The 1,029,071-nt window shown below is 42.2% G+C and overlaps 2 protein-coding genes, 1 long non-coding RNA gene and 2 pseudogenes across 3 annotated transcripts; 3 read left to right on the top strand and 2 right to left on the bottom strand.

The window, feature by feature from the left end:
- The first annotated feature begins 110,555 nt into the window (after positions 1 to 110,555).
- On the top strand, positions 110,556 to 171,201 carry SLC36A4 (solute carrier family 36 member 4). Its single transcript, XM_048217334.2, has 11 exons — positions 110,556 to 110,726; positions 126,906 to 127,029; positions 128,156 to 128,246; positions 129,691 to 129,779; positions 130,839 to 130,934; positions 132,784 to 132,868; positions 137,667 to 137,894; positions 140,056 to 140,154; positions 145,589 to 145,758; positions 161,661 to 161,830; positions 166,813 to 171,201. Exons 1-11 carry the CDS (start codon positions 110,675 to 110,677, stop codon positions 167,118 to 167,120), a joined length of 1,512 nt encoding a protein of 503 aa, XP_048073291.1. The 5' UTR covers positions 110,556 to 110,674; the 3' UTR covers positions 167,121 to 171,201.
- A 69,904-nt stretch (positions 171,202 to 241,105) lies between these two features.
- LOC123001374 (uncharacterized) lies at positions 241,106 to 251,276 on the top strand. The gene is made up of 4 exons (XR_006410190.3): positions 241,106 to 241,344; positions 247,226 to 247,485; positions 248,066 to 248,184; positions 250,668 to 251,276. It is a non-coding gene; the product is annotated as an uncharacterized LOC123001374 (long non-coding RNA).
- On the bottom strand, positions 248,215 to 248,670 carry LOC113259733 (translationally-controlled tumor protein-like; annotated as a pseudogene).
- Positions 251,277 to 315,962: 64,686 nt separating the features above from the next.
- Positions 315,963 to 318,369, top strand: LOC113259734 (elongation factor 1-alpha, oocyte form-like; annotated as a pseudogene).
- A 21,686-nt stretch (positions 318,370 to 340,055) lies between these two features.
- Positions 340,056 to 975,748, bottom strand: FAT3 (FAT atypical cadherin 3). The gene is made up of 28 exons (XM_044386515.3): positions 975,323 to 975,748; positions 834,417 to 837,725; positions 676,474 to 676,788; positions 518,287 to 518,348; positions 463,430 to 463,744; positions 460,850 to 461,060; positions 451,827 to 451,966; positions 438,618 to 438,893; positions 435,953 to 436,163; positions 427,011 to 431,084; positions 423,427 to 423,623; positions 422,271 to 422,424; positions 419,748 to 419,981; positions 399,719 to 400,108; positions 396,936 to 397,150; positions 395,522 to 395,659; positions 394,472 to 394,615; positions 391,407 to 391,604; positions 387,557 to 388,355; positions 375,427 to 375,561; positions 373,416 to 373,573; positions 366,194 to 366,662; positions 350,701 to 350,854; positions 348,113 to 348,768; positions 344,532 to 344,645; positions 342,347 to 342,406; positions 341,752 to 341,787; positions 340,056 to 341,122 (listed from the first exon to the last, which is right to left on the bottom strand). The coding sequence occupies exons 2-28, from the start codon at positions 837,706 to 837,708 to the stop codon at positions 340,500 to 340,502; spliced, it is 13,770 nt and encodes a 4,589-aa protein (XP_044242450.1). The 5' UTR covers positions 837,709 to 837,725; positions 975,323 to 975,748; the 3' UTR covers positions 340,056 to 340,499.
- Between the last annotated feature and the right edge of the window lie 53,323 nt (positions 975,749 to 1,029,071).

Genomic DNA, 1,029,071 nt, shown 5'->3' with positions numbered 1-1,029,071 from the left:
CTTCTGTTCCCTCATCACTCAGACTACCACGTGACATGTGTAACAGGGGTTATTATAGCTCCTTTTAGCAAATTAGGAACCTAAACCTCAGAATAATGGATTTGTCCAAGATGACACATGTAGTTCAAATGCAGCTAATATAATGAACCTAGATCGTCTCAAACTCTGTCCAAAAGTTAAGGTTCAGTAGGTTTCTTGAGCAGACAGAATCTTGCATAGGAACTGTAGATGTCACATTTTTACAAGAAAGAATGGGTGTGGGCAGGGCTTGCAAAGTGTAAATAAAATGTGATGGAGTTTAAGAAAATTTAAATATGGAATGGAAACGCTCCATTCAATTTAATAGGAATAGAGGCTTTCTGGATGAAAGTTAAGGCTTGACATGCAAAGACCTACCTTCCCACAACCTCACCCCTTCCCCTTTCAAGTAATAAGTAATTGCAAAGACCAGAATTTACCCTGAAGTGTAGTTATCATTGTATCTTTTCAGATGAAATTGTTTTGAAAAGGATGAGGAAAGCAGGAAGTCTCCCAGTCTAGAGGAGGGGAAGAGTGTGACCAGGCTGCTGGTAAGAGATGGCAAGAGAGCTCAGTCCTGCTAGAGAATTGGAGGACACAGCAAGGCCACAATAATACATAAAATATAACCAGAAATGGTCAAAAGAGCATATAGGAGACATATATGTCTGAGGAATAAGAATGATTGGGGAGGAGCAGCTAGGGAACCAATAATACAATGATAAAAATCAAAGCCATAGATCGAACCTTAAAAATGGAAAAACTGTCATTAACAAAATAGTTTTCACTGCAACACTTGCAATAACAGCACAGGAAAGGAACGTGCACTTTAGTATATGCAGGGTTATATAAATCAGCTTAACATCTGTCTTTTTTACAATGAAAAGATTTTTAGAATATCTTCAAAAGAAGGTTTAAGATTATATATACATTATAACAAAAAGCTAAGTCTATCTTATCCATGGAAAATATTTTAGAAGAAACTTTAACATACTAATGATCAAAATAATCATAAAACCGGAAGAAACCATAAAAGGGTCATGGTTCAACCCTTTCATTTTCTATAAAGAAACTCAGACCTGAAGAGTTAAAATGAACTACCTTCATTGCTAGTTAAGAACAAAGAGATTAGAATGCAGGTGTTTTTTTCTTATTATATCATGCTACTTCTATAAATGGAAACAAGTTGAGGAATTTCCTGGAGATACTTCAGTACATATTCTAGTTGGAAAAATAACTATTCAGGAAGGGGAAATTCGGTCTTTAGAACCAAGATCCTAGCATACCACTGTCTGATAGAAATATAATGCAAACCACTTATGTAATTTCAAATATTGTAGTAGTCAAATTAAAAAAAATAAAAAGAAGTAGGTGACGTTAATTTTAATAATATACTTACTTAACTCAATATATTCAAAATATTATTTCAACATATAGTCAATATAAAAAATTATTGAGATATTGTATTTTGTTCCATACTAAGTTTTCAAAATCTGGTGCGTAGTTTATACTTATAGCACAATCGATTCATAGAGCATATTCAAGTGCTCAATAGCCACACGTGACTGGTGGCTACCATATTGGACAGCACAGCTCCAGAATACAGGTGCCTGGCCAATGTACTAAAGCCCTTTGTTAAGTGCGAAGGGTCATGCAATGAAAGAGATTCTAAATTATTTGGATGTGATCTGAAAGGGACTATGAAAGTCTCCTCCATCAAAATCCTCATTAAGTGTCTCTAGGTTGGAAGAGGAATCAGGCATCTGAAGAGAAATACATAACTGGCATCCTTAGCCAGACAGGGAGAGGTCTTTCACTGCATTATGATTCACGGTCCTATCAATTTCCCTAGTAAGGGCTGCTTCTCCAAAGAGAATTCAGAGTAAATGAATCCAGAGTACCTCTTAGTTTTGGCTGGCCAGGGGACTAGGTGCCAAAGGAGTATGTCCTCCTGATGGGAATTATAAACATCAGGACTTGTTGTAGGTTCAGAAAACAAAACCAAAGTCTTTGGAAAATGGCAATCATAATTTTTTTCCTGGATTTTCCCTTCTTATAGACTCTTAGTGTTTTAGCACTGTGGTTTTGAAAAGTCATCCTCTCTTGCGTATTAAGGGAAACCAAAGATTTTTATTATAGTCTTGAGCTAAAGTTTCACGGTTGGAATAACTTATTTCCTGGACTCAGGCATGCCAGGGGCAATGAAAAGTCACCAGTGGGGAAAATGAATTTGGAGCCCCCTCTGGGGAGTCAGCTCTTTCTAGAAGTTCATCTCTGTTAAAGCTTTTCAGGTCCAAGCTAATATGATAGTGACAAATTACGGGTCAAAATCTAGGAAAAGGCAAGAACCTAGAGAACTGGGCCCAGGACGCACTGCTGCTTTTGCCTTGGAGGCATTTGATGCTCTGGAAGTAATAACTAGAAAACTGAGTGGCAGTTTCGTGGTCTTATGAAGCAAAGGGGACAAAAGACAAAGCCTGGTCTCACTCCAGATAGGGAGTTCTGCCTTTAAATTGGAATCCCACAGGGCTTTGCCCTCAGGCAAATGGTGAGATGGAAATAAATAAGCACCCTCACCCACTTGCAACCCAGTTTTGGATTGCCTGGGTAATTCAGGACACCCTCCGTCCCTGAGCATGGATGAGGCAGTATTGGGCAGGTAGATAAAGACCCCCGGAAGAAGAAAGCAGACATTTTCTTTGGTGAAGATTAAAATCATTCTAGGCCTCAAATTACTCCGAAGAATAATTTCTCAAATACAACGACCAGAACATACTCAAGTATAATCCAGGGCCAGGAAACAAGATACCATCAGGGAAAACCAGTAGAAACTACAGGCCACAGAAACAAAACCACGGAAGCCTTAGATCCTGGAATCAGAAAACAATTGTAAAACTATGAATAGGTTGGTTAAAGACATAAAAGACAAGATCAAAAAAGTCTTTAGGGAGACTAAATGTAAAAAGTGACAGTGGGACATCTGGGTGGCTCAGTCAGTTGAGCACCCGACTCTTGGTTTTGGCTCAGGTCATGATCTTGAGGTTGTGGGATCAAGCCCCAGGCCGACTCTGTGCTCAGTGCAGAGTCTGCTTCCGATTCTCTCTCCCTCTCCTTCCCACTCACTCTCACTCTCTCTCTCAAGTAAATAAATAAAGTCTTAAGAAAAAGTGATTTAACATATTTGAAAAGGAACCAAATAGAAATTGTAGAACTAAAAAATATTGCTAACAACCAAAATTAAGAACACGACAGATGTGTGTAATAGTTTGATACGGGTGCAGAATTTGTGAACTAGAAAACAGATCAGAAGAAAGTTTACAGTTAGTAGAGAGAAGACAAAATAAAGAAAAAGATGAAGGCTTTAAGATGCAGGTTTACCACTTTAGTACTTTTTAATATAATTATTTGTTGTTATGAAAATAAAATAGATAATATATATGAACATACCTAGTACACGCCCTAGCCTATAGTGGGTACTCAAGAAGTATTTGTGTAGTTTGAAATAAAAAAAATAATTTGCATAACTTGCAAATCATCTTTGTCAGTTTTTATAATTCCCATTTCTGCGTCAAATGTTCAAGCTTCTCTTTTAATTTTTTAAACATATTACTCATAGTCATTTTTTATTTTGTGTCCTACAATTCCAATCTCGAAAATTTCAAGAACTATCTATGCTAGTTCTTAGCATGTTGTCTTATTTGTGTGTGTGTGTGTGTGTGTGTGTGTGTGTGTGTGTGTGTGTTTTATGATTTTTGACTATGAGATAATTTGGGGAGAAGAATTTCTTTCTGTGACATCTTTGAGGCTACATTAAGGTTAAATTCTTCCAGAGAGGATTTGCATTTGCTTTTGGAGTTGCCTTGGAAACTACTCAACCCTGAACCACTTTATATTAAATTCTTCATGGGAAACTTTTCAGACAACACAGGTAATATGAATGAATGAAAAATAAGCTTATGATACAAATTTCCAGAGAAAGAATTTCCCTTCACCCAGGGCCAAAGTCAAGATGGATGTGTTTTCCTCTGTTCTATTGTTGTGACTTAAAAAAAAAAAATTCTTTTATTTTAGAACAGTTTTAGATTTACAGAAAAACTGTAAAGATAATATAAAAAGTTTCCATATACCCCACAACCAGTAGACCTTATTAACAACATCTTACATTCGTATGGTCATTCTGTTACAATTAATAAACCAATACTGGTACATTATTATTAAATAAAGTCCATATTTTACTCATATTTCTATAGTTTTTACCTACTGGCCTTTTTTCTGCTGCAGGGTCACATCCAGGATTACACCTCACATTCAGTTACCATGTCTCCTTGGACATTTCTTGGCTGTGACAGCTTCTAAGAATTTCCTTGTTTTTCATCATCTTGACAGTTTCAAGAAGTACTGGTTAGGGATTTTGTGGACTGTCCCTCAAATGGAATTTGTCTAGTGTTTTTCTCCTGATGAGACTGGGATTATGGATTTGGGAGAGGAAGATCACAGAAATAAACTGCCATTTTTAACACAGGACCAGGGGTACCTGCTATTAACCTGATTCATGTTGATGTTGATCTCGGTCACCTGGTTGAGATGGTGTTTGTCATTCCTCTCCACTGTGAAGTTACTCCCCCAGCCCTTTCCAAACTGTACGCTTAACAAGAAAGTCACCGTGTGAGGCCCGTACTTGAGGAATAGAAATCTGCTCCAGCACCTTCTTAAGGGTAAAGTAGGTTTTTTTATTTAAAAGGGTTTTTTTTTTAAAAGATGTATCTATTTATTTGAGAGGAAGAGACAGACAGCTGGAGTGGGGAGATGGGGAGGGGCAGAGGGAGAGAGAGAATCCTTAAGCAGACTCCCTGCTGAGCATGGAGCCCAACATGGGGCTCAGATCATGACCCGAGCAGAAGGCAGACGCTTAACTGACCAAGCCACCCTGACACCCTGAGATTTGTTTTTAAAGATTTTATTTATTTATTTGAGACAGAGGCAGAGAGAGCACGAGTGGGGGGAGGGGCAAATGGAGAGGGAGAGAAACAAGCAGACTCCCCCTGAGCGGGGAGTTGGACAAGGCAACTCCATTCCTGAGATCATAACCTGAGCCGAAGTCAGACACTTAACCGACTGAGTTTCCCAGGCGTGCCAAAATGCCAGGAGATTTTTAACAGATGCTATGCTCGGTGGATTTCACTATGCTTCTTAAATCTTGTACAGAAAGTCATTTTCATCATAGACAAATAAACCAACCACTGTAGTAGTAGAAATGGAAAGAAAAAAGAAAAGAAAAGAAGAGAAGAGAAGAGAAAAGAAAAGAAAGAAAAAAGAAAAGAAAGAATTATGATAAAAGAAGTGACAAGATGTCCTTGCAAATGACTGTTAAAAATCATCCAGGTAATTCTGGTATTCTACTTTTCTCTCACAGAACATTTCTTTTCTTTTCCTTTTAATAATCCCTTTTCTGAAGCTGTTCAAACCTCATTAAATTGTCATGTTGTCACAGTAGCCTTATCTCCAAATGTGAATTAACTGTATGTTGACTTGAAGACACATTTTTTCTTCCATAGTGTTATGCCAATATTGCCAGTGAGGGGATTTGCACTACTTTGAAAACTCTCAAGTAATAAAATTCTATTAATCATGGTGCTGGGAAGCTTCAAAGTATATCTTCATGCTCATGTTCAGAAACCTAAATGGCTTTTTTTTTCAACTGCAGCAATTTCACTGGAATAATAGAGTTCTATAGTGGCGACTTATCTCCTTTAATTAAGGTATTTGTCAGAATTAGGCATACCAGGATATACGTTCTCATTCTGTATACCATAAAGCATATTCTGGGCTTGCTTTCACTTAAGCTCAGGAATGCAGGTCCAGGCCTATAAGAGATTGAGTATATTTCCTCTTAGGCTAAGAATGGCAAATAGTTTTCATCGGAAGACCCAGCTTCATTAGACCTAGAAACAGATATTGGGAAGGTTTGTGAGTCTGTTCCCAGGCCCCGGAGGGAAAGAGAGCTGTTATCTATTAGTAATGTCTCCCACACACAAACAAGGGTAGCACTGTGTCGGGCATTTCAATCTCCAAAAGATAGTTCTCATTATTTGTTTTCTTTCCTTTTGTTTCAATTTTAATTTTTATCAAACTTATACATATACGTGGTTAGAAACTAAAATAGTCATGGTTACAAAGCCCAATAGGAAGACAAAGGCTTATAATAAAAAAAGGTATTCTCCTCACGCATCTCTTCCCACTCCTGATTTTCACTCCCAACACGACCCTTCGAAGTTGTTGGGCTCTTCGTCTGTATTTGCCTCGGTAGTTCTCAGGGTTGTTACTTGCTAACAGCAGACCAACTCAGACAATTGGATAGCTCATGGGGGTGCTAAGCTTCTAGGAACAAAGGTTAAAGCCTTGTGACAAACTGCACTCACTGGTACCAGTGCTGCTCTGAAACTCAACCTTGGGGCTGCCCTCTGACGCTGAATGGTTCTGCCACTGCCTCACTGGCCAAATGTTCTCCACGGGGGCCCCTTCCTCAAGGTGTCCCCTTCTAAGGCAGATTCTCAAGGGAGCGAGTCTGGCAGTAGAGCCCGGGTCCCAGGTGGCTATGCTAGTGGCCAAGGACACTGGAACAGAATTTGGGGGTTATTTTGGGGATATGGGGTTCCTATGGCAGTGAATTTCCCAAGTACAGTAAGATGTCATACAAAGGGAGCTGGACAGCCTGAAAAGAAATGACAAATATCTATCACAGCTTTTTAATGGATGAGTTTATTGTACAACTTTTTAATTTTGTATTGTACATGTTACCTAGGGTGTCCCTGCTGTTGAAGACAATCATAACTCCCCCAAACACAGACTTCTCTGCATCCACCCGTCTACATAACCATATAATACTTTTTCTTAGATCAGTCCTGGGTTTACATTATTCTATCCATGTAAACATTACTTTTATCTGAGCCAATATTTTATTATATTCTTTCGTTATATGTGTCCCCCGAAATGAACAATTATCTCTTTTTTTTTATTTGATAGTTTTCTATATACCCAGCATTATTAAGGCATTCTAAATTTTATTCCAGAATTGTAATTTCTGGTGTCATATTTTAAAATTTCTAGGTGATCTATTTTGTTTTTAGTTTTTTAAAAAATATTTTATTTATTTATTTGAAAGAGAGAGAGCATGAGCAGGGTTAGGGGCAGAGGGAGAAGCAGACTTGCAGCTGAGCAGGGAGCCCAACATGGGGGCTCCATCCCAGGACCCTGGGATCATATCCTGAGATGAAGGCAGATGCTTAACCGATGGAGCCACCCACCTGGGTGGTCTGTTTTCTTTTCTAAATGTCCTTTTTTCATAATTTATGTGTGTGTGTACGTCAGGGATGTAATGCTTTTTCTTATTTCCCTGAACATAATTACTGTCTGTTTTTCTTCTGCTTCCTAAGTTGTCAGTTTCGCCTGTGTTATCTTTTCTATCAGTTTTGGTCTCCGTGATGTTAAAAGTTGCCCTCAAATCTCTCATCATTCTTATGTTGGTTCAAATTTGAGAAAGAAGCCCTATATTGTGAAACAGAGTAGGACTTATTAACGACTGGGCTTCACTGAAGGATAACTGGGCTGAACACGAACATTTCGTTGGGGGACTCCCAGGTGTCAACATTTAATTTTTTTCCTCATTTTTCTCTTTGGCTGATCACTTTCCTCTGAGAGAATTCCTTCACTATCCTGCCCTTCAATATGGCAGCATCTAAGAGCTGAGCCATGGAAGAGGTTGTTTAGAATGGAGGTTTTCATTCCATTCTCCTGTGTTTGGCATGGTAGCCCTGTTCTTTCTGCTGAATGCACTAAGTCCAGGGACCCCTGGTTTGCCATCTTCAGAGAGTAAACGTCTGATTTTCTGCCAGCTTCATGAAAAGGCACTTACCCAGCTGGGGAAAGAACCTGGGTAATGATCTATATCCTATGTAGACTTTCAACCAACCGTCTTGTTTTCTTCTCTACCTGTTGCCCCTTATTCTGAAGTACTTGGTAGAGTCAGTTCTTGAACTTGTTTTTTTTTTTAGATACTTGGCATGGGTTGATATGCTTCTTAGGTTTAGTACTGGTGGGCTTAGATTTCAGCTTCCTGTGGTCTGTGGAGTTAGTCACCATTTCTCCATGGTTAGTATTGTGAGAGTTATCCAGAGCCATCATCCAGCTGCTAAAATTATACCACTGTCTTCTTTCCTATTCTTTCCCTCTCTCCTTCTCTTCCACCATCTCTACCTGTATCTCCCTCGCCCCCTTTCTTCTCTCTCACTCTGTGTGTGTGTGTGTCTGTCTGTCTGTGTCTGTGGGTCTGTGTGCACTTGTGTTTGTAACCCTTTACTGTCATTGTTGTGGAGTTTTAGGAGGGAAGAATAGGTAAAGCTTGTTAAATCTTCCATATTTCTGTGTTAATTAGAAATCCTTTGTTACATATTCCTTCTTAAAATCTTGTCAGCATTTACCATGTAGTACCACAAATAGAACTGAAATTGTGTTTTTCACAATTCATGCATCTGCTTTTATCAACTTTTAACAAACCAAATCTTCAGTAGGGAAAAATTGATTTTCTTCTTGGATATTTGATCATTATGTTGAGACTTGGGTGGGGGTCTCATCCCTGTTCTCTTTCAATCTCAATTCAGTATTTAGAGCTAACTGTTAAATCTCTCCCAGTTATGCACCTTGCTACCTTCTAATTATAAAAGCAACACATGTTTCTTTCAGCAAGTTTGGAAAACACAGAAGAACACAAAGCGGTAAAAAAAAATCATTACTCTTTTTTCAAAGTAATATGCAAAATTCACTCCTTTTCAGTCCCACAAGGCTGATTTGTAACCATCTACCAGATCTCTGTAAGCACTATCAACATTTTGGTCTGTAGGCTTCTAGATATTTCTATGTTTATACCTACATATGCAAGGTTAGATTTGTTTCTCCCAAAATATAGGATCATGCTATATATATTATTATAAAACTTGCTCTGTTCTTTTTTACTCAATGGTATATCAACAATATTTTTCTAAGTTAGTGTTTTTTTACATACTTCATTATTTTTAATGGGTATTGAGGTAGTTTTAAGATACATTCATAAATAAAATAACTCCACTAATTCTTGATAGTCCTCTCCAAAAGGTGGAGTATAATTTCCCTCTTCTGAGTGTGGGCTTAGTGGCTCACTTCTAATGAATAGAATATGGCAGAAGTGACAGTGTGTGACGTCTGAGAATAGATCATAAAAGATATTGCAACTTCCCCTTTGCTCTCTCTCTCCCAGACCACTTATTCAAGAGGAACCCAGTTCTGTGTCACCAGGACACTCAAGCAGCCCTGAAGAAAGGCCCACATGGCAAGAAACTAGGGGCCCCTGCCAATAGCCAGTGAGGAACTGTGGCCCTCTGCCAGGATACATTTGAATGGACCATCTTGGTAGTGGGTCTGCCAGCCCCAGTCAAGCCTTCCCATGAATGTAGCCCTGACTGACATCTTGACTGTAATCTCATGAGAGACCCTGAGCCAAACTACTCAGGTAAGTTGCTTCCTGATTCCTGACCCACAGAAACTGTGATATCCTACATGGTCGTTCTAAGCCGCTATGTTTCGGAGTAATTTGTTACACAGCAGTAAATAACAGATACTGCTTTTGGTAACCGGAAATTGGGTGCTGTCATATTAAAACCTAAAAATGTGGGAGTGGCTTTGGAATCGGATAGTGGGCAGAGGCTGTCGGGGCTTTGAGGAAGGGTGTTAGGAAAACCTAACGAAACTTTTACTGAAAGCTTGATTGCCATTGGAAAGCTGTGGGTGAAAGCTCAAGAGCAAGTAAGCAAAAGCTTTATGGAAACTGGAGAAAGGGGGATACTTGTTATGTAATGGCAGGAACCTTAGTCATAGTGTCCCCTGTGGCAATGTGGAAAGTCGAACATGCACCTAATGAACTGGGTGATCTAGCTAAAGAGATATCCAGATGAAGGCCTGAGGTGCACCTGAGTTCTTCTTGCCAGTGACAAGAATGTGTGAGAAGAAAGAGGGAAACTAAAGGAGGGCTTGTTAAACATGGAGAAGCCAGACTGGATGGTTTTGAGGATTGCCACCGCTTCCAAACAACAAACAAAGCGAAAATTCAGAAATGGCTTCCCAACAAAGATCAAATTGAGGCCACTGCCAGGAGACATAGTCTAGAAATGAGGCCGAGGGTGCAGTTACAGAAAACCTTGTTTATGACCTCAGGAAGATCTAGCTAAGATGGTGCCTCAGAAAGCCATTCAAACAACAGGGCTTTAAAGAAGCTCAAGGATGTTGTCCTTCCATAGTTCAGCAGAAGTCCAGGGTCAAGAGAATTTACCTTGAAGAGACTTGGGGGTGTGGCTTTTGTTTAATGAAAGGGACCTGAATAAGATTCATAGGAGGCCCACAGATTCCTAAAAATAAGTATAATTCCAGAAATACCACTGGCTTAGACTGAAGGCGACAGAGATAGTACATCGTGAAATGAGGCATTTGGAATCCAAAATTTTATTGAGAAAGCTAATCAGCTCCAAAACAGGCTACTTTCAAGGAAAAGGAAGGATAAATCAGGAGAGGTAATCAAGAACCCAGAATGTGGAGTCAAGGGCCACAGAGAATCATTCCTGGGCGGGAAGGAGTAAGACTGAATTCAAACCAAGAAACTTCTAACTTGTGACTTGGAACAGTGATTGCTTGGGGCCTCCCCTTTTCCCTCTTTTTTTTTTTTTTTTTTAAGATTTATTTATTTATTTATTTGACAGAGATAGAGACAGCCAGCGAGAGAGGGAACACAAGCAGGGGGAGTGGGAGAGGAAGAAGCAGGCTCATAGCAGAAGAGCCTGATGTGGGGCTCGATCCCATAACGCTGGGATCACGCCCTGAGCCGAAGGCAGATGCTTAACCGCTGTGCCACCCAGGCGCCCCCCCTTTTCCCTCTTTTTGAACAGGAATGTCTAGAGTGGTTATCCTTTGCCTGTCCCGCATATGTATATTGGGTGTGTATGCGAGCAGATAACTTGTCTTTTTGGCTCATAGGGCTTGAGATCAAAGGAACGGTATTCGAGGAGCTGCACTTAAGGAGTGCCACCTGAGAAGCTTCAGCCATACCTGGATCCAACTACCACGACCTGTTTCTGAACTCTAAGCTGGTACTGTAAAGGATTGAGATTTGGGGGACAGGGTAGGTTTGGAAAGGGGTGAGTATACTTTCTATGTGAAAAGAATTTTAATAATTTGTGGCTGGAGGACGAGTTGGTACAGTTTTAAAATATGCCCATGAATCACTTTTCTTTGAACTTAGACTGGACTTGATGACTTGGAGTCTGGGAGAATGGATAGAATGTTGATATTGTCGAATATTGTAGAAATGATGGTGTATGACTTCTAAGGCGAGGCCATAGTAAGCATGGCAGCTTCCTTCTTGCTCTCTCTTAGATCACTGTCTCTGGGGGAAGCTAGCGGCCATGTCATGAGAAATCCCAAGCAGTTCTAGGGAGAGGTTCATGTGGTCCGTGTGGAGAGGGATTGAGGCCCTCTGCCAACAGACATGTGAGTGAGGCTTCTTGGAAGCAGATCCTCCCGTCCCAGTCAAGCCTTCAAAGACTGCACTCCTAGCAAACATCTTGACTCATGATAGACGCTGAGCTGGAACCACCCAGCTAAGCCACAGCCAAATTCACCACCCTCAGAAACTGTGAGATAATAAAGAGTTGTTGTTTTGAACTGCTGATCTTGGGGATAACTTATCACACAGAAATATATATACCAGAAGTATGTTGTTCTCCCCCTTCCTTTTTTGCAGTTATAAACAATGCTGCAACAAACCTCCTTGTATATCTGTCTTTACGTTCTCAAGATATTATTTCTGTAGGATGAATTCTTTTTTTATTCAAGATTTTATTTATTTATTTATTTGGGGGAGAGAGAGAGCACAAGCAGGGGGAGCAGCAGGCAGAGGGAGAGAGAAAAGCAGGCTCCCCGCTGAGCAGGGAACCCAATGTGGGGCTCGATCCCAGGACCCTGGGGTCATGACCTGAACTGAAGGCAGACACTTAACCTACTGAGTCACCCAGGCGCCCCTCTGTAGGATGAATTCTTAAAATTGGTCTGGCAGTGCATATTTTAAATTTAGATAGATATCATCAAATTTCCTCCCCCAAATAATTGTAACAATTTACACTCTCCCAAATGGTGGATGAGAGTGTCGCTATATCTTTGCCAGCTTACATGTTATTATTCTTTCTAATTTTTCTCAATCCTATGAGAGAAAGTATATGATATTTTTATTAACCTACATTCCTTAACTTTCGCTAAGGGTGAGCTTTTTTTAATTTAATTTTATTGTTTTATATTTACGGTTTGAAAAACCACCTTGCTTATTTCAGATGAAATTTTCCTTGCATGCTCCTATTTCTTGATCCTTCCTCTTCCACAGTGCCTTTCACATGACATAAGTGGGCAGTTTCAGAATGGATGAATAATGGAATCATTGAAATTCAGATATGCAGAAAGTCTTCATTTAACCCCATGGGATGGGCTTTTAATTGGGGAAAAAATACCTTAGCAACCAATTATTCTAATTAGCTCTTCCTTTCCCTTTTATCACTATTCAATTATCATTCAAGACTAAGCTCTTTATATTATAACTTGCTCAGGCCAATCTGTTTCTAGAAGTGGCCATATACTTTTCCTGTTTTAAACATAGCAGAATAGCTATATAACAAATAATAATAGTAGTAAATAACAATGATAATGATGCTAATTGCAACTATTATTAGGCACATACTGTGTGACAAGTATCATATACATAACTGACCTAATTTAATATTTTTTACAGCCTGGTAGGCATTATTATTTCCCGCTATAGAAATGAGGAAACTAATATTCAATGAGGGCAAATAAATTAGCAACGATCATATTAAGTGGTAGAGCTGAGATTCAAACTCTTGTCTGTATGAATTCAAAGCCCACATTCTTTTTACGGTGCTCAGCTGCCTTTCTTGGAAATAAACATTTATACAGTTGTTTTCCCATATTGTATGTTCAAAGAAAAAGGAGGGTTCAAGAAAAGAAAACAACTGCACAATTTTAAATAATGAACACCGAAAGTATGTTTTTCTTGCCTGGAGGGCAACTGCTTACTGCTGTCGATTCCTCTCTCAGAAAAATGAACATTTTTTTTCCCCTTTCATGGTTTGCGGACTTAATTCAGCCATCAATGGGTGAGTGACTTATGCCCCGCTAAAGTGAGAAAATGCAATTGAAACACTTAACTATGAAAAGAGAAAAAAAGAAAGTGTGGTTTCCTTTCACCCGTGATCATAATTCTCTACCATCTAAGGATTGATGTCAAGCTGAGAAAATTCCCCCAGTCTGTTCAGAAATAAGACCGCATAATGAATTTCAACACAACACCACGATAATGAGATTGATGCCTTCTTTACAAAGCAATTTACAAACTTCCCGAGATAATTTGGGTTTCTGGATGTTGAGGTCACCACAGACTGAAGGCGAGTGTACCTCTCGGGTGCGTTCCAAAATGTTCCACCAGAATAATGTGAATTTATTTTTTAGAGAAGATAGCTCCCCTAAATTGCCGAAAGTTGCTTCTAACGAGCCTTGCTCGGAATCCCAGCCCCGTGGAATGCAGCCGTGTGGGCAGGAAACAGCCCCGTTGGCGAGAGCACCGTGCACTAGATTTCGGGCTCCGTACTTCCAGGTTTCTTTTTCTGGACACATCTGAGAGTTTTCATCATTTTAGTCTGGGAAAAGAAAAAGAGACAACTGTTTGGGTTTTCTTCCTCGAGCGGAAATGGCCAACTCATGTTCCCTCAACACTGAACTCAGATGCCTCCTGGAATCGCGTTTTATTATGGGCGTTAACAACTCATATTCAGCCGCAACAGCCACGGCGCTAACGTGCTTTATACGGGGAACAAAAAGAGGCATAACCATTATGCCTTAGGTCTGCCGCACAGACCTAAGCAACGAGGGCTCTGGGAGTCATTTTTCTTCACTTTGTGTGTTGTTCCACGTGATCTTTGAAGTGTGACACTAAAATGGATAAAACACTGGTATCTCTCTAAAACAGGTGCTGCCGCCCCTCGCCGTGATGACAGAATGTTGATTCATTAATGTTTGTTTGAAGTACTTTTTCATGTATCTCTAACTCAGTTTTATTCGGCCAGCTGCACGGTAACCATTGTTTATAGGATAACCAGAAAACATGACACTCGGAGATACACAGAGAGCCATTCTTAACTCATAGAAGTCATTTCAATAAAATTAAATAACAACACAATAACCATAATTGAATTTCCTACTATGAATTTCTGTGTTCTAAATATGTTTTAAAGCCATATTGTCTTGTTTTATAAATGGCTATATTGAGGTCTTTAATTTGTATATTGGGAATTCATGTTTAGCCTAATACAGATATGAATGGTTACATATAGAAATAGTTATAGATATTTATATAAACACAGGTTAGTATAGACATAAATATTTCCTTGCTTGTCAGCTAAGAGGGCCTAAAATCAATGACACCCAAGTAGAAATGAACATACCTACTGCTCATGTCTTGGTTTCTAATTGCCCTTTAAATACAAAGAAACATAGATCCTTGGAGAAATAGCTGATTCTAGGACTGACGCAGGAAATATACATATACGAGATGAGCCTGGTACATCGTATAATGGCAGAAAGCAATGGAGTGCTCTCAAAATACAAAACTAAACTAAACTAAACCCCACAATAATGAAGGTATGTCAAAGGAACATAGAAATTAACTGAAAGAACTCCCAATGGCCAAAACTAGAACAATTTGAGAAGTAGCTTTGCATTATAATTCAAAATATGCAGTAAATATCCATGAGTCCATTCTGATATAAATAAATGGGAAAGATGAGACAAATCTGTGAAGAAGAATTTCAAATAATTTTTATAAATACTCTACTCTTGGGGCACCTGGGTGGCTCAGTTGGTTGAACATCCAAGTCTTGGTTTCAGCTCAGGTCATGAACCCAGGGTCCTGGGATCCAGCCCCATGTCAGGCTCAGTGGGAAGCCTGCTTCTTCCTCTCCCTCTGCTGCTCCCCCTGCTTGTGCTCTCTCTCTCTCTCTGTGTCAAATAAATAATAAATAAAAAATTTTAAATTTTAAACAAACAATCTGTCTTTGGCATTTTTCAATGGCACCTTTATATTTCTTGGAATTTGACTGTATTTGCTTCATTTTTATATTAATCACATGGCTAGTATGCCAAGGCAAACGTTTACTACTTGAATTGTCTGGCCCACAGAGTTTCAGAGGGGTTGTATTTCAGGTCCCAAAACAGAAGACCTAACAGTGCATGGTAAATGAGATATGGCACAATATGGATAACGGTAAAATGTTAGAAAAAGCACCAGAAAACCTCGCACCCAGATTCTGCCAAACTGGTAGAGCGACTTTGGGCAAGCCACTTAGCCTCCGGATCTGATTTCTCTCATCTGTGAAATGAGATGATTGGGTTTAATGATCTCTAGGATGATTCCCTGCACCCAAATCCCTTAATAGCGACATGGCATGTTTTACATCTTTAGGGTTCCTACGGATGAGCAATTAAACATAGAAAGTATGTGGGTAGGGTAGACTGTATTGTGTTAGGGAAACCAAAAAAGCACAACCAGTATTAAGAACAATGCTAAGACTGACTTATTTCACTTAGTGTAATATACTATAGGTCCATCCATGTCGTCTCAAATGATACAATCTCATCCTTTTTATGGCTATGCAATCTTACACACACACACACACACACACACACACACACACACACACCACATTTTCCCTATCCTTTTGTCTATTGATGGATGCTTAGGTTACATACATAATATTCCATACATGCACATATGCACATATACACCACATTTTCCTCATCCATTCATCTATTGATGGATGGTTAGTTTCTTCCATATCTTGATTATTGTAAATAATGCTGCAATAAACAGGGGTGTATATATCTTTTCAAATTAGTTGTTTTTTGTTTGGATAAATACCCAATAATGGAATTATTGGGCTATGTGGTATTTCTATTTTTGATTTTTTAAGGAACCTCTATATTATTTTCCACAGTGGCTACACCAATTTACATTTCTCCACAACCTCACCACCATGTGTTATTTCTTGTCATTTTGATTTTAGCTATTTAGAATAGGGGTATGATGATACCTTATTTTGGATTTGAATCACTAAGTTGTACACCTGAAACTAATGTAATATTGTGTGTCAGCTATACTCAAATTAAAAAAAAAAGAGGGGTGCCTGGGTGGCACAGCGGTTAAGCGTCTGCCTTCGGCTCAGGGCGTGATCCCGGCGTTATGGGATCGAGCCCCACATCAGGCTCCTCCTCTATGAACCTGCTTCTTCCTCTCCCACTCCCCCTGCTTGTGTTCCCTCTCTCGCTGGCTGTCTCTATCTCTGTCAAATAAATAAATAAAATCTTTAAAAAAAAAAGATACTAAATTAAAAACAAATAAACAACCAGAAAAAAAGAACATCAAGACAAGTAATAGTGTATGCACATGGGGACCCATTTGGGTAGTTTAAGGTTGCCATAATTATGTTTAGTTAGAAAAGGTATTAAGAAACTGAGCATCATTTAGAAAATAGCTCTGTGGGGGTTACTTATTTAAAAAATAAAGCTCCCCCCAAAGGAAACAATAAAACCCCTAAAGGTATCAAAGTGACCCATATGTTTTTGTTTGTTTGTTTATGGACAATTATAAAAAGGAATAGTGTACTTCTTTGGTAAGGAGACCAACCTTGGTTGGGTTGCATACAGGTGACAATTCAGATCACAGCCTTAGCCCTGTCTCACAAATTTAGACAAATTAATTATTTTTTCTTTATTTCTGGTCATCAGTTAAATTTTGAAGGCTTAGCATTTACTTTTTAGTACTGTATAAAAGAACATAATTCAGCAAAATGGTTTAGATGACTTTAGAGTCAGAACTGGATTTGAATCCCAGCTCCACGACTTACCTCCTGTGTGTTCTTGGGAAAATAAAATACTCTTTCTGAGCTCAGTTTCCTTATCTGAAATAAGGTAGAAATCTTCCTTTTTTTCCCCCTTTTTTCTTTTGGTCTGCCTAGCAGTTTTTCACCTTCTTTTGGAACTCCTTTTTTTCCGTAGGGACACTCACTCCATGTGGTTAGTTCAGGTAGGGGCTGAACCCACTCTGTCTTATCCACATGGTTGGGTATGACCCAAACCTGGGTAACCACATTACCCCTCTCCCTAATCACTATCAACCTCAGGGATAAGTAGGTGACCCAATGCAGTAATCAGACAATTGTCTGAGATTTAACTCCCAGAGCTGTAGGGAAGATGCTCCCTTGCTCTTTGGGTTCCTAAGGGTGACAATACAAGTTTGGGTCTGTTGATGTCCACCATGATTGCTATATGAAGACAGACTTCCGGAGAGACAGGTAGGGATTGGGATGGGCTATAGATAGCGACTGAGCTAGAAATGAGGCTAGAGATAGAGATGGGGAGAGGAATAGAGTTAGAGATATGGACAAGGATAGAGTTACAAGTGGGGTCGTGACAAGGAACAAGACAGAGGCAGGGAGGGACAAGTACAGAGTCAGATGCAGGGAGGGGTACATACAGCCCTTTAACCATGTAGTTGGAGCTCTAGATCCAGCTGAACCCGTACCCTCAGATCTTCTGGCCACACGAGCCAGTAAATTTCTTTTGCTTAAATTAGATTGAACATGATACTCTCCTCATAGGGTTATGGTAAAAATTTAATTTAAAAAAGTCCATAAAGCACTTAGCACAGATGCTTGGCAGGGCCAAGTTGCCACTGTAAGGTGCTGAAAACACAGTGACCATTATTAAAACCAATTAAATATAAAATGTACCTAATTATACTTTTATGCCACTTTTAACCCCAAAAAGACTCAAGATGAAAAAGGCAAAAGCAAAAACATTAGAACAGGAGACTATAAAATTCTAGTATGGTTTAAAAACATCATTGAGGCTCTTTGTCACAGAGGCAGCTAAGGAGTTGAAACTGTTACTTAGGGGCGCTTGGGTGGTGCAGTCGTTAAGCGTCTGCCTTCAGCTCAGGGCGTGATCTCAGTGTTCTGGGATCGAGCCCCGCATCAGGCTCGTCTGCTGGCAGGCTGCTTCTTCCTCTCCCACTCCCCCTGCTTGTGTTCCCTCTCTGGCTGGCTGTCTCTCTCTGTCAAATAAATAAAATCTTAAAAAAAAAAAGAAAAAAGAAACTGTTACTTAAAGCGGGGACAGTGTTCCCTAACGGCATGAGTCCCCGGCAGAATCATTCATTCATTCTTTTACATTCAGCTTCATATGTTGAGTGACTATATTGAGCTTGATGCAAGATGTACTAGGAAGAAGTAACTGAGTCCTTACTCCCCAGCAGCTTATAGTTTAACGTGGAGACAGGCATGCAAAGGATTGCAGTACCATTAGTTAACCCAGTACAAGGGCATATTGGAGAAAGGAGGCATTAGTTTGCTCTGCTTGGGGAAATCACGGAAGATCTCAAAGCGGGGGTTGAGCATTCGAGCTTGAATGTCTCAAGTCATTGAGCACTGGGAGAACATTCTAGACCGAGAGAACAAACCTCTCAGCATAGCAGTACTGCTGAGACATGCAGTTTGGAGATGAGGAGGAAAGACACACTTGAGGCTGGACAGAGAGGCCGTCATCAGATCTTGGGGGCCTCACGTGATCAGTCAAGGGTACTAGATAGGCAAGAACAGGCTCCCAGGAGCACCACAGTAACGTGGATGGCAGGGCGCAGAGTTGGGAACAGATGGCCTCAGGGGCAGGTGTGGAAGAAATGGCCAGGACGCTTTCATCAGCTGGGATTCAGTCTGCCTGAGCACACAAGGGCAGAAAAAACAATGCCTTGAACAAGATTGAGATTTATTTCTCCCTTACATAAAATACTCTGAAGATAGGTAGCCTGGGACTGGTGAGGTCTCCTGGGTGTCAGAGCACAAGTGTCCTTCCAGGTCACCACGTGGACCTCACTTGATATTTGCACAAGATGGCGGTGGGGCTCAAGCCACTGCTGGTGTCCCAGGCAGCAGGTGGATGGAAGAGGTCCAAGGAGGGTTCTTTTATGTCTTAATGTCTAAAATGAGGTCATTTGTTCACATCTAGCTGCGAGGAAGATTGGAAAATGTGTATTTTGGCGGGCAGCAATGTGTCTAGCTAAAACCCGGCATTATATTACCATAGTGGAGATAAAATGGATATCGGGAAGAAATTAGCAGTCCCCGACACAGTACTGGAGGGATGAAGCAGCATGGAGGGGAGGAGACTGAGAGCAAAGCTGTTGACCATTGCTCAAAGTGAGGAAGCAGGAACAAGTCAACTTGTACAGGCAACAACAATCACAAAGCCAAGGCCACGCTCATGCATCCGATCGTGTATTTTCTGTGTTGCATAAAGATCTGTGTGCGTGTACACACACACATACACTTACGCATACACACTGCACAATGGCTTATAAATATTGCACTACAGTTCTAAATAGTTGGGTCACAGAGATTAATAATAAATATGCAGCAGCCCTGTAAATTCTAACACTCAGATGATTCAGCTTTCTCTTTAATGATAATAAAGCCAGAAACATCCTTATAAATATTTTTAAACACAAACTCCTGTGCTATGCTCCTTACAAAAGTTTTCAAGCCCCGGGGAACTCTGAATATTCTATGATGCCGAAGGATTTTTGGAGATTTGGGAATTTTTGAGAGCTAGGATTTAAATGTTTGAGGGGAGAGTCAAGCTACGGATAGCCATTAAATGACGGTTTTAGACACCGTGTCTATCTGTCACTCAGAGACTGGCTTTCAGATGCCCAGGAGGACAGGTCATTAAAATAAATATTCCGGAGGGTTTTGGCATCAGCAAAGAACGAACTCATGAAATCTATGACACTGTTAGATTTCCATCTGTTGCAGGAGCCCCTGACGATACACGTGGGGTTACCGAAGCACTATTTCAAAATGATGTGAGTTGTAGGGACTGTTAATCACCTGCAGACTCACTATGCAAGGAGGACACATGCCAGGTGCTGTAGAGCAGCTGCAGTCCCCAATTTACCCTGTTCATGTCACCATTCATTTCCATGATGGCAGTCTGCTGTTCAAAATCTGCTTGAAACTAGACAAACATATGCTGGATGGCTGCTAGGTAAGCATGTTTCTCACGGTAATATATCACCCCTAGCAGGTTGCTGGATAAATTAATGTATTCCTGATCTGCAAGAATCATTTGGAATTGTCTCTGGACATCTATGTCAAAACCTTAAAGTGCTAGAGAAGAGATGAGGTCGAAACTCACAGGCTTGCCAGAACCATGACAGAGCATTCTACGGTTGATGCTAATATATTGTAAAGTGTGTGCTAATGAATTACAAATAGTGTCACACACTGTGTGCACGTTGTCATATTAATTCAAGATTTCAGAATTTCAAAATGCATTTTCAATATGACTCAAGTGTATAAATATTAAGGAGGCATTAACCTTTATCAAAATGATTTTTCCTGTGTTAAAAAGATCAAAATTTAACATAACAGGGCACACAATTTGACTTTGCTGTGAAGCGGTTGATGAGAAGAACAGGTTCTGCCCCAAAATTATTCATGTAAAAATTGTGAAACCCTTCATTTACACTTCTTTGGGAATGGTAGGAGTGGGGATGGGAGCAGGGGGAGGAGGATTGTGGCAAGTAGAGAGAAAAGAGTAAATTGAAGGATGTCAGTTCTTTAATTAGCATGCTGCTTGTCATCTTTTAGCACAGAGAATAACAAAGCCTGCAGGCACCGAATAAAATGAGCGTTCGAGAGGTTTCTCATCCTAGACAACCTACAGAGTGTGTGTCAACTTGGAGTCACTGATGCAAACACTGTGTTCAAGTCCTTCATTTGTTTTCTAGCTGCATGGCATCAACAAGAATGTTTTCTAGGTCAAATGAATATTTTGATAAGTCAGACTGTGGGATTCCACGCACTGGTCTCTTTGAGGCTGATCAGGGCCCTTGGTGGAGCAAACTGGAGCTTAAACTCAAGTTCTCAGACCAGTGATATCTTACACAGCTATCAATTCCCTAAAAAAAAAGAGATAGAGAGAGAGAGAGAGAGAAAAGAAAGAAAGAAAAAAAAAGAAAGAAAAAGAAAAAAAAAACCACTTTCTCTCTTGCAGGATTTGCAACTGGAGTCAATTGGTTCCAGCCTCAGGGAAGCCCGGGCCAGAGGAAAGCAAAACAGTAAAACTACTTATTTTTGTCTTACCTTGTCAGAATCTTCAATTTGGAAGCAAATGTCTGGGACAGCTTCATGACCACTGCATCATTCCCCATACCACGAGGGCAGCAATCACGTTGAACTTGTTGACTGCCATGTCCCCATTTTCTGGTCCAGTGCCTGGCACATAGCAAGTTCTCAATAAATATTTGTTGAACAAAAACTAGATATCAAGAGTCACACAATTAAAACTACCTCTTCAAACGAATGTAGAAAACATCCCAGGGACTATTAAGCAGTAAACAAAATCATATATATATATACATATATATAGATATAGATATATATAGATATATATCTATATATATATATATATTTTAAGATTTTATTTATTTATTTGAGAGAGATAGAGACAGCCAGTGAGAGAGGGAACACAAGCAGGGGGAGTGGGAGAGGAAGAAGCAGGCTCCCAGCAGAGAAGCCTGATGTGGGGCTCGATCCCATAACGCCGGGATCACACCCTGAGCCGAAGGCAGACGCTTAACCGCTGTGCCACCCAGGCGCCCCCAAAATCTTATATTTTATTGTGATCCATGTTCCAGAAACTTCTTAAGGGACTTGTGAATTTCTAAAATGTTAAGCTCTCATTTTTTTAAAGCATCTATGCTTGTGTTTCTGGACCTATATGCAAACAAATCATTGAGGTTTTCAGCAACTCTGGACTGTAGAAAATGAGTCCAAATTGTAGGAGCTTACAATTTTAAAAAACAAAGAAGATGTCCTGTCTGGTGGAATAATGTGAATTGTGGGACAGTTTAAATTGTGATTACATACACAAGTCTAATGGTGCATCACCTCAAGGAAGAATACATTTTACCCAACATTTTCGTCTCCTCCATTTGGAAGGGAAGTCCCTTCATGAAACTAACCTACACAGTAGCCATTAGGGGGCACCATTAGTGTGATCATTGCACTTGGGGGGGCAGGGAAGTGGGACTCTGTTTTCCATCCTACTGGGCAACATGGCGGTTTGGGCATCTTGAGTTGAATGCAGAATGGAGTTCCCATGGATTTATTTGGGAAAGAAGTGGGAGAGTGAGCAATGGTTTCACTTCTAAATAAAAACACATGGGACAACTAGGTTCACTTTATTCTCCCCATTCCTAAGTACTGCCATCACCAATCAAATCAGTCTCATTCTTTCCTAGTTTATAAATCCAAAGGATATATCAATTCATTTGCTGGAGCACCTCCTACATTATAAATGTTTAATACTTAATTCAATTTGTAAATGGTTGCTTTGGCACTGACTGCTGGTTATTGCCCAAAATGTTATATAAATGAGCCAAAGATGGTCTGTGGGTATTGACCCGTAGGTTGTTTATTACTTCCCTGCAGGTTGAGATCTATTAGTTCAAAAGCCTACCGGCACCACACTCAAAAATTTTACACATCCAATTATTTAAAAAATAGCCCAAACAAGCAGATTTTTTAACCATTTAGAGCCTCACTGCTTTGCATACCTGGTGAAACCTGACCCCCCCATCTGCTGGCCATTGGTTAAGATAGAACCTTCTGGTTGTAAGCTGCTATGGCCCTGCGGAGGTCTTCCATCCAGAGACATATGACCTAGTCACATAAGTCCCTCTCCCCTGGGAATTCCCTTGTCCACCTCCCCTCCTGGATGGTCTCCTCCACACTGTAACCTCTGGACGTTCTCAGGCAGGGAGGGACCTCGCTTCTCATGCAGCCCCGTCCAAGTGCTATCCGTGCGGCGACACAGCAAGAAGACAACTGCGTATGAACCAGGCAGCAGGCTCTTACCAGACACCAGATCTGCCCGTGCCTTCATCTTGGAATTCTCAGACTTCAGACTTCTTAGACTTCAGGACTGAGAGAAATACATGTTTGTGGTTTAAGCCACCCACAGATGGCATTTCTGTGACAGCAGCCTGAACAGACTAAGACAACAGCCATCATAGAGAAAAGATCACAGTTGTGGCTTAGAGAAGTGGGTGCATGAGGGATAACCCGGGAAATAGCAAGCAGTCCAGCTGATTGAAATCATACAGTACACACACAGAAAGATTGAGAGAAAAGTTTGAAAAGTGCGTGTGGGTCATATTTATAAGGCCCTTGACCACAGTGGGGAGTCCCTGAGGCTCTTGAGTGAGAAAGGGAGGCTATGGGAGCTGTGTGCCCGTAAGCTTTATCTGGAAATAGCATGAAGGCTGGGCTGAAGAGGAGGAAAGACAGGAGATTAAAAAGATACCACTTCCAGGGCTTTGCAGTAATCCAGCAAGATAATGAAAGTCTGAACTAAAGTGGTGGAAGGGGAAGATACCAAAGACATTCAGAGGTTATTGATCATTTCTCCAGCCATAATACAGATGATGGCATCCTAAGAATCTCATTCCTGTCTCTTTTTATCATCGATGCTATAGGTAGCTAGAAGCAAAGTGGCATTGCTTATAGCCTGATCATATTTCTTCACATTGAACACATCAAAATACTCACAGAGATCCCGAGCTTCCCAGAAATACACAGAGTGCATAGGTAACGTACCAAACTGTTAGAATAATAGATAGAACAGTCTAATAGAATAAAAACAAAACTAAAGGGACTTGTCGGCTGGAAACAGCAACTTTCCCTAAAGACATTTATTTAATTAAAAACGAAGTTCATAAGTTCATGTGTTGATTTGGTATCTTTCTATAAAATACATTTGCATTTTTTGGGGAAAATACCTATTAGCCTCATAAGGCAATACAACTTAGGTTAAAAATTTCATTGGAAAGGAAATAATCAAGCATAGCGGACTTTTTCAAAGTATGCGAAGCAATTATCTTGAATGGATGTTAATTGCCCAGGTGCTGTTAACAGTGCCCAGGCAACTGGAACCGGAAACCGCAGTCACAAAAGAGAATGGTTTCAAAGTTACTTTAAAAAGCTCTGCCTATATTCTCAGTGGGGTGTTTGCCCCTCTGGCATTTCTTTACTTTTCCTCTTACCCCAAATACAGAGGAGCCTGTTGAGTCCTGGAAAATGACTTCCACCCCTGGTTCTACTGAAGAAACAAGTGATGGATGCTATGCCAGTTAATGTTATCCAGCACTCCATGTTTCCTTTTTTTTCCTTTAGCAAGTGTTTGCCACAACCAAATATTTTCTGCTACCAAATATTGCCGCAGTGAATGGTTTGCGACTTATAACTTGACACAGGGAAGTATAGATCACTACCTTTTGCTTGCTAATAACAGAAAGTCTAACTCCAATTGGCTAAAATATAAGGACCTTTATTTTCCCTTACAACAAGAAGTTTAAAGGGACAGAAATCCAAGCCACGCCACCACCAGGGCTCCAGGTCTCAGCTTTGCCTCCTCCGTGGCTTGGTATTGCTCTTGGGATGTTTATCTCATGACCGCAAGAACCTGAACCAGTCATAGACCAGGAGAATATTTTCCTAATTAGTTTAGGGCTGGTCGGAATCCACACAAGGAGCTAAAGATGGGATCAATAGCCCCAAAAGAGCAATGTTTTCTGAGGAAGGCAAAGTTAGAGGTGGGGAGACATCAATGCTGGTGCAAAAAGATGTTAAAATGCTTGTATCCCCGAAGCAACAACGTGATCAGTGAGTTGTGAAACAGATGACTCTGCAGAACTCTGAAGAAAGTTCAAGGTAGGTGGCAGAGATGTCCCGGAACTGATTAGGTTCAGGGCTTAAAATGGTGCAGGGCAGAGACTGAGAGAGGGTTTGGTGTGAAGGATTTGAAAGAAAGATGCTGGTGTGCTGTGCGTCTCAAGCCCCCATCCTAAGAGTGCAGGGTGTCTACTCTTAGCACAAGCTGAGTGAGAGGGGCTGCAAGGGAGTCACTTTGGGAGCTCGCTGTTCCCCCTGTAGTTGAAGAATCAGCACGGGTGTGGCTCGCTCCTATCCTGGATCTCTAGAGGCTGGTGCGGGCTCGCACGCTGTTCTGGAGGCAGAGGAGGGAGGGCTGCTGCTATGCTACACACAGCTTCTACGCGCGCACTTTCTGGAAGAGGAATGTGTGAATGTTTCTTATGCAGGGATATGGGCCATATGGGAGAGACATATGGGAGAGTCCCTGGGAAAACCGTTCTGGATCTTTTCTGTTAGCAACACTGAAAGGCCAATGAGACCTCAACAGAAATGAAGCTGAGTGGATCACCCATTCCCTAGAGCTTGGAGAGCAAGGAAGTGAATCACAGGCATTTGCTCCGATTAGAAAAACCATGGGTGAAAGTGAGCCAACATGAAACGTCTGCCAGACCCAGAAAGTGTGAGGCCATCTTATGGCAGTACCTGTAAGAACCTTCTTTTTACCTTTTCTTTGCAACCTCTCTTTTCTCCACTCCCATAGGCACCATAAACTGGAAAGCAAGCTGGATGAAGAAGAACAGAGAAAGAAAGAAGGGTGATACCCTCAAACACCCTGCAAATCCAGCCACTAGCAGGCCCTACCTAGTTGCTGTGTGGAAAGGGAGAAAGTTGTAAATTCAAATCAAGTTAGACCCAAAGCGATAGAACGTGCCGTGCCTTTTCAATAACCAGGAAGCTAATAACCAGACCCTGGGATCTCTGCTACAACTGCCTCAGAAAACAAAACAAAACACAAGAAACAAGTGCTTTGACAACTGTGCTTGCAAAAAGCAGTAGCAGAATTGTGGACCCTTGTGTGCGATATTCACGGCCTCCCAAACCTGGCATGGGGCTCTCTGCCTGCCGGAGCCTAGACTGGGTCTGGGTGTATAGTCTTAGCTTCCTAGGCTCCAGCATGCAGCAAGCACACTCCTTTGAGGGGTTGGCATGGGATCGGGCAAGCCAGCTTGCCATGCCTGCCACAGGACCGCCACCACCCCACCCACAGTTTATATCCTGAGTAGATTCACTCCCTAAATGTGTTTACCCAAGAGTTGGGGTTAATGATAATAATAACTATTATTATTATTATTATTATTAATGGCCTCATCATACACTTGAAATCTAACTACTCCATGATCCAGGAGTGAGACCTCCCTGTCTCCTCTTCAGAGGCCACCTTTTCCCCTGGTCACCTCCCTTTTTTTTAATAAAGGTTTTATTTATTTATTTGACAGAGAGAGAGACAGCCAGCGAGAGAGGGAACACAAGCAGGGGGAGTGGGAGAGGAAGAAGCAGACTCCCAGCGGAGGAGCCTGATGTGGGGCTCGATCCCATAACGCCGGGATCATGCCCTGAGCCGAAAGCAGACGCTTAAGGACTGTGCCACCCAGGCGCCCCCCCCCCACCTCCCTTTCCCTGAGCAATGAAGCTTCTCCACAGAAGTCTCACCAGAGCCCATTCCTATCTTACCCAAATTTTGGGGGTCCTGCTCAAGTGCTACCTTCTGAGAGACTCTCCTTAGCTTTCTGCTGATTTCCCTCTTTTCTGTGATTTCTAGCACTTCCTGTCCAGAACACTGTTTTTATGTGGAATTTTATAAGCTTTGGATTCATTTGTTAATTTGTTCCTTCCTTCAGTCAACGAATGTTTAAGGAGCCCATCCAAGGAGCGTTGCTGGGGCTAGGTGGTAAATAAGACAGTTGCCCCGTCTTCTTAATGCTCACAGACTCGGGTAGAGGAGACAAACACTAAGCAAATAAATACGTAAATGTAAGAACTGCGAAAGAAAATATGAAAAATCAGATGTGTTGAGAGAGTAAATCAGGAGTCTATCTCAAGTGTGGTGGTCAGAGAAGGTGTCTCTGAGGAAGTGAAATCTAAAACAGGAAGCCTATGTAGGGGCTAGCCGGGTGAGCCGTCAAGAGGGAACACACTCCAGGCAGAAGGAATCATGCGTGTGAAGGCCCTGAGTGGGGCAAGTGATCAAAGCATTTCAGGAATTAAGGGGGTAGTATGTTTGAGCCGTTGTGGCAGGGGGTGGGGGCAGGAGTGAGATAGGTTAGAATTTATATAGGCAGATTGCATGGGGCCTTCCGGGTTGTATTAACAACTTTGGATTTAAGGTTAATGATACTGGAAAATTTTTGAAGGATTTATAGCAGAGCAGTACTATGACCCAATTAGTGTTTTAAAACAAAGCCCTACTTCCTCAATGGAAAATGGATTGTAGAAAAGCAAGGGTAGAAGAAAAGAAATTAGCCAGGGAGCAATTACAAAAGCCCAGACAAGAAGTCATTGTGCTTGGCCCACTAATGGTGGTTTCAGGGGAGACGGAAAGAATGGTTTATAATTGAGATCATAAGCTTGGTGTCTCTTGTTCACGCCAGGCATCATCCTTGATAAAAACCTATAGCTGTGCTCAGTAAGTAAATATAATGAATCAATATGGTAATTAGTTAATTAATTACATGCTGTTTTAACCTTCTAGAAAGAGGAGCTGATCTATATTGTTAACTGGATCAAACAATTCACAACAGCTGAGAAAGCAATTATATAGACACATGGTTCATCTGGTTTGTTTGCTAAGAAGACAGACTGGTTGCAAGTCTGACCATAGTAACAACTAAGTAATACAGCCCACATGGTTACCCAGAGTTCTGTTTGGTCACTATACTAGTCCAAATGAAAAATCAATTCTGGTTTAATTCATTAGATAGAGCTTTGAATGCACAACTTAGAGCATTATAATATATAGCAGTGGTTCCTAGATATTTTTAAATTTCATACACAAGTATTCTTTTTTTTTTCCAAAATCGGGGGAACTGCTTAATATTGATACTTTTTAGATTGTCAAGAAGAGTATTAAAACCAACAACGACTCTCACAGTTAGGGTTCTTAGCTGCAAGCAACAGAAATGAATTCTGGCTGATTTATGATGAGGATTTTATGCAGCTCACAGAATTGCCAGCAGAGCTGGAGGCCTAGGGCCAAGCTGATCAGAACACCGTCCAGATCTTCGATACGACGAGGACACCACTGCCACTGCCACCGCCTTCAAGCAGTAGATGCCCCAGGTAACGGGCTCACATCACTGGTGCGGCCGCTGGATGGCTCCACAGACACCAGGCCCCCGGAGCCAGGGACAGCCATTGCTGCTGCCACCATTCACCCCTCCCCCCCCAGTGGATTCTGGGCAGTTCTCACTTCTTCTTAACGCTGGTTTCAAACTCACAGTCTGGGGTGAATTTAGCATGAGCGGAGCATAGCTTCTGGGCTCATGTCCTCGCTGCTGCAAGGTAGGTGGGAACGCGAGCTTCTAGGTTTGGAGGCAGGGTATGCTTCCCACGAAGATTTACAAAGTGCACAATTTCCCAAACGTCGGAATAGAGTTTAGATATTAGGATCCTAAAATAGAGTGACAACTACTATCTATTATGATGGGGACCAGTTTATAAGAGAAAAAAAACCACAAACACTTATTACCAAACTATAAAAGGGGGCAAGTTGCAATATATAGGACAGCCTATTCATGGAATATAGTTTTGTTTTGTTTTGTTTTGTTTTGAAATAGGAAATACTCACTGTATTGTCCTCACTGTTCTTTTCTGTGTTCATGGTGAAACGCTGCCTCCATAGAACTGTGCCGGGAGCCCACGTGCGGGGAGGACTTGGGCTTTGGAGTAACGGACTTGGTCTTTGCATTTCAGCTCTATCACTCCCTTAGCAGTTGCACCATCTCACGTGAGTGAAATCTGAGATTTAAGGTTATCCTCTGGAAAATGGGGACAAGAATTCCTCACTCAGAGTTGCTGGGTGAATTAAATGAGAGAAGGTACGCAAATGTTCGGTAGGAAGCCTAGAACCTAGAACAAGCCAGAGGGAGGTGCTCCCCTTCTGTTCTTACACGTAGTCCTGTAAGGACATCTGTATCCTGCACTAGAACATTGACTGGCAGCCCTTTGAAGGCATGAACTGAGCTTGTGCTGTTTTATTTTTTTAAAGATTTTATTTATTTTATTTGAGAGAGAGAGCACAAGAGACAGGGAGGGGCAGAGGGAGAGGGTGAAGCGGACTCCCTGCCCAGTGGGGAGCCCCATGTCGAGAGCTTGATGGGGGGCTGGGATCATGACCTGAGCCGAAGGCAGACACTTAACTCACTGAGGCACCCAGACGCCCCTGAGCTCCTGCTGTTTACTGTTCAATCTCTAGCACGTAGCACCATGCTATCTACATCACAAGTACATAACTGCTCAGTGGCTGCTTGCCAAAGAAACAAGCAGCGCTTACGTAAATTAATACTAATGATATGAAGTACTAAGGGAAGGCACATGGCATCATCCTTGGCAAAGAGTAGTTATTCAATGTAAATGTGAGTTGCCAACTTCCATTTCTAATAATAGTCAGTGAGGTTATGTGAGCCAACCCTCCTCCTAGAATTTTTTTTTAATGTGGAGTAAAATACATATAGCATTTACCATCTTATCCATTTTTAAGTATACCGTTCAGTGGTATTAGGTACATTCACACTGTTGTGCAATCATCACCACCATCCATTTCCAGAACTCCCTTTGTTTTAATTTTAAGATTTTATTTTTTAGAGCAATTTTAGGTTTACAATAAAATTGAAAAGAAGGTACAGAGATTTCTCATAAACCCCCTGTCTGCACACATGCAAAGTGTCTCCTAGCATCAGTATCACTAACCAGAAGGCTACATTTTTACTAAGGATGAACCTACATTGACACATCATAATCATCCGAAGTCCATAGTTTACCTTAGGGTTCATGCTTGTGTCGTATATTCTATGGGTTTGGACAAATGTATAATGACATATTCCATCATTATATCATACAGAGTATTTTCACTACCCTAAAAATCCTCTGTGCTCTGCCCATTTATCTCTCCACTTCCCCATCCCTGGTAACCACTGACCTTTTTACCATCTCCATAATTTTGTCTTTTCCCGAATATCATGCAGTTGAAATCCTACAGTATGTAGTCTTCCCAAATTGGCTTCTTTCACTAAGAAATACGCACTTATGATTCCTCTTGTCTTTTTATGGCTTTATAGCTCATTTCTTTTTAGTACCAAACAATATCCCAATGTCTGGAGGTACCACAGTTTAACCATTCACCTACTGAAGGACATTCCAAATTTGGCCGTTACAAATAAAGCTGCTATAAACATCCATTGCAGGTTTTCATGCGGACACGTTTTCAGTTCGTTTGGGTAAATCCCAAGGAACATGATTGCTGGATTGCGTGTTTAGTTTCGTAAGAAACCTCCAAACAATCTTGCAAAGTGGCACGGCCTTCCCGCCAGCAATGAATGAGAGTTCCCGTTGTTCCACATCCTTGTCAGGGTTTGGTGTTGTCAGTGTTCTGGATTTCAGCCATTCTAATACATGTGTAGTGGTATCTTATCATTTTAATTTGCATTTCCCAGATGACATATATGGCGCATCTCTTTGTATGCCTATTTACCATTTGTATATTGTCTTTGGTGAAGTGTCTCTTAAGGCGTTTGGCACATTTTTTAATCAGGTTTTTGTTTTCTTATTTTTGAGTTTTAAGTGTTCTTTGTTTATTTTGTATAACAGTCCTAAATCAGATTTTTGCACGTTTTCTCCCTACTGTGGCATATCTTGTAATTCTCTTGATATTGTCTTTCAAAGAGCAGAATTAAGTCTAACTTATCAATTATTTCTTTCATGAATCATATCTTTGGTGTTGTATCTAAAACCTCATCACTACACCTAAGGTCATCTAGCTTTTTCTTATGTTATCTTTTTATAGTTTTTCATTTTACGTTTAGGGCTATCTATGATCCATCTTGAGTTAATTTTTGTACAGGGTATAAGATCTCTCTCTAGGTTCTTCTTCTTTTCTTTTTGCATGTGGATATCCAGTTGTTCTAGCTCCATTTATTGAAGAAGCTCTCTTGGCTCTATTGTATTGCTTTTGCTCCTTGGTCAAAGATCAGCTGACTAAATTTATTGGGGTCTATTTCTGACCTCTCTATTTTGTTCCTTTGATCTGTTTATCTATTCTTTCACCAATAGTACTCTGTCTTGATTACCATAGACTTATAGTAAATCTTGAAGTCAGGTAGTGTAAGTCCTCCAACTTTGTTCTTCTCTTTCAATTTTGTGTTGGCTATTCTGGGCCTTTTGCTTTTCCATATAAAACTTAGAATCAGTTTGTCAATACCCATAAATTAATTTGCTCAAATTTTGATTGGGATTGCATTGACTCTGTAGATCAAGTTGGGAAGAGATGGCATCATGACAGTATTAAGTCTTCCTATCCATGAACATGGAATATCTTTTCATTTATTTAGTTCTTTTTTGATTTTTGTTTCACCAGAGTTTTGTAGTTTTCCTCATATAGATCTTATATATATTTTGTTAGTTTTATACCTAAGTATTTCATTTTGGAGGGTGTTAGTGTTTAAATGCTATCATGTTTTGAATTTCAAATTCCAGTTATTCACAGTTGGTATATAGAAAAGCAATTGATTCTTGTGGATTAACCTTGTATCCTGCAACCTTGCTAAAAGCATTTATTAATTGCAGGAGGGTTTTTTGTTGATTTTGTTTTTGTTGTTTTAGTCAATCCTTTTGTGTGCTCCATCTAGATGATCATGTCATCTGGAAACAGACACAGTTCGATGTCTTCCTTCTTTACTTGTATATCTTTCCTTGTCTTTTTTTCTCTTATGAAAGGACTTCATATGATGTTGAAAAGGAATGATGAGAGGGGATATCCTTGCCTCATACATGATCTTAGTAGGAAAGCTTCAAGTTTTTCATCATTAAGCATGATGTTAGTTATAGGTATTTTGTGGATGGTCTTAATCAAGTTGAGAAAGTTCCCCTCTATTTCTAGTTTACTGAGAGTTTTTATCATGAAGGGGTATTGGGTTTTCCAGAATTCTCTTCATCTGAAGTTCTATATTGTACAACGACTCCCCATTCCTCCTCTTCCACCCATCCTCGAGCTCCTGGCAACAATTCTACTTTCTGTCTCCATGAAATTGACTACTCTAGGTACATTATGTGAGTGGAATAGTAGAGTACTTATCCTTTTTTGACTGGCTTATTTCCTTTAACAAAATATCTTCAAGATTCATCTATGTTATAACATATGTCTGAATTTCTTTCCTCTGTAGAGCAGAATAATATTCCATTTATATTTATTTTTATTTTTATTTTATTTATTTTATTTATTTATTTATTTATTTATTTTTATTTATTTATTTTTATTTATTTATTTATTATATTTATTTATTTATTTATTCCATTTATATTCCATATATATATATATATATATATAACATTTTGTTTATCTATTTATTTGTCAGTAAACACTTGGGTTTCTTCTAACTTTTGGCTGTTATAAACAATACTGCTATAAACATGAAGAGATACAAATATCTCTTTAAGATCCTGCTTTTAATTCTTTTGGATATATACCCAGAAGTAAAATTGCTGGATCATATGGTAATTCTATTTTTAATTTTTTGAGGAATGACCATACTGTTTTCCACAATAGCTGCACTATTTTACATTCCTACCAAAAGTGTCCAAGAACTTGAACTTCTGCACATCCTTGCCAACTTACTATTTTCTGTTTTTTTTATAGTAGATATCCTATCAAGCCAAAAATAGCCAAATTATGGAAGCAGCCCAGTGTCCATCAATAGATGAATGGATAAAGAAGAGCAGGTGTGTGTGTGTGTGTGTGTGTGTGTGTGTGTGTGTGTGTGTGTATATATTATTCAGCCGTAAAAAAAGAATGAAATCCTGCAATTTGCAATGGCATGGATGGAGTTAGAGAGTATTATATTAAGTTATATTAAACGAAATAAGTCAGTCAGAGAAAGATACATACCATATGATTTCACTCATATGTGGAATTTAAGAAACAAACAAATGAGCCAAGGGAAAAAAAGGAAAAAGAGAGGAAAACCAAGAAAGAGACTCTTAACTATAGAGAACCAACTGATGGTTGCCAGAAGGGAGGTGGTGGGGGGATGGGTGTAGTAGGTGATGGGGAATAAGGAGGGCACTTGCTGTGATGAGCACTGGCTGATGTATGAAAGTGTTGAATCACTATATTGTACACCTGAAACTAACATAACACTATACGTTAACTAACTGTAATTAAAATAAAAATAAAAAGCTTTTCCTTTGCGATCAGGAACCATACAAGGATGCTGCTATCAGCACTTCTATCTCACTTTGTATTGGAGGTCCTTGTGAGAGCAGTCGCACAAATGAGAAAAATGAATAAAACATATAGAGATTTTATAGATTGAAGTTGTCATTATTCACTGCTAATATGAATATATATATGCATTGAAAATCCAAAAAAAGTCTACAGAAGAGTTGTTATTACTAATAAGAAGGCTAGCAAGCTAGCTGGATATAAAATCAACTTGCAGAATCAGTACATGTCAGCAGTGGAACTATAGAATATCCCAACTGCACTAATAACACAAAGGATCAATAAATTATGCTGTAGTTGTACAATGGTTTGTATACAGTAATAAAAATGAATGAATTATAGGTACATGCAAATTTATGGATGAATTTTATAAATGTAACATTGACCAAAAAAACAGGACTCAGAAGAATCATAACATACATTATGATTCTGTTTATATACAGTTCAAAATCAGACCTAGATTACGCTAAGTGAAAGAAACCAGGACACACTGTATGGTCCTATTTATGTAAAAGTTGGAGGCTGAACTAACCTATAGTGATAGGAAGTGGATTAGTGGTAGTCTGGGTTTGGGACTGAGAGGATTTACTGCAAGGGGACATGAGGAAACTTTCCAGGGTGATAGAAATTCTGTATTTTGATTGGGGTAGTGGTAACATAGGTACACAGCCTTGTGAAATTCACTGAACTATATTCTTTAATGGTGCATTTTGTTATACATAAGTTTTGCCACAATATATATGATATAACACATTTAAAAATAATTACTGCAGTAAAACTACAAGGAAAAGTGAGAAAATAATTATCCCAAAAGCCAGGCCAGTGGTTTCCTCCAGAAAGAGGAATACACGGGGGCACATCTAGAGTCTTGGCCATGTTTTATTTCTTGGCCCAAGTAGTGGCCATATCAAGTTCACTTTATAGGGTTTTTTTATTGTTGTTGAATTGCAAATATATGTTTCATGCACTTATGTGTGTGTATTTCACAATACACCAAAAAACGAAAACATAATGAAACCCATAAAGGAATGTTTCCCCTCTCTTGCACTCATGGAGTAGAAAATCGTGAGACGCTCCTCCTTACCACTCACACTTAGGGCAGAGGTGCAGTGAACAGGCTACATCACCAGGAACCGTGTCGGTAGATGATCCTAAGCACGTTTCTTTAAAACACGTTTTGCTAAATGCCTTGTTTCGAAAAGTATTGCACCTAATTTCCTTCTGAAGTAAATACGGGATTTGGTTCCCGCTTCAGCGCTGACTACAAGAGAAATTTCTCTAGGTTTTAAGAAGGAGACTCAAATTAAGAGAGAATTAACACCCCCTATAAAAGTAAACTAGAGTCTTTGTATTATGGTTCAACTCTCAGATGTATACTTTTTAGACAAGTTTTTTCTTCATGCTTTTGATTTTGATTATTACCATGTTTCTATTCCCAGGAAATTGCTGTATTTATTTCGTAAGGGAGTTGGTGACTATCAGTCAGGATAGATTAGAGTATGCTGTGGTAATAAAAAAAAAAAAGGCAAAATATCAGAGGACTAAGAGAATACACATGTATTGCTCAGTCACGCCAAGCCCCCTTTTGGTTTCAGTGCCTCTGCACCAGACTGATGATAAGAATAATACCTTATGTTTGTTTAATACTTTGAAATCTTTTCCCAACAGCTTTTTTACTCACTTATTTAGCAGATTTTTCAGACTGGGTATGACCCAGGCACTATGCTAGGTCCAGAACGTGTGACTAAGACAGAGGCTCTGCCCTTCTGTGTGACAATATCTTGTGGTAATTACAATATAAAAGCCCCATGGGTACAATGATGGCAGAGAGGAGAGAGTGCTTAACGCCGTCAGGGATAGAGAGAGACACAATCCTGACAGGAAGCTTACTACTTAAGGCAGGGTTTCAAAGATGAATAGGAGTTTGTCAAGTAGAAGGGAGGGGAGGTAGGAAAGGCAATTCAGGGAGTGAGACAGGCAGGTCCAGAGGCATAGAGAGTTATCTTACATGTTCCCCCCCAAACCCCAAGAACTGGGCATTTACCACTCTCCCAGTTTTGCAGATAAGGAAACAGAGGCGCAAAGAAGGAAATGATTTTCTCAGTTCACATACCTAATATAAAGTGGAGGAAAACTCAGGTCTTTTATTTTATTTCATTTTATTTTTTAAATTTAAATTCAATTAGCCAACATATAGTACATCATTAGTCTCAGATGTGGTGTTCAATAATTTATCAGTTGCATACAACACCCAGTGCTCATCACATCACATGCCCTCCTTAAAGCCCATCACCCAGTTACCCCATCCCCCCACCCATCACCCCTCCAGCAAACCTCAATTTGTTTCCTATAGTTCAGAGTCTCTCATGGTTTGTCTCCCTCTCTGATTTCTTCCCGTTCAGTTTTCCCTCCCTTCCTCTATGATCCTTTGTGCTGTTTCTTATGTTCTACATATAAGTGAAACCATATGATAATTACCTTTCTCTGATTGACTTATTTCGCTCAGCACGATACCCTTCGGTTCCATCCACGTCGATGTAAATGACAGGTATTCATCCTTTTAAATCCAAATCTCATGTTCTAAGTACTTAACTATCATCATCCAAATAAAAGGAATACTTGAAAGTAATGGACACATATAACTCACACGACCTATCTTCACCATATTAATGCCTGGCATAAAATGGGTATTTGGTAATCAAAGGAGTAGAAAGCTCTAGACAACTCTGCTTTCTATGTACAAGGTATTTCTGCTCCATATGGGCAGAAATTTTGTCTCTCTCTTTTTTCTCTCTCTCTCTTTTTTTTTTTTTTTGAAAATTGAGGTATAGTTGGCATGTAACATTATGTTAGTTTCAGGTGTACAACACCATGATTTGATATTTGTATATTTTGTGACATGATCACCATCATAAGTCTAGTTAACATCCATCATCAACAACATACGTAGTTAACAAACTTTTCTTGTGATGAGAACTTTTACGATTTCATCTCTTTGCAACTTTGAAATATGCAATACAGCATTACTAACTATAGTCACCATGCTGTACATTATTATGTCCCCAGGACTTACTGATTTTATATCAGGAAGTTTGTACCTTGCGTGTCTCTCTCTCTCTTTTTTTATCATCATATCTTTGGTTTCAGGTAGAATATCTGATGCATTATAGGTTCTCTATAAAATATTATTAAAGGAAAGAAGGAGGAAAGTGGGGGAAACGAAAGAATCTCTTAAGTCTTTACCCTTAAACCAATGGGAAAATTCCCTTGATCTATTTTTTTAAAGATTTATTTATTTATTTGAGGGGGAGAGAGCGCGAGTGAGAGAGAGAGCAGGGCTGGATCCCACCACCCTGAGATCATGACCTGAGCCGAAATCAAGAGTTGGATGCTTAACTGACTGAGACACCCAGGCGCCCCCCCTTGATCTATTTGAACACTAAAATAACCACTTATTTTGCATTCATAGAACTTCGAGTCCACGTTTTCATGACCTAGTCCATTTTTCACTATGACATAGAGCAGTTAGGACACAGAAGTGTGGGTCACAGGAAGAGAGCCCAGTTCAGTGCTTTGAACATGGCAGGTTCCCTGGATATGGGTCCAGTGACTGGATGGCAAAATCATGTTGTTATTCATCTGAAACAACACATCTGTGTGATTTAAACCCTTGGAGACTAGAGATTTATTACACATTAGCGATTACTTCAAACATTGCAGATTAATGAGGCATAAGAGATTACCTCAGACTTTAGTGATCCCGGGAGTTTAGTAAACACCACCAGCTCTTCAGTCAGTAGTGAGAAGTCTGATGGGGCCACAGCAGGCCTTATTTATAGAAACTCTAGTTCTGCACCAGTGGTAGACCTGCCCTTTCTACTGTGAGAGAAGATTCGAAAGACAGTTTGGGGTGATTGCACAGCAATACTTATCCCAGTGGTATATCAAAATGCTCCAGTCAGTCACCTTTAGAATTAACCATTCAGATGGCCTTGGAGCTGAAAACAGAAGCTCAAGGGCCACTGTCTATCAGTTGGCAATGAGTTTTAACAACTTACTGTGCACAACGGTACACTGGCTAGTTGTTGAAGTGGATACTAGAGAAACCAGCAGAAGGCATATTCTTTGCTCTTAAGAAGGATGCAAACCAGATGGGAGAAATACAACAGAATAATAAAAGAGGTCTTGGATCAAGTGCCAAATAATTGGGCAATGGGTCTACCAGAAGAGAGAGGCCACAGGGCACCAAGAGCATCCAGGAAGACTTATTGGAAGAAACAGGATTTAAGATATGAGGTGTGGGGGTGCCTGGGTGGCTCCGTCGTTAAGCGTCTGCCTTCGGCTCAGGGCATGATCCCAGAGTTCTGGGATCGAGCCTCACATGAGGCTCCTCCGCTGGGAGCCTGTTTCTTCCTCTCCCACTCCCCCTGCCTGTGTTCCCTCTCTCGCTGGCTGTCTCTATCTCTGTCAAATAAATAAATAAAATCTTAAAAAAATAAAAAAATAAAAATAAGATATGAGGTGTGGATAGTCACTCCCACCTGTGGATTCCTGTGATCCAGGCACATGGTATTTCACCCCATGTAAAACAGACACTTGTGTTTCTGATGGAATACATGAAATTGTAGGCTTCATGGAATTTTTTTTTGAAGATTTTATTTATTCACTTGACAGAGAGAGAGAAAGAGAGAGAGAGCACAAGCAGGGGGAGCGGCAGGCAGAGGGAGAGGGAGAAGCAGGTTCCCCGCTGAGCAGAGAGCTTGATGCGGGGCTCGATCCCAGGATCCTGGCATCATGACCTGAGCCGAAGGCAGACGCTTAACCAAATGAGCCACCCAGGTGTCCCCCCTCATGGAATTATTTATGAGCTGCCCATTCTGCCTAGAATATTTTTCCTCCACCTTCCTGCCCTCTCCTATATCTCATTCAAATACGGTTTTCCCTTCCAGATACTTCCCCTGCCTCCTTTGGCACCTGGGCAAAGTCAGCTACTCCCTCCATGGATCTCCTGCAGCCCTCCGTATGTGTCTCTAAGGCATCATCAACCACACTGGAGTGTAATGATTTGTTCATGCGTCTGTTTCTCCCCTCCATGGTGCCAGGCAAGTCAGGGGCTCTCGATAAGTATTTTTTGTACGGGTGGATGGACAGACAAATTAACTGGAGGAGGGCTTTCTAATGAGAGACCAGTGGGAGATCTAGTAAGATGGGTTTAGATTTTAAAGGACCTCCCCCCCAGTTTTGTTGAAAAATAATTGACATAGATCATTGTATAAGCGTAAGGCATACAGCTTGGTGGTTTGGTTTACAGATATTGTGGAACGATTATCACAGTAGGCTCAGCTAACATCCATTTTTCATAGATACAGTAAAAAGAAATGAAAAAAGGAGGGACGCCTGGGTGGCTCAGTCGATTGAGCGTCTGCTTTCAGCTCAGGTCACGGTCCCAGGGTCTTGGGATCGAGCCTCATGTCTGGCTCCTTGTCCAGCAGGGAGCCTGCTTCTCCCTCTGCCTGCTGCTCCCCCCACTTGTACTCTCACTCTCTCTCCTGTGCTCTCTCTCTGGCAAATAAATAAATAAAATCTTAAGGGAAAAAAAGGAAAAAAAGTCTCCTTGTGAGAAGAACTCTTAGGATTTACTCTCTTTTTAAAATTTTAACTCCCTGTTATATTAGTTTCAGGAGTACAATACAGTGATTCAGCAGTTCTATGTGTTACTTAGTGCTCATGACGATGAATGTACTCTTAATCCCCATCCCCCATTTCACCCATCCCCCCACCCACTGCCCCTCTGGTCACCATCTGTTTGGTCTCTGTAGTTAAGAGTCTGGTTTCTTTTGTCTCATTTCTCCTTTGTTCATTTGTTTTGTTTCTTAAATTTCACATATGAGTGAAATCAACTGGTATTTGTTTTTCCCTGACAGGCTTATTTTGCTTAGCATTACGCTGTCTAGATTCATCCACGTTGTTGCGAATGGCAAGATTTCGTTCTTTTTTCTGGTTGAGTAATATTCCATTGTGTGTGTGCATCTGTATCACACCTTCTTTATCCATTCATTAGGGGCTGCTTCCGTAATTTGGCTATTGTAAGTAGTGCTGCTATAAACACAAGGGTGCATAGATCTTTTCGAATTAGTGTTCAAATTAGTACTCTTTGGGTAAATACCCAGGAGTGGAATTACTGGATCATATAATAATTCTATTTTTAAGTTTTTGGGGAAATTTCATAGTGTTTTCCACAGTGGCTGTACCAGTTTCCATTCCCACCAACGGTGCACGAGCACTCCTTTTTCTCCACGGGGTGTACTCGCTTAACAACTTTCCTATATATCATAAAGCAGTGTTATGAAGGCCCTTTTAAAAGATAAGCCAAAGGTAGAGGGAAATAAAGAGAGAAAGAGTAAAAGGAAGAAGGAAGGAAGGAAGGATGGAAGGAAGGAAGGAAGGAAGGAAGGAAGGAAGGAAGGAAGGAGGGAGGGAGGGAGGGAGGGAGGGAGGGACATATTTGAGTAGGTTAAGGAAAAACACTGGAGCTGGGTGTTTTTTTTAGATGATCCAGAAAATAAAAGCCATCCATAATCCCACTTCTCAGAGATACCTACTATTAATATTATTTGTGTTTTCCCAGCAGTTTTGCTATGCGTATAAATACACTGGCAAATTTCCCTATAACTTATGTTCCCACTATTCATGTACAAGAGTGTCCAAAACTCCAGTCGAGCAACAAATATTTATTGTATGCTTAGGAATCGCTGTATAATGGGGAGCAAAACAGACACTGTCCCTGCCTTTCACAGATTTTACAGTGTAGTGGATAAAATAGCATCTAAAATTGTAAATTGTTCAGTGAGTGATTAAAAGGTGCAAAGACCCATCTCCATCATTGCTATATGTCTCCAACAGGCATGATATGATGGAAGCAGTGTTCCAAACGACTAAGTTGGCAGCAGGAGAGATTGAAAAGGAAAAGTGTTATGAGGGACCTGCATGTGGGTGATGGCAGTGGGAATAGAGAAAAGTAAGTGAAACCAAGAAATACTTTCAAGCAAAATTTCTTAATGTGGGGACTATGGACCCATTTTAGGATACAAGGATAAACTTTAGGATTTTTGAGTCCTCAAATTGAGACATTATGTATAGTTTATCTATGTATTTTCCTATGGACAGTAAATTGTGTTGGTCTCCCTAACCCCTCTGCAGAGGCTATCTATACACAGCATGGTGCTTTAAGACTATTGATAATGGAGCTAGAAAATCTAGGCTCAAACACCGTCTCTATCACTATAGTTTTGGAACCTTAGACATATTACTTAAATTTCTGGAGATAGCAAAGCAACAAAACAATAATAATGAAAAATTCTTTTCACCCAATTATTTTTATTGTAGAGGGGTCTACTACCTAAAGGATAAAAAGCAGCACTTTAAAGAAAGAACAGCCAAGGCTTGATGTCAGATTGATAATGACGGAGGAGAAAGAAGAAGTAGAGGAAAGGGGATTCCAAGGTTTCTGGTATAGGAGATAAAACAGATTAAGATTTATTACAGGAGCATGAAGGACTCTGCGATTGTGCTCTGACGGAGCGCAGATCGTCTGCATTGCAGAGTTTTTAGAACACAAGGAGGGGGTACACTATAGATTTGCTGTAAAAAATTTAGAGTTTGGATCACTTTGCTGATTATCAAACATGTTGACTCATTTTCATCAAATACTAAAAGCCGATGTTGGCAGAGTGGGGAGGGAGGTGGGAGGAGAAGAAAGCTGAGTGGAGAACGGGGTCGGAAAGAAGACTTCCAGGGACCTTCAGATTTGGAGCACCTGCTAGCAGACACTATTCACGTAACAAGTGATGAAATTATTATGTTCTCGGCTGGGAGTCAGGGTCGGACCTCAAGGCACTGGTTACAAATAATAACATACATATAGTCATAGAGACGCTCTGACAAGGGTCAAAGAAGTTGTCAGAGATCATACAATTTAAAAACGTGTATCTCATTGCTAGACCACACTGTCCGTAGTGCACTGGGAGTTAGTATAGTTATCATACTACGTTTTTCCTTTTTCCTTTTATAACTTTGAGAAAAATTTAAACTATAGAAATACTGTTATCTGGTGATTAAAATTATTTTTGTTATATTTCCTTCATTAATAGTTGCATGAATCTGTTCTTATAAATAATAGTTATATTGCATTGTTTTTGTGTTTATAATCTTCTTTTGACTTAAAAATATTTTTTAATGCAGAAACCACAAAAAATGGAAGTGACCTGGGGCTTTCTTGTTTTCTATGCAACTGTAGATGTAAGAAACACTGTGATCAATGTGGTGGAGTAAGGGGCCAGAGTGAAGGGAGCACAGCATTTTCAAAAGACTCCAAGAAAATTTCTCCTCCAGTTATACCTTGAAAGTTGTAAGCAAGTGCCCTCCTTAATGCCCATCCCCCCACCTACCTCCCCTCCAGCAACCTCAGTTTATTCTCTATAGCTGAGTCTGTATTACGGCTTGCCTCTCTCTCTCTCTCTCTCTCTCTCTCTCTTTTTCCCCCCTTTGTTCATCTGTTTTGTTTCTTAAATTCTACATATGAGTGAAAGCATAGGGTATTTGTCTTTCTCTGATTGACTTATTTCACTTCGCATAATGCACTCTACCTCTTTCCACGTCTTTGCAAATGGCAAGAGTTCATTATTTTTGATGGCTGAGTAATATTCCATTGTATGTATCCACACCACATCTTTTTCATCCATTCTGCAGTTGATAGAAACTTGAGGTCTTTCCATAATTTGGGTATTGTTGATAGTGCTGCTGTAAACATCGGGGTGCACATGTCCCTTCAAATCAGTATTTCTGTATCCTTCAGGTAAATACCTAGTAGTGCAATTGCTGGATCATATGGTAGCTCTATTTTTAACTTTTTGAGGAACCTACATACTGTTTTCCAGAGTGGCTGCACCAGTTTGCATTCCCACCAACAAAAAAAACAATAACCAAAAAAGCAGGCTATGTCAACTCAGTAAATGTTTAAATGTCTTCGATAAGACAGGCCACAAGTGTTTTTTTGAGACTCTAATTTATTTGCCTAGGAATTTGGGGAAATAAAAAGAAACTAAAATATATAGTTTTGTGTTAAGCTCCTAATCTCCTGTGGCATCAAGATTTATGTTTAGGAAATAATTAGGAAACAAATGTAGATAAATCTTTGTCAGTCCCTCGGGATGTTATTCTACTGGTTCTTGCCCTCTGTGGTCAAAGAAAATAGTTTGTGAGAATGTCTTTAATTATTTAAAGTCCAAACTGTATCTTCAGGCTTAGAATGCTACGTGCAACCTATTTCATGCAAAAATGGGACCTTTCTGAACAATATGTGAAACAGTAAGTGGCTGCCATATTTATCGTCTCTTTAGAAGAAAAGATAGTTCCTTGCATTTAAAGTCACCAGGATTAGGGCCATGTGACCCTGTTACCTGGTCAAAATGGATTGACCTGGAAATCAGAGTCAAAAGGAATTGTCAAGAGCTGAATATGGAAATGATAGCTAAATATTTAATGAACACCTGTTGTGAGTCAAACACTAGGCTGAGGTCTTCATTTAATTGTTTTACTTAAGCTTAAACTACTGTTCTATGAGGTTGGTCAGAGTATTATTAAATGCATCTTGATAATAATACACTTGTAGTTATACAGATACCCCAACAGGATTGAAAAAGTTCTCAATAATAATTCAACTTTAAACACATGTCTCTTGACCAGCCCATACCTTCAGAGAGTCTTAGTAACTGGTCAATGTCACAAGCTAGGAAGTGGAGTTGCTGGGGCTGGAAGCCAGGGTCATTCTGTCTGCCTAACTCTAGAGCTCCTACTCTTTTTTTTTTTTTTAGGTAAATTCTATGCCCCAAGTGGGGCTCGAACTTACAACCCCAAGATTAAGCATTGCATGTAGAGCCCTTGCTCTTAAACCATAGCCTGTGTGGTCACCTCATTCTGCTTAATAAGGGTGTTCCGTATGGCTACCACTCAGTCAGATCAGAGGATCTGGAGGGTGTGTTGAAGGTGACACTTACAGAGAAAGGGTGGAAGCAACAAAAATATAAAAGAGGTAAAAATAGCACAGGCTTAGGGGGATGGGCATTGGGCAGCAACTAGAAAGGGTGAGATGACAGCTATGTCACTAGGGCTCAGTCAAGGTCACAGAAATGCTGGACATACCAGATAACTCTGAAAGACATTCAGCATTCCAGCTTGTTAGGCCTGATAATGTGACATTTCCTCAAAGAAGGCACCTGAGGTTATCCCTGGCCCTAGCTCCCTGAGCAAACCTAAGTAACACAGAAATGATCTTTTGCTTGGGCAAGAATCAGGTTCCTGAAGACATTGTCATAGAAGAAAGTTAACCTCGACAACATTCCTGACACCTAAAACACACGCAGTGCTCCCTAATTAATGACATAGACGACCTACTCTTCAAGAGAATTTAGGAGCCAATTTGACTATGAATTGACCCTTGCTAAAAGCTTACTTGAATCAGTTTCTGAGATTGGGTCTGAGAGACTGGTTAGTTTTCCAGACCTTCAGCTTCTCGAAATTCTCTCCCAGCATTAAATTCGGCCACCTTTGAGGGAAGATTTAGTATTATAGTTTTTGCTCCAATGAAGAGAGTCATGTAAGGAGCATCACTTAAAATAATAAATTACTTTTGTTTCACTGGGAGGAAAAATTCATTTTTCCAAGTGAACAACATATGCTTCCTTTAATTATAAAGAGAATTTTAATAACAGAATAGGTTTTCTGCCTTTTCTTAGCTGCCAGAAAACTCACAGCCCCAGTATAATGTGCAAAGGCAGTCATTAATGGATCTCAGATACCTGGGACCATTTATATACCTGCTGTTTCCAGTACATTTTGTTCTCATTTTTTTTAAATGACCTATTTTTATGTATTTTACTATTATAAATTATCTCCAGACATTTTGAAAGTGTTAAGTTGAACCATCTGAAGTTGCCAATAGTCAATCATTTTTAATCTATAAAAGGAGCAATCCCAGATGGTTCAACTTGTAAATCAGAAGTAAATACAAGATGTATGCGCATGGGGAAAAGTTCCAAAGGGCACATGGCAAAATTTAACTGTGAAATCCTACAGCGAGTCTGTATATGCTTTTTTAAAAGAGATTTCTTTATTTATTTGAGAGAGAGAGCATGGAGGGGAGGAGGAGAGGGAGAGAATCTCAAGCAGCCTTCCTGCTGAGCATGGATCCCGACTCGGGGCTTGATCCCACGACCCTGAGATCATGACCTGAGCTGAAATCAAGAGTCGGATGTTCAACCAACTGAGCCACCCAGGCACTCCCTGTATATACTTTTTATTTTCTTCTTCCTGCTTTTTTGTATTTTCTAAAGTTTCTATTGCTTCTGCTTTACTCACCAACACTGGTGTTTCTCCCTTTTTGCTTCTGTCTTAGATTGTGCCTTAAGACCCTGTAGCTATTACCCTGAACTTATCATCTAGAACTTATCATTACCCTATACTTACTACCCACACTTAATACTTGTACTTACTGCCCTGAACCTATTACCCTGCACTGCACCTTAAAAAACAAAATCCAACCAAACAAAAGCCGTATGTGTCTCTTCTGTGAATTTCTTGAGAACAAATACTGTGTCTTGTTTATCTTTATATCCACTATACTTGACTCATAGGAGGGATTCAACAAATGTTTGCCTAATTGAATGAATAAATGTATCCAGGTCAGGCTTAACCAAATTAGAACATAATTCATATGTAACTTTTCAAGTAATTGATTTTTCTAAAAATAATTGAATAAAGCTTTATAATTACTTTTCTATATTTTACATCTTCTCTTCTATTAATGTGCTAACCTTTGGATGACATACACTCTTATATTATATTCAGGTGACATTTACATTTCTTTGCAGTGTATTCTGACCTGGCACTAGCTTTTAGCGTTGCATGACTAGAGCTCTAAGATCATACTTGGATATTTTCCAGATTTCTTAAATTGAACAGAGGCTATGTTCAAAGAATGTCCTTGACTCTTGTCCTCCTTTGCTTGGAATTGTTTCTTTTAATGAACCCAATATCTATCCCAACTCTATAGCAGATAACCTTGAGGGCATTTTGACTCAGAGCTTTCCTCTGTGTGTTACGTCAGTCAGCCTGTGTAGGGTTCACAGCATCCCTTTAAGAATGACCAGTTTCAGATCAGAATGATGCCCTGAGCCTGAAACGTATAAACAGCTCTACGTTTCTATGAACAGGGAGGCAATAAGCTGTGACAAAAGCCAATGCTTCTCAAAATTCAATGTACGTACGCAACACCGGGGATCTTGTTAAAATGTGGATTCTGATTCAGTTGGTCTGCGGTGGGGTTTAAGTTTCTATGTTTAACAAGGTGCTGCTGGTGCTGTGGCTTGGGCCCACAGGGTGAGTAGGAAGACTACGAGCCCTGTTGTGTAGCCCGGAGTATCCTTGAGTGCTCCGGTCTGGAGCCCGAAGAGGGCTCATCTCTAGTAAATGTAGGAGTTCCACAGGCTAGTGGCGTTGCATCTGAGCCCCGCCTCCAAGTTGGTTCAAGTATTCGGTGCTTCTCCATCCCCCTTTATGCTTCCAGATGCCCTCTACAAGGTACGTCATGGAAGCTCAGGCTTACCACGGTGGCATTCCACTTGAGCCTAGCCTTTCCCTATGCTCTGAATTGTCCTGTCATGTATCCAATCAATTCAAGTTCCCATTTGAAGTGAATTTGAGGAACACACGCACAGTAATGGGTGGATAGACAACACAGTTTAACGTGGTAATTTCAATTTGAAAACACAAGGCTTCGGTTTGCATCTTTGTTCTGCCATTTGCTAGCTAGGGATCTTGGCAAATCGTTTTGTGCCCTCAAAGATGTCCACATCCTAATCCCTGGAACCTGTGCATGTTACCTTTCTGGAAAAGAAACTTGGCAGGTGTAATTACATTAGGATCTTGAGTTGGGGAGATTATCCTGGGCAAACCTAGATGATCCAGGACTCCTTACGAGAGAGGCAGGAAATGTCCACAACAGCCGAACTATGGAAAGAGCCCGGATGTCCACCGACAGATGAATAGATAAAGAAGATGTGGTACATACATACAATGGAATATTACTCAGCCATTTAAAAAAATGAATTCTTACCATTTGCAACAATGTGCATGGAACTAGAGGGTATTACGCTAAGTGAAATAAGTCAGAGAAAGACAAATACCATATGGTTTCACTCATATATGGAATTTAAGAAACAAAACAGAGGATCATAGGGAAAGGGAGGGAAAAATAAAATAAGACAAAATCAGAGAGGGAGACAAACCATAAGAGGCTCTTAGCTATAGGAGAGGCCACGTGATGTGATGAGCACTGGGTATTGTATGCAACTGATGAATCCCTAAACTCTGCCTCTGAAACTAATAATGCACTATATGTTAATTAATTCAATTTAAATAAAATTAAATTAAATTTAAAAAAAGAAGGAGGCAGGAAGATAAACCCGGAGAAGGCAATGTGGAGACAAAGGCAGAAATTGGAATGATGCAGGCAGGAGCCAAGGCAGTCTCTAGAAGCTGGAAGAGGTAAGAAGCAGACTCTCTCCTGGAGCCTCTAGAAAGAACCAACCCTGCTGACACCTTGGTTTTAGTCCGGTAAAACAGATTGTAGATCCCTGGCTTCCAGAATCATGAGAGAACAAATTTTATGGTTTTAAGCCAAGCCACTAGGTGGGGGTAATTTCTCAAAGCAGCATTAGGAAATTAATACAATGTTTCTGTTTCTTAGTGTGTAATATACGACTAATGATAGCAAGGCTAATAGAAGCTTTGATGCTAGTTTTATACAGATGAAAGTGTTTTGAAAACTCTAAAGCTATGGATCTCAGACCTTAGTGGATATAAGAATCATTTGAGAGCTTATTAAAATTGAGATTTTTCAAGATAAAGTGCATTTGGTTCAGTCAGTAGAGCATGTGACTCTTGATCAGTCAGTAGAGCATGTGACTCAGTCAGTAGAGCATGTGACTCTTGATCTCACGGTTGGAGGTTCGAGGTCCACGTGGGCGTAGAGATGACTTAAAATCTTGAAAAAAAAATGAAATAAAATTGAGATTTTTTTCTACCCCAGGGATTCTGATATGATATGCTTGGGGTTAAGCTCATGAATCTGCATTTCCAACAATCGCCTGAAACTTTCTCATTTAGGTAGTCCATGGGCCGCACCTAAGGCATTATTCTAATGTGTGATTATTGATTAAAATTCAAGCCCCCTGGTGGACAAGTGGAGGAGATCTGGGGTGGGGAGGGGGGAGAAGACAATGGTCTAAATCACCCTACAGAGTCTCCCTCAAATGAGCCTATCTTTTCAGGGTGCCCTCAGATGGGGTCGGTATGTATCATGTCAGCAGCGGCATCTATGAAATAATGATTCTCCATCCAGTGGCAGGATGTGACAGCAGCACGTGCAGGGTTCAGTCACCAGGTCATGGTTCTTCCATGTCATATGGCATGTCCCTGGGGCAGCTTGTCTGTCTTCACCTTCAGAACACATTGGTCCCTCCACGTTCAGAACAACTGAACCAAATGCACTTTATCTATAAAAGCAATGCTCAGAGAAGAGGACAAACAGATTTTTCAAAATAAACCATAACCGAGGTCTTCTTTTGTGTTAGGCACTAAGTTTCTGTTCTGAAGGAACTCAGGGTGGGCTGGGCCATAGACATGTAGCCATCACAGGGGCATGTGCAGAGGGTCAAAAAGACTCGAAGAATCTGCCAGTAGCGGCTGGGGATAGCCAACACTTACAATGTTGCTAATAATTTTAAAGTGCTTAGACCAATGGCTTGTACCTTTCTTTAAATATGCCTGTCTTTCAGACGTGAGCCCAGAGGGAACAACTAATTCTGCTTGGGTGACGGTTAATTTTTATGTGTCAATGTGACTGAATCACGGGGTGCCGGGATATTTGGTCAAATATTATTTGGGGTGTTTCTGTGAGGGTGTTTTTGGATGAATTTAACAGTTAAATTGATAGACTGATGAAAGCAGATTGCTTTCCCTAACATGGATGGGCCCCATCGAGTCAAGCCTAAACAGAGCAAAAAGGTTGACCTTTCCCAGAATAAGAGGGAATTTCTCCTGCTTGACTGCCTTTGAACTGGGATATTGATTTTCTTCTTGTCTTCTGGCTCAAACTGAAACATCGACTCAACTCAGGTCTCAAGCCTGCTAACCTTCACACTAAAACCGTCACCGGCTCTCGTGGGTCAGCCCTCGTGCTGCTTGCTGTCTGCAGATCTCAGGGACTCAGCAGCCTCCTTAATTGCATGAACCAATTCCTTATAGTAAACCTCTCTCTCTCTGTGTCTCCTACACACATACACCCTATTGGTTCCGTGTCTCCGGACAACTCCGACTAACACAGATGAGTATCAGGGAAGGCTTCACAGAGGAGGTCACTTTTCAGCGAGATGTTGACATCATTTCTAAATATTCTACTTTATAAACTGTAAATTCCTTTGTCATTCATCCGTTCGTTTCAACCTACACTTAGGGTTTAGATGAACTGAGTGTAAGCTTATGGCGTGCCGGGCTCTTTGCTAGGCACGAAGGTGGGGTTTAAGAATAAGACACCAGCCCTGACCTTCCAGCGAGAAAGTCAGGCTTGAAGGCAAAACACTGCAGTGCAATATTGAATGTACAGACAATCTTCTGAAAGCGGCAGTCCCATTCTTACAAAATAAAAACATGCCGTCCAGTTAGGGTTGCCAGATAAAATATTGCATGGAATATCCAATTATTGGTGGTTCATCTGAAATTCAAATTTACTTGGGCATCCTGTGTTTTTAATTGCTCGATCTGGCAACTCTCTGGTTCTCCCTCTACATCCAGAACGGTACAGATAGAGGAAGACAGGAGCCCCTTTGGACTCAGAAGGGAAGATACCCTTCTCTTCTCTGCTAAATTATTCCCCTCCGCCCTGGCCTACCCCCACCCCCTGGGACTTCCGCTGCAGACATTGCATACTGGCCGACAGAGCGAATCCCCTGTATATCATTCCAGAAATGGTATAGGCAATCCCTACCGGGACACAGGGGAATGCCTTTTGACTCTGCCTCCGGGGAGTGGAGGGGCCTGCACGGCCTGATGCTAATTCTGCTTTCCCCAAAGGCCCGCCCGCCTGGATCTGCTGCTGGAGGTACTTTTAGTTAGTTAAGGCCAGGGCGAGGTTGAGAGAGAGGCAAGCACTCCTGCGTGCTCTTAGAGACAGGACAAAGTGGAGGTTGAAAGCAGGGAATCTGGAATTAGCCAGCCTGCGTCTGAGTCATTGCTCTGTCACTTACTTGCTCTATGAACCTGGACGTGTGACTTAATCTTCCTAAGCCTCCATTTCTTCGTGGATAACGTGAGGAAGCTCGTTCTCCTGTGACGATTAAGTAAAATGCTGTACATCTGGACAGTGCCTCGTATCTAAGGATAGGTGCTCAGCAGACGGTGGTCGCTACTAATGCTTCTGCGTCTCTTTTACATCGAGCTTATTACGGGTGTTTCGTTTCCAATACGCTGCTGCACACATTTTTGTGCATTTGGCTTTTTAAATTTTATTTTTCTTTTCTTTTCTTTATTTATTTATTTTAGAGAGAGAGACTCCTAAGCAGGCTCCACACCCAGCACAGAGCCCAACCCAGGGCTCGATCCCATGACCCTGAGATCGAAACCTGAGGCAAAACCAAGAGTCCGACGCTTAACCAAACCAGCCACCCAGGCGCCCCGGCTTTTTTTTTTTTTTTTTTTTAAGTTTTGCATGTGTTTCTTGGAACAAATGCCTAGGAGTAGTATTATTAGGCCAAAGACTATCCGAGGCACAGAGCATGGACACTGAGCGCAGGCTCTGGAAGCCAGACGAGCTACGATCGGATGCTGGCTTCTCTCCCTCCTGGCGATATGATTTGGGGCACATTCCTTCACTTCTGTGCGCTGTGGTGTTGTGGAATTTAAATCAGTATTAGCTGTTCCGGTGAATGTGTGATTGGTCTTCGTACCTGCTGGCAGGTTACCTTCTGAAACTATAATAATTTGATTATTATAGTAACTATCCCATCAGACTAAGAGCAGATCATATTCTCCTTTGTGTCTGTCATTTTTTAAAAGGGTTTTAACATTTGTCTGCTTTCTTTTATCTTAGTTTTTGTTTTTCATCATATCTGTCTTTTCCATTATAAAATTTTCTGTTGCTTCAAGCTTCAGAAGTTATATTCCATTTGCATCTAAATGACTCGAGCTTGGCACTTTAGGAAGTGAATGGGGAAGATATTCTGGGAACAGGAAGCCTTTTTAGCACCCTTTATTTAGCACCAGTAATGAGAAATTTGAGGGTAATAGCAAGAACCAGGGGACTCTGAGAACCACAGGAAGATTGACTTCGGATCTGAGGTAGAATTATCCATATAGGAGTGGGATAAGTGAAAAGTGGAAACAACATCAGATCCAGAATCAGAAGATCTTTTTGTTAACAGTACGATTTTTGGCAGATTGACAGAATGTCTTCTGATTTAGTACAAGTCGTTTTCAGACAACCTTTTAAAATTTAGCCTACCAACTCATACGCTGTTACCAAGTTAAGAACCCTATAGAGAAAACACCTAAAAGAGATAAGGGGTGTTATTGTAATTTGGGTGATATGGACAGAAAGCAATAAACAGAAATGGGTGGCTGAGTCAGTTAAGCATCTGCCTTCAGCTCAGGTCATGATCCTAGGGTTCTGGGATGGAGCCCCACATTAGGCTCCCCGCTCATCGGGGAGTCAGCTTCTCCTTCTCCCTCTGCCTCTCTTCCCACCCCCGCTCCTACGCATGTGCTCTCTCTCTTTCTCTCCCCCCACCCCCCAAATAAATAAATAAAATCTTAGGGGGGAAAAAAAAGAAATAGGACTAATTGCCAAATGGCACATATTTTTACTCCTGGCTCTAGGATACACTGTCCTTGTGGTTAGGCATTCTTATTTTTGAGGCGAATGGAAATGGACCTCCCGATTTCTCCAGGACTAGTTTCCTCTACGAAGGTGCTGCAGAAGTCAACAAGCCTGTGTCTTGGGGTACGCCCTACACAGGATGTGGAAAGAAGATCGCTGATATCTACAGGAGCTCTCCCCCTGCGCGCCACCCCAGCTACTGTCCACCGCATCCGGGGGTTTCCTGCGGGTCCCCGTCTTGCACCTCTGCAGCATCAAGCCTCGTTCTACTCATTGGCTCTCATTGGTTTATTTTCTCCTCGTACCCAATCCAAGAGCGGAGGTCTAATTTCTGTCGGCTGGCAGTTTTTCTCTGGCAGGAAGACAAGGTGAATGAAGCACACCATTTTCCTGGCCGCCTTCAGTTACCTGGTTCTTCGTAGAGTTTTAAGCCCAAACGTACTCGCTGTCCGAATTCTAAACCCGATAGCATGCGTTTTATTCCTCTGTCCAGGGGTAATGAACAAAGTGAAGGTAGGCATGGGAAAATTCCCAAACATACACCACATCTGTTTCAGCTTTCGTCATTCTCCAGGGTTAGATGATCACAAATGAAATTTAAAGAAACATTCTATAGAGCAGGTTTGTCTAGCTTCTCTCAATCTCGATCTCCTCGTTTGTCAAATGGGAATAATAGGAATGCTTCTCCCTAGCTGCCAGAATTGTTTTAAGTGGAAGGAAGAAAATGCAGAGAACGTTGTTTTGTAAGCCACTAAAGGGCTTACAATTATTAGTTAATATTTCTATTAGCTTCAAAATCTAAACCGTAATTCCACTCATTATTAACAGAAACAATAAAAAAGACAAACACTGAGGATGCTAACAGCCAGAGCAATTTACCAACGTTCATCAAATATGTATAAATTGTGTACATTTAAATATAAATTCCATGCATTTCTTGTTTTCTAATTCATCAATTTCTTTTTCAATTTTTATTAATTCCATCCTTATGTTTCCTATAAGTTTCTTTTGTTGTTCTCTTCTTCTGATTTCCTGGGTTGAGTGTTTAATTTACCCATTTCCATCCATTATTATTTAACCATGACAGAATTTAAAAGTACAAATTTGCCTCTGACCGTAACTGTGGCCATATCCCAAGTGTTTGATATGCAATATTATTACTGCTATTTTATAAGCTGTCTGTAAGTTCAGTTTGAATTCCCCTTTTATCTAATTTTCTTGGAGAGAGTTTTAACATTCCTCCATTCCTTGGAGGAAGTTAAATTTTTTGGTTCACACTTCTGTTAATAATTTCTACCTCTATTGTATGCTGATCAGAAAATATTGAGGATAAATTTTCTGTTTATTTTTGGTTTTGGAGTTTATTAAGATTTGCTTTGTGGTTTGCTATATTATCAATCTCTGTCAATATTCCTTTAAACACATGAAAAGGAAAAGTGTGAAATTCTAATTTTCTTAGGCATTAAATTCTACATATATTTATTAAATACTTCATTAGTTAAATTATTTATCTTCTCTGTATTAAGATTTTTCAAATAGGTGATCCGTGGATAAGCCTCAGGAGATCTGTGTGTACTTTTTTTTTAGAGAGGGAAGGTTCACGGTTTTTTCAGGCTCTTGAAGGGATCTGTGAATCCCCAAATATAAAATCTGCTCTCTACCTCACTTGATCTGTAAAGAACTAAGAAAGGGAAGTTAAACTACTGAATATAACTTAAAATCAACATCAAAAACTATTCTCAAACAAAAATAATTATTTTATTAATGTACAGGATCCCTGAGGAACTATCATATTTATATTTACTATATTGCTAAGCAGCCTTTGCTAATTTTATTCTGGGCGTTGGAATGAGACTCACAAGGAGTCTGGGCTTCTATAGGATGGCAGAAATGGGCCGAGTCACTTCATCAAAATTTATCAAATCTGGAACAAGCTGGTCACATCTATTCTGTTTTCCCTCTGAGTTCTGCACTGGGTCTCTTGCAATGTCCTCTGATGAATTCTCTGTCTCTTCCCTGAATACTTCTCAGCTGATACTCTGAGGAGACAGTCTCATTTCGGAAAGCTAATCAGGCCTTAAGGTGACTCAGTTCAAAGTCCCATGCTTCCTCACGTGAGGCAGGGAAATAAATGCCTCAATTTCTAGGATGAGAATGACAACCACTCAAAAACCGACAGCCAAATTACGGATGTGTTTGCAACAGGACGTATCTGCTGACAACCAAGTCATGCATTTTGAAATGACGGACGTGAAGAATTTAAAGTCCACCTTAAAAGGAAAACTGAAGAGGTAGTAAAACGAACAGGGAGGATTGAAGCCCTAACCTATGCTTCTACAAAAGTCCCTGTGCCTAATCCTCAGAAATATTAGAAATTCGCCAGGCTAAGTTATCCATAAGGCTCATAGTATTAAGATACTCTGCGTAAATGGCCCATGATGCGTTTAGGGCTCACAGAGATATCTTAATTGCAATTTCTTTTAAGATCTGGGAAATTGATAATAATAGTAATAATAATGGATATATAATCATGAATCCAGCCTAGATTATACTTGCCTTTATCCAAGTGCAGTCATAAGATACAATATATAATTTTGTTTATGGAAGAGGGACCCCTGAAGGCAAAAGTGCCTACATCCTATGGAAGTCGTAATGGGGTCTATTGTCTATTCGATGTGGCGACTGGCCAGCATGAGTAGATGTCTTGTGAGGTCGCCTTGATGTGTGTTTATGCAGGGTTTGGAGGCATTGTTTAGAACAGATTATATTCTCTTAGTAGAACAGACATTGAGGCTATGGAGCCCCTTCATGTCTGTGCATCTTTCTTTCTGTTTGCTTCACTCTGGTTCTTTCTACCCGTGAACTTCTTTTACTTGCTTATCTCATGACCCAGTAGTCGCTAGCCCAAGCTAAGCATCGGATTTACCACTGAGGTTGGTTTTTTGAGGACCGGAATTCAAATTCTCTGCTGGAGCTTTCTCTAGTCAGGTTCAACACAGATGAAATTAGCTGTAACTAATCCTCCCCCTCTCGTTCCCTGCCCCTCCCCCCCCCCACTCCTGCATGCGTCTCAGTACCCATGGTAGGTATGGCTAGCCCTTCTGGAAGCTCCGTTGGGCGGCTAATGAAATGTCTCCTATTATATAGTTTTAATATGACTCAGTTACACTCACAGCAGAAAACAATCACAGATGAGCCTAGCAGTAAGTAGTGGTCTAACTCTAATTACATTACTATAATTTTTCATGTCCTTGATTGTCATTTTGCCACATATTCAACACATGGGAAACAGAAGGGTCCTCCCTCGGAAATGTCATTTGTAGAGAAATCTAGGCGTGTCTCAGTGAAGAGCCACATTGCATAATCAGGCAGGACTCCTGCCTTGAGATTAAGCCATTCTCGGAAGATGAACGATACCCCACAGAGTCTCTTTTTTGCTGGATAAGTGACCTATCTGAGTAAGTATCCATATCACATACACTTCCTGTCACTTAGGGATTGTAATAAGCCTTCTTCATTAATGATTCTGTATTAGGAACATCTGAGTAGATGTGACTTTAATAGCAAGTTGAATTTTATATAATTATCGCAGTGTCACACACCTTTCTACATTTGTAGAATTTAAATACTCAGTAAGCACCGTATTGTTGCACTATAAAGAAGTATGATTGGTGCATAGCAATTTGGTATGACTAAGACATATATTACCTATCTCAAATGAGATGAGCCCTGATAAAGAAAAAACTTTTATCTGTCATCCCATTTATATGTGTCACTCCTATTTAAATTGAAGAACAGGAAAGATTAGGTCCTTTCTGATAAGAAGAAAGTATTGAGTAAAAAAGGACTGATCAATGACAGTTGTTTTTCTTTTAATATTATCTTACTAAGAGAGAAATAGGAAAAAAATCTGTTATGGGTATTGTATCAGCCAGGATTAAGTTTTTGAAGAACGGAATCTATTCAGCAAGTTTAAGAGAAAGGGATATATTAAAGGCTATTTTATGGTTTATTGCGCCCTTGGGAAGCAGAGAATCGCATCCTGGACTGAACTTGCAAGAATGACTCCCAAAACAACGGTGGGTCTGGGTCCGGGGAAGCAGTTGCCTCTGCGATGGTCAAGAGGCTCCAGCTAATAACCCAGCTGCCTGCCCCTGGAGACACTGCTCTCTGCCAACGACAGTCTCCACATCAACCAAGCCGTGTGACATCTTGTCTCTCTCCCCATGTGGCTTTAGTTCTAAATCAAAGTCTCATTTGACTACACTTGATTTGTGAAGCTCTACCTGCAAGAAAGTCTGAGAACTGTAGTTTTTAGCTTTCTGGCCTCTGCATGCTTAAAAGGGTCCGGAGTGGGGGGGGGGGGTGTCAATGAGCCAACTTCGAGTGCTTACCCTGGGTCTATAATTGGGTAATACTGAAAACCTGAGTAGCTTCGCAGGTGAAAATCAGATATGGTCATCTTTTGGGTTTATTTTTTTCCCCTTTCAGGACTGGAATTGTATTAATCATAATCTTTGGTTCATGGTACACATCAGTGATCTACATATGGAACCCAAAGTACTTACTAATATAATAAACATCATAGGCCTACTGACCACCAGCATAAAAGCTAGGTCCATGACAATAACCTACTCAAGCATCTCCTGACGTTCCCCTGTCCTAGGAAACCATCAGCCCGCATTTCATGTTTTATTGCATCTGTGCGTATTCTTAGAAAGACCTTTACAAAAATTTTTTCTAGAAGTTTCTCTACTGTTATAAAAGTGAGATCATACTCTATGTAACCCTTTGGTTCTTCCTCTTTTCATTGAAAGTTGTTAAATTCATCCGTATTTTTGCATTTCACTATAGTTCATTTCAACTGTTGTATTCTGTTGCTGAATATGACAATTTTTCATCATATAAATATACATCCATTTTTCTTTTAATGGATATTTGGGCTGCTTCAGAGTTTTGATACAGTGAACAATGATGCTGTAAACATTCTTTCACATGTACAAGCGTTTCTTTGGGGGTGTCTACCAAAGATAGAATTACTGGATCATGGGGATTTTTAAGTTTGGGTTGGGCTCGTGTATGTTGAAGGTCATCAAAAATGTTTAATTTCAGCCAAGTCTGGTATAAAAGTAGTAAACTAACACAATCATCACAAGAATAGAAAATACAGGACTTGGAGTTTTTTCTCCAGAGAACTATATTCCATTTGGAGAAAAAAGAGTTTATCTTTGGCACTTTTGTATCTGCTTCTCTGCTGACATACTTCTTCCCTAGGAACCCAACACACCCTTCCCATTCTCAGTTGAGAGTGTCAGCTAATAGAAGTTCCTTGATACTCAACAAACAATCATCCTTCTCAGACCACAGCCTCAGGACCATGATGTCTCTAACATTCGGCCAAAACCCCTTCCTCTCATACTACACCCCCTTCGCCTTTGAGGCACACAGCTATTCTGCCACATTGAAGAGAATCTCAGGGTTCCAAACGCATCCGCAGGAAATTGATAAGGACATAGAGTGTCCATTAAACCCAGCTTGATTTAGTGTAACATAATCATCAGACTGTGAGCAGACATTTGATTTACATCAGGCTGCCTAAGCTATAGAGAGAACCCTTAAATCTCACATCTGTCATGAGAAGGGTCCCCCTGGAAAGAGACTCTAAGATTTATGTGCATGTGGTTTATGGGGAGGACTCTCAGTTACAACAGCTGTCAGGGAGTGAGGAAAGCTGGATCAAACAAAAGGAGAGGTTGAACCGTAATACAGTTGTAACAGAGACTTCAGGTGATCCTCTGGGAAGCTCTGATGCTGAGATGACCTTTCAGAGATGTCCTGTTTGAGCAAGGGGCCTAAGGGCTTTTCCCCCCTTATAGACCAGGATCCAGGCTGCCCCCAGGAAGAGGGCATGATCTTGAGTGAGACAGCTCCCTTTGACCAAATGTGATTCCTGGGGAAGGCCTCCTGGCCACTGGGAGGATGACTGCTCAGTCCTGAAGAGGGGATCACGGTAGCATATCACAGCATCCTCACAAGTCCATCTCTTGTGCCACATGAATCCACTTGCTTCTTAAAAACTCACCCCATCTTGGAACAACAACTTGAGGATTCTTGTTGGTCTCTTTTCTTGGGGAAACTGACAAGATGAAAGTGGGTCGGCTAAACTCTAAGCCCCTGCAGCTACAAGTGGTCATAAGGCTGCGAGTAATCCTCCTCTACCGCTCATTCTAAATTCCCCACACCCTAGCTAGCAGCTCTGCTAGTCTCGGGGGATGACCTAGGGCAGCGATTCAGACTCTCATACCTGTGGGGTCTGAACCCCCTGGTCAACATGCAATTCTTAGATCATGGCCACTGTTAGAAATAAACAAGAGAATAACAAGAGACATTGTGGTGGTTCACCTGGGTGCTGAACATATTCTTTCTTGCTCCTGTTGTTTAACAACAACCATCTCTCCTCCTAATGATAAGGGTCAATTACCCTTGGCAGGCTGGTGACTCCTTTCCTTGCCTACTGGCCCTGGCAAAAGCCCAAAGAGATTAGATGACAGCCATAGCTTAAAGGTCAATGGGACCCTTGATTGTCCCTTAATGGAAATATTCTATATCTGGGAGTCAGAAGTTCTAGATCTACAGAGCCTAAGGTTATGGAGATAGAAGCATAAATTTTTTAAGCAGTTTACAGAGGGTGATGATAAGTGGGACTACTACTTTCACTCCTTAGTTCCTGGACCCACGTACCCTACATACTGGGGACACGGTACCTTATAATGCTCGTTGGTTTAAAGTATATATTGGGTCCTAAAGGATGTGTCCCATATTCATAAAACATCATTTCCAATATGGTGCCTTAAACATGTCTTCAAAGAGTGGTTCCACTGCTCTATCAGGCCAACATCTTCTCGATGGTGCAATATAAAATAGAATCAGTGGCTCCCATGGTATGAACCCCTTTGATGTAAGTGAGTCCGTAGGTCAATTGCAATGTTATGTGGGATCCCATGCCAACAGATCAGTTATTCCATGAGCCCTCTGATAGTGCTGGATGAAGTCATATGGGCAGGAAAGAAAAACCCATAGCTAGAATATATGCAAATTCTAGTCCAGATGAAGTGCCAGGGTCAAAGAGGTCCCATGTAATTACTTTGCCGTCAAATGGAAAGTTAGTCTCTTCTAAGAATGATATAATACCGAGAGCTCAATCCTAGTCTCTGCTGCTGGCAGGTTGGACGTTTCACAGCGACAGTACTTGTATTGGCCTTGGAGAGTGGGAACCCATGTTCTGGGGTCCATGCATAGCCTTATTCCTTGAAAGCATAGCTTTTCTGGTTATGTGTCCATTGTGCCAGTATTGGACTGGCCAAATCATTCTGCCTACTTGCTGGTTTAGTGCCTCTTCTGTGATGAATACTCTCCAGTGTGAAATAACACATCATACAAAGATCTTCACACTTTGTGCCCACTCCCTAAGGTATGTACATGCTTCTTTCCCACTTCTTCTGGGCTGTGACCTTCTAATTTCACTCTTTCCCATGTTTCCCACCAGCCAATCAAGACATTTGCCATAACCCATGAGTATGCACGCACACACACACACACACGTGCACACACACACATTTAATATCAAGATAAGACACTTCTCTTTCTATACTAAATATATGATCATGTACACTTTCTGCAACTTTGCTCTTTGGGAGGATTTCCCTTCACTGCTATCTTTTATGGCCTTTCTTGATTGGGGCTGCAGTGCAGTAACAGTCTAATTTCAGCTTCACCCATATATTGGGCTTGCTCAGCCATGAACCAAGCTCATCCTATTTATTCTTCCAGCTACAGGTCATAGTAGACCCACCTTGGTGTGAGCCAAAGGAGCGGCCGCAGTGCAGTAGTGGTGGATGACATGGGAGTCTGAATGACCTGATTCTTCCATTTACTTGCACCCTTCGGCTCTGCTCATGGTGGTCCCTAGAGGTACCATTTCCATCTTTTGGAGAATTGCTACTGGAGCTGCCAGACTTCATGACGTGGCAAGACTGGCAGAATCCTACTCATGATAGACAGTTTTTGTCACATCATGACTTACATCTTAGGCTTTTTGGTGGCTCTTTTTTTTTCTTTCAAGATTTTATTTAATTATTGGGCAGAGAGAGACATAGCCAGCGAGAGAGGGAACACAAGCAGGGGGAGTGGGAGAGGAAGAAACAGGCTCCCAGTGGAACAGGGAGCCCAATGTGGGGCCCGATCCCAGGACCCTAGGATCATGCCCTGGGCTGAAGGCAGACGCTTAACGACTGAGCCACCCAGGAGCCCCTGGTAGCTTTTTTTCAAATAATGTGTTAGTTCTCTGCTGAGAATGGCATGCCTTGCCCCAGAACCCTGGTGCTCATTGTTGTGATTTTCCTACTGAGGTTTGTCATGAACTTCACATAGCCTCTCTGTGACCAGATACATCAAATACCCTAAGATCTGTCATGTTGTGAGGTTCAAGTTGTAGGGCTGCTTGTTTCACAAACTGAACTGCTGCCCAGCCATTTCCCACTCTAGTCCCCACTCAGAGCTGGCTGTCTTCCATGTCAGTTAAAGAAAAGTTTGGAGTAATAGTGTCAAGTTCGGAAGTTGTGGCCTTCAGAATCTGAGGAGGCCTTCTGGATATTGCGCTTCCTTTGTAATGGTGGGAGGCCCACGTAATAATTTGTGCTTCACCTTGGAGGGGATGTGCCAGCATGGCCCAACCCACTGGACTCCTAAAAACTGTACTTATATGAGTCTTTGAATCTTTGAAGAGTTCGTCTCTACTTCCTGGTGAAAATATGTCTGTCCAAGTCTTCCAAAATTTCTGATGTACCAATCCTTGCTTATCTGGTTCAATAAACACAATATCACAGATGTGGTAAAGTAATACAATGTACTATGAAATGTCTAGATTGTCTTGATCCATTCAGACTATATTATGACACAATATAGATGGTAGAGTTGACATAGTCCTCTGGCCAGACTGTAAATGTATACTGTTATCTATCCCACTTGAATTTCAACTGATTGTTTTTCATAATGGAGGTGGAAAGAAAGCACTCACCAGATCAATATCTGCTTCCCATGAACCTGAGACTGTGTTAATCAGCTCTAGCACAGATACTACAACTAACACAGCTGCTGAAACTGGGACTATTACTTTGTTGAGTTTGTAATAGTCCACTTCCATCCTGTAGGGTCTGTTTGGTTTTTCTAGGGACCAGAGTAGTGAATTAAATGAATAGGGATATGATAGGCATACCACCCCTGTATCCTGTAGGTCTTTAAGGGTAGTGCTAATCTCTACCATTCTTCCCGTGAAATAATATTGTTTTGATTTTATAGTCTTGTCTGGGAAGAATGGAAGTTTCAGAGGCTATGGTTTGCCTTTCCCCACTAAAATAGCTGTTACCCCATAGGCAAAAAAATAAATGTGAAGTTTCAGCCAATTACGAGGATGTCCAGGAAAATTATAGTGTGGGTACCGAAGAAATGATTGCTGGATGATTGGATGGATCCATGGAGCCAGGGAACACACAGTGAACCTAGATCATGACTCCATGTATTACTTGATCCCCATAAAACCCTACTTTCATAAAGCGGCAATTATGACATAGTTGCAACAAAGACTCAGTTGATCATATGGGGATCAATGTCAACTTGGACTCAGTGCCCCATAGTCCTTGAAATGTCTGAATATTCTCCTTTCAGTGTATGGTAGCCTGAATAAATGGCTTAGATCCCTTGGCAGAAGAACTGGGGGAATCACTGTTACCATACACTTGCCATAATCTTGCTGAATCCTTCCTTACTGGGACTTGGCCTCTCTTTTCACCAGTGGGTTTCCTGACTGAAAGTTGGTTCAGATAAGACTAAGGGAGAAACTGAATGGCAATGCATTATAACAGAGCTCTCAGTCAACCCCGGGGGGAGCTCTGAACTGGAATGACCCATCAGAGAGAATCTGATCAAAGCAAGTAGTTGAGCCTTTGTACCTTCATATCAACTATCACCGGATGCAGGATGCCCCTGGAGAGGGACTATGTATTTGGGCTCCCTTATAAGCTCTTTGTTGGCAACACTCCTCAAAGCTGGCAAAGAGAGTTCCTTGACTTTGACAGGGACATCTGGGTGTTGTCTCATGGCACCCTACAATACTGAAAGTACCTTCTCTGATGTTACTTAAGGACCATCTGAAGATTCTCTCCTCTGAATCCCGCCCAGCACTTCCTTAGCAAGTCCTCAGTGTCTTGGTTGTCTTCTTTTATCTCAGAATGTGTTCCACAGAACACTAATACTATGAGATGTCCTCCAAAAAGAATTCCATAGTCAAACAAATTTGGTGCATGGAACCTAATTTATCACACTCTCGCAGGTTCACAAAGCATGTTAACATATTAAAATCTCCGAGATGACTGAAGCACAACAAATCGTTTCCTAAAGTTAGTATTTTCAAACTTTTCTTCTTTAAACAGTCCATGAAACTAGAATTCTAGAAAACAACATTTTGCTGAAGCTCTTTCAATGCTCGAAGAAATTCCTCTCACCTTCCTTTCTCAAGGATTTTTCTTTTTCTTTTTCATTCCTTATTTTTTATTTTCATTCCAGCAGAGTTAATAGACAGTGCTATATTAGTTTCAGGTGCACAATTTAGTGATTCCACACTTCCATATATCACCCAGTGCTCATCACAACAGGTGCACTCCTTCATCCCCATCACCTACTTCACCCATCCCCCCACCCCCGTCCCCTCAGGTAACCATCAGTTTGTTCTCTAATGTTAAGAGTCTGTTTCTTGGTTTGCCTCTCTCTTTCTTTTTTTTCCCCTCTGCTCATTTGTTGTGTTTCTTATATTCCACATATGAGTGAAATCATATGGTATTTGTTTTTCTCTGACTGTCTTAGTTCACTTAGCTTGATACTCCCAAGGATTTTTCTAATGGATTGCCTTACAATCAGGGAATGAATGTATGCCTTTCTTTCCACTCCTACTGCTTTAAGCTTGGCCAACGTCATTATGATTCCTCAAACCTAGACTATTGCAGTAGTCTCCTACAAGTGACCTTCCCTCAAGTTTCTCTCACTTTCGATCTTTTACACAGACCTGAGCAAAATCAATGGTCTAGAACTGCACTAAGTAACCACAAGCCACGGGAGGAAGATAAAACATGCACAGATGAAGCAACTTGAATTAACTAGAAAATAATACATCAACCGAATCAGGTACTTAAAATAGACTATTAATAGTGTGATTCAACTTGAGTATATAAGTGCAAATGAGAAAGAGCTCTTTGCTCCCAGCTCTGTGTACACAATTTCAAAGCCAGAGGTCAGAGGGCTGTTTTGTGATGATTGGGCTGCTTCGCCTAACAATAGAGAGAGTCCATATGGGGCTTAAGAGATATAGTCTCAATTCTAAAATAGTAACATTTACAAAGCTGAACCCCACTCTTCTGATTCACGATGTTCAAAGAATAAGCCAGGAGTCACAGTCAGAATTCTTCTAACAGAATGACCTGGAATGATAATGTCCTAAATAAAGACCACATGAACTAAACATCAAAGGTAAAAAAAAAAAAAAAAAAAAAAAAAAAAAATTTTTTTTCTCTCGGTTTCCTTTATTTCAGAAAGGTACCTACCAGACTCACATAGCTCTCTTGGCCTGTGCAAAGAATAGTATAAATCCCTGAAATTCATAAGAAGACAATGGTGCTATTTCTAGAAGATGCAGGTTTCAGGGTAGACCATAGTATGTGGGCTTCCCAACAGCCAAAATGTTCATGTCACTGAGATCTGGGTAAAAGGAACTCTGCATTTTAGCTGTAAGAGGAAAGTGAAGGGGAAGATAAGGCGAAAAGAAAGGTCTAGACGCAGCCTGAAGAATGAGGGATTGAGGATGCCCGATGACCGGCCGCAGTTCCATTTGCTAATTTACTAATTAAACTTTTAGACCAGGAGCTGCAATGTAAGAGGAATGTGGAGTCCGGTAGGTAAACAGAGGGGGAGCAGTTGAGTAAAACAGTATACTGAGCTTCTGGGTGAGTGAGGCAGTAAAGTGTGCCGGGGCTCAGGCTAACTGTAGAGTGCCTGCCCCTGCTAAGGGGGGTACAACCCCCCACACCAGCCAGTTGTTGCCAGATGGGAAGTTGGGCCCTGCGTTGGCAGAGCTTCTGCTTTTATAAGGGAAATATTTGAAATCTGGATTTTTTATTAGAAATATTTCATTTAAAAAATGGTATGGGAAGGCAGGTGCCCGGGTGGCTTAATGGGTTAAGCCTCCGACTCTTAGTTACAGCTCAGGCCCTGATCTCAGGGTCATGAGATCAAGCCCCCCATCAGGCTTCACATTCAGCACAGAGTCTGCTTAAGACTCTCTCCCTCCTCCCCCCCCAGTCTCTCTCTCTCTCAAATAAATAAATAAATAAATAAATAAATAAATAAATAAATCTTTTAAAAAATGTCATGGGGAGCAAGAGAGGTTGTCGGAGTGACAGAAGGATATAGTATGTTTAACTCTGGAACTATTTTCATAGCTCAAGGTCTGGACCTTTTTGACTGGCCACAAAATCCTTGACTGGCTTCCTCCATTAAGGCCACTTGAAGAGGTTGATGTTATGATCAACGCAGACTGTTCAAACGAGTCGCGCATAAACCAAGCCTCACCGTAACGTCAGGCTAGATGTAAGTATCGAATTTGTTGATAGAAAATCTGCACCTTTGTTATTCATTGAGAATAGTTTCCTCAGTCAGGGGCCAGTAGTTTTCTTCACAGACTCAAGGAAAATGAGGCTCAAAAGCTCTCTTTCCCTTTTTTCCAATGCTAGGTCACTAAAAAGCACTCCTTACGGACATTGACTTCCATTGGTAGATGGAACACTAATGTTGAAGTCATGGACGCCAGAAGATTTCTGGGACTATATCATGGGAGGAAATTTTTACAAACATAGGCTTTGTCTACCTCGTGTGAAAACCCCCATTTTTAGCTAATTCAGAATGGTTGCCGGACACCACATAGGCCACATCTTGCTGGAACCGTGTTTTGGTGCTGTGTAGATGCTGCCGTTACAGGGAAAGCTGCCCCCAGAGGCTCATGGCTCACTGGTTAATTTCACTGTGATTTCCAGCCTATGTTAGGATCAGAAAAATTTGGGGCGGGTACCCTTTCTCCCATAAAGAAAAGTTCTAGAAAGTCAAATTTATGTTTTAGTCTTAAGCATTCCCAAGAACTTAGACCTTTACACAGCTGAAAATCACCCACACTGAAGGTATCCTGCTGCACGGATGGGAAGCAAGCAGGAACCCCTAAGTCTTCAGACAGCAGCTGTGAAATGGCCCCCATGTCCCAGGTACAGTTGGGCCACCAAAGCCCTGAATACAAGGGCAGAGGAAGGGAATCTGAGGCCTCACGGTGGCTACTTTCAGAGCTAACGCCGGGCCTTACTCAGCCTTAATTCCATAACCATAGTAGGAAGCGCTCTGTAGAACAGTAAAAACAAATGTCATATTCGGAGGGGGAGGGGACACATAAAATATAAATATGATCGGAATAAAAAATTCGGAATTTTTTACAGGCAAGAAACCATCCCTGTTTTCCCATTAACCTCATCGATCGGTTGCCCTTCTGAGGTATTCACTTGCTCTGTTCTAACTCCAACTTGCGGTCCTGCCATTCCCTATTTAATTCCTTTGAAGAAACGATACTACCTGTTCATATTAACTAAATTTTACCTATAAAAAGGTACCTTTACGTGATTGAGCATAAAAAGCATATTACAAGCGTATTTTATAATCTCTTGTTCTTATGTTTCTCCTTTTTTTTTTTTTAAAGATTTTATTTATTTATTTGAGAGAGAGAGAGACAGCCAGCGAGAGAGGGAACACAAGCAGGGGGAGTGGGAGAGGAAGAAGCAGGCTCCCAGCAGAGGAGCCTGATGTGGGGCTCGATCCCATAACGCCAGGATCACGCCCTGAGCCGAAGGCTGATGCTTAACCGCTGTGCCACCCAGGCGCCCCTGTTCTTATGTTTCTGCCAAAGATCGTGCTGTATGCTTAGGTGTGTGTCGTATTTTGGTGTGTGTATAGGTAGTTGTGTATTGTCAGCCTATGCACACCATAACTTGCCAGCCCATCCCCCACAACACACATATTCAGACAGATACATTAAAGCATCAACACTGTTATTTCTGGGTAGTAGGATTTTAGGTGTTCTTAAAATTTTCTTCTTTTCATATATCCAAATTTTCTTTAGTGATCATGTATTACCTATTAAACATTTTTTAAAAATTATAATTAGGGACATCTCTTTCACCACTGGATATTGGTTAGTTTTTTCTCCGTAGCAAGTCATCTTAAGCTAAGCAACTTAAAACATTTATTTGTTGTCAGTTCTGCAGGTCAGCAGTTTGTACTGGGCTCAGAGGAGATAACTTGTCTTTCGTCCACATGGCAGAGGCTGGGCTCACTCATGCAGCGGGGATCACCTATCTATCTGATGATGGCTATCTGCTAGTAAGGGTGATGCAAGAAATTCAATATCCTGTAAATTAGCTTAGGTCCACCCATATGATGGTTATTATAAAGTTCCCAAGAGCACCAAGACAGGGCAAGTCTTTTTCTAATCTCTACTTGCATTCCATTTGTTTATGTTCTATTGGTCAGAGCAAGGCACACAGCCAAGCCTAGATTCAAGCGGTGGAGAATAGACTCAACCTCCTGATGGGAAAATTGACAAAGACACATTGCAAAGGGGCTTACATATGGATGAGAGAAATTTGTGGTGGTTTTGGAAATTGCTTATACTGAATAGGTTATTCACACCAACCTTCCTACTGAAAACAACTAGAAATGGATATATTTTTAAACCTTATACAAAATAATTAAAGATCTAACAAGGTGTATGAAATGATTAGACCAAAATCTATGAAGAAACAGGAACCCAGAGAAATTTGCAAAACATGAAATCCACTTTTAATTAAGGACATTTGACAATCCATGAAAACTTGAACTTTGCTTTTAATGTATCACTAAGTGAGGGAGGAAGAAATAAAAGCCCAGAGCCTGTCCAAAATATGGGTCTAAAGACACTGCCATGACATTAAGTTGGAATCCCAAAGGGTTATACCTTCAGAATAAGGGTGAACCAGAGTAAGTCTGTTCTCATCACTCTTTGGAGGGGATGGAAAGGTAGGTTACCTTGTTGCTGATAGAATGTGTACGTGGGGTAGGGATGGGAGGAAACAGTCTCAGATTAATGGGTCTTTTTTTGGGGAGGGGTTATTGATTCATTTAAGAGAGCGAGAGAGAGAGAGAGAGAGAGATAGAGAGAGCACAAGCAGGGGGAGAGGAAGAGGGAGAAGCAGACTCCCCGCAGAGCCAGGAGCCCGACTCTATCCCAGGACCTGGAGATCATGACCTGAGCCGAAGGCACTTAACCATTTGAGCCACCCAGGCACCCTGAGATTAATGTGTCTTAACACAGTTTTGCAGCCCAAATTAATTTCATCCAGGTGGTACAAAATACCCCAAGACACGAATTTGGTTTAAAGTAATTCCAGGCTGGTACATTCCTAGGCATTATGAAGAAGCAAATTTGTATCTTCTCTGGAGGAAGACACCTTCATCCTATGTTTCAAGAACCCCCACAAATAATTTTTCAAGATCAATGACCAGCATAGTGTCACAAATAATCAAGCATCTAAAGAAACAAGGCCCCATGAGTTAGATCCAGAAAAGGGAAACAGACCCATGAGGACTTCAGATATTCAAATTGGCAGAGATAATAAAACAACCATGCTAATCATTTTTTTTTAGATTTTATTTATTCATTTGAGAGAGAGAGACAGAGACAGCGACAGAGATAGCAAGAGAGATCATGAGCGGAGAGGAGAGGGAGAAGCAGGCTCCCCGCTGAGCAGGGAGCCTGATGAGGGGCTGGATCCCAGGACCCTGAGATAATGACCTGAGCTGAAGGCAGACGATTAACTGACTGAGCCACCCAGGCACCCCTATGCTAATCATTTAAAAATAAATAAAAGGCATATGTGAAAATATCTTCAGGGAACAAAACTATGAAATGTGACCTACCATATTCTTATTTGGAAAAGAACAAGATAGAACTTCTGGAGGAAATATATACAAATATACACTGATAGGAAATAACTGCAAATCTATGATTATTAGATCTAACTAATTCCCAGTTAGAATTTGCTTTTAAAAATGAGGGGGAAATAAATATTTTAGCCCAAGAAATCCTTATGGGGGTTAATATTAACAGAACCTCACTAAAGGCAATTTTAACAATGTACTTCAGGCAGAAGAAAAGTAATCCCAGATGGAGAAGCAAGAAGAAATTAAAAGAAAAGAAAGTGATAATAAGTGAATTTATCTAAACAATAATACATTCCTAGGTTAATGAAAACAAAAAGGGAATTAAAACCCATGATAAGAATAACACATAAGTTGGGTGGGTTAGAAAATTGGGTTAAAATAGTCTCAGGTTCTAATGCTATTTAAGAGGGGGCAAAGTGTTGAATAATTTTAGTTTTATAATTTGAGTATAGATTTTGTAATATTTAGGGAACCACTGAAAGAACGGAACAGGTATACATTCTAAACTAGTAGTAGCAAAAAAGAGAAATGACATTAAATAATCCAAAAATACATGAAGGAGAGAAAAATTAAGAGGTAGGTGGGATAAATAGAGGCACAAAATAAAATGGTGAATTTAAACCCAAACATACCAGTAATTCCATGAAACTCAAATGAACTAAATGTTTCTGTTAAAACTGTGTTAGTCCAAACTGGAAACTGCTTCGATGTGAATCTACTGTATACTGGATAAAGTGCAATGTAGACACACTATGGAATATGAATTATACTGCAAAAAATAAAAATAAAAACAATAGTAAAGAAAAAACTGCAGCTGGGGCGCCTGGGTGGCACAGCGGTTGAGCGTCTGCCTTCAGCTCAGGGCGTGATCCCAGTGTTATGGGATCGAGCCTCACATCAGGCTGTTCCGCTATGAGCCTGCTTCTTCCTCTCCCACTCCCCCTGCTTGTGTTCCCTCTCTCGCTGGCTGTCTCTATCTCTGTCGAATAAATAAATAAAATCTTTAAAAAAAAAAAAAACTGCAGCTAGACACAACAGTGTGGGTGAATCATACAAACTTAATACTGAGCCACAAAGCAAGACACAAAAGAACACATACGATATGTTCTTTGTAGAGAATTCAAAGTAGGCATCATTAAACTACTTAGTTTAGGGATGCATATATGGATTTCATCTTTATCATCAAAGCTAGGATAATGGTTACTTTCAGGAAAAAGGGAGAGTTTGTGATCAGGATGTGACACATTTGGGGAAGGGGCTGAAATTTTGGCAATATTCTCTTATGCCACAAGTGACCAAAAGGTATGCACTTCGTAAGTGTAAAAATGTACACGTATGCACTTGCAGCAGCGTGGGCTATATTTAACAATGAAATGATGTTTTAAGCCGTGAATTTTAAATGGTGATAGGAGTAGAGTATTCTCACGTAGTATGATTATTATCCACCTTATGGTCTATTCACGATATCATTTTGAGTACATGCAAGCACTATAATAGGGGTACGGGGGCACAGATTTCTGACTTCAAGAAACTTATCGTCCATAGAGGGTCCCCAACCTTTTCAAGTTTAATGATGCATTTTTAACATAAAATAATGATTAGGTATTAGGTATTCTAGTAGCTATCTATTAAAGATCCTACTATCTAATAGGATCTATTAATGGGGGAAAGGAGCTTTCATTAAATCAATAAAGTTTTTTAGTGAAATTTTATTATTTTATTAATCACAACATCATCTAAAGTATTAGAATAAATCTGTACGAGCCACATGTTTCATTTGTAATTTCAATAGTAATGTTTTATGTACATATTCATTCATTCATTCATTCATTCATTCATTCATTCAGAAACAAAGCTCTATGGAGATCTACTTCCAGCCAGACACTATCTGTCAGTTCCTGGATCCCAGGCAATATTTCTAAGTCCCCTCAGTGCAGGTCTGTGGTTGAGAATCATTGATTTATATCACCTGGCCATAGCAATGTCTCTGTGCTAGTCTCCACGCTGAGAACTTCACACCAATAAATTAAAGGGACATAAATCTTGCCACACCAGATAGAAAGGCTCTGATGCAAAGTGATGTCTATGCACCCAGATACCTAGAAGGGACCAAATTTAATATCTTTCTTTCAGGATACTCCCTTCTATTTCTCTAGCAGCCATTATTTGTCTACAATTTATCACAAGCACTGGCCATTCCTCTGGTTCTCAAATATACCCTATTTTTCCCACTAATTTTAATCATATATATTTTATCAAATTCATCTCTAACTCTGGCCCTTCCTGCAGTGCAGCATAGGAGGTAAGAGGATACCTTAACATGTAAGGTATCCTACGGTTAGTAAAGATCCTTTTGGATGCAAGCAATAGAAAACCTACCTTGAATTGTTTCGTTGGTGAAACTGGGAAGTCAGGAGGCACTGGGCGCAGACACAGCTAAATCCAGGCGCAGCTTTACCCAGGACGTCATATAATACCTCTTGTGTGCTGCTCTCCCCAGCTTTTTTTTAGAATGTGTTTCTTAAAGATTTTATTTATTGGACACACACAGAGAGAAAGAGTGCGTGCACAAGAAAGGGGAGTGGCAGGCAGAGGGACAGGGAAGAGCAGACTCCCCTCTGAGCAGGGAGCCCGATGTGGGGCTCCATCCCACGACCCCGGGATCATGACCCGAGACTAAGGCAGATGCTTAACTGACTGAGCCCCCCAGGCGCCCCATCCCATGTCTTATCTTTGCTTCCTTCTCCCTGCCCACATGGAGCGTGCATTCTTGTGGGAGAAGTGGGGTATATGCCTTAGCTGGGGTGCCCAGCATCCTGCCTGTGATGGTTCCTGCCTGGAGTTTCTTTCGTTTGCTCTCACCCTGCTGTTAGGTTTGTACTTTTATGTTCCACTCTAAGCATTGTCTGTCCCAGTCCATGCCAGTCTCTTTTTTTTTAAGTTTTTATTTTAATTCCAGTTAGTTAACATACGGTGTTATATTAGTTTCAGGTGTACGATATAGTGATTCAACACTTCCATACATCAGCCAGTGCTCATCACAGCAAGTGTTCTCCTTAATTCCCATCCCCTATGTCCCCCATCCCCCACCTCTCTCTCCTTTGGTAACCATCAGTTTGTTCTAATTAAGAGTCTGTTTCTTGACTTGTCTCTTATTTTTCTCCCTTTGCTTCTTTGTTTGGTTTCTTAAATTCCACATATGAGTGAAATCACATGGTATTTGTCTTTCTCTGACTGACTTATTTCACTTAGCATTACATTCTGTAGCTCTATCCCTGTCATTGCAAATGCCATTATGTGTGTACATAAATATACATATATATTGTATACGTATAATATATATACATATATAATGTATATATATACAAATATACATTGTATATATACATTGTATACATACAATATATACATCTGTGTGTGTGTGTGTATATATATATCTCACTTCTTTATCCATTCATCAATCCATGGACACTTCCATACTTGGTTATTGTAGATAATGCTGCTGTAAACATCAGGACCCATGTATCCCTTTGAATTAGCGTTCTTGTATTTTTTGGGTTAATGCCCAGTAGTGCAGTTGCTGGATTGTAGCGTGGTTCTATATTTAATTTTGTGAGGAACCTCCATACTGTTTTCCACAGTGGCTGCACGAGTTTGCAGTTCTACTGGCAGTGCACGACGGTTCCTTTTCCTCCACACCCCACCTGTTGTTCCTCGTGTTGTTGATTGTAGCCATTCTGACAGGTGTGAGGGGATAGTTCATTGTACTTTTGATTTGCATTTATTTCCCTGATGATGAGTAATGTTGAGTGTCCTTTTATGTGTCTGATGGCCATCCAGATGCCTACTTTGGAGAAATATCTCTTCATGTCTTCTGCCTATTTTTTAATGGGATTATTTGGGGGTTTTGGTGTTGAGTTGTGTAAATTCTTTATATATTTTGGATACTAACCTTTTATCAGATTTGTCATTGCGAATACCTTCTCCCACTCTGAAGGTTGTCTTTTAGTTTTGTTGATTGTTTCCTTTGCTGTGCAGAAGCTTTTTTTTTTTTTTTAATGTGTTGTTGAATTCAGTTTGCTAGCATTTTGTTGAGGATTTTTGCATCTATGTTTATCAGAGATTTGGCCTGTAGTTCCCATTTTTAGTGGAGTCTTTATCTGATTTTGGTATCAGGGTAATGCTGGCCTCATAGAATGAATCTGGAAGTTTTCCTTCCTCTCATATTTCTTTTGTAATAGTTTAAGAATCAGTATTCTTCTTTAAATGTTTGGTAGGATTCACCTGTGAAGGCATCTGGTCCTGGACTTTTGTTTGTTGGGAGGTTTTGATTACTGACTGAATTTCTTTGCTGGTTATCAGTCTGTTCAAATTTTCTATTTCCTCCTGTTTCAGTTTTGGTAGTTTATATATTTTGAGGAATTTATCCATTTCTTCTAGGTTGTCCAGTTCTTTGGTATATAGTTTTTCATAATATTCTCTTATACTTGCTTGAATTTCTACAGTGTTGGTTGTTATTTCTCCTCTCTCACTTACGATTTCGGGTTTAAGTCCTTTCTCTTTTTTCCTTGGTGAGTCTGTATAGAGGTTTATCAATTTTATTTTTCAAAGTATCAACTCCTGGTTTCAGTTTGTTCTATTGGTTTTTTTTTGTTTTATTTTATTTTTAGATTCTGTATCATTTATTTCTGCTCTAATCTTTATTATTTCCTTCCTTCTGCTGGTTTTAGTTTTTTTTTTATTGTTGTTGTTGTTTTTCTAGATCCATTAGGTGCAATGTTAGGTTTTTTATTTGAGATTTGTGTTGCTTCTAGAGTTGGCCTGTATTGCTCTAAACTTCCCTCTTAGAACTGTTTTTTGCTGCATCCCAGAGGTTTGGGACTGTTGGGTTTTTATTTTCATTTGTTTCCATATAATTTTTTATTTCTTCTTTTATTTCCTGGTTGATCCATCCATCGTTTGATGACATCCTGGTTTACCTCCACGTATTTGTGGTCTTTCCAGATTTTTTCTTGTGGTTGGCTTCTAGTTTCATAGTACGTGGTCAGAAAAGATGTATGGTATGACTTCAATCTTCCTGTCGTTGTTGAGGCTTGTTTTATGGGCTAACATGTGATCTGTTCTGGAGGATGTTCCATGAGCACTTGAACAGAATGTGTATTCTGCTGTTTTAGGATGGAATGTTTTGAATACATCTGTTAAGTCCATCTGTTCCTTGTGTGTCATTTAAAGCCATTCATTTCTTGTTGATTTTCTGTTCAGATGATCTGTCCATTGATGTAAGTTGGGTGTTAAAGTCCCCTAGCATTACTGTATTATTTTTTTATTAGTTCCTTTATGTTTGTTATTAATTGTTTTACGTATTTGGATGTTCCCATGTTGGCTGCATAAGTATTTACAATTATTATACTTCTTGTCGGATTGTCCCCTTCATTATTATTTAGTGTCTTTCCTTGTCTCTTTTATAGGATTTGTTTTAAAGTTTACTTTGTCGGATGTAAGTATTGCTACACTGGCTTTCTTTTGACATCCATTTGCATGATAATGGTTCTCCATCCCCTCACTTTCAATCTGCAGGGGTCTTTAGGTCTAAAATGGGTCTTGTAGGCAGCATGAAGATGGAACTTGTTTTTTGTTTTAGTTTTTGTTTTTTTTACCCATTCTCTCATCCTATGTTTTTCGATTGGAGCATTTAATTCATTTACATTCAAAGTAATTATTGATAGAGATATATTTATCGCCAATTTATTACTTGTTTTGTAGTTGTTTCTGAAGATTTTCTCTGATCTTTTCTTGTCTTTCTTTCACGTTCTGCTGATTTCTTAATGATACATTTGGATTTTCCTCTCTTTGTTCTTTGCGTGTGTATGAGCGGTTTTGATACATGGTCACCTTTAGGTTTGCATATAACCTCTTCCGTGTCGGCAGTTTATGTGAAGTTAGCTGATGGTTGTTGAAGTTTGAACCCATTCTTTTCTCCTCTTTTCCCCACGTTTTAGGTATATGCTATTACATTTTATATCATTTTTTGTGAGTTCCTTGACTGATTTCTTACAGAAATATTCATTGTTACTGCTTTTGTGTTTCCCACCTCTATATTGTCACTTTTGGTCTCTCCTTTCCACTCAAGGAGTCCCTTTTCCTAGTTCTTGCAGAGCTCGTTTAGGATTCATGAACTCCTCTAGTTTTTGTTTGTCTGGGAAAATCTTTGTCTCTCCTTTTATTCTGAATGATAGCTTTGCTGGATAGCATATTCTTGGCTGCTTTAAATTATTTTCTTTATCACTATATTTTGCAAACTTAATTACAATATGTCTTGCTGTGGGTCTGCTTTTGTTGACTTTGTTGGGGGTTCTCTGTGCCTCCTGGTTCTGGATATCTGTTTCCTATCCCAGATTAGGGAAGTTTTCAGCTATTATTTCTTCAAATAAATTTTCTGCCCCCTTTTCTCTCTCTTCTTCTTCTGGGCCTCCTATAATATGAATGTTATTATGTTTGATGGAGTCACTGAGTTCCCTAAGTCTTTTCTCATTTTGTGTAATTCTTTTCTCTCTCTCTTTTGAGCTTAATTACGTTCCATTTCTCTACTAGGTCACTAACTCGTTCCTCTGCTTCTCCCTTCCTGCTGGTCGTTGCAGGGTGTTTCTCATTTTGTTTATTGTGCCCTTTATCTCTGCTTTGTCATTCCTCATCTCTGTGTTAAGGGCTTCTTTCACTCATGTCTTCTACTCTTTTCTCAACTCCAGTGAGTATCCTTATGATCATTGCTTTAAATTCTCTACCGGGCATGTTACTTATATCTATTTTGCTTCTGTCTCTGGGTGTCACTTTGTCCCGTTCTTCCATTTGGGATAAATTTCTCTATCTTCTCATTTTGTCTTCCTCTCTGTGTCTGTTTCTCTGTGTCAAGGAAGTCAGGTGTGTTTTCTGCTCTTAAAAGTAGTGGCTTTATGATGAGGAGGTCCTGGAGTGCCCTGCAGAGCAGGGTCCCCTGTTCATCAGAACCTGGCCCTTCAGGAGACTCTCCTATGTGTGTTGCTTATGCCCTGCTGTTGTGTCTGAGTCCCTTTTCCATTCAGGGCAGTCGCTGGCTGTTGTGCGCTGTGCTTGCTCTCTGCGCTGTTAGTGGGACCCAGGCAGGCCAGCTCTGAGGGGGTGTGGCCGCTGGCAGACTTGGTAGCAGGGCGGCGGTGTTAGCAAGATTTGTGCAGGGCCACTAGAGCTATGCCAGATTCCCTGAAGCCTGCTGCAGCTGGGAGCTGTGTGCTATGGCTGCTGGAGGCCTGAGGCTGGGCAGGGCACAAGGTGCAGGGTGGCTGCTGTGCACCTGGTAGCTGGTGTGGAGTGCGATGGTGGCTGGGGGCCTGCGGGGAGGTGCCGCACTTGATGGTGGCTGGGGGCGCAGGTCTGGGTGCTCAGCGGCAGAATGCACGATGTATGGTGGTGGCTGTGCACTTGGTGGCTCGGCCGGTGCACATATGAATTTAACAAAATTTCCCCTGAGCCCGGGGCCAAGGCCAGCAGGCTTGGGATGGGCAAGTCCTCAGGAGAACTCGTGGGTGTGGTGCACAGCTAGCAGGTTAGGTAGCAAGTGTCTGTGCAGTCCTGAATCTCACAGGGGCAGGGGAGGAAAATGACCCCTGCCAACTCTTTTGTTCCTTAAGAAGTCCCCAAACACACTCCAAAATCAGCATGAATGGATCTGTCTCCTGTTTGCCCCTAGCGTTGTCTTTTTTCATGTTGCCTCACCATGCAGACTGCTGTCTCTTCAAGGGCGGGGAGCCAGCTATCAGTCCCCCACCAGCTCAGCCAGGGCTGAGTCAGCTGACTTTTCATGCTCCAGGCTCCAAGTCCCACTGGTTTTACAAACTCACAGAATTCAGCCTCTCTGGTTTTTATTTTTTTATTTATTATTTATTTTTATTTTTTTTATAATAATATTTTTTATTATGTTATGTTAGTCACCATACAGTACATCCCTAGTTTTGATGTAAAGTTCCATGATTCATTACTTGCGTATAAAACCCAGTGCACCATGCAATACGTGCCCTCCTTAATACCCATCACCAGCCTATCCCATTCCCCCACCCCCCTCCCCTCTGAAGCCCTCAGTTTGTTTCTCATAGTCCATAGTCTCTCATGGTTCATTCCCCCTTCTGTTTACCCCCCTTTCTTCTTCCCTTTCTTCTCCTACGGATCTTCCTATTTCTTATGTTCCATAGATGAGAGAAACCATATAATTGTCTTTCTCTGCTTGACTTATTTCGCTTAGCATTATCTCCTCCAGTGCCGTCCATGTTGCAGCAAATGTTGAGAACTCGTTCTTTCTGATAGCTGAGTAATATTCCATTGTATATATGGACCACATCTTCTTAATCCAGTCATCTGTTGAAGGGCATCTCGGCTCCTTCCACGATTTAGCTATTGTGGACAATGTTGCTATGAACATTGGGGTGCATATGGCCCTTCTCTTCACTACGTCTGTATCTTTGGGGTAAACACCCAGTAGTGCAATGGCTGGATCATAGGGTAGCTCAATTTTTAACTTTTTAAGGGACCCCCACACTGTTTTCCAGAGTGGCTGTACCAACTTGCATTCCCACCAACAATGTAGGAGGGATCCCCTTTCTCCACATCCTCTCCAACAATTGTTGTTTCCTGCCTTGTCAATTTTTGCCATTCTAACTGGCGTACGGTGGTATCTCAGTGTGGTTTTGATTTGAATTTCCCTGATGGCTAATGATTTTGAACATTAAAGCCAAACATTTTGGGGTTTAGTCTTCCCCTATGAACTCCCTGGTGCGAGGGCCCATTTCTCTGCCTTTTCCACGGCCACTCCCTCTCTCCTGCAGGCAGCCTCTCTCCTGGCTTCTGACCTTCCTCACTTTCAGATGCAGCCTCCTCTCTATATTTAGTTGTGGAGTTTGCTCTGTCAGTCTTCGGATCCCTCTCCACTTTGCTGACTTGGACAAGGACGATATCTAGTTGAAGACGTGGGGTGAAGTGAGCTCAGGGGCCTCCCACGCTGCCATCTTCCCAAGCTCCCACCCGTGCCAGTCTCCTTGAATGAGTTGCTTCCCCACAATCCAGATGGTTTTCAGACTTTGTGGCTGGAATGTCAGACTTTTGAACTATAACTGCACATATTCCAATCCCTGTAGCTCTGTCGCTCTAGTTCTATCGTAGAAACCACATAACGGCAGGATAGCAGCTCTCGAGTATAAATGTACTCTGAAAACATTCTCTCTGCCCGTGAATACCTCCTGTTCTCCGAGAAGCATGCTTTTATAAGCTTCCCTGAATTTAAATGGAAAAAATATTTCTTGGTGGCTATGGTCTGAAGATGTCCTCATTAGTCAGAAATTGTTTTTCTTATGATCTCATTGTCAAATATGTCTCATTCACCATCCTGCCTTCTGGGTTAAAAGTTCTCCTTTTACACCCCCGGGCATAAACCCAACACAAATTACGCACTTGTTCACCAAAGACATGTATAAGGATATTTATAATAGCTTTATTCATGATATCCTCAAACTAGCAGCAACGCAAATGTCCATCAACAGCACAATAGACAAATCTATTGTGGTAGATTGACACAATGGAATTCTATACATCCATGAAAGTAGACAGTCCACAGCTCCACCAAGCAACATAAATGAGTCTTACAAGCTACTAATGAGCAAAAGAAGCCAGAGACAAAAGAATGTGTAAATTCCATTTCTATAAAATTCAAGACCAAGCTAAAGCTAATGCAGAGTTTTGAAATGGTTCGCTTTGGGGTAGGAGGGAGGAATAGTATTTGGAAGAGGGCATGAGGAGGACTTCTGGGGGTGCTGGTAACATTTTATATCTTGACCTGGTTTCATAGTTTGTTCACCGGGTGATAATTCGTTAAACTACTCACTTATGATCTGTGTACTGTTTTTAGCTAAAAAAGGTTTTTCGTAGTGACGTTCCCCATTTGTTATATTGTCAAGGTTTTTATTAAGTCCCACTTCCTCAGGGGAGCTGTCCCATACCAGGAAGTTCCCAGGGGGCACACTGGGAGGGGGGCTTGGCTTCCCTGAGGACCTGGTGATAGCATGCATATAGTGGAAGGCGGATGAAATCGTACTCCAAACTGGGGGGTGTGGGGGGAGAACAAGTTTGGAGGAAGGCAGATAGTTCCCCCAAAAGTGAGGCCATAATTAGGTGATGAAAAGGAGGCAGAAATAGATGGGCCCAAGACCCAGAAAACACGAAAATGGGGCACACAGTGGTCACCCGCAGACTTTATAGCCAGAATCCTTGGATTGACTTCTGTTTTACCTCGAGCAGGTTACTGAACCTCTCTGTGCCTCAGGGCTGTCATCCAGGAAAGGCACAGAAGTCAAAGTGTGATACCTGGCAAGCACCCCAAGCCGCGCCTGTCCCGTGGTGGGAACTCAACACATGTTGTTATAGTCGTTACTACACGTGCATTAATTTTAGATGCTGGAGTGTGGCTGCCCACAGCTCCTGAGTCATAAGGGAAAGCAGAGAGCCCGCTCTGTCTCTCCCAGTGCTAGTTCTGAAGTTCCCACATCAGATACCTTCCCTGGATAGAAAAGCTATGGAGACAGACTCCATCATAAAAATGACCACTTAAGCCAAACTATAGAAATCGGGGGTTATAAATTCAAGAAAAGGGGGAGCAGATCTGTTCTCAGGGAAACAGAAGCAAGGAGTGACTTGGGAGGCAATGTAAGAGGAGTGCAGCACAATAGCACCTTGGTAGCCCATCTTCATTCAGAATTAAACCATCTCTACGCACACAGTGTCAACGTGTACATTAATCCTGAATATTTGCCCCAGATTTAGCTCTGTGCACGGCCGGGTCAAGACGGATCATTTCTTCAGTTAGAGGGAAAAAATACAGGTCATACCTCAAGCAATCAACAGTTTGATTTTATATCTCACCGGGTTCTTATTCTGGTGCTTTTATCTCTATGCTGTTTCTCACTGTTTTATCTCAGAGTTTTTGAATGCTCCCCTCTAACAGCCAATAAAAACACAATAAACTGTGTAACAGTCAAGAACCTTGATATGGAAGTGGAGGCGCATTCGCAGCAAGCCATCCAAGGACACCGAGATAAAGCAGAGAAAAGCATGAAGGAGCTGGTGAGTGGGGCTCTGAATGAAAAATTTACAGCGGTGGAGACTGTGGAGTGGGGGGAAGGCTGTGAGCTAAATTCAGTCTGCTAAATTTCATGTGTTCTCAGATTACTAACTAGGTGTGTTCGTAGCCAATTATAAAGAGCAGAAATGCTTACAATGGTTGATTTCTTAAGCAGAATAAGTGCTCAATACATACTATTCAAACGAATGAATGAATGAATGAGAAATCAAGTATTTGGTATCATTAGCATTTAGAAATCATGAAATCTTAGAATTAAAGAAAGGACCCGTAGAGTCTCTTTGTCTATTCCTCTCACAAGCGGTTTTAGCTTGAGCACCTAAGAGTTGCAGGTTTGAATGAGGAGCCAGTAAGAAAGACAGAAAAAGAAGTCAACACTGATCATGACTTTTTCTGGGGAGTACAAAGTGTTCGAGAATAATGGCTAGCTGAAGGACAGTTTTTAGCAAAATAATTCTCTCCTATCAAGGGAGAATTGGAAAGGACCCCAGAGAGATCATTTATCACGTCATCTCTCCTCTGGCTGTACAATACAGAAGTCTCTGGTTAATACTAACCATATTCTATATTTGTATAGTACTTTCAGTTCCCAAAGTGCCTTCAAAGACATTGTCCCCATTAATCCTCGCAAGGAAGTAGGTGTTCTTTTCTGAGGTCAAAAGAAGTTATGAGACCAGAAGTGATGGGTGCCTATTGACTTATAGAAATTCGGTGACCTCAGGACAGAGGTATGAAATGTCCTAATAAAAGATTGCTCCATAAAAATACACATTCATTCATGGAATGAATATATACACAGGGAGAATCGTTGAGAATTAATGGGTACCTTGCCTTTTTGAAGATGTAATTCATCAGTATTAATTTGGACAGTATCTTTCTCTCCTCCTCCCAAGATGATAGCAAGGACAGACACAAAGGGGCTTCAGGCAGTTATCCAAGTGGGGAGGAAAGGGAAAGTGGAGAGTCACTCCTCCCTGGAGATGACTTCTCAGGGGCTGCGAGGGGTAGAATGCCTATGTGTTCTGGGCCACGCCCTGCATCTGCGCACCACTTGTGCGTAATGTTTGAGACGGGCAGGCCTTAGATGGGGTTGCAGCTGTCAGGGGCCGGAGTGATGGCTGTGAGAGGCAGAGGGATAGCCCATGCCTAGCAGCAAGCTAACTGGTGGTGAAAGCCCAGAGCCCAAGAGCCACAGTTTGGACAGCACGAAAGGCAGGGGTAAGGGCCCATGGCCTTTCACCTCCATTTCCCTCAACTGCCTAACCTCATAGCTCCCGTGATTTGGGTATGAACCATAATAGGAGAGGAAGGATATTTTTAAAAATAATTTAAAAATATTAGACTTGTGGCTCATTTTGGTAAGTTGAGATTTGATTTGATTTAGAAATATGAAGACGTGATGTCTCTTGCACTTGGGGTGTCATGGAGCAATTGTATGTTGGTTAGTCTTTATTCAGTAAGTACTTATTGAGTACTTACTATGATAGGTGTCGGGGAGTAGTAAAAAAAAAAAAAAAGACAGAAATGGTTCCTTCGAATAGCTTGTTACATCTGTCAGGGAAGACAGACAAACAAGGAACAACAATGCGGGGTGCTGGGTGTTACAATAAAGAAGTACAGGGAGGGATCTGAGACACCACAGAACAGGGGCACGTGACCTGGTCTAAGGGCCAGAGAAGGGATCCCCACAGAAGCCACATTTAAGCTGAGATCTGAAGGATTCCGTCCTGTATCACACAACCCTTCATTTCCACCACTACTAAGTTATGGACGTAACACGGTTGCACGGGGTTCACTATTTTAAAATCTCTCACTCAACACTGACCTCAGGGAGGTCTTGGAGCATGATGTAAATTATTATCATTATTACTTTTTTGAGATTTTATTTTTAAGGAACCTCTACACCCAACATGGGGCTCGGACGTACAACCCCGAGATCAAGAGTTGCATGCACCACTGACTGAGCCAGCCAGGCACACCTAAATTATTATTATTATTTTTAAAAAATTTTCTGCATCCCCAACCCCTCTCACAGAGCTTGTACAAATGGTAGGCTTTGAACTCACAGTTACTAAGTGAAAAAAAAGAATGAATGAATGAATGAATGAATGAATGAATATATAACAGAAGAACCAGAGCTCATCTCCAAAGGACCCAGGCTGGGTGCTGCATCCTAGCTAAGTGGGGCCACTGTGATGCCCTTTTCCACGCAGCCAGGTGATAAGCACCTGCTTATTGAGGCTACACTGCCCCTGTGAGGGGAAGCTAGGTAATGCCAGGATTCAGGCGGGGGAGAGCACTGGTGATGCAGGCCCCTAGATGAAAGAAAGGTCCCCTCGCCCTCACAGTCCCTTTACTCAGACAGCCACCAGCCTTACTGCAAGGCAAAGGCAGGAAGCTTTCTCTTATACATGGCAGGCCAGGTGAGAAAACTCAACTGCATTTTCATGGCACAACTCTGGGGACACGGAGAAAAATTGTGCCCCGTCCCTTCCTCCCGAATAGGCTAGAGAGGAGCGTTCCGGCCCCGCCCCAGGGCTCCCATTGCCTTAGGTGAGCCTCACGCTGAGCACTCACTGAGACGGCTAGGGCTACTGTAACAAAATGCCAAGGATGAGCTGGCTTAAACAGCAGAACTTCCCTTTTCGTAATTCCGGAGGAGGAAAGCCTAAGATGACGGTGCCAGCATGGTCAGCTTCTGGTGAGGGCCCTCTTCCTGGATTGCAGATGATTATCCTCTTGCTGGGTCCTCATATGGAGAGAGAGGGAGAGAGATGATCTTTTATATGTCTCTTCTTATTTCTTTTTTTTAAAAAAGAGGTAGGGGAAGGGCAGAGGGAGAGAAAGAAGGCTCCACGTTGGGTGTGGAGCCTGACATGGGGCTCATTTTCACAACTCTGAGATCATGATCTCAGCCAAAATCGAGAGTTGGACGCTTACCCGACTGAGCCACCGAGGGACCCCTTACATCTCTTCTTACAAGAGCGCTAAGCTCACTCATGAGGGCTCCGCCTTCATGACATGATCAACCTTCCCAAGGTCCCCCCTCCTAATATCATCACACTGGGAATTAGGGCTCCAACATAATGAATTTCCAGGGGTGGGGTGGGCTGGAGGGCACAAGCATTCAGTCCCTAGCAACCAGCTTGTATGATCACCATGTTGATGCACCCACCTGTCACACGGCGTGGACTTCCTTACCTGAGACATTCTCCTCATCAGTGTCACTTCTCTCCCCTCCAGGGGCCTTTCAATTGGTCAGCTCTGATCAGCACCCTTGGAAGGGACTAATGTGCCAGCACCCAGAGCCTCTTCCTCACTGAGTGTCCTGGTCAAAGTCCCCCAAACTTCTGTTCTGACTATGGTGCTGTGACTTGATACACTGGGAGCCAGAACTGGGTTCTAACCCGAGCTCTCCTTGTTCTATGCATGCTCTGCATTAGACCTCAGGTTAGTTGATTAATGTCTCGGAACTTCAGTTAACTCCTCCATGAAATAAATATGAAAATCCCTTACCCATCTTGCAGGACTGTTGAAAGAATCAAATGGTATATTGAATGTCCTTTGTAAACCTTAAAGCACTATATACATATAAAGTATTAATCTTGTTATGTGCTGCATGCCCAAAGTCAGATGAAATTGTGATTCCACAGAAATGTCTTTTCATGTGATGGAATCTTCCTTGTCTCTGCTTGTTAAACCACGTAACCAGAGGAATTACTGGCTTGTGTCCCTTTCACCTCATTTCCTCATTTTCTTCTGGTTAGATCATCCAAACATCAGGTATGAGCAAAATTCAACCTCAGAAAGTATTTATCTAGCACCTTCCTTGTGCCAAGAAGTGTTCTAGGGGCTGGAGATAGCAGAGATGGGGGAGACAAGTCCCTGCCCTCATGCGCTGGGGCTAGAGCAAGGCAGGGGGGGGGGGGGAGCAGACAGTCCCTGCCCACGCACTTACAGTCTAGTCAGGGAGGCAGGAGTCAAACCAACACACAAAATGTAACTCATGTTAATACACAGAAAAGAAGGAAAATGTGTCATATTGTCTAGAGTTGCTGTCCTTGTACTCTCAGGAATCCCCAACTACTAGTCAGTGGGAACATTAACTAAATGTCCAACATCTTTAAACTCCTCCCAATCCAATACTTTCAACAATGCTTAATTCTCCATCAGGCCGTGCGCAGAACCGCCAGCAAAATGCTCAGCTTTTCAGGTTGTCCTCTCTTCCGTCTGATTTGGTTTCCAGACTGATGGGGGAGATGCAGGATGTGAGTCAGGGGGAAAGAGCTGAGGTCCTCGAGCTGTGTGTTCTCTCCCTCTCCACACAAATGTCTCTTGTCCTCCTGCGTGCTGCTGAAGACTGGGGCTGGTGGCACGGGGACTCAGGTCTTTCTCTGGGTTCAGTCGGACCCTGGAATTAACCCCTGGCTGTCTGGGCCTCCCCAGTACCTTGGCTAGCTGCAGACTCCGGGTCTTTGCCACATTCTCTCTCCAGCCTGTTGGCCTGACAGTCTGCTCCCGATCTCTGCGGGGAGGGTCACCTCACATGCCATGGCTGACCCACTGGCTTTAGACTTAGCGTCCATTCAACATGCGAACTGAAAGGGCTCGGGAAAATTCAACATCAGGGCCTCTCTCTGCTTGACCACCCCATACCATTAGATGTATGAAACCTGCCCCAGAGACCTACATGAGAAAGGGCAGTAACACTCTCACTGACTAATGAGTCATCCCCAGTCTAGCCCCAAATGAGGAATATTGGATATTGGGAGACATACATATTGTTCTCCTCTACTCTCTACCTTTGCTTCTTCCCACCAATGCTCGGGGCTGAAAAATGGGTGGTTTTTCTTCTACTTTCCATACGTGATATATGCCTCACCATACTGTTGGTGAGTCTCACCGCTTCAGTAAATACCAGTCAGGAGAACTTGGGCGCTAATCCCATCCCCCAGTGAATTCTCTATCCCCACTCACTGCCTGGACTCCTGTAGCCTCGGAGCTTCTCCACACTGCTTTCCACATGCCTGGACCCCACCCCTCTGCCTTCCAGCCTAAAGCACAACTAACCATGTTTATTGTGTGTAATAGACTCTTCCTGAATGATAGGGGGTGATGGAAAGGGGACGCGGCAAAACACAAGATGGGAAAGCATGTGAAATCAAATGGTTAACAGCACTGACATTAAATCACCTGCTGTCTCTGCCACGACGATGAGTTTACTTGTGGACATTCTCAGCTTTTTTATGAAGCCCTGCTTGCCATCATTTCCTGGACTTGTTTCACCTCCTTCTAGCCAAGTGTTTCTCTCAACTCTCTCAGTACCAGACACACTCATTAACTGTCCTCCAGGCAGCCAGTCTATCAGTCTGGTATGGAGAGAAATTTAATCCTCATTTTATCTGACACGAAGCTGAGAGTAGCACAAAGTAATGATTGCGATCAAGGGTTTCAAAGGCAGTATGCCCAGGTTTCAAATCTGATCTTCAGAGCTTACTAGCTGTCTGATTTTAAGAACTCACTCACTCCCTCTGTACCACAGTTGCCCCATCTGTAAATCCGGACTCGTCACAGCCCCCTACCGGCTGGGGCGGCTGTGAGGATAATATGAGGAATATACGCGTGAAAGATGCTCACACCGTTCTTGGTCAGAAGTTAGCAGCACCCAGTGAAAAGTAGGTGTTATTCTCTCTCCACTCCCTCCTTCCTGAGCTAGCCTGGAACTGTAGTTCTCAAACTTCAGCACACATCGGAATTATCTGGAGGGCTTATTGTATGACAGAACTCCAGGGACCCAACCCTAGAGTTTCTGATTCAGTAGATCTGGGATGGGCCTGGGGAATTTGCATTTCTAAGTTCCCAGGTGTTGCAATGAAGCTGGTCCAAGGATCATACTTCGAGAATCACTAGCCTATTTTTCTTCCACTTAAAAAAGTACTGTTACATTGTTTTTCTTAACATAAGAGCCATCAATCTTGGCTTCCCCCCTTTACAAACAAGTGGAAGTTTCAACTTGTACTTTGTACAAAGACTTCCTTGAGCAGATTTCGCAGGTGGAAAAGAATATATTCACTATGCTGCCTGTTCTGTAAGAAAGAAGAAGAAACACAAATATATACACATATCTCCACTTCTTGCAAAAAAGAAACTTTGGAAGGATAAAGCAGAAACTGATAGAATTGTTTACCCCGCACGAGGTATGGTATTTTTGTGTGTAGTTTTGACTTTGAGAAGCATGCTAGTATTTTACATATTTAAAACATTAAAGTAAATCAACAAGTTTGGAGAGAGAAGCCTAGAAGTGAATAAAGACAGTAACAAAACTAACAATATAGCAGGCAAAAAAGGAGAATGAATCCAAGTCAGCTGGAACATTCATATATCCTGAATCTAAAGGGAAAAAGAAATACAAATGTTTTGATAGTGCTATGGGTGTAGCGATTCTGAAGCTATTTTGTGTATATTTTAGGATTGAGCACATGAACAAATATAATGATGCTTCTGGAATCCAGGTTTTTCACTGGGGGAAAAAGGTGATACAACTTACGGAATAAGGGGAAATAAGGAAGAACCTATGATATTTGCTTAGGATTAGAGGTATCAGTATGAAATCATGATTTTTTTTTTTTAATTAAGAAGTAAGGGCACCTGGTGGCTCAGTTAGTTAAGTGTCTGACTCTTGATCTCAGCTCATGTCTTGATCTCTCAGGATCATGCGTTCAAGCCCTGCATTGGGCTCCATGTTGGAATGTATTTGAAAAAAATTTAAAAAGTAATATATGTGCATGTGTATCTATTCCCTAGCTCTGTATGCTGAAAGTGTCCTAGAGTAACGCTACCCCAGCAGCAATTGAACAACCTAGCCCTAGATCTTCGTGTGTAAATACCACTCCCCGTTTAAAAAAAAACAAAAAAAGCTGATTTTAAAGTACCAGATAAGACTAGAACCTTTTTGTGCTAGAAAATAATGAAAAGCTTTAAGAAAAGAAGGTGGGACAGGTCAAAAAGGCAGGAAAAATATTTGAAGGGATTTCTACTAGCCAAATTACCGACAATTTGAGCAAAATAATAATAAAGAATAATGACAGAAATGAATTATGGCACTGGAGGGGAAAAAAAACCAAGAATCCACAAGTCCTTAATGATACTGAAAAGGGGGAAAAACAAAGAAATGAATAAGGATGACAGGATAGCTTTTCTTTATAATAGAACACGAACTAATAAATGTAGAAGGAATAATAGAGTCAGAAAATCCTCATCTTTAAACCATCATAGTAATATTTGGTTCAGATAAGAATTATCAAGGAATTTACTGAAACCATTAGGTGAACGTTTGTTGGGGATGAGCATAGTTAGACTCTGAAAATTGTTCCTCCTAGATGCTTTTTAAAAAAATTTTATTTATTTAATTGTCAGAGAGAAAGCACATGTAGAGGGAGTGGCAGTCAGAGGGAGAAGCAGTCTCCCTGCTGAGCAAGGAGCTCAATGCAGGACTCAATCCCAGGACCCTCAAATCATGACCCGAGCTGAAGGCAGATGCTTAACTGACTGAGCCACCCAGGTATCGCTATCCTAGATTCTTAGCTCCGAGGAAAGAAAGTTCTTTTACAGCAGACAACATTGTAGCTAAGTGATCGCTGACCAACTGATACCATGTTTCCTGAGAAGATATACTGAAAAGGACACAACACCACTGATGTAACATTCTTGCCAAAAATGTATTACCTGAATCTACAGAGTTTACGAACTGGTCTGGGCTTTTCAAAAATACCAATGAGAGAGGAGACAAAGAGAGGCTGGGGGAGCCATTCCAGATTAAAGGACATTAGAGCTAAATGCAAAGCATAATTCTCTAATGGTTGCTCAATTAGGAAAGAAAAACCCAACAGAGCTAACAAAGATATTATTGGGACAACAGAAAAAATGTAAATGGACTATATATTATATAATACTATTATATCGCCATTTAATTTTCTAAATGATGATTGCTCCCTGTAAAAGAATGTCTCTTTACTTAAAAAATAGACGCTGAAGTATTTAGGAGTGAATGGACATGATGTCTGCAACTTGTTCCAAATGATAGCAAAAATAACAACCGTAACATAGTTGTATATGGAGAGAGAAGCAGCAAATGTGGCAAAATATTAGCAATTGGTGAATCTCAGCGAAGGCTATACACAGCCCAGTGTTCGAATTTTGCAACTTTTTTATAAGTTTGAAATTTTTGCAAATTAAATATGTGAAACAAAGTTTTTAAGTCTGTAGGTAAATTTCTCTTCCTAACTAGCCAGCATAAAAATTTTTTTTCTCCCTTTAAAATCAGTTTTTTGTTTTGTTTTGTTCCAATTACCTTTTTCTGTTAATAATAACTTTTAGTTCTGTGGCTTGGGCAGCCCGGATGAGTAGCAGGATAGAAATGGGTACAATTTGGAATCAGTGCACCTGAGGAGTCTCAGGGAGGTCCTGTGAGACAGGAGCTCAGAGGAGAGGTCTAGGCCAAGAAATGGAATTGTCAGGTGGTGTTACTCCCTTGAGAGTTCTGAAAGGAGCATGGAAAATAAGAGTGATACTGAGAATGAATAGTGGGAGAACCTGGAGAAGCCATGTCCTGGGAGAACCTGGGGTCAGAGGCAGAAGCGGTGGAAGGACAGCATTTCAGTATGCATGCCATGGTCAAGCCATGGGTGTGAAATGCCCCAAGGAGTAAAGCAGACACCTGCAAAGTCTACTGATTCGGCAAAGAGGTGGTCCTTGGTGACCTGAGCAACAGCAATTTCCAGGGGGAGGGGAGCAGGGTCAGTGATAAAACCATGCTGTGCTGCGAGAAAGGGTAATTAGTGGGGAATGAAATGTGCTGAGTCCACTCTTCTGATAAAGTCTATTTTAAAGAATAGGAGAAAATGTAATAGCATCCGTAGCAACAGTTGGGTGAAGGCAGTGCTTTAATTTAGATTTTTTAAAAAGATTTATTTATTTATGAAAGAGAGAGGGTGGGGAGGGGCAGAGGGACAGAATCTTCAAGCAGACTCCCTGCTGCATGTGGAGCCCCCTTTGGGGCTTGATCTCAGCACCCTGAGATCATGACCTGAGCTGAAACCAAGAATCCCATGCTTAACCGACTGAGCCACCTAAGTGCCCCTAATTTTCATTTTTAAAGTGTGAGTGATTTGCCTGAGGAGAGGTGGAGGTAGGAGAAGAAGAAAAGAGAGATGCTTGGATTGGCAAGAGCCCAGACGAGCTAGTGAGCCTCGGATCTGGACACGGTGGTGGGCCCAGGCCTAGGACGGGGAAGAATGTCTCCTCCCACCCAGTGGCCTGCAGAACCTTGCTTCAGTGGTCTTTCCTTCCCTACAGAGCTCCCCTCTCCCCAGAAACAAACCAGAATGTTCCCCCTCCTTCCTACAATCTCCCTTGATGAGCCACCACAGGACGGACCCTGCAAAGCAGAGAACTGATGTGGGTAGAGCTCAGAATTTAGACAGGACAGCTTTGATTGCGGGTGTGCGGTGGGGGTTTTTTGTTTTGTTTTTTGCTTTGTTTTGTTTTGCCTTGTTTTGTTTGCTTGACTTCCTGATGTTATCTTTTCCAAGCAGCAATTTTCTCATCTTTAAAATGGGAAGATGTGCCCTATATTTCACAGGTCTTTCTGAGACTAAATTAAGGTAATCTATGAAAACATTTGAACAACTAAAAGGAAACGTGATTAGGTAGCTTTTGTTTTTCATTTTGCTGTTGTCGTGGTCGTGGTGTGTGGATTTGTTTGTTTTGGCCCGTTTGTAACTACTGTGGCTAGGATTCATTCAGCCGTTAGTCATCAAGACCTACCATGTGCCAGACCCTCCGCTCTGACCGTCTGGCGAGGTTCCAGGGGCCAGGACACCTGACGGTTGCCAAGGATGTTCTCTACAGCTGCGGTTTCGGGCTGGGCAGCTACACAGGACCACGTGCTGTTTGCTGTTTGGGGGGAGGGGCGGGGGGGAGGGGTGGAAGCGCATCAACACAGGCATCCTGGACTCTGGCTGCGTTTGGAATTGTGATGAATTACACAACACGAGGCAATGGCAGTCAGTTGGCAATGTTCACAGGGAGGTCATTATCGACAACAGTTTTATCAGAATCTAAATTTCCACTAGGTGACAGCAGAGCCCATAGCATTATCTTAATCATTGTTCCTCTAGAACAAATTGTGTTTGTGAACCTTCTGAAAGAAGACCCCGCCTTTCTGGAGAGAGTACTTATTGCTAAAACTAAGATACGTGGCCTTGAGATGTCATTGTTGCTCTCTCGAGATAACTAAATCCCAGATTTTTAAAATGGATTTTAGTTTTTGACATACTGAGTCACTTGAATTTATAGAAACAACTACAACAATATCAAAAAGAGCTAACATTTATTAAGCATTTACTATGTTCTGGCCCTGTTATAAATATGCAGGGCCCCTGAGACACCCTGCTTCTTACAGACGTCCTTCAGCGAAGGGCTAAGCCTTCCCCAGGCCAGGTCCTGTCACCGTAGCACTAACTACGGCTTAACCGCACTGCTCAGGACAGAAGCAAGTTGATAAACTATGTTCATAGTTTAGTCAAGGGCCTTTGACAAGGTTTTATAAACAATTTTCAGTTCTAATTGGCCTTTCTCAGAAGATTTACCTTCTTTTGTAAAAACTTTTTTCTTTTCAGACTCATGTCAGTCTTTGTTTGGGTCTCCTGTGGATGGTTCCCTTATCTTGGGAACATCTCGTGAGTTTCTGGGTGACCCAGTCGAGTCTTTTTTCAGGGCCCATGGCTGAGAAGCCAGGCCGAATGAGTTTGATCCTCATGGTACAAAGCCTTAACCATCAGAGGGCAGTGGGCCTCCGGCTCTGTCCCCAGGCCCCCTGAAGGCTTGCCTTGGTCCTGAGCAGAGCAAAGCCTGAGGAATAAAACCACAGAGCTGTCTGCAACATGCTGATATATAAGCATGTCTGCTTTGGGTTTTTTCTGTCACAATGTTACATAGAAAACAGAGAGCTATTCCCGCTGGTTCCCACGCAGCGACCTACACAGCTTTGTAAATTGTTAAATTATTCCTATTTCTGAAAGAAGCCTACAAGAACATAGACAAAATTTCAAAAGGGCATAAAGTTAAAAAGTAAGGTTTCCCAGGCACCTGGCTGGCTCAGTGGGTTGAGCGTCTGCCTTCAGCTCAGGTCATGATCCCAGAGTCATGAAATCGAGTCCCACATCGGGCTCCCTGCTCAGCAAGGAGCCTCTACCCCGCTACCCTCTACCCCTCCCCCTGATCATGATCTCTCTCTCTCTCACTCTCTCTCTCTCAAATAAATAAATCTTTTTTTTTTTTTAAGTAAGGGTTCCCTCCTACACCTGTCTGCCATAGGAATCCACTGTAACCACAGTTACCAGTTTCCAGTGCTGCCCAGCTTTGATACCCTGTGTTATCAGAGGGATACTGAGTGCACTGAGTATACTCTGCTGTGCTTGGTGGAATGTCCATAAAGATGTTGGCTCCTGACACAGCAGCTGGGGTAGCTTGGTTAGGGGAGTTTGTTAAGCATGTGAGACCTCTTGATGATTCTCAGGGGCTAGGAAATCAGACCATGTGGGAAAACGAGCCATGGAAAATTGGAAATTAATGACAAGGTGTTCTTATTGGTGGTACCCATAGACCAGGGCAGCTCAGGGAAATTCACAGTACTAATATTCTAGAAATGGCATATGTTCTCAGCTGGAAGTTTAAAAATACAGGTAAGTATATCTCCTTCGGTAAGTACATAGATGTGCACGTATCCATATATATATGTGAATATATATATATATATATATATATATATATATATATATATATATATATATTTGATACAGTTTTTCTTCCTTGCAGTATGGAGCCCAAACTCCAGTCTGCAAGTCTTACAGCAACCCAAGCACTAGCAAACAACATCTCCATGAGAGAGAAGCGGAGACTCCTAAAGTCCCCCAGAATCGTAGCCCACTATGTCAGCTGGGACCACAAGAAGGAGCAACCATTGCCATGGCAGCCAGCTTCGGGCAGCATACCCCGGGCCCTGGCACTGGCCCAAAGTGCATTCACAAGAGTGAGCACGCATGCTGCTTGACCCAGAAGGTCTGAGCTGACACCTGCTGTAATTATTAACAGTCCCATTCCAGTCTCAAAAAAGGTGCCACGTTTGTCAATAAATTATATCGTCATGCTAAATACAGTTCCTCTGTGCTTCAGCGCCCCTCGCACAGCTCCTTCAGGGTGTTCGAACAATTATAGACCTCAGAGCCTGGGTGGGTTTTCTCACCCTGGGGCCTCTTCTGGACCTAGAAATCCCCTGTTTCTGGGGCCATTGACCACAAAAGGACCATTTCACCTGAGGTCCAGACAAAGGAACTCCTTGGCCTCCCTTCTAAGATTGGCGGCCCTCAATCCCTATATTCCTTTTCTTCAAGCAAGATCTGCACTAGGTGGCACAAAGGCAAGTTACCACTGGGAAAGGTAACTTCTCAGGATAGTTATTTCGGCCCCTCCCTAACCCCTAGCATGTCATCTGCCACACAAGAAAAACAAGAAAATGAAACTCCCTCATAATCCCCAGTGAGAAATTCCCAGTAGTTACTATTGTTAAAGCATATCTTCTGGATATAGATGTAAAATCTTTTACTAGAGCGAGCAGTTTTCCATTTGATTTTCATAGCTTTTCTGGGGGAGACAGCCAGGGTTTGCAACTAAATAATTATGTTGACACTTTTCCAATATTTATTTATTTAATATTTTAAATATTCTTATTTTAGACTCTAAAACTTCTAGGATGAAATTGAATAATAACAGTGACAACGAGCTTGTCTTCTTCCTGATTTAGTGGAACGCCTTGAGTAGTTTACTATAAAAAATGATGTGTTCTGTTGACTTAGGATAGGAATTTGGGTGAAGGGAGTATCCTTCTAAATTTACCAGAATAATTGTCTGGTTGTATTTATAGCAGACATTGTCAGTTTCTTGATTTTCACTTTGTCCAGATAAATGGCAGTGGAACTTGACTTCTCCGAAACACTCAACTTTTTCATCTCTTTCTCTTTTCACCTAACATAAAATATTAACTCCATAAATAATAAAAAGAATGGGGTTTGGAATCAAACATACCAGACTTTCATCCTGGCTGTGGGACTTTGTTAACTCCTCTGGATTTCTGTACCTGAAAATGGGAATACTGACCCTGATTTCACAGCATTGCTGCATTAGTTTATCACATTGCCTAGAATGTAGCAATTACTCAATAAATGTGTTAGTATAGCTGTTGTTAATAATGATTATTATCGTATCCTTCAGTGGATTACAGAATGGAAGATTTCTTTAGAAAAGACTTGAATGAATAAAAATGTTAATTCCAAGACTATCTAATGATAATTCTAAGATCACTCTCTTTTCTTTTGAGGTGGTAGGGTGACCCACTGTCCCCAGTTGCCCACGATTGAGGGTCTTCTCAAGATAAGGAACTTCCAGTACTGCAGGTGGGGAAGTCCTGGGCAAATCAAGACAAGTTAGTCACCCTTACTCATGGTGTTATTGGTTCCTTGCCTGTTTTCTTCTGATCAGTCAGGCTTCTCCAGAAGACAAAAAACACATTCAAAGAAAATCATTAAAGCCCTGCTGATTGAATAGACATCACCATCATCCTCACCCTCATCTTAACCACAACAACAATAATAATAAAAAAAAAAACATATTTAGAAGGGAACTGCATTTCTCTAAAGAACTTCCTAGCAAATCAAGGAAAACACTACTGGAATGGTTTTAACAGAAAAATCAGAGCACTAAGGATTAGCATCTGGAAGCTGGCTGTTCCAGTGGGGAAGGAGGTGGGAAAGAGAAGCTGGGCTGCTTGACATACTCCAGGTAGTACAAACCTGGTGCTGCTGATCCCCAGAGAAGAGTGTGGTGGCCAGCCCCACAGCTGTGAAAGGAACAAAAAGGCTGTAGAAGGGTTGGGGCAAGCGTGGAGGGGCTACTGGCTTCAGGGGCTGCAGTCAGGACACTTGGTGCCCACCTGTGCCCAGCCTGGACCCAGATGAGTCATCCCCAGACCACTCTGATGGGTGGGAGTAACCACGGTTGAGGAGATTCAGAAAGGTCAGGGTCAGACCTGTATTCCTGGGCTGTGGACCTGCTGGGAATGGACGGTGAGCAGCTAAGATCAGGAGCACCGTAGACATACAGGTCACAGCTGCGTAAACCCAAAGGGTTTAAGACACAGACTGTTGACATGGCCAACGTACCGAAGCTTATTCTTACCGGGTACCAGGCACGTTGTGGCACGAGTCAATTAGATAATGCAAATAAATGAATACTATTGTCCATGGCACACAGTTATAACTTAATATATGGGAGCTATTTTTAGTTTTTTGTACCTTGAAAATTGAACAATTAATTTCCCTTGGGACAGAAGGAGGAGCATAAACATCAAGGATTTCTTTACTCATGTTTGTGTTGTGTTTGTCCCACCATTTTCCATCCATCCAAACAGGCAGTCTGGAAAGATAAGCACTTGTGCCCACAGTGGCTATTGCAGAGAACAGGCAATGATGTCAAGAGCATGTCTGCCAGGAAAAGCCACTAATGACCCTTTACAGGCCTCCCAAGGTGGGATCATGACCTCAGTACACCCACACAGATCAAAAACCCTAATTTTGTCCATCCACAGAGAGTTTATCTCTAAGAATTAGTTCCCTACATTAGTCAGACTTACTAGAGAGATACACAAACCAGTGTATCTTCTATCTGCAGCTTTTAATTTTAATTATTTTTATTTGTCAATGGTGTAATAAAACGAATAAATAAGAGAGGGCCAAAAAAAAAAAAAAAAAAAAAAAAAAAGAGGGCCAAGCATGGACCAATGGTGACAGTCTGTCACTAAATGAGGCTATTGCAGAAGAAATTAGCCATGTCTCCTCCAACAGGGTGCTCATTAATTTCTGATGAGAAATTACTATAAGAAGGCTGGGGTCCTTATGATTAGTAGCAAATTCCATGAAGTGTCCTATCAAAATCAGAAGCCTGTTAGTCCACTCACAAGAAAGGATTACTGCATAGGGACAGAAGGCAAAGTTCCATTACCAACACAGACTTCTTAAGACAGAAGCTTAGACATAATAAAAAAAAAAAAGTTTGTTTCAAATGCAGAGCAATGGGAACTAAGAGGGAAGTTGACATCAGGTCAACGGCAATGGATGAAGAGTGCCTCACACAGAGAACCAGAAATACTGGCCAGGTCACTGCCTCTCTTGTATAGGCTGAGATCAGTGTTGCTAATATCTGTCTTAGTGACTTTTTCTGGTTTTTTTGTCTACACTTTGCTAGCTCACAAAATCTCTTTCTCACACGTGCATTCTCTGTTTAGCCAAGTTAATATATTCATTCCTGTGACAGACAAGTTTTGCAAGCCCACAGGTCTGTTTGCCCTTGAAACAGCTGTGTAGCATGGGGCTGTTTCCCTATCCTGTATTCTTACCTTTTTTTGTTTGCTTAACCTAACGTTTATTGGTGATATTTGCTTAGCACAGCTCTCCAACTGTTTCTGAGCACTGTAAAGAGGAAACAGTTCACTGGGTGACAACAGCAGGTACTCAAGTCTTCCTCTGAGCATTCAGGAGCAGAGCTGTTGTGCAGGGTAGAATCTAAGACTTATGTGTTAGCAGTGCTCTCTGAAAATACAGTGCACTGTTAAAACTAAAAGTATCCAGATAATTTGCCATTATTATCAGCCAGGTGTTTGTTTAAATGGTTTTATTTTTTTATTTTTTATTTTTTTAAAGATTGTATTTATTTATTTGACAGAGAGAGAGAGACAGCCAGTGAGAGAGGGAACACAAGCAGGGGGAGTGGAAGAGGGAGAAGCAGGCTCCTAGCAGAGGAGCCTGATGTGGGGCTCGATCCCAGAATGCTGGGATCACGCCCTGAGCCAAAGGCAGACGCTTAACGACTGCACCACCCAGGCGCCCCTGTTTAAATGGTTTTAGAAAGACGGTGAATTTCAAAGAGCAGCAGCCTTACCAGATCCACGACTCCTCCAAAATGTGAGGGTACCGGCTCATGGCATTATATCCCCATGAACAGTACCAGAGATGTGGATCTGCTTTGCTGGAATAAGGGACAAGAATGTCTCTCTGGGCACAAGCTCCCATGTTGGAAGGAAACCAGCTCTATGAGTAGGGTGGCCATATGATCTACTGTTCAAACTGGGACACCTGAAACAAGAGTCAATTGGGACTATCTCTGGCAAACTAGGACCTCACCTATTAGAGCACGGATCACCCCCCTGGGAATGAAGTCAGCAACAGATACTTCTTTTGACTCCAGATGAGTGACAAAAGAGAAGGAGTGAGTGCTGAGAGCAAGTACAGAGATACTCTGATGGGCTAAATTAATCCTGAAGTGACTGATTGGGATGAATCCAACAGATCCCTGAACTAAGATTGATTTTAAGAGCAGACTTCTCAGTTAGAAGAGCAAGTCGTGCTTTCCATTGACTGAGAGTCAGGCCTCTCCTGTAAATACTGCGCTGTGATGATGGGTAGGCATAGCTCTGCCTGAACTGGGACCGATAGCTGACTTGGAAGTCCATTGAATGCATCCAACATTTTCTTGGCTTTCCAGCCAAGGGGTTATCCCAGGGCCTCTCCAAATCCTGCCTTATCATCAAGGCTCGCTCAGATGAGCTGCTTTGTGAAGTTGTCACACTGTCCTCCAAACCCCATTGCTTTCTCCTTCCTCAGAACTACTGCTCAGCCTCCTCTAATACGATTTTGAGATTTGAGCTGAAATTCATCAGCAGCCCAAGTAGAAGGTATCTCTACTCATTTTTAACCCCTGTAGCATTGAGAAGTTGTTCAATCCAGTTAGCCTTTGGCATGTATGGCTTTACATCGTTCTTTTACAGGGACTGTTTTGTTTTCCCAAATTCAGTGGACATGCAAGTCATATATGATTGTCCCTCTTCCCATCCACATGATTCAATTATCAGTGAATACTTACTGATTTTTGAAAGGCTTATTTTACATGTAGAACTGTTCTGGTTTTGTTCCAAAGGGAAGAGCTATTTACTTTAGCAAAACTTACCTGGGCTTCACCCTCATTTCTGAATATATTAGCAGCCCCCTCCCCCAAAAAAACCTTTGTGCTAACCTGGATAGGGGTATTCAGTCAATATTTTAGCCCACAGGCTGACACTGAAAGCCTTAAGTACGCAGTGGAAATTTTAGAATGAGTAGAAGCTTTGAAATCCATCAAATCAGAGTTGGGGTCCTGGGTCTGGTTCTTACTGACTATGGGGCTTTGAGATTCATTTGCTCTCTGAGCCTTGGTTTATTTGTAAAATATTGATAGCAATATCTATTTCGCTGGGCTAGTGTGAGGATTAAATGAGATAACATAGAAGAAAGTACATAACACAATGCCTAGAACAGAGTAAGTGCTCATAAATGTTAGATAATTCTCAAGCTGAATGGGCCACTGATGTAGTTTTACAGGATGCCAAATCCTGTAATTCTAGGACCGAAGGACAGGAGTAGCTGTGCGGCAAAGAGGAATACAGGATCTTAGTGACTATACGTGATGCCAGATGCCTGGAAAGGAGTGTCGTAAAGAAATAATGATTCTGAAGTTTGAGTTGGCTTCTCTGGAAACTTTCAGGTTTAATGTAACAAATCACAAACTGTATCCTCAGCCTGAAATTATTTCAGTGATTTTGGGAAAGTATGAAAGAGCATTTCCCAAAGTTTGGTCCATTGAACAGTAGTCCTAAGAGCTAATTCATGAAAAATGTCAAGTAAGTTTGTGAAATGCTACATCTATGTCACCCTCTTGGAGACAGCCACGCATATTAACATGTTATAGACTGAGAAACTGCATTTTAAACCGTTTTAACTTGGCGTTTCTCAAACTTATTTGACCACAGAACCTTTTTCACATAAAATCTGCCTACAGAGACCTTACTCTTTCAAAAAATAAGTTGCAGGAAATACTGCCTTAAAACAGCAACGTGCATCAGAACCGCCGAGGAGGGCTTGTTAGTGCACAATTGCGGGGACACATCCTCACTGTTTCTGAGTCAATAGGCCTGCATTAAGGCCCAAGAATTCATCTTCCTTTTTTTAATTATTATTTTTCAGATTGAAGTATAGTTGACATATATATTAGTTTCAGCTGTACAACATAGTGGTTTGACAGTTATATACGTTACAAAATGCTCCCCATGATAAGTATAGTTACCATCTGTCCCCATACAAAGTTATTACAATATTATTGTCTATATTCCCAGCATAGTGTATGCTGTACTTTTCATCCCTGTGACTTACTTATTTTATAATTGGAAGTTTGTACCTCTTAATCCTTTTTTTACTTATTTCACCCATGCCCTCAACCTGCTTTCTGGCAACCACCAATTTATTCTCTATATTTATGAATCTGTTTCAATTTTGTTGTTGCTATTTGCTCATTTGTTTTGTTTTTTTGATTATGCATATAAGTGAAATTATGTAGTTTTTGTCTTTCTCTGTCTGGCTTATTTCACTCAGCAGCATACTCTCTAGGTCCATTCACGATGTAAATGGCAAAATTTTATTCCTTTTTATGGCTTCTAGTGTGTGTTCGTGTGTGTGTGTGTGTGTGTGTGTGTGTATACATATTACATCTTCTTTATAAATAATGCTGCAATAAACATAGAGGTGCATATATCTTTTCAAATTAGTGTATTTGTTTTCTTTGGATAATTTCCACCCAGAAATGGAATTACTGGACTCTATAGTACTTTTATTTTCAGTTTTGTGAGCAACCTCCATACTGTTTTCCAGAATGGCTGCACCAATTTATACTTCCACCAACAGTACACAAGGATTCCTCTTTTTCCACATCCTTGCCAACAATTTTTATTTCTCATCTTTTTGATACTAGCCATGCTGACTGGTATAAGGTGATATCTCATCATGGTTTTGATTTGCATTTCCCTGATGATTTTTAACGTAGAACATCTTTTCGTATGTCTGTTGGCCATCTGGATGTATTCTTTGGCAAAATGTCTATTCAGATCATCTGCCCCTTTTAAAATCAGATAATTTGGTGTGTGTGTGTGTGTGTGTGTGTGTGTGTGTGTGTGTGTGTGTGCGTTGAGTTGCATGAGTTCTTTATGTATTTTGGATATTAACCCCTTATCAGATATATCACTTGCAAATATCTTCTCCCATTCTGTAGGTTGTCTTTTGGGTTTTTTTTGGTTGTTTCCTTTGCTGGGCAAAAGCTTTGTAGTTTGTTGTAGTCCCAACTGTGTATTTTTTGTTTTGTTTCCCTTGCCTGGGGACATATCCAGAAAAATATTGCTAAAGCCAAAGTGTATGAGTTTACTTTCCATGTTTTCGTTTAGGAGTTTTATAGTTTCAGGTCTCACATTGAAGTCTTTAATACATTTATGAGTTTATTTCATGCATAAAACAGTCATTCAGTTTCATTATTTTCCATGTAACTGTCCAGTTTCCCAACACCATTTGTTGAAGAGACTTTTTCTCCCCATTGCTGTTCTTGCCTCCTTTGTCATAGATTAATTGATCATATAAGTATGGGTTTATTTCTAGGCTTTCAATATTGTTTCATTGATACATGTGTCTATTTTTATGCCAATATTATACTGCTTTCATTACTATGGCTTTGTAGTGCAGTTTGAAATCTGGGATTTCCAGCTTTTTCCTTTCTCAAGATTGACTTGGCCATTTGAGGTCTTTTGTAGATCCATACAAATTTTAGGATTTTTTTGTTCTAGTTATGTGAAAAATACTATTGGAGTTTTGATAGGGTCTGCATTGATTCTGCAGATTGCTTTGGTAGCATAGACATTTTAACAATATTAATTCTTCTGATCCATGATCATGGTATATCTTTCCATTTGTTTGTGTCATCTTCTATTTCTTTCATCAATGTCTTCTAGTTTTCAGAGTACAGGTCTTTCACTAAATTCCACTTGGCCAAATTTACTCCTAGGTATTTTATTCTTTTGATGCAATTGTAAATAAAATTGCTCTCTTAATTTCCCTTTATGCTATTTCATTATTAGTGTATAGAAACACAATGGATTTCTGTATGTTGATTTTGTATCCTGCAAGTTTACTGAATTCATTTATTAGTTTTATAGTTTTTTTTGGTGGAGTCTTTAGGGTTTTCTGTATATAGTATCGTGTCTTCTGCAAATAGTGGTAGTTTTACTTCTTCCTCACCAATTTGGAAACTCTTATTTCTTCTTCTGGTCTGATTGTTGTGGCTGGACTTCCAAACTACATTGAATAAAAGTGATAAGAACAGACATTCTTGTCTTGTTCCTGATATTAGAGGAAACGTTTTCAGCTTTTCACCATTGAGTATGATGTTAGCTGGAGAAGAATTTGTATTCCTAACAAGTTTTCAGCTGATGCTGATGCTGCTGATCTGGCGACCACACTGTGAGAACTACTGTTACAGAATATAGAAATTCCACCACGCTCTTTCATATTATCTCCTATAACAATGCTTTTTGAATATTAATGTGCACACTGAGTTTTTTTTTAAGATTTTGTCTATTTATTTATTTATTTATTTAGACAGAACGTGAGTTGGGGGAGGGGCAGAGGGACAGGGAGAGAATCTCCAGCAGACTCCACACTGAGCATGAAGCCTGACACGGGGCTCGACCCCACGACCCTGAGATCATGACCTGAGCCAAAAGCAAGAGTTGGACACTCAATGGACTGAGCCACCCAGTTGTCCTCCTGGTGTTCTTCTTAAAATAGAAATTCTGATTTAGTAGATGTGGTGTGGGTTCTGAGATCTGCCGTTTGAAAAGATAAGGATGCCCTTGGTCCATGGATCTGACTTTGAGAGGTAAGTTAATAGAATGTGATACTGCCTAAGCTCTTTTACTGTCAAGTAAGGAGGCATCTGCCTAGGAAGAATTCTGGTAAGTGTCATTGTAAATTCAGAGTTTGCTAGGAAAGTAAACTGATTTCCTTTGTAGATCTGGATGAGCACATATAAAATTTCACACAGGATTTGTGTGGAGGAAGGTTTGTTTCTGCTGACATTTTCTGTTAGACTAACACAGACTTGAGTAAGAGTCTGTAATCTTTTCTTCATGTGACTTAGCCTAAACCTTAGCCTACATCTTTTCTTCATATGATTTAGCCTAAACCTTATAGTCATCTGAATGATACTTGTATTCCTTAGCTATGTGTGACAGAGAGCCAAAACACAATGACTTAAACAAGATTTGTCTCTCATATAAAAGTCCAGCTTTACTCTAGGAAATCATCAAGGGCCCAGGTTCCTTCTGTTCTGTTGACTCACCATCCCTGGAGTGTTGCGTTTATTTCCATGGTTACAAGGACAAGACTCATATGTTGCACATATTCTTTGATCATATCTCATTGACCAGAGTCTAGTCAGATAGCAGAGATGACTAGGCCGTCATGTGTACAGCTAAAAGTTGTATTTCAATCAAAGAAGGAAAGAGACAATGAATAGTCTTTTTTACAGCAGAAATGCTGATAACACCAATTCCTGAAAGGAGAGGGAAAATGGGGGTATGGGAACAGCAATTTGCTTGAGGAACAATCACGCAAGGCATAAGGATATGGTTGTGTGTTACTCTAGACATGGTGGAAAGTTCTGTTGTAAAGCACCCCATTTCCTGGTTTCTATTTCTTTCTCAAAGGTAACAGAAGATAACTACAAGGATGATAGATGTTTCAGCAACAAATTATTATAAACACAGTTAAAGAGGTTTCAAGAGTCCTGCAAGGAAGGAGCCAATCCCTGTGAATAGCAGAAGCTAACAATATCCTCTTCTATTGTTTTGAATCCCAGGATATAGGAGGGCAGCCTTTTTTGTTGTTGCTGTTGTTGAAATCTTTGATCACTTAGTTAAACAATCTGGAATTCAGCCCAATTTTCACTAGAGGCTTCATTTATTCCAGGACATACCCAAAGAAATCAAGCTGTGGAACATCCATAGCAACTGAGTGGCACTATTTAGTGCAGCATGTGTCTGTCATTCATTGTCAACTCCAGGAAGCACCCTCTTATGTGTGGAAAACCTATCTCCCCCATGAACGGAAAGTCCATTCTGTCTCCATCCCTACTGTACTCGTCCACGTCCAGAAGGTATCAGGCCAAGTAAATTTTACCCGTGGAGCTCCGTATTTCAGAATCAAGTTTTGGTAATTAAGATGAAAATAAAAACATAAATTAGAGCTTTATTTAAAAGATCTTAAATGTTGTGATATAAATAACTTTGTTTTTTATTTCCTTAACGAGCCACATTTGAATGATCTCCAGTGAAGATAAGGTCAAATTCATTAGATGATAGACAGTCTCTTGCACAACCAGTGGAGGTCCAAAGAGCTGACTGGAGGATGAATTAGGAAACATTTATATTATGCATAGTGAACGCTTCCTTGGTCAATCTCTCACTTCTCTGACTTAATGTAATGGCCCATCTTCGAGTAGTCAATCAATGATCAAATTTATTATAAAATGGATGCAGTCTATTGAGAAAATCGGGTCAAAGTGCTCAGCTGTTTTCATGAGAGAAAAATCAGACGATGAACAATTATGTGTTATTATGACTGAAAAACAAAACTGACGGGAACATACCATATAAATGGAGCATGATGTGATTGTCTACCAGCCTGGCCTTAAAGGAAACAGGTTGGTGACACTTCCTTTTTAAAATGGTACCTTTTCCCAAGGACTTCTTGTCTTAAAAACTTCCGAGTACATGAGCTGGCATGTGATCTTCTAGTTGGAACTTCTCTTTTCTCCTGAGTGGAACATTATAACTTCCATGTCACTTTTGTTTATTACCAGAAAGTAGGCTATATGGCTTTTGTTTACTTTCTCTAATGAGGTCCGCTGGGGATTGGCACCTCTTAGGCAGATTTCTTTAATAAGGAATGGTTCTATTCCTCCCCAGTGTGGCTGGTATCACTCAACAGTGTCATTCAGTTGTGAGCAAGTTCCTTAAATCATGTGGAAAGGGTTCCAGGTAGCAGGAATTCTAGGATTCCTCATGCATGACCTGTGTCTCAGGTGACCTACTTACTATAAGCAAGTCTTTCACACATTCTCTTTCAACCGTGATGAAAAGTAGGCTATACAAAAGCCAACAGGTACAGCCTGTCAGATTAAATCCCAAACCAACCTTGATGTGAAAAGCCTGAAACAGAGAGGACTTATCAAGTTAAACTTACATGTGAGGATCATGAATTCTTAGTGTCCAGAGAAAACTAGACTTTTATACTCGGCATGACAATAGTTTCATTAGAAGACGAGTCAAGTTGAATAATTTCCATGTAGGTTAATGTCTCACCAATACATAATACTTAAAATGGAAAGAAGCAAATTTTTGAAAGCACTCTTTTTCTTTTGAGACTGTAGAAATACACTTGGAATTTATTTAAGCACAAGCTTTAAAGCCTTTTTTACCACTGATGTTAAATAACAAGAGGAATAAATAACATGTGGGAAAATACCGTGCACTTCTCAGCACTAGCCATGAATCATTTTTTTTCTATCGCCCTTCAAAGAGTAATATTTTCAGAGGACAATGTTAAATGTGTTGGTAGTGACATTTATGGCAGAGTTAAGGCCCAAAAGAGAAGCTCAATTACCTGATTTCATGATGATTTTCGTAATCTTTGATTAGCTCTATGAGAATGGATGGGCAGGCACGTGCAATGCTCTCATGACTAAATCACACCGCCAGCCAGTGGTCAGCAGTACGCAATGGCCCCCACACCTGCCAGCTCAGGAGCTCAGGCCAAGCGGTTGTGAGGCGGAGTGGTGTAGAGCGTATGTATACCCAAGAGTCAGGAGTGAGCCTGACTACTAGCTGTTGGCCTGCGGGCACGTTGCTTAGTCTATCTAAGCCTGTTTTCTTGACTAAAAAATGAAGTGGGTGCAGCTGGGTGGCTCAGCTGGTTAAGTGTCCGCCTTCAGCTCAGGTCATGATCTCGGGGTCCTGGGATCCAGTCCCATGTCAGGCTCCCCGCTCAGCAGGGAGTCTGCTTCTCCCTCTGCCTCTGCCACCACCACCCCCCCCACCGCTCGTGCTCTCTCTCTATATATATCACTCTCTCTTTCAAATAAATAAATGAAATCTTTTTAAAAAGTGAAGTAATATAACACGTACCTCACAGGGTTGTTGTGCAGGAGAAATGAGGTGTTTCTGCACTGCACTTAGCATGGGGACTGGTTCGATGAAAGTTAGATTTTCTTGTTATTATATTGATTACTATTACTACTTTTAACAAAATTAACTAGACCATTGTGATGTGAAAACTCTATCTCCTTACCTTTTCTGTATGACTAACAAGAAAAGGTGAAAAACAAGAGTCCAGTTGACTAATCTGAACTAAATTAATTCTGCTCTTACCATTTTGCTGTGTTTTTAACCCTCATCCTTGCCTCACTGCCAAATGGGAAGAAAAATGGAGCCTCGATGGTTAATTTTTTTCAGATAATTTACAATCTGATGGCCCAGCCCTAGGAAGTATGTCCTCAGTAGAGCCCTCCTGGGACTGGAGTGGGGTAAGGGAAGATGAGGGGGAGAAGGATTACCAAAACTCTGTTCCCGATCAGACCTGAAGGAAAGGAGTGGGGCTGGAGATGAAAGATGGCTACACAGGGTAAGGTGACATAAGACAGGGGCCCCTCTGTTGGCACCCATGTACCTCTTCATTCGGCATGCTTTATTCTTTTGTCAGAGGTCTTAGTCTTTGGCCAGAATCAAGGCAACAGCTGCTTCAGTAACTGCTGTCCTCCTGACTGACAATTATTGGCCTGTGTAAATAACCAACCCCAACAAAAGTTATTGAGGTGGTAATGGAAGCCCGTAGGACTCTACGACTGGAGAACTTCGTGGGATGGGAATGTGATTTCCCATTGCCTGAATAAATGTTTCTGGACACAGTGCCATCCGGTCTTTAGCAACTAATCTAGATTTCTTCATTTGTGAAATGAAGATACGACTTGAAGTTTGGTTTTATCTTTTAGAGAGATAAATGAGATGAGGTATGTGCATTTATAAGGGTCTCCCTAGGAAATGGCACACACACTCACACAAATTGTTAATAGAGGAGGGCCAAGTAGAGGAACTATTTATAGTGGGATGGGCAGATTTTTAGGAAAACCGACAGGGATGATGTAGTGCCCTCGAGCAGGCAGTGGGAGAAACATTCCTGCCTCTAGGTCCGGGCAGGCAATGGGAAGGAGTGTTTACAGGAACCCTAGGGAGGACTGCCGGATGGAAGCGGTGGCTTTCATAGAGGGATACAGCCAACTTGTAGTGGCTCAGTAAGGAAGGCACCAGAGGAATGGATTTCTTACCAATCTGACCTCTTCTGATGTCCTTCCTCTACCTCCAATCACCAAACCTAATTGGAGGCCAGAGCTCAGGAAGCCCACGGAAGCATTCTGTACAGGGTAGTTTTCCAGAGCCCAGAGCAAAACGGAAAAGAAGGGAAAGTAGATCTGGAGGGTAAAATGGAAAAGCGGCGGAGAGCATTATCAGGTACACAGTATTTTGCCTGGCGCATAGAGAGTAATTATAATTACTGCAATACGAAAGAATACACAGACCAGGTTTCAGATTTTAGTTCCATATTTGGGGGTTGAGGAGCCAATAATTCCAGAGTTTTTTAGAAATATTCAAAGTTTATAAGTATAAACTTTCTAAACATTTCATAAATATGTTTCAGTCTGCTTATTGTCAAGAGGATTTTTCCAATAACACTGTAATATGTTGCAAATAGAAGTTTAATAGTATTGCTCCAAATTACTGGGGACAAAGAAAACATTAAGTGTGACAAGTCTGGGAATAAATATAATTCTGTCAACCAGTTCTTCAGTTTGGAACTTCCTTTTCCTCTGGAGTGTCACACTTCTCTAGAGACCCTTCCTCAGGTCAGTTAGTGAAACAAATAGCATTTTAATTTAATGCTTTTTAAAAAATATTTTATTTATTTATTTGAGACAGAGAGAGATTGAGCACAAGCAGGGGGAGTGGCAGGCAGAGGGAGAAGCAGACTCCCCACTGAGCAGGGAGCCCGATATGGGACTCGGTCCCAGGATCCTGGGATCATGACCTGAGCCGAAGGCAGATGCTTAACCAACTGAGCCACTCTGGCACCCCATCCATGCTTTTAATAAAAGCCACATTGAGTGGAGAATTTAGCTTTTCCTAATCCAAATGAAAAAAAGACTTATGATTTATCATTGGTGACGAAATTTTGCACATAAATAATTTTAAAGAGGGATGGAGTGGTGGTTGGGTAAATTAATGTGTTTTAAACCTATTTCTTGTGGGTCAGGAATCCTTAATGAGAAGGTTCCTTCTTATTTTGACTATAAAACTTCAAAGGACTTTTTAGAAAATCTGCTTCATTCACAGTCTTTCCCAGTCATTAAAAATTTAGGTTCTGCAACTGTTGTCTCTCTAGTCATAGGGCTGATTGGCCTTAAAAACAGCTACACAAAGGGACACCTGGGTGGCTCAGTTGGTTAAGCATCTGACTCTTGATTTTGGCTCAGGTCATGATCTCAGGGTCATGGGATCCAGCCCTGAGTTGGGCTCTGTGCTCAGCACATAGTCTGCTTGTCCGTCTCCCTCCGTTCCTCCCCTTGCTCTTTCTATCTTACTCTAAAATAAATGAATAAAATCTTTAAAAAGGGGGCGCCTGGGTGGCTCAGTCGTTATGTGTCTGCCTTCAGCTCAGGGCATGATCCCAGAGGTCTGGGATCGAGCCCCACATCAGGCTCCTCTGTTGGAAGCCTGCTTCTTCCTCTCCCACTCCCCCTGCTTGTGTTCCCTCTCTCGCTGGCTGTCTCTCTCTCTCTGTCAAATAAGTAAATAAAATCTTTAAAAAAAAAATCTTTAAAAAGAAAGCCCAACTACACATGGGGGGAAGATAGGAATATAGAGATAATATACTTCACATTAGAGATGACTTTTGGGATACTTGACTTAATAAAAATTAGTAACTGGCAGTGACCAGTTTTAAGATATATGGGAGCTTGAAAGAGGTTTATATGAGCTCTATACAAAGAGTTTTGTTCACTTCTCGTGTTCCTTCCCTTAGCTGTAGAGGAATGCTCTATCAAAATTAAGGAGTAAACCTAGAAAAAAGGAGACTTGGGATCCAAGAAACCAGGGATTTAACATAGGAGAGTGGAATCCCAAGAGGATGCCAAGGGGAAGTTCCAGTATCACAGCTGTCCTGAAGGCCAAGGAGAACCATTAGTCCAAATTGGAACAGGAGGACGAAGGTACCAGGAAGGAATACACAAAAAAACCCAAAAAACAAAAAAAAACAAAACAAAAAAACCCAACAGCCCCCCCCCCCAAAAACACTGATTAAAGAAACAGAGATATAGTGCACCATTTTCCTTGGCAGTGAAAAATACGTGCAAGCCATAATACTAAAAAAGCAAAATAAGATTTTAATGGAGAATGTGTAATGACTCTGTTTGAAGATGTGGTTGGAATGCGGAGAAATATTCCGTAAGAAGTCAATGCAAAAGACTAAATTCTCACTTTCATATTTGAGAAACCATAGTTTCTGAAACTGAAAAATTAATAGTGCTATAAGTATGTTATTTAGAAATATGGAGGTGAATACCAAAAGAAACTACCAAAAAAGTTCAAAGTGGTTGCCTCTTGAAAAGGGGGACAGGGGCGCCTGGGTGGCACAGCGGTTAAGCGTCTGCCTTCGGCTCAGGGCGTGATCCCGGCGTTATGGGATCGAGCCCCACATCAGGCTCCTCTGCTATGAGCCTGCTTCTTCCTCTCCCACTCCCCCTGCTTGTGTTCCCTCTCTTGCTGGCTGTCTCTATCTCTGTCAAGTAAATAAATAAATAAATCTTTAAAAAAAAGAAAAGAAAAGGGGGACAGAACTTGTCTCTTGTTATAAGTCTTATTTGATTCTTTAAACACACAATTAAAATAAATACTAAATTTAAAAAAAGAAAAAGGCTTTTCACTTGATTGACACTTTGTCTAGATACAGAATTCTAAGTTGGACATGTTTTCCTTCAGATGTTGTAATGCTCCATTATCCTTTAGCTTCTGATGTTGCTACTGAATTTCAGTATCAAATTGAATGTGAGCCCCCTCCCTTTTATTTTTTTTTCATTTCAGGATGATTTTAGGATATTCCTATTATTCTCAGTGTTCTAAAATTTTATGATGGTACATCTTGGCATAGGTCTGTTTTCATCTGTTGTATTGGTCATTCGGTGGATCCTTCTAATCTGGAAACAAATGTCCTTCAATTTTGAGAATTTCTGTTGTATTATTACTTTGATTTTTTTCCCCTTCTTTCTGTTAGCCCTTAAATTTCTGAATTAAGATCTTAGATCTGCTGGATGGGTCCTTTAATTTTCTTATTTTTTCTATTTTCCTTTCTTTTTGTCTCTTTGTTGTACTTTCCATTCCCTAAACATTTCTTTTTCTATGGCATTCTATTCTTGTTTTATGTTTATTCATGTTTATGTCATCATATTTCCTAAGCTCATTAACAGAATAGAGAAGTCATTTAAGCAGATATTATTTAAAAGATGGTGAGAAGCTTGTCTCCATATCCATTGAAAACATAAGGGAGTAAAACAGCCTTAAGATACATAATGAGTAATATTTTACATAGAGGGGAATCAAAGTAGGGTGGACACCCAGGATTTGGTCTGCTCAGCCTCTCCTCTTAAAAAGTTCCCCTTTCCACATGGTTCCATCCACATGGTTCTATCAGTCCCTACCATGATGTATGACTTTCTCCACCATTCACTTGACTAGTCTGGTGTAAGGACCTGAGCCAAGGTGATTCAATCACAATTTTTCTCTGGGAAAATTTTGTCTTGGAACTGAGAAAAAGAGACCAGTATTTTTCTGGGCACCTAAACCAGAGGATATAGAAATTGACAGTTCTTAGGAACCATGTTTCCTGCCAGGTGAACCTGAGGAGCAGTGGAATTCCACAGGAAAAACTAGCACAGATGCACAAGCAGCTGCACAGAGGAAGGCAATTAGTGGAGAAGGAGATAGAGTCTCAGAGGCATCAGGATCCGAGGTTCCTGAGCAAAGTCACCTCTCTGTCCTAGGGATCTCAATAGCCTCATTAAATTCTCCTTTTTGCTTAAGCTAGTTCGAGTTGGCCTCTCTCTCCATGGTAACAAAACCTTCCTAATTAATACGCTCAGTTTATTTGATGCTTTCTATGAACTAGGCAATGTATTAACACTTTATATTCTTTATCTCATTGAATCTTCACAACAACCTGTGAGGTTGGTAAAATTATTTTACACAGGAAGAAACTTTATAAATCCAACTGCTGTATAATAGACGCCACTATCTAGATGTTCCCTGGTGTAAATCAGCATGTCAAAAACACACCACTTCTCCATCTATAAAATGGGTAAAGCTGTTCTCACTGCCTGAACTGCTCTTTCCCCTACATACACCTAGCTGAGTCCTTCTTACCTTGAGGTGCCAGCTTAAATGTTCTCGGAGGAGACTATACTGCCTCCCCAATCTAAAGTAGGTTCCTCAATAACACCTTATTTCCTTCTCCAACAATGTAATTACACGGTTAGTATTTTGTTTAGTTGTTTTCATTTGCACTCTCCTGTGCTTGACTATGAAGTCCGGGATAGCAGCCTTGTTTGCCATTATAGCCCCTGCATCTAGCACCGTCCCTGGCACATGGAAATTGCTCCATAAATGTGTTTGGAGACATCAAATATTTCTAAATATTTTCTTTTATGTATCAACTTTCAATGACTTTCAACACCTGTTCTTAAGGGAGTAGTAACATGCAGGGCACTCTGCCAGGGCCTAACTCAGCCAAAGACACAGACAAAGATATGACTTCTCTCCTGAAGGGGTTCACAGTATAGCGTAAGACTCAAGTAATTATAATACAAGGGGAGAAGTTTTATAACAGAGATATAAACAAAGTACCATGGTTACAAAGGGAGGAAATAATCGAGACAGAATCCAGGAAGTTAAAGTGAGGGAAGGAAAGAAAGGAACTGCCAGGGTTGCCATTCAAATGGTTAGATTCTTTATGTCTCTATCTTGATACAGTTTTTCCCCATAACCCCTTCCAATTTATAAGACCTGGAGCAGAAGTGACAGTAAGTATCTTCTCAAGTTGTGGTATATGAAAACTATAATTTTCTTGAAACTTAGAATCATCCATATCATTGGCTTATCTCCATATCACTCTGCAAAGACACTGAGTCTAGCTGTCTGCCTAGGCCCCCGGTTCTTCAAAGAAGCCCAGGCCTGTATTATGGGTCAGGCCATCCTCCCCTCCCCCACCCCACTGCCAGATCTGCTTTTCTGATGCTGAGATTAGAGGACAATGGCTTTGATCCCTTTTAACACTCAAAGAATAATGCTCCTCTGTCACAACACTGTCCCAAGTATTCTCATTACAATGGCTGGTTTCATGGACAATTACCTGTCTGAGGCCTGTTTTCTCTCCCACTCATCTCTAACCTAGTGCTCCATCAGTGCAGATTAGGGACTATTCCTCTAGCCATGATCTGGAATAGAATTCTTTCTCTAGCTCCCCTACATCTATGTTACTTGTCAGGACATTTCAAATCAAACCTTTCTTTGGGGTTTGCATGTGGATGTGTGTGAGTGATTGGGGTTGATGTGAGGGAAAACAAATAGTTTTGGCAAATTATCATTATCACTAGTAAAACCTACAAAGGATGCAACAGGAGGGAAAAATGTAGATATTATGTAACTGTGTACCTTTTTAATCTCAGAATTTTAAATATTTAACACCATTATCACGTAGTTACATCAGTACTCCTAGAAATTAGACACCCACCCTGAAAGACTTTCCTAAAAAGACCCCACTGAAATGGAACAGACCAATAGAAAAAGTGTTGTCTAGTGTCCCAACTTTAAAGAACTATGAAATGACAAAAAGAAAAAAAAAAGCATTTTCAAAATTAAAATATTTTCCTTTCAAACCAAAAGCTTGCTTCATCTATTGATTCATCAAATATTAATTGATACACACCTGAGAGGTCAGCTTTGTATATTGGTTGAGAGCCCCAGCTCTGGCTGCCGACAGAATTCCATCTTTGCCATTTATTAATTCACTGTCCTTGGGCAAGTTACTTAGCTTTGTGTGCCTTAGTTCCCTCATCTGTAAAATGGATATGAATATTAGAATTATCTCATAGGACTGTCATTAGAATTATGTATAGTGCTTAAGAATATTTGACACCACATCAGTATAATTATTCTTAACCTTCATTTTCTTTCAGCCATGAGGTCAATGTCAAATATTTTTGGAGGGCACTGAAAAATCCTTAAAGTGAAACTATTTGATTAAATTAAATCCTAAACGTGAGGGCATCCTATATCTCTCTAAACAGGGGCACAGGAAGATGGATAACCAAGGTACAGTCAGAACTCCAACACGGATAGGGGACAACCCCCTCCTCCTCTGAGTTCTCCCGGGTGCCTTACAGATGCTAAAGCCTTGCAAATAGATGGGCTCCTCAAATTTAAGTTCGTGGTCACCTTTAAAGTGCTCCAGGGAACTACAGGCCTGGGGCCCCGCCAGCTCTAAGCTCTCATCCGGCGATCTCCAAGGCGCCCCCTCTCTCCGGTTATCCCGCCCTCCTCCGCCCCGCCTTCCCTCACTCGGGTCTCCGGCCCCAGTGCTGCTGGCCCGCAGCGCCCCGCGAGCCCCAGGGGGGCCCCTCGCGCGCCAGCACCGCGGCGGGCCGGGCCGCGTCACTGCGCATGCTCCTCGCCGCGCGGGTGGGGTGCCCGGGGCCGGGAGGCGGGCGCTGGGCGTGGGTCGCGCTCGGCTGGAAGGCCTCCGCCTGTCGCGGGCCACGCAGCTGCGGGAGAGCGCGCTCCGGGGCGGCGGCGTCCTGGAGACCCCGGAGAGATGGAAGCGGCGGCGCCGGCGGCGGCCGAGGCGGCGGGGCGCGAGGAGCTCGGTGGGTGCTGCGTGCCGGCAGAGGCGCGGGGCCGCGTGCCCGCGGGATGTGCCCGGGCTCCGGGCCGCCGCTCGGCCTCGGCCGGGGAGGCGGGTGCTGGCGCCGGGCCGCCGCCCCTCCCCACGCGCGGGGTCCGGCCGCATCCGGGTCCGAGTGGCGGGTCGCCGGACCCGGACAGTCGCGGGGGGCTTTCCCGCGGCCACTGGCTGTTTCTCGTCGAGGCTCTTGGGGTTGTGGGTCTGGCACGGGTTTGAACTAAAAACCCAGCGGAGCAAACCTCCCCGGAACGTGGGGGGAGCAGAGGCTCGGGAGGTGACTGACCTCGGGACCGCACCCGAGCAGGAACCCGCTGACCAGAGAGCTGGGCTGGCGACAAGCGGGGCCTACAAAGGGCATCGGATGGGCGTGCGCGCGCGTGCGGGTGTGTGTGGGTGTGTGTGTGTGTGTGTGTATGTGTGTGTGTTGGGGGTTGGGGTGCGTTGTGTATACACCTCAAAGGCAAGAGAAAGCCTGCGCTGTGACTCTCGCCGTTTTCTCCAGTGATGCTTGAAGGCTTTCAAACGCCGCAGCCCCGTTCGGAGCCCCGGGTGAATCCTTCATTCACCCTGTGTCACCCCCGGAGTGGCGAGCGCGACGTGCTGACCAGACCGCACCGGAGATACCTGTAGCTAGCTCACATGCCCAAGTTTGTTTTCCTGCGGTCCTCTGGTCTTATCTGGTCTTATCTTCCTGGTGACTGGGAATGCAAAACATTGTTTATGGTTTCCTGATGTCAAGAGGAAAACAAAGCAAGGATCAGGATAGTAATGTCATTGTTCCGCCCAGTTATATGCGTTGTATTTAGAAATATTTTTAATTCGATGCTGAATGATAAAATGATTTTTTTTAAAAGTTGAGCTTTAAAGCAACACTTCATCATAGTCACTAATAGGTTGGCGTTCCTGTAATAATGGGCAGGGCACTTTGCAGGTAATTTCTTTCAAGTCATAATAATGGTAGAAATAAACCTAGCATTTTATTGATTGTTTACTGTGTGTCAAGCAGCGGGCTAAGTGCTTTACATATGCATTGTTTCCTTTAATCTTTAACACAATTGGTGAGGTAGATGCTATTATTATCCCCATTACAGTAATTTTAAGCTAATTAATGGCAGAACCCATTATCTGTTTATCTGTTTTAAATTTATCTGTTTATCTGTTTTAAATTCACTAACAACACATCTTAGGACGTGGAGAAACGTGCATTCTTATGCGTTGCTGGTTAAATCAGTATAATGTATTTATCCTTAAAAATGCACATATCCTTTGACCCAGCAGCTTTACTTCTAGAAATATTTCCCAAGGAAATAAGCCATGTAACAAGTACTTACATCGAGAAATGTTCACTACTTTATTTGTAGTTGAGAAAATCTGGTAACTTTCTAAATGTCCAATTAAAGGAAAATGTTTAGGTAAATTGTGATATAGCCTTATAGTCGTGTACTGAATACCCATTAAAAGTAGTATGGGAAGATGTTTACCATACACATGTTTATTAACCAAGAAAAGGTTCCAAATTATTTTTTAAAAGTTACGTCTGCTCATTCAGCACATACTCAACAAGCTTCTCCTCTATGCCCGACACTGTGTTAGGCACTTGGGATACATCTGAACAACACAGATCAAGATTGCTGTTCTTCTAGGGCTTGTATTCTAGTAAGAGGAAGCAGACAGGAAACAGTAAAGATAATAATCAACTAACTATATATTATGTTGAGTGAAAAGTGCTGTGGAAAAAAGGGCAGAGTACAAGAAATCAGAAGTCAGGGTCGGGGCTGGACAGTTAAAGTATCTTATAAAATGGTCAGGATGGATCATATTGAAGAGGTGAGGTTTGTGTAAAGACCTGGAGGGGATGAGGGAACTAGTCAAGTGGGTATCTGGGCAAAGACATTGCAGGTAGAAAAAACAGGTAGAATAAAGACAAATAGCAAGCAAGGAGGCTAAGGTGGCTGAAACACAGTGATGGAGATGGTGACGCGGCTAGGTTACGTAGGGTCTTGGCGGTTATGTGAAGACTTTGGCTTTTATGCTGAGAGAATGGGGAGCCAGTGCAGGGTTTCAGCAGAGAAGGGACATGATCTGACTTAAGTTCTAAAAGGATTACACTGGCTGCTATGTGAAGAACAGACTGTAAGGGGCAGAAGTAGAAGCAGATGGGTATTTCTGAAAGGCAAGAAAGAGATGTACATGTTCCTCACAGAAGTATGGTTGTAGCAGTGGGAGTGGAGAGAGATGGTTAGACTCTGGTTGTACTTGCAAGTAGAACCAGCATGATTTCCTAACAGACTGGATAGGGGTTTAGTGAAACAGGAAACGAAGATGATTCCAAGGACCCGAATATCCAGAAGAATGAAATTACATTGCCATTAAATAGGATGTTACGGTGGTTTTATAGAATGTCTACAGGTTTTTTGATGTTTGTCTCTTTAAGAGGAAGAACTTAATTTTCTTTCTTTGGAGTGTGGACTGGATTTAGTAACTTGCTTCTAATGGATAGATGATGGTAAAGTGTTAATGTGTGACTTCAAAGCCAGATCCTAAAAGACATTGTGCCTTGTTCCCTCTTTTTTGGATCACTCCCACTTGGGGGGAAGCCAGCTGCCATGTTGGGAGGATACTCAAACAGATGTTGAGTAGGCAATTAGATTTATTTCTAGAGTTAGCGAGAGGTCTGGTCTAGAGATATAAATTTGGCAGTCATCAGCATGTAGATAGTATTTAAAGCCGTGAGACTGAATGAGAAACATATAGGAGTAATGTATTTGTGTATACTCTAAAATGTTACCAGTGGTTATTTCTGGGTGGTGAGGTAATTTTAATTTCAAAAATGTTGCTTATTTATATATATTCTGATTTTCTACAATGACCAAATATTATTTAATTTTAAAAAGATTTTTAAAAATTGATATCTATGTAAAATGCACTGGTAGAGATGTTAAGATACAGGTTTCCTTAAGCTGTACAAATAGCCTTTTGTATAGCTTAAGAACTACACTTTATTCCATAGGCAGTGGGGACCTCTGGAAGGCTTCTTGCAGTGCGTGTTTTTACCACTTCAGAAATGAATAAGATAGTTACTGTTTCCATCTTACATATATAGTAGTTTGTAGATTTAGATAGCTACATTATGTTGTGTTAAAAAAAGAAATTATTTCTACTTTTAGTTTGTCCATTGTCAAAATGTAAGTGATTTCCTTTATTTTGCTATTATAAAAGTAATACGTTTATTACTTTCTTCTTTTTTTTTTTTTGCATTTTCCAGAGAAAGACAGTAAAAGATACTCATGATCCCATTGCACATCTCTACCCTTGTTAACTTATTCCCATTTTTAAAAAAATTTATTTATTTATTTTAGAGAGAGAGAGAAAGAGTTAGCAGGGGGAGGGGCAGAGGGAGAGGGAGAGACTCTCAAGTCAACTGGACGCTGAGTGTGGAGACTGACACAGGCTCACTCTCATGACCCTGAGATCATGACCCGAGCTAAAATCAAGAATTGGGTGCTTAACTGACTGAGCCACCCAGGCGCCCCTTATTCCCATTTTTTATCTATTTCCTTGCTTCCGTTTTAAATTAACTTTTTAAAACATTGGATTTGTATTGTGATTATCCAGCTTTTTCACACTCAGCATGATATACTTTTCCCTGTTTTACTAAGACTTCAAAACTGTAATTCAGTGTCAGTGTAATACTTTATAAAGTGGAGGTCCTGTAGTTAATTTAGCAATTTCCTGATTGTTGCGCATTTAGGTTGTTTCCAAATTTTCAACGCAAATGTTTCAATCAACATCTTTGTGCAGAAATCCTTTTTTCTATATACTGGCTTGTCAGAAGTGGAATTACTAGGAGAAACATTTTTAAAATTTCAAGACATATTGCTAAATTAATGTGATTTACTTTAATTCTAACTACAATTAGAAATTTAGGTTGATTTTAGGTTAGGAGATTGAGGTTGAGACAATTGTCTGGGCAGTGTAAGAGATCATACAAGTACTGCCTAATTTAAGAATGTTCCAGTTTTATGCACCATTCATGTATATGTATGGCATATCATGTATGGTATATAATATTGAATGAAGCTTGTGTCTCTTCTTCATATATAATTTTTCCATTTATAAATAGAAATAACTGTGTTCAGGTAGTTTGATATCCATTGCTTAGTAGTATTTTATCTTATAAGGCATTGTTAATTCTTACCTATGGTAATCACAAACACTTTTTAGAATTGCCAGTTTAGTACTTGGCCAAAAATTACAGCAAGACTTTGACAAATAATAGACTTTGTATATAATGTAAATTGTATTTTCTAACTTCTAATTATGTTGCACAAGTGTTCTGATTTTATTCCTTCTTAACTTTGTTAAAGCTTTTACCATGTTAGGTTTTTAAGTGTTTGTGGCTTCCTCTAGTCTCTATTTCCTTCTGGCTGGCATAACGTATTTTGCCTGCTTGGTATTATAGCACAGTTTGTAGCTCATAAATGCTCACAATTATTGATTACTGGTAGTAAGTTAACTAATTTCTTGCCAAAGATTTACATTTAAAATCCTATGCAGCATAATTTGCTTCTAATATATCATCGTGGGGGCTCCTGGGTAATGCAGTTGGTTAAGCATCTGACTCTTGGTTTCAGCTCAGGTCATGATCTCAGGGTCATGAGATTGAGCCCTGCTGAGCACAGAGTCTGCCTAAGATTCTCTTTCCCTCTTCCCCTTCTCCCCACACCCCGTGCACGTGTTTGCACTGTCTCTCAAGTAAGAATAAATAAATAAATCTTTTAAAAAAATTATCTCTCGAGGCGCTGGGTGGCTCAGTAGGTTAAGTGTCCGCCTTCGGCTCTGGTCATGATCTCAGGGTCCTGGGGTTGTGCGGTGTCAGGCGCCCTGCTTAGCAGGGAGTCTACTTCTCCGTTTCTCTTTGCCCCTCCTCACTGCTTGTGTGCTCTCTCTCTCTCTCTCAAATAAAAAAAAAAATCTTAAAAATCTATCATTGTGTAGGAAGGGGAAGAAAACTAGTATTTATTGATGACTTACTGCCAAGGACTAGGCCTGGCTTCCTCAATGTTATCTCATTTCATTACCATAAAACCCCTGTGAGGTAGAAGTTACTACTCTCATTTTACACATGAGCAGGTAGGCCCTGGTTAAAATACAAATCAGATCATATCACTCCTCTGCACAAAACTCTCTATTGCTGTGTTGTCTAATGCAATCGTCTTTAGCCCTATGTGCATTTGAAATGCAGTTTGTCTGAATTAAAATCTGCTGTAAATGTAATACACACTGGATATCTAAGACTTAGTATGAAAATAGAATGTAAAATATTTGGTTAGTAATTTTTTATGTTGATTGCATTTTGAAATGATAATATTTTGGGGGTTCCTGGGTGGCTCAGTCACTAAGTGTCTGCCTTTGGCTCAGGGCGTGATCCCAGAGTCCTGGGATCGAGCCCCACATCAGGCTCCTCCACTGGGAGTCTGCTTCTTCCTCTCCCACTCGCCCTGCTTGTGTTCCCTTTCTCTGTCAAATAAATAAATAAAATCTTTGAAATGATAATATTTTGGATCTATTGAGTTGCATAAGGTATGTTATTAAATTAATTTTACCTATTGCTTTTCCCTCTTTTTAAAAATGTGAATATTAGAAAAAGTTAAATTAGTGGCTCACGTTACCTTTCTGTCGTACAACACTGCTGTAGGGCTTTCCTGTCACTCAGGGTGGTCTGCAAAGCGGCGTAGCATCTGTTCTCTGTTACCTCTGATCTCCTCTCCTCTCCTCTTTGTTCCCTCCCCTCTGGTTACTCTGGCCTCCTCCTCCTTGAACACACCAGGCTCTCTGCACCCTCAGAGCCTTTGCCTTTTTTGTTCCCACTGCCCGATTGCTGTTCCCCCAGATATCTGCAGTATTTACCACCCCCTCCTCCTTCGGGCGTGTTTTAAAATCCTTCTTTCTGCATGAGGCCTAATTTGTCTGTCCTAACTAAAACTACAGGCTTTCCCTCCTTATTTTCCTTCTGAGTATTTAACACTAGGAATGCTCCCTATGTTACTTACTTATTGTCTCTTCCCTTTACTAGAATTTGAGCTCCATGAGGGCAGGAATTTCTGTCAGTTGTAGGGATTGCTTTATTCCCAGCATTTTATAGTGCCTGACACATATTGAGTGTTAACATTTGTGAAACTGAATGGAAAAGGATGGCAAGCTCTTGCATGACTACATTCCGTCAGAAGGCACAGACCTTTGGAATGGGGGGGGGGGTGCTCCTGGCAGTAGATGTTAGGAGAGGCCATGACAGTCCATTTGTAGAGGCTCTTGACAAGTCTGTGGTGGACTCGTGCCTCTACACGGCCTCTGGCGTGTGCTCTGCGGGCAGTGCTCACGTGCACAAAGCTGTCTTCGTTACTCGCCACTGCTCTCTTGTCTAGCAAGTCAAAAGGCAAGCCATCAGAATTTATTGTGCCAAGAAGGGCAACTCTTGTGTCTTACTCAGCTCAGGCTTTTAGAACAAAATACCCTCAGTTGGGTGACTTAAGCCACAGACATTTCTTTCTCGTGGTTCTGAAGGTGGGGGAAGTCCGAGAACAAATGCCAGCTGATTCAGTTCCTGGTGAGAGCCTTCTTCCTGGTTTACCAATTGGCCGTCTTCTTGCTGTGTCCTCACATGGTAAGAAGTGTCCTCTTCTTAGAAGGACAATAATCCCATCATACGGCTCTGCCCTTAGGACTTTATCTAACCCCCATTACATGCCAAAGGCCCTATCTCCCAACACTATCCCATTGGGGGATAGGGTTTTAATGCATGAATTTTAGGGAGACACAAACATTCAGTCCAAAACCTCCTACTAACTACTTCCATATACACATCTTTCTGGTTTTCTACAATGGAATGGTTCCAGGAGAGACGATGGAACACAATTCTTCCCGCCTCTACCTGTCCAACAAGGAGTGAACATTCAGAGGAGTGAGCAGTGGAAAGAGTAGTAGGAGATGAGATCAGAGAGGTTACGGTGACATGACAGTGTGAAATAACCCAGGGGAGGACATGGTGAGTGGTGCTGCCTTCCTTGAACCTGAGCCAGAAACTGTTCACCAGAAAGGGATTGTGGTTCTTGACAAGACTGATTTGAAAACTTCAATCTTTTACTTACAATTTTAGATGTCTGTTGTACCAGACTCAGTGGAGGCTTTGATCATTCCTTTTCAGTTACTTTTGTCAACTTTTTACTTGAATTTAAAATGTTAGTGGATCTCTGTTATTCTTTCTTCAGCTCTATTCTTCTCCATACAATCTCTGAGTGACTTCACCCTGCCTTTTGATCCCAGTTATTTATTACCTGCATTCTGATGTAATTCTCAAGTCTTTCTATTTAGCCCCAAATTTTCTCCTTACTTCTAGACCCTGCTTCTAACTGCTCATTCAGGATATAATTTCAGGTAGCATGATTTAAAAATTAAAACTCGTATTTTCTCCCTAACATGCTGCTTTCTCTTTTATGCATTTATTTCTTCATTTGTTGAGCACCTACTATGTTACAAATATTAAGGACACACTAGCAGACAAGTCAGACATCATTGCTGTCACTTCATGGAGAATGCAGACGAATAGAATGGGCCATTACAATACAGTATATTACAGGAGGATTGTAGGGTGCTGTGGGAACACCTGGGGGAGAGACTTAAGCCAGACTTGGGGCTAAGGAAGCTACTGGGAAGAAGTGGCGTCTAAACTGAGACCTGAAAGATGAGCAAGGAATAGTTAGACAAAGTAGTCAAAGCTGGAAGGGAAGAACAGGGAATGGGAGAATAGAGTATGATTCAGGAGGGAACAGCATATGTGAAGGCCAGAAGCAAGAGAAAAAAGGCCACTAAGGGAAGAGAAGTCATTCCCTATGGCAGAATTAAAGTCACCAGACTAGCTCTGATTCCCAGAACTAGTACTAGTAGGATTGGGATTCAACCCAGGCTTTTACATTTGTGATCAGGGGCTCTGGACCACACGCCACTGTCTCCCTGTGTTTCCTTTCTCAGGGATCTCAGCATCCGTTCAGTTTGCTCTGCGACAGTCCCCCAGGAAGCATCCTCTACTCCGTTATCTTCCACATCTAGTTGGTTAATGAGTCTTATTGTTTCTTTCCTCTAAATAATCATTCCTTTCTCTTCAACCAAACTTACTTAACTCAAGCCCTTACCAATCTCTAGCCTGCGCTGTGTTCTGATTGGTCTCTCCGATTTTAATGCTGCCGTTTTTCCAGTTGATCCTTGACACTACTGCCAAGGTGATGCTACCCACATGCAGGTCTGATCATTTCAACCTGAATTCTTTCTCCGGCTTTCACAGCTATAAGATCAAGTCCAGAGTCCTTAGCACGGTCCAGAAAATCTTTTCAAGCTTTCCAGCTAACCTTCTGCCATATACATATGCATTAAATAACTCTAAAGATAATCACAGCGGTACATACTCTCCAATCTGGAATGTCCCACTCATTCTCATGGCTTATGCCAATGCTAAAACCTTTCCTAAAGAATTCAAGAGTTAAATATAAGAAAACAATAATTACTGCATTTTCCTACACTGTATGCCAAACTTTGGAACAAAAATACAGTTTCTTATTTTGTATTTAAGTATTACCTGGAGCTTCTAAAAGTTATAAGTGACTGGTCAACTCTATTTTTCAATAAACCTCATCCTCAGAAATCTAGGCTTCAGTGGGCTCTTACGATTTAAAGATGCAACTTTTTAACTATATAAGTATATCACTTTCCCAGATATTTGTAGTTAGGTGTCTTTTAATGTATTCTTTAGATTCAATAACTATTTTGTATCATTCAAGCTAATCAGCCCTAAAACCTGATTTCTTCACCTACTCTTAGTTTACTTCATTTAACAGATACATATTTCTTAGTATGTAATGTTACCGAAATAATATAGGCCAGACTGCAGAGAAAGTCTTAGAGAGTTATTTCTTTAAATGTAGTTTTTAAAAATACATTTATGCATATACTTAGAACTTAGCTGCTAATGTGTCACAACGCTTTAATGGTCGATTTGAGGGGTGCCTAGGTGGCTCAGTCTGTTAAGTGTCTGCCTTTGGCTCAGGTCATGATCCCAGGGTCCTAGGATTGAGTCCCACATTGGGCTCCCTGCTCAGCAGGGAGTCTGCTTCTTCCTCTCCCTCTGCCTCTCTCCCCAGCTTGCACTCTCTCTCTCAAATAGGTAAATAAAATCTTTAAAAAAAAAAATGGTCGATTCAAACAGTTTATAAATATGCACTTCTTAAATTCCTAACATTGTTAAGAGTTATTTTTATTTCAAATAGTTTCAACTTTAAAAAACTGACTCTTTAAATTCATTGTTATAGTTCAAGAAGCTTCCTGGAATTATTAAATTTTTATGAAGGTTTTAAAGGTGAGGGGTGAGACAAATGGACTTAGACCAAAGAAATATATGTGAAAAGTTATTTTTCATGTAAGTCATATTTAATGTTTCCTAAACCACATAAAATTGAGAAATAATGAATTTAAGAAGTAGGGAAGAATTTAAACCATAAGACATTACACTGTTAAAATTAAGACAGTTGCTACTCAGTGTAAATTTGTGAAGACTGACTGAGAGCCCAGCTAACTTTTGGTTGGGAATTTCAGTGTACCTTGTAATTCTATTTTAAAAACTTGATTCTTTGAATTATAGAAGTAGTAGAACTAGTACTTATAGATTATTTTAACACTTCTAGATATTCAGGTTTAACTAAAAAATATTTAAAATGAATTATCTGGTGATGCCATTAAAAGTAAACTTATCCTTCAGACTTCATATTTTTTTAAGTTGTGAGAAAACTTTTTTTCTGACTTCCCGTTCCTGCTGTGATCTCTTGGGAGGTATGCTTCAAATAATAGGTGGTTCAATTTTTTGAAATATTGGTAGTGATAACTATCTTTATGGAGAACTTAAATAGTGTGCTTAGTAATGCACAAAACATCCTGTACATCCTCTGGCAGAAAGAAATTAGAGAGTTCAAATAATTTGACAATTTGAGTAGCTGAATGAATAAAAAATGCAAATGAACTCAAGAGTCAGCAAGGGCAATGGAATAAGTTTTGGAATGAAAATATTAACACATTTCTGTTTAAAGAGATGCAACGAAGAGTGATGATTGTTACCGATTAAATTCATATTGAAGTCCTAACCTTTGGTCCCTAAGTGACCTTATTTGACAATAGAATCATTGTAGATATAATTAGTTAAGATAAGGCCACACTGGAGTGGCATGGGCCACTAATCCACTATGACTTGTGTCCTTATAATAAGGGGAAATTAAAACATAGACACACATACGGGGAGAATGCCCTGTGAACTTGAAGACAGCCATCTGTAAGCCAAGGAGGAAAGCCTGGAACTGATCCTTCTCTCCGAGCTCTCAGAAGGAACCAGCCATGCCACCATCTTCATTTTGGACTTCTAGCCTCCAGAACTGCTTGATAATAAATTTCTGTTGTTTAAGCCACCCACTTTGTAGTACCTTGTTATGGTAGGCCTAGCTAACTAATATAGTGGTTTTACAAGGTAAAGTATCAATTTTCTTTGTATAGAGTAGAACAGAAAAGGTTGTAGAATCTGTTTAAACAAAAGATGAACATGATCTGTAATATTAATAGATGCTAGAATAAATGTGGTATAGTAGATATCCCAGTATTAGCTCTCTAGTACTGAGAAACACTTAATTTTCACTGTGCACAGGTTGAGGCTGAGCCACTCTTGATACTGAAGCAAAAGAAACTAGGAAATCCTGCAAAATAGTCTGTGGAGAATGTTCTGCAGATCAAAAGGTTAGAAAACCTACCCAAAGGCAAAGTTAGGGGACTTGAATCATAGAAAATCCTCATTAATTTAGACTCTAGGCATTTGGAACTTTTGATAATTCATTGAATTTTACTTTACACATATTAGTAACATTATTAGAGGAAGATGATATTTTTAAAGAGATTTATTTATTTGCTTTAGAGAGAGAGTGTGGGAGTGAGTGGGGGAGGGGCAGAGGGAAAGGAAGAGAGAATCTTAAGTAGACTTGCCACTGAGTGTAGAGCCTGATGTGGGGCTCCATCCCAGGAGCCCGAGATCATGGCTTGAGCCAAAATCAAGAGTCGGCCAAAATCAAGAGTTGGGTGCTTAACCAACTGAGCCACCCAGGTGCCCCTAGAGGAAGAATATTTAGATGACATAAGAATAGACTATTTTCAAGCATTTTTTCCAGTGTCTTGCTTTTTAAATTGTAGTATGAACACTTATCATGAGATCTGGCCTCTTAACAGGTATTCAGTGTACAATACAGTATCGTCGTCCCTAGGCACAATGTTGTATGTCAGATCTCTAGAACTTACTCATCTTGCATCACTGAAATTTCATACATGTTGATTAGCAACTCTCTGTTCTCCCCTCCCCACTGGCAACCACCACACTAATCTTTGCTTCTATGAGTTTGACTATTTTAGATTCCTCATATAGGTGGAATTGTGGTATTTGAACTTACATGATTAGCCGATTTCATTTAGCATAATGTCTTCAAGGTTCACCCATGTTGTTGCATATTGCAGAATTTCTTTTTTAAGGCTAAATAATATTCCACTGTATGTATACATCCTCTTTTATTTATCTGTCAGTGCACATTGTTTCTACATGCTGGCTATTGTGATTAGCACTAAACTGAGCATGGGAGTACTAGCATCTCTTCAGGTTCCTGATTTCAGTGCTGTTGGATAAATACTCAGAAGTGGAACTGTGGGGTCATATGGTAATTCTGCTTTTAATTTTTTGAGGAATCTCTCTACTGTTTTCCTTCACAGCTGCAATATTTTGCTTTCCCACTAACTGTGTACGAGGGTTCCAATTTTGCCACATCCTCACCAATACTTGTGGCCTGTTGTTTTTTAATAATGGCCACCCTAACATGTATGAAGTGATATTTTATTGTGGTTTTAATTTGCATTTCTCTGATGCTTAGTGACATTGAACAACTTTTCTTAAACCCGTTGACCATTTGTATATCTTCTTTGGAGAAATATCTGTTCAAATCTTTAACCAATTTTTTAATTGGATCTCTAGGGTTTTTTGCTCTTGAGTTGTAGGAGTTTCTTATGTATTTTGGAAATTAACCCTTTATCAAATATATAGTTTGCAAATATTCTCTCCCATTCTGTAGGTTGGCTTTTCACTATGTTGATTGTTTTGTTGTGCAGAAGCTTTTTAGTTTGACGTAGTCCCACTTGCCTATTTTGCTTTTGTTGCCTGTGCTTTTGGTGTCATATCCATGAAATCATTGCCAAAACTAATGTCTGAAGGTTTTTCAAGTATTTAAGTCTTTCCTACATTACGGTAGATTTTTGTGTATGGTATAAGATAAAGATCCACTTTCATTCTTGTGCATGTGGATTTTCAGTTTTTCTGGGACCATTTGTTAAAGAGACTTTTTCCCAACTGTGTATTCCTGGCACCCTTGTCAAAGATCAGTTGACCATATGTGCATAGATTGATTTCTGGGCTCTGTATTCTGTTTCATTGGTCTATATGTCTATCTTTATGCCAATATCATACTGTTTTAATTACAAAAGACCCCAAATACCTAAAACAAACTTGAAAAAGAAGAACAAAGCTGATCATACTTCCTGATTTCAAAATGCATTACAAAAATATATATTATGAAGCTAAAACATCTTCCAGTATCTTAAAGCATAACTTTACTTTTATGAAAAACTGTTATCATGAGTTCTAGTTATCATTGGGTTAATGGAGGTGACCTAAATCCTAATCTTTTTATGTGTCCTCCGCCCAAAGCCTGTTAATTGAAAAAGGAGCACAAGTAAACCATTCATGAAGTTGTTCTTTTAGCATTAGTAGGAGACCAAGATACTACAAACCTCACATTATCTATAAGTAGAAAAATAAACAGCAAATTTCAGAGTTCCTTTTGCTCCTGCAAGAACTCTCTAAAGAGGCATCTTTAGAATCTCTGGAAAAGAGGAGAGGGGATTAGGAGGTGTAGAAGTACAGTAGCCTTGGCAAAACATTGCTTCTGGAGGAGAAGGAAATAAAAGGTGTAGTTGAGATGTCCCTCTGATACCTGGAGGTGAAGAGAAAGAAGGAAGTAAGGGGTGAGGGGTAGGGTGTGGGTAGAGAATTGAATATCCTGCAGAAATGAAAGAGAACCAGAGACATACCAATTACTCCCTGTAACCCCAGTAAGTCAGCATCATCCCTTAGAGAAACTGAACTTTCCTATGCCAACAGAAGGCACTACTCTCAAATTAGGATCCCTGTCCATGAACTGCCTAGCAGTAGGAAAAATCATAAATAAATAATAAAGTACAAGGTGTTCAAGGGAGAACATATTGAAATGAAAATTTAATAGACTCATTTAATTTCAAAGGAGAATTTAAATGAGGTAAAGGAAGACATCAAAAGGGTCAAAGAGAAAGTGGCTGAAATGGAAGACAGGCAAAGGAGATCTGACATATAATTGGAATCTCTAAAGAAGAAAAACAAAATATTTGAACTAAACAAATATTCAGAGCTATAATCCAAGAAAAATTTCCAGAAATGAGAGAAAACCTAAATCTACATATCAACCAGGCCCACTGTGTCCCTGGGAAAATTGACTCAGAATGCTTAAACCCAAGACATATCATAGTAAAACCATTAGATCTTAAAGAAAAATTCCTCAGGATCTCAAGCAAAAAGGACACAGTATGTTATGGCTGAGAAAATTAGTTTGGCATCAGACTTCTCAAGAGTAGCTTATATATCAAGGCAAGAGTGGAACAGCATTTTCAAGAAACTCAAGGATAGAGGGTGTGAGTCAAAGGTGTTCTGTCTAGCTGTCCTTCATATCGAGGCTATGGAAAAACAGTTTAAAGCATGTGAGAACTTAGGGAGGTTCTGTGCCCATAAGCCCATCCTCAAGAATCTACTAGAGCAGTAGTTCTCAAAGTGTGGTTCCCCGACCAGCAACGTCAGAATCACCTGAGAACTCAGAAATGCATATTCTCAGGCCCAGCACAGGCCTGTTGAATCAGAGGCTTCGGGGCGAGGTACATCAGTTTGTATTTCATCAAGTCCTACAGGTCATTGTGATGCATAGTCCACAAGAGAATGAACTTCTTCCAGCCAAGGGATGACTGAGAACACTTTGGCAGAGGACTGATAGCAAGTATTTAATATACTGATTGTAGATATAAGTCGAAGACCTGGGTGGAGACATGATTGGAATAACAGTGTGTAAAGCATCATGTATATTGCCAGAATAAAGCACAACTAAAAAATCTGAGAGAGTAGAAGAAAGGCATTTCTTGGGGGTGGGGAACAGTGTGGTTTTCTGGGAAATAAATAAATAAATGGCAAAAGTAGAATAAGACCATTAATTAGTATATACTAGTAGGTGGAATTCAGAGGATACCATTTTTTAAAAGATTTATTTTTTTTTATTTTAGAGAGGGGGGAGGGGCCAAGGGAAAGAGGGAATCTCAAAACAGACTCCCTGCTGAGCATGGATCCCAACGCGGGGCTCGATCTCATGACATTGAGATCATGACCTGAGCCGAAATCAAGAGTTGAACACTTAACCAACTGAGCCACCGAGGTGCCCCCAGAGGATATCTGACAAAACTGACAAACAAGATAGTAAAAGATTAAGGAAGAAAAAAAGGAGGATTAAGGGCATCATAAAAGATACAATGGCAAAGGTCACCAGTAGAATAACTCAACTAAATCCAATAAATGAGCCTGTGCTGAAAACAATTTCTGAGAGAACTTTGTTGGTACAATTGATGATATTAGAATACGGAACATAGATTAACATATTGCATCAACATTAAACTGAGTTTGTTGACTGTGATATGAATATTCAAGAACTTCTTGTTCTTAGAGAGTATATGCCGACTATAGGGTAAAGTGGTATGATACATGTAACCTACTCTCAGATAGTACAGAAAGTGATACACATTTGAGAGAGAAAAGGCAAACATGGCAAAATGTTCAAAATTGCTAAGTCTGTAAAGGATACATAGGAATTTTTTTGTACTCTTCTTACAAATTTAATATAAATTTATAATTATTTCAAAATAAAAAGTTTTAAGAAATTATATGTCAATCAGTCATTCCTAACTATTTAGGTTACCCCAGTTGTCTGGTTCGTAGGTTTATTGTATGTATTTGAACGGAACAATCTTTCACTTCTTTAAGATATCCTGTACTTCAAACCTTGCTAATGCATGTCGGTCATCTCAATAAATTTGAGTTTAGTGAATTTTACTAGAACGAGGCAGACAGTAATGACTAATGTCATTGTCAATCTTGCTAAAAACTGTTAGATATAAGAATACATTTGGGGGGGGGTGCCTGGATGGCTTGTTGATTAAGCATCTGACACTTGATTTCAGCTCCTGTCATAATCTCAGGGTCATGAGATCGAGCCCTGTGTTGGGCTCCATGTTGGGCATGGAGCCTGCTTAAGATTCTCTCTCTCCCTCTCCCTCTGCCCCTCCCCTCACCCCTGCTATAATTTTCTTAAAGTATTTAAAAATATGATTACTATTTATGTATACAGTATGATTGAAGCTAAAAGAGGTAAAAAATTCATTTGATTATTCACATTTTAAAAAAGATTTTATTGATTTATTTGACAGAGAGAGAGCGAGAGCACAAGCAGGGGGAGTGGCAGACAGAGGGAGAGGGAGAATTAGGCGCCCTGCTGAGCAAGGAGCCCGGTGTGGGCTCAATCCTAGAACCCTGGAATCATGACCCCAGCCAAAGGCAGACGCTTAACCGACTGAGCCAACCAGGTGCCCCAATTATTCACATTTTTTATCTCATAACTCTGTGATCATATGCCAAAACCTCATGTAGACAAAACAAAAAGTTTTCCATTGAATACTTAAGCTTTGCACTTTGCACTGCTTTGTCCAAACAAAATAACCAGCAAGTAAGTCTAGTTGATTTTTAAATACACTAGAACTCAGAGTATTAATGTGAATTACCTTAGAGTGGAGATAGTAAAGGTAAGTACAAGTGGTATGTCCTTCTTTTAAAAAATTCATTTATACCAGCTTTAACTCAGCGTTAAAAATCATAGTGAAGTACTTTTTCTTTTTGAAGATATGGATGTAATGAGGCCCTTAATAAATGAGCAGAATTTTGATGGGACATCAGATGAAGAGCATGAGCAAGAGCTGCTTCCTGCTCAGAAGCATTACCAGCTCGATGATCAAGAGGGCATTTCGTAAGTGTTACGGGTTATATGTCTCCTTTTCATTTAGTTATATTTTGTAATCTTCTGTAGGTAAAGCACTTTTCTAGATACTGCAGAAGACACACAGATGAGTAAGACATTGTCCCTACCCTCAAGGTATTTATAGTCCATCTGGGAAAGAAAAAATGCATCTAAAATAGAGAGCAGCGTGTGGGAATTGCTGCAGTGATGGTCCCGTGCTGGGGATCTGGCAAGAAGGGAGATCTGATTGAAAAGAATAGAAATTTTAAGAGCTGTGGCTTCTGAAATGGTTAGGAGGTAGACAGTGTGAGGTAGTAAACACTTCTTGATGCTGAGTGAATGGTATGAAACAAAGTCATGGTGGTGGGAAGGTAATGGACCCTTGTAGAACCGTTTTTGTTATTTTGTCATCATTAATAGATTTGAATACATTCTTACTCTAATAGTAACTTAACAGTTAAGCAAAGTTACATTTTAGTTGATCAGAAAAGAATAGTATAAACTAAAAAACTTAGGCAAGCATGTTTCATAAGTTTAAAATTTGGGCTATTCTTCCTAGTTTAATTTATTTTTCCTTGGTCAGGAGACTGCCTTCAAATGCCTCTTGGAAACTTAGGTGAAATTCCTTAAGGAGTACATGATGTCTAAACATTAATTAGTATTTATCTTACCTGTTGATACATGTAGTTATAGAACTTGTGTGCTTTTTCTTTTAATTAACTTCCTGTTAGGTTGATAATCATAGATCAAATGTGTTTAGTACCATGATTACATAGACAGGGTCAATAAATTGCTCTGTCTTAACAGCCATATATAATCTTCAACATTCTTCTGAATGTCATAGCAGCCAGGGATTTTATGAGAAAATTACCTTTTCTGTATTTCTTTAGTATGTACAAAAATACTTTCACTTAATATCTCATTTAATCTCCTTAATAATCCTCTATATTCTCCTTTTAAGGCAAAAGTAGCACATGAACCAATATGACCTCTGGCCTATTCCAACTTCGGTTGAGTGGAAATGTTATCTGATTCCTTGCCTAGATTAATTTTCAGTTCCCTTCTAATGCTAAAACCATGATCATGTGATTTTTATTAGCTTTTTTCCTAAAATCTTGCAACTTTTACTTTTCAGATTTGTGCAAACTCTTATGCATCTTCTTAAAGGAAATATTGGAACTGGCCTTTTAGGACTTCCACTGGCAATAAAAAATGCAGGCATAGTGGTAAGTCTTATCTTTGTGAACTCTAGCTAAATTACAGTTACAGTCTTAATTATAGCAAAAATTACAAGCTAACATCTGGCCTAGTCACATATAACCTGACCAGGTGACAATGAGATTGTACTGATAAGATTGTGTGAACAATGATAGTAGCATTTAACAAAAATGAGAATTAATTACTCTTTTCATTTCTGTTTAATTACTTAACTTTCTTTTTAATTACTTCACTTTCAAATACTTTGCAGAAAGTTATTTGACAGAAAGATCCTAAAATAGTATTCAATTTTTCCAAGTATGGTTATATCTGATTATTCTTCTGGATTTTCAGGGATGTAAGCAATGTACTCATATCAACAAATATATTTATAGAGTAGATTATTTGTATTGGTGAAATTTTATGGTTTTTTAGATTCAGAATAAAATATGTGGTTTTCAGATTTAAAAAGTAGTAGTAAAGAAAAGGACTAACAATATCGTTTGAAAACAAATGTGCAAAATGTTGTTAGAACCAGTTACTGTCATTACAGAGAATCTCGGTAAGGGAGAATTCACTTATGAAGTAATGAAATTATATTTAACCTTTTTTATTTTTTTACTTTTTGAAAAGATTCTATTTATTTGAGAGAGAGAGCGAGAGAGAGCACGAGTGGAGGGAGAGGCAGAGGAGAGGGAAAAGCAGACTCCGCTGAGCAGGGAGCTGAATGTGGGGCTTAATCCCAGGACCCTGAGATCATGACCTGAGCCAAAGATAGATGTTTAACTGACTGAGCACCCAGGCACCCCTATTTAACCTTTTATTAGAGGTTTAAAACCTTATCAGTTTTCTAAGAACAGTTTTAACTACCCTCTTTCTCTGCATTTGACTTGCCCACCCTAATTTAGAGAAACGTAAACATTTCTGATTATAGTAATAAATTTTGACAATATTTTGTCTGGGTCTCAATAATCCAGGCATTACTTTAATTTTAGCAAACAAATACTTGAAAGTTTTTATGTACCACTTTTTCGAATCATCTTTTTCTAGGCATACTTCCACATACATAGCAAGTGCTCAACAATCACAGTCTCAGATTAGTATAGTGCTTTTTAGTAATTCAGACAATGATTCATAGTTGCATTTAATTATCATGGTGGGACACTGATAGTCATAGACTTGCCATCCGATGTTAAATGTGATGTATTCTGTCCTGTCTTATTGCACGGCTATACTCTATGTTCATAGGTTTGGCTTAGCAAGCCGATGAGATGGAGTCCCGTGTGCTTAAGTATTGCTGAAATTCTTTCAGTATCAAGTTTATGAATCTTTCTGTGTGCAAATGACTAATCATTTTGTCCATTTGTCCAGTTTGATTCACACAAATGAGTAGTCCATTGTCTCATTGCTTATAAGACAACTTAATTTTTGTTGAACTTAAATATTTAATCCTATACGTTTTTCCCTCCACAGCTTGGACCAATCAGCCTTGTGTTTATAGGAATTATTTCTGTTCACTGTATGCACATTTTGGTACGGTGCAGTCACTTTCTGTGTCAGAGGTAAATGAGGATTTGTTAAGTGTATTCTGTTTATTTTAAAGTTACGTATTTATTTAAAGCATCAGATAGTCTTAACTGTGTTTTGCAACTAACAATTTTATTTCCTCTAATTTGTTATATAGGCAAGTCTAAAATAATGAATATGGAAAAAGATATTTCCTGTGATTGAAATCTGGTCAGAATATATTTACTTCTTTTAAAATATAGCCCTATTAGTGAAGGATGGTTTCTTTCCATGTAAATTTAAAAAATCAGGAAAGAAAGAAATGGGGGGAAATGGAGGCCACAGCACGACTTTTAGTTATAGAGTAACAGTCTTCAGTTTTTTAGGAATTCATTTTAGGGGATGATGCCTTAGGTGTTTTTTGCTAATAGGTGGGTTGTCAGTAAAATAGTAAATAGTAAAATAATATTCTTTTTCCATGTGTATCAGAAATGTTTCTACTGCACAGTGGACTATTTAAAAAATAAATATTGCCTATTCTAGTAAACTAATATTCTAATCTTAACTCCATTTGTTATTGTTGTTAAATGTTCTTAAAACTTTGGGCAAGTCATTTATGATCTTTAAATACCAATGATACTTGAAAAAAAAAGTGGGAAAGAGAACAAGGGGAAATAATGCCTATCTCATGTGGCTGAGTATTAGGTAAGATAGTTTATGTGTAAATATGCTGTAAAGCCCTGTGCAGATGTAAAAAATAATGCCCTTCTAAGAATAAATAATTTAGGCATGAAAAATATAGTTGATGTTTTTCAGAATTGAAATATTTACATATTTAAATCAGTGAAGCACAAACATTATATCATATCACTTCTACAAATATGTAAACTTTAACAGTAGGTAAAAACTAATATGTTGGTAAAAAGAACAGATTTAAAATTGCATGAGACGTATCTTAAGAGTATGCAGATCTTGAAATTTCAGGAACTCCTCTGTCAGTGTGTAGCCTTGCGTTTATTAATTCCTATTTATTTGATGTTCTTTTTAAGGGTTGGATTTATGGACCAGCTTCACAATTTTCCTTTTTCATATGTATGTATGTCCTTGAATTACAGGTTTAAAAAGTCAACATTAGGTTATAGTGACACTGTGAGTTTTGCTATGGAAGTAAGTCCTTGGAGCTGTCTTCAGAAGCAAGCAGCGTGGGGACGGTAAGCACTTGCTGTGTTATTAATATCTGATTACAGAAATCACATTTCTTTTTAAGTATTTTAATTTGACAAGATACATGAGTAGAAGTATGATAAAGCTGGGGGAATAAACATAATCTTTAGAGTTACACAGACTTGGATTCAAATCTCAACTCTACCATTTTTCAGTTTTATGACCTGAGTCAAAAGATTAAGCATTTTGTTTTAATTTTCTCACCATCAGATGAGTTTATGGTGATACTTACTTCACAGGATTACTATAGTAGTTGAAATAAAATGATATTTATAAAGCATCTGGGTAACCTATGATGTTATTATGTTAATATTTAAGGAAAGGAGAAAAAGCAAGAAAAATGTTGCAATCTCATTACTTTAGACAAAATTGTGGTGTTTAGCTACATGCTCATAGAATATATGGAGTGCGTATTTTAATACAATCTTAATTTTGTTAACTTATTGTTTAAATGTAACTTTATCATTGGTAGCCATGACTGATCAAAGCCAGATGAATACAGGACTGGAAAAATAAGCATAGGTAATCAACAAAATGCTCACTCTGGTACAAGTGATATGTGCAGTGGAAATTAAAAGAAGAAAAAAAAACAGTGCTAGTAGAGTTTATGGTTAAATATGGCTTTCCTGGGGATTTGTAAGAAGTTAGATTTGTTTATGAGCTGCTCAGAGTTCCTGATATGCCAAGTAGAAGAAGGAAGAGAGCAGCCTACTGTCCTGGGATTTGCCCCAGAACCCTATGTTCTTCCTCCATCTACCCCAGAGTAGAGGCAGCTTCGTTGATTTTTTTCTATCAAGAAGAATGACTTTTGGGTAGATGTGGCTGGAATGATTATTGGTAGGGTACTAAAATTCAAGGTGGATGAAAAGATCTTCAGGGAATACTTAAACGTAATTCTTCAGAGAGAAGAGACTGAATTCATTGCAGGGTACCAAGATTATTTACAGGTGAGATCCCTGAAAAGCTATGAGAGCTATAGTTATGACGAGAATGGAGATAGGCAAGGGCCCTTCCAATTTCAGATGAGAGAAGGAAGGTGTGTAGATTTGTAGACCAGGTTGTTGGACAGCTGACGTCGATGGTCAAATAAAAACTATAAAAACTAAAAACTATAATGAATTAGTAGGTGCATGCTGTTGTAATCACTCACTGTTTTCCAAACAAAATAGAGAAATATGGGCTGCATATTAATAACATGTAGGCAGATCTATAACCTGATTAACTACCATACCCAAACTACGCTAATTTGGTGACATCACCTTTCCACTTCTGTACACTGTTTTATGTAGCTAGAATTTTCTTAAGTATCTTATTAGACGATAAGAACAGAGCTAAACTACTGGAGGGGTCTTTGGTCTTATAATTTAGGGCTGTGTCCCCAGTCCTCTCCCATTTCATGTTATTAGTGATTTGAATAGTGGAGGGCATGCTCACTCATCATATTTGCAAATGACATGAAGCCAGGAGGGCTGGAAAATACACTGGGTTAATCAGAAAAAGATCTCGAGATGTAGGAGAGATGGGCTTAATCTAAAAGAGGACATGTTTTCATGATATTGTTTTATAAGCAGATACTCAGAATTTCAGAAGTAAGTGATAGGGAAATTTTGGGCTTTTAACTTAATGGAACATCTTTTTGCTCAATAATAATTCTAGTGACATGCTGATCATAAATGTGTGCTGTTTGTAGAAAATACACATTTTGTTTATTTCTTATTTTAAGGAAGTGAAAAGAATATAAGCTATAATTAAATGTTTTAAAATAGTTTAAAAAGAAAAATATATTGATATATTAGCACCTCTTATCAGTACTTACTTGTGGGTATCTCTTTTCAGGAGTGTGGTTGACTTTTTTCTGGTGATAACACAGCTGGGATTCTGTAGTGTTTATATTGTCTTCTTAGCTGAAAATGTAAAACAAGTAAGTATTTTTTCTGCAGTTATTGAGATCAGTTTCTTCCACTTCCATAGTTATGGGATCGTTATCTCCTCTGAACAAGCCATGGTTGAACATGGAAATGTGTTCCTTTCCTAAAACATGTTCCTTTGTAAATTTTCCTTTAGTCTTCTTTTTTGTAAGTTGGATTTTCTGCTACTATTGTTGGTTTTACTTTTCTTGCCATATAAATCAGTAATGTTTGTTCTGTCAGATCTGAACTGGACATACTGTCTCTTAGGTACTTGAAATTTAGGTCTCAAAAGCAGAAACACAGATGTTTGGGGAGCATATTTTTAAACTGATTTTTCATAAATAAATGTATAAGGCTTTAGCCAGCAACCTAAAAAGTGAAGTAAAAAGTGGTTATTACTAAAATCCAGTAATTATTGCTATTGTCTAAAAAGATACTGTGTCCAAAAATGTGCAGTGTTCTGTAATTCTCTCCATACTTTAAGGATTTGCTTTAACAGGAAGTGGTTTGCAGTCTTGGTAGAGACTGACTGTCAATTTGAACAAACATGCAAAGCACTGAAATAAAAAAGCTCTCCTATCAAAGCAACGCTGAAACATTTCTTTATGCGCTCTGGCTTGTAACTAGTACATTACGCCCTGTTCTTCTTTAATCATTATTTTAATCAATAACATTTATTAACTATCCACATGTGCATTGTGCAATATTAGACATTTTACATAGTAATATATAGTACTTGTAGGTATTTTAATGCAAAATGATGTGAATATGTTTTCTAAAGAATCTATATGTATATCTATAAGTATATATTTGGCTCACTTTTTCAAGTATAAAAGTATGCTTTATTTTATATTTAGACCAGGAATGGCAAACTTTTTCTGGAAAGGGCCAGATAATAAATATTTTCAGTTTTGCAGGCCCTATGGTCTTCTTCCCAACTTAGCCATAGATAATAATATATTAACAAATATATATGGTAATAATATTCCAATAAAATTATATTTGCATAATTAGGTGGTAGGCTGAATTTGGTGTATGGGCCATAATTTGCTAAGGCCCCTAGCTTAGAATTTTTAATGTTGGAAATGCTCATTGAGTCAACCCTTCTTTATAAATAAGAGAGTTGATGCTTTCATTAGCATTACTCAGTATAGATATATGCTTTTGATTTACAAGTATTTAATCCACAAATTGCATATTCTTTGGACTATTAACTCAGTCAAGGGGCTATCTGTTATTAAGAACTGATAAGACACACCATTTTACCAGTCATTTATGTAGAAGACAGTGGAAATGATTCCTTTTTAGGATTATACAACTTGGTAGTAATATATCTTTTCTAATATCTCCTAAGAGGGCTACCAAAAAGTTTGATTTGAGTTTATGGATAATGCTAATAATGCCTTATAATCTTACGTTAGTAAAGCATGACATTTTTCATTTAGTCTTTTCAACTGCTCTGTAATGTACAACGCTCATTTTTTGAATGTGTAAATTGACTCTCACAAAGCATGAGCAGTGTGCCCTAAGTCATGTGAATTAAGCTGAGACCTAGGTCTGTGACCCAGCTGCCACCCAGTATATAAATTAATTGCTTATCACTGGACAGGATCTTGTCTAATTTTAGCTGTGTGTGTGCGTATGACATAATAGATGTCTATAAGCTTAGGGTGGATGACTTTTTCCTGCAAAATATTATCAGTTGCTTCCAAAGTTGATTGGAAGAATGTAACTTATTTGCACATATTCTAAGAAGACCAGGGAGAAAAAGTCACTTTCTGGGAGGTAAAGAGAGTGCCTGCTGTAGATAGAAGAATGAAAGTCTTTTTGAGGTATAAAACGCCAACATGGAAAAAGATACTCAGACTTGAGGAAAGTTGAAAGCAATACTGAACACCTCACCTCGGCAGAGCAGACAGATGGGCAGTGAAACGGCAGGGTCAGAGATGTTCACTCCCACATTTTATAGCAGTCTCCAATGGTAGACACACTGATTATACCTTGCCAATTACTACTACTGCTAGAGTTAAAAACTTTAAGTTTATTACCACATTAATCTATATAAAATCAAAGGTGCAATATTTTATTAAATCAAAGAAGTAGGGTTTAGTTGCCGCTCAGATGTGTAAACCTCCTGCCCTGTAACTGCCAAGGGCTGTTCGTGGTCCCATTAAGTCATTGTGAGCATTAGGCCGGGGCAAACGGATGCGTAGTGCCTCCAAGGATTCTAGCCCATCGTGGTTATAGTAGCTCCTTTCTGTTCTTATTCTAATTACTCTAGAAAATTTCAGATGGATAAAATGGTATATATGGGCATGGAGAGTGGGGAAGGGATATTACATTAACAGGAAAAAATATATGCTGATACCTAAGACCATAGATTTTAGAGACAGAAGATCCAATTTCAAATCCCTACTCTCTCAGTTTTAAATCACACATTGGACAAAATCTTATCCCTGGTCAAGCCTCAGTTTCCTTATTTATAAAATGGGAATAGCAACAAAATCTCCCATTGTACCTCCTAAACTTACTCTGAGTCTCAGCTGAGAAAAGGTTTGTGAAAGCCTTTGCAAAATGTAAAGTAGTATACAAATATAGGGTGTTAAGGCTTTAATTCTGCATTTATTTTAGCTTTGCTAAAGAACACAATCTGCCTTTGGACTTTTAACCATTAGATTACTGAATCATTGAAAACTAATAAGTAGTAGATGTTAGTAAATATAAGTTTTAAATGGAAACAACTGAATTTAGTAATTTTATTTTATAATATTTATTTCAGTGTTTTGCATTTTGGTAAACATGTGAGATCATAGGAAGTCCTATTAGATAGCCAATATCTGTCTCTAGAGGGCACCAAAGGACTCAAATGTTTACCTGAATCTTGCTCTGGGTATGTATCCGCACTTTATTTTATTTTTTAATCCTGACAATTTTTATAACCATCTTTCTGCCAAAGAATACTAAATTATTATAGATATTTGTGGTAGAATTAATTTCATATTCCCAACCATCTCACCATTCAAACTACCCATTTTAAAATTGGTAATGTAACTGATTTTCTCTTGCCAGGTATCCTTGTTAGACCTTAATTTTGATCATTGTCTAATCTGATTATTGGCGGTACTTCTTGGATGCAGAAGCATTTGGCTATAAATAAATTTAGTTACTGGGAAAATTGAGTCAACAATATATATATATTTTTAAAAACCAAGTAACGTGAATTACCAATCTTGCTTCTATTTCAAGTTATAAAATATAAAATATAAAGTTGTGATGGCCAGTTATAAGAGAAACGTGAGGTATGCATTTCTTAAATGGTTTGTGGTGTAACCTGAGCATTTGTTAATCCAGTATGAGTTACAAATTGCCTATGTAGCTTAAAACTAGTAGATATATTCTCTATAGTTTAGGATGATGTGTACATTTATAGTGACACTAGCCATTGCTTATCATAAGTTATAAGCATAAAATCAAAAGAAACATTTGAATTGTTAATCATACTATAATTTTGTTCTAAAGTTCTGACTTGTGGGTCTCTTAATACTTACTATATTTAGAGAGAGAGATGTCAGCGTAGAGGCCAGGGGGCTCCTGGGGTAGGGCCCCCTCCCAGATTGGGGTATTTTGTCAGGTTATAACATGCAGCTGTCACAGGCTAAATTCTAGTCTCACACCTGGGCTGGAATCCTAGAACTACCATTTACTGACTTGATACTATGTAAGTTTTTTTAACCCTCTCTAACCCTCAGTTTTCTCAACTATAAATTAAAATTAATACTACTACCCACCTCAAAGAGTTGTTTTGAGGATAAGGTGCGATGTTGTGCATCACATATTTAGTTCAGTCCTCAAAAAATGCTTCCTGTTACTACTATAGGGTCTGGTTCTTAAGAATTGGTGTTACCCAGAGACTTGATCATGTTACTGTGTTTGTGGGGCAGGGAGGGGGGCTCAGGGGCAAATAGATTTTCACTAGTATTTAAATTATAATATTATCTGCCTCTGCTGTGAGATTTTAAGAGTGTTATTTCCTGTGTAAATTTCATTTCTATTTTAGTAAATTGAATTATGTGATTAATTGAATAAGAGACAGTTTTTAATATATGGAACCTATAAACTACTGTATCTCTCTTGAACACTGAATATTGGTTTATAGAAGTGGCTGAATAAATTTTAAGGTAAAACTGATTTATTGAAGTTTTTTGCTCTAGCAAAAATTTATCTACATCTATCACATGGCCATGAATGAATTTCGTGGATTCTTAATAAGTATCTATTGATAGTGACAATAATTTATAAAGTTGTTTTATAAAACAGTTTTAAAGTTAGACTATGATGTCTAAACTTTATTTTGACAACTGTACATTTCTAAGAGGTACTTAGGGCTTGTTTCCTCCTCTGAAGAAAATAAGTCGGAGTAGGATATCCAGAGTAGAACATGGTCATTCTTGACAAGTATGCATCCACTTTTGATTGTCTCAAAAACAAATTGAACCTTTGCAGGGATCATGAGCACAAAGCTTCAAAATAAATTAGTAAATTCATCTTCATAATTTTCTAGTGAACTTTCTTTTTACAGTTTGATAAAAGAAGTTATTTTGCAAAGATTATCCTATTTTAATTATCATTAAATTTGATAAATATATATTTATAGGAAGCTAGAATATCTTGAAAAAATATAAATGATTTATTGTAAAGGAATTTATCATAGAGTATGTAGATAATAATTTTCTTTATATTTTTTTATTTATAAGTTGATGGAAAATTTCCCCCCCCCCCCTTTCTTATTCTCCTGGTAATCCTATATAGGTTCATGAAGGATTCCTGGAGAGTAAAGTGTTTCTTTTGAATAGTACCAATTCATCAAACCCTTGTGAAAGAAGAAGTATTGACCTAAGGATATATATGCTTTGCTTTCTTCCATTCATAATTCTTTTGGTCTTCATTCGTGAGCTAAAGAATCTATTTGTGCTTTCATTCCTTGCCAACATTTCCATGGCTGTCAGCCTTGTGATAATTTATCAGTATGTCGTTAGGGTAAGTATGATGTGTTTTTAACTCAGTGTCATATATTTCTTAATAAGTAAATTCTTTGTTTACTTCGGGTAAAAGTAATGGTATGTAAAGACCCCTACTTCATTATGTGGCACACAGGAGATAATCAGCCAACTTTGGTCTCCTTTTGGGGGATACTGATCAGCTGGAAAGGTGTGTGACATAGAGCACAAGCTTTGTATTCAGGTCTGGTTTTAAATCTTGGTAAATATGTTTCTGATCTTTATGACAATGCTGCAGAAGAGTAATACCCACCCTAGTAAGCTGGGAGATTTAGAATCATGCCTCAGTACACTGTGTAATGTGAAACAAAGATCTCATTAGTGTTTTGTTGACTCTTTTAAGATTTGAACCAGTCTCCAAATGGGAGTATAGGTATAATTTTATAATTTTCTTTTACTTCTGAACGTTTGTTTGCTGCCACCTCTTCAGTTCACTGCCACTATCCTAGTCTGTAACCTCTTCATTAGAAATACGCAACCTCAACTGATTTCATTGTCCATCGTCTGGGTAGCCTAACCATAAAAGAAGTATTCCCCTCACCCCCAAAAAGATTGATGGGATTCAGGGGGTCTGCAAATCCATTAAAAATATTTTTAAGATTTGATGTTTCTGTATGTATGTATGCATTCTTTTTTTTTTTTTTTTTTTAAGATTTTATTTATTTATTCGACAGAGATAGAGACAGCCAGCGAGAGAGGGAACACAAGCAGGGGGAGTGGGAGAGGAAGAAGCAGGCTCCTAGCGGAGGAGCCTGATGTGGGGCTCGATCCCATAACGCCAGGATCACGCCCTGAGCCGAAGGCAGATGCTTAACCGTTGTGCCACCCAGGTGCCCCAGTATGTATGCATTCTTCTACTGAAGAGTGGATAGCTTTCATTTCTCAAAGGGGCCAATGACTCAGAAAAGGTCAAGCATCCCTGTTCTATTCTTTCCTGATCCAATCCATTTTATATATTATGCTGCAATTGTTCTAAAATCTCCACTGGCAATTTATTACAAACTCTGTTTCACACCTGCGCCGCCCCCCAGCCAAATTCCAAAACCTGTACACATTTTCTTATTGCACCTAAGAATAGAAGGGCACAGGCAGGGAGGTCTCATAAGGCTTTCTGTAGTTCAAGACCCCTTAGCTGAACATGTAAGAGTTAGTGGAGTAGGAAAGGAGGTTCCTTAGGTAGAGGGAACAGTGTGAGTCTTGAGTAACAGTTGGTGTTATCAAATGACTCAAAAACTTACTACCCTTTTCATTTTGATCATAGCTTGTGTTTTCTGTCATGTATCACCATTATATAACACAAATCTCCCTCTGCTTCAGATATTCTAGACCTCTCTATTTCCCAAATTATCCACGTGCTTTCATACTTCAGTTTCTTTTTTTATCCTCTTTCCTTGGCATTGAATTCCACTTCCAGTTAGATAAGGCAGAGAACACAGGATGGTGAGCAGAGTGGGAACTAGTCTTGGGGTAGCTGGAAGATGTAGCCAGTGTAGAACCAGAGATCTTGAACAAGATGTACATTTGTGAGTGTCCAGATAGCAAAAGTTAGAACAAGGTTATGCGTCAAGACTGAGTAATCAAAGCCAGAGTCAAGGAGTATGTACAAATAATAAGGGTAATGGCAACTGTCTAGGTAAAGAGTAAGACCCTGAGACAAGGAGACCTGTACTGGGAAGCAGCAGAGTTATGACATAAAAATCCAAAGTCAGGAACCAGGTACCTTGGAGACTGAAAAAGCAATGAAAACAGAGTAGAAAATAGATTTCATTGGACACCATGAGCAGTGATCGATACTGTGGCTCTCAGCTCAGACTGAGTATGCTTATGTATTTCCTGTTGTGCCAGGAGCCATACCCAGGGTGAACAGCCCAGGACTTGAAGGTGGAAGCAGGTAATCAGGAACATTTTAGCCCAGATGGAATGTGTGGGCACGAGGGAAACAATGGCTTTTGGCAGTGAAGTCCTAATAGCTTGGCTACATTTAACATAGGATGCTTAAAGTGTTTATTGAAAGAATTATCCACTTTTATAACATACATTTGCTATTGTGAAGCTCAGAAGTATATGATTTTGCTCTTTATTTTAAATTCTTTAAAATCAGTGAAGATGTAACTTCTCTTATTTTTTCTCTCTTTCTCCAGAATATGCCAAATCCCCACAACCTTCCAATAGTGGCTGGTTGGAAAAAATACCCACTCTTTTTTGGTACTGCTGTGTTTGCTTTTGAAGGCATAGGAGTGGTAAGGATTTACTCTTTATTATTATTTTTAAAAATTTTAAGTCAACACAAAGATTTATGTAGTCAAACTGCATTTAAAAATGCATTTTTCTTTTTTGTTTTCATTTTTGTCATACCAGAACACTATTTGTGGTTTGGTAGGTTAGACTTGAATTATAGTTTAGTTTAGATGATTTTAAACATTTTATTATGGAAAATTTCAAGCCTAAGACAAAATAGAGAATAGTATGATGAACTCTTGTGTAAGCATCACACGGCTTCAAAAATCGACTCATGGCCAATTTTGTTTTATCTGTCTTCTATCTACTCCGCCGAGCCCAGGTTGTATTCAGACAGACCCCAGACGTCATATTTTATAGACTAGATGATTTGAACTGAATTGAAATTTTTATGAAGTTACTATTACATGAAAGAATCAAATATAAATTCTCCCTTTAGATTTATACATATCATATTTGTTTTGAGAAATGATGTAATCATAAAGCTAATACCAAGAAATACAAGCACCCTGAGGATTCTAAGATCTTAAATATTTCCCTTTAAGATGCTTCCAGTTTATTTAAAGCCTGGAATGTGTAGATTTGGGGAAAATAGAATATTGCTCTCTGCTCTATAGCTTATGTTTCATTGTCTGATGGTTTGGTAGGGAGGGAAACCACTTATACATATCTATACGAACCACAGATGAAATAAGACCTAGAAGACAATTTTATACCATTTTACTTGGGTTCTTGCTGTCTCTGAATTCTCCTTAGGAGAATTCTCACAAATTCCTACAGTTCTGTTTATTACTGTTGTAGACAGTAATACTGCAGATTTTCATTTCTGTCTTTAACCAGTATGTTCTAGTTAAGTATTGGACATTTCCAGTTAAGTTGTTCCTCTAACATCTCAAGTTTAGCAGCTTCGAAGTCTGACACAGACTTTCTTAATCCAAAACCAGCTTCACTTTCTCATTTCCCTGTTTCTTTTAGTTTTATTTTCAGTCACTCAAGCTTGAAACATTGGAGCATTTCCTTTCACTTTGTCCCTGGTTCCCCCATTCCATCAGTAATTAAGGCATGTTTATTTTTCTTTCATATTTTCCCATAAATGAAATTACATTTAAAACTCCCGAAGTGCTGCTAGCCACAGAGGGAGCCTACATAAGTGTGAATTTCCTTCCTTTCCTCCTTTTCTAGCTGCACTGGCACCATTATAGTTATAACCCTTTATTTCAGGTCTGGATTATCTCTAGAGCATCCAGATGGTTCTCTCTTCTATTAATCAGGTAATATTTCCACATGGACCTGACACACCTAAGAAGTAGAGATATTACTAGAGTTCTTATCCCATCGGGTTGTTGTGAGGACTACGTGAGATGCTGCGGGGTGGTCCAAGATGGCAGTAGGGGAAGATCCTGAACTCACCTTCTCCCGTGGGCACACTACATCTACAGCTACATATGGAATAATTGCCTCTGAGAAGGAACTGAAAACTAGCTGAACAGCTGCTCCACAATAAAAAGGGCCACCTTAAGACAGATAGGGGAGACAGAGATGTGGTCTCACCAAAAACGCTACCCCCAGTGTAGCAGGGGTAACCCAACATAGGGAGGGATCTTACAAGCCCGGAGCTTTTCCCTGAGGAGCAAGGGCTTTGTGCCCCACATCTGACATCCCAGCCCTTCATACCTGCACTGGAGAGACTAGCCCCCAGTGGTGCTTACATTCATAGGCTCCAAAGGGCTGTTGGAATCTGAGAAACTCCTTTTAAAGGGATTGCATATGGATTCACTTGCCCAGAACCTAGCATAAAAGCTGCAGTTTGACAAGTGCCTAGACTATACATGAAGGGGATTCGTTTGCTAATCTTAAAGCGTCTGCTGGAGGGGCAGGGACAAATTGGGACTTTCTCCAGGGATGGGGGCACTGGTGAGCACCATATCTGTATTCTCCCTCGAGGATGCTGGCTCAGGTGGACACTCACAAGCACACTCTCCCACTGCCTTGCTAACACTGGTGGGCGTGCCCCGCCCCCAGCGTTCTTCCCCTGCCTGGCCCTCGTGGCTAGGAGGGCTTGTGTTCCAGGGCCCCATGGGACTTTAACAATGGGAAAGGCAGTTCTTGGCAGCCTGCCACACTGAGGGCACTGCACAGACAGCAGACTGAAATGTACCCCAAGTCGGCCAGTGAAAAAGTCCTATTTACCGGTGTTGAAACTTTAACCTGAGGGACAGGCTTCATGTTTGCCACATATCTCGAGGCTATGGAAGCACTCTTAGGGAATGTAGACAGGGAAATACCATCTCATGCCCTCCTTTGGCCTTGCTACAGCTTGCTGGTACCCCCCAGAAAGGGGCTTACACAGTTATCTGAAGCCTTGACTTTTGCAACCATTCCCCCAGGGGACCCCTCCAGATCTCCTGGTCTAGAGGCCAGCAGCATTTACAATTATGGTCCCATGGACTGTGTATTTCCATACTTTAAAAGCTGCTGCCTGAGGATCTGACTTCCAATCATCCTGAAACTTGGTACTGACTAAGATGCCTACATTGGAACACTGGCAGGTCTTAGGACACCTTCAACACCTGAAACTTATCAAGAATAAATCAGGCTACTTACACAATCACAAAGGGCCAAGAGACAACCAAGAGCTAGGGCAAGGTTGAATAATAGAGTTCATCTCCTACACAAGGTCATTCCTTCAAGACTGGGAGATGTAGCTGTTTCAGCTAATACATAGAAACAAACACAGAAAAAACTTCCAACCAAGAATACTCTACCTGGCAAGGTTATCATTTGGAATTGAAGGAGCACTTAACCTGAATAAAAGTGCGAGCGTGGCATCCTTGACTTGTTCCTGATCATAGAGGAAAAGCTCTCAACTTTTCATTGTTCAGTTGATGCTAGCTGTGGGCCTGTCGTATATGGCCTTTATTATGTTGAGAATGTTCCCTGAATACACACTTCATTGAGTGTTTTTATCAGGAACAGATACTGAATTTTGTAAGTGCTTTTTCTGCATCTATGGGGATGATCATATGATTTTTATCCTTCCTTTTGTTAATTTGATGTATCATGTTGATTCATTTGTAGATGCTGAACCATTCTTGCATCCCTGGAATAAATCCCACTTGATCATGATATATGATCCTTTTAATGTATTGTTGAATTTGGTTTACTCATATTTTGTTGAGAATTTTTGCATCTGTGTTCATCGGGAATATTCCTTACAGTTTCCTTGCTCCCTCCCTCCCTCCTTCCCTCCTTTCCTTCCCATCTTCTCCTTCTCCTTCTTCTTCTTCTTCTTTGATGTCCTTGCCTAGTTTTGGTATCAGGGTAATGCTGGCCTTGTAAATGAGTTTGGAAGCGTTCCCTCCTCTTCAGTTTTCTGGAAGTATCTGAGAAGGATAGATATTTAATTATTTAAGTGTTTGGTAGAATTTGCTTGTGAAGTCATCTGGTCCTGGACTTTTGTTTGTTAGGAGTTTTTTTTTAATTACTGATTCAATTTCCTTACTAGTAATCTTTTTGTTCTTATTTTCTATTTCTTCATGATTGAGTCTTGGAAGATTGTATATTTCAAGGAATTTATAAATCTCTTCCAGGTTGCTCAATTTTTTGGCATATAATTATCTATAGTAGTCTCTTGTGAACCTTTGTATTTCTGTAGTATCAGTTGTACCTTCTCTTTCATTTCTGATTTTATTTATTTGAGCCCTTTCTCCTTTTTAGTTGGTGAGTCCAGCTAAGGGTTTGCCAATTTTGCATGGCAACTTTAGGCAATAATACTTTATTGCATATTTGAAAGTTGCCAAGGGAGTGAATCTTTAAAGTTCTCATTACAGAAAAAGAATTTGTAATTTGGTATGGTGACTAGACTTATTTTGGTGATCACTTTGCAGTGTATACAAATATCAAACCCTTATGTTTATACCTGAAACTAATGTTATATTCCGATTTTATCTCAATTAAAAAAGAAAAATACCTGGCACATTGTAAGTGTGCTTGTTGCTGCTATTTTTTCTTGCTGCTATTATTTCTTAGTATCTTTCACTGTATGGTCAAATCATATGGCCAAAACCTCTGAAGATTTTGCCTAAAAAAACTCTTCAATTAGGCTTTTTTCCTTTTCTTTAAAGGTTTTTTTTTTTTTCACATAATAAAAATAACTTTTTCATCTCACTAAATTGACAGACAACAGACAGATACAGATGGCTGGATATAGAAGCAATCACAGACATGAATATAGCCGGGTTAGTGTGCACACGTCTATTTCCTAGCTCGTCAGCTGAGGGATACATAGTAGCTTCAGGCACACCCAGCACACACATCTTAACTTCTAAATACCGTTCTACAACAAAAGAACCAAAGTTCTTTGGAAAATGTCTGATTCTAGGGCTGAAACAAGGAAATTCAGGAGCATCTTGTAGTACGCAAAAGTATGGAAATGCTCAAAAAAACCAAAAGAACAGAGGCAGGCAAAGGAATACAGGAAGCAACCTGATGGAATTCACGATGCCAAAGCTGGAACAGTGTGAGCAACAAAATAAATAAATGTTTTGGGTTCATACTCTTAGTATAAAACAAATATGCACGAATGCATACTAATGTAAATAAGTGATTAAATAAATACATATATGGGGGGATTCCCAAATAATTTATGTAGGTACATCCCCTCCAGGAGGTGTGGCTGAATCTCTCCAGTCCCTGAAGTATGGGCTGCATTTAGTGACTTGGCTTCCAATGAACAGAATATGATGAAAAAGAAGAAAAGACCTTTATAAACAGAGAAACCTGGCAAACATGGCCTTAAAACAAGCGATCAAAGTTGATCAAATCATGTTGATAACATGTGTGATGAGAAGGGCATTTCACCTCTATGGTATCTTGTTCTAAAATCTATAATCCCAGTGTACAAACATCAGACAACATCAGACAAACCCCAGCAGAGAGACGTTATACCAAAACCAGTACTCCTCAAAACTGTCAAGATAATGAACAATGAGGAAGAACTGCGAAGCCATCACAGATCAGAGAAGAACAAGGAGATATGGTGACAAAATGCACTGTAGCATCCTGGAAGGGACCTTGGAACAGAAAAGGGACATTAGTAGAAAAACTAATGAAATCCAAATAAAATGTAGAATTCATTAAATTTATCTTTGCAACCTTTCTGTAAATCTAAAATTATTCCAAAATGAAAAGTTTATTTTAAAAAATCTGACCGGTTTGCCTGCTAAGAGCTAACTTCAGATCTTTTTATTTTAAGGATTTGAAAGTCTGTAGTGTAAAAAATATATAAGACATCAAGGAAAATATTCAGCAATTTTAAGTATTATTTTAAAGAAAATAAAATTTGCATGTAAATTATAGAAAGATTAATTTGTGTGTATAGAAGATGGGATATTAGGTTGTTTTAAATTACTTGTATTACCTGCATTCTCTTCTTAGGTTCTTCCACTGGAAAATCAAATGAAAGAATCAAAACGCTTCCCCCAAGCATTGAATATTGGCATGGGAATTGTTACAACCTTGTATGTGACATTAGCTACCTTGGGATATATGTGTTTTCGGGATGAAATCAAAGGCAGCATAACTTTAAATCTTCCCCAGGATGTATGGTAGGTAGATACGAGTTTGTTAATCCTACTTCGTATACTTCATAGATAAAGCTTACCAATATTTGATGATAAAGGTGTATTTTTGGATATATGGTTTAAACATTTAAAATTTTTATTGTGATTTCTTATTTGTGTAACCTAGAATTTTTTCATAGTCTTCAGAGGAGACCATCTATGATTTTACAGATTCATATGGGATTCTTTAAAAAAGATTAAAAATTGTAGGATATTCCAAATTTGAGACAATATGAAAGTAAAGTATGGATTCTTTTAATATGGACTCACTGTAATAAAAGATGTAATACTTATACTTGCTGCCAAAAAATCCAACACTCTGGATTCCTGATAAAATAATAAAACCCATCACTACGACCCTCACTAATTTACTGGTCAGCCTTAATATTGTACGTACTCCAGATCCTTTCAGAACACAGATAGGGCACATTATTTAAAAAATATGGTGCATCTTAATATTCTCTTAATATTAGAACCATATTCTGCAAAATGAAGCAATAAAGAGGGGTTTTCCTTCTTCCAGAGATTGGTCTCTGAAGATTTTAAAAAGGTATTGGCAGTGATTACCAGGTAGACTTGCTCCCTGATTTATAAAAGGGAAGGTAACTCCTTAGTTTTGAGAAGTACACAGAATAAATGTTAAATTGCTGATTTAATTAATGTCCCACTGCTCCTTTAGCTGCTTGGATAGAAGTCTGTGAAAACTTTAATGTTTTTAAGTATTACGTGTTCTGACTGGCTTCCTATTGGTAGCTTGGGAGTTTGTCTGCCACTCAGTAGTCATCTGATCCCTGGGTTTTTATTGGAGTAGAAATGTTGTAAGAACAAATGCATATAGGAAGCCATTTGTGATAGAATGTACCTAGAATAGTTTCCAGGCTGCACAAGGAGCACATGTGCAGTACGTTCATTGTTTTTAAATTATAGTTCTACTTTAGCTATGACACAGTTTATAAAATGTATTTCACGGTGGAAACGTCAAATGTTATACCTTTGTTTCAGACTAGAGACATGACTATGAACAAGATATATAATTTTAAGCATTTGTTTCATTAACTTATGTTACAGTTGATTATATAATTTTGTTTCCTCCAAATATGCCTCTTTTTGTAATAGTTTAATACAGGCTAGAAGCTTAAACAGCTCAATGTAAGAGAATCAAGGCTAAAAATTATGGTAGTGTAGGGAGAGGTAAGATGGCGGAGGAGTAGGGGACCCCTTTTCCAGCCTGTCCCCTGAGTTGAGCTGGATAGGTACCAGACCAGCCTAAACAACCATGGAATCAGCCTGAGACACAGGAAGATACATCTGGATCTCTACAAATGAACATCTCCAGTGCTGAGTATTAAGGTACGAAGAGGGGAGCCGTGAAACCGCACAGATATCGGAAGATAAACGGAAGGGGGAGGGAGCTGCCGCTTTCGGGCACCGGGAAGCGGCAGCCACCTGCACGGGGGAGCGGGCGGACTCAGGGACAGCACCCGCGAGAGAGCGGGCTGAGACCGGTGAGCCGGGAGCTCACACCACCAGGCATCTCACGGAACACCGGAATCCCGGTGTGCTCACTGGATCCAGACTGAGACCGGGAGCTCCCGCAGGGCGCGCGGGGCGGCTGGCGGCTGGCAGGCCACCTGCACGGGGGAGCGGGCGGACTCGCGGTCGGCACCCGCGAAACAGCAGACTGAGACCCTGAACCGGGTGCGCGCGCCACCAGGCTTCTCACGGAACTCCGGAATCCCGGTGCGCTCACCGGAACTAGACTGAGACCGGGAGATCCGGGAGCGCGCGGGGGGTGGCTGGCGGCTGGCGGCGTTAGAAACACAAAGGACAGAGACGCGCCGGCCCTGGAAGTGAGGGCTGGGACGCCGGGTGTGGGGCACACATCCCAGGACGCTGCAGGGTTGAGCAGCACCAACAGTAACAGAGTTAAAGTGGCCAGAACATTAGTGGAGAACGGGCCGCAATCCCTCTGTTCTGTGACAGAGGCTGAGATTTGGCCGCTGCTGCTCTGACTCTCAGAAGAGGCACAGCAAACAGAAGAGGCCAGGGAAAGCCGCCAGAGAACAAAAGCCTGGAAATACCGGCTCACAGCGTGCCCATCCCCATCCCCCCTCGCAGGGGACGCGGAGACTCTACCCAAACAGGGTGGCCTGAGTATCGGCGCGGCAGGCCCCTCCCCCAGGACATAGAAGGCAGGCTGAAAAATCAAGAAGCCCACAACCTGGGGCGCCTGGGTGGCGCAGTCATTGAGCGCCTGTCTTCGGCTTAGGGCGTGATCCCGGCGTTCCGGAAAGGAGTCCCTCATCGGGCTCCTCCGCTGGGAGCCTGCTTCTTCCTCTCCCACTCCCCTGCTTCTGTTCCCGTTCTTGCTGACTGTCTGGCTCTCTCTCTCAGATAAATAAATAAATAAATAAAATCTTTAAAGAAGAAGCCCACATCCCCAAGATCCCTATAAAACAAGGGGCACGGCCTGGGACCCAGTCAATAATTTGGGCTCTGGACAACCCCACAACCTCTCCTCATCAGAATGACAAGAAGGAGAAGCCCCACCCCAGCAAAGAAAAGACAGTGAGTCTGTGGCCTCTGCCACAGAAATAATGGATATGGATGTAACCAAATTATCAGAAATGGAATTCAGAGTAACAATGGTCAAAATGATGAGTAGAATTGAAAAAAGTATTAACGAAAAGGTTACTGAGAATATAGAATCCCTAAGGACAGAAATGAGAGCGAATCTGACAGAAATTAAAAATTCTATGAGCCAAATGCCGGCAAAACTAGAGGCTCTGACGGCCAGGGTCACCGAAGCAGAGGAACGTGTTAGTGAATTGGAGGATGGGTTAATAGAGGAAAAAACGAAAATAGAAGCTGGTCTTAAAAAAGTCCACACCCACGAAGGTAGGTTACAGGAGATTACTGACTCAATGAAACGGTCCAATGTTAGAATCATCGGCATCCCCAAGGGGGTGGAGAAAAACAGAGGTCTAGAAGAGATATTTGAACAAATTGTAGCTGAAAACTTCCCTAATCTAGCGAGGGAAACAAACATTCGTGTCCAAGAGGCAGAGAGGACCCCTCCCAAGCTCAACCACGACAAACCTATGCCACGTCACGTCATAGTGCATTTCGCAAATATTAGATCCAAGGATACAGTATTGAAAGCGGCCAGGGCAAAGAAATTTCTCACGTACCAAGGCAAAGGCATCAGAATTACGTCAGACCTGTCTACACAGACCTGGAATGAGAGAAAGGGTTGGGGGGGGCATTTTTAAAGCTCTTTCAGAGAAAAACATGCAGCCAAGGATCCTTTATCCAGCAAGGCTGTCATTCAGAATTGATGGAGAAATAAAGACATTTCAGAATCACCAGTCATTAACCAATTTTGTAACCATGAAACCAGCCCTACAGGAGATATTAAGGGGGGTTCTATAAAGGTAAAAAGGCCCCAAGAGTGATACAGAAAAGAAAGTCACAACCAATACAAACAAAGACTTTACTGGCAACATGGCATCATTAAAATCATATCTCTCAGTATTCAGTCTCAATGTGAATGGCTTAAATGCTCCCATAAAAGGCCACAGGGTTGCAGATTGAATAAAAAGAAATGACCCATCCATTTGCTGTCTACAAGAGACTCATTTCGAACCCAAAGATGCATTCAGACTGAGAGTAAGGGGATGGAGTACCATCTTTCACGCAAATGGACCTCAAAAGAAAGCTGGGGTAGCAATTCTCATATCAGATAGATTGGATTTTAAACTAGAGACTATAGTTAGAGACGCAGAAGGGCACTATATTATTCTTAAAGGAAGTATTCAACAAGTGGATATGACAATTATAAATATATATGCCCCCAGCAGGGGAGCAGCAAGATACACAAGCCAACTCTTAACCAGAATAAAGAGACATATAAATAAAAATACATTAATAGTAGGGGACCTCAACACTCCACTATCAGAAATAGACAGAACACCCTGGCAAAAACTAAGCAAAGAATCAAAGGCTTTGAATGCTATACTCGACGAGTTGGACCTCATAGATATATATAGAACACTACACCCCAGAACCAAAGAATACTCATTCTATTCTAATGCCCATGGAACATTCTCAAGAATAGACCATGTTCTGGGACACAAAACAGGTCTCAGCTGATACCAAAAGATTGAAATTATCCCCTGCATATTCTCAGACCACAACGCTCTGAAATTGGAACTCAACCACAAGGAAAAATTTGGAAGAAACTCAAACACTTGGAGACTAAGAGCCATCCTGCTCAGGAATGACTCAATAAACCAGGAAATCAAAAATCAACTTAAACAATTTATGGAGACAAACGAGAATGAAAACACAACGGTCCAAAACCTATGGGATACTGCAAAGGCAGTCCTAAGGGGGAAATACATAGCCATCCAAGCCTCACTCAAAAGAATAGAAAAATCTAAAATGCAGTTTTTATATTCTCTCCTCAAGAAGCTGGAACAGCAACAGAGGGACAGGCCTAATCCACTCACGAGGAAGCAGTTGACCAAAATTAGAGCAGAAATCAATCAATCAGAAACCAGAAGTACAGTAGAGCAGATCAACAGGACTAGAAGCTGGTTTTTTGAGAGAATCAATAAAATTGACAGACCACTGGCAAGACTTATCCAAAAGAAAAGAGAAAGGACCCAAATTATTAAAATTATGAATGAAAAAGGAGAGGTCACGATCAACACCATTGAAATTGGAAGGACTATTAGAAATTTTTATCAACAGCTATATGCCAATAAACTAAGCAATCTGGAAGAGATGGAATCCTTCCTGGAAACCTATAAACTACCAAGATTGAAACAGGAAGAAATTGATTTCTTAAACAGGCCAATTAATTATGAAGAAATTGAGTCAGTGATAAACAACCTTCCAAATAACAAAACTCCAGGCCCAGACGGTTTTCCTGGGGAATTCTACCAAACATTCAAAGAAGAAATAATACCTATTCTCCTAAAGCTATTTCAAAAAATAGAAACAGAAGGAAAGCTACCAAACTCATTCTATGAGGCCAATATTACTTTGATCCCCAAACCAGGCAAAGACCCCCTCAAAAAGGAGAATTACAGACCAATTTCCCTAATGAATATGGACGCCAAAATCCTCAACAAGATCCTGGCTAATAGAATCCAACAGTACATTAAAAGGATTATCCATCATGACCAAGTGGGATTCATACCTGGGATGCAAGCGTGGTTCAATATTTGCAAATCAATCAGTGTGATACATCATATCAACAAGAAAAGACTCAGGAACCATATGATCCTCTCAATTGATGCCGAAAAAGCATTTGACAAAATACAGCATCCTTTCCTGATTAAAACCCTTCAGAGTGTAGGAATAGAGGGTACATTTCTCAATCTCATAAAAGCCATCATTGAAAAGCCTACTGCAAATATTATTCTCAATGGGGAAAAGCTGGAAGCCTTTCCCTTAAGATCAGGAACACGACAAGGATGCCCACTCTCGTCACTATTATTCAACATAGTACTAGAAGTCCTTGCAACAGCAATCAGATGACAAAAAGGGATCAAAGGTATCCAAATCAGCAAAGAAGAAGTCAAAATGTCTCTCTTTGCAGATGACATGATACTCTATATGGAAAACCCAAAGAATCCACTCCCAAACTATTAGAAGTTATAGAGCAATTCAGTAATGTGGCGGGATACAAAATCAATGCTCAGAAATCAGTTGCATTTCTGTACACGAATAACGAGACCGAAGAAAGAGAAATTAGGGAATCCATCCCATTTACAATAGCACCAAAAACCATACGTTACCTTGGAATTAACTTAACCAGAGACGTAAAGGACCTATATTCTAGAAACTATAAATCACTCTTGAAAGACATTGAGGAAGACATAAAAAGATGGAAAGATATTCCATGCTCATGGATCGGAAGAATTAATATAGTTAAAATGTCCATGCTACCCAGAGCAATCTACACTTTCAGTGCTATCCCGATCAAAATACTGAGGACATTTTTCAAAGAACTGGAACAAATAGTCCTCAAATTTGTATGGAAACAGAAAAGGCCCCGAATCTCCAAGGAACTGTTGAAAAGGAAAAACAAAGCTGGGGGCATCACAATGCCGGATTTCGAGCTGTACTACAAAGCTGTGATCACAAAGACAGCATGGTACTGGCACAAAAACAGACACATAGACCAATGGAACAGAATAGAGAACCCAGAAATAGACCCTCGGCTCTTTGGGCAACTAATATTTGATAAAGCAGGAAAAAACATCCGGTGGAAAAAAGACAGTCTCTTCAATAAATGGTGCTGGGAAAATTGGACAGCTACATGCAAAAGAATGAAACTTGACCACTATCTCACACCATATACAAAAATAAACTCCAAATGGATGAAAGACCTCGATGTGAGGCAGGAATCCATCAAAATTCTAGAGGAGAACATAGGCAGCAACCTCTACGACATCGGCCAAAGCAACCTTTTTCATGACACATCCCCAAAGGCAAGAGAAACAAAAGATAAATTGAACTTATGGTACTTCATCAAGATCAAAAGTTTCTGCACAGCCAAGGAAACAGTCAAGAAAACTAAGAGGCAGCCCACGGAATGGGAGAATATATTTGCAAATGACACTACAGATAAAGGACTGGTATCCAAGATCTACAAAGAACTTCTCAAACTCAATACACGAGAAACAAATAAACAAATCAAAAAATGGGCAGAAGATATGAACAGACACTTTTCCAATGAAGACATACAAATGGCTGACAGACACATGAAAAAATGTTCAAAATCATTAGCCATCAGGGAAATTCAAATCAAAACCACACTGAGATACCACCTTACGCCAGTTAGAATGGCAAAAATAGACAAGGCAAGAAACAACAATTGTTGGAGAGGATGTGGAGAAAGGGGATCCCTCCTACATTATTGGTGGGAATGCAAGTTGGTACAGCCACTCTGGAAAACAGTGTGGAGGTCCCCTTAAAAAGTTAAAAATTGAGCTACCCTATGATCCAGCCATTGCACTACTGGGTGTTTACCCCAAAGATACAGACATAGTAAAGAGAAGGGCCATATGCACCCCAATGTTCATAGCAGCAATGTCCACAATAGCTAAATCGTGGAAGGAGCCGAGATGCCCTTCAACAGATGACTGGATTAAGAAGTTGTGGTCCATATATACAATGGAATATTACTCAGCTATCAGAAAGAATGAGTTCTCAACATTTGCTGCAACATGGATGGGACTGGAGGAGATAATGCTAAGTGAAATAAGTCAAGCAGAGAAAGACAACTATCATATGATCTCTCTCATCTATGGAACATAAGAACTAGGATGATCAGTAGGGGAAGAAAGGGATAAAGAAAGGGGGGGTAATCAGAAGGGGGAATGAAACATGAGAAACTATGGACTCTGAGAAACAAACTGAGGGCCTCAGAGGGAAGGAGGGTGGGGGAATGGGATAGACCGGTGATGGGTAGTAAGGAGGGCACGTATTGCATGGTGCACTGCGTGTTATACGCAACTAATGAATCATCGAGCCTTACATCGGAAACCGGGGATGTACTGTATGGTGACTAACATAATGTAATAAAAAATCATTAAAAAAAATTATGGCAGTGTAATTCTTTTTTAAAAAAAATACTATATGATGTCTAGAAAATAATATTTTTCACCACTTAGCATAATATTTTAAATAAATCTTAAGAATAATTTTATAAATAAAATTGACAGGTACCTTTTTTTTTTTAAGATTTTATTTATTTATTTGACAGAAAGCCAGTGAGAGAGGGAACACAAGCAGGGGGAGTGGGAGCGGAAGAAGCAGGCTCCCAGCTGAGGAGCCTGATGTGGGGCTCGATCCCAAGGACCTGGGATCACACCCTGAGCCAAAGGCAGACGCTCAACGACTGAGCCACTCAAGCACCGCAATTGACAAGTACTTTTAATGTCAAATATAAAATGTAGGGGAAACCATGTCAGAATTGTTCCCTATTCTTCTTCACAAAAATATTTAAAGAGAGAAGGGGCCAAAAGGGGAGTATGCATACATGTCAAGTTCAGATGTTCCAGTCCCCAGAGAGTTAAGAGCATGGCGAAGAACAGTTGAGAGACAAGTAGGGAATGCTTTCGGTGTCCACAGCTGAGTCTTAAGAGAGCCATACTGCCCCTGCAGTCGTTCTGTGTAATCCTTGACTTTTTCTGCATCCCCTTCCTGCCTCTCACCTTATCCCTCATTGCTGTGGCTTCACACTTAGAACAGAACTAGTTGCAAGTCTTGATTAGAAAGGAACCATCACATCATCGTGTCTGTTCAGGAAAGCCTGGCTAGTCACCTGCTTTTCATTTAGAGGAAAGGATAGTACACGTATCCTAAGAAACAAAAATCTGGAATAAAACGGAAAGTAAGATACATAATTCTCCTTCAGAGAACATGTGTTGGCTAATTCCTTTTTCTTGTGGAGATGAGCCTTCTGTGGCCTGCTGTCCATTTCTTTATGGTCTCTGCATCTGGGACGGTTAAAATAACAGCCATGACTGAGCAATACTGCAGGAGATGCTTGTCTTTATATAGTGATAGTCTTCTGTAAAATGAGAAGTTTGGGATTATATCTAAGATTTCTTTCTCAATGTACTATGTATGAGTTTCTTCTTCCTTTCCCTCCCTGTGCTTCAGACAACAGTGTAGGAAGTCAGAGAACGTACAGTGTACTGGTTATTGTCGGTATAAAAGCCGATGGCTGTCACCAGAGCCTGGGGAACTCATAGCAGCTAGCGATGGGAAGCTGTAAAGGGCGTTTGATGCCATGTGACTTACATTCTCAGAATTCATAAGGGGTATTCCTACAAGAAAATGCTGAATTAGAAGGCAACACCAAGATAAAGCAAGTATGTATTAGAGGGGCTCCAAGTTATTAACTATTTATTGATTGAGGTGTCATCTTTTAAAACTAGTTATGAATAGTTTTATTCAGTGTATCACATTTAGATTTTGAAGCGAAGAATGTATTTTAAAGATGATAATGAAGTAAAACCGCAACTCTGAGCTAGGACATTAGCACTTTGAGAGCAGAAACCCTGCGTCTTCTAGGTTTAGGATGTGTTTCCATGATCTAGCATGTCACTGAGCACTTATGAGGCCCTTGGTAAATGTTTGCTACGTAAGATTCTAGGTTTGAAAGTATTTCCCTTGTTACCTGATAATAGAACCAAGGCATTGCTACTAGTACTAGTTGAGTAATGTTTCAGCTGCGTTTTTCCAAGACTTCCACTAACAGAACCCAAATAGCAGCAGAGGAGGAAAAAAAAAAGTGTTCTCTTGGGAGTCTTGAGAATAGACCTGTCCTAATAGCCTGCCTCAAGCATAGCATCAGCTCATATGTTTTAAAAAGTACACCTTTTACATAATCATAATCTCGATGTTGCTTTTTATATAAAAAAGATTCCCAGGGCACCTGGGTGGCACAGTCGTTAAGTGTCTGCCTTCGGCTCAGGGCGTGATCCCAGGGTCCTGGGATCGAGCCCCGTGTCAGGCTTCCTGCTCCACTGGGAGCCTGCTTCTTCCTCTCCCACTCCCCCTGCTTGTGTTCCCTCTCTTGCTGGCTGGCTATCTCTCTCTGTCAAATAAATAAAATCTTAAAAGAAAAAATGATTCCCCCTAAAAAAAAACTTTGAGAGAAATCGGTGCTTCAGAGCACTCCACCATGTTTAGCCTATCCTCTGAGAGCCCCCGCCCACCGCCACTCTCCGGGGGAACATGTTCTCTGAGTGAAGAGCAGAGGTGCAGTGAGTGCGGTTGCAAGTGAAAGAACCAAGACTTTAAAAAAATCTATGCAAATAAAGTCAGGAGAGTAACATAACACGGACCATTAAATGGTGTTTCTTTTTGTCTGGATTGACGTGAAGAATTTTTCGTATCACTTTACGTAGATTCTGATCTTTCACACAGTGGTCTCAGGTTTTGACATTAAGTTACTATGTACTACTTTAATTTCTAGACTCTCCTTCCCATCAAGGAGGTCCTAAATAGGAAGCATTTGCATTGAGTTAGTCTGAAGGAAAAACTGGAACGTGGAGTTAGGCAGACAGATGAACAGCATTTGTGTTGGGGCATGAATGCCACGTCCTCGGAAAATCTTCCAGGCGACTATTTAGATTACGCGTCTCTCCAACTCCTCTAATAGCAATTTTGGGGATTAAAGCCGTAAGATAAAGGTTTCTTACGGTGTCATTGTCATAAGGGAAGGCTGAAGGAATGGAGAGTTAAGGGTAATTATTGAGTGTTAATGATGGTATAACAAGTTCACAAGAGGACTTAAAATAGCAAATAGCATTTATTTGGGTTCTATCTTACTCTGTCTTACTGAGTGACGGTGTGTACATCGTAGGAACAAACATCTTTCTTTTTGTTGTGGTTTCCTTTGTTCAGTTTTGTTGTGGTTTCCTTTGTTCAGTTTTGTTGTGGTTTCCTTTGTTCAGTTTTGTTGTGTTGCTGACTTTTTACCAGTCTGAAACACAAGGTCTGCTCCATACCCCTTCGCCTTTTCCCCATCACATTTACCATGCCTTCTTATGTTGTTCCGCTTAGTGGCTTTTTAACTTTTAACTTTTTTAACTTTTTAACTTCTTAAACTACAACGCATAGTAGTTATAGAAAAACTACAACCCATAGTTTTTATAGAAAAACCCTTCTAGAAATAAGTGTATGTGTGTCTATGTGTATGTGTTTTTGTAGTACATACCACCCACACACATATAAGTAACTGAAATAAGTAAAAGGTTAAATAAAAATCCGTATTTTCTATATACAGTGTCCCCTGATATTCTCTATTCCAGTCTTATCTTAGGGAAAAAAAAAAAAAAACTTTACAACTCACTCAGTTGATATCATAACCCACTAGTGGGTCATGATTCGTTTGAAAAATACTGGCCTGGAATAAATTCACATGTTACTCATTCAGTCAGCACACATAGCCCTTCTGCTAAGAACTGTCAGGGGTACTAGGTTTTCACACACACAAATACTGAGAAGCAGTATGGTGCTTCTGCTCCCTGACATGTGGTATTCTTTTCTGTGAAGCATGTATTAGATAGGAGAAATTCCGTTAAAAAAATAGAAAACCATCTAAGAACAGGGAAGGGAAAAGGTAGGCTTTTTAATTTATTAAGACAATTGAACTGGTCCTTCATTTTCCCCCCAAAACAGAACAAACCCCAAGTCTACGCCCATGTTTGTAGCATACAGGAGCTAGGAGCCCGAATATTCTGGGAAATAAAGCTGACGAGTAATGCCAGGTCATCAAGCTATGCCTTAATTGATCCTGCTAGGCAGTCAAGGGGTTGACGTCTGAGGAGCTCGTTACCTAAATGAAAACATTTAGGTGACAACAGACTCACCAAGAAGCACAGTAAAGAAGCAGTAAGAGAAATAAATAAATAAATAAATAAATAAATTAATTAATTAATTTAAGGAAACTGGAAAAAGAAGGTTCCTATCTCCTGGACTATTCAGTCTATCCTCTCCCCCACAAATTCTGGCTTCTTTGTTTGTTTTTGTTTTTTTTCTCATTAAACTTTTGTTTCAATGGGTCTCAAAATTCGATGACAGATTTAATCATCTCCTTCCAATATTAAAGTTGCCTGTGCCTGGGAATCCTGGGCCAAACTGCCTCTGACTCTTCTCATCAGAATGACTGTTCTTAATTACATTAAATTCAAAATGAAGGGCACCGAACAGATATTTATTGTATGCCTTTTATGTGCTAGCTCCAGGCACTAGAGAGACAGCAGCGAGCAGATAAAGATCTCTTTCCCACAGTACTTAACAGTCTAGTGAACGTGCTATGGTTCGCAGCATTCAGTCTAGTTCTGAATACCAGATAACCCTTGTGATAGTTTTCAGCTCAGAATGAGGTGAGCTTCTTGGTCAGGATCGTCGCTACGCCTCAAACAGACTTCTTTTCTTCTTAACGGAACTAAGCTCAAGATTTTTAACCTGAGGGGCGCCTGGGTGGCACAGCGGTTAAGCGTCTGCCTTCGGCTCAGGGCCTGATCCTGGTGTTATGGGATCGAGCCCCACATCAGGCTCCTCCGCTATGAGCCTGCTTCTTCCTCTCCCACTTCCCCTGCTTGTGTTCCCTCTCTCGCTGGCTGTCTCTCTCTCTGTCAAAAAAATAAATAAAATCTTTAAAAAAAAAAAAAAAGATTTTTAACCTGAGTATCACGAAGGGTCGAAGAGGGAAAGTGAGTTATCAGTCTTTCCAAGAATAGCTTCTGTATGCAACCTTGAGACAAGGAGAATCAGTCAACAGCTAATTTCTCAGGCTGGCTTTAAAAAAATTTGTAAGATATTCCTATCTGTACATATAGGTTAAGTATTGTTTTATGAGGGGGCACCCGGATGGCTCAGTCACTTAAGCGTCTAACTCTTGGTTTCAGCTCAGGTCATGATCTCAGAGTCCAGAGTTTGAGCTCCATGTCCAGCTCTGCACTCAGCATGGAGTCTGCTCCCTCTTTCTCCCTCTCACTCCTCCTCTGCCCCATCCCACCTAAAATAAATACATAAATAAAATCTAAAAAAAAAAAGTATAGGGAATGCCTGGAAAGCTCAGTTGGTTAAGCATCTGCCTTCGGCTCAGGTCATGATACCAGGGTCCTGGGATCGAGCCCCACATTGGGCTCCCTGCTCAGTGGGAAGCCTGCTTTTCCCTCTCCCTCTGCCATTACCTCTGCTTATGCTCTCTGGCTTTGTCTCTCTGTCAAATAAATAAATAAAATCTTAAAAAAACAAAACAAAACAAAAAAAACCTTTGGCAGTGAATTTTAAATTACTTTTTAATGTGCATTAAATATTATTTGAAAGTTGTTTATGTTCTGTATCTTCAAAACAAATTCTTGTAACTTTAAGAAAGTTTTTTGTCTTTTGGAGAGAGTTTACAGGGTAGATTCTTCTTTCAACTCTTCATTTCTAAAACTGAGTACTTTCTAAAACTGCCTGCTTAAAACCAAAACGAGAACAAAGGTTGATAATACTATAGAAAAGTTGATTAGAGAAAAATAGAGTGATTGAAAAGTAGAGGCCAAACATAGAAACTGGTAGATTCTTAAAACAGAAGAGAAGTCAGAATTGAACAATTGATTTCAGAAGACTGCAGTGCTTTCCTTAAACATCTTTATTACTCTTCTTTGGTTGATAAATAGCACGTATATTAGCTTTTAAAAGACTCATACCATTTTATTTCTCGTTAGTACTCTGTGTAATACCTAATTAATCTTACCGACTTGCGTTAGTAATAACCAGATTCTTAGCCTGCATAACTTGTTTTAAATCATTAGAAAAGTAATTACACCTATATGCATAATGATGTATTTTTAAATATATTGTTAACCCTATTTAAAAACGTATGTTAAAAGATAATTAGAACAAAAGGAATGTTCTAGTAATAAACTGATAAGGATATTCATTTAATTGTCTACAATTACATATCAGAGTATATGAAGCAGGAGTCTTTCAGTTTTTCTGTGCATTGCAGTAACTTGACCATTTATATTTTAACTTTAAGCCTCAAGCTGAGAAATATATCTGGAAATCATTTTAAAATTAAGATTTTATTGTTGCTAGCCCTAAGGAGTTCCTTCTTTCTTTAATTATGTTTGTAGTATCTTCTAATCTATTTCTACTAGGCTTTTTTCCTTTCTCTTACTCACTTCTATGATGCATATATTATATTATGGAATTACTTCCTGCGTGGCCACAGCTTAGGGAACTGTTTATAATCTTTGTTACTTTAAATCTTAAGACATCAGAAATAAGCTTAAAGTCTAATTAATGTTGAGGCCTTTCTTTACGAAAAGTGGAATATTTCATATCCCTTTAAAAGGGTTGCATTTTTTCCTAAGAAAGAAACACTCTTCCCTTCATAGGCCTTGCAGGTGGGAAAGCAGGACCCTTAAGGGAAGATTGGGACTATCCAGGATGTTTCTGCCTAAAGAGGACGTGTGTTAACCACAACCCCTAATGCTGCGGCACTTTCGATCCATGCTCCCCTCCTCAGCTGTTTTCTTAAAGGATACAAGAGCACTTGGGTTTTTTGTTTTAACTTGTAAAATATTTAAAATTTCAAAAAGCACAACATAATTTTATTTTCTGTAACCCAAGAGAGCAGGTCCTATAATGTTCTGAGTCCTATGATTCTACATTTTCTCTGTGCCATTGTCAGCATTTCAGAAGTGTTCTTTGCCAGACAAAAGGAAGTTAACCGAAGTCTCTGTCCAGACATGCATACTGATTTAGACAAGAGACTATCTACAACGTAGAAATCTAAAGATATTTATGAAACTGAACATTGCTGTGCTGTTTTGAAGCACTAGGCATCAATCCAACTTAACAAATTTTATTTCCCTATTAATGTACCTTTAATGTAGGTGGAATTCCTACAGAATCTGGAGAACTTTTTAAGTTGAAACTATTTAGGGGGTCCTGGGTGGCCCAGTCAGTTAACTGTCTGCCTTCGACTCAGGTCATGATGCCAAGGTCCTGGGATCGAGCCCCGCCTTGGGCTCCCTGCTCAGCGGAAAACCTGCTTCTCCCTCTCCCGCTCCTCCTGCTTGTGCTCTCTTTCTCTTTCTGTGTCAAATAAATAAATAAAATCATTAAAAAAAAAAAAATTTAGACACCCTCCTTTTGGACCTAAGAATGATGACATTTCTGCAACTAATGACATACATACCAAGATTTTTAAGCAAGGAGAACTGTAATTCAGAGTTCAATGTGAAGTTTTCTTCTCTATACAGATCAGTAAGTTATCAAAGACGTAACAGTATGCTCAGTTTTTAAAAGAGAGTTGAGAAAACATTAACTCTTCATGGGACACAGTCTAGCCTTTAGAACATTGGCTTAGCCTAAAGTGAAATATTTCCAGCAATATTCTCAAACCTTTGCATTGCCACAGTCAAGCTCTCTAGGCTTGTCAGAATGAACTGTCCACCAGTCATCTAGAAATTTAGTAGAGATCAGCTGGCTTTTTTTTTTTTTTTTTTAATAAACAGGCATTTAATTAGATATTGGCCTAAGTTTATGTTGGATTTCTTGCCTATCTTAACATTAAAGATAAAAAGAAGAAAGCCAGATTCATGTTAAGGCAACAGAGTAGATGAACCTGGAAGGCATTGTGTTGAGTGAAATAAGCCAGGCAAAGAAAGAAAGACAAATACTGTGTGGTATTACTCATAGGTGGAATCTAAAAATACATATGTAGCGGCACCTGGGTGGTTCAGTCGGTTAAGCAGCTGGCTCTTGTTTTCAGGTCAGGTCATGATCTCAGGGTCCTGGGATCGAGCCCTGCCTCAGGCTCTGCACTCAGCAGGGAGTCTGCTTGAGGATTCCCTCACTCTCTCGGCCCCTCCCCTTGCTCACATGCACTTGCTCTCTCTCTCTCTCTAACATAAATAAATACATAATTTTAAAAATTAATTAAAAAATATATGTATATCAAGCTCACATAAACAGTAGATTAACAGTTGCCAGGAGGCTGGTGGATGGGGAAAAAGAGGAGGGTTTGATAGAAGGTTACAAACTTTTAGTTGTAAGAAGAAGTTCTAAGGACCTAATGTATAACGTGGTGACTATAGTTGGTAACAGTGTAGTGTATACCTGAAATTTCCTGAGTAGAACAAAGTGTTCTCACCAAAAAGAGAGGAAAACAAATGGCAGATATGTGACGTGATGGGTGTGTTAGTTAACTCGATAGTGGGAATCCTTTCACGGTGTATACTTCTATCAACTCGTGTTTTACGATTTACCTATATTACAGTTTTGTCAGTTATACCTCAGTAAATCTGGGGGAAAAAGAATGACCGAATTTTGAAATATTTTTTTAACAGGTTGTATCAATCAGTGAAAATTCTATATTCCTTTGGCATCTTTGTGACGTATTCAATTCAGTTCTATGTCCCGGCAGAGATCATCATCCCTGTGATCACATCCAAATTTCATGCTAAATGGAAACAAATCTGTGAATTTGCAATAAGGTCCTTCTTGGTTGCTATTACATGTAAGTATTACTACGCATTTATATCATCGTAATTTTTTCTTGTTGAATTTTGTGTAATGAAGCTACTTAAAGTATATGTCAAAGTATATTTTTTAAAAACAATTTATTTACATAGCGGAGATAATTTGGGGTTAAAATTCCATTATTCTACTGTTGTATAAGAAAAACGTAAACCAGATCCTATTACACTTAAAAGAACTAATCAAATTATCATTTTGAAAACTACATCAGTGGTGATTAAAATATAAGTATTTTTAGATCAGATGCATAACGGACTCCTTATATTGTTGCTACACATTTTATTTTGGTTTTAGTTTTCCTCGGGTTTTTTATTTCTGCTAACTTTTGTATATTTAACAGTTTAACTCTCCATGACTACCTATACAAATGGGTTTTGTTTTGTTTTGGTCTTTAATAATTTCAGTGGCTAATTTTACTCATTATTCGGAGGAATGTGTGTAATCTCGTCTCAAGGTTTCATAGTATAAAATGCCTCCACCAGGGAGCACTAATTATGGAGACCTGTGGAGAAGAAGCTTGATTTTGGTACAGTGGAAACAGTGTGAGTTTTGGGGTCACACTGACCTCACGGTTCAAACCTACCGCTCACCTGCTGGTATCTTTGGACAAGTTCCACACCATCTGTAAGCCCCTCTTTCTTCAACTGTGAAATGAAGAAAGAGTTCCTTAATGGCGTTCTTGTAGGGTTTAAGAATATTAACAAAGTAGCCAGAAGTTATAATTGTCACCATTATTGTTGTAACCGCAAATATAAGATGACTGTAACTCTGAACCAAGATTACCTAGAATGATACCAGGGCCCATTGGAAATGGGTCAGCTTTCTGTGGAAGATAGGAGTAACCATCTTGGCCCAGTCAAGGCGAGAGAATGAGAGAGCTAGAAATTCGGGACAACTGTAATTTCAGTGAGCAGCTTGGGGTGGAGCTTATGCCTACAGGTCTAAAGAAAAAGCAAAGCTGGGAAAAGTAAATGAAACTTTTTTCCAAAGTAATCATTTGAATAAATTATAGCCATAATAAGGTAAATCATATTGAAGAGTGAAGTCAGTAAGCCCATATGCTGATGACTAATAAAACGTTCAGTAGGAAAAAGTTATTTTAAGACATTTTGAAATATTTCTTACATATTGTTTTTATTGATATTTTGACAACTGTACTAAATGAAAAGGCTGATTTCAGTACAAGTCCCTTTTATCATAGGTGTAAGACTTCTATTCTGAAAGCGTATCTCCTTTTAGAATTAGTTACTGAAGGAGCTTGAAGGAGCTTGTTAGGAAATGTTAAAGGGATTTAATAACTTCTGATAGTTCGGTAACTTCACCCATTTCTGCACATTGGCCGCCATTGTTATGTCCAAGCGACCTGTCTGCACACCCGCTCCCGGGAGTCTATTCCCAGAAGCCAGGGGCTCTCCTCAGGAGCTGAGTTCATGACACACAGAATGGCCGGTGTTTCTTTGCTGCTCCTCTCTTGGGTAAAAATAGTTAAAGCTACTCAGCGGTAATTGAGGGTTATAGTTATAGTTACAGCATGCTTCGGCCAAAGAGAACGCACACCAGCTAGTATTGCCTTCCACTTCACCGGGACACATCATCAGACGCTGAGCTTCGCTGGCGTCTTTGGCACATGCTTCCAAATTAAAGTAAAAGCCAGCTGATATGCATGACGGGACTGTTTTTCCTCTGCTCTGTAAAGCACTTGACAAGCTTTGGGGGCACGCTCCACAGGGATGAGTGTGTGGGCAGCCGATGGGGCCCTGTGACGTCCACAGAGCAGACTGCGACACGAGCAGTGAGAGTGGAGGCGCAGCTGGCTGTGCTTTGAAAATTGGGTCTCTTTCAGTGTTCTGTAATCCTTTCCAAGTACCGAGCCCAAGTTTGTAATACTGGTCTCAAAGTAGTGAGTTTACCAGCTTGGATTATATTGGTTACTCCCAAGTCTCTATTTCACATTTGAATCATCATGTCAAAGTATCTTCTTAGTGCAACTCAAAAGCTTGGAAAGATGGGTCAGACTCTTTCTACCTGTTTCCCGTCGGCATTTACTGGCTATAGAGGCATCGCACAGGTGAGGGGGAAGCGTGACTAGAAGCTGGCCAACGGCCACCATCAACTACAATAAATACCTTTTATTTTACAAGCAAACCTGTAGAGAGAACTGTTAAACTTTGAATTAAAATGAACACTGAGACCAGTATTTTAATTCCATGCTTGAATTGAATCTGTGAAATACTATTTCTTTCTATTATTGTCCAATTCATTGATCTTTCTACTATTTCTAATTTGAAAACTTTTTGGCTTTGGGAGTTTGCTTTCTGGTCTTAGGAGACTATGACTACAAAGCACCAAAAAATATAAACCTTAGTAGTTTTTAGAATACTAGAGAAGATACACTAAAATCCTTCATTTCAGTTGCCACTTCAGGTGAGGAAAGCTGTATCCCCTCATATTCTATCTAAGAGTCAGGAGGTATGTGGGGAGTACCGTTAATTATTTGTGTAATTAAAATTTATGTGCTGGAGTGTTCCTCACAGTTTTGTTGTTGATGTTATAATATCAAGTATTTTGTTTTTTTTCTCTATATTTTCTTCTCTGTGTTTTCATCCTGTAGATGCAAAGAATGGACTTAAAATAGGCTTTTTATTTTTTTTAATGAGAGGAAAATTCATGCTTTAAGGATACATTCTTTTTCTCTATAATATAGTTTTGGGAAATACTGAATAAACTTAATTAGTATTTAATAGATCTAGTCATAACACCTGTCTGTAAATGATATAGGACAGCCTATTTACAGTAATCCTATAGTAAATATTTGTAATGAATAAATCCTCTGTATCCCAGACTATCCTTTGACTTCCTGTTTTTGGAGGTTTTTATATATCAAATTTCCCTAAAATGTATATATTTGTCTTCCTTATCGACTAATAGCATTACCAAATAATACTTCAAGCCATTTTTTACTAGCAGATATCTACTGATTATATAAGGTTTAAAGGATGACTTCAGCTAATTGATAAATTTAATGATTTAAAGGTGTTTGATAAGGGACACCTGGGGGGCTCAGTCAGTTAAGTATCTGCCTTTGGCTTCTGGCATGATCCCAGGGTTCTCAGATCAAGCCCCACATCGGGCTCCCTGCTCAGTGGGGAATCTGTTTCTCCCTCTGCCTTCTGTTCCCCATTCTGTGCTGTGTGTGTGTGTGTGTGTGTGTGTGTGTGTGTGTGTGTGTGTCTCAAATAAACAAATAAAATCTTTAAAAAAAATTAAAAAATGAAAGTGTTTGATAAACGGAATTTTAGTCTGAATGAACAAATTCTAAAAAACCTATAGTGTGGGGCGCCTGGGTAGCACAGTCGTTAAGCGTCTGCCTTCAGCTCAGAGCATGATCCCGGTGTTCCGGGATCAAGTCCCACATCAGGCTCCTCCGCTGGGAGCCTGCTTCTTCCTCTCCCACTCCCCTGCTGTGTTCCCTCTCTCGCTGGCTGTCTCTCTGTCACATAAATAAATAAAATCTTAAAAAAAAAAAAAAAACCTATAGTGTTCCTCCACATGGTTTTCCAACCATATTTCACTTGATTTTTACTAATAACAGCTGGATTATAGAAAAACACGAATGAGGAAAAATGAATTCCAAAATGAAAAGCTCTTCAGATGGCAATGTTCTAGTCCTGCTTGTCTGGCCTTCCTTCTGTACTGCCATCTAGTATAAGTAGGTAGAAGTGTGTCCCCATGAAATGGATGTTGTCAATGAAATTTGAAAGGTCCTAATTATGTTTGGGAGTTATTATAGTTCCATGGAGAAACATGTTAAAAGAATGTAGCAAGCATCTATTCAACAGGGAGCCCACTTTATCAAGCATTTCTAGGTTAGAGCTGCAACTTCTTCAAAGTCTTATTTAGGAAAGTTTCCCACACTTCAGTCCTCTAGGTATGAGGCTAGGTTTATAATTTCCAAATCATTTTTAGGGTTTTAGCTTTCAAAAGAAATTAAATAGGAAATAACAAATATTTCCACGAAACCTGGTAGTTCCAAATTAATACCATAACCTCCTGAAAAGCATTGAGAACCACAAAGAGAACAGGGGAAGGAAAAAAACCCGTAACCTAAAAATTAAGAAGTGGAGAAACCAGTAGGCTGCAAACTGAAGACTTAATTACAGAGCCCAAGTTAAATTATATATACACCAAGAAAGTTCAGCAAGAGACAAAGAGGCTAGAACTGAGAAACACAAAAGTATGTAAACTTAGTGTTAAAAAGAGAGGGATAGGGCTGTCTGGGGGTCTCAGTCGGTTGAGCGCCTGACTTTTGATTTCGGCTCAGGTCATGATCTCAGGGTCATGAGATCAAGTCCTGCATTGGACTCCATGCTCAGTGGAGAGCCTGCTTGAGTTTCTCTCCTTCTACCCCTCCCCCTGCTCTCTCTCTCTAAAAATAAAAGAGAGAGAGGGATAAAAAAAAGATTAGAAGGAAGATGGTAGCTTTAGGAGACAAGTTAGGAAGAGCCAACTCATGCATCAGTGGAGTCCTCAAAGCCAGAACTGTGGTGACGGAATCCTCGTTGGTGACAGGCAGGGGTGACGTAGCCCCCATAGCTGGCATATGAGCAGACTCAGTTGTTATTTCTGGTGGCCGCTCCACACCCCCAGCAAGTCGTTCGGTGAGCCGGTTTAGGACATTTGAGAAAGGAATATGAGTCTTGGTTTTTACAGACCCTCTGTTGATACCTTCGGCAAGAGAAGGGTAAGTAGGATCAAGAAAGTGCCAGATCAAGGCTTTTCAGAAAGCTTGCCAGCAGTTTGGAAGAAAATCTGGTCAACAGTACTGGTACATTATTTTTTTTTTTAACTTTTCATTTTGAAATAATTCAGAAAAGTTATAAAAGAAAGTAGAGTTACCTACATTTAGTACTCATGTAAGTATTCAGTATTTAAATAAGGAGAGTATGTATTTTCATTTTCTAGGTGCTGGCGCAGTTCTGATTCCTCGTTTGGATATTGTGATTTCCTTCGTTGGAGCTGTGAGCAGCAGCACGTTGGCCCTGATCCTACCACCCTTGGTTGAAATTCTTACGTTTTCTAAGGAACACTACAATATATGGATGATCCTGAAAAATATTTCTATAGCGTTCACTGGAGTTGTTGGTTTCCTTTTGGGTACATATGTAACTGTTGAAGAAATTATTTATCCTACTCCCACAGTTATAGCTGGCACTCCACAAAATCCTTCTCTGAATTTGAATTCAACATGCTTTACATCTGGTTTGAAATAGTGGAAGCAGAATTATGAGTCTTCTCCTTTTGTCTCAGTTCTGAAAATGATGAAAATAAGAACTAGTAGAATACATTGCCATGTGCTTAAAACTAGAACCAAATTCTCTTTTCTTTTGGCGCAATAAGGGTATTTTAGTAGTAAACTGTAATTCTTTACCGATCGTGGTAAACTATGACAGATTATTGGTTTAAATATCAGCAATAATTTCAACAAATGTCCTGAAAATTTTTTTAATTAAAATTAAGAAATTAAAATGTAGAAAAATTAAAGAATAAAAAGACTTCCACTATTCTTCAATCAATCAGAAATACTCCAACCAAGATTCTCTTTTACACCGATGCTCCTCTTTCCCCACCCAGTTGAGGAGAGAACACGGTTCTAATAATAAGAGAATCAAAGAAGGACATAGTTAACAAAAATCTTCTCACTATCTCGGTGAATATCAAAGTGGACTTGGTGTTTAATGTAAAAATGTCTTAATCATGTTTTTACTAGAGAGCCAAATACTTAATGATTCATCCCTGGAAGGATAGAAAACTCATTAGCCCTAATGTAAACATCAGAAATCCCTACAACCAGAATTATTCTACACTGTTCTCTGATGGTAGTTGATCTGCCCAGTGAAAACTCTGAGGCACTGTGTGAGATCCTGACTTTGTGACTCAGTAAAATTTAAATAGACTTCAAGGGTTATCCAACACAATTCCCTTATTTTTTACCTAAGAAAATTCATGCCCAGAAAGGTTAAGTAACTTGGTTAAGACCACGCAGCTTTGAGACCAAGCAAGAGAACCTGATCTTTTGACCCCCAGTCCAGGACTTTTTATTTTTCACATCACATCCAGGAAAAAGAATAAATTATGTCCAGTTTAGCCTGTAGCATTGCATCTATTTAATTATTTTAATACTTGGAAAGCCAGTGATCTTTGAATCGTATATGTGACCTGACCATAAAGATCAGAGAACTCTAAAAAGCGTGTATTACAGCCATATAAACCCCAACAAGAGAAAGAAGTTTTCTGTTGTTTTGTTTTGGTTTATTTTAAAGAATAGAAACTACATGCTGTTTTAACTGCTGGCTAGTAAAAGGTACCCAGCTACTCTGTTTATGGCTCAAACTCTCCTTACTAGTTCTTCCCTTTTTGGGTTTTGTAGGCACCATCTTTCTCAATGGCAGAAAATGGGTATCTGACAAAATACAGGACTTGTGTATTCCTTCCAGCCCTGTGGCTTTATTATAGCCTTTTAGTGATCTGAAGGGGCAGGATAAAAAAAAAAAAAAAACCATAAAGAAATTTATGTTGAGGAAAAATCAAGGCAATAATAGACTACTAAATCTTGAGACACTCCCGGTTTCTTCCAAAGAGAAATACCTTTTATTACTTCATATTCGTCAAGCCCATTTATTAACCAAAACAATCTCAGTTGACAAGAAAAATGAAAAATTTTAGGTTTAAAACATTAAGAATCTTGACTTTTTAAAAAGTTCATGCTTCAAAACATGTTGAACTTTTTAATCAGGCTGACGGTACCCTGATTTGTAACACTGTGTCATCCAGATCACTGTCGTGTATGTAGTCTGTGTTTTTATACATGAATGTTAACTTAGTTCAAGTATCTTTTGCTTTGCATCATTGAGTCATCAAATACAATTCTAACAAAGTATCAGAAGCTTTATTTTTGTACAAATTCATAAGAGTCAAACTTTTTTTAAACATTTACATTAGATATCACCAATAATTGTTTGTGATACTTTTATATCAAATCTGTTCTGGTGAGCTTTTAGTCATACTGAGAGAATGTGGAAGAAGTTATAGGAAATGTAGTCATCATTGAAACTGTTATATAATCATGTGTCTAAGAATAAATTAGGGTTTTTTTTTAAATGTATAACTTGGTATAAAATGACTTGAAAACCATTATTTAATAGAAAGCACTATTATTTTGTCAGCCGTCTTCAGATATTTCTAGTCTATGCATGAAATTTTGTTTATACTTTGACCTGTTTATTTTCCTTATTAATTAATCAAATTCAATAAATTTTGAATATTTGATCATAGCAATAAATAAATTTTAGATTCAGCTTGAACAAAATGTCGAGCGCATTATCAACCAGGCTTCCTTATGCAGCGACTGCTGAATCGACAGCCACTAAATCATCGATACTTTAAGTACAAGAGAAAAGTTGAAATGTTGAAAGAAGCGGCTAAAAGGGAGAGACTAGTTTTAATCCCTAACAAGAAACTGTTTAGATGTAAAGCAGAAATGCACCCTTACTTAAGGATTTTTGATGATGTATTTTATTTGCAAAAAAAATCAGTGGCAATGTTTTTCCTCTGAAAATTTAGTTTTAATGAGTCACAACATTTTCTAAAGATTTTTAGAGAAGATGTTTTGATGAGACCAGCTGTTGCTTTTATTTTCGGGCCTGGAAAAATGAGAGCAATCGCACCTGTCAAATTGTGCATCCGGTGTCTTGGTCCCTTACGCCATGGCTCAGACGACTGCCGCATTTCCTCTGCCACAATAAAGAGCCTCTTTGAAAGCGAATCAGGTGCCTGAGAGCCCTTTCTAAACCACAGAGGTGGGGGAGGGACAGGAGAGCTTCATTCACCTCTGCTGACTTCAGTTCTAAGTTGGTTATCCCTCGTCCTTTACCTTCAAAAGCGTGTCGCCAGTTTCAGAGTCAACTTGTCAAAACACTGGTTTTCAGAGATATATATATATATATATATATATATAAAATTTTTTTTTTTTTTCAATCAGAGGAGCTTCTTTTCCCCACATGGTCAGATTTCTCCACAATTTAATAAGAACTAGGGTTTTTTCCTCGGTTAAAGACCAATTTGTATGATGTTATCAAATAAAAAAGTATACTGGATCAGCAAATGCCACATTATGTTTTAATTCTGTCCTTGCTGGATTCTCCTTTCTTAAAACCATTTCTGCCTCTCATCTAGGCAGCGTACTTAACGTTTTTACAAGCATTTAATGCAATGTGCATGTTGTAAATTTCCTAACAGGGCCTAATTTCATTCAGTATTTTCAGAATAGTTACAGGAAAGCTGTCTAACTGCAAAGCACTATAAAAATATTAATGGAACTCTGAATTAGAGCTCCGTGTTAGTGCCATTTCTAGCTGTGGCAAAGCACAGGTCTTAGCGGAGCTTACCGGTGGCATTCTTCACTAGATGTCCGCCCCGACAGCATCTGAGGAGTGCGTTTGTTTACAGTAGGTTTCAACCTCAGTTCTCCTTTCTTGGTTTAAAACAGAGACGATGCAGAGTAGAGATAATGGAAATCATAAATAAAAATTTAAAAATTATGCCAGTGGCCCAATGAATATTTTCTGTTGGGGAATAAGATTTGGTAAAAATACAGACCATTGATCATGTAAAATGAGTGTGTTTTTTTTAAATGAATCAATTTTGTCCATTTTGGCTGATCTAGCTTCCCCCTTCATAAGAAAATTTGAGAACTTCGATCTAAAAGGTGTGACAAGGTACTTCCTAACGTTAAGTGGCTGACCGCAATAGTTAACACTCCGGCAGTGTTATGGGTAATCTTATTCATGCCCCTAGTGCTTACTCGGTTAAACGCCTTAATGAAAGTGGTTGGTTTTCACCTAGGAGATAAGAAAACATGCTTAAGAAATGACTGGAAATGCTATTTATTACCCTATGATAAATGAGATGAAGACTTACTCTCATTCTTAAAATGTCATATTAAAATTAGCTACTTCTTATGCACGCATTCCATGTGAATTAGATACTGATATGAACAACCATTTAAATTGGGTCCAGAAGGATGATGTGTTGAAAGATCACTCCAAAAATTATTCCATTAGAGTTTTCCTGATAACAAATAGGAAAGCAAATGCTTATACAGTGAATAAATTAAGCTGTGGATTTTTGTGTTTTTCAAAATGGTTTTGTCAGTTTGAAAACTAAATGTTATTGCACTTGAGTCAGTCCTTTTTCTTTTAACTTATTTTTCTTTACAATATTAAAAAAAACCCTGTCTTAAAGTACTGTAACTCTTCTGAATTTTCAATAAAATATAATTATTTTGCTTGCAAATGCCTTTTTACATGAATTTGTCTTCTATAAGGTTAAATGATATTGACAGATGTCATAAGCTGAAAACGGCACTAGTATATTCTCACCATACATTTTAATCAGTCTTTGTGGTTAATTCTTTGTCATGTGATCTTCAACCTTGGAAGTTGATACTATGTACCTCTGAGATTTAAGAGCTGAAATTGATTAAAAATGAAGGGACATACTCTAAACCGTGACCTGACCCTCCTACAGAGTCAATGCAGAATGAGCAGTCTGCAGATGCTACGTCTGTGATGTAATTTACCACTCCTTTAGGTCAAGAATAGGTATCAGTTACACTTTAATACATTTTGCTTGCGTTGTGCCAACTCCACAAATCAAAGACCATAAACATATTTAAACTTTACATCAAGAATGCTGCTCTCGTGACCCTAACCTAAGGGCACACTGTAGTTCATCAGGAGAGAAACACTCTCTTCCTAAAGAAGCATCAGCAGCATTTTCGTAGTGAAAAATTGGAAACAACCTAAGTGTTCAGCAATAAGGAAATCATAAATTGTGATTATTAACCTACAATACAATGAAGATTTATTCATTACACTGTCATTACACTCAAGGTTAATAATTTGGGAAAGAATAAATACATAAAATTGTTAATTGCAACTCTGTAAAAATAATGCTTTTGAGCCAGCACAAGGTACACAGAGAGTGGAACCATAGTGTTAGGGAAAAGATGGGTTTGGGGCAACCTGGGTGACGCAGTCAGGTGAGCATCTGACTCTTGGTTTTGGCTCAGGTCATGATCTCGTGGGTGGTGAGAGCAAGCCCCACGTTAGGCTCCATGCTCAGCGGGGAGTCTGCTTGAGGATTCTCTCCCTCTGCTCCTTACCCCACTCATGTTCGTGTGCTCTCTCTCTGAAACAAATAAATAAATCTTTTAAAAAAGAATGGACTTTACAATTTTTAAATGAATAGTAAAGGGAGGACTGCAAGAGAAAATAAAGGGGAATAAAGTTATAAAGCTTTAGTAGGACTACATGCTCTTCCAAGCCACAGAAGGAATGGAAAGACAAAAACAATAAATGAACCAACAGAGTATGGATAGAACTAGGGACAGAGAGAGAGAGAGAAATGCAATGAAAAGACCCACAGAATACTTGCTGAAGGAAAACAAATACATCCACTTTGTAAAATTAATTTTAGGGTTTTTTTTACGCAAAAGAGTCGTGGTTCTAACATATGCCCGTGTTCTCACAATTTTGCACTTAGGTTGGTGGGATTCACACGTTAAAGAACTGGCTTGATCTGAAGTTTCCTTTTAAGGGTAGATTTGTTCGAAGGCTTAAAATGGTAGGAGGGATTCAGGTCTTTTGGTCTTCAAAGTTTTCTGGTGCCACGAAGCACAGGACCACTTGGTCCCAGATGATAGAATGCTTCTCAAACTAAAGCTAAAACACGAGTCTTGCCAAGGAATTGGGGAGTAATTTCATTCTCCTCCATGCTGGATCTTGAGCTGTGCTAAGGATGAGGACTGGACACAGGGACACCCCCCACCTGGCTAACCTGCTCTCAGCAGAGAGGAAAGGAGTGTTGAGCGTGGATCAGACTGAGCAGGCCTAGAGCAGGACGAGAACGTAGCCCAAAGCTCTGGGCAGTGCAGAAGGAATACCTTCAGAGCAGAGACCCACAGGGTCTTACGTATCTTTGTATTTCCAGCTCCTTACGGCGCTCCAGAAGGGCAAAGAACAAGGCATAGTGAATCTGTTATCATCACTCTCCTGTCTTAAGTCTTCTCTCCTTCCCCAATGTCAGCTGTATAAAGACCACGCTCCTTAATGTGGTTCACTGGCAGGCCTCACCCCTTTGCTTCCCCTACAAGTGACAGAAAGTGCTTGTTACCAAACAAATATACAGCATATGGTCTGTTTTTCACCTGCAGGACTCCATGTCATGTTGACACGATCTCCTTCTACTTCCGCCCCTGTTTTCTTTAGCCAATCCTTAGCTCTTGGTGAAACTCAGCCTGATTCTCTTTTAGCAGGAAGCCTTCCCAGCCATCCTCTCCCCTATTCAGAGTGAGTTGTGTCTTCTTTCATGCTATCAGATGACCCTGGATTTATGGTCACACTTTCCACATGGTCTGTGTCCGTCTTTCTGCTACATTGGGAGTTCTGGAAGCATACTACATGCATTCATTGTTTGGTTTCTTCTCTGTCTACCCTTCGAGAATGTAAGCTCCACGGTGGAGGCAATTTTGTCGGCTATCTTCACTACTGAAAACCCAGTGCTTAGAGCAGGTTGGGTACATAGTAGATGCCTGAAAAATATTTGTTGAATGAATGTACAAATTGAAAAAAATAACAAGGAAAAGCCCATATTAGAGCTCTGGCACGTATTAAAAACTTCAAGCATAGGGGCAAAGTCATGCTTTTTATATAAACCTCCACTCCCCAAGCCTATTTGTTTAATGGCTGGAGCCAGCCCTCTTCCGTGTGCTAACCCTGGAGGCTGTGATACTGTAAAGCAAGGACCACCATGTCGAGTGTCTTGTAAAAAAAATCCAAGAATCAGTCAAACCTTAATGCCATATTCAGGAGCTCCTGGTAGTTCATGGGAAGTCTAATAAAAAGGAAAAAATGGAAAACCCTTTCTCACAAGCCTTCATGTCTTCATGTCGTACATGAGCAGATTAAGTTTTGTAGAAAAAAAAGTCAGAGGGTATACTTTCTACCCATTGTTTAAAAAATTACATACGACCTAGAATGCAAGTAGTCCATTTCTGTCTAAAAAGTATAAAAAGAAGTATCTGTCTAAAGTGTGACATCTAGCCCTGATGTCTGAGAATACTCAGAATTTTTGATGCCTAAACATTCCTTGCTTGTGAAAGAGTCATACATTCAGCAGTTTGGGGGAACCCTCTCACGAAGGAGAGTATTCTCTGGCTGTTCTGAGAAGCTACCTATGGTCAAAGTGCATCACAGTATATGCCATAAATGGACCCCAGTAACAATCAAGAATGGGAATCTATCACTGTTGGGAAAAGTGACTGTCAAGATGAGCATTTTGCAGAACTAGCTAGAAATGAAAAGGGAAAATAAGAATAGCAATCGATATCTGGAAATTGGCATTAATTTAATGGAAGAACCCTTGCTCCATACATTGTCTTTCATGAGACCTCCTCCCAGTGTGTTATCTGCTGGGTGTGCTCTAGGACCAACCACGGTCATAGTTTTCACTATAAAATAGATGAATTTTGCAACTCGGGGAAGGCAAGACCCCTCAAGATTACATTCCTCATGTCGTCCAGGTCACCTTCTTTAGGATGTGCTTGTACTAGTAGTCACCCACTGTTAATGACTGCTCGATAGCTGTATTAAAAGATAGCGTCAGATAATGAATCATGGAACACTACATCGAAAACTAAGGATGTACTGTATGGTGACTAACATAACATAACAAAAAGTTATTATAAAAAAAAAGATAGTGTCAGAAACCACATAGTACTGGTGCTATATGATGTGGAAGATATTCACAAACTTTGCACGTGGGGAGCAATTCTACCTTTCAGCTAATGCTGTGTAGTGCATATATGAAGGATGTGCTCGATGATTTTCGGTTATCGTAATACAGACAACGCATAACCGAAGGGATTATTAAATTATTCTGGGGGACACCTGGGTGGCTTAGTCGGTTAAGCATCTGTCTTCAGCTTGGGTCGTGATTACAGGGTCCTGGGATCAAGTCCCACGTGGGGCTCCCTGCTCAGCAGAGAGCCTGCTTCTCCCTCTGCCCTGCTGCTCCCCCTGCTTGTGCTTGCTCTCTCTCTGACAAATAAATAATATCTTTAAAACTAATTAATTAATTAATTAATTTTTGAGTCATTATATAGACTGGAGATGTGTTGTGCTCAACTCTGGCAGAGGCCCAGATTCTTACAAGAATAGCAGAGTAGCCCCCAAATGCAAATCCACACACTTGCTTGGTTTTCAGAGATTAATTAGCCATCTACCATGGTGCCTCCTGATTGCAATTTTATGTTTAGGGAAATAGTGAAAATTATACTATGGTCAACTTGCAGTTATTGCGTGTAGACATTGTAAGCACGTTCTGTCAAGAAGTGGGCAGTGGATGTAAGACCCTGCTTTTCCCCGCTGACAAATGCTGGTTGGCAGAGGGAAATGTGCTCTCAGGAGCTGTGAAATAGGGACAGAGAAATCCCTCCATGACATTGATAATGCCAATAAAGACCACTCCTATCATTTCAAGTGTGGGGGCATCTCAGCAATACCCTCAATTATCTTGACAAGCCTGAATTTATCACTGCAGGGATGAACTATTGCCAGTTTTCAATGGTGAAGAGAAGGTGTGAGGATTAAAACAAAGCAAAACCAGCTGTGGTCCAAATGCCTTGGTCACTAGGAATTGGACTCATTCCCAGTATTTGATGACTTTCTTTCTCATTAGGAAAAACAAAGCAGAGAAATCATGGGTATGTTTAAAAGCCACATCAAGATGCTGCAATGAGACATGAAGAATTGTTCAACAGAACGCAATGCAATCAAAGAGCAGATTAAGAATTTGTCTGTCACTACCCCTAACTAGACCCAGTCAAACCACCAGGTTTCAATTCCTTTGTGGACTTAAGAGTTTTCAAGGTCCTTATTCATTAAATCTCTCCATTAAGTTCTTTTTTTTTTTTAAGATTTTTTATTTATTTATGTGACAGAGAGACAGCCAGCGAGAGAGGGAACACAGCAGGGGAGTGGGAGAGGAAGAAGCAGGCTCCCAGCCAAGGAGCCCGATGTGGGACTCGATCCCGGAACGCCGGGATCACGCCCTGAGCCGAAGGCAGACGCTTAACGACTACGCTACCCAGGCGCCCCTCTCCATTAAGTTCTTGATCCATGTTTGACCTGAACATCTAGAATTATCAGATGGAGCCATCAAACACTTGTTGAAATTCTCAATCATCTATAATTTTAATTTTAATCCTTCAATTTGGCAGCAAAAAAGAGGCAGGGAAGAAACATACCGCATGTAGAAGCTAGTGTTTGAATTATTGAGCCAAAGCTTAGTGAAAGGTTAGCAGTGAGATCATCCCTCTTCCACTGACATGAAACAATTATTTTTACCATGAATATCATGTTCCACTTTTATAATTTGAATACTTAGCATGTCTCTTTCTATTCACTTTGAATTAATGGTCTAAGAGTACACTGAGTTCAAGCCATTAAGTAGTTTGGGGATAACGAAAATTTGAGAAATGCTGGTGAGAGATTGTTGGTGAAATGAGTGGCTGAGGGAATTGTCTAGGATACACAAAGCCTGAAAATGGCAAAAGAGAGACCTCACGGGTTTCTTTCCTGTTGTGGCCATAGAAAATTGGGAATAAATATTGAGAACTGGTGTAAGGGAGGGAGTGTTACAAATCCTAGGATTTGCATTTGATGAAGACAATAAATATGGAGATGATTGACTCTTTCAAGACTCTTAAAATACAGTAGTTCCCCCACCCCCACTTAGCCATGGAGGATATGTTCCAAGAACCCCAGGGGATGCCTGAAACCATGGAATATGGTTTATTCCATACCATGTTTTTTTCCTATGCTTGATTATATATGATGAAGTTTAATTTATAAGTTAGGCACAGTAAGAGATGAACAACAGTAATTAATGATAAAATGGAATAACAATATACTGTAATAAAAGTTATATGAATGTATTTTCTCTCTCTCTCTCAAAATATCTTACTGTACTATAGTCACCCTGCTTCTGATGATGCGGGATGGTAACATGCCTTCAGGATGGATGAAGTGGCATGAATGATGTAGGTACTGTCATGTAGCATGAGGCTACTCTGACCTCTGACCATGTGTCAGAAAGAGAATCATCTGCTTCCAGGCCGTGGTAGAGAGCAGGTAACTGAAATGCTGGAAAGTGAACCCATGGACAAGAGGGACAGCTCTGTAAAGGATGGAAACGATCACATTAGTGTAAAATAAATTGCATCATTGGTCATCCCCTTTCAATAAAAAAATGAGACACTAACAGGATGACAACAGGTCAGAAACGCTTTAAATCTGCCAAATGATGTATGCAATGTATCCTCTTGGCCAATCTCCCATGATTACCCTAATAGAACTCACTGAACTTTGGGGGAAAAGAAAGAACTAAAAGAACAACAATTTTTGGTATCCACATATTTTTGTGAGCTTGAGGTCTGGAAGAATTATAACAGCAAGAAAGAAGAAGGAGATGGCCTAGATACTAAATCTGATAATGCTGTCATTCTTCGATTTAGTCCATTTTCAAAATTAACTCCATGAAACTGCACCTTGGTGAGAACAGCTGGCAGGAAAATATTGTTCTCCTGGTGCATTAGTCAGAACAAGTACGGTAGCTGCTAACAAACCACTCCCAATCGTGTATGGAGTTTTACGGCCAGACCTCGAAGAGGGTTACATCCCTGCCACCCACACCCCATTGCCTGGAACCTGATCAATTGGCCCTATGTCACTAATTGCAAGAAAGGCTGAGAAATCGAGAATTTCTATATGCCCAGGAAAAGGAAATGGGATTGGTAAATATCTAGCATGTCTCAGCTAGAGATGGTAACTAAAAATACTATTTCATACTAAAAAAAAAAAAAAAAAAAAAAAAAAAAGATCAAAAACCATGTGAATTTTTAAAATATAGTACAATACCTTCAGGAAATTTTGAGTTTAAGGATCTCAAATTGGGTTAAACTACAGACCCCTGAGAAAACACACTCACACCCTGCTGTCCCCACAGGTGTCTTGGTAAAGAAGTTGGAGAAATCGGTAGCCATGTTTTCAGACTGAGCTATCAACACATTGTCATTTTCAGCTCAGCGATCGACGTCAGAGAAAATCAGATACACAATCTGCACATTCTGGATAAAACTTCTTCTCACACATCCCTTCCATTCCCTTAATGGAGGTACTTGGCTCCTACAAGAGGCCCAAGCAGCTGAGTTGCTGATCTGATTAGCACTGTGCTCAGAACCAACAGGTCCCAACATGGGAACGTAAAAGGCGACAATGATTGAGGATTAACTGCTGTTATAAAAAGGTGAAAGGAATCCAGTCCGTTCAGCTGTTAACATTAAACAAGGAGAGGAGACACATCAGCAATGGGGAGAATATGGAATGGTATTTCTTTTTTTTTTTTTAAAGATTTTATTTATTTATTCGACAGAGACAGAGACAGCCAGCGAGAGAGGGAACACAAGCAGGGGGAGTGGGAGAAGAAGAAGCAGGCTCCCAGCAGAGGATCCTGATGTGGGGCTCGATCCCAGAACGCCGGGATCACGCCCCGAGCCGAAGGCAGACGCCCAACCGCTGTGCCACCCAGGCGCCCCTGGAATGATATTTCACCTCTGAAATTTGCATGGGCTTTTTGTCAGTCAGAACCAAGCAAGCTTCATGCTCGGAATGCAGCCGCTGAACTAAATTTGAAAGTCCTTTCTGAACACAAATGTTTCTTAACATGTGATGGATTGAGGAACAGCTGTAAAGAATGATATTGCTGTACTGACAGCTCCCGAATATAGCACCCTATCATTTTTCATTAAAAAGATAAAGTCAGTAATTAAACTCGTGAAAGGAGAATTAATTTCCTGAAATGACGATAGTATTAATATGTAATTATGATTTGATTATAAGTAAATAGTTACCAAAGCTTCATATTTTTAGGTAAAAAGTATAGCTTTGTACAATATAAGAATAAAAGCCTCTGAACATAATAGATAAAAACAAAAAAGCTACCAAACCTTCATTAACAGAGAGCAGACCTCACCAAATCACAGGTTAACCCTGTGTGGTTTGCACAGATGTTTCCCCCAGACTGTACGTTGTTTTTTCATCCTTTTAACAGGGTGTTTTGCAGCGGGAGGTTTTTATTTTGATGAGGTCCAATTTATAAATTTTTTCTTTCATCGATCATGTTTCTGGTTTCAAGTCCAAGCAATCCTTGCCTAGACCTAAATCCTAAGGACTTTCTCCTAGTTTTTAAAAAAGTTTAAAAATAAATAAATAAATAAAAAGTAAAGACGTTTTCTATTTTTCTATCTTACATTTAAGTCCATGATCCTTTTTGAGTTAACTTTTGTTTAAGGTGTGACACTTAGGTCAAGATTCATTTTCCCCCCATGGCTGCTCAATTACTCTGGCATTTAATGAAAGGGCTATCTTTCCTCCATTGACTTGTTTTTGCATCTTTGTTAAACATCATTTGGGGGTATCTGTGGGTCTATTTCTGGGTTCTCTATTCTGTTCCACTAGTCTATGTGTCTCTTCATCCACCAACACCCCCACTGCCCTGATTATTGTAGCTATGGAATATGCTGTGAAATCTGGTATATTAACTTCTACCACTTTATTTTCTTGTACAAAATTGTTTTAGCTATTTTAGTACCTTTACTTTCCTATACAAATTTTAGAATAATATTGTCTGTGTCTCCTAAAAATCTTTTAGTAGACTTTTTAGCTCGGTCGTCTGTTCACAATTTCAGACACAACAAATGTAAGAGGTTATTGTATAATTATTTTGTTTATGACAATTATGCTCCCTTATTTCTGGAGGCTTCCAGTTTTATCCTCTGGTTTCCAAGCTGAGTAGCTGGAGCTGAGATGTCCTTCAACAGATGACTGGATTAAGAAGATGTGGTCCATATATACAATGGAATATTACTCAGCCATCAGAAAGAACGATTACCCAACATTTGCAGCAACATGGACGGGACTAGAGGAGATTATGCTAAGTGAAATAAGTCAAGAAGAGAAAGACAATTATCATATGTTTCACTCATTTATGGAACATAAGAAATAGCAGGAAGATCGGTAGGAGAAGGAAGGGAAGAATGAAGGGGGGTAAACAGAAGGGGGAATGAACCATGAGAGACTATGGACTCTGGGAAACAAACTGAGGGCTTCAGAGGGGAGGGAGGTGGGGAATGGGATAGGCTGGTGATGGGTTTTAAGGAGGGCACGTATTACATGGAGCACTGGGTGTTATACGCAAATAACGAGTCATGGAACATTGCATCAAAAACTAAGGATGTACTGTATGGTGGCTAACATAACATAATAAAAAATTATTATAAAAATAAATAAAATTACAGCCACAAAAAAATAAAAATAATAAAAAAGAACGTAAGCAGCCCATCTCTGTGAGAACACAGAGTGGTACCAGCAGAAAGAGATGGAAGTCCTCATTCTTGCTTCCAACGGCCTCTCACCCCCAAGAACTTGCCTCCTTTGGCAGCTTGACTGCAGTGCTGTCTCATCCCTTGGATTTATAGCTTGCTTGCTATTCTATACTTGCTTACTATTTCTATACTTGCCTTCTATTCTACACTTGCCTCTCTGCTAGGCTCCATCAATGGACATCCAATGCAGAGAAAAAAAATGCTAAAATTATTCCAATTAATTCTGATAGCTGCTTTGCCAGCAGTAGCTGACAGTTGCCATCCACCAAGCATCATTGTCTGAAGATCTTTCACAATGAGGTTCAGCAAGACTTAAGGTCACTTGACTTCTGTGAAATGAGCAGAACCAGAAGTAATTGAGAATAAAAATTGCTTAAAGTTTGGGGCACCTGGGTAGTTCAGTCAGTTAAACATCTGCCTTAGGCTCGGGTCATGATCCCAGAGTCCCAGGATCGAGGCCCACATTGGGCTCACTACTCAGTGGGGAGTCTGTTTCTCCCTCTGGCCCTCCCCCGTCTCATGCTCTCTCTCTCTCTCTCTCTCTAGCTCACTCTCTCTCAAATAAATAAAATCTTTTTAAAAAATAGCTTAAGATTTATAAAGACATTCAATGTATCCTCTCTTCTTCTGGACTTAAATATTCAAAAAATAAATAAATAAACAAAATCCCCATCATTACTTTCAAATTTGGCCACATGGAGTAATGAAAATGACAAATTTTCTCTTAGCTGATTCAAAAAGAAAATTATCTCTTACATAATATCTCATAGTTCAGCTTTAATAAAATAGGTCTACTATAGTTAATAAACAATAAAAACCAATAGTTATGGGGCACCTAATATGTGTGGGGCCCTTTTTATAGGCTGTATCTTGTTTAAATCTCACAGCCATACAAGGGAGGCAACATTATTATTCCACTTCACAAAAGAGGAAACTGAGTCATAAGAAAGTTAAGCAAAGTACCTCAGGAGACATAGCTAGCAAGCGGTGAAGCCAGGATGGAGACTCAGGTCTGACCAACATGAAACCCCATGCTCCTAACCAATATAGTACCTATTATATTTGATTGCTTCTTTGTGGAGGGAAATGACACTGAACAGTTAAGGATCAAATTAATTATCATCCCATGACATTATTCAACTTTGATGATAATAGCTCTTGGCACTTTTCAAAAGTCAGACAATGAAGTAGTAACTTCTTTAGGTAATTATGTGAATGCTTGCAGGCTGTTCTACTCTCCTTAAAAATGTCAGGAGACAAAAGAAAGGAGACAAGCTCAAAGTGGAACAGGTCAGATGTAAAAAAGAAATTCCCAATAGTGTAATAGGTATGGAAATGTTTTACTGAGAGAGGAAGTGCATAATCTTAAGATGTCCACAAAAGGTTTAAAGATTTAGCCCAGAGCAAGAGGAATTGAGTTAATTACTTCTGAAAATCTTAAAGGGCTTTCATTACTAAGGACATTCTGAACCAAAGTTCTGATCCTTCAAAACATATGCTTAAAAACTTTTTGGTTGTTTATTTTTAAAGATTTATTTTATTTATTTATTTTAGAGAGAGAGAGAGAAAGAGAGAGCACGAGCAGGGGGAGGGGTGGAAGGAGAGAGAGATCCTTAAGCAGACTCACCATGGAGCGCAAAGCCGAATGTGGGGCTTGATCCCAGGACCCTGAGATCATGACCTGAGCCAAAATCAAAAGTCAGACACTCAGCCTACTGAGCCACCCAGGGGCCTCTCTTTTAGGTTATAATAAGGGAAGACCAAACAGTCCCAAATCTTTCTGAATTTGAGGCTTATTTAGACAATTAAGATTTTGGTAACACTTTATTACTAATTAAGACCTCCAAAGAAGAGTAAAAAGTCAGTTTTGCAATAAGAATATCTTTTTTTTTTAACACTTCCATCTTAATGAAAGAAGATATTAGTTGAAAGAAACTTTCTACACAATGTTGTTTCAAAGAGTTAAGCATGTGGCCCTTCATGCAATGTTAATTCAATATGGCTTACAACATCTTGGATTCACACACACAGAAAGAAAGACAGAGAAAGAATTACCTTAAATAAATTGAAGGAACTTCCTGGAAAGAAAAATGCAGCCTCAGTGTAGCCCTCTTCATCCTGGTACTTGGTAAGCAAGCCAAATAGCCAGATCCTTGCCGAAGAACCTAAAAGTCAATCTTCTCAGATTATTGCCCTTCTCAGATGGCCGGCCCACATACACAGAGCTCCTAGATAGTCGTCCCATTCAAGGGAGACACTTAATAGAAAAATGGATCTCCTATACAATGGCAAATAAATTCACACCATCTACCTCTAACAATTGTTCTTAAATAGGAGTGGACAACCAAGAGTCATCAGACAAATGAGGAAAACATCAAGATGGGAGGAAAAGGCCAACATAAGTAAAAGAGGGAAAAAAATAAACCTAGGAAACATAGACATAATTCTGAGAAGAGATTATACTTAAAAAAAAAAAAATCTAGTCAGTGTTCTTTAGAAAGATTTGATAAAGGGGCGCCTGGGTGGCACAGCAGTTAAGCGTCTGCCTTCCGCTCAGGGCGTGATCCCGGAGTTCTGGGATCGAGCCCCACATCAGGCTCCTCCGCTATGAGCCTGCTTCTTCCTCTCCCACTCCCCCTGCTTGTGTTCCCTCTCTCGCTGGCTGTCTCTATCCTGTCGAATAAATAAATAAAATCTTTAAAAAAAAAAAAAAAAAGAAAGATTTGATAAAATACTGCTGCCACAAATTGAGAACAGGATGTTATGAAAGATGACAAAGAAAAAAAATAAATTAAAAATGATTGTCAAAATAAAATAATTTATCAGAAGGACTGCTAAAGTCCAGTAAATCTCCCAGACATTAAGCAAAAGAGGATAAGAAGATTGGAAATACAAGAGAAAAAATAAAGGACATAAAAGAATTTACCCAAGGACACTCAGCTTTCCCCACCAGGGAACCTGAGACTGAGCAAGGCAGGTGATGCAGAGCTGGTTGGCATTCTCCATCCTTCCATCCCCACCCCCATCAGAGAGGCCCAGTGGGGAGCAGAACTTCCACCCTCCCCCGAAGGCAATGAGGCAGTGAGAGTCAAGGGTTCCGTTTCACCAGGAGGTGTCAGGGGGCCAAACAGGGAGCTGAACTTCCAGCCCCACCTAGACCTATGCGCTACACCTGAATGAGATGAGTGCTTGCAAAGGGGTGAATAGGATCCAGGATCTCACAACATAACATCAAACTGTCTAGGGTACAATCAAATCACTTGTCAAACCAAGAACCCTCTCAACTTGAATTGGAGAAGACAAGAAATGCCACACTGAGATGATACAGAAGTTGGCATTAGCTAAGAAGGGCCATTGAGCAGCTACTATAAAATGAACAATTACAGCCATGCTTGAAACAAAAGATAAAACTGCCTCAGCAAGGAAATAGAAGGTATGAGGAGAACAAAATGGAAGTTTTAGAACAGAAAAATATAATAACTGACATTTGAAAAACTCACTGGATGGACTGAGTAGCAGAATGAATATGATAGAGGAAAGAATCCATGAACTTGAAGACAAGAACTGAAATGATGGAACCTGAACAAAGGAGAGGAAGTAGATGGAAAACAAGTGAACAGAACCTCAGGGGCCAATAGAACAAGAGAGTTAACATTTGTATAACAGAGACCCAGAAGGAGAGAAGGAAGAGTGGGGCTCAGAAGAGTTGAAGAAATAGTAATAATTCAGACTTTTTTGAGTAAGACATTCCTCTTTTAAAGCATCATAAATTTTCAGAGGCCACCTCCTTATAGTTGCCATACTTCTTTTATCCATAGGAAAAATACAAACAGCAAAAAGCTACAATAATTTCAATCCTTTTAAGTATGTTCATACTGTGTTATCACAACTACCCTAGAAATTAGCAGACGTGGGTAGATGTGTGAAACACTTAGCCTTCCAAACCCTAGTCAATGCCCACCATGGCTTGCAGATCCTATGACGTAACTGACTTCAGAGGATGGTCACTGGTTTGTTCACTCATTCTTCATTCTACAAGTGCTTCCTGTTCCCTTATTCTGGGAAGTACTGTGCTATAGCAAGATTTCTGCATTGACTCTTGCTGTTTGGCAACCTACTCAGTGTGTTCTGCTCTTCTAGAAAATGTCTCCTCTTGGCTCTGACCAGTCTCAGTACATCAGAGTATAGCTTGCTGTACCTCTGGGGAGAACCTACTTAGCCTTTTGTGTTTTTGTTTTTGGAAGTGCTATAAATCTTTCTGTATGGTAAGAGACATTTTTCTATGTGCTATTTAATGTTTTGTAACCAAGCTTAGCTTACAGTTGGTTTTATCTTTTTTATTTAATTTAAAGTTTTTTTGGTAGTCTTATACTTATTGAACACCCCCCTCCCCCAAATCTCAGTCTCATTCTGAACGGCTTTTGTCACATAAGCTTTTTCTAGCTCCCTATGACAACTGCCGCCTACTTAGTTATTACCATCACTAGATGGTACCGTAGGCTTAACAGACAAGCCCTTGAATTACTATCAAACAAATTGGAAATTTGGGTGAAAGGAACTTGTCACTACTTGGGCTGGATTGTAGGCCACCATCTTCCAGCTTTCAAGTTCTAAATATTTTGTGCCTGTCTTGCTACGCCAACCAAAATGGCAAATTTTACTCATTACTGAATTCACAATTCAGTATAATTACTAGTTAACTGCAAATCTGTGCAAACTAAATGTAATGTCAAAGGGTAATTTTCTTTTCTTTTTTTTTTTTTTTTAAGATTTTATTTATTTATTTGACAGAAAGAGACAGCCAGTGAGAGAGGGAACACAAGCAGGGGGAGTGGGAGAGGAAGAAGCAGGCTCATAGCAGAGGACCCTGATGTGGGGCTCGATCCCAGAATGCCGGGATCACGCCCTGAGCCAAAGGCAGACGCTTAACCACTGTGCCACCCAGGCGCCCCTAATTTTCAAAAATTGATTAGAATCATGGCTTTCAGATATAAGACGAACATGTGTCAAAGATTTTAATTCATTGTATGCACACATTACAATGCAGTACATACATGTTGAGATGAGTTTGCAAAACTTGTTCTGTGCAGAGAGCAACAGTCAACTTTATTCCAATGGGGCACGTCTAATTTATGTTCTTATAGACAAGAACCGTTTGCATTGCTGTCAGTCTGCTACTAAGTTAACTTCTACCTCTCCAGAGTTGTAAAATAGCCTCGTCAGAGTCACTTCCATTTGGAATTAAATAATTCTGGGGCCTTCAGCCTTCCATTAAAAGGACATTCAGGATAGTCTCTCGTTCATTCCAAAATCCTAAGTTTTTCTCTAGAGTGATAAAAACTATAATGCTGTCATAGCAGTTATGGAAAGCAGAATAAAGACCATATTTGCTGAAAGTACACAGAAAGAAATCACATCTTTTTTTTAAATTTTAATTCCAGTATAGTTAACACACAATGTTCTATTAGTCTCAAGTATACAATATAGTGATTCAACAATTCCATGCATCACCCTGTGCTCATCACAAGTATACTCCTTAAACCCCATCACCTATTTCACCCATCCCTCCACCCACCTCCCCCTGGGAAATCACATCTCCTTTATAGCTTGTGGTTAGCTTTTTTTTTTTTTTTTTAACACATAAACAGAATAAAACAAAGAAATGTTAATAATCATGAGCAGGATATTGTAAATATCACTCCACCTTGGTTATCTAAAATAACAAATAGAAATGTAGTAACTATTAACGAAATGTAAAATGGAAACATGGTAAATATCATACAAAGGGCATACATCTAGCAAATGAAAATAGGGATTTTTTAAAAAGATACGAATTATTCCCATCAACTATTTCCCCCATCATGAAAAATGTGCTGTCCCATGTCAATGTAAGTAGTTTAATGTAAGTAGCCTAAGGACGACATTCAGTGGCATCTGAGACGCAATTTCCTTAAACTGTTGACATGCAGTTGACTTACTCGCTTTAGGATGAATTTATTCCTTTGTCTGCAATACGAGTCCAGTGCATTTTAATTTTCAAACAGTAGTTTGTTCGGCAAGCATCTATTTATGTCCTTACCGCCATGCTAACCTGTATTATCTTTTATCATTCAGTAGTCTAAAAAATCCTAGTATTAAATCGAAGCGGAACTCCTTAGACTTCAAGCCTGAATGGAGCGGGAGGCTGCAAGAGCAAAGACAGAAGCACAGTGTTTTACCTTAGCTGGTGGGAGAGCCAAGTGGGTGAGGCAGGGCTGGGCAATGCCTACTTCTTGGACTCTGATTTCCAAACAAGCATCAAAATCTAAGCAGTTCCGCCTTTCCTGCTATCCTGACTGAATTGTTTTGAGGGCAACATTTGCATCTTGCACCTACATAAGCCCCTATGTATATTCTTAGCACCTAGAGCACCTCAGCATGTGGTCAGTACTCACAATGCTTGTTGACCGAAGGGTGAAAAGAAGAAAGAAGAAATTGAAAAAAAATAAACAATTAGGGATTTTTCTGTGTTATTAAATATCTTTCATAAAGACTCAAACCTCTTGGAAAGAATTAGAAGTTCATCAATGACTGATCCCTAACTGATTCTTTTCTAACACCTGGGTAAAATCAAGAAGACACTGGACGTTTTGAGGGAAAAGCCTGGAGAAGGATAGTGATGTGATTTCCGAGCTGGGGGCAGGAAGGAAAAGATATCCTGAGAGGAGAGGGGGTGTGGGGGGGAGAGGGACAGAGAGGGAGAGAGAGATGGGAAACTTTTGCGAAACAATCTCCTTTCCTTCATAGCTCTGCCACTTACCTACCTGCCAGGGAGCTGGTGGGGAGCCATTTCGACTTTGGACACCTGTGGCCAGCACTAATGAAAGAAAGCTCCACTGTTACTCATCAGCCCATCACCCAACCTAGGAGGGCCAAGGAGGCCAGTGCAAAGACCAGACTGTTGCAGTCTGCATGAGGAACTGATTCTCTGGTCCCTTCTGCTCCCATGGTTTCTGTCACCTGCCGTGGGGTGGGGGTGGGGGGATGTCATCTACTAGGAAGAGCAAGGATCAGCTATGCTGGAAAAGGAGCCCCCTGAGTTGTGGGCTTGTATCTCGCAGGCAGGCTTGCCTCTGACTTCACTGACAACACGGAGATACCACGTGGGAACTCGCTTGGGGTCCCTCTCCTTCCTTCTTAACGCTCCTCACAACAGCATCCAGCTGCGTTTCTTTCTCTCCTGGGTGCGCACGAGTTCTAGATATGACCAATGCTGAATCTTGCAACTAAGATGTCCTTCAGGAGGTGACTGGGTAAATAAACTGGTACATCCAGACAAGGAGATAGTCTTCGGCACTAAAAAGAAATGAGCTGGGAAGCTAGGAAAAGACACTGAGAAACTTTAAATGCATGTTACTAAGGGAAAGAGGCCAGTCTGAAAAGGCTGCCTCCTGTATGATTCCAACCATGGGACATTCTGGAAAAGGCAAAGCGACGGAGACAGTAAAAAGATCAGTGGTTGCCAGGGTTTGGGGGTTAGGGGAGAAGTCTCGTGGGAGCTGTATCAAGCAGGTTTCTGTATGACACCGTCAGGATGGCTACACGTCAGGGCACATTTGCAAAACCCATAGAATGCACAATGCCCAGAGTGAGCATCAGTGTAAACGTGATTCTAGGTGACGATGATGTGTCAACGCAGGTTCAGCGATTGTTGAGATGGGGAGGCTAGGCCTGTGTGGGGCTCTCGGAGCAGAGGGTGCAAAGCACAAAGGGTGCCCCAGTGGGGTGGCTGGAACTGAGGAGCCCACAGGCCAGGGTTTCCCAGGGCGCTTTGCACAGAGGGCACCCCATGCAGGGCGGCTGGAGCCCAAGGGGTGCGGGCTTGGAGTGTTCCAGATGCTCTGCCCCTGCCCCCTTGGTGCAACTGCTGGAGCTGTAGTAGCGAGTACTGACCAGGGGTGTCCTGGCAGGCACTGCACCGCAGCCACGTTGGTGGGATGGTGAGCTGGTGTGGGCTAGGGGCCCCGGGGCTCACTGGGGCAGCAGGCGGGCTACGGTGCCTGGAACCCTGCTCCTGCCCACACTATCAAGGTGGAAGGGGATCATAAACCATGGTGCTTGCCAGAGCCTCCACCCCACAGAGAGTTCTAGCAACGCGTCAGCCATCGGCAAGGTTCTAGGGCGAGTTCCTCTATATTCTAGTTGCTCTTTCTCTGTGCCGCAGGGGGTCAGGGCTGGTGTGTGAGAGGGGCCCTTGAACCCGGCTCCCATTCATGTTGTGAAAGGTGAGGGGGAGCAGAAACCACGGCACTGGCCAGCCCTTCCAGCCCTGGAGAGAGTTCTAGCAGGCTCTCTACTGTTTGGTGGAGGGCTGGTTCCTTTACATTCTATTTGCGCTTTTAAACCTCAGCTTTTTTCTGTGTCCCAGGGCAGAGGACTCTAATCCCTTTCCAGTGCAGTTAGCAGTGTCTGGGTGGGCATTCTCCTGACCTGGCCTGTCTCTTTTTCCCTTCTGATGTTTTGTTGCCCAGAAGCTGTTTGGTCAGGCCTCAGTTCGCTATAAATAGGTGTAGACGGGTATGTCTGGGGAGCAGCTGGCTTCAGCGCCTTCCCATGCCGCCATCTTGGAGTGGAACCCTTCTGGATCCTTGCATCTCAAACTGTGGTCCCAGGACCAGCGGCATTACCTGAGAGCCTCTTAGAAATGCAGAATCTCAGGTTCCACCTTGTACCTACTGAACTGGAATCTTCTCTTTAACAAGATTTCCAGGGGAAGGGTGTTAGACGTCAAAGTCGATTAAAGGTTTCGCCAGCTTTGGTAAAATGGGATTGAAAATAAAAATTAATGTCAGTTTTACAGACATTAAGGGCATCATGGTCCTTGGTACCTTGTAACTTTTGTTACTATTTGTTATTATTTTATTATACATCTGTTACTATTTCATAGGTATTACCTGATTAAATCCTTATAATGACCTATTACTTGGGCTTTTATGGATGAGAAAAGGAAGACTCAGAGAGGCACAGGCCAGCGTTGGTCCCACAGAAGCTGTTCTTTGTCCTCCATTTGCTCACTTATGAAATAGTGGCAAACGGTGGTGGACAACATAGCTCACTCTTCTCTTCCCAATAGCACCGAAGTTCAAGTTCAAATGTCCATCTTTAACTTTATCTCAGAGGCCTGTGAAAAATGCCAACAGGAAAGGAAAACTTATGTCCGCACAAAAACTTATACATGAGTGTTTGTTCATAACAGCATTATTTAAAAGAGGCCCAAAGTGCGGAGCGCCTGGGTGGCTTGGTCATTAAGCATCTGCCTTTGGCTCAAGGCATGATCCCAGAGTCCTGGGATCGAGCCCCATATCAGGCTCCTCCGCTGGGAGCCTGCTTCTTCCTCTCCTACTCCCCCTGCTTGTGTTCCCTCTCTCACTGGCTGTCTCTCTCTGCCAAATAAATAAATAAAATCTTTTAAAATAATAAATAAATAATAAAATAAAAGAGGCCCAAAGTGGAAACGACCTACACGTCCATCAACTCAGGATTGGATACGAGAACTGTGGTGCAGCCTGGCAGTGGGATATTATCTGGCAACAAAGAGAAGGGAAGTACATGGTACATGTAAGCCTGGGTCTTGAACACGTGATGCTAATTGAAAGCAGTCACAAGAAGTCACCTGTTGTACCATTGCACTTGTATGAAGTGTCCAGAAGGCAAGCTACAGAAAAGAAAGTAAATTAGCGGTTGCCTCGATCTGTGGGCGTGGAGGAGCCGGCGGATGATGATGAAGGTACGAGAGGTTTCTTTCAGGGGAAATGCAAATGTTCTAAAATTCTCTGAAGGGATGGTTGTGCCAGTCCGTGACTATACTGAAAGCCTCGCAGTCCTGTGCTGTAAGGGATGAGGTAGGGGTATGTGAGTTCTAACTCAACAAAGCTGTCGGGGGAAATGCCCGTGGGAGGCCTCCTTAACACCTTCGTGCTGGCCTGCAGTGGCTGGGAGGTCCCAGGATGTGAGGCCTTCCGGGGAACCCTGCTGGGCACATCCGGCCCTATCCGGATGCTTGTAAGACTCGGACAAGCTCCTTCGCTTCCCTGCTGTGATATGGGGTGGTATGATACTTTCCCCCCTTGTGAGATAGCGCACGACCTTCGCACAGTGCCTGCGGAGGGAAGGGTTTGGATAGATGTGGGCTGGCATGATTAGAGGTGAAATGAAGATAATGATGACAAAACGAGTTAATGTCAGGAAATAACTGTGCCTGGCACATAGACAGTGATCACTAAAAGGTGGGTCAGAGGAGAAGCTATCATTAGAGTTGATCGGTTTATTTTTTTCACGGGCTTTAGGAACAGGGAGTGTGCGGGGAGAAGGAGTTCCAAGATTTCAGTCCTCACGCACATACACAAAATCTGTGTGAACGGGCCCAACGAAGAACCATGGTTGTCTGTATCTTTAAATTAGGGCCCCGGCATCATGTTGCCCCCAGACTCATGGCCTGTGGTGAGTGCTCCCGGCTGCCCCGCAGAAGGGTCGGGAGCCACGGTGTGAGGCTGCTTCCTTCTTTAGTGGTTGTTGGGTGGGAGCAGGGAGGTGAAAGCTTGGCCCTTACCTGGCTCCCATTGCCCAGCCCAGATGAGCAGAATGGCCCACAGACCAAGGAGTCAGAGCGCCCTCACAAAGCCCTCGAGTGACCTTGACCTTGACCTTGACCAAGCAGTTCTCCAAGGTGAGGCAGCCTGGCTTCCCCTCCTGAAGCTGTTCAGCTATGTTGGTTTGGAGGGTTTGTTCTGGCTTTTACTCTCCCTTTCTCTGCTTATACCACTTAAAAACCCAATTATTTAGTGAATTATTTATTAGAAAAAAACAAAAGATTCTTTTTCTGCCTCTTGTTCCTGAATCTTCATTTTCTCCTCTGTTTCTGCTCGAGTGGAATGGAATCAGAGAGGAAGTCCTCTCCCATGGGGAGGAGGCTCAGGCTGCTCCGAGCTGCTGGAGGGGGGGTACTGAGAAGCGTCTGTGGAGCTGGGGCCCCGAGAAGCCCAGCCCTCTCTTCCAGCCCCTGGTACACGGGGTTTCTGCGAGGCCTCTTACAAACCCAGGGCACAGGCACAGCAGGGTTGGAAAGGTCTGGGGAGATGAGCCTCCCCTCCCTCCAGAAGTCCTGCTTCTCTCTAAGTCTGGCCCCATCTCCATTTGCTTTTATTTTGGTCCCTATACCCATTGCATATGCAGTTCCTATTAGCTCCACTTAGAAACGGCCTCCGTGTGGTCGCCTCTCAGCCACTGCTGTCCCACCAGCCCACACCACCGTCCCTACTCACTTGGATTTTAAAAATAGACTCATGAGGGGCACCTGGGTGGCTCCATCTAAGTGTCTGACTCTTGGTTTCAGCTCAGGTCATGATCAAAGGGTCCTGAGATTGAGCCCCACGTCAGGCTCCATGCTGAGTGTGGAGCCTGCTTAAGACTCTCTCTCTCCCTCTTCTCCTACCCGTCCCCACGTTCACGAGCACTAAATAAATTAATTATTTAATTAAATAAAAATAGTCTCTTGAATCTCCCAGGATCAATCTTGTCCTCCAATAGTTAATCATCCATTTACCAGAGCATTTTTAAAAATTTGTATTACATTAGGGGACACCTGGGTGGCTCAGTCAGTTAAGCATCTGCCTTGCACTCAGGTCATGATCCTGGGGTCCTCCCCCCTTGTGCTCTCTCTCCCTCCCTCTCTCTCAAGTAAATTAATAAAATCTTTTTAAAAATTTTGTATTATATTTTTTAAAAATTTGTATTATAGAGGCCCCTGGGTGGCTCAGTTGGTTAAGAGGCCAGCTCTTGATTTCAGCCAGGTCAGATCTCAGGGTCCTGGGATCAAGCCCCACATCGGGTTCTGTGCTCAGTGGGGAGTCTGCTTGAGGATTCGTGCTCTCCGTCTCCCTCTGCACCTCCTCCCCAACTTGTACTCTCTCTCTTTAAAATGAATAAATAAATCTTTAAAAATTTGTATTATATATGATTTAAAGAATAATAATAAACTGAATACCTCATTGATACCACCCAGCTTAAAAAACAGAATAACCAACATTCTAGATGGCCCCTGTGTTCCCTCACAAACTGCCTTCCCCCATCCCCTTCAAGGTAACCGGCAGCCTAAATTTTATGTTAAGCATTTCTTTGCTTTTCATTTTATTTTTTAAAATAAAATTGCTTCTCTAAATAATAGACCCAGAGTATTGTTTTTTAATTAATTAATTAATTAACTTTTTTATTAGAGAGGGCACGAAAGAGAGAGCACAAGTGGAGAGAGGGAGAGAAGGAAAAGCAGCCTCCCTGCTGAGCAAGGAGCCTGATACAGGGTGCGATCCCAGGACCTTGAGATCATGACCTGAGCCGAAGAAGATGCTTCACTGACTAAGCCACCCAGGTGCCCCTGTATTGTTTGTGTTGGACTCATTAATTCTTCCCTGACTTGCTTCTTTTTCAACATAGTGTTTTTGAGATTCATCCATGTTGATGCATTTAAAGCTTTAATCAGATTGTGTTATTCACCTACTCAAAACTCGTCAATGGCTGCCCACCACACTTAGGAATTAAGTCCAATCTCCATTCTCATGCCAGAAGCCTGTGCGTGATGACTGACCGTTGCTTCTCTTGCCTTATTTCCTATACTCACCCCCTCACTTGTTCTGTTCCCGCTCCACTGACTTTCTTGTTTCTCAAACATGCCAACCTTGTTCCTGCCGCAGGGTCTTTGCACTGGCTGTTCCCTTTGCCTGGGACACCCCTCCCTATTTCATATGACTTGCTCCCTTACTTCGTTCAGCTGTCTTTTCAAATGTCATCTCTCAGAGGGTCCCTATTTAATTTATTCTACTTGCATGCTTCCTGCCACTTTCTGTACTATTTATCTCCTTACCTTGATTTATTTTTATTTATAATATGTCACCATTTGTGCTTATTTATATATTAATTTGTTTATGATTAAAAGTTTGAGGGCAATTACCTTGTCTTGTTTCTTATCTATTAGGACCTTGCATATATTAGGCATTCAATATAATTTTGTATTAAATGATTAAATGGCTGAATGAGTGGGGGGGGCATAATCTCTATTGGTCCACACCTCAAATCATCCAAATATAAGCAATCTAAATGTAAATATTGTGTTTGCTTTGTAAATGCAGCTTTAACATAGACACCTGCCCCTACCCCAGGGCCCACCCAGTGTAGTTGTGCATGTTGCACACTGCACAATATTAGAGGTCACCATGCTTATACACTAGCAATTTTGGAATGGCCATCGTCTCATTATTCACTAGCATATTTGCTAGTTGTTTCACATTTGTATTTTGCATTCATGTGTCTTTAGTTGCACATATCAGAAAACGCAATCCAAACTAGGGTCAATAAGAAAGGGAAGTTGTTGGTCTGTGTCTCTGGAAAGTCCAGCAGAAGAACTGGCATCAGGCTGACGGATCCAGCAACTCAACAAGGTTGTTGCACTTTCTTTGCACTTCTTTCTGCTCTGCCACTAGGCGTGCTAGCTCCATTTACGAGGGGATCACAAAGGCTTAGAAGCTAATTCAAGACTTGAAGTAGGAAAGGCACCGCTTCTGCCCCAGCATTCCAGCGGGAATCCTGATTGATCTAGAGTGGATCGTGTGCAAAGTCTCAAGAAAATTAGCATGGCGAACACAGTCTCACGGGTGCCTGTGCTGCTCTGCCCCGGTTACCCAGGCTCACCGCGTCCTGGAGGCTAGTCTCCCCAAGTGTTGAGTCTGCAAGGGGGCTTGGTACTGTAAGCAAGAAGGAAGGCGTAGGGGGAGCGTCTACAACAGGTGCTGGGTGGACCTCTGTAAATGTCCACTGAGTCACCTGTGTGGAAACTGGGAGGTTGAGGGAGATCGTAGATCTGGAAGTGAGTGAAGGAAGCAGTGAGTATAAACGGGATGATGCTGGCTGTGAGTTTCGTGAGCATTTCTCCCTGGAGCCAAAGGCACCACTAGCGTGAGAGCCTGTTTATTTTCAGTTCGAGAGCAAAATCTTCGTTTTTAGGAGTCAGAGCTGAAATCGTGCCTTCGCTGAGTATGAACATTTCTCCTGGTGGGGTAGTTTCCTCCCGGGCTTTACATACCTCAGATAAACGTGGGAGGAATAAGAGCAGTGTGCTCTCAGGGCTTTGATGCCATCTGTTGGCTGATTTGCATTCCCGGGACAGATCCTGGCTCTTTGTAGCGAAGAAGCTAAGGAGACCTCAGCAGTCAGAGACGTGCCTGTGCTGTGTCCCGACCTGGGAAAAGAAGCTGCGACCTGACCTTGGAGAAGGTATTTTTTCAAGAAGCTCAGGGCTCCTCCCCCTGGTACCCACCTTTCTGCTTTGGGCCCCTTAGTGTCCTGAGAAGGACTCCACCCTGTCAAGACTTCTGGGTTTCCTCATCGTCCTTTACTAATACATGAGAAGTTGCTGCAGGGGAGGGATATTAACAAACCTGAAGAAAAGAAGAGGAAAGCATGGTTGGAGTGTGTGCTGGCATGTGCCCCGTGTTTGTGTAGGTGTGTGTCTGTGCCATTGTGCACGTGTACGTGCGTTACACTGGTGTGTGGGTTGTGTATGCGTGCGTGCATGTGTATACGCATGCATGTGGGACCGTGTATGGGTGTGATTGAACCAATAGAGGGAGATGGATAAATGACTTCTCTGCATCTACTTCTGGCATATTCCAGAAAGTTCTCTGGCCCTTTGTGTTTCTTTAGACCTCTTCCCTCTGTCTGAAGAATCTGGCCTGACTATCTGAGTCCCCTGAACTTTAAGTTTCTAGAAGGGTGAACAGGAAAGAAGCAGCTGGGGTATACCCCGTGGTGCCCACATGCACACAGTGCCTACTGTGCACGATCACAAAGCCCGTGGAGGCTCCCGCCTTTTGGACCCAGCCAGAAAGCTGAGCCACGCCGCCAGCCGTGAACTCCCACAATGCAGGGAGGAGGCTTAGTCAGGACTCGGCTTATAAGGAGCAGCAACTCTCTCAAGTTTGCATAAATAAAGAGGAATCTTCTGGACCCTAGCGTAACATACACATCTGTGCGTTGTGGGGTCTGGAAATTTCTGGGCAGCTGTGCTCTCCGCCTCGCTCTCTGTGACCTCGCGACCTCTTACCTTGAGTTTGCTCTGCACTTCTGCTCCTCTCTGCAAACAGCGTTTTCTGCCCTCCCATAAATTCAGCTCGTATATGGTTTGGTGAACCACGGTGCTGCTTCTGATCTCGGTTCCGATGCTCAAGACACTTTGCCCACACTTCCTGCGCAGTTAGTTAGTTAGTTAGTTATAGAAAGCAAGAGAACGAGCACCCATGTGGCCTTGGTGGAGTCTCTTTGCACAAATGTGGCCACTTTGGCCCATCTTTTCAGTACGGACTATGGGTATAAGGTTGTCATGCAATATTTGGGGGCATACTTGTACTGAAAACTAACTCCTTATTTCCCTGAAATCCAAATTAGATGGGGTGATGTATATATTTCTTTGCCAAGTCTGACCGCACTCTCTGGGGGCATTCTGAAGGAGTCCACTCTGGGGCCCAAGGAAGTGATAATGATTAATCAGAGCTTTTTTTGTCTTTCGGTCCAGCCCTCAAATACAAGCTGTGCCCTTCATAGCAAGTGTGAATCGTGTAATCTTCTGAATGTAAATTTCCAAATGAGACTCATTATCTTATTAATTTAAAACAATTAGAGAAGATTATTATTTACATCCTGCTTTGTTCCAAAATAAAATATGAAATGGAGTAGAAAATAAAGCTAGGGTGACTGTGCCGAGAATTCGTGATCCAGAGGCCAGACTGAAGATTATAGCAGGTAAAGTACGTCAGGCTCTGGACCAAAGGTGGAGACTTGGCGATTTTTGGTTCCGTGAAGGCTTCACCTTCCCCCTTTGTTAATCCACCCTGTAGAAGGAACAATTCTCATGGCTCTGATAAGTATCTACCGCTTTTTTGGGGGGAGGGGGCTTCTAACCAGTAACTTGAGAAATGCTAATTCATTGTAAAGCGCAGTTAATGTGTCTATGGAATGACGGCTACCATGTTTTGAAAACTATTTGTAGGAATTACAAAGAAGATGCAAGAACTATTAAGGTAATGGGATCATGAGGGATTTCTTTTCTTTATAATTTCATTTGTGGTGCATATAATGTCATATGTGCAATACATGTGGATTATAAAATGCCTTTCCAGGAGCATTGTATAAGGCAGGAGTGTTTATTCAAAATAAACAAACAAAAAACCAGCAAAGTCACTGTGTGCTCTCAGGAAAGGTTTCCAGCAGTTTCTGCCAGTCAGTAGCAGCTAGTTTGACAGATAGAAATGCAGAAATTGGCAAGCAATACCATTACTTATAAAAAAGACAGACCCTGCAGTTGTAAGACCCAGAGCTGGAACAAGGGACATGAGGAGGTCAGGCGGCTTATACACGTGAGCAAACACAAGGCTGCAAGATAGGAACCTTCCTTTCAATCTCTCTGACTTTTATAGGAAGGGCAGGGATCTGGCGAGGCACTGGAAACATCCGGAGCCAGGCACTCAAACACCAGGACTTGCTGTCTTTGTCTCAAGGCTGTGGTAGAATAAATGAGCTGATGTACGTAGTGCTTTAAACAGACAAGTGTGTAGTAAGCACTGTGTAAGTATTAGCTATTCTTAAGATTACTGTGCTGTGGACTTCATGTCAACCCTCATTTTCTGGTGAGAACTGTATTTTCTACCTGGCGGGGAATACTGCTACTGATAGTTCTTCCGTTTTATCTCTTATTATCTCACTGGAAGGGATTTGTGTCAAGTTCTGAATCCAGTTAGGAAAATTCCACAAGTATAAGAATCAGAAAGAGGTAAACCAACCCTCGCAGAGGTTGAACACCAAATGCAAACCAACTGGATGACAAAGATATATTCATCTATGGAACTGGATTACGATGATCATGATTATTAATGTCACTTGACAGCTGGCAGAAGCGAACAAAATTCCTCTCTGGAGGAAGATGACATAATTCTAGGCTTTCAAGACCACGAGATGATGAAAACAAACACGAGCTTACCAGCAGACAATAGAGACAGGCAGTGACTCCAGGCACGAGAGTTACTTGATGCAAATGTTAAATCATGCTTACCACGTTCACAAAGAAAAAGGACAAGTTCGAAAGTTTCAGCCAAGAGCTGGAAACTACAAAAAGTGACATAACCATGTAAAAAGGACCTTTGGGGCCCCTGGGTGGCTCGGTTGGTTGAGCATTCAACTCTTAGTTTCAGCCCAGGTCATGATCTCAGGGTTGTTGAATCAAGCCCCAAGTAGGGCTCCATGCTCAACAGGGAGTCTGCTTGGGATTCTCTCTCTCCCTCTCCCTCTGCCCCTTCCCCTTTTTGCTTCTCTTTCTCTCTCTCAAATAAATAAATAAATCTTAAAAAAATACAAATAAAAAGGACCTCTACGTTTAGGTGGGATGAAATAACTACAGTAAACCAGCAGCCCCATCCAGAGCTAGGAAACAAAGGTAGAATTCAAAAATCATCTCCCGAAAGCAATGGGGAGCTGTGAAAGCAGAGAATTGGTGGGCCTAAGACTGAAGGTTGACTTCTCAAAAAAGCATTGAAAGTCAAAATAGGGAATTGGCAGAAAGAAAAGCTGTCAGCCTAGCATTCTATACCTAACAAATTTCCTTCAAGAATGAAAGCAAAATAAAGGCATTTCAGATATACAAAATGGAAAGAAGTAATCACCAGCAGACTCTAAAGGCAAAAAGAATATCATCCCTGAAAGAAGTTTACAAATACTAGAATAAAAATGAGGATTGGGAATAGGCAAATACATCAGTAAATCTAAATGAATATTGTTTGTATAAAGTAATAATAATAATAATGATACATTGTGACATATATCTATGTTTTAGAGAGTAGAGAAGAAGGCTAAAAGGGAAGGAAGGGAAGAGAGAGGAGAAGGAGGATAGATAGAAAAAAATTTAAACATACAATAGCATATCCACCAACAAAAGCACAGAAGTTGGGAGAGGGTAAATAAAGTTAAATGATTTTAAGCTTTTGCTTTGTTGGGGAAAAAAATAACTATTAATTAACATCTGATTTTGATAATTCAAGGATTCATAGTATAGTTTCTGAAAGACTAGTAAGAATATATATCTTCTAAAAGAACACAGAAAAACAAAGGAATTATAAAAAATAATGAATTTTTAAAAAGGAAAAAGGGGAACAAAGGAAGTAACATTGAATAGGCAGGACAAATAGAAAATACATGCATATGCGTGTACATTAAATATTTATGGGATAGATAGGAATTGAATATATCAGTAAGTACATTTAGTGTAAGTAGCCTAACCTCTACTAAAGGCAAAAAATTCAGACATTAAAGAAAAAATTCAAAACATGCTGCTTACCAGTGGCATAACTGAAAACATAGATACAGAAGGTTGAATGTAAAAAACAAACAAACAAAAAACAAAAAAAGATGTGGCTATACTAAGATCAGACAAAATTGATTTTAAGGCTGCAAGCATTACTAGCGATGAAAGAGACATTTCATGATGATAGAAGGTTCAACTCACCAGGAGAATATAGCAATTCTAAATTTGTATGGATGAAATAACGTGGTCTCAAAATATACAAAGCAAACACTGATAGAACTACAAGCAGAAATTGGTAAATTAACAACTATAATGGAAGATTTAGAATAACTCTCTCAGTAACAGGACAGACGCTGATTATTAAGGTTATCAAAGATTTGAACATGATAACCAACTTAATGGACCTATCTAGAACATTGCACATGACAGCTACAGATAAACCTTCTAATGGGTAGTATAGCAAGTTGCAAAAAAACTTTAGAAAGTGGACATCATACCACAATTCTTCCTCCTCCATTCCAAGGAACCCTGCTTCCAAAGCCCTGAGAATTTCCTAAGTGTTGCGAGTGATAAAAAGCTGTCTTTTGTTATGTTATCGAGGTGACTTTTGGAAAGTACCTAAGAATGGGGGCTTCTTGCCAGTGGAGCCAACCATAGGATTAGAGGATTAGAATTTTCAGCCTGATCCGTGACCTCCAGGGGAGGGGAGAAAGGCTGGAGATTGAGTTCATCCACCTGTGGTCTATGATTTAATCATCATGCCCATATAAAAAGTCCTGCATAAAAAGCCTAAAAAGACAGGGTTCAGAGAGCTTCTGGGTTGGGGAACACGTAGAGATGCAGGGAGAGTGGTGTGCCTGGAGATGGCATGAAAATTCTACATTGATTCCCTAAACTGTGCTCTACACATTCCTTCATCGGGCTGTTCCCAAGTTATATACTTTATAATAAACTGGTGACCTAATAAGTAAACACTTTTTCTGAGTTCTGTGAGCTGCTCATTCTAGCAAATTAATCAAGCCCAAGGAGGAGGTTTGGGGAAGCTCTGATTTATAGCCAGTTGGTCAGAAGTATGGCTGACAACCTGGGCTTGTAGGACTGAACCCTTAACTTGTGTAACCTGATGCTATCTCCAGGTAGCGAGTGTCAGAATGGAGCTGAATTGTAAGACACCCAGCTGGGGTTCAGAGAATCGCTTGCTGCTGTAGAGGGAACCTCACCACCATACACACATACATGTCAGAACTGATCCCAGAATCAAAAGATAGATACTGTATTTTCCGATCACAATGCAATCAAGCTAAAAATCAATAACAAAATGTAACTAGAAAATTCTTTTCCAAACATGTAAGAAGTCGAATGATACATTAGGAATATTTTGAACTGCATAATAAAAATAGTACATATTGATAAAAAATCATTAAAAAAATAGTACATATTGAAGCATGGGACGATAGCTAAAGCAATGCTTAAAGAAAAATGTTTCTTAAATGCATATATTTGCAACAAAGAAAAGTTGAAAATCAGTGAGCTCAGGATTCATCTAAAAAAGTCGGGGAAAGAACTGCAAATTAAAATGAAAGAAATGCAAGAAAAGAAATAACGATGAGAATGGAAATTCATGAAACAGAAAAAAAAGTACTCCAGATCAGCAAAACCAGCAGGGTTTATGACAGCCCAGGGGAAAGGGACCAAAATATGCTTCTTGCCTGTTACGTGCTTTATCATCTGTAGGGTCTTTAAAAAGGCTATTTAATTTTATTCTTTTTAATAGCCTTATTAAGATATAATTCACATACCATAAAGTTCTTCTACTTAAAGGATACAATCCAGTGATTTTAGTATATTCACAGAGTCTCACAACCCTAATGCCCACGTAATTGTAGAACATTTTGGTCCTTACATAAAGAAACCCCATTCTTTTGAGCAGTCGCTCCCCAATCTTTTTCCTATTCCTGTCCCCCATCAAAGTTGGCTACCAGTAATCGACTTTTTTCTTTATGAATTGGCCTTTTCCTGACATTTCCTATAAATGAAATCTGCAATATGTGGTCTTTTGCGTCTGGCTCCTTTCACTTAGCATAATGTTTCCAAGTTTCATTCATGTCGTTGCATGGATCAGTACTCCACTCCTTTTTATGGTTGAATCATATTCTATTATCTGGATGTGCCACATCTTGTATATCTTTTCATCAGCTGAATGACATTTGCTTGTTTTCACTTCCTGGCTCTTACAAATAACGCTGCCGTAGACCCTCACGTACAAGTGTTTGTGGATGCGTGTTTTCATTTCTTGAGTTGAAAAGATTCTTCATATATCCTGGGTACATGTCCCTTATTAGATGAATGATTTGCAAATATTTTTTCCAGTTCTGTGAGGTTTTTTTTTTTTTTTTTTTTTTTGCTTTCTGGACAGTATTGTTTATAAAACAGAAGTTTTTAATTTTGACATAGTCCTAAGAATTGTTTAGTTCATTTTGTGTATAATGTAATGTTTACATCAGCTGTGTAAGATGAGTACCATGATAGTCACTTCATATGAAAACTAACTGTGACTCAGAGTCTAAATGAATTCCCCAAGATCAAACCAATATGCATTGAAACTGGGATTTAGATGTCAATTTCAGACCCAATCCAGACACAAATTTTACTTTATCGCAAAGCCTGCCTCGCATTTTTATCACATGAAATCTCAGTCACTTCTGAAGCTGGAATTTTATTCAACAGTATACTCATTTAATGAAATGCTGTTTCATTAGGTATTTAGATTTGGAAAAAAAAATAGTTTGGCAAACATCTTCTGGGGCTGGAGTTCATTAAAAAGACATGTATTATGAGATGAAAATACATAACAGAAGACCAGCTACACTCTCTAGAGCAAGTTTAACAAGTCTCATAAACCACGTTCCATTACATTTTGTCTCTTAATTAAATGCTACATAAACTATTAAAATACAGCATCTCTACTGAATAGCTAGCAATATCACTAATATCAAAGGAGAGTAAATAGATCTCTTAAGCCAGCTTCCTCGTGGCATCAAGTTGCTGATGTTTTCTCTGAGTGAAGAAAACTCAAATGGAGCAAAATGAATAATAGTTACCAGCAGAAAGAAGAAAAATAAGTGGGGGAGAAAAGAGTAATCGTTTATTTTTGAAGGCAAATGACCTAAACAATGCTTGTTTACAAAACTGTCAATCTGAAATGAGAGTCAAATGAGCTGGCCATTTGGGGATATACATTTTGCTGGAAAGTTTCACGGTTCAGAACAAAGTATGCGAAATGGTTAGTGTGTGGCTTCCCGGGAAGACGGCAGAGTGGGAGGACCCTAGCCTCACTTCGTCCCATGGATACACCTAGATAACACTCACATCAGTGTCAATAACCCAAAAAATGACCTGGCGACTGGCAGAATAATATCCCCAACTGAATGTGGAGAAGAAGACACACTGAAGAGAGTAGGGAGGGCAGAAACTTGGTTGGCAGCTAGAAGGACTCGAGCGACTGTTGGAAGGAGGGAGAGACCCTGGGGGCATGGAGAGGGGAGAGAAATAAACCCCACGCTGGGGAGCCTGCACAAGGAAGATGAATCTCCATAACATGTGTCTTTGAAAACCAAATTTTGTGACTTTCTACAACTAGGGGGATGTAAAACCCAGAATTTTAAAAATCAGAAGCTCAGCTCTGGGAGAGCTGGTGGGCTGGAGAAAACGGAGTCCCCATCCTTAAAGAGACAGCACAACAAACAGCCCACAGAGACAGGGCATCAAACAGCAGTTTGAAAGGTGCCTGGGGCATACTGGTGGAGGAGTTGTTTACTGAACTGGGAGCAGAGCCTCAGCTAATCTCGGAGCTGAGTGTGTCCTGGAGGAAAGAAGTCACTGGGGAACTCCTCCAGGAACAAAGGAACTGGCAGGCACTGTTTCTCTCCCATACCACCCCCAGCATAAACACACAGCCACTTGCAGGACTCACTACCTAACTTGCTAGCAGTACCACCCTGCCCACCACACTGTGCTTTCACTGACCCACACCTCTGGGTAGCCCACCTCAGTGGCAGGGCTTAAGAGCCCCTCCTGCAGAGGAACAGCCGTGTTCAAAGCCAGCTAGCACCATTGCCCTGATGCCCCACCCCCATGCTTCAAATAAATTTTCTGCCCCCATTTCTTTCTCTTCTCCTTTTAGGATCCTTATATTGCAAATGTTACTATGTTTGATAGTGTTGCTGGACTCTCCAAGTATATTGTTATTCTGCATAATTTCTTTTTCTCTCACCAGCTCAGCTGGAGTACTTTCCATGACTCTGTCCTCCAGGTCACTGATTTGTTCTTCTGCTTCATCTAGTCTACCATGTTCCATCTAGTGTATTTTTAATTTCATTTATTGTGGTCTTCATCTCTGATTGGTTCTTTTTTATCTCATTGTTAAGGGTAAGTCCAGTGAGTTTCTTTATGATCATTATTTTAAATTCTCTATCAGGAATGTTACTTATCTTCATTTCGCTTAGGTCTTTTGCTATGATTTCGTCCTTTCACATGGGACATATTCCTCTGTCCTTCACGTTGTCTAACTCTCTGTGTCTGTTTCTCTGTGTTAGGAAACACAACTACATCTCCTGCACTTGAAAGTGTTAGCCTTCTGAAGAAGTCCTGCCGTGCCCTGCTGTGCAGTGTCCCCTGTTCACCACAGTCTGGAACTTCAGGGGTGTCTCCTGTGTTTGTTGCACGTTCCCTGCTATTGTGGTTGAGCTATTTTTTCCTTCAGTCATTTGCAAGGGCTCTATTTGCCTGTCGTGGGCCGTGTTGGGTACCTATGGTGTTAGTGGGCCAGCTTGGGTCTGCCTTGGGCTTGAGTTGAGTCAGACCAGGCATTTGCCAGAGATGCAGAAGCTCCAGACCACAGGACACTTTCCCCGTGTTACCCCCTGAGAAGCTTTCATTGTTGGGCAGGGCCTGGAGTCAGACCAGTTCTCTGCCTCCAGCCCACTGATGGGGCCTCCATCTAACTTGCGTGTGTGGTTATCTTTCCCTTTCTTCATAACAGGAGTCATTTGGGGCGGTGCTGGCCACTGCAGGGGAGGCTTGCACCCTGCCAGGTCTGTGGCACCCCCCTCTGTGTGCTCTGGCCAAGAGAGTATTGGACAGGGTGGATCCACTGAAATATAGCAGAAATAATAGCAGTAAACTTCCCAAATCTGAGGAAGGGAACAGAAATCCAGATCCGAGAGGCACAGAGATCCCCCAACAAAATCAACCAAGGAGGTCCACACCAAGACATATAGTAATTACGATGGCAACAGACCAGTGATAGAGAATTTTAAAAGCAGCAAGAGAAAAGAAAGCGGTCAGATAGAAGGGAACCCCGTAAAGCTGTAAGTGGACTTTTCAGCAGATACTTCGCAGGCTAGAAGGCAGTAGCATGATAAAGTCAAAGTGCTGAAAGGAAGAAGTCTTCAGCCAAGAATACTCTATCCAGCAAGGCTATCATTCAGAATAGAAGGAGAGCTAAAGAGCTTCCCAGGCAAACAAAAGTTAAAAGAATTCATGACCACTAAACCAGCCTTACAAGAAATGTTAAAGCAGACTCTTTGAGTAGAAAAGAAAGGCCCCAAGCAAGAGTAAGGAAAGTGGGAAGCACAAAAACAGTAAAAATAAGTATACCTGTTAAAATCAGTCAAGAGAGTCACAAAATAAAAGGATGGAAAGTACAACACCATATACCTAAAATATGGGGAGGAGAGGAGTAAAGAATGGGTTCAAATTTAAGTGACCATCAATTTCATACACACTGCTATATACAGAAGATATTATATACACACTGCTATATACAGAAGATATTATATACACACTGCTATATACAGAAGACATTATATACACACTGCTATATACAGAAGACATTATATACACACTGCTATATACAGAAGACATTATATACACACTGCTATATACAGAAGATATTATATACACACTGCTATATACAGAAGATATTATATACACACTGCTATATACAGAAGATATTATATACACACTGCTATATACAGAAGACATTATATACACACTGCTATATACAGAAGATATTATATACACACTGCTATATACAGAAGACATTATATACACACTGCTATATACAGAAGATATTATATACACACTGCTATATACAGAAGATATTATATACACACTGCTATATACAGAAGACATTATATACACACTGCTATATACAGAAGACATTATATACACACTGCTATATACAGAAGATATTATATACACACTGCTATATACAGAAGACATTATATACACACTGCTATATACAGAAGATATTATATACACACTGCTATATACAGAAGATATTATATACAAACTAAATGGTAACCACAAAGCAAAAGCCAGTAATAGATATGCAAAGAATAATGAGAAAGGAATCCAAGTATATCACTAAAGAAAACCAGCTACTCATGAGAGAAGAGAGCAAGAGAAGAAAGGAATGGAGACTAACTACAAAAACAACCATAAAACAAGTAATAAAATGGCAATAAATGCATACCTATCAATAATTACTTTGAATGTAAATGGACTAAATGCTCCAGTCAAAAGACATAGGGTGATAGAATGGATTAAAAAAACAAGACCCATATATATGTTGCCTATAAGAGATAAGACTCATTTCAGATCTAAAGATGCATGCAGATTGAAAGTGAGGGGACAGAGAAACATTTATCACACAAATGGATGTGAAAAGAAAGCCAGGGTAGCAAGGCTTATGTCAGACAAAATAGACTTTAAAACAAAGACTGTAAGAAGATGCAAAGAAGGACTATATAATCATTCAAGGGATAATCCGACAAGAAGCTATAACAACTGTATTTATGTACCCAACATGAGAGCACCCAAACACTTAAAGCAGTTAATAACAAACATAAAGGATGCCATCAATAATAATACAATAATAGTAGGGGACTGGAACACCCCACTTCAATGGATAGATCATCCAAACAGAAAATCAACAAGGAAACAGTGCCTTTGAACGACATATTGGACCAAATGGATTTAACAGATATATTCAGAACACCCCATCCTAAAAAAGCAGAATACACATTTTTGTCATGTGCACGTGGAACATTGTCCTAATAGATAACATATTAGGCCACAAAACCAGTCTCAACAAATTCAAAAAGACCAAAGTCATAACCATGCATTTTTTCTGACCACGATGCTGTGAGACTAGAAATCAACAACAAGAAAAAGTCTGAAAAGAGCACAAATACGTGGAGGTTAAATAACAAACTAATAAACAACGAGTGAGTCAACCAAGAAATCAAGAGGAAAATAAAAAAATACATGGAGACAAATGAAAATGAAAACACGGTGTTTCAAAATCTTTGGGCTGCAGCAAAAGCGGTTCTAAGAGCAAAGTTTATAGCAATACAGGCCTACCTCAAGAAGCAAGAAAAATCTTAAATAAATAACCTAACTTTACACCTAAAGGAGCTAGAAAAAGAAGAACAAACAAAAACCAAACCCGGCAAAAGGAAGGAAATAATAAAGATTAGAGCAGAAATAAATGATACAGAAAATTAAAAAACCCAATAGATCAATGAAACCAGGAGCTGGTTCTTTGAAAAGAGCAACCAAATTGGTAAAACTTCAGCCAGACACATTAAAAAGAGAGAGAGAGAGGACTCTAATAAACAAAATAAGAAATGAAGGAGGAGAAATAGCAACTGACACCACAGAAAGACAAAGGATTATAAGAGAGTATTATGAAAAATTACATGCCAACAAATTGGACAACCTAGAAGAAATGGATAAATTTCCAGAAACATAAAACCTCCCAAAATTAAATCAGAAAGAAAGAGAAAATTTGAACAGACCACTTACCAGCAATGAACTTGAACCAGTAATCCAAACACTCCCAACAAACTAAAGTCCAGGGACAGGTGGCTTCACAGGAGAAGTCTACCAAATGTTTCAAGAAGAGTTCATAGTCCTTCTCAAACTGTTCCACAACATAGAAGAGGAAGGAAAGCTTCCAAATTCAGTCTATGAAGCTTGCATTACCCTGATACCAAAACCAGAAAAAGGCACTAAAAAAAAAAAAAAAAAAAAGAGAGAGAGAGAGAGAGAGAGAGAGAGAGAGAAAGACAGAGGGAGAGCTATAGGCCAAAATCTCTGATGAACATAGATGCAAAGCTCTTCAACAAAATGTCAGCAAACTGAATCCAACAATACATTAAAAAATTCATACACCATGATCAAGTGAGATTTATTCCCTGGATGCAGGGGTGGTTCAATATTCATAAATCGATCAGTGTGATACATCACACTAACAAGAGAAATGATAAAAACTGTATGATTATCTGGGGTGCCTGGGTAGCTCAGTCTGTTAAGTGACTGCCTTTGGCTCAGATTGTGATCCCAGAGTCCTGGGATTGAGCCCCACTAAGGCTCTCTGCTTGGCAGGGAGTCTGCTTCTCCCTCTCCCTTTGCCCTTCCCCACTCTTGCTTGCTCTCTCATGCATTCTCTGTCTCTCTGTCTCTCAAATAAATAAATAAATAAATAAAAATTTTTAAAAACTATGATTATCTCAATACATGCAGAAAAAGCATTCAAAACAATATAACATCCATAATAATAATAATAAAAAAGAACCTCCACAAAGAGAGTTTAGAAGAATGTAAGCATACTTCAATGCAATAAAGAGCATATATGAAAAACCCACAGCTAACATCATACCCAATGGTGAAAAATGGAGAGTTTACAGGGATGTCCACTCTCACCACCTTCATTCAACGTAGTGCTGAAAGTCCTAGCCACAACAATTGAATAAGAAAAAGAAATAAAAGCCATCCAAATTGGTAAGGAAGAAAAAAAATGAAAGTAAATTTGCAGATGACATATTATATATAGAAAACCTAAACAACTCCCCTAAAAAACTACTAGAACTGATCAATGAATCCAGTAAAGTCACAGTATACAAAATCAACATACAGAAATTTGTTGCATTTCTATACACTAATAATGAAGCAACAGAAGAGAAATTAAGAAAGCAATCCCATTTACAATTGCACCAAAAATAATAAAATACCTAGGAATAAACTTAACCAAGTAGTGAAAGATCTATACTCTGAAAACTATAAAACTTTGATGAAAGAAACTGAAGACAACACAAACTACGAAGAGATATTCCGTGCTCATGAATTGGAAGAACATATATTATTAAAATGTCTTTACTACCCCAAGCAATCTACAGATTTAAAGGAATCTCTATAAAAAACCAATAGCATTTTTCATAGAATTGGGACAAATAATCCTAAAATTTGTATGGAATCACAAAAGACCCCAAATAACCAAAACAATCTTGAAAAAGAAAAACAAAGCTGGAAGTATCCAGATTTCAAGTTACACTACAAAGCTGCAATAAACAAAACAGTATGGTTGTGGTACAAAAATAGACACATAAATCAATGGAATAGGATAGAAAGCTCAGAAACAAACCCATGATTACAGAGTCAATTAATCTTTGACAAAAGAGGCAAGAAGATGCAATGGGAAAAAGACTGTTTCTTCAACAAATGGTGTTGGGAACACTGGACAGCTACATGCAAAAGAATGAAACCGGACCACTTCCTTTCACCATATATAAAAATAAACTCAGAATGGATTAAAGACCTAAATGTGAGTTGGGAAACCATACAAATCCTAGAAGAAAGCACAGGCAATAATTTCTCTGATATCAGCCATATTGCTATGGCTATTCCCATATCATTCTAGATATGTCTCCTGAGACAAGGCAAACAAAAGCAAAATTAAACTATTGGGACTACATCAAAATATAAAGCTTCCGCACGGCAAAGGAAACAATGAACATAACGAAAAGACAACCTACTGAATGGAAGAAGGTATTTATAAATGACATATCTGATAAATGGTTAGTATCCAAAATATATAAAGAATTTATACAACTCAGTACCAAAAACACAAATAATCCGATTTAAAAATGGGCAGAAGACATGAACAGATGTTTCTCCAAAGAAGACATACAGAGGCCATTAGCACATGAAAAGATGCCCGACCTCACCCATCACCAGGGAAATGCAAATCAAAACTACAATGAGATATCACCTCGCACTGGTGAGAATGGCTAGATTCAAAAACACAAGAAACAGCAGGTGTTGGCAAAGATGTGGAGAAAAAGGAACCCTCGTGCACTGTTGGTGGGGATGCAAAGTGGTGCAGCCACCGTGGAAAACAGTATGGAGTGTACCGAGAAAATTAAATGTAGGACTATGCTGTGATCCAGCAATCACACTACTGGGTATTTACTCAAAAAATACAAAAACACTAATTCAAAGGGTTACCTGCATCCCTATGTTTATAGCAGCACTGTTTATAGTAGCCAAACTATGGAAGCAGCCCAAGTGTCCATCAATTGATGAATGATTAAAGAACAGGTGGTGTACACACACACACACACACACATACACATATACACACACACACAATGAAATATTATTGAGCCCTATAAAAGAATGAAATCTTGCCATTTGGAACAACATGGATGGAACTACAGTGTGTTATGCTAAGCGAAATAAGTCAGAAAAAGACAAATATCATCTGATTTCACTCATGTGGAATTTAAGAAACAAAACAAATGAACAAAGAGGAAAGAAATAGACAAACCAAGAAACAGACTCTTAACCATGGAGAACAAGCTGATGGTTACCAGAGGGAAGGTAGGCAGGAGGATGGGTGAAATAGACGAGGGGATTAAGGCACGCACAGGGTGATACATGGAAGTGTTGAATCACTGTAGTGTACTCCTGAAACTAACACAACAGTATTTGTTAACTATATTGGAATTAAACATAATAAAAAATTTTTAAAGATTTTTTTTCTGTATTTGAGAGTGCTCAAGAAAGCATGAGTGGGGGGAAGGGCAGAGGGAGAACCAGGCTCGCCACTGAGCAGGGAGCCTGATGTGGGCCTCAATCTCAGGACTCCTGGGAAGATGACCTGATGCCACGGCAGATGCCTACCGACTGAGCCACCCAGGTGCCACCATAATAAAATATCTTTAAAAGGTCAGTACAAAGAACTAAGAAAGAAAGAGAGATAGAGACAGAGAAACAGAGAGAAACACAGAAGTTCATAGGTGATGACTGTTTTCCCTGGTATAGAAAATTCAGCTACTAAATCGCTGTTCCCTGAATTGGAGGTGGCCCGTAACAGGGCCCTCTTACGGCTCTCCCAAGAGATTAACTAGACTGAGAAACTGGCAAGGATAGAAGAAATGCACCAGGCTTTCTGTGTTGACATTGTGAATGCTTTAACAAGGACACTGCAGGAGAACTGGGCTTTGGGATTACTGTCTTCGTTCAGGCTATTGGAACAAAATACCATAGATTGGGTGGCTTAATCAACGAGCATTTATTTCTCACTGTTCTGAAGGTTGCAGAGTCCAAGATGAAGGTAGCAGCAGGTCTGGTTCCTGGCCAGAGCTCTCTTCCTGGTTTGCAGAGCAGGTGTCCTCTTGCTGTGTCTTCACAGGGTGGAGAGATATCACCTCTCTTGTGTCTCTTCTTTTCAGGGCACTAATTCCATTCACAAGGCCCCCATCTAATTGCCTCCCAAAGGCCCCATCTCCAAATACCATCACACTAGGGAATAGGGCTTTAACATAAGAATCTGGGGGAGACACTAATCTTCAGTTTATAGCTCTTACTAATACACGAACAGTATAATATAAGGAGAAACAAAGGACAAATTGATGTAGTTTTTGGAGTAGTGTTGTTGGGGTCTGGAGCTGATGCCCAAGAATTCTCGAGACCTCTTGGGTGCAAAAAGGTGGTTTTATTAAAGTACAGGGACAGGACCTGTGGGCAGAAAGGCTGGCTGCCTCCAAGGCTGCTTGCTGCCCCAAGAGCGTGAGGAGCAACTGATAATATTCCTTGGGAAGTAAAGATAAGAGAAGCTCCAAAAGGACTTTCATATGCTAAAGAAGACTCCCAGGATCCCCGAGGCTTTGCTATTTTCCCTCTAGCAAAATATTCACAGTAAGACCATTGGGAGTTTCCTGGAGGAAAGTTACACTCTGCCCACCAAGTATTTGTCAATGGGCTGCAGGTTAGAAGGACATTTAATTTTATTTACATTTCCTCCTGCCTTTGTTTCCCACATCAAAATACCTGAGAAGAACTTGCTGAGCTCCCTGCAGGTGTCCTAGAGCAGCGGCTGCCAAGAGATGTTTTGTTGTTGGCTTAGCAGCAAACCTCCAGATTTTCTGATAAAATCTTTCAGGCTTTCCCAGAACTCCCACCCTGTAAGTGAAATAAATAAATGCAACGCCTATCTGGTCTCAGTGGAGACGACGGCCCACAGCCCCTCTGGCTCTGCCTTCCCCCACCAAGGCCAGATGCTTTTTGTAAAGCATATTGCCAAAACTGATGCTGCTCCGAGCAATAAAATTTTTTTTTTAATTACTTTTATTTATTTATTTTTAATGATTTTTTATTATATTATGTTAGTCACCATACAGTACATCCCCGGTTTCCGATGTAAGGCTCGATGATTCATTAGTTGTGTATAACACCCAGTGCACCATGCAATACGTGCCCTCCTTACTACCCATCACCAGTCTATCCCATTCCCCCACCCCCTCCCCTCTGAGGCCCTCAGTTTGTTTCTCAGAGTCCATAGTCTCTCATGTTTCATTCCCCCTTCTGATTACCCCCCCTTTCTTTATCCCTTTCTTCCCCTACTGATCATCCTAGTTCTTATGTTCCATAGCTGAGAGAAATCATATGATAGTTGTCTTTCTCTGCTTGACTTATTTCACTTAGCATTATCTCCTCCAGTGCCGTCCATGTTGCAGCAAATGTTGAGAACTCGTTCTTTCTGATAGCTGAGTAATATTCCATTGTATATATGGACCACCACATCTTCTTAATCCAGTCATCTGTTGAAGGGCATCTCGGCTCCTTCCACGATTTAGCTATTGTGGACATTGCTGCTATGAACATTGGGGTGCATATGGTCCTTCTCTTCACTACGTCTGTATCTTTGGGGTAAACACCCAGTAGTGCAATGGCTGGATCATAGGGTATCCGAGCAATAAAATTTTAAAGCATTAAATACATTTTATTTTTTTAAAGATTTTATTCATTTGACAGAGAGAGCACAAGTAGTCAGAGCGGCAGGCAGAGGGAGAGGGAGAACCAGGTTCCCCACTGAGCAGGGAGCCCAACGTGGGCTTCATCCCAGGACCACTCCAGCCGAAGCCAGATGCTTAACCGACTGAGCCACCCAGGCGCAGTCTGGGTTTAAAACATTTAAATATGTTTTAAACAAAATGATGGAATTAATAGATAAGTTATTTTTTATTTCAGACTTGGCTTGGCAAAAATGAAGACAAAAACTGGCAACTTTACATCAGTTTCTCAGATTAAAACAATGAAAAACAAAAACTATCCAATTGTTATGGGTTGAGATGTGTCACCCAGCCCCCCCACCCCCGGCCCCTGCCAACGATGCTGGAGTCTTAAGCTCTAGGACCTCAGAACGTGACCTTATGTGGAAATAGGGCCTTAGGGAGGTAATCAAATTAAAGTGAGATTATTAGGGTGGGTACTAAGCCAATACGACTGTCCTTATAAAAAGGACAAGGGACGCCTAAGGCTAGGACTGGCATGCACCAGATCTCCCTCCGAGCTGTCCGAAGAAACCAACCTGCCAAGGCCTTGAGTCCAGACTTCCGCCTCCAGGCCCGTGAGACAAGGGACGCCTGCCTGGTACAAGTCTCGCAGTCTGCGGCACTCTGCTATGGCAGCCCTGGGAAACTAGGTCACAAAGAAGAAACTATTGACGCTTGAAGTCTCAAAGTCCAGGGAATACTGGAGAAGCAGATTCAGAAGAAAAATAAGACACTGCATTTTTCAAAGTAGGAAGACGAGTAACCTCTGTGTAGTCCCTGCCAGGTACCAGGCACTGGGCAAGTTTGGTTTGACCTGTTAGCTCATCTAATTCTCACGGCAGGACTAAGACATTGGCTATTGATCTATGTATGGACGAGGAAATTAAAGTTCCGAGAGAATCATTTGACCTTGTCAAAGGTGGTACTAGGTGGCGAGTCTGATTCCCAAAAATTATGATAGCTAATGTAATTGAGTACTTCATATGTCTGGGAAGCTAAAAGGCTTCACATGTATTAACTCATTCAATCGTTTTTTTTTTAAAGATATTATTTATTTATTTGACAGAGAAAGAGCGCAAGCAGGGGAGGGGCAGAGGGAGAGGGAGAAGCAGGCTCCCCGCTAAGCAGGGAGCCCGATGTGGGGCTTGATCCCAAGACCCTGAGATCATGACCTGAGCTGAAGGCAGACACTTAACCGACTGAGCCACCCAGGTGCCCCTAATTCATTCAGTCTTCACAACAACCCTGTAAGGTAGCGCCCATGAACGTGAACGATTTCTCATTTTAGTCATTTTTAAGGTTCTTAAAAAACAATTATCTTAACTTTTCTCTATAGTTATCTTATAATACTTGGATCAATTCCTCTGAACAATAGCTCTGTTACTGTTATAACATTTTCCAGTTGGTTATTGCAGGTAGAAATGAATTGTTGTACGTTACATAACACCGTGGTTAGAGTCTGGGCTCTAAATCTACCCTCTCCGCAGCTTACCCTTTGCTCTGTGACCTTGGGCAAGGTATTGACTCTCAGCTTTGTGCATTAGGCACTTTAACTGTATAATGGGGATAATAATAACACCTATCTCATGGGGTGGATGTGAGAATTCAATGAACAAATGTATTTAGATCATTAAAACAGGTCTAACGTATAATAAGTATTAGCTCTCAACATTGTTATTTATTGTGATGATCCCATTTTACAAGATGATAAATTTTGTAAAACGGAGGCTTTGCTTTTTTGGCCAGAAACATAGGTTTTCAAGTCAGGCTAATCTGGGTTTGAATTGCAAATCTCACCTACTATGTGACTTTCTCAAAATTTCTCTCCAGGCCTTGGTTTCCTCGATTGGGTAATTTTAACTCTGTTTAAGAATAAGCAAGATTTTGCACTGCCTTAGATTTTTACAGATTTCCAGAGCAGAAATAACCAAATGGCTCTTATCTAAAATACCAGAATTATTTTGAGTTCCTTATGATTTTAAAGAACACTGAGTTCAGCTTAGGCAGGAAATGGAAGAGAAAAATAGAAAGACAGAGAAAAGAAAGCCCAATAAATTCAGTTTAAGTTCAGTTACATCTAAAGGGATTGATAATATATACAACTTATTAATGACTTCCTACAGCTATTAAAAAGTATTCTACGGGGCGCCTGGGTGGCACAACGGTTAAGCATCTGCCTTCGGCTCAGGGCGTGATCCCAGCGTTCTGGGATCGAGCCCCACATCAGGCTCTTCCGCTATGAGCCTGCTTCTTCCTCTCCCACTCCCCCTGCTTGTGTTCCCTCTCTCGCTGGCTGTCTCTATCACTGTCGAATAAATAAATAAAATCTTAAAAAAAAAAAAAGTGTTCTACGATTCTTGACATCTAGTCAAACATAGATCAGGGCAGATTTTTTTTTAATAAAACCATTTCAAGCTTTGCATTGACCACAAGGAGAGCACGAGGGTCAAATGTTGCATTGAAGGAAGGAGTGTGTAGCCAGTTCAGTCCTACTTGGGATCAGCAAATGGGTTCTGGATGTCCAGCTTTGATTCAGCTGCTTGCCCGCACTCAGTGATGCTGTTAGAGAGCGGACAGAATTATTTTCCTCTATAGTTTTCCTTTATTTATTTATTCAAAGATTTTCTGTATTTATTTGAGAGAGAGAGAGAGAGAGAGAGAGAGAGCACAAGCAGGGGGAGGGGCAGAGGCAGAGGGAGAAGCAGGCTCTCCACTGAGCAGGGAGCCTGATGCGGGACTCAATCCCAAGACCCTGGGATCATGACCTGAGCCAAAGGCAAGACAGTTAACCGACTGAGCCACCCAGGCGCCCCTAGTTTTCCTTTATTTAAAGCTGATTCCTTTCATAAAGGAACATTGCTATCTGAGAGTGCACATTTTCCTTCCTCAAAGAGAGGTCTTATTTTACTCTAACACTTTATGGACTTGTTATAAGGATTAAATGAGATAAGTGTTTGCAAGGTTCTTAGCACAATGGCTGGCAATGAAAAAACAATAAATCTCATAATCATTATACTTCTTTGGAAACCAAACTATTAACTTTCTGTGAGAAGAAACACAAATATGATTTTGTATTAGCACCCAGTAGCACCTACTAGCTTCTTGGGCAAATATGTCCTTCTATTTCTTTACCTTTCTTTCTTTTTTTTTTTTTTTTTTTAAAGATTTTATTTATTTATTTGACAGAGATAGAGACAGCCAGCGAGAGAGGGAACACAAGCAGGGGGAGTGGGAGAGGAAGAAGCAGGCTCATAGCGGAGGAGCCTGATGTGGGGCTTGATCCCATAACGCCGGGATCACACCCTGAGCTGAAGGCAGATGCTTAACCACTGTGCCACCCAGGCGCCCCTATTTCTCTACCTTTCTAACTATGAGCTTTAAAGCTTTTTTTTTTTTTTTTCCTACGGCTATGACAAGGCTCTTAGAGATTTTCAAAGCTTGAATTTTCATAGTCTTATTTCCAAATATAAAACAGGGAATAAAAAAAGAAAACATAGAAGAAGCCGAAAGATATTTGAAACAGTATTTGACAGTTTGATCATCAAAAACAGCAATGTGTTTGATTCATTTCTGAGTTGGGAACATGAATGCCATTTATTGATGTTAGTATAGACTTGTTCTCTAGAAAAATCACATAAAAAATCTCAGTGCTCAACTCTGCAGGGAGCAACCCCACCACCTCAGTTCATCACTTCTGGAGAAGTTTGCGACACTGTCTCCTGAATGACAAACATGAAAGAACAGATGGCATAAAAAGGAAGTTTCACAGAGTCATAAGAACAGCCCTTCTAAAAGAACGGCAGCCACCTCAAATTATTATGCAGTTGTAACCAAACTCTGCATGAAAACATGTAGTTATACTCCACCTTTTTCCTCGAAGGATTTTAAGGTAGCGCATACTAGAGGACTTTCAAAAAGAAGAATAAAATGGGAATAGGAAAAAATTAATGATATAGGGAAAAAACTATCACCAATTCTCAGGAAATAGCATCGTTAATGTAATAAGCATAAAATTTTGTTCTAAATTTCTTGGAAGCCAGGACAAAAATGGAGCCTCATTTCAGAAAAAAAGAAAAAAACAAAACACAAAGACCCGTTGCGAGGCTGTTAGAATCCAAGAATGGAAGACACAGAAGCTGCTGATGGTTGCACGGCGCCCTGGCTGGACCCTCTCATCTGTTCGTCAGTCCTGGAAGGTCAAATACAATCCCTGGGTGCCCACTCACAACCAACCACACAACATGGCCAAACACTGAGATAAAAAGGTGTGTATAGCTGCTCAGTGCAGTGCTCACACAACAGATTTGTTTTGTCCATTCAGTTGATGGGGTTTTTGTTGGGCTGAACTGAATAGACCAATTCATTTGATACGGTCAGAACCATATTCTTATTTTTGCTGGTACGTCTGCTTGCATGTAACAGGAACACAACTTAATCAACTAGTCTTATCCCCTCTCCATTAAAAAAGATTAATTAAAAAAAGAAAGGAAAAAGAAGTTTTTGTTTAGTGTTTTTGCACAAAAAGGAACTTGGAGCTGGGAAAAGTGTGAGTTGGGCAGCTTCATGACAGCGTGAATCAGCTCTTTCCACCTTCTGGTTCCACTGTCGTTAGTGTGTGGTTTGTTTCCTCGTCTTGGAAAGAGGGGTACTTCACCTCTAGGTATGTGTCTATGTTCCAGGCAGGAGGAAGTGGAGAGGACAAAGGGTTAAAGATGAAAAGCAAGAGATGCATGAACTTTGTAAGGAGCTTCCAAGAGCCTTACATTCCTCCCGGTCTCATCAGCCAGAACTTGGTCACATGGATACTCCTAGAGGCAAGGGAGCCTGGAGAAATGCGTATTTCTAATTGGGTATCTTGACATCCCAAACAAAACCACGGATTTGTTGGTAAAGAAGGAAGAAAGAAAGGATATTGGGTGCATAATTAACAATAATTGTTCATTAAAGTCATAGGGCTTTAACCTCTTTAACTCAATACCAGAAAAAAGACACATCCACTTCCTTATTCTTACACCTTCACTGAATTTCAGGACAGTAGGATTTGTGTGTGTGTGCCGGTGGTTTCTGATTCTTTCATACTATTTAAAGAGGCTTTTTTTTTTTTACTACAGTTTTAGATTTACGGAAAAATTGAAAAGAGCACAGAGAGTTCCTATATACACCCTTATCCAATTTCCCCTAACATCTTACAGTATGGCACATTTGTCACAATTAATGAAATAATATTGATACTGTATTGCTAACTGAAGTGCAGTTTATTCATATTTCCTTCGTTTTATGTGTTGTCTTTTCTGTTCTAGGATCCCACCCAGGACACCACAGAACATTTATTTGTCATGTCTCCTTAGGTTCCTCTTGGCTGCGAGTTTCTTAAACTGCTTGTTTTTGATGACCTTGACAGTTTTGGGGAGTACTGCTACTCAAATACTTTTTCAGATGCCCTTCTATTAGAACTTGTCTGGTATTTCCCTCATGATTAGACTGGGGTTATTCATTCTTGGGAGGAAGATGATAGAGGTAAATTGCCATTTGCATCCCATAGTATAAGGGGTACATACTATCAACATGATTTATCACTGTTGATACTGAGCTTGACATTGACTGATGTGGAGTTTGTCAGGTTTTCCACTGCAAAGTTACTCTTTTTTTTTTTTTTTTTTTAATCTCCCTTTCCTGATGGTACTCTGTGCAACCCACACTTGAGGGAGTTATACGCTCCATCCTGAGAGTGGAATATGGACATACATTATGTGGAATTCTTATGCAAGGGAGATCAGTCTCTTCTCCCTTATTTGTTTATTCAATCATTTATTTATATCATTATGGACTCATGGATATTTATATTATACTTTGGGCTTATAATCCAATACTACTTTATTTTGTTGCTCAAACTCATTGGGAATTCTTTCGGTTGGTTCCTATGTCCCTTTGACATATCCCAATGATGCAGTTGTTTGCTGGTTGGTTGGTTTGTCTTAGTACTTTCTCATTTTCTGATACTACAAAATGTTACAAGCTCATTTTATTTCCTGCTCCAGGTCTACAGTCAGCCATTTCTCCAAGGAAGGAGGGTAGGACTTTTAAGATATCATTTCTCCCACTTTACAACAGGTAATTGAGGCAGATTACGTAGCTCACTGAAGTTTCCAGAACTCACTGGTAATAGTATTAGTAAAAGAACCCCGGGCACTTTCCTCTAGACCATGATTTTATCCATTTATTTAATAAATCTTATTAGAATCTCTGTAGGAATTTCAAGTAAACACAGATTTCCACAGACTTTTGTCCTTTGTGTAAAACCCCAGAGAACTGTCAAGTTGTAAACACTGAAACCTAGTGAATGTCACACTCTAAAGGAAAAGAAGAAATATTGTGGGACTATTGAGAAGACGTGGGGGGAAAGCTTGCCTAATCCACCAAGAAGTTGTCCTTTTTCAGAGACAAGATCTCTGGGCGGCTGAGTAGTTGTTGGGGCTGCAAAGGGCCCCTGATGGGAAGGCTGTCTCTGCCAAGGCTGCGGGGATCCTGAGACGCGAGTCAGAGGGGCTGCGGTCCCCCCTCAGGAAGCCGGCTCTCTGTGTCAGCGCAGGTCCTCCTATACGGCTTTCTTAGTCCTACAAGGAGCTTCTGGAAACCCTTGAGAGCGGCTAACATAAAAATAGCTCAAGAAAATTTATGATGTTTGGGGCATGAGTTTAGCCTTTTGAATCAAGTTGGGGATTATTACAAAAAACTGTGTGATTGAAGCCCTCGGAACTTTGGGAGACATAGCACAGTACCTGGAAAAGATATTAAAACTGCCACACTGGGGATATAAGCGTGAAGTGTGCTCTTTCCGTGACTAAAACTCATTAATGTTCACATCCCATCACTGGGGGGAGAAAGCATTTGTTAATCAAAATGGACTGGCGGGATTTATCATCCTAGACTTTTCCCCACTGATTTCTTAAAGAAATTCCCTAGTGTGCTGATCCAAAGTTCCCCCAAGGAACTCCCATTCTCCTATTTCAATTTAATTTCCTGCCAGTCATTTATTGCTAGACTAAATGTACCTTTTTTTTTTAAGCTCATTTCATACAGACTCAGCTGCCCTCCTCAGTGTGCTGTTTGCTCGCTGCCTGCATCTTCAGACACCCCGCTTGAAAAGTGGGATGAAATTAGATGATAAATCATTTCCATCATTGCTTGTACTGTAGCCTCTATTATCGTTCCCTCCGTGATTTCACCATACACAAAAAATCAGATATGTAAACATTCTTGATAAATGTTACAATTCCAGGAGGCACATTCAAAGCTCTGAATGCATGTGATAATCATCTGAGTTATGTAGGATAAATATGCTCTGTTCTGCCTTTTCCTCCGGGGGTATTTAGCGATGAACTTTGTTAAGTACTGGGAAGCAGCTGTATTGATCAGGGTCCAGCTGAGACAAAGAAACCACACCAGTTACATTTTACAATAGAATTTTATATAAAGGATTGCTAGCTAGGCATCAAGAGCTTTTTTTTTGTTTTCATTTTTAAGATCTTATTTGTTAGAGTGAGAGAGAGAGAGCACAAGCAGGGGGAGCGGCAGGCAGAAGGAGAAGCAGACTCCCCGTGGAGCAAGGAGCCCCATGAAGGACTCGATCCCAGGGCCCTGGGATCATGACCTGAGCCGAAGGCAGCCCCTTAGCTGACTGAGCCACGCAGGCGCCCTCGGCAGCGAGAGCTGTTAACCAGGTAACTAAGAAGTCAGAAAGAGAACAATGAGGTATCAGAGGGAGTAAACGCAGAAAGCAGCTACACCTTGGCTGGGGAACAAAGGGAAAAGGGAGGGATTCTTAAAATTTAGAAGCTGGAGGAAGAGCTCCTGCAAAACCATAACTCAGCTGGCCCTGGCATTCCTGAGCTTAGCAGCGCGGCCACGGATCTGAGACCCACACCTCGGAGGAGCGGGCACTGGCAGGCTGATGCTAGAAGCTGAGGGGGTACAATAAGGTGACTCTGGGAGTGTTGGAAAAGCTGCTGCTTCTGGAAAAAAGTGCCCCTGCCAGGGACAAGAACACCCGTGGCTAGGGGACACTGGCAAGAAGGGAGACCAAGCCGTGTAGAATGGAGGTTATAAGCAACTGCCCTAACGTCAGAATGACAGGTTTTGCATCCCCGCTCCACCATTTTTTAGCTCTGTGACCTTGGGTGACTTAGCCTCAATGTTTCCTTACATAAAATGGGGCTATATTCTTTATCTGGTATTCCCTGAGGATCAAGAGTGACCCTCTATGTAAAGTGCTTGGCAAAGTGCCTAGTACATAAACTCCCAAGGCACTATTGCTGCTATTGCTATGAATAAATGTATGGGTGTTTATTTTATTTATTTATTTTTAAAGATTTTATTTTAAGGAATCTCTACACACAACCTGGGGCTCAAACTCACAACCCTGAGATCAAGAGTCGCACACTCTATTGATGGAGCCAGCCAGGCACCCTAGTGTACAAGAGTTTAAATCAGTGCTTCTCAATCCAGGGTGATTTTGTTTCCCAAGGGACATTCAGCAATGCCTGGAAATACTTTTGATTGTCATGACTTGGAAGCAGTGCTCTGGCATCTAGTGGATAGAGGTCAAGGATCCTCCTGGATCCCCTACAATGCACAGGACAGCAAAGAACTATGTGGCCCAAATAGTGAACGGTGCTGAAGTTAAGAAAACTTGTTTTAATAAAAAACAGAAGCTATGTTCCAAGAACTATGAAGGAACAGTAATTCAGAGGGAGGAATGCTCAGCGAAGACCAGAGTAGTCTGAGCACACTATGGAGAAGAAGGCCCTGGAAGGATGATAAATTTGGCTCAAAGAGTAGAGAAAGGAGGGCATCCTAAGCAGAGGAATCACACAAGAAAATGCTTGACAGTGAGACCTTCTCTTCTTCTTTTTTTAAAAGATTTTATTTTCTTTTAAGTAATCTCTACACCCAACGGAGGGCTCAAACTCACAGCCACACACTCCACTGACTGAGCCAGGCAGGTGCCCCAGGACCTTGTCATCTTCTCTACCTTTATTGCTAAGTGTCACAGAGATGGTGTAAATCAGGGACTCAGAGAGAGAATGCCAAGTATAATCTCCATTCAGGTTACTTTTCTACCAGAAATCTCGCACAACCACCTGTCGTGATTATGAGGAAGAAGACGTCCCTGCAGGATCTAGCCCAGACTTACCTGTCATGTCACTCATCGCGTCACACAACCAACCCTGCGGTCAGAAAAGCTCCGGTGACGAGGCTGAGCCACACGGCAGATGCAGCTACATTTCAGGGTACTGCCGTCTAGATTTCGTTTCTCCTCCAGAAACTAGGCGACTTTCTAGAGCAGTGGCCTTAACAGGAAGCCCATCGTTCTGCCTAAGCCATAGCTTGGCGAATCAGCTGGGCTTTGGACTCCATACTTGAACTCACGCAAGTAACCTTACACAGTCGGTATTAAACAGATTTAGTCTCACTTGTTTATTTTTGCTTTCATTGCCTTTGCTTTTGGTGTCACATGCAAAAAATCATTGCCAAGGCCAGTGTCAAGGAGATTATTCCCTGTGTTTTCTTCTAGGAGTTTTATTGTTTCAGGTCTTACATTCAAGTCTTTAATTCACTTTGAGTTGATTTTATCTGCACCCCGGTGTTCAGTGCTGTGTTATTCACAATAGCCAAGATACGGAAACAATGGATGAATGGATAAAGAAGATGCCATATATGCCATACACACACACACACACACACACACACACACACACACATACACACACACAATGGAATATTATTCAGTCACGAGAAAGAAGGTAATCTTGCCATTTGCAACAACATAGAGAGACTTTAAGAGCATTATGCTAACTGAAACATGTCAGGCAGACAAAGACAAATACCATGGTAGGAATTATATGTGGAATCTAAACAAGCTGAGATGACAGAAATAGAGATTAGAATGGTGGTCACCAAAGGCTGGGGAGTGGTGGGGGAATAGGGAGATTTTGGTCAAAGAGTACAAACTTCTAGCTATATGATGAATGGGTTCTGGGGATCTAATGTAGAGCACGGTCCTTGTAGTTCATAATCCTGTATCATATACTTGAAAGTTCCTAAAAGAATAGATATGCAATGTTGTCACCACAAAAAAGAAATGGTAATAACGTGACATGATAAAGGTGTTAGCTAATGCCACGGTGGTCATCCCTTTACAACACGTAGGTACCGACATGTTGTATGTCTTAAACAGACACAATGTGATATGTCAATTATATCTCAATAAAACTGAAAAAAAAAAAAAGAGATCCTGATCACAGTCAAGGCTCTACTATAAGTGAGTTGCCTGAGTGTTGTCATGTTTTAGAAGAATTGAGACAATTCTCAACCAGGAGTCAGGAATGGGGTTGAGGATCCGGCTCTGCTTCCAATAAACCATGTGACTTTCCTTGAACCAGTCCATGCACATCTCTTTGCCTTAGGTTTCCTTGCAGTGAAAAAAAGGTCATTAGAAAAGATGTCCTTAAATTAATTCATGGTATAAAATCTGAAGGTTTTATCTTGCCTCTTTTCAGAATCTAAAGTTCCCAGATCTTTTTTACTAATGTTAGGAAACACTATGTAGTTGTTTGTTTTAACCTGCCCTTCCCAGCTAAAACGGAGATTCCATGAGGACAGGGATTTACTTTGTTCATGGCTGTATCCTCAGCATCTGGAGTAATTCCTGGCTGATAGTAGGCGCTCAAATATTTGCTGAATGTTCAAAGATCTCAAGTCTCTGATAGTTTTGTGTAGAGACAGAAAAAACAAGGAGAGAATTAGGTGTTTGAGGATTCAGACCAGAGAGAGAGTAAAATAAGGACAAACTTAAAGAGATGTTACTTGAGCTGAGTCTTATAGCTCAAGTAGGGGTTTGTGTGGGAAAAAGCAAGGGAGAAGCCTTTCTGAACAGAGTATTAGGTGTGCAAAAGCATGAAAGAACAAAGTTCTTTCAAAAACTGCAGCGTGCTGTAGTTTAACTCTGGGTGGGCAAAAGATGCAGGAGGGCAGACATCAGAGATAATCTGAGAGAGGGGCCAAGTGAGAGAGAGCTTTGCGTGCCCACTGGCTGACCATTGTCAAGGAATAGGAAGCAACCAGAGAGCTGTGTCCTGACCAGACTGAGATGTGACAAAGCTTTTACTGACAGCCACAGGGAAGACAGCTGGGGCCGAATAAGAGGTAGGGAGTGTGACGAGAGTGGAGAGCATATGACAATCTTTCTAATCTATCAGATCGTCTGAACTAGGTTACGCAGCTCAAACTAACCATTCACCAGGGATTTCTCTGATTGTCAAGACAATGTATGAAGTTCTTAAAATGTTCAAGACTCAAGACACCCTGTGGTTAGAATAATTATTGGGCATATTCTGCTAAACTCAAGTGAGATTATTGTTGGTATTTCTATCACTCAGAGTTCCCTATTTGTAATGTATTCAGTGGTTTTGAAGGAGACTTACAACAGGTGGGTTTCTGTATTTAGGTCATAGTCTATACATTTCCTTGGAAATTTCAATAGGGACATCCTGTTCACCATCACCATCAAATTGTGGGGCAGGTTTTTATAGAAGTGTATATGTGAACACTTGTTTTGAAATTCAGACTGATGGGGTAATTTTCTCTGCTCCTCTCATCATTTTCAGAAAAGCAATATTTGCAATATAATCACTTTTTACCAGGCAATATTGCCAAATGGGCTCAAGTGAAAAATAATGAAGAAAAGTTTTACTTCTCTCATTATTCAAATTGAATATGTGCTTCTGGACAAAGGCATTCATGTTGCTTATTAAAGCTTTATATTTTCTTTTTCCTTTCACAAATACATTCATGTCATTTTCAAGGTCTTTTTGTTCTCCCGCTCTCATTTAACTTGTTTGTTATCTTTCCATATCTGCCTGTCTTCATATCAAAAAGGGAAGATTGGCCATTAGGGCCCAGATACCACTCCCATTGTTGGATTTATTCACTTTATGGAAAGGGAGAGGCAGCAAGTTTACCTTCTTCTTTCAACCTTTTCTTTCTGGGTGCATCATTGTGATGTTTTCATAATAAACATGGTAGAACTCCTTTGTGTTTCGTAGAGTACATGCTCTTCCCTAATCACAGATGAGACACAAAGAGCACCATTGAATGGGTAACAATAAGTACCATACCATTTGTGCTCAGTTACCTCATTACTCTGTTTTAATTAGCCCTCTAATTACTTTCAGCTGCTGCTAATGAGCTTCAACTGTGGAAAGAAACACACACACACACACCTCCCTGTCCCCAGTAAACACACTGACAACTACAACTGCTCACCTCTTCAGGTCAGTGGAGGGGGTATATTAGCAGGTTTATTGGCAGTAGAAGTCATGGTGACTTTTCTCTTGTGGATACAGTTCATCACGGTGAACTTTTTATCAAACTGATCGCTCCACATCTTGGCTCTGGTTTTCCATGAGTTTTCTCTATTCACGGAGAAGGAGGTCTTAGTCTATAGCCTAAATGCAGCCTTAGTTTGATTTCATTCTGTTCACAGAGATCTGGAGAAGTTTTAGCTGAAAGACTAATTCTCCTCCCTGGTGAGCACCTCCAGCTCACACTTTCCCAACGATTGTGTAGATTCTTCACGGACTTGGTAACGCACAGAAGGAGCTATGATAGTGTTTTCTGTACTAAAAGTACCCCCTTCGTTCCATTCTTTGGCTAGTCACTCCACATCTACTATTTGCTTTATCACATCACATGCCTACCCAAAATTTCCTGGTGGTGTTTCATTGCTTATAGAATCCAAATCCAGACCCCCGAGGCTAGTACTGCAGGCCCTGCCAGTGTGGTTCCATTCCTCATCTTCCCTCAGTTCCTACCAACACACACGCGCGCACACACACACACACACACACACACACACACGCAAGCAGGCAAACCGATTTGTGGCGTTTACTGAGTAAATATTCCCACTACGGCCAATTTCAGTCTATAAAATGAAGAGTTGGAAGAGAGCAGTAGTAGCACACAGTTAAATTATTCTTATCATCAGATACAATAAATTAGGCAATCTCAAGAGCATAGATAATAGTCAAAGAAGGTGAAAGAATTAAGAAATGATGAGCCAAGTATGTATTACCTTTTTTTCAGTGTAGTTGAGCTGTAACTTTCTTTAGCTTAATTTTTAATAATGGCTGCATTTAACAACTGAAAATTAGACAATTGTCTCTTGTGGGCTGGTTTAAGCCAGCTCCATCCAGCACACCCCTGCATGGACCCTACCATTGTTTCCTAGCCCACAGAAATCTCCCTCTCCGTGCAGGACTAGCTATATAACTATTTTGACGATTCATTCAAGTAAACATGTGTTGAGTGCCTACTATGCATCAGGCATTCGCAAAAAGCATATAAGAAAATAAAACCACAATTTCAGATGTAATCAGTTCCACCAAGAGAACAGTGACTGGCAGTGAGTTGTACCACTTACAGGAAAAAGAGAGATGAACAGATGAGCAGAAATTGGGAGGCGGGCCAGAAGAGCAGGGGCTCGGTTTAGGTAAGTTAGGTTCAGATGCCTGTTAGACATCCCAGGAAGATGCAAATAGACCATTTCTTTATAGATTCTGTAACATTTAGAAGCCGGGTGTTATAGGATGAATCGTGTACCCCCCTCCCCCCAGAATTTTTATGTTGCACTCCTCACCTCCAGGACCTCAGAGAGTGACTGCGTTTGGAGTCTTTAAAGATGTGATTCAGTTAAAATGAGGTCACAAAATGAGTTGTGCGAAAGTCTTTAAAGATGTGATTCAGTTAAAATGAGGTCACAAAATGAGTTGTGAGAAAGTAAGTTTCTCTGGTTTAAATCCCCCAGTCCGTGGTACTTTGTCATGGCAGCCCTAGCAAACTAATACACCAGACAAAGACCTTAACTCGATTCCACCTGCCGAGAACGTTTCATGTACGTGTATCTTCGTTCCTCAGCAAAGCTCTACGCTCCTTGAGTGCAGGAGCCACGTATTCCCCCAGCATCTGTCACGCAGTCGTGGCTTGCCGTGGTTGCCCTTGCAGGGGTTTAAGTGGGCCGAATGGCAGCAGAAGGGGGCCGAATGGCAGCAGAAGGGGCCCTGGAGCCCTTTATCTAACGGCCAAAGGAGCTGAGAACACTGTATCTTGGTTCCATACAAAGCAGCTCCTGGGTATTCGAAGCAGCCCATGGGCAGCGAGCTGGTGCTGTAGGAATACCGGAGTACCTGTCATCCGCACCGCATCCCACACTCACCACCCTTCCCCCAGCGAGCGGCCCGTGAGGCAGGCCCAGTAAGGATCATCACTACCATTCTGCCTCAGAACGAGCAAGCCCAGAGAGGGGCAGAGAGCAGTGTAAGGACAGGCCCTGGGCAGGGCTGGGCACTGAACTTGTCTCCTTGTCCCCTTGCCTGTTCGGGGTCCTGGGGAGTTCTTGGTACAAAGGCCAATTGCTCAAGGGAACCACAGGACCCAAGAAAGTATCGAATTAAAAGTATCTTTCCGATTGTAGGGCGAAGGCTTCCCCAGAGAACAGGCAATGCTTAAACCCAGGAAGAAAAAGACAGTCTTGGTACCAGAGACGGAAGTAAACAAGTTTGTGTCATGCATTATTCAGAAAAGACATCCCTTATCCTGACCCAGAGTATCATTTTACTTTACCAGGCTGGGAATTTATCATTTTAATAATAGCCTCTGGGATTCCAGAGGCAAGAACACTTTCTGCGTTTGTAAATACAGCAACAATTTCTTTCTTCTAAAAAGGACTGAACTGCAGACTGTAGGCACCAACAAGGAAATTAATATAATTTGCTCATACCGTCCTTTTCACCAAAGACAGGCGGGGAATACATATTCTGGCATTGCTCCTGACCCGCAGCGTCCGCCGACATTCCGACGGCTGAAGGCGGGCTGACCCCCAGCGCAGGTTTCCGCACAGCTTCTTTTTTCATCTTCGTCTTCGGGCAGAATGAAATTCCTGCTCTCGGGTGGACTCGCCAGTGCCCCTTGGGCTTCCAAACCCAGCCCTCCGAGCCTCTGCGTTCCGTTCCACAGGGAGGACACCCAGCCACCCGGGAGCCACGGTGCGAAACTCTCCGCACACGAAACCAGTGTGACCGCTTTAAGAAAGAACTGAACGGTGCGTTTACTTTTTGTGATGTAGTTTTTATTTTTATTTATTTTTTAAGGCCATCCGAAGTTTGGTTTTATTTACTTGTCATCAAAAGCATCTTAAAAACAAACACAATTTGTAAACGTTTTCTCTCTTCCCGTCTGTTATGTACTTTCATAACATGCTATTTCTTTTCATTTTTTTATTGTTGCAAAATACATTTAACATAAAATGTATTCTCTTAACCATTTTTAGGTGTACAGTTGAGTGCTATCACGTACGTTCATATCATCCTGCAACCATCACCACCAGCTACACATATGGATTTGTATGTATTTTTATGTTCTTTTAGATCCGCAAACGAGTCTCCCTCAACAGGTCGCACGTCAGCAGTACGTGCTGATCCACAGACCTCACGGGCAGGGGCGCAGGGGAAGGAGAAGGCTGCACCGTCCGAGGGAGCTGTCAGATGGGGGAAGGCAGACCAGTTCCCTGGGGGCCTCTGAGTGTTGTGAGGGAGGAAGAGAACCAAAGTATGGGCAGACCAGAAGTTGTGGTTAATTAGGAAGGAAATGCAGTTCGAGATAATAGAGGACAATTTCAGGAGAAAACAGAGCTGTAGCTGAAGGCAGCTGAAGTAGGACAGAGGTGACAATTACGGAAGGGAGGAAGTCGTGTAGCAAGTCGAAAAGATAGAAAAATGCTGTCCTGCCTGTTTCAGGGGACTCATGGAGCTGCCCTCTTAGCTGTGCAGAGGAGCCCCTCCTGGGGTCCAGACTCAAGGTTCTGTCAAAGTGCTGGTTCCATCCATTGGCCTATGGCCTGTAATCAGCAAACAACGCTCGGGTTGCTAATCCCACCAAGTGGTGCCTCAGCCGTCCTTTTGGGGGAGGTCTGGCGTGAGCCTCCAGGAAGGTGCCCAAGTCTGGGGAATCTTGGCACAAGGGCTCCAGGCTGTAAAGAAGTCATGTCGGCCTGCAGTCAGAACACACACTCCGCCACACTGTGATTCCTGTAATGGTATCAGGTGCACTCGAGATGATTGGCTCAGTGTCTGTGAGGCCACTGACCAGAATTGTCTCAGGCCTTCAGTAATACTTGGAACAATTTTAGGGTGAGGAAACAGGTTGAACATGAAAAGAGTATTTTGCTGGATACCTTATGGTTCACCCATAGGACACAGTCCTTTATATGCACAACTACAGCCTGAACAAAGCTCTTATGTTTTGAAATGAAATCTCCAGTCTCAAAATTTAGACCAAGAGAAGGGGTATGAAGGACTGTACAGAGTGGGAGGCAACAGGAGAAGAGGGATTCTGACCTGGTCTGAGGAATCAGGGATCTTCGTCTGAGGAATCAGGGATCTTTCTCTGAGGAAATGATGTGTGGGCTGATATCTGATGGACAAGTGGGTACTGAGTAGTAAAAGGGAGGGTGGAGAATATGTCAAGCAAAGGCCAGAGCACATACAAAGGTCCTGAGGTGAAAGTGGGAATAAAAATGTTTGAGGCACTTAAAATGGCTAGTTTGGCTGGAATCGAACGACGAACATCTAGAGTGACTAATCTTGAAGGGCAGCTAGGTCTCGGAGTCTGCTAGGACATCTTTGGCTGGAAGGAACAAAAGACCCTCAGTCACTTTAGCAGAGTCCAGAGGTAAAACAGGAGGCACGACACAAACTTTAAGGTTGTAAAGGGCCCAGAAACCTTTCATCGACATTATCCACATCAGCTTTCCATTGGGACTGCTTCTCACGGAGTTTGCTACTAACAGCTCCAAGCCGCAATCCTAGAAACAGCATCCAGAGGTGAAAATGAACTTCCTCCCTCTGGAGTCTCCCCTTAGGAACAAGAAATCCCAGAAGCACCTCTCCAACGTGCGCGCACGAGCACACACACACACACACACACAGCAGATCTCTCCTTGCACGTGATGGAACCGAACTGGGTCACACGCTCACCCCTACACAGGACCCTACCTATGGAATGGGAGGTGCCATAGTTCGCAGGATCAGCATTTCCCTAGGAATGGGATCCCCTTCCCAGAAGTCAGGTGGAGAACTGGTGGACACTGAGCGAAACTGAGTTTCTGCTAGCAAGAAGTAAAGGAAAAATAAAGGGAAAAAGCCAGAAGGCTACAGGTGGTATTAGCCATAGCTTTTAGGCCACAACGAAAACAGGATCTTTAAGACAAAAGCTGATTGTGTAAACAACTTCCAGTCTCCGTCTCTTCAGGAAATACCCCAATTAGATGGCCGTGAGGCTGAGGTTTGTTTTAAAAACAAATGAGTTTGTTCTGACTTAGAAGAATTCTGTTGCTGGAGAATTACGGCAAAATAAAGGCAATCTTTAAAACATTTTTATATTTGCGGGGCGCCTGGGTGGCTCAGTCGTTAAGCGTCTGCCTTCGGCTCAGGGCGTGATCCCACAATCCTGGGATCGAGCCCCACATCAGGCTCCTCCGCTGGGAGCCTGCTTCTTCCTCTCCCACTCCCCCTGCTTGTGTTCCCTCTCTCGCTGGCTGTCTCTCTCTGTCAAATAAATAAATAAAATCTTTAAAATAAAATAAAATAAAATGTTTTTATATTTGCAAAAATTTCCTTTAGTAGGACCAACTCCACTATGTAGAATTTTATTGCTTTTTTAACAAAAACTATTTTGTATCACAGGTACAAATAATACAGTAAAATGCACTAATCTTAAGTGTATAGCTTATTAAATTATTCCATGTGTAAATACCCATATAACCACCATGTAGATCAAGACATAAAACATTTTCAGCACTCTATAAAATCCCACCGTTGTTTTCCTAGTCAGTGCCCCCACTCCTGCATGCAGTACCATTATTCTGTCTGCTACAAGCTTTTATTAATTTCATCTGTTCTTGAACCTCATATAAATGGAATCAGATTGCATGTTCTTTTGTGTTTGGCTTGTTTCATCCAACATAGTGTTTGTGAAATTCATCCAACTCGTGTGTGGTCCCTCTTTGTTTTTTCCTATGTAGTATTCCATACAATGAATATACACAATTATCCTTTTTCCCAGTGATGGACATTTGTATTGTTTCCAGTTTGGGGAAATACAAATGTTCTGGTTGCTCTATATCTTCATCCATAATTGAAACTCTCAGATTTTTTGTTTTTTGGGTTTTGTGTGTGTGTGTGTCTGTGTGTGTGTGTGTTTAGTTTTAGTTATTGTGGTGGATGTGTGGTTGTATCTTGTTGTGATTTTAATTTGCATTTCTCTGAAAAGTCATGAAGCTGAGTCTCTTTTCATGTTTATTGGCCATTTGGATACCCCTTCTCTGAAGAGCTTAATCTTTGCTCATTTTTTATATGGAGGTGTGTGTCTTTTCCTTATCGACTTGTAGAAGTTCTTTATGTATTCTCGAGATAAGTCTTTGGTTGGATATCATGATCCAAGTAAGTGGCTTGCCTATTGCAGGACCATTAAGGGTGACTGTCAAGAAAGAGTTCTTTTTTTTTTTTTTAGATTTTATTTCTTTGACAGAGAGAGAGGCAGCAAGAGAGGGAACACAAGCAGGGGGAATGGGAGAGGGAGAAGCAGACTCCCCCCTGAGCAGGGAGCCCGATGCGGGGCTCGATCTCAGATGCAGGGCACAATCCCAGAACGCCAAGATCATGACCTGAGCCGAAGGCAGATGCTTAACAACTGAGCCACGCAGGCGCCCCTCAAGAAAGAATTCTTGAGAGGCTTTACGGTGCAGCTTAGTAAGTCTATTTAAGTAGCATGGGGACAGGACCTGTGGGCAGAAAGAGCTGCACTTCGGCTGTGGGAGGCTGGTAGCTATATACTTAGTGCTCAAGGGGGAGGGACATGCAGGGGGTATTAGATCATAAATGTCTTTGAATTTCTACTCATAAAATTACTTTCTCAAGATTTTTCTGGTGCTTACCATTCAGCTTGGTATTAACTATGGGTGAGATGTACAGGCAGCCATGAGACCCTTTAGGAATGTAGCAATCAGCACCTATTTGATCCTTCTGGAAACTATGCAGGCTATAGATCAGCCTTCTGGACCAAAGGTGAACACTTTTCTGTTTCTATCCCTCATCATGTCTTTTCACTTTAGTAGGGATTTTTAAGAAACAGAAATCCCTAATTTTAATGAAGTTCCATTAATAAATAAATCTTTTCTTCTGCGGTTAGTACTCTTATGTATTATTTAAGAAACTTTTTTCTACTCCAAGGTCACAAAATTATTTTCTTCTAAAATTTTTATTGTTTTACTTTTAGAATTTAGGACTATGAACCATATGAAATTAATGTTTGTATACGGTGTAAAGAATAGATCAAAGATTCAGGAACATTTATTTCAAGGACCACACTTTTCTCCTGAATTGCTGTAATATCTTTATTATAAAGTGACTACATAAGGATAGTTTTGTTTCTGAACTCTCTCTTCTATTCTACTGGCCTAATTTTTTTATCCTCACATCAATACATACCGTGTTAATTATTATAGCTTTATAATGAGCTTTGGAAGCTGGTAGGTAAGTCTTTTAGGTTTCTTTGTTCTTTTTTTTTTTCCAAAGAATTCTTAGCAATTCTAGATCTCTGCATCTCCATAAATACTTAATTTTTATTTTTCTAAAGTAACCTCCATGGCCAATGCGGGACTTGAACTCACTATCCCGAGATCAAGAGTTGCATGCTCTACCAACTGAGCCAGCCAGGGGCCCCTCGGTAAATACTTTAGAATCAACTCTTAAATTTTCAATAAAATACCTGCTGGGATTTTGACGAGGTTGTATTGAATCTATAGATCAATTTGAAGATAATTAATAACTTAACAATATTGAATCCTCCCACTGCTGATACTTTGGCACCATGCAAATATCTTGTTCCCCAACCAAAGTTCACCTACTCATTTTAATAACCATTGCTGATGCTTGCCTGTATCAATTATTGTAATGGAGGCTGGAAATTATTGGCTCTAATTCCATTTCTTCTTCTTTTTTTTTAGAGAGGTAGAGAAAGCTGGGACGGGGAGGGGCAGAGGGAGAGTGAGAGGGAGAGAGAGAATCTTAAGCAGGCTCCATGCCCAGCACAGAGCCTTAAGATCATGACCTGAGCTGAATCGAGTCAGACACTTAATCAGCTGAGTCACCCAGGCGCCTCAATTCCATTATTTCTTCTACATTCATTAACTTTATATCTGTAAAGAAGAGCCTTATCTTATCCCTACCCCCTTTTTTGAGGGAATCTCTCCACTGAGTTAGAAATGGAAATTTCTCTCAGTATTGGTCAATAGTTTGCAGTCCAGTGGTATTGCATATCTTTCATTAGATTTATTCCTAATTATTTGGTGGGTTTCAATGCTATTATAAATAGTATTTTCATTCTCCAACCACTCATTGCTGGTACGTAGAAAAACAATTAAGTTTTATATACTCTCCCGTGTTCAATGACTGTGCTAAAATCCCTACTTAATTCTGATAACTTGTCTAATGATATATATTTTTTGGATTTTTATAAAGAATCATTTCATCTGTGATAATGAAAGATTTCCTTCTCCCTTCATAATCTTTACACCGTGTGTATATTTCCTTGCCTTACTGCACTGGCTAGGAGTCCCACGTCAATGCGGAATAGAAGAAGTGTCTTTTTCTCATTCCCATTGTGAAGGTGAACCTGTGACTCCAGAGAGATGGGAATATTTCAGAGAATCAGATGGTTTCCTAAAAGGAGGACAGGAATTGAAAACTGTAGCAAGGTGAGAGAGGACTTATGTTGGTTCGGAATGAATACAACTTCATGGAAACTCAGGGGTGACTGGGGCAAAGATGGGGAAGGAACTTGAGGCTTATTTTGAAAGGTTGTATCTCTTTGAAAGGCATGTTATATTTTGGCCTCACAGGAGGACAGTTAGAAAGTATGGCTGTGGGTGTGGGACTGAGGAATGCTGAAAGACTGTATCCCTTCAAGAAGTTGATCAAAAGGGGAGGGACTTCTACAGAATGTGAAAGGGAACCTTATAAAAAGGAAAAAACACCCTCAAACAAACAATGCATCACCAAAAGAAAAAGGTGACAGCAAGCTGTAGAGAATTCCCACAGAGTGCCACACCATCACGCCATGGATTTTTCTCAGGATGCTTTGCACACACATACACACACATCACAAATAGTGACAATAGTTTTTAAATGCTCAACAAATGAACCAAGTCAGAACGACCTCTTGGAGATAGTGCACACATATGTGCATTGAGGAAAACATCTGTGACAAAGTACGACTGCCAGGAAGATCTGACCCTCCCCTCTTGAACTGTATGTCACTGGCAATGATTAAGGTTTATTGCAATGAGGATCTGTTCTTCCTGGCTTGTAAATTAGGAAGATTTTAATGGAGGAGGTTCTGTGGGCCTGATCAATAACTCCATCTCTTAATTAAATGTGAGCCCAAGCTATCAGCCAAAGCAACGGTTGCCACCCTTAAGGCACCTTTACTGAGCTGTCCCTTAATTCCAGTGATCATCCATGCCCAGGACTGTTGAGAGTGACGCGAATGCCAATTTTTTCTATTTTTAATCTGGTAAGACTCTTGAAGTATTGAAATTTGGTACAACTGTGAAAACTTTAAGGCTACTCCTTTAAAAAGCAAAACAAAACAGGTGGCATTAATTTTAATAATGTTTCATTTTACCTGGTGTTTCAAAATGTTATCATTTTGACATGTAATCAATAAGAGATACTTTATTTTTTTTAAAGATTTTATTTATTTATTTGAGAAAGAAAGGATGAGAGAGAGAGAGAGAGATCATGAGCAGGGGGAAAGGTAGAGGAGAAGCAGACTCCCCCCTGAGCCCAGAGACTTGATGCGGGGCTCAATCCCAGGACCTGAGATCATGACCCGAGCCGAAGGCAGACGTTTAACAGACTGAGCCACCCAGGTGCCCCAATATGAGATATTTTATACCATTATCTTGTATAAAGTCTTCAAAATCCAGTATTTTATATTTACAGCACATCTCAATTCAGACCAGCCTCATCTCAATTGTTCAGTAGCCACATGTGGTGAGTATTGGATAGTATAGTTCTAAGCTTGATTGGATATAAACATTTTTGGCCAGAATACGTCATAGATGGTGTTGTATTCTTCATATTTTATACTTTTATGTTGCATGACTGGGATGTCATGGCATCCCGTGATTAGTGATGTAAGCTTTATCATTTGATGAAGGGGGCAATCATCAGATTCCTTCATTACAAAGACATGTTTTCATCTTTACGTTAGCGAGGAATCTGTGGGCTGATACTTCGGCACCATGCAAATATCCTATTCCCCAACCAAATTTCACCTACTAGTTTTCACAACTGTTGCGGATGCTTGCCTGAATCAGTTATTATAATGGAGGCAGGAAACTACTGATTCTAATTTCATTGTTCCTTTCATATTCATTAACTTTGTAAAGGAGAGTTTTATCTTATTCCTCCCCCCTTTGTTGAGGGTCATTAGGGTTTATGGATTTTTTTACACTTGATATGTTATGATTAGTTTTTTAATATTAAAATTATTGCAAATTTTGGCCCCCCGCAAGCTCATTTCTGTAAAGCAACTGATAAATTTGTTTTTTTTTTTTTACTTTTTAGACACTTGCCTAAGTAATACCTTCCCAAAAGTCTTCATAATCTGTGTTCAAGTAAAATACCATTAACATTTCAGAATAGGAATATTTCACAATCTGTAACATGTGGCCACCTCATAGTTGTTCTTAAAAGTGTTGATTTCTCATACTAACATTGGCAGGGATTATCTCTTACCCAAAATGTAAAAATATATTCCATCTTCCTCTGTCTAGATAGCAGGATGGTTATTTATTTATATATCAAACAAGTGGTTTTGGTGCAAGAGTGGACTACGACTGCCAATCTTCTGCTCTTTACAGATACAGATCTCCAGACAGGGGTTCCATCAAGCGTGGTGGTAAAGGAGATTATACTCCGTCAGTCATAAACTGACTTGTGGCATTTCATTTGTATTTCCCGTACAGGTGATTTTTCACCCTCTTCCCAAGCTCATACATTCCCCCTTGTTAATAAACTAAGAAATGTATTTCACTTCGTTTAAAAAAAGAAAACCGGGTTGAATAAAGATTCTCTCCTTCCTTTGGTAAAATGTAGGCTTTTCTTATATTAGCACCTGTACTCATTCCACACTAGAATCATTCTTTTTTCTTTTTACTTTTTTTTAAAGACTTATTTATTTAAGAGAGTGAGAGAAGGAGCAGGGGGAGAGGGAGAAGCAGACTCCCCACCACACAGGGAGCCTGACATGGGGCTTGATCCTGGGACTCCAGGATCATGACCTGAGCTAAAGACACGCTCAACCGACTGAGCCACCGAAGGCACTTAATTCTCCAAATTGACTAGACAAGCATGTTTGGGAAGCTGCACGTCCCTCCATGTCTGTGGGTTTCCTCAGGATAAACAATGGAATTTGTGGGATGATAAAGCCATGATGGAAATGTCCCCACCTTGGGCAGGTGCCTGCCTGTGCCAGGTTGCATGGCAAAGAAATCCAGGTCAGTGATAACGTGCCCGATGCACTCCCGGAGCCCCCCCTGCCCTCACAGCTTACTTTGCTCATGTTGCTTACGATGTTGCATCTAATTCAGCAGGAGCACGGGGGGTTCTCTGCAACTTTAGTTCACATTGTCTGATGTTTCTGCTCGTGCTGTCCCGGTGTGGTGCTTCTGCCATGCAAAGCTGCGCGGGAGGTTCGCCGGCCCCTGGCAAAGACGAGCCGAAGCCTCTCCTCTTCTTGACCACGCTGTTAGACCCGAGCAGGTTTGAGAGCCCGGCTGCGGACTGTATCTTCCCCTGGCTATTTTATTGGAGCAGGATGACATTTCTTCATTGGTGCTCTGCAGTAAAATTTAATATGAGATACAAATGCAAGTAATAGATGTAATTTAATGTTAGCTGAGAGTCATATTTTAGAAGCAAAAAGAAGAAAACATTTCTTAAAAGCAAAAAGCAACAGGTGACTAGGCATAATGATATGGTTTAATTAATAAATATACCAAAAATAGTAGTTGAGCATATAATAAATATAAAAATTCATTAGTGGGGTGTTTTATACTTCAAAAAAGCTCTATTTTTGAAATTTCACGGGCCATTTACACTTCTATCTCATCTCACCTTGGACCAGCCACATTTCAAGGACCCAGTGGCCCCATGTGGTGAGTGATTACTGCCCTGACCAGCACATGTCTAGGCGGTAGGCAAAAATAATCATGAGGTTTTCCTCTGAAAGGGAGGTAGAAGTATCGTCTTCATTTGTTCCATCTGATGGCAATTCAGATACAACTTCTTGTTGTATTCCACTAACAACTGGTCAGAATTCTCAGAACCAGAGAAATAAAGAATATGCTAACATATAAGGAATCTTATTTATTATACTTACAATCAGCACCTGCCTTTGTTTAAAATGCTGATCTGGGTGGCTCAGCTGGTTTAAGTGCCTTCGGCTCAGGTCACGATGCCAGGATCCTGGGATGGAGTCCCCACGTGCGGCTTCCTGCTCAGCGGGGGGTCTGCTTCTCCCTCTGCCTTTTGCCCCTCCCCCTGCTTTGCTCTCTCTATCAAATAAATGAATGAAATCTTTAAAAAAAATAAAATGCAGATCTGGTTTGGGTTGATAGAAGTATTTTCTCCTTCAGTGTCTCCAGGGCAATCCCCGAGATGATGCGAACTGGATTAGTTGTGGTTTTGCTCTGTGTGGGGGATGCCCACGTCAGTAACCTCAGTAGGACTGGACAGGGCCGAAGCTGCATGGTGTGGACGTGTGTGGCCACAGATTGCTGCAGGATTACCCTCTGTGCACCTTTCCCGAAGGAGCACTTCCTTGACATGCTCAGAAGCAGCCAACTGGGTGAGGACATCTGCTTTCAGCGGGACTTTGTTAAGCACTCCATATGTCAAGGAGACTCAGTTGCATCAACTTCACCCAGAGGCCTCTGCAGAGACAACTGGGCAGCACCGTGGAAGCTTCCAGAAGGAAACACACATGGATGGAGTACATCTATCTGGCTTCTGTAGGTATCTGTAATTCACCTCAGGCAGACAATAAAAAGAACTATGTATGTTGTAATTATATGGACAGTGTAGTTTTTCTTGCCCTGGTCAGAATATATTCAGAGTAAGTTTAAGGACTGTGACAATAGCGGGCATGACATTTTGGTGAGGCCTTTTTTGACCTTCACTATTGTCCTCACCAACCTGCTCCCAGAGCCCCTGCCTTGCTTCAGTTAATATTAAGGGAAGGCCTCCATAGATCAGATGAGTGGGAAAGAGTGGGCTACTCACTGTATAAAGACAGCCAGCTCCAAACAAGTTTCTAAGAAATTCCTGATAACATCTTGACTCTCTGTTCCACTAGTTTTCTCTCTCTCTCTCTCACACCCACACAGAGCTTTTCCCAGATTTAAAGGGACTAGCTAGTTTATCACTGCCTGTGAAAGGTCTTGGCGGCCACAAAGACAAGCTTTCAAGTCATTAATGATCACGCACGGGGCCACTTTGCCATTTCTTTTCCACTTTTTCCCTTATCCCACACAGTCTCCAGCAGAAATGATGGCCTAGTGCTGCACAGCCAACTCGAGGGTTCGTCTTCCCTTTTTGCAATAATTAAACCTGGAGTCCTTTCACCTGTCGAAATTAACTTCGCCGCTCTTCCCAGGGCCCCGCGTGATGCCACTGTTTCGAGCACTGTCATGTCTTTGAGCTGTAATACTTGGGGCCTGCAGAAATCATCCCCGAGTGTGCTGCCCAGGCGGCAATTCACTACAGTGTTCTTCTGAGTAAGTACCTGGAGATGGGTCCTCCTCCAAGATGCCGAAGATCTCAGGGCCACACCTGCCAAAGCTGCGTGCTCTGGAATTCATGACAGCAGGCCCTGAAGATGTTTGCTCTAGTCTGTGTGGGAGGTTTGCCATCCTTCCAACACTTCTGAACTTTCAAAAGGAGATCGTCTAAGGAGGTGAACACTGATCGTGGCAAGCTCCCAGACATCTCACTCAAGTGGTATTGGAAGGCTGGGACCATGGTTCAAATTTACCCCTCCAGCATCAATCTTATTAATCTGCGGGGGGTTCAATGCAAATACTCTCTGAAGCAACAGTCCTCAATGTATTGTATTTCAAGTCTGATAATCTCACCCCAGCTGGGACACTAGTGCCTCCTTGCTTATGGTGGAGGTGGTGAACACATTCATCACAAAGCTCGGTGGCAATGCCTTTAAATTGCCAAACTTCACAAATTCAGGAGCTGTATCTGTCCCTCAAGCACTGCATTTTCTCCAGCAGCATCCTACAGTACACCAAGAACTTTCTATGGCTTTATGTACATAGAAGGGTAGAGCACAAATATTAGCCTTCTACCCCTTCCCAAGAGCAGGGCAGAAAAACATATCCATGGAGAGTGAATACAATTTCATCTTTTTCAGATCAAACTATGTTTTTCAGTATCTGCACAATGATCATAATTAATCCCTGTGTGTATTTCATCCTCTTCCTATAAGTAATATAAACGTGTGCTGTTGGAATAGACACGATCTCTCTAGACTTCGAACTGTGGTGTCGGCTACCTGCCCCCCGACCTTGCTCCCCAAAGAGGAGCGCTTGGGCTCTGGAGTCCTGCTGCTCCAGAAGGCCCGTGCTGAAGGGAGTCTGCTAGAGAATGTAATTATTGACCACAGCCCTGGTGTAAGTCATCCCACAGGTTCCTCCAACCACAGTACTGTGCTCACCCCTGACGCCGGGGTGGCAGCCCTGCAGGAGAATATCCATCATGCTCACGGGCCACCCTGGCTCCTGTGATTGCAGCTTCCACTGCAGCAGGGGGACACGTGGAAATGTCCTACTGGAGGGCCCAAACCTCACTGCTCGATCATCACGGACTGATGCTTCCGGCAGAGGTGGCCATCCAGGGGTCTCAGAGTCAGTGTGTATCTTAACAGTTAGAACGGCTCTGCCACACGCACAGAAGCCAGTAGAACAGAGAGACGATGACGTGCCTCCCGAGTGGGTCGTGCTCACTGTGTATGTATTTGAAAAGAGACGTGTGAACTGTCGGACGGAGTTCTTTACAATGCAGACTATCAGCCCTATTCGGAAGCTGAGCGTTCTTACAGAGGTGCCCTAACTCTGAGTATGGATCAAGCAATTTATTCTCTCCATTCCACGGCAAAAGCTCTGCTCTGTCCACTAATGCCATCTGCTTGAGCTCTGCTATTTCATAGCTGTCGTGGGCCTATAGATTTCTGATTCTGAAACATTTTCTTAGCATGGCAGCCTTGTCCATCTTCTCGGGAAGCCCGGAACTCAGAGGCTTTCTCACCGAGCGGCCACCTGCGGTAATGTACTCACCCTGAGGCTTGAGTTGTGGGTGAGAAGTAGTCTTGAAAATCAGCAGTGATAAATTTGTTTAAATATTATTAAAATCGGTCCCCAAATTCTCCCTTGATTTTGAACACGTGTGTTGCCTGATTTAATAGGAGACATGCAGCCTGGGTTCTTGTGTACATTCTAAGTATTTTGGGGGAAAACACAGATATTTACCCTTCAAAACAACCTTCCATGATTCCATAACAAAGCCTCACATTCATATTTCTTTGAGGAAACACATCAGAGGCACGGACCCCTCAGTGTCTTTTCTTGTAAGCTTAGCTATGTGCTGTCGTCTTTCCACGTGCTTTTCTGAAAGAGCTCAGGTAAGGGAGCAGGGTAAGCCACTCCTCACGCTGCTAGAAGAATATGTTTGGATCACATTGGTGTTTATTCTCTTTTTCTGAAAAAGATTTTTAAAATATTTATTTATTTATATATTTATTTAGAATGCACGAGCGGGAGGGGCAGAAGGAGAGGGAGAGAGAATCTCGAGCAGACTCCACAGCTGAGCACAGAGCCTGACACGGGGCTCGACGTGGGGGCCGATCTCACCACCCTGAGATCACGACCTGAGCCAAAACCAAGAGTTGGATAGTTCACGGACTGAGCCCCTGGGGTTTATTTTTATAAATCACACAGCATTGGCCACAGATCTGAGTCAACCCCCAAACACCCCCATATTTGTCATTCTGTTCTAATGATCAGAGTATAAAATTACCAAAACCATTTGGGGCATCGCTGACACCCCCAGAAACGAAGTGTTCCCCTTCACCATGGTTATGTGGGAGCCACATCCAAATGTTCGTCAAATACCTCCCCACCTCTCTGCTGTGTCACTCTCTGAAAGGGAGACCCCAGGACCTTGAGACGTGCCCCTGCCGGGATAGCGGCAGCATCTTCTTTTCTCTGGAAGTTGCGTTAAGAGCAGCAGCAAAAGTACATGTGAGCCTCCGAGTGATGAAAATTCACAAGGTGCTGATCATTTGATGAATCAAGGACAAAGAACAGGTTGAAAATTTCTCTGCGCCTTTGCCTCTGGCTCTTTACCAGCCTCATGATACCTCACAATCTAAAACCAGTGAGGTCATGTCAGTCTGCTTCGAGGAGTCTCACGGCATTTCTGGCTTGCGTGAGGACGTGGCTGTTGAACTTCTCCTGACAATCGGAGCTGGGTCTAAACCTCCAGGCTCAGTTCTGCCGACCAGTCTGCAAACTCCCAGCGGGGTTCTGTAACAGATAGTGTCTGGTTTGGGGAAAGGAATTCGTGATTATATTCAACACTATGAAAACGTCACATAGGAATTCTCCGTCTCTTTAAGAACGAAAATCTTTTAAGCCTCCCCATCATTACTCTCAGCTGCTTTGGACTCCCTGCCTGTTCTCAGGTCTCTGGATATCAGATGCATTGTCTGCACAGAGCTGGTCCCCAGGGTATCTTAGGAAGGCTGGCCCGCCTCTGGCCGCTGGTGTGGCTGCAGGCTGTATCCGTTTGAGGAATGATCTGTGTGATTCAGAGACACCCTCTTTGTTCTGGGAGCTCAGGGCTCTAGGGGAACAAAAAATAAAATAGCCACCAGCTGTGCCCCAACCAAATCCTCGGGGCTCTTGGCCACACACTTCCCAGACACTGCCACGTTCTTTTTTTTTTTTAAGATGTTATTTATTTATTAAAGAGAGAGAGAGAAAGAGAGCCTGCACACAAGAGGGGGCGAGGCAGAAGGAGAAGCAGACTCCTCGCTGAGCAGGGAGCCTGATGCAGGACTCGATCCTGGGATGCGGCATCATGACCTGAGCCAAAGGCAGACGCTTAACCGACTGAGCCACGCAGGTACCCGTGCCATATTCTCAATAATCTGTATTTCTAACTTCATTTCTGCTGTTGTAAGCATCTAACCACTTCCTTCAAGATGGGTGAGAGCATGCTATGTTAACAGTAGAGTGTCTGGGGATTTTTGGTTCTTCGTTTCTTATTTTACTTTCAGCCATAGTACACGGATATTGCAATCCACATACATACGTCATATATATGTACATATGTTATATATACATATTTGTAATATTAAAATTTCCAATAACACATGCTTGTGTCACAATTTCCAACTCTTAGCAGGCTTATCATTTGCACATTTTTGGGCACCTCGGGGGGGTTAGAGGTGGTATTGGCACCCATTTCCCCATTTTTATTATAGCTTCGCATAAATTATATTCATACACTAACCATCACCACTGTATAGAAGACAGGAATATTTCTCAAAAAGCACATTTTCTTTAAAAAAAGTATACATAACTGATTTCGAACATATTTACCTACTGAACCTCAAAAATAAAATATTTTCATGTACCTTGTGTAGTAGGTATAGTCAGGGTGAAAAAGTACAACAAGCCAACCTCTCACCGTTTCCCACCATGCATTATTCAAACATGTAAGAATTGCCCCATATTCCCTCCCATGTTTGCTTCATGGGCTCCTGGGCGGTTCAGTCAGTTAAGCATCCGGCTCTTGATTTCAGCCCAGGTCATGATCTCGGACTCATGGGATCAAGCCCTGCAGGGGGCTCCATGCTGAGCAAAGAGCCTGCTTGAGATTCTCTCTCTCTCCTTCCCCTTCAGCCCATCTCCCTGCTCCCGCACTCTCTCTCTCTTTAAAAATAAATACATAGAATCTTTTTTAAAAAGTTTGCTTCCAATTGCTGGCTGGTGAGGTTCAGGAACCAAACAGGATGATGTGGTGGGATCACGAGATGGGCACGTGGCCTCTAAAGTGGAGAGAAAAGGATTGGTCTCAAGGTAGCCCAAGGAAGGCAAACATGAAACCTAAGTTGAGAGGCACAAGGGCCCCTGGGTGGCTCAGTCTGTTGGGCATCCAACTCTCGATTTTGGCTCAGGTCATGATCTCAGGGTCATGAGATCGAGCCCTGCACCAGACTCCATGCTCAGTGGGGAGTATGCTTGAGATTCTCTCCCTCCCTCTTCCTCTGCCCCTACCACCCACCCCACCCCCAAATAATAAAAAGTAAATCTTAAAAAAAAATTGAGAGGCACATCTCTCTTTCTAAAAACCAGGTTAGTTACCCTATCTTTGTGAATCTTGGCTAGGTTGTCAGGAAAGGACTCTTTTACTGTGGTCTGAGGAATAAGGAAGCATCCAAGCAGTTTCAAGCCAGCAACATGCCCCTCATTCTAATATCCTCGAATAAGATCACCATCCCCATTCCCAGGGATCTGTTTGGCTTCTGTTTTCTTTCTGAAGACTTGAATTCTATTGGAGTTGCACTGTGAGGTCCAGAGATAGAGCCCACTCAGAGAGCTTCTTTTTTAAATACTGCAGGGGACCCCAACATTACACTATCTGACTGTTAATACAACGTATCATCCTGATAACAAGGTCATTCCCTTAGTAAGTGGTTAACAGGACATACTTTTGGAACTACTCTGTCCATGAGAGTGCTGGCAAACCTTAATCCATTATTTCTTGAATCAAAGGATGCTAGGCTCACATGCTGACAAGTTACCCCTTTATACTGTTGACAAAACATATTAATAAAAGTTACTCCTCCTTCTCCCTCCCAAAGTTGATAAAAACAGTACAGAGGGTAGCAGAGTCTTTTGGGAATTATTTTAATCCTTCCCACAATAACCTTGTTGATGGAATTGGTGGATTTCTATGCCAGGATCTATAGTTCCAAGGCCTTTCATTCTAAAATCACGTCTAAAATGACCAATATGTGTGCCGATGGAATGTTTTGTTGGGTTGTCTCATTCTCCCCTTTTTGGAACATTTTAATTTTTAAGTGGTGTGGGAACAGGGAGGTACATGTTTGTATTGCCAGCTGTATGCAGAATCATCAAAGGTCAGCAGTGTAAACTTTGAGTTTGACTTTGTGAAATGTTATACTTTGAAAAAATCCAGCATGTCTTCTATAGGGTAATTTATTTTAAAATACTTCAGTACTAACAGTATAGTATAAATTCATTTGCAGGTTAACCTTATATCAATCATAAAAATGTGTTTCCCTAACAGTGTCACTCATCCCAACAGCCTAACAGCAGAAATCCCCCACTCCCCCGGCCCCACTGGGAAGAATATCTTCAGAAGTTTGTCTGACTCCCGGCTTGACTTCCTCTCTCCGCCAGGCCGTGAAGCTAATTGCTGGTTTCTGCATCTCCTAGTGTTTGAAGGCAGCTGTTCTCATTAGTACTCACTAGCTGTGATGTGAGTCACCTGCGTGCTCAGAGGCTGGTAATGAAAGGGAAGAGTCACCCCACATTTCCATCGGAGATAGGTACCTTCTAGTAGCGTTCATAGGGCAGCAAAAAGCATTTTTCAAAATACATAACATTCTCAGAATTAAAGACCAGGACACCACAATAGGACTCTGCCCATCCGCTCTGTATCTAGAGGGAAGAGAAACATCCACCTGCTTTGTGGGCCTTCCCATTCACCAACAGCTTCGATGACCTTTATAATAATGACAACCCCAGATCTAGCCTCCCCAGCCAGGAACTCTCACCTGAGCTCCAGCCAGGTCCATCTGTTGTCTACCAGTTCCAGTGTCTCACACCTGTTCATTTTTCTTCCCCAAAACCTGTTGCTTGCTGCTGCCCCCCGCCCCTGCATTTGTCCTACTCAGTGTATCATTATATCATCTACCATCTGGAACCCACGCTCAGTGTCTACACTCCTAAAATATGTACAGCTTAATTCAATAGAATTTTTCTTTTTATTCATGGGGGATGTCTCCTGTCTGTCAATCAAGGGCCCAGGCAGAGAGATGCCATTTTCATATGTGGCTTCCAAGGTCACGCTGTGCATGGATGTCCAGACAGCCAACAAGGGCACAGAGAGTAGACGTGGCCTGCAGCCTGCAGTTTGCCGGCGCTCACTTGAGGATGTCGGCTCTATAAGATCAGAAGCCTTCCCTGTCTTGTTCAATTCTGTATCTCCTTCTTGGGGAAGAGAGAATCTTCATATTGTCTTTGAACTGAAATTGCTGGAGGCGCTCTTTATTACAAGCAGGATGCAGAGAGAAAAATCTTCACTGGAATCTGATGTTTTCTTGCTAATGGAAGAAACCACTCAGTCTATGTAAAATAGTGAGTTAATTACTAGTAAACTTAGTGAGTGCATTTAAGACTTGTGAGCAAAATCAATTTTCTTTAACAAATACGTTCAACAAAGGAAGTAAACAAATAAGGTTCCCCTAAAATAAATGTTTTGATACCAATGCCCTTGATTGGCAGAAAGGAGACACCCCCCCATGAATGAAAAGAAAAATTCTATTGAATTAAGCTGTTCACATGTTACTAGTGTGGACACACACTGAGCGTGGGTTCCAGACGGTAGATGATATAATGATGTTTTGTAGTTATAATGAATACATGGCTAAGGTTTGTAGTCCTATGAAAGGAAATGAAATTTTTGTATCTAAATAACCAAATATCTTGGAGAACCAACAATTTGCTTTCAACACCCTGGGACTATTGGTGAGACAGGGATATTTTAATTAAGAGAGAGAGAACTAATACTTGTTAGAGATCAGAAGGCTTTAAAAATGGCACATAATATGGGCAAAGGATTATGTAGGCCAACTTTCCTTCTAATTGTAGATATTTCATAAAAGTCGTGAGTCAAAGAAGAAATCATAACAGAAATTAGAAAATATTTTACACTGAAAATTAACAGAATACAACATATCAAACTTGAGATGCAGCTAAAAAAAGACTCAAAGGAAAATTTATCCTTTTCCTGTGTATTTCAGAAAAGAAGGGAAGCTGAAAAATTAAAGATCTGAGCTTTCAGACAGCAAAATAAAACCAAAGAAATTTTAAAAGGAGACAGTAAAAATTCTAGTAAAATAGAAAGCACACATATAACAGAAAGATTCTTCGTAAAACTAATAGAACTGACAAATTCCTAAAGAGATTCATAAAGTAAAAAAGAGAGAAGGTACAAAAGAAGGAAATCTTGCCATTCGTAAAAACATGGATGGACTGTAAGGGTGTTAGGCCGAGTGAAGTGAGTCAGACAGAGAAAGACAAATAACATATGTTCTTCACTTATATGTGAAATCCAAAAACAAACAAAATCCCAAACTCATAGATACAAAGAATAGATTGGTGGCTGGGGGGTAGGCAAAATGACTAAAGGGGGTCAAAAAGTACAAACTTCCAGCTGTAAGATAAATCGTGGGGCTGTAATGACAACATGGTGACTGTAGTTAATAATACTGTATTGTGTATATTTTATTTATTTATTTTTTTTAGGCTAATACTGATCTTTTTTTATTATAATAATTTTTTTTATTATATTATGTTAGTCACCATACAGTACATCCCTTGTTTTTGATGTAAAGTTCGATGATTCATTAGTTGCGTATAACACCCAGTGCACCATGCAATACGTGCCCTCCTTACTACCCATCACCAGCCTATCCCAGTCCCCCACCCCCCTCCCCTCTGAAGCCCTCAGTTTGTTTCTCAGAGTCCATAGTCTCCCGTGCTTCATTCCCCCTTCTGATTACCCCCCCTTTCTTTATCCCTTTCTTCCCCTACCGATCTTCCTAGTTCTTATGTTCCATAGATGAGAGAAACCGTATGATAATTGTCTTTCTCTGCTTGACTTATTTCACTAAGCATTATCTCCTCCAGTGCCGTCCATGTTGCAGCAAATGTTGAGAACTCGTTCTTTCTGATAGCTGAGTAATATTCCATCGTATATATGGACCACAACTTCTTAATCCAGTCATCTGTTGAAGGGCATCTCGGCTCCTTCCACGATTTAGCTATTGTGGACATTGCTGCTATGAACATTGGGGTGCATACGGCCCTTCTCTTCACTACGTCTGTCTCTTTGGGGTAGATACCCAGTAGTGCAATGGCTGGATCATAGGGTAGCTCAATTTTTAATTTTTTAAGGGACCTCCACACTGTTTTCCAGAGTGTATTGTATATTTAAAAGTTGCTAAGAAAGTAGATCTCACCACAAGTTCTCATCACAAGAAAAAAATTTGTGACTATGTGGATTGTGGGTGTCAACTAGACTAATTGTGGTGATCATTTCACAGTATACACAAATATCGAATCATTATGTTGTATACCTAAATTAATATAATGTTGTATGTTAATTATATCTCAGTTTAAAAAACAGAGAAGGTACGAATAACAAATAATAGTAATAGATATATTACCACAGATATTAAAATATAATGAGAAAATACTATGAATAATTTTAGGACAGTAAATTTTATATGATATAAGACAAATTTCTAGAGAAAGGCAATTTATCAAAACTGACAAGAAGTAAAACATTTGGGTGGAGTGAAAATAATTTAACAAATTGAATCACGTAGCAAAAATTTCCCACACAAAAACTCAAGCCTTGATGATTCCAGGTGCAAATTCTATATAATAGTTAAAGAAAAAAGAGAAGAGAGGGGGAGGGTGAAAAAGGAAGAAGAGGAGGAGGAGGAGGAGGAGAAGGGAGGAGAGAGTATAAAGATTGGAAAGAAATAAAATTGCTGTTATTTGAAGATAATGTATCTATTTATTGAAAATCTCAATGAAATCTATTGACAATGATAAAAAAAATTTAGAAAGGTTGTCAAATTAAAAAAAATTAATATAGAAGAGTGAGCTACATTTCTACATGTTAGCAAGAAAACTTTAGAAAATGACATTTTTTTAAAAGATTTTATTTATTTATTTGACAGAAGGAGAGCACAAGCAGAGGGAGCAGCAAGCAGAAGCAGAGGGAGAAGCGGGCTCCCCGCAGAGCAGGGAGCCCAATGCAGAGCTCTATCCCAGGACCCTGGAATCAAGACCTGAGCTGAAGGCAGATGCTTAACCGACTGGGCCACCCAGGCGCCCCTAGAAAATGACATCTTAAAAAATATTCCATTTACCGTAGGATCAGGGTGTTAGTTACCAACAACAGAAGTGACTCCAGAGACTGGGGTGACTCATGCTGACGGTAAGTTTCCAAGAACAAGCAGCAGACCACCCTGAGAGAGAAAGGAATTCAACCACCACTGCCCCACTGATGCCAGTTCTGCTCTGAAACTCGACCATGTGCCGCCCTCTGCCACAGCCCTTCCTCCAGCCCCTCATTTCCCACATGGGGCCCCTTGCCTCAAGTTGTTCACTTCCTTTCCCCCCCCCCCCCACCGTATTAGTGTCTCTTTATTCGTTTGGTAATCTCCTCCAGAGTTAACTACTTCTGTTTCTAGGTGATGACATGTGTAAGGAATCCACCTCAAATGTTGGCCCAGCTACGAGCATGGTCTTTCCATTTAGTTGAACTCAGAATGAAGACTTGTGGTTCTTGCGTTTTATACTTCAGATCCAGAAATTTTCACCGTAGAACATATCTGCAGGCAGTCTTCTGCTTCCTAGCAGTCATCTCCAGCTAGGCTCTAGCTTCACCAGGACACTACCCAGGATGGATTTAAATATATGTTAAACTAAGAGGCATTCTCTCAAATGAGTTTAAGTGCATTTTATTTTTAGACAACCTACCTGAAATGTTTGTATTTTTTTTTTCTTAAAAACAGTGTCTCCGCTTCAAATAAATCAAGGTCAAAACAAGTGAAGAGCTCAAGAGGACATCGGTCCCATTTGTCTAAGTCCTGGTGCTGTGTGGATGAAGAACAGCAGCCAGTTATGACGACAGGTGATACAACCAAAGTCATAGCCAAATTTGTTAACATTTTTCCATTTCTAAACCACCCTTAAAGAAAATCATCTCTGGGGTCACACCATCCTACGATAGTCCAGCAGAGCAACCATGCCATCTGGATTCGTGTTTTCACCAACAAAGAACTGGTGGTTTTGAAATTAGCAAGGGTCTGCTGATGTGTTCTGCAGTCCCTGTCATAGAAGGTTTTACTCTTTCTGGCCTCTGTTCTTCAAGTTTGCCTTTGTTTGATTTCACGTAATCTTCGACGCACTTCTTGTAGACTTCTTTTGTGACGCTTGTTTCCCACAAGTGATGGTTCGTGACAGTATCAACACCAGTGATGACTGTGCTCTCGGTACCTTTGCTCTCCTGGCCTTCAGCGGAGGCACGTCCACCAGTGAACGAGTCATCGGTGTTACCCTCTGTCCTACTGACCATCTTCCCCTCCACCTCGAGGCACAGCCCATCCACCATCTCCCAGATCTTGGAGATGAGAAAGAGATGTGGCACTATCTTAGTGGGAGCCAGGAGCTCTGAGCAAGTGCAGTGCAGCCCGAGTGGCACCGGGGGGAGAAGGGAACGAGCAGGAAAAAAAGCTCAAGTTGTTCACTTCTAAATTAAAATCTCATGTAAGTGAAGCTGGTGGGTGGCCTGGGTCACCTGTGCCAGTCCCAGGGGCAAAGGACACCATAGAGCAGAATTTTCTGGTTTTCCTCCCTCAGAAATATGAAGTACCTTGAAAAAAAACCCAAGTAAATTATGTTCAAAAACTTACAGAGGAAAAACTGAATGTTACTGAAGAAAGGAAAACAAACCTAAATAAATTGAAAAATCATACACGCAAAGACTTAGTATTGTTACATAGTAAATTTTTCCACAAATTTTTCTAGATATTTTTGTAATTCCAAAGGCCTAACCAGATTTTTGCAGGATTCAAGAAGAGGATTCTAAGATTTGTATGGAAATTGCTAAGAGCCCCAAATTGTCAAGAATAGTATAGAGAATTTGGTCTGCCAGAAATCAAGGCTCACTTTAAAGCTACAATATTTAAGAAAATGTGATTTAGTGCAGGGACAGTTAAATAGATCAGTGAAACAGAGTAAAGAGCTCTGAAATAAATCTATTAATATGTGGGCAGAGAAGCATTGACACTGCAGAACAGATACTGTGGGTTCATGGAGCAAGGTCAGTCTTTACAATAAACGGTGCTGAGACAACAATAAGATATTGTATATGGATAACAATGGAGTTGCATTCCTGTCTTATACCATACACAAAGTCAATTCCGTGGGGAAGGCAAGATTCTAAAGAATATAGGATGACTCTTTCAAGAGGTGATAAAAGTAACAAAAAAAGAAAAGTTTGATAAATGGGACTACATTAAATGGAGAACTTAAAAAACAACAACAACAACGAAACCAGACAAAAAACCCACAAAACAACAGCAACAACACACTGTAAAGAGAATAAAAAGGTGAGCCACAGAGAGGAAAAAGATATTCTTATCACATAAAACCAATAACACACTAGAATGCAGAATATATGGCAAACGCCTACAAATCAATACGACTAGATAAACAACAACCCAGGAGAAGACTAGATAAAAATCCTCAATAGGTACTTTGCAAAAGAGAAGACCCAAATGCACAATACATGCTTACCCTTCAACATATGAGTCATTAGGGAAATGCAACTTAAGGAGATAACACGGCATAGCCTCCTGATTGGCAACATTAAAATATCTTATGCCACCAGACAGTGGCCAGAGGACAGGGAGTATAAACTGGCACCACCACTTTGAACAACAACTGGATACAATTCAGTAAATTTGAAGATGCACATAAACCTAAGACCCCACGGCTCCGCTCCCAGCCGTATTCTCTAGCAAGGTATGCGCACATGTAAACCAAGATACGTGGATGATCAATGGCATGGAAGATGACACGCAGTATGACGCCTTCATAGAGTCAAAGTAGGCAAAACTAAATAATGGTGTTCAGGTTACACACATTGGTCATAAAATGATAAAAGTAAAGAAATGATTATTAAATAATTTAATGTAGTAGTTAACTTTTTGGGTGGAGACGTTTGTGACAGAGAATGGGCAGGAGGAGAGCTTCTAGAGCGTTGACGAGATTTTTTTTTTTCTTAACTAGAGTGGTAGTTACACGGATATTTGCCCTATAATTATAACTCGGTCATGCAAGTACACTTTATGTCCGGCTTTGTAGGTGTTACATTTCACAATTGAAAGAGAAGTAGAGCTTGCAATGGTTTCAATTTAAGCAATAAATAATTGTCTCTATAAAATATCATGGTAACATAATTTCCCTTAATATTTTTAAAGACTGATTCAAAGTCTAGGCTTATCATTGAATTCCACATATAGTAGGTGCTCAGATTTGTAGGACGGATGCGTAGCCCATGCATATATAATCCTTTTCAGTAAGAAGAGTCCGTGTCTTTTTTTCTTCTAGAACTTTCCCCTGTGATTTTAAGTAGCACCTGAAGCCTCCTCGGAGACTTGTAAAAGTTGTTGAAAGTACTAGAAACCAGATGGATTAATTCCACTTTTTATGCAGAGAAAGAAAGTGGATTATGCAAGCCTCGGACAGGTATGGATGAGATGAATTCCGAGCAAGATTCTGGAAAGAGTTGAAGGTGAGCATATTTGCTTTTAGGACTCTTAACAAAACAGGATGTGAATATTTTCTTATGAAACTAAATACTAAACAAGGCTTTTTTCCTCCTGAGTACCCAGCATGAGCTTTTTCCCCCATTGTGATAAGAATTTTGTCATGTCTCAAATAGCTTTGGGCTCAACCGTATCAACTATGAAAACCTTTACAGTCTGCATAATTGGATTTTATTTTCTGCCCCAGGTCAGTCCTCCTATTCTGATTTAAAACTCCTTGGCCCTGTTTCATAGTGCTTATTTGTGCTTTACATTATGTTGTAGGTTTTCCCTGTAAGACACCTCGAATCCTTAGTAAAACAAAACAAGGAAGAGAAAGGGACACAGGGGGTATAAACTTGGAAGAGGAAACCTGATGATAGGTTTCAGCATGGTTTCTTTAAGTAACAAGTCATGGTGGACAAATCCAATGTCCTTCTTTAACAAAGGAGTTAGGTTGAACCAATAGATAAGGAGGGTAGGGGTAGAGGTACCTCTGTTAGGTCAAGACCCTACATGAAGTGCCATGACACCTTTCTGCTCACCATGGAGAAATGTGTAGGAAGAGCAAAGCACCAGGGAGGTTCAGACTGCCACTAGGCCAAGAACATGACCCAGAGGAAGCTTCCGAGTAGCAGGGCTTATGCTCAGTCCCAGGCCCTGGCCCCAGGCTCGGTATCTCCATTAGTGGCTTGAGTGAGGACCTCCAAGGCATCCTCATCAAAATGGCTAGTGCAGGGTATTATACTCGGGACAAGGCATGGGCTGGGAGTGAAATATACTCGTGTCAATCTCTACCCCTAGCGTGTCATTTTGGGAGAGCCATTGATGAGCCTTAGTTTCATAGCCTATAAAATGAAGATGTGAATAATACTTACCTTCGGGCTTGTTATGAAGTTAAAGGCGATCCACAGAGTACCTGGCATGGAGTAGACACCCAATAAATGTTGACTTATTTATTGCATAATTAAGATCAGAAAAGATTCGTCAGGCTGGAGGTGAATCAGGTCTAATAAAATAACTCAAGATGTTTTTTTTATAATGCAAGGTTTTATTTTATAATTTTGAATTTGGTTCGAACAAATAAAGAATGAATGAACAAAAATAAATTGCAATAGTCCAGGGAGGAGAAGCTGCGGGAATACTCTCTCTACAAACCTGTATGCACCGGACTCTGACAGTTCATGTTGCACACGCCTTTCAGCCAAAGCAGATCCTATGAGGAAACTGGGAACTTGTAGAGAAAACACCCCCCCTGTGTCATTGTGTGACCTTGCACCGCCCCAACAACACGAGCCGGTGGTTTTTCTACTCTAGCAGTCACGGCATGGCAACATTCCAGGGGTTGAGTCCACAGTCCTACACATACTTTACAGCCCTCCTGGCCAACAAATAGGAAGTAGTCTATTTTTCCTAAATCGTCTCTTCACTGCTTTGAGCGTATCTGAGGAAAATTCTGGCCCTCTTTAAAGAAGTAGAACTAATTCTTCGTGAGGACTAGGGATTTTAGATTCTGCTTTTTCCTGGGGAGATTAACGACAACCCCCAGTGCATAAAGAAAAGAATAAAATAATCTCTTGAATGTCTTTCTTTATGCCTGCAGAGGCTAGGAGGGACAAAGAGTCCCACCAGGTCTCAGGAGAAACTCAAGTTGATTCTGTGGCTCACTAGACATCCATTCACTCAACAGAATTTGGCGAGTAGCCCCCATGTATCAGGCACCAAACAGGAACATAAAAATAAATAACGCTCTTTCTTTTTGTTCCTCAACTGGTGGTGGCTCCGTCTTGCCAGTGGCCGCAGACATCCCTTAGACAGTTACTGCGCATTCCTGAATTCTGGCTCCATGTCTCCCAGCTCCTCTTCCCTCTACCCATTGTGCTATCACATGGGGGTTCTCTGACATTCCCCACCTGCTTGCTTTTTAACCCCTCACCCATTCTCATCGATTCACGGCTTAGGCCCAGACTGCTAGCTAGGCTCCGAGCCAGAAGCCCCTAGAAGGCCGCATCAGTGGTTGCCTTCCATCCCGCATGCTGTTCCACAGGCCAGGTGAAGCCAGACCTGGGTCATTGTAGGCCCAGCCAGCAGCCTCCCCGCCCCCTCACCACCCAGGAAGGGAGAGGGGGCAAACCTTGGGGGATGGGTCCCCTTGCCAGGCCCTCCCACCCCCTGCCCATCCCACAGTCAGCACCACGGGAGGGCCTCCTCACACACCTCCCAGGACCCCCACGCACTGAGTGGATGGTCTTTCTGAACTCCCCCGGGGAAGTGATCTATGCAAACACACAGTCACGTCATGGCCGGGTGAACGGTATTCCGGGACCTGAGCGACACAGAGAACCTACTAGATCCCCTCTTGTCTTCAACTGCTGTCTGGAGGATGACAGGCCTGTGCCCGCCACCTTCAAAGTCAGCCTCGCCTCGGCTCTTGACACGCCACAGCTTGGCATCGGCTCCCTAGCGGGCGGCGCAGCTGGCCCCGGCTTGCAGGTGACCTCCGCGGGGAGCGAGCCGCGGCAGCCTATGCTCCTGCTAGAGCTGAGGGGCCCCCGTAGGAGCGCAAGCTGCGCGGGCGTCTCCCAGCAGTGAACTGCTCTGCCATTAGCACAGCTCATCAGCAGTGAGAGTGTGACTCCCCGGCTGGAAGGGGCGGGGATGTTTCTGCGAAGAGACCCTGCAGAGTGTGACCAGAAGAGCTCTGAACTGAGGGGTGAAAATGAAAATTTGCGGAGCCATCTAGTCTTCTCTGCTAATCTTCATCAAAACCAATTAGCTAAGTACTTTTATCTTGATTTCACAGCTAAGGAGACTACGAGACTCGGAAAATTAAATAACTTACCCCATGCCCAGTGGCGAGTAAGTGGCAAAGTCTGGATTGGCAGCCGGGTCCGTCTGGAAAGCCCAGGCACCTCCTACAGCGGCAGCCTCGTGGGAGCAGGGGCCCGTCGCCAAGGCCGTCACTTGCTGAGCCCAGTGCCTCCTCTCTCACACGGGGGTGCCTGACCTCACGCGAGTCACGATAATCACGCAAGAAGTGGATGTGAAGACACATGTAAAGCCACTGGGCCTGAGCTGAACATGTGAGGTCGAGGTTAGCACCAGGGCATTTGTATGTGTCTTCAGGGGCTGGAAAGTGGGGCACAATTTAGAATCAAAAGGCAAGTTCCTGGGTGCCTGGGTGGCTCAGTGGGTGAAGCGTCTGCCTCCCGCACAGGTCATGATCTCAGGGTCCTGGGATCGAGCCCCACGTGGGGCTCCCTGCTCAGTAGGAGCCTGCTGCTTCCCCCGGCACATGCTCTCTTGCTCTCTCTTTCTCTCAAATAAGTAAATAAAATCTTAAAAAAAAAAAAAAAAGGCAAGTTCCCCACGGAACGGGCACAGTGAGGGATGCTGTGAGGTTTCCGTGCTTTCCTCCCAGCTGCTGTGGGTGCATCTCAGCATCAGCCTGCAGGTCTGTGCCTCGGAGTCCTTCTCGCCTCAGCTCCTGGGCTAAGCAGCTGAGAAGTAGCTGCTGTGACTGAGAGGGTTGAGGATGAGCCGTGGGGACAGTGATTTCTTTCCTTTCTGAGGAAGGGGGAAAGAGGGCCCTGTGATCTTTGGGAGAGGGCAGTGGCAGCGGTGAAGGCCAACGGCACTGACAAGGGCAGCGGGCAAAAGCAGGAGGAGCCTCCTGCCCGCAGGAGCCAGGGATCACCGGGGTCCAGGAGAGTGGGCGCCGGGATGGGGGCCTTCCTGGAGCAGCTATGGAGGGAGTGGAAGTGGGGGGAATCCTAGGAACCCCGCTAGGGGCTTCCAAAAGGGAACCTTGAAACCCAGCAGTGTCTGCAGCAAGGGCACAGGAAGGACTGAAGGGTCACCTTTGGATTGGACTGTCCAGCTCAACTATGCAGAAGAAATTCTGCTCATTAGTGTTGGTTAGGTCTCACTTGTAGGTTAATTTGTTGGGGAAACTGGGCTTTTCTTTTTAACCGCACCAAGGTTCTCTTTATGTCTAGTCTATACTTCATGTCCTTGACATGAATGAGGTTAACCCGATTTTTCTTGTGAGGGTAGCTGCCGCGACACCGCCCGCGGAGTGCGGTGTGATTCGGGAGAAGGACGAGACACAGACAGGTTAGCTGCAAAAGAGAGCGTGGGTGCAGGGGACAACTGCAAAGCGTGCGACTGCCACGAACAGCTGCAGCCTCGCGTATTTATTGGCGGTAAACAATCAAATACAATCCAGGGAAGTCTCGTGATCCTAGGGAACGTCACGGGGAAGGTCACGGGAGTAGACGATGTAACATTCAGCAAGTGAGGCCTATTCTTAAACATGTATCTATGGACCCCGAGGGCTATTGTCAGGAGCAATCAGGTCTCAGTTGGGGCGGCGGTCCACCCTTTAGCAGACCAGGCGATCCTGGCTGTTCGATATTTGAGGGGATTTTGGGAAGAGCAGCGTTCCACCCTGAGCAAGCCCGGCGTTCCCAACTGCTCGTGCTCTGACATATACGCTAAAGCCCGTGGGGTCATAAACATGTTTTCCTATTATATCCTTAGCATAGGCTCTTGGCCAGGGGCTGCTGCAGGTAGCAGCCAGTTTGCATACCAAAATGAAACAGCACTCCCATCTTTTCAAAACAATAACCCTTCCCCCCCCCCCCCCTTATAACAAAGTCAGTGCATATTCGTTGAAAAAAATTGGGAAATGCAGACAAGTAAAAAGAAGGAAAAAATAGCTCATATTCGATGACCCAGGAATAGCCCCTTGGTGGAATTTCTTGTGGAATTATCCTTATTCTACACACATATTTTCTAAAAATAAGATCATGCTACTCCTGCTGATTTATTATGTGCTTTTTATCCACTTGACTTAGTGTTTAAAGAATACCAATAATATTCATTTCCAACATCATTTTCGATGGTGAAGTAGTTTTCCATAGTATTGATGTAACTAAAGATTCTTCTATTGGTTCAATATTTAGATAGTTGACAATTGAATTTTATAATTTGGGTGGCATATATAAAATAGATCTAAAAATATAAAGAATAGCACAAAAATATCCATGTAAAAATTGCATTTTGACTACTATAAAAGAGATGATAAAAATTCTTGTAGTTCTTGAAGACAAATGGGGCACTTGGGTACTGCAGTTGGTTAAGCATCAGTCTCTAGGTTTTGGGTCAGGTTGTGATTTCAGGGTCGTGAGATCAAGACATGTCTGGCTCTGTGCTCAGTGTGCTGTCTGTGTGAGATTCTCTCTCCCTCTCCTTTTGCTCCTACCCCCTGTGTTCTCTCTGTCTCTCTCTGAAATAAATAAATAAGTCTTTTAAAACAATTCTTGTAGGGACGCCTGGGTGGCTCAGTTGGTGAAGTGTCTGCCTTTGGCTCAGGTCATGATCCCCAGGTCCTGGGATCGAGTCCCCCATCAGGCTCCTTGCTCAGTGAGGAGCCTGCTTCTCCCTCTGCCTGCTGCTCCCCCTGCTTGTACTTGCTCGCGCTCTCCTGCTCTTGCTCGCTGTCTCTGACAAATAAATAAATAAAATCTTTAAAATAAATAAATTAATTATAAATAAATAAATACTAAATTAAAAAATTTTTGTAGTTATATCTTTGTGTTTATCTCTAGTTACATCCCTAGAATAAATCCCTGGAAGGTAACTATTGGCTCAAGTTGCTTGCACATTTCCTTCTAATTTTTTATTTTAAAAATATTCAAATTTATAAAAAAAAACCCAAAGTAGGGGCACCTGGGTGGCTCAGTCGGTTGAGCGTCTGCCTGTGGCTCAGGTCATGATCCCAGGGTCCTGGGATGGAGCCCCGCATTGGGCTCTATGCTCAGTGGGGAGACTGCTTCTCCTTCTCCCTCTGCCTCTCCTTCTGCTCATTCTCTATCTCTTTCTCTCAAATAAATAAAATCTTTAAAAAAAAAAGTATAAAAAACTCCAAAGGAATAGAATAATAAACACATAACCTTCACCAAAATTCATTAAATCACATTTGCTTTATCTTTTTCCATAAATTTATGTTGAAAAGTATTAAATCCTACAAACATGACATTTCACCCGACTAGTCCAGCTTGCCTCTCCTAACCCCCTTAACCACAATGCCATTATCACACCCAGAAGCTTTAACATTGATTCAAAAATGTTATCCAAATTTCCCCAATCATCCTCCAAATAAAAATCCTGTTAGCTGTGCCCCCACTTCCAGGATTCACTGAAAAGCAATACTTTACCCTTGGTTGTCATGTTCCTTTAGTTCTCCTTTAATCTAGAATCATCCTTTTGCCTTTTATTTTCTTTCATGATGTATTAGCCATCTATTGCTGTCTAATGAAATAATGAATTGCTGTATAACCACCAAACTTAGTGCCTGAAAACATCTCTAAATATTTATTATGTCATTGTTGCTGTGGGTTAGGAATTTGAGAACGGCTTAGGTGTGCAGTTCTGATTTGGGGTCTGTCATGAGGTTATATGAGTTATCTGAAGGCTTGTTTGAGGCTGGGCGTGGCTTACTCACGTGGCTAACAAGACGGTTCTAGCTGCTGGCAGGAGAGTTCCTCAGCAGTAGGAATATTTGTGTCCTTCTGAGGTCATGATGATTACCTTCCTCCAGAGCAACTGATCCAGGAAGGTACAAGGCAGAAGCCACAGTGTCCTTTATGACCTAGCCTCAGAAGCCACACAGTTAATTCTGCAATACCCTAGTCAGTGTGGGAGGGCACTACACAAGGGTGTGATCAAGAGGCTAGGATCATTATGGAGCCATCTTGGAAGGTAGCTACCACACTTGACATTGACGTGTTTGAAAAGGCCAGGCCAGTTGTCTTATAGGATGCCCAGGTTCCGGGTTCATCTGATTGTTTCCTACTCAACTCGATGCAGATAATGCGTATTTCCCACTGGATTATACCAAGAGCTGCATCCTGTCGGTTTGGTCCGTTATTGGTCATGCTAACGTTGGCCACTTAGTTCAGGTAGTCTGGTTCACATACCAAGTCTTGGATTCACTATTATCACATGTCGAGGCCTGGGATGATTTCTCCAGAGAAAAATGGAAGGTTTTATTACAGTTTTACACTATGAGTCTTTTAGCGACAACAGCTATGCATGTGTGTCCTGTGTGAACACACATTTGATGGTGATACTAATGGACATTCTGAACGGAAGAACACAAGTTCAATAGGGAGGAGGGAAAGGGAATGCAAAGGGATGAGCCCCTTGAGGACAGAAACTGTCTTATTCTTCTCTGTGTTCTGACTGCCTTACACAATGTGGAACAAATAATAGGCATTTAACGAATATGTGTTGGATAAATGAAAGAACAAACCAAAAAGAGAAAAAAAAAAACAGAATAGGAGGGCACTTTCTAATTTATAAAAATGTAGAAACCAAAATACTACTTTCTACCAGAATAAATGAGTAAGTCCCTGGGACTCCCCTGCCCTCCCATTCCCCTCTCGGGTTGGCCTTGGGGGCCTCGGGTCCTGCTGTCCTCAGGTCCTCCCGCCACAAGCCTCCTGACAGTCAAAGTCTCCAGTGTCCTTGGTTCCTTAGAAAGAGTGCTGCAGTCTAAACCAAATTTTCCTCTCTCCTACCATGATGATAAACTGCTTGCATGACAACTTGAGCCTTGCTCACCCACTTAGTCATTCCCAGAAGGAAGTGAAGTATGGAGGAATGATATTTCGCTGACGGCGAGGGCCGTGCTAAATGGAATTGCCTAAGCTAATCTGAGGGCACTTCTGGGTAGCCTCTCACATTCAATTCCATTTTCACCTTGTTTTCTCTCTGCCATATTGATTCATGAGCCCTCCCTCTGGGATGCATGAAACTGTGGAAATGCGTCCCCTGGTGAACAGATAATTAAAACAATGGGTCTCATTTTTTAACTGCCTTTTCTCATATAGCAAAAGGGCTTGGAAAATCGCCGGGCGGCATGGAGGTAAATGCCCCCCTCTTCAAGCCTGCCTCAGTGAACGCCCTATTATCCAGCTAAGCCAGGACAGAGTAGAAAGAGGAAAGGAAAAGGAAGGAGGGAGAGGGATTTATTGCGAGCCTACTGTGGCCGGAAATGGGCCAAGCACTGTCCCACAGGCACCAGGAAGTGTTGGGTGGGCTTCTAAAGCCAGGTGAAGTAAGCTAGATACAGATACAAATACTGCATGATCTCACTTTTATGCGGAACGTAAAATAGTCAAACTCGTAGAAATAGGAGTAGAATGGTGGTTGCCGGGGCTAAGGGGAGGGGGAAATGGGGCCATACAGTACAGAGTTTCAGTTATACACAGTGAATAAGTTCTGCAGATCTAGCGTATAGAAAATGTGACTATAATTACCAGTCCTGTTTTACACACATGAAATTCGCTGAGAGGGTAGATCTTAACAGTTCTCAGCACAAAAAGAAAAAAAGAAAAAAGTAACCCACCTTCCAGTTTCTCTCCTCTGAGACAACACCTGTACAACTTTCTTGTGCCTTTTCAGAGACGTTTTTTGCATATATTACTGAAGGTTTCCATTTATACACTTTATTTACACAAATGGTAGTCTTCCATACCCGCTCTTCAGAGCTGTGATTTTCCTTAATAATAGATCTTGCAGCTCATTCCAACCAGATTACAAGGAGCCTTCTCGTTCCTTCATGATGCCACAGCGTTGCACTGCGAGATTCTACTGAAGTTCATTTGCCCGGTCCTCCGTGACATACACTTCAACTCCTTCCAATAATCGGCTAGCGCAAACTACGCTACAGTGACTGACCTACTACAGTTTGCATGAAGATGAGTGTATCTCTGGGACAACTTCCTAAATGAGGAGTTGATAGAACTTCCTAAACGAGGAATTGCTAGGTTATGCACAGGTGCATTTGTGATCATGAGCAATCTGCCCAATTGTCCTGACCAGGGCTCGGACCAGCCTCTACTGCAACCAGCAGACCTGAAAGGGCTTGTTTCCAATACTGTTACCCACACAGTATCATATACATTTTTTAAATGTTGACAACCTGATAGGCATAGAATCAGACTATGCATTCCAGACCTCTACTCCTTTCGTTTGCATTTCTGTCTGCCTCACACACCCTTCTCCCTCTGTGACCTTCTATCTAATCTGAGCACTGCCCGAAAGCATTGTTTCTGGGGGGACATCTACAGTTCCCACAAGCTTATGAAATGCTCCCACAGCACTTTGATCTTGCTCGGTTGCTGTACCTTCCACATTCTCTATTCAGGTGTCTTATCTCCCTGACCATGAATCTCTCTAGGACCAGAATCTTGACTTACTCACTCTGGTGTCCTCAACCCCCACCAAGCCTGGCAGGTATGTACTTGTTTAATGAATTTGAAAAATACTTCAGTTGCATATCTATTGGTAACAAAATTAGCAAACTAGATTTTTGCAATCTGAAGGAATTTCTCCTCTCTGACATACTTGGGTGATTCCAAGTTGGAAGAATACCAAATTCTCTGTTGTCATCTATGCCAAGTTCAAGGGAGTTCATTCCATCCAGAACTTAACTGGAAAGGTGTTAATGTTTTAATATTTCAGCCATTGAAGACTTCCCCTGATTTTCCATGCAAATTTGTGTTGCTAAAATAAAGGGTTATATTATTGCCAGACAGAACAAGCCAGATTGCTTTTAAATGAAAGTGTGGAGCTTGTTTGTACACTAAATATGAATTTAAGGTTCATGGGACAACTCTTGACAACTCTGAAAAAGAAATGAATGTAAATGTATTATCAGCTCTGCCCATTTTTCTCATTTATGCGATGCATCTTCCTCTGGCCCACCTCTCAGCTGGATTAAATGAAGAGGAATGATGATGTATCACATCTACTTTCCTTAATTTCATTGTTTCTCATCATAAGCAATTTATATGAGGGCCGACATTAATTAATTCAGCTTCATCTATCATGTAGTTCAACACTTAATCTAGTCCCGTGCATCAGATAAGAATATAGTATTCTGCATTCTGGAGTTCTTACCTTGAGTGAAAAAAGAGGTCATAAATCTAAGACAACACTGGTGTCTCTTCCTTTTGCTTGCTACTCCATCAATTACAGGTAGATACTGGTTTCCAGAAAGTTCGGGAGAGAGAACCATCAAGATCGATGGGCTTAGACCTAACATGGAGATGTGTGACCAGTCTCTCAATGCCTAATGACCCTCAAAATAAGCTTTTTCTGAGGAGTATTTATCAGAAGTTCTAGAAATCTTCCATTTGAGTCAGCACTAGTTCTAATATTTCTTCAGATTGTGCTATGGAGTCCTGTTTTTGATCCCCAATCTAGACCAACACATCCTGATTGTACAGCTTTGGAGAGCCAGCTAAGAGGCCAAGGTCCACAGTACTTTCTCAGTTACCTGGAATGGCACCAACACTGGCCTGTTTGCCCACTCCACAGTCTTCTTACCAAGATGTAGGTCTGGCTTTGCCCCCTACGCTGGTCAGTGGTCATATTTTATGTGAATGGATAGCTTACCACTGTTCTGATACTGGGGTCTGCCTTTCTCTTTATGGGTCCAGAGCTGTGGCTTTGTCACCCCTTCTGACTCAGGTTAATGTGTACTTTGAAGGTTCTCCTTTGCTCTTGTGATTTGCCATGGCTCCACCCTAGGGCCTGAGGCCCACCCCCTGCACTCCAGGCTTTTGGCTAGGCCTCTGATTCCTGGGGCCAGCCACATTCCAGGGTCCTTTCCTAGTCTGCCACCTGGGGAGAGGATATCCTATAAATATCTGAGACCGTGGACACTGGCTGTTGGCCTTGACCTGTATCTCTCACCATTGTCCCTGAACACCTGGTTCTAGGTGTTGGGTGTACTTCTTCCCAATCCTAATGCAACAATGTTTGCCTTGCCCTGCCCCTGCTCAGCACGAACAGCTTCAGAGTTCATCCACACCCTGTTCAGTCCATCTTCTTTTGCTGTGGTTAGGCCATCTATGTTCAGTGATATCATGATAAATGACAAGAGTCCTAGCTAGAGGTACACTTACAAAAATTTTTTCTCTTTAACTGTTATTCTCCCCAAATAAGACATGTTCGAGTTGGAAAAAAAGACAATGAAGGAGTAGACAAAGTAAAACATGGAGGGTCTCTCCCTACAATCACAGTCCATCCCTTTCCCCAAAGGTAAAAGTTAGGTAAGTGTATCTGCAGACCATGTATTATGTATACACAGATTAATAAATAGATGAACATATATAAATACAAGATATGGGGGGATCTTCAATCTGTTGTTTCTCAATTAGCCCTATGTAACAATCCATGAACACCAGCACAGTATCCCATTATTTCTATTTACTGCTTTCTATGTAACCATGATTCTGCTGATATATCCTTAAACTGGATCCAATTTTTCAGCACTACAAACATTATATATTACTATGTCAAATGGTACAGATATTTCCGCAAGTTAAATTGTTAGCTATACAGGTGTAAAATTTTGATAAGGACTAAAAAAATTATTTTACAAATATTTTATAAAAACTTGCATTTCTACAATAGTGAATGGCAGTGTTCATATCCTCACTGATATTGAATTCCTTCAATCTTTTATCAGTTCACCAATCTAGTGGGTGAAAAATGATATCACTTTGGCATTTTTTTAAATTTTTGGTTGAATATTTTTTTTCAAATGTTTAACAGTCATTTCTATTTCTTCCTCTGTGCATTATGTCTATTTGACCTTTTATTTTTATATTTTTATTTTGTAAGTTTTTTATAAACCATAATTTCGATATTATTACTTTTTTAAGGTATTGCAAATATTTTCTCCTAATCAGTTGTTTGCTTTTTATTTATTTTTAAAGATTTTATTTATTTATTTGACGGGGAGAGAGACAGCCAGCGAGAGAGGGAACACAGGCAGTGGGAGTGGGAGAGGAAGAAGCAGGCTCCCAGGACCCTGGGATCACGCCCTGAGCCAAAGGCAGATGCTTAACGACTGAGCCACCCAGGCGCCCCTGTTGTTTGCTTTTTAAAACTTTATTCATAATATATTTTGCCAAGTAGTGGCTTTAAATTTTTATGTAGGTAAATCTGTCAATCTTCATTTAAGGCTTCGGGATTTCATACCATTCTTTAGAAAAGCTGTCTCCACCCCCAAATTATAAAAATGTTCTTTATTTCCTCTAGACTTCATAGTTTTGTGGTATGTTTAGTTCTGTAATTCATATTTGTATATGGTGTGAGTAAGGGATCTTACTTCAAATTCTCCAAAATGAAGAGATAACTATCCAAGTACAATTTATTAAATACATTGTTTCCTTACTAATTTGTAATAACAGATTTTGTATTCTAAATTCTAAATATATATGACTCTGTCTTTGGACTTGTTTCTGGTCCACGGATCTACTTCCGTATAACTGCAGTGAGCTTTATGTGAACCCAAGATTAAATGGTTCATGCTGTATTAAGAGCTATTAAGGTTGCCTTCATTTATATTTGTATCATACTAATGAATACAAGTTTAATGCTCTGCGAAAATTTTTTTAAAAGAGTATTTGAAAGTGTCTTTCCTTCACACTGGTCCTTTGGGATCTATACTAATCAAAGTAGAGCATAAAGAAAATAAGTTATGTGAATCTAAAATTTGAGGACAACTTAAACAATTTATTCTCCAGATGCCCTAGAGTTTATCAAAAGATCTTCAAGAGTTCCTTTCATTCATTCATTTGGCTTACATGTAATGCACACTTCCTATATACCATGTATACTGTATTAAGCACGGGAAAGACAAAACTAGACACAGATCCTGTTCCCAAACACTTTACAGCCTCATTAGGGGACACAGAGATAAGAACAAGTGTTGGTTTAAAAGGTATGATGAAGGTAAATACCAGATAGAGTGATGACCCAAAGTGAGGGTGGATGGCCCAGGGAAGGGGCATGGATACATAGCTGGGTCCTAAAGAGTGAGCATGAGGTCACCTGGTGGCCGAAGGTAGGCCAGGTGATCCAGCAGAGCCAGCACGGACACAGGCACAGGCCACTGGAGCACTGAGGTAATGGCAAGGGCTCCTGGGGGCTGGAGGAGAGAAAAAGAGTGGGATGCAGCAGTGGATGATGCCGCTGGAGAGAAAAACAAAGAAAAAAATCATGAAAGGCTTTTGAACTTCAACAATGTAAAGAGACACAAGAATTATTTTCACAGGAAAATGAAAGTACCATTTTTACACTTTGAAAAAATCACTTTGGTTGAAGTTTGGAAAATAGATTAGAAGGGAGTGAGATTAGAACCATGGAGACATTCAACAGGTTGTCGCAACATCCGGGCTATTGTGAGATAGATGATAGATAGATAGATAGATAGATAGATAGATAGATGATAGAAAGAAGAGAGATAGATAATAGATACAGTGATATATCTATGTATAAAATGATGTATCTATGTATACAGCATATCTACACATGTATCTGTAGATGGATAGAGAGTTGTTCACACATCATGTAATGGGTTAAGAAGCCATGTTGTTTTCCCTTCAAGCCACATTGATAATTATTCGTTATTTTAAAAGGCGAAATAACTAATCTATACATACTCTGATAGCCTATTAAGACATTTTTATTGATAATGGTGTAAACCAACCAGCAGAGTATGTACATGAACAGAAAGCTGGGCAATAAAAGTGGCTTACAAATAAATTCCTGGAAAGATTTTTCTGAGTCATTAAAATAAAGGAGACTTTAATCTGGGCTATGTTTTATAGTCCATCCAACTTAATCTTCTCCCTGACTAAAATTTTGAGAGGGGTCATCCATCCTTTTGAGACCTAAAACCTGCTTTAGGTCTAACCAGTTCCACTCAATGGCATTGACTGATACGGGGTAACTGGTGAGGTAAACAGTACTCTTCAAGTACTCCTGAAAGGGGCTATAATCGGATGGGGGGTGGGGGTGTTCCCCACTTACACAGCAGAGGTCTGGAAGCCAAGATGCTTAGAAAGAGTTTGTCCCTATTTCCCCTGGGACACACCCACTGTCCCTCTGCATTTCCTTATGGGCTGGAAAAAAATACATGCATTTCCTATTGTCTTAGAAATTTTCACCTTTGTCTTTATCCAAATTGATGTTTTATATTCACTTAATATCAAGTTGATCAGTTAATATTTGGAGAGGATCAAAGAAACACCCCTGATCTGGTTGAAACATGTAAAAGAAAGCCCAGACCCTGCTGGAAGCTGGTATCATCCATCTCAAGATACGGTAGCTCACAGAAAGAGACTGAGACTGCAAATTCGAAGCTAAGATGAACCGGAGTGTCACTGGGTACGCCTGGTTCTTCCGTCTTTCCCGATGATGGCTCCGTCCCTTGTCATAGGATGTGGTTGTTACAGTGACAGTGTGGAGGAGGTAGGGGGGTCTGTGACAACAGAGTGAAATGCAACAAGGCAAGAGAGCTCTGGGCAGGTTTGTGCTTATTTATCTTGCTCAAGTCTTAAGACATGTGTAGCCTGCTGCCACCACGAGGCCAAGAAGATCCAGGGCTGGTTCCTGTCCTTTCTGTCACGGGCTCTCAGGCATTCTTGCTGAGTCTGTTCCACGGTGTCTGGCCCATTGTACTCGCTTTCGATGGTTTTTCCCTCAAGGTTCGTCATCCCCTGATGCTCCCTCGCTTCCATCATGAAGCAATCCATCAATCTTTGTCTGTTTATGCCCAAGCTTTCGTTAAGAACAGGGTGCCTGTTCAAAATAAGGAATCTGTCTGGAGACTGGTGATGTGCTGTCCCCTGCTCTCCCCCAGCAGCACGTCCAAACCTGCCCTCCACCCAGGCAGGGTCCCCACGACGTGCACAGAGCACCCAGTGCAGTGCCTGGGGCATGTTTCTAGTAGGATCTAGGATAAGGGAAATAGGTACACAATGAGACGTTTATACAATGGGGCTTCCCACGACACAGGCTTTCTTCTCAGGAGTCACCTGCTACGTCGTAACAGGTGCAAGGCTAATCAGTCTGGTCTTACACCAGCACCTGCGGTATTGGGCAGATGTAGTTGTTCTGTTTTATAGGTGGGGAAACTGAGGCTTGGAGAGAATCCCAGATTCTCCCATGTGAACTCAGTTAGGGTGGATCCATGTAGACATTAAGCAAGTTACTTGAGCTTCCATTTCTTCATCCATAAAATGGCCATAATAACACCTACCCCGTGGAAATAATAAAGGTAGGAGCGGTTTAAAGCCTTCCCACAGGATCTGCCTTGCTGAGAGCACTCAAGCACTGGTAATTGACTTTGTAACTATCACTGTGGTCCTCCCATCCTCTGCTCCACCATCACTGACCCTCTGTGGTAGAGAGCAAAATTATCAGCAGTCTAGCAGGAAAGCCTAGAAAAGAAGAGTTTTCTCCTGGCGTTGAAGTCCCTCCCCCAGGACGGTGAGCTGCTCAGAGTGCAGGGACCACATGTGACCCCCATCTGCGTGTCCTCCTTCAAGCCCAGGTAAGGCAGCCCGTGAGAGAATCGCTGAGTGCAGCTGACTTGGTACGTGGCAGATCAACGCCTCCATCCCTCCCTCTGGCCTGGCCTGTTGTTTGGCTGTGCACACTGGCTACCCGAAGTAGGTCACTGGGGTCATTGGCAGACTCTTTCACTTAGCCAGGCTCTCTGTTGACCCCATGAAAACTCGTGGGGTCAGCCACCATGCACAGTTCGGCCTCATCCAAGAGCATTTCAAGTGGCTTGTCAATCTCCAAGCTTATACTTGCTGCTATAAGATAAACGGCACTGATGATCTACGGGTATATTTCAGATCATTTCTCAGATTTCAGATTACAACTTGTCCCCATGAGATTTCCCAAAGAGGAGAAACAGAGAACCGTATTACTAGTTACAGTCTTTTTCATTGCCCCAAACTGGAAAAACAAAGAATTGTTATTACTAAGTCTCCTTAGAAATACAGAAATGCATTTTTGAAAATTTTATATTTAACCACTTGAACTTATTTGCTAAGGAAATTAGGCCAGTCAGTAGATCTTTTACATCTACTGTCCCTCTGCTGTGTCTATAAATAAATAGGCAAACATTTCTCAGGAAATGCTCTAAAATGCAGACATTGAAATGTGCGTTATTCTTCACCATGGTCCTCTTGAGACACCAGATACTGGTTCTGACAACCCTGTGGTCCCAGGGATGTGTGGAAATTCCTTTCTGGGATCTGCCTTTAGAAGTCAGTCTATAAATTGCATAAGAAAATCAACCTCAATTCCAGCCTTAGTTTTCAACTCTGTCTGCATCAGATTCACCGGGGAGCTTTAAAACCCAAACCAGGGGGGCACCTGGGTGGCGCAGTCGTTAAGTGTCTGGCTTTGGCTCAGGGAGTGATCCCGGCGTTCTGGGATCGAGTCCCACATCAGGCTCTTCCGCTGGGAGCCTGCTTCTTCCTCTCCCACTCCCCCTGCTTGTGTTCCCTCTCTCGCTGGCTGTCTCTATCTCTGTCGAATAAATAAATAAAATCTTTAAAATAAAATAAAATAAAATAAAAAATAAAACCCAAACCAGGGGTGCCTGGGTGGCTCAGTCAGTTAAGCATCTGCCTTCAGCTCGGGTCATGATTTTGGGGTCCTGGGATCGAACCCTGCATCTGGCTGCCCGTTCAGCGGGGAGTTTGCTTCTCCCTCTGCCTCTCCCCTAGCCCTGCTTGTGTTCTCTCTCTCTCAAATAAATAAAATCTTAAAAAAAAAAAAAAAGATTAAGATTTAAAAAACAAACCAAAACCAATAACTATCTTACTGCAAAGCATTAAGTAAGCATGGCTGGGCATTCACAGCTTTCTCTAACTTCTCAGGTGCTGTTAATGTGCAGCAAGGATTGAAAATTATGCCTCTTCTTTTAACAAATAGATACACCCAGTTTCTCTTTGAATGATTTTTCTCACTTCTAAGATTTAAATCTATCATCAAAAGACAGAAATGTATACCTTTGAAAATGTACACCAAAATAAAAAGTGCTATAGTTCCCAAAGGAACTCCCAATTTGTTTGGAACCGTAGGATCGTATTAGAATAAACATGTACCTTCTTAGGGGACCATTTAGAAAAATACAAAACCTGTCACTTGCTCATTCATTTCTCCATTAATGAGCTTTCGGGTTATGAAGTTTTTGGTAATTGTAAATAAAGCTGCTATAAACATTTGTGTGCATGTCTTTGTACAGACACATGTTTTCATTTATTTTGCATGAATACCTAGGAGTAGAATAGCTGAGTCATAAGACCAATTATAATAAAAAATAAAAGTGATGTGCAATAATGGACAATTACAAGAAATGGTCAAATGGTTCTCTAAAATTTAATTTTACACTCTGTCCTCAATGTATGAGAGTTTCAGGGGTTCTACTTCCTTGTTGACATTAGATATTTTTAGGTCTTTTAATTTTAGCCATTCTAAAAAGCGTAAAATTTGACGTAATTATGGTTTAAATTTACATGTCCATGATGGTTAATGATACCCAACATTTTTTCTTGTTTTTATAGGCCATTCATGTATCTTCTTTTACAAAGTGACCAAATCTTTTGGTCATTTTTTACGTAAACTTTTTATTTTGAGATAATTGTAGATTTACATGCAGTTGTAGGAAAGAATACAGGCACTGTGTGTACCTTTTACCTAGTGCACCCCACGGTCACATCTTATAAAAATATAGTACGATATCACAGCCAGCTGCCGACATTGCTACAGTCCTCCCAGCACATTCAGGCTTTCTGCCCTGTCCATATATTCATTTGTGTGTACATGTTAGCTATACATGATTTTAAAACATGCGTGGGTTCCTGTATCCACTGTCACAGTCCAGACCCAGAACAGTTCCATCATCACGAGGATCCCTCATCACCATATCCACCCATCCCGAAACTCTGCAGCCACGAATCTCTCTCCATTGTAAAATTTGTCATTTAAAAAATGTTACAGAAATGGAATCATACGGTATATAACCTTTGGGGATTTTTTTTTTCCACTCAACATAATTCCCTGGAGATTCATCCAAATTGTTGCTTGTATTGATAGTTTGTTCCTTTTTTTGGGTAAGGGGCATTCCATGGTGTGAATGTACCACAGTTTGTTTAATCATTTACTCACTGAAAGACATATTGGCTGTTTACAGCTTTTCACTCTTATGAGCAAAGCTGAATGAATGATCATTCATGTACAGGGTTTTGGCCGGGTCCTAAGGTCATTGCATGGCTAGTTTATAAGGAACTGCACACTGGTTCCCAGAGTGGCGGTATCGTTTTACATTCCCACTAGCAGTGCGTATGGGATCCAGTTTCTCCACACATTCACCGACATTTGGTGTTAACTGTTTTTTATTTTAACTATTCTGATAGATATGTGGTGATATGTAATTGTGGCTTTAGTTTCATTTCTCTAAGGGCTAATGATGTTGAACATTTTCTCATGTGCTTATTTGCCATCTGTATATCCTCCTCAGTGAAGTTTCTGGGGTTTTTTCCCCTATGTTTTAATTGAAATGTTTAGGCTTTTGCTGTTGAGTTTTGAAAATTCTTTATCTATGTTCTAGATACTAGTTCTTTGTCAGATATGTGATTTGCAAATATTTTCTCCCATTCTGTAGCTTGTCTTTGTATACTCTTAACAGGGTCTTTTACAGGCAAAACTTTTTCATTTTGATGATGTCCGATTAACCCATTTTTTTATTTTATGGACTGTGCCTTTTGTTGTCAAGTCTAAGAACACTTACTTAATCCTACATCTCAAATATTTCCTGTTTTTCTAAAAATAGTTTTACATTATACATTTAAATCTGTGATCACTTTTGACTTAATTTTTATATAAGTAATGAAGTTTAAGTCAAGATTCATTAGTTTCTTTTGTTTTTTTATTGAGTTGTTCATTTTGTTTTTGTTGAATTGTATGTGTTCCTTATGTATTCTGGATACAACTCCTCTGTTAGATATATGCATTGTGGATATCATTCTTAATCTGTTTATTTTTAAATAATATCTTTTGATGAACAGAAAATTTTAATTTTGATAAGGTCTAATGTACCAAGATGAAGACTATGTTTAGTTTATACCTCAGCTAAGAAATCTTTGCTTACTACGAGGGCATGAAGACATTCTCTTGTGTAATCTTCTAGAATATTTATCATTATGGCTTTTACGTTTAAGGCTATAATCTATTTTGAATTATTTTTGAGTATGGAGTAAGGGAGGGATTGAAGAGAGTTGTCCCCTCCTTTTGATATCCAGTTTTCCCAGCACCATTTATTAAAACTAGTCTACTTTCCTAAATTATTTTTTTAAAGATTTGTTTATTTATTTTAGAGGGAGCGAGAGCGGGGGGGGGGCAGAGGGAGAGGGAGAGAATCTCAAGCAGACCTTCTGCTGAGCGTGGAGCCTGACATGGGGCTCAATCTCACAACCCTGAGAACATGATGTGAGCCAAAACCAAGAGTTGGACACTTAACCAAGTGAACCACCCAGATGCCCCAAACTAGTCTACTTTCCTATTGAACTGACTTGATGGTTTTGTTAAAAATCAATTGCATGAGAGACTATGGACTCTGAAAAACAAACTGAGGGCTTCAGAGGGGAGGGGGGTTGGGGAATGGGATAGGCTGGTGATGGATGGTAGGGAGGACACGTATTGCACGGTGCACTGGGTGTTATACGCAACTAATGAATCATCGAACTTTACATCAAAAACCAGGGATGTACTGTATGGTGACTAACATAATATAATAAAAAAACATTAAAACACACACACACACACACACAAATCAATTGCCCATATATGTATGGGTTTATCTCTTGATTCTAGTCTGTACTATTGATTTATTTGCTTATCCTTATGCCAAAACCACACTGCCTCTATTAATGTAGCTTTATAATACATCTTGAATAGATCTTGTTAGTTTTCCAACTTAGTTCGTTTTTAAGATTATTTTGGTTATTCCGCATCACCTGCATTCGTATATAAGTTTTATAAACAGATTGCCAGTATCTTCAAAAAAATCTTGCTAGAATTTTGATTGGTATTTCACCGAATCCATAGATGAATTTAGGTAAATAGGTATTTTAATAATATTTTTCTAATCCATGACATGGTATTACTCTTCACTGATTTTGGTCTTTAATTTCTCTCTACAGTCGTTTGTAGTGCTCACTGGAGAGGCTTTGTACATCTTTTGGTTGATTAATCCTATATTTGGTTATTTTGTGGTATTGGTATTATTTTTAGTTTTTATTTTAAATTTATTATTACTAGTATTACAGAAAAGCTATAGATTTTTAAAATTTTACCCTATGTCCTGTGACCTTACTAAATTCACTTGCTAATTCTGGTAGCTTTTTTGTTGTTGTTGTTAAGAGTTTATAGGGTTTTCTACATACAGGATCACGTAATCTGAGAATGAAGAGAGTTTTACTTTTTGTTTTGTTTTGTTTTTACAACATGTGTCCTTTGTTTCTTTTTCTTAACTTATTATAATGCTAGGGCTTCCAGTAAAATACTGAAAGAAATGGTGAGAGCAAACATCTTTTTTTCATCTCAGGGAAAAAACATTCATGATTTAACCATTAAATATGCTATCATTTGTAGGCTTTTCAGAGACACTCTTCACCAGACTGAGGAAATTTCTTCCTATTCCTAGTTTTCCAAAAAGATTTTTTTTATCATGAATGAATGTTGAATGGTGTAAAATGATTTTTTTTGCATGTATTGAAATATTTTTTCTCTCTTTATTCTGTTAAAATTATAAATTACAGGGGCGCCTGGCTGGTTCAGCTGATTAAGCATGTCACTCCTAATTTCGGCTCAGGTCATGATCTCAGGGTTGTGAACTCAAGCCCCACTCTTGGCACAGAGCCTGCTTGGGATTCTCTCCTTCTCTCTGTGCCCCTCCCCACCCCCAGCTCATGCTCCCTCAATCAATCAATCAATCAATTACACTGCTCGATTTTCAAATGTAAAATTAAACTTATATTCCCAGGGAACCCCCTCCCCCACCTTGGTCATGATGCAGAATCCTTTTTGTATATTTTTGGAATCAATCTGCTAATATATCGTTACAGATTTTTGCATCTTTGTTTGTGAGGAACATAATTTTTCTTTTTTTATGTGTAATTTTTCTTTCGTTTAAATGACATTGCAATGCTATAAAGAAGGGTCATGCTGATTTCACAAAATACATTGAGAAGTGTTTTTTCTTCCTCTGTTTTCTGAGTGTGTGTAAAGTCAGTATTATTTCTTTCTTAAATGTTTGATAAAATTCACAAGTTAAATATGTGGTTATCTTTGTGGGAAGTTACCGTTGTGGGAAGATTTTTCATTACAAATCAAGTTCTCTAATAGATACAGAGAGAGGAAGTAGAGGACGGATAGAGTTCTCACAATATTGCAGCAAAATCGTCTTTATTTAAAATCAGGGCCTGCAGCTTGAGGCCGTTCCGTATGAGCATATACGCGGCCTGGCGTCCAGAGTTCTCCTTATGCCCTTTCATTCTGTTGCTTCCTGGATCATCGCCCAGACCTATGGAAACAAGAAAAGGTCCCCGTTAGTGAACTGTCAGAACAGGCAAATCAGTTCATACCTCTGGGTCCAGCACCCTGAAGAGAGCTTTTGTTTCTTCAGTCCATATATACTGGGCCTTTACCATGCACTCAGCTCCGAGTTAACAGATGGAAATAAGGGGAGCAGTGGGGAACACCCCATTGCTTCTGAGCCAAGAATGAAAAGGCAAATCCCTCTAGTTGGTGTCTGGGGGGAGGAGGCAGAGAGAACAGACAGCAAACACGCGCCTGACCTGATGAGCTCAGGCTCTGCACAGAACCAGGAAAAGTGGCTGAAGCTCAGGGAGAAGCAGGTCTCTTGTGTTTCTCTCGCAGGCTGCGGTCTGAACTGGGAGGCTTCCTGGACCGGACTCTCCACACCCAGCAACGGGACCCCAATAGGCAGGCAAGCGGGGCTGCAACACCTGCATTCCTAACAGTTGGGTAGAGGGTCTCCAGGGTCAGAATCAGATTCCCAGGCCCCTCCCTGGGTCTCCACACTCAAAATGTTCTCGGTGGAGCCAAGAGCACCTGCATGTTTAACAAGCTCCCAGGTGACCAGGTGACCAGGGGACTAGGCGCAGCACCCAACCTAACTCCTCAAATGACAGGGGGAGGGAGAGCCTCCAGAATAACGCTAAGAAGTCAGGACCGGGCTCTTGGCTCTGCAAAGCAGCCGGCTGGCTGAGGAACCTCCCGGTCTCCCTATGTATTTGGGGTACTCACTCTACCCCACTTTAATCCTGCCACGCATTCTAAGGTGTGGGGTCGGGGGCAGAAATGGGGTGCTGCCGCCAGACGGACTTGGGCTCCGTGAACTCAGGAAATCATTTCACTTCTTGGAGTTTTAGTTTCTTACTACAAATATAGATAAAGATCCTCTTTCAAAGAGTTTTTTAAGGATGACATGAGCTAGTGCATATCAAGCATGTCCCACAGTGCCTGGTACAAAGCAGACACCCGGTGTCAGCCGGTACTATTCATTAACAGGCTGTGACCTCCAAGACTGCAGGCAACGTGCCTTTTGTTTCTCCTGCTGGAGCTGGTTACAGACTAGTCAGCCATGTTTGTGGAGCTGAAGGAAGCTAAATCTGTTGGTGCTGAATGAAGACCAGAGGCGCCTGCAAATACAAAGCGTGTGGGTATACATGCCCTTCCCCCACCTCCACACACACCTTCCCCACTCACTTCCCTCCACTTCCTGTCTTTGCGCGTCACCCCTTCTCTCCTTCAAGATTATCTTTCATGCTGTGTAGTAGGAGTAATAATATAGTTAGTGACTACCGAGGTCTAGCCGCGGGTCTGGCACTGTCCTCAGCTTCTCCGCTGCATTATCCCAGCAAATCCTTACAACGGCCCTGGGAGGCAGGCACTGGCATGATCTCCATTGCAAGGTGAGTCAATGGAGGAGGACAGAGGTCAGGGGCCTCTCCCAAGTCACACAGCTTGAACATGGTGCAGAAGCCAGGCAGACTTCGTGCTCCAGACACCTGAGGAGTGTGTGTGTGTGTGTGAGGTATGTGTATAGTGTGGCTGTGGTGGTGGCATGTGTGTGTGTGTGTGTGTGTGCATGTGTATGCGTGTGTAGGGAGGGTCAGTGGGAGAGAGTATTGGGAACACATACCCTCTGCACCATGCCAGCCCCCTGCAGTCCCCGCAGAGCTACCTAGCTCCCAGCACTAAAGAGCTCGTCCTTTCACACTTGCCAACAGGAAGCTATCCATTCCTACTGCCCTTTGCAGAAGAGAGAAAAAGCAGCAAGGAGGCCAAAGCAGGAGGAGAGAGCCACTCATAGGAAGTCATTGGCTTCTTCTGCCCCAGCCTGTCCTCATTCTGTCCTCCCTTGGCTGACGGGTGAGGCAAGCCCCCAGTGCACTAACGGAGTGTCTGCCAGGGCCGGTAGTGTGCTCATTGTAGGCCTCCCCTGACCAGGCTGAACCCATGGTGCTGACGGGCTTCCTGTCCACAAGATGAAGTTCTACAAGCTGTGTGCCGTCACGTCAAGAGGGCGGCATAGCCCACCAGACTGCCCGATCTCACCCTTGGAACAGATCTCCTCCTACTGTTTCATGAATCTGGTGCCCAGCCGGTGATCCTGGCTAGAGAGTGTCTAACCGGGCGGGGTGATGGGCATTCCCACAGGTGGAGCTTGGCTGTCCTTGGAAGCATCCTGAATGTAGTGCCAAGGGTTCCAGAGGGCCGAGACAATCTTCTTGTCCTAGTTCAGGAGCCCATAGACCATGGCATTAAGGGAGCTGGTGAAATAAGCCGGGAAGTAGTTGGGCACAAAGAGCCCCTCCGGGACCTGCGGAGCTATTTCTTCTGGGTCAATGGCCACAGCAAGGCCAATGCCGTTCAGCGGGGCCCAGCAGAGAGTGAAGATCACAAACACCATGAACAAAGCTCTGGACGTCGCTGGGCTTGGGGCGCAGCTTGGTCACAATGACGCAAAGCTCCTGAGCACCTGCGCTTTACGGTGAAAACCGTCGTCGTTCATGAGCCCCCATGGCGCCCCCAGGACTTGGCACCATTATCTGATCCCCACAGCTCTAGTATAAAGTAGGAATCACTATTCCCATTTTACAGATGAGAACAATGAGGCCTCATTGAACGACAACTGTTTTCACCGTAAAGCACAGGTGCTCAGGAGCTTTGTGTCATTGTCGCCCCGGCAAGGATTCTAAGGGAGAAGCATCTGAGAATCAGGAAAGCGGCTCCCCTAGCTCCCTCCCCGCCAATACCGACAGCTGCCTACAAGTGTCTCTGACAGTCTCACTTGCGCCTTCTCCCGCGCTGGTAAACAGGCTACTTGCTAAGTGTCTTTACTTCAGTTTTCTAAACGTGGATTGCATTTTGCAGGTGGGATCGAAGAAAGCTTTGGGAGTAGGAGCCGTATGTTCTGGCACCCCGGCCTGCCTCGTCCGCGGCCTGCGTTCACAGCCAGGCTGCCATGTCGGCAGACACCTGGTCCTGCAGACTCTCCCAGCCTCCAGTGGCCTCCCTGTGTCTCCTGCACTGTCTCCAGCTTTCTGAACTGCCTTCCTCCTCTGAACGGAGTGTACTCTAGCCAGAGAGAGCCCCAGTAGCCAGAGAGAGAGCCTCTGGAAACCACAACGTCCATTGGTTAATATGCTGCAGGCATGTTCTGGGCCAGGATCCTAAGGAAGAGATGGGGCTAAAGCCAAATTTAGAAACCCCATGTCTCTATTTCTAAAGCATTTGGATTCTAAAACAAACACTGACTCTTCGAGCATGCGAAGCTCCGTCCCCAGCGCTGCTCGTCCATTCACCAAGGGTACAGTTTGAGCACCTACGACATGCTCAGAAGCTGGCATCCTTTCCAGCCGGCAGAGGCCCTAAGACATGCAGGAGGCACCCGCCTCCGTCGTCTTCTAAGTCTTCTGGCCTCTGGTCACACGGTGAAGTGCGCGCTGCCCCCGCTAGAGCGGCTGGACACAGAGGGCACACGGAATGCTCTGCAGGAGGCCTCCCCAAGGACGCAAGGACACTGGCCCCACTGCCACCATGGGCGTGCTCTGCATGCTGCAGAAGCTGATGTGACCACCTCACCGGGTGCAAAAGCATCAGGCAGATGGAAAGAGCGCAAAAGATGCAGCAATCGGAGAGGCCAGGTTGTGGTCTGGCTTCAAGGGGGTAGAGAAAAAGGGAGGCTCAGAGCCACCCGGCTGGGGGTCCCCCCCGAGTCAGACCTTCAGGTGAGGTAGATTCCACAATTATAGTTATAAACCCACAAGGCAGAGAAGGGGCTGCCTCCAGCCCTCGCCTGTTCCCACACACATTCATTCAGCACACTTCAGAGAAGATTCCACAGGATGTGCTCCATGTGGGGGTGGGAACGTGGAAGACCCACAGGCAGCCTTCGTTTGGACAATTAAAGTGCTTACAAGGTGGTAAGCTCTCCTGTCTCTCAAGACATTCATGTAGAGATGGGGAGTAAAGGACGAGGACCGCCTCGGGTTGCACTGCTGGATTCCTTCCCATTCAACTATGTTAGGGATCCATTACTTAGTGGGGTAAAGCCCCCTCACATTCTTTCTGCCTGGTACATTGAGGCAAGAAACACACATCTGAGGACCCGCTCGAGGAGCGCAGGGGGTGTCCCGCTTTTCCATTTAATTCTCAGTCTTGTTTGCTATCTCCACTGGTGGATGTCAGTCTCTGACTCTCCCACGCAGACCTCACCTGGAATCAGGACAGCGAGGTCTTTCCTCTCTCAAAAGTCATGTTCTCAGCTGGATCAGGAGCCCTGTCTCTTCCCAGAGCTATAAGTGTCTTTTTGACATTGGGAGGTGGTACTGGAAGGTGGGATGACCCGGGTAATCTCAGTTCTGCCACTTTGAAGTTGGGCAAGTTCCTGCACGTCTTTCTCCATGACTGTTCCTTTATCGGTTCCCTCCTGTTCTTTGGGGCCCTCCTTCCTTTTCTTTACACACGTTCCACTTGGTTGTTTCTGCGAAGAAAATCACCTCTTTCCAACACAGGAATATTGGTCCCGGCAGGGCTCTCTGGGCTCCTGGTTGAGCAGCAAACAAGCTTTTGGCACTTTCAGGGGAAAGTCAAGGGCTGCTGGGAGCCGGTGCCAGCCCAGCCAGCTGTTTCCCCCCAAAGCCAGTCAAACTCCACCGTGTTAATGTGGCTCATCCCCTAATAATGCCCCAGAGGCTGGCAAACAGCTTGTAAATAGTGGGAGAACACATTCAACTCCACGTAGAGAGTGATTCAATTACTCTCCCCTATTACTCCGGCTGTTCTAAAAGGCTGAAATCAACCAGTTCCTGCTGTAGGTTCATCTGCCCAGACATCATACTGTCTCCCAGATTTCTTGACACCATTCCACATTAGGCAAATAAAATTCTTCCTTTGTCTCCCATCTGTAAGAAGCCAGGTCCTATCTGGATGGTAGTCAAGGGAGATGTGGTTCTCTATCCATTTCTTCCAGAGACAGGTGAGAAATCCATCAGGATGTGCACAGCACTGCTTATCCCGCTCTGCGCAGGCATCTAATGAATATTCATATCACAAGTCCTGGCGTGGCTTATTTCCATCTGCCTCTACCAGACAGGGTGTATTCGTGGAGACAGCCTTCAACAACAGGCCTTTGTTCACTAATATGGAATTCCCTTTCAACATTCATATGCAAAGCATATCCCTCCACCCAGACAAGCATCACAGTCCCCTCCCTCCTTGCTTCCTCTTTCCTTTTTTCCAGGAAATCTAAGAAGGATTTGGTAGCCCCCAGGGGCAGGGCGGCCAGGGGGCGGGGGGGGGGGGGGGGGGGGGGGGGCGTTGGGGAATAAGCGCGAAACCCTTGAGTGATCTAGTCTTCATTGGATAGGAGAATTCCAGAAGGTCAAGCCACCTCCATCCCTTGCCCCTCCTCCCTGTGCCCACCCAGCAGATCCAGAAAGATTTTGTTGAATTTAAATTGTCCTTGGTCATTGACCTAAAAGCCAGTGTAGAAATAGATAGTCACGGAGTCCTTTCCTCAACAAATATTTCTGAGTATCTACTAGTGACTAGCTTTGCTTTGCCAGTGCCAAGGGAAGCATGCTGAGCAAGAGAGGCATATCCCCCACCTTACAGATCTCGTGGTCTCAGAGGAGTCAATTCAACAAATAAAAACAAGATGTGCAAAAGTTAAAATCAGGAATTCAACAGATAAGCTAACATTTCTACAGGGTTGAATTTCTTGTGCCTTGGGGTCTTCTTCCATCCTTTACCTATTCAAACACGCAATACACTTACTGAGTGCCCACCCTGTCTGTCTGGGCAGGCCACAGGGATGCATCAAACACAGAGCCCCCGCTGATGAGATGCCAACAGGGCTGTTGAGTCAACAGACAGGGAAACAGCAGCCAGCCAGCCCTTCAGTGTGCTGAGAACTAGGAGGGAGGCCAGGATAAGGGAACAGTGAGGAAGAGCTAAGATGGCCTGGGGATGGGGTGGCCAGGCGGGAAATTCACCAAGGGGCTGAACAAAATCACAAAGACCCTTGCCACCAGTCTGCTTCCTTCCCAGAACGGCTGTTGTCCTCAAAAATGATTTGTATGGGAAAGGAAGGGTATGGGAAATACCAGTAGTCTCTAAATGAAAGTGAAATATTTTTATCAGTTGCTTTCTCGAGGTGAGCACTGGAAATCGCGAGGCAGATCGTTTGTTAAAAGCTTGATTTCCTTACAAATACTAAAACAAGGCACTTTTATATTAAACTCCTAATTTGATTCCCAAATTCCTTGAGGGCAGAGATTGTTTTCCACTTAAAATCACATTATTTATAAAAATCTTAGAGAGTGTGGATGAATCACATAAGGGCCGAGCTTAAATGTAGCTTTGCTTTAATTAAAAACAAAAAGGCCTGCAAAGCAAGCTAATTGTGTAAACAAAAACAGGGTGGGGGTATTTCAACCACTTAAACGAAGAGAACCTACTTAAGAGCGTAAGTATCTATTTTTTTAAAAACTGAATGAGATGCCTAGTACAAAATAGCCGTCCATAATCATCACCAGAGAGCATTTGTAGACTCTTACGGGAGCATTTTATTACCTCGATTACACTTAACACTAACAACAAAACCACAATTGGTTTAGCACCTTCAAGTTTATAATGTGCCTTTACTTAAATTGACTGAATTGTTTCTCACAAGAATCCTTGAGGGTTGATCATGTGATTTCCATTTCAAGAAACTGGCACTAAGATTATGTGAATTGCCTATGGCCGTAACAGAGAAAGAGGAGAAACAGGAGGAAATCTGGAAAAAGAAATGTCAAGGGCAATGGTGTAGAGTTTCTTAGTCATCTACCAAAGCGAGAAAGAACTGGAAGGCGTGCCGATTTCACTCCGCAGTTAAGAGGTCAGGAGTGATATTAGCAAGGGCACGGTTCTGTCCAGTGTTGGAGGGTAAACTTTTGTACTGTAGGTTGCTCTCCCAACTGGCTTTAGCTTCGAGAGAAGAAAGAAATGGAATGGTGCTTGCAAAGGGATCTATCCCTTTGATGGGGGTGGGGGGGTGGGGTTGTACTGAGTCTTTTTTCCTTTCTCTTTCTTCTAAATGGGAGAGATTTTATCCGGCACATAGTAAGCACATAGGAATATTAGCTATTTTTTATTACTGCTGCTTTTATATTATTGGTTGTGTCTAAAGAACAAAAAAGAGACTCTGAACGTTGGTCTACAATCCCTGGGAGATAAGATAGGAGAGGTCACAGCGCGGGGAGGACAGTGAAGAAGGTAGGATGTTACCTCTAGGGTAGAAATCCCTAAACACTGGGGACTCTACTTCTCAACTCCCTAAATTCTACTCTTTCAACGAGAAGTATTTTAAATCGTGGCACTGGTATCTTCAGAGTTTTGTGATATATCATGCTAAATACAGACCCCCAATTTCTGAAAAAAAAAGGCAGTCAAACACGAAAGTCTTCATACCTTTGGGCTACTGAGAGCGACACGGGAGGAATGAAAGAGGATTATGAGCTTTCCTGATTGTTCTGCTAAAGACGTAATTATGGGATTTAAAATGTGTTCGTCTTTGCTTGGTGAAGAGATAAGAAAGTATTCAGACCAGAAACTGAAGTTGGAGAGCTCAAGCCACATCAGGGAGGGGGGTCCAACGTAGTCAGTTTGGTCTGCCGCTGATAACAAGCACGCGAAACCCCGCAGGCTGAGCGGGTCAAAAGACACCTGTCACCAAACGGCATCTTCATGAGTGGTCGGTGGTAGGATAAAACCCAGATGAAGTGGGTTCCACCGTACCCTGCAACGCCTGGAGTGCAGGGACTGGGGATCCATTAAGTATTTCCTCCAAGCCTTCCAAGAGCCTTTATCCGGGGCTGGTCTATCTATTCATTCATCATTTACACCCTCAATCAGCAAGTGGGGGGAGAAGGTGAGCTCTGCTCCAACCTGACTGGGGGTGCAAAACCCCTGCCAGGCTGAAAATTCCCATCAGGAAGCCTGCAATGCGGTGGCTGTTTCCGGACAAAAGATGGTGCAGACCGAGCACCCCTGGGTGCCTGGAGGACAGGGCAGACTCTGGACGAGGCCCTGTGTGTTCAGCAACCAAATTCTCCTGGGCAGTCTCACTGTCAAGTATTTCATAGCCTTTCTCTTTACATATCACCTGCTGTCCTAGAAAGGGTTTCACAGACACTCACTCGAAACACGTCCCCGGCTTCCTGGGGAATCAGTCCCTGTGCCCACGGGCCAGGAATACCTGATAGGGGGCCAGGAATACCTGATAGTGTTTGGGCTTTCCCCTCTGCTAACGGAGATCATCTCGACCTTAGAGTAAGGACATGTTTCCCTCAGCTCTCTTCTGTGTGGTCAACTGTCTGGATGGAGAAGGGAAGGGCGGGAGGCTCACATTCCATAGGCGGCTCAAAGGGGGGCAACCCAGACCAGACCTGTAGGGGGCAAACTCCCGAAGGAGGCAGGGAGGCACAGTTTGGGGGAGGCTGCTAGCCGCAGGGGAGCAATGGGAGCAGGCACACCTCTGTGCGGATGGTGCCAGTCAGCCTTCAAGGACAAGAGAGAGGTGTACCGTGGGCTTTTCGTGCTGGAAGCCATTTGGTTCCATAAGAACGCCACTGATGGCATGAGCAGTGCTGAGTGCTGTGACTGAGTCTGTCCCACCTCGTGACGCAAAATTTATTCCTTCTGTCCCACTGCTTTCCTGGTGTCTTGTCCATTTTCAATTTGTTTCAACAGACAGGTATTTATTTCTTACTCTGTATTTGGCTCTGTGGACAGAAAGGGAATGAAAGTCTCAGCTCTCAGATTCGCGGCCCTGTGGGGAGAGAGGGACATGGACAACAGCATGGTGAAGTGGGTGCTGTCTGGGGAGGGCGCGCAGAAGCTGGAGGAGGGGGACGGTCCCCACGCCCTTCTTGGTATTAATAAGCCACGTCCACAACCTTAGAGGGCAGTTGAGGAAGGGGTCTGGAGGAGACGTTCACCAGCAAAGGAGAGGCAGGGAGCTCCCCAAGATGAGGCCATGCATAGGAGCCAAGACCGCGTGGAAGTGGCAGCGGCTCACAAGCAGGATGACAGGAGGGGGACCAGGCTGTCACGTTAGGCGGGCTCGTCGGAGAAGGGCTGTGTGAGCAGCGCTCTGAGTCCAGTGCTGTACAGACAGAGGGCAGCCACAGACAGCAGGACTCCGCCAGTGGGAACAGACGCTGGAAGAGGGAGTGGGGAAAGCTGTCTGCACACTATGGACATAGTTTGTTCCAGAGACGCTGAGCATGGGGACGCCTGGGTGGCTCAGTTGGTTAAGCATGTGACTTTGGCTCAGGTCCTGATCCCAGGGTCCTGGGATCGAGTCCAGCGTCAGGCTCCCTGCTCAGCGGGGAGTCTGCTTCTCCCCTCTGCCTCTGCTGCTCCCCCTGCTTGTGCTCTCTCTCTCTGTCAAATAATCTTTAAAAAAAGAGAGAGATGGTGAGCATGTAAAATAGGTCAGTGAGAGGAGAGAGGGCAGGAAAGGGGAATATTGAGAAATATTAGAAGATAAAAATCCCAGGGACTTGGGGAATGAAGGAATCAGGAATGACGCCCAGGGATCAGGTGTCTGGGAGAGGAAAAGAAGGAGATCCAAAGTCTAGCATCAGGTTAACCAAAGAAATGAAACGTTTCAAGGAGGGAGTGAGCCTGAGGGCCACACACTGCACACAGGGGCATTTCGGAGGCCAGTCCTCAGAGCGCTGAGGAGGAAATGAGAAGCAAGGAGGTGGTCAGTGCATGGAAACTGATGTCTGGCTGTGAAGGGAAGACGAGAATAGTGATGAACTCAGAAACAGGCATAAAATTGGGGCACCTGGGTGGCTCAGTCAGTTAAGTGTCTGCCTTCCACTCTGGTTGTGATTTCGGGGTCCTGGGATCAAGCCCTGAGTCGGGCTCCCTGATAAGCGGGTAGTCTGCTTTTCCCTCACCTCTCTCCCTCTCTCCCCCTCCCCATCTCCCTCTCTACCTGCTGCTGCCCTGTGCTCCCTAGCTAGTGCTCTCTCTCTCTCTCTCAAATAAATAAATAAATAAATAAGATCTTAAAAAAAACCAGACATAAAATCAAGGGAAGATTTTTTTTTTTTTTTAAACGCCAGAGACCTTTGTGTGTGTGTGCCTGTGTGTGCGCGTGCCTGTGTGTGTGGGCTAAAGGAAAAGAGACAAACACTGAAAACACAGAAGAAAGAGAAAGAACTTGATGGGGGAAGGTTTTACAAAAGCAGGGAAGGGAAGAGATAAAAAGCAAAAACACAGAGATTACTATTGGCTAAGTCTAGACCGGGGCAAGTGTGGCCTGGCAGGCACAGGAAATGTCCTCAGATACTGTCAGGAGAGCCCTAAATAGGACAGGTCCCCAGGAAGCACACACTACAGAGTTAAACACACACCTGGTCTTACCTTCCAAGTTGTGTCAATGCCCTAAATCTGGCTCCCACCTTCCCTTCATCCCTCCCTCCCATTCTCTAGTGCCATCTCTGAAAAAGTCAACCCAACACATGCAGCAACAGGACCTACAGACAGGGTAGTCCGGAAAAAAGGATGATTCATCTAACCACTCACCCAGCTATCAGCATCACCCATTACGGATGACAAGAGGACCTGCATTTGTAATAGTCAAGCGAAGGATAGTGACGTCTGCTCAGAAAGGTCTGTGATCTTAATGTGGGCTGTGTGCCTTGGTTATGGGACCTGGAAGTGTTCTCATCACCATAGTCTTATCTTCTTAGTAGCAATGAAATAAGGAACCAGACTTAATTACAGAAAGGTCTGAGATGACGGTTTCCTTTTTTGTGTGTTCAATTAGCCAGCATATAGTACATCATTAGTTTTTGATGTCGTGTTCAATGATTCATTAGTTGCATATAACACCCAGTGCTCATCACCACACGTGCCCTCCTTAATACCCATCACCTCGTCACCCCGTTCCCCCACCTCCTCCCCCCTGTAACCCTCGGTTTGGTTCCTGGAGTCCGTGGTCTGAGATGAGGGTTTCTTAAAGTCACTCTAAACTCTCAGTAGAGAGACTTGATTCCTAGAGGAATGAGTGCAAATTCCAAGTGCTGTCAGTTTTTAAGCACCTTTTGAAATCTCACTCTGCCAAGGTTTAACGGAAGTCAATAGTAGATTTTTCATGAACGTTACCAATAAAGCCAATGGTCGAATAAAAACTGGCTAAATTCCATGGCTGGAGCAGCCACCAACATGTGAGGAGTTAATGTCATTTCGCTACAGTGTAAGCATTTGTTTCTGGTGCTGGGCTGTAGCAGATACAACCGGGGATGGGCCAGCAATCGTATGCTCAGTACCCACCCGGGCCACGCTCCCAAATCCGTAAGGTTTCTGTGAGCCCGGTGAGGAGCACAGAAGAGGCCAGCCTCCTTGGGATGGAGGAGGGGAGAAGATGCTTGTCTGCCTCAGGTAAAAGGCACTCACCCCCCTCAGCCACCTCTCCAACCGACCGCAGGCAGCCCAAATTACTGACCAGGGAACCATAGCCCACCCCACCCGGTCAGTCAGGGAGAGAAGCAGCTGGGTGTCAGAACCTGGAGGCCCAGCCCTGCCTCCTTCCTGCGTCTGTGCTGGAGGGGCACGTTGGTGGCTTCTGCAAAGGGACGGTGCAACCAAAATATCAAATACAACCTGCCACTCACCCGAACCCGCTCTTTCCTAACGTATAAGCTTTTAGTCAAAGGACATGACAACATCTTGAAAAAGGTATTCCAGATGGCACTAACCACCGCTACTGACATGACGGAGTTAGAAAGCTTGTTTCTACTTGATAGTGTTGTCTCCCATATTACGAACAGAAGCTCGTATTTTTATTTTTTGTTTGTTCTGTAGATAAATATACTGGAGTCAGAGAGCCACACAAAGTATATATACCCATTTACTACAATCAGCCTTTCTGAATGGTCTGGCTCCTCAGAAAAGTGTGGACACACCCGGCTTTCTGCTGTTGTCTTTTCATTGTAATTCACTCTCAGATTTGAGTTGCCCCTAAGGCCCAAACAGGAAATTACAAATTGACGAACAGGGCATGGAGCTTCCCAGGCTGGAATGGTCAGCACGCTCCAATGACCTCTCAGGGTCAGAGATTCCCTCCCCCTGCTTTTGTTCCCTTGCAGACCTGAGGAATGGAAAAATTGAAATGAGAGTGCACAGAAAGGGGGAAAATACTTTTGGGGATTGCAACACTATTTGCCAAATCATTGTTTTAATCTTCATTTAATCCCACGAATTCCCCGTCTTCAGAAAAGACCAGGTTATCCCAAAGCACTGCAGCTCCACCCAAGGAGAGCCGGCAGGTTTCTGCATCCGCTCTCCTGGTGGGTAATGGGTCTTCGGATGACCTGGAGCTAAGTTTCTGACACAAAATTCCCCGGCTGCTTCACCCTCTCAGCACCCACTGCAGGGGGACGGAGAAAGGAGTTAAAGATCCTGAGATTCCTGTGGCCAGATAGGGGCACCCTCTGGACCCGCACAAACTGGAGCGCTCTGAATGATCAAGGCCTCCAGCCGCGTGGGTTCCCACATCGCCCGAGCCCCGCCAAAAAGCGCGCAAGAAAAACTTGGCTCAATTCACGCCAGCACAGATGCGCCGAGCGCCCCCCCACACCCCGCCCCCCGCAGCGGGAGAGACGGGCGCCAGAGCCGCACGTCGGGGAAAGGCAGCAACTCCCCCTAACTTTGAGCTCAGGACCCAACCTGGGGACAAGGTTAGAGAAAAGGGAACGGGGCGCCCGGGACCGATGGCGGGGTCAGGATCAGGACCGGACGCCAGGGAAGGGACCCCCAGCAGCGGGCGCGACGCTCACCCGCGTTCCGGAGCTTGCGGTTCCCGAGCACCGAGAGGATGAGCAAGAGGTCGCCCACGACGTCCACCGCGGTGGTGACGAGGAGCGCGGGAGACAGAGCGGGCGCCAGCCAGGGAGGACGCGCCGTCCCGGAGGGCCGCGTGCTGTCCGTCCCCAGCTAGCCCGGGGGCACCGCCAGCTCGCCCGGCTCGCAGCATTTGGAGAAGGAGCAGTTCTCCAGCATCGTGGACCGTCCCGCGACGCGCGCTGACCACCGCGCCACGCGCTGTCGCCGCAGGGAGCGCGGGGTGGAGCCTGGCAGGTCTTGCCGCCCCCAAATGTGCCCTGGTCAGTAGGGAGGGACTTAGAGGAAGTAATTAAGCGTGGGCAGGGGGCAGTGAAAAATGTAAGAATGGGAGGACCACTTGGGGTGCAGGTGTTGCCAAAAGGAGCGCATCCCTCTCTCTCCCTCCCTCGGGGGCTGGCTCAGGAGCAGCTGAGACCCAGAGCCCAGAACGTGCCTGGCCTAGCTTAGGCCTCAATTCCTGAGCGCACCTCTGCTCCCAGATCCCAGATTCCCTCCTCCCCTCCACCCCCAAGAGAAGCTGTGCCCAGGAAGGGACACCCAGTTCAGGGACTGGAGAAGGTGCTGGTGGTGGGGATCTGCCGACCTGTTGTCAGAAGGGCAAGGTTTGAGGCCCCCACGGGGGCTGCTCAGCTCCAAAGAGAACATAGTCCCCAGGGTATGGGGACAGATCCCAGGGCAAAGTAGGGTAGAGGGTTACACTCCTGGCAGCTGCAGGAGAAAAGCAAACCCCTCCTATTTGTTGAGCACTTGTTTATCCTGGGAGACACTACTGATGTCTCTGCCTTGTCTTTTTCATAAAACCAAGACATCTATTGATCTATGAACATCTATTTAAATATGCCAATACTTAAATAGATGTGTGGTCAGTACCGGGGGTTATTATAATGTGGCTTTGGAGGGCTTTTGAACAAAAAGAAGAGTGAAATATGACTACCCGAAAGAAGGAACTTAATGCCCTTTATTTAAAATGTTTGAGCACTTGCTCTGATAACAGCAACAGCTCACCTCTTCTGAGGGCGAATTTCATGCCAAGCACTGTCCTGCACCTTTCATGTCACTAGAACCACTAAAGTCAAAATGACGGACAATTTTAAATTGGAGGAGGAGGTGAAGCAACTGGATACATTGCTTTCACGAGAACGCAAAATGGTACAGCCACTTTAAGGAGCTGTTGGGTAGCTTCTTACAGAGTTAAACACACCATCTTACAACCAGAAATGAGATAAAAATGAAACATATGTCCACAAAAAAGACTTGTGCCAGAATGTCCAGAACAGCCTTATTGATAGTAGCCCAATCCTGGAAACCCCCCAAATATTCATGAATGGGTAAACAAATTGTAGTATATTCCTACGTGGAATACCACTCAGCAATAAAATCTACTGATCGACACAACATGGATTAATCTCAAAAAAACACTACATTGAACAAACGAAGCCAGACACAAAAGAGTGCATACTACACAATTCATTTATATGAAGTCAAAAAATGGGAAAAATTAATCTACAGTGATAGAAAATTAGAACAATGGTTGCCTGTGGGGGTGAAGATGGACCAGGACAGGGCGCAAAGTAAATTTCTGGGGTGTTAGTTGCATGTTATTTTATGTAAATATGATATGTGTATTTCATGTAAGTTATACTGTCCCACTTCCATCCTATCACAGACCCCACAGAACAAAAACAGAAAGGAAGAGTGCAGTGGAGAGGGAGTGATGATTCTGGAGAAGGATGTGATAGTTGGGGAACAAACCCCTTGAGAAGTGAGCCCATCCCGAGCCCAAGGAAGGACTATTATTGTTAGCAAGGAGAGGCTTCACCCGTATGGTAGAAGGGAAGCAGAAGCCAGGGACAGATTCTGAAGTGTCTCTAGATTGGTGTGAGCAAATGAGGGAGCTGCCTTCTGGCTGCTCTAATCTCCAGGAATTTGAGGCTACCTCATTAGCTGGAATTGGGGGAAAGAACATGGGAGGTGTGAAGACAGGAGAAGATATGAAATGTCATTTCAGAAAATAGGTACACTAACTAGGATCCGTGGCAGATTTGTCAGGAGAGCGAGTACCCCTGAGCCGCTTCAGATCGTGGCTTTAAATGAAGCCAGTCAGCCTCATGGGGTGGTTGTCAGTCAGCAACTTGGATCTGCTCAGGACAGGGACTGAGGAGTCAGAGGGATCTTCAGCCAAAATTGGGGTTTGCCAGTGAGGAGTAAATAACAGAAGGAAGTGCGAGGCATGATGGGAAGATGGACGCTAAGATCTACATTAAATGAGAGATGCTGAGAAAACAAGAGGGGGCTGATGGTCCATGAGATAAAGATGGGATCAAGGGATCCTGGCGGGGGCGGGGGGGGGAGCTGAATTCAAAGAATTGTGGTGGGTGAATTTGAACAAATAGGTTGTGATAGTGAGAGAGTGAGTTCTTTGAAACGTGTTTGAGATTTCTTAGGAGTGCAGACTCTGTTGAAGTGAGGGCTCTGAGCGGGATGATGGGAGTGGGTGGCTGGAGGAAGATGAGGGAAAGTTCGTTGGAAACGCAAAGGTCAAGGAACTGAGAAGCCCACTCATGGGTACTGTGGTGGTGAGGGAAAAGGGAAACTGAGTCAGGGGGCAACTTCTAGTGAATGGAGGGGAATGACCAGCCAGTTTTTGAGAGGGATGCAGGAAAGAAGAGGAGAGACAGCAGGATGGTGTGAAAATGTCACGGGCTGTTTTCAAAGAAGGGATAACCTTCCTTGTTCTTACATATGCACGTGTAGCAAGCATAGTGGTACTTCTGTGGCTTTCAGTGGCCTTTGTAAAAGCAGGTGAGTCGGGTACAAGATAAATTGCCCCCGTTCAGCACACCAATAACACACATTTGGTTAATTGAGTACGAACCAGAGGAAGCTGCCCTGGGATGTGGTTGTGCACACATCCACAACAGTGTATCTCGGATCTTTGGGCACCAGGAATTGGGCTGCTCTCTGACTAAGCGGACCAGGCTGTGACTTAAAAGGGCAGGGGAATGGTAGTGCAACTTTGGAAGACACTTTGGTTTCTTACAAAACTAAGCACACTATTGCCATCTGATACATCAATCCCACTTCTTGGTATTTACCAAAGGAGTTGAAAAGTTATCTCCGTACTAAAACCTACACATGGATGTTTATAGCAGCTTTATTCATAATTTCCAAAAATTGGAAGCAACCAAGATATCCTTCAGTAGGTTAATGGATAAATAAACTTTGGTAATCCAGACAATGGAATATTATTCCTCACCAAAAAGAAATGAGACATCAAGCCACAAAAAGACACAGAAGAACGTTAACTGCATATTCCTAAGTGAAAGAAGTCAACCTAAAAGTCTACATATGATATGATTCCGATTATATAATATTCTGGAAAAGGCAAAACTATGGAGACAGTAAAAAGATCAGTGGTTGCCGGGGATTAGGGGAGATAGAGAGAGAGAGAGATATACACAGAGCACAAAGAATGTTTAGGGCAGTGAAATGACTCTGCAAGATTCTCTAGTGGTGAATTGGTGTCATTATACATTTGTTCAAACTCATACAACACCAAGAGTGAACCCTAATGTAAACCATGGCTTTGTGGGATGACAATGTGTCGGTGTAAGTTCATCAATTGCAACAAATGTACCACTCTGGGGAGGGGGCGGATATTGATAACGGGGGAGGTCATGCATATGCAGGCCATGTATGGGAACTCTTTGTACTTTCCCCTCTATTTTGCTATGAACCTAAAATTGCTCTAAAAAATAGTCTACTTAAAAGGGGGAGAGAAGGGGAAGAAGGAGCGCTGTTGCCAGGGAGAGTGAAAATGCCCCCAGGATTCATACAGCCTCAGCCAAAACAGAATCCATGCCACCAGCAACAAGACCAACTAAAGCAAACCCAGAGAGAAAAATCCCGATGGTGAAGAGGCTGGAGCTAGACACCCATGGTGATAGAGGGGAGTGCCCCGATTTCAGAGAGAGGGTATCCCATTGGAGAAACTGAGAAGACATCCCAGAAAGAGTGAACTCAGGGCCAAGAGACTAGACTGGGCTGGAGAAGTGGGCAGGAACTGGTCCAGGTAGGCACCAAAGCCAGGAATCGAGGACTCTGGACTTGTCCCCGTGTGGTGAAGTCTATTGAGGGGTTTGTCAGACATCTGTGCTCTGCCCTCCTCAGCAGGCTGCCCTTCCAATGCAGAGCGGACGTCTGCGCAGAAAGCAGTTCCCACACTGACTCCTCCAAGCGTAGAAGAGTGGTGATTGCTTCAGTGTTCCAGGCTGACCGCCTCTAACATGAGCAGATTCTTTTCACAATAGGCGAAACCCACAGTGGCTGCCAACAGTGAAATGAAGCTAAATGGGAGGAAAAATCAAACCCTGGAGAAAGAAAGGGAAAGAGACAAAGGAGAGAGGTTCAAGATTCCTAGCTGGTTTCTCAAAAAAATAAATCGACATGTTGAACACCTACGGAGAGTTCTAGTGTTACAAAAATGAGCAGGACTGGTGTCCCTTACACCAGCCCCCAAGTCCATATGCGAATCAAAATACGCTCACAGAAGCTGAGCTTCTCACAGCCCAACAATAATACCTTTCAATCTGGGTAGTACTTGAAACCTTTTCCAAACCACTTTACACAGGGCCATCTAGTGTCCCCTTTCAACAGCTCAGTGAGACCCGGGAGGCAGGTATGATTAGTCCAGCTGGAAAAGAGATGAAGAGGCTCTCTCGGAGATAAGTCGCTTGCCAAGGTTGATGGCTGAGTGGCCAAGACGAGATGTAAACCAGCTGTCTAACAGAATCCATTTCTTTTATTGAATGTATAATGGCTTTTACTCCCTTAGTATGAAATAGACAAAGAATGCAATCATGCCACATGACTAAAGCAACCCCTTGCCCTTTTCATAACACCATACACACTAACGATAGCAGCCACAGCTAATAGGGAGAGTTTACAGTGTGTTAGACACACGAGACATCTGGATTTCTCATTTAACCCTCCCATGTCTAGGAGATGGATACTATCGCTGTGCACTGTGAAGGAACTGAGACTCAGAGGGGTTAAGAAATATGCCTCAGGTTGCCCGGCTGGTGGATCTAGGAGCTAAAATTAGGATTGAGGCTGATTCCAACACTGGGTCCAGTCTTGCTCCGGCATCAGGGAATATTAAAACCTCTGGACTCTTCTCCACCTCAAGAGAAGGATGGGAAAGCTTGATGACATTGGGCAGGTTGAACCCTGGGAGAAAATGGTTCTGTCGGTTTCGAAAAAGATGGGTTTTACATAGACCACTTAGAAGATATACCACTGCCTAGCATCAGGAAGCTGCCCTAATCTTATCCTGAAATGAAGAATCGTCTGGAAAGAGGGATGTTGTGCAAAAAAAGAGTGTAAAATAAACAAAACAATAAAAACCCCTATCTTCTGGGCAATCTTCCTCCTGTTACCCATCATGCAGAGACCAGTAGGGGACCCAGGGATCTAGCAGGGCCAAGCAGGGTCACAGCCTCAAATTCTCTCTACCCCGGGTTGCATGATCTTTACCTTTTCTGATTTTTTCATTCCCTTCAGGGGAAACCTCAGAGTGAGAGTTACTGCCCTGGTTATTTCAGACTTGAATCTAACCTAACAGTTCAATTTCAAGCAGAAAGGGCTGACCCTTCCCTCAGAATCTGCTGACCACTAGTCCAGTGCTTTTTTATTATCATCCACTGTCCAGAACAGATTATTTAGGGGGAGAATTTATATATATCAAAACATCTATCGCAAAATATACAGTTATACTATGTATATATGTATATACATATATATGTATATACATACACACACATATACAGTTAAAATAGTTTGATTTTTTGCTTTATTAGAAGTTTTTTGTTGATGGTTTACAGTTCACCAGAACAGTATACTTTCCTAGTAAAGTTACATAATTATAAGCTGCAAATCATATGCAGAAAGATTCAGGGGTAAGAGCTGCACCAATGTTGTCATGGTTTTAACTTGTACAGAAGGAAATTTATTTTGGAATCTTAGTGCTTGTTTTTAAAACCTGGGGAAAAGGGGACCCAGTCATAGGGAAATCAGTCCAAAGACAAGCTATTTAGGAAGGGAGGCTCTGGCCAGAACAGTCTGGTCCAGGGGCCAATGGGCACTCCGTCCCTTGGAGTAGAGAGGGTACTACCACGTGGTCCTGGAGCCTCAGCTGGATGGCATGTGTAACCAGCGCCTGCCTCTCAGGAGCACGTTCGTTACCAAGACTACCCAGTGTGTTGCAGAGATGCTGGTATCAGCCCAGGCTTCTTCCCCTGAGACTGGCTGTTATCAGCCCACAAGGACTTCAGTCAAAAATGTTGTACTTTTGTCTTTAAGGCCAATGAGTAATAAACTCAGCCTAGAGCAGAATTTTATTTATTTTATTTTATATTTATTTATTTAGTTCATTTTTTTGGAGAGGGAGTGGGGGAGGGGCAGAGGGAGAGAGAGAATCTTAAGCAGGCTCCACACCCAGCATAGAGCCCATTGCCGGGCTCGATCTCACAACCTGGAGATCATGACCTAAGCTGAAATCAAGAGTCAGACGCTTAACCACCTGAGCCACCCAGGCGCTCCTAGGGCAGAATTTTAAGCATGACTGAGCCATTCTAGGTTCTCCTTGTGGTTGTTTAACTAGAGCTATTTTTTTTTCTAGCCAAGTTAACTTGCCAGGACCTGGCCTGGCCTGGTCCCCACACTAATGTCCCCAGCCACGCTGAAGCTTCTTATTGTAGATTTGAGTCTGTTGCTCTGCTTGGAGGAGAACTTCTTAATAATGCCCTGTGGGAATGTCTGTATCTTTGGCCCCGACAAGCTTTGTGAGTCACTGAGGAAGGTGTAGACTGATCACAGAAAGCCAGCCTGTCCGTAAGGGCCTGTCATCCCCTGTGCCATTGGGCAGGAGGCGGAGCGTTGCCACCCAGCGGTAGGGTGGTTGACTCCCTCCAATCCTTCATGGAAGGTGTGGGTGGTTGGACGTGCGACATGGTCTACCCACAGAGGAGACGACTTCGTCCAGGCCCCCGGACATCACAGCAGTAGATGAGCATTGGCTGAAATCCCTGAGGATTCACTGCCAGCAGTCTCATCCAACACACCCATGGCCCATCCGTCCCAGCCTCCATTCCTGCCCACAGGAGCCTCCTGGCATCCAGGACCTACTTCACCGTTGGGAGGAAGCAAAACGAGGTTGGTTCTCTTGTGGGGTCCCCAGACCTCCCGTGGGCACTCTCTACCACGCCTCTTCTTTTTCCTTCTGCACCCATGACCCCGGGCCAGGCTTCATCTAGTAATAACCGTTGCTCGTTGAGCACATCTGGATAATGTGTTACCACCCCCTCTGCAACCCCTCTGCATTACCTGGAAACAATCCTCTAAGGTAGACAAATTCACGATCCATGTTTTACAGTTGAGGAAACCGGCACAGAGACATTAACTAACTTTCCCAAGGCCAGAGAGCTAAGAAGGGGTTTGTCTGATTCCTCCTGGTGACTGTCTTCCTGGTAATAACGTCTCTGAGATATACAATATGGTAGTTAACGCTGAAGCCAGATTACTAGATGTGTGACCCCAGGCCAGGTGCCTAACCTCCCTGCTACTTAGTTCCCTCGTGTGCAAAATAGGGATAATAATGCTTAAATCACAAAGGTATTGTGAGGATGAAATGAAGCAAGATAGTGCCTGGCTCAGAAGTTAGCACTAAGTAAATTTGGGATATTATTGTTACATTTTCAAGGGCTGTCACATATATATCTCATTTCATCCTCAGATGCAGAGACAGGAACGTTCTCCAGTCACTGGAGATGACTTGGCCTGCCCAGCACTTGACAGCCGGTGGGGAAGAGAGGCGCAAAACCAGATTTCCAGACCCCTCCGCTGGACTTCCCCCTTTCTCACCTTTGGGAGCGCACCGAGATAGGTGGCCCACCCTGAGTTCAAAAACATCTCCTCAGGATCCAGCCTTGTGAGTCTGCCATGTGCCAGGCTCACAAGATAACCAACTCAGCAGCACGGGCTGGCTCCTGCACCAAGTGTCCAGACCCACATTCCACAGGTATGGAAAAGTACAGCCAGTAAGGTTACAGATCCCCGTGGCACACATAAAATGTTTCTAGAATCCAAACCTTGGAGCAACCAGGTCAGACGTGATGTTGAGGGTCTTACCTAAGTAGGTCTCCCTTCTCACCTGAAAAGAAGACATATTCTCAGCATAAAGTTTCTGCTGACCACCCACCATGCACCTGCCAGTTTTCATTTTTCTTTTCTTTTCTTTTTTTTTAAAGATTTTATTTATTTATTCGACAGAGATAGAGACAGCCAGCGAGAGAGGGAACACAAGAAGGGGGAGTGGGAGAGGAAGAAGCAGGCTCATAGCGGAGGAGCCTGATGTGGGGCTTGATCCCAGAACGCTGGGATCACGCCCTGAGCTGGAGGCAGACGCTTAACCGTTGTGCCACCCAGGCGCCCCAGTTTTCATTTTTCTAGGTGTAACAATGGTATGATGGTTATGTATCTTAAGTCTTGATTTTTTAGAGTTACATATTAAAATAATACTAATGAAAAGATACAATATCTGAAAATTGCTTAAAATAAATGAGGGCAGGGACGCCTGGGTGACTCAGTTGGTTAAGCATCTGCCTTCGGCTCAGGTCATGATCCCAGGGTGCTGGGATTGAGTCCTGCATGGGGCTCCTTGCTCAGTGGGGAGCCTGCTTCTCCCTCTGCCTGCCACTCCCCCTGCATGTGCTCTCTTTCTCTGTCTGACAAATAAATAAAATATTTTTTTAAATAAATAAATAAAATAAAATAAATGAGGGCAGGGCAATTGGGGAAGGAAATTGTGGGAGTGTTAATGAATTTGCTGTAAGTTGATCATTATTAAAGTTGAGTGATACACGGGAGTTCATTATACTAGTGTTTCTACACCTATACATGTTTGAAATTTTCCATAATGAAAAGTACAAAAGAAAAAAATTCTTACAACATTTTCAGAGACCTGTCCTAGACACAAATTCTCTTTCATGTAGACAGACACACACTGTCTGCATTTCAGATCATGTCAACTCAAGCTCATCCTTGGTTGGGCTATGGACACCTCATTTTGGCAGGTGGCAAAGAGTCACGATCCCCCTCCAGAATGTATGCACATGAGAACGGGGAACTTAGGTGTAGTATTCATGGATGTGGCCCAGGCCCCCAGACCAATGCCTGGGAAAAAACAGGCACTCAATAAACATTGATAAACACATAAACAAATTACTCATCTTGGTTCATGTCATGCTTTCTTCCCAGTCACTCAGACTACAACTTCAAGGTCATCACAGCTGTCTTCTTCTCCACACCCCCTCTCACGTGGGGATCCCTTCTATCCATCCCCATTGCCAACGCCCTTCATCAACGCTTACCTCCACCCCTGCAACAACCCAGACTGGTCTCTTCATTCCAGCCTCCCATCTCTTAGAGCATGTTTTACACCCTACCAGAGAGCTCTTTCTAAAGCATGTTGAAAATCTACTTGAAAACTGGGTTCCTCAATCTGGCCCCTTATTAGTAATAAGCTTATTTTATATTTTCACGCTGTTTTATAGATGGGAAATATCTCTCACCTGTGTCATTTGATTTGATCCTCATGGCCCTTTAAGGCAGAAATTTTTCTCTTCACTTTACAGTCAAAGAAACCGAGACTCAAAGACCAGAAGTTAAAGAGCTAGTAAGTGACAGTTTGAACAAGAATCCAGTGCTCTACAGAATAAAGAGATAATGGGAAGGAAGCAAGCTACAGATTGAATGCAATCCCTATCAAAATACCAACAACAATTTTCACAGAACTAGAGCAAAGAATCCTAAAATTTGTAGGGAACCACAAAAGACTCTGAGTAGCAAAAGCAATCTTGAAAAGAAGAACAAAACTGGACATGTCACAATCCCAGATCTCAAGATATGCTACAAAGCTGTAGTAATCAAAACAGTATGGTACTGGCACAAAAATAGACACAGACCAATGGAACAGAATAAAAAGTCCAGAAATAAACCCACACTTATATGGTTAATTAATCTTCAACAAAGGAGGCAAGAATATGCAATGGGAAAAGAGTCTCATCAACAAATGGTGTTGGGAAAACTGGACAGTAACACACAGAAGAATGAAACTGGACCACTTTCTTACATCCTACACATAAATAAACTCAAAATGGATTAAGGACCTAAATGTGAGACCTGAAACCATAAAAATCACAGAAGAGAGCACAAGCAGTAATTTCTCTGACATTGACCATAACAACATTTTTCTAGCTATGTCTCCTGAGACAAGGGAAACAAAAGTGAAAATAAATTATTGGGACTACATTTAAAAAAAAAAAGCTTCTGCACAGCAAAGGAAATAATCAACAAAACTGAAAGACAACCTATGGAATGGGAGAAGATATTTGCAAATGTCTTATCAGATAAAGAGTTGATATCCAAAATATATAAAGAACTTATACAACTCAACATCCAAAAAACAAATAATGCAATTTAAAAATGGGCTGAAGACATGAGCAGACATTTGTCCAGAGAAGACATCCAGATGGCCAATGGACATATGAACAGTTGCTCAACAGATGATGCATATCATCAGGGAAATGCAAGTCAAAACCACAGTGAGATATCACCTCACACCTGTCGGAACAGCTGAAATCAAAAACACAGGAAACAATAGGTGTTGGTGAGGATGTGGAGAAAAAGGAACCCTCATGCATTGTTGGTGGGAATGCAAACTGGTGCAGCCACTGTGGAAAACAGCGTGGAGGTTCCTCAAAAAACTGAAAATAGAACTACCATATATGGGCTCCTGGGTGGCACAGTCGGTTAAGCGTCTGGCTTTGGCTCAGGTCATGATCTCAGGGTCCTGGGATTGAGCCCCACATCGGGCTCCCTGCTCCGCGGTGAGCCTGCTTCTCCCTCTCCTCCCTGCTTGTGCTCTCTGTCGCCATCTCTGTCTGTTGCTCTCAAATAAATAAATAAAATCTTAAAAAAAAAAAACTGCCATATAATCCAGTAATTGCCCTGCTTACCCAAAGAATATGAAAACACTAATTCGAAAAGATACATATTCACCCCTGAGTTTATTGCAGCACTATTTACAATAGCCAAGGTATGGAAGCAGCCCAAGTGTCCATCAACTGATGAATAGATAAAGAAGAAGTGATTATCAATCTATCGATATCTATCTATCTATCTGGATCCATCTAGATAGATAGAGAAAGAGAGAGAGAGAGAGAGAACAATGGGATATTATTGAGCCATAAAAAGGGATGAAATCTTGCCATTTGCAACAATATGAATGGATCTAGAGAGTATTATGCTAAGCAAAATAAGTTGTCAGAGAAGGACAAATACCATATGATTTCACTCATATGTGGAACTTGAGAAACAAAACAAACGAACAAAGGGAAAAAAAAGAGACAAACCAAAACACAGACTCTTAACTATAGAGAACAAACAGATGGTGACCAGAGAGGAAGTGGGTGGGGGGATGGGTGAAACAGGCGAAGGGGATTAAGAGTACTCTTCTCATGCTGAGCACTGAGTAATGTATAGAATTGCTGAATTATCATGCAGCCATGGGGTTGCAGAACTCTTTGGGTTACTGATAGTATGATAATATATCATCAATGATTGTATACTCTCTGTCGTAAAAGAGAAAGAGAATCATCTAGTACTCTTTCTGCCGGTCCAGTACTGCCTGATCGCACTTCCCCCTTATGTCCCAGCATACTTCCCTGGACTCAGGCACACAGGCTGTGCCCATCCTCTCCCCATGTCCCTGTCTCTGAGTTAAGAACATCCTTCCTACCCACTGAAAGCCACAAGAGTAGGAACCAAGTCAGATTCATCTTTATATCCCTCGTGTCATTTCCAACTCATTCAGAAACATATCCATGTATGGTTCTTTCTAACCTAAACGGGTCACATTTTATTTTATTTTATTTTATTTTATTTTATTTTATTTTATTATTTTATTTTATTTTATTTTTTGAGAAAGAGAGTGTGCAAGAGTGTGGGGGGAGGGGTAGAGGGAGAGAGAATCTTAAGCAGGCTCCGCACCCAGCATGGAACCCGACACAAGGCTAGATCCCACGACCCTAAGATCATGACCTGAGTTAAAACCAAGAGTTGGATGCTCATGACTGAGTCACCCAGATGCTCCTGGAGTCATATTTTAAACATTAATCTTCAACTATAATGCAAACCCCATGAGGGCAGGAATTTTGTCTGAATTGCTCACTGCCGTATTTCTTGCATTGATATCAGAGTTTGAAATATAAGTGCTCAGTAAATATTTGTTCTATGAGTAAAATGAATCAGTAAATTTGCTTTCTTGCTTATAACGTCTTTGAGATCTTTCCATGCCAGTACATGTATAGATAGATCTATGAGATACTTTTGAATGGCTACATAGCAGTCAATGGTATCAGTATACCATAATCAACACCTTATGGCATTTATATTTTTTCCAATTTTTCGTATTTTATTTAATTTTTAAGATATTTATTTATTTTTTTGAGACAGAGAGTGTGAGAGAGAGAGAGCATGAGAGGGAGTGGTCAGAGGGAGAAGCAGACTCCCTGCTGAGCAGGGAGCCTGATGCAAGACTCCATCCTGGGACTCCAGAATCATGACCTGAGCCGAAGGCAGTTGCTTAACCAACTGAGCCACCCAGGTGCCCCCAATTTTTCATATTTTAAACAATACTGATCATCTCTGTTTATATAAAATATACATGTAGGCTTGTAATTCTTGTAGAAATAATTCCTGGAAGTGGACTTTATGAGGTCAAAGGCACGTATTTTAAAAATTTTGAAATATAGCCACCTGGTCCTCTTAGAAGACTGTGCCAATTTGGAGTTCCAACACCAGAGTATGAAAGTGGTTTTTTTCTTTTTTGCCTTGCTAATCATATAAACTACCTGTCTTACTTGGCCAAATGGGTCTTAGTCCCCCTCTTTTTCAGGGGAAGAAAGGGAGGACAGACAGAGGAAGGTGGGGAAAGAGGACAGGAAGATGTCACGTGAAGGAAGTGAAAATGTGCCTAGCTGGGTCCTCCAGGGAAAAATGGGCAAGAGGCATTTCATTTGCTTTTATACATTTTATAAGGTTAATGCTAAATCTAAAACATTTTGAGGGTTAATGGTGCTTTTCTCTGGAATACTTGTGCGAAGGTTGTCAGAACACAGGAAATTGTTGCCGGGAAAAAAAGAAGGGAAATTATAATTCGATCTCCATTATATTGCAAGATTATCAACCCACACGTGAGGAACAAAACATTCATCAAGGCATTTTCACCTATATTGTAGTCATATTCGCAAGAACCCTGCTGGCATGTTTCTCCATTATTACTGATTCTCCGAAGTACAAGATATCCAAGTGATTAGCCCAACGTCACTCAGTCAAAAGCAAAGACAAGACTTAACCCCCTTTTTCGGGCTCTCAGCCTGGTTCTCTTTCTTGCGGGGTTTGCACGGTTAGTGAACGGCCCTTGAGTCCAATGGCGTCACAGAAGCCCATCAGACGCTTTTCAGTGAATCTGTCCCAACAAGACGTCTTCAACGTATCGCTCAGAGCCAATCATGCTGTGATGATATTACATTATGTTAAGGCTCTTAAAAGGAGAAGACGGTTACTAAGAAAAGAGCTTGTGTGTGTGCACTTGACTCAAATCTCTCACATCTTAAAGGGCACAGACCTTCTGGAATGATCATTGCTATCAGTGCAAGGAACACATGTAGCCCTCAGACGCAAGGACTTCTCAACATGGGGCCCCATTTTAAAACAAAAAATGAAAGCAAAAACACCTGACTAGACTATGTTCTCAAGAGCAAAAAATGATTTTATTCACCTACGTCTTGCCAGGGCCTGGCGTGGTGCATGGCATATAAAAGAAGCCTAAGTGTCTGTCGGATAATTACAATGATAGCATGCACGTGTTTAAAAACATAAGAAGCAATTAACTTCTCCAGGATTGTTGAAGACGAACACAAATATGTGCATGAAGATTCTCGCATGTGTGCAGTCTCTGCATTTCTTGAGAGGCATGGAAGTATAGTAATTAAGAGCAGTGACCTCGAAGCTCAGATTTCTACAAAAAGTCGGCTCTCAAGGCAATCTGCGATTTCTCTCAAATCCTTCCAGGCTCCATCCACTGCCTTTCTACTTCTCTAGGAATTTGTTACAGTCACAGCCCATTGTTTAGGTACCCACTTCTCTGTTAGCTACCTGTTGCTGCCTCACGATTTTATCATAAAATTGACATCTTAAAATAACAAACATTGATTATGTCACAGTTTCTGCCGGGCAGGAAGGAGTCCAGCATGATAAGCTGGGTGTCTCCGACTTGGGGTTTCTCACCAGGCTGCGGCAGAGGTCCCGGCTGGGGCTGCAGTCCCATCAAGGCTCATGGGGGAAGCCCCGCTTCCAAGCTCACACACTGGCTTGTTGACAGAACTCAGTTCTTCGGCTGTGGTCAGACGCGGCTCCTGGCCACCCGGTCCTTCCTGTGGAGCAGCCCACAACCTGGAAGCTTGTCTCCTTCAAAGCAAAAGGGTCAGAGAGCAAGAAAAACTGCTTCAGACAGAAGTGACAGCCTTTTGGTACCTAATCTTGGAAGTTGACTCCCCATCACTTTTTCCCTATTCATTTTTTTTAGGTTTATTTATTTATTTTAGAAGGCGCAGAGGGGCAAAGGGAGAGAGAGAATCTCAAGCAGATTCTCTGTTGAGCGTGGAGCCCGACTTGGGGCTCAGTCTCATGACCCTGAGATCATGACCTGAGCCAGAATCAAGAGTTGGATGCTTAAGCAACTGAACCACCCAGGCACCCCTTTTCCCATATTCTGTTTATTAGAAGTGAGTCACTAGGACTAGCCCACACTCAGGGTGTGGGGGGTTATGCAAAGTCATGGGCAGCAGAAGATGGAACTCACTGGGGGCCATCTTCCACAAACATCGTCTTACCGTCCTTCCTTTCTTTCCTTTCTGTCTCCTGTCCTTCCTCCATTCCCTCCCTACTTCTTTCTAGCACTCACTGTGAGCCTACCAGTGTCCAGGAGCTACACTGGGCACTGGGCATACAGAGGCAAGAACACTGAGGTCCCAGCCTAGTGGAGGAGAAAGGTCCAGTAAATAAAGGATTCCCACGGTTCAGTCACTTACCCTTTGGCCATAGACGTGGATTTCCTAAACCTTTTCTTACTCCCTGTTTTTAAGTCTATTTGCCTCTAAAATATGGCCTCATCCTAAGCCAGTTCTTAACCCTGGGCTGCCCATTAGCAGCGCATAGGGAAGCTATTTAGCCTGAGGGCGAAGGAGATGTGGTTAACATCGCGTGTGCGGTTCTTTCCACTGGCCTACAGGTGCTTTTTCAATATCCCCAAGTGGTCATCAGGTGGCAGGTGGCAGCTGCCCAGGGAGGATCCAAGCTCCAGCCCGGTGGCTTCAAGCTCCGCCTCCTAGTTAGTTCCCCTCCGCATCCCAGCCCCACCCACCGGACCCGCAGGGCCCTTAGCCCTTCCTTTAACGAAGAAGCAGAAGGACCTTGTTTCAGCGGAAAGGTAACTTCTCTGCTTGCTTAAACAGAGATGGAGCATTATCGTGGGTACTTCTGACCCCCAGTGGTAGAGAAGGGAAATACATGCGGTGAGGCTCGGGAGGCTGGAAGAAAGCGGCTCTCACCAGAGCCCCAGAGCCACCAATGACACTACATACAAAACAGTGTCTACAGGGGGCAAAACACACACACAACATACAATGATAAGACACTTCTGCATCTCACCTCATGTCCGGAGCAGCTTCATTCACGTCTATGCAATCAGCTCCTCCACCAGTCCAAAAACGCCGGGAAAATACAAATGCCCCTGCCTCCTTAATATCCATCACCAATCTAGCATCCCCCACATACCTCCCCTCAGTAACCCTCAGTTTGTTCTCTATCATTGAGTCTCTTATGGTTTGCCTCCCTCTCTCTCTTTTTTTTCCCTTCTCATATGTTCATCTGTTTTGTTTCCTAAATTCCACATGAGTGAGATCATATGGTATTTGTCTTTCTCTGACTGATTTATTTCATTTAGCATAATACACTCTAGCTCCATCCATGTCATTGCAAATGGCAAGATTTCAGGGGCACCTGAGTGGTTCAGTCATTAGGCCTCTGCCTTCGGCTCAGGGCATGATCCCAGGGTCCTGGGATCGAGCCCCACATCAGGCTCCCTGCTGGAAGCCTGTTTCTTCCTCTCCCACTCCCCCTGCTTGTGTTCCCTCTCTCACTGGCTGTCTCTCTCTCTGTCGAATAAAGAAATAAAATCTTTAAAAAAAAATGGCAAGATTTCATTCTTTTTGATGACCGAGTAATATTCCAGTGTGTGTGTGTGTGTGTGTGTGTGTGTGTGTGTGTGTGTGTACCACCTCTTCTTTATCCATTCATCAGTCGATGGACATTTGGGCTCTCCCATAGTTTGGCAGAATGGCTCAGCTCTTACTAGCTGGGTGGCCTTGGACAAGTTATTGAATATCTTTGTGCCTCAGTTTCCTCAATTGTCAAGGAAGGAAGAAAGTAGAATCCTCTCAGAGCGTGGTGAAGATGATCTGGCTTAATATAAGATACACCCACAGTAGTGACTGACTCAGAGACTATTAAGGATCTCAGTAAGTATCCGTGTATAGGTGACTGGCCATATTATTGTCCTCTCAGTTAGGGAAGCAGAGGATTGGAGAAGGTCCCCTCCATCAGCATGACTTCTCTTCCCCAAGTGGAAGATCTAGGATTTGAATCCAGATTGTGACTCCAGACCCGGTCATCTTTTCACTGTGCTCCAACAGGGAGTAGGGTATCCTCCACTGGAAACCTCAAATCCCTGGGGCCACCCATGGAGGCCAATACCCACACACCATTCCCAAATATAAACTGCAAAGATTCTCAGGCTGATTTTTTCCAGTTCATAAAATAATGTGTTGTTGTTTCCTAGAGAGGTTGGGAAAAAAAGACAAAAGCCCTGTGTCTAATGGAATTTCTCTCTGGAACCAAACGAATCTCTCAGTTACCTTAAGATGCTATAGGGAGCCCACATCATTGTTCTGATACTTGCATGGGCCCAACAGAGTTATAAAATGTAAAAGCAGAAAACGATCATGGATCATTTTCTCTAAATCGATAAGGAAATTGAGGTCATGTAGGAATGTAAAGATCACATTTCAGTCTTCACTTTATTTCAGCTTCGGTGGAAGCAGATCACTCACTCACTTTTTGAAATATCTTGTACTGGGCATCATTGTTCTTAAATGCCTGATACATCTCAGCTTCCCTTTATGTTTTAATTTTTTTCATTCATTTTTATTTTCATTCAACTAATTGTACTGAAGACCAAGTACGTGCCAGGGACTCTTTTAGGCGCTGGGAAAACCGCAGTAATAAATAAAAAGATAAAAATCTCTGCCCTCACAGAGCTTGCAGTCTAGTAGGAAGGTACACGGAGAGTGCTAGCGGTGAGCTGGGATTACACAGGGTGATCAGAGTTGCTTCACGGAGGAGGTGACATGGATCTAAGGAGGCGAGCCACACGATACCTGAGAGAACAGCATTTCAGACGGAAGGAACATCCAGTGTAAACACGCTGATGCCGAATAAGGATGAGCAGCCGACCAGTGGGTGAGAGTGATAATGGGCGGAGGAAGTGTGGACCCTGTGGTCCACGAAGGACTTTGGCTTTCTCTCTGAGTGAGCTTGGGACTGTTAGGGGGTTTTGAGCCAAGGAGAGACATGATCTCATGTGTTCTAAAAGGATCACTCTGACTGCCTTGTTGGAGTGGAGATGATGGCTGCTTGGACCCTGATAGTGGAGGTAAAAGGATGAGAAGTCATGGAGTCCAACAGGGCATTGTAGAACTTTCCAGGCTCAGCCAACCCTGGCCTCTTCTCCTTGAGGAGAGAGTCCTGTAGTGAGGTGTCACTTAGGGGACCCCCGTCTCCTCCCATGGCTCCACTGCCTTCTATCCACTGACAGGTCCAACCCAGGCATCATCTCCTTAGGTGTCACTTAGGGGACCCCCATCTCCTCCATGTCTCCACCTGCTTTTTTTTTTTTTTTAAAGATTTTATTTATTTATTGGACAGAGAGAGACACAGTGAGAGAGGGAACACCAGCAGGGGAAGTGGGAGAGGGAGAAGCAGGCTTCCCGCCGAGCAGGGAGCCTGATGCAGGGCTCCATCCCAGGACCCTGGGATCATGAGCTGAGCCAAAGGCAGATGCTTAATGACCCACGAGTCACCCGGGCACCCCTCCACCTGGTTTCTCACTGTCACCTCACACTTGACATGGCTTGCTCCACTAGCCACGCACCACCCACCCAGTTGCAAAGCAGGACACTTGAAATTCATCTTGGATGTTTTCCCGGCTTTACTTCCACATTCACTTAGCTCCATACCTTGGAGCCATCCACTTCTCTCTCTATCCTCCTGAAGGCAGCAATGGGTTTGCATCAGCCTCCCAAATGGCTCACAACGTGCGCCCTTGCCCACCCCCACCCCATCAAATCATGTCCTGCTTCAAATCCTTACATGCCTTCCCACTGCTCCTCGATAAGTCCTTACAAACAAAAATCCTCTCATACCCTAAAGTGTCTCAGCCCTTCCTACATCTCCAGTCTTTTGCCATTCCTCCTCCATCTTTCTCTGCCCTCCAGATGTATGAACCCTCTTCACTTCCTTCCCACCACAGGGTGTTTGCACATGATCCTTCCTTTGCCCGGAAGACTCTCTCATACCCTCTATACTGTCCACATCCTCCAGCCCTCAGCTCACGGAGCTTTCCCAGGAAAACCTCCCACAAACCCCAGAGGAGGTCAGAGCTCTCTCTCCACATGCTCACAGCACCTTGGATTTCTTTTTCATGGCATCGTCACAATTGGAGTAATTATTTATTTAAGTAGTTGTTTAACAGTTGTTCATATTATCTGCTCCATACCATGTCTGTCTTCTCACCGTGGCATCTCCAGTGTCGAGGGCAGTGTTCTTCGATGCAAACAAGAGGCTCCTGCTTGGCATGGGCTCCTGCCCTCCTCCAGCGATGCCTCTTCCCACAGGATAAGGAGTCTACCAGGCCAAGGGAATTATTTGCCCAAGACTATGCTCTCCTTCTAGATGCCCAGGACCCTGGAGTTTTCTACCCCAATGGTCCAGAATTCACTTCCATTGTCTACATGCACCCCTTTCCTGGGTCTCTGCTCACAAGGGGGGGGGTGATGTCATCAGGGTGAGCAGCCTGGGGTGGGTGAAGTTCAGTGTGCATCTGGGACGTGCAAGCTAGGGCTTCCACATGCTTGTGCGTGAGGACGCAGGGAGAAGAACTGAACCTGGGTGGGGAGAGGAGGTGTCAGGTCATGGCGGGGGCCAGAGTCAGCTGTCCTTGCACTGACACACTTGGGCACAGAACTTTGAGAATTCCAAGAATTCTGAACTCAAACCTGGCTTTCTAGGTCATCTTGAAAGCGAATTTTCCAAATGGGAAAGCCCATTTTATGTAATGGCTTGTGACCTTGATTTAGAATTGTTAAATATTTAGACACATGCCATAAGAACCTCTATTTGCACTCTAGCCCAGAGCCTGATAATGAGTATTTATTGAATGAATAGATAAATGAATAGATTTTATTCCCGGATCTCAGCATTCACCACATCGAGTGACCAGAAGAAAAATATGTGGACAGTTCTTGTAAATCTACCCCTCAATAGCGAATGCATTTTATTTACTTAAAGTGAAGACCTAGCTGTCAAGTAAAGTCTGTCCATGAAGGGTGACAGATTTTTTTCTGAAGGCAGCTCTGAGTTGGATGCTTCTTTCCTATAGCTCAATGATAAGTAGAAGTAAACACAATAGTGGACATTTTGGGGGCACTTCTGTTCAAGCACTGTTCTAAGCCCTTTATGTGGATTAATTCATATGATATTCACAATCCTAAGAGATAGGTACTGTTATCATCCTCATTTTACAGATGAGGAAATTGAGACTCAGAAAAGTTAAGTGACTTGCCCAAGGTCACACAGCTAGTAGGTGGGAAAGCTAGAGATGAGTTCTCAAGCAGTCCTGTGCCTCCCCTTCATTATCAACCCCTTGGGACTCTTGGAGTCTGAGCCTGGATCTGTGGGTGTCAGAGCCACACTCCCTAATGCTGAGTTGCCTTTGCAATGGGTGAGAAGCGATAAGGGACTAAAGTTGGAGTTTTGTCAGCGGGACGACGAATTGCCTCGCAGGGAAGCATTCTGTCCAATTTCTACATTCACTATGTCCTCTTGTGCCTGTACAGGAAGGCAGAGCTAAGACGAAGACCAACTCACTGTAAAGAAAGGTATTGGATTTACATTTACTAATCACGTCATCAAGGGGCCTGGCTGGCAAAATAAATCAGAGCTCCTTAAAGATGAGTTTTTCACACACTGTCAAGTTCCATTGGTAAGAATACTGACCCTCTCTAAATGCTCTAGTCCCACCCGCATAGACTTCCATTGTTAGACCGGGAAAGCCCAAATCCCAAAGTGAAAGCAGAGAATCCCCTTTCTACTCCCCAGCCAGAGGATTGCCAGCAGCAGTTCCAAGGACCTCAGGGCCAGGCTAAGTCAGGTCAAGGTTGGGGAGTGAGAGAACTAGCATGGGGGAAAGAGAAGGAAGGAAGGACTGGGCATAGACTCCAGGTTGTGGAGCTCCCGGAATATTACATCTCCAGGTACGTATTTTGAGTAGATGCTCATGGTCTCCTTTGTGTGGGAGGAAAATGGGGCCATTGCCATGGTCAGGCTCAGTATCAGAATGATATACACCCTCCCCATGGGACATTCAGAAACCACTAGAGGAATACTGACTAGTTTCAGGCAGTGTCAATGTTAATTAACAATTTAGATCAATATTTTTGCATGACAAAATGTTTTCTTTTTCAGTGTTACTCTCTGCGGTACAGGATAGCAAAAAATGGGAAACCCCTTTTGAATTCTGTAACTGACACTCAAGCAACGTCAGTTCTCTTTTCCTCTTCTGCTCCCAACCTGCTCTTCCACTTCCGAATTTACAAACTCATATTTCATACGGTTGATATGAAAATAAAGTGAGATAAAACATTTAACCTCTCAACACAATTGCCATTTACTAGTAATGACGATTGAGTGAAATGATGTCTTGTGAAAGTTCCCAACACATGGTAAACGTTTAGCACATTTGCTAAAACCAAACCAAACCAAACTAAAATGGTTGGAAACTGGCTGAGCTGAAAAGGACGACTGAACCCGATCTACTCCTTGGCACAGACACCTTGCCTTTCCAGACATGTTCTCAGATTTGTTGAGACGGAGGCATAGTAAAACTATCATTTGCTGAGAGTTTAATATATGCTAGACACCATTCTATGGATTCTTCCATGAAAGCATCAAAGCAAATGTAAGGGGGTAGATAACAGTATTGTTTCAACTTTACGGTCCAAAGCAAGGCTTATGAAGTTCTGGTTCAAAGTCATTGAGCTAGGAGATAGTAGCGTGAAGTTTTGACTCAGCCTGTCCAGTACCTCCTAACTTCTAACAATTCTGCCCCACTATCTTGAAGCCAAAGTGCATCTCACCCTTTTCCCACGTCACTGTAAAGTACTAGCTAAGTCCCCTTATCCCTTTCCTTTAGGTTTTTTAAATACTGCTTTATTTTTGCATATTCATTTAAAACTTCCTTTTTTCTCCCACTATCGCCAAGGCATTTTCTTCTTCTTTTGTTATGACCTTGAACTTGAAATCATTTTGTCAGGTGCCTGGGTGGCTCAGTTGGTTAAGCATCTGCCTTCGGCTCAGGTCATGATCCCAGGGTGCTGGGATCAAGCCCTGCATTGGGTGCCTTGCTCAGCGGGGAGCCTGCTTCCTTTGCCTATGGCTCTCCCTGCTTGTGCGCTCTCCCTCTCTCTGACAAATAAATACATAAAATCTTTAAAAAGAAACGAAAAAAGAAATCATTTTGCCAGTTCTGTGCCACGAATTGATAAAAGTATTAGAGGGCAGAGGACTACTGAGAAAGTTTCCAAAGTTGACTTGGTGACATTAATTTCAAGCTCAAAGGGTCTTTTGAAGCTCTTTTTGCTTAGAGTCCTGGCCCATCCATTATGACTGAAAATATCCAAAGTTCTCTCCTAGGCCAAGAAGAAATTCTACCTCTACCGTAAAGACCCGGGGTTAAGGAGACGCCCTTGCATTGTGCCAGGAAACCAGTATTTCAATGGGACTTCTGTACCTCAGTCGCTTCAGCTGTGAAATAGGGATATTATAACAGTACCCAGCTCGTAGGGCTATAGTGAGGATAAAATGAAGCAATACGTGGAAAGTGCTCAAAACTGTATCAGAAGGGCAACACATACCCTTAGTGACTCCTGCTATTCTGTAGGCAGCCAAGTCCCTGGGGGTGGCAACTATCGTGATGATCTCTGCAGTTTACAGTCAGGCTCTTGCTTTGTTCAATCATCATCATAATCTGCGGGAATTATTAAGTCTTTGGTCTTCCCAGTCTAGACCCCAGGAGGCCGAGCGATGCATGGGACTCACACGTCCGTCCATCCATTAGTCCACAGGAGTCCAACAGTCCTGTGGGTGCTGTTTCGTGTTTTCATGGTGTGAAAAAATGGCAGCAATAGCTTTAATAAAAAGACTTTATTCTCCTATCAATAGAATCACTGAGGACTAAAGGGGTCATTTGAACGTTCCAGTTATATTCTCATTATGTTTTATAGAAGAAATGATAGGCTATACATGGTATTCAGAAATCTAGGGATTCAGGGTCTGGGGGGACATCTCCTGTGATTAAATGCCAAAGATAAACAGGAGAGTGATTTTTTTCTTTATTTCTTTTTAAGATTTTATTTATTAATTTGAGAGAGAGAGAGAGCAAGCATGAGCAGAGGGCAATTTGATTTGTTTCTTATGAGAAATATGACCACTGTGGGGTCGCTCTTCTGTCCTGTTTCTTTATGCTCTAAACCAGCATTTTCTTTTTTTTTCCTTTTTTTTTATTTTAATGTTTTTTTATTATATTATGTTAGTCACCGTACAGTACATCCCTGGTTTCTGATGTAAAGTTCGATGATTCATTAGTTGCATATAACACCCAGTGCACCATGCAATATGTGCCCTTTACTACCCATCACCAGCCCATTCCATTCCCCCACCCCTCTCCCCTCTGAACCAGCATTTTCCAAAACACATTCCTCAGCACATTGGTTCCATGAGTGGTTAATAGCGTGCTTCTAAAAATGGGTTCCCCAACCAAATGTATGTGGTGAACACCACGATGAGTTTTCTTTCTGTAAAACCAGATTTCTGTAGACTCTAAAAAACGGATTTCTCTCTTCACACCACTGACAAGGCTGCCGCTCTATCCGAGCTAATGGAGACGCGATTCTCCCAAGATTACATTTTTATTGGCTTCTCAGGCACTTAAAATATACGGATTATTGCTCAGTTGGGGTTACTTCTCCAGAACATTAACCTCACCAATTACCAGTGAATTTTCTCATCCTTTTCTTCTCTTCCAGTTTCACTTTCTGAGGGTTAGAAAAATAGATTTTTCGCCATGCGCTGATGGTAGCCTCAACTTGTCTCCCTAACCTTAGCCCTTGCCAAGTCTTCTGCCTTCCTCAGTGTGTCATCAAATGCTGTGACCTTGATATTTTCTTCATGACCATCTCCCTACCCTCATTCTCTGCATGAAGGCTACCAATGTTTATGGACCTTGTTAAATGCCACCTGATTCATTCGTTTGGTTGTTAAACACTGAGGACCTATCAGGAGCTAGGCATTGCTATGGGATCTGATTGAAGGGATTAGTAAATGAATGGATTTACTGATCCGCGGGAGCTGGGAAGATCTGTTAAACATTACATGGCGAGGTATGCTTATCTTTTGGGGGAGAAAAGTGATCTCTAAATCAAGGAACTATTATAACATTTACATGCTGGTCTCATGAAAAATAATATAAGCAATTTTCACTATGCCACAGATCCTGATGGTCTGCATTTATATAGCACATTATTGGCACAACAACTTTGTCCCTTTGAGTAGCTCCATTTAAAGTTGTTTTGCTTTCATTAGCTCTCACAGAGCAACCATAAAATGATTGTAAAACGATTTGCAAGTATGTGTGTTATCCATAAATGCTAAATATTGGTTAAATTATCAAACACTGTGCAGTGGAATCTGACATTTCTCCAGATAATATTTTAATTGTTCACCCTATGTATTGTCAACCCGGAAGCAGTGGCATTTGGCTTGGATAGATACATGTGTGCGAGAGGCGAGGGTGAGCAGCGTACTTGCCTTAAAAGCATCCCAGAAGAAGGAGCACCTTGTTATACCTTCTAATTTTTCCCCCCTGTATCTTATTCTCTTCCTGTAGACCAAATAAAAGTTATTTCAAAAGCAAACCAAAGTATTCATAAAACATGCATGTGTTCCTGGGCTAACAGCATGAGTTCAGATACATAGGTGTTTTAAATATTAATCAATGTATGGACACTGAACGGACATTCTGAGCACTTCATTGATCCTTCATTAATGGCCTTTATGCAAATCACTGTGAATGGCATCTTGGAAACAGCGGTGAGTAAGTCTGTCATGATCCCTGAGCAATCATCAAATAAAGGAAGTCCCTGGTCCTATTTACATAATCACTTTTCTCCCCCAGTGCTCTGGGTGTAATGTCTGTTTTTGCCAGCACAACAGAGTTCATTTCAAAGCTCTCGGTCTCTACTTACTTTGATTATAGCTGCTCCGGGGGTCCTTCATGGAGCCCATGGATTCACTTCCAACCCCATATCTGATTCTCCAAGGACTGGTAGAAGGACAGGGCAGGAAGGGTTATCAGTCCTGTTCTACAGGTGAAGAGCCCTCGATTCAGAGTATTGGTGGCTTATGGAAAGTCACACAGTGATAAATGAAAGGCAGGAACTGAACTGAAATTTCTAGAATCAAAGGAAGGAAGGGTGCTCAAAAATATGGGTTATCTACAAACTGATTTTCCCTGTATCCTATGCTTTACAATGAAAAAAGGTAGAACTAGAAATACATACTTTCCCATTGCTACTTGGATGAATGAATAAATGAATGAATGGGCAATTCTATGCTGACTTCCCTCTACTGACTTCCCAGACGCTTGCTGTTTTCAAAAGGAAAATCGTGGGACATTTAACTTTAACTGTGTCCTTGGCATCCTCTTCCACCACCACCTACTACCACCCTCACCTCTTCCTACTTCCTTCTCTATCCAGTTGAAACAGAGGAAAGGAGCCTCTTCTTAGCCCCAGTTCTTCCCCTGAGAGATGCTTCTGTGAGCAGACCCTGGGGCTGGGGGAGGGGCATCCTGGACAGTTTTAGTCACCATCCTGGGCCCTGCCCTGCTTCTGGGCTGACGTTCAAAATCCACTCACTTTTGGATTTATACTCCTATCTGGCCCATGATCCAATGTGAATAGAGATTGGGAGCCTTAAAATTAACTGCAGTCCTGGCAGAAAGAGATGCTACCTCTAGAGCACCAGGCGAGGAAAACAGTCATGTAAATATCACCAGGGGCTTCCTTTGTTGGATGGATGCTTGCTCGGTCGAGGCACCTATGGTTAAGTGAATCGGCAGGGTCTCCTGAAGGCTTGTGCTCCCCCTTCCTGTGGACAGACCTCTGTACTGCAGAGCCTACGGAGTGTGGGTGGGGGTGCACCACCTTAGCTGGCCTGGGATTTCCTAGAAGCATGGATCCTCCTTGCTCAGTGCCTGGCACAGAAATGTTTATGGTCTCAAATCAGATTGAAACACCCTTGCCCCGAGCCTCAGTTTCCACATCTAAGGTGAAGGTGCTGTACTAGAATAATGCTTAGGGAACTTCTAGAGAGGCAGCAGGTCCCGGCTGGAGTAAGAATGGTGTTTTTAAAAGGGAACACACGTCAGTTTAAATGTCGTACCCCCACGCCTCCACACTTCCACCTACATACTAGTTACGTGGTTTGGACAATTTGTTTTACTTCTGTGAATAGTAAAAGGAAGGTTTGGCAAAAATACCCATCCACAGCACTGGGGTGGGGGTTCAGTAGCACAAAGTGCTCAGGCAATTTTTGTTTAATGAATGGTGCTTAGATAGTTCACAGGAAAAGCTCTCCACTTTACTGGGGCTTGGCCAGAACATCCCACACTGCCGTGTTCCCCTGAAGCTGTCGAGTTCTGGGACATAAAGGAAAGGACCCTCTTCCTTTGTCTCTGTTCCAGATTGAGCAAGAGTTATTTGAGCAGAAAGATCACCAAATTAGAGTCACCACAACATTAAGTGCTTTGTTTCCTCTAGGGCTCTGACTTCAGCTCCTGGGCACGGTGGGGGCCGAAACTGCTGACTCAGTGGGAGCAGATAATCAAGGTCTATCTCCTATTTCAAGACTGCCACAGAAAGAGCGTTTTATAAATATTCATTGTAAAGAAGTAAGTCCTTCCTACTCAGGATTTGATTTCCTGTTTCTGCAGGTCTGTCAACTAGATATCTCTTTGTTCAGACGATCAGACCCTGGGAACAAGTTGGCTTTATCTTCTTGTTCACACACCTTGAAAACTGGGCTGAACTAAGTCAAAACAATTGTGAAGGTGGGAAGATCCCATTTTATAAATTAGAATACCAGGAGGTTGGTCAGTAGAAGGAATCAGAAAAGCAGTCTTCCCCATATTCGCCTCAACCTAATTCTTCATGGAAGACACCCATAATCTAACCAAAACTTCCCCCAAAGAGAATGGCTTTATACCTACCAGGGACACAGAAGATAGATGGACCATGAGGTGAACCCACTTCATTCAAATTAGATCTAATTCCACGGCCCACTGAAATCAAACTGCTGGTGGCTCTTCTGACTTGTCGGTATTAGGTGTTTAACTTTGATCTTTAAAGCTCCCCACCACTAACTCTGATTTATTTCATTTGTTTGTCAATATACTGGCTCCATGCACAGACTTGGACTATGTCTGCAATGCATTCTGTGTCTAGAAACTTGGACAAAGTAGGGGAATCTTTTCTGTTGTTTTTTAAAGATTTTATGTATTTATTTGACAGACAGAGAGCGCAAGCAAGGGGAGCATTAGGCAGAGGGAGAGGGAGAAGCAGACTCTCTTGCTAAGCAGGGAGCCCAACGTGGGGTTCGATCCCAGGACCCTGAGATCATGACCTGACCCGAAGGCAGGCGCTTAACAGATGAGCCAGTCAGGCGCCCAGAGTAGGGGAATCTGATAGCTATATCTCCGCTCAGGAGCTATAGAGACCAAGGGGCTTTGGTTAATAGTTATCTGGAGAGATAAATTAATTAATAAATGTATTTACCTCATAGCCAAAATTGGAGACATCTTCTAGTCCTTTAGGAATTAACCCTCTCCGCATGGTGTTCCCCAAAGTCACCTCTCCTTGTGTTTATGCAGTTGCCCAGCAAGCGCATCTTGACCCTGTAACCTCATTTGTCTTAGCGGCTCCTCACCGCATTGCGCTTGTCAATCTAAATGATTTTATTTCATCCCGTCTGAAGCCTGCATGATAGCTGCTATAGATTCATTTCTAATTCGTGACCGTCCCAGTCCAGAAACTCTAATGACTTTGTGTTTATGAATTGTAAATACCATTTCCAATAAACTGATAATGAATTGCCGGGTCCCTTCAAATTTGTAAATAATGGGGATATTTCCCCTAGCAACGGCCAATTACACTAGGCAGGAGAAGTCATTTTATCAGGAACACTTACCCTTCAGCTTATTTCAAAGTCAGAAAACCTCTTAATTCTGATTATTCCTCCAGTTCTGAGTCAGCCAAGACCACAGAGATACTATGTAAGTGGCTCAAATGGAAGAATGTAACAATAATTCTTAATGAGGAGACAGGCTGGCTCAGAAGAAGCCTGGAAGCCCAGAGACTGAGAGGTGTCATCCTGTTTCTTCATTAATGTATTCTGTGACCTTGGGTAAATCATTTTGTCTCTGTAGGAGTGCTTTCCCTTCAGTCAGGGGAGTCTGGCCACACAAGACGGGGAGAGGAAGACAGGACGCTAGAAGGTACCCGTTACTCATCACTTGCCCCGCTCCAGGCACGGTGCAGGGGATCTCACGTACTGCTCCCAAGGCGCAGGAGGCAGCTATGTTCCCCACTTCACAGATAAGGAAACTGAAGCTCAGAAAGGCTAGTTCACCTAGCTCGAGTAGGGGGAAGGCAGGATTCAGCCTCAGGCCTGACTCGGAAGTGAACTTGTCTTGTCATGCTGAATTTGCCTCTGTGCTACTTCCAGGAAGCCGAAATGAGATGTCATTACGGTTTCATGTTAAACCTGGGGAATTTCACTCAGGGAGTGATCAGTGCAATCGCATCTGTGCATGGGCTGCAGCGTCAGGGAGGGGTCTAGACTCCGACTCCTTAGAGCTCACAGAACAGTCCTCCTGGAGCTGTTTCCAGGGTTTGAGCCTGACTCTGGGAGGAGGGAGAAGACATTGACCAAGTTGCGCTCCCCAACCTGATGGCAAGTGCCCCCAGGAGCCCTCCTGGTCTCCCTCCCTCGCTTCTGATCCCCTTTCCACTTCCATCAAGTGCACATCCCCTGCTCGGCTTGGTGAGGGCCCCACCATCTCCCTCCAGGACTCCTGCGTTAGCCTCCTAAGAGGCCCCCTGCCTCCAGGCTCAGTCTCATGTAATGAGCGGGTAATTGTCCCCCGGAGGGCAATAAAGAGTAATCAAGAGATTTAAGCAGGGGGATTACATAATTAGATTTACAGTTTAGGAAAATTAAATGCTGAAGAGTTAATGCATAATGATCTTTCCCTCTTCCTCTCTTTAGCTACCATTTTCTCCAACCCATTCCTGGCCCTCTGGGCAAATGGAGCACAGGCCTGTGCTCAGCGGATTCCTCTGCCTGGCAAGTCACCCTCCCCACTACCCTCCCCACCTCCCTAACAACCCCCACCCCCCCCCCCCCGCCCCCAGCCGTGGGCCCTGACATGCTCACTGCCTAAGACCTGATAAAGTCTCTCCTCTATGAAGCAGTCCTCACCTCCCCACGTGCCTGGGACTCTCCTAAACCAGCCGGCCCCACTGATGGCACTCCTAATCCTGTACCCTTACATTGAAAGAGCTTCTTGTGATCCGTCTCCCTTATCAGAGTGTGAGCCCCTCAGACATGCAAAGACAGGGGGACGTATCATTCATATTTGCATCTATAGCTCCCAGGGCAAAGTGGTTACTCCTCGATGTTAGTGGAATGGATAAATGGACTCTAGAGCTCTGCCTCTTTTCTTCTAGAAGGTGAGCAGATGAGGAAAATATACTGATAGTGCTGAACAAGGAGTGGCTGAATCTTTGGAGAAGCATTTTATTACCTTAGACCTTAGATGCTTCTGTAAAATTGGGAAAGGGAAGATCTCGATGTTTCCTAAGGACCTCACTTCTTGGACATTCTAGTTTCTTGGTTCTGTAGGAGCAAAGGTGGAAAATGGTGACTTAAAAAATGCGAAGTGGGCAGTACTCAGGGAGGTGGGCCTAAGTGGGACCAGGAACCCTGGAAGTCCAGACTCCTCACAGGCCTCCCGTCCTCCTGGGCCCAAGCAGGAGCAGGGGCAAGGGGCTGGGGTAAGGAGTGAGCACTGTGTGTGACTGAGCTCTGCCAAGGACTTTCCAGGAGAAGGGTGAGGACATACTTGGCCTCAGAGAAGGCTCCAAACAGTCACAGCCAGTCTCAACTCACTCCAAGCAGCTCTCTCTTTAAGCGATTCTGGACTGCTGACTTGGAGGACACCCATTTGGGGGTCTTCATCCTCCTGCACACTGTTGGGTGCTGTATTCCTCAATAAATGCTGAATGAATGAATGAATTAATGGCCATAACTACTCTGCACCTTAGTCTTGAGGGAGCACCTGCCCAAAGTCTGGTGCTGTGCACACTTATTCTATATTCTTTCCTCCTATCCAGTCCTTCCCTCCTCCCATTCCACACGCCCAGCAAGTCTACTTTAAAAAGCCTTAAGTGAGCCTCACCCACCCTCTCTTCATCCAAATACCCATCAATCAAGACAGAAGTCTCCCAAATTGGGTCTGGGGTTAGAGAGTGGCATTTCCTAACCAGTTGGCTCTGATTTCAGATTTGGTGGGAACCAGAAGGAGGGTCCAGGGCTCGCTTTATAAAAGCGAGAGGCAAGAAGTTCTCTCTCTTCACAACTTCTGTAGTTCTTACTGGTCCTTGGATCAAGTTTGCGTCTTTTTCTTTAAGGTGAGGACTTAAGGGCACTAGCTGCAAACTACAGAGCGTCAGGGTCTTTTGCAGTAGAAGTGAGCCAGAGGGAGGGGGGATTGGAAGGGTGGAGATTGGCTGAGACTTGGTATTCTGGGGAAGGCTCACATAGGGGGAAGGATGAGCTAGGACTGCTTGGAAATACCCATCAGGACCCTGGGACTAGTCCCAGTGTGTGAGCCTAGGCAGGTCAGTGTTACTTGTTAAGTGTATGCCTGCCATGTCCTGGATTCTGGGCTAGGTGGAAAGGGGTGCTGGACCCAAGCAGTGTGGAGGGAAATAAAGGAAGGAGGCAGGCTTGGAATGCTTTCGCCTCACTCACTCCCACTGTCTGTCCACAGGTGACTCGTGAAGCTTCAGCCATGGGCAAAGAGAAGACCCATATCAATATTGTTGTCATCGGCCATGTGGACTCCGGCAAGTCCACTACCACTGGGCACCTCATCTACAAGTGTGGGGGTATTGATAAGAGAACCATTGAGAAGTTCGAGAAGGAGGCAGCTGAGGTAAGGCACCCACTGCGGCTAGGCGTGGCAGGGGTTGGGGTCTATCCCCGTTTGGGGTGTGTCTAGTTGCAGAGTGCAGAAAGCAGGGTGCACGCTGCAAGTCAAGGTTCCCTGAAGTTGGCTCTAGTAAACTCGTCTGCTTGGCATCCACGCATTCTACCCCTCTACCTCTCCCAAGATGGGCAAGGGCTCCTTCAAATATGCCTGGGTGCTGGACAAGCTGAAGGTGGAGTGAGAGCGTGGCACCATCATCGACATCTCCCTATGGAAGTTTGAGACTGGCAAATATTATATCACCATCATTGATGCCCCAGGCCACAGGGACTTCATTAAGAACATGATCACTGGCACGTCCCAGGTAGGGCAGTCTGCCCCCAGCGGCCTCCGTGGGCTCCAGGAAGGACTAAAAGCTCATTTGTGGGATTAGATGAGAGTTTCAATGGGAGGCAGGACTCCGGGGCGGGGTGGGGCGGGGCGGTGCGTGGGGCATCCGTAAGTCCCAGTGGGCGGTCTTTGTAAGTTTCTGGGGCGGGGTCCTCAGCTTTACAAGCAGATCTGGGCCTGCCCCAAGCGCAGGCCAGCTTGCGGTCCTGTCCGTGGCCCCTCGCCCCAGCCCCTCGTCCCGTCCGCAGGCCGGCTGCGCCGTGCTCCTGGTGGCGGGCGGGGAGGGCGAGTTTGAAGCCGGCATCTCCAAGAACGGGCAGACCCGCGAGCACGCGCTGCTGGCCTACACGCTGGGCGTGAAGCAGCTCATCGTGGCCATCAACAAGATGGACTCCACCGAGCCCGCCTACAGCGCCGCGCGCTTCCAGGATATCACCAAGGAAGTGAGCGCCTACGTCAAGAAGATCGGCTACAACCCTGCTGCCGTGGCCTTCGTGCCCATCTCAGGCTGGCACGGCGACAACATGCTGGAGCCCAGCAGCAACGTGAGTGCGCGCTGCGTGGGTGGGTGCCGTGGGTCCTGGAGGGGGCGTGCCATGCACCGTTGCCCAGACTCAGCTGTGCTCTGCATCCCCTCAGATGCCCTGGTTCAAGGGCGGGAAGGTGGAGCGCAAGGAGGGAAATGCCACCGGGGTGACTCTGCTGGAAGCTCTGGACGCCATCCTGCCGCCCACTCGCCCAGTCAACAAGCCCCTGAGGCTCCCCGTGCAGGATGTATACAAGATTGGAGGTGAGAGGGCTGGGTGGGGCGGAGGGGAGACTGTCCACTCCGGAACTCCGGAATAAGGAAGTTAGGAAGGAGCTCTGGTGTCTGACACCAGGATTCAGATCCTGACTTGGAATCCACAGCTTCTGAGCTAGGATTCAAAGTGCAAAGCACCCAGCATTTCCAACTTATACAATAGGTCGTTTCAATAGTTCCCGGTGCATTTGGTGCTTCATGCCGGGTCTGTAGGTGGCCCTTTGTCCTTGAATGCAGAACCAAGGGACTTCCCGAGAAGTCAGTTCTCCAGGGGAACAGGTGTATGGGACAACTCTGACTTCTCCCGGACAGGCATTGGCACGGTGCCTGTGGGCCGCGTGGAGACAGGCTTCCTGAAGCCAGGGATGGTGGTCACCTTTGCCCCCACGAACCTCACCACAGAGGTCAAGCCTGTGGAGATGCATCATGAGGCCCTGCCCGAGCCCTGCCCGGTGACAACGTGGGCTTCAACATGAAGAATGTGTCCATAAAGGACATTCACCGTGGATTCGTGACAGGAGACAGCAAGAACGAACCCCCCATGCAGGCTGCTTTCTAGCACTCTAGAAGTCTCACAGCTTTCTAGCACAGGTGATTGTCTTAAATCACCTGGGGCAGATCCATGCTGGCTATAGCCCCGTGCTGGACTGCCATACAGCCCACATCTCCTGCCAGTTTGCTCAACTGAGGGAAAAGATTGACCGGCGCTCAGGCAAGAAGCTAGAGGATAACCCCAGGGCCCTGAAGTCCGGGGACGCAGCCATTGTGCAGATGGTCCCCAGCAAGGCCATGTGTGTAGAGACGTTCTCGGAGTACCCACCTCTAGGTGAGCCAGGGGTTGCTACTGAGTCACCAGAGAAGAAAGCATTCTCTCCTCTGGGCGAGGCACAGGCTAAGGAGCATTTCCTTCTGTACCACTTTCCAGAAACCTCCTCCTCCTTTCTCCCTCTTCTAGGCCACTTTGCGGTGTGGGACATGAGACAAACAGTGGCTGTGGGAGTTATTAAGGCGGTGGATAAGAAGTCATCTATGGCCGGCAAGGTCACCAAGTCAGTGGTAAAGGCCAGCAAGAAGTGAAGCATGCAGTTTCTACAGCAATCTTCCACTATAAAAATAACTTAGAATTTTATGTATTTACTGAATAAGATTAATAAAAACTAACACAGTTGTCCTGGTTACTTGTTTCTTCCAAAGAGGTAAACAGGGAACCTTTAGGTATGCGAATGAACTATGATTTAAGGCCCATTGGCCTCAAAGCGCTTATGCCCTGACTTGTGAAGATGATTCCAGGTCCTCTGCCTCATTCTCAGCCACTTGGCTCTAGCCCATCCTTTCTCATTTTCCTCAAACCTTGTCACTTCTGGCCTGTCCTCCCTCTGGGGAAGCTGAATTGTTCTGGGATGTGAAAAGTTTACTTACAATGATGCAGAACAGGATCTCAGTATTGCCAGTGGGTTACTGTGTGGTTCCTGCTGCTAGGTGCTCTATTTTCCAGACCCTGATAGGACATGTCAAGATCACTCAGCCAAGAGTGGGGTGGAAACTCCAAGTGGCTCACTTGGAAGCTTGGGCTCAAGCTGTTGCCTAACATGGTAGTCTGGGTCAGATTAACATGCCCGGAGCATGAGGAGTGAACAGATAAAACTCTGGCCTTTGTTTCCTAACTTTTACATGGAACAGGATAACACCTCATGGACTGTAAGCTAAATTATATGCTCATTCAACATACACGGGGAGTCAGGTCCACTACTGGTGGTGTGTTCTTTGTCCATTTATCAAATACCGGCACTTACCACGTGCGGGATGCTGTTCTCACCCCATGGACTTAAGCTCCTTAGAGGTAGAGGCAAACGTCAAGTGATAGATACATCAAGTAAGCCAAGAGAATGGTAGGGTGGGGAGGAGACCATGAAAGATACAACGCAGTAGAGGCTATTCCAACAATTCTAGCAAGGTGGTGACTTGGACCAGGGGGTAGTTGTGGAGTGGAAGTGAGAAGTTCTGAATATTTTGTAGAAGTTCCAAAAATCTTTACAAACAGATGCGTTGCTAAAGATTGCATGCGAGGTATGTAGAAGTCAAAGCTGATATCTGGGTCTGGGGCCTGAGGAGCTGGAATGGTGGAGCTTCTGTGAGAGGTGGGGGTGGATTGCCAACTAAGATGCTGGTGTGGCGAGAAGGAGAGAAGGGAGAGGCTCAAGTAATCAAGAGAGTCCTTACAACATGGAAGCAGGAATCCCTTGCCCATCACCATCTGCTGGGAGGAGCTAAGACAGGCATATGGACCCTGCCTGCTGGAGGGAAATCATCAGCTGCATGATTGCAGTCAATTCTCTTGGGAAAATCATTAGTCTCACACTTAAAATGTGTCAGGGCCTGGGAGGACTGTGGAGTCTTTTTTTAATTCTGGTATAGTTGACATACCGTGTTAAATTTCAGGTGTACAGTATGATTCAATACTTCTGTTGAAGCGGTCGTCACAGTAAATTACTATCAATCCTCTTCAGCTATTTCCCCCATCCCCACCCCCTTCCCCTCTGGTAACCATCAGTTTGTTCTCTATAGTTTAGAATCTGTTTCTTGGTTTGTCTCTTCTTGGTTTGTTTTGTTTCTTAAATTTCATATATGAGTGAAATCATATGGTGTTTACCTTCTCTGATGGAATTACTTCACTTAGCATTAAACTCTACATCCATCCATGTTGCTGCATGGGGCAAGATTTCATTATTTTTTATGGCTGAATAATGTTCCATTGTGTATATGTGTATATGTCATATCTTCTTTATCCATTCATCACTTGATGGACATTTGGGCTGCTTCCATAGTCTGGCTATTGTAAATAATGCTTCAATAAACATAGGGTGCAGGTATCTTTTTGAGTTAGTGTTTTCGTATTCCTTGGGTAAATATCTGGTACTGGAATTACTGGATCATATAGTAGTTCTATTTTTAATTTTTGGGGAAACATCCATACCGTTTTCTACAGGGATTGCACACGTTTGCATTCCCACCAGCAGTGCATGAGGGTTCTTACTTCTCCCATCCTCACTCACACTTGCTGTTTCTTGTGTTTCTTATTTTAGCCATCTGACAGGTGTGAGGTGGTAGGATATCTCATTGTGGTTTTGATTTGCATTTCCCTGATGATGAGTGATGGTGAGCATCTTTTCATGTGTCTCTTGGCCATCTGGTTGTCTTTGAAGAAATGTCAGTTCATGTCTTCTGCCCATTTTTTAATTGCATTATTTGTTCTTTGGTGTTGAGTTGTATAAGTTTTTTATATATTTTGGATATTAACTCTTTATCTGATATGGCATTTGCAAATATCTTCTCCCAGTCCATAGGTTGTCTTTTATAGTTTTGTTGATTGTTTCCTTTGCTGTGCAGAAGCTTTTTATTTTGATGAATCTCGGTAGCTTATTTTTACATTTGTTTTCCTTGCCTCAGGAGACGTATCTAGAAAGAAGTTGCTAGGGTTGATGTCAGAGAAGTTACTGCCTATTCTCTCTTCTATGGTTTTAGGTCTCACATTTAGGTCTTTAACCCATTTTGAGTTTATTTTTGTGTATGGTGGTTCAGTTCATTCTTCTGCATGTTGCCGTCCAGTTTTCCCAATGCCATTTGTTGAGGAGACTGTCTTTCTCCTATAGCGTATTCTTGCCTCCTTTGTGGAAGATTAATTGACCATAGAAGCATGGGTTTATTTCTGGGCTTTCTATCCTGTTATGTTGATCTGTGTGTCCATTTTTTTGTCAGTAGCATACTGTTTTTTTGCAGTGTGTCTTGAAATCTGGGATTGTGATACCTCAGTGTTCTTCTTTTTCAAGATTGCTTTGGATATTCAGGGTCTTTGGTTCCATACAAATTTTAGGATTATTTGTTCTAGTTCTGTGAAAAATGCTATTGGTACTTTGATAGGGATTGCATTAAATCTGTAGGTTGCTTTGGGTAGTATAGACATTTGAACAGCATTTGCTCTACTAATCCATGAGCATGGAATATCTTTCCATTTGTTTGTGTCATCTTCAATTTCTTTCATTAATGTTTTATAGTTTTCAGAGTACAGGTCTTTCACCTCCTTGGTTAAATTTATTCGGAAGTATTTTATTATTTTTGTTGTAATTATAATGGAATTGTTTTACTGATTTCTCTTTCTGCTGCTTCACTATTAGTGTATAGAAATGCAACAGATTTCTATGTACTGATTTTGTATCCTGTGACCTTACTGAATTCATTGATCAGTTCTAGTAGTTCATTGGTGGAGTCTTGAGGGTTTTCTATGTACAGTATCGTGTCATGTGCAAACAGTGAAGGTTTTACTTCTTCCCGTAGAGTCCTTTCTGAAGCCAGGTTGGGAATATCACTTCCTGTGCTTTCCTGAGACTTTGTTGTCCAAGATTTAGACTAGGTGTGTGGTGGCCTCTTCTCACTGATCAATAACATGGGCTGTCGATGCCGGTCGAGTTGGCTCCCTCTCAAGTGCAGATATCCAGGGAAGTCCCAGACCCTGCCCAAACCTAGAAATAATAGCAGGATGGCATCTCAGAGCTGTCACCGCATCGGGCATCAAGAAACTCAGCTGTCTGCGAGGCTGGGGAAGCTGTCAAGTTCCAGCTGTTGTCAGCACAAATCTTCCTGATGGGACTGGACCAAGCCTGTCAGTGTCATCAAAGGCTACCCTCCCTGGCTTGGGGAGGCAGGCTTGTTCAGAAACCGTGGTGGGGAGAGAATGCAGATCGCCTGCTTCTCCCTCCCCACCCCTCCTGCAACCTTGCAAAGTGACTAGTCCCTTTCGTCCTCAGAACACTTTCCTATGAATTCTATAAATCACAACCACAGCTTTGCTTCAAGTGCTCAGGGAACTGGAGTTGTAACTTTGCAGTGTCTGGGTCCCTGATATGTACTCGATAAATATTTGTTGAATAGTGAATGAATGAGCGTCTACATGTTTGTTGAAGTCAGTGAATGACTGTGAATGCCAATTTACTCTTCATTCTCAACAATAATCATGGTTGTGAGGCTTGTTTCTTAAGAATGCCTTGAAAAATTCAATTTGAAAAATTCAATTTGGAAAGAAAACTAAAAATGTCATTATTAACCCTCCCAAGTGCTGTGTTCTCTGCTCAGTAATTCCTCACCGAGGTGGGAGGAAATGTGGCCGTGGGAAAGGGAATCTTGTCTCATTAGAAACTCCGAGAGCATTTCTACGCAGCACCGCCAAGAGCCGCCAGAATCAGCTGAGGTTTTGCGCCTGAGCCTGGCTGCAGCAGTTCACACTGGTATGTAAGAGCTCTGGCATTTGACCTCAGAAATATTCCTGCTGGTCTAGGGCCCCCTCATTTAGTCCTTAACACAGTGTTGCAAAGGGATCTGAGGCACCTTGCTCAGGCACAATGATGAGGCTCTTTGTTGGCACGTATGGGAGGCGTCCCCTTGTTAGATCTCCCTGCGCCCACCCCTGAGACAGGTGGGTACAGTGAGGCAAGCTGCAGGTGGAATTCTCGCCCACATACTTCGTTGGCAGGCCTGGAACAGGCATGACCGCTGTGCAGTTTGAAGTCTCAGCCATCTGTCCTTGAGATCTCCGACAAGCAGCTTGCACACAAGGAGCGGATGGCGTCTGGTGGTGGGCTCCAGAGAGGCTTCTAGTGGGGGACAGGGTCCCCTGAAAACGACTCCATGTAGGATGGAGTCCTGAGGCCCTGGCTGCTACTTCAAAGGGTGGAGGTTTCTGGGCTGCCCTGTTCAACCAGGAAGGTACCCAGGTAATAATAGCTCATACGCTATAGGCATCAACTAGACTCATTTCACTGAAAAATCTTTACTAAGATCCCTTACAACAAACAGGCCCCCTGGTGCTAATGGGAGATAAAGAAGGTTGAAGCTTCCCCTAGGCTCCTGGTGACAGCCATCCCACCCCCCACCCACATCACCTCCGCCCCTCTGGGGGCTTCCCAGTACTCTTTCAGACAGTAAGGAACCACCTCTAGAGGGTGTCTTCCAATTAGGGGACTTCAGATATTAAACAACGCCCTCTACTGTGTAGAATAAAACTGTCCTATAGACCACAGATCACATCAGAACACGCCTGAAGTCTTTGGGCCCACTCTTTCCTGGTAGGTGACGTTGCCTGATTCAGGGTCCCCACCCACTTCCGAGGAAATCCTGACTCGCTTTGTTGGCAGCAGCTTTCCCTCTAGGGGAAGATCAGTGCTGGGGAGTTTCCTCGCTGTCTCTAGATCACCGTCAGGTGGAAGCCTACTGCACCCCACACTGGTCTCTGTTCCTGGCAGCTCCAGGCTGCAGAGCTGACCCAATGGTCTCAGACACACAGGGAGACACCCTGGCTCCCACTTTTCAGTTTGTTCCTCTGTCAGATTCTTCCCTTCTGGGAGCATGAAAGCCCATCTCCCCAGGCCCATTCGGGGGGGGGGGGGGGCTCTGCAGCTCCCAACCTACTCCCTGGGTGGTCTGTGAGTGCATGAAGGGGGCTTCTTCTGGCCTGACACCCAGGGCTCACGGGGCCCAGCCACTCAGCAGCCTGGGCTGTAGCTGGTTGCTCTGGATCCTGCAGAATCACCTGGAAACCCTGCTCACCTCACCTACTAAGGCTGGGAGGACAGGGAGTCACTCTTTACTCATGTTGTCTTTTACCAGATGTTCCTTGATGACAGACATGTTTGAGTTGGATGGAAAGTTAGTCTGGCAAGGAAGGTCAGTAAATAGAACTCTATAATATCATGTGAGGAATCTGATACGGCTAACCTCAGAAGGCTATGGAAGAACGCAAGGGAGCAACAACAGAGCTGGAGGAATCAAAAACACTTCTTGGAAATACTAACCTGTAAAGAAGAGCATGTACTAAGGCCCGGAAGGGAGCAGGAGGACAGTATGGCGGGCATGCAGATTGGGAATGCCAAGACAGGCAGGCCTTGATGAGATGAGGGCAGCGGGGAGCCATAAAGTGCCCATGTGAATGCCTTTCCTCTAAACGAGAAATGCAGGCTTTGAGCTGACGCAGACACTGAAGTTGGGCCCTAATGCAAAAGACTCCATAGGGCTAGACGTGACCTGATAGTGCCTTTCGCAGCTAGGTGGTCAGGGGACTCCGCCACTTTCATTAGGGCTCAGAGGGCCTAGCCGTGAGGGTGTCACGTCACTGACATGGAAATAAATGATCAAGACTCTACCAGATTGAGATGGTCCCTTCCCAGGGTAGAAGCTAAATTGAAATTCTAAAATGACTCTATTGTCATTTGTCTGAACACAGAATCGATTTCTTCTGGTTCTATTAAACCAAGGCCCAGATTCCAGAAACAGAAATACAAGCTGTCATTGCCCATTCATTTAAACAATTGGTATTTTGGCCTCGTAGGGAGAGGCACCACCTCATGGTTACAGAACTGTTTGCGTTTGCTGATGACAACACAATTCAACTGAGAGAAGTCACCCTACGGAAAAATCTGTTTGCCTTCTTTTCTGAAAAGAAAGACCTTACCCTATCAGACAGAGCAAGAATGTCCAGCATTCGGAGAAAGCTGTAGACTCAAGACCCTCCGAGAGAAATCTGCCCATAGGCCAATTGGGGGCTGGAAATATTTTCAGAGGAAAAACTTCATACCTTACTCACTCACATTCCCATTTCCCATAATTAGCCAAGTCCTAATTATTCCCTGTATTGTCTCTGCCACATTAGCTTTGTGAGACAATGGTGTGTAAGACAATGGTGCATAACTCAAACACAGGGCCAATCTAAATGAGAAACTGGCAGAGGGCTCCCGGGACGATTGCATTATTCATGAAAAGACATCAGAACAATTGGAGGATAGCATTAGATTTTAAATCACAGCAGCAATTACAAGACAATTATCCAAAATGGTGTAATTGCCACAGCTACAGGGTGTGTGGCAGAGCCTGCACAGCGTTCGTGCCACTTTCTTTCAATACCATGATGGAAACTGGTGTGTGCATGGTAAGAGGAAATTGTACGGAAGAAAACATTTGCGTGCCTCCCTCGAGGCCACATAAAGCTAGCAACCAGAGCCTCAGTCACAAAAATGGAGCCCGAGGCCACACTCAAGTCTTTCAGGATCCCTTGCCTGGCTTCCTCCAAAATATACTGTTCTCAGGTACTTGACCTTGTCCTTGTGTGAATTTCCAGCCAAGCATACAAGCTGAATCCCACTTTTTCTGGTTGATGTCTCTCAGCCAAGGACACCCCATACGGGGCAATGGGCGGTCACTGGTTCTGCAGGCAGCACACTGGGGTTTACTCACTATTCCAATACTTAGTGACAGCATAGTTCTGTATCTGTTATTACAAAAGCTGCTACCACGTACTGAGTGCCTAAGACGTGCAATATACTTTTCATATCGTATTTCCCTTAAACATGATGGGTCTTGGTTTTCTTTGTACCGTTTATCTATCCGGCATCTTCTTTTCATCAGGGTCGGTTGGGTTGTATCAAGGACAAAACAGCCCTGTCTTCTCGGAGCTCACATCATGGACACGATGTGTTGTCTCACCAGCTCAGCCAAGTGCAATTGGTATCAAAACACTGTCTACCATCTTTCCTAATCTCTCTTCTTTCCTTCCCTTTCCTTTTCTCTCTTCTTCCTTCTCTGCTGGTCTTTGCCTTAGAACTCTGAGTCTTTTCAAATCAACGCAATGAATGCTTCTTAAGCATCTATTAATTTGACAATATCCAGCAATATCTAAAAGGGGTATAACCTTTGATATAACTTTTTCACTATTAGATCTTTATTGTACAATATACTTGCACAGGTTTGCTAAGATGTGTTCAACAATACACACGGCAGTGTTGTTTGTGATAGTCCCAAACTGCAAATAATGCAAAATACCCATCAATAAGAGGACTGCTAAGTAAATTAGGGTGCTTCCATATAGCAAGATAGTATGCAGCTGCTAAAAGAATGTGCTGATGACGGGAACATGTCCAGGGACCGCCATGAAATGGAAAAGGCAAGTTTGAGAAGAGCATGTACAGTTGGACCCCATATTTGCACAACAAATTTTACACATTTACGTATCATTGTAGAAAAAAGGTTGGAAGGATATGCATCAGATTATTATATTTGGGACTATTATTATGTATTATTATATATCTGGGATGTATGTTGGGGATCGGAAAGATTTTAGCTTTCTTCTTTGTCTTCTGATTTAAAACATGTATAGAATATTTTTATCATTAACATAAAAATATATTTGGTCAAACATTACTTTGGTCTAATATTATTTTCTTTTTTTTAAGGATTTTATTTTTAAGTAATCTCTACACCCACTGTGGGGCTCAAACTCACAACCCCGAGATCAAGAGTTACATGCTTTACCAACTAAGCCAGGCAGGCGCCCCTCAAATATTATTTTCTGAAGGTGTTTTTGGATGCGATTAACATTTAAATCAGTGGACTTTGAGTAAAATGGATTGACCTCCATGAGATGGGTGGGTCTCATCTAACCAGTTGAAGGCCTTAATTAAGCAAAGACTGATTTCCCCAGAGCAAGAAGGAATTCTGCCCGCACATGGCATTTGGACTTGAACAGAAACTCTTCCCTGAGCCTCCAGACTCCTGGCCTATCCTACCCCCACCTCATAAGACTTTGGATCTACTAAACCTCCATAGCTACATGAGCCAATTCCTTAAAATCAATTTCTCTCTCTCTCTACACAAACACACACACACATACACACACACACACACACACACACACACACACATCCTGTTGGTTCTGTTTCTCTGGATAGCCCTGACTAATAGAAGGAGCATGTGGGTTCGTGGTCTAGTGGCACTCCCAGCAAAGGGGTGGTTCTTCCAGGCAGCCCCTAAGGCTACGCAGGTGATTAGAGAGCACACCAAGGGGTGACTTAGGGGGTGTTTTGGAGCTCCATAACGTCCTTCCACCACCCCAAATAAACCAAAAACCCAAGACTGTGCTGTGCTTTCTCAGCAAAAGTAGCTTCAAGAAAGTCTTCACAGGACAGCAACTGCCTCTGGAGAGCAAGGTATGACATTTTGGAAAGCACCCATTCCTTGTGACCAGCAGGGGACCAGTCCCTGGCCTCCAGGTCTTCCAAGGCCTTTCATTCTCTAACACAAGACCCCCTTCCTGGTGGACAGGCCCACCCTCTGGGGATATCCAGGGCAAAGGGGTCATCCTTGATGCCAGCCTCAGCAGGCGAAGGATTCCCACCTCCTCCCCCATCAGCTCTCCAGGCTTAGAAGAAGCTCCATCTGCCTTGAACTCATCCACGGCCCTCAAATATAAAAAAAGCAAATCATTCCAACTTAAATATGATGACTTGTAAAAGCAAGGAAAATACCTAACTACACAGAGTGAAAGAATAGGATTGGAATATAAATATAATGTCAATACTGTGATTACAGCTGTGAAAAATTATGCAAATGAATGACTGTATTCTTGTAAAGTAATAATGGAAAATAAAATAAATGGAAAATAAAAACAGAAATCACTAGGGTGGTAGAAGGATGGTGAATTCTCCTCTTAGTATTAGCTCCTCTTCTTTAGAGCTTATGTAGTATTGCTTTTGTGGCTTGTCAGTCAAAAAGCGTCAGTCCAAATGGAGAAATGGATGAGGTCTTTTTGTCTGAGGAGGACAGGGTTGTTTATCTCTACTGGGCTTCTCACACCGAGGCCTCCTTGAACTGACGCTAGAAGCAGCATGTGGCAACACTTCAACTATTTGCACCTGCAGGAGGCTACTCGCGAAAACACCACCCCAGCTCTGTAAAGTAGAGTCGGTTTGTTAACATCAATTTCAAAATCTGAGTGTCAGCAGGGTTGGTTTCTCCTGGAGTTTCTGAGCGAAGATCTGTTCCAACCCTCTCTCCTAGTTTCTGGTGGTTATGACAATCCCTGGGGTTCCTTGGCCTGAGACCCCACCCTTCAATCTGTCTCTACCTTTACATGGCATTCTCCCGTGTGTGTGTGTGTGTGTGTGTGTGTGTGTGTGTGTCCTCTTCTTCTTATAAAGACAATAGTTATGTTGGATTGGGGCCACCCTAATCCAGTGTCACTTCGTTTTAACTAACTTAAATCAGCAATGACCCTATCTCCAAATAAGGTCACATTCATAGGCTCCCAAGGCTAGGACTTTTTTTTTTTTTTTTAAGATTTATTTATTAGAGAGGGGGCGGGGAGTAGGCAGGGGAGGGTTGAGGAGGGGGAGAGAGAGAATCTCAAGCAGACTCCCCACTGACCGTGTAGCCTGATACAGGGCTTGATCCTGGGATGACAAGATCATGACCTAAGCCAAAATCAAGAGTCGGATGCTCAAACGACTGAGCCACTCAGGCACCCCAAGGCTAGGACTTTAACATATCTTTTTAGGGAATACAACTCAATCCACAATAGAGAGAGTCAAACCCAGTCTCTCTGAAACCAAAACTAGGCTTTGGGTGAGGCCCTCGGAAATCTTGATAGCACAATTAAAGGAGGGATTTTATAGGTACAAAATGAGGCAATGGATATTTGGGAGATCACTGTAATTGCCTGAAAGTGCACACTGAATAATTAATGTGTTAATATAAAGCATCACAAGTGCACTTGGAAATATTTAAATAAGCAATGCCTGAAATAATGTGAAAAATGGGTAATTCGAGTGCAACGGATTGCAGCACATCTTCTATCAATGCTGGGTTCATCAAAAAGGAAATGTGCTCTTCACTTTTAATTCTATGAGTACTAATTGGAGACTAAAAAGTGTTGACAGCCTCGTCCTGTCAAAGAAAGTGAGTGTAATTTGTTGGTAGCTTGACATCGCCTCCATTGTATATAGGAATAATTTATTCGTCCTCCTTGCCCCAGAACATAACATCAAATAATGCAATAGATTCACACACACACACACACACACACACACACACACACACACACACACTATAAAGGGAGCAACATGGGCAGCTTAGTGCTAGGACACAAGACTCAACTGTAATTTGGACATTTTTCTCTCAAGTATCTTCCAGCTCTGACAATCATTTCCATGATTTAGATTCAATCATGTGATCCTGATTTTTGCTGAACAATCAAAATCAAAAGAAATAGTTTAACTGGCTAACTGCACTGTATGAACACTACTCTTCACATTACCCAAACTTAAAATCTATGCCACATGGTGGGAAAGTTAAATTGTCTCGTTAAAAATGATCAGAATAATTCAGCAGCATGCCTCCAGGTTACCGTTCCTCTAATTACCTTCTATCCTGAATTCTTAATTAATTATATTCTGGGATGTGAAAAAGTCCCTTTGTGCTCCGAGCCTGAGCCTTTCTCTGTGCTAGGTGAATTATTTACACGGTACATCTTATCACAGCCTTTCAGTTTCGTCCCTGAAGTTGCTGCCCTTTTGGTCATTTTAATCTCATTCTTCTCAGAGTCAATTTCCTACCATTGAGAACAAGCATGCCCACCGTTGGCCTTCCCCCACACCAAGATCTCGTCACCTGTCACCGAATTCCTTTGTGACCCAATTAAATGCCATTTCTTTCTGGGTCACAGAAATGATACAGCCTTAAAATCTCTGCCCCAGGAAGCAGGACCTGGCATTGATCAGGGACTCAGCTTCATCAGGAAAAGCCAGGACTAGAGGGACGATGAACCTCGGCAGCGATAGGCGGCCGCATCAAAGCCCCGCCCCTCCTATCTGCGCGAAACACATTTATTTAAACAAGATGCTCGATCATGCGCCGGAGAGTGTTCTCAGAAAGCATGACTCCAGAGAACACCTGAGCTTGAACTCAAAGGATTTTTCTTTTTTATTAATATTTTTAATCATTATGAACTGAACTGTTTCTCCAGTAGCCAGATGAGATGGGACCCCTGGAAATGATTAAAGCCCCTTCTGCACAGTGGAACCTGGATGAAAATTAGGAAAAATAATATGTGGCTACCCTTTGAGTACTTATTATTTTCAGACACTGTACTAAGCTCTTTGCATGCACTGCATGACTGTTTTCTTGTAACATACCTACCTTCTAGATCATGCAGCTGAAGTAAGGAGCGATGAAGTAACTCAGTCAAGTTCACGCTGCTAGCATGTATCAGAGTCCAAGTCAAGAATCTGGCTGGGCTTCCCAGACATTAATGTGCATACGTATGAATTGCTTGGAGAACTTGTTAACGTGCAGATTCTGACTCAGTGGGTCTGGGATGCTGTATTTCTAGCATACTCTCTGGTGAAATCGATGCTGCTGGTCTGTGGACCACAATTTGCAGAGCAACGAGGTAGACCCTAACTGCACAGCCTCCAAAGCGTTACCTTATGGTTCCTCTCATTGGTCCTTCTTTGTTTTCAACTGATGAAAACTCATATGGAAATTCATGTTTTAAGGATTCCTTTGAGTTTTTCTACAGCACAGAGATAAACAATTTCAAGGCTAACAGTTGTGGAATAATGATCATTCAGACTTGACCTGTTGTTATAAGACCCTCAGCGTTCAATCTCTATAGAGTCTGCTTATGTTTTTCTTGGTAATGTCCATCTTTCCTGGACAATCTTGTCCAAATGTAGGGCCTGCGAGCTGGACATTTAATGTCTCCGAGAGAATGAGTTCTTGATGGTTCTACCAGCCAGCTGTCTGGCCCTCCTTTGTGAGCCCTGCCCCACAGGTGAGTAGCACACAGACAGTGTCTGTGTAAGTGGAGACTTAGAAGGTCAGTTCTCATGGTGGTGGCAACCTGCCATAGCAGTTGCCAACTAGGATCTCCTGAGAATCTAGAGCAGCAATATGGCTTCTGGAACATGTAGCCAGCTCCATGGACTTGGTGGACAGAGTGAGTTATATAGTTGTCCACATACTACGTGTAACTATTGATAGGATTATTATTTGGTGGAACCATTTTGAAGGCAATTAAAATAGGAGAAATACTCAGACTTAAAAAGGGACATACTCTTTGACTTAAAAATTCTGCTTCCAGAAATCTATCCTTTAGAAATACTAACACATGTGCACATTGGCACAGGGATGTACATGGGAGCATTATCTGTAGTATCCAAATAGCAAAACAGTCCGTCAAGAAGGGCGTGTTTAAATAAGTGATGGAATGACCATCACGTGGAAAACAACACAGCCATTAAGAATATAGCACTAACCAGGAAGATGTCTAAGATAGATTGTTAGGCAAACAGAGCAAGTTTCGGGACAATCGGATCCCATTATGTCACTTCCTCCCACCTACATATATATATTTGTATATACACAGAGAGTCTGCATCATCTGAATCTTCCACCATGAGGAGGTTGAACGGGGAAGGTATTCAGGCTAAGAAAATATTCACCAATAAACTGTAAATTCTCTATTCCTGTGTCTCTTCGTGTTTGGCACTGGAGTTGAAGTCTGTGCTGCTTTGGCTCTAGCTGATTGCGGGTCCCCTAAGCTTACTGCCAGTTCAGTGCTGGGCAGTAAGGGCACAAAACAGAAGGGCGCGTTTGCAAACAATGCAGGATTTCCTGAAACCAGAGAAGGTGACAGGGGAAAGGTGCTTGAATCTCGTAGAATCGATGGGCCAACAGAGGGTTGCCAGATCAGAAAATGTAAAAAAGAAATCATCAGGGAAGATCACAAAAGGGCATTTAATAGAGGATAATTTGCATATAAAGTGTTAAAAAATGCCCCCGACATATTTAAAGAAATGCTATTTTGAAGGTAGAAGAGATGTGGGAATGTCAGTTGTCAAGTGAAGGGACCTTAAATGCCTTGCTTTGGATGCCTTTGTATTGTTTCTGTCTTTTCATGAGAAAGCAGTCATCTATTACCTGGAGTAGTATTTTTTTAAAATCCCCAAAATTATATTCATAAAGATTCCCCTTTAAAAAGCATATCGATGGGTATCTATATAGAATGGCCTGAAAGAATATAGTCCAATATAATAATTGACTGTTTTTGGAGACATATATAGGGTTTATTTATGACCTTTTCCCTATCTTCATTTTCTTATTTGTAGTGATCTTGCACTGGTTTGGAGTAAGAGAAAATGAGGAAGGGAGGGAGGGAGGGAAGAAGGAAGGAAGGCAGGCAGGTTGGCGGTCCAAACGATTAAAGGAACACTAAAAAAATGTTCTAGACTTTTCTATTTTTAAGCCAGTTATTCCTGCTTGGCTTGTTAGGCTGTTTTAATTTTTGTGCCAGTTTGTTCCAAGTTATCATTTATTGTTAAATATTTAGGCTGTTCCAAATCTTACTAATGACAGTATGAAATAAGCATAATTGGCTAAAAATTCATTAGAATTTAGCAAGTACAAGAATGGACACAAGGGGTACCTGGCTGGCTTAGTCAGCAGAGCATATGACTCTTGATCTCAGGGTCATGAGTTCAAGCCCCACAATGCAAGGGCAGCCTACTTAAAAAAAAAAAAAATAGAGTGGAGACAAAAATGGAAGAATTTTGAGAAACGGGCCAAAATGCTTTAAGATGAAGATGGAGGTAGGAAAACTGCCCTGCTGTGCACCCAAACTAGCAGTTACCCAAAGCTAGTGACTGGTGGTGATAATTTTTGCTCAAATCACTGTCGAATAGCATCATTCTAATGACCGGCTTGCGTGCACCCAGGATGTTGTGGGTGAATTTACGTTGGTTCAATTCTTTGTTTCCAAGAAGAAGGCCGGGTAATGATTTGAAGAGCAGTACTGTGCAGACCACATGGAGGGTCCCGTGAAAAATGGAAATTATTAATTGCTGTGAGTTTGGAGAAACAAAGCAGTGTCCGTTTGGTAGAAATTTCAGGGGCGCTGGGTGGCTCTGTTGGTTAAGTGATTGCCTTTGGCTCAGGTCATGAACTCAGAGTCCCAGGATCAAGTCCTACATCGAGCTCCCTGCTCAGTTGGTAGTCTGCTTCTCCCTCTGACCTTCCCCCATCTTGTGCTCTCTCTCTCTCTCACTCTTTCTCTTTCAAATAAATAAATTAAATTTAATTAAAAAAAAGAAATTTCAGAGGTATTCTGCAGGGACTGGCAGGTCTGACGCTATCCTCTGAGAGCCCTTCTTACCAGGTGGGCCCTTGGCTCGTGTCTGGGATTGGAACTTTGGGAGGGGCTCCCGCCATTTTGGTATCATTTATGCCGAGGACCTGCATTCTTTCGGGGAGTCTGGTATTTCGGTACATCCCAGGCAGAGGCCGCAGGTGACACCAGCTTCCAATAAAACCCTGGACACTGAGTATCTAAGGAGCTCCCCTGGTTGGCAATATTTCACAGCCATGGTACAACTATATGCTGAGTCCTGGGTTCTAGGGGATCATCAAAACTGGGAGTGGTGCTGGGGACCCATGGCCCAGGCACAGAAAAAGAAGTGACCTTTCCATGGAGACCTATGTCCAAGCTAGGAACTGACCCTTTTACCTCAAAGAACCAGCAGAGAATAAAGACAGACGGGAAAAGTCTTTTTCTTTTTAAGTTTCCCCAACAGAACAGACCAGTGCTATTTCTTCAGTGACATCTCTGGATTGCTCCGTCATGTTTGAGGCACAGATGGAGAGGTAAACAAATTCTCTTTCTCCTAAGGGCCTCCACATGAAAGGCACGGACGTGAATATTTTCCTGGTGCTCAATTCATGACCCCATCACTGTGCCATTGGGTTGAAAAGCAGGAGACTTGGAGCATTTTCAACACGCATCTCTCAGGAAATCCTTCTCATTGCAGTTACCAAATTCAGCAAAATGAGGGAGGATTGCTGAGGTCCAGGGGATTTAGTGGGAGACATCACTGATGAAATTTTCAATCACGAACGTTTAGCGGAGGGCCGGTACTGTACTGGGAACCTGGGGCCCAAAGACAATGAAGACATGACTGGGCTCTCCAGTAGCTCAGGGTCTGGTCGGGGAGCCAGAGCGGCAGTTGGCTCAGACTGCCTTGCCAGAGCCACGGTTGGCTAGACTTTCAGGAATCTGTGAGCCCTTTACATTACGTGAGTAGGTTGAAATCAGCCATGGTAGGAGTATGCCTAATGCACTCAGTTGGTGCTCCCTTTCTTTCTTTTTTTTTTTAAAGATTTTATTTATTTATTTGAGAGCGAGAGACAGCCAGCGAGAGAGGGAACACAAGCAGGGGGAGCAGGAGAGGAAGAAGCAGGCTCCCAGCGGAGGAGCCTGATGTGGGGCTCGATCCCAGAATGCCGGGACCACGCCCTGAGCCAAAGGCAGATGCTTAAGGACTGTGCCACCCAGGCGCCCCGGTGCTCCCTTTTACCCAGTTGTTTAGCGTTTACCTGTTGGGGGGACTGGTAACCAGAGGATCACAGGACACCCAGCTCCGCCAGCCCACTAAGGAGACACCGAATGCCTCGCCAGGGCCCGTTCTGCAGATGGCTCCAGGATCCTGGTGAGGGTGGGGCAGGCAGTTCCGCAGAAGGCTCAGGCAGGGTCCACTCTAGTGGCCCACGGGACTGCACAGGGAAGGGGCCTTTTTGCTGCTGGGGCTCAGGGCTGTTCTGCCAGCCTGCCGGCCCTCCCCCACCAAGGCAAGTTGCCCTTCTGGAATCCTTCTGGTCTCAAGCTTCTTGCAACATCACTGCCTCTTCAAAATATCATATTGTTCCCCACCCCAACTTCTGTATGTATTTTGACATTCACACGGTACGGAACATTTTCTAGAGCTTTCTGGAGGAAAGCTCAAGCGCTAATTGTGTTCCAAACTTTAGGATTTTTTGTTTTTGTTTTTGTTTGGGGAGTCCAGTACTGGAGAAGCTGCCTAGGGGCATGGGGAGGTGTTTAGGAGGTATTTCTGCAGAGATGGGGGGCTCCACGGCCCGTGTTTTTCCAAGCCTCCAAGACCGTCTTCATTCTCATCAGGGCAAATCCCTACAGGGTACGTGCTCAGTAAGAAGCTACTGGGGATTCCAACGCATGTGCACCAGAACCAATGGAAGTCTTTCTGGAGGCAAGAAGTCTCTGGAGAAATCACCATGCCCTGCAAAGATAGGACCACCCAAGTTCCACAGGAGCGATTAACTGGAGGCGAATGAAAGAAAACACTTAAAAAGGGTCAACACAGTTGCTAGTTTCATTTTTTTTCTTTTTACTTGAAAACTTGTTTTAACCATCAAATTTTGGCAATTACAAACCTGTACACTGTTGGTTTTTGTTTTTGTTTTTTTTGGCTGTCTTTTTGTTGTTGTTGTTTTTCTTTCTTTTTTCTTTTCTTTTCTTTCCTTTTTTTTTTTTTTTTTTTTTTTTTTAGAAAAAGAACACAAGACTGAATACTGCCAACAGCAATATATGCAGAAACAACCCATTTCTGTAAGGGACAAGATCCACTTGAAGTGTTAGCTTTCCCCTTTGCATAAGGTTTGGTGTGTGGTGTGTGTGCAAGTTTAGGGGAGTTCACGTGTGTGTGTGTGTATGTGTGTGTGTGTGTGTGTGTGTAAAGAAACGACATACTTCATCTGAATCTGAAATGGCATAAAAATCAGGTACTTAGTAACTGGGCAAAACACACTTGTTTTAAAAAAATGTCAATACAAACATTTTCTTGGAAACAGAGAAAATTAAATGAAAACAGTAGAACCCAAAAAAGATTACAGTACATTTTGAAATGATTAAAAAACATCCTTTTCAAATCTAAAATCCTGTGTGTGTGTGTGTGTGTACGTGCATGGAGTTACCTCAAAAGTTTGCAGACCAACAGCACGGGTGACTTAGAATTATACTCGACCCCCCAAATTAAAGCATCCTGATAGGCATCAAATACAGTATCTACAAAAAGCCTGGAAAATTGAAACCATTATATACAATTTTATAAACATTTTAAACACCAAAACATACATCTTTTACAAACCAGCCTGTTTGTAACAGGTCAATTTACAAGACAATCTCTCTGATACAGTGCTACCGTTTCCTGAACACGTTTGTCACCTCCCGAAATGCAGTAGTACGGGCTCAGAAAGTTGTTACCTAGTAGCAACTCCGGCATTTGTTTGCCGGAAGGGTGCTACGGTCCATACCAATGGGTCCAAACATGCTTCGAATGGACTGTACGATTCTCTAGTGCATCTTCAACACTGGAAGAGACTAATTATGGCCTTTGTGTAATATTACATACTTGTAATTATTGCTTTTCATTATTACATAAGGAAAGGAAATCTTACTCTTTTCCTACCTCTTAGCCAGCTGGCTAAGTCTTAACTGATGCCAAACCCACAAATGGTGACTTTAAACCCTAGAATTATGCAACCAGAGCTTAAAGCCGCTGTGGATTTGCACCAGAAAAATGTGCAGTTGAATGTCGCGGGACAAACACCAGCATAAACACGTAACCGCCTTCTCACAGACCACACAAAACGAGAACTCTGAAGCAGCGCCTCTTCAAATCTCCATTTCTCATGGTTTGAAACGAAAAACATACAACATGCAAGCCTAACTACTTTTAGCAGTATCTGTGCACTGGGAGGGCAGAAGTGTGAAGAAACCAGACCAATGATCCCGGCAGCCCATGCAAAATGAACACTAGATCTTCCTGAATCGTTCACAGGGAAGTGTTTTCTGGGTCTTGCGTGATTCCCTGCGGTAATCTCTTTTCTCAATTCCCCTGACTTTGATTGCGTAGACACAGCATTAGTGAGGGCAGTGGGTGGGGGAGAGGGGTTGGGAAGTAAGTAGGCGTTGGCCGGTGGTATATATATTTTACTTGCTTCTTTTCCGGGCTGTGCTAGTGATTCCCAAGGGCAGTTCCAGATAAGTTCCAGGAATGCGCCCTAAATGCCCTTTCCAGGCCTTCCGACTGATTGTCTGATAGGGTAAACCTCAGATGCATAGACTTGACCCGCTCTTCCCACGAAGTCTTCTACAACGGCATTTCATGAATGGGCAGGACATGAGTAAACGGCAAGCTGGCATGGAATGGAACTCAGCAGCAAAATGCTTGCAGAAGCAAGCAAATGAACACCTACTTTATTCATCTTTTATAGCCCCATAGCCTCTGCTCGCTACATGACAAACATCAACCGTCCAGTCCATGCACTCTCAACCTTACGAGAACGTGTGTAATACAGGTAAAGTGCCCACAACAGGCTATGGAAAATGGCTCCCAGGAGGTAGCACTTACATGATAGAAAAAAGGGCAAGACACTTATTGGCTTACATATTTTCCATGTGGTTCATCACGGCAGAGGGGAGAGGAACAAACACCAGGACCGGGAGGGGGGAAAATCAGAAAAACAAAACTGCATCCAGTAGGTAACATTATAATCAAAGTTTCACTATAATTGATGCCTGGTCTGAGTTCCCTTCCGTAATTATCATTCCGTCCTCATTTTAGAAAACATTCATTTGGTAAAAGCAGCATTTTGATCAGTGTCCAAAAAAATGTGTGAGTTCTGAAACTGCGTCCTTCCTGGGGGGGCTGCGAGGAAACTTGAGATCCTAAGGTTTCCAGAGGAATAATCTCCATGAATTCTCTTTTCTAGCATATTCCAAAGTGGGAATGTGGGAGGTCAGAAGGTCCAGCAGAAGCAGGCAGATACCATGTCCCAGGAAGTTTAGGGGTGAACAACGTTATATAGAAAGCATATTGGCCAAATGATGGGTTCTAGTCCCTGTTAAGCTATTTCACTTCCTGCGTGAGCTTGGGCAAGTGCCATCCCCTCTCTGGCTATGTTTCCTCTTTTATTAAAAAAAAGGGGATTAGATAAGCAGATCTTAAGGACCCTTCTAGCTCTTTGGATCAGTGGTGACCCCACCCAGTTCCACGCTGGCCTGCCTGCAAACCGTTTTGTAACCTACAGGGAAAACCAGCTATCCCCAAAGTGGAAAGATACCATGTGTTTAAAGGTAACGAGTCAAAACATAACACACGCCTGTCTGGTACACATTGAGCTGCAGAGCTTTTCTGCAGAAAATCAGGGGAAGATATGCTGAAGAGAGGGGTATTTTATGTAGGTCAGAGCAAAAAGAGTGGGCACAATTTTCCTGGGTGACTTCACAACTGCATTAGGGTCTATTTATTCCTTCATTACTGTGTCAGTCAGGCATTCTCCCTCGAGGAGATGCTGTGTAAGCAGCAGTGACTCACTGGCATTAATCTCGTTCTAATATTTCCTGGGGGCAAGAAATGAATTGTTGGTTTTACTTTGATGGTTTTTATGTCATTGCATTATTAAAAGTGTAGCAGCGATTCTATTCTGGACCATTAGTTCATCATTTTCTCTGTGATTTTTGCAAATGTGCTTCTTACATAAGAAAAATACCAGAGACTCTCTTCTCAAAAGCAGCCTCGGTGAAATTTCATTTATTTCAAGACCACAGTGCGGATAATGCTTCCACGAGGAGGTCCTACCAAGAGACGGGGAGAGGGGAAAAGCTGGAAAACCTGTGACGTGTATCCTGAACTCACGAAGCTTGGGAATGAAAAGGAATTTTTTTCTTTTTCCAATGAGCTTCAGAAACACTGACTCCTACAAAGCAGTGGACTAAACACAACAGGAGCAACTAAAAAATATGTCTGAGTGGATGATACACAGATTCAGGACAGAATAGCCGACACACCAATGCCATATGTCACCAGAAACCGTGGACACCGAGATTTGCTCATGAAGCAGATAGTGCAAATATGCATTTATTTACCATGGCCACTGTGCACGCAGCCGTCATCTGATTGAAGCCAAAGAGGAGAGTCACTCAACGTGGTAAGTCTCTGCTTCGAGGACTGGGGTATCGTATTTCCGGTGAAATGATTCTCCTGCCAGTTTGGGAAACTCTTGGCCAAAGCTCACACATCAGGAGAGAGGAGAACCCTGGGGTGTAATTAAACATTACACATCTTTCAAATAAGAGTTTCGTTCTGGAAAACTATAACAAAATATTATTTTTTCAAAAGCACAGTTTTGTTTTAAGTCACTATAAATGGCAGTACCAAAATAAAGTTAAGTGAACCAGAGCAAAATATGGCATTTGGTGTTTCTCTAACACTGTAGAGATCAGAGAAATTGGAAGGTCTGCCTCGCTGGCAGGATTTTTCAACACAGTCCATGTCCTAAAACCTTCACGTTAGTTTTCCTCAAGAGCAGCCTTATTGAGTGCAAGCAAATATTTGTACAAAGGCCCAGACACACACACTATTATAATTTATACACGAGAACTACTCTACTTTCTTCTTTTTTCAAACATAATTGCATTTATAGTGATGATACTACCGATGTAAGATAACACTTAGATTTTATCTGCATTATCAAGAATTGTGATTACCCAGCTGAAAACTTTGAAAGTATATTTCCCTTTTTGGCCCCCTGAATTTGAATTCTGCTTAAACCTCTAAATTCCTCTCATTGTAGAGAACAATGGGCCAAAATACAACTTTTTTTTTCTTTTTCTTCCCTGATTCTCAGAACAAAAGCCAATTTCTTCAGTAATATTAAAATTGTAGCTACAGCCAGTAAATACTAGAAAACACAAAAACAGATAATCACATTCTTTCTAATGTCTGAACAACGTTAACTTTCTCCCCAACCCACAAAAGCGAGCCCAAATATCCTCCCATTCCTTCCATTGATACTTTTCTTAAAGATCATAAAGCCCAGCTATATTATATTGGATGCTTAACACAAACAAACAAAAATAACTAAGCATACAAACAATGTTACCCAAACCTAATTTTATAGCTGAAAACTGGACAGCTTATTAAAGAAAAATAGAGTTGATTTTAAAGGCTTCAGCCCATTTTCTTGTTTGTTTGTTTTTTTTTAATAATATTTGTTTCTCTTTTCTTTCGCCTAAGAGACTAACTTTCCAACCATCGTAACTACTGTTTTCATCCCCTCCCCCCCATTGGCTCAAAATGACATGCAACAATGCGTCTTTGCTCGTTGCCAGTTATTAATACTGCCGGCTCTGCCGCGTAACCCTTCCCGGGTCCCAATACTGCACATAGCCATACAAGATGGGCTGCGTAACCTAGCAGGTGGGGTTTATTCCCCCTGGAGAAACTCGGTGCCCGGTCTTGGCCGTGAACGCAGGTACCTACTGCAAGGCTATCCTTCACCTCTGAGAAACAATTGGAGCCTTTCGCTTTCACCCAGCCGGAGAGGAGCTTGCCCGTGACAGCAGGACTTGCCAAGAAGTTCCCGGGGGGCAAGTCCGTGTTTCCTTTGGGCCACTGGCTGTGCAGACGCGAGCCCAGACAGCCTCCTTCCCGCAGTTCAGCCACGGACAGCACCAAGGGCCCTGGGCAGGTGCGCTGTCTACACCTGGGTCTGGTGCTGCGTCTCGATGAAGGGAATGTGCAGGCTGGCGAGGCTGAGCTCTCCCACGCTCTCGTAGTCACTCATGGCTGCTTCGGAATCGTCAAAGCCGCAGCTGGCCGACACATCCGAGGACGAGGTGCCTCTGGAATTGTGCAAGGATAGAGACACGCTGTCGGTGGGGCCTGCCGTCTCTGCGCCCTGGTTCATGCTCACGGCAAAAGTACTAAATTCACAGGTGGCTGGCGGGCCCACCAAATCCGTGTCGTTGGGGAATGGGTGGGGAGGGAGGTACTGGCTGGGGTGGAACTGGGGCCTCCTCCTGCAATCGGGGCTCAGTGTGCTGGCCAGCGACACAGGCTGGGAGGGCGGCAGGGCCTCGTACTGGTCTGGGAAGTCCTCCGGCAGGGGAGGGGGCAGCTGGTCCTGGTTCAGGAACTCCTCTTCGTGGGGGGGTGGGTACTCGCTGTCGATGTCATAGCCGCCCAGGTAGTAATCGCTCTCCAGCTCCCGCGTGCTACCCTGGTGTGCAGACCCTCCCTCCTGGTTCTCATAGTTGGGCACTTCCTCTATGTCCGAAAGGCGGGCCCCGGGCATCCAGTCAGAGGTGTCCCAGTGATAGGCTGTGGGAGAAAAGCCGTGACAGTCAATTTCCTCCAGACTGGAGCTGGGGCAGGGCTCGAAAAAGGAGCGGATGGGGCACCTGTCATGCAATTAACATCCAAGAGACCCTAGATGCCAGGGTCACGTGCATGCTCTTAGAGGGCTCTCTCAGGGACCAGCCATGCTCTGGTGCCCGGGAGAATGAGGCGATGGCGACTCTGGGAGAGGGTGCCTGGCTGTGGCAGAGCCTCCCGCCCAGCCACGCCAGAAGGGATGGCCAGCCAGGGCATGCGGAATAAACCCAGTTCCAGCACCCCCTCCCCGCTAGTCCCTCTTCCTTTCTATATGCTAAATGCAGAGCCAGGCTGGCAGCATGCTCCTGGAGAGAGGGGGGTATGGGCCATACTGTGGTCCCCAGAAGGCAGGGAGATGTGCTGCAAATGGATGAATGACACACGCAGTGGGGAGGCTGGGGGAGGGGTGCTGGTGGGACTTTCACTTCCAATGCCAGGCACACAAGACACCTGGAACATGCAAAATGCAGATCGAAGAAACCCAGAAAGGACGGAGGGAGAGGGACAGGGTACGAACGAACTCAGCAATTGAAAACACGGAAGTAAATGTTATGCTGGGGTTGTGGCAGAGTCACCTCGGTTGTAGTTCTGTCCTTGATCCATGATAGACACTGTTTAAATACAAAGTGAGAGATAAACCTGATAATCTCAGTCACGCGAAGAGGGTAAAACAGAACATTTTAGATGACTTAAAAACACATGCTCCTCTTTCTCCTCCTTGTTCTTTGGGGTATAAAAAGAGAAATCCCATCTGTACCTGGCCCTAATTGTACTAAGTCACTAATAAAAGCTACCTGATGAAAATCAATCCCCATAAGATTATAGCTTTGAATGCTTTCTTAAGTATTTCCAGCTCATAATAGGTGCTCAGTACATACATGTTGATAGAAGAATGAATTTAGTAGTAGTCTGGATTCCAACTGATTGGGTACTCTTCTCTTAGAAGGGCTTTTATAAAAAAAGAGTACCCCAGCTATTTAACAACTTATGAGCTAGATTTTTTTTTTCCTTCAAACTTGTAAAATTCACTTCAACCCCTAGAGAGACAGCTGGTGTCCCCTGGTTGCCAGCTGGTTAAAAGCAACCCCCGATCAACGCAACAAGGAAGCTGTATTTCCAAACGGATAACTCTTTACGCAAAGAAATGCCATGGAAGGAAAAAGTAAATACCTTCATTCTCTAAAGTGTCAACTACATTGTTGACAAGCTGAATGACAGTCACAATGGATGCTTGTAGCCGGGAAAAGAAGACAGAGGGGAAGGGAAGGACAGTTTCTGGTTAGTCATGTATTTCAGATATAAGAGAACTTCTCTGCACAACAATGGCAACACCAAAGGCAGAGCATGCAAACACCCAGAGCCTCCCCAGTCTGCCCATCGGCGGCGCTCTGGTGAACGCTTTTATCTGGGGGTCCTGGGGATACTTGGAACAGAAGGGCCACGGCAGCAAACCTGGGGCCAGTCCTCGGAAAGGCATGATCGGCAGGGAGTGCTGGGTCATACATTCACAGCTCATGGCCCAGTGAAATCAATCTAGGAAGGTCTGTTACCCCAGCAGTCAGGTACAAGTAGGCTCTGCACCTCTCTAGCCCGGCAAGCTTAGGCTAATTCCTCATTAAGAGCTCCCAAAGGCTCTCAGGGGAAGACCTCGCTATTCCCACGGATAATTATTTGTCGGTCAGCCATGCCGCTCCAAACCAAATTCCAGGATCACCTTTGCAGGACGGATGGCTTCCCACTCCCATGAGTGTGGCCACTGATAGCCTAGAACAAACCCAAGGCCCAGCTTCTATCGGTAAAGCACAGACGGAAGTCCATATCCGGCCTCTGAAGTAGTTAGACTCCGGGAAGGAGAATGCTGTGCTCCATATGGGTTAGCACCCGATACCAGCAGCTTGTGGAGAGGTGATCAGGCCTAAAATTCATTTGTTGAAAATTCCTAACACCACCCACTTTCATCAGGACCCACCCAGAAAGGTTAAGCATGGAAGGTCAAATGTGTGAGCTTAAGGTCACACGTAGCAGAGCCCGTGAGAATAGTCAGCCAGGTAACATTGCCAGTGCTCTGCCCCGAGCGGAAACTCTGTTCTCGGGGGCTTCTATATGAAATGCCAAGCCGCAACAGCTTTTCTTCTGGTTGGGGAGGGGGGATGGCGTAAGCATTGCGGCAAACAGCTCTGGACCATTCTGAGAACGGTCAGAAAAAAGCCACTGTTAGGTGGTCTGTTACCCCAGCAGTCAGATACAAGTAGGCTCTGCACCTCTCTGGAATGTTGGGTACTGGGGTGGAAGAGATTTGGGGAAGAGGGTGGTGAAAGTAGACTATTTTACTTCCGTGATTGCTTCTATGGCCTTGGAGCTCATCTGTTCCTCTATTTACCTGGGGGGCAAAGACTATCATTTTCGTTTTGGACTTCTGGGTACAAAATAGTCAGCACAGGGTTCAGCACGTAGGAGAAACTCGACATGCACTGAGGGATTGTATGATTACATTAATTGATACATATTCCATTTTTGCCAATGGCTTATATATGGAGAAATGAAATAAGGTATTGACAAGGGAATGCTGTCTCCATGGATGACTACTGGAAATGATTCTTGATTCACCCCTATATAGTAAACTCTCACTGTTTTGTGACCATTTCTGCTCTACCTCCTGCCCTGGGGAGACCAACCCATCCTCCAGAGCTGGTTCCTCACCTCAGAAAACCCAGTCCAGCATTTAGCACCCTCTCCATAAGGACAAGTTCACCGGAGTTGCTGGTAGCAGCTTGGGAATGTCAATGAAGTCCAGGAGCCAGAGGAATTGCATGCCACATTTTAGGTCTATGTGCATTTTTCTAAGGAGTGGATCCAGTCACAGTATTCATAGATTCTCCAAAGGCCCATGACCCCAGATGCTCAGAAGGGGACTTCAGCTGAATGATGATGCCGCTTCTAGGGGAAGGAGGTCTTACCTCTAAAAGAATTTCTAGTGATGGGAGGGAGGTTGGATATACAGTAAAGGGTGAAGAGATCACCAGTAGTAAAAATAAAAAAAGAAATTAATGACAGTTGTCTAGAGAGCATCATTTGGGATGAGGTGGTTCCAGCATGAGAAAAATCAAGGAGGATGCATTATTGCAGGTCAGGGAACTTCGTCCACCTCTGACACGGAGCCCTGGCCTGCCCACAGGGTGAGCTCAGCAGGTACTCCTCCAGCGAAGACACCCAACAAGGGGGCCAGCCAAAAAGCCAGAGAACACACTCCGAAGTCCACGATCAGGCCAGGAAAGAGAACCGGTCCCATCACCCTCTTCCCACCCACTGACTGCCAGCACAGGAGTCAGGGGGAACACAGCTGCCGAGTGCTTACCATTGTCGTCGCCAGAATCCGACTGGAAGGAGCTCAGGGACTGAACCTCAGAGTTGCTGCCTTTATTACTGCCTGCAAAGCAGGTCACTTCTCCGGGATCATCAACCCCTTTGTCTTTGCGGACAGCCAGAGAGAAAGCAGAAATGACACCGGTTACCTTGTGCATATGTCTAGCCCTCCCGCCCCCAGAGTTCACTTCTCAGAGCTCTTTCATTTGCTTCGAGAAAATAATTTAGCTCCACAATAGAAAATTGATTGTGCCACTGGGGGCAAAGGTCTGTCAATCAAGTGATTTACATTATGGATTCGAAACCCTTAACCCGTGGTAAATGAGCTTCCAAATAGCTGACAGCCGAAAGGAGCTGTTCCCTCCTCAAAGTGAGGCGACTAAGTGAAGACTGAAGGCTGGATGAAGTGGCTGGGTTGCTCTTTGCCGTTCAGACTTAATTTAAATCATTTACATGAACCGACGTGGTGTCAACACCAGGTTAAATGAGATTACTTATAAAATTGGGGTATAAATATTTTATAGGCAAGAATGCCATTACATTCATCCCAACGTCCATCTCTGGGGAACGAGTGGAGTTCTTAGCCTTGCCGTCTAGAGGGCAGTGTCACACCATTTTTGGCAATGACAGTATTCTGTGTGGTAGAAGGGCAGTCAGTGGTGTGGACGTGTCCTTATCTACCCACTTCCTCCTTTTGGCTATGCAAAGACAGCCTGAACAACACACACACACACACACACACACACACACACACACACTCTGCAGGGCTATTTTCTTATTTTATGGACTAAAGGAAGCAATAAAAACAAGCCATATCTTGAAGTTGTCAAGTAAAAAAATGAATTAGTCGCCTAGAGATTGACTCGCCAGCTGACTCTGCCTTGCTTAACAAAGAAAGAAATCCACTCAATAAAAACACAACAATACTTTGGGGGGAAATGTGAGTTTTGGTCTGAGGTAGATTCTGGAAATAAAGCTGTCACATTATGAAGCGAGTGGAGGAAAGGATCACCGGGAAAAGCTTCAAATCATCACGTAACATGATGGGAGGAAGAGACGGGGACTTGTGATTAAGGGAACAGTTGTTCCTCTTTGTGACGGGGGAAATCACTGTTTCTTCCACAAAGGGTGAGGTCGGCATCGGGCACTGTGGCTCCGGCATCTGCTGTCAGATGCCGAAGCCACAGCGGGTCGATGAGCTGGATACACAACTGATCTAAGCAGGAGAGACGCCTGAGAGGAGTTCACCTCCCAACGGCCACGCTGCTAAAACCACGATGTGTCTCAGAAAAGCACCAGGTGAGGGCCGGGCTTAGACCGGAACACTAGGAAGGAAACAACAAATGATCTACCCCGGTGAACGCCGTGCATAGAACTCCTTTCTTCACTTCACTTTTTCAGCCCTCTCTTTTTTCATTGCTAAAAAAAAAGAGCCTTTCTAAGAGCTGGTGGATTGGCAAGGCTTTAGCAAAGTCTAACTGTACACATCATTAGACAGGGAACGCATTATGGTGAAAATCCAAGGGCAACAACTTACAAGAGTGTCTGCAGAAAGACAGACTCGGCAGATAGCATGGTTGGGGCGGTCCCAGAAAAGAACAGAAACCTCCTCTGTCATCAGCGGTCCTCTCCCTGTACATCCCTCTCCCTCCCTCCTGCTAAGGCCCCCAAGAGCAGTGTTGGTAAGAGCACAGGCTCTGGACCTTGATGGGCCATGTTCTGGTCCTCACCCCTCCTTTTACCAGCTACTTGCTCTTAAGCCGCTATCTCACCCATCTCCTCCACTTGGGTGCCCACATGGGCAGCCAGGAAGATTTAAGAAGGTCCAACACACAGCAAACATTCATCTGCTGCTTCTGTTGTCTCCCCAAATCTCTTTGTCCTTAACATTTGCATTCTGGATTCTGTCTTGACCAGTCACTGAAACACTCTTCAGATGACCAGAAATCTTCTAGGTGTGAAGCACAGTACTGTTTCTTTTCTTTTTTTTTAAGCCCGTGTCCTTCCTGACAGTCTTACAGTACTCAACCCCACTAACCTTATTGATAGTCTTGGCTTCTGCATACCTGCCCTGTCCTCTGTCCCTGCTCTCTTTGTTGGCAACTGTTTGTCTCCCTTCTTGGCCTCTACGTTCTGCCCACCTCCCACATGTAGGCATCTCCAAGTTCTTTTGGAGGCCCAGTCTGGTCATCCTTTTTTTTTCTTGCTCCCTCGGTGAGCTTAACCCCCCTCCCCCAAGATTCAACCATTGTGCATCCAGATAATGTCCAAACTTTCATCTCTAGCCTCCTCTTTCTCCTGAAAAACAGAACCTGTCAGGTAGCCCTCATGTGCCCCCTACCCTCATCAAGCTGCTTCCTGCTTCCGGAAGGCCCTCTCCAATAGTTTCCTAAATCTTACTTATGCTTGAAGACACAGGAGAAATTCCCCCTTTCTCCACAAAGATGACCTTCACCTTCTCTGCTCATCCAGCTCCATTTGAAAGCAGCCTCCCCCCAAACCCCTACTCCAACATGCATCATAGTACTAAAACCCCAGCCTTTGGAAACTCCTGCAACCAGGGCAGCTCTGCTTCTGAAATATAAAGCCATTCGGCTTGATGAAAAGTCACAGCTTACAACAGAGTCTGCCTTAGCTTCATCCTGACTGGTGTTAGGACAGGGAAAGCAATCACCATTGCTCAATTAGATGTTCATGGAAGCTAGCCAACTGGTCTTTGCTTTCTTTCCTCTTTGGTCCTTTTTAGTCTGTTCTCCAGGGATCAGTTAGAGCCATCTTTTAAAAATGTAAATTCGATCATGCCACTCCCCTGCTTAAAAACCTGCACTTATGTTGCCATTAAAACGCATTCACTTTTCCTTGTTGTTCACCAATCTCCAACTACCTTGTCCTCCTCTCTGTCCTTCAACATGTCAAAGTCTTTCCCACCACAGGGCCTTTGCACCTGTAGCTCTTTGGCTAGAATACTGCTGCATGAGGCCTAAAGGAAAGGGAAATACCACTATCTGGACTGGACTTTTCTTGCCTTAAGGTTCATGAACCCTGTGTTCCAGCCACACAGAATGTCTTGCTTGTCTTCCGATTGTGTGGGTCCCTCCGCCTTTCCCCAGACCTACTCCACCATGATCCAACTCAAATATCCCTCTGCTCCTTTAAGTCTTCACCCTAAGTCTAGACTCTCTTCTTCTGACCTTCTTCTGGAACACGCTCTCTGTATATCACTTCTGTTGCCACCCTGCTTGGATTACTACTGATGGTGTGCTATTGTGAGGAAAGCATGGGTTTCTAGAGCTGGCAGCTCTGGATTGGCCCACCCGTTCTGCTGCTTCTGCCTAGCTCTGCGACCTTGGACCCCTGACGCATCCTCTCGGAGCTTCATTCTCCCCACCTGTAAATGGGGATAAGAACCAGAGCGATTTTTCCGGACATTCAATGCCAGAACACGTCACAAGGAGTGCCCTTCTTAGGTGGGTTCTCTCTCCTTTCCCCGATTTCCTTCCGCAGCGCCAGGCACACCACAGCTCCCCAGCGACACTAAAGACACAAGCAAACACACTACGGCCTCCTACTCACTGTCAGTTCCTGCGTCCCAGCCATTCTTCCGGATGGAATCGCAGTCCGAGCGGCAGGGCGATACGGCAGGCAGGTTGGGGGCCACGCTGCACACGACCACACCGCGCCTGGCCGTCAGGATTCGCGGGGACTCGGGGTGGAACGTGGTCATCTCCTGGTGCTCGCCCCCAAGCCCGTCCACGATCTTATCCAGGTTGCTCCTGGAGTCGCTCTGGAAGCACGGCGTGTAGGCCATGGGGCGCACGGGCACCTGCGGGGGCCCCACCTCCTGGTAGACGTTGCGGCCATCCCCGCCGCCGCGCAGGTTCCGGAACGGGATGCCGTTGCTCTTGTTGAGCAGGGCGGCCGTGGCGGGGTCCTGCACCAGCGTGATGTTGTTGCGCGAGTAGTTCTTGCGGAAGACCTTCTTGCGGAAGACGATGAAGAGGATGACGAGGATGAAGATGACGAAAAGGACCACGGCGATGCCTATGAGCTCCTCCTTGCCCACGTAGGAGTGGCCGGCCTGGATGTTGGGCACGACCACGGGGCGCAGCCCACAGTATTGGCCCACGTAGCCCGGCGTGCAGTTGCACACGAAGGAGCCGAACACATTGACGCAGGAGCCCCCGTTCTCACACTCCTCCCGCTCGCACTCGTTGACGTCCTCTTCACACCTTTGCGACAAAACACAAAGCCCCTCTCAGACAGCAGGCCCCACAACGCCACCCACGACGGCGTTTACAAGAAAACACAGCGCCCCAAGGGCACGTGAAGCGTGACAAAGATAGAGTGATGGTGTGAGTGCGCGCGCTACTGTGTGTGTGTTGGGGGGGGTGGGGGGGAGGGCACCTCGGCAGGTGGCCCGAGTTGTCATGGTGAGTTGAGATACTTCTCCCAACCAAACGGATGGCTCCCAGAGAGTCTGACCCCCCTCCAGAGGGGAGTAGGACAAAGACTGGTGGGAGGGAAGGGAAGAAGAGGGAAGAGAGAGAACAGATGCTGTTGGAGAGGAACTGGTCTCCAAATCCTCAGGGCCGGGTGCATTTCAGGGTTTAAAGTTTTGCAATTTTAGAGACGTCGTATACAGTACGCCTCTTTCCCCTTCTGTAACATACCCGCCCCACTGCGCCAACTGGCGCTGCCATAGGACCCCAGAATCAAACTGTACCAGTGCTTCTATAATAAAACATATGGATATTCATACTAAATCAGAGAAATAAAGACTAGAAGTAGTCTCAGAGCAGTTTTGGCCGGTTTTGCCACCAAATTAGTTTGCCACTAATTTATCCTTAACCCTTTTCATTCTCTGAGCTTCTGGGATTGGAAAATGGCAGAGAAAAAGCAGTGAACTTATACCTTATATAGGCTTTCCCAAGAGGAGGAAATCTTTGGTTCTGACATTTTCCTCCAACAGTTCCTGTAATTTTTGGTCTCTCTGGGAACTGTGTGTGTGTGTGTGTGTGTGTGTGTGTGTGTGTGTGCGCGCGCGCGCAGGGCGGGGTAATAGAGTAAGTGGGTAGGTGGAGGGCTGCGGATCTATGTATCTTACAGATTCTGTGCTTACAATAAAGGTTAATACTAATGCAGATTATCAGGAAAGAATGATTAAAGCATTCTAATGAAAAATAATTAAATCAATTTTATTCTCTTTAAAGCAATCCATGACTCACATTAAGTATAATTATAAGGCAAACATTTAAGTCTTATTCTTTCTTAGTTTAACAGTACGTGAGAACATAGACCTTCTTTCTTCTTCACTTTTCTCTACTTCAATTGCTCTGACGCGTTCATTTAAAAGGAGCGATCACTTATATCTTTGGTAATCCACCTTTTAAAATGTAGTCAAACGTCCCTAATTTGAACAGATTGAGGCCAGGTCATTCGGAAATTAGAATCACAGAGTATTTAAAAATAAATGCAGCTTTATTACTTTAAATTACATCCAACGATTCAAAGTCCGCGAAGTATTTCCCGGTAAAGTCCTCGGGAGATTTGCTTTAATGAATACATAAGGCTGATCTGTAATTAGAATATCACTTGCTTGAGATTACATATATATACTTCTCAAACGATCGAGGATGGTTGGAAGTGGCGTTTTGCTAAGAGCTTAAAACAGTCCCTTTCCATTTGGCTAACACTTTAATTTCTCTCATTTCTTGGGGGAGAAAGGGTTTGCAAAGAAAAGGTAGGCTTTAGTTTCTCAGAATGATCGTAAAACGTTAGGCGGTAGAGTCCAGTTAATGAGTTCTGGGGAAATGGGTGGTACGTCTGCCTCAGAATTATACTGGAAATATAAGGGTCATAGATGATTTTCTCTAAAAGAACTGTTTTCCTAACTATAGAACACATAGTAATTATGTGAAAATTTGCAAATATAGAGAAGTAGAAAGTTAAAAAAAAAAAGTATAAATTACCAATAACCCCATTACCCAGAGATAATCCTCGGTAACATGTAAGTCATTTGTAAGCCCTCTTTTTGTAAAGATATTAACCCTTTGCCTGTTCCACTCATGGTAAATCTTTTATTCCCATTAGTTGTTTACCGTTTTGCTTTCTTAGCAATAAGAAGCAGAGGAGAGAAAGACGGGTTGCACAATCTGACTTACGTGACTCCAGTGAGCCCAGCTTTGCAATTACAGATGAAAGTGTTCCCTATCGGGTCGCACGAGCCTCCGTTCTGGCAGGGGTTTGGGAAGCAAGCTGTGATCTCCGACTCACAGTTTCTCCCGGTGAACTGTGAGAGACAGGTGCACTGATAGCCTAGGGAGACAGAGGTTCTCATGAGCCACAGTGCCTTTGGCAATGCTCACAGTGCAGGGACTCAGCCGTGATGCGCCCTCCTGATTCCTCCTAAACCAAATCTTTGGCGGGGCCCAGATTCCAAAAATCATTATCAAATTGGTTATTTCGAACTTGGGACACATTTGCCACAAAGATGCCAAGGAACGGTTTGGATCCCCTGCTAATCCATAAAGATGCACCTAATTAACCACATGCCTAAATGCGAGTGAGACTGCTAAGAGACACCCAAGGAACAGACTCCGAGAGCAGAGGCCAAGACGGGGAGAAGACGCTTTCCCCAGCACACTCCTACGTGGAAGGCAGGATGCTTCTATGGGGGAGCAGTTTAGCATAGGCACCACATTAATTCCTTTCCTGAACCCCACTCTCACCCCTATATCCTTTCTCTCCTTAGCTGAGAACCTCAATCCCTGCCTGGAGAGGAAGTGAGGGGAGGACAGGTAATATGCGGATATGTATCAACCTAAATGAGCCTTAGTTTGACAGATGCACAGGGAAAAGGAAGAATCCCAGCCTTCACCCAGCTCCTGTACTTGGATCTGGACCTCACATCTTTGTCACCATTCCCTACTCATGAACCCATCACGAGGAAACAGGTAGCAGCATTCTTACTGCAAAGAATATTCAATATCGGAGTAGGTAAGATTCTAAGAGGACAATGGCATTATTTACCTCTCAGAGATGGAAGGGATGAATAATTAGTAAGGGTTTTCTTTTTCCCTACTTGAAAACAATTTAAAATTCCTTTTCCTATTAAAGGTGTAATGCACATAGTAAAGAGTCAGAGAGTTCTCTAAGTCCTTTTTTGGTACAACAGGAGCCCTACATCCCACTGAACAGCAAAGCTGACCTTTGAACAACATGGGTTTGAACCGCCCAGGGTCACTTATGCAAGACTTTTTTTACAGTTTGCTATTGTAAGTGTATTTTCTCTTCCCTATGATTTTTTTCTTTTTTTTTAAGATTTTGTTTATTTATTTGACAGAGGGAGAGACAGCCAGCGAGAGAGGGAACACAAGCAGGGGGAGTGGTAGAGGAAGAAGCAGGCTTCCAACGGAGGAGCCTGATGTGGGGTTCGATCCCAGAACTCCGGGATCATGCCCTGAGCCGAAGGCAGATGCTTAACGACTGAGCCACCCAGGCACCCCTCACTGTGATTTTCTTAATAACATTTTCTTTTCTCTAGCTTACTCTATTTTAAGAATACAGTATATAATATGCAGATCATACACAATATGTATTAATCGACTGTTTATGTTACCGGTAAGGCTTCTGGTCAATAGTGGGCTATCCTTGAGGGTTAAGTTTTGGGGAGTCAAAAGGTATACACAGATTTTCGGCTGTGCAGGGTGTCGGCCTCCCTGACTCCCACATTCTTCAAGGGTCAACTGTACTTATTTTAATTAAACACCAAACTCTTCATGGACTTGGTCTCTCTGAGTGTCACTGTTTTGCCTGGTGTTCTCTGTTTTCATACCCTGGAGAAATCTTTCCTCTACGGCCTTCTGACTGGCTACACCCTGAATAGTGCCCTCATCCTGCTGTGGGGCAGCTGTCCGTGGGATTGTCCTCTCTGCTCTCCTGGGTTGAATCTAGTGTTTTTGGTATCCCGTCTTCCTCATTTCTTGGCTTACTCTCTATTTCCTTAGGATCCATTCGACAGTCGCTTCTGAGAAAGGGTTTGCAGGTCAATGTGGTGAGACCTTGCAGAGCTGGACGTGTCTTTACTTCACCCTACCCCTCTTTGGTAGGCTGTGTCCAGAATTCTGAGCAATTCTTTCCATGTGGCCTTTGAGATATCCAAGGCCTTTTGGTTCCTGAAGTTTGTATGTGACCTGGTTTTTTTTTTCCTCTCCAACAATGTGGAGGGTCTTCTCTTGGCCCCCAGTTTTCTGAGATCTCACCATGATATGCTTTCGTCTGGGCTTATTTCAACCAGCATTGGACACTCTGGAAATTCTTGTCCTTTAACTTGCTCGGAAAATTTAATTATTTCATTGATGATTTCCATTCCTTTGTTTTCCCTGTTCTGTCTTTATGGCAGTTTTATGATTTGGATCTCAGATCTCCTGGACCTTCCTCTAATTATTTTTCTTATATTACTACTCTGTGAGTTTTTTTTCCCCATACTTTCTGAGAGATTCTCATCTTCTGAAACTTCTATTGAGATTTTCATTTATGTTGTCATTTTCCAAGGGCTCTTTTTTGTTCACTAAGAATTCGTGTGCGTGTGTGTGTGCATGTGTGTGCGTGTGTGTGTGCGTGTGTGTGTGTTTAAACAACAGTGTCCTGCTCACGTTTTGTGGTTACAATATCTTCTCTTATCTCTCTGAGGATATTAATATTTTTATGAAGTTTTCTCCCTGCTTAGTTTTCTCCAGGTTGTTTTTTCTGTCTCTTTGCTTTGGCCTCTGCGATGGTGAATTTTATGTGTCAATTTGATCAGGCTATGGTGTCCAACCGTTGGACAAACACCAGTCCAGATGATGCTGTGAGGGTATCTGTGGATGTGATTTACACAATCAGCTGACTTGAAGCAGAGCAGATTACCCTCCATGATATGGGTGGACCTTATTCATTCACTTGATGGCCTTAAGAAGGAGGAATTCTGCAGCAACATAGAAACTTTGCCTGAGTTTGCAGCCTGCTGGCCTACTCCGTAATTTCAAATTTAAGACTACAACATACATGAATTTCCAGCCTCCCCATAAATAGCTGACTTGCCAGCCCCACAATTGTATGAGTCAACTCCTTAAAACCTATCTATCTATCTATCTATCTATCTATCTATCTATCTATCTAATCTATTATCTATCTATCTATCTATCTATCTATCTATTATCTATCTATCATCTATCTATCTATCTATCTATCTATCTATCTATCTATTATCTATCTATCTATCTATCTATCTATCTATCTATCTATCTATCTATTATCTATCTATCTATCATCTATCTATCTATCTTCTATCTATCTATCTATTATCTATCTATCATCTATCTATCTATCTATCTATCTATCTATCTATCTATCTATTATCTATCTATCTATCTATTATCTATCTATCTATCTATCTATCTATCTATCTATCTATTATCTATCTATCTATCTATCATCTATCTATCTATCATCTATCTATCTATTATCTATCTATCTATCTATCTATCTATCTATTATCTATCTATCTATCTATCTATTATCTATCTATCTATCTATCTATCTATCTAGCTATCTAGCTATCTATCTATCTATCATCTATCTATCCATCCTATTGGCTCTGTTTCTCTGGAGAAGCTTAATACATTCTTTATATTCCAAATTAGAGGATTTCCTACCTTGCCTGGCAATCCTTCCTTATCAGCCCTGTTTGCAGAGTGGGGCAGTAGGAAATTAGAAATCTGATGAGAAGCTCTGAGCCCATGAGTGGGGTTTGTCAACTGTGATACTCTGTTTCAGTACCACTGGGTTGGTAAATTTCCCCACTAATGACCCTTATCAGCTGCCCAGAGGGAGAGTGAAGGCCAGGTTTGTAACATTCAGGGGATCGGGTGCTGGTAGAGGAGCGTTGATTGTGGGTCTCAGCATCCAATGAAGACACGAGATTCACTTCTACACACCCCAGGGCTGACTAAGTGCAGGGCGCTCCCTGTTCTCTCACCCCTGCAATCCCTCATCACCTGCAGGCTCTGCCAGGGTGGGGGGGGGGGCGTGTTTACCTGGCCATGCAGAGAGAAGGTGGGAATCTAGTGTTCTGACTGCCTCTCAAACAGACCTTTGACCAATTCTTATTTTAAGCCCTTTGTCCCATCTCTTCCCCTTTTAGAAGTGACTAATGCCTCCAGTTCCTGAGCCTTTTGGGGATTCAGTTCCCAGATTCCCTTCTACTGGTCAACACCTAAGCCCCTCGAAGCTTCACTTCTCTTCCTTACTACCTGTTCGTTTGCCTCCCACCTCCAGCCTCGGTCGGTGCTGTCTCCTTCTCATGTCCCCTCACTCCTATAGGCTTATGGCTTATGAAAATGCCTTTACTCATGCGGCAGTGGGATTGTGACAGTGAGCTGCCACTATTACCCAGAAGTGACCAATGAGACTTTCCTCACTTAGGATCTTTTGTAAATGCTGTAAGGACCCATTCTCACTTTCAGTTGAAATGTTCTTGGGCTAATCTCAACTCCCCAGTGACTGATGCTGGGATTTTATAGATCGAGTTTTTTAAGTTTATATATTTGCTTATTTATTTATTTATTTATTTATTTATTTATTTATTTATTTTTGTAATCTCTACACCCAACATGGGGCTTGAACTCATGACCTTGGAGATCAAGAGTCACATGCTCTTCCTGCTGAGCCAGCCAGGTGCCCCTATAGATTGATTTCTAAAGGCAGAGCATAGTTAAAAAATCTATAGATTGAAATAGTGTATGTGCTCATTTGTGTGTACTCAACCCACACTACAGACATCTCTCATGCGTAGGGGGATATTATGGCTGGCTGTTCATCGGTACAGGGAAAGAAAGACTCACCTTCGGGAGGCAGGTGCAGGAGGAAGAGAGAACTCTTTAAATTCACAAAAGGAGGGGGCCTTGTGGTGCCAGCCTCCGCAGCACCAAGAAACACAAAGGGCCAGAGACTGAGGCTCCGAGAGAGACGCGGTGCTCTAGAATGCACCAACAATGAACCACCAGGGAACTAACTCTTATGGAAAGACCATTGTTGATGCAAACTGTGTTGAAAGGCGGCCAGCCTGATGTCTGTGGACAGGATGCAGGAGACTGAGGTATGCTTGCTTTAAATTATGCTGACTTGGAGCTGTTTTCTTCCAATTTGGGAAGCTGCTTACCTTAATGGAATCGAATAGAATTGATGAAAGCAGTTAGAACTGGGGAAAATGCTTCTTTGTGTCACCTGGCTAGTTCTTGGCCAGAAAAGCATGCCATTTAGAGGTAGAGTAACTTTTGAGCATGAATTAGATTCCCTTCTATTTATTTATTTATTTATTTATTTATTTATTTATTTATTTATTATTTTTATTTTTTTAGATTCCCTTCTTGACCAAAGGGAGAGGCGATACAACCACAGGAGAGGACTTGAAGGCACATCAGTGATGAGGTGGGAGGGAAGCCGGGAAGGGGTAATCTAAGGCAAGGTGGGTCAGAGCAGGTAAGATTCCCCTTCTCCAGCTCGCATTTGGCAAGCTTCCAGACAATTTCCCAAATAAAGCCATAGCAGAAGACGCTGGGGGGAAGGGAGGCACAAGGAAGGCCTGTCTGGAAATAAGGGACATTTGAATTACTATCATGGAAACTGGATTCTAACTAAGGTCATGGGTTTGATTTCTTTGATTTGATGTCTCGGTGCCTTGGAAAATCAGAATTTAAAATGAGGCAATACCTCTAGTGCACTATTTTACTCCCACACATTTCCTTCTGCATTTTGTCATTTTCATTATCTTTTGTGGGATAGCTAGTGTTACCTGATGCAGCTGCCGGCCTGACTGATTAACCTATTCACTGACTGAGTGCCTAAGCCATCGGCAGCGGTGGGCTGCAGCCAGCTCACAGGGGTGTGAGCACCGACTGTTAAATATCCGGGAATTTGGCAGGCCAGTTATAAAACCACTGGTAGCCTGATATGAGCCATGGCGGGAGTACTTACATCACAGAAATCAACAAACACTACAAACTGGGGCTTCGATTTTTAGAGAGCTGGTTCCCAGCACACCCTAGAAGAGGGACTGTGACAGGCCCTGGGGATACAAAGACAGAAATACAGCACCTAGAAATGCAGAGGCAGCTACAAAACCACCATGATAGCAGGCACAGGGTGTGGCAGGAGCCCAGAGCAGGGACTTTGGATCTAGGCTGGAGCAAACCATGCCTGATGGAGGAGCTCTGTTCTGCACCTGAGAAAACGGGCTATCCATTTTGAAGATGATGATGTAGACGACGAAGATGGCAGCTGACACATGCATGACACTTGTCCCATGCCGGAAACACTTCTAAGCACTTCACCTGTACTAACTCTTCTAATTCTGAAAACAAGCCTCTGTCAGAGGTACGACTGTTACTCCCATTTTCTAGACGAGGAAACTAGGGTATAGAGAAGTTGATTACTGATTTGCAGTCATGAGGCTAGGGTGGATCTGGCCCCAGAGACCCTAAATTGTTCAATATCCTCCCGAACTGTATTTTTAACAACTGTACTTCATTACACCCTCTTTCTGGATTCTCTGCTTATCCAAAGACAGAAGGAAGCTGTCTAGTATCTATTCTCACGATCTCAAACCCACGGAGCAAAGGAGGCAGAGAATGTTTGGAAAAAATATTGCTTGTAGAACTTTAAATTGGGGGTTTTTATGTTTAAATTTGGAGTTTTTATGTTAACACAATGAGAGGGAAAAGCGACTGGATCTTATTTTAAAGTGGTCAGATTTTTCTTTATTTTTCTTTCTTTCTTTATTTTCTATTGTTAAATATTTTTTATAATAATATTTTTTATTATGTTAGTCACCATACAGTACATCTCTAGTGTTTGATGTAAAATTCCATGATTCATTACTTTCGTATAACACCCAGTGCACCATGCAATACGTGCCCTCCTTACTACCCATCACTGGCCTATCCCAGATTTTTCTTTAAATGAAAGAGGAGTGAAATCTACTGTGAAAGAGGTTTGTTGATCAAGAGTCACCTGTTATCGCAAAGTTTTCTTTATGATCTCATTCTCCTAGCCTGGGCGTTATTATTAATAATTTTAGAATATTGATATCAATATCAAGGCCACAGTGATACTAAGGGATCTAATGCTGTAGTGGTTTAAAATCACTCTGAGTCATTTTATGAAGGACTGCAATAATCCTATGAAGGAAAAATGAAAAGCCCCATTAACATCTCAACTCCATGGGGGTTGGAAGCATTAGTGGCTCGTTCGAGTACGTATAACTGGTAAGTGATTGAATTTGAGCTTGAATCCAGGCTTTCAGATTCTCAAACATTTCTACAAGATGGTATTGGCATTGAAACTCATCAGTGAGCAGGAACTTATCACTTGCTAGGAATGAGGAGGGGATTGTACTTAGACCCCACAATGCTCCAGGGAGCTAAGGAGATAAGGAAGATGGTCAACATCAGACACCCCTGTGGGAGCCAGATAATCATTAAATTATAAGATACTGGCATCAAAGTTTCTGCTCTTCCCAAGCATTATCATATGTTGTCTAAAACACAAATCAAGGGGGGCACCTGGGTGGCTCAGTTGGTTAAGCGTCTGCCTTCAGCTCAGGTCATGATTCTGGAGTCCCACGATCCAGCCCCATGTCAGGGGGCTCCCTGCTCAGTGGGAGTCTGCTTCTCCCTCTGTCCAGCCCTGCTTGTGGGCTCTCTCTCTCTCTCTCTCAAATAAATAAAATCTTAAAACACACACACACACACACACACACACACACACACACACACACACACAAATCATGGAAACAGAATTTCAAGAGCTATCCAGGCATTATCTGACCACAAATAATATCTTAACACTTTGTAAATGTGAAAGAAAAATTAAATGCAGTGGGTAATATCCAAGTGTTATTAAAAGAGTAGGTTTTTTTTTTTTTTTTGAGGTTAGGGGAAGAGGAAATTATTGGCAAGAACAACAGCGTAGGGGCGCCTGGGTGGCACAGTCAGTTAAGCAGTTGACTCTTGGTTTCAGATCAGGTCATGATCTCAGGGTTGTGAGATCAAGCCCTGTGTCGGATTTTGCGCTTAGCTCAGAATCTGCTTCACTGTCTCTCTCCCTCTCCCTCCACCCCTCCCACTGGGCTCGCTCTCTCTCCCTCAAATAAATAAATCTTTTTAAAAAATTTAAAAAAGAACAACAGCTTATTATGCACTAAGGAAAATGCAAAGAACGTTCTATGCATTATCTCATTTAATTCTTGACAACGACCCTATGTTGTAAGTAGTGTTGTCACAGTTATTTTAGAAATAAGGGAACTGAAGCTTAAATAAGATGGTTTGCCTAAAGTTACATAGTCAATAAGTGGCAGACACCATTTAAAACAGTTCCCAGGTTGAAAAAAGACAATCATATTCTTAGCATTGAGATACATGCTAAAAAAAATAATACTGTTATAGCTTCTCTCCCCTGGAATCCTGGCAAAGCGAGAAGTATATTTTTAAGCCTTGTCTCAAAGCTGTGCTCTTGTTTACAATCCTTCTAGTTATAGCAGATGCAGATGGCTTTGAAATCTGCACCCGGACGAACTTAAAATGCCCCCTCCTTTCCTTGTTCAAAGAAGACTGCAAAACCTATTAAATGCAAAAAATAGAAACGGTTTAAGCAATTACAGAGTGAATTTGGGCTGGATAAGCAAATAATCAAGATCATTTCTATCTTACTCCTTTGATTTATTAGTCGTTTTCCAAGCTGATTCATCCAGGTAATGGCCTCAACCCTCGGCCCTGCTCCCCAGTGTAGGTGACACAATTCTGATCAGGTTTGGCTGCCTTGATAAGGCGACATCAGCCTGGTGCACAAAGGTGGAAGTAATAACAAATATGAACTGGCATTTGGGATCTGAAGTCAGCATCAACCACTACGCTTGCTGGATTATGGATTTCATTTAGAGACTCCAAGAGCTCACATGATCCGGGGAGGCAGCTGTGAGGTGTCAGGGAGGTCCTGGGTCCTTTTAAGTTCTGGCTGTTGCCCACCAGCCGGGTCTGATCACAGCCGAGCCGCCTGGCCTCCAGGAACCTCCCTATTTTTATCTGGTAATTGAGCCTCACTAATACCCACTTCATAGAGAATAATAAGGCTTTTGGATTCATCAGCCACAATGTAGCACACAAACATTAGGTGCTTTATTGTTGTAATTATTGTAATTACTATGGATTCCGAAATCAGCTTCGTTTCTGTGTCGCCCATCAACCAAACGACTGCAAGCCATGGGAGTTTCTGACTCTGACTTTTAGGCTGAATCTTGGGAAATCCTGAAACGTCTAGCCTGTGTGAATCTTAATACATATGAGAAAACTGGTGGGCCCATTACCGCAGGAGATGCTGGTCACAAGTAGGGTGAGCTCGGCTGCAGAGCATGGCCTCTGTCATGACTTCCCGTCTTTCACCAAGCAGGGTGCAGAACGACCTTTGAAGGTGAGACCTGTAACTTTCCCTAGGACAACCTACTCACATTTCCTACACTGTACCTTGGGCTGAGCTTTTAGCATTTTCTTTGAGGATCTGGAAACATGCAATGTGTTAACGACACACAGTAAATTCTCACCTTCTAGCATGTTCTTTTGTGTTTGCATGTAACCTGACTGCTTTAGGGTTTTGAGGGTTTGGGTTTTTTTTCCTTTCTTTCTGTTTTTCTTTCTTTCTTTTTCTTTCTTTCTTTCTTTCTTTCTTTCTTTCTTTCTTTCTTTCTTTCTTTCTTTCTTTCTTTCTTTCCTTCCTTCCTTCCTTCCTTCCTTCCTTCCTTCCTTCCTTCCTTCCTTCTCTTTCTTTCTTTCTTTCTTTCTTTCTTTCTTTCTTTCTTCTTTCCTTCTTTTTAGCAGTATCTATATCACTAATGCTGTTACCATAGTTTTTTTCCAAAGTACCAAAAACAAGGTACCTCAGTATTTAGAAGAAAGTCACCCGGAAAAAAAAAATTTTCCCCATAAGCTGCAAAGCTCAGGCAAATTAGTCCACAGTAAGGGTGCCTGGCTGGCTCAGTCAGTAGAGCCTGCGAGCCTTGATCTCAAGGTTGTGAGTTGGAGGCCCACGTTGGGTGAAGAAATTGCTTAAAAATAAAATATTTAAAAAAAATGATGGCGACAGTGTATCCAGTGGGAGTCTGGTTCCTCCCTTCTCTGTCCCACTTTGCTCAGTGGGCCAGTGGGCTGAGCTTACACAGGAACCCTGTTCAATTCCCTTAAGCCAGCTGTGAGGGGAGGAAGGCCACACAATGGAATCCATTGGTCACAGAGACAGCAATGGGACTCCAAAATTTACTTAAAGTGTCAAACTTCAAGTTTGAAGGCCCAAGTTTATCTAGACCCTTAGCAGTTAGGGATAAAAAATACTCAGTAAAACATCACCCAAAGTATCTCGGGCAGCTTTGTTGAAACACTTCTATGCCCAACTCTTTTTTTTTTTTATAATGATTTTTTATTATATTATGTTAGTCACCATACAGTACATCCCCGGTTTTTGATGTAAGGCTCGATGATTCATTAGTTGTGTATAACACCCAGTGCACCATGCAATATGTGCCCTCCTTACTACCCATCACCGGTCTATCCCATTCCCCCACCCCCTCCTCTCTGTAGCCCTCAGTTTGTTTCTCATAGTCCATAGTCTCTCATGTTTCATTCCCCCTTCTGATTACCCCCCCTTTCTTTATCCCTTTCTTCCCCTACTGATCATTCTAGTTCTTATGTTCCATAGATGAGAGAAATCATATGATAGTTGTCTTTCTCTGCTTGACTTATTTCACTAAGCATTATCTCCTCCAGTGCCGTCCATGTTGTAGCAAATGTTGAGAACTCACTCGTTCTTTCTGATTGCTGAGTAATATTCCATTGTATATATGGACCACAACTTCTTAATTCAGTCATCTGTTGCAGGGCATCTCGGCTGCTTCCACGATTTAGCTATTGTGGACATTTCTATGCCCAACTCTTGGCAACATCCAAGACCTCGCTGTTGCGTGCAACTTACTTAGAGGGAGTAGGTAGATGCTATCATTTTCCCTTGGGAGGGGAGCTTGGGGGGGTCTCAAACTCCTGACTGTCTGTGGAACAAAGTTCAAGTTTTACACTAAAACAGTGACAACAAAAGCAGGCCGTGCACCTGACATTCACTTCCTGAACATCCAATGTCTGCTTACCCTTCCTGGAAATCACTGACTCACATTCCTGCAAACACAGAGCTTACTGGCATTCCCAAAGGTCAGTGGTTCTGGTTCGCAAACTCAGATGCACATAGAATTACCTTGGAGGCTTGTTAAAAGCAGAGATGTCTGAATTCCCCCTCCTTGCAGATTCTGAGATTCCGATTTGTAGGTTGGGGTGTTTTTTTTTCCCCCCTAAACTTTCACTGAGAAATTTTTCTTGGTAGTAAGTTTAGCAATTTGTGACTATGACTCAGTGATCTAGCAGAAGGTTCCTTGGACATGGTTGGCGAATGATGGAGGCAAGTATAGAGATTCTCCTTTTCCCTTTAAGAATTGAGAGACCCTTCTATAACAAGGTTTCATTTTAATAAGGTCCTCAGGTGATGCAGATGCCTCTTCGAGATTGAGAACCACTGTATACGTTACGTGAAAACAAACAAACGAAAGAACTAGTTTCCTTAGATTTCAGGGCAGTTCAGAGACAGAGAAAGATATCGGTCTATCACCTAGAGATCTTATTAAAATACAGACTTGGATTCAGTGGGTTTGGGGTGGGATCTAAGATGCTACATTCCTAACATTTGCAGTGATGCCGATGCTGTTGCCTCCTGGAACACACTTTAAGTAACAAGGGTTTCAAGAGCACAGGCTGGAGGAGGGGGTTCTATAAACCTGGATCAAATCCCGGCTTCCCCACTGTACTAGCTGTGTGACCCTGGGCTTGGTATTTAAGCTCTCTGGCTTGTGTTTTTAATCTGTAAAATGGGGGTGGGGGAAGGGAAGACTCGTAATGACCCCAGCGTACTGTGAGACTTGTCACAGTGCTTAAGCACTTACAAGGTAAGCACTTGAAAGAGTCTAATCAGTGGTTAACTCCTAAGCATTTACAAGTTTACCAAGTTTTCATTTGAAGGGTTAGGCTTCTAGTCTCACGCAGAGCTGACAGAATGGCTATTTCTGGCCTGGTGACTGCCTGGCTCGTGGCATTGACTTTGGCAAATTACAGCTTCGTTTCAACTAGGTTTTTCCAGTAATGGGCTTGAGCTGAGCAGGAGAAGGCAGGGAGGACTGAGGACTCCTTATCCAGATTGTGGGTGCTCGTGGGCTGCTCCCTGCCCCACGGGGTCTGGAAATGCAGGGGTCAGAATGGGACGAGGCCGTTTCTTCTCCACGGTGGTTGGTATTTCCAGTTCATGTTTATGAAATACATATAATTTCAAGGCTTTAACAAGAGAGAGCCTTCCCTCTGTGGTTGATTTAGAATCATATTTACACTCTTATTACAAGTTAGCATTCTGGGCTCTAACTCCCCTGGGGTTCCCATGGCTTGTTCTCGGGACAGCTAGAGTCATAACACTGGTCAAACCCGCTGACCATGTCATTCTGAGCTAGCAGACGCGGCTCCCTTGCCGCTTCATGCCAAGGGTTTTGATTCGGTTTGGAGGTGGTTAGAGCAGAATCCTGCTTCTTTGAAATAGAACGCCTCTTGCTGTGGGTTGCCTGCTTTCAAAACTCCAAATGCTCTGGAGCAATGAGCTAGGATAGCCGCAATTTGAGAATGAAGCCTGTCCCCAGGAGAGCCGATGACCAAGATTCCAGCATTCTTCAGTGGTCAAGGGGGTGATTATACTCAAATACGTGTTCTGGAAATTTAAAGCGACACCCAGCACAGGGTTCAAACAGCAGCAAGATGTTCAGATCTTTTGTCACCAGCATTCTCCTTTGCATCAAGGCACACTGGAAGCACCTCACTCTACCTTCCCTAGCCCTATTCCCCTCTTGAATACTGCCCGCATCCCAGCCTCTGATCTGGGGAAGCAAGACTCTCTCTCTGTGATTAGACACCCCTGCAGCCAGAGGGCATTCTTCAAGGCATGAATATTCTTTCACTAATGACCGAGTCTTATTGTTCTTTTTAAACCATCCCTCACAACTAGGATGATTTTTCCTTTCTTTTAAATAACCTTATAATTAGTTTCACAGATAGGAGTTAAAGGCCAAATTATTGGTTGTTTCTTTCCTTGCTTTTATCCTCTAATTTTGGGCATTCGCAGAGAGGATACAGGGGCCTAGCAAAAATTCCTCTTATATTAACAGATAATGGTGGCAAGAAAATGGATTCCCTCTCCTCTTTTTTAGGAGCTGAGGTCTTAGTCCTCATAGCCAGGAGCAGGTAGATACCTCCTCATATATCAGAGGAGGAATTCTGTGCCTTTGATTTCCTAGGGAAGCAACAGAAACCCAGTTCGTGGATTTCCTGGCAGGTGGTGAGGAGTTTGCTGGCCCTAAGTTCAGTACTGTTGTGCATGAGACCCCCAGATTGCCCCATCTGGATCATGCCCTGGGGGTCGCTGAAGTAAGAACCATTGGGCCTCCTCAACTCAAAAGAAAGAGTAGGCTCGAGAGAAGGGGGCTGTGTAGATGGAGATGTGGAAAGATACTTTGTTTTAGGAAAACATGAGCCTCCAGGCACAAAGGAGACATTTGAACTGACGGAAGGCTCTATCGTCTTGGAAGAGAGAGGACCTTTTGTGGAATCCCAGTCCCAAACCCAATCAGAGGGGGAAGTGGGGGACAGAGGACAAAGGAGAGTATGAAAGAGAATGCAACCTGTAAGCCAGGTTGGGCTTCTGGGGAGAGGAAAGCAAGTTCTTGAGGCCATTTGAGAAGTACACAGCAGGCGCGTCCTCAGTGCTGAAATCTGGTTAAACCAAATGAGATAAAAAACAAGTAGGGGAAAATTGCCGTGCTGATATGAGTCACACTCGCTTAATGAACATACCTGCACTGAATACTCTGCTCACGGATTTCAGGCAATTAAAAAACATTGAAATGCATGCCGAAGAGCAAGATTCCCTGTCTTTTTCCTTAATACGGTGATTATTATTGTTATTATTATTTTAAAGATAGCCCATCGTGGAAGCCCATAGCTTTGCCAGCAAAAACAATGTCCTGCCATCGTTAAAAGTATGTTACAATTTGTGGCTATGTACCCAGCATTTGACATGGAGTGGTGTTCTATTTCAACCCAATATAATTACATGCTCCTTTTATATATCGTGGATGGCTCACACTAGCAGAATTGTTTTGCCTGGTGAAAAACTGGCCATGACTTGTCATAATGGGCTGGTTTATAGAACCACTGAAGTATAGTTACTGCCCATCATTCGGGAATTATGGCACCATAACAACCCTTTATTTACATATACTGCTGAGACAGTAAAAACACCAAATAGATTTCTTAAATCGAGACGGCAGAAATTTCCCCCCAGGGCACTTGGCCCTCATTGTGGCAGTAACATATGCAAGTCTAAATAACTATGGTGTCTGTATTTCGGCAGTGCATCATTTCAGGGACAGTTTATAACATTCTAATAATAAAATGGACTCTAAATTTGGAGTTGGGCTTCACGAACATTAGATGGTAATGCGCACAGCAGAATCTCTAAGTGATTTGTGAGGAAGGTTTAAATTTGCTAATCACGCCACTGCTGAGAGACTCTGCAAAGGGGCTCAAGTGTGATCAGTGGCTGGGCTGTCGGAAGGCAGCAGAGCCTTCTACTAGCGGAGTGCCTGACCTAGTTTATGTTAGCACACAGACCGCATCTGGGGAAGTCAGGGATTCTTTCATTTCCAGACTCCCAGGACTTAGATGATCTTGGCTTTTGCCTCAAACAATAGAAATCCTCTATTCCCTTCCCCCGCTTTTTTCGCCTACCTTGTTCTTTCTTTCTTCTTCATGATATACGTTTGGGGAAAAAATTTATTGGCGTAAATCATCGCGCTCTCATTGACTGTTTATCTGTCCTGAGATTTCATGTAAATTGCCCTCTCTTTATTCCTGAGTTTCTACCCCTTTATGGAATTGTCACTGGATTTATTTTTAATGCGCACGTTTTAAAAGCATGCTCCAAAGCATCTCCACTGTATTTCCATTCCTGGAGTGGTGGGTTCAACTCTCCCCTCCCTTTAGCTTCTAGTGAAGTTACATGTCTGTGTGACAAAGGACTGTGTGGGGACACCATGATTCAGACTGCCAGCAATCATTCTGCAGTGACACACAGGCAGCTCAAGAGGGCTGATGCCTAAAAGGGGGTCCTATTCCTCCCCAGGCCTGGAAGGGTGTGGTGGGGGGGACGGGAAGGGGGCCACCTTGACAGCATCTCTGCCCTCCTGAGGTCACCGCCCTGTGCCGGTGACTTGCTGCGAGAGGACTGGTTAAACTGGACACTTCTGTAACTGTCAAGCTCCAGGACCTTTCTAAAGGGGAGTAGGAAGCTCGGCCAGCATTTGCGGTGAATACTCCTCTCAGGGAAAGCACCCGAGTGGGTGAAGCCTGTAAAAGCCAGTCCCTCGCTGGTTGATCCAGCCCCTCTTCCTCCCCGAGCCCCCGCCCTGCAGGTGCCCGGGCGCGGTGCACTCACCCCCGGAGGGCAGGCCGGCGCAGCTGCCCCCGTGCTGGCACGGGCTGCGCTCGCAGGCGTCGGGGTAGAGCACGCAGCCCAGCTTCAGCTCGGTCAGGCCCACCACCTCAGCGAAGCTGCTGCGCTTGTTCTGCAGCGGGAGCTCCTTGCTGTTCAGCACCACCGAGTCCAGGCAGCCCTGGAAGCCGCTCAGCACCTGCGTGACCCGCGTGTCTGTCAGGCTGCGGACGCTATCCGCCTGCACCAGCGCCCCGAAGTAGATGGCGCTCTCTGTGCTCAGCGTCTGGAAGTAGAGGGGCGCCCTGCGCCGCTCCACGTAGCTGTCGTCCAGGGACAGGCTGGTGAAATTGCGGTTGAGCTCCAGGAAGACCGAGTGCCAGCTCCCATCGTTGACGGCGCGGCCCGAGATGCCCAAGATCCCCGGGCCATTGCCGCAGTCCAGCTGGAACCACAGCTTGCCATCCACGATCTGTGTGGGGAAAGAGCACCGGGGCGCTTTTCAGCATGTGTCTGGCAATATACGCCCGACACCCTGTTCCCTCCCCAGCAGCGGGAAGCCTCTAGGATGGACTTGCTTTTGAGCCAGTCCTCAGCCTGGTGTGGCTTGATCTCTCCCCATTATGTGCCATGCAAACGCGTGCCTGAAATGTCACAGATCTTGTAATTAGTAACATGAGCACAGCTGCACAGATCCACAATTATATTTCAGAATGTTCCTATTCTTTGGATCTTTGCCCTTTGAAAGGGCACAGCAGTATCTTGTTTCGGGGTCTGTTCGCGCTCTGCACCCTCCTTCGGTATTCCCACCACAGGAATGATTTCTGTGAACTCAGTATTTATTTACAAATATTTATTGAACATCTACTATGTGCAAAGCAGTGTTCTAGGTACCATGCAGACCACTGTGAGCAAAAAGAGTTACTATCTCTGACCTCAGGGGGCTTATGTTTTAGGGGTGGGGCAGATGGCCATAAATCAGAGAAGCACAGAAATACATACATACTCCCCAAGTAAGTGTGCGTGAGTGTGCTAGAGGGGGAGAAAGAGGCCAGGTAGAAATAAAAGAGCTCTTACTTCCCACCTTCATATATACTTAGGATTTTAAAACCCTTCTCTATGAAACACTAGCATATTCTTAAAACAATTCTTTAGGACAGCTGCTTATCACTTAGGTTAAGATTATCCCACAGAGCGCTCAGGGCCTGGCCATTTGCTTAGAATATAGCTATGTATCTTTAATGGCATCCGGCCCCCCAGAAGGACTTTTCTGGATAACTGTTCATGTCTCGTAGATGCTCCCAGCTCCCAGTCCAGGGTCAGCTACAACAGAGACCCGCCTGCTTTGATTGTACTGGGGCAGGGAGGGCATCCAAGTCCGTTCCGGGAGGCTAACGAACCACAGGGGGACAGAAAACTCAGAAAGTGTGTGTTGTTGAGTGATGGTGGCTGGCCAGGACCTGTCGGCCAGGGACTGGTCCTCCATGGAGACCCAGGTTCGACTGTTGCTGGGGAGACGGGCTGGCTTTTGAATCCCCTGGGGTCTACCCTCATCCTCGTTTCTCAGAAACACAAGGTGGCTTGAGGATCCAGGGAATGATGCTGGATCCCTGTCCTGCCAACAAACCAATACTGGGCCCTGAAAGGATTCACAGCCAGAGACTGTGAAACAAAAGGTACTTTGCTGGCCTTTTTGTATGACCCAGCAAAGGGGTCTCGTGGGGGCCAACATCTGAGTCATGCAAGTACAGCAGGCCTTCATTTAGGATCTGCTGACATTGGTGGTCTTGTGCCAGAATCTGGGCAGAGAGAGGGAAGGGGAAGGGAAGGGAAGGCAGACTGTCCAAGTCTCTGCGAGCGAAGGAGGTATAAATGTCAAACGAATTCATAGAAACAGACTGACCCACTCTTTCCAACATGCGTTTGATTTAGGGCGACCTGATAGGGCTTTGTCACAGTATCACTCATTCTCACGGATGGAGTATTTCTCTACCTATGCTTCAGTATGTCCCACAGACAACTAATCCTCCGGGACTCGCATTTCTGCCTCTGGGGATTCTCTAGCACCTTCTCTTCCTGTGTATAAAGTTAAGCCATGGGAGCATGCAGACATGGAAGGCAAGGGGCTGTGTGAACCAGGCAGAGCCCTGGGGACGTATGAATGAGGACTCTAACTCAGGTTTTGGGGTGCCACACCCAGGCGACCTGACAGAACGGGCCGGCCTCTCTGGGCTTGAGACCCCCTTATGTGGAGAGTGGAGATCGTTGCTGTGGCCCATTTTACGAGGAGCCCGTGTCCACTGCAGAATGGTTAGCTGCCTCGTATGCAGTACATACACACTGCACTCCGAAGTGCAAATGTATCCATGTGAAGAGGCCGGAGGCAAAGATTTATGTTTTTTTCAGAGAGCTTTCCTAGGTGATCTATGCTGTTGCCTCAGTCATTTTTTTAGTTCCACAAAATGGACTGAATGGATATTGTAAATCATACCAGCAGACTTGCTCGGGAACAACTCCTGGGTAATATCCATATTTTTATTTCAATGTAAGTAATAAAATGATCAAATGCGACTTTGGGGACTTCCTTCCTCTGGCACAGTCCATCTGCTGTTCTGCTCCGTGGCTACAAAGCGCTGTCCCCAGACTATCAAGGATGATAGTGAGATGGTGAGGGTGTGATTCATCAAAGGCTTGGTAAAAGGATGTATGCAATTAATAGATTCCTCGGTCCATTCCCCTCTCCAAGCCCACTCCCTACCTCTTGGGATAATAACCAAGTTGCAAATTCATCTGGGAGAACCGATGTAGCTCTAATGTACTCACGTACATCGAAATTCCGTAACTAAGGAACATAAAGCGATCCCATAGTAACAGCGAGTACCGTTCACTTTGCTTTGCTGTTGAGAAAAGTAACAGTAGCAACCTGCTGAATGAATAGGAAGCCTGGTGCCTTTGGACAACAAAAGTGATTTGTGCCCTCAAAATTCTAGGAGTTTGGAATTATGAGCCTTGTCTAGGTGACACACCAGAGTGCTGATGTCAGAGGCAACTTTGCAAAAGTTCCTCTTTTCCTATGTCACAAGCATATTATGCCGGGTAGAGAAGAGACTACTTTCGTGTCTGAGTCCGTTCACACTGGAAACTCATGCTCTGATCATTTTTAGTTTTTCTCTGTCTCCAGAATAGGGTAGACCCAGTGTGAAAGGATCTCTCTTTTAAGTGGACAAAGCTTTCTCAAGCCAGAGGGCAAGCTATTAATAGAAATTGTGCTGTGCATGAAACTGTTAAAAAAAAAGTCTGCAGCAATGATCTGAAATGATGTGCTGGGTTGGGAGAGGCGGGTAGGCAATTTGTTCAATGAAATGCATAATTCTGCGAGCAGGGCTCTAATGTTACGAGATATTTAGGTCCTCAGTTTTGTTGGAGATCAGCGATGTGCTTTAACCCGGATCTTGAGCGGCATGGGGCTTAGAAGACAAGAGATCAGAGCTATAAGTCATTTTGTAGGAAAGTAGGATTTTGAGTGAAAAAGTAGGATTTTGAGTGAAAAAACGATGGCACAGTCTTGCTGCTTCAGATCCCTGGCGTGTGGTTCTAGCAAGTGCACTCATGCCCCCCAACCTGTAAGAGGGTTATCAACTATTCTTTGTAAAGGGAACTTTTTGAAAACCTGTTTCCAAGGCTGCCATCAATAGTTATCTGGCTCAAAAGATATGCCTTAGGGATGTCTAGATGGCTCACTCGGTTAAAGGTCTGCCTTTGGCTCAGGTCGTGATCCTGGGGTCCTGGGATCAAGTCCCACACAGGGCTCCCTGCTCACTGGGGAGTCTGCTTTTCCCTCTCCATCTGCCCTTCCCTCCCTCGTGCTCTCTCTCTCTCTCTCAAATAAATAAAATCTTAAAAAAATACCTTAAATGAATAAATAAATGATCATCCCAGCCGTCCAAACCTCTTCTTTTGATAAACACCTGTAGCATCCTGACCTTCTTGCCTCTGTCAGAGGGTCAGAGCCACTACTGACTAGTTATGTTTGGACAAGCCCACCCATTCTCTCTGAACCTGTTTTCTAACAGGCAAAAAAGGAAGCACTCTTCTCTAGGCACCGGAGAGTATAAAAATACACACATGTATTTTGTAAAGTACTTTGTAAACTTTTAGGTATCTTATTATTATCATCCTGCAATTATTATTTAACTCACTTCTCAGTGATACTCATACCCAGATCCTTGAAACTCTGGAATCTTGTGGGGGCTTCCTTGTTACTTTTCTATGTCAGAAAGATCTGGCCATTCCAAGTGGGCTGTTTTATAAACCAAAGGAGCTTTCCCTGACCATCTTCCTTTTATTCCTGGGGTTTAAGTTAGCTGTGTCCGAGTATCATCGAAATGAAGCCATGTGTCATCTCTAACTTCCCCACAACATGAAATAATGACATTTCTAGATTAACAAGCAAGGACTTCTTGTGCTTTTGCTATAAGATGGGACCCAAAAGACGAATACAGAGAAAAAGTTATAAATCTCTCCTGGTGATCTGACAAGTTTCTTTTACAGGTTTGAGAGGAGCCACAGAACCTATCCCACTATTTTTATTCTTGGTTTGGCTGACAGAAAATTCAGAGTCATGGTTTATGTTCAACTGATATGGCAATCCTTGGTCTAGATTTTTCAATGATGATATTCTGCCCTTCCCCACTTCCTTGGTTGCGTTTTAACCTTTTATTTTCATCTTAATGGTGCCCCAATCTTATTGCATTTTGGTGTTTATGGTAAGCCTGAAATCTCTTCTGGAAGAAGACAGGGTAAGCATGGTCAACAGAAGAATGAGCGCCTTCATGGCTATTAAGAAACAGTGGTGCTCCTTGTCCATGAACATTTTCAATCCTTGAGGTCCCAAGCAGTTCTTCAACTGTCTTCAAGGGGTGCCCTTCACCCCTATTGATTGTCTCAACGACTTTTTAGAGAATGTGCTCTAACTGGGAAAATATAAACAACCAGGAGGTGCAACTTAAACAAAGCATTTCAATGTATCGTTGAACCTGAGTACAAGGCCCATACTATACCTACAGCCAATGAAATTAAATCTTGCGTGAGGCTGGAAATGGTAAGCAAACAGATTCAAATCCCCTAAGTGGCTATTCCTGGCGACTGTAGGAGGATATCTGCAATAGTTCAGTGCAGCTGTGTCCTGCTTTAAGCAAACTCAACATATGAAAAGCAAATGCACCGAACAGACAGATTGGGGGCGATTATTCACATCACAAAGGGATTAATGGAGGGGTTCCTTCAAATAGCAACCATCCAGCGTTTATTAGAATTCCATTTACAGAGATTCAATTTACACAACTTTCAGAAACACACTTGTTTCGTGAAATACAATATACCTTTGGAGCCAGAGCCGCCTAAAAGGTTTAATTATTCTTCTTTCCCATCCCCAGGGACCTGTGCGTTTTAGACCTTTGCCAGCGAAGTGTCAAATGACAAGCTCCATTTTAGGATCCGGCCATTCAGGCCCAGTAGTTTTGTTCTCTCTCAAATGTAAGGCTATAGAAGAGAATTGCTATCAGAAAGTGTTTGCCTCTTCAGGATGTTCTGCAAGCAGCAGTCCCGTTTGAGCTTGAAGGAGGAGAGAGAGGTCAGTGACACTTCAGCTGAGCCCCTGGAGCCAGTAACTATGAAGGGCCAGAGCCCTTCCCAGCGAGTACACAAAACCCCACCTCTCAGGGCTATGTAGGGAGTGATCCGCCTACCCAGGGCAGCCGGCTTCAGGGGCTGGGAGGTTAGAAAGACAGGACTTAGGTCTTTGCCTGTGTCTTCTCCCACCACGAAGATCTGATTTGAATTCACTGTTGGCTACAACCGTGCCTCCAGAGCTTCTCCTGTTTTCTTTCCCAGAGCTGAAATGACTCTTTGAGTTGAATGAGTGTGGGTAGCGGGAGAGTCCCCATGGAAGTTTTAAACCCCAACTGCCCTCTGCCTCCCTCTGGCCACCATGGCCCCTGGCAGTACCAGAAGCCAGTGAGTACAAGTCTGTGTGATAAGAAAAGCCGCGGGCATTTAATGTCCTACATCCTTCTCTCCCTCCAGGATGAAAGCCCAGGTCACCTCATTGACTTGGATGTGACCTATCAAACAATCAAAGAACAGAAGCTATAAAGGCCCACCATGACCCCAATTAAGCCCAGTGATAGATCCCTAGGAAGGAAAAAATTGCCAGTCATTTCCACTTGTATGGGCACTTCCTACTGGTCAGACTGTGTCTGCCTCTGAACGCACTTACAACGGGCTGGTACAGGAACCTGGTGGGAATGGGAGAATAGCGTCAGGTTAAACATCTCCCTCCTTCTCTCCCTTCTCTCCCGTGCTGGAAGCCTTCCTCGGGTCTACAGATGCCCCAAATGTGACTTTCGATGAAATGATGGTAGCAGCAGGGCTGAGGGCCAGGGGACAGCACGCAGTGAGAGAGACAGGAATGCGGGTCCAGGCCTGGGCGCTTGTGAGCTGGCCAACCCTGGGTAACTAACTCAACCTTTCTGAGTCTCTGTTTGCTCCTGGATCAGATGGGGCTGATCGTATATAATAAATGTATTATATTAACTTTATAATAAAAAACAAATGAGGCGCATAAAGCCGTTAGTGTTCGTGTTGTCACTGGATTCACGATGGCACCGGAAACTCTGAGCTGCATACAAATGCCAGCCTTGCTCTCAAGGAGACCTGGCTGCTTCGGAGCGTTTCTGAGGCTAGTAGCGATTGCACAAGTGGGCCACTGGGGGCCACGACAGGGCGTATGCAATGTCCTCTACCCTAGATCTCCAACTTCCTCCCAGAGTGAGAACAGAAGTCACCTTCAGGGGTCAGTGGGGATAGGCCCGCGAGGGAGAGGAGGACACAGCCAATCTTTTTAAAGGACCACCCCTGCCGTGGAATTGATTAGCAAGAGCATTCTAATGAACTGTTGCATGATTACAGCTCCAAGGAGGGCAGCCCTTGAACCCACTCTAGAGAGAGATGCCCCAGTACCCGAAGAGCCAATTCTGAAGCTGAACGTATGAAAGGAAATGGGGTGTTGGCACACTTCCCAGTACTGCGGCGGCCCCTCTTTGCCCTCAAGCCAGTTTCTGGTCTTCTGAACTTAAAAGACAAAAAAAGATTTCGGGCCCCAATCCGAGAGCCAAAATATTAGCATGACAACTGACTGCAGGAAAAGATAACCCATTTTAATTACCTTCAGAATTATGCAGGGATTTGCTCTGGTGTACATTATAATCCCGTTGCTTTGGAGGGTTCGCAGGCGCAGAGCTAGCCGGAAGTCCTCTTCTTTGCTATTTTCAGACAGCCGGTATTTGATGTAACTGTTTCCAGCAAAGCTGAGAGAAGTGTGCCCTGAAAAGACCATTAGGAGAAGACATATGTATTGGGAACATCCAGAAATGGTCAGGGACACGTGAAATCACCCAACAACCACCAAGCAAGCTGATGAAAGACCGTGGGAAATTGATGAAGGCATTGAGGAGAAGCCGCTTTTGATTAAAAACGGGTTCTCTCCACTTCAGGCCACATTCTAATTCCGAAGTGCAAAAAATATTAATTCATCAGCTACCAAAATATCTCAGTGGTCTCATGCCAGGGAAAACTTGGTAAGTTCTATAACCTGAATTTTCTCAGAGTCTCAATGCCCATTTTCTAAAATGAGCACTGTTCACAGATACACCCTTCCTGCCCACCCCCAGTCACTCAGACACTCAAAAACTCGCCACTCCATGAAACAAGGGAAAGATAAGGCCATTTGCAAAGAGTAGCCATCATTCCCGAGTATGTTAGTGTCAAATAGCCAAGTGATGTCATTTGCACTAAGGCTGAAAGAAGGAAGTTCATGTCTTGCTCATGGGTCGTCACAATTCTACTTTCTGACCATGAACTTCAAGGCTAGCCTTTTCAGAATCTGCAGTCCTACCACATCGCCGCGTCCTGAGTTCACCCTCTTTTGTACTGAATCCAGCTTTATGTTCTAATGAGCAAAATGATGCTGAAAAGCTGTCTTGCTGGGGTGGGAGGTGGCAAGTGTGAAAATATACCCAATGGATGAAAATCATGGACAATCACAAGTTTTCTACACAGAAAAAAGGAAGGGAGACGGGCAGAAAGTGACATCTAAAGTCACGAGACTTGTTGGCTTTGACGTCAGCCCGACATACCACCTGCTGTGTGCACAGGGTGGGTGAGGGGTAGGGCCAGCCTAAGTATCTTTCAACTCTAAGCCCTGGGTGACTTCAAAGGCAAGTGTGCCGGTGATGTCTTCACTTCACGGGCAGCTCTGTTCTTGAAATCACCTGTGCAAGAGCTTTGGCTTCCATGTTTGAGAACAGGGCTTCTCTTTGCAGAGGCTGAGTTTCTAGAACCCCATGCTTAGCAGAGTGCCTTGCTGTATAGTAAGCTTCATTGTTTTGTATTCCCCCTACAGTTGCTGCTGTAATCACCACTTCATACATATTTCTTGGATTCCAAGAAGGGTATCAGTGCACCTGTATTTTAAATACATCCTCTACCAAAAAGAGTTCTCTTGGTACCAAAAATGAATACCCTTCTAGAGTTTAGATGTGACAGGGAATAGGCGAATCAAAGTATTGCAATTGAGGGAGGGTCGGAAACAGGATCGTTTGGATCGAAATAGCATAAATACATTTCTTTCTTTTCCTTTTTTCTTTCCTTTAGGACACAGAGGTGAGCACCTCTCCTTTCGAGAACATGTAGCATGTTACACAGCTCCAGCCGAAGAGTCTGCTCACGTGGTGCTCTGGGCTGGGCTCGCCTATGGAAGGTCAACCGCACTGGCTCAGCTGTACCTTCTGGTGAGCTCTGTTTTGTGGCTCTGGGTTGTGCAGCCCTCTGACCGTCAGAGGCCATGCCACGGGTACTCTGACTCCCCTGCCTAACCGATGGCCTTCTATTTTCCATTTCACACTCTTAACATCCGTGCGACACCATTGAAAACCCATGTGTGGTCTTCCTGTTATACAAGGAGTCCACGGTCACTGCGTGTTTCCTGAGCACAGGCTGAAGCTGTAATAAGTCCCAAGAACATGTGAGGGCGGGTGTTAGCTGTGGTCCATTCTGAAGGTAAATGTGGCTTGCAGACAGAAATGCCTTTCGGGAGAGCTAGGTCTGTGTCCTTTACTCAAGGGCAAGTGATTCAGGAATATGAATCCAGACCCTCAGAATTCCACCCCACTCTGCACCTGAGCACTCTCCGAGCTTCCCCGGGGGACACTGGCAGAGGTACGGTCTCCTGCTGGCTTCGTAACCGACACACTGCATGTCCCCTGGACATGGCTTCTCCATGCAAGGGTCGTTGGACCCTGGGCACAGTCCTCCTGTGACAAAAGGAAACACACATGATCAGTACGCAGAGAATCACCTTACATTCTAGGGGGTGCTGGGAGGGTTCCAGAGCTGGGCTCTAGAGGCTCTGGGCTGAGAGACAAAGGGGCCACCCAGAAGCAGGAGCACCCGAATGGGCTTCACCTGGTGTGAGTGCCCATCAGATGTCCCCGCATTGGCCAAAAGCTCACTGCCAGCCTGAAGTAGGTTGGCTGCGAAGAATACACGGAGCGCTTTCTCTTCGGTTCAGATATGCCAAGGTTGTAACTGGACCAACGTTAGCTGAAAAAAGATCACACTGCACGTGCTCTGGTCGTATTTACTGGAGTGGGGTTCTGCATATGGTGCTACCTGAATGCATTGCTGGAGTTTCCATTTACACACCCTTTTTCTTTCCTGCCCTGAAAAACGTCGAGAGCAGACTTCGGAAGATGTTAGCTGTTGTTTTCAGAGGGCAAAGAAAAAGACGTTTCTAAAGAAAAGTATGACTAATTCTAAGTCATGCAAGCACAACTCCCATTGTTTCCTAATCCCTTCTGCTGCCCGCTCTTGTATCGATTAGCTATAAGGTGCCCTACTGCCTATCAAAAACAGTTGAATTATTGCCGGCAAAGGCAGGTTTTCTTGCTACCTGTTCGATGCTCACGGCAGGGTGCGATGAAAGGTTAATCCTTCAGAAAGAAAAATCCTGGAAAGCAGATTAACTGATTGAGGCAAAATTCAGGACCCGAGTGAGTCATTTCTGAACCGTGGTGAAGGCCAATGCAGGTCCAGCGAAGGAACTGCACGATTCAGAAGTCTTGGGTATTTCAAATGCGAGTAGGCCACTTTCAATGTAGTGAGAGTTTTTTTTTTTTTTAATATTTTATTTATTTATTTGACGGAGATAGAGACAGCCAGCGAGAGAGGGAACACAAGCAGGGGGAGTGGGAGAGGAAGAAGCAGGCTCATAGCGGAGGAGCCTGATGTGGGGCTCGATCCCATAACGCCGGGATCACGCCCTGAGCTGAAGGCAGACGCTTAACCGCTGTGCCACCCAGGCGCCCCTCAATGTAGTGAGAGTTTAAGTGGTAAAAGGACTATAGGAAAGGAGACACGAATGAAAAATCGCCCACAACTGGGTTAGTGGTGGCCTAAAGGAGCACCTCTTCTGCCAACCAAGGACATGCGGGAATCAGCAGCTTCCTTCCTCAGGAGGATCTGACCCATTACCAAACTCCCTTCCATCCTAACTCTTTCCTCATCATTAAGCATATTGTCCCATTATATAGTCATTTCTTTGTCCAGGAGAAAGCAGACATTTAATGCTAACTACGTATAAACATTTAAACACTGTAATCCTTGAGAAGAGCAATATAAGTAGCACCAGCAAACTCAGAACTCATAAATCCTATTTTCCACCGGTTTAGAGCTCAGCCATAAAAGATACTCTTGGCGATGATCCAGCTTACAAAGTCTTAGAAGATGCAGGGATTTTCAACTGAAAATTTGGAATGATCTCTACAAATGGTTCTGAAAGACATAAGTGCCCCAAAATACATCTTCCTATTTTTGTTGCAAGAAATCTTTACTCCTGCCATGTATTTATCAATATTTATGCAACTTAAAACAGCCGTTCTACCACCTTATGATCTCCTTCAAAGCGCTTTTGATAACCAGTTTTAAAATAATTTTTGGTGCATTCATTCAGCAAATAATTTTTCTTAGGGCCCAAGAAGTGATAAGCCTGGACATATAGATTATTTATTTATTTATTTGAAAGAAAGAGAAAGAGAGAAAGAGAGAGGGGGAGGGAGAGAGGGTGAGAGGGAGAGAGGGAGAGAGGGAGATGCAGACTCTCTGCTGAGCAGGGAGCCCGTCTCGGGGCTGGATCCCTGGACCTTGGGATCATGACCTGAGCCGAAGGCAGGCACTTAACCGACTGAGCCACCCAGGCGCCCAAAGCCTGGACATACAAAGATGAAAGGAAACAATGCCACCTCTTCCTCCCTCCGGGAAACAAGCAGCAAACACACGAGGACGATACAATAAGGTATCGCCTTGATGGCAGTCTGTGAGTGCAACCAGAGAAGGGACAATTGCGTTTCCTGGGAGAACATCAGAATCCTCACTGAAGAAGGGGGCATTTTATTTATTTATTTATATTTTTTATAATACTTATTTTGTTATATTAGTCACCATACAGTACATACCCAGTTTTTGATGCAACGTTCCATGACTCGTTATTTGCGTATAACACCCAGGGCTCCATGCAATATGTGCCTTCCTTAATACCCATCACCAGCCTATCCCAATCCCCCACTCCCCTCCCCTCTGAAGCCCTCAGTTTGTTTCCCAGAGTCCATAGTCTCTCATGGTTCATTCCCCCTTCTGTTTACCCCCTCTTCATTCTTCCCTTCCTTCTCCTACCCATCTCCCTGCTATTTCTTATGTTCCACAAATGAGTGAAACCATATGATAATTGTCTTTCTCTGCTTGACTTACTTCACTTAGCATTATCTCCTCCAGTGCCGTCCATGTTGCTGCAAATGTTGGGTAATCGTTCTTTCTGATGGCTGAGTAATATTCCATTGTATATATGGACCACATAAGAAGGGGGGCATTTTACATTCAGGCTTGAAGGATGAGAGCTTTTGAGGAACAAGGGGCTGTGTTTCATGGGAATGAGCCGGCCGTAGAGAGTGGCTCGACTGCTTGCGTGTGTTAACGCTCCTTCATGAAAAGTTCACAACTCTGCAGCTGACTCTTCGCTGTCTCCGTGCGTGGCTTTGTTTCAGTTTCGGATGGCCTGCACCATTCCAGGCTGCTCCTAAATGTGGGTCCGTTAGTATATGCTCAAAGATGCTACCTCCGTCCCATGCTAACCTTGGCCACATGGAGGTGGCCGTGTGCGTAGATGAATCACAAAATGCATCCCATCCAATGGCTGGAACTCTGAATCACCGGGGCTTCACCTTCCAAGCACAGTCATTTCTTGCTCGTTTACATGGTTAAGAAATCTATTTCTTCCCATTCCAAGGACATGCCTTTTTCTGTGTCCTACTTTCACCAGCTGAAGGATATCTTTCTCTACATGTCTATGTTTCTGAGACACAGCAGCATAGACCCCATTTCTGCTCTAGTGCAAGGCTCATTGCTAAGAAACTGTGCCTTATCAAGAGTCCAGTTTAAAAGCCAGTATTTCAAAGGGGGAAAAAGAGGGCTAGATAGTTTCAGACCCATGACAGTAAAGCTATTTTCTCCTGCAGGAATTAAAGTGAGATTAAAAAAAACCCAGCTATATGCATATATAATAAAAACTAAACACAGCATTTCATATTAAAACAGCATTTGAATACTTCTCCCTTTTATCCACATTTTTTACCTTTTTTCTTACCATCAGCCCTGCCCTGGTAGCTGGCACAAGGCTTCTTACTCTGTCACCATCTCTCTTATCTTGGGTTAGAGCCAAAGCCACTCAGACCAGCAGCTGGGGTTCAAACTCACAGCTTTTTCTTTTTTTCTCATGTCATAACCATAGAACCCATATAATTACACCCACTAAATTAATAGATTATGTGAGATCCAGTGCCCATTATAAAAACTCTAGCTGGAGGATATGTTAAAAAAATACATCAGTGTAAGTATTATAAGATGTGCATTGAAAAAGTAATAATATTAATATACATATTAGATATATAATAAGTATATTTCTATTCATTCTAGCAGCCATTGACTTTAGTAGGTTCTTTTTCTTTCTTTTTATTTTTAATAGGCTTTTTAAGGCAAGGGGGACAGTTCTTGGCAAGTGATCTGTCTCTTGTTGCATTAAAAATCCTCTGGGGCCTCCCCCACCAAGTCCTCGCCCCAGACGGGAGCAGCCGTAGGCATTCAGCTGTCAGCTCGCTCTGCTCACACTCGGTCCGCTCTCCCGTGGCTCAAGAGAGCAGGAGGGCAGATTAGAGGCCAGAGGTCGGTGTAAAACGTAACGTTCTCCCTAGCTGGGGACAGATGTGAGCATGTGCGCACACTGCGGTCTATTACGAATAGAGAAAGACTTCTGGCTACGAAGTCTGCCTTTGGCTCAGTTTTCCCCAAACTAAATATCCCCCATGTACAATACTGTAGTTCTTCCTTCCCCATCAATTAAAATAAGATATTAGGTCCTTTCTGACATGTGTATTGTTAGAGGGACTTGACCTTTGTACGCCAATGCTGAACAATGTGTTCTCGACCTCAGATACACCCAGATGTTTGGGTCCCAGGGACACTTTCCTGGGGATGATAAGCCTCTTTCCAGCCAAAGCCCTACGTTCTCTAGCAACCTGAAACCCAGTATGCTTTAAATGGATGCCAAGGGGTTCACTTGTTTTTAGAAATCCCATGTTTATATCACCCCCTCTCATGGAAGTACAGACACTACTATTGTGAGTCTGAAAGACCCTCTTTCTGGCCGCGGACGGTGCCTTATCATAGTAATAGTTACGAGACAACACTGTCAGGTCCCATTGGCCTCTGGGAGGAAGTTTATTTTATTAAGTATTATTAAATAATCCAGGTTTAATTAACTTCGCTGTGATCAGTGACAGCGCGGGGGGTGGAGGCTCGAGGCTTACACATTCCGCGCCTGCAGGCATCCATCGGTTTGGTGCCAGAGTCAGCACGAAGGGAGAAGGGGCCCACTTTATCACACCCACCGATGCCATTTATTGTGGCAGGATAGAAGGATCGGATGTTTTTAGCAACTCTGTGAGCACGAAGCAGGCAGAGAGAGCTCTGCTCCCCACGCCCAGGTCCCCTCAAGAAGTCCATGCAGCATAACAGGAAAGGATCTGCAGCCACAAGCAGCAGGCCTGGAGCTCGGCTCCGACCGGTTATTCCACTCATGTACTGTGTGGCTCTGAACAGGTCACTTAACTTCTCTGAGCCTCAATTTCTTTTTCTGAAAAACGAGGATAATAACTGTTCATAGAGTTGTGAGGATTAAATGGGCTAATGTAGGTGAAAGCAATTTTTACTTTTTAAAAGGTTTTATTTATTATTTATTTGTGTGTGTGTGTGAGAGAGAGAGAGAGAGAGAGCGTGCACACAAGGAGGGGGAGCAGCAGGCAGAAGGAGAAGCAGGCTCCCTGCTGAGCAGCGAGCCCGATGTGGGAGTTGGTCCCAGGACCCTGGGATCATGACCTGAGCCAAAGGCAGACGCTTAACTGACTAAGCCACCCAGGTGTCCGTGAAGGCACTTTTTAAAGGGAAAAACTTGAAGTAAAAACAAATCATTACAAGGTCTCAAAACTGGAGACACTAATTTGACTCAGCCTCGTGGCAGAAACCTGAACTCAAGTGCAATCGTTTTCTTGCCGTCTTTCTGGGGTCAAATTCACGATTCGTAAGCTGATAGACGACAGGAGACGCCGTGTGGCTGGGTGGTACTAGTTAAGGCCTGCAGCGTTTTCTCCATCAGCGTGCCAGCCCTGTGGGCTCAGCCCCTTGGCCACCTGGTTGCGGGCAGAACCTTGTACACAGCCTCACACAGGAGAAAGGTGCACACGATGTGGCTCTTCTCCCAAAGAAGCTTTCCACGTTCTGAAGCGTCGCTCAGGTGGAAATTTAGGTCACTTTCTGCAGAGCTGACAACGTGCAACTCACTGGAGCAGAAGCTTCAGAGCTTTGGAACCTACACCGAGCAGAATGGTGATCCTCCTGGGGTCTCTGGAGCGTCTCGCTGCCACATGTGTGGCTCGTCCCCTCGTCTCCCCAGAATTCCCGCAGCCCCAGGGATGAAGTCTACGCCTTGAGCGAACACATCAGCGTCTACCTGTTATTATTATCACCATCCCTTTGAGCTGAATCAACCTCTTGATGTACGTTTCTTCCGAATTACACTGTGGATCCGATAACTAACGGTAAATATCCTACACCCTGAATTCACACGCTTTGCCAAGATGCCACGTCTTAGCAAAAGCTGCACGAGCCAGTAAGCTTTCCTCTCAATTCTTGGCCTGCATAAGTTTTAAAACATATTCTCCAGAGACCTCTTGGGTTTGAAGTGGTCTCTTATAGTTCTCCCACAAGCACAGAATCATCTGGAATGGTGTTTGCTTGGCTCAGCCATATTTTCTGGATGATTTTGCTTAAATTTCATCAAACACATCCTCTCTGGGCGGCTGTGTGGGTGGGGTATATTAGGGAAGATCCGCGCGCTGCGAAGCTGATGTCACCACCGGGGTAGACACCTCTCCACTCCCCCTGGCATTTTGGGACTTGTGTGTATTGGAGACGAGGGCTCTGCAGACACATAGCTGTTATGAATATAAAATGAAAACTTCCCAGTTTGCAGGGGGAGCCTGGTTAAGATTCACACACTGAAGGGTATTTGAAACCACTGGGATGGGGACTGCGGCTTTCTTCTCGGAGTGTTAGCCTTAACAAACCCCAGCCCAAGGCAAACCCAATCTCAGATTTTTCTCTGCTTTTTAAAAACTCATCAAGGCTAAGTTTTAAGTGTCTTGCTGCCTCACAGAAGCCTTCGTCATTTTATTTTATTGTGTTTATTAGAAGTGCGTTATGGGGCCCCTGGATGGCTCAGGTCATGATCCCAGGGTTCTGGGATCGAGTCCTGCATCGAAGTCCCTGCTCAGTGGGTAGTGTGCTTCTCTCTCTACCTCTCTCCCCTGCTCGTGATCTCTCTCTCTCTCAGGCTCTGTCTCTCAAGTAAATAAAATCTTAAAAAAAAATAAAAGAAGTGCATTACCATGACTGCCTATCACGGATTCCATTTACCTGTCTCCCGGTATTCCTCCCCAGGACTGTCCTGATTCCTCACCATCCCTGTCCTTTGTTCAGTGCATGATGCTGGCTTGTGCTCCATGAGGATGGGGACCATGGCAGCCTCACTTACCACTATACCTCCAGCACTCTGCCCAGGGCCTGGCAAAGTATTCACATCACTGCTGAGCGAATGAGCAGACAAAAGGATGCCCCAAATCTCGGGGCCTTTCTCTTCACTGCTCTCTGTGCTGACAGTGCATCCCTGCCTGGCAAAGACCCAGTAGGACAAGCTTCACTGCTTCCAATGCCTTTCACGAACTCCTCTGATAGGACCGAGGACTCCCTCCTTTGTGCCTCCTCTGTGCCCTAACTACACCACCTATAACTGTTTATAGCTTCTGTTTGTTTGCAGCCAAGGAGCAAAGGAACTTCTGCAGTTTGCCTAGGAAGAGAAGCTTCACGGGGTCACAACAACTGCTCATTAATATCTGGAGGGCAGCTTGTATAGAAGGAGTCAGACAGGTCAGGTTCTGCGTGGCTCTAATGGATGGAGCTGGGCGACATTACGAGGAGGTGGACTTTGAGGCACTAGAAGGGAGAAGATCGTCTCAGGTCCATCTTGCGAGGTTGTGAGACTGGCGAAATTAGTGCCAGGAATCTAGTTAACGGGATGTCTGTCGTGGGTGGGAGGTTGAGATTGGATACTTTGAAGTTCCTTTCGAATGGGTGTGGAAGTAAGAGGGCGCCATGCTTGCGGCTGCCCGCTGTGAATCACGGCGCGGCCCTTCGCATAGCTCTGCGACTTTGAGCAAGTCTGCTGATCTTCTCGTCTTAGTTTCCTTAACTTTTGAGGAAGGTTAATGATACCGTGCCTTTATGGTTATTAGAAGGGTTAAATGCAATTACGTATGTTGGAAAAACAATGCAGTGACTGGTCACCACTCAATAAAAATTAGTTGTTACACTTGTCCCTGCTTCTCCCCTCCATGCCTTGGCTCTCGTGCTCTCTAGGCATCCTTTCAGATCTAACTCAGCGGGCATCACCCTCCGTGATGTGCTGCAGTGTTGCTCTCCCCTCCCCGAGCAAATACTTGTGACAGCGCCATATGCCACGGTTGAGAGCAGGACTGCTATTGCTCACTCTGCCTGGTCACCGCCATGCGTCCCCCATGGCCAATGATCCCATCACCGTATTTGGAACTCTGGCTGTCACCGCCATCCACTCCCTGTCTTAAATTCTGATGGTCTCCTAGGGAGTCCATTCTCCTGCACAACTGGCTCCTTTTTGATAGATTTTATACCAGATTTTTTTTGTTTTTTTATAGACTTTATTGAATTTTTGTCAGAGAGAGAGGGAGAGAGGGAGAGCACAAGCAGGGGGAGCGGCTGGCAGAAGGAGAAATAGGCTCCCCATTGGGCAGGGAGCCTGATGCAGGACTCGATCCCAGACCCTGGGATCATGACCTAAGCAGAAGGAAGACTCTTAACCAACTGAGCCACTCAGGCATCCCTATATCAGACTTTTGAAAAGTCAATGGCATTTTAAAAAAATGAACAATTAGCACAGCCCTGTGGGGCTGCAAGAGGACAGAGCATCAGGGACAGCCCACAGGGCATCCATCATTCCCTGTTCATTTAAACTGGCATCAGGCTTCCTTCCTGAAGTGCTGACGTTCATTAAACTTGTGAAGTCTACCAGGAGTCATCTCATGACATCACAACTTTGTATCTCTTAAAGTTCTGTTCAAGCATGATGCTCGACGGTGGCTGGAATTTAATGAGCCTATTTGGCACTAAAATTCAAGTCTGCTTTCATTTTTTGTCAAAGCAACTCAGCGTTTTGGTACAAGATGCTAATTTTGTTAATTGGACCCAAAAACTGTGCGGGAGAGAAAGAGGAGTTGGAAGTGGGGAGGAGCATATTGAGGCTAGATCTGTATAAATATTGCTACACAGTCCAGAATAGGCAGCTACCTCTATTTATCATCGTAATTATTCCACCAAGTGGTGGAAAAGTCCATTTATTGTATCTGCCAAGCTCCCAGGATAAACCGAGGAGCAGTCAATACAGTTCTGTGCACGTGTGTGTGTGTGTGTGTGTGTGTGTGTGTGTGTGTGTGTGTTTTAAGGGGAGCATTCACTGAATTCAATTACCTCTCCATCCAATAAATGAGAAAATGCCTAAAATGCCTAATGCTTTCCTTAACAGTTCCTCACTGTATTTTCATTAGAGGACACTTGAGAAGAAGTGAGAGCTATTTCTATTTCTAACTAAGAGTTTGCCCCTGAACCTGCAGGAAATCTTTCCTATTTTATCTTGCTGTAGATTTCTCTAAGTTTGCTTTCCTAACCGCCCATTAGAATCACCCTGGGCTACGTATATAGACCCCTAGGCTCCACCTGAACCCTACTGTTGTATTTGAGTGTGGGGCTGGCAATGGGCACTTCTGGTAGGCCCCATGCATGCATGTTGGTGTCTGAGAGCCCCTCTGCTGCCCTGTGATGGTGCTGTGAGGCTGGTCAGCAGTCTGCTGGGGGAAATGGGGCTATCTGAGTATTCTTTTTTTTTTAAATCTTTTTTTAAAGATTTTATTTATTTATTTGAAAGAGAGAGAGCACAAGAGGGGGGAGGGTCAGAGGGAGAAGCAGACTCCCCTGCTGAACAGGGAGCCCGATGCGGGGCTCCATTCCAGGACTCCAGGATCATGACCTGAGCCGAAGGCAGTCGCCTAACCGACTGAGCCACCCAGGCGCCCCCTATCTGAGTATTCTTACAAAGCAGGTAGCACTGGGTCATGATTCACGTGTAAGAAATGGAAGAGGCCCTGTTCTTAAGATGCAGATAATTAGAAGGGCCCAAGAAGAGCCGTAATTGAATCCACATGCCACCCTCACAAGCCATACAGACCGGGCAGGGCACGGAGCTACCACATTCATCAGATGCAGATGACCGTTCATCACCTGCTGAAGACGGGACGGGGCCAGATGACCTTTCCAAGTCTTTTCATTACTAAAATCCAGTATTTTATTGTACAGCTTAACTACAAGAGTGACTTGAAGGTGAGAAGAGGCTCCGAGATGAGCCTGAATCTACATGTACAGACTTCTTTGAGGAAATGCTCACTTTTCAAAACAAGAAGCCCTCTTCGTGGGGCGTCTGGGGGTTGAATCACAAAAGCTTCTGGCAGGGACGCCTGGATGGCTCAGTTGGGTAAGCATCTGCCTTCAGCTCAGGTCATGATCCCAGGGGCCTGAGATCGAGCCCCACGTTGGGCTCCTTGCTCTGCTTGTGTTCCCTCTCGGTCTCTGTCAAATAAATAAATAAAATCTTAAAAAAAAAACAAAACCCTCCCTCTCCACAACAAAAAATCACCCCTCTGAATTCCTTCTTTCAAGAAATTCTGCCAGGTCGGCCCTCTTCCTGATGAACTCATACTCATCCCTCAAGACCCAGGACACAGACAGTCTGTGGTATAGAAATGTCACAGAAAGCTTCCCTCTGGCCATAGCAGGGATCCTGTCCGTTCTCCTCCCGAGCGTTGATCATAACATCATTATTGCAAACAGGCGCTTGCAAGCTGACCTCACAAGAGCCAGCTGCTACGGGCAGGGGCGGTGTGTTTTCCATGGTGAATCTTCAGTGCCTGGCACGTTGCTGCCGCCACTGACTCCTGTGGACTGGAATGAGTTCTCAGAGCACAAGGATTAATTAGCTGGTTTAGTTTCTCCTGCAGGGTCTGCCCCGTCCTGTAGTGAACCTCCTTTGAACCCTGCTGTGAATCACCGCAGGAAGGCCCTAGCAGAGCTTTGGCGCATAAATCAGTTTGCCTACAAAGGAAATCGAGGTAAAGCCCGGACAGCTGGCACTCATAAATCCTGCATGTTGGGGGCATCTGCCAGAAATGCATCACGTCTAGGCTGCATGCTTTGAGTTACTCTGGAGCTAATTTACATATTCAACAGGTCAGACATCACTGCATCTACCTGATGAAAACAGAATTCACTGGTACCACAGGCTGAGTGGCGAGCACTTTCTGGGCTGCTCAGAGGCTCTCAGAATGTCTCTTGGGGGGGAGCAGTGACCTCAGGAGCCCTGTTCTGATGAGCTTATTTTCCAAACTGCAACCAAGAACTTTCTATAAGGGAAAGAGGCCAGGGGCCCTGCCTGTCCCCAATTACCTAAAGGGATGTTTTACAAATGGCCTCTCTCTGGCCACGGTCCCTGTGGGCCAAGTTCACACTGGCTAGAAAAACTCCGGGTGCAATTTTCTTAGAAGAGGGCAGTGAATTTATGGCTCCGCGTGTCAGAGAGGAAAAGAGGCAGAGAGCAATACTTCTCACTGACCACTGCGGGCATGGGACTCTGGGCAGCTATGGCCCCTGACCGGGAAAGGTCAAGGTTCAGGGACTCTAGTTACATCAACAAACTCGAGCCATTCCATCTCCTCTGCTCTGAGGGCTGAATCCTTCCCTTGGCTGCGCTCCTTTATGGCCCGTTTTTCACTGAAGCAAATTGAACTGCCCTTACCCTCAGCAATAGCTCCCTAACTTGTTGGCCTGCCTCTGGCCTGGCTCTGGCTAATCCAGTCCCCTCTGTAGCGGGCACGCTCTTTGTGAAAGACAGAACTGATGCTGTCACTTCTTCACATCACATCAGCCCTCTACGGCTCCTCCTGCCTTGGGACAATTTCTACAATTTTCATCCTGGCTAATGACCCTTGTGTGAACCCTGGGCCCACTCACAAGGTCTCATCTGTCATCATGCCCCCACTTCCAGTGACAGAACATCTCTGCCACTCGTGTGGGCTTTTCTCCTGCTCTGAACCCCTTCCTCATACAGGCTGCCACCTGGACTGGAATGTTCTTCCTCCCCTACCTGTTCCCACATGTCTGGTTCCTACTTATCCTTTATCCCAAGCTGTCAGGAGGGGGTCCCTCTTGATGGGTCCTCTTGCAGGATTTCCTGCTTCCTCAAGCGATCCTTAACGCATGGGCTCCTGCTAGCCTGCTGGTGCGTGATACTCAAGAGACGCACAGTAAGCTGTGCGCTCCACGGGAGGAGGGGCTCGCCTGGTCTTGCTTACCCCACAGCTTGGCATCTCTCATGGCAGCTTGGCCCATTGTAGGTGGTCAGTAAACATTTTGCTGAATGAGTGAATGAATGAACGCATGCTTCTCAGGAAGGGCAGCCCGGTCTACTCAGATCCCGGGAGGCGCGAGGGAACTCCCAACCACACTCACCGTTACAGGTGCAGCGCACGTTCCTGTAGAAACGCGGGCACACGAAGCTGATGCGCGCCGTGCTGTAGGTCATGAGCGCGTGGGAGTCCAGGGACAAGCCCTGCTCGCAGTGCTGCTCCTGACAGTCCAGCCCCGAGCAGTTTTTCTCCAGGATGGCTGAGATGCGCATGACATTCTCCAGATGTCTCCTGGCATTGGACAGCTTCTGGATCAGGTAGGCGGGCTTGTAGAACTCGCCGCTGTGCATTTCCACTGCAAACAGCATGTCCAGCTGGTTGGTGCCTGCCACGGGCTGGATGCTGATGATGCGCAGGTTGTCCTGCTTCTGGGTGAGGACGGCGTTCCGCAGGGTGCGCCGGAAGCCGTGCATGTGAAGCCCCACGAAGTCCTCGGGGGACACGTTCTCAAAGCGGATGGTGACGGTGTTCTGCAGCATCTCATGCACCAGCTGCTCCACGTGCACGACCACGTCGATGGGCACCTGGAAGCGGCCGTCACTCACCGACACGTTCAGCACGTACTTGCCGCTGTCCAGGCCCCCCAGGGCGATGATCTTCCCATCGTGACTGTTCACTTTGAACAAGCTTTTCTGCTCCGACTTCAGGGCAAACGTGAGCACATCATACATGTCTTGATCCGTGGCATGGATCTTCCCAATGACCCCACCGGGAAAATCATCCTCCATGGTGACAATATAAATCTCCAGGGGGATGGCTGTGGGCTTGTGGATGCTTTCCTCGATGACCCGCACACGGATGTAGGAGTGAGAGACTTGCTGGGGTTTGCCCGAGTCTTTTGCCTAAAACATTGGAGAGCGAGAAAGGCAAGGAACTAAGAAAAAGTGGAATCATTTTAAAACCAACAGAACTCAGAGAGAAGACATGTATTCCTTTACCCTCAGTTGCTTCTTCCTCCATCCCCGGCTACTGTTCAGCAAAATGCTGAAGACGTGCACTGGAGTGATTTATCACCTTTGTTCCCCACATGTACACTTGGTTATGGACGATAAAACGTGTCCACACAATCTAGCCGTTGGGGGTGAACAGGAAGGGGGACAGAGGGTGCTATGAGATCTGACACGCCTACAACATGCTGGCCTGGTTTTCATTTTGAACAGAAGCCACTAGGGAATGTCACACATAAAGTGGTGTTCTCACTGGAAGGAGCAGTCTTTGTTCCCTTTGCATTTTTTCCTTTGGATTGGGCCAGACAGAGAACACCTTTCTGTACATTCAAGAAATACCATGAGGTGTGAATTAGACAATATTAAGGTTTAGACTAAAAAATGGGATGCAGAAAAGGGAAAAATAGGTAGCCTGAGAAAAACTTTGTCTTCCTTCTATATATAAGAACTGATAGAGGAGGCTGGGTGGCTCAGTCGGGTAAGTATCTGTCTTCGGCTCAGGTCACGATCTCAGGGTCCTGGGATCGAGCCCCATGTTGGGTTTCCTGCTCAGCAGGGAGTGTGCTTCTCCCTCTCTCTCTGCCCCTCCACCCGACTCATGTGCTCTCTCTCTCTTGCTCTGTTCTCTCTCTCAAATAAACAAAATCTTAAAAAAAAAAAAAAAGAATTGATGGAAGAAGCACTCTGACTGAGGATGTTCTCTGAACACCTGCCACAGGCAACATGGGAGTAGGCAGTGCAGTAGAGCTTCCGAGAGGGGCAGATTCCCACGGACTGGGTCCCCAGAGGAGGTGTCTGAGGATGGAGGGACTCGGCGGACCTCGCAGGTCAGATGGGATGTGAGGAGATACGTCCTCATATGTGGAGTCCAGCATAAAAGCAGGGACCTGGGCATCACGCAGACCTGAGTTTGAATCTCGACTCTGCCATCACTGTACGTCTTGAGGAAGTGACTTAACGTTTCTGAACTTCGATTTTTGTACCTTCCATCTGTGTGTAAGAGTAGTACCTACTTTGTAGGATTCTGGTACGGTGGGGATTAAAAGACACGGTGATTGCAAAGTGCTGACCCCGGAAGTACTTAGTACATCAGAGTTAACGTGATCAACTATAGAATCCAGAGAGGCTGACAGGGAAAAGTCATGTAGGAGGAGAGAACGATAGCAAATTAGGTTGAACTGGAAGTCAAACCGTGGAGGGCCTCGAAGGACAGTGATGAGTGTGGACTTCATAGGCCAGAGGTCGCTCACTCAAAGGTCGGAGCGCAGAGAGGGGACAGAAAGGCTGAAGCCTCTGGGTGTGAGGTGACAGATTAGTGGGCCTGTGGACTGAGTGGGACTGGAGAACCATGTCTGCCGAAGGACCCCAAAATTCAGAATCGGAGAGTATGCGGCTGGAGTTCAGCCTGCAGACCCCAAGTCTTCAGGCGCTGGGGAGCCACCGAGGCTTTAGCTCGGGACAGCAGCTGGTACATCTGTTCTGTAAAGGGCTGGATTAAGAAATCGCTTTAGGCTTTGGGGTTATACGGTCTCTATCAACTAATCAACTATGTTTCCAGTGTGGAAGCAGCCAGAGCAAATGTAAACAACTGGGCAAGGCTGTGTTCCAGTAAAATTTTCTGTATAGAAACAGGCTGAGGGCAAGATGTGGTCCCGGGGCTGTAGCTGGTCGACCCCTGGCTTAGGGCACTGACATAACAAAGTGGAATGATTAATGGGAGGGCCAGAGGGAGGTATCAGAAAAGAATGAGGCTGAGGCCAGAGGCGTCACTCAGAAGGCTCCTGCAACAGTGAGTGTAGGGGGTGGTTCAGGATAAAGGGGGACAAGGGCAAAGGAAATGTCACTGATGCACGCAGGGACCTTATGATGGCAGAAACTCGGCCCTCGGTGGTAGTGTAACCTTAGGGATAAGGACGAGAAAGCTCTCTGTGGTGTTTCCAAAGTCTGAGATGCAGAATCTATTCTCTGACAGTCCAAGAGGGCAGGCAAGGAACTGTACCAGCTTCTGGGAGAAGGCGCTAAGCATCTATCCTTGCTCTTGGTACCTATACCGCGACAAAATTATTTACATGGTATTGTTGGAGGAGTGCGAGGCAACTGGAGTGTTCACTGACATGCTCAGAGCCAAAAGTCATTAATCTGGAAGGTTTCTTGGAGCAGAGTAAGCCATAACTCACCCAAAGAAATAATGAACACAATGAAATGCTATACAAATATAAATAATAATTATTGTTATTATTGCTACCATTAATAATGACTTTGGGTTACCCTCTGTGGCAACTATGAGTAAAAAAAGTCACTTGGTTTTACAGATGGGACCCAAATGTTGGTGCAGGCAAAATTAATTCCCAGGAACTCATTTCCTGCTCCCAGCCACACCCTTTCCATACCTGCCACTTTTGCCTCTTTGTCCTATTTCACGTTACACAGGCCATGGATCTTGAGGAAGCTGAGATGTTGGGAGGCCACGGCCACCCGAGGGCTTGGCTTCCTCCTGCCTCCCTGGAAAACTCACCAAAGTTCTCTTCAGAAGCAGAGACATGCCTCAATCACATTAGGACGAAGATTGGTAGCTTTGACAGGTGGAGTAATGTGGCAACTTCTACTTGGTATAGAGCAGCAAGCCTTGACCAATGAGTTGTCCCTGAGGGTCAGTCAGAACCCCAGGAATTTGGAGAATGTAGATATCAGGCCAGCAACCGTGTGTCTGGTACAGCCTACGGGAATGTCCCTTCTGAACAATGACGCTTCCCTTCCTTCCTGTTCAATTTCACACAAAGAGACCGCTTTTATTGGTGTGAAATTGAATTTGAGATTAAAAGGGAACATTCCTGCACGGTAATGAATTATGTTGACTCGCTCAACAAAGAAAACCCATCCAACGGGCGGCACAGAAAGCAGCACAAGGGAAAGGCGGCCTGATGCGGACGGAGGACGGGGCCGTACCTGAACACACAGCACGTACTCCGGGGACTCCGTGTGCCGGAAGACCACGGCTGACCGCAGGATCCCGTGCGGGTCCAAGACGAACTCCTCCTCTTCGTTTCCCGACAAAATTGAGAAGGAGAAGGGAGGCCCATTGTGGAAGGAATCTCTGTCTGTCACCACCAGCTGCAAGATGCTGGTGCCTACCGGTTTATTTTCCTGCATAAAAGAAGATATTAAAAAGGAAGATAAAATTACACCTCTCTTCGCATGGAAAAAAACCCCATCATTACCGGCTAGAAAACAGGGCTTTCAGCAGAAGGGATTCCCTGTGATATTATCTTGTCTTCTGAAAATATGCTGGCGTCTGTAAGCGTCGTGTTCGGCATCCTTGGCTGCCTCCCTACGACTGCCCCGTGAGACAATGAGCTGCAGGTGAGCATGCAAGGCCCTCCCAGCCTGCCGCCGGCTCTGTCCGGTCCTTCACTGGTTGGAAAGGCCCTGACTTCGCCTAAACGGCTCTGGGAATACAGCGTGTTCACCAGCCTTTTGTAAGTAGGTCGGAAACCCTCTCAGGCCAAGAAAACATCAACCTTTCGGGATGGGAAGGCCCTTCGTCACACCCGTCACAACACAATCATGCTGAGGCCCAACACTGTGACACAGTGTCACAACATCGAACTTTCTGGGGTGAGGGTGGGGAGACATCCTGGCAACTTCCCAGTAAATACACAAAGGCATATGCCAGGTGGAAAGTGGGCCTTTACACCTCACCCCTCAGAACACAGTTTTGCTATGTTTTCGAGGAAAGGGAAAGGGGGTGGGCGATTTCCCAAACTGAGAAGGAAGAGAACAAAAATCCTGAAAGTCGTCAGAATTTTTGGAAACCCTGATGTTATCATTCAAGCATTATTTTGCAGAACCTCTCTGCTTTTTCCCCCAAATAGAAACACAAAGCTCTTTGTCACTCCTTCTTGGGTCGAAGGTTCTCCTCACTCTGATAACGCCAAATTCAATTCTCTGTAGCTCAGGCATTGCTTTTCCTGCCCCGCTCTGTTTAGACTTCAGCAAGACCACAGCTTGGGCCTGAAGTCAGTTTCATTAGTCAGGCCTTGTGATGACATCGATTCAGCATTAAGTAAGTCTGGGTCACAGAGATGGAGACCACGATACACTCCTGTGCGGACGGGAGTCACGCACGGGGCAGGCACACTCAAACTCTAAGTGCCGAATTCGTCTTATGAAAACCATGTGTTGGAATAAGGAAATTATCCTGGGGTGGAAAAAGCGAGGAACACTCCTTGAAGGAGAAAGAGAGAAGGACCTCAAAGACCTCTTATTTTGCTCCTCTCTCCAGTGGCCTTTTGGTCATCAAGAACCAGACCCCGGTTCCCCCTGGCGTCAGCCACGGTACCGCCTGAGCCCAGCGTAGATTCACTATTTCACGGTGACAACGTACTCAGCACCACACAAAACGGAAGATTTATTGATTTGTTTGCTCACTTTATAAAGGCCATTTCCTCCACTGGGGAGAGAGGGAGAGAGAGAGGGAGAGAGAGAGAGAGAATGTGTGCCCCAGGGGTCAGCATCTGAGAAGGAAGGGGGAGAGAGAATGGAGACAGGCCCCAGCGCTGATAGGAGCCACGGTCACGGCTCATGGCTGCGATTCTTGTTTCTTCCACTGCTGACTTCCTGTGGTGCATGTGAAAACAGTCTGTCAAGCTGATCGATGTGTGTCATAAAACCGAATGTTGAGGAGGCAAAGCCCATTTCGTTTTGGGGCGAGCGCGCAGAGGCTGTGCGAGGCGGAGAGTGCCACCGTAGGACCGGGAGGAGAGGGATCTTCGAGAAAGGAAAATGCAGGAAGGGGCAGACCCCCGGGGGAAGCCTGGTGGAAGCCGGAGAGGGAGAAGAAGGCAGGAGTGCTGGAAAGAGCAGAGAGGAGAGGAAGCTGAAATACCACCGGTGAAGGAGTCGGATTTCGCTGACAAAGTGGGAGGTGAGAAGCAGAGCGACTGCCTGCTTTAGGAGCCTGCCTCCCCTCTCAGCCGGACTCCTGGACCTCGCAGCGGAGGCGGGGGCTGGCTGTGGATGCCTGACTCCAAGTCTTGATGTTATTCCAGAGAGCTCCCTCAAGCCCTGGCTCCCTCTCCTCTCACCTTCTATCCACAAAGCCTGCAGACCCCATGGGAGGTGATTCTGAGGCCAAACTGGATCACGCAAGAGCTGGTTCTCGGGACTCTCTGAGGCCCCCCACAACACGTGCATCAATCCCCGTGGCCTTGAGCTCCTCGTCGCCCACAGCATTCCTACACTGGATTCCCTGACCCTCCCAGAGTTGGGAAGAGGAAGAAGCTCTGCCCCTAGCACCGAGCTCATGAAACATCTTTTGAGTAAAAAATGGATGGGAAGAAGAGTCCTTCCCTCCCTCCAACCGCCACCGCCGCCCCCCCCCCCCCCCCCCCCGCCCCGAGCAGACTACCAGCAGTAAGCTACTCCATCCTGCAGGGTAATTTTAAGGAGCAGGTGGATTTAAAGTGCTAAACAAATTGTCCTTATGGAAGATTGATTTTAATGAGTAGCAGCTCTTTCCTGATGCCCAATCTGTCTTGGAGAGATGAGACAGTTTGTAGCAATCTCCCTCCGCTGCCGGGACAGCACGGAGTGGAGGAAAGGCAGCCTGGTGCTGTGGTAGAAAGAGGGCGGTTTCTGCAGAAGACTGACCTGAGTTCAAATCCTGACCACCACTTACCAGCTGCAAGATCGTGGGTGAGCTACTGAACCCCTCAGGCCCTCGGCTCCCTCACCGTAAAGTGGGGGTTGCCTCCCCCGCCCACGTCACTGGGCTGTGGTGGGGACAGGAGGTGCACGCAAAGTGCCCGGCACTTGAAAGAACCCCATCGGCAACAGCGCTCACCAACGGCCATCAGTTCAGCTATTGTGGAAGAGTCAGGCTCTTTTCATCCCAGCCTCACGACGGGATGAATTGATATCAAGGGGAAAAAATGAACAAAATGAGTAGAGCATAGCAGAGGAAGAAGGCTGAGTGCGTAAGGCCCCGTGCCGGGCAGGTGAGAATTGCTCACCTGGATCACAGCGGTGTAGTTAGCAGGCGTAAAGACCGGGCTGTTGTCGTTCACATCAGAAATGTCAATGTTGACCGTGGCCGTCGACGACATGGCAGGAATGCCGCTGTCTACAGCCTGGACGAGCAGGGAGTATCCAGACACCTGGCAAAGCACAAAGGGCCGACAGTAAAGAAGGGCAGCCTTTCCTTCCCATGGGCCCGCTCAGAGGAGCTGCGGGCTTGGCCATGCTCTGCGGGAGATCAGCTGCCTTCACCCTTGGTTCTCTAGACCGGGGTTTCTCGACCTCGGCACCCCTGACATGAGGGCCTGAGGTCATTTTTGGCTGCTGGGGCTGACTTGTGCCCTTAGCGGCATGCCTGGTCTCTACCCCACTAGGAGCCCATGTCACTTTCTGCCCATTTGGGACAACCCAAACTGTCCCCAAACATTGCCAAGGGTCCCCTGGAGGGGGCAAAACTATGCTTGGCTAGAACTGCAGCTCTCAGCCTTTGTTCAAGCACAACAGTGGTCACCCTGATCTTACTTCTCATTCTGATCCTTTGGGACGTACCACTCCAGTGACATCTTTTCCCATATTTAATTTCATTCTGAAGACATATATTTTTAGTCAAAAGACACAATGTTTAGAAACTTAGCTTAACCTTGGCGGGGAGGAGTTTTCTGGATCATTCTTTCTGACCTAAATACCTTCAGATGATCCTTTTGTCTTGGCTCACCTAGGGCTAAAGCTGCCGATGCGATCAGGACCACAGGATCCCGATGCTGAGGGTACTTTCTTGCCTCCTCGCTTTAGGAAGGACCGAAATTCAAAGCATCCAGAAAGACACATCTTTGGTCTTTCTTTAAAACACCCATAAATAAGAAACCACCAGTATCTATTGGCAGAAAATTCTTTCTAAGGCATAACCCAAATATGTCATGCTGTATTTCAGCCCACCCTATTTACTGTTGTTATTTGGAATGGAGAATCTTCCTACATTTACTAAGAGAGCCTGTATTGGAAGGGATGGGTGTGGATGAGAGGGGAGCTGGCCTCGACTAGCTTACCCGTTCCCGGTCTAATTTCTTCTTAACCTTTACAAGTCCTAGGACAGGCTCCACAGCAAATTCATTGTCCCGATCTCCGTTCACAATGGAAAAACGAATCTGTCCATTGGGCTGGCTATCTGCATCTTCTGCTACTAGCTTCATGGGACACAAGCAAAAAAAAAAAAAAAAAAAAGAAAAAAAAGAAAAAAAGAAAAGAAAAAAGAAAAAGAAAAAGACATGACATAGGAGACAGAGAAAAGGTTTATTCTTAGGGTCTCAGGTCTTACAAACGGGCACAGCTCTGACAGTTTTCTTGGGCACTGTGCTCCTATGCCCACGATAATCCCCCATTGGAAGAGCTGATGGCTTGGCTGAAGGAGGGAGGCACCATCACGAGAGCTGCCACTTTCTTTCCATTAATTTTTGTCTGTCTACAGTCCAATGCTTATTAGGCATGATAGGCACTTACACCTCAGGACTTGAGCCAGTAAGGATAGAGCCAAAGCTAACTGATAGGGATAGTTTGGTGATTTTCTTCCCCAATTCTGCAAAACAATGGTCTTCACTACTGAGTCAGACATTCTCTAAATCTATGCATTTCCATGTTAAGGAAGCCCAAGGGAGTTCCCTTTCCCACTTGGCAAACACACTGCCCCACTGTCTGCTGCTCCATTTTGGGGATATTGGGATTTCTATGTGTGCAAGTAGCCTTGTCACGGCCAGGAAGGAGAGAGGGCCTGGGCAGTCCACCCCTAGCATGTAGAGAATGCATACCTACAACCCACCCCTGTTGCTGCAGAAGCCAGAGATAAGGACGGATAGAAGGGACCTGTCCAGTAGGGAGGGTGATGATGGTAAGGGTGGGACTGATTGTTTCCAAAACGTAATTTGTAAGTCTGAGAGCACCTGTGTTCTCCTAACACATGACTCGGTCCTACTGGTATTAGAAAAAATTCCTTCCAGAAAGAGCTCCTCTAAGAGCGGCCCATCAATCTTAATCTTACTCCCACATATAGCTGCCCTACTCTCTGCGCGTCCGTGCGTGTGTGTGTGTGCATGTGTGGGGTGGAGAGGGGATGGATTTATTTCATCTTTAGCTGCCTAATAACTTATTATCTGAGGTCAGAAACCAGTGAGAGCTATCATTAGAAATGTAGTCCGTGATCTGTTTTGTTTTCTTGAAAAACATACACTCCCAGGAAGAAAGTAATTATTGGTCACTTACACCTTGATAGAAATGAATTTACCAGACCCTTCCAATGCACAAAAGGAGAAGGAACAATTGAAAGATTGGTGACTGACTAGAGTTCTTGGGGACAAAAAGACCCTGCAAAGTGAAAATGTGAGGAGAATCCACGATAGATTTTACGCACTTTTTCACTCTTTTTAGGAATTTGAGTCCCAGACATCTGGACCTCCCACTGGCACCTACCAAAATGACAGAGTCTCCGACCAAGGCATCTTCACTGATGACAGCACTGTAGACATCCTGGCTGAACCTGGGAGGGTTGTCATTCACATCCGTGAGGTTGATGCTGACGGTGGCCACCGCACTGAGAGCTGGTGTGCCTCCATCTTTGGCTTCCACCACCAGGAAAAACTTTTTGCATAATTCATAGTCCAGGACTTCAGAGACAGAAATACCCCCTTTGGAGAAAAATGGGAAGTTTTAGATTTGATTAGGAAAAAACACTGGTCAGCAGTTCCATAATCATGGGAATATTTATAATATCATCTCCAGCCAAGAATTTTAGATATTCAGGAATTTGTTTATTTAATACCCCGCGGAAATCATCTCAGAGTCTGATTAATGCTGTCGGTTAAAACACAGCCATCCATCAGATGCAACACTGAAGAAATAAAGTCTTTGATGGTTTCCACAATAGTTTCTGAACTTCTCTCAAGCAGCCTGAAACTCTCTGGCATTATTCACCCATATGCCGCTAGGGAGAAGGGACAGAAACAAGCTTCCCTGATAAGTGTCTCCCGATGATCCCTTAATTGGATACAGGCAGACAGAGAATGAGCTGAGATGCATGGATGTGATTGCATGACACCCCCCCCCCCCCATTGGCAAGTGAATACCTGCAGACTTCACTGAATTCAATTAACCACTAACGTGCCTGGCCAAGTTATAATGGGCTTATCTAACACTATTACAGCACAAAGAGGGCAAAGAGCTCAGACGGCTCAAGGTACTGTGACCTCATGAAAAGGAAATACCTGGGGTTAGTGGTCAAATAGTAAGTGTGAGTTTAGTGACTACAGAACAGACGTAGTGTCCATGTCACAACGCGATTTAAGTTAAGCAAATAGAACGAGTGAAAGCCCCTAGCTGGGTGCCACCCCTAGAAGGGGCTCCGTGAGTGTTTCTCCCTCCCATTCTATCCCTTTCTGGTGAGGTGACCCAATCCTGCACTCTGCAGTTGGAAACTGGTCATGGTCTTTCCTGCAGAGCAGTTCTCAAGGGCATTCACCTCTCTCCCCACTAGAAAGCAGTCATTAGGCCCAAGGTCAGTATGTCACATCCATTCACCTCCAGACTGGCACCTTCCCCAGCTACTAACACTGCCCTTCTATTTAAGGTGAGATACTGAAGTCATACCTATTACACGAGTCTCTTTCTCCCCATAATTAAGTTTTCTTAGCAATTACCACCCTTGGTGTTTTATTTTGTATCCCAGTCTTGTTATCCGGTGCCAAATTTAAACAGCACTTAACCATTTCCCCAAGGCGTTCATATACAATGGCCGTAACTAGATAGACCAAGGCTAACATGTATTTAAATGAGGGAAATCCCATACATTTTAATTTAAAGTAATGACCTTAATAAACAGAGTTACTGCTGGGAGAAGCGGCTAATGCAATTCTTCCATCAATATTTTCACCTTCCTAAACCTAAGGGCAGGGACTGTATCTCCTTCCCTTTTTGCACACCCCCCCCCATGCCAGCAGAGCAGTGCTCTAAGAGGTGAAAACATATATTCCAGAACCAGAAAGATCTGGGCTCAAATCCTGGATCCCCCATTGACTCCCAGTGGGCATTGGAGAACTTACTTAACCCCTTTGAAGCTCTGTTTTTCTCATATGGAAAAGGAGAGAAATAACTAACAGTTTAATAGGAATCTAGTGTTTCACCATGTTAAATAAATGTTGCTAATTACGGCAGTTTACTGTTCATGTTTACTGAACTATCCGAACTCCTTTGCCACCTTGCTCAACAAGAGCATTTTCCTTGTGTGATGAGGGAATTGCCTCCAATGGACAGGAAGTGGGAGAGACTTAACTTTTCTTATCTGAAAAATGGGCCTGCTTTGACTTTGACTATTTTTAAGGGAATAGGTAAACGAATGAGAAAATCCATGGAAGTGCTTTGAAAACATTAATGCAAACACTATAAAATACATAGTGAATACTCTTCAAAGAATATCCAAACTTGTTTCTTGAATTACCATCTTTATTTTATCACCATCTTTATGACCCAAAGGGCCCCCAATAGTTAACTCCCTCAGGAAAAGAAAGCCCTAGGGTTCTCTTCTGTTCTCTTGATTTCTTTCTAGACGTGCTTTCCCTACGTGATGCCACACCATCCCTCACCCGCAAAGAGCGTGGTGAGGCACAGCAGTGTTCTAACCCAGGAGTAGTGGACGGGGCCCAAACACAGCGCTGGTTCCAGCTGACTGGGGTGCGGACTTGATGAGGCCTGTGTGTCACCGCTGCGCACACCACTTCTCATTGTCTCCTTTGGTAGGTGACCAGAGAGTGGCAGTCTGAGCATGGACAGGGACAAGTGCATGCTAATCTCTAGGAGCACTTCCACACGCATAAATGCATGATCCAGATAAAACAACACAAAATGAAACAAAGAAAAACAAAAAAGAGAAAGAAACAAACCCTTATGCTCAGTATGCAAATACTACTTCCTGTCCTCATCCTTGAGCCACCTCGCTGCTCCCGAGCCTTCCTCTAAGACATCCTGGAGCCCGCACAGAGGTCAAGTATTTGCCGAATGAGCCCACCGCTAGGGGCTTAACACTTGGCAGGGAGCATCCACAGAAGCAGAGTGCCAGAGGGCCCCTCGGGTGGCACGCAGGCAGGGCCATGAGAAGATGTGCTTCCAGGGGGAGGGAGGGAGGAGGAGGAAAGAGAGCCCACCCAGACAGCAGTTACATGGTATGGAAGCCGTGAGTTCTAAGTGGGTTGCCATGTACCCACCTGTCTTTGGGTTGATTCTAAATCGCCCTTGTTCATTCCCAGACCGGATGAGATATGTAATCTCAGCGTTCGTGCCAATATCTTTGCTGGTGGCAAAAACAGCAAGCACTTGGGTGCCTGGGGAGGTGTCCTCAGGCACGGTCACCAGGTAGTCCCTCCTCTCGAACACAGGGGGGTTGTCGTTAATGTCCAGGACGGTGATGGTGACCGTGGCAAGAGAGGACAGAGCCTGTCCGGGGCTCTGGTCAGTGGCCTGGACGCTGATGTTGTAGGAGGGCTGCTGCTCTCGGTCCAGGGGCTGCTCCAGGATGATGATGCCTGATGAGCTGTCGATGGAGAAGAACCCATCGGCAGAGTCCGCCAGGGAGTACACCACCTTCCTGTTGATGCCTGCAGGAGACGCAAGAAGGTTAGTGACAAGAGCGTGGCTTGACGCTCTGCGCTAGATTATTACAGCTCTGCTGACCTCGGGGGCTGCATGAAGAACAGTAATGACATAAACCAATAGCTGTGGTCCTACAGAATTTTAAAAAATATGCAACTAAATTAAATGGTAAGGAAATGTGAAATATTGGCAAGAAATATCATAAATAGTTGGGTATTCTTCACATATTAAAGAACCCCACCTGTCTTTTAAGAAAAACTCTAAGATGTCAATAGATATGTGGGTAAAGATGTGCCACAGGAAGAGAAAGAAAATTAATCCATTATTTCAATAAATGTGTATCTGGAGTCGATGAGCCACTACTCTAGGTGCTAGAGATTTTAGCAATGGACAAGACTTAAACATTTTTTGAGGAAATTATTACTCTTAGTGGGAGTAAATAAGAAATTAACAAACAATAAAGAATCAGTAAAATCAATGACATATTGGGGGCAAAAGGGAAGAAAAATAAAGTTGAAGCAGGGGGATGGAAGTACTGGAGGGAGAGAGAGTGTGGGAACTGAAGGGAAGGGTGGTAACTTTAAATAAGGTGGTCAAGGAAGGCCTTGACATTTGAATAAAAACCCAAAGGAGGGGAGGGAATGAACAGCGCAGGTGTCTGGGGGGAGAACAGCGCAGGCAGAGGGACCCACAAGAATAGAGGTAGAAGCCCCTCGGGTGTGTTTGAGGGCACTGTCGAGAAGCCCCTTGTGACCACAGTCAGGAAAAGTGAAGTGGAAGATGGTTTCCAGGCGACAGCAGGTTGGGGAGCAGAACGCGTGGGGTTGTGGTGCTGAGGTGGGAAGCGAGGGCTCTGCGGTGGGCAGTCATGACATGGGACTCAGACTAACAGGATCACTCAGGCTGCAGGTGGCGAAGAGCAGGATGAGCAGCGAGCGAGGAAGCTGAGACAGCTGGTCGACTCCCACAGGAGCACGTGGCAGGGGTGGCGTGCTCGGGCGGCGGCCCCTGAAGTGGTGGGAAGGGGTTGGTGTTCGCCTGTTCTGAACATGCAGGTGGTGAGAAAAGACTGTTTTCTGTTGGTGGGGCTGGCAGGATACAGGGTGTGAGAGAAAGAGAAGATCCCGGGATGACTCAGGTGTGGGCCTGAGCGGCTGAAAAGAGGGAGCTGCCATCAGCTGGGATGGAGAGGACGGCAGGAGGACAAGGATTTGGATGACAGGCCAGGAGCCCCATTTTGGACACATTAAATTCGAGATGGGCTTTTTTTTTAAAGATTTTATTTATTTATTTGACAGAGAGACAAGCCAGCGAGAGAGGGAACACAAGCAGGGGGAGTGGGAGAGGAAGAAGCAGGCTCCCAGTGGAGGAGCCTGATGTGGGGCTCGATCCCAGAATGCCGGGATCACGCCCTGAGCTGAAGGCAGACGCTTAACGACTGCGCCACCCAGGCGCCCCGAGATGGGCATTTTTATACGTAAGTGGAGATTCGAGTAGGGAGCTAGTGCAGGAGGCTGGAGATCAGAGGAGAGGTCCACACTGGAGCTATGAATGTGAGGGCTGCCTGCACTCAGGCGCCATGCAGCGCCATGAGAATGGGTGAGGCCATAAGGGAATGTAAAGAGAAGAAAGAAATCCAGTGGCCAGTGAGCCTGGAGCACTCCATCAAAGAAGGGAGAAGCTCTACTAGGCGGGTGACCTCTAGCTCTGTGATTTAAAGAAATGCACTTACTTAGCAAAATACCATTTTACCTTAATATACATAAAAGCTAAAACATATCAGCCAGGAAATGTCTACCAACAACCAGCAAATCAGCGAATGATGATCAGATTGACTTCTGGTTCTGAAGACTGATTTAACTCTTTTCATCAGAGGATCTTAGCACTTCAAAATGGTTTACGCGCCCCAGACCCAGCAGGTGTTAAGATTTATAAGAGGCAAAATGTAACAACTTTGTAGGCTGAAAAAGCATTATTTTGATCCTAAATGCTCTTAAAGAAGACAGTCCTGAACCAAGGGTCTTTAGTTAGGACCGCCATCTGAAAATGCCTCTTGCGAATCACGGGCTGCTAGAATGTAAGCTCTTAGAGGGGAGAGCCTCAGTCTGTGTTGTCTTCCACTATAACACCTCACCATGGGGTCAGACATTTGGCAGTAATAAGAGTTAAACACTTTACTCCCCCAATGTGTAATTTCCCTTAAGCCAAAATTCCCAGCAAACCAATAAAATCATATATCTGGAGGGAATGACATAAATTGCATTATGTGGCTTTAACCAAAAGGTCAACACTGAGAGCTTGTTCTTGGTTCCATTCCAGAGAGTCCATTTTTTCCAAAGTTTTATCATTTACTTTTATTTCTCTTTCGAAACAACTACGCTGTGATAGATAAACATCAACTTCTGATTGTATTGGTGCAGGGATTAAAAACAAGAAGGCTTGCCTCTTCCTTTGCTGCTCCTTGAAATAAGGCCCCATAGGAGAGGTTTCAGGGATGCTTTCTGGCTCTCTGTAGGGTGGCTCCAAGACTAAAACCTTCCATATTTCCGGGGGTGAATCTACACAGGGTTGCGGTAAGCCTGCCTGGGTGCCTGAGCTGGTTGTGTGTCCCAGAAGCTGCTTTGACGATTAGCTGCGCTCAGGACACCTCTCAAAGTCACACACACAGATCTATGGAAACACACCGGCAACTGACAAAAACACACCACACAGCTTTTCAAATCCCACACATCGCCAGCGGATTTGACTTCCACGCCCAGCATCGGGAACACCACTCTTACCAATGATAAGCTGGGGCAGGAAATTCGTGCAGGGTCTTTCATCTGAGCATCTGTTGACAACTCTAAGACCCACTTCGCTGAGGCATAAACCAAGGACTGACGGATTTGCCTGCTGTCACCTTCATTCTTAGGTAAGCACGAGGGACAAAGTCCTGTGTTCCCTACGCAAATCCCTTTCAGGGTTTCCAGAGGTCTGCTCCCAGACATGCTGCTTCTTCAGACCTGGAGATCGTTTGGGAGGAAGGGCATCTGTGACTCACTGTTCTGACAGCAGTGGCGCTCGGGCGAGCTGAGTGAGGAGAGGAAGGGGCTGGATCCGCACACCGCTGCTCTCTGTGGCAGCAAGGCCTGAAGGGAAGGTGCCTCTCGTGGCTGCCTTGTGTTTCCTTCACCGGGACAGACAGCTGAAATCTAATTAAAACTATCACCTATGTTCCCTGTCTGCGGCTTTCTCTTCCAGCCCTATTCAGAGGCAGCCGGCTTCGCTCCCATCCCAAGGCAGGAGATGCTGTGTTCTCTGAGCTTCCTGCTCAGCGGGCTAGCCCTGTTGCCAGAGCACCGCGTTTACAAGGCTGACATTAATCAGCCACACAAAGACCATGGCTCCCCTCCGGGCAGATTCTGTTAATTTAAATTCGGTGACAGGGTTTTTCTGCTTTACCACAGCAGAAAACCATCCCCTCCTTTCCCCCCCACCAAGTTGCTGACCCAAACTCCCCCCACTTCCCATACATTTTGCTGCTGACAGTATCTTGGGCATTCACACCAGGAGGAACTGGGAGATTTATTGTTTCCTTCTTTCTGTTACCAATCGGACCGATAGGGAAGTGAGACCAGAAAAGGGGGAGGGGAAAAAATAACTCAAACCAACAAACCTGCTAAATGGCATCACTTATGATTTGGCAGCTCTCAAGAAAAGAGCAGAATATATTTTTGGAATATATTAAAATTCCCGTTTAGACCCATTTGCAATGGATTCCCATGATTTCTAGAAATCAAGTCAGACAGGTGAAGGACAATTTGGAGGCAGTACTTTCGGTATAGCACTCGGATCTTTGCTGTGTTACCAGGGGATGGTGCTATCTTTGTTAAATGAACGCAGGTCATGTCACTAAAGAGGTCACTTTTTACCCAAAGGCGTATGATAAATGCCATCCTTCAAATCACCATCCCTTTGCTACATTCCCCAGCAGAAAAGAGGAACCCGATTAGAAAACTTGCTTGCTAATTGGTCTAATGCTCTTACTACATGTCACCATGTGTTATATTAAGGCATAACATTAATCCATCATTTTGTGTCTGTGTTTTTAAGTATGTAATTCTCTTCTCCAATTTGAGCCTAATTTAATGAGGACGGAGCTACTTAGCTTCTCAAAATGCTGAAATGACAGGCTACCAAGAGAAGTACGACTTCCATTGCAAGGGAAGTTTCTGCACGTTAACTGTGGCAAATGGAGCAGGCAGGTCTTCTGAGGATTAAAGTCAAGTAAGAAGAGAATGATTAAAATCCCGATTTGCTCAAACGAAGTAAGAGGTAGTGGCATTTTGTGGGGTGGGGTTGGAGGGAAGAAATAGCACATAAAAATTCCCAGTCTGGAAATGCTGGGAAACTGGGGGGGGGGGTTGGGGGGGTGTCCAAGGGCATCTATTTTCCCTTCCTTGGAAGGCATCTAACTGGAGGTTAGGTTTCTCCCAATTCAGCCAAATGGAAAGATGGACCTTTTGGGTGTGGGACAGCACATAAAAGTCAAAGTGGTGAATGCTTTCAAATGAAGGCAATGGGGTCATTGGAAGACAGGAGACCTTGCCTCTGGCCCCCGGTTTGCCCAAACTATACAAGTACACTTGGACAGTTCACTTCTTCCCTGGGTCTCAGGTCTCTTCATTTTTAAAATGACAGAACCCAGGTCAGTTGAGGCCCAAGACGATCTTCCAAACTGTGCTTCATTTCCAAATTAAACCAAGAGAGCTAATTTCATTCCTATTTCCAAGAGATCATCCCCCACCCTCAAAATGCTCATTAAGTTGCCAGGCTTGGGCATATGTCGGCTTCATCACCAAAGTCCAAAGTAAGCCTCATCATCATGAGCTCCTGGAATCTTCTGGATGGGAAGAAAACTCAGTGCAGCCATTCCTACCGTTCACTTAAGTGTGCAGAGTTCACCTAGACAGCTTAGAGCAAGGCTTTATTATGTCCGTGAGAAATAACGCTCACTGTAGGATCATTCCCAGGGATCTAACCCAGTGTCAGCAGAACTCAGCTTTATGTTTCAGGTTGTTAAAGGTGTTAGAATCAGCTCCAAAACTGAATGGCAAGAACTGTCAACGCAGCAAGTAAACTGAGATTTTTGTAACCTGCAAAAAGTGTTTTCTGCCCTCCTCCTAACATCACGCTCTTGAAGCTTAAGGAAACTGCATGAGCTCTGTTACACTTGCTTTGAGGTTTTAGGTCGGCAGCTGCTAGGACTCTGTCAGAGCCTTGTCTGTGCTGGTCACGCTCATACCCTCCAGCAACTGCACAGCATCTGGCCTCGAGGTGGCCCAGTAAAAATGGGGGCACTGCTAAATTCCTATAACTGGCTCTTATAAAGGGATTTGAATTCCTAAGGAATAGATAGCTGGGGAAGAAATGATCTGAAACGATCTCAACAATCAGACTCTAGTAATGTTCTTAATTTTGGTTCTCGTCACTTATTGTTTTCATCAACTTTATTGCTAGACTGAGGTGTCATAATTTATGTATCGTCACAGGAACACATTTTAAGCGTCCAGCTCATAAACTCTGACAAATGTACACCCCCATGGAACCATGGCTCTCACTGGCATCTAGAGCATTTCAATCACCCCTGAAAGTTCCTTCATGTCCCAGTTCGGCAGTCCCCTGATCCCACATCCCAGGCAATCTAATAACTTGGTTTTGAACCAACACTTTTCCTGCTCTCTTTAATGCCTATTCATCAGTGCCAGAAATTCCACAAGTATATTTAGTTTTCCCAGTCTTTATGGCCCAGGCTTGGTGACTAAGGCACGCTCTTATTTAAGCTAGAAGGATTATCCTTTGAAGAAAAATGATAAACAAAGCTGTGGTTCTTGAGTACGTCATCTCATTCTTTTCTAACGGCTTTATCCTTAAAAGACAGTGGTTACTTCTGAGAAGTGCAAGGGCTCTGTCTTTCTCACAGGAGACACTGGACATGACCCTTCCATTTCATCAGGTTTTGTCAAGTGCCACAGGTTTGACTACTCTGGGCACTGCACTGAGGGGAAGGGGAGTCCAAAGGACACCATCTCTAAACTTAGGAGTTTAACAACTTGATGAGGAATCATTTAAACTAGATGGTTTAGAGTTTCCTGCATAGCTTCCTTCAAATTCTGTCTCCCACCTGAATCAGAATGGAGTGTTATTTTGATTCTGCCTTGGGGACGTCTCTCAATGTTTTGTGGCCAGGTCTCGCCACCAGGTGCCGTGTCCCCGCCCCCGCCCCCCACTCTCACCTAGACCCTTGCAAGAGAGTCCTGATGGCAAACCGCCTCAGAGGCTATCCTCCCCTGGCCAAACCTAATCAGAGGTCAGCTCCTAAAACTCTGCACCCAGTTTGCCTCAGCTGCTCAAGATAGTCACTGAATTATCACCTCCTTAAAAAAATTTTTTTTTTAATTTAAAGATTTTATTTATTTATTTGAGAGAGAGAGAGAGGCAGATAGAGCTGTGAGAGAAAGCATGAGCAGGGAGGAGACGGAGAAGCAGGCTTCCCGCTTACAGGGAGACCAATGTGGAACTCGATCCCAGGACCCGGGGATCATGACCTGAGCCGAAGGCAGACACTCACTGACTGAGCCACCCAGGTGCCCTGACTGCTCACAACTTACAGTCAGAGGTAGAGACGTTTGAGGATGGCCTTCCAGTCCTTTGCCCTCCGGTCCCAGCCCACCCTTTGAGCATCATCTCCTGCTTCCATCGTGTGCTGTCTATCCCGGCTACCCCTGCAGACTCCGTGCACACTTACCCCTCCAGGCCTCTGCTCATGCTTGTCCTTTTACTCAGAACATTCTCTTCCCCTCCTTCCCTTGTCAAAATCCTACATATTCTTTGTAGGTTCTCCTCTGGACAGCTTCCTTCATTTCCCCCGTTACTCCTTTCTCTGTGCTCCCTTAACAGGATTTTTACAGTATCATTAGTTATGTCCTCTCTTCCACTTGATTAATGTAGCTTTTAGGCAGAGGGACTGTGTCTTGTGATTTCTATAGCTCAATGCTGAGTCCAGGGCCCTGCACACAGTCAGGAAGCAATGAACATGGAACTACAGAGGCAGCTAGGGGACCAGAGCAAGAGTATGAACTAACACCACACACGCAGGTGACACGAACAGTGCACATACATGCCCACTGCAAATGCATGTATTAAAGGACCGAAGAACCCCAAAAGGGTGCAACGCAGAGAAGCTGGGAAGATTTAATATTAAAAATGTACATAAGGGGTGCCTGGGTGGCTCAGTCAGCTAAGCATCCAACTCTTGATTTCAGCTCAGGGTATGATCTCAGGGTGGGGAGATCAAGCCCTGTGTCGGGCTTTACACTCAGCGGGGAGCTGAGTCTGCTTGAGATTCTCTCTCTCTCTCTCTGCCCCTCCCCGTGCTCGCTTTCGTGCACATACGCGCACACACACACCATCTCTCTCTAAAATAAATAAATAAATAAAGTCTTTAAAAATATACCTAAAACAGTCACAGACATGTGAAAAACAATTGCTAAATGGATATTTGCATTTGTGAATAAAATTGGTAACTACCCAATTTTCCAAGAATAAGGACTGGTTGAATATGTTACAGTGCATTCATATCACAGGATACTATATATGTCACCAAAAAAACGTGTAAAAGAATATACAGTGACACAGAAATCTATTTGTGAGCCAGTGAAAAAAGGAGGTTACAAAACAATGTCTAGTTTATGAGTTCATTTTTATAAAGGAAAAAGTAGAAGAGAATTCATCAAAATACCAACAGTGGTTGGAATTGACTTGTTTTTCCTTTTGCCTATCTTTCTAGGTTTTATACAGTAGATACAGCTCACGTTTCTAGCAAGTAAAAGGACTATTAAAAAAATCATGTAATGGAAAATTTATTACCAATTTTGGAGAGCAGTCAAATTTCCGAGTTATTTTCCAGGCCAGTGTAATTCTCAGCACACATGCCATGTGAAGTAATTGTAGAAAAGGATACTCATATATTGTATAAGCATTCTTTTTATGGGTATTTCCATTCCTCATTTTTTTTTCTTGTGCTCCTAAAGACACTGGCTTTACTCAGAAAATATATTTTTTTTTTGTCAAGGTTTCATTATAAAGTTATTTCAAGTGATACATTGTTTTGAACTATTTTGTATCCTTAAATTCAGCTGTAGAAGAAAATGGTTAGCCTCAAATCTCCTCTCATTGTCTGTGGGAGGCAAGTAAAATCCTGTCACAGTCAAAGAGCTCAAACTGACCACTTTTTTCTATCTTTAAAATAGGGCTTCAGATGATAGAAAATAAAAGAAAGTTGCCATTAGGAGGTCCATAGAATTGCAATTACTTTTCAAGTTAGACTTTAAATAGACTCTCTGATTATTCCCATTTTAAGTGTGTTTTACAAGTTTTTCATTGGGTGATGACTAACCCTGGCACATTCCCCGAGGCAAAATACCGACTCCGGGGTCAGGAATGCTGGAGCTTTTGGAATCCTCAAAGAAGACAGAAGGCAGCCCCAGTACAGAGCTGGGGAGATCCTGACAATATCATAGACTTCCTGGGGACTCACCAGTTGGGCTGGCAGCAGCCCCGCTGGGCAGCACTGGCAATATGATTATGAGGTTCTGTGAAAGATAAAAATGCAGGGTCCCTTGTTTTAAAAAGAGTTGCGAAGTTCAGCATAGCCCCAGCAGAGCATTAAACCAACATGGGGCCCTTCTAAGCAAAGGGGCCATACACCTGCAAAGGCTGCAGTCCCAGATGGCCAGCCCTGCCGGTGAGCGACACCACCTTCCATGATACCTCCAAGGCTGCAGCTCACCTGGATACAAACCCTCCCTCCCATCTATGGCTTGGCACTTTGCTAAGCCTGGGAGAGTCAAGTGCAGGTAAATGAATTCATCAAAGGACTCAAAACTCCGTCTTTATTGGTGCATGGAACTTCTATGATGGACTACCCAGCGATAATACTAGAAACGTTTCCTAAGTGGGTCATTATGTATGACCACTGGATCAATCATCCATCCATCCAATAAGTCACTTCCATCCGATAAACCCTCCCAGGACTCCTGCCACATGGCAGACACTGGGAATCCACAGAGGAATCACAGCCCCTCAATGTCTCCCAGAGACAAACGTGGATCTAGTCGATGATCGGAGAGGGACGGCAGAGGGACATTTCCCAGGGAAGAAAATGACTCAGTTGAATCATGAAGGGAAGATAGGAGTTGTCAGGAGTACCAAGTAGAAAAGTGATGAGAAGAAGGGGCATTTCGGTGACTCAAACACATGTGAAGTAAAGAATGATGATACTGGGTGTTTGGAGAAGGGCAAAGGGTATTAATTACTAAATGAGAAGTTTAGAAGGGCAGGAGCTAAAGCTGTCTATTTTCAGAACCACTAGCAGATTACCAAAGCTGTTATAAACAGTTAGAGCTAGAGTAAATGAAAAGCTGGGTGTCAGCTAAGGGATGAAGTAGCAGAGAGGAGAAGGAAGACTGGAGGAGGCTGTCCGAGTGGGAAGCGTTTTGTAACATGCAAAAAGTCATTTAAAGAGCTCCGCACAGATGATGGACAACATAATCGCGCCTGTCAAGGCTTCACAAGGTGAAAGGATAGTGAGTATCTTGTGGCAAAGCTGATGAATGCTCCACTGAGCTTCAACATACCCCGCAGAGGCGGGGATCCAAAGTGGGGGGTCTGTGGTGTCTGCACACAATGCCCAGGGGTAGGTGGAAATTCGCAGGGACACCAGCACTCCCGTCAGCCCGTCCTCCGCACTGCTGCATGCTGGGTCAGGACTGACTCACGGAGGCGCTAGGAGGCCTGTTAACCAACCTGTGGCACCCAGGAGGGAAGCAGTGTGTGAATGGGGGAGCTCATGGGAATGACTCACTGCCATCAACGGTCAGAAATCAGAATTCCCTGCCCATACGGTCCGGTGCTAAAACCCTTCACTAAGATCTTCTTTTCTGGAAGGAATTAGCTGTTTCATTTGTTTTGACTCCCTACTTGGAAGAAATTGGATTTTATTTTATTATTTATTCATTTATTTTTTTAGAGAGAGAGCATCTGTGAGCGGGAGTGGGTGGAGAGGCAGAGGGAGAGGGAGAGAGAGAGAGAATCTTAAGCAGGCTCTGCGCACAGGCTCCTTTTTTTAATTTTTAAATTTTTTTTTAAAGATTTTATTTATTCATTTGACAGAGAGAGAGACAGCCAGTGAGAGAGGGAACACAAGCAGGGGGAGTGGGAGAGGAAGAAGCAGGCTTCCAGTGGAAGAGCCTGATGTGGGGCTCGATCCCAGAACTCCAGGATCACGCCCTGAGCTGAAGGCAGACGCTTAACGACTGAGCCACCCAGGCACCCCATGTGCACAGGCTCCTGACACAGGGCTCGATCCCATCTCATGTTCCCATGACCCTGAGCTGAAGTCAGGAGTTGGATACTTCACTGACTGAGCCACCCAGGCGCCCCTGGAAGAAACTGGATTTTAAAAAGCATAATAACAATAACAACTGATATGTGGCAAATGCAAAGGCTTCTAAACCAGGCAAGACATCACAGTCAAAAAGAGGGAAAAATGCATATCGAGCTCTAACCCAGACTTTCTGAATCAGATTTTGGAGATGCAGCAATCGCCTGTTTGTGTTTATTTTTGTCTGTTTACATTAAAAAGCTCTCATAGGGATTCTAACGCACAGCCAGGCTGGTAGCCAGTTTGTCTGATTCTTGTGCATTGTTTTTTCTCTGGCGTTGGATCCTGAAATTTGGGAGGGGGTAGTTTGTAGGGATCCTAATTTCTTAGGCATAGAGGGTCATTGCATGTTCCCAAATTAAGTCCTGTGTGACCGAATGCACTCATATTCTCCCCAGTGGACATGGAGAGAGTAATTTCCAGCATCCGAGGCTTCCTCCACGAGGGAGTCTGTGAATGAAAGCCCCTGGCAGAAGGAACCCACATATGCACTAGATATGACATTAGGAGTTAACATGGAATGTCTAACGTTGTTCTCCCAACAACTTGGCAGTATGGCGCACGTACTGGTGGCTGGTGTCCCAGCCCTCTAAGAGCTCACGGTCTGGTGGGAGAACAAGGAATTTGTATCTCCATTTTTCCAGGGAGGAAGTGGATTTCGAAAGGGTCGGAGAACTTATTTAAGGTTAGACAGTTAGTAGAGGTTCCTGGAACTGGAGTATTTAATCTGGTCTCCTCCCAAAGCCACTGTAGGATGTTGCTTCCCAAAGTAACAGGCAAATGTGACAAGGAGGGCATGGGGTGCCACAGTCCGCCATCAAGCCACAGGTGCTGCAGAAGGTGTCCTGATGCTGGAGGGAGGTCAAGAATTCGGGGGTTTATGGGGCCAGGGAAACCTTTGCTCAGGACCACCCTCCATTTACCAGATGGCTTGAGAGGAGCAGCCTAACTTTTTGAACCTCAGTTTCTCCATCTGAGGTGAGAATATCAACAGCTCTTCTGCCATAATAAGATTATATGTGTCAGTGTTTGGGGCTGTCTGGAGAAAGGCTTTAAGCATTACATTATATTTTTTGATATCCCCAAGAGACAAAGGGTTTCAGCCACAAAATGCTCCAGAAATGGCTTATGTCTTGAAGTCTTTAGGGGGATTATTTAATTTTTATGAAAATTTTAATATTCCCTCAGCCACCTTCAAAGATTTAATACTTCGGAGAATAACCGAGCTTTGGGGGGAAAAAACCACATTAACTCACTGACCTATGCAGCTTAGAGGTGACAAGCTCTAAGGCATTAGGAAAGACATAGAAAAATGGTACTTAAGAGCGGACAGGCTGAATCAGAATTGAATCCCTCTTGAATCATCTTCTGGTAGAAATTACTAGAAGACAGAAAAGAGCCTTGGACTGAGACGTCAGGATACCCTCCTTTTAGATCTCACTCTGCCACTAAGAAAGTCATCTTGGAGAAGTGTCTTTATCTAGGGGCCACAGTTTCTTCCTCGGGAAAAGAAAGGTTTTGACTGGATTTTGTTTCAGGGCCTTTCCAGTGTAATATCCCAAGATCTGCGAGGGTATGGTCTACAGCAGTGGGCCCACTGCCCCAGAGAGAATCCAGGAAGCCGTGAGAACAGCAACAAGGAGCAGCCAATGCTCTGGCATCACCACTCACCCTGCCACATCAAAGCAGCATATTCCCAGCTTGGATGAACTACTCCTCCTTGAGGGAGGGCCCTGTTTTAATTGCCACTGCCCTGCATGAGAGCCCCTTTTCCTCACAGAGTGGAGCCTGTGGAAGGATAATGGCTGTGGCAGGGGATTCTTAAGGATATGTGGACAGAATTCAGAAGGCCTGTACAGTTGCGTTAATGTGCTAGTTCTCTATTGCTCCATGCCAAGTTACCTCATAACTTAGCATGAAACAACAAATATTTAGGATCTCATGGGTTCTGTGGGGGCAGGAATCCAGGCATGACTTAGCTGGCTGGCTATGGCCCAAGCTTTCTCTGTTGAGTGGGGCTGCAGCTTCATCTGAAGGCTCAAATGGAGGAGGGGGTCCACTTTCAAGCTCCCTCATCTAGTTTCTAATAGGCACTCAGTCCCTCGTCATGTGGGCCTTTCACAGTCCTGCCTCACAATTTCATAGCTCTCTTCCCCAAAGTGAGTGATCCAAAGGAGAGTGACTAGAGGGCTATGCACTGAATTGTGTCTCCCCCAAATTCGTATGTTGATGCTCTCACCCTGATGTGACTGTATCTGGAGATGGGGCTTTTAGGAGATATTAAGTTAAATGAAGTCATAGGATGGGGTCCTAATTTAATAAGATTCATAGTCTATAAGAAGAGGAAGACAGAACTCTTTCTCTACTGCACACACCAAGGAAAGGCCATATGACTACTCAGTGAGGTCCTTATAGATTGGTGTGAATGACACTCCCTTAGAGTTTGTCCCATGAAGATGCAGGAACCCGCTAGCCCAGAGATCTCAGTGTGCTTTTCTGTCACAGTTCCAGCACCTAACCCACAACACTTTGCTGAGAACTTATCTCCTCTCTTCACTTTTCTTCCCAAGTCCCTTTTCATGGCTCTCAGGAAGCGGCACATACAAAAGGCTAGGCTGTCAGAAGAGATAAAAAACCAACTAGAGGATTCATGTAATGTGGTTTGGTTTGAAAGATCTCTGTTTAACAACCCTCATGGGTTATATTTATGAACATTACTCTCAGATAAATAATCTCCTGCTTCTTCATAAGGAGCTACCCTCTCAGAGCAAATAATGCTCCAAGATAGTGGGGCAGACATTCATTTCCTCTGATGCTCTGGTGCTTTGGAAAACCAAGTTCATTCTGGTATCTGCTCCACGAGAGCACAGCACAGGAATCATGATACCAACTCCCTCAGTAAATACTCAGAAAATGGACCCCCAACATGGACAACAAGTTTACATTATTACAGTGAATGACAGTGCAAAATTAAGAATTCTAAGGGCTGTGGCAATACAAACATTTAGGTCAAAATGGGGAAATTCTGCCACAAGATCACTTTTCTCTCTCTCTTTTCTGTTCTCGGTTAATTGAGGACCTAAGTGTTCACTTTAGAGGGAAAGGCATCATTCTGGAAGACTCTGAGAGAGACTTTCTGTATCTTCTATTAATTTACTCTACCAGTTGCACCAACTCAGTAACGTAATGCATGACCTACAGAGCCCTCAGTCAGTGAAGCATTGCTCCTCCTCATTTCTGGGTGAATTCCTCTCATGTTTCTTCTAGCCCTTGAAGCAAACTCCCTACACATTTTAATTATTATGTGTGATGGTGTGGACCTCTTTGGGCTCATCTTGTTGGGGGCTTTCTGTGTCTCCTGGACCTGGATGTCTGTTTCCTTAGCTAGGTTAGAGAAGTTTTTAGCTATTATTTCTTCAAATCACTTTTCTACCCCTTTCTCTGTCTCTTCTCCCTCTGAGTCCCCCATAATACAAATGTTATATGCAACATGCTTGATGTTGTCCCAGAGGTTGCTTAAACTATCCTAATTCTTTAAAATTCTTTTTTTCTTTTTGGCTGTTCTACTTGGGTGCTTTCCATTACCCTGTCTTATAGCTCACCGATCCATACTTCTGCATCATCTAATCTGCTGTTGATTCCCTCTAGAGTATTTTTCATTTCAGTTATTGTATTCTTCAACTTTTACTGTTCTTTTTTATATTTTCTATTTCTTTGTTAAAGGTCTCACTCTGTTCATCCACTCTTCAGTCCAGCGAGGATCTTTTTGACCATTACTTTGAACTCTTTATTAGGTATATTGCTTATCTCTGTTTCTTTTAATTCTGTGGTTTTGTTTTATTCTTTCATTTGGAACATATTCCCTGCCATCTCATTTTGCCTGTTCTCTTGTTCTTCTTCTTCTTTTTTTAAGATTTTATTTATTTATTTGAGAGAGAGAAAGAGCATGAGTGGGGGGGGGGGTGCAGTGAGAAATGGAGAAGCAGACTCCTTGCTGAGCAGGGACCCTGATGCAGGGCTTGATCCCAGGACCGTGAGATCATGACCTGAGCAGAAGGCAGACAGTTAACCAACTGAGCCACCCAGGTACCCCTCTCTGTGTTCGTTTTTATGTTAGGTGGATCAGCTGTGTCTCCCAGTCTTGAAGGAGTGGTCTTATGTAGAGGGTCCCCACTGGTCCTCAGAACCAGGCACTCCAGGGGTGTCTCCTATGTGGATTGTGTGGTTGGGCCGTGACAGCTGTGGGTGCACTGGTGTGACTGGCTGAGAGGTCCAGCCATGGCTTCTGCTGGTGTGCTGGTAGGCAAGGCCGCTCCCCTTCCACCCCTTCCCCTTTCCCCCTACCTCACGGGAGCCGCTTGGGGTGATGGCCATGCTCCTTCCTTTTAAATCCCAAAGCTACCACTCTAATTTTGGCCCTTTTCCATACCCTCCTGGGAGCTTTCCTCACCCTCATTTTAGAGGCTTCTATCAGATTAGCATTTCCCAAACCCAGAATTGATGAGCTCTTTTCTCAAAAGTGCTCAGTGGCTCTTTTCCACTTATTGGTTTAAGTACATAATTCCTGGCCTGTGTGAACCACCACAGTCAGGCCCAGACAACTTTTCTCATCTCATTTACTTCTTTCCATCCTGGATGACATGATACTCTCCCAATTATTGAGTTGGGTCCACATGTTCCCAGCTTTACAACTTTATCCTCAAGGTTCCTGTCTTCCTGAATGCCTTACCTCTGCCTGTTGAAATCCTATTCATTCTGGGAGCTCTGCCTTTTGTTAAAGGTCTGTGTGTTTCTGCTTCATGTTCTTCACTGCTGCAGATGACCTGAGGCCTGTCACCACACATTCCTCATCTTTGAGAATATTGCAGTTCCTTCTGTAGTGTCTTCTACCTAGCTACTCACTAAATTTCTGTTAAATTGAATGGAAAATAATTGTAATGTGTGTTATGAGCCCCCAAGTTTCTCTGAAATCCCTGAAAGAAGTTCCAAACCTTGCAGAAAATATTTTATAGGAAAGAAGTAAATGAGTTGCTTATAAGAACATTTCCTTGCTTTATGTCCCTGGTCCATAAGAGGAAAAATATGTCCTCTTGCATCTCAAATATCTGGAAATGGTCCTCTCAATAAATCATGAGCTATAGCGTATTTTGCAGAGCATGTTTACATTTTATTTTCATATAACTTTGCCTAAAATGGTCACAGACTTTAGCTCTGATCTTCATCTCTGCGTATTTCCTTTGCTGGCTTAGAAAACCTTCAAAATTAGGAAGCTGGGCACAAATCCTACCTATAAGAGGTAGACTAAATAGTAAGATATTAACCCCAAAGAGATAGTACAACAAAAGGTCCCCTAATCTTTACTCAAAGGATTACATGTTTAAGCATGTTAGGTCATAAAGTCATGTCATTAGTTTATGGGATTGCGGATATTTCCATTTTACAGAAAGACTAAGACTTTAGTCCTAAAATCTAGACAGTTGCCATGTTATTTCTTAGAGCTCATAAAATGGGTGTTGAATTTATCTTGTCCTCCTCTGTTTTGATTTTGTTCCTAATTTAGGCAGTGACTCTTAACATTAGTGTGGTTTTATTATGAACAACGAATTCAGCATAGGAAAGAGGTGTTTGGCTAAGAGCAGTAATATTTTTTCAAATTAGAAAGTCAGTATATGAAAGTTTAGCAAGTCCTTATAAGAGCTTTGAATTCATGAAGTTATGGAATCAGATTTCAGAGGAATATTGCCTTGTCTTTTCTTTGTAATTTATAGTGACTTAGTATATGCTGTAGCTAAATGGTGATGAAATCACTTATAACTTCTGGTAAAGGGATATGCTTAACAAAAGAAGTTTCATGAACCAAAGAGCCCTGTCATCTACACAAATGGAGCCAATATTCTTTGCTAGGATCAAAAACCAATTGGTGTAAGGACAGCGGGGATGGATCTTTGCTTAGCAAAAAACCCAATCTCAAAAAATTAGAATTCCTCTTAAATAATGTTTTTGAAATAATAAAATTATAGATAGGAGATTAGTGGTTGCTGGGGGTTAGAGATTGGGAAGGAAGTGCCAGGAGGAGGTCGGTGTGGCTATGATGGGGTGGCAGGAGGGAGCTCTGTGATGGTGGTTACATGAGCCACACAAGTGATAAAATTGTATAGAACTACACACACACACACACACACACCCCAAACTGGATACTGTACTACAGTTACACAAGATGTCCTCACTGGGGGAAAGTGTGGAGTGCAAGGTACATGTGACTTTCTGCACATTTTTTTTCAACTACCTGTGAACCTATTATTAATTCAAAATAAAAATTAAAAAAAAAATCAGCTATTTTCCTGTCCCAAAGGGGCCCAGAGGGTCAGGCAGTAACATAAATAAGCGAAGCGGCTGGAAACAGGGTGTGTGAGCGCTGGCGGTTATCAAAAAATGCAGCTGCTGCCTCTTCAGCTCCTGCCACTGCGGGACTGTGTACCTGAAACTGCTGAGTCTTCTGAGGGCTGTTGCTGTTTTAATAAAACACCAGAAATTGAAACTTTGAATAAAAATCCCCTGACTTTAATTGACAACTAAATCAAACTTTTGGAAGACCATGTAAGCCAAACTAAAGACACAAGAGGGCCGATTCAGTCTAATGACGAGTGCAAACTCAGCTTCAGAGCACAGGTTCAATCTGGCCCCAAGATGAATTGCCCCCTTGACGTGCTGGTAATCTCAGTATGCAGTTCATGATCCTCTGTGGTCCCTTACGAAAGACCAAGCAATGGTATTCCCGAGAAAGGAAATGTTCTGATTGGGCCGCTAATGAAAACGGAGTAGGCTACCACTCACTGATGCCCAGGGACTCTGGAGGATGTTTGTTTGAAGAGAGCTCAGACTGATGCCCGCAAGGTCCGGCCAGGACCGTCACACCCTCTTCCTCAGCACGGTGCCCCGGACATGGTCGGGTGTCTAGTTTGCATTTTCATGTGTTCATTGGTTCTTCCCAGCTCTCTTAGTTCTTTCATTTTTTTAAAGCTGAATGAGTTGTATAAAAACTGAGAAAAGGAACCAGGACCTGATATCCTATGCTGGGATTTTTCTGAGACAGACACGATGGCCTGGGGATGCACTGGATATGAGCAGCACTCACGGCCTCTGTGTCTACTTAAAGCTCTGAACGTAAGTCTTTGACTAACAAGTACAAATGAGCAGAGGCAGGTGCTGATGAGAGCAGTATTCTGGTTTTGGTCCTTTCAAGGCTTTGTCATCTCTGCCCAGCTAAAGGCCCAGAGTCTCGTCATCCCTTCTTTCCCAACTCCCAACCTGGACAGCTGACTCAGAAGAAGTGAAAAGGAGGATGGAGCTAACCGCCAGTTCTTCAGCACAAGCCATGTCTGTGAGCCAGTCACACCCCCGCCCTCCACTGGCCACACCACCGTGTGCACTAGTCAGGCTCCTTCTGCCTTCAATCTCTCGTAGACAGAGCTGACCCAACTCCTTCATGAAGGAAGTGAGTAGAAAAATTTCAATTTTTTAAAATTAGGATTTTAATTTAATTTAATTTAATTTAAATAAGAAATTAATCTCTAAATTTCATCTATGGGTCAATTACACATCCTCAAATTTAAATTATAAAAAGATTTATTTGCATAATTTCTGTTTTTTGCCCCTGCTAAAAAGAGTCCAGAGAATGTTTTCTTTTTCTTTCTTCCTTCCTTCCTTCCTAAAGATTTTCTTTATTTTACTTGAGAGAGAGAGAGAGAGAGAAAGAGAGCACAAGCATGGGGAGCAGCAGAGGGAGAGGGAGAAGCAGGATTCTCATTTAGCAGGAAGCCCGACCCGGGGCTTGATCACAGGACTTCAGGATCATGATCTGAGCTGAAGGCAGACGCTTAACTGACTGAGCCACACGGGCACCCCCAGTGAATGTTTTCTAATGCTCCTTTAAAAAAGAATATTTGTACAAGACAGCAGTGGACCAAGATCAGGGACATACATGAACCTGGGGGTTCCTGAGGCATTGTTTTGGAAGGAACTTGAAATATCATTGCAAAGGAAAAAAAGAGTATCTGTAGGTATTCCATAATTGTAAATCAATAAATGAGTCTTTTCCTGCTCACTGTTTTTTTACCAAGCTTTACATAATATGCAGACTTTTAAAGGGTTGGTTCTCAGCCTGGAAAATTATGCTAATGAGATAAGAGCAATAATTTAAAGTAGCTACTAATTTCTTGAAGGGGAAATATACAGAGACCCCAGGCTCTACGTTTGTTTTCAACTAATTATCATGTATTTACTTTTCCATTAGTCCAATAATTTTTCTTTCAATTCAGAATTAAGCAAGAAGACACTGAATTATATAAAGGTCTGTTTAGCATAGCAGACACACCCCATCATTCTCTAGTCCTCTGATTTACAGCTCTTAAAATGCACAACCAAGAGGCTGTCTATATGCCCTTTTGTATTTACATTCCATCATGCAGTCACCTCGATAACTTATGCATTCTCAAACGGACTACCTAGCAATTAACTCCAGTCTTTTCTAACTCACCATCTCATTATGCAAAGTGGATTTGAACACAAACTTTACTAGCAACTTTTAGTTTGAATTCCTTCTTAATTCTACCACACTCGCTCTGCCTAGTAACGTCAGGATCTATGTGACCAAAAGACTACGGAAAATGGCAGTTAAAAAAAATTGATATTGGATTGGCAGCCCATTTAGTAATTGTTCTTTGCACTATGGGGCACTCCCATAAATCGAGATTGTCATATTTCAGCTGAAGCACGTGATGCAATTCTTTATAGAAATGGAAATGAATTCTCCTTGCCACACGATACAGCATTTTAACTACGTTCAGAAGGAATGGGCAAGTAAGAAAGCTATTATTTTTATTCTAAAGGTTAAGAAAGAATAAACAAACCCCAAACTCTGTTAAAAGGCAAGGAAATTCATTGTATCGCTTCTTTAAACCCTAGAAGGAAGGGGGAGGACATCTTGCGGAGTTCTCTCACGCACGTGAAGTGTATCAGCAGAAGAGCTGACACATGGTCATTGGTTTAGTGCGCATGTTCTCATACTGAAGGACCCAGGTGGGTTGGTGACACCCAAGGAAAGGTGAAGATTCGGCAACTGCATGAAATAGGGAGGCATCCCATCAGTGCAACTGACTTACCAACATCAGGATCCACGGCTTGAACTCTGGTCAACAGAGCCTTGGTGGCTGTGTTCTCATAGACACAGGCATTGTAGTGGTCGGAAGAAAACACAGGCGGGTTATCGTTCACGTCCTCCAGGATCAGGTGGATGTCGGATTGGCAGAACCTGCCACCTCCATCAGTGGCCCTGGCAATCAGGCTGTACATAGGGACCCTTTCCCGGTCCAGAAGAGCCGAGGTTTTTAACTCACCTGTGAAAAGAAATGGCCTGGCTTTTCAAAACGACCTCTTTCTTTGAAGAGCAGAGAATCAAGTACATAAAGAATCCCCAACACAGGAAGGACCAATAACATTTGGTTCAAGTGCCTTATACTTTGAAAAACAGAGCAAATTCAATGCTAAGCATCAGGGGAAAATTTATGGGATTCTCGATGCAACAATAAATCAACTGTGTGGCCTTGAAATTAATCCCACTGTGAAATATCTGGTTTCAGGACTTCCTTCTCTTGGCGACCTTGGAAGGCTCCATGCCCTTCTAAACCTCTGAAGACCTGAAGCACCAAGGTACTTGTCCATTCTCTACCCTTTTTATGGAGATCAAGCAGAAATCCAGAGACATACCGCTCGATCTCCAGAAAAAGCATAAAGAATGGACAAGTATCCTTAGTTCTCCAATGGTCAGTCATGTCAATAATCCATAGACCCAGAAGGGGCAGTCTCTCTGCTTCCAGAGACTCAACATCTTTTTACCCCATCTTTTAGAGGAAAACGATGAAAGCAGAGGCTGGCTTTAGCAGAAAAAGGTCTGGAGGGAATTCTATTGTGCCAGGGTAAACCTGACTTGCAGGCTATAGAAGGGCCTAGGGTTTCTGGGGAGGATCCTGGCGGGGGACTACTTGAGGAGTTTGGCTCAGCAGGAATTGAGCAAGGTGAGGAGGGAAGTCATGTCTGTGTTGGAACCACTGGAACAGCTGCACTGGTGCTGTGTGGAGATTCCTGGGGGTGTTTCCATGTCAACAGACAACAGCAACCAGCAGTGACAGACCTGAATAGATGTGACTTGGTGAAAAGTATGACTCATGAAATATTATTATTCTTAAATACAATTAGTAGACATTCTTCAGACCAAGCCATCTATGCTTATAAAGCATTTCCTTCTATGGCCTCCTTGCCGCGGCCAGTTCTCAAACACAGCCCGGACCATTTCCTTCGCCTGCTCAGAAGCCCCCAGGGGTTTTTCAGTGGGGCCTGCACTCACGATCGGCCTGCAGTTCGTTCTCCCATCACCAGCCATTCCACAGCTCTTCTCCCCAGTGACAGTGTTGAACACGGCCCTCCTCGGCTGCGCTGTGCTTTCTGCTCCTGCTGTCCCTGCGGTCCACACGGCCCTGCTTTTGCTACTAAAATCTGCCGCGGTTCAAATGTCAGCTCTTCTTTAAAACAGTTTCCTCTTCCCCTTCATCAGAGTATTAGCTCCTTTTTCCTCTGTGCCCAGATATAACTCCTCTGATACCCTTCCTGGGCACTCATTTCATTCTGCCTTTTATTATTATTATTATTATTATTATTTATTAGCAGCTTACTGGTCTGTCTTCCCTGCTGGCTTACAACATCCTGCGGGCATGGCTTGTTTTACTCATCTTGCAGCCTACCACGAATATCCCATAAAGTGCTTTTATGTCTACTAGCTCCTCAATGAATGTTAGCTCTTGAATAAATAATTGCTAGGTCTATGGAGCCAAGTAGTATATTTCTGTGTAGCTAAGTGCTTCCCAGTAGGACCCAGCTGACACGGGAGAGGGGCAGGGAGGAGCCATCATCTTTGGAGACTCAATAGTTAGTTATTATTCATTAGGACCAAACACAACATTGGAAATATGCAAATTATTCGGTCTTTACACTTCATTTAAAAATTGCCATTGGATGAACCATCCAGTACGCAACACGGAAATAATTCACCTCCATAAGAAATGTCTTCTCCATTAGCTCTGGCCTTCAATGTGGGCATCTGCCTTTAGCATACGTAACCTTTGACCTTATACATTTTGCCTGAATATAAAGGCTAAACCGAGGGCTCATAGCTTTGGAGAAACTAGGCAGGAATATTTTATAAAAACCAGATAAGTGTATTAATAAGCATTGGGAAGGGACCCAAAAGGGATTTCCAGAGAGAAAAACTCTCCTTCCTACGCACTGCTGTCTGGTTTGCAACTTCCGTTTGTGATGTAACTCTATATTCTTTACAGAGCGGATGCTTAAATCACAGATACGAAAAACAGGAGAACCAAAAAGACACGTCTGATTACTTGATGCTAATAAATGTAAGTAAAGGCAAATTTTACAGGCCAAATACAGTTCGTGTGCTCCAGACTACCCCTCTTCAGACACATGTGACTAGTATTTCTCAGAGTCCTAGAGAGCAGGCTATCATACCGAGGCTCTTGTACACTAACTACCCACTAGTGATGAGACCACATGAGAGTTTAACTTCTCTCATGGATGAACAATGGCATTTACCCAAAGAATACATTTCACCTTACCACTTTCTGGATCTAGAAAAAATTCATCATTTCCAGATCCGTAGAGTGAGTATCGTATATCTCCATTGGATCCAATGTCGGCATCCTTGGCACTGACTTTCAGGATGATTTTATTTGATGAAATGTCTTCGGGAAATAATGCTGTATATGCAACCTGGCAAAGGTAAAGAAAGGTACTGAAGTCATTAGTGTTTGTGAGGCAACTGCCATATTTCGCATTATAAATGATTTATTTAAAAACACGTTCATATAATTTAGCTCTGGCTATTTTTCCCTTCACGACAGAACCATCTTACAATATATGAAGAAACACGGTATGTCTCTTGCCCTGCCCCACCCCCCGGCCAATCTCATTCATTCCAAAAATACTGATTGAGTCCCTGTATGCACTAGGTACTATTTAGGTGACAGGAGTACAATGGTGAAGGAAACAGACAAAGGTCCCACCTCTGTGGAACCATGACATGCATCACGTGTTGATAATGACCCTCTTTTCTGTTAAGCACCAGTGAGTCCTTGGGACCCTTCCACTCTTTAAAGATCCCCTACTCACATCTGGCATTACTTTGATAGATTCAATCTATTTGCAACGCTTTTCTAAGCTACAGAATACCAATATTATCTCTTGGTCCACATGGTAAGGAAAAGGTAAATTAACAGTGATTTAATTTCAGTAAGGAAGAAAATAAAATTTGCTACTGGCACCTTGCACTGGCTGTCATGTTTTGTATTGAGATGGACAAGCTACTTAGCGAGTTGCCTGGAGACCTGGGTTCATTATGAACATGGCACTAACCAGCGATGTAAACTTATCAAAAAAACAATTTATGCTTTTGAGTGGTCCATTTTTCTTTTTATGAAATCAGTGATTTTGACAGAATAAGTCCTAAGGTCCTTTATGATTTCTTAAATATTATTTAATTTTAAGACTTACTGTTTTGTTTTTGTTTTTTGGCAGGTGGGCAAAATTAGGTACTTGAACTTGCTACCTATGATTTTCCTATCCTCTTGCATCTAAATGGAGCTCACTAATTTAAGGAGAGAAGAGCAGAAAGGAGCCTGGCCCGAAGGAGAAAGATGAAATGGGTTTTGATTTAATTTTAGAAGGGCAGAGTAAAAAGCAGCCATATACACGAGATGTATCTGCAAATCTCACCTGCTCGCACACTGGGCTATTGTCATTCACATCACTGACGGTCACTTCCACCACGGCCTGTGTGACAAAAAGCCCATCGGTGGCAGTGATATTGAGGAAGTAAATGTCTTGTTCTTCTCTATCTAAAGGTCTCTTCACATAGACCTTCCATTCACTCTGCACCAGGCCCAGGGCAAACCTTCCTCGGGGGTTCCCTCCTGTAGTGAAAAAAGCATTTTTGAAGATGTGCAATGAAAAGCTTTGATCTACACCTCCAGCGAGAGGCCCGTGTGGGGTCATCCCGCTGGTCCTCCGACTGTATCATTTACAAAACCGAGAAAAAATTGATAGTCACTTCTTTCTGATTTTCTTTGCAACAAAGCATGATATTTATATGCTTGGCTTGTGAGGAACGTAAAACAGTAACTTTCCAAGAGAACAGAATGCACTTAGAGAAGCTGGAGATGATCTCTTGTTTAGTTCCCCTGAAGGACAATCAAATTCAAACTGCGAACAATCAATCCTCTTCCCGGGATGATACAATTGTCTTTCCACTTTGTCTCAAGAGAGCATGTAATACACTATAGCTCTTGTTACCAAGACAATTTCATTAGCTGCTGATTATGCAATCAAGGGAAGGCAGTCAGTTCTATTAAGGAATCTTTTAATGAAGGCTCTCTCATACAGCTGTGTGCTGTACAGGCACGGGGATTTGGGGGAGAAAAGTTTGCACGACAGTGCAGACCCATCAGTATTAAATGGCCCTAATGAGGGGTCACAAAATGAGCAGTTCAAAGATAAGCATGCAATTAGATGAAATTTATCAGAGTGAAGCTGGTGATAGCAGAAGAAAAGGAGAAGAGATAAAGTAGAACAGCTTTTTATGATATGAAACTGGCAATATTACTTCCCCACATCATTACATTACCTGGAGACAAAAGCTGCATGGACAAGACGGGAAGAGGAGGGGAGAAGAGGGCTGCCTTGACCTTCTAATCCTGAAGAGGGAAACAACGTCACTTCTAACATGGCGGAAGACTAGACAAGACAGCTGGCAAGAAGCCTGGAATCCGGTTAGATCATCACCGTTTCGTTGGGCATTCAACAAGTATCTACCACCTGCTCTGGGCCCAGCACTGTTCCAGGCAGTAGGGCTGAAGCAGCGGACAAAACGGACACAAATCCCTGCTTCTGGGGTGGAGCTCACATTCTAGTGGGGAAGACCGACCCTAAACAAATAAATAAGGAAAGCATGCTGCATACTGGCTGCCGCTCCCTTGAAAAGGCGGAGCCATCTCAACTTCCTACAAAGAGCAGAGGGCGAAGACTCGGGTCCGGCCAGAGGGACTGAGGGGGAGGTAGGGGAATTTTAGTGCCAGGCTGTATTTTCACTTCTAAAGCATGGGGGTGGGGTCCGTCCAGGGGTCCCAGCCGTGGGGGACAGCCATGGGATAAATGGACCATACTGGGGGCAGACGGTGCGGAAATGATGAGGGCTGCACATTCCTCTAGGGCAGTGGTTCTCAGCTGGGAGTGGCTGTACACCCCGCCGGCCCCCCAGTTGGGGCATTTGTCAATATCTGGAGATATTTTTGAATGTCACACCGGGGGTGGGGTTGGTGCTACTAGAGTCTCTTGGGTAGAGGCCAGAGTCCGCCAGTCATCCATCGAACAATGCACGGAATGGCCACCTACAACGAAGACTCATCCAGTCCCAAATGTCAATAGTGTTGAAGTTGAGAATCCTGCGCTGGCGAGGCAGGGTCCTCCCTGGGATATCGCTTTCCTCCACCACTGGCTAGGATTCAGTTATGCTTCAGTTGAATATTACTTTAGCATGCACAAGTTTAACCTCTCTATTAAATGCTTTCAGTGCAGGCCCACATCTTTTGTTAAATAAAATGATTAATGGTCCTTTGTTAAACTGCGGCAGCACAGCCAAGTTGTGTTACATCAAGAGCAAAAGTTAAATCTAATTAAAATCAGTTGGTGGTTGGCACTGCTAATAGTAACAGTAGCTTTAAGCTACTCTGTTCTCATTACTTTGGTAAAGTTGATGGGAGGGTCCCTTTAAATCTTCCATTGACAATTCAGAGACAAAGTATAAATAATTAAAGCCGAACATTCAGCAAGACTTTCCAATAGAAAAGTATCCCTCAGAATGTCTAAAAAGCTTTTTGTCTGAAACTGAATGCAAATAGATGTGAAGCTTTACTCACTTTTCTTCCCTTGCCACTATCGCTCATGTTTTTTCCGCAGAAATATACATTTTAATGAAAAAAAGGGAAGGCATCAGATAATGCGCAAATGCATACAGAGTTTAAACAGAAAACACCATCAGGAAAACAGCTCCATGCAGAAACAGGAGAGGAGAAATGCAGAAGAGTGGCGCTCCCAAGCACTGACGCATATGCTCTCCTGTAGATCTTATTCTGCAGTGATTAATTAACTTTCCCGCTAACGTACTCAAGCAGATTCTGTGTCCTGAGGGCATTCTAATTAATTCATTTTTCACTTTGAATAATGTAGTTTTTCTAAAGGGAGGCCACCTGACTACAAGTATTGATGGATTCTTTAAAATCTTCTGGCACTTTGCTTATGTTCCGCCTTTGAATGTCACAACATCAAAATATTAGTTTTAAAGCCCTTAAATCGTTTTTAGGAAGAGTGCTCCTGTCCCACCAACCTTCCCACTTGCAGTTTAAAGCCAGTCACCCCCAGGAAGCTACCCCTGATGAGTGACACCAACATGAAATTCTCTGGCCCTCAGAGAGTGACATTTCTTTGGTCCAGTCTGGGTGACTTCCTTGGTCTATTTTGGCTTTTCCACTGAACCACTACTTACTATCTGGAAAGACGAAAAAGGGATCCAAGAAAACTGAGTTATTGGGAGAAATACCCTTTGCTTTAGAGTTATAACTTGAGATTTTTAGTAAAAGGTCAAACCATGCCCTTTAATTGGTACAGGTGTGTATGCATGCATGCATAGGAATTTTCACTACCAGGCGAAACTTGTAAGTCAAGCCGACTGGGATCAGCTATATATTTATTTATTTAAAACTTATTTTTAAGTTTTGAGGGGGGAAAGGGGAAGATGAAGAGGGAGAAGCAGACTCCCCCCTGAGCAGGAAGCCTGATGCAGGGCTCGATCCCAGGACCCCGAAATCATGCCCTGAGCTGAAGGCAGTTGCTTCACCGACTAGCCACCCGGGCGCCCCAGCTATTTATTTTTCTTACCAATATAAGAAGTAGGAATAGAGTTAAAAATATATGCCTCCCCCACCAAGCTGTTATTTTCATTTCTTCAACCGAGATAGTTGGCTGGACTCCTTTTTAAGTGATACAGTGGCTCAAGGACTGGGTACCAATCTGGGTAATCTGTCATAGGCAAAGGAATGAACTCCATACTAAGGCTGAGTTAGCAACAACCAACAACTGAAAAACCGTGCCTACACAGAGATCTTCTACTCAGCCCTAGAGAGCTTTTATTACTTTCAACCCCCATCTCATCTCCCTCATTCTCTCCGACTCTTACCTCCTGCCACTTCCCACCTTTCTTGAGAAAGCAGAGCACACAGAGTGAAAGCCAAGGGTGGCTGACTTACCTGTAATATGGTAGCTCACTTGGCGATTAATGTCGGAAGTGTCTCTGTCCCATGTGCTGAGAATGGCTACCACCTCGCCAGGAGGGTCGCTCTCTTTCACATTCCCTCGGTACACCTCGTGGGCAAAGACTGGTGCATTGTCGTTTATGTCCGTCACCTTGACAGAGACCAAAGCTGTGGACGAAAGAGAGAAGGCCTCTCCGAGGTCGGAGGCCACCACAGAGAAGGTGAAGGTGGGATCTGTCTCATGATCCAGGTCCTTCAAGGTGCTGATCCAGCCTGTGTTGCTGTCAATGTTGAAGGCTTCCATTACCTTTTCAGGCTGGGAATCTGAGTGCAGGGAGTAAGTGACCTGCCCATTGGCTCCCCAATCCATGTCGATGGCTCTCACCTGTGTGAGTTTGGTGCCCACGGGCATCCCTTCCATTATGATCGTCTCGTAGCTGGAAGTTTCAAAGACTGGCTTGTTGTCATTCAAGTCCAGCACCTTGATATCTACATCCACAGTAAACACAATGTCGACCTTGTCCAGGGGTATAGTGGCTGCTACTTTAAAGTGGAATGCTGGGCTGACTTCATGATCAAGGCGTTTGTCAAGCTTGATTGTGCCTGTTTCCTGCTCTATGATGAAGACACCCCCTTTGTTATTTTCTGGCCGTTCCCCATTAACTGTGCTGAACCTGACATTCTGACTGGGCAAAATCCTCAGGGTATCCACTGTGCTCCCAATGGCTGTATCTTCTGAAACAGCAAAAGAATACTGAGACTGGGTGAATGAAGGTAAGAATGTTTCAGGGGGCAAGACATGAATATAGACAGGAATGAGGGAATGCTTTACTGGAATGCCCCCATCCACTGCTTTGACAAAGAATGACAGCACTGTGTTTCTCAGCTGGTTAAAATTGCCCTTAGTGACCATCCAGCCATTGTCAGGATCAATTTCTAGGAGGTCAGCCACCGAGACCGAGGCCTCGCTATACAGAGAATAAGTAATCCTTGAATTTGCTCCATCATCTGGATCCACGGCTTGAACCTGAGTGACCAAGTGGCCCCTTCCAACATCTGCCCTGACACTGGCTCTGTATTCCACTGTCATGAACTGGGGAGCATTGTCATTTTCATCCACAACAATTACTCTCACGGTGCAAAAAGTCGTTCTCCCTCCTCCATCGAGGGCCCTCAAAAAAATACTAATGTCTCCTTCCAGAGGGTTTTCCCGGTCAAGCCTTTCCGTTGTGATGACTTGTCCATTGCTGTCTATGAGGAATCGATCCTTGGCAAAGTCATTGATGATGGTGTAGCTGATCTGCCCATATGTCCCGGGATCCCCATCCGTAGCTCGAACGTGAATGACCTTTGTCCCAGCAGCTGCATTCTCTCTCACCTCAGCTACGTAGGTGCTTTGGGAAAAGGCAGGGCTGTACAGGTTAGCCCCGAGTACCCTGATATGCACCTGTGCAGTGCTAGTGAACAACCCATCAGAGACTGACACATTGAGACTGTACAGAGGGTCCATCCGCTGCTTCCGGTGGTTGGACAGGGTGATGACGCCACTCTTACTGTCCATCAAAAAGCTCGTCCGGTCATTCCCAGATAAAATGCTATATTCCAAGCGGTCAAAATCAGAGCTGTCCGCATCAGAGGCTTGAACGCAGGTTACAAAATGGCCCCGGGGGGCTAATTCACTCACATACGATTCATAAATGAGCTGATTAAAAACGGGAGGGTTGTCATTTATGTCTGAGATATAGATATGAACCAGGACCTCACTGCTCAATGATGGGAAGCCATTATCTGTTGCTCTGACTTTCAAAATACAGTGTTGCACTAACTCGTGGTCCAGCATGCGCGCCGTCAGGATCAAGCCACTTGCACTATCTATGTGAAAATAATCTGTGCTGTTGTAAGTATCCTGGACAATCTGATAATGTACCAATTTATTGTTTTCCGAGTCTGCATCAGTAGAGACAACTTGCAAAACAGGTGTTCCAATGAGAGATGCTTCTGACAATGTTGTATTGTATGTGGGTTGATCGAAAATAGGAGGGTTGTCATTTACATCATTAACTAGCAAGTCAACGGTGACTTCAGCTCTAGCACCAGTAAGAGCATCACTGGCTCTTACTGTCAACTTGTAAACAGACGTAATTTCATAATCCAAAGGACTAACGACTTTCAAGACCCCAGTGTCAAAGTCAACGTTAAACTGTTTATAAAGATCCCCATCAATAATGATATATATGATGCCTTGGCCTTCTGGACTGGTGGCATTGATGCTTAGGATGGGGGTATCCATTCTGATGTCTTCGTTGACCGATGCTGTATAAAAGGGCTTATCAAACACGGGCATCGCTTTGTTGACAATTGTGATGGGAAGTTCTACAGATGTGGATAAAGAGGGTTTTCCACCATCTTTGGCTAGGACAGTGACTCCATACTCAATGTTGGACAAGTCAGAGTTGAATGCTTCTTTTAAAATAACATTCCCTGAATTAGGGTTAATCTCGAAGTGGCCATAGTCATCCTGTAGGATGTAGGTCACTTCCCCATTTGCACCTTTATCTTTGTCAATGGCTGTCACCTGGTAAATCAGAGTCCCGGGCTCAGCATCAACTTGCACAGCAGCATAGTAAGGGAGGCCCACAAAGACTGGAGAATTGTCATTGATATCTTCAATGTTAACCCTGACCACCACTCTAGCCACACGCAGATGGTCCAGCTCACGGCTGGCTTCCACCACCAGCTCGTATAACTCTTGTTCTTCACGGTCAAAGGGGACTCCAGTGGTCTGAATGACCCCTGAGGTAGATTTTATCTTGAACTTATTTCCTGGGTTTAAGATGCTGTATTTTAAGGGCTCATTAAGGCGATTTCCAATGGCATTGACAATAGCAACTTTGGTTATGTTAGTGTTGTTCTCTGAGATTGAGGTCGAGTAAAAGCTTTGTGTGAAGTGGAGGCCACTATCCATGGCTTCTTTAACCAGGATGGTGACCATGGACGTACTGTAGAACTTCCCATCGGACACTTTAGCTATCAACATGTAGTGATCTTTGGAGAGGTTGTTGTTTTTTATGGTGAGCACTCCACTATTTGAGTCAATTAAAAAATGATCCAAGCTGCCTTCCATGAGGCTATATGTCAGTTCCGGGGGTACCTCAGAGTCAGGATCTGTGGCACTAACTTTCAGAACCTCCACTCCAACATAGGTGGGTAGAAGTAAGACAGTCTCAAACACAGCCTGGGTGAAAACGGGAGGGTTATCATTCACATCGGTTACCTCTATGTTGACTTCAACGGGACTCTCTGCCGTCAGCTGGGGGCTGCCACTGTCTCTCACATGGACATGGAAATGGAAATGGGCAATAGTTTCATGGTCCAGGTTGGCAATTGTTCTGATTGCACCTGTACTGGAGTCTACTGTGAAGAACTTCTTGGCCGTGGACTCCACAATCTGATATACCAGCAGAGCATTCCGGTTGCTGTCAGCATCAGTGGCTCGAATCACCAGTGGGCTGTTATCCAAGCTCCTGACAATGCTATTGACTGGGGCAGCCTCACTCAGGCTGCCTGAATATTGAGAAAAGAGAAAAACTGGGGCATTATCGTTTTCATCAACAATCTGAATATTGACTGTGACGTTGGAAGCCATGCCTGCCATGTTAGTGGCCTGAACGATGAGCTGATAGGAGGAAGTACGCTCGTAATCCAGTGCTTTCCGGGTGGTGATGACTCCAGAATATGGATTTATAGTAAAGATCCCATCAATGTTTCCATCTTTGACTTCATAAATGAGGGTAGATTGACTGATGGCAGAGATTAGAATGACTGATGTGCCAATATCAACATTTTCATTTACTTCAGCTTGGTAGTCTTTGTGAGTGAACTTGGGGTGAGAATTATCAGACATGGTAACAGAAATGCGCACAATTGCAGTGGCAGACATTGGAGGGGAACCCTGATCCGTGACTCTGACTGACAGTACAAACTGACCCGTTGTCATCATGTCTGGTTCTTTGGAAACAGTGATGATGCCCAGGACTGGTTCAATCTTAAATGTGTTCCCAGTGTTCCCTACAATACAGAGATAAATGGAGAAATGAGTTACACGTCATGTTTTGAAGATTAATTCTTCATCTCAAGGCCACTTTGCTGCAACATGGCAAGTTGAAAGTAATTATTTGTATTTGTTCCACCTCATTCTGAAATAGAATGGAAGACTTCTCTTTTAGGGGTATTCAAAAGCAACTGAAGTGAGGTTTTCAGTAAAATTGTGAATTTCAGGTCAGTATCCTCTTAATCCACATTAACACCACCACCACCACAAGATTGTGTACAATGCCACTGTTAAAAAGGTATTCTTACTTAAACCAGGGCCATATTCTGTGTTCTATGTTATGGGAAAGATGGTTGTAGGAGCTGTTTCAGAACATTATACCACAGATTATCCCAAAGGTAGGGTTTGCTACATTTCACCCTACAAAGCAGACTTCCCTCCAAACACTACTTTGGTGAGGGGGGTCTTTTGTTCAGGCCTGCAGAATTCTACTCAAGTCACCATTTGCTCTGTAAGTTGTGAGGATACTTTCTGACCACCTTCTGTTGTTTGCTCCCTCACCCCCAAAAGAGACATGTGCATACACAGACTTAAAACTGGACATCATAAAAATTATAAGGCAGTCCCCTCCAATCTGTAACCATCCCATTCGCTAAGTACTAGAGAAGTTTCCGGTGAAGTAGCAAACTGCTGATCATCTGAACCAGCCTTAGAACCAAAAACCGGAGGCATCATCCTTCTGAAACCGAGGAACTGGCACCCCACTTTGATGTATCTGGAATGGGAAGGGCTGTGAACCACGACACCCCAGAAGTTTAGAGCCTCGCCTCTGAAATACGCAGTGGTGTGAAATCTGAGACTGCTGAGGATGAGGATAATAAGCGAGGAGTAAAGAATGGGGAACACAAGACTTGAAGAACGTAAAGAACCTGGCTGAGAAGTAGTGGACAGTGTAAAGCCGACTCCTTCCCCAAGTTGCTTTTTGCTTCTCTCATCAGGCTTTCTGATACTTCTCAAAGAACACACATGCTTGCCTGTCTAGATTCTTTGAAAACAAAGTTAAAAATTTTGGTCATTCAGTTATATCTGCATTTTTCTTTCTGCTTGAAGTACTGCAATATGGCAGACGTAGAGACAGTTTCAGTGTCATTACTGTTAAGACAGCCTCCTGCACTGACAGCCACTGACGTGTGTCTCCTGCAATGTGCAGCAGCTACCGCTGTATACATACTTCTTACTTTATTTAGTTAACAAACGTCTCCATGTCTGAGAATAAAAAACTCATGTTCCTATAAAATCTGCTTATTTTTAAATGATTAATTTATTTTATTTTTACAAAAGATTTATTTATTTATTTTAGAGAGCGAGAGCATACACAGGGGAGGGGCAGAGGGAGATGGAGAGAAAGACAGAGAGAGAGAGAGACAATGCTCAAGCAGACTTAGGGCTGAACGTGGAGCCCAATGAGGGCTCAATTCCACGACCCTGAGACCATGACCTGAGTCGAAATCAAGAGTCAGCTGCTTAACTGACTGAGCCACTCAGGCGCCCCCAAGAATTCATTTAATAAAGAAGTAAAGAATTTGATTCCAGCCCCCAAATGTGAGTATTGAACAATGTCATCTTTGGTGTCAGCATGATTTTTTTCCTTGCCACCTAAACATAAGTGCTTTGTGAGGTCAACGTGAAGTTCAACGATCTCATGAGCAAGCTTGCAAATTTTGAATAAATAATGGAATCGAGAGTGAGTTCAATGTTTGATTCATAGACCCTCACAGGGAGGCAGGAATCATTTCATGTCAGCATCTCCAAGGAGGGAAATGTAGAGATTGTAGGATAACGGTCGCCAACAGGCAACCCCAAGTGATGAATGCAAGAGAGTCAAGTGTCTCTGTGTTCCTTGATTGTGGAGTCCCGCCGCGGAACCTCCAGCCAAATCCTCCCTCACTGCAGACCCAGCACATTCCTTCATGCCCGGAAGAATATATATAGTAGGGACGAAGGGGATCCAGCTTCTGGTCTCCAACAGAACTTCATAACCCTGCTGTCCCACAGCCGCTCACCTGCCTGTCACACCACTCCGGGATGCTGTGCTTGTAGAGAAGTTCGAAAGGGGGCGCTCTGCCTCTTTCCCTCTTCAACATACTCCCTGCCCATTTTCTTAGACTCCACTTCCTGCTTATTCTCTCTGGCTATCCTTGGATCCTCGGAAACTAACCTCTGCTTGTTTCCTTGGAATCTACAGCTTCTGGTAGACTTTTGGCAGCAAAGCAAAAGCTGTGCTTATCTTACATATCATGATTTATCTGGCACATAGCCCAGTCCTGGCACAAAGAAGGTGTTCAAGAAATATGTATTAAATGATTGAGAGGAGAGGTAGATCTAAAAAAAGATTTTTAGTTCTCTATCTGTATACACCTTGGGATCCAAGAGGCCCCCATCATAACTCAATTCTTCGTCCTTGTCTCGCCTGTTCTGGAGCCGCTCATGAGCCGTTGTGACACCAAACAGAAACCTGAACCGAATATAGGAACTGAAGCTCTGCACTCCAATTCCACTTAGTTCTTTGGGCCCAGATAAAAGCTTCCATAGCTACTTCAGAAGCCAGGCAGGGGCTAGGAAACATATGGCCCACAGGAAGCAGAGGAAAACCTTGCTTACCTGGGGTTTGGAAGAGAACCTACGTAAAACGTACACTTTACACGACCCCCTGTCATTTGCTTCACAATGTTGCAGCATCTGCGTCCTTCCTCTCTCCTACTAGGATCTGGAAAGAACTGGCTTGGCCAGGAGCAGTCCAGGGCTGGCGGAGGTCTGTCTGTCCACGAAGGAGCCCCATGACCACTTGCGACTTACAGTGCACACACTGAAATCCTCATCAGCTTCTCACACAATCAAAGCTCGTTTTTTGAGATACCGATCCTTTCTGGTTTCTGGAAATTCAAGTTTTCTATATAAAAGGTGTGGTTTTTTTTTTAAAGATTTTTTATTTATTTATTCGACAGAGATAGAGACAGCCAGTGAGAGAGGGAACACAAGCAGGGGGAGTGGGAGAGGAAGAAGCAGGCTCCTAGCGGAGAAGCCTGATGTGGGGCTCGATCCCAGAACGCCGGGATCATGCCCTGAGCGGAAGGCAGACGCTTAACCGCTGTACCACCCAGGTGCCCCTATATAAAAGGTGTTTTAAGAAAATAACTTTTCTGTTTTTAGTCAGCGGTTAAAAGAACTACGGAATCCCTTGTCCACCCACAGCACCGGGCTACAGCGTGTGGCTGTTGAAAGGTAAGGAAAGTGGTCTTGTCAGCAGGATGGGAAATGGCTTTCATGTGACTCCTTGGGACCTCCAAATTGGTTTAGAAGTTATCTGCCTGGCTAGGAGAGTGTAAGTAGTAGCCTTAAGGACAAATACAAAAAGCAAGTAGATGCCATAGACAATGCTTAGAAAATGTTAAGTAAAAAAACAGAAATAGAACTCCCTACCTAAATGACCAACAGTGATAAGGAAAAATGTAGGTGCGTGGATGAATACTGGGAAAAGAAAAATGCACATAAGATTAGGGAAAAAACCGTATAAAGAGTCTAAAGAGTTGTTGAATCAGGCGACACTTTCTGTGACATTATTTAAATAGTTGTGTTTTTAAAAAGAAGCTTCCCCACATTATTCGTGGAACTAGAAAAATAAGGATTATATAATTAAATAATTAAGATTTCCTGTGGTAAACAACAGATGCAAAATAGCACTTAAAAAACAAATGCTGGCTTTAGGTTAGAAGAAAATTCCATAAATATCTAGAAGAGAAACAGGTGAAGTCGCTTGGGGCCCCTGGCTTTTATGAACTAATGTCTTTTATTTCTTCATCTTATTATTTTATTTGTATAGAGCTTAGCTTCGACTCCTATAAAATGTGGGTGCCTAACACAGGAAATAGTTTTAGAGTATCATTCGTCGCAGCAGCTTTTGTAAAAAGAAGTAAAAACTATCATTCTAGCATTCATATTTTAATTCAACCACTCACAAAAATGCTGCACATTTAAATCCTGGGAAAGAAACTTTCCAGAGCTGGCATAAAAGGAGACAGCATTTGGCATTATGCACGACAGACATAATGTTGCAGAACATTTTGGAAATATGTGGCTTGAATATTCAAAAAAAGACAGAAGAGGGGAAGGGAAAATACAGCAGATTAGGGATATTTGTAACTGTTAGGTTCACAGTCCTATCTCCCGCTTGGACAATCATCTCTTCTGTCATAAATGTTTTCTTCCTGTCCGTCTTCAAACCATCAGTGAAGTACGGTCTGGCCTTAGAGATGTCAACATTGATTTTAAAAATCTCAAATTGAACAGAACATGAGCCTGTATGTCTTCATCTGTCTGCTTACGCAGGCGGTTCAGTATCTCCCACCCACTCTGCTACTCCCCGTCACCTCCAGGGAAGTGCATTCGTGCTAACTGTGGGGGTATAGATATTTGTGAAGCCCACAGCTCGCCCATGGACAAGTAAACAAAGACATGTAGGATTTAATTCACTGAGCAGCCTGGTAGCCCTCAAGAGAAGAGAGACTTTGGCTATTTTAGTCTGAGGCCATGGCTTGTTGACCCATTGGTAAAAGCCACTGAGTTTACCACGCGCTTCTTCTCTCTCCTCCGTTCCAGAAAAATTGGAGACCAACACAATAAAGGGAACTCTTCCCTTATCGTCAGTGATGGAAAACGTGTTACCAAAAGTGCCAAGAACTTTATAGAGCACCATCATGCAAATAGGGCAGTTGCTTGGCCAAACAATGCTTTCAGAGCCGTATCTAGGTGATATTTCACGTGGTGATAAACACTGCTGAGGGTCAAAGGCCATGCATTAGGTTGCAATCCGTACAACAGCTCTCACCTGCTTCTATAGTATATATGAGTTCTGCGTTTTCCCCTTTGTCTTTGTCCAGAGCCGTCACTTGCAGAATAGCTGATCCCAGAGCAGCCGACTCAAACACAGATGCTTCGTACAGCGGGTTGGTAAAGTAAGGACTGTGATCATTAGCATCTTCCACATTCACAATGACTCGGGCCAAGTTTCTTCGATAAGGAAACTCCTGATCTCTGACCTTTAGGCAAAATACAAGAAGCGGTAGGACTAAAATCTTCATTTGCAAGGAACTCACACGGCTATGTCTGTGGCAAACAGAAAATGACGTCACTCACACAAAGTGCTCGATGTGGTCCCAGGCACAGGGGAGGTGCTCAGTAACGGATGGTGCTACCGAGTGAGGACACTACTGGTGGACAAACTGAGAGTCGGGGCCCACGTCCGTTCTGCTGCTCAGCACGATGACTGGCCTATGGTCGGTGTTCAGTCTGTGTTCGTGGAGCTGCCCGACAGGGCACACGAGCACAGCACTTTCCTCTGCACCACCACCCACAGCCGCTCCCCCCTCATTTGTGTAGACAGCTGCTAATGGAATGGGGGACGGATGCTCCCCTGAAGGGGAAACTAAAACGTGTAGCGAAGGAATTCATAAATGCAAAGCAGCCATTGCCATCTCTTCATGCGTTCAACAAACATTTATTGTCACCTGTTATCTGTCGGGTCCTGCCTTTGCTCTGGAGGTTCAACAGTGATTTGGACCCGGTCCTTGCCCTCCAGACTCGAACAGGTGAGTGGGGGATAGAAACAAGCAAACAGGTAGGAGGCCTGGCGGCGAGTGCCAGAAAGGGAGTGAGGAGTAAGAAGCGGCTAACCCAGCACTCGGCTTCTTGGAAGAGGTAACAAAGATAAGTAGTAATGGTCAAGGGTGGCGTGGGCTGCATGTTTCAGGCAAGGAGAGCCACCCAGGGCAAAGGCCCAGGACTGAGAGAGAACCCTGATTCCGAGGAAGATGAACCAAACCTTAGTGTCTAATGCCAGACCCCTCCTTGTGACTTCCCTGAGCAACCTGGCCTGACAGCTTTAAAGTGTCCCCTGGTTTGCACGTGCCAGAAGCTTGCAAATGATCAATTCTTTAACCCTCACATGATTTTGCTGTAATTTTATGTAGCGCTAATCAAATGTGTGCTTTGCATTTGTTCAATTTTAGACTCCATAACTTCAGAGAGATGTGGAGAAATTTGAAAATAGACGGAGGAGAGCCATCAAAGGGAAAGGGCTTTCCAGAAATAGTACCTAGAAGGAATAAGCAAAATGACTAAAATGGCTTAGCTCGGAGAAAGGCAGCATAAAGGACATGTTTGCTCTAAATAATCAATTACAGCAATGATGAATGATACAGGGTGACCAGACTGAATGTTGGGTTTGTTAAGGAAAGAATGAACAGAAATGAGTTGAGTCGTGAGAATGGAGTTAGCCCTTGGCATAAGGTTTCTGCCCCTGAATAAACACATGCAAAAGCAACTGGGTAAAGGTGCTCAATCTTCCCGCCTGCAGACTGGCCTGCCACACCCAGGGACCAAGCTGAACTCTGTACTTGGGACGACTGAGACCTAGGTCTGTTCCAGTGCAGTGTCCAAGGATACAGGCGCTCGGTCTCTTTTGTATCCTCAGTGCCTAGAATGGGGCTTGGTACATTCTCCAGTAGGTGCTGGAGAAATATCTGTTGAATGAATGAGGGTGGGTCTGATGGTCCCTATTGAGTCCCTCTACCTCCCCCCACCCAGGGGGTCTCAGCTGGAAACCAAGGGCATGGCCCTGGAGCTTCCTCTGGCCCAGGAGGGTTTCCAGACTTGGGAAGAAGGAAGAGTAGCATTTCGCAGAACATCACAGCTGCTAGGAAACTGGAGCATCTTAATGTGTTTTAAAAGCAATCAGTACCCAAGATTTAGTCTGTGTCCTAACAAACTCGAGGGGTCTGTTAAGCAGGGGCTGTGCAATTGCCCCCAGGGTTCTTGGGTGGCCAGAGGGACAGATTTGAGGCCATAAACTAATCAAGACTGTTTCTTATTAATCCCTACTTGCCAATTATGTGAACTAGGAAAACTCCACTTTAAAATGAAAGCAACTTCCACATAATTTGGAGGTCCCATGAACCCAAACTCAAACTTCACGAACACTCTCTGCAGGCTTCGGTGTGTTTTGAGATCTGTTTTCCGTGGCAGTATTTACTACTAGGTCCAATGCCAGGGCAGTGAGTAATAAAGCAATCCTCTAAATGCTTCCAAGGACTGAGCCCTGCATATTCTGAGTAACTGATTATCCTTGTGATTAACTTCTCAAGGACCTTCTTTTAAACTTTTCCACAGAATCTTCTGGATGCGAACCAATGTCATAGCCTGGGAAATTTACCAAAACATGGACTGTTCCTTCCCTCCCAAGTCAGCCTGTCAGCAGCCACTGTCTGCAGAACTTATCTACTATTTCGGTCTGGCAAAAATATCGGATCACTCTGGAACAATAGCAATGTTCCTCACGGAAGTAAAAAGGCAGACACGAAGGCAACCCTGCTGTGAGAAGACCAAATTTACTCCTACTTAGAACATTTAAGGGCCCCGTACTTCTGAAGACCAAGGAGCGTGTCTTGAATGGTCACAGACTGTGTCAGGAGAGCGAATTCGCTGTGTGGTCCTACCATGACGTTGAGGACGTGCTTGTCCTGGGCCTCGTGGTCCAGCCTCTCGGCAGTGTAGAGCACGCCAGTGCCGGCGTCAATCCGGAATTTCCTCATGCTGGCCGAGTCCATGCTGCTGTGGACGCTGTAGCTCAGCTTGTGCTTCTCGTCTCTGTCTGTGGCTTCGATCTGCAAGATCTCTGTATCTGGGAGCACGTCCTCGGAGATCGTGACGTCGTAATTCGGCTGAGAGAATTCTGGGCCGTTATCATTATTATCCAGCACTTTGATAAATACCTACAGTTAAACGAAGACAAGAGTGATGACGGAGAATGCCAATTCACTCATCGCTAACCAAGAGGCCCCCTCCCCCTCTCCTCCCTCCGCGTCCTTGGAGCCCAGCTTCCAGTAGCTATCTCAATATGTAGGGAGATCTCGTATGAAAACACTCTGTAATTAGAGGCTGACAATAAACCAGTAGTTCACGTTAGCGGGAACATAAACTAGGAGTGAATCAATATTCTCACTATTAATTGAACAGCTGAGACAGCCCCCTGGGGGTGCTAATACACAGGACTATCTGAGGCATAAATATAAGAGATCACAAGATGACCTTAGTTTGGTACGTTTCTATTATCTTAAGTTCTGTTATGAGCTCCTTAGAGTGGATGCAACGTGGAAGCTGTGACCGGATGGGAAGAGTAACAAAAATGTAGAGGAAAGGGAGGCATGGACACAGGTGTGGGATCCTCAGAGCAATCAGAGCTCAACTGCACGGGCCCCACACGGTGGCTCTCCTTCAGGTGGGAGATGTCTAGTGAAGAACATGGTACTGATGATGGCGGAAATATGACGTTCCCAAGTTGTTTTCTTTCCGTCTTTTTTTAAAAAAAGATTTTATTTATTTATTTGACAGAGAGAGAGAGAAAGCACAAGCAGAGGGAGTGGGAGAGGGAGAAGAAGCAGGCTCAATCCCAGAACTCTGGGATTATACCCTGAGCCGAAGGCAGACACTTAACTGATTAAGGAACCCAGGTACCCAGGTTGTTTTCTTTTCTAAGGCATTTTCTTATAAAACATTTCAGGCAGATATAAATAAGTAATAGTAATACATAACCAAGTCATAGTTAAATGAACCCTCACTTATTCATAGCTCATCTTTGACAGTGACCAATTTATGGATAATCTTGTTTTATATATGTAGCCATTCATCCCCATCTGCTCCCCATTTTAGTTTGAAGCAAATCCCATCATTTCAGTATGTACCTCTAAAAGGTAAGGACCCTTACGATAAACACACACACATACACACTACCACTACTGCACCTAAACAACGAAAACAATAAGTCCTTAATATTAAATATTCAGGGTGTTCATATTTCTGTATTTTTTAGGGTGTGATGTATGTTTATAAAAAGAAACATATTAAAAAAATCAGGACATGCAAATGAGGTCCAAACATTACATTTGGTTGGTATGTCCTTTAATTATCTTTTCATTTATAGGTTCTCCTTCCGTCTCGTTTTATTTTCTTGCAATTTTTATGTTGTTGCTGGGGGTGGTAAACAAACTGTACCGTTTTCTCTTTAGGTGCCGCAGCCCATATTTTGCTTATTGCTTGCCCTTGGTTTTGCTCTTCATGTCCCTCTGCTTCCTGTATTTCTTATAAACTGGTAGTTTGATCTAGGAGACTTGATCAGATTCACATTCAATTTCCTTTCTCTTCCTTTTTTTTTTTTTTTTTGACAAACAAATATCTCTAATGGGTGAGACAGTATATTTCCCTCTGGATATAAATACTGTCTAGTTCTCACCCTTGCTATGTGGTATTAGCAATCACTGATGATCAGTACATAGATAACATTTGTTTATTAAAAATGTAAAATGGTAATGTTTTAATTCTATGATTTATTCCACATTTGTAAACTAAGAGTACCTAAAAAGGAACTTCCCTCCAATTATGTAGTTACTCTGAAAGACAATTCATGTAGTGAAGTCATAATGAATACTTCATTCTTTCCCTTTATTTACTATTTCAAAAGAACAACTTGGTTCTCCAGCTCCTCCTAAATTGAACAATGAAGTATTTTTTTAAGCATCAGTATGAGCTTATGAATTTAATCACAGCTGATATGGTTCTGTCCATTGCAGGTACTATACTTACTGATGCACAAATGGCCCTTCCTTGGCCAGTGGGAGCCTCTTCAAGTTGGCTCTTGAGACCTTCTGACACAATTCTTATAGTCTTTGATAGCTTCTTTGCTTTCTAATAATTGCTGCTGGTGATTTTTTCCAGGGTCACCTTGTACATTTTCTGACTCAGTCTTATAATATCCATTTCTCTCTCCAGAAAGCATTGATTTCTTTTTAGCTAGAAACTGGTGCCAGGAATGATCATTGCTATTGGATTTGCTATTGTGTTTAGCTTTTTTTCAGTGGATGGAATCAGCAAAGGTTTTTTTGTTGTTAATAATCATTTCATGAGTTCATACTGACACTTCCAATTCAAAATTAGGGCATCATGTTTCTTTTACTAAATCTCATTCTTTTTATATCTGTATTCCACGCTGAAACCCCATGCTGAAATTTCTCATGCTCAATGACATCATCAAAATTATTCACTCTTTTATATGAAATACACACACGAGTCTCAGAATTACAATACAATATTGGTATTGCAATTATATTACAACTATGATCATTAAAAAGCAATTTAATATTATTTTTAATACTTTGGTCCTTGATTTATTCCACTAGCAATATACAGTCACATCAGTTTGTTTAAAGTCACAGAAGAGTTCTTCTCTATGTAGCTGTGCTACCAACACATATACGTTCATCTGCTTCCATTTACTTTCAAATTTCAAATTTGTTTTAATATTTAATTTTGTTTTATATTATATGCAAAAGTACCAACATCAAATTTACAAAAAAGGTTTAATTAAAGTAGTTCAGCTTCTATCTCTTTCCCCTTCATTCTATTCCCTTCTTTTCTTACAGGTAATGATTTTATTTTAAAGATTTATTTATTTATTTGAAAGAGAGAGAGAGAGAGAAAGGGTGTGTGTGTGGGGGGCACAGGTAGAGGGAGAGAGAATCTCAAGCCGACTCTGCACTGAGCATGGAGCCCGATATGGGGCTCGATCTCATGACCTTGAGATCATGACCTGAGCCAACACCAAGAGTCGATCACTTAATCGACTGAGCCACCCAGGTACCCCCAGGTAATGATTTTTAAAAGATTAACATTACATTTTATCCATCTTTTTTGTTAATATAAACATAATGTATACATGTTCCCTACCGTAACCCCCCCACCCTGACATGCCATGCCACTTAACATCATATCAATAATTCTCAATTAAGGATGACTTTGTCCCGTAGGGGATATTTGGCAATATCTGGAGATATTTTTCATTGTCACAACTGGGAGTTGGGGTGTTCCTGGAATCTAATGGGTGGGGGGCAGGGATGCTTCTAAACATCTTACAATGCACAGGATTGTCACTCACGGCAAAGGACTATCTGACCCAAAACATCAATAGTGTCACTGTTGAGAAACTCTGCATTATCATATTCTGAAGATCAACCCACAACAGTATAGAGATACTCGTTCAATGGGTAAATGGATCACAGTTAATTCAAGCATTCCTCTATTGATGTTCACATAAGATGTTTCTAATTTTCACTCTCAGAAAGAATGAGCAAAGATAGCCTTATGCCCAGGTCTTTTATATTATATTAGAATTGTGAGTGCTGGATCAAAGGATAAGTGCTTATATAGTTTTGTTAGCTATTTCCATATTCCGCTTCCCGAAAGTTTTATTACTTTGTATTCCCATAGCGAGATATAAGAATGGCTGTCTTCCACAGCTTTGCCAACAGAGTATGCACTCAAACTTTTGTATTTTTTGTCAATCTGATAGATAAAAAATAGCATTTCAGTGTACTTGTGATTTGCCTTTCTCTTATTATGAGTGAGGATGAACATCTTTTCATATGTTTAAGAGTCATTTGCATTTCTTTTTCTGTGAAAATTATTTAAATCAGTTCATTCTTTTATGGGTTAGATGGCCTTTTCCTTCTTTATTTTTGGAAGCATGGTGATATAAATTGCAAATATGTTTTCGATTTTGTCATTTAACTTTATTTTGCTATGGTGATTTTTTGTTTGTTTGTTTGACATGCAAAAGCATTTATTTTTATTTTCATGGAATTGAATACATCAATCTTTTCCCTTATTGTTTCTGGACGCTGAGTCATAGTTTAGAACATTTTCTCCATTTCCAGGTTATAGGTGAATACACTCATTTTTAAATACATGGTTCCTTTTCTTACATTTACATCTCTACTCCATTTGGAATTTTTCCTGTATTATGTGAGGAATAGATCCACGTTTTTTTTCCACATGGCTTTCCCTTTATTTTAATGCCACTTTGTACAAGACCATCAATTCCCCACTGATTTGAGAGGCTTTTATTGTATGCTAAAGTTACATACGTAAATGGTGTATTTCTGGATTTTCTATTGTGTTCCATTGGTTTATTTGTCTTTTCATATGTCAATATAAAAATGTTTCAATTACAAAGGCTTTACAGTATGTCTTAATTAGAAAAGTTAGGCATTTTCTTTGTTTTTTTTTTTTAGGGTTTTCCAGGCTATGCTTGCTTGTTGTTCTTCAAAATGAATTTTATAATCAACTGGTATAGCACCTGACAAAAAATTGATAGCATTTTAAATTGCACTGTGGCAAAAGTATAGGTTAACTATAGGAGAACTGATCCTTTATGATGGAATCTTCCTATCCGAGGACATAGTTTGTCTTTTTTCATTTGTTCAGATCAATGGTTTCATTTTTCAGGGATGTTTTAGTTTACCTCATATAGGTCGTTTTTTTTTTTTAAGATTTATTTATTTATTTATTTATTTGAGAGAGGGAGAGAGAGAGTACACGCACATGTGCAGGGGAAGGCAGAGGGAGAAGAGGGAGAGAATCTCCAGCCAGCAGCACTTAAGTCATGACTGAATAAAGATCATCAAATACACATATTTTCTCTGTAAGGCACATCACGTCCTTCTTGCACTTGGGAATACTGGATTGCACTTCAGTACTACATTCCGGGGTCTTTCAAACTGTGAGATTACTAACAAAGAACACAAAAATGCAAAAAAAATGTAGCACTAAATAGATCGCGAACAGGACACTTGTATATCATAGGAGAGCTGAGACAAGAAGGCGGAGGGAGCATCACCTTGTTCAACAGTAGCAGGGAAATACCTTGCTGCTCTGCGCATGTCAGGGAATGAACACAAGGGTGCTGAGAGCATTGATTCTGGGATCAGGGATAAATTTCAGAGATCGTCAAGGTATACCCAGTATCTAGCTCAGGGCTGGACACTTTGCAGGCACTCAATAGATGTCATAGTTAAATATTTAGTATCTGGTACACAGAGTTTAGACATAGGTGATACCACAGATTTTATTCTTTTAGGCCATGATCCAGGTAAAATGATGATTATAAAGAAGATGATGATGATCATAATATTAATAGCATAATTTAACAATGACAACGATAAAACAATTAGACATTGTAGTAATAATAATAATAGTAACAGCAACTAGATCAATGATGATCTATTTCCTTATATTTTTATAGTAATTAAAAAAAAGCTCCTTTATTTTGGTTGAGTTTTCTTGAATTTGGGGACTATCTTAATTATTAAAAGCACCTGGGGGTGCCTGTGTGGCTCAGTCAGTTAAGTGTCGCACTCTTGATTTTGGCTGGTTGTGGGATCCAGCCACATGTCCGGCTCCGTGCTGGGTGTGGAGCCTGCTTGGGATTCTCTCTCTTCTTCCTTCCTTTCTGCCCGTGCCCTGCCTCCAGCTCTTGCATGGGCATGCAAACACTCTCCCTCTCAAGGAAAAAAAAAAAAAAGCACCCAAACTCATATATCCAAAATGTACAAACCCCAGGAAGTCCATGTTGAAGAATTACATTTGTTTTACCTTCTTCTTTATAGATTTTTATAACACAAATTGCCTTATCTCACTTATTGGCAGTGGCTAGTATTTATAACCCAATGTTAAAGAGTAGTGAAGATGGTGACCTTCTTGTCTTACTACTGCCTAAAGGGAAAGCTTGACCAATTCTCCTTTAAGTAATATGCAGGCATTTGGCTGCATTCTAGAAAATTATTTACTTTTTAAAATAAGTGTGGTCAGACCATGGCTCTTCTTATAAACAGCTCACTGTCACTCACTTTGGTGCATATGTGCTTTTCTGAGGAAGAGCAAAGGGCAGTGCTATGACCTCTGTGCCAGGAAGACTTGCCCAAAGAGTGAGTTTGACACAGGAACAAGATTTGCCTAGAGTTTATGGTTAAAAAAAAGAAGGGGCTGAGACGTGTGCCCGAGTTTTAGGTATTGTTTTTAATCTTCACTGTATTTGGAAGGTCCTACTAGATTCTTTGATCGCCAATTCTTTCTTTTAAAAAGTTCAAGTTAACTTAGTCAAGATGTTAAAATATTTGTGTTCGCAGAAGCAGTTATATTAACGGGATAAAAAAGCCTTCCCAGCCAGCAGGGCTGCCCTGACCTTCACGAAGTTTCAAAGTTGATGTGCTCCTGAAAAGCTTGCCTCTTTCTGCTTGCTTTTGTCTTGAGCCTAATCTACAGTCAGAACAAGTGTTTCTCTGTAAAAGACTTCCTTTTCCTCATTTGCTTTTTATTTCCCACAGTTGGGGCCATTTGTGAGCTCCTGAACTAACAAAAAAAGCAAAGTAACTCTCAAAGATGTAGTGCTCAAAATGGTAATTGAAAGGCCGAAGGAAGTACAATGGAATCAAAGCAGGAGGAAACCTGAATGTAGGAAGTCTCTTCAGAGTGGGTTCAATGCTGCCCACCACAAACACTGGGTTTAGCAGGCTCATCGAAGCCAAGTCTGGGTAGATGCCAAAGCCTGGCTTTACAAAGGCTCATGGAATGAAGCGTCCACGGGGTGTGTTAGAGGGTAAGGCCTCTGTCTTTTATTGGAACCAATTAAGTCCTAAATTATGGAAACTCTGTCCTGCCTCTGTTGGCATTTCGAAACCGTACTTGAAATATTCTATGGCTGTGATGTCAAGGGTAATGCCCCTTGTATTCTCCCCAGGCTTACAAGTTTTGTTTTTGAAGGTACAAGTAGAAAAAGTCATGCTGGTTTGTGTTTATTTAACAATGTATAAATCCATATCATATACGTTTCTTAAACTTTACGGTCTCCAGTGTATCAGTGGGAAAAATGAGAATCGGAGAAGTTAAGGGGTGTGCCCAAAGTTCCAATAGCAAGGCCAGACCTAAACTAGGTCATATGGAGCCAAATTCTACACTCATTCCATTATACCATTTCCATATGTACTTCAATTATATACACATTAATTATAAATGCACCTAACATGTATGTGAACAATTATGTGGGCAAATATTTTTTTTTAAGATTTTTTATTTATTTATTTGACAGAGAGAGAGATAGCCAGCGAGAGAGGGAACACAAGCAGGGGGAGTGGGAGAGGAAGAAGCAGGCTTCCAGCAGAGGAGCCTGATGTGGGGCTCGATCCCAGAACGCCAGGATCACGCCCTGAGCCGAAGGCAGACGCTTAACGACTGAGCCACCCAGGCGCCCCAAACAAATATTATATGCCTTGCTATACAGAAATCCTACCTGACACAAGAGATAATTGACATGACCGTTGTCATTTCAGGAACATTAATCATAGGATTATTCTAAATAGAAAGTTCCCTGCTGCCTTGAAAATTGGAATTCATTTTCCAAAATTGATTTATTCATAAGTTGTTAGGCACAAATCTATGACATACAGTGAAATTTTATCATCATTATTTTTTTAAACAGGAAGTCCCACCTTAGAGTTGCCTTGCTGCTTTATTTTATCTCTACGTATTGTACTAGTTCCAGCATTTTCCTAATGTAAATATACAAGGGCGCTTGTGGCTACTTCCCTTTTCACCTACTAAGAGGGAGATAACTCTAAAGAAATAAACGAAGACCCTTGACAAAGGATGTATCCCTTGGGAATTCCTGGGGACTCATGGAGCAGCTTTTGCTAAAGTGATACGTTCCTACCCTCACCTGCCTTTAAGCATGTGTAAGGTGGAGGGAAAGGATAAGACGAAGTCCAAATCTTCAAGACAAAGTCTGCTTTTTGAGGAAGGAGGCCAGGTAGGAACTCCCAACACATCCCTTAGAGACAAAAGAATGGAGTTCTCATGGCTGTGGAGGGCAAGGGTAACCTGAGGAATGCAGGTCCCAGACCTCTCAGCTCCCATGCATACACTCTTTGGCAGAAAACCTCTGCAGCTCATTAACTCAATTAACTGCTTTTGTGGGGCTGAAGAAGTTTGGAGATTATCTGAAAGAGATTTTTAATCTCAGGTTTGGCTGTGGAACATACAGATACAAGCTGATTTTCATATCTTTATAAATCAAAGCTAGACCTGAATAAGAAAAGCATATTAAAATCACAAAAGCATGTATCACACGAGTCCCTGAATCAAATCAATGTAATTTTTAGATTATTATTTGGGCATGAATATCTCTGCTGTCTTTCATGAATAACAATGAAAGGCACACACACAGTATTTTGTAGTTATCAGGTATATTATTCCAATTTTAAGTTGAGGATGAGACTAATAATAAAAGCTGCATGTGTCCAGCGCATCACAGAGCTCAAGATATCTCAAAAGATCTTATTTTATTCTTATAATAACCCATGAAGTATGGAAGGCGTTATCCCCATCCTACAGAAGTCAAGTCTCACAGAGACAGAGCTACTTTTCGTGGTAACACAGACAGGAACTGGTTAAGTAATGACTTGAACTCGGGTCACCTGATTCAAGGTCAGTGCTCCTTCCTTTATACCAAATGCTTCCTCTAATGAATCATACATTCTGTATATATAGATGTGTAGGAGAAAGTTTCTGGGATCTCTCCGATCTTGAAAAGGAAAAAGTGGGTTTGGATCTCTTTACCTGTGTACATCCTGGGTCGCCACCCAACCCACCTGTGTGCCAGTTTCTCACTAGAAAAATGAGTGTAGTGATAATACTTGATTTAACTATTCCCAGTAAGACAGGAAAATAAAACAAGAAAGAAGCTTGGTTAGGTCTCATTATGCAAAGATCAGGCATTATATATTACTATGTATTTCCATCCATTGGTCCTTTGGAAGAGCCATGTTCTAGATTTATTTAAATTTGCTATGAAGGCACAGTAGCTCATAGGGGTTTGATAGATGTATGGGGAAAGTTGTTAAAACCTGTAATTTCTCATCCTTGGTAATGTGTGTCCTTGAAGCGCATAAAGTCATCCGGCTGAGCACTGATGAGACTGGGGTACTTTGCTCTCCCCCCAGCATGTATGGCTGGCTATGAGACATTCTAACGGCCACAGGGGGCGCTATGTTCCCCGGGCAGCAGTCTTAAAAAGTGTCTCCCTCATAACTACTAGAGCCAGGTGGGCTTCTCTTCCTGCCTTGGGAAAAAGTAGCAAACATTTCCCCTTGGTTTTGAGAGGCGGCAGCACAGGGCAGGAGTTGAGAAAGCACATTCTAGAATCCAGCTACCCACCTTCGATCCCTAATCTACTCAAGTTACATAACCTTATTTTGTCTCAGCTTCTTTTTCTGTAAAATGAAGATGCCAACAGTTTCCCATTTCTGACATAACAAATGACCAAAACTTGGTTTACAAAAACACCCATTTGTTATCTCCCAGCTCCGTAAGTCAGAAGCTTGCGTACAGTGTGGCTCACTTGTGTTCTCCACCTAAGAGTCTCACGAAGCCAAAATCAAGGGGTCAGTGGGAATGTGTTCCTTTCTGGAAGTTCTGGGGGTGAGTCAGCCCCAGGCTCATTCAGGTTGTTAACCAAATTTAGATCCTTGAGGTGAGAGGTCTGAGGTCCCCGTTTCCTTGCAGGCTACCAGCTGGAGCCCCTCTCAGCACCTCAAGGCTACACGAATTTCTTGCCAGGTTGCCCCCTCCGTACCTGAACTGGCGATGAGGTTTCAAATCACCTCACATTTGGAATCTCTGACATTCCCTTCTGCTGCCTCTCTTCCTACGCCAGCTGGAGAAAAGCATCTGCTCACATGCTCATTTAGTACATCTGAATCTTCAGAACCGGAAATCCGCAGGACCTTTTATAGTCTGTACTCACGCTAGGGAATCTCACTAAGGAAAAGGATGTTTATTTGCCACCAGATATTGTAGCTCTGAGGCACAAGAATCCTACAAGTTGGGACAACAGAACAAAAATGAGGATGAAGGAAGGGTTTTCATGTAGACACAGAGATCCCCGAGGCTCTGATTTATTTGACATTTGTGAAATGAAATTCAACATGTTGTTTCTGGCTGATTTGAAGCCCTTGTCATAGATGGTTTATGATTCCAAAGGAACAAAGTAGAGAAAAGTTCCCAAAGGAAAACTGAGCGGGTGTTTTGGGGCTACAAACCATTTATTTAGTTATATGGTGAAGGGTATCTGTTTGATGGTGGAATCATTACGTTGCCTAGGGTCATGGGTTGGAGCGTGCTTTAGTGATTTCTAAAAGAAATCTAGAATGCCTTTTCTTAACCAAAACATTTTTTGTAATAACGTCCTTGATACTGAGGGCTTTGACTAATTGAGAGAACAGCTTCTGTCTTCACAGTCAGAGGAGCTGTGGCAAATGTGAGCAGAGGCCTGGATTGACAGAGGCTGGCAGGGGGTGGGGGGTGGTAATTCAGGCCCGAACACAGCCTTATGGACAGAGTAATGGTTTGCTGGGGGTAATAATGATGACACACAAGTTTATACTTTGGAAATGGTTAGCTCTCACTTCTTGAGAAGCTCATGCTCCTGGAGATACAGAGTGACTTGGAAGCTTTTGGCAAGAAAATCTCTTGCTATCCTTCATTAACCTACTTAGCTTGGCCTTGCCAAAGGAAACCTCCAAGTTCACCCCCAATTCTCCCACTCTTCCCATCTGCTCTGGAGATAAGTCTAACTGTACGTTAGTCTGAACTAAAATCAACCAAAGTAGGACCTGAACAATGTGTACATTCAAAGTCTTATAATATATGCTTTCAAGTTAATTTTTAAAGAGTGTGTGCATATCAGTCATCCGGTTTTAAAACTCCGAATCACTGTGACCTCAGGCATCTAGCATAGCTCCTAGCACATGGTATGAACCCAAGAAATACTTGTGGAATACATGCTGGTAAGTGATTTCTCATCTGGTCTTAATGAAAGTCTAAAAGAAAAGTTTCATTGATAATTTTTTTTCGGTTAACATGAATCAGTTGTGTGCTTTGAAGATCCAGCATAGCTGCAATGTAGGCCCTGCTGACTATGTCCCACTTACTATTCATTCACTCACTGTAAACATATTTCGTGTGTATCTATAACATTCTGGGCACACTGACTTACCGTTTCATCCACTTGTTATAAGTCCCTGGAGAAAAGTATGGAAATGAATATGGCTCCATGCTTTCTTTGTATTTTACTCAAATACATCTTGTGTTTTTAAGTGGTGCTAAAAAGTGGAGGTTGGCTAGGCTAAGAAATGGCCAACTCCAAAAGCGAATGAGCAATAAAGACTTAGTAATACTGCAAGTGGGTTGTTTTGTATTAGTCTTTGGGGCTTGCTTTTAGATGGTGCGCGTCCCGTAGGATCTCAACCATGGTGTCCTTTCCAGGAGTCTGTATTTTAGTCTTGAAAATCCCCCGAAGCAGTACAGATTTAAGTATGATTTATTGTCCCAACTGGGGCAATTTTAAGAGTGAATGGGATAACTATTAATAGTTACACCAGTGCAACAGGTGTAAATGGGCCTCTTGCAGGTAGTTAGGGCTGTAGAGTCATCCTAGGAGAGGACATGGGTCGAAGGATCAGGACTCCTCACACACTGGCTGCCTTGTCTCATGCACATGATGTCCCCCTTCTGGGTTTCAGTTTATTTGAATGAAAAGGAAAAGAAAAAGTAAGCAAAAGCAAAAAGTAAAGAAGTAAAAGTAGAAACAAACCCTACTGTTTCTTTAAAATTCCACCATTTTGTGATTGTGCACAGCCTCAAAGGAGAAAGTCTCATCGTATTTTTGAAACTACTTCAAACTAAGAGGCAGCACATGAAATAATCCTCCCCTCTCCTCTTTAAACCTATATAGTTACAAGAGCTTACATCATGTTTTAAACAAATCAACACTTGCTAACTTTGGGGTTGGCAACAATTTCATCTTCACGTCCTGAAACGTTGTGTTGAAGAGTCTCAGGGCACATTTGAGCTGAGAGGGAAAAAGGACCGTGATTGATGAGTGATGGCTTCTGGGGTCATGAGAACAGGAGGGAAAAGTAGGGAGAATGGAAAGGTATAGGACAAGCTTGTGTGCCCATCCTAAAATAGAAAACAACAACAACAACAACAAAAACCTTCTCATATTTCGGGTAAATCTGCCCCCTATTGCTATCTAAGACTGTGTTAGTCTCATCCAGAGACTTTCTGGACAGTCAACGATCAATGCCCTTTCATCAACACTCACATGCCAGAGTCCAAGCAACGGTCCCCACCCCTGGCTGCTTGTTAGTTAGAATCATGTAGGACCTCTGCGGGTGGAGTCTCAGTGGTTTTAACACCCCGGGCCCCATGACCAGGGGCTTCCACTGTGCAGCCAGGATGAAGGACCACTGGCATAGAGGCTAGAAGGAGAGGTGGGACGCAGGGCCCTAAATCTCAGTCCTTGTTCTTAATGAAGGCTGGGTGACTTAATGAGTGACCTTGGACATACTACTCATCTGAGTCTGTGAAATGAACTTGGACTCCTAGGTGCGTCTAGCTCTATCTCTGAGAGTGACAGGTGAAAAGGTGAAACATATAATGGTGTGTTGACTCAGACAATATACACGTCCTCTTCTTTGTAAATTCAAGGAAAGGTGACTTTGTTGTCAAAGAGATAAATCTACAGTCAACGATCAGGAAGCGAATACATATCACTCTTCCATGCGTGAACAGTCACAGCTAAGTTATACAATATCATTGATAGAATCCTTTTCCTAGGTTATTCTCTCAAATGCTTTAAAAAAAAACAGTAGAAATCCATGGACATCATTTACTACTTCCAACACATTCTGTAATCACTTTCACCATTGACATTAGCAGATTGTTGGGCATTCTCACCCTTTAGTAATTTGACATCTTACCTGAGTGACAGCAACATTTGTCCCATCGGTGACTTCCACACTCATATTATAGATGGACCTCTGTTCTGCATCCAAAGGCTTTGCAATGACAATTGTCCCAACACCCTTCTCTGCGTCAAAAGAGCTGTCAAAATTCCCCCCTGATGATTTCACAAAAACAACATGAAATTAGCATATCTGAGAAGTTATTACATCTATTGAAGTATATAGCTTTAAAGGGAGCCCTTATATAGAAATATTTTTTCACAGGCATCCCTATGGCTCAATTTTGTACATCTTAAATGGGACCTCTTTATTTCCAACTTAATTTATATTTCCAAACACAGCCTCCACAATGCATAACAAATGTCACAAAAAAGAATGTATTGCAAAGAAAAACCTCAGCACTAATGTTCAAGAAGTAAAGCATAAACTGACTCAGTAAAATATTTAGAAAACTTAAAGCCCTCCCGCCCCTTGTGGTTATTCTGCTAAGAATTTGTAGACCTTTCTGCTTTTCTAAAATAGATTAAACTCTAAGTAAACAAATAGTCCAATTATTAACAAAAATGTGTAGACATTCTTAAATCTATTCTAGGATTGATGGTAAACATTTGGTTGGTAGAGTTCAGGTTCCCTCTAATAGATGTCAGAAACAAAAGTGTAATACTAGAAAATAAGAAAAAGCAGAAAAAAATTGGGTTTCATATCAAAAATTCTGTTTCTGCAAGTTGGGATGTTTATAGAAAAAAATTTTGGTTTTTTTTGCCATCTTGACAGTGTGAATTATTTTTCTCCCAAAAAGGTAGCAAGTTTATGGGAGATTTACAAAATGAAATCTGGAACGAAGTAGAAGAGCACATCAGTTGATGTGACATCACCCATAAAGCAATCAGTACGAAAGTTTAAAAAACTTTCCTCCCCACTCTGTCGGACCAAGTATCATGTACCAAGACAACACAGGTTATTTTGAAATTACTGTAGCTGTTCCCATCTCTGTGAAATAAAATGTGGTTTATGATCTTTCCCAAAGTGAAAGTTTGTTTTTTTTTTCCTTTTTAACAGGGAGAGAAGATAATGGTACAAATGCTGGACTGATTTTAATTAAATATCAGTACATGCTCACAAGCTCTATTTATTTTAGTCTGAAATTCCATGATGTCAATTAATTTTGTGCTTGGACAGTAATTTTATTTAGCTACAGCACATAGGGCAATGCATTCACTGAATTTCATATTTTAGAAAAGAAATCTTGGCTTCTCTTATGTTCACCATACTTTGCATTTCATTTTGCTGATCAGTGAACAACACCATATGTAATTTCTATGGTATTACCATTACAAATGAGTGAATGACTTGAGGGAAAGGAGAATTTTACCTGAATTAGTAGAATGTGGTATACAGTGACACAAAATAAATCATACGGTTTACTTAAAAAAAAAAAACCCTGGTCATATATATTTCAAATACTTATTGCTTGCAGCTGTCATATACACTTAAGATTATTTAATTGCTAGAGAGAACATAATTGCCCTTGACATTTAATTAAAGTTATGGAGATACAGGGGGACCACAGAATTACTTGGAGATGATATATTTTTCAAAGATTTCATCTAAAAAGAGACTCATCTTCCAATTAATATCTTTAATTGATTTACTGAGGAGCACTTAATGTTAACTCCAAAAAAAAAAAATCTTTTGAAGAACAGGAGAAGGAGAAAGGGGCAGAAAGTGGGCTGAACAGGGAAGCAAGCCTCGGGTCACCGTGTCTCTTTCAAAGGGAGTGCTTCCTGTTGATAACCACATGAAATAAAATGTAAGGCTGACTCAAGCACCTTGAATCACCATCCTACTGAGCAAAGAAAAATCATTTGCTATCAACTGGTACATTCTGAAAAGAAACTTCGCCATGGAAAGTTTCAAAGAAAGGACATAAAAGACGTCAGACCTGTGTGGAAGGGCAGAATGCCATTTCCTGTGCTGTTTTCGGTGGGTGTTACTTCATATTTTAAATCACATTTAAAATCATTTTTCGAATGTTTTCCTAACCAGGTTGTTTACTTTCTTAACTAATGTGTTCACATTATTTTTTTGGTGGGGAAGACAGGGTTAGGATATAGGAAAAGGTCATCTTTCAATGTCAATTATTTCAGAAGGTGGAAATTTGTAGGTCAAGGCAAAATAGAAGTTATGCAAATTATAAAACTTGGGTTTGCTCCCGTTTAAAGAATAATGAAAATGAAATGTAGAGAACATGCAAGCAAAGATTTTCAGTTTCAATTCCCGTTTAAATGGGGCAATCCTATGTGTTCTCTCTCACGGCCTGAGACTCCCATTTTCCTCAGGGCCCTGTGCTGAAATACATAATCATTTCATGGGCAGAGTGGCAAAAAATTTACATATTTTACAAATGGCATATAGACTGTGTTTTCTTATTAGTCATTTTTCATATGAAAACACATTTTTGGCAACTTTTATGGTTTGATTTTTTTATAGTTCTCTCCCTTCCTGCACGTGCGTGTGTGTCTAAGTGTGTGTATCTCCCTCATCCACCGTTACTGTTTCCAATATCTGGACTAGAAACCTCCAAAGGGGTGGGGAGATAGACAAATGGAAAGCAGGTCAAGGGGAGTGTGCGACACCGTATGTGAAGTGTCTCTCAGTCCATCGATATGGTAAGCAGCCTCCGATCGTTGTTTCCAGGGCATGTGCTCCTAGTTAAACCAAGATTTCATGTGAAACAAGTTTCCCACAATCTTCCCTCGGTTTTAAAATGAATTTCTGACAAGGGACACAGAACCTAGACCAGCAGTTCACCATCAACCCTCGCGCAATTTAATAACCTCCCACTTAGGCATCCCATTTCATAAACGACTCCGTATCTCTCCCACAGGGCTCATTTCTCAGGCTCCGTTTTAGCCTGAAAGGTGATTTCATTTCATAGGAAACCATGTCCAATTCATCTGGGGTGAGTCTATCGAATGGAAGGGGTCCATTTTCGCTAGCAGCATTCTGTTTCAACAAGATGTGCTTCCTCAGAGCCAGTAACACAACATGCAAAGCCAGAGTGTGCTAGGGCAGCAGCGTGGGGCTCAACAAAAGGTGGGGGCGGGGGAGGACATTGGCGAGCTGGTCTGAGTGTCAACCAAGTGGGGAATTAGAAAAGTCACAGCCTGAGCGTTGCTGCTGGGGGTGCGCGGCAGAGATGGTTACAAGCGAGGTTGTGAACAGCCCACATAACAGATAGTTTATGTCAGGGACGTTGCTCTGTGACCATTTTTGGTCAGGACGGGTGTAATAGAGTAAACGAAGAGCAGAAGAGGAGGGGTGGATTTCTATCAGATTCTCAAGTTAAACCTAACAAGTCGGAATGTCCTAAAAAGCTTCCAAAATGGGACAGGAGTGAAAATACTGGAAGCCAGCAGCTACAGTTTGAATATGCTGGGCAGCAGGGCCCTGGAGTGTGATCTGATCAAGTCTTTCTTTAAGGAGATCCAAAGGTGAGTACCCCACTGCTTCCCCTTTAGAGAAGCTTCCAGGCCCCTCCCCTAGCATATGATTCTGTTCCACTCCGGGTGTAATCGTAAAAACACCAACCAAAGTCTCGTAGTCACCAAGGGGGAAGTGTTATGGGAGAAGCTTCCAAAACACTGAGCTGCTGAATCTGAATGAACTAAGGGAGTCGTTCACAAGCTGTTCATTCAAGTTCAGCATGCACATCGAACTTAAGGAAAAATGCTAAACGCTGACCACGGTTTGAAAACGAATAATTTTCTGTCTTGGAATGAAGCAAGCACAACATGGGGCTGAAAAGGATATTTACATGGAAGGCAGGAGACGCTGGGTAGAGGTCAGGAAACAGTGGTAGGAAGGAAAATCCCTTCTAGAATCTGGTTTAAAATTCATTTTCTTAAAACAAGTAATGTGCAAGGTATTTTTTTAGGCTTTTTATTATTTCCCTGAAACCTCTTCAGATGTGCTCCTTGCTCTGTATTGCTGCTATGCAGAAAAGGGAAGGCTTTTGGGGATCAAATTAGGGACAGAGTGCAGAAGAGGAGAAATGAAATATTTGATGTCAATTGAATGTCTTTGAGCAAATGCCACTCTAATGGATGCGTAGGTGTGTTAGAGATGGTACACAGACATGGCTTCTCTCAGGAGGGCTGGGAAAGAGTTTTGTGATAAAGAAACATGGCCACCTGATTAGAAAAGACTCAATCTATAGTCAGAGACCAGGCCTGCTGCTAGTGCTACCAAAGAGTTTCACTTGTCCACTTGATCCAACCCTAAGCGATGGCTCCACTTGGGGACAAGGTTTGAGAAGGACAGGTGTAAGCTTATGCAACAGAAGCAGCCCAGAATCCAAAGTCTGTAGGAACCTATGAGCCCCTAGGAGCCAATGTGATCTTTATGTACCTGCAACACGGACACGTCTTTCGGCTAGAGCTGGACCTATGTGCTAGCTTGCACCATCAGAGAATCGTTTTCAAGGAAAGTAAGCAAAAATACTGCAAGTGCTTACTATCTACGAGAAAAACCATTTTTCTAACCGAAGTATCAAGTAAAAAGCCAGAAAAGTGGATGGCAGCGTCCACCATCAAACTGTGGGTGAAGAGGAATGGTTTGAAGTGTGTAATAATGGTGGTCTTTACAATACAAATATTTGCCATTGGGATAAAGATATGGGGAATGAGCTGCAAACCAGATTGCGTGCACATTAAAAAGAATGTAAATCAAGGAGCTGCTGGGTTGAATCATAGTCTCCTGAGAAGTGTGAAGATATGTGATAAAGCCACAAAGGATTATGGGTTATTTTTGTTTCCTTCATTTTCTTTCCCTTTTAACACAGAGAAGGAACATGCTGTGCATTGGGCTGTTTAAACACAGAACAGCTGAACTTTATTATGTTTCCTTTTAATTACAGCTTTCTTAACTGGGTTACAAGTAGGGCTTCTGTTTCTAGAAGCTGAAGAGGGTCTCGCTACATAATATTGTAGTCGTGGTCTCTTTGGAGGAACAGGAAAGTGACTGGCAGATCCATGGTACAGGGGTCCAGACTTGGGAACGAGATCTTGCTTGCTACAGTTTTTGTGAATTTATACTACAGTGGGAGGAAAAGGAATGCAGTTAAACAAGAATCGGGTAGATCTGGAAATATGGAAATAAGGAGACTATACTTCCAGGGGAAAAGGCATGCAGAAACACCATTTCTGCTTACCTAATGAGAATTCATGTTATAGCGTCTGTAAACTGTAGAGTGCTAGGCCAGGATGCTGTATGCACTGTAACCTGGAATGTTTGTATAGGTATTTAAATGCCCTACGTCTGTAATGGAACCAAGTTTTGACTCCCTTGGAAGAGTCACAGAGTATTTATCTAAGCAAGACAGCAACTAAACCTGAGATCTCATTTCAGATCCACGCTGACGGTATACGCCAGCATTCGATTATAGTATACTGCCAAGTTTCTTAAGCATTGGGAAGCACTGTTCCCTATCTTTTCCCTCTGCGTTAGCTTGGCCAAGGAAGATGCTCAGTTACAAAAGGGAAGAGAGGAGAGTGTGGATGGCCAAAGATAACTAAACAAGAAGTCTTGAAAGTGAGAAGGAAACATCTGAATATGATAAGGAAAACAATAAATTTTTAGAGAAGGGGAAAGACATTGCCAGCAGATTGAAAAAAAGAATGACTCTGTTCGATTAGAAGGATTCTCGAAAGGGAGATTTGGTGGAAGGGGGACCATACTGATCCATATTGAGAACAACCCCAGCACCTGGGGAAAAGATTTAACTTCTGCGGTGAAACAGAGTCAGTGTTTCAAGATGTTGTCTGCTGGATGTGGGGATGGAAATGAAATTATGTTCTGTTTGGGCATCGAGCCCAGTAAGTTCAATTTGTAGGAGAAGCTCAGCTAGATGTTACCAGATCTACAGTGAAATCTCTGTGATGGAAACATCTAGACTAGAGGGACAATGCTGTAGGTCTTCATTAAGAGAACTATGCACTGACATGCACTGACATGCACTGACACCAAGAGGATTAGGAAGAGTGCAGCATTTAGAAACACAAAGGTGGAGAAACATGAAAACTGGTGCTATGCTGTTGATAATGATTCCTGGATATGTATTTGGAGCAGCCTGAGGGATTCCATCCAGGAAGAGCTGTCATCTGTAAACTGCCCCTCTCTTCTTGGACTAGTTCTCATTTTGTCAAAGGTGCTATGGTTGCTATGGCTGGGAATACAGTGGAAGGTCACGCTGACTCTTGGTTGGTCTCAAGAGGTGTTAGTAGGGTTAATGCATTGGCTGCCTGGAGCATCTCCATTGGTTACCACTGTTTATTCCACTCACCCTGAAGCAATCAACAGAAGCATGGGCAGGAGGAAGGAATGAGGAGACAAAGGCCTTGACCTTAAGGGTTAAGAATGGAGGCTGGACCAATACAAATGAAAATACACAATAGTACTAATAATGCTAACATGAAAACATGCAAGTAAGGCTACATGCAGCATTGCCAGGCATGCTTATCTACATACGATCACACACACACACACACACACACACACACACACACACACATGCAGGAATGCTGAGGAATTGCAAACTGACTTGGATATCTGGGGTCAAATGGCTGGTCAGACTGAGCATCAGAGAAAGGTGTGCTTGGAGGATTTTTGAAGTGGGTACAAATGAGTGCTTCCTGGGGCAGGGGGAGGTAGTGGGACGTGCCACGGGACAGGAGGTTGCATGCATGGATCACACACGGGTGAGAAGCAGTGCTGCTGGGTGTAGGCGAGCTTGCAAACTGGAGTGTCAGGGAGGAGGGAGATAAACCGGTCCCTGATGAGAGACAGCAAGTCCTCCCACAGCTCAGGACAGCACGCCAGGAGCCCTGCTGCCCTCTGGGGTTTGACTGCACTCTTCTCTGGGCTATTTATTTGCTTATTTTTTAAAAAGATTTATTTATTTATTTTAGAGAGAGTGAGAGAGAATGGGGGGGCAGAAGGAGAAGAGAATCTTAAGTAGACTCTGTGCTGTGTGCAGAGCTCGATGTGGGGTTCGATCCCACAAGCTTGAGATCACGACCTGAGCTGAAACCAAGAGTCGGACACTTAACCGACTGAGCCACCCAGGTGCCCCTGGGCTATTTAAAAGAAATCACTGTTGCACATGCCCCTGGAGGCCTGGCACCAGGGACACATGTAGAAAGTGAGATGCGTTTTCTACGACTCCGACTGGGGATGGCAGTGAAGGAACCACCAAAGGGGATAGCACAGACAAGGAGGTGACGCACGCGTGCCACCCTCTGTTTTGCTAAGAAAGAAGCTGTGTCAGATAAAAATGTAATGGGCTGAAAACTACAGAGAAGATACAGACTCGAAGACATCTTTCACGGATCAGAAGAGGTTCCATTTCAAATGTTTTAAGTGGAGATGAAGAAGGAGTTGAAAGCACGGAATGAGGATGGCCACGTACAGGGAGGGTGTGATTAATGCCAACCAAGTAAAACAAAGACATTCTACCGGCATTCCAGCAAATGAAATATGCAGAAAACACGCCCATTCAGAGGACCTTCTACCGGGGTTTGATTGGAGGCCAGGGGGCATTCTTTCTCTGTGCCTCATTAAAACAGATGTGGAATGTTCTAAATGCTTTCTCCAGATCGAGCCATTCCTGGGAAGAGGGGTAGGTTCTTGCCCATCTGATCCAGGCAGGGACATACAGAAGGAAATGATTCCTGCAGACCAGGTCTCTGGATTCCCGGCCTTCCACAAAGAACCATGGGAAGTCAGCTGCAGCTCAACCCAGTGTCAGGTCCAGGGTTGGCACACTCTCCCCGCTCTCTCATCTGAGCTACAGCCTATTTTGTTATTTGCCCTGCACCTCCTCTCCCTGCCTGTGTATGTGTGGGGGCAGGGGTGCTGGTTTGCCCTCTCCTTTTGCAGCCTGCTGTGCTTGCTTGCTTGCTTTCAAGGAATGTAAAGGTTGGCTCCCAAGGTCTGTCCTGCATGCTCCCATCTGCTTTCTCTATTCCGTTCTCCTAGGAAGCGCTCACTGGCTATATATCTAGGTTCCATTTCCTGCCTTTCCTTTTGTGGATAGCAGCCAGGGACCCTCCTGGTGGAGATTTTTGGTCTATGAACGGCACTACTGCAGCAAAACAGAGGTGTTGGGATAAATTTTAATTTATTTTTCAATTGGAAAAGGCCCCATTACATAACCCACCCTACAAAATGATAAAAACAAAACCACCAAAAGCCCATCTACCTCAAAAGCAAAGAAAAAAAAATTTAAGTAAATCAAAACAACCCCTCCCCCCAATCCAAACCCCATCAAACCCCAAACAAAGGAGTCAGTGGATTCGAGTAACGCAATAGTTAGAGGCATCGTATGAAATCTGTGGGCTGCACTCGAGCCTGTCACAGGCAGTTATGAAAGATGTAATTTAATTTGCTTAAAAAAAACCCGTAAAAGGCAGATTGGATAGCTGTATTTTAGCAAATGTGTTTGCACTAAGGGTACCTTCTGTTGAACAGTTCTGCCCACAAGCTGTCTGTAGAATATAGAACATCTCTCGAGCATGCTTGCCACCTTGAAGCAGGGCAGTCGGGAGCAGAAAAAAAAAAAGAACAGAATGCAGAAAAAAGGTGAAGAAAAAGAGAGAAATGAAGGACAGCAAGTCTAGTACCATCAATACATTTAGAAATGAGATTAGCCAAGTGCGACAATAGAATTTAAATGACACACAGAAAGACATTAAGATTGCAGTAAATAACGTACTATGGAAAATCCAGCCAGAGAGCACTTTCTGTTCAGCTTAGCTACAGAGTTGGAACGAAAGCACAGGTCGATTATTCATCTTACTGGCTCTTTCGCATTCCAGCACTATACATCTTTTCATCTTAGCACTAATCATTAGTGGGTTGTTTTTTAATTTTTTAAATATTTTTTTGTTTTTTGTTTTTGTTTTTTGTTTTTTGTTTTTGCTAGTTACTCCAGTCAGTGATTACATTGCCCAGTACTGCTCTGGAGGACTCGAACTTACCAACTATGTCAAACCACAGAGGGGTGTTAGCTGGCTGCACAGACACCACCCCCACAATCTCGGTGACTCTATCGCTTTCCATGACTGTGAAGTTATAAAACGGCTCGTCAAAAGTCAGCGGTATAGGTGAAGGGGGTGGTTTCTTAATCCATTCAATGTGGAGGCGGGCCGTGGAGGATTTCTGTGGGCGCCCATTGTCCACTGCCTTTATCTACTCACACATGGAGAGAACACAGAAAGAGGTCTTAGAGCTCAGATCCCTGTGGAAATTTGGGTCTGTCACTCCTCTGTTGTTGGCCCAAGAATCCGTCCTCATCACAGTGTCAGCAAAGGGAAGGGAGAGCGGAGACCTGGGGAGAATGTGCTCAGGAATCGGGGGACACAACTGAGTCATGTGGCGGGGGTCCCATACCACATTCACTGAAAGGTGACCTGAACCACCACCAACTTTACAGATGGGGAAAACCTGGAAAACAAGGGTGGCACTTACCATTCAGTGTTTTATGGGCATGACTGATAGTCCCATGAGTAGGAATAGCTAATTTGATTCCTTATACCTCTGTTGGTGATGCTTAAAAGGGAGTAAAGCGCACTGTGAATCCTTAAGTGTGAATAATGAGAGTGTGTGTGGTCGCGTTGTGCAGCTCCTTCCTTCTGCTTTATTCTGGGGAAAGCACCGTGTTCACTCAGAATCCGAGGAGGGTGATGGGATAGGTGCTGGAAAGGCAGCAGCCTTGCTCTAACTGCCTTGGAAGCCCCTCAGTTATGCCAACTCTGAAGGGGCAAAGAACTCTCCTGGTGAAAGCACGGGCTCCAGGAGACAGCGGGATGGGGAGGAGGGTACTAATTACTCTCCTCTGTGGTCTTACATAAGAACTGAAGAAAGCACGTCTCCACACTCAGTTGCACGGGGTGAACTGCTATGTTGTCCTGGACTTCAATGATGGTTCAAGTTCAACAAGTAAAAACCACTGACAGAAAATTTTTAAAAATCAATATAAAAAAAAGGATTTTAAAATATCACATCTTAAAAATAACATGAATAAGTATATGGCTAATTGTGATAGCCTTTAAAAACAGTGACATCTCACACCACCCAAATGCTATGTGATCGTGAAGACCACTTTGTCCCAGAAAATTCCTGTGAGATGGAAGACCCTTGAAGATACATGTCTTAGGTCAGGTTTCCTAGGAGCAGAGTTTGAGACAGGGATTTGAGTACAAATCATTTTGGGGGTGGGGGAAGTGTTCTCAGGAGAAAGGGACTGAATGAAGCAAGATGAACAGGAGAAAGAAGGTCAATAAGGGTGTGGTCTCAGCTGAGGCTTAACCTCAGCCTGATTCCATGGGGAAGTTCTGAATCCTCAATTGCACTGCTGGGTTGGACCCACCTGGAGGCAAGGGGTTGGCCTTTCGTGTCAGTTAGTCATTGGCTATGGGCTGCTGGCCTGGGGTGGGAGTGTGGAACCTCCTCGGTCAAGAAGTTCAGCCAAGGATGATTCCCTCCAGAAGAGGGCAGATGTGAGCCCTTAGCAACCAACACTCAGTGCAGTTGGGGCATAGCTGCACCAGCCTGGTAAAGGGGATCCGGCTGGGGCACAAACGGTATCCACTATAGTCCGTCCGTCCACCCAGTCCTCAAAGACTCCCACTGTCACACAACTATAGTAGCACATATTACATCAGAGCTGCTAATGGTAGAAACAGGGCCAGTTTTTTTTAATTATTATTTTCTTTTCTCTACCCACTGTTCTGTATATGTTATTGAGTAGGGAAAGAAACCCAAGTCCAGACTTAGACTATCCTTTAAAATAATACAGGACTGACTGTATACAGCAGAGAAGGCTGCAAACTAAGAGGAGAGCAGATGGCGCCGATTTTTGACAGTTGTTGGGACCCTGGCAAGTGCCCATCACTTGTAAGGATGACCAATGCCTTTTCTGGCATAGGTGCTAGCTTTCTAAAGTGCTTGGCGGTGGTGGGAGTAGGCTGGCACTTTAGATATGGGCATTTTAAGTCTCTATTTGGGGTAGTGCTCATGTGTTTCTGTTTTTGTTTTTTAATTCTCCAACAATGAAAAATGGAGTCATCTTTTTCTTGAGTTTTTTCACTTTTGCAGCTTATGCAGAATAAACATAGCTGAGATTTGTGTCTCACAATTTTCATAGCTAAATTCATGTCCTATCACACTGTCGACAATTACAAGAGTTGTTTTCCTTGGGAAGTCTCGGGGACACAGTGAAGGATATGTTAGGTGGTGGGTATGTTACTCTGGTATTCTCCTACCCTCAGTTTTCATCTATGCTGAGTACCCTGAAATGATTTAAGGCTGCAGGAGGTGTGGTTGAGTATGTGATGGAGCAGGCTGCATACTGGGAATGGAGGAGGTTTGCTGATAGGACACAACCAAAGGAAATGGTCTCATTATTTAAAAATATCACTGAAACAGAAAGTAGCCTTCCACAGCTGTGTGGCTGTACTTATTACTCTAAAGATTTATTACTCAAATGAATATACATGAGTAAGAAAGTAACACCCCCCCACCCCCACGAATGTTACTGAAGTGCAGAAAAATCTTACCGTTAGGATGTCATAACTCCCTGCTGTAAACTGCTTTCTGGAAGAAACCATGCCAGTTTTAGGGTCAATAAAAAACTTTCCGTCATCATTTCCATCCACGATACTGTAGGAGATTTCTGCATTGGGGCCTTCATCTCTGTCAAATGCAAAAGCCCTATAAATGGGTTCTCCCCTCTTTTTTCGGTCGCGTTCTGGCAGCTTGATCTGGTAGACCTTCTCTGGGAACTGGGGTTTATTGTCATTTTCATCCAAAACCTGCACCACCACCCAAACGGTGGACTGTTTTGGAGAGGGACCGCCATCTGTCACAGTCACCTGAGTTTCAAGAGAGAAAGCATTTTGCAATCAGAATGGAGAAAACTTTTCTTGCCACTCCTCCCTCTGCCTGCCCCACGAAAGGCCTATTCTGTGCCTTAGGGCATCTCAACTTTTCTTATTCCTGTAGTTCATGGTCAATGTATAACTTTCCATAGTTCATCTGTAAAAGCAGGGAATGCCCGACATCCAGTAAATGGAAATCATTGGTGAAAGTGTAGGAGGGAGGCAGAGCTCTCATTGTGCTGTGGCGTGGAGAGGGGGAGAAAAATAGGATCGGCTTTACAAAATGTACTAGCTTATGTAAATTTAGTGGGCATAGAGTATGCCCCTCCACAGACACAAAAACCAATATAATCATTATGATACGTTAACCAATGGGCATTTCTTCTAATTTTTGGACAGTGATATCACCATCTAAATTCTTTCAGTATTCATTTTCTTTTCCTTTCTGTTTTCATGTGAAATGTGTGAATTTTACATTGCCACCACACAAAAGGAAAACCGAGATATATGCTTCATAATTTTGATGGCTCATTGTAAGTACATTTGATAGTTATCATACATTTTTAACAGTAACAAAATAATTCCCCCCACCCTGGCAAACTCGAGGAGGGATGGACACTTCTTCCCCATCTCTGAGGTGCTATCCTTACGAGTGTCTAGAAGAACTGAGAGAGGAGAGAAATGAAGAGGAGGTCTCTAAAGAATCTGCATGGCAGACATGAAGTCTTTGAATCTTAGTGTGGATAATCCTCTTGATCACAGTGCTAATAATTACTATCATAGAAATACTTCTGCATGCAGAGGGTGACACCACTTTTAAAGCACTTTTCCATGCGTTTTATCGTTCACTTTCCAAAATACCCTCTTCACTAAGTGGAGGTTTATTTGTTCCCATTTTACAGATGAGTAAACAGAGGCTCAGAGGTCCCCTTGTTACCAAGTGCTAAAGCCAGGTATTATTAAGTCTTTGGCATTTCTTAATGTTCTGTTTGACCACAAACCTGGAAGAGTGTGTATTTCATCTTTAAATCATTACCTGGAATAAGGCAGCTTATTACTACAAAATATATATTTGGAGGCTAGAAGGAACATAAAGACATACTCAGCACCAAAAGGAGAAAAACAACAGTGAATTACAGCACCTGGTCATCCAGTTTTTCACCTAATAAAGCAACCTGACAGGAATAATGGCAACAAAGGCCAAAACTCTGGGAAAACAAATTAAAGGCTCTTTGCAAAATGGAACTGCAATGTAGTTTAGTTTCTCTTACAAGCCGCCTAGGAGAATGGCTTTAATAGACTTAAGATAAATTTTCATAGGAGTTCTTGCTTTCTTTGAGAAATCAATCAAGTTTCCTTCTGAAGTTATTTTCCCAATTGGTTTGTTATGTTTCACAAAAGAAACACGTCAGGGCCAATATGTGCCAGGGCTGGATTTTGACTCCTGAGATTTTCCCGGACATGCTAAGGCACGTTCTGCTGTTGCTGCCGAAGTAAAATGGTATACTCCCAGGTGAGCTGTGTTGACCAAAACACATTGATTTCTTGGCCGCTCCACTTCCCTGCCTCTCTTTTCTCCTTCAACAGCCTCTTTCTGAATCCAAACAACGCTCACTGTCTTCAGTGTGGACAAAATCACCTCCCATCACTTCTCAAGAAATGCCCCACAGTGGGCTCTGAGATGGGACCCTTGGCCACGTGGCTGCCAAGCAAAGGAGAGACCCTCTGGGCTGCGGGTTCACCACTCGCTCGAAGATCCTGCTGCTGTAAAAATGCTTTCTTTGGGGGGCACCCAGGTGACTCAGTCAGCTTGGGTCACGATCTCAGAGTCCCGGGGCTCAAACCCCGGGTCGAGTCTGCTTCTCCCTCTGTCCCTCACCCCTCTTGTGCTGTCTCTCTCTCTCTCTCTCTCTCTCTCTCTCTCTCTCAAATAAATAAATAAAATCTTAAAAAACAAATGCTTTCTTTTGGAGTAGAGCTGGATTTACACACCCAGGTCCGTCAGGTGTCACTTAGCAGGGACCGGTGGCAGCCGCACAGGCGTGCTGGGGAGCTGGGTCCCCCACGGCTCCACCGCACCCCAAGCGCCCTGCTGTCTTGCTCTCTCAGGCCACACAGGCATCCTCCGGTCCTCGAGCAAGCAACAACTCTTCCCGCCAGGGCTTTTGCACATCCTGCCCTCTCTCCTGGGTCTTGTCTCCTCATCCTTGAGGTCCAGTGGAAATGCCATTTCTTCAGGGGTGCCTTCTTGGAGCCCACAGACCAAGTGCCAGGCCCACCTCGCCCCCCTCCTGCAGCCCATGCTTTACATTACCCCATACTTCTCTTTTGTAGCGCTTACTCTTGTGGAAAGTAATCAAACACACGATTCCTCGTCTAAGCTGAGAAGCTGTGTAAGGGCAAAAACAGACTTCGCCCAGTCTCTTCGCTGCTCCCACTCCCGTGTCAAGCCACGCAGGCAGAACACGTGCCACAAACGCTTATTTACTGAATTAGACTCTAACTCAGGTCCTACTTGGGCAATCTCTTTAGCCAAAGCAGTCTCACCTTATAAAAGCAGCATAGACCGTTTAAGGCCCTTTTTACAACAGAGCCCCCAGCTGCCGTTCCTGCCTTCCGGCCTGTGACGCCTCCATCTTATCCATGTCACCGACTGAAATCCTTATCTCCAAACCTCCCCCTTCTCCTACGTTGATTCTCTATGAAGGACACGCCCACTTAGTCACACACTGGTCTGTCCCAGAACCCCGGGCATCTACCTAGAGCCCCTGTTCTCACCATCCACATCCAACCAAACTCGGAGGCACCCTCTCTGTCACACTGCCCCAGGACAGGCCTCCCCTGCATCTCATTCGGAGCTACGGGAGCCTCCCTGCCTCCAACCTTCATCTTTGCTGTAAAGGTATTTCCTCCTTAAAAATCTGATCATGTCACGGACCTTGTATAACACCCTTCCCAGGCTCCCTGAGGACAAGGGTCTGACCAGATTTATCCATCACTGTGCCTTATCCACCCCTTTCCAGCCTCCACGCCCAGTTACACTGTAAGCCTGGGAGGTTCTGAGTGTGTCATGTTCTTACACCTCCATTCCACTGTACAGCTGTTTGTCTCCATGGAATGCCTTCTCTTGGGAATACACCTGACTCATTTGAGAAGCTTCAAGTCAAACACTCCTCCGAAGTTAATCCTGCCTCCTGTGGACAGATGAAGGTGCCCTCACCATGTTCCCACTCCACTGTGTGCATAACTCCAGGACACTAATTATCATCTGCATTTCGAAATGTCTGTATGCTTGCTGGTCTCCGCTCAAACCTTCCAGAACGACCGTAGGTCAGGGATTGTCTCTTACTTATTGTTATGTTCCGGTACCTGGTACAGCCCATAGTGTCAAATAAATGTTGTTAAATGAAATTAAGAATTAATTTACCCCAAACTCCTCCCTATGATAATAAGTGGAGAGAACATCAGACACTGAAGAGTCTCTGTGTCTTTATCTGTAGGAAATTAAGAGACTGATAACATATAATCCCTAAGTGCTTCTTGCTTCAGGAGTCTATGAGTGGGGATTAGACAGCTAGTACAATGTTCATCCTGCACTATGGGGTTCATGCCCACCTGACATCACGGAGAACACTTCCGATCCCATGATTACTCATAATAATTTCTAGCCACTCCCCAAACTGTGCGAGCCATCGCAGACACTTATCTACAATCTGCTGAAGTGATCTGTTTATGTGTTTGGCTCTTTCAACACACTGTGAGCTACTCAGCGGCAGGGACCTTGACTTTTTCATCTTTTCTGGAACCTAGTGTGCTCTCAATAAATGCCTGCTGAACTGAACTACGTCATTTCTGACCTCAGAGTCTTCATTTCCATTTTTGTTTCTCTAGACCCACTCATGTGTCCAGCTATGTTTGTACCTGGAATATCAATCATTAATGAATCCATCAGATTTTTAGACTTCATACTTCGTGTGGCCTTAGGCCTCAACCCACCAGCTGGAATTAGTCTCTATGGGAAAGGAGTAGCAGCGCTGGAGATTGCAGCAAAACCAGCTGAGATAGATCCCCACCATCTCCTCCTCCGCATCATTTTTCATTAACGATGAATTAGCTATTGTTTAGAAACTATCCCTTCTTGCTCGCCACAATGGGACAAGGGAATACACAGCCATCCTAACCTGGATATTCTGTTCTCATCTATGATCAATAATCAGTGGTTTGGCAATTAATCAAAGCCTGAAAGATTCATTTCTTGAGGTGCTTACAGCTAGTGCCTAACAAAAGGAACCACAACTTGAGCAGTTCTGCTGAGAGTACAGTACAGCCCATTTCATTTTTCTGTGGTGTCTTTGGGGTCTGTGACTATCAGGCAGAACCAGAGGAAATCAACATGACCCAGTGGATTATAACGATAAACCCACAAAGAGGAATGTGTTTATACGTCTATTCCTGGAAGAGGCAAAATCTTTATAAGACCAAAAATGGATGGACACGGAGAATTCTGGAGTTATGGCAGCTGGTGGAGGCCACGCTTCTTCCTCACTGAAATTTCCTGATGTATTTATTTATTTATTTATTTATTTATTTATTTATTTATTTATTTATTTTTTAAAGATTTTATTTATTTATGTGACAGAGAGACAGCCAGTGAGAGAGGGAACACAGCAGGGGAGTGGGAGAGGAAGAAGCAGGCTCCCAGCGGAGGAGCCCGATGTGGGACTCGATTCCGGGACACCGGGATCACGCCCTGAGCCGAAGGCAGACGCTTAACGACTGCGCCACCCAGGCGCCCCTCCTGATTTATTTATATTTGTGGTCTCTCTCCCTGTACTAGACTATAAGCATGGGTGCTCCCTGAGTGCAGAGACCTGGTGTCTTGTCCACTGCCTTGTCCCCAGGGATTATTGAGAGTATCTGAAAATATATTAAATATTTCTAAAATGGAGAGTTCAATTCTGGCATTCTCCCTAACCATTAATTCATCGTAAATGGCTATTTCCAGACCATTACACTTAGCTTTGTAAACCTCTCTTCAGGGATTACATATCCCCCTTCCTATACTTTATATTTATCCTTGACATTTTATCATTATCGGACACGTATTTAGCACATAGTCTTATTTATTGCACGTCTTCCTCTAGTAGAATATGAACGCCACGGAGCATTGGCTTTCGTCTGTTTTGTTCACCGATGTATTCCTGGCACCTACGACAGCAGATACAGTAAGCATTCAGCAAATACTCGTTTAATAAATGAAATATTCATCCAGTGCCTTGTAGTTATAAAACTCTTTTGGAGGCAAATTGGGAGATACACCAACCTACAAACCACCCAACAAAAACCTGGATTCATACTAAATTCACCCTTCTCCCATACCCCAAATCTTCTGTCATATTCTGGACCTGCAATCATCTGGCCTCAGTTTAGATGTTTTCAATAAGATACACTCACTGCCTTGGGAAGCAGCCCATTGGTTTGACGGGTTCGATGTTCTCAAAGCTCTTTAATACTGCACCTGAATCCACCTGCCTGTCATTAGCCCAGATTGCCTGTCGTTTCCCATAGACTGGTTTTACTTTTTATAACTACACAGAAAAAATCAAATTCCTCTTGCACCTTGTCCCAGTTATCTACTCCTGTGTAACCCAAAACTAAGTGGCTTAAATAACCCATAATGTTTTTATTATCTCTCCCGGTTTCAGGGGCTGAATGGGAGAAGTTCTTACTTGGGGTCTCTCATGCAATTGCTGTCCCAGGGAGCTGGGTCTGCAGTCACCGGACACGTCTGTTGGTTGAGAATAGCCACTGGCTGGGACCGAGTCTATGCTTCCTTGCAGCATGGTGGCTGGGTTCCTTTCGTTATTTCCTTTAACTCCTTTAATTGCTCCCACAGTCTCATGAGATAGGTACTATGATTACACCTATTCCATAAAGAAATTGAATTTCAGAACTTGTCCTAGGTCGCAGTGCTCCTAAATGGAAGAGGTTGCTTTAACCCTGGCAGTTTGGTTCTAAATCAGGCATCTGCAAACTATAGTCCTTTGGCCAAAACGTGGCCGCTTGTTTTTGTAAATAGTTTTATTGAGATGCAGCCACGCCCACTCATTAACATATGACCTGGAGCTGCTTTCCTGACCTAAAGACAGAGTCCAGTGGTTGAGGCATAGACCACATGGGTCACAAAGCCTAAAATACTTACTGTGTGGCTCTCTGCATAAAAAAACTTGCTGACCTCTGTTGTAAACCTTATGCTCTGCGTCTGCGGTTACCGCTACCACTGACTGCAGGCCTGCTCTGCTGGGTCCCCTGAGTGGTGATTCTCATCGTCACTCTATTCCCAGGAACCTGGCAGACATTGCCACTGCTATTCTACGGCTAGAGACAGACCGTAGGGCTCAGAAGCTAAGTAAGGAATTTTTGCAAGGCCACTCAACCAGTAAGTGACAAAACACAGGTTCGCACCCAAGTCAGTTTGGCGTCACAGCTCCTGCTCTTTTCCCCACCCTGCACGGCCTATGCAGAAGCATCTGTTAACCATCTGTTTCAAACTCCCTCCCTAAACATGGCTCCGGATCAACAGCAAGCTCGGAGCGGTGCTTCTAGAAGCAAGCTTTTCCCTCCTTTGAAAACTGGGACCATCTTTGACGGGTTTCGGTCTTTTGGCACCTTTCCTGTTCTCAATTGCTGAAAAACTGCCACCAGGTCTTGGGCGGCAGCTGTGACTTCTTTCAGCTCTCTGACTTGAGACCCAAACTTCTTCAGCGCAGCTCTATCTTCTCCTGCTATTTTCTTATGCTTCTGCATCGTCAGTTCCCGCTCAAACTCTGCTCTCCCCTCCTCCCCGTTAAAGGAAGTTGGGGGGGGGGCGCTTCAGCTTCCCTGTTATCTCTTATTTATCTGGTGCTCAGTGAATTTACTCCACGCAGGCACTCTTCCAAGTGCTTAACAGATACTAACCCATTTGTCTTCACATCAGCCCCGGGGGAAGAAAGGTAGGGGGATGATCCCCCGACTACAGGTTAGAAACAGGCAGGGAAAGGCGAAGTAAAGTGGATTCCACCTGGTCCAGGGTCTGTGCCCCCAACCACTACCCTCTGCTGCTGTCCCCTAAATGTTTGCCTCAACTCGTGGCTTTGGTCACATTCACCTTCCCCTGAATGCCGTTGGAACTTAGCCTTCCAGTGACCTCAGCACATCCTAGCAAGACGTCCACAGTTTACTCTTCACCCTGCAGGTGGGACGTGGCCTCAGTACTTCCGAGATGGAGCGCTTTTACTACCAATCCGTCTGCCACAGTCTAGGCTGATCACACCCCAAATACCACGTGTTTTTTCAGTCACACGTGGCTGCCACATAATTTCTCCCCATCCTGGCAACGCCCCTTCTTCTTCCCGAGTACTTTGTGTCCTTATTCTGAGTTTCCTGATTTCTAGGAGCTATTTTTGCACCTGATACTCTTCTAAGGCAGAAGACAAAGCTCAAAGGAGATTTATGTTTCCCTCCTCCATCTCATTAACAAAAGTCTCAGGAACTAGCTAATAGGTTTGTACGAGGAAGAAATCTAAAGATAAAGCCATTTAAACTAAGGCAGAGCTTCCAACCACAGGTGACAAGTAGGTTTCAGATATGCTGTGGACTGAACCTCCTAACTCTTGGGCAGATGAGTGTGACCTCATATAGCTGGACCCCCTGGGCTGGTCGTCTCTGGCTGGGGTTAGGCTTTCTCTTTACCTAAAAGTCCGCTACAGATATTATCATCTTCTGTGTGCACCATAATGGGACAAAGGTTACGAAGCCATGTAATCAATTACTAATAATGTGACCCTTCTCTTGGCTCTGATTGCATTTTAAAACAATATGCTTAGGGAGGTCACTGGATCCAAAGGACACACTCTCTATGCGTAGGGTTTTAGATGTTACAGCTCTTGATAATTAATTCCAGTGAGGATGCCTATCTATTCTCACTCTTTTCTCACAAGACCAGTTGTGGATAGCAATGCTCTTACCCTTTATGTCTCTATTCTTGGTCATCACACGGGTAGGCAAACCGATGGAAGGGGACCCACTGTTGAGTATTTTCTTTTCCCTGACATTCTCACGTGCACTGAAGAACCTCAGAGTAAAGGAAAACTGCCTGTCTTTTACCTTTGTACTCAGCAAAGCACAGAGTCACTAGACATTAAGAGAACTCACGAGTCAGTGGGAATTTAGACATCATTCTGGTTCATTCCACCTGCTTTACAGATGAGGAAACAGGTCTAGACAGATGAGCTTCTTAGACCAACATCATATTACTGGCAATAACCTTAATCTTTCTAAGACATTGGCTCCAGAAATCCAAGCTGCCTTTTGAGCTTCAAATGACGCCTAGTGTTCATAACTTCTCAGCTGTGTGATTTCAATATTGTGGAGGTTTTAATTTCGGTATTTTTCAGAATGCTACACGCTTTTAAAAAAAGAAGAAATGTGTTTAGACGTTCTGTTTACTTTTTATCTTCAAAATGTTTCACAAACATTAAAAACTTAATCCTCTCAAGACAGCAGAGAAGTTGAAAACAACTTTATCTCCTCCCCACAAGTGGAGAAATGGAGAAATGACCTTCTCCAAGTATACTCTGGGGCTGATATTAACGTGGGGGCTGGAATTCAAACCTGTCTGCTCATGGCCTCAGATAACTGCACTGCTGGGAAGACAAGTGCTTCCTGCCATTTCTGGAAACAAAACTATGTACAAACACTAAATTAAAGGGTAGGTCTCGAAGGAGGAACAGCTCTTGAAGATAAACCTTCTGAAAGGTAAAATCATTGAGCTAAAATTAACCTGTACTATCACCCATATTTTCCATGGAGGGAGAGACATAAAAAGCCAGCTTTAAACCACCTGCCCTCGGTTTTATTACATGTGATTTCTCTGATCTGACCTATCAGTTGGCATTAAGAAATCACCTGGAGATGGGTAGGTGCTCCAGTCACTCACCATCCTGCCTGACCCAGCCCGTGCTGCTGCCTCCTAGGTACAGTTGAGGGACATATCCTCTGGACTGTGGAAGACTGGTGTCCCTGCTCTTTCCAGTTTCCAGTAAGTTAGATATTTCAGGGGTGTATACTTACTGGGTTGAATACCTTTGTGGATTGGTTTCTTTTATACAGGATTGGTTTCTTTTATACAGGAAAAGTCTTCATTTGAAATAAGAAAAAGGAAGGAACAAGGAATGAAAGGAAACAAGGGAAGAAGAAAGAGATGAGAGGAAGGAAACAGGAAAGGAGAGAAAAGGAAGTACGGAGTGAGGGAGGTAAGAAAAGAAAGGGAGGAAGGCTGTAGGAAAGGCAGGCATGTAGGCAATGGCTGGGAAGAGGTGAATCTAGGAGGCACAGGCAGCTTTCTGAAGAGAATGGGGTGCATTCCCTTCCATATAAGGAAGGCTGTTTACAAAGGCATGGAAACAAGAAAATCTATTCCCTAAGTGTTAGGATTAGCAATTTTTGGGGGAACAGATGATATTAATCTGATGAGAGTTTACTTTAAACTATCTTCTAGAAAGTTCATTTGTCCTGAAAAGTTAAAAGCACAAACCAGAGGGGCGCCATGATCCATGGAACCTAGGTCTTGGGGCCACTGAATCATGCCATTCATTTTTGCCATCTCTCTCTTTGCCCAAGATGTCACATTATTGGGGAGCTCTAGGATAAATCTGCTCACGATCTACCCAGAGACCCCTTGTAAGCACTTGTGGTCTGTCTTCTGCAGGGCGTGGATTCCCACAAGTCTGTCAGCCACTCCAGGGCCTGGCCCACACTAGCACATAGTGGGTCCTCAATAAATATTTGTTGGTTGGATGAATGTGGGAAACTTGAATCTCAGACAATGAAGGTACCTTTTCATTGACATGTTTAGACCCAGCAATTTCTAAATAGCAGATTTTTTAGAAAGATCCTTGACCAATTCACTTTGGCAGTGGCTGCTAAGATTATATAGCTTTGTCCAAATCTCTTCTTTGCACTTCAAGAAATAAAGTATTTCCCAGCCTGACATCTCTTAAAGCTTTTTTCCCTGCAGAGAGGTACACATCAGCTACTAATCTCATCACATTTCCATTTCCTTCCAGGCTCATCTGCTCATCATTTTCTATTCATAAAACTTGCTTGATTCTAATCTTCCCGATCAGCAGGAACTAAACACCTCCTCAAAGTTTCTTTAGAATGATGGTGATTACCACACATGTGCTAACTCCCCCTTTCAAACAGATGGGTCCAATCTATGTGCTCACATGTGGGCCATTAAGAAAGTTCTGCTATGAACTAAGCTGTGACATCATATTAGCCCCAGGACTAAATCCCCCTGTACTATTTCGTAATTCCCCTGACATCAAGGCCTTAGTCCATACACTGTTCCACATTCCCCCTCTCTGTGAAACAGAATCCACCAGGTATGAATTACAATGTGAAGTGTATATCGGTAGTCTCCCCTGTTTCCCAGCACCGGACCTCACACTTTATGTTACATCTCTCCCGGCAGACTCTCATGCCTTTAGCTGATGATGCTTTTTGGATTTCAACACTAACACGTCCATCAGACACCAGATTTTTGGTCACTCTTCCCACAATCAAGACAACACAAAACATAAAGACACTGTTCTAATTATTAGTTCAGGAAAAATCTTTGCTCCTCTCATTCAGTAATTCAACAGGGGCTTGTATAGCAGCACCTCATCTACCCAAGATATGCATTTTAAATCTATCAATTTAAAAAAATGTAGGCCCATGGGTACAGATGAGAGTACACACAGACTAAGGTAAAAGTCACGAAAAAATTGGTGACAAAGAGATAGGCTTTGCCTGGGCCCATGCAGTGTAGTAAAAAAATTTCTGCCAACATTTATAACTAGAGAGGTTTCACATAAAAATTCAAATTCCCAGGGGCGCCTGGGTGGCACAGGGGTTAAGCGTCTGCCTTCGGCTCAGGGCGTGATCCCGGCGTTATGGGATCGAGCCCCACATCAGGCTCCTCCGCTATGAGCCTGCTTCTTCCTCTCCCACTCCCCCTGCTTGTGTTCCCTCTCTCGCTGGCTGTCTCTATCCTGTCGAATAAATAAATAAAATAAAAAAAAAATCAAATTCCCAGCTTCTCCTGAAAACTCAGAAGGACTGGCCCACCCCTCTCTCGTGTTCCTGATGCCTTAGCCATGTCAGCTGTCATTCATCAACAATATCGTGCAGACATTTTTCTTGGAATGGAGCAATACTTCTCACTATCCATATTCTTACCAAAAATAGTTATAAAAGATAGATGGAGAAGGCTGCATATTCAAAGACAAATGGAAGAGAGCATATTTATTTTTGTAAGTGAAGTACGTTCCTGTAAGCTTCGTATGCAAACACTCAGCCTGCTATCCCTCACTCATTTATGATGCCGGAGTGGGCTCTGCAGACATCTGAGCTTGTAACCTTTGGTTCAAGGTCTTGGTAAAAATCTTTCTGCAACAATAGGATGTATATTTTAATGTGTGGCCGGGATAAAACTGTGCTTCTTGGCAGAGACCGTTCAGAGCAAGCAGAACTGCACATATATCATTCCTACTCTGGGTATGATGTTTCAGGTACTATGATTTTATAAAAATCAAAGGAAGTTTCAAAAAAAAAATGAAGGCATCTTTCACCGTACAGTCATTCAGACAACAAATATGAGTCATCTCGAGCACTTCTCTGGCCCTCCTCCCACATCTCATCAGTCATTAACGGGGGACTCTGCCAGCTGTGAATCAGATACAGGTGGGTTTCCTCAGGATGGAGGCCGCTCTGTGCTGGGATGCAGAGCTTAGTAACAGAGTGTGGACAGGCTTCAGTGCTCTGTGACCTGCTCGGCCAGGGGTCCCTGAGCAGGGCACCACCTGTGTAATTCTAACGGCAGCCCTGACAATTCTACCTCTGAAGGGTCAGTTGTATCTCTTGGTTCTTTCTTCTCTCTTCTTGGGGTCAGGCTCTCATTCTCTCCTGCCTAAACCGTCATGCCGGTCTTCAACCTGGTATCCCTGCCTCTGGTCTTGCCTTAACTCAGTCCATTCTTTAGAAGACTGAAGAATCTTCGAATAGGAAATTCAGATGATGTCAGTCCCCTGCTGAGAGGACTTCATTGGCTGCTCACTGCTTAAAGTAAACCTTATAAAATGTGTCATGGAGAACATCAGTCCTGCAATGTGTTTGCCTTAAAAAAAGAGGGTCCAGGATCCCAGAAGTCTGAAGAACACTGTAGATAGATCTTTCTTGGGGTTTTACAATGCACATAAATCAGAGTAAAGCAAAAGCCAAGAAGCTGGTTTAATTTTGTTTAAATCAGTCTTTCCCAAGCTTATGTGACAACAAGACCCTTTTGTTGAGTGATGCTTATTAACATCTTTTAGATTTGATATTTTAAGGAACATACTTTGGGAAGTGCTAAATTACAAGATAAAGCCCCCACTCCTCAGGGTTAACCTGCAAGATTCTTTAGTAGTGATACAGCCTGTTCGCTGGGCTACTCTCAGCCTCTAGTTTCTGTCCAGTCTATACCTGAAGTTTTAATCACAATCAGATCACTTAATTCAACATACACATCTCAGTGCTTTATAATGTGCCACGTTTTAGGCACTGGATATACAATGGTGAGCAACATGGGCTCCCTTCTCTCGGGAAGCTCACAGCCTACTTCTTCTTCCAACATTGGACAGGTCCTTCAGTGCCCTTTCACCTTCGATTGGGATTCCCACTGCATAGAATCCCCTTTATTCCCTTATTCTTATAATTCTTATAAAATCCTCCAAGGCCAGATGCAAATGTCTGTTCCTTTATGACATCTTCTCAGAGACCACGTTCAGAATCCTTCCTTTTGGGATTCTCTTGTCTTTATTCATATACTAACATCTCACTGATCACATATCTAATTATTATGTCTGTCCTCTTTAACACCCTTGCATCGAATGAGCTTGTAAGCTCCCTGGGGTTGAAGACGATGTCACATCAATCACTATATTGGCAGCACTGGGCACGATGTCCTGATACATAATAAATGTTAAACTAACATTAGTTCCCTTAGGTTTTCACAAGAAGCATCAAGAATACAGCTCTGAATTGGTGAAGGAATTATTTATCCTGCTTTGCTTTCCTACTTCTAACAGCATGTTATTTTAATTTTGAGTCATAGTAAGGATCTTAGATTGCTAATAAATTAGGATAAATTAGGTAGATATCCCGTTGGTTAGAAACAAACATTATTCATTATCCCATTAATAGAGCTATTAAAAATCCTGTGTACTCTTGTATTAATCACACAACAGGTAGGGTTTGTTCTTTGCACATAATAAAATCAAATCCCTGGGGAAACCTGTCTCAGGATACAGCTACTAAAAGAGAAAGATGGGTCATCTTAGATACTTAAAGTGTCTTAATTACTTTCACCAGGCAAAACGGAGTATACGTAAGTTCTAAATAAAGATCTATTCGGTAGACTTACATAGATTCAGAAAGACAAACTTGAGGATGAATGTAATGGTCAATATGCAATATTTAGGAAGTATTTATGATGTATCCATATTCAGCAAATTTATCAGACGTGTACTAATATTCACCCAGTTCTTGCCTTCCATGAGAATGTAAACATATCCACCCAGTCCCAGGTCTAAACTATATTCTGCTTCAGAATTTATGCTCATTTCTATCAAACCGCCTGAAAACTGTGAGTTCCCTGAGGACAGGAATGTTCTTTCCATTCTCAGGACCTAGAATGGGATGGATGAAAGCAATGTAGGGAAAAGTAAACTGCCAAGATATGGAAACCCAGATATGACAAACATTAGCAATGAAATAATCCCATACTGTATCCAGAAAAGGAAACCCACCAGAAAAATAAAACGTAGATTCTACCCATCAAATGAAGCCCTGGAAACGTTAATAATGTAGTAAAGAATTAAAAAAGCAGCGACATGGGTGCTCTAGGACCCCTTTAGTTAGAAAGTCTTGAATATTTGAAGGACGGGTGCAAAATAAAAAAAATGTGACAGTTTTCTTTTTTAAGCATTTACTTTTTTTTTTCTTAAAACTCTTCTCCCAGAAATAAAGGGAGAAAAAAAAAAGCCAAATTATCTTTTGACCCTGAAATCAAAGAGACTCGGAAATCCAATAACTTAAGACAATGAATAATCACCTGCAAGAATAATTAGAAAAAATAAAAGCCTAAAACTTGCACTCTGCTCCCAGTCAACACTCATCTATTTAAATTCCATTTAAAATGATTCTTCACTTTTTACTTTTTCAACACTGGAGGCAGAGGGCTCAGCAAGAACATTTTCATCATCATGCCCCAGAGGCAGCCCTCACCACCAAGGCTAAGTAATGTAAAAACAGTGGCTCGTGAACTTTCTGCCCACGTCAAAAACAAAATAGATTAGATGTGTTAAATCATGGAAGATAAATGAGAGTCACACTGCCCCAGGAGTCAATTAAAAATGTATAACTCAAGTTGTGCTTCTATAAACTCTAGAAATAGTTGTTTTGCGCAGACAAAAATATTGAAAAGTCATTTGAAATGAAAGACCTTCCATAAGTACTCAGTTTCTCTGCTAGGTGAAAATGTGATACAGTAGTTTTTACAGATGTCACTCTACAATCTTGAATTTTTATTCTCAGAGTATGATTATGATGATCAAATTTGACTCCCTACTATGTTTTATATTCACACAGGCCAGAGTCATCCCCTTGCTTAACAGATATACCCTCCCTGCTTATTTTATGAACCAGGGCATAACCTTGCCGGGACAGTTCTCCCTCCCTTCCCTTCCCCCCTTCTCTCTCCATCCCTCCTCCCTCCTTTCCTTCCTTCCTTCCTTCCTTCCTTCCTTCCTTCCTTCCTTCCTTCCTTCCTTCCTCCCTCCCTCCCTCCCTTCCTTCCTTCCTTCCTTCCTTCCTTCCTTCCTCTCCCCCGCCCCCCTCTTCTCCCAAAACTTTCCTCTCAGAAGATCAGGCCCATGAGCACCTATGTGTGAAAGAGATCCCTGGTGGGGAGCCCTGGAAAAAAGTGAGTGATGACTAATGACTATCTCTTTGTAAGACTCTAGTTAGTGGGCAGTGGAAACTATTTTGACTTTATGGCAAAAGCTCTTGGGGAGAAATATTCCCAAACCATGTTTCAACGTGTGAGAGGAAGCAGAGATTGCCAAGCACTTGGCAAGATTTAGCACAACACACATTCAGGGAAGGTTGAGTTATTTGCTCCAATCATCCTGAAAAACCTCATTCCAGATTTTAACATGTAACCTAGTGAATGAGCATCTTTCTTTTCCTTCTGGTTTTGTCAAAGGAGTACATCAGGGATTCCAACAGTCGACCAATGTAAGAAACAATAATTCACTAAAACATATGGAGAATGTCCTAGGAAGCCTTCCATGACAGTAAAAAGAACCAGCTTATAAAGCTTCCAAACTGAGTAGATTTTTACCAGAATGAAAAACTCCACAGAAACCTTATGATAAAAATGATTTTTGAATAGGCTTAAAGGCGATGAGGATTTCTATTGATCATAAAGAGTTATTGGTTTCCATGCTCCAATGAATAGGCCCATTACCAAAACATATAGGCTGACAGCCTTCCCCAGAAATCTCTAGAAATGATACAAATAAAAAATCACATGAGACATCAGGTAATTGTGTTGGCAGCAGCTGAAGCCTCCCTGGCGATGATGTATGGCTGTTATCCAGGTTCTGGTCCTTTTTGGTTTTGAAATCCAATGGTCAGGGGCCCAGGACTCACCACTGCCATCAGGGCAGGCTCAGTGTGGACAGACCTTTGTGCCATCATCCAGCTGCTCCCGACACACTTCGGATCCTCAGGCCAGCTCCAGTCCTAGTGCTCTTTCTCAGTGCTTTTGAGTTTATGGGTCTGCCATCAGGGGTGATCAATTACTGAAAACTATAGGGTGACAGGGACCCTTCATATTCTGGGCTCCTAACACATTTCAATAATAATATTGAGGCCACCTCATTCATGCCACGCCTTCAGAGCACTTTCATATCTGTGATCTCATTTGATGCTCCCAACAAATTGACGAGGGAAGCTGGTCAAGCAGGGTTAATCCCATCTGATAGCTGATGGAAGACCCAACAAGGTCAAAAGCTTTTCCTACAGTCACTCAGCTTGTAGTGACAATATGGTCTCAAATGACATAGATAGCACTTTGTAAAATCCAGGCTAATGCTCCCACACCCTCCTAGACTCAGAGGGCAGGAGCTCAAGTTCAGAGACACTCCTTGGAAAAACCAGCTAACAGTGAGGGATTATCATGTCTTCATATATGAATGTATCATATTGTTTATAGCAGAATACTTTGAGTTCACTAGTCTCAATCTGAAATACATGTATTTTTCTAAAGATTTCATTTATTTATTTGAGAAAGAGAGAGAGAGAGAGATCACAAGTAGGGGGAAGGGCAGAGGGAGAAGCAGGCTCCCCACTGGGCACGGAGCCCGATGCGGGACTCCAACCCATGACCCTGGGATCATGACCTGAGCCGAAACCAGACGCTTAACTGACTGAGCCACCCAGGTGCCCTGAAATATGTATTTTGTGTTCAATAATTACTTCTTGGGGACCTGCCATGTGAAAGCACTGTGGGGGAGAGAGGGAGGAATATGACTGAAAACATGGTCTCTGCCCCCACATAGAAGAGGTAACAGGCATGCTTACAAATAAGGAAGGGATAACAGAAGTGGGAAGAGCTCTATGTGTGGGCTGTGTACCAAAATCCTCAGTCTAAAAATTTCTGATGCCATCATCGATGCTATGGTGTCATTTTAAATGCCACCAAGTGTCCTGGAGAACCTGGTGTTTTAAAGGAACACCCTTTACTTTTGGAAAATCAAAGTCCTGAAAAAGGATTCTGTATCATTGATTTCTCGTTTTATAAGGTGATTATGGAATTCATCCTCATAAAAATGGGATGTTTTAAATCTATCTGGAGTGACATATTTGTGTTGTTTTGGAGGGCTGCCCAGAGGATTTCTCAAGGTTCTGCTTATCCTTAGGACCTGTATTTCTCACAATAGATTTTATACATCTTTTTTATGGGTTTATAGGATACCAGGTTTATTTGCCACTTATTCTCCGCACCTCTGCCCCTTCCCCCCATCCTGTGTCGATGTGAACAAGGGAGCACGTAGTTCCAGGGCTTCTCTTAGCCTTCTTAGAACCAAGGGGATGCCGGCTTCTGGGTGACCTGACACCGAGGACAGCCGGGCGGAAGCACGGGGTGTCGGCATTGTTACACAGCTGAGCAATTCCTAACCTGCAGGGCTCCTGGACTTCAGTTATGTGAGTTATGTGACTAGTGCACATTCTGACCTCGAGTTTATTCTTCCCAAACTTCAGTAACTAATTCCACGGAATTTTAAAAAGCTGACTGAGATGGACTGGGAATTCGGACTGCTTAGTAACGTAATTCTATGTAAAAATTAAGCCAACCAAGTAAATTCTTATCTAATGGCTGGTTCACCCACTTTTGTTATTCACATGACTATCTCATGTGTTCCTTTATGAATAAATTTTCCTACACACACATTGATGGAGGCGTGTACATATGCTTTAATGGTGGTTGAGGAAGATGCTTCGCATGAGGTCCTTAACCTGCCTTTGCATTGCTGTTTGTAGGGATTAGAATCAAATTGCTTGCCTCTAACACTGCCACATTAGAAAGGAACAAAATGCCCTTTGCTCTTCTTTAGACCACCAGGACTGTGGCTCCCAGACAGAAACCCTGTTTGTAATGAAAGGACCCCAGCTGAATGGAAATCAGAGACTAAAATCACGGGCTGGTCTATCCTCTTTGTTACAGAGTGTAATCAGTAGACCCCGCGGATTACTCAAAATTCCAATTTCTTCCCCCTCTGCTGACAGTACACTTCATCTTCTGCTTTTCCAAACATTTTGAATTGTGACAGAGAATTCGGTGAGGAATTGCAGCTTCAGTCTTCGGAAAGTTGCAATTAAATACCCTGTAAGTGGATGTCACTTTGCCACCTTTTTGGAAAGGTATAAGAGGAAAAAAATAAGCCATCAGAGGAAAAGAATTCATAGTTAAGGCTCTTTCTTCTTCCTTAACCACATTTTGTTGTCTCTTTATGGCAACAAAGGTTTGTAATCAGAGTCAGGTTCCAGCTTTTTAAAGACATCGATGACACAGGCAGGGGTGGGGGGATCGAATCTCTGTTTTACACAGAGGAAAGAAGGAAAAAATAAAAGACCACCCTAGGAGTGACTGAAATTGCATCTGAGTGACAGATCTTTTAAATAAATGGGACGTTATAGCTCAAACACTGGGAATCTTTCCTTTTCGAAAGGGGATGGTATTGCTGTATGCATGAGTCTCTTCATAAAGGCAAAATTTCTACAATATCAGTAGTTAAATGAGGCCTGGGCACTTTCTGGAGAGGACACTTTCTGTTTTGGTAGGACAATGCTAATAATCTCTAGCAGTGATTCAGAGACAAAGGTGTAGGTGTCTCAAAATGAATTTGTTCCTTTAGCAATCTAGACCCCTAAAGGGTCAATTGGCATGATTTATTTTCTATTACTTAACAATTCTGCCTCCAAATGCCATTCTTCTACTCCATTTCACTCTTCTGCAGTGTAATGGGGTTCCATTGACTCAATGGGAACCACTTTCATGGATATCTGAATGCAGTCTGCTGGCCCGTGGGTGAGGAGTGACGGTGTGTTCTGCGGGCTTGGTGAGCAACTTGCCAGGCTGGGCTCAGGAAAGTCACTATCTTGTTCATTTCACGAAGCGGGCGGGCTGGGGCCGCCTCAGCTCAGGCTCCGTGCTGGTGCCTCTCGAATGGCAGCTCCAGATGGAGACACGAAACGTCGGAGTCAGCACAGACAAGTCGGCGGCCAAAAAGTGATGAGGCTTCTCCATGACCTGAAAGAGTAACTCTGTCCCCAATCAGGGAACTGTGCAGAAGCGTTCGGTGGGATCACTCAGTACCTTCAAAGAGCCATGTTGGAGAGAGAGAACAATGCTTCTGGGTCATGTGGGCTTGTGTTCCATTCCAAGTATTCCCACTACATCCGAGCTGCACCACCCTTTGGCAAATTAAATTATGCCTCAATATCTATGGCTGTTGAACGGGAAGAGCAACATCACCTCCCAGAAAGTTTTCTAGAATTAATGAAATATCGTGTTCATTATTCAGCAAATATTTTTGGGGGCACCAATTACTTTCTCGGTAGGCACTGGGGACACAGAGGTGCAAGATCCTCTACTCTGCTCTCAGGAGCCTTTCCCCACATTGCAAAATGATTATCACCATAGCTTAAGCCCACTTCCCCGTCACATTACATGATTACCATTTCTTTTTTGAGGTGAGGACATTTAAGATTTAGTCTCTCAGCAACTTTCAAGGATATAATACACTATTTCCAGAGAAAATACCCAAATGGCCAACAGGTGCATAAAAAGGTGCTCACTAATCACCAGGAAAACGCAAATCAGAACCAGAATGAGCTATCGCGCCTTGCCTGCTGGAATGGCTACCATCAAAAAGACAAGAGATTACAAGTGTTGGCAAGGGTGTGGAGAGAAGGGAATGCTTTTGCACTGTTGGTGGGAACGTAAATTGGTGTAGCCAAGAACTGTGACTCTAGTAGTGTATGTAAGCATCTAAAACAGTACCTTGCATGTAGCTGGTGTTTAATAAATGTAAGGTCAGGGGTGTCTGGATGGATCAGTCAGTTAAGCATCTGACTTTGGCTCAGGTCATGATCTTGGGGTCCTGGGATCAAGCCCAGAGTGGGGCTCCCCACTAGATGGGGAGTCTGCTTCTCCCTCTCCCTCTGCCCCTCCTCCTGCTCATGCCCACTCACTCTCAAGTAATACATAAAATCTTTAAAAAAATAAATAAACATAAGTTCACTTTTTACTAAATCATTTTCCTTTAGAAATATTTTAAAATTAAAAAAATTTATTTATTATTTTTACAATTTCCAGTTTACAATTTCCAATACAGTTAACAATAAAATTGTTAACATGTCTATGGAAACAGAGCACTAACTGCTATTATTAATTTCCATCTGTCTATCTCAATTTAACTGTCTATCTATGCCCATCCATACATCCTTCTAATCATTCATTCATATCTCCACTGGTTTAACACACAACCTCTGGAATGAAGAGGGGATTTAGTATTCAGTGGACCTCTGGGGTGGGTGGCTAAGAATCTGAGAGCAAAAGCTATATATATAATGTTTTTGATGATAATGGCCTCATGGAATGGTCTTAATGCAAATGGCTTTGTCCTTATAAGAGTGGAATCCTCTTCCAAGGAAGAACCCGTGCCAACTGCAGTGATTATTCTCAGAACTGCAATTCAGTTTTACAACCGTAAAAATGGCTATGATTAGCCCCCTAGTGACCTGACAGTGTTAATGCTACTTCCCAAAGTGTCAAGCAAACAATCTAGGAGAGCGCGGTGTGCTGGAAAAATCCAGCAGTAGGGTGAGGTCTGACATGCATGCCCCAAGTCAAACTGGGAATCCCTCAATGGTGACATTCTAGAATCCTTGCCTGTTTATTCACACATTCCATCAGGCACCAGGTTCTTTTAATTCTACCATCAAAATCTAGCTCAAAGACACCTCCCTACCTTAGTTCAGATCCCCTTCATTCTCTTCTAGACCAGGGCCATAGCCTCCTGACTTGTCTGTTTTAGTTTGGTCTTGCTCTGGCTGTAATCCGTACTTCCCATCGCAGGCTCAGGGAACATTTTGTAAAGCAAATATGATCATTCGCTTGCCACCATTTTCAGCGTGATCGCCCAGCAAACCTGAGCACCGTGACTGCTCTTCCTCTTGGATTTTGTCCCCATAGCTTATTCCTTCTTTGTGCAATAAACACACCTTATTCTTTTTTCTCCTTGCCTACCTGGGAAACATTTTTTTTTTCATTTTTGAGTACTTTCAACGTTCCAAGGAAATGAACGTGTTGCTTTAGAAAAAAAAAATAGTAGCCTTTACTTTTTTTTACAGTAATGTTAGGTTTACAGAAAAGTACAGTTCTCACATATTCCTTCCCCCCAGTTTCTCCTATTATTTGTATCTTTTATTATTGTGGTGCATTTGTTACACGTGATACAACAATATTGGTATATTACTATTAACTAAAGTCCCTAGTTTCCATTAGAGTTCACTCTTCATGTTGCGTATTTTATGCATTGACATATGAATAATGACATGTGTCCACTGTTACAGTATTATATAGTTGAGTCTCACTGCCCTAAAAAGTCCCTGTGCTCTACCTACCCATCCCTCTCTCCCTCCCTGCAAGATCCTGGCAACCGCTGAACATTTTCTGTCCGCAAAGTTTTGCCTTTTCTAGAATGTCCTATAGTTAGAATCATACAGCATATAGCCTCTTCAGACTGGCTTCTTACACTTGGCAATGTGCTTTTAAGTTTCCTCCATCTGTTTTTGTGACTTGTTACCTCATTTCTTTTTATCTCTAAATAATATTCCATCATCTGGATATACTGCAGTTTATCCAGTTACCTATTGAAGGAGATATTGATTACTTCAAAGTTGGGGCAATTATGAATAAAGCTGCCATAAATACCTGCGTGCAGGTTTTTGTGTGGCCATAAGTTTTCAACTCATTTGGGTAAATACTAAGAAGTATAATTGCTGGATCCTATGTTTAATTTTGTAAGAAGCTTCCGAACTGTCTCCCAAGCGGCTGTCCTATATTGCATTCCCACCATCAATGAACGAGAGTTCCTGTTGCTCCATGCCCTCACCAACAAACACTCGTGTCAGTGTTTTGGATTTTAGTCATTCTGATAGGTATGTAGGGTGTATCCCATTGTTGTTTACCTGCTCTTTTCCCCAGCTCAAGTGTTCTGCCTCAGAACTCTCTTATACCAAGTGTTGCTGTTCCTGAACCACAACCTCTATGACTACTATGATTTTCAGGAATTTGTATGCAATGAAACTACCATATCTGTGCTGAATGAATATTTTGTCAATCACGACACTATCAACCAAGTTAGATAAATAAGTTCACGATGTACACTTAGATATAGCCTAGATTTAATTTGTGATAGGTAAACCCAGATTAGACATCACCAATAACTGCAACACCTCTGAATCTCAATTTCAAACATAATTATCACCTCCTGTGTGATTATCACCTCCTCCCCCAGATGGCTTTCTGCGTACTCCTGCTCAAACAGCCCCGTGACTCATGAGCCCACATCCACGGGTCCTCTGCCCATGCTCACTATCCGTCCCTTCTTCCTCAGCTTGGACTCCCCTCCCACCCACTCAAGAGCTTTGCTCCTGCAATTTCCTCTTCTTTCTCCTGGAGCACCAATGTTAACTCCTTCCATACTGGATCATTCACTTAGAAACAAAAATATGCCTTCATAGTAGACACCTTAAAAAAACAAAACCAAACAAAAACCGTCCTTAACTCAAACCTTTTTGCTGTTGTGTTGTCATTGTCTCATTTGTTCACTCTCCTTCCTAGCAAAACCCCTTGAAAAAGTTGGTCTATTTGTTACCTCTACTTCCTAACTCTCCCACCCCAGCCCCCACCATTTAACTGGGCTTTTGTTGCCACCATTCCAAGTTAACAGATATCATCAATGTCACCAATGCCCTATACTAGCCAAAGCCAGTGGTCAGTTCTGTCTTCATCTTCCTTGACTTCTCACGACTTCTGACACCTCCGACCACAGCCATTTCAATACACTGTCCTCTCTGGGCTTCCAAGGCACTGCTCACGTGTTCTCCTCCTGCCTTCACTACCTCCACCACTGCAGTCTTATGAAGATGTTGGACTGTCCAGGGCCGCCTGGGTGGCTCAGTCGGTTAGGCATCGGACTTTGGTTTTAGGTCATAATCTCGAGGTCTTAGGATGAAGCCCTGCATTGGGTTCTGTGCCTCTGCACTCAGCGGGGAGTCTGTTTCTCCCTCTCCCTCTGCCCCTCCCCCTGCTCATGCTTTCTCTCTCTCTCTCTCAAATAAATAAAATCTTAAAAAAAAAAAAAGGTGATGGACTGCCCAAAGCTTTTACCTCTTTCCTCTATTCTATCTACATACTTTGTCTCAAGGCTTCAAAACTTATCCATGGAGTAATGACTCCCAGAGCTTTGGATCCCCAGCCTGGGATCTTTCTATAGTGTGCCAATTCCCAGTGTAAAATCCTTTACTGCCTTCCCATTACATTTGGAGTATAATACAGAGTTTTTCTACACCATGTCTTCTAAGGCCTCTACATACACTGCCAGTCCTCTACCATTTCCCCAGCTCCATCATTTGCTGTTGTCTTATCCATTTACTTGGTTCTGGCCACTCACCGTGGCCATCATTTTCTTTTTCCCCTGAAACATACCAAGTTCAGTCTGGTTGCAGCCTTTGTACTTAGCATTGCTTCAGCTTGTAAATCTTCTCTCCTACCTGCCTTCTTCATCTCATTTAGGTCTTAACTCAGATAGGACGTCCTCAGGGAGGCCATTTGCTGACTACATTTGCTAAAGCAACTCCCCTGGTCACTCCAACACACTGTTCTATTTTTTTTTTAAGATTTTATTTATTTATTTATTTGAGAGAGAGCGGGAGTGAGCACACGAGCAGGGGGAGGGGCAGAGGGACAAGCAGATTCTCCACTGAGCAAGGAGCCCGATGTGGGGCTTGATACCAGGACCCTGGGATCATGACTGAGCCAAAGGCAGATGCTTAACCCACTGAGCCACCCAGGTGCCTCTACACGGTTCTACTTCTTAACATATTTCCTGTTCATCTCATTGTACTTCAACCCAAGCGACATGAAGACAGGCACTGTGACTATCTCATCTCAGCTACACCCTCAGTGCCCAAGCAGTGCCTGGCAGAGACCAGATGCTAAGCATGTGCTTTCGGCCCCAGCTGACAGTATCTCTTTCAACTGCTAAAGCACATGTTACTTAGCCTTCAGGGTCAGTTCAAGTGATTGGTTTTTCTACCCCACTTCCCTGGACAAGGGTGGCTTCTGCTTCCTCTGGTGCTTCTACGGCCTTTGGCTCAGACCTCTCTTTGAGCCCTTATCCGTGCCCATTGTGACTGCCTGCTTGCCTTGGTCCGGTAAGAACTTGCCGTATCCCCAGTGTTTAACCCAGTGTCTAATCCATATAAGGCTCTCAAATATATGAGGGTCCCACCGACATAAGTGACACCAAAGGGAACCTCAGCGTGCTTCTCTCTCCCCACCAGAAATTGTCCTTTTTTCAGAAGAGGCAGGTTGACTCCCCTACACAGGGACCAGTTACTAAGAGCTCTCACAACAATTAAACTAGTGACGTTCCCCTATGCATTAAAACATCAGATGCTCAGGGAGGGCTTTGGGGCTCGAACATTTCACGCAGCTCCTAAAGGTGTCAATTTATCACGAGGGGTTTACACAAGGTGGAAGCGCTTACGGAAAGGACATTTACAAGTGTTGCTCTGTTAATCAAATGCCAGCCTAAAGCAGCTTTTGAATGCTAGAAAAACTTCTTTCAAAAACTGACATAAAGAACAGGAAGAAGCGTTTACTTACTCTTGAAACAATCATCTATGATTTGATGGTTCTTAAGCCGTACCTCCAGCTTCAATTTCTTGCACATAATTTTACCACGTACATCCCAGGGCCAAATGGGAAGTTTTGCTTTTTCGGCTCCCTTGCTTCTAAAACATAATGCATCAAACTCAACTCACTGGCCTCTCTCTCAAACCAACCCCTGTCTGCTTTTCTCACCCAGGAACCACCATGCTCTCATTCACCTAAGCTGAGAGCGACGTGTAGGTGCCCCCTTCTCCTCTTCATTCTGTCAGTTCTTCCTTCCAGGGAAGACTGCTACCTGTCCCTTCATTTGTTTCTGTTGCTCTCCCCGCACCGGTCTACGGTTTGATAAGTAAATAGCAATCACCTATCCATTCTTCAAGCTCCACATCCGTGCTTCACGGAGGACATCACACACATGGTGCTAAAGTGTCATATCACTTTCCAGCTAAGAGGCCACCACAACCACCAAATTACGTTACAGTATAATCTCTGCTACTTATTCAAAATGGCTTCCCGAACTTTCAAACATGAGCCCAGGGCCAATAACCCCAGAATACGCCAAATTCACCTGAGTCTTCATCCCAAACTTTCTGGAACACAGAATTATTTATTCAACTACTAAGTGTTTACCAAGCAGTCTGTTTCTTCCAGTGGCTCCCAGCTGTATGATAACTCATTGGCCCACAGAGCCTGTTCACATACAGCTTTGCTCCTCTCTTTGCTACTCTTGTGTTCCCATTGTCCCCGTCCTTTTCTGCACCTCATGTCTCTCTTCTAGGTTCCAGTCAACTACTTACTGCTCAAAAAACTGCTGTTTTTTTTTTAAGATTTTATTTATTTATTTATTTATTTGAGAGAGCAAAAGAGAGCACAATCGGGGAGAGGAGCAGAGGGAGAGGGAGAAGGATACTCCTCGCTGGGTAGGAAACCCAGATGCAGGGCTTGATCCCAGAACCCCGAGATCATGACCTGAGCCAAAGGCAGACGCTTAATGGGCTGAGCCACCCAGGTGCCCCAAACCTGCTGTTTTTTATGTGGGAACACTCTGCTCAGTTTCTTCCTGGGGCTGACTTCCAATCATTGTGAACAATAAATTCAGTGGTCTTCTCCTCTGGGAAGCTGTCCTTCATCACTTTTCCACCAGTCAAGCAAACCTGCTTTGTAACCCCTTGGATGGAACTTATCAAACTATCCTGGGAGGTTTGTTTACTGTCCATTTTTTCCTCACTAAATCATGAGTTCTTTTATTCATCTGTGTATCTCTAGACACATGGCAGACACTCAAAACATGCTTCCCGAACGAGTGAGTGAGTGACTGATGGACTAAAAGACACCTGTTCCAATCCCACCCCCCTTTCAGGAGTGTAGACTGAGTCATTTCACTTCCACAAACTCTTCCTCTGTGATTCAAATTCTGTTTTAGTCTTTCGGTGAATAGATTCCTGTAGTATCCAGATATTCTCTGTGTAACTGAATTATATATTGTCTTTACTCGAATCTTACTTCCACATTCCCGAAAGACAGGTCTCTTGTACCTTTCTGGCAATGCTGCCAGCACCTATCACAAGAAATAATTAGTAAATTGATGAATGGACTAACTGGGTGAAAAATAGATCCCAGATGACAAAAATGAAACCACTGGAAAAAGTAAAATTGAATTCAGAAGACAGAATAATTCTGAGGAAGGTGACAGGAAACTATAGGCAACTAGAATTTATGATCTATAACTTGTATACAAAACTCTGAACAATACAATTAAAGTCATCCATTCAACAAATATTTATTATGTGATTTTTATGTGCTGTCATTATGCTAGGCACTGGCATTATGCCCTAACTTAATTTATGGAGGAGACAAAAATGCCACCTTTAAATTATATACATAAAAAAGCAAACCTCTATTCAACTAGAGATATAAAGAGAGGATACAGACGAAGGAGCAACCAACTGTACTCTTGGGGGTCTTCTTACTGCACTTGATGCTTTGCTCCCCCCAAAAGCTGAAGCTAAGGGCTCACAGAAATCCTTGAGCCAGCAGAGAGAGAGCAAACCACTTTTGTTACCCTAGATTGGTTGGGGATGATATGAAAGCCCTTTGCTATGCGAAGGTTGCCAAGAAGTAAGAGTGAATCTGGATCACTGGAATAATGCTGGGCCCCCTGGTCTAAATGCACATGTTGTAAAGCCTGCCTCTCTTTGCCCTTCAGTGAGAAAAGACCTGGGAACATCCGCAAGATAGAGATGAAAGCTGGGGGCTGCTGACCTCTGCCTGCGTTTCTTCATGTGGGCAGTGTTGACATCTGAGCTCTGTAACTCTTCGTTGTGGGGAGGCTATCCTGTGTATTTGGGGATGTTTAGCAGCATTCCTAGCCTCTAGCCACTAGATATCCATCCCCTCCATTTTCCCCCACCCTTCAGTATGGTGACAACCAAAATATGTCTCCTGAATCTGGTTGAGAACCAGTGATCTACCCCATGCTTTGGAAATATTTCCAGGCTTGAGAACAACTGGAAAGCAAACCATCAGTTAGTTTTCTCACACACATTTCCATATCCAATAAAAATATTTTTCCTCTCAATGACTTTGACTAGGAGTTGTTTTTTTTTTTAACATAGCTATTTATAGATAGGTATGTCTTTTTTTTTTAAAAGATTTTATTTATTTATTCGACAGAGATAGAGACAGCCAGCGAGAGAGGGAACACAAGCAGGGGGAGTGGGAGAGGAAGAAGCAGGCTCACAGCGGAGGAGCCCGATGTGGGGCTCGATCCCACAACACCAGGATCACGCCCTGAGCCGAAGGCAGACGCCCAACCGCTGTGCCACCCAGGCGCCCCTAGATAGGTATGTCTTAATCACACTGTACATACAATTTTATCTCTGGTCTTTCATTTCTCTTTTCTCCCAACAAATCCTAAATACTCAAGACTACTCTTTTTTTTTTTTTTTAAAGATTTTATTTATTTATTTTGAGAGAGAGAGAGTGCAAGTGGGGGGAGTACAGTGGGAGAGAGAGAGTCTCCAGCAGACTCTGTGCTGAGTGCGGAGTCCTACTCGGGGCTTAATTCCACTACCCCAAGATCATGACCTGAGCCAAAATCGAGTTAGTCGCCCACTCGACTCGGCCACCCAGGCACCCCAAGACTTCTCTTAATGATATGGATAACTTGTCTTCTAGTATTAGTTAAGGTCAAATGTTGGTGTCCTCAAAGCTAGAGTCTGACAATCCTTAGATTTCTAAAAAAGATTACCTGGGAATAAAAGCTCTAGAACACTGTGGTAACATGAAAGCACTCCCTGGAAAGTGTCAGAGACCCAAAGGCTACATTTAATGAATTTTAGGGGTTCAATCCTCCTGTCTAGAGGCATGGCAATGCTGTGTCTAGCCAGCATGTTCTCTCAAAGGCTGAGAACCTGGAGAAGTGCACTAGGTGATACACAGCGAAGATCAAGAATAAAAACAGGGAGGACAAGGAAAGGACAGTAGGAGAGCAGCCTCAGTGGGGGTGATGGTGAGTACTCATAGAACAGCAAACGGCAGACAGAGAGAAGCTAGGAGCCACAGATGAGGCCAAAGACAGATACATGTGGGAAGTCTAGAATGTCACTTTAAGGGCAAGATCATCTCTCAGGCATGTGAGAAGACCCCTGAAAGGGCCCCTGCACAAGATGAACACTGGAGACTTTAAAGAAAGCCAGCCCCTCTTGGCCCTTGGCCTGTGCCCGCTCCTGCCCAACCCACCACCTGTGACACCTGACATGATGATGACACTCGACTCTGGGCCTGTGGTCTGTTTCAGCAGGCAGAGACTACATTTCCTATTTTACAGAATTTCTAATTGCAAGCCAATTAAAAATAAAAAGTTCTAGTAACCAGGGCGGCTTCCTCTATAGTCCTCTCATTACACACCCTGACTTAAAAAAACCACCACCAACAACAACACTTTTTAAATTCTAGCTAAATAATTATTTGTGTAACACTTATTCCATGACTATTTTTTAAATGATTTTTTATTATATTATGTTAGTCATCTTACAGTACATCCCCAGTTTCCGATATAAAGTTTGATGATTCTTAGTTGCGTCGATGACTATTTTTAACATTTTGACTTGAGCGGCATTTTTGTGAATGTTCTTTTTATTTTATTTTATTTTATTTATTTGAGAAACAGAGAGAGCATGAACAGGGGGAGGGGCAGAGGGAGAGGGAGAAGCACACTGTCGGCTGAGTGGGGAGCCTGCCGCAGGACCCCATCCCAGGACCCTGAGATCCTGACCTGAGCCAAAGTCAGACGCGTAACCGACTGAGCCACCCAGGCATCCCTACTGAGCGCTCATTTTATTGAGAGTTTAGAACCAGCATGATTTAGACTTCCACTGAATAGATTTACCATGAAGATAAATTTGATAGTGTCCTGATACTTTGAGTAATCCCATCCTTATTCCTTTCTACTGCATTGGACGGTTTTTACTTTTCATGTTGAATCTGTCTGCCCACTGCTACCGAGTTCACACATTCCATTTATTATATATCCCAGTTGCTAGATAATAACAAATGAGCTTATCATTTGAGAGGAAATGGCTTTAGACATTCTAGAGTTCTTCAGTTGTTTTTGAATGTCATTTTCTATTATTTCAGAGTTTAACAATTCTTCTATTTTCAACCAGAATGAATTATCAGTTCTAATTTTGTGCTTCTGGCAACTCACTTGTTAAATTTTATCATATCATGTGTCAAGAGGTTGTTCTGGGCATCTGAGTATCTTCCCTCCACTGTCATTAAAAATATTTCAAATGTTAAGCATTTCATCATTCTTTTACCAATTATTCAAAGGGTAAATCAGCTGAAGATTTGTATTTCTAACAATAAGTAGCCAAAATGTCACCATTTCCTATTGAGATGGTCAAATTCATATTTATGATGATTATATGGGAAACTACGATCATCTTGAAATTGTGGTTGTGACTATAAAATATGTTTATAAGAAAATTAAACTACCTGTAACCCTGGTGTTTTAGAAATTAAATATCCTTAAAGTCCTGGATATAGAAGAGAAAAACTCTGGACTAGAACTTCCTAGAATTTGTCATAGCTGTTACAACAATTCCATCCAATGTGAAGTTCTGTAAACTATACAGTTGGTATTTCAGTATATTTGTAGTAAATTTAGTAAATTTGTTGAAGTGACTTAAAAGCAAGGTTTACTGAGCGAAAGCAAAGTGACAGTACAAAGCTCCCAAGGAGGGAGGGGACCCGAGAGGGTTGCCCACAATTGCACTCTTGACTCAGGAGACAGACATACTGAAAAGAAGTCTCTATATACATCTATTAACTTGAAGATTAGGGCACAGAAAAGGGATCTCTGTTTTGAAAAAAAAAAAAAAGCTTTTTATAATCCTAAATTAACATGCTACTTAGAAACTTGCCTACTGCTTTTATTAGAAAAGATCACAACCATATCTGAGGTAACAGATTATAAAAAGAAAATGGCCTTTGAGATACCTTTTGAAATACTAGACTTCCCTAACTGTAAAATCAGTTAAAAATTTTTTGGAAAGAAGGCGGCTCTTTTTAAAAAATATTCTTCCCTCTTTATCATATAGCTTGCAAGCAGGCATTTGACACCATTACACTGGGAGCTGTGGTTATAAAAAATGGATGCCTAGGGATAGGAAATCAAACTGAACACTATACTTGAATGGGGCACCTGGGTGGCTCAGTCAGTTAACTGTCTGGTCTTGATTTTGGCTCAGGACATGATTTTGGGCTCTGCACTCAGTGGGAAGTCTGCTTTCTTTCCTCTCTCTCTGCCCCTCCCCGAGCTCCTGCTCTCTCTCTCCCTCAAATAAATAAATAAATAAACAAATAAATAAAAAACAAAACCCAAAATTGAATGCTGTATTTTAAGTAGTTGGAGGATGGATTTTCCTGAGACTCAAACTTCAACGAAGAGAATTTTCAGTTTGACCCTAGAACATGTCAGTGGATGTGGACACAGGTCTTTGGTTCTGATGTACCTAACGTCAAACATTTGTGGAGCTGAGTGGTTTTTCTGGCTAGACCCAGGCACTCTGCTCTTCACCTACAGATGTCCTCTCTCGGGGACAAGTGGACAACAATCTTTAACAAGGTTGTGAGATTGTATTTGACAATTTCCTACTACCTGCTGCTGACTTGCCTTATGATGAGATTTTATTAATTTCTTTTCTGACATTAGTCAATAGGGCTTAGGATATTATTTCCCACTGTTGTCTTGTGTTTCTTCTTGTATTCATGTGAATGCTCTGGAACTACTCCTTAACTTTTCACATTGCTGAGAGAAAAGTTCTAGCTGGCAAATGACTAGAATCGGAACATAAATCATAATGCAGTCAATCCTCAATAACCAATGTGTACTAACCACAGCATAATTTTAATCACATCTTGAATTCCCCTTGCTCCTCTGGCTTTAGGCTCCTATTTAATGATACGCAATTTAGGAACACAAAGAAACCCTGTTAGATAAATCGGTGGCAAATCTCAAAGGCAAAATGTAAACAATGTTAGCAATAGCTGCTGTTATTACTGCCACTTCCAGTGGGGTGATTAATCCAAAATTTAATACATGTGTAATATTATGACTGTATTTTAACAATACTCAGGGCCAAATCATCTTTATCATGAGACTTACTTTAATTAAAATAGATCGGGTAAACTGGATAGCACCAAACTAGATTCAGCTATATCGCTTATGATGGCAGATTGTAAAAATGGCCCCAAAACATTGTAGCTCCTTATGTCAAGAGGTGAACCCTATTTCCCTACCTTTTGTAGTTGGGCTGGCTCAGTGTTCTAGACTGAATGTTTGTGTCCTCCTAAATTCATATGTTGAAATCTAACCCCCTTGTGATGGTATTAGGATGTGGGGCCTTTGGGAGGTCTTTAGGGTGGAGAACTCATGAATGGAATTAGTGACCTTATAAGAGAAGCCCAGAGAGCTATTTGTCTCCATTTCCTTTATGTGAAGGTAGAATGAGAAATTGGCAGTCTGCACCCTGGAAGAGGGCTCCCACCAGATCCCAACCACATTGGCACCTTGATCTTGGACTTTATAACCAGCCTATGACACTTCATCGTAGCAGTTCAACCTAAGACATTTGGTGACTTGATTTGACCAATAAAATGCAGTGGCAGTGACACTGTGTAAGTTCTGATCCTGAGCCTCAAGACGCTTTGTGTTTTCTGCCCTTGCTACACTTAAATTCTGAGATTACTATGTGACCTAGCTTGAGGATGAAAGGCCATGTGGAGGAGAACTGAGCACCGAGCATCGAGCACCTGAGATGCCAGCCTGTCAACTGCTAGACACGTGAATGAATCTACCCTAGGTCAACCAGTCTTCTCATCTCCTGGCCACAACCTTTGAAAAAAGCCAGGCGGAGATCAAATGAGCCAGCCCAGACAAGTAGAACAACCCAGCTATGCAAAACATTGTGAGCCAAATAAGTCGGTCATTGGTTTAAGTCACTAAGTTTTGTTACAGGGAAATAGGTAACTGATGCAATTATGATTTACATTTTATACCTTTGGTTCTCCAGGAGCAGCTCCCCATCGGCATGAGCATCAAGGATGCAGTGTTTGTATGTCCTAAGATAACAGCCACGGCCAAAGACAAGACACAAATTTAAGCAAATTCCTTGGGCAGGTGATGTTTACACCTTTAATGTTGCAATTACCAGTTGTTTCAACTGAAGGTTTATTGCACTCACTGATGACCTATATGTAAATTATATGTATGTAAATATATGAATGTAAAATATGTATATATAAATCAGAGCATTATTTCAGGGGCTCCTGGGTGGCTCAGTTGGTTAAACAGTTGACTCTTGATTTTGGGTTCACGTCATGATCTCGGGGGTCCTGGAATGGAGCCCCATATCAGACTCCCCGCTGAGCAGGGAGCCTGCTTCAGGATTCTCTCTCCCTCTGCCCCTTGCTCCCTCAAATAAATAAATAAAACCTTTTTTTAAAAGAATTATTTCATTCTTCTACTGGGACATAGCTTTTTAAAAAATCAGATTTACTGAGATATAATTTATATGCATTGAGTTCACTTGTTTCAAGGGTGCCGTGAAATGGTTTTTAGTGTATTTACAGAGTTGTGTGATCACCAAATTCTAATTTTGAGTATTTTCATTCCCCAAAGAGGGACTTGGCTTTTTAGTTCATATTTTTCTGTCATTAATAGCTGATAAGATACTTTAACATCCCACTTCATTTGTGCTAATGTATTTCCTGCCTTAGCCCAATTAGCCGACATTGCAACACACGCAGGTCTCGTTACTAAGCAATGCCATAGCATTTAGAATCCCGGACTCTCACACAGAAATCCTGAGAGGATAACAAATGTTGAGTTTAAATATTTGCTTTAAAGAACTTATTTAGCAGATTTTGAATTTCAAGGTTGGTATAGTTTAATTCAGTTTTATTCAATGCAAAAAATTTAAGCAAATTTAGATGGCTATTAAGACACTTGAAATTGCTGCAAAGGCGGAGAAGAGTGAGGCTCCAGAAGCTGGGGTGTGGAATCTAGAAATGGGGATGAAGGAAAAGGGGCACAGGAGCAGAGTGGGGGATGTGCTGCAGATTGTCAAAGTGTCAGGGACGCTTCTACCACTCCCCCCAGTTCAGACTGCAATCCTGCCAAACCACAAGCCCTCCTTCACCAAATGCTTCACAGTCCAGCATCTTAAGACATGTTTTTAATGAAAACGTATCTCCACCTATATGGTAAGAAATAGCAGGCAAATAGAATCATTTTATGGACATTATCTCGATAGTTCATTGTATGTGTACCCATCTACTTCCTAAAGAAAAGGCTAACTGAATTATATTTTCCACACATTTTAAATTATTGGTTAAAACAACCACATTAGGGGCACCTGGGTGGCTCAGTCGGTTAAGCATCTGCCTTCGGCTCAGGTCATGATCTCAGGGTCCTGGGATTGAGTCCCACATTGGGCTCCCTACTCAGTGGGACGTCTGCTTCTCTCTCTCCCTCTGCCTGCTGCTCCCAACCCCTGGTCATGTGCGCCTGTGTGTGCGCTCTCTCTCTCAAGTAAAGAAATAAAATCTTTAACAACCACAACCACAACCACAACATTAACAGTGAGTTATTTCATTTTCAGTGTATCAAGCTGTAGGTAAAAGAAGAGAACCAATCCCAAAGTTTCAAAGATATTAAAGTGCTCCTGATGGTCAATAAATAATGACTCCACAACAGCTTCTAGGGCCTAAGAGTCAGGCACTACGTTCAGTAGTGAGAGGACACAGATGAACATCAACATCTATTCTACTCGAAAGATAGCCTCTGAAAGATCTCTGGAACATGGATGTATTTTAAATTCTAGATCCCTACATTCTATACATTCTGGCCATCAATGACGTTAATGAATCCCCTATGGAATGGACAAAACCTCAAGGCAGAGTAATGCAGCAAACATTTATCGACCGCTTGAAATGTGCTACGGGAGATGGAAGGGTGAATCTCACTTCCACCACAATGGATTGACCTAACAGCATTGCACTCAGCTCCCTGACACAGAGGAATGGCAAAAGAAAGTAAAATCTTCCTTGGACTTTTGTCCAGTACGTCTCCAGAGTAAGTGTCCATTTATTATATATATGATATATATTATACATATGTTATATACATTATATATATGATGATAGAAAGGTACAAAGACAAGAGCTGGGGGTATGAGCATGGTAGGGATAATATTATGAGGAAATCTAGGTTAAGGGGAGTTACTACCACCAGCACAGCAGCGAGTTTTATAACAGATGCCTAAACTTCTCATGTAATAGAGGAGATGCCCCTTAGCCCCAGTGGTAAACTCTGAGATCCTGCTGCAAAGGTCTTTTCTAGGAAATAGTAAATAACTTGGAGGGCAGTGTTCTGGGCAGCACTTTTACAAAATATTCAGTGACAGGTGGTTATGGCTGTGTAACATAACAACATAACATTCCAAGAATGTAATGCTGTAAAAATATTTCCACGGGAAGCTGGAGTAACCCGATCCAGGTATGTGGTGTTCTGGCAACCTGACTCGATACAAGGATATAGCTCAAAGCATAGAGAAGAACCAAAGACTAACATTTCTTAACCAACCCTTTGGGGGTATCAACTTCCCAGAGATGCAGAGCAGGATATTCAAACTTAAGATCATTAAAAATACCTGAGGTACAACTGTTCTCTGATAAGATTCTAAGCATCAGGATTGGATGCAGAGAAACTAATGTTCACTTAAAGAAGTTCATTCAGACACAAATATTTATTGAGCATCTACTATATGTCAAGCACCTATCTAGAGGCAGTAAGATTTAGTGGAGAACAATACAGACTTGGTCCTAGCCATTACTCAGTTTATAATCTGTAGAGGGTAGATATAGGAATAATAAAAGTAAATTACAAAGGAAAAATAATTTCAGGTGTGAAGTGCTGTGAGGACATCTGCGGTAAAGAGGAATAAAGAATGTGATTCCATTTTTCAGTTTGACTTCTGACAGCTTTCAGGCTCCACTCTCTTCCCCATCTGCTCCACATCCAGGCAAGCTGATAAGAAAGCTCAGGTACTCCTGCCTTTGGTGCTGTCAAGTTCAAATCATGCTTGCTCAGCTCCAGGACAGAAGAGCTCACCCCAGCCCCAACCACCATATAACTCCAAACCAGTCTCTTTTCCCTAACTTTCTCAAGCCATTTTTGAACCAGCTTGGGAGTTCATCCTGTTCTCCCCAGAAAGTGCATTACTCAAGTAATAAATCCTTTCATACCCTCTTGGTGTGTGTGTGGCATCATGAGTGGACGTTCAAACCAAAGTTTGGATAGAAGGTCCATCTGGCCTCTGAGGAGTGATCACATCACTAAAACAAGCAAAGTTCAGGACATACAAACACAGTAAGAACAGAAGCAACGTCTCTTGGGGCTAGGCTCAGAAACTGCACACCAATTCTGCTGGATGCTTTTGATCCCAGCAAGTCACCAAGCCAAACCTCCACTTCTTGACAAAAAGGAACTGCTAACAACTGTGGCCATTTTTACAATCTACCATGACCATCTAGCTGAATCCATTTTGGCACTGCCTAGTTTACCCCTTTCCTAATAATGCGAGTAAAAAATCTTTTGGGGACTATCATGACTGGTAATTTTGTCCTGATAGAGGGCTCTCCTACTCTGCAAGAGATGAGAGCTGGGGGTCCCAGTGCACCAAGTCTTATTCACCTTCTGTCCCTATCACACAGAGCACAGAACTTGTCTATCCCAGGCACTGAAGGAATTATAGCAGAAGTGACCTAAAACCAATTTTAAGCCAAAGAACAGTGTAACAGTTAAAGCACAGGAGTAAAAGAAAAAAGTCTGTCATAAAACATTTTGAAAAAAATCTTCCATATATGTTCATACATCATCTCATACATCATTCACATTTTCCAGGCATTTTGAACACAGCAATATCAAACTTACTTCTCTTGTTAGGTGGGTGACAGAGCCATTCCAGATAATTCTGACACTCTAATAACATAATTAGCCCCCTGATCTGTAGGAGGGTGCGTCATCATGAGCCTCCTGACAGACCTGTGAGATGGGATAAGACGGCTCACCTTTAGAAGTGCAATGCATACACCCACAATTATATGGCTGCACGTAGTTGAAATGCTGAATTAGGTTTCCTCGTTGGAAGGCAAATAGGGATATTTGATTATGGATACTGCTGCTCTTTCAAGTCCTCAAGATGCCCTTCTGCTTTTGTATCCACTGAGCAAAAATACTTACTGACTGTCCTAGGACTGTGCTAGGTATGAGGGACATTGAAATGTGCAGGGATTTTTGCCTTAAAGAAGAAGGAAACTAAGAATAGTTGATATATTCCTCTTTGCTATTCTCTCTACATAGGCTTTCTACACGGCCCTTACAACAAGCCGACAGGGTGGCTGTTATTATCCCCGCATGAAGCCGAGGATACAGATACTATCATAGAATAAGAATTTGCTCTAGATCATTCAGCAAATATATGGCAGAATCTTGATTCAGACCCCAGTCTGCTGGAACTTACACCCAGGCTCTTTCCAGCCTATAGTAATGGCCTTCTTCCAATTAAGCAAACGCACCATTGGTTTCTCTTCTCCGATACAATATTAGACCAATACTATAGTTACAAAAGGGAAACTTCTCTCCCTTCCTTCAATGAATCTCTCTCTAGATTCCATCTCTACATGACCGTGATTCAGTTGGGATGACAGGTTCATCAGACAAAGTGGCTGTGGTGAGTGAACTGTCTATACCTCAGGGTCAAAGCCCAAGTACACATGCAGTGAAGAAGAAAATTAAAACACTTGGACCCTAAGTCAAACTCATCTGTGCTTGAAACACTGCAGTTGCACAGAGTCAAGAACTTATGGAAATGAGTAAAGCTGAAATACATGTAAATTTACAATAAAAAAGAAGGAACTTATCTCTATTTTTTTTTCAGAAAACGCTTATGAAAGTCTTCTCTTTGCACAAGACAAGAGTAGATCAAGCCTGAGGTCATATCTGATGGTGAATAAGAAGGGGCTAACCAAGCAGGCAGCAGCTAGCATGATGGCATGTTACTTCATCTAAAGGGAAGAAGCATGGATGAAGCCAGTTACACTTATGATATTTCTACGGGTTTGCTACTGAATACCAGCTTTTGACAACTGTGGGAAATAACTACCCTGGTTCTTCCCCTCAGTCTCCCACTTGGTTCCCAAGTTTTGCCTGTGTTCCCATGTCTCTTTTATCTTCCTGATACCCCACCTGTGATTGGGTAGCAATTCCCTTACACCTGGATCCACCTCCCAACTGGCTGGCCTGATCTCAGTCTCTTTCTTATTCCAAAGACCTCTTTTAGGGGCACATGGGTGGCTCAGTAGTTAAGTGTCTGCCTTTGGCTCAGGTCATGATCCCAGGGTCCTGGGATAAGCCCTGCATCGGGCTCCCTGCTCCGCTGGGAGCCTGCTTCTTCCTCTCCCACTCCCCCTGCTTGTGTTCCCTCTCTCGCTGGCTGTCTCTCTCTCTGTCAAATAAATAAATAAAAAATCTTAAAAAAAAAAAGACCCCTTTTGCCAGATCAGTTATCTTTGTATACAACTGTATCATGTCGTCACTCTGCTCAGAAACCTTTCATTGCTCTGTACTTCCTCACGTTTCTAGTCAACACTACTACACTTCAGTCTCCCCGATCCACTGCTCTCCAGATCCTACTTCCCTTGGCAGGCTGCTCTTGTCACAGCCAGCCAAGGGTGCCATATGCATCCCACTCTACGTCTGCATGTGGATCATGCATGTTCTCTTCTTTTACATTGCTCCCGTCTGAGCCAAAGCCCAGGCCAAGTCTCTTGTCTTCCATGATGTCCTTCCTGATAAATCCAGCCCTTAACTCTTAAAGGACATATATGTTGTTTCTCACAATTAGGCATGGAATTTTATTATGTACTTCCCTACAGTTAATTACTGCTTAATGTGCTAGTCTGGTGTCCCGCAACGGCTTTAGGGCAACCTTGGGTGTCATTACCATGTTGCATGTGTTGTAAGTACTCGGGTGTGTGTACGCATGCGCACATAGGTATCTCTAGTTACTTATTTGTGTTAACCATGGGCTGTTACACAAATCTCACACCAAATATTTGCATTTATTGATAAAGTAGATTTCTAAAAAGTAGGCATTGAGCCTCAAATGAGATACAAGAAAACATTAAGGGTTTTGTCAGGAAACCCCAACAGTTTTCTCCTTTTAAAGAAGCAATAAAATAACCAAGACCAGGATTTGTAGAACAGCTGGGAACTTCTCTTTATGTTTGTTCATTCATTCATTCATTCATTTATTCAACTAAAGAGATCCAGGATGCTTATTAGATATCAAGTACTGTGTCAGACATGAAGGATATTATTGGTATCAAAACTATCTGTGGATAGTTTCTATTGAGCCTAAAGGAAATGCAATTTCATAGGAAAAAAATATGTGGAAACTGTCAAATATTCCAAAGTCTAGTAATAGCTGAATTAGGCTGAGGGACAAACTTGGTTGTCCTGATAAAAAATAAGCTCATTCCAGCTCCATTTGACTTCTGTTTCAACCTCTGCCATGGGCACAGCTTGATTGAAGTTGGTCAGAGCTACGTAACTATCATAGATATATTTATATTTTCTCTATTTCTCTCTCTCTTTTTCTTTTTTTTGGTCTGTCGAGGAATTATGATGTGGATGGCTTGGAAGGTAGAGATTGGAAAAGCCAGTACACTGAGCCCCTGAATTTTAGTGTGGGAAGTAAGATTTCTCTGCTTTTTAATGAATTCTTGGACAACCCAATGGCTTTGCTCCAAAGCTGTCCTGCTGGAATGGAGGATTATCTCACATGGGTCATTACACTTCCAAGCTTTAAGCCTCAGAATGAGCATTAAATTAAAATTCCCTGCACCTAGTAGGCAGAACATTGTGACACTTAAAAGATGTGAAAGCGCTAAATGAGTTCTGAGCAATAATATTATCACCACTGCATATTTATTGAGTTCAACAGGGTGCTAAGTACTGTAGGGACAGATAATACAAGCGGCCGATATAAAAAAGCAACAGCAATACTCTTATAAGAACTCTCCCATTCATCTGCTTTAGGAACAGACAGTGTAACTAGACTTGTTAGAAATAGTCTCCTCTTTTCAAAAGTATCCTCAAGGTTCTCTATGCTTTTGTTGGATTTGAAAGTGGCCGATTTTCTACAGTTACCATTTATGAATGTGGCCAAGTCTCCCAATTTCAAAATTACCATAAGAATGCTGCAGGCATTACACTGAAGAACTTCATCCCCTTGCGACTGGAAATTACAAATGGCGTTTTCTGAGAAATCTTAAATAAATCAGTTGTAAAATATCATATACATACCATTGTGTTTTTATTCAGCTAGGGAATATGCATTTTCAAAATTAATAACATTACTCTTTTTAACTAGTCTTCAGTTTTCTGGGAAAAAAAATGCACAGCTCTGAATGCCCGAAAGAATTTAAATAGTTTCGTCAAAAATTAAAGAGCACAACAATTCAACATTGAGGCACGAAGCAAATTTCCCATTTGTAGTGAATCTAGACCTAAATGGAGGAAGAGTTCAAGTACAATATACCCAGTATGTATGTGCACGAGCCAGTATGCATGTGGATAAGCACAAAGAATAACTCTGCATATACAGAAACTAATTGAATTTCAGAATCCTGACTTCTTTTATTTAAATGCCAGCCCATCAGGGTTATAAGAAAAAAATTAAGCACTTTAGAGAAAACGGGTTATAAACTGTCATTGTTGAGTTTAGTGTTCTGACAACTTTGAAAGTAACTATAACGTAATTTCCCAAGTTGGTAGCTAAAATAATGGAACATCTGGATGCCATTGAAATGTATGACAATCAAGGAAAGAACAGAAAAGCAGTGGGAACAATGCTTTGCCTTTGCTTATCCTTCTTGTGGTTTTGAACTCTCGCTTTAAACCTCAGTTGTGGCAGTCAAGGGCAGCGCCCTTCTCAAAGCTCCACCTTTCAGGCCTGATCCTAGGTGTCCATCTCTGGGCCTTACCTATCGCTTCCGGCAGCTGCTTTTCCCTGACTTGCCTTCTTTACCTGCTTTTGGAGCTTATGCCCGAACACCTGCGTGAGGTAAGCAGCCTCTCATGTCATACACACACTGGTCAGAGTGCTGCTGATGGCAACCTCGTACGCTCTGTCTGGCCTTTGGAAACGGAGGCGTCACCAGATAATATCGTTTATTAAGCAACCAGAGTCTAACGTGTTCTGTCCTTCTGGGACAAGTGACCCTATCGTGGACAACATAATGAAGTTGAACTGTGTAGAGACAAATGAGCCAGATACATTTGTCTTCCCAACAGGCAGCCTCATACACGGTACCTCCCTGTACAGTTTCTGGACTGGTCTTGCCATTGTCAGATGTCTAACGTTACATATTATGTTGCTGGAAATAGCTAGACGTGAGCCTTATGTTATAACTAAAGGTCCTCCTGGATAAGAACTCACTGTAACTGACTTGGGAGTCCTCTTCTCCTTCCTCTGTCTAACCACAACAAAGAGGGGGGCAAGAACATTTTTTCAATCCAATCCAGCCAGGACTTACTGTGAGTCTAGTAAGCATAACCTCCGTGTCAGGACAAAACCACAAACAGTCGTTAAGGACCTCCTACTCCAACAGATGTATATTCATTGATTATATATTTATTTACATTTTTACCCTCAGAATGGGATACTTCAGTGAAGCAGATTGTTTTTCCTGCTCTCTCTTACCAGCCACCACATTTCAAGGTTGTCTGAAAATGGAGTCTCTCTGAGGACAGAGCTGACTGGTTCTTGGCATGCACGCTGGAGTCTTTCCAGAGCCCCTTTTACTGAACGGCTCCAAGCTGGATCTGCTGTGCGATGGGGAAGGGCTGCCCTTGTTCCACTGGGTCTGTGTGCACATCTGATGGGAGTCTGCTTTTCAACACGGGAAGGCATATGTGCCCCCTCAAAGACATGTCAAGCCGGAGCTAGTTTGTTTTGGATCCTTTCCCTCTTTTTACCCCGCACTTTGTCACCAGTGGAGAATGCAGACAGCTATGCCGAATGTGAATGTTGCCTGCGTGCCCACATTTGGCAAATGTTTGCCGAGGTCTTTAACTGGGGACTTAAATAGTCCATCACCCAGCAGACGATTTCCGAGGTGCTATTTAATGCTGACATTTCATGATTCTGTGGGATTTGCTTGCACCTTTGTGAAAAGATGCTTACGATGTATCATCTTGCTTTCAGTGAGGAAGTGTTGGAAGGTGGAATATTAATCCGCAGGGCAAGGGAGGAAAGTTCATATGTGTGGGGAAAGTGTTCAGATGTGTACGATTCCATACTGAGGTTTCATGATCGGGCTTCTGATGTCATTTTCCAAATGACATGAGTTCATATGCAGCAGTCTTTTTCCAAGTGTTTCAGAGATATTTATGTGAAAATTTTCTTACATTGTTTAATTTTTTCTTCAGTAAGTGAATGCTCTAAGGTAGGAGATCACAACTCCAGCCAAAGGAAGGATTTCTGTTCATATTTTGTCTAGTCCGGTCAAGTGCGTGAAGTGATATCTGCTAAATGACATCAGATCATGGACGGGGCTTTTGTTTTGTTTTGTTTTGTTTTTTCCAGTTGATCTACAGGCAGAGGGAGGTAAGTGCAGGTCTGCCTGAAAGTGAGCACCAAGCTCACTTACAGAAGTATGGACGGGGGAGCTAGGGGGCTGGGCTGTAGCCACGCAGTCTTCCAGACAAAGCAATGGACGGTCCATTACTTGAGGTCATTAAAAACCAACCACAGACTGCTGTTTAATGCAATCTCACACAAGCAACAAGGAAATTAATAACAACACATGGAATATAGAAAAATGCCCATAATAAATTGAAAAATGCAAAAAGGAGGTTGCAAAACAATATGTAGAGTGTTATTTCAATCTGACAGATTTTATATGGGATTATATGATCTCAAATATACATAAATGCAAAAAATGTTCTGAAAGTTCATATTCCAAAATGTAAAAAGGGACCATCATGGCTTGGGTAAATTATGAGTGTGAGATTCTTCTTCTGTTCTGCATATCTTTATGTCTATCTTTCTCTCTCTCTTCCTCTCTGGCACCCTCCCTTCCTCCCCGTCTCTCTCTCTGTTTTACAGTGAATATGTATTATACATTACATGCGTCTGGTACATCATAGTTACGTGTTTCTAATTATTCTATAATTAGAAATAACTATATTTAAAAAATTCTATTACAGGCTCTATTTAGTTTCTAAAAGAAGAATCTTAAAATAGACCCTCATTTTCTTCCTTTCACTGAGGTGCATATATACATGCTTTAAACCATTAGACATTGAGTTCATTCTTCCTTACATACTGATGTCCTTGTGATATGACAGGAACTTTTAAATGAGTTGCTCCTGGAAGCATCACTTTTGAAGATGGGTAAATGGTTTTGTGCATGTATCAAGAAACACATCATGGGTCTGTCACGGCCTTGCACAGAGAGATGTGTAATTCTTCATTCCAACGTGGGGCAAGCATGTCCTGGCTACTGCTGATGGAGACAGAACTACATCTCCTGTTGTAAAAATGCTAAATAAAAACCCCATCCTATTCTCTAGCTGAAACTAACTGAGAGCATCTCTAACTCCCGCATTCCACCAGAGTGTCTGCCGCAGCCTTGTTCCTCTGCTGCAAAGGCTATAATGTTGCCTTATTTTAACCGCAGACTTCCTGCCTTTGCTTTCACCTAATGAGAAGAGATCTGAGGTCTTCGAATGGTAATGATGGAAAATGTAAAGGCGAGACTTTGCCAAACTTACTCTCAAGTGGCAAAGAGGCTGTCCCCACACCGAGAAGAGAAAAATTCCGTCATTTATTTGGTAAGCCAAGGGAGAGCAACAGTTGCTTTCACAGCATTCAGTTACAAAATAAGACAAGAAAAAATGCGGCCCCTCACTATATGGAGAAAGTTAGAAGAACACAGGGTGTGATTGGTCAGAAGCCCCTTGCTCTGAAGGTGCTAACTGTCTATTTTAGAACGCCTTCATAAAGCTTTTTAAGAGGGCTACTAATGAGCAGTCATACATTTTTAAAAATATTGAATTTTTAAAATTTTATTTGAAAGTAGTGTCCTAGAAGTAGGGGTTATCTCAATTCTGTAACAGCAAAGTATACATTAGCACGGAGCTTAGCCCCACATCCAATTTTAAGATTTATCAGCATCTTTAAAAGTGCATAGTGGCATGCCAGGAATTATAACAGGGCACCTTATGAAAAATCTATGATCTTCCTTCTGAATTATATATTTACGGCTTACCGAGGATGATAGATTTCAGGTAGGTAAATGTGATTTAGGAACTGCTTTTAGGCTGTGAGCACACGGGGGTTGGCCAGGGGGGGCCTCTGTAGGGACGGGAATGCAGTGGGGTGAAGCCCTTCCCCTTCCTGCATGCTGGCTGGCATGGAAGGAGCCTGCCCACCTCTTGCTTAGGCGTGGACTTTCTATGACTTTCTGGGCAGTAGAGATCACTGTAACCTGGTAAGCATGGATTATCTGGTTTGTGGGTTACCTGTAGCCTTCAACTGAAAGTTCAGCCCATTCACAGAGTGGCTATGATGTCCCAGATATTGTTGTAGATGGTGGGAGTACAAAGAGCAATACTCCTCAGCTGAGGCCCTCCAGCCTACGACAGACCTTCACCAAAGGGAAGGCCAGGCAGGGAAAAGATGCAGACTCTCCGGGGAGCTCATCCTGAGCCTGCTAATGAGTTGAGGGTGGCCTAAGGAGGGACAGAGCTTGAAATGTCTAAGGGCAATGACTTTTGAATTATGGTATCTGTCAACTGTGTGTCTTCTTGACGTCTCATGACCAGTTTACTATTTCCTACAACGGAGGTGTTGACATCTGAATAAAACAGAAAAAAAAAAATCCCAATTTGTGTTTGAATATTAAACACACTTACTCATTAGCAACTAAACCCAATTTAAAGCCTTCAAAAGGTTATAATTCTGGGGAAAGCTTGGGTGGCCTAGAGATAGCTAACTGGAGAACTGAGCCATCTGTCCCATGCTAGTCTCAAGGACGAACACTTTATTGAGTCCTTGTATCCGTGGGAACGCTACAGCTCTGCCACATGAGCGTGGATGCCTCAGTTTCCTCTCCGATGCTGACTCAGGAAGCCAGGGAGACTGCAGGGCCTCCAGGAGAGGCTCAATGGCCTTCTTCATGCCTGGGCCAGACCCATGGTTGACTCCTCATTCAGCCTGTCTTAGGAGAATGAGCCGTTCCAACTTACTTGGTCACAACCCATTTAAATGGATACTGGCAAACAGAAGACAAGAAATCTCTGAAGCTTTGGGCTCTCCAGAAAAGGAAGGAAGGAATCAGTACTCTCTCGAGTGCATACCGGGTACCAGGAGCTATGCTAGCTGCACTTATAGATGCTATCTCATTAGAGAACCATAAGCATATTCAACAGCTATGAGAAAATTCAAAATACAATGCATAATACAACACATTGTGTGTTCCGAATTTTTCCGTAAGAAGCCCACTTCAGGAATCCCAAGGAAAAATCTTTAGCTTCTCGTAATAGCTGACATACATTAAACACTTACCATGTGGAATATGTATGCAATCCTGTGCTTAAACTGTCTCTATCTACGTCTGCAGTACAAAGGACATTGTTTTATGAGACAGGTTTTATTTCTAAGTCAGATGGAAAATCTGTAAAAATACATACAGGGCTACATCCCCACAGACGAAATAACCAAATTGACGACAGGTTTTCTCAATTTCAAAGGAACCCATGGTATTTGCCCTCACGCACCAACCCATGTTCCTTGGTTCTGACATCCGGGACTGCCGCCACTGACCTTCCTCACAGTGACCTGCATCCTGCTGACAATACCTCTCAGCATTTCCCTAAAACGGTCTTGCCACAAAGTAGATGAGGTTGGTAGCCCCGATCTGCCACCCAAGCAAGTCGTCAGAAGGTCCTGCCACCGGAGCTCCCTCGAACAAAGCTGTCTGCGGCCAGCAGGAAGCACGCCAGAGTAGTTTTTCCTTTTTATTAACAGAGGCACTTGAGTTGGAATCTCATGTTCTGAACCTGCTGTCATTATATTTTTATTTTCCCACAGACAGACTTAACGTGCTCAACTGGGTCATACGCATCTGGCGTCAGGCACGAGCTTGGATGATTTCTGAAGGGCCCAAACGAAATCAGACTGGACAGATCATTCTGTGGCTCAGAGAGTGGGCTGCACAAAATAAACTGGGAAAGTAACACAAGGGAAAACGAGAGAGAAGGGGCTGCGGAAGCCCAGGGCAGAGGGTCAATTTATCATCACTGCACTAGGGGGAGAAGTCAGCCTGGGCTTCTGGAATGTGGGATTCGCAGTGGGGAGTACTCATGATTGTGCAAAGCCCTGCAAGGAGTCTGGACCTCTTCTCCGAGAAGGGATGTGACACCAGTCCCGCGGGGTGAGAGGTTCTCCCCCACCCCTCCCCTCTCCCCCAGGACCCAATCAGCGCTTGCCCAGGAAGGAAGCAGCCACATAGCACCATGTTCAGAAACCATTCACAAGTGAAAACAGAAGCAGAGCCTCAGCTCCCCACAGCCTGTGTGCCCAGCTCACAACCTGTGACCCGCCTGGGGCAAATATCTGCCCGCCAGCACCGCCAGCCCGCAGCCAGCAGCCAGCAAAAGCCGGCTCATTTCCATCTCCAGGCGGGGCCGCTGGATGGAAGGACCTTTCCAGGTCCAAGGGAACAGGTTTCATTTACTGTTGCTCTACTAATTAGTGTTCAGATTTAAGGAGAAAGAAAACAAACGCCATCTTTCACAAACCGATAAATTAGAGGTGGCTATTTATAGAATCAAGGACTCATTCCAGACAACTCTCCCAGCGTACAGAAGTCACTGCAGATCCTTCACGGGGAGGCTAGCCAGGAACACAGACAAGCAGAGCGAAGCAGCACAAAACTGCCAGGGCAGACAAAGCACGCATGACGCCTTCATGACTCTATGTCATCCAAGGAGCCAAAGCAACGCTTCCCTTCCTTGGTTCAGATGGAGACAGGGTGGGAAGGAGGCCCTCAGCTGAGATCCTAACCACGTCCTCACATGCCAGCATTTCCAAACCTCAACAGGGTCTCTTCAGACACAGCCCTGGGCTCATTTCTTATATTTTGTGGGGTTCCAAAGGGCGCATTGTGAAAAAAATGTGGGACAAAGAGACGACGAGAAACAAACTGCAATTTACAATATATGTAAATTACTCTACTGTGAGAGGATTACACACTATGAGGCGATAAGAAACAAAATCTTCCCTCCTATCAAATGTTGTAAAACAGGAACTCATTGGCTCATTACGATATTAAAAAAAATGGAGGTATCAACGTTAGTATAGGGACATTTGACACATAAATCTGATTTGGGGTTTTTTGTTTTGCTTTGTTTTGGAAATAATAAGACTTTCTGATGAAACTGGGCCTGCCTCCTTCCACATTCGCCACTGGCTGAGCCTCTGCAGAAGGGGCAGGTGAGACCCGCCGTATTTCCTCCTCTGCACCCCCACCCATATCCATGTTGTTCCTCTGAATTACCAGCCCAGGGCTCTCTTGCAATTTCTGTTTGGAGCAAACTATCCCTGAGAATTAATATTTGCTTGGAAAAATTTGTGTGTGTCTGATTCAATATTTACTATTTGGTCAGCTGGGAAAATAAAGTGATATATATATACATACATGCAGTTCACACTGCTGGGAAAATCTCACAAGACATCGTTCTTGACAGCTCACACCAACCTGGACTGTTTCGCAGCAGTGGAATGGCAATCCTTGCTCCTACCTCATACGCACATGTTCCCACACACAGGTACACGTGCACACATACCAGCCACTACCACCACCACCACCATCACCACCACTCCAGGACTGCCACCGCCACCATGACATCACAATTACTACCACCACCACCATGAACACCACCACCACCACCACCATCGTGACCACCACCCCCAGTCCTCCTCAATTACCTGGAGTGGCAGTGCCGAAGGCCCCCCCGGCCAGCCTGCTTAAGCACTCTTGGGCATTATTTAAAACATAAGAATGACACTGATTTAGAAAAATCTGAAGGGAAGGGTTTTGTTCCTGAGCCAAGGATTCCCAGCCAAGAAATCCCAGGATTTTTGGGAAAGATGGGCTGGAAACCCTCACTGCAGAGAGTGGAGGAAACAGGCCCTCAGAAAAGAAAGCACTTGAGGGAAGAGAAGCAGTTAGAAACCAGTGCACGCCCTGAGGGAGACTTGTGTGAAGAATTTTAACTTGGGGATACTTCTCACTCACAGTTGTGGCGTGTGGAACATGGAAATAACCAGATTTAGGTGGAGGTTTTTTCCTGCTACACTGTGTTTGCAGTTGCCCCATCCCTCAGTAAATAAAGTTGAACGTGTTTCTATAGCCTTGTGAGGGGGTGGTATGAGGAGAAAGGGGCAGGGGTGGGCCCATGAATGAAGTCCGCCTACTGTAGTAGTGAGCTCGGGCGGCCATGACAAATGACAACAGGCTGGATGGATGGCTTACACAATAGACATTTGTTTTCTCATAATTCTGGAAGCTAGAAATCTGAGGTCAAGCTGTTGACAGGGCTGGTTCCTTACGAAGCCTCGCTCCCTAGCTTGTAGATGACTGTCTTCTCTCTGTGTCTTCACATGAGATTCCCTCTGAATGGGTCTGCAACCAAATTTCCTTTTCTTATAAGGACACCAGTCATACTGGATTAGGGCCCACACTCATGGCCTCATTTTAATTAATTACCTCTTTAAAGACTCCAAATACAGTCACCTTCTGAGGTCCTGGGGTTTAGGACTTCAACATATGACTTTCAACACAGGCAATTCAGCCTGTAACACCTGGTCTATTCTTCCGCTGGTGTCCAAGCTGGCATGCACAGTGCGGCCACAGCATCTTCTCAGGGGCACTTGGTCCTGGACCTTGGGGCGTTAGCCAACAGGGCCAACCTCTGTCCAGAGCTGGGCAGGCGGTGAAGGGCAGGGGAGCGGGCACAGAGGAGCAGCTGAGGGAGTGGTAAACGGATAACCAAAGAGTCTAAGAGAAAGTCTCCTCATTTCATACACATATATGCTGACACTTAAGGGTGGGCTGACCTGACATCTGGGTAAATCTGCTGTGAACCAAGAGTGGGAAAAGATGATTCCATTGCCCACATGTCAACGTGCGGATGGATGTGTAGGGCCACACTGTTCTATGAGGAGAAGAAGACCTCTCCTGGACACTACTATGAAGGGATTGTGTGACCTTGGCTCTCTCTTGTCTTTCCTAAGTCTCAGTTTCTGCATCTGTATAATGCGGGAGAAGTGTCTGGATGATATGAATGAAAACCAGTCCCTTGATAACAAGACAGCAGCTAACTACAGTAGCTCATGAATAAACAGCAGGTTAGACTCTAATGCCCTCACTGTGAAAGGCGAAGAAAAAAATAATCAGTGGGCAAAACACACTCACTCTCGTAACAGAAGCTTGGTGTCTCACCTGATGCCAGGCCCAGAATCAGCATGTAATAAAGCTTTTAAGACAGGAAGAAAAAACAGCTAGTTTCCATTAACTCTGTCAAAGTCGGTACAACACAGGAAGAAACAGAAGTGAGGACCGGCTCTCCCTCCGAGGCCATATTGGCCACAAGCGCTGTTCTCGTGCCCGGATAGACCATCTTTTTTGAAGGCCTGTTGGTACTTTCTGCAAAGTTTCTTGAAGGTGGCAGAAAGAAGAACCTAAAGAGAGAAACTTTCATTTCTCTCGTAGTTAAATCATCAAACTATGGACTGCTTAATGGGTTGAAATAGGCCTGCAATTCTTCCCCACTAGAAATTACCATCATTTCAAGAGCAGAGGCTTACCAAAGGAAGAAACCACTAAGGATGTGCACTCACCGAAGAAATCAATTTGCATCCCAAGGCAAGAGGAAATGTTACAAAGACTTACCAAAGGACAGTGTTTTTTTCCCTCGGAAAATAAGACTATAAAAAAAAAGGGATGAGAATTTCAAGCAGGAAGAAAAAACAGTCATATGAGATGTACCTTACAGAGGACAATGGACGATATGCCAAAGGGACAGATAGTAAATAATTTACATTCTTACAGCACTAGCGTGTCCCTCTGTTATGTGCTTTGTTATGTATACCAACTGCACTCTAAAATCTCGCCACGTTCTCTGGGCTACTTCAAGTTACACACACACACACACACACACACACACACACCCCATAATTTCCCATCCCCTGTCTTTATGCTGGTTACTGGGCCTTGTCATCTTTTTTGATTTGCAAATAAAATCACGCTCTCTGTTCTCTTTGGAAGACTTTTATCAGAACCATCCAGCCCTGAACAGAGAAGCATTTCAAGATCAAAAGGGAGGCAAATAATACTCTATCAGCACGCAAGATAAAGATTCACACATAATTAAGCCGGAACTATAGGATTATTTAAGTGCCTATATCTTTTAAGAATAATTGAACTGCTATAAGCTATTCAAAATACTGGGGCCAGGACTGAAAAAGAAAGGGAATTGACAAGATGTTTGTCGAGGACAAGGGGAGAAGGGAGGGGACGGGAAAGAGGGAGGGACAGACACTGGTTTAGCAGTGTCTATGTGTGCCGGGCCCTCTGTATGGCTCATTGATGAGGTAAGGATCATTGATCCCCGCTTTACAGATAAGGAAATGGGGGGTCAAAGTTAACTTGGCAAGGAGATGGAAAGAAGCAACGTATTCCATTATTTCTGTCTCCAAGCCCATGCACTTCATGGTGTCCTAAACTCTGTCCTACCGCATCCAGGGTAGAATAAAGGCCTCTTAGAGTAGTCACTCATTCACAGGACACTTTTTGAGTGTCTCCTGTTTACCAGGTACTAGAACAGACACTCCAAAGACAGAGAGAAGTAAGACAGAGAACTGACAACAGCCACCACCATTCACGGAACACTTGCTGTCTGAGAGTCAGCGTCCTGAGCACTTTTCACCTGTCATCCCATAACTCTTCACACCAAGTCTGTGTTAGGGATTGCTATCCCCACCTTACAGATGTGGAAAAGGGGTCAATGATCCCTGTGTTTATTCCCTGCACTGATTCCCTTTTTGCAGCTGTCTTCTCTGATAGTGAGATAATTAGGGCTAAAGTCATAACCGCTAAGCTGAAACATTAACTATTTAGTTTATGCATTCACTATCAACTTCCTGCATCTATTTCCCCGAATTAGCCTTCCACTTCTGCTACAAACATAAAAGGCTATCAAGGAATGTATATGACTTTGAATAAGTGAGCTAAAAATCCCATATTTTTGCATTTTATGGTAGGGAGAGAAGACCACTCCAAAGTTTACACATAACAGACTTCAAATTAGGCAAGAGTGAACACTTAGAATTCACCAAAGAAGAACAAGTTGTACTTGTGAATGTTTCTACAGTTCTTTGCTGCTCTTTCTTCAGCAAATCCTTTGGTTCTGGTGACAACGGTCCTCTTATAGTCAGAGATGGAAGGTGAACGCTTACAAACTCAAAAACCCTTACGGCCCAAACCTGGTCAAGCTAAGTATCTTAATTCAACGTACAGGCAGAGTACCAGCAGTATACAATTCAAGTGCCTTCTGTCATGGGGACAGCAAACTAGAAACAAATCATTAATGCCCTCCTGGTTACGCACTCAGAAGTGTACCTGCTAGGTCAGCCTCTAAATGGGTCCTTTCAAGAAGAGTCAATTTTGTTTTATTGGGAAGGAGAAATACGAAATAGAGCCAGAAGGTTAATATGAGTTTAAGAGGAACATAGGGTTATCTTGGCAATTAAAGGCTCTCCAGGAGGTTAATTACCCACACCCAGCACTTTAAACTCACACGATGTATTAGCAGTTACAAAAATCCGTGTACAGCAGAGAACTCTATTCTGCACTCTGAATGGTATTATTTTGCTCTGTTTTGGGAGGACTCAGTTAAAGCAGTACCCTTTCCATGATCCATCCAGAAAAAAAGAAATGAATGTCATTGAAACCATCACAGCCAAGTTATGTAGGAAAAACACAGCGTGCTGAAGAACTGCTACGATTTAGAAAGTGAGAGCAAGAGTGTGCATGCGAGAGAGATAAAGGGAGATGGAGAGACTGAGCGAGACAGAGAGGGAGACTGAGATTAGCTGGTGTTTGAAAACCTCAGCCACAGAGGTGACTAAAAGAAAGAGCACAGATGATAGGGATCCTGGGAGACGGGCAGAGCGTTGGTGGGTGCTTGGGGCCAGTCGGATTGGTTCGGCTGACCCAGGATGTTTAAAATCTCCACTCTGAGAATTCAGAAATGCCAGCGTGCTGCCCGTGGGCCAGAATCATGATGGGGTTTGTATCAGACCCTTCCCTTTGACCCACTGCCTTCACCCTGGTTGAAATAAATTTCTAGGTCCAACACGGAAACACTGCTATCTCAGGGGCCACATCAGCAAATGGAGACTTAGCTAACTTCCTTGCCTCTGTAAACCCTCTGCTTGACCAGAACCAAAGGACATCCAGTCAGCCAATCCCCAAACACCAAGCCAACCCTGGGCTCTATCCTTACTTCTTTGTTCTTTCTCACACCAGGCGAGGTTGGCTGTGTGGCCTCAGCCAGTCAGATATATTTAATTGTTCTCTTCTTTCTTCTTTACTCTTCACCCTGTGAAAGCCTTCTGCCTTCCACCCCACTTTGCAGCCACCGAGTGGACGCAGCCTGCTTTGTGAAGCGGCTAAGTTTGTTTCTAGAACCTTAACTGTCTTCTTGGGTTATTTTTTTTTTTTAACAACCTTCATCCGAACCCATCATCACGTCTCACGTGGATCCCTCTAGAAGCCCCCCAGAGTCTCCCTGCTACCTGTGCCCTGCCCCAGCCCATTTCTGCTCAGCTGAGAAGCTTATACTGGCAAGCATATCATGTCACTCAGGCTTACTAGCTTTCCACTGCACTCACGCAAAAATGCGTCATCCTTACTACAGCCCTGTTTGCCTCCTGCAACTTCATTTCCTACCATCTTTACCCACGCCTACCTTTAAACCCTTAATCACACTGGCCTAGGTGATCACACTGACCTTGAACAGAATCTTGGCTTCACGTCACCAAACGTCACCCACTCAAAGAGGCCCTCCTGACCAGTCTATTGGATGTTGCCTACCACCCCCACTTTCAGCCACTATCGTGGAAACTTCTTTGAGTGGCCTCGGAGAGCCTGTATCTGAACTTAAGGCTTTTATTCGTTTATTACATGCCCCCTGCCCCTTCCTGTTTACTCTGTATCCCCAGCACTCAGGGCAGACCCTGGGACCCAGGCCACATCCAGCGGCTGACGTCTGAGGCTCCTTTCTACACGTCAGCTGCCTTCGAGCTACTCTCTGTCCTGGAGCGTGGAGATGAAGTCAAACATTCGGGAGGTTTGGGCATTATGACACTATAGGATAATTAAAACAGCAACAGGTACGGCTACACTTTACTGAGCACCTACTTAGTGCCACATTCCGGACCGGGTGTTAGACACATATTTCTCCCAACAATTCTAAGAGGCGGCTAGAGGCTTTATGACACTACTTCCCAGGCAGATTAATCCCAGGTGCTGAGAAATGATGTGCCAGATCCATCGGTGTGACCCTACAGGATGGAACTATTTGGTCAGTATTTGTGTTAAGTCTGTAAAGGATGCAAAACTGTTAAGGATTCTTCTGGGAAGTAAATTCAAATGCCTGGAAAACACTCTTCCCTAGAGTCACACTCTGCACCAACCTCCACCCCCCCAAGACACCACCCTTTCTTTCCAGGGACAAGGCAGTAAGGGATCTTGGGCAGATCCCCCAGCTAATGAGATGCCCTCCTTTTCCCCACGGGCAGGTAATGGGTTCAACTATCTGAGATCACATCCCCAGGAGTCCTGGCCTCTGTTGCAAAGAAAAGGAGCACATAAATATAATATAAGGTGTTACTATTCTGGCAAATGTACTCTAATTCCGGACCAGATACGAACTGCAGCCCAGTAGTATGATTTTGAAAAAAAAGAATTATAACAATTATTTTTTTGGCAGCCTGGAGTCTTTCATCTTTATGAGATGATAGCAATGCTTTAAAAGGATTATCACAGTGCTGCATGATAATAATAATAATCCTTTATTATGTATAATGCTTTAAGAGTTTTAAAAGTACTTTGATATAAAATATAAGGGTTGATCCTAATAGCAATCCTTTGAGGTATATGGAGGAGTAATTATTTGCCACATTTCGCAGTAGGGGAAACTGAGGTCCAGGGCAATTAAACAGCTTTTAGCCATTGAAGCTAATCGTGGCAGGGCTGCTCCAGGATTTTAGGCACCACTTCCTAGTCCAGGGATTAGTAAATAAATCCTTGCTGGTGAACTGATTTAAAGGAAAATACCAGAAGAGATTCGAAGAGTGTGTGTGTGTGTGTGTGTGTGTGTGTGTGTGTGTGTGTGTGTGTGTGTAGGACCTGCGGATTCCAGTGAGTGATTCTTAGGGACTAACAGACCGTTTTAGAAGCGCGGATGTGTGATAAAACCTTAACAAAGCCCTAACTTCCAAGCATTGTCATCTGTTCCGTATCAGACTATCACGCTGAAATCCCAGTGCCATACATACCACCCAGACTTCAAGCTCCCAATAAAGATACTCGATATGTATAGAAAGAACGTTCCACGAAGCTCTTTCATATCTATTTTCTCATCTTTTGCCTTATGGTGTGTTTTTTTTTCCCTCCAGAAATAACACTCTTACAGTTTATACTGATGCTGTTTCTGTCTTAATGAATTATAGGAGTACATTTTATGGTTTCAGAAACAGTCGTCTCGGGCAGTGAATCAACTAGCAGGCTTCTCTTCCTCCACCCTCTCCCCAGAAAAGAAATGAGAAGCAAAGCAACACGCGTCTTCACAAATGATGTACTTTGCTCTGATCACAGCACTTTGGCTCTTGCTCTCTTCACATCCCAGGCCCTGGAGGCTCCCAGGGCTCTGCTCCTGAACCTTCTTTTCTGATGATTGACAAAGGGGCCTGAAGTCAAGGCAGAGATGTTGCCGCATCTGCCTGTTTTCAGAGGAAGGCAAAGGCTGCTCTGCCACCCCTGCTCGGCCCACAGGAGCGTGTTGGGACGAATGCACCAGAAATCTCCACCTTCAGAACCGATCAGCCCAAGAGAGACATCTTCACTTCGGAATCCACAGTTCAAATATATTAAAGTTCTAATCTACATTGAAGGTTAAAGAAGTTTAGTGAAAGTCAGTTTTAATGAATGCTAGTTCCCTCTATGCACTTACCTCTAGAAAATGTTCTGCCTGCTGTTCTCGATCCAATTTCCTTGAGGTTGTTGTAATCAGACCTGCGTAGAAATGAGAATATTTGACTTTTAAATATCTGGGGCAAGTGGCTTACTGAGCACGGGAAGCAAATCCAGTTAAAGGAAAAGCAAAAATTGATAGGGAACAGTAACATTCCAATCCCCAGTGACCGTCAGGATGCTCTCTGAATTATCCTTAAAACAAAATAAAATTTACAAAGAAAACCTGAAAAATTTGTTCTAGCTCTGCATACCTCAGTTAGGTACCGTAATCACTCTGGGGATGTAGAAACTCACCGAGGAACCACTGTTTTCCTAATAATGAGGAATTTCAATGATTCATTTGCATATGACTGAAATTCTACAGTAAGAGCCTCATTAAAGATTTCAGAGTTCTTGAACACTAATAGGTTGTTGACGCTGATCAGAATCAGGCTATGAAATAGCACTTTCTTATTTAACGTTTTAATGCTGGTGTCATTTTCTGTTACCCTTGACAAAGAAGGTTACTTCTGTAACAGCTACTCGTACACATAATTATTTCAAATTTAATAACTTATATAACCGAAGGCCTCCCACTGTAATTTTATCATTTTGTTTTCTGTGTTGAAACCTTTACACAAAATCAGCTCCACATGGGAAATATCTCCGTATCTTTCCTTCGAATGGTGTTTCCCGTGCACGAATCGCTCCTTTGAGCATAAAGACAAAGAAAAGGCAATGAGAAGACACAACCTTCAAGGCTGCCCAGCTTTATTGCACCAATTTGTCTTTTGTAGGTTTTATTATTATTATTGTCAAATGGCAATTAGGAAGTCAAATTTATATCCCATTTCTTGATGCACACTGTCCCTGAAGACAAGAGACTATGGATTGGGCTGTTTTTGCAACTTGTGCTGATGGACAGAAAAGAGCAGAGAAAATCACATATAAAGCTCGCTCCCCCCACTAGTGAGGTATGGGAAGTATGGAAAAGGCATTTTACCAAGATCTGCTGAGGAACTCATGACCTCCAGCTTACAGTTCACACGTACGTGGTGGGTGGGAGCACATGGATTTTAGAGAAAGCCAAGAAAAGACCCCAGGAGGTGAAATGGCCTTCAAAATAAAATCCCACTGGGGGTAGCATGGCTCTTAACAAATTGGCCCCACTCCCCTTCACTCTCATCTGTCCACACTCCCCATGGGAGGGAAAGCTGTGTTCCCACTGCGCAAATGATCTGTCTTTCCATGAATTCTTTCTGGAAGCTGCCCCACCTCACTGCTTCACCTACAGATGATTCAAATTAAGCTCAGATGTTAGAGAGGTGACCTGTCTTCCAGGATTAGGTGCCCATCTGGTGTGTCCCAACACAACCAGTGTATGCCTCCATCATTGTTCTTTGCTCTGTGCTATAATCCATTGTTCACATGTGTGTATGGCCCCACTAGACGAGTTGACAGAGTTCCTTCATGGGAAGGGTCTGCCTTTTCATCCTGAAGCCCTGCTGCCCTCCTAGCCACTGGCCTACAACAAAGAATAGGAACTTCATTAATGCTCAGTTGACAAAAGTTGCCGTAGAAGAGAGAATTTATATTCTAATCTTCAGTTTTGCCACAGACTTAGAATGTGTTTGTTCGGGAAGGTACCGTTCTGCGTGCCGGGAGAGTATCTGTGGGTGGACTGGGGTGCATGCTTCTCATATGCATTTGAAGCCACTTACTGAGAGCCTCTGTCTGAATGGCGCGGCGCGAGGCACTCCTGGGATACGGATCAGCTACCGTCTGAGGTTCCGGAGAGAAGACCGGTATCAAGAGTTTCAAGTGGGACAATCAGTAACTTCTCTTCCCTAGCGGCCCATCAGAACCCCTCCGGGGAACCTCAACAACTCAGATCCTGTGCCTGCTCCATCGCTCATTTACTGTGTCCAAGTGTCTGGGGTTCTCTAATTCTCAAAGGAGGCTCTGTGCCATTTCACTCTCCTTTGGTGAATCTCGGTATGACTTTTTACTGACGTTAATTTTTCTGCCCAGCCACATCCAGGAATGAAACGCATCGAGCTGCTTTAGCATCTGGCTCAGTGTGCACAGGGGGGTCAGGGATGAATGAGGGGGAGACAGAGGTGGTGTGAGTGCCCTGGTGGCTGAGGTGATAAAGGAGGAATAAAGGGGGGGGGCCCAGCTCTCTGGTTCGTACTGACTAAAGGTCAGTGTGGCGACACCAAGGGGCACCTCACACACAAATCTGATGCCTTCATTTCCAGGCCGTTCTATCCAACAAGGTCACATGTCACAATGGCACTTTTTTCCAAGTAAGAAGTAACTGTCTTCTCAGAAAGGAAAGGGAGGCTTTCGCGAACCTCACCACCTCTTCAGGGGGCTTCCTCTGTGAAAGGTCACAATGGGAATGAGAAACACTAGTTAGAGGGAGGCTATACATGGATGAAAGGGCTGTCAGCCTTCACTGTGCTGGTTGCCTGCTGCTCTTCCAGGCACAAAAGACCAGGAGCCCTTTGCCCTCTGTCCCCCCTAGGACACTTGTGTCACATCAGGCCCTCCTCACTGGGTCAGGCAGCCGTGGCCCCCTGGGACGTGCCATCCACAGGGAAGAGGTCAGGCTTTCTCTCCTGATTTGTCTTAGGGTGATTTCTTTCTTTCTTTCTTTCTTTCTTTCTTTCTTTCTTTCTTTCTTTCTTTCTTTCTTTCTTTCTTTTTCTTTCTTTCTTTCTTCTTTCTTTCTTTCTTTCTTTTTCTTTTTTTTTTTGTAAGGAAAGCCACTTATTTGCACAATGCTTATGTGGGACTGGGAGAGCAGTGTGGCTTCCCTGTCATCGGCATCCTGTCACCAGGATGTGTTTTTCACATATTTATCAGCCAACCGAGAAAGAAACAGCCTTCCTGTAAAGTCTGAAACATACACAACAGTGAACCTGGAGCTGTGAGAAAGACAAGCAGTCTCTGGTCCTGGACAAAAGGCAGGAAAACCTCTGTAGGTTTCAGTTCTCTGTGTTTCCATTATCTTTATTTTCACAGATAGAAGGTAAAAGGCAGGTAAAAAAAAAAATCTAAGTCAAAAGTGAGAATCGGTAGGAAATCAGATGAGGTGGGGTGGAGGACAGGAAATGATGTTCGTGGAGACAAGGTTTCTTCCAGGGTGATGAACATGCTCTAAAATTACAGATTGTGGTGATGGTCACACAATCCCATATGTATTCTGAGAACCACTGAATTGTATACTTCAAATGGGTGACTGTCATTGCATGTAAATTACATGTCAGTAAAGCTGTTTAAAAATCAGGAGGAGATCATAAACTCTGCCTTTTAGATTTTAACAAGCCCCTCATGTTTGGAGAAGACAGACATTTAAAAATAAATGAAAGAAAGGACGGATAAGTTAGTTTAGGAATCAGGCATGAAGACGGGTTGGGATGAATTGTCCACGGGGAGTTTTTTGGGTAATGAACATAATGTTTTTTTGGGTTAAAGCCACAACTGGCAGTTATTTGTACTAGGAAATAATCCTTGTTATCAAGATGGGACCAGCTACACCAAGAAGGGGCAAGAGCTCTCCTCCTAAAGAGACATACTTGGATGAGCTCTGGCACTTAGCAGCACCGTTTTTCAGTCAGAGAGGAACGCAGCGAGCCATCCTCCCAGTCCAGAGGAATTCACCAAAATAGCCAATGCTGCGTGAGTCTTCATTTTCAACAACTCTGTTGTAGCTGAATGTAGCCGGGCCTTAGAAGAGGGGAGAGGATAGAACAGAGCACCCTCTCTCTCTCCAGCTCTTCTGATGCATCACCGGGGAAGGCAACCCCACTGTGTAATCTCTGCAGGAGAGAGGCGTGTATGTCACACACGTAACTGAAGACCCATTGGGCACAGTAAATTGGGGACTGACATGATGAAATTGAATTTCAAAGATAAATCATAGGCGAGCTTTTGAATGTGGTTTGGAGATATAAACAAACACATCATTTGATATAATTACATATGCAAACCTCCAATTTAGGAGGGGAATTACGCCAGTCCTAAGTGAATGATACTCACTAAAGCGAAGGGGGGAGAGCATATGGCTGGAACCATGCAATTACTTTAAAAATGACTAGTTTTGATTTTTTGTTGTGGAGACGGAGGACTCTCACAGTCTCTCTGACAAAGAGCCTGAGCACGAAAATGCACTGCCTGTTCAAAAGAGAACTTAGAGGGTTCTAAGTAGTTATGGTCAGAGAAGCCATACTTGTGAGATGACATCTTTCCCTGGCTTTTTCTCCCTGTGGGTGTCCTGGGTCGCAGCTGTGTAATCTAACTGCTGTGACGTTCACATTTTCTTTAAGTGCTACTTGAAGCAATGCAGGTCTTAGCTGCTTCAGCATAATTTTCCAAGACTGCTGGAAGCTGAGTTCAGTATCAAAAAAATACAACTAGAATTATCAGCCCTGTGAGCTACAATTAGTACTTTGTCTTTCTCATCTTCATTTCCTCTGCTCTCCACTTTTCCATGCCTGCCCCCAGCTGTCTGGTAAACCCCTCCCCGTCCTTCCAGACAGTTCACATGGTGCCTCTTGATGAAGCCTTCTCTGACTTTCCCTCTAGCGTGTTTCAGGTAACCCATCTGTGGTCAGGATCCCCCTCTAGACCACAGTTTCAGGAAGGCAGAGATTTTGACCTCAGGAACCGAGAGCAGCACCTGTCACAGTTGTTAAACATGTAAATACTACTATCACGGCACCCAATATGTGGCTCTGTTTGTTAGCGAATTGTTCCTAATATGATCCAATAAAGGGGTAAAACACAGATCTTATTCACCTCATGTTCTTGGTACTTAACACAGAAGCTAGCACCTTGTAAGCAAAATTCACTTGAATGAACCTTCCAGACGCTCAGTGCTGTTTTATACAGAGTGGCCACAGTGGTCCTAAACCATGGGAATCAGAGTGACCTGAACGCTCTATTTCATTCCTTGAGTAATTTCAAGGTCTTCCCAATTTTTGGAATTCCCTTTCATGCTGAACGTTGGAGGTGTTTAGAACAATTGCTGACAGGCTTTTATTTTTTTTATTTTTTAGCTGCTGATGACAGCTTTTTAATCTTTAATGTTATGCACAGAGGCTTTGTGGCTGTTTCCACAGTCTTCCACATCCTGGTTTCTATCTAATTTATGCAGAAAGGTGGGAAAATGATCATATTATAGTATCCCACATTCGCTGAGTACTATGTGGCCGCCACTGTACTAAACAGTTCACATACATGCTCGCATTGAATCTCACAGTTACAAGAGACGAGAACTATTCTGACTCCATTTATAGGAGGAAATTGACTTAAATAAGTTGCCCAAGGTCACCAGCGATTAAGCCATCATTCCTACCAGGGACGCTAATTCTGAAGCCTCTTCACTGTCTCCCTAGCAGATGAGTATGTGCAGTGGTGGCAAAGCCCCTGCCTGGGAGCCCGGAGACCTGGGTCCTGGCCTCAGCCCTGTCAGTTATTGGGTATGAGTTTCCAGGCAATGACATGGTTTCCGTAGGCCTGTTTCCTTACCTGGGAATGTCCTAAGTCTCTTTTCAGTGTAAGGAGTCTACAATAATATAAAAACATTAAAAGGAGATCATTCTCTGATCTCTCACTGACCTCACTTTCTTCTTGGTGGACCTAAGCCCCGGCTGAGCAGGATGTGGGTGCGTCACCCAGGCAGGAACAAGAGGGGCTGCGTTCTGTTTTTTATTTATCCAAAAAATCTTCATACATTTTGAGTATCAACCCCTTATTGGAGATATCATTTGCAAATACCTTCTCTCACTCAGTAGATTGCTTTTTTGTTTTGTTGATGGTTTTCATTCACTGCACAAAATCAACACTTAAGCACACACGTGTCTCTCAAAAGGAGGAAAACAAAAATATCTGTTAACTACGAGTGTGTGTTTTTAAGTGAAAAAAAAAAAACTTTAGTTATTCTCATGTTTATTTTCTCTTCCATAAGATCCCAACTTCTAGAACTTCCATTTCAGCTCATCAGTTCAATTCAGCCCATCAGAAGCCTTCAAGTGTCGCCTGCCTATTTACATGTGGACATAAGGCTGTGCACTGAATTTGGAGAATGAAGTGGACACACAATAAGTGCAAATTTCAGCGCAAATGCAAATTCAAATGCAAAGATTTTGATAGGAAAAATTAAAGTTGGAGTGAAGGCATCTATTAAGTTTGTTTTAAAGAAAGAACCAGATAATATGTGTTCTATAACAAACAATATTTCTTTTTTTTTAAAGATTTATTTATGTATTTGAGAGAGAGAGAGTGGGAGAGAGTGTGGTGGGGAGGGGCAGTGGGAGTGGGAGAGAATGAAGCTCAAGCAGACTCCCCGCTGAGCGCAGAGACCGACACGGGGCTCGATCTCATGACCCTGAGATCATGATGAGCAGACTCCCCGCTGAGCGCAGAGACCGACACGGGGCTCCATCTCATGACCCTGAGATCATGATGAGCAGACTCCCCGCTGAGCACAGAGACCGACACGGGGCTCCATCTCATGACCCTGAGATCATGACTTGAGTCAAATTCAAGAGTCGGACACTTAACTGACTGAGTCACTTGAGTGCCCCTGAACAATATTTCTTTAAAAAGACAAGAACCACCAGAAATAAAAAATACACAAGAGCTAAAGCATCGGTTATGATGGGGTTAAAAAAAGGGTCTGGAAACTGGCTCCAGCAGACAAGTTTCTCAAGTAAGAGCTGTTTCCTGAGATGTAAAGATTTGGAGTTGCTTGACTGAATACACAGTGCTTCTATTAAATTTTCTTAAGAAAATCTGACAGGGAAATCACTGATGGAGCTTTATCCTGCAACCTCAACTTTTCTTTATAGACAGTGACTTCGAAGATGCCAGTAGAAGCTTTAGAACTGTGTAAGTGAGGATGCATCCTGAAGCAAGGATGAAGACCCTGTGGGTCACACGTGGTTCAGAGCTGGTGGTTTTCTGTTACAGATAAGTGTCATTTGCTTTCTTTGCAAGCCAATGGATGGCATTTCTCAAGTCTGCCTGAGCAGTAGGGAAAGTGCAGGCAGGATTCTTCTGCCAGAAACACTTTCCCCCTTGGATATAGGACGCTGTAGCTGCTCCAGGTAGCACAGGGGAAAGAGCCAGCTTGTGCAGGAGGAGTGCTGAGGCTGGCACACACCCTTGTACCGTCACTTCAGGCCCCATTGACAGATGGAGTTGCCCACAGCTCGGAGGGAGAGTTCTGAGGTTTGAGCAAGCCCTGCTCCCTTGCTGTACTACTCACTACGGACAAGATCGATTAGGGGATCGGGGTCAAGGTAACTTGTCATCAGGGTGAAGGATAAGATAGTGGCCAATGAGGGAGGAATAATGAAGATGTTGTTTGGTGGAGAATATTCCAAAGACCTCTTCTCTGAATAATTCTCTCCTGTACCACGTGTTCCTGCCACACACACCCACATAAGCATGCACACACACACACACACACAGAGGACCAAAGATGCTGTGTATGAGTCTACTTTTGCCAGAATACCTGGGTACTTACCAGTCCCATCTGTTCTTCCCTGAGTTTCTCTCCCCATCACCAATCCCCATGGCTCTCCCTCCTAATCTCACACAGCCCTCTGGTTCTGCCTTCTGGTGTGGCCTAGATGAAGAAGGATTTATGTACTTGAAGAAGTCTCTAGGGGATCTAGCTAACCCTTGAATGCCATATTAGATTTCTTCAGGGAACATAAGCTACAGATGGTGAACCAATATCAAGGATGTTGTATGAAATGATGCCATGTTAGGTGCCATTAACATACCACTGACGTGTGTGCTCAGATGTGCAATATGGCGCACATGTCCCCCTTATGTTTTCTGCCAAGATTTTTCTTTGCATAATTCTGAATATCAGATGACCAAAATAAGGAAGAAGTAGTGGCTGGAAATCTAAGTGACACTATATGGATGGGTCTCCCAGATGATCTAGTCCGGGAAGCATGATGGGGAACTGGTTAGCAGTGCACTGACTGGCACTCAGCCTCCGGCATCAGACTGTCTGGCCTTGCCTCTCAGTCCCGCCCACAGGCAACTGCATGGTATTCAGCAAGTTACTTAGCTTCTCTGACCAGCAGCTTATCGGTAAAATGAGGCTTCTTAAATTAAATAATTGATTTAAAATGCTTAGTTTGGTTCCTGGCACATATTAAATGCTCAAATAATGTAACTCTTATTATGAGCTCCAAAAATCATGCCTGTTGTGTCATATGTGTTCCAGGCTCTAGTCATGCTTCCTTCCCATCTTGAGACTTCCCCTCAAATATGTCTAAACATCTGGGCCACAAAAATTGTGAAATTCCTACTACTCACGATGTCACCTGACAGATAAGGAAACTGATGCTTACAGCTTGAGTGGCTGGAGTAACTTGTCCAAAAACTTATCCACCAGAAGTCCTTCGTCCGCGCAGTGTTACATTTTATCGAGAAGGTATTACACATACTTGCTGATCAGAGTGCGGCATGGGTTAGCATCATCAGCGTCACCTAGGAGCCAGCGGCATGTGCAAAACTGCGGGCTCCTCCCCCACCTAGGGGATCGTATGTACACTACATTTTGAGAAGCCTGGTTCTAGACCATGGCTGCTTTTCACACTTGGCTGTGCTTTGGAATCACGTGGGGAGCATTAACATACACTGATGCCACGGTCCCACATCCAGAAGTTCTGAATTATTTGGGATGGGCAGAGGTCAGAGCACAGAGACTTTTAAAGAGCTCCAGGTGATTCCAAAATTCAGCCAAGAGTGAGAATCTATACAGACAGTTGTTGTTGCTGGGTGATGAGGCTAAGGTAATTGATTTCTTTTGGCTTATCCGAATGGTCTAGTTCTCCCCCAAGGAAAAATACTCCATTTTAAAATACAGAAGAATTTAAAGGGGTCCCTGGCACATAGTCTTCTGTGTGTCCTCAACTGAATTCTACAAAGTTCTTTTTAAAAAAATATTTAATTTATTTATCTGAGAGAGAGAGAGAGCCTGAGCGGGGGCAGGGGTGGGGGAGAAGGAGAAGCAGACTCCCTGCCGAGGAGTCTGATGCGAGGCTCGATCCCAGGACCCTGAGATCATGACCTGAGCAGAAGGCACACGCTTAACTGACTGAGCCACCCAGGGGCTCCTGAATTCTACAAAGTTCTATTCTGAATCCACCCAGCAAAGGACTAAACCCCATGGTTGCCAGGTTTATTCTGATTTTAGATGGGACACATGCCTTGTATCTATCCCTGATATAATGGTTTATCTCAGCCACAGTTTGACTTTTTTCTGGCAGCTTTCTTGTACTGTGTTATGCCTCTATTGGCTACATCTGGTCCTCGGGTAGCACAGGTAAACACCCCCTCCATGCTATCTCTTAACCACAAAAGCATATTTGGATACAAGGCACATTAGGAAGAGAGAAAAGGATACAACAATAAGCCTTTATGTTTGTCCCCATAGCATCCAGTGAGGGAGACAGACACATATGCAAATAGCGATGATACAAGATGTGATCTAATATACCCTGGACAAGTCCAAGTACCCCAAAGAAGGAAAGATGAAATCTTGCGACGGGAAAATTTAAGGGAATAAATTGAATGTTGAATTTGTACTGGGCCGTAAATGGTGAACAAGATTCCAACAGACAGAGAAGATGGAAAACGTTGAAGTAGCAAGTTTATAGCCAGGCATGAGACAGATTAATGAGAAAGGTAAGTCTGATTTTAAATCCTACATGGTACTGGCACAAAAACAGACACATAGACCAATGGAACAGAATACAGAACCCAGAAATGGACCCTCGGCTCTTTGGGCAACTAATCTTTGATAAAGCAGGAAAAAACATCCGGTGGTTTTAAATCCTGGTTCTCTGATTTCTTAGCTGTGTGACCAAGGACAGGTTATACAACTTCTCTGATCTAAGTCTTATGGTCTCTGAAATGGGGATAGATCGAACTCCCTCCCAAGCTCTGGGGAGCAAACAGTACAGATGAAATACTTGGCACAGCGCCTTGCACTTAGCAAGGCTGTTGAAAGAACAGAAGTACCATCTATAAAAAGCAGTGCATTAACTTTTATTTTTATTAAAAGCCCTAACAGCACTGGGATGCTATTTATAATTACATCCAAGAGGGACACCTTATTGTTTTCAGATGCGTCACCTCCGACAATGTTTGAAAATGTAATAACCAAGTCTGTGAGAGTTAAGTTTCCTTCTCCTTATTCAAATGAACATTATGAAGTTCTTTAATTCCCACACACTCCAGAGGTGTGAAAACCACCACTGCACTCCCCTTTAGAAATGATTTCACTGCAAATAATTTGTTTCTACATCTGTTTTCACGTGACAGATAAAATCAGAAGGTTGGGAAAGTGCAAATTACTCAGACGATGTGTAAAGTCTTGGAAACACATTCGCGGTTCGTAGGCACGCCGTTGTCTAAGATCATCTTTGCTCTGTGATCTACACAAGGTCTTGGGCAGGAGCAATGTTTTGCAACTCAATTTAAGAAAAACCTGGGAAAAATATCGCTTGTTATGGAGAGCTTTGAACGTTATCAGAAGACTGACAACCCTCACCCCTTTTTAGATCACACGTTTTCCAGTTAATTTCCACATAATTCAATCCTTCCCTTTTGTCCTAAACTTATATATACACTGTAAAACCTCATTATTTTTCATCCCACCTATCTGAGAATTTGTAATAGTTCTGGGGCTGGTTGAAATTTACCTTTGTACTACCTAGGTAAATTAATAGGGTGGAAAGGTCCCAGGGGAATATTTAATGTACTTGAGACAAACCATCTGCAAAGCGCTTTTAATTTTAACAACCTCCATTTTGATGTTCTAATTGCAAATAGCCTATGTAACTATTCATTAGAGTCCGTCCAACCAGCTCTTTTGTTTGGTAACACTTTAATAGTTGCATTAACCTTATGTGTTGATTTGAAAGCAGTAAGCATGTGTTTCCTGAAATATTCTAGAATCTGCATTTTCAACTGCTGTAAAATCCTCTTCAACAAGAGTCTGAATTAATGGAGTTTCATGGTCTTTCTGTGCCTTGGGAAGAAGTACCACCTCTCTTAAGAATGATGAAATTCATGCTTAATCATTTATAAATGCAGCAACTTTGTGCAAGTCTAAAAATGTTGTGTGTCTCCTTTTCTTCCTCTGTAACATGGCAGTGATTTGATGGGGGAGCAATCCCCTTTTCCTCACTAGGAGTAACACACAGTATTTTTTCCCCTTTATAAATATAAGTGGAAATAAAGGAGAGGTTAGAATCTTTTAGAACTCTGTGGGAAAAACTGCTGTATCAAATCAGTGAGAGTTGTACACTCCTTATGGTCTTTTAGAGAGAACTTTATAAATAATTGCATTATAGCTTTATCACTTTGTATTCTGTTTATATGTTTGTCTCCCTCCATGGACTATGACCTCTCCAGGGCAACCGTGTTTTCATTCATTGAATGTTCATTAAAAGAATATAGGAACCTAGGCTAATCTTTGTATCTCCTATGCCTAGCAAAGTGTCTGGCGTATGGGTGGGGATCAATCAATATTAGTCTATTGGATGAACTAACTATACTATTGAAAATGTGTATGGACGTGTGTGTGAATGCAACCACACATACACCACCCAAAGCAGGTGATGGCCCGTATCTATGGGAATGATCACTCAGCATTTCTATTACAGCTTGTAAAACCTCCCATGTCTTTTGGAAAAAGCTTCTAAATAAATTCAAAATGGAATTATGTGCTGTGATAATTATTATTTTGGGTTTTTAACACAAAATGTTACAAGTTCATACAGCCATGTTTTTTTTTTTTTTGTATCATATGTCAGAGTCTGCAGTCTGTGCGGTTAATTGAGGTTAATGGGGGGAAATGGCAGATTGCCAATGCTAATGAGTTTTTCTTGACTCTTTCTAATATGTATTTTATTTCTCTTTTGCCTTTACTCTTTGTTTAACTAAATTATGTTATTTATCCAAGAATCTGTCACATGTAAGTAGGGTTGCTCACTGGCTGTCAGAGAGGGCTCAGCCCATGTTTCACTTCCCAAAGAACATTACAAGTATGTATGTGGGGGTGAGAAATAGGAAGTGGGGGTTGCAAAAAGCAGCCAGCCTCTGACTTCTCTAGGTCCACAAGGCTCTCCGCAGTGAATATCAAAATGCAGGACAAGTCAAAGGGCCTTGTAGGATCACACTCCCGGCTAGAATCTGATGAATTAATTCTTCCAACATGCAACCAATAATCTGGTGAGGAGTGTGCTAAGGGGTACCTCCGTCATGTCTTATCACAAGGGTGACTTAGGCGGCCATTTTGGCTTCTCGTTCTGAGAAAATCATTGAAAAAGCATGGCTGGGGAAAAATCAAAGGGCAGTAAATACTGGCTTGTGGGACAGGGGTTGGTATAGCGAGGTGGGGGAGGCGGGCGGCCTTGAAGACCATTGCGGAATCTGTCTCTAGATCTCATTTATTCCATGTTTATCCAGAAAATCAACATAAGTACGTATCATTTATTGAGAGCTACATGACCAAGTGACCAGCTCTGGGGAACTCCTAAATTTGTGCCCTTAACCAGCACACTGTAATTATTTGCTTGGTTTTCCTTTACTGGTTCCCTTAGGAGAGGTGGCAGAAGCTTGTTGAAGTTTTCCTCCTACTTCAGGGATGAGAGAGAGATGGCTGACCCTGGCAAACTGAAAAATAAGGGCTGCAGCTGCTGGTGGGTGTGCTGGGCACTTACGCTCAGGTCTCTCTGTCTTTCCCTCCTCCTTTTCTTGGCATCCCAACGTTGACCCCCAAGCCCTCCCATGAAGTCAGCAGAGCTGCAAATGTTTCCTCCACATTTTTAGCAGTTTTGTGTTTGGTCTTGGGGCTAACGGTTTGTAATGGGTGGGTACACAAGAGGGACCCATTTAAAAACCCACTAGCCAAATAAACATGCCACCCAGATTAAAAGAAAATGTCATCTTCTTTGTTGGCACTCTGAGAAATTCAGTATCTTCTAAACAAATGGCTCTGCCTAAGAGTCTGAGAGTAGATTTTTAAGCCATTCACAACACTGTGTCAGTCCTTTCTCAGTGAAAATGAGCTCAATTCTACTGTGGTTGTAATTAGTGGATAATTAGTACTTGTACATTTCGATGCTACATGTCATGGAACCGGTGCCTGTTAGCATCCATTCCACAAGATTATTTAGTTTTGCTGCAATTTTAATTCTTTTGAGTCACACTGGTGTCCTAGCACTAGAGAATCTGGGGCTCAAACTAGAGAGACTACGTTCTGAAATTATATTAAAAGGTTTCATTTTTCCCATGGAAAAGAAAATTGTAGGAAGGCTTTGCGTTAACGAACCAAAGCAGAGGACAGGAGAGCACGCAGGACGCATTGCACAGTCTCAGCAGCCATTCTGGGCTCTGGGTTTTTACTCTGACATGAGGTACAGACAGTCTGTTCCCATTGCTGGCTTGGCGCCAATGTACCTGCCTTCAGAGAAGGCTGGGGGTAAACAGGGAGCGGGCAGGGAATACATGATTACAGCCAAGCGGTTAAAGACTCAGGTAGAATTACACGAAAAGGTAAGGGACACAGAGGGGTGTGCCTTGAACACCCCCTGGGGGTACAAGGAGAGGCTTCCCAGGATGGGGTCTCTTGGTTTGGAATGAGAAGTACGTCGGGTGGACAAGAAGAAGGAGGGCTTTTCACCATATTCTGGTGTGACGGGGCCAGCACACAGTCAAAAAGGACTACAGTTCAGTCCCAAAGTTACTTCAAGAGGCCTTAGGGGAAACTTTGGAATTTTGTGTGATTTATGATGCCTTTCCCCCAGGGACACGCAGCCCCACAAGGTGCTCTCTTATTAGCATGGAAGTGTTTTTCATTTTTCCACGTCATGAAAGAGCACTACAGATGCCAGTGGCCACAGTCCACTCTCCATTCCTATAAGTCTCACAATACAGAGACCAAAGCCACGTGACAAGCAAGCACCTGAGCCCACACAGAAACAGGCAGGGGAAGCTAGACGAACGCTAGTCAGGTACCTCTGAAACAGAGCCTTTCCTCACCTCTCCCTTTGCTTCCTCTTGGAAAAGACACTTCTGTATGGTGAGCAACCTTCCCAGTTTGCCAGAGATTGGCCCATTGTAGCGCTGGAAATCCTAGCTCCGTGTTCCATAGGATCCTCAGTGTTGGGCAAACCAGGATGATCGATCACCCTAGTTTTAGATCACAACTGAACGCCAGGTGTCTGGGACTATCTTACCAAACAGATCTTCAAGGCTGGATTCATGACAGAGCGTTTGCTATCTTGCCCTGGCATGCACGTTGGCTGGTAGATGGGGAAACTGAGGCACAGAGAGGGACAGCACCTTGTCAGATTTCACAGTGCTTAGCTCTGACTAGGTACTAGCCCCGTTCAAAAACACTCAGAACTGCTTTATGACTTCTTTTTGTCTTCCTCACGTAAGCACACATTTCTAAACACTCCCCTCAGCTTCTCCCTGACTTAGCTAACAACTGATACCATTTTCTGATTATTCTCTATGCAACCAGGGGTACACTGAGCACTTTACAGGCAACACTTCATTTTATCTTCCACAAAACTCCAAATTTCTTTTATCAAATTGCTAAAGACTATTATCACCCCAGTCCTTCAGATGGAAGAGACTGAGTCTTAGAAAGACCAGGAAAATTTGCTAGAGTTACACAGCTAGTGAGAAAGATTTGAAACTTGATCCAACTGTCTGCTTCCAGAATCCTTATTCTTTTCACGAGGATACAAGACTCCTCTTCCTATTCGATTTGATCTTCATTTAAAATTACTCATCATTTAACTAAAATATTTGAAAAAGCACAAGAATGGCTTTCTCATTCTCCACATTTTATTCCATCTCCCACTGAGTATTTCATTCACCAGAAAGGCATCTTCAGGTAAGAGTCTCTACTTGCTTCTCAGTTCCCAGTGGGCCTGGGGCCACGTCAAACCTTCCCACTGCAATACTGCTTCAGAAAAATGCAAATTTGATGTGTGGACAGTGTTTTTGGTTTAAGCCATTGAGCTGTTGTAGGATCAATCCAGTTAAATGCCAATGACTCCCCCATCAACTGAAGGTGATCCTAAAGGAATCCAAGCGCCATGCTTCTCTTAAAAAATCTGCCAAGACCTCCACCATTTGGATTTCCTAGTTCTTCTCTGAGCTCTTCTTCTCTCCATAGGTTATGTCCTCCTCCAGCTCTCCTCTTGCTAATCTTTCTTTTGAAAATCTTTGTACTTTACAAATTCAATTCAATTCACCAAAGTATTTTTTTTTAATGATTTTTTATTATATTATGTTAGTCACCATACAGTACATCCCCGGTTTTCGATGTAAGGCTCGATGATTCATTAGTTGTGTATAACACCCACTGCACCCATGCAATATGTGCCCTCCTTACTACCCATCACCGGTCTATCCCATTCCCCCACCCCCCTCCCCTCTGTAGCCCTCAGTTTGTTTCTCATAGTCCATAGTCTCTCATGTTTCATTCCCCCTTCTGATTACCCCCCCTTTCTTTATCCCTTTCTTCCCCTACTGATCATTCTAGTTCTTATGTTCCATAGATGAGAGAAATCATATGATAGTTGTCTTTCTCTGCTTGACTTATTTCACTAAGCATTATCTCCTCCAGTGCCGTCCATGTTGTAGCAAATGTTGAGAACTCATTCTTTCTGATTGCTGAGTAATATTCCATTGTATATATGGACCACAACTTCTTAATCCAGTCATTTGTTGCAGGGCATCTCGGCTCCTTCCACGATTTAGCTATTGTGGACATTGCTGCTATGAACATTGGGGTGCATATGGCCCTTCTCTTCACTACGTCTGCATCTTTGGGGTAAACACCCAGTAGTGCAATGGCTGGATCATAGGGTAGCTCAATTTTTAACTTTTTAAGGGACCTCCACACGGTTTTCCAGAGTGGCTGTACCAACTTGCATTCCCACCAACAATGTAGGAGGGATCCCCTTTCTCCACATCCTCTCCAACAATTGTTGTTTCTTGCCTTGTCTATTTTTGCCATTCTAACTGGTGTAAGGTGGTATCTCAGTGTGGTTTTGATTTGAATTTCCTTGATGGCTAATGATTTTGAACATTTTTTCATGTGTCTGTTAGCCATTTGTATGTCTTCATTGGAAAAGTGTCTGTTCATATCTTCTGCCCATTTTTTGATTTGTTTATTTGTTTCTCGTGTATTGAGTTTGAGAAGTTCTTTGTAGATCTTGGATACCAGTCCTTTATCTGTGGTGTCATTTGCAAATATCTTCTCCCATTCCGTGGGCTGCCTCTTAGTTTTTCTGACTGTTTCCTTGGCTGTGCAGAAACTTTTAATCTTGATGAAGTCCCATAAATTCATTTTGTCTTTTGTTTCTCTTGCCTTTGGGGATGTATCATGAAAAAGGTTGCTTTGGCCGATGTCGTAGAGGTTGCTGCCTATGTTCTCCTCTAGAATTTTGATGGATTCCTGTCTCACATCGAGGTCTTTCATCCATTTGGAGTTTATTTTTGTGTATGGTGTGAGATAGTGGTCAAGTTTCATTCTTTTGCATGTAGCTGTCCAATTTTCCCAGCACCATTTATTGAAGAGACTGTCTTTTTCCCACCGGATGTTTTTTCCTGCTTTATCAAATATTAGTTGCCCAAAGAGCTGAGGGTCCATTTCTGGGCTCTCTATTCTGTTCCATTGGTCTATGTGTCTGTTTTTGTGCCAGTACCATGCTGTCTTTGTGACAATTCACCAAAGTATTGATATTTATCACCAGATTCTAGCATTCTGCAATTTTTTCTTTTCCTGGAGCATGTAAAGCTTACTTCTGCTTTAGGCCTTTGTCCTTGGCCTTCCCTTGGCAACATCCTTTTCCATGCACCCCACTCCCATATCTGTATGGTTGATCCTTTCTTTATCACATAGACCTCAGTTCAAATAGCCCCTCTTGAGAGAGAATACTTCCCCTCTCTGGTCACCCTGCTGAAAGTCTGTCCCTTTTGGTTTTATGTTCTTCTAACCCTATTTGTCTGAAATTATCCTGTTTGCTTATGTGATCATTTACAGATTGTCTACCTCCTTCTGTAGAATGTAAGCCTTACAGATAGAGGAGCTTCATATGCACCTGCCATATCTATGGTACCTAAAGAGCACCTGGCACATAGTAGGCCCTCAACAAATGACTGTTTAATGGAAGAAGGAACGACTTTATGCAAAATACTTACAAACACTGTCGAAGTCCTCCTGTCCTTGTATTTAAATATTTGCATGCTTTTTGTTTTTTTTTATAATTTTCACACTAAACGTTTTCAGTATTGCTTTTGACTCTATGACTACAAGTTTTTGGAAGCCCTCCATCTGGGAACGAGTCTAGAAGAACAGTCAAGGAAGATCCAGGTTTTTTTCCAAGCCTCCGCACTTCCCAGCTGAATGATCTTGAGCAGGTGACTCCAACTTCCTTGCACGTAAACTAGGAAGGCTCCTGTGGTCTCAGGGGACCACTGTGAATATGAAATGAGATGCACACCAAGGCCCCTGCCATGCAACAAGTATCCTTTCATGTCATTGTTAAGTATATTTCACTTTTATAATTTCACCTAATTACCTGTAACTACTACATAATTCATTTGTTAATTTGAAAACTAGAGCTTGGAATATATGGGAGTTCAGGAAAACCTTAGACTTCTCTAGGCTTTGTTTAAAACCCAGGAGCTTTAAATACAGGGAGGGTCAGTTAGAGGTTTGGTTGCATGGCAATGCATGGAGGTCAGTGCCCTGCTGGCAGGAAATTCCAGGGAGATGGATGTCACTTCTACCATCAGACCAAAGAGGTTAGGTGAAGGTTAAGAGATCTAATCTTATTTGAGTCAATGGACTGAATTCAAATCTCAGAGCTGATTTCAATCTCTTGCAAATGAGATCATGAGAACAGCTCTCTGCTCCTCAGGGCAAGCATCTCTTGCTCCCATATCCCTTTTGCTCAGTTGTATTCTTCCACCTGGATAAATGAGGCTCTTTTGTGGCAAGTCAAGAGGCAGAAGTTTCCAGCTATCTCTTTTCTTTTACCCTGTCCCTGTTTTGTGGCAAGGCATTTGTGGCATTTGGTAAGAAAGATGGCAGCTGAAGGTAGTGGAGAAAGCTCCAGACTCCGGAGAACGAGGCTCTATGTCAGTTTGTCCCCTTAGATACCCTGTGGCCTTATGCAGGTCACAAAACCACTCTGGGACTCCGTGTCCACACCTGCATCGGGGTAACAGTAGCTATCCAACTACGTGGCTCATCCATTTATCACCGTTCACGGCTACCCTAGCACCACGCTGTAGTAGCCTACTGAGTGAAATCCCAGTTCGACCTGGTGCCCAGAGCCTTTTGTGATCAGATCCCAGACTTTTTCTAGCCTTCACTCTCCTGTGCCTTGACATAATGCTTTCACAGACACCAGTGGAGAGAATGAATGAAAATGAGAGGACAACTTTGAAAGAGATATTTCAAAAAATAAAAAGTAGTACTTTACCAAAAATAGGACCATGATGAGAGTCGCTCATATTTTAGGCCTCAGTATAGAGATGTAAATAAAAAAGCATGTGTAATGATAAACTCTCCAACCGTTCCACAATTAGACAGTCATGATTTGACTGACACCTACTTCTCAACCTTGCCCATTTCAATACCCAGTTTAAATTTCATCCCATTCATTGATTCGACTGTGTTAAATGCTTTCAGGCTATGCACGAGGGATCGCTACCCTCAGGAATTTTTCATATGTGACCCTTTGGGTGCAATGCCTGCTGTTTCATGTGTCTGAGTGTGAAATGCCATCATGGCAATCATGTTGACCTCAACCAGACCTACATTAAAATGACCAGAATCAGACAGACTGGATTCCAGCCCAAGCTTTGTTGTTTGCTTTCCAGGGGACATTGGACAGATTCTCTTTCCTCGTCTGTTAGGTGGGGAAGAATACCACCTTAATATGATTATTAGAATTATAAATTATGATCATACATATAAATCATACATGTAGCATGAGGGTTGGAGCATTGTAGGGGATGAGCCTGTGTGAATCCCTGCACCATCCTGGCCTTGGTGGGACCAAAACAAAACCATTCCTAGTTGTAGTAGAATTTTTATCTTGGTGAAATGCATTGTATTACAGCAAAGGTAACAGTTATTGTAAGCCAGTACATATATTTGTTACTCACTGCTCTACAGGCACTCCCTATTTCTTTCTTCTGGCCGCTGTGGCCTCAATCTCTACCCTCATCGCCCCAGCTCCTGTTATTATAACCTGTAAGGAATCTCGCAAAAGGCTGCTCTTGTCAAGTGGTCTCAGGATGAAAACAGAAAAGATCAGACAGCAGCAGGATATCCTCTTTGCAGCTTTCTCACCAGTGCAAGTGAGAGGCTGAAGGCATCACCACGAATTGCCCAATCAACCTAAAGGGGGAGATCATTTGTTTTTCTCTGGCAAAAACTTTAAACAAGGAATGATATGAGAGAAATGAATCTTGCTTTCCTCCTCTAAGAATGGTTCTTAGCAGAAAACGATCAAGTGAAATTTAAGTTCAATTTGACCCAAGTTCTCGTAAGATAAACACACCTCAAATGGAGGGTGATGGGAACCTCATTACTTAGAATTGGACAAATAACCCAAGGCAGTATGATTATAACCTGGCAGCAGCAATGGTTTGCTCAGCAAACTGCCTGAACCTCTACTGGGAACATTTAACACCACTTGTATTTTGAAATCACAGGCTACATCTACAGGCAATAAAGACTGTTATCTCTCCGATTCATTGCAGTTGCACAAACACCCAGTTAATTCAGCTATAACACATCTGCCCCGAGAAATATTTACTTTTGGAGCCTCCCAGGTATGCTTTAAATTTCTCCTAATTGCCACCCATTGAGTTCTAAGTTTAAGTGCTGTTGAGATGGACTTGAGGTCCTTATTCTGTACTGAGAAGTTCACCACTATACAAACGCAATGAGCACATTCTCAAATGACCTAACTCTGCATTTAGGAACTGCTTCCTTTCTCCAACTGAACAGATGAGATTCCCTCTGAACCTAAGACGATGAGTTTTTCTCACTGCTCATTTGGCTTCTCAGTAGAGCAAATGGATAAGTGTTTCTCAAAGATCACAAAGAGAGTACCATTCAGGCTTCCTGCCTGAGAATTGCATTTCTTGACTACTCAAGCTGTAGGAAATAAATTCTCAGGTCACCTCTTTATATTGTGAAGGTAACAAGCGTTCTTATACCATTAAAATTATAAGAAAACTTGAGTCAAGAGAAGGCCAGTTTCAGAGGAGAAAAAGGAATAAAACCTCCCAGAGGGAGCGGCTAATTATAAAGACATCTTAACGAACATAACTTATTTATCTTGCTCCTTCCAAAACCCTACCCTTAAATATATATATATATATATATATTTTTCCCCCCCAGATCTATTTGTGCCTTTAAGAAGCAAGGTAGAGTAACCCAATTCAGAACCAAGAGGCACTGTTGGGGTGGGTAAAGGAGAAAGGAGAGAGAGGTCACATATTGACTCCAGGTTTGCAATGTTTTTGCACTAAGATCCGCATTTCCCTGTGCACCACAGCACACACCAGTAAATCTCATCCTTTCTTTCCTTGTTCTAAATCTCAGGAGCTCACAGTCCTTGGGCACACCAGTGTCAGGTGCTCTATGCTCTACATCTCCAAGTTCCTCGCCAATCCTCCCATCACAGCCCGCATCCCCTCTGGACAACAGGAAGTGTTTCTATTGGCAAGTGTAGAAGAGTCTGAGAGAAGTCAAGGGGTGCTCCTCACGCCCCTGGTTTCATAGCAATCTTCAGATTTGGGGCCACGCCCATCCCAGATTCCTGAGAATTTCTTTTTATTGCAAGACTGGAGTCCAGGGTAGGTTGAAAGATAATATATAGTGATCACATCACAGCTCAGGAAGGAAGGTGACAGTCCAACACAAAGAACTAACATAGTACCTTGTGAACATTTAGGCATCTTCTGGACAAAAATACCAATTTAATTGAAAACTCAAAAAACATGTCTCATCCTTCTTTTCATCTGGGTCCCGAGCAGTTCACCTCTACTTGCAAGCTTCCCTAATGCTGTATTCTCACACAGGGTGGCTTCTATACTGATCTTTGCACACACACAGTGCCCTGGGCAAATATCTGTTATAGCACTTAGCACAGGGATTGTTACTGCTGACATACTTGTATGAACTTGACCATGAGTTCCTAATGACAAGGTCTATGTTCTCATTATTTAATACAATCTGGCCCGTGCAATAAAGGTTACTAGGATGAACGCACATAGTAGGTATTCATTAGCGTTTGCTTAACTGAACATAATCGAATACTTAACAGTAAAAATACAAATAAAAATGACACTTGGAAAAAGCTTTTTAGGTTATGACTTGCTTGCAGAGTACTGAATATGTGCTGTTTACATAAAACTGAAGAAATAATCTAATTCAATTTAAGCCCCCTTTTAAATTAGTTTAGAAAATTAGCCTGACCTTCTGATCCTAAGTCCTAAATTAACTTAAATCCAAAGCTAAATCAAACTAATGGATGGTTTTTAATAATAATCACACGCAGAATAAGAATTATCAACTCCTCAAGCTAGAAAGACCTTTGGAGCTCATCTCAAAATCAATACATGAATACTTTTTGCTGTATCCCTGCCAGACGTCAACGAATCTCTACCTGAATTATTCTCACAGCTTTATGACAGGTCACTCTTCACTTCTGAATCCACAAAGGGGCCATAAGTTCCTCCTTGTAGTGACTGAACTGCATACCCCTATCATGTTCTCTTCATTTGGCCCTCCAGCACAACACAGGAAAATCTTCTGTTCTACATAGGCCTCTTTGAATACTTAATGACAAACACTGGATTTCTCCTTTGTCTTTCAAGGATAATCCTTATGCTCCAGTTCCTTACTTTGATTCAAGGATTTCAGACCATGTTCCATTGTGATCATCTTCCTCTTAACAAGCTCCCCAGTCTGAATATCTGGTAGATCACACAAAGGCAAAGACATGGGAACAGCTGTGCTGGCTGGCGTTTTTTGTTTGTTTGTTATTTTAATTAATACTGACACGGGACCTCCGGCTTGGCTTGTAGGTATGTCTGTCGTTGGGGACTAAACAATAACACGGTGGCCAGAGACTTTCCATCCATCATAAATCACAACTATTTAAAACAAAGGGCAGTCTTTGCAGTATTTACTTACTTCAAGGTTTCCAATGTTAGGGAACATTGTAAAATCTATTTCTGCTATAAAGATGTGTCTGTTAGATTTTCCATCTAACAATGTGCAGGTTGTAGACCAAGTGGATGGAAAGTCTGACTCTAAAAAGGGTCTCTGAAATAGAAGAATGACACCAGGTCAAGTGAACATGAGTAGATGGATGATAAGTCTGGGGATAAGAGAGCACCCCTATATATTTCCTCCTGTTTGCTTCACAGTTAACCCTGCCAAACACCTCATTCATTCATTCATTCATTCCAAGAGTTACTAAAATAGGCCACTATTGCTATAAGCACTTTACTCAGATACAAAAGGGATATAATGAAGAGCAAAACCGTTAACAATTCCTGTCCTCAGAGAAAATACAGTCTAGTAGGAAAGACACGCATTAAATAGAGGATTGGAAACACACAAATACAGGATTGGAAAAGCACAGAAACTCAGGATTGGAAACTATGAAGGAAAACCAGTGAGTGCATTAAAATGGATAAAAGAGGACCGAATTTCAGTAGGAGTGTACAAGGAAAGAAGGTCAGTTTGAGTGAAGCCTTACAGGTGAGCTTGGAGGATGGGCACAGTTAAGTCAACCTGAGTAGGGAGAAAACATCCTAGGTAGTAAGGAGCATGTGGTAACAAGCTGGGGGAAGGAGGGGGGCAGTGGGGAGAGCTTGCTGAATTGGTGTAAATCAAAGAAGGCCAGTGTGGCTTCAGAAGAGTGAGCCAATGACTAATGGGCTGGGATAAGGCTGAAGGGCCAGGCGGGGACTTTGTGTGCTGAGTTTAGGGTTTTTTGTTTTTTTTTTTAATAATTTACTTTTACAGCAATGGAAAGCTACTTAAGGGTTTCTGAGGAAGAGAGTGACATGATTGATCATCAGGATGGGATCTGGAGGCTTCCTGATCCTTCCTGTTGTCCTATGAGTAAGCTCCGACTAGACACGGAGTGTTTCTGAGTCCAGACACTTTGTGCACCCTAACCTGTCTCGCTCGCCTGCCACAGGTGTGACCCATTTATAAAAACGCATTTTCTCTTTTGAAATCCAAGCCATTTCTTCTGCAGATGTTATCACGGTGTAAATAATCCAGTTCCCACTTTGCTACAGAAACTTTGAGGCGATGGAATTCAGGAAACCTGTGTCATGAAACACTGTCTGGCCCCAATTCCCAGGCACTCGGGCACGCTGGCTCAAAAGGATATCTGATATGTCAACACAACTCATCCTCCTAGGCGAGGCAGTTCGGCTCATTAACAAAGTACTTCCTCCCAGAGGTAATTCAAGTATCCTCTAAAAGGATGCGATTTGCCGTGTTTCATTAATAAAGAAACATGCCAAGCATTTGCAGATCCGTATCTAGAAAAGGCTGCACAGTGGTTTTGACTAACAGCGCAGGGGAGCCGCTGGTGTTGGTACTGATCAGCATCGAGTCAAAGGAAATTTGTGAATGGGAAGTCGATTTACGGAATGCTCCAGGATGGAAAGCAGTTATTTCAACCAAAATGACTAAAATGTCCCTATCACAAACATATTCATTGAAGATAAACTGGAGACTGCCCATGCCTTGAGAGCATGTCTATAAAGCAGATGCCACGTCATTAGGAACAAAAGCCACCTCTGGGCAATGCCTAAAAGAATAATTAGAGCATTAATAAGAATACTGACACCACTTTAATGTTATTTCCTTTTAGCCAGAAAACGCCACTATGGTACCCCATGAGAAGAGTGATTATGCCTTTTACCAGCTGAGAGAACAGATACAGAGGGGTTAAATGGCGCCTCGATAGTCACGTGGCCAGATGTCAGTAAAATCGAATCTCCGACTTCTGATCCATTTTCTGTCTATAACCCATACTGCCTTTTTGAACGACAGTAGTGCCAGCTGCCTTGCAATTCATTTACACGCTCTTATGTAACCTACAATCACACCGCAAGGCCGGCATGATTATTCCCGCCTTATGGGTCGGGAACAGAGTTAATGATTTGCCCTAAGGCCGGTAGCCAATAAGCGATGGGTCTTGCTTGTCTCTAAAGCACATGCTCTCAACATTGTCATTTTGCCACCAGCCTCTCTGTAAGAAGGCTCACCATCTTACCCTCATCCAGAATGGACAAATGGGCTACTTGCTCACGTGGGCCATGACAAAGACAGGTTCAGTCCTGAGGAATGGTGATCCATGAGTCCAAAGTGTAAATTCTGTGTAGGACAGACTAGGTCTGGGAGCAACAGGTACAAAAACAGGTGTGCCCAAAACCTGTATAGTCACAATAAACATGGGCTTGCCTGTGAAGTTAGGAAGGGGACTGTCGTGTGTTGAGCTCCCTGACACAATGTGCTTGCAGAGGACGGGACACAAGTTATTTCACTTAATTTATACAACATCTGGCCAATGTAGATTTTGTGGTCAACACTCCAGATGCTCAGCGTATTGAGTGGCTATGTGAGATCACATATGTCTGTCTGAAACCGAGCTCAAACTCCGAAGCATGAAAGAACGAGTTCTACAATAAGTAAAAGAAAGGATTACTTGATTTAGGAAGAGTCAACTTAGACCCGTTATCTCATGGCACAGAATAGAGTGAAACCGTAAGAAAGCTGACAAAGGATCTAGATAAATCATGGTTGTTGGTACTGTAAAAGGTGTCTTGGAAAGCCAAGGACATTTTACAGGACCCCCTAAAATCTTATAAATTAAAGTTACTGAAGACAATTATGTCAGTACACAGATAGCCTTTGGTGCTGATGTCTCACTGCCCTATTTGGTTCATGTCTTCCACATTTCACTCTAGCCAAGGGATGCCTTCCCATGCTGGGGAATGTTTCATGCTCCTTGGACACAACCTCTTCTGAAAGTTGACACCAGTGCCAGAGGAGCACCATGGAATGTTAAAGCTTAGAAGGTGCTTAGAAGTCATGGGGTCCAACCCTCCCATTTTACAGAGAAGAGATTGAAGAAATAGGCCTCGTGTAAAGACAGACTTACTTACTAAGCAATTTACACTACATCAGGCACAGGGCTAGGGGCTCACCACACATATATTCTAAACCTCCTAATGATCCCCAAGGAAGGGATTATTTTCCTTGTTTATAGATAATGGCAAGCCACGTTCAGGAAAGCTGGATGACTCGATAGGGTCCCGCAGCTTGCAGGCGGTAGAGTCCAGATTCAAACCTTCATTGTGTGAGTCCAAGGCCCATGGTATTTTCCATCCCGACCACAATCTCCATTTCTACCCAGGAGGCCCAGACCACTTGCTGAGGCCAGTGTGAATGAGAACCACCCGGATCACTATAAATATAGAGATTCCCGGGCCTACACACAAAATCCCAGACATACCAAATCTTCTGTGAGCAAGGATCACATCTTACTCTTCCTTGGGTCTTTCTGAGTATGTGGAAGCTACTAAGAATGCACATTTGTAAAAGGCTCCGGTGTAACAGGATTGACAGCTATCCACTTAGGTCATCTTCAGCCAACTCCAATCTTAATACAGGTTACTATGAGGAAGTCCCTTTTGGTGACTTTCTAGAACTCCAAGGGAGTTCTTTTAACTCTGTTGCCCTGCCACCCAGTCATGAAGACACGCTGTGCTCCCAAACCAGAAGAAACAAAAAGGCAAAATACCAGCCCAGCAATCAATGCAGGTCTCATGGTGCCCTGATGATCTTTTCTAATGGGGAGCCCAAGGCAGGCTCACGTCCCACTACCCTTCCCAGAGGCGGGTTCACTTCTATTTGCACAAGGAAAGCACACACATCACTATGCTGCTATTGAAAAGGCCTCGGTGGCGAAAGTTACTCATGATCCACTTTTATATGAGTGTCTGACATTTGGGCAGTAGAAAAAAAGAAATCAGTTCGAGCCAATGACATTTCTATGGGAAAGGCCCCAACTCCACAAAAGAGCAAGTGAAAGTGGCAGTTAACCCTGTGGTCGCCTTATTGTTCTTCATTCATGACTGGGAACACTAGGACCTTCTCAAGGAGCGCTCACAGAAAGAGGGCTGCCACCTGTTGCTAGGGATGACATCACCGCCCCAGCAAGAGCCAACATTCTTTGGGCAGCTTGTGTGTGCGTCGTTAATCAGCACTGGCTCCTCTGCGGGCCCATTCACTAAGGTCTCAACTGTCAGCACTCGGGCTTCAAAATTCCAAAGGGATCTGCCAAAATGCCTGGCCTCCATCCTAAAGGGAGCTGGCCGGCATTCAGAATTACCTTGGAGGGGAGGGGTGACGGTGATGTGCTGCCGTCCTCTTGGTTTTCCGTTTCTGCTGTGTTTGTTTACAAGGCTGCTGGAGTTAAGTAGAAGAGGGGAAAAGGCAGAAGGGGTTGGAGGGAAGAGCATGAAAAGCCCACCTCATCCCACGTGTTGGGAATAGGAAAAAGGTCAGATTTCCTTTTAACAGAAGTGTTGTTACCCTGCTTCTCACCAGTTTTTCTTCTTCTTTGTATTTTTTTTTAATTTAAATGTTGGAAAATTCCGCTAAGAATTACCTGCAAATGGCACAGCAGGATCAGATTTGCCACTGAGTTGGCATCACGGATGTTAGAGTTACAAGCAGAAGCTTAGACATCACCCCTTCATCTTACAGGTACGTGAACTGAAGCCCAGAGATGATGTGTCTTGGCCCCGGTCCTGTGTTGGCAATGGCTAGCTGCTTACCCTAGCTGCTCTCCTCTTCTTCCCCAGGCACGGAGCTGGGCTAGACATCTCAGCTTCCTCTGTAGCTGAGTGTGGCCATGGAACAGGAGCACATGGGATGTGTGCGACTTCTGGGCTGACCCAGGATGACCTCTGTGCTCCAGCTCCAGGCTCCTTCCCCTTCTGCATGCTTACTGCAGTCAACGATAAGGCTGGACTATCATTCAGCTCTCCTACCTTTCTCCTCCTCCCCTCAGTGCTTTGTCATGCTGCTATCTCTAGCTTTAGCAGAACAATGTACACTAGCAACCTACCCTTTAAGGATATACCTTGAATGACCTTCAGATTCATCTTTAACTATGGATCAGAAATAAAATATGGACAAATTAATCCCCCGAGTCTTATCTATTTCTTGCCAAATTAACATGTTTATCGATTACATCATCATACACAGATGTTTTTCCCAGACTCCTCTCAACCTTGATGTTCCCGGTTCACTATTTTTACTATCTTCATAACTCAACTTTTTTTTTTGAGCCTCTTTTTAGCAGCAAGTTGCCAAAAGGCAATGTCATAAAACTTGCATCAAATGAGGCAGAGAAGGTGTTTTAGAATAAAGTGCTAAAAGGTAAAAGATAAGCTTGGAGTGCAAGTGATTTTGAAGTGGAAGAAAAGGAAGCCCAATTAGAACAACGGGCATCTTCTCACCACAGAAACCGCCAGCATCTTCATGAGATCGGGGCCATACAACTGCATGAATGGGAGGTTCTCAGGGCAGCCTGGTGGAGAAGAACAGGACGAAGGGCCATAACGAGTCAGAAAGGAGAATATGTGCCTACGGACTGTCACCCCAGGAATTTGCAGCTCACACCAGGAAGTGAGGAAAACTGAGCTCATGCTTGACTGATCTCTGGTCGTTCTCTTAATTTTTAGGGTTTCAGGGACCAACAACTGAGATGATACCACTTCTGCTACAATTCAGGTCAGACAAGTTACGAGAACTGTCTCAGGAGCTCTTTGAGAAACGTATCTACTGCTATCACTAGCCTTTCCTATATGGGGTATTTCTTTCCTCTTTTTATTAATTAAAAAGAGAAAACTTGCTGTCAGTAGAACCAGACTAACCTAACTACAGCTGGTACTTGTTAAATTTTCAAAAATCTGTTATTTTTACTGGAGTCATTCTCCTGTACTTGACAACATCACGTCGTGAGACGCATCTGGTCAACCATTCCTCTCTGGCAACAGCACAACGGCGATGATGTGAGGTCAGGTACGGCGGGGCCACGGCATTCAAACCAAATGCCAACATGTATTCGCGGGAGGTTCAGGGAGAATCTTAATTTATTTCTGAAGCAAACAGAGACTCTTTTAGCTCTTCTGTGTCACAGTATTAAAATGATTTTGACTGTAGAACATAATTGGGTAAAAATGACCTAACAAGCTCTTGGAAGAGTCTGAGCACAAATCAGCATGGCAACTGTCATGGATGACAAATGAGACAAATGCGACTCCTTGCTGGGGATTTTAGGATAGAAATTTCATACCAAAAATATGACCAAATGCAAACGGTTCCTTCTTCATTAAATCTAAGACCACAAACAAGATTCAAAACAAATAACCAATCCACCCTCGCTGGGAGTGAAGGCAGTAGTGGGAAGGGTTGGGGAAAGAACACTAACTAGAGGAACAGGAATTAAAAAAAATGGTCACTTCAAATGGCAAGCAAATAGGTAAACATTCAAATATTTGAATATTTCATATAAGAAAGATACTTTCCTAAGGGCTCAAAAGTCAATCTAACGTTTAAAATTCTGGGATGGAAATATATATCAAATTCATTACATATGTCATGTTCTCTTTCATAAGCTAGATTGGTCAATTGTTATTCTTTGGAGAAATAGAAATTATCTCTCAAAAATGTGTGTGCACGTGTGCATGTTGGTGGGAATGACACATTCACCAAGTGCAGACAATGTGTGAGATTTTTAAAAAGGGTTTTATTTATTTATTTATTTATTTATTTATTTATAAAAAGGCTTTATTTTATTTATTTATTTATTTATTTATTTATTTATTTATTTATTTATGTTCTCTCTCTCTAAAGTAAATAGTCCTCGTGGGGGGACCACGAGTCGGGGGACAGAGGGAGAGAGAATCTTTGGCAGACTCCCCGCTGAGCCCATAGCCCAACGTGGGGCTCAATGCCATGACCCTGAGACCAAGACCTGAGCCGAAATCAAGAGTCAGGTGCCCAAACAACTGTGCCACTCAGGCACCCCCAAAGTGTGAGATGTTTGATTCAATTCATTTTACAGAAAAATTTATAAAGTAAATTTCAAGGAGATTTGAGAGCCTAGTTAGGAGACGCGACATCAATAATCAATCACACACCAAGATTCTGACTATGGTCGTCCCTGCCCTCATTCATTCCACATACACTGATTAGTGTCTCCTGCGTATTAGACGACAAAAGGAGAACTAATATCACTCAGACTGAGTCACTCCCGAAAAGCAGCTCACAGCCTGGTGGGAGAGACAGATATGGAAAATTAGTTTGTTAAAATGCAACAGATTTAAAATGCCAAACTATCCACTCTGTGCACTACACACTACTGGATCACAGAGCAGTGAAGGAATCACTGTCAAGAGGAAACAAAGGGAAGGATCCAGTTGGGTTTTGAAGGATGGGTAAGAGCATGCCAAGCAGGGAAGGCTACGCCATGCTCAGCAAGCATTTTATATAGAAGCATAAGATGAAAACAAGCATGTGCATATGGAAAACACAAGGTCAGACATGTGTGTGTGCTGGCGGGGGGTGGGTTGATTAGAGGTATCAGGCTTGGCAGGAGAAGAGGTAGAGGAGGCCACACTGGGCTGGCTCTTTCTGATACCCTACGAAGCATGATTTTGTCCTCTGGTAACGGAGAGCCAACAGTCATTTTAGAATCTCCAAGTTATGTGAGCTTATCTCTGTTTTCAAACAATAACTAGCAACCACACAAAGCCAGGACTGGGGAGGAAAAAAAACCCCAAAAAGTAAAACTGAATTGGCTGATGCGGGCCTGCATTAAGGCAGCGGGGCGGCAATGAGTAAGAAAGAGGAAACGAACAGATTCACGAAGTGGGAGTGAGCATCTAACAGATGTGATGACGGGTTTGATGTGGGAAGTGGAAGACAGGACACTTAGGGATGATGCGATTTTTATTTTCTTTTAGTTTGAACAACTGAGTGGGTAGATGTGCTGTTTCTCAAAAAGGAGCATTAAGTTTAGATTGGTCAAAACTTCTGGATATGCTGGATGCAAGATTTTCATGAGAAATCCAGGTAGGGCTACTCAGAGGCAGTTGGATATTTGGGTCTCAAACTCAACAGAGAAGGGGAATGGGGGGGGGGATGTATCTGGGAGTCCACCAGCAACTGTTCTCTGTGAACTGAAGGTCTGTCCCTCTCCTGCTCTAACTCCTTTTAGCTCCTCCACTGTCCATAGAATCCAGCGGAGACTCCTCATCCAGGCCTTCTTCGGCCACTGTGGTCTAGCCTCGACCTCTCTTTCCATCCTAGCACCCTCACTCTGGATGCTCAAGCCAAGTATACCATGCATCTCTTCCTGAACACATCCTTAAGTATTGGCTGCCACTTCCTCAGCTTGGCATTCCCTTCCTGCCCACATTCACGCCTCTGGTTGAAATCTGACGCATTACAGGTTTCAGCCCAAATTCCATCTTGGCCTTAAGTGTTCCCCCAGTGGTACCCCCTCAATGATAAACAACCTCCTCCTATGGGTTCCCAGGACATGCAGCTCCTACCTCCTCCAGCCTGCCCCATCACCATCTTCATATGTCACTGTCCTGTGCTGCACTGGAGCAGGACCATCCCTAGAGGACAGGCTAAAGAAAGGCAGGCTGAGTGGAAATGGCGCTCTCCTTGGGCTTAGAGCATATAACATCCTCGCTCCGATCCTGGGTACACAGTCTCGCCATAACCTCAGACGCTAAAAGCTTCAGGGCTGATTACTTGGGCCCCAGCGAGGAACAGAGAACTCAGGGTGATGTGATGAAACATGACAAATGACTTAGTGAGCTGATAAAATGGCACAGATTAGACCTTCCTTCTTTTCTGGTGTCATCCAGCTTTTCTACTTGTCACGACCCCTCCTGCCAAGCCCGTGGATCAAGACTTCCGCAGGCAGAGCACGTGAAGAGGGGACATGTGTTTTCTTCGGCAACTTAATTGTGAGGTTTTCCTGTTTCTGGACTCATTACACTTTTTAAAAAATGATTATTGCTACTTGCATGAAAACACAAGCCTCTGCAAACCCTGACTACGGGTAAATTCAGGCTGTAACCTCAGCTGTCAACAGTTTACGATCTTTCCAGGAGGACAACACAACTCGACCTCTAAATATAAAGGAATTACTCTAGGAAGGAATCGGGTTAAACAGGAGGGGACTTCAGAGTAGAGGCAGCTTCTTCTTTGTGAATTCTCTCACCACCCAAAAGTTAGGGATGCAGAAACAAGTAGGGAGATGCACTCTACCCCCCCGACTGCTTGCCTCTAGTTTCCGCTGTTTGCAAGGCTGATACCACACTTGCACCTGCTCCTGGTAATGGCTCCTGGCATACGATGCCCTTCCCACTCCACGTTTGTTGACAAGACACTAGCAACTTGGATTCTAATGTCAACATGAATAGACAGGCTCTTAGATTATGCTCATAAAATATAGCTCCTTTTATATTGATACTGGTCAGACATGTTAATGTCACTCTAAAAATCACAGTAACAGCACTAATAACATCAATACAGGGGTAAGAGAAACACAGATCGTCTTCCTGGCTACCAAGAGAGCCACTTTTCTGTATAATAATCACCCACACTCACAGATGTGTAAGGCATGCATCCTACATCTGCTTGAAGATCTTCCGGCTGTCAAACAAAATACAAAGATCCTTTGTATCTCTCCTTCTAATTCCTTTCTCACAATCTCCCACTGGATTATATAAATAGCCAGGGCTTATTTTAGTAAAAAATTAGATGCTGATTTATTGATCAATTGTAAAACGCCTCTCCCCTCTCTCCAGTTCTGAGACATTCACTTTTTCCATTTCTAAAGACAAATGAGCTTTCCCCCCATGTGAATTTCTCAATGCTTCCAAACAGAGTGGAGATGGGAACATTTATTTATTTGAGTGGACATGTGTCAGCATGCTCTAAAAAAGAAAGGAAAAAGAAGACACCAGTGCATCGTAGGAGCCTTGCCAACCACACACTTTCATGCCCATCCATTATGCCGCGGAATCCATGTGTGAAACTGTGTTCATGGCTCTAGGGGGTCCTTGCAGGCAGGATGTGGATCTTGGAATTGTGTTCATTTCAAGGCTTTACCACATATGGTAACAGCATCTCCCCTCAGAGCTGCAGGGCAGTTCCGGACACATTATGGACCATGACTAAGGTTCAAAAGACCACACACCTTTCTGTCCCCTTAATGTGACCACATTTCATCAAATTTATTCCATGAATGTTTCTTCATACCCTTGACTCGGATCTCATCGTGTACTGAATGTGAACTTGGAGAAGTTCTGTCTGAATAGCTTACCAGCTCCCAGGTACTTCCCACACCACTCAGCATATTTCTCTGGCTCAATCCCATGACTGTTTCCGCTTCATTATCAAGTACTTACATAATGAAGGACCTGGATTAAAATACAGATGTGGAGATAGAGAGGGAGAATCACATTTTTTAAAAGATTAACTTTTACCAGGTCTGTTGATACTACCCTTTTTGCCACTGGACCTAAATGTGAATGAAGCCCCACTGTGAAGACAGCTGTTGCTGTTTAAGACATAATCTAGAACAAGATATATTTTATGTGCTTATGATTTCGGAGCAAATTTTAGGTGCAAGCTGTATGATGAAAGCCTTTCACCCCATGAGGTCAGTGACAGCTGACTTTGCTATTTACCTTTGTCTCCTCCCGCAGAACCCAGAGCAACAAAAGGCTAAATCCATGGTTGAAGACCACAATTGAAATCACAGCATGAGAGACCCATACTTCTCATTCCCCCTTCTCTCACATAACACGAACTCGCGGTAACTACCATCACTCTCAAAAAGTGACTACCAAGGGACACCCCTCTGTCATGCTTAAAACATGATTCCATTAGCAGGTGGGATGCAGTCTGGGGCAAGCATGACGTTCTTGGCTGTAGGACCGGTTATCGTTTTTGGACATCTACACGGACAGACCTCTGCTCTGAACCTCAAAGTAGGCCTTATCCCATCACTCACTTCTGTTGGCTGCTGCCACTGCTGACCTAGCCCCTGCCACCTCGTAAGATGTCAAAGAAAATGAAATGCTCTGGGTATCTTTTTTTTTTTTTAAAGATTTTATTTATTTATTTGACAGAGAGACAGCCAGCGAGAGAGGGAACACAAGCAGGGGGAGTGGGAGAGGAAGAAGCAGGCTCATAGCGGAGGAGCCTGATGTGGGGCTCGATCCCATAACGCCAGGATCACGCCCTGAGCCGAAGGCAGATGCTTAACCGCTGTGCCACCCAGGCGCCCCTGCTCTGGGTATCTTTATTCAGTCAGGGCTATAACGTTAATTTAGGAGATCATCTCTTTCATGGATTTAAAGACATCTTTATAAACCCTACCCCCTCACCTCCAAACACAAATGTTCATCTATTTCAAATCAGCAATCTACACTTAGGTTGGGTGCTAAAACACTTTGTAAAAATAAAATAAATAAATAGCAGTAGAAATCCAATGAGTTCTTTGGGATTTTATTACAGTATGCTATACCTTTGTGGAGCTCCCTACAGTTTATCAGACAAAAACAAAAACAAAAAACAGAAAACAAAAACAAAAAACCAGTCTTAAGTGGTGCATATCACTGCTACACAAAGCCTTGTTTCATTTTCCTCTCCTGTCTTTTCCGTATGCTGCCTGGAAAGTACGACCACACTCTCCACGTGTGGCTTGAGTGAAAGCCCCAAGAAAGGGCTCTATGTCTTGACAGCCGCTTCTGATTTTTTTTTTCCACCTAGAATGTTCCAGTTCCTCAACCAGTTACTATGTAAGAGCAGCATGTGCACAGGGTTCGTGTCCACATACCCAGGAGGTCCAGGGTGAGATTTCGGAGTGTGCTTGGCAGGGGCTCCATTATCTCTCCGGCTCGGCTACTCCCTGCAGTGTGTCTTCATCACTGTCAATCAGCACTCGTCACTCACGTTTTGGGAACAAGGCCATCTTCTACCATCAGCTTCACACTTTTTTTCTGTTATGCTCCTGACTTAACAATAGGGAGTCTGAACCTAGGCAGCAAGCAACCCTCCTGAGATGGTATTTCTCTGGAAACTAATGTTCCGCACTAACACTTGACTGTCCTCTCAGAAAGTTCCTGAATTTTTCATCAGCAAAATTGGGGTGATTACGAGGAGACGATGACGATAACCATGAGATAATATTTGTGAGCATTCTTAGGAAGAGAAAGTGAAAGCAGAATCCTTATTTGATGCTCAAGGGCATGACTTTGTAACAAAGGGGTGGTAGGGTAAGTTTTGCCGTCAGCTACGTCAGTCTAATGACCACACCCTCATTTGGGAGTAGAAACTCAACCCGCCACCCAATTGTGTGACAGTGATGACTGGATATATTACTTTCCCTGAGAGCTGTTCTCCAATAGGGATGAATAGCAGAAATGGCATGGACTTGGGAGTCAGGCCCCTCTTGGAGTTAATCTGAGCCCTGCTGTGTGATCTTGGGTGAGCCAGTTCCCCTCTGTGAATGTCAGTTTTCTTAACTGTTTGAAAAGAGGGAGGGGGGAGCTAACGAGCCTTCCCTCTGTGGGGGTTATGTAAGAATGCCTAATACCTTGTAGTTTCTTTTCTCTTTTTCATCAACTCCATAGTTGTAGGAGTTCCAGTTGGAGAGTGAGGGCCTGATGGACTGAAACAGAGAAAGGGAAGATGGCAGCATTGATGATCATGAGGAGGAGGAGGAAGAGGCGGAGGATGATGGGGCGCCTGGGTGGCGCAGTCCTTAAGCGTCTGCCTTCAGCTCAGGGCGTGATCCCAGCGTTTTGGGATTGAGCCCCGCATCAGGTTTCTTCTCTGGGAGCCTGCTTCTTCCGCTCCCACTCCCCCTGCTTGTGTTCCCTCTCTCGCTGGCTGTCTCTCTCTCTGTCAAATAAATAAATAAAATCTTAAAAAAAAAAAAAGAAGAGGAGGAGGATGAGGACAACGGCCAAGACAATGAAGGCAACAACAACTCTTAGCCCCTTTACCTACAAGATGCTCACAACTCACTGAGCAAGGTACAGGCTCAGCTGAGGGAACAGATCTAGCCGGCTGTCTCTCCAGAAGAGGGTTTATCTATTCAGAAAATGCAATGGGTCCTTGAGGAGTGATAATCATGTCTACTTTTATTTTTTTTTAATTTTTTTAAAGATTTTATTTATTTATTTGACAGAGAGAGACAGCGAGAGAGGGAACACAAGCAGGGGGAGTGTGAGAGGGAGAAGCAGGCTTCCCACTGAGCAGGGAGCCTGACGCAGGGCTCGATCCCAGGACTCTGGGATCATGACCTGAGTCAAAGGCAGACGCTTAACAGCTGAGCCACTCAGGCGTCCCTCATGTCTACTTTTAGAGAGGAACTGGAGAAGACAAGTGGCATAGTAACATGCTCGGGCCCCGTTTTACTCACTTAGCACTGAGGCAATGCTTCTGGGAAGGCAGGAAGTGAGGACCAGTGGATGGGGGCTCTGCCAAACTGGATGAACCCGGAGCAAGGTAGCAGTCATTTAATTCAGTTTCCTTCCACTGTGTCCCTGACGGATGCCAAACAACTCCCTCTGCTCTGCCTTCTGTTCCTGATTAAGACCTCACCTCATCCTGATGCCCACGCTGGAAAGGATTATGCATCTAGCCCTCTCTGTCCAATATGCTGGCCACCATCCTCATGTGGCTACTGAGCACGTGACATGTGGCCAGTGCAGTTGAGGAGTGGACTTTTAAATTCCACTCAATTTTAAATAGTTTCCACTTAAATTTAAAAACTGCCACTTGATTCCATTTTGGGAAAACTTTTAAATATGTTTGGAACAACTCGGATACATGAATCTATTTTTTTTCCACTGTAAATTTTATGAAATCTAAATAGAGTTGAAGCATTTCTGATGAAAACAGCACTGAAATTGAGATTTGCCACCAATGTAAAATGCACATTGAATTTTGAAGATTTAGCATGAAAAAGAACGTAAAAGAACTCATTAGTATTTTTGTATACACTATATATCAAACTTGTGTTTTATGCATATTAAATAAAATTATTAATTATTACTTTATTATTAAATTAATTTTGTCTGTTTATTTTTACCTTTTTAATGTAGTTAATACAAATTTTCAAATTATATATAGAGCTCATATTACATTTCTAATTGACAGCTCTAGGAATGGACATAAAGTTTCAGATATTGTCTGACCACTAAAAATGTGCTGGAAATATCATATCCTTTGTGATGGATTTATCAGGCCTAACAGCGTACAAGCTTTAGAGCCAAGAGCTGAATTTGAATCTGCTTTCTACTAATTTAGATATCATCAGCCTCTTCTTGCTGTCCGAGAACGCTGATGCAATATTCAGAAGTATTTGCTTTCCCTTTTATCCTTGTACCCTCTGAAAATTTGATAAATATGTCTTCTACTCTTTGGTTCAATGACAAAATGCTATGAAATTCATCTGGGAAGGCTTCAAAGAAGATGTGCGAATTCCACAGCACATTCCAACTTCCCGCCGTCATTTGTAACCGTGAAGACGTCTCCTCTCATAGTGCCAGTGAAGCGGCTTTTCTGTACTCTGGATGTTGATTTCACAGCCCTCACCATAAACTCACCATAAACCTTAAAGCCCAGGGTCACACCCACATTTCCTTTCTGTGTGCCCACAGTGCAAATGATAATCAAATGTTGCCTACTGAACTTTTACCATCTAAACTATTACTCAAGAAACATTAGATGAATAAATTTATCCTTTCGGGATTACCTTTACTCAGCAAAATTTGCTCACTCTGTTTATCAGGAATATAACTGGAGGTACTACAGAAGATGTATTTTGGGGATGGCCAAAAAGAATCAGCCCAATCCCATTCTGGGGGTGGTAGTGGGTTTTTCGGTGATGCCACTGGGAAACAGACATGCCTTTACCCAAAGAGATCTGAAAAAGGCTTAACAATGTGACTTCCCTGTGGAAATATGAGCTCTTGTTTCAACCCATCTTCTCTCCTAGGGCATGGTCTTCTCTAACTTTATTCTTGGTGGTCATCAAATTTTCTTTTGTGCCATAGTTATTCCCTACCTTTCTCTCTGTCCCACTGCGCACACACACACACACACACACACACACACACACTGCAATCTGTAAGCCAGGTGTTTAGGAGGAGGGAACATGTGGTAAACTAAGCAGTGGAAGAGAGGGCAGAGAAATAAATGGTAAATGACAGAGCTCCAAGGGGCAAGTCTGAGTCAATCTGTTTCAGTTCCTCCATCTTTAAAATGGAATCCAGGCTAATAAAGTCTTCCACCCAGGGATGCTGTATTAATTGGCTAATTAATGACTGTAACTCACTCTTACAAATCCAAAGAATGCCATTAATGCTAAGTATTTCTTACACAGAAACCATTTAAAGTAATTAGCAAAACTATGATTGCTCTGAATTAGAAAGTAAATTTAAACTTGAGAATCCATTATCAGGATGGCAAAAACATAGCAGACTTAATGGTGGTCTAAGCCATCATAACGGGAATTTTATGTCAGTATCTGGTGATTTGGTTGTGTCATGACATCAAAAAGAGGGGCTATATGCAATGAACACATGGCTTGGGTTATAAAAACAACTATGTAGGAAAAAAAAATGCATGCATGCAAGGTGCAAAGATAAAGTAAAAAAGAAGGCATCTATATGTTGGAGGCTGATGGACCTAGCTCAGGCAAGGAATCACTTCTGAGCCACTAGGTCACTAGTCTGGATTTTAATAGAACAAAGCAAAATCATCAGCAGTTGGTTCTCTGTGTACTACAGCTGAGACAAAGGGAAATTTAACAACCAAGCTCCATCATCATACCACTGAACACCATAATTTCGTTTCTATACCCAAGATGATCTAGCGATCATAGTTCCCAGTAGAAACGTTTGTCAAAGGGAACAGAGCAAATGGCTTGAATCAAATGTGGGGTCAAACAACTCAATTCCAGGGGCTCATAAACCCAAACTTCAGAGGTCTATGGGCCTTTGCCAGTGCATGGGCAAAGATTTCAAGCATCTCACAGCCCAATGCCTCCTGAGTTCCCAAGAAATGCAGTGACGGACAGGAGGGAATAGATTAAGTGCATCTAGTTCCTTACGATTCAGTTGAAGTGATTCCCTCATCCATCTATTAATTTCATGTATATGAGATGAGAACTAAATGCAAGGTGTAATGCTGGGCAATGAGAGGTTAGAGTGCTGAATCTGACCTACTTTCAAGGAGCTTTCAGTCGAGCTTCAGAAAGAGAGCAAATAATAACCTATACAAATAAATACCTTTGCACCCAGCACAGTGCTCAGTACCTGGTGGGCACTTAAAGAATGCTGAGTAGCCGAATGCGAGGCAGAGAGGTAAATGTCATGTTCAAGGCAAACACTCTGGGAAGTCAGAGTCTGGAGAGAGCATTTCCCACCTAACACGACAGCTGAACCCGAACGAACTAGAGTAGACAGATGGAATGATGAGAAAAAAATGCTTTGAGAAATAACAGCAGAAATAACAAACATTTATTACTGCTTATTTTGCTAAGAGGTTTGTACAACTATTACACTTTGTCCTGACAACAACCCTATTTATAGATAAAGAAACAAATGTAGCAGAAGAAAGCAATATAGCCATGGGCACCAAGTAATAGAGCCAGTACTCCTTCATTGATTCCTTCATTCGTTCATCCCATATTTATTGAGTATCTACAAAGAACCAGAAGTTGTTCCAGGTGCTGGATAGAAATAGCTTAATGACACGGATACTGCTGCTGTCCTTCTGGTCGGTTGGGATTCTGAAGGGAATACGTAACAAGTGCATTCCTTATCAGTTTATCTCCTGAACGCTACAGAGGGTATAATATCTACAGTTCCTTAAGTAAGTGGATTTCTGCCATCATTGGCAAGGAAAGCTACCCTAACTAATTTGAAAATACGCCACAGGAAAAGAAAGACGTGATGGCTTAAAATGGAATAATTTAGTAATCTATAAGCAATTTTAAACACAAAATATCAAAAGGCTTAGAAATACTCCAATATCTCCATGAGATTTATAGAAAGCTTTGAGCAGTGGTGGGCATTCTGTGTAGGAGTCATTTTTCTAAGGCCACCAGGGGCCTGTTTTAGAGGCAGCACAAATAATCTATTTTAGTGAAAAATAAAAAAGAAAGTGGATATATTTAAAATTCACTGACGACTTAATGCTAATTAGGCCCATACTTTGGCAGCCAAGAAGAGGAGATGTAATTCGTTAGGTTTGTTCACAGCAAGAAGGAATAACAAGGAACTGGACTTTCCAGCACAGTATACAGAGACAGTGACTAATGTAATGATTCAGGATCTATTGTGAACCAGACCCCATCGCTTTTTAATACTGTCAAAGCAATCGATGGCTTTAGGAGAGGACTTCTGGATGCTGCCCAACACATTTAGGTTTCAGTGCATTTTTGGAAAGCAGAGATCTGATCTGATAGCTCTACTGAGCACTGATACATATACAAACATCATATTGGTGGGGAGGTGAGCTGCATAGCTGATTCAGGGCTCCTGCCTCCAACGAGCTTACCCACCAGCTTAAGTGGTGTTCGGGAAGTGAGCTAAGCCCCCATTGCTAATACCACAAGGCAGCAGATGAGGGCCACTGGGCCACAGAAGCAGGGTCAGTAAAATCTGGCTTGGGGATGAGAATAAGCTTCGTGAAGGAGGAACAATTTAATAGGATCCTGAAGGACATATACACACACCCACACTTTATGACAAATAGAGAAGGGGATTGTGAGCGGCCTATGAGCCCAAATATAGGACAGGAATAGCACGGGAAATGAGGTAGGAGTCCGGGCCAGAGGGGGTGGTAGCACTTCAGGGAGCATTTTCCCAACTCTTCTCGTTAAACGGAAGATGCAAAGTCATTACACCCATACACATATATACAAGAGAACAGCTCTCATTTCTCAGCCAAGTGCCTTCAGATCCCCACCTCCTTTTTTTCTTTTCTGTTTCTGAGGAGCAGTGAAAGCGAAGGGAAACTTTCATGTGAAAAAGACAGGCTCTTGGGGAACCGGGAGAGAATAGGAAAAGCCTCGCATTTGGAGGTTCTTTATCCCAGGTAGGCTCATCGTTTCTGAGTTTTAATCAAAGCCCTGTTCGTAGCTCTGAGGGACATGGGACGGGTTTTATCGGAAAATGTGGGCCAGAGTTTTGCATAAGTTCTTTCTTCAAAGCGGCTTAGTAAATTCTTGAAAGCACAATCATTACGAGCACAGTGCAATTAAATATTTAAAAATTAAGTTAATTTGAATTCTGACCTCCCTAACTAGACAGGTGAATGTCTGTGTATGGATGACGGCTTTGATGAGAATGCAAATCCTCTCGGGCTGGAGCTGAGCAGCCAGAGGAGGCAGACTGGGAGGTGGGCGAGCGCACAGGCCTTGGGAGCAGGGCTGGGCAGTAAGGCCACCCTGGCTTGGCCCCTGCAGACACTGTGGAACCTCGCGAGCGTCGGGGAGGATCGAGAGCCTGGGTTTACTGGGCATGTGAGAGGCGTCCCGACAGCACCTTCCTCACATGACTGCTGCAGTGGCCGCAGAGAGTCCCCGTGTTCATTCATTAATTCATGAATGACCGCTTTCCTTGGGGACTGGGCAAACCACAGCGAGCTCCCTTAATGTCCAGACAGGAAGACAGACCATTCAAATGGTCAGATAGATGATGCAGGTGATCGATTTCCATTTCTCACACCAAAGCATCCCCTGAATGTCAGGTACAATGTTTGTTATCTCAGAATTCAAGAGTTGGGGCAGGAAAAAGCTGACAAGGACAGCTTTGGCACGGCCTAAGGGAGACACGTGCTGACCTGCCAGATGTTCTTTCCCCCGCACAACACAGAGGTGAACAGACCGGAGGAGAGCCTGGGAAAGCCAGAAATGTGGAGGGAGCCAGCTACTCTCTGGAGAGGCATCTGCTCTCATCGTCAGCATCACTCGGAGTAATTGGAGTGCAAGTCTTGATGGCAATGGGCTGGAATGGAACTCTGTGGAGTCAGGGGCGTGTGGTTTGATTCTGAACGAAAACAACGGTCTCCACTCACACTAAAAGACACCTCCTAGTCTCTAGTCTGAAATAATACACAGCCCTGGACTGTGAGATTAGAAGAGTGGAGCCTCCACTCCACACGGAGGCGGGACTCACACACTGGCAAAGGGTATTCCACATTTTGCCTGTCTCTGAAGATGGGTGGGTTGACCAAGCCCGGCAGTCCTCTTGGAGGAATCATCCCGCAGCACTGAGAGTGCTGACTTACCTCAGCCCAGCTGGCTTCCCGATTCTGTGCTGCTTGTACACGTCTGCCTCCCTCCACGAGGCTGTAAACTGAGCGAGGTCGAGACCTGCTCAGGTATTTCTCCTCACATTATCTAGCACCGTATACTTTTTCGTGAAGAGCAATCATTTAATAACCAAGAGTTGGTTATTAAACGGGACGATGGAGCTGTAGGAGGTGAGTAGGGCTGCCAGCCCCACTTGCTGAGTGTCTCCCCTCAGCCGCAGGAGGTCAGTCCCTTTCCTCAGTTGAGACCGACACCATGAACTGGGTTGGTTTACACTGGAAAGTTCTGCAGAAGGAATGCCTATTCCAGAAAGACAGCTGGATACTGATGAGGTTAAGGGGCCCAGTGGACCTAGTTGACTAGGGATCCCTCACCGGATAATTAGGACATTCCCATCCTAAGTTAAGTTCTGTATATGAATTATCAGCGAATCTCACAATAACCCTTTAGGGCAAAATTTTCATACCGCCTCCATGTCACACGTGAGGAAGCTGAGAATTAGAGAGGATAAGTAATGTTCCCCAGGGTTGGCAAGGGTTGGATCCCTCATGAGAAACAACTACTCTCCTCTTTTCCCAGTTCTGTGTTGAGTGATTTCATTTTGGTAGCACGAATGTGCCCATGGGGGGAGTACTGACACCGTGGAAATGAGCAAACACTACAAATCAGAGCTTCCTCTGTGTGGAAGAGAGAGAGAGAGAGAGAGAGATCCAGATCTTACCAGTGTATTCACTACCTAGGGCTGTCTGATTCTGAAGTCCCCATGTTCATGGACCACTATTCCACACATAATCAATAAATAACAGTACACGGACTTAGCAATAGCTGTCCACTGAAACACGAAGGGCAATTTGTAATGAGTGCAAACAGAAGAAGAGAGGTGTGTGGGGAGCCTGGACAAAAGAACACTGCTCAGGAGGTCCCCAGCACATGGCACACAAACACAGTATCTGGAAGACCCAAGTCAACACAAAGTTAGGCTCTCGTAAAGTAAAAGGAATAGTTCATTAGTTTCCACTAGAGGCTGGAACAAATATCTCTCAAGATCATCCGGTGCCCCTTCTCTGTTTCCTAGCAGCCTTTTGATACCTGGGAGGAAGGGCAGACACCAGCTTCTGGCACATTAGAAAAGTATACACTCAGTTGTAATGACAGAAAATGACTTTTATCAGCTCCTTATGGATCTGGTCACTAGGTCCCTAATGTTTGATCTCTCCTCGGCGAACTAATAAAACTGCTCTTCTCCAAAAACAAAGATAAGAATCTAGAAGTCTCTTTGGAAGGGCCTGACTTCCTCCTCATTTATGTGTTGTGGAAATGAAGGAAGAAGGGAGAAAGAAGAGGGAAAGACAAGGAAAGGAGGCATATATATTTATGATGATACAAAGTGGGTGTTCAACAAATGCTTGACGAATAAATGCAGTAAGATAATGAAGAAAGAACCCATGATTTTAATTTGATCTCTAACCATCTAATATCTAGATCTCTCACATTAAGACGTATCTAAGACAGACCAACCTGGCTTTACTGGGACATTTCAAGGCCCGTCTTCCATTTTTGGATGTACCTTGCATCACATGCAATCTGTGTAGCCCTCTGAGATGAGGATCTAACAAAGCACTCAGCCAAGATGCTAATGCCTGCCTTGTGGCTTTGGAGAGGATCTTTCCAAAACATGGGTGATGGATGTCCAGAACGGGAAGCTCCTGGCAGTAGCACAAGGAGATAATTCTTCAACAATAGCTAAAAGAAAAGCGGAGTGAAGGAAGAAAACAGCCAATTTTAGGAGAGTTCTAGAGCTCTGCATTAAACTCAGTAGTAGCCTCTGCCTCAATCAGGCCGGTATTGCAAAGTATGACTGGGGAACATTTGCAGAGAAAGCACAAGCAATTTTTTAAGCCATAAACCCTCTGACGAGCATCAAAAGCTGATTTTTATGGCACTCTCTAGAGTCTTGCTTGCTATAAAACACTATCCTAAGGTATCTATAGCTGTGGACTTCCATTTTAAGACTCATAACTCTGCACAAGTTAATGGAAATCAATAGATCCAGCGATCCTATATTCTTTCTAATTAGTGAGAAACGCCCGTCTTCATCACAATCCAGAGTGAGACCTGTTTCATCATGTGTTCAGACACTTTTCCACACACTAGATATGAAAGACAAATATCACCATTTATGCCTCACTGGGCAGGTACATGAAGCTGAATTATAAAGACAAATAGAAGTGGAGAGACTCAGAACAGGACTGCTGAGAAAAGGGACGGGAGACAGAAGGAAAGGAGAGCCATGGTTCATTTCCGGAGGAAGTCACCCCGAGATGCTTGCAGAATTCCTGGCTGTTTCTTGACAGCTTCAGACAGTGCAGTTGCCCCAGGCCTCATTGAAATGTGTATCTTCATGCCTGCCGTGAGTCCCTGGCACCAAGCATAGGCTTTACCATTGTTTGCTGGATCCTGGTTGGGGGACACCATTTTGAAGACAGCCCATGTTTTGGGCTCAGCTCCCCCAGGAAGCAGACCAAGATAAAGAGCGGCGTGTAGAAAGTTCATTGGGGAGCATGGTGGGATCAAGAGTCGTGGGGCTATGACAGGAGCAGGATTAGGCAGATGGAGGAACAGAAATGCAACAGAAATCTCTGCTGATCCAGAGACAGCTCTGGATATCTGCAGAGTTGTTCGTCCTGGAGGGGCACCCCTGGATGGGGACTGTCCCTGGAGGATGAGGTGGCTTTCTACAGCTAAGACTCTTCCCAGGGCTGGAATCAATTGAGGGTCATCAGCTGCCAGGCCTCCTGGAAGCAGGAGGAAGGCTCTCTCAACCCCAAAGGGGCCGCACAGCACACTACAGCATGGGCTGGAGGCCATAGTTGAGAGTGGTCAAAGATGTCACCCATGTGTAATGCTATTGAAGTGCCTTGTCTGGTTTTCAGTGGTGTCACTGACCACAGTTACTCTTCAAGGAACCATCTTCCTGTACCTTCTTTGCAGAAAGTCACATTCCTCTGAACTAACATATGGCTACTTGCTTCATCGGCTGTTTACTCTACAACCCAGAAGGGATTTTCCTATTGCCTTACCCCCTCACTACTCCACTCACCAGAATACAGTATGGCAGGCCAAACCATGAGAATGAAGATAGAAATGCCTTCTCTACCTCTAATATCCCCCCCGTTCTCTTGACCATTTCCTCCTCCTGGCACGCGGCCAGGTGAATTTCTACTGAACGGGGAGGTTCAGGCCACTCTATGCCTGGGAGGGGAAAGTAACCTACCGAAATTCAGGAGTACCAGTGAAATACGACTGGGCATACTTTTTCCCTGGGTGAACGTACAGCATAGGAAATAAGCACGTTATCATTTCATTTAGTAATTTCCTGTTCTGTACATGTAACATTACGAACCCCTGCTCATGCTGGAGCAGTCTACTTCCCCATCCAACCTACAACAAATGTCTACGATTTCCTGTGCGCGTTGTTTAGAAAGCCAGAGGAAGGGGCGCCTGGGTGGCACAGCGGTTAAGCGTCTGTCTTCGGCTCAGGGCGTGATCCCGGCGTTATGGGATCAAGCCCCACATCAGGCTCTTCCGCTATGAGCCTGCTTCTTTCTCTCCCACTCCCCCTGCTTGTGTTCCCTCTCTCGCTGGCTGTCTCTATCTCTGTCGAATAAATAAATAAAATCTTTAAAAAAAAAAAAAAAAAAAAAGAAAGCCAGAGGAAGTAAGATCCAGAAACAGGATGGGGGAGATACAGCTCGATAGGCTACAGGGCTGTCCCCCCAGCTCTGCAATGAGCCTGCTGGAAGGACAGCATGCGTCCTGCTGCTCCTGGTGTCTCCCAGACCCCCCGGCAGACGTGGCTGTTTATGCTGGGCCCTCAGTGCTAAATACCGATGAACTGAAAAATGTTATAAGAATTCTGACCTACTCTCTGAATGAGGAAACAATTTAGAAGAAAATATCCATGAAAAATTCAACCCCTGAGAAAAGCACATGTTGTATCAATTTGAAATACTTTGTCCTATTGATGTCAAGGTTTTTTTCAGTTTTCCATTGAAGACAGGCTCTTCAGTCTAGCATGCAAGAACTCAGGTGACCACAACTCACCTTGTTCCTCTTATTTTAAGAAATGACCTCATTGAAAATGACCTCCATTCCTCCAAGCTAGTATTGTTTTTAACATCCTCCTGGATCCCTAAACTATGTAACTATGCCAATTCTTTTTAAATAAGGATCTATGTCATTGGTTCATAATTATTTATATATCTTTTTTTTAACTCTGAGGATTAGCATAAGCGCTTAGTAAATGTTTGCTGAATTTATTTTGTGGACCGTTTTTGAGATAGATTAAAGCAAAAACTTCATACAATGAGCTAGCAAAACAGGAGGAGAATTAGAACAGTAGGATCAAAGACAAGGAGGTGCTGCAAAAATGCCAAATGGATGGTTCGACATAATTGCCTGAGTTTCAGTTTGGGGTCTAAGCCTCCCAGAAGCCAACAGGAAAAAGAAAACAGGAACTGTCCTTGTTCTTATCAGAAGAAGGAAAGCAGAACAGATCTAACGAAGCCTATTCTTAGCATGATTCTGAAAGATAACTGTCAGCAAGGGATTCTATAAGGAGAAATGCAATCAGCATTTCACAGGAACTGCAATTGGAAATTGTATATATTGCTTCCAACAGTGCGTTCCCCAAAAATGGTGATGGTCATGTCGTTTTATCTCTAATTTACTGCAAGCCAACAGCTGCCCGATCAACAAATGCCATCACTGTTGACAATCCTGACAATACTTCCCTATTTAAGCAAAAAATCCTTTTCTGAGAATACCCTCCCTTCCATTAGCTTCAGGTTTTGAAATCTTATCCTTTCTTCCAGGCTCAGTTCAAAACTCATGCGTGACTTCCACAAAGCCTTCCTTCAGCATGCAGATTTTCTTACTCTGCAGCCATGTGAGAGTTACACATAGGAGACTTGCCATTCTTGTCTAAATATTGCTTTAAGGTTGTTCATTTAGCGTGCCTTTCTCTTCAGTTAGATGGTACGGTACATTAAAGATGGCCATGATTATTTTTGCTACTTCCGTCACTGAGAGGAGGAGTTAAATTAACCTCTCATTGAATCTGAACTGGCCTTAGCGACGTGCTTAAAAGACAAAAATATGGTGGAAATGACGCTATGCCTATTCCAGGCCTATCCCCTCAGACACCTAGCAACTTCTGTTTTGCCCTCTTGGAACTCGGAGTTGCCGTTCTGTGGGCAGCCTAAGCCACATGGAAAGGTGAGGTCGGTGTTCTGATCAATAGTCCCAGTTGATCCCAGCCTTCAACCCATCTCTGTCAAGGACTAGGCATATGATGAAGCTGTCTTGGACCCTCTAGATCAGTTTGTCTGTACCCTGGACACCACCAAGTGTGTTCCACCAACACTCATTCATTCCCAGGTGAGTCCCGCCCAAATTCCTCGCCAACAAAATTCTGAGATCTCATGCAATGTTAGTTGTTCTAAGCCACTTAATTTTGGGGGTGGTTAATTATGTAACAACTGATAGCAAATCGTAATCATCCTGAGGCTAGAATTGTATATGCTACTCCGTTTATTTCAATAAATCACCTTGGAGTATCTATCATGTACCGGGCACTACTGTAGAGCTGGAGATACAGTAAAATGAATAAGACAAAATCTCTGCCCCTTTGAAGCTGACATTCTAGTGGGGAAGATGGGCACTGGACATAAAAACCAAATAACATTACTTTTGTAATATCCAAATTGCCAGGGACAGGGCTAACTATAGAAAGTGACTAATGAATTCTGTACTTCTGAGTTCGCACAACCCAGCTAAATGTGTCATTCTCAATTTTACCTAAAACAAAACAACAACAACAAGAAAACTTAACCGAATCCAAGTATCTGGAAGCCTAAGTTACGAATAAGACAAGTCAGATAAGCCAGAGAAGTTTATAAACAACACATTTCTGGAACAATGGGTATAATGAAAGGATGTTTACCTGTGTCTCCAAAGCAGTGGCTCTTTTGCCTGTGCAGTCCTAAAACTTCTATTAGGAAAAAGGGGGCAAAGCCCCAGGTTTTCAGAAACGTAGGTTATTCCCTAACCAGGGTAGAACGTATTGCTCCATAAAATGTCAACATCAAAACAATATAGAAAAAATAATTACAGACAGTGTTAGTGTTGTAAGCTGATAAGGACCAGATGGTCTTTTGTATTTATGGTTTTCCTTGTGCATACAAATGCTTTGGGGATCTAATTAGCCTTCTACAAAACTCAAACTGGGTAATTACTATCATTATCCCCTTTTCAAATAAATCTGAAGTCTAAACTGCAATTATGTTTTTTATCTTACATTTGGTATTCACACATTTTAAGAATTGTTCTTTGCCATCTACTCGGAAAACTTCTTCACATGGACTAAAGTAAATAAAGTGCAGGAGGATGATAAAAAACATTTTTTAAAAAATGGATCACTCTGTTCGAGGAAAGTGCTGACACCCACCGACGCGCTTTCTCGGCGAGAGTCCTGTTTCTGTCACATTTTCACTCCAATCAAGAATAAAGTCCCTGTTCCCTGAGACTTTATATTTCCACTTATGCTTGGCACAGCAAAAGAGAAGAACTTCGACGTGGAGGCGTACCTGGTCACGCATGTTGGAGAAAGGGTTCTCTGCAAGATGCAATGTGGCAGCCATCGCAATTAACTTCCGACTCTACCCCCGGAGTGCAGTCCTGGGCTCTGGGAACGTAGCGGCGCGCATAACAAGGCTGCTATGTCATCTTTATTGGATTTTTGGCCTCGGGACAGCCAAGTCACATGGTAACAACATCTCTGCACTGCAGGGCGAAGGAGACGTAATTGCGAGCCGGCAAACTCATAACAGAGAATTCATCAAACTCTATCTCCAGTGAGAGGTCCGTGAGAAGGGGTGTTAGGAAGCGATCATTTTCTTTCGGGCGCAAGGCCAAGGATTAGAGGTTATCGGGGGATCCGTGTGTCTTCCTTGACAGGACAAAACATGGACAGTGACAGGTGTCCGGAATTACCTCTTCTGCAACAGCTCCCAGCGAGGAGGGTCAAGAATATGCAGAATGTTTGGCTGACATCTCTAAAGGTAGCATGATGATGACTGGTCCAGAGGGCAAAATCCAAAAATAGTTGACAGAGGGAAAAATCCAGATGATAAACTGAAGGTGAGGTGGGTGCTTGGCACTGGGGAGGCACTTTCCTACAGAGGCATGCTAGCTGACAACGCAGGCTTCAGAGGTGCCCCTGACAGAAGGAAGGCTCTGAGGCTGCTGCCATGGCCCTCCACCCCGGAGACCGCCCTGGGCTGACCTGGCAGGCAGCAGCTCAGGCGCCCAGGCACTGACAAGGATGGCTGCAAGGTCAGCACGCTTTCCTCCCTGACAGGCTCGCCAGGACCTCACAGCTCCCTGACAAGAATCTCGGAGGCATGCATTCATGCTTCCATTCATTCAACAAATAGTTCCTAGGCATCGACTTAGTGCTATGCCCTGTGTAAGATGATTTATGCAAGCTCGGGTGTCAATCAAACATTGGCCTTAAAGACCCTGTCATCCAGTTCCCACCGTAAAAGGCGTGGAGGGTTGAGACCCAGCCCAACACCATGCCAGAGCCAGAGTGCACGGAGCAGGGCTGATGGCTCGGAAGGGTGTGTGCACAGCAGTGGGATGCTCGCTGCGTCTTGGGCTTCTGGGCCAGCCCAGTGTGCTCACAGCTGTGATCATGGTTAGGGGATTTGTGATGCACGGGACTCCATGAGTTCATGCAACTCCTTATAATAACACTTTAACATGTGTCCAGCAATGTTTACCTTGTATCTATACCCCCATCATCCCTCCTGTTGGAAGCATGGCAGGTGGTATTCTTCTAATTTTACGGATGCACAAGACCAATGGGAGGCACTGGGGGACATGCCCAAAGCCATACAGCAAGTACGAAGCCTAAGCAGGACGCACACTCAGGTCTTTGCTCTATAAACACGGATTTTCCAGCCACTGCACCGTCTAATGGGGGCTTTTGCTAAAGCCTCTGAATAGAAGTTTGGGTGCCGAGGCAGCTCGCCGGAGGGTTTTTTTGCCAACTTAGACTGTTTAACATCTTAAATGTCCCTCCTGCTTCTGAGGTTGAAGGTCCAGAGCCCAGGAATCCGAGTCAGGGCAGGCCCAACACGTCTGCATTCATTACCTGCAACCTGATCTAGCAGAAAGAGCAAAGAATTTCAGTCGGCAAGCACAGGTTCAAGTCTCAGCCTGGCCCAGAAGAGCTTCATCGGGTCACTTAACCTCTCTGGGACTTGGCTTCCTCACAGGTAATCATACCTAAGGGTAGGTAGCAATTGGTAGTAAATCGTGAACACCCTGCCGCTGACATCATGTGATTCGTACCACCTCCCAGGGCCACTAGGAGGATGGAATTGATAATACACAGGTGCAAAGCCTGGCAAAGAGTTAGGGTTACTTTTGTCCCTCTCCCCATCAGATTCTCAGGTGGGTTTTGTTCTCCTCTGTAAAGGGGGAGGAGAGTGTTCTTAAGAGTTCCCAGGATGGAAATATCCCTGGAACTCCAGGCATCGAGGGTAAGCCTTGTTCTGGCTCACTGGCAGGGTAGGTTCCCCAGGGTAGGTTCCAGAAGGAAGTGCGGGGCATGATGAAGTCTGCTGTGTCCCAAGGAGTGAGGTGATAGAAGCCACAGTCCAAGGCTATCCGGACACATTCAGCCAGTTCTCAAAGAGGCAGTACTGCTTCCCCGCGTGCCCCTGGTTTAAAGATGTGAATGAAAAGGGAAAAAATAATAGCAACCATCTCAGCAATACGATCAGCATTTCTTGCCGATTTAAATATAGGTGCAATTCTCTGCTTAGAATGAAATCCAAATAGCCTAACATCCACTGAGCAGGGGGCTTCCTGCCAGCCAGGGGTCTGTGTGGGGCCCCGGACAACCATGGAGATTACAGTCCAGTTTTGCACTGGAGGTTGAAGTATCAAATTGTACCAGCTCTGTGTCCTGATGGTGATAAACCCTGTCCACGTGCTGGGCTTTGCTGAAAATAACTAAAGGGGCAGGTGGCCTTGCTCCTGCACAAGGGCATCCTTGAGTCGGGGTCCTCAGAAGCCCAAGGGCAATCATGATGCATGGTGAAGATGGGAAAGAAGACGAGGTTTACGGCCAGGCCAGATCTGGCGGGAAACTTTTCTCTCCCTGCATTTACGGCTGCCTCAGATAGGTTCCTGAGGTTTCACAAGGGCAAGTCACAAAGGCAGACTCCAGGCCCCCGTGTCCGATCTATGCCTCTCAGGCCTTTCTAGAACTGCTCCCGTTCGGGAGGACAGACATGTGGTCCCAGCTGGACCAGTGCCTTTCATAAGAATTCAATCTTCCTCCAAGGATTCGAAGAGTGTGTTTTGTGATCTTCTTCAACCCCATGTTTTTCAGATCTCAGCATCTTAGTAGTAATCGGTATGTTGAGACATTTTTTCAGCCAACTTAACAGCTATCATCTTGTTTGTGCTTCAACATTGTAGTAATAATGTTGACACAAATGACAGAGTAACAGAATGGTTATAACAGGTATGCAGAATGGGTTAGAAAGTGTGTAGAGTAGGTTGAAGGCTGGCTCCCCAAAAGTTAAGTCCCTATCTTACCCCTCAAAATCTATCCAGGGGACCTCATTTGGGAAGAGAATCTTTGCAACTATAATTAAAGATCTTGAGACGAGATATCCTGGCTTATTTGAACCCTAAGTCCAACAACAGGTGTCCACACAAGGAAAAGGTAGAGGGAGACGTGAACTACAGAAGGGAAGGCCATCTGAGAATGGGGGCAGAGATCAGAGTGACGCAGCCACAAGCCAAGGAGCTCTGGGAGCCACCAGAAGCTGAAGGAAGCAAGGGAGAATTCTCTGCTAGAGCCTTCAGAGAGAACATGGTCCTACCGCACCCTGATTTTAGACCTCCGGCCTTTAGAACTGTGAGAGAGTAAATTTCTCGTGCTTTAAACCATCAGATGTGTGATAATTTGTTACAGCAGTCCTTGGAAACTAATATAGTATGTTTATAACATGTATATGTTTAATCTATATTTATATCTCTATCTTTGTCTGTCTGTGTAGTATATGTGTGTATTACATGGTGAAAGTGTTGGTTTATCACATAGGATATAAATTCCCTCAACATCCTGGCTTGCGTGAGGGGCTGAAAAAGAAGAGGTTGTGCCCCACTGACCAACCACATTCTACAGCTGTGGCTTACGTAGGGGGAAACAACTAATTACATTGGGCCTCTAAAATGGGAATGGAGTAGAAAGAAAATAATATAGGGTTATCTTTCATTCAGAAATAATCATTAAACACCTAACTAGCTTAGGCTACCTAAAAGAATTTGAGCTAGCTATATTAATAAAATATACATTCAAATGCAAAGGTGCAGTATGCTCAGTATTCAAAAAGAGATGTGGCATGAAACACAGAGTAATGGTTCAAATCAACTATTTTGCTATCCTATGTCCTTATTTTATATGAGAATGAATTTAGAGTAAAACTTTCTTATCTATTTCTAACCTGTTCTACAAATAACAATAAAATAAATAGACATAATGGTTATAATTAATAATCACTGAGCATTTACTATGATCCTGGCACCAGAAGAAACCATTTGTGTCTGTATCTTGTTTAACAAGTCCAAATAGAGGGGCGCCTGGGTGGCGCAGTCATTAAGCGTCTGCCTTCAGCTCAGGGTGTGATCTCAGTGCTCTGGGATCGAGCCCCACATCAGGCTCCTCCGCTGGAAGCCTGCTTCTTCCTCTCCCGCTCCCCCTGCTTGTGTTCCCTCTCTCGCTGGCTGTCTCTCTCTGTCAAATAAATAAATAAAATTAAAAAAAAAAAAACAAGTCCAAGTAGAATTCCCACAAGGAATGTATCCTTATATCTGTTTTTCAGATACCGAAGCAAATGTCACATTTAGTGGGATAAAGAGACTCACCCACGCTGGCATTGGTTATAACAAGTAGGAGTGATAGGCCTCTGCCCCTCAGCTGTTAGGCTTCAAAGCTCCTGACCCTAAGAAGTACATAGCAGGCCTGTGGGCAGGTGGAACTTAAAATCTGTTACAGAATTCCCTTGGGTACCCTGATGTGGCCTCTCCAAACTCCCTGTCCGAATTTATTTGAAGACAGAAAAGGACCAAAAAAAAAAAAAAATCACAATACTAAAATGAAGACTTCCAGGAGGTATTGGAGAGGTATTAAAGAGATGAAGAGGGTTGGGACAGGGGGAGTGATGGGATGGACATTCCAAGAAGTAGGGATATGGAAGTGGAATGTGCAGGCATGTTTGGGAGTCTCTCTTGGCACTGGCCATGGAAGCTTCCAATGCCAAACTTATGAGTCTCAGTGTAGCCAGGTCCTTTCCGAGATGATAAAACTTCCACTCAAGAAAACACACTTATAAAATGGTGAAGAGTAAAACCCATGTAGCTCGTGAGGCAAAGTGGTAATTCTCAACAGCAACAGAATCTACCTGTAAATAAACACCATCACTAGCTGGTAGAGAACTGAAGAGTATAATATACTCAGAAGCATAAGTCCCCCCACAACCCTCCACCTCCAAGGCCCTCAAGTTCATGCTCCTTTCTGGTAGAGAATATTCACACAACTCTTAGACAGTTCTGTTGCAAGGTTATTTCTATACTCGGGTGTATCATCAGGTACCATGCCTTGACATCAAATGGTTCCTGGCAGAGTGGCAAGGCCAGGTGGGTTAGGGAGGGAGAGGAGGAGGGAGAGGGAGGGAGACGGGGAGGAGGAGAAAGAAAGGAGAAAGAGAAGTGATGTTGATTTAAATTTTTAAAATTGTTTTAAATTCCAGTTAGTTAACATACAGTGTTATATTCACTTCAGGTGTGCAATATAGTGTTCAGCCCTTCCATACATCACCCAGTGCTCATCACAGCAAGTGCCCTCCTTAATCCCCATCGCCTATTTCACCCATCCCCCACCCACTTCCCCTCTGGTAACCACCAGTTTGTTCTCTATTCTTAAGAGTCTGTTTCTTGGCTTGCCTTCCCCTCTCTTTTTTTGTCCCTCTGCCTGTTTGTTTTGTTTCTTATATTCCACATATGAGTGAAATCATATGGTATTTGTCTTTCCCTGATTTATTTTGCTTCGCATTATACTCTCTAACTCCATCTGTGGCATTGCAAATGGTAAGCTTTCATTCTATTTCATGGCTGAATAATATTCTCTTGTATATGTGTGTGTGTGTGTGTGTGTGTGTGTGTGTGTGTGTATTTGTCCATTCATCAGTTGATGGATACTTGGGCTACTTCCATATCTTGGCTATTGTAAATAATGCTGCAATAAAGAGGGGTGCATATATTCCTTTGAATTAGTGCTTTTGTATTCTTTGTGTAAATAGTAGAATGACTGCTGGATCATAGAACAGTTCTATTTTTAACTTCTTGAGGAGCCTCCATACTGTTTTCCAAAGTAGCTGCACAAGTTTGCATCCCCACAAACAGTGCATGAGGGTTCCTTTTTCTCCACATCCTCGCCATCTCTTGTTGTTTGTTGTATTTTTAAAGATTTTAGCTATTCTGATAGATGTTAGGTGATATCTCATTGTAGTTTTGATTTGCATTTCCCTGATGATGGGTGATGTTGAGCATCTTTTCATGTGTCTGTTGGCATTTGTATGTCTTCTTTAAAGAAGTATCTATTCATGTCTTCTGCCCACTTTTAATCAGATTATTGGCCTTTTGGGTGTTGAGTTGCATAACTTGTTTATACATTTTGGATACTAACCCTTCATTGGATATGTCATCTGCAAATATCTTCTCCCATTCTGTAGCCTGTCTTTTAGTTTTGTTGATTGTTTTCTTTGCTCTACAGAAGCTTTTTATTTTGATGTAGTCCCAGGAGTTTATTTTAGCTTTTACTTTCCTTGCTTCAGGAGACATAACTAGAGAAAAGCTGCTATGGCCAATGTCAAAAAGGTTACTGCCTGTGTTCTCTTCTAGGATTTTTACAATTTCAGGTTTCACATTTAGATCTTTAACGCATTTTGAATTTATCTTTTGTATGGTGTAATGAAGTGGTCCAGTTTCTCTCTTTAGCATGTTGCTGTCCAGTTTTCCCAGCACCAAGAAGTGATACTGGCTTTTTCACAACCACACTGCAGAGCTATTGGCAGAGCTACAGGATGCTGTGGTACCGTCCGAGCTGCAGGAAGAGGCCTATCCATCATTCTGCGTATTCACAATCCTTAGAGTAGAATTTATTAGATCAGAGCAACTAGGTTCGTTTGTTCCCCAACACAAGGAGAATGGGGGAAACATTAAAGACAATGTCAGGGAATCTCGCTCTAGAGTAGCAGATACTAAATCAGAAGCTCCTGAGATCCTGTGAGGGCACTGCTGTTACTATGTCTCCCCCTCCTGCGCATATGCTGATTCACCTATTAGGAAAGGGTTAGAGGGTGGATTCTAGAACAAGAGGGGATTTCATCAGGAAGGCACTCTGTGCTTCAGGCAATTAGCATAAATATACTTATGTTACAATGACTAATTAATGAGATAATCTGAAGAAAATATGGGTACAGGGGGAATATGTGCTTGGGAGTATGAGATCTGCATCTTCTCAGTTTGACATGGCTTATGTCCTACTAGTTGGGGGTCTAAGAGATTAATAATGAATCAATGAGCAAGTACCATTATAGTCTGAAACATACTAATGTCACTACCGGACCAATCATCATTGAGTTGTTTAAGTGTATCGGGTTGAACTTTTGGGTGAAGAATTAAGGAGTATTGGAAACCAGCTATGTTGTACACAATTGGCTAAGTTTCCCTTACTCCTTCATGTATATAATCCAGGAAAGCAAAATTCACATCAGAATGTCTTCATGACTTCTGAAAACTGTCAGTGATACTGACGTTTGCTGCGGTGCATGTAAACAGGTTTCCAATTCAACTGCAAAGTCAACAGTCGGTCCAAACGTGTACGAAGAGGTGGAAGAAACCAGACTTCAGAACTCATGTTCGCTTGGATTTATATACCACAGTGCAGAACATTGCTTTCCTTATTTATAAAATATGAATTCCATGAAGTCCAAACTTCAACAAGACATAACTTACTCCATTCAGTTAGAGGTAAAGGGAGAATCACAGAGATGTTATGAAGGCTGACTGTCACAATGGGGTACACTTGAGATCTTAGCACAGGCAAACTGACATGGAAACAAGAGTAAAGAATGCTCAAGAACCACATATTGCATGGTGCACTGGGGTTATACACAAATAATGAATCATGGAACACTACATCAAAAACTAAGGATATACTGTATGGAGACTAACATAACATAATAAAAAATTATTATTTAAAAAAAAAAAGAAGAACCAAAGTTCTATATTAGGATTCTGATTACCTTACTGCATTGAGGTCAAGATCATGTTCAGGAGATCATGAAAAGACAAAGGAGTTCAGGATCATGTAAACACTTGCATATACATACCTATTTGCTGTCCTTATTATTTAATGTAGCTTAAATTTAATATGTAAATAGCCACCCTATCACCCAGTCAGATGAGTACCTCTCAACTTTTTAGAAAAGCATTTTAGTGATACCTATTGCAAACTGAAGTCAGGAAAATATGATGAGATTCCTATTTTCACATGACTGTGATCTGTGCCACGAGATGTGCCAAACATCACATGAAGCACATGGGCTTCCCACACCTCAACACTACCCGTCTCCTGAAGGAGGAACTTGCAGTGTATTAAGGGGGAAAAGATGTAATATTCCTCTAACATGCAGCTTTTTTTTAAAAAATTGCAGTTTTTGCTCAGAGTCGCATTCATTTCCAGTTGCTTCATATACCTGACACGCTAGTTCATTTATATTAAAAACAAAAGCTCCATGTACAATAAGGAGATACCGTTATCCAGACACATGATAGAGTTTGAATTATTTCCACGGTATAGAAAATATTCAGAAGCTCAGCAAGGTAAGATAAACCCCATTATTCACAGTTACCTTGCTCTTGTTTTCTTGGGAGATTTTCATAACCACATGGAGGTGAACACTCACAAATGCCTACAGCTCTCACGGCGCTTAACAACATATGCTGATGCCAGACTGTAAGTTACTCGGCTACCCAGTGAACATGAAAATTGTGTTGTTATTTGTCAAGCCCTGCTGTGAGAAAAGCATTGGTGACTCTGTGCCATTAATGACAGAGATATCATATAGTTATCATTATTCTTTGCAATGATTCATTGCAAAAGTGAGAGAAAGTAACAATCTTTCCAGCAAGATAGGAGGCAGGGTACATGGTCTTTATTTTGTTGTTAGTGATACTAATGTCTTTATTCTCTTCTAAGATGATAGGACAATAGATTTGCATGGTGTTTTAAGAAGAAAGGATATGCAAGAAGTTCGGTATTTTGTCTTAAACTGGGATTCAGTGGAACGTTAGTTGTTTGACCGATCATTCCATGACTCACACCACCTACTCAACAGGCCGTCAGCTTCACCAGAGCAGGGAATGTCTTTCCCTTTTCATATATCCTGGTGCCCTATCATTTTTCTCACTTTGGTCCTGACTCTCCCAACATAACACCTGGCACTGAGTATGTAGACTCGGTAAGGGTTTGCTATAGTTGAATGAGAGATCCTTTGAATGTTGACAGAAATGGCCAGGTTGCAGAAATCGTTCTGAGGAGAAAATGTGAACAGGCTGGCATATGTTGAGTTTGCTGTGACAGCCAGATGCCCAAGTAGAGAGGTTAGACGGGACCACCACTGAAGTCCTGGGTGAACCTGATATCTGTAGTCAAGATAACTTAATTTTACTCAGGAATGGTCAGTAAGACATTTGAAGAACGAAAGGGATACAGTTGGACTGTCATTGTGGTTCCTTCGACAGAAACAGGCTCATGAGCAACCCAGTTTGCACCCTTCACCTACACAAAAGGAAGAATTCAGAAGCCTGAAGTCCATCCGGTTCAAGCACAGTCTTCCGTGAATTCCAAATTGTGCTATCGTTAGAAAGCCCAAGAGCTGTGTGAATCTTGCTGGCTTTATTATTATTATTATTTATAACTCATCGATTTCACCTTTATTGTTGGATGTTCGTTTCTCAGAAACTCGTACGTGCCCAAGAATGCTTGGGAGAGCTGCTAAGACTCACTGCCTAATACTTAGGATGATCTAATTGTCTAAATTCTACCTGAACCTCTCAAGCCAAAGTTGTCCCTGATGCAGTAAGTGCTTTAAGAAGACGTGATGACGAAAAGGAATGGTAATTTCTGAAGAACTCTGACAGGAATATGGATTATGGATAAGGTAATGACAAGCCTCGGATTTATAAAAAGAAGAGTCTCTGGTTATAACTTAGCTTCACCTTCTGCTGCTCAATCATGTATCATGACCAAAGTCAAAGGATGCCTTTGCATCTTTTAAGAACAAAGAGTCCTGTAGGAACCGCTTAACATCTGTCTCTAAGGTTTTCTTACCAAACACCCAATGACCCAATACACTTTTCCAAACAAAATTATAGCCACTTCATATTGAAATATTTATTTTGAGCTGTGAGACAGAACACTTTTCTCTGACGCTTTCATCTTCCCTTAACACAAAAGACTGTAAATATCTAAGTTACTCCAGTTACATCAAAAGAGAATAATCAGTCTCTGTTCAGTACTAGCTGAGTTAAATAGCAGCTCTGTTTCTAGAAAGATAATAATGTCAAAAATTAGAGCGAAAACAGCAGGCATTCTGGGGAATTTAACTGTTGAACAAATGGCTGGAAGGTGCTTCAAAGTCAATTTAAATAATTTTTTTAAATTACACCCTGACACTTTTTCTCCATATATAATTAAAACATAATGCTGAAGACTCATCAGACAGTGATTCCTGATTATTTTAATAATAAAGTAGAATGCCCTCATGATATGGCTTACTATGAAATACATGCGAAGTTACTTCAGATTAAGCCAATTCCAGTAGAAAACTAACGGCACATCTAGTAAAAGCCTGGTTCAACGAACTCTTCTATGTGATGGATTCCTCAATAGCAATGACATGAAAATGTCCTGCTGAAGATCTTATCTTCAGTAGTCTGCCGGGGAAGTGGGTCAGAATGACAGGGAGAAGAAATCTAAGCATCACGGTAGGCTCACTTGGAAACAAACTCTGTGAGGGTCGAGGCACAGACGTGAGGCACAACGATGCCCTAGAAGTGCCTGTATCTGCCCGATCGGGCTGCCATAAAAGGACCGCAGACTGGATGGCTTAAACAACAGACATTTATTTTCTCATAGTTCTGGATGCTGGAGGTCTGAGATCAAGGTGCTGGCATGGTCCGTTTCTGGTGAGGACTCTCGTCTTGGCTTGCAGATGGTTGTCTTCTCGCTGTATCCTCACACGGCCTTTCTCCAGTGCCTGTGACTGGAGAGAGCGCGAGCTCTCTGGGGTCTCCTCTGATCAGGGTATTAATCCTACCAGATCAAGGTTCTATGTTCATTGTGTCACACTGGAAGGTAGGATGCCAACATATGGGTTTGGGGAGGGCACACACATCTAGTCCACAATGCCGCTCATCTCATTCCCGTTCTGTGTGGGGTGCCAGGTCCTTGGGGAGTTGCATAACTGGCCCCAGCTGAAGAAGGACTGGGAAAGATCTCCCCTGGCTTGCCGAGGCCCTGGAAAGCCCTGCAACTCTACTCCCTGGAGTCGATGAGCAGTACAGAAGTCGAGGATTAGAAATGAAACTTATGCGGAAAGATCAAAGGAACACGGATTGTATAGCTGACAGAAGACGGAGACGACTACTGATCTTCAATACAGGAAGAGATACAACACAGAATTCTGACCAGCAAGTATCTGTATGATACTGCTATGGGGGGCCAGCCAGGAGAAAATAGGCATAAGCTACAATACTGATAGAGATTTAAATGAGATATAATGGAGAGAGTCCTTGACCGTACAAGTTTGTTGCCTGACCATGAGGATTATGAGGTAGGAAAATAGATCATAAAGGGGGGCTTGAGCTCTCAGGAGGTGCAAGAAATAGGCAGGAGTCCAGAATGGCAGGAAGAAAATAGTGGTAGGTCAGAAACAAAACAAAGTCTGTTATACCAGCTCTTATCCAGGACTCTGTTGTATTGAAATGCTATCCATTTAAGACTTTATTACTACTAGGATCTCTGCATTTCCAAATCTGTCCTGGACGGTGCAGGGCTGCCATGGTCAGGAAGATGGCTGTTGATAACACAATATTCTAGCAAGCAGGGGACAGAGGGCCTCAATTCCTTTGCAGAAGGAATAAAAAGTTATGGGTATACCATGATCATTACCCGCTCTTATACCCGTCTTTGTTTTAGTCCAAGCTCCTTGAGAGAAGGAACAGTCCATTTAATGCCTGTATTCACAGCACCTGGCATAGTACTCCATATACACAGACAAAGATAAATCTATCTTGGGAGTAAAAATAGTGACCCCTACAGGCAGAGGATGAACCCAATTGAACCCTGACCTGTTCAACTTTACTCCATTTTTAACCTTGCGCATTGAAGATCTCTTTGGGAAAACACCACTGGAAAGGAGATCGGCAGATAAAACTCCTATTTATCAAGTGATATATTTCCTCTTCTACCTCCAAGCCTAATAAGCAGCAGGATGAGCAAAAGCCTGACAGAACATGGTTTGCTGACCAATGTATTCTTTAAAGGGGGGAGCTGTTCATTGCCTTTCATCCTTATGCCTAAATTAAACCTTTTGTTCTCCTTTCCCCATGTCAGTCTCCCAAATCTGAGCACATGGAGAAAGAATGACACACCGTGGAATCATCCAACGTTCTACAGACTACGTTGACCCTCCACTCAATCATTGACATTTGCGGAGTTCACAGGGGCATTATCCTGATTTCTAGGATGCTGGAAAACAGAGAATGCATTTAAAGTCACTCTCTGAAAACTTATTTGGCTTCTCTTGGCCTAGAAAATACAACCATCACATTGATCTATTATCTAGAAACACTCATCAGACAAAAAATGGCTGTCTGAGACCATATGGAGCCACGACTCCCTTCTATCCAACCGGGGGAAACTCTCTCTTTTATATTAAAAACTCTTGACCGACGAGGGATTAAAACCCCCTCAACTGTCATCCTCTTATGAGTGAAAAGTTCCTTTTGTTTGTGAAGCTACTTATGTATAGAGCTGGTGACACTCAGTCAAGCCACAACTGTGTCATAAAGTATCAGAGAAAGAAAGAAAATAAGCAGGAATATATACAACTTATTAACTATAAATTGTAAAACAAAGGTTTCAGTTAATTACTATCAGTAAAGGCAGCAGGTGCAAAATAAGGAAGAGTGTGGAGAGGAGGAGCGGTCATGTGCCCTGAAGCATGAGACACTGGCTCAGAGGCAGTGCAAGCCAAGTGTACCTACTTAGCAGGCGAGCGCTACCACGTGCTCTAAGACATGTGTTTCTCCCACGGCTGAGGAATAAGACAGGCACTTGCTTTCTGATCTTAGGCCCAGAATAGGAATTAACCTCTGATTACACATCCACAGTGAAATTTGGAAGAATAAATTTACAGGCCAGAAGGTGAAATCCTGTCAAGGCTTCTCTGCCTCCTGCCTCTGAACCGGTAACACATGAAACTCCCTTATGACACTGATCGGGGGCTGACTTCCATTATAGGAATTTGTGTACGGTTTTGTGTATGTCTTGTTTACGTCCTCGACTTCTCTCCTCCGTGTGCCCCTGAACACAGCCTGGCTCTGAGGAGGCCTCAGTTAATGCCTTGCCCAACAGAAGCGACTGCCTAGCTTTCAGGAGCAGTCAAGACGAGTTTAATAATGCTTTTTGAAGCTGATTTTCAGGAGCTGATTATCCAGTTGTTGCCTCAGCTCGTCCCCCAGCTACAGCTCCTTCCCCAGTAACCCGCCTGCCTCTTGGCCATTTTGCCTCTCATTAGCGCCTTTCATGAAAGCGTACTGGGAAGGAATAGAATGTGAAATTCAAATGACTGCCGATTTGACAGCAGGAAAAAATAGATAACATTGAGTGACTCAAGATTTTTATATTATCTGTAGGTTTAAATTATCCATACCATGCCTAGTCCTCATTAGCATGGATAGTCAAGGTCTTGCTAGAATGGTTATATTTACGACATGGCAGGTAATGCTGCAAACTATCTTCACAAACTAAACTTCACAGATGTTCCATGTTGATGATCTTTCATAGGGAGTGGCTGAAGCCAAGAAAAATACTGCAAATAGAATCCTAAAAACAGTAGCTGTAAACATAGACTTTCAAATGTCACCTATCACCCATGGCTATCCTAAACATCACTTATTCTGGCTGACATATTTCCTCCAAGAAACTACAAATGCTTTTGTACATAACACAGCTATCCAGTGAAGACAGAAAGAAGAAAGAAGAAGAAAACACAGCAGGTTTTACCGATGGTGACACAGAGTCAGAGGGAAGCCGAGTGGCTTCCATAATGTCGAAAAAGAAGATGGAAGCTCTCAGCGCTCCCAAGTTATCAGTGGATTGGGTGAGTGCCTCCTGCCCGAGCTCTGCTTTCTGCCCATGCGTGATGTATGGGGGGAAAATGGAATGACAGCTTTTAATTTTTCAATAATGTTTTATTACAGCAAGTATTCCTACTTTGTGAAAGATCCAACAGGGAAATCAGAGACTCACTGAGGAGACTGCCATCCTGACCCTTTGCGACAGAGAAGACCCAAGCCACACTGACCAGGCCTGTAATTCACTACTAATCTGAATAGGGCAGGAGAGAACATAGGAAACTGAGTAACTCACTGTAAAGTGGAGAGTGGCAGCAATGAATCCACACTTTCTCTAAAGTGAACTTGATCACTTTTCGACGAAATAGCTGGCTCTTTCAGTGTGAGGGAAAGATTCCAGCTGACCTAGTTTGGTGCTGAAGACCTAAAGGAGGGAAATAAATTGCAAAATTCTTGACTTAATACCAATACCAACCTGGTTGCTGGCGACTGGGGTATAAACACTCTAGCCCTCAAGCTCATTGCTTTATATGTTTGATCCGTAAGTAAGAATTTCCAAAGAAGCTGTGTGCTGGAAGGCTCATGCTTTCATTTTTCTCACCCTATTGATCACCTGCCAGGCATTCAGCTAGATGCTGAGAATAGAGCATGAAGAAGCCATATTTTCTAACTTCATGGAGCTAACCATCCAACGGGGGTAGTGAGAACATAAATTCCTGCTAGATAACTGAGAGAACTTGTTAGAAGATTGTCACAGGGATAATAAAGGGTTGAAGTCTGGAGGAAACACACACACACACACACACATATGTGGACAAAAATTGCAATAATTTGGTAATGTTTAATGTTGGGAGTAAGAAAAATTATATAAGGGCGAGTTCAAATTTTTGGCTTGATTGACAGTGGGATCTCACCTGGGAGAAAACATGCTGTGGAAGGTTTAGTGAGGAAGACAATGGGTTCAGGATTGAACAAGCTGAATATAAGGGGCTTACAAGGCCTTGGGACACAAGTGTCCAGGACATAAAGGTGTCTGTGAATCTGAAGCTTAGGAGGAGATGGCCAGGTCAGAGATACAGCAACATAGCTGGTTCTTAAGCCATAAGAATGGATGAAACTGCTCAGCATCTGTAGGGAAACAAGATTAGAAGGCTGAGCATACTATCCTGGGAAAAACAACATCAGCAACAACAACACTTAAGGATAAGATGAGGAATCAGAATCCACAAAGGATACCAAGAAGGAATTCTCAGAGAAGCAGGAGGGGTTACTCAGCAAGAACAGGGTCACAGGCACCAAATGTGGAGAAAGTTCCATAGTGGGAGAGGCCCACCATGCCCCGCGTTTCACGGCAGGCTACCATGCCACTGAGCTCAGCAGTTGAGAAGCACCATGGTGATGCTGGCAAAAAAAAACAAAACAAAACAACAAAAAACTTTTGCTGACATGAGAGGGATGAAAGCCAGATGGAGGAGAGCTGATGAGTGAACAGGAAGAGAGGGGATAAGAGGCAATGAGAAAAGATGAGTGTTCCAATACCCGACAGCACAGCAGAATTACCCAGGGAGCTTGCTAAAAAGGAAACCAGATATCTGAGCCACACTCTGGATCTTTTGAATCAAAAACTCTGAAGGGGAACCTAGGAATCCATATTTTAACAGGTTCCCCTGGTGTCTGATGTAAAGGTTGGTTGGGAACAGTAGACTATTCTTTCAAGACACATAGCACCAAACAGAATGAGCGAGACAGGGCGGGGGTCTGATTTAGACAGGAGTGGGAAGCAGGGGTCAACACGAGAGACACTTGAGCTTCTTTATAGGCTGGTGTCGGGGGAGAGGAAGGAGAGGTCATGGTGCCAGGAGAGAAGCAGCAGAAGATCCTGGGCATGTGAACTGCTTATCACATAGTAAGAACTCAATAAAATGTTAGTCCTTTCTCCTTTCATTTTCCCTTTAGGAGAATGAAATTTCTAGCAGAGTTATGAGTAACTGAATTCTCCCACTGCTACCACATCTCGATTCATTTCCAGCTACACTGATGAATAAAGAATGACCAGCTTGTAGGGAGAGATGTGGGTGTATGCTACAAATTAATTGGGTCTGCTACAGAGTGCTGCAGTTTTAGTAGCGTCTTATGTAAGAAAAGTTGTACATCCTTCCTCTTGTCACTATTTTAATCCTGAATGATTGAGAAGCCAAGCTGTCTGAGAGCAGAGTAGAAGTTCGACTAAATTATGAAAAGAAAACCTGATGCACTATTCCCTTCAAAAAGTCTTTGATAGAATCATTTCGAGGAAGACCTCTGCAGTAGAGAGAGAGAGAGAGAGAGAGAGAGAGAGAGAGTGTGTGTGTGTGTGTGTGTACACGCAAACATACATTCGCCTTCCTTGTTTCAGAAGATCGGGCTGCTAAGTCACCACTTTAAATAATAGCTCCACACACATGACATCATAATAGTCTCCACAGCAACCGCGAATGATATTACAAACCTGTCTGGGATTAAATGGGAAAGATAAGCAAGAAGACAAGAGTGGACAATCTCCTAAGCAACAAATGCACTTTTTCCATGGAAACACCGCCTTGTGGAAAAGAGATGGAAACACAGACAATAGACATAGGTACACAATAGTTCCTAAATATAGCATTTCACTAAGCACTCTGTCAATTGCAATTTAAAGAACATTCAACCTGTGAGAATAATCGCTGGAAGAAAAGCTTCCCCTAGTTTAATGTTTCAAGAGAGGAGGGCAGAAGCATTTTTCTTGAAGTCAGTCATCACATATCATCACAGCTGCTCACAAAAGAGGGCAAATGTGAATGGAGCAAGATATTAGGATGCTTTCAGGCTTGCTTCACTTAAAGAAAACGCCAAAGAACAGCAGCCAAACTTAATAAGCTAGATAAATTATGAATAGGTAATTAGCATTATAAAAATCCCCTTCTGAAGAGAACCGAGCTAGATTCCTTTGAAATAGTAAGTTCCCTAGTGAACATATGATAAAATTTACATTCCACGACTTATTTAAACCCCAATTTTAGGGGCCATTTGCTAAACATGCCAATGACCCAGGGCACATTCGCATTACCCGAAGTTAAAAGCCCACTGCTGATGACCTACTATGTGCAGACACCACGCTGTGCCCTGGGCGTCCAATGGGTGAACTATCCCAGTCAACAATCAAATGAGGAAGAACGTGACCTAATCCTTGTTATTTATTGTTGATAAATTATTTTCCTACGTGGGCATCTCTAGCTCTTCTTCCTTCCCCTTTCTTCAGCCCTTTCAACTATAAATTCCTAGAGATTTACGAGCCATTTTCTATGATAGAAGTTTAAATCCCAGGGAGCAGTTTCACAAAGGACTGCCTTCCACTCCGCTAACTGCAATCCAGGAGAGGTTCAGAGGGGGCAGCTGCCTCTTCCCAGCCCTCCCCAGCCCATCTCAGAGTTGTCCTTCTCAGGTTGTATTTGTCGTCTAGGAAGCAAGAGATCCTTCCCTTCTGAAGCAAGCCGCTGACTTTATTTGCTCATCGAGGGCCACTGAAATCACTGTGTGTGTCTTCCTTACCAATCTTTATTTTATGTATTTTATTTTTTTAAAGATTTTATTTACTTATTTATTTGAGGAAGAGAGAGAGAGAGAACATGAGCATATGATGGGGAGTGGGGAAGAGCAGAGGGAGAGGGACAGGCAGATTCCCAGAGCGGACGCGGGGCTTGATCCCATGACGCTGAGGCCGTGACCTGAGCCAAAATCAAGAGTCCAATGCTTAACCGACTGAGCCACCCAGGCGCCCTTCCTTACCAATCTTTATATAATGAGGTTTCTCTCCTTAATCTGTGATGAGCACTGATTAATGTTAACATGAGTTAACACGCGTATCAAAGAAGACCCCAACGATTCGACAACATTCAATTTTCTCTGAGGACCTTTAAAAAGTAAGACATCAGTAGATTACCTATCACTAATAAATGGGGATTTGCAGGCTGATTAAAATTCACAGGGTGAGGAAGTCTGTGCCTATTTTAACAATGTTGCAGCTTCATTAGTAAAATTCACTCATTTTCTTCTTAAGTATCTGTCGCTGGGTGAATTAAAAGCATAGTCATATCAAATAACTGTTACCTGGATGGAGAACATTAGTGATGGGGCGCCCTCCGTACCAGAACAAGTACCATGCACAGTTCATGAGAAGTACAATAAGCCACCTTAATAGGTGGCAGAGCCCATGGTGTGGAAGAGATCTGCCGTGACAGCCCTGCGAGAACCGTCCCATTTCCTCCATACTCTCTAACCCTAGCGCTTTTTTGGGCTGGGGAGAAAACCCAAACCTCTTCATAATCACCCCAGCTCCTCATGAAAACTCACTTCATTTCTCCATCAAGAGAAAGTTCCAGAACTATTCCCCATTCATTCGGAAGCTGCCATGTATGAGAAACTTTAGTGTCTTCTGGGGTCTAATAATCGGCCCAATAAAGGACCCAAGCAAGTATGAGAAACAGAAGTCATCTGGCAAATGAACTCATTAAGGAAAGCCTAAGGTTCTTTTTCTGAAGAACCAAAACAATGGGATATGCCATGACAATGTCAAACTCCCTTTTCCTTGATCTAAAAACTCTTTCTGCCTATCCAAAAAAAAGATACACATAGGCTCTTTTTGGGGGGACCTCTCCTAAAAAGTCCTAGGATGTTTTTTTTTTCTAAATTCCCTGATCAACTCAGGGAATTAAACCGGGCTACCACATTGAATCTCAACTTTTGAAACTACGAGCTCAATTGTCTTGCTTTAAAATGAACTCTCAGTAACAATAATTGAGGCAAGGATGATACCGGTGCCTTTTCTTCAGCTGTGGAGAAAAACTACCTTAGATACGTCCTATTCAGGCTTGGGGGCTGCTCCAGGGCCTATCATAAAAGGAGTTTTCCAGAGTAATACTTGGTCGTTTTCCAAACCTCAGGCATCTTCCAGCTAATCCTCTATTAGGATGTCATTTGTTTGGTTCACTTCAAGGCTCTGACTACTTTCTTGCATTTTTCTGAAAACGAGGAGTTATCTGTGGAAATCATTTTGTCAGGTAATTTGGCAAGTCACTTACAATGCTCATCAATTTCAGCACTTTAATTAAACCCAGGCAGTCTCTCTGCCCGACGTGATTCTCCTCTTTGGGTCACAATTTATCTCTGCCTTCGGCAGGTCCCAATGTTTTCAAGTGACAGAGGAGAGGAATCGCAGGCCTGGGGTTAGCTAAGGATGCCTCCGTATTTGGGCGATACCAAGTATCCTGCTTTAAAATAAAACAAACCCCAAAATAACTGAAGGACAGATACTTGCTTTACTGACTTAGGGGCTGACAATCTACCCACCCTACCTTGCCCCATAGAGCATCAAATGACCATAGCCAATGACAACACTGGGGAAAAGAAAGAATCAGTGTGGTGTCTGAGTATATTTGGCTGCTAAATTTGACAGCAACATCGTTGCTCTCTGGGCTATCGGTCTGGGTTTTGCTGGGGGCTCCAGCTGACAATAAGATTGCGGAGAGCTTCTAGAGGCTGGTTTTACTGGGCTCAGGTGTCATTCTCAGCAATGACAGCCACTATCCTGAGGAGGGGGGATTTGAAACATGGATTAATGTCATCCAAGAATGTCTCCAACGCCATAGAATCTGACAGCCCATGTGTAAGCCGGACAGCGTGTGGTTTCTCCACAGCACCACTCCCTTAGGCACTGTCAGAAGACTAAGCCAATAAAGCCAGATAAACACAGATACAAAGACGCTGCATAGGCACAAAGTAAAAGTCACAAAAGCAAGTGGCTTCTGTGGCTACCGTCCTATCATATATTTAAGACAATGGGGCATGGGCAGCATTGCATGAGACCAATTTCATCCTCTTACCCTGGCTCTCACCTAATCTCCTTCTGCATTCTCAGTGCATGGCCTCACGTCCACTGTTACGGGTTGAATTGTGTCCACCAAGAAAATATGGTGGAGTTCCAACACCTAGTACTTCAAAATGTGATCTTATTTTGAGGTAGGGTCTTTGCAGAGGTTATCAGGTTAAAGTGAGGTCATTAGGGTGGCCCCTAACCCAGTAAGATTGATGTTCTTAAAAAAGAGAGAAATTTGGATACATAAACAGATATCCATAGAGGAAAGACCATGTGAAGGGACAAAAAGGGAAGACGGCCAACTACACACCACGGAGAGAGGCTTCGGACAGATATTTCCCTCACAGCCCTGCTGACTCCTTGGTTTCAGACTTCTAGCCTCCAGAACTACCAGACAATAAATTTCTTTTTAAATCATCCAGTTTGTGGTACTTTTTACAGCAGTCTTAGCAAACTAAAACACTCACCAAGCCAGACACTGACATTTCCTCTCTCTAGCACTCGCTCATGCACGCACTAACTATTAGGGGCTAATGATAAGGAGAGAATTGTTACGTACAACAGAGTACCAGTGAAAGAGAGAGAGAGAAAGAGAGATTTTCAGACTCCGGTCACTTTCCTCTACCCCTTGTCAGACTTCAGTTCAGATCACATCATCTTTTATGTGGATCACCACCACAGCCTCCAGCTGGTCGGCTGGCCTCCAAATCTCACCGTCTTCCAATTCTCTCTGTTGCCAAGGTGGTCTTTCTACAATACGAATCTGTTTCTCAACCTTCAATGCTTACCTCCTGGCATCAGGATAGAGAAAGTGTGCTTAGCCTATAGTCTGCATGCCAGAGTCAGGATCTGACTCAGACAACTTCTCCTAGACATTCATCTGGTTAATTTTCCCTCCCTCAAATCCACGGGTCCAGCCTTACCTGGTTTCCTAAACCTGCCACGCTCACCCACCTCCATGTATTTGTTCATGTTGCTCTCTCTACAGGGAACACCCTTCCCCTTGTTCCACACCTAACAAAATCATGCCCAACCCCAGCCACATATCATCACTTCCAAGGACTTCTTTGGGAAGTTTTCTCTGACCCCAGTTGGGCTTAGTTCCTATCCCAAACTGTTCCCATAGCACCTGTGCCTGGCTCTGTCAGAAGACTTACTAGATTGTACAGTAATAGGGTCTTACTTGTGAACGATTTAGGAGCAGGGGGCATGTCTTGTGTTCCTTTGTATCCTTCTTTACGTAGCACGGTGCTGGGCACATAGTAAGAGCTTCATACATATCTGATCCATAGGGTAGAAGTTTCAATACTTAAAAGCAGGTGATATTAATTCTACAACATTCTCAATGTTATAATTCCAAAATAATCACAGTATCTTTCTCCCCCCACCACACTTTTGTATGCTTTATAAAGCAGTAAAAAAATGATATATTATTTTACCCTTATACAACATCGATGTAGCGTATTCTCATTCTCTTACAGTATACATAACAAAAAACTCGAGTTCACATATCCTCTGCTAATCCACCTGACTTAAGACTAATTAAGACCAATCTGATTTAAGTCCGTTCAGTGCGATTCTAACCAGCACATATGTACTGTGAGTCCTGCTCTATGTTGTACATTAAGGCACTGGAGGGGGCAGGAGTGAGGAAGGCAGGTGGTATGGGGAAGATTAAAAATACTAAAATGAATAAGACAAGATCCTCATCTTCAGTAAGCTCACAGATCACGGGGGAAGCATACTTCCTTCTCTGCAATATTTAATTGGGCTGCTACATGGAACCATGGAGGGTCAGCATGACAGAACAGGTTGTGTTTGGGGTCTTTTCTAAGTTTTTAAGATGATGGCGGGGCTGAACACCAAAGCTTTCAAGAGCGAGTAGTTAAAGATACTCAGGCTCCCTGGGACAGCCTTGTTATGGGAAGTGCCTTGAATCCAATCTGGCTGGGAGGCCGTTATTGGGGAGCACCTGGTCAGTGTCCCACAGATCACAGAACCACCCAGGACCACGAACATAATTCTTTCGGAGGAAGCTATTCACACAGCAGAGGCAGACATGCTTTTGCTGCCAAAGTTCTTAACAGGGAGCACCGGGGAGGAAGAGCCTAATTTCAGGCAGAAGATTTAAACTCTTTTTTATTAACCTCTGTGGCTTCACTCTGAAACTAGGAGGGCTCGAATGAGAACTCTATGTGACCCCGCTCTCAAGAAGCCCTCCCTCCTCTTCTTTTAGCTGATTGTTCACTACTTCTTCCTAAATCTCAGGAAAACAGGTCACGCGTAACTTCTGATGTGTGATGCTTCCACTCGAAGGTTGATGTATAAATACACACAGCAGGCCTGCTTCTTATCACAAAGGAAAACCTCAAATGCTCCCAGGAGTCAAGACCGGGGAAGCAGCAAGACGGATTCACGATCAAATCTCCCTCAACAACGATCTCACCCTCTGTCTCTCTGTTTGCTTGTGTAAACACTTGATGTGTTGCACACTCTGCCACCTCCAGAGAACTGCTCAGCAGGGAAGCTTGGGGAATACTGTCTACAAGCAATAAATAACATTTAGTCCAAAAGATAACTGCCTTCATACGAGACGCCAAACTCAGGAACTCTTTCATACTTGAGTTCTACCAGATTTTCTAAGGTGCTGGCAGAAAACTAACCAGGAGCCCCTGAGAAGGACATAATTGTTACTTACAACAGAGTACTTCCTCAACAAGTCCTTAAATCCGTGGATCTAAAATTTCAATACCTTAGAATTATGTGGGTTGTTAAAATGCAGATTCCTGGGCCACGCACAAGCCAGAGCTACGGTGCCAGAATCCGATTTTTAAACAAGCCTCCCAGGGGCTCTGCAGATCAAACTGCGAGGAACAACACTGACTATTCATTCGGGTTGGCTTTCAGTATATGCTCATACAGATTTAATGCCATTCTTCTACGAACTCAAGCAACTCAAAGAACAGACTTTTGGAGTCACAACAGTCACAGAATAGCATGGATTAGAAGGATACAAGTAGAGGAACAATCCTGATCATTAATGATGAAAGAAAGAAGATAGTCACGAGCTCCATGTGCGCTGGAAACTAATGATGTTGCAGCGGCATCTGGAGGAGCGAGCCAGATCACACAGTGAAGCTTTTGCCAGAAGTCTTCGTGGGACACTTGATTCTCTCCATCTCCCCAAAAGAATTTATCTGGTTGAATGAGCTTCAGCATCTCAAGGAGGAGGATTTGGGAATGAAATACAAGCCTGACGGATGAGCAAGAAGTGCTGGTGACTTAATCCATTGGGAAATAGTTGTTTTTCAAAGATCTTAACACTAACTTTTCTTTTCTTCTGACATCTTGCATGAGACAAAGAGTTTTTCTGCTCTTTCCATTTCTCTTTGTTTGGATACTCTTGCTTCCCTGATGGACCTACAGCATATGTAAATGCATTCTCTGGATGATGGGAAGGAGGCGTTCTGTTAGGGATAAAAGGCAGACTTAAATTTTGGAGCAAAATCAGAAAGTAGTTTTTAAGATAAGGCCTTGATTTGGGATGGTAATTGTTATCAACTGCACATTTGTATCCATCCCCCCCCTAAAATGCCTATGTTGAAACCCTAATCCCCAATGTGATCTTTGGAGATGGAGCCTTTGGGAGATGATGAGGTTATGAACATGGAACCCTCATGGTGGGATTAGTGCCCTTATAAAAAGAGACACATGAGAGCCTGTTTCCTCTCTCTCTATTGTCTACATTGTGAGGATACAATGAGAAGATGGCTATCTGCAAGCCAAAAGAGGCCTTTCACCACACACTGAATCTGTCAGCACCTCGATCTTAGACTTTCCAGCCTCCAGAACAATGAGAAATAAGTGTTTGTTGTTTCAGCCATCCGTTTATGGTACTGTTACAGCATACAGCAGCCCAAAATGAGTAAGGCAGTGATGGAAAGAAAAACCAAAACAAACAAAACAAACAAAACAAAACAAAAGGCAAATAAGAGAGTCTTTGATGGCAATAAAACTAATAGACAATCTTCAATTAAAAATGTAAGTCACAAAAACAAATTTTATAAATAATTGGGAATAAAGCTATATGAGAGTGTCCTGAGTAAAATAAAATGACTAAATTTTTCCCTAATTACCTTAGGAGATGGTCTAATTGAAATTTGGTTAAAAAAAAAAAGCTAAGAGTTTTGCTACAGGAAGCTACTAGAGAGAAAAGTAAAACAGTCTAAAATGTGGGCCATAAGTCAGTATGAAACTTATACTATTGAGATTTCTATGTTAAAGCACATACTCCAGGGAGCAAGTAGGCAAAAGATCAACAAGGAAACAGAAGACTTGAACAACACTATAAAGCAAGTAGATCAAAGAGACACCTATATAATACTCAGCAACAGATTTCTAGAACACATGGAACATTCTTTGGGATCAGCCATACAAAACTTGATAAATTTAAAAATATTAGAATCATGCAAAATACGTTCTCTCACCAAAATGGAATGAAATTAGAAAATGATAATAGAAGGAAATTTTGGAACTCCTTCTATAAGTGGAAAAATCACAGGGAAGATATACTTTGAGATAAATGAGAACAAAAGCATAACATACCAAAATGTACGAGATACAGCTAAGGAGTGCCTTAAAGGGGAATTTATAGCTGTATGGACTAATAACCTAAAATTCCTACCTTAACGAGCTAGAAGAAGAGCAAACTAAGCCTAAAACCAGAAGGAAGGAAACAACAGAGATAATAATGGAAATTAACAAAATAGAGAAAAAAAATTGTTTGTTGAAAAGATCAACAAAATGGGCAAACCATTAGCTAGACTGACCAAGAACAAGAAGAAAGAAGGCTCAAATTACAAAATTCAGGCATGAAATGGGAGAGCACATTACTATTGGCCTTACAAAAACAAAAGGGATTATAAAAGAAAATTTTGAAGATTTCCAAAAAAATTTCCAAAATTAAAAAAAAAAAATTCCCTCAAATGGGTAACTTAGAACAAACAAACAAACAAAAATTCCTTGAAGGAAACTACCAAAACTGGCACAAGAGGAAACAGGCAAACCAAACAGGCCTATAACAATTATAAAGATTGAATTAATAATAATACTTTTTAAAAAAATAATCTCCCAATAAATAAAAGCCCAAGTTCCAATTGCTCCACTGATGAATTCTACCAACATTTAAAAATGACTAATACCAATTCTTCATAAACTCTTCCAAAAAATATGGGAGAAGAGAACACTTCCCAATTTATTCAATGAGGGTAGTATTACCCTGATACCAGACCATCATTAAGAAACTACTTACCTACCTCTTTTATGAATATATATGCAAAAATTCTCAACAAAATACTAGTGAAGTGAATCCAGCAAAATATAAAAGGGATTATGCAACATGTCCAACTTAAATTTATGCCAGGAATACAAGGTTGGTTTAACATTTAATAATTAATTAATTAATACTCTATGTCAATAGATTAAAAAAAAATCACAGGACCATCTTAATAGGCTATAAAAAACCCTTTATAAATAAAACACTAAACAAATGAGGAATAGAAGACTTCCTCCACTTGATAAACGGCATCTATAAAAATGCCCCACAACTAACATAATTCTTTTTTTTTTTTTTAAAGATTTTATTTATTTATTCGACAGAGATAGAGACAGCCAGTGAGAGAGGGAACACAAGCAGGGGGAGTGGGAGAGGAAGAAGCAGGCTCATAGCGGGAGAGCCTGACATGGGGCTCGATCCCAGAACGCCGGGATCACGCCCTGAGCCGAAGGCAGACGCTTAACCGCTGTGCCACCCAGGCGCCCCACAACTAACATAATTCTTAATGGTGAAAGACTAGATGCTTTCTGTCTAAGTTCAGGAGCAAGACAAGGACATATGCTTTGCCACTTCAACTAAACTTTGTACTGGATGTTCTAGCCAGAGCAATTAGCCAAGAAAAAGAAATAAAGACATCAAGGTTGGAAAAGAAGAAGTAAAACTATGTCTATTTGTAAATGACATGATCTTATTTATAGATAACCTTAAGGAATCCACAAAGAAACATTAGTGCTAATGAGTTCAGCAAGGTTGCAGGGTACAAGATCAATATACCAAAACAAAACAAACAAACAAACAAACAAACAAACAAAAAAACCAATTCTCTTTATATGCACTGCAAATGAACAATCCAACAATGAAATTAAGAAAGTAATTCCATCTACAGTAGCATCAAAAAGAATGAAATACATAGGAATTAATTTAACAAATAAATGTATGACTTGTACTCTAAAAACTACAAAATATTGTTGAAATAAATTAAAGAAGACAAATGGAAAGATACATACCTTTTTTGGGGGGGGAGCACTAATTCTTTACTTTTTAAAAATTTTTTTTATTTTAATTTTTTTTTATTATATTATGTTAGTCACCATACAGTACATCCCTGGTTTCCGAAGTACAGCTCGATGCTTCATTAGTTGCGTAAAACACCCAGTGCACCATGCAACACGTGCCCTCCTTACTACCCATCACCAGTCCATCCCACTCCCCCACCCCCTTCCCTGGAAAGATACATATCTTGTTCATAGATCAGAAGACTGAATACTGTTAAGATGGCAATACTCCACAAATTGACATAAAGATTCAACAGTACTTACCAAAATCCCACCTGGCTTATTTCTTTTTTCTTTTCTTTTCTTTTTTTTTTTTTAGAAATTAACAAGCTGATCTTAAAGTTTATATGGAAATGCAAGGGACAAAAACCCAACACAATCTTGAAGAGAAAGGACAAAGCTGGATAAGTCAGTTGCTGATTTCAATGTTTACTACGAAGCTTACTACAGTAATTAAAACAGTGTGGTACTATTATTTGGATAGAGTTTCACTTCTACGGAATAGAATCAAGAGCCTAGAAATAAACCCTTACACTTATGCCCAACTGATTTTCAGCAAAAGTGTCAAGACGGAGGTGGGCAGGGGGGTCCTAGGGACCTAGGGTTAGGAGTACATTAACCTCAACTCGTCTTACGGACACAACTACATAACACGCACATCAGCAAAAATAACCCAGAAAAAGACCTAAAGACTCTCAAACAGATCCTCTACAGCTAAATGTAGAGAAGATGTGGCATAGAGGAAGGCAGGAAGAGTAGAAATGTGGTTGGGGACTAAATGGACTACCAGACTGTCCAGGAGAGGAAGGGATGCCTTGGGTGGGGAGAGGGGAGAGAAACAGCTTCTTACACTGGGGAGGCCACACAGAAAAGACAAATCCCCAGAACATTCGGCTTTGAAAACCAGACAGGCCAAATTCCAGGAGTTCTTAAAACCAGCAAACTTAAAACCTGGACCTTTAAAAATGAGCAAGCTCAGCTCAGGAAGAGCCCAGAGGGCAAGAGGAAACTGAGTCCCCACCATTAAAAGGAGCCCAACAAACAGCCCTGGGGACATATAGCATAGAAGCAGCACTTTATAAAATGCCTGCGGCATAGAGGAGGGAGATTTATTTACTAATCTCACAGCCTGTGCCAGAGGGGCAGTGATCCCTAAGAGACTTCTCCAGAAACAAAGGAGCTGGCAGCACCATTTCTTTTCCCCACCCCCCAGCCTAAGCACATGGCCTATATGGACACTCCTTACCTAAACTGCTGAATCACAGCCCTGCCCTCACATTCTCCTGTGGACACACCCCCTCCAGCCAGGCCTCAGCTCCAGCTCTCCTCCCACAACAGATCAGCTCAACATTCCTAACATCCTGAGATCTCCCCCATTCTGTGTGCTTCTGCAGATCCACCTCCTCCAGTACACTCTTGCCCTGAACCCATCCCAAGCAGTACCACAACCCTGGCAGTGTGCAAGCAGCCGTAACAGTGGCCAGCACCACTGCAAAGTGACTCTTCACCACACACAAAGGGAAAGATAACAACACATACAAGTCAAACTGTGGCCCCAGAGTGGGCTGGGGGCAGAAAGCTGTCTGACTGCAGGTCCCACCCACCCATGTGAGCTTCTCAGGGGACAAAATAGGGAAAGCTCCCTGCATTCAGTGTTACTGTACCACTGGCAAATACCTGGTCTGACTCCACTTGAGCCCAAGTGGTCCCAGACTGCCAAAGAAACAGCACAGGGACCAAACCCTGCACATAAGAGGGAAGGAGAGTCACTGCAGGTGACGGGACTGAAGGCAAAAGCAACTCAGCCACAAAAGCAGGATGCATACCACACACATAGGAGATCTCTCTGAAGTGTGATCTCTCTGGTGAACAGGGGACACGCACTGCAGGGCACTAAAGGACCTCTTTTTCATAAGGACACTACTTTCAAGTATAGGAGACATGGCTGACTTTCCTAACAGACAGGAACACAGAGAGTTAGCCCAAATGAGGAGACAGAGGGATATGTCCCAAATGAAAGAATGGGACAAAATCACAGCAAGAGAGCTAAATGAAAAGGAGATAAGTAGATGCCTGATAGAGAATTTAAAATAATGGTCATAGAGATACTTACTGGACTTGAGAAAAGACATGAATGAGACCCTTAACAAAGAGATAGAACACATAAAAAAGAACTAAATAGAGATGAAAACTCAATAAATAAAATGAAAAATACATTAGATGGAATAAATAGTAGACTAGAAGAAGCAAAATGAATCAATGATCTGGGGAAGAGAGTAATGGAAAGCAATCAAGCTGAACAGGAGAGAGAAAAAAATTAAAAATGAAAATAGACTTAGGGAACTCAGTGACTCCACCACAGATTTTACATTTATATTTTACATTACATTTACATGGCAGGGGTCCTAGAAAGAGAAGAGAAAGAGAGGGCAGAACATTTATTTTAAGAAATAATATCTGAAAACCTCCTGAATCTGGGGAAGGAAACAGAAAGCCAGATGCAGGAGACACAAAGAACCCCCAACAAAATCAATCCAAGGAGTTCCACACCAAGACATATGGTAATTAAAATGGCAAAAAGTGGTGATAAAGAGAGAAGTTTTAAAAGCAGCAAGGGAAACAGTTATATACAAGGAAAACCCCATAAGGCTATCAGCTTATTTTTCAGCAGAAACTCTGCAGGCCAAGAAGAAAGTGGCATGATATACTCAAAGTGCTGAAATATAAAAAATGCAGCCAAGAATATTCTGTCCAGCAAGACTATCATTCAGAATAGGAGAAAAAAAAATTTCCCTGATAAACTAAAGTTAAAGGAGTTCATGACGATTAAACCAGGCCTACAAAAAAATATTAAAAGGGACTCTTTGCATAGAAAGGAAAGACCATAAGTAGGAATAAGAAAAGTAGGAAACACAAAAGCAGTAAAAATAAGCATAACTGTAAAAATCAATTAAAAATTCACAAAATAAAAAGATGTAAAGTATGACACCATACATCTAAAATGTGAGGGGGAGAGGAGTAAAGAATGGGTTCCAATTGAAGCACCAATCACTTAATACAGACTGTTATATGCTGAAGATGTAATATATAGAACGAATGATAAGCACAAATCAAGAATCAGTAATTGATACGCAAAAAATACAGAGAAAGGAGTCTAAGTATATCACTAAAGAAAACCAACTAATCGTGAGAGAAAAGAATAAATGAAGAAAGGTCAGGGAGGAGCTACAAAAACAACCATACGACAAGTAACAAATGGCAATAAGTATATACCTATCAATAATTATTTTAAATATAAATACACTAAACATTGCAATCAAAAGACACAGTGTGACAGAATAGACAAAAAAATAAAACTCATCTATATGCTGCCTACAAGACACTCATTTCAGACCTAAAGACACATGCAGATTGAAAGCGAAGGGATGGAAAAACATTTATCATGCAAATGAATGTGAAAAGAAAGCTGGAGTAGTAATACTTATATCTGATAAAACAGACTTTGAAAAAAAGACTATAACAAGAGACAAAGAAGGACGCTATATCATAAAGGGAACAATCCAACAAAAAGATATAACAATTGTAAATATTTATAGAAACAACACAGGAGCACCCAAATGTATAAAATAACTAATAACAAACATAAAGGAAGTAATTAATAGCAATACAATAATAGTAGGGGACTTTACAGCTCACTTACATCAATGGACAGATCATCCAAACAGACAATCAACAAGGAAACAGTGGCTTTGAATGACCCTGGACCAGATGGTTCTAACAGATACACTCAGAACATTCCATTCTAAAACAGCAGAATACACATTCAAAAGCACATGAGGCATTCTCCAGAACAGGTTACATACTAGGCCACAAATCTTCTCAACAAATTCAAAAAGATCGAAGTCATATGATACATCTATTCTGACCACGATACTACAAAACTAGAAATAAGCCACAAGAAAAATCTGGAAAAAACCCCACAAATACATGGAGGTTAAATAACGTGCTACTAAATAATGAGTGGGTCAACCAAGAAATCAAAGAGGAAATCACAAAATACATACAGACAAATTAAAATGAAAACACAACGGTCCAAAATCTTTGGAATGCAGCAAAAACAGTTCTAAGGGGGAACTTTATAGCAATATAGGTCTACCTCAAGAAGCAAGAAAAATCTCAAACAACCTAATCTTACACCTAAAGGAGCTAGTAAAAGAAAACAAACAAAACACAAAAGAAGTAGAAGGAAAGACTTAATAAAGATTAGAGCAGAAATAAATGATTCAGAAACTAAAAAAAACAAAAAACAAAAAACACAGGATAGATCAATGAAACCAGGAGCTGGTTCTTCATAAAGATCAGCAAAAATGAAAAACCTTTAGCCAGATTCATAAAAGATAGAGAGAGGAAGAGGGAGTGGGAGAGGGACAGAGAGAAAGAGAGAGAAGAGTCAAATAAAATCAGAAAAAAAGGAGAAATAACAACTGACATCATAGAAATACAAAGGATTTTAAGAGACTATTATTAAAAAATTATATGCCAACAAATTGGGCAATCTAGAAGAAATAGATAATTCCTAGACACACATAAGCTCCCAAAACTGAATTAGGAAGAAATAGAAAACTTGAAGAGACTTATTAGCAGCAATGAAATTGAATCAGTAATCAAAAAGCTCTGAACAAAAAAATGTCCAGTCGCCTTCACAGGAGAATTCTATCAAACATTTAAAAAGTTAATATTTATTCTTTGGAAACTATTTCAAAAATTTAGAATAGGAAGAAAAGCTTCCAAATTCATTCTATGAGGCCAGCATTCCCCTGATACCAAAACCAAAGACCCCACTATAAAGAAGAATTACAGACCAATATCTCTGATAAACACAGATGCAAAAATCCTCAACAAAATATTACTAAAGTAAATCTAACTATACACTAAAAAAATCATTCACCCCAATCCAGTGGAATTCATTCCTGAGATGCAAGGGTGTTTCAATATTTGCAAATCAATCAACATTATACATCGCATCAATGTGGAAAGAATAAAAACCATATGATCATTTCAACAGACATAGAAAAAGGAATTGACAAGGTACAGTATCCATTCATGATAAAAACCTTTAACAAAGTAGGTTTCGAGAGAACATACCTCAACATAATAAAAGCCATATATGAAAAACCCGCAGCTAACATCATACTTGATGGCAGAAAACCTGAGAATTTTTCCTTTAAGATCAGGAACAAGACAAGGATGTCCACTCTCACCAGTTTTAATCCACATAGTACTGAAAGTCCTAGCCACAGCAATCAGACAACCAAAAGAAATAAAGGGCACCCAGATCGGTAAGGAGTAAGTAAAACATTCACTATTTGTAGTTGACATGATACTATATATCAGAAAACCCTAAAGACTCCACCAAAAACCTACGAGAACTGATAAATGGATTCAGTAAGGACGCAGTACACAAAAGTCAATATATAGAAATCCACTGCATTTCTGTATACTACTAATGAAGTAGCTGAAAGAGAAATTGAGATAACATTTGCCCGAAAAAGAATACCTAAGAATTAACTTAACCAAGGTGGTGAAAGACCTGTACTGTGAAAACTATAAAACACTGAGGAAAGAAATTGAAGATGACACCAACAAATGAAAGGATACTCCATGCTCACGGATTGAAAGAACAAATATTTCTAAAACGTCCACACTATCCAAAGCAATCTATAGATTGAATGCAATCTCTATCAAAATACCAACAACGTTTTTCACAGAACTAGAACAAACAATCCTAAGATTTGTATGGAACTACAAAAGACTTTGAATAGCCAAAGCAATCTTGAAAAAGAAAAACAAAATGGGAGGTATCACAATCCCAGATTTCAAGTTACATTATAAAGCTGTAGTAATCAGAACAGTATGGTACTGGCTCAAAAACAGTCAATGGAACAGAATAGAGAGTCCAGATATCAACCCATGATTATATGGTCAATTAATCTTTGACAAAGGAGGCAAGAATATGCAATGGGAAATAGTTCCTTAAATGAATGGTGTTGGAAAAACTGGATGGGTATATGCAAAAGTATGAAACTTGACCACTTCCTTATACCATACACAAAGGGAAACACAAAATGGATTAAGGTACTAAATGTGAGACCTGAAACCATAAAAATCCTAGAAGACAGCAGTGTTATCTCTGACATCAGCTGTAATAACATCTTTCTTTATATGCCTCCTGAGGCAAGAGAAACAAAAACAAGAATAAACTATTGGTACTACATCAAAATAAAATGCTGTTACACAGCAAAGGAAACAGCTAACAAAACTAAAAGACAACTTAGTGAGTGAGAGAAGATATTTGCAAATGACATAGCCAATAAAGCTTAGTTTCCAAAATACATAAAAAACATATATCTCAACACCTCAAAAACAGATAATTCAATTAAAAATGGACAGAAGACATAAATAGACCATTTCTCTAAAGAAAAAATGAAGATGGACAGTAGAAACATGAATAGATGCTCAACATCACTCATTATCAGGGAAATGCAAATCAAAACCACAATGAGATATCACCTCACACCCATCACAATGGCTAAAATCAACAATATAAGAAACGAGTGTTGGCGAGGATGCAGAGATAAAGGAACCCTCCTGCACTGTTGGTGGGAATGCAAACTGTGCCATTTCTCTTCAATGAATCTCTATCAATTCAATGCCCCACATTAAGGTAGGCCTTCTGACAGAATTGCATCTAAATCTTGGCTTTATTCAGATAAGAGAAGGCCCTGCTCTCATTTCTTCCTGTTCTTCTTTTCCTGCTGTGTCCATATTCCCGTTACCCAGCAGCACTCAAAGCCCTGTCAGTCTCCAACGTTCTCCCATTCCTCTGATTGTGCAACAGTTCCACTGGCAAAACTTTTGTAAAATCGCTTCTTGCCACTGTCATTTTTTTAGGTGTGGACCCAGAGTCCATTTGCAAAACGGAGGCTTTTTTGTGGGGGTGGGGCAGGGAGATAAGTAACCAGTTGTCATTTTTATGGTTCTTCTGGGACAAAGAAAATAAATGTTCATTATAAAATTGAAATGGTTTTGTACGGAAGAACCCTGTAATAAGTAAAACAAGGAAAGAAAGAGGTGGAGATGCTCTCACTCTCGGAGTACTCTGTATAGCTGGAAACAGCACAGCTAATATTTTTTGATTGTTCCAATGGGCCCAGTATTGTGTTAATTAAGCACTTTTCAGATATTATCTCTTTTCATCCTTTAACAACCCTATTAAGTAGGCCCTATTGTTTTCCCCCATTTTGGAGATAAGGAAACTGAGACATAAGAAAGTTAAGAAACATGTTGAAGGTCACACAGTGAGAGCAAATGTGCTCCTCAGGCGTTCTCACAGTCTCAACCAATTCCTCAGAACTTCTCTGCTACAAGGGGTACAAATGTTTGGCTTTCGGGGCCCCTTCACAATATTTCCTGAATAACCTGTGTTGAGACCATTGCAATGTGATCTCTTCCCTCTCCAAATTATTCCTACCCTATGGGAATATATCAAAAAGCAGAAAGAAGGCAGTCACTCCATAGTTTTGTTTATGGTTACTAGTTTTTCCTTGAATTAAGAAAAAAATCTATTAAAGATCAGAAGCAAAAAAAAAAAAAAGTCCAGCAGAATCGGACATATTGGAGATTCAAAGAAAGGAAGTAAATGTGATTTAATCCACTCTTAATTCTGGATTTGAAAGAACTCTCCCACTCATTGTGTTCAGACAAGAACATCTTGTGTGAAGGAGACAGAGAAATGAAGCCCACGCTGTCTTTGCACATTTATTCCCCCCATAAGTATCCATTAGGGGCCTACTATGTAGCAGGTGCTGTCAGTGAGCAAAATAAACATGGTCCTTTTCCTGTGAAGCTTTTAGGATGGAGGGGAGGGAGCACTAAAGAAATACCTTTAACTATGTAATTTCCATTATGCTAAGTGCTATAAAGAAATCTAGGATGCTTTGAGATGATGAAGAGGGAAACCCCACCTGACCTGAGATGCCAGAGAACACTTTCCTGAGGGCGAGACACTTCCACTGAGATTTCATGGATAAAAAGAGGAAGATCTGAAGGCTGTAGTGTAAAAGGAAAAAAATGTAAAAGACACTAAATAGACGAAAAAGAGAAGTTGTGCCCAAATCCTAGTCTGAAATACAGAAATGATTGGACTTCAGAATATTTTTAAAGGAGCATAGCTTAATGCTTTTCAAATATCTATTACAGCATAAGTAAATGTAACCAGAGTGTTTTCAGAGATAGCACAAACTTGTTTTACGGACTAGACAGAACTCATTAGAATTACTTTACAGAATCCCATTAGTATCTAAAACAAAATTTAAAAGAGAACATCCTTAGGAAGAATCTGCCTGACAAAGGGCTGTACACAGAGCAGCTGCTGAGTAAATACTTCCTGAAAGGGTGCCTGAAACACCCCTTCTCATGTAGTTTTTACTACTAACTCAGTGTAACAATTTAGTCAGCAATCCTTCATGCCAGTGCGATCGTAAAGGTCAGTTCAATCACAATGAAATTACCTCAAATTTTCACTTAACATTGACTTACTAGAGTTTATATTACATGAAGAAAAGAAATTCAAAAAGAATCTGCTTTAAAATGCTTTGTGCACTATTAATATGGAAAAATAAGAATGAACGGGAATTTATTTCTAGAATTATTGACAGTTTCAAACTTAATAAATACTTCTTTCTTTCACTAACTAACACAAGGGGCCAACTTTAGTCTGCCAATTTTAAGTAGTTCAATGTCAATTACCCAGTGCCTGAACCTACAGACTGATAACAAATGAACTAGCTTCCAGGTCCCTTTGTAACAGCGCAACTGAAAAAGGTATCACTAGGAAAAGATGTGCTTAGATTGTAAACACGCGCGCACACACACACACACACACACACACACACACACACTCTATCTTTCTGGTGTGTCTTTTATTCACAAGATGGACAATATTTTATTTGCAGCCTTGATAACTATTGGTTTTCACTTGTACATCTAATCTCTAGTTTTTTTAATCCCCAAACAAGCTTTGATATGAAAATATATTGTTTTGCTCACCACTTCATTCAGCTTTGACAGTACCTGAGCCATAATGAGCTTTTGGTGCACTTGTGTTTCATGAATTCATAAAGCAAATCCAAATTTAGATTCAACCAGGGATTTGTGGAGCGCACATTAAAAACAGAGTTTATAAATGCATGTGCAACACACCAAACATACACATTCTCACTCACAGAAAGCAAATACATACGGCTTTAACCCACCTTGACACTAATTATTAACTGGAAACTCTCCCCCCCCCCATTTTGTGCCTCCGTACGTGCTTTGCTATCATCAGGGAATTACTTCCAACTTTATTTCTGCTCTGGAAGAGGCGGAGAGACATGGTGGGGAGAGAGGTGCACACAGTGCGTAGGAGTTCTGAGTGCACAACAGCCCACGGTTAATAATTCAGCAATCGCGAATAGATATCAGTGGGAAAGCAAGGACTTCCTTGCTCAGTCAGTGCTCAAGGACACAGCATTCCAAATGTATGCAAAACAAAACAGCCGTGTTCATAAACAGTGGCATTCATAAACCCGCAGACACAAAAATGAAAAATCAGGAAGTATCTCTGGGAAAGGTTCCCATTTTTCTTAATAGTCTCCCTTCCTTGTTCTGTGCCATGAAGCGGGGGCCATGGCAACAGTTGGCTTCCCATCTTTCCACCAGGCTCCCGCAAAGGGGAGGTTCTCAAATGTTTCCTGCCTGGCTGGCTGGCTCTCTAAGATTACTTCCACGCTCCCTGGCAGCGATGCTGTTCCCTAGGCATTGACTGCTCTCCTGAAACACTGCCGGGTTTGGATAGGAGGCTTTTTTAATTGCTGAACTCAGGACTGTATTTTCATGGAGAACATTATCTCACTACCAGGTTCTTTTTAATTCTCTGATTGTTATAGACATAATTACCCAGGAATACTACTGTGCAATCAGCTAGCCCATTCTAAAAGCTATATCCTGTTTCATTATGCTGCCGGAAGACAGGGGATAGGCTGGAGAAGTTTTGAGGGATGATAAAAGGAGAAGAAACAGGCAGAAAATATGTAACCTGCAAATTCACATATTTCACACCCAAGCAGGATTTTTCCATTTAGTTTTCTATTAAAAGCTGAGTAATTGCAATATGAAAGCGTGAACACAAGATTGAAAAGTAACAACCAACAGCATATCATTCCGTAAGGAGTAGAAAATGAAAAGTAAATTAACTGAGCGTTGGCAAGTATCAATATAATGGTAATATAAAACCCATCAGAACCCATGTGTGTAACACTGCCTCAAACAACTCACTGGGAATGGAAATAAAATGCATTAACTTAACATTTGAAGATTTTAAGGTCAGGGAATTGGTATTTGTTCACAGCAAAAAGCCAGTGATGACTCAGCTCTTTCAGATGGATGTAGAAATTTGTTATACTTATCACCCATGGACCATTATCTTACGGTTCCTGCAGGGATCCCACCTTTTAATTTCCTGAGCACCCCTTAAAACCTCAATGGTGATGTTCAATGTCATGGTATTTCATTTTAGGGTGAAAAAAATATGTGTTCAAAAATGGACAGCACTCTGTTTACTTGACCAACATATCTAAGGAAATTTGGGTAGATATGAGAGATGTGGGTCCAAAGTCTTATCAGGATAAAGGAAATTGGACAGAGCTATAGAGAGTGGAGGCCAGTAATATTAAGGGTGACCAAACACATACTCATGTTCAGGCGTAGGTATATATCATGCCTCAAAAATGAATTAGCAAGAAAACTAAACTGTTGCCTTTTCCACTTTAAAGGTAAATAAGGAACTGGTAATAATTTTTTGACTAAATAATGTGACTCACGTGCAAAGACAAGATTATAATAATGTATAGTACATGAAATATGAGGACAGTTCTAATCACGTGGTATTCAAAAGGATTCTCGACATCTGAATTGTTTATCTTACATGTTTAAATACATGTTTAAAATCTAGTTCTGCTTGGTTAATTTGTTTTCAGATCGAATAGCAAAGCAGTAATTATCCCATCATATATACAAGAAATTCCTAAACATTTGCTTCAAAGTTGGTTGCAAAATAGTAGGGGGGAAACAGATAAAGTTCCTGAAGAGACAAAAATTTTCTGTTATTAAGCAAATGTTATATTAAATGTTCTCTAGAAGTTAATTTTAAAAAAATCAATGTAATTGCTGCCATGTTTCTTTGATCAAATGGATAACAAGTCAGTCAGCCCGTTGTATGAGTTGGGGCAAGTCATTTTCCCTGCCTTTCTCAGTCCTTTGTCAGCAGCCACGCTGCCCTGCTCACCAGAGTGCAGCAGGAAGAGGTGAGAGAGTGCAAGAGAAAGAACGGGGTTCTGTGGGAAAATATCTCCAGGCAAATCCCGCTGAGTACTTTTACTGATCACCAACGAAAATTCCTAACATTACAGAAAATTCACTTCTACCAAAAATACAAACTGGGCTCTTCCCTGAAATCTCTCAACCAACAGAGAAACATAACATTGCGACAGACTACACAGGCAAAAATTAAGGACATCAGTGCAATGTGATGGTTAGGTGTCACCTCTTCATTGCTAATGGCAGGGTGGCTTGGAACAGAGAGGATGAAGACGTAGGAAGCCGCTAGGGTTGCTCTGTAATATCAACGTGGTGGGGTTGCTGCTATACCATCCATTCTCCCAGCTTCACCATCTGGTTGGGAAGGGGTACCCACGGTGCCCCAAATGATAAGAAATTACAGTGAGGTATGGATGGGTGGGTACTTCCCACTCCTGTCCGCTCCAAAGCCCACAAAAACTGACTGAGAACCAGGCTTGGATTCAGATAGAGCCAAGTTTGAGTCATGAGCAAATCAGCTGACCCCTTGAGACTCAGTGCCCTTAACTCTAAAAGGTGATTTAATCATAGCAACTTCAGAAAAGTGTGGCGAGGCTTCAATGAAACCATGCACAGAAAGCAGCTAACAGAATGCACTCAATGAATGGAGGTGCTTGCATTATTGCTATTACCATCTTCAGCAAATGTTTGCTCATCCCTGAGCTGGAAGGAAGAGCTGGGAGGGCAGAAGCAGCCCAAAGCAGACCACCTCTCCTGTCTGCCAAACTTCTAGGCCATGTCCAGCTCCTGGGCTCTATGGGGTGCCAGGTCTCTGACCTCCAGAAGTTTCCATTCTCCTGCAAGGACAGGTGGGTTGCACTCTGGTCCTGGTAGGAGGAGGGATGATGCGGTTCCAGCCAGATGAGAAGGAACAGATGAGAACAGAATTTTCCGCTTGGTAATTTTTAAAAATTAAAACCTCATTAGGAAACCCTGGGACAGAATTAGGAGACGTGAACATGGCCCTCACAGAAATTGTACAACTGGTTTGACGGAGAAGCTGGTGATGCTTTCTTGACTTTACAGAAAGAAGTCAACAGGAGGGAGTAGAGGACTGGGGATCAGTCACCAGTGGTTGACAGCCTAATGAGGGGAGAAAACAGAAGCCTCATCACAGGACTAACTCACTCAGCTTGTAAGTGGGGACAGAACAGGAGTTCTTGGTTAAAGATGACACTCAGGGCTCACTGGATTTCCCATGTGCCCCACTCCAGCCCGCTTCCCTGGTGGTCAGCCATTCCAGAAACCCATACTTGCCAGCAAGCTAGTGCCTTCACTCGCCCTGGCAAGGAGCATGACAGACTGATCGCTGACCCATGGGCCCAGGGCTGGGGACACTCCCGGTGGCAGTCCAGACTCTGCCACTTCACAGAGGTTGACTTCAGTAAGAATGACTCTCCTTACAGTTTCAGTTTTCTCATTTGCGAAAGGGGCATAATAGTAGCTCTTTGGTTGCCTTAATCTGAGGTTTAATTTTTGTGATGTGACCAGAGTACACCAAGTAACCTCTAAGTCACTTCAGCGGTTCGTCTGCTTTTGTACCATTCAGAGAGGATTTGCTTGAATTTCCAAACCATACTTGTCCCCTCTCCCCTTATTCTTTCCTTGCTTCTTTCTTTTTTTTTTTTTAAGATTTTATTTATTTATTTGACAGAGAGAGAGACAGCCAGTGATTTTTTTTTTAAGATTTTATTTATTTATTTGACAGAGAGAGAGACAGCCAGTGAGAGAGGGAACACAAGCAAGGGGAGTGGGAGAGGAAGAAGCAGGCTCCTAGTGGAGGAGCCCGATGTGGGGCTCGATCGCAGAATGCCGGGATCACGCCCTGAGCCGAAGGCAGACACTTAACAACTGAGCCACCCAGGCGCCCCTCCCCTTATTCTTTCTTAAGGCACCCTCTTCTTTTACTCAATATATACGTTAATACGTGTATATTGAAGCACCTTTCCCCCAGATGATATAACCTGTCTGAAGGCAGAAGCTGCACCTGTCCTGTTGATCACAGCTTTGCAGGGCCACACCCACAGCTGGTAAGAGTCAGTGCCTGGTCAGTCCTGGGCTGAGGCCCCAGGACCCCAGTCACTGCAGAGCCTACCCCAGCGGTCAGAGCAGCACGGCGACAGGTCCTCCAGAATGGCCTCCTTCGACACACATGCTGCTGATTCATATCCCTGGCAGGAAGAGGTAGGATCGCTTTTGTCACTTAGATAAGAGTCTGCAAGTATCTGTCGAGTCCCTCTTGTCTATCAGATGGGGTGGCATGTGGGAATTCAAAAGAAGACAAAACTCAGGCTTCTTGCCTGTGAGGAAGTCCGTGACTCAGATGCTGAGTGTGGGAGGGCGCTGCAGGGAGAACATACTCATGACGCTGGAGGCGCTGGAGAAGGTTCACGAGCTGGAGCTTTAGATGCCAGGCATGGACGGTGGGCCAGGCGCTGTTCGCTGCTTTACATGCTTACGTCATTTCCGTCTTCATAGACATCGCGTAGGAGGCTCTGCATTTACAGATGAGGAGAACCGAGCTCGAAATGTTTAAATAACTTGTTCACGGGCACTCGGCTAGGAATAACATAGCCCGGATGTGATCCCCGACCAGCCTGACCCTGAACCCTCTGCTCCAACCATACCGCACCTCAGCATTTCCTCAGCTTGTCTGGGGAATGGGGGTGCCTTGCCAGTGCGGGGTGCAGGGGAGCAGAGTGAGATGATGTAGGATGGGTATATATGTATGTATATAGGGGCCAGTTACCTCAGGGCAGTGAACGCCAGAATCCCCACATCAGGTTTAAGTCATGGAAGGAAATTTCCTTCTTGGAACAGCGATGTGGTTATGAAGTACAGCATGGTTTGGCTTAGCGGAAAGACCGTGGGACTGGAGGCCACCCAGGGAAGATTATAAACTATTCACTTGAAAATAGGACAATTCTTGCGTCATTGGTGTCTTCATTATTCCCAGCCTAGTACGGTAGGTGTAGAAGATATTAAAGTATAATTAAATATAATTAAGTTTATACGGTTATTCTGCACTCCTCAGGCACAAAGTCATAATAAAAATGAAGAAAATAATCCTTAACCAGCAAATTGGTCCATATATATTAACACTTGCGTTTTTTTGAACATTTTACTATCTATTCAGCAGTGGTTCTCTGGGACATATACTCTGGTGGGAATATTGGAAACTCATCAGTACAGTTGATGGGCACACTCACAGGACAAAGCAGAACCCTGAGCATACACAAATACTGAGGGCAACCTCAGGGAAATACGTACATGACATCCATTTTTTTGTAAATGAAAACTGTGTTGCTGTCTTCCACACAGGAAAATTCTGATGCATATCACAGCATTTTAAATGTAAGTGGTTGGGAAGGTGCTTTAGACTGAGCATTAAGGAAGAAATGAAATATGTATCTTGGTTTGTTTTCAGGAGGCAGAATCTAAGAATCCAGTCCCTGTGAAAACAGACATCTCAGCATAGCTAAAAGTCTGGAAGAAAAATGTATGTTGAAAGCATAAACTGCGTCACTTTTGGGTACGATATATCCAATCCCAGTCATTTAAGTGCTGGTGAACTGCTCGAAGGTGTTCAATTCACAAACATGTAGTAGGTACATACTACGTCCCAGGCGTGCTTAGTTGTTGTGACAATCCAAAGATGAAGCAAGACCGGGGTGTGCGGAGAGATCAATGGGACCGTAGCAGACCCCAGTGAGGGCTCCGAGGGGAAAAGCCAAAAGTTTTCAAACCAAATGTCTAATGATTTAAATTCAATCTATACCTTCATAAGAAACGTGGAACTTCTGAAATTCCAACTCCATGTTGAAAGTGAGGCACAGGTTTATCTCATGGAGCTCTAATAAAAAGCAAAAGCCTTTTCCTGAAATGACCAAGGAAATAACCTTGAGAACAGCAGATGAACACCCACAGTTCATTATTTCCCTGTCGTTTAGGGCCTGATGAGTTGAGGGCTCCTGGCCTAACTCCTTCATATACAATGGAGTCATTAGGAAGGAAGCAGAAGTTACTTTGAACTGTGCAGTCCTGGAAATGTTTTTCCCAGGACAGCAGGTGACAAGCATATAGTTATCACACGGGCAGACTGGCAGCAGCAGAGAGCTGGGGAGAGCCGGCAATTCTCACTGATGACTTGGAAGCTCAGTGAAGCTTACCCTCATTTCGGGAATTATTGAGACAACACAAGCCCCTGCAACATGACTTCTGTACATTTAGTCTGATTAGCAAAGTTCGGGTTCATGATGTATCACCCCCTCTCACAGTACGCACACTGAAAGTAATGAAGTCTTTGCAATGTGAACTTTTCCTTAGAGCACAAGGCTATTAAATCTTTGTTGAAAAGCAGGTAAGAGCTACAAGGATAATTTTATTTTTTGGCTGATACCTGGCAGTGCCAACAAATAAATGAAATTAAAATTCCCCAACCCTGGGTCTACTGAACCTTTTGTTCAAGGGTTCAGAAAGCTTGCTCTATAGTCTTTTTTTTTTTTTTTAAATAAACCCAACAACAAACAGCTATCACACTTCATTCAGGAAGAAGCCACGTTGGGGCTGGCGTGGATTACAGTAGCTATTAAGCAATGAGAGAAACTCCCGCTCACGTTCTCTCTCTCTCTCTGTCTAAAATAAGTAAATTAATCTTTAAAAAACAAAACAAAACAAAAACCACAACTAGGGCGCCTAGGTGGCTAGGTGGTGCAGTTGGTTAAGTGTCTGACTGTCGGTTTCGGTTTCAGGGTCCTGAGATCCAGCCCTGAGTCAGGCTCCATGCTCGGTGCGGAGTCTGCTTGAGATTCTCTCTCCCTTTCCTTCTGCCCCTCCTGCTTGTGCTCTCTCTCTCTCTCTCAGATAAATAAATAAATCTTAAAAAAAAAAAAAAAACGGAGAAAAACAAGCAGATGGGGGTTGAGCTGCACAGCGAGCCCTTTACGAGAGCACTCCGTGGCCCTGTGTGCACCTCTTGGATTTGCCACATGCTTTATCTACATTTGTATCCCTAAATAGTACCCCAGAAACAGGCCATCAGCCCACGAGGCCAGAGGGAGGCAGAGTGGTGACTAGCGTGGACTCAGAAGTCAAGCTGGCTGGGTTCCAGTCCTGACACACTTCTCATTATCTGTCACCTTGAACAAGCTAACTCGCTGACTGTACTGTCTCATCTCATCAGCGAAACCAGGATAAAAGCGGATGTGAATATTCAACAAAACACTACACATAAGCACACCAGGCTGTGCCTCGTACAGAGCGTGAGCTCAGGAGGTGTAAGCTGTTGCTCTTGCTGAGGGAGATGCAGAATCAAGTGTGTTCGAAATACCCGGCTGGATTCGGCCCAGGTTCATCTTCCAAAGCCCCATAATCACATGCCAGCAGAGTTTAATAGCTGGCTTAGTTTGGAATGACAAACTGGGGGCAGTGGTATTTCTTTTATGTGGACTTTCAGAGGCACTCCAGTCTTGGTGCTAACGGTGTGAAGACCAACCCTTCGCTGTTGTGCAGAAGGCTAACCAGAGACATGTAGCCCTGTGAGCCACAGAGTTCATTCCACATGCAACAGATTCCATTCCAAGATTCCACACGCTGATGTCCCGCCCTCCAACTTTATATTTTTTGCCATTCTTCTCAGACTATCTGCCCACAACTCACCCTTTCTCTCTCTCTCTCTCTCACACACACACCCACACACCTCATACCTTCTATGCTTTCTATGCTTTTTTCCTTGAAGATGCCTGCTTGGAATGGCCTTGCTTGTCTTTACACACATCTCCACTCCTACCCCCATCTCCACCTTCTTCTCCCCACCGCAACCAGGCAACCTTTTTCCAAAACAGTTGGTTTGCCTCTCTCCCCACGTAGAACCTTCTGGCTTCTTGCTGCATTTATAATAAAACCTAAACCCCTATGCGCTCTGGACATCCCTCCCCTCCCCGTCTCCTGTTTCAGCAGCTGGCACTCTGGTCCTGAACATTGCTAGGTTTGTTTCACCCTCAAGGCCTTTGCTTCTCTGTTCCCTCCACTGGAATTCTGTGTTTCTGTTCTTCCCACGGTCTGCTCCTTCTGACCATCCAAGTTTCAGTTAGAACTTCACCTCTGCTCTTCACCTTTCCCAGCCACCTTTCTTAAAGTAGCCCGTGAGGCCCTCACCTATGATTCTCTTTCCTAGTTGTCTACCCTATTTGTTTCCAGCAACTATGCCCCTCTGATATGCTTGTTTCTTTTTTGTGTATTTGTCTATTGTCTTACTATTCTTACGTATATGTTCCATGAGAACAGAAACCTTGCCTGACTTCTTTATTATGTCTTCTGCACCACAATACCAGCTTGCCCCTAACAGGCACTCCATGGTTATTGAAGGGATGAATGAATGAGTGAGCACAAGAGTGAGTATACCACTCAAAGTGGTTCTTTGGGGTCTAGCTTAGATTGACCTTATTCTACAAAGCTTTCTCCAATGGGTTCACTTAATCTGAATACCTATTATACTTACTATCGAAATATAAACATATTTGTCCAATTTCAGCTGTAGAAATATGTCTTCTCTCCCCAACTGGCTTTTACTCCCTTGAGAGCAGCAACCTTGACCATCTCAAATGCAGGGTAAGTCAGGTGGAATCAGAAATTCATGCACTTAAGTTGGAAGACAGGCTGCCTGGGCCTCACTAAGCTCCAGCATATTCTTACTTTAGGAACAATTCCAGCAGCTCGGCAGATTCTGACAACAAGAGGTGATAATTAAGAATAGAGGTAAAAAACAAGAAGTGGGGTGCCTGGGTGGCTCAGTTGGTTAAGTGTCTGATTCTTGATCTCAGCTCAGGTCTTGATTTCAGGGTCAAAAATAAGTTCAAGCCCTGCATTGGACTCCACGCTGGGCATGGAGCCTACTTGAAAAAAAAAAAAAAAAAAAGAAAAGAAAGAAAAGAAAAGAAAGAAAAAAGTAGGCATAAGAAGTTAAAGGCACGACCATGCATAGGGGGACAGCAGTTCCTGGTCAGGGCCCACGTCCTACCTACTGCAAGCATGCCTAAAGTGTCATGACAGCTACTTTGTCACAGCAAAGTGTGATCCTTCATGTGCTTAATCATCATGATTAGTTTTAAAGGGCTCAGGAAAGTATCATATATCCTGGAAAAGTTTATAATCAAAGAAAGTTCTTTGAGGAATAAGCACTTAAAGGGATAGATTTCGGTTGCCTAGATTTCTCCCCTTTGCATGGGGTACTTCTTTCTCAGTGAGGTCAAATAAATAAGGCATTCTTATGTTGTATGCTTAGCATAGGCCTGGACACGTGATTTTTTACTGATGGAACTATTTATTTGGGAAACTGGCCTAGAACGTTAAATTTAATTCCTGCAATCAACAGTTCATGTTGCTAGGGGACAACTGTTTGGTCTGGTATTTACTGGGCTGATGCTTGGTGATTGGAACTTCTGAACTTTATACTAAATGTTTCTTCTTGGGATTCCCTTGGGCAAGAAATGAACTCCCTGGATAGTAACACCAAGCAGAGAGGTGAGAAATAGCAGAGGACTATTCTCATCTCTAGATATGAAGCAGTCCAGAGGGAATGTCTTATTCTCAGAAGGATCTTACAGAGTAAGCACAGGCAGGAAGGTATGGAGGAAAGAGCACAGAGTTAGGAGTCAAAAACCACTATAAGAGGAGCAGATGTTTGTTGTGTATTTTGTGTTAGGGACTGTGCTGAGTACTTTCTGATTCTCACCTCACCTAAGAATAGTTGTATTAGGTCTTGTCTCTCACCATCATCATCGATATCGCACATAGAGGAAGAAACTGAGGGATAAAGCTTAGTCTTAAGGTCAGCCAATGGTAAAGACAGGAGCCAAGCTCCACTCCAGACTGTGTAATTCCAAGGTCCTTCAGCGTAACCGTTACACCATAATACCTTGTAAGGTCTGGCTTCTATACTTCCTGGCTCTTTCTAGCTGGATGTCATGAATCACATCAACTTTCTGGGCCTCAGTGTTCTCAGAGATAACGTGGAAATAAGTACATCCATTGTCTCTTCTTCACAGAGTCGTGTGAAGCTCAGATAATGCCTCAAATCCCTGTGGAAACTTAAACATGGTGCACAAAAGTAAGTTCTATAGATCTCATTATGCAGATGATTTTTTAAAAGATTTATTTATTTTATTTTTTTATTTTATTTTTTAAAGATTTTATTTATTTATTCTACAGAGATAGAGACAGCCAGCGAGAGAGGGAACACAAGCAGGGGGAGTGGGAGAGGAAGAAGCAGGCTCCTAGCGGAGGAGCCTGATGTGGGGCTCGATCCCATATCACCGGGATCACGCCCTGAGCCGAAGGCAGACGCTTAACCACTGTGCCACCCAAGCGCCCCTATTTATTTATTTTAGAGAGAGAGAGAGTGGGCGCAGTGGAAGGCAGAGGCAGAGAGAAGCCCAAGCAGACTCCGTGTTGAGCATGGAGCCAGACGCAGGGCTCGATCTCACCACCCCGAGATCATGACCTGAGCCGAAGCCAAGAGTCGGATGCTTAACCAACTGAGCCACCCAGGTGCCCTATTATACAAATGATTTCTATGTGAACACCTACACGGCACAGAAAAAACCACGTTTTTCTGAAACCTAAGAAATCCATTTGAAAAAGGAAAGTGCTATCTAGCCTTTAGACCACAAGTTCACATGCGTGATTATTTTCCCCCTATCTGATTCTTCAGTATGGATTTGCCAAGTTGTTCTCCAACTACGAGCTTCTAAGAAAAAGTTTTCCTGCAGAGATTGTTCTCTTACGAAACTCCAAATAAAATACAAATGTTTTAAATGAATGAGGCCATTTTTATTCCCATGGGTTACTGATGGATTTTTCTTTTTTTGCTTTAATATTTCAAACATTTTCCCAAAGGCCTTTCTGCTTTTGATTCCTATCAGTCTGGCACGTTGGACTTGGTTATAAACTTGAGAGTAGCCATGCATCCCTGGGTCATTTAGCTTTGTATCCTGTTATCAATAATATATAATAGGAGCTACTTTGGATGAAAAGCCTACATTTCTCAGAATACACTTTGAGTCAACATTTTCGTCAATCTCCCGGGGAGGCAAAGAATATGCCAAACTCTTTGCTCTTATTTCCCATGCAACTAAGCAGTTAAGGAAGGTTGCTTGAGAAATAGTCAACAGGCTTCTAAAAACCAAGAATTCTCCAACCATGAAGGGGCCTCCATAACACAAATGGTAAGGCTTGGCTAAAGCCATAAAGGGCAGAGTTTAAATCATGGCACTTCCCCTCACCACTAGTGCAAGTCTAGGACAAAGATTTAAACTTGGAGTCTCAGTTTCTTCAGCTGTAAAATGGAAATAATGACACCTCATACGTTGCCTGTTACTTGTAGGTTCTCAATAAAATGTTAACAAGAAAAAAGGGGGTATTTATTCACTTCAAAAACATCTGACGGGTCATCATGTAAAGGTTATGGGTTAAGCTATAGCTTGAAATAGCTATCAGACCCCCTCTAGAGTCTATTTTTAACCAGAACATGACCCATAAATGACCCAGGTATATGTGACCCCAGACAAGCTCATTTATGAGAACACTCTGTAAACCAGCAGTATATCCAAGAGGATGCAATGAGACAGGCTGAAGGAGAAAGAATGTTGAGGAGGTTGTAGAAGGTGATGGAAGGGACAGAGGGAAGTAAGGAATAAGCACAGGTAGGAAAAGAAGAGCCAAGCTAAAAAGTGAAGGGAGCAAAATCCACACAAATGTCAAGGCTGGTCATTCAAGTGACAAAGGGGAGGAATGGTGGGAAAAAAACTCACAAAATCTTAACAACACAGGGTGGGTGCATGAGGAGAGAACTACAGGGTGACTATGATCAGGCTCGTGAGAACTCAGTTGGCCTTACTGGGAAGGGGGGACAGGACGCCAGGAGCCCGTGGTTAAGTGTCAAGCTAGATTCCTGACAGCTTTGAGGCCTGATGTAGGTTGTTTTTGACAATCATGACCACTAAGAAGTTGGGAGGAAAAACAAATTTGCTGTTCTTATCATTAGATACCAAAGAGCACAATATCAGACTTCATAAAATAGAGAAAGAAGCTCATTCTCAAAACACCCAGGGCTCGCTCTCTTGCACTGTGCACGAGAGGGTCAACAGCAAGATGGCGATCTCTCTCATCGAGAGGAAATGGGTGGTGGCTTGGTATGCTGAGGTACGGTATCCACAGACCACTCAGTTCAGAAGAACGCTTCACCAAAGCATGGTGCCCACAACTTCCATCAGCCCCCCGAGTCGCCTCAAAGGTACTGCAATCTGAACATTGTGTTGGTTTCTAAAAATGTGTCCCAAGGCAAGTCCCTGGAGTCCCTACCAATCTGACTGCTCCCCCAAACGCATCCTATATCACAATTCTAGAGCGGCTACTGGTGTTCCTCAGAAAGTGAGATTTGGCGGTGGGAGTGGGGCTGGAGATGCAGGTTGGTTCTTCAGGTCCCTCGAGGGGGAAGGCCTCACAAACCATGTACTGACCTAACATGGCCAGGCTCGCCCCATGAAGTTTTAAAGAAGAATATATCTTGAAATACAGTGTATTTCTTAACCAAAAGATGGTTGCTTTATGGGAATTGTGTATTGAGAAGGATGACCTGAGAAACATCACTCTCATCAGCTTTCTCACACCAATGAACTCCCCACCACCCTGATCCCTCAGTTTTTCCTGGGCCACATACACAAACACTGTTCACTGCTCTCTTTTTCTGGGCTAATCAATAAAAAGTGAGTGTTGATTTCCCCTCCAGGTCCCGGGAATGTGGATCTCAAGCATGAGAACACGATAGTGGGGGTGGGGGAGTTAGTCTAGGGGTTCCGACCAGCAATGTTACTTTATAACATTAACAGCAGTTGAGAATATGCCTGTATGTCCACAAAGTGTCCATCTCAGGGCGAAGCTTCCTATGAATGAGGTCATATTTATTTATTCTTTCTAATGCCTGGTACACTACCAGTGCTTAAAATGCCCCCTAATGAGAAAGTATGTCCTGTACCTTGGAATCAGATGTGGGAATAAGCTTGCCTTTATAAAGGACTTAATTATAACTTTGTTATTTGGGTTACAAAGGTCTTGTTCTTTTCTTTCTTAGTTCACAAACCAACAAAAGAGAGACCAAATTCAACAACCATGGAAATCCTGGGCCAGGAAGTACCACTATAATGTTCGGGAAAAAAAGCAATTTGTGTTGTGGACAGAATGCATTTCTATCCCATTATAACCACAGCCTGTTAAAAGTCTGTCAGGAAATAAATAAAACACTTTTTGTTCAGTTGCCCACATCCCTGTACTCAATTTAACAGATTCCAGCCTTCTCAGAAATTCAATCTAAGGTGAAGCCAAAGAGGACACACAGGCTGGGGAATGGAAGCTTCTCAGAGGAGCCTCAATGGGGACATTGGCTCATTACTTGCACCACCAGGGACTCTGCCTTTACCGCCCTCTTCTGAGCTCATGTGCTGTTAAAATCAGATTCAACCAAGAGGTTCACATTCCTGTCAAGTCCCATCCTTCCTGCCAAGGAGAAGGGTTCATCTTACAAGGGAATGGGGGAGTGAAATTAAAGAGCCCACATGGGTTACGTGGGGTACATGTGGACATCAAAATGACTTTTACTCCTAGCTCCAAAGAAATAAATTTATTATTCATAAATATATTCATGTATAAATACATGAATGAGTACTTTAATATGGATGCTTTTTCTAATGTTATACTTTAAGTGAACACTAATACATATATATATACATACATATATATATATGTATGTATATATATATATGTATTTTTTCTTCCTGTAAGCAATTCCCCTCACACCCATTTAGAAGCACTACTGAAATAGAAAGTGTTCTGAAGCATGCTGTGGATTTTGGCAGCAAATATCAAGGGTGGGGAAAAAGGGGGCTGGGTTTTACAGTAAAGCAATCTGGGGTACTACTGCAAAATGTATAGGCATCTTTCAACTAAGAGGTTCTTCCTTATGAGTAATCCATAGACACCAGCAGACCCTAAGTGCCATCATGACTTCAGACACTGTTATCTTTTTCAGGACCATATCATCCGTGCCCAGCACAGTGCCTGACCCATACTAAGTATTGAAAAGACAGGTTCACTACAAGCCTGGCCCACTGACTAAGTGAAGGATGACTAAGGTATGAAGGGAATTAGTACACAGAGGTGAACAGTGGCCTTGGTTTCATGTTCCGCACACCTAGGGAACAAGGAAGACTATGAGAGCATTCTCTTACGCAGATGGACAATGAAATGATCGGCATCTGGAAGTTCCCACAGAGCACACTCCCCCCAACCCCCCAGCTCCTTGACTCCTGCCTCTACACTCTTTCTGGCTCTAGTGCTGATCCCTCACTGTGACACACAGCACTGCTTAAAAATAGGTGAAGAGAGTCAGGGAAAGGGGCTCCTGTTCCTCCTGTTTTTGTCAAGGGTGTGCGTGCGGCTCGAGTAGGGACCTTCTGTTTCTGACATCACAACCTGCAAGTGGGAACACGTATGACTGAAACAATGCTTTACAACAAAACCTATCATACCTGGGTATCATTTTTTGCTCCAGTAGGCTTTTCTGTCCCCTCCAGGTAATCAAATCATATGTTATGTGTTCCAGTAAGAGATGAGTAAAGGCAGTTTAAGTTGAATCGACTCATAATCTTAGGACTCTTTTCCCACGAAGTCTTGAGATGGGGTGTTAGTTCTTGCATCAGGGTCAGTGTTGCCGACCCTTAACCTTGTGTTAGTTACCCTTCTAGAATGTTCTAGAATGAAGAAGGTACACAATGTCCCCGACTGTTGGCAGCTGCCACTAGGTAACTGTGAATCAGTCAACTGACTGTAAAGGAAACATTCTCAGAGCTCCAGACGACCCAGCCCAGGGTCTTTTGCCCAGTAGGCACCCCATAAACATTTGCTAAATGGCTAATTAAAATCAAATTAGACCACCTCACACCCGTTAGGATGGCTACTACAAAAAAAAAAAAAAGAAAGAAAACAGAAAATAACAACTATTGGCAAGGATGTGGAGAAACCGGACCCCTTGTGTACTGTTACTGGGAATATAAAATGGTTACAGCTGCTATAGAAAACAGTATGGTATTTCTTCAAAAAAATTGAAAATAGATTTGCCATATGATCTGCAAGTCCCACTCCTGGGTATATACCTAAAATAATTGAAAGCAGGGTTTCGAAGAGATATTTGTACACCCATGTTCATAGCAGCATTATTCACAACAGCCAAAAGGTGGAAACACCCCGGGTGTCAACAGACACATGAACAGATAAAATGTGGTATGCACAGACGGTGGAATACTACTCAGCCGTAGAGAGGAAGGCAATTCTAACTCTACACTCTGACACTATAGTATGGATAAATTTTGAGTACGTGATGCTATGTGAAATAAGCCTGTCATAAAAGACAAACACTGTGTGATTCCACTTATATGAGGTACCTAGAACAGTCAAATATATAGAGACAGAAAGTAAAATAGTGGTCGCTGAGGGCCTGGGGGAGAAAGCAATCGAGACCTGCCTGTGGGTATAACATTTCAGTTTCTCATGAGAAGAGTCCTAGACATTGGTGCCAAGCAATGTGAATGCACTTAGCACTCCTGAACTCTACACTTAAAAATGTTTAAGATGGTGACATTTATGTTTCTGTATTTTGCCACAATTAAAAAAATAAAGTCCACAGAAACAAATAAAAAGGATATCAATAATATCTAAAGACATGGACTTCCTTAACACCATCAAATACCTATCAGTAGCCAAATGTTCAATTGTCCCATAAATACAACGAATGTTTGAAATATAGCTATTCTTTAAAAAACAGAATTATAATATTCCTGATCTGTTGCCGGCAATATTGTTGTCTACGAAAGAGTTAGTAACTAGACAAGCTTAAAAATGATACACATTCCTTGACCACAACACTATAAAGGACTTGAAGGCAGGGGCTGTATCTTATTTACTCCATGTCCCCAAAGCCTAAGAAACAATGCTGAATAAATGACCAGATCATGCACTCTCCTTCAGTTTAACTACTGTCGAAACAAGACAAGTCCAAAGAAACACGGAGAGAAAATGTTCATTTTCCTTTGCAACAGTTCATATGTCAGAAGCTAGATGCTTGCTATTCAGCCTGCGGCTAAAATGATAAAACTCTATGCCTTTTTAGGACTAAAAATATTTTAAGCCCCTATCAGGAACTTTGTAAAATAGCTGGTATGCTTACAGTGTAGCAAAAATTGACTTGGTATTCCTTCTAGTCTCTGCAATAGTGAAACGGCAGTAGGCATTTAAATTCTGAGAAGCTAACTTTATAGGTGAAATAAGGAGATGAAGAGTGACGTCATTAACACGCTTAGTGTCCCCGCCGCTCTGCTTCTGTTGCGGTGATGCGGTTATTGATGTTAAGCTAATGGATTCTTTGGATTGTTGGAAACGCACAAATATGTTCCACAGTGCTCCTGAATATTTCCAAAACCACCTCTCCTGGAATGTTCCTCTCTGATAGTGCTCTGTTTCTAGAAGTTCCTGTGCTATGGAAACCAACCCAATGCAGAAGCCCATTTGCGCAAGCAGAAGGGCCTGTGAGGAACCATCAATCATTTTGGGACTCATTTCAGAGATGAGGGATATTGAATTTCAGCCTAAGAGGATCTGAAGTTGCCCAAACAACATTTTCAAAGCCAGCAGCCCATCTCACGTACTTCAGTGAGTTTTTGTTGTTTTGTTCCTCCCAGCAGGTAAATTCACATTTGGCTTGGTAACAGAATTCTTTCAAAGGGTCCTGAATTTGAATTAGCATTTTGGAGACTCCACCATAAAACGTACAGGCCTTTCGCTTCCGTTCTTTTTTATCTGATTTAGAACACACACAGCGGTCAGCTCAGTTGGGCTTGTGGTGGAATCATCTGTCTAGTAGTGGAAATGGTGGGGTGTCACTCTGGTTGGATGGGAGCCCCAAATGTGGGGCAACAGTCAGGTGGAAGCTGGCAGTTCAGGTGGTGAAAGAATTCACCTGAGGCAGAACAAAGGAGATAGAAGTTCACTGGATAAAGCACAAGGGAACAGGGGGCAGGACAGCAAAGCAGAGACTGTCTGCAAGGAGGCTGTTTTTAACGGGGGAAGATGAGGAGGCATGAGGACATATGGAATTCTCCCTCTGTTGGTACCTGTGCCTGGTGGTAAGTAGCCCATTGGTCAGTTAGGGCCTCTGGATATTTTGAGGTGGGTCGCCTGATGGGCCTGTCTGTATTCAGCCAGGGGGTCACTGTGGGCCCTCACCACCCTCCATCACTTTAGGCTGTTGCCTAAAAACAGCCTCTCAAATTGGGTTGTGTTCATTCCTTCCCAATTTCTAGCCCATGCTCCCTTGTAACCAATGAAGCGTACTTAGGCTCTGTGTCAAAATCCTAGCTCCTCGTAGAAATGGAGATGGAGAGAAGGATTGTCATTAAAAGATGTAGGAAAAGAAAGGACATAGGGAAAAAGAAAAAAAAAATTCTCTCTTTTTTTTAACCTCGACATCTGCATACCATGCCCAGCATATACTCAGTGCGAATAAGCCTGCAGTGACCTACTTACTATCCGTGCTCCTCTGAGGTTTAAAGGTCAAGTTCAAATCTTCCTCCCAAGAAGCCTCTGCCACTTTCTCACTTTGAACTAGTCTGTCCCTCCTTCATACTCCTACAGTACATTGTTTATATTCTGATTATACCACTATGGGTAAATTCCCTGAATTAAAAACAAATTCTTTACGTGGCGGCCTTCATGTCGAAACACTGGAATCATACATAACACCTGAATCATTGCAGCTGTGTAAAGAATACGTGGTGAAATGATATTAAATGGCACCAAAACACCATGATGAAGGAAAAGGTGAGGTTCCATAGGGAGAGAAGTTTGTTCCAACTTAAAAACCGTCTGGAATTTAATTTGGGATAGACAGGAGCATCTAGGTATCCATTTATACTGGTCTGAGGTAGCAGGCTGGTATTCCATGGGCTTGCTGATGGTACAAGATTGATTTCCTGTATTTAAGCATCCTTTTTTATGACAAACGGTGCTTGATATAGAAGTAGACAGCAGCCTCACAATATGAATAGCCTCAATTAGGCTTCAGTTATACGTGTCACATCTTTGTTACTGAGATCGGAGGGGAAGGAACACGTTTATGTGACCAGAGAGAGAGAGAAACCACCAAAAGTCATTTGAAAAGATAAGCTTACTCGGATAAAGCAAACATATAACCACTTTGCTGAGCAAGTGAGCGGGTTTAGGCTTAAGTAAGCAACACGAATAAATTAGGAGAAATTGTGCCTCGATGATGTGTGTTTGCACATGGCCGGGGAGGGTCAGGACTTGGTATCTAGAGACAGGAATTTGCCATACTTCTTCATACCTGAATCAACTCATCCAGTGAAAACATATGGGGTGCCTATAAGCGCTAGTTATAGGACTTTGACAAAACTTTCAATGGTCAAGGAGAAGTGCTCTAGGAAACGAATCTGTGGTGGGGACTGCCACTGTCCACAACTATCTCTTTTCCTCTTCCACAGTAATGGAAAATCACGGCCACTCAGCTGGAAACCACATACATTTCTCAGCCTCCTTCGCCGCTGGATATGGCGAGGGCAGCCCTGTGGGAGGCAAATTCCAGGTCATCCCCAATGTTAAAAAAAAGTCAAGCCGTATGTCCTGGAGTTCCTGTCTTTCCTTTTTCTGTGAGCTGGAACATAGACATGCCTAAGACTTTGCTTTAACCATGGAGATAAATCATATACCCACGGAGATGGTGGGTCATAAGACAGAAAGTTCCTAGTTCATGATGTATTACGCGGAACAGAGCCACCCCATCTACCTGGACTGTCACCTCAACCCCGTTACATTAAAGAGAAATCCTCTGTCTTCCTTGTGCCACTGCATTGGGAGTTTCTTTGTTATGACAGCTTAATTTGTATCCTAACTAATATAATTCCTCATTAACTCCCTAATATGTATCGCTCTAGAACTATTGGAAGGTAGCTGCATTTAGTCTTTCCATCGGGACTCAGAACGGAGACCAAGGTATGGTCATGTTTTATGGGAAATGTGCCAAATACTATTTATTCTTCTGTAGATCTTCGTCTATCTTTACCCAAACTCATCTGGTAGATGTTGAAAAAAAGAATAACTGATTTCTTTCCCATCCATCTGATGGGGACCAGTGACTTGCTGAATGGTCTGGAACACGTCTCTTAAACCTTTTCATCTGTGACAGAATACATACCCATGTTCCTCAATGAAGGGCTTTGTTAATTAATGTTGGTAGAGCAGAAAGTGTTCCAAAGCAGGACTGTTACTGTAAGCCTCCTTCACCCCAACTGCATAAGCAACATTGGAACTAATCACTCAGGAAGTAAAATCAGTAGGAAGTTGTCAAGAGGGTCAGCCTGTAATTAATCAATGAGGTCACTGCCAATAACAATAGTACATGTGTAACTGGACTTAATGGATGTACCGCACTAGCAAGTTACTGGAAAAAGAAAACATTTCATCTTTGTCCTGGAACAGCATCTTGTGGCAAAAAAGCAAATGAAAAATCTGTGAGTCTTAAAAAGGAATTAAGAGACTTGTTTGAAAATGACATTAAAAAATAGCAACGGAGGCCAGCCTTAGAAACATTTTATTCTAAAAATGGACTCAAGGTAAATAGTGAAAAAAAGGACACTACTGTGGACCATGTGCATGTTCTCTAAGTCTCGAGTACAGATCTACTGGAAAAGATCAGAACACGGAGGTCAACCTCGATGGTCATGCTCTTGAGGATGAAGCAAAGTGGGAAGCCGACTGCCAAAAGTCCTGGAAATCTCAGGTGACTCAGAGAAGTAGCGAGGGATTTTACAACAGACTTTGAGTAAGTGGAGGGTTGTTAGTCAGTGCTGCTGGCCAACCCTGCTCCAATTCCAATGTCGGGGAAAAGAGAAATTTGTCCCTTATGGAGATTCGGCTTTAGAGAGAGCGAGGTAAAGGCTTAAAATGGAAAGGGGGCACTTTGGCCTCTAATTTTTGGCCTATAACTAAAAGAGCAAAAAAGCAAATAATTGGCAAGAAGTGCCAAGTGTTTCTTAAATGAAGGAGAATCAAATCCACATGAGCCCTCCGGGGCCCTCTTCAGGGGTGAGAGCCTACACTCCCAACTTCTCTGAAGCCTCCCCAGGAATGAGGAGTTCTGTTCTCTAGCACCGTGATGTGATCTGGGTCACCAGACTCCCCATTCTAAGAACATAATGGAACATTCAAAATCAAGGTTTTATTTCGGTCAGTTAAATATGCTACACTTAAGCATTTTTGATATTGAAAACATAGAATAGCTAACCTCAATAGGGGTATTTTAGTTTGCATGACTACAAATAATTTTGCAACATTTATCAAAGGCCTCAAACATGTGCATTTCTTTGACCTGCAGCTCTCTTTCTAGGAACTTATTCTACTAAAGGGAAAATAAAAACAGATTAGTTTACAAAGATGATATCACAGCACCTTTTTAATAAGAAATTAGGGTGTCTGGGTGGTTCAGTTGGTTGAGGGTCTGACTCTTGACTTCAGCTCAGGTCATGATCTCAGCGTGGTGAGACTGAGCTCTGTGTTGGGCTCTGTCTGCACTGGGCATGGAGCCTGCTTAAGATTCTCTCTCTCCCTCTGCCTCCCCTGCTCTTGCTCACTTCCCCTCTCCAAAATAAAATAATAAAATAAAACAAAATAAAATAAAATAAAATAAAATAAAATAAAATAAAATAATAAAATAAAATAAAATAAATTTTTAAATAGCAAAAAAATTTAAAAAGACAACAGAACCACCCTGGCTTTGGATACAATGGAAAAGGTGACACATGGATCTGCTGTAATAAAATTCTACAATAACCAGTTTAGTATAATTAAACATTCCACTCTCTGCAGATCAAGGCCCCTGTCTTGAGGATCCTAAATATAATTTAATGAATTCACTTGAATTTGAGAGGATTGTAAAAGTGAGCCCAATTTAACATCAAATAAAAAGATCCTTAGAAAATATCACGTTGGTATTTTCCCATCTCTGGAAGAAAGTGAAGTAAAGAAAAGAGAATCAGTTGTAAGACTCTCGTCACTACAAATCCAGGTAAACATATACTAATAGGAAATCAGTTGTGTAGCTTAGTACAATTTACTTCTGCCATACCTCTTATATTTGAAAGTATTCTAAGACAAGGAAAATACCTTTCCCTTAATTACCTGGAGCCGCTGTTCTAAAAATTCTCTGGTTAGTATCATTAAGAAACATGTTTTTACAAAAGCGATTCAGGGAAAGAAGTTGCTGAAATGCAGCCCATTTCTTAAAAGCATGATATTTCAGTGAATCAAAGTATATGCCCAAAAAAGAGCATATAAAAATATTGCCATTTTCGGACTCGTTATTTTTAATTTACAGAAACTCTTTGTAATCCACAATTAGTGGAGTTTAATAATCTCTGATTCTGGGGACTTGGTTAAGATCCAAAATTTTAAATTTACTGACCTAAAGAACTAGAAAGTAACAGCTATTACCCTGGCCATTATACTTGCTTTCCTTCTTTCAATTTTTATTTCAAAATTATTTCTAATTTACAGAAGAGCAGCAAAAAGAATACAAAGAACTCTCACATATCCTTCATTTAGAGACCCCATTCAAATTTGACTAGTTGTCCTAATTATTTCCTTTACAGTAAAAGGATCCAATCCAGGATTACATGTGGCACTTCCTGGCCATGACTCCTTCGTCTTCTTCAATCAGGAAGACATTCTTCAGTCCTTCTTGACCTTCGTGACCTTATCCTTTTTGATGATATAGGCTGGGCTCTGGTATGCTTAGTGCTACAGAGATGTTCCTCCTCCCAAGTTTTTTTTTACTGGACAGAACTAAGAAATATCTGGACAAATATACATATACACATCCTTGCATCTGTATTTATTTCTATAAGTAACTATATACCTTGAAAACGTACTGATACCTCTCACTGCAACCCAACATCATAGTCAGTCTAGCCCTCTTCTTCTCTTATTTGCAACATCTTCTCCTCTGACAGTAAAAAAACAAAACCAAAAGAAACAAACAACAACACAAAACAAAACTGGCTTCCATTATCCACTTACTTATTTGTTCAATAACCCAATACATCACCAACCTCATCTACTACTGACGTGACCAACCACTGATTTTCTCAGCTCCTTCCTCCTTCCGTCTTTGATCCCTGTGGGGCATCTGGCTCAGGAACCTTCCTTGAGTGAGCTCAGCCCCACCCAGTCACCTCCCTTCACAGAGGCCTGCTTGTTTTTAACTGAAATAGAAAGGAGAAAAAGAGGGAGGGAAGGAGGGAGGAAAGAAGGAAGGAAGGAAAAAGGAAGGAGGGAAGGAAAAAAGGAAAAAAGGAAAGAAGGAAGAAAAAAAATTGTAGCAGTAGGAATGGTGCATTTAATGGGGGAAGAAAAGGAAAAGAATAAAGAAGAAGTTGAGGAAGAGAAAAGAGGCAGCACAGAATATTGACTAAGAGCATGGGCTCTGGAATCAACTTTCCTGGGCTTGAATTTTGAATTTGCTACTTATTAGCTATAAAAATGTGGGCAATTAACTTTGCCTCTTTGAGCCTCTGTTTTTCCTTATCCTTAAAACACAAATCATGGACCTATTTTAGAAGACTGATGTGTTATATATGTAAAGCTTTTAGAACAGTATCTGGCACTTTGTAAGAACAATTGAACACTGACGATTTTATTACTTATCTACAGAAGTTCATAATTTCTGTCCTTAAGTAGTACTATAAAAGACATCACTCACTGTGAGACAACCGTTTTTAGACACAAAGTAGTTCCACCAAGCTTCCTACTGTAAGATGTCCTGGCAAGAGTGCTGCTGATGAGAACCAGGGAAAGACAGTGCAAAATTAAATTTACAGTCACCAGAATTTGAGACCCTGGAAATGAAACTCATTATCCTATCCATCCCTAACTCCTTGTTCTCCAAACTCTCATGTCTATAGAATGTCCATAGAGACAGAGTCTGGCTTATCTTGGTTATCAAAGATTTGCTACTATTAATCACCCTCCCAATAACTTCCCTGTCAATGACTGCTCTTACCATTTGCATCATTGTCTTTTGTACAGGATAAGGTCTATTTCAACAGTGAGCATTCCTAAGATGGAAAACCTCCACATAAATACAAAGGAGCATCATTTCAAATTACAAATCTCTAGCTCAAATAATCTAAGTAAATTCCACAGACGATTCACAACACAGCTCAAGGCAAAATACCGTCCTCCAGCTGAGATAATGACTTAGTTTTCCAAGCGGTCTTTTTTTCCTCCCCCGATCTACTGAAACTATTCCTCAGCATGTTTAAAAAATGAAGTGGTCCCTAGAGAAATAGTCTAATTTATAAACAGTTACCACACACACCTCTGTGAGGATCACGGACTATCAAAGACATATGTTCCCACGCCTTTCTAACATTTCCCTTTTTACCATCATTACCACCATGCCGGCAGCTTGTTGAAGACCTGTTTCAGCTTCTAGTTTATATTCCTGGACAAAACTGCTTCACAAAGCCATGGCACCAGCATGCCCACAGAATAGAACACTAACCCAGCATACGCTCTCATCTTCTGCTCTCCAGATGCGCTCAGGGCCTGCTACTGACTGAATGTCTGTGTGCTCCCTAAATTCGTATGTTGAAACCTACTCCCTCAGTGTGTTGGTATTCAGTCTGGTTGGCAATTAGGTCATGTGGGCAGAGTCTTATGAAAGGGATTAGTGACCCAATAGGAAGAGATACGAGAGAAGCTTTGTGAGTTTGAGGCGAGAAGATGGCTGCCTAAGAAGAAATGGGCTCTCACCGGACACTGAATCCACTGGCCCCATGATCTTGGAACTCCCATATTTTTTTTTCCTCCAACTGTGAGAAATAAATATCTGTTGTTTATAAGTCACCCAGTTCATTGTATTCCATTAGAGCAACCCAAGCAGACTAGGACAAACACATTCAGGAGATAAAATGATGAGGCAAAAAAGCCCCTAAATGTATTGCTTAGCCTTCAGAACTAGACTTAGCTACACGTCAAGTGGCAAAAGGGCTTTCTCTACCATAAAAATGACAACAATAAATTCCACAAATCACAGTTAAATCAATTTTTTAAAATGATTGAAAATACAAAGATTGGGTCTTTGCAGAATCCAAGGACCACCACCACCATGATCACCAATGTCGTGAAAGTAAACGTAGCTGGGTCCTGGGAGGGAGGAGATGAAGCTGTGGCTGCTGAGGTGAATGGCATGCCACATAATGAATACAATAATGATAGCTATTATTTATGAGAGGCAAAACTCACCGAGCCATATAATTTCCTTTAATATTCTCAGAACTCCAGAAAGGCAGCTGCATTGCATCATAATTTTTTAGACAAGGAAAAGGAGAACCAAAGAGTTTATAAAAATTGCCTGAGGCCACCCAGATAGCATGGGGCAGAGCCGGAATTCAAACCCTTTTTTATCTAAGGGTGATCCTAATAAGAATTGCATTTTTCGTTGCCTCATACTAGTAAGAACTTTGTCTAACCTTGATGTCTCAATTAAACTATTTCATCTACTGACTCTCTGGTTTTCAGTATGCTGTTTGAAACCATATTCTGTAGGCAAGTAGTGTCAGGTAACCTCAGTTCCAAAATTCGCTCCAATGAAAATGAAAAGAGAAGAGAAGAGAAGAAAGAGAAAGAAAGAAGAGGGAGGAAGGAAGGAGGGAGGGAGGGAGGGGGAGACTTCAGGTGCTGAACTGCCTGGGATTAATTAAAATTTCAGACAAATGAAACAGAATATCAGCTTCAAATATGTCTGATGACAGTGATAATGGGGTGTGGTCTGAGTTTGTACAGTCCATGAGGTCCTTTTGGAGCTTTAGAGACAGGTCTGGGTAAATTGGGTAACTTTCCAAACCAAAGGTCATCACCAGAACTGCTGACAAGAAGAGGGGCAAAGAAGGGAGAAAGACTCAGAAGAGGACGAAGAAGGCCATCAAGACGTATCATTTACAGTCTTCATTTTTGTTAAAGAGCCCAAAGGCAGACTACGTGTCAGATCAGCGTCGTCTTAGATTGGTCACACCTGAGCTAATGTATGAGTATCTTAGTTTCAAGGGCTCCCGATCCCCCGTTCTGTAGACCAGCCCAGAGCAAAGCCTTCCGCCAAATGCCTGCCTTTCAGTCAACAGAAAAGAGGGAAAGACAAAGAAAGGAGAAGACTATCTTGTAAAGCTCCCTCGACTTTTCCCTTGTTCTTCTTTGTTAACAGAGAAAAGAGTTTCTCTATTTAAGGGGAATGTTCTAAGTCCCCTCCATTAATGGGAAAGGTCTATGTAATGGTAATTAGACCCACTAAATGCAAAGATATTTTCTTTTAGACAGGGGGACCAGAATTAAATTTAATGTAATGTAACTGTAGGAGATGGGTGGTTTTTAAAAAAATATCTTGCAAAGTGCTAACGTGATTTCACTGTAATAACAGTCTAATAAGGAAACCGATATTTATAGGAAATATATTAAGTGAAACACAAAATTGTTAGAGAGTATTTAAAAGGTGCCTTGTTATAAACAATATATTTTATCTCCACTGCTTTCTATGGTACCTCTTGCGGCTAAGTTTTGGACCGAGGTTTTGCTTTCATGCTCACAAGAGGTCCATTCCAACGTTTAAAATAATATTTAGAGAAATTAATTTTCCAACTACTGAATAGGCCTGTATTCTTTGCAACAGAAGATCTGAAGATGATTCAGAGCTTATATAATTCATTCCTTTAAAGCAAAGTGGAATCTAGGTTATCCTGAAGGGTGTCATGTCATTTTATGCACCATCATATTACTTCCCATTTACTAAGCTAAGAATAACACTTAAAGAACACATGCCTTTGTAGCCAACAGATTTCACCTGAAATCTAGCTCTGGGCAAATTAGTAAATGTCACTGAGCCTCAATTTCCTCATTTACTAAATAATGGATTTGATAAATACTGATCTTTTAGGCATGTGTGTACAGGGTTGCTAGATTTAGCAAACTAGAATACAGGGTTCTCGGTTAAAATTGAGTATCAGATAAACAACAAATAATATTTGAGATAGTCATTTAGTATATTACAGATTTTAATATTTGTATCCTGTATTTTATCTGGCAACCCTAGTGGTGTAGTTTAAGATAAATAATTCATGCAGAACATCTAGTATCATGAAGAAGGTACAATGGCAAATGAGAGTTCAGTGCATCATCTCTCCCTTGGGAGACTTCATAAACGAGCTGGTAAGATGTGATACCCATTCCTGGAACAAACATAGGATGACAAGTCAGTCAAGGCCAAAATCATAAATGCGATGTGTGGGTGAGAATGGGGGAAAATCAGATGGCCTGAATTGCTGGACAAAAAATCATAGAGAGAGCTGGAATTGAGTCCTAAAAGAATTGTTATGAAAAAGGGAGAGTAAGGAGGAGAGTGTTCTAGGGTGTTCAAGACCATCTCAGTGTAAGCTACTGCCCCAAGGGGTAATGAGGCTGCCATCCTCAAGGGTCACCAGAACAGCCCAGCTGAGAGGAGGGGGCTATTTGACAGGACATGGCAGAGAAACTTCCACAGATAGGGTGAGAGCCGGTTATACAGGGTTTTGGATGCTGACGTGTAAGGAGCTGATTGCTAGGTCTGTGGAGGACATAATTCCCCTTCCTATAAGAAGGACAGTCAACCTCGGTGCCCCTGCTAGGACCTGGGGAATGCTGGATGGTGACTTGCACTTGGGCTGAAACAAATGCAGGGGAAGTAGGGCCAAGAGCAGTTGCAGGGTAGAACTGAAATAGAAACCACAGCCAAGAGCAGTCCGGCAACAGCAATGACATGATGGAATCAGCTGGTGGGGCTAAGCCGAAGCGTGTGGAAACAGGTTAGCAACTAGGAACCTCAAAACAAACGCGGGAAGATGGAATGGAGTGAAGGAGGCAATGGTTGGAAAAGTTCCCTGAGCTACTAAATTGTATCTGTGGGGTTTTGATGGGTTCCCAAAATTTAGCAGGAGGGCGAGACTGCCAGGGAATCCAAACATGCTCAGCTGAGGTAACTGGGGCAGGAATCCATCTGTGAATCACCAAGAGAAGCCTAGAGCACAATTGTAAAAGTGAAAATGGCCAGAAGACACCCAGTTCAAAGGCATAAAGAACAGACTGTAGAGACAGTGGTTAAAGAGCAAGCAGGAGGAGAAGTAGATTGAACAGATAGGCAGTGACCCATTATGTACAAGATAATGTTCCCGGCTTTGCAGAGAAGGCAAGGATAAGTAAGACATTGATGCCTTCCAAATGCTCCAGATCATAAGGAGAAAGACTGAGGGTAAGATCGAGAACAATCAAGAGCCAGATTCTGATAAGGCCAGGAGAGGGCATGAGCTACGAACCATGGATGCACCCAAGGCAGGAAACTCTTAACCAAGTTGGGGGTGAGGAGGAAACTAGAGAAAGGTTTTTTGAGGTAGATCTGAAAGATGGAGTAAAATCTTAAAAAGATTTTAATCGGTGCAGCTGGTGCTGGGGGAAGGGCATTTCAAACAAAGGTGACATCAAAAAGTCATGGTAGTGTCCGTGGATGAAATGGCCCATTTCAGGATATACTGAGGCATCTAAGTAAGGATGCTCTGGAATTGGCTAGAAAGACAAAACTAGAGCTAAGAAGAGAAGCAGAAACCTCAGTGAGAGCGATGAGTCATTATTCAGCCTGATCTAATCTTTTTCTTAACACAAGCATAAAGTTTATATATATTTTTTTCCATGCTAACTTAACAAAAATAACAAAAACAAGATTACAACCCAGGCTGCTTCAAATGCCTCAAGCAATTCAAGCAGTTATTGGGCATATAATGTACCCTGAATAATTATGCTTATGTAATAGTCTAGTCTATGCCAAATTATTTGTTTACCCTAACTATGGGTGCATTTAAAGCATATTAATTATATTGAAATATTCTGAGATTATATAATTACTGCTTTTTATAAACTTGTGATGATTTTCAAAGGCGGCATCCAAAACTCTTTGCCATATGATGTACAAAGTTATTTCATAAAATGATACCATACAACCAGTCCCCAGTATCTTTCCATAACAGGTGTTTATCACAGGGGGACTTTTCTGGAGCCATTGCTAACGTAGTCAGAATTCTGTAGTTATGAGAAAGAGTAACTGTATTATCTTTTTTTGAAAATGGAACATAGATCTTTACTTAATTAATGCTGAGTAGTATTTGATTGGGGTCCTGAAATCCTGCAGCTCTTCTAGTGACAGAATCCACGTACAGAAGCACTCTGGCCCCAAATTTAATTATCTTAGTGCATAACCACACTCCATGATAGAACGTACCCTCTTATCCATATTCTCTGGCAATGTGCTGAGATGGAAAGGTGGTCTATTATTAAATACATCTCCAGAAAAAAAAATAGATTCCATGAATTCAATCAATAGTACATTCCAGTAGCTTACAACGTTCAGAGGCACTGGGCTTTCCCCTGGGCACTAGCTATAATCCTCTGGTCATAATTTACACCAATTTCTTTTCATTCTATCCTCCCATCACCATCTGCCTCTCATATTTCTCTCATCCTTCAGCCTTGTCTTCTGTTTTATTCTCTCCTTCCAACCTTTCCCTAAGAATCTTCTGCTTCCTCATTCGGGAATCATTTTCACTGATCTATTCCTGACCTTTTCCAAATATTTCATTTGTTGTAGGGTCCCGACATAGCAATTTAATAAGACCAGAGCATTGATCTGTAGGTTACAAATCTGACTCCCAGATTAGTCTGGATTTTAGCCTGCAACACAATTAATGGAACTACAGATACTCATCGGGTTTTTAATAAAGAACTGTCTTAGGGAACCCAGGGCTCAGAAATGCCCTTATAAGGTAATAACCGCTCCAGTCACCAAGATAACTATTTTTATTTTCATCAGTTTTTCATTCCTTTCAACTCTTCTGTCAAAGCCACATACTTAATTACCTTTCCAGCATTGGTTTTTATGACATATTAGACGATTACAGTGAAAAATGTTACTTCACCATGTACTTTTCCTCTAAAGAACATAAAGCTTCTCTCGTAAGTGATCTAATGTGTCCTTATAACACTCATCCTTGAGAGATGGAAGGTTTTATTACTCCTTATTTTATAAACAGGGAAAGTGAGGCCTCAGAAGATTACGTGATTAAGGTTTGACAGACTGCTAAAACAGGGGCAAGAATTGGGGTGCATATCCCGGGGCTCTCTTGCCTAATGCAGTTGGAGGATAGCACTGTGTAATAACTCTCTCAAATTTGCAGTCCATTATCAAAATAGGAAATACTGTGTCACTGTTGCAGGCAACATTGCCTGGTGGAAAGCCCACGTGGTCTGTAATCTAAAGACACTGGTCAACACTTCTTAGATGTGTGACTTCCACCACTTCTGTTTTCTGGGTTTTTGTTTTGCAAAACAGTCTTGATAACAATCTGTGACCCACAGGGCAAATCAGGGAGTACCTATCAACACTTCCCAACTGGATGCAGGATTTATCCCTACCAATAAGCCTCAACCACCCTCAAACCTTTGAATGGCTAATGCACTGTATGATTAAAGTTAGCGCACACAAAATCTGTTAATAATGAGAACCGAGTAATTCTATGAATACTACTTGTCATGTTGGTGACGTAATCCTGTGAACAGCTGCGACTAGTCGGTGTTGGTCAAATTACCATTGTTTTCTTATCCCTGACATTTAATATTCAAATCGTTATTTTCTGGCAACGATTTCGGCATCTCTGAGTCAATAGTTTATTAGCCTGCACGTAATTTTTAAATGCAAAGCTTAGAGTTTGCAAACTAGCTATTTGTCCCATCATCCTCTGTATCCTCTAAGTGTTACCGTCAGCATCTGTTGGCTTAATTTCTAACACATACATTATTTGGGAGAGGTTTAATTTTCAGTGTGTGTTCTCTAGTTCTGTGTTCTCTCTTCTCTCTCTCTAAATCTCAATTTCTTTCTCTCCAGCTTTCCCACAAGACACAACTGAAGGAAATAAAACAAGCCAAAAATGCTATCACAAAAAGAAAAAACTGTATATTGCAAATAGATCTGCGTTTTCCTTTGTAAATGACTGGTTATCTCCCAATATTCTGATGCCCTATGAATTTCTTTGTTGAGCTTGAGGCAGCCCGCCTCCAGGAATATTAATTTTTGTGCCACGATATTAATTTCTATTAATATTAAAATTAATTTTTGTGCCACGATATTAATTTTTTTCTAAAGCACCCTCTCTTTCTTGAGGAAGTTAAAAATTTTATTGTAATGAGTGTACTGCTTCTTTTTCTTCTGGGTGGTTATCAAAAGCAAAATCTATGTTACAGAAAAAAGCTTTTATTTTTTTTTAAGCTTTTTTTTTTTAACCCTGTGCAGAAAGGTGTACTTTTCCCCATTTTTCTCCTTTCTCCACATGACAAAGACTCAACTGACTGGAACTTTTGAAGTTACTGCCAACTGTCCGAGGAGGTAGTCCTCAGAGTATGTAAACTTCTTGTGCTTTGCCCAAATCTGCAATTTTTAGCATTCGATCGCAGAGGCTAGAATTTGGATGGACTATCCCAATGGCCTAAAAGTGTTCTGCAAACTGTACTTCCCTGACCTAAGAACAGTGACTCCATCCTTCTTGAGAATACACATGTGACCTGTAACACAGAAATATGACCTCTCCTCTCGGGCTGAAGATTTATAAATTTACTAGTGATACAATCCACCTGTTTGTACAAATGTCCCCAAGAACTCACCGCGGGAGGCAAGGTCACTATACGGTTGAGACCAACAAGTAACTGATCCTAACCGGGTAACTAAATATTCTCCAGGAATTAGCTGTAGGGAGTCCCCAGTCACAGAGGAGTGGCTGCAGCTCTGCGACAAAGCTGCCACCTGGGAAGAGAGCTGCCTCCCTCCTCACCACTTCAGGACCTCAAGTCCTTCTGTTAGAAACTACTCCTGCTAATTTGCATGAGCTGCGGGATCTAATGCCAGGTCTAAGCAATTACCTACATTGGCAGACATGGTACTTAGGATCAGCGCACATTTTTAAAATCCCAATTAATAATTCATTTTATGACAGCTAATTATTAGACTAAAGTAATTAGTACGTAAACCTCAAACTAAGTATGGCCCATTTTAGTACAACCTAAAAGGCAAGATCTCGGATTCTTTTAAGTATCTTTCTTTTATTCCAACTTTAAGTTTTCACTTCTCGTCTCAAAAACCTGCTAATAGTCCTGAAGAAAAGCCTTCTTCCTTCTGCTTATTTGAATTAAAAAACAATTAATTCTTTAATTTTCTTTAATCGCCGTGTTTAATTGTTGCGGAGGAGGAGGAGTGGAAGGGTAGGAGAAACTCTCAGAGAAGGAATGAGGCAAGTAAGGTTTACCCATATTGTTTATAAAACTGTACTATTTAGAAGCACCAAGCAAGGAGTTAGCATATGCTCTTAGCACTGGATTGTAATAACAACTCTGTGGAGTAGTTATTATTAACCCCATTTTATAGACTGGAAACTGAGGCCTAACAATGGAAGAGAAATGTTAATACTGCCAAAGAGAAAACCCCTCCACCTACACTCAAAAAAAAAAAAAAAAATTCTTTTGCAAGGTCTTTAGAAGGGCCTTTTGTATTTTATATTTAGATAATTAAGTTGTATGAGAGACAAAATACAGAAATAGTCTTAAATGTAAATTTGATTCATTTTAGGACATCTAATTACAGACTCACACACAATGTCATTATTATTATTGTTTCTGCCACATCATTTGCAATCAAATCAATGTATCCTGTTGCCTGAGAAGTGAAGAAGAAACTGAACGGGGGGAAAGGGAGGCACGGAATGGGAAACCAAAGGAATAGCATTTATCATGTGCCTTTAATGTGCTAGAAACTGGGTTAGAGCTGCCCTGTATTATCTCAAGTAATCCTTACATCACCTGTATTAGTCTTATATGTTGTCCCTCAAAATTCAAAAGGAGCTCAAAGATGTACATGGAAAACAACAGTGGAAATAATTAATAGATGAGAAACATCAAGGTACAAAGATAGCAACGATAGGCCAGTTTTTAAAAAGCAAGTCGTAGCATCATCATCATCATCGTCATCATCTGTTCTGTGTGGCTGGAAGCTCGTGGGCTGAAGCCACCAGACTGGAACCCGAGGGCAGGCCAGCAACTCCATTCCCTTCATGGGGGTGGGATCTGGAGTTAATGACAGAAAACGCACAAAGCCTGTTGCCTCTTCTCCGAAGTGGAGATGACGACAAGAGCATCACTTCCCCACTCCGGGCTGCTAGAAGATATAAAATCAAGAATATATATTAACTACCTAGCAGAGTGCCCCAAATGAAGCAATGCTCCACAAACCCTAGCCCTCGATGCTAAAAACAGTACACGAGGCACAGGACACAAAGAGGGGGACGCCAAAGAGCCGGCACATTTACTATGAGCTCGCCGTGACTGGCTCAGTCTCAAACCCATTAGAGTAAGAGGGAAAGAGATCTGCTTCAAGATTTACAGGTTGTATTAGAAAAAAACAAGTCAACCGTTGAGGAGAAATATGGCTGCCTTCCCCTCCTGTTACGTAGGCTGGTGAGCAGCATTCCCTGGGGTGGGCATTATAATCCCCATTTTATTGACAAAGCAGCGAAGCCCTGCAAAGTTAAACTCCAGGTTCAGAGGCACCAATGACAGGCTGACCAGGCCAAGGACTCGTTCCATTTGAGCCCACGGCCAGCGGAAGACACTTAGAGGCCACAGAGAGATTGAGGGGCACATCATCACGGGAGCAGAAACTTCTGTCATCTCTGGCATGCACCGTGAATGCATTTCAAATTCTCCTTGAACTTTGAGGTGGGAATGGGGAGTTTGGAGTGGGATTTTATCCCCCGTTTCTCTGTTAAGACAGTGTCCTCTCTGATATTTCGGTTCCACTTTGGTCGTCTGAGACCGTAACACTTTGAAACAGGTGTAGGCGATGCTCTGTGACAGCCGGCCTCCCCCACTGCCACACCATTGTCAACCCCCACGGAGACATAAATCAAACTCTCTTTCCTCCAAAGGCCCTTGGGATATCTCGAGGCACGTCAGCCTTGTAAACAAGCGTTTGCTCTTTTATTAAAATTGCCTTGAGAGGAATGTGCCATTCATGTCATGGCTGCACAGAGAACTTCCATTGCAGATGATTTCAATTTTCTTTATTAGCTTTTTTAATTGACCCGTGTGTTCATTTCCTGGGGCTGCTGTGACCTGGTACCACAAACTTAGAGGCTTAAATCAACAGAAATGTATTCTCTCACAGATCCAGAGGCTAAGTTCCAAAATCAAGGTGTGGGCGGGGTTGGTTTCCTTTGGAGGCTGTGAGGGAGAATTTGTTCTGTGCCTCTCTCCTACCTTCCGGCGGCTGCTGGCAGCCCGTGGCATTCACGGGCTTGGCACTGCATCAACTTCAGTCTCTGCCTCTGTCTTCACATGGCCTTCTCTCTGGATGTTTCTGTGCTTTCTCCTTTTCTATCTTTCTTAAGAATATTCCACTGGACTTAGAGCCCACCGTAAATCCAGGATGATCTCATCTCAAAGTCCTTAATTTAATTATATCTGCAAAATCTCTATCCCCAAATAAAGTCACATTTGGAGGTATCAGGGGTTAGGACTTGGACATATCTTTTTGGGGACTACTATGCAATCCACAACAACCAGTAATGACTGTGGCTCTCGGTGTTCACTTCCAGTAAACAGAAAGCAGAGGGATATTTCCAGGAGTCCTGGAGAATCTCCCTGCTAGGATAAGGTGTAATCTCTTTGGGAAACTTCTGTTTACCACTACCAGTATAGTCACCCTGAGGGGTCAGGGAGGAGAGGCAGAGTTAGCCACTCCTTCAGGGATCCCCCACAGCACAGGTGTTTAAACATCAATGACCCAGCTAGGGTTGGGGCTGCTGCTTCCCCACGAGTCTGTGGGCTGATGACAAACGGGGGCGTTCTTTTTCATGTCTGTAACTTTACTAGCTGCATAGGTCCTGGAACATAATAATTAACACAGTTAAGCTACAGAGAAGGTGGGGAAAAGTTAAAGGAACTGGAATAAAAGACAGAAGAAGATAAAATAGCTTCAATTTGTACGATTCATTGTTGCCAAAACCAAGTCATGGCATTTCTCAATTTTGACATGAATTAATTTTCAACAACCTGCCTTTTCTTTTTCACTACATTACAGACACTTTTACATGGCATCAGTTTCTTAATTAGGTTAGCGAGACACTGCATGCTTATCGGTTAACTCATGAGAAAATTGAATGTTTAAATTATAGGTACTGAGAACTCAATGTATATTAGTGAAGATGAAGAGTTCTGTTGTCATGGTAACAGAATAGGCTGAACAAGGACAACCCACCCATTCAGCAATTAACTACTTCAATTACTAGTTAACTAGTTAAAAGCACCTCAATGTACACAGTCATTTTAAGTCTTTCGTTCCTGTGAGATCTTTAATTTTTAGACCTCTCCTGACATGTCAGTACTTATAACGATGTGTTGCCACATGCTGTCGTTCATTTAACTGTATTATTAAGGTTGCGATATTGACAGATTTTTAAAAACCATGGTCAGATTTTAATACTCTGCTCTAGCAGCACAGAGAGCTGTACTCTTGAAAATATCCCTTGACATTTAGTGCGTGGATGAGAAAATGCGGAACTCTCTGTAGGGCTTTATTTCATTTTATTTTCATCGTCAGATGCTCAGGGTTATCATTTCATCCTGACTGGCTTCAGGCTGAATCTCATTTCAGAATCTATCAGCTTTTGGCCCATAAAAATTACCCATGAAACTTGTTGATAGAATGATACAGTAACTTAAGTAAATAATATCCTTAAAATTGCAGACTTCCAGGATGAGCGTTCAATTTAAATTTTACAATGAATGATGTCTTTGGGGGGCATGCTGTTTCACCACAGGATGCACTGGGTGGTGAGCCCCGTAGGGTAGGGGCTGTGTATCCTTCATACCATCCGTACGAGTCTCCAGTGCCAGGGACACAGGAGACACTCAGTCAATGCTGAACGAACAAGAGAATTTATGGTCAGGTACCTCTTAGGGCCGTAAGAGCCAAGCATCAATTTAAGGCTGAGACTTCAAGCTCTCCTTCCACCCCAAATATATGACAGGCAATGCTGACATTTTCAGACATTTTCAGACATGCAAAAATGCTCATCCCTGAATGTGTTCATACAGTCACCCAAGATAAAAGCCAGGAGAAAACAGGAAGAGGGACGGTGAGAGAAAAGAAAGAAATTAAATGTGGAAGCAACTTAAAATGGGGAAGGAGCAACAAAAGAAAAGCGAGATTTAGAGAAAGAAAACCAAGGACCTGAAAAGAAGAGCTAGGTACTGAAGGAGAAGAAGAGAGAGAAATGGAGGTGGGAGGGATGACAGGGGCAATGTGCTATTCTGACCAAGCTGGGCTGAAAGACATGTGAGGGAGTTTGCAACAGTATCACATATTCCAATTTGCAACAGTATCACATATTCAAATTTCAAACGTGATATTTCACAAAATTTATCTTAAGTCGTGTTGAAAAGTGCAAAGAGGAACAAGATGCTACTGAATAGTGGTGTTATTCACTCTATGAAAGGGTAACCTTTATTTTCAGGCTCCGCAGGCTGAGCTGAACTCCTTTAGAGTAGCAAGGCACCTGCTGATGGTTAGTTAGGTTTTGGGTACAGGTCCTGCGGGCAGTGGCTGGCCCTTGTCAGTGACTGTCAGAGCCACTGGCCATCTGTGCCTCTTAGCCCTGACTGCCTGTGTCCCAGAACTGAGCAGCACAGGGGACGCCTCATCCTTAAGGAACAGCAGAGGGAATCCTTCGGGAGCCTCCTTCCAACCACACCCTAGCTTGTTCATCCAGTTCCCTTTTCTCTGCTCCAGGTCATTATCTCTTTCCCCTCCTTTCAGTCTTCCCGTCTAGGCTTTCTTGATAGAATCCAAAAGATCTAATTTTCTAGCTACAGAGTTTTAGAAAGGGCTAGGAAGCTTGCTTTTAAATCTGAGCACCCGGTACAGCCCTTGGCACAGAATAATTATAAATCAACAATCTTTATTAAACACTCAGAGAATGAATGAATGAACAAATTAATGAGCTTCCAGGCTCTGACACTGAAATTATACCTTGCTGGTCGTTGAATCCCACTAGCTCTTCAATAATGAGAATCCTGAGAAACCCTGGAAAAGACTGGTTCTGTCTGGTCAAACAGGGATCAAATAGATAGGAATTGTGCCTCCATGAATCAGTGCCATTAAAATGCCACACGGAGCTTGCTCCTGGCAAATATCCCTTGAAAGCTGACAATGCAAAATAAGTTGTGTGTTTATTTAATTTACTAAATTATCTGCACATAAGTGTCAGAATCTTTCCTATATGCTTTCTGCAAAATAGTCTGATGGGAGAAAGGAATGCTAGGGCTATAGATAAAACCAGATTAGCCAAGGGTTGATGGCTGCTGATGCTGGATGATGGGTATACAGGAGTTCATTGTATTATTCTCTTTCCTTTTGTGCGTGCTTGCCAATTTTCATAATCAAAACTTTATGAAAATTTCCCAAGATAAATCACTAATTACTATCCAACACCACACCACGCTCATGGAGTCCATCATCAGACATTTATGGAGGGGTAATATACGCTGAAACTGTTTTATGTTCAAGGCTGAGGCTGACCAAGGATCCGGCCTGCCTACGGGGGAGCTTACAATCTAGAGGAGAGATACAACACCTGCATCTATGATTATGATTACATGGCAGAAGCTGAAAAGTGCTGCCAGTGAACACGGGGCTAACGAGTGAATGCAACTTAAATCAATTACACTTTTTAACTCCAGCCAACTACTGCAAATTCACTTTGTCCTTTACCCAAACTCACTTTGTCCAGAACCCAATTTTACTACATGATGCCAAAACACCCGATAAGGACACCCCAACCACACGACTATCACCAACCGAAATGACGGATTTCAGATACCTGGCTGTTGGTGACATTAAAGGAACATATATAGTCAGACAAAAGACAGCAAAAGCACATCACAGAGCTGCTGGGGAGGCCCGTGGTGAGATGAAATGCTCAGTCATGGCTCCAGAAAGCAGGAGCTGTTGGAAATCACTTTTCCAACCAATTACTGCGGTGAACCACTGAGATGGTAAAGGCCTGTGATTCCCACAGCATACACCAGGCTCCTGATGAAGCAACGAGCATTCTAGCTTTATTAAATACGCAAAATAATCAAATGAAAGGGGGGACTTTAATTGAGCACGGATGTGTCCACTAAATTTCTCAGGAAGACAATAGCAAAGTTAACCATCACAACAACTGTGACAACAAATGTTACATGAGCAGCGGCGTTTTAGCTAAACTTCCCACCGGTAAAACAGGAAAATGGGGGCAACCATGTTTTTGGGGTCCCAGTCTCACATTTCTTTACTCTTCTTCTTGTGGTTGACATTCCATCCCTCTTTATTTAAAACAAGCAAGAACATACTGACATAAATGCTATGTCATTTACACTTTGACTGCTAGGTAGACTGGCTTAGACTTTGCATTTTAACAATAGTAGTTACATTTAGGGGCGCCTGGGTGACTCAGTCCGTTAAGCGTCTCCCTACGGCTAGGGTTGGGATTGAGCCCCAGGTGGGGTTCCCTGTTCAGTGGGTAGCCTGTTTCTCCATCTGCCCCTTCCCCCACATGTGCTCTCTCTCTCTCAAATAAATAAGTAAAATCTTTTTAAAAATAGTAGTTACATTTATTGAATGTTCTAAGAGCTTTGCCTTTCATATCACATTCCTCCTCCCAAATAAAGTACTATAAAATAGGTACGCTTGTTATGTTCATTTTACAGAAAAGGAAACTGAGGCATATAGAAGTTAAGAAACATAAGATCACAGAGTAGTTAAGAGGGAGAGCTAAGATCCTTCCCAGACTGACTAGCATCCCCCACCACTCCACCCTCCCTTAGCTCCTGACTGTACTGCATCCATCAGAAGCTTCTACTTTATTTGCAAACAGAGGGCTTGGATATCTGCTCAGTGAACTTCAGCCAAGTGACAGCTGATGGGGAAGACACACTCGGGGGAGTTAGAAAGACCTTTTAACTCTTGAAAATCAGGCTATCTCCGTAATGCCTCCCCAAGCAAGACTACGTTAGTTTTCCTGTGAAGAGGCTGGCACCACTCGTTCACAGTTGAGCAAGGGGGAAAAAAAAGATCCCTAGAATACAGGGACCTAAGGTTGACAGGCCTCTGGGTGGAGATCCTGCTGGAGGTCAGAGCACAGTGTGAGGAATGGTCTGAAGTGTCTGAGATGATGTTACAGAGGCGACAATCTTTCCACAGAGTTTTGAAGGACAACATGGAAACCTTCAGGCCAACAGGGTGAGGATGACATTCAAGCCATGTACAAGTGTAAAAAAATAGCTAACAAGACTAAAAAGCAGGCAGAGGCCAGAGGGTGAAGTTTCCTGGACACCAGGCCAAGGAGCATAGATGATATCCTGTTAGCATCGGACAGCGACTCAGGGCTTTAAGGACTACGTTATCCTCAGTCTGGATGCAAGGATCAGACCGTCCTAAGATTCTGTTATAGTTTTGTGTATGTGGGCCTGCAATGGACACATTTTCTGTGCTTTGCATCGCTGGCATTAATCCAAACTAAGCATCCTCACATACATTCTTGGCTTGCTCTAAAGCATATGCACAATATAAAAACTGCACCATAGTCCACTTCCTCAGCATCCCAGGATGCCTTCAGGATGCTGTGACCACTACTCCTGGCAGGTCTTCACCCTACTCGTGCATAGGGAGTGGTGCCAAGGTTAATCTGCATATTAAATATCAGTAAAATTTCAATTCTTCTGATCTGGGGTGCCTGGGTGCCGCAGTCAGTGAAGCATTCAACTCTTTGATTCCAGCTCAGGTCATGATCTTGGGGTCCGGGGAATGAGTCCTGCATCGGGCTCCATGCTCAATGGGGAATGTGCTTGAGATTCTCTCTCTCCCTCTGTCCCTCCCCACCTCTAAAATAAATAAATAAATCTTTAAAACAAAATAAGGTAAATTCTTCTGATCGTGGGGGGCATTAAAATAAATGCATTTGGAAATTACAAAATGCATTTTGCTTGCCCCACCCTGTTGCTCCAGTACTAACTGGCTGATTTGCCTAAGGACAGATACCGTATTTATTTGTTCCTTGCTGTATTCTCAGTGCCAAGAATAGTGACAAATGGCCACGTAGACATTTAATAATATTTTGTATTGACCAAATGGGCTGAATTTTAAGCTGCATTTCAGAGTAGGTTAGGTTGAGGGTAAGTCAGTCTCAAGAATTTCTTCAATTTCTCAGTTAAAATTAGTAATTTATCATGATGCCTATCCTTGCTCATATCTCTTGGCTGAAACTCAGAGAATACTGAGACTTCTGTTACTGTTAATAATAAAAGAAAACAATGAATTTGGTTAACCCTTTAGTTTTTGAAGGTGGTAGACATGTTTTCAGCCAATCACAAAATACTGGGGTGCCTGCTCCAAACATTTACTGAGAGGAGTACATGATCAAAACTTAGAAGACCATCATGTTAGTAACTCATGATGATTACTTCCAGTCCCTCCCTCTGTCTCACAGATTTTCTGTTGCTTCTCTAGAGCCAGTATTATGAACAGAGGATTATTCTTATATTCAGAGAATAAAGTAAACTCCAAGAAACCCATCAGAAAATGCCTTCTGGGCAATTACTCTGCAGATGACACTGGACTTGGGAGAGAAGGATCCATGGGTGGAAGACAGCAGAGACAGAACCTACAAGAAACTAGAGGCAGAAGACCCATTCTTCAAGCTCTTTCCAGGTATCGTTCAGGCATCAAAGCTGTTCACAGGAATTCTCTCAGTTTAGACTCAGTATCGCACTGGAGTAACTGAGAGAGCAGGCAGTGTATATTTATCTCATATAGGATGCAGCCATATATACACATTCCATATGAATATAAATATCCAAGAACTAACTCATATATGTAATGTTAGCCGACAAAAGGCTGAAAAGTAATAATCATAGGTAAACATATCCAGATAGGGACCAGCTGAAACTGCTAGGGGGAGGTGAAAGCATGCAGATGACAGGGAAGATGGGCAGAAGGTGACAACTACCCTGAACAGGGGATTTAATGACCCAACTTAGTGAATGAATATAGACACTATGAAATCAGCATCCCCAAATACTCTTTCCTCATGGGCAAGAGATATTTAAAATTATCAAATGGTTGATGCCAATTGGAAACAAATTTACTACTCCCTCTGAGAAAACCAAAGAACAAAGTTATGGGAACTCTGAAAGACAAGATCTTTTATGGAGTTGGATAAAGTCCTACATGGGAAGAAATATATTCCAATACTCTAAGATACTTTAAACTGTACAGATTTTGGTGAAATTTTGTGAATATTAAACAAATAAATAATTGACTTTCCCTGTGTAGATGCCACACTTTCCTTCAAAGAGCTCTCAAAACATTATTAATACATAAGGCAGATAACGTTATTAATAAATATAAGGCAGATAAAGTGTCATGATGGACACAAACACGAAATAGAAGGATCTGAAAACCTGTCAATACGAAGGAGTATAGCTATAAAAGTGTCAGCCACACTATATACACTAGGGTACTACAGTGACAAAAACCTCTGTGAAACTTGGGAGAATTTTCCTTACAAGTACCTCAGGCTATTAAGGAACTGAAAGAGAAATTTTCTTTCCTACTGATAAGTGCTGCCTAACTAGTCTTAAATCACCTTTTAAGTATTCCGTCAAAAAAGTTGACAATATAAGAAGGTAGCACATTGATAGGTATTCTTCCTTTTCTAAAAGCTTCTTTCAGAATATTTAAAGCATGAAAACTTTTTGCAGTAAATACTCTCATATTTCTGCCAAAGTTTTTATAAGGTAAGGCCCATCTGTGAGAGCGCAGGATAATGGCAAACACACAAACAACATAAACAGAGATAAAACACAGAAGCCAAAATACATAACTCATTCACAAACGGACCAATGAACAGCAGCCAAAGCCCCAACCAGAGGACTCCTGGCCCATATAAAGAACAAAAGTGATGTCTGCCTGGGAGCAAAGAGACTTTTAGAAAGCCCAAGGCCAAAGTTGGAGAACAGAAGTTTCTATGGTCATGTATAGCAGAACAGTATTTTAAAGCAAATTCCAGTATTCCAGAACCAGGTCATATACCCCATCAAAAAATATGTTTTAAAGCAATAAAAGTAAGTAGGAAAGCATAGGAGCAAATTTTTGCGACCTTGGATTTGGCAATGGGGTTCTTAGATATGACACCAATAAAGTGGGCAAAGGGCCTGAATAACCATCTCTAAAGAAGATATACAAATAGGCAAGCAGCACATGAGAAGATGCTCAACACCATTAGCCATTAAGCAAATGTAAATCAAAACCACAATGAGATACCACTTAATACCCAGCTGGATGGCTAAAAACAAAACAATACTAATAAGTATTGACGAGGATGTGGAGATATTGGCACTTACACACACTGCTGGTGGGAATGTGAAATGGTGCAGCCATTTTGAGAAAGAATAGGGCGTTCTTCAAGGAGTTCAATATAGAGTAACCATATGACCTAGCAATTCCACTCCTAGGTATATTCTCAAGAGAGTAAAAATATTATATATTGATGCAAAAATATGTACATCGAGAGTAGCATTGTTCAGAATGGCCAGAGCAACATAAATGTTCATCCACTGACGAATGGATACACAAAATGTAGTGTATGCATATAATATTCAGCCAAAAAAGAAACAAAATGCCGGTACAAATGACATTAATGAACCTTGAAAACATTATGCTCAGTGAAAGAAGTTCATCACAAAAGACCATACATGATGTGATTTAACTTAAATGAAATGTCCAGAATACACAAATACATAGAGACAGGAAGTAGGTCAGTTGTTGCTTAGAGGTGGGGGCACGAAGGGATGGGGGGTGGGGGTGATAGCTACAAGGTACAGGGTTTCTTCTTGAGGTGATGTAAATGTACTAAAATTGATCGTGGTGATAGTTGGGTGACTCTGCGAATACATCCAAAACACTGACTGTGCACAACAACAGAAGTGACTTCCCTAGTATTGTTAGGGAGATTAACTAAGCTGAATGGAAAGAACGGAGCACAACATCTAGCATGCAGGCCCATTCTGAAAGATTTCTTTTAATCACTGGCAGAAGCCAGAAAATTGTGCTAGGAAATGAAGACTCTGATTCACTGTTACTATGCACCAAAGACTACTCTCTGATATGTGTTTTAATGCTCCCTGAAATCCTCCTTGACCCACATTAAATGGGGCTTGGAGGTGTGGGAAGGTGAAGGAATAGACACTGGAAGGGTTCCAAAAGTTAGCTCTTTGTCATCGAGGAGAGGAGATTTCCAGCCAGGTGCAAAGCAGCTATTTGGAAAGCCTCCTAAAAAATTCTTCCTTGGGTAATCAAAAATATAAAAACACCACACAGACAATTTTGTCCCTGTATTATTAATTACCTTTTGGGACAGAAATAAAACAAAACAAATTACCCCTGCTGAGTAGCGTGATAACCAGAGACGGCACCAGATGATCTAAGCCTGTTTCATGCCAGAGACAAATAGGGCTTGCTCAGTGCCAGAGATAAATTGGACAGGCTCATCTTCTCCTAGAAATAACCCTTAAAATACAAAAGCAGGTTTAAGCACTTAGCAGCTTAGACACACACACAACACGCACACACACAGCACTTGCACATATGAACCCATCACACTGCATTCACACTTTGGCTTCTGAGACACCATTTGAAATGTAATTTAATGCTGGTTAGTCAAGAGCTTATCTCCAGGAAAAGAAAATTCCCTCTTACCTAAACAAACATTTTCTGGAGTTATTAAAATAAATTCCTATCAGTGGTTAGTAATTATGCTTCCTGGAATAAGCACCCTGACAACCGGTGCCTCTGAAAGGACAGAGAATATCCCCCTCTCTTCCAGAGATCCAAGTCTTATGCATACCCCTGCAAGCCCAGGCCTGTCTTAGAGAATGATAGCACTTTACGGGAGGCTTCATATCTTAAAAAATTTCTCACAAGCTGGAGGCCGGCAGCAAATGCTTGATATGATAGCATGAGACATCTACCCTGGCCAAATAAAAGAAGCCATTCCAAAATAAGGCCCATAAAATATGTGGTAAGAGTCTTCAGGCCTATGAAACTTTCACATTTTGTCAAAGGCAATCCTGGAGAATCTTCACCCCAAAATAAGTCACCCCTCAGGAATAGAGGATAAGCTTTTTTATTTTCTGCATTAAATTCAGAACATTTCTAGGTTCTTAACACATCAGAGGCCAAGATTTCAAGCCCTCTTAAGGCATCGTATGATTCTATTTTCTTCCCTTCCAAACAGGTTGGCCTTACCAAAGCACAAGTTTTATCACCCCCTGCACAGCTCAGGAATTTACAAAGGTTTTCTGCAGTCTGACTGGGGCAGAGAGCTGCAGACTTTCACCACACCACAGCTGGATTCAGGGTAGGCCTGACATCAACCCTGGAGTTGATCAAGAATGAACCAATCCCATTTTGGCAAGTTTAGGGCAGTGGAGATAAGGGAACTGGGGTTAAACAGGAGAGAAGTCAGGACAGACTTCTGGCTTAAGCGCTGGTCACAAGGCCCAAACCAGGCAGTGAAGATGCAGAGATTCAAAGTGCGAACCCACAGTGCCAACTTTAGTTGCTTTAAGGTCAATACTCTGGACAGCAACTTGGGAAGTAAATCAAACAGTTAAATGAAACAAATTTCCTTTTCTCATATTTAAACTCAATTGATTAACATATAGTGTATTATTAGTTTCAGAGGTAGAGTTTAGTGATCCATCAGTTGTCTATAATACTGACCTAAGCACATCAGAACGCATAGGTAGAAGGGAGTCCTGGGAGAAAGGACCTCACAATCCCTCCCACTGCATCTCATAGTAAGTGGCAATGGGGTGCAGTACAGGTAGAAGCAACTTAAAGGAACATTGAGGGAACTCCCATAAGTGATATAAACGCCCTTGATAAAATATGAGCCACACTCCTCTGTAGAAATTGAGATGGAGGAGTGCAGAGTGCAGGGCAGTGGAAAAGTCTGAAAGCAAACGAGGAGGAATGTGAAAGAGAGTAAAAGAAAAATAAGAAAAGGAAAAAAATGGATTTGCCAAGCAGCTGTTAGAGACTAGTTACAAAGTTGAAAGTGAGGAATGCATTAATTGGCATGAATTCAACAAATATTAATTGAATCCCTACTTTAAGCCAGATTTGGCTCAGGGGCACAGAGACATATGAAACAGTATATGGAGCTCTGAATTTAGTTGGGAGACAGATAAGTAAATAGAAAGTTACAATTCAGTGCGAGGTGAGTGCTCTGATGGTGCCAAGCACTGGGCATTTGTGAATAATGATCTGTAATGGAGCTTATTAGCAACTCTCTGAATTTTCCCTTCCCCTAATGGGGCTTGGAAGCCTAAAAGTAGCAGACAAAACTGACAGCTTCAGTGAATCAGAGTTATAAATTGAAAAATTGGACATGGAAACAGTGTGTTCATGGAATAATCATATTGTTCCTTGTAGTGTTTCAGCACCTTGGAGAGCACCAGGCTCTCTGTATGGCCTCCATACTTTACTTTTGTTTATTTGGTTTTGGAATTAGAAGATGACAAGATGAATTAAGTAATAAACCACCACAGCTTTTCACAGAGTAGGAAGGCATGTGAACAGAGAAAGCAGACCCAAGGATTAAGAGAATTCAGTTTCAGGGGTAGGACTTGATGAGAACACATTACCTCTGCCATGTGAATGAGCTAAAAAGAATAGAGGAGTGTTTTCATTTGAAATGATGAACTTTCTATTATCATCCATGAAGATATTGTAGGCCCTGAGAGTAATGGTGGGGGCAAGGATAGAGAAGATGATAGTAAGCTAGGTATACAGCGCACGATTTGTAAGAAAACATCTGTGAGGCTGAGACAACAGCTAAAAAAAAAAAAAAAGGCTGTTTTGGGCAAAAGACTGAATACAAGTTACCTTCAATCCTCCTCTATGTTATGGAGTATGGGAGAATAACCTCTACATGAGATGGTTTCCAGAAAAGTGAAGTCCTCTCCAGTAAGCTGAGCTGCCTATGGCTAAACTCATAAAAACAGCAATAATCATAGCTAACATTTGTTTAATATTTATTACATCCCAGGTGTCGAATTAATCACTACTGATGCATTACCCCACTTAATCCTCACCATAACCCAGCATGGACAATATTATTATTAACCTCATTGTTAAACGAGCAGACTGAGGCTCTCAGCGTTTCTGTTTAACTTGCCTGGTCTCAAGCCAGTAGTAGCAGAACCAGGTTGTCCACACAAAGCGCAAATTGTTAACCAACAGGCTATAGAAAAGGATGATAAAATGTTGGGTTTTAGGGGTGTGGCAATTTATGTGTGTTTGTGAGCTTTTGATTAAAAACACAAAATGGCATAAACTTCTCAAATGAATCTGTGAATACTGCTGACTCTGCCAATGACTGAGCTGAGTTACGCTCTGGACCAGCCTTGAGGAGGACGAGAGGCTGCCAGGATTAGTCAACACAGGCCACTGCTCTCCCTTTCTGCTCAGAACACAAGGCACAAAGGGCCAGCGATAAGGGAGCAGCTTCCCTGCTCCACTGGGCTCTGGGTGTTAGCTGAGAATGAACTGACCAGCAGGTGGCCTAGACACGCCTGAATGAACAAAGCAATACAAGCCTTAAAGAAAAAACAAATTTGTCCCAGGAGTTAAAGGTACACAAACTGTTATCCCAGAAGGCACTTGGCTTAATAATAAAGGAAAACATCTTCAAACAACCACAGCTTTCCATTTCCATTTAAAGCTAATTTTATGGCATGCAGTTCAAGTTATTTTCAATATAAAGTTGAGCTAGAATATTATTCCAACTATAACCAAAGGAAACCCATTTTTTTCATTTCACACTCGGCTACTTAAATCTTTAATGCAGCAGTAAAAGCCCTGTTTCATTGTGGTAGTGACAATCACAGAATCTCAAAATCATCTCATCAAGCTGTCTTGTTTTCCAGGGAGAGACAATGTGTCTGGGTGGGTGGTATCTGCAAATTTTCAATATAAAGAAACAACTACTTCTAGAAATCATGGGAAAAAATTAAAATGATAATTATTTAGTCTCAAAGCTTTTGTTATGATCATACAATTGAAAACATACCTCTGGTTATCAGATACTCTCTTTCTAAGATACTAGTGAATTAGCATGGCCAAGTGAATGAATGAAAAGGTGCTACCAGCTCTATAACCTCCCAGTGGCATCATTCCCCTCAATTATGAGCCTCTGTGCAACAGACATACCAAATCAGAAAGTTCAGAGAAGATGTTTCACTCTTTCTCGTGCCAGCCGTGGAAGTACACACAGCCAGCAAAAATACACCATGACACATACAGCACATGGTTCCTCTTGAGGAAAGGGGACTTCCTTACCTTGTAACCAGCACACTAGGGCCGTAGGAAATATAAGGGCTGACAGGGCCTAGGAGGACATCCTTCTGGACTTGTAGATTACATTCAGTGGAGGTGGAATTAGAGTTAGGCTGTAGATGAGCACGGATATCGTTCACTAAGCCAGTGGTTGCTTCCTTCTGCTCGCACCGTACTGCCTCTTCTAGCTATGGGTTTGACGTAGACAATGCTGCCAAATCCTCCACTTCCTTTCCTTCCTGAACCAAATCCTATCACACCCTGCCTTTCACAACAGTAAGGAAATGGTGGATTCTAGAAGTGATGTCCTCAGTGTCTCCATCAGTGTCCCTCGAGGGCTTAGATCTGCTCCTCGGGTGGCAAAAAGCCCAGCTTCATTCATTGTTTTGCACATAAACCTCTGGTTTTCATGTGTAATATCAGCCTTCCCACATTTTAAAGCTGAATGGATGCCTGGTAACTCTCAGAGTATTCCTGCTGTGAATTCCTTCTTTCTGGAAGAATCAACCTCTTCAAATTCTCAGTTCTTTGAAGTCAGTACTTGTGTCTCATTCATCTTTGTAAATTCACAAAGCTCTTGGCACAAAGTAGGAAGTCCACAAACAATTATTATTATTACAAAAATAAAAGGTGGAAAATATCTGGCACATGAGCAAGATATAGTCTTTGACCTAAGTATAAAGAGGTGATGCTCATAGCTGCAAAAGTACAGCAGGCATGTTAATTTTTAGCAATAATATTATAAAAAGCCATAAAGTGGTAATTGAAGACTTTTTTTTTCTATTTCTTTCTCTCCCTGTTTCCATCTTCTTTTATGCCCGCCCATGTTTCCAATTCTTCTTTTCTTTATCAGTAAACTTTTATTAAGACATTAAGAGCGGGGGTGCCTGGGTGACTCAGTCGGTTAGGGGTCCTGGGATTGAGCCCAGTGTTGGGCTCCCTGCTCAGCAGGAAGTCGGCTTGTCCCTCTCCCTCTGCCTCTTTCCCCACTCATGCACATGTTCTCTCTCTCTAATAAATAAATAAATAAACAAAATCTTTAAAAAGAAAAAAAGCCATTAGGAGGGTGTTAAGTACCACGTTAGATATTGTTAAAAGAAAACAGTAGCCAGTGCAGCAAAATACTAACAGATCCTGAGACTTCGAGATTAAGGGATTTACTCTAAGTTATTCATCATAAATAGCAGACCCTGAATTTGAATCCAGAACCCATTCATCTAAAACCTGAGCTTATTTCACCATATGATTCTGTTTCTCCCTCTCTCTCAACAAGAAATGAAGTGCATTCCTTATATTTATTGGCAAGAATAAATGAGAGTTCTGCCTTTCATTTTAGAAGGAGGGGCACCAGCTGGCTCAGTCGGTACAACGCATGACTCTTAATCTCAGGGTTGTAAATTCGAGCCCCATGTTGGGTGTAGAGATTACTTAAAAATAAAATCTTTTAAAAAAAGAATCTTAAAGTGAGCTGGTATTTACTAATGCGATTCTTAAATTTGATTTCTTCCAGTTGAGCGTGTGCCTTGTTAAAAAAATTATTTAAAATTACTAGTTTTAATTAGTTACAAACACGTCACATTTTTATGTTAAAGAAAGAAAGAGTGTTCCTTTAAGTGGTTTTGCTATGATTTTCTACTATAATTCAATAACTGCTTAGTGCTGAGGAGGCTGAAATTTTCATTTAAATTTTTATATTTAAATTTTTACATCACTGACTACAACCCCAGGGTATGGGCAATTTGTAATGTTAGCAATTCTTTAGATGCTGAATATTAAAATCTACTTTTGTATTTCAAGGGTTATTTCTAATTACATGCACAATTGCTGATCCATCTGCCTACTACATAGATGTCTGCAGTTATATATGCTTGAATAATTATTGAAAATTAAATAACATCATAAACAGTCAAATTAATTTCTTTGCACATACCAAAGGCAGGGAGGCTACACTTAGACAAAATATGATTTGCCCTGAGAAGCAAAAACAGCTTCTCTTATACCTCACTAAATTTGCCCGGTTCTATTCTGACTCGATAGAGTTTAAGAAAAATCCTAAACTTTGAAACAAGGAACACCTGAGAAGTATTAATGAACAACACACCTTAGCTGCATGAGTAATTTAAACTTTTTGTTCAAAGATGCCTCACTGTCAAAACAATGAGCCCATAATGTGCTTCCTGTAATAACATGACCAAGCGTAGCAGTTTCACTAAGTAATGGTTTCCTTGAGTGTGCCGACATAGTACAAAACTGTAAAAGAAAAATGCCCAGCCAGCCTTGCTTCCGCAATATCGGGCAGTCATTGTAAAATATGGAAAAATATGGGAGGCTGGACTGCAGGGTCTTTGAAAATTATGTTTATCTAAATTAAAGCGGAGAGGTTGAGAAGTTTGCTGCTGAGAACACACACACACACACACACACACACAGGAAAGGACAAAGATCACCTAGACAAGTTGCAGTAATCAAACAGGTCAGGTGGAAGGAAACCAAAGGAATAGGATCCTTGTTTAAATATGGATGGCAGGGGAGAATTGGATCCCATGTTTTAGGGGGTTGGTATCGACAGAACAGTTTTCCTACAGTAGAGTGACTGGAAAATCTCAATGAACACAAATTTGAACCTTGTATTTTGACTACAGGTCCTTTCAGAGGGTGACCCCCAGACGGAACCCAGACATTTCCTGAAGCTGGCCTCCATTCGGTCTGTAGAAACCACTGGGGCTTGGCCCTGTCCCCGACGATTCAGTTGGAGACACAGATAGTGAATAATGAGTGGACAGGAAAACATACTTTGTCTGAGGTTCAACGCTCTCTGTGCCTTGGAATTTGAGAATCTGGAGGCCAGGTGGGGTACAAAGATGGAGGCTGGTACACTTCCCAGAGCGGGAAGGGGCAGAGGTCAGATCAAAGTGGTAGCTCAGCGAGCGGGAAAAGAGCAGGAAAGAAACGCTGGATCATGGGGCAGGTGGCAAGCAATCAAGGAGGATGGGTACAGACCTCAGCACTATAGAAGCAGCTTAGCTGAAATGCCAGCAAGGGAGGTCAGAAGGGCAAGCAGAGGCTACCAGTGCTCAAAGGTGCTCTCCAGTTGGGGCCAAAACAACTGTCTCCTGGATCATCTAGGGTCTTGGATACCCCAAGATGAGTCTTAGACACATCATCATATCAAGCCATGTTTAAAACCTCATTTCAAATGTTCGCTAAAAGCCTTTTCCATAGGGATTTATTAAGGGTACAACTCTACATCATGCAGACTGAAGACAGCATCTTGCTCCTCCATCCGTGGGCCATGTAACCTTGGGCAAGTCAGTTGACTTCAGTTAACCATACACATACCACTTAACATTGTTGTGAGAATTAAAACGGATACCGTATGGAAAGGGTTTAGCACAGTGTCCAACACATAGCTCTTCCCCAGACATTTCATGCTCTTTCTCTCTCTGCTGGCTCTCTCCTAGAACATCTTCCATCACACCTCCATCGGTTTATACACAACTCATCCCCAGCCCCCTGGAATCTGGATTCACTGCCCCCCAACCCTGCAGTTGTACAGAACCCTGTCTTGTCAGAGTACCCATCACACTGTGCTGTTTCTCCCCATCTAGCTGTGTGCCCCTCTGGACCTCGAGCTACATAACAGCAGCAACCACAGGTACCTTTTGGCTGGGTAACCCCAAATCTGGGAAGTGCCTGGCACATGGCAAGCATTTGGTACCTCTTCGTGAATTAATAAATGATGGAATGAGCTCAGGTTCTAGACCTCCCGTGGTCTCTCAGACCATGAGCTCTCCTTTTCTCAATTAAATTAACTATTATTCATCATAATATTTCTTTCTTCTTTTTTTTTGGAAGATGTTATTTATTTATTTATTTATTTGTTTGTTTGTTTATTTGTTTATTTATTTGACAGAGAGAGAGAGTGCACAAGCAGGGGAGTGGCAGGCAGAGGGACAGGAAGAAGCAGGCTCCCTGCAGAGCAGGGGGAGCCCGATGTGGGACTCCATCCCAGGACCCCAGGATCATGACCTGAGCCGAAGGCAGTTGCTTAACCAACTGAGCCACCCAGGCGCCCCATCATAATATTTCTTAATTAAACCCAGATTTATGCTATTATTTATGTCCTGAATGTATATAGGTATACCACATGCAAAATATTTTTAATTTTTTATTGCCTTGATGCTACTCCCTTCCACACATAGCAGGGAGTCAATGAACAACCAGTGAATTAAATTAGGGTCATGACTTTTAGGGGACCAGTTAAACTTTGTGTATCTCAGTTTCCTTCTCCATGACATGGGAAGGCTATGTTACATAAGCTCTGAATACCTTTAATTCTGTGCTTGAACTACAAGGAAAAATCAAGTATGATTTACCACTCAACATGTTGATACACAGCACGGACCCACATAGACAATTTATCTTCTTATCATTTTCAATTAAGGCACCAATAAAATATCAAAAAGCAAGGACTCCCAAATCAAATCTCATACCCAAGGAAAGAACTGCATTTTGATATGGAAGGGCACTCCTTTTTCTAAGCATCTGTAAAGACCCAAATCTGCCTGTGCCAAGGACAGTTACAGCATGAAAGATACAAAGTAACATACTTGCACACACAAAGCCTACTTTTTTAAAAGAGAGAAATGTGGCAACCAGGTGAAAGGAACAAGGTAATTGCAAAAGTCCTAGCTTTCTCTTGGCAGGGGATTTGGGTAATCGCTTGCCAATTGCTGGTTACTACTGCCAAGGACCAGGACTGCTGTGTTCAAAATTGCTGGCAATGGCCACCTATTGTTTGTGAATTTCTGTCTTAGCAGGGACTCTGCGGAGAGGCAACTCAGGTCAGCAGGGAAGCAGATTTGGCCAATACTCCCAGTGGTCATCACTGCTTAATGCAGAGAAATCACACGAGAGCAACATGAGAAAGAGGACACCCATGAAAATTTTCCTGAAAAACTTCCTGAATCTTTAGCCAGTATGTGTGTGTGTAGATAGATAGACAGATCCTCCGAAAAATAAATCATAAAATACTATTAATACTTACCCACTCTCATCACTGAACAATTACAAAACCACAGCATGCAGTCTACTGGCTCGTCTTGCTTGGCGGGCAGTCTATTTATTTAAGCTGGGTGGTCATACACCGACCGCACAATAGCTCGCACAACTAGATAAAAGGACCCATTGGGAAATTTGGGTTTGGTGAGCTCAAATACAAACACTTTGGCATCTCTCTTATGGCTTAATTCCCTAGTGTTATCCACTAAATACCCTCGAAAGCGATTTAAAACAAAAATTGGCTTTTAATTCTTGAAGGTTTTTCCACTTTCTGGTCAAAAGGCAAAGCAATCTAGAGGCTCTGGAGTATATCCCAACTCTTGAATTTATAAGCTGTATGATTTGGGCACGTTTGTAAAACTCCCTGAGCTTCAGTGTCCTCATCTATAAAAAGCAGCTAATCATAATACCCTTCTCTGGCTTGTTGGAATTAAATGAAATGAGAGCATATGTGTAAAGCAGTTCTTATTACTAAAAAACGTTGGCTGTCATTTATCTGTCTGTCCATGGTGTATTGGACAAAAAGCACAGACTCTGGAGGCAGTGAATCTGACCTTGAGTCCTGATCCTGCTGTTTACGAGCTCAGTGACTCTGGTGAGGTAGATTCCGGAACATTATTTTCTTCAGTGATAAACTGAGAATGATAATACTAATATCACAAACTGGAGTGTGCTATTGTGCGTCTGAAATGACTGCTGTTAAGTACGCTTGGCAAAGATACACCAAATATAAATTGCCGTACCATCATCATCACGATCATCAACCTATACTTTCATTAAATCCCCAAATCACAACAGTCTCATACATCTCCGTCTCCCATTATCTGAGATCCACAGCATAATCCATCTTCCAACCCACTGGAGCCATGTAACTGACGAAGAGAGAATGGTACTTCAATGATAGGCGGATGGTGGGTGAAAAATTCTTAATCTCTAATATAATAAAACTAAATGGTTTCTCTACAATTAAAGAAGCAAAAAACATTTTGAACAGGTTTCTTGGTTTGAAATATTCTTATATACAACTAGATCTCCTGCTTGTATCAAAATATGGTGCATTGCATGTCCTAAATCAAAATGTCCTGATAGGGGAACAATGCTTAAGGATAAGAAAAATGTGAATGAGTCTATGAGGAAGTGGGTAACCAATAATATCTATTACTTTTCCGAGATGAAAAGGCAATGATGACATTTTTAGGCCTTTACGACTATTCTGCACATACAAGAAGTATTCTCTAATGGGGTTTTCAGGAGGATACAGCCTTAGAACCAGACAGTTAGCATTATGATCTTGGCAGGCTAATTAGCCAGACTTTCCTTTTTAAGCAATTGACTTAATATACTACATAAAAGAGAATATAAGCTTGATGCCAACACTCACTGGCCATTGTTGTTGGTCAATGGAAGCTGCCAATGCCAATTTCTCTCACTTCAGTAATAAATTCTAAATTCCACACACAAGTAGCCCGTCTTACACTTTAAGAAAAGCTTTGGTTTAAATTGCGCTTAAAATATTTCCCTTTTAGTAAAGAAACCTTTTCTCCTTCTCTTCTCTCCTTCCTTCCTAAAACAAAAACAAAACAAAAACAGGGGCGCCTGGGTGGCTCAGTCGTTAAGCGTCTGCCTTCGGCTCAGGGCGTGATCCCGGCGTTATGGGATCGAGCCCCACATCAGGCTCCTCCACTAGGAGCCTGCTTCTTCCTCTCCCACTCCCCCTGCTTGTGTTCCCTCTCTCGCTGGCTGTCCCTATCTCTGTCAAATAAATAAATAAATAAATCTTTAAAAAAAACAAAAACAAAACAAAACAAAACAAAAAACAAAAACGCTGTCTTTGAAAAAAACTCTTACTGAAGTGATTCCAAAAAGTTACCTGAGTATAAGTTTCCAGGGAAATTTAGGCAAGAATCTACCGGCCATGTCTTGTGAACAAATTAATTTTAGAAATTACACATAGCTTTGAAAATAAAGACCCTAAAAACTGAAGTTATCACCATCAGATTCAGAGAGAAGACGTGAACTTTTTCAAGTTTAAACAACATTGTCATGGTAATTCCCTTCCTCTGTTGTTCTTTTTCTGATGGAAAAGCAAAAGATAATTCAAGAACTAGAAAGGCAGGCTAAGATCGTCCTTATATTTAACCAGAAGAGCGTAAGCAAACAACTGTAACCGAGAGGGAGTTCCACGAAATCTATATTCCCCAGGGTGGGTGTTCTGTTAGGATGAACTGATACCCGAAGGTCATAACCACCATCGATTAGAAAAGCCCTTGGTATGCCAGAATAAAATGCATTTCATCTCCATTTTCCTGAGGAGCAAACCGGGGCTGAGTTACATATCACGGATTCACAAGTGTTTGGACATGGGATTAGATTCAGATATATTCGAAATGTCTAACTAAAAAAACCCCTGTGATTCGAGAGGAACATGCACTGTCCCTCATAGCACGGGACTCATACGGTGATCTCTAAGATCTCATCGGGAGCAAATAGTCTATAAATCAAGGGCCCTAACACTCCCTTTGATCCCAGCCACCAAGGCCTCCCCCACAACAATGCAGAAGACACCCTTGGCCCTCCTTCTGCTGTGCCTCTCCCTAGGAGAGTGGTAGACCGAGGAGTCAAGGGGGCGTGCCCACTTGGTGTCTGCGCATGGTCATCCACACACATTCTAAAGTCGAGATTCTAGACCAAGCACCAGCTCTAGACATTCTGGAATTCTCTGCTGACCACTTGCCCTGTTTCTAGTGATTGTCTTTGCTGGATCCATTCTCTCTAGGACAGGCCTTGCCTGCCCAGAGCTCAAGACTGGGGACTGGTTAAGGGGAAGTTGTTCACAGAGGGGTGGAGGGTGGGGGAGTAGGAGACCAGAGCTTGGCCACGAGGCCTAGAATGTCCACGCACATGCATATGGGAGAGAGCAGGGGGTGTGAAGAGAAGCTGGGCAGGAGTAGTGGGGGTAGGCAGGGCCTGCCCTCCCCACTCGCCTCATCTGGTACTTACAGGACTTAGAGAACTCTAGTTTCAAATCTGGCCTTTCAGATTTGAATATTTGTCGGAGTGGAGGATGGACCACATTTTATTAAGAGTTTTGTTACCTTGACTTCTTATTTCTTAATATTTATACTTGTATGTGGCTTTTGTTCTTGATCTCAGACCTGCAAACGTTAATGCCATATGCATGTTTCATTGGGCTGGTGCAAAGGATTGCTGCTTTTAGGTTTGAACTAACACCCTGTAACCATCAGGGGATTTTGCATGAAAACAGTAATTTGTAGCCTCTCTTGAAGGAAGAGATCTGGCCATTCCAGAACAACGTTCTGGACTCAGTCATCCTTTGGGATTAAACAGCAGTAGCCTCCTTTTAACATAGGGAGGGAATGTCCACTTGGCCATCTTTGGTGGTTGAAGAGAAAACTACCTGCATAGCCAATGTCCTATTTTCCACACGGCCCTTTGACTAGGGCCCATTTCACTCCTCTACATTAGCTGTCTGCCCATGTAGACTTCTGAGCACCGGACCTCTGATCTGAGGAAACCCTCAGGTATTAGCTGAATCACCTCATGTACCAGGATCATCCGGGGAAATTAATCTAATTGAGCTGGTTTTGTGAACAAGTCAGTGTCATTTCGCGTGACTGAGGATCTAACCCAAGTGCCCGCGACTCTCTCACTTAAGACAAGAACATCCAGTAATCACCTGAATTGGGAGAGAAGTCTCTCTAACTATCTGTCTTTCTTCAGTTCAGGGCATGCCAGACAAGCAGTTAGTGAAGGGAGCCCTTCCCGACGGTGCTCACAGAAAACTACCCCCTTAAAAATCTTTGTGGAAAAATAATGAACCCAAACAATGAGAATATCATTTGTATCCTCCTGTCGAAATGTGAATCTTTAAAAGAAGGGCAATGCTATTTGTGCCTCCCTGTGTACAATCATTTTTTTTCTTAATATTGAAAACTCTACGGTGACTCTAATTTCAGTTAAGATCAGAAAGCACGAGCATATGGTGTCTGAAAGCAAAATTAATTATGGCCTCAACATCTCTTCTGAGTTCCTTCTCTTCATCATGTATTAATCTTCCGGGTACTGTTCTACATGTTAAAATACGGAGAATGAATTGCTGTTAATATGCTGTTGCCAGGTTAAAGTACTAGAGAATGTGAAGATGTCAGAAAACAAATCCCAGAGAGGAATGAAACACTGTTTTCCTTAGCTTATGATTACCATACAAATAGACTCCTTCTGAATTTAAATTAAAATGACAAAAAAAAAAAAAGAAAGAAAACCCTTTACATTCACTTACACACACTGACAAGGATGGAAGGGCTGAGGCTCTGCACACCACAGCTCCTGGGGTACTTTCAACCACGGCTAGGGTTTCCCATGCAAAACCACAATCCGACAACACACTCTTCACTTTGAAATTTGGAAAGTATCTTGTTGCACAACATTACAGCAGATGACATTTCTTGAATTAAAAGCAAAAATCTGTTATCTCCAACCACAGAGAAAAGTTATTATAAACAACGTATGGAGAAATCTAACAGGCACATGGAAAGAGGAGTGGAAAAAAAAAAAAAAACAATTTCTCTAAGTAGAGCTGTGAATGTTCCCAGGATGGAAAGCTTAATTTGGGAAATGCCTGGTCCCATTCAACTATCAGTTCTAATCTCAAGATGGAAAGGTTATTTTCTAAGCCACAACACGTCCAGAGCTGGCTCTGTAATGGCTTTGCTCTATGGCGATGGAATGCCCATGACTGAGCGGGCCCTCTTTATACAGAGGCCTGGCAAGGCAAATTCCCAAAGCAACCCAAGACAGCAGAGAAAAGCACGTGCCTGGCTGCCTCTGCTCCCACACCTTTGTGCGTACCTTGTATTTCTCTCCCTGACCAACTTGCTAACAGCTACACGATGTTCAAGACTGAGTCTCAGTTCATAGTCTTACCCATGCCTTGGCCTCTTGGTTTGGAATGTTAATATATAGCTTCTAGACAGAGTGAGTCAAATTTGGACGCCATTGCCAGTAATCTCTGAAGGAGAATTCTGGCAAATTGATTCTTTCACTAGTTCATCCATCCATTCATGTATTTGTTCAATGAATACTGGCTAAATTCCTATTACTTGCCAGTCCCTGTTCAAGGAAGAATATACAACAAAAGACAAAATTCCTGTCTTCATGGAGATTCCATTCTAGCGGGGGAAATAAAGAGCCAGAAAAATAAACAATCACAGATATACTTTGTTAGGTAGGGATCAGTGCTAAAGAGAGAACTAAAGCAAGACAGGAGCACCAAAGAACGGGGAATTGCAGTAGCATACGGGGCGACCAGGAAAGGCTGTGTGGGAGGGTGACACACAAGGAAGGCCCCGAAGGGAGCTAGCAATCCAGTCACATGGGGAAAGAGGGGAAGAGCGTTCCAGGCAGCAGAACCAGCAGGAGCCAAGGCCCAGAATGTGCCCCAGGGCTCAGCTGACATAAGGGGGGTGGTGAAGAGTGAGATGTGAAAGGGGCAAAGAGGGAGCAGATCGGACCTGTCCTAAACAGTTGAGGGAAGAACTTGGGCTTTGCCAGAGTGAGACCCAACTTCTTTGAGTATCTGTGGAACTCTAAACATTCATTATAGTGCATGCCTCTGACAGTTGTGAACACTGGTTAGGATCTTGGTAACCAAGTATGTGGCACGTATCAGTCTAAAAACCAGTCAGGAGAGCCTAACTACGCGAATGGCCATCCGCTCCTGACCAGGAGCTCCCCGAGTGCTGACACAGCTGGTTAGTCCCTCCTGCACTAACAGGACAGTACTGTGCCCTGGGAGCACCCGGAGTCTTTGCCAATCCTAAAAGCTTTCCTGGTTGAGGACGGGCCTCCAAGCACCTCTACTAAGGGCGAGACTCTTAAAAGTCTAGCTCTCACAATGCGATTTACTTCCTAAGTTGGGGGAGGCAGGTCAGATGATGACAGGCACCATCTGTCCTTGTAATGTTTGACTGACACTTATAACAGATTGATGGCTCCACATTTATTTTTGAAAAGAAACCCTGCGTCTCCCCACCAGCATCCTTGGAGGAATGTGTACATTTTAATGTTTAACTGGGCACTGTGTACCCTGAAACAGAACCATGTGAGATTCTTCTCCTCAAAAAAGGGCTACAATGGGGTTCACACACAGAGGAGGCTCTCCGAGTACATCATAATATTGGCTTATGATCCTTCTTGTCTTGACAAAGAACCTAGGGTGCAGGGGATATTAAAGCCATAAAGGGTAAGGAGGCATTTGCTCAGTGTGAATAAAAAAAATGAGATGAGGTACCTCAAAAGCTGTACCGAAAGTTCACAGGAAGCGAGCTGTGACGGACAGACCCCGCCTACCTTGACATACGATGTCTTCCTGCTCTTGTCCTCCCAGCACCTAGCCCGGGACCTGATGCAGAGTTTTTCACACATGTTTGTTGAATCAATTAGTTTGTAATTAATACATAAGACCAGACACGATATCATCAACTCACTAAAGGCCAGAGAATGTTGAATTTATTGATGACGAGTTTATAATACAGACTGAATTCATAAGCACACAACCCACTACTTCAAAAATTTTGTTCTGAATAAGGTTTATAGACATCTGGCCCTACTTTGACCCCTTCCTTTATTTTAACTATCAATACAATGGTTGGCCTTCCTTAAAACAAAGGATCTAAACAGGGTAGTTTCATAACCTCGATTTGCCTCTTGTGTCTCATTCCGAGGTTACAAAATTCTAATTCTAGAGAACTTTTCTACAGGTTCCCTAGGTAGACTTTCAGCTTGTAAAAGATGTTATTCTAGAGCTATCACAGATAAAGTACGTGAGAGTTTTAATATTGCCAAGTATCACATAAATTAAGATTATGATTGCAATTATTATTCTGACATCTATTAGCAAAGATCAACTCCCATATTTTTCCTGTTTATGAAAATAGAAGGCGTTTCGCCAATAATTGCCTGCTTTCTCCCCCACAAATCAAATTACATTAATACCAAACATCATAGAAGGACAGCGGCAAAGTGGTAGCAGGTCACTGTGACATTGTTTTAACCATGCCCACACCTTTAACCATTTCCGTTGATGTGAAGTAACTTGGCCCAGAATTGATGCTGTCATACCCAAAGTGCTTTCATAACTTAGGATAAACTGATTTAAAAAGCGAATAATGACCCCTTCATTTTCCTTTATGAACACTTAGGAAATTTCCAGTACTGTGTACATTCTGACAACTTGCAGACTATGTCAATATAAAATCTGTTTTAATTCCTCAGAGGCAAGTAGATCCAGAGATGACATTTTGAAAATGGTTCAAATGTCAAATGGGAGTTTAAACAAAAGCAACTAGTCAGGAAAATTTCAGGCATGTTTGGATTTCAGAAAGCTGTAAGCGCTTTTTCGTTACAAAAGGAATTCAGAAATCCCTGTGCAGCATCGATAAGTGACATACATTATCCAAAGCATGTATTCATTCATTCATTCATTCATTCATTCATTCCTTAGAGCATTCCTGTGTGGAAAGCATTGTTCTTGCAACGAATAATAATTGCCTTATTCCCCACTGTACCCAAGCGCCTGTCTTAGTGCCTGGCACACAGTAAGTGCTCAAGAAACAACCCCAAATGCTGAATACATGAATAAGTAAATGGATGATGAATTAGTAACAAACTTTTCCCCACTCTGAAGAATCTTATTTTCTTTGAATACAAATGCCAGGACATTCCTATACTGTGAATGGCCTAAGAAGTAACAAAACATTTACTTGGTTTTGCTTCCTTTTGCTGCAGGAAGCCTGGATGCTGGAAGGCAGAAAAGTACATCAGATAAATAAATAAGTAAGTAAGTAAGTAAATAAATAAATAAATAAATGTCACTGCAGAGCAAACGTCCACTTTATTTAGCTGATAGGAGTCTAAGGAGATAGTGAAAAATGAAGCTGCGCAATTGTAGAGAAAACCTAGCCACGGTGACCAAGGGTACGCCATGGTTTCTTTCAGGACAAGGGGACGCCCAGTGGGAACATGACCTTGAAAATACATGAACAATTTGAAGGGATACAAATTATTGGAATCCAAAAGGCTCTCTAAATGGTCAACGATAAAACCTTCACAGCTAATATGAATTACGTCGAAGGAATCTTACCAAAAGAAATTTCACTTACCTTCTTACTGTCTAATGATTAATTAAAAAAAAAAAAAAGTGGGCTTTTTAAATAGTTTGTTTACAGCAATGTTCCCTTAAGGGAAATGGGTCAGATCTGCATCCCCCCCCCGGACCCCCACCGCCTGGTGTTTATACAGAGACAGCCTCTTTACCAATACAGTCAGTGGAGAATAAGAGAAAACGAGCATAGGACCCCAGAAAAAAAATGCTACAAAGCCTGGCAACCGACGCTGTGGCACTTTCCCTCCGTGGGAGGAGCCTTCAAGGTCACCCTTCAGAGCCTACTGGTTCTCAACCTACTTACTATTCTAATACCTTATTTATATGATGTCTCAGCAGATAAGAAGCAGCAAATTAGAAGGCAGAGCCCTGGAAGAGAGAGGAGTCCTGATAACAGAAGTGAGAGCTGGCAAGCTGAGCGCAAGTAAGGAGACCCACACAGGACTGCATTTGATGGCCCCAGACAGTAATTAACAGTCCAAATGGAAACCCTGTATCCATGACAGGCAACATAATTTGCAGAGCCCAGTGCAAAATGAAAATGCCAAGCCCCTTGTTCAAAAAATTATTACGAATTTCCAGACAATGACAGCAGAGCATTAAACCAAGCAGGTGGCCCTTCTGAGCACAGGTCCTATATGACTGCAGTGGTTGTGGCCTATGATGCCAGACCGGCGTGTATCATCGTGCTTAGCATGCTAGGCTGGAAAAGTGAAAGACACAGATAATCCACTACGGAAAGTGGCACAGAAATATAGGTGCTTTTTTAAACTGTTGTTTTGGCACTTAAAATATTGAATTTCAGTTACCTGGGAAAAGCACTCGTGTCTAATTCCCGCATCTCGGGAGGTACCAGTTATCATTACAATTTCAACATGCACCTTCAATGACAAGCTCAGGATTCACCCTCGACCCAGGTTTTGGCTTTGTTGAAGTGTTTTTGTCTTGTAAACAGCCTGTTTGTTCTTCTAGGTCTGAGAAGCTTCCTATTTCCTTATGCTCCTCCCATGCCGATGTGCAGAATCCAAAATCCATAAAGGCTTATTAAATCAGAGAAAGATGAAAGCCCAGGATAATTTAAGTCATTCACTAGTCATTATAACCCAGCAATGCATTAATGGAGAGCCACTGAAAACATTTCCAATATTTCTAAACATATGGGTGTAAATATAAACCCACCAACTCTATTTGATTAAACTCTAAGAGTGAGACTTGGAGACTCTCACTGTCAAAGCCCACGTTACACTGAAAGCCATTTCACTGGGCACTAAAACTACTTAAATACAAAAATTATAGAAATATGTCTAAATCTAGTTTTGTAATAAACCATTTTAATAAATACTCCTATTTCCCGTGCATGAACATCATTTCTTCAAGAGGAAAGCATTTCTCACTCTGACAGAAAACAATTTAACTAAGTAAAAAATGAACAATTTTGTATGTACATAGCCAAGATGAAGCATGTCTTCATAAAATAGGAAATTTTACAGAGAAGAGAAATTAACTTAAGTGGTAGGAGGTAAAATTGGATTTGTCTTGCTTAACTGCAATGGCACCATATTTAAAATTGTGCACTGGCGAAGGCTCGGCATTGTCAGCCTGTAATAGTCTGTTTCTCATGTGATGGATTTATTTTACATCTCCTCACTCATGTTGTCAGATGTTTTCCTTCCCAAAACAACCAATAAATATTATAACCATTTATTATTGCCAAAAAAAAGTCCCATAAAGAACCTTAATATTATTTACTTAATCTCTTCATTTTAAAGCGGTGTGACAATAGCAATAAAAAATAGTTGATGGTGACATGATTCTGGACAATGCGATCTTAAAGGGTAGGGTCCTTGTGTTACCAGCCCTGGATGCTCTCTGCTTAGCACAGTACCCGGTATATAGTAGGCACTCATGAAATGCAAACATGTAATATATATCTGAGACCTCCAACACATTCAATCGGATATATTCTTCACCAAATTTTAAGAAAGTAAATTCTGTTGAAAGGAAATAATTTTGAATGCTTTAAATTATAGTTAATAACTATAGTAGTTAATATTTGTTAAACACTTCATACTGACAAGACTAAGCTAAATGCTTTATAAAACACATTAACCCATTTAATCCTCACAACTCAGTTAGTATCCCCATTTTACTGATGGGGAGCCTGAGCCATAAGAAGTTAAAAACCTGTCCACTGCCATATGGTTGGTATGGGAATGAGATGGGGTTCCAACCTAGAAGTAATCCACGCTTCTCATGGGTGTACTGAGTGAATTTCACAGAGTGAATTCCTAGAGGACAAGTGGTTCCTATGCACATCCCGTTTAGTAGGTTAAGGATAAGCAGAGTTGTCTAAAATAGTATAATTCACTTTTAACAGAATTGTTGGCCAATTTTCCTATGGAATCCTATAGCTAAAATTTAAAACAGTAAATATGTTTCTCAGAACTATTAATAAAGAGAGACAAGGCTTAATCCAAGCACATGCTGGAGACCACAAATATTTTAGGTCACGACCCACAGAATTTCATAAATGAGAGAGAACAAGTGATGGTCAGTGTTCAGGCCAATGTAGATGAAAAATCCCAGCAATAAGGTGTCTTATAAAGACAAATACCTTTCACTGATCTCCCTCCTACTGACCAAATCTACAGGCCTCTTCTAGGTTTCAACCTTTCTGCAGCAACCATCATTAGAGAACATTTCTTCCTTCTGAGCCTCTCTCCTGACTGGCTTTCTACAGCAACAGCTTCTTATGGCCCTTTTTGCATAAAGAGAAACCCATTTCAAGCTTTGATTGCAGAATTATGTGTTATTACTACAAGGTATGTTAGAACACCTAAGGGCAAAGAGCATAGCTGAGTCTCACTTACGCCAGAACCAGCCATTGGAAAGTCTTCAGGATCAAGCCTATCAGAGCCAATCTGTCTGTCTGTGTCTCAGCTGTTTCATGCACACAGCCACCGTCTTAGTCCATTCAGGCTGTTATAACAAAATACCATAGACTGGGTGGCTTATAAGCAACGGACTTTTATTTCTCCTAGCTCTGGAGTCTGGAAGTCCAAGGTCAAGATGCCAGCATATTCAGTGTCTAGTGAAGGGCCCACTTCCTCGGTTAAAGACTGCATCTTCCAGCAGTGTCCTTGTGGGGCAGAAAGGGAGAGGAATCTCTCTCGAGTCTCTTTTACAAGGCGGTCAAGCCTATTCCTGAGGGAAGGGCTCCACCCTGGTGACTTAATGATTTCCCAAAGGCCCCACATTCAAATGCCATCACTTTGGGGATTTCATTTCAACATGAATTTTGGAGGGACAGATTCACCTACAGTTCTCAAGTCCACCACAACCAGAGATTATGTCTGAATCCCGACAACAAACTCATGGAAGAGAGAATCTTGATCCTAGTGTCAAGGAAAGAAGGACCGCGGGTTAATGCTCAGAGAAAAGGGTTGATGTGGTAGGGTGGTCGGATATCTCCAAAGTTAATTACAACAACGTATCTACTCTGTGAAGACTATCTTCACCTCTCAAGTTCTCAGAGTCACCAAGTCCTGGGTAATTATTTCTATACAGTCTCCCCCATTAGCACCCCCTTTCCTTCTCTACAGTGCCATGGACCTCGATAGACTCCAGGACTTAGTTAGAGGTAGAGACGGTTTCAGGGAACTCAACAGCAAATAAATATCCTTTCTCATACCAGGTCCCCATCAGTGTTAGGTTGAAATGGATGCCAAGTGTGGGCATTATACAAAGGGCTGTTATCATCGATTAATGATGTCTGTGATGGGAAAAAACAGTATCGGCACGTGAGTCAGGTGTTGATGCTTTTGACGCTTATTCCAACTCTTTGATTTATAAGTGAGGATTCTGAGGCCTCTAGCATGCGGTAAACTTGTTATAAGAGGAGTTAATGGCAACGGCTGGGCAAAAATCTGGATAACCCAACTACTGCGACTCGTGCTCTTTCCAAGGTATTTTGCTATTTTATTTTTGGAAAGTAGACATATCTAAAATAGGGAGAGAGGCTTCTAGGAGCTTAAGAGAGCCCCATCGCAGCCCACTTTTCAGCCACAAGTTTGATAGTCACATATATGGAAGTCAACAGGGCAGAGAGACACAGCCTCACAAGATGAAAACTTACTGAATCTATAGGTAAAGCATTATCTGTACTTGGAAAAATACCACTGCCTAAGGACTTCATCATACAAGGTGCATGACGACTTAGCTAAAAAACTCTATGCATGAAAACAACATCATTCAACGTTTATTGAGAGCTTACTACATGCTAAGTACTTTTTAAACTACTTTACATATATTAACTCATTTAATCTTGGTGGCAAGCCAATTCATTAGTTGCTAGAAATACTCCCACTTTCACAGACAAGGAAACTGAAGCTCAGAGAGGTTATATAACTCGCCCAACATCACGTTGCTAAGAAGTGGCTGAGCTAGGATTCAGACGCAAAGACATCTGATTCCAGTGTCCAGGCTCTTGAGCACCACTCCACTTGGCTTTTCTCCTCCCCAGCATTATAGTGAAGCCTAACTCTGACTACGCATGGTGAAGTGCTCAACAAACATCTGTCAGTTTGTTACAACCTAATAAGACTGCTATCAATAACTTAGTACATGTTGGTTTCAGAATTTTGTTAGACTTCCATGTGCTTTCCTAGAATAATCCACCTCTAGGTGAATAAAATTTATAGATTTCTGGAACACATATACCATTTTGTAAGAATGTCAAGAAGCTAGGAACGAAATCATACAAAGATGACAGAAAATGACAAGACCAGAATATAAAGTAGTAACCATACTAAAACTGGACTTCCAGCTCTCAAGGTTAATGGTGAGACTACATTTCATCTGGTAGTAACTTTGCACGTGGAAACTTTCAGTGCTTTGAAAGAACCACGCTTCCAGAGAAACAGCTTTAAAAGACTGAGAAATGACAAAATGAATAGACTGATGATATCCCGATTTGTGAGGGACACTGAATGCCAGTCAACAGTAACTTCCAGGCGGTCCCACGGGCTCCAAGGAGCATGTAAGCATCATCACAAGATGATCTTCCAGAAGTCCTGAAATGCTTAGAGTGATGTAATGTCACACCAGTCTCATCAAAACCCCTATCTCTTTCAGAACTACCCAAATAAACTTAACTAGGTCACAAGTACTGCAAAGCAAACCAAAAACAAACTATCTAACTAAAGCCAAGCTTGACTAGCATAAAAATTGCTGGAAAGCTTAACATTTGGTCTAGTAAGCAGAGTACTGCAGTAGGAATCCCTGACCCTTGGGTCTGTGTACTAGCCTCGCCCCCTTAGGAGAGCTCAATGTTCCCATCCGTACCTAGAGACTGTATGTTATAGTAGTTTCCTAGGGCTGTTGTAGCAAAGTGCCACGAACTGGATGGCTTTAAACAGTAGAAATTTATTCACCTACAGCTCTGGAAGCTGGAAGTCCAAGATCAGGGTGTAGGCAGGGTTATGCTCCCTCTGAAGGCTCTAGGCAGGGATCCTTCCTTGTCTTTCCCTAGTTTCCGGTGGTTGCCGGAAGTCCTTGACATCACTTGGTTTGTGGCATCATTACTCCTACATCGCCATCTTCACATGGCTCTCTTCTGCATTAGTGTCTCTGTGTCCAGATTTTCCTCTCCTAATAAGGACACTAGGTACTGAATGAGGGTCCACCTTAATCCAGTATGACGAATTTTAACTTGATTATATCTACAAAGACCCTATTTCCAAATAAGATCCCATTCATGAGCACAGGGAAATTAGGACTTCAACACCTTTGGGGGGGGGCACAATTCAACCCGCAGTACACCAGTTTTGACAGTGTCTATACAATCATCTGAAAAATTTCCCAGATCCAAAGTTCTAGGCTCATTAAAGTGTTTACTGAATTTGCTCCCATTTTTTCAAATCAGATAGCCTTTGTCTTTAGCATTAGGGTTCATTAATCAGACAAACCCTAGCTCTGCGCCAACCAGCTGGGTGACCCTGACAAATTGCCTGGGAGCCCAGAGCTCCAGTTTCTTTCCAGGATTGCAGTGCAAGCTAAAGGAGAAAACACCAGCATGGCTGGGGCACAGAGCAGCCCTATGCTCTGGGTGAAGGTTCCTCTTCCCACCTTCCTGCCATACCTGGGAGAGAAAGGCACAGGCCCAGGCAGTATCCAGGGGTCTCCCTAATAATCGCAGGGAAGAATGTAGAGAAGCAAGCAGTGGTTTCAATTAAAATTCACTGTTTCTCTCAGAACAGAAGAAAGTAATAAACCAATGCAGTAAATTAATGCTGTGGAATTAATGCCCAGATAGAAGAAATAAAAGAGAAATTTATGACCTTAATCAATCTCTTTTTAAATATATACATATATATATATATATATATATATATATATATATATATATACACAACTGCATCATCTGCTTTATTTACACCCTCCCAAATAATTCTCAGTAATTTTCAGCAGCAGCTATGCCAGCAGCTGAGCCCAGGGGCAGGCTAGATATCTAGGAGCACCACCCCTCCTCCCCACCCCTCCTCGGTGGGTTAGCAGGACAGGGGAGCAGCACCGAAGGCTGAGCACCAGCCACATGGAATGACCAGCATCCTGTCCCTTGGGAGGCAGCTCTGAGCCACCTACACAGCTGGTGGGTCCCCAGCCAGGCGGTGGCATCATTCCCTTCCTTCCAGGGGTGCCTGCTCAGTCCTTTCTCCCTTTTGCCAAAATTCCCCATTCCTGACTGTCATTATAAAATCTTTTTTCCAAGTAATAGTTGTATTAATGCAAAGATCTGAATCTCATAAATGGGTAGAAACACATACTGTTGCCTAACTAGCAGTCCTGTCCATTGCAACTTGACTTAATTTGGGGGTGGGGTTCAAGGATTTCCTTCCTGTTACTGATGGGGTCACCAGTTCCCACTTGGCTAAGTCTTTCCAATCCTATGTAGCATCTAAAGATGGTGAGCTGGGCACTGGTCTAAGTCCCCACAAATCTACCAGTCGGTTGGGGCTTGTGAATGAACACTGCATACTTACTAGGGATGCCAACGACCTCAGAGAGCCTTCATCTAAGTACATGACTACAGAATCCTCAGTGGAGGTCAAAAGGATTTTTTTTTTCTTTTTCAACCACCTTTATTCCAGGGAAGGAACAAACCCTGTATTTATCCATCAGAAGGCTGACATTAAGCAGAAACAGGATTTGGAGCTATGTAAGCATTTCAAGGGAATAAACCTGGGAACCCTCAAAAATAATCTATTCATGCCATCTTCCGAAGAATGCTGTTCAACACTGACTCTAATGACAATTCCGTTACAGCCAAATCCTCTCCAAATACTAGGAGAAGGGAAGAGGATAACTTTACCTACATTCATTCTGTTTGAAGTTTTGTTATTATTTTGTTCTTCTTTTCCTGATGGATTGGATTTCAAGTATTCACAGAGCCTTTAAAATACAAAGAACCTAGAGTCACAGGGAAGTGCTAAGCAGCTCTAGATTTCTTCCCATTTTTGTTTTAGTTCATTTTATTATTGATACACATATGTATGCATATATATCTATATATGTAGATATAGGTAGACATGCACACATTTTTCTTTCTTTCTTTTTTTTTTTTTTTTGGTTAACAATACCATCACACCTTCATAGCCAGTCATTCGTTTTGTACAGGATGCTTTGGTAAGGCCCATATGGAAAAGAGTCCTACAAATTATTCCATATTCATTCACTGGTTTTCAACGAAGGTAATTTTACCCCCAGGAGACATTCAGCAATACCAGGAGGTATTTTGACTGTCACGACTCTTCTCCTACTCAGTAATGCATAGGGCAGCCCCCACCATGAGACTGTCCAGTCCAAAATGTTAATAGTACTGAGGTTGAGAAACTCTGAAATTAGCATTTATAATCATAACCAGCAATGCAGACAATTTCGAGCCACAGGAAGGAGAGCCACAGGCCACAACAGGAAGGAGCATAATCTCCCTTGCCATGGCCAAGCCCTCTGCCCCCTCAGAAGCCCACCCCCATGCCTCCAGCCCAGAGTCGTGAGTTGATCAAACAGGGAAACCCACAGCCTCCCCGGGAACATAATGACAGTGCAGAAAAGTTCCCTTTGTCCTTGTTCATTTGGAGCGCACTCACGGGGATGCAAAGGTCACTGCTGAATTTAAATAACCCCCCAGTGATAAATGTGCATGAGCCCGATTTGTTCTACTGGACTTGTTGGATTAAACGAACACAATTTAATGTTCTATAGGACAAGGCCTCCTTTCATGGCTGAAAGAAGGAGCGAGGGTGATTTACAGTTTCATACATACTCATTCGCTACATTATCTGCTTTGTGCCTGTACTTATGAATATCGGCTCATCATCTAGCGGCCATTTCTACCCATTCAGGAGAATTTAGCTTTCCATTAGGAAGGAATAAGGAATAAGAGACGGTAACAAGAGGTTTCCACAGCGTTCATGCTGAAGAAAAAGCACCAATATTTGTACCCTTGTCCCTCACCTTGTGTGTTTTTTCTTTTTAAGCTCTGGTTTGATACAAACAAGGCTTCTTTCTGGTTTCCAGGAAAAGGTAGTTTCCTAAGCAGATTACCACCAAACAGGGCTGTGCATCAACGTAAGGATTAGGTTACTGAAGATACGAAATTATTCGTGAGTACCGCTATCTTACGAACTAACCCTTTTTTATGATGACAGACTAATATCAATGTTCGCTTATTCATTAAAGTAGGCCTGACCTTCACTTAGTAACAGCTTCCCCTTCTTTCCACATATTTGGATATAATACAAGTGCATCCAAACATTACATAACCCAGATTTTTATTAACCACAGTCTTAGGAATCAGTGATGTTTTCCTCATGGATGATTAAAGTGACTGGATTTTCATTTGTCTCCACTTCATAAAACACAAAGTATAAGCAAGGTTATGAGAGCTGATTTTGGGGGTGGGTAAAGAGAGCACTTTGAATTCATAGTCACACCTCAAAACTCCCGCACTGTGAGGGAAGAGTGCATGGATAAATTATAAGGTGGGCTACCTTGTCCTCAGCTGCTTGTCTCAGCACCATGTTACCTCCCTCTTTCGTTTCCTGGGGGTACTAAAGTCTAGAGCCTTGCTAACGAGGCTCTCTGGGGAAGCAACATCAGCCTCCCCTGGGAACTTGCTAGAAATGTAAGTTATCAGGCTCCACCTCAGCAATCTGCCGCCTAATAAGACCACCAGGTGATTATTATCATGCTGAAGTGTGGTCTCAACTTTTCCCTCTGTTACCCTTCCTGCTGACCAAACGCTACGTCTTCTACCATTCACCAAAAGGCATGTTAATAGTATCTGGAGTTGATTAAAAAACAGAGGACATCCAGTATGCTAATAAGCTATCCCTCCCATTATAATAGGGAAAAAAATGTCTAAATCCAAAGATACCAATGGATGAGGGTAGAATTTGAGATGTCCCTGCAACAGACACACATTTGAAGAGGATCTCTGCCTCTCCACCCACCGGGTGGGCAGGGCAGCTGGTCTACCCACACATAAAGCATCTATTGGTCAGGTTTATCCCAAGATGTTCACAGAAAGTAAAAGAGAGTTCAGCTTCGTCACCACTCAAACACAGGTGGAGATGCCAGTGACCAAAGCGTGGGGGGTCAAAGGGAGACATCACAATTGCAGGAAGGAATTCAGAAAGCCTATGCCTTAAATAATCGACCAGCAGAAGCTGTAGAAGAAGCAAGGATCACTTTCACAGACACGGGCTCTCAATGCAGCGTATGCCAATCCTGGTTGTATGTTTAACAGAGGCAAAGGGAAATTATGTATGTTTTGTCCCCTCTGAAAATATTATTTTAAGTTGGCCTCTCAAAAGCAAGAGATACAATCCAAGACTTTTAAAAATCCAAAATCACCAAAAAAAAAAAAAACCCACAAAAAAAACCAAACCAAACCAAACCAAACCAAAACAAAAACACACAAAAAACCCATGAAAGAGAAGAGATACACATATTTGTTACTTCTAATATCTTCCAACACTCCAGACATTTATGAGTCTTTTAAAATTCCTTTCCTAATGGTATAATGCCTCTCAAACTAGCTTAAGTAGCAGCAGATGGGCTTTCAAGGTCAGCTGAACTTGTTTATATTCCCTGGGTAGTTTTCTGGCTCACTCTCTCTGCAGATGGACCCATTCTTCAGGGCCCACTTCAGATTTGGGAAGTCCTTGCCCCAGCCCCCCTCTGACATATTACCCTGTTCACAGCTTATATTCCACGGAGTTTGACCACTTATTTCTTATAAGCTGCCTTACACTCTTTGCTAAAAGTACCTTGTATGTCCTATTTTTCCCATGAGAATAAATGCCCTGAAAGCAGAAACTATCTCATGCTTCTGTTCTGCCTGCCGTCCTACAACACCTGGGGTCTGAAACAGCAGTGGTAGACAATAGTGCATAATATACATTATAAACCTGAATGGAAGGTTCCAGGGCTATACACCATGTGGTGAGGAAAAACACTGCTGCCTTTCAAGTACACCTTCCTCCAAAGACAGTGCTCTGAAGACTATGCGTGCAACTTACAGAAACCTTATTCTAGAGGGGACTCCAGGATGATGGGTAATAGCAGCAACAACAGCTAACATCTACTGAGTGCTCTATTAAATGCTGGCATGCTTGCGCTCTGCTAAGTGGTTCCCATGCTATAGATACAACTAAAATAAACATTCTAAAACCCTAGAGGAACTTCTCACACCTGTTCCCCAATTGAGCCTGGATGACTAATCCATGGCCAGCTTGGATTTTGTTACAAGGGCTGGAAGCAAGCATTTTGAGTACCTGTTCACCCAAAGAGGCAAGTGAATACCAGCCCACTGGGTGACTCCGGCTCAGAATGCATGGGTAGGGCTCCGGTTACTCACGAGCGGAGGCAGACATCCACAAAGATGCTGCACTGAATGGAATTCAACTGCTCAGACTGGAGTTAATCAAGGGTTCTCTGTACAGGTCAGAAAGGACCTCAGAGGTACAGTTTTTGTTTTTACTCTTAAGCCACAGAAATTATTGGAGAAGGTCCCCAGACTATTGATTTTATGTGGTTTTAGGTCTGGTAGGAAAAAAAATGGCATTTTGGGTAGAGAACACTGTTCAACAGAGAAATTTCTCTCCCTTCTTGGGTCTGGGACATCTGTTATCTGCTGCAAGCTGTGGACCATAAGCATTGACATTATTTGAGCATACATTAATCATTTAAATCTTGCTTATTATGGAGCACATTGCCAAAACAAAACTCCATAAATTTCAGCTCTACCACAAAGGAAGGAATGAAAGGTCAGTTTACTAGAGTCTACATCCAGTTGAAAAAAAATCTAAAGCTAAGATCTTTAATAAATATACTGGTTGGGTGCATCTCCCACTTCCTTACTAAAAAATGTTACATTAACATAACCATTTCGGACAAATGGCTTTAGAAAGACAGGAAGAAATGCTAAAGCATTAAGTGTCCCTGTGGAGAGTTTGTAGAGCTGGCTAAAGATTGCTCCATAGGCAGCATTATATGAGAGCAACAATCTTCACAAGAATTACCCCAGGCTTGCAGTTCTGTGAATCTCCATAGAAAGAAGTAGAGTGATAACATGATTCTTTCAGAGCTTTGGAATTTATCAACAACTTTCAAACACATCACAACTTTCAGTCTTCATGGGTAACCCCCCAATGAAGTACGTAATGTCATTTTCATTTTACAGATAAGAACGCGAGGTCCAAGAAGAGTGAATGATGTGTCTGCAATTGGAGGTAAGGCAGTCAGGATGGGGTATCACCTCTTGTTGCGGTTTCAATGTTCTAGGCACTGTGCTAAGCATTTCACAGAGGACTCCTATGTTCCTTGCAACAATCCTGGCTCAGTAAAAACTAAAAATTTCAGAGAGGTTCCACAATTTTTCCAAGTTCGCAAAAACTGGTGAGGTCAGGATGTCTGATTGGGTTTATGTTTCCCACTGGTGTGGTCAGTGGTGTTTCCCAGCGAGGAAGTAAAGCACAGCGACTTAAAAACCAGGACTTCTAATCCCAAATGTTACCTCCTCCATGAAGCACTCCCTGACCATCACTCTCACCAAGGCCATGTTGAGTGAAATTCACCCACCATAATCAATTATCGTACTCTTTCACTGTGTAATAAACATGAGTTATTTTGTTAATTTCATGTACCTTTGGGTCCCAGGAAGGTTTAGACCATATCTTAAGTTTATAACTATTACTAGATTTTGTTTGGAAACTAGTAGGCACAATAATAAATGATAAGTGAGTGAGTCAATAAAATCCAGTGTTTTCTTATCATGTGCTTGAGAATTACAAAGTAATGCTCTATATTTTTTTTAAACAATTAGAAAAATAAGTCTAAAATCCCATTCCTGGCACAAATGGCTTTTTAAAATCTATGGCAAGAACAGGGAAATTATAAATATAATTAAAGCTCTTATTATGCATTATAGGCTAAATTGCGACAATACAAGAGTTTCTGAAAATTCATGGAAACTTCTAAAATCTGCCTAAAAGACAACTTTAGTGACATGAGCTTTAGTAACATGTTCTTCTCTGCATATAATATACAGCCTACGTTCTTCACATCCAACCCAAATCCTTCCCTGTGACTTCATTCTAAAATATTTGCAGTCATCAGAGGAGAGAGAGAAGAGTTGAAAATGCCCTTCTGTAATGTCTTTTAACTTCTCAAAAAGAAGGTGATGGGCTCACTCTGAATGACTCAAGTGGCGATGGAATTACAAAGAAGGCTGAAGGTGACTAGGGGTGTTTCATATTCCCCAGGGACTGTGAAATGTGAAGACATCTGTGTCCTCAACGTCTTTACTATGACATTTGGGGGGGAGGGGTCTGTGTCCTCTCTTTCTCTCTCTCGCTCTCTCTTTCTCTCCCCCCTCTCTTTTTCTCTCTCCTTTGTAAAGTACCTGAATTCATTTCTCTGTCACCATATTCCAGAGCCCTTAGTTCCAGTGAGAAAGTGAATCAGGAGGGGTTTCTAGCACAGGTGAGCGGTCCCTCAGGGTCCTCAAGCAATTTCCCCTATGTAACACGGCTCTGAAAGGTTGAGCTAGCCTCCAGATCTCTGATTCTTCTCTTTCAAGTTCCAGCAGGTTTCAGTCAGACACTGATAAAAGACGACCACTCTTTGTCTAATAACAAAATGCAAGTGAAATCCTGATTCAACACTGTTAGCACATGAGACCCTGCCTAGCAAGATGACTGACCCACTTATAATTAGAGAAAATCAATTATTTCCAAAAAACATGGCATTCTCTCTCAAGTATGTTCATAGGAATCTGACATTTATAAAATACATGCGGTCAGCTGTATGTTTCCTCTTTAACAAACACGGAAGGAAAAATAACTATCAACTCCATCAGTAGTTTGTTACGAAAACTGAGTATGTCCACACCAGCAAATATCAACTAACCTAACTTGTCGATTCACTTGCTCAGGGTGAAACAGCAATAGCATCTTTTTTGCATTTTTCTAACTTTCAGTTAATTCAAACTCTAACTATCACAACTCTCACTGATGGTTTGACTCTCTTGTTCAGATCTAAACAAGGCAAGTCACAAGAAAGCAAGGAACCTCTGAGATCTTCCAGTGTATGTACCTGTCTCGGAATGCAATCTACCAAACTCCACACCTGCCCCTTTTGAGCCTTACCCAACAAATTGTCAGTACAATCTCTAGAAAGTTTTTTAAGCAAAAGACCTGAAAATTTAAAGGTGGTACATTTTATGTAAAAATCAAGACACTGGAAGTTCTTCTAAATGTTGACACTATACTCAAGGATACTATAGGAATCACAAAAAATCTGGGCCTTAAATTTAAGGCTTAAAGGAGATCATTTACAATAAGCTAGATGGTCAAGCAAAGGAGAAGCTCCTAGAAATACAGGTGTCACAAAGCCATCTTACCCACAGAACCCAGCATCGGCCAGGTTACTCCCTTCTCAAGAAAGACAAAGAATGGCTTGGGAACCACTTTTATTATTATTATGAGAAAAGCAAATCTAAAGCTTTCTGGGAAAGCTTCTAATTTCTATTAGATCACTTCACCTTGGTTCAGCTGAAGTTAAAACATTCCAATCAGAATATACCACGTAGAATGCTCACCTTTTCAGAAACTACCCCAGGGGAAAAAAAAAAAAAAAAAGAATGTTGTCCTCCACACCATAAAATAAGTCAGGGAAAAAATAAAATAATATAAATAAGCAGGTGTCAGGCTGATGGATTTAAAAGCTGGACAACCAACGAAAAAAGAGTCATGTGAGCATTCCCTTACCTGTTTTGGTATTGATGGCAAAAAAATTCTGGGGATTCCCACTTGTAATCCTGTATGTCAGTTTCTCATTGGAACTGGAGTCGGGATCCTCAGCCTGGATCTGAATGACAGATACATCCTTTGGAGAGTTTTCCATGACAACAGGATAATAAATAGGTTCCGAGGTCAGGGGGGCATTGTCATTCACATCTTCAATTTCAATGTAGACCTCAATAGTGGAATAAAGTGGAACAACGCCCCGGTCTGTGGCGTACACGGTCAGCCAGTAGGACCCAGTTGTCTCTCGGTCAAGAATGTCTGCAGTAGAGATGACTCCTGAAAGAAAAGCAGAGAGAACATGACTGCTACAGCAAAACTGGAAGACATTAAGTAATTGTCCTCAATTCAGGGGGGTTGTGCTAAGTAATCTTGGCATATAAAAAAAATCCTTAATACAAATTCAATTAAGATGTTTTTCTTTACGTAAGAAAATTATTTTCTGAAAACCATATTAAATAGCTCTCTTACCATTTAAGAAGTCTAATGACATTCACAAATACTTTATTTGAATTTTGGGGAAAAGACATACCTCAACACATGTACACATACACATACACAGAAGACAACAGGGAGCAATGGGAAGAGAGTAGGACAGAGGTCAAAACGCTTCCCAAGACGCATGGGAAATCAGGGCAATGTCAGGTCAGTATCTCCATGTGACCTGATATTGAGTTCACTTCATATGCAAAAGAAAGCTCTCCTACGGTAAATTATTTTATTTGTTCATTCACAAAAATGAAAAAGACCTTTCAAATGTTCTTTTGCCAGTTAGGTTGGAAAACATTTTGCATGCAGAGATGTAAGCTTCCTTCACAGTGTTTCCCTGAAAATCCAGTGTCATAGTTATTCCAAAAGAATGATAGAAGAAGCCATACCAACATGGTTTCTGAATGATCTTTACCCCATCAAGAACCCTACAGAGGGCTCTAAATAAATGCTGAGCCACTCTGAGAGCTACTCATGGACAATCATTTTAAATTAGGAGCAGAAAAATGCCTGATCTCCTCCCTTCACTTTTCCCATTTCACGGCCGAAACAAGTGCCAACCAGGAAATCTGATGTCCGCCAGAAAAGCCAGAGAGAAAACACACAGCTCTAGAATATCTTCACAGCGCTCACCCAAAACACCCCAGGCTACAGAAACTTGCTGCAGGAGCTCCTACGCATTTTCACTGCGGTGGGAAAACTTGGGCTTAGCTTATAAAATCTCTTACAGGAGTCAGGATACTTGTGGAACGCATGCAATTTGTTTAAATCCTTATACCCCAAAAAACACCCATGGAAAAATTTAAAAAATAGCTCTCCATTTCTGGACTGAATTCTCTATCCTCTGCATTCCCATCAGACTTTAGACTGTATTAGGCACATAGTTTGGCCTACAGACCCTGGATAAGCAAAATGCCAAGTACAGCAACTGGAAGGGAGGAGGGCATTATCTATCCAGAAACAGGCTAGAATACTCAAAGTTGCCTCAAATTCAGAATGGCGAATATTCTAAGGGAAGGAACCAACTGATGGTGAAGTCCCAGCTCTAAAGTAATCCAGCAAAGAACCCTGCACAGTGTTATGCAATGGGACAAAAGATAATCTTTTTTTCTTTTTTAAAGATTTTAATTTTAAATAATCTCTACACCCAACATGCGGCTCAAACTATACAACCCCGAGATCAGGAGCCACATGCTTTACCGACTGAGCCAGCCGGGCTCCCCAACAGAAGACAGTCTTAAATATTCTCAATGGAAATATGTAAAATATGATGGGTTTCTTGTAGATCCACAGGTGTTATCTAGAAGTCAAAGCAGAGATGCCAATACAGCGTTAGAAGAATAGATAGCAGGGGCGCCTGGGTGGCACAGCGGTTAAGTGTCTGCCTTCGGCTCAGGGCGTGATCCCGGCGTTATGGGATCGAGCCCCGCATCAGGCTCCTCCGCTATGAGCCTGCTTCTTCTTCTCCCACTCCCCCTGCTTGTGTTCCCTCTCTCGCTGCCTGTCTCTGTCAAATAAATAAATAAAATCTTAAAAAAAGAAGAAGAATAGATAGCAGATAGGAGGGTAGGAAGAAAAACGGGAAGAGCAAAACAAAGTGATTAAAGACTTACTGCTATGTGTCCATTGACCAAATGAGTAATAGACACCCTTAAAACTGGGCTGAGACACGGTAGAATGTCAACATGACATTAAAGTCTAGAGAGGCTGGAGGGCCAGAGACCTAGTCAGGTCAGAGCACATCCACAGGACTCAGGAAAATCACAGACATCATACCCAGTTTTCTGGAATACTCAGCAGTAAAAGCCATGAGCCACCATACAGACATGGGTGGCACTGCCACCCAGGGGAATTAGAGCTCTTCACATCAGAGGATGGTCAAGTGACATGAAACCAAGCAGTTTCTGGAATGAAGACAAAGAGTAGACTGGCAGGATCTGGGATGCAGGGTATGGGTTGCGAATAATGCTCTAGAGATGCTGGGAAGCACATCTTGCATGAGACCTGTCAATTCAATTCATAAGCATCTACTGGTCCTTGTGCTGGATGCTGCAGGAATAGTAAAGAGCTGAGAGAAGATCTCTGTCTTCAAGGGACTCAGAGTCTTGCTGAGAAGCCAGATCTCTAATGAAATCAGCTCTAAGGGAAAAACTAAACGTCCAATAGCCAGGAGGACTCAGTCACATCTGGTTTGGGCTGATACAGTAGGAAGGGCAAAGAACCCAGTAGAAGAGGGTGGGAGGCAAGTGAAATAGCACTGACCGAGCATTTATAATGTGCAACAGAACTCTCTATAATATGAGCTTTATAATTCTCTTCTACGGATGAGCCATTAAGTCTCAATGTGAGTAGGTAACTTGCCCAAGGTCACATGGATAATTGTAAAGGAACTTAATTCTGTCTGCCTAAATGCCCCAATTTCAAATCCAGACGCCATTACTTGGACAAGGTGTTTAAATGAAGCTAGCCTAGTTTTATCTCAGTGTTGCGGTGATCATGTCATTAAATATATGTCAAGAGCTTAGCAAAATACTTGCAACACAGTAGATGTTGAGTGTATGTTCTATCACTGTGAATCAAAGCAACACCAAAAGCCTTGTAAAGAGTCGCCACATTCCTAAGCAAGGGACAATTCTGAGAGGAAAGAAGTCTGGGATGGACTACTGTGTTATTTTTTTCTCCTCTCTGGTCGTGTGGCATTCCTGCACTGTCTTTGTGACTTGCTCATGACATACCCTTACGTGACAATAACTGGCCTATTCAGGAAACAGCAAAATAAGTCCACTAAAAAGAGAACATAACATAATAAGCAACCAAATCAAAGAAGTTGGGTCATCTTTGTTTAAACCTTGCCTGACCGTCTACCATGCAAGCACTCATTGCACTCACATGCCCCCATGAGCATGTGTGCATGTGCGTACACACACACACACACACACACACACACACACACACACAGACACAGAGACACACACAGATTTGCAGAATTGCTTTGTGATCCCTGGAAGTCACTTAATTACCTTTTCTTGCACCTGTCAAACTGGAAGACGGTATATTACAGGCTTTGGACATTAAATGATTTTGAGAAGTCCTTGGATGAAAGGCATCCACTAATGCCAATTAAAATATATGAGTGGAATTTTACTCTATTTTTAAATAAAGGATCGGACATGTCCCTGAAAATTAGAATTCTTTCTCATTAAAATAAAATGTCTGTGGCTATATTTACTCACTAACTAGAAGTACGAATGAGTATCTTGGAACATAGTGTTCAGATATCAGTCTCATGGTCCAAAACTGTGAGGACAAAACTAAAGCATGTGTTAGCAATCACTCTAAGGTTCATCCAAGGCTCCATATTAATCAAACTAATATAACCAATGCCCAGTGACAACATTTCCTTCCTTCCTACTATGCTCTCATAGCTAATTATGACCTATATGGTCATAACTAAAAATGTAAACCCACATGACCTTTTCTATTAAGCAAAAACTCACTTTGGAGGTTGCCCAAAGATCACCAAAACCATGTCGTGACCCCTTAGTGCTGTGACAATCATCACACATTACTTTTTAAAAATTGAGCTCTAACTGACCAACAGTGAACTACACATATGAAAAGTAAACAATTCAGTAGGTCTTGATACCCATGAAACCATTGCCACAATCAAGATAACGAACATAATCATCATCCCCCAAAGTATTGTCCTTCCCGTTTTTAATCCCAATTAAAATGTTCCCAATTCTCCCTACATCCAGGCAACTGGATTAGCTTTCTTTCACAACAGATCGATGTGCATTTACTAGAATTTTATGGAAATGGAATCATGCAGTATGTACTCTTTTGAATGGCTTCTTTCACTCAGAATAATTATTTTGGGATCCATCCGTGTTGAGATACACACACACACACACATATACACACCCTCCCCCTCAATGTATCATTCCTCTTTATTTTTGAGTAGTATTCCATTGAGTATATTTGTTTCAACCATTGACTTGATGGGCATTTCGGCTGCTTTCTGTTTTCAGATATTACAAATAAAACTTCTAAGAACAGTTATATGCAAGTTTTATGCATAAGTACTGTTATTAGTCTTGAATAATCACCAATGAGTAGAATGGCTATATTACATGGCAGGTATATGAGTGCACCATTTTACATTCCCACTAGCAGTCAATATGGAACATTGCAGTTGCTATACATCCTCCCTTGTGGCATAGTTGGCATGGTCAGTTGCCTTAATTTTAGACATTCTAATGCAATGTAGCGGTAGCTTGTAGTTCTAATTTGCATCCACCTGATGATGCTGAGCATCTTTAAAAGTGCTGGTTTTCAATCTGCATGTCTTGTTCGGTTACATGTTCAGATTGTTAATCCATTTTCAGACTGAGGTTTGTTTTCTGATTACTGAGATTAAAGAGTTCTTTACATATAGCTAAAAATCCTTTATCAGACATGTGATTTGTAAATATTTTCTTCCAGGCTGCAGCTTGTCTTTTCATTCTCTTAATTATAGCTTTTGAAGAACAGAAATTTTTAATTTTAATAATATCCAATTTTAAAATTTTTCTTTTATACATCATGCTTTTGGTGCATGTAAGAAGTCAGTGCCTAATCCAAGGTCACAAAGATTTTCTCCTACATTTTCTTCTATAATTTAATAGTCTTACGTTTTGTATTTACATCTATGATCAGTTTTGTATAAATGCTTGTATATGGTGAAAGGTACGGATCGAAGATTTTTTTTTTTTTTGTATGTAGATTTTCATGGTTCCAACGCCATTTGCTGAAAAGATGATCTTTCCTCCACTGAACTGCCTTTGCATCTTTGTCCAAAATCAATTGATCATGTACGTATGAGTCTATGTCCGGACTCTCCATTCTGTTCCATCAATCTACTTTGCTATGTTTGCATCAATATCACATTGCCTTAATTAATGTAGCTTCAAAAGAAGTCTTGAAATGAGGAAGTGTAACTCTTGCAATTTTGCTTTTCTATTTATTTCAAAGTTGTCTAGGCTATTCCAGATCCTTTGTGTTTCCAAATGAACTGAAGAATCAGCTTTAGAGTCCATATAAAATTTAGAAATACCTATTAGCATTTTAACTGGGATTGTGTTAACTCTATAGATCATTTTGGAAAGAACTGACATCTTAACAACTTTGAGTCCATTGATCCATGAAAATGGCGTAGCTCTCCATTTATATATGTCTTCTTTTATTTTTCTAAACAATGCTTTATAGTTCCAGTATAGAGAACTTGTACGTGTCTTGCCAAATTTATCCCTGGGCATTTCATATTTTTTATTGCTATTGTAATGATATTATTATTTTAATTTCAATTTCAATTGTTTGTTGTTTGTATATAAAATATGATTGATTTTTTATGTTGATCTTACATCCTGCAGCCTTGTTAAACTCACTTATTAGTTGTAACCGGAGTTTTTACAAATTCCACAGAGTTTTCTATATAGATGATCAGATTATCTCCAAATAGGAACAGTTTCACAACCGCTGTCATCACAAGCAACACCTCCATACCCATCACTATTTAACCATGGTGTGCCTGGTACTAAGACAAGTACAATAAATGCATTCTTTACTAGCATTTCTAAATGCTTTCATTCATTCCGCAACTGTTTACTAGTGCCAAGCACTCATGAAGTCGTTACTATTTTTATCCCCTTATTACAGATAAGGAAGCATATTTAGGTTAAGTTACTTGCCAGTGGTCACTCAGCCAGTAAATAGAAAATCTAGTCCTCCAACTTTGGTCTGTCAAACTCGAGACCAGTTGTTAACCAAAACATTATATTGTCTTCTTAATTCATATAGAGATCAAATCCACATGGTATTTCACGCCCAAACATTTTTCCCCTCAGAGTTATTAATTGAGCAAACAATATTAAGTTAATATTATACTTTTCTATTTGACTTCTCCGTATTGATTGTAAAAAAAATCATAAATGCTTCTTGGTCTATCCTTTTAGAATATTAAAAAAAAACAGTATTGATTCTCACAAAGAGAGTCTGTTTTGATGTATAAAAAATATGCATATTGTTAGTCCATTAGCTAACACAGTTCTGAAGTACTGATCTCCAGAAAGGAGCCTCCTTCCATCTGCCCATTACAGAAAACAGGCTCTATACTAAGTAGAGTCTCTATCTGGTTGCTTACCTGCTGTATAGTCTCTCTGCCCACCCCAGTGCCTGGCATATAGTAGGCACACAATAAATATCTGTCCGTGAAGGCACTTACTCCCTGACACCAAATCAACAGTAAGTTAGTTTACCTACTGAGGACTTAAGTCAGTCTCACTTGATCAGACCCAAAAGGGACTTCAAAGACCACTAGGTATTACTGACCACTAGTGAAAACAGCCTTCCCACAACATATCTGACCCAACACCGAACCCCTGCTTGGAATCTGGTAACAGGGCTTTCATTGTTTACTAGGGAGTTTCAGGTAATAGGAAGTTCTTCACACGGAGGCAAAAGTCCCATCTAGTTTTGAATGCTCTTTCTACCTGCACCCCTGCTCACATCCCAGAATAAACCAGAACAAGACTGCAAACCACCATTCACCTGTGATAGGTCTTCAGATAGTAGAAGATGACCCTCTCTTTCCAGGGTTTTTCCTCTCCAGTCTAAGAATTCTTTCCTCATGTATCATGTAGGCTTCTGGTCCTTTCTTCCTCCCCATCTCTGCCTCTAAATCAAGAGGACATGGAGTTCTGTCCATTCACAAATGTATATCGAGTGGGGGTAGAAATGGGTGATTAATAAATCTTATTTAGAAGAATAACCATCCACAGTGAGCTTTTAGCGTGTTCCAGGTAGTGGAAAGGATTCAGTGGAAAGGACTCAGGTAAAATATTCCAAATGGGAACACATCTTATCCCTCATGTTTTCGTCTACCCTGGAAATGCTCCAAGTAGATGCAATTGAGATGCTCGCATTTTATGCTGACATTTATGAAAACATCATTTAAAAAAGTCTTTAAAAATACAGTTGAGGGGTGCCTGGATGGTTCAGTTGCTTAAGCTTAACACTCTTGATTTTGGCTCAGGTTATGATCTCGGTTGTGAGATTGAGCTCGGTGTCAGGTTCTGAGCTCAGACTGCTTGAGATTCTTTCCCTCTCCCTCTGCCCTGCCCCTCTGTGCTCACTATCTCTTTCTCTCAAATAAAATTAATCAAATCTTTAAAAAAATACAGGTGGGATTTTTAAATGTTTTTTTATTTTTGAGATATGCTTATGCTTATAAATTTTTTCTTTCCATTTCATCTTTATTTGCTGTATAATAAAGGCAATGGAGGACTGGAATTCTTTGGGCAAATTAATATTTAATTGTATAGACGGAAACACAAACAGTAATTAATTGCTACAGAACCATGTACAGCTTAGACTAGAATTAGTTAACCCCAGCATGAAGCACATGTTAACTCTAATTGTTCCTTTTTAGTCACAAATATTAGAAAAAGCTCTCAATACTTGATATGAAAGGAAAAACTGAGTGTAGCTGTTCATAATCAGGTGACCGTTACAGGCTGGGTTACTCATTCTATTGACTTTCCAGCCATGTCCCCCACACGCCACAGCATAGGTCTCAAATGACATCTTGCCCCAAAGGAATGACACCCTAACACCCCAAGCTCTAAAACAATGGTCAAATGGTTCAGGGAATGCTCTGGGGGTGGTGAGCTTATCACATGATAAAAATACCCTTACCAAGGTAAGTAATATAGATTCTGAGACAGTTTAAAAAATAAAAACAAAAAAAACCCCTGGATGTCTCAGTTGGTTAAGTGGCCAACTCATGGTTTCAGCTCAGGTCATGATCTCAGAGTCCTGGGACTGAGCCGTGGGTTAGGCCCTGCATCTAGCTCTGCCCTCAGCGGGGAGTCTGCTTGAGGAGTCTCTCTCTCTCTGCCCCTCCCCCCACTCATGTGCTCTCTCTCTCTCTCTCAAATACATAAATCTTAAAAAAAAAAAACCCTGATAGCATATTCATTGTAGATGTCCTTAACAGAGTCTATTTGTACATATATGTTTAATTATTATTTTAATTAGTCAAAATATTAACTGCCAGCTCTCAATGCATTGAACACTTTTAACTTTTTATTTTGCAGTAATGATCTATTCACAGGAAGGTGCAAGGAAATGTCCAGGGAGTTCTCATACACCCTTCAGCCAGCCTCCCTTATTAGCATCTAAAGGTATTTTTAAATTGCTTATTGCTTCAAGAATCAGACTCTCACTAGAGTTATTTCTGGGCACACATGGACTTCCTTCATGGGATCCATAACCACTTTTATCCAACCCTTGCTTGCCTGGAACAGGATCACACAGATACTATTTTCCTTTCTGTTCCTATTCATTCCTGGACTTGAGAAGCCTCTTAATGCCTTACCAGGGATCATTGTTCTGAGCAGAGCGTAGTAATAATCAAGGAAGAATGGGGATTTTATCCTCATAGGTCCAGCCAGGGTCACTCAATGCACTCCCATGGTTATATCTATAATTGCTACCAGTCTGAAATATACAGCACAACTGCAATGAGCTGAAATGGGACGAGACACGATGAACAGAGAAATTGTGAGTGGAGAGAATCTTAACTTCGATGCTTACATGCTTCGAATACATTTTTCGTGTGGACATAGTATACGTGCATATACTTTATAACCCTCTATATCACACACTTGATATATAATATATTTAAACATATACTTTAATGTCCTTTGTAAATTGGGGATTTTAAGTGAATCTCCCAGCTAATCATGTGGCAAAGTCAGGCCTGGAATCTAGAGCACGGAATAGGAGTCAAACACTCTTTTCATTACAGAAGCTGCCCACTGATCTATCCACATGTGTCCCATTATCATGAAAAAGAAGGCAATTCCATGTCCCTGTGCTCCTCACAGTGGGTTGGTATCAGCTCTTTGGTAATAGGAAATTCAACGGTTTCATTACTTTCCTCAATTTCTAAAAGTTGCGGCAATGTATTATTCAGAATCCATGTTTACGTCTTCTCAGAAGATTCTCGGATGTTGGATTGGTTTGAGACCAGGCGAATTGGAGGACTGAGTCTTCCTTGAAAGGCCATCGCTCCTCTGCTTTTGTGTACATCTGCACATGCGTGCTGCCCCTTTGGTCCCTGCCTCCACAAAAAGACCTTCTGTTCCTCACCTTTCAAGGAATGTTCAGACTCAGAGAAAACCCCCTCACCCTCAGACGGCCAGGGCTGGGACTTACCCGATTTGCCTCTTCGTTAGCACCTTTTCTTGTCCCTTTATCCTAGGGAGCACTATAAATGTTGAGTAAGGAAATGAAGGATAGCATCATACCATTTGGCAAATGCGGGCAAAGTTGGGATATCTAGACAAGCACCCTGAAAAATACCTACATTACAAACACAGCAACGAACAAAACCTGAGGCGACTAGATTTTTGCTACCCTGTGATGAGTGGGCAAAATGAAATGGGAATAGATTGGGTTTGTCATCGAGACTTCTCTAACGCATACGTAGAATAATTGATATCAACTGATTCCGAAATTCTTTTTTAAAAGACAAATTTTCTTAGAACCTACATCCAGTTTGGGGTTGTCCCTTTGCTACCTAGAATGCAGATGGTGTCATGTTAATATCCTCAAGATTTGAAGCAAAAAGCAAAGCTCGATGAAGACATCAGCTGATTTCATCACGCACTTCAATGCTGCTTTGCTCCCCAGTCCACGCTGCAGGCAGTCAGAATCAAAGCCTCAGGCTCCTAGATAAAACACCAGCCAGGCGCTCCCTCTCCGTGGGCTCTCGTCCATGGATTCGCATCCACCCTGGACACTTTTGTTCTACTCTGTTCCCTCCTCTTCCCGCCGACTCCTATTGATTAGACATCTTTCATCTTTGCAGGAGGAGAAGAAAAACCCACAACACAGTTGTTGGGAACAATTATGTACGGCAATGCAAGCAGCCCTCACCCCATGTTCTTTCCCAAGCCTGGAAGCTGGAGAGCAGCTCCTAAGACTAAGGCAAAGGGCTGCAGGCTGAATTCAGGCTTTTATTTGGAGTTAATGAAAATGGACAGCTCTCCTTGTCTGTTTGGAACTCAGGAATTCTAAAACTTGGCTGCAAAAGCTTGAAAGTCTTCCTGGCCATGAAGTTCTGGAGGCTCATGCTTGGTACTTGATTTGAAAAAAAAAAAAAAAAAACACATTTGGGAACCAGTTTTTAATAGACTCAAAATGTATTCCTGTTCTCTCTTCACAGTAACTCTGGGCTGGGTAGCCGGCACCAGGCACCAGCAGCCGGAAAACAGGGAGCAGACAGAGTACCAGGCTGTGAGCAACCGTCAGCTTGCATTTGTTTTTTGGTTTCTGTTTGTTTTGTTTTGTTTTTTCCTTTCTGTAACCCAGATTATTCCCTGCCTCAAACTCTTTCTGTGGTCTGTGCTAATTGGCATAACCACCGCACCCAGTGCAATGATCCAGATCCTCCCGGTTGACTAGGAAGGAAGGCTGAAATCTAAAATGCTCTCAGACAATCTAGGAAATAAAGTCCGGAAGTAGTTTTGTTAAGTGTCTGAAAGCATGGAGGTTATTATATTTATGTGAAGGGCAGCAATTAGCTAGTTCCTATTCCTCTAGAAGAAAGAAGCACAAACTTCAGTACAAAGGATTTGGGTTATTTATCTAGAACTATTTTCTGCTAACAATGGTAGGCCAACAGAAGAATAGGTATCCGAGGGGAAGTGAAGTTCTTTTCTGTCCTTATGTTTCCCTGATGGATGACAGGTAGGGAGGTAGATGGATAGAGGGATCCATAGGAATGGGGGAGGCAGGAAGGGAGGCAGGAAAGAACGGAGGAAGGATCTTTGGCCTAGCAGGAAGTTTGGGAGCATTCATATTTGGTAATTGGGTCAATCTTTATGTTTTAAAAAAAATGCTTAAGACTTCATTAAAGAAGAAATTAGGCAATATAAATAAATTTTTAAAAATCCCACACATTCGTTCATGGCCTAGAGATAGTAACTATCAATACCCTTGGTGCATTACCTTCGTTCTGTATTATTGTCACATTAAAGCAGCATATTTCTCTATAATTGTCGATCCTCACTAACCACTGTTTACTGAACATCTTTCCACATCAGTAACTGCAGTTCCACGTGACTGGCTTTTAATGACTATGTAGCAGTAATGCCCACTTGCCAGTAGGCCGCAAACACAAGAAAATGTAAGTTCCCTAGGTGTGAGAATTTTCTGTTACATCATTGTCGCATACCCTAGTACACACTAGATGCTCAAAAAATATTTGTTGAAATGCCCTTATGATGTTAATCCTTTACTCAGTGAAGCCCCCTTGGTAGGTCATTTGTTGGGTCGTATTTTGTTTTTCACTAATAATTCATGCATAGATGAATAACCTTGTAACTCTATCTTTTTTCAATTATTTTTTAGGATAAATTCCTGAAAGTAGAGCTGATGGGACGAAGCATATATATGTTTTTGAAGCATTTAAATCAACTGCCTTCCAGAAAGTTTCTACCAAGTATACTCCCACGAGCAGTTTCTGGTCCACATCTTCAGTTAAATCTTTACAAGATTTCTATTATTGTGGAGAAGAATAAAAAAATAAAAACACTGCTATTTTCCATGTATGGAGATAACAGTAGACCTCGTAAATAAAAATCTTTAAACCACTCCTCACTGTATTCTAATCATTTGAGTCAATGACAAAATGCCATGTTATCGTGGTGAGACAAAACACCACGACAGAGAGATGGCACTGAAAATTCGGCTGAAAAGACAAATTAAGGCATAACTTTAATTAAATTACAATTTGTCCACAAATTCAAATTCTTCAGCCTTGAAAAGTGCTATGGGATTTTTCAATGAAATGTCAGAACACAACCTTTCGCTCTTCGAGTAAGAACGTTTTCAGGTGGAGGTGCGGCCAGATGCTGGTCATACTTTAATCCAATATTTAGACTTATTTACCACTAGCTCTAACTCAGCACAAAGAGAATGGGGGGTCTTTGAGAAGACTAGCTCCCATGAGCCTTCATTTGCACAGGGAACTTGAGTTTTGTTTGGAAAAGGCTTTTTACCTTCAAAAAATTAGACTCCAGAAAGACTCCCTACGTCAAGCTGAGCTGTGGAGAGCCTGTGTGCCCTCACGGATCCACGAGTCCACGCGCTTACTCTGGAAGCAACGAAGGGTGGTGCAAAGTTCACTTTTTAAAATGGGACGGGTCCACTGGAATTTCTCTCCTTTTATGCAAAAGCTTTGTAGACATTTTCCTTTTGGGGGAACTTTTCTCCAAGTCAAAGAGAACACTTTCTTATTTATTTATTTATTTATTTATTTATTTATTTATTTATTTTTGATTTCTCCCATATGAGAATATAAAAACTGAGGAAAGAGGCAAGCAGCCAGACAGAAATCTCATACCTACCACCCCAGAAGGAGCAGCAGCCTGCAGAACCTCCTAATACAATAATGAAAGCATACAGCTCACCTATTCTTTCCTTCAGTGAGTGCACTCTTGACTTTCACAGCTGATTTGATGTTTACCAAGAAGATATTTTTACTGAAGTTACACAGATAACTGCACATCTTATACCAAAATAGCTGAATTTATTCCCTTGGCTAAAACACATGCTAGGTGATAAAAGGGAAACGCACTCCAAACAAAGGAACATGGATCTGGCTCTGAGTTTAGTATTGTTGTTTTTCCTATTCGTGAGCTACAAACCCATACTCGCATTTATTATGACAAGTGTGTACAAGCTTATCATGGGAAAAGCACCTTCCAGAACTTCTGTTCTCTTTCACCCTTTCAGGTTAAATCTCACAAAATTGCTTTTTCCTTTGACCAGTGTTGTCAAAATCACGCAGACAATGCCCTACATAGGTAATTAAGTTAGGCTGATTAGGTTAGAGAGAGCACATGAATGAAATCCCTGAAACCACCTTACCTTTCTTCACAATGGAAACAATAAACTCTTTGCTTTCCCATTTAAAACCAAATAAGCAACTACAATAGGGCAAAGAAACCAGGGCCCAGAAGGAGGAAAGTGTATGGTTTTCTCTAATTGAGTTTCTCCCTTTCTCATCTTCTATAGATATCTTGGATTGTTTTCCAATTTTCATTCGCATTTCATCCTATTAAATGGCTCTAACCTCTGACACACGCACGCTACCCTGTATTCATCTTCTATTCGTAATTGAGATGAAATGTGCCCACTCGCTCTGCGGACAGTACCAGAGGCACTGACAAGACAGACAAATACTAACTCACTCTGTTAGCCCAAGCTTTGACAAGAAAACAAAAGACAAATCCTCCTCTAGTTACAGCCCTTAAATTCAGGGCGCATATGCACAAGGCTGGCATTCTGGGGCGATGGGGAGCTGTTGACTTGCACTAAGAAAGTAAAAAAGAAGGGGAAAAACCGCCGCGAGACTGTTTTGTTGCACTTTCAGGCTGCAGACAGGATAGCTCTCACCAAATGTCTGTGTTTAAATGTGCTTAGCACATTTGTACAGCACATCTGTAAATAGCAATACAGGTAAATGTTAGTTTTAGGACAAATTACTGAGATTCGTGGACAAATTACTGTGCCGTTTCCTCAAGAAGGAGACGAAAAATCATGTCGAATTTTCTCCCCTTGGTAAGAGCATTAATTGAGACACGGCCCATGATGTGACGCAAGTAATATGCATTCGAGTCAGAAACAACTATTTTAGGAACTCCAAAAAAGGGAGCCATAATGTGGTATCTGTATTACTACTGAAATTCAAGACAATATGAAAAGTATAGTATTATATTATATCAGCATACAGTTTAAAATGTGTGCGAATGGTTGAATGAAGAGTTCTGGTGATAGCTATAGACAGTGTATGTACATTATTGATAAATATCCAATATCTAAAGGAAAGTTGTTTTGCTACAATAAAAATGTATGAGACTGGCATCTGGAAGGTATCACTCAACATAAACAGTTTTAGCTTAAACTTAGGATAGCTTCTTGGTCAGATAATATGGATAAACTAGGATGAAAGAGAAAAGAGGGAAGGTGTCCAGAAAGGATGGCTCCTGGGTTCTCCAAGGACATTGCTATATCCACCCTTCCTCCTTTCATGCGTCTACACTTCAGGACCAACAGAGATGAAATTCCAAGTACCTATGGAAGGTTGCAACAGAAAGGAACAACACAGGAAAGGCGGTGTTAAAAGAGAATGCAAACAGAAGGGGGGATGAACCACGAGAGACTATGGACTCTGGGAAACAAACTGAAGGCTTCGGGGGAGGAGGGGATGGGATAGGCTGGTGATGGGTATTAAGGAGGGCACGTATTGCATGGTGCACTGGGTGTTACACTCAAGTAATGAATCATGGAACTTTACATCAAAAACTAGGGATGTACTGTATGGTGACTAACATAATAACAAATATTATTATTTAAAAAATTAAAAAAATAAATAAAAGAGAATGCAGGAATAGCCTGGAGTTTCAGGAGATCATTCCAAACTGTAGGTTGCATGGGGAATTTTTCATTTAAGGGTTAGTTCTGACCAGCGTCTGCTCAAAATCTCAAAATGTGGCATGCTCTATAGCCACAAAAGTATTTCTGAGCAGTGGGTTTCATCATATGTGATCTTGATTATAGGGCTAACGTCCTATCTCCCCCACTAAACTGTAATATCCCCCAAGGCAGAGAGGATCCTGCCTGTCTTACTCAACAGACCCCAGCACCTACAGAGCACCCGACGGCTTGTAGACATAGTACATGAACAATAAATATTTGTTCAATGAGTGCATGGTGTTTCTACCTCCAATGGAGTTCTGATGACTGTGCAGGAAGAGCCCAGCCGAGAATGATTATAATTTGTTACATCCATTAACAGTGTCCAACATGTGGCAATGAGTTGAAAAGCCAAAAAAAAAAAAAAAAAAAAAAAAAGTATCTAGTTAGCCCCAGGAGAGTGGAAACAGGAAAAGCTGCTAAAAGCAAAGTTTAATTAAAATAGCAGGAGGCCCAGCTGAGAAAATCTAAGCTTCTCCCCAGTTGGCACAGTATTCACAGAACCCATAAGCTGCAGTGGATGGAGATCTGCAACCTCGCCCCACTGCAGAGACGGCCCAGAGACGGCAGTGCTGTACACTTTCAGCTTTGGCTCCTCGAAATGCATCTGCTGCACGCACAGGAGCTGGGACCAGAAATGGAAACAGACACCCAAAGTCATGAACCAGTGGGCTGTCTGCTCAGCCTCCAACAGAAAGTCTCAGCAAGTGCAAGAACAATCGCAGAGGGAGTACCAGTCAGTCTCTGCAGAAAACCTGGCCTGAGAACGATCAGATGGTGCTCAGCGTCCGGACTCGGTTCAAACGAGGTAGCGAGGGGACCTGGACAAGCTCCGTTGTACACCACGGCCATCTCCACAATGCGTCCATGCCTCTCTTCACGCTCGACTCCTTCCACTCCCTGTCTCACTACCTGGATACTCCAGACAGCCCCAAATGGCTCTGTGTTGTTCCCTCTACCTGGAATCACCACCCTTCCCCACCTCTAAGACGCGAATTGAGCACGTCCTGCTCTGTGAGGCGATCAACCTCCCGAACAGATGTGGCCGCTATTTCACACTATGTTAATATCTACCACGATTATGGCATTTAACACACTCTTTTGCAGGTTTCTTTAAATGGTTGACACCTCTGTGAGTCTTTTTTTTTTTTTTTTTATAATTTTTGAAAGTAAACTCCATATGCAATGTGGGGCTCGAGCTCATGACGACCCCAAGATAAAGAGTTGCATGCTCTACATCCGAGCCAGCCAGGCGGCTGGCAGTGTCTTAAAGGGGGCCAGTGTCTTCTGCATCTTCTCTACTTTCTGTCCCTGACACACTTAACCGACGCATCGTCTTTCAGCAAATGTGTGTTGGATGAAAGGAAAACGTTCCTGAATTGCAGCCATTCACAGAAATGTCCTGCCAGGCAACATGCCACAGGTAAATCTTTTTATTTTTTATTTATTTTTTTATTTTTTTTTTTTAAGCAAAGGAGAGGGGAAGGGAAGGGAAGGGAAGGGAGAGGGAGAGAGAGAATCCCAAGCAGGCTCCACACCCAGCAAAGAGCCCTACGTGGGGCCTGATCCCATGACCCTGAGATGGAAACCTGAACCAAAATCAAGAGTTAGACACTTAACCAACTGAGCCATCCAGGGGCCCCCACGTAAATCTTGTCATGAAGACTGTAGAGCCCGCGAGGATGTTCTTGTACTAAAAGAAATAGAGCAAGGAAGAAAGGCAAAAATGTAATATTCTTATTCCTAGCCGTTAAAGGAATGCTTCAAAGACGTGGCCAACATATGATTTTAAAATCAGCTATAAAAATGTTTTATTTTATTGCGTAAAGCTAATCAGCCATTTGCATGATTTCCTGCAGAGAACCAATATTAAAGTCCTAAGTAACAGTTGTTCACAACCCATGGACCTTTGGAATACCTTACTTCTGTTTCTGCTATCAGAGCCGAGCCCTCAGCAGAGACCAGAAAGGTTTCAAATGCCCCTTAAACAAGCAGGCGTCGTCACTGGGAAGCATCCAAAAGAGATGGATGGGAAAAAAATCACAAAAATAAGTGAGACCTGTTCCCTCTGTGCCCGGGTCTGAGCACTGACCTCCCAAGAAGTCTGGCTCGTTCATGGAATCTGTGCGGCTCTCTGGCCCTCACACGGTATTTTTCATGGCACAACTTGGCTTTTGTGTATGATCTGGACCTGACAGCTATGGCTGTTTTAAAATGAAAAACTACAACTATTTAGCTTCCATTACATAATAATTCACAATCTCCGATGGAAATGTTCAAGTCACTTAGGACTCTGATTTGGAACAACGTATCTGTTTTAATTCAGATGACAGCGGTAATTCATCTGGACAACATGATTCATATAATGTGCTTCTCCTTCACCATAACCTCGGCTGTCAGGAAATGACACCGTTTCATGGGACCATCTCAAAGAGTAGGAAGTAAATCCTTTTACATACATGAGTACTATAATTTATCCAAATGCACAGAATTTTTATTCCTACAGGAAGAGAAAGAACAAGTGCGCGTTATTTTTTAAATTACAGTTAGTAAGGATCACTTAGTAAGATGTAAAATCAATTTAATAGGTCTGACCTGTGCATTTTTCAAAAAGAAATGCAACAAAATAGGAAAATCAGAATGGGGTGTGTGTAATAAGGATAAACGGTGCTTTGTGGGACCAGTGTGTGAGAGAATGAGAGAGAGTGCTGCATGCTATGATACAAAATGTATTTCTTACTGAGGCTTATGGCCAAAAAAGGTGGGAAACAGCTGCTGAACTCAGGAAGCACAGTGAAAATTCAGGTGAAAAATCCTGATTTTATTTCTGACATTTATTAGTGATGTGCCCTTGTGTAAGTAACAACTTCTCTACCTGTTTCCTTATCTATGTAACAGGGATGGCATCTCATAAAGTTACTTGAGGCTTAAAGAAGATCATGTGTTTAATTCACCTGTTATAATGACAATATAGGGAACACTAATTATCTACTGGTGAAATGCTTTAGCATAGTGCCTGGTACATAATAAGCACTAAATGTTAGCCACTATTGTTGCTAATGTTATTGTTTGAAAATTGTTACTGTTGTTTTATAAGGCAACAGGAATATTATAATCAGGAATTTTCTTAAATATAAGAATCAAATATTACTTTCCAAGTCCTATGGGCATAACTAAGCAAAGTAGATTGGAACTTTTTTGTTGTTGCCCCACTTTCTGATTCAAACTTCTTGACATTCAGCTGAGAAATTAATCAGGATTAATCAGGTCTTTTTTTTTTTTAAGATTTTATTTATTTATTTGAGAGAGAGAGAGAGACCACGCAAAAGCAGCCGGTGGGGCAGAGGGAGGGAGAAGCAGGCTTCCCTCTGAGCAGGGAGCCCAAAGTGGGGCTCAATCCCCTGGGACCTTGACCCAAGCCGAAGGCAGATGCTTAACCGACTGAGCCACCCGGGCGTCCCCCACCAGCTGATCTCCAGCTCACTTCTCAGACTAAAGCAAAAAAGGAAGAGTTGGTTTGTAAGGTGAGAACAATAACAGCTACCTTTTATTTGGTGCTTATTACACTGTACTTACGGCACTGTATTAAATCTATTTTAAAGATGAAGAAACGGGTTTGAAGTATAAGTGACTTTTTCATGGTCACATTACTGATAAGCATCGGGCATGTCTTGAGAACGTTAACATGGGAGGCATATCATCATGGTCAAACGCGAGCATCCGTCTGTGGCAGGCCTCAACTTTCAGCATCCTTTTGGTCTGGGCTGAAGGCGCAAACCCCACGAGGTCCCTACTTCCCAAGCCTTTCTGCTCTATCAATAGGCAGATGAGATTGTTAGGTTCTTTTTCGAAGTCAGCCCCTCTAGTTGCCTGCCTGCACTTTGACCCCTTGAAACAGCATAGATTATGTATTCAGTTTCTGCTGCTCCACAATTCAAAAAACAATGAATGGATTTATCTTTTTTCTCCCTTTTCTTTTTTGGAGTCAACATTCTGAGTTGTCTTTGGACCTCACTCTCGTCAGATGGCTCTTACCCATTTCTTCCCATATTGTTCATTTTCTCCTGGATGGTACTCAGTCCGAACATTTCCCCTAATGGAATATCCCTGATGCGTGTGGCCTGTTCAGACAGAGTATTGGAAAAACGGTTCATTTAAAACCCATACTTGTCTATCACTGTCCTCAGAGTGCATCAGGCTTCTTGGAAACAAACTACTTCACACTCTGCTTCACCTCCAGGTTTTGGTCCCTAAAACATCAAGGCATTTTTTTTCAAATGAACTGCTGGGCCAATCTTTCCATCCTGCATTTCTAAAATCACATTTTTGGACCTCAATTAAAGTTTTATTTTTATCCCTGTAATATTTTCTTGCCTTGCTCTTGGCTCAGCTTTCCAGAGGTCACTTCAATTCTTAATTCTGCCTTCATAAAATTAACTATTATTCTCAGGAGTATATCACATGCAAATGTAAAAAGCATGTGGTTACACTAGACTATAATAAGTTGATGGACTATGAAAGACGGAAAAATATACATACACACAAAAGCATACCTTTTTGCTTCTCTCATTAAATTGTAAACTCCTCGAGTTCATGAGCACCACATCCTTCTCCTTTTAGAACACTGTGTGGGCACAAAGGTCACCATATTCATTTTGACCGAATGATTATTAATTTGCACATGTCAAAATTCACTGCTAGAATTGATGATAAGCCAAGAGGCAGGAGAGGAAATAAAACGCCACACATCTGAAGTGCAGGTTCAAAGGCAACGACTGGCACATGTTGCTTCCCTGAACCCAATCAATCATGGAGTTGACAGAAAATAGAAATTCATAGTAGAAAAGAGCCCAACAGAAACACAAAGAAGAGAGAAAGAGACCGGAAGAAAACACGCATGTGCACACACAGATACACACGCACACGTGCAACTGATGGGTGACATTCCTTACAGTAGTTACTAGAAGGCTTTCACACAGGAATACCGCCATTTAATGGCATTAGGTCCTTGACTTTGTATTACTATTAATAGACAGCCTATTAGCGCATTGCTATTTACGGTTTTCCACAAGGCAACATGATTTCCCAGTAGTATATTACCATTAATTGGTAAAAGGCACTCTAGGAATACCAGTCTAAGACAATAGCTCAGCCACAATTAAAACAGAATTGCATTTGCTGACCTAGACGACAAAGCAGAGTGTGCCTGGGAAATTCTCTGCAATATTTTATATCCTGAACTAATTAAAGATCACATTCCCCATATAGCCAGAAAGCAAACATGAGAAATACCCCCAGCTGAAGACTTTCTACTTTGATGGTTACTATAATGAGTTCCGTCCCAAAGGTACAAGACAATAGAAAGCAGCTTCTGTCTCAAGGTTGTGGAGTGAAGCCCCGACTCCCCTTCCTTTTGGAGCAATTCCTTTTTGTGCCCTATCAGCCCCATCCAAAGGCCGCAGTCCAATTTGTAAAGGGAACAGAGGGGGGAAACTGATCTCATTCTAGTCTGCTACATTTCTCTAACAGATTTAATGTTGACAAAGATTAAAAATAGCATATCATCATTGCCAGACTGTATGCTAAATGAATTTCATTTATTAACTTGGGAGAGTCTTCCCTCATCTAAAGCAGAGAGCAGACTAAAAATGTTTTTACTATATGATTAAAGTATCTTTACACAGGCAGCCCTAGGCACCCCAAGTTATTGCTCTATTGCTTAGAGGTAAATTAAGGTGATACTTTTCCTTCTCCCCACCTCTAATAGGATTGTACATCCTGCTGCTGGCAAAACCGATTACACTATTACCCATTGCAAAGACCTCATTCCTGAATGCTGATGCGTGTTCTGTCACATCTGGCTTGAAAAAATTACCTCTTACTACTTTGTTCTGATAAGGGGGAAACTTGAGGGAAGGATAGCTTCAGGGAGAGAGAGAGAGAGAAAAACATAAAGGAAAAATGCACAGTAGTCACTGAATGTGAGCTAACAGATGCCACTATTTTGAAACATTTCATCATATTTTTCCTCCAAATTTCTTTTACAATCAGCCTAGTCATGTTGGCCAGCATTTTAGAAATTCAACGCTGTCCTAATAGATACAGGCATTTCAAATCTCCAACACAAATACATTGCTAGAAGAAAACAAATACCTTATAGATAGTAAGATACCTCAAATTAAACTAAATTATATCATAACTTCATCTAAAGTCATGCTATGTAGCCCAATAAAAATCTCTGGGAATTAATCCTTTAAGGAAAAAAATAAATATGGAACGTGTTTGATGAGTGTTCATTAGCATTTTCATGTCCATAAGACTTCTTAATTCCAGACAACAAATATATATGGAACATTTACTACATTATAGGTACTTTCTCAGTACGTGGATGTAGTGTGGAATTTGAAAGCCCAAGGAAGCTGAAAAGTATTTTGAATTTTACAATGTTATTAACCCTGTTATAGCATATTAGTTAGGACAGAACCAATCTAACATCAAACATTTCTATATCTTTTGGCCTCCTGACATTATAATGTGAAGGGAATGGATACACTGCATTAGTATCCCAAGTCTCAGATGCTCTTATAGGCTCTTCTAGTTCCATGCTATCACTTTTCCAAGAGGAGACATTTCTCGTGCATCCTCTTCTAACACAACTTAGCTACATTTCTAAATTTCTCAAGATTGAATATTTCAAATGATGGCCATTTTCCAACAAATCAATCAAGGCTTTGCTAATAGTGTACAGGATGACTCAAGGTCACATGGAGACGGGTGCCTGGGTGGCTCAGGCGGGTAAGTGACCAACTCGGTTTCAGCTCAGGTCTCTGCCTTCAGGGCCATGAGATCAAGCCCTGAGCTGGGCTCCCTGCTCAGCGGGGAGTCTGCTTGAGATTCTCTCTCCCTCTGCCCCTCCCCCCTGCACGCGTGCACTCTCTCGCTAATAAATAAATAAATAAATCTTTTACAAAAATGATTATATGGAGAACAACGAAGCCAAGTTCAGGTGTGATGGCTGGGCAGTCAGCTAGACTTACTCATTCTACAAATCCTTTGCTTCCACGAAGCTTTCCAAAGACAGGTAATCTGATTAAAAGCAGAGTCTCAGCAGAATTAGGAACTGCTCATATCAAGAATCCTTAAAAGAGTTCTTGAATACTCAAAACCATGGATGTTAAATCCATGAATACTAAAGGTATATACTCTGCTGGGTATCATTTACCAAGATTTCACTTAGTTATCATGTAAAATTAACATCGGAAGAGTAGATGACAGTTGCATTTCATATAACATGGTAAAATATATGGCCCTGAGCTATCGCTCCGAAAATGAACTTAAATGATTGGGGACACCATTTGGGGACTTTCCCAATTCCTGTCCTGCCTCCCCCCCAGCAGAATTTGTAACTCCATCCACTCAACCCCCCAAATAAATTTGCATACCACTTTACAGCGCTCACACACTCTCTAGCAATTTTACTTTGAACGTATCTACTCAAGGTCACAGGTCATGGAGTCATCATTTTTGCGTGTCAAGAAGACAGTGTCTTCAACAAATGTTTGCTGACTGAATGATACCAAAACAGCACAGGAAGAATAGCACAGATGACCGCACTCTATAAACATGGGAAGTCTAATGGTATTTTCTTACCAGCAGGTTTTTCATGTACGGTAAGGAAAATGCTAGAGGGCAAGTCCTTTGAGGGCAGAAGGAGGTCTGTCCTTTCCTGCTGCACAGCTGTGCCGCCGGGACTTGGCAAACTGTTCCCTGCACAACAAAGCCTCTTCATGAACAGCTGTGGAATGAACTTCAAAGTATTAAAAGGGATCTCAAAACCAGATTCGCCTGTGCTCATGTGTGTTTTACCATAGAATAGTCTCCTTGATAGGCACACTACCTGTATTCAGGATCACAAGTCAGGCAAAACTGTATCGAATTGCAGAGCAGGAGAGAGAGAGGAAACTTAAAAAAAAAACAACTTTATTCCACCTTTTGCTTTTAAGTAAGACCTTTCAAAAATGACCACAAACTGAATTCCTTTATATAGTATCCTTGTCCTATTGATCGATGGTTTCTGACCAATTTAAGCTGTATCACCTCAATAATTACCGGATGATGTCATATCATAAAATCTGGAGACAGACTTGGGTCAAGGTCTGACGCTGTCATTAACCAGCCGTGTGACCTCCAGCCAACGACTAAGTTTCTCCAGAGCCTCCTCAGTTGCCTCCCTCATGAAATTGAAATGAGAATGGCACCCACCTCACAGGGGAGTTAAGAGAGAAATGTACATGCAAAAGATACATTCACTTTAGTTTTTCTTTGTGTAAAATTTTCCATGCTACAATAATCTTTTTTTTCCAACCAAAGCTCTGCACTAGGCACCTCCTGGTGGTATTTAAAATGCATGGACATTAACAGGGATTTGAATACTCTCTGTAAAAATAGCCCTCCCGATACAGATTCATTTATCTAACAAAAACGCTCTCAGACCTCAGTGCCAGGCAGCAGAGAGCCCCCTGTGGTCCCTCCTCTGATGCAGTGAAAAGGCTGGGGGAATGGGGGCTTGGGGGGAGGGGGGCTGTGGAGAAACTAAGCTTGCCGCTGTGGCAAAGTGCAATGAAGTGTGACCTTAGAAACACACTTAGTTCATTATGAAAGAAGCAGCCCGGGGACTTATGAAAACAAGTACAAGAGAGACCCAAACTAGGCTATGGAATTCCAGACAGAGTCTAGGCAAATGCGACTGAAGGCTACCACCGAAGTCAGGCTCGGTGCAGAACATGCCCAAACCAAGCAAGGAAGCGGAACAAGGGCCAGCCTGTGGCATGCTAAGGGTAAAAATAATCACTGTGGACGGTATGGAATATGGAGTAGATATGAATCACTTTTACGATTATCACTGTGAATGTCAGGCAGAGTCTTTAACGTTTCCCAGCTCTGGAGTGTTTTGCCTTCAGTGCTCTCTGCAGACTCTCTCCAACAGTGCAGGAGGGTCTCTTCAAATTCAACATTTGGAATTTAAAAAACTGGATCCTCTTCCTCTTTCCATAAAGTTGTTTGCAAGTCTAATACCTCTGGGCTAAGCACAGTGTTCCTTCCGTCCTTCCTTCAACCCAACCAGGAGTGAGTAAGTGTCTACTGTGTGCCCACCACTGCCAGAAAGAGCACTCCAGTGTGAGGAAGACAGAGGCCCTGCACTGGGGACAACAGCCTCAGAGAAGGCAGACCTACTGTTAGAGGAGGCAGTGAGCTAGGGTCTAGCAGGACACCTGGAGGCCAGCAGTGGGGAGTCACGGCCAACTATGAGGAAGTTAGAGGCCTGTCCTGGCAGCACTCCACAAGGAAACCACAAGAAACCAGATCAACCCAGACAGGCCCAAGATGGCCGAAAAAGTAGGCCAAAGTTCACATTATTCCTTCTGGATACTACATTAACATACTAAAATCTCCTCCATGAGGGTGCCATTATAGGAAACCCTTGACCAAATAAGGAAAAGAAAGCTTGTAACCTTACTTCCAAGAAATCCCTGCCTCAGGTAACGAATGTTTCACTCCCTTGTTAACACTTGTCAATAAAAGATGGAAACCCAAACCTTAGGGGGCCCATCTCTCCCTGGAGCTCACCTGCCCTCCCATCCCAAGAGTGTACTTGAATTTTAATAAACTTTCCTTCTAGTGCTACTCGTCCACCGCGCTGTGTCTGTCCTTGAATTCTTTCTCCTGACGAGACCAAGAGCCTCTGGAGACAACTCTGGGATGGGCTGGGACACATCATGGCCCAAAGTCTCCCCACGCTGCGCGGCAACACCACTACAGGTATATGAAAGTGAGGTGTGTCCGTTATGACCATGGACGTGTGTTCCCCGGGAAAGGGAGACACAAAGAGAGGCACGTTGTGAACTCTAATAGGTGTCACAGAAGCTCTCACAGAGGAAAAATGTGTGAGCTGGGTTCATAAGATCACCAAGTAGGAGATGGGCAGCAGAAGAAGAGGCTTTCTAAGAAGCAGTAGAAAGGATGGCATGCTTGTAATGGAGAGTACCAGTGTTAAAACGTGGGCAGGGGGCAGCACAGGTGAAGTGGAGAGGCAGGGGGAGCAGAAGGCGAGGGACTACAACACTACAGTGACTTCATGCAACAGAAATTTACTGACTACTGTGTGCCAGGCACCGGGATAGAATCATGAGCAGAATCTCAATTCAGCCTGAATATTCTTTAAGCAAAAGGCTACTTATGCTGTAAAATCCATTGGCTTTTATTAAATATCCATTTGAGAGATGGGACAGCTGACAGCTGACAGCGTGGGTACATGATGGCGGAGTGACCCTAATCCAAACCTTCACCCATACTCTGCACCACACATGTAATCTATTGACATCCCCAAATTTTTGCACAGAAAATTGTCCCTGCTCATCTTTTGGATAGCCCAACACCAGAGAAAGCCATCTAATGAAGATTTTATACATTAACCCTCCACCACCAAAAAAAAGCCACCAAAAAACTTGGAAATGTCTCTTGAACTCATTTAAACCAGCTAATTTGGGTTCAAATAGCTAAGTTCTTTTGACCAAATCATCCCTAGCTCACGTGGCTTGCACTACAAAGAGCTCTGTTAAATTATTCATTTAAGATTTTTTTTTATTCATTCATTTGAAAGCAAAAAAGACAGAGAGACAGAGCACAATTAAGGGGAGAGGCAGAGGGAGAGGGAGGAGCAGACTCCCTGCTGAACAGGAAGCCCAACACGGGGCTCGATCCCAGGACTCTGGGATCATGACTTGAGCCCAAAGCAGAAGCTGAACCGACTGAGCCACTCAGGCGCCCCTCTGTTAAATAATTCCATCAAGGATCTGAAAAAAACAGTATACTGTGCACTTACTTTTTACTCTGTCAGAACCTTCTAGCGGGTGTTATGTCTCGGAAGTCCTTGGGGTCAGTTGGGCGTCCTCTCCAATATGAGGCTGGACTCCACTGTACCAGCTACAGGGAAATTATTCCCATGATGACTAAAGAGAGGCAAGTCTGTCATACAGTGGCATCAGGAAAGTGCCCTCGACAGAAACAGCAAACTTCCCTGCTCTGAAAACTTTTCAGATGTCTGAAGAAACAACTTTCAAGACTGATGAATGGTTTGCTTTCTCCTTTCCTGCACACAGGCAAACTACAGATAATGCATTCCTCAGCTACTTTAGAGAAACAATGGAAATCATAGTGAAAAATATCTTCAATTGTTTCGAGCCAAATCAGCCAGTCAACATTTGTTGAAGATTTCATTGTGTACAAATTGTTGCAGCTGTCTGATCTCACTGAAACAGGCATTTGGGAGAAGACGCACACTGAGCCAAAGACCTGGATTCCAGCCCCAGCTCCATCACCAATTACTTGTGTGACCTAGGATAACTTACTGCAATAAGAGCCTCCGGACCTCATCTATCCGTGCAGAAGAATGTCCTCTGCCCTGCCTACCTTGCTGGGTTGCTAGGAGAATCAAATGAGATAAGTGTACAAAAGCACTTTGGAAAGTACAATTTGCTAGACAATGATTTATTTTTAAACAGAACATGCTACCTATCCTTGAAGAGGTTACGGATTAGTAAAAAAAAAAAAAAAAAAAAAAAAAAAAAAGACGAAGAAGAAAGAAAAAAAAACTAGACTGTTGATTTTTTTTCATTGAAAAACAGCACAAGTTCTTTTAAACCTGAGAACTTCAAAGAAAGACATCAAAAATCCATTCCCGATACCAGTTTTTATGCTGCTCTGAAATTATGCTAAGTGGTCTCATTATTTAAGCATATAATTTATGTATTAGGGTTATTAATGTATTAGAATTACCTGGCCCTGTGGTCCATTGCTGAGGAGATTTGGGAACCTGAAATATAGACTTTTTAAATATAGAAATTGTATTTTCCACATGTTCTGTTAAGGCTTCCAGAGTCAGGACAGCTTCACAAAAACACATAGGTGCTTCCTGATAATGCTGGAAGAGAAGCTAGAGGATGGTGGTGAGGAACACAGTCCTCTGCAGTAGGACTGGCTGGCTTTAAATCTCAATTACTTATGATGGGAAATACTGGGCAAGTCACTTACTTTCTCCAATTCCCAGTTTCTTCATCTGTATAATATGTACGACAAGAGAACCTCTCATCTTACAAGATGACTGAGGAAAACATTTAATGAGAAAATGTACGGAAAGTGGACACCACAGCGCTTGGCACGCTAATGGCAACCACAGGGCAGATACAGTATCCTCAGACGACGCAACAGATACTGCAGGGGACACTCAAGTCACTCACACACTGGATATGTTCATAAGGACAATTCATGGAGTGTCTACTACGAGCCAAACGCACTGTCTCTAAATAGAAGATACCAACCATGCTGCTACCCAAACTGAAGTTGAGCATCAGGGAACTGAAGCCATCTGCAAGAGATCACAGAGCTACTGAGTGTTGGAATGAAGATCGGCCCCCAGGTCTGTGTGGCTCCTACTCCTTCCATGAGGCCACTGTCCCAGTCTACGGCTGATTCTGGCTCAGCCTCTGAAAATCCTGGACTTCCTGGGATCTTTACTTCCCATATGGTCAGTTCCCAGTGGCACCAAGACCATGAAGTCTGAGGCATCTACTCATAGTCCCATTCCTGCCATTATTCTTCAGCATGTTTGCAATGCCTTCTTGCTTCCCTCCCTGCTTCCTTAACCATATGCATTGAGACACATCCACTCTATGCTTACATTGTATTAGTTGCCCTGGAGTCAATGAAGATTCATTTTCCAGGGCCCCTGTGCCCTAAGAACTCAAAACTTTGCTGGGGACACACATGAAACTATCAAGGCAATGTAAGTATTACAATAAAGATGATCGCCAACACTATGATTAGAGGAGGGAGCAAAGTTCTCTTGGGTTGAGGCTTGGAAGTGACATCCTGGTGGGTTGAAGGACAATGCAATAAGAATGAAAGTTAGCAGTTGCATATCAAGGAACAGGAAGCAGTGCAGGGTGCATGAAGAAATAAAAGACTGGGAAGAAGCTTACTTAAGAGACCTGAACTCCAGGGGATCTCTCAGGGCTTGAGGCAGGAAACTATACAACCTCAGTAAAGTGCCAGGACAGTATCTACAGCTCACAATAAGGCTCCAAAGGGCTGGAGCTCTGGGCATAAACAGGAAAATTCTGTCCCTCTCCTGGGCGTCTAGTGCAAGCAGACACCCACAGGCCAGGGCAGAAGTGACTGAGCCAGAGAAGAAATTCTAGGAGTTCAAGCTGGGATTGGAGGGGGCATAACCAGGATTGGAGCAGACAAAGTTGAGACATCCCCATCCAAGGTCAAAGTCAACTATGAGAAATGTCTAGGGATGTCTAGAGATCAAAGCAGAAAAATAAATTTCACCTTGGAGAATGACAAGTCATCTGAAATCCACTGAAGGTTAAGGGGGAGAAGAATCTCTGAATATTTTGCAAAACTTAAAGAAAACAAAGCCAAAGAAAACAAAAACTCTGTAATTCCCCTTATTTTCACCCCTGACTTTTATTTAACCTCATTTGTTTTTGCCAGCAGTAAAATCCACAGAACATCTTGATGATGACTGCCTCAGGGAGAAGGGAACCAGCATTTGTTCTCTGTCTACTGTGTGCCAAGAATTTTAAATGTTTTATTTTATTTAGTTCTTGCAAATCACTCAGTGATGCTCAGAGAAGTTAAATAACTTACCCAAGGTCACAAAGCTCAGTCTTACCGCTGTGGCCGCAGGGTTGGTTGTTACAGGACCGAGAGGGCGGGATTACGTAATAACAACACCTCGGGTGGGCTGGGGAGGGGGTGTCTTCACCATGAGCACCAAAGGACAGGAAAGCGTCTTAACAACCTTCATGTCCTCCACACCACAGATTCCAGTACTGTGACACTGTCATCACCATTGTCATAACAGCAGTAATAATAAAGCTAATATTTATTCAGCGTATCTACCATCACTGTTTTAGATGCTTGTATCCTATCTCTAATCTTGAATACAACTTTGCTAAGTGCTATGATGTCCATTTTAGAGACATGGAAGTTGGAGCTTAGAGAGGTAAAGGCATGGGTCGGAAGTCACACAGCAAGCAAAAGCCAAAGCCAGGATTCGAACCGAGGTCTGCCAGCCCATGCCCACACATGCATGCACACACACGGTTAATGAATACATTGAAAAGAACTGATTTTAACCAAACTGAAGCTGTGGTATAATACAAAGGAGGCAAATCTTCTGTGGTGCGCATGTCCGTGCGTGTGTTCAAAAGCACATAAGGCTAGCAAATTGCATTGGCTAGAGACCCACAGCCCTCTATTACTACATAAGAACAGTCTGAGAACCACTTCTGCCCGCTGCCCCATCATATTTCTCTGGCCCTTAGACCATGCAGGAGACACTGTACGGGGGCCATGGATAGAAAAGCAAGGAAAGAAGTGTTCCACGCAGGTGTTCAAGTGTTCACCTACATGTGATTTAATTCTTACGGACACCCGCCAAGAGGCAACAAGCACAGGTCCGTGAAGACCTGAGATTGGGCTTGATTATCTGTCTGTATCATTACTGGAGAGTAATCTCTTCATGATCCTCTTAAGAACTGGTGATGATATTAACAGGCTGTCTGGCAGAAAGAATTATTCTGGGGAATGAGATAAGTTTACAGTCCAACTCTCAATGTGAATTACTGTTGGAAAAAAAGAACTTAGCACATTGCTCTAATGTCACCCTGCTACTTCTCCCAGAAAGGCTACAAAAATTCCAAAGAACAAAAATATTCCTACATATGAGGCACAACTTCAGGCCTCTGTACTTATGCAAATGCCACACCACTTGTTTGGAATGCCCTTCCCTTCCCTTGTATGCCTGTAGAAGTTTTAATTTCGTTTAAACCCCAGCTCTGGTGTCACCTCTTCCAGGAAGCCTTCCCTGACTCCTCCAACTAGAGTAAGGTTTCTCAGACTTGGCACTATTGACATTTGGGGCCATATAAATCTTTGTTGTGAAAGGCAGGAGAGTTCTACACATTGCAATGTTTGGTGGCATCTATGTTCTATAACCACTTAGCTGTCAATGGCATCTGGCCAGTTGTAACAATAAAAGATGTCTCCAGATATAGTCAAATGTTGAAGCAGGAGCAGGGGCAATCATCACCAGTTGAGAACCACTCAGCTGGTCTATCCTCGGGCTAGTTCTGCATCTTGGTTACCTTGGCCCAGCCTTCGATCTAAGTAGAACAAGAAATTCTTTTTTTTTTTTTTTTTTTTTTAAGTAATCTCTACACCCAACATGGAGTTCAAACTTACAACCCCAAGATCAAAAGTCACATGCTCTACCAACTGAGCCAGCCAGGCCACCCGTTGAGTAATAAATTCTTGGAGGTACTTTCTTAGTTCCATTTTCTCTGCTAGTATAAGTGAAGGTTAAGATCTAAAAAGCAGAATTTGTACAGTGAGTGGTCCACTCTGGCAAACTCAATGCCCCGTCCTGTATTATTTATAACCTTTTTCACACAAGAGAACTATGCCTAAGGGCAAGAGAACAATTCATGATAGAGACCCAAGTTCAAGCTATATAACCCTGATCTTAAGTTTCCTTACCTAAAATGTGGAGCTAGTGTTGGCTTTCTCACAAGGTTTCTGGATTAAATGAACTATATATGTCAAGCTGCCTAGCAAGAACCCCTTTCTCCTTTCTCCTTCCACCCGAAGGTTAGGAATGGGTTAATGTGTGAGAAAATGCTTGGTAAATTCTAAGAGCCAAAGGGCTGTAAAGGGTTACTATTGGATTTTAAAAATTGGTAATAAAAATTGAGCTTTTTTTTCTGAATTCAAGGAAATTCAAAAAATCCCTGTGAGGATGATGTGAATTAGAAATAATAATCACAGTATAAAGAACACTTCACAGTTTATAAAGTCTGCTCACACACGTGGTATCTTTCAGTGGCCCTCATTGCTCAGGGCAGTGTTACCTGAAAGGGGAAGAGTCAGCCTAGGGGACCAGAAGAATCTCCCCACGTTCCCAGAGCTGGAAAGTAGAGACTCAAATTGAGTTTGCAATAACAGACCTCTTTCCAATGAACACTGCAGTAATGTTTTAAACACAGAACAAAGAGCCATTCAGCCCAGCCTTTCTGAAATTTGAATTACATTCTTATATGCAAAAACTAGGTAGACAGTGGAGACCATTAGAACTGATTATGTCGACGGCTATCATCATTAGTTGCATATAAGCCGGCATTAAGGATTTGAAGACATAAAAAAGAGCTATTTCTTTTGTCAAAAGCAATTATAATTAATTCTCAAAAAATGTATATGTTCAACCCAAATCAGATGAAGGAATAAACCAAGGGGAGAGATGGGCTTTTCCAGTTTTGCATGCAAAAACTCTTAATTAAACCCAGACATGCAAAAGTAGTTTCAGGAGAAAGGTTAATGAAATGGGGTAGGGAGGGAGAACGTCTCCAGAGAACCTTGCAGACTTTAGTTTTCTGGGCCAGCTCTTTGGTTGCTCTCAGGATAAAGTAAAACATCTACAAAATGCATTTCTCTTTTTGGAATCAAGAATAGATTGGGGTTACCCTCCAGCACACCGCAAAGAGAACTGTGGTATGAAATGTATGTTCCAGGACTCTGAGCAGCCCTGATGAAGAGGAGCCAAGTTCTGGACACACAGTACTCGACCTCAGAGAGACACTAATACAGTTTAGTTTAGAGCGATGATATCCTCTTAGCACCCGGTGCATGTTACAACTTTAGAAGGCATTGAAGAAAGAAGGAAAATCTCAAGAACTGAAGATGCTCATGTTTTTAACCCAAGCATAATTATTCAGGACTACCTCTTCTCTAAGCTCCATGACAAAAGTCAATTATACCTGATGGCACAGAGTCCAGTGGAACCCAAGATCAAGGACAAGCCTAACAGACTTTCCATATGAGCTCACCACAACCCAGTGGGTGAAGGCTGGGGCTCAAGGAATGGTACAATTAGAGATGGAAATACATTACAAACTGCATTCCACCCAAGTGGAAAGAGCACCTGTTGATCTGGGACTAGGCCTCCTGGACTGGGGTCCTGACCCATTACCATTCATTCATTCATCAAAGAGACACTGTATCTTCTGACTGTACATGCTGTAGCAGGTACCGCATGAAGCCCAGGGGCTGAAAGGAGAAGCAAGAGTGGTTCCTACTTTCATGAAGCTTATAATCTAGAAGGGGCGATGGACATTCACATTACCAAATGCAAAATTTTAAGTAGTGAAGTAAAGGCATGCGGTTCTATAAGAAATCACAACAGTAATAACAAAAAGCAGCTACTGTCACCATTTATTGAAAGCATACTAGGTGCTCAACATGGTTCTATGCATTAAAATCATTTGATTCTTCCAACTTAATGAAGTAAACTACTACCACCCCTCGTTTTAATGTAGAAAGTATTAATTTTCTTCATTTGGAGCAGCTACACTCATAGTGTTGCCCTTTAGTGTTGAGGAAGTGGAGATAGAGAGAGGTTAGTCTGTCCAGGGTTCCAGAGATGATAAATGGTGGAGCTGAGATTCAATGTGGAGCTGAGATGGAGTTCAAAACCCATACTTTAAACCCCCAAGTCAACATGTTACAGAAACTCGTCATCCAGCCTGAGGTCAGAGAAGGATTTGCTGAGGAGGGAACACTTGAGCTGAAGGTGAGTATTAGTCTGTCGAAAGACAGCACAGAGTTAATCTGTGGGAATGGAGTGGTTCGATGCAGAGTGGGGAAAAGAGGCAAAGGAGAGGAGGCCCCTGTGCTTGGGGGTTGAGTGAGGGAATGCAGGGAGATGGGCTTGAGGGGCTGCAGGAGCAGAGCATTTGAGTCTTTATCTTACAGCTGTGGGAAGTTACTGAAAGGCTTTCAGACAGCAGTAATATGATTTATGATGTAAGAACTTCTCTGGCTGCAGTGTGGAAAATGGAGCAGAGAGGTTCAGAGGGCATATGAAAACAAGTTGGATATAATGCAATTGTCTAGGGTCTGGGCCAATGATTCTCAAAGCGCAGTCTCTGAACCAGCAGCGTGACTGACCCCAGAGAGGTTCTTATAAATTCAAATTCTCAGGGCTTATCCCAAACCTACTGAATCAGAAACTCAAGGGATGTATTAGTTAGTTATCTATTGCTATGGAAAAACCACCATAAGCTTAGCATCTTAATGCAGCTTATATTTATTGTTTTGTAGTTCCCATGGGTCAGGAGTCTCGGCACTGCTAGGTGGGTCCTCTGCTCAGGGTCTCATAAAGTCGCAATCAAAGTGTTGGACAGGCTGTGTTCTCATCTGGAGGCTCAAGTGGGGAAAATCTGCCACCAAGCTCACTGAGTTTGTTAGCAGAATTAATTTACTTGTGACTGTAAAACTGAGGGCCCAGCTTCTTGCTAGCTATTACCTGGAGGTTGCTTCCAGGTCCTGCATGGCACCTGCAGCTCCTAGAGGCTACCCACAGTTCCTTGTCACATGAGCTTGCTCAACATGGCTGCTTACTTCATCAGGCCAGCAGCATCTCTGGAGCAAATATGTTAGCAGGACAGAGTTTTACATAAGGTACCATAATCATGGAAGTGACACCCCATCATCGTTGCCATATTCTACTGGTTAGAAGCAAGTCACAGATCCCTTGCACAAAGGGAGAGGATTATATCAAGGTATGAACACCAGGAGGCAAGGATTGTGGGGGACCACGTTAGAGTCAGTCCACACAGACCCTGTACTCTGTGTTTCAACAAGTCTTCCAGATAACTGTGCTGCATACTCAAGTTTAAGAACCACTAGTTCAGATTATGGATTTGAGAGACATTTAGGAGGCAAGACCAAAGAAATGAGGAGCTCTAGTGGTTGTATTACATTGTGCGGATTAGCAGTGTGGTCATGAGCCGGGGCTTTGGAGCCGTCAAGACCCAGGTTCAAGTGTCAGCCACTTTCTAGATTGTGTGACCTTGGGCAAGTTATTGAACCTCACACAGCTTCAGCTACTTAATGTGTATCATGGCATTCTCATGGAAACTACTTCTTAGAATTTAGGGTTTTATACGAGTTATGTGATTATCAGTATAAACTATGTCTGGATGTCTGACACAGAGAATGTGCTCAATAAATGTAGGCTACTGCTACGAACATCTGTGGGATTCAGTCGCTTTTGTAAAATGAGATTAGAGCATATAATATAAATGACTCTTAATTCAAGAATTCCAATATTATAGTTAAAAAAATCTTGCTTTTGAGAAGGATGTATTTTTTCTCTGATACCTAGAATAGTAATGGCAACACTGAGATTATGAGTTGCTTTTTTTGTTGTTTAGTTGTTGCTGTTGTGTTTTTAGTCTCCTGTAGTATTGGAAGTGTGCCACCACAAGCCTCCTTTCATTTGCTAGAAAACCATCCTCCATATGGAAATTCCTGAATGGTTGGTATACCCTCCAGGGCCCCAGTAACTATATTTGCCTCCTTTGAAATACAAAATATGAAACAAATTAAACTGAGTCATTACAAACACCCTAAGGGAAGTTTTTAAACACTTACTAAGTAGGGATCCCAATCTATGGAAACTTATGTTTTTGGCACTTCTCACACAATACTGTAATTGTGGACTCACTTTTCAATCTTCCGCACTAGAATAAAAACTCCTTTCAAGAATGGACTATATCTTACTGTCCTGGGTAAGGGGAGGATAAACTTCTTCTGGAAAGAGGCAATGACTCTTTTATTCCCCACCCTTCTCTCTCCTCTGTTCTCTCTTGTCCCCTTCCTCTTCTCCAGTCAAGGTTACGCTCCCCAACATCTGGGAAGAACTCTGCACTTAAGAGAATGCGTGCCAGTAGGAATCAGAAGGGAGCTGGACACCGGAGCAAGATCTTGGTAGAATATACAGGAAAACTAATGTCAAATCTTCCTCTAGTTCTCTGCACTCTTCAAGGTAAAGGTCAGGGCTCATCTTTGTGTAAAGAAAGTTTGTCTAGGAAAATCATGTGAATGGACTTTACAAAGGCAAAACAAAAACTCAGAGAATAGGGATGAAGATACAACAGAAGAAGACAGGCCGAAACTTCTGGAGGATACCAAGCCTACAGTTATTGGTTCTAGAGTCCAGGTCATGTTATTTCGGTAGGGCAAAGAGGAAAGACAGAATATGTGGGATTTTTTTTTTTTAATGACACTTGATTACAGAATCTAGTACAAATAAAGGGCTTAATAAATGCCTATAGAATAAATGAATGAATGAAACCAAATTCTCTATTATTTTCCCTGTATTTTGTAATATGATCTCTAATTACTGACGACTGAAATAGGAGAAGAGCATAGCTCCCAAAAGTAGCAGACTCATGCGTAAAAAAAAAAAAAAAAAGCACAGCAAAATGTCCCTCCGAAACAGGCACCACCATCTGCCTAGGTTGGAAAGTATAATTTAGTAAAGAAACAGGCAGAACACGTAGTTCAGAGAATGTTAATACACAGTCAATAAAGTAACTAACCAATCCGTAGTAACAGCCCCCCAAAGGACAATTCTGGAGTGTTTTATTCTGAGAGCAAATTAAAGCAAAACAAAGATGAGTCTACCAAAAAAACAGCAGACTCTCCTCTATTTCACATATGAGTCCTTAGAGGAATTCATGGAAATTATCATATCTTTCCCATATCTCCTACCTACAGTGTACAGTATCAACCTAAAAACACCTTTGTTCACGCACAGCTACAGTATTTGAAATCAGGGCTAAGAGCCTTACCTTTTCTAGTCCCTGCATGCAGAATATGTTCAGAATTAACTATTCATGAGCAGTACAAATCTAAGAACAGATCCAGAGTTTTGATAAGGCTGCAATTAGCCAGTTACGCAATCAGAAGTCCTTTCATCAATTCATTAATGATTATTTTAAAACAGTGCAATTCTTAGGGCACATAAAAGCTGGTATTTTATTCTTCATAATTGAGAACTATTACTGTGACTTTCTGGTTTGCTCCAGCAGCTGATGAGAATTCCCAGGGGACTTGTGGTTGTTTCACACATACGAATTTGTGTGCTTATGCGGGGGAGGGGAGTGGCAGGATGGGGACAAATGTTTTCGTTCACATAACACATGCATGGCCATAGAATTAGCTGTTCAGACGCTAATTTGGTGTTTAAGCTCTTTCATTTCTGTGCAATTTATTGGATTTGGTGTCCTCATTAAGATGATTAAAATAAGCCAGTTTATCAATATGTGGTCCAATTAGTTCACATGTCTAACTACAGCTTTAGTTTGGGCCTTTTCTGTCTCCAGGGCAGCATTATTTGGCATTCTCTTTTCTGGACTTTTCTCAGGGCACTTGGGATGCTCCAGCCTCCCTTATGTCTTCCAAAATGAAATTTCCCAGTGAGCAGCTGGGGTGGTGGGGAGACAAGTCAATTTCTTCAGTCTTCAATGTTTATTTAATGACTACTACATGCCACAGTTTCCAGAGAGTAAATAGTGGGCACACATATAACCTAACACTAGGATTCCAAGGAGTTAAAATGCGCTGTTTTCATTACATGATCGACCACTCATGACACCTGCAAGCTTCTTTTTAATTTGAAGGATTGTTTTATTTGAAGTCAATTGAGCTTTAAAATTATCTGTTTTTTCCTTAGAGGGGCCCACATATAAGCTTAGTTCTATATTTTTTAACCTGTAAATCTGGTTTTCCAAAAATTGCATATGGAATAAACTGCTAGGTTTTATAAATATATATGTAAACACTCACTCATTCCCTTTTAACGCACACCCATTTCCAAAGACATTTCTCAAAAATTACTTGTCCAATTAACTTCTTTATGAACAAATAAATTCTGTTCACCTATAGACAAGCTACAGCTACAGTCTAGCAACCCGGGTGTCTGATTTCAGAATATTATTAACGGTGGTTATTAGCTGGAGAAGCAATGTAGACGAGAACATATAGGGTGAAATTTACAGTTATTGCTCTGCAAAGAGATAGCAAGAATGACTCAGTCTTCTAATAGAACTTACAACCAATAAGCCGTAGGGTTTAGATTAAATGACTTGATTTCTTTTTCTGTAGTTCAATAATTTACATAAGATAAAATGGATGCTGTTTTATTATCAGCTTCTATCATCCAACATTTTAAATTGTTGTTTTTCTTTCTCTGAGGATGCTGAATGAAGGCTATATTCCATTGTTCTCAAGTGATTTTCCTTTTCTTCCAAGTCTATTTCCGTGTGAGTTGCATGCGATCCCTGTAGTTATGCACCCAGTGCGAGCAGGCGCCCTCGTCGACAACATCCTTTGAGCAGTGTCTTCCAGAGGTTTCTCTCTTCCTTATACAGGTTAACACTAGTGAAACTCCCAGTCATGGGTGAATGGTGCCCAATCTGAGGAACTACTTTGTGATAACAGCTCGAAGCATAAGAAAGTAAATAAAATCTAAAACAAAGGAAAACAAAAAAACTGCTATAAGGGAAAATACCACAATAGAACTTGTGAAGTGACAAGACTTCTTTTTATAATTTATGTAGCCTAGACACAGGGCCAGTTTGGGGGCTCTGTTCCAAGAACACATACCTTGGGACAAAAGATAATCTTTTAGAAAATTCATTCAGTGAAGGAACGATGTATGGCCCCTGACCAACTACCTGTCTTGCAAGCTAATTATTAGGATCACTAGCACAGATTATGACATGTGGCATACCACCCTCCTCTTAGCATACAGCAATAATAGTGGCCTTAACTGGGCACATCAGCTGGAAACTGCATCATGACGACAGACAATGGCAACCCACGTTCTATGACTGAGCAGACAAGCCAGGTAATAACCAGGACAGTCAGCTTCCTAATCAGTAAATATGTAACAAATAAATAAGCATTTATTGAGTTCCTTCCCTGTGTCAGATACTATGCAAGAGTCTAGGTTTTCCTAGAAGAAAACTTCCTATCAGATTATGAGTTGGTGAGAGAAGCAGCAGTATCTTCCATACACATCACTGCCCCTCTACGGGCATGATGTGCTTGACACAGAGAAGGTGTGTAAAAGACTTGAATGGAAGAAAGGAAGCAAATATTGTGGAGGAAAACATCGGTGAAGATAAAAGATAAATGAGATAGGATTCATACCCACACAGACCTTGCAGTCTAACAGACAGTGAGCCAAAAAAATAAAAGTTAGAGAACAACGTTGTTTAGAACTAATAAAAGAAAATGAAAGATAGAAGAAGCATTTGCTGCTGGAAGTGGGGGAAAGACTAAGAAGGAGCTGGGTTCTGATGCACATACAGAAAATTTCCAGCCAAATGTACTCCTCCCACACGAGGCCCAGAAGTCATTCAAATACTGTATTTTCTGTTCATGTAGCTTGTCTAAGTATCAGCACTGGATGCTGGTTATTTCTGCAATATGAATTTTGCCAAATGACATGCCAGCATCTCCCAGTTAATTTACTTGGCTGCCCCCACTACCTGGTTATACCAGTGTAATTCAAAGCACCAAAGAGTATCCATGACTCTTTCCGTATTGTACATGCAGTAATGCATCTTTCCTCCCCACACCCCCCAACCGTTTTATGATGACAGCTGCTCTTTGTAGCTGATCCAGAGACTGCTGGTCAGCTGGAATCTGTTGGCTAACAGCAAAGGCATTATAAATCCAGGAAACCCAGAGGAAACTCTCCTTTCTCCCTCTCTCAGAACTAGGTAGGCTGTGTCTTCTCCCAGGAATGCAATCTCAGCAACGGAGCCCAATATGGAGTTCAGGAAGGAGCAAATGAGAGAAGTGGCTACTTCTGGCCTGTCTCCACATAGGAGGGAGAAAGGAGAGGTCTTGGAGATTTCTATACCAGGCCACCAGAATAGCAGAGCAGAGAGGAATCTGGAGCAGAAGCACCAGCTGAGAAAAGAGAATGCATTTGGAGAGAGCGAGTTACACTTGATATAGACATGGCCACAGGGGGCAGAAGGACAGTGATGATGGACTGTAAAATCAGAAAGACCTGGGTTCAAGTCTAGATTCTGTTTCTTGTTTGCTACATAACTTTGGGGAGCTACTTAATCTCTGTACCGCTTGGTTTCCTCAGCTATAAAATGGGGAAACAAAAAAGAACCTGCTTAATAGTGTTGTCATAAGGATTAGAAGGGAATACTGTACATTCCCAGCAGAATGACTGTCGCATGGTAAGGACCCCAAAGTTGCCAATAGCTCTGCTATTATTATTAGATTTAAAATACCCACTCTAAGAATCTTAATGCACAGAAATACACTCTTAGGTGGAAAAGACTTACCCTCTGTAATAATGTTGGAAATTATGAAACATGGAAAACCATCAAATGTTCACTAACAAAAGCAGGGTTTATGGCACTGTTACTGTTTTAAAATGCATGAGATCTATCTGTGTGCACGGCCACGGCAAACATCCAAATGTGTAATTAAGTAAAAAGACCAAGGTCATGACAGATGTTGGCAAGGATTTGGAGAAAGGGGAACCCTCTCACATTGCTGGTGGGAATGCAAGCTGGTGCAGCCACTCTGGGAGACAGTATGGAGGTTCCTCAAAAACTTGAAAATAAAGTTACTGACAACCCAGCAATTGCACTACTAGGTATTTACCCCAAAGATAAAAATGTAGTGATCCGAAGGGGCACCTGCACCCCAATGTTTATAGCAGCAATGTCCACAATAGCCAAACTATGGAAAGAGCCCAGATGTCTATATATATATATATATATATATACACACACACACACACACATATATGTATATATACATATATATACATCTTTATTCATCTGTGTGTATATATATATATATATATATATATATATATATATATATATATGTATACATAGAATGGATTACTACTCAGTCATCAAAAACTGAAATCTTATCATTCACAACCATGGGGATGGAACTAAAAGGTATTATGCTAAGTGAAATAAGTCAATCAGGGAAAGACAATTATCATATGATCTCACTTATATATGGAATTTAAGAAAGAAAATGGGATCATAAGGTAAGGGGGGGGAAATAAAACAAGATGAAATCAGAGAGGGAGACAAACCATAAGAGACTCTTAATCATAATTTTTTTGTTTTTTTAAGATTTTTTATGTATTTATTTGACAGAGACAGCCAGTGAGAAAGGGAACACAAGCAGGGGGAGTGGGAGAGGAAGAAGCAGGCTTTTAGTAGAGGAGCCTGACGTGGGGCTCGATCCCGGAACGCTGGGATCACGCCATGAGCCGAAGGCAGACGCTTACTGACTGCGCCACCCAGGCACCCCAAGAGACTCTTAATCATAGGAAACAAACTGAGACTTGCTGGAGGGGAGGGGCGTGGGGGGATGGGGTAACTGGGTGATGGGCATTAAGGAGGGCACATGATATAATGAGCCCTGGGTGTTATATACAACTGATGAATCACTGAACTCTACCCCTGAAACAAATAATACCTTATATGTTAATTAACTGAATTTAGATTAAAAAAAGACCTAGTTCAATAATACTCAGAGTATCATCCCATTTCTCTAAATAACATTAATTTTTAAATCTGAAAAATATAGGCCTCAAGTAATTAAAAGTTGGTAAGTCCGTGGAACGAAATAAAGTAAAAATTATGCTTTGCACATTTGTGTGTTTTAACAAATTATTTATAATAATTATTTTCACTATTATTTTCAAGTGGCAGATTTTGAGATGGCTGAGCTTTTTCTTCACAGTCTAATTCCCAAGAGTCCGATTCCTACGTGGTGTTCCACTGGGCACTAGAATCCAATACCTGGTGTTTTTTTTTACTTCCTAGTCAGCAACTTAAAGCCTCCTGTGCTCTGAAATCTCACAAAGGAGAGAAATCAAAAGGGTGCAGTAATCAAGAGGACCAGAGCTGCAAGCATGGGACACTTATATTTTAGAGGTTGACACAACTCATTTCATTAGTCACTTTGCCCCTTACAATCAGGAGAACTGATTAGAACTAGGATGGCATTACTCTGTAGTAGTCCTAGAATCATACCAAGTGAACAAGCCAAAATCCACCGGAAATCCAATTAGAAACGCTCTTCAAAAAATTTTCTAAATAAAATAAACTGGATTTAGCACAAATGCACTAAAATAGGTAAATACTATTCTCTTGAATGTATAAGCTTCCTATCACCTTGTAGTTTATGCTCTGGTTGGTTTTTGTTTTGTTTTGTTTTTTTTTTTTTTTTTTTTTTTTTTTTTACAGCTTTGGGATTTGATTTCTAAAGCTATAATGCAAAGCCTAAAACGTCAGTAGGATCCCAATATATAAGTCGAAGAGGTAAATATTCTACACAAACATAATTTTTCAAACTAGATATATAATTTAAATATCATCAGTGCCCAGATATTTTATTTAGATGAGCAAAGGGTAGAAACAACATGACTCCAGTTTAACTGATTGGAATAATTTGTTGTTGTTGTTGTTGTTTTCCCAATGCTCACAGCTGGGACATCAATTTAACAAATGCTAAAATGAAGCAAAGATTATACTGAGCATCTAGGTCTTGCTTCCCGATCATCACTTCAGCTTTTTATCCCTAAGGCACCCTTAGTCACCTTTGGCAAAGTGTGCGACAGTGTCTTGTCACTGATCTGAATGAACAAAAGGGACTGGATGGGAGAGGAGTTTAGCAGCTTCCCTAAGATCCACTCAACAACAAATGTTTTCAGGAACTCCTTAAATATCTCCCCTTAGCGCGTCATCCAGGAAGTCATAATTTCACTCCACATGGCTTATTTATTTATGTTTCGGTTATGCAGCATTCAATGAAAGTATTTTATTAAAGTCAAAATCAACAACTGGTTGGCTCCCCTTGTGCTTATAACCAAGCGCTTACATTCACTTATAGTCACAATAAAATGTGCATTGCTTCCTTTGACCTGACCCTGGAGCCTTTCTGATCTCCCAAGAAAAACCACCTACATCACAGAATGCTGCGGAAACGGGATGCATGGCGGACTGGGTACCTTTTGCTGGTAATCTTTGCAGAAAGTAGAAAGTCTGTTTCACCTGAACTAAGCAGGGGCCCAGAACATAAATTCAGTTGTTCCTCTTGCCCTTCACCTTGGGGGTGGCATTCAAACAACAACAACACAAACAACTCACCCGTGCCATTTTGGTAGTGGGAGTCCTTTGATGCAAATGCCTTCCTTAATTCCAGAGCAAAAATTCTAATATTGGTTTGTTTCTTCATGCAAGGTATGCAGATGCAGTTGATGCCAAAATATATCAACTCTTTAAACTTACTCCCTTCAAATTTTGTGTTTCCGGCATTGTTCCTATGGCCTCCTCGTCACCATGTTGGGAAGGGAAGAATTCCTACCTTACTGTCATGGACATGGCTGGTACAGGACACTCAATACTGGACAGATGAGACAGACAGTATCATTACTCACATGAACTCACAGCCCAGGAGAGGAGATACTGCGTACCACGCAGAGCCACATGGGGCTGTTCTTGGGAACACAGGGAACAGCTGTGGAAGGCAGGCTTTGTAGCACCGAGAGGGTGGACTGTCCCACTTCTCACGGCACAACGTGACTGGCTTATTTGAACAATTCGGCAGGTTGGCAGAGATAAGCAGCAACAGTGTCTGGTCCCTTTGGTAAGGGGGAGGGGGGTGACTGTCTGACCAGGGGACCTTATCAGTATGAACAGAATAGGATGGGAACTTAAAGTGAGGCCATTCAAGGTCTTCTTGATTTTACCAGACGTTATGGGTGCAGCACGTAATACTGAGCCTGAGTTGTAGGCCTTACACCAGAGGCCAAAACACATAATGCCAAATGAGAGTGAACGAATGAATGAATGGGTTGAAAGTGGGAGCATTCTAAAACTTTGTGGAGTATACCATGACCTTGGGCAAGACACTGAACATCTTAGCTACATTGCGGTCATTTATAAAACCTATAAAATAGGAATTGTAGTCTTTTTTATGTTTATCTCAAGAGGTGCTTGAGGGAACAAAATCATTAACATATTTGGGTGACATCCTAATTCCTTTGAAAAGACCTGAAAGGCCATCCACCAATTACCTGTCACACTTCATACCCATCGCCCTCAGACTTCAGACACACTAGCCTTTTTCCAACAGAAGGCTTCCCTGACGCTGTGCGTGAGCAACATAAGGTAAGATATACTCTTTATATGCTTCCAAAACACCTCTAACTTTTCTACAATTCAAGCTCAGATTTCTTTGATGTCTGTCTCCCGAAGGCCTGGCACACAGTAAGTGCTCAACAAATGTTTGGGGGTGGGGGGTGGAGGAAGTGAAAAGAATGTGATAGCAATCATAAAAGCATACTCAAGAAGTTAAAAGCATTGCACACAACTTTAGAAACATATGACTTTTGGCTCCCTCTTCAACTGTGGGGAGAGTCCGTTATACCTTCCTCCACCCTGTGTCCCCTCTCCAAGCCTCACACCTGGGGCGGCGTCAGCCTTCCAGAGTGGGAAGTTAGCAGACATTCCCATGAAGCCTCAGTTAGTGTATGTAGCACTCCAGAGTTACAGGCCACTCCTGAGCAGGGAGGTTAGGATTCATGGTGTAGGCAATAATAAACAGGTAGTCACTAGGACCAGCTGAGCCAAAGGACAACAATGGTAGAACTGGAAGAAAGAGATGAATACCAAGCCACATGCAGAACTGAAATGTACAGAATTTGGCACTGGACTAAATAAGACATTTTAGTAAGTTTTTTTCTTTTTTTTAAGAGAAGAAAAGGATGCTAGTATGTCGAGTCTGGGTAATTGGGTAAATGATTTTGTCATCTGTGGAAATTTTAGCATCAAGAGAAGAGCTGGTTCTAGAGAGATCCCAGGTGATGGTTACTAGCCCAAAATGTTCTCTTTGAAATAAGTAACTTGAATACATAACTATTTTGAATAGTATTTTCCAGGCCTAAGAAAGCATTTTATTTTTAAGATGCTTGCCTGGCCTCACATAGCCAGTGTTTAACCTGTAGTTAGCTGCCTTAAACAACTTTTCTACACTGTAATTTTTCCCCCAAGGACAACTTCAAGAAAGTAATGTGCCTTGCTAACTTATTCATAGGTATACGAGCCCTTCTGGTTTCTGTACTAAAGGCTATTACCAGGGACAGTATTACTGACTTCTAATGAGCCACATGGTTTCACAGACCCATGCCACGCTGCCATTTTGACAGACCTCCCAGAACATGCGCTTGTAAGTTACCCAAGGTCAAGGCCGATTGTGACTTGCATACCCTGAGCTGTCTAACCGACCTCCTGTTCTAATACAGACATAGAAAAACTCAGTGAACCTTGAACAAATTCAACTTCCACATTTACTGGGCATCTGCTCTGGGGTCTGGCACCAGCTGTGTTAAGTATAAGAGCTACAAAGCTGAATAACACATTTTCTGTCTTCAGGAAGCCCCCATCCAAGCCCAAACACAGACAATAAAAGAAATCAGTATACACTAACACACAGTAAGTGCTAGAGGAGATATAGATTTAAGGAGTGAGAGAGCAGGTGATTCCAGTGAGATAATAAATAAGCTCAAGGTAAGAACATTTAAACTAAAGTAGAACATTTAAAGTAAAGATGTATGTAAGAGCAAGTGCTTACAAAAGGATAGCTACAAGAATTACCCAGAAAAAGAGGCACACTCTTATTTGGGGATTAGATTGCATCTTGTTTTGGACCTTTATATTGGAATACCCTGAACTAAAAGTCTGACAGTTTATATTTTTAGAATGTTACATTTGTCACCTACGTAAAGCAGGACAAAAATACACTTCACACAGGAAACCCCAGATAGCTAAATCTCCATTGTCATCTGCTATACAGGACAGATAGTCTCAAGTTACCATAGAAATCCCCACTCTCTTCTGTGGGGAAGTATTTTAAATAAAGCTGTCAGACAGTCTCAATTAAAAATAATAAACGAAAGACCAATTATGGTCCCTTTGGATTCACTAATAAAGTTCATCAATGAACTTTCCATCGGGTATTCAGGAAACAAAAAAGGTAGCATATGGAGGAATTTTCAGTGCAATTAAAGTACACCATTTACGTTTTACATTACCACCTTTGGCTGCTGGCAGTCTGAACAAAATTAAATAACTGGTTACACAAAAGGCCTCAAGTGGTGGTCGAGGTGGCAGAAGAAATAAACAAGTAGAGGAGAAGGTCACAGCAAATATACTTGAAATGGGCAATTTCCTATAATTTTCCAGAACGAATTTAATTAGTTTTTAGCCCTTCTGTACCACATTCTTCAACTTGATCCTCCAATGCCCAGTACTCAGAATACTGGCACATTTTAGCAAGTGTGACTTTTCCTTCTCAATACCACAAGCTCTTTTTTTTCCCTTAAGATTTATTTACTTGGGAGAGAGCGCGCACGAGCAGGAAGGCCAGAGGGAGAGGAAGAGATAATCTCAAGCAGACTCTGCACTAAGCATGGAGGCTGACGTGGGGCTCGATCTCAGGACCCTGAGATCATGATCTGAGCCAAATCAAGAGTCCATTGCTTAACCGACTGCATCACCCAGGCGACCCACCCCAAGCTCTTTGGGCGTCCTAGTTCATAAAGCTTATGGGCTTCAGGAGGGCAGGGGTTAGGTTTCATTCTCACAGAGCTCAGCACCTACCGCAAAGCCCACTCAGTGTGTTTTGATAAGAGTCTGTGTACGTCCATGTCCTTCGTGCCACTCAATGGGAATCACCTGCTGTCCACTTCCTACAGTATTTCGTGTTACTCCCTTGTTTTGTGCATTCTGCATGCTTATAGGTATGGAATGTGCGGTCTATGTGTCGCTCTGCTGATAAATTCCATAATTCCAGACCCTCATTCTGCCTGTGCCGTAAGAGTCTCTGGAGCACACAGGCAGAGTTGACTTTTATGTCATTTTGCTCATGACCCAAATGTACTCAGATGGCTTCGATGAATGGCTCAGACCCAGAGTTTACACAAACGAGAGCCATCTTCACTCTGACAGAGACTGCCATCTGATCAATGGCCTTCAGCTGAACTGGTCAAGTGACTTCAACAAAAGGATGGTTCTCTAGCCAACACACAAGAGGGTAAAGGCTGCCTGCCTCCTTGTTACTTGGTTTCCAAGTGATATGCTCACTACTTTTTAGACACCTCTTTACTGGCCAGTCGTCCAGTCCTGGAACCCTCGCCCCTCCCCCCCCACATGCGAGCGTGCGCACACACTTGTATACACGCACACACTTGTATACACTCACTCACTAACTCACTGCTGGCAGCTGGTGCCTCCATTCGACATGTGAACCTTGAAAGGGAGTTGATTTCTCTCACTTGAGCTGTCTCATAAATCACTTAACCTTCCTCCTTTGCTCCACATTAACCTTTGGTCTTTAATTTCTTCCTTTTCACTTGATTTTATGACCTGCTCTCTCAATAAAGGCTCTTTATAAGGATTTGTAGGGAGGTGACTCCCTAAAAATAAATTTCATTCTATATTTGACAATGAGGATTCCAGCTCATAACATTAGACTTTAAATAACATGCTTCAAATGCACTGGCATAAAGAAGTAAATTAATGATAATGAAAACTTTAAAGAATTTGGGATATTCTCATATACTTTTTGTTATGCTAAGGTTTTTGGTTTCCTTGTTTTCCTTCCTCTGGTCAACAAGGGACTGCTGGAAAACCAACAAAGACTGTCAGTATTTTGTAAAGTTAGGAACTAAAAACTGTCAGGCTTTGTCTCTGTGTGGGCATATAGCCAGCTTTTCAAATGTATAAATGTAGGTTCTCTCTGAGCTCTTTCACCATCCCTCTGACCCTGGGCTCCCCATAAAGAAAAAGAGTCCAAAGAGGCATCCTAGGGTATGTCCATGTCTATTGTTCATCAGTGACCCAAAGACAAAAAATAGACAGCCCACACAAAATAGCCAGCAGAGTGCTACTGGTAGATGGAGTTCTCTGCCAAGAGATGAACAAAATGGCTTGGGAGAGGTCACTAAAAACATCACAAGGCTCAAAGAGATGCAGAGAATCCCAGAATCTCCATAGAGACAGGAGTGAGTATCCCAGAAACTAGAGGAGAGACACAATCTCCACATTCAAGGACCTTGCCATGAAAATGGTGAGACAGACACATACAAAAATAGCCTTGAGTCCAGACCCACAATGATAAGACCTAAAACAGCCATCTGTTTTGAGTGGGGGATGGAAAAGGGAAAATGATTTAAGACCAGTGGACGTCCAGGGAGGGCAATGTTCCCAGTGCAGGTCACAGTGATGACATGACTGTTTGTGCTGTTCTACAGAGAACCAACGAAGAATTGAATCAGTGAGGAACAACACATCATGAAGACACAAGAGCACATTTTTAGGCATTTCTGGCATTTCCCCCTCCTTCCAGCTTCTTAACCATCTTTCGTCACCAGCCTAGGAGTCATCTGATATCTGTACCCTTGGCACTACCTAAATCGAAAGAAACACTCTTCACTGCTTCAGTTGACAACTCCCCACTCAGACCTTAGGTTTTAGCTTCAATTTCTGACTTCTGCCTCAGAAAGCCTTCCTAGGGTCCCTGGTTTCCAGCAGTCATGCTGCCCTAGGCATCCAGAGTCTCCTCTTCCCACGGAGACACGCGTCACATCCCGACCACATGCCTAAGGCCTCTGGCCCCAGCCACACCACTCTGAGCACCTGGAGGACGGGGGTGACACCTCGCCCACTCACCCGTGTTCTCAGCATACGGAACCCATTCGCTTAGGAGTTCTGATCAAGGAAGGCAGAATCTGTCCATAAGGCCCACAAAGGACCCATATATCACTCTGGACTAGGACAGCAGAAATGGCATATATTCTTCCTCTGTATGAAAAAAACCATTCCGAATTTCTTGCCAGACCCTAAGTTCACATAATGTTGCGTCTGTGAGGGGGCTTGCTGACCCAAGCCCTCTTCGTCTCCTGGGGGAGCCATAAAATGCATCATTACTGGGATTCTGGCTTCAGGAGTGAGTTGCGAACCTCAGAAAAAAACAATGAGAGCAAATATCTCCCAAGCACTTGGAGATGCAGGAATAAGTCCTAAAATACCACCTATTTCTGCCTATACAGAGGCCTAAGTTGAAAGAATCAAAGATGTGCTTATTAAATGTGCGGAGGGGGGCATTAAACTGGGTGACATTCCAATACTACAAACGAGTGGATAAAACTCCAGAATAATTGTAATCCACTAAGAAAGGATCCCAATGGGAAAAGGTGAAATGCAAAAGATACACAAAAGTGATGAAAATATAACAAGATGGTGGCTGGCTGATTTAATCGCCCCCTTCTTTTTCTTTTCTCTGTCTCTGCTGGGCACATCCTCCTTTTCTCTCGCACACACAACTGAGATTACTGCTAATTCCAATTAAGTTAACAAACATTTACTGAGCACCTGCTTTATGGTAAGTACTGCGCCAATTAAGTACACAAACACGAGGAACATAGTCTCTGACTCTAAGAAGCTTATAAGCCTAATTAGGGAGATAGATACACACGCCAAGAGTCACGAGTGAGGGACAAAGTGTGCAGACGGTGATATGCATGGGGACTCAGGAACACTCAGGAGACACTGGGGATCAGGGAAGACTTTCGCCAGGAATTTGCATTTCAGCTAAATCGTCAAGGATAAGTAGGGTTTGCCGAATAGATAAAAGAAGAAAATTCCAAGCGTGCAGAAGAACCAACTGGAAGTGACCCACACACAGAAGAGGGAACGGCCTTCTCAAAACCACACAATAGGCCCTGTAGAGCGTGCGAGCTGGGTGGGAGTGCGGGGAGGGCGTGGATGGCGATAGGCCTCCGAGGGCAAGCTAAGTCGCTGACCATCATCTAGGCTCTTCACAGGACTTTACCGTAGATATCCAGAAACGTGCACTGACTTGAATTATTAGCTTGGCCAGACACAATTTGGGAGTCTCGCAGGGCCACGTAGCTTTAACAGTGAAAAAAAATGTTCTACTGCTTTAGAAAATACCCCGAATCTTGCCAATATCTTCAAAATGCCCGGTGGTTGGCATCAGGCAAACTCAACTAGCTTTTGTGTATCTACAATGAGGTCAAACCTATCATGACTGGTAGAAAATATTCCAAATAAGCGATGGAGACCATGTTGCCAAATTGCCATCAGCTCTGGGGTGGTTGGTGCAAGAAGAGTAGGAGGAGTGGATAATCACTTGTGCTGGGGGAAGTAAAACTGTTCATTTACATTCAGGAACACTAAAAAATGTAGAGGAATGATACAGCGTACACTGCGTGCTGCTCATTTAGCTACAACTTCACGGATAGAACTGAAAGCCACATGCAGACGTTCCACTCCGTTTCCCTCCATACGTCACTACTGTGAATTTCTCATTTTTGTGTGTGCTTCTTGATATATGTACTCCATGTGAATATCTCCAAAACTAACATAAAATAATTTCTGTATGTTTTAAGTATTACTCAAATGATATACATAAAGTACAAAAAGCGGGCTTTTTTGAAACATGTTTTTTTTAAAGATTTGTACTGATAGATGTAGCCTTGGCTTATTCATGTCACGGAACTAGAGTATTCAACCGCGTGAATATGCTACACTGTGCTTATCCATTCTTCCGGAGATGCACTTTGAAGAGGTTTCCAGCTTCTTGCTATGAAAAGCAACACTGCAATAAACTTGCATGCACTTTCAGGAGAATCTGCTCCAGTACTGATTAGCCTAAGTGTATCTTCTACTCCCCTTTAGGAGATCTTCATGAATTGTTCTCCAAAGTTGAAGCAGTTGACACCCTGCACAACAGTGCATGAGTTTCTTTACAGCCTCAAAAGCACTTGATGAAAGCCAAATTTAATTTCTGCCAACCTTATGGGTGTGAAATCGTTCTTGTAGTTTTAATTTGTTCCCCTGATTACGACTAAAGGTGAGCATTTTGTCATGTTTACTGCACATTCTGGTTTACTGTTCTGTAAAATGCTTAGTCAAGACATTTGCCAATTTTTCCATTGGACTGTTTTTTGTAGAATTTCTTTTTACATGTTGATACTGATCCTTTGCTTAAAAAATTATAGAAAACAAATTATTGCTATGGACTAAGGCTTTTAGACTGAACATGCCTCTTGATCAAATAATCACACTTAATGGATTAAAGCTAAGAAAGGAATAATTAAAAGTAGGTTAAAAGATTTAGGCTCCAAAGATGTTCAGCAAAGCATTATTTATACTAACAAACACGACAAGCCCTACACTTAAATAACAGATAGGAAAAGAAAAAAATATGAAATTCTCCAACAGAAACAAGGGATTGGCATACCCGGAAAGTAGACTGCTATACAGACATTAAAACCAGCATTTATAGAAGAACGTTTAATGTATAGAAGAATGTCAAAAGTATATTAAATGAAAAAAGCGGGCTGCAAAAATATTCTTCAGGAAAACTATGATAGTGAAGTTACGCTAGTTTATGGGATTATATTTCCTTCTTTTTATTCCTATATTTTTCTCTAAAATTTCTATGAAGCATATGAAATACTTTTTAAAAAGCTATGCCTGTAAGTACAGTGGAGATTCTCTCAGAATTAGGCTCTCAGGAGGAAAATTGATCTAAGAGACCAAATTTGAAAAGCACCAGATTACAAGGGCCACTGAAAGCTACAAATAAGAAGGGTGTGTACATGTATGCAGGACTTGTTTTCTCAAGGCCAGACATTTCAGCCAAACCCACGGAAAATGATCACTCTTGGATCACTGCTGTCTCACCTAATGGAAAATAATAACCCGAGAAGTTCTGTGGTTCCATACACAGCAGGGCTCAGTGTTTCCCGAAAGGCTTACAATCTAAGTAAGACAGATGAGACAGTTAAGACAAACAGACAAGGAATGGGAAAGGCAATTTGTACCCCAGTCATGGAGTAGGCATATGGTTTCTGTGTCTATGCTTACATTTCAGGATGGTTTAAGGAGAGTCAAGACAGATTTAAGTGGAAAATATAGCCAGAACTGAATTCTGACGGTTAGAAAATGAACATATTTTATGTAGCTGATGGTAAAAGACATCAACTCAGAACGAGAGACTGATTTCAAAACACCCTGATCCCAAAGTCTGATGGTCTAGGCCACTGGTGTAACTGTTTTTAGCTTATAAAATATTTGCTTATAGTTATCCGAATTTTTCAAAGAATCAAGGTCAAGTGTAGAACAGAAGAGAGAGAATATCCCTCAGAGTCAGAGCTGGGTAGAGTCTTGGGCACAATCCTCAGCCCCTTCATCCTCAATTTCCTGCTTATCAGCATGGCGATATAACACAATCTCAACCCTGCACGGCTACTGGGCCTTTAGAGACTGTAAAAATAAGCCACAACATGCAGCATGTCGGAGGCCCTCAATCAATGGAAAATACTAATCCCGGGGAACGCAGAAGTTTCTTCTGCATCTAGAACTGGACCATCATCAGATAATAGCCCCAGATATTCAATCGCTACAGTGTGTAAACTGAATGAAACTCTAAACGCTTTGGTTAAAACCTCACTAGCAGGGGCGCCTGGGTGGCTCAGTTGGTTGAGCTTCTGGCTCTTGATTTTGGTTCAGGTCATGATCTCAGGGTTCTGGGATCGGGCCCCAGGTCAGGCCCCACACTGGGCTCTGCACTCAGCAGGGAGTCTGCTTGAGGATTCTCTCTCTTTCTCTCTCCCTCTGCCTCTCCCCACCATCTCTCCAATAAAAATAAATAAATCTTTAAAAAAAAATCTTATTAACAACACCATTCATTTTCAAGCTTTACTTTTCCTATTTAGAGTGTATTTTTCATCTTAACTAATCACAAAGTACAGCAATTTAGAAGATACTTTATAAAAAGGAGTCACCCATAGTCAAAGGCAAAACTACTGCCTCCTCCTATTTCTTGTTCATGTAAAATATACAATTAATATTTTAATCTAGCTCCTAAAATAGTATCCAACCATTTTTCCTGTTTTGCCAAGAAGAGACAGATGGTGAATCAGCTTATAAATCAGCCCCCAAAATTCTTGAAGGCAAATAAGTGCTTTATAAATCAGGGTTTTAAAAAGGGCTCATTTTTATAACAGTTATTACTTTGAAGCAATCTTTCCCTAATTATCTTTATAAACATTAAACAGGGCTAATTTATGAGTTCCTGAACAATTTGGGGTTTTTCAGTGAAACAATCAAGATCCCACATGCCTGCCTTTTCTCTTTTAATCATCACTAACATATACAATGACCTTGATCGGCCCTCTGGTCCGTTAAGCTATGACCCTAATAGACAATGAAACCATGCTGAGAAATTACTATTCAGCGTTAAAACTTGGAATATATTTGAAAATGACTTTGGAATAATCCACCTTGGTAGTTTGGCTGTGGCCTCACATCCAGGAAAAATAAATGATCGGAGGAGAAAAATGATATATAAATATTGGCACAAAGCCTCTAAAACCCCTCACAATCTCCAAAACATTTTTGCCTTTGTGCCGACCCTTCCCCAGTTGCTTAGACAAAAAGGGGAGGGTGATTATGCTATACCTCTTTTGAATATACCGAGAGCCAGTGCATCATAGATACTGTAAGAAAAGGTGTATAGACAGAACATTCTAAGACTTCTATGAAGTTTACAAAGCACCCAACTAGACTAACCATATTCTAACTTGGTGCATTTAAGAAAGTATGTACTGTTTTCTGGTTAGAAAAGTCAAATTTCTTTACATCAAAAACTAGGGATATACTGTATGGTGACTAACATAATATAATAAAAAATATTATAAAAAAAAAGAAAAGTCAAATTTCTATAACAAGGCACAATGGCATGGAGAGTGACTTTATATAGTGACTTTTCTGTTATTGCAGGGCACAATCTCTGATCTATCCACAGTTTGAAAATCCCCAAAGCTCTGAAAACTCATTTAACTGCAAAACCTGGTCCAACCAGAAAGCATTTAACGATTAAACCCAACCTGGCCCAATGTGAGGCTATTATACTCAGGCCACCAGAGTGCTTCTCCATATGTTTAGCCGCTGAAATATTAAAGTATTTGATTACAAACTACTGCCCTAGACCCTGCTGAGGATGTCATGCATATGTTACAGTATATGCCTCCACCCTACTGCATTTTAAAAATTGTTGAGTATTCTGAATTCTGACCCCAAGGGTTTTGATACAGGACAATGAGCCTGTGTTAACATTTGTATATTCTTTTCTTCCAACAGGGAAAGAGAAAGAAATTAATGCTTTCATCCTAGGGTTGGAGAAACAGTGAGATCTCAGGCAAATGTTCAAAAATGGTGATGCCATTGCCTCCAGATTAGAGGGCATGGTGGTAAGGTTGGCCCGCACCAACACGTATCAAGTGAACGGCTCATTCTGGGCACATGACACAGACATGATGAACTAAATTATTTACCAGCCAAGGGATAGAGGCAATAAGGACGGGTGAGTGGGTTGTCATATGAGTTTGCATCTTTATATAGAGCAGGGACTGAAGTTGGGATCATAACTCTTCTGATTAACCCAAGGAAGGGAAGGATTAATGGAAGAAAGGAGATAATTAAAAGGTCCCCAGTGTGCATGGGTGTGTGTTACACTATGCATTAGACTATACATGTCAAAAGACATTAAGGAAGAAGTCAAAGACATGGCACTTTGGCCAGGCCAAGTGGACAGTCACAAGGGGGGTACGGTGAGAAATGCTGGCTGCAGAAGTGACAGAATTAAATCATGGTTTCAGAACCAAGGGATACTCTAAAAACAGATCCAGAAACATTTTCTTCGTATTTATATAAACCCCTCAATTTCAGCTTTTTGACTGCTTGTTTTCCATTTTCCTTTCTCACCCTCTGGCTTAACTAAATAATCGATAACAGTAATAATCATCCTGTACACCTATATGGATAGTACTCTACAATTTAACAAATACTTTCATAACATGCCTTTTTTTTTTCTTGAGACAATAATGTTCCAAGAACAGTTATTATTATCCCTAAAAAATAAATTTAGAGTCAGAAAATCAGTTCAAATCATGGTTTGATGGGGTGCCTGGGTGGCACAGCGGTTAAGCGTCTGCCTTCGGCTCAGGGCGTGATCCCGGCGTTATGGGATCGAGCCCCACATCAGGCTCCTCCACTATGAGCCTGCTTATTCCTCTCCCACTCCCCCTGCTTGTGTTCCCTCTCTCGCTGGCTGTCTCTCTCTCTGTCAAATAAATAAATAAAATCTTAAAAAAAAAAATCATGTGATGATTCCTACCTTAGATAAATTAATGAAGCTAGTAAAGCCTCAGTTTTGTCATCTGGAAGATTAAAACAATAAAAACCTGCTGTACAGATGTGTTAACAGAATTAAATGAGGCGATACATATGAAAGTGCTTCCCAGCACTTACTAACACTAACGCCCTATAACTAGTGCTTGGGACCACAGCGATTACATCTGCGACCTTGATCGTTCATGGTTTACTCTTAGGAGTTATCTCCAAACCTTTCTCTCCTCTTCCACCAAGCCACAATTTATTTTTGAAGGCAATGCTTTATAACATGGCCCAAATCAGTACTAGGATGCCTCAATTCAATTTTCACTTTAAAAATAATTCTGATAATTGCATTGGCTTACTCTGAACTTCCTGGCATAAAGTAAACCGTATTCTAGCAAGACACTCAACATTTAAAATGCAATTCCATTAGCTTGCAATTAGTAGTTTTCACACGTATCGGAAAAATAAATTGATTTAGCACCTTTCTCCTGTCCACAGTAATACTGAAGATTTTTTTTTTCCTTGCTGTTATTGTACCCAGGCTGCAAATATTAGTTACCCTAACTGCGTATCACGTAAATCAAATAAATGCTTCCCCCCAATACTCTTCCCCCCGCCCCGCCTTAATCACATCGGCAGCTGCTCCAGTATGTTTCAATGGCCATCCACTGGAACTCATTAAGAAAGCATTATGTATAGTAAATTAAAATGCAAGGTCTATGATCTGCAGACAAAAAGATGACAAAGCTTATCAAATGTATGCTTTGGCCTTCTCATTAGCTCTCAGGGTTTAAATGGCATTGTCCTCTCAAACAGGTCCCAGAGCGTTTTCATTTGTTATGAGTAGAACAAAGTCAGATGAGCTTTCTATGCTACAGATATTTCAACATCCCAAAGAAATCACTTTCAGCAGAAATTAGAGTCTTAGATTGAGGCTCAGGGATGTTCTAAGAACTGTTCAGAAGCATCTATTTTTCCTATTCATCTTTTCACATCTATTCACATCTATTCCACAATAATCGTATTCATCCACTCTAGCATTAGTGGTCCCTCCATGATTATCAGATGCAATGGTATACTTCTATGAGAAGTAGTTCCCACATAGGCCTTTCAATAGGCTCTACATGTACTTAGGCTGGGCATCCATGCCTTGATAGCTGTTCCCTGAGCTTCCCTCCTGGGTGAAGGTATTCCTGCTAATGGGAGCAGAATGCAGACATGAGGGAATTGCCAAATCATCCTATATGAGAAACGGCTGGGGTAGCTGGGGATACTGACTTGGGAAATTAAAATCAGAGGGAACAGTATATCTTCTTCAGACATTTCAAGATGGCCGCTTCAACCAAGGATGTGACTTACTCTGCAGAGACCCAGAGAAACCTATATGCAAGAATCAGTAATTACAATACATGACGAGGCAGGCTTTGGCTTGCTTTAAGAGACAGCCCTCGTGACAGAGCTGGGTGCCATTTAGATAACCACCACTCACAGAGAGTGTTAAAGGAGTAATCCCTCCACCACATGGGGCTAGGTGATTTTTAAATATCCTTCCAACTCTTACACCCTTCAACTACTGGGTGTTAATTGTTCATTAAAGCGCTAGTCATCCTTTACAAATTTTTTAAAGATTTTATTTATTATTTATTTCAGAGAAAGACAGCATGAGCAGGCAGAGGGAGAGGGAGAAGCAGACTCCCCACTGAGGAGGCAGCCCGATGTGGGACTCAATCCCAGGACCCTGAGATCATGACCCGAGCCTAGAGCCGATGCTTAACCGACTGAGACACCCAGGCACCCCCTTTATACCTCTAATTGGAAACTTGAAGATGACTATTGTCTTCATGTCCCCAGCATCTAACAAGTAGCGCACACTTGTGAGACCAGCGGCCATGCTTTACTGAGCACTTACTATGTGCTAAGTATGTGACACTCATCGTGTGGCTTCACCAAAACCCTGGTACTTATTATCTTTTCTTACAAGTTAGGAAACAAGGGCCACAAAATTTAGGCCATTGTCCAAAGTCACTCAGGAAGGGGTTGAAAACTATACTTTGAGCCCCTGTTTTTCTAACTGGAAAGTCCTGGAGTTGACAAACCCCAGTACAGACATGGCTACCAATGGTCTGTGTAGGAGTAACCTGGGCTGCTTGTTGGAAATACAGATTCTAGAAATTACCCAGAAAAGCTGATGGAGTGAATCTCTCTGGGACCTAAGAGCTGGTATATTTTAACAAAATCCCCAAGTCAATTCTGACACTAATAAAAGTAACTACCATTTATTGAACACATTAATTGCCAGTTACTACCCTAAGAGCTTTACACAGGCCATTTCATGTATTTTCATAGGAACTCTATGAGGTAGCTTCTAGTATTATCCCCACTTTAAAGATAAGGAACCTGAATTTGGGGGGATTCAGAGTCTTCTGAGAGATTACACATCCTGTCAGTTAGCAGAGCTAGAAACTGTATATAGGCCATTTTGTTCCAGAACCAGGACTCTTTTTTTTTTTTTTAAAGATTTATTTATTTATTTTAGAAAGAGAGAGAGTGATCGAGAAGTGCGGTGGGGCAGAGGGAGAGGAACAGAGAAAATCTTGAGCAGACTCCCTGCTGAGTGTGGAGCCAGACTCGGGCTTGACATCACAACCCTGAGATGACAACCTGAGCTGAGACCAAGAGTTAGACACTCAACTGACCGAACCACGTAGGTGCCCCTGGAACCAGGACTCTTAACCACTGTGCCACATTATCTATTCCGGACACTATACTTCACAAACAGTACATAAATTTGGTCAGTCTTACACAACTGTTAGGGATCTTTTCAGTGCTGGCACAAAGATCTGCTCCACTGTGAAGCTTCCCAAAATACTCATGAAAAATAAACTTCTCACTCTACCAGGCTTCTCAAGAGCACCTCGGAACACCCTCTGTCACCCCATGAACCAGCAGGGATGGGGCCTCGGCACGCAGGCCATAGGATGCACAGTTCTCAGCCCGCAGCAGACACCAACATGTGCTTGTAGAAGGAAAAAATAATGGGCATAAAAAGTGCCAAATGGACAAAAGATTTGGCCGCAGGATAGCAGTATTTCTCTCCGAGACAAAAGAGGACATGAAGTGTTAGAAGTTCTGCTGGCCAGGGAATAAGACAAACAGTCTTTTAACCTCTTACAATTTGTCACAATTTCAATTCCTAAAGCACAATTCTTTCTTCTTCCAGCTTTACGGAGGTTTCACTGCAATGTAGCATCGTGGAACGTTGAGGTGTACAACACGATGATCTGATCTACGTTACATATTGTGAAATGATCACCACAATAAGGTTAGTTAATACATCCCCACGGCATATATGTGTGTGTGTGTTTGGTGAGAAGTTTTAGTACACAATACAGCATTGTTAAATATAGTTACGTGCTGTGCATTAGATCCTCAAAACTAGCTGATTTTAAAACTAGAAGTTTGTACCCTTTGACCAGCATCTCTCCATTCCCCCCACCCCATAGCCCCTGGGGACCACCAACCTCCTCTCTGTTTCTATGAGTTTGTGTTTTTAGATTTCATATATAAGTGAGATCACACAGTATTTATTTTCCTATGTTTGACTTATTTCACTTAACATATGCCCTTAAGGTCTATCCACATTGTCACCAATGCCAGGATTTCCTTCTTTTTTTTTTTTTAATTTTTTTTATTATATTATGTTAGTCACCAAACAGTACATCCCTAGTTTCTGATGTAAAGTTCGATGATTCATTAGTTGCGTATAACACCCAGCGCACCATGCAATACGTGCCCTCCTTACTACCCATCACCTGTCTATCCCATTCCCCCACCCCCCTCCCCTCTGAAGCCCTCAGTTTGTTTCTCAGAGTCCATAGTCTCTCATGCTTCATTCCCCCTTCTGATTACCCCCCCTTTCTTTATCCCTTTCTTCCCCTACCGATCTTCCTAGTTCTTATGTTCCATAGATGAGAGAAATCATATGATAATTGTCTTTCTCTGCTTCTTTTTAATGGATGAATAATATTCCATTGTATATATGTATTTTCTGTATATATACATTTTCTTTACCAATCGGTCGTTTCCGATCAACAGACACTAAGGTTGTTTCCATGCCCTGGCTATAAAACACAATTCCTAATGAAAAGCATTAACAAAGGAGAATCAGTCACTGCCCAGGATGTTAACACTTGAAAGCGAATGAATAATTTAGATTGTGAACTTCCCAGCATGAGCAAAGGCATGACTGGCAAGGTATTCATCAAGCGTCCTGGGTTTTCTCGATGAAGAAAAAGGGAGGAAGCTCTGTTTTGTGGAGGCTCTGTAAGTAGCCTCCTGCTTTCCGTGGGTTGTCTTCCCCTTGGTGTTTGTTCACTTTGCTTTCACCTTCCCCTGCCATTTCTAAACACAGAAGGATGATGAGTCTGCCTTAACACTCCAGATAAAATCTCCCTAAAGCTGAGATGAGCTGGCATTTTCTTTATAAGCCCAGGGAAAGAAGATTAACTAAGAAAACATATACAGTATAAAAACACTCGCTATGCAGAGTATGGGATTCTGGTCCCAGTCATACAGCAAGGAGCATTCTTGAGCCCCCAAATCTCTTTTGGGGCAGATTGCGTCAGTCTAAAAGGGTGAGGGTATCATCAAGGCATCCCCCTTCTTTTTTCCCAGCCAGGTTGATTTATTGTTACCGCCATGGCACTACGTATTAGTTTATGTCACAATATTTATTGAACTCCATGCCAGGCACAGGAAATACAAGTGAACAGTCAAGACCCACTTTTTGTCCTTGTGGACTTTTCTAACTAGAAGGGGATTTAAAGACACAAACAAGTGTTCACTACACTGTAATGATCGGGGGAGCTGTAGACTCACCGAGGTGGTAAGTGGGAGAGGGAAAGCCACTCAGAGAAGATGGCTTCTGTACTCCATCAGTCCCCTCCCTAGACTTCCGAGCTCACCCTTCAAAGGCCTCCATAACCTGGCCCCCACTCCTGACTCGGCCCCTGTCTTGTGCACCACCTCCTTCACTACACCCCTGCCCACTTGCAACCATCTGCTCATTGAAACAACCTTTTCTCCCCCCTAACTTTGGCTCTTCACCCACACACCACACAGTGTCCTTTGCTTGGAGTTCTCTTCCCCACCTTGTCTTGCGGACGGCTTCTGTATGTGTCAAGGTGAATGCCAGCTCCTTCACGAGACTGTTTCTAACCACTCTGAGGAAGGTTCTCCTCCCATGCATTTTCACTTCATCATAATGGGCTTGTTATTCTTTTTTAAGATTTTATTTATTTATTTGAGAGACAGAGAGCGAGCATGAGCAGAGGGAAGAGCAGAGGACGAGGGAGACACAATCTCTAGCAGACTCTGTGCTAAACACAGAGACCAACGCAGGGCTCGATCCCTCAATCCTGAGGTCATGACCTGAGCCAAAACCAAGAGTGGGACGCTCAACTGACCGAGCCACCCAAGTGCCCCGTAAGGTGCTTGTTTTCTAATGGTGTTTTGCATTTTGTAATAATAAAAAAAATTATAAACGTGTTTACACTATTTTTTATAAATGTGTTTACTCTGATTTTATAAATATGTTTAATCTGATTTTGCCTATCATTACTTCCAGGCCATTAACTCCATGACTGTGGGGACTATATATGATTCAGTTATATCACATAACCAGGCTTAGTGCGGAGCAGAAGAGAGTGTGCTAGGCAGCAGGGACAGGCGGGTGATGCTCCTATCTCTGTCCTCTCACCTTACAGACAAATGCAAAGAACCCTCTGAGGAGCCGGAAAGGGTGAGGCAAGTAAGGTGCAAAGTAAGGTGTCCCAGGTACAAAACTGCAGAGGATACAATAAATAAATAAATAAATAAATAAATAAAATAAAAACCATAATCTCCTCGATAGATAATATCATAATGCAACATTTAATAATTTTTGCAATCCATGATAAAAGATCAAATTCTAACTAAGGATAGGGTCAGTCTTGCTGGTTTTTCCTTTAGCCACAGGCTCCTATATGGCTAGCACAGTATGGCCCTTCAAACATTTCCCTGGTTTGTACAGCTCAGAACAAAAAGGATCCCCTATTTGGTCTCTTGATGACGTCACAGCATATCTGCAGGGCAGTGGGTGATGGCTTATCAGGAGCGGAGTGCCCTTCCCTACTCACAGACAAACGTCCTCTATCATAAAGCTTCCCATTGTATGTCTACCACATAACAGATACCTTAGCTAGATGACATCCGTAACATGCATCTAATGAGCACAGAGGTACGGGGCGCACGAGTTGTGCGTGTAGGAATGAGGACGTTTCTGCAGGGTATAAAGGTCGCTGCCTTTCAGCATGATTCTAAATTTCCTCTATTTGTCTTACCAGCCATGGTGTCTTTCGGCTGGGAGCAAGCTCTGCATCGTTGGGCCACACGCATGTACAAATATACTTTCTAATGCTGTTTTCAGAAACTTTCCAATCGCATATGGATGCTCTCTTGCCTGTGGAAACACTACTGTTGGAAAAGTGAAATCCAAAGCAACAAACACTGTCACAGATTAGAAAGCAGCCCTCCCGGTCCATTCATTTGTGGGATTCTGACAGCTGTGTAATTAGTCCAGCCCTGCCGCCTGCCCGTGGGTTAGAGCCGGACCTGTGCAGAACATGACAATGCAGGGATCACTGCTATGCTTCAGCAGAGATCTGATTTCCCACATGGCACCTCGCTTTGAAAAACATCACTCATTCACTAGAAAATAAAAACACATCAACAAGCTGCCAGGGACCAGGCGAGAGCTTAATTATCTGCCCTCTCTTTAATATGTGGATTCAATATTTATGCTTCCGTTTCTCCAACCTCTGATAGAGATACAAAATCTATTTCCCAGGACTCATTTTTACAGAGCGCTGCTAAAATTAAGCTGTGCTCAAATATCCAAAGCAGGCATCATCGGAGGGAATAAGAAGACAGAGAACAGCTGCTTTTTAAAACTGGCTAATAAATAGGTCTCTGGCAGCAATAAACCCTGGGCTAAAGACAAAACAAAGGAAAACATATTTTTTCTTTGCCTTGCACCAACCATAGCTTCTCTTGCTCAATATTACACTTTGAAGGGGCTCCAGGCATGCGGACAAGGCATGCAAAGTTAAAGATCAACCCGCATTTGAAGCAACGGCAAAAACGCGTCATGCCCTCCAACAGCGAGATTCCCGTTCTTGATCTCCAGAGAAACGTGGGTTTGATGTTTAGCCAGGTAGAGTCATGGTGACATCAAACCCCTGCTGCCTGTTCCCCCAGTGAAGCCAGTGAGGCAACTGTTCTGTCCTCCAAGGAGCGGGAAGTGAACGAAGACGACATCTGCTCAAATTCGAACAGGTTTGACCCAAATCATCCACGTAGTAGTTTACATTCACTCAATCATCAAATGCTTCGAGCACCTCTTCTGCTCCAGGCATAGACAGTGAAGTCAGAGAGTCTCGGAGAACATGAGGAGCTTACTTAATGGAAGCTGACAATAGCCCGGAACATGGGCAAACACAGAGGATTACTACCATAATAGGGCCAGCCAGAATACTCTAAGGCTCAGAGACGTGTTCAGATTTAACCACGCTGCACAGCTAGCAAGGAGCTGAGCCAGCAGGGAAAGCTGCTCCTCCCTTTCCATCACTCCATGCTCTGTGACCTTGTGAGCACTACAGGTGCCACTGTGGGGTCCTGGAAGGCCCCAGAGCCTGGGAATGCACTAAGCTCTCCAGGTCTCTGAAATGGCTCCAGTAGGCTCTCGGAAGTTTCAACATATCCATCCTACCCACTCGCAGGCACGAGCACCGCCTCATTCAGGCCCCCAGCCTGCCTTTCTGGGCTGTCCTCTCACACAATCCTTATACTGCTAAAGGACTGCCTGTCAGCAGACCGGGCTGCAGGAAGGGTCAAAGGATTGTAACACAGGACTGTGCATTTCAAAGTTGTCAGTGGATGCCTTTTGGATACGGGGAAGCAGAACTGACTGTCTTAACACATGATAAAAGGCAGATGCAAATTTTGTCTAAATTCAAATTTAGCAAACCACAGTCAAGTGCGAGTGTTGGAGCCCTGGAAGGCAGGTACTGTGGTGGCTGATGAATCTTGTTGAATGAAGGCTCCAGACTAAACCCTGGCATCAGAGCAAGGACTCCCGCGTTCTCTATGGGACGGGGCACCGCTCTGTCTCACAGTCTGCTCCGCCTCAAGACCATGCAAAATGGTGCTGCCTCTTGCCATTTCTCTCGGCAGTCTATCACACACTCTAAAAGTATACCACGTCAAACATCATTAGAGAAGCCAATGCAAAGCCAGCCATCCTTAAAATGACAGTCACGATGGTCCACGCCACTTGGGAAGCCTAGCAGGTGAGGGACATAAATGAAGACAAAAGGTCACTCCGCTGTGGCTGGGAAGGAGCGGGGCAGAGACAAGGAGTGCAGCTCAGCTCACAGCACTGGGTTTCTCAAAGTTTCATGACAAATTACAGGAAACAAGCGGGGGACCTCATTCTTAAATGAACATTCTTCCCTGTTGAGTAAATGGCAGAGAAAAATATATGTTTATGGGTCTGGAAATTTAAAGAAAATGTTTCCATGGAAAATGGAGCTGTATAAACCTATGTACACAGGGGCTAAAGTACAAGTAAATGTCAGAACCTAGAAAGAGCGAGGGAAACACTGCTTCTAAATATAGATTAATGGGCATTAGGGCATTTATTATTTATCAGTCAGCCCTGCATGGTTCTACCTACTGCTTCAAGTCCCCAGGGCAAAAAATACAATAAAATTCCATTAGTTAAAATATTTAAAAACAACTGAGCTGGAATATGACAGTCTCATCATAGCGCTGCTTACAATAGAAGAAAAAGAAATTGGAAACCACCTAATAATAGGTGCTGTGTTGGGAAAAAAAAAAACAGAGATTTTCTTCTGGTCATCAGTAGGAAGCTTTGAAGAGGAAGGTGATGCTTTTTATCTCAGCCACTGGGCAGGTAGAGGCAGGTGGACTGCTGGCTTACTTCTGACCCAGTGGCCTGAGATGTTTCAGCTGTTCATTTTAATGTATAAATACATTAGACAGAGTCTTACTCTGGGAGATAAGACTGATTTGGATAAGGTAATTTTAGATGAACTTTTTTTAAGGCAAGGAGATGCACCGATGTTCACTGATTGGCTTTTCTACCCCATCTCTCTGGGCAACCTTGGTGGGCCAGGGTCCTCTTTCCCAAGCCGCTCACAGGCAGCTAGCAGAAGCTCTCCAGAGTGATCGCAACCATGAAGTCCTACTAGCAGCTTCTCAGAGCTCACGGGTCCAAGCCACACCAGAACGGACATGCTATTCTCCCATCGGAAGCACTTATATTTCCTCTTGCCCTGTTTGTACGTATCACTCACAATACCTGCTTTCTAGCCATGCCAGCTCACAGAGCTGTTGGCTCTTCTCTGACCAAGTAGGGAAGAGCTTGTTCATAGACCCAAAGGGAAAGGGGCTCAGGGGACTGACACAGCGGAACAGGCCTGTCTGCTAGCGGAGGTTCCTTCTGGTCTTCATCTATAGGACCTGAAGGCTCTGTTCTCTTCTACGACATATTTTCTATTCCTTCTGCCTTCCATTCTTAAATTTGCTGCTTGGGACTGCCTTGCTCTTGAATCCTTCTCTGCTCAAGAAGCAGATGACAGTTCCACCTTGGCCCTTAGCTCCCAGCAACAGGCCCATGACCATTGTCTTTACTCAGCACCATATATCAAGCAAAACACTGTAACAAGCTGCATCCATGTAGGTATAAGACAGTATCATCATCATCATCATCATCATCGTACACACACACACACACAAGCACCTACATGTAGAGCAGTGGGGATTGATGAATGAATTATGGTGCATCCATAAAATAGAGTAGTATTTAGTCATTCGAAAAATTATCGTTCAGAGATATTTATTAGTAGACAAAACACTCACAAATTCAAGTACAATAATGGTTACCGACAATACGGATAGCGTAATTCCATTTTTAGAAAATCGATGTATGCATACACGAAGACAAAGATATGAAAAGCTACATATATCAAGACAGTAAACACACTTAGCTCTGAATGTGTCACTATGGGTCTCATCCCCCCCCACTTTGCTTATCTATATTTTATAATTTATCTACAATGTCCTTTCATTGCTTTTATAAGAAAAAAATTAAAGTTTTTTATGTTTTTGCTTTCTTTGTTTTTTAACTGTTATTAGGGGAAGGAATGATAAGATGTTTTAGGGTCAAAAGGTTGGAAATCACTGGTTTTGACCAGTTATATCACACATGCGGCAATAAGTCATACCTTAGCTATTATTTCATGTGCTAATAAGTCTGTTTCTCCAGTGAAACTAGAAATTCCAAAAGTAGCGATATGATTATTATAAGCAGTAGCGAATTAGCCCTGAGCACTTACCATGAGCCAGGTACTAGTTTAGGTGTTTGATATGCTGTATTTGTTTATTCCTCACAGTGACCCTATGAAATAGATACTGTCATCTGCACTTTTGTAGGTGAAGAAGCCAAGTGGTCAAGTAACTTGCTCAAAATTGCTCACTTAAGAAGTAGTAGAGCCAAGATTCTAGTCTAGATCCTTCAGAAATCACAATGTCACATTGAACCGAAAAACAAAAATCTCATCTGCAGATTCTCAAGCCTCAAGGTTCCAAACCACACCAGACCACACATGGAGCTTTCTCCCCCATCTGGAACACCCTTCTATCATAACTCTACTGACTTTCTTATTCCTGACACAGAAAGCTGAACTAGAGTACCATGTTCTTCAAGAAGCTTTTCCACATTTGTGAGTAAAAAGCAGGCATTGATACATATTTACTAAATGACAGTAAGAGAAGGTAATAAATTTGTTGAGTAGTTATTGGGGTAAGAGTTTGCATCTTATGATGCTGCTCTATTATTATTATTCTATCATGCAAGTAGACTCTGAGAGTTTCAAGACCCCAAAGGAAGGAGTGGGTTAGATTTAGGTCATGTTAAATCTCACTCAAGAGTTCATGTTTCAGGGCGCCTGGGTGGCGCAGTCATTAAGCGGCTGCCTTCGGCTCAGGACGCGATCCCGGTGCTCTGGGATCGAGCCCCACATCAGGCTCCTACGCTGGCAGCCTGCTTCTTCCTCTCCCACTCCCCCTGCTTGTGTTCCCTCTCTCACTGGCTGTCTCTCTCTGTCAAATAAATAAATAAAAATCTTAAAAAAAAAAAAAAAGAGTTCATGTTTAATACTACCATTCAAGTAAGAGAATTCCTGCTAAGGAGTGGCCCAGTGAAAAGGACCATAGTCACCAAATGGTATTCTTCCCCCTCCCCCAAAACATGTCATGTAACCAAGCTAGCAGAAGCAAGACAATTGTCAATGTTTTCCTTGCCTCCTTGATTTGATTTCCCAGATCACTACCTACAGGAAGACTTGCTGCAGTCTGGAAGACATCAGCCCATGAATTAACAGCATAACTAGCGCATGATATCAGCCGACACAGCACAGTAGTGAACAGGTGTCCTGCTAGAGTCAGATTAATGAAGTGACTGCAGCCGGAGCTTGTCAGAGCTACAATTTCTGGGAACAGAGAGAGTCATCATGTTGAAATTGCAAGGCTTGGATAAACTGAAGCTACACCTAGAGAATACTTTTAATCTTCCAGGACTAGTTTCAAACTATCCCCCAATTTTAAAATAGCAATGCTATACTCACAAAAACGAAGAAAGCATTTGAACCCCATCCTACTGGCAAGGGTATTCTGAGAGAGTCCCCCAAAGGGCTCGCTCTCCTTTAATGATTAGTCTACAGCCATCCCACCCTGACTGTGCCCAATGTCGGCTGATCCCAGAAGGTTGTGGATTCTTGGATGCAGAGGCACATGGGAATCCCGTGCTCTGTAAGAGCATGGGCTCCAGTATTAAAACAAAGCTGACAACTGTGGAAACTTAGTCAAATTTTCCTAGACTTCTAAAGTCTTATTTTCCTCAACCATACAGTGAAGCAATTCATGGAATGGTAAGGATTAAAAGATGATGCATATTAAATAGGCCTTGGCATGTGGAGATGTTGAACATTACTATTATTGCCCATTTCCTAATCAAGACATGCACAATTACCTATTCTAAGTACACTGTATTTGAAATTTCTCTGGCCCTCGAAGATCAGTTCGATGTTCATCTAATAAGTCTCAATCTTTTTTTTTTTTTTTTTTTTTTGGTAACCATATCCACATACTACCCGGGTTCCAACACACAGAAAGTCAACTCAAGGGCCTACCCTAAATAAAATGAAATTTTATTCTGATAAGGTTAAATTAGGTTTCCGGATGCCTTCCTGTCGACTTTCACTAAATCATGAAGACAATTGTGTTCCCTCCCCATTAAGCAAACTTGACACTGGAGCTGAACGAAACAGAAATACCAAAGAAATATACGTGGTGTGTGCCGAAATGTCTTACCAACCAATTCACAGAGGCTGGGCTAATTCCAGATGACGCTGTTGGGATGAAATGAGAACTGACTGCATTACACTTCTGGAAGGAAAGGCGGATGAGACTTTCCCTTGAGTCATCTTTGCATGGACCTGCATGGTTCAGAATAGTAGCCCCTGGTCACATATGGCTACTAGAGTTCTTGAAATGGAGCTAGTATGAATTGCAGTACGTTTTAAGTGCAAAGTATGTTCTGGACTTTGAAAAGATATATAATCTATTTTATTAATAACTTTTATACTTCAGATACAGTGGGTTAATAAAATATATTACTAAAATTATTTTCACCTGGGTTTTTTTTTTTTTTTTTACCCTTTTCACTAGAAAATTTACAATCACAGATGTGGTTAGCATTATCTATCTATTGGACAGTGGCACGTTAGACCATGAGATCCACAGTCATACATGTACCCTTCAATGGGCATTTGATGGTTTCCCGTGTTACTTAAGACAGTTGATAGGGGCAGGCAATAAAATAATGTCTCGGCCAACAGAGTCCCTCAATAAACATTAGCTATTGATATATCTAGTTTTGATCATATTGAATACAGTTAGTCAAAACTTCAGTTTAAATAAAGCAAATTTCTTTAGTCCAGGACTTCTCAGAGCTACTACTCTATGTTTATGTGGAATCCGATTCTCAAAGATGAGCAGTCAGTGTTTCCCAGACTCATTTGATCATATTGCTTTCATGTAGTTAGTCATTTGGTTAGTTAGTTAGTTAGTTGAGCCGCTTATAGAACTTTTTTTTTTCCCCCAGAAGAAGTTTGGGGAAATGGCTCTACTCTTACTGTGGAATCTGCAGAGGTACAAAAAGATGAGTGTTCCGTTCAGGACCAGAGAATCTGGAATATGACTAGCACAACAAAAAGACCCAAAGAAAGGGGCGACCATCGGCCTGGCCTAATGGATACTGTACATAGTACATAACGGCACATGACCAACACTTAACTTACACCATTAGGTTTTACTAGTAAAGGTATGAGGAGCAGCATTTGAGCGATCATGTTTCTTACTATAACCTATTCACTGAGCCCAGGCCTCACAACATCTTTTGGGCAATTTTTTAACATTCAAATCCTCTCAATGCCAATTCTTTCTGGGAGAGAAGAAGAGGAGCTAATCGGCAACGATGTGAGTGGTCACGGGCAGAGATCAATAACAAAAATACGGATTATCGATGTAGGGTTGCCATGATGGATGTTTCCAGACAGTTAATCATCCTGTCCTCCTTTTCGTCATTTCTTCCAAAGAATATGTGCCTGTTCCATTTAGCACTAACTGAATCACGGTATACAAGGTCATTAGAGCACTGTCACTGTGGGTATGTGTTCCCACCACAGTACTTGAGTAATCCTTCCGTGCTTTCCAGAAAATCTCTTCTCTGCCATTTTCTTTATCAGCTACCACTCTAAAGTTACTGATCCACCCCTCCTCAGTGGCAAAGGTGTTTATGATGCTTTTCACAATGGCAAAGGAGTTCTAGTAATCTCTAATCGCCTGTTGGTCTTACTACTGCCTGCCTGAATCATTTACTTGGGGGGTGTCTGAAGTCACTCTAAAATCCATGTTTTTCCAGTCAGAAGGATACTCCTTATCTTCACGAACAGTCAGACACTATCACTTGCATACGTTTTGGCATCAGTTGCAAAATGAAATAAGGACTAGAACGAATCCAGAGGAGGAACACACCATTACAAGAGCTCAACAGCAGACAGTATTTATAGATGGAATGCTAATGTTCGTTGGCTGCGAGTATATCTACTGTCTGATCTTTTAACTTCCATTGGCTGAAAGCAAACACCCATACTCAGAGCAACCAATAGGTTAAAAGAATGAGTTGTCCTACCTGCTTCTCTCCTGCCCTTCCTCCCTCCCTTGCTGCCCCTCTCCCTCTGTCTCTCTCTGTATGTCAGCTTTCCTATCTATGAATACTTAAAAGTCAATTTTAGAGAAAACAGTGCTATAAATAATTCAGAATTGTTTGACAAAGTGATTAAAAAGAGATACATTCAACAGGGACACCTGGGTGGCTCAGTCAGTTAAGCATCTGCCTTCAGCTCGGGTTATGATCTCAGGGTCCTGGGATCGAGCCCCACATCAGGCTCCCTGCTTCTCCCTCTCCCTCTGCCCCCCACCCCCTGCTGGTGCTCTCTCACTCACTCTCAAATAAATAAATAAATAATCTTAAAAAAAAAGAGAGAGAGACACTCAAAAACATTTGTTGCACAGTTCTTAGGCATGTACTTGTGACCAGTTCATGCTGGGCGCGGCCCCAGGTTAGGAACATAAAAGGCAAAGACACAATGACCATGGTCTAAAGATTGTTTTTGTTGCAAAAAAGTTCCTGTAGCCTGCAACTAACTTTTTTCTCCCCTAGAGTTTTTCAGTTCCTGCCTCCGTTCATTAATTTGGTTGCCAATTATTCACTTTCCCTCTCTTTCATATGATGTGTGCTACCAAGAAAAATAAAGGGAAAATGCATTACTAAATTTCAGAGAAACACCTATGTGCATGTAGGTAACATAACTAATGTTCACTTCCCCTCATTCAAAAAGGTTTCCTTCTTCCTCCTTTAATGCCGTTCATAAATTTGGTCTCCAGGGACTGCTGGCTGCTGTTAATTACGCATATCAAGTCCCGCTGTGCCAGAGGAAACTTAATTATTCTAATTTTCAAGGTCACAGACATATCCAAAGGTGCTGGTTTGACAGTCCAAAGAATAACGCTAGCTCGAGGGAATCAGAGGCAGGACGTGTTACGGAAGGCTGGTTACAACCTTATCCACGATGCTGTGCTGAACGTTTACCAGCTTCGCCACCCGAATTTAATTGCTTAGGACAAGCTCCCCCAGAGTGACCGGGACAATGAACCTGGCCATAAATAGGAAACACTTCTTCGCCACATTAGGGGAGGGCCACTCTCTTTCCGGAGCCCCTCAAAGCTACAGCTTCTTCCTGACAGGCCAGTGCTGACAAAGTCTCTTTGAAAACCACTTAAACCTTCCTGCTTATCCACTGGGGTTTCACCCGTGAGGACAGGAAAGAGAAAAAGGTGAGAAGCAAAGTGCTTTGTAGAATTTTAAATAAAAGCTGTTCTACAATTGCTGAGAAAACTATTTGCAGGGTAAATTTCAAGACACTGACCAGCAGGGATTGGGATTCTATTTTAAAACTTCTCGGGTTCTTGAGAAGCCCAAGTTTAAAGGATTTTTGATATTACAATTGAAATGGGCCATACTGAAGGACCAGTTTCTAGACAACGTAAATCTATCTCGTTAATAAATATTTCGAGAACATAACCTATAAAATGTATGTTATCGGCTTATCAGAACCACGAAGGCAAAGGATATTTTCAATTCCTAAAATCATTTCCTAAGAGGTAAGTAGAGTTTGGGATTTCATGGCTTCAGGAATACAACCTCTGATTCACAGGAAGAAGACACCATTCCAAATTCCCGTGTCTGACTCTGGGTACAAGATTTACCTCTTTCCTCCTTACTTCCCAAATCTTGCAGCTACTAATTGTTTCCAGCCGTGCATGGTTCGTAAGTTGTGCATGGGAACCAGAGGCTGTGAAAGCACATCTCCTTCAGGACCTCGGTGTATCTCATTCAGAACAATCTTCCAGGGAACCTCCTAGCAGGATTGCACCCATAAATCCCTCCACGCACACCCTCCCAAGCACACACACAGCCACAAGGAAGCCAAAGTCTGAATATGAATACAATTTGAGAGTCAGGTCCCAAGCCTGCAGGGAGCTATGCACGCGGTCCTTAAAGAAAATGCCATTCAGCCACCCGATTCCAAAAGTTTAAAAATGCAATTAAAACTTTTAAATATTAAACATCATGATAATCACATTTTGAAGGAGTTTGTTTTAGAAACAAGGCCTCAAGGGACAAGTGGGTGGCTCAGTCAGCTAAGCATCCAACTCTGGATTTCGGCTCAGGTCATGATCTCAGGGTCGTGACATCGGGCCCCACGTCAGGTTCCACACTGGGCACAGAGCCTGCATAAGACTCCCTCTCCCTCTCCCTCTGCTCCTCTCCCCCCGCCCCCCCTACCCCATGCACATGTGCACCGTCTCTGTCAAAACAAACAGATAAACAAAAAAACACCAAAAAACCCACAAACAAAAACAAACCAAAAACCCCAAAAAACCCCACAAACAAACAAAAAAAGCCAAGCCCTCGAGATGCTGAGCAGGCCCTCTGCCGGCCTGGCAATGCTGAGTACATCAGGGCAGGCGGGAAGCGTACAGAGAGTTGTCGCCGCCCCTTGGTGCTGGGGCAGCATTCGCCTCTGGCTAAGGAGGTCGTTACGATGGGCAAGACAAGGCATGGGGAAGGAAGCTGGATTCCATATAGTCCGTGGCCCGAAAGCAAGCTTTTCGGGACGCGGGCTCTGGCGTCACCAGGTCAGAGTCCGCTTCGGGAGGAAGAAGTCCAGCGGCCAGGGTATCTTTGTGAGAAGAAAGTGACCCCTACTGTGAAAGACGAAGCCACCGCAACTTCCAACAAAGAGTTAACAAAAGTACAGAGGTTTTAGCAAACCTAAGGGAGAAAAATCCTACCTATCATTTTTGGATAGTTTATGTAAAATCTTATTTTGGACTCTAGAGGATAGACCTTTCACGGCTCTTTCCTTGGTGAAAATTCTAAGTTTTCATTTGGAGAAAAGCTCTCACTCTGTCTACGGTGGAAGAGTGCAAAAACCATATTCAAATTTCAGCCCCACTGCCACGGAGCTGTTGAAGATTTTTGCAGGTTACTGGGTTTCTCTGTGCTCCTGTTTCCTCATCCGAACTTTCCTCCACACTGCTTTTCATCAAGACATATTTTCCGTAAACAAACTCCTGGCCGCTCTCCAACACCTGACTCATTCCATTCAGCTGCAGGAGGGTTGATTCACTGACTTAGTACATATGGGGAGAATAACTAGGCACGCTCCATTCAGCTCTACACTTCCTCCTCTCCGGAATAAGCTGCCCGCAGGGAAGCCCATTTCGACTGCCCGGCCCAGAGCTCAGACGTGGCTGGCGGCCGGGGAGCAGGTGAGGAGGCTCCCACTGATGTTGTAACTGCTGTGCCCATCTGCCTAATTCTGGGATGTGACCTTCGCAAGCTCGTTTGGCTCTGACACTGTCTTACACCTGCCAACTTCGCATCTCCACAATGAAGATGATGTTTTGGCCTCCACGTGGGCTCTTTTGCTTTCTTTCTCAGATTGTTCAGAACTCAGGCTGAGAGGAACAATGCTCTTCGTGGGTCTCCCTCAGGCAGCCTCAACAGTCTGCAAAATAGGGATCAGGATGTTGTACGGCTAAACGAGGAGGCACGTGAAGCCGTCTAGCATTAGGTCCCATCCAGTGCAAAAACCTCACTACATGTTGGCCGAACGGAATCTTGTACTCCCGGCTGAACAGGTGACACGAGTGGGCGCAGCACCAGTGTGCCGGCCGGCCTCACACATCTCCAGATTCGAGAGGAGGCTGCCTGAGCAGCCCCACGCTGCCCTGGGAACTACCTGGATAGCAACATCTGTGAGCCTTGTAGTACATGCTGGAGTACCAGCGTGAAAAACTTAGCAGAATTCAGAGATCAGTGGCTCTACACTGGGCTTAGTGACAAGTCAAATCCCTGAGACTCTGAATGCAAAAGAGGAGAGAGAAAGGAAGCGTGAAAGCGTAGCTGTGTTTTGCCAGAGCACTTTCAGCAGGCAGCAAGGACAAGAAATTAATGAACGTGGAGGGAGTCCAGACCTGCCCCAAACTCCAGCTGTGGTTAGATGAATTTATCACAGAGAACAAGAAACGCAATTGAAATCCAGAGCAAACACCTTTGCTAAGAACTAATCTCGGAAGTGTGGGGACTGTTTGGAACTTTATTCTGCCTGCAAATGTGTTCTTTGCTACCCAGGCCTCTCAGAGTACAGATTTGGCCTCTTAAAGTTCAGTAAGAATGATAAACAATTCCTAATACATAAAGCAACTGTGCCCACAACTCTAATTTGATAACAGAATGGGCTCAGGACTTATCATTCATAATGTCATACATTTACCTGCCCCCAGAAAATCAGAAGCCTCTTAAATGAAAATGCACATAAATCCAGGTGCAATCATGAAAAAAAAAAAAAAAGAAAGGAAAAGAAAGAGTCTTGGCAAGAACAAAAGTGACCATTCAGCCCTCCGAAGGTATGTAGATTATAATAGCTAATATTTAGTGAATGCTTTTTTTCCCTGCCATATACTGTCCTAAGCAGTTTCATCAATTATTTTACTTAATCTTCCCGACAACCCTGGAAGGTAAGTGCTATTTTTATCCCCGCTTTACATTTAAAGGAATTGGCCGCAGAAAAGCAAAAGGACTTGTCCAAGGTCATACAACTAAGTGGCTGAGGCAGGAGTCAAACCCAGGGCATGTGGTCCCAGAATGACTTCATCGATCCCCTTCCACAAGCCCTCCCCCAACTCTAGAATGAACTTTTACAGCTTCGAGTTGATGCGAACCTGTATCTGAATCCTGCCTTTCAGTCACTGGGTTTGCAAAATTTTATATCCTATCCACCCTTGAGCAAAGGTAAAATTGCTGTAGGAAGGACGGAACATCCTCCCCTCCTACTGCTCACAGGATTAGCCTTGGATGAAAGAAGCCTTTCTGGTGCTTTTCCTTCCACTTTTCCTCCCGAAACATTTCCACATCCCTGACTAGTGGTCCTGGCTCACGGCAGTAGATGGACATCCTTATATAAACACACTCATTCTGGTGACGTAGACAAGGAAACCTCACCCAGATTCACTAACACAAGAGCGCTTCGGTCACTTTCCCAATGGGACCAGACTCTCATTGGAAGACTCTCATACACATGTGGTTGCCCTGCTTCGGACACTGACTGTATTTTAGATTGCGGTGAATCAAATTTGCATTACGACACTGTTGAGCCGTTCCTGGGCATTTCGCGGGCCAGCTTGGCACCACCTTTATTTGGCCATCTGATCTCTACCTCCAAGTAGGTATTCTTTTTTTTTTTTAAAGATTTTATTTATTTATTTGACAGAGAGAGACAGCCAGCGAGAGAGGGAACACAAGCAGGGGGAGTGGGAGAGGAAGAAGCAGGCTCCCAGCGGAGGAGCCTGATGTGGGACTCGATCCCAGAACGCTGGGATCACGCCCTGAGCCGAAGGCAGACGCTTAACGACTGAGCCACCCAGGCGCCCCTCCAAGTAGGTATTCTTGTCCTCACTTTAGAGAAAAGAAAACTGGAACTCAAAAAAGTTGAGCAAATTCCCCTGTAGTGACTCGGGGAGTGAATCGTAGAGGAGCAAGGATATTGGTCCAAATCAGCATAATTCTGAAACATGTGCTTGAAACCACTACCTATACATGTATATACATATATACATATATACATAAAGCATGTATGTGCGTGCATGTGTGTTTCCAGTTAGTTAGAGGATGTTTTAATAACAATTATTAAGTTACTTTCAATGTTTACTGGCTACCAAATTTGTTTTGCAGTATGCCAAGCTCTGCAGATTGAGCGAAGAATTTTAGCAGGGCAATCAACTCTGGAAAGCTTGCAATCTAAGTGATTTTAAGAGATAGCAAGCATTGACAGGGCCAAGACATAACACCGTAAATCCGGATATATCAACTCGGGGGACCCTGTGCAGATATTTAGGTGTATGACTACCTGGAACTACTTGGAGCTATGTAAAAAACTGAATACGAAAAGTATATATGCTAATCTGCAATGATACGAAAACTCCAGGAGGTCAAAGACGAGAAGATAAGAGGCAAAAGAAGAAGAGCTTTTGTGTCGGGATGAGATTATGACTACAGTCAATGGACATGTGGGTACCTTTATAATTTTATACATGAGATTATATATGAGAAGATTATTACAAAACGCACTATAGTCAGGGAAATCATAGTGTATTACTTTTTTGTAAGTAAAAACAAGAGAACTGTGGAAAGGGACCAATTACCCTAAAAATATATATTTTAATCTAATATCTAATATAATTTCTGGCTTTGGTATTTTGATCGGGAAGCTTGTTCTAACTTGATATTGGTTAGGAAACCTAAAAATCAACCTTGCTAGAAGTAGGTACGAAAGAGTATAAAAAAAAATTTAGAAAAGGGCTCAGGGAGGAGATGCTGGGTAAGTTCAGGGTCAGTACAGAAGAATCACTTATTAAGAGCATGGGCTCTGAAGTCAAAATGATTCTGCCACTTCCTGGCCCAGGGACTCTGGGGAGTTATCCAACATCTCTGACCCGGCTTCAATTTCCTCATCTGTGAAGTAGGGATAGGGGCACATCACACGGGGATGTTTTAAGATTATGAATATAAGCATTTAGTATTATTCCTGACACATGTCAGTTATTATTTTAACATTGACTTTGACTTCCCTATTTTTTTTCTTCTAACCTGATCTTAACTTGTTGGGCTGGGGATCACTAACTTCAGGTCCACAAAATGTTGCACGTATATATGACTGCACAGGTGAATTCCCCAAAGAGGCTGATTAGTGTATTCATAAGGAGGAATGATTAGCAAACAAATGAATTAGAAGTTCAATTCACACTTCAATTGTGAACCCCGTAATTTGTTGGCATCAGACCTTTTACCCTAACAGCAGGTTTTGAAAAGAGAAAATACTGATTAACCTAAGGTCATTACTACAAAACACCAAACCGTGAAATTCCACCTCTATTTGTGAAAATCATTCCCAGTATCCTTAACACTCTCATCTTGAAATGTCTAATGAAGGAAAAAGACCCGAGGAAACAATCACAGAGCAGAATTATGAACGAGCTCCTAGTTGGTGGCATTATAGGTAATTTTCCTTATTTAAGATAATATTACATACACACACACACACACACACACACACACACACACGGATGCATAAAAACAAACGTGAGACTATTCTCAACGCAAGGTTATCATCAGAATGACTTACAGATAGACTTAAACACTCCCGTCCCCTGTCCCAGAGATCCAAACACTACTTACGAATCATACTTACAAATTAGAATTTCTATGAAATTTGGGGGCACCTAGGTGGCTAAGTCAGTTAAGCGTCTGCCTTCAGCTCAAGTCATGATCTCGGGGTCTTGGGATTCAGCTCCACATTGGGCTCCCTGTTTGGTGGCGAGTCTGCTTCTCAACCTCTTCCTCTGCCCCTCCCCCCTGCTTGTGCTTTTTTTTCTCTTACTCTCTCTCAAATACATAAACTCTTTGAAAAAAAAAAAAAAAGAATTTCTATGAAATTTTAAATACATACTCAGATGAATTCTAAGGATCAACCAGGGTGGACCATTACTGGCCCATGTGGGATGTCTTCCTTTACTCTGTGAATAAGGAGCTTCAGCTACCCAGACAGTAGATGAAAGATTTGCTTTCCCTCCCTGAAAGGAACCAGTTGGGAACTCTTCTGGGAAGACAATGTACATCAGCGGTTCTCAACTTAAATGTTACTAGAATTTCCTGCAATGTTTTGAAAAACACAGCTATCCAGTTCCTGTTCCCAGTAATTCTGACGCTACTACTCTGAGATGGTGTCCTGAGCATTCATATTGTCCAAAAGAGGAAAGTAATTCTAAAATGCAGCCACATGTGAGAGCCACTGACATAAAACAGCGTATTAGTTTACCAGAGCTGCTACAGCAGAGTATCACAGACTGGCTTCCACATACATTTTCTTTTCTCACAGTTCTGGAGGCTGGGCAGTCCCAGATCAATGTGTCAGCACCACTGGTTTCTTCTGAAGCCTTTCTCCTTTACTTCTGGATGGTCTCCTCCCCCTGTGTCTTCACACTGTCTTTCCTTTATGTGCATCTGGGTCTAAATTTCCCCTTTATATAAAGACAACATCCAGTTTGTACTGGGACCATCCCAACACCCCGTTTTAATTTAATTAGCTCTAAAAACCTTATCTCTCAATACAGTTACATTTTGAGATACTAGAGGTTAGGACTTCAACTTATGAGTGGGGTGGGGGGGGGAGCAGAATTCAGCCCATAAAAGGTTGTGACTTTTGAAATTACATTGTGTGCCATCAAAGTGTTAGAACCTTTTCTTTCTAAGACAGAAGCCATTAAAAGGGTGCAGTCATTACATTTCCATTGTGTAGTTTCTGCCAATTTCCTGTCAAAGTATCTTTGAGAAAGGAAAGGGCTTGTTCATTGACAGCTATCATAGTAAGATACACGGAGCATTCTTCTCTAACCTCTGTAAAACTGAGTCATCCATTCTTAAAAATCAGTGGGATTCTAAGAAATAACACAAACTATAATTTGCATTATTTTTCCCAACAATATTCATTAACACATTAAAGTATTTTTCTCCTTGGGACCTTGGAGGACATTTTCCCTCTATGTTTGAGATGGACACTAACAATTAGCTATGCTTCATTCTTTCTTCTCATGACAAAAATTTTATTTCATCTATTTATTGAATTTCAATATAGCACCCACGCTGTATAGGACACTGGTTCAAGCTTTTTTGCAAACATGAACTCACATTGTAAGCTCCATATTTTACATGTAGAGCAATGAATGCAGATAAGAAATCAACTGTTTGGTAGAAAAAAATGTCGACTTTGAATCAGAAGTTCAAGTTCTAGCTCTGTCACTTTTAAGTTATATGATGCATAGGAAATTGTGTCTTTAAAAAAAACTATGTGGGGAGCCCAGGTGGCTCAGTTGGCTGAGTGTCCAACTCTCAGTTTCCACTCAGGTCATGACCTCAGGGTTGTGAGATCGAATCCCACATCAGGCTCTGTGCTCAGCGGGGAGTCTGCTTGAGATGCTCTCCCTCTCCCTCTGCCCTGTCCCCTGCTCTCCTCTCAAATAAAGTAAATAAAAAATAAAATCTTTTTTTTAAAAAAAGCTATATTTCCTCACGTATGAAATCAATGATCTCACTGAGGTGTTTTAAGTGTTTTGAGGAAACACAGAAATTAGATATTAACACACAAAATCACTTCGTAAAATATGATAGAATAAACAATTCCTAACTCCTCCTTTTTCTCCTTCTGCTCATTCTTCTTCTTATACCACCATCAGTATGACACTTTGGAACAAGGGATTATTTTTTTTTAAAGATTTCATTAATTAATTTATTTGAGAGAGAGAGAGAGAGACAGAGCAAGAGCAAAGAGAGGGGCAGAGGGAGAGGGAGAAGCAGACTCCGTGCTCAGCAGGAAGCCCGATGCGGGGCTCGATCCCAGGACCCTGAGATCATGACTTGAGCCAAAGGCAGACACTTAACCAACTCAGACACCCAGAGGCCCCTGGAACAAGGGATTAAGAATAAGGAGCTCATTGAGAGATAGCCATCTGCCCACATAAAATGAATTGATTTCTCACAAAAGCCCTTCTGGAAATATCTCAAAATGTAATGTTTGAGAATGAAAATAAAATACATGCTTTCTGCTAGCCTGGCCTTGGTGGCTTGAAATATTAACTGGACAGCTCTCATGTGTAGGAGTCCACATGGCTATTCATCTTTGGTTTTCAACTTCTATTTTCAGGGCCAAGTCAAGGGCTTAAATCATAAACTGGCAACAGTTCAAAAGACTCCAGGAGAACCTGAACATTTCTATAAAAACAAAATAAAAAAAGCACGCTGTGTTAAGTTGTTAGAACAAAACACATATGCCAGGAATTTTCTCAGTAGCTCTGCAAACATTTGACCATACAGTGCACGTAGCGTGCACTTGGGGACTTTCGGCTACTGACATCCCAGCACTGCTTCCCAACAGCTGTGCCAAATTAGGAAAGCTTATTTTTAGAAACAATAAACTAGAAAGAACCTCTCCTCTGTCAAAAGACTGGTTTGCTCACGTGATTTGCCTCTCACTGATGAAGGGTATTTCAGAATTACATCTCGGGTTTGAAAACATAAACTCGTGCAAACATACAAGACGTGAAAATATTTCTTGCTGAAGCCTTTTAAATAGTAATGTTTGCAATTACAAAAAACCAAAACGGACACATGAAAGGACACATGGAAGGAATCAACTTCTGACAGGTCCGTCAAGACCCAGCCCCTTATTTGTGTTTACAAACGCCATAAAGGGGCGCCTGGGTAGCGTAGTCATTAAGCGTCTGCCTTCGGCTCAGGGCGTGATCATGGCGTTCCGGGATCGAGCCCCACATCAGGCTCCTCTGCTGGGAGCCTGCTTCTTCCTCTCCCACTCCCCCTGCTTGTGTTCCCTCTCTCGCTGGCTGTCTCTGTCAAATAAATAAATAAATACATGTTAAAAAAAAAAAAAAACGCCATAAAGTTCTCAAAGGGCATTGACATATATCACTCTTTCATTTGTGACTAGAAATATTTTTTGAAAATAGGAAAGAAAGAAAGTGTCATCTCCATTTTAAAAGGTGCTGATGCTCAGTGAGGTCGCGCATCTCAGTTCCAGTATCTCAGCTAAAAGGTAGCATCTGGGAAAAACTGAACCTTAGGACTTTTAAAGAGGCAGCTTGGGTATCTTTTGACTACACGAGACACGTTCAAGTGCCTGACGAGCTTCATCAGAAAAGGGGGTGCATCTTGCTTTTTGGTTCAGTGGTGTGAATATATGGCCGCCCCCGGCACCAGAGCTGCAGGCGGAGAGAAACGTGCTAAGACCCGTTACACGCAGGTGGATGTACAGAGTGAAGAAGCTTGCCCACAGTCAGGCCTCTTTCCCCTTGCCATCAGCGCTGCCGGAAACTCAGTGCATCTCTGTCTGACCGCAGCTAGGTAAAGCACATCCTCTATATTTGCCAAGTAAATCTTAAGTTTCATCAAGACAGCGAGAGTATAGATGAATTTGTCTTATTTATTTACTATTTTGGGTGGCATTACACACAGCAATCTGAATACTACAGATGTGAAAATACGTTTCCTAGGATCCGCGTCTAAAAGAAGGCAGTCATTTCTTTCCGGATGTCAATACCTCATAGAATGCCTAATGAAAGAGGTACAGTCACTAACTTTCAACACATCTCATTTGTCAAGTAACCCCTGCGTCATGAAGGTGCCTGCAGGTGGGAAGTTGTAGGTAAAGTAAGCTTCTGAGGGATCTTTCTAGAGTTTGGCCAAGTTTTGTATCCATACCCTGGAAATTGATGAGGTTGTGGATAAGATATGTCCGGAGGAGTTTCCCTGCCCATGGTGTCTGGATCTAGAATTAATTTGGTTGTTACTACTTATATTTCAAATCCTAACCCAGGTCCACTTGAGTCTATGTGATGGTCAAGGGACAGAAAGAGACAAAGACTGTTGAGATGCCACTTCTAGTTTTAAATCAGTGGGACAGACAGCAGATTCTCTGGCTTCTCGGGGAGCAATGAAATCACTCAAGCAGCTGAAGACTGATATTAAAGGCCCGCACCCACTGTGGAATCCCAATTGGTCATATTCACCCCTCCCAATGTGGGGGTCAGCCACAATTCACAGTCAATGCTAAAATGCTTTAAGAAGTATTTATTATCTTCCAGACATAATTTACTGCTCTTGATTATTCATTTTTCATTACTATGGAAAGCAAGATTAAATTGTTTCAGAAGCAACTGCTTATATTAATCTTTCAAACACATGCTCCACGTAAAACCCTCTGTCAGGAAAATGGATATAATTCCTGCTGCCAAAACAGCCACAGATAAAAGTAAACCAACACTAAATAAAAATAGTTCTAGAGTCCAAAATGTGGTGGAAAACTAGGGGCAGACAGAGAAGATACAAAGTAGATGATCACAGGACGGGTGGGGGTGGGGAGGAATGCTTGAGAGTTCATTTATTAGACCGAGCAAATTTATTCTATGAACATCTATGAACACTTTAATTTCAAAAGTAATTTAAATTAGCTCTTTATTTAACTGTGAAATTAGATTACTTCTCTGTTTAACATGCAATACGCTTAGGAACTTAATAAACGACAAGTAGTGAGGTAGGAGTCACACCACATCTTTGAATCCATACAAATTGCATCTTAGCGCTGGGAGAGATTGGAAATAACCACCTCCCTCAACACAACAGGAGGCTGAGATCCGGAAAGGTGACAGCACCTTTCTGAGCAGCAGAAGGGGTTAGATCACACAGCTAGATAGGAACAGAGTCAGAACTGGAACCAACTTACAGAGCAAGCCTATTCCTCTATACCACTCAGGTTATCACATATTTGGACAGTTTGGGGATTGAAAGCCAACGATTACTATCCTTTGGTAAAATATTACTTTCCTTTTGACTTTCTCTCCTTATTGACACTCTCCCTCCTATTGACTCCCAAGACACTGATGGCACTCTATTGTGTCTCTCTCTGTCCTTAGTTTGGTCAGTGGACATCTCCACCACTGACTACTAATGTAATGGAAGCATGTCAACATTCTATTCTCTTTCTTCTCTACACGCTGAAGGTTATAATTACAAACACCACACGGTGCCTCAGAATTTTTTTATTCCAGTCACAGAAGCACACTCCACCTTGCAGGGCAAGCTGAAAGGGCCAGCATCAGGGCCCCTGAAAGCTGCTCTCAACTAATGACGGTTTGGGGCGTATGGACATGGGTTCCAGGTCCTTGGCCCTCAGGTGAGATAAATCTGAGGTCTTTGCAAACTATTTCCCAGAGCTCCCTCCATGGGGCTAAACTCTCTGGCCCACCGAGGTTACTGGCTTCATAATACAACCTTTACTGCCTTACTTCCCTTCCCAACCTCACTTCCTCACCTTCCCCGTAATGTTCCCCAGGATCACTCTCTAATAAACAACCTGCATTCAAATCCTTGCCTCCATTTTGCTTCTAGGGGAACCCAAGACATGACATTATCTAAACACCATGCTGTACATCTCCAGTTCTGCATTTTGGGGCCATTCTCTCCATCCAGAATGTATCTCTCAGGCATATCCACCTTTATCAAAGTTACCCACCCTTCAAGGCTCAAGGCCAGGCTCACCGCTACCAATACTCTTAAGACATTCACCAGGAAGAACTCCACCCAACTCCAGAAATGTGTACCTTTCAACAGTACACTCCAGCACATCCCATGTGAAAATGTTTACATGTATATTTACTTTGACTACAATCCAGGAACTAAATTATGAGCTCCCGGAGGGTAGACACCCTGTCATCTCTGTTCTCACCTCCAATAGAGCAAATGTGCTTCCATGTGGTAAGCATTCATTGTCTGTTGAACAAAGGTGGACTTTAGAAATGTCCCTAAATAAAACCATGTGTTTCTTATTGAAAGACTCTTCCTTATGGAGTTATTTTCTTATATTATAGGGCGCTCTGGCTTTAATATTTTGGAATGAATACACCTAATACGGCAGAGCAGATGAGAGAAAAATGCTAAAATGCTCTCAATTCTCTTAGTTTTGGATCAGAGGCACTGGAGGCTGCCTGTTACAGAGAATTTAAAAAAAAAAATATACTTACATCGATGGATAGATCACCCAGACAGAAAATCAATACGGAAACATTGACCTTAAAGGACATGTTAGACCAAAGGGACTTAAAAAATATTTACAGAATATTCTATCCTAAAGCTACAGAATACACATTCTTCTCAAGTTCACATGGAAAATTATTTAAGATAGATCATATATTAGGCTACAAAACAAGTCTTAAATTTAAGAGGACTGAAATCATATCAAGCATCTTTTCTGACCAAAATGGTATGAAACCAGAAACTAATTACATGAAGAAAACTGGAGAATTCACAAATATGTAGGGATTAAACAACATGCTACTGAACAACCAATGGTTCAAAGAATAAATCAAAAGAGAAATGAAAAAAATACCTTAAGAAAAATAAAAATGGAAATGTAACATACCACAATTTATGGGATGCAGCAAAAGCAGTTCTAAGAGGGAAGCTCATACAGATCCATGCCTAGAAACAAGGAAAGTCTCAAGTAAACAACCTAACCTCATACTTCAAGGGACTAGAAAGGAAGAAAAAACAAAGCCCAAAGTTAATAGAAGGAAGGAAATAACAAAGATTAGAGCAGAAATAAATGAAATAAAGACTAAAACAAGAAAAGATCAGTGAAACGAACAGCTGGTTCTTTGGAAAGATAGAATCGACAAACCTCTAGCTAGACTCACCAATAAAAAAAAGAGAGAGGACTCAAATAAATAAAATTAAAACTGAAAAAGGAGATGTTATAACTGATACTACAGAAATACAGAGGATCATAAGAGACTGCTGTGAAGAATTATATGTCAACAGATTGGACAACCTAGAAGATATTAATAAATTCCTAGAACATACAACCTACCAAGACTGAATCATGATGCAATAGAAAATCTGAACAGAACAATTACTGGTAATGGGATTGAATCAGTAATCAAAAACCTCCCAATGAACAGAAGTCTGGAAACAGACAGCTTCACTGTGAATTCTACCAAACATTTAAAGAATTATTAATACCAGCCCTTCTCAAACTCTTCCAAGGAACAGAAAAGTGGGAAGTCTTCCAAATTCATTTTACAACACCAGCATTACTCTGATAACAAATCCAGACAAGGATGCTACAAGAAAAGAAAATTATAGGCCAGTATTCCTGATGAACATAGATTTAAAAAAATCCTCAAATGAATGCAAAGTGCATTCAACAATACATTAAAAGGATCATTCACCAAGGTAAACTGGGATTCATTCCAGCAATGCAAGTATGAGTCAACATCTGAAAATCAGTAAATGTGATACACCACATTAAAAAAAATCATAAACCATATCATCATCCCAATAGATGCATAAAAAGCATTTGTCAAAATTCAACACTATTTATAATAAAAACTCTCAACAAAGCAGGTGTAGAGGGAACATATATCAACATAATAAAGGTCATATATGACAAACTCTTAGCTAACAATATACTCAATGATAAAATGTTGAAAGCTATTCCCCCAAGTTCAGGAACAAGAAAAGGTTATCCGCTGTTGCCATTTTTATTAAACATAGTATTAGAAGTCCTAGCCAGAGCAATTAGGCAAGAAAAAAAAAAAAAAAACCCAAATTGGAAAGGAAGAAGTAAAGCTGTCATTATTTGCAGATGACATGATATTATATATACAAATCCTAAAGACTCCACCAAAAACTGTTAGAACTAATAAACAAATTTGGTAACATTATAGGATACAAAATCAATATACACAAAATTCTGTTGGTAAAAACCCTGTATATTGACAATGACAAGATAGTAAAGAAACTAATTGAAGAAGACAGAAATAAATTCTATATTCACAGAGTGTAAGAATTAATATTGTTAAAATGTCCACACTACCCAAAGTAACCAAGGAGTCAATGTGACCCTTACCTAAATTCCCTTTATTCCACAGACATAGAACAATTAATCTTAAAATTTGTATGGAACCGTTAAAGACCCTGAATAGCTAAAGTAATCTTGAGAAAGAAGAATAAGCTAGAAGCATAACATTTCCTGATTTCAAACTGTATCACAAAGCTCTAGTAATTAAAACAGTATGGTACTGGCCTAACAACAAGCAGACAGATCAGTGGAACAAATAAACATCCCAGAAATAAAACCACACATACATGGCCAATAAATTTATGACAAAGGAGCCAAGAATATACAATAGTGAAAGGAGAGTCTCTTCAGTAAATAGTGTTGGGAAAATTAAACAGCCACATGCAACAGAATGAAACTGGACCAGTACTTTATACTACACAGAAAAATGAACTCCAATCAGGTTCAAGACGTGAATGCAAGACCTGAAACCATAAAACAGTTATACAAAAACATAGGCAGTAAGCTCTTTGACATAGGTCTTGGTGATGATTTTTTTGAATCTGACACCAAAACCAAAAGTAACAAAAGCAAAACTAAACAAGTAGGACCGTACCAAACTCAAAAGATTCTGCACAGCAAAAGAAACCACTAACAAAATTAAAAGGCAACTTAATGAATGGAAGAAAATTTGATAAGGAGCTAATAACCAAAATATATAAATAACTCATATAACTCAATAGCAAAAAAGACAATCCAATTAAAAAATGGGCAGAAGATCTGAATAGACGTTTTTTCCAAAAAGATGTACAGAGGGATCAACAAGTACATGAAAAGATGCTCTATACTGTTAATCAACAGGGAAATGCAAATCAAAACCACATGGAAATATCACTTTACACCAGTCAGAATGGCTAGTATCAAAAAAGACAATAACCAGTGTTACTGAAGATGTGGAGAAAGGGGAACCGTAGTGCAATGTTGGTGGTAATGTCAATTAGTGCAGCGATAAAGGAAAACAGTATAGAGGTACCTCAAAAAATTAAAAATTGAACTACTACATGATACAGCCATTCCACTGGTATTTATCTGAAAAAAATGAACACACTAACTCAAAAAGATATATGCACCCCCATGTTCACTGCAGCCTTATTTCCAATAGCCATGACACAGAAACAACCTAAGTGTCCATTAATGGATGAATGGGTTAATAAATTGTGACATATATATATATAATGGAATATGATTCGGTCATAAAAAAGAATGAATGCTTGCCATTTGCGACAATATGGATGGGCCTGGAGGGCATTACGATAAATGAAATAAGAAAGACAGAGGAAGACAAATACTGTATGATCTCTTTTATATATGGAACCTAAAACTAACTAACTAACGCTAACAGATCGGAGAGTGGAGTGGTGGTTGCCAGAGGCAGGAGGTAGGGGAAGGGGGAAATAAGTGAACTGTTCTTGGTTTTGTTTTTTTAGTTGAGATAAATTGACTTATTCTTTTTTAAAAAATAATTATATCATGTACGCGGTATCTGGCATGTTATAGGAATCTCATGAGTGTTAGTTTCATTCCGAGATGCCAACTGATACTCACGTGAGATCTTTGTATATGTCCCTCCATAACATGACATTCATAACTTGTCAATGGTCCACCCAATTCCCAACCATTATTTGTCTAAGATAATTTGCCAGGGATGTGTGAGAAGGAGGAGAAGAAAGGCTTGCAGGAGGGTTTATTCCTAGAGCATCTGGATAGAGATCATATCTCCTCCTACATCCATATCATGCAGACTCCATTTAGATACAGAGGAGTAGGATTCAGTTTCTGGGGAGAAATGCAGCCGAAACTAAAATAGTTTTATGTTTTGTTACTTTGAGACTTTTTGTCAATGTTTGTGCAACAAAGGTTCCTGTAAGTGAAGGAATTTGGACATCAGAGAATCTAATTATACAGCATGAAACTGATGTTGAGATTCTTTTTTTTCAAAGATTTATTTATTTTTTAAAATTTATTTATTTTAGAGAGAGAGAGAGTGCACACAAGTGGGAGGAGGGACAGAGGGGAGGGAGAATACTCTTGGCAACTCTTCACTAAGTGCGGAGTTCAACGTGGGGCTCGATCCCAAGACCCCGAGATCATGACCTTGGCTGAAATCAAGAGTTGGCTGCTTAACTGACTGAGCACCGAGGCGCCCCTGACGTTGAGATTCTTAATGTTAAAACCAAGAAATGCTCTCCCACAGCCAGTCACATGCCAACGCAAGGACGTCTACCTCTATCTGTGTTTTCGTCATATACATAACCTTAACCAATTTGGGTCTCTTGGTCTCCTGAAGTTGGTATGACTGTGTACCCACCAGCTTGGTTATGGATCTGGTGGTTTAGCCACACTTTCCACGGTGCTACATCCCCTGGTTCACACCAGAAGCCTGCAAGTCCTCAATCGCTCCTCAGTCCCATTACCACGAACTCGGCAACCCGAGTTTATCTCGGGGAAAAGCACCGTCTAACCCACGGTGATAAAACACTGTAAATGAAATCATTAGGACAACGTGGCCTTCTCAGTTCCTGCACTTCCTTTCTATCCCAACCATGTGATCCTGAGTCAGGATATTATCTCTGCGTCACAACAATAATATCCTAGCTTGTCTCAAGTCCTTGCTTTGCATTTTTAAACTAAAATTGTGTTTCGGCTACAAAATTTAAAAATTCAAACAACACGTAAAAGTATTAAGAATACGAAAAACAGGCTATAAGGAAAATGGAGACGCTTGTACAACAGCATGAATATACTCACTGCCACAGAGCTGTACACTTAAAAACGGCTAACTGGTAAATTTTAGGTTACGTATATTTTACTATTAAAGAAAAAAGTCACCTATGACACAACCACCCAAGACGACCACTGTTTTCACCTGGGTTTAGATCCTGTCTGGATGACTGAAGGAAGGCACAGGCCTTTACACACACACATATATATTTTTAAAATGAGATCACACTAACCTAATATTTTATACGTTCCGAATTACTTCAGCACTATCTTGGGTGATCTATGTTGATAAATGACACCATTGTTACTGGATAGATCATATTAAATTATATAGATGCATCAGTATTTAACCCAACCCCTATTATCAGATATTTAGGTTGTTAGTTTTAAACCATTGTTTCTGCATACTTTTCTAAAATTAGAATTGCCAGGCCAAAGGAAGGCACATTTTTAAGTTTTCAACATAGACTGCCAGATTGCAATCATAATTCCCCTTTTTAAAACGAAAACCTCCCCCTCCTGTACATCATCGCCCTATTACTCTCCCTCAGCCTTGGTCTAATCTCCTGTCTGTGTGTCTGTCTGTCTCACTCTCACATGCACATCAATTGAAGCCAGCCAGCAGCCTCCTCCTTTTCCCCAGACTAATCACTGAAGTTTAAATTTCACATCCTGGCATCCAGGATTGTCCGCGGTCAGGTTTACACTAGTTTGTAAGAGGTTACCTCCCCCTTCTTGCATGCAGGCCCACACCGCAGAGCCAAGCTGGATGACGCCCGATGTTCCCATTAAGACCCCCAGTTCCCGGCCTCTGTGTCCTTCCTTCCTGGCATATCCTCACCCACCACTAACACCTGTTGAAAATGTGTTCTTTTTCACAGAGTGGATTTGCTCCTGCCCTTCTCCATGTTCTTTTTTTTTTTTTTTAAGATTTTATTTATTTATTCGACAGAGATAGAGACAGCCAGCGAGAGAGGGAACACAAGCAGGGGGAGTGGGAGAGGAAGAAGCAGGCTCATAGTGGAAGAGCCTGAGGTGGGGCTCGATCCCACAACGCCGGGATCACGCCCTGAGCCGAAGGCAGACACTTAACCGCTGTGCCACCCAGGCGCCCCCCTTCTCCATGTTCTATCACCGGAACAGCTAACGTTTACCACGGGGCACTAAGCAGTGGCAAGCACATCTTACTTAACTTGACAACAGCGCCGTGAGCTACATGGAGATAATTCCCCCTTTCATATAGATGAGGAATACGAAGCTTGGAGAGGTAAAATAACTCTGCCCAAGGTCACACAGTTAGTAAGATGGGGAGCTGGATTCAAACTCACTCCTTCTGCCTCCAGCTAATCACTACATAGTTCACAACTAGACAAAACTTCCAACTTGGCTTTAAGTTGTCTCGCTGTGAAAATGAGTGAAGTAGGGGGAGCCTGGGTGGCTCAGGCAGTTAAGCTGCTGCCCTTGATGCTGGTGTGATCCCCTGAGGCTCCCTAATGCTCAGCAGGGGAATCAGGTTCTCCCTCTCCCTCAGTCTCCCCTCCCCCGCTCATGCTCTATCATTCTCTCTCTCTCTCTCTCTCAAATAAATAAATGAAATCTTTAAAAAAAATGAGTGAAAGTAGGTTAAATAACCATGAACGTATTTTCAATTCTAATATGCTACGAGATTTTAAGAGTTTCTTCAATATTTCATATTTCATGCATCTCAGTTTAAGTCCTTTGCATCCCTCAAAATAAGGATGAGAGTTTATTTGCTGCCTGCTCAGAACATCACTTAAATGAATAAGATTTTGTCCTCCAAGTTCACTGGAGACAGGATGAAAAATCACAACACTCCGAATAAATGCCATTGCCATTACTACTTCTCAGTGATCGATCCAATGACGAAAATGGCAGCATAAATATTAACCAAAAATGCAAAGACAGGACCGAAAATAGCATCAGGAAACTAGTGTCATAAAACTACTTTTCATGCAGGACTGAAGCTTCCAGAGGCTTCCATAGCAAGTGCAAAAATATGCCTTCTCTTGATTTTTTTTTTTCTTTTGAGGGCTGCTGTGCTCAGAAAGCAAAGCAACACGGACCAGGAAGCTGAATATCAAAGTGGATCCGTCAGAAATTGGGAACTCAGAGGCCAAAACGGAACAGATGGGCCTCAAAGCTGGCTCAGGGCATCACGCCAGAAGCTTCTCTTGATGGGACCTTGCTCCAAGATGTGAGAAGCAGATGTTCACCTTGCCCATAAGAAGAGTGGTGCCTGATGCCAACCCAGTCACTCAAGTACCTAGAAACCGGGCTACGAAGAGCCAGGTCCTTGAAGTTAGGCTAAGCTGACGGACCGTGTCTGCACTCTGCAAGGTGGGAACTACTCATTCTTTCGAGAGGGATGCTTGTCAAAGCTAAGATAACTTTGACTATTAAAGGGAGGATAAAGAGCCCTTCAGAACCGTGAATAGTTAGGGCACATCACAGGTGAATAAGAACATCATCAGATTGCTTTAATTTATGCATTTCTAGGTTAGTAATCTGGGAACCACTGGACTGCAAAAATGACATGAGGTCAGAAATCGTGTTTAATTCAACTTTAAATCCCCAGCGCACACCACAGTAGTAGACACAAAGTAGATCATGAAAATACAAATAATATAGGAAGGGAAAGAAAGCCCTAAAGAATAAAGTCCTTAAGAGCTGTGTTTTCACCTTTGGCTATTTCTTGTGATTCTTAAAGATTTATTTATTTATTTTAGAGGGAGGAAGCAGAGGGGAAGAGAGAGAGAATCTCAAGCAGACTCCCCACTGAGCGCAGAGCTGACCGGGGAGGACTCGATCTCACGTTCCTGAGATCATGACCCTGAGATCACAACCTGAACAGAAACCAAGAGTCGGATGCTTAATGGACTGAGCCACCCATGCGCCTGTTTCTTATGTTTCTAGTATCAGTACCAGTCACACTCCAGACACTGGGGAAGAGCCACCCACTGTGGCACTGATTTAGAAATCATTTGGGCCATGCATTAATAAAAATACAAACAGCTTCATTTAATGAATACTCAGCAATATGCCAAGTAATGTGTGAACTGCTAGACGTACATTATGTTTCTAGAACCCTCAAAACAACTCTGAGAAGTAAATGTTACACCTCCGTGTGACAGAGGAGCAGACAGTCCCAGGGCATCAACCAGCTTGTGTTACGCAGCTAGTCAGTAATACAGGCTGATCTGAAGTCGAAATCTGCCTAGTTCTAGAACCAGTGCTATGAACCAGCATCAAAGTCTCCAGAATGGGACAAAGTCTCTAGAATAGCAGAAGCAGGAGAGATTCATGCTAATTCAACATAGGTAATCAGTTTGTAATATATATAAATATAGAATCATTGTTTTGTACACCTAAAACTAATGTTATATGTCAGTTACACCTCAAGACAAAGAAGCAGCAGCAGGAGGAGGGGGAGGTGGGTGGGATTCCAAGTCCTTGAATCTTACTCAGGGTCTCCCCACATTGCATCAGAATCACGGGCTTCTAGAGCAGTAATACAAGCTTGTCTGACCACATCTGGTAAAGAAATAAGGCCAACTGAGGGTTCTCCAGACTAGCTGCTGCTGAAGATTACCTTCACCACTCGTTCATTTTAAAGAGTAGGAAGAACTATGTTAGATATGAGCCCTTATGGTACGTTGCTGTCAACAGAAATGATATAAATAGGTATGTCCAGGGGCACCCAGGTAGCTCAGTTGGTTAAGCATCTGCCTTCTGCTCAGCTCATGATCCCGGGATTCTGGGATTGAGCCCGGCATTGGGCTCCCTGCTCAGTGGGGAGCCTGCTTCTCCCTTTCCCTCTGTCCCTCCCCCACTTGTGCTTGCTTGCTCTCTCTCTCTGTCAAATAAATCAATAAAATCTCTAAAAAAAAAAATCAGACATGTACATAAGATTCTAAGAGATCTATGGTCCCCCTTCGTCCTCCTTGCTAAACATCACATTGATGATGTGCTGCCAGTGAGGTCCATGAGCTCCCCCAGCAAGACAATTCCGCTGCACTGTACCTTACTTTCCTGGACTATGAGTTCTCTGAGTGCTGGACTCGCCAGCCTCCATTAATCCACTGTGAGGTGAGATACTCTAAGACGGACAGGGCCTCTCCTCTGAAGTTCAACCCTCTCCACCCAAGTTAACGGCTTCCCTTCAGAAGTAGCTTTTCGTTGCCACTTAAAAGTAGCTCAGCCTTCCTTGAAGGTCTCCAAGGTCTTCAGAGTTGGGTCTTCTCTGGCCAACCTCAGGACCCAAAACAAGCAGGGCCCAGTAGTAACGCTATATTCCTAAGATTTGAAAGCAACCAGAAAAAGATCTTTTTAAAAATCAAAAACACAGGAAAGCATCATTCACAAAGCTGCTTGCTGCGGTGTTATTTCTGACAATGGGAAATACTTAGAACAGAACTTGAAGGTCCAACAGGGAAGCACTCTACACAACTGAAGTGTGACATGCCCATACGACACAATATTATACAGGCTATCAACATAATGTTTATAAGGCACTTATTGTCATTGGAAAGAGTTACCCTATTAAGTCACCTGACAAAAACACAAGAGAAGTATGCCATCAATGAATCTTAAATACATTCTTAGAAAAAAGACGGAAGGAAAACACTCAAAAGTGAATGACCACACTGCAGTATGATCAGAGTCATGATTTTCAACTTCTTCTCCATCTTCATATTTCTTCAATAGCTTCCCAATTTTCTATAATTGGCAAGCAATCTTTCTAAAACTAGAAAAAAAATGCAAAACTTAAGGAATTCAAGTACTACGTTGACGATCAGGTCAGCTAAGGCAAAAGGACAAAAGTTTCACCTTGACTTTCTTTTTTTCTTTTCTTTTTTTGTATGGAAACGTGCGGAATTCATTCTCCTCTTCGAAGACCCTACCCAGGCCCAGTTTCTTTGAAGCTTTTACCAGCTACTCTGTGGCAGGCTAAAATAGGGAAAAGCTGCCTAGCAGTTAGTCCCTGCCACCGTGTAAGAATCAGAGCTTTCACAAACTCCCTGGGCACTATGCAGACCCTTGCCAGTTTAACCGGGAGCAAGAGAAATGGCAAGTTGCTGAATACTTGTAAGTACTCTTGTGGCAGGACGCCTGCGTGGCTCAGTCAGTTAAGCATCTGCCTTCCACTCAGGTCATGATCTCAGGGTCCTGGGATCGAGCCCTGAGTCTGGCTCCCTGCTCAGCGGGGAGTCTGCTTCTCCCTCTGCCCCTCCCCATGCTAATGTTCTCTATCTCACACACACTCTCTCTCTCTCTCAAATATGTAAATAAAATCTTTAAAAAATTAAATATTCTATGGCAATTTCTGTAAGATAAACTGTGTCCCCAGCAGACAAGCTATTCAGGAACATTCTTTTCCAAACATTTCATAAAATATTTCATAAAAACATTTCATAAAATACTCAAACAGCTTTAAATACATTTACATATAACTCACATCTAGTTTAAAAAGCTATCGAAATTAACAATGCGAGATGTGAGACTTTTTTTTAAATTGTTTTAAGAAGCCACAAGGTCACAAGGACAATATTCAACAAACTCACTGCTAATAACTAGGAATTAAAGTAAACAGCACAGCAGAAGTCCTGACAAAGTGCCCAGCCTCAGCACAGTCTGGACACCAAAGAAAGTTCTGTACCTGTGCTCATCCCCCACCTGTCCACCTTAAGTGTGTGATGGTTAACTTCATATGACAATTTGGCTAAGTTACAGTGGGCAGTTGACCGGTAAACACCAGTCTAAACGTTGCTGTGAAAGTATTTTTTTAAATGGGATAAACAGTTAAATCAATAAACTTTGAGTAAAGCAGATTACCCTCCATATGTGTGTGGACCTCATTCAATCCATCGAAGGCCTTATAAGCAAAGGCTGAGGTTTCGCCAAGGAGGAATTTCCTTCAAGTCGGCGACACAGAAACCCTGCCTGAGTTTCCAGCCTGCTGCCCTGCAGCAGAATTTGGATTCAAGACAGCAGCATCAACTCTTAACCTGAATCTCTAGCCTGTTGCCGGCCTGCTTTAGGGATTTCAGACTTGCAAGCCCCACATTCATGAGAATTAATTCCTTAAAATGAATATCTCCTTGGGTCACCTGGGTGGCTCAGTCGGTTAGGCAGGCATCTGACTCTTGGTTTCGGCTTAGATCATGATCTCGGGGTTGTGAGATTGAGACCTGCATCAGGCTCTGTGCTCAGCGGGGAGTCTGCTTGAGATTCTCTCCCTCTGCCCCTCCCTGCCCCCCTCTAAAAATCAATCAATCAATCAACCAATCTTTTAAAAAAATGAATATCTCTTTCTTTCTTGCTCAATGGGAGTGGGATATATATCTCTCTCTATATATAGGTATATAGAGATATATATATATATCATTGGTTCTGTTTCTCTAGAGAACCCTGGCTAATATAGGAAGAGTGACCATACTCCTTAGTAACTTGAGGCAGTCCTGGTATACCTGTTGTTTCATGTAATTAAGAGCCACCTCTTTCCCTCTGAAATGTGTCCTGGTTGTGCTGTTAAATTACATGATCACTTTACATGCAGAGTTAAAGACAGATTTATGGTATTCCAGAGTCATAAGCTCCTTTCACTTACAATGCTGTTTTTCTAACTTCTGGGAAAACACACAATAAGAAGTATACTTCACGTCACAAAACCGACCTTAATATGTGCAATACCATGGGCTGTTTTCTATTTTATAATGTGTCATTTCCAATGCTATCTGCAACCCATGAATTTCACTGCATGATCCATGGATGAGAGCATCACTCAGTTTGAAAGGAACTGGCTTAGGGGAATCTGGGGCTGAAGGGCCTGCAGTGTTCATTCCTGTCTCAGGACACACTGGTGAGAGGGAGGGGAAAGGGAGAGGCTTGTGGATCAGAGATTTTCCTGTGTACTCCATACAGTCTTTGGTAGTAATTCTCCTCAGTGTCAATGAACCAGCAGTAGACATAAAGACATCATACAGGAATATAATTCTAGTCTTTTCCTGTTGTGCATCTCTAGTTTCTGAGGACTCCTACACACAGAGAAGAGGGAGAATGAGCCACACCAGCATCCCACTGGGTCGTGCTGCCTCTAGCTTCACTCTCCTCCAGTCCCCACTTTCTTCCCTGGCAGGATGACCCATAACGTCCAGGCACAGGCAAGGCACAACTTCTCCTGCCACTAAGTCCCTGCAGCTCTCAGCTGCAGACAGAAGAAACTCCAATCCCACATTTGTCTTGCAGGCTCCATAGAGCCCAAGGTCAGCCTCCTTTTCAGCCTTTTCCTCTCTCTCACTCCTCATCCTCCTGTGCCCAACGTTCATACACATGCCTTTGCCCCCACTCCCTAACCTCCTGCCTAGAGCCTCTGGCCGGCCTTCTCCCCACCCCCCATGTGTCCTGCTGAGGTTCTCCTCCTCATAGCCCCACTCAAACCCCATTCCCTTCACAGGGCCTTCCAGATGCTGCCAGGGACTGGACAGATCCCACAGCTTCAAGATGGGATTTGGCTCGAGCCCAGGGGGCCCAAGTTTGATATAAGCACTTTCCCCTCAAAAGTTGTTCTCACTGAGGGCCACCAGGGTGGCTCAGGTGGTTGAGTTTCCGACTCTTGATTTCGGCTCTGGTCATGATCTCAGGGTCCTGGGTTTGAGCCCCACACTCGACTCCCTCTGCCCCTCCCTGCTCTCTCTCTGTCCAAAAACAAAAAAAAAGTTGTTCTTACTGAGAAAGTGAAGGAAGGCCAGGGTAGCACAAGTGAGGCACAGGGGGGAGAATAGGACTGGACATTGCGAGGGGGCGGGGCAGGAGACAGCACAGTGGAGCTCACGAATGAATGGGCTGGAACTCAAACAAGGAGGAAATATCGCTATGAAAAGAGGCTATGAAAGAGAACTAGGTAGCTCTCCTGATGGCACAATCAAATGTGACCAGAGCACCCAAAGAAAACATGATGTAACGGTTTGCTACAGGTGGGCAAGGAGCACAGAAACAGCTCAAGGCCTTGGGTGTCTGGTAGATCTGCCTTCAAAACGTCGACCTGTCACACTTGCGGGGTGACTCAGACAAAGGTCCATTCACCCTCTGAACTCAGGACCTTCATTTGTCAAACAGGGAGGACAAAACAGCAGCTATATTCGGAAAAGGGAAGCGGGGAGCTCCCATGATGCTTGTGGGGGCTTGGCTCGCCATGGGCCCTCTGCTTGGGGGCTCAGGGAATACTTCCCCTCTCATCCGTGTTTCACTCACCACCCCCCTTACAAATGGAAGCCTCACCTTCAAGGGCACAAAAACACAAGAGATGGCCAAGAGAAAAAGGAAATACATCTTCAGTGTTTTGAGGTAGACTGTCACTCAATGAAATGCAAAATCTATTTTCAACCAAAAGACGGCGTTTCAGAAAGCTTCCTCTTCAAGTCTGTTTAGAGACAAAAATCTCAGATCTCCAAAAGTTGCGGATGCAAATTCCATAAACCCATGTAAGCACACAATTGCTCAATTACCATACACATGGTCACTTGCCAATAAAACAGGAGGAAGCTTTAAAAAAATAATGCAGATGCCTTACGCAGGCTGAGACTGCTCCAGCAACAGACTGGAAGGGGCTCACCAGAGAATTATGCATCACACTGAAACTTATTAATATAGGACCAGACATGTTTTTTCTAATTAATTTTATAGACAACAAGAGCCGAATGAATGCAAACTGAATCATATCTCCCTATCTAAAATATGGAAAATAAAATGTTTTCTTTTTAAGTGGCTCAGCTCTCAGCAATAAAAATTATTAAAGAGCAAGCCACGAGAATTAATACAATTAAATTCAAAATGATATTCAAGTTACAACGTAAGAAGTGAATGCTGACAAACAAAAACTGAAGAATTATTCTTCCAGATATACTCAGATAAAACCAGCTTATCCAAACCTCAAAGCATATTTTGTGTGTTCTTTTGAAAGGCACATTTCTATTGAGTTATGCAATATCAACAGGCAGGAAAATGATCGGAGACAGGAAAACATCAGTTAGTGGAAAATGAGAAAGTTAATAAACGAAGTCAAACTGGGTATTTTACGAGCACTGCTGAAAACACAATTCATAGAAGTAAAATACCATCGTTATGACTGAGCATAATAAAACCGATTACTTGTCTTAAAGGCTATGTGTGATAGAAATCATTTAAATCAATTGAGTTACTGTTTCTTAGCAATTTGATGAAAAGGAAAAAATAGTGTAATTGGAAATCAAGTGCTCCTTTGGGAGCATAGAAACAAGCCAGCTGGGTTTGTAAGTGCACTTTAATCTGTTTGTGTATTTTTCCCTTGTTTAAAAAAAGAAAAGACAGGAAAGATTTACTGAATCAAGATGCCAAAGTCCTGGAATTCGTAGAATTTAAATTATTAGTAAGGATTTAGTTCTAGTTCTCCCTACCCCCTCGCCCCATCAAAGAGCAGGAAGATAGATCAGAGCTTATTCTAGCCACATCTTCTGGAACTGCTGAACCCTCCAGGACCAGAACTTAGATGTGAAATCCTACTTGATACAAAACTGGGTGAGCGACAAGAAGAGGGGCTCTATGATGTGTCCGTGACCTCAGGCTGGGCATAGCTACACACACGCAATCTTGGTTCAGCCTTTTCTAACATTGCATCCTTTTTGAGTGGTCAAAAAAAGTTCAAAAAGCTTTTTGAGAAAGCAGCAAATATAATGTATGGACTTATGGACAAGACCCCTTCTCTTTACAACTTACAATTATCAGCTAAATTATCCTAATAAATATTGAGCACTAGCAATACTCTAAGACAGGAGTTGGCAAACTCTTTGCCAAAGGTCAAATAATAAGTATTTTAGATTTTATGATTCACATAGTTTCTGTAGAAACTACTCATGTCTACTCTTGAATGGCAAATGCTGTGTCCCACTGCAACTTTACAGAATCAGGCAGCCAGCCCACAGATTGGACTTCGTCCACCCCTGAGCTTACAATCAACTCCAGAAATCAGAATGGGTTTAAAATCTAAATGAACTTTCCATGTTTCTCCATGTTTTTCCTGCCTCAGACACCATTAAGGGAATGATCTTTCTTGTAAACCAAGTTTCCCCCTTCCTTAAAGACTCTAAGAGGAAAGTATTCCTTGAGCCAACATGTGATTCTGTCATTTAGCCAGAGGGATGGAATGAAGTCTTTCAAATAAATTAAAAAGAGTGCCACTAAAATTGACTCACTAAGCTCCAGATTGTCACTTTCCTCATTTAAGACTGCTCAGGGGCCCTGGCTTTAGTGACGGGTATACAGTTGGAGATGAACAAATCTACAACAGTAACACCAATCACAAATACAGTTATTGAAAAGGCAGAACACAGAAATTCAAAATTGCTCCATTTGTTTGCTAATCCAAACAAGAAGATAAGCACTATCCCAAGCCACCTAAGGATTAAAGAAATTCAAGTTTTAAAGAAATATAATACACTCCTCCTATCTCTGCTTTATATCTTATAATTAATCTTCATGGCAATCTTCCGGTGTTTTCTAGCCCCAAACTCTCTGCTTCAGGCACCCTTATAATGGGATTAACAAAAACTGGGGCCTCATGAATTTCCTGGACCTCTACTGTAGGTCAGTATAAGTGCCCATCACCTGCAACCTATTACAAAGTTTCCCTGGAAGCCAGGTCTATTTAGAAATGTGAAAGACCCTGAAACTTGTAAGAATGCTACGTAGAGATGAAAATAATACCTGACCACAACACCAAGAAACACAAGAAAATTTAATAGCATTAAAAACGTGAAGTTTTCACGAAAGCTGTTTTATAACTAGAATGCTTACATAAGGAAAATAAAACCCAGAGGTCACAAAAATGGTCTGGTTTCCAAAGGAGCTTCCGTGGAGAGCGCTAATAATTTAGGTAGGCTATTAATTGGAGGTAGGGGAACAAGAAGCCTTATCCGAGAGCTCTCTTTCATTCAGTGAATATGCCAGGAGTCTGGTGAGAAAGGCCAAAGCGTCTTCTGAAAGAGGCTTGCTTTACCAACACTTGCTTTGTTGGTAATTTTTAAAAACTAGATTGATGTTTGGCCAATAGGTCCAGATATTACAAAAACAGTTTTCTCTCCAGGCCCAGTGATGTCCTAAAAACCACAATGGGCACATCTTTTTTTGGCAAAGACTGACAGCACTGTGAGGGCAGTGCTCTATCTTGTAAGGCACCTGTACCATGGAGGCAATTCCCAGCAAAGTTAGGTCCATTTAAAAAACAAAAACAAAACAGCTGTTTGACCAGAAATTTGATTCAAAAAAGAACATAACCAAATTCCCAAAGCAAACTACATTCTGCATCTGTCATTGGCAGACAGGGATGAGCACTCTTGGCTGGAGAGCTCCCCAGGGCAGCAAGGTCAATGAGCACTTCAGATGGGTCCTGGGGAACCTTCAGGCACAGGGAGGCTGACTTGCTCTAAGTTGTGTTTATGCCAAAGATGCTCATGGCTTACTGAGGACTTGGTATGCAGAACCACGCATGGAGAGAGACTGTGAGGACTGCAGCAAGGCACAGAGGCTAAGGGATGGCTGGTCGTATTAGCATGGAAAGGTTTTCTCTTTTTGGTGGAGGGGCAGGTTGTTGAACTCTTTCAGGGATGTTTGTTGTTACCATTGTAACTATTACTATTATTACTATTGCAACTATTGTTATACTGTAATATTACTATTATTATTACTATTATTACTTTTAAAATCAATATCTCCTCTAGCCTAGTAAAAGCTGGCTTCCTTGGGCTATGAGATTATATATATGCATATATATATATGCATATAATACATTTGCTAAGTGATGGATTTACGAAGTGATATGGAATAATACCTCGGTTATCCAGTAGGAGGGAATTTCCCAGACACATGAATTATTCTCTCTTATGTGTCAAAATTTATTAAGAGGTGTTTTCATAGGTGATGAAATCAGATTTGGAAGAGAATTTAGATACTATACGTACAAACAGCTCATTTTGATCAAGAGGCAGGCGACATGCTTAAGACGATGACCCCAGTCAGGGTCTGACTAAAAGGAGGCCACACTTTCCACTTCAGAATTCCCCAGGCGCCCGTGAAATCAGTATTCACCATGCACCTGCTAAACCTGCTATTGTTTTCTCTCTTAAAATAAAAAAAAAAGTTCTTACCAAGTTTAACGTCAGCAGGAAGCATAAATGGAATTGCACACCATTATCATTAAAATCATTCTCTTCCTTTTTTTTATTATTTTAAAATATCCTGTTAGTCAATTCTTCTCCATCAAGAGTAATTTAAAGGGCACCTGTGTGGCTCAGTCGGTTAAGCAGTCAACTGGATTTCAGCTCAGGTCATGATCTCAGAGTCCTGGGATCAAGCCCCACGTGGAGCTCTGCGCTCAGCAGAGCCTGCTTGAGATTCTCTCTCTCCCATTTCCCTTGCCCCTCCCCGCACTCATGTTCTCTCCTTCTCGCTCTCTCAAATAAATGAATAAATCTTTTTTTAATAAAGAGTGATTTAAGACTGAGCTTCATGATAACCCCATCTATACAACTTCGCTCACGCTGTGGGTCTGACCAGCAAGTTCTCCCTTACACAGCTCTTTCCCTCATGGTGAATTCCTATCCACCTGTCAAATCACTTCAGGTATCACTTCCTCTCTAAGACATCCCTGGTTCACACATTCCCTCAGGAAAGTTAACCATGACCTCCCTCCATGCTAATTGCTCACCTTATGCATTTCTGAGGCTACCCTCACTCACCACACTTTTGCATTTTATTGCATTGTACTATTTTACCGTAGGAGTATAGTGCTGGCTTACCTATCAATCTTCCTACTTCATGGTCCATTCTAGGAGAACAGAGTGCATTTCTTCACATTTTGGTATCCCCAGAATCAGCATAGCATCAAAGAGGTACAAAATACATAAATATTTTTATGGTGACTTTGAGAAGGTGCAATTCAAAATCGAATCCCTAGAATGGGTTCACTTATCTAGGGAGAGACACAACTCTGTTATAAACTGACACTGAACTCTTCCCCACAGCTATGATTTAGAATAACTTTCATAATAGGTTAGCATTTGTAAAGGAAGAACTGAACAACCACAACAAAACCGTGATGGATTCTTAAGAACTATCAAAACAGCAGGTCATACAAAAGCAATAATGACCAGAAGGTCACTTCTTAACGTATGGAATCAAGCAATTGCCTCAATATCCTTTTTATCCTCCATCCTTTTGCGCCAGCCCCAAGACTGTTCTGCATGGCTGGTATTTTCCAAGGCACACATCCAAGCTGCCTTGGCCAAGTTCCCCAGGACACTGCCTAACCTCCAGCATCTGTCCTGGTATCATCCTATGCTCCAACCGAAGCTCGGCCACATCAATCTTTCTCAGTAGGATGTGGACAGATCCGCACCTGTGAAGGACGTTGGAGGAGCCAGCAGGAGAGTCTCGTTATTTTCTGGGTATTTTCCCTCTGAACTGGGACCTAATAAACAAGGGCATTTCACAGGTGACCTCATGCCCCACTAAAATCTCATCCAACAGGCAAAATTCCTGGGTGGGTTGCTAAAATGTCAACTGCTTTCTAGGGACTGGGGACAGCTTTGTATGTGAACTGTTTTCATCTCGAGCCAAGGCAGCGTTGTGTAGTGGATAAAGCACTATCGATGTTTACAGGGCACCTGGGTGGCTCAATGAGTTAAGCATCTGCCTTCAGCTCAGGTCATGATCCTGGGGTCCTGGGATCGAGCACCTCTTCGAGCCTCCCATCAGGCTCCCTGCTCAGGAGACAGTCAGCTTCTTCCACTCCCTCTTTCCCTCCTCCTGCTTGTGCACTCTCTCTCAAATAATTAAATAAAATCTTAAAAAAAAAAAACACTAATTGGGGTGCCTGGGTGGCTCAGCTGGTTAAGCGTCTGCCTTTGGCTCAGGTCATGATCCCAGTGTCTTGTGATCAGTCCCACATCCAGCTTCCTGCTCAGCAGAGAGTCTGCTTCTCTCTCTCCCTCTGCTGCTCCCCCTGCTTGTGTGCTTTCTCTCTCTCTCTGTCTCTGTCAAATAAATAAATAAAAATCTTTTAAAAAAAAAAAGCACTAACAAAATTTAGAATTAATCTGATCCAGGTGGCTTTGCTCTTTTGATATATCCTTAAGAAAATGCAGCGTATCTACTTTCCCAATTAGAGAAACGTGTAAGAAACACTAATTTGAATGTCATGTAAATTAATTATCATTAATGTTAACATGGAAAGCTTAAAAAATAAGGTTTTAAGGAATCCTGTCTGAGGCAGACGGTTTGCTCTGAATTTTAAAGAACAAGGTTAAAACAAAACAAAACAAAAACTCGACACTAGAAGATGAGTATACTTACCCATATGGTTATTCACACTCTTTCTCACCTTCCGAGTGGTACAGGCTATCACGAAGTACATTCCAGGGGCAGTCTGGACCTTGCAAAAGCCAATGGTACCAGGGGACCCCCAAAGTTACTATTAGACATCGGACACTCTGAACCATCTGCTGGCATGCGGACTTACGTCTGGTGACACCTTTGTTTATTTCTGACAATGCAGGTGTTCTTGTTTTCAACCACGACAGCTTCTTCCTAAACCACGGCCATTGATATTTGAAGCACGGAGGTAGAATACGGTCTAGCGAGACTTCACTCTCCTAAAACTGTGGCCAACATGAGATAAATAAAATGCAATTCTGCTCAGCTGGTGATGCAAGAGGACAGATTAACTAATGGCCTGGGGCATGTGTTCCCACTCCAAGCACTCGGACTCTCTACCCATTCGGCTTCGGACATGCCGAGAACACACAACCATCGAGGAACGCAGAACCCAAGGCATGGAACAAACCGAGATGGATCTGTGGAACGTCGTCAGCACTCACTGCTGCATAAATTCGATCAAATGAGAATGCATTCTACATCGTGAAATGGCAGCATTCTTCTAGGCTTGTAACTCACAAAGAGAACAAGTTAAACAGGCACCACAGTTATTCACGCTGAAATTGGCAGGAAAATCTAGTTTTTCCCCAGCACATCAGGAAAAGAAAGTTTTGTATTTTTCAATTGGGAATGTTCTGAAGCAAAGACGTCACTGCAAAAATATTAAAATACAGGCCAAATTTATCTAAGTGTATTCTTTGGATATTTTTAAAGCCCAGTTGCAAGAGGGCAGTGTGGTTTGTTCTCCTGCTGAGAAAATTGTGCTTTTATTATATGCAGCTTTGTCAAGCATATTTCCAAGAAAGAAAATCATCTAAGCCCATGTGTTGTATTTCTCACAGGCCAAGAGGTAGCAGAGAAATACAAAACTTATGTAATGTTTTTAAAAGGCAGAATTAGAAAAGACCAGCTAAAGTTAAAATAAGATTATATGAAAGGAACTATTTTATTTTGCAATGTAAAGCCACCAGTCCCAGGCCTTGACAAAAGGGAAATCATCTAGAAGGTCTAACTTTTTTTTTTAAGATTTCATTTATTTATTTGAGAGAGAAAGTGGGTGAGAGAGAGCATGAGCCAGGTTAGGGGCAGAGGGAGAAGCGGAGGGAGTCTAATGTGGGGCTCAGTCCTGGGACTCCAGGATCATGACCTGAGCCAAAGGCAGATGCTTAACCAACTGAGCCACCCAGGTTCCACTCTTTTCCTTTTTTTAAAAGACTGTTATTTATTCATTTATTTATTTGAGAAAGAGCACGTGTGTGGGGGGAAGGAGCAGAGGGAGAGGGACAAACAGACTCCATGCTGAGATCGGAGCCCAAAGTCCAACTCGGGAGCCTAAAACCCTGAGATCATGACCTGAGCCGAAATCAAGAGTCAGATGTTTAGCTGACTGAGCCATCCAGGTGCCCCTAGAAGGTCCAACACTTAACCTACTGAGCCACCCAGGTACCCTCCACCTTTCTAATCAATTTCAAGTATCCTGTATTGGCCAGATCCCCAAACCCAAGGAGTCTCTCTTGTTCACTAGTTTCCAGGGCAGTCTTGATTTCCTAAGAGGTCTTAGTTCCCTTCTAGTGAATTGAGGGCAGGGGAATGACAAGCTCTCCCAGCTTGTTCTTAGATGGGTGAATTCTGTTGTAAGCAAAATAACTCAATGCAAAGCCTACAGGTGGAAGACAAAGAGAAATGACAAAAATAGGCAATGCATTCCAGCACACAGAACAGGAAGAAATCATAAGAAGCGAGCATCACTAACTGAGCAGTCACTCATCAAAAAAGCATGCATGCAAGGCCATTCTCAGACCTTCTCACACAAAATGTGAGGCAGACAGAGAAAGCAGGTGTGGTGTCATCTGTTTCTACAGTGACAGCTGAAAGGACAATGGATGCCAACATTACCAGCACACACACACAGATCCCACAGTGACAGGGAGACTGGACCAAGAAAATGGCATCTCCTTCATGACCGGCCACAACTTCACCTCATTCTACTAAAAACATTTAGTCTTCAACACGTTTAAGACTTCTGGGTCAGAAATTTCCCTCCACTGGTTGTCAACATATATGGAAATAATGTTCTTGGCAACAAGTCCAATGATTAGATATAAAAGTGTCTTAAACTTTCAACTTTGTGCTATTCAGCAAATCCAACCCATACTATTTCTCTTTCACTGCTTTTAGTTCAAGAGGGAAAACAGCAATTCTAGACATCCAGTGGAGTATGAAGGGGCCCCTTACGGCAAGATACAGCATGGGGAAGGCCAACTTAGAACTGAGTTAACTCTCAGAAAAGACCCTTTCCTCCACCTTGCTACCCACAGAAACTTAAACACAAGAAAGTGATAAGAACACAGACATGAAGTTGGAGAAAAATGTGGCCCCATTTTACAGTTACTATCTACATACGCTTAGGGCTAGCTGAACAATGAATCATGCTGGATTAAAAGGCACATTCGAGACAAAAGTTAATACAAACAAATAATAACTACCATTTGCTAAACACCTACTATGGTCTTATACATACAGTAACCACTTTACCATTACAATCAATATCATGAAAGACAGATACTTTTCTCCCCTCTTGTACAGGTGAGGACAGGCTATCATGCTCACTGACTGGCCTATTGCCCCAAAAAATGTGTTTTCAAACACAACAGGGCTCTTTGTTGACATTAAAAATTGCATAGATTCCCACGGGGACAGTTGGACTTTTACTCTGTTAAGAAAACACAAGAAGATAAAACAACAGATTTTGAATTTTAGTCCCTATTCTAGCTAAGTACATCAAGAAACAGAAAGAAATGCATTTATGTGGGAATCGTTATAGTTACTGAGTCTCCAGACAATGGCTGGTACCTATATGGATCTAAGAATTCCATGTGAACAATCTCCAGTCCCCCATGAGTCCACGGACACTACGTTCAATATACTACCCTACACTCTGCGACTTCTCTAGGTAAATTCTCATAAAGGAAAGAACATGTAGGGGCTAAAATACCCATTCACTCTGCCTGGAGAGAGAGGCAAAGCCCTCAACACAGCACCAGTGCAAGTTGGGTCTTTGCAACCTTGGAGAAATACGGAAAATTGGGGGAAAGCCCAGACAAGAGCAATGAAAATGATGAAAGCACTGGAAGGTAAGAGAAGAGGCTGAAGAATAAGGATTAATTAGCCTGAGGAAGAAAAGACAGTGGGGAACTTAATATTCTCCTTGAAAAATAGCAAAGGCTATCATACAAAATATGATCACCATGATTCACTCTTCCACTGAGAAGGAAAAGAGAGGAAAGAGCATTTGTGGAAAAGCATGAGGAATCTAGATCCAATAGAAGATAAATCTTTCTAAGAGTTGGAGGCACTAAACGTGGAGGCAGCTGAAGGGACTGTCAAACTTCACCTTCCATCAGTGCCTACTCATATTCTTTTTGCTCCTCCCCCAAGAACCCCTTTATTCTCTCTTTCTATGCTGAGCAGAACAGCTATTTCTCAAATTTTCGTGGGCATCAGTATCACCTGAAGGACTTACCAAAATACAGATTATTGGGCCCCAGCCCATAATAGTTCCTGTGGGACCTGTGAAACTGCATTTCCGGCAAGCAGCCCGTCTGCAGACACATTTTCAGAAGCAATGACCCAGACACCATCGCTCCCTACTCTTAATTCTTGTAAAAATGCATCTGTACTTCTCAGGGCATTTGTCACTGTTCCTATACCACAGCATTTTACGTACTTTCCTAGTAGACTTGGGTCTGATGCAACCTTGAGGTCTCTAGGGTGCCTAGCACAATGCACATGCAGTGCTTAGGAAAGACCATCCTTAACGTGTTCCCTTAAAAGTGAGTCATTGCAACTTGCCCACACGTTGGCACCGCCTTCATCATTTCTTACATATTTCTTTATCCTGTTTCTTTGCCTAAACGACCCCACAGCTTTAAGACCTGCTGCTCATCGATGCATGTGAAATTGTCACATATACCAACTGTACCTAATGTTCGAAATCAAGGAAAAAAATCTAGTGTGATGTATGAAAATTTCCTTCCCATAAGGTTTATTTTTCCTCATTAGAGAAGAGTTTTGGCTTATGTCCCCAAGACTATATTCCAAGAAAATGGCAGGAAAAGAGCCATATTTTTTATTTATTGTTTATTTTGCCTGATTCTGGCAGGGAGGCCAGTGAGGTCAATGAGCAAATAAAGGACCTGGCATGTCTGAAATCGCACTGGGCCAGAAACTGATCTGGAAAATTATTCAGTAAAACTCACCCCTCCTTCCCATCAGCTACCAAGCTTACTTGTTGGCTAAGAACTAAAAGCAAAAAAAAAAAAAAAAAAAAAAAAAGCCACAAGAATTTGCACAATAGTAAAAACAAGGACCCCCTAAGGGAAAAGAAAAATGGGGGAATGTCTCTTGGACTTCAGGTTAACTCAAGGTGACTCAACAAAGGTAAATGTCAGATTGTATGCCCAGCTCTGGGACAGCATTGTCCCTCAGATGCCTCCAAAGCACTGGGGGAGCTCCACTCGCCCCCCAAACTAGTCCCAGAGGGATTATTCACACACACACCATTAAAAAAAAAACTTCAAGTGCGGCAAACTTTTAAAAGGCCAGATAATGAGGGTTTCAGTGGGGAGGAGGGTGCAGGGTTGGGGTAACAGGGTGATGGGTACTAAGGAGGGCATGTGTGGTGATGAGCACTGGGTGTTATGCACAACTAATGAATCACTGAACACTACATCAAAAACTAATGATGTACTGTACAGTGCCTAACTGAACGTAGTTAAAAAAAATAATAAAGTAAAATAAATTTTTTAAAAAAGGCGAGATAATGGAATTTGCATGCAGGTGAGAAATCCAGGTCAGTCAACAGTACAAAGGATTTCTGGATTTGTGGAATCCCACACCTGCAGCACATCCGATGATTAAAAAAAGAAATCACTGACCACTTTCCACAGAGCAGGTATGGTCATATTCTGAAAAAGATCCTCAAGAAAAAGAAATCTAAAAAGTAGACCTTTTAAAAATTATTATTCCTTACTTCTCCACCCTTGTTTATTCCGCACAATTTTTTTTCTTTTTCTAGAAGCAAACAATGCACGCTCTTTGTTACCTCTTCCGACCAATGAGTAGATAAACCAACGCTCCACCACGATTTAGCAGTCAGAAAGATTATGTCCATTCCACTACACTCTATTCAGGAAACTTAAAGATCTGTTATCCCAACTGCCGGTATAAAACGCCATCTGAGGCTGACGAAACACAAAAGAAAATACAAAACTACGAGTACAGTGTATCTAAAAACTACAACAAGGAGTGACTCGAAGCCACGAGCACCACCCGACACTCACACTGGCTCATAATTGTGAAATAGGGTCATGATCTTATGGAACTGATCTAATTTTGTACTCAATGCCCTAAAATAAAGGGTTTCTTTTGAATACCAAATACAAGGACTGGGACCGAAAAAAAAAATGATAATAATTTGACAGCATTTTAAAGCACAGCTTACTTTCCTCCCTCCTGACACACTGAATACACCAACTGACAACTACTCCACAGGCTGAATGAATGAAAGAAGCATCATCCGCTGAGCTGAGGAAAAGTGACAAATAAACTAGTAGAGGACTGATACTACCTCATGAGAGGGCTTGATACACAGCATATAAACAGCATATTTTTTTTTTAAAGATTTTATTTATTTGACAGAGATAGAGGCAGCCAGCGAGAGAGGGAACACAAGCAGGGGGAGTGGGAGAGGAAGAAGCAGGCTCCTAGCGGAGGAGCCTGATGCGGGGCTCGATCCCATAACGCCGGGGTCACGCCCAGAGCCGAAGGCAGCCGCTTAACCACTGTGCCACCCAGGTGCCCCCATAAACAGCATATTTTTTTAATGATTTTTTATTATATTATGTTAGTCACCATACAGTACATCCCCGGTTTCCGATGTAAAGCTCGATGATTCATTAGTTGCGTATAACACCCAGTGCACCATGCAATACGTGCCCTCCTTACTACCCATCACCAGTCTATCCCATTCCCCCACCCCCCTCCCCTCTGAGGCCCTCAGTTTGCATAAACAGCATATTTAACGAACAACTACAAAGGTATTAGAAGGCAGCTGGGAAAACACATGACGAAATTCTTTTCTTCAACACAAAGAAAAGGCAAAAAAATAGGCTTATCTCTTTAAAAGTGTCAGGATTCAGATGGTCGTGATGTATACATTACATATATATGTATATATATGAAAACCTCGTTAATTCAGGTTAATAAAGAAAGCAAATATACTGCAGTGACATTTATTAACATCCATGCTCAAATCATGAATAAGAATTATATATAACACTTGGTCATAGGAATTTAATTTGAAATACCACAAGAAGAAAGCCCAGAGAAGATGCTGAATCTTTTCTCAGGAGACTTATTTGCAGTGCAGGAAATAAAAACAACACTTCTACACGTAATGTTTAATTCATTAACAGTTGACAGGATTATTAAAGAAAAATATTTAAAGATGAGCATAATTTTAAAACGGAATTCTGCTGAAAACTATTCCATTTTATTTTCTCATCAAAGAGAGCCCTTCGCCTAATCCCATAATTTGAAAGAATGGAATTAAGGTCACTCTCTCATTTACTCGAATCATTAAAAATGCCTTCCGTAGCATCACGATTCCATAATTTCCATCAGAGTTAACGTGCTTGCTAATCGTCTCATTTTCTCAACATCACCACTTCCTCCCACATTCCATATTGGATCCATGCTTCTGAACATTTTTCTGCTCTCCTGGACTATGATCCATTAATCACTGAGAGGGACCTCAACCCCAAAATGTGCCTGCAAACCTGGAACCCAGCCTGCCCAGACAAAGGACAAGATCCGAGTGGGCATCGCAGGGTAAGGGAGAAGGTGGAGGGCTGGTGCTTGGTGACTGGTCGCTATGGGCCCTGGGCGAGGTCTTCCATGCACTCCTTTAATTCACCGTCATCTCCCCAACTCGGGCTGTGATTTTCATTCTCATGGTATTTAATAGGGGAATAAGCCTCTGGGAGCCTATGCAACTGGTCAGAGGCAAAAAGAAGCTACGCACACAAGAACCAGAGTACAAACCTGAAGCTATCCTACTGCTGTGGACTGAACTGGGTCCCCAAAATTCCTTTGTTGAAGTCCTAATCGCCAGTGTGACTGTATTTGGAGACGAAGCCTCTAAGGAGGTAATTAAGATTAAATGAGGTCATCGGGGTGGGGCCCTGTTCTAATGGTGTTGGTGTGGAAATGAGATGTGAGCGCTCTCTCTCTCTCTGTCTCTCTCTCTGCTTAGAAGAAAGGTCATGTGAGGACTCCAAGCCAGGAAGGGAGCTCTCACTAGAAACTCAATGCTGCTGAAACCTTGATCTTGACTTTCCAGCCCTAAGAACTGTGAGAAAATACATGTCTGTTGTTTCAGCCCACAGTCTATGACATCTCCTTACAGCAGCCCAAGCTGACTAAGACAACCATTCCAAAGTTCTTCCCCGCCACCTTGCCTCATGGGTTAAAAAGGTTCGTTCCCCCTCGATTTCTGCAGCAACGGCCTCCTTCTGATCCTCCTGGTCTTTCATTGTCTCCTTATTAGCGGCATCCATATGAATAAAATGTATGATTCTGCAGGAGGCTCATCATAATTTAACAGGAATTAATGCCCTCTTATTATAAAGGGCCCTACAAGCCGCTGCTTAACAGTCAGCAACAACTGGAATTAATTCGTGTCAGACGAACATCAAGAAAAATCCATTTATGACCCCGAAGTCATGAAATTTAGCATAATTACACATGCTCTTGTTTGGGTAATTTTTTCCCTCCTCATTAAATTAGGTGCCTACATTAGATTTCAATCTGATCAGTCCTGACTTGTTATATGTCTCTAATCAAGGGCATTTCCTCTCAAATCAACCAAGGATTATGCAGGCAAACTACACCAAACATAGGAACGAAAGCTAAGGTACAAGCACTGAAAAACTTAAAAGATAACACACTGCTGACATCAGGGAAATTTATTCTTAATATTTATTCATGCTTTCCCCTCAATAAATATTTATCGAATACCTACTATGTGCTAGGCAGAGATCTAGATGTTTTGGAGACTTATGAAGTAATAACGTGTGAGCATTATTTCTTCTCACCCCTGTCTCCCCATCTCCAGGCATACCACCCGCACTTGATATTCGCTCCATCCGTCACCAGTGGGGAATGAATGAACACATTTTTTCAAAAAATATCACTTACATGTCACTAGCCAATCCCCACCGCCTCTTTCTCTCTCAAACACACAATCTGCCTCTCCTCCTCTCTTGCGATATCTCCTAAATAATTTTTCTATCAAATAAAACCACCAGGCTTAGGCTTGAGCAGAGACAGTACCCATGAGACTGGTCTCTGGCGCCCGGAATAATTGTTGACTTCAAAACGTTTAGCCTTCATAGCCCCATCCTCTGCTTGTCTCCAGGAGTCGAGCCTTCTAAGATATTAGAAGAAACTTTACAAAGTCACGTGACAATGGGATGAAGACCCAGAGGCGTCTCCAGGCTCCGCAGGGTGGTCAGGTAAAAGGCACAAGCCTGCGGAAGTCTGCCGCTGCCTAGACGGATGCCGCTACGTAATCCCCATTCGATATCTCAGTCCCTGCGATTCTAGAAACACCTGGAACCCACATGGGGGATCTACTATGATGTGCTACTTCTGGTTCCTGGAAAGGGGCTGAAATCCAAGTGTTCCTCCAGGCCAGGCTCACACGGAGCACATGCTTGGAAGGACTCCACGGAAGTTATCTTTCCCTTTGGAGCCAAGTCTGGACGTCTACGGCAGCCTGTACAGCTTTGGGGCCAGCAAACTAATCAGGTTCACGAAGCAAGGAAATCAGATTATGTTTGGGGAAATGAGATGCTGTTCCCTCGCTTACTATAATGTCAGAGGCACTCGGGTCCTTATTTGAGAAAGGGAACAATTAGTTACAAAGGAATTTTTAAGGATCCCTTAGGTGCTAAAAACCCAATTAGAAAGAAAGTGTACACACTGCTACTAAAACATGCTTCTATCAGGGACTGGGGTAACACAAGGAAACCAGGAATAAAATAGCTTCAGTTTTCTACACTACTGATTCCTAAAACGGTTTATTTCTCAAGGAACAAGACAATCTCCATAGAAATATTAAGACGAAGTCGATCTATGGTCACAGACTATATGGCTCGAATGGTAAGAGAATCCTTTTAAGAGTCCACTGCTGCCAGATTAGAAACCAAACGTGGGGTTCACAGCAGAGACTGGAAAGGCACTGTAAGAAGCACAATATAAGTCAAGCGACACGTACTCGTGAACCAAGGGAATGAAGCTTTCTCGTTGTAGCTTCGACAATAACAAGGCGTATTTCAGATTTCAAGAATATTTCTTGAAATATTCAAACTTTCAAAACGTTCATATGTTTAACTAGGAAACTGGGAAAAGCCCCAAACAAAAAAGAGCAAACTGTCACTGGTCAGAGCAAATTTTAAATCTCGGCAAATTACCTAAGGATAAAACATTTCTAGCCACTGCCATTCCCTACTTGCTCTACCCCTCCAACATATACTTTTCTAAAAGTGCTCCAATCGAGGAGTGGATCTTAATGTATAAATGGGAGCCTCATTCGGATGCAATCCTTAGATCCCACTCAAAAGAATATCTGATGAGCTCACGTTATATAGCAAGTGCTGGCCAAATAACAGACCTCGTCGGTTGGATAAGGACTTGAGAGAGGCTGGCCACAACGTATTTCACATTACAGCAGGGACTGTGCCAACAGCGCTCCCCGGTGCACCCCCTGTTTCTCTAGAGCATCAAGGGGAGGCATCAGGAAGGCACCCGCCATAAGGAACACAAAAGAAACCCCTACACCTGTCTGTCAAACAGGAAAGCTCTGCTGGGAGAGAAATGGCCATGAAGAAAAACACAGAAAGGGGCAGTAAATAAGACATGTTTGGGAACAACTGCAAGTCAGCCAGCTTCATGCAGCTGCCATATTGGATTCTGATGCCATGACCCACACACAGTGGTATCAGGCTTTAACCAAACACAGATGGAAGACCCCCAACAACCACCGAGCACTCCGTGAGAAATAGTGCTAAGGATTTAACAAAGATGGATCATCTAGTTATCCAGGGTAGTTCACATGGGATTACATTCTCTCAGCTCTTTGCGATTCTTCCTCTTGCCTGACAGAATGAATCACTCCTTCTCCTGGGCCTCCCATCCCCGGTCATACATTCCACCAGGATAGCACCTGTCACAGTGTGTTTTATTATAGACACATCTGTCTTTCAAGTTGCAAAGCTCCTTAAAACACAGGAACCATGTTCTTCTAACACTTGTACTCTGGATGGGAGCACAGGGACTGGCATAGAAGAGATGATCCATATTTGCCAAATGAAGGACGGAAGGAATAAATTCACAGATGAAAGTTTCAATACTTTTACTCGTTTTTCTTTGTAGTATAAAATCCATAACAAACTTATCTTCCACAACTCCTCAATACAAACTTTTCCCTCCACCTGGAGCAGACTAAGCAAGACATACAAATTCCCACCTCCAGGCTTTGAATACTGCTGTGGTCCTGACCTCGAGCACCCTTATACATGAACTCTACCTCTGCAAACGGAAACACTCAATTTTAAGGTCTAGTTCAAATCTCACTCCTTTATTCTGTCTTCCTAGACCATATCTCCAACTTCCATCTCTAAACTCCTAGTAATTACGGTCTGTAATATACACATGACAATCACATGTTGCAATGTTTTGTATTTGACTTGCTTAGTCTGGGAGCCTTTTCTGTGTTCCAAAGGGCAACCCTTTGGAACGGAGAAGAGGGAGTAAGACTGGCTCAGGGAACCCAGTTTAACAGTGAGGAACTGAGGAATGGAATAATTTAAGAAGACACAGACGGTGGAAATTTAGAGATTGCATAAAATAAAAAGAAACAAAAACCCAAAAAGGAGATCAATGTAATGAGACATTCTGCTCAGCGACCATAGTCTTTTTCCACTTGTTGCCATTACTACTTTCTTTGTTCCCCATGCTCACCTTTTCCTGTCTCTCTTCAGAGACAGAACAGTGGGTAAGAGCCCAGGCTTTGGAGGAGGCCAGTTGAAACTGCACTACCACCAATTAATAGCTATATGACTGAGCAAACTATTTAACTAACCAGAGCATCATGGGAAGGCATGATGCTCTTTTCTTCAATCTGTAAATCGGTCTTTTTAATTGACATATTTCTTAATGTTGAACTATCTGCGAGGAGAAATCCTGCTTAGACATACTGTTTTGTTTTGTTTCCAATTACGCTGTTGGATTCAGTCACTAATATTTTCTTTAAGATTTTCACATTTATATTTACAAGTGGGAACTGCCTGCAGTTTTTTTATCCTGTCCTCATCCAGTTTTGGTAAAAAGGTTAGCCTTATAAAACAAATTGTGGGGGCACCTGGGTGGCTCAGTCAGTTAAGCATCCAACTCTTGATTTCAGCTCAAGACATGATCTCAGGGTCCTGGGATAGAGCCCCACATTCCACTTGGTGCTCAGCAGGAAGTCTGCTTGAGATTCTCTCTCTCCTCCTTCCTCTGCCCCTCTCCCACTTGCAGCATACACACTCTCACTCTCTCTCTGTCTCAAAAAAAAAAAAAAAGAAAAAGAAAAAAAAAAGCAAATTGTATACTTTCCTTCACTTCCCTCCCTCCTTTCTTCATTTCCTGGAAAACTACATAAAATATGACATATATATCTTGAAAGACAGGTAAACTTGCATGTAAAACATGGGTCTGATAACTTGTTAATGAAGGAGGCAAGGTTGGAGGTGGGAAGAGACTGGAAGAGTTTTAACTTCTGGTTCTACTTCCTGATGTTCCCTCCCACCCTAACCTTCTTCAAGATTTTCACTCACTGTCTCTGGTTTCCTGCAGTTTGAATATGACCTGTGGAGGTACAGGATTTTGGTATTTTGTTTGTTTCTTTGATTGGTTGGTTTGGTTTTAATTTGGTATTTATCCTCCTTAGTATTCTCTGAGTTTCCTGGGTCTGTGGTTTTTTGTCTGTCATTAATTTTGGAAATTTTTCAACCATTATTACTTCAAATACTTCTGTCTTATTCTTCTCTTAAAAGATATGTTACATCTTTTATACGGTCCCACAGTTTTTGGACATTCTCATTATCATTCTTTTTTCTAATTCTTTTTTCTCTTTACATTTCAGTTTTAGAAGTTTTATTGACTTATTTTCAGGTTCAGTGATTCCTTTTTCTTGGTTATGTTTCATATACCTGAATCTATCAAAGGCATTCTTTATTTCTGTTACTGGCTGTTTTATTCCTATCATTTCCTTTTGATTCTTCCTTAGAGATTCCACTTCTCTGCTTATATTATACACATGAGCTTACATGTGTCTACTTTTTCATCAGAACCTTTAACATATTAACCATAGTTATTTTAAATTCTCTGCTCACTGGAGAATCTGTCATATGTGGGTCTGGTTCTGATGACTCCTCTGTCTCTTCAAACTGTATGTGTGTGTGTGTGTGTGTGTGTGTGTGTGTGTGTGTGTGTGATTTCTTACTGAAAGCCAGACACATTGTACAGTATAATATGTACTGAAGTAAACAGGCGCCTTTAGTGAGATAATTTATATTAACCTGGCTAGGAGATGAGCTGTGCTTAATGCTTGTTGTGGCTATTGGCTCCCGAGGCTTCAAATTCCTGTAGTGGGCTTCTTTGTTCCTCCCCTCTTGGCTTTGGGGCTTCCTTTTTTTCTGCTTCTCAGAGACACTCTGTGTTGTGCAGTTTTTCAGCCGCACTCCACTGTTATTATTATTGGAGGCTTGGTAGTGTGGTGGAATAGTGTGAGGGATGGGGTGTTCTCAAATCTTACTAATTAAGTCCTAGTCTTAGTGGCCTGTGTCTCAGGGTGTGACTCTTAGCAGTGTTTTGTTCTAACATTGTTTCTAAAAAGTTTGTTTCTAACTGTTTCTAACTTTGTTTCTAAAAAGGTAACCCATTTCCTTGAAACTCTCTCCCCTGTTGACCATGGCTTCTACTTATTGATTTTCCCCTTAGGTAAAACAGGAAGGCTGGATGCAGCTTCAGTGGGGCTGAGCTCGATTCCCTCATCTGGGATAAGGTTTCAGAATCGCCCTCTGGAGAAGTCTTCCCCCCCTGGAGATGAGGCCTTTGTTAGGGAGAAGAATCTGAGAAGATTTCATGACCAGGGCCATGAGGGGAGTTTTCTTGGATCCTCTCCGTGAGCACCTGGTGAGATTCCCGGCGTAAAACTTGTGAAAGTGTAGGCACCCACTTAGACCATCATCCCCAGGCGGTTTTCAATCTCCCACTTGTCTGCATCCAGTTTCCAGCAATTTGTCAAAATTCCAATTAAAAATTGCCTCCCAGTTACAACACCTGGTGGTTTCTGTGCCAGGTAACCAGATCTCAAGAATATCAATTTTTCCAGTTTCTCCCGAGGTTTTTTTGTTGTAATGTTGGGAATAACAACTTCCACATGTCAGAGCTAGAGCTATAAATCCTTTTGTATCAGGATTTCTATTTCTTCTTGGGTCAATTTTAGTAATCTGTTATATTTTCAAGACTTTCATCCATTTCATTTAGATATAAAGAATTCTATGCAGGGTGCCTGGGTGGCTCAGTCATTAAGCGTCTGCCTTCAGCTCAGGTCATGATCCCAATGTTCTGGGATCAAGCCCTGCATCAGGCTTCCTGCTCAGCGGGAAGCCTGCTTCTCCCTCTCCCACTCCCCCTGCTTGTGTTCCCTCTCTCGCTGCCTCTCTCTCTGTCAAATAAATAAATGAAATCTTAAAAAAAAAAAAAAGAGAGAGAATTCTATGCAGGGGCGCCTCAGTGGCTCAGTCAGTTAAGTGTCCAACTCTTGATTTCAGCTCAGGTCATGATCTCAGGGTTGTGAGATGGAGCCCGATGTTGGGCTCCATGCTGGGCATGGAGGCTGCTTAAGATTCTCTCTCTCCCTCTCCCTCCACCCCGACGTACTCCCCGCCCCCACTAAAAATAATTTTTAAAAATTCTGTGCAGTTTCACTGAACAGATTAAAAGGTACTGCTTGAAATTTCCTGTTCACTTTTACTTTGTTGTTACTAAGTTTAACTTAGTTTAACTAAGTTTAACTTACCAAGTACCTTTTCATATTCTCTTCTTAATTCTCACTACAAGCCTGGAAAGTAGGGATTATAATATATATTTTTAAATGAGAAAACTAAAAATCAGAGAAGACATGGTTCAAATTCAGAACTTTTGTCCTAAACAGTATTTTCAAACTGCCATGAAATCAACTGAGACACAATCAACATTTTTTAATGAGAGGATGGAATAGACATTGGAGTATTATTTAAAGGTTAGTATTTGTTATTAATTGAATCATGATTCCCCAAAATGGTATGGGGGCTAATTGGGGGTATCCCCCACTGAATACCTCAGAATGTGACCTTATTTGGATTTAATGCCATTCCAGAGGTAGTCAAGTTAAAATGAAGCTATAAGGTGAGCCTTCATCTAGTATAACTGGTGTCCTTACAAAGAAAGGGAAATCTGACACAGGGACAGATCAGCAGAGGGAAGATGATGAGAAGACACAAGGGAAAGGACCGCTATGAACTGGAGTGATGCGTCTACAAGCTACAAGACACCAGAAGCTAGGTGAAAGCAAGGAAAGACTCTCCCCTGGAGTCATCAGAGAGAACACAGCCCAAGCCAACCCTGATCTCAGACTTCTGACATCCAGAACCATGAGACAATATATTTCTATTATTTTAAGCCACCCAGTTTTTGGCACACTGTTACAGCACCTCCAGGAACCTAATACAGTACTGTTTTGTGAAAACCTCTGCGGGGTGGGTGTGGGTGTAGGTGTGGGTGTGTATTCTGGGTCACAATGTAAACTTAATTCCTACTGTGGCTTGTGGTCAAAAGCAGTCTGTGACACAGCGTTCCCTAACACAGGCAAATTGACTGCCACTGCAATCTATCCTGGCCATCCCCTTAAGACAGGAGGCAGGCAAAACAAAATACTCTGGGCAGAGAGAAGAGAGGTGGAGTGTCTGCGGGGTGGGGGAGGGAGGGCGGTTCCTGAACAAGATGGGCTTTTCTGGGAAGAAAGGTGGAAAGAGCGGCACAATTAGACAGAGTAGCTGATGATAGGATGACACAGTGTGTGAGACCGGCCATGTGCCTCCTGCGAGAGACAACAAAAATAGCCCTTTGGGGACAGCAGGTATTTGGGGAAAAGGTTTTAGCCAATCCACTTTGCATAAGTAAGATGATTTAACCCAGCCCAAGCTTCAAAAAAAACTATGTGAGGCGTGTTAATGACAGTGGGAACTCCATCCAGGCAGGGAGAAAATCAGGGTAATGGAAAAGCAGACCTTCAGGGACCCATGTGCTGTTGACAGCAGACGGCAGAAGATTGCTTAATATTCTTACACAATTAAACTAATTCCCTTTAAGCTTCCTTCACTTATCATAAACAAGATCTCCCCATCCCTTGGAAACTAACTTTTAACATCTGGGCAAATGTATTGTTTAATGCCCAAATCCCAAAAATCCCAGTTAATTTTTTTTTTCTTTAACAGAAGCCAAACCAAAAGCACTTTGTTAGTAGTGTTAGCCTTGCTATTGGAATGCGTATCATGACACAAGGTAAAGGGCACAAAATTCCTGTTATAGAGGATCATATGATACATTAATTAAGAAAAACTGCATTATTAACAAATCCCATTTATTTGTAAATGTGTGTAGTCAGTAAACGTGTCAAAGGGACAACACAATGAAACCAAATGGCTTATTCTGTTACTAAGAACAGGATGCTGAGATGAAGAATGCTGGCATGAGTTCCTCATGCTGCAGTTCTCATCTAAGGACGGGATTTCCACGGGGTCCCCTGGTTGTTCGCTCTGGGCTGGGAGAGGGAGCCAATTCATACCACACCCCAGTACCCAGTCCTCACTGGTTAAGCCACTCTGTGCTCTATCCCTGCATGGGAACTGGATCTCCCCTTGCCAGGTTGAATGAAAACACGCAGATGGGCTTTTAAATTCTGCCCCTCTGGCCCATATATAATACCTGTCTATGAGACAGCAAGGTGGCAGAGCAAGTGGGGTGACAAGGGTTTAGATAAGTAACCACTCATGCTCCAACATTCTCCTCAGTAGCTCCAGTGTCTCTAGTTCCTCGGAAACCAAGTGGATTTGCGATCATCCTCATGTCACAAGGTATTTGAGAATTCAATGAGATGGTAACTGTAAAACGCATGGCTTCAGGATGTGCTGTGTTCCCCGGGGATTTATTACATGCAACTCCAGTTTAAAGTGACCCCTGTACATGAAGAAAGCTAGCATCGCTTTCTCCTATAAACTTGACAGTGTCTTCAATGGGCCGGGACTGACTACGTGTCAGGGTGGGATGGCTGTCAGGGAAGGGAAACAGGGAAGACTACAAAGGCGAAAAAGCCAGGTCCCTGGGATGCCCAGGCATGATACCTAAAAGAAAAGACATACAAGGGAGTATATACTACCAGACAGTTGGTTAAATATTACCACTAAAGGAGGAACAAGGATTCAAGGATGCCCAAGACCAGCGAAGGTGATGCTGAATCTGGGTCATAAGAAAGCAAAGGAGGAGGAAAAAGAAGGCATGAATAAAGGGCATCTTTGTAGGACAGTGAGAAACGTGGTGAAGCGGGAATCTAGGACTCTTAGTAAGCAATGGTAAGGCGTAAAGCTAGCATCAAAGGCCTGGGCCTGCTTGCGTATAGTCTTGCTTTCTAAATACTAATGAGCAAAAAGGTGTCCATACAAGAGAACTGACAGTCGGTCAGTCAGGCTGCAATGTTCCAACGAATACTCACCGAGCACCCACAATGTGATAGCTGGGACTCTAAGTGCTCGCTAATGTCAGTACTAGCAAATGGTTCAAGGGTGTCTTTTTTTTTTTTTTAAGATTTTATTTATTTATTTGACAGAGAGAGAGACAGCCAGCGGGAGAGGGAACACAAGCAGGGGGAGTGGGAGAGGAAGAAGCAGGCTCCCAGCGTAGAAGCCTGACATGGGGCTCGATCCCAGAACCCTGGGATCACGCCTTGAGCCGAAGGCAGAAGACGCTTAACGACTGAGCCACCAAGGCGCCTCGTCAAGGGTGTCTTTAAACTCTAAGTCTTATTTTAAAAAAAGACAAAACAAGAAGTTGGTAAAGGATAAAAAGAGGATATATCTAGAGAAATTATAGAGAAAAAGTACTTAGTACTATTGACAATATTTTTATCAATAGCATTAAACCAAAAAAAATGTTATTTATACCACTCTCAACTGGTTTTAGAAGGGATTTGGGCTTCAGTCAGGCATCCAGCAAATATTCAATACCTACCACGTGCCAGACAGCACCCTTCTAGCCAATGAGTGTGCCAGAAAGACAAACCACAAACATCCGTGCCCTAATGGGAGCTGAATGCTAGAGATATATTTGTTGTGTTTTAATTTTAAAAATTGAGGACAAGTAGAAAAACACTAAAAAACTTTTCATGACTTTTAAAGATTCCAACAGCCAAATAAACAAAGAGTCCTACAGCCTTCATCTGTATAGGTAGTTACAAATACTCTGTGTCATAGAGATTAAAGAATAAAACTTTCTTTTCCTATTAACCGCAGACTGTCCAAGAAACTGGAAGGACTGTCCATCAAATCTGAATAAAAAGTTTTCTGCTTTAATACCTTTTACATGTAGATCATTCCATAAAAGTTTAAATGTTTATAATCTGTTGGTGACTTAACCAGATCCTAATGCCTCCCAAATGAATCTTATCTGTCAATGTTACTCTTTCAGTGACTTATTGGGTACCCTCAGCCCAATGCTATGTGGGCTTCTAGGAGTGGAAAGCAAGAAAATATGTAGCCCACACTCTTTTTTTTTTTTTTTTTAAGATTTTATTTATTTATGTGACAGAGAGACAGCCAGCGAGAGAGGGAACACATGCAGGGGGAGTGGGAGAGGAAGAAGCAGGCTCATAGTGGAGGAGCCTGATGTGGGGCTCGATCCCAGAACGCCGGGATCACGCCCTGAGCCGAAGGCAGACGCTTAACGGCTGAGCCACCCAGGCGCCCCTGTAGCCCACACTCTTAACAGGCTCATCATTTTTTTTTAGGAGGAAGATGGGGTGGAAAATAAAACATACACATCCAAAACAACTAGAAAGCAGCCAAGAGGAATTCTTGAAATATTGCAAGATAACAAGTCAGTAGCACATAAAACTCATGCGTTAGTGCTGATGGGAAGTGGAATCTTCCCCACCTGGAAGTTAAGAAATGCTTTCTGCCACTTAGGAAAACAACTGCTTCCAAGCAAAGTCCTTCAATGCTATTCTGTTTAATGATGCTTCTCACGACAAGGGGCCAGTAGATTAGGCCTTGGAAAAATACTGCACTCTTTGTAATTAATTAATCCATTAATTACATTGTCAATTATTGTGAATCAGAAGTAAATTCCACATTATTTTTAAAACCTATTATTTCTGAAATCAAAATGGCAAGGCATCCCCTCCCCTCAGTTACCCAAGCCAAGCACAAGCTGTGCTTATTCCGACCGAGATGTCGGTCATTGATCTACGATGCCTCACCCCTAAAAGGCTTGGGGATGCGGGTATTACTGGTGATGAGAACATATGGTTTGGGTGGTTTGGCAGGCGAAATCCTGGCAGAAGAGTCTCGAAGCATCAGCAGATGCTGCCATAGCACAGACATCCAAATGGTGGCATAATTGCCGCTGCTGCTTTGATGCCACATGTTTCACTGTGATGACAGCAATGCCTTTTCCCTGAGAGGCTGGTGGCAAAACAGAACCCTCCCTGGTCCCCACAGACAAACACACAAGAGTGTGAACAGACACCCGCACACACAAGAGGGCCTGCACGCGCATGCACGCACACACCGATCAGGGGAGCTCTGCCTTCCAGAGGTCTCTTTCGTCTGGCTCTCATGGTAGAAACCCAGCTGAAAAGGGAGCGGCAACTGCAGAACTATTTCGGTCTTCACTTACACAGCTCTGATATTTAAGTTCCACTCAGACAACAGGAAGTCACCACCAGCTTTCCACCGAACTCACGGTCAAAGAAAAGACGGCCTGTTGGCAAAGGAGAGATGGGATCAGAGCCCCCTGGTCTCCCTGGCAGCCTCCGAGGTCCCAAAAGCTCTGGTCACAAATTGCTCAGATTTATCCTCATCAGACTCATTTAGTCAGTCAACAAATATTTATTGACCACCCTCTCCGGGCTGGAAGGGAGGAGGCTTCAAGAGTCACAACTTCAAATTAGCTGAAGGGTGTTGCGGAGCTTTCTGCTTCCTTATCTGCCCAGTCGTTTTCATTTTCATTCCACCTTTACTGAGCAAGGACAATCTGGCCCTAGACTGAACCTGGAAACACAATACCAACCAAGACGGACGTGGTCCCTGACTGTAGTAGAGGAGTGAGCCAGAGACGCCGGCCAACACTGCGCCGCAGGCATCATCTACAGTAGGGTCGAGGCTGGTGTAAAGACACTGTGTGTGTGTGGTGGGGGCAGGGAGGTAGAGGCAGTACATGGAGTCCCCAAGATAAACTGTGGTTACCCAGTTGACGAGGGAGAAGCAGAGCCGAGGCAGGGAGAACAGTATTAGAATCAGAAATTTGTTCTACTTCATCAAATGCTCTAAGCCTTAGCTTTCTGTTTCTTAGATGGGAAAATAATAATACTCCATGAGAAAATGTGAGTAAAGAACTTAGGACTCAATAATTGATAGTCATCCCTGTCATCACTACTGTTACTATTATTAATAACAACAATAATAGCAACATCTGCATATGCTTAGAGGTAAAAAAAATATATGGAACATTGTGGAAAATTAACATGGTTCAATTTGGCTGCAATATAATGTGCATGTGTGTGTGTGTGTGAGAGAGAGAGAGAGAGAGAGAGAGAGAAGGAAAAAGAGAAGTGGGGGAGGAGGGAGAAAGAGTAGGATTATCTGATGGTAGAAGTCTGAGTTACTTCCAACTTGAGCAGGATGTTGAAAGCCAATGGAATGGACACAGCTGGGCATTCCATGGAACCATCCCCACTCCACTGGACAGCAATGTACCTTCTGTGTACTGTGTATTCCTCGTCTATGGAAAGAGTACTAGCACACTTGTCCTGTTAATCTCAAAGACTGTTGATGTTAAGGGATCCCGTTCCTAACCCTGAGGGGCCAAGGAAAACTCCAGAAAGGACAGATACAAGTACGAGAAAAGGCAACCACCGTCATGCTAATTTAGATAAATCTCCAAGTTGGAGTCGGTAAATGGTCTAAAAGCACGAAACTGCCGAGCTGTCTGTTTTGAATGTCAAACATTTGCACTGTCCACATTTGTCATTAACTGAACAAGAAGTAGACAAATTAATGAGCTGACAGAATACGGATCTGAACCACATACAAATAATAAGACCTTACAGGTAAGCATTCAAATTGTCCTCTACTGGAACTAAGTTTCTCTGAAGAAGCAATAAGAGAAAGTAACACACTCTTTCACAAAGCACAGATCCAGAAACTACAATGTCCAGATAAAGAGCTATATGCCCACGGCCCTGGGGCCAAGGCTTATGGGTGACTGGCATCGATTTCAGTTTTCAGGCAAAATAGAAATGAGAAGAATAAGGGGCCACACAACGTAGGAATAACCTGAACAGAATAACTTCTGGGGGACAGGAGTTTTGAGAACTCACATTCACAGGAGCTACAGGAGCACACTGGGATCCTCAACGGCCTGTCCCCTTGGAAGAGAGTCTGGACTCTGACTACTTGTGAGTCAAGCACTACCAAGGTGGCAGAGGGGTTGATAGAGTTGGAAAGGCGTAAGACTTTGTCTCATGCAGACAAACCCAGGATTCAAATCTGTTCGGTTCTACCTCTTCTTGGAAATGCAGCCTTAGGCCAATTACGAAGACTCTGGAATTGTTTTTTTAATATCAAGTGAGCCATATGTCTGTGTAAAATGCTTAGTAAAGGGTCTCATCAGGCCATTACAAAGCTCAAAAAACAACCACAACCTAGCTTCAATGGCTCCCCAGTGCCCACAAGCTTAAGTCTAAACTCTAATCTCACATTTAAGACTCCCTATGCCAGATTCTAGCCCCAACCTAGAACTATAGGATTTAAATACTTCCACAGCACTAATTATGCTTTGTGAAGGCCATGGCTTCAACAGCCTTGATCTGTTCTACTTCCTCACAAGCTCCCCTGAACCCATTAGTCCTCCTGGCTCCTACCCATCCTTCGAGGTCCTGCTTTCGTCTTGCCTGCTCCCAGAAGCCATCTTCGAGTATCCCTCACTTCTTTTGAAATACAATCAGTCCTCCCCAGGTAAGAACTAGGTTTCCTTTGTGAGGTTTTGACTACCTTGGGTCTTAAAAGTGGGACTATCCAGGGGCGCCTGGGTGGCTCAGTCGTTACGTGTCTGCCTTCAGCTCAGGTCATGATCCCAGGGTCCTGGGATCAAGCCCCGCATCAGGCTCCTTGCTCAGCAGGAAGCCTGCTTCTCCCTCTCCCACTCCCCCTACTTGTGTTCCCTCTCGCTGTCTCAATCTCTGTCAAATAAATAAATAAAATCTTAAAAAAAAAATGGGAATATCCAAACTGGGTGGTTCAAATCAAGGCTCAAGGAATCTCAGGACACAGGGAGGGAATACTGATTCTAGTGGATGACCAATAAGCAGTATGCATTTGAGCCATTAGTGAAGGCCTGAGAAGCAGTGGTAAGCAGCCCCCAGGGCTCTATGATACACATGACAGATGGGGCCCATTCCAAAGGTGAAAGAGGTTTGGGCTTGGCTCCCAAAGATGGCCATGGCTGGTGCTTGGCACACTCTTCCACGCTTGGCTCTGCTTCTTTCTTTGTAGTCTAGCCTAGGTCTAGCCCCATCACTGCAGGCCCCACACCCCTCCTCCCTGCTCAAGTCCCAACTCACTCTCCTCCTCTACAAGCTCATGGAGTCTCGGCGGGTCTTGGGAGGACTGAGCGGGGAAGGAACACTCCGAAATCTCCATCCAGCCTCTTTCCGATCTATTTTCATGGCATAAACGCTAGGGCTAGCTTTTCAGAGACCTTCCTTTTTTATTCTCAGGAGGCTTTTCTTCTCCCAACAAAACATGGCTCTTAAGATCAAAAACTTTGCTTTTAAAACTGTCATTTTTGATGTGGACTTCAAAAGTCTATTTTGGGGGAAAAAATATATATATATAGCATTTTTTGCCTTTGCTTTCTTTGCTTTTCTATGAACGTACCTCCTGCTTACTCTGCCCCCTGCCTAGAATGCCCCTAATTTTCCACAAAGCAATGTGAAGACCACCAGCTGGTCAGAAAAACCAGATATTAGGGTGAAAAAGAAAAACTCAAAAGTTTAAAATCTCAGGGTGTTACACTGCTGTAATTCCATAGTATTTAAGAGAATAAACACTGGAAACAAACAGACTTGACATTTGCTCTGACCCTTACTAATATGTGATCATTGGCATTTAACTTCTCTGTGCTGATTTCATCATCAGGAAAAGGGAAAAGTAATAGTAGTCACTTCTAACTGCTGGTGTGAGGAGTAAATTATTACAGTGCTTCATCAAGACTGTCACATCCGTGACAGTTCATAAACAGTAGTTTTTATTATGTACCATGCATTTAACAATTGAGCATGTTCTGCCTTGAGGTATATCTAATATCATGAATCTTTATTATTTAAATCTATTTTTATTTTATTTCCCTTGCACGTAAGCCTTCTCTCCTAAGCTAGACTTTAAGTTCATCCACTATTTTCTCACTTTTTTTGTGTGTGTGAAATAAGAATGGGAATAACCTGCTTTGTGAAGTTGTGAGAATTACTGGGGTTGGTTATGAGTGTTCAGTCCAATTTCAGGACAGGGTACAGTAGCCATTACTGTTATATCCCTTATGTAAAAAACCAAGTGCCTAAGAAACATATCTATGAGCTTGGATCCATGCAAGGAAAGGGGCAGGCCTAACAGATACTGACAGTACCCCCCCCCCCCCCACTGCCAAGTGACTTGGCCATCTCCGAATGCTTCGGATGACTTCCTGCTACATCTCTGGGTCTCAGGGTTTTTTCTGGAACTAATGAAGGCCATTATGCCCACGTCATGGCAGACTCAATGAGCCAGGCAATTAATCTCTCCCATCCCCCAACAGCCCCCAACTAATGAGTGAATGAACATGGCACCTCAATACCTTAACTCCCTCGCCCCTTGAACAGAATAGTTCTGAAATGTGTTTATACCATTTCCCAGAGTTTCTCTTCAGAATCAGCCCTAGTTATTCACTGTGATCAAAGGTCCTTTACTGGCTACCCGCCTTTCTTGAATTTCTTCCCTCTCCCACCAGCACTCTTTGCTCCCCTCAAATAACCTCCTGACTTCAGATTCTATGAAACCCAAGCCAAGACAGTACGAGCTCCTACGTGTGTTGGCCCACTGTTCACAGAGCTTCCACAAGGATAGTCGCACACCTCTCTCCGAGTATGGTGATGCCATTGAATGGGGTGGTTTAGTGAAAAGAGCCTGAGTTAAAGCCAGAAGATCTAGATTTGGTCTTGCCTTTCACTTAACTAGCTGTGTGACCTTTGTGCTATGGACTGACTATGTCCTCCCAAAATCATATGCTGACACCCTAATCCCCAATGGATGGTATCTGGAGATGAGACGTTAGGAGATTAATTAATTAGTTCATGAGGGTGGAGCCACCAAGATGGAAATAGGTGCTAGGGGTCTAAAACACAGGGGAAAGCTTACTTCCTGTCTCTCACCCTCCCCCACCCGGCCATGTGAGAACACACAGAGAAGACAAACCAGAAAGAGGGCTCTCACCTGAACCCGATCATCCTGGCACCCTGATCTCAGATTTCCAGCTTCCAGAATGGTGAGAAAATAAACTCTTGTTTAAGCCACCCAGTCCATGGTATTTTGTTATGAGAGCCCAAACTAAGGCACCTTGAGAAAAGTTTTCAACCCTCTGGATTTTAATTTTCTTATCTATAAAAATGGGACTAATAATAATGTCTGTGACACAGTGCCAATCTGAGAATAAAATGAAAAATTTTGTGTGTTATTGTGCACTTGCTGGGCATGGCAGGGAATAGAAAGTTGAACAGATAGGAATCTTGCCCTGAAGAGGCTCTGGGATAGTGCAGGAGAAAAGACTCATGACTAAAAAATACAATACAGACCAAAGCAGCCAATGCATTCTAAAAAGCACAGATAAAATACAAGGAGAGTCCAGTTCAGGGAAAGGGACATGACCTTCAACAAGTTTGCCATTTGGTTCAAACGAGGTAAACGAGCATGTGGACTGCACAAATAGCATTCTTGCTGTGACAAATTTCTTAGCACTTTCCAGGCAGTTATGCCCCAAACTCCCAAACTACTGTGAATATACTTCCATTCCAGTACTTTTATCATTGCTTTGCATTTATTTGTTTGGAAACCCATGTCCCCCAGGAAATTAATAAGCTTCTTCAGGTCAGGACCACCGGGTCCTAGGATCTGACAGACAGACATACATATTTTACATACCCCCGACCAGGAGACTTACCCCAAAAGCTGGTACACAATATGAAGTCCTGAATAAATGCTGTTGACAGATGAACCCAGTTCTGTATCCTACCATACCTGAAATATCCAAAATATGTAACTTTCTAATAGTTAAGAAATAAAATCTAGCCCTATCTTCGTTTTTCTCAATATCGCTTCCCTATCATTTTCTCTTCCAGAAACTATCTTGAACAGAGGCACAGAGCACCATAAAGCAGATGGGCAGTAAGTATGACCTTCCCCTGCTCGGAGATGGTCAGGAGATCAGGAAACAACTGCCCTGAAGAGTGTATTAAAATGACCTGACCAAGTGTGGGGGGTAAAGGGCAGCTCCCGGTCCAGCAGCTACAAGGGGAGAGCACAGTTCCCTCTAAGAACTGGTATTTCCTTGACTCTCAAAAAACAGATAAATAATTGTGACACGTCCACAAAACCATAAAAGTTTCATTACTTTAACAGCTTGGAGCCAAAGCATCAAAAACTGTAGTCAGGGCTAATCTATTTCTCTCTGCTTCTAAAAAGCTGCCTCAAATAGCCTGGCAAAAAGCCCAAAAAATGAAAATTAGTTGCTCAGATTAATTCCCTTCCCCAGAAAAGATCTTTGTACTGTATTTAAAACAAGGACAGTGTACCATGGTTCTTTATTGACAGGACAATTACTCTAAGAAGACAGAACTTAATGTAAGCTGGTAACTCCCGAAGCTACTTAATGAGGAAAAATCACGAGATAATATACTGATCCAACTAGAAGAAGATAATCTGCACGACGAAATCTGTGCTCTCTAGCACGGCCTCCACAGTAGTTCCTCCACTAGGCTGCTCCTCTTCAGAAGCCCTAACCGGTGTGTCAGAGGCTCATCACAATCCACTGGGACATTATGGTCCCACCTTAAACTTGGCCTTTGTCCTATATTTTTAATCTAAATAAAAGGTCTCATCATTCCATGCACACCGAACAAGCCAAATGTTGAGAACCATCATTAGTTCCTTCTTAATCCCCCCCACCACTCTCCCTGCCCCCCAACATAGATACATCCAATGGATGTGTCTATGAATTCTGCTTCCTTAAAACCTTGCAAGCCAGTTCCTTCATGCCACCCTTCCTACAGCCCCTCTGTCTGGATTTCCTACAACTAGTCTTCCTGACTCCAGTCCATACAAATATGGCTTTGGGCTAGTTTTCTAAAATGTAGCTCTGATCATGTCACTCTCTGTTTAAAAATCATCCAATGGCGGGGCGCCTGGGTGGCTCAGTGCGTTGGGCATCTGCCTTTGGCTCAGGTCGTGATCCCGGGGTCCTGGGATCGAGTCCCATGTCTGGCTCCTTGCTCAGCGGGAAGCCTGCTTCTCCCTCACCTTCTGCCTGCCTCTCCCCTGCTTGTGCTCTCTCTCTCTGTCAAATAAATGAATAAAAATCTTTAAAAAAATCATCCAACGGCTACCAACCCCACTCAGAATTAAACTGAAGGCCCATACTCTTCCTCACTTTACAGCTCTAGTCCTGCTGAACTAAGGAGGACTACTCACCTTCCCAGCTTTCTCACTCTCCTCGATCACTGCAGACGCTCATCTTGTGTCCTTGGTTTGTCATGAGCCCCACCTACCACGTGAAGCTAAAACTCAGGGCCTGGATGGGACTTGGCTCCAACAGGACCTTCTTCGGGAAAGGATGCTCTGATACTGCTCCCTCCAAGACACACACACACACACACACACACACACGTTTGAACGTGTACACACCCATACACACACCAGCTCCCACACCCCGGGCATTGTTGGCTAACAGCATACATCACGCTACATTATAATTCTCCTTTGAATCACAGATCTCCCTAACAAGACTGTGTCCTCTGCCAAGGTCTTTGGATCTGCTGAATCTGACATCGTTCCTGCCACTCAGTAAGCACTCGGAAAATGCTTGTTGAAAAAGAAAATGAAAAGGTTGAATGAATTTACCACTCTGTGATGGAACGCAGTGGTTCCAGATCTGGTTCCTGATCTAATAATCAGGCTGTAATGGGAGCTCTTCAACTCACTGAACACGACAAGGAAACTTCCCAAACACAGCAGCCCCCAGACAGCTCTCCCCTCAAACTGGACACCAAGTGGCTCACAATTTATTTGTTTCACAAATCTCTTTCTTCTCATCTACTCATTCAACAATTACCTAATAAAACTAGAAATGTGCCAGTCAGTACTAATAACTAACACTTACGCAGTACTTAACTGTGCAGGCACAGGGTTGAGGCAAGCTCCATGTTTACAGTGCTGTGGTCGGCAATCGACTAGAGACCAGGTCCACAAACAAACGACTTCCTACCACATGGGAAAAATTCTACCTAAGCATTCGTTCAATCTCTTCTCCAACACTTATTCAGTGTTCGCTACATTCAAAGTCTTTTAAGTGCCTCAAGGCATTCTCCTGAGGAAGCCATCCCTATTTTATCAAAGAAGAAACTGAGATACTGAGACATCATTAATTTTCCCAAATCCTACAGCTGAGAAGTGGCAGAGCCTTTTTAAAAAGTTTTTATTTAAATTCCAGTTAGTGGGGTGCCTGGGTGGTTCAAATAGTTAAGCGTCTGCCTTCGGCTCAGGTCGTGATCTCCAGGTCCTGGGATGGAGCCCCGCATCGGGCTCACAGCTCAGCGGGGTATGTTTCTCCCTCTGCCTCTTCCCCTGTTTGTGCTCTCTCTGTCTCTGTCTCTCTCTCTCAAATGAATAAATAAAATCTTTAAAAAAATAAATTAATTAATTCCAGTTAGTTAACATACTGTGTGATACTAGTTTCAGCTGTACAACAGAGTGAGTCAACACTTCCACACAACACCCGGGGCAGAGCCCCTTTTTTTAACCACTAAACAAAACAAAACTATCTTCTTGCTCATTGCCTCAAAATAATGAGAATGTTTATCTCTGAGCGGTAGCCATAAGAATGAGTTTTCTTTTCTCACTTTCGAATTTTCCTTTTTTTTTTTTTGCTTATTCATGTTTTCTAGTTTTTCCACATCGAGGCATGCAATCCTGAACATAATTTACAACAACAGAAAATTTGGCGGCCATGCAGTGAAAACAGTTGCTACATTATAGAGAAAATGTGCAGAGAGATAATAAAACGCTAATGCGATGAGCTGTCTAAAATCAGCATGAGTCCACTTCCAGACTGTCCACTGATGGACACTCGGGGACACGAGCCCCCTCCCTGTGCTGCCAGCTCTCCTAGCTACAGCCACAGCCAATGAAGATGCCCCCATAATTTAAATGCTTACAAGATCTCTTCATGAACTTAGAAGGAGACGTGATCAAGAATAAACAGGAAGACTTGGTGATTGGTGCTGCTTTCTTAGGAGGAAATTATTACATGATTTCCAAGAGAAAATATTCGGGGTCTAGCTCTGCTGCCAGCACACACACAGAGTCGGCGCTAGGTGTACCCCACGCTGGGCTGTGCAGCCTGGAGCTGGCAGTCCCTCTCTCTGCTCTGTCTTCCGGGTGTCTGCAGGAATCTGGGTCACTCCATCACATGGCTGACCCACATTTCCAGAAACCCAGCCTTCCCATCCTATTAGAGAAACAGCAGCTTGGTAGAAGCAAGCTTTATGAATAACTAAATTTACAGATAAGTCTGTTTTAATTAGCTAGCGAAGAGGACCCCCCCTCGTCGCCCAATTCCTTCTTCCAGACAAAGCCAACGCGGGTTTTTCTACATCAGCACATCTATAAACAGCTCCCAGTCTCTTCCACTGCGCTGATGAGTCCACTTGAAATTCCTTTTGAATATCATTAATTTGCTTTCCCCACTTTAAAAAATCTATACATCAGAAGGGCAGTGCTTTTGAACCCTCAATTTTTGAGGGATAGCAGGGGTGCACAGTCTCCCAGATGCCTGGTTCTCCAGCTTCTGTGTGTGTTTAAATTCGGCTTCCTTCGGATTTTTACTATGAATCACCACATCAAGGGGTTGGGGCTCGGGGAGGAATAGTTTAAACCAGTTGTGAGTCAAAGTTCTTTGCTGCGGTTTCATGGTCAGAATTCTGAGACACATGTATTCCTGCTCCCCTCTTTCCTTTTTCTAGGAATTAATTCTCTGAGAAATAGAATTTTGTCATTCCAATGCGCTCCAGGAATGTCTCTTTTTCTTTCTGGCAGCAACCCTCTACCTGTTCCCTCCCTGATGCAGGACGGAGACACAGATGAAGTATCAGGGCCGTTTAGCAATAATGGGAGGCGGGAGCATTCAGATAAGAAAAAGTGAGGAATGGCCAGTTTGAAGTGTTCCGAGATGTTTTCAGGGAAGTGTCCATCTCTGAACCCTTCCCAAGAATAAGGGCTGCAGGGTTAAAGACGCCCACCCGCCGCCTGCCATCACACAAAGAGGAGGCTGGCCTTAATGACTCGTCCCACTTAGATCTGCGCCGGTTCCTCTCAGGAGGGGGAACCTCTCCGTAAGACGCATGTGCGTGTGTCAGGATATAGCGATGCCTAGAAAGTAGCTTACAATCTGAGTGTTCCAGATGAAACACCCAAAACAAATTTCTGGTTCGAATCTGCATCTTTGGATCAACAGGACAAGGGATAGCTTGCTAAATTAATCTTATTTTTCTTTTCCTTTTTAAACATTTTATTTTCCCTTCTCTTTTCTTCTTTCCCTTTTAAAAATGTGTTTGCTAAACTGGTGGATTGGGGGAATTCTGTATATCTAGCATAGCTGGCTGTCAGCAAGGCATTTGATAAAATCTCTCATGAGATCCCAGAGGACGAGACAGGGAAAATGTGGGCTGAATGACAAGCCAGGAAAAGGGGGTTTAAAACTGATTGAATTTCAGTACACATAAGGCAGTGTCAACCCAGAGAGAAGTCTCCAGTGGCTTGCCTCAGGGCTCTGAATTTAGTCTTGTATCTGTCAACATTTTTCCTAATGACCGGGATTAGGTCACGGACATCTCACCAAATTTTTACATGACTCAAAACTAGGAGGGACAACAAATATGCTGGATGGCAAAGCTAGGCCCAAAATGACTTCAGTAGGGCTCAAGTGGTGTTTCTCAACATGTGGTGTGTACATCACCGGTATCAGAGTTTAAAATGCAAATGCTTGTCCCCCAAACCCTGCATACCTGCTGACTCACGGCAGATCACTCTAAGAAACTCCGAACCAGAATAGTCAATTGAAATAGGAAATCCCGACCTGTAATTTGGTGTGTCCATTGAACATCCTTCTGGATACACACACGAAAAAGACCATCAGACTACGGCTATCTGGAGATTAGCAAAACCTGAAGAAGGAAAAACCCTCCAGAAAGTACTTTGTTGTTGTCGTTGTTAAAATGGAAAAGATCAAGGAGTGGCTCTTAAAATAAATTTACGCTGGAAGTTGACAGGCTTCTGGGTGGTGGCAGAAGGATTAAAGCCAAGTGACACCCAGGTAGAATGGAGGAAAGTGGCAGTTCAAACTTTCGGGGTCCCCGCTGTGAGGCAGGAGCTCATACTGGTCTCCCTTCCGTAAAGGAGAAGGTGCCCCTCTGGGACAGAGCACCTGAACAGCTGACTACATGAGCTCTGTCACTTTAATACCAATCAGATTTACCAAATGAAAACTGGAGAAAATACGGAACAAAGAACAATGGGAATATTGCTTATTCCTGAAAAGATACTCCAGCCGACCCACCACTAAGAGTTCCAGTGATTTGTATATTTTCAATACCAGCTCTGAAATCCACTTGTAAGGGCCAGTTTAAGACTCATGCAACTTTCAAACTTGAGGACATTAAAAATACATGGGAAGCCATGTCTTTTTACTATTAAATACTGGAAGTTGATATTAAAATCTGTAATCAAAGGAAAACCCAGCTCCTGCTCCTTCACATGAGACATTTTTGTGAAGTCTCCTGTCTCCTAACGTAATTTTCAATTGATTTGAGCCAAAGAGCTCAACTTTCTCCTTGATATTCTGGCATTTTATGAGATCTGGCCCTCTGAATGTAACTAATACTACAATGAAGAAGCAACAAAAACTCATAAAGCATAAAGTCTCCTGAAAGGACACAGACTCCAATGTTTGAGAAAAAGACAGCATCTCATGTTTCCTTCCTTCTCTTTTTAATGCCTGCTACACTCATCTTCCCATAATGAACATTCAATGAAAATATTTCCCTTAAAGAAAAAAAAATGGAATGGGATGCTTAAAATGGGAGATTAATCCATAAATTTCCCAGACTGTCACTAGGATTCACCAAAAGAAATTTATAATTTTAAAATGAAAAAAAAAATAGTTAATCAATTATTTATCTTTCAGCTAGCTGCCTATCTGCTTGAACAAAAATATATGGGTTTACTTCTTAAAAGTCAGATCAAAGGTGCTTTAGAAAATTAACATCTTTCTTTTACTACAAAAGGGAAGATAAATCAAAATGCGGTTTTATTCTTGAAACTTACCCCCTAGATTTATGATAACATAGAAGAAATCCCAGTCCCGAAGATCCCACCTTCTCTTTTAACATTGGGGTAATTGAATCACGTTGCATCCCATTCTTTACTATGGCTGTCCTCTATGCTTATAAAAAGCAAAAACAGAAGATAGAAAATAGACCAGTGGTTGCCAGGTGCTGGGGAGAAGGGGGAACGGGGAGCTCGGAACTCGACAGAGGGGGTAGGTGTGTGCTAGTACACCCACAATGTTGAATGTACAGCTGTGAACTGAGCACTTTTAAACGGTTAATATTCTGTTGTGTGAATTTCACCTCAACAACACAAAAAACAAAAAAGGAAAATTCCAAGATTGCCCTAAGGACAACATCCCCTCAGCAGCTCACTGACAGCAAGAAGTCGGCTAGGAGCAGGAGAGCGTGCAGTGGGGCTCTGTGCTGGAGTGCCACTCGTGAAAAGGTGACTCTGTATCTTTCCCAACCTACGGAAGAATTCTAGCTGCTAGAACAAAGACTGACACACCGCCAAGAGGTTCTCCCTCAAAAGAGAGTTGGCCTAAGCGTGAAGGGATCTGGGTTTGGTCTCAGCATTATGAAGAGAGCTAAGTTATGCTGTGTCTCCTTGTCTCTGAACTGGGAATAATTATGCCTCATAGGGTGGCTGTGAAGGTCACATGGGCAGCAGCTGCCATGATGGAGCATACACACACAACATGAGTTCCTTTGGGGCGCTCAACAAACAAACAAAAAAGAAACAGCTGTATAAAGTACAGTTGACAGATCAAGCAAATGGCCAAGTCTGGCTGGAGGAGGAAGACAGGGACATACAGACCAATTAAGGACCACCAAACACTGAGGGCCACAGAGCAAGTGGAATGTTCACGTACCAGCCCCAAACTGTTCGTTGTAGCCGTTAGCAAGACGCACTGTAAATATCAAACGTTAACCACAAATGGGGATTTTGAAGATGAGACACAGGTGCATTCACACTTGTTTTTAAATTTAATATTTCCCACACATAATCCTAGTTATAAAATTTAACACCACTTGAGGACAGAACCTCACCTGAAACCAGCTTCCTTAAACACACACAGATACACACACACACACGAGATTCTGATTACATGATGGAATTCCAACCCAAAAACAAAATCAAGCGATAGCACTATCCCTCTTGTCTCTCTCACAGTTACTTTCTCTAAATGTTCTTCCAGTTAATGACCTAACCTGCCCCTTTCAGCTGGCCTTCAACCTCACCTAACCTCACAGCCCCACGCTAGGACATCAATCTTCCAGAACCTGGTCTGATTCTCCTTGAGTTTCTTCCTCATATGGATAGAACTAAGAAGGGCATGTTCTTACACTCCAAAGACCCTGTTCTAGTCATTTAAGCAATTCTCAAACAGTAACAAACATAGAGTTCAAACTTAAATGAAAAGAGTTTGATTTTTTTTTCTTTAGTTCTTAGAATATTTTGATCACATCGGTGAAGATTCTGGCCCTGAATACGAACAGATGTGGACACCAAAGCCAAGAGCTAACCTGTAAATATTGCTCTTATTTATTCATAAGAGTCTCCCAGCTATCAGAAAATAAATAGTACCAGTCCAAAGTTTCAGGATTTTTTTCTCATCTACAGTCCAGCAAAGTGATTTTGACAAAGGCAAAGACAGAATAATCCCCCTTGGTCTGGATTACCACCAAACAGTCTTAAAACTGCCTGATACGTACAAAAGAGATGATTTCCTGCTCATGGGGACCTGCTTCCTGGCTCCACCTGCCAGGGTAACTCCATCAAAAGTAGTGTGTGCTACCTGCTAGAAGAAAAACGAAGCCATGCACCAATGATGGATAACTGAATGCTTCTGTGTTTACATTTATGAATGTCTCACAGTATAGAGGCAGGTGCTACCGATCACCAGTAATGCCCGTTACATTCCTTTTGCACTGAGAAAGCTGAAATAGAGAAGGAATAGAAACGTTGTGCTCCGTGCTGTATATAAAATAATTCATTTAGTATCAATTAATCAGTTGTGGAGCAAGCTTTACAACTATGCTTTCTCAAGAAGAAAGAACATTTCTTAGTGAACAAGAAAATTGAATGAAAGAGAAGATAGACTATAGTTTTTTAAGATTTTATTTATTTTAGAGAGAGCACACGCAGGGGGCGGCCAAAGAGGAAATCCCGAGCAGACTCCATGCTGAACCCAATGCGGGGCTCTATCGCACAACCCTGAGACCATGACCCGAGCCGAAATCAAGAGTCAGACACGTAACTCACTGAGCCACCCAGGCGCCCTGAGGATAGAATATTTTTAAAGTAGCCAAAAAAGTGTTGCCTACAGAAAGCATATGGGGGCGCCTGGGTGGCTCAGTCATTAAGTGTCAGCCTTCAGCTCAGGTCATGACCCCAGAGTCCTGAAATAGAGCCCTGCATCGGGCTCCCTGATCAGCGGGAAGCCTGCTTCTCCCTCTCACAGTCTCCCTGCTTGTGTTCCCTCTCTCACTGTCTCTCTGTCAAATAAATTAATAAAAGTCTTTAAAAAAAAAAGACAAAAGAAAGCATATGGATGGGAGGGCAGTAGGGAGGTGACGATGCCAAAGACCTAACCTGGAAAAACACTAAAGTACTTTTGCAAAGAAATACCAAAAGAGGTCAATGTATATAAAATAGCAATTGAAGGAATTGAAGATTAATACATTCACAACATCTTTAAGAGAGGAGTGAAATTCGAGGCCCTTGACACATTCAAAATAGCACGGAACACCTTATATGGAAAACTGTTGCCTGAAACGAACCCAAAGTTCCAAACAAGATCTGGAAGGCAGCACCTGCTGGATGAGTTGCTTGGTGAGCTGACCTTACCATTAAGAAGTTTATGGGGCTTGACTGAAAGATAGAAGAGGAGAAAGATAATTTTAAAAAATTATGTTGAGGACAAAGTCCATCAGAAAATAGAAATATAAAGAGTCAGCCTAAGAAGGGACCACGAGAGTATTAAACACACTGTAAAAGAACAACAAGCTAGGTGACAAGAAAACACTGGAAGGGCACCTGGGTGGCTCAGTCAGTTAATCTGACTCTTCGTTTTGGCTCAGGTCATGATATCACGGCTTGTGAGATAGAGCCCTGATGTTGACTCCGTGCTCAGCAGGGAGTCTGCTTGGGGATTCTCTCCCTCTGCCCCACACCCATGAGTCTGCACAATCTCTCCCTCTCACTCACTCTAAAATAAATAAGTTGATCTTTAAAATAATAAGAAAACACTGGAAATCTGAGATGATCGTATTTATAAGAAAGTGATAGGCAGCTCTGCAGACATTTTGTTGGCTCTGGTAGGGCAGGAAGAAAGAAGCCATAAGCTACTTACTACGGGGTCAATGAGATGTACTGAAAATTATTGAAAATCAAGTATATTTTTTAAATGTAAGCTATTATCAATATTTTTGTCATTACCTTAAATGGCTGGGAAAAATATAAACCTCAAACTCCGGTATTTGATGAAAGCTCTTCATAGATCATCAATGTCTCAATTTCCTTTGTCTACACATACATTATTCAAAGCTTTGAACCACAGAAGAACAAAGAAGGTTATGGAACAAATCTCCACATGCTCAGAGGCATAGCTGATGGCCAGGAAACACGTCTCCATCTAAGCCAACCTCTGGAAAGGAATGGGACAGAGAGAGACAGAGAGTGGCATGTGGATTACACAGCTGGCCCTTCCTTCTCTTCCTCCTTTCAAAAAAGTACCTACTGAGCAGGTTCCTATGTCAAACTCTGACCCAGAAAGGCACAGGACACAACTGTGCCTATTTATTTAGAGAAATATATCCTGCCTTCAAGGAGCAGGAGTAAGACAAATATGCAGCCAACATTGAACAAAAAAGTACCGCCAGGGTGTAAATAGCACGACCTACACACCCACATCTCGGGCACGCACAGCAATTCTAACAAACCCAGCGGATTGCACAGAGCTAGTTGGAAACAGCCATTTAGATACACTGGTAGCATGAATGTCAGCTGAAAAAGTTCTACCATTTGCTCTCTGAGCAGCTGAACGGAATCTTAATATAGACAGAATATATGCAGAATGCATAGTCTAAGTGTGATTTCAAATAACTGGACAACAGTTTTTATTTCCCAGCTATACGCGGAACACAGATGAATTTTTAAAAATCATCCTCTATAAACAAGCAAGTGTAACTACCGGCAATAACTCTTGTTCCTGGACGAATATTCCTGAAAGAAAAATATATCCAGACTTTGAAGACAAATTGCTCAACTCGCTAGTCTGAAAAATCACACATTCATAAGCACAAGAAGAGGCAGTCTGATACGCTGGAAAGATGAGGTATTTGGGCAAATCCCTACAACCCCCTGTGCCGGTTTTCTCATTTGCAAAATGGGGAGAGGGCAGATGACTCAGAGGGTGCCTGTAACAATAAAATAAGATGACACATGCGACAAACCTTTTAAAACTCTTAACCATTATACCACTATGTGCGCTCTCCAAGTTGCTGTTGCAAGGTCATAAACATCTGTTCCTGCATGTGAGCTCTCGCTGGGTTTCATCCATTTCCTCATATTCATAGGGTGCAGGATGCACAAGCTTGAAATTTTGTAACCTCAATATTCTGAAGCCTTTAGAGTGGCTTCCAATTGAATGTCGTCTTTTTAATGTCCACTGAAGGGAATTTACACTGTATTTATGGCCTGGACATAATCATTACCTTCCAATAAAAATGACTCATTAAAAAAAAACAATTTTCACCCATGAGCTCTTAGGATATATTTGCTTACTTATGGAAATCCAATAGCCTCTTGCTCAATAATTTCTGCATTTCTCAGTATAATTATTTGGGGTTCATATGTCTGTTCAGGAGGTGCCAAGTCAGAGCAACTCAGAAACACTAAAAGACAGAAAACAGTAACAACAAACACCCAAGCAAACAAAAATACACTTTACTATCCAAAATGAGAGATTCTGGAATCCATCTGAGAGAGAGAGAAAACTCCTCATCTTTATTCACCTTCTGGTGAGAAGCCAAAACACAGCAAAGCTGGTGTTTCCAAACTCTTTATTAAGAATCCCATGTGCCAACCAGGAAATACTCCCCGGCAACAGAGAGAAATCTTCAGGCCATGTACTCAAACCTGGTTACCAAGCTCTGCATGTTACGTTAGCACCCGAGGTCCCCAGGAGGGTTCACTTCTTGCCCAAGAGCCAACCCCACATGCATGTTCCCCACATGGGCTGCTTCCGCACTGTCGATCTGTCTGTGTGCCTGAAAACAGAACTGCCTGGAACAGTATTAGACAAAGCAGACAATTTAAGTTTACAAAAGGACTTGAAATTTGACCTCACAGCTGGAGAAAACTGCATTGTTTTGAACAGAACAAAAGAATGCAGAAGCCTCTCTGTCCCACCCACCCCTGGCTAAGTGGCCTGGCTAGTCATTTCCAGCAGAGAATTTCCAACATCCCAGAGTTCACACGTGGAAGCGAGAGTACCAGAGGGCATCACTTTGCTCAACACGCCTGCCAGGAGCCACAGGGAGGGGGTTTGTATTTGCTCGTGTTTTTAATAGCTCCCTAATATTTTATAATGGACTGTTTCTCATTTCAGTGTCTAATGTTTTAATGTTGGGTTTATTTATCTTACCCAAAACAACATAATAATTGCAGAGTAGAAAAACCACTTTGGGAAAAGGAGTGTTTGCATATGCTAATGACTTAATTTAAAGAGTTCTGTGACTAAAAACGGGGGATGTGGGATTTTTAAAAAGTGCACTTTCATCTTTCCTTCAAATGTGAGGTATGATGTTTTCAGGTCAGTAAACAACAGGAAGTAAAATACTCAGTTGTAAAACGCCATAAGGGACGGTCATCTAAAAACCTCCCATGTATGAAATGTACACATAGTCAACTCTGACATCAGCCATTCTAGTAAAAAGCGATCTTTCTTACGGCCAAGCTAGTAATCATATCTTTCAGTAATAAATATGGTTAATGATGACAACCCAAAACATCAAAAACATCTTGTGAATCATTAAGACAGCTTTGAACAGAACAGGACTCATGCTTACAAGTCCTGAGTTCAAGGTTCCTTGACCAGCTGTGGGCCGTGGAAAAGTCACTTATCTTAGTAAGTCTCACCTTCCTTGATTGTCAACTCAGGGCACTGGGCTAACTGTGCCCCAAAGAATCATCAAGGAGTTTTTATTATTTTTTTAAAGATTTATATATTTATTTGAGAGAGTTAAGATGGCAGAGGAGTAGGGGACCCCTTTTTCAGCCGGTCCCCTGAGTCGAGTTGGATAGGTACCAGACCAGCCTGAACATCCACGGAATCAGCCCGAGACGCCAGAAGATACATCTGGATCTCTACAAATGAACATCTCCAGCGCTGAGTATTGAGGTACGAAGCGGGGAGCCGTGAAACCGTGCACAGATATCAGAAGATAAACGGAAGGGGGAGGGAGCCGCCGCGTTCGGGCGCCGGGAAGCGGTAGCCACTTGCACGGGGGAGCGGGCGGACGGACTCACAGTCGGCACCCGCGAGAGAACAGACTGAGACCGTGAGCCGGGGAACGCGCGCGACCAGACTGAGACCAGGAGCTCCAGAGAACGCGGGGGGCGGGGGGCGGCTGGCGGCTGGCGGTCATAGAAACATAAAGGACAGAGACGCGCCGGCCCTGGAAGTGAGGGCTGGGAGGCCGGGTGTGGGGCGCACATCCCGGGCGCTGCAGGCTTGAGCAGCACCAACAGAAACAGAGTTAAAGTGGCCAGAACATCAGTGGAGAACGGTCCACGATCCCCCTGTTCTGTGACAGAGGCTGAGATTCGACCGCTGCTGCTCTGACTCTCAGAAGAGGCACAGCAAACCGCCAGGGAAAGCCGCCAGAGAACAAAAGCCTGGAAATACCGGCTCACAGCGTGCCCATCTCCATCCCCCCTCGCAGGGGACACGGAGACTCTACCCAAACAGGGTTGCCTGAGTATCAGTGGGGCAGGCCCCTCCCCCAGAACACAGAAGGCAGGCTGAAAAATCAAGAAGCCCACACCCCCAAGATCCCTATAAAACAAGGGTGCACGGCCTGGGTCCTGGTCAATAATTTGGGCTCTGGACAACCCCGCACCCTCTCCTCATCAGAATGACGAGAAGGAGAAATCCACCCCAGCAAAGAAAAGACAGTGAGTCTGTGGCCTCTGCCACAGAACTAATGGATATGGATATAACCAAATTATCAGAAATGGAATTCAGAGCAACAATGGTCAAGATGATGTGTAGACTTGAAAAAAGTATTAACGAAAATGTTAATGAGAATATAGAATCTCTAAGGGTGGAAATGAGAGCTCTATGAGCCAAATGCAGGCAAAACTAGAGGCTCTGACGGCCAGGGTGAATGGGGCAGAAGAACGTATCAGCGAATTGGAGGATGGGTTAGTAGAAGAGAAAGCTAAAATAGAATCTGGACTCAAAAAAATCCACGCTCAGGAATGTAGGTTACGGGAGATTACTGACTCAATGAAACGTTCCAATGTCAGAATCATCAGCATCCCCAAGGGGGTGGAGAAAAACAGAGGTCTAGAAGAGATATTTGAACAAATTGTAGCTGAAAACTTCCCTAATCTAGAGAGGGAAACAAATATTCGTGTCCAAGAGTCAGAGAGGACCCCTCCCAAGCTCAACCACAACAAACCTACGCCACGTCACGTCATAGTGCATTTCGAAAATATTAGATCCAAGGATACAGTATTGAAAGCGGCCAGGGCAAAGAAATTTCTCACGTACCAAGGCAAAGGTATCAGAATTACGTCAGACCTGTCTACACAGACCTGGAATGAGAGAAAGGGTTGGGGGGGCATTTTTAAAGCTCTTTCAGAGAAAAACATGCAGCCAAGGATCCTTTATCCAGCAAGGCTGTCATTCAGAATTGATGGAGAAATAAAGACCTTACAGAATCGACAGTCATTGACCAATTTCGTAACCACGAAATCAGCCCTACAGGAGATATTAAGGGGGGTTCTATAAAAGTAAAAAGGCCCCAAGAGTGATACAGAACAGAAAGTCACAACCTATAGAAACAAAGACTTTACTGGCAACATGGCATCATTAAAATCATATCTCCCAATAATCAGTCTCAATGTAAATGGCCTAAATGCTCCCATAAAACACCACAGGGTTGCAGATTGGATAAAAAGACATGACCCATTCATTTGCTATCTACCAGAGACTCATTTGGAACCCAAAGATACATTCAGACTGAGAGTAAAGGGATGGAATACCATCTTTCACACAAATGGACCTCAAAAGAAAGCTGGGGTAGCAATTCTTATATCAGACAGATTGGATTTTAAACTAAAGACTATAGTTAGAGACACAGAAGGGCACTATATTATTCTTAAAGGATGTATCCAACAAGTGGATATGACAATTATAAATATATATGCCCCCAACAGGGGAGCAGCAAGATACACAAGCCAACTCTTAACCACAATAAAGAGACATATTAGATAAAAATACACTAATAGTAGGAGACCTCAACACTCCACTATCAGCAATAGACAGATCACCTAAGCAAGAAATCAGCAAAGAAACAAGAGCTTTGAATGCCATACTCGACGAGTTGGACCTCATAGATATATATATATATAAACACTACACCCCAGAACCAAAGAATACTCATTCTATTCTAATGCCCATGGAACATTCCCAAGAATAGATCATGTTCTGGGTCACAAAACAGGTCTCAACTGATACCAAAAGACTGAAATTATTCCCTGCATATTCTCAGACCACAACGCTCTGAAATTGGAACTCAACCACAAGGAAAAATTTGGAAGAAACTCAAACACTTGGAGACTAAGAACCGTCCTGCTCAGGAATACTTGATAAACCAGGAAATCAAAAATCAATTTAAACAATTTATGGAGACCAACAAGAATGAAAACACAATGGTCCAAAATCTATGGGATACTGCAAAGGCAGTCCTAAGGGGGAAATACATAGCCATCCAAGCCTCACTCAAAAGAATAGAAAAATCTAAAATGCAGTTTTTATATTCTCACCTCAAGAAGCTGGAATAGTAACAGAGGGACAGGCCTAATCCATGCACAAGGAAGCAGTTGACCAAGATTAGAGCAGAAATCAATGAATTAGAAGCCAGGAGTACAGTAGAGCAGATCAACAGAACTAGAAGCTGGTTCTTTGAGAGAATCAATAAAATTGACAGACCACTGGCAAGACTTATCCAAAAGAATAAAGGACCCAAATTAATAAAATTATGAATGAAAGGGGAGAGATCACAACCAACACCAATGAAATAGAAAGGATAATTAGAAACTTTTATCAACAGCTTTATGCCAATAAACTAAGCAATCTGGAAGAGATGGAGGCCTTCCTGGAAACCCATAAACTACCAAGACTGAAAGAGGAAGAAATTGATTTTTTAAACAGGCCAATTAATTATGAAGAGATTGAGTCAGTGATAAACAACCTTCCAAATAACAAAACTCCAGGCCCGGACGGTTTTCCTGGGGAATTCTACCAAACATTCAAAGAAGAAATAATACCTATTCTCCTAAAGCTATTTCAAAAAATAGAAACAGAAGGAAAGCAACCAAACTCATTCTATGAGGCCAATATTACCTTGATCCCCAAACCAGGCAAAGACCCCATCAAAAAGGAGAATTACAGACCGATTTCCCAAATGAATATGGACGCCAAAATCCTCAACAAGATCCTGGCTAATAGAATCCAACAGTACATTAAAAGGGTTATCCATCATGACCAAGTGGGATTCATCCCTGGGATGCAAGCGTAGTTCAACATTCGCAAATCAATCAGCGTGATACATCATATCAACAAGAAAAGAGTCAAGAACCATATGATCCTCTCGATGCAGAAAAAGCATTTGACAAAATACAGCATCCTTTCCTGATTAAAACCCTTCAGAGTGTAGGGATAGAGGGTACATTCCTCAATCTCATAAAAACCATCTATGAAAAGCCTACAGCAAATCACATTCTCAGTGGGGAAAAGCTGGAAGCCTTTCCCTTAAGATCAGGAACACGACAAGGATGCCCACTCTCGCCATTATTATTCAACATAGTACTAGAAGTCCTTGCAACAGCAATCACACAACAAAAAGGGATAAAAGGTATCCAAATCGTCTCTCTTCGCAGATGACATGATACTCTATACTCTAAATGTCATTGGTATTTTGATCGGGATAGCATTGAAAGTCGGGATAGCATTGAAAGATACAGACGTAGTGAAGAGAAGGGCCATATGCACCCCAATGTTCATAGCAGCATTGTCCACAAAAGCTAAATCGTGGAAGGAGCCGAGATGCCCTTCAACAGATAACTGGATTAAGAAGTTGTAGTCCATATAAAAACAATGGAATATTACTCAGCTATCAGAAAGAACGAGTTCGCAACATTTGCTGCAACATGGACGGCACTGGAGGAGATAATGCTAAGTGAAATAAGTCAAGCAGAGAAAGACAATTATCATATGATTTCTCTCATGTATGGAACATAAGAAATAGGAAGATCAGTAGGGGAAGAAAGGGATAAAGAAAGAGGGGGGTAATCAGAAGGGGGAATGAAGCATGAGAGACTATGGACTCTGAGAAACAAACTGAGGGCTTCAGAGGGGTGGGGGGTGGGGTAATGGGATAGACTGGTGATGGGTAGTAAGGAGGGCACGTATTGCATGGTGCACTGGTGTTATACGCAACTAATGAATCATCGAACTTTGCATCAGAAACCAGGTATGTACTGTATGGTGACTAACATAATATAATTAAGAAACATTAAAAAAAAGATTTATATATTTATTTGAGAGCATACAAGTGGGAGGGGCAGAGAGAGAGGGAAAGAGAATCTCAAGCAGACTCCACACTGAGCACACAGGGACCCCCCAATTCAGGGCTGATCTCATGACCCTGATCTCACAACCTGAGCCAAAACCAAGACTCAGACGCTTAACCGACTGGGCCACCCAGGTACCCCAAAGAGTTTTTAAAAATCCAGTTCAAGCCCCCCCACTCCTTTGGCCACTGAGAAGGGCATGCACACATGTGTCCAGGTGCAGGACGGGTTGGGTGGGGAAGGATACTCGTCAAGGTGACCCTCATCCTCAGAGGATAAGGGAAACCATGATCTCCAAGCTCTGTCATTTACAAAATGATTGAGTCTTTCCAAGTGTGATGGTATTTCTCTTTCTTTTCTAAATGGCATTCCTATGCTTACCTAGGGCGTGCCTCTATGTATTGGCTACTACAGTATTTCAAAAAGGATTTGAGACATTTCTTTAAGTTAGGTACAATCCAAAATGCCGATGTTTAGTACGGGTCACAAGTACAGCACTGCGTAATTCCTTGCTATTCATCACAACTGTTAAAGCACCAAGTATGTACTGCATACAAACACTATGACCTTTCCCTCTTAGTTTAAATAAACTCCAAGGTAGCTAGACTTCTAAAAGAGAATCCAGTTCAATTATAATTTAACAGAAAGTATATTAAATGACTGTAATTCCTTGAAAATCAATAATTTACATATAGGACGCGTATGTATTTCCACTTTCCCTACCTGCATGCCTTATCCTCCCCGTTAGAATGGAAGTCCACGGAGCAATGGACCGACCTCTGTGCTCGGCAGCTGGGACATCACACCTGACACAGCAGACGCTTAGTCCAATAGGTTTAAAGGCAATACAGCTGACGATAACAATCGTACAATTGCCACAAACAGTATTCAGAAAAATGGGATTCCAGAAGGAAGATGGGAAGTAAGTATAATTAATAAGAGGAGGGGCAGCAAAAGAAGTTGTTCCTCTTATGGGGTAGGCATACTGGAATTAAAGGAAATTTGAGATGGCGTACACTTATATTATGCCTGTTGATTAACTGGAAAATACTCTTAAGCACGAGACTTTGCGTTTAACAATCTGCATTGATAATAATTGTGTGTTTTATATTATATTCTTCCTACAGTTAGTTCATAGAGGTTTTGTTCACCACAAAGAGTACTGACCAGAGTCTGTGGCAATCAACCAAGTTTGCTCTCCATTTTTATTGCCTCCTCCATGTTGAAATAACCCGTTTACAAATCTGAAATTCCTTCAGCACCTTATCTAGAGGTTATCTAGGCGATGCATTCTTTGGAATCTACTGCCACCTCTGACACTTTCTTTCTCCCTTACTTGCATTATTTTTCTGCTTAGCGCTTAAACCCATCTAACATATTACACATTATACCTATCTTGACTATTGTCTACCTCCCCAATAGAATATTACAAAGAAAAGGACTCTTTTCCATTTGGCTCACTGGTCTAATTCAGTGCCCTGGAACAATGCCTGGCACATAGTTGGTGCTCAATATATATAATATATGTGATATAACGTAACATATGACATATATAATATCAAATATATAACATAAAATATATGTAACATACATACTACTATATTGTTAGATATATTATTTTATATTATAAACTGTATTATATATTGTGTATTTGTTATATTGAATACATTTACTTAGTCTATATAATATGTTCATTATATGTTACATAATACAGTGTACAACGTATATTATAATAAATGATTGTATACTGCAGATATTCCCCCTTAAGCTCCTAGCAACAACGACACATGAGAAAATGGGATGCACAGAGTGGGGTGAGGATGGCATTTTTCTGGGAGGGCCCAAACACGCAGGCCCAAGGAGCAACGTATGGTCAGGACAAGAGCAAGGGCTGTGGAGTAAAGCAATGCGAGTTGAAGCCTTGGCTCTGTTACTTACAAGCTCTGTGCAATTGGGCAAGTTATTTAACCTCTCTAAACTTCAGTTCCCGCACTCATAAATCTGGGATAATAACAGTACCTGCCTCATAAGTTTGCTGCGAGGATTGAGTGAACTCAAGTACAGGGAAGCGGCCTGCAGAGCACCTAGCAGAAAGCAGACTCTCCTTGAGTGTGCGATGATAGTGGGGATGGTACCGAGGAGGAGAAGGAAGGTGATTATTACTCTGTGACAAGGAATGAAGATGGGAAAGTCAGCTCCGCACACAAAACTCTCAGAAAACCCCTACCTCCAGCTCCTCTTCTACCTCCCTCTGCATTTCCAGCCCAGGAATTCATGCACACGCATTTGATCAAACAGCACTCAGATATCCCAGGCTCCCAAGAAAGGAGAGGTACTAAAAAGACGTTTTGCTCACATCAGTCGAAGACTACAAAGTGCGGGCACTTTCCGCTTGTACTTCTACGCAGGCCAGGGGCCAGAGGAACAGGAATCACAATGCCTTGACAAATCAGAGCCTTTGGGCAATGTGTCATTCTGTGCAGCTGAGTTTTCTACGGAGCAGAGCATCTGCCTAGGGAGGCGTCACAGTTTCATGGGCGGAGTTTTGCTTTGTTTAGCTTTTGTGGATATGATGAAACAACTTACCGCAATACGCTGAACTTCTCTGCCCAGATCCAGTGCCAAGATTCGCTCAGCCCAGCCCGCTCCACTACCCTCTGGCCTCAAATTTGTTCCCTAGCTTCCTGACAGGAATGTCTGCTGCTACAACAGAAACATGAGCATCCCCCCCATCTCCCCCCCCCTCCAGAGCACGGACAGGTAAGAGAGACTGTGCCAACAAAGTCCTGGCTCTCCCAGTTGCCCAGGCACACCAAGCACAACCCAGGAGAGTGGAGGAGTTAACACCCCAGGTGGCAAAGCTGATCAATAAGGGTCAAAAATGGGAAAGAGCCAACAGAAGGATAGCTCAACCTCCCCTCCAACCCCAAGATGCAGCGTTCCTGAGTGGCCTCCCTGGAGACACACAGGAAGACTGAGAAACATGCTGGGTTTTGTTGTGAAGCTCTAGCCAATTTAATAATGTACCGATTTATATTTGGTCTCCCTTCCTTTAGGCCTGGCTTCCTTCCTCCCCTCCAACCCCCATTCCCCTGGGATCACACCCTTAATAAAACATTAGCCGGCACTGTAACTTTCGCCCCAGGCTCTGTTTTCTAGGGAACCTGAGCCTCTACAATGATTGGGGCTCTTCTATAATGATGAGCTATTACACTGCGCGGTAATGAAGCGATGGGCTCCCTCTGGGTTTCAGCCCTTAAGGAGACACTTAGGGCTGTTCATCCAGAGAGTGTCTGAAGTGTAGTGATTAAGAGCTCAGACTCTGGTGCTGGCCTGCCTCATTGCTCTACCAGGGCTATGAAACCTTGGACAGTCTTTTAAAATCTAGCTTTTGTTTCCTCATCCATAAGATGTGGATAGTCGGGGTACCCACCTCATGGAATCCTTGAGAGAAGTAAATGACTTAATACTTATTTAATGCTTGGCATATGACAAACACACAATGTGAGTTACCTACTTATTCCTCTCGCTGTCTGATCATAGACAGGGTAACGGAGTTACTTATCACTGTTGTTATTAAGCCTTTTTTATATCAATATCTCTGCTTTGCAATTACTAAAATACTGTAGGATAGGTATTGGGAAGTCCAGCTTATTAGAATTATGTGCAAAGTAAAAGTAAATAAGGTCTGGGGAAAAAACAAGAGTTCAGGTATGTCAGTGCAAATTCTTTTTAAAGGCTATTTACAAGGCCCCCAACAGCAATTTTTGCTTCCATCTTAGTTCTTGAATTATGAAGTTCTCAGTTAGCCAGGTATTGCTATACATTTTGCAGTCGTGGCATGTGACTGTGGAATATAGAATTCTGACTTAGTATGAACACCCTTGAGTGCCTGAGCTATCCTACTTCAGAAACACAAGAATTTAGTGACCCATAAACGCAATTCTCACGCACTTCAATCCTGATTATTTGCCCTCTAGGCTAAAACTACAGACAGATAGGACTACAACTGCATTTTTCGCAATGAGAACAATGTTTCATGAAATTGTTATCCTAAACCGAATCACTGTTTTCCTTTCCAAGCTCATTCAGTTTAGCCATGTGATAAACATTCCTTTAGAAGTGTCCTGAAAAGGTGAGAAAAGAACAGATTAACTCTACCCAGGTCTGGGGAGAGATGTGTGATCTGCATGAGGGCAGGTGTGACCTTTCAGGAGAAGACTTGAACTTTATGCTCCATATTCACGACTTCGTTTAGGATCTCAGGGTCTCATACAGGCTCGAGTCTGATATATGATCTCCCGAGGGTAGAATGCTCTATCAAAGCTGACCTCAAGTCAATGTGTATTTTTAATAATTAGAGGGCTTTATCAGGTTCCAGTCCATGAAATCAGAAACATCTTACCAATGCCAGCAGCCCATGGGCAGGGAAATTACTGGGAGATGCGCTACTGATATATTCATTAGAATAGTCATAAATTAGATTATCTATAATAAATTTTAATAATAATGTGGACATGATGGTTCAGCGAAATCTCTCAAGATTTAGGGGAAATCCCCAAGTCATGATTTTAGGGTACAGATAATGAGTCTAAATGAAAGAACGCCAACAGTTACTAGGACAGCTCTCAAAGGCCCTTTTTATCTGTTTCCGGATCCTGGTGTATCTTACTGTTGAATTCCTAAATGGGTGTTATAAAGGAGTGGGCCCAAGGAACAATGCAATTCTCTTACCCGCCAGCTGCTCCAAAAACGCAGTGAGCCCAAGGCAGTAAGCTTCTTGACCTTGCAGATTTCTTAGTCTTCAAGTGCTGCTTTGGCTAATGAGCTTCCAGAGCACCTCCTCGAGATAGGGAGCCGGATCCATTCACATGCAACCTAGATCTTGTATCCTTTGCACTGTCTGTCTGCTGATTCAATAATACCCAAGAGGGATAATGACCTTAAACCTGGTGCAGGTGTCTCAGGCACCAGTCTTCAAATCAAGGACTAGGCTTTGAGGCAGGGGCCAGCTCAGTCACTCTCCCCACTGACCTTGGAGACTTACTTCTCTCAGAAAAAAATGTTCACTTACTAGCAGCGCTAGGCAGATGCCAATTCAACATGAAGCTATCAGACTACCTTCCAAGCCCCAGGGAAGACCCTAGTGATGTTTACGTGGTTATACATTTTTATATATTTTTTTGCAAAAGGAATATATTTCAACGACAATAATTTAAAACTTCTTTCTCTTACCCCTCCAACTTCTCCTCTATTACGTTTTGCATCATCAGGTGGAATGGCTGTAGGCATAAGGCAGAATTGAGTTAAGGATACATTTAGTTTGCATTCAGTGGCATATATTTACATGGTTCTCCATCAAATCCAGCCATAGACAAATTGTTGTTAGCCATCTCAAGTGCAGGAATGGCTTCCAAAAGCATTCTTACTACCTACTGGACTGAGAGATCCAGCATTGTAGCATGGACATGAAAAGACTAGAACTTGTATCATTATATGAACATATCCTGTGGTGGTCAGGTTTATGATGACAATTATGGCCGGGCAGGGTGGAGGGGCAGAGAGGAGAAACCAAGCTCGAATGTATGCAGCCAGAAGCTAGTCTGGGGAAAATTCCCCAATCATTAGATATCTACACTCGTAACTGGAAGACTTGGTTCTTGCCTCTAGAGTCAAAATGAAGTTCTCTCTCGAAATGCAGCATACAAATTATAAACACACCATGATTTTTTGTTGTTGTTGATTAGAGTATTTCCCCAAAATGGAAATTACTGGACTCTTTAAGTTTACAGAGCACAGACAAGTAGCAGTATTAGCAGCAAAGATGTCTGTTATAGTTTATAGGAAAAAAACTCAATAGAGATTGTTTTCAAATTTGACAGCAATGTATAATATTTACATAGCATTACCAATAACAAGCCACAACCACAGAGTAACATGTCTAAACTCTCAACAATAAAAAACTAATTTCAATCAACCAGCACTGGAGAAAAACGAAATAATCTTTCTGTACTTTCTGTAGAAACAATTGCAAAATTGTTATCACGTGAAGAGGCAATCAAACCAAAAAAGAAACCAAAAAATGTAAGGGAAAGAAAGTATTAGAGAGGTGGGTCAGGAACTTAATCAACAAAATATATTATTTTTCTGAGTTTTGTGATATTTGTGGTGTTTGTTGACTTTTAAACTTAAGAGTTGCTATGATTTCCTTCCTCAGTTCAAACAAATACAGTAATTTTGTAGTCATAAATTTGTATCCTCTTTTCTCAAAGCAGGCACCCCAAGATGATACAAGGTATGTACTTCAAGCCTCACAAAACCTGGATCTGTTTCTGGGATTAGATATTCCTTGACAATTAAGCCTGGCTTATATATCATCATCAACTCACTTTAATGCTCTGGTTATCTCTCATACTGTCTTGTCTCCAATTGGAATTTGTAAAAATCATCCCACAATGCCAAAGGGTGATGCTGAGGCCACAAATAAACATGATGAATGGTGAGCACAAGGCACTCACTTACTTTGTGTCACTTATGCATCACGCAGTTTGTAATTACATGCTTTTCTGTCTCCACTGCTAGCCCTTGACTTAATCATCTGTGCATCCTTTCTAGTGCAAAGTACCCTGCCTACAGGAAATCAGTGAACTGCAAATGTGGGAATGAGGGAAGAAAAGAGATGGCAAGAAAAAAGGAAGGGAAATGGAGGGAGAAGAGGCAGACTTTTCAGGAAGCAAGTGGAGATAAAAACTATGAAAATTATTTAAGCTTTATTTTATAGATGTTGGGGGTAAACCACAATGGCTTTATATTTTCACCATGATATCTTTTAGAGTGTGTGTGTGTGTGTGTGTGTGTGTGTGTGTGTGTGTGTGACACCTTAATCTTTCAGCTTAATTCCTTCAACTTTTATTCACTTTTTGATGCAAGATATTTCATATTCAATATGTTATTTTAGCTCAGTATTATTCTCACCAACATACTGCTTTTTAAAAGCAACTAGAATATTAACTATGTTATGCAAATGAAAATGTGAATTTAATCACAGAGAGTGGCCCTAGAGGAGCCACTAAATCCTCCAACATCCAAAGAGAAAATTGGAGACTCCTATTATATTCAATAATTCGTATACCGGTGCCCAGAATTTAATATAAATTGAATTGAATCCTACACACAACTCCTTGTAGATTCTGTCTGTCGATAAGACATGCTTTTATAAGAACCAGCAAGCGAAAAATACAGACTACAGGCCATTTTCATTTTCATTTCATTTTCTTTTCAATGAAACATTGTGAATGTAGTGGCATCACATAAATATTTATCGAACCCTATAATTCTTTAAAATGTAACAATAAATGACAGTATCCTTCAACGTGCACACAAAACACCTGCAAAAACATTTTTTAGAAGATTGAAATGAGATGCAAGCTATCCGAAATCAGAACCGCTAATAGATGAAGTAATCATTTGATAGTCTTTGCAACCTCTGCTTACTGGACCTCTGAGGTCTTGCTCTCTGTTAACCAAAGAAATAAAACCAATTCAGTATCACTCGGCATTGGGGACTGTGACACGACGGGCCAGGTAAGCCACTGAAAACTTCCCTTATTGATACAAAAGGAAGATGAGTTTCAGAGAAAAGAACCACACAAGTTTTCAGGTTGTTGGCTTGCCACACTATTTGTATTTCCTCTTCATGGTGGTCATTATTTTATCATTTACTAGTTGCACAGGGATAATAGCAGCTCAAACTTGATACACAACGCAGACATAATTACAGATTTGGACCAACAATCCTCTACTAAAACCTAAATTGCCTTCAGCCAACAGTTAAGAAAAGGTCAAGAAGAAGGCACCTGCTGAAAGGAATCATAAAAGCATGCTGTTCATTATTTTCCAGAAGCTTCTAATCCTCTCTCCCACCTGGCTTACGTGATAACTACTAAGTTCATCTGAATGTTGTGCAGTGTTCAGGGCTCCTCTGGGAAACATTATTTTTCCCTTAAATAATTATAATCCAAAGTCTAGAGCTAAAGTTAAAAATCCAGGGCCAAGAAAAGTTTCCTGTCACTTGATCATTCCTTCATTCCTCTGGTCCCAAACGGAAATTTTAAGGGCAAGCTTGGGCCAAAATTCAGTGAGTCTCTTTTGACTTAGATAGGTGGAGGTAAAAATATCACCTTGGAAAAGAATGAGGATGGAAAACACCTTTTAGTCTGGAATTGTCAGGAATTGCACCAAAACCTCCAAAAAACATCTGTCTTACTCCTCAGCTTGTCAAAGAGGAGTTAAGAGGCAAGTTTGGAGGAATGAAGCTGGAATGATTAACAGCCATCCATAAGACAAAATAGGATTTCTGACATCTCTGAATATAAGAAAAAAGAAGCTTGTGTATTATTACGTTGTGTAAAAGATGTGCTACTATGGGAATCACCCATCTCTTTAAATACCTAGGCTAGCACTAACAGTTTCTGCAATGACAGAAAGCTCCTCATTTTTCTCACAATACAGATTTTCCTGTTCCTAGTTTTCTAGGAGGGAAACTCCTCTTGACTCTCTGATGATTAAAGACTACAGATAAAAGAATACTGGACTTAGCACTAGCGCTAGTAAACAACCCTTCAGTTGAACTAATAAAAGCTACTCAGTTGTAGGACTTTATTCTTTCCTTGGCCACTAGCTGAAATGTGCCCTCTCTCTGTAGAAGATCAAGGTACATCACAACATTTGAGAGCTCGACAGATCCTGGTACCACATCATCCAGTCAAAACCCTCTTCTTCCCCTGTGTGGTGGGAGAGGGTCTTTGGCAAGGGAAAAATTATCTTCTCATTGTAGACAATACATGGAAAGTATACACTAGGCAGGGACACAAAGTCCCCTGGTTTCACTTTCTTTCTTTGCAAAATGAAAGCATGGGTAATTATGATCTCTCGACTCTTCCTCCCAGCCTCTGGTGGAATGTGCCAACACACAGGGCAGCACCATAGAAATTGGTCCTAACAGGATTTGCTGGAAAACATCAGCCTTCGAAATATTTTTTAAATATATTTAAAATCTGTTTTAGAAATACTTACATAAAGAGTATTTTATCAGTCAGGGTCCTCAGAGAAGAGACAGCACACTCCCAACTGGGTCATTGAAAAGCATGTAATAAACAGGCTATTTACAAAGGTGTAGGTAGGGTTTAGAGAAAATGATGCAATACTCCAGGACTGGTAACACTGGGGAGCTGTTTCTACCCCTAAGAGGATACAGCCAGACCACAGTAACCACTGTGGAATGAATCAAAGGGATAAATACCCTGACCTAATTCTCTTCTTCTCGCCATCCCCAGTGGCAGAACTGATAGATGTCAGAGAATAAAGGAGCACACGGGCCAAGGAATTCAGGCACCTGGACACAAAGCAGAAAGATGGGTGGAAAATGGTTCTGGAGAGGTAGATGGGAGAGAGCTAGTACAGATACTGAGCACAATTATAAAGTTATATTAATTTATTGTTGGAACAGTATGTTCACTGAAAATAATAATTAGCTTTACAGTGTTTAGAAAGTGTGAGATGCCTCTTCTGGGTGTCTGTGTGAACCCAAATACATGTTAGGTCTCCTAAGCCTCTGCAGATTGTACCAAAACATTTGGAATAAAGAGAGCATCCTATGCTCACATGTGTTGGAGAAATGCTGGCTGCAGCTGCAATTTATAGAAAGGTAAATATAAATGCACATGTGTTGTGCATGTGAGCTTTCTCTCCTAAGACACCAGATGTGTGGGGAAAAAAAAAAAAAGGACACACGCTGTGCCCATCTCCTGCGACACTGGAACGAGACATGGGTAGAAAGCATTTTGCACAGAAATTGGCACACAGACAGCGCTCAGTGAATGGTAACCATTGCCACCATTGCCACCAGCATCACCACCTGCAGCTGCCTTCTGACCTGTTGGGTGGCCCAGTAAACTTCCCACCATGGAAGGCAGAAGTCTTATACCTGTAGCTCTCTGGGTCACTAGTGCCCAGCCCTGGCCCTATGCACAGGGAGTACACAATTAACATTAGATTATAAGACAGTGGTGAGGAACATGTGGAATCAGGAGAGCATTCTAGGCTCACATATGCTGGAGAAATGCTGGCCGCAGCTTCAATTTAAAGAAAGGAAGTATAAATGTATGCTCTGCCAGGTGGTATTAGTATGCAGGAATTCTTCACTCCTCACCATTCCTCTGTAAGAGAAATATTCTCTGCCCCAGCTCAAAGTTGAGCTTGTCCCCATTGCCCACTTCTGCTAACGGAACATGGGCCAGGTCTGAGCAGGAGTTTTAAGAGGCACAGCACACTTCCATCAGCCCTCCTGAGCTTCTGACCTCTACCTGGAGAACAGTATCATGTCCCAGACAGGGGGTACTCCTTCGCCTGGGTCCTGGGATGGGTAGGCCTGTGGGGCAGGCTATACACTTCAATCCACCGTTGCTGCTTCAACTGCTGCCCCGGACTTGGGAGCAAGGAGAAAAACTGTTTCCATAAGCCACAAGATTTTGTGGTTGTCTGTTATGCAGAAATACCACACATGCTTAACAAAGTCACTGCAGCATGCTAGGGTAGCAAAGGGGGGAGCTCACATGAGATTTGGAGTCCACTGCACTCAGTTCCAGTCCCAGCTCGGACAACTCCCAGATACGTGACCCTGATTGAACAAGCCTCGGGAAAGCCTACTTGCTGGATTCTTGTGACAATTAGAAAAATCATGAGCCAAGCACCTCGCACAGTGCCTGGCACATAACCGATACTTGGTAAACGAAAGAAGTAATATAATTAGCAGTAACGCACAGCCAAAATACCTTACCAATTATCCACAATGAATATGCTGAACTAGAAGCTGTTCATCCCAATTAAAATATTTCTTTAACTTCAGGTAAATAAAACAATAAAATCATTGCTCAAGTTTGCAGCTTACAAAAGACTCTAACAGAAAATCACAGTTTAAAAAATACAACATGCTCTTTCTAAACCTTCTAAAACTTCTGAGTAGTCAAGAATATGAATTCCTGTTGTGTCAGAGAATAAGAATGCATTCTTTGTGAAGGAAAAATTATTAAATTGCATCTTCCAGACTAGTAATTTAAATTGTGATCAAATCCACTGTAGCTGGGGGCCTCCCAGTTAATCCATTTACTGTGAACATTATTAAACATTTATTAAATGCCTGTGCATGGTAAAAAAATTTCAAAGGTAAGGTTTTGTTCGCTGAGCACCTGCCCCCCAAAAAAATAAAGAACATAAAACTACTAAATGGATCAACTACTCCCAGCCTATGCAGTTTCACAAAACAGGAGCACTGCGATTACTGAAACATAGAAATAGATTTTTGATTCATCGGGAAGGCATTCAGAAAACTATCACCACTAATGAATAATAGAAGATTTATTTGGATTGTAAAACTTGACTAGAAAAGAAATTTATCTAAAATATGAGCTCAATTTCCTGCCTTTCAAAAGAATAAGGAAAAGGACTTTACAGCAAAGATACAATCTGGTAGGCATTCTCTAAGGAGCCCAAGTAAATTCAGGCTGGTGTTTCCAAGCCACAAATAGAAGGAATGCTTGGAGAGCTTAAACGAAGATCCCCCTGGGGCTCCTGCCCCACACCTAGTGACTCGGGCTCTTGGGGAAAAGGGCCCAGGAATCTGCATTTGTTGACAAACTCTCCAGCTGATTCATGTGCACTCCTAAGTTTGAGAACCACTAGACAATGCAAGCCATTAAATAAACTTTGGCAGCTGACTTAAAAGTTCTTGAAAGACAAAAACAAAACAAAACAAAACAAAACAAGTTTAGTCCATTCCATGCCAAAGGACCAAACGAAGACAACAGCGTCTGGACTTGAGACTCAGTAACAGCTGCAGGGCTAAACAGCCATTCATTCTGCCAGCAGGTCAAGCCATGATTTTTCGCACTTGGAGGCAAAGAGCTGATGGATGCTTCCGCAGTAATGCAAACCCAACAGCACCATGGTGATGGCTTCTCCTGTTGGACATACATTTGCCAAAATTCTCCTCAATCCCAGCATCCCGCTGGCACAAGTCCTGGCAATCATTCCTCATCAGTTTCCTGGGCTGGCCAATTAAAATATACAGAAGGTGAGAGGGGAGGATGTAAGGTGGTTAAGGATATTATATGGAAATTCTAAACCTCATAAAAAATTTCAACATCCAGTCCTCTAATGTACCTAGAGAAAAAATAGTCTTGCTTTCCAAGAGAAGGTAAACATGATATGTAAGTGTGTGACCTCACTCAACTCACTTAGCTACACTTTAACCTAAAAGGGTTAATGCTTATCAGAATGAGCATTTTAAGTCACAAAGCAATGTCAAAATGTAAGTGGCGTTATTATCATCCATAGCAAAATGTACTTTATACAGTCCAGAATCTAAAAGAACAAAGAGCAGTGAGTTGGTTTTTGTTTTTGTTTAACAGAGGCAAAGGATACCAAACTCTTGGCATCAAGAATTATAAGGAAAGCTATGTCATCTGACGAAACTATACACACATTTTCTGAAATCACACCCAAGATGAGAACAAAATAACATGGTACAAATAAGGAAAATCTAGGCCACTCTCACCAAATTGCTCCTGCTCGTCTCTGCACCAAGCTACACCAACATGAAACTTCCAAATAAAAATAGCTCGGCGTGGCTGATGCAGTCCTCTAGGGAGCAGTGGCTAACGATTCCCCTGACACCTTCCTGTCTGGCCTACCTCACCCACAACCACCTGAGTTCCTAGGAGAAGCTCTCTCACTGGAGAGCCACAAACAATGAGACGAAGAGGAAAAAGGAAGGGCAACTAATGGCCAGTGCCATCGGTCAATGGACCCAGGGCTGTAAGGACTTTGAAAACTGTTTAACACTTATTGCCTAATAGATCTTAGATCAACACCAAATTCAAGTATATCTGGAAACAGGAGGAAGCCCATACGTGTCTTCAGGTGACAGACGGGGTACTATACTGCAGTTACTTGGAGCTGAGCATGAAACGAGGCTCCAAGTTATCTCTCTTCTCTGCATATCAGTTCACGACTTGATGATTATTAGTTCTACCTCATGGGGCAGTTGGGATCTTTGAACAAGAGCCTACTATAAAATCCTTCATATGGTGTGGTCCCCACCTTAACGACTCCATGAGGTCATTAGTGGTAGCAAAGTTTAGCACAGAGTAGACACTCAGTAAACATACTTCCCTTCTCACTTTGTATTTCAAAGATGAAAATATATTCCACTTGGAATGAAAAATGATACTTAATAAAATAGAGTGTGTGTGGCTAGATCAGAACCTAATTTCCTTGACATTTATCTTTTCCTTCATTATGGCTATGGAGACCAATTTTACAATTTACACTGGCCATAATTAGAGCCGTGTATATAAAAATTACAGTTTAAATTTGTGATGGTACATACAGTTTTGTAACTTCTATCCAGTAGTTAATCCTGTTTCTCAAGTCCTTTTTCCACCACTGTAATAACACTCCCATACACACTACCTGCTTTAATCATCATTATCATTACTGGGAACAAAGTACCCTGTGAGTGTTGCAAAAAATGAGTTGATATATATAAATGTACCTTGAAAACTATGAATAGCTAATATTACCATTTACTTGAGAATAGAGAAGACACAGCCCCTGTCTTGCGATGACTACAATCTGTAGAAAACACACAGTGCTAATCAAGGAACACACACACACACACACACACACACACACACACGTGCACATGTCTGGGCACATGTCTGTTTAAAGACAAATAACAATAACAAGAATAGAAAAACGTGTGTGTGTGTGTGCGCGCGTATCTGTATCTATGAGGAAAAGAATAAATAGGTGGGGGACAATGAAAATATTGGGGCGATTTGTCCCATATTTGAAAATGTTTCTATAAAACAATCAATTCTCATGAATAAAATCTTAAAATCCATTTTTTATGAGTAAAATCCACAACATGCCCCCTCTAGCCTCTCATGAAAACATTTGTAGACGCACACTGCCGCATATTAACCGAGTCTCTCCAGTGCAAATCCCTGTCGTTCAAAGGCCAGATGTGCCTGTGAAACACGAAAGACCAAGCAACTGCTACCAAACCACTTCAGCAAAGCTTTGCTGGGAAGGGAAAAATCAGTTAGTATAAGACCCATTTGAAAATCCATTTCACACTTCTAATTTAAAGCCAATTCAAATGTAATTTACTTTATCAGAGCCCTTAATTTAGTGAAGGTCAGAAGTGCAATCAACAGAGGTGAAAATTACTTATGCTTATCAGAAGATAACCTGGTAAGGGTGCCGAACAAGAAAGCAAACAGGAAACAAGACTCCTATTGAAAACCATGGTTAGAACCACTTATCAACATGTCTTCTTACAAACCAACACGTTCTGACGAAAAGCTTTCACTTGACTCATCTCTGCACCAAATGCAAACTCATTTGTCATTCTGTTTCAGTGGGAGAAGATTCCTTTACTTCTCCAACATTATAACTCATGAGATGGGAAACAACACTCTGGTACAAACTAGTAAACTTACCGCTCTCGTCATCTATATTGAACCTTCCGAGACCACTGCCGTCCCTGATGGAGTACTGGATCTCTCCATCCCTCCCAGAGTCGTCATCTTGGGCAGCCACCTGCAGTACACTTGTTCCGATGCGTGAGTTTTCTTGTACAGATCCAACCACAGCAAAGTCTGGGAAGTAGGGAGTATGGAGGTTTTCGTTGACATCGACTACCTCCACCTCAACAAAGGAAACAGATGACAGAGAGACCGGTCGCCCTTTGTCTTTGGCCCGAACCGTGAGGTTATAGAATTGCTGCTTTTCATAGTCCAGCTCTTTGCTCAAGCGAATGGCACCACTTGCTTTATCTATTTCAAATCTCCCATTATAGTCATTGACCAAAGAATAGCGCACTTGACCCCCTAGCCCAAGATCCGGATCATGGGTCTCCAGCCAAGCAATGACAGTGCCAACGGGGAGATCTTCAAGAACCTTCACACTATAGCTACTGGGAATGAAAGCTGGGGAACAGTCATTGACATCATCCAAAAAAACCTTAAGAGTGACCACCGAAAACAGCTGCTGGCCACTTTCTGCCCTGTCTCTGGCTTCTATTTTTAAAGAGTAGTTCGCTTTAGATTCCCGGTCCAATTGGTCGGCTACATAGACAATTCCAGTTGAGCTGTTGATAGCAAACTGCTGTGTATCCGTCAACACTGAGTAAGTCACTTCACCATTAGAACCCAAGTCTTTGTCTCTGGCTTCCACTTGAATTATCTCAGTGCCAATACTTGAACTTTCGAGAATGTTAACTGAGTAACTGTCTTGCAGAAAAACTGGGCTGTTGTCATTAGCATCCTCCACATTGATGGTCAGCAACCTCCATGAAGATTTTTGTGGGTTACCTAAGTCATAGATGGTGATATTAAGGAGATAGAGGTCCGTGTGCTCTCGGTCCATTGGCAGAAGGACTTTAAGCTGCCCAGTCTCCATATCGATATTAAAGCAACTGTCCGTATTCCCATCAGATATTGTAAATAGCACCTTCCCATTAAAGCCAGAGTCGGCATCATAGGCTTTGATCTTCAGGATGTTGGCCCCAACGGGCAGATTCTCCTTCACAGCCACATCAGAAGGAAATGACTTGTCAAAATGTGGTCCTTGCCTATTAACTGAATAAAAGTCAAGAAATCCATCTTCCAGATTCAGTTTCCCATTTGCTTTCGCCTTAATGAGTAGTTTCTCTGCCAGCTTTTGAGCCACACGAGTTTCTCTGCAACTGAAACTCTTTGAAGACACCTTCCCATGTAGGACTGAAATGTTCACAGACATGGGGTCGGCAAAATTCTCTCCATCGGTTGCTGTAATCCTGAGGGCAAAATTACCATTTTTGATTCCAGAATTCATCAGTGACTTTTTAAGCTGTAAAACACCAGAGTCTGGGTTTAAATAAAAGAAACCAAGCTCATTTCCAGAGATGATTTTGTACTTTACAAGTTCAAGTTCATCAATATCAATTGCTGAAACAGCTGTGATATGACCCCCAACTGGAAAGTCATAGGAAATAACTCCCTGGCAAGCCACTTTCTCAAAGAGAGGGCTGTTGTCATTGACATTTCCTATTCGAATAGTCACATTTACTTCACTTTCATGGCGGTATGGCGAACCCCAGTCAGAGGCTCTTACGATGAACCTGTAAGTTTCTGGGGAGGATTCAAAATCCAATTCTTCAGTTGTGCTAATAACACCTGTAAACTGGTTAATGGCGAATGGTAACAAATTCAGACTGGCAATACTATAGGTGATGTACCCATTTTCTCCTTTATCCTTATCGGACGCTGAAACCATCAGAACACTTGTGCCCACTGGGACACTTTCATTCACAAAAGCATCATACAGTGGCTGCTGAAATTCTGGGGTATGGTCATTCGCATCTTCTATCCCAACAGTAACTTGTGCTTTCAAATCTCCTTCCTTGTTTGTCACTCCCAGCTTATAAACCTCCTTCTTAATAGTATTCAGTGGCTGTGCTGTGACAATCAGACCTGACCGAGGATTGATTTTGAAGTACTGTGCATCCTCACCGGGAGATAATTTGTATTCCACATCTAGCGGTTCGGGACTTAATTTTACTATAGCAACCACGACACCAGGAGGGGAGAATTCACTAATGCTCACATGATACATTTCTTTTTCAAATTTAACTGGGACGGTGTCTCTTTGGGGGTTGGCAATGTGGACGATCTTCGCTGCTGAAAATTTCTGAGGTGACCCCTTGTCTTTTGCTTGAAGAGTGAGATTGTAGCCATAAGGAAAACTCCTCCAGTCAACCTTCTTTCTCTCCTTAATCTTGTACTCGTTCATCCACCTGCCTTCCTTAGCCAGGAAGAACTGATCTAGAGGGTCCCCAGCCACAATGGAAACAGACTCAATCTCTCCATTGGCCCCCTCATCTAGGTCATCGACTGTCACCACCGCATACGTCGGCTCTTTGTCCAGCGAGAAAGGAACGTGAGTGACCACATGGAGAGTTGGGGCGTGTTCATTTACACGTTCAATGTGAACATAAAGCTTCGCAGTACTGCTCACTCCGTTGTTTCCATAGAGTTTCATCCCCCGGTCCACAGCCAAAATCTCCAGATCGTACCTATTTTTTTCATCATAATTTAACCGCCCACTTAAAGAGATGACACCACTTGTGGGGTGAACTGAAAAGAGATCAACTTTGTTTTTAAAGTAGTAGTAGAATTCTCCATTGGAGCCGATATCGGCGTCTGTGGCGGTCACCTGGGCAACACTAGTCCTTAAAGGTGTGCTTTCTGCTATTGTAACAGAGTACGTTGTGGGTGAAAACAAGGGTCGCAGATCATTCATATCTAAAACCTGTATGTTCACTTTGGTCCATGCTTCCAGATCCTCCCCTCTGACAGAACCTTTTACTATCAATAAATAATTGTCCTGAATCTCCCGATTCAATATGGCCGAATTGCCACCTTTAGTTCTTATTCGGAGGAAACAGAAGTCTGCAATGATGACTTCCTCTGCTTTGAAGAAGCCTTCCTCGTCTCCAGATACAATTCTGTATTTGACATCCCAGGACAGGTCTATTAAGGTGATGCCCATTCTACCCTGGCTGTGGACATAGGTCCTTGCGGCTGAGTTCTCACACACGGTAGCATTGTACACGGGATGCGTGAAGTGGAAGCCAAGGGGCCCGGTCCCCGGCAGCCCCTGGGACACCGTGGCCAGAAGCTTGAGAAGCAGGAGGATGAGGCAAGAAGGGGGAGGCCGTGTACCCACACAGTATCCCATAGTTACATCCATCGTATCATACCTCCATCCTGGAAGGGGGGGGGAAGAGAGAGAAAAGATGAATTAACCTACAGGAAAGTGGCAGAAGGTATAGGAACTCGATGTGATAAAACAGTGCTTTTTAAAAACTTCATTATAAAATCTTCTTACCAAAATGTCAATACGAGAAAAAAAAATTAAGAGAACTCACTAGGATTTAAAATTGTTTGAGTTCTTTAAATCACACTTTAATACTGTTGCTGAAATTGTTCATCGGTACAAGATTTCTTGCATTCTGAAGGTCAATTTAGAATTATGTACTTAGAAGCCTTAAAAAAAAATGCATCTACCTTTCACTTAGAATTACCTTCTAGGCAGTTACCCAGTGGAAGCAATTAGATATTTACTTTTAGAAGTGTACATTTAGGGGCGCCTGGGTGGCGCAGTCGTTAAATGTCTGCCTTCAGCTCAGGGCGTGATCCCAGTGTTCTGTGATCGAGCCTCACATCAGGCTTCTTCACTGGGAGCCTGCTTCTTCCTCTCCCACTCCCCCTGCTTGTATTCCCTCTCTCGCTGGCTGTCTCTCTCTGTCAAATAAATAAATAAAATCTTTAAAAAAAATTTAAAAAGTGTACATTTAAGGTACCGTTTAAAAGACAAAAGAATTGAAAAGATACTAGCTGCCTATCAATCGAGAGTCAAATAATTTGCAGTGCATTCATAAAGTGAAATACGATGCAGCCATTAAAATAATTATTTCTAAAATGTACATTTTGAAATGTGGTAAGATGTAATGCTGAGTGGAAAAAAGATCATAAAACAGTATGGGTGGTTATGATTGTATTATTACTTACACATTTCAGTGCACAACTTCAATTTTACATTTAAAAAGGATTAACTGTGTTGTGGGATCTGGGGGATTATTTGCTTTTCTAATATTTTTTCAAGTAACATTGTTCATCCATGGTTATATAATTACCTTTATAACTATGAACTTTTAAGGAAACACTTATAAGGCATTAGCATCAACTTTTGTTGTGCTGACTTTAAAACTGACCATGATTTATACACAATTCAAAATCATGAGGCTGAGAATTCAAGCCCCCTAGAAGCACACATGACATGATCTAATTCCATCGAACTAGTCACTGTATGATAAATTTATGGCATCTCTACGAGGTTATCTCCTTTCTGGTTTTAAACTAGTTCCAATTACCAGCTATCAGCTGAAAAATCTCTTACAAAAGTTTAACATCTTAAAATATTATCAATTGCTTTTGTAGTTCATAAAACACTTTCATACCCAGAGTTGGCAAGGCACGTGTTATTATACACTTTTAGTAGATGAGACTAGACAACTTCATTTTCCTAGTAGCAGAGTCGGGATTAGAACACAAGCCCTCTGCACACCCCCCCAAGGCTTTCTCATTTCTTTTTTCCAACTGTGCCTTACAGAGGACTCTGAAGCCGATTTCTGGGCACGCATTTGCTTGGTTCCACGGAAGATGAAATATGCCTTGCTACTGTCATCTGTTGAAGCAACACAGGAAACGGGAGTAGCAAGTAGAAAGAGTACAGTTTAATATAGGGATTTCATAAGCAGAATAGATGGTACAAATGAAAAGTGGAAAGATGAGATAACTTTTAATAAAAGGAAAGAAGTTAATTTCACATGCAACTGCTTTGGCTGTCCGTCCTTAGGAAGCGGCTCACATGGTAAGTGTGCGAAGCAGCGAGTCAGAGGCTCAAAAATCCTGCCCCGGAGAACGGAGAGCCCCACGGGGCCAGTGCATTTAGTGCTGCCTCTTTGTGGAGCACCCTTGGCTGATACAGGCGAGTGACAGAGCCCTCCTTAGGGATCGCAGACGTAAACCAGCAGAAGCTTTATTAATACCATGTATAACTCAATAGACTCTTATTTCATCATCTGAGAATGCTCCAAAGTAGAGGAGGTATTTTTAGGTTCACTATGAACATAATGGAATGAGACAACGCTCTTACAGGAAATGACCAGAGGCCATGGATAGTCTCTCAACGTAGAAAACTGGGGTTACTCCCAGCATCTCCAGGGAAATACAAATTCAGTTTCCGCCTTATTTCCCACTAGCTCTTCTATGCCAAGGGCACAGCCTACAAGCATGGTTTTGTTGATACGTTGCCAACGGAGTCTGGATTCTGTGGTCATCAGGGAAGAAAACAGCCCTGATGGTAATTTCAGCTCAAACAAACTTTTCTTAGTCCATCTCACATCCCCATTTTCGACCCTGACTGAAGAGAGGAGCTGCGTCTGTGCATCGATCTATTACCAGCACCCAGCACTACGCCTCCCACGCAGGAGACACACAGGACATAAACGCACTGATGTAACCAGGGGCCCAGAGGCCTTTAACATGTCAGTTTCCAAATCCCAGAAAATACTCCCATCTCACTTCTGAAAACAGAATCAAGAAGTTATATGAACTCAAGCCTCAAAGATCATCTGGTTTGATCTCCTGAGTTTACAGATGAGGACACCGAGACCCATAAGGATAAAGAGACTCACTAATACCAGGTTCAAGACCCCCAGGTCAGAGCTGATACCACATGGAAATGTGTGTCAACTGAATTAGCTTTTCTTTGAGTTATGTAACAATTTTAGGGCTGTGGTTTATCATCACTTTGCAGGGATCTTCGCCTTCTGACACCTTGTTAATCTCCCCGGTGCTACTCCCTTCTCTAAGTTGTTAACTGTAAGTAAACATTTAAGTGCCCGGAGGGACATTTACTTCTAGAAACCCTTCCAATGAATCCTTCACAGCACAGAACGCTGTCATAATATGAAAAATCATCATTCGATTTAACTCTTCGAAAGTTGGAATGTTTGCATACTGAGTTTTTCTTTCAGCAGGATACACTGCTGCAATTTTTTTTCCTTATAAAACAGAGTCAGTGGTCTTACATGCAAGTAGAAAAACACTACAAACCACGCTGAAATGGGACAGTATTGTTGTGTACAGAAATTTGGATTTAACTCCAAAATCCTGAGCAGGACTAAGCTTGTCAGCTTCAGTTGTGGAGACCAAAATATGTCATCGAGTTTCGGTATCTTTATTTTGGGGGAAAAAAAAAGTCCTATCTGGCTCCAACTATTTTTAAAACCTGCAGTTTTCTCCATTGATTTAGAAAATAAATGAGTGCTGAAAGTGAGGAATTCTGTAAAATTCTGCAAAGTAAACACCAGAATATGATTTTGGCTTCCTCTTTTTTTAGCATGCTAAGACAACTGTTAAGCTATTAAAAAAAAAAAAAAAGTAGTGTGCTTTTCCACACTGAAGCCAAGCTATTTGTGAAGCCAATATGATAGTTATGGTGTTTCAGATGCTCTGCACACTGATTTATTCTACTGCTTCTGGATTATTTTAAACAAAGCACTTAGTTCCCAACCTCAGAGCCTATTTTCTACGACTTAGTAACATAATCAATATTTTTGATATAATCTCCAAAGAAATCATCAAGCCATCAATCTTGGAGACATTTATTTTTCAGAGCAGTTGACTGTGCCTCCCCCCGCCCCCCCATCCTGCCCTGTGAGCTCTGAGAAAGACTGGATCTTAGCCTGAGACTCCAAAGGGCATGCAGAGTCTTCTTTCCAGGAATGAATACATTCGAGTGACCTCTGGGGCAGCTCACAGTTCTTACAAAGGCCACCTCTCTGGGAGAGCCTGGACTCAGCAGAGTGCCTCTGCTTGCTCAGGTAACCTGGGGAAGCTGTTTTCTGCCATCATTAAATGGGCCTCCTTAAATCGCTGGGATTTCTGAACACTAGAAAAGGCATCTTGCAAGAACATTCTATTTTCACCCCACCTCTTCTTTTTTTTTTTTTTTTTAGATTTTATTTATTTATTTGACAGAGAGAGAGACAGCCAGCGAGAGAGGGAACACAAGCAGGGGGAGTGGGAGAGGAAGAAGCAGGCTCCCAGTGGAGAAGCCTGATGTGGGGCTCGATCCCAGAAGGCCAGGATCATGCCCTGAGCCAAAGGCAGATGCTTAACGACTGAGCCACCCAGGCACCCCACCACCCCATCTCTTCTTATCTTGTATATTTTGAAAGGGTTTTACTGGCACACAGAGAGGGTGCTTGGGAAATGTGCTATGATAGGCTGTAAAACAATAAACAAAGTTGGTCTCTGAAGGGCCTCCCCTTCCCTGGCATCCTTGATGAAGACCACTTGTGTTAGAAGCTGTGTGGTGACTGAGTCAGAAGCTAACACACGGGCTGTATGCACAGTGATTCCAGTACACATGCTCCGGCACCTGACTGCCTGGGTTTGAATCCCAGCTCTGCCATTTCCTAGCTGTGTTACGTCGGGCAGGTTATTTAACCTCTCTGTGCCTCAGTTTCTTTTGCTCACAAATGGGAATGATAGTGCCTACCAAAAAAAGATTTGAGTTAATAAAAAGAAAGCACTTAAAACAGTTCATGTCACATGCTAAGTTTACAATTGTTAGCTATTATCCTTAACTAAGGCAGTTTTTAGAGAAGACAAAATCTGTGAGTCAGGAGATAGGGAGGGCAGGGTTTACAATCTCCTCTGACTCTTCCTTTCCCAAGAGCAAAAGGCCCATGCAAGGTAAAGGAAAAGATGTCTTTTCTTTATGGAAAGCAAATGATTACTACAGCAGACCCCAAGGTCAGAGAAACCGGACTTGAATCCAGGCTTTCTCACTGACTGGCTGGGTGACATTGGGCTAATACTTAAACCTTTTTAAGTCTCAGCTTAGGGATTAGAAGAGCTCCCACTGTCATGTAACAGGCTTACAAGTGTGTCTGGGACACAGCAAACATTCCATAAATATTAACTGACATTACAATTACGAAGGCGTTCAGAAAAAGGGATCCAAAATGGAAAACAAATGGAAAATGAGCTAAGGATAAAGGGTCAAGAGGTAGACCATCCCTGGGGTAGCCCAGCCCTAATAAGAAAGCCATCCTTTCACAGACCCCAGACGCCCACCCTGGGCTGGGGTCAGTGCCAGAGAAGGCGTGTACCTCGTGGCCTGGGTCAAGCGCTGTGGCCGCACCTCTGTAACCGACTCCAACGCCTACACGGGTACGTTACAACTCAGGAAACTGGAGCTGCGTTAGGAGTACTCCTCAGACCTGGCATTTACTTGCTGAGGCGTTCTGGCAGGATTTCTCCTTGCCATGATGAGTCCCTGCACGGCCAGATACGGCCAAACCCCGTCTTCCAGAGCAGCCTATTCTGATACTGCTCGAATTACCGTCCTCGTGGTACTACTTTATGTTCCGGGTCCTTGCTCGTGAGATCAGTTATAGACTGTCTGTATGACACCTCTGGGAATAAAGTTTTACTCTCTGGCTGACGCTAATGGCTGCCTGAAGGGAAGAAAAAGTGTTTACTCTGTAGTTTTCTTAATACAAACCACTGTAGCTAGACAGTGCAGAGGATAATATACTAGGCGCTCAGGTCACAGATGATTCACGTCATGTCATTATTCAGATTCTCTATGATATACTGAACCAGGGCCATGTAAACTCACGGGGTTTCACAGTCTCAAGGACTGTAAAATTGTCTAGCCCAACACCCTAGTTTTAAAGTGGAGGGACCACATTGGGAAAGGTTAAGTGATTGGGACAGGGTCACACGGCTTACCGGTAAAAAAGCTAAAACTGGACCTCAGGTCTCTCCTGTGAATGTGACCCACTGCTGCCGCCTCATTTAAGAATATGGGTCTCTACTTGTTCATCTCTACGGATTTTATTCATCTTCTTAGATTGAACTAAAATGTCACCTGCTCTATGAAGCAATCCCAGAGATTCCCATTCAAAAGTGAGCTCCAGTCCTTTTTTTTTTTTTAAGATTTTATTCATTTATTTTAGAGAGAGAGAGAGAGAATGTGAGTTGGGTGAGGAGCAGAGGGAGAGGGAGAGGGAGAGGGAGGAGAGAATCTCAAGTGGACTCCGAGCTGAGCACAGAGCCCCACACACCACCCTGAGATCATGACCTGAGCTGAAATCAAGAGTTGGTCGCTCAGCCAACTGAGCCACCCAGGTGCCCCCAAAGTCAGCTCCGGTTCTTAAGCTGTGACTCCTAAGCTTTAGAGAACATCAGAATCATGGTAGGGCTGAGCTCCACCTAGAGTTTCTGGATCAGTTGGTGGAGAATTTATAGTTCCATCAAGTTCCCAGGAGATGCTAGTCCTGGCACAACCATACTCTGAAAAGCACTCTGAACTCGTCTATATTTTATCTATATGCCCCTCTCTGATAGCACTTTCTTCCTTGTATTAAAGTTACTTGTGTGTGTTTTTAAACTACATACTGGACAATAATCTCCCTTATTTCCTCTTCTTACAGTATCTATCTAACAAAGTGCTTGGAAAAGGCAACAATTTGATGAACGTTTGTGGAGTAAAATTTGTCTGGTCAGCATCCACTGGAACACATGCTCCAGAGACAAGAGCTAAATGAATCATTGGACAAATCAGGAATTATGATTATAAAACTTACGGACCCTGGGTAAATAGCTAGCCCACCATTTCCCAAACTGTGTCCCACGGCACATTACTTTATGACATAGCAATAGGTATGCAACGGAAACAACATTTTAGGAAATGCAGGTTGAATAAAGATAAACAGCTTTGTTACTTTAGAACTTCTTGGAGCCTTTCGTATGCTCCAAAATAAACATTCCCCCGCTCCTGTCCTTAGTCGCCTCTAATAATTTACCCTGCTTTGCTTTCTCCTTATGAAAGCATGGTGTCTGCTGTGTATCTCCAGTAGCAGAAGCATAGTTCCCTGGCACACGGTCAGGATTCAGTGAATACCTCTTGCACACACAAAAACACTATGTGAACTGTGATTCTAAGGTGTCTGATAACATGCACAACTTCTAAAATCTATTTCATCACGAATTTCCTCCCCATCCCCCCACCCACATAACAGCCACCTGTGGGAGAAGAAAGGGTGTTTTCTGGAATACAGCTGGGGAGACACTGATTGAATCCAAGCTAGACACTGTGGCCCAGACAGGTCAAAGAGCTGCCTGGAAAGCTTCGGAGGTGGGATGTAATCTCAGGATTCTTCAGACGAGTTCATTATTCTTCCTACACCGTATCACTGGGTATGGATTCTCATTTCAACTAAGCTGGGAGTTATCCCTGAAGAAATGGCTTCAACACTTGTTATATAAACACATCTCCGTGTTTCAGCTGAAGAATGAGACAACTGTTCCGTAGCTGGCTATGCTCTTCTGTTTTCTCATTAAAAAGAAAAACAAACGGGTGCCTGGCTGACTTGGTCGGTGGAACATGCAACTCTTGATCTTGGGGTCGTGAGTTCGGGCCCCACGTTGGGTATAGAGATTACTCAACAATAAAATCTTTAAGAAAAACAGCAGTTTCAAAAACTATAAATAACAAAGACTGGCATGAGGGAAAGAGCCTTATCAATGTTAAATCATCACCCGCATAGTCTCATAGTTTTTGTTATCTATTTTCACTAAAGTCCACGGGGGAAAAGCAGTTTGCCAAATCCAAAATACTCTTGAGACGTAAAACCTAAAACAACGTTCATATTTCACTCCTCCCTGGAAAATCCTGCTTGTCTCCTTGAGCCCCAAGTCTAAGCAGAGCTTTACAAGGATATGATATCACCTCCTGTCAGTCTAAACAAGGACAAAATTTCCAAACCCAGGCCTCCGGTTGGTTCTGCCAACCAGCCAAGCAGACCATTACCCAAACCCAATCTTTTTCATTATTATAATACTGTAAATTCTCATTTTTTCCAGTGGTGCAAATCTTTCTATTGTCTAAAAGTGTCTCTCAGGAGAAAAGTCAATCAGCATGAAGCAAGTGTAATGCACGGTGGTTCTGAGAAAAATGGAAGATTCAGCCACACAGCGGCAGTGTTATGAATACCCTCCTATATTTTCTCCCCAGGTGCTAGAAATATTTCCATACAACACTGGTTAATGTCAAGTATCATTTCATCAGTAAATGCTTCAAATTCAGGGGTAATTCAACCAGGGGCTATCAGAAGGAAAGATTAGCATGTTGTTCAAGCCTTTTAAAAAATCATTTCTCCCTCTGGAGAAAGAAATTTGTCACGGGGTAAAAGAAAAAAAAAATGTATGGAGAGGATATAATTTGCTCCTATGCTTGGCTGTCTAAGAAAATGTTCCAGAAAAATGCATGATTTCAATTTTTCTCTGGTGGGCCTTGCTGACAGAAACCAAAGGGTAAATACATTAGTATTCACCTATGCTCAAGATTTCTTTAATAAAAAAAAAAAAAGGAAAGAAAAAGAAAAGCAAGGGAAAAAAAACCTTTTTCAAATAACAGCATTTACTATGGAATAACTGCCTGACAGAGAATAGAATCCAAACACTTTCAAACAGAACAACGTCTTTAAACAGTGTTCTGTCCAAGAGTTAGGAGGGCAGAATGCAGGTGAGAGGAAAAGCTGCCCTCTGCTTGCAACATTCTGATAAAATCCACATTTACTGCTGTGCTAAGTCCCTGCGGCCTGCCCTATTTCCAAATGTTAACATCCTTTTAGCCATCCTGATGGCCGTTCTCCTTTAAAAGTGATTCTCCTTCAAGGTAAAGGGTATTCTACAAAGTAAAATCAGGAGTCAGGAAAACAGAATATGGGGGAGCTACCCTCAGCACATCCCTTTCCTGCCATGGTAAGTGGTGGTAATGTCAGGGCAAGAGGAAGTGAATACGTCTGTGAAAGGGCTGGGGGGGGGGGGGGGTTACACAGAGCTCCAGGACCTAAATGAGGGAAAGGAGGTATCGGTTTCCCTTTTCTGAAAGATCCGAATGGCCAAAGGAAGATGTGATAAACGACAAAACATCCTCGAGACTGCAGATGACTTTTGGGAGAATATAATTCAATTCCAAATTTCTCCAAGGTTACACATGGGACCAGGTCTTACTCTGGACAAAGTAGACCACGAGCTCCAGACAGCAGTTCCAGAAATGTCTCTGTGTTTGGCTGAATGTCTCCCCAGAAGGAAAAGCAGTAGTACTGAGCCCTGTATACTGTATACAATACAGAATTGCGAAATGAACCTAATGAGGAAAGAGATGCACACGGAGCTTGGACAACAGGCTAATACTGATGTGTCGCCTCATGAAGGCCGGGCAACGGGCAGATAAGGATGGGGAAGAGAGAATACAAGGAATAAGTGTGCAAGAAATAAGGAAACAATATATCAGGAAATTGGTGAGACCTGAAAAAAGTGTCTCAGGCAGCAATCCTGGTAAACTCAAAAAGGAGGAGAGATAACAAAACAGCCTGACATACGGAAGAGGAACACACTCTGGAGAGAGGTAGGAATTATATTATAGGAGGAGGCAAAGAAGATTATTTGGGACCAGGCAACAATAAGCGTGCCAGGATTTCAAAGAGCTCACAAGTGGGTCAAGAAATGCAGCCTGGAAGTTTGCTGACAGCCCAGAAATCTTGTCGGTCACGTCTCCTCACGTCGCCATCGCTGACAGCTATGTCTTAGCAAACAAGGCAAAACGCAAATTTGGTTCCTTCAGTTCTCCCACACTCCCCTTTACGGCTATTTATTATTGACGGATGGGTTTATGCCGACGTGGCCTGGATTAGTATCCCGTGCTAATGAGACCAGGGTCGCAGGTTCAATCCCACAGGGGGCTACACACAGGTCTATTCCTGAGAACAGGGCAACGAGAACAGGTGAGCATCAGCTACTCTCCATCTCCGGTAAAAAGTCAAGGCTACAGAATCCGGCATCAGTGGGGTCTGGATGTTCACTGAGGAAAACATATTTCTTGAGAGGGGCAAAAGACATCTGGAGACATTTCTGTATATAGAGGATGAAGGAGTGATCGAACACCCTCCAAGGGCCTAGTTAGTAATTCTCAGCATTACCATCCTGAGCCCTCTCTACTAGGTTCGGGCCAGACTTCCTCTCCCAAAGCAGCCATAAATGGATTAAGTGGGAGACCACTCAGTGCATCAGAGCCTGACAAGAGCTCTGGGCTCCAGAGGGGCTGCCACAGAGGAAAGGCAAAGGCCAAGGGCAGAGCCTATCTTTGGAGAATACCCGCCAAAACCACCCAGACAATCAGGCTGATCAAGTGAGCTTGGCCTGAGATAGTGAAGTACTTTCTGCACCTCTGTGACTACTAACTACTCAGCACTGTAGTTGTGACAGACCCAGCGTGCTGGGTGTGGCTAATGAGGTGGTTTCCTGAGGTCCTCCCCCACCCTCCTTCTTGGAATCCTGATACCATTTTTGAAACTGAAAGCCAGACCTGAGAAAGCAGTCAAATGTACTAGTTCAACAAGAAAATGAATATATAAGAACTCCGTGAGTTCAAATCCAGGGCTTTCTGGAGGTGGAGTCGATTAAATTTCATGGCCAATGAGGAAAGGAGGGTGTCACTACGGTCCAGGCGCTGTCTGTCTATGACGAGAGGACAGGAACCCTACAGCGTCAACCTCCTGACTGGCCCGACACATCACGCTTGCCCCTCCACAGCATTCTGCTACAACCAGCCCTTCACATTCCTAAAACCTGGCAATCTCCTACCCCCGCTGAGACGTTGCAACATCTTCCCTACGCCCTCTGGACAACAAAGACCAAAACTGTCAACAGGGAGAAGGTTCTGCCAAGCTTGGCCCTGACTGCTTGCCTATCATCTCTAACCACTCCGCTTTCCAGCCACACTAGCCTTTTTTCAGTTCCGGGCAGAACATATCAGGTACTCTCCTCGGGCTGTTACACCTGAGCTCTGCTCTCATCCCATTCCTGGTTCCCCCTCTTGGAATCGCATGCACATGGTCAGTAACCCCAGTTTCTGTATCCTTCGGGGCACGTGTCTCTGATCCCCAAGACTAGCTGTGGCCTCTTGTGATATGTCCTTACGGCACCCAGAACATTTCCTTTGTAGCTTATTACCATTTTAATTATATTTTAGCAAGACTATTCGATTAATATCTGTTACCTCAACTTGAGTATAAACTATCTGAAGGAAGGGACTGTCTCCTATGGTCACCATTGTCTCTCCACACCAAATGTACTGCTTGGCATACAGTGAGCGCCCGATAAATAATTTGCTCTGGATGGACTATAAATGTCTTAGGACACCCCAAGAATGTGTAGAATTAAAGCAGTGATTTCCAACTGTCCTTAACAGAGGACATTTGCCAATGTCTGCAGATATTTTGTTGTCACGATAAGGAGAGGGTGACTACTGGCATCTAGTGCGTACAGGCAGGTCGGATGCTGGTAAACATCCTCCAAGGCACGAGACAGCCTCCCAAGCTAAGAATTATCTGGCCTAAAATGTCAATAGGGCTGAGTTTGTGGCTAGATTACAGGAACTAGGGCAATTCTTTCAAGAAGGGTAGACCCAAGTATGTAGAAACAAATGTTTCCCAAGGAGCATGGTTCACAGCAGAGACACTGCACAGAGTCCCTCTGCTGCCACCGAGATGGTCCCCAGATAAGCCCCAGAGAGATCAGCGGTGGGTATTTTGGTGCTAAGAATTGGGCTCCCCTCCACTCGGGCTGGGATGGCTTCCATCCCCACAATATGAACCTGGCTACATTCTGAGCTCCCCATCCGAAACAGAATGAAGAAACCTTCACCTTTCAGTGGTAGAGCCACGTGACCTGATTTCTCCAGGAAGTATTCACGTGTGGCAAGGCCATCAGTCACCCTGACAGCTAGAATCCCTGTTTGCTCCCAAGGACTAATGTTCTCCAGTTTTCCACCACCCTGACTTGGATCTCACTCTTTACGGAAGCATTTATTCTGCCAACACAATCAAGACCCTGAAAGATTGATCTTTCCAGGTCAGTAGAGGGCCACCTCTCTAGAGGTTTACATAATTTTCTCTGCATGGCTACTAAGACCACAGCCTCCCAAGTATTTGAACAGTCTCACCTTTTCCATGGCTTTGGGGGGGAATCATTTTCCTCTGCAGCCTGGTGTACAAGACAGGGCTATCATACCCCGCCCTGGATCGAGAGAACAAGCACAGCTCCCACAGTTGTGCCACAAGCTACGAGAACCTAAGCAGATTTTTAAACACCCCTTAATATCCACAGCTGCTGGAAAGTAAATGTGATTGTTACTCCGACAAGCCTTAAAACAAGTCCCCTCATTCCACGTACACAGAGCTTTCTCTAGTCCACCCCTGAGTATATGTAGTTAAGGACCAAGTATACTTTGCCACTAATTATGTATTACAAATAAATAGTTTACACAAGCATATGTAAACTGTGAAAGGGGGAAGCAGCCATTCTGAGCACTCACAGCAGATGTTTAGGGACAGCTGTACAGGGAAGCTGACAAGAATGTAGATGAAATTTACTTTAAAGTCCCACAAGAGTGAGAGAAGGTTTGTTTAACCTTTACCAAACCATTCCACCTAAGGGGTTCAGATCTGCATTTTCCTTCAGAGCAGATTTCTACTGCTGTGCTTAGCAGGCCTTTCCCACTTCCTTTTTTTTTTTTTTTTTAACTAAAGAAAGAAGCCCTAGTGATTTGACCATTATGAGCAAATGTCATTTCGCCATTACAACCATAAGCCCAGAAGTTTGCTTTTCAGTGTCCATGTGTTATTAGTAAATGCTAACAGACAAGAGTAAACATTATTCACAAAGAATTTAGCAACAGAAAAGTCTGCATACCAAGCACTTTAACTTCTGAGCCTCAAGAATCCACTAGGTTACACCACTGTTTCCAAGAACTTCTGTCTTTCACATCAAAAGGAAAGATGTTGGGACACCTGGGTGGCTCAGGTAGTTAAGTGTCTGCCTTCGGCTCAGGTCATGATCTCAGGATCCTGGGATGGAGACCCGCATCCTCCTCCCTGCTCAGCATGGAGCCTGCTTCTCACTCTGCCCCTCTCCCCTGTACCTGCTCTGGCTCTCTCTCTCAAATAAATAAATAAATAAATAAATAAATAAATAAAAAGATGATAGTTCTCAGGCTCACAAGAGTAACAGTGCCATTCTTCCATTTCTTCTGTGTTTTTAGGTGAAAGTACAAATGATATGATTAGTGAAAAATGACTAGATATCCCCAACCAGAATTTTAGGCATCAACCTACCCTTTGCCTCGCATGTAATCTGCAAGATCAAAAGCTAGTCCTTCAACCAATACTTGTTGAATCGGGGAATAGGAATACTAGTCAATGCAGAAGGAGTGCTCACCCCGTTGCCAGAGCTCGTGCACTGCTGTGTTACCTCCGGCGGCTTGAAGGTTGATGTTTCCAGAGTTAGGGAAATGAAGAGGAAGGGATTTCATTCACAAGTTCAGCAGCCTTACCACGGATGGTGGAATGATGGTCCTCAGGACTCAGCACTCATCCCAGGGGCTAGCTGATAACAGAGCCAGGGCGAGAATCCAAGCTCCAGACCAAAAGCAATAGTTATAATACTTTTATATTTTAAAATAAGTTTGTGGAAGTACAAAGAGAATGCTTATTTACCATATTCTCATAAAATCTTCAATGAAAGCCATAGACTTTATGACCCTACCTCTCCCACTCAAGAGTTTACTTGGATACAATACATCACTAGGAAGCAACCAGAAAATGTTTTTTGGCAGTTTAAGATTATTTGGGCTTGCAACTAAATAGTTACTGGTTATTTTATTTTATTTTCTTAAAGATTTATTTATTTGAGAGAGAGAGAGAGAGAAAATGTGAGCAGGGGAGGGACAGAGGGAGAGGGAGAGAGCAAATCTCAAGCAGACTCCCTGCTGAGTGCAGAGCCAGATGCAGGGCTCGATTCCAGGACCCTGAGATCATGACCTGAGCTGCAATCAAGAGTCAGACGTGCAACCGACTGACCTACCCAGGCGCCCTGGTTATTTGACTTTATAAAAAATGGCAAAAAAAAAAAAAAAATCAGCTCTGGTCTAAATCATCATAATCCCTCCACTAAGTAAAAGTGAGGCAAATGAATAAATTTGTGTAGTTTTGCCCTTCACAGCTCATGTACAGATTATATGGCACATTTCCCGTATGATTCAACACATATCAATCCTCTTTGGAAACTTTGTGTCTGTCTCATTTTGGAGGAGATTTTGGAATGGTTTTCTTGCTCTAGCTACTTCTTCCTTCTCCATTGATTCAACTTTAATTTCATTTCCAAACCACTTTTTTTCTATCACATATTCACAAGTTACATGGTACAGTGCGTCCACTGGATTCTGCACTAGGACCACCCCCAAAGCATTAGTCTACAGTTGGAAAACAGTGTGAATATACTGAACATTACTGAACTTAACACTACTGAACACTACTGAACACTACACTTAAAAATGGATAAAATGGTAAATTTTATGTTACATGTTATTTATCACAATTTAAAATATTAAAAAAAAAACATTGGCCTTCTTCAAGGTCAGGGCTTTTGGTTTTTTTATATCAGATTTATATAGTGGCATAGAATGCAGAACCTTTGAGATTTTCAGCGAAGCCACGAGTGTTTTGGAGGGTGACGGAGCAGTTTTTGCAGACTACATAACTGTGACCAATTACCTTACTCAGGCTCCAGGAAGTACACAATAACTCCAATACATCACCTTCTGTCCATCATCCGATCGATTTCAAAACTCCCCTGCCTGTCAAGGAAACCATAATCAACTACTTAAACCTAAATAAAAACTTCAAGGAGTGAACCTTCGATTTCAAGTCATTTGGGAATTTTGCATACATTCAATGTCTGAGTAGGGAGGGAGACATTCGGGGACTTTTTGCCTTTTTTCTTTTTTTTTTTTATAACAAAAACAAGTATGTAGATCAACCAGGGATGGACTCAGCACACAGGGTGGGGGGAAATGGGCTAAAGGTAACTCTCGGGGATATTGGAAGTAAGCAGATGACAGAGATGGCTTTGTGTCTAATGCTCCCACTGCGGCATCATCAGACTTCTACCCTGGTAAGCGCTTCTCCTTTCTAATATATGCAGAGTTCATCAAGACCCTGGCACACAGTCCCTTCAGGATAAGAATTTCCACAGGTCTAATCAATGGTGAACATACAGGGCAGTCCCTCCAGCTTGACATTCCCTCACATAAGCCTAATTTAATTGTGACCAATTCTTATCTGAGTCAGCTCTTCACTGACAGAAGAGAGGAGCTCTGAACAGGTTTCACAAATGCTCGCCTGGGGCAGTTTCAAAGTCTTTCCATAATGGAAGCCGCTATCTTTTCTCCTCAAGGTGGTGTTTTCATATTCTACCAAGGAAAGAATTATAAGCTAGAGATGAATGGCATTATTTGAACATAGGCTGTGCCCTCCTAACTCACAGAAAGAATCACACTTTTATCAAGAGCACTCGCTGGAATCCCTCTACAGATGACTGAAATCAAAAAACGAAGAGAGAAAGAAAATCATCGGTAACAGAGGAGCCTCTTCTGCTGGGGTGTAAAATGAATCCTGCTAAAAGTGGGTCCTGACAAGGTCATAGGGCATCCATAAGACAGTTCTCACTATCTACCAAATAAAATGGTGTTACTTCCTTTAACTTACGACTCTCCATCCGGTCTGCAGGATGTCACTCAAAAGGAGAAGAAAAGGCAATGTGTAAATACTGGAATCCTGGTCAACTACTTTGCTAAGAAACTCAACTTTCAACCTCAGTCTCTTACCAATTGTAATCTACTTAACTGGGGGCAAAATTAGAAAGCTTTTTCCCTTTTCGCTGTTTTTGAGGGACAAAGGGACCAGGAAAGGGTCATGATTAAAGAGATCCTTTAGGAAGAGTATTAATGCTTTATAGCTCAAGTGTGTGAAATATAACTGGGGAGTACTCCTGACATCTTGTCCTGTCTTCAAAACTATCTGGCTGCTGCCTCAGTGGAGAAAAAAATACCGTTACATGAGGACATACATTTATGAGGTAGAAGTAGGGGGGTGATCGTTTGATCACAAAGTTGGAAAGATACTTTCATGGCTTTCCTCGTCTTCGATGCTTCAAGGTGGGAATCTGGAAAATTCTGATTATGTTCTAGGACTTGGGGCTCTAATCTTCCCACCGGGTAAGGGAATTTGGAGGGAAACTACATCCAGATAAAGAGAAGGAGGAGAGGTGCAGAGTGACAGCCAAACGCTGAGCACTCAGGACACCTTCTCCTGGTCACAGGCACCTGCCTCCTTACTTGATAGCTTGACTCTTCTAACAGAATATCAGTGATTCCGGTACGCCAACGGCTATGGTTAATAGAAAGTTAACACTGCCCATATGATTTAATGAGAATCTAAAACACAGAGAAATCGCTGTGAACAATAAACCTTGTGACTTTCAAAAGGGTGCAGCTCCGACCAGTGATGCCAAAGTCCAAACACCCTTGACATGTTTCCACCTTGAATGACTTCCCATCAGCTAGTTGACCTCTACAGACCTCCCGCCTATTTCTAATTTAAGTATCTGGCCCTCACTTCTGTTTATTTTCAGCTTGATTTGCAGTTATTATACTGTAAATATATGATTCTTGAGTTGGGGGCATGACCAAGGATCATTAATTATCTAAAATTCCTCGTTTTTTAATAATAATTTAAACCCCACTGTTATTAAGTACACTGGTGCAGCAGCTCAACTTAATTCAACAACATTTGTGAAACACCTAGAATAGACAAACTTGAAGGCACAAAAGGAATAGAACATGGCAAGTGATACAGAGTAAGGATACAGTGGGTAAGGGGACTGCAGAGGGGGCACTAATTGCTGTGTGGGTGTAGGAAAACAGAAACATCATGGAAGAGGAGGCTAGTTTAATAATATCTTACTGAGTGTGTAATAAATGCCAGGCACTGTGGTCATATATGCTCTACATAAATTATTTTATTTAATTCTTACAATAAATTCATGAAGTATCACTACGTTCATTTTACAGATAAGGAAACTAAGGTTTCAAGAGTTCAAGGGTCTTGCCCATGTTTTCACTCACTTAGGACAGCTACAATTCCAACCTGGGTGTGCCTAACTTCAAAGCCCAGGCTCTCTCACCCATCATGGTATGATATACTCATCCGAGGTGGCTCACAGGAGGCAGAAAGAATTCTAATGACTGATTGGAATCTTTTTGGTCCCAACTCCAGAGGAAACAAAGGAAGCAAAACACAGATGTAGGAAAGCGTGAGGCTACTGAATCAGGGACCCAAGCAGCCGGCCTGGAGGGAACACGAGGATACAATGAGGAAAGACGTATATAAAGCTTTAAAGGTAGGTCTCTAAACCTTAAATATCAAACTGAAGACCATGAACTTTGTTCAGGGGCAATTCTGGAACCCACTCCCTGCCCTATTTTGTTGACCATGGAAGCTTCATGATGGATGGGCCGCGTCAGGAAAATTACAGCTTTGTAGGTAACACTTATGAGATATAATTGAGGGGACAGGTAGATAAGAGGCAGGGAGGTCTGATATGGGACAACAAACTAGGAAAAGGTCAGCTTAAGAAAAGATAATGGCCTTTAGTCAAGTTAATTCATCCCACCTTTAGCATTTTCTATATACATTATTACTTAATGTATTATTTTTCCATTTATCAATCCCCTTGTTATATTTCAATACTATATTTAATCCTCTAATTAAAAAATGATTGAGTCTGAAAAATAAAGGGTAGAAAATTCCATTTTTTTAAAGCACAGTTCAAATTCAGTTTTTCATTCCCTTAGTATTCATCGTATTATGAATTTTACGAAGCCGAAAACAAGAAAGTTAGCGTCTCGCTACGGGGGGATCTCAGCCTGTGATGAAGGCAAAGAAGTGAGGATGTAGTTTTTACAGCCACTTTGGTTCAAAAGAACATCAGCTGCTTCTAAAGCCCTGTGACAGAGACTTTAATAAGGAGGGGTTTACTGCTAAAATAACACTCTGCACCTGCCCTGGGGGGCAATGTCCACTGCTATTTTATCATTTTCTGCATTTCATATGCCTCTGCCACAAGCTTTTATTTTGTTAAACAAACTATAATATATGGCCTGCCTGAAAAGAAAATATTTATTCAGATCAGAGAAGGACTTTTAATATCTTAGAGAGGTTTCGGCGGAACTCTCATTTAGAAAAAAAAAGGGAAGAAAGACAACATACCTTATGTGCACTGCATTTCATTATCCATTCAACCATAGATAATGTTTAACTGTGCAACAGGAGTGCTAAATAATGTTAAATTACTCACGATCTACGACATCTCGAGACAGGCTGAAAACTTATCTCAAATAGCACTGCTAAGTATACATTTTATTTGACATGAAAAAGTACTTTATTACAGGCTTTATTTCTTAACATTTATTTACACAACTGTGTATGGTGTTCAGTAACAACATCTGAGGAGCTGGTAAATGTAGCTGTAGATGTTTTACACACACACGTGCATGCACGCACTCGCGCGTGCACCCGCTGTACTCCCGTCAGTCCCCCTAACAAGAAATCCCTTCCTTTACCACATTACCATAATTTGCAAACTAAAGTCAATGGAAACTCATTAAAATACTTCACATTATTCAGTATTTGCTATGTTTATCAGATATTTAAAGCCTTCCTTCCAAAAGTGCTAATGTGCTCAATAATAAAACAATTACACATTTGGAGGCATAATAGCAACATTCAAATGAATATTTACTCAAATAAATAACAATGAGGCTTAAAGTATTCCATTTATTTGCATAGTTTTGTCCATTACCCAATGTCATGTCCTTACTACTTATCATAAACCCCAGGAAAGCAGTGGAGCTGAAGAAACTGAACTTGGAAAGTAAATGTAAGTTGTACTCCTGCTCGTCTTGTGACCCCGGACAACACATTTCAAGTCTCATTTGTTTATTTTTGCTTTTGTTGCCTTTGTTTTTGGAGCCAGGTCCAAAAAAATCATCACCAAGACCAATGTCAAGTTAATTGCCTGTGTTCTCTATATCAAACTAAAAATCTTCTGCACAGCAAAGAAAACCATCAACAAAATTAAAAGGCAACCTACTGAGTCAAAGAAAACATTTGCAAATCATACATATGGTAAGGGGTTAATAACCGAAATACATAAGAACTGGAAAACTCAACAGCAAAATAATCCGATTAAAAAAGAGGCAGGGGACCTAACTAAACGTTTTTCCAAAGAAGACATACAGCTGCCCAGTAAGTACGTAAAAAGATGTTCAACATCACTAATCACCAGGAAATGCAACTCAAAACCACAGTGAGATACCACCTCACACCTGTTAGAAGGGCTATCATCAAAAAGACAAGAAATCACAAGTGTTGGCAAGGATGTGGAGAAAACAGGATCCTTTTGCACTGTTGGTGGGAATGTAAATTGGTGCAGCCACAATGGGAAACAGTAAGGTGGTTCTTCAAAAAATTAAGAATAGAACTATGTAATCCGGCAGTTCTGAAAATGAAAACACTAATTCAAAAAGATATGTTCATTATGCTCACTGCTTCATTATCATAATAGCCAAGCTATGGGAACACCATAAGTGTCCACTGATGAATGAATGGATAAAAAAGATGTGATACACACACACACACACAGTGGAATACTACTCAGCCATAAAAAAAGAATGAAATTTTGTCATCTGTGACAACATGGATGGACGTTGAGGGAATTACACTAAGTAAAATGAGTCAGACAGAGAAAGACAAACACCATATATTTGGAATCCAAGGAACAAAACAAATGAACAAATAAACTAAAATAAAACTCACAGGTAGAGAGAACAGAACGGCAGTTGCTAAAGCAGAGGAAGGATGGGGACTGGGCACAATAGTGAAGGGGGATCAAGAGGTACAAACTTCTAATTATAAAATAAGTAAGTCACAGGTATGTAACAGCATGATGAGTACAGTCAAAAATACTGTAGCTGGGGCGCCTGGGTGGCACAGCGGTTAAGCGTCTGCCTTCGGCTCAGGGCGTGATCCCGGCGTTATAGGATCGAGCCCCACATCAGGCTCCTCCGCTATGAGCCTGCTTCTTCCTCTCCCACTCCCCCTGCTTGTGTTCCCTCTCTCACTGGCTGTCTCTCTCTGTCAAATAAAGAAATAAAATCTTAAAAAAAAAAAAAATACTGTAGTGCATACCTTAAAGTTGCCCGGAGAGTAAATCCTAAAAGTTCTCATCATAAGCAAAAAAAAATTGAAACTGTATAGTTACTGACGGTAACTAGACTTCTGGTGATCAGTTCACAGTGTACACAAATCATCAAATCATCATGTTGTACACCTGAAACTAATGCAATGTTAGAGGTCAATCATACCTCAATTAAAAAAAAAAAAGGTTTCTCTACTCTTTGATTTTATTCTCTTCACCTATCTCACGGAACTATTATGAAATCATGTATCCGAAAACACCCTACAATTTAATGCATAAGCTCTCTGGCATTGTACCGATAACGAAGCCAAGGACAAGAGAAATGTCTTGCCCAGAGTCAAAAGCCAGAGGGCAACAGAGCCAAGACAGCTGTAGATTCCCCCACAGGCCAACTGGCAATTATCAGGACATCAACAAAGCAGAGAAGGGGAGAGAGCGGCTTCCATGAATTCATGCCCAGTTGTGCAATCATACAATCTAGAAATACTCATTTTAATTTCAACATACATGGAGTCTTGTGAGATTTCCGGAAAACTGCATTCTATCGCGCTTTACAGACAGGAAGTACACCATAATTTTTCCATGTTTGGGGCAGCGGAAGGTCCTAAGTAGTCTCTAGGAAAAGAATTCAGATCTTCAACTGTTTCCTCCTTCAGTTCTCCTTCCACTGCATGACAACTGCTTTTGGGTTTGGCTGTTAGTTTTCTTCTCATGCCGAGAATTTTCAACCTTTGCTCTAAAACACTTAAAGTACAAAGCTATTCTAATGTATGACTTTCAGAACATGTCTGATGTCTAGCAATTGTGAAAAATATGTTCAAATGAAGCTGAAGTTTATTAAGTACAGGTGAGAACTGCCTACAAAATCACCAAGCGTACAAGTTTCAATCCTACCCAGCAGTTTAATTACTGCAGAAACGGTCAAGGTTCCGACTCACTGATAGGTAAGGCTCACAAAGGGTTGGAAAAAACTAACAAGCTGGAACCGGAAAGGTTTTTGTTTTTCATAGGGTTTATTTTGTTGTTGTTCTTTATTTGTTTTTTGTGGGGTTTTTTGTTTTGCTTTTCTGTGTGTTTGGGTTTTTTTGTTTTTTTGTGGGGTTTGGGTGGGTTTTTTTTGCATTCAACAATAGTCTCCCTTTTGCAACCTGTTGAGAACTCCTCGCATGAAGCTCCCAGGCTATCACAAAGAACTGGATGCTTGTGCAACCATTACCCTCTGTTTACTGTCTCAGACAAGAAACAAAGAAAGATAGGTGCCCAGCAACAGAAGCACAGCAGGAAGAATTCAGTCTGGCCCCCAACTTCCCGAGGCTGAAGTTAAAACAAGTTAGCAAACAGGCAGTTTTCCATCCCCAGCAACTCCCTGAATCCTCAAGGGCTCAGATGGCTTGAAGTTTTAACTGTCAAGATTGTGTTAGGTACGAATAATTCTTAAGGATGTATGAAAGCAAAAAGACTAGTACCCATTCAGAAACTGCCTGCAAAGATCCTATTTCCCATAGTTCTCCAAGGTCTAGTGTTTGGAAATGCAGGCTCTGGAGCAGACGAAGAGTCACAGGCCTTTGTGGTAAGTTGCTGAGACTGCACCAACGTGTGGACGGATGCTCTAGGACTGTCCCTAACTAGCCCTTCATCTCCCCAAATGAGAGATGGTGGGAGACTACTTGACAATCTCTCTGGAATTCTAGCATTTTCATTTGAGCTCCAACAGGGATACCTATACCTCAACTCTCCTGTTGCGGGTAGAATCTGGAGCAGAGTGTAGTGATGCTCTGTGACCTTCACTAAACCTCTCTTCAGTGTCCTCTATGGACACACACTAAGCCAGCTGGACACTGAAGGATAAACAAAAGTAGACAATGGGAACTTGGCCCTAGAAAGCTGAATTCACCACACCCTCCTCCACAGCACAGAACAGACAATTCAAATTTCCCTTCTAATGTCACGTGTCTTTAAAATGTATTTATAATGTCAAATGCTTCAGGGTGCAATGAGTCAAGAGAAATATTTTACTGACATGAGAAGAAACCTGACCTGTATCAGAAGGATGTCCAAAAACAGTTCACAGCCATTTACAGCACTAGCTATGTTTTATAACCTCTCCCTCTGCACAGGGATTTCCAGCTATTTCTCCACAGCAACTCTCTGAAGCTGGTATTATTTCTCCTTTTAAGGTGGGGAAGCTGAGGCTCAGGAGAGGTTAAGTGACTTGGGCAAATCAGTGAGCCCATAGGGCCCTGAGCAAGGACTCACCATCCCGGGTTCTTGCCTCAGAATGGCCACAATTATTATAGACACCAAACAAAATAACTCCACTATGCTTCAAGACAGAAAAGACAAGCATTAATTCATGAAGGAAGTTACGTTCTCTTCAAAGATTTTAGTTCACATCATAATTGGTTTAGTGAAAATTTAATTTTGGGAAATTTCACTTAAGAAAACTTTTGCGTGCCCTTTTGTGACGTACCACACATTCGTGTGTGGCTGTTCCACTCCAACAGAGGCAAGGTGACAGTCTCGGGTTTCTCCCTGCTCACCTCTGACCTTTGGGATGACCACGTCTATCACATCCCAATATCCTTTTCTGTTCTCTTTCATGAATCTAAAGGTATCTCAAGGAGAACGGGACTCAAAATAGATCAAAATATCACAAATGATCTTCAACTACTTTGCAGCCCACCATCCTAACCTAAGATCTGGTTTCTGTACTTTTAAGAAAGCCCTGCTGAGGATAAACTCCTGCCACATGAATTTCTTCCTGACCCCATTACCTCTACAAACAATCCTCTAAGCTAGTCGTCTATGTATGTTCCCTAAGCAACTAGGCACTCACATTACTTGTACACATTTTCCATGAATTCAGCTGGCTTCCCATTCTGCATGGTCAACAATGCATCTACTTATTGGAGGGATTCTCTTCCATGTGAAATGAAATAGAAATTCTGCAACCCAGCCTAAATGCAGTACTCCACTCAACTTTCTCTTTCATCTCAAAGAGTTTCCTCTGGCAAGCATCTTCTTGGTCATGAAGGCTGTTCTTTTGCACTGTCTTCAAAGGAACCAATTCAAATAACTGACTTGTTATCTCCCTTTAATCACTAAACCCATGGACTAGTACAAAAATATGCCTTGATGGATTTAAAATAGGGGCAGCATATAGTCTACAGCTTCTTGAGATCTCAGTGGGGAGCTAGTATCAGGGGATTCCAGCACTGGGCAATTTGGATCCCCAACTCCCCCTTGAATGGTTCTCCAGATCCTGGGCCACCAGGAGTTCACTTGGTTTTCTGGTGAATTTTGTATCTTAGTTTCTTCCCTAAAATAGTCCTGTTATAGCACTTCAGAGTTAAATTAGAAGTCTCCCTAGAGTCATACATGAATCAGGAATCTAACAAACAAAAGTTTAAAAAACAAAAACTTTAAAAGTCTTAGAAAAAATACTTTATCTATCACCTTGGCAGGGAGAAATCTTCCTTAAAGATGATTCAATGCTTAGAAGCCATAAAAAAAAAAAAAAAAAGGTGAACATATTTGACCACATAAAAATTCAAATCCTCTGAGCAGCAAAAGATGCTATAAATAAAATTAAGACTAAGGAAGAACTCTTACCACTAAGAGGAAAACAAATACCTTAAAAAAAAAAAACCTATAAAAGAGATGTACAACCTTCACATGACCAGGAAAACATATATTGAAGAGTGAGCCTATTTTTGTTTATAAAATTGGCAAAAGCGAAACAGGCTCATACACCTCAGTGCTGGTGACAGTGAGGGGAATTGGGCACACTCAAACACTGCTAGTAGAAAAATGATAGTTTTGGAGGATAACTGAGCAGCTCTTATTAAAATTTTAATGGGACATAGTCTTTGACCCTGCAATTTCACTTCTTCGATACCTACATAAATACTTTCATACTTTTATTCTTTAAAGATTTATTTACTTTAGAGAGAGCGATCACGAGCTAGAGAGGCAGATGGAAAGGGAGAGAGAATCTCAAGCAGACTCCATGCCGAGCATGGAGCCCAACACAGGGCTTGATCTCACTACCACAGATCATGACCTGAGCCGACACCAAGTGTTGGACACTTAACTGACTGAGCCACCCAGGCGTCCCTCATAATATTTTTACAAGATTATTTATAATAGTGATGAACTGAAGACAGCCTAAATGTTCTTCAGTAAAGAAAAGGTAAATGCCTTTTGGTAAGTGCATCCAATGAACATCAGGTACCCATTAAGAAGAATCAAGTAAGTCTCGTTTTACCAACAGGGCAAGTTTTTTTTTTTTTAAAGCAACAAGAATTTGTTATTTAAAATATGTATATACATACATACATCTGCATGGTAGAGAAAAAGATCCAGAAGATTATGCACTCAAAAGTAACCCAAAAGAGAGGGACCCAAATAGGATAAGAAAGAGATTTTACATTTTATTTTCTATTCTCTGTTGTTTGAAGAATAAAGAATTGTTTGAAGAATACTATTTGAAGAATGAAGAATTGTCATTTATGACCTGGTGATTTAAACACAGTCTTCTAAAGCATGAAGACAGGTGCTGGTCCTGCACCACCCCACCGAACTGTCCTTTGTCACGTTAAATACTGTCAGCAGGTGGACAACTAACCAGGTCATGGTATAAGATATCCTCACTTCTCTCCGCCGTACAGTTCTACACCTGTCTTCACTGAATCCACTTTTAAAAGATGGGGAAAGCCAAAAAAGGCAGATGGTCACAGATATTTTACAGCTGCCAAGCTGAGCCTACATATAGTTGAGCCAAGTCTAAGTCAGTAGTCATCTTCTAAAGTCAGTACATCTATGAAATTCATAGTGGTCCTGGGGTTAGTACGCTTGACTCAACAGGGAAAAAGAAGATGAGGAGTAGGAAGTAGAGCATGTGAAGAGGTGGCTCCTACAGAAACCAGAGCCCTAGATGGGAAGACTTGGTGCAAGTTCTTGATTTTTCACTTTGTAGCCAGATGACTTTGAACAATTTCTGCTTAACTTCTCTGAGTCTCAATGGTTAAAATGAAATAGATAAAATCCCAAAGGGGTATGAGGATTATGATAAAAGTGATGATGAATGTGAAAGGCTTTGCAGTGGACAAAGCATTAACTCTTTTCCTTTTTTTATAATTCAAGTATAATTAACACACAGTGTAATATTAGGCTCGGGTGTACAATACAGTGACTCAACAATTCTATACATTACTCAGTGCTCATCACGATAAATGTACTCTGAATCCCTATCTTCTATTTCACCCATCCCCCCATCCATCAGTTTGTTCTCTACAGTTAAGAATCTGGGGGGGGGGGGTTGTCTCTTTTCCCTTTGTTTTGTTTCTTAAATTTCACATCTGAGTGAAATCACACAGTATTAGTCTTTCTCTGACCGACTTATTTCACTTAGCATTATACTACAGGGTATTATTCTCATTTCTTCCAAATATCCCAACTGGAGATCCTTTTCAGGGAAACATGAGGCTCTTTAAAAAGGCAAATACTGGGGGCGCCTGGGTAGCACAGTCGTTAAGCGTCTGCCTTCGGCTCAGGGCGTGATCCTGGCGTTCTGGGATCGAGTCCCACATCAGGCTCCTCTGCTGGAAGCCTGCTTCTTTCTCTCCCACTCCCCCTGCTTGTCTTTCCTCTCTCGCTGGCTGTCTCTTTCTCTGTCAAATAAATAAATAAATAAAAGGCAAATACTGGGGTGCCTTGATGGCTCAGTCAGTTAAGCGTCTGCCTTCTGCTCAGGTCATGATCTTGGGGTCCTGGGATTGAGCCCCATATCCCGCTCCCTACTCAGCAGAGACTCTGCTTCTCCCCATCCCTCTCCTTCTACCCCTCACCCCCCTGCTTGCTCTCTCTCTTGCCCTCAAATAAAGAAATAAATAAATAAAATCTTTAAAAAATAAATAAATAAAAGGTAAATACCCCTGCTGAAGTTCAGCACCATCTGACAACCTAACGTCCACCACTTTCATCAAATAATCTGGCAGCTAGCTGACTTTGGCTTTGTGTCCAGAGAGTGAAGCTGGAAGGGGCGGGGGAGTGGCATTTCACAGCAGGAGGGCATGCCTGGGTGCCTTAAAGGAGTTCAAAGCCCTTCATCTCTGGGCAGACCTGAGAAGAAAGGGAGAGGGAACAATGTCCTAAATCCCAGATAGAGAAACAGCAAGAACAAGACAGGAACTGGAGGCCATGGCACACTGAGACTATGGAAGATTGAGAATCATGCCTTCCCAGGTACTGCCCTATCCTCCTGTGGGAAAGAAGAAAAGAAAGGTAGAGACAAGGGACCCAAGGAAGCTTCCACTGTTTCTCTCCCTGTTTTTACTATCTGTTTAGGACCAGAGCAATCACCCAAGAATTCCCAGATTATCCTGAAACCTCACATCCCACAGAGAAAGCAAACCCTGGTTTTAGAAGCTGAAGAGACAGAACAGCCCCATTGTTTTACTGGTGAAAACTTCCAGGTGCAGTGACTTCCTCAGTCACTGCCAAATGGCTGGGTAAAGTAGCTGGCAAAACCGGTGGCTAGGACCTGAAGCTCTGGGCTGAGGACACCGCTGCTGTTTCCCTGTCCTGAGCAGGTGGGAGCTCGTGATGGCTGAAAATCACTCAAGGGCTGCGTGCGATTACAGAGACATGTTCAACCCACCTTCTAATATATTGGGAAAAGCCACTTGGCTCTTTTTGACAAGTGATTTTTAAAAATTCCAAATAATTTCCTTTTACTGGGAAAACAAGTGTTTTGTAGGCTGCCATACATTACATATCTTGGCTTCTGACTTTTCCAAAACATTCTTCCCCCAAAGAAGAATCCATCAAAGTCTGACCACTCCAAGAAATTCCTCATTGTGTTGGTCTTGCAAACACAATGTGACCTATTTCTGTCCATTCCCTGCTTCCCTCTGCTTCAACTATAAAGAAACTTGAATTCTCTGATTCTGTGCTTTTGACTCCTGGCTTTGCAAGTAGAAAAAAATGCTAATAAAAGGAAATCTTCCATTCAGCCTAGGTGCCTTTTAATAGGAAGCCTACAGAAGTCTTATTTTTTTTCTTTTTATGCGGAAAAGAAAAAGTCAGTAGCAAGCTGCATGATAAGCAAAAGCAACTCCGTATCTTTGCATAAATATTATTGGAAAGCTATCTGCACTGCACAAAGGATATCTGCAAGTTTTGGTGAGGCCTATTTCAACTTGAACAATGACTGAATCAAGGAAAGTGAACTTCGAGTTTGCTTTTCAAATGCAGTATCAGGATAATAAAGCAGCTACTTTGTACTGGGGCTAGTACATGCAGATTTGAAGAAAGCTTTAGTCCATAAAAATATTAGAGAATTATTCAACTTTGACTCATGAATCTAGATATTAATTGAGTCAATATAGGTCCCTATTTCTAAGTGAGTCTTGGGAGTAAATAAGCCAAGAGGAAATAAGGTTCCAGTTTCTGATGAAGTAAGAGTAGGGGGGAAGGTGGGGAGGGGTGCACCAACTATAGCCACCCTGACAGATGTGATGAAGGCAAGAGAAACCATCCTGAGGCCAAGGATGGAGACTGGGGCAAGGCAATTCGCTGGTTCAAACGTTTCCTTTTTGCCCATCACACCAAATAAATAATACAGACATTAAGCATGTTCAATTCACATGAGGGAAGGCTGGGAAGACTGGGATCAGCCATTTCCCCTGGCGTTTACTTTCTCTAATTCAGAAGGCAGTCTGCACAAAAACTAAGCTGGGGTCTACAATATTGTGACTATTTTTAACTACTCAATACTCATTATCCTACTGCTACTTAAATACCACTATATATCTTTCGATAGTGTGTGCATAGCCCCAGCTGGTGATAACTGTTGTTCCCCTTTGCAGCAGATGTGATTCGGTTTAGGCCAACGAAACTAGCAGAAATATGGATGACAGAGGGGAAGGTGGGAAATTTTCTGTTTTTCAGATACGAGGTAACAGAAAGCATGGCCCTTCCCTCTGTTTTCCTTCCTCCTGCCTTGAATGGGGCTGTGGTATCTGGAATGCAGTAGCCATTTTCAACTGTGTGGGAGAAAAAATGAGGGAAATGTACAAAAATCACAGAAACATTAGCCCTAATACTGCTGAGGCCCTGAATCAAAAGTAGCAACTTCCCATCTCTGGACAATTGTTAAAGTAGAATGAGAAATCTCTATCTGCTTAAGATGTCGTAACTGCATTTTCTATTATTCGTTGCCAAATGCATTTCTAAGCAATACAAACATTTTCTATCTTCTTACAAAATGAGGCATAAATGTGTAATGTATAATATATACTATATAAATATACTATATAAATATATAAAATATTTATATATAAATATATAAAATATATTATATATAACTAAGGAGGAAAAGGACTCTAATAATAGAGCCAAAGTAAAAAAGAGAAGTTAAGGAATATCAAAGACTTAAGAATGTGAGCACTCTGGTAATTTAAACCTTGCTTATGTGACAAGTGCCAATCTTTTTATTCTGTTTCTTTTTTTTTTAAGATTTTTTTATTTATTCATTTGAGAGAGAGAGAGAGAGGGCCAGTGAGAGCACTAGCAGGAGAGAGGATCAGAGGGAAAGGGAGAAGCAGACTCCCCACTGAGCAGGGAGATCCCAGGATCAGGATCTGGACCTGAGCCGAAAGGCAGACGCTTGACCGACTGAGTCACCCAGGGCCCCTCTTTATTCTGTTTTCAGTCATAGCCAGCAACATAGGACAATTTCCTGAGAGCAGATGCATTAATTCAGAAATTCTAGTCTACGTTCATATCCGTATCATTTACCACAAAGGCTGTCAATAAAAGACCCCTCTTCTCCAAGAAGATAGAAAATACACACACTTTATGTTAGTTAGTGCAGTTAATTCCAATAATTATTTATGGTATCATTTATAAAGTACTTATTATATATCTGACACTGGTGTTTTAAATCACTGTCTCATTCCATCTTCAGCTAACCCTATAGGGTAGGTTTAACTAGCCAGCTTTCTCAGATGGGCCGAGGGGGAAACTGAGGCTTAGAAGCTAAATTACTTGTTCTAAATCACATAGTTACGATGGACCCTGTGTGACCCCTGTGCTCAGTGATCAGAGTGATATTATGTTGCCCATTCGAGAGGCACCGTCTGTTTTAAACTCTTTTGCCAGGGCTCCTGGGTGGCTCAGTCAGTTAAGCAGCTGGCTCTTGATTTCAGCTCAGGTCATGATCTCAGGGTCCTGGGACTGAGCCCCAAATTTGGCTGTGCACTCAGTGAGGAGTCTGCTCCAGCATTCTCCCATCTCCTTCTTCCTCTGCCTCTCCGCGAGTGCGCGCACACACTCTCTCTCTCTCTGAAATAAATAAATCTTTTAAAAAATTTTAAATAAATAAATGAACTATTTTGCCAACTATGGATATGGCTTGGAAGCCAGACCCTAAGTTACAATGGCTTAGGCATGCACAGAAGAAATGTCCACATCCCCACAAATAAAGAATGACCCTTAATCTATGTGACTCGAGCTGCTGCAGACACACCATAGTCCTGCATTCCAAAAGCACCATTTTAGCCACATGTCAAATGAGAGCTAAGATACGGAGTTACCTGTCAGAATGAGATAAATGTTTGCCTTCAATTAAAGCACAAGTAAAAAGAGGAAGGAAAAAAAGAAGAAGAAAAAGTAAAGGAATTATACCCATTCTGTACACCTAGGGAGTCATGGATAATAGGGCCCAGGCTTCTAACAAGTGCAGCCATCAACCTGAGGGCCTTCCACATTTCCTCAGCAAAAATGTCTTTCATGCAGCGTCAGCCACAGGGAGCAGGGTATTTCCACTGTCTGTGCTACAAGGAGCCAGAGAAGAAGTGTCTTCAGGTCCCTACAACTGTTTGGAGCTGTCAAGGCTGGCAGGCAAATCAGGAAGGATCAAGTCAAGCCTGTCATCACTGTACCTTAATGACTTCACGAGGTGTAGGACTCTCACCTGCCCCAAATGTCAGACAACAATCCCCAGACAACGTTCAGATGCCAGAGACACCTCCCCAGAGCCTTGACATAATTTACCTAACATGCTTGAAATGGGTTTTAAATGTTATCAGATTAAAGGTCCTGGTTCCTAAAATATCTCTGCGAGTATCATCTTCAAATTCCTGGTGGCAGTCTTCAGTGCGGGCCTCCGTCTAACCTACCCAGAGATCCAGCCTGCAGGACTGTCGGAGATAATTGGTCTTTCCTTCAGAGGATCTTTAGGTCCATTATAATCATCGCGACACAGGTTAGAGGCCACAGTACATGTACTCTTACTGCACCGTATTATCTGACATTCCCGTGGTTTCCTTGGGCCTGAAGACAAGGCCTACATTTAGCCTGAATCCACACGTTAGCAATTAAGGTTTCTGATGACTGTACAGAAATTTTCACAGCCCTTTCATCCACCTATAATCTCAGAGGTCCAGTCCCTTGAACAAAAGTGGTAATCTGGTTTACAGTGTCTTGGGAGGAAGTGAACCGAAACTCTAATGTGGGTTTACTAAAAAGTTTCCCACACAGAAGATCACTCAAAATGAAAAGCAGGTTGTACTTAGGTTTAGTCTGATCCTAATGCCGGTGACGAGGGGGACCACTGGAGCTTCTCAGCACCACTCCACACACAGCCACACCCCGTGCCGCGGCGGCTGTCCACACAGCACCCAGAAGTTTGCAGGGAGCAACGCGCTCCAGAGCCACCATCTCAAACATGACATCACATCAGGCGTGTAGGAAGCGAAAGTAAACCTCTGTGGAGGGCTATCCCACTTCTTTTTTTTTTCAGAAAAATTATCTTCTTTTCAGGACTAGTATTTTTCATGTTATATTTGTCTACTCTTATCACTTTAATTGTGCCACTGTAACCCCCGCAGCATAATAAATTAACGATCTAGAATCTAGTCCCAAAACAATCAAGAATTTTTTAAGAATGAGATACTCCACTCTCTCTTCTCTTTGAAGACGCATTTATTTAATGCCAAGACTAGCGAGGGGCGGCTGGGTGGCACAGCGGTTAAGCGTCTGCCTTCGGCTCAGGGCGTGATCCCAGCGTTATGGGATCGAGCCCCACATCAGGCTCCTCCGCTATGAGCCTGCCTTTTCCTCTCCCACTCCCCCTGCTTGTGTTCCCTCTCTCGCAGGCTGTCTCTATCTGTATTAAATAAATAAATAAAATCTTTAAAAAAAAAAAAAAGACTAGCGAATACTCCTTAATTACCAAGTGTCCTATCTCTGGGGGCTTGGTTTTTATAAATGAATTATGCCCTAGCAAAGTGAGAGGACAGAACAAAGTTTACTACAACGTGTTGCATTCAACCTCTATGGGAATGTCTCTTGTAAAACAAAACAAAACAAGTCTAAGGATAATATAATGAAATAGGTACCACTTGAAAAAATAATAAATAACCCATCAATGAGGGTTCCGAAAACGGGCTTGATCTTTAGTGCTATCAGAACCACCACTACAAGCGAAACACACAACTCAAAGGAAAGTCCCAAACCAACAAACTTGCAAAGGTTCCTTTTTTTCTTTCAGCCTTTAGTAAGAGAATGCATGGGCCAGCATTTTCTAAACTGTTAGTTCCATAAATGTCAACGTGTATTTCTTGGATAAAAGGAGTTCTGGTATTAAATAAGCTGGGGAGGGCTGCATCCTGCACTTCAAAGTTGCCTCAAACCACTCTTGGAACAGAGGAATTCCCTGCCTAAAGGTAGTCTCCCAAATGTGTTTTAAGTGAAAATCCCCATATCCTACCTCCCCAAATTATGATTCAGTGAGTCTGTGGAGCTTGGGAATTTGTGATTAAGATGCCAGATTTGGAAACTACTGCTAAAACCCATGTTAGAGATTCACAATGCATATCAGCAAATTAAAGATTATGGAAAATCACACATTAAAACTCCTGCTTCCTTCCTTTGGCCCAATGTTTGCTAAACTCACTTGATGTGGAAAAGCCTTCTCTCCTCCCACTTTCTCTCCCTCCCCAAAACTGTCAACATTCTCCCACTGAATAAAGTTCAGAAAACACTAATATAAGCAAATCCAGTGTTTCCATAACCCTCATATTCTCAGAATCTCATTTTTATAGAAACTTGATTAGAAATGATAAGTGACAATAGTTACATGTTTATAGTAGAAATCTACTGCAGGATGCCCTGGATACAACCTGGGTGGTTCATATTCAGAGCTCAGTTTCCCTATCTCCTACACCTACAGAACTATGCCAAAAAAAAAAAAAAAAAAGATTTTCAGAAGCAGATTTCCACAATACTTCCAAACCCTCCTATTATAAGCCCTTAGGGCTAGGGATTGTTTCTTTGTTATTTTTGTATCAGCAACACTTTGCACAGGGTATGAAATGAATCAATGTTTGTTGCTGGAGCTGTTAAAATGACGATTCACACTATTACACTTACTGAACACAGGATTAAAGCAGTTTACAAAGACTTTTTTAAACAGCGTGAGTTAAAGCACAAACGGTTCCTCATTGCCTAAAATCTCAGGCAACAACAACAACAAAATGTACGAGGACGACGACTTCATAGTTTTCCCATCATTTCATGTCACCTGTTGAACATGTATGGTTCGCTACTTGCCACCCTGACCCATTCCAAATTATTAACCAATTATACCCCATCAAGGAAGTAGAAGGAAAACTAACACATACCCAGAGGATGGCTTTTTTGATCCTCTACCCCTTATTTGTGAAACATGCTGATAACATGGGGGACAGAGATCCTGTTTTCCTTGCCCAGTGCTTTTCATCGAGGTGTTCAGTAACCATTTAGAGTACATCCTGTTTTAGACTGTGTGTGTGTGTGTGTGTGTGTGTGTGTGTGTATATATATATATATATATATATATATATATATATATATATATGCAAGTGACCAAAGTTTTCCCACTAGAACGAAGTCCCAAGAGAAGAGGAGGTCCGTTTTATTGACTGATGCAGCGCCTCCAGTTGTGGGAGAGAGCCAGCATAGAGCTCCACAAACCATGGGGATCAGATGAGTGAGTTAAGGAATGCCACACTGATCCCATGCACTTGCTGGGGAGGTGGTTGCAGGGACCAGCATCCACCTCCTTGGCCTGCTTTCACCACAGTACTGTTTTCCTGGCTAATCGAGATTTGAAACTACCAGATCCCCCAACGGTGTCCCCCAACACTGAGACTCCACTGAGACATCCCAGAGCTTGTATTCATTCAGGAAAGATCCATGCATTGGTCACTGGTGTTGAATACCTGTATGAAAAATAATGCTTTGGGCACCTGGGTGGCTCTGTCTGCATCTGCCTTCAGCTCAGGTCATGATCCCAGGGTTCTGGGATCCAGTCCCACATCAGGCTCCCTGCTCAGTGGGGACTCTGCTTCTCCCTCTCCCTCTGCCCTTCCTCCCTGATTGTGTGCATTCTCTCTCTCTTTCTTTCTCTGTCAAATAAATAATAAATAAAACCTTTTATAAAAAAATAAAGAAAGAAAAATAATGCTACTTTATGGATCTCTCAACTCCAGGAAACTACAATCTCTTCATTCTCTGAGCAAAGGAATTTCTCTCCATAAGCTGGACTTTTTCTTCAGGGAGCTTGTCTACCAGGAGTCTGAGGAGCAAAGGGAAAATAGATAATTAGGGCTAAAATAAACCACATGGAAAAAAAAATGAGGAATCTTCTCTTAGAATTATATATACCCTGAAATACAAATCTCACTGGATTAAAACTCTCTCCATGTCTTCCTCTCTCCATATACCCCTTATTTTCAAAATACACCACCACTGTTAAGAACAATACTCATAGGGGCGCCTGGGTGGCACAGCGGTTAAGTGTCTGCCTTCGGCTCAGGGTGTGATCCTGGCGTTCTGGGATCGACCCCCACATCAGGCTCCTCCGCTATGACCCTGCTTCTTCCTCTCCCACTCCCCCTGCTTGTGTTCCCTCCCTTGCTGGCTGTCTCTATCTCTGTCAAATAAATAAATAAAATCTTAAAAAAAAAAAAAAAAAGAACAATACTCATAATGTTATTAGAGCTGCGAAATTGGGAGAATGCTTATAAATGACCAAGTGAAAGGAAAAGGAGGAGGGGAGTGGGGAAAGGACAAAGAGTGGAGGCACAGAAGGCCAGGTCATCATTCCTGGGGAAATGCTAAGTTTTCTTCTGCAACCTCAAAGAGGAGACTGCTTCCTACCTCAGCAGCAGGTCACTACAGGATGAGACATTAAGGCTGCCGTGCTACCTGTCTGGATCTCGGTTTGCCCATTCTAGAAATCAGTGCCCAATACGGTGATTCTTCTATACTCTAGGATCCTATATGAGTTGGGGTTTGCAAAGTATTTTCCAGGTAAAGGCAAACAACTGCTGTTAATGAAAAAGCATTCCAGCAGTGACAGATGACTTGAAATAACTCTTTCCCTCCAGTCACCTGAGGCCAACTTCCATCACAGGCAGGAGCTTTCGTACTTAATAAACGCAAACAGAAAAGTGAGGGCTATTACAATCAAGGCACCATATTTTAAAGCTTAATAAGGGTGAGGTCACATAGGGAAGGGGAACTACTCAAGAACAGTCCATTAAGAATAGTGATTGTACTCAAAGTCCAGTCTCCTGCCTCTGGCCCGAACTCTTTCTTCCACCACATCCCCTACACACCCTATGAATCCCATAGGGAGTCTGAAGATAGGAAAAGTTTGAAAAAGTTGTGATTACTACAGAAGTAGAAGGTATCCATTTACTGACAACCATGAAGAAGCCACAGGCACTTGCAAAAGACTTTACTCCAAACCAAGAAAGAGAACTTCATATGCAGCAATACTGGAGAGCATGGCTTTATTGATTTATTGCTCAACAATGAAACAAACACTCTCCAGCACTGCGAAACGCTCTCACCACCAGCTCAGCCTCTTTCTGCAAGGTTACCTTCACCAGCACACCAGGCAACCTTCCTTTCTGATGCTAATGCTTTTCAAATGACCAAATCCTTTGGTTTTCAAGCTAAATAGCCTGAGGTCACTCAGCTGTAGCAGGCAAAATGAAAGAACTTACATTTAAGGAAATAAATAAATAACCATTACATTCCTTAGAACAAAAGAACACAACTACAGGAGAGGAAGAGTTTACCTGAATCTCTGCGTCCCCTGTGTAGAGGAAGAAGAGGGAAGCTTTTTGAATTCGCAAGCTCTTAGTTTTCTTAATCCATCTATCCTTCCTTCTTTCCTTCCTGCCTTCCTCCCTCCCCACCTGCTTAGCTCCAGAATCTTTGGTACTGAAGTCCCAATTCCTCAACTGCTACCTTTGTGGGAGCACAGCTCTATCTTCCCTGTGTCCTAGGATTACTCGGAATGATGACTGGTTAATTCCGTCTTCATTCAGGTTAAACCCTGGGTCTCCCTTCTCCAAGGAGCCTTGTTCCAGAGTGGAGAAAGACTGAAATGTGGGAAATCATTGCCGGAAAGCTCCAATGACGCTATTAAGTAGTTTACTCAGCTCAGCACACAGCAGCATATAGGTCCCACGTACTAACCTCTAATCGGACCTATGATCAAAAAGTTTATTGAAATAGAATGATTCCAAAGAGTGATGTAATCACTTCCCTCCTCAACACAAAGAGAACGTGGGTACCCTGCAATTCCAGCGGCAATTTACTTTGTATGCATTTTTTCAGCCTCATTTTGCAGAGCCATTAGAAAACAGATCAACAATTTGGTTATGTAATTTGCCAAGACTAACCAAAGCAGTTAATTGTGAAGTACTCAAGATGTAAACCACCTCCGATTCAACTTGCTAAGCATGGAGAGCGGGGGCATATTTTTGGCAAGACATTAAGAGGACCATTGTGAATAGAAAAACAGACATTTAGATTAGTTTTGTTTTTAATCAAAGTGACTAATAAATATGTATTTTGTATATATTTCTTCAAAAACCAACAGTTCTGCTGCTGCCAACAAGCATGTTATCTTACGATGCAGACTGTGTCTGAGAACTGAAACCTCACTCTTTTTCAGCTAAATGAGGCCTTCTGTACTTACTGAGCTCCAGTGGAGTGTCTTGTTTACACTTCCTAAGTAATCTTTTCTTCCTATCCATTTTTGTATTTCTAAATCTGCTCTGTTCAAGAGATAACTGAGAACTGTAGGCTCTACAGAGGGGCCTTCAGGAATCTTTCAGCCTAGCATTGTGTATTCATTTTTTACTCAGAAACCCTTTTTACACCATCATGTATAATCACTGGAAACCCCTTAGGAAATCCTGTAGTCATTTCATCCTCTTTGCATGGTATATGACAAGGGATTTAAAATAAAGCATTCATTTGAGATCAATATATTATTAAAGATTTTATGGTAAAGTTCATTTAATACAATATTAATAATATATTCATTATGTATAAAGACAAATCTCAACCTTTCCCCATTAATAAGTAATATATACTGTTTAATTCACTTTAAATTTATAAGAAAAATAACGATTTGCCTAGAATTTAAATTTAAAAGTAACATTATACATATTACAAAGGTGTAGTAATCAAAACAGTATGGCACTGGCACAAAAATAGACACATCCATAGAACAGAATAGAAAACCCATGAATTAGCCCACAACTATATGGTCAATTAATCTTCAACGAAGTAGGAAAGAATATCCAATGGGAAAAGGCAGTCTCTTCAACAAATGATGCTGGGAAAACCGGACAGAACATGCAAAAGACAGGAACTGGACCACTTTATTACACCATACACAAAAAAAAATTCAAAATGGATTAAAGATCTAAACGTGAGACAAGAAACCATGAAAATCCTAGAAGAGAGCACAGGTAGTAACCTCTTTGAAACTAACCGAAACAACTTTTTTCCAGAAATGTCTCCTGAGGTAAGACAAACAAAAGCAAAAATAAACTACTGGGATGACATCAAAATAAAAAGCTTCTGTACAATGAAGGAAACAAACAACAAAACTAAAAGGCAACCTACTGAATAAGAGAAGATATTTGCAAATGACATAGCCAATAAAGCGTTAGTATCCAAAACATAAAGAACTTGTCTCAACACCCAAAAAACAATTAATCCTATTAAAATGGGCAGAAGATATTAACAGACATTTCTCCAAAGAAGAAATACAGGTGGCCAGAAGATAACATGAAAAGATGCTCAACATCACTCATCATCAGGTAAATGCAAATTAAAACGACAATGAGATATCACCTCACACATGTCAAAATGGCTAAAATCAACAACACAAGAAACAACAGGTGTTGGCAAGGATGTGGAGAAAAAGGAACCCTCATGCATTGTTGGTGGGAATGCAAACTGGTGCAGCCACTGTGGAAAACAGTATGAAGGTTCCTCAAGAAGTTAAAAACAGAGTTACCCTACAATCCAGGAATTGCACTACTGAGTATTTAACCAAATACAAAAATACTAATTCAAAGGGATACATGCACCTCTATGTTTATTGTACCATTATATACAATAGCCAAGATACGGAAGCACCCCAAGTGTCCCTTGACAGATAAATGGATAAAGAAGATGATACATATATATAAATACACACACACACACGTATATCTCCACAATGGCATATGATTCAGCCATAAAAAAGAATGAAATCTTGCCATTTGCAATCACATGGATGGAACTAAGAGTACAATGCTAAGCTAAATAACTCAATCAGAGAAAGACAAATACCATGTGATGTCACTCATATGTGGAATTTCAGAAACAAAACAAATGAGCAATGGGAAAAAAGAGAGAGACAAACCAAGAAACAGACTCTTAATTATAGAGAGCAAACTGAGGGTTACCAGGGGGAGGTGGAAGGGTTGAAATAGGTGATGGAGATTAGGAGTGTATTTATTGTGATGAGCACTGGGTGATGTATGGAATTGTTGAATCACCATACTGTACACCCAGAACTAATACAAAACTGTAAAAAAATAATATAAAAGAAATAAAACGAAAAAAGAAATGTAACTAGTACTAAAAATATAATTGCAAGAAATAATCCTGAAATAAAAATTTTTAAAAAATGAAACTACATAATAAAAGAGCACACCACATGCTTCATATGAGAATATTGACCTAGAAAAGCCTATTTCAATACCTATTTTGAAAAAAATTACTGGCCTTTAAGAACAAGAAAGAAAAATTTCAGGAAGGGGATATTTAGGCAGGAATAGCAGTGAATTATAAACAAAAGAAAATGAGGTTATCAGTAGGCTCTTTGACAGCAATGCTTCGTTACAGATCAAAATAGAGTATTATGTTTAAGACAGTCAATGAAAAAAATGTTGACCAAGGAGTTAATATCTCACAGAAATTATTTTCAAGTATAAAGTTCACAAACTCTTAACTCAGGAAATATTGTTACAATGAGATCTTTTTTTTTCTTTTTGAAGATTTTATTTACTTACTTACTTACTTACTTACTTACTTACTTACTTATTTATTTATTAGAGAGCACGAGCATGTGATTGAGCAGGGGAGGAACAGACAGAGAGGGACAAGCAGACTCCCTGTTGAGCATGGAGCCGAATTCAGGGCTCGATCTTAAAACCGTGAGATCATGACCTGAGCCAAAACCAGGAAGAATGCTGGTCTGGTTTGGCAGAAGGAAAAGGAGATAGAGAGGTACTAAATACTGCAAGCTTGTTTGTTCTTAGTGTCTGCTTATTGGGGGCCTAGGAACTGGAGTTTGGGTTTTTGTTTCTGATTATCCTCAGGGTTCTGACTTTCGGCCAAAGCAGTTCCAGCCTGATGCTGTTCTGGATATCCTCTTGCTGCTCCCTGCTGGGATGATGTTTATTTCACCACTGAATGTGCCCTCTCGAACACTGCGTAAGTCCTCCAGAGAATGGAACATGATGGGGCTGGAGTTTAGAGCTGAACTGGGGTTGAGCTGTCCTAGGGTGTCCCGCTGGTTTCTAGCTGTGTTATCTGTCAGGCCATGTGGCCAGAATCTTTTGTCCCAAGTTGTAAATGGAGCTCCTCTCTAGCTCCTTCATTAGAACTCGTCCCTTCAAAGTGCAGCCAGGTGAAAGCTTCCTGGGCACATGGCGGTAGTTAGGGAAGGTCAGACGATGACGCTCAGAACTTATTCACTTGGCGGGTGCCTTGAACATTATGCATACTTAACCCATGTTCATCCTTTTTTTTTTTTTTTTTTTAAATAGAGGGAGGCAGAGGAAGGGCCAAGTTAGAAGGAGAGAGAGAATCCCCAAGCAGACTCCACGTCCAGCAGAGAGCCCATCTCAGGGCTCAATCTCGCAACCCTGAGATCACGACCTGAGCCAAAATCAACAGTCAGATGCTTAACTGACTGAGCCACCAGGTACCCCAAACCCATGTTTATTCTTAAACATATAGTTAGGGACTGTGTGCTCCCCAAATTCACATGTTGAAGTTCTAACCTCCGAAGTTGTCTATTCCAAGGCAATCCTACAGAGCCACTCGAAAAATGCAAAGTAGGAAGAAGCACGCTAAGCTGACAACATTCACAGAAAACAATGTTAGGCCATGCTACATGTCCTCTGCACCCTGCCTCTGAGAGTTTTATCATGCCAAGACCATTACAGCCAGCTCAGCTACAACAAAACATATGTGTTCCTAAAAATCTCTATGCTATGCAAATCGTGCATTAAAACCATAGGGTTATGGGAAACATGTGGTTAGGGGTACAGCACTCCAAAAGGATACCGATAATGTTTTTTTTTAAAGCAGGAGCTTAATAAAAACAGTAGCAGTTTTATACGTGCTAAATGGTTAAGATATACGTCAGAACTACAATCAGTATGGCACTTAATTGCATTAAAAAACCTAGAGTTTGCCTAGAATTGGGTGAAAACAGGGATGCACATTGTGAGTTCTTGTGCAGCATGGTACGAGGGTGATCTGATATCAAAGCTGTTAACACCAAATGTGGATAGGTGCGCTTCATAACACACAGATAAATGAAGTATGTAAGTGACTGGGATGTGTACACATGTGCATTTGGGGTTAGTCCTAAGCGGTTTTCAGCTGGCTGCACTTTTCTGCATTCATCTAATGTTTCTCGAGAAACACATATATAATAAAAACTCTCATTTGCAAAACAAGTGTTATAGCAGGACTGACTCTGCTGAAAGTTGGTCAAACTTGTAAAAGAAATAAAGACTAAAATTCAGAGATCAGAAATCTAGGAATGATTTAAGGATCATCTATTCTAATTCAAGTCCTTATATTACAGGTAATATTAAGAGTATTTTGTTTGAATTTTCTTTTTAAAAAAATGTATTCTTTATTTTTTTATTAAGGAAGTATAGTTGACAGTGTATTAGTTTCATGGTACAATACAGTGATTAGACAATTTATACATTACACAATACTCACCCTAAGCAGAGTTATCATCTGTCACCATACAACATTGAAGTATTATTGTTTATATTCCCTATGCTGTACCTCCCCCTCCCCCCCGTTAGACTTACTTGTTTTATAACTGGAAGTTTGTACCTCTTAACTCCCTTCACCTATTTCGTCCATTCCTCAATCCTCCTTCCTTCTGGCAACCACCAGTTTGTTCTCTGTATTTATGAGTCTGTTTCTGGGTTTGTTTTTTTGTGTGTGTGCATGTTTATTTTGTTTTGTTTTTTAGATTCCACATATAAGGGGCATGTAGGTGGCTCAGTCGGTTAAGTGTCCAACTCAATTTTGGCTCAGGTCATGATCTCGGGGTTGTGAGATCAAGCCCTGCATCAGGCTCTGTATTCAGTGTGGAGTCTGTTTGAGGTTCTCTCTCTCCCTCTCCCTCTGCCCCTCCCCTTGTTCCTACTCACTCTCTCTCTCAATCTCTCTAAAATAAATAAATTTTAAAAATCTAAAAAAAAGATGCCATATATAAGTAATATCATATATTTGTCTTTCACTATCTGACTTACTTAATTTAGCATAATACTCTCTAGGTCCATTCATGTAGTTAAAATGGAAAGAGCTCATTCTTTGTATGGTTGCATAATACTCCATCATATATATCATATTGTCTTTATCCATTCATCTATCAATGGATATTTGGGTTGCTTCTGTATCTTGGTTATTGTAAATAATGCTGCAATAAACATAGGGGTACTGAACTCTCTCTTTTTTAAAGGTCTTGCTCCTGGGACACCTGGATGACTCAGTCGGTTAAGTATCTGCCGTCGGCTCAGGTCATGATCCCGGAATTCTGGGATCAAGACCCCTGTCAGACTCCCTGCTCAGCAGGGAGCCTACTTCTCCCTCTCCCGCTCCCCCTGCTGGTGCTCTCTAGCTCTCTAGCTCTCTCTCTCTAATAAATAAATAAAATCTTCTAAAAAATAAAAATAAATAAATAAATAAAGGTCTTGCTCCTATAGCTTAGGGACTAATAATTTTTCAAGACTCCATCTAAGGTAGAGAAGATACAGGAGAGAGAAGCTTTGATAGCACTGGGGTACACAGTAATTTCTAAGAGTGCTGTCATGAGTATCACTGCTACAGGACTATTTGTCTGGGTAGTGGAAAATGGTTAAAGGGCCCTACTAGCCTTTTTAAGGGTGATTCATTTACTTTCAGAGTTTTGAAAACATCTGCAAAAGAAGCCCATCTTTTCAAAAGAAGCCCTGTTTTTCTCAATATACAAGGAGGAAGCATAGACATCAGGAAGTGCCCCTCTCCGATTTCAACTAAAGAGGAAGAGGAAAAGATTTTGCAGTGTCTTATTCAATGTGGCCTGTTAGAATCTACTTGGAAAACATTTTAGTAATTAACATTCAGCGACCATTACTGAAGATCTACCATGTACCAGGGATGGATACAGACTTCCAGAACAAACTCCCTAGAGCCTGCATTATTTAAATACTTCACAGGTGAATCCTTTGAACACCCCATGGTTGACAGTCACCGATTCAACACATGAAAATGTATCACATTTTATGTAAGGGATAAATCGAATTGAAATTTTGGAAAGTTTGAAAAGTTGGGAGAGAAGAGAAATTGCCTATGAAGAAGCACCTGGTGTGTTTTTCTTTCCTTGTTTATTTTTCTTTGTATTAAGAAGGAGAAGCGTGGGATAAAACAGGGGAGGGAAAACTTTCAAGGTCTTGCTGACTATGTGCTCATCTGAGATATCTCCTACTGATTCTGAAAGGAATGGAAAGCCATCCTGCTGACACATAAAGAAACCAAGGGGATACAATCAGGCACTGGATAATAGGGAAGGGGGGTGAGGGATATCTGTGGGAGGGAAACAGACCCTAAAATCTAGGCCCTACTCTACCTACTCAGTAAGAACCTTTGAGTCTGGATCAAAGAAATAAAGCTTCTTCCCTTCACAGATACCATCTTTCCTCAGTATCCCCATTACTTTTCGTCTCTTCTCAATGACGAATCACCGAAAAAAATCCAGTTTGTTTTGTTAATATCACTAGGTTGTTGAAGCAGATGGATCCATACGTCCTTTTGGAAGAAACATTTCCCCCACGCTCTTTGACCCAAATTGTATAAAGTAATAAATAGAAAAAGCTGACTTAATTTGGGTATCCAGACATACACCTTTCCCTCATGTATGGCTCATGGAACAAACTGATAAACAGAACCAGATCCCAACACACCGCATGCCCTGAGCAGCAGCCATAAAGGAAAATACCATTAAAGGGATCTTCCATCTCCAATAAAATACCTCCTACACTCCTACCATGCAGTCTTCATGAATTACCACTGCTTAAGAAAATCAGGTGTAATCTTTTTTTTTTTTCAATAAAGCTCAGCTGGTTTCCAACTGTATAAATTCCATAGTGATGTACAATCTGTTTTTCAAATTATGCTTCTTAACCAAAGGTAAGTTTCTCCCAGAGATAACAGGCAACTGATATTCTAGTTTCAATTACTTTAAGTAGGTAAGTTTAAAAACATAAACTTAAGGTCTACATACTTTTGGGGGGTGTCTAGGTGGCTCAGTAGGCTGAGTGTCCGACTCTTGATTTCAGGTCAGATCATGAATCTCAGGGTCCTGAGATCAAGCCCCTCATCAGGCTCCCTAATCAGCAGGAAATCTGCATGGGATCCTCTTTCTCCCTCTCCTTCTGCCCCTCCCTCCCTCTCTAAAGTAAAATAAATAAATCTTAAAAAAATAAGGTCTATATACTTTTATGTAGTTCTTAGTACTAAGTTTCTTTTGCCTGTAGTTCAGTCATTATTCTGAAGAGATGCAGAAAGTTTCCTCTAAACATACATAAGATAGGAGGTATAAATGGTGATTTATATTTATCAATATGTATTTATCAATGCTGGAGTAACTGACCAATCCGTGTAAATGTTACTGCTCATCTAAATAGTCTCAGACTTTCTTTACTCTGACTACTCAAATGCACTATAATTTTTAATTGGTAAAAACGCAATCTGCTGAATTAAAATATTCTTTTTTTTTTTTTTTAAGATTTTATTTATTTATTTGGCAGAGATAGAGACAGCCAGCGAGAGAGGGAACACAAGCAGGGGGAGTGGGAGAGGAAGAAGCAGGCTCATAGCAGAGGAGCCTGATGTGGGGCTCGATCCCGGAACGCCGGGATCACGCCCTGAGCCGAAGGCAGACGCTTAACCGCTGCGCCACCCAGGCGCCCCCCTGAATTAAAATATTCTTATCTTGCTTGGGATGATATAACTCCTATACCCAAAGTTTAGAGAAAGCACTGAAAATATTGACCACATATATACCACATCTTTTCATTGGTAAATTAAAAGTTTTAAATGAAAAGAAAGAAACATCATGGAATCAAAAGTTGTGTTTTTTTCCTTGAAGACATGTAAACAGACATTCCATCAATAGCCATAAGATTGCCAAAATTATTTTTCCTTAAGACATTCAAAAAATCAGAGAGATCTAATAGGATAAGCTACAGAAGTCAAGCAAAAACTCTCATTCCAATCTTCTCTCAAGAGCCAATTAGTTGAAGGCCTTAGAAACAGAACAATGTACCAATTCTCTGCAGCAGCAAATTACAGAAGCCCTTACCTTTTAGTCAGAATAAGTGACAGATAACCAGCATAATAAACTCAGCAGGCATGCCTGCAATGCACATTTCTCAGTGGACTCCTTCTGCAGCCCCCAAACAACTGTGCATAAAACCCCAGCCTGCCTGCTCCATCCTTCACTGTCTGAGACACTGGCTGCCACGGTAACAAGAGAGGGCAGAAGGAAGCAGTAATCTTAGTTTCTTAAAAACCTTTGTCCTGGAAAAAGAGAGGGGAAAAGAGCAAGGGGTGGGAAGAGGGGAAAAGGGAAAGGAACAGAGTAATTACTTTCACGAAGGTGAAGTGCTGTTTGCCATAAACTAAATGCACAGCAACTAGCTTTTTAAGTTTCAATGGCTCTGCCTGCAAAGCTCCTGAAAGAATCTGGCCCCTACCTCTGCCTCTTGAGAGGAGAAATGTGTGTGTGTGTGTGTGTGTGTGTGTGTGTGTGTGTGTGTGTGTGTTTGAGAGGGAGAGAGAGACAGGGAGAGAGAGGGAGAGAGAGATTGGGAGGGGGGAAAGGAGAATGAAAGCCAGAGAGCCAAGGCATGGACAGGGAAGGGAAGGGGAGGTGGCTGGAGGGATAGGAGGGAGGTGGAGGGGTGTGGGGAGAGCGCTAGTATGTGACCCACATATGGAATGAGCATTAGAACAATGAGGACAGGACAGCCAAACCAGTGCACTCTGGGGCAGCAGTTTTCAAAACAAGGCTTCACGGCTTTGCAGGGAAGGGGGGTGTGGGGAAACATAACACAAAACAAGCTAATTGAAATAAGCGACTGGATACAAAATGAGCCGGCCAAATCACCAGCAATTGGGACATTGTGGGCTCCTGGATTTCATTTTTATGCAGCTTGTGGGTTTTTTCCCCCTCCTTCCTAGAAAGCTTTGGGTCCCAGGGGTTTGGAATTCCAGAGGACCCAATTAACACCATACTTGGCTAGCTCGCTGGTATGATCAATATGAAATAAGCTGCCTTTTAGCATCTCCATAAAATAAAACAGCCAAGAAACTGGGTCTGCTGCTTTTTAGTTTCTCTGTAGAGTGACAGCCAAATTGGGGAGGCTAGGGGTGGCGGGAGCCACACGCGGATCAGACATGAAGTGAGCACAGAGAAGGGCACGATGACTTGGTTGAACATTATCTCAAAACCTTAAGTATAATAGAGCTCGAAGTCAATGAAATCATCTCTCCTGTATCCTCGGGTCTTTCATGGCCAGCAGGATTTTCTCCTGTGAGGTTTTCTAAGCTTTAACTCACAAGGGACTTTCATGATTGCTGGGATCTTCCTAACATAATTCTGGTGTTCTGGCACTTGACTCACCATACACATTTTGGAGAATCTTATGTGGTAAACCCGACTTGGTTTCCCCCGCTAACTTTCACAGCACGTCTTTCTTAAAAATGGTATTCTCTCTAGTTCACATCTCATTTTATTATCAAACAACTGGGTGGTGTGTGTGTGTGTGTGTGTGTGTGTGTGTGTGTGTGTGTGTGTGTGTGTGTGTTCAAAGCCCAGAGATAAAATAATATCAAAAACGACATTGCTAGATTTAATTATTTCATTAAAAAGGGGGGGGAACCATTCTTAAGTTGCGTTTCCACCCTGGTAGCTCTTCATTTAACCGTATTTTCTTTCTGGTGCAACTAGTTTAATTTTTTATTTCAAACCACTTCTACATTCTGTCTTCTGCTTACTCTGGAAACAAATTCAACCAACTTGTGAAAGAAAGAGATGGTGGTAAAACTTTCCAAACACACACACATACATACTCACACACACAGAAAAAACTGTGAAAGTCTGGAAACAAGAGGTCAACTTCAAAATGAGTGTCTTGTTTCTCGTGTTATAACTCCAAACTTCTGATTTCAGAAGTGCGTGACCAGAAAAATAAAATGTCCATGATAAATTCAGGGTTGGAATAGGTAGATTTACAACTAGCCAAAAAAAAATCCTCTAATAAAATTACTAAAGATCACATTTCCATAAGAATAAGCTCAATTTAAACTGTTCATAGAGAAAGAGATCCTTAATTCCCCTGTGTTACAAAAGGTCTTAAAGAGTTAAATCACACAATATGAAAACCTGTGTTTAAATAATTTATAGGCAATGACACAAGCTGAGGAGGGAAATAAAATTAATAAGTGATAGGGATGAGGGGCTGTCAACACCAACTCCAAATTTCATGCTCCTTGGCTTGATCCTGTATTTTATTTAACACAGATTTCGGCATACGAATAATTGGACTCTTCTTGTGAGGTCTGGTACTTTAAAATCGAAGGCGAAAGAACCTTGGGCTGTTAGCGTATCTGAGAGAGACAACGCAGAGGGGTGAGCTGGTGGCCTAGCTGGGGGAGGCAGTTCAAGTCCTAGGCATGTTTACAGCTGCAGCGTAAGTCACAGTTTAAGCGATGTTGCTTCCAAGTGTCCCAAAGGGTGCTTCTCTGCACAGTTGACCCTTTTAGATGTGGCAACGCTGGTCTTCTGACTACACACGCTCCATCTCAGGCTGCTTACGAGGATGCTTTCTGCTTGCATTTACTTTGGTTTTATTTGATTGTAATTTAGCCTGGCCAGGTAGTGAGCCCAATCAAACAAAAGGAAACTTTGGAAATATTCTATTCTAGCTTCTGCTTGATGTTTTCTTCTTTGCTGTTTTGAAATAGAAGCCAGCACGTAAATGGGCTATGTTGTCTTATAAGGCACTGCCTCGGGCAAAATATTCCCATTAAGTAGAAGTAATCTAGGTATACCGTGGCGCCTGAGGCTTAAGCCATTTGGAGGGCTCTCTTTAAAAAAGAATATGAAATTATGAACTCAAAACTAAGTAGAGAGCTTGGAAGAAGCCCCTGAGAGTGAAGGGGTCTGACGCGTAAGATTCAATAACTTGAATTGAATCGATGCCCTCCTTAATAGCACCTCAAGGGTGGGAAGACCCAGGTCTTGGGGAAAGCTGGCAATTCCTTCGGCTTACAGTGGAGCTGTACCTTTTCTTACTGGTTGCAATAAGTGCGCTTTTGAGAAGCTAAACTAATGGAGTCTGAATATTCAAAATAATAACATCAAAGGGAAGTGTCCACATGCTTTTATTTTCTCAGCAAGGTGACTACGTGTGTGCAGAGACCAGACAGGAGGGAGTTAATGAATCCATTAATCCAGTGAAGCTTAAGTTCTCTTAAAGAAAGGAGAATTTTGCTTTTTTTTTTTTAAATAATTTCAAGGTTACAAAAAACAGGTGAAAAACTAGTTCAAAGAGTTTGCATACACTTGTCATACAGCTTTTCCAGATGCTGACATCTTATACAACCACATGTCAATTCCAGGAAATGAACACTGATGCTGTAGTATTAACTAATCAACGGACGACTCCTTTTTTACCAACTATCCCAGGTGTGTCCTTTTGCTGGTGCAGACTCCCGTTCAAGAACCCATGCCTTTAGTTGTCAGGTCTCCTTAGTCTCCTGCAGTCTGTGACATTTCCTCTACCTTCTTTGTCTTTCATGACCTTGTTATTGGAGAGTACTAGCTAGGTACTTTGTGGGGCTCTCAATTTGGGTTTATCTATGTCTTCTCATGATTAATTCAGGATGTGCATTTTCGGAAAGAATGTCATAGAAGTGATGTTCTTCTTTCTCCTGCAGCATGTCAAGAGGTGTATGATATTGACGAGTCCCATTACTGGTGAGATTAGCTCTGATCATTTGGTTAAAGTGATAGTTACTAGGTTTCTCCACTAAACAATTAACTCTTTTCGCTCTTTGACTTAGACATTTCTTGTGGGGCGATAGTTTGGGACTAGGCAAATATACTGTTTCTCACCGTACTTTCATCCATGAATTTTAGCACCCACTGATGCTTCCTGCCCGTGACAGTCACTGCTGTGGTATTTGCTAAATGGGGATTTTCTTTTTCCATTATTCCTTCTACATTTATTAATTTCAATGCTACTGTAAGAAGGAACTGTCCCTTCTAGAATAGGGACTTTTAAAAGAAAAAATATATATAAAAATTGAGTTACCCCCAAATCAACACAGTCGGTTTAACTATAAAAGAGCACCTGTCTGGGCCAACTGATTTTTTGATGATGTGAAAATTCTGAACCCTTCTCTTTCAACATTTTGGTGGCATTTCAAGATTCTTTAGCAGCTCTACTGCAGTAAGAATGAGGGCACAACGAACAACAGGACAGAGAAATGCCATCAGTTTCCCTGTAGCAACTATGGTTTATAATGAGTGAACTTTTGAAACAAATGGATAACTTTTTTTTACAAATGTCTATTAAGCAGTAGCCAGTATGTACCATTTATGTCTTTTTTCTGGTCCAGAATTGAATTCGGAAACCCGCACTGCATTTAGGTGTCATGCGTGGGTTGGTCTGACCCATTGAAAGGATCAGCATGATGCTTCTGCCCTGACAAAAGGACCCACAGGACGGCCACTACTGACAGCTCATAGGTGCTGATCGGCTCTCTGGGCACTTGTGACCTCCATGTCCCTGCATCCTCTGGGCCCTGCTTCACCCCGCCCCTTCCAAGTCAATGAAAGTCTCAGACTGAGGCTGTCCTCTTAACTTTCATTCTTCACATAATGTTCTCCTAGTTCGAACAGGACAGACCTCATCTTTCCCACTGTAGTGTGTCCGGATCACAGGCAGGACCCAGATCCTAGACACCTTTGCCCCTTTGCATCTCCAAACAGGAGGGACAACTGATCTAACATACTAGCTGGAGACTGAAATTTCAGTCATGCAAACTACATGAGTATAAATAAACTCAGCCAAGGGGAAATTCTATGAGAGGAGGGTAGATACTCACTCTAGAAAGAGATGGCCATGCTGTTATTAAGATCAGGGCACGTTCTCAGCCGGTGCCCAAGTCCTCACCAATCCTTTCTTCCCACATGTGTAAAGCAGAGGGATAGGCCCGGAGGCTTGGGGCCTCTATCACACTCTGATAGAAAGGGCAAGAAGGGGACTAAGAAGCAAAACATGGGTTCAGTCACTTCCCAGAGAAGTCATTCTGGAATTGACCTCCCAATAAATGAAATCCCGATTTATTATGCAGGAAGAAAGCTGGAGACCAACAAAGGAGCTACCTGGACCCCTTCTGAGCACTGATGGACACGTGTACTGAGGCAGACTCCTCAAGCAGGCATGCCTCAGAGGGCCAGAAAACCAACTGGAGAGGATTAAGGAGGGAAAATGTCTTATGAGAAAAAGATGAGAGATGGCTGGAAAGCCACATTGCACAGCTCCCTTACTTCCCAGGTAAATACTCTACAAACACCCTTTAAAATCACTAAAACACCAGAGTATACCCTCAAATCCCATGGGCTTTCAATTGAAATCTTTACATAACCACACAATTGCTAAAAAGAAATCTATATTTATTATTTATTTATTATTTATTATTGGAATCTGAAACCCTCTAAAACTATACTATAATGGGCTGTCAACATTTACTCAAGGTTTGCACCAAAAGGTGTGAAATTTTCATCCAAAATGAAATGATTGTGTGATAAGGTAAATCCAAACCACTCCCTGTTAGGATACCATTGTTCCTCTGCCTACCAACCCAAACTATAAATATTTCATAAAGGAAAAAAAAATTAGAAAGGTAGTACAGCACCTAAGCTCTATTACTGGAACTTTGAGTTAAATAACACATTCAGTATTCTTAAATTTGTTTTTACGGACAGATTTTCAAAGACTATCTGGACTCTGTAAGAGCAAAGTAACTTAAGCAATGCCTACCACTTGGTTCAATGTGTAGAACTCAATTCTTCAAATCCTAGAGTGATCAAGACTATGTTAGACCCTCAAAACACTAAATATCCAGATGATACTTATTTTTTTGGGGGATTTATTTAGTTGAGAGAGAGAGAGAAAAGGAGAGATTGGGGGGAGGGGCAGAAGGAGAGAATCTTCAAGCAGACTCCCCACTGAGTACCGAGAGGGACTCCCATGGGATCATGACCTGAGCCGAAACTAAGAGTCAGCCGCTTAACCAACTGAGCCACACAGGCAGCCCCCAGATAACAGTTATTTTACGATCCTCGCAAAACATATGCACAAGGGCTGGTATAAGAGATCTAGATCTTCATTCTGATAAGTAGGTTAAAAATAAGTAAACAAAAATCCCCCATCATCATGCAATAGAGGGGGGAAATGGAACACGAAACAACACAACGATTTAAAAACTAGCACCAACAGACCAATTCTAGTTTAAAACTACATTTTTACTTTCCCATTTATAAATAAATTCCTCAGTAAACTGATTTCCACTTAAAGGGGTTTCCTTATCTGTGCAGTAAGAATCAGCACGAATTTAAAATTACACAGGGCTCTCAATCCTCCTCATTAATTCACTTCGACCAAGCGCCCATGGACACATCACACTATGGTAGAAGCTAAACATCTTTGATCCAAACCACAAACACTCTAATGAGGCCAGGACACACCCCTGTGACTCATAACCCTGCATCTTCCGACCTATTTTTGCACAAGCACCCGTTCTGTTCATTAGCTCTGCACTAACACAGAGGATGACAAAGCCCAAATCTGTGCTTATTTCCATAGTTCTTATTAAGTAAATACCATTTTGGTGAATAGAATTAAACTAAACCCACATACATGAAATGACTTCTTTCCTTTCCCTGAAATCTTATTAACATAACGCTGCGGGAAAATTAATCAACACTATACAATTGTTAAATGATTAATAAAAACAGTGATTATAATAATAAATTCCAACTTGAGACTATTTCTCATTCAAAGTAGGTCTATGAGCTCTGTTTGGATTTTCCTGCCAGCTTAAAAAAACTGTTTAGAAATGTAGAGACTGTTTGTAAATGCAGCACCTTCCACACCTACTATAGAGGTTAGATGATAGTCCACAAAGGGGTGATTTCTACCAATTGGCTTCAGCATTTTTTTCTTCTTTTCCCTAAATTAAACTTAATATACACATAAATGGTGCCAAGACTGAAAGAAAAAAAAAAAACTTAGGAAATGAAACAACCTTTTCAATAACAAGCTTACCATGAGAAAAGGCTAGGTAGATAATTATAATTTACATCTACACAATAAACTGCCCGAGTTTTTCAGCTGACTCAATGCTACTCGAGTTCATTACGTAGCCATGCTACAGACAAAGGCCATTTCTTCCTTAGAATTTCGGTGTCTGTGACATAAAACCACCAGGAGATTTGAATACTATCCAACAGTATTTTAAAACTTCACAGAAAAATACTCTGGTCTTCTGTTAGGCAGTTTGTACCACGTATGCTAATGATCACCAGTGAAAAACAAGGCCGCCATATTTGCTTACGCTGAGAGGATTATGGTATGTACAAACCTGTGTGTCTGTGTACGTGTGCGTGCATCTCCATCCCCAAAGCAGATACTAGAGAATGCCAGTGGAATTCTAGGAGGTTCCACAGAGTTGGCTGTAGACTGAAGGATTTCGCGCTTCTTCAGGCTCAATGGAAAGAGGTGGGGGATTTTGTGGATTCTTGTACTTACTGCTTAACCTAAAATACATGTGCACACACACACACACACACACACACACAACATAGATGAGGCACACAAAGATGATCCAGTTATGACATGTGACATTTTAATCGTTGTGATTCCCTGTTCCCCTGTAATCACCACACATTATAAGTTCTCTCAGCATAGGGATACAATAACAATAGCATAACTGGCTTGTTAAGTTGCTGAGTCCCAAGGCTGAGAACAGAAGGTACAACTGACCCCACTGAAGCGTGGCGCTGGACTCAGCATCCAGCAAAGCTAGTTCCGTACCCCTTACCCCACTGCCCATCTCTAGACTACATAGAAGAGGGTGGTCGAAGTAAGGATGACTGGTTGGCAGAGAGATGCAGACCCAGAACTGGGGCAAAGACCTCTGCACTCACTACACTGCACTCACAACCACTCAAGTGGTTGGAACCCCAGGATTTCCCAGGCACATGCTTATCCACTATAGTCTTCTCTCTCCCTTTGCCATCTACCCATCCTCTCTCCTCAACTCCATGTCTTTATTCCCTAAGAAGCAGTCAGCAGTCCTTGAGGAAAGGACTCCCTCTCAAATGTAATTCATATATCAGGGTTAGCCAGCTGACTTAATGGAGATAAACAGCTGAGAAAGACAAAGGCATTCAAGAAATCCAACCTTGACACCAGGCTGCCAGCCACCAAAAGCACTGGAGGGGAGGGTTAAGGCCGCCATGATTCAAAAAGAACTCATTTTCTGTGGGGCACCTGCTGAGAAAAACTCCACAAAAGGTCAGTGGCACAGAGCTGAATGTGGCCAAAGAGAAAACATCATATGGCCACCATTATCTTCAAGGAAGCAGAAGAATTCAAGCCCAGAGAGAGAATAAAACACTATGAAAAACTGTGAAGAGTTCATTTTTTAATAATAAAAACATATGCTTGACCTGAAACACAAACCAGGTAAAAAGGAAACGAAATGTCTTTCATGTATTACACAAATACATACTGAAGCCTTTCTAAGGCTCTGTCACTGTTCTGGGTGCAAGTAACCCAGCAGTGAACCAGACAAACAAGATCCCTGCTCTTAGAGAGCGGACATTTAGTAGCAAAAGAAAAAAGCAAATAAGAGATAGTTTCCACACAGCAATGCATGCTATGAAACAACATAGCTGACAAAGTGATAAAGAGAAACTTGGATGAAGACAAAGCTTTTATTTTAAGGATTTATTTATTTATTTGAGAGAGACAGAGAGCAGAGAAAGGGGGAGAAGGAGAGAGAGAGTCTCAAGCAGACTCCACGCTGAGCACGGAACCCGATGAGAGGCTTAGTCCCACGACCCTGAGATCATGACCTGAGCTGAAATCAAGAATCGGACACTTAACCAATTGAGCCACCCAGGCACCCCAAGAAGGCTCTATTTTAGGTAAAGAAGTCAAAGGCCTTTCTGAGACTGAGTCATTAATTAAAAGCGTTAGGAAGAAGTATTCTAGACAGAGGGCACAGCAATTGCCAAGTCCGCCACAACAGCCTGCCTGCACCCCTGCAAACTCTCATTAGGCTCCTACTCCTCACAAAAATGAACAAGACAAATCCTCTGCCTTGGAAGCCCCCACATGTAACTGAACACTGAACACTGACCCAGTGACACAGCAAGTGCACACCCAAACTCCCACACAAACACCAATGGCAAGAGTCCATGACAATTTCTAAAATGTCACTTTTGGACTTGAGTGTGGACTTGATCGAAAAGCTGGATTTTGCTGCAAGGGAAATAACATTCTGAGCTTAGGAGATACAATGAGCAAAGGAACTTGAAAATGTATGACATGTCTATGAACCACATTTGCACCCTGTAGAAATCACTCTTATTTCAGCATTAATCGTATGGATTTGTTTCATGTTTTCCTCCACTGTTAGAATATTCATTCACTGACAACAGGACTTAATCTCTTTGAATCTGCTGCTTGCACAAGGCCTAGCACATAGAGTCAGTTAATATCTGTTGAATGAATGGGATGAGGAGTAGAAAGACAGGGTAATGATAGTTTGTGAAGGTTGAAATGGGCCAGGCTATGGATTTGGACTTCCTTCTGTAGGTATGGGGGCCATCAAATTCACAACAAACCTTAAGGATGACAAAAATGAACTTAACCTACCACTGAACCCAGAAGCCTTCCCATACAAACCTCTACTGGTAGAGCTGACAGCTGCTGCTGCTGATGTTGTTTCAACGAAGATGTGGCTTTTTGTTTCCTTCACTGAGGAGACATTTATTAATTACAGTGCTTTTTAAGACATGAAACATGGTTTTAAAAGCTTGATAATCACTTCTGCTAAAGGTTTCCTGCTGTGATTGTCAAATATAAGTCTTCACCCATTCCTTGTTACCCACCCCCTCCCCTGCTATTACCTCATTCCACACTGAATCAGTCAATCCATATGTATCTATTGTCTTCTTCCTCTGTGCACAGCAAGGAGCATTATGGGAATCACATATTCTTCACACATCAGAATCATAAAGTAGCCTTAGTAGCCTTGGGAAAGGGCAAGAAAGTTTATGGCATTTTTGTCCCTACTATACTTTATTATCTAGTCCAACCTTTTCCCAACTCATCTTAAAAATCTAGTTCAATCCAGGTAACTAGGTTGGCTCCTAGAAGAGCTGACGATAACCTTGGTTTCCTGGCTTCAGGTCATCAGGGACCATAGTTTGTCCTTCTTGGGTATTTCCAAGGATACCTAACACAAGTAAACACTTCCAAGACTCAGTGCATTCCCTCAGATTAATTAACCCATTCTGTACCCCACCATTATAACTACTCTCATTTCTGTCTATGTACCCAAGTGTACCTATCTAATCTTTATTCCCTTTTTAGGCCCAGCCACATGTCAGGGCAGTATGTGCATGGAAGCTTAGAAGTCATCTAGAGAGCTGGCCCCCTACAGTGTAGCTCTGTTCAACAGCAGGAACTCTGGCATTGCAAAAGTTGCAACACTTTGCCAGCCAGAAATAACACAGATGTGGCCACACATCTTCAAGCATACAAGACACTAAGATTAGATAAGTGTCTTAACAAAAATGGAGCAGAGACAGCAGAAGCCCAGCTGATAAAATAGATTCATTCTTTTCAAAGACCCATCCCACTTACAGAAAGGAGTAAGTTCAGATGCAAAGTGGACACTCTGAGATTGCCAATCTCACTCATACTCTGACAAATTGAAAACACTCCACTTTGTTGGGATTAAAAGAATTTAATCATGTATGCTACATGGGGTTGTCTGACTTAGAAAAAGAAAATTAGAAGAGGTAACTTAATCACTATCTTTTAATAGACTAATGAGTTATCATGAGGAAGATAATGAAAAGTAGCTGTCCAGCTCAAAGACGTTGAACCAAAAATCAAATCATCAGAAAAAGCATGAGACTTCAACAAGTATGGCAAATGTCCCTTACACTACGCTATTTTTAATCCATGTTACTTGTTAATGATCTAATACAACCTCATTTTATAAAACACCAGTTTGGAAATTAGAAAGCGGTGACACATAAAGGAGACATCGCCATACACAGAGAAACCAGAAACCCATCAAGAGAGGAAGAAACAATTGCTCCTTAAAGGAAGAGGACCCGTGTGAAGGGGGTGTGTATTCTAAGTCAACTAACAAATGAGGAACTTCTCCAACAGTTCTCCAGATTCCCATTTACTACACAGAGTCATTTCCTTAAGCAGAACGCATTTATCTCTCCAAGACAGAAAACCATAATTTAATTAAAGTTAAAATGAAGAACTTAAAGATCTGCTACATTATTAGATCCTTTTGAAAGAGTTAAACGTTCCCATGCTCAGATCTCCTCTCTTCCTGTGCTTCAAGATAAGTGTTGGGAGATTTATGTGCCATGAATTTCCAATTACCCATCTCCACCAGCTGGGCTGTCAATCACCACTTGTCTTATCCTGGATGTCTTCACCACCCCCATTTCCTTGTTGTGCACACAAAAACAAGCTTATTCTTCCAAAAAGAGCTTACCACCAGGCAGGCATATGCTCATTTTTTTATGTCCAGCTTCTGCTGGACAGAATTTCTAACTGAAATTACTGCCATCCCATCGTCCCAACATATTCAAATAAAGCAAGCATTGCCACAGGTTGTGAACAATTTAAGATTTCAAAAGAAAATTTACATCATGCATCTTTCCAGAGTCCACTGAAGCAGAATTGATGAGCTCTCAAGAGCAATACACCTCCCCCCTTTGACATCTGGAAGCAGGTGGAAGAATTCTAAATGATAACTACACTCAAACACCAGCAGAACACAGAAAACAGTATGTTTGCAAATGCACCCAAATATAGCGGTTGTGAATTTGGAAGGAAGGAAATAACAGTGTACACTCTCCACTGCTCTTGGCCATAGTTTCTTCTAGAGAATGGACATTTAAAAAGTAACATATCAGGGGCACCTGGGTGGCGCAGTCGTTAAGCGTCTGCCTTCGGCTCAGGGCGTGATCCCAGCGTTCTGGGATCGAGCCCCGCATCAGGCTCCTCCGCTGGGAGCCTGCTTCTTCCTCTCCCACTCCCCCTGCTTGTGTTCCCTCTCTCGCTGGGTGTCTCTATGTTAAATAAATAAATAAAATCTTAAAAAAAAAAAAGTAACATATCAAAGACTCTTAAAAGGAATCTAAAAGGTCTCATTGTCAGTATTGCCATTAAATATCTGAAGAATAAATAACAGTTGTCATTCATTGGACAGGACTGTAGTCATGAGTCTTGATGGTACACATTCATCTCTTGTGATTGTGTCCAAAGCATAGACCTCTTTAGCTGACAAACACTGAGTATTTACTATGTAAAAAGTTCCATATTAGATGTTAAGGGAGATACAAAAATAATACAAAGCCTCTCCTGTAAGAAGCTTGTAGAAATACGTACATAAAGACTTTCACTAAAAGAAACATTTACATCAGAATGTCAGCAAAACATCATGCGAATTCAGAGGAGACAAGCTCTTGCATCTGTTTGAAGGACAGGAATCAAGGAGAGCTTCATGGAGGAGGATTTACCAATGATGAACAACATCCAGTCAACTACTATTCCAGTGCTGCAGACCATCCAGCCTTCCATTGCTCCTGATACTTTGCTTCACCTACTTCTAGAGAACAGGGCAGAAGCAAGATTACTAAAAGTCAAGCTCCAATTTTGCTGCCTATTTGAAGTCTGGGTAATTCTGATGCACACAGAGTCTTTAGTTACTAAAACAAAATCTAGAGATCACTTAATACTCACTGGTCTGTGTCAAAGAGTGGTCTAAATATTTAACACAGAAAGCACATTCAAATCCAGGAAAGAAGTGAGTCCTTTCCAGGTGCTGCCTTCTTTCCAGGGATTGGGACTGTCATTACTCAGAGCAGCATGTGCAATGGAGCCGTCCCTTCACGCACCATCCTAACAAACAGGGAGGTCAGTGACGAGGTGGAAAAGGAAGGTTAATCACTGAGATCACCTCCATTTCGTTCTGGGCTTTGAAACATCTATTAAATATTTCATCCATTTATTCCACTGATTGTGAAAGGCCTATGAAATACATGGGCTACGACAAGTCCAACCTGATGTGCACTTAACCACTAGCAGGTTCTTGAACTTGCTTTCTACTCCTAGGCCATTAGATCGATTGTAGTACCCCAGCATTGCTAGTGCTGTGGTGGTACTCACGGTCCAAGGCCTACGGTTGATGCTCACACTAGATATGTAACTATCATGACAACCAATCTTTAGTGAGCCCTCCCTCTGTATTCGGTACAGTAAAGTGATAGGAGCAGAGTCTCATTTAACCGTTATACAATCCTTAAACACATGTATTATTCCACCATTTTTTAGATGTAGAAACTAAGCCAGAATAACATTAAGTAACTTAATGTGTGTGCTTAGGCCACACACCTGATGAGTATAAAAGTCAGGATTTGAATTAACTTCTTTCCAAATCCAAAGCCTATGCTGTTTTTTTTTAAACAATTACTTTTTTTTTTTAGATTATTTATTTATTTATTTGACAGAGAGACAGCCAGCAAGAGAGGGAACACAAGCAGGAGGAGTGGGAGAGGAAGAAGCAGGCTCCCAGTGGAAAAGCCTGACGTGGGGCTCGATCCCAGAACTCCAGGATCACGCCCCAAACCGAAGGCAGACACTTAAGGACTAACCCACCCAGGCGCCCCTATGGTCTTAACCACATGCTCTTAGGCACAACTTTGTACTGCTTCCCAAAGACTGCATGGAAATTAGAAATACAATTCTGACTTTTTAACTCAAAGGGACACTTTCAAAATTGTGGGTCTAGCCAGATGAAAATATCTCAACTACACTTATATACTCTGAGTTTGTCCTTGACCACTGAACCAGGAAAAACCACTAACATGGCCTCCTCCCTCTACTCCTTATGTCCTATCCCCACCATTTGCCAGGAGCAACTGCACCAGACCAATATCAAAGCAACCAAAACCCGGTGGATGCTGAACTTGATCTGGTAGGATGGTGGCTCTCAAGCTTGCCTGCACTTTAGAATCTCATCTCTGGGGTGCCCCAGAATGTCCCAGTCTGGGGGAGGATATAAGTTTTTTAAATTATCTAAAGTGATTATATTGTGCATCCAAGAATAGTAATTATTGTGTTACAAGAAAAAAGTCAAGGGTTTGAGGCCCCTTCATTCCACAGTCAGCAGAACATCTGGCTTTATCTCATGCTTTTGTGGAATACATTAATATATATCCCTGCTGACAATGGATTGCTCTCTCAAGAAGAGAACAATTTCCCAACTGTAACCTGAAATTTAAAGAGGAAGGGGAGAAAAAGCAATAGAAGTAAAACTTTTCAGAAGACTAAAATGTATTTCTAACCAAAATGTAAACATAAAATAATTGATCATAATGGGAGACTTCTTTTTCCAACTGAGAGGAGACATTTACTTTTTTTTTTTTTTTAAGATTTTATTTATTTATTTGAGCGCGCGAGAGAGAGCACACGCGGGGAGAAGGATCAGAGGGAGAGGGAGAAGCAGACTCTCTGCTGAGCAGGGAGGCTGATGTGGGGCTCGCTCCCAGGACCCTGAGATCATGACCTGAGCAGAAGGCAAATGCTTAACCGACTGAGCCATCCATGCACCCCTACATTTTCTTGGCTCTGCATCCATAATTCAGTGAAAGAACTATTTTTAGATATTTCCCAGCACAGGATGGCAAATATGCAACACGACTGTCCACTACTAAACTCCCGGCCCTGGCCCATAGTGGCCCCACTAATCCAGCAACCTCCTGGCCAAGTCTCAATGCAACCTTAGAAACTAACACAGGCATTCCTAGCAGCCTTGAACCAAGTTTGTGTATGAGCGGAACAGTATTTTCTGTTCCTGTGCTAGCCTACACACGTATACAGGTGAAGAATCCTTTTATTCTGCCTTGTACCCACTAGTTCCATCTAGAAGAGTTTATGTCAAGTAGTAAATGCTCAGTAAATGTGAGTTGAATGAGTAAATGAGACAGTGACACGGGAAATGCATTTTACAGAAAATTTCCAGTTGATGTCCTAACAAACTGAGATTTCAGCTTTGCTTCTAACAAGGTGATCAGAAAGACCTTGAGAGAAGAAACCATGACTATGGCCACTGAATACAGCAAGCAAACTACACTACAAGAGATAAATACGGATTGATGGAGATTATGGAAGCTCTACTAAATATTTCAACTTAGAAGAAAGAAACAGACAGGAGTACATGAATGGAATTAAGATCACAATGACCACCTGACTCCAGGCTCTGCATTTTATTTACTCATATTCCACCTTTCCAAAATTGGGGGGGGGGGGTGAATAAGGTAGAGGATTTGCATGACAAAAAAATTCATATTAATCCAGCAAGATGATGTTAAATAGGATTAAAATACGAAGGAAGAGGCAAAATAAAACTAAGCTCTATTTCTTTATGCTAGAGGTAGATAGCAACATAGAATCAACCCTTGATTACCTTCTTCTGACCAAGATCTACTTGTCTCTCAAGGTGTAATTCACATGTCACTTCCAATGGATACTCTACCAAATATATACTCCTATGTGGGTTCACACTTAATTCCACTATAACATGATACAGCAATTGCTCATGGACACTGTGCCTTCCAATTTTTCCTTGTGACCCCTTTGTACAATAGCAGTGGGTACCTAATGTTTGTTCAACAAGTGTCATGGAATGAATGTTGTATTTCCTCAAATTCATACACTGGAGTCTTAAAACTCAGGGTGGCCATATTTGGAGACGGAGCCTCTAAGGAAGTAATTAACATTAAATGAGATCATAATGGTGGGGCCCTGATCCAGCAGAATTAGTGTTCTTATAAGAAGAGACACTAGAGAACTCACAACTTTCCTCCCCTCAACCCTCTGTCCTCTCCATGTACACTCATCAAGGAAAGGCCATGTGAGGACACAGGGAGAGGCAGCCATCGGCAAGCAAGGAAATGGCTCTCACCAGAAACTAATTTACCTCTAACTTTCATCTTGACTTCTAGCTTCCAGACCCGTGAGAAAACTAATTTCTGTTGTCTACGGTATTTTGTTATGGCAGCTCAAGCTGATTAAGACAGCAAGAAATTGATGAACTTAATAATGTGGTGGGAAAAGCCACTTCATTGGAAATCTGGATCTCCATCCAACTGTGTACTTAGAAGTAAGTGGCTATAGCCCAGTACCTCATCTCCTCATCTCCAAGATGGACAAGAAAGAACCTCCTTTATTTACTCTTAGTGACACTACAAGAATCAGAGACCCTCTGAAGGATTAAAGAGCTATGAACGCAGGGCTGTATGGCATTATTGCTATAAACACGCCAATGGCCCTTTCCTATGTGCCTTGACACTCAGTCTCCAAGGGCCATGACCACCTCTTCTTGAGGCCTCTCTCTACCCACACAGACATTTTTTTTTCCCAAGAAGGACCGTAAATGGTTTATTAACAAGGTTCATTTTTTTCACATTTTATTGAGAAACATTTGACATAGATCACGTTATAATTTTAAGACATAGAGCATGAAGATTTGATTTACATTTATTGTGAAATTGTCATAATGGGTTCAGCTAACATCCATCTTCTCATATATAAAAGAAATATTAAATAAAAAGAAATTTAATAAAAAAATATGAAAGAAATAAATAAAAAGAAAATTAAGATGGAAAGAAATTTTCTCCTTGTTATAAGAACTCACAGGCTTTACTTTCTTAATAACTTCCCTATATATCATAGAGCAATGTTAACTATAGTTATCATTACCAAGCCAAATGTCAAGCTTTATTCTTCCACTTTCTTCTAAAAGTTTTCATGGTTTCAGGCCTTACATTTAATTCTCTAATCCATTTTGAGTTAATTTTGGTGAGTGGTATAACATAGTAGTTGACCTTATATCCTTTAGTTTATTTCTGGGCTCTCCATTCTACTGCATGAGTCTACCTGGGTTTTTTTGTTTGTTTGTTTTGTTTTTTTTCCCCAGTATCATACTGTTTTGATGACTGAAGCTTTATAGTATAGTCTGAAATCAGGAAGTGTGGTGCCTCCTGCTTTGTTCTTCTTTCTCATGATTTCTTTGGTGATTCAGGGTCTTTTGTGGTTCCATATAAATTCTAAGAGTGTTTCTCCTTCTTTAAAAATCATCACTGGAATCTGGATAGGGATTGTATTGAATCTACAGGGCTTTTGGTAGTACTGATGTTATAACAATATAAATTCTTCAAATCCAGGAACAGAGGATACTTTCATTTATATGTGCTTTCTTTGATTTCTTTCATCATCGTCTTATATATTCCAGAGTAGAGATCTTTCACTTCCTTAGTTTAACTTATTCCTGAGTGTTTTATTGTTTTTGATGCTATTGTAAATGGTATGAATTTCTTTCTTTCTTTTCCAGAAAATTCACTGTTTGTGTTACTTATTTTTGTTATGCTAATTTTGTACCCTAAAACTTTGTTCAATTCATTGAATAGATTAAACAGTTTTGGGTTTTTGTTTTTTGGTTTTTTTTTTTTTTTTTTTTTTTTGGTTGAGTCTTTAAGGTTTTCTATATATAAAGTCATGCCATCTACAAATAGAGGCAATTTTACTTCTTCCTTTCCAATTCTGATACATTTCATTTCTTTTTCGTACCTGATTGTTCTAGCTAGGACTTCCAGTACTATGCTGAATAGGAATGGTGAGAACGAGTACCCTCTCTTGCTCCCGATCTTAGAGGAAAAGCTTTCAACCTTTCAACATTGACAATGATGTTAGCTGTGGGTTTGTCATATGTGCCTTTTATTATGTTGAGATATATTCTTTCTACATACAATTTGTTTTTATCAGGAATGGATGTTGAATTTTATCAAATGTTTTTTACTGTATCTATTGGGATAACCATAGGATTCTTTTCTTTCACTCTATTAATGTGATGTATCATACTGACTGTTTTATGTATGTTGATCCATCTTCATATTCCAGAATAAACCCCACGTAACACACAGTGAATGATCATTTAATGTGCTGAATTTAGTCTCCTAGTATTTTGTTGAGAAATTTGCATCTATACTCATCAGGAATATTAGCCTATAGTTTTCTTTTCTACAAATGTCCTTTTCTGATTTTGTTATCAGATAATGCTGGCCTTGGAAAATGAGTTTGGGAGTGTTCCCTTCTTGATTTTTTTGATGCGTTTGAGAAGGATTGGTGTTAATTCTTCAAATGTTTGGTAAAATTAATCAATGAAGCCATCTGGTTCTGGGCTTTTGTTCATTAGGAGATTGTTAATTACTGACTCATTCTCCTAATAATCAGTCTAATCTTATTTTCTATTTCTTTCTGATTCAGTCTTGGTAGTTGCATGTCTAAGAATTTTTCCATTTCTTCTAGGCTGTCTAGTTTGTTGTCATATAGTTGTTCAGAGTAGCCTCTTATGATCTTTTGAATTTTTGTGGTATCAATTGTAATGTCTCATTTTCATTTATAATTTTGCTGATTTGGGCCCCTTCTCCTTTTCTTTTGGTTAGCATAGCTAAGGGTTTGTCAATTTTGTTTACCCTTTCAAAGACTCTTAGTTTTGTTAATCTTTTATATTGTCTTTCTATTCTCTATTTCATTTATTTCTGCTCTAATCTGTATTATTTCCTTTCTTATGATAACTTTGGGCTGTTTACTCTTCTTTTTCTAGTTCCTAAGGTATACATTTAGGTCATTTATTTGGCATTTTTCCTTGCTTCTTAATGTAGGCATTTATTACTATGAACTTTCCCTTAAAAACTGCTTTTGCTGCATCCCATAAGTTCTGGTATGTTATACTTACATTTTTGTTTGTTTCAAGAAACACTTTTATTTCTCCTTTAGCTTCTTTGATCCATGGGTTGTTCAGAGAGTACTGTTTACCTTCCACGTATTGGTGAATTTTCTGGTTTTCCTCTTGTTTTTGATTTTTAGTTTTATGCCATTGCAGTCAGAGAAGACACTTGATATGATTTCAATATTCTTTTGAATTTGCTAAAACTTGTTTTGTGGTCTAACATATGATATCCTAGAAAATATTCCATGTGCACATGAGAAGAATGTGTATTCTGCTGCTACATAGAATGTGATGTATATGTATGTTAGGTCCATTTGGTCTACAGTGTTGTTCAAATCCACTGTTTCCTTACTGATTTGCTGTCTGGATTATCCATGTATTGTTGAGAGTAGGGTATTAGAGTTCCAAACTATTATTGTATTACTGCTTATTTCTCTTTTTAAAGTTTTTGCTTTATATATTTAGGTGTTCTGATGTTGGGTCCATAAACATTTACAAATGCTATATCTTCTTGATGTATTGACCACCATATCATTATATGATAATCTTTGTCTCTTTTTACCACTTTTAGTTTAAAGTCTATTTTGTCTGACATAAGTATAGCTACCCCTGCTTTTCTTTGGTTACCACTTGTTTAAAATGTCTTTTTCCATCCCTTTACTCTCACTCTATGTGTGTCTTAAGGCTAAAGTGAGTCCCCTGTAGGCAGAATATTGTTGGAATTTAATTTTTTATGTTTAAAGTGATTATTGATAGTTAATGACTTACTGTTGCCATTGTGTTAATTTTTTCTGGTTGTTCAGTAGATCCATCATTCTTTGTTTCTTATCCTGCTGTAATTTTTGTGTGTTTTGATGTCTTTGGGTATCAGTATGCTTTGACTTCTCTATCATAGTTTTTGTGCAATTACTACAGAATTTTCCCTTCTGAGAAAGCCACAGAGCTTGCATAAAATATCTTGAACTTATAACACCTATTTTAAACTGATAACAACTTAACTTTAAGACAATTCATAAACTTTCCACTTTCACTTCTCCGCCTCCTCATGTTTTGGGTTGCTGCTATTAAAATTTACATGTTTTTTACCTTGTGTATCTAGAAACAGATTATTGGGTTATGGTTATTTTTGTTATTTTTTTTTTAACTTTTGAACTAGAGTTGTAAATAAATTATGCACCACTATCACCATGTTGCAGAATCTAACTCTGACTATACATTTAACGTTACCAATGAGATTTATGCTACTTTTAAAATATTTTTATGTTAGCTAGTGCTCTTTTACTTCCACTTTAGCATTTCTTCTAAGGCAGGTCTAGTGGTAATGAACTTCCTCAGCTTCTGTTTGTTTGGGAGTCTTTGTCCCTCCTTCATTTCTGAAAGACAGCTTCACCAGGTATTGAATAGTTGACAGTTACTTTCTTTCAATATTCTGAATGTCATCCCATTCTCTCCTGGCCTGAAAAGTTTCTGTTGAGAAATCCACCAGTATTTTTATGGAGATTCCCTTATATATAACTTCTCTCTTTTCTCTTGCTGGTCTTAAAATTCTTTGTCTTTGCCTTTTGACTATTGAATTATAATGTGTCCTAATTTGGGCTCAATCTATTTGGCATCCTTCAGACCTCCTAGACATAGATGTCCACTTTTCTCCCCAGACTCAGCCATTATTACGTTACATATAATTTCTGTCCCTCTTCTTTTTCTTCTCTTTCTGCAATTCCCATAAGGCAAATATTGTTTCTTTTTATTGTGTCCCATAATCCCAGAGGTTTTTTCACTTTTTTGGTCTGCTGAGTGTAATGAGTTCCTCTGAGGGTTTTCTAATGTCTTACCCTCCAGGTCACCAATTCTTTTTCTGCATAGTAGGGTCTACCTTTAAAACTCTATTGCATCCTTCGGTTCACTTACTGTATCTTTCAACACTAGGATTTGTGCTAGTGTTTACTTGACGGTTCCTATTTCCTTGTCAAACTTCTTGTTTTGTTCATGCATTGTTTTCCGAATTTCAATTGGTTATCTGTGTTTTCTTGTAGTTCATTAAACTTCCTTTAGAGGACTATTTTGAATTCTTTGTCTCATTCCATTTCTTTATGATCAGTGATCGGAGCTTTATTAGTTTCCTTTGGTGGTGTCATATTTACCTAATTTTCTGTGATCACTGATTCCTTATGTTGACATTTGTGCATATGAGTAATTGGACTCCTCTTTCAGACTTTACAGGTTTGCTTTGGCAGAGACAATTTTTCACCAGTCAACTTGTTTTGGGTTTCTCAGTGTGTTTGTTGGTAATACCCTTGGATAGGCAGAACATGCTACTAAGGTCTATTTTGGGGTGATGCAATGGTTTGAACTCTGAGGATGGGGTTGGGGGAGTGCACACCTGGCTGAGAACAGCTGGTTGGATAGGACTGCCAGCTTGGTTCCCTACCCAAGTGAGGCTGTAAGATGGGCTCTGCAGTAGGATGGATTCTCTCTGGTCAGGCTTACTAGATGGTTGGAACTGGGTACTATAGTCAGCAATAGTTAGGTCTGTGAATTAGCTTCCCTGGCCTGGCAGGCAACACGATGGGACCCAGAGCTCATAAAACCAATTCAGACCCCATGTTCCTTGGCTGAACACGGTCACTGGCTTTGCTTTGCAAACTATTGACTCTACCAGTCCTTCTCTGGGCTCAAGCACTGCCAGGCTGCTCAGCTTCCAGGAGTTGTCATCAGCCCTCCTGGTCAGATGCAGCTGGAAGACACTCTTTATAGAGGATAGGGCTAAGTCTCAGCTTCTCTGCCTGGGAGGAGAACAGAGGGGCCACACCAGGCTAGTTGCAATTTTCCAAACAGTCTCTCTGGCTGGAAGGGGATGGGAGCTACCCACAGTCAAGGCTATGAATTAATCCCCTTACTTGGGCATAGCCCAGCAACCCACCATGCCTGATATCAACTTGGCTTTGGGGTGATCAGTTCTGCCCACCCACCTCTTGGCTGGATCATCACCAGGCCACACAGCTTCCAGTTGTCACCAGCTTTTCTGGTGAAAGATGCGGCTGGAAGATGGGGCTGGAAGACACTCTCCACAGGGGGTAGGGCTATGATTCAGCTCCTTGTCTGGGTGTGGACAAACCAGGTTGCAGGGCTGGCAAAACTTATTCAAGGATCAGAATCAGGCAGATCTGCACCCCACCAAGTTTCTTGATCAGAGTGAGTCCCCAACTTGGTTCTGCAGATGAGCAAAACAACTGGTTGGGATGACTATTTGGGTACTTTAAGTATGAACCCCATTTGCCAAGACCCACATGCTCGTTGTTATCAGTGCCATCCCCCTGCTCCCCCCCACCCCTTCTCTGTCACAGTCAGATTGCCAGTGGTTGTTCCTGAAGATTCCCCTGCAATCTCCATGGCGCAGGATCAGAGTAGTGGCTCCCACAAAGCAAACTCAATGCTGGAGGGCAGGGGCCTTTTGTCCCCCCTGCCCCGCCCCAGGTTCTTTTTTCCCACGGGAGGAGCCAGAGGCTCGGGGAACATCTTTTTGTGTGGCGCTGCACTGGTCTGCAGGACGAGCAATGTGGTCAATGTGAAGCTGCCTCTCTTACCCTCCTAATGCAGTCTGTCTGGGTATCTGCAGTCCAGGGGGTGCTTTAGCCTCACCCCCCCCCCCATGCTCTAGGAGCCTCTCACATTCCTGGTATCACATTCCTGAAAAGTTATTAGCTCTTCTTGAGATAGGGAATGAAGTCAGGAACGACGTAGTTCACCATTTCAGGGTTATCACTCTCTGGCCATTATTTTTTAATTGCTCAATTAAGAAAACGGATAGCTAATATGTTACGGTAAAAGGGTATATACTGTATATTCAAATTTGATAAGAAAAAAATCATTTATGCAACATTTGAGTCTCCACTTCAAAATGGTAACAGTAGTTATGTCAGGGTCAGGTGGTGATGGGGATAATTATAATCTGCTTTATAGTCTCTGAATGTTCAACAAATGATTGAATTACTTTTGAAATAAGAGAAAGAAAGAAAGAAAGAAAGAAAGAAAGAAAGAAAGAAGAAAGAAAAAAAAAAAAAAAAACACAAGGTAAAGTCTGTTGACTTTCCCAAGGAAAAGACTGACATCCTGCCTAGCAACCTCCCAGCTGACCCTTCCCTCCTGCAAGAACAGAGAAGACAGTGAACCCTCACCTCTCCTCCATGTCCTTACCCTCATCTCTGCTTTCCACTCCCGCCCTCTCTCAGAAAACCACAAAGGTCCTGGGAAATCACCTGCCACAGTTCCGAAATTGCTGTTCTCCTCCATCAGTTCAGGTCACTGGCAGCTGATTTTACCTGGAAGCGTTCGGGATCTCCCAACCCCATCCCTCTGCCCTTCTTAAAATACCTTTCATTTCAGAGTTCAGAGGAAAATGCCCCCTTGTGCACTAAGCATGCATCCAACCCACTGTCAGGCATACAGGAAGCTCTCAATAAATGTTGGGTCCCTTCCTTCCTACTGCCCACCTCCCGCCACTTACACGTCCCCTTTAAATAAAAGTGTCATCTCAGGTGCGTAGATATTTGCCATATGTAGTACGGTCTATAACCTTTTACACACAGCCACACAGATATGCACGGACATAAACTGTATTTGCTTAATAAACACTGCAGCATCTCCATTCTGTGTTTTAAAACGATGCATGCTAATTTTCTAGAAGACAGAAGGCAAGTGTCACACAAATTAAGTTTCCTCACAGACAAAAGCAGCTGTCTCACCTCACTTACCATCCCCATGGTCATGTTCAACAGCTCCAGCTTTAAAACTACCACTGGAGGTATGTTTAAATTTGAGGGAAAATGCAGTTCTGGACATCTGGATTCTTTAGAAAATAACCTAACCCCCTCTTCTCCCTAAGGATAATATCGATAAATCCATATGATATAGTCACATACTTATGCTAAAAATACACACTTGGCATATTTTAAAAATTATTCTTCTGTTTATTATTAATGTAAGAATATGTTTAACCAACAGGCTGTGCCTTAATTACAGGCCATCGATACGCATAATAAATAGACTTGTCGGGGTTTCACATCCATGGTTAAATTCTGCCTTGTAATAAATAAGAGGGATTAAAAGTTGCACCAAACTTTCCTATGACAGATAGCATCCACAGAGTATTACTTATGCAAACTGATATTTTGTTTCGGGGAATAAACTGCAAATGTAAAAGCAAACCACGATACTGCTAACTGTCCTTACTTACTCTGAAAAAGTAATTGCAAATTTTCAATTATATTCTCTCTCCCAGGCTGAATCTTAAAGTGCAAACTGAGTTTGCCATGGAACACTAAAGGAAAATTAGACAGGAGAGGGAACAGAGCATGCCAAGGCCCAGGGTGAGGAAGAAAACCACATGGTGGAGAGCTTGCAGGCCTTCTTCACGGCTGGAGCACACATGGGAAGAGAAGTGCTATGAGATCTCTAAAATCCATTTCAGCTCTGAAATCCTCCGATTTTGTGATCAGAATACACTGGGGTTTTCTCTGTGGTTCAGATCTAGGGAAGCAGAAATAACTTTGGCCATCAAAGCGGAATATGCATTTAGACCAAATTTCTTTGTCCAGACAGAGGAAGTATGCACCCCCTATATCCCTGTCCAGGAAAGTCAGAGACTCTAGGTTCCTTTTTCCATCTGGGTTTCTATCTAGCTAATGTTCCTCCCCCTCGCCCCCAGCCTGAAGCACAGAGCTGGGCCCCAAAGCTGAGGGTATGAATTGGATACTGTCCTAACCCTTGAGGAAGGGTTACATACCATCCTACCCCTCTCTACCCTCCTGGCTGGAACTGATTTCCCAAGTGCAAGCACGAGGCCCCCATAAAAACACAGAAGCACCCACCTGGTGAGAAAGGAGATTCCCTCAGTTAACGCCTGAAGGGTTATTCCCTCCAACACAGCGCAGTGGTTCAGACACCTCCTGACTTCACCACCTAGTAACCTTTGGACTTGATGAGTTATTACACCTTTAAAATTCAGGGTCTTCGTGTACAAAATGGAGAAAACACTCACCTACCTCGCAGGTGTGTGTGTATGTGTATGTGTGTGTGAGAGAGACACAGACAGATAATCAAAAGCATTTAGCAAAGCATAACCCAGAGTAAAAGCCCAGGAAATGTTAGATATTTTTGCTACACTTCCTTAAAAAGACAGCTAAGGGGCATCCAGCTTCTCATCTATCTTTGCAAGTCCAAGCCTCCCAAGTGAGTATTTATAAGGTCACTACAGTAATTACGTGAAAATTCTCTGATTAGTTACACAAGAGAAATCACATTGGTGTTCCGAGGTGGCTGGTGTGCAGCGGAAGAAAGCCATATAAACTAAATCCATTCCTTCTGCTGGTAAGCTTGGAATATCTCTCATTAAATACTAACAACCACAGAAAACAGAACCGTTGGGCCATGAAAAGGCAGATTTTGCTGGAAAGCTTTCACTCATTTATTCGTGTACTGATGGCTTATTATAGGTCAAGAACCATTAAAGAGCTAGAGATACAGGCTCAGACAAACAACAGATGATAATCTTTGCCCCCAAGGGGTTTCCATTCTAGTAGAGGGAGATGAAAAGAAATGAAGATAAAAGCCAAAAATACATGATAATAAGGAGTATGGAAAGAGGGCAGTAAAAGGTGATAGGCAACGCTGTGGCCAGGTGACAATTTTCAATAGGCCTTTCAGGTAAGTTGTCACTGAGAAAGCCACACATGAATAAATACCTGAAGGAGGTAAGGGGGAAGAGCACACCAGGCTGCAAGTAACAAAGGGGCCTCCAGGGGGAACAGGCTGGTGGGCTCAAGGAACAAGAATGAGGGCAGCGTGGCAAGAGTCAAGAAGCTAGAGGATACTACAGATAAAGTCGGAGAAAAACAAGGGACCAGATTCTGCAGAGTCTTCGTGAAGTTAGGTAGGAAGTCATTAGTGTTCCGTGCGGAGAAAAGTTAGGATCAGACCAATGGTTCGCAGTATTAGTGAGTGAAGTGTCAAAAATAGATCACAGCAAAGAAATGCTGAATCGAAGAAACCAGTTAATTATATGCGTAATATATTACAATTATATACGATTAACTATCATTCACAATATACTGTAATATGTCTATACCATGGAGACTCCCAGCAGTACCATCACTGAGATGAGACAAGAAAGATGGCAGAAGCAAGTGTGTGGGGTGAAGACCTGAGACCCTTCCTGAGCACATGAAGATGCAGATGCCCTATCAAGACCATCTGAATGTCAAATAAACCGCTGAGTAGACGAATCTGGAGCATGAGGGAGAGGCTGCAACTCTGGAGGAGATCTATGTGAGCGAGTCTTGTTTTAGAAGAGAAGACGTTCGAGAACTGATCCCAGGGCAATCCCACGGTCAGTGAGAAGGCGGACCAGGAGACAGCAGCCAAGAAGGCTGAGAAGGACCGTGCAGGGTATTGGAAAGGAAAACCAGTATGTCCTTCAATGAAGAATGTGTCTCCCGGAAGAGAGACGGAATGATCGGTGGTGTCGAATGCTGCTGACAGCTCAAACAAAGAGGGCTGAGTTCTGACCACTGCATATGGCAAGGAGGGCCACTGATGACACAGCCAAGAATAGTTTTCCAATGGAGTGATGAGGACAAAAACCTGACTGGCTTGGAGCTAGGAGAACCTAGATGGAAAGGAAGTGAGGGAAATAAGGATAAGCAACGCTTTCAAGGAGTTTTACTGAAAAGGGGAGCATAAAATGAGGCAGTGTCTGCAGGGAGAAGAGAAATCAAATGAAGGATGTTTCTTAACGATGAGAAGGATTACAACACACATGCATGCCATTAGGAAGTAACAGAAAGCAGAGAATGATGCAAGAGAGAGATAGTGCAAGAGGAATTTCCACTCAGAATCGAGAGGGCCAGAAATGGGTCCCCAAACCTGAGCCTGGAACACAACACAGGTAAGAGGCAGGGAAAGGGACCTTGACAAGCACGGGAGTCAGACCTGCTGGATTAACCCTTCAAACACTGGAACTTTCCAGACTGCCAGCCAACCTGTGTGACTAAAACCACCAAAGAGATCATTTAGAGAACGCAGGCTCTTGGGCAGACCCGAGGCGTGTAATGGGTGATTGTTGCCACAGCCCTGCACCCCTGCCTCGGGGCCTGACCTGGCCCTCTGACTCCTGAGCCCGAGAGCAGGGCTGAGGCCCACAGCAGATTATCAGATTATCGGTCAGGCTCTAGTAGTCCTGAGATGTGTGTCCTCACATTCCCAAGGAACAGAAAAGGAGGCAGTAACATGGAACACCCACGACCCTTCGCCAAAGAGCTAGCCCCGTGTGGTCCAGCAAACCTGAAAAATAAAAAAATGCAAATATCTGATTTATGATACTCATTCCCTAGGAACATTTTTTCGAGAATTCACAGGCACGTGATGGAATCTTAGACGCTGTAGGTTTGTTTTTGTTTAAACAAGGTTCTCGTCTTCATGCGACTCCAAATTTGACGGGTAGAGAAGGGAAGGCAAGCAAGATAGGCAAACATATGCAGATTTATAATACAGATAAACAAACAGATTGATAAGAATGAACACGTTAAAACACAGAATGCATGAATTCATTCACTTCTTTATGCGCTGCCTTGTTCCAGGAAAGATTTAAGACGAGGAAATGAGTACATAAGGCAGCACACAGAGCTAAAGGACAGGAGATGCAAGAAGTGGACGTGGGTACTGATTAGCTCTAGGCTCCAGGGATGCCCTCATCACTCTGGGCCACTGTGTCCTCATCTCCAAAACAGGGGACAGAACTGGAGGATCTCAGGGCCTCCTCTACCCCAACACTTCTTTGACTTTGCAATTCATCTCATTTCCCAAAAGGCATTTCTCAGCCCAGCAGTGACTTCTGCTTTACAAATGCATGCTTGCATGCACGCGTCTCTATCTCAGACAACCTCATTTGCTCTGCAGCTCCTCTGTGCCTGCCAAATGGCTCCACGGTCAGGCTACTTGCACAAATGCCCCCAATTCCACTGCCCCCTGGCGCACATGGGACTTCTGAGCCAACGAACTCTTTCCAAGCCGGCCCCACAATGCTGGAGAAGCTGAGAGTGTGAGTCAATGGTCGCAAAAACCAGCAGCTCAGAAAACTCAATTCAGCAAGGCAACTCATGGAGAGCAGGGCTCCCTTCTTAAATAAGTATCATGGCTGCTGGTGGGAAGATTAAAAGAAAGAAGGCACGAGGATCGCTTCGACAGGAGAACAAGTATTTGGAAGGGTGAAGAGAGATCTTGGCCAATTTGAAAACAATGCAAAAATAGGAGATTTGGAAGGTTTAGGACTGGCTTATTATTTCTGCACACAACTCTCCTTCTTGACAGAGGCATTTCCGATTCAAACAGCAAGATAGGAAACCCAGGGCCAAAATAAGAGCTAAATATGGCTCTAGTACACCATATTATACTGTACACAGAGTAGAAAGAGAACAGTTATAAAGGACCCTTAGTGTTTCTGAACAAGTTTCTCCACCGCACTATACATTTACCACCTAAGATATCACAGCAGGTTTTCACTCTAAACCACCGAAGTATGTAGATTTTTAAACACCACTTAAATGATCTTCTCCCCAAAGAATTAAATTACCATTTATAGCCTATTCCTCTATTAAAAATTAATGAATTTACTAGCTTCTAGGATGGAGGCCTTCATTTGTTTTATAATGAAAAAAGCTTTGATCTGCAATTCTCCAAGGCTGTGATTGTTTTTATTCTCAGTTCTTCTCATTAAAAATAAATACCTCCATTCTCTAAGATACACCTGCAAAGCACTTAAAACACCCATTCGAACAATAGGAAACCTATTTTGGTCTCCCTGCAAAAGAATCTGCTGTTTAAGGTGCTTCTGCAGTGGGAAAAGCACTTTTCTTCACTACCCAGGCACCATTCTGGGTGGTGAAGGACCAAAATTGAAGGTTTGCAACTAATCAGTATTTACAGAGCAAGCTCAAAGGGCAACTTCTTAAAGCCGAAGATCTGAGCTGTAATCAGAATTCTTCACATATTGTCTTTTGCTCAAGAGGGAGTAGCGAGCCAACTTGAAGTCACAGTCTGATTCACTGAATTCTTCAGGCTACACCCCCTAATGCGGTCCAAACCACCAGGAGCAGCTTCTCTAGAACAGATGCCACAAGCCTTCACAGCAAAAGGCAAATGAGCTTAGTGCATAACCAAAAAATGGCTGATTTTTTTTCTCCCATGCTATTACTACAGTAAAATGCTCATAACCAGGTCCTAAGTGTTTTACGTATTATTAAGACAAGGGAATAGGGAGGCTTTTCGAAATGAACTACTTTTCACAGACTGTTGCTAATTCACGTGTGGTCATTCAGGAAAACAGCTACCCCAAGACACATTCCATATTTGAATAACATGACCCATTCCACTCCAGGAACTATTTGCTGATTACACAAAGGAGTCCAGGAGCAAATGGAGTAATAAGTTCCCTCTGTGTGTACAGGGGAAGGTTTCTCAAAGCTATTTCCAGGATCTGGGCATTCACATTCATTACTCACTGCTAGATTATCCAGGCTTCTGCGACATGAGATTTAGAATAATCAAAAACCCTGGGCTGATCCTGTCAACTGGCAGTGATTGCCTGCCTAGAAGTCGATAAAACAGTCTTGAACCCTGAATTTTTCCAATCCACAGACACCGCATACTGAATCTCTACAATAAATCAGCTGCTGGAATGACAAAGCATCACCAGCAATGTGTATCCCCACTGCCAAAACTGGGGAGAGTTTCCCATTAGGAACTGTCTCTGATCTAAAGCCCTGAGCCAACGGCAAAGGGAAGCAGTCAGTCTCCGGGGAGAGGAGGGGAGTCACGCTGTTGTTAAGCAGTGATTTTTGCCAACACTCTCATCTTGGGGAAGAGCATTAGCAGTGGCACTTAAGAGTGCTGCCAAGCTGTTTACCCACTGCCTGCCATCCTGCACACCACACCCATTATCCTCCGAGGAGGGGAAGGGAAGCAAGGTGGAACATTCTAGAACAAAACATAGAATCCCCCAAATAAGTTATGCAGCCATTTCCACCCTCTATTGCCTCAATTAAACACACATACAAAAATACATAAGTGATTAAAAAGATTGTTTTCTTAATTTTGGCACTGAATTTTAAATATGCAAATGACTCTTCTAGGAGATAAAACACTGACATGCACAACAGAACCAGATAGGACTCTTCTGCCAAGATGACTGCTTTCCCCTAAGTATAAAGGAAATAATTTCAGATTTGTCTAAGATAGATGATTTCATAAAAACAGAGGAGACTTAACTGCCTGTCCCCAGATGTCACACAGACGATCAGCCACTTGAGTAAATACCTCAAATGAGCTGCACTGGAGCTTTAAGAAGGGGGTGACCCTCTGAGCAGAACATGGTCAGCGCTTCTCAATCTGCAATGTGTCTTACTTCTACCCGGTATCTTAACTCCTCACAACCCACTACACATAAAAGCTTAGGCAGCACAGCCAATTAACGTCCATCCTAGAAGGCCTAACCATTTGGCAAAATAACAATAATAATAATAATAATACCACCATGTTAACAGATAACAGTGTGCCCTTAGTAAAAGCTACACATGCATAACTGGAAAAACAGACCGGATGTGTTTCCAGAAGTTGTAATCTTAGCTCTGCACGTGCAACTCATACACAGAGCCCACAGAGCTGTCTGAAATATTCTACACTCTCCCATTCCTACCCTATTAAAAATGTCTTCCATCTATCTCTGACTTCACCAGACAACCTCAACTTTCCTGAACATTCCCTAATTTGTGTCCCAGAGAAACCCTCTAACTCGATGAGAGTCCACTGCCCTCCTGCTTCTGCTCGCTCCCATTCCCACTGCATAAAGAAACCAGGAGGATAATACCTGTAACGTTATTTTCCTAATAGAAAATTCTATCACCCATGGGCTATGAGCATCTAACTCTAATCTAGACGAGATCTCCTATTTCTGACGTCCCCAAGGCGAGTAATACTATCTTTGGCTATATTTCAGCAGTTCAGTTCCACTTGGATGATATTTCTAGAGGTTCGTCCATGCGCCAGCACCGCACTCCATCTGGGGAAACGAAGGAGCATCAGCCAGTTGCAGCCATTTGTGGGGAAGACTGACCTGCAGGCATTGCTAGGACAACTATGCTGAAAGCGCGTGCAAAGAGCTAAGGGGTGGAGCAATGAAGTCCTCCTAGCACTCGGCCTCTGCAAAGTTCATCTAAAAAAGTCCAATACAGGTTTGTTCAAACACAGCGTGCCCCGTGATTAACAACTGAAAACAACACACAAAACCCTAGGGTAAGATGGGTCCATTCCAAGAGCCCTGGCTATCTTCCCATCTTAGCCATACCCAATCCTGAGCTACGGGAAGAATTTTCCAGGCTCGAGTCCTCATAACATGATATTCCCATTCTTCCCCTTACCTTTCTTTACCTTAAAACCCAAGAGATGGAATCTTTACAGGTGGTGCAAAGGCCCGTGAGCAGCAAGCAACATCACGGCCTATTCATGGCCTCCTCTGCAAAACCCGTATCAGACCCCAACCTCTTTTTCCAGCATTATTTCCATGATCTTACTTTTGTGCACCCCACAGTCCATGCAAAAGGAATCACTTCTGGAATCACAGAGGTTTTATGCTTTCGCATTTCCATATCATTGATATGCTGCATCCACTGCTGTGAGGCCTTCCCCCGCCCTTTCCCATGTCTATTCTTCAAAGCCAGCTCAAATGCTACCTCCTCTACCAACCTCCCAGAGTCATCCTGTATTTACCTTTCCTATTTACTTATTTACCCCCACACAGCTAATAAACACCTATCCTGTGCTGTGTTTGGTACTAGGGAGATAGAGATAAATAAATAGAATTTGCTCCAAGCCATCAGGGCACTCCCAGAGACATGGAAGTATAGAAATGCAATACAGGAGGGTGAGAGATTTCATAGAGTCCCAAAAAATCTTTTGTGTCCCAAGACCATGTGCTCGGATGGGTCAGTAGAGGCTTCAAGGAAGAGGTCTTATCACGCCTTCTAGTCTTCGAGCTACTTTAGGGCAAGGTCCATATCTAGTTCCTGCCCCTCCAGGTGAACTAGCCCAATAAACACTCTGAAATAAAGGAATAAAGGCATGGACGAATGAATGACATACCAAATTCACCTTGTGGCTCTCACTTTATACAATGTGATTTTAACAGAAACTTCCAGAAAGCACCAGGATTCCAATCTCAATGACAAGGGGTAGGAGAAGTACTTCACTTAGCTGTTCCTGAATGGAAGGTTAGACCAGAAGCTTATTCGAGTGAACAGGCCATCATTAACTGTAAAAGCTGCAAAAGAAACTGGATTCAACTCTTTTGGGCATTCACTGAACTGCTGGCGAAAAAGTCTGTGAAACCCAAACCATGAAAACTAATGAGTAGAGAATCAAGGAGGAGCTACAGAGCCGGTGTCCTGATAGAACCAGGCTTACCTGCCTGTCACAGCACCAAGGATGCTTTAGAAAATGATTTAAGGTTTAATGCTTGAGGTGGCGGTTTTGTGTCAAAAATTTTGACTGATGAACTTCATAATACTTCAGACTACACGTCAAGTAGAAAACCTGCCTGCCTCTCAACTCAGGGGCAAAGCTTGCTACTGATAAGTAAGTCTCAGATTTGATTCGGTTTTAATAGGAATAAAATGGTTAGTGGTACAATCTTTTCTGGGGCAGTAACACCGAGATGATTTCCCACAGAATGGGTCTGGGTTGCAGACTGAGCACTGAACTGGAATTTGCACACGAGTAGGATTCCAAAGACCATGTTCCAGGACTGGCCCCACAACTTAACTGTTACATGAGTATGGAGAAACCATTCAGCCTCTATACCTTAGTCTTCTCATCCGTAAAACAAGAATAGGCATGTTGACCGGCTTATTTTGTAGAAGGGAAATCAGATTGTAAATTTCAGGTAAATGCAATGCGTAAAAGACAGAGCTGGTTATTTGAAGTTCCGTCCAGTGCTGAGATTACCTACATTCGCAGCAAAAGTTAATGTTGAACAAGGATTAATTTATATTTTCTAAACAGCCTCATTAGAGTAGGCCAAACAGAATTACTATTCTTGTTTTACAAATGAAGAAACAGAGTAAGAAGCGGAGTTCTACTGGTTCTATCTTTGCAGCATTTGACATGGTAAGCTCTCAAGATCCACGAATATAATACCCACAGCCACCAAACCCAGCCCCTGATCAGTCGACAGTAGGTGGATTTCAGTAGATTCCCAAGCGACCTCTGCTCTCCATACCTCCCCCGACTCAGTTCTTCCTCACTACAAATTACCTTTCCCAAGACTTGACAACATTGACTTGCTCAACATCCACAGGGATGCATGTGAGTTTAAGTAAAATTCCAAACTGCTTCCTTTGTCATCCCTTCTTTACAAGTACGGCAAATGACCTCTTTACTGTATGCAAAATTCATTTCTTCATCTCCTGCTTTTCTCACTGTGGCCATCCACATGTCCACCATTTTCTCTACCATTCTCCAGATCTTATCCATGTTTCAAGACTCAACTCATGTTTGACAGCCTCCAAGAAGCCATTACACATAAAGCTAGTGGGAGTCAAGTCTTTTATTCCTCACACACCCCCTGGACACTGTCAATCATCTTATCATTGCACATACCAAAGTTTATGCTGCATCCTGTCTGTGATATTTCCTCTTATATGAGACTGAAAAATAATTCTGTGGATGAGAAGCCATGTTCTGTCATCTTTGAGTTATCTGAAGTTCTTTTTGTCGTCCTTTACAAATAGTAAGCATTTAGTACCTGCTTGTTGAAGTTACAGAAGTGAACTTATTTATCCTTCAACTATTTATTCCACAAATATTTACTGGATACCTTCTATGAGCCAGGCACAGTCATAGGCTCTGAGTTTACAGTGTTAACCAAACTAATACTCATCTCTGCTATCTACTGGAGGTTATAATAAAAAAAAAATAAAATAAACTATTTAGTATATCAGATAGTGATGATGACCACTATACAGCAAAATAAAATTAAAACAAAAACCAGATCTAAGACATGTGCAGTTCCAGGGCAAAGAAAAATTTTCGATTTTAAATTGACTGGTCAGGGAATCCCAAGTGAGAAAAATTTGTAAGGCAGAATTGGTGATACAAGGTAACGATCATTTACAGAGTACCAGCTATGTGCAAAAATAGCATCAGGCACTGTTAAATACTGAAATCTAAACAAGACATGCTTCCTATCCTTGAGGATCCTTCAAGTCTTGTAACAGAGAAGGTATGGGCAAAAATAACTAATACACGGCAAAAGACAAGGAGTCTTGCCAAAGAGACTTAAAATATCTCATTAGAGGAGAGACATCAGGAAGAACTTCAAGCTGATGACATCTGAAACAGACCTGAAAGAAGGGACACAGTTTATACTGGTCAGAGGGTGGGAATGGGGATTTGAAGAGTAGGACCCTTGAATATAAAGACGCTAGTTTAAGTTCTAGGAAAAGGAATGATCCAGACATGCAACCCCTTCTCCCAGGTCTCAGGGCTCCCCGGGGTCTCCTGTTATCACACTGCAGCCCAGTGAGTGATTAGAGTGTCTACCTAACTCCAGAAGAGGCTTCATTTCTCATTTATTGATTCATTTACCTTTGATTAAGCACTCACCACAGAACAGTTATTGTGCTGGGCACTGAAAAAAAGTCATTTAAGACTTATGCCTTTTGAAGAAATGCCTCCCAATTGGTGGTTCAGGGAAGATTCCCAGGTGGGGGGAATCCCTGAACCCATTTGCATGTATCTAATTAGAAATGGTTTCTTGATTATAAAATACACATACCCTTGTGGAAACTTGGAAAACATAAAAAATTATAATACAAAGAAAAAATAAAATAATCCTACCACCCAAAAAGCTTCTATTAATTTTAAGATTATTTCCTGCTAGTGATTTTCTTTTCTTTTTTCGTAAGTATGCAAGGCTTGAACTCACGACCCCGAGATAAAGAGTCGCATGCTCTACCAACTGAGCCAGCCAGGGAGCCCTCTTTCTAGTGATATTTTGCTATCTCTTTTTTCTCTTCCTTATGAAATATAATAAACACTAAAATGCATAAATGAGAATACATATACATGTGTTTGTGATTCATGTGCTTTTAATTTAATATTATCTTATAGATCTTCTCTTACGTTATAAAAATCTATGAAAATATAAATCTAATGGCTATGCAATATTGCATTGTATTTACTAAGCCATTTCTCTGCTATTGGATATTTAAGTTGCTTCAAATACAGTATTTTTGCTATTATAAACAGTTGTAATAAATACATGTATAGATAAACATTTGTTTTGTTAAAAGAAACTCTTAGAAGTGGACTTATTAGGTCAAAGAGAACATGCATATATTCAACAGGCTTGAGTTTTGAAGAACAAATAGAAGTAAACTAATAGGAAAGTGAGGGCAATGTTGGCACAAAGAATAGTATGGATGAAGATTCATGGGCAGGGAATAGCATGACAGCTTCCAGGAATTTCAAGTAATTTGGTGAGGTTAGACCAAAGGGGTGTGTACTTTGGGGTGAGGGAGTGGCTGAACCAAGATGAAGCTCAAGAGATGGACAAGAACCAAATCATAAATAGTCTTGGAGGCTGAATTGCAGGGATTTGACTCCATCACGGAGTTAGTTATGAGAAACTCTGAAATATTTTAAGGAAAAGAGGAGCATAATCAAATTTGTGATTTAGAGAGGCCACACTTATGGCAATGACAGATGGGGATACACTGAAGCAGAAAAGACGTCCTTGAGAGCTCCTGCAAAGTAAGCATGGCCCAAAGTAAGGTGACAGTAATGTACAAAAAGGGATACATACAAAGGACATCAAACTGCTTGAATGTACAAAATGTGGTGACTGGTTTCAAAGACAGTGAAGTACCCCTATCAGGAAGAACTATCATTGACTCTTCCCATTTGAGATGGATTGAGATGGAGGGAATCCACATGCCCTTCATGTCAAATATGTTCTTTAGGTTCTCCCCAAAAAGCTCAACATTTATCAGTGTTCCTGCTTACTTCTGACAGAGGATATGTCCTCAGTACCTTAAAGTCTTGTCTCTAAATGGACCTACACTTGCCCGTTGTGCACCCATGGAGAGCATGATGGCCTCAGCAGCGGTTTAGTGAAGGGAGAGGTTGAGCCACACACTGGGGCAGGTCACACCAAGGACAGGAGGCAGGTGGGCCCTGATGGGTATTTAGACAAACGTGCATGCCCTAAGGTCATCTTATGCACAGTATAAAGGGCTTATAAAGTCTTACGTAAGATATAGCAGCATGATTTTAGATGTTATTACTTTTCTTTGGACCCACCACTACACTACTCATGCTAGGATTTCATCTACCTGGTACACGCATGTCCTAATTCAGACCTATTGCTTTCCTTTCCTCTTCTCCCGGCATTCCAGTGGTTCTTAGGATCCAACAGTACCCACTACAGAGGAGAGGAAGCCACTCATGATGGAAACATGCAGGAGTAAGCAGGGCACACTTAATCAACAAACACTACTATACTTCTCATACTGGAGGTAGACAGTCTCCTGAGATGGGCTGGTCTCCAGAAAAAGCCCCTCACTCTCTCTCTGTATCTTTGTAATTGGCACTTGTGGCTCTGGGGACCCAACATGAATCACTGCATATTGCAAATTAACTTTGTGCAAACAGGATTCAAAACTAAAGAGTTGAGTCACACTTTGTTTTTATTCTTCCATCTATTTCCACAGTTGCTTATAATTTGCTTATATAAGGAAAATATGTATATATAGATACATAAACTTTATGAGGTATATACATGAGTGTACATGTATATATATATATATATACACATGTACATGTACTTAATGGAGAATATATAGCGAATATAAATTATATATTATATATAATATTATTAATTAATATTTATTTATACTATATATTTTTATATATATAAAATTGTCCACCCACTTCCATTACTCAGATGATACGAGTATCTCTAGATTTAACAACCAAAAAAATATGACCCTTAAAACTGAATATGGGAAATCCAAAGAAACCTTGCAAATTCTAAATGTGCAGAACATCCAAATATACGCTAACCTACATATTAGACTTATCAGGGTTACAGTGAAACACAAACATGAGGGATATAGTCAAAATACTTTATGAATGTCCCAACTTTTTTTATAGGGGGTGAACTCCAATGGAATATGCCAAACAAAGCTGCTCTTTAATCCAATAGTTAGTCAATTAATCAAAAAGGTGAATTAAAGTAAAAATTAATGCCTTCAACATGTAGTTTTAACATAAAATACATAAATATGCGTATTCACCAATCATTTGACAAGGTCCAATGCCTGTTTCAGCTCTTATATACAGCACACATAGGTCATGCCTTACGATTGCCCGTCAGGCATTCTTTAATGTAATTTAAACTCACACAACAACTTCTAGATGTTACAATTTTTTTCCGTTTTCATACAGTTATCTCACCTTCCTAACTGGACAGAAATATTTTAGAAACTATCTTTTCCCCAGCATTTTTCACTTAGTTTCCCAGAAACAACTATCTTTACACAGACATATAACACTAATTTATATAATATGTCATTAAAATATTTAAGTCCAACTGGTCTCAGCAAGTTTGAGCAGAACCTAATTTTTTTCTTATAAGCACCTAACAGCCAGTGGGAGCAGATGTGGGCACACCAAAAGAGTAAGCTCCCAGCTGCAGACAATCAAGGAGCCATGAGCATCAGTCTGACTGTTCCACAGTGGGAAGGATTGTCTGTGAACCCAGAAAGGAATGGCTTATAGTTAAGAACGTTTCTGCCACAAATAGAAATTGTTTAATAACAAATGTAGTTGTCCTATGAGACTGATTAGTTAGTTATGGCTGTAATAATGCTACATAACAAACCACCCAAATCCAAGGACATACAGTAATAAGCATCTTATTCTCATGCACATGAGTACCCAAGTTAGCTTTGATCAAGACAGGGGAGCACCCGATTCAAGCTGTGCATCAGCTAAGCCTGATTTCTTATTGCAGATTGGGCCGGGTCTGCTCTACACATACCTTTTCAGGCACCCAGGAACCAACAGGAAGTCTCTATTCAAGGAGAAGTTCTGCTCATGGCAACGGCAAAGCATAGGACACCTTACAAGCCCCTTCTTGACACATCGTGAATGCTAATATCCCACTGGCCAAAGGAAGTCACATGACCATATTAGTCCTCAAGGACAGGGAGCAGACACCACCAACCTTGAGGTCAAAAGAAGTCACATGGACAAGTCTGGGATCCCAGACTGAGAAAATACACTTCTTTGGAGATGAGGTAAGGGAGTGAATATTTTCAGCAATAGTCTAATCTATCACACAGACCAAAGCGAAATGCTGACTTAGGGTCTTAAGTATGCTAAAATTCTGATTAGAATTGATTTTCAAAGTCACTCTCTGCTCTTTCTATGATGTTACAATTTTGTGACTACTTTGATAAAAATGTACTACTAGGTTAATTGATAATGTTGATAGAAATAAAAATGATTATAGTGTTTTAGATATTCTTTTGTTAAACAGTCTGAGCTAAAGAAAACATTTTTGTTCAGGTCTAGCTGCCTATGCAGATTTGAGCACAGAGAACTACAATTTAGCAGAAAAAAACATTCCATCATAGGACAGCAAAGTTGCCTCCTTTTTGCATTCAAAACTTGACTTAATGAGATATGGGGTTCTTTCAGGGATCATTTCTACAGTTTGTTACTGGGGTTTTTTTTGAAAACACAGCTACTTTGTATGTATCACATACATATGACATTATAAACATATGACAAACTATGCACTCCTAAATTTGGTCCAAATTTTAATCCTGAAAATATTCTAAAGATGAGACACCCAATCCAACTCCTTCATTATATAGGTTAAGAATATTAGTAAAAAACTGGCATTAGGAAATTCTACAAAAGGTTGTGATTAATAAGCATAAATGCACATAAATCTCAATTTTAAGAATCATTATCATCAAAATGAACATTTAGAGATATTTCTTATTTTATGTAACACATGTGCTCCTGAAAAGTAAAGCAATGAATTAGTAGATAAAATATTAAATTGGTGGCACAGAGGTGCTGTTTTCCAAAGTGAGGGAAAGCAGTGATTTGGGATACAAGGTGAAGGTAGGAATCAAGTTGGACTTTGGAGGACAAATAGCTTTTGATAAAGTGAAGAAGAATAAGGAAATATAGTCTGGAAAAGGTGGAGAAAGGGAGTCATAACTAAATATTATGGAAAGAAAAAGCATGGTATGTCTGCCAATCAATGGAACCAGAGATGAAAAGGGAGGCCCATAGGCATTAAAGGGGAATAAAAGATTGAATACAGAGATGAGGTCAATTATGGCAGCATTTGAAATCCAAACATAGGAGTTTGAATCTGATATGGTGAGGAAGTTAAATGTTGAGGGGCACCTGGGTGGCTCAGTCGGTTAAGCGTCTGGCTCTTGATTTTGGTTCAGGTAATGATCTCAAGGCCTGGGATGGAGCCCTACATCAGGCTCCTTGCTTAGCAGGGAGTTTGCTTGGGATTCTCTCTCTCCCTTTGCCCCTCCCCCCCCACACTGGCTCACTCTCTCTCTAAAATAAATAAATAGACCTTTAAAAAAAAAAAAGAAAGTTAAATGTTGAAAGTGTCTGAAGGTGAGAAGTTTCATGGATGAAATGCTAGGAAGAAAGGAAGAAGGTAAGTCGTGGGGAGAACGATGATCCTAATTCAGAATGAGAAGGAGAGGAGGGTTTGGTCTAGGATTATAGCACCCTTCCTGGACAGATGGAAAGATGGAGAGGCTCCTGCATGCAGGGTGTTGCCCAGAAGACTGGGGCAGCTAGGGCTTAGAAATCATGGCCCATCCTGTAGCATAATTTCCCTCTTACTGTTGCTGTGTTTATGCATATTGCATTAAATACCTGACATACATACTTAAGATATGGAAGTAACATGTGTGTGCAAATGGGCCCCTGTTTGAAAGATGTCTCTTAACAATCTCCATTCACAAAGTCATTGTTCTTTCATATGGATCTAAGGGCTTCCAGCAGCTGTGAAAAATTCTTTTTGAACACACATAAAAGCAAATAGCACAGCAAGATAAACATATAAGAAAGGCTAGACAAATGTGGGTGCTCACAGAGTCACAGAAAAGGTCAAGAATTCAGTTTTCCTCCGGGTTTAAAGAAATGAGTAAAATTAGACTGTTACAATGATATTAAGATCAATATACTACATAGTTCTGTCCCTAAACTGGTAAAGAAAGCACAGAAATATAATGAAATAACATAAAGCTTTTCACTAAGTGTAAAATATTTTTTAAAATGTATGTCCACTCTTAGCCAAAATATTTTCTAGAAGAACCAGTCCAGTATGGTTTAATTATTTAAGAATGCTTTATAACTGACATGTCATATTCATAGAAGATGAGATTTGAAAATAAACCTGAAGTGGTCAGGTAAATTAATGTTTCTGAAGTGCTCAAAAATCTGGTCTCTCACTTTAAACCTAATATTTGCAATCTATTTCATTACTTACAATACTATTTAATTTCTTAGAAAACCCCCTTTGTATCAATAATGCAAAATCAAACATTAGTGACCCTCCAAGTTATTAGACAATTTTAATTGAAGACCAAATCCAAGGTTTTAACAGTATTATTACAGTAATAACAAAAAGAGCTGCTTTGTGAAATAAAAGAAAATACATATATTGGTCTCTGCCACTGGTCCCTGGCACAGAGCTCCTACAACCCGTCTAATTTCCCAAGTGATCAGAACACTAAGAATCTTTGGTTCTAATATTTGGTCTTGGGCCCCGGTTCCTGACACAGAACTCCTAAATCCTTTATAATTTCCTGGGTGATGGGGTGTCTTTTGTTCTAATGAGGCAAATCTTGGTGGGTTCCTAGATGGCTTCTGGCTGGTCACCAAAGAAACCACGCCATGATTAGAAGCTTGAAATTTACCACCCCTCACCCCCACCCTCCAGGAATGGGAGAAAGACTGGAGACTAGTTAATAATTCAACACGCTTACATGATGAAGCCTCCATAAAAATCCCCAAAGCATGGGGTTCGGAGAGCTTCCAGCTTGGTGAATACAGAGGGAAGTGCTGGGAAGATGGTGTACCCAGAGAGGGCACAGAAGCTCCACGTCCCTTCCCACAACCCTACCCATGCATCCTCTCTACCTGGATGTTCATCTGTATCCTTTATATCCTTTATTATCTAATAAACCAGTAAACCTAAGTACATAGTTTCCTGAGTTCTCTGAATCATTCTAACAAATTATGGAACTCAAGGAGGAGGTCATGGGAACCCTGATGACAACCTGACACTTATAAATGGCATCTGAAGAGTGGACTGTCTTGTGGGACTGAGTCCTTCAACCTATACAAATTAAATTGTAAGACACCCAGCTTGGTGTCAGAGAATGACCTGATGTGCGGAAAACCCATACATCTGGTGTCAGAAGTGAAGGGAAGGGCAGTAGTCATAGGCGGGTAAAGGAAAGCAGGGAGAGTGTTTTTTCCACCTTATGCTTATCTTCCAAAAATAGAAAGACAAATCTTAATTATGCTCAACCATTTCTCTATCTATAATCATGATCTAGATTATGTATGTGAAAAAAGGATATTAAAAGAAATGTGAAATTTCAAGAATTTTAGTGCCCAAGAAAGATAATGGGAGTACAACTGATTAAAGTAATAATGAAAGTTTTAGAAATACTGAGACCTGATTTTTTAATAAGGAAGCTGAGAAATACCATCATAATTTTCATTAAACTTTTGATAACAGTAGACATTTCATTATGGGCTATAAAAACCAGTGTGTTGAGCTATGCACTAACTTGCAACCTGCTGATAGCAGACCCCTCATAAAGTCAGTTTATTATACAGAAATGTTCTAATAAACATAATCATATTCTACAAATCAAGCAACCTTGTGCGCTAACTTCCGTCAGCTCAGAAAGATAATAATGGCTAAAGCAAATGAGGGAATGAAGGCATTGTTTTTTGCCCTCTGTAGAAAACAGGGTCCAAGAGACTCAGAGCTCCATGTAAGCATTTATTAATCGTCAGAAATCTCTTCGGGTTATAGAGCTTTATAGTCCTCCCCTAATTTTGTCCTATAGGCCTTTCTATTCTTCCTCCTTCACCATCTTCTAGACCCTCTGACTTTCATTTCATTTTACACAGAGGCTCCATAACAACTTCATTTGCTGGCTTTTAAATTATTTTGATAAAGTGTATGATATTATACAGTTATTACAACTAGGACCGCAAGAAACATTACCAGATCGATATCACCATCTCCCATTAAATGGCGATTCAGTGTGTCGGTAATTTCCTTTCATTGCACTTCAAATCCTAAAATACCCAAGATCCTTTTTATTATGTCCTCTATGATCCCTGCAGGCTCAGAATGTTACAGAATCTGGAAGCTGGGGGTGGGGGATCAGCTGGGAGGGAGATGAAGGAGAAGGTCTTAATAGGACTGCTACAAAGATGCTGAAGAAGTAATTTTATTTTTCCCCAAAAGCAGAAATGATTTCAAAGGCAAAAGATACAAATTCTCTATAAACAAATAAAACACATTAATATAAAAGAACAGCATAAAATACATGAGGTAAATGGAGGTAGTACACAATTTGGGAAAATACAACATTGGACATCAGACTCATGATTTCAACAGATACTATTGTTTGGGTTGGGATTTATTTAAGTAAAACAGAAGGTCAATTTAAAATATATATATGAGATACGTCATGGTACAGGGGGCACCAAGCAATGGCTTGTCAATAGAAGGTGAGGTGTGAAAATCTGATGAACCCGTGGGGTTGGCTTCCCCTGATTTCCCTGTGACAAACACAACACTGCACAAGGTACGAGTCAGATTTCTGTCTGGCAGTCAGAGAGCAGGTTTGCAGATGAATGGTTTATTTGGTTCAACAGACCTTACTTTTACAAAAGGTCTAGCAGGCTTCCTTGGCCATCCTTTCCTTAATAAGGTTGTCCAAGGTCATGGACCAGGACAGAAGTGAAGGAGGCCTGGGGATAACCCTCTCTTTCACATCAGTCACTCGGAGCACATTTTCCCTGGGTTATCCAACCCCATAGGACATCTGCACCTCAAATAACCTGTCTTCCATGCGGCGCTCCCTCTTCATTCTCTCCCATCCCCCCTCTACCCTACATGGGATCCCACACACATACACTCCTTAAACACCCACTGCCTTGTGCTTCTGTCTTTCTTCTGGCCTAAATTTGATTCTGCCTCTTATGTTGGTTATTTTCATATTTATTAATTAAGGGCTCCTTGAGCACATGGTCCATGTCTCATTCATCTTCCCAATCACCATCTCCACCACTACTCAATAACTCACAAAATGTCACACGTGTATTAGGGACTCGGAAAGTAGTTGAGTCATGCCACGGGAATGCAAAGTTTACGCTGGAACAGAGAATCCTTAACCAGAAAGTTGGCACAAACTTACCTACTAGATTTCTATGCTGCTTGTTGATCTGCAACCAGGTGGGACTCCCATAGAAGCAAAGCACAATGAACAATAGCAACCTCCCCGCCAATTTCCCCTCTAATGCCTATTCAGTGGCTTCATTGCTCCTTCCCATCATCACCTCCACATCTGGCATGTGCGGGAATTTAGAACATCAATAAAAGAGTTCTCTTTGATGAATAAGCCACAGATTTTTCCTTCTGCAACCCCGGAGAAGTAAGGTAGAGGACAATAACTGCTTGGGAGAGCTGATCTAAATTCTCCTACAGCCATATAATGAAACAGATGCAGTCTCATAGTAAACCGCTCCCAACCCAAGAGAGAAGTGAAAGGAATCAGTGTATACTTCTCCCAAGAGTTGTCACTCATGGGTTAAAAAATGGGACAACAGGTTTGCAACATAAAGTAAATCTACTTCCAAAATGGGTACCCTAGAGGAAGACAGAAAAAGCCAAGTTATATTAAAAAGATTAATGGGATCCAGCAAAATAGTTTTTTCAGATGAATGGGGCAAATGCAATTCACTCAGCCCAGCATATCAAAGGGAACTGTTACCTCTCTCTTTAAAGGATAAATCAAAAGAGCTATAAAAAACAAAAAGTCGAATACAGACCCCCAGTGTTTACTGAGCAGCTACTATATGCCAAGCACTGTTCTGGCCCTGAGGGTACAGCACTGAATACAACAGACAGATTCCCTGTCCCCAAGGACAGGAAGTTCTTGTGATGAAAGACAGAGTAGAATATCTAAACACGATCATTGAAAGTATTGAAATGTATGTGAAGAAAAGGAAATAGGACCATCCTAAGGACACTAGCTGAAGCAGAAGCATCAGCAGAGACAAAGGGCATGGGGTAGGATATTTGGGAGGTTTAAGGTACAGACAGAAGACCAGTGTGTCACTATAACCAAAGGTACAGTGGAGGGAGATGAAATCAGAGATTAACAGGGACCAGGTCACATGGAACCTCAAGGCTATGGTAAGGAGTTTAAATTTTAGACTGGTATCAACAGGAAGCCACTGGAAGGCTTTAAGCAAGAGAATAATGTGGCTGACAAGCACTACGGCTCAGGATGGAAGACGGACTATAAAAGGTCAAGACAGGAGGCAGGTAGTCCACGCCTGGACTGGAGCCACTGCAGCTGTCCAGGACAGAGACACAGATGTCTTGAACAAGGCTTGTCACGCCAGAGATGTTAAGAAGTAGTTAGCTTTGGGGGGCGCCTGGGTGGCACAGCGGTTAAGCGTCTGCCTTCGGCTCAGGGCGTGATCCCGGCGTTATGGGATCGAGCCCCACATCAGGCTCCTCCGCTATGAGCCTGCTTCTTCCTCTCCCACTCCCCCTGCTGTGTTCCCTCTCTCGCTGGCTGTCTCTCTCTCTGTCAAATAAATAAATAAAATCCTAAAAAAAAAAAAAAGAAGTAGTTAGCTTTGGGATATATTTTGGAAGTAAAACAGACAGGACTTGCTAATGTGTTACATATGGGAAATGAGGAAAAGAGAGAAATTGAGGATGACACCTAGCGTTTCAGCCTGAGAAAGTGGGTGGATGATGGTATCATTTATGGAGATTGGAAAGACGAGTGAAAGCGGGTTTCAGGATGGTGATGGAGAGAACATTTGTTCTCTTTAGACATGTGTGTATATGATACCCCTCAAACATCCAGTTGGAGGTCAATTACATATATACACTTAAGAGTAATTAACCTATAGATGGTATTAAAACCAATGGACTAAATGATATCAGTAAGGGTAAGGTAAGAGAATGAAGACAAAGAGAGAAGAGGATCCGAGTTTAAGCCCTGAGATACCCTCAATATTTACAGGTGGGTAGGAGGTTCAGTAAAGAACAGAATAAAGGCCTTCTCAGAATGGCCAGTAAGGTGGAAGGAAACCAGGTCAGGATAAAGTAACTGAAGACCAGAAACCAAAGTGTTTCAAGATGAAGGAAGTGGTCATCTATACCAAATGCTGCTGAGAAATCCCAACCCCGTGGCAGCTTAGAATCAACAAGATGTCATCAATCACCTGGAGAAAAAGAGCCTTAATGGAGAAAAAAGTGGCCACAGCCAAAGTAGTAAGTGAACATCTTATTCCTCAGATGGCTCCACCATCAATTATTTCTGAAGTGTCCAAACCAATAATAACTTAACTTTTAACACATGTTAAAAGAAGTGGACTTCGGGGCACCTGGGTGGCTCAGTCAGTTGGGCGTCAGCTCTCAGCTGGGGTCGAGTCCCTGGGATCCTGGGATTGAGCCCCTCTGAGAGCCCCACGGTGGGGGTCCCTGCTCAACGGGCAGCCTGCTTCTCCCTCTGTCCCTCCCCCTCTCCCTGCTTGTGCTGTCCCATGCTCGTTCTCTCTCTCAAATAAATAAATAAAATCTTCATTCTCCAGTGGCATTAGAGGATGTGGGGTAGAACACTCCCGAGGCCCAATGTCCCTGCTGGGCTGCCAAATGGGAGGGGGAAATGGGGCCCAGGGAGTACTTCGGGGTCAAGAGAACAGAGTTCCTTCATGGGCTTTTTTTTTTTCTGAAAATCATCTCCTCCATTGCTGATATGACCATACTCAACACTAAGTGCCCTCAATATACACATGAATTAGGAAGAAGGTGGGTAAATATTTTATTACCCAAGAGCACTTGGTCCTCTGCATGAACACAGTACTGCTATCCCTCCTTTTGCCATCACGTCTAACAAGAAATCCACTTCATCTAGTTTCCATCCTATGATTTCACACCACGGGCTCTTCTGACAAATAACCCAAAGATTAACTGAAGAGCACCAAGTTCTGTTTGTTCAAATGATATGGCCCAGATTCACGTTTTCATGGGATGTGGATAAAATCAAGAAAACAAAAATACATCAACGGATAATTTCTAAATATTCTGTGAAAAGAATGAGAAGGGGTCTTACCCAGTACACACGTGCCTACAGATCTGGACAGAGACTGAAATGATTTGAATTCAGGGCACCTCGGCGTGCATGGGGGCTAACCGGCCAGGCGGAAGAGTGCGCCTCGCTCATTAAGACCACACATCTCTCAGCTCCCACGGCCCTCTGGAATCTGTCAACATTGCGAGTCACAGCATAACGATAAGGAAATGTTTTTAACTTAACTTATGACCTTCAGTCTAATGAATCCTCTAATTCTACCAGTTCAAACTGTTGAATAATTCAACAAACAGTGTTCTGACCCAAGGCAATTTAAGATATGGTGGTATTTTTGCTGTGAAATGAAGAGGAAAAAAAGAGCTGATTCTGCTTCCCATTCCAGCTCATCATGTTAAAAACACCTGAATACAACCATTTTTTAATTTTTCCCATGCAGAGTAAAAGGCCAACGTAGAAAAAAATAATGTTTTCAAACCACAGTCCCTCTTTACTGTAACCAAAATCTCCCTTAAAAAATGTCTTCCCTTTCTTCTCCACTGCCCCCCTTCCTTAAAAGGAAGAAAATTGTAAGTTGGAACACTATTCACCAAGGGGTATAGTTTGTGCATGTTTCTAAATGCCAGAAGTTTCTGAAGCCAAGGGTAACTTATATTTTAGTCAATTCTCTATGAATGCCTGGGGAAATATGTAACACATTAATCAGGGTAACCGCAAATACATACTTACCATCTGAACGGAAAAGAAATATACACAGAAGAGTGACCAGAGATTAAAATTGAGTTAGTGATGGGTCTGAAAGTTCAATTAGCTTCTATGCAAAGAACCAAACTTTTTTACAAAGGGGAGAGGGAATAGTGAAATTATAGTCTCAAGGAAAATCATTTTTACTTTTTAAGAAATCAAGAAAAGGAATTCTATATGAATCTCTTTTACAATTGGCATATATGTTCAAACTTTTCCAAGTTAAGTAGTATGATGTACTGAAAAGATCACTGTTTAGGGGAGTAAGAGACCTAGGTTCTAGTCCCTTCTCTTTATCACTAACTAGCCAAATGGCCTTAACTTGGGTAGTAGAAAGAGCATGAGCATTGGCATTAGACAGATCTAAACTTAAAAACTCACCTCTGCCTGATTCTGTGGTTCCCTGGGCAAGCTCCTTAACCTCTCTGAATGTAGTTTCCCCACATGTGAAATGGGATAAAACTATCACTCAGGGCTAGGATTAAATAAGTTAATGATCTGAAAGTGATTAGCATAGAGCTTGTACCAGGATTTCTTCCTCTTCCCTTTCTTTCTCTGAACTGATTACTCTGTGTGTGTGTGTGTGTGTGTGTGTGTGTGTGTGTGTGTGTGTCTGTGTGTCTGTGTGTCTGTGTGTGTGTGTGTGTTGTTTATTTTTAATGAGGGATTTAGGGCAGATAACTTTTTTTTTTTAAAGATTTTATTTTATTTATTCGACAGAGAGACAGCCAGCGAGAGAGGGAACACAAGCAGGGGGAGTGGGAGAGGAAGAAACAGGCTCATAGTGGAAGAGCCTGATGTGGGGCTCGATCCCACAACGCCAGGATCACGCCCTGAGCCGAAGGCAGACGCTTAACCGCTGTGCCACCCAGGCGCCCCTAGGGCAGATAACTTAACTTCCTTTATACTCTAAAAGCCTGTAATGGTAATAATGTACACCGAAGGAAGAAGAAACTCAACTTTCAGTCATTTAAGCAACTGCAGAAAGTGCTACCTCATTGAATCTGAAGACCCAGCTCCCCAGATCCTAACAAATAAATGCTCATATATGTCATTCTGCAAAGGACATATGCATGCGCAGTTTCAAAAAGGATTTTCACAGACTCAGATTACTTAAGAATTTTAGGATGCTAGCTTCAAAAAGGAATATCTCCAAACAAGTCATGTTAAGCAATGGCTTCTGTTGAGAAGTGTCAGAATTAAACATGACCTTTTAACTTTCTTTTAATATACTTCTAGGTAAAACTATGTTTTAGCCACTTAATCAGAAGATATAAAAAATGGACAGCAGGAGAGAGGTCTAACTGGTAGATCTAGTCCTTTGGGATCGTTTCCCATCACCATCACTGCTTTTTTCCATGCATTCAAACCCTTTGGTTGTTCATTCCTTTTTCTTTTTTTTTTAAGATTTTATTTATTTATTCGACAGAGATAGAGACAGCCAGCAAGAGAGGGAACACAAGCAGAGGGAGTGGGAGAGGAAGAAGCAGGCTCATAGCGGAGGAGCCTGCTGTGGGGCTCGATCCCATAACACAGGGATCACGCCCTGAGCCGAAGGCAGATGCTTAACCGCTGTGCCACCCAGGTGCCCCTGGTTGTTCATTCCTAAAAGCAATGGTTCCCAAGCTGCCCCTCTCAGCCCAGGGACCATCTCCAAATTCCGTGCACCTTCCAAGCTGCTGAGGGAGACCTACAAGTTCTGTGTTCTCATTCTCCTGTCCTCACTCAAAATAAATCCACCATTTCTTCTTATATGTAAGGTTAACTCATTAGAACTAATTAACTAATTAGATTTCTGGTAGGAGATTTCAGCATTTACGTAGAAATTCTTCACAAATGTGAAGGAATGTCCCCACAATGACAATATGTACACTGTTTTCATCTTTGAGAAGTATAGGTGCATACAAAAAAAAAAAAAAAAACACACCTGAATTTGTTTTTTTGTCCCATTTCTTCCTTCCTGAATAACAAGTAATATGATAAACTCACAGATGCCAAGATTTCTTTTCCAGTCCACAATAAATGAGTTGGTATAAACAGTCAGAATGGTGGGAATTGAGAGAGCAGTTGTGGGTGACAGGCATGGCGGTATCAGGCAGCCTTTCAATGCCCTTCCGACACCTGAGTAGGGCAGGGGCAAAGTCCAAAGTTCTCACAGCAGATTTTTATCAGCACAGGGCAGCACGCAGACACATGCTGATGGACCATTTGTTCATGGAACACAACTCTGTGGGCAATGGGCCAGCATTAACAGAGAATTATGAACGTGAATCACAGAGAATGAAAATCATCACGTAAAATCCAGAAGAGGCACCCAAAAAGCAAACCCAAATTTTCAAATGGTGTCTCCATAAAACTTCTCGCAAAGAATCACTCAACAAACAGAAGATACATTCCCTCTATGAAACAGAAATGAGGTGAGTCTTGGAGAACAATTCCTGCTATCCCAGACGGTGGGCAAAATGCCTTTTTCAGCCAAAACCACCAGACAGAGCTGAAGTTGTTGGAGTGGAAAGGGACATGCAATTCTCCAAGGCAAAGAGTTGTACTATATTCCCTAATATAAAATATAACCACTAGAGTTAATAAAGAAGTGAAAGCACCCTAGATTGTACTTAATTTTCTGACACAGACAGTGATAAAAGCTGAAAAGTACCTATCAACCAAGGCCACACAGCTCAATATGCCTCCCTAATGACATTTTAACAAGGAGGATTTGTACGTGTCAAACAGGGAATAAATAGCATTTTGGTCCTGAAGACACTTCTTTAGCTCCTGCCCATACTAAAGAGAAAATACAGTTTCAAGGATATTTGGACATAATTTTTCATTGTGAGGCCAGGTTCCCAAACTAGAGAATGAAATAAACAGCGTGAATTGCTCAGGGAGCTACTTTGATGAATTTTGAAAAGAAATGTAGCTTATTTATGACCCCTTTCTCTTAATGAAAAACTAGTCAGTATTTCTTTAAAAGAGATGTTTAGAACCTGAGATAAATCTCCTTCCAAGTTAAAGATTTGGAGGAGAATATTACAAACTGTGTCTTATGTTTAATAATAAAAGGTAGTTATTGAAACCGTAATTTCAGCTGGGACAACTGCTAAAGTTAATCCCAGAAAACAAGAAGAATTGATGGAGGGAAAGGGGAAGGAAGGAGGGAGGAGAGCAAAAGTGATGCTGGAGCCTCCTGCCCTGCCCCCAACCTTAGCCATTCCCAAGGAAGTCTTCCCAGCACCAGAAGTATTCCCCAGAGATGGTGCTGCCCTTGCCCTCTCTGATAAATCTCAGTAGAGGTTGTAATCTCCTGTTTACTCACCTTTCTTCCCCATGAGACTGGGGCCCTATGAAGGCAGAGAAAAAGGTCCACCCCATTCACCATTTTATCTGCAATGCCCAATACAGTGCCTCACGCTCAGTCAACATGGGAGGGCCAAGAAGAAAGGAGAAAAAGAAGAGAGAGTGTAGTGGAGGGAGAGGGTATATGAAAGCACAAGGCAGAGTTGTTTCTATTTAATCTCTAACAGTTTTTGTTGTTAGCCTGGTGGAGCAGAAGGCAGTTATGTTTTCCATCTTTCAAATAAATATGGGGTTTTGGCTCCTGGACAACCCACAACTTGCTGAACCATCTATAGCTCTCTGACTCTTGAGTGGTCATCTCTACACACTGTGGGTCCCAAAGAAGGGACCCTGAGATAAAAACCTCCAGGGACCCCATAGTAATTTCTAGACTCTTGGCTGAGCAGTTGTTTTGTTTTGTTTTGTTTTGTTTTGTTTTGTTTTGTTTGTTTTGTTTCTCAGGTCTTCTACTTTTTTTTGTCTTTACTGAATGCCAAGAAAGATCGCCACAAACTATTCACAGAATTCAGTCCCAACCATCTAAAAGGTGACCATGGAATATCTCTGACACTGAATCCTCTTTACTCAAGGAGACTGAGGTTTCAAATCCAAGTTGAAATAAACACATGATAATATTTGAATAATAATAGTAAGAGAGACGTCTGATCTCTCTCCAAAACTGCCCTTAAGATGTCAGCATAGCCTAGCGACAGCCACACTGAGCGCCAGGACCACCATTAGGAGCCAGGAGTGAAAGGGAGAGAATTATAGGACTCTGAAGAAGTACAGTTACTGTCTTTCTCATGTCTTTGCCTTTCTAACATGAAGTCAGAAAAGATAAATAAAAAATGCAAACATAAGCATGATTCAAGTTTCATGCGTTTATACTCTAAAAAGGAGAAAATGAAAAATATTTCTACTGTCATAGCAACCTGGATTCACCCACAGTAAGTGTATGGTATGTGATAGTGGTCATGCTGGATTACTAGTTAAACTCCTTCTAAATGCATAGTTTGTTTTACAGGGCAAGGGCAGAGAGGACTTCAATGTCCTTAAAACAACCCAAGATTGGTTTCTACAATTTAACCATTTCAATACACATTGCATTTACACTACAGATGGCCATATTCATGTTCTATTCCTACTCAGAAACCAATACAGTAAGCCCCACTATCCTGAAACACATATAACAAGAAAACACGGCTTAGAAATAACTGTTGGCTAGGACATGGGGGAAAGAAACCCTCTTGCACTCTTAGTGCAGCCACTATGGGAAACAGCATGGTGGTTCCTCAAAAACTTAAAGAGAACTGCCAAATGATCCAGCATTTCCACTTCTGGGTATTTATGCAAAGAAAACAAAACAACAACTCCAAAAGATACATGCACCCCTATGTTTACTGCAGCATGATTTATAATAGCCAAGATATTTCCATAACTTAAGTGTCTCTCAAGAGATGACTGGATGGAGTGCCTGGGGGGCACAGTAGGGTAAGCATCCTACCTAAGTTTTAGCTCAGGTCATGACATCAGGGTCGTAAGATCAATCCCCACGTCAGGTTCCCCACTCAGCATGGTGTCTTCTGGAGATTCTCTCTCCCTCTCCCTCTGCCCCTCTCACTCATGCTCATCCTCTCTCTCTCTCTCTCAAATAAATAAGTCTTAAAAGAGATAACTGGATAAAGAAGATGTGGTATGTATACACGGTTTATATATATGCAATGGAATATTACTCAGCCATAAAAAGAGATGAAATCTTACTATTTACAATGACATAGATGGACCTTGAGGATAAGTAAAATAAGTCAGACAGAGAAATACAGATACCATATGATTTCATTTATGTGTAGAATCTAAAAAAAAAAATAAAAGAAAAGAACACCAGACTCATAGATACAGAGAACAGACTGGTGGTTGCCAGAGAAGGGGGTTATTGGGGGTGGGCAAAATGGGTGAAGGGGATCAAGAGGTAAAAATTTCCAGTTATAAAATAAGTAAGTCATGGGGATGTAATACACAGCACAGGGCAGACAATAATACTGTACTAACTTTGTATGGTGACAGATGGTATTACGGTGGTCGTTTCACAATATATATAAATATCAAATCACTATGTTGTACACTTGAAGCTAATATAATACTGTATGTCAATTATACTTCAATTTAAAAAAAAAAGGCTCAAAATATAAGTCTCAAGTTGTTCCACATTCAAATCTGCAGTAAATATCAACATTACTATAATATCCCTTGGCTTGTCATGAAACAGGGAAAATACCAAGGTATTTGGCTACTGGTTTCTATTATTTATTATTTCTATAATGAAATTAGCCAAAGTCAACAAAATGAGACGTCGAATACACAAGGTAGAGAGGCATAATGGTAAAATCTAAATGAGGCTGTGGGCTTGGCAGTGATGGGTAAGTAGCTCAGACCTAACTATGTGCTCTAGGACTTAACCACTCTGCCCCTCAGTTTCTTGATCTGTAAAATGGATGTGCTGATACCTGCCTTGCTGCACTTCCCTGAGCACTGCCTGCTAGCACAACACCTAGAACACAGTGGTTGTTCAGTCAATGTCTGCTTTCTTTCATCCTAAGAGCCGGATACAGACCCCTACTCTTGGGGGCCTGAGAGATGGCACCAGAAAAGTTGTGAAGATGAAAAAAAAAAAAGAGAGAAGACTAAAAGCAATACGATATGATCAATGCTAACAGATGACACACTGGGGAAATGCTGCACAATTTGTTCACTTTGAAGTATTTAGATTTAAAAATTAAAATTATAACATGCATCTATACTTATATTCCAATACGACACTTATCACACAACATTTCAAAATACATGGAATTTTACTTAGCAGATCCAATCTTCACAACATGTGCAGACCTGATGAAGGAAATTTTCAAGGAAGACTAAACAGTTTTTTGCAGACCCTTAAAATCTTTATATGCAGTGATACAGTTTTTGCTACCACAATACTGAAGATATGAAATATTTTTCAAGATATCAATTTCATATATATATTAAATAATTCCAGACTCTTATATGGCCCAAAAACACTGAGGAAGACCAAGTTAAATGAACTGATAAAGAAAACGATGGGCAGAACCCAAATCTAAGTGCTGGGAATACTGGGTACAAGGCCATGGAGGATTCCCAAGTACATGTGACCAATACTCCATTTATTATAGTGAACACTGTGGGGCAGAGTCACCAGCTACAAAGTAAGGAGAATTAAGAAGGAAAAGAAGAGGAAGATAAAAGATGTCACTCCAGGGGTACAAGGGCCTAAAGAGGAACACCTGCATTTCAGTAGCTACTCTGACCACAGTAACTGTCTGTGTTTCTCTATACTTCTATTATTCTGTTCTTTGTAGGGCAGAACAGGTAATCATCCTTCATTAGCATTTAGAATCACTTGCATTTTGGCCAGGTGTGATAGCTTCAGAGACATAGATATTGCCACCCCAACCCTTTTTCTGGGGATGTTTTCTCATCCTGGTCTTATCACAGTCCCATGTGGAATCATCTCATTTTGTCAAGAAAGATATGGAATAAATTCCCAAATAATTATAAAAAATAAAACTTGTTTTAATTCTTTCACTAAATTATTTAAAACATATCATGCTCTGCCCTACTCATAAAGGCCTGGCAAAAATTCCACTGGATGGGGAAAGAGATTTGTCTGATTTCCTGAGACCCTGGATGTATCAGTAAAGGGTCTCATGACCTTTTCTGAGCTCTGACAAGTTCCATGCCAAGAATGCCTTATAAGTATCTCACAACCATTCAAGTATTGAATTCTCCAAATTCTGAGCTAAGGTTTCATCAGCTGATGGAAAGAACTTGGTAAGTCAAGCAACTCCTTTGAACTCAAGTACAAGTAGGTGTACACTTGTTCTTCTTATCCAGTACTCAAAAGACTCATTGAAACTACTTTGTGACACCTATTTTCAGGAAAACATAAGAGAAGGAAAGACAAGGAAATCTGAAGGCTATTAAAACCACCCATGAGCAGTTATTACTGAATGAAGTCAGCTAAAGAGGCCTCCTATTTTATAATCTGCTCAATAATAGAATTTCCAATTAAATGTTCCATCTCAGAAGGTTCTTATCATTATTCCATCATTTCAGATGCCTCTGGTAAGCAAAAGCTAATCTAATATGGTGGCCTTCGTCCAAGTCTCTTTAGGTCACATGGAAGCAAATTAATGCCTGAGTCCATTTACTCTTCCAGAGACAGGCATTAAAAATTTTTTTTTAATTTAAAAAAAAAGTGAAGAAAAGAGTCAATGTATATTAAAGAAGCAATATAGGAATAAAGAAAACCTGAGATTCAGTGAGGGGGGGGAAGAATAAATGTAACTGGATATGAATTAGAAGGCATTAATTGAAGAATCTTTAATAAAAGGAATGGCTAAAATGTCTCAGCATCCAGCCCGCTAGAGCAGGTCAAAGAGTTAATGGTTTGGAGATTCAGAGTACACTGCACTTAACTCTTAGTTGCAGCATTTTTCCGCTTTTAGAAAGAAATATCTTGAGGAACCAGGTATTAATATATAAGTTATGTAGCCACCAAGGGACTGGAATAGCACAAACGTTTGGAAGCTACAAGACTCTTAGGTTCTGTGTTGCACTGAACTGGGTCCAATCAGGGGCTATCACTCACCTGTGCTATTCTGAGCTGGGCTAAAATGTCACATATTAAGACTCTAAGATAAATTTCACAAATAAGAAAATAGCCAAATTAAAAGACAAAAAGAGTGAGAGCAAACGGAAGTTTGTTCTTAAAATACCTCACCTTAGAGAACAATTCTCAACCCTTATAGGTAGGAGGTCATTTTAATACCCAAAATATAGAGAGAAATCCAGTTATTTTTCCTTCAGTCTCCAAACATAAAGGTCTATCATACACTCCAATTACCCAGAGGTCTGAGGCCCGAGGGTGGGGGGAGGTGCTTTAAGATACCTTTATATTGGGCATATTCCTCCTTACCTTTCCAATTTAATGATATGAACTCATTAAATGGCTTTCTTGCTTGGGTGAATTCCTTCTTACATTCTGAAATTCTTCCCATGAAGATATTGAAATAATTTTGTCTCTGAAAATACTATCTTTTCAAAAATCCCCTGAGTACAGGGATTTGAGATGATTTATGGAAACAACACTCATCTGAAGTAGTTCACTGTCACAGCATTTTTTAATATGAGTAATGATACAGCTCTTCCTCTTTCAGTAACTCTGCCCTATAATAAACTATCACCACACTACCCACAGATAATGATATAACAATTTTTTCCCAGCTATTCATACTACTTAATATGTGCAGACAAAAAGCGAATAGGATACCCACTACTTAAGTTATTTTGCTGTCTATCTGATGTCCTACATGTTGGCATACTCAGCTTGCAATTCTCAAATCTTCTCTACTCTTCTGTTAAAGGGTATTCTAGTGTCTACTTTATCAAAGATAGGCCATCTATTGTATCTACCCCTTCAGGTACAACCTAAGATGGTAACTACACTGTCTGAACTTCAGGACAGATAAGGGAGCAGGTGATATATTAACTTTACCATCTATTTATTAGAGATACATTAAATAGCCTTGCTGGTCTAGAAGCTAGGTCCTGAATGAGTTTATGGCCTATTTCCTGTAACATACCTAGATGAGAGCTTGCTACACTGATACATTTGCCCACAGGGCCTTAACGACCCTAAAAGAACTATCGAAAGGGGAGTTTACAAAGATTTTTTTTCTATAATTGTCAGCCAAATTCAACTGAAGGAGATAAGTCTGGCTATTTTTATGCCATCTGTTCCAATTTCATGCCTTACCACTTTTATAACCAAAGAAGAAAGCTGATAAGGATTTCTGCTCTTCCTTTTCCCTATACGGCAAAATTTCCAGAGCCCTAATTTTTTTTTTTTTTTTTTTTTTTTTGTATGTGACTCCTGGAAGACAAATAGGAGACTGAGTTCAAGCACATAAATGAATATTCTTAAAACACACACACACACCACTTCTAAGCTGCTAAATGTGGAGCCTTCCTAACAGGAAACAAAACTGAAGAAGATGGGTAGCAGGGAAAGAGGCTATAGCCAAAGGCTGCACCTGCCCAAGAAACCTGGTCACACTGACAGATTTTATAAAACGGGTGCTCAGAATTCTGCATGACGGCTGTTCAAAGCTCTACAACTTCACTTTCCTGCCTCAAAAATAGCAGAGGCTTGCGGTGTAATAGATCCTATCCCTGGTAAGTCAAACTGTCTTATCTTCGAAAGACTTGAAGGCAAACTGCAGCCCCACCTTAGAAACACCCTGACCACATCTTCTGCTCTCTATCCCTTACGTGAAAAAATAGCCCAAGGAAGAGGAGATGAAAGCACACCGAAAACCTTCTCCCTGAAAGACTGGGCAGGCCATTTAGGTCTCCTCTAGCATTTAGGACAGCTCAGTCCATTAGTTTTCAATGATAGGTCTGGTTCCTTTCCAATTTATTTAAACTCAGCAAAATATCAAATCATTTCAACACCAGAAGATTATTTGCAAGTTATCATACGTAGAGAAAGACTTCAGTTCCTCCTGAAGTGCTGAGTTTTGAACACTAAACACACCTATACCCCCACTCCAAGGTCAACATCTTCTTGTATCATCTACCATATATAAAGGTAAGACAGGAATAGGACCTATAGTTCTCTTTTTATAGCTTGTAATATTCATTACATGGCCATTAGTGTGGTCTCTTTAGAAATTTCAACCCACTTCCTATTTATTACCCATTGAACAATCAGCCTTGATTATAAACGTGGCCAGTGCAGGCACCACCCAAATTATTGCCATCTTAAGTGTCAAAGGGGAGAACTTCCTCTTCACTAACTAATTAACATACCCTTCTGTCATTCATTTGAATTGTATTTTTCCACTTTAAATGTCAAGAGTCTAAATCTTAGGCAGCAGCAGAAAGTTCAGAAGATTTCCATATTGTATTTCCTGTCCTTCCCTTTTCTTACTTTCTGAGAACTACTTGAACAATTCTATTCTCTACTTTTCTTAAATAATATTTGGAATAGTGAGTCATAAGAATTAAAGATACATTTTACCGATGTGGAAGCATGCTCAGAGGGGTGAAGCTGCTTGCCCAAGATTACATAGCTAAGAGGGAGTCATTCCTGCCCAACATCCCCCAACCACGCGCCCACACATCTCAATTGCATTCCCCCTTTCTCACCTAATTTTGTCAACATGGCCATCTTTCTCTTTGTCATCCAGACTCTAATTCTCCTCCCCAACATCTCACCAGTGCTTCAACTGTTGGCTCCCCCTCCAAATGTCCTTGTTCTCTGGTCCCCATCTCCATCTCACCTGCTCTAGGTCCATCCCCTAGTATCCTCATCCTAACCCACCTGCTTTTCGGGGTCTGTTTCCTTCTGCCCCCATGTCCTTCCACTCCACAGTTCACATTGCACTACCTCCAGATAACTCTACACTAATCACGGTTCTCATAATGATGCCAAAATGTTCACATTTTTTCAGTGAAGCTCCTCTGCCTAATGAATCAAGTCCAAGTTTCCCTCTACGACATCCAGGACTCTTCAAAATCTGGCTCCAATTTTCCCCCCTACTGCCATCCTTCACACAACCAACACTCCAATCAAATGAAACCATGCACAGTCCCTTGCCAGTCACCTCTGTGCTCCCCAGTCCTGGGCCTCTGCTCATGCTGCTGTGCCCAGCTGGAAGAGCCGTACCTGGCACAGCCAAGACTGGAGCTAATTCAAATGATCTCTCCCGTGATCCCTCAAGCCAGGGTGAAATCTCCCTTGTCCGAATTTCATAGCATTTTTGATCCCTTACAGCTCTTGCCATAGTATACCTGGTGTTTTTGTTTCTTCTATAAACGACTTATTCCTCCCAATCAAGAAAGCAGTGAGTCATTCCTTGTTTCACCGTGGGTCCATCTTAGACTCAACACAACATCAGGCACACAGCAAGCACCTATAGGTACTGCTCCAGTGAATGCATTTGGGATCCCTGAGCCTGGTTTCCTCTATTAGAACACATTTATTTCTGTAGCCAAGCACAGTCTTACTTACACACATCAGCCAGTAATAATAAAAGCCAGAGAAGCAGAAGAGCAAGGAGACACTTTGTCATCCTGGGGCAACCCGAATAATAAAAAAACAAAACAACAAAAAAAAAACCATTAAAATAGAAATAGTATTGGGAATATCTTGGGGGGATGGGGTGAGGGGGCTGGCTTTAATGTTCCTGGTTCCACATGCAATTTCTAAGTAAGGTGGGGGTGGAGGGTGGGGGTGTTCTGGGTGAAAACTGACTACATAATGGGCCCCTTTGACCAGGAAACCGTGATATGCAAACAGAGAAGCCACTCAACAGATACCTTTACAGCCCACGGAAAAATAAAATGCTCAATCATAATTAGGTTATATTGTTCATTAAAATATAGTTCCAGCTGCACCCAAAGCAAGCCTGAAAGAAGCTGAATCTCAGCATTCAGCAATGATTTAGAGGGGGGGAAATGGGGATACGTAATTTGTGAGTTTTCAATCACACATCAATCTGATTTCTCTTCCATGTGTCTTTCCTCACTTGTCTCTATTCCTCCACACACCCATTCTTCTAAGGCTAGACAGGAGGGTAGGAGGTTACAGTCCTAAGGAGAAATGGAAGAGGTTGTAGGTTTCACTTTTTTTGTCATTATTTTTTAAAGGAAATTTTTTTCCTTCCTAAAATTTCGAGAGATGGAAAATCCATTAGGTAATTAGGATCAACCCAAGAGACCAATTCAAGACTGTTCCCTACAGTTCACTCTCCAGCAATTTTCCAGTCCACTTCCCTGGGGAAATGTTAAAGTTGCCTCCCCCACTGCCACTTTCAAATGTAGCCTGAACCTGGTGCCACTGGAAAGCTTTAAATGTAAACCTTATAACAAGACCTGAGCTGAAATTGCAAGCAGCTATGAAAACCAGGATCCCTGCTTTTTGCAAGAGGGCAAAACAACCCTAGGCACAAGTGGAAAAGACCCCATCAGGTTTGTATGCATTTCTGAGTTAATCTCACCATAGGTGTTCTCCCCAGCAAGGCTCAACATGTGGGAACTTTAGTATTGTCAGTTTCAGAAGTCACAACTTCTGAGCTGGGGCACAAGGTTTTCATTTGGAATTCCTCTCCACCACCAGAATGGTCAAAATGCAGGCTACCAACTTCTGAAATTCTCAAACAATTAATAAGGTAGACGAGCAACCTTACCAAACTAGGACACATTGCTAGTGTTACAAGGAATCCACATTGTCCGAAGGCTGAGACTGTATGATTTACAGCTTACTCGTAGTCAAGAGCACAGTCCTGGGATCACGGCAGATCTGGGTTCCAATCCTAACGCCACAATTTATTAGCTTTTATAATCCCAAATTAAGTGATGTCTCTAAACCTGTTTCTCAACCATAAAATAGACATAATAATACCTACTTCATAGAACTCTAATGATCTTGGCACAACACATCTAAAAATGCTTTGCACAAAGCATCCTGTGGTCCACAGAAAATCCATAGTAAATGTTAATGGTAATATATGCACTTAAATTACTATTAACCCAAATAGAACCACAGTACCTTACATTTAGAAAAGACTTGATTTACACATGCCAAATGATGCCTGGGTTGTTGTTTTGTTGCTTTTCGGGTTTTGTTTTTTAATTTGGTACTGAGTTTTCTTATTCCTCATTCCTTTTTATTTCTTTATCTCCTCATTTGTTTATAATATTAACAACCTTAGATGTGGAGGACATCTTTTATCTTAGGACCCCAAATGCTTTTTGTTTAAAAGATTTTATTTATTTATTTGAGAGACAGCGAGCACTCGCGTGCACAAGCAAGCATGAGTGGGGGGAGGGGCAGAGGGAGAGGGAGAAGCAGACTCCACACTGAGCAGGGAGCCCCATGTGGGGCTCGATCCCACAACCCTGGGATCATGACCTGAGCTGAAAGCAGATGCTTAACTGACTGAGCCACCCAGGCTTTATATAAAGCTTACAAATGAGTCATTTATAATCTTGCTTACTTGTAAATTCCCTAACTATAAATTCCAAACATTTAAAGGATTCCCTCTGTAGCTAAGGGACACCATGAACATTTTAACAGTATGTGTGAATTAAATGTGCACTCTTCCTAGAGTAGTCCCTACCAGGCACCCACATTCTTCCTGAAGCAAGATGCCTTGCTCCGTGAGGGATCTATTTGCTATGCCAACAAATGGATGCCAAATTCTTTCAAAGTAGAATGGAGAAAGGTGAAACAAAACCACCATCTGGCGCCTGGGTGGCTCAGTCGCTAAGCGTCTGCGTTTGGCTCAGGGGGTGATCCCAGCATTCTGGGATCGAGCCCCACATCAGGCTCCTCTGCTGGAGCCTGCTTCTTCCTCTCCCACTCCCCCTGCTTGTCTCTCTCTCACTGGCTGTCTCTCTCACTGGCTGTCTCTGTGTCAAATAAATAAATAAAATCTTAAAAAAAAAACAAAAACCACCAACATTTAGGCATGTCATTTAGGCTCAACAACAAAATGTACCCAGTATCACACATCAAGATCCAGAAGAGAGTGATAGATTTTTGTATTTTTTAGAGCAATGTCCGATAATAATATTTACATCAGAGCTCAATTACTTTCTATTTTTACTTGATTTCCTCTGCTGTAATGGAGTAGATGTCACCTCTACATTTCAATTACTTCGGCAATGCATGCTTCTCTGGTTTTACCCACTCCTGGTATCTTTCTCATAGCAAAGGCCTTGTTTCTAATTGGTGACAGTGCAAAATTTTCTGGCAGTGAAATTTCTCCTTCACTTAGTCTTAGAGGGGTTTCATTCATACTTACCTCACTTCTTACATGTTGAACACCCACTATGTGCCAGACGTCTAATTCATAGTCATAAAATTCCTAAAGGTAGGTGCTATTATTATCACCCGTTTACAGAGAAGGACATTAAGGCACAGAAAGGTTAAGTAAATTCCCAATTTCCTAAGAGTCGGGGAGTTGCTGAGCCAGACTCAACCCAGGGCAGCATGTATTTAATTACTCCACTAGACTCCCTCCTTCACCTCCAAGTACCCACAACAGCTCCATCTCACCGACAAACATGTAAAACTCTGATGGTTTCAGCCTTCCTTCCTTCCTTCCTTCTTTCAATATGCTTTGTAATTGATCCCTACTTTATGGCAGGAACTGTGTGAGGTAGTAGGAATCTGGTAATGAAGAAGACAAACAATGTAACTGCCCACAAGGTGCTTATAAAGCTAATGAGAAACGTTTATTTTAAAAATACTAAAATTAAAAATTATCCAAATAATTAAATAAAATTTACTAAAGAATACCTTACAATTAAAAATGATGTAAGTAATTAGTTAAATAAAGTCAGGATCATTTCTTGGAAGACCCTGTGAAAGGACATAGCAAGGGACCCATCCCAGTCTGGAGGGCCAGACTGTTGTTGACGGGGCCAATAGCCAAGGTTAACCTTAGCCGTGGGATCTATAAATGCAAAGGGGCCACTAGCTGTTTCTATAACATGTGGATTCCCGAGTCCTGCCCAGTAAAACTGTACAGCCAACTGCTTATTTTTTTTAATAATACAAGATGGCTACCAATAAAGTTTCCAAATGCCAACCTTCCTTCCACCTCTCCCTGGCTGTCTGTATATGCCTAGAAATTGAGTAAGTTCCTATAAAATTTCAATACGGTAACATGTCATAAAATACTTCCCCCAGCCCTAAAGTCTCAAGCTGGTCCTCTGCCTTCTAGTCTGGCATCTAACATTGGTTTGGAGTTTCCCTAAGAGTCCTCCCTGTGTAACAATTTAAAAGTTTCTCACATATAAATTTTTAAATATAACGCAACTAATGAATCATCGAACTTTACATTGGAAACTGGGGATATACTGTATAGTGACTAATATAATAAAAAAAATTTTTTTAAAATTTAAATATAGGAATGCCTTATTTTTCTCAAATGCTCCATGACAAGGGTTAATATTTCTACCCAATAGGAACTTAATTATTTGAAATTTCTTTTTCTACACTTTTGTCCTTTAAGATCTTTCTAAAATGCATTAATAAAATGTTCTATCTTAGTAGCAGTCTGGTGAATAAAATAAAACTCAGCCTCTTGGATCCTTCTGTGAGATTTCTCAGGATATCAACATTTCTTTAACCTTGTCTCACTGCCCCTATTTGGATATGGAGAATAGGGCCCTTGGTGTGGACAGTGCAGTATAGCTTTAAGAGATGACAGAGAGAAGGCAGAGTCACCGGATTTCTACTTGCCTCTACCTTCCATCTCTTGGCAGGAAGCACAGTATCAGGGACAGCTAGGTGGCTCAGTTAGTTAAGTGTCTCACTTCAGCTTGGGTGATGATCCCAGGGTCCTGGAATCAAGTCCCATGTCAACCCCCGCACTCAGCGAGGAGTCTGCTCATCCCTCTCCCTCTACCCCTCCCCAGCTTGTGCGCTCTCTCTCTCTCTCTCTCCAATAAATAAATACAATCTTTAAAAAAAGAAAAAAAAAGAAGCATGATATACCAGATAGAAAGGACAAGGGAATAACATAAGGACCCTTAATTTAGAGCCCACCAGAGAACAGAGCCCTTTCCCCCTGCAACCAGAGAAGCTTCGTTTTTATCTATTTCAAATCTAGAGCTTCCATGGAGGATCTCGATGTCAAGAAAAGATGTCAGTGCTTTAAAGATGAAAGAATTACTAATGCCTGATTTGAATTAGTTCAAGTATCCATACCCAAATGAATTAAATCTCAGAGTGATCTAGGAATTTGCAATGTGATCTTTTCAGTCCAGACTCCATCAATAGTCGAAGACCGGGAATCTTTTCTAAAACTCTCCCAATTTGAGATTCTATAATTCAATGAATCTGCTGTCAGCCTGGACCACTACAATGGACATCTCTGCAGTAAACAAATCCCTCACAAAGGGAGGCCTCTTAAAAAAGAACTGGGAGGGAAAATATGGCTAAATCATGGTTACAATTTGGTCTAAGAACAGAATTACTTCATATTTAAAGAAACCTGAGTTACTGTAAAGAAATACTCTATAAATCCCAAGTACTGAATAATTATCCTTAAGCTTTCCAGTGGGTTTCCTTTCCAAAGAGCCAATAAATACATCCTAGGTACCCTTGGCAAATGAGTCCCATTCCAAAGAGGAAAAACTCAGAGCAGAAAGTAAGGAAATAAGCAGGAAGAACAAATAAGAATGAAGGACAATGTTGTCAACTGTGAAGTTAATGTTTTGCCTAACATGTTTAAATATACCAAGGAAAAGACAGATCAACTAACAAGACACCCGAAAAAAGAGGAGGGACCAAATCTGAAATGCTTTAGTAGGAGACAGGGAAGGGAAGCAGAAGCTGTCCAAGGGATGAGGGAGGAGAGGAATACAGCCCTATTCTCATATGATGGACAAGTTTTGCTCCCTATGAGTGCATATATTTCTCAGACCCAGTTGGCAACAGGGAACAGGGAGAACCAGCTTCAGCATTACAGCGAGAAACTTGGCCAAACTTGTGAAGGTCCTGTTCTGAGCCTCCCCATACTGTCTCCAGAGAAGAAAAGATACACCGCAAGGCTGCTCCCAGGGCAGTGGGGGAGAGGTGAGAGAGTCTACAACGAGCCCTGGTTCTGCAGAACACTGCTTGATCCAGGCAAAACAGCAGCAGTAGAAGGAAAGTACAGCCGTAATTACAGAAGGAGCTAGAGGTACTTAGGTTTGACTGCTGATCTCAGAGTGACGGTCAGGTCCCTGGGAAGAGCAACATGGATATTGTCGACTTACTCTTTCCTACCGAGAGCTCTATAGGACAGGAGCGGGTGGGGAGTGAGGAGATGTCCTTCCAGAGGATTCATGGTTTGGAGTTCTGAGATAATTACTACAGATTGCTACTGGAGGAAGTTTTACCAGCACTCACTTGCTGCTTCTTTGCCACATAAGTGGCCTAAGTCAGCAGGACCTAGGAATCTGTATATTACAGCTGCCCTGATCCCAAGGCACAGCCAGGTTGGGGAGTCACAGCACAGGAAGCAGCTTTCGCTAGCATGAGACCCTTAGAGACTAAAGTGCATAGAGTCAAGAAACACCAGTAGGAAGGAAAGGAAATGACACATGGTCCCAGTGCAGAGTTTGTGGCCAAGTAAATTCATTTAGGTGTTCAGTTGGCACGACTGAGAGGACGACTGTTCTCTCCTTGATGTCCCCTCAAAGAAGAGCCATCCATAAGCACAGGATTCCTGAAAAGTGGTCATAATGTTCCAGTCCTCACTCCGCTGCTGTTTGAGCGTGTTACTTTGGGGCAACAGAGTTGGCTTGTATGGTTGAGATGGTCCCAAGGGCAGCTGAAGCTACACGATTTCAGTCCATTTCACTCACCCAACACTGATACGGATACACAACTTAGGAGGAAGAGCTCTCAGTCCCAAGGATTGGGCAACAAAGCTGATCTGAGACAGAGCAGTTACATTTATCTTCCTCATCCTTCCCCCTGGTGCTTCATGCTTCTCCTGATACTTGGTTCTTGGCTCCCTGGGCCTCTCCAGAAGCTCAACCCAGCCAAGTGGCTTCTGAACCCTTTACACATTTCTGATCGGGCCAAGGAGAGCCTTAATACTTCATAAAGTGATAATGGTTGAAAATGGACTAATATACAACCCCAGACAACCTAATCACATTTTTAAAAGTAACCAGTGAGTTACTTCTTGTGTAGAACATTCCAGTTTGGGGGCGCCTGGGTGGCACAGCGGTTAAGCATCTGCCTTCGGCTCAGGGCGTGATCCCGGCGTTCTGCGATCGAGCCCCACATCAGGCTCCTCCGCTGGGAGCCTGCTTCTTCCTCTCCCACTCACCCTGCTTGTGTTCCCTCTCTCGCTGGCTGTCTCTATCTCTGTCAAATAAATAAATAAAATCTTTAAAAAAAAAAAAAAAAGAATATTCCAGTTTGTTAAAGCAAGATAGGAGAGAATATATGGTTTTCCAAGTAAACCAATATACTTTCAACCCATCAGTTGGTTCGCAGGGACTTTCTAGGTCACAGAGAATTAAAAAAGGGATAAATTTTTAAAAAGGCTTATTAGCTATCTTCCCCCCAAACGTAATTTTCATGAAAGCAGACCCTTGCCTGTCTTTGTCTCCCGCGTATCTCTTGCTGCTTGAAAAAGCCTGGCACAGGGTAGGCACTCATTTCTTAATTATTCAACAAACTGATGAAAAAAGTAATTTACAATTATTAAATATATTTTGTGGGCCTTAACACAGCAGATTTATCTTTTTTAAATTAGATTTCTCCTTCAATTAGTACCAAAATAAATATGAATTCCTTAAGCACATTACTAGAGAAATAAGAGGTAAGGAAAATAGAATAGGAAAAATATCTGGTTGTGGAAAATCTACAATCAGATCATCATGAGGTAATTTTAGTTCAACATTTTGTCAACTGATTTTCATTGTTTGTTAAGAACTAAGCACCTGCTTTTTTGTCTAAATGTAACATTCTAAATGTTCCTAAAGAGGGGGCCCTGGGTGGCTCAGTTGGTTAAGTGTCTGCCTTCTGATCAGGTCATGACCCCAGGATCCTGGCATCGAGCCCCACATGGAGCCCCAGAGAGCCCCAGAGAGCCCCACAACAGACTCCCTGCTCAGCAGGGAGTCTGCTTCTCCCTCTCCCTCTGCCGCTCCCCCTGCTTGTGCTCTCTCACTCTTTTTCTCTCTCAAATAAATAAATAAAGTCTTTACAAAAATAAATGTTCCTAAAGAAATTAAGACAAATCATTCTATGAATTCAATTAGTGTAACATGACACATACCCCAGGTGTTAAAGGAAAACTATAATCTCCAACATACGTGGGGGTTCCATTACTTCTGATGTGTGTAACCATCAACAATTACTTAGCCTCGCTCAGGCTCAGGCCGCTCACCTGTACCTACATCAGAAGCCAGAGGTGAGGAAGCTCACGAGACCATCTATGCAGTACTCTCGCGGTACTGGCTCTCAACAAGTATTGATGTTTTCTGAGATTGTGATTGAACGGGAATTTCTCTAGATCTGTGTGTTTACTAAAACTGTCTCAAGAGAACACCACATGCACTGTAGAAATTGACTGATCCACAGTAAATATGGCTATCTTTATCCCACCACTTTGTTTGATTTGACTTTCTGTAGCAACATTGTGAAAGTTAATGTCACTTTTCTAAACTAGTGCAAAAGACACACGTATGCCTGTAAATTCTGTTTGCAAACTGTGTTGAGAAATGACAGCTACTCCCAGAGCCGTTCCAGTCCTCCTCCTGCCTCATCCTCACAGGAACAGGTAAGAAACGGCTCTGAATCACCAAAGTGGAAATTGGTTCGGAGACCCTCTCCGCAAGCTTCAATTCTTGTGTTCTTTTAAAGCACTGTCCCTTCAGAATAAGCCACTTCTCACATGTAAGGGTTTAGGAGTCTGGAGTTCTTCAGAAGTCAGCTCTATTAATTACAGACATCCTCAAATGCAGTTTTTCTTTCTTTTTCCCTTTTGATGTATTAAACTGGCTGTCAGAAATTAAATTAATTCAGAAAGGAATGACTGAATAGCTCCAAATTGAATCAACTGTTAAAAACTTCTTGGAAAATGATTTTTTGTTGCTAATGCTAGACTTACCAACCTACAAAGTTGATTTACTTGTTATTTAAGAGGACAATGGGCATTAATATTGTATAACTGCATAGCTCTTGCCAAAAAAAGTCTCATATAACTGGTTTACATTATAATAAAAAATGCTTAGATGTCAAAAATAGAAAACCATCCCTTCAGCGTTCATATATAAGTCTGCTTTGTAAACAGGAAAAAAACAAATGTTTCAGGATTCATCTATAAAACAAGAATTTAAAATGTCATACAACTGGTTTATATTATAACCAAAAACACTTAGATACTAAAAATAGAGTACATATCAGTTTGTATCCCAAAACAATAAGAAATGAACATATCGGGACCCAGGAATTTAGAATGTCTATAGCAGAGAAAACAATGAACTTTTTCTTCTTTTCTTTTCTTTTTAAGATTTTATTTATTTATTTGAGAGAGAGAGAGAGAAGGCACACAAGCAGGGGGAAGGGCAGAGGGAGAAGCAGTCTCCCCACTGAGCAGAGAGCCCGAAGTGGGGCTTGGTCCCAGGACCCTGAGATCATGACCTCAGCTGAAGGCAGATGCTTAACTAACTGAGCCACCCAGGTGCCCCAGCCATGAACTTTTCACGGAAATAATGATAACAAAACTTCATGTCCTAAGATTTATGTATTCAGAAAATTTTAGGCACAGAACTAATCACAGATGTCAACTCATCTATCATTCTACTGCAGGCAATACTAAAGGTACCCCTGCAAGACAGATGAGAATCTGTTCTATTCTGTATCAGGATTATAGATTTGCAATTGGGTAATAACCTGTCATAATTTGCAAAGGTGGCGTGTCATTATGTAATGAATATTAAAACCACTTCCGGGTTGTAAAGTCTCTCCAGCCCTCTCCATTGACTTCTATGCGTGCAAGACAAGAGTTGCCATCAAAGCCAGGAGAGCTCGCTGCTAGCACCCCAGGTTTTTATAAGGTGTTTGCACTGCTCTCAAATCTGTTTCATCATAAGGACACTGTCTTTTGATGCTTCACTCTTGCATACGAAGCTGAAGGAGGGAAGATGAAGTTCTTTGTTACTGTGATTCGAGTATCCATCCTTTCCAGTACTCTCAGTCTACACACATAAAAGCCAAAAGCCTCTTAAAAGAAGGTGATTTATGAACTTGTAAAACCCAAGAAGTCAATCAATATGTAATGAAGTAAAGAGAAAAAGAAAGAAAAGCAGGCAGGTGTGACAGAACGCTTGGTCGATGGCAATTACTGACATGCCTGGATTGAAAGCATTCAGTTCACTTACTAAGACCTCCAATTCTGATAAACACTGATTGATGAGTGAGAGACACATCTCAGATTGCATGTGCCTGTCTGCGCGTTCACTTCTAAGTCACAGGTGCTGGGTCTGTACTTACAAACACCGGCTGCCTTGTTACAATCTCCCATTCCCCCCTCAGTTCATCATTTTTATCTAAACTACTCCCTGCAAGTTCACCCGAGGTGATGATGTTTGTTTCCAAAGTGACGCAGCTGTCAAAATGTTTCCGTTTTTCACGAGCAAAATGCAGGTACTTTAACTTACTTTTAAGCCACAAATAAGTCTTCCAAAATGCCCACTACAACCTTAAAATACAGCCTTAGATGCTGAAACCGCTGAAGTGTGTAAATCTAGATGGCCAACTGGTAATAGGGCACAGAAATCGGATTTTTGAACCCTGGATTCTAGCCCCTCACTAGGTCCCTAACTGATCCTGGGCAATCCATTTGCCCTCTTCTCTGTACCTCAGTTCATGTATAAAAAAAAAAGAGAGAGATTAAATCAGATTCACTCTAAAGTTTCCTCCAGCCCTAACAATCCATGATTCTTGTCTCTTTTCAGGATCATTAATGTAGTTATGTTACTGAAATTCACTCTGCCTCTTGGAAACTGTCTATCTACTACAGGGTATTTAAATACCACGCTATATGCCTTACCAAAATGTACGTGGAAACGTCATTGTCATGCATTAAGGTTTGAGAGCCTATGTCTGACTGCCAAGTCTACCCCATCAGCTGTTTCTCTTTTACCAATACCTATTATTTCATGGGGTGCCTGGGTAGCTCAGTTGGTTAACCAATGCCTATTATTTCACACAATGACAATATAAACAAAGCTGGACTAGAGTTTTTTTAAAAATGAGTTTAAATTTATTTTAATATTTTAGTTCTCAAAATACTGATGGGTGTCAAGTACATGGTAAACTTTTCTGCACAGATTTAGTCAAAAGGTAAATTTGTATACATTCCAGCAAAACAGATAGGGTATTCATAACATCTGACAGGTATTCTAATAATCTTTCTCCAACATCCATTACCTTTCATATTTACATCTTTCCTTTGGCAATTCCAAACTGGAGGGAAAATATGCAGAGAGTAATGCCATCTGCATGAGATATGAAATCTAGTGTGAGATGTGTTGATTCAAATACAAAAAATGACACACTCTTCCAATTCATTTTCACTGATTTTTTCCAACTGATACATGAGCGTATGAGATATAAATCAAGCCATTCCTGTAAAAAAAAAAGAAAAAGAAAAAGAAAAGGAAAGCTTCAAAGACAAATCTAAAACCTAGTCCTCTTTTCTGTAGGTAAAAGAATATGGTCGTACAGTAAGAGGGAGAGAGGAAAGGAAGGAAGGATTGGAGGAATGGGGAGATAATCCCTTTGAAGCATGGATCCTCTATGGTGAAGCCATTTTAACCATTTGTTCTAAACTCTTCTTACATTTTCACTCAAATGTTATTCTTATTTCATTTAATAAAGTCATCATCTACATGAGCTTGAATATTTTAATAGAAAGGAATCCAGTTTGTATTTGGAAGACTCTGAAATCAGAAGCATGAATATAAAAAGGCACGTGAGTCCAAATATTTTATGACAGACAGGCTTCCTCAAAGAAGTCTGCCACAATATCAACTCACAGTCCACAATATAGACTGAAGATACCAACTACGCCTAACAACTAGTAATCCTTGGTAGAGAGGAAGGCTTGCTCTCTCTTGTATAGAAGAAACCCAAAATGACTCCCTTCTGATTTAGAATGGACAGTCACAGAAGTTCAAGTTACCAACAGAGAGGTACCCTATGTGTCTTGAAATCTTTCTTCACGCTTCTGCCAGGTAGAAAAAATGAGGAAAGAGAGGAGCCTGGGTCTCTCAGTCAGTTAAGCATCTGCCTTCGGCTCAGGTCATGATCCCCGGGTCCTGGGATCCAGTCCTGCACCGGGCTCCCTGCTGCGGGGGGGGGAACCTGCTTCTCCCTCTCCCTCTGCCTGCTGCTCCCCCTGCCTGTGCTCTTTCTCTCTCTGTCAAATAAATAAATAAAATCTTTTTTAAAAAGAAAAAAATGAGGAAAGAGAGAGTGCAAATGTGTGGTGAATTGCTTCAGTAATCACAGAAAGAGGACTGTCACACCCAGCAAGGGCAGAGCAGACAAAAATGAGCAAGGAGGAGCAGCCCTGAAAAAATCAGATGAGAAGACAAGGTTTCAAGGCTCAGCCAGGTAGCAAAGGTTAAGGCAGGTGGAGGATTAGGTCTCCTCTGCCTTGGCAAGAGCTTTCCCCTCTCCTGCCATCATCTCATGTGACCCTGAGGTCCAATCTGCTAACCTCCCCAACAGACTCCCCTCAATGCCAGACAACACTGCCTTCACCTCCTCAGAGCCTAATTCCACAGCCACAGCCTAGCTCTCTGTCATTCCTTGGAATGGCCCCATCTCTGAAATCACTACAAAATACCAACATCTCTAATAATTTCCAATCTTCTCTAACCCCCTTACGCCTCTCTCTAAACTTGTCCTTCATCTTTCCCAAGACTCCGTGTGATACACGGACCACACTCGCTTCATTCTCTCCTACACTTAGTCTTTCTCAACATTCCCTTCCACGGGCATCTGAAATTCTATCGTTCCATGTCCTTCTGACCCGTCTGTCTGGGCAGTCTGTAATTCTGCATCACCCGTGCGTCTGTTTTGCCTTCTACAGTTGCCATGCTGCTCCGGACCACGGGAGAGTTCCTCATAACGGGACACACACGTGCCCCGACGGGCGAGACTCGACCCCAGCACGTTCCTCCGAGCTGCCTGGCAAGCTTGGTTCTTAGCTTTGACACACTCCACCTCATCGCCTGCTCGAAGCCTTCACCGACTTCCTTAAGATCCCTACTTCGTCGCCATCTCTTCACTCCAGCCTCGCTTCCACCTTCTCCAAGGGAACAGAGGCAGTCCTCCGGGAACTCCCTGCCCTCCCTTCCTCTGAATGGAGGGACCCTCAGCCACTCCTGTCTTGGGAGGACTTCCCCTTTCACAGTCCAACGTGCAATCCCTGCAGGCTATCTTCACCCCTTCCCATCCTGTGTCTTGTGAGAACTTTTTCTTCATGAATTCTGCCTCCTCTCCTGTATTTGCCTCTGATTCCTTTTCAGTGTGAGCTGCACAACTCCTGGGGCACCATTTTCTTAGGGGATGGTGTGTGTGCAGGCCAGTTTCTTTTCTACTGGCCTGTTCCTCTCTGCCCATAAACAGATTTGTTTTCCTCTATCCTCATTAAAAACAAAACAAGACAAAACCTCCCCAGACCCCACTTCCAACTTTCTCCTTAGGCTTCAACCCCAACCCGTCCTTTCCTTCATTGCCAAACTTGCTGAAAGAGTATTCAAAATTTGCAGCCGCCACCTCTTCCTTTGCCTCAGCCCCTTCTGGCAGGCATCCCCCTCCACTGCTCCACAGTCAGCATCACATCCTAACGGCCAAATCCAATGGCCTTTTACAGCAGCCATCCATTCCTGCATCCGCAATGGCCCCGCCAACAGTGGGTGAGAGTGACTCATGCTTTCATTCTTACAAATCGGATTCCTTGGCTTTGGGGGTACTGCCCTCCTCTGGGTGGTCCACCATTGCTCAGACTGCTCTTTCTCTGGTTCCTTCTTCTCTGCCCAAGTCTTAAAACTAGACAACCTCAACTCTAGCCTTTTCTCACCCTACGGCAGGGGTTGCAAACCATAGCTGGCCTATGGGCCAAACGGGGCCAGTCGCATGTTTTTGTAAATAAAATTTTGTTGAAACATACCTGCATCCCATTCATTCACATATCCTCCTATGGCTGTTTTCAAGCTATCAAGGCAGAGTTGAGTGAATAGTTGTTACAGAGATGATATGCCCTGCACAGCCTCAAATACTTACCATCTGGTCCTTTCCATAAAACATTTGCTGGGCCCTCTGTAGAGAGTCTACACAGTGACTCCCAAAGTGTGGACCCAGACCAGCAGCAGCATTGACAGTACCTGGGACTGTGTTAGAAACGTAGTTTTTGAGCTCCACCGGAAGTCTAATAAATGAGAAATAATGGAGGGAAACACAGGAATCTATGTTTTACAAACCCTCCAAGTGACTGATGTTCAACTGCAGTTTAAGAACCACTAGTCTGGGGGCGCCTGGGTGGCTCGGTTAAGCATTCAACTCTTGGTTTCAGCTCAGGTCATGATCTCATGGGTCTTGAGATCGAGCCCAGGATTGGGCTCCGTGCTCAGTGGGGTGTCTGCTTAAGATTCTCTCCCTCTGCTCCTTCCTGCACTCACACTCTCTTGCTCTTGCTCTCTCTCTCAAATAAATAAATAAATCTTAAAAAAAAAAAAATAGAACCACTGGTCCACATGATGACATGGGATATTCTCCAGGGCTTCAAGTACCACCCATGTGGGCACCTGGGCAGCTCAGATGGTTAAGTGTCTACCTTCAGCTCAGGTCATGATCCCAGGGTCCTAGGACAGAGCCCTGCATCAGGCTCCCTGCTCAGCGGGGAGTCTGCTTCTCCCTCTCCCCTTGCTCCTCCCCCTGCTCTTGCTCTCTGTCAAATAAATAAAATCTTTAAAAAAAAAAGTACCACCTATGCATGTGATGGTGACTCTTGAATTAAGCTTCACTGTGCTCTCAATTAGTATTTTCAACTACTGTATATTTCCACCCAGAGGCTCCTTCTCTCCTCATTCAACAAACACTTTCTCAACACCCTCTATAGGACAAGCTGCAAACTGAGCAGGAGTCGAGTTGCCAGATAAAAATGTGTCCTATGCAATATTTGGGGCATACTTATACTGAAGTAGTGTTCACTGTTTATCCACAATTCAAATTTCACTGGAGATCTGTATTTTTATTTACTCAACCTAGGAATGCCACACAGGCCATAAAGTGAACATGAAAGAGTTCTTACCCCAAAGTAGCACAGCGTTCATTCAGGGCGCCAATGATATAAACACAATGCAGAACAATATGATAACCTCAAAATCTCACATTTCAAAACTCTCTCTCCCCTCTTCCCATGTCAGTTAACAGCTGCAAAGTCTTTTGGGGCTAAGCTACTTCAAAAGCCTCTTCTAAATACCCAGAAAAGGGGATTCTGACCCTCAAGTGGAGGCAAAAGTTGTAAGGCAGAGAGGAACATTCTAATCAAGTGTGTGTATGAGAAACAGATTGTGATATGAATCACAACGGAATGATAAGAAAGACATTAAATATACTTAGATGCTCATTTCTCTAAACTTTGATCTTTATCAATTGTTTATATATAATGAGCAGTCACATAGCTGAAGTTTACTATTTTAAGGTATGTTAATAAAAATTGGGTCCATTGTTTAAAAAATGATACCCAGTGAAAAGTTCATGGTTTGGAATCCGGATCTAAAATTGAAGTCCTTGCCTTATGGTCCAGACCACAAACCAAACCCTGAGGCTCATCTGGTAGCATTTTACCCCATTAACAAGCCAGGAAGAACTCTTGCATGTTGGGTTTGTGAAGTCTGATGACAACAGTGAGACTAAAGCATTCTATTAACTGGCATTCTTTGTAACAAGAAAGTGGATTTTTAAAACAATGAATTGGGTGGGATGCAAAATGTCTAATTTAATTTTAATTTAAAAAAAAATTCTGAAAGTTTCTAATTAGAAAAAAAAAGACAATTTCTTAAAACATAGGCCTTTTTTTTTTTTAATCAACGTTTCCAGCAAAGAACATTTCCATCTCACTCTGAGCGAACGCATGCTGAAAACTTTCTCCAAAAGCCCCGAAAGAAAACTTACTGCTATTATAAGTCACCCACGCTTGAACGCAGTCCATGGAATCAGCTGTGGAAATGGAAAACAATGACAGCAGAGACAAATGAAATTCAGACTTTCTCTCATTTTAGCTAATACATACTCCTTCACTTTGTCTCGTCTTCTCATTTTAATCAGTACTGTTGATTTCAATGCAACAAGACCTGCACTCAACATCTGGTTTAGGTGGAAAAAGGAAGACAACAGAGAAGAGGCAGCTGCCAGGCACCAAGATAATCTGCAAATTGAATACAATTGTCCCCTGATTTTAAATTCTCAACATTGTTTTAGTAAACCCAAATTTGCAACTCATAAATTACATTTTTTTTTATGCAAGTATAACTTGTAGGGCTTCTTGAAGGCAAGAGATCTCATTGCAATTTTCTTTTTAAAGGCACACCTCTGAAAACTACACACCCAGTTTCTCAGAACACACCTACTAGATAAAATGGCATTTCCTTCTACTTGTTCCTCGAATAAATAAGAATTGCCAGCATAGATCAGAAGCATCAAGTGGAGAACCCTGACTCTTCAAGTGGTAAATTACTGGATAATGAGCCACCCTCAGCTCCGGTGCAGGGGTGCACCAGCATCGATCGGAGAGTCCTGCTTTCACAGAAGTGACTGGAAGACTCAGAAAGACACTTCCACACCCAAACCCACAGAGCACATTCACTGCAGCAATGGCACTTTCTACTCCACAGAGGTTACCAGCAGGCCTTACCTCATCCCCCACACCTTCAGTTCCCTGAGGTCAAGAGCGGTGTTGTATTTATCTCCTTGACCCTGCCAGCAGCCCGCAAGATGTCACAGGGTAACAGGGTCTCCATGAATATTTATGAGCCCGTAAAGAACAGGACAAGACGTGGGGAACCACACAAGTGTGGTTCGAAGCCTTCACTCGGAAGCTGCACTTAACTGGCCCTTCAGAAAATATCTTTCCACCATTTTAACTACTCATAGTTTCCCCCTGCCCTTGATCCAAATCATAAGGAGTAAGTAATGCCTCTCTCAGCACAATTCAAGATAACCCGTCATTATCAGATGTCTGAGCAGTGCTTCACGCCCGCAGGCAGTCAGATAAGGCGCTTCTAGTCAGGCGCTGGTTTATAAAAGGGCCAAAGTAGCACCTTTTAAAAAGATTTATATTTGATTCCATACCTTAATCCAGAGATACCTTCTTAATCCTTGAAAGGAGTCAAGCCCTCATTCTAGAATTCTCAGTATTAAAACACAAAGTTGCTCGAATTCCCCCTTCTAGCAAAGCCATCATTTCAATTCTTAATGTGTAGGATGAATGTTCTTCTCCACAGTCGCCAAGCCTCTACACCAAGTGTAAGGTGTGTTTTCTTTGAGTTAGTACTTATTTTAGCCAAAATCACAGAACAAACTCAGCGTCTAAACAGCACTGTAGCTGCGGGTGTGCAAAGAAAATCCGCTGTACTGAAATAGTCACTAAAAGAACAATTACTCAGTGAGTTAACCGTTTAAATATGGCCAGTTGCTCAAACTGCAAAAGGCTCATTCGTAACAGTAATTATTTAAAAAATGGGTATTTTTATAACCACATTAAAAAAATACCTAACAGACTAGTGAGTTAAAAAGAAATCCTTTAACCAAGCAAATGAAATACCAGCAATAATCTGTACTCATTAAAGGTAGTTGGTTCTTACTGAATTAAAATCAGGTTCCTCCACCTTCAGTAACTACTTACTATTACTTACTATTAACACAGCTGTGAAATCAGATGAAATCAAATTAATTTTAAAATAAGTATTACCTGAACACTTAGCAGCACAGACCTACATTTTCTATGAAATATTTGCAAGAACTTGACACAGATGCAAGTGAATAAAACATCTATCTAAAAATACAGTATTTAGCAATGATAAAAATACTTGAGATAGAGCAAAGGAAACACAGCACAAATGAGCTTTTCCAACGCGTCTTAGCATACAAACAAGTATATCTTGCAAACAGAAGTACTGGGTTTCCTGAGGTCCCCCCGGTGCCCAGAGGCAGAAGGGAGAAGCAAGGAGGTCCCTAAAATGAAGACATCCACTGAAGGAGGAACTGTTCAGCTCAGCAGCCTCGGAATAGCAGGTTCAGAGCCAGCAAAGAGTTAAACACCTAGGCTAGCTCTGTAATGAATGCTTAGTAAGTTTGGCCAACGAATATCAAGTAGATACCAGGGCTAGAGCACAGCTAAAGGGATGACCTCCTTGAATCTTATTTGCATAGCAATGAGATGTCACAAAGGCATTAAGTCTGAAACTGCAATGCTGTTTCTAATCCATGCTTTATTTTGTTGTGACATGAAGCAAACTGCTTTTTAAAGTAAAACAGAAATGATTCCAGCAATTCAGGCACAGGGGAGGACGCAGGGAAGGCGGAACAAGTATAGATTATAAAACAGACTGGAAAGTAGCTATGCAAAGAGCTACTAAGTCACTCTGGGAGCAAAACCAGCTGGGAAACAAACAAAAACAAAACAGTAAAATAGTAACTTTCAAGGATATTTCAGAAGTGAGACCAGGTAAGTAAGTTGCTGGCTTTCGTCAACTAATACATGTTACTTGGGCCAGAATAATGTATGTCTGCTCACAACAGACAAAACATCAATAAAATGAGCCAAACTCTCCAAAGTGTATCTGTTACAGCCTCAGGCTGTTGCCTATAATGATGAGAAAGCCTTCAGTTACAGTTTGGCATTTGTTTTTGTTTTGTCTTATTTTGTTTTCAGGAATTGTGCTTGCAAGTATTATTATCATTAGCTAATACTAAGGGAGACTGGGGGATTTTTTCCTTTACCATTGAGGAATGCAACTTCTCTTTTTAATATACTGGATTAAATTACACATACAGCTAAGGCCGCAAAGAGAACAACGGGAAAACGGCATTGAAATCAAGCTTTTGTAATGAAGCACTTACAAAATGAAAAGGCATTCAACAAAATCATGAATACTCAAGGTCTATCTATATTTTTTTTAAAGGAGACTACTTCTAAGCTTCAAATGTCATAAATTCATTTCTCTCCCAGAGTCTTATGCATCAAATTCAAACCCAGTCACAGTACAATTAAATGAAAAAAAAATAAAACAAAAAAAATCTCCTCCACAATGCCTTGAACAAACAACTTACCCAGTTACAGTTGTTTTCCTGCTGTAATTACCAAAGAACATAGAGATTTTTACTCATTTCTGTCACAAAGGAAAATGAAGTTTTAGCTGCCTGTTACTCAAATCCCTGAACCACCTTTCCGAAGGCATAAAAAATAACTCTCTTATTTTGTGATTCTGACACAACCTCAAGTTATTCACCAGACCATACGAATCTACTTCGGGCAATGAAATTAATATTTCAGTAAGTCTTCTTCCATGAAACAGGAAGCCTTTTAGTAATGACCTTGGACCGGATAATAGGAAAGGCAAGAAAAGCAGGGTCCAAAGCCAGAGGGTAATTGTGATTCAAAGACTCTTTTATGCAAATAAGACCCCTAATCATGCTAATGCAATTTTCTACATTTTATCTTCCATCTTTTTATTTACATTCAGCTGAGAAGCCAAAATCAGAAAAGAGCAGATTTCCGGCTTCTTGATCCAACCTGTCCTGTGCAAACACAGCATTGGAGAGCTGCAGGACTGTCACCAGGCATTTGACAGCCCACTCCCAGAAGTAACATGACAGAACTCAGAACAACCCCACTATGCTAAAATTAGTTCCAGCAAGTGGTAAATGACTCCAGCAGGGTGCAGTAACCCACAATGACTGGGCACTGGTTAACATTTCCATTTCCTTTTGTGTTATCAGACTCACCTGGAAGGGAAAAGTTATTTCCAAGAGCGAGCATCCATACTGTTGCCCTGACTCTGGATGCACTCAATGTGCTTCCTGCTGACCTGGGTGCATACTCAAGTTTGCCATGTACAGGCAGGTGTTTTCAGGGGCCGTGTAGTCTGGAGCAGCCTGCATGCTTCCAGCAAGATCACTATGGTGTTACGGTAACTATGAGTAAGGCTGGGGACAGGCCAGGAACTCAGGCCTCCACTAAAGGAGAGAAATAGCTGTTGGGTGAGCAGAGGCATAAGGAGCACAGGTTGTAAAGTCAGACAAAGCCAAATTAGAATCCTGACTCTGACACCTCCTGAACCATGTAACCTTGGACAAGTCACTTACCAGCTTTGTGCCTCAATTTCTTCATCTGGAAAGTAGAGATAATAATAGTACTTGCCTCAGAGAGTTGTTGGGGGATAAATGAGAAAATATATGCAAACCTCTTATCACTATTAGTTGTTATTAACAAATATAAAGACATATAAAGAAATTGTAATAAACAAACCCAAGTTACTATTACTAATACTGACACTAATTTCTTTTCAAAAGTCTATCAATTCTATCAATTCAATGCCTACTGACCAGCAGGAAGTTTGGGAGTGTTCTGTTTTTTAGGATTCTTTATCCACATTTTCTTTTTTTCAAGTTTCTCCCATAAATTTGATTATCCACACAGTAAAACTGGGATAATAAAACAGCCCGTCGCTGTTAACCTGTGCAGGTATTTGTCATTGTCCTTATGATTATCCAAAGGATGCGGGGCAGTACGGCTCTGTGCCCACTTCTCAAACTTGGATTAACAGCAGTTACATCAATGGTCCTCAAAGCGTCTGAATAAACAGGACAAAATCATGCAGAGTTTGCACCGGACCTTCCCCATCTCTAACAGGTCAGGCCATGACAAATAAGCATACAATCTCCGTAAAAAAAATTACACTTGCTATGAAAACAAAACTTCAAAATAGGTGCCCCAGTCTCTCTTCCAAGCCAGTTGCCACCTCTGGTTTTCTCTACACAGAAATTCTAAAGATGTCCCAGAGGATATGGTTGGGGCAACTTTTAGATGTGTCGGTTTTACTTATTTTTTTAAAGGCTTTATTTGTTTATTTTAGAGAGAAAGACAGCATGAGCGGGAGGGGCAGAGGAAGAGGGGGAGAGAGAATCTCAAGCAGACTCCACGCTGAGGGCAGAGCCTGACGTGGGGCTCAATCCCAGGACCCTGAGATCACAACCTGAGCTGAAGCCAAGAATCAGATGCTGAACCGACTGTGCCACCCCAGTGGGTCAATTTTAATTTTGGGGAGAAAATTGAAATATACTGATCACTAAGTAATTTAAAATATTATTTCATGTTTAAATAAACATTATGAATAGACTATAAAAGTCACATAAAGCTTTAGAAAAAACACTCAGCCCTCAAAGAAATCTGACTGATACCATGGAATATTTTTGCGCTGCACCACCAAGCTCTGAGAGTATGAGACCATCCTCCTCTCTTGGTATAAGGATTTGTGTGGCTACATTTAAGAAGTTCTGGTTGTAGAGAAGAGCTGTGGATTCAAATCCCAGTCCTGCCAACTGAGGTCCATGACCTTGGTTCAACTTCTAGCCATATCTTTGCTACCTATGAAATAATGATGCTGGAGCACGTGAGTGGCTCAGTCGGTTCAGCACCTGCCTTCAGCTCAGGTCAAGATCCCAGGGTCCTGGGATGGAGCCCTGCATTGGGCTCCCTGCTCAGGGGGGAGCCTTCTCCCTCTCACTCTGCCTGACACTGCCCCTATTTCTTCTCTCTCTCTGTCAAATAAATAAATAAAATCTTTAAAAAATTAAAAAAAAAAAAGAAAGAATGATGCTAACAGCCACCTCCTAGAATACAGTGGATGCTGGAACCAAAGTATATATACAAAGAGCCGGATGCAGTAGATGCTCAACAAATCGGAGTCATTTTCTTCTCCCCCCGCCATTCCCCCTTTCCTACTGGTTATGTAGGATCTCAGGTCACAATGATGCTTGGAACTCCACCAGCCATCACCTACAATTTCTCAAAGATGTGAAATCAGGGGCCCCTGGTTGGTGCAGTCAGTTCAGCGTCTGACTCTTGGTTTCAGCTCAGATCATGATCTCAGGGTTGTGAGATCGAGCCCCGTGAGACTCAGCACTCACTGTGGAGTCTGCTTGAGATTCTCCTCTCCCTCTCCTTTGCCTCTCCCACTCGTGCTCTCTCTCTCTAAAATTAATAATAATAATAATTTAAATAAATAATAGTAAAAATGAATAAAAGTAAGAAAATAAAAAGATACTAAATCAGTCCAGCATTGAAAACCTATACATCTTATTCGTTTACCCATTTGGCAAATACTCATTAAGCATCTACTTTGTGGCAGACGCCATCTACGAGTGAAAGGGCTCAGGAGGCAAGAAAAGAGTGTGAAAATACACCATTCCAGGTCATTTCACACAAGTGTTTTCCATGACAGCGAATGGCTGCAGAGCCTTCTCAGTTGGGAGAAGGAGGAGCAATGACAAAACACGCTGGTATCCCAGGTAATTCCAGCGTAGTTTAATGCTCTCACCAGCGTTCATTAGGACACCGGGGTCCCAATTCAGTTCCCATCAGGGATATTAATAATAACCAAAAGCTATTAGTGAGGCCAAGAAAAAGAAATGAAAAGCCCCCAGACCCAAACAAAGAAGGCTTCCAGCAGCAAAGAGCAACCCCAAGAAGAAACTGCTGGAACTTGGTCACCAGTGATTCATCTCTGCAGCCTGCCCATTTACTCTCTTTCCAGTTCAGTGGTAACAGCGATCACACCATTTAGACTCAGCACTCAGACTGCTCCAGCCTGCCCGGAAATCTGCATGGAAGCAAAGGATCAAAATGCCTTTTCATCTAAAGAACTGTGAATTAACTCTCTGCCTTTTTAATTACTCTCAATTACTTTCCCACTATTTATAAGGATTTTTTTTTTTTTGCATAACAAAATCCAACTCTAATCAATATATGCAGTATATCCCAGCTGATTAGTGTAATTCTTGCCCCACCATGATGCTGGAGCTGTGCCAGCCTTACCTAGCACACAATTAAATGTCTGGTAATGCCTGCTGCTACCCAGCAGGCCTCATGAGTTAATAGGGAAAAAACGGGATTCACATTTGCCTCTACCAGCCCCTAAGTGCCCTCGCTCTCTCTCATCTGCTTGTAGACACGTACGAAGTGTGACTGGAGAAATAAAGGCCTGGAATAATCACACAAACCTAAAAGACACAGGAGCACAAGAAAAGGATCTCCAAAGTCTAATTCATCGTCTCCTCATTTCAGCAAATCCTTCCAGAAATAAGATATCACTCTTCTCACCCTCTATTCCAATACTGAACTGTGAGAGCACATTCTACGTACAGAGAAGATTCAGGTATCTAGACCCATCTAAATCCAATATTATGAATTATGTTCAGTGTACCTTCAAGCCAATTTTCAAATAAACACAAATCACTTAATAAGAAATTAAGAGCATTACCCACTTCTCATGTTTCCATGGATTTGGTGTTAATGAGATTTTGTTTGTTAAGCTCACAGAATGACAAAGTGTCTAAAAGACAGACACAGCCTTTTCCCAATTTCCATTCATTCAAGAAAGTTATTGAGCATTTTTTGCAATACGACATTCCCAACACACACACCTGTTCACATGCTGATTTTACCAGCCTGCCCCTCAAATAATGCTTTATTGCAATATAATTGAAAAAAAAAAAGTAGGAATTTGGAATTTTACAAGACTTACATTTTAATCTAATCTATGACTATCAGCCAGGTAATCTCATACATTCATTCTTACACACTATGTGCCTGACACTGTAAATCCAAGGCTTTAAAGCAAGATTCTCTTGCCCACAAAGGTCAGAACTGAGTAAGCAGTACCCGTGGGAACCTCCATGCCTCAGTATACACTGGGATGGTGTGTTAATTATACGCTAGTGTAACAACAGTTACGGCACACGTGTTTACAAATGATTTGATTTTTAAATGTAAATTAGAAAGACTCCAAAGATCCTCGTAATAACAACATCGTTAGGTACATATGTATTCTCTGCTTTCTGGAGACAGAAAAAACTCAGCACTGAAGTGTGCTCCCACCTTCCAGTGTATTTTACCTTTGACTGTGAACATTAATTTCTATGCGGCTGTATCCTTAGGTACAAATTCCTCTACCAGGACCTCCTCGAAAGCAAAGTGGTGCACCTCCAAGGTAACCAGACACTTGGGTGTGTCTACGATGCCTTTTTGGTGTATTCGCCACACTCCTTGAAAACTTACAAGGAGCCACAGCTCTGACAGGTCAGCCAATCAAGAACCTGGGTGTGTCTATGCCCGGAGGATCTTTCCTTGGACTAGAAAATGTGGACTTCAAATACACTATATCCCACCAATATCAGAATCATAATGCAGCCCCAGTACCTCAGAGATAGGTTTTAATATTTGGCCATGGATGTTGCACTGTGAAGGTCAATGATACACTATTCAAGTTGAACATCAACAGATATGGTCATTCCGTTTTAAATATTTAAACACTGCTAAGATCCAGCAATGATAAGAGTGGAGGAGTAAGGGTTACTGTAATGCTGCTGAGCCCTGGGAGCGATGGTCTCTAGGGGGGAAGAGACACCAGCACAGGTAAGTACAAGGCAGATGATATTAGGTGCTGCAACAGTAATACGCACTGTAGTGGGGACGTGAGTGCAGCAATGTGGAAAAGCAATGCAGGAGGTAAGGTTGAGGCAAACCTGCAGGATGGCATAGGGCTCCAACTAGTGACCACAGGGGTTGGGCAGGGTGGACACATATAGAGGGGCCAGCAGCCACTACGGAGAGCAAAAAGTAGGAAGGAGCCCTGCAACAGGTGAGAAGCTCTGAGCGATCACGTCCACTTCTCTGGATGGCCCCAAGTCTGGGAACAGGAGAGAGCCTTATTCAGCATCTTCACATAGAGCTGATATGGTCAGAGGTGTGATTCTGGATAGGACTGGCCTAAGCCCGCTGCCCCAGAAACTCTTCAGCTTTCCCATTTCTGCAACCACTCCATAAATGAGCTGGACTTTTCTCTCCTAACTCCAGTCCCACTCCAACTTGCCCCTCCCGCTTCCCCTCTGATGCTTCTCCTCAAAGCAGTGCTGAAGGAAAAGGTTGCGCTCTAACTTTCAGACCGTCACATATTTGAAAATAAAATATATTTCCCAGATGCGTACCATCTTGTCTTTCTCTGAGAAACCGGATATACGAAAATTTAAAGTTAAAAAACAGACAAATTAAGGAGAAACAAAATATTCTTTAGAAAAGAATGTGCCCCAGGATCTGCTTAAATAGTGAGTTTTCCCTAATTGAATGCATTTAAAATGTGATTTGCTTTGAAAAATGTGATTTACGCTCATGTTTAAAAACGTTATCTATTGTACAAGAGCAATCTAGGCTTATTCACTTTGATTATTATAATAACCACTGATGAGCTGTGTGAAAATGGCATATCTCATAAAATACCTGTATCTCCCTCTCTCTCTTTGAAGAGAAAGTAGAATATGTTACTAATCCTACCTATTTAACAGAAATATACAGAGTGTAAATCAAACAGACTATGCACTGCTGAATAAAACTTGGGAATAAAGTGACGCATATAAATAATTACACATACGAACTCCACACTTCCAAAGTAAAAGAAGATTATCTAATTATTGGATAATTTAGGAAGCTCTAGGAAATTGATCTGGCTATATATGTTTTCACCTTACTTTTCCCAAACAATTGCCTGCATTGCATAATTCCTTCATAGTAGTAGCTGTCCTCTGAACGTAAATGAGGTATTAAGAGTCTCATTGTTAATCCAGGCACTTCCAAGCAGATGAGGTCACTTCAACTCAATAAAAGATTGCTTGTGTCATCTTTCTGACTTAGGGCACACATGCCTTCTGTCCTTTTCTGGACCTACCTAGGTAAACATCATGCAGTCGAGAAAGCTAACTTTTCAAGGGTCAGGCACCACATTTGTTTAATATGTTTTCATGCAAAATCAGCCCAAGGTCATTAGAGCACTCAGTACACTTTCGCCAACAACGGCATGGATTTGAAGAACCAACGTAGGGCCTCGGAAAGACTAACAGTATAATGTGTACTTACTTCACCCAGGCTCGAATGATCTGCTACGTCTCCAGGAAAGATAGAATGGTAGATTATTTTAGACAGCTCCTCAAGAAACATACTTATGAAGATGAGGAATTAAGAAATCTTATAAAACTAGCTGTTTACATTAACACCGTTGCAAGAGAGAGCTAAAATTTAAATTGTAAACAAGTGATGACAAATCCTCAAGGATTTGGTGAGCCGTGCTTCTCGCATCTTCACTTGTCAAAATTCCCAATTTATTTCTTTACTAATTGTGGCACTTTCGAGCATTTATAACCATCAAACGCAGTTCAAAAAGAAATCTATGCCGCAACAAGGATATTTAAAAAGAAAAGTATTTCTCAGTCTCCGGATGCCTGGGTGGCTCAGTTGGTCTACCTTCGGCTCAGGTCATGATCCCAGGGTCCTGGATTGAGTCCCACATTGGGCTCCCTGCTCAGCCGGGAGCCTGCTTCTCCCTCTGCCTGTTTTTCTCCCTGCTTGTGCGTTTGCTCTCTCTCTCTCTCTCTCTCTTTCTCTGACAAATAAATAAGTAAATAAAACTTAAAAAAAAAAAAAAAAGAATTTCTCTTATATGACTGGAAACTTTCCCATGGCAACAATCTGGAGTCAAAAGGATTTACATCACTAACCCATCAACCATAAAACTGAAAAGGACACTGAGCAGCAGATTTCAGATAAATACAATATAGGGCTGACAGTTACAAAGAAGAAATTAACCTCACAAATTACTTTTAAACTACTAGAGCAAAAATTCCACCATGAATTTCACTTCCCCATACTTATTTTTCAGAGATTACAAAGCCCTGCCTGATGTTTTGGTGATACTTCATAATGTTAGGAAATATCATGGGCTCACTCCATGGGGATGGCCATCAATGAGAGAAGCAAAATTATCCTCATCAGTTGCAAAGTCAAAAAAAAAGCACACATCACTGAAGTCAAGAAGCACAAAATGGCAAATGATCAAGTTCCAACAGCTAGAAAGATCCAAGACATTATGAGCTTTTAATGAGTGAAACATGCCATGAGAAAGAGACCTTCTGTCAATAAATCCAAATCCTGGTTCACTAATTAAACCATCTAATACAGTGTCTGAATATGTAGACACCAGACTTCAACATTTCTTAATTATATTCAATTCCAGGCATATTTTTCCATTTAATTGACATTCTGAAATGCCTTTACAGTCCTATCAGATAGGTACCAAATTCTCAAAGGAGATTACTACACACTTCTGAATTCTGATTCATCTCATTGAAATTGTTATTTTGAAACTTTCCTTTGAAATGTGGAAAAGATTCACACCCCACTTTGTCCATAACTCTAGCAACATTAAGGTCATCTGTCTGCACCTGGACCACTTTCTTGTGTACACTTCTTCCTAGTGGGGCTCTCTACAGCCAGGCCAAACTTACAAAACCGTAGCTACAAACCCTGGCCTGGCATGGAACCACAATCACGTGAATCACACAACACACCCCTCAACCGCAGCACCAACCGCCATCATTTAGCCACCACTTAGAACCAGACACAGAATCTTAAACTGCAGCCTTAGACACAGACTTTAATGCTCCAAATATTTTTTTCAGATGCTCGAAATATTAGTCATATACTTAGACTTTGAAAAAAAAAATCAACAAAATGTCATTTGCAATAGATGGTCTAGGTTTCAGAAAAGACCAACTTACCCCTCTACCACTCCTTGCAAGACGCAGTCTCATTCCACTTTTGAAGAACACACACACACACGCACACACGTATGCCATGTTTATCTGATAGAAAAAAAATGACATTTATACTATCATTAGCCACATCTGTCACTAGATTTAATCTGTATTATCTGGCATGCTTTCAGATGTTTACAAGTGTTAAGTAATGTTCAATGATATTTCCTAGCATTAATAATTTGAGGTTTATTTCAAAACGTGAAATGTAATCACTACTCCAACGTGTTCACTTTTTAACCTTCCACAGTACTGAAAGGCTATAATTTTTATCAGATTGTTTGGAATTTAATTTAGTTGAAGTCCTGAAGTTACAATTAAACTTCCAGTTAACCTTTCATATCTGTGCCTCGTTCAACAGCTGGGCTTATCTCCAACATCTCAAAAAAAAAGAAAAGGAATAAAGAATAACTGAAATATCATTTGCAACTGCTCTGCAAAGTACAAATATCAGCAAGTCATGGTGAACATCCACGGTAAAAGTTAGAGCCTTCTCACACACATTCTGGAAGCCAGCATTACCATGCATACTATTTACTTTATAAAGTATATATATATAAGTATAACATATATGTGTGTGTGTGTGTGTGTGTGTGTGTGTGTGTGTGTTATAAAGCAAGCAAGAGACATGAATGTTGAATTCCCAAAGGACAGAACACCTCAGAGTTCTCTATGCCAAAGCTAATTCATAACTAAGCTTCAGAGGAAAACAGGGAACTAAGAATATTCCAGTACATCAGCCTGTAAGAATGAAGTTGCTTCTTAAGCACGTGCCAGAAGCATGCCTGCCAAACTTAGTAGGTTCCTTCAACCTCCAGCATGCTGTGATTTTTTTTCCCTTAAGTGCACACATCTCTAGCCACAACTAGACTATAAGCTCCTTGAGAACATGACTCGTTTTGATATGCAACACATCTCTTGTAACCCCTACAAATAAAAAGAGAATTGAGCAAATATTGATGGATTACACTGAATTCATTCCCTGAATTCAGAAGCACATGAAAAGAGACCCCAGAGCAAGAGTCCAATATGGAAAGGGGAAGAATTTTTATTCCTGGAGATGTTTGAAGCCTTCGAAATTTCATTTATCAGCACCTGGACCAGCTGTGATTGCTATCAGGAGAAGGAACTAAGGCAAAGTTCAGTAAAATGGAAAATAAACTGACATTAGGAAACATAGGAATGCTAACCGACTGGGAAACTGAGAACCCAAAAATGCAGGAGGATGGAAGCCATGAGCCTCCTAGCTACCTCGTTCACAGCCAGGCCAGCTCATCTTCTACTCCCTATAAATTCCCAGGCGCTACCTTCACAGCAGGAGAATGCAGAGCGCAAGTGCTCCAGGTTTCCATTCAGATTGCCTGAGGTCTGGGAGCTTTGGCCAGGACTCAAACTCCATACCTGATGCACAACCTTTGTAGCGGTGCTTCTCAGGCCCAGCTACCTAATGAAATCTGCTGGGAGGCTTTAAAAGATACTGATGCCTGGATCCTCCGCCTGGAGATTTGGATTTAAATGGTCTGGATGCAACTTGTTGCATGGGTTGTTTTAAAAGCTTTTGGGTGACTTCAAGGTGCAGTTAAGGCTGAGAACTGCTTTAGGACCACTTTTGGGAGCCTTGGGTGGTGTGAGACACCTCAAGGAGTTAATGGTAAATAATAATAGGTGGTGCCATAAACAACCCATTAAAGTTTATGAACACAGCAAAAATGAATGATTCTTTAAAGGGTCTACTAAAGAGTAGTCTATTTACAACAATACTTTTTAAGTATTGCCAACAGTCAACTAAAAAAATTCCAGAATTGTTGATATAACCACTAGAAAGACAGGGTGTGTATATTTCAGGGAGGAAGGGGGGGTACACGCATGCACCTGCAGGTAGGCTCCCAGACACGATTAAAACACGGAAGGTTCCTCTTCCAAGTTGGGGGTGGAGGGACAAAAGGATAATGAAAAAAACGGCCTGAATAAATTCTGGTATCTTCCCAAAATACTGAATAACATTCCAATAGCCTATGTGGCCTGTTCTGTGATTATGTTCTTCCAGGAAAGAAGCCCTGTCCTAAAGAAATTAAAGAATTAATGCTGTAATATCTTGCCTATATAAGGTTTCACTAAGAATTACTAAATTGGATTATATGCACTCTATAGTCCTCCTAAAAGTTCACCTTTGCTCCTATTAATCTCTCCCTTGTACTCTTGTCAATTAACAAATATGGCCATGTGTTGACTTCTAGTTTGCACACATTAGGGTAGCTCTCATCTTCCCAACAGAATAGTACACAGAAGCAAAGGATATATTTTACTTTGACAAAGGCTATATCTGAATTCTGCCCACTGCCTTGCAAAGGGAGGTAGGCTGAGTAAATATTACTGAAAAGAAATTTAAAAGAAATTAAAAAATGAATTTTTTAAAGAGATAAAAGAAACAAGGAAAAATAAGAAAAAGAAAAAAGTGAAGCTTTTCTTAAACAAAAATAAAGGAAATGACTTTAAATTCCATGTGACTTTACAGAATAAACACAAAGGGGTAAAATTTAAGACACGCAAGGGCAAGAGTTAATTAAACAAATTTCTTTTATTAAATGGAGGCTAAAATCCACAGTCTTGAAAGCCTGTAAGTTCAGAAAGGTGAAAGACTAAAATCTGCTCAAGGATCCTTCTCAAGGTCGCCTACACAACTTTTCTGTCCAGACAAGGCCACATTCACATAAAACATCACCAAAGGGAGGACAATCCTACAACCCTCCCCAGGCCTCCTCCCAGGTCTCCTATTCATACATATCTACCCAGTGAAGGAAACAACACACTTCCATTATATGAAGGGTTTGATCGTTAGGCTTTGAAATTTGTGCTCTATTTTCTCTGACCATCATCAGGCCAGTAAATCCACTCTCAAATTTTTACCCTTTCTACTTAATACAAATATATCTCAATCCTAGAACAAGCTAAAATTAAGACTAACCTAGGAGTACCAGTCCAATCCAGAGAGACTAGAATGGTCATTTGTCACTGTTACATGTAACTGACAGACTATTTTGGTCGACCAGAAACTGGCTGAAAGCCGCCAGACAAGTGTCAAATATGTTCTCAATAAATTCAATCTGTGGCATTCAGCTGAATCTTTTCATTTTTGTTTCTTTAAGGAAAGGCAAGCTGTCCTAAAATTAGTCTTAGAAATTTGGGGAAAGGGAGGCAACATAAACAAAGAAAGACAAGAGCTTATTAGAGGAGCAGATACTCTTCAACTGACAGAAAATCAGTGTTTGAGAAGCCTGTAGAATCAAATTGGCCAAAACAGAGAAAAGATCTATTTACCCTCAAGGTCTTCATCCAGGAAATCACGTAAGCCACAAGTATCTATTTTGTGCCTCTTAGGCAGCAGGCACTGTGGTCAACCTCAAGAGGACAAACTTATGAAACACAAACCCAACCCCCACAATTGGGTAGAAGGATTCCCAAAATGACATATGCAACAACTACAGATTGAAAAGTATTTCAGAAAACTTTATCAATAAGCAAGGCAATATATACAGGGGGTGCATTTCTGCCTTTAACATCTATGGAAATCAGGGGATCTCTTCTCTGCAGGACGGAATTAGGCAGCAGACATGGCCCTCCCTCTAGGTCTGTCAGATCCCTTTCTTTTAAATTTCCATTCCTCCCTGGTGTTTGTCACAATCAGCAAAGACAAGGGTTCATCAATAGTCCTTCCCCAGCAATCAAAGGAAATCAATCCGAATGGCCCAGCCCACCTGATCCCATCAGACGATCCCCACTCAATGCTCCACCAGCCCAAGGAAAAAAGCCTAAGAATGACCCACAATGGAAGAAACCAAACACCCCCAATATTATCCTTTGCCTCTAGCCCCAGAGGGAAAACCCCACCCACCAGTTAACCTGATAGGTGTGGGTTATCAATGAATGCCACACCCAACTCCACCAAGGGTAAGATAAAACCACCTTGGTCCTATTTGCATTATGAGCTATAAATATAGTATAACAGAACAGCCACTGGGAGCACTCCTCGGGCCAGCTGGTAATGACTAAATATCCTCTCCTCACTCGTAATTGCCTACTTCTATTTGACATAATTCATCAACCAGATTACAGCAGGTCATTCTGCAACATATGAAGAAAGCAAGGATAACATAACCTGACACATCAAAATGTTCTTCTGCGAGTAGCCTGAAGAGCTGCTTTATAAAAAGCTGTGAGCTGGCAAAATAACCATATAGCATACAGGTCAGTGGGCAGCCACTCTGCTTATTGCTACTCATTTCATTTTTGAGTAGCTCAGCACAACTGTAATTGCTAGTTAACAAATAGACTGGGTCCTGACTATTTAAAAAAAATCCCAAAATGGCTCTGCCAGGAACCAAAATAAATAAAATGCAGGGGGAAGAAAAAGCAGGGCGGGGATGCTGATAGCCAGTCACTGGTCAACAATCCCTGGCTGTGAAAATCCTGCAGCCACAAGAGATGGAGCCAGCCCAGCAGCCACTGATTTCTGATCTCTGAGCCAGCTGCCTTTCATGTGGAGTTCTCTGTGTGGTTAAGATATGAAGACATTATAACTGGACAGTTCTGGGAACTTTCTCATCCCAGTGCACTGTGCATAGAAACTGGCCCCAGCACTATTCATTGTCCAAGTTCCCAAAAGGCAACCACACGGATTCATGATTAAATATCAGCATTCGGTTTAATTCTAAGAGACAACTTTTCTCCTTGTGAAATGTTAAGAACCCTTCCCCCACTTCAACCCTATTAGGAAAAAAAAAAGCACATCAAAGCGCTCAAGTTATTATGCATTTTTTTGTCTTTGTCTCTTGGCGCCCTGGTTTTCTTGGCTGTTCTTTATTCTCTCACTGCTCAACTGCTCCAATTTAGGAATAAGAACTTGAAAGAAAGAAAGAAAGAAAGAAAGAAAGAAAGAAAGAAAGAAAGAAAGAAAGAAAGAAAGAAAGAAAGAAAGAAATGGAAAAGCAGGAGCAGTTGCCTCTGTACAATTCCCAGATTCTGCAGAATCTCCATCTCTCAATCTCTTCTCTCTCCTTCTTCCTCCTCCATCCCCTCCCTTCCTTGCCTTCTCAGATTCAAATCTTCACGTCACAAACCAGAACAGCATTCAAGCGTTCGGTAAACGTTAAGAGTTAAATTCAGCGCCTGTAGAGACAAAATCTGGGCTCTCCTTAGTCGACACTGACAAGGGGGCACCTCAAGTCCTCAATTCCTAGATGGCGGGCTTCCCCGTTCCACCACCTGAACTTGCCGCCTGGATCCCAGGCAAAGTCGTCTGCAGTCTTTCTGGCCGGTTCTCAGCCTCTGCACGTATTTTAACTCGGCCCGGGCGCAATCGGAGAATCTAATCCTAGCAACAAAGCCAGGAGCACAAATCCACCGTGATGAACTGGTCGGCCTGCTCCCCCGCCCCCTTCCTCCCACCGCCCGCGACTCGCCTTTGAAAAGACAAGCGTTGGGGCCAGAAAATTAATACGTCCGAAGCTAGCTAGAGAAAAGCGGCGGAATACAAAGTGGCCAGGAGCGGTCTGGGTTTCGTTGTTTGTTTACGTGTTATCTTTTTAAACAAGGACCTACCGAAGTGAACCCGGGCTGGTCGAGCCCTGGGTGGGAGCGTCGAACAGCCCCGGGCGCCGCGCAGACAGCTCGCCCCCCGCCCCCTCTCCCGCCAGGCTGGGGCCGGGGTGAGTGGGGGAGGTTCGTGCGGGTTTGTCTGACACTTGTAAATGGAAGTGGGATCCAACTTGGAAAACAAACGCGCCGGAGTCTGGGGGCGGGGAGGAGCGGTAGGAGGGTTGAGGAGGAGAAAAGACTCTTCAATCATTTGCGCGGTCCGCGCTTCCCTCCCTCCCGCCGCGGCTGCCGCAGGTTCGCCCGAACCCGAAGCGGAGTCCCAGTGGGCGCGCGGCGGCGGCGAGACGGGGCCGGGGGCCCAGGCGGGCCGAGTCGGCCAGCCGCCACCCGCCGCCGCCACCGACCACCGCCGCCGACCGCCCACGCTCCGGGCCGCTGGCGCCTCTCCCGCCCGGGAGCCTCTCCTAGCCCCCCAGGGCAATCTCGCCCGGTCACCGCAGCCTCGCTCTCCTCGCATCCATTCAGGGACCCCTTCCGCTGCCCGGTTGGCCCCCATTATTATAAGGAGCTGCAGCCGCAGGATGCCATCACCACCACCATCACCACCACACACACACACACACACACACACATCCCGGGGGTGCCCCCCTTTCCTCTTGTCGCAGGCTACCCTAGAGGCTCCCTCAGCTCGCGGCCAAACTCCCGCCACCCCCTCATCCCAGCCCCAAGCGCGCCGCCGCCCTCGACAGCGGAGCAGGGAAAGTGCACAATAAAAGTTGCTTTCCGCGAAGCCTTAATCCAGGTCAATGTTTAACCATCTCGGAAAGCACGCGCGACAAAAGTCAGTGGGAGAGGGGAGGGAGGACTAGACCACAGCACCGCTAAAAATACCCGGGCTCGCCGCCTCGCGCACGCCCCGGGGCCGGATGCACTTTAGCTCAGCGACCCCCACTGGCGAAATCCTGGCGCGCATGGAGCGCCGCGCGAGGACGGTCCCGGCGGTCTCCGCTGCCTCCGGGCCGCTCCCCTCAGACCCCGACCCCGGCCCCGCACCCACACTCGTCCCGGCTAGGGGGTCCATCCACACCCGCCCGGGAAGGGGCCCCCAACGCAGAGCTGGCGCGCCCTCGCGTTCCCGCCTCCCGACACAGAGAGGGAGGCAACGCACCCCCGGGGCGGTCAGACCCGCGCTGCTTTCTTTTCAAAGACAAGCAACCTTCACGCGTGCAAGCCGGCCCGCCAAAAATCATGCACTCTCCCTAGACGCTCTGCTTCCTTCTCCCTGTAGAAGAAGGACAAATCCTCCCTCCCCGGCACTCTGTTAAAAGCTGTCGCCCCAGTCCGAGAGGCACTGCCTCTCAGAACATTTCACCCTGCCGGTGATCTCCGCAAGCCGGAGTCAAGCGTGGCGCTGACCTGCAGACAGTCCAGAAACCCCTTCCCCTCCCCGGCTAAAGTGGATCTGGCCCCCCTGCTCCGCCCTGCGCCTCGCCAAGCAACCACCCAACTTGCGCCTCCAGGTCGCCCAAGTGCATCCATCGGCATCTGAACATCCCCGCTGCACCCGACAGGCACCGGCTACCAAACACGCTAGCCGCCTGGATCCTCTCATCCACCTGCAACCGGCGTCCGGGGCTTGAGGGACCCAGGGATAGGTGCCCGGATACCCAAGCCTCCTCGCGGCCCTCCCCAAATTCTCAGCCTCAAACTTGGCCAACTCTCCATGCCAACCTCCCGGCTGCTGCCGCAGGACCGAGCCTCTCTTCCCTCCTGGCGGCGGCGGCAGCGGCGGCGGCTCGGAGCCGTGCCGAGGCAGGAACTTTACAAGGTGAAAAGTTTCCCCACGCGCTCCGCCGGCTCTCGCTTCCCTGAGCCCACCTCGCAGCCCATTTGCACCGGCAGCTGGAGCTGTGCTCCTGGAGGCGCGCTTCATCCGGTGCACCCGGCAGCCAAATAATCACGCTAAAATCCCCACGCACCCTTGCCTTCGCCGGTGATCCACGGCTCCACCAGGCGCTGTCTCCGCGGTCTTCCTCTCCGAGCGCTCCAGCCCAGGAGGAGCCGACCACCCGGCCGCCGCCGCCGCCGCAGTGCCCGCCGCGCGCTCTCCGGGACTGGAGCCGCGGGCAGAGGCGCTCGCCGTTCGGAGGCTCGCAGGCGGAGGAGGGGAGCCGGGAGGAGGAGAACGGCAGCGGGAGGAGGGGGACGGGGCGCGAGATCCCAATCCGCAGCCCAGATCACAGCGCAGCCTGCCGGGAGCAGGGCCGGCTCTCGTGTCTGCTCCGTGCTGCCGCCGCCGCCGCTACTGCTCGCCGCCTGGCTGCTCCCAGCTCCCCATCACAGCCGACGCCGACGCACAGCCAAGCCCCTCTCTCGTCGCCCCCCTCGCTTTTCTCTCGCTGTCTCCTCCTCCCAAACCGCGAGCGAAAAGGGCGAGGGGGAGAGAAGCCTCGGCGTCCGGGCTGACTCGCGATCTCGGAGCGCCGGGCGGGGGAGAGGGGGCGGGCGGGGAGGGGGTTGTGGGGGAGGCGCGGAGAGCTGGAGGGCGCTCCAGGCGCCGGGCCTGGAAGCTGGACTAATTTTAGAGCTCGAGTCTTCCCCCACCAGTCTCTCGGGGCTCGAGGATAACACCGCGGTGCCTTCCTGCCTCGCCTAGAGCGCGGTGCCGGCTTCAGGGAGCGCACACACACCAATTTCAATTGGATCAGCACCACTGCCCCGCGCAGAGATCAAGTTCACGTTACTCTCCGAGGGCAGATGAGGAAATTGAGGCACGTCGAGGTTAAAATGGCTTAGCTAATATCCCAAGGTTAGTTCGTAGCGTGAAGACTAAACCATCACACGTTGCGCCTAGATTCCAAAAGTGCTTCCCAGACAGGGCTCCTATGTACTACTTTGAACATGTTTGAATCCTGGGGTCATCTGATTCCCCGTGGAGGGGAGGTGGTATTCTACTAAAAAGATAACGGGGTGCATTTTCTTCCTTCCTTCTCTGACCCCAAATGGTATTAAACATTTTTATAGAAATGAAGGAGAGGTCTCTGAAGAGAATGAATGATTCATTTGCGGCTTGAGTTGCAGCTCCAACCTGTCATACTCCTGTTCCAGTAACTTCTGCGCCTGCACCCCTCCTAGTACTCGCAGGCCACACCCACACGTCCACACTCTGATGCAGCGGAGCCTACACTGGTTCCACCCCCCGCCCCCCAGCTCTGTGTATCCTCGCACTTCCGCCTTTCTTCCCCAGAAAGCAGAGAGGCAGTCTTAGCACCCGCCTCGCCTCCCCCACCTACTCCCCCACACACAGCAACGCACATCTGTCCCGTAAAGCAGCACACAAGCCGGCGCGTGGCCTCAGATGCTCTCTCCCAGGAGCTTTCTCCCCCACTCTACCACTGGCACCCTGGGGAGAGGCGCCCTGGGCCTGCACATCTATTCTCCAGAAGAAATCCTTACTCTTTTCGAAACATGAAATTCTCTCTGGGGTGCGAGGTGGGGGTTGTTACTGGGGGGCTTTGTGCTCCCTCACTAGACCGAGCCCTTTGAAGAGCCAACTGAGTTTATCTGTCTGCCCTTCCAGCTCCCAGTCTGGGGCCTCTGCCCCGGTGCCACCACACAGTGGCCCCACTCCTCCCCACAGGTGGAAAGCTCCCCTTGAAAGCCTCCCGCAGCCTGGCTGCCTAGACTGCTCCATAAAGCACTGGCAAGCTCTGGTCACCCTGCCCTGAGAGTTTAATGTGAATACTAAAGAACCCTGACAGCTCCCCATACATCAGATAATTCAGAGGTAATCAGCATGATGTAACCTCGGGCCTCATTGTCACAGAAGGCCAGAAGATGGGTCTCCAGTGAGGGAAACCACTCTCAAGGCTAGGAAGACTTACCTGCCCTCCAAAGTGTGATCATGTGAATAATTTTATCCTGATTTCATTTTTATTTCAGCATCTTCCGAAGGCACTGAAAACTTTATCATCATATAAATATGTCTCCGGCATGGCATTTTCCTCTGACAACAGGACGCAGCTAACTGTGTATCAGAGATGTTAATGAATCAATGTATTTCCCACCTGAGTGCTTCTGTGGAAATGCTGAAACAAGTTGGCTCCTGAAACCAGGCATTTTGGGTAAAGTCAGCTGGTGGTTGTTTGGCCAGTGGGATGCTCAAGGAAAGAGCGCTGGCAACGAGACAGGGCATCTTCCACCTTCTGCCTGGGAAGACTGCCAGGTGTGTGTAGGTGTGGCCTCTGCTGCTGCTGCTGCTGGTGATGCTCCTGGATTCCAGCTCCCCAGACTGTCCTCTTATGCCTAGGAGGCACCTTACAAATACGTACAGAAATCTGTCTAAATTTCAGCCTCCCCTCTCCCAAGGCAGTACATTGATAATAAAGTAAACAGGCTTTACTCCCAGGGCAGACATAAGCCATTATAGCCAGTGGGTAAGAGATTTCCTGCAAGGATGATAGAGTGGTTTGTCTAGTGGGACATCCCTCTGGTCATTTAAGACATCCAGAGTACTTCATACTCATTTAATACTGATTGCATTAGAAGACTATTTTCTTCCCTTAAAATGCCTACTGTGTGCTAGGACTGTGGTAGGCACAGACTTGGTAATGCAGTAGGCTTTGTGACAGCAGAGAATCTCTTTATCATATTTATATTTCTATCCCCAGTTCCCTACACAAGGCCTGACACACTCAATGAATATTCATCACAAGAATGAACAGATAATGAAAGCTGGAGACTCTTCTGCTAGACCCAGTGAATAGGATATACAGGACATTAAAGGCCAGCAAATGAAAAACTGTGAATCTATGAAAAAATACTGTTACTTTCTATCTCGCACCTCCCATGTACCATTTCAAATCCTCGGAGCCTACCTGTCTATTTTAGGCACTGCAAGAGCAATCAGTTCTAAGTGGGCTCCAGCCAGCTTCACACAGTTACAATCTGACAGTGCCTCACTCTAGGCCTCTCCTGCATCTCTCCTCCATCCAGAGGCTCCTTGGTTGAAGTTTCGGTGTAGACTAAAACCCACAAAGAAACATGAGAGATTAAACAGTCTGTGGTGAATCTTTGGCTAGTGGGATATGGGGGCCCATGGATAAATGTTCCCCTTTTTATCTTCTGACAAAGGATTCTGAAATGTGTAACATAGCGCTCCGTAGATGGTCTTGCTAAATTAAGCAGCCGGTCACCTAAATCAGCGGCCAGCTTGATAACACATCCTTGTACTGATTCTTCATCCTGGGCTTGTTCCATCCCTGGGATCACCACACTCCCCAGTGAAGTATGTTCAATAAGTCCTTGTGTCAGGCAGGCTCTACTTTCTGGCACCCCCAGGCTGAACACCTGGCTACTGCCACCAATCCAAAATATTTATATCAAGAAAAAAAATAGTTACATTAATGGACAGTCAAACGATTTTTCAAAACGCCCTATAGCACACATACACACACACACACACACGCACACACACACACGCACACACACACACACACACGCTCCTCTTTGTGATCACTTACATCCTGCCCAGATTTGTTCTTGTTAATCCCAATCGTTTTGTTTTTGTGTTCATCAAGTCCATGATCTGGGAAGCCATTGTCTAGTGCGATATTGGAGGCAATGCCTACTTTACTGTTAACCTTCCGCAAACATTCAGTAATGGTTTCCTTTACAGAAGAGTTTGTTTCCGCAGTGGGCTCTTGAGGAAAGTGGTAGAATTTCCCTCACTGAAAGTATTTAATCAAAGGGTAGGTGCTGTCAAGAACTCTGGTAATACAAATTTTTGAAAACAGATCAAATCAAGTGATGCTGTAACAGGAAGTCAGTTTAAGGTGGTCAGTAAGTGAGCCGGCCCTGGAGGGAGGGAGACTGAGTTAGAATTCTCATTTTCCACCTTCGACCTGTTTTATCTGGGCTAAGTTACCTTCCCTAAGTCTCAGTTCCTTATATGTAATATAGGACCTATAATGGGGTCTATCCGGTAAGATTATTTTAAGGATAAATGAGATAATTCATAAAAGCATGTGTTCAACACATAGCAAGCACCTAACGCAGCTCAACTATTATTATTCTTTTAGAGACAAATCATAAAGCAACTATTTTATATCTTCTGAGCTTAAAGTCAGTGCTAGAAGCAAGAACAAAGTTTCAGACTCTACCACTATCCCTTCCATGCTAAAATTTTATGATTCTAATCCCAGATCTGATATGACATTTTCTTTTTTTTTTTTTAAGATTTTATTTATTTATTCGACAGAGATAGAGACAGCCAGCAAGAGAGGGAACACAAGCAGGGGGAGTGGGAGAGGAAGAAGCAGGCTCATAGCAGAGGAGCCTGATGTGGGGCTCGATCCCATAATGCCGGGATCATGCCCTGAGCCGAAGGCAGGCGCTTAACCGCTGTGCCACACAGGCGCCCCTGATATGACATTTTCTTACCCACATAGTTACAGGGCAGACTTTTATTCAAATACAGCAAGATGATGATGTTCCAGATATTCAGTATCATGCACTCCATTATATCTGTACATATGTATGGATACAGATATACATAGTGGATGGAAACATTTATTCATCCTTTTTTGCTCATCTTTTTAAATCTCCTTAGATTTCAAACTCACCTTTTGCAAAATGACATTGTATAATGAAGATGACATATACTATATACTTCAAATATGACTATAATTGTAACTCAAATATTTTTATAGAAAAACGTTTCTGCTCATTCCTCCTCATTATAAAATATGGAAGAATGTAAAAGATACATTGGATATACTTTGTCCCAGTGGCTCTTAATGTTTTTGGGGTCACAGACCTCTTTGATGAAACTTATGGAACCTCTTGTTAAAAATACACACACACACACACACACACACACACACACACACACACATTTTTGCATCTGTTTCAGTAGGTTCCGAGTGCTTCTGAAGTCCCCTCCATAGAATCCAGATTAAGGAAAATATTGTGCATGAAAAACTTTAGCCCAGAACTCAAGTTCTATTTCTTCAAGTTGTTACTTACTGTGTTAACACTGCTTTTCAAAATCTGCTATTTAAAGGAAGGAATATGTAAAACCACAGGGGTTCCTGAAGTGAACTTGGATAATCCCAAACTCTTAAGAACTCACTCTTAAAACAAGCATTTGTAGGCAAAGCCACCTTTGTTGGGGACCCAGTATGCAACTAGAAGTTCTCTGAATCAACCTCCACTTAAACTACAAAGCTTAGTAAAGATAAATAATTAAAAACACAACACTGGGGACACCTGGGTTGCTCAGTCGGTTAAGCATCTGCCTTCAGCTGAGGTCATGATCTCAGCGTCCTGGGATGGAGCCCCGCATCAGGCTCCTTGCTCAGTAGGAGCCTGCTTCTCCCTCTGCCTGCTGCTCTCCCTGCTTGTGCTCTCTCTCTCTCTCTTTCTCTGACAAATACATAAATAAAATCTTTAAAAATAAGTAAGTAAATAAATAAATAAATAATAAAAATTCAACAGTAACTAAATTAAAACAACAGTAACTGCAGGATTTTTTAGTACTTAGACCGGAAAAGATCTTGTTACAGAGGAATATTTTTATCACTGATGTTTTTTAGAATTGCAGGTATATAGTAATACTAAAAAGTAGACTGACTTTTCTTTTTAAATTTTCTTTTTTAATTCTCTACAGATAATGCTTCCACCCAACCTATTACCTGCACACTGTGTGGACTTCTACTGCTCTGCCATTGGTATGCACACCACTGATTACACCTGCATGGGGCCTTCTTTGCCTCTTAACTATCCTAAAGGCTGATGGATCCCAATCCCCCTTATTTGGAAACAACTAAACATGCTTGGACAGACCTAACTACTTGATTTTCACCAAATAAACTATCTTACCAACTGTTCTCATCCTTGGGGAAATTTATTTTTATACCCCAATCTTTGGCTATGACTCTCCCCCCCCCCTTTGGCTACACAGAGATTAATAATAAATGTAATTTCAGACACTCGGCTACACAGAGATTAATAATAAATGTAATTTCAGACACTCATTTTTAAAACATCTATATTTTTAACACAATTCTATATTCTTTAGGCCAATCCTTTTTTTTTCTTATTCATTCAAAAAATACTCTCAAGCAGCTTTCTGCCAAGTGCTGGGGATACAATGGTTAGCAAAATCTTATAAGATATCTAGGTATCTTCCCTCTTGGGTCTGTAGATCAGTGAAGTCACCATTTATCAGATGATCATATCAAGAAATGCAACAGAGAGAAGGGCTACAAATGAATGCTTCAAGTTGTTTGTTCGATGATCACGACCACATCAGAAAAGAGGACTTTTCATTCCTCTCTCAGTAAAGTGTATTTATAAACTATACTGAGCTAAAGTTTAACACTCGCCGTGGCCGACCTGTAAACAGGATATTTAATGCTGCACCAGATCCATGTTTTGACGTAATCTTCTAAGTGACAAACGTCATCAAATACTAAAGTATTAATAGTTTCAGGATCCCACTTGAACATCTTCACCAAATGTTTTCATCTACCCTTTTGACCTCTTATGACACCTTCTTTTCCTCGAGTATCCTGAGATGAAACCTTAGAGTTTTTTATTCAAAATCGCAGCTTTTAAAATTATTTCTACATTATGGGTACGTATTATCTGCCCCTACATTTCAGTGCAGTAGATAAATTGTGAATGAATATGCTCATGAGGGCTAATCTGGGTAGACCACAATTTATAACACATTTCTGTGGGAAAAGCATTCCGAGTTTGAAACGACTGGCTTACAGACTTTTAGAACATTACTTGTTTGTAAATTAGGACGTTCCTTTACCAATCAAAGGTTAAGTTGCTATGTAATATAAAAGGGAGGTAATCATTTATTGTAAGTTCCATAAAAATCTTAGAGTTAGGAAAGTAGTTTATCTGCCTCACTGTCTTTTAATTTGCTTACATGTCACAGCGGCTTACTATTACTGTCTTTACTTACTTCCCTAGTATACCTTCAAAAAGTCGTCTTGGCCCAGAATGGAGAGTTTTGTCTACTTGCTAAAAGGAAGAAGTATGTGGTCTTCTACTTTATTCTTTGACTAATGAAGAAATGAAACTTAAAAAGAAATCCATCTAAACTAAGGAGCCCCCTAAACCAAAGGACAAAGCCTTTCTAAGAGGCTGGTGAACAACTTATAGCAATTGATTTTTTTAACTTGGTCTTAATCGAATCAGCAAACTATTATTAAAAATAGATATTGGCATATTGTCCTAAATGAAGGAACATAAACACCCCCCCCAACTTTTTCATTTTGAATCCATGAAAAGATCTATTTACCCTTATTTTTTTTTTATACTTTAGCGAAACAAGCTAGTACCTATTCCATTCACCAGGCCACATGTTAGCCATGAATGTGAGTGTAGTTTTTCAAAAATGAGCTTCATCAGACTATTTTGCATAACAAAAATGCCACTGTGAGCAGCACCTTGCTGCCCAGGGCTGTTGTCAAAGGAAGCTGGAAGAACAGCATCTATTTTCATACCTGATAACTTTGTTCACCCGAAAATAACTACTTCCCCAATACAGTTGCTTTTCAGTAAAGTGAAAAAGCTACTGATTATGAGGAAGTAGCACGTTCAAGGAGTTGATAATAGGATTCAGTTTTTGTTTTTTTTTTTCATTTCAAAATCTGCCAGCCTAAATTCAAACCAGATTTGTGGGGATTAAAGTTCTTTTCCTTTGGCTCCGATTCAGGAGTCAATTTGAAACGAGCTACTTCTTCAGTAAATTTTCCATTGGGCAGATTGGGTCACTATAGAGTATCTATATAATGGCTGATTAGAAGCAGTGCATTCATACACTGAAAACCTACTGTGTGCAGAGGAGCAGACGACCTCCTGTCCAGGTGGAGTTTCTGTGTTCCCAGTGGCTCCCGGTCTTAACTTCCATGGTATCACTGCTCACACTGCCTCATCCTCATCTTCATCTGGCTGTGTCCATCTCTCCATCGGACTGGACTTTATCTTTAAGGATAAAGACTGGTCTTTATCTCTGTATCGCCAAGATAAGCATCACATGGTGGATGCTCAACAAAACACTTGTTGAGTGAACAAATACATCTTAGTAGTAGTATGGATTTTCAAGGGATGGGAGGAAATGTAATTTGCCATTGGAAGCCTCCCATTGTTTTCATCTTCTTGAGAGAAAGAGTGAGAGATAGAGAAGACTAACTTAGTTGTTCCCAAAATGTGGTGCTTGGACCACCAGCATTTGCATCAACTGGGAATTTGTTAGAAATGCACATTATGGGGTGCGTGGGTGGCTCAGTCGTTTAAGTGTCTGACTTTGGCTCAGGTCATGATCTTGGGGTTCTGGGATCGAGCCCTGCATTAGGCTCCACACTCAGCAGGGCGTCTGCTTGTCCCTCTGCCCCTCCCCCTGCTCCGGCTCGCTTGCTCTCTCTCAAATAAATAAATAAATAAAATCGTTAAAATTGCACCTTCCCAGGCCCTACGCTAGACCTAGTGAACCAGTAATTCTGGAGGTGGAGCCCAACAATTTGAGTTTTAACAAACTCTACTGGTGATTCTGATGCTTGTTAAAATTTGGGAACCGCTAACCTAGATTTTCCTCACTCTTTTTTTTTTTTTTAATTTTTAAAATGTAAATTCCAGTATAGTTAACATATAGTGTTATATTAGTTTCAGGTGTACCTTTTAATTTTTTTTGTTAATTTTTAATTCCAGTATATAGATCTTCCTCACTCTTAACATGTACACATGTGCTCATAGTTCAGAGTAAGTCCATGTGAAGCCTGGTATTGTGTCCCCCAAAGACAGAAGTGCCACACCCCTTTAACTCAACCTTTCAGTCGGTTTTCAGGATGTATTCTGTTAGCCTAATTTGGCAAAAACTCCAAATGATCCTCCTTTGCTTCTCCCGGGGAGGTATTTGGGCTTGAATTGCCAGGTAATTGCTTCAATTAACCAATTCATTTTGCTTAGGTAAGCACAGCTGGTGGTAAAACCATCCACAGGATCCGAAAGGTGTTCTAGCCTATTCCCCTCCAGCTGAAGCCAACCAGAGACCTGCCAGGCAGGGGAAATTAACCACAAGGGGAGGGAAGAGGATCAGTGTCTGCATCATACTTCACTGTCTCACGGGTTTCTTTTCTACCCGCGGGTTCATAGGATTTCGTGCCACTGAGATCTGGCGTGTGACTGATAGAAGGAAGCGCTTCGCCGCGCAGTCTGAGTGCACGGTGGGTGCGTTCGCCCACCGGTAGAATCACACGCACTAGGAGAAGCGGGGCAGGGTCCCCTGCCTGTTGCCTCAGCAGCTTTGACTTTCCCTTCGCCTCAAGTGCAGCTGTGCATGGATGTGAACTGGAAGTTAAGTCTGTTCGCCGTACGTATGTTGTTGCCATCGTAGTCGCAGGCGCACACGATTTCTGAAGCCTTTAGACGGGAATTTTGAGGCAAGCGATTACAAGTAATCCTTTTGGTTTTAAGAAGTAATCAGATTACCGACCCGGATTAGGGCACCTCCAGAAATGAGAGAATGCTTAAGGAGTTACAGGGAAAGTATTTTCATTTTCTTCAAGTTGCGCCTAAAGCCAGTAGCCTTTTTTGTTTGAATTTTTTTTCTTTTTTTTTTCCAGCCATGCTACAGGTATTACTTTCCCTGAGATATTTGAAACCTCATGCCAATAACTTTTTATTTGCCTTTAAGACAAAATTGACTCGCTTGGTAGAACCTTCTATCTTTCTGAGTTGGGAGGCTTAGATGAAGGAATGTCTGAAGAAAATTTCATTTCTCAGTACATATTTCTGAGCTTGTTGGGGAGTGACAGTAATGGCATTACAAGGTATTGGAGCGCTGCTCCTGGAAGCCAGCGGAGAGGCCAGAGCAGTGTGACAATCTCCCGCAAATCTGTCGAGCATCCTCCGGCTCCTGAAGTTAGTAGCGCAGATCGTTTTTTATGAGTGGTCACAGTCAAGGAAGCCGGCCCAGTCTTGATGTTGACAAAGAACACTCAGAGGTCACATCGTAATTGCTTCTGTAGTGTTTTTTGTGTTTTTGTTTTTTTCAGCGGGGAGCAGCATGTTTTATTTCAAAACTCTGAGTAAACATGCATGCTTTAGTCCATTATGGTTAGAGTATTTGGAAGCTATCGAGAATTCAGGAAACATTAAGTTTTAATTATGGTAAATTTGAGTGTTACAGTAGAGGATTTGTAACAATATTCTGATAATCTTGGGCTAATATTCAAGAAGAAGCAAGATAGAAAAAGACAACTACTTTTGTTCATTTATTAGCCCATTTATTGACCTGTGCAAGCGTAAGTGCATTCCATAAACACTCCTGAGTGTCTGTAATGTTCCAGAAGCGGAGGGCTTAGAGGTTAACAGGACGTAGCTCCTGCCTCAAAGAGCTTGCATCCTGCTAGCTATCTAGTCCCCTTCACTGGGCCCAAGCACACAAGTCAGCAGTAACTGAGTGCAGTGTACTACCTATACCAGCTTCCTCTCCAGAGGGGCTTTCGCTGTCGGAGTATCCCTAGGTCCCTAACTTGCTTTTACCGTTCAGAGAAAAGGAAACCATTTTTTTTTTTTTAAGTGAACGACTAATTGAACAGCACTTCCAGAGCAGCTATTAGGAGCTCAGGTGTGTGTCTCTGTTTCCCATGGTGTCGGGCCCTGGTCTGCTTCCTGAACAGTCTTCAGGGGATTGTTCCCAGTGGTATTTTTTTTCCCCCTTGGAGCGACTGGATTCCTCTGGGAATAGGAACAGCTGCTGCTGCGAGCCACTGCTCAGCACAAATCATTCTCTTACCCCAGAAGGGTTAGAAATGGCCCTCCTGAGAAGGGACTTGGGCAGCTTTTCATCTGTTGTGCTTGCATGCGCAGTGCAGGAAGGAGAGAGCCTCTCCCTACCACCACTCTAAGGCGGCACATAGTTAGCCAGATTTGTTAGCATTTCCCTAACAATTGATTAACTTGGAAGAAACAGTGGTATTTAGTCTGAATGACCCTCCCATCTTGAGAATAAGAAGAACATCACTGTGGTTTTGCATTAACAAGGGTGCATAAATAACAGTCTTTTCTAAACCTTGCTTTTCACCATGCCAGTCTCCGACTTGGCTGGCACGTTGAGTGGCATTCCGTCATGTCCCTGTTGAAGTCCCTGAGAAACTGCATCAGCGGTAACCTTGCAGTAAAATCTGCCACTCAGAAAGTCCACAGTTCTCGCAGGGAGCTAGCTTGAAATCTTGGCCAGGATCTTTGAACTCCAGTCCAGCCTCAAGGCTGATGTGACCCCGCATTTGTCTCACTTTTGTCTCTGACCCTGCGTGCTAGCTTCCAACATTGACAGTCTCTGCTCTGCCAGACGGACACAAAAGGACCCTCCCAACAGAAAAGGATGAGGAGGCAAAGAAAGAGGACAGGGAAGGGATATTTTACTGTATCGAGATATGAGAGTTAGCCCTTTTTTGTTCTAAATCAATAACCTCATATATATAAATGTTATGTGTGTGTGTATATATATGTTATGTGCATATACATATAAGTATATATTAAATGTATGTCACCTAGCTAGTGTAACCTAAAATAGTTGCATTAAGCATTCAACCAATAATCCCTATGTGCTAGACACAGTGTTTGTTTTGCTTGCTTCTGGCCATGTTCCTTGCTCTCAATAGAAGGAGAGTTGAGTCGTAGAGACTTAGGTATATAGCAAAGACTGGGAATCATAAGGAGCATTATCTAACTGCCTAGAGAGTAGGATACCTAATGAGAAATTATTGCATACTGAGATAGTCAGAAAAGCTTCTGACTGAAAAGTTACAACTGTATTTTTCCTAAAGAGTAGGAGGGGATCCAGAGAGGTGGGCAGGATGAATTGGTAATTTCCAATAGAAAGGGAGTAAGATCGAGGACACAAATGCATAAGCCCTGTTCCAGCGATAGTGAGAATCCTGGGCTTGAACTTTACTGTGGGAAATAACATGAAGATCAGATTTTAAAGATCCTGGGATGCTAGGCAAGGGAGTCTGAAAAATCATCTTAAGGCGGCTGAGAGACACTGAGGATTTTTAGTTGAGAAGTGACAAGATGAAGATAGTGTTTAGGGCACTAATGGTGGCAGGATACAATCTGCTTTGAAACAGGAAGACAGGGAAACCAGTAAGAGTGGCTGAGAGGGCAGGACTTGCGATCTGATGGGTCTGGGTTCCGGTCTCTGCACACACACACACCCCATTTCCTAGTATGTGCAAGTCACTTAACCCTTCTGAGCTGTAGGTTTAGATAATTTTCTCTATTCTTTTTATAATTCAGCAAAAACTATTGAGAAGCTACTTTTCAGGCACTATCTTAGGCACTGAGGATATAATGATGAGCAAAACAAACAAATTCCCTACCCTGAGCTCCAGGGCTCCATGGAAGTAAGAGAATTGAGAGGATTAAATGGGGTAATGTATATAGTCCGAGGCATACAGTAGCTACTCAACAAATGGTGACTAGGAAGTCCACTGTAGCAATACTCAGGTTATGAAATAGAAAAATTCCAACAGTATGTTTTTCCAGAACTATTTGCCAGAGAATAAGCACAGGTAAACATTTCAGGACATGGATTCCATCCCACTGGCTCCTTCTCAGAGAAGCACCTGTCCTTCTCCAGGTGGGCTGGATTTCAATAACTTGCACCTTTCCCACCTGCATGGATATACCATGTTTGCTGCAGATCCCCTGAGTCAGACCCTAGTGATCCAGGAACTGCTCCCCTTCCCAGATGTCTGGGCTCTGGAGTCAGCCATGGGCCTTTCCTTAGCCCAAAGCAAAAAGCCTTTGCTTCCCTCCGCCACTCCCATCACTTCCTGCTTTCCACCTGATTAGATGATGAGAACTGGAATTATCTCCTCAACATCTCTGGGCTCAGGCCCACTCCGCTCAAGCCAAACATGTCCTTGAAGGATTTGTTCATGATCTGAGCACCTACAGTTTTTGTCACCAGATGGTTGACCAAGAGAACAAACTATGTTTGGTATCTTTAATATTCTCCAAAGCAATGCCAAGCAAAGCACTGAAATACATTTTATTTTTATTATACATTAGCAACTCTATAATTTGACTTGGAGTCTGCTGCCAGTTCCTTATTCAACAGTATTTACTGACTATCCATTACATGCAGACTGTTGTGCTAGATGCTAGGGTTGAAAGCCTGGAGTCAGGATCCATACTCTTCGCGGCTATATCTCAGAGGAAATATCGCTAGACTGGGAAGCAGAACGCAAGAGTTCTAGTCTTGGGTATGGCATAAAATCCTGAACAATGCATTTAAATTCAATGTGAAATCAAAACAATATAAAGTTAACATTCATTGAATTACTATACGTTTGGCAATGTACTGAGTGCTTTACATATTTTATTCTCTTGGCAACCCAACGAAGTTCATATTATCCGTATTTTCCTTCCTACATGAGTGGAGTGAGGCTTGGCCTACCTGCCAACCCCCTACCACTGGGGGAAAAACCAAAGTTGAAACGACATCTCTCTTAATCCAGAGCTCCAAGGCTTACCCTCCATTCCTCAGGGTTATTTACTATAAACATCTAATTAATTAATATCAATTAAGGAGCACTTTGAGTTCATAACAAATGCAGAGAATGCTCTTTTTTCAACTGTAAAACATTTGAAATAGAGGGTTGTACCTGATTCTTGTGTATATCTTGCTCGTACTTAATATGAATGAGTAGGTGATCAAACAGTATTTGTTGGATAAAACATTTGTATATTTGTGCTACCTTATTCCCAGCCCCACTGCTGTATCAAATTTATCTCCTTGCCCACAGAACTGCCCCAAATGTTGCTATTTACAGGATGGGGATTTGATACTATTTATGTATTGAAATGAAGTGCCCCTAGCTCTAAAATTCTGTTTTAGATTACTTCACAGTTTTGAGTACATACATATATATAAAAGCCTGAACAGTCATACTTGGGAATTTCTACCCTGTTAAACTGAGAATCCATCCTACAATATTGTCATGACTGCAATATGAAGACAGTGCAAAAATGCCAAGGGAGCACCAGGCAAACAGTGCTCATTCAGGGAGAATAAATAAAGAAAGGCATCCCAGAGCAGTTATTTTTAGGAGGATTTTGAAGGAAAGGAATGGCAGGCGGCTATGAATGCCCTACTAGGATGTGATACACAAAACCCTCTTCTCTGGTTTTTTCCCCCTGCCCTTCATCTCCTAACATTCTAAGACTAACAGTAAAATATTTCTTTTAAACATTTATTGGGGTTTTCTTTATATCTTGGTTTGTGTTTTAAATAGTCATTAAGCTGCAAACACAGAGTAGGTGAGTTACTATAGCAGACCCCTCTTCTGCATCGCTTGAGATCTGCCTGTCTCTTTTCCAGCTGCCCCTCTGCACCAGCTCCCACAACTTCATGCAGACCCAACCCGAGCAGGCTGGGTCTTGCCAGTGTCTTGCCGATGACAAGGCACTCCACCTGGTGTCCATGTGTGTGCAACCCTGAAATGCAGGAGAATTAACACTGTGTTGTATATCTTTGTCCAACGGGAGATGGGTACCTGTGGATAAAGTCTCTTCTTTCTGTCTTTCCAGTTTCCTGTACAACACTGTGGGGACCAGTTTGATAATGCATTTTGTGTGGGCTCTCCTTCTTTGCTTGCTTCTCTCGCCTTGGCCCCCTCTCCACACCCCCACCCCCAATTCTTTCTTTCTTGGAATTGTGATTCCAATAAATAAATAGCACACATACTGTCTGCCACAGGCTCTCCTTTCTGGGGGACACAGGTTATGGCAAACACTGAGAATGGAAGGTTAACATCTTAGCAATGAATAGCCTCAAAATGAAGCCTGTATTTTTTGACTCATGGATAGCAAATGTGATAACCAGAAATGTTAAAGTGAAAAGGTATCAATTTATTTGTTGGACTAGCATAGATGCATAAAAATCATGTTCCTCAAGAATATTTAATGAGAATGATCTGGGTTAATGCCCACAATATTAAGGATGAATAAAAGTAATGCTTCTGTTCTCTGTAATCTAATTTGATGTAAAATATGTATTTATGTATATGTAAGAATAACATGAAAAAAACCCACTAACATGTTAACTGTGATTATCTCCAGGCAGTGGTATTATGGATGGTCTTTTTGTTTTTTTAACGTCTTTCTGGAATTTTCCCAATTCTCTAGGACCATGCTTTACTTTTTTTTTTTTTTTTTAAAGATTTTATTTATTTATTTAACACAGATAGAGACAGCCAGCGAGAGAGGGAACACAAGCAGGGGGAATGGAAGAGGAAGAAGCAGGCTCATAGCGGAGGAGCCTGATGTGGGGCTCGATCCCATAATGCTGGGATCACGCCCTGAGCCGAAGGCAGACGCTTAACCGCTGTGCCACCCAGGCGCCCCAACCATGCTTTACTTTTAAAATTAGAGGAAAAAATTACAGTTATTAGAGGCGAACATGAAAAGTCATTTATTCCTTCTTTTAAATTTTTTTTTTCCATAAAAGCAAATGTGTGTTTCTGCCTGATAAAGCACAGTGGCATCCAGATCCTTGTCTTTTTCACAGATCAAGAGTTGGTATGGCTTATGCTGTAATTCGATTATCAGTGGAAGCCCAGAAATGGCTTCACACTTCAGGTCTGTGGAAGCTGCCATGGCAGTGAGGCTGAGTACACGTTTACTAGTGGGAGGATGATATTAATGACAATAATGACGGGCAAGAGCACTGAGTGAGTCCTGACAGCATAAAGATGTTGTCAGAGCACAGAGGTGGACGTGGTCCCGAAGTCTAGATTTAATCACCATTTCTATAAGGCTTCCTGGCAGCCCTTAGCATCACCCTCCATTGGTGATGACTGATAAGGAGAAACAACTACAGGGACTGTTTTGTATCCTTAGCATCATAATTGCTTTACATACAGGTAAAGTAGGTGACTGCCTGTGTAGGACAGCGAGAAGATTATGCTTAACCCCCAATCTGTCACAGATGCCTGAAATTCTACCATCATTACCTTGCTGTGATGGATTAAGTAATATCCACCACCCAGGTTAGACAGAGTCCCTCGGTGTATTCCTGGGAAAATATTATACCATTATCAGTCCTTACAATCTTATATTAAATGTCAGATTTTTACTTCTTTGACAACAAATAAACAGCAGATTAAAAGGACAAGGAGTAAAGAAAGGAGAGAATTTGACATCAGACACTCTACAGAAGCAAGTTGTTAGAAGGAAGTAAAGTGGATATGTACTAGCTTATATCTATCTATTTACCTACCTACCTATCTGTTTCTCCATCTATCCATCTATCTAATCTCCATCCATCCATCAAACATGACCTCAAGGTCTATTTGACTACAAAGTTTATATGGTAAATTGGCCTCAATTCTTCACCTTTTCTATATTTGCTTCCCTTGCCATGTGACTTTATAGTTGTTCCCTCTAAGCTTCGAGCTCAGCCATAAATCTTGCTGGGACCATTGATACATGAATGGAAGTAAAGTCCTTGTTTATTTCCATTTGTTCCACCCTTTGTCATGAGAAGAGCAAGTTCCAACTGGCCCACTGATCCAAGAAGGATGAGAGATACTTGAAACAGAGCCTCCCCAAGTGAATGCAGACTAGATCAGCTGACCCCCAGGTGACCCACAGATGTATAATCAATAATTAGTGATTCTTACTTTAAGCCACGAAGTTTGGAGTCATCAATGACAGAGCAATAGCTGAATGATACACTGCTCTTTGAGTTTCTACACTCTAAGCTGATTGCATCATAGCTCAAATAACTGAGCATCTTGTGGACAGGAACTATTTTTCTCTAGCAAACTGTTTAGCACATGGTATATGACTGACAATGTTCATTGAATGAATGATTCTTTGCAATAGTTCCCAACCTCCTTTTCTAGCCTTAACTCTACGTTGTGGATTAACTTGGATCCCCCCCCCCCCCAAATATATGTTGAAGTCCTAACCCCCTAGGACTTCAGAACGTACATTTATTTAGAAATAGCGTCTTTACAATAGTAATCAAGTGAAAATAAAATCATTAGGGTAGATCGTAACCCAAAATGACTGATGTCCTTATAAAAAGGGGGAATTTGGATACAGAGAGGGAGACGATGTGAAGACACAAGGAAGAAGATGGCCATGTGACTGGGCTGAAGGAACGACGTGTTAAGGAACACAGGGGTTACCTGCAACCCCCAGAAGCTAGGGAGATGCAAGGAGAGATCCTCCCCTGGAGACTACAGAGTGTCACCCTGGTAACACCTTGATTTCAGACTTGGAGCTTCCACACTGTGAGATGAGGCATTTCGGTGTTTGGAGGCCGCCCAGTGTTTGGTACTTCATTAGGACAGTCACAGGAAACCAATACGCTCCACTGCTCTGTCGCCCACTGTCTGCCTCAGCCACAGCACTCCCCGCCCCTTTACTCCTCTCTGCCCTTATCCATACAGCTCCTCTGTTGGGGAATTCTCTCCTTTCTCTTTTTCAGCTATTTAACTTCTTATTCAACTTTCATAACTCAATAGAAAGCTCGTCTTGTCTGAGAAGCCTGGTCCAAATACCACAGGGAGAGTTCATTTCTCATTCTTCTGTGTTCTCATTTTTCCTTGCGTCATGGCTCTCCTAAGGTATGTGTCACCTTGTAGTTAACTACCTGTTTGGATGCCTCCAAGACTGTAAACTCCTGGAGGACAGGAACTATGTGCTATTTCTCCTTACATCTTCCTTTTCTACTATGGTTCCTAGCTGGTATAGACCTTTGGTAACTATCTGCTGACTGACCACAGAGGTTTAAAGAATGAGGCTTTCCTTTGAGAATAAAAACCTGAGAGGTGGCCAGGGGGACACCTGGATGGTGGTAAGAGGACACTGCTTTTGTGGGGAGAGGGCAGTCCACGGGGCTGGTGAACTGGACTGACAGGAGGCTAGAAAGGGGCTACTTATGTTCTTTCTCAAGGAGAGTCCAACTCTCCCCACGGCAAAGCTGTGAGTTCAAGTGCACTTCTGGTTCAAGTCCACACACTGAGCATCTGCTCTTTGTCTTTGGAAGTTCGTAACAGAAAGGAAAAGAACAAAGACAGCTCAACGCCTCCTTCTAACCACCCCACTCAGAGCCTTCATTTTGGAGAATGAAGATTTTGTGGGGTCTTTGAAGTCAAGAAGACCAGGCTTGGAATTTCCGTCCTATCAATTGTGTGACCTTGGGCAAGTTCTTCCACCGCTCTGAGCCCATGTTTCCTTATTTATAAAGATGGAGACGGTGCTTCCCACTTCGTAAGGCAGTTGTAAAGATCAAAGGATAAGCACAACCTGGAAAAGCGTGGTGTATGGTAGGCATTCTTAAATGCCAGCTTCCCTGCTTTAGGCCTACTCAACTAATAATTCAAGCCAGAACGGGAATGTTGCCTCTGTTGCAACACAGGCAAGTGAGTAGAACATTCTGATCTTCAGAGCACACTGGCTTACTCTGAGGTAATCACAGTAAAATACGTGAAAGTGATTAAGGGGCAGAAAAAAATTGGTGCAAACCCTACATCTCTGAAGAATTTATGTCAAGTTCAACCCTTTATACAATTTTATAGATGAAAAACTTATAGAAATCAGGGTGAAAATGACAGTGGACAGACCCTTAACTCAAGCAATAAAAGGGGTCTCTTTTTGTAATGATGGAAGTATAATAACTCTTGGTTAAATTTACCAGGGTTCACAGCTTTTTAACTGTTGGATAAAAATCACAGTATGGTACCTGGATTCAGGAAAGAATATAAATAATATATTTGTAAATGCCAACAATTTTGTGGTCTCGTTTCATACCTGTCACCTCACATTAGGAAATACATCTTTCTGTGAGTATTCAAACACACTCACCTTCCTTTCGTCTTTAGAACTATTTCAATATCCATTATTAAAGCCCGTTCAGAGGCAAATTCTTGTTCTTGAAAACGGCAGTTCATGAAAACCCTCTTCATACTGAGCAAGATTATTTCCATAGCGTCTGGTTCCTGCATGTACGCATTTATTTTTATTTATTAGAAGAGATATTCTGGCAACATACCTAGATTGAGCAACAGGTTGGCAGGTATGCCAGGTGCTCAGCACTGCTGTTCTTATAGCCCTGGGTCAGCCTCTCCTCAGAACAGCCACCCCCCAAGCACCTCCTAGACAGCGACTCTTCTCAGGCTCAAAGACAGAGTAGAGACAAACAGAGCTTTGCCTTACGGTGAATACAAATATATTTAAAATATATTTACCCCTGGAGGATTAAGTTTTACTGTGTGTAAAAAAGAGAATGTGAGTTTTAGTGCCTTTCCTAACCAAGTTCTCCCATTAAATTCTTTAAATTACATATGAGAAAAATAAAATTAAAGAAAAGCAATATAAATAACCGAATTGTAAAGCATATATCATAAACACCTCTAAATCAGAAGGGCTCATAAAAATAATATTTTGAAGCTCTTACTAATAATATTAATATAAAAACACTTAAAAATTAATATACCCTGTGCTGCCCTTTTTCCCTCCAGGAAGCTGAAAATGCTTCATGGATAGTCTCAGCCAACCCTTTAACGTGTGCTGTGGGTTGTGGGCAGCACATGCTTTCTCTCTCCTGATTTATGTATGGGTAGACCAGACCACAGGGAGGTTAGGTAAGTCTCCTGATTGCTAACCCCCACATCACCGGCTTAGGATTATACTTTTGTGAATTCTTTCACCCAGTACATCTCACTTTCTGCTAGCCCAGAAGATCTGGCTTTAGCCTTCCCACACCGCCTTCTCCCATCCCAGAGCCAGGCGACTTTCTTTATACGTCTGGTGCTCACTCCTCCCTCCCAATTATGAAGATACTTAACTCCTCTCCCAAAATCTGCCCTCAGGCAGAAGCCAGCTCAGATTAGGAAGGTTCTGTGCAATCTTTTTCCTCCCACAAACTCCTGTCTAACAATAAGACATTCCTCAGGGTACTAACTCAGATGGTATAAAGCTAGCTGAAAAATACGAAAACCAAAGGCAAGAGTCAGAGCCGACTACTTTTAAGCCTCAAGACAGTCCTGTATGGTAGGCGTTATTTTCTCCTCGATCGGAGTCATGCATGTCTGCGTTGACTGCATCAATCACTCGGGCAGGAGCTGTGCTCATTACTGGGAATCCGAAGATAAGAGAACTTATGTCAGGGTAATGTTGTAAATTGTGCATTTAAATACTACCTTCCCCCCCCAGATAGAAAGAAAAACATAGAATGAGAAATTTTTAGAGAGATTTTTGTGCTTTAAAACAAGGTAAGTGTCGGGTACCCCGGTGGCTCAGTTGGTTAAGCTCTGATTCTTAGTTTCGGCTCAGGTCATGATCTCAGGGTCGTGAGATGCAGCCCCATGTTGGGCTCCATACTCAAGAGCAGAGTCTGCTTGGGATTCTTTCCCCCTCCCTCTTCCTCCCTCTCTGCTCCTCCCCCTGCTCAATCACTCTCTCTCTAAAATAAATAAATAAATAAATAAATAAATAAATAAATAAATAAAATCTTAAAAAAAAAAATAAATAAAACAGAGTAAGTCTCCCCATACACCAGAAATGAAATAAGTGAAAAGTAAAGCTAAGGGGAGCGAAGCTGAGAGGATGTCCTGTTGGCCTCCTGGCCTCCGGTTCAGAAATCGGCAGGGTCAGCCAGGAGTCCAGTTTATGCAGGATGGCTGGATTGAAAATGTTTCTCGAAGAGGTGGAGACCTGAGCCAGGCTCACTGCTTGAAATCAGTGGCAGGGGTACCTCTCCCAAAGGGGAAATATCATGGAAAAGGTATGTCACCTGCCTGCTAGGCTGGAATTTATATGCAGCTACAGAGCTGTGGAAGCTGGAAGACATTGTCCCAGCTGCAGGACCAAGAATGGAGTCAAGTTGGCTACCAGTCCTGCAAAAGGTTGAGCGAAAACAAATTCAAAGGTTTGACAGGGAGACGTGGGAAGCAGAGGAGAGAGAGAAGGATTAGGAACAAGAAAGGATGTAGAAGAAGGAGAGGGAGAAAAAGAGGGAGAGAGTTACAGAAACATCTAAAATACATTTAAAATAAACAGACAAATAAGAAGGACTTCCCAAAAGTCCACAAACAGAGGAGGGATTTACCACAGAATAAATAGGAGTGACAGAAGAATTTGAATAAAGGTTATATAAGTATGTTCATTGTTTTTAAGGGAGCAAATGAAAGAATATCCTTATTATGAAGAAAAGATCAGGAAGATATTTTTAAAGCACAGTAGAAATAAAACAAAAATAGGGGCGCCTGGGTGGCACAGCGGTTAAGCGTCTGCCTTCGGCTCAGGGCGTGATCCCGGCGTTATGGGATCGAGCCCCACATCAGGCTCCTCCACTAGGAGCCTGCTTCTTCCTCTCCCACTCCCCCTGCTTGTGTTCCCTCTCTCGCTGGCTGTCTCTATCTCTGTCAAATAAAATAAAATCTTTAAAAAAAACAAAAATAAGTGGATATGAAAATAATTTACAGCAAATATTGTACTTTATAGTAAAATAGGCATTCTTTTAAGAACATGGAATAGAAAAAAGATGCCATTCTGGACAGAGTAGCCAGTAAAATGAGAATAAAAAAATATTGAAATTAAAAGCTTATTTTTAAAATTTAAAGACAGCATTGAAAAAGTGAAAAGAATAGTCATGAACTGGGAGACAGTATGAGCAACAAATCCACAAAGGTTTAAAATTGAGACCGCATAAAGAATTCACACAAATCAATAAGAAAACCACAACCACTCAGCAGAAACATAAGCAAAAGTCATGAACCGGCTCCACAAAAGAAGAAACCTATGAAGAACGTGTGTATGAAGATATGTCAACCTCATCAGTAATTCAGGAAAATGAAAAATATGTGATTTCACACCTGTCATATTAGCAAAAATTAAAATGGCTTATGATACCCAATGTGGGTGAGGATATAGGTCACTGGAATTCTAATGCACTGCTGGTGTGATATTTTAATTCTAGGGCATATATACCTTAGAAAAACCCCCTCACATGTTCACCACAATAATACAGCAGCAATGTTTGCCATAGCGTATGATCCAAATGTACATTGAAGGGAAGATGGATAAATTGTGATGTATTTATATAATGAAATATTATACAATAGTGAGTGAACTAAAGATAGACTCATCACCGTGAAGACTTGTCAAAATAATTATATTAAGTAAAAGAAAAAGCAAGATAGAGAAGAATACTACATAGGGTATACCATCTGTATGCATTTTTGAAATGTGCAAAACTATTTTAGGGGTATATAAATAAATCCATAGTAAAACTGTAAAGAAAAACCAAGAACTTGTATATACAAAATTCAGAATCCTAGTTTACTTCTTGTGGGAGATAGGAATAACATTGGGAAAGGCTATAATAGGTTTTAAAGGTGTATGCTTTTTTTTTTTTGAAGATTTATTTATTTGAGAGATTGAGAGAAAGAGAGCACAAGTGGGAGGAGCAGAGGGAGAAGGAGAGAACATCTCAAGCTGACTCCACACTGAGCGCTGAGCCCAAGGTGGGGCTCGATCCCATGACCTTGAGATCACGAACCAAGCCAAAACCAGGAGTCAGATGCTTAACCAACTGTGCCACCCAGGAGCCCCTGTCTTATTTTTTTCAAGCAGATTATTTAATACATGAGTACCAATAAATTATACCTGTATACAATGTACACATTATAATATTCTTTTGTATGTATGACATTCCTAATAATAATAAATTAATAAAAGAAAACATATAAGGAAGATAGAGGATAGATCAGGAACCTCCAAAATATGTCTAATAGAGGGGCACCTGGCTGGCTCAGTTGGTGCAGCATGCAATCCTTGATCTCAAGGTCATGAGTTCAAGCCCCATGTGGGGTGTAGAAATTGCTTAAAAATAAAATCTTAAAAAATATATATGTCTAATAGAAATTTCAGAAAAAGGGACTGGAGAGAATGGAGGAAAATCATCTGTGTTCTGTAACTCCAGGTCATCAATTCCTGTTGTGTAATGGAATGGTGCCAGACGGGAAAGGAGCAACTGGAGATGTGCCTTACAGGCAATATTTGGAGAGACAATGGGGAGAAATTTTCTGTAACAGAAAAATGACAGGAGCCCTCAGATCTGAAGTGTACTTTGAATGATATATATCCAGATAAACTACCATTTAAGAATACAAGGAAAAAAGAGATCTGTCCAAATATAAAAAGACTATGTGTTTATTACTCCCAGTCTCTCATTGAAAAGACACTCCAGAAAGAAGAAAAATGAAACTAGAGTGAAGAAATGAAAAGCCAGAAACACTGGTGAACAAAGACATTGATAAATTAATAAGTTTTACTATAACTGATTTTGTTATTTTTTAAATTTCAAAGCGAAAACTCTAGGTAACTACAGTAAGAAAGGTGAGTAGTGGCAAGACGAGAGAAGATCTTCAGTACATAGTTAAAACATAAAAATTAGCCAGGTCCTCAAGTTCTTTGGGAGACAGAAATACTAAGACATTCTTAGAAGTGTTTAGAAATAAACGTTAAAATTTTGAGGTAGACAGTAAAGAATAAATTCTAATGTAGAGCTTCCACACCATCCATGCCAACAGGAAAATTTTTAAAAGGATGTAGGGGGTGCCTGGAAGGCTCAGTAAGTTGGCTGAGCCTCCAACTCTTGATTTTGGCTCAGGTCATGACCTAGGGGTCCTGGGATCCAGCCCGGTGTTGGACTCCCTGCTCAGCAGAGTCAGCTTGAGATTCTCCCTCTCCCTCTGCCCCCCCCCCACTTGCATGCTTACTCTCTACATAAAGAAATACATAAATACATATATAAATAAATAAAATCCTTAAAAAAAAATAAAAGGATGTAGAAACATCTATCACTTCAAACAGAAGGCAGAATAGCTAAATAAGAACAACAAAGGAAAAAGATGGTGCATAAAAATTATAAAAACTGGAAGATGATAAGAATGATTTCAGTTATATCAAGAATCATGGTAAATATAAACGTATAAAGTTCCAACTGCCTACTGCAAATGAGAAATTGCATATATCCAGAAATGAATTCCCGATCTTCACTGCACCACTACCAGTCCCACCTCGAAACTTTGCCTAAGGTATTCTTCAGCTTATTAACGGCAACTCCATCCCTTCAGCGGCTCAGTCCAAACCTTGAAATTGTCTTTGATTCCTTCTTGTATTCCACATCCCATGGCCAATCCATTAGCAGATCCTTTGGGTTTTATCTTAAAAATATTTCCAATACATGATTACTTCTCATCTTCTTCACTCTTACCACCCTGGGACAAGCTACCATCATTTATTGTCTGAATTATTTCAGTAGTCTCCTGATGGGTCTCTTGTTTCCAGTTTAGCCATCCTTCCTCCCACGCTGCCCTTCAGGCTCTTTCTTCCTTAGTCTTTCTTGCAAAATCAGACATAAGGATTCTTTAAGATTTTTTTATTTATTTCTTTGACAGAGAAACAGCCAGCGAGAGAGGGAACACAAGCGGGAGGAGTGGGAGAGGAAGGAGCAGGCTCTCCCATTGAGCAGGGAGCCTGATGTGGGGCTCGATCCCAGGACCCTGGGATCACGCCCTGAGCCAAAGCAGATGCTTAACGATTGAGCCACCCAGGAGCCCCAGACATAAGGATTCTTTAAAATGTAATTCAGATCTTGTACCTTCTGTGCTGAAAGCTTTCGATGGTCATCTTCTTACTTGGAGTAAAAGCTAAAATTTCTAGAATGGCCTAAATGGCCCTACATGATCTGACCCTAGTTATTTCTTTGACCTCATTTACTGCTCTCCGCCTTCCTCACTTTATTAGTTTCCTGTTGCTGTTCTAACAAATTACCACAAATTTCATGGCTTCAACAATACAAATTATTTTACAGTTCTGGAGGTCTGAGGTCTCCCTCGGCTAAAATCACAGCATGAGCAGGGCCACCTTCCTTCTAGAGGCCCTCGAATCCATTCTTTGCCTCTTCCAGCTTCTGAGGCTGCCCACATTTTTTTTCTTCAAAATTTATTTATCTGAGAGAGAGAGAGAGAGAGAACAGGAGCAGGAGGAGATGGAGAGGGAGAAGCAGACTCCCCACTAAGCAGGGAGCCTGATCCACGGCTGGATCCCAGGACCCTGGGATCATGACTGGAGCCCAAGGCAGATGCTCAACCAATTGTGCCACCCAGGTGACTTGGCTGCCACATATCTTGAATCAGGTCCTTCTACATCTCCTTCTTAACTCTCTGGCCTCCCTTTTTCCCTTTTAAGGACCCTTGTTATTACACTGGGTCCACCTGGCTAACTCAGAATCATCTCCCAATCTCAAAGTAACTTAACTTAATCACATATCAGGGCGCCTAGGTGGCTTAGTCATTAAGCGTCTGCCTTCGGGTGTGATCTTGGTGTTCTGGGATCGAGCCCCACATTGGGCTTCTCCGCTGGGAGCCTGCCTCTTCCTCTCCCACTCCCTGTGCTTGTATTCCCTCTCTTGCTGGCTGTCTTTCTCTCTCAAATAAATGAATAAAATCTTAAAAAAAATCACATCTGCAAAATCGCTTTCGCTGTGCAAGGTGACATACTTACAGGTTTCTGGGATGTCTTTAGGGGTCCAGGACCCTGCATCCCACACTCATCATGCTGCAGCCATGGGGACTCCACCGCTCTGCAGGCGTTCTGGTCATGCTCCTGCCTCAGCACTTCTGGCTGCTCCCTCCACCCAGAATGCTTTCCGTGAAATATCCTGTGGCTCACTCACTCAACTCCTTCTGGTCTCTGTTCAAATGCTCCTTGTCAGCGAGGCCTTCCCTAACTACCCTATCTAAAATTACACCTCCATAATAATCTGAAATCCCTATTACCCTGATTTTTTCCCCTACAGCATTTGTCTCCTTTGAAAACACTATAGAATTAATTATGTATTAAATGTATTGTCTGTCTTCCCCCAGGAAGGGCAGTGATATTTCCTTTATTCACTGGTGTATCCTTGGCACCTAAAATAATGCCTTGTCCCTGCTTGGTGCTGAATAATTATTTGTTGAATGAGTGAATAAGTGAGTAGATGGATTGATAGGTGTATAGAAGGTTGTACGGATGGATATATACATAGATAATATGTAAGACATTATATACAATATATGTAATATATAAGATGTTATATCACACACACACACACACATGCATAGATGAGGCAGAATAAAATTGTTAAGAATAAGATGAGATTGGAAGCTCTAATCTATCACTTGCTAAGGGTGTGACTTTCACCAAGTTAATTAACTTTTCAGTGCCTCAGTATCTTCATCTATAAATTGGGAGTAATAACAATATCCACCTTTTAGTTTTCTCGTGCAGATTAACTAACAAAGGTAATCGTATTTAGCTGTTTATTATTATCTAAATAATAATAATCCTGATTGAACTGAAGAAAACATGGCCTTTGCCCTCCAGGAACTTGTTCAGAGCAGTAGTCCTCTGAAGGTGTGGGCAGGTGTTTATTATCACTTTTTAATCTGAAGGAGGACATGCACCAGGCTGTCGCAGTTGCTGGCTGGACTCTCCCTGGGCCCTCAGTCGGGAGTGGGTTGTGGGAAGAGCCGTAGTTCTGCAACCTGTCAGGAGGGGTTCTTTCCTTGCTTATTTACCATCCCGTCCATTTACTGTGTCAAATGGGTGTCTGTTAAGTGGATTTTTGACTGTCTAACTCTCACAAAATGGAGAAATGGCTGAAAGAGATCCCTTCAAAGAAAGAATGGATTGAAGATAATACTAATAACACAAACATAAGCAAACAGTAAAAACCGGCAAGGCAGACATTTTTCTTCTCAGCCAGGTTAGGAAGTACAAACAACGCCAAACTGATCTGGTCTGTTGAGAAGCCACATAAAAATATATCAAGATGACTAGTTGAAATATTGATTTACTTCCACTCTCTTAATGATGAACTTTGCCCCAAGGATACAGTGTGTCTTAAACTATTAGCAAATTGGTAGTCTGAAGATATGATAATTATCAAGATACTGAGCACATCATTAAAATTTGCTTTTCATATTACAGCTTTGTATTTCCTGTATGATTTTACAAGATACATCAGAAAGATATTACTGCAAATGATTTTTTTTAAAGATTTATTTATTTGAGAGAGAGAGAGAAAGAAAGCATGTGGGGGTGGGGAGGGACAGAGGGAGAGAGAGAATCTCAAGCAGACTCTCCACTGAGCGCAGAGCCTGATCTGGGGCTCAGTCTCAGGACCCCGAGATCATGATCTGAGCTGCAATCACGAGCCAGCCTCTTAACCAACTGAGCCATGCAGGCACCCCTGCAAATGTGTATATCTATATATCTATATATCTATATATCTATATATCTATATATCTATATCTATATCTATATCTATATCTATCTATCTACCTACCTACCTACCTACATCAAAACATGGCTTACTGATAGGATGCTGGTATAAAATCAATGTGGACATCATCCAGGGGAGGAGACATTTACGTGCATTCTGATGGGGCACCTGACAGAGGTGAGCATGGAGACATACAGAGCTTCTGTGAGGTGGAGATAATCCAGCCTAGAGGAAATCAGGGCTGAAGGCTGGAGGGCAGGTAGTTCTTCGCTAAGCATGGAGTGGATGGGGGGGCACTCCAGGCAGAAGGAGCAGACAACAGGACATGGCAGACTCCGAGAACTGCTGGTGCTACAGGAAGTTAATGGTGAGTCCGAGAGGGTGAATGAAATCCAAATCCACAGTGCAAATACATAGTTGAACAGAGATTTTAGTTCAGGGCTTCTAGTATCAAATTTCCAGTATTTCCCATGGGAAGCAATAAGATGCACAGGTTAAATAAAGAAATAAAAAGAAAAAAAATATACAGGCTTTGGAATCAGACAGACTGAGGTTTGAAGCCAAACAGTGTCACTTGCTCTGTGACCTTGACTAAGATGCTTCTCTTTTATAACCACGGAGCCCTAATCTGCAAATGATAACTATCAGCTAGGACTGCTCGGAGGTTCCTCCGAGATGGCGTGCTCTACTTAACACAGTAGCTGGCCTGTGGCGAATGCTCGATTACTGCTGTAAAGTGAGGAGTTTCTAGGCAAGAGTAGTTACAGGGGCAGCATCGGGCTGGAGCGGCCACGGGCAGCCTGCAAACTGCACTGCTTGCACATTCTTCACTGAACCTTGAATGGCAATAGAAGGAAGCCCTCAATACCATGAGGCCAGGAGGAGACCTTTAGAATGAGTTGTGTTGGACCGGGACAAAACTGAATAGGTGAGAGAGGCTTAGAGAAACTCCCTGTGGAAAGTGCTTTCGGAAGGAGCATTCTGAGCAGAAGAAAAGGAATGGCCCTTTCCTTTGGAAGAAATATCTAGCGTAAACTGCAGCCGCGCTCCACGATCAGGGCTTGCATGCAGCTGGGGACAGGGACAGGCAAAGTTTTCCACTGGTTTGCTCCAGGTGCATGTCTTCAGCAACACTCTGAGGAAGCCGGGAAGCACAAGTAGGATCTTTGACGAAGCAATGTCTGGAAGAATTTCTATCACCAAGCAAAGAAAGGGGAACAAAAGACAGGAGAAAGAGAGCTCTGTGTGTGTGTGCGTGTGCATATGTGTGCACACGCACGTGTAGAGGGGATGATGTTTTAGTTCTACATTTTGAAGAATTCATTAGAGGAGAATTCACTCATTTTACCTCAGGAAAACCTAATCCAAGAGAATGACATTAGGAGGAAGAGTGCTCAACTTCATGGGATACCCTAAAGAGTGTTGTAATTCCATCATGGCATCTGTCACAGTCTCTTGGTGTCACTGTTTTTTCATCCACGTGGCTGTCTGGACCACAGCCTTGGCAGCTCTAGAGGGAACAGGCTGAGAGACAGAGGGAACATGCACCGGCCTGGATTTGCTTTGAAATCCAACCTTTAGGCTCTCCTCCCCCTACATGTGTATCTGGTGACACAGCCTAGTGATTAGACGGCAGCAGTTCTCGTCCCAGCTGAGGAGTGGGCACATTTCAAGCCAGTACTTCATCTCTTCTAGGCAGCGAGAGGGCTAGAGTTGGTCTTTCCCCAATTCTGTTCTCGCCACAGGAACACCCATCTTCTTTGTTGGGGAAAAGAAGGCTGCTCCAGCTGCTGGACAATTTTCACTTTTATGGAGATTGTAGATCATCTTGTGGTATGATGGAAAGAGTCCTTTTCATTCTTGATCTGCCAATTACTGGTAATTTGGTTTTGGGCAGGTAACTTTTCTGAATCTGAAATATCTCATCTACAAATGAAAAGATAATATTCATCTCAAAAGGTGGTTACAAAGACTGAATAAGATAATATGGTTGAAGTACCAGGCACAGTGCCTTGCATATACTACCAATGTAACAAATGATCGTTTCTTCATTTAATTAGAAGTTACTGAATTCCTTGGCGAGGCTTTCTCCACATGGCGAGGAAGAGGACTCTAGCTCCGAACCATCCTCTCTGCTAGGGATCCCATAGACAAGAGGGTGATCTCCTCCCTTCGCATCCTATCAATCTTCAGAGGACACACCATCAGCTCTGTTTTGGTCCCATGTCCACCCTCGGACCATGACAATGTCCAGAGTGATGGGATGCTTTGACAGCCTGTGTCACCTGACCACTCCTAAGTGGGCAGGGTAGAGAGATAAAAATAGCAACAATACAGAGGTGCTCATTACTCGAGTATAAGTGACAAAGTGGTAGAGAGGTGAGAGAGATTCCCAGTGGAAGGTCTGCAATGCCACGCACAACTTCCAGTGAGAGCCTCAACTTCTCAATCTGTCAGATTCTTCCATTTTTAATTCCACAATTATAAAACAATTGGCCATTTGTTCTAAAAATACACCAAGTAGAAATAACAGTGTATATTTAGTATTAAGAAGAATGAAGAAGGAAACAAAATAAGGAACAGTAAGTTATCAGGAATAACAATTTCTAGGTGACCATTAGACAAGAACTTGAGAAACACTCATGACAGATCTGTTGGGCTTTAGAAAAATCTAACTGTACAAAATCCTGGAAGATCTGCTGCCTGGATACCACTAGTGGGCTAAGTATCTGTTTCTAATTTCTATGAGGTGTCCGGCGAATCCTGGAGAAATCTGGATGAAGCAACAAGAAAGAAGTCAGAGAAGATAACACAGCTAGGGAAGATGGCCTGCCATAAAGTTGTAAGATAGAGAGTAAAAATGTAATTTGGGAAGATACCAGGTGGTACAGAGCTGACATCAAATTTTCATAGCTAACACGGGTAATAATAATAATAATAATAATAATAATAATAAAGCAACATCTCTATAGTGTGTATTGTGTACTGTTCTAAGCATTCCATATATCATTTAACCCGGATAAGAGTCCTGTGAGGTAAGGATGTGATATTGATCTCATTTTGACACCAATTAGAGGTACCAAAAATAATGAGAGGGTAAAAGGCCGCTTATTAAGAGAAATAACAGTTTCCCTGGTGAGTTGCAACCTTCCTTTACCTATAGGTATGTCAATTTGACACTATCCTCATCTAGCACTGCAGTTATTTTAAAACACTGCCACCAATTTATTTTACGTAAAGATTGTAGGCGAGAAATCAAGTGTCCTTATACTAGGAGAGATCTTCGGGATTTCTCAGAGCAGTGATAGGGCTCGCTCACATCCCCTGGTGTCACTTCTGGAGATTTTGCTTGTTACTTTTGGCCTCATAAAATGAACAGATTTGTATCTTTGTTGCTATAGAGTACAAAACATTTGATTTATAAGGTTGCCAAGTTAGGAAATAAAAGCACTTTCTATAATTAACAGTCTCATTAGAATGCATTTCTTACTTTTGACGTTAATGGCAGAGATGACACTAAGGAGAATTAATGAAGGATTGTCCAGAGACAGATCATAGATATTTCAAAGCATCAGATTTGATAAAGACTGTCAACTGAGCACCAAGGAAACATAATAGATTTAAGTGTTTAGCTTTACCTCTAGATATTTCTATAATACAGAGTGTCTTTGCTCCGTGTATCATTCTTTTAAGAAACTATGGTGACAAGCTATTGCATTGCCTATTCCTCATAGCTACCTGGTGAGCCAGATTGCTGCTTTACTCCTTGGAGATGAGAAAGAGAATCAGTGAGGCCAAACTATGTAGCCCATATTAGTTACAGGTTAAGAGCTAGACCTCAAATCTTCTGGATTTGCATATTTCTTAATTCTCTGAGCCAACCGATTATCTTTAAAATCATGTATTTATTATGCTTCCTATATTTTCAAGATAATTAAGAAACATTTAAAGTAAAGGAGAAACCCACCATTCTATATTTTATGATTCTAATTACTCCCTAATCCCTGTCTATATGCATATACATTTTATGTAAAGGTAACACAAGTGTACCAGATAGTCTCAGGCTTCAGGAATTACGTGTACCTTTAATCCCCAAATACCAATAGCTGGGGTTCTCATCTCTGTTGGAGGAAGGGCAGTGTGTTGTTAGGGTCTCCTCAGAAGTTTCTGTGTTTCCCAAAGAATGCTTAGGGTTTCACAAATTCCATTCTGCTACAGAAGTGGCCTAAACCCAGTGATGTGCTGGTTCCACAACCGGCTCTCCAGGAAAAAAAAAGTGTATAAATACACTATATATATCTATATATCTCTATATATCTCTCTATATAGAGATATATAATAAATTTATCATTAACTTTACTGATATAAAGGATGTGTAACACAATTTACCATAATAAAATATACAATCATTTTTATAGTAAATCCCATATAGCAATTGATTCCTACAGAATGATTCCATTGATTTTTGCAGAACTTTTGTGGCCCTGGAAAACATATGGCTGCGATCAACAAAAAAGCGTGGTTCCGTAATAAATGCTGGTTGATATTTTGGTTTACATAAAGGAATATAGCAAAAGTGTAACAATGAAAACATGTCAGAGCTTTATTCATTCCACTTTCAGGAGTGTTTTCTGCTATTCACAATGTAACAGCTACAGACATGACACAATTTTAAGTTTAATCTGGAATTTTAACATTTTTTGTATCACTTTCTTAAGTCTAGAAAGTCAACAAAATAATAATTTAAGCCCTGTTTTCTTTCCCATTTCCGTGGCTGATTTCAAGCTATCAACATGACATCATCAAAAATGGAGTTCAGAAGAGTTACACAGGAGCATTCCGTTGTACAGTATTTCTACCCTCCTGATACAAGAGATGTAATGTTAGTAGGGGTGCCTGGGTGGTGCAGTCAGTTAAGTGTCCGACTCTTGGTTTCAGCTCAGGTCATGATCCCAGTATCCTGGGATGGAGTACTGCTTGGGGTTCTGCGCTCGGCCCCGAGTCTGCTAGAGATTCTCTCTCCCTCTGTCCCTGCCCCCACCCCCTCTCGCTTTCTAAAAATAAATAAATAAATCTTCAAAAAAAGAGAGAGATGTAAGTAACTTGAAGAGCGTAAGTGATGTACAATATAATAAAACAGGAAGTGGTGAGTTTTGAATATTTGTTACCTTTGTTTTTAGCAAAATTTGTCAGATTACATAATGAATTTTTAATAATGTCTGCCATTTATCAATGATCTCACAAAATCCCTGAAAATGTAACAACTGGGTCTTAGACACTGTCATGAGCTGCCTTCAGCACAATATTTCCTGGGCCATGTTTCTACACAGTTCACGTTCCAGCATCTTAGAAAGACCCTCCTTCTCACTGCTACCCAAAGAGGAGGAGGGGAGGGGAGTCTCAGGAGGTTTTTCAAAAAGGAAAGGCAATCCACAGAGATGCACCTGTACATACATCAAAGGCGAACTCATTATTATGCAGAGCAGTTAAGTTCCACATATCTTCCTATTTCAGGGAAGGATTTTTGCTTCACTCAGTGTAACCAAAGGGCCACCAAAAAATTTCCTTCCAAACAAAGGAATCATCTGCTCCAAAGACAAACTCTAGTTTCTACCTCAGAAGGCAGACCCTTCTTATAATTTTTTAGATAGATCTCTCTCTCTCTGTAAAACCAGGATTGTTTTTAAAAGAATGCAAGTCTACTCTGTGTTCTAATGGGCTCAATCATATTATAAATATTATATATATCTACAATATATACATGTTGTAAATATCATGTTAATCATGCTGTAAATGTTATGTATGACTGTATTTTATATGTTTTTTATTCTAATTTTCCCACATAATATGTTGTAAACATTTCCCTATTGTGTTTGTAATTTCCATTTTACTGGCTGCATATAATAGAATACTTCCTATTGATTATAGCGATTTTTACTTAAGTTTATTTATTCATTTAATAAATTGTGGAGAACCTACATGAGGTGTTTTGGTACAGGCAAATAATCAATGACGCATAAAACCATTATGGTCCCCCTTCTTGCAACACACAGTCTAGTGGGGGAGAGAAACATTACACCAAACACAGAAATTGGGATAAAAGCTGGGTGGAAAGGTCAGCATATGATTGGAGGGATTAACAGAGGCAAGAGCATATAGGGTCTTGTAGGCAATTTAAAGAAGATTAGATTTTATTCTGAGTGTAATAGGAAGCCTTTGAAGGTTCTAAATCTCGGTGCACGGAATGCAGTTTACATTTTTAATAGATCTTTATGGCTGTTATTTAGAGAATGGATTGGATGGGGCAAGGACAAAAGTGAAGGAATCACTTTGAGGGTTGGGAAGATGCTGGTGGTTTGAACCAGGGGGTTTTCTGTGATGATAGAGGTAAGTGGAGACATCTGAGATGTCCTTCGGTGTGGAGGTGACTTGATGGAGCAGTTTGAGTCATTAGGTGGATGGAGCCATTCCTATTTCAGAGGAGAGGAGTCGAGGCGCCCACTGCAGGGACTGGCGGGTACCTGGCCTTTGTGTGTGTGTGTGTGTGTGTGTGTTTTAATTTATTTAAACATATTCAGTACTTCAAAGTGTGGTAAGATGAGGTTAATCTCTGCATATTTTCTGGTGACTAACATAAAAAGTAAATTTAAAGTCTCAGAGAGCAAATTAAAGAATATATCTGATAGGCAACAAGATATGCGAGAAACAAAAGAGCCTTGGAAACTACCAAGGGGAAGAAAGAAGGAAAATTCAAAGAGTTTCTGTCAAGTCACAAAGAACCTCTGGAAACACTACATTATGAAATTCTTCAAGGACGAGCTAGTTATTGGCATAAAATGATTAGAAGCTTGTAAGTTTCATGTACGTGATTTTTTTCCCCCTACTTATTAAAAAAGGCTTTTGCTTAAACCTTGAAAGAGGCTAGGGGTTAAATCGTGTCATAAGTGGGGAAAAAACTGGTTATAAGTGATTTAACATATATTGAAGTTAGATCTTGGATGATCTGAGTTATGAGGCCTCTGAATAAGTTATGAGGATACTTTCAGTTTCTTGTCTAAAAATAAAAGTCCTTTTGCAGGGTGACACCTCAAAAATGGATAGACCTGATTTAGTTACTTTCTGGTTAGTGGTGCTTCTACCCTGACCTGTGCACTCTGGGCTCCAGAACCCTGACTGTGATTGTCATTTAGGTCTCACAAAAGCAGTCTTCCCTTTAATAATATCTTGAAATGTTCTTTATGGGGAACTTCAGGAGGGCATCCAATACGTATGCCTAAATAGATAGATGTCAACAAACTACACATAACAGCATGGAGGTGTGTCCTTGGAAAAGTTACTTGACCTCTCTCAGCCTTGGTTTGCTTATGTGAACTGTAGAGACAATAATATTTAATATATAGGGTTGCTTGAGGATTGAAAGAATCCTGTTTATAAAGTGTTTCTCACTGGGCTTGGCATAGACTAAACCCTTAATAACTAGTAACTGTTATTATTTTATTTACTAAGGTCAGTGTCGTCATTCTGTTGTTATCTCAAGTCTTCCCCAACAGGGTTTTTTGAAATACTTATTTTCTGTGCCTTACTACATTTTTATCTTCCTGTCACTTTATGTCATAGTGTCTGCTTATCTTGTATTGAGAATTTCTCCCACCCAAATTGCTGCCAGACAATCATTTAACTGAGTCTCTACTATGCGTTGAAGGACATTTGAAAAGGACCATTTCTGCCTCAGTTTAGACTGAGGCCCCAAATCAGCAGGTGGAAGCAGGTGCATTATATTTCTATAATGGAGTGAAGTACCAGGTCACCTGTTCAGGATTTGCAAAAGAGTTGTCAAACTCCAGTTGTATAACCTTTGAATCAACACACCTTCAGAAGAATGAAAAGGTAGCAGCTAGAGAATGTACGAGGAAAAATCGTTCCAGCATTGAGGCATTTTCTCTTATATCACCCCCCACTCTATCCACACTCACCCCAAGTTGAGTGAAAGTTGGTTCAAGGAAACCATGCAGAGAAATTGACCTGTGTCTTCTGTAGGGCCTAGGTCAAGCCTAAAAAGGCCTACAGTTATGAGGCTATCATTGGTTACTTGGCTCATAGCAGAGTGAGGAGAGGCAGCTGTGTAGTTTGTTCAGTTGTATAAGCAAAAGGATGGGTGAGGATTGCTTGATGAGCAGATGTGGGACAGTAAGAGATAAAATCCACCCAGAGCTGTACTGAAATGACTTTAAGAAGGAAGAGTGATGTGTCCTCGAAAGGGAGAGTCTATACAGCGTAGATCTCTCAGATGGGGGGATTTTAATGGAACAGGCAGATGAGCCATTTGCTTCAGTTGTGAGAACTGTGAAAGATCCCAGCAATGACACTGTCTGCAAAAAATCCAGAAAAAATGTCTCAACTTCTGCCAAGCCCAAAGAGACTTAGTTTGAGGCTTGCAACAAATCCAGAGGAACCCAAAGATAGATTGGTAATGTCAGGGAATAACACCTTCCCTGCTCCTTACCTCTTTTCTCTTCCTTGCCTTTTGACTTGGAAGAGCATGTGAAGCCCAGGACTGATAGAAAAGACGTGGGATAGTAAGAAGGAGCTTACCTCATCGCTGGAGGAGGTTATCAAGAGGATATGACCACCAATTGATCTTTGAGTTGGCCCTGGCAATGAGAGGTTCCTCCTTCCTCCCCCGTCCCTGGAATGTACGCTCCACCCACCATTCCACAACTGGAACCATTTTGAAGGACTTGCAAGAGCCATGTGCTGTTGAGCTCCTCTGGATGGGATAGCTGTCTGAAGTCCCTTAAGTTCTCTATATAAACTTTTAAGATTCTGGCTGGCAGGTGTGGAGACCTACTTATCTTGCAGCTGCCCAGGACAAGGTTCTTAAGTAAGTTCTCTTGATATGGAACCTGTCACTTATCAGTCTGGAGTGGCCTGCCTCTTTCTTTGGTGTCTCCTGGCCCTACATGTACGGGCGCAGCTTGGTTTCCGGTTTTACCCCGGAACTCCCTAGGTGGTTAGCCAACACCCAACCTCCTGGATGAGGAGGAGAGAAGTTTTCATTTTGGATGACTTAATCATACTGAAACAGACATATTAATTACTGAAACAAGACTATTTTTTGGACTGCTAGTAACCAGTGTATGTAATATGTATGTATGTATATACATATTATTTAAGGGGGAGTGAACAAGTTATGGAGACTGCCTAGATTTCATCTAATGGCAGGGAAGAACAAACCCCATCGAATGGGGTACTGACTGCCCAGCTGGAGGGCAGGAGCTCCTTCATTGCCTCTGAGTGCCATTCAGTACATCTACTGGGTACACTTGTACCTGGGACTATACCAAGTGTTTGAATAATATTTGCTACCATTTTTTGAGCAACCACGGCATGCCAGACACATTAGGTTCCATCTACCTTTAATACACTTTTCCTGACATATTCTACTTGTCATATTATTATACATTCTATCCCCATGAAAATAAGATTCCCTTATCTTCTGCTCCCATATATCCCTAGAATTCCCCAACCTAGAACTTTCTATAGATTTTAAAAGTTTATTTATTTATTTTATGTAAATTCAATTAGCCAAAATATAATACATCATTAGTTTCAGACATAGAGTTGAACAATTCATCAATGGCATATAACACCCAGTGCTCATCACATTTTTTTATTTTTTCATTTTTTATTTTTTAGCTTAAATAATTTCTTACTTAATTGTCTGTCCTTTTCAGTAGACTGTGAAATGTGTGAGGACAGATCTTCCTGGCATGGTGACTGGCAGTAAGGTATTTTCAGAATTATCTCAATTAATTGTCCTAATAATCTAAGCATTATTTTGTGAGTAAGGAATGTGAAGTTTGTAGGTAATAATATGCCCATATTCACTCAGCTGGTGGGTGGTGGAGTTGGAATACAAACCTTGGGTTGGAGTTGGTCTAACTCCAAGGAGTGTGAGAATTTATACAGTCCATTGTCCTCTGACAAAACAACATGACTGCAATCTAAACATCTCTTGTCATTGAAAAACTCAAAATTTTAAACAACAACAAAAAAGTGATGATAAATGATTCTACCCATGGATTGCACTATGCTACCTAAAACTGTAACACAGAAACTCAATAGCGTCTTTTAAAAAATTCCAGTGTATTGAAAATTAAACGTAAATTCAATAACTTGTTGGTCATTACTGTTTGTTTACCACCTCTTTATTAAAGAGCTAAATGTTTTAATGTTTTGTACATTTTAAGTCAGTAAATAGAATATACAGTAATTCCTCATCCTAATTAAAGAAATTTAACAAAATCCTTTGGGTTTTTTTTCTGTATCGGTGTGGATATCAAAGCGGAACTACAGCAGTGAAAGGAAAGGAAATGCTGCTACAAGCCTTTCTCTTCTAGATTCTTCCAATTAAACATTGTACAGCAACAAATGCTGAAACTGAGAATTGTTTAGACTTAATTCAATTGAGAACTCATTTTCCCAGTGCCATTCACATTCAAGCTACTGTGCTGGATGCTATAGGAGACAGAAAGGAAAGTAATTCGTGGATTCTGCCCTCAAGAAGTTTACAGTTTGGTGATGATAACAAAAAGTGAAGTATTGAAGAAAGAGAAAATGAAGTGTTCAAAAAGCAAAGGGAAAAATAAGGAGAGGAGGAGGTTATAAAAGAAACGAAACGGTAGAACACAACTTCCCAGAGTTGAGGCAAGTCTTTTGATTGAAAGAACCCATACGGTACCGGGCGAGAGAAATGAAAAGCATGGTACTTGGGGTGCAGGCTACTTTTTCTTTGCTCTCTACGTTCACTGTCCACATTTACCATTTTCTGACATGATAGATAATATCATCTGTTTCCCAAACCCTGGGCCTTTGAGTGACTTTGGCCATCAAGAGTCCTACATAGAGATGGGAAGGAGGCAAAAGGATGGGCTTAGGGTGTTTACTCCCGCAGGTCCCTCTGAGGAGTCTCAGAAGGCTGATTGTGCACCTCAAACTCAAGTCACTGCTGCTCTCAAGATGGTCTTCTGTATGACTCCCTGGCAATCCTGTCTTTCCCTGTCTCTTTGCGCATAGGAGTGGTAACAGATCTGCAATTACTAATCTTGAGTTATGTCTGACACTCTCCTGAGTGGTTCTCCTACACCTCCCACCCCAAACACCTTTGTAAATATCCTCCATATTAAATCCTCCTGAACACTATTATTCATTGGAATATGCCATTGTTTGAGGAGGTCATCAAGAGGATATGACTCAAGAAACAGAAGATCCTCACCCATTCCTCTGTCCTTGAAACTTATATTTCTCCCACAGTTCCCATAGCTTGAGCTATTTTCAAAGATGCAGCCTTGAGAGAGTTATGTGTTGTTGAGGCCATGTGGATGGTATATGTGACTAAACCCAGTAAAGGCCCTACATAAATTTCTAAGATTCCGGCAGGTAGGTGCAGAAATCTACTTGTCTTTTGAGTGCCTAAGACAAGCATCCTCTATATGTTTCCTTGCTTATTAAACATGCTACCTACCAATCTGGAGTTTTCTCCTTCTTTCTTGGGTTTCTCCTTGCCCACCATTTGTGAGGGCACTTTCAGATTTGCCATGAGGAACCCCCAAGATTGCAGATCAATAGTCATCCATTCTTATGGGGATCCTGACCGATAAACTGAGCTAAATCATCATGAAGTTTCAAAATATCAAGGAAAAATAAGTGTACTTTAAAGCTTCTGTAGAGAAAACAACAACAGTTATCTACAAAGAAATAACAGCCCAATGAGCAGAAACTTTCTTTAGCAACATTGACTGACAGATGATAACAGAATGACGCTTAAATATTTTTCTAAGAGAAAACTATTTTGAATATAGAATTCCATTCCCAGTCAATCTATTTTGAGGGCAAAATGAAAACATTTCATTTCATTCAAAGATTATACCCTTCCCACTCCCTTTCTATGCACCCTTTCTAAGAATGGAACTCTAGTGAAATTTTGGTGATGACCAAGAAAAAAGATAAGAGTTCAAGAATTGTGCGACTAAACCAAGAATATGATTAAAATATATCCATAATGATTACTTGTGCAAAAGTCTAAAAAAACAACTGTTGTAAATCTCCAAAGGCAGCTGAAGGCTTTACTAGAAAATTCTCATGAGAAAGAAATGGAACAGATTATAGGCAGTAGAGAGAATTATCAGAGGGCTGAAAAATTGGCAATATAGTGAAATAATAATATTAGTTTGTCAAGAAGAAAAAGAAAGGCAATTAGAAATATCCGAAAAAATTAAACAAAAAGTTGTATCAGAAGTCCTTGTCCAAATATGAAGGAAAGAAAAGGTATTGCCTGAATTAATAATAAAGGGGGTAAAACGCTAGTGAGTCAACTTGATTTTGATAGTAGAAGCAATTTCCTTGGGAGGGAGGAAAGGTGGAGCTAGAGGTAGGGGCGTTAATATCTTTGTTGTACATAAGTTACATTCAAGGTGCACTTTGCGAAGATGGTGAAACAAGATTGTAAAAAAAAAAATTGGGAGGGGACTAAGAATATGGAAAACAAGGTAAGGAAGTTGAAATCTATTCTTTTATAGCAGGAACCAAGATATAATACCTTAAGTTTATAACAAAAAGTAAAATAGCTTATATCTATAAGTGCTAGTATCTACAAATTACTAAAAAAGCAGTTATATTTAGAGAGTGGGACAGTTGTGTGGGGGGGTGCTATCCAGCAAGATAAGGGAAACAGAGACTATTGCTCTTCATGATGATTCCTTTTGTGTTACCCATTTTATCATTTTTATATGATTATTAACATATAGTTATATTTTCTTGATACTTAATAAAATAAAAAAACTTCAAAAGGTACACACAAAGATATACAGTAAGAGATAGACATAATATGTTGTAAGTGAAAGACAAATGGTAAAATATTCTTAAGGAACACAGGTGGGAGAGGTCATCCTGAACTTAACAGAATTGGAGAAACCTTCATGGAGAAGGTGATTTTACTTATTTATTTTTTAAAGATTTTATTTATTTGAGAGAGAGAGAGAGAGAGAGAGAGAGAGAGAGCGTGTGCATGAGTGGGGTGTGAAGGGTGAGAGGGAGAGAGAGAAGCAGACTCCAGCTGAGCAGGGCTCGATTCCAGGACCCTGAGATCATGACCTGAGCCAAAGGCAGACACTTAAGCGACTGAGCCACCCAGGTGCTCCGAGAAGGTGTTTTTAAATCAAAGTATATTTTCAACAAGAAAAAATTAGGAACAAGCCATTTCAGTTGTGTGTGTAGACTGTGAGATTTGTGTGTACTAAATACACTAATAAAGCTTTCAGTTAGAATAAAAAATCTATGATGCATTTTGCTTTGGTCAGAGACAGCGATAAAAGACAAATGAAATTAAAGTAATTATAAATGACCATTTTTGTTCCTCTAACACCCAACAGTGTGTGTTGAGTGACACACAGTAGATGCTTGGTAAATGCAGGTGAGGTACTTAGTAACTGAGTCAATAAACTGTGAATGATTAAGAATATTTATTTATTTGAGAGAGAGAGAGATAGCAAGAGAGCACGAAAGGAAGGGCAGGAAGAGGGAGGCTCCCTGCAGAACAAGGAGCCCCCCATGTGTGGCTCTGCCCCAGGATTCCGGGATCATGACCCGAGCCAAAGGCAGACCCTTAACCGACTGAGCCACCCAGGCACCTGATTAAGAAATTATTTAAGGAGAGCATGCACGTAATTGCTTAAGGAGATACGCAAAAGAAAGTTATGGCTTGGAATACAAAATATATCAATACGCAATATGACAAACCTGTCATAGAGTGCAAAAAGGTCTCAGATAGAGTGTTAAAACTATAGGACAAAGCCATTATTGGTTTTGTGTTCCATAAACCAAGTGCACATGAGGCTTAGTAAAAACAGAGGTATGAGGAACTGCTTGTGTCTGGTCTTTGTACTCACATCATTTCAATTACTAATTGAGAGGACTTTAAGGTAAGGTAACAAGCAACCATGCTGAGAAGTCCAGATTTAGTATCCAAGACACAAAAATGAAACAAAACAGAACAAAATGGAACTGAATTCTAGGCATAGGCAGTCAATTAGATTTTGCTACCTTCTCATGATCATGGCTACCTGAGAGTTTCCCGGGACATAATTAAAATAAGACAGGGAGTATTGTTCTCAGCATTTCTACTTTCCTAGCTATAGCTTTTGCAATTCGGAGAAAAAAGTGCTTAGTTTCATAACTTTAACTAGGTCTTTGCTAAGCTAGAAACACATCTATCTGTTTACTGCCATATTACCATGACTCTACAATCCTTGGCCCAGACTAGGTGCTTTATTGATATTCTTTTGGAGGGGAGGGAGGAAAAATTCCTAAAGTTATGACTTAATAAGTCACTTCAAAATTGATCTCAGTGTTCTCTACCTGAACAGAGTGAAAGTGAATTCACACTGTTTGGAAAAAGATCATTCAATTATAGAAAGTGGTACTTGGTTCCTATCCCTCCTACTGCCTGGGCCCAGATTGGAATTTTTGCCCCAGAAGAATCTCAGTGGTACAGAATAACAGGGTACTACGCCCTGCCTTATTTTGAATTCTATGCATCTGTTAAGAGTTAAATGACTTTTAGGATGCCTGGGTGACTCAGTAGGTTAAGCATCTGCTTTCAGCTCAGGTCATGACAGAGCCCACATCAGGCTCCCTGCTCAGCAGGGAGTCTGCTTCTTCTTCTCCTTCTGCCTGCAGCTCCCCTTGCTTGCGCCGCTCTCTCTCTCTCTCAAATAAATAAAATATCTTTTAAAAAAAGAGTTAAATGACTTTTGGTCAACCATGCCAAGGTATTTATTCATATTGAATTTATAGTTATTTCTTGTACTTTTCTACATGGGTGTACATTAAACCATATCTTCCTCATTTTTGTATTTATGAATTTTGTGAATCAAAATATTTTGTAGTTATCCCTATTATATTTTGGGAGCGGAATTTTTTCCATTAAAATTTAGGCATAATTTACATATAGTAATATTTGCTCTTTTTACGGTACAGTTCTGCAAGTTTTGACAAATTTATATAGGCATGTAACCAGTACCACAGTCAAGATAAATAAAAGTTATATTGCTCCAAAATATTCTCCAGAGCAGTTTTGTAAACAACCAGTCTCCCACTCCCACCTCTGGCAACCACTGCTCTGTTTTCTGTCTCTATAGTTTTGCCTTTGCAAGAATGTCATTTCAATGAAATCATTCAGGCTTTTGACTATGGCTTCTTTCATTCAATAGAATGCATTGGAAATTCAGTTATATCTTATTGCATGTATCAGGTGTTTGTTCCTTTCCATTGCTATTATTCCATCATACAGATATACTACAATCACGTTTATCCCTTCCTCAATTGAGAGACACTTGTGCTGTTTCTAGATTTTGGCAATTACAGATTGCCACATGCTACAAACATTTTTGACCATCTTTTGTTTGAACCTAGGTTTTCATTCACTTGGGGAAATATCTGGTAGTGGGATTTCTACGTTACTTGTTAAACGTATGTTGAATTTATAAGGAATTGCCAAAATGTTTCCAAGAAGTAGCTGTACTATTTTGCACTTCTCCCTGCAATGTATGAGAGTTCCAGTTGCTCTCCGTCCTGTCAGCACTTGATATTGTCAGATTTTTTAAAATTAGATTTGATTTTAATAGGTATATAGTTGTATCTCACTGTGGTTTTACTTTGCTTTTCTCTAGTGACTATTGATATTAAGCATCTTTACATGTATTTTGTTGAAATCCTTAAATCTCCTTTGATGAAGTGTCTATTCAAATATCTCCCCCATTTATTATTGAATTTTGAGAGTTCTTTATATAATGCTCTTTATTAGAAATGTGATTCGCAAGCATCGTCCCCCTTCCTGTGGCTTGTCTTTTCATTCTCCTGATACTGTCTTTTGAAGAGTAAATGTTCTTAATTTTGATGAAGTCCAGTTTGTCAAATATTTTCTTTTATGGATTGTGCTTTGGGGTTATATCTAATAAATTAATGTTTAACTCAAAAATGCAAAGATTTTCCTTTCTGTTTTCTTTTAGAAATTTTATAGTTTTAGGTTTGACATGTAGGTCATGATCCATTTTGAATTAATTTTTGTATAGAGTGAGAAGTAGGGATTGAGGTTCCTTTAAAAAATAACACATTTTTATCCAATTTCCCCCCATTGTTATCCAATTATCTTAGAACCATTTGTTGAAATGACTTTCCTTTCTCCACTGAATTGCCTTTGCATCTTCATGAAAAATTGATACTATGCTTGTGTTTCTATTTCTGGACTCTTCTGTTTCGTTTATTTATACTATGTCTGTCCTCTCTCCATCAGACTGTCTTGACTTCTATACTGTGATTTATAAGAAATATATATATGGTCATCTAGATGACTAAAATATATTTCTCAGATATATTGGGTTTTCTACTCCAGTTCTTGGCTCACAGCTCCCCCAATCCTTGGAATTTCTTAAGTGTTGAGAAAGATAAAGGTTTCTTTTGTTATGTTAATGAGGTGGCTTTTGGAATGCCCCTAGGTCAACTGAGGATGGGGGCTGGTCACCAAAGGAACCAGCAGAAGATTTAGAGAGTTGGAATTTTCAGTCCCACCCCTCAGGCCTTCAGGGAGGGAGAGGGCCTGGAGGTTCAATCAATTGCCAATGGCCAATTATTTAATCTATTAGGACTGTGTAATGAAGCCTTGATAAAAGTCCAAAAGGTCTGGGCTTAGAGATCTCCTGGGTTGGTGAACCTAGCGAGGTGCTGGGAGAGTGTCACACCTGGAGAGGGCAAGAGATCCTCATGCCCCACACCTTGCCCTATGCATCTCTTGCATCTGGCCTTCTGAGTGATAGCCTTCTCTAATTAACTAGTGATCTAGTAAAGTAAAACATAAGTAAAATGTTTCTCTGATATTTCTAGTAAGTAAAACGTTTCTTCGAGTTCTGCAAACCACTCTAGTAAATAAATCAAACTTGAGGAGAGTGTCTTGTGAATCTCTTATTTATAGTCAGTGGGTCTGAAGTATTGGGACCTGGAGCCAACATGGACTGGGACTTGTATGTAAAGTGCAGACCTGGGGCAGTCTTGTAGGACCAACCCCTCCATCTGTGGGGTCTGATGGTATCTCTGGGTAGATAGTGTCAGAATTGTATTCTTCAACCTTGCTATGCACTAGTTAACAGCTTTTTTTTAAAGCTTCAAGATTTTTTACATAGACAATTATGTCGATTGCAAGTAGAGACAGTTTTATATCTTCCTTTCCAGTGCATATGCCTTTTATTTCTTTTTCTTGAATCTCTATTGTATTTTTTTCTTCTTTTATTTAGCCTATTCTAGCCTGTCAAGAACATTGGAATCATGAAACTGTCAACTTGTTTTTTCACTGTTGATCAAAAAGTTCACCAATTCCTCATCTTATTTTTAATGTAAAAGTATGGAACCAGATAGTTTTTGTAAAGCAAAAAGAACAAAACCACCTCTTATTAGGAGAAATTTTGAACATACATAGATGTGGAAAAATTTATTGATGAACACCCCGTACCTATCACAGAGCTTCAAAAGTTATCAACTCATTACCAATCTTATCTCATCTGTATCTTCACTGACTCCCTCTTTGTGTCCAACCACTGGGTTATTTTCAGGCAAATTCAAACAACAAATTATTTTCAGATAGAGATTTGCCAATCAACTCCTCTATTATGCTGTAAATTGTCAAAAGTTGGGAATGGGGCGCCTGGGTGGCGCAGTGGTTAAGCGTCTGCCTTCGGCTCAGGGCGTGATCCCTGCGTTCTGGGATCAAGCCCCACATCGGGCTCCCTGCTGGGAGCCTGCTTCTTCCTCTCCCACTCCCCCTGCTTGTGTTCCGTCTCTCTCTGGCTGTCTCTCTCTTTGTCAAATAAATAAATAAAATCTTAAAAAAGAAAAAAGTTGGGAATGATGTCTTATTCATAATTTTATATCCACTGCATAGCTCAGCACCTTGTAGATGGAATATATGTTCAAAAAAATTGTTGTTGAACTAAATTTTTATGGGATCTCTTACTTCAGTATAGTTCTAGAAACCCTTTCTTTGTTTTTTCAAAATCAGTCTACCTTACTTTGAGGTCCCTTTCTATATTTGGTTCTTTATACAGCCTTCTGTTAGAAAGTATTTTATTTAACACACATGCCAAAATATAGGAATGCATATGTGACTATCAAAGCATAGTAAACGTATACTCAACACCCAACTTAAGAACCAGAACCTTACCATATCAGTGAAGCTGCTGTTCTTCCTTCAAACTCTGTGTTCTCGATCATTTTCTATAAGTAATCTCTATTGCGAATTTTATTACTCATATTTTAAATATGCATACATATAAATACATCCTTAGGAATGGTATCGTTTAGTTTTGCTCATTTTTGAGGCTTATAAAAATGCTATCACATTGTAATTAATTTTTTGTGCATTATCATTCCCGAATTAGAGCATTCAGACAATTTACATTTTCTATAATTATTGGCATGGTTTAATTTGAATATACTATCTTACTTTCTATTTGTCCAATCTATTCTTTGTTCCCTTTTTTCTGATTTCCTGACTCCTTTTGTGTTAATTGAACATTTTTTTGGATTATACTTCACTTCCACTTGGTTTTTTAGTTAAATCACCTTAATAATATTCTTGGTGATTACTCTAAGTTTTACAATATGTCTTTAACTCATTATAGTGTATCTTCACATAATATTATATTACTTCATGTGGAGCGTATGAACCTTATAACAATTTCTTTCCTCCACCCTTTGTGCTATTGCTGTCATACATTTTGGTTCTCATATGCAAACCATCCAATATATTGTTACTCTTTATGCCTTAGACAATATATATATTAAAAGTGATTAAAAATAAGAAAAAAAACTTTATATTTTTTCTCATTTTTTACCATTTCTGATGGTTTTGTTTTTCTGAAAAAGTCTTTGTTTTGCCTTCCTTTTTGATGGATAACTTTGTTGAGTATAGAATTCTGGAGTGACAAATTTTTTCTTTCAGTGCTTTAATTATGCTGTTCTATCTTCCTCCAGGTCAGAATGTTTCTGATGGGTCTGCTCTTCTCATTCTAGAGCTCCAACTACATATATGTCAGATTATTTGATATTGTACCATAGCTCCTACATGCTCTGTTCTGATTCTCTCTCTCTCATCTTTGTCTTTAAGTTTGGCTAATTTCTATTGACCTATCTCAAAGTTCACTGATTCTTCCCTCAGCCATATGCAGTCTACTGATATGTCTGTTGAACAAATTATCTCTGACATCAAGTTTTTATTTGTAGCTTTCTTTTTTCCAGAGAGGGAGGGGTGCAAGGGCAGAAGGAGAGGGATAGAGAGAATCATAAGCAGGCTCCATGTCCAGCATGGAGCCACACATGGGGCTTGATCTCATGACCCTGAGATCATGACCTGAGCCAAAATCAAGGGACAGAGGCTTAATGGACTGAACCACTGGGGCACCCCTATTTAATATTTTTAATGGTTTCCACCTCTTTGCTACAATACCCCATTTTTAAATGTGTGTTGTCAATCTTTTCTGTTAGGTCCTTCAGCATATTAATCATAATTAAAGTTGCTGTCTTCAAGTTCTAACACCTGAATTTTCTCTAATTTGATTCTATTTATTACTTTGTCTCTTGACAATAGTTTTTTTTCCCCTTATTTTCTGGGTCTGGCTCATAATTTCTTTTTCAGATTTTTCTTTATTATTAAGTAATCTCTACACCCAGTGTGGGCCTCACAACCCCGAGATCAAGAGTCACATGATCTATCAACTGAGTCAACCAGGTGCTCCTCATAATTTTTGATTGAATGTGCTACATCATTTGTAGACAATAGAGACTGGAGTAAATAGCATTTATTCCTGGAAATGGACTTGCATCTTCTCAGACTGTTAGTTTTGGGGGTTGAGTCAATCTAGGCTCTAGTTCAACTGGGTTTCTGTTATACGGTTACTATAGTTACTGTTAGTGTACCATAGGCTTCAAGTTCCTCCAGCAATCGACAGCCATTACCTTCACCTTACGGCGTGGCCTGGAGTTCTAGAGGGTTATTCCCTGTGCCTCAGTGCTACCTTCAGCATTTAGAAGTCCCTATATGCTTACGTTATAAGATTCTCTTTCCATGCTTTTTCCTTTCCTCAGGGGTAGATTGCTATCGCTTGTTACTTGTTGCTAGGTTTTTTCGTGGGACCAGGGGATATTTTGGTTTTCTTGGGCCAGTCTCATCTTTAGCCAGGACCTATGTGCCTGGGCTTTCAGGATAGTGTAATTTTAGTATGCCTGCCAATTCCACCATGGCAACCAGACTCTGTCTTGTGTCTGTGGCAGGTATTAGGCAGAATGGTTTCCTCACCCTCCCCTAATGTAGCAGACTTCTGCTGTGTATGGGTGCAGGACCCTGGATATAAGATTTTCTTTTCTTTCTCCTAGGGAGGACAACTTTGTTTCTGCTCTTCACCAGGAAGTTTTCTGGTGCCAGGAAGGGAAGTGTCATATTCTTCCTTCAGAGGCAGATGGGTTTTGGTTCTGCTTCTTCCCTTGAGACCCTGAAGAGCAGAAGGCTTTGCTGTTCTTCCCTAAGTGGTTTAGGGGTTTTACTTTTCATAAAAGATGGGTCCAGGGAAGTGGATGGTTTTGTGCCTTAACCCAAGCAGATTATTATTTTTTTAAATTATTACTCATTCTAAAGTTATATACTGCCCATACTTGGCCTTTAGGAATTTGTTAATATTTTAGCTAATTTACTCTTACCTTCTTCTGGAGTGGCTCCCTGTTTCTCTCATGCTCTGGCAAAGGTAAAATAATTTCCATTCTTATTTCTCCTTGGAGGGGCTTGCCTCTTTTTGAAATTCAGTTCTTGTGGCTGCCATATGACCTCAGCTCCCTGATGGGTTCAAGAAAAGTTATGATTTTGTATATTTTATTATTATCAGGACCAGAAGAACATTCTCTTAATGTTCTTAGCTTAAGTGGAAACAGGATTTATATGCTTTCTTCACTCAGTATTATATTTTTAGGATTCATTTATGTTATTGCATGGAGCTGCAGGTCATTTATTTCCCCTGATGTATAATATTCCATTATGTGAACATAGCATAATTTATCTATTTTCCTGTAAATAGGCATTTGGGTTGTTTCTAGTTATTTATTTTTATGAATAACCTTGCTTTGAACACTCTTATTCATACCTGTTGGTCACCTTGGTAAGTTTCTCTAGCTTATACATCTGTATGTGGAGCTGCTGGATCATAAAGTATATATGCCAATGTTCAACCTGACAAATAATGCCTTCTCCTTGATTTTTCATTTAGGCCCTCATACCTTCTGGACAATAAAGAAAAGCTATGTGTGTCACTAGCACTTATCCTATTTTCTTTTGGTCATCACCTATGTCTATCTTTTCTTTCTTTATGACTTCTTGAATTCTAATTCCGCTGGGTTTTTTGTTTGGATCATGGCTTCATCTGTGGATTATGACCCAGCTCTTTTTCTCTTGATATTATTAGTTTCCTTTGTTTGATTTTTGACCCTCGGTGTTCCTTAAAATATTTTGGCTGGACTTACTACTGTAGTTTGTGTGGCTTTGTCCAATAGACTACAATATCCCACATTCTATTCAGCATCGTAAGTCAGTAGTCACTTCCCAGCCTACTGTGTTTTTGTGTTATTATTTGAAGACTTGAGGTTGAAATAACTTCATTAAGTATTATCCTTTAGGTAGACTTAGAAACTGCTTAAGTAGTTAACTAGTTGTAACACCAAGCCTTATTTCTCTACTTTGTCTTCAAGGATAGTAAGAAAGGTAAAGTCAAGATTTAGATACACAGTTCATGATACACACAGTTCAGTGATCTATTCTTTGCTCTCAAACCAATGTGCTTCAGAGAACTTATTTCATAAGGCACAAATTAAGATTTTTCTTTCAGCTTTGGTCTCCTGGCAATGAATCTACGAGCCAGAATTAGAGTACTCATGGGAAGGCATTAATACTTGGGCCGTAATATGTATGAGGACAAATTCAGAGAGAGAGAGTCAGTGTTTATACTCTTAATGTCAATTGTCTGGGAATATATTTTATGATAACAGAAATATAGGTTAAGAATAAGAAGTCATGAGAGGAATTAAATAAAGAAACCCTTATTTTCTATATGCTCTGAGTTTTGTTTTCCCTAGGGAAATATTGATTCAAAGCAGCCATGAAATGCATAGCATTCTCTCCCCTTGATAGCTATAAAATTAGGAGAAAACATGGTCTGTGCTCTTGAGATTAGAATTTAACAAAGATTAGTATGCCAACCAATACTAATGAATGAACACATGGTAGAAAACACATATAAATAAGTAAAACACCCAGATGGATAGAACTTAGTCTCAAGAATTAGCTGGATCAGAATTGGTTAGCCAAAGACAGTTCAAGAATGAACAGCCTCATCAAAAAGTGAATGGTCATCAGTAAACATTTCCTTATTTAGAAGTACATCTTAAAAAGTCTGTATCTTTCCTGATGCAAACTTGTCAAAGTATTGTACCAGATGCTGTTGATGCCCTACTGAGATACCTTCCACTAGGTCAGTGCATCAGGCCTCTAGCTGTTCAGAGTGTTGTTTGCAAAAGGTTCACAACTGCCCTACCTCTGAAGAAATGTCTGAAGTTCATGATCCTAAAGAGTGGTTCCCAAGAAAAGTAGCATTAACCTCACTGGGAAACTTGCTACAGATGCAAATTCTCAGACTCTAGTCTAGAACTATTGAATCAGACACTCTATGTGTAGGGCCCAGAAACGTGTGTTCTCTGGAACACCATGTGATTCTGATTCGGTGTGAAGTTCGGGAATTACTGTCCTAGTTGATGGGAACCACCTTGTCTCAGGGGGTTAGGCAGCACCCCTACTCCAGCTCCACAGCTGATGATTGACAATACAGAGACAAAAGGCCAAACTCCTTGCCTCTGAGGTGGGGAGAAGGAGACAGGCAATTCTGTGGTGTCATTTATACTCTAGAGAGTGAATCATCAAACCATGGCCTCGGGAGCCAAATTTGGCCCGCTGAATGTTTCTGTAAATAAAGTTTTATTGGAACAAAGCCAGACTTATTTATTTTATTGTCTGTGGCTTCTCTCATGCTGCAATGGCAGAGTTGAGTAGTTGTAAGAGAGGCTATCTGACCTTTTACAGAAAAATCCTGCCAAGTTTCTTTCTATAGTCTCACCTAATGCTAATGCACCAGGTCAGCACTAGACTTCACTTGACACTCTGCAACCCCAAATTTTCTTCTACCACTGCTCTAACAGAGTGTCAGTAACTGCCTAGAATTGTCTTTGTTACCCTGGTTTAAGGGCCATAGTTATTAATATTTCGTTTATATTTATAATTTATAGAGCACCAGAAGCTTCTGTGACACATCTCATCCCGTAATACCTGATTTTGCAGATGTCCTAGGATCTCTAAAAATACAAATAAAAGTAAGACAAAAATATATACCCCAACCACCAGTGGTGATCAAGTATGGGCAAGAGTTAGGTGAGGATACACTTGTAATTCATTAAATTAAAAATAAGATAGAGAAAATATTTTGTCTGTAGTTTGCTAAAAGTCTCACTGAAGGAATTAGCTTTACTTAAATATCACCCAGTCCTATGGTCTACTTTCTGAGTTGTTTACCTTCTTAATAATCAAACAGCACCAGAATCTTCCCAATATAGTGATGTTTTCCTTGTGTTGTACTTGCAGTTGATGCTTAGAAAAATATTCATGGTTTGTAATACTATGTTTTAAAATATTTTCTTACTGAGAAGCCAAAGGAAGGAGTACTAACACAAAAAATGAAAAATATAATTAGTATCCAGAGTTGAAACAGCAAAAGTCATTTTCTGGAAGGATAAAGTGCTAAAATGAGAAAAGAGAGAGAGGCATGGATGAAATAAGATCAAGCATGATGAGGCTGTACTTTATCAGCTGAGGATTTGGACTGGGGTAAAGAATGAATGGACTGTTCTTACTTGTGTGTAGACATGGCGGATCATTTCACAAATTCTGAGGCTGTTTCTTAGGACATAGGAAAAAAATAGTATCTCTACATCTCTTCTTTGAAATAGCTATTTGCAGGTCAGAGGACCCCTGTAGGATTTTCAAATGGATGGTTTCATATGGGTTATAGGAAGGTGCTATATGGACAGTAGAAGAATGATTTCTTTACCAGAATAGGAATTTTATGAGCTGAAGTTTAATTTAAAATGTCATTTGTTAATGAATTTCAGTAAAGTATTTTACATCTGAGGGACTTTTGTCAAAGCTCTTTTCAACTTTCCACTTGATTAAAAATCATTGTTGAATACTACAGTTGACTCTTGAGCAATATAGGGGTGAGAAGTGCCAACCCCCCTTGCAGTTGAAAATCCACATATAATTCATGACTCCCAGAACTTATCTACTAATAGCCTACTGTTGACCAGAAGCCTTACCAATAACATAGACAGTCAATTAAACACATATTTTGTATGTTATATGTATCACATATAGTATTCTTACAAAAAAATAAGCTAGAGAAAAGAAAATATCATTAAGAAAATCATAAGGAAAATACATATACAGTATTGTACTTATTGGGGAAAAAAAAATCCATGGGGGCGCCTGGGTGGCTCAGTTGGTTAAGCGTCTGGCTTTGGCTCAGGTCATGATCCCAGGGTCCTGGGATTGAGTCCCTCATTGGGTTCCCTGTTCAATGGGAGTCTGCTTCTCCCTCTCCCACTCCACTTCCCCTCTGCTTGTCTCTCTCTTTGTCACTCTCTCAAATAAATAAAATCTTAAAAAGAAAAAAGAAAAAAATCCATATATAAGTGACCTGCACGATTCAAACCTATGTTGTTCAAGGGTCAACTGTAGTAAACAGTGGAGCACTCAAGATTTAGAGTGGCATACTTAGAAACACAACCCTTAGGTTTCAATATAGTGATTCAAATCTTACAATGATCAGTATAATGGAGTAAGAGATAAGAAAACATTTCACATTTGTGTACCATTTTAAAATTCTTTCAAAGTACTTTCATGCTTTAATTTTATTTTGCCCTCACAACAGTATTGCAAAGGAGAATAGGTACTTAATTAATTAACTTAATAATCACGCTCAAAATAAGCTTCTTTTAAAAGTTACTGTTAAATAAATATACAGTAGAGTCCTAAATAGGGGCATGTACTTTGGACAAACACAGAAAAGATCTGGGTTCAAATATCAGCTCCATTATTACTGGTTTGTCACATTGATGATGTTATTTGACATACCTGAACTTCATCTTTAAAAGAGAATATGATGTTACTGAATATCACCTAAGGTTATACACGTAACTACCTGGCACAGAGTAAATGTTCAGTGAATTGTGGTTCTTTCTCTATTTACCCTCAGCTGTGTGCCTTCAAAATTTGAAAAAGATAGAAAGCGACTTCCAAGTTAAATATCATGTAAAATGGAGAGCTGATGACTAGAACAGAAGAAATGCTATCTAACCACCACCCCCCCACCAAACAGTGCCATAAACCCAGGGTGAGTTAATTTCTAAGGTATGTCTGAATTTAGCTCTAAAAGGAAACCTCATTAGCTCTTTAATGTTCACTACAAACAAATGAAAGTGTACACATTTACAGACAGAAACAAACCTTTACTTAAGTTAAATGAGGTGAATTTCTGTGGGGCCTTTTAAAACTGATATTTGCAAGCACAGTGGACACTGCCTGGCTACAGCTTTACAAAAACAACAGAAATACCGATGAGACAGTTTTCATATCGACCCTGTGTAAAGGCTCAGGGCAAAACCTTGCATCATCAATCAGTAAAGGCATTTCTACAGAGAACTGAGATAATTTGGTCCAAGTACATTGCTTCTTGATGGTCTAAGTTAAAATGCAGCAAGCTTGGGATCTGGGAGAAAGAGTATTTAGCATGTGCATTAGATTGTTTTTTTCAAATATCAGAGGTCTTAAGCCAGCTGTTGGCAGGTGCTGGCTCACAGATAATTCATGATTGAGCTCCCTGACAACTACCTGGTGCAGCTATTCCACGATACTGGCTAATGTGAAACCTTTATGCTTTAGACACTAGACATGAGGGAGGCAGAGTCATCATTATGTTATGAAAGGCAAGAACTTTACTTATATTTTTGCTAAGTCAGAGGACCAACCCATAGAAGGTTGGGAAGAAGGAGTATTTTTAGGTGGGGATGCTATTTCCCTTATAAAAGAGCTCTGACTTTTTCTCAAGTATTTGCTGGAAATCCTTGGTTGCATTCCTCAAGTTCTGTGCTGTATAATGCAC

The sequence above is a fragment of the Ursus arctos genome, unplaced genomic scaffold (assembly GCF_023065955.2).
Source record: "Ursus arctos isolate Adak ecotype North America unplaced genomic scaffold, UrsArc2.0 scaffold_22, whole genome shotgun sequence".
Taxonomy (NCBI): domain Eukaryota; kingdom Metazoa; phylum Chordata; class Mammalia; order Carnivora; family Ursidae; genus Ursus; species Ursus arctos.
Note: the sequence above shows the minus strand (reverse complement) of the source record. Positions and strands in the feature narration are given on the sequence as shown.

Excerpts from the sequence above, each read along its gene's own strand:
- SLC36A4 (XM_048217334.2), top strand. The coding sequence starts at position 110,675 with ATGGAAGCGGCGGCGCCGGCGGCGGCCGAGGCGGCGGGGCGCGAGGAG. Across the intron at positions 128,247-129,690 it reads TAAAAAATGCAGGCATAGTG|CTTGGACCAATCAGCCTTGT; the intron begins GTAAGTCTTATC and ends TTCCCTCCACAG. Across the intron at positions 161,831-166,812 it reads CTTCTTGGTTGCTATTACAT|GTGCTGGCGCAGTTCTGATT; the intron begins GTAAGTATTACT and ends TTCATTTTCTAG.
- FAT3 (XM_044386515.3), bottom strand. The coding sequence starts at position 837,708 with ATGGATGTAACTATGGGATACTGTGTGGGTACACGGCCTCCCCCTTCT. Across the intron at positions 461,061-463,429 it reads GGAGTTATGACATCCTAACG|ATAAAGGCAGTGGACAATGG; the intron begins GTAAGATTTTTC and ends ATGTGTGAGTAG. Across the intron at positions 451,967-460,849 it reads TCTGTGGTTTGACATAGTTG|GGGGGAATTTTGACAGCTCT; the intron begins GTAAGTTCGAGT and ends TGAAATCATCAG.